We start from the raw sequence: 990051 nt of genomic DNA, 5'->3' as shown, positions 1-990051 counted from the left end.
AAACCAGCTACAAATAGTGTTGACAAGTTGAAAAAATGGTTAACACACATTCAAATACTTGAGTAAAATATATATATATATATATATATATATATAATTTTTTTTTCCTGGAGAAAAAAGAAATCAGGCCCAAAGTATTGAACTCTGGAGGATACAAACCAGCATATGCAAAATGTAGATTTTGTTTCTGTTAACGACATCTCTAGGAACAATAAAGAGGGGAATTGTTCTTTTCAATGTCAGTCTCAAAAAGTTCTGAATGTATCCACAAAGCGCTTTTCTTTTTTCTGTTAAGAACTGATTGTAGGCCGGCACAGTGGCTCATGCCTGTAATCCCAGCACTTTGGGAGGCCGAGGTGGGCAGATCACTTGAGGTCAGGAGTTCGAGATCAGCCTGGGCAACATGGTGAAGCCTCGTCTCTACTTTTTAGAGTACTTTCTTACTCTTTATTTTTATACAAAAATTAGCCAGGCGTGGTGGCACGCACCTGTAATCCCAGCTACTCGGGAGACTGAGGCATGAGAATTACTTGAACCCAGAAGGCAGAGGTTTCAGTGAGCTGAGATCACGCCACTGTACTCCAGCCTGGGCAACAGAGTGAGACTCTGTCTCAAACCAAAAAAGCAAAAACAACAACAACAACAACAAAACAAGCTGTAGAACTCTCATCATTATTTTTTGAAGATGCTTATGTTTTTACCTGTGTCCTTACTCTGTGGAGTTCCATAATGTTTTACTCTGAACAGGGCAACTGTTCCAGCTGTTCATTCTGAAATCTGGGCCTGCTAAGTTTCAGCAATGGAATTTAGAATATGAATCTTGAATTCTCTCTCTACACTTCATGGTTCTCTAAATGGTGACCATCTCAGCTTCCAGCCTTGGCCTTTCCATCTTGAAGAGTCCTAATCTCTGTACCTTGACCTCACAGAGTGGCACGTTCAGAGGCTATCACACCCAGTCATACCCCAGGCGTGTACCATGTAGAGACAGAGCTGTTCTCCTTTTTTATATTAATCTGAAAGATTAGGTAATCATTCTTCGAATTGGCAGGATGCTTCATAATTAACTGATCTCGTCTGATCCCTGGAACCCAGAGGGGAAGTCAGATGTTAAACCACTCCCACACAGTCATGTCAGCTGCTAAATGGTTGACTCCACCTCCATCTTCCCAGCCTCCTCCTCTCCTAATTATACCTGCAGCTTCATCTGTTTTCATCTGTTATCTAGAAACTGTTTTTCTTTTGCTGTAAAACGTTTGAAACAAGGGGAAGGAGATTCCAGGCAGGGCTCAGGAGTCACACAGGGCCAGAGTTTGAAGCCCAACTCCACTACTTGGGAGCTACTGAACTGAGTCTCTGAGCCTCAGTGACATGAGGCTTAAGTGAAATAACCCTTGTGAGTATAAGTTCTTTAGCAAACATAAATGGCATCTGAAAGTATTAAAAACCATTATCATAATTTGGGGTAAGGTTAGTCCCCCCTCAGTATCACAAGGATGGGTACTATCTTCTGTGGTGGTCTTTGGAGCACAAATGGCAAGTTGAGGACCACAGCAGTTAACTTTTTTTTTTTTGAGATGGAGCCTCACTCTGTCATCCAGGCTGGAGTGCAGTTGTGTGATCTTGGCTTACCGCAACCTCCACCTCCCAGGTTCAAGCGATTCTCCTGCCTCAAGCCTCCTGAGTAGCTGAGATTATAAGTGCACACCACCATGCCTGGCTGATTTTTGTAACTTTAGTAGAGACAGGGTTTTGCTGTGTTGGCCATGCTGGTCTCATTCAAACTCCTGACCTCAAGTGATCCACCTGCCTTAGCCTCCCAAAGTGCTGGGATTACAGGCGTGAGCCACCATGCCTGGACAAGCAGTTAACTTATGGAACAAGCCCTAGGCGCCTGGTACTGTGCCGTGTACTTGAAGTAGTTATAGATTAGACTCCCACAATTATAAACTATGAGCTAGGTGCCAATCTCATCTCCATTTTAAAGATGGAGCAGCTCGGATTTAGGGACTTGACAGGTTAGGCAGTCTAATAAAGGTGGAGTCCAGATTTGAAGCCAGATCTGGCTCCCCAAGTGAAAGAGGATCAGGTTTAGGAAAGGCTTCCATGACTACAGTGATGCAGAGAGGGTTTTTTCCTAGCTGAGGATTGGCAGAGGTGAGGCTAGGGGTGCTGAAACTGTAGCAAGGTTGAGACCAGTGCATTTACTTGCCGTGAGCAAGGGGACAACTTTTTGGAAGGAGACCTAAAACCAGGCTCCGGGACCCTGCTTGGATTCTTTGCCTTACAGCCTTCGTCTTTCTGTGGAGAAGAGATTCCTGATTAAGAGACATGGAAGTACAGTTACAGAGATATTTAATACTTCTGAATGAAAATATATCTGCATCCAAATGAGTTTTATTTCCATTCTGTTTGCTTTTGGTGAGAACATCCTTTTTTCTCCCTGCAGCACAGCTGAAGCCAGTATTGTTTGTAATCTATTTTTGTTTGCTTAGAGTCTTCAAGAGCTAGGGAAATGACTGATGACATTTTTAGTTTCCAAGTCTGAGAAAATGAAGACATATTGGAATTGAGAACTCACATGAGTTGGGATGCAGAAAGTCATAAAGACTCGCTAAAGCAGTAGTTTGAGTCAAATCATATCGCTGGGGAACAACAGCAGATTTGGCATATTAACCCATCATTTGTTCTTGTGTGTCTATGCCACTGCTAGAGGCTTAGCTAATATGTCAGGAAGAAAAATCCCCAAACCAGTAAAGCCACTGCCAAAGTCCTACATGTATATGCACACATACACCAATAACACTGAAAACGACATTTGGAAAGGGTCTCCCCTGCTTGGTTATAACTTTAACAGACCAAAATAATGCTGCCTTTAGTGTTTCTGAGAAGGTAACACATGAAACCCAGTTTTCCCTGGACTCTGGGATATCGTTTTGAGAACCTATTTGTGGGGGAAGGCAGTTCAGTTGCACGATCAAAAGTTCACAAATTAAGAACATAAAAATGACAGGACCACCAAATTTAGAAAATGTCCTACAACGTGCATTTTATTCCATATCATTATACAATGTTTACATATAGTTAAAACTCTCAAGAAAACGTCCTTTACCAATTGTATGTAGTGTCTAAATCTTTCACTTTAACATGAAGAACTGAAAAGAGTGGAAATCCACATTGATTGTTATCCTACAGATTGTCATGAGCTGCACGTGTGCCAATCAGAAAGGAATGGAAGTCTCGGAAGAGCAGCGTGGCTTACAGACCCGTGGCTTACAGACCCTTGGCTTTAGTGAATTCAGGCATGCGGGATCCATAGTCTCATCTTGTAGTAAAACTCAAGACAAAATAAATTAGTGTTGGACACAGTTCTACATTGTACAATGTTGAACAAAAGACCACAGGGGGACCTTTTGTTTAAAGTAGCACCAATCCACACCTGATTGTGTTTCCAACATTCACCTTCCTGTTGACTCTATCATTGGCACTTTGAATGGAACTTCTTCTGCTTTAGTGAGGATTCCTACACTGACTAAGCATACTGTGTTGCTAAACTCTCTACAAAGTGTGGCAACATCAACCCGGGAAATGGCACATTTAAACCATGATCGCCCTGACATGGGCTTGCCTTTTTGTATGTGTTTTCCCCACCCCCTGACCTAGCTGGTATCTTGTGGATGTTTCTGTGACAGTGGTAAAAGTAAATAAAAATGCATTTAAGGGGTAAGCAGGTGTTTAAAAACAAAACAAAACAAAATGAAAGAATGTGGTCGCAGCTAAGGAGGTTTTCACATGTTGTTTAACTCCAGTAAAGTCTGATCCAGCATCTGATGCATACTAAGGTTTTCTTCTTTGGCATGAGCCACTTTCTCTGTGGTGAGATTAGAAAATTAAGTCATGAATAGCTGTGCTTTGGACACAATGGTGGTTTGTACATTTAGGCAGGCAAACATCAATCACAAACACAGGATGAGATGATTAGAACTAGGCATGCTTGTAAGACATTACTTATTTCTAGACAAGAATCTAAGATGGGGGGGAGGGCGTCTTTGACCCAAAGGAGCCATGGCACGGATTCTCACAGAGCAGTCAGGTGCACCTCCACCAACAATTCGCTGAGGATAAAACGCATGTGGGGTTTGGTGAAGGTTCACTGACTGTGTGCCGTGGGAACAGGGAGAGGTAAAAACCAAATACAGCTGCAGCACTGTTATACAAACTGAAGAAGTTACGAACAGCAGACATTTCTGAGGTATAGGCAGTTAAAAGTCTGGGAGTTGTGCGGTAACACAAACTCACAAAAGCAAAGATGACATAAATAGGTTTTCTGAGAACTTTTAAAATGATTTATTTCTGTTGCTCATAAAAAATTATCAACATGTTTCATGCACACTTCATTAGGACATTCTCTTAATATTTTTATAGTGTTCTATTTATTAGCATGACATTCTCCCCAGACTCCAACAGCACCATTAGACTGAGTAAAGCATACCTTTCAGACAACCAGGGGCTTCTGGCATGAGTTCCTGTTTTCAAAAGCTATTTTGCCCAAGCATAGGTACATTTAATCATATTTCAAACACTATACCAGATATTTAGAAGTTAGGAATATGAGTATCTGATAGGAATATATATACACACACACATATATATATATACTTAAAGTAGGACCCATGGCTGTCAGGAAATAGAAAACATTTTTTTGGGGGGCTCCTCATTATTTGTCAGTTCAAACAAGAGGACCTGCTATTTCAAGGAGCAGTGCTGAATTGATATAAGTATTCTACCATAAAAGCTGTTTTGTGATTAAAGAGAACGTAATTATTCCAGCCATATAGAGAAAAAAGCAGGCAAGGCCAGCCTTTCAGCCCATTCCTTGCATTTGCATTTTTGCAGAAAATAACTGTTTTCAACTCTATTAGTTGAAGGTAGGACAGTCTTAGATTTTTCTGCACATGGGCTCCACGCCTAGAATTCAGCCCAAGTTTTTTCACTGTTAAGTTTAATCCTCATTCAGGGCCAGCTTTAGTTCATTAGTGAGGCGGCGATTTTGCTCAAGTTGCTGGTAGAGTTGATCTGTACAGGTCAGCAAGCGGGTTAGCAGAAAAGAGGCAGAAGGAAGAGAGGTTAGCAGACTCGGTGAGAGGCAGTTAATAGAGAACACAAAGAGACCTCAAGCAGAACAGCAACTAGTCACTTGCTGAGCAGTTTACTCTTACCCCATAGTCACCTGTCCCGTATCCAGGAAGGGTAGACCCTAAAAAGCTTGGTAGACTTAGGAAGTGTCAGAATTTCTCTCTTGGTGAGGAAAGGAGGGGAGGAGGAGCAACAGGATAAGAGGAGGAAGAAGAGTGAATGTTCCTCTTATACCTCACTAAACCACTTTGTGAGCTGAGCCATACATGGTTTCTGGCAATAGATTTGGGAATGGAGGCCTGGCTGGAGGTGAGCCCAGCGTGACATCCACCCCTTGCTAGGGCTCAGTGTTGAACTTAGGTGAAACCTCGACCTGCCCAGTGCTGCCCACCTCTTCCAGAACCCCTTTCCTCTCCGTTCACAGGGTAGGCCTTCCCCTCAGGTAGGACCAACTGGGGGTTACTGCTTTTGCTGCACTGAAATTTTCTGAAATTTGGAATTAAGTCCCTGTCCTTCCCCCAGTCACCACGATACAGGGTACACATTCTGACTCCCGTCTAGCTTTGATAGTGTTATCCATTCAAAAAGCAAAAGAACAAGCACTTGTCACCACTCAACACTGATTTAGAATTTATCTGCTTGCTTTTTTTTGAGACTGAGTCTCGCTCTGTCCCGCAGCGTGGAGTGCAGTGGCACAATCTCAGCTCACTGCAAGCTCCACCTCCCGGGTTCGTGCCATTCTCCTGCCTCAGCCTCCCTAGTAGCTGGGACTACAGGCGCCCGCCACCATGCCTGGCTAATTTTTTTGTATTTTTTTAGTAGAGACGGGGTTTCACTGTGTTAGCCAGGATGGTCTCAATCTCCTGACCTCCTGATCCGCCCACCTCGGCCTCCCAAAGTGCTGGGATTACAGGCGTGAGCCACCGCGCCCAGCCCTATCTGCTTACTTCTTGAAGAGGATGGCATTCATATGTGGTGCTAATGGATGTGTATAAAATGAACAAAACTTGCAACACCTACATGAAGACCAGCATGATATACATTTTACACACTGACACGTGATCTGCTCACGGGGGAAAACAAGTGCAGGAGTCAGTCTGTATCTGATGATCCAGGGGACACCCAAGCTATGACAAGCAAGAGCCTGGTATGCACTGGGAATAGCTGGAGGATGCACGGTGGCTTTGAATGCTGGTGACAACTTGGACCTAAAAATACTTCATGATCTTGAAAAGCTAACAGTCTTACCCCTAGGGAAAATGTGCCTGCAGCCCCCAGGTCTGTCGGGAGACTGAGCAGTTCTCACATTAACATTCTCTCATAAATGGTAGGACATGGGAGGATGCTATGCTCGTTATGTTTTCTCGCTTGGAATATCTGCTGCTCTGTCCTCTTTGCTCATCCACATTTTCTGAATATGCCAAACCCCAGTCAAATGTCAGCTACCTCCTCCAGGGAGCTCCCAGTCAGAATGGTTCTCTCTTCCTTGTTGGCTCCAAATGCACATGTCTATTAGTTCGGATTCGCTTTACTCCTCTATCTCCCCACCAGATGGCCAGCTCATCGAGGACAAAGAGCCTTTCCAGCCCATCTCTTTACCAGACCCCCACTGCTTCCCATGGTGTTTTGCATGTGACATATGCTTGGGGGTTGCAAGACATAAATCCCATCACTACATTCACACTATGGACATAGGGAACTGTCGCCATGGGTAGGGAGCATGTCTCAGTTTGCTGAGCCCAAATGTTTGGCCAGGCTAGAATGGAAGAACTTTGGAGAAAATCTGGAGAATCCAGAGGGTCAGTATGAATTCAGCAGGAAGGACAGTGGTCCCTCTGACAGCCTCCTCTGGATCTGCTCTGCTTCAGCTGCTGTGGAGCTGGTGTGCATGGGTGGCCCAAAGGCAGGGACAAGACATGCTCATATCCTTGGAAGTGTTTTCCCTTCCTGTTCTATGGAGACTCCCAGCTGTCTGAAACTTCAAGTGCCCAAACTCAGTGATGCTTTTGGTTTGGCCCACCAGAGCAGCTGTAGCTATGGCCTGGCCCTTTGAACTAGAAGCCTGGTTCAAATCAACAGTTGAACAAGAAATCAACAATTTCTTGATAAACTTGACTTTATCAAGTTTTCCTCTTGCACGTGCACACCTTGGGCTACTCCTGACCTGCCCTCCCAGTCCATTAGTGCCCAACTTCCCCTTGTAGAGTGTACTTATAGAAAGTGCGAAAGTCTCTGGAAGGATTTCCAAAAAACAGATGTGCCTCCAGAATTACATGAACATCTGCTCAGCAGAACTTTCAGACTTGGCATTTTGTCTACATCAGGAAGCAGGATTTACTCAGAGAAGGGTACACTTCTCTTATTCTGAATTTAAAAAAGAACAAGGAAGGAATCATAGTCAGAAGCAGGCCCAAGGAGCCTTAAGAAAAACATGAAATCATGGAAGTCTTTATACACTCAAGGGAGAGACATTGTCCAGATTCTAACAGTCCACCATACTAAGACTAAAATACTTTAATTCACAGCTTTCTTTAAAAAAAAGTATTTCCTCTATGCTTTGAAGTCTCTGTAGAGTGAGAATGACACTATCTTCTGAGTTTGTCCAAATTTATTTGAGTATGGTGGTATATCAGCCCTCTCAAGCTAAAAAAACTATACACAAAACATGCAGATCATCTATGTTAAAAAAAAAAAAAAAAACCAGGAGAAATGTATAGCTAGATTGTTGAGGAAGGAGAAATGTTGGGAATAATGACACTAAAGTCCATATTAGTTAAAGTTCTAATTTTTGCAATGTATTTTTTTAAAAAAATCACTTAATTGCTGTTTGTGAAATAAAACAGAAGCCCAGATGAAATACAATTGTCTTCTGAACAATTTCCACCAACTGTCTTTTTGGGAAAAAAAAAACTTTCATTGCTATATTTTAAAAATGTCCACAAATGAAAACACAGCCATTGAACACAAAGATTATGTACAATCCCTCCCAAAGAGTATGTGCTAAAAAGCACAAAACAAATCACGACTAAACAGAGTAATCATATTTGGAAGACCTAAGATGTCATTTTCATGATCAAAATAAAGGTGGCTGAGTCATGAATATACTTGAAAAAAGCTTGAACTTTTCTTTGTGCTATAAAAGGATGATCGACAATAACCAAAACTTACATTGTTTGAATCCAAGTTCTTTTTCACCCTTCTCAATGTATAACTTCCTAGTAATATGGGACAGCTACAGAACCATTCATCATGAGCCTTTCATTAGTTACCCAGGTCCTCCCAAGTAAGGCCACCGAAATAATCAACACAGAGGGGTCACCACATCCCGAGCTAAACCCCCAGCAAAGGAAGACACTGATCAAGCCAGACCTTTCAACTCTCAACAAGCAATGTCCCCTGTGTGACCCAGACTGCAAAGCAGAGCCATCACAATTCCCCCAAAACCCCCAGATGTCCAGACCTCATTCTAACCTTTGAAATTCAGAACTCCGAGAGGGATGCAGGCCTGGGTATTTTTTTTGAAGTTCAACAAGGAACTACTGCTTTAGAAACTCCTGATATAATTCTGTATAGTGTTTGGAATTTAAAATGAAAAAGAAAGCAGCAGCCAAACACTAACCCTCATATGTGTGAAGCAGCTTTGTAGTTTTATTCAATGTTGAAACTAAAATGTCAATAAAGAAGTAAAAAGAATAGCAAACAGAAATAGCTTACACAGTGTTTATTTGACACTGAAATGAAGAGTTTCTGTACAATAGAAAGCACAGTGTGTGCCTGGCTCTAAGGCAGGATGCTAAGAGAGAGAACCAGGGTCAGCTGGAGAACAGACAAATGCAGAGCTCAGAGAGGTGGGACATCCAGCTCGATGAGGGAGTCTTGGGAGAAGTGAAGCAAAGAAACTTATCTGCGTGAAGATAAAAAGGTGGGAGGAAAAAAAAAGGGGCACAATGAGAAACAAAAAAAAGAAAGGAAACCAAACCAATAGATGAGACCACTTGAAACACAGACAAGAAGCAGTCATGCAAAACCCACTGCCAGCCACACCCTTGGAAGGACGTCCCTCTTCCCACCTAAGGCCGTCACAGGCCGCCTTTCGGCAAGGGTCCATTTTAAGAAGACCCATGAACAGAATTTAAAAACAAATTTTAAGCTACACTCATCTTTCAGAATATTTAATCATACTTGATGCAAAAAGTTTTTCCCAAAGAATCACATTTTAGCACTGAAAAAGACCTTAGAGACAGATGATTTGCTCCACCCCCTCATTTACAAATAAGGGATAAGAAGACAGATGTTCTCTGGTTTCCATGGCAACAGTCATGTCTCTAGGGGCTTTTCTGTTGAGTGTGGGGATTCTATAACCTCTAAGGCAGCAGGCACATGCCACTCTCTTCAAGTTACCATTTTTTCTGCATGGGTAAATGAATGACAGGTGGGTTTGGAAAATGACATTTCCAGCTTCAGTGGAATTCAGGGTGATATTAGAATGAAGAACTGAAACACTCCAGGTTAGAATTTAAAGTAGTAGAAAAAGTTTAATGTTTAAGTTTGGTTAGTAATATATAAATTAGTTGTATCTGTTCAAGGTTCTTCTCATGATAACAAGACTACCTACTCCAACTCTCACTGCCTAACAGTAAAATCTGGGCCATTGACTCCCAAGCTCACATTGTACAATCTGTGTTTAATTTCCCATTTCTTTGACACAGGTTGTGGTAAATATTTATCATGGGTATTTTAATTCCTTTCATAAAAACAGAAAATTAAAGGCTTGGTTACTCAGCAGAGGGTTCTTTTTACTCTAGAATTCTTTTTTTTTTTTGAGACGGAGTCTCGCTCTGTCACCCAGGCTGGAGTGCAGTGGCGTGATCTCGGCTCACTGCAAGCTCTACCTCCTGGGTTCATGCCATTCTCCTGCCTCAGCCTCCTGAGTAGCTGGGACTACAGGCATCCGCCACCACGCCCCACTAATTTTTTTTGTATTTTTAGTAGAGACAGGGTTTCACCGTGTTAGCCAGGATGGTCTCAATCTCCTGACCTCGTGATCCACCCGCCTCGGCCTCCCAAAGTGCTGGGATTAGAGGCGTGAGCCACTGTGCCCGGCCTACTCTAGAATTCTTAAAAGTAAAAGAGATCATCTTTTATAGTACCACTGTTAAGGCTGTATTGGATCATGCCAATTTCCTTGTCCTCAGATTCTCAATAACCTGATACTTTAAGGGTTCCTTCAATTTATATTTAATGAAAATGATTATGTTGTACTTAGTTGAATTTCAGGAAACAAATTTTGGTATTTTTTGAGAAGTTCCTGTACAACAAACGGCATGGCCTTCTAGTTTTACCTGAGTTTAGCTTAATTTCCCAAAAGGACAGTGCTGAAGGTCACTCATTCTAGTTCACTGCTCTAGTTCAGCGTTTACAAAATAAAAGGATTCTGAAAAGAAAATGGTTTGTATAGACAGACTTAATCTAACTGGCCTTTATATTAGTAGAAGTGAAAAAACAATGACTATTCTAGGTTATGACAAAAAGGGTGAACACAATAGTGCAAAGATGGAGATCAGGGAGCAAGGAAGGCATGGTGGTGAGTTTATTATATTAGCATGAGGGCAGGGTGTAAGCAGGCAGAGTGGATGAACGTTTACATGGAAGTCATATCGTTGAGAGCGTGGTCCAGCTCCTCGCTGATGGCTTTGTACTTCAGTTTCTGAGCGTACAGCTCGTCTATGACCAGGAAGTGGAAGGCAGAGGTGCAAGAACATGGAGAGTGATCAAGAAATGGAGGGTGAGTGAGGGTGGTGCGCGCACCATCCCAACACAGCAGCAAGAAAAGGGCAAGGCATGAAGGGGTTGGTGCCGCAGCAGGTGGCCAATGCAGGAGGCGTGCGTTTTGTTTTAAATAAATTGAAACAAAAACAAAGAGAACAAAACCCATTAGAAAATAAAATGAGAAAGACTCAATATGAAAATCATAACAAATATGGTAGGTGTATCAGTAAACCATGTTAAATCCTAAACGAAACCACAGAAGGCTGTCTCCTGGTAGCGGGAGGCAGGGGCTAATGGAACATCTTTCTTTTGCAGAGCTATATTTTAATTACACTGGAGTAGTCAGCCATCTGCAGCTATAAACAATAGGGAAAAAAAATCCAAGGGCAGTGTTTTGGAAGAACAATTTGTGACTACAGCCTGTAGTCCTTATGTGGCTCCACCTTCAAACCACTGACTTCCTGACCACACTATACCACTGGGAGAGCGATTTCTTAGTGCCATTTAAGCTACTCCTGTGGTCTTCCCACTCAAGCTGCCTATTACTGGTCCAGGAGGCTTGAAAAGCAACGGGCGCCACACTTTATATGGCAAGTCTGCAACTTAGTTTTTGTAATGCTGCAAGTTTCATACTTTGCTGCACTTTGGCAGATCATTTTGCAACCACTTGTCATTCTCTCTTCTCCACTATTTTGGTTATTACCTGCACCCAACACTAGTTCCTTCTCTAATCCCTTCTGTGATGTAGATATTTGTCTTTTTTCTTTCTTGTTCACAGCTAATCCTTCACAAGCTTCAAAACTCAACATTTAGGATATCTGTGAGATGGAGTGGTTATTACTAAAATAAAACCTAAGTGCCTTAGGGAAGAAATGCTTAAGTATAATTTTTCCCTCCTCCTTCAGGATATAAAGTATTTTGATAAGATAATATATGACTTAAAAAAACTCCTAAATCCTTACTTTGAATTCATACTTGGAAGAAGATGGGTTCTTCTAAAAACAAGACCACAATCACCACATCATTCCCAATTTAATTAGGAAGTAACACTAAAGATATAAAATATACTAGAGTCATTCTCACCTATAAGCACCTCACTCACGGTCAAAAATAAACCTGCCACACTTCTAATGAGCATGAAGTCAAGCTGGATGGCATTTGCCACTATGGCTGGTGGCTAACTAGTCACCTCGTGAGCAGAAGACTTAGGTTCATGAGTTCAACAGCCATGGAGGAAAACCCCAGAGGACAGACAGAAAGAATGTGCAAGTGCAAAGGAGCGTATCAACGTGGATGCCCTTGAATTGGAAAATTGTTTTGCCAGATCAGTATTCAACCATAAGGATTAAACTAAAAACACTACTTAAGATCTTACCTTCTAAGTCATCAATGCTTTTCTCCAATTTAGTTACTGACCTCTCCGCAAACTCAGCTCGAGTCTCAGCCTGTAATGATTTATTTGAGTTAAAGTTGGGAAGTTTTATGTTTCCTGTAGCTACAAACATAGGGAAAACTAGAGGATGAAAATGAAGCACATCACCTATAAAATGGATCTGGAACTATTTGTCAGTTTCAGTCACCTCTGTGAGAAATGGCAGCTAGCACAGTACATAAACTCCAAGGCGACCTTTGAATATTCCTGACTTGGATCATTGGAACTTTAAAATGAAAAGGCCCTGACTGGTTCCATGAAAACAAACTTCTTTAAAATCCAGTTGGCTTCATCCACAACTCTCATATTACCTCCTTCAGCTTGTCGGAAAGGACCTTGATCTCTTCCTCATATTTGTCTTCCTTCTGCGAGTACTGTAATTAGAAAGAACATTCCAGATGTCAGGCTGCAGCTCAATCTACTCATGGCTTCTCATGCAAAGAACTCGCCAGCCCAGGCAACAGATGTTAAGGATCTCTTAGGAGGTAATGGAATCTCTGATATCAAATGGCACACTGCAATACATTCTCTGCTTTCTTGCCTATTGTTTTACATGGGATAACAACAAGATAACTTATCCACTTGGCACTTGGTTTAAATTAAATTGATGACTCATATCCCTAACATAAAATAAATTCTCTAGTTAAAAAAAAGAATTTGTTATCTAGTAACTCTCCAAAAATCACCTCATAATATTGCCATTTACTAAAATGTCTACTGTAAGTGTTGCTTTCTGGCAGGGCCTCTTTTGAGCAGCTCTTAAAAGATGCCTTTCCCCCACACCATGCTCCTGGCCTACCTTCTCAGCCTGAGCCTCCAGTGACTTCAAGTTGTTCGTCACAGTTTTCAATTCTTCTTCAAGCTCGGCACATTTGCTAATGTTTTCGATCAGAGGCAGAAAGGGTGGGAGACAAGCCAAAGGAAGGAGGAGAGAAAAAGGAGAGGGATGGGAAAAAATGAAAACTGAGTCCTAGAGACGAAGAGCTGCCTTAAAGTAGCCAAATCATCAGGTATTAAAATGTTTAGTTTTGCCAGGAACACTGCCCCCCAACCTCGCAACAGCAGAAGGCAGGGTGACAAAATCCAACAACTTTGAAGTGCGATAATTTGGCTCCTTTTTTGGCTGCCCAAAGAGCATTTATGAAGGGAAAACAAAGGAGCATAAAGGACCAAGGGAAAGCACTTAAAGCAAGATATAAATAGCAGAGGGTGAAGTGAAGGTGCAGTCGTTATACCCAACGAACCAGTAGGCATTGGAAGCTGAAAGACGTCTGGGTTGCAGTTAAACCTAAAAACCACACATGAGCCATCAGTACCTTATCCTCTGCAGCCATTAATGCTTTCAAGGTCTGATCCATTATTCTTAATTGTTCTTCCAGCTGTCGGACTTGGCTGTTAGTGGACACAGGAAATGCACAAGGCCATTCACAAAATCAGTGTGCAGGTAAGGCATGCAGTGATACACGCATTCATACATAAGACACCCCACACGAGTCCTCCATGTTCCATACTCGTGGCTCATCCACATCAAATGAGCACAAAAGGAGCCCGGAGCTGAAACAGGTAATGTGCAGCTGCCAGAAGGTCATGCTGTTTAGTCACTGCTCTGCAGCACCCCATTCGTGGCCTCCTGGCGCCGGCCCGCTTACCCTTCTGAGAGCTCAGCCCGCTCCTCTGCACGTTCCAGGTCGCTCTCAATGATGACCAGCTTACGGGCCACCTGCAGCAGGAAAACACAACACACACACCATGGGTCTTGCAAGCTTTGTGTAACAGGAGGGCATGGGGGTAGAGATCAGATCCCATCAGGCCCTAAGGGTTTTGTCTACAAACAATATGATCCTCTTTCTGGTAGACCAGAGAGAAGCAACTCTCTATTAGGAGTGCCAGCAGAGAGGAGATGAGAGGCTTCTGCTTTAACTCAGAATGGTTAGCTGTGATTGGGCAGTCTCAATTGGAAGTCTGACCTAGGTGAACCGGCAGCCAGACCAAAATGTGGAAGGAGGGAGAAAATACACATTCACAATCTCAAAAACAGCGGTAGGATGAGACATGTACTGAAAAGGTGGGGGCTGCCAGGAAAACAAAATAAACCTAAGAACTCCATCAGTTTGATAGCTGATCTGTGCATCTACCTCCTTACTGCAGTGGAAGAATACAAGAGACACTAACATGAGACAAGTTGGTAGGACAATTGACAAAATCAAATTTGTATTTAGTGGAAGAACCAGAGAGAGGAAGGGAGCCTCTGAAGCAGATCAAAACTTGTGAGCACAGTGTAATCTGAAGGTAACAATGATACTAAAAAGGAGGTGCAATGCTGTTTCAGGACAGCCACGATGTGATCCAATAAGGAAAAAACAGAAACCTTAATAATCACGTTGCCTCTTATCGCAGGAGGCTGTTTTCATGGGGACACGACCAGGAGCAAATTCTGCTGAAAACCTGCGTTGATAATAGTTTTCTACCACCCTTGAGGAAAGAGGCCTCCGTGAATCCACTGAGAAACGGTCTGTGGTCTCTAAGCTGCCCAATCTGGATGTGCCAGGTGACTCTGGGAAGAAATGACTTGCACCATGACAGCATGAGAGCCTCTTTTCACAAGACACAGGGCCCAACTCTCCCTTCTGGCCAAAGATCTTTTGTCCAGGTCTTTGTGGCTGGGGGAGAGGAGTTTTTGTCCTTCTTCCCGGTGCTACTGATCGGCTTCCTGATAAAGCCTGGGATCCCCTAGCAGGATTAAAATTAGAACCATTTTCTGGACACATAGGAACTCTGCTTCTCAAAACCACCCATTTCTGCCAACAAAGCAGATGGCCTCACTCAGGCATCAAGACTGTGCATTGCTCCCTGGCCTCCTGAAGGCCACTGCTGAGAGTCCACAAGGCTTTGGGCCCCAGGATCTGACCTCTTCATATTTGCGGTCGGCATCTTCAGCAATGTGCTTGGCCTCTTTCAGTTGGATCTCCTGAATTTCCATTTTTTCTTCATCTTTTTGGGCTCGACTCTCAATGACTTTCATGCCTCTGAAAAGAAAGACAAGCAGGAAAACCCAAGATTTAGAGCTGAACTTCCCAAATGCACACTGCACTGCTGTGGCCTGTGAGGCTTAGTGTAAGTGGTAGACCAAAATAGAGCACAGAGCTACTTTTATTTTCCAAACCAGGAAACAATTTCCAGAGCTAAAGGTGGAAAAAACAGACACATTTCTCTCTGTTCACTGTGAGTGAACTCTCTCACTTTGAGTACTGATGAAACTATCAGGCATCTAACATTAATGATGAAAGGTACCATGTCAGGAACCTGTCTGAATCTTGGCGGTATGAAACCGGAAAAGCCAATATGCTTTACTATTAAAAAGATAATGAGATTTCTTGCCTTTCCTGTGGGAAGCCTCAGCTTGCACATGAACCAAAGCTAGAACAAAATCAAACTTATCTTTATATACTTCTTTCTACAAAGAATCTTCTTACCCTGCCACCCATAAGCAAAAATATTAGACTTAATATTAGATTTAATAAACGATTAAGCCCACAAAAAATGCTGATATTCGACCATTTCAGATCAGTAATAATGGCAATTTCCTATGCTTCAACTGAATGCTTTAAATTAAGTTTTACCTGTAATGGAACCCTTTCATGACAGCAATGCTGGGAAACAGGCCTGACACTGTCCTCTACACTGAGTGTATTAGGGTCCTATGGCATGGTGTATATTAGGGTCCTATAGCATGGTGTAATGTTTCAGAAAAATACTAACTGACCTATGATATTTTACAGATACATGGAATAACAAGTCATATAAAATGGAATTCATTTATCAAAATTTAAGTAGGCAGTATAAGTGAACCACTATTTTTTTATTTTTTGAGACAGAGTCTCGCTCTGTCACCCAGGTTGGAGCACAGTGGCGTGATCTTGGCTCGCTGCAACCTCCATCTCCTGGGTTCAAGTGATTCTTCTGCCTCAGCCTCCCGAGCAGCTGGGATTACAGGTGTACACCACCACGCCTGGCTAAGTTTTGTATTTTTTAGTAGATTTAGGGGTTATGCCACGTTAGCCAGGCTGGTCTCGAACCCCTGGCCTCAAGTGATCTGCCCGCCTCGGCCCCTTAAAGTGCTGGGATTACAGGTGTGAGCCACCACGTCTGGCCCACTGTCTTCTGATGAAGCACTGGAATACAGTTGAGGAGATCTGGGTCAGAGTCTTGGGTTAGCCACAAATATGCTGTGCGCCTTGGTGCAAGTCACATCAGCCTCTGAGCCCTAGTTTTCTCATTTGTAAAACTAAGGGACTAAATGATCCCCAAGTCCCCTTTACTCCGAAGTCTAACATTACCAGACTGCCTTTAAGGTACACTAACAAGCATATTTCAGAAAGAAGTCAGCCACAAAACCACTCTTATGCGTACACCGTAAGATGATTAGTCATCTTAAAGAAGTCCAAAATGCTTGGTTAGCAAAGAAACACTAAGCAGCAGTGAATAATGGCCTAAAAAGTTTAGCTAAAAACCTTCTTTAATCCTAAAGTCTGAAATCACTCTTTATATTCAGTACCTGGTGGTAGGGTCACTTCAAAGAGTAAGAAATAGACAAGATGACTGACTGCATTCACTTGCCCAGGTCACAGCACAGACAGATACATATTCAGTGCTCTGAGCCCCTTCATGCTATGCCATCCCTCAAGCAGCAGAACGCTCTCTCACCTCATGGAGTCTCTCCTGAAGTACTTCTATGCAATATGGCAAATCCTTACTTCCAACAGTTGAGCATAAGGAAAAATGCCTTCTAGACCACACGAGGCTGTGCTGGTCTATACGAACCATGCTTTCCTTTACTACCACAAAGCTGAATCTTAGAGTAATAATTCAGCTAGAGCCAGATTACAGCGGAGGTGGGCTCAGAACACACGAGCATCTGACTATTTGTGTGCACGTGTCTTGTGTGTATTATTAAGACCAAGTCCAAAATATTTTACTTTTGCAGACCATATTTCTGCTTTGTGTTTTTTCTTCCACCTATTTGTTAAGCTATTTGACAACTGATAATCCATAGTTCCTTTATTTAGGCCTAAGCCTCCTTGGTATATTATAAAATAAAGTTATACTTTAAAAAATGCACAATTGCTCTGTGGTCAGTAGGAGTGAAAGGGCCAACCTGTATCCCTGACATTTCTCCTTTACATATCTGTCTCCCTCATTAGATGGTGAGTTCTGTGAGGGCAGGAACAAGATCTTCTTCTTCTTTGTAACCTTAGGGCTTAGGACAGTGTTTTGGACATAGTAGGTGTTTCACTAATGCTAAATGAACAAAATCAACCGAGTTATACCTGGGACCAATAGAGGAAATGATCCCACCACCAGGGGACTGAAAAATTCTTAAACCTCAAAGATCACAGGAGCCCTCCGGTTTATTCCACCAGGAAAGGCAGCTGCAAGAGATGGCTGATGAGGCATTCTCACCTCTCACTCTCATCTGCTGCCTTCTCAGCTTCCTCCAGCTTCTGCAAAGCTGTTGCCAGACGCTCCTGGGCACGATCCAACTCTTCCTCAACCAGCTGGATGCGTCTGTTCAGAGAAGCTACATCGGCTTCAGCCTAGGTAGAGAGAGTGAAAAGCATTTCAGAGTTGGGGAGAAAGTGAGGGTGGTAGCTTCAGGAAATGGCTGGGACTGCAATGCTGATTTCAGACAGGAAGACTGTCTTGTGGTGAGCTACCTTTAAGTGCATTACAAGCCCTCGTCAACTCCGGAGTTCTCGGACACACTTATACATTGATTTATACAGTGAACATCCATATTTGTGTATACACAAATCTACACACACAATTCTCATCAGACAGACAGATCATTAGCAAACGCTCTTTCATATGGTTCCTTTCTTCCATAGATTTTTTTTTTTTTTGAGACAGGGTCTCGCTCTATCACCCAGGCTGGAGTGCAGTGGCACGATCTCAGCTCACTGCAAACTCTGCCTCCTGGATTCACGCCATTCTCCTGCCTCAGCCTCCATAGTAGCTAGGACTATAGGCGCCCGCCACAACGCCCGGCTAATTTTTTTGTATTTTTAGCAGAGACAGGGTTTCACCGTGTTAGCCAGGATGGTCTCAATCTCCTGACCTCCTGATCCACCTACCTTGGCCTCCCAAAGTGCTGGGATTACAGGCGTGAGCCACCGCGCCCGGCCCACTTCCGTAGACTTCAACACTGGCTTTACTTGCCTGTTAAACAAGAGCATCATCACAGCCACCTCACTCACTGGGGGCCTGAAGTGTGAAATGAGACAAGACTTACCCAGGCTCAGCCATGTAAGACAATAGCAGTACAGCCAGAAATCAGACTCAAGAGTTTCACTCAACTCTTTTCTTCAAGCCACTTTATCATAGGATCCTTACAAAGGAACTTAAATAGTTTAAAATTCAGTGGTTCTAAAATACACACCACATGAAGGCCCAACACAATCCAGTAACCCCTTTTAGAATAACTGGCCTCATTGGAACAGAGCCAAGACAAATTTCCCAAGTGTTTTTGATGTAAGCCTATGATTTTTCTTCGAAGTCAAGGTTAATACAAGAAAAGTATCAAACTCCTAAAAAGAAAAATAATACAAGTACTGTTTTTACTTGATATCTATCACTGAAATAAAATGTTGGTTTGAGAGGCAATGATTTTTTTCCTGTCATAAGAAATTGTTGCTATGAGCCTCAGAACACTTAGAAGACTATGATGGTCCATTTTACATACTTGCACTGGTGGCTGTTTAAATACTGTGCATGGAAGTGGGAGACGGAATTTACTAATCAAGTACAATATCCTCATCCACTTTGAATGTATGTTCACTAAGGGGTGGTGGGGTTTTCAGAACACTTAGGAGTTTTCTAGAAATTACAATACACACTTAGGGACCCATGGTAATAGGATAACAAATTTCTCTACATACAGCCCTGTCTTTGTCATTGAACTGTAAGCTGCTCACATCCAGACAACTCACCGTTCTCTGCACAGAGTATGGGCTCAATAAGATGAGTAAAACCAACCTAATTTTAATAAAAGCAACGTTCTCAGCTTATGGATCTACAATACAGAGTTGGAAATGCAAATGTAGTTAGAAACTGTGGTCATAGTCTTTAATCAAAGGAATCTGAGAACCTTCAGCTCTTTGCTTATCTAGATTTGTAAGATTTTAAATGCCAAGTTTTATCTGGGAAGAGAGGTGAGTAGGGCATCTCCAACCACGGTAAAGGACTCTATAAAAACATGTAAATACACTTTTATCTTGACAAAAATGTAGTAATTGGTTGATGGAGGCAGTGAGCAGGGCAAATGTGAAATAAATCAGAGGAAGAGCATTTACAACTGTACTGCCTACAAAGTAAATCATTATCAGTGCACAGCTGGTAACTGGGCCCAGCTAGGAATTACTGGCAGATGACTGTTGTTTCTGGTGTGTGTGTGTATTGAAGAGTGAGGGTAATAGGATAACAAATCTCTTAATTGTAGGGAAGTGTCTTTTAAAAACCATTAGGCTTTTTTTTTTTTAAATTACTATTACTGGAAGGATGTATATATTAAGGATATACTTTTGGGTCAGGTAAGATTTCTTCACTTTTCTATATTTTCATTTTCCAGTAAAATTCTATTCCTTTTGAGGGTGGGGGGAGGGGAACTCAAAGCTGAAGCAAAAACAAAGGGCAAACAAAACAAAACAAAATTTAAAACCACACAAAAAAACCAAGCACACAAACCAAAAGCCCTACAACAACAAAAAGCCTCCACAGAGTGTCTAGGTTATGTACTCAAAAGCACTGTACACTTTCTTTTCTTTCCCCCTTTCTTATCATTTTCAATATGATGGCAAATATCCTTGTTACAGAGGCTATGGCCTATTACAGAAATGCCAGCAAGATATTCAAAACCTTTTTGTAGCTACCAAGTTCCAAGTTCTCTGCTCTGCTTTAGATCTGGGCCTAAACCTCAAGGACTTTGTACTCACAGAAAGACGACTGTTTATGCCTTGGGGAAAGAACCCTCTGGGTGACAGGTCTCTATCCCCAGCTCCCCACATAGGTGAGTCACCAGAAAGGAAGGAGACAGCACCTCGTGTTCATTCCAGTCTTGCACATGAGATCTTCCTACCCCAAGGGCCCCCACCAATCCATCCGTGTCTTCCCTCGGATCACCCCCACCCCCATTCTTTCCCTGAGCTCTTGGCACTGTGTTTACGGAATGCTGCTGTCTAAATGCCACTCCTGTGTTTCCCCAGGGGCATTCTGTAGAACCTCAGACTCCTGCACATCAGAGAACATGTCCTACAGGAATACCAGCCAGCAGGGCTTCATACAGGGTGCCCCAGCAACGACTGGGCATGGAGACCCGTTTCTAGGTGCCAGTTTGTGATACAGTGGGAGGAATGGTAGGGCACACACAGCAGACCTGAGAGTGGCTGCCCCTTCCTGAGGAGGCCCTGTAAATCCAAAAAACAGGGTCTCAATTTTTTAGCTAGAAGGATCCCTAGGCATTGTCCAGATCAGCAATTCCCACAAGTGGCTGAGTGTCAGAATCAACTCAGAGATGAGCATTAAAAAAAAACTTTCAGCTGGGCGCTGTGGCTCATGCCTGTAATCCCAGCACTTTGGGAGGCCGAGGAGGGCGATCATGAGGTCAGGAGTTTGAGACCAGCTTGACCAACATGGTGAAACCCCGTCTCTACAAAAAACACAAAAATCAGCCAGGCATGGTGGCACATGCCTGTAATCCCAGCTACTCAGGAGGCTGAGGCAGGAGAATCGCTTGAACCCAGGAGGCAGAGATTGCAGTGAGCCGAGATCACGCCACTGTACTCCAGCCTTGGCAACAGAGCAAGACTGTCTCAAAAAAAAAAAAAAAAAAAAAAAAAAAAAATCAAACTTCCAGGCCCTGTCCCTAGAGATTCTGATTCAGGAGGTCAAAGAGGGAGGGCAGGAATCAGTACTATAAATAAACAATCCCCTTTGCCACCACCCAAAGAAGCTGGCCATTCGTCTAGCTCTTGACTAAAAAGAGGCGGCAGGAGGGAACTCTGACCCTGGACACAGAAGTATGTGGAGGCTATACAGCCATCAGTGGGAGACAGGATTAAAATCCAAGTCACTAGGCTCCCGGCATGCTGGCTCTCCACTATGTCACTTCTCCTGGCTTCCCCGAACGTCACAGAAACCTTGGAACTGGCAGTTCTCACTCCTGTGGTCTTTATCTCTTCTGACATCAGATTGAGATGTTCTCCGGCCCCCACCCCAACTCCCCAAGAAAGGCCTCAGGCACAGATCCTAACCAGGACTAGGAGAACAGTTGCTGCAATGCAAATCATCCACTAAAGTGATTATCACAATCTTTTTGAAATTAGGCAGGATATAAAATTAAAAACTTCATAAAACAATGCTAATGGGTAATAGGAAGCTCACATAAGGACACGGAACATTTACTTCCTAGCCCAGAAGTCAATGCCTACTGCCCCAGAGGTTTCAGAGCAGGACAGGCAGAGGCGCTTTGAGGTTAAAGCCAGGACCTGGGAGTAGTATCTGAGGTACACCCATCTTTACAGGAAAACCCTGAACCCATGACAGGCTCTGCAGGCCCTACTATACTGGCCTAGTAGAATTTTTGTTTGGTTCGTCAGAATTCAAGATATGCTTAATTTTATAATTTAATCAGGGCCACTTTTTTCTCTTTCTTATTTTTACTTTTTATTCTGATTTATTATGCTCTATGTTCCAAAAGCCCCACACCTCTCACCTTTACTAGCTTTTATTTCTGGTATTTTTTTTTCTAAGTTTTGAGGTTATTTCAATATTTTCTAAGGTTCTTTTCATCATGGCACCTGGGGAGTCTTAAGGACCCGCTGTTGCCTCTGCTGGTACAAGCCCATAAACACATGACCATCTGTTATTTAAAAGCAGAGATATAAATAACAAGGCATTTGGGGAGGGTCAAGACCCCAGACACAAATTATTTGCAGGCATGTAAATCACTCTTAGTGTACTGAGTTAGCTTTCTTCTTCTTCTTTTTTTTTCTTTGAGATGGAGTCTAGCTCTGTCTCCCAGGCTGGAGTGCAGTGGCATGACCTCGGCTCACTGCAACCTCCACCTCCCGGGTTCAAGCGATTCTCCTGTCTCAGCCTCCCCAGTAGCTAGGATTACAGGCACGTGACACCATGCTCAGCTAATTGCTGTATTTTTAGTAGAGATGGGATTTCGCCATGTTGGCTAGGCTAGTCTCGAACTGCTGACCTCAGGTGATCCACCTGTCTCAGCCGCCCAAAGTGTTGGGATTACAGGCATGAGCCACTGCACCCAGCCAAGTTAGCTTTCTTCCAACAGCAGCCCATGTGCTGACTGCCAGTGAAGTCTTTCAATTTGGGATGCTAGTTTCTTTTATTTCAAAAGTGCTATTGTGTTCTAACAATTAATGAACTACTCAAAAAAGAGACTGCAGTATTAGTAAAGGCTACCAATGTCCTCCTGTAGATCTGTTTTTAAGTAACTTCCCGGTGCTCTGTACTTGAGGTGCCTTATAATGCATATGACCCTCCTCTAAGGTAACAGCCCAAGGTCATGCACCCCATTCCCCCACCCCAACATGGTACTATACAGAAATCAAGGGCATGCCCACCCCACCATAGTATAATATCCCAAATCAGATTTGAAAAAAAAAAAAAAAAACTTTTATGAGGCCTAGATTTTCATGAAATCCAGATGTTTTAGCTAATACAACAACAGAAAATTAAAAATGGCAGTGACTTTTACTTTTTAAAAAAGTATTCCAGTTAAGGTTATTAAGAAAAAATACTGGTGGGAGAATATTATATTCTAGAAATCCATCCTCTGGAATATGTTTCCAAAGTCCTAACTGAACTGGAGTGGAACTTGGGATGATCAAAGGTCAGGTCTTTTTATTTCATGCAAACTGTAGTTATACGAAGAAGGTTTCACCCAACTTGCTGTGTAAGACCAAGTGACCACAGCCAAGCTAAACTTCTGCCCTTATATGGTAAGGAAAGGGGGAAAAAAAAAAACACTGATGACATTAAGGGGCACTCCCATGGATAACAGATAAACACAACCTCCTCTGTGTGTGCCAAAGCCCATAATTTATGAGGCATATTTGTATAATGAGGGAGAACAGACATGAACAAGGCATTGTAGTGCCTCTGCCTTGCCTACATATGAAAGCGGAAATCGAGAGTATACATTCCAGTTACAGCCACTCTGGGAGTGCCAATGCAAGCACAAAATGCACCCTCGGTTTTCCTATCCCGGAAATATTTACCAAGAGTAAAGAGGGAAAGTGCTGGGAATTTTTGTAAATTGGTTATTTCCCATGATTTAATCATGTTACTAATTAAGAACCTTCTGGCCACAACTCCCTGTCTCTTTGTTTGCTGGATACTACTCAGAAAGGAAGATTCTTCCTGCCTTTTTAAAAAAAATAATGAAAAAAGCAAACATAACCCTAGTAGGTCACAAGATCTGGAATCAATCATGTCAAGCAAAGTAGCCTCATTCCAACATTTTGAAGGATCCACACACCTTGGAAACACAGACTAGGAGGAAGTAAGGGATGGCTGCTTTTTCCAAGGTAAGGGCTGGTTTAATAGGGCCTATTAACTACAGTCTGAGTATTTGAATTTAGGCCAACTCTCTGGTCAAATATTTTTTGCAGTGGCTCATGGTTTTGTCACTAAACCTTTATCTTTGCTGCCAGAAGAAACTGTTACTGCTAGCTTAACTCACAGCCTGAGCTACATCTAAATACCTAAGTTAGCTACATTTAAGTTCCAATTTCAGAAGTTAGGAACAACTTGCAGCCTGAAAGTCTCTCTTCAATGGTCTGATCCAGTCCTCAAGTTGCTGTCTTAAAAGGTTCTGTGTTCAATCAATCACCCAGGTAGATTGTTTGCAAAGATTACTTAAAAAAATTGAAACTACTTAAACCACTTTTGATATAAAGCCATGAAAAGAACGAAAGTATTATCTTTAGCCAACTGGCGCAGGAAGAGTTCTGTTATAAAAATGATGTGCAAAAGAAAAGGTAAGAATAAAAGTAATAATGTGCCCTTCATAAAATTTATCTTTTGTGTCTAACACCAATCACTAGGACAGGAGTCAATACAAGGCTCTCCCGCATAGGGTCACACATACTCTTTTTCAGCAGGGTGAGGAGACCTCAGACTTCTACCACTGATACCACTTCAACCCATCAAACATGCCTACCAGCCTGCCCACTTCCTCTTCATTCAAGCCCCCCGCCCCAACAAATGTTGATTAAAAGCAGTAAATGAAGTGTTTTATGATGTCATGAAATGACCAAGCCATCTTTAAGACCCCTTGCTGGATGGGGAACTGAAGATGAAGGAGCACTGGGCTGCCAGGGCTGTGCAGTTTTAATGACAGCGGGCACACGGCACTTACCCTTTTGCGCCAAGCACCAGTGTACTGTCTACATAGTAACTCCTTTAACCGACAGGTAGATGCTGTTACCATCCACACTTTACACAGAGGGAACTGAAACACAGAGTTAAGTAACTTGCCCACTGCTAGTAAGTAGTGGAGCCAGGATTCAAGTTCTGACAGTCTGGGTCCAAAGTTCTTGTTCTTACCCATCATATTCTATATAGTTCTAATGGTTCAAGGACAGCTACTAGCCAGTTAGGGAGTCGGAATTAGTTTACCACCCAGCCAAGTTCAGGGATATCCACAGGACTTTTGCTGACTCGTCCTGTAAAGCACATACTGAGAATTATCTTTTGCCTGTTGATTTCCTTATTCCTGCTTGTATTTTATCTGAAACTTTCTCTAGTTGAGCTTTCCTCTGAAGAGGACCATTTCAGGTCTTGAAGTTTCTGTGGCCAGCCATACAGCCATTTACAAACACTTAACCAGAACGATTTACTCAACTCAGAACAGCCCCGTATATTAAGCACAGCAGGACATCATACTATCGCTTGTCATAAAATTCCCAAGGTGTTTGTTTCAGTACCTTGATTAAAAACACACACACACAAAATCGACAAATATCAAATACTAGACTACCTCTGAAATCCTGTTCCTGTTTGCTGGATACATTTGCCTTAGAAGGAAGGAAGGAAGCCAGGTATTACATTTAACAAGGGGGAGGGGGAGCCCGCAAGAGAATACACCCAATAACTTGACATGTCGCCAACTTTTTCCAAGACTTGGTAACAAAGGATTATCTATCTGTATGAGAGAAAAGGGAAGGAGGACTGCTGAAAAAAGGGAAGGGTGAAGGGTTTTGCACTATATGTTAGCTCTTCCAGCAGAACCCGGCGCTGTCAAGCTGTCAATGTCTCTCTACCGCCTCGGAGACATAGGCCTCCGGGAAACCACAGGGTCGACGGGAACGGCGGAGTGTAGCATCCCCGGACCCCAAGTCCACAGTGCCTCTCCCACTTGACCTGTCGGCGCCCCTTCTCAAACGTACGGATCTCCAAGAGGAAGGACCTCCTCCCTCTCCACTCTCAGAGTAAAGCAAGCCAGCAGCGCAAAGCGCACCTCCCGGGGACGCAAAGACTCGACCGAAAGCCACCACCCCAGACACAGACCCTTCCTGGGAAAATGCTCCTTCCAGAACCTTCTCAACACCACCCCTGTTTCCTCCGGGAGCGTTTACTTTGGATCAGCGAGATGGAAAACAAAGGCTGAAGAGAACAGGCTGGGCCCCTCCCCAGAGCCCGCCGCCAGCTGGCCCAGGTGTGCCAGGTGCGCCCTGGAGGCGTGGGGACGAGGGACGGGGGCCTGCAGGGGGGGCATGCAGGAGGGCCCTGCGGGGCGCCGCGGGGCTGCCCGGGGAGAATGCGCCTCTGGGGGCTGCGGGGTGATGGGTGGGTCCCTTACGGTCTCCCTCAGCTTCCTCTCGTGGTCCAGCTCGCGCTGCAGGGTACCCGCGCGCTCCTCTGCGGCGTCCGCCTGCTCCTGCAAGCTCCGGATCTTCCTCCGCACCGCCTCCAGCGAGCTACTCCCCGCCATCGCGCCGGACGGTAGGCGGGCGGGAGGGCTGCAGTGGGAGAGGCCGGCTGCTGCCCTGCGGACCCGGCTGCCGCGGCTGTCCTGGCTGCCCAGCGCCGGTCCGCCCCGCCTAGGCCTCTCTGTGCGACGGCGGCGCCCCCTGCGGCCAGGAGCAGTCCGGAAGTCGCGGCCTCCAGGGCTGCGCAGACAAACCGCAGGCGGGCGCGCGAGCGCCGGGGGCGGGCACGGCTGGGCGGGGCGCGCGCCGCGGATCCCGGGACCGGCCGGGGGCACTGCGCATGCTCGCGGCGGCGGGGAGAAAGGCGCGCCCGGCGCGCTGCGGCGGTACCTGGTGAGCTGGGCGCTCCGGCAGGCCACTGCACGAGGGCTCTGGCTTCCACTTCTAGGGCCCCTCCCCGGCGCCTTGGTGACCCGGGGTAACGGAGCTGGCTGCTAAGGGCAATAGCGACTCCTGCTGGCCGCGGGAGCGCTCCGCTCCCGAGTCCAGATTCCCATGCCCAGGAGCCAGAGAAGCTGAGTGGCAGGTCTGGAGCCGGAATATGCCCTAAAGGGCCGGATCCCAACCGCAAGATTATAACCCCAGCACTACCCCCATTCCCCAAAACTTCACGAAGTGAAAACCACCCACGTGTAGAGCACAGTGGTTAGACCTCCTGTTCTAAATGCAGTTTTCCTACGTTGAATCTGGCTCCTAGTTTCCTGCTGCGTGACTTCGGACAAATAACTTGTCTTCTCTGGGCGTCATCTGTAAAAGTGGGAATAATAAGAGTACTTTCCCCATGGGGCTGCTATGAGAATTATGAAAGACTATAAAGCGCTTAGCACAATACCTTGTACATAGTTAAAAACTCAAATGATAGCTACGATTAAGAAATACACAAGCACTGTTTTAAGAGTCAGGCTGAGGCCCATAATCAGCTGTGTGATCTCAGGCCAACCTCCCTGGGGCTCACTTTCCATGAAAACAGTCATCCAAATGGTCTCTTCTCTTTACAGCCTTCTTTGGTGTCAGACCAGCCTCTGAGATCTCCTGGAATCCAATCAGTCCTGGGCTGGACTGGGATGCCTTTAAAAGGCACCCCAAGGAAAGCCACAGAACCCTATGAGAGAGCCTCTGGCTACAGGTGGAGAAAACCACGGCAGATACAGTCTCCACCGTTTTCCCCCTTGGGCTGTATTCTTAAATGCCTTCTAAGTCTCAGGGCTTTTTCTCCTCAGGTTTGTCACAGAAAGCTCTTAAAGCCAGTTCCCTATGTGTGGGAATAATAAAGAAAACATGCTTGACAACCCTCTCCTCCTCCAAGCCCTAACAAGGAACTTTTGCTTTCCTGACTTATTTTCTGTGGAGTTCCTCACAGCCTCTGCTGAGACTCTCACAAATCCCAGCTTGGGTCCTTGCAACCTGTAGGTGGGAGCTTCTCGCTTTGTTTCCCCGCGGTTCATCTGGTCAGGCGGGGAGGTTACAGCTGGTCCCCTAAGTGCAGAGACTGTGGGCCTCCAACATTGAGAATGGGGGAACTGGGTGTCTGGGAACGTCCAGGAGCAGCCAGGAAACTGCTGGACACTGGCAAGTGCCCAAAGCAGCCAACTAGTGACTTAACGTCCTGGGAAAGTCAGTTTCAGGTGAGTTCATTTTCATGTCGATGTCATTATACAAGAGTTTAGGAGAGTTTTCTCATCCTTGTCTGTAGGTTGGAATCACTTGGGTATTTTTTAAATGCTGCCACCTGGGTTGCATCCCCAGGATTCTGATTTAACTGGCCTTGGGTGCATCCTAACTTTGGGTTTTAAAAGCTCCCTAAATGATTATGTTTCGAGAAGGTTGAGAATCCCTAAGTTAAGAAGTAAAGACCTACAAAGGGATAAAATCAGATATATCACAGTTACTGGGGAAGAGACTGGGGGCCAGAAAAAAATGGAGTCTTCGATCCCCTTCAGCCTCACTTTTGACTTAGGTGGAAAGACAACACAAAATTCGAAACAAGACCATCAGGGATACTACTCCTGAATGACAATCTTCTAAGCTAGGAAGAGCCCACTTCCAGAATAGGATTTGTAAAGTACATCAGTAAAGTAGTAGAAAAATGTTTTTAGTAATAATAGTAGAAAAATGTAAAAGTGTTTTACACTGGTGAATAATGACAGTGAAATGTCCTAATCCCAAAGGTAATATGATTCCACCTCAGGAAGCTGACTTCTCCCTCCCCCCACTTCTCCCTTTTTCTAGTGACATCTGTCTCTTCCTCCTCAAGTTTTGACTATTTTTTAGTAAATAAAAAACTACCACTCTCAATATGGTCATACACCGCATAATGATGTTTTGGTCAATGAGGGGCTGCATTTATGAGAGTAGCCTCATAAGATTATAATAGATCTAAAAAATTCCTGTCTCCTGGTGATTTGTGTTACAATTGTTGACAGTATTCAGTACAGTAACATACCGTACAAGTTTGTAGCCTAGATGTTTAGTAGGCTATACCCTCTAGGTTTGTGTAAGTACCATACACTCTATGGTGTTTGCGCAATGAAGAAATCACCTAACGACACACGTCTCAGACCTTATCCCCCTTCGTTAATCAACAAATGACTGTATAGCATTTCTTCACTAACTTCTTCAATATTCCTACGGGCTCCAAACTCCAGACAACCTAAAGTGTCCTAAAAGGGAATGTGATCAATACACTACCAAAAAAGCCATATATGCCAGATTTAGGGGCAGTTTCCCAGTGGGAAAAATAACAAAAACAAGATTCAAGAAGCTCCCTCCCCTGCTGCTTCCCACACCAGCTGACTTTAAATAACTTCTTTCCCATTTCTGCCCCACCCCATTCCAGTGCTCCCTTCAACAAGACTTTTCAATAAAGACATGTTAGCACTACATAGTTACAATAATTATTATCCTATTTTTTTTCCTTAAGAATTGTAGTAACCTTTTTCTCCCTCTTTTGCCTTCAGTCTTACTGGGCTATTTTCAAATTCTCTGCATTCTTTTCCTTATAAGGAATATCTTTCCTTGATCTATTAGCAACTCTTTTGAAAAAGCTAAGTAAACGTCCTGCTGGAGAATTTGCGGGAGGCAGGCATCTTCCATTTAGCCATATATAGAGCAGGCATCTGATCTGCATTATACAAAGTAGGTTCAGAGTTATATATGGTTTTTGGCTCTTTTTCCAAAGCCAGGTAGTTTAGAATTTAAATGTTTTAGTGAAATCAGTGCTTCCCCCAAATCCCCTTTCCAGGAACCTTGATTTTCACTGAAAATTTCTTTTTGTCAGGTTCTAAATGTCCTCTCTGGAGTTCTCATTTACAAAGCATACCTGGATATACATCTCAAGCCTTTCATGCTACAAAAGACTTTACTAATTTCAAGACTTGAGACCCTTCAGTTATTTGCATGTTACTTTCATATAAAAAAGTCTGCTGTTGCTCTTGGTGTTTCAACTGCTGGCATAGCTTTCCCTGGTGCTCACACATTCTTGGAATTGTTACCAACTTCAAGGAATTCTTTTCTAATTGGGCCTCTAGGCTTAATTAGCTTTTAGAATGGAATCCAATGGTGTGAAAAGAAGTTGGTCCTTTGGCTTGACTTTCCGAGGCAGAAGAGGCAAGCCCTCAATTAAAAAGCTTCCAAAGGGCAGTGGACAAAGAGCTTAGGAGAGCCTTAGCTGTGTGCATCACCCCTGCAACTATGTGGTGGTTGTCAGAAGGCTGACAGGTGGGGGCGGGGCCAGCAGGAGGGGCAGGGGGCAGCTAGCTCACTATACCATATAAAGCACTGAGCTATATATAACTCACAGCTTACTTTCTGGATGTAGTGCCTTTAGACTGCAGACCCAAGCAAGTATCATCTTCCCAGGCAGATCTTAAGGGGTGGATTAAGGCTTACACTAGTGAGAAAGGAAGCCTCAAAGTGTCTCTGTGTCCCACTATGAAGTGCAGCCTTCTAAGTAAAGGTACCGCTGTGTCATTTCTTTCATTTAGAGGCCAGGTTCTCTGAACCCTGGCTAGACCCACCACCAAACCCTGAACTTCCCGCCCACTGGAGATGGCAAAAGGAAAGAAAGTGAAGAAAACCTGGCATTCTCTACACAAACCTTGGTGATGACACCTCAAGGGTTTTCTGCCACCAGGGAGGTGAAGTTCACCTCCAGAGTCCAATTTCAGCTGCTCTATTCTCCCGGCCTCTCATCCACCCACCTCCACCCCCAGGGAGGTAAAGGAAAGGAGAAGAAGAGAGGAGTGGATGAAATATAAATGAATGTGTGCAGTAGCAGTCAGAGGCGGCATCCAATGCTCTGGGCCATGGCAGGGCTGTGTGCAGGTGTCCAGCAGGAAAAGGTAAACTTCCTCCATTGCTCTCCAGCCCTGTGGTGACCCCAGAATGGCCACGCAGGCAAGAGGTGAGGGAAGCAGTGTGAGCGTGCACTTACGTCGGTGGCCTTTTTCTCTGCCAGCTCCAGCTTCTCCTGGGCATCTTTGAGAGCCTCAGAGTATTTGTCCAGTTCATCTTCGGTGCCCTTGAGTTTCTTTTGCAGTGACACCAGCTCATCTTCCAGCTGGGAGTTGGCCAGGGGGTACAGGGAGGGAGGGGGGTGCAGCAGGCAGCGTGATCCCGAAGGGGAGGGGTGTGGGTGCACAGAACCAGAAGGACAGGGACAGCGGGAGAGACAGAGGGAAAGACAGGGAGGGAGAGAGAGAAAGAGAAAGTTAGCTATTCGTGCGCCACGCCGTGCCGCGCGCCCCGGGTACCTTGGCGGCGGCCTCTTCGGCGGCCAGGAGGCTGTCCTCCGCCTTGTGCAGCTCCTCCAGCACCCGGTCCCGCTCGTCCTCCGACACCCGCAGCAACTTCTCCTTGGCCGCGATGTCCTCCTCGAGCTGGGGGCAGCGGCGGGCGGGCGCGGGCGGCCGGCACGGACCGGGTGTTAGACACATACAACACACGGGCGTCGGGTTGGCTGGGGCCCCTCGGGCTCGGGGCGCCGCCGAGTTGGAGTGCAAAGGACCCGAGGTAACTTCCTCTTTACCTGAGCTGGAACCGCTCTGCGGCTCACCCCGCACACCCACCTGCCCTGGGACGAGACTCCTGCCGAGGTCTCAGCGGGCTCAAGTCCACTACTTGGGGACACAGAAGAACGCCACTGCTGGCCTGGCTTTCGGGCTGTAGCCTCCATTCCGTCTCATCTTTGTTCTTAGGTAACAACTCCAGGACTCCCCTCTCCTCCCCAAGTTTAAGGTTCCTTTCTCCCTAGTCAAAAGTCAAAGAACTTCTAACACTTGAGTTACTCGACCCCCTTTCTCCATCCCTCGCCCTTCCTTCAAACGTCCCCAGGAACCGGGTGTCCTCCTCCCTCCCCCAAACTGATTCCCAGTCCTGAGAATAAAGCGCCTCTAGGACTTGATTTCGCGGGCCATGGGAACCAGAGAAGGGAAATAAGCGTTCTCAGACCAGACTACAAAGTTAGACTAAGCCTGGCTCTTGCGTTTCCCTTCCTTCTTTCCAGACGCGCGCCCTGGCCGCCCTGGGTGGTGGTGGGGGTAGGGTGGTGGCTCCCCGAGTCCTCGGGGTGGGGATCCAGCCGGGGGTGCCAGGCTCGAGTCCCGGCGCTCTGGGCGCGGGCGCAGGGCCGGGGAGGCGCAGACCTGCTTGCTCCTGTCTTCCGCCGCCTTCTTGTCTGCCTCCGCCTGCTCAGCTCGATCCAACGCGTTCTCCTTGTCGAGCTTCAGCATCTGCATCTTCTTCTTGATGGCGTCCATGGTGGCGGCGGCGAGGGGCCCTGGGGCTGCGGCAGGAGCGGCGGGGCGAGCGCGCGGTCGGGCGGAGGAGCGGGAGTGCGAGCGCGGAGCCGCCTGCTGCTCCCAGATATGTACTTTCCCAAGGGGGCGACCGCATTCCTCAAGACAGCCAATACTTTTTTGGAAAAGCTTTTTTCTCCTGCCCCCCCCTTCCTCCTCTCCTCCCTCCGCCCAGTGCCCCCTCCCCGCTCCTCCCGCGGGGGCCGCTCGCCCATTCGCTGCCGGCCGCCGGCCTCCCAGTTGACGGTGGATATGACTATATATGGGGACCCGAGCCGCCGAGGCGGCGGCCGGGCGAGGCCGCCCTGTTTCTAAACCTGCGCGCCAGGGAGAGGGCGTTGGGGCCGAGCCGGGGCCGAGCCGCAAGCCTCCGCCCTCCGCGCCCCCTTCTCCCAGGGCCGGCACGCAGCCATTAGGGTCCCCAACCGAGCCCGCGCTGAGCTGCCGGAGGCCGGGAGAGCGCGGACCAGGTGGTGGATGTGCGTCGCCCCCCTGGGCCGTCCCCCGGCGCTCTTAGGCAAAGGCCCGGGGGCTTCCCAGCCGTGCCGCACCCCGCGTCAAGGCCAGTGCGCTCTCGGCACCCGCCAGCGCCTCCCCGGCAGCTCTCAGCCAGCCAGGTGTCATCCTGCGCTCTCACGCTCTGGAAACTCAACTGGAGCAGAGAAAGGGAGAACGTGGGAGAAAGCCTGGGGCGGCTCTTGAGACTTTCTCTGCGGGCGCGGGTCAGAGAGGCAGGGGGCGGCGCAGCGACAGCACACGGAGTCTTGTTTTGTGCGTGCCCTTTCCCCCAGCGGAAGGACAGTCAAATACTTTAGGGACACAGGACTCAGTGGCGTACTTCTGTGCTTGCTGTGCAGTGCCTCCAAAAAGGTGTGCGTGTGTGCGTGTGTGTGCGGGTGGCAGTCTAAGGAGAAAGAACATTGAGTTTAGACTCAGGCAATTTGGTCTGTGGTCTCTACTCTGCCACCAGCAACTGTGAGAACTTGTTTGCTGCCCGCGGCTTCCCCGAGGTCCCTCCAGATCTAACTTGTTATCATTTTTCTTGCACTGATTTTAGGGAGTCGGCCTTTCCATGCTTAGGTGCCAGGTTTCGGAAAACGTGGGATCGGCGTTATCCTGGCTAAGTCATTGCATCCGCAGCCGCAACTCTGAGGAGGCTCTGCCGTGTGAGCTGTGCTTGGAAGGAGGAGGATTTTCCCCAACACTTATTTTTAACTCTACTCCTCCCATCCCCCAAGGGGGAAAGGCTGCTTTTTTTCAGAGCTTCAGTGGGAGGGGAGGAGAGGGGGCTGCCCCCAAGCCCTGAGATCAGCTGAGGCAGGGTTGGTGAGGGTCTTGTTAATAGTCCCCACAGAATAATTCACAGTCTGTACTGCATGGTTACCGAATATTCCCCGGACGGTATCTGAGCAGATTAGGCAGGCCAAACAACTTGTAAGTCCTTCAGAGAATGATCAAGTTCCTCTCCAAGATTTTATCGGGTTTCTTCCACTAACCTAACTGCCCAGGAGGGAAAAGATACACTGACCTAATTGTCAGAACATTAGATCTGACCATTAGCATAGGGGCTGCGTGGCACAGAAATTGACCAGAGCCCTTTAATCACGGTATGTCAACCCAGCCACCAGAACAGTGACAAAGTTCCAGGCATGTGGACGATATCCAGATGCGTGGACTCCAGGGAGCTGACTCCCCAGGTTGGAGCTCAGCAGAGGAGGCAAGAATAGGGAGTTAGGAGTCAGTTCCAGGGATCCAGACCTGGCCTGGTCACTTCCTTGCAGTGTGACCTTAGCCATGTTACAATCTCTCTAAGCCTTTTTTCTCACTTATAAAAGGAGGCAACTGAACTAGAGAAACTCCTTGCGGCACCACATGTTACTGACTTTTCTTTTCTCACTGTGCCATATGTAGCCGAGGGACTCGTTAAAGTTTCCTTAAATGAAATCATGCTACAAGCAATTTATTAAACACACGGTTATTGAGTATCTGCTATATACTAGGCAGGTGCTAGGCTCTGGAATCCAAAGAATGAGTAGCACAGGTCTATGTCCTCCAGGTGTTTGGCATGAGCAAGGTATAAGAATTCACACGAGGAAGAAATAGAAATGACTAGGTCAGAGCAGATGGGAAAAAATTCTCTGAAAAGGTGGTGGCTTTTCAACTGATTTTAAAGGAAGGGTAGCAGTTAGCTAGAGAGGAGGGCCATTGTATGCCCCAAGGAAAGAAAAAGGAATGTTTGGTGGTGGTTGGACAGTAGGATTTTGGGGGTGAATGGGGACATGAGACTGGAAAGGAAGCTTGGGGCTGTATGATAAAGGGCCTTGAATTCCAGATTCAGACATTCAGACCTTATTGTGTAGTTTAAAGCCATCGATGTCTCTTCTTTTCACCCCTTCCTCTCCCAGACTCCCTCACCTAGGGCCTATATTCAGAGGTCGAAACCTATGGTGTCAAAGTATGGAAATGGAGCTATACAACGCTAACTGTTAAAATCCCTTAGTACCACATCATTGATCTCTAGACTGATGGGTTAACATAGCAGGTCCTGAATTCAATCATTTCTTTTCACCCGTGTTGAGATTCTGCCACGTGTCAGGCCCAAGGCAGCTTCATGGGCTATACCACCCATGACCTTTTTGTCACCAAAGGCTAAGACAAGGCTAGGACAAGCAAAACGTCATGACTTAAATAACACATTCTTCTGTAGTGAACAGGTCTCCTGGTCCTCTCCAGAGGTAGGCTGGACAGTCACAGGCTGTATGTAGTGTGTATCCCTGTTGTCTGGCTGATTGGCCACGACTCAAGGACAGATCTAAATACTAACCAGGGACTTGGCGTTGTGGCCTGTCAGGCAATGATGAACTGGGCCACTCAGCTTCTTTCATTGCAGTTTGAACTAAGGAACGTGAAAAATAGGAATCACTAGCTGTGGCTGCTGGAACAAAAAGGGATTGCAGTGTCGGGCTGGAAATACCACGTGTAAAGGTGATTAAGGTTTTTCACAATTTTTTAGGCTTTCTCCCCAGTCAATGTCTTGGTAGCATTGTACATCCCACCCAATTAAGTTGGCTGTGGCCATTTGACTTGCTTTGGCCAAGGAAGCGTGAGCAGAAATGACTTCTGGTGGATACTTAAAGAGCCCACGTCTAACCATGTTCATTTTTCAAGACTGTGGCTGCTCTGTCATTGTGGGTTTTCAAGTGGCTCCCTCTTTCCCCCCAACTAACCCTTGGTGGACATGTAGTGAGAACAAGATATAAATCTTTGTTATTTTAGGCCACTGAGATTGGGGGTTGTTTGTTACTGAAGCATAACTAGCTTCTCCTGACTAATACAGCACAATAGGCATGCATCAGCTAAGTTATGAAAAAGCAGAGAAGTGATTATAGAGAAAGAATGAAGCAGGCATATCAAGATAAACAGAAGCACCATTTAGAGAAAGAGATTGGGAGAATATGACCAAATTTCAGTTCCAGGGGTCCTTATAATAACCCCCTGTATTTCTTGAGGTTACACAAGCGAGTCTATATTCCTTGAAAGTAAAAAGCTTACCAAATCATGGTGGCATGACAGCCTGCACAACATTCAACATTCTTGGCCTAGAGGCTCTATGTGAACACCGCGAACATGCTTGGAATTTCCAGATTTCTCCAATGCTTGGTATTCAGTCATTTCTCAATGAATGTTTGTTGAATGATTTTTTTTTTTTTTTTTAGTGACTGACAAGTCCAACTTTCTTATTGACTTACAAGTAAGTCTGGGAAGGTAAAGTAACAAATCTAGGTTCAAAAGATCTTGTTTCTATTCAAAATATGGGCTCTGTGTCTTATTTCATGAAGAATGAATATAAGTTTGTGATAGGGTAAGACAAATGTCTCCACATATTTATTGGACATTTTGTGTGCAAGACATTTAGGGCTTATGGGATCCAGGGAAGTAGAAAAAAGACATGGATCTTTTTCTGTAGGAAAAGTGTCCATGCATGATGCAGGGAGAACCCTCTCTTTGGGAGTCATTTAATGTGTATTTCCCATGGCATGACCATCAGCTCAGTTGGTCACCTGGGGCCCTCTATAGTTATGAGGATCACATATCTCGGATTTTCTAGGAAAGCTTAATATTAAATATACTGCCTTTTTCCTTCCATAAAACACTTGTATGTGTCATACTACATTTATCAATATTTGGTTACAAAGGAGAGTCAACATGAGCATCATTTCCCAATGTGACACCTTTAACAGGAATGCTCACTTGTCATATGTACATCAGGGTTTGTTTGTTTGAAAAAACAAAATGAAAACCTCATTACCTGATAGTCACCCCTTGTTTAACAGCAATAGCCCTGCCTGTGTACTGTGACTCCCCCAGAGTCAACAGTGCTGACTGAAGCAATTAAGGAAAAGTGAAGAATCTATAATTAAATGGAGAGACGATTGCTTCTTCCACTGGGTTTTGGAATGCAGCGTTTTATGCTCACGGCTCAGTGTCCCCGGAACAAGATACAGCATGCTCTCCTCATACACTGGGGAGTTTTGTTTCCCAAGGGTTTGTGATGCTACCATCAAGGCCTCACAGAAAATATGCTGTGCTTCCTGGGGGCGGGGGGTGGGGCTGGTTTGGATCTCTGAGAAAGGTCTTTAGGCCATTTTCAAGGCTTGCCTGCCTTTATTGTTTGGTAACACACAGCTGGTCCTGATTCTTCGGAGAGGCCCTTGAACACGCTTATTACCTGGAATGTTTGCATGGGCAAAATGATTGTCCAAGTACAAAAAAAAAAAAAAGGCATAGGAGTTTTCCTGCCTTACCTCTTATTGTCTGTCTCTCAACAGTAGCAACTCAGTGTAGATTTAATCAAGCTCCAAGTATGGGGAGATTTAGCTGTCTTAAGAAAGGCGATATTCCTTCATGTTTGTATAGTTTATAAAGCACTTTCAAGTTCATTACCTCCTCCTCCCAACCTCTTATGACAGCATCGGATGAGTTCTCTGATTTTCACTCTGTACATGAGAAAACCAGGCTGAGCACAGTGGTTCATGCTTATAATCCCAGCACTTTGGGAGGCCAAAGCAGGAGGATCACTTGAAGCCAGGAGTTCAAAACCAGCCTGGACAAATTTGTAGAGCTTCCCCCCATCTCTACAAAAAAAGTTAAAAATTAGCCAGGCATGGTGATTCACACCTGTGGTTCCAGCTACTCGGCAGCCTGAGGCAGGAGGATCACTTGAACCCAGGAGTTTGAGATTGCAATGAGTGCCACTGTACTCTAGCCTGGGTGACAGAATGAGACCCTGTCTTGAAAAGAAAAAAAACCTAAACCAAAACAAAACCACACACACCAAGGGCAGTAACTGGTTCAAGACCACTCAGCTGGGAGGTGGCAGTGCAGGGACAAAAATGCAGATATCTGAACTCTCAGTAACAATGCTCTTTTCATTCATTCATTCCTAGCCTGTTTTTAGGTTCAGTTTGATTTCATATTTATTTTATGTTATTTTTATTATTATTATTTTTGAGACAGAGTCTTGCTCTGTTGCCTAGGCGGGAGTGCAGTGGCACTATCTCTGCTCACTGCAACCTCCACCTCCCGAGTTCAAGCAATTCTCCTGCCTCAGCCTCCCGAGTAGCTGGGATTACAGGCATGCGCCACCACACCCAGCTAATTTTTGTATTTTTAGTAGAGACGGGGTTTTACCATGTTGGCCAGGCTGGTCTCGAACTCCTGACCTCAGGTGATCTGCCCACTTGGGCCTCCCAAAGTGCTGGGATTACAGCCGTGAGCCACTGCGCCTGGCCTTATTTCATATTTAAAAGCAATACATTATAAGGGGAAGGGGGGGGGGGCGCTGCTAAGGTCTTTTCTACACGCAGAACGTGGTTAAAACATGATACTAACGAGGCTAAATTGAAGGGTTGCCCTGGCCTTCATGGGCCGGCTCACAACAGAAGCCTGGGCTCCTAAACCCTCCCACCCACTCTCAGTGATGGGAGAACCTAGTGAGAAAATGTTGTTAAACCAACACAATCTTTTTCCACTCTTGTGTTTATGATCAAAGGAGGGATAATAAGGACATCTTGAAGATAGAAAGGTATGTTCATTTTATTCCCAGTAGCTTTAACAGAGGATTTGAGGTAATCAATAGATATCTCCACTTGATTCCCTTAAAACCCTTGGGTTTGCAAAGGAATGAGCCACCAGTTAACCCAGGCAGTATGTTTGGGAGGAAAATGAAGACAAAATTTGGGGCAAAACAGCATCTAGTGCCTCCTTAAGACGTAGCCTGCACAGAAACGAAAGCATCTATACAGACTTCGCAGTTCAGAGCCTTGAGGGCCATGTCGGAGCCTTGGACTGGTTTCAATCATGATTTCCCGGCAAACTCTGCATTCTTTTCCTATTGAGTGCCACCTGTTCATTTTTATATTTTTATACTTGCTTCTCAAGTTTCTGCTGATGTCCTTAACAGGAACATATGTGGAAGTGACCTTTGCAACCTCCTGAATGGCAAGTAAAGCCCCACCCTTACTTTGCAGACCATGGAATTCGATGCAAAAAAAAAAAAAAAAGCCCATGGAGGCAGATGGCCCAGGTGCCTCTCCTCTGCTTGAGGTCTCGCTGCAACCCACTCAGGCTCTAGGAGGCAGCCGTGTTAGGTAAATTCAAAATTAGGATTTCTAAACTTTTGTTTCTGCACCTATGGCGGTCCTAGTGCTAACAGCTTAATTCTCAGTGGAGGTTATTTGATTTAGAGGCCTATGGGTGGGCCTGGGTTACTGAAAGTAAGCAACGGACTTTCTTTTGGCTTTGTAAAGACCCTTTCTTGGCAGACAAGCAAAACCCGTTCCCCCAAGGTTTAATTGGTTAACATGTAGGTTTAATCAAGATCTATATGTGGGGGAATTTAGCTGTCTCAAGAATGGTGATATTCCCTTATATATGTATAGTTTAAAAAGCACCTACAAGTTCATTACCTCCTCCTACTCACCTCTCATGACAGCATCAGGATGAGTGCGCTAAAAGCAAAACCTTTTACCCCAGGGTTTAGCACTTTCTTCTGGGACCCTGAGTTCTTAAGAGAACCCGTTTTCTTGCTTTGATAGAAATTGCTATTCCTCAATAGAAATGCTTCTCTGAATATTTTCTCCTGAGGACCATTCTACCTCAGGAACTTCAGTGGAAGAGGAAGCCAGACTTTTCTTACTGCCTAAGGCAGAGGAAACTGTTCTTTTGCTGAGGTACTCCTACTTGAGGAGGGAGCTCCATCAGGGTTGCCGGCAGAGTTCCAGAAGAGGCCTGTATTTTTAGCACGGCCTTCTTCACTTCCCAGCACCTGCCGTGATCTGTAACCCAAGGGGCTACTTAAATGCCACTGAGATGACTGAGGACAAGGCAGCCTGAGCTAATGTCCTAAAATACCACCCAAGGGAGGTTTTTCTTTTGGGAGCCATTTCATTTCTACCTCTTCTTGTTCCTTCCTAAGCTGTGGGGCTATTATAGATCCTGGCTGAAAAGTGTGACATCTGCCCTGGGAAGAGGTTAGAGTAAAACCACTGGATCTATCTACCTTGATGCCAGCCATCTATCCTGGGCTCACAGTTTCTTTTTTTGTTGTTTGTTTGCTTGTTTTATTTTATAGTTCTGTGGTTTCTTCTTCCCCACAGCTTCCAGTTTCAATCTTTCTACTGTCCTTGCCAGATGGAAGCAACAAAAGCATGTCTACACATATTTTTCACAAAGCAAAGTCCTCTTTTCATATCCCTGAAAATAGGTGAAGGTGAGAGACAAAGTCAGGTCAAATGTTTCAGATGAGATGACAGTAAAGGGAAGGCAAACCCCTCTCCTAGCAGATATAACTCATGGAGCCCATTAGCCCATAAAGATGGTACAGGCTGGAAACAGAAATATGTTATCAAGAAGCTTGATACATTTGTGGAAGACAGATGCACCATGGGTCATGAAGGATAATGAGAATGTCTTAGGATGTCTCTAATCCTGGAGTTTGACATCAGCCCATCCATCCACAGCATTCCTTGGCATCACTGCCAGATGTACAATGCTGGGCTGCTAAATCCTAGGGCTGACCCAGTGTGGAAGTTCTTATGTGCCTCTGCTGATTTATCTGGCAACTCTAAATTCTCCCAAACGCTGTGGAAGGCCTCGTATGAAATCAAGAGTTTATTTTAAAAGGAAGGAAATCAGAACTTATATATTGAAATGGATTTTGTCACCATGATCAGTTTTGCTTTAGTTGGGCAAAAAAATGTAAGCAGTAAAATCATATATATGGTAATATAATTTAGTTAAAAATGATATGTATTTTTTAAAATATTTTTAATTTTATTTACTTTTTGAGATGGAGTCTCATTCTGTCTCCAGGCTGGAGTGCAGTGGCGCAATCTCAGCTCACTGCAACCTCTGCCTCCTGAGTTCAAGCGATTCTCCTGCCTCAGCCTCCCGAGTAGCTGGGACTACCGGCGTGTGCCACCACGCCCAGCTGATTTTTGTATTTTTAGTAGAGATGGGGTTTCACCATGTTGGCCAGGTTGGTCTCGATCTTTTGACCTCGTGATCTGCCCATCTCAGCCTCCCGAAGTGCTGGGATTACAGGCGTGAGCCACTGCGCCCGGCCTGATATGTATTATATATATGCAATATATGTCATATATGCATATGATTACACACACACACACGCACACACACACACACACACGATGTGGGAAGTTACTATTAATTTGATAACTGAATTCACTTCCTTTGAAGAGGTAGGAGGGGTGCTAGGATCAGATATGGTCTTCAAAAAGGAGTATAGCTGTATCTTCATGGTTTAATTTTTAAAGTAGAATATATTTGTGAGTTATATAAAGTATTAATAATCTCCTATTTTCCCTTCATTGTTATTTAAAAATATATTCTTGAGTGTATTACAGAAAATTTTGGAGGGTTTATAATTGCCTGAGTCTCTTAAAGGAAGAAAAATCCACTTTGGCGTGTACATAAGCCAAAGCCTCACAGCAAGTAAAAACTAATATAAAAATAAAGTAGTCAATTTCCTTTGGGACACCCAACTGTTTCTCAGTGCCTACTATTTGTCAGGCATAAAATTTGGCACCAGAAATTTAAAAGTGAACAACCTGGAATTCTGGCCCTCTGTGGGATCCTTTATTTCTAGGTTATTGCTTGTGGCAAACCCAAATTTCAAACGACCTACTGGAACTGTTGTTAGTGGTCTTTTACAAGCCACCCAGTAAAATTAGCTTCATTGCTTTACCATCTTGTGTTTGGACCAAAAGCAACATGCCCCCAGCTTGTTCATTTATTAAGTTTGCCACACCTGGTTCCTGACGACTTAACGGATGTTTCCAAAACTCCAACCTACCTTCAAAGGATAAAGAAGATTTGCTTCACCAGGGAAAGTCAAAAGAATGTGCTACAGGCTGGGCACAGTGGCTCATGCCTGTATTTCCAGCACTTTGGGAGGCCGAGGCGGGTGAATGACGAGGTCAGGAGTTCGAGACCAGTCTGGCCAACATGACGAAACCCCATCTCTACTAAAAATATAACATTAGCTAGGCATGGTGGTGCATGCCTGTAATCCCAGCTACTTGGGACGCTGAGGCAGGAGAATTGCTTGGACCCGGGAGGCGGAGGTTGCAGTGAGCCGAGATTGTGCCACTGCACTCTAGTCCAGGCGACAGTGTGAGACTCCATCTCAAGAAAACAAAAACAAAAAACAAAAAAAGAATGTGCTATAGAGTCTAAAGGAATAGCAGCTCCAAATGTGGAGCTAAAAAATGCTTTTGGAAACAAATCCAAATAAAAGAACAGACAGCAAAATGTTGACTGTCATTGTTTTGGATGATGGAGTTGTTAGTAATTTCAGAAATTCTTTGTTTTCCAATGTTTGAAAAATGAGCATGTTCTACTTTTATAATAATAATAATAATAAGTTAATAAGCTTGCCTAAAAGCTCCTTTAGCCATCCACAACAATGCTTTACATATAAATAAGAGGCCTCCCAAAGAGACAGTTTTGAAAGGAATAGTGCTTGTGACTCTGAATTACCTGTTAGGTTACATGCCACATTCTACCTGTTCTGTCTTCACCATCACAGGTACTTGCGTACTTGTCCTAAAGCCTCTCCTAGAAGGCATGATCCTCACCAGCACTCACCTTAGGACTTCCACTGAGTCATAACACAAGTAATCATAGCCGCAGACCCTCACTAGACGAGGCTTGATGAGGCTAGGACTGAACTCTTCAGACAGGCAGCAGAGTCCACGTTCTTAACCAATAGACTATGTCTCCCCTCCCGATGACTGATGGGAGTAGGCCCACCACACATATTTACTGAGTGAACAATTGTTCCTAAGTGCGTTAAAAAAGTACAGTCACGATATCTTGTAGTTACACATTGTCAGCAGCAATAGGAAAGCCAGCAGCCAGGATCTTCTCAGCTTGAGAAGAGAGAAGGCAGGGGTCACTGCGGCCTTACCTCTGCTCCCTCTCATCAGCCTTGAACTCTGAGTAAGGACGGTGAGCTCATGGCTGGAATGATGTGCTTCTCATGTCCTTCTCCCTCCCGAGGAAGCTGGTTTGGCTTGTGACTTCTCGGTCTTCATTCAAATTTCTCCAAGGCACATGTGCTGATGGCTGTTCCCTGGGTTCCTGGGTTCCTCCATGACAGGGAGCCCAGGCTGGGTTTTCTCCTAGGTGTCATCATTTCTGGGCATCTACTGAGCTGGTCGGCCTGAGCACCCTGGTATTGCCAGAGACAAACAGAAGCCCTGAGAGTGACAGCCCAGTCACTGAGCACGCCTGGCCTGGCGCGAGGCCCCATCATACATGAGCCCTCCTGTCCAACCCAGTGACACAGTGGCGCCAGTTCAGAGGTTAACACAAGGATATAGATTGCCTTGTTTGGGAGTGAACATGCCTTGTTGGGCTTTGGAGTCACCCAGGCAAGGGTCTGATGAAGACCCTTAATTGCATGCAGCCTCAGTTTCTCCTTCCGTAAACTAGAGATAAGAATATGTACCTCATCAAATTGTTAGGAGGGTTAAGTGTGATAGCAGAACCGCCATGTCTGCCGCTTCCTCTCCAACATTCACATATGCGAAAATGATCGGCAAATTAGCCGTCTCCTATTTACACCTTGAAACAAGCTCTCTTGTCTTGCTGTTGGATGTGTTAGCTGTAGGAAGCCATTGATGAATGAAATGGAACGTATCCTGTCTCATATTTCACACAGAGGCGCTGAGGTACCAATATCTGTGTCTGTATGTTTTTGGGGAGTTGGAAAGTGTTATTTTAAAAGCATAAGTTTTGCAGTTAGACCAACCTAATTTTCCCATTTATTACCAGGGTGACAGCCAAGTCACTACCTCTTTGAAACTTGATTTCTTCATCTGAAAAATGGGGATAATAATAGTGCCCATTTCAGCAGGTAATTATCATGATTGAGCTATTTAATGAATGTAAAACACAGTGCCTACCATGTAGAAAAGTTAAATATTCTCTTTATAATTGTTATAAATTTATCAAAAGGTCCAAGGCATGTGTACACATGGACACACATATGTGTGTTTGTTTGTGGGTCTGTGTATAAAACATTAGCCCAAACACATTACTGTTATCGCATCATTTGGGATTGTCTTCTTGGCAATGAGTTCTTTTTCTACCCCTCAAATTCCTCTGAGCACAAGGCTGCCCTTCTCTGACTTGGCTTTCTGATTCCTATTTTCTTCCAGGCCACTTTGGTTATTTATTTTAATCAGATATTGCTTGTATGAAAATGCTAGGGAGATGGAACCTTGAATTCCTGCCAGGACTGTATCAGGTGGGATCTGGGTAAGTCAAGACCTGACTCCCGTTTGTTGTACCATTAAACTTTTTATTGACATATACCACACATACAAAGATGTGCGTATGTCATACTCGTATAGCTCACTGAATTTTCACAAGCCCAACAGGCCCTTGTAACCAGCACCCAGATCAGGAATCAGAACGTTCGAGAAGCCCCTTGTGCCCCCTTCCACATATTATCCCCCCTACAGCTGACCACCATCCTGGCTAGTTTTTTCCTGCATTTCAACTTTATATAAACTTGGCCCCTGATTTTAAGGAGCTCAGTGTTTTTGTTTCTCCCTCAAATCTACACTGTGATTAGATCCCCACTTGTTTTTGATTATTAATAAGTGTCAATAAACTTGTATTCAGTAGCACTTATGGGTGCAAGGCACTCTGTTACTTCACTAAAGTGATGAGGCACGAGAGAGGTTGTGTGTCTTCAGTGAGTGTTTTTTTTTTTTTTTTTTGCAGTGTTCCTCATGCAGGGCTGCCTGCTTGAGCTGTTTCTCTTGGAATGAGGCATGCGTTTCCCATACTCTTCTCTCTTGTCTGGCTTCCAGTCTGTATTCCATCCATGAAAGTGAATCTTCCTGGGTAAAGATCCCAGCAGAAGCTGACCAGTGTCCAGTTTCCAATTCCAGAATTCCAGGAGAGAGAATTTGACTGGCCCAGCTTGGTCCACTCTCAGTCATGTTAACTGTGGCTGGAGGGTTTAGGGACACATGATGCTAAAAGGGTGTGGGACCCAGCCCTGAAAAGAAGAAGAGAAAGGGGGGAAGGGAGGGGCTTGGAAGTTTGCAGCAAGGATGTTGGTCTGAGCTGGTTCCTTCCAACTCTGATAGTTTATCATTTCCTTTTCTTCTCAGATGCAGATCCTTGACCCAATGTCTAACCTGATTTATTATTCACCTTCCCGCATCAAAGTTGCAATTCAGTAATGTGGCTCATGGAGCGCTAGGGCTGATGCTTCCCAAACTGCCTCTGTGGGGCATTTCTGGCTCCGATGCCGCAGCTGGCCACTCAGGAAGGCAGCTCTTCCATCTGGCTCTGAGGATTAGCTGTGGTTTTATAGACACACATGCTCTGCAGTTTCTACCTCTGAGGGAGGGGCATGTTCCCTCACAGCACAGACTTGGCCCCTAAAAACTAATTTCCTGGATGCAGGGACCACCAACTGTTTATGATTATTATTATTATTACAGAGCATTGGAATTCCTGCCCAGGTTCCAAAAGTCACCCCCATGAAAGAGTGTTCGCAGCAGCATCCTAAATCCTGCACAACATCGTGGTCAGAGTGAAAAATATAATGGGGGGTCTCCAGTCCAAGCTCTGCTATGACATGGACAGGGCCAGAGATGGAGGTGGGGGACTGTGCTCACTTTGCCTTACATACACGACCTCATCGAATCCTCACGGCAAATCCAAGCGGGAGACATATCACTACACGTGTTTTCATGGACGTGCCAACTGAGGCAGAGAAAGGTTAAGCATAACATGAGTAAAGCCCATTATTGTTTATGAAGCGCTTTCTCTTTGTTGTCTCATTTTATCCTCATGAAACCCCATTTTATAGAAGATTTTCTTGTGGCTCAGTTTCCCAATTTTGCATGGGTCATAAGTGCCAGGGGTTGGACAGACTCAGAACTCTGACTCCTATCCCCTAAGACAAATCTGCAAATATGCTTCTGTAATAAGAAGCAGATAGAGATGAACACCTTCAGATGATCCACTTGTAATTTTATGGTGTTTCAGAGAAAGGCAAGCTCATATATGGGTGGAGAAAATCAGGAAAGGATTGAAGGAGGAGGTGATATTTAGGCCTAGTTTTTGTAGTCTGAGCAGTAATTGGACAAGCATTACTTGAGAGAAGAGCACTCCAGGAGGAGTAAAGGACATGCTCCCAAGCCTGGGGAGGGGGTATGTTCAGGAAATAGTGGGAAGTCATTTGATCTACTGGGAAGACTGACGGGCAGAGTGGGGGATGAGGCTGGAAAACCAGAGTGCCTCTCACATGGGCTGTGGCAATTGTCTCCTGACAGGTTGGGGCAGAAGGGTTAAAGGGTCGACCACCCATGGATGGAGGTCTGTGACCTCAGAAGTATCCCCTGACTGAGTTTCCTCATGGAATTCTTGTTGCTTCTTTGTTGGCTGTTGGATAATTACCCACTGGGTGCCTATGTTTAGGGACAGGGTGGAGATAGGGGCTGGAGCACACATTATTTACAAGTGCTAGGGAGATCCAGCAACTTTCTAAAAGAAGGAACAATAAAACTTTTATAGATCATTACAGAGTCAGATGTTCCAATAAGGTAGGGTTGGAGTAAGAGTGTGTGTGTGTGTGTGTGTGTGTGTGTGTGTGCATACATGTCTGTTGTGAAGTTTGCAGGTCACAGAGGGTAGGGAGCAAGACAGCAGGGGGTAACAGCCGGGCATGACCCCCTCTGGCCCCAGGTTAGTTTCCCCCTCCAGAGGCAAGTCTTATGGGAGGATGGTATACGCCTCAGTTTCCTCACCTACAAAATGGGAAATTGTAATACCTGTCACCCAGGATTGCTCCGAGAATCCAATGAGATGTGCCAGTGTGTCTTGAGATGTTACTTTCATTGTTATTTTGTACTATTATTAACCTTAAACCTTCCCATGGGTACATACCTTCCCAACTAGAAAATAAAAGTCTTTAGGAGTAGTGGCCATGTCATCTATTTCTTTTAATCTTTGGTGGTGCCTAACAAGCACACAACAAATTGTTTCAACCATCAAAATAGACAAATTAGTAGTAAGGTACATTTGCCCATGGGATGAGCATGGCCATTGTTTTTGGGAGCCGTATTTTAGTTTCTGAAATGGTAATGAGCCAGATGTCAGACAGCTGAAAGAAACAAGGTGGGTTTCACCCAATCCGTCAATACTTGTACAACAACCCTGCGCTGAGCTCTGTGAGGGTGGCAGAACTGGGGGTGGGATGGCTGCCTGAAAGCTTAAGGACCATGGCACCTGTAGAGTTGGCTTCTGTCTGTGGTTGAGCTTGGCATGCTGGTTGTGGACATATTTGTGGAGTAGCCTACCTTTGAGTGGACCCCACAGCTTGGACCAGGGACTAACAGTGACCACAGTGGACCACAGCTAGAGGTCTTGCCCCCATTTTCTCATGGGACATAAAAGCCTTGGGGAGAGGGAAAGGAAGCCACAAAAATGGACCAACATGAGACATAACACTGAGCTTGGCTTGTGAGGAATGGAAGCCCAGCTGATTTAATTCAGAAGCATTTCCAATAGAGACAATTCTTACAGCTCCAGTGAGGTGCAAAGATTCATGCCAGTTCTGCTCACAATGGTGAACATTATGTAAAGAAATTGTTATCGAAAAATTGTCCCAGGACCTGAACATTGGGGTGATGAGGGTGTTCTGAGAGGCCAGAAGCTGACGTGGAAGAGCTCAGGACCAATCTGCATAATTTTTGGGTGATGTATGTCCTTTTGTTTTTTTTTGGAGAATTTACTTTTGGGATGAATGCTTGGAAAATTAGGGTCTTTGATGTATTTGAAAAACTAGGAGATGCTACAAAATCACAGGTAGTCTCTGAAAGTAATAGGATGGAGTTTGGATTTGAACCTGTCATCTCACATTGTGTTATACTTTTGTAGTTAGAAAGTACCTGCTTTTGGAGAAGGCAAAGGTATTTATGGGAAGTGAGGGCCTTATCTTGGTAACTCTGTATTTGATTTCCATCTTATTGTCCCCAGAACTCCTGTGTTGACTAAGTCCTCCTTTTGTTAATAAAGTTTCCTGCCTTGACTCCACATTGGAGTCTCACAGTCTAGTGTCATCACTGTCATTGTTATCACCTGTTTTGGAGATAGTGTTTATTATCTCAGAAACCCAGAGACTACAAAAAGGAAAACTGTGAAGGTGTAGTTAAGGAGAGGCTGCTTCTCCTGAGATTTCAATATGAAGGACTGTGTTGCAGCCCCATCATCCCAAATCAAAGTGAATTCCAGACTTTAGAGCTGTACACCTTTGAGGCAAGTTTGTGGGGAGCTCTACAGGTGAGAGGGGTGTCCAGCTAGGAGGGTCCAGGTGCCAGTTGAGGGGGAATCGGTGTTACCTGGGGTAGCAGATGAAGGATGCCTTTCCAGGTTGAGGATAGTCTCATATCACTACGAAGTGATATTTGTTGCCTGACAATCTTCATTTGGCTGGAAGAACTCCCACAGTACCAATCATAGAGTTGGTGTTCTATAAACACTTACTTGTTGGCTCTTGGATTCATGACTTTAGAACTGAGGAGCACAGCTATGGGGCTTGCAGCTGCAATTCTGCAGACACTCCCTGAGTCAACCTGGGCCTCTGCAGCCTTGCTGCACCCTCAGCTCCACCTGGGCCTGAGCTCCAGGGATGGGCTTCTGCCTTGCCTACCATTTCTGCATTGGCCTCCTAATCCTCCAATACTGGGCTCCTCTATCTTGTCCCCCACACCCATCTGGGTCTGCAGTCTTGCTCTCGGGCCTCAGTACCCAAGTACTGTCTTTCCATGATAACCATTCTCCCTCCAATCCAGACTGTCTGTCAGACCCAGATCTGCATGAATGCAGTGCTCTGACTGACCACCAGGATCCTGCCCCTCAGGCCATCCTGAGGGTCCTGTCTATCTGGATTCCTAGGATTACCTGTTCCTGAGACCATCCTCACCCACCCCCGGCCCTACCTGCGTGGGTCTCTCTATGCCTTAGCCAACTTTTGTGTGACCTCATCCCTGTCCACCAAGTCATAGTTGTGCTCATCAGCTCCAGAATCATGAATCCAACAGCCAACAAGTAAGTATTATGGAGCACCAACTATATGATTGGTACCCATGGCAGTTCCTCAACCAAATGAAGATTGTCAGGCAACAAATATCAGTTTGTAGTGATATGAGACCAAAGGTGGAATTATCTTCCTTTACCCTTTTGGAAGAATTATGTAATGAAATATGTTAGTTATATATTGCTGCATAGCAACTTACCTCAAAATATAGTGGCTTAGAATAAGAATAAATATTTATTACCTCTTACATTTCTATGGGTCAGACATGAAGAAGTGATTTAGCTGGCAACTGAGGCTTGAGGTCTCTTATGACGTTGTACTCAAGATGTGAGCTAGATTGCAGCCGGCTGAAGGCTTGTCTGGTGCTGGAAGATTTACTTCTAAGGTAATACATGCCTGGCATTTTGGTGCTGGATGTTGACAGAACACCACATTTCTCCTCGCCAGCCTCTTGGTGGCTTCTTGAGTGTCCACATGACATGGTGGCTGGCTTCCCCAGAGCGAGTAGTCCAGGAGGCCAAGGATGAGGCAGCAGTGTCTTTTATGGCCCAGTCTTGGAAGTCATAGACTGTTGGTTCTACCATATTCTCGTGTGTAGGTCAGCCCCAATTCAGTGTGGTGGGCACAACGATAGGAGGTGGGGTCCCTGGGGACCATCTTGGAGACTGACTACTGTCCCAAGGGCTATTCAGCTTAAAGGCCAGGAGGAAAATACATTTTATCTCTTAAAGAGATAGCCATATTTGTTTATTTCTCTATCTCCAATGCTAAAATAGTACCTAGCATACAGTCGGTGCTTAATAAATATTTAATGAATGCATGATTTTATGAACAAAAGACATTACTTTAAAGAAGTGCTTTCTAGTTTGTAAAGTAATTTTCCAGATGTTTTACAACTTGGTTCCCATACCTGTGAGGTATAGAGGGCTAGTATTATGAATACTAGTTTAGAGAAGAGTGAACATATAGTCACGTATGAAAAGCATTGTCCTAATTCACCCAGCCTGGAATCTGATGCTCTTTCCTTCATGCTCTACTCATATCACATGATCATGTCATGACCGCAGTTCCCTGGGCTTCATCCATGCTCACTGGCTGTGAGGTGGGTATCTTGAAGGGTAGGTAAAATGACCCCTGGGAGGCTGGGACAAACTGTTTTTATGGTTTGCAGCGCAGGTCTACTTTGAAGCCAGGGACATTTAAGCATCAAAACTTGAACTCACATGGACCCTTCCAGGACAATTCCTAACTTTTTTGCCAAGTGCAAGCCATCTATGTGTGACTACATTTGATAAACTGATACAAATTCTAGAAGATGGTAACCTGCTGTTTAGCAATATCCACAGTCATTAATGACAGTGCAGCTGTAAGCATCCCTTAAAGGCATCAATAGGTTCTTAGAATAGATGCCATGAACATACAGATGATTTACTTAATCTCACAGGAGAAATGTTTTCAAGGATACCTGCAGTCATTGACAATTTCAGTGTTTTCCAACAGTTGTATTTTTTTCCCTTTTTAATGTATTTTAGAGATGAGGTCTCGCTCTGTCACACAGGCTGGAGTGCAGTGGCATGATCTTCGCTTACTGCAGTCTTGAACTGGACTCAAGTGAACCTCCCACCTCAGCCTCCTGAGTAGCTGGGATTGCATGCACATACCACCATGCCCGGCTACTTATTTAATTTTTTGTAGAGCCTGTTGCCCAGGCTTCATAGAAGAAATATTTTAAACATAGATACTAATTTGAATTTTTCTTTAGCTAAAGAACTGAGAAAAATCAGATAAAAAAATTAGTAAGTTATGCAGTTGATAAAATCAACCTAAGTTATTTTGATTTTAAGAAACAAGTTGTAGCAAAAGAACTCTTAGTGCCAAAGGCATTCATTCATTAAGAAGAGGAGGCACATTTTGAAGATAAGTAATGAACAGGGTCTTGGAGAGTTGATAGTCCCATCTCTAAGGAGGGCTCATCTGGGTATGCGGGGGATTCTGTGAGAAGGCACGTCTCCCTCTCAGCCCAGGCCCTGTGGGACACAGCTCCTAACAGCCTTGGCCAGACATGGAGCTCCAGTGAAGCTGGAGAAGCCCCAGCTCGGGGCTTCTCCTGTAGGCTCATGGCCACCCAGTTTCTCCTCTGACCCATGGGACCCAGCCTTTCTCTAAGGAGCCAGTTAGGGGTTCTTAGGCATGAGAAAATAAAAAGAAACCCAGAAGAAACATTCTGTGGGGCTGGACATGGTGGCTTACAACTGTAATCCCAGCACTTTGGAAGGATGAGGCAGGAGGACCACTTGAGCCCAGGAGTTTGAGGCTGCAGTGGTCCATAACTGCATGCCACTGCACTCCAGCCTGGGCAACAAGTGAGACTCTGTCTCTAAAACAAAGCAAAGAAAGAAATATTCTGTGTTTATTTAAAAGAAATGTTTGCTCCCCTCCAATTCTATCCTTTTGCAATTTCAGAAGAAGCTTTGTCTCTGGATTAGTCAAGCTGAAGTTATTTTTCTTGCCATCCGTGTGGGGAATTTTTCCATTTTTTCCAACAAGAAAATAACCCTTGGGCCAAAGGAACTGTGAAAATGTTTAGTCTCCAGAAAGGCATGCAGTCTGTCAGGGCAGCAGAAGCCCTGCAACTCAACTTTGGAGCGTGCCATTGTGTCATTTATGAAACAACCTCCCTCGCTTTTCCTTTGCACACCCAGCATCCAACTTCTGCCCCCCCGCAATTCACAATAACTGCCCTATGGGATGTCATGTGGAGATTGATTAGGGTGGGGTGCTGCTGGAATGCCACACAATTATCTGGATACGTGGCATTTTGGAACCAGAGTGTGGATGTGGGCTTGGAGCTTGGAGACTGGCTCTAGTCTCAGTTCAGTTGCTGGGTGATCATGGGAAGGTCATTTCCTCTCCTTGTGTCTCAGTTTCTACAATTGTAAAAAGACAGTGTTTGAACTGGATGATTTCAGTGCTTAATGATTTTTATGAATTATCCTGAAGGGCAGAGGGTGAAGCTAAGATCAGGGTAGCTTCTACAATGATTTATGTGAAATGAGTGATGAAGAAGGCCATTCTCTGTATATTCTTGGGGAGTGGATAAGGGAGGGGGGAGAGCTCTGATTTTTGAAGTATATATTCATATTACTTTATGTTCTTTAATACATTAATTTTTGGGGGGGTCGTGATATGTGAGACCTGTTAAAGCACATGGGCTCATAGAAGGGGACCCTTTTGTCTGGGCCTCGCCCAGGTGGTGGATGACTCATTTAGTAGATGCCAGTGTGGATGGTTGATGGCTAAAGATTACACAGTTAAAATAGAAAATAATTTGAACCATAGATAAAGTTCCATTTAATAAGTGTTTCTCTGGGAAGCCTTCCCTAATCTCTCTTCCTTCCTTATTGATTGAATTAATAACCACCCTTTGATTCATTCCTACACATAATTTTTATCATTACAAATATCACACTGTAATGTATAATTCAAAAACATGTTAATATTTATTTCCCTGTATCATTGCAGGCCAATGGATATCAGGAAATACTTGGTGGGGAGGAAGCAAGGGTTGTGATGGTCAGAGCAAGGTTGACAAAGACCTGGCTCAAGAGATCAGTGACTAAAGCTATCAGTCAAAGCAGATCAGGAAGCCACGTGAATAGGTAGGTACCAGGAGACAGTCAGAAGGCCCAGGTCAAAGCAAGACAGACTGAGGCACTGAGCAGTATAGGTAGTAGCAGTGAAAATAGCTTGCAAATGAGGCCCCAAGCAGTATATGTAGTAGCAGTGAAAATAGCTTGCAACTGAGGCCCCTCCTGTCCTGGCCTGGGGGCCTTTTACATGCTTCCTGCTGAGCCAGGTGCTGTGAGTGAGGCTCCACACCTGGCCAATCTGCTGTTTGCTGGCCCAGGAGGGATCCTGAGGGAGATAAGTGAGTGAGGCTAAAGAGGGGAGCAAACCCATCTGTCTCAGTCAGTTTGGGTTGTATAACAAAGTACCATAGATTGCTGGCTTATCAACAACAATTTATTCCTCACTGTTCTGGAGGCTGGAAGTCTGAGATCAGGGTGCCAGGCTGGTCGGTTTCTGGTGAGGGCCCTCTTTCAGGTTGCAGACTACTGACTTCTGGTTGCATCCTAACGAGGTGGAAAGAGAGCTAGCCAGCTCTCTGGCATCTTCTTATGAGGACGCTAATCCCATTCCTGAGGGTTCCACCTTCATGACCTAATTACCTCCCAAAGATCCCACCTCCAAATACCATCACACTGGGATTAAGGTTTTAACATATGACTTTTGGCAAGACATAACACTCAGTTCATTACACCATCTAATGTTTTTCTATGACCGAATATTTATGTAAATAAAATTTGCAAAACAATCTATTGAAATTAAAAGACAAAATACAATTTATAATAAATTCATATCAACTTTAAAAATCGACATCACTTAGATTAAAATTACTTAATCTTTTGAAAATGTAATTAAATCTTTAATCATATTTTTATAAAATAAAACCTATTTATTAATACAATTCTAGCCTTTGAGGTCTGCCTGTGGCCAACATAAAGAATTAATATCATGCTTTTTGTATGTTATGGATAGGCCTGCAAATACACAAATGAAAAGTATTAGGACTTGTTTAATATTGCAAACTATTCCCCAACCATCATGTGTAGCTGTTGTGAATACTGCCTTAATTTTTGACTGCTTCCAGAATCACAGATTGGAGCATTGACAGAAGCAAGAAATAGACATTTAGCATTCCTAGGAAAGGATATTGCACTTTGCATGAATCTGTGCATTCATGCAATCTGTGAGGAAGAATAAGGTAAGTTAACTAATTTGCCTTAATTCTTATCTGAATTCATCTCGGGCTCACATCCTGCCTGTCCTTCAAAGGGAGGTGTCCATCTCCAGCGCTGGCAGCGGCACAACCCACAAATCTTCATGGATGGCATTTGGACAAGGTTTCCTTTTAATTCACAGACACAGGACAAGAGACGTGGAGAAGCGTTTCTCTGGGACCTGAATGGTGTTACTCATCCGAGTGGTGTTTAGGGTTATTGGTTGTGCTGTGCCGATGCTCAGTTCTGAGTCCTGAGTAACAGAAATGCTCTCAAGTTCTTTAACACATTAATCTATTTTGGGTTTGTGATATGTGAGACCTATAAAGCGTGGGCTCAGAGAAGGGGACCCTTTTGCCTGGGTCTTTCCCAGATGATGGATGACTCATTCAATAGATGCCAGTGTGGATGGATGATGGCTAAAGATCACACACTCAAAACAGAAAAGAAATTGAATCATAAAGTTTCATTTTTTGAATGTTCCTCTGTGATGCCTTCCCTAATCTCTGTTCCTCCCTTATTGACTGAATTAATCATCATCCTTCTATTGCTACATATAATGTTTATTATTACAAATATCACACTGTAATATATAATTAAAAATTATGCTAATGTTTGTTTCTCTGGCTAGGTTGGAATCTTGAGCAACAAGGTGGTACCTTAATTGTCCCTATGTCTCCAGCAGGCAGCACGGTGATTGATATTTCATAAATCTGTGGGTAGAAGTGGACTGTGAGCGTTAGGAGTCTGTCCTTAGAAGCCAGACGTTCCTGGGTTTGAATCATGGTCTTACAACTTCCCAGTTAGGTGACTTTGGAAGTTTCTTAACACCTCTAAGCCTCAGTTTGCTCATCTGAAACTGGGGATAGTGACATTCCCCCCTTCATACAGTTGTTCTGAGGCTTACTTTTTTGTAAAATGTTTAGTATAATGTTAGCCGTCGTAGCTGTTCCATTATTTATCACTCAGTACCTCTCCAAACCAAACAATCCCCATGTCCAGCCTCACAGTATTGACATGTGGGCAAACCAGGCAGTGCATACCAGGCCACCTACAAGGACATTGCAAGGAGGCATTATTGTTAGGTCAATTTCTAAACTTAAAAGGGATACTGAGTGTGTGGAAGATTTGCAACTCTTTGAGCCTACGGGTAGAGAAGAAGGATTAAGGAATTCATCTAAGCTAAAAGAGTCCTGGAACAGATGAAATATAGACCTTCAGTTGTTATTCTCCTCCTGGAGGGTGACGCTCTCTGGCAAATATTTCCTTCACTAATGGGCTGGTGGTGATGTCCCTGTCCAGAAGCAGCTCCCATCAAAAGCTGAGAAGCTGAGGAGTTGGTGTAACCTGAGACCTCACTCCAGCAGGCCTGAAATCGCAGCTGAGCTTGCAGGAGCGTTCTGAGCAGCAGCCTTGTGGGGGCTCTACTCCGTGTTTGGGTGGCTGTGTCTTGTCTATCAGGAATGACCTGGCTGTGTCCTGCCTCTCCAACCTGGACAAAAATGCACAGGCTGTTGTGGGCTGGTGCGATCCTATCTCTTGGCCAATTTTCTTAATCATCTGCTGTGGCCCTGGGAGGCACCTCAGGTTTCCACGGCCCCATGGCCCACAGTATTTGCTATTTTGGGCCAGGTAGTCAGGGTCTGCAGCTGTGTTCTGTGTCATCCATGGAGCAGCCATTCGACAAGTATTTCGTTAGCTCTGATTCATCTTCAGGCAAGGTGCCAGGTGCAGAGGACAGGAAAAGTGTAAGAAGGCTCTCACTCCAGGTGGCTTATACTCTTGCTAGGAAAAGATAGAGGCTACTACTCAGCTGCTAGTCTAACAAATATATGTCCTAAGCGGCAAATCAGTGCTTTGGAAGACGAATGAGGGGCCTGTAGGGTTAACTGGGTTATTCAAAGAGGGAGTCTTAGAACAAGAGATGTTTCTTTCTGTGTTAGAATGATATCCTGATCTTGCAGTTGCCCATTTATCTGTAGTGCCCACATAACCAGCATAGGTGCCACCTCACCCAATGCCATGATTTGGGGTGAAGGTGGGGGTCAGACTCTTTCCTAGACTGGTATGAGGGTATAATTCTTAGAGTAGCATGGGATGGGGTTTGCAAATTACTTCTCATGAACACCCTAGACTCTGGAACAACCCTTAGAAAAATGGAAACACTATGCAACAGCTCTGCCAGCTCAGAGATGGGATGGGAGAAACCAGGGCTCCTGCTGGAGCACAGTGTCTTAGAGTGTGGCTTGCCATCCAGGATGTATCTCTAGTAGTTGTGAGGCTATGTCAGGCTGTGAGGCCAGGTCAAGGGTCTGGATGACCTGAGATCAGATTGCAAGGACCACAGTGGGGCTTGAAGTTGCATGCCCATCTTAGATGCTCTAGGATCTCAGGGCAGGCCAGAAAGAGCTCCATTTGCAAAGCATTGCAGATAGGAGGGGTTGGGGGTGTGTCTCTGAATCATGCTCTGGACTAGTACCCAGGGGACTTATAGCAAGTTCCTTATTGAAAGAGTTTATTCAACTCCATGAGTAAGACCAGCTTTGAGGGTTCTAAAGAGCAACTGATACTGAGAGGACAGACCATTCAAGGTAGCTCCAGAGACCTGTCATCAAACAGGAGTAGCTTTGCCTCTGTAAGAAACCCTGGACGGGGTTCACATCAGGAGAAACTTCAGCACAAGTCCATGGTCATCATCATCATCACCATCATATTTTATTATACAAGAGCAGTCACTAAGCACCTACTCTGTGCCAGGCACAATGCTATGTGCAGATCCTCATAGCAGTCTTTCAAGCTAAATATCACTTCCCTCATCGTGCAGGGGAAGCAACAGAAGTCCAGAGATGTTAAATAACGTGTAGAAAGTCACACTGCATTAAAGTGGCAGGGCTGGGACTCAAATCTAGGTCTGTCTGACTCTGAAGTCTATGCTCAACTTCAGCAACTGTAGCCACAGCAGCAGCAGAGATGTAGTGGCTTTGGCACCAGGAGAGTTTTGTCTGAGAGTAAGTGCTAGAGACTCAGAACCTGCTAGGATTGTAGGTTGCAAGCAACAGAAACTGACTAATTTTTTTTTTTCTTTTTGAGATAGAGTTTTGCTCTGTCACCCAGGCTGGAGTGCAGTGGCGCAATCTCGGCTCACTGCAACCTTGGCTCACTGCAACCTCCACCTCCCAGGTTCAAGTGATTCTCCTGCCTCAGCCTCCTGAGTAGCTGGGATTACAGGCGCATGCCACCATGCCCGACTAATTTTTGTATTTTTAGCAGAGAGGTGTTTTGCCGTGTTGACTAGGCTGGTCTCGAACTCCTGACCACGGGTGATCCGCCCCCCTTTCGCCTCCCAAAGTGCTGGGATTACAGGTGTGATTGACTAGCTAATTTAAATAGCAAGAGGATTATTGGAGTGACATAGGGTCAGTCAAATACTGACAGAAAGACTGAAGAACCGGGCAGGGACCTGCCCTCACCAAGAGTCACACAATGAGAAGTTCCTCTAGGCAAGTGTCGGGTGCTGGGAAGTCAGAACAGAATGAAAAACGTCCACTGCAGATTCCTAAGAATGGCAGAAGAACAAGGAAGATGGGATTGAAACCCCAGCAGTGAAAACTTGTGGTCAAATGTAGCTAAAAACTATAGCCATCGGTACCTGAGTATCAACATCTCCTATGAACAAGTCACCTATACAGATTTGAGCAGATAGGCGATAGAAGGCCGGGCACTGTGGCTCACTTCTGTAATCCCCAGCACTTTGGGAGGCCAAGGCAAGTGGATCGCTTGAGCTCAAGAGTTTGAGACTAGCCTGGGCAACATGGTGAAACCCCTTCTCTACAAAAAATACAAAAATCAGCCGGGCGTGGTGGCGTGTGCCTATGGTCCCAGCTACTTGGGAGTCTGAGGTGGGAGGATTGCTTGAGGCCAGGAGGTCGAGGCTGCACTGAGCCCTGATCGTGCTACTGCACTGCAGCCTGGGTGACATGGCGAGACTTCATTTCAAACAAACAACAAACAAACAAACACCAACGAAACAGGTGTTAGAGCCCTTCCTCACACAACTACCAAACTTAAGTGGGTGAGCTTTTGTAGTGATCACTCCCATGGGGCACTAACCTCAGGACCCACTCATTCTACCCAGCCTCCACGATGGGGGTCCTTGCCTGCTGGTATCCATGTCTTTGCATAGTCCCATCTCACACGGAATCAGGGCTGACCTGTGTGAACAATGGGACAGTCGATGTGATGACGCGTGACTTCCAGAGCTAGGTCAGAGAGGCATTGCGGCTTCTTCCTTGGTCTCCTGGATAGGTAGTTGTGGGGGAAGCCCGTCACCACACTGTGAGGATACCCAGGCAGCCTCATGGAGAAGTTTGTATGGAGAGGAACCAACCTGCCAGCCGTGTGAGTAAGTTATTGAGTTTCGGGATTCATTTGTTACACAATAATAATTACAGGTGAGAAATAAAGGAGGTAATATGTGTGCAAGCAGTAACTACTGGAGCAGTGTCTGGACATTGTCGCTCCCAGAGTTGAAAGAAACCTTCTAGCTGGTGTGTACATTTCCTTAGTAATATCCCTCACAGGTGCTCAGACTCTCAGCAAACCTGGAGCTGCCTTGGCTATCTTCATATGTGGTGGTTGTTTGCAAGAGATGATAAATATCTTGGCTTCCTGGGGCAGAGGTAGAGCAATGGTAGGGCCAAGGGTAGGGCAGTTTAGGAACAGCCTCCCCTCTATGGGAAGTGTCCTGTGGGCTCTTTAAGCCTGCCTGGCCACAGACCTTCATGGACTAAGTTTTTCCTTTCTCTAAACCAGGGATTAGCACAGTATGACCCTTGAATCAGCCACTTGATTTTGTAAATAAAGCTTTATTAGAATCAGCCATGCCCATTTGTTTATGTATTGTCTAATGCTATTTTGGCGCTTTAATGGCAGAGTTGAGTAGTTGCAACAGATACTGTATGTGGCCTGCAAAGCCTAAAATACTACCAGACCTTCTAAGAAGAATTTTGCTGGTAGAAATGGTCAAGTATTGTTGGCTAGCACAGCTGAGAGCCAGAAAGGCAGCATCAGTTGTCCACTCTGTCTCCAGCTCTACGGAGGACAGAGGGGCACTGCGGCCTCTCTCTTTCCCTGTCTCATCATGAAGGACTTTCCAGCAGGACAGAGAGTAGAAATGTCAGAGGGAATGTCCTCAAATCCTGACACAGGAGCCAATAGATGTTTACCCTCTATTATTTATTGCCGTGTCACAAATGATCTCAAAATGTAGTGACTTAACAAACAATGACTATTTCTCATGGTTTCTGTGAGTCCGAAATCTAGGAGTGGCTTAGCTTGTTGGTTCTAGCTTGGGGTCTTTCATGAGGCTGCAGTCAAGATGTCCTTTGGGCAGAAGAAGTGGACACTCTGCTTCGTCTCTGTGTGGTGGGGTAGACAGAACTATGAGTAGGCAGTCAGGAGACCTGGATGTCAGCCCTTGCTCTGTGCCTGACCTCCTGAGTCTTTGATTGAGTCATATTTCCTGTTGGAGCTGTAGTTTTCTGATCTTTTGAACTTGGGTCAGTTTTGCATAGGGGTCCAGGCCCCAATACTTAGCGAGTTCCTTCATCCCTATGGACTTGTTTTCTCATCTACAAAATGAGGATAAAAACACCTTCTTAGTGTATGAGGAATAAACAAGCTAGGCCATATAGTGTGCCTAGCACACAGAAAGTGTTCAATAAACTTTAGCTGTCATTATCAGCAACAGAAATAGCAATATTAAAAGATGTGATGCCACAATTTGCTCTGAGCCCCAAGAACAAGGACTTCTGCATCTTCCCTCCTCCTTCATCAGTTCAGCCTCTTGCTGATACCCTCCAAAGGCTGGCTCTAGGTGGTTGTGCTCAGGCCTCTGGCATAGGCCAGGGTGTCAGTTTCCTTTCTCAGCCTCTGGTGGTTAAGGCACATTTGTTTACAGCTAGTTGAAATTATAAATTAAACAATCAGCATATCTCATAGTTGGGTCAACCTTTGGGACAGCTGTGAAGTATGTGATCACAGGTGGCAGTGATGGAATGGACTTCAGAGCTCATCTAGTCCCTGATCCAGCCACCCCTCTGGCCCATGGGGTCACCACCCCTCCTCACAAGTCCTATTTGAGCGCTTAACTGAAGCGCCATCCACCATGCAGGGTTCCTGGAGGCAGCCCTTTGGTGCCTGCAGACCTGAGGCCTGCCAAAGCCATCGCGGCTGCCTGCCCAGACCCACTCTGTGGCCAAGCCATTGTGTGAAGTCTTTAGCCCCAAGTCCTCACCCCACTGTAGAGACCCAGTGGATGAAACCCATTGGGCCCATTCCCGTTCTTTTCAGTCTCAGCCAGTATCCCAGGCCTCTTCCTGCACCCATTGGCTCCCAGACTCTATCCCTACACTGCTCGGTTCTCTTCTCGGCTGCCCTGGCCACCATCCCCCTTTCCCTGACCCCTTCACTGCTCCAAGCAGCACATTCCTCTGTACCCTTAGCCTTTCCTGGAACATTCCCTTTTCTTTGCCCTCTGACCCTTCAGAGAGGGGCTGCTTCTCCTCACATTCCCCTCTCAGGGTCAGCGGGACAGGCTGGAATCCTGGCTCCCCAGGCCACTCCTAAACTCCCCTTCATCTTGTGAAAGCTCAGTTCCTTTAGAGTAATGTCATTCAGTCCCCTCCCCATCCCTAACGCTCACTTATAGTCAACCCCTTCGATGCACTGACCACCTTGGCACCGGGGTTCCTGGATCCTTTCCACCCCAGCTCCCTCATCATCGCGGGGCCCTTTATCATCTATGAGGATGACTTTTCCAGGATCCCAAACATGACCTCCTAATTGCCAAGAACAGTTTCAGACCTTAGCTACCCACTGCCTTCCCATTACCAAAATGACATTCCCTATAAAACCTCAAACCCAGACATCTCACTCTCAAGATGATCTCTTGATCTTCCAGCTTGCTTCTTCTAGGCCCCTTACGACAATTTTTCAGCCTCCTCATGAACCCAGACCTACTGAGCCCAGTTCTTTCTCACTGTCCACCAGTCTTCTTCTGGCTTCATGTCCTTTTTCTTCTGTCTTAGATTCCATGGTTCTTCATTGGAATCACTCTCTTGCAAACACCTCCAATTCCTTTGCTTTTCTTCCTCTCCTTCTCACTACCCTATTTATCATAAAGCTTGGCATTAGTACAAGGCTCTTGAGGTTGTAGAGCTTTTGAAAAGGCATGGCTTTGTTTTGATATTTTGGTGGTTATGTATGATGCAGGGCAGGTAACAGGGAAGGTATACTTATTTCTGGCTGACAGATGAGTTATTAAGTGGTTTTTCCAGGGTTGCCCAGAGCTGAGCTTCAAACCCACGTCTCCTGGCCTTCCGTTCACCTTGCCTCTAGAACAGGGTGGGCTTTGGATCCATACCTTCCTCACCAAGTATCCAAAGCTCAGCAGAGGGAAGAGTGTTCCCAAAGCGTGCCCAAATGATGATGGGGGCAGGAAAGGCAGCATCCAGGGGGAGTGTGGCTCTTCACAGGCCATGGATTGCTGAGAAATCCTTTCCGAGAGGCCGGCCTCCTAAGGCACTCCGGCTGCCAAATGCAAAACCAGATGCCATTGGTAACACACACACTGTCTGAGAAAGAATTCCTCCAGCTTCCCAGCTTTCTGCAAATCCCATTTTCTTTCCTTATTGGGGCTCAGGGGGCCGAGGGCCCCGCATCACTCTGCACATCAAAGGCGTCACCAGCTTTCCCAGCACAACTCCCAGAGGCTTTTAACCAGCCTTAGACAATAAAATCGCTTTTAAATAAAAACCAAGACTCAATATTCGGCAGGAAAGGGATTAACAGGATCAGTCGGGAGATGACATCATGCTATTTTTGTTGGCATTTCCCCAACTTAAGTGTGAGGAGTCTGGGTGTGGAGAGAGAATATATATATTTTTTCTTTTCAACTGCCTTGGTCACTCTAAATCTAGGTCTGGAAAATGCAAGGACTGGAGGCGGCTGGCACAGCTGGAGGTGGCCTCCAGCATGGTCAGGGCATCCACCGGCCTGAGGGGTAAGGACACGGGACCTGCATGGGAAGAGCAGGGACCGGGATGGGCTTTTTGCTGAGTCATTCTCCCTGTGCCTCAGGAAAGGGGAAAGGAAAGGGCCCTTTTGGTGATCAGTCCCAGAATTTGCAGAAAGGTGCCCTCTACAGTGGGCAAACATGCTGGTACAGCTCTCGGCGACAGGGTGGGCTAGAGCAGAGGTCCCCAACCTTTTTGGCACCAGGGACAAGTTTTGTGGAAGATAATTTTTTCATGGACCAGTGTGGGTGGGAGGGATGGTTTTGGGATGATTCAAGTGCATTACTTTTATTGTGCATCTTATTTCTTTTGTTATTCCATTTTAATAAATAATGAAGTAATTATACAACTCCACATAACATAGAATCAGTGGGAGCCCTGAGTTTGTTTTCCTGTAACTAGACGGTCCCATCTGGGGGTGATGGGAGGCAGTGACAGATCATTAGTCATTAGATTTTCATAAAGAGTGCACAACCTAGATTCCTCGCATGTGCAGATCACAATAGAGTTTGTGTTCCTGTGAGAATCAAATGCCACTGCTGATCTGACAGGAGGTGGAGCTCAGGTGGTAATGCAAGCAATGGGGAATGGCTGTAAATACAGATGAAGCTTCACTGGCTCACCACCACTCACCTCCTGCTGTGTGGCTGGTTCCTAGCAGGCCATGGACAAGTACCAGTCTGTGGCATGGGGGTTGGAGGCCCCTGGGCTAGAGAATCTGGGCCTGGCTTATCCATATACCAGCCTCTGGGTGATGGCCACTAGGATAGAACAGTAAGGCCCTTTGAGGACACCTGCTCCAGTGGCTTCCAAATTTGTATTTTTTTAAGTTAATGAACTCTTGCTTCAAATGAGATAATATACATACACTGCACACAGATGGCTGGAGGAAGTGGAACTACCACACTTGGAGCCTCCTGGCTGGGCCTCCCCAGTGCCTGAGGCTACCTTGAATTCTAACATCAAAAATACAAGTTGAAAATCTCTGACCATTAATTAATTTAGTGACCAGTCACCAAGTATCTGCTCCATGCCTGGCACTTCTCCAGGTGAGCCAAGTCAGGCACAGTGCCCCTTGTCCTCTCGGGGCTTACAGTTTCATGCATGAGATAGACATCAATCAAATAAGGACACAAATAAATGTGAACTCCCCCTCCCTTCCCCTGACTTATATATAAGGAAAGTGAGTCGTGAAATTGTCAAATTCTTAGCCAGGCACTCAGGCTATCATTATTAAGCTTCAAACAGCCTTTCCAACTTTGTTTCACGTTACTTTCCCACCTGAACCCCCAGCACCATCCGGAGCCTCAACTGATGCATGTTTCCCAGGTATAATTTACCTTTTCTCACCTCCAATTTCCCTGGCCTGCCCGGTGCTCCCTCCCATCTTTCTCCATGCCAACCATCCCTAACCACCACTGGGAAGTCCACTGACAACCCCACGTGTCCAGAAGTCCCCACAGTTGGAGATATTCTGCCCCTGTCCTCAGCCTCCCTCAGCACCTATACCTGATCCAGAGAGGAGGGGAGCTGCTGGCATCCATTAAGGAGGAAGAAACCTTGGCAGCATCCTCATCCGGCTACCGGGACCTTAGATGAGTCTCCCAACCTCACAGGGGAGCCCGTGAGCTCACCCTTGGAATTAATGATTTGTGCATACTTCTACTCAGGAAATTCCCTGAGGGCCAGAATTGATTTTTCTCCTTCTTTGTCCTCTCCTAGTACCAAGTCCAGTGGCTCACTGGAAGCCAAACATGGCCTTTGCTCCTTGACTAGGGTATCATATTGGGTACTCCCTGGTGCAAAGTCTCTCAGTTTTTCATGACTCCTTCAGGGCTGGCTCCACACAAGCTTCACTGAGTTTTCTTTTCATGGGAAGACTGAAGGCACATTTTATCAAGAGTCTAGGTCTTCAAGTTTCCATCCACCTCCCTTGGAAAACTCCTGCCCCTCCCCACCAAAATTTCTAACTCTCCAGATGCATCCTTTCCATGCCCTCCTTCCAATGCCCCGGCCCAGGGACATTAATTCTAGAATATTGCCCATTCAGCCCTTTGCTAAGCAATCCCTTCCTCTCCAACCTCTCTCATGGCCACTCAAATGCTAGGGCCCAGCCAGAACCAAAGAGGGAGGAATTCCAAGTCCTGCAGTCCACAGCCAGTGGTGGATGTGGATCCTTCTCATTGGATTTCTTCTCAACAGTCCCATCAGTGTGAGTTGCATGCATGCAGGTTCTATGATGTAATAGCACTACTAAATTATACATGCAATCTTCTCCCCAAACAGTAATTAACTTTGGGAACTAGTACTGTTTAAGACACACACAGAAATTCGGCTGTTTGGTAGTGTGCTGGAGATGGTCCATGCTGGCTTACAAGAGCTGTTTGATGGAAATTTTCAGGAATTTTGTCAGCCAGTTGTTAAACATTGCCACCATTATTAAACTGTAAATTCCATAAACTTGTAATTAAATACATTATATTAAAAATTTTAATACATGCTAAAAATGCATTACTTCCTAATTATTTTGCCACACTTTACTATTATCTATTGTGTCTATAATGGTGGAATACACTGCTGCACATCACTACCCAACTCCAGGCCCATTGAAATCAGCCATTGTGGGAGTATTTACACCTGGAAATTGGCAAACACTACAAATCAGGGCTGTCCTCCCCACACCCAGGTCAATAAACCTTCACCAACACTTCACTGGAGAAAGCTTACGTTTCCTCAATTTGCTCTGCACTCCTCCACCTTCCTCAGTCGGCCACATCATTTTGCAGGGTAGCATTTGGTTTTTCACCTCCTGTGCATGGGGCCTATTGATGCTAATAGTCCTGAATGGCAGCTGCCTTAATTAACCAAGAAAGGACAAGTCACTGTCTTAGGGGATGAGAGAGTTGACGATCCTTTTGGAAATGAGAGGTATACTTCGGCTGCTTGGTGAGCACAGGCTTTAGCCCTGCTTGGTGGGGTGGGGCTAGGGAAGGCTTACCTGAAGAAGTGGTGTTTGAACTAAAGTAGATTTCACATTTCTGGAGAATGTGGGGCTTGTGCGATGGGGTAGGTGAAGTCATAGGATAAACCTGTGTTTATCATAGCCACCATAGGATAAACCTGGTGCCTCTCTTGAGAGCATTGGTTTGTTAAGATGGTAAGTAGTTAAAAACATTATTAAAAAAATAAAACAAACATGACAATATTATGTAAAGGAGTACAAACTTTGGATGAATTTTAAAATTAAAACAAGAGACTGCAAGGACAATTTTCCCACATGACTGACTCCTCAGGCTACGGCCCCAACCCCCACGGGCACCTATTCACTCTCCTCCGACATTCAAAGTCCCCTGGTAGAAAATTTTGAAGATCCCTGAGCTAAAGGTTTTTGAGACAGCAATAGCAACTAATTGAACAGAGGGTGGGGAGGAAGTAGCTAGGGCATTCCAAAAAGTGGAATTCAGTAGGAAAGAGCAAGGGCTTGGATTAGATTCCTCGGGTTTGAATTTCTGCTCTGCCACGTCTTGGCTGTGTGACCTTGAGTAGGTTACATAACTGTTCTGTGCTTGTTTCCTACAGATGTCAGCTGGGAATAGTAATAGTACCCATCTAACAGGTTGTTCCAAAGATGAAATTAGCAGCATGTGTAGCACTTGAAACAATGTTACGGCTTTTTGCTTTTTCTAGTTCTCCTAAGTAGAGGGACTAGCAATAGCAAAGACCGGGGCCTGGGCAGGCATGCTCAAGAAACAGACAGCTCTTCCACATGGTCGGGCATGGTGTGTGTGTGGAGAGAGGTGGTAGAGGCTGGGGAGCTTTCCAGCCTCATCTGCAAGGAGACCCACTGTGCAGCACACTCACCTGCCCCTGGTGACTCAGTTCCCCTGGCAGGGTCTTCTTGTGCAATGGGTTTGGGCTGGGGGCTTGCTCATCTCCAAAATCCCTTCTGGTACCCATAGTCTGCATTTTATTTCATCTTTTCTCGGCTGGGCGCGGTGGCTCACTCCTGTAATCCCAGCACTTTGGGAGGCCGAGGCGGGCGGATCACCAGGTCAGGAGATCGAGACCATCTTGGCTAACACGGTGAAACCCCGTCTCTACTAAAAATACAAAAAATTAGCCGGGCGTGGTGGTGGGCGCCTGTAGTCCCAGCTACTCGGGAGGCTGAGGCAGGAGAATGGCATGAACCCGGGAGGCGGAGCTTGCAGTGAGCCGAGATAGCGCCACTGCAGTCCGGCCTGGGAGAAAGAGTGAGACTCCCTCTCTAAAAACAAAAAACATAACAAACAAAACATCTTTTCTCCATCTCTTCTCTCTGAACACTTACACAGGATTTTCAGATCCCCATAGTTTAGAGACTAAACGCAGTTTTATCTGGCTCACCAGTTACCCCACGAATTCGTCTTTCCATTTCCAAACAACTAAATTATATACAAGTTATTTGATTTTTTAAAGCGGGGTGAAAGGGCATCAACACTTTTAGCTAAGGTGAATAGCTAATCCAGTTTTACAAAGTTATTTTTAAAAATAAATCTTGCCAATTTCATAGCAAGTTTATGGCGTGAAGCAAGTTTATCCTGCAGACTTTATGGTCTATGGAATCAGAAAGATTTGATTGAAATCCTGGCCCACCGATTACCACAACTGGGCAACCTGTTTCTTCTTTTAATTCAGTTTCCTTATCTCTAAAATGGGCTGGTGATAATTGTACCTACTTTATAGGATTATCGAGGCAATTAAATGACACAAACCAGATCCAATCATGAGAGGATGGGATAACTGTCGTTTGCCCCTCTGACCTTGCAGTGGGGGACAGGGGTGAGTCCAGCACCCTCCCTTCTGGGCACTGTTCGCAGGCTGCGCCCCTTGACCCCATCTCAGCTCCTGTCACACTGCCCTCTCCACATACCTGTCTTCATCTCCCACCTTTTATCCTTCAGCCCTGGGGGTAATGGCTGGTACTATCCACCCTGGGCTACCGCATGCACCTGTGGGGTTTCCCCACACTACCCACACCTTTGTAAATAGTTCCTTTATTCAACTCTCCTCAAATTACCTGATATGACTATTCAACTTGCTCCCTGACTGATATATACTTAGTATACTATATATACTTAGATACATGCTATTACTGTATGTACTTAGATATATACTATTACTAAGTATATGTCAGTCGGGGAGCAAGTTGAACACTTAGTATATATCAGTATATATACTAAGTATATCAGCTAGGGATATATGAGCATCTGATACATCAAACTGGTATACTGAGCATCTACTATGGGCCGAGTATTATACTAAGTATATAAGGGCCTGACTGATATACTTAGCATAATACTCAGCCCATAGTACATGCTCAATAAATGGAACTATTATTAATATGTTGAAGAGAAAATTCCATGCCTTTTTAAAGGAATGCCTGGGCATATTTATTGAACAACATTCATTGACTCAACAGATATTGAGTTCAATGTCCCATTGAGTCAATATCAAAATCGTATGTTATTTATTAGGTTTTATCCCATTTATTATGCATCACCTTCATGTGGCATGAGCAACATGGAGATGAACTTCTTGCTATTGGTTTCAGCGGGGGAGGGAGCTCACTGGGGTTTCCTCTGTCATGACAGCTGACAAGCAAACTCATCAGTCACCAGTTGCCCGACTAATCAGTTAGAGCTCTTACCTAGAACTGAGCAGTCAGTCATGATCAGGAAAAGTGAATTCTACTCACTGGGTGCTCTCTGGGGAGGACACAGACACAGAGAGGTGAGCGGCCCTGTCAAAATCGGCCTTTTGTCTGGCTGTAATCTAGATGTGAAGTCCTATTCGATGTCACAGACTTGGAGGATTCTGTAAAGTGGGAGAAGAGCCCTGAACGAGGGCCAAGAAACTGGGTTCTAGCCCCTGTTTGGCTGATAGCTTTCTGTGGGTCGACAGTGACTGTCATCTTTAGGACTTGCTTTCTTCCTCTGTGAATTGAGATGGTTGGTCTGTTAGTTGCCTGTGGCCGCTGTAACAAATTACTACAAAGTGGGTGGCTTAGAACAACAGGAACTTATTCTCTCCCAGTTCTGGAGGCCGGAAGTCAGACATCAAGGTGTCAGCAGGGCCATGCTCTCCACAGCTTCTAGGGAAGAATCTTTCCTTGCCTTTTATGGGTTCCAGTGGCTCCTGGCACTCCTTGGTTTATAGTAGCATAACTCCAATGTCTGCTTCCATCTTCCTGCGGACTTCCTCCCTCCGTGTGTCTCCATGAGTTCACTCCTCTTCTTATAACGACACCAGCCATCGGACTTAGGGCCCACTCAAATTCAGTGGGATCTCATCTCAGTCCTTAACTAATTACATTTGCAAAGAGTCTGTTTCTGAATTAGGTTACATTCTGAGGTTTAGGGTGGACATGAGTTTGGGGGGACACTATGCAACCCAGTACAGTTGGATTCTGGGTTCTAGATAGTTCTTACCGGTCTCACTGGCTCTTGGAAGTTGATGGGTATGTGGCATTCCCTAGTCAGGCCCCTCTCTTTGCTGGGACTGCTTTGAAAGAGATTGGGTAGGGCAACATTACACTACCCGACACTATATCATGCCCCCTCTCTTTTGCCTCCCTCGGTGTTACCACTCGACATTACTACAGCTCTCCCCTCCCCTCCCCCTGACTCCTACTACTGGGATCTGTGGGAGCCTGTCTGTGTGCTAGGCACTGAACCCTTTCTCTTCCAGTGGTGCTATGAAATAAGTATTATTACCATCCCCACGAAGGTGATGAAACTGAGGCTGACACAGCTGCAAGGTGGCAGAACCAGGATGTGAGCACAGGTGCAGCTGAGCCAAAGCTCAAGCTCTTGCCACACGCCTGGATGTTTGAACAACAGAGAAACAGGCCTGGCTTTTCTTCGACCATACTTGATTTTCAAGGCAGAATTGTGAAACTGGAGAAAGTAGTTTACACAATTTCCCTCTGAATTGCCTGTTCTTGTCTTTGCCTTTCTCCCATGCCCTAATCCCCCATGGCGGAGTCTAATACCTTCAGGCATGCTCTGGCCTCTCTGCTCCCTTAGACACCTCGTTCTCACTAAGGCAACAATGTCTGATAATAGCATAGAATGCTGCCCTCACCTCACCCTCAACCCTAAAGGGCTGTGCATTAGCATGTGGCCGTGTGTGTGTGTGTGTGTGTGTGTGTGTGTGTGTGTGTGTGTGTGCATGTAAGCCAGTGTTTTTCACTCAGTTTTCCTTGCCTTGCCCTGTTCTTTCTAAGGGCATGACTGTACTCAGTTTTCCTTGCCTTGCCCTGTTCTTTCTAAGGGCATGACTGTGCTTTGCCTGACAGACCAGGGCAGTTTCCTGCTGTATGTTTATAGCTTTTACCATAGTAGTGTACAGTTTGAACTCAACACACCTACAAAAAAAGAACCTTAAACCCACACTTTAGCCAAGGCCCAATAATAATATTTAAAGAAACATGGATTTTGAGTGTTTCATAGTTTTTCTAATATATACTAAAAGTTTATTTCTGCTCTGTTCTCACTCATAAGTGGGAGGTGAACAATGAGAACACACAGACACAGGGAGAGAAACATCACACACCAGGGCCTGTCAGTGGGTGGGGAGTAAGGGGAGGGAGAGTATTAGGACAAATACCTAATGCATGCGGGGCTTAAAACCTAGATGACAGGTTGACGGGTGCAGCAAACCACCATGGCACTGTATACCTATGTAACAAACCTGCACGTTCTGCACATGTATCCCAGAACTTAAAGTAAAAAAAAAAAGTTTACATGTGCTCTAATATCTCCTATACTACAGTGGCATGGGAGGGACCCACATTTTGGGAAGTGATGGCTTAATGTTCTGCCGTCTACTTGAGCCATTTTCTAAGGATGTTGAGTTTATTTATTTATTTATTTTTTTGGTGAGAGTGGATATCTGTGAAGATCAGGAGCAAATGTTTAGGGGTATATACATTGATATAACTCTTTCGGAAATTAGGTCGGTGATACATATTAGGGGCCTTATAACACTTAATCTTATACTTATCATTCCAGAAAATAATTCCTGAGATAATAACCCTCAAAGCAGGCTGGGTGCGGTGGCTCGTGCCTATAACCCCAGCACTTCAGGAGGCCAAGGCAGGTGGATTGTTTGAGCCCAGGAGTTTGAGACTAGCCTGTGCAACACGATGAAACCCCGTCTCTACTAAAAATACAAAATATTAGCCAAGTGTGGTGGCAAGCACCTAGCTACTGGGGAGGGTGAGGTGGAAGGATCACCTGAGCCCAGGAGCTCAAGACTGCAGTGAGCCATGATAGTGCCACCGCACTCCAGTCTGGATGACAGAGTGAGACCCCATCTCAAAAAAGACCCCAAACAAACAAATAAAACCAACCAACCAACCTACCAACCAACCAACCAACCAACCAACCAACCAACAAGGAACCCAAAGTAGAAAAGGCTTGATTTGTTTCATAATGCCATTTACAATAGCAAATGTTTTGGCAGCAATCTGAGATTCCAATGATTGGGAGGTGGTTGCATAAATCATGGTGTATCCTTTCTTAGAGAATATTATGCAACATTAAAATGATGCTCACTCTATAAAATTAGGTGAGAGAAGCAGGACACATAAATGAATATCAAACATCTAAGATGATCATTACTATATGAAATGAAATATGCGTAAAGGAGAGACTTGCAAGAGATATTGCTAAATGTTAGCCGAAGGTTTTTGGTAGATCGTTTTCTCCCTGTAATTTCTAGTTCTTTATTATCTCCAAGTTTTAAATAGTAAATTTCAGGGTGGAGGAATTAAACCACTGACAAGATTATTCATGTATCTTTATGTTCATTTTCTGGACAGGGATATTGTGATGATGGCCCCGATTCATTTAGCTGGAGCCAAAGTTTCCTAAAAAGAAGCTGACGCTCTTCTTGTTGATGTATGTGTGTGTGTTTAGTGGGGTGTGATGTCAGGTGAGTGCCTCCTGAGGAACACTGAAGATTGACAGGGGGTCTCTGGGAAAGGGAGACCCAAATACAGTCAGTCCCCCAGGGTCCGTCCCATGCACAACCTGCTCATCACTGCCCTGGCAGTACTTGAAGACACATTGTCCTCTAAAAGAAACACCCAGCCTGACATCTCAGATTACTGCCCAGAGCCAGGGAGAGTAAAGAGATTCCCCAGGAGTGGGGTGCCTCCTCCTGGATATCTTCAGGACAGTTCATTTGGCCGTGGAGGTTTTGGAAGGCCCTAGCTGGAGCCCTGAGGTAGGCACTGAGTTGGGCCCTGCAGCAGCTAGGAGACAAACCTGGAACAGAACAGCTGTAGCAGCAGAGTAGCTGCTGTTGACTGAGTGCCTACAATGCATGTGCATACGGTGAGCTAGTCTGTGAATTTTTCTAGTTTAACACTCATAATCATCCTAGGAGAAAGGGTTCCAGCCCCCATTTTGTGGATAAGGAAACAGACCCAGAGACGTTAAGAGACCTGTGCAGTCACACAGCGAGGATTCACACTCAGGTTCAGCTGACTCCAACACTCCCACACTTTCAGTGACACTGCCATGACTCTCCATGGAAGGGAACTAACACTATTGGCCCCCTCCCCTGCTTGACCAGTTCTGTCAAGCACTGGGTAATTGGGGATGTGGTAATAAATCAAGCCATACTTCCCGGGGGGATACAAACCACATTGCTGCTTCCACTTTTTAAAGTCAATTTCATCTTAGGCTTCTTGGGGCTGCCACCAATGCCTAGCCACAGAGAGGACCAGGGTCCATGAAAAGTGCTGAGATGCTGATGTGTACACGTGTGCTCTATTGTGGCCTCATGGACCGTGCTCTACTTCATCCAACAGTCATGCTGATTACCTTCATATTAATGGGACAGTGTATAGTTGGGCACTCCCCTTCCTCCCTGCTTCCTTCTCACTCATCGGCTTTCAGCCTGGAGCACATACTTGTGGTTAAATTATTAAACCTTACAACAGGATAGAAATGATGACAGCTGTAATCCCTACACACACACACACACACACACTTTCACGCCACTAACAATTTGCTGAAAATGCTGACTTAATAGTATTAACCTAATGGCTGGGTTGAAATAACGATAATAATGATGATGATAGTAATAGTAGAAGAATTGCTCTCAAATCATTCTGAGAGGTATTACAGCTTCAGTTGCCACACTCATTCCCTGAGAAAGAATTTGCATTTTAAGATTCAGTTCGTTTCAGGCAAATGGCTCCCCAGGAAGATAAATGAATCTTTAATGAGGTTTTTCCTTGCCCAGAGTGAAATCTTACTCCTTTCTGCAAAAGCAGGTGAACACCAATTTCCAGACAGGATTCAGGCCAAACCTGTCTGGAACATTTCCAGACTTCCAGGGGGCAGATTGAAAAATGACATCTATTAAAAATCATGCGCTCATGCCTGTAATCCCAGCACTTTGGGAGGCCAAGGCGGGTGGATTGCCTGAGGTCAGGAGTTCAAGACCAGCCTGGCCAACATGGTGAAACCCCGTCTGTACTAAAAAATACAAAAATTAGCCAGGCATGGTGGTGAGAGCCTGTAGTTCCAACTACTCGGGAGGCTGAGGCAGGAGAATTGCCTGAACCCAGTAGGCAGAGGTTGCAGTGAGCCGAGATCGGGCCAGTGCACTCCAGCCTGGGTGACAGAGTGAGACTCTCTCTCAAAAATGAATAAATGAATAAATAAATAAATAAATCCTGGGCTCTGATTTAAAGTGGTCCCCAGTGGGGTGTCATTGCACTGTGGTGGATGGGGGCATGATGTGGCAGGAATGTGGCTCTCTGGCTCCCTCTGACCCAGCAATGGTGGGAGCTTTTTTGGAACACCCCTGAAAACCAGGGTAAGTATCTTCACTCTAGCCATAGCAGGCAGGCCATGGTTTGAAACGCTCCAGCCAGTTAAAGAAGTAGCACTGGGCTGCAGGCCCCAAAGATGTCTCCACAAAGACTTGCTGAATGCCTACTGTATGTGGTTCTACACAGATGAAGATGACTAGGATATAGCTTGAACCCAGGAGGCGGAGGTTGCGGTGAGCCGAGACCACGCCATTGCACTCCAGCCTGGGCAACAAGAGAAAAACTCCGTTTCAAAAAAAAAAAATGCTATTTGAGAGATAGTCTTGTTCAGTCCTTCTAAAACTCTTCTGTTCACTTGCCCTATTTTTAAGGGTTCCCATCTGGTATCTTAGTCTTGGGATGTCCTTGTGCTGTGGAGTTGTCTGTGGGACAGTAACCATATTTATGTTACTCTTTACTATTTTGCTATATAATATTCTATTGTTATTAAGTTATAGTTTATAATTTCCATGATTATTCTTCCTTTTACCCATTAATTATTTAGAGGGGCATTCAGAAATTTTCTTAACACATGGGTTGTGTGGAAATGTTTTGGTTACTGACGTTATAATTTTATTGCACTGAGGTTTGTGAATATAATATCAATTCTTTGATGCCTTTTGATATTTTCTTTGTGGCCTAGGGTACATGGTTAGTTCTTGTAAGCAAGTACTTGAATAGCTGTTTATTCTTTATTTTTGAGGTGCAAGTTTTCATAAATAACTGTGGTTCAACTCTGCTGTATCCTTCACAATTTTTTGGTCTGATTCAATGCTTTCTGAGAGAAGTGATTAAAATCTACCACTTTGATTATTAATTGTCAATAATATCTTTTTGTCGGTTTTTGCTTTATATATTTCGAAGTTGTGTTGTAAGGTTACACAGGTTCAGGTTAACTATATTTTTTTTTGGTGAATTGTTCTTTATCAAGAACTTTTTATTGCCAGGTTTTTGTCTTAAGGCTTATTTTGTTTCAAATTAATATTGTCAAGATCAACTTCTTTTAGTTAGTATTACCCGGAATATTTTTTCTTAATCTTTTGGTTTTGATCCTTTCCTGTTTTTGGTTTTAAATGTGTCTTTTAGAATAGCTTTTAGCTGGATTGCAGTGCCTAGACCACTGCCTAGTATGCATAGTAGGTGCTTAATAATTATTTGTTGAATGAATGAATGAAAAAATTAAATCTAATCTGAAAATTTATCCTTTAACAGATGAGTTTAATCTGTTATAATTGTTGTGATTATTGATGTATTTGACCGACTTCTACCACTTTTTGTTTTCTAAATACATGTTTTATATTTCCTTCTCTTTTTATTTTCCTGCTTTATTGACTTCTACTGGATTAGTCGAATATGTTTTATTTCATTTCCCCTTCTACTATATTGAAAGTGATTCCTTTTCTGTTCTTGAGAAGTGATTGAGTTCTCAATCACTTCGTATCTCTGCTACCAAGAAGAAAATAGAGAAAAGAAATAATAACAGCTATTTATCTTGGACAACATTTGGAATAAAGGACATTTGCTAACTATGCCCTTTGATCAGCACAAAAACTCTGTAAATTCAATATTAGAATCCCCATTTTACACATAAGAAATTTGAGATTCAGATAGTTTAAGTGACCTGTCCAAGGCCCTACAGCCAGTGACCAGCAGATCTGGGGATGAAACCTGTTATCTGTGATTTCACAGTATGTGTTTCCTGCTGCCAGCCATACTGCTGATGCAAAAGCCGACCCCAGATTGCTGTAGGACAGTTATCACAGTATTTCTTAGGTCCCACAGCCATATTCTGGTCACCAGACCTTGTTATCTCTGTGTCCTTGTGATAATTCGGAAATGGAAATGAACGAACACAGGCCTGGGGTACAAGTTCTGGGCACGAGAGAACCATGAGCTGAGAAGTAAACAGAACTCTTAAAGCCCTCCAAAATTAAATTAGTCACAATCTGAATGAATTCTGTCAACTCTTTTTAATAACATCTCCAAATCAGCCACTTACTGTGTTGGGAATGCATTCTCTTCTCCCATTTGATACTTAGCCGGAGCCCGTTAATAAGCAGACAAAAAGAACTGTAATTCTTGCTGCTATCTCTGCAAATTGCTCTTCAGCTATTTGTTCTTTCTTCAAACAGCTTCCATTCTGCTTTGATTGTGTCCCTCTGGAAAGGGTCTGAGGGCCCAGATTAGAGAGGGGGAGGAACATAGGGCCACATGGTCACTGGTTATAGGAGAGCAAGGACAGAAGCTTCTGAAGCTGTATTAATATTCAGTGTCAGTCGCAGGATGGATGGGAGAGGGGATAAGCTTCAGGAGACTTTGATGAGGTCACCCACAGAGGAGGCAGGTGCTATGAATAAGATTACCCACAATCCCACAAGCTCCCGATGAATTCCCATTGCAGTAAACAATGTCCAGTGGAATGATAATCCTGGGGTTGGATGTCCTGCTGATTTTGCAGGGTTTCAGGTGCATCTTTGTCTGAAAGGGCAGCGTTCCTTTCTAGGATGAGAGTATGAAAGAATGTGACCAAATTTCTGAAATGCCACTCAGAGACTGCAGCCATGCCCAGTAATTGCACCTACAAGCGTGTTTGCAAGGCGTGCAGCCCAGGCTGGCCAGAGGGCCTCACTGGGCTCTGTTCAGGATTTCATCTCTAGTGGAGGCACATGCATCAACTTGCCCTTGAGAGGCACTTTTCGAAGTGGGGACCATCTGGATCCAAGCCACTTGGTGGGGGTACAGGGTTGGTTGTGCCTGTTAAAATGTGGATCTAGGGCCCCACCCTAGACTTACTGAATCAGAATCTAATAGGAGGATGCCAGGAATCTACATTTCCGATAAATGGCTAGGGTGATTTTGGTACCAAGTCTAATTTGTTCTTCAGGGACTCTCTGCAGGTGCCGGCAGCCTCCTGTTGGGTGGCTGGGCTGGTGCGAGGGGGCACACACTGTTAGAGTAGATGAATAGTTAGACATAAACAAAAATAGAGCCCCTGGGGAGGAAGTTTTGGAAAATTTTATGTTCCAGAGACTACTTAAAACATGTATGTTAAATATAAACAGAGAGGAGGGAAAATGCCAATGCAGAAAAAGTGCCCCCAAACGCTGCTTAAGACGTCTTGTAATTTTGTAGTTAACCTGTCAAAATGTAGCTAGCTACATATTAATAGAAAGATAAAAAGGGCAAAGAAAATATTCCTAAGGAATCCACAGGCACAGTAAGTACAGTTGTAACCCACCTGTGACCCTTCTGTGGTGGCGGTACATGAGCAAGGCCACCATTAGGTAAGATTCATATTGATTATCCATCCCTGCACAAATGTATCAACGACAGTAAGGGCAATTCCACAAACCTGGGTGAAAACTAGGCAGGAGCAAAGGTGGAGACTTGAAACAAAAGCAGAAAACTAAACAAAGAAAAAGGTGGAGTCTTAAGATGGAGGCAGGAGCTTAAAGAAACAGTCTGGCATAATAAAAACTGCAACACAAAAGTATCAGGGCTGCTCCCAGCCGGATGAGTCCAGTCCTCTCTGGGAGTTTACTCTTATTTCCTTTTGCTTACTTTACTAATTGGTTTCTTAGCCAAATTCTTTCCTCCAGAAGGACTAAAAACCAAAGACCCCACACTTCCCAGTAACAGTAGGAAGTGACAGAAGGGCCCTGGATGAGGAATCCAGACCCCAGCTTTCTCCTTGGCTTGCGCTGTGACTTTGAGCACGTCATGTTGCCACCGTGGGCCTCATTTTCTTGTCTGTTAAGTAAGTGCCACCCAGAGCTTCTTAGTAGAGGAACGGGACCAGAATTAAGGGCCCAAGTTTCTATTTTGGACATAAGAGTCTGAGATGGGAGTTGAACTTCTGACTGGAGGTAATAATTACAGCTCGTTTTTATCGCTTGCTTACTGTGTGCCAGGCACTGCTGTAGAGATTTAGGCATGAGTGTTTTTCTTTCATCACAGCCCCATGAGGTTGCACTTTCATATTCTCAGTTTACAGATAAAGAACATGAGGCGAAGAATAGTTAAGGTCATAGCTAGTAAGAGGTGGAACAGGGTTCCAAACGTAGACACTCAGACGCCAGAACTCTCGCTGTTACAACAAAGATCTACTATATCTCTTCATCGTAAATGTCCTGCTGGCAATTGGAAATACCTGAAACAGCTAAGAGTCTTGCTCATCAGGCAGATGTGGCAGTCATCAAAATAGAGGTGACAGGTGGAAAGCTAGAGAGATATTTAAAGAGTACAGAGTTGCAGCACCAGTAAATACCTGTTGACTTAAGCAGCCCAGGGTAACAGCCCTATGAACTTCTGTATGGTTGTAAAAATGTGACTTGGGTGAGGGGAGTTTAAAGCATGATTGCAGGTAGGTGTGGAAATCTTGGGTGAGGGGAAGGGGACATTTCCTAGCACCCTGCCCCCACCTGCCCAGCATGCTCTAGAGGTAATGGCCCTTTCCTTTATAGAGATTTAGGGCTGGAAATAGGTCCCTGCTCATTGTTTCCGAGCTCTGAAGACACGTTTGGGAAGTTACAAAGCAACCGTGATGCCATACTTCCTTCACCGTAGAGACTTGTCCAGTAGATGACACTGAGTGTAATTTGGCCTCAGGCAGAACTGGGCCAGAATTTGATAGTGGGTAAAGCAGGTCCTTGCAGAAGGCTAAATTACGGGGGGTAATGCCTCCTTGTTAGTCCTCCTGGACTAGCAAGGGGCTGGATTTTCCATGGAAGGGAATGACCTTGTTGGTGGCAGATGCCATCCTATGGCCTTCTCATCTCTGTGTGCTCTCCTGGGGGTGGGGTTGCTCCCTTTTCTGCCCCAGCGTCAACTCTCACCTTCATGATAAGATTCCATAATCTTCACCTCTAGCCTGGACCTCTCTCTGGCCTCAGGCTTTTATTTATATTCACCTCCTGGACCTCTCTTTGTGGAGACCCCACTGGTAACTCACACTCCATTTGTCCTGGTCTATTTCCCACAACTCCTGCCCTCTTTTGCTATTCTCTTGTTAATAGAAGCTGTGTTCACCAAATTCTTCAGTGGTTTCCATCAGCTGCAGGGGAAAGCCCAGCCTTCTGGGCTGGAACCCAGGGATATTCAGGTCCCAGACCCACCCACCTTTCCAGCCCCATGCCCAGCCCTTTGCATTCCAGCCATACCTGTGCCCTTTTACACCTTGGTGTCTTTCCTTTGACTGATTTTTTATTAGGATGCCTTTGCTTTCTCTAGCAGTCTGATTGCTCCTTTTTATCCTTCAAGACCCAGCATAACACCTTAGAGAAGCTTTGTAAGACTGTAATCCTCTCCCTCCCCAGAAGAGGTCCTCCTTCCTTGGGGCTCCCTTGGCCTTTTTTTTGGAGATACAATCTTGCTCTGTCGTCCAGGCTGGAGTGCAGTGGTGCAATCACAGTTCATTGTAGCCTTGACCTCCCGAGCTAAAGCAACCCTCCCACCTCAGCCTCCTGAGTAGCTGGGACTATAGGCACTTGCCAGCACGCCAGGTTAATTTTTAAATTTTTTGTAAAGATGAGGTCTTGCTATGTTGCCCAGGCTGGGCTCAAACTCCTGGGCTCAAATGATCCACCTGCCTCGGCCTCCCAAAGTGCTGGGATTATAGATGTGAGCCACTGCTCCCGGCCTCCCTTGGCTCTTTCTGCATGCCACTAGTTCACGCTTTCTGTGTTGCATTGCTAATATCTTTTCACATGACCTTCCTGCTAGGCACCAAGCTTCTCCCTGGAGAGAAGCTTTCTGTCAAACACTCTCACACTCAATTTTGTGTTCCCAGTCCCAGGAAAATGCTCAGGAGATGTGGTTCAAGAAATGAACACATGGTTCAACAAATGGGGCAGAATTTCTGGGAGAATGGGCCTATAGTTTACTGGGCCCCTCAGGATTTTATCCAAAGCATAATGGTGGTAAAGGGAAGGAAAGATCCCTGGAGAGGCTGCCCAGATACCATGCCGCCTAGGACTCTGCATATGTGAGGCCCTTGGGCCTCCCTGGCCCATCCTTCCTTCCTCTCCTGTTGTCTCAAATCTTGCAACAACTCACCACCTTCCTGTCTCAGCCCAGGACTCTCCCTTTGTGCCAGTCCTTTTGGAAGTCTCCTCACCTCTTCTAGGAAGCCTCTCTTCATTAGATAGGATGGGGAAGAAAAGATGAGCTTTCCTAAAGCTCCTAAGTCAAGCATTTTCCCCCCTCTGGCATTTCAGATTAATTGAGAGAGTGAGGAAGGGGAAGCAAAAAACCACAGATTTTAGTCCTGTTAGGCTCTTGGTCCCATTAGAGAAGCAGTTGGTCCCCTAAACCCTTCATTAGGATAATGCAGGTATTTGTTCAACATACGGCTCCCAGGTTCCATTCTAGATCTGCTGGATGAGAATCTTCAGGGTGGGGGCCTGGAACCTCTATTTTTAACAAGCACCTTGGGTAATTTTTAAAAATCAGCAGACAAGTTTGGGAACTCTGTTTAGGTGCCAAATAAGCAAATTAAATAAGTTTCTGTTGGGCTCATTATATGAGAGTGCTATGTATTAATCATTATCCTTGTAGTAAGAGTTTATTGAGCACTTACTATGTGCTTGTTCAATTTCTTTTTCTTTCTTTCTTTCTTTTTCTTTCTTTTCTTTCTTTTTTTCTTTTCTTTCTTTCTTTCCTTTCTCTCTTTCTTCCTTCCTTCCTTCTTTTTTTCTTTGTCTCTTTTCTTTTATGTAGAAATGAGGTCTTGCTATATTGTCTGGGTTGGCCTTGAACTCCTGGGCTCAAGTGGTCCTTCCGTCTTAGCCTCCCAAGTAGCTGGGACAACAGGCATGCACCACTGCACCTGGCAATAATTTTGAGCCATTTATGTGTATTAACTCATTTGTTCTCGATAACAACCTTATGAGGTAGATACTATTATTACCTTCACTTAACAGATGAGGAAATTGAGGCACAGATTTAAGGTATCCAAGGTCACCCAGCTGGGAAGTGGAGAGAGGATTAAAATCTAAGCAGTGTGGATTCTGAGACTTTGCTTTTTGCCTTTGACACACAAAAGAGGAACATTAGCAGAGCAGGGCATGCTGCTCCATGCTGCAGACGATGAGTAAATAAATGTTCACTGAAAGGAGAAATTGGAAACAGACATGATGGGAATGTTTGATTTATTAGCCTGTTCTCTGCCATCAATAACTTATTCATGTTCAAAGCATCCTAGGGGAGCAGTTCTGGGGGCAGTAGTATTCTTGGTTTTGTAGATGAAGAAATGAGGCCAGGAAGGTGCAATAGTCAGACTTCAGCACAGACCCTACCTCCATTCAGTGGATGGCCAGGGAAATCTACAATCTAATGCTCTGCATTCACAGGAAGGATTTCCATTTACAGATCCCTTTTCACATTACATCACTGTCTTAAGTCTACAGGGATCTAGTGCAATGAATCATTTCTGGAAATATGTACATTGGAAGATAGTAGTGATGACCAACCGATAAGCTGACAGCCCAAGTCTGACTTCTGTTCCTGTAATACGCAATCTCAATGGCTTAATCAGGTGGCATCAGGTTAACTGGATTGCACTGCTCTGTGACCTTGGTTCCATGCCCTTGTCCACCTCCTCTCACACTCTCAGTGAATCCAGATGAATTCCAGAATATGTTCCAGTTGCTGTTGGCTGGAGGAAATCACCTCCTTCCTAGGAAAGCACCAAGGATGTGGTGTGGGGCAGAGCAGGCTGAACTCCGCAAAGGGAAGGGCAACCCCATAACACCATTTGCCTGGGTAGAGTTTTGAAGGACTTCAGGCACTGCTGTTCCTTCCCTGAATTGCTGAGAAAATGCCTAGGACAGCAGGGTGAGTAGTCGGAGGGTGAATGAGCTCCCCAGTTAGGCTGGCGCCTGCCTGCTCCAGGCCCTGGTCTCCCTTGGGATTTGCATCTGGGGCTGACCTGGCCATGGGTAAAAAGCAGGATATGAGCCTCTCCTCACTACCCTGACACCTCTGAGGCAGTGAGTGGGGAGAGAGTGGTCCCACCAGGGAGAGCTGGCCTACCTCTGTACACCAGGCCCAGCCTTACAGTTTAGCTGAGCAGACTGTGATGCGACTGAACAGAAATCCCTAATGGCCCGTTGCATGTTGGCTCTCTTCTGCCTAATTCTTCCACCCGTATTACCAGGAGCCATCCCTCTGAAGGCCCCTTTTGAATGTAACTTTGGGATCTGAGAGTTAGAAGTCAAGCCCTTGGTGGTGATGGTCCCAGGAGCACATCTTGGTCCCTGTGTTAGGTAGCTGGGATAGAGCAGACGTGGGCCCTCTGAAAATAGGATCAGGAGAAGGGAGCTGCTGGGGTGGACATGGGGAGGCAAGGGATGAAGGAATGAAGAACCAGAATTAGAATATCCTAACTGTGTCCTACACTGCCCCAACCTTTTCCTTAGAACACTGCTTTACAATGATGGCTTCACATTAGAATCAGGTGGGGCACTTTTAAAAAAGTACTGCCCACTCCCACCCAAACCACTTTCTGATTTTGGTGGTCTGGGTGGGCCTGGCACCAGTATTTTTATGATTCTCCGGTGCTTCAGATATAAGCTAGGGGTGAGCACCACCGCTTTGAGAGTGTCTGCAGGTCTCCCGCTCTGGCTGGGGGGATCATTTTTTTCCCATACTCAATGTGGGCACAGCTTCCATCCATGGAAAAAGTAATGTCTTTAGCCCCTTCACTAATTGGTGAGCTAAGGACCTCTAAGCAGGAAGAATTTGCAGGCCTACAGTTCTGTGAATTTAGCCTGCAAGCTCCATGAATGCAGGGACCACACCTACCTTGTTTTCCCGGGACCTCAGCACCTTGTAAAAATAAATGTTTGCCATCAGGGTGCTGAGACAGCTGCTCATGTTTCCTGGAATCTTGTTTTTTTTTTTTTTGAGATGGAGTCTTGCCCTGTCACCCAGGCTGGAGTGCAATGGCACGATCTCAGCTCACTGCAACCTCCACCTCCCGGATTCAAGTGATTCTTCTGCTTCAGCCTCCTGAGTACTGGGATTACAGGCACCTGCCACCACACCTGGCTAATATTTTTGTATTTTTAGTAGAGACGAGGTTTCATTATGTTGGCCAGGCTGGTCTCAAACTCCTGACCTCCTGAACTGCCCGCCTTGGCCTCCCAAAGTGCTGGGATTCCCTGGAATCTTTTGATCTGGACATGCTCACTGCTGTAAGTGATCCTTAGCTTCCTCAACGGTAAAATGGGTTCAGCAACAATGACGTCTACCTCACAGTGCTGTGAGGATCAAGTGGGGTTGATATGGAAAAGAGCATTGGAAAGTCTGATCCAGCTGTGACATGTTGCATCGCCCCCTTGCTCTGAAGCATGAGCTCCTATTCAATCTTTAAAACCCAGTTCAAAAGTCACTGATCTGCAAATTTTTCAGAAGATTAACCACACGCTTTACACAGAACTCCAGTATGGCACTTACCATTCTACATTCAACGTAATGTTAGTCAATGGCTACTGAGCCTTTTCTCTGCCAGCCACTGGGTCAAAAGCTTTAATGCAGTGATTTGATACTTACTTATCTACCTCGAAAGAATTGGAACTCCTCAAGGGCAGAGGCCATAAGGTAAATCAATATATCCTCCACAATGCCTAGAAGGGTTTTACTTCTGGAAACTTTTTTTTTTGGTAACTAATAACATGTCTGTCAGTACTTGTGTTGATGAGTTTTGAGTAACTATTGGGTATTTGTACGAAAAATGAGACCTTGGAGTTGGAAGGACAGTGAGCAAAGGGGATAGTGATTTGGAGCAGATAGCTTTAGAATGCAGGGCAAGGGATGGTGTAAATGTCACCTGGGCCCCACAGGGAACTTTGAGTTGATGAGACAGGCTGCTTTGGAAGGAAGACTTTGCGGGTGGATGGACAAGGCCATATAGCCTGGTGAACTGGGGGAAGCTTGAGCAAGATCCACTCAACTACAGTGGGAAGGTTAAATAAAGACTATTCCAAACTCGATCCATCTGAAGGTTCAGAGATTTTCTGCATGCTTGAGATTCCAGAGGAACCCAGTGGAGTGAGACAATATCTCAGAATCATAAAAGTGAAAGGCATGAGCTTAAGTTGGAAGATGACTACAGAAAACAATAAATGTCTTATGGTGTAGGGTAGCAGCAATGGAGTTTAATTGATTTATAAGCCTCTTATTAGAAGTTCAGACAAGGGAGAGCCTTTCTAGTGAATATGGTGTAATTCTGATAATAAAACTGACAAAGACACTGTTTCCAAAAGGCATGCCTCAGACATGAGTTCTGCAGGATGTTAAGAGGAATTATGTGAAATAGGGGCTCTGTGATCAATCGTGTTGGGAAATGCTGGATTATACAAATTTAAGCACAGCGTGCTCCCTTGCTCTTAACTCTAGCAGATCTTAGAATCTTTAAAATGAGAACGTACCTTGTGAATCTCCTGGAAGGACATATAGTATTTCCCAAACCTTGCAATGCCAGACGTTTCCTATCCTTTTCTTTCCTCTCTCCCCCTTTTAATGTCTTTTCTTCTCTTTCCATTTCTAGTGGCACAGCTCACAGCAACAGTGTTCTGTAGAACACACTTTGGGACATGCTGCTGTAAAGTCATCTCACTTGTGTGTATAGCAGTTGTGAAATCCTAAATATAACATAAATGAATCAAATTCAATAGTGCATTTTAAAATTTCACCAGAGGGGCCAGGTGTGGTGGCTCATGCCTGTAATCCCAGTGCTTTGGGAAGATTGCTTGAGGCCTGGAGCTGGAAAGTAGCCTGGGCAACATAGCAAGACCCCTCATCTCTACAAAATATTTTTTAAAAAAACTAGTCAAGTGTGATAGCATATGCCTGTTATCCCAGCTACTCAGGAGGCTGAGGCAGGAGGATGGCATGAGCCTGGGAGTTCAAAGCTGCAGTGAGATATGATTGCACCACTGTACTCCAGCCTGGCCAACAGAGTGAGATCCTGTCTCTAAAAAAAAAAAATTCACCAGAAATAAAAGAGTTTTGATTCCAGAAATGTAAAGATATTTTAGTGTTAGAAAATTATGAGGTAATTCTTAACATCAACATGTAAAATAAGAAAGATACAATAATCTCAACAGATAATGAACACGTATGTGATAAATTTCAATACCCATTCTTGATTTAAAAGTCTAAGAACTAAGATTAGAAAAATAGATCCTTAATGACATAAAAATAATCCATGGTAAATTGAGATAAGATCACTGATATTATTACTATTAACGTGATTCTTGAAGTTGTACAGTAACTCATGAAAAAGTATTACAATTATTCAGAGAGTAAGATAATAGCTAGATGCAGAATATTTTTTCCAAACCATAGTTCAAATTAGAAACATTTAGAGGAAAAAGATCCCAATTCCCAATGGCTCAACAAAAAATAAAAAATTTATAAAAACCTCAACAAGAATGTTTAGGACCCATTTGAAAGAAAACTTTGAACTTTATTGAAGATATTAAAGAAGGTTTGACTAAATAGATAGCCATATATTATTTTTTTGAGTAGAAAATCTGAATACTGTAAGATGCCAATTTTACCCAATAAATTTATAAATTTAATGAACCTGCAATTCATAATGGGCTTATCACAATAAGTCTACAATTAGTTGTTTATCACAATAAGTCTAAAATTCATCAGGAAAAAGAAGTAGTTGAGAATAATTTTTAAAATGTTGAAAAAAGGGTGATGATGGAGGATTTGGCCCACTAGGAATTAAGTCTATTATAACACAGCAAGAGTGTAAACATTGTGGTATGCGAGCAGGAACTGGCAGGTGCAGCAATGAAACAATGTCACCTGGAAACATATTCTAGACTACGTATATATAGTAGTGTGTATATGTGTTTTAGACTACCTATGTATGTGTGTATATATGTAGTCTATATATACATACATAGTATGTACATACGTATATATACATATACGTATATGTAGACTACATATACACATACATACATAGGTAGTCTAGAACACATATACACACTAAGACACAGAACTGAGCACATACACACTAAGATACATTCACACACACATACACACTCAGACAAAGAACTGGAAGGAAATAAGGTAAAGAGTTAATGGAGGGTTTATGAGTGGTGGGATTATGGGTTCTGACTCTCTTCTTGGTCTTTTTGTACTTTTCAAGTTTTCCATGATGGACACATTTTAGCCAGCTAATTAGAAAAACAGTAAACGTTGTGTGTAAGTGTGTATGTGTGTGCATATGCAAACGCTTAAAGAATGTGCTCCGTTAAATAGGAAGGCCCCATGGGAAAGAATACCATGCTGGGCACGGTGGCTCACACCTGTAATCCCAGCACTTTGGGAGGCCGAGGTGGGCAGATCACCTGAGATCGGGAGTTCGAGACCAGGCTGATCAACATGGAGAAACCCTGTCTCTACTAAAAGTACAAAATTAGCTGGGTGTGGTGGTTCATGCCTGTAATCCCAGCTATTCGGGAGGCTGAGGCAGGAGAATCGCTTGGATCCGGGAGGCAGAGGTTGTGGTGAGCTGCGATTATTGCACTCCAGCCTGGGCAACAGGAGCAAAACTCAGTCTCAGAAAAAAAAAAAAAAAAAAAAAAAAAGACTACCCTTAATGCCGACACACTGATCTCTTCCTTCCCGGTGTGGGCTGCTGTGAGTGTGGAAGGGGCGGTAATGAGGGTCCAGGCAGTAGGGGTGACAGGGGCCTGAAGGGAGAGAGGGGTGCAGAGGAGAGAGGCTTCAGGGGTGGTAAGAAGGAACGTTGCCCTTTTGCCCTGAGCTGGGAATTATGAATCCAAGAAAATGACAAAGTTGTAAGCTGTTTTCCTTGGCAAAGGAGCTGTGTTCTGAGGTTATAACATTGCCTCAAGGATTAAATGATGGTGAGTGGAGGAACAGGGGGAGATGATTAGGCTTGATCTGCAAAGTTCACCCCCTATGACTTCAATAAAATGCCCAACTGCAAGATTGAGGGGGTATTTGTAGAATAAAATGCCCAACTGTCAAGATTGAGGGGGTATTTGTAGAAGTTGGCCCTAAACGTGGGATGTGAGCAGCAATTGTTGGCACACACCCTGGGGGCTGCTGTGGCTCCCTGTTGGAGGCCTTGCGCCCAGAGCAGACAGAGTGGGCATGGAGTGATCTTTCCAGTGCTGGCTCCTGCCAGTCTCAGAGCCCCAGTACATGCCCGGGCAGTGTGTGCTGTGCTGAGGCGTGTGGGCTGTGGAGGCAGAGGGCTCTGGGTTCCCTCCTGACTTTTCCACTTGCCGAGTGGCCTTGTGCAAGTTATAATACCACCTTCGCTAGCTGCAATGTCTGGATTGGAGATGGTAACTCCTGTTTTCCTTTAGAAACTCCACTTGCCCCTTAGTTGGGATTTTCTAAAACACTCGTGAGGGATTCAAGTTTGGGTCAGAGAAAAAGGAGGAAGAAAAAGGAAAAAGATAAATAGCGTTTGAGCAATAATTTGCCCTATCAGACCCAAAGAGACTGTTAAATTCTGTAATTTCTGGAATGGCAATCCTAGAGGTGGCGGCCAGGCCAGTCATTTGAGAATCGGGGGCCAGTGAGAAGGAGACACCCAGGATCCTGCTTCAGGCTCCGAGGACGCTGGGCTATGTTGATATTTGGTTAGAGAATCACAGACTTCTAGAACTGGAAGAGGTCTCAATTTAACAGGGAGAGACAAGGCAATAAATAATTGGCACACAAGGCCGGGCGCAGTGGCTCACACCTGTAATCCCAGCACTTTGGGAGGGCCAGCTGGTAGGATTGCACCATTGCACTCTAGCGTTGGGTGATAGAGTGAGATCTTTTCTCAAACAAAAACAAAAACAAGAACAAAAAAAACACCCTCGGCCCTGAAGATCGTGTGGCGAATTAACAGTGGATTCCTAAGTGAGGACCCAGTATAGTCCTTCTTTCTCTCGGTGTGGCTTCCTGCTTTTTTCTTCTGGTTACTTGGCTATTAATTTAAGTGCCAAATGAAACGTGTGAAAACTTTGTATCTTCCTTGGTTTTAATTTTCTTTTAAAACACAATTTCACATAAATATCTAAGTCAAGATGATTTAGTAGAGCGATCCTTTCAGGACTTCCTGTTCTCTAAATGTGGGTAAAGAAAGACTAAAAATAAGAGAAAAAACAAACAAACAAAAAACACAGCGAGAGTCAAATGCTAGATAAACAGCTGAGTGTTCATTCAACAGCACAAGGCGCAGACCCTTGGGGGAGGGTGAATGAGGCTAGGGCTGGGTGGTTCTGGGTCTTGACGAAGGCAGCAAGACTGGCCTTCTTGGCTTTTCTTGACTTAATGGGGAGTGAAAGCACCCCATGTCAGGTGGGAACCAGAGCCAGGCCCACTCTGTGAGGTTGGGGTGGGACAGGCCTCCTTTGCCCATGAAGGGAGATTGGAGGAAAGCAGTGACTGTTGCCTGGCCTACTACTTCCTAAAGCTGCCTTCCATGGACCTTTGCAAGGAATCCCTGAAGTAGGTGATCTGTGAAGTTCCTTCTGGATTTGCCATTTTGTGGCCACATAAAAAAATTTCTCCAAATTGTTCATGCATTTATGGAATATCAGTGTGCCAAGGCTGATGTCCCTAACCATAATCCCCCTTCTTCAAGAGCATCTCATGCAGTTGAGGAGACGTGGTTGGGAGTGGTGGAGAGGGGAGCACAGAATGAAGAAAGGGGTCAGAAGAAGGCTAGAGAAATCTGCCACCTCTGTCACTTTCTGTGGGGCAGATAGGGAGGGGAGGGGCTCACTGTCACTGCTGACAGCAGCCAACCACAAAGGGCATTCCCTCCACAGTGAACTCAAAATTAGTGCCATGAGCTCCACGGACGAAGCTAGAAAGCCAAATGGTCAGCATCTGAAAATGACACCCCCTTCTCTGAGCACTCCCTAAAGACCTTTTATGTTGTGGCCTTCAGTGCCTTTGGAACAGTTTTACGCCTTTGTCAAAACACATAGAATGCCCACTCGTGAAAAAGGACTTGCTACAAATACCAGTGACAGTGCAGAAACAAATATTTATAGCCTGGGCTCTGAGACCTACATATTCTCATTTCTTTAGAGCCTGGAGCCAGGCCTATGCCAGTGAAAATTGATTTACACAATAATTGTTTTTCCATTTATAAGAAACACATGCCTGCCACTACTTTCTTCTGGGGATATTGACAGATCACAAACTCAGTCAAACGTACAATAATCAGCTGGCTGTAGCAGCAATATCCAAATCAAACTTGATTTCTCATTAATCGACATTTCATGATCTCAAGCCCAGTAGCACATAGCCCTGCCACAGTCTCCCCCAGCAGAATGCCCTCCCCTGCCAGCCAGGGAAAGGCACTCGGTTTCTTTGGCACTGCCTCTCTTGTGTAGTCAGAATTCATCATTTTATTCTTTGACTTCTTTGTCATTTACTTATGCATCATTCACTTGTTCATTTTGCAAATAATTACTTCGTAGTTACTGTACCCTCAGCTCAGGAATAGATATTGGGGGAATGGGAACTAACATTTATTGGGTACCCTCTATGTGCTAGGCACAGCACCATGCACTTTCTCATTCCTTACTACAAGTACTCGCACAACCACCCCATGATTCTGGAATTATTATCTCCCAGTCTTAGCTATAAAGAGCTCAAGGCTCAGATAAGTAATTAACTACTTGTCTAATTTTCTAGAAAGAGAAAAATGAATAATATGATTCTGATTCTCCAGAAGTTTACAGTTGAGAGGGGGAGACAGTATTGATATAGCTGAGGAACTACAGATACGAGAAAGAATTAAATAACAAGGCAAGATAAGGTGATTACATTTTGAAATGAGAGAAGAGATAAGAAAGGCACAAGTCATGCCTGTAATCGCAGCACTTTGGGAGGCTGAGGCAGGCAGATCACGAGGTCAAGAGATGAAGACCATCCTGGCCAACAGGGCAAAACCCTGTCTCTACTAAAAATACAAAATTAGCTGGGCATGGTGGCACACGCCTGTAGTCCCAGCTACTCAGGAGGCTGAGGCAGGAGAATTGCTAGAACCTGGGAGGCAGAGGTTGCAGTGAGCTGAGATCGTGCCACTGCACTCCAGCCTGGCGACAGAGCAAGACTTTGACTCAAAAAAAAAAAAAAAAAAGAAAAGAAAAGAAAAAGAAAGGCACAGGGATCACTGTGGACCAGGATAGTCAGTGAAGGTGGGCTTACATCCAAAGATGAAGACTTGGTCACTGGGAAGGGGGTGAAAGAGGACATTCCAGGAAGCAGGGTGGTGTTGAGCAAATGCCTAGACTCAGAAGTTAAATGTAATTTGGGAGGTGGGGTGAAGCATGCCATGAAGGTACAGACATGTGGAGTGAGAGTATTCCTTAGCACAAAGCCTTATGTGAAGGAATGATCAGATGCATCAGAGAATGAAAGAGTAAGTGGCGGATACTGCTATGTAAGTGGGAATGAAGCTGGATAGATGTAGTTGGATTGGGTTGTGGAGGGCTTCGATTGGCAGGTTGAGGAATGACAATCTCTAGAATCTAGAACACCTAGCTGGAGATTTCGTCTGTATAGAAGGGAATTGGATGATTATTTGCGATTCTTTATTGGTAAAGCCTACCCTAGAGTCAAATATATGAATATCATGAAATCCAAATCCAAGCAAAAAAAGAACACAAGTAGCCAGACATTTTTTTAAAAAGTGTAATCATGTACAAACCCCCGAAACATCCCATGATACAAGAGTGATTAAGCAAATTGTGGGGTAAGACTGGAGAAAGGGAGGTCAGTTCAGAGGCTGTCGAGGCTATGATAGTGAATAGTACCAGAGAACTGAGAGTAGGAATGGAGAGAGGTGGATGGATCCCAGAGATACATCAGAGGTAGAATCTACAGGCACAGTAACTGATGGAGTGAGAGACAAAGGAGAGGGAGGAGTCAAGGATAATTTATGCCTGGGTTTCTGGCTTGGGCAACTGCGTAGATGAAGGTGCCATTTCCTGAGGTAGGAGAAGATAAAGAAGCCAGTGTGTCGGGGAAATGATCAATCTGGCTTTCAACAGTTTGAGTTTGGCATCTGACTAAAGGCATTCGCCAAACAGCTGGCTGTGTGGGTCTGAAGCTCAAGAGAGAGACCTGAGCTAGAGACATAGATTTACAAAGCACCAGCTTCTAGCTGATAAATGAAGGTGTGGGATGGACAACACTGCCCTGGCAACACGAGCAGGGTGGGGAATGGAGCTAGGATGAGGCTGGAGGAACCCCAGCATTTACGTGGGGGGAAGAATAGGAGCCCAGAATGGAGACTGGGAAGGAGTGATGAGAGAAGTAAAAAAATGCCAGGGAAGGAAGACTGTGGTCAGCACCCTCAGATGGTGCTAAGAGGTCAGGTAAAAAGTGGACATCATGGCGTCTATTGGGTGGAGCAACTACAAGGCCTTTGATGATTGTGGCAAGGACAATTTCCACGGTATAGTGGGGACCGAAGCCACATCCAGTGGCTTGAGGAGCAAGTGGGAGGTGAGTCTAGCCACATCATTTCAGAAGTTAGGCTGTGAAGGACATAAGAGAAATACGACAACAGCTGAAGGGGAACAGAGGATAAGGAAAGACTTAAGATAGGCTAGAATGGGATAGACAGAAACATCTTTAAATGCTTCAGGTGGAGGCAGTGGAAAGGACATAGAAAAAACCTGGAAGGCCATATGCCTGCATGTTAACAGCGGTAACCTGTGGGTAGTGTAGTCCAGAGGTTCCTAAGTGTTCAAAAACAGGCTGAATGATGTTTGTTGGAGTTTTGGTATTGTCTGTTTTATTGCTACAAAATTCTCTAAAATGTGTCCATTTACATGTAGCATCACACAAGTATGCAGAGATTTGATAAATGGAAGCATCCCCCTGCCTGCCTACATTGGACGGCAGGGAGGTTTGCCCGAAGCATCGCGATGATGAATACCACTGGTGCTCAGCATCCAAGATGGCCCCAGTGAGCCACACCTCCTGGCTTTCAAGCCTTTGTATGAAAGCCCTCCCCACATTGAATCAAGGATGTCTGTGTGACCAACAGAATATGATAAAAGTGACAATTAGGACCAAGGCTAGGTCGTAAAGGGCATTGCCATTTCAGCCTCAGTCTCCTGCATTGCTCACTCTGGAGAAAGCCAGCACCATACCATAAAGACACGCAAGAAGCCCTGTAGAAAGACTCATATGGAGAGAAACGGAGGCCTCTGGCCAACAGTCAGCACCCACTTGCCATTCTTGTGAGTGAGCCATCTCAGATTGGAGCCTCTAGTCCCAGCAAGCACTTACATGCAGCCCCAGCAGCCCCTTGACAGCACTTCAGGAGGGACCCTGAGCCAGCACCTCCAGCTGAGCCTCTCTAAATCCCTACCCCACAGAAATCAGGAGAAATTTCCAATGATTAGTATGGAAGCTGCTACATTTTGGGGTGATTTGTTATGCAACAATTAACTATTGTGGGCACCCTACATGTGTTGTGGGGTCCATGGGAGCGTCATCCACTAGACAACGGTCTGGCTATAACAGCATTTAAAAATAGAGGTACCAACTGTGTGTTCGATTTAAACAATAAGTCATGTGCTCCGGCATCCTTCTGTGTGAGGAGCACAACCACTCCTACCACATCACACACACACAAATTGATAACGCTACCTGTTTTGTAGATAATATTTAGTATGTGAGTGTTGTGTACGACTCAAGTATGAGTCAAGCATATGTGGTTTTCAGATGCTACAGTTTTAGGATTTAATTTTGGAGGAAGTGAACTTGAACAGTTTCAAACTGCATAATTAATGACATTCCATTTTCATGACAACTACTAATTAATCATGCCTGTTATCATAAACTTTTAGCCTGTGGGAGTTTGGGTCTTCCTAGCTCACATGGGAGAACAAATGTGTGTTAGATTTTCATTTTTTTTTTTAATTGTGAAATGACTGGGGTTGAGATGAAGTGGTGGGAAGGGGTGGAGTGGGTGTGCTCCCTGGGAACCACGGACCATTCATTTAGCACCTGGGTTTATCAAACCCCCTAAAGTCAGGGGTTAGCTCTTTCACGTCTGCCCCACGGCCAGCACAGTGCCTGGCACATAATGCTGGTTCATTAAGTATTTGTTGAATAAATACTAATTCTGCTCCTTTCCCTGTTCTTTCATCCTACTCGTAGAGTTTAATAAAAACCCTGTGGAAGGTTTGGTATGTTTCACCTCTACAGAGAAGGATTGAGAAAAAGTGTTTCACATTTCTCTGGGGTCAGTATGACAGGACAGTGCTATCTCCCTTCCTTCTCCCCGCCTCATGTCCTGGAGCAGTGGACCTGGAGGATAAGAGTTGGGCTCCTCTCCTGGATCTATTCCCGCTCTGTGAGCACCAGTTGAGGAGTGTGTCAACAATAGCAACAGTGGCAGAGACCTGGGGGTGTCTGCAATATCCAAGGAATGGTCTTGTGTGCAGAAGTGAAGTGGCTTCATGAGTGAGACCCATTCTCGTTCAATGGGGCCCTTCTGGTTTCATTGTGTGGCCTAGGGTTAGAACATGGCAGCTGGGAGACACTTTGATTTCCCAAGCAAGCTTGGCCAAGTCTCCCTCTGTCCTCTGAAGAGGAGGCAAATCTCCCTTCAGGGCAGACTGTGGATTTGCGCCTGGCCCTGGCGAATGTGGTCATTTCCAGAAGGAAACAAGAATAATTTTCCACTCCCACATTCTGGCCACTGCAGGGCAGGGAAACCACTTGCCAAGTCAGACAAAGACATTCCTGGCTCATCCTGGGGCATGCTTTGAGCTCATCATCTGAACCTGATGACAAGAGACAGGAATTGTTGTTGTGAGACTCGTGGGTCAGGGAACTTTGCTGGTTCAGAGAGAGGATTGAGGTCATGCGACCAGGCAGGCTACCATGGCCACCAGCAGCTCTTTAACTTCCATGATGACTTGTAGATAAGCCTGGAGAGATGGATGGCTGCAGACTGGCAGGAACACTTGTCCTGGATTTGGGTAGGCCAGGGACGCCAGGCTGCTGTTGCTGGAATACTTGGAGCAAAAGCACTTGTTTCTGAAACCAGATATCTTATCATAACCAGCTCTTGCCTCTCCATTTATAAAGGATGGGGTCAGCTAGACTTGGGAGAGGACAACACGACACAGACATTAAAACAATTGTGTGTCCAGACCTGCCCAAAGGCTGTGGGCGAGTTGGCAAAGTGTGTTTCTGGTGCCCTCAGGTACCCCTCTGTGGAGCTCATTTTGAGCCCACAGATGCCCCGTGCTTATTCCCTCCTCTGCTCCATCAGAATTTGTTTCAGTAAAGGATTCGGTATCAGTCATGCACACAATAGTGGGAATTAAAGCCATTTAAGCCTTTTCTCTGAGTGTGGCTCTCATGGCTTAAAAGGCAATCTACTATGATTAATCAAAGGCCACAGTAGAAACCTTACTTAATTCAAAGAAATTCTAGTCTTTTGCTACTTTAGAAAAAATGAATTAAACAGTTTTTACTTAAAAAAAACTTACAAGGGATGTTAATTAACTTTTTAATCTTGTAACTTTGGGAAGTAAGTTAGACAATTATTATTATTATTATTTTTAGAGATAGGATCTCAGTCTGTCACCAATGCTGGAGTGCAGTGGTACGATCATAGCTCCCTGTAACCTCAAACTCCTGACTCAAGCGATTCTCCTGCTTCAGCCTCCTAAGTAACTAGGTCTACAGCCATATACCACCATGTGGAGCTACATTTTTTTTTTTCATAGGAATGAAGTCTTGCTATTTTGCCCAGGCTGGTCTCGAACTCCAAGCCTCAAATGATCCTCTCGCCTTGGCCTCCCAATGTACTAGAATTACAGGTGTGAGCCACCATGCCTGGCATGGACAACTATTTTTGCCCCTATGTTGCAGGGAGGAAACTGAGGCAGAGAGCATGAATGATGTGCACAAGCTCCACAATGAATTAATGAGCTGGCATTAGCATGAAGGGCTCTGACTCAGGCACCAACGTCTTTCCAGGGACCCTATAGTCCCATGTAGGCCAAAGAAAGCTCCATACACCTCCCCTCTGCAGGTGATAAGTACTTCACGCCTGAGTATCATTTAGCCCATGTAACAGTCCTAGGAGCTAGGGATAGTGCCTGCACTCACAGATTCAGGCATGGGGGCTCAGATAATTTTTTAAATTTTTAAATTTTTTATGGGTACATAGTAGGTGTATATGTTTATGGGGTAATGAGATATTTTGATGTGCAATGCATAATAATCACATCAGGATAAATGGTAAGCAACTTGTCCAATTGCTTACAACCAGTAAGAGGCAGCATGAGATTTTAGTCCAGGTCTCTCAAGCTCCCAACAGGGCTCTTTGCTTGTAGTGGGTCATTTAGAGAGTCCCCAGACCCTTCTCAGCATCTGAGCAGAGAGGGGTAGGAATGACACGTGAGGCCATAGCTTCCAGGCCTCTAGCTCTGAGGGAATAGTTGGTGAGGGGCTCCTGGGACCTTTCCAAGTCTCCATGGCACTGGGAGTTCCCACGATGTGAAGATCTGCTGAGTTGGCTGAAAAATGTAAATAATGCACTTTTGGCTTTTTGAAGCCACATTCCATTTTAGTGATTTATCATCTTATAAAGGCAGAGAAGGGCAAAAACAAAATATGGGAATAAGTGATTTCCTATAGGGAGGAGGAGACTAATCCCTGCTGTGTTGTATATTTATATAGGGTGGCAGATGCAATTCTTCTCCTGAATGTTCAGGAGAGGGGGTCTGATTCTCTGAATTCTTCCTCTGTGCTGTCATGAGACAAGGTGTCTGGTACAGTTAAGAAAGGGCTTCAGTGTCTACTGCTGACTCCCCAGCCCCCAACCCTCTCCCCACCTCCATGAGCCTGTTAATTAGAAAGGAAAGGTCACAGCCTCTCCAGCAAAGCTGCCAGCAATTCATTGAAATACTCAAAGAATTTCTCCCAGTTCATCTACTTTCGTACATGCATTCATAAAACATTCACCAAGCATCTGTTTGTATGAGATGTCATGTTACATACACGTGTATATTTATATATACACATGTATATAATATATATAATGTATACATCTTATATGTATACATGTAATATAGGATATGTAATATAATATGAAAATATGAATATATTACATATTAAATATGAATTTATATATATGAATAGGTTATGTGCATATTCATATTATACATATGTAATATATAAATATATGTAATATATTTATATATGTTATATATTATATGTATGTTATATATACATATATGTATATACATATGATTACATATGTATATATTCATATAAATATGTATATATATTATATATACATAGTAATAAGCTAATATTGGGTGACACTTTCTGTGTCCCCAGGCATCATTCCAAGAAATTTACCATATAACTCACCTCAGCCTCATACTTGACCCCATGAGGTAGGTATTTTATAATCCTTCATTTACAGATTAGAAAAACGAGGCACAGAGAGAGATAAAATAGCTTGGCCAAGATGGCATAGAGAGTTGAACCCAGTCTGCCTGAGTGCACTGTAGTGCTCTTACCCATCACAGAACGCCATCTCCAGGAAGACAAGGCAGTCGTACAGAGGTAGGAACAAAGGCCTAGGGAGTGCAGAGAAGGGCGGGGCCATCTGCCAGGGAGAGGCCTGTGGTGAGAGGAGTTTTCACTGAGGAGGTGGCTTGTGAACTCAGAGCTCATCTCAGCCTTGAAAATAATTGCCGGTAAGGTGCAGTGGCTCATGGCTGTCAAACCAACACTTCGGGAGGTCTAAGTGAGAGGATTGCTTGAATCCAGGAGTTTGAGACCAGCCTGGGCAACATAGTGAGACCTTGTCTCTACAAACAAACACACAAAGAAAATAATTGCTTTTCTACCAGTATAATCAATAGTCGCTCCTTCATCTCTCCATGGGAACAGATTGACGACAATGATTGTAGCAGTAATAGTAGTAGTAGCACCCGCAGCTATGGTAGTATCAATCATGATGCAATGCTTGATTTGCCCAGCACTGTGACAGAGATCCAGGGCTTTAGATCTGCACGTTTCCCTGATAACTGAGGCCTGCACTTTCAAGACCAACATCTGCGCTGGCTCCAGTCTATGTTATGTCTTTTTTTTTTTTTTTTTTTTTTTTGATAAAATCTCGCATTGTCGCCCAGGCTGGAGTGCAGTGGCGCAATGTTGGCTTACTGCAACCTCCGCCTCCCGGGTTCAAGCAATTCTCATGCCTCAGACTCCAAGTAGCTGGGATTACAGGTGTGTACCACCATGCCTGGCTAATTTTTGTATTTTTAGTAGAGACGGGGTTTCGCCATGTTGCCCAAGCTGGTCTCGAACTCCTGGCCTCAAGTGATCCTCCCGCCTCGGCCTCCCAAAGTGCTGGGATTACAGGCGTGAGCCACTGCGCCTGGCCTGTTATGTCTTTTAAGTCACTCAAGAATTCTGTGAGGCAGCTCTTATTATTCCCATTGTCACATAAGAAAATGGAGGCTCCAAGGTGTTAGGTAACCTGTGTGCCTCAAGGGCCAGGTCAGGATGGAGCTGGATTTGAATCCAAGTCTGCATGACCTTCCCACTTTACTTTGCTACCATTTTTAATTGATATCTTTCTAAAACTTGCCTCACCTATACCTTCTTTAGTAAAACACAGCACAATGCAATGTAACCTTTTCTTTGTTGACTCAAGGCCACCCTTGTGAACACACTTGTGAAACCATTGTCTGTGGTGTGCGTTTGAGCACTAAAAAAGGACCTAGCAGCCACCTGGGCCATCACTGACTTGGCCGAAACTGCTCTGCTGTTCTTTACCTCCCCAGAGATACTTTTAGGGATTATTAAATTTTATGGGGTGATAGAGTTTTATAGCACTATAAATAGCTCAGTCTGTTCTGTCCTTAGAGTTGTTGTTTTTTCAGATTCCCTTGCTGTGACCTTCTTTGTTCTCTGTCATCACTTCTTTAAGCCAGGTGCCTGTGCATCTATTTCCATGACCTCCACACTTCCAAACCAGCATTTTCCCACTCTCAGTTTGGAATTTAGGGTGCAACTGAATAAAGGTTGTCCAAGGAAACCAAGGATTGTGTTTGGAATGAAATCCAATATGATCAGTGCCCAAGAAAGAATGAAATGCATGAGCTCCGAGACAGCGGTTTAGATGGGACTTCCCAGATAGCTTCTTCGTTGATTCCTCCCAACAAGACTTGTCATGGGTAGATACAGTGGTATTTCCACAGTTTTACTTGCTTAGGGTCATGCGAACTCATGAATTGGAATTGGAAATCAGGTCTTTTTTATTGCCTAGTTTCCTGCCACTCCCCCTGGGTCAGTTTGCAGCAAATGGTCGACACTTCTGGCCATCCACCTGTGGCTTCAGTGGGACCTATCAGGTAAGATAGGGTTGAAAAGGTCCTTGGAATTTGGCTCCATAAATTTTAAGGGCCCCCAAATGACTGCCTCAGCTCAAAAGCATCTCTCTCAGAAACCCTGAGGCCACTCTGTAAGACATTGATGGTAGTTGAAAATGGTTTTGGGGACACTAAACTACTATAATACATTAACATCTTAAGAGTAATTAATTTATCATTCATTCATGCATTCATTTGTATGCCAGGTGTCAAGTTCTTTGGCCATTAAGATACAAATGAAATAGCCTCAACTCCATCCCATATATGGTGGGAACCGCTTTCTCTCCTTCCCTTCATTGCTAATTTTCCCAGGGATTTGGATCAGGAAATGGGCTTGAAGTTTTCTTTGTCACCTGGGCTCTGAGCACCAGCTTCTGCTGAATTAGTTCCGTGGATGGATCAATTCCCCATCCCTATTCTCTCTGGCTTCATTCCAGATGTACAACACAGCTGCATTTCTTTGATTTCCCACAGAAAACGTCACCATACAGGGTACCCGAAGGTGTGGCAGACTTCACTGAAAGTTGAGCATAACAGTGAAAAGTGGTTCCGTTGTACCCTACAAGTTGCAGATTCAAATATTAACCCCTCTTCCTCTCATTCTTAAAAAGTCCCTTGGCTGTTTCTACTTATGCAGTTTCCTATCGTGTTTATTAGCTCTCTCCTTTTCTCTTTTGTCTTCTGCCTTCCAGAATTCTACTTCTTTTCTTTTGCTGATCAGTTTTGTTCTCTCCAGCTCCCACCTCTCTAGATAACATTTTCTCCTTCCATTACATATTCATTCGTTCATTCAACAAGGATTAAGCAATATCTATTCTAACATTTATTTACAATGGGCTGCTGAATCATTTGGCTTTGGTCCAAGATACAAGTCATGCCAGGCACTGTTGAGGATACAAAGGTGAATTAGACATGGACCCTGAGCCCATGGTGCTGATAATCTCCGTGGGGAGACGAGTTACATGCCAGATAACCAGAATGGAAGTCAGAACGTGTTAAGAAATGTAAACGTGTGGGAAGACAGGCCATGCTGTAGGTGATGAGATGAACAGGGAACATAAGGGCGTACTAGGATGCAGTACCAAAAGAGGGATTAGGGCACAGGAAGCCTTTGGGATCAATATTTCTCCCTCCATTCCCCCACCTTGAAGTCCTGACTCTTCTATCAGACTGAGCTAAAGCAGGGATGAGAAGGGAAGTGGGTCCCCTCCCCTGGAAGCATGGCTTGGACATCTTGACTCTGTTAATAGTGATAGCCAAAATCAATACCCCCAATTCTCTGTGTGTAACTATTAGAAGAAGCACCTGCCACGTAGTAGGTACTCAATATCCCTTTGCTAAATGAGTGAATGGATGTTGAGGAGGACTGATAACTCATTTGGGTTTGGTACAAGATACAAGTCAACCCAATGAAAGCATAGAAAAATATAAGAACCTGGCTGGGAGTCAGGAGATCTGGGTTTTAGTTCTGAGTTTAGTCATGTTTTACCTTCTACCTTGGGCAGGAAGTCACTTACCCATTCATTCATTCATTCACTCAGTTGTTCAAAGAGCACTGAAAGTATCTACTTTGTGTCTGACTCTAGGCAATGAAGCTGAAGAATGGGCACAAGTGGGACAGACAGAAACATACTCAAATGATAAAGAAGTTTTATACAATTTAGGTAAGAAATTTAATAAATATTAGAATATAGAAGTGCTCTGAGATCCCTCATAAACTGTTTTGCGAACAGAGAGGATGGGATGATTGTCTTAACCTTCCTTTATCCAGCCTGTCTGGGCAGTCTAATTTAAAACAATATCCTTAGAATGCATTTAAATTGCTTATATCCTGTGACACTGGGAATAGTGAACTCCGCTTCATTCTGAAAAGAATGATTGCATCAAGGAGTAAGAGTAAGTAAATATGGGTCACATTTAATGAAAACACATAAACTAGGTTTTCTTTGATCCTGTCCATTTAATATCCTCCATGTGAGTTTAGGAGGCACTTACACCTCTAGATGGGAGGAAGGCTGCAGCCCGGTTGCTGAGGAGGGATGCGCAGTGCCCTGTGTGGGACTCAGGGTGCAGGATGCAAGCCGAGCTCTGCTTCCACTTGCTGCTCTGCTTCCACTTTCCACTCTGCTGGAGCTGAAATAATAGCATTTATTCCTTATTCTAGAAGTATCCTGGGACTCAGCTTCCATTTTTATTATGTGTGTATCTATTTGCAAACATACATTTGCATAGTTGAAAAAGACAGAGAAGGCACATGTCAAAATGTTATTAATAATAGCTGTCCACTGAGTTTTTACTATGGATCAAGTGCTTTAAAAGTATTTTTCCAGTTAATCCTCGTAGCAAATGGATATGGCTAAGTATTCTCCCCATTTTACAGATGAGGAACCTAAGGCAACATTAGGTGGAGGTGCTTGCCTGAGCTCAGTGCCCAGCCCTGTCTCTGCCAGGTACTGGGAACCCGAGTCCTCCTCTGCAAGGAACTCCCAGTCCAGCAGCATCTCTTCTCCCACAGTGGCGATGTCATCTTTTCAGATAAGAGTCAGGACCCTGAAGGAATTGTGACAATCAAGGTAGGTCAAGATGGGAGGGTGGACACATTATTCAGTTATTCAAAATATATACATAAGATTTAAAATAACCAGATTTCAATGTTAAACATCATTCTCATTTTTGTAAATAGAAAAAAAATGGACAAAAAAGTGACTGAAGAGAAAAGAAAATGAAAGCAAAAATAGAAGAGATTAACTATGAGGAAAGGAGGTGTGATCATAGATGCAGAAAATTACAATAATTGTAGGCAAATGCAGGTGTAACTCTATAGCAACAAATTCAAAAACCTAGAAGAGATGAAGCATAAATAGATGCAACAGGAGATGAAACACTTGAATAGATCAATACAATTCTTTTTATATAATGCTATTTTATTTGGATGACCACTTCTACTGAGGTGGGCAGATCACGAGGTCAGGAGTTCGAGACCAGCCTGGCCAGCATGGTTAAACCCCGTCTCTACTAAAAATACAAAAATTAGTGGTGGTGCACACCTGTAATCCCAGCTACTTGGGAGACTACCACTTCTATATTCATCAACAGATTTATTTATTTATTTATTTATTTATTTTATTTTTTAATTTTATTTTTATTTTTTATTTTTATTTTTTTAATTTATGAAGTATTTATTGATGATTCTTGGGTGTTTCTCGGAGAGGGGGATATGGGAGGGTCATAGGATGATAGTGGAGAGAAGGTCAGGAGATAAACACATGAACAAAGGTCTCTGGTTTTCTTAGGCAGAGGACCCTGCCTCCTTCTGCAGTGTTTGTGCCCCTGGGTACTTGAGATTAGGGAGTGGTGATGACTCTTAAAGAGCATGCTGCCTTCAAGCATCTGTTTAACAAAGCACATCTTGCACCGCCCTTAATCCATTTAACCCTGAGTTGACACAGCACATGTTTCAGAGAGCAGGGGGCTGGGGGAAAGGCCATAGATCAACAGCATCCCAAGGCAGAAGAATTTCTCCTAGTCAGAACAAAATGGAGTCTCCTATGCCCACCCCTTTCTACACAGACACGGCAACAATCTGATCTCTCCTTCCTTTCCCCACACTTCCCCCCCCCTTCCTTTCAACAAAACCGCCATCGTCCTCATGGCCCGCTCCCGATGGTCGCTGTCTCTTCGGAGCTGTTGGGTACACCTCCCAGACAGGGCAGCCGGGCAGAGGCGCTCCTCACCTCCCAGACAGGGCGGCCGGGCAGAGGCGCTCCTCACTTCCCAGACGGGGCGGCCGAGCAGAGGCGCTCCTCACTTCCCAGAGGGGGCGGCCGGGCAGAGGCGCTCCTCACCTCCCAGACGGGGCCGCCCAGGCAGAGGCGCTCCTCACTTCCTCCCAGACCGGGTGGCAGCCGGGCAGAGGCGCTCCTCACCTCCCAGACGGGGCGGCCGGGCAGAGGCGCTCCTCACTTCCCAGACGGGGCGGCCGAGCAGAAGCGCTCCTCACTTCCCACAGGGGGCGGCCGGGCAGAGGCGCTCCTCACTTCCCAGACGGGGCGGCCGGGCAGAGGCGCTCCTCACTTCCCAGAGGGGGCGGCCGGGCAGAGGCGCTCCTCACCTCCCAGACGGGGCCGCCCAGGCAGAGGCGCTCCTCACTTCCTCCCAGACCGGGTGGCAGCCGGGCAGAGGCGCTCCTCACCTCCCAGACGGGGCGGCCGGGCAGAGGCGCTCCTCACTTCCCAGACGGGGCGGCCGAGCAGAAGCGCTCCTCACTTCCCACAGGGGGCGGCCGGGCAGAGGCGCTCCTCACTTCCCAGACCGGGCGGCCGGGCAGAGGCGCTCCTCACTTCCCAGACGGGGCGGCCGGGCAGAGACGCTCCTCACTTCCTCCCAGACGGGGTGGCGGCCAGGCAGAGGCGCTCCTCACCTCCCAGATGGGGCGGCCGGGCAGAGGTGCTCCTCATCTCCCAGACGGGGCAGCCGGGCAGAGGCGCTCCTCACTTCCTCCCAGACGGGGTGGCAGCCGGGCAGAGGCGCTCCTCACATCCCAGACGATGGGCGGCCGGGCAGAGGCGCTCCTCACTTCCCAGATAGGGCGGCCGGGCAGAGGGGCTCCTCACATCCCAGACGATGGGCGGCCAGGCAGAGATGCTCCTCACTTCCTAGATGGGGTGGCGGCGGGGCAGAGGCTGTAATCTTAGCACTTTAAGAGGCCAAGGCAGGAGGCTGGTAGGTGGAGGTTGCAGCGAGCCGAGATCACACCACTGCACTCCAGCCTGAGCACCATTGAGCATTGAGTGAGCGAGACTCCGTCTGCAATCCCAGCACCTCGGGAGGCCGAGGCGGGCAGATCACTCGAGGCCAGGAGCTGGAGACCAGCCCGGTCAACACGGTGAAACCCCGTCTCCACCAAAAATACAAAAACCATTCAGGCGTGGCGGCGGGCGCCTGCAATCCCAGGCACTCGGCAGGCCGAGGCAGGGAGGTTGCAGCGAGCCGAGATCATGGCAGTACAGTCCAGCTTCGATAACAGCGGGAGACCGAAAACAGAAGGAGAGGGAGACCGAAGAAGGGAGAGGGAGGGGGAGGGGGAGGGGGAGGGGGAGAGGGAGAGGGAGAGGGAGAGGGAGAGGGAGAGGGAGAGGGAGCTCATCAACAGATTTAAAGGAGGAGAACATGTGCTCAGATTTATAAAGATTGATAATACATCCAATAAAATTCAGCAGAAGAATAAAATTCTGAAGAAGAATAGAAGGAAATAGCTAAATATGATAAATATTATTTGTCAAAAACCAACACCAAATATTACTAATGGTGATACATTAAAACATTTTCATTTAAATCTGAAGCAAGGCAAGGGTATCCCCTATCTCCATTATTATTCAACATCATTTTGGAGGTGCTAACAGGTTCTATAAGATAAGAAAGTGGAATAATTTGTACAGATTGAGCTTCCCTCATCCCAAAACCTGAAATCTGAAATGTCCCAAAGTCTGAAAATTGTTGAGCACTGACATGTCGCCACAAGTGGAGGATTCCACACAAAAGTACTTAACACAAATTTTATTTCATGCATAAAATTATTTAAGATATTATATACAATTATTTTTAGGCTATGTATATAAGGTGTGTATGAAACATAAATGAATTTCATGTTTAGATTTGAGTTCCATCACCAAGATATCTCTTATATATATGCAAATATTCCAAAATATAAAAAAGTCTGAAATCTGAAACACTTCTGGTGCCAAGCATTTTGGATAAGGGATACTCAACTTGTATAAAATTTTGGAAAAGAAGAGATAAAATTGCCCTTTTGGCCAATGCTATAATTGCATCTAGAAAACCCAAATATTCTAGAGTTGGTAGCACAGGTATGTGAATGCTGTCCTTGGAGGTGTGTGCAGCACACTGGCATTGGCTGAAACGTGTGTAGTGGCTAGACATGGGAACTCAGGTGACAGCCTCTCAGTGGACAAATGGCAGAATGAGTAGAGGGGACGCATACCATGGAATATTGGGCAGTCATTAAATAGAATGAGTCAGATCGATACTACCTGACTCAAAGGGATTTCCAGGATGCATTGTGAAATTAGGAAGGTAAGGTGCAGAGAAATTTGTGTAGCAAAGTCCCATGTTTGTAACATAAACTATGCTCCCATGTTTGAATGAGCATGAAGAAAGGTACTGGAGGATACATGCCGAGGAGGGAGATGGGGAAGTGAGGCCAACCAAGCCAAACCAGACCAGACCAAACGAGATCAGACCAGATCAAACTAGACCTGACCAGAGCAGACCAGATCAGATCAAACAAAACTACACCAGATCAGACCAACTAGTCCTGTCCAGATCAGACCAAGTCAAACCAAACCAAACACAACAGACTGTTAAAGTGTCCCTGATTAAGCAACTTGAGTGACATCCGTTTTATGTTATGTATGTGTGTGTCTGTACGTAGATGCATATAATCATAGATGAAATGATGGTCATTGAATTATTGATGGTGACAACTCAGTGTATGGGATCTCAGATGACTTTTTATTTCCCTTGAGGTTTTTATATTAAAAAATATAGAGCTTATGTATTATTTACGTAATTAGGAAAAAATGTTTTTCATTGTAGAATGATTTTTGGAAAAGGGAGGGAAAGAAGGAAACTTACTATCTGCAAGTGGCAGTATAAGGGGGCCACTCTCCCGTGGCCCTTCTGCAGCCCACTTTGGTGAGGTGTATATATCCCAGAGCCCACTGGGGAATGCAGAGGCTGAACACTGACCGCGTAGACCAGATCTCAGGGACCTTCATGCACACAGTATGTTTCTGGGCTCCAGCCACATTGTAGTACATCTTCTATGTCTCTGGCTTCTGCCCTGAGCCTCTTCCCAGAAATTTCAGGAGAGAGATTGGGAGGGACTGTAGGAAGCAGAGTGAGCTCAAGGTCCTCTTCCAGGACAGGAAACCAAGTCCTGCTGTGGCCACACAGAAATGAAAAGATAAAGTTGATCGGGGCACAGGACCGAGTCATTCCTAAGGGAGCTCACATTTTCACATATTGATGGATAAGAAGAATCTCTAGTTACACTGGTGTAATTCTCCAGGCTTTTCTCTTTCCTGGTTCGAAACTGCTCTGGAGCGTGTGGCTTTCCAGGGAGACCTGTGGGATTAAGAAGAGAGTGGGCCTGCAACCCCATTTCCAGTTGTCTACTATGGAAAACAAAGTACAGGCTCTCATCTGAATCTGTGGGCAGAGTCTCTGGTTGGGCTTTTTATAATCCCTCCCTGGTCTTCCCTAGCTCTGCAACTAAGAGTTGGGCACTTCCACACTCTCTCCCCACAAGTCTTGATGCTGGAAAGGAAAGCATGGCAAAGCCACAGCTCAGTGTTGCAGCTCTGTTTTCATGCAAAGCTTGAACTCTCTTTGTTCTCACCTCTGTCATCCTTTTACTTTTATTTACCTGATGCTAGGAAAGAGTTAGGTCTAATGGTTGAAACACGAAAAATGTCAAAGACCAGCATGAGAACTAGGCCCAGAGGTGCCTCTTCCAGCCTCTTTCTCAAGTAGCTTTCTCAGTTTTGGGGGACATTGACGAAGTCTCCCACAATATCTTACACTAAGTAGTTGTTTGATAAATATGTATTGAAGTAAGGTCTTTGTCTCCCCCACTACCGCATGTGAGAGGCCATGCATGAACCTGCCTGCTTCACTCACATGTCAGCATGGACTTGTTTATCTGGTTAACTCACAGACCTATCCATCTGTTAGAATAGCTGGGCGTTGTGGCGGGTGCCTGTAATCCTTGCTACTTGGGAGGCTGAAGCAGGAGAATCGCTTGAACCCGGGAGGCAGAGGTTGCAGTGAGCAGAGATCATGCCACTGCACTCCAGCCTGGGCGACAGGGCAAGACTCCATCTCAGAAAAAGAGAAAAGTCCCCTTTCATTCTCTGGGACTCCTTAGGCCCTGATAGAATGAGTCAAGGGCAGACATCTTTTGAGGCCTGGGGCAGTGGGGAGAGGACAAGCAGGGAGGGAGTGGTAGATCCAAAGAGGCCCTGCCACAGAGAAAGGTGGAAGGGAATGGAGTCAGGAAAGGCAAAGGAAAGCCCTTCAAGAAAGCTTGGGAGACCTCAAAGATAGCCAATTATAATGGCAACAATAATATGATAATTGCCACTGGGCAAGGATTGGAAGATAAATCATTTTCTCTCTTGCCCTCCAGGGGATGTTTATGGATTGCTTTTTCTTTTACTTTTCAGTGTTCAGGCTCAGGAAGAGCAGGAAGGGATCCCTGGGCCAATGCCACATGCATTGGTTCTGGGCTGTCATGCCTGGGTTGCTGCGTCTTTCAGTAGGAGATAATTGGGTAAGGCAGGAGGAAGGGCCTTGCACACCTAACAAGGCAGGGGCCCTTGTCCAGACAGCTGGGCAGGGATAAGGGAGGTTTAGGAGAGGCTAGGGCAGCAAAGAAGTTCACTGTTACAAAACCAGAGAGGTAGGTTGAGCCTGAGCCCCGAGCCGTGGGCCAAGCCCTTTCAATACCACTCTAGCTGGCCTGGGGAAAGGGGTTCATTTCTGGCACCAGCCCAGGTCTGAGCAGCCTAGGTTCAGGGTGGTTTCAGGTTATACTGCCTGCTTTCCTGCTCTGGGCCCCTCCCCAGCAGGACTGGCTGGCCTGCAGGCCTGCAGAGAGTCAGGCCCACCTCCTCCCTGGTGACAGGGCTACCCTGACCTATGGCTCCCTGTGCACCTTGTCTTTGTGACCCAGTGTAAGCTATTCTGGGTGGGGCCTTTATCTCTTCTCAGGCCTCCTCAGCACTTAGCAAGGTGTCTCCTACACAGGTGATCTCAGAACCAGCTTTGAGGTCATACAGACTTGGTTGCAAATTCTGCGTCTGCCTTGAATCAGCTATGTAGCCATAAGCCGGAGGAATTCTCTGAGCCTCAGTTTTCTAGCCTGTAAATCGGCAATAAATGCTTCTAAGAGCAGTTGTGAGGACTGAATGAAGTAATGCATGTGACATGCTTGCAGCTCAGTGCTGGACACACACACGATGGCCACCAAGCCTAGAAACAGGTCTTATCACTTTGTCATGTATTATAATGTCATATTAATAAATCATTTATCATGATTTTGCCTGTGTTTGCAGAACCAGTGGCCACTCACTGATTCTGGATTGAGTTGAAAGCCCTCAACCCATGGTCATCCATTCACAGTGACAATCAGGGACAGCAGGTGTCTAAGCACTTGCTGACTTTCATGGTCCAGATTTCCCTTGGTTGTTTCCCCTCCAGGACACCCCAGCCTTCCCCCACTTTTTGGAAGGGCTGCCATCTAGGTCTGCTTCTGATGAACAGGGAAGGTGCTCAGAGGCAGGCTGGGCCATGGGGATATCCTAGGGTAAAGTCAGTTCAGGGCATCAGCTGTTCTGTAGGGGTTGGGCACAAGCATTCCTTAGAGATCAACAAAGCATGTGGTACTGACACACCACCTTCAAGGCCCCACAGATCAACACTTGGATCTAACTGCTGTTTGCCTGCCACACACAGAGATTTTAAATATTCAGAAGGCTCAGAAAAGTGGGCAGACTTTGAGTGGTTGCTAAATCATCAATCTGACCATTCTATACAGAGTCTTTCAGCACCATGTGGCAAGGGCACAGAGGTCTAAGAGATGGTCCCTGTCCACAGGGGGCAATGTCTGTTTTGGGGGGAAAGGAGAAAGTGCCCAGGATAGCACAAGTTGGAGAAGCTCATGGGGGAAAGACCACCCAGACCTGGGCATTTAGTGAAAGTTGCCCAGCAGAGGTACCCACATTGATTTAATTGTTTGTTCTTTCATGGAAACATCACACTTAGGCGAATTTGAGAGGATATTGGCGGTGGTGGTGGTGGAGTGTCAGTAACCTGTGACACTCCTCATTTTGGGCTTCTAGAGCAAAGGCTGGCAAAGTTTTTCTGTAAAGGTCTAGATAGTAAATATGGTCTTTCCCTGTCCTCCTCCTTCTCCTTCTTTCTACAACCCTTTAAAAATGTAACAACCAAAATAAATAAATAAATTTTAAAAATACATAACAACCACTCTTAGCTCAGTGGCCATATAAAAGCAGACCAAGGGCTGGATTTGGTATACAGCAGCAATTTTCTGACCTCTATTCTAGAGAATTACCAGAAGCCTGGTATCATTATTATTAACAATAATAATAACTTAGCCCCAAGTTTAGTGTGCAGGCACCAAGCTATGCACTTTACCTACATTATTGTATATACTTCTCATAACATCCCAGTGAGTGAGGTACTATTATTATACCTTTTCTAGGTGGGCAATTAAGGCACAAAGAGGTTAAGTAACTTTCTCAAGGGCACTCAGCAAGGAAGTGGTGGAGGCAGAATTTAAATCTAGGTCTATGTGATGGAAGCACCCACTTTCTTAGCCTGCATCACGCCAACCTCAGCACTGCTATGTGGGAGCACAAAGAGGCTGGGATAGTGCTTTTCCTTCCAGTGGCTCCAGGGAGCATCCATGTCACTAACAGAAAAATGTAGGCCGGGCGCGGTGGCTCACGCCTGTAATCCCAGCACTTTGGGAGGCTGAGGCGGGCGGATCACGAGGTCAAGAGATCGAGACCATCCTGGCCAACATGGTGAAACCCCGTCTCTACTAAAAATACAAAACAAATTAGCTGGGTGTGGTGACATGTGCCTATAGTCCCAGCTACTCAGGAGGCTGAGGCAGGAGAATCACTTGAACCCGGGAGGCAGAGGTTGCAGTGGGCTGAGATCGCGCCACTGCACTCTAGTCTGGTGACAGAGTGAGATTCTGTCTCAAAAAAAATAAAAAGAAAAGAAAAATGTAGAGAAGTAGACAGAATTGGGTAGAAGGTCAAAAGACACAATCTGGCTTTCTAGTGGTTTCCCTGTACTCCAGGTATTGCTACTGACATAAAGAGTCACTAGAAGCAGAGAGGATTGTAGCAAGTAGCACTGATTGCAAAGACGATCTTCATTTGATCATCTTTGAAATGGTGGTACAGTAGCCACACCTGTCCCCACTACCCTTCTCAGCTCAACTATGATAAAGGACTCTTTGCAAGTACCCTTAGTAGCTTCTGGAACATTAATTAAATGAGAGTCTGGATTTATTCATTCATTCCATATACACACAGCTCCACTCCAAAAAGGACCTGATATGTGTAAAACTTTGCATGGGATTATTCTTTCTCCAGTAAGAGTGGGAAAATAGTTACCAGCTCTCAGAACATACTTTAAATTTTTTTTATTTTTTTCGAATCCAGAGAGGAAATTAAAATGCAGAGAAGAAAATAAATGCATTTATTACTTCCCAGAATGAATTACTTAGTAATTTTTTTTAAAACCCAATAAACAAAGAAAAAAAAAACACACACACATAAAAGAAAGGGGTAATTTTGAGTTGTTTTCCCAAAGACAGGCCCTGCCTCGGTACACAGGACCCAGCTGTTGCGCATTAAGGATGACACAGAGGGGCTGGGCATGGTGGCTCTCGCCTATAATCCCATTGCTTTGGGAGGCCAAGGCAGGAAGATCGCCAGCAGTCTGGGGGTTACTCATGGTAGCCCAACTAAGTGGCACTCACCTTCTGTTCCACAGACCCTTGGGCAGTCCTGAGACTCAGAGGGCTGAGAGGTCAAAATTATTTTCATAACAATACCGTGCTGTGTGGACACTTGCTCTCCAGTGGTGCAAAAGCAAAAAAGGGGCGTATAAAACAGCTGGTGCCTTAGCATGAATCAAAGACAGCCCTCAAAGGTACTAGCGGTCTTGTTCTTCTCCGCTGCTATGCACGCACAAGAAAAAAAAAAAAAAGGCAATATGGGTGAAGAATGTCCTTGATGAAATGGTAAAATAATTGTATGGAATCTCAGCCCTGGAGCAGGAGTCTTGCTACCACCATGTGACAGAAGGGACCGATGCAGAAAGCTTCGGGGGGAGCTGCAGCGGTGCTCTAGAGCAAAAGCAAGTGTGTGACTGTTCAAGGTGTGAAAACTGAACTGGCCTCTTCTCTTTGGAACACCACTTTTAATCAAAAGAATGACTGACTTGCAAACTCTCTTCTCTAGACCTGTATTTGGCAGACAATTTCCTGAATATGGGTGAACTAGATGTCTCCTATCGGCCAAAATGGAACAACAGTAACCGAATTACCCTCTCCCACCTTAAAGAACTAAGAAAAAAAAAACAGGTAAAATATTAAAAATAACAGGCTCAGGACAGCAAACCCTGAGAAGGGACACAAACGAGGCATCCCAGCTTGCTGTCTGGAGGGAGTGTGCAGGCCACAGTGCAGTGGGGGAATCCAAACAGAGCTGGGGGCTCCCTGAATTGAGAAAACGGCGTTGAGAATTCAGAGAGGTCAAGGTGGCTAGAATTCACACGGCAGAGCACTAGAGGAGAGAGAGCTGCCCAGAGAAAGAGAAAGATTTCTCCAGAGATCTGCAGAGGAGAGCTCTAAGCACTGAGCTGAGCCCTGAGCTAGGCCTAAAGCCTGTGCAGAAATCACTGTTCCTCATAATGGATGTCAGGCAGCAGTGACTGTAGGTAGATGAGGTTTGGTGGGATGCTTAGGGCCCCATGACTCCATGGGTTTTTGTCTTTTATCCCCAAACCTGTCACCCTTCAGAGCCCAAATTAACTGACTGGGCCGTGGCTCAGGAAAGGGAAGCTAGAGGGGAGAGAGCTTGTGGGTTAGGAGTTCTCTTTGCTGGTGTCTTTCGCTCTAAAGCAGTGCCATTGGCAGAAGCATCCTGAGAGTCATGCTGGGCTGCCCTCACCTGGAGCCCGAGGATGGAGTAATGACACATACGCTGTACAGTCTCTTTAAGTCCTGGAAGTGGCCTAGATATGTCCTTCTATGTCATGGGTTTTTGTAAAATTTGTAGTATAATTATTATTTTTTATATTTTTTTCTTCAAAGGGGCCCCCAAATTAATCAGGTTCGGGGTTCACGAAAATTGGATCCTCCTCTGGTAAGAAGGTTTCCCACACCTAGATTCCTGGTGTTACACAAGAAGCCCCACTAAAAAACCAGCCGTTTTTCCTTCCTTCATTCATCCATGTAACACAGGTGCTCCGAGGGCTCACCACGTGCCGGCCCCGGCCAGCTCTGGAACACAGGGGTGAACACCACACGACAGCTGCAGCCCCTGCCTTTGTGTTCTTCAGTCTGATGGGGACCGGGGAGGGGAGGAGTCACCCGAAGCAATTTAACTGAAAGGGTGGTAGGTGTGTTGAGGGAGGGGATGGGTGCTGTAAGCAAGGACAAGTCGGGGCCCCAACTCCTGGAGAAGCGGCATTGAGTGCAACTGTGAACAGGAGCAGGGGCTGGCCAGGCAGAGGGCAGAGGGCGGCTGCCGGGAGGGCTGACTTCCAGGCAGAAGTGGAAGGCAGCTGTGTGCAGGGCTGGGACTCAACTGCCGTGGCACGGTTTCAGCCCAAATCATAGGCTCTTTTTATGATTCTTTGTAATTCTGCTCACATCAAAGTCAAAATTGCCTGCATCTGGACAGCCACTCTCTCTAGGCCAATTACAGACACTGTTTCTGGAGTGTCTCCTGGTAGCTCACCACTTCCTCCCTGCAACACCAGTCCTGTGGGCTCGGCCAGAGCTAGTCCTGGTAGGAAAGCCAGAGCAGTCAGTGAGGGACAGGGGTGTGGGGTGACGGATGGACAGCTACAGAGGTCACCGGCAGGACCACACCCCCAAAGGGGCATCAGGAATCTGACCTTGCCAGGGAATGTTGGCGCCCAGAGTAAATTGCTCCTAAGCCTCTGCTAAGATGTCTGATAGGTGTGAGTGTACTCCCCACACCAGGTCAGAACTGACCGCAAAGCCATTTTCTAGGAGGAGACAGCTGCCCAAAAAACCTCCAGCAGCTTCCAGGGCCTGAAATGCCCACTGTGAGAGTTACCCCTTAAACAGACATGGCCTGTGCTGTTCAGTTAGGCTAAAGCATGGCTCTCTGGGACCAGTGGATGGAAGGATGGAGGTGGGAGGAGGTGGTGAGATCCTGGACTTAGTGAACACCTGCCTGTCTTGTGCCAAGCATCGTGCCACTGGGCATTTGCAGATACATCATCAATTCAATCCTCCCATGCGCCTTGGCGGTAGATAATTTTGTCTCAGATAAATCGAGGCCTCTGGGTTTGCACTGTAGCTTTCATTCACAAGGTGTTGCATTCAGAAGTAACAACAGAGCTACATCCAAACATAATTGAAAAGCAATTTGAATAGTTTGTTGTCTTTTGAAAAACATCTAAGGGGATTATATATATCCATCAAGCATAGCAAAATGTTTAGAATTCTGTGTCACCATGTAGCTGCTCCCACTCCCCAACATCGGAGTAGGGCAGCTGCTCCAAGATCTGCCATTGCCCCCTCTCAAAATCCCCCCACACTCTCCGGGAACTTCTCTCCCTTCTCTCCTTTCCCTTAGTGGATAGCTCTTTGCTCTTTCCAGTGGCGATCTAGATGGCCTTTCCTGTTCTGCTCAATCCTGCAAGCACAGTCCCCAACCTAGGAGGGCCCAGAACTTCTTGCCAAAGTTCTCTGACCCCAGAGCTACATGTTTGTTTTGTGAAGCCTTTGACATTTGTGGGGAGGGAAGAGGAGGAGAAGGCCAGGGTCTTGTAAAACCGGAGTCATCACGAGGCTGGCCCGTCCAGCACCCGCTGGGGTCTGGCCCTTGTGCCCACTTCAGACCTGCAGGCTGAGCAGCTGAGAGAAGGGAAGGGAGAGAACCCTCCACCTCGGGAGGGGAGGCCCCAAGCCAAAGGGGTAGCCTTCCAGGTGTGCATTGAGGTGTGCAGGCCGGCTGCAGTCTGCAGGAGACAAATGTCCCCACCTCTGTGAGGCTCTACTGAGAGACTCAAGGGCATCAGCCAAGATAAAAAACAACTCCTTGGGCAGAAAATTCAAGCCATTGATTCTTTCTCCACTGGGAATGAGAAGAAACAACTGTGACCTTCCATAGCCTACAGACAGCAAGAGAAAGTCAGCTGCTATTTGGTGTGGACTGTCTTCCTTCTTGCTGCGCTTGTCCTGTTTCCCCTCCCTCTTCCCCTCCCTCTTCCCCTCAATCTGAGAAACCCCTTGGTATCAGTGGCTCTGGTTCCATTCTTCCCTCCTTCCCTTCTTTCTTTCCTTCCACTTTCTTTTTTTTTTTTTTTTTTGAGACGGAGTCTTGCTCTGTCGTCCAGGCTGGAGTACAGTGGCATGATCTCGGCTCACTGCAAACTCCATCTCCCAGGTTCAAGCAATTCTCTGCCTCAGCCTCCTGAGTAGCTGGGATTACAGGTATGCACCACGATGCCTGGCTAATTTTTTGTATTTTTAGTAGAAACAGGGTTTCTCCATGTTGGCCAGGCTGGTCTTGAACTCCTGATTTCAGGTGATCCTCCCACCTCAGCCTCCCAAAGTGCTGGGATTACAGGCATGAGCCACGACGCCTGGCCCCTTCCTTCCACTTTCTTTCACTCTTATCACCAAAAGGACTGGGCTTTAAAAAAACTCCTCAATCTCATTGTCAATGTCTGCACATAAGACTCACCTGGGGAACTTTTATAAAAACAATCTCCCCTCTTTCCAGACCAATTAAATCAGAAACTCTGGGTAGGGCTGGGGAATCAGCATTTTTAAAAAAGCTCCCTCCAGGAGATTCTAAGAGGAAACCAGGATTGAGAACCCAGAGACCCAGAGACTGTTGGAACTGGAAGGCACCTTAGGGCTCACCAGGAGCCCAGGAGCCCAGGCCTACAGAGCTGGGACTATGCCTGTGCATTGGGTTTGGTGCCTGGCTCAGCAATGGAGGCCTCTGTGGCTGGGCAGGAGCTCTAGGGCCTTTGAAGGTCAAGCTAATGTGGCAGCTTTACCTCCCCCCTCCCCCCTTCCCCCCAGTATCCCATCTCTTCCTGAAGGCCTGAGGCACCCTCTGAAAAGTGAGCAGAGAGGCCCGAGGGTCTGGGCTCTGCTTGGCCACCACATCACCAGCTTTTACAATGAGCAGTACTGCTGCTGTTAAGTTCCCAAACCTGGGGCATTTTTGGCAAGTTATTAATCCCTATTAAGCAAGCCATTAATCTCAATTAACTCGATTGCTTAATTAGGCAGGGCAAACAAAGAAGGAAGTCCATAGAAATTGCTCATGGGGCACCAACAGGCTGTGTGGTCTTTGAGAACCAACAGGAGTCAGGGGCCTGAGTTCTGTTAGCCCTTTTGCCAAGACCTGTGTGGGGCACAGCATTTCACATCACTAAATCAGGGGTTGACGAATGGGCTGTTCCAGTTAAAGGGCTATGTAGATAAGCAATTTTCAAAGACTTGGAAAAAAAATAGATTCAAACCTAAAACCATACTAAACAGTCTATAATTTCTCTTTGCTACAAATTGCACTTCAGATGTGTGCCCTGTCATTAGTATTGCACTGGGAAGGTTGATCGGAATCACATAGGATTGTAAATGGTAATAACAGGCACTCAATAAAAAGTTACTAAATAAAAATATTTCTAAGATTCTGAGCTGGGCTATCAGTGAATTTACTTTGATTGGTTTATATTAATACATGTTGGCCAGGCACGGTGGCTCATGCCTATAATCCTAGCACTTTGGGAGGCCAAGGTAGGTGGATCACTTGAGCCCAGGAGTTCAAGACCAGCCTGGGCAGCATGGGAAAACTCTGTCTCTACAAAAAAAAAAAAAATACAAAAATTAGCCAGGCGTGGTAGCGCACGCCTACTCAGGAGGATCGCTTGAGCCAGGAAGGTCAAGGCTGCAGTGAGCTGCGATTGCGCCGCTGCACTCAGCCTGGGCCTCAGAATGAGACCCCATCTCAACAACAACAAAAAGAATGTATGTTAATTGTAGCAAATTTGAAAGTTGTGGAAAAAGACAAGAAAGTCAAGCTGAGATCACCATTGTAAAGTTTTGTGTTGGTGTTTCTAATTCTGTTTTTTCATGTACATATGCATAGCTTTCAAAGTTAAAATCTCTGCGATGCATAAGTGGGGCCGGGCAGACGGCCTGCATGAGTTTCAGGCCCTCATGCTAGATTCTGTTGGGGGCCTGCCTGGATCCTCTCTACCGCGGGGACACCTGCCCCCAGCTGCTGTGACTGTTGCATGCTGTTGGCTGGTGGTTGTTTACTTCTTTGGAGGCTTGCCCTTTACCAAATGGGAGCTGCCAACCCTGAAAATGCCTGGAGGTTATCCAGGGAGGGCAATGTCCTTCTCCCAGGGGCAGCTCACAGCTAATGACTGCCTGATACTGGAAGCAAAAACCTAGCTTCTTTGCCTCAGCTGTTACTGGAACAGCTTTGTGGCGTCACTTATGTCCCAGAGCAACCTGTGGATCAGGCCGAGGTTAGATTTTAGCTGAAGCCAGCTCTTTGCTTAGCTTCCTTTCTACCTCATTCTGCTTCCTCGACTATCTTACTGGTTCCTCTGGGGCCCCGTCTATAGGAATTGCTGGCTTCGTGCTACTTCTGGAGCACCTGACCTCTAGCAGCTCCTTTCAGCTCTAGCCCTTTAGGACCAAAGCGTGAGTCTTGCTCCTCAAAGCAGCCTCAGCATCACCTGGGGTCTTGTTAGAAGTGCAGAATGTCAGGCCTCAAGCCAGACCTACTGTCTGCATCTGCATTTTAACAAGATCCCAGGGAGATTCTTATGCACATTAAAGATTGAGAGGACTATCCTAGATATCAGTGTTGTAGGAGACAGTGAGTTAGGGCAGGAGGGGAAGGTGGTTCTTCTTTGGCCTAATTTCCACTGGAGCCCAGGGGGGTGAATGAAGAGGGAAGACTATGTTAGGAAATCTAAGGATTTACGCTGCATCCCTGAAGGCAGGGTGAAGAACACCTTTGCAGTGGAAACACGTGAGGAGCTGACAAAAATGGAGGATTCATTCTAGGCAAGAAGGGGTGGTTCCTGGATAGGGAGGGTTGGGTGTGTCATCTGCGGGTTCTAATTCCTTACCTTCCACTAATTCAAGGGCAGGTGAGCTGGAGTGAGCCTCTTAGCTCTCTGGGTTTTCTGTCCTTCCGTATATAACATATAGGATTTGGACAAGTTGATTTCAATGATGCCCTACAGATTACACCCTGTATAGGTCTAAGAAGAAAACAACAACAACACGAATGGCTCCTATAGCTACAGTCACAAACCTTAGGCAAAGATGACAGACACATCAATTGACAGAGGCAGTTGCTGGGATGTAGAACCCACAGCCCCAAATTTAGGACCTGTGCATCAGTTCTATCTCATTGCATCAAAACTTTTTTTTAAAAAAAAAAGAAAAGGAAGGAAGGAAGGAGGGAGGGAGGGAGGGAGGAAGGGGTTGAAATCACAGAGTGGATGCTCTCTGAGAGGTACACGCAGGGACCAAGGGAAACAACGGAATGAGCAGCAATTCTCCCAGCTTGTGGGACCACATGATATAGACAGAATGGGCTGACATTGAAGAATGCTCACTGTCACGTCACATTGCTTCCTGCACTGCAATGTACCTCCCAGAGCTTGCACAGAGTTTGGAGGTGCGTTTCACACCCTGGAACTACATCTGCCTGGTCAAATTCCAGATGCTAAATAAAGAGGGTTGTTTCTAGACAAACTTGGGCTGGCAAGGCTGTCATGCTTCTTAGTCACCTTCCTTCCTTTGGAATTTCCCCTCCTGGCCTCAGATGCCCAGAGCTGCTTAGAAAACCCTCATGGTGGTGCCTGATCAAGGCTGACCCCCTATAGACAGTGGGCTTATGTTCCAGAACTTTCTCAACCTTTTCCCTTCCATCAAACTCTTAGGTCAGTTTCCTCTCCTGTGCCATCTAATCCAGGAGCCAGTAGTTATATGTGGCTGTTTACGTTTTAAATGTCAATTAATTAAAATTAGGCAAAAATTCAATTTCCCAGTCACACAAGCCACATTTCAAGGCTCAATAGCTGTATGTGGTTAGTGGCCACCGTATTGGACCACATAAAGACCAGTTCCATCATCACAGAGAGTTCTATTGGACAATGCTCATCTATATCACCCCTGTGCTTTATTCACCTGGCAATACATCTGGCCAGTATATGGCATGCAGGAGGGGGAATATTCAGAATGCCTCCAGGTTCTGCCTTCGTGTGTCCACTCCTCTGGCAAGCCCTCCTTTCACTCTTCCTTCAGCTCCTACCTGCTGTTCTCTGAACATCCTGCCTCTGGAGATCTCCGTGTCCCTCCCCTCCTGGTCTCTTATCACCACAGATAACTGAGCTGTCTACCTTCCATCACTGTGCTGAAATCCCCAATGTGGCCTCAGACTTGCCAGCAGAGCAGCTTCATGGTCATTGCTTATATTAACTAAAATATTAGGTTGGTGCAAAAGCAATTTTTTAAAACATTGAATGGAAGGTGAGGGTTTAAAACAATCAGGGGCATGAAGTCCCTCAAACCGTCTTCTGCTTGCCCTTCTTACATCCCAAGTACGGCAAGGAGGCCTCAGAGTCTTGAAGTTGAGAGCCAGCTAAGTGCGTGAGATAAGGTTCCAGTTGACCTGCCTTTTACCCAGCCAATGGCATGCCTCTTTTAGGCCCAGCCTAATTCCCTGGAAGAACAATAGTTGTCACTTTTTTTTTTTTTTTGAGACAGAGTCTCACTCTGTCGCCCAGGCTGGAGTGCAGAGGCGCCATCTCGGCTTACTGCAACCTCTGCCTCCCAGGTTCAAGCAATTCTCCTGCCTCAGCCTCCTGAGTAGCTGAGATTACAGGCACGTGTCACCATGCCTGGCTAATTTTTGTATTTTTGGTAGAGATGGGGTTTTGCCATGTTGGCCAGGCTGGTCTCAACTCCTGACCTCAAGTGATACGCCCACCTCGGCCTCCCAAAGTGCTGGGATTACAGGCGTGAGCCACCACACCTGGCTAGTTGTCGCTACTGAACCTATTGAACAGCACATATGGGACAGGTGCACACATCATCTCATTTAAGATAATTGAAATATTTCATTTAGTTGGGTATTGGGATGGTTTCTTTCACAGATAATTCCCGTGGTCTCTATTGGGATTAATTTAGTTATTAAGGCAGGGATAGAGGAAGGAAGCAAACACAGCTCAAGGCCTTTGCAGATATTCCCTCATTTAATCCTTACAAAAGCCTTGAGTGTAAATCAGGCAGCTTTGCCCACATGAGTGTCCCCATCTCCAGGTTAGCACTGTCACCTGGGTCCCTGACAATAACAATAAAGAATAGCTACAATAATGATGTTTCACAGTTGCTTACCACTTGATGCTTTTCTCTATGAACTATTTTAAACATATACAAAAAAACACAACACCTAGCTACCCACCACCTAGACTGAACAAATGTTAACATTTACATTTGTTTTAGATTTAAAAAATTATTGAGACAGTTGTAGTGTCCTTTGTATTCTTCCCTGATTCCATCCCCCTTCTTCCTCCTCAGAGGTATGGATTATTCTAACTTGGTGTGTACATTTTTCATCTGAGTTTAGGACTTTTACTGGTACGTGTGTATTCAATAAATAATTCATGGTATTTTTGTGTGCTTAAAATTTACATCAATACTGATATGATTTGGCTCTGTGTTCCCACCCAAATCTCACCTTGAATTGTAATGATCCCCACATGTCAAGGGTGGGACCAGGTGGAGGTAATTGGATCGTGGAGGTCGTTTCCCCCATGCTGTTCTCGTGATAGTGAGTGAGTTCTCACGAGATGTGATGGTTTTATAAGGGGGCTTCCCGCCCCCCTCCCCCCTTTGATTGGCACTCATTCTCTCGCCTGCTGCCCTGTGAAGAGGTGCCTTCCACCATCATTGTAAGTTTCCTGAGTCCTCCCCAGCCATGCGGAACTGTGAGTCAATTAAACCTCTTTTCCTTATAAATTACTCATTCTTGGGTATTTCTTCACAGCAGCATGAGAACAGACTAGTACAAATACTTCACACATTCCACAATTTTTTCTCTCAGCATTTTGTATTCAAGATTTATCCATATTGATACTTGTAAGATCTAGTTCATCTGCTGCATAATATTCCATTGCATGAATGAATCATGATTTTTTTAATAGATGGGTTTTTAAAAATTATTTAAGACCTTTATTAACAGACGCTTGCAGTTTGTTGACTTTTTTGAAAAAGTTGTAAACTTTTATTACAAATTAAAAATGAAGTTCTTAAAAAATCTCAACTTGACCAGATATGAAACAATGTAAAAACCTTTAAAGGCATATTGAGAAAAACCAGGCTTTTTTTTTAAAAAAAAAAAAACACGTTTGTTATTACCAAAAAGAGACGTCTTTCGTTTTTAGTAAAAATAATAACCTCATGCTGCATAGATAAGGCAGATAGTTCTGTTTCTCTGGTCAACGGGCAAAAAGCAAGCACCTTAGGTCTTCAGCTCCAATCTTTTGTTCATTTCTTATTGCTGGAATTTCATATTTCTTCTTGTTGGATGACTAAACTGTGTGTTGGTAGAAATGAAGCCGGCATTTACTCAGCCTGCCCTGCTCAGCCTCGGGAGCGGACGAATTCCCAACTGGTGGATCTGCTGCTTTTGTCTCTTTGCCATCTTGTGGTTTAGGGTTTTCTGGGCGTCTGCGTCGGTAAATGAAGTTGCAGAGGTACCGACGTTGAAGTGGCTGCTGACCTTGGGTGTCACCTCCTTGATTTTCTTTATCTTCTTCATTGCCGTCCTCTCTAGGCTGTCTTTGGCGAGGAGAGCCCCTGCGGAACCGTAGTCTATATCCCCGATACATATTCCGCCTCACTGGTCTACCTTGTTCTCCTGCACCCTGGTTGTCAGCACCCTCCATCACTTCTCCCTGCACAGGAGGGTTGGAATACTGTGGTCGAGGCCCATGGGGTCTCCGCGTGGAGTCAGGTGGGAACCTTTGCCTGCAGTAGGGCCGGCGTTGTTGGGCCTGGCCTTCGGGAGCACTCTCCGATCCCTCGTTCTTTTCCCCACTCTCCCTGTTCTGGTAATTTTGCTGGTAATTGCGTGGAGGATCCCCACGACTGGATAGCGTCTATATAATGGTTATAGTCTGCTGCATATTTACTGTCTTGAACTGGAACATCACCAGGACCTGTAACATGTGCTGCCTCCGCACGCTTTTCTCCTTCAACAACATCAAACTCCACAGTCTCCCCATCTCCTACACTGCGAAGGTACTTCCTGGGGTTATTCTTTATGGCAGTCTGGGGTACAAATACATCTTCCTTGGTGTCATTCCTGTTAATGAAACCATATCTGTTCCTTACATTGAACCATTTTACTGTGCCCAAAACCTTCATTGCGATGACTTTCTTGTCCCCGCCGGCAGGCGCCGCCGATGTGAGTCCGCCCGGGACACCGTTCCCTGTGCCGCTGCCCGTAGTGCCGGGCTTGGTGTCGGTGGAGCTGAGGGCGGGGACGGCGGGCGGCTGCTGGGTCTCCGCCTCGCTGCTTATGGTTGCAGTGATGGTGACTGGGGCTGGGCTGCGGCAGCTGCGGCTCTTCCTGGGGTGTAATGGTAACTAGGCCGGCGGAGGCGGTGGGGCTACTCAGGGCTCTCTGGTCTGCTCTCAGCTCCTGCTACCGATCGAACTCGACATGAGGTTTTACCATGTTGGCCAGGCTGGTCTCGAACTCCTGACTCCAAGTGATCTGCCCACCTCAGCCTCCCAAAGTGCTGGGATTATAGGCATGAGCCACCGTGCCCAGCCATCATGATTTCTTTCTTCATTCTCCTGCTGATGGACATTTCGGTTGCTTCAAGTTTTTCGCGGTTACAAAACAATGCTCCAATGAGCGTCCTTGCATGTCTCTTCAAGCACATGCTCAGGAGTCCTGGGCTGTGTGTAACTTCAGTGTTCACATATGATTCCACATGGGCTCACGTTTAATCCTCATAAAGCCCCAGTACATTGCATTGACTAGGTGTAATTGTCCTGTGATAGACATGAGGCGGTTCATAGACGTTACAATTCACCCAAGGCAAGTCAACTGGGTTAATGAGGTGCTAACATGTATTCCTTTAGTCCAACATCAGCGGATATGGTTCGAGTGATGGCCCTGGAACTTTCCAGTTGTGCAATTTGAGGCAAGTTACTTATACTTGCCGAGCCTCAGTTTCCTATAGCACTAGGAATTACATGATTTATTTTGTACTATTGTTGTAAAGATTAAATCAATGTGTATAAAAAGCATCCAGCCCAGATTCTAGCAGGTGTAGAATCCATATTATTTAAAACTAAGAATGATAGATGCTCAGAAATATTTTTAATAAAAGTAATGGATGATATGGGCATTTAATTCCCCAAATGTGACATTGTTTTTCCAGTTTTCCCCCCACTATTCTGAAACAAGCATAATTGTATATAACTAGTTCCTCAGGATTGTACAGTCTGCCAGCTTCTGTGACTGATGAATGAGAACTAGGAACAACGGCCACTAGGGCAGAAGCCATCTGACTGTTTCTTTTATAAGAACGTGCATTTTGATAACTAATATTCACATGCCGAAGAGGGACTTTGCATGCCACCAGAACACAAACACATCTACATAGTAAAAACAAGTCTAGTTGTTTCCCTTACCATTTGTGAGCATCTCTTTGGAATTTGGTTTTCCTCATGTGCATAGCAGATCTTTGTTCAAGAATCTCTGTTCAAGTATATGCAAGTATACTTGAATGTATAAAATGCCCCATGGGGCCCTTAAATAAGTATAGAGCAGTACAGATAATTCAAACCAATTTTATTCAATGACACTTGCTCTCAAGTTTCTTGTTCTGATTTTGTTTAAATATGTTAAGATCCTTTCAAGCAAGGCTTGGGTTTCCCACTTTCCTGAAATGTGCCTGGGAGAGGGTGGATATGTAATAACAGTAGAGGTCAGATTTCAGAATTAGACAGCTTGGGTTTGCCATATGCAAGCTGTGAGGCTGTGGGCAAATTACGTCACCTCTCTGAGCTTACTACCTCACCTGACAAATGAGTGCAGAAATAACTGCTTCGTGAGACTGTGGCAAAGATTTGATGAGGTCCTGTACACAAAACACGAACTCTACAAATATTAGCCTCCCTCCTCTTCTTCCTCTGCTGCTAAACTTAAGGGTACTGCCCTCTATGCCAAAAATCAAGATGGAAACTTCTTTTCTTCTCCCTTCAAAAGCTTTGGATGCAGCAGCTTGTCATTTCTTCTTTACCAGCAATACTTGGAAAGAGGATGCTGTATCATTGGCAGTATTCTTTCTTTTCCAACTGTGCCAATTTCTCTGCAAACCATCAGCCCTTTATTTTGTGGCTGAGTTTCATAATTTACCAATTGATGTGGGTATTTACCATCCTTGGAAACAGCCCAGGGATGCTTTTCTCTGGGGGTTGATAAAAACTGCTGAATTTGAACTCTTTTTGCCAAAACCCCTTCTATAGGACTTGGAGTGGGTTTGTGGGTTGGCAGATGCTACGCTAGCAGGAGACATCTGGCCATAAAATGAGGGCTCCACTGAATATGCCAGCGTGTTGTGCCCATGCACTACAAGAGGAGACACCCAGCAGAGACTGACAGGTAAGGTACAACACAGCCCCTCCCCGTTCTGTCAGGTGACGCTGCAGCAGACGCAATGGAGTCCTTGGTAATCAATCAAGGTGTCAATCCAGATGGCCTGTGATGGAGGGATGGGGGCTACAGGAGGGCAGGTTGGTAATGAAGCTCCCACAGCTCTCTCCCATGCATGGTTAATACATGAGGTGACATTCAATCACCTCCCAGCGCTGCAGGTGGGAGCAGGAGAGCAGCTAACTATGCACCTAACTACATCCCTACCCACACTGCTGGAGTCAGGCTGTAGATGGACAGTGGCCTTGGACTGTTTCCCAGCACGTTATTTCTGATGGGGCCAGAGAAGATTTCCCAGGGACTGGATTAAATTAGCTGGCATTCTTCCCTCATGCAGAAGGACATGGCAGCAGGGCTGCTGGGCTTCTGTCTCGTGTTGAGTGATGGCACAGGAGGTATCACTTTCAATCCTATACTACGCTGGAAAAGGCTGGTGTACAGAAGGGATATCAGGCGTGAGGAACTGGGCCAGGATAAAAACAAGATTGGCAGGAACACTCTTACTAGGCCACGGTTGGGGACAAGAACTCAGGGAAGGCAGAGAGGCATTTCGCAAGTAATATGCTAACAAGAGTGGGCTGCAATGACTGCCTTTGGACAGGGTACCTACCTTGATCCTGCCTGGAGGCTGTCCACCATCCAAGCAGCTATCTATCCATTGCTCCTGGCCTGCAAGGGACCCAGCTGACTCCTCTCCTCCAGCCCTGGAGGCCTCTACATCCACCTGGGGGTGAGGGCAGGTACAGTATGGTGCCGTCAGGGGAGGTGGGAATTGGAAAGTATGCCCCATCTTCTTGGGCTTCTTTTCTTTCTGATTTGTTTTCTGAGGTCAGAGCTAGGAGTAGTTAACAGAGAGAATGCTATTCCAGGGTCAGGGGACAGTGCAAAATTCCAGTGATGAGGAAAAACATCTATACAGGGAGCTGCATGCAATTTAGCAAGGTCTGGGCATGTGATTAGCCATGTCAAAGCTCACATGTCCCAAACAATTCTTCATTACAGGACTTCCCCCAGGTCTTCCCCACCCCTCAGCCCTTACCTGGGGAAGAGTAAATGGAACTCCATCTTCCTAGCCTAGTAACCCACGCCAAACCCTTTAAAGTCATCTTGACTCCTCACAAACCCCATATTGAATCTCTCAGCAAGTCTTGTTGCTCCTGCTTCACAAATTCCACCATCCAGCTCTAAACCAGCAGCTGTTGTCTTCTTGCTGGTCTCCCAGCTTTCAGCAGGTTCCCTCCAATCCACCCTCCAACCTGCGTCCTAAGTAATCTTCCAGAATATGTCACTTCCTTTTTAAGATCCCTCCAGTGGTTCTCTGCAGTTTTTTAATTTTCTTTTTGAGACAGGGTCTCACTCTGTCCCCCAGGCTGCAGTGCAGTGGTGCAAACACGGCTCACTGCAGCCTTGATCTCCCAGGCTCAAGCTATCCGCCCACCTGTCCCCCAAGTAGCTGGGACTACAGGTGGCCATCACACTCGGCTAATTTTTTGTAGAGACAAGGTTTTGCCATGTTGCCCAGGCTGGTCTTGAATTCCTGGGCTCAAGTGATTCACCTGCATCGGCCTCCCGAAGTGCTGGGATTACAGGTGTGAGCCACTGTGCCCGGCCGTCTGTCCTCTATAGGATAAAATGAAATCCTCTTTATATGGCTCATAATGCCTTATTGTGATATGACCCCTTCTTACTTTCCAGGCTCCTCCTTCAACATTGGCCCTACCTTTGCCCCAGTAAACACATACAGCCCAGACCATTCATTTTTTCATTTTATTAATAAGCCATTCATCAAATATTTGAGTGATTACTAAGTGCCAGACCCTGTTGCAGAATACTACTTTTGCTGTAGAAATACAGCAATGCAATAAACAAAATGAATTATCTGCCCTCAAAAAGCTTAGATTCTCTATAGGTTGGGGGAAGTAGGACAGAAGTATGTAAACACATGCGCGGTACATCAGATGATAAGGGCTAGAGGAGATAAAGCAGCACAGGAGAATAATTGGTAGAGGTTTCTGGTATTCACCCATATTCAGCTGTTCCCTCCCTCCATACTGCGACATAGGAGGGTCACCCTTCCCTACACCCCTCACCCCTTGCAGTTAGATGGAGACATGTGGTTAGTTCTTCCAGTGGTTTGTGTCCTGCATTGGTACAAGATATTCCAGCATTCACTTTCCCTGCAGCAACCAAGGAGACCGTGTGTTGCAGTGCCAGTAGCTACAAGATGGCAGAGCCTCCTTCAGCCCGGATGGCAGAGTTGCTGCTTGGAGGATAGTGGTGCTGGTAAGTTGGTCAGCCTGTAGCAGAACTTGGGAGAGGGACGATAACAACCTGACGGGAGGCAGTGTGTACTAGGCTGCCTAGAGAAATACCTGAGACTAGGTAATTTATAAGAAAAGAGGTTTAATTGGCTCATGGTTCTGCAGGCTGTACAGGAAGCACAGCAGCATATGTTTCTGGGGGGGGCCTCACGAAGCTTCTAAGCATGGCAGAAGGCAAAGGAGGAGCAGGCCCATCACATGGCGAGAATGGAAGCAAGAAAGAGAGCATGGTGGGGAGGGGAGGTGCCATACACTTTTAAATGACCAGATCTTGTGAGGATTCACTATCACGAGGACAGTACCAAGAGGATGGTGCTAAACCATCCCCACGATACGATCACCTCCCATCAGGCCCCACCTCCAATACTGGAAATCACATTTCAACATGAGATGTAGGTGGGGACAAATATTCAGACTATATTACAGTGGCAGTGAGGATGGAGGGGGAGGGGCCAGGATCGAAAACTGTTTAGGAAGTAGGACTTAATAGCAGAATAACCCAGGGGTTAAGGATGAGACAGAAGGCTGGGATGAGTCCCTGGATGGGTGCCTGGGGTGACCTGGAGAACACAGAAGATGAGGCTGCAGGGCTGGGGGAGAGATGACGAATTCGGCATGGGGCATGTGGAATTTGAAGAGTCTGTTGGAACCATCTCATAGTTATTTGGATCTATGAGTCAGGCACCCAGAAAAGTGGTCTGTGTTGTTTATATAAACTGGGGAGTCCATGAGAGGCCGATGATATTTGAAGCCATGGTAGTCGCTGAGATGACCCAGGAAGAGGGGCGGAAGAAGAAGGAAGAGAGCAGAGAGCCTCCCAGCATTAAAAGGGGCAGGTAAAGATGCCCTCAAGGAAGACTGAGAAGGAGTAGCCAGGGTGTTATGAGAAGAGCAGGAAAGAATATGGTGTAAGATAGGCTTCTCAGAGTTCAACATATACAAATTGTCTGGGGGTTTGTGAAAATGCAGATTCTGGCTCAATTGGTCTGGGATAGAGCACAAGATTCTGCACTTCCATAAGGCTCCCAGGTGATGTTGATGCTACTGGTCTGCAGATCACACTTTGAGTAGCAAAGATGTAGGAGAAATCATGGGAGAGACTTTTCAGGAGGATAAAGTAGTTGGCTATGAGCTTTTTCTCTGCAATGCTTGCCTGTCTAAGGTAGGAGCAGAGAATGAGGAGTACTGAGGCATTTGGGATTGAGAAATGCCAAGGCAGAAAGACCCTGCTCTTAGTGACCAGGATTACTTGGGCCAGGTGATGCCATGAGATTGAGCTGCATTCTTGGATTTTGAAGCACATGCTTGCTTCTCTTGGCCTTTGGTAGAAGGTGCATGTCTCCTGGGACCCTCAGGCAGAGCAGGTGTGTCCCCTCCACCAAGTAAGTAGGGCCAGGGCTGTCTGAGCCTGCCTCTGATAAATAAACTTGGATGGGCTCTCTAGACTCTCCTTATCCTGTTGATGAGTCTGCACTAATGTTTTAAGCTGCCTTCTGCGTGACGTGGTCCTGCAGACACCTGACTCATGGGCTTCCTTGGCTGTTGCACACGTCAGCTAGAAGTACCTTTGGAAGGCAACAGTGTGAATTCCTCTTCCACGACAACCCCGCTTCTGAGAAAGACCCAGGATGCCAGACTGGAGAGGGAGTTCTCCACTCTGACCTTCTCTGGCTCCCTCCAAGGGCACATACCTCAATGAGACACTCGAAGTGCTCCACAATTTGACCCTTATTCTTAACTCCTACATCTTCTTTAGGCCCCTTTTCCATTCTCCTGGCTGTCTTCTCAACCCCAACAATCTACATCCCCTTCCTAGGAGACACCTTGAAATCTTGTGCCTTCTTTCTCCACTCTCATGTCTGCCAACATTTCAGGGTCCAGCTCAAATTCTACCTCCTCAAGAAGCCTTCCCAGATTTCCCTGTCAGAGTGAATCTTTCCTAGCAACAGGACCCACCGTTTGCGTTTCTGTTTTAGCATTTCCCACAATCTGCTTTTGTTCATCGGCCGGTTATACACATTTCTTTGCCAACCAGTTTATGAGCTTCTGGGAGTTGAAGACCCTGCCATATTCATCTCTGTGTCTGGGGATGCTGCATATGGTTGTTTAGGTTGGACACTGCACAAGAGCACCCAGCTGAGGGGGAGTTGGTGGGAGCTGATGTAACCTGATCACTGCTCCCTGGCAAGGGTCTGGGTTGGCCCAGAGAAAGAGGTGACTTTTTCTATTTCGCACAAGGGTGCTGTACAGGGTAGAAGGAGCCTAGTCTGTATCCCTCTCAGCCCCTGATTGTTTTGCTTTGTAGGTGACAGGGGCTTCACGAATGTTGTTGGAGTTGATGCTTTCCTGAGCTGAACAGAGAATAGAAACACTTTTATTCCATTGACAATCAGAAGCCCTCTCACTCCCTCTCCTACTTGTGTCTCTATGGGCCCTCAAGCGATCTACTTTGTTATTCTGGAGAGGCTGTACTTCTCTGAAAGGTTTTTTAAAAAGCTGTCAAGATCCTGACACCTATCTGGAAAGATCTCAGCGCCTCCCTCCCAGACAGCCTCTCTCTGTCCTCAGGCGGGGTCTCATAGCTGGGCCCCATCTCTGGGTGGCTGATGGAAGACTCTTTATTACCAGAATCGTGTGAGGACTGTGTCTAGCTGAGCAGATAATTGTGCATATTTCGCCACCCAAAGTGAAACTGTCCATTTTCCTATTTCCACACAGTCTGGCCCTGGGTGTTGTCACAGCTCCCTACCCTTTGCCCAGCTCACATGGGGGAATCTTGTTCATAAGAAATTTCCTTTGGGAGTGTCCTGAGGCCACTTGGACCCCATGTCCAAAAGTCATTACAGGGAGAGAGAGAGAGAGAGAGAGACATGGCTGCTTAGGTGGCTGGTGCTTGAGGATAGGAGAGTGATATGGTTTGGCTCTGGGTCCCCACCCAAATCTCACCTTGAATTACAATAATCCCCAGGTTTTGTGGGAGGGACATGGTGGGAGGTGATTTGAATCATGGGGTAGGTTTTTTTTCTGTGCTGTTCTCATGATAGCGAATAAGTCTCACGAGATCTGATGGTTTTATAAAGGGGAGTTCCCCCACACGTGCCCTCTTGCCTGCTGCCATATAAGACGTGACTTTTCTCCTCCTTTGCCTTCCACCATGATTGTGAGGACTCTCCAGCCATGTGGAACTGTGAGTCCATTAAACCTCTTTATAAGTTACCCAATCTTGGGTATGTCATTATTAGCAGAGTGAGAACAGACTTAATACAGAGAGAATGAAGGAAGGTGGGGGAGACAATGGAGGCAAGCTGGCCTTTCTGCATGAGGCCTGACTGCCTCTGAGGCTGTGAGACACCTGAGAGAGCTATTCCCAAAAGCCCATTTATCAGAGGTCCCCAGGTGGGGCTTGGCCTTCCAGCCTCCTGCCCTTCAGACTTTATCTTTGCTGCCTCCTCCGACACTTCCCGGGCTCCTCATCTCTGCATGTCCTGGCTGGTCACCTTGAAACTCTCTGCTCTCCTGGTTCCCACAACACTGCCCACTCCAAGGTCCTCTGCATCCATTCCTGCCCAGGTCTCCACGTCTCCTGTCCCACTGCCCACCCACTGAATGTTGGTGGTCCTCTGCTCTCACACTGCAGGCTTCCCTGGCTGGCCAACGGTGTGGTGTGTGGCCTCAGAGCTCTTCTATGCCTTGAGCAATATGTGAGTGCACACATGTAAAATTATTTTTAAAATAAAAACAGTATCCTATATGCAATGGCTGTGGTTTGGTGTTTTTTTTTTTTTTTTTTTTTTTGTCTTGCTCTATTGCCCAGGCTGGAGTGCAATAGCATGATCTTGGCTCACTGCAACCTCTGCCTCCCAGGTTCAAGCGATTCTCCTGCCTCAGCCTCCCGAGTAGCTGGGACTACAGGCACATGCCACCACGCCTGGCTGATTTTTTGTATTTTAGTAGAGACGGGGTTTCACCATTGTTGCCCAGGCTGGTCTCGAACTCCTGAGCTCAGGCAATCTGCCTGCCTCAGCCTCCCAATGTGCTAGGATTACAGATGTGAGCCACCGCGCCCGGCCGGTGTTCTTGATTTCAAAGGGTAGTGTCACTGTCCCCTAGTACCCAAGGCAGAAGCCTAGAATTACCCTTGGTTCTTTCTAACCCTCATACTTTCCAATTTAACCTTCTAAATAGTTCTGGAATTGTCCTGCTTCTCTGCTTCAATTACCTTTACCTACTTATCGCCTCTCACCTGGATTACTATAATCATTTTCTAATTGGTCTTCCTATCTCCTGGTTGGTTTCTTTTCAATTAATCCTCTATACTGTTAAAAATATGCACTCTTACTGAGATAGAGTTCATATAAGATTCACTGTATTAAACATTTTAAAATTTACAATTCAGTAATGTTTAGTGTATTTACAATGTACAATTATCACTATCTAACCCCAGAACATTATACCAGTGTTTTTTGAACTGTTAGCCTTGATCTATTGGTAGTTTGTGAAATCAATTTAGTAGTTTGCAACCACAACCACTATGAGTCTGTCTTTCTTTCTCTTTCTCTCTCTTTGTCTTTCTTTTTTTTTTTGAGACTGAGTCTCTCTCTCTGTTGCCCAGGCTAGAGTGCAGTGGTGTGATCTTGGCTCACTGCAACCTCCACCTCCCGGGTTCAAGCGATTCTCGTGCCTCAGCCTCCTGAGTAGCTGGGATTACAGGCATGTGCCACCATGCCCAGCTAATTTTCATATTTTTATTAGAGACGGGGTTTCGCCATGTTGGCCAGGCTGGTCTTGAACTCCTGGCCTCGAGTTATCTGCCTGCCTCAGCCTCCTGAAGTGCTGAGATTACAGGCGTGAGCCACTGCACCTGGCCCACTATATGTTTTAAAAAAATGAAGTAGCCATAGCGTAGCATAGCTGGACTAGCATAGACTAGGATACAATAGAATAGTATATCATAGACTAGGATAGAATAGCATAGCATAGACTAGGATAGAATACAATAGCATAGACTAGACTGGGATAGAATAGAATAGCATAGACTGGACTGGGATGGAATACAATAGCATAGACTAGGATAGAATAGAATAGCATAGACTAGACTGGGATGGAATACAATAGCATAGACTAGACTGGGATAGAATACAATGGCATAGACTAGACTGGGATAGAATACAATGGCATAGACTAGAGTGGGATAGAATACAATAGCATAGACTGGACTGGGATAGAATAGAATAGAAGAGTAGAATAGAGTACTGAACATTGCAAAAGGTGAAAAGTGAAACTACTGTTTCATGAAACTTAGACTTTTATGTGTGTCCATGGTCATAATTTAAATGAATGTATTACTGTGGGTCATGATGAAAAAAGTGGAGAATAGCCAACGTGAGTCTACGCTATTCAGCTAGAGTGATTTTAATTTGTAAATCTGAGTATGTCCCCCACCTAATGCCTATCAGTGGTTCCCTAGCTTGGTCACTCATTACTTAGGAAATATCTAGTGAGAGCCTATTGCATGCTAGTCACTGTTCTAGGTGCTGGGAATAGAGCGGTAAACAAGGCAGACAAGAATACCAGCCCTGGTTAAGTTTCTATTCTAGTTGGGTGAATATAAATATAGAAATAAACAAGAAAAGCATACATAAGAAAATTATACAGTATGTTGAGGTGGTACGTGCTGTGAAAGAAAACACCTGAAGAGGGTCAGGAACTTTAGGAGTGTGGAATGAGGACGGGAGGGTGCCGCATGGTGGTCTGGGCAGCCTCATGGAGAAGTAATACTTCAAGAAGACTTGAAGGGGGTGAGAGAGTGAGCCGTGAAGATATCTGGAAAAGGGACATTCAGGGCAGAGGGAACTGCAGTGCCAAGGGCCTGGGCAGGAGCTGCTTGGATGGTTTGAGGGAGAGGGAGAACATGGTGAGAGGCTACAGGGGGGTGGACATGGGAAGGAGGTAAAGTCAGACAGGCACCTGGAAGCCAGGCTATTTTGGGTCTGTGGGGGGCATTGTAAGGACACTGCAGGGGAAACAGGAGTAAAACCTGCAGAGCTTTGAGTAGAGGAGTGATATGCTCTGGGCTACATTTGAAAATGTAGGGTTCAATCCTCTTGAACAGGTCCGAGGCCCTTTATATTTTGTTCTTGCTTAAAGATCCAGACTCATGTCTTGCCATTTCCATCAGCAACACCAAAATGTTCACATTTTCTCCGTTATGTTTCCCACTTCTGGGACTCTGCCTGGAAGGCCACGCCTCCCGTCCCTCTCTTTGGCCTGGCTCACCTCTACTCATCTTTTAGCAACCAACTGAGATACCACCTCCTATTACAACCTCTCCCGCTAGGCTGGAAGACATGCCTCCCACTCAGCCTGCTAGCACCTTCTCTGTCTCCATCAGTAATGTACTTCATTGTACTCTAATTCATGTGTCTGTGTTCTTCCAAATTTTTGATTCCTGGGAGGTTCAGGATCTTGCTTTTTGTATCTTTTTACCCCCATTCCCTATGACAGTGGTGCACATGGGACATGCATGCAATACACAAATGGTTGTTGAATGAACAGTGGCTGATGAGGATTCCACGAGGTCTGAATCAAGTTTCCAAGGCCACGCAGCCTAGCGCTCCCCACACCCTTCCCGGTGCTCTTTCTGCCATACCACGAGACTCCCGGGGTGCCCTGAGGCTTTCCTTGGGGGGAGGGGTGTGACTCCCCATTGTCCCTGGAGGAATTTAATAGATGAGACAAATGGAGTGACGGGAGGGGTGGAGGTAGGGAAGATGCTCATAGAGGTGGCAGCTTGCTTAAGGTTACACTGTGCTCATTGAACTTGGGAGTCCACTTGCAGTGTCTGGCTCTGCACCGACGTAAAGGTACACGGATACTTCACTGGGCCTAGCTGTATCTCTTCTCCATGGAAGATCCCCTTTCACCCAAAGCGCTTCATCAATATTACAACCAGAGAAGGGGGGCCAGTCTGGGCTTTCCTGTGGTCTATGGTGTAGACTGGGGCTTTGACATAATTTGGGAGCAAACCTGGGGACCCCTTCAGGCATGGGTAGGCATCCTGCCCTGGGCTGGCTTGCCAAAGCTTGGAGGTTAGGAAGGAGGATGGGCAGACTCTCCCTGTATGTTTCCCTATCCTGTAGTGAGAAAGACTCACAGATATACACAAGGACAGGCCACTGTTGAAAATGAAATACACCATTTCCCTGCCTAATAGAACTGGCAGCTTTCCTTTCTTTCTCCTCTGTCTTCCTGTAGGTGAACAAGCATCAAACTTTCTGTATACACTGTAAAGTGCTTCTTCCAATAATCTTTGCAGCCTAGGCTTATAGTTTGTCCTTCCCAGGTCTGTTTCCTTATAAATATTCCAAGGTGAGGCTGCCAGCGGGTGATTTATTTACAAGAGGTATCACTTCTTGCAGCTGTGCATGGTGTCCAAGCAAATGGCTTACTGCAGCTCTCACCAAACTCAGCCTTGTTATCTATTTTAGATGAGACCAGGGTGATTCACTCTCTAGTTTCAACTCTCGCTGAGCTAAAATGATTTCTGCTTTAAAAATGTCCAGAATGTGGAAAAAAAAAATGAAAAACTACAGAAGCAACAAGATTTGTTATTCAGATAGAGAGGGAGACAGAGACAGAGACTACTCATCTTATCTGAATGCTGTCACAGGGAAAGCACACCCTGACAGGCCACAGCCCTGGAGCCTCCTCAAAGTTTCCCACCCAAAGAGGAAGCCCTACAAAAGAAATGGAAGAGAACCCCCTGTACCCTGCCAGGTCTGTCTTACTGAAAGGATGTATCATTCAATACCTTTCCAGGCTTCCCCATTCCCTCCCAATAGTTCCTAAACCTCTTGGGGGCCAAGGACTCCTTTGAGATTTCCCAGAAAAATATGCGTGTCCACATATGCCTAAGATTTCAGGAGGTGCAGGAGAGTGAAGGGAAGCAGGTGCTGTGGGGTCCAGAGGGGAAGCATCTTAGGGGGCTGCAGGGTTGGAGGACAGGCTGTGTGGACAGGGCCAGGGCTAGGACCCTGGGTTGGATGTGGCTACAGGCAGGAAATGAGAGAGCATTTTAGGCAGGAGAGAGGCTAAAGGTAGAGGAGCTGAGATGCAGCTGGCTTGCCTGCAGAACCACAGTGAAGAGAACAGAGCTAATGCTTATTGACCACCTACTATGTCCTAGCCACTATGATATGTGCCAAAGGGCTGTAAACAGGCGTGCTCCCTCACCCGAAGGAACCCAGAGTCTCGTGGGCCAGGCAGCCAAGGACTGGGGCAGCATTAACCATGATACGGTCAGAATGAGCAGCAGTCCCTCTCAGCAGGGAGTAAAGCCCTGAGGCTGCAGATGGGAGCTGGTGATCCCTGACAGTCTTCATCACTAGGGCAGGCCTCGATGGCAGGTGTGGGACAGGCCAGGCCTTTCAATGTGTCCTTGGCTGCCCCTCTCCAGTTAGGGGCTGGACACTGGGCTCAAATGGGCGATGTTCCAGGGCTTTCAGTGGTCTGGAGATCCCAGCTGGTTCCAGCTCCTCAGAGCAGACATAAAGCGGGTCATTTCTTGCTTTCTGGTGTGGTGACTCAGCTGACAAAAATAACTCACGCTAGCAACAGCTCTTTCTGCATCTTGTGGGCTGGGAATGGGTACTAGGAAGGACAAAAACTGCTAAGCAGTGAAACATGAGGACACCTCCATCTAATTCAGCCACAGAGACACACAGAGAGACAGACACGACAGCAAGAGACAGAGAGACAGAGAAGCAGAGACAGAGACATAGAGAGACAGAGTCAGACACCCACACAGATGTGTTCTGAGAAACTGAGTGGGGATGCTTCTGACACTGAAGCCAAGGCACTCCTCATTTCTGGACTCAGCAGTTGAGGAAGTCACAGGGCTCAAGTACCAGGGAAAACAGTTTACAGGTCCCAGGACTTAACAATGCTTTCCCAGGTATACAGAGCACACCCTCCAAGGTTGTGCAACCTCCTGCAAATGGACTTCTCCCAAAGCCAGTTCATGTGGCAGCTCCCAGCTCTTGCAGACTCCTGCAGCCCCCTTTACTCAGCTTGAGTGTGGTCCTTTGCATTCTGCTCCCAGGAGCCATTTGTTTTGGTCCCTGGGCACAGGGTCTGAATGTGCACCTAGGATAACTTACCACATGCCTCTCTCCAAAGACTGTCTTGTTCTGTGAGTTGGAATTTGCTGATGAGGAGGGATGCCATCTGTCTTTCCCACTTATCCGCACCCAGTCCACCCACCAAAGCTCATTGCATCCCCCTTTTTTCATTTAGAGTTAGACAAGGAAGTTCATATTTTCAAATGGGTCTGGTGCCATGCTGGGTGTAGGCAACATCATTTCCCTCCACCTAGACAATAATCCGAGATAGGTATTATTTAACATGTGAGAAAACTGAACTTAAAGAGAACAAATGAGGCTGGGCATGGTGGCTCATGCCTGTAATCCCAGCACTTTGGGAGGCTGAGGAGGGCGCAGCAGATCGCTTGAGCTCAGGAGTTTGAGACCAGCCTGGCCAACGTGGCAAAAAATACAAAAAATTATCTGGGCATGGTGGTGCACGCCTGTAGTCCCAGCTAATTGGGAGGCTGAGGTGGGAGGATTGCTTGAGGCTGGGAGGTGAAGGTTGCAGTGAGCTGAGATTGCACCATTGCACTCCAGCCTGGGCGACATAGTGAGACCCTGTCTCAAACACAACAACAACAAAGGATAAATGATTTGCCCAAGACCACACCACTGGTTAGAGTGGAGCTGGAATTTGGGCCCAATGCAGTATTGTACTACATCCCATGGGATCCCTCCTGTGATATTGTACTACATCCCATGCCTGCGGCTGCCATTGTACCCCAACCCCGCCTGTGTGCCTCTCTCTGACTTTGATGTGCTGCTCGGAGCGTGGACAACTCATCTGAAAATGAAAATTATATCATTGGAAGGTCTTTTGTCCTACCTAATTGGGACTAGTAGTTGGTTAACCAAAAAATTTGATCAAGGTGAGAAATCATAAAACAGGACACATATAACCTTATTTTGATGTGGATCAAAGGCCTTTTCTCAAAGAACCTGGTGATGAAAATTCTACTTTTCTGTCTTGCATAAGCTACACTAATAATTTCCAGTGTCTGTTTTCATGAAGAAGAGAGAACCCAAGGTACTCTTGAAGCAATTTGAGTGCAGAATCCTTCTAGATTTATACAAACTTCCTCGGGTTTTTTTTTTTACAGTTATCTCGTCCACACCTCATTCAACAAGTTTCTTAGTGATTCACTTTTGTCAAGTCTTTCCTAAAGCAATGTGTTTGACATAAAAAGCAACAATTTCTTTTGTTCCACACTCTTCTTTTTTGGTTTATGTTCCTTTTGGTTAAATTACATAATCATGGTGTCAAGTGTAAGTGGCATGGCATAAATAGATTTGGGAACATGAATAATTGATTCTTGGTAAATGTTCTACTCATTTGGAGAGCAGAAGTGTGGAGGCGTGTTACAGATAAGCTGCTAGCTGGGAGCATCAACTGCTGCATTTGGGGCAGAGAATGGAAGCTGGTTAACCTGGCCAGTTATGGGGAATGTGGTTAAGAGGCTTTGCGCAGGACCTGATGGAAGGGTTGGGGTGAGAGCCAATGGAGATGGCAGGTGAAAGGATTGAGTAAAGTGGTGTCTTGTATATAAGCCATCTTCATGATTTTGAAGCCTTCCCTGATGCTGCAGCACACATGGTCCCTCCTCCCATGAACCTTCTTCCCTAGGGAACATTAGAGAGCCCCCAACCAGCAACCAGGGGACCCAGATCTAATCCCAGCTCTGCCACTTCCTACCTCTGTGAGTTTGGGCAAAAGGCTTAATCTCATCAGTCGGGTTTTCTTCTCTGTACACTGAAGGAATTGGGTAAAATTGTCTTGAAAGGCTCTTCTGGCCCTGTTCTGAGTATCCCAGGGCCAGGTTTCTTACTAACTCCGCTCTTCTCTTTGGGGTTCTCAGTCACCCCCAGGGCTCTAGAACACTCCCCATCTGATAAGGTTTGGCTGTGTCCTCACCCAAATCTCATTTTGAATTCTAGCTCCCATAATTCCCATGTGTCATGGGAGGGACCCAGTTCGAGGTAATTGAATCATGGGGGCAGGTTTTTCCTGTGCTTTTCCTGTGATAGTGAATAAGTCTCTCGAGATCTGATGGTTTTATAAATGGGAGTTCCCCTGAACACGCTCTCTTTGCCTGCCACCATGTATGTTGTGACTTTGCTCCTCATTCGCCTTCTGCCATAATTTGAGGCCTCCCCAGCCATGTGGAACTTTGAGTCAACTAAACCTCTTTGCTTTATAAATTACCCAGTCTCAGGCATGTCCTTATTAGCAGTGTAAGAACAGACTAATACACCATCCCAAACTGTATCAACAGCCTCACCTGTGTGCTGTGCTGTGCTGAGCGGCAGGAAAGCACCATGTTCCTGATGCCCTTTAAGTGGGATGGCCTGACCTCTCACGGATGACCAGGTGAGAATTTTTAGACCCATCAAATACCAAACCATATTATCAAACAAAGATTATTAAAACTATGTGGCTTTGGAGCAAAATGGACCTCTTATAAGAATATGGTATATGATAAAGGAAGCATCACAAAACAGTGGAAAAGGAGATAATATTTGGTATGGGAAAAGTTGGATAATAGTTTGGGGAAAAAAAACTTAGGCCCACATCTTAAACTATACATTAAAATAAATGATGGGTTATTTTTAGATGTAAGATTGCTACAGAAAAAACACAAGAGAAAATATAACTGAATGTTATTATCAAAGCCTTGGAGAGCAATGCCTTTGAAAGTCTGGAGGCAATAGAAAATTCACAAAGGAAAAGAGAAATCAATTTCATTTTGTAAAAATATATAAAATCAATTTGTAAAATAGGCAAATGAGAAAAACAGATAAAACATGAGGGGTTTATATGTTTATTAAAAAAACTCATGTACATCAGTAAGAAAATCATTAATAATTTGTAATAAACAAATGGGCAGAACACATAGGTAAGTTACAAATGAGGAAATTCAACTGGTATAGAAAAAAACCTCAACCTTTCTAGTAGTTAAATGAATGGAAATGAAAATAAGAATTAAGAATCCACTAAATTAAGCAGAACATTAAAAAACTTGGCAGATCTAGTGCTGCTAAGGATAGGGCAAAATTGCTAGATGAGAATATAAATCCCAGCCCTTTGGAAACCAATTTTACTACTCAAAATTTTAAAATTGCCTTGCTCCCTTTGACTCAACGTCTAGAAAAGCATCCTAAGAAGATAATAAATATGGATAGTTATTTCTAATGAAGATATTCATTGCATAATTTTATGGGAACATGTTACAAATGAGGGAAGAGTTAAGTATTGTGAAGTATACTGACCCAATTAACTATTTTGCAGACATTAAAAGAAACAAGAGGCCGGGCATGGTGGCTCACGCCTGTAATCCCAGCACATTGGGAGGCCGAGGTGGGTGGATCACCTGAGGTTGGGAGTTCGAAACCAGCCTGACCAATGTGGAGAAACCCTGACTCTACTAAAAATACAAAATCAGCCGGGTGTGGTGGTGTATGCATGTAATCCCAGCTACTTGGGAGGCTGAGGCAGGAGAATCGCTTGCACCCGGGAGGCGGAGGTTACGGTGAGCCGAGATCATGCCATTGCATTCTAGCCTGGGCAACAAGAGCGAAACTCCATCTCAAAAAAAAAAAAAAAAAGAAAAAAAACAAGACTACAGCAAGGTAGAAAGTTAAGTTTACAAAAAAAAAGTTTACGTAGCAAGTCAGTTAATCTCTCTGAGTTTCAGGTTTCTCATTAATAAGATACAGATAATAATACCTTCCTCATCTGGTTGTTGTGTGGACTAAATGAGATAATATGTGGTATGTGTTTAACCCAGCACTTCAGCTATGGTAAGCATGCAGTAAATGTTAGCTAATGTTATTGTTTTCATGTTTGTCAAATACAGTTAATACAAATGGAATATGGAAAAAATGATAATAGTTGTGTTAGGGTATTGGGATTATAGGTGATAATATATCGCCTTTTTCTTTTCCAGACTTTATTATTGATATGTTTTGTTTATAATCTTAACAGCTTTATAGATGTATTCTGGACATAAAAAATTTACCCACTTTAAGTGTACAATTCAGTAATGTTTAATATATTGACAGAGTTGTACAATCATCACCACAATCCACCACCCTAAAAAGATCCCTCATGCTCAAGGGTAGTCACTTCCCAGCCCAGGCAACAACTAATCTGCTTTCTGCCTCTATAAATTTACCATTTCTGGATATTTCATATAAATAGAATTATAGGATATGTGATCTTTTGTGTCTGGCTTATTTCAGTTTATAATTTTTAGGAGTTCAAAAACATAGTTTGCCACTGTCATTGTGAAACAAAAACAAAACAAAAATACAACAAAAAGCAACTTCTTAGCATGATTTGCATTTTTAACCAACCTACTGGCATTAGCCAGGGTCCTGCCAGGAAACAGATGGCTCACTCATAAAGGTCAACGGACGAGTTTAACGAAGGGACTATTTACAGAGAGGCTGATCAGGTGAAAGGAGTCAGGAGTTCAGTGAGAAACAGTCCCTGCCCCTGGGTCTAAGAGACCAGAGGGAAGAGCAGTGTTTCTGGGGCCTGAAGAGCGCTGTACCATGAAGCAGGGGCTGCCTGGAGGGAGCCATGGCCTGGCAGAGAAGGCAGCCATGGCCAAGACTATGGCTGGGCAGGATGGGAGCTGGGGACTGTTGAGAACAAACACCCCACCCTCACTCTCTGTCCTCCATCCGAGCTGCTGCTGGCGCTTCTAGGCACTGAACCTAACTGGAAAGCAGCTGCCCAGGAGCCCCGGTGCTGCCGCCCACAGAAGTCAGCCTCCAGGGCCACAGCAGGGCAGAGAAAGGCCGAGAGCAGGCCTAGAGGGGCCAGTGGAGGCAAATTAGCAAACCACTTTTCCCAGCGTGCCACCTGCCCTCTCTAACCTCCTACACTGTGCACTTAATCACCCCGAAGTACTCAGGGTCCTTTTCACATGTCAGGAACGTTGACATCCTCTTGTCTGTTTCCATGCTGGTACCCAAGCCTGGGATGCTCTTTCTGCCCTCCTGCCTTCGACCCTTGCTCAGGCACCTCTGGGGGTGGGGGTGGGAGTTCTCACCTGTGGGCTCCCACCATAGGTGTTTCGTTCTTCTGCCAGAGCATTCCACTTGGCTGGAATTATTTGCTGGCATGACCATCTCTCACACAAAACCACATTTCCCTGGAAGGGAGTGGCTGTTTTATATATGGTGCCTGGAATAATGCCTGTCATATGGTAGGTACTCAATAAATATTTGTTAAATCGAACAACTGTAATTCTTTTGTGTTTCTCCCACCCCTACTGTCTACTGGCTTAGAGAATTTGCTTTAGTATGCTGCTGGATGATGAACAATTTCAAATTTGAGAGTTTCTCTCTGAGATAAGTAAATTCCTCTGATTTTAGGAATATGCAAACAACCTAATAACAGTGGAAAGAACAGGTGTGACTGTCTCTTTTGAACAGATGTGATGCGATTTCCTTGCAGTTGTAAGCAGCTTCCAGTGTTTGCTATTTTCTCTATGGTGTTTCTCCCACATGAAGTCAACCTCGCTAACCTTTTTGCTCAGCTCTGAATGGGACTTGTCACTTCTGGTTAGGGAGACATTAACCACCCTTCAGACAGACAGACAGCAAAATGAAGTGAACCCGGAGCACACACTCACAATACAGCTAAGGGGAACTCAGATGAGAAAAGAAACCTTGCTTTTTGAAACTACTAGACTGTTCTCCCACTTAGGTGGTTCTCAAACTCCTGCAAGAATCTTCAAGGGAAAGAAAAAGAAACTCAATGAGTTTCATACTCAGGCACCATCCCGGCTGAAATAGATGCTTCTATGTGCAGCTTTGAGGCCAGTGGCATTTCCTGACTGGCTGCCACAGTGAACATTCTGTCAGGGGCGTTGTGCTCCAAATATTGTCCCTGGCAGAATGTCTCTGGGCCGACACCCAGTTTTCCTGCCTGACGGTCCGAAGGATGCTCAGGCCACAGAATTTGGATGAGTGCCACAAAGCAGGCTGGAGAAATTCTAGTTGCTGGGCCTAGGGGCAAAGTTAGTTCTCTGGAAAAAGGAGAGAGGATGGTGTTTGGGAGGGTGACTACTGGTTCCCTAGAAAAATACAAAATGACTATAATGTCACCCAGATTACTATGAAAATGTCCCTTTTAGGAATAGTTCAGAGAGGCAGAGTGGTATATATAATGAGAAGATGATCCTTTAAGAAGACCCATGTTGAGGCCAGGCGCGGTGGCTCATGCGTGTAATCCCAGCACTTTGGGAGGCTGAGGTGGGCAGATCACTTGAGGTCAGGAGTTCAAGACCAGCCTGGCCAACATGGCAAACCCTCATCTTTACTAAAAATACAAAAATTAGCCAGGCGTGGTGGCACATGCCTGTAATCCTAGCCACTTGGGAGGCTGAGGCACGAGAATCGCGCCTGGGAGGTGGACATTGCAGTGAGTGGGGATTGTGCCACTGCACTCCAGACTGGGTGACACCCCGTCTCAAAAAAAAAAAAAAAAATGGCGCTGGCTCTGGTCACTTATTGCTTATTGTCTGGGGACTTGAGGATTCTTAGGAATCTATTTAAAAATAATATTCCACTAGCTTCTTAATGTAGTCCACGGAGCACAGCTTTGGGATCATACAGACCTGAGTTTGAATGCAGGTCCTTGTCATTTACCACATGTGTGATATCATTTTTCTTTTGCATAGAATTTTTAGCTGGGCACAAAGCCACCAAGCTGAATGCTCCATTTTCCAGCCTACCTTAAAGCTAGGTATGACCATGTGACTAAGCTGTGGAATTGTGAGTGGGAGTGTGCAGCTTCCTCCTTTGCCCTGACAGTGAAAGAAGGTGTCCTGCCCTCCCTTCAGCCTTTTCCCGTTGTCTGGAATGCAGACTTCGTGGGGAAGTCATCTTGGATCATGCAAGTGTCCCAGGTGACTGGCAGAGCAAACACAATTCATCCCTGGATTTTTTGCAGTTTCAATTCAAGCCTTAAAGAGTTCTACAGATAAAATTCTAAGGTACACATGCTCACTGTAAAGGTATACAGACTTGGAAAAACCTATTTGCAAATGACCTATGTGACAAAGAATTTGTATCCAGAATATGCAAACAACTTTTACAACTTATTAATAAAAATACAAACAATTTAAAAATAGGCAAAAGGGTGGGTATGGTGGCTCACACTTGTAATCCCAGCACTTTTGGTGGCTGACGTGGGAGGATCACTTGAGGCCAGGAGTTCAAGACCAGCCTGGTCAACATAGTGAGACCCCCCCAGTCTCCTTTAAAAAAAAAAAAAAAAAAATTAGTGGGTGTGGTGGTGCATGCTTGTAGTCCTGGCCACTCAGGAGGCTGAGGTGGGAGGATCACTTGAGCCCAGGAGGTCAAGGCTGCAGTGAGCTATGATCATTCCGCTATGCTCCAGCCTGGGTGACAGAGTGAGATCCTGTCTCTAAAAATAAAATAAACAAGGCAAAAGATTTGAATAGACATTTCACCAGAGAAGATATTCAAATGGCTAATAAGCACATGAAAATATGCTCAAAAGTATTAAGGAAACACAAGTAAAACCACAGTGAGATACCATTTCACATCCACCACAATAATCAAAGACAGACAATAACTTTGGGCAAGGATGTGGAGAAATCAAAATTCTCAAACATTCCTACTGGTAGGAAGCTACTTTGGAAAATAGTTAGGCGGTTTCTTAAAAAGTCAACCAAATACTTGCCACATGACACAACATTCCACTCTGTAGTATATACCCAAGAGAAATAAAAACATATGTCCTTAAAAAGACTTGCATAATGTTCACAGCACCAGTGACTGAAAAGTGGAAGCAACCCAATAGCCCATCAGTTAGCAAATGGATAAAATGAGATACAGTCATTCAGTGGAGTACTAAATGGAATGCTAAATGAAAGAAGTCAGACATAAAAGCCGCATACACTATTCCATTTTTTAAAAATGTCCAGGAAAGGCAAATGTCCAGGAGAGACTAGGGTTGCCTGGGCTTGTAGGTGAGGATGGGGGTTAATTTGAAATAGGTACAAAAGATATTACTGGGATGTTATATAAGCTGTAAAACTGGATTATGGTAATGGTGACATAACTTGATAAACTTACTAAAAATCATTGAATCACATACTTCAAATGGCTGAATTTTTTGATATATATACTTTATACCTCAGTAAAGTTAAAAGACATAGGATTTTACACCAATATAACTTTTTAGGAATAAGAGCAAAATAAAACAAAAAATTTTCAGAAAACAAAAATCGAGAGATTACCATAAATATATTTTCTATTAAAGGAGCTTCTCAAGGACTTGCTTTAGAAGAAAAATAATGTCAAAAGGAACGTTGGAGGTATTAGAATGACCACCAAACAAACAGTCGAGGAAAGAAGAAAATGTATTAACCCAATTCAGGGCAATTGCAAAAGCCTACAGCGAACATTAATTTAATGGCAAGATGTCAGATGCTTTCTCTTTACAAACAAGTTCAAGCTAGGATGTGTTTCATCATCAGTTCTTTTCAATTTTGTCCAGGACAGTAGCAAAACAAGAAGAGGAAATAGAATAAGGATTAGAAAGGAGGAAATAAAACTGTCATGATCTGCAGATTGTATGATTGTCTTCTCAGAAAAACCAGAAGAATTTATGAATACATTGTTAGAATTGATGAGATTTTAGCAAAGTTAATAAATTGACAAAGTTCAACTGTATTTCCACAATCAATTTGAAAGTATAACTGAAATAAGAAAAAAAGTACAAAATACTTAGGTGTTGACCTAACCAAATATGTGCAAAACTCTTCATGGATAAAGTTGCAACACTTTACTGAAAGGCATTAAAGAAAACGCAGATAAATTAAAGCTAAATCATATTCTTGGATAGGAAGATTCACTAGTGTAAAGATGTCAATTCTCCACAAAGCAGTTTAACACAGTTTCAATAAAATCCTAAGAAGATCATTTGTGAAACTTGAAAGTTTGTCTAGAATTTTATTTTAAAATTTATATTGAAGAGAAAAGAGCCAAGAATAGCCAATATACTCTTGAAGAACCCAATCTTGGAAATCATCCTGCCATATAGCAAGATTTAGTATTAATATAATTAAAATAGTATCATGTTAAAGCAGGGATAGATAAATAGATCAATGGAATAGAATGGAGAGATCAGAAAGAAACCTACACAGATTGAGAAACTTGATTTTTGTGAAAAAAGCCATTGCACATCAGTGGGGAAAGGGATAGACTATTCAAAAAATGATGCTAGAATAATTGGTTATCCATTTGGGAGAAAATAAACTGAATCTCTACCTCACATCATGCACAAAAGCTGTTCCACTGATTAAACACTAAAAAATGCAAGCCAAATTTAAACATGACAACAACTTGCATAAAAACCACACACACACGAGTGCAAGTAGAAACTGGTAAAAACTGAATAAGTTGGGAGGCTGAGGCGGGCAGATCACGAGGTCAGGAGATCGAGACCACCCTGGCTAACACGGTGAAACCCCGTCTCTACTAAAAATACACACACAAAAAAATTAGCCGGGCGTGGTGGCGGGCGCCTGTAGTCCCAGCTACTCGGGAGGCTGAGGCAGGAGAATGGTGTGAACCTGGGAGGCGGAGCTTGCTGTGAGCCGAGAGCACACCATTGCACTCCAGCCTAGGCAACAGAGCGAGACTCCGTCTCAAAAAAAAAAAAAAAAAAAAAATACTGAATAAGTTCTGTTGTTAGCAATATTTACCAATGTCAATTTGCAGGTTTTTATATTGTACTACAATCATTTAAGATATCACTATTGGGGAAAACTTGGGGAAGAATTTGCAATTTTTTGTGAGTCTATAATTATTTCAAAAGTAAAAGTTAAAAAAGTGAAAGGAAAAACGTAAAAGTACTTAGAAGGCAATATAAAATATTTTATGACTTCAAGGTAGAGAAAGCTTTCTTGGTCTAGACACAAGATGCAGGAATCCTAAAGAAAAAGATTAATAAATATATACTATAGTTAGAAACTTCTTCAAATGACACCATAAGTAGGATGAAAATACAAGAGAAGACATGTGCCATATGTAATCACCAAACAATGTCCAGAATACAAAAATAACTACGAAGCACCAAGAAAAAAACCCAATAGAAAAAATGGATTAAATAGACATTTTCACAGAAGGAATCTAAACAGCCCAGAAGCATAAGAAAAAAAAAAAAAAATACACAACAAAACCACTCAACCTAATGAGTGATCAGGGATGTGTTAAATAAAACTCAACAAAATACCATTTTGCATTCAACCGATGAGCAAAAGTTTAAAAACCAGACAGTATCAAATGTAGACAAAGATGTAGAGCAATAGGAACTCACATATGTTGAGGATGGAAATATAAAATTTATATATCCACCATGGAAAAGTGTTTGGCAATAGCTACCAATGCCAATCATACAAAACTGCATGACCCAGCAATTCCAGTCCCGGGTCTAGAGAAACTCATGCATACGCGCACCAGGATACATGAATAAGAATGTTCCCTGCAGCATTATTCAAGATAGGCAAAAACCAGACACAACACAAATGTCCCTCAAGAGTTGATTAGATACATTTTAGTACACTTATAAAATGGGGTATTATACAACAATTAAAATGAATAAGCCATAGCTCTACGAAACAAAATGAGTGAATCTCACAAACATAAGTTTGAAAGATGTTAGGTGCTAAGAAATACTAGTGGATGACTCCATTACTAGAACAGGTGAAATTAAACTATATTCTTTAGGGGTCATATATAGGAGGTAAAACAAAGGCAGGAAAGTGGTTACCAATGAGGTGGTGGTGTGAGATTTGCTTTTGATGAGGGAGAAGTAGACAAGGGACTTCTGGGGAACTGGCAAATATTCTCAATGTAGACCTCGGTCATGGTTTTATCTGTGTCCATTTAATAATTATGTTTGTTTGTATGCATGGTGTATAGACTTTTCTATATGTAGATGTCCCAATGTAAGAGGAAAAAACTACCCCACCTTTCTCTCATCACAGCATTTATCATCAGATGATAATTGCTCATTGAACTATCAGTTAATCCCATTACAATGCAAGATACAGGAGAGCAGGAGCTGTGACTCATTGCATGCTCACAGCCTTGCTGAGCATTCAGTGGGTGCTCAATGAGGGAATAGTAAACTGATACTATTTACAGTTAAGCCTGGGCTTATGAAAGGCATCTGATTTTATATCCCAGGAATGACGGAGTGGGACTCAACCAGTTCCCCTCCCCTGTACGTGGGGACTGTGACCAGAAAGAAGCCAAGAACTGGGCAGAGACTGAGGATGGACACATCCTGTTAAATCTGCTAGGCTTTGCCTTGACAAATTGTATTAGACAACTTTGTGGTAGGAGATTACAGCTCAGCTAGATGACAGCCTCCTGACTGAGCTACTCTACCACTTACAGCCTTCGACATAACATTCTTCAGCGATGGTCTTTGGCAAGAGCTTTCACGGAAATGTGCCTGCCTGGAGCCAGCTCCTGTCTAGAGAGGTTCCTGTAGAAACTTTAAATGATGACATCAGTCTGCATATGCCCCAACATCAGGCTGCTGACCCAGCTGCCTGTAGATAGTAGCATCTTGTCTTTTCTACATGGGCCCTGGGGACAGAGAGATAAGGAGGAGAAAGGTCAGGGGTTAGGCAGTCCATCATTGCACAGGCAAGTTGTGGTCCGATGGTCCAGACAAAAGTCTGGATTTCTGCCTTCCTGCCTCCACAGGCTTGGAGTCTGGCCTCTGACTAAGCCTGGGGCAAATTAACCCAGTCATGATTAAGCCATGAAGAAAAGTGCCAGAAATTTGGGATGCATACATGAGACGTATTGAGTCTCGGGGGTGTGCAATTGGTGTTCATTCATTCCTTCAACAAGCATGTGCTGAGCGCTTATGTGGGCGGATGCTGCAGCAGGCACCAGGGATATTGTCCAGCAGGGGACTGTCATGCCAGCTTTTCAGATTAGACTGTGTGGATGTTGTTCAGGAAGGAGCAGATAGGGTAGAATTGATCAGCAGTCTCCAGATAAGGGTTCCAGAGGATTCCCCTTAAGGATGGAAGGCAGTAGTATTAGGATCGAGGAAAGGAAGCACCTGGTCACATTGCCAAATTTCTCACGGCAAGTACTGGAACAGGTTGGAGAATGTAAATGTTTACAACATACATTTTTGAATGAGCATACCATAACGGGAGACACAGATGTTTAGGGAAAGACTCCAGACATTTGAAGTGACAGCAGGAAGAGCAATTGTTCTTTCCAGAGAGCTGTGTTTGGTCCTGCTGCTAGAGACAGCATGCTTGGCAGTAAAAACCTCAGCGTGCCCCTCTCCATGGCCCAAGCATTTATGGAGCACCCCCTAGGCCCAAGCTCTGTGGTCGAGTGGTAGAATCCAGACCGAGCCACTCAACAGTATAGTTCAGTAGGCCCGTGCAGTGATGTGCCTCTATAAAGCACGGTGTCCTTTTTTTTCTCAGAGTTCATCTGGGCACATTTTAAAATTTGATCACTCCTGTTAGCAGACACAAAACATTCACTGGTTGTGTGAGGAGCATGTATATTACTTTATAAAAGTTGACACTGAGAGGTGACAGGCAAGTGTGGAGCTGTGTATAAGAATCAGATGCATTTCTGATCATTTATGTAGTTAACCTTCTTGAATTTAAACTTAGAATTCCCACTTTGTGTAGTGTTTTTTTTTTAAACTTTGTGTAATATTTTGGGTGAAACACAGGCATTTCCGACTGTATATTTACTTAATCAAAGAATTTTATGCATTCTGAGCTCTTATTTGTTTAATCATGGATTTGAAAGTTTTAAGAAATACAGAAATAGTTCAACTATCAGTAGGAGCTTTGAGAAATCACAGAAGAAACAGTAGTTAACCATTACAGGAGAAAGCAGACAGACTGCAAGACAGATTTAAACTCTACGATACAGAGGATAGGCAGCTGGGTGTGGTGGCTCACACCTATAATCCCAGCAATTTGGGAGGCCAAAGCAGGAGGATCACTTGAGGCCAAGAGTTCAAGACCAGGCTGGGAAACATAGTGAGACTCTATCTCTACCAAAAAAAAAATTTTTTTTTAAATTAGCCAGGTATGGTGGTGTGCACCTCTAGTCTCAGCTACTTGGGAGGCTGAGGCGGGAGGATCACTTGAGCCCAGGAGGTCGAGGCAGCAGTAAGCTATGATTGTGCTACTGTACTCCATCTTAGATGTCTCAGGAAAAAACAAAAAGAAGATGGACAAAGAACTCTGAAAAAAAATATTCATTGGAATTGAAAAGCCTGAAATGCTACCTTAAAAAAAAGGAAAAAAAAAAAAAAGTAATACCAGCCGCAAACCTTGAACAAGCTGCAAGCAATATGGAAAACTTTAACACAGGATATTCCTGTTATGATAGTGAGCTCTGCACTGGAGGGTGTAGTGAAAAAAGAGTTTGGACTAAGTCACAGAAGATTTGAAAGCCAGGGGGATATTGTCAGACCTGGGGTTTTATAAGTAACCATGGTAGCACTGTAATGCAGGTTTAGAGAAGAGCGAGGCTGGAGTGAAGGAGGCCAGGCTGGAGAAGATCCCAACAGCCCAGGGAGAGATGATGAGTCTGCACCAAGGCAGGGCAATCAGGATGAGGAGAACGGCTAGTTTCAGAAGCATGTGAACGGTAGAGACGACAGACCTTGGTGGCAGGTGGTTGATGGAGAAGAAGAGCCAGATAGGACCATGATTCTAGAGAGGGTGAGCCCAGGCCAGTAGAGGGCTCAGGCTGAGGGCAGGCATGGATCCAATGGTGGGCATGTTGGGATCCTTGTGGAAATGTCAAAGGGACCACTCAGAGAGAAAGCTTAAGGCAAGAAGGAGCATTTAGGAGAGGGCAGAAGAAGACAAAGGCAGTAGGGGAGGCTGTGAGAGGTAAGTTAGCCTGGTAAGGTTGTTATTTCTTAACATCTTAGCAGTGAAAACAATTCCCCTTGATTGGGGGCCTCCGGTGTCCTGAGTCCTTTGCTTAAGGTACTTCTTTTTCTTGCCTCTTCCCTGCATTACTGAACTTCCTGGGTCTGTTCCCACGTTGCCCTGGAGTTGACCATGAGCTCCTGGTTCTGGTGGGGAGATGAGTTCTGGAGCTTCTTCCTTTGCTGCCCACGTGGGCCAGAGCCAGAAGCGATTCTTGGCTCAAGGCAGGTGGACAGAACCGAATGACGTGACTGATCCTTGGACCTTAATCCTGCTGCTTTTAACAATTCGGCTCTAAACAAATCACACCCCATGCCCTATGGGAACCTGTAGTTTCCAATGCACAGGAGCATCAACCTGAGGGGTTATTTTCCATAAGATTCCTCTGCTAAAATAGCACCTTGTGACTTTGTTCAAACAGAAGTACAGCTGGGAAACAAAGATGCTCTTGGGAAGACATTTGCACATTTGCCGAGGATGTGGTGTCAGAATTCAAGACCAAGCTCTTAATGGAATAAAGTTGGGATAATTCTCACGAACTATTAAAGACAGAACAGTCTTGTGAGGAAGAGCACATCCTGAGGGCTCAGCCTGTGGCTGTGGGCATGGTGTGTATTCAATATCAGAATCTGGAAAAATGTTTGCAAGTGCCTCTGTGCCAGGTGCTGTGCTAGGCCCTGAGAACGGGAAAAAGCCCGGCTGTGCTTCCCTTTCTGTTTGCTCCAAGGAGAGGGAAGGTAGATGCTTAGAGTTTGTAAAGGGAAGTGTAGTCCATCTTAGAGAAGTCCTAAGTAGACTATTAGGAGGCGAATCCATTATAGTGAAATAAAATAGCGAAAAAGAAAACCATATGAAAGAAATTGCGGGCCGGGCGCGGTGGCTCACGCTTGTAATCCTAGCACTTTGGGAGGCCAAGGAGGGCGGATCACAAGGTCAGGAGATCAAGACCATCCTGGCTAACATGGTGAAACCCCGTCTCTACTAAAAATATAAAAAAATAGCCGGGCATGGTGGCGGGCGCCTGTAGTCCCTCCCAGCTACTCGGGAGGCTGAGGCAGGAGAATGGCATGAACCCAGGAGGCGGAGCTTACAGTGAGCCGAGATCATGCCACTGCACTCCAGCCTGAGCGACAGAGACTCCATCTCAAAAAAAAAAAAAAAAAAAGAAAGAAAAAAGTGTCGGGTGATAAGTGAAAGGTGTGCACTCTGTGTTTTCTTCTGTTGGGACTGATAGAAGAGAACAGATGGGAAAGGAGAGACATAGGTCAGGAGGATCTGGGGTCAGAGCTGCTGATGAGGGACCCGGGCAGGAGGTGGACACCACCCCACAAGGTCGGGCAGGCCTGCAGGGAAAGGGAAGGTGGGAGGAAGCCAGGCCAGCCTTGAGCAAGACACAGTTTTTTTCTTTTATTATTATTCTTTTTAGTTGACATGTAATAATTGTACATATTTGTGGGATACAATTAATACTGCATCATTCGATACATGTGTAATGATCAAATCAGGGTTTTAGCATATTCATTTATCATTTCTTTGTGTTGAGAATATCTGCTCTTCCAGCTATTTGAAAATATACGATAAATCCCAGCACTTTGGAAGGCTGAGGTGGGCGGATTGCTTGAGCCTAGGAGTTCAAGACCAGCCTGGGCAACATGACAAAACCCTGTCTCTCCAAAAAATACAAAAATTAGTCGGGTGTGGTGGCATGTGCCTGTAGTCCCAGCTGCTCAGGAGGCTGAGGCAGGAGAATCGCTTGAGCCCATGAGGTCAGGCTGCAGTGAGCTGTGATTTTGCCTTTGCATGCCCACCTGGGTGACAGACCCTGTCTCAAAAAAAATGTATACAATAAATTGTTTATTGTAGTCACCCTGTAATACTATAGAACACTAGAACTTATTCCTCTCATCTAGTGCAAGATACATGTTCAGACTCAGAACTGAACTTTGGCGTGGCAAGGGGGTCCTTTTCAGTAACCCTTCTCATAGGCTTTAGCATTCATATATGTGTGTTATTCCAGAACATAACCAAATAAGCTTCCATATTCCCAGGGGGTGCCATATTCTGTTTGATATTTTGAGGCCAAATACCATCATGTCATAAGGTGAAACATTCAGATTGAGGAATTGCTCCATGAGACTGAGGAGCTATAGAGAATAAACAAAGTGGAAGGAAGGTGGGATTCAAAGACCAAGTCAGAGTTTACATTGAAAAGGCCAGGTTTCATGAAATAAAGTTTAATGGAGAGCAGGCTCCTAAGTATCAACAGTGAAACTGCACAAAGAAGCCCCACAACTACTACTTGGTTTGCCAGGTTTCCCTACATATAATAAAGCAGCTAGCTGTAAGACACAAGGAGAAAGCCTCATCACCACTCCATGGGTGAAAAAAACCAAGGCACAAAGAGATGGATTTGCCCAAGGAGATAATCAACAGTCAGAATCAGCTCTAAGATTCAGGCTTCTTGACTGGTGATTCTGAATTCTGTCAATTTTTAAATTGGTGACTCTTTAAAACTTAATGAAGTATAATATCTAGACCAAAAAATGAACAAAAAAAGTTTCAGAATTGAACACACCCATAGGGTTAGCTCCCAGATCAAGAACAGAATGTTCCCAGCCCCGGAAGTTCCCTCCTGTCTCTTTTTTTCAGTCACTATCCCTCTATCCCTCCAAAATAGCCACTATCATGACTTCTAAGAGCATAGAATACTTTTGCCTGTTTTTGTCCTTTCTAGAAATAGAAAAATGTGGATTTTTTTTTTTTTTTTTTTTGCTTCTGGTTTCTCTAGCTAAGCATTATTTTTGTGAGGTTCATCTATATTATTGCATATTTATATAGATCATTCTCATTGCTTTACAGTATCCCATTATTTGATTATACCACAATTTACTTATCCCTTCTATCAAATGCCAAGGGCACTTGGGTAGTTTCCAGTCTGGTGCTGTTACAAAGAGTGCTGTTATGAACATTCCTCAAGTGTCTTTTGATGAATATATGTACACAGTCCTATTGGGTATATATTTAGGACTGAAACTGCTGAGTCTTAGGGTATACACATGTTAAGCTTTAGTAGATACATAGATACTATAATTGGCAAGTTTAAATTTTGTCTATCGAAGTTTAAAACTCACCTGACTATAAAATTCTGTATTTGTTTACATCCAGGCATCTGTCTTAACATTGCTGAATAATTGTCTTCTCTTCTCATCTAGATCATTGAGGAGAGGATCGTGACGTAAACTTGCCTTGAATCTCTATAGTGCTGGGTACTTGGGGCTGGATACAGAGTACTCATTACATGAATACTTTCTTATTCAAATGTACAAAGAATTGCATAAACATAGTTCTGCTTCTAGAAGCCACGGACTTAGACTCAAAGTCATCTAAGGCAGGGCCACAAAACATCTCAATAGAAAGAATAACTAAACGAAGATTGACTTAAAAGCTTCAGAGCAGAGGTCATGGCTCATCAATCTTTGCATCCTTCACAGTGCCCAACACAATGTCTTATACATTGTAGGTGCTCAATAAATATTTGCCGCCAAATATGGAATCAATAAAGAAATGATTATGAATTGCTTCTATCACATCTAGCTCAAAGTCAAGTGATTTTTGAAATAGAAAAACAAAATGAATATAGAATTGGATAAAAGTTGGAAGAAAACATGCATTAATCCTACTCATGAAAAATATATAAGGAAAGCAACTTCATTGTTTTATTAATTTTTCTGCCACTCCTCCCAGAAAGAGAATTCCTGAACCTCTCACTTTGATCCTAAACAATGTAAAACTAAAGAACAGATACATTTGGGAGCTGGAGATTATATTTTATTCCTCAATAACTAGATGTAGCAGGAGAAGAAAGATTTGAAAACTTTTTTTAAGACCAAAACTTTCTCTAAGGGACCTCCCCTTCAAAGGCTTAAGGTAAGACCTGGGGGTGGTGAGGACACAGGCCAAGGGAAGGCCTGATCTTTGGCACGGGCTCGAGTATCAAGCAACTAAGCCTGGACTTCTCTCTCTGGGCAGCAACAACATTCATAAAGACAGGGCAAGTCACAAGAAACAAAGATGAGATGCTGAGGCATTCCTGAAGGGGCTTTGTGAAGAAAAGGAGAGCTTGGAAAAGAGATCTGAAGTTGACAGCATCTTTCAAGGGTCCCTCAGTCCCCAAAAGACTCAGAGCTGCTGAGGGTAACATAAAGGAAGTGCTTTTTGTTCATTTGAAAACCAAATAAGTGAAATGCAAACCTCTGCAAGTTATGCTCAGTGGCATGTTTTGACATCTCACTGGAAATCAAATTTCTGGCCCACAAAAGCCTAGAGGTTTTGGCCAGGACCCAAAAGCCTTTCTCAAACTTCTCATTAGCAAGCAAGAGAGTAATCTGAGGTTTCTAACCCATTCTGTAAACTGCAGTATCTCCCCTTCCCTAAAACCAGAAAAACCCCAGAATATGTTCTAAATGGAAAAGGAGCTTTCCTGCAGCTGAAGACGGGAGAGGAGTGACCTCAGGACCGCTGTAGTCAGGCGAGCCAAACTCCTGGGCTCTAGAGAGGAAGGAAGGGGAACACAGCTGGGGATGAGGGTGAAGAGGGTTCATGAAGGGAAAGGAGGGGAAGAACAGGGAAGTACTAGGAAGGTCAGAGACAAAAAAGAAAATGAACATTTACTGAGCACCTACTGTGTACCAGGTTTTTTTATATAAAGTATTTCCTTTGATACTCAAAGCAACTCTACAAAATAGGTCATGGTATCTCTATTTTGATGGGCAAGAAAATTCTCACCTGAAATTTCATGGCCAGTACCCCCTGACCCCTGGGCAAGTCGGCTCCTAATGTGGGCCCCATGCCTTAGAGGGCTTTGCTTTGGCCCTCCTCTGGCCACACTGCTGTCCAAGAGCTAAATAGTCCCAGGAACAAGGAGGTGCATCCACGCAGAGCCTGTGTAATGCTACTAGACAGTACTCCAGGTTCCTAGAACCCCAGAATTTTTTGCCCAAACTTCTGCTCACAGTCCACTGGCTAGATCTCATTATGTGCCTCCACAAAGATACAAAGAGACAGATGTATAGCCTGACTTCCCAGCAACAACTCCACAGCATGGAAGGGCTGCATGAATCTTGGGGTCAGTTACCATCTTGGTCATTCATGTCCTCAAACCCAGGTCAATTTTATGTCATGAGGAATCTGTGACCCACCAGACTGCTACTCTATGGCCTGAATTTGGTCTTTCTATGTCTTGTGTGTGCATAAAGGGCCTTATCTGGTCAGGTTGCTCAACAGGGATGAAAACACTAAGGAATAGCTTTAACATAGGAGAAAGAACATCAAACGCTCAAATAGATGTCAGCAACTTGGAGTTAGTAGATTCAATGCAATTCTTCATAGGTCCTGAAGAGGCAGGGAAGTTAGCTACACGCAGGGACCATAGAAATCATAGCTATAGCCGGACTTCTCATCCAGTTTTTATCAGATGCCAATCCCAAAGTTGATAATTTTGGAAAATTCTTCTGGTCCCTAATATAGCCAGAATACCATTTGCCACTACTATTAATCAGATTTTACATGTCCTTTGCCCCATGGTTAGTGCCAAAATGTTTGGGAGTCAGACAGTCTTCGGTTTAAATCCCGGCTCTGCCTTTTACTAGCTGTAAGACCTTGAGCAACTCCCTACACCTCAGTTTCCTCATGTGTGAAATAGATCTAGGTGCCATCTAATAGTGTTATTCTGTGAAGATTAAATGAAAGCATCTGCCCTGGTGCTTGACACATGGTAGATGCTCAATACGTTTAATCCCCTTCCTCCTATCTGTAGCTGATGGGGGCTAGTCACACTTGCGTATTTATTCTCCTACCATCCATCTAGTGATAGAAATATTCAACGCAAATTCTTTTCCCAGTATCCAGTGTTTATACAGATACATATTTACACAAGCTATTTTGACAATTTGAATTAATTTTTTGAAGAAGAGCTTCATTGAGATGTAATTCTCATACCACAAAACTAGCCTTTCAAGTTATACATTTCAGTGGGTTTTAGTATATTTAATGGTGCAAGCAGCCATCACTGCTATTTAATTTTAGGACATTTTCATCACCCCCAAAAGAAACCCCAAACCTATTACTAGTCACTTCCCATTTTCTCCCACCCCACTCCCAGCTCTAGGCAACTGCTAGTCTACTTTCTGTCACTATAGATTGGCCTATTCTGGACATTTCATATAATATGTAGTCTTTTGGGCCAGGTGCGGTGGCTCATGCCTGTAATCCCAGCACTTTTGTGGGTCAAGGTGGACTGACCACTTGAGGTCAGGGGTTCGAGACCAGCCTGGCCAACATGGTGAAACCCATCTCTACTGAAAATATGAAAATTAGCCAGGTGTGGTTTCGGGCACCTGTAGTCCCACCTACTCGGGAGGCTGAGTCAGGAGAATTGCTTGAATCCAGGAGGTAGAGGTTGCAGTGAGCTGAGATCGTGCCACTGCACTCCAGCCTGGGTGACAGACTCCATCTCAAAAAAAAAAATAGTCTTTTGTGGCTGTTTTTTTCACTTAGCATAATGTTTTCAGGTTTCATCCACATTGTAGCATATATCAGCATTTCATTCCCTTTTTTTCTTGAATCATAGTCCATATATACTACATTTTGTTCATTCACTGGTTGATGGTCATCTGGATTATTTCTCCCTTTTAGTTATTATGAGTAATGCTGCTATGAACATTTGTGTACAAATTTTTGTGTGGACATTTGTTTCAAATTCTCTTGGGTATACACTTAAGAGCGGAATTGCTGGGTCATGTAGTAACTCTACATTTAAACTTTTGAGAAGCTGACAGACATTCCAAAGTAGCTGCACCATTTACATTCCCATCAGACAGGTAAGACGGTTCTAATTTCTCCACAACACTTATTAATAGCTGTCTTTTTAATTATTACCATCCTAATGGGTAAAGTGCTATGTTATTGTGGTTTTGATTTGCATTTCCCTGATGGCTAATGATGTTGAGCATCTTTTCATATATTTATCGGCAATTTGTAGCTTTTCATTGAGGAAATGTTAATTTAAATCCTTTGCTTATTTTTAATGGGGTTATTTGTCCTTTTATTGTGTTGTAAGAGTTGTTTATAATTTTGAATATAAACATCAGACATATGATTTGAAATATTTTTTCCGCTTCTGTGGGTTGTTTTACGTTCTTGATGATGTCTTCTGAAGAACAAAAGTTTTAAATTTTTATGGAGTCCAATCTGTTTTTTCCTTTTGTTGTTTGTACTTTTGGCGTCATATCTAAGAAGGTGTTGCTTAATCTAAGGTAATGAAGATTTATTCCCATGTTTTCTTTTAAGAGTGTGTGGTTTTAGCTCTTACATTTAAGTCTCTGATCCAGTTTGTGTTAATTTCTGCATATGGTGTGAGATAGAGATTCTGACTTAACTCTTTTGTATGTAGATATCCAGTTGCCAGACCAAGCACCATTTGTTAAAAAGTTTTTTTCTCTAATAAAAAATCTAATAAAAAATCAGTTGACCATAAATGTGTTTATTTCTTTCTCAGCTCTCAATTCCATTCCATTGATCTATATTTCTATTCTTATCCTAGTATTACATAATTTTGATTACTATAGCTGTCTAGTAAGTTTTGAAATTGGGGCACGTGAGTCCTCCAGTTTTTTTTTCAGGATTGTTTTGACTTTTGGATTCCTTGATTTTACATATGAATTTTAGGATCAGCTTGTCAACGTCTGCAAAAAAGACAGCTGAGATTTTGGTAGGGATTGCATTGACTCCGTACATCAATTTGGAGAGTAATGTCATCTTAACCATATTAAGTCTTTCAATCCATGAACATGGGACATCTTTTTATTTATTTAAGTCTTCTTTAATTTCTTTCAATGGTGTTTGGTAATTTTCAGTGTATAAATTTTAAATTTTTTAGTTATATTGACTTCTTAGTTTCATTTTTCAGATTGTTTCTTATTAATGTATAGAAATACAATTGATTTTTGTATATTGTATAAATGTATAATATATAAATGTACTTTTTTGTTTGTTGATTGGTTTGTTTTGATGGAGTGTTGCTCTTTTGTTCAGGCTGGAGTGCAGTGGTGTGATCTGCAACCTCTACCTCCTGGGTTCAAGTGATTCTCCCACCTCAGCCTCCCAAGTAGCTGGGATTACAGGCATGCACCACCATGCCCAGCTAATTTTTGTATTTTTAGTAGAGATGGAATTTTGCCATGTTGGCCAGGCTTCTATAAGCGTGTATTTGTATTTCGTCACGTATCCTACAACCTTTTGAACTCATTTAATAATTCTAATAATTTCTTGGTTTCTAATAATTTCTAGAATTTTCTGTATACAAGATCATGTTATCTATAAATACAACTAGTTTTACTTCTTCCTTTCCAATCTAGAGGCCTTCAATTTTTTTTTTTTCTTGCCAATTGCTGTGGCTAGAACCTCCAGTATAGTGTTGCATAGAAGTGGCAAGAGTGGACATCCTTGTCTTGTTACTGGTATTAAAGGAAAAGCTGCCAGTCTTTCACTATTAAGTATGATGTTAGCTGTGGGTTTTTCATAGTTGCTATTTATCAAGTTGAGGACATTTCTTTTTACTCCTAATTTGTAGATTGCTTTTATCACGAAAGTGAAGTGGTGTCATTGTCTGGGGTAAATACCCAAGGTTCGTTGTTTCACACCAAGGAAATCAAGGACATGGACATGGATATGCAAGGAATGAGGTTAAGAGCGGAGGTTAAATAGGAGAAAGAAAGACAAAAGCTCTCTCCTGCAGAGAGAGGGGTCTTGAGCGGGTCTTCTGGTCTGTGGTGAAATGCAGGAGGTTTTATAGATGAGCTTGAGGAGGTGGTGTCTGATTTACATAGCACATGAAAGATTGGTCAGACCAGGTGTGCCATTTGCATAGCGAGCGAAAATCTAGCCACCTCCAACCTATTCTTTTATGATGTTATCTGGCCAGTGCTATGTTGCCTGCTTCTTTACTGTGCGCAAGGTGACAAAGAAAAGGGAAGATGGAGCCTCCATGTTGAATATACCTGGCTTCCAGGTAGCCCTTTCCTATTGGCACAGCTGCCGCCATTCAGCTGTGCAAGCTTCCAGCTTGCTTATCTATGTTTGCAGCTCGATTTTTCAGGCTGCTCTTTGTTAGAAAGGAAATTATTTTGGGGCTGCTTTTTGTTAAAAGGGAAATTCCACTGATGACTCTGTTGCCCTGACTATCTGCCTAAATAATTTCTTTCTATCTCCTGTATCGAAAGAGTGCTGGATTTTGTTAAATGTTTTTTCTCTGTCTATTGAGATGATCATATGGTTTTTGTCTTTTTATCTTGTCCTTTATTTCACTTGATTGCTTTTTGTATTTCAAATCAAACTTGTTTTTCTGGGATAACTCCTTACTTGATCATAGGATACAATCATTTTGATATGTTGCTGGATCTGGTTTGCTAGTATTTTGTTGAGGAGCTTGTGCTTATATTTGTAAGAGATATTATAATAAATGTCTTTGCATGCTTTTGGTATCAGGATAATACTGGCCTCATAGAATGAGTTGGGAAGTGTTGCCTCCTCTTCTAGTTTTTGAAAGAGTTTGGGAAGGACTGGTTTTAATTCTTCCTGAGTACTTGGTAGAATTCACCAGTGAAGGCATCTGGGTCTGGGCTTTTCTTTGTGGGGAAAAAAGAATGTATTACTAATTCAATCTCTTACAGGTTCTCTTCGATTTTTTCTCTTTTAGTCAGTTTTGGTAGTTCGTATGTTTTTAGAAATTTTTGTTTCATTTAGGTTATTGAATTTTTTGGCACACCGTTGTTCACAGTATTCTTTTACAATCCTTTTTATTTCTGTAGGGTCTATAGTGATATTTCTTTCAGTGTTATTCCAGATTTTCATAATTTGAGCCTTCTCTATTCTCAGTTAAGCTAAAGTTTTGTCAGTGTTATCTTTTCAAAGAGAGGTTGTCTTTTAACCACAGCATAACTGAGCCTATTCTTACTAAACACATGAGGAGATAACATACGTAATTTTCCAATCTTCTTTCAAAGGCTTCTAACCTACAATTCACTCCACAAACATTTATGGAAGCTCTACTATATAGAAGCAGCATAAGCATGCTGTAGACCTCCAAAATGAATAGGACATACTGGATAGTCCCTGTGCTCAGTGGTACAGTCTTGGGTAGAGTTGAGGGGTGGAAGTTGGGGTCAGTCTAGGATAACAGTTAGACAGCACAATGGGATAAGACTGAGGCCACCTAAGTATGGCTGTGTAGGCTATCTACTCCACAACTCTAGGTTCCAGTGACCTAGACTACTGGCAATGTGAATGGTGTATACTGAAGTTGGGCTAGCCATAGCCCTTGAATAAGTGCTGACACTGAAGTATCTGTAAACCAAAAATAAGATTCTAAGCCCCCTCCCGCAGCTGACTGAGTGTACCTCTTTTCTTGGCCAAAGGGATTCCAAAGAAACCTGAAAAACTAGTTCAGGCCTTGAGGCAAGTGGGGTGCGGGGTTTGGACATGCCTCGGTATACTCTCCTCCCTTGGGAATTCAGGCAAAACTGACCAGCATTAACATAAAAACAGAGGTTTTAAGACTGAAAAAAGAGGGCCAGGCACAGTGGCTCACACCTGTAATCCCAGCACTTTGGGAGGCCGAGGTGGGTGGCCTCGAGGTCAGAAGATCAAGACCATCCTGGCCAACATGGTGAAACCCCGTCTCTACTAAAGTACAAAAAATTAGTCGGATGTGGTGGTGCACACCTGTAGTCCCAGCTACTCAGGAGGCTGAGGCAGGGGAATCGCTTGAACCAATGAGGCAGAGGTTGCAGTGAGCCAAGACTGCAGCACTGCACTCCAGCCTGGCAAAAGAGCGAGACTCTGTCTCAAAAAATAAAAAAGACTGAAAAAAGAGACTCTTTGTAGCAGTAAGATACCAAATTCCAGCCTGACTCTAGTATAGCGTCACATGACAGACAGCAGGCCCTGAAAGAAATCAAAATATTTTACCCCAAAATATATTTTTTGACATATTTTGAAACAGCCCATTAAAGCTGTCTCTTGTGGAGGAAATTTACATTCTGTAGAGAATCCCCTTCCCTTTCCAGGTCTTTTTCTGATCCTGAAGAGATTAGCTAAGAGTATAGCACATTTTAAAGGTCTGAATAGAAAATATTTGCCATCTATTGCCTCTCAGGGCGGCCATCTATAAGACTTCATCTATATAGTAACAACCTTTGTCTCCATAACCCTTTGTCTTAACCCAGACATTCCTTTCTCTTGATTCTAGGTCTTTAGGTAATAACTCTTTCAACCAATAGCCAATCAGAAAATCTTTGCATCCACTTACGACTTGTAAGCCACCTCTTTGAGTTGTCCCATCTGTCTGTACTGAACCAATGTATACCTTATACATATTGACTGATGACTTATGCCTCTCTAAAATGTATAAAACCAAGCTATAACCCAACCACCTTGGGCACATGTGGTCACGAGTCCATGGTCCTCACATTTGGCTCAGAATAAATCTCTTCCAATATTTTACAGAGTTTGGCTTTTTTCATCAACAATGCCTATAGGGATCTGGAGACATAAGTGAGAGGGCCATTATTTCTGGCTGTTGGGGGGAGGGCAAAGGGGAGATAAATATCAATATTTATTCCATCAATCTCTCCTCCATACCTTCATTCTGCACCTCACTCTTTGGCAAAAATTCCTACTTTTTGAAAGAGCATCATAATTTCTAAAATGATTCTTGGCCCCACAGTTTTTTGACATGCATAGGGCTTGGCAGACTCACAGGAAAATGAGGTCATTTAACACAAACCTTGTAATGATTGAAACCTGTGCTTTCTATGGAGAGCAGCAAGACGGAGGGAGAAGAGGGGAAGTAACCTGGGACATAATTACATCAGCCCAAAGATCCAACCTAGGAACTCTTCTCACTTGGAAAAGTGTAATAGACAAGGGCCTTTTACTCCTGTGAGTGGGTTTCACACCATTGATGATAACACTTTCACCTGTAGGCTAGAAGGATGGCTGGGCCTCCCGCTCTTCTCAGCTGCTTTGCACATAAAATTTGAGTGATGTTATTTTAGAAAGGCATTTAACGCTGATGCTGAAAGACTGCTCTGCAGTGGCTCACACATACCTGGGACCAGGGCCGGGTGCCGGTCCATCACAGGCAAAAGGGCAATCAGCGTTGTCTGAGTAACACTAGCTGCCCGGGGAATAAACTTGAGAGAAAGCTATTCTCCTCTTGACCTCTAGAGTTTCCAATTCACATTCTAGCAGGGCAGCCGGCAGATTAACAGCTGCGGGTTTTCTCCTCACCTCGACTCCTGAGATCTGCAAGCCACCTTCTGCCAGGGATGCCTTGGAGAAGTAGGTTTTTCCAGCACTGCACAATAGTCTGTGCACATACAACAAACTGCTTTTTTATTTTAAAAAGAAAAAGGAAAGGAAATTTCCCTGAGGTTCTAATCCTTCTCTCTGTGAAGCCTGTCTTTCTAGTGCTGTTTGTAAAAGTAGGTTTCATGAGTTTAGGTTGATGTTTGCTGTAAGGATACAAAATTGAGATATCTTTTGGTCTGTTCACAGCTCTTCTATGGCAGAGGTTCAGAGGTCTGCTGACCAAATGCAAAGGGAGGAGGAGAGTAGGGGGCTAAGTGTGGGCTGCTGGAAAGGCCTGATGATACCAGAGTCTGGCTGTGCTCTGCCTCTGCAGTGTAACAGCTCCCAGGTCCTTGGCCAGATCATAGAACTTCTCTGCTTTAACTTTTTTTTGTCTGTTTACATGGGAGCAAGGTTTACCTACCCCTTGGGTCCAAGGTAAATAGATAACGTACCTGTGGGTACTTCGGAAGCTAAAAGTGTAATAGCATTAAGAAGGGTGATTGTTATTTTGTTGAATAGTCAATGTTGGATTGTTCTTCCTTATGAGCACTAATACTATTCAACAAGTCCAGTGAATTCATCCCACTAATGTATAGTCAGAACCTACTAAGTGCTGGGAATTTATTCTGCCAGTTGGAATTCAGGTTTGACATATACACATGCATACATGCACGCACACACACACATACACACTTGTCCTCACTCCTTTCCAGAACTCTGATGCTATAGCTATTGCTCTTCTGCTTGCAGCCAGGGTGCGCTGGGATAAGGCAGAGAGATCACCTCAGCCTGCACAGCTAGCACCACAGGCAGATGGCTGCCTTGCAGATAAAAGAGGGTTTAGTGCCACAAACACGTGCACTCTAAGAACCTTGGAAGGTGGTTGGTGTGGGGAAAGGAGAGAGCCTAGACTCAGTCAGACCTCAGTTTGAGTCCTGGTCTGGTCAGTTATTAATTTTATTAATTGTATTACCTTCAGCAAGACTGAGTCTCAGATTCTCTGCCTATAAAGTTACTCCCACCTCCAAGTGCTCTTGCGAGGATTAAATGAGATCAGCATGGTGGACTGCCCAACAGAGAAGGTGCTCCTTCAGTGCAGACTCCTTCTCCTGCCTGGACAGTTTATCAGTCTTGTTTAGGAAGAGTGGAAGTCGAGCATTCATTCACTCCATAAATATGCGTGGAGCACCTGCTATGTGCCAGACTGTTCTAGATGTGGGAACATAGCAGTGGGCAAGGCTAAGGAGGTCCATGTCCCCTGAAGCTCACATCCAACCTCATGCTTCTTATCACAGGGATTCTTTAGAGGACATAAAGGACCTTGAAATCCCAAACAAGGATATTAACTTGGCTCTGTTCTTCTGACATGGAATATTTGGTTGGGTTTTGTTTTACAGATGCTGCCTTATTTTAACTGCTGTCTGACATCTGGTAAAGAATAAAGTCATGACTTAAATTTTAATCTGTTCTCAGTGTTTGCTTTCTAATTGAAATGGTAGCTCTCAAGTTGCCCCAAATAGAAAGCTTGTGAGGGTCCCACAGACGGGGGGCACATGCTACAGAATGTGTGTCATTCGCAGTTGCCAGCATGGGGAATTAGGAAGCGCATTGCCCAAGGGGCTTGGCCATAGGCTTTGCTGAGAGCCCAGTGGCAGCGCTGGACCCCGAGGTGGGGCACAGATGGCACAAGACCTGGGTTTCCGTCATGATTCTGCTGTGTGCTGGCCCAGTGACCTTGGATAATGCCAGCTCTCTGCACCTCAGTGGCCTCATCTCCCACTGAGACTGTCATTGGTTCCACTGTCCTCTGGGTTTTTATAAAGACCAAATAAACAAGTTTCCTTACAATAAACACACACACAGAGAGAGAGAGAGAGAGAAAGGCAACATTTGACAACAACAATTATATTCTCTCATTTAAGGACCATCTCACTGTCTGTATCTTGATATCGTCATCATCCTCTTCATGCTCATTTTTACTTGAGCCATTAGTTTTCCTTGGTAGAGAAAATGAAACCTGTTGTCAGTTACAAAGCTGTGTCTCTGGACCTGAATTTCGCTGGGTGCATTTGCGACTATAAAAACAAGGAGGGTAGGGGGAGACAAAATATGTTTGGGGAGGGGAAGGAGGCAGACATGCAGGTTTTGCTGGTGTTATATACAGACCATGAGACCTCCTCACACAGGACTGAGGCTGGCCCAGAAGTCAGTCCACTTGCCCAGGATGAGTCTCGTTGTTTGCACCATCAGCGAGGCCTGGAGTTTCGAGTGCAATGGCCCTATTGACTATGCCCTTCATCATCCAAGGCAGCTGTCAGGTGTGGCTCTCCTTCCACACTTGGAACCTGACCTTCAACTGGAGCCCTAGCAGCCACAGTGGTGATAGCCTTGGAGTGTGAATGGGGTGGGCCTGGGAATAGGGTGAGCCCTGGGGGCTGTGTCTTTCTCCAGGGCTCCTGGTGCCCTAAAGAAAGGGCGGATCCTATAGCATTTAACGTTAAGACAGTTCAGCTAAGGCCTTCCATGCCAGAAGCTGGCTCTGCTTCTATGCCCTGGTGCAAAGTGGGTGCAGGTCTGGAGCTCCTGCCTCTTCTGTGAGGGACCCACAGGGTGTGGGGCTCTGTGATCTCAGGGCAACAGACACAGAAGCTGCTGAGTGGCGAGGGAGGCAACCAGCCCGGAACAGCAGTGAGTGTGTCACAGGCAGGTAGAAATAAAAAAAAAAGGAACATTTGAGTGAGATTGCACCACGCACTTACACTAGGCGCTCACAGCTGTTTTGCCGGGGCTCACATCCTGGCTCTGCTGCTCCCTTGCTGTGGGATCACTTACCTCTCTGGGTTTGCTTTCCTTATCTGAAAACTCGGGATGATCCGTGGGTGATTTTTGGTTGCAGGCATTAGAAACAGACTGGCACACTTAAACAAAGGGGGACTTATGGATTGGATACAGGTGACTCACAGCATGAAGGGAAGGGCTTCAGAAAGGGGGCTCAGAAACCTCAGGCCCCAGAGTTACTCCAGGGGTACCAGAAGCCAGACCTGAACCAAGGTCACTTGGGAGCTCTCTTCAAAGGGTGGGGACGAATCAGGTCCTGTCAAGAATCTAAACTCTGAGGACAGCCTGTATTAGTCCATTTTCACTCTGCTGATAATGACATACCCGAGACTGACTAATTTATAAGGAAAAAGATGTTTAATGGACTCACAGTTCCATGTGGCTGGGGAGGCCTCAAAATCATGGTGGAAGGGGAAAGGCACATCTTACATGGTGGCAGACAAGAGAGAAAATGAAAACCAAGCGAAAGAGGTTTCCCCTTATAAAACCATTAGATCTCGTGAGACTTATTCACTACCACGAGAACAGTACGGGGGAAGCTGCCCCCATGATTCAGTGATCTCCCACTGGGTCCCTCCCACAACACGCGCGAATTATGGGAGCTACAATTCAAGATGAGATTTGGGTGGGGACACAGCCCAACCATATCACAGCCTGACTGGCCTTTTGGGGTCAAAGGACGACTCACTGACTAAGAAAGGACCTGAGACAGTCCTACCAAGACCACACACAACAGGACAGAGATTGCTCCCCAGAACAGAGCTGGGGTACAGTGCCAAGAGAAAGTGCCAGTGGCTGCAGGAGGCTGGAAAGATCACAAAATCCACTGCAGAGGACAGTAATTCCTGCTGGGTAGGGCCACTGTGAGGCAGATATGAGATCAAGCAGTACAGCACTTAGTACGGCACCTTGTCCTTACTGAGGAATCAGCAACATTCAGCTGCCCTTGCAGTCACTTACCTTAACCCTCAACAGCTCTGAAATATTTTCCACTGTGAACCCGGGACTCCAACTGGTGAAAAGCGTTGCCCAGGGTGGCCCAAGTGTTAAGCAAGACTCTGACCCCAGCGTTGCTTTCAGAGCTGGCTACATACATTGCAGAGCTGGGTATAAAATGCAAATAAAGGACCTCTTCTTTAAAAAGCAGGAAAAAATACTGTTCATTAAAATGTAAAGCTGTTTCCTTTCTTCCAGTGTCTCTTTCTCAACTGCCTTGGTGTTTTTAATTTGCTACTTAATGTCATTCAAAGTAAAGAAAAATTAAAATGTAAAATTATTAGCATGAATTTTACTCTCCTTTATATCACGCAATGCTGGTTTTATTTTTTTATTTTTATTTTTCGAGACAGAGTCTTGCTTTATCGCCCAGGCTGGAGTGCAGTGGCGTGATCTTGGCTCACTGCTACCTCCACCTCCTAGGTTCAAGCAATTCACCTGCCTCTGCCTCCCAAGTAGTTGGGATTACAGGCGAGCGCCACCATGCCCAGCTAATTTTTGTATTTTTAGTAGAGACAGGGTTTCCCCATGTTGACCAGGCTGGTCTTGAACTCCTGACCTCAGGTGATCTGCCCACCTCGGCCTCCCAGCTACTGAAAAGATATTTGCCACTTTTTAAGCAAACGAAATTGATAGAGACAATAACCTTTCTCTTCACCAGTTTCAGTATTTTCACTTTAAAGAAAGAGCCATTGTAGTAGAGAACAGGAAATAGGGTTTGACCTGCAAATATTTCATTTTACCAACTCTGCTTCAGGGAAACTTCTTGGTTAACACCGTCCCTGCTTAGAAGCTTGTGGGAGTTGGAAATCTCCCTCAGGAGCTAGAGAGTCTTTGTTTGCCTGGCAGAAGTAGGACCTCTTCAAGTCTGCAAAAAGTCCTTGCTGGTCAAGGAGCCCAGTGGGAGGTGGGCTGCTTCAAGTTGGGGGCAGCGGAGAAGTCAGCCGGTGCATTGCCTTTTAGGACAGGGAGTATCTTATAAACTTCCTCCCCTCTGCCCACACAGAAATACTATATATTTTGCAATTAAAGCCAGGCTTCCACTGATACTGGAAAAAAAAGAGATCTTGATCCAGACCCCAAGAGAGGGTTCTTGGATTTCACAAAGGAAAGAATTCAAGGTGAGTTGCAAAGTGCAGTGAAATAAGCAAATTTATTAAAAGCTACTCCATTACAGAATAGGGCATCCTCAGAAAGCAAGCAGAGGAATGTACCATCTTTGTTTTAAGTTTTTCTTATATAGGGGTCCTAACTATGTAAAGAGTAAACTAATTTGTGACTACATGAGGGTGAGCAGACTGTATGACAAAATTTATTATTCTATTGATTTAAACAACACTATCTTTGAAATTTTCATGTGAGTACATCAAAGCATAACTATAATTATCTTGAAAGCATATATTGATATGGGTATTGGGACATCTGGACCTTCTGTTGTTTTAGGAGTTTGACCTTGCAGGCATTACCAAGCTGCTGCCTTAGCTGTAAACAACCTATGACCATGGGTTGTGACTGGCAAGGATTGTGCCTTGCTAGTTTTAAGATGAAGTTGATTTTAAAATGCCGGCACTCTGGCTCTCCTAGGCTCCTGCTTCCCTAATACCATGCTCCTTTCCTTTTGTTCTAAAATGTGTGTGGAGCCCAGAATGCCCTGAATTCTCCATGGGCTGGATCTGTCTGCTGAATGTTCCAGGGACAGGTCTGTGCAGCTCAACTGCTGCAGCAACAGAATAAATATTTTGAGAGCTCCAATTTGGAACCAGCTGCACTGAAATCGCTTCTTTCTGGCTTGGGTCAGAAAGTAAGAGAAGAAAACCCACCCTTGTAACTTGTCTGCACCCTTCGCTCGGGCCCTGGATACCCATATGCCCCTGGTGGGCTACCGGGCTGGACCAAGTGCTGTGCATGGTCTGTCTAATGAAGCACTGAAGTGCTGCCTGCCAACCCTGTCCCTTGGGGGCCAGCAGCACACGGGGCACTCTCATTAAGCTGCTGTGGTAGGAGCTGGTGCCTGGCCAGTGGGAAGTGGTGGTAGCCTTTTGAGCACAGGTGCCACCAGCAAAATTCCCCTTACAGTTGCTCCGCCAATCCAGGTCAGGGAAAGACCCAGGCTGGTGAGACCCACTCACTACTAAAACAAAGGCAAAGGAAGGCACCATCAGCTGTGCCTGTATCCTGACCCCTCCTGTCCCCACCCACAGCGCGCACACAGTCTTGTTGGTCCAGCACTGGGGCCTGGGGGACCTCAGTGGGGCCTGGGGGACTGCACTGGCGTCAGTGAGTTGGAGTCAGGAATCTGTCAAGTGTAGCAACCGCAGCAGAGGACGATGGATCAGGCACCCTTGTGTGATGGGGTGTTTGCTCACATTCCAACTCCTCCAGAAAGCCTTCCTTGACTTCTCCAGACAAGATGGATTTGCTCCTTCTTGGCAACTCTTACAGTATACATAATCTGCATTATAAAGGTACCCATGGTTAGGAACACAATCTGCAGGCCTCAAATCCCAGCTCTCCCATTCACCAGGTGTGTGACTTTCGGCAAGTTACTTAACTTCTCCATACCTCATTCCTTTACTTATTAAAAAAAAAAAAAAGAATAGTGACAATGCCAGTTGCACAGGAGAAGGAAGGAAGGACATGATTTAATATACATACGTTGCTTAGAGTAGTGTCTGGCACAGAACGACTCCTCCACAAGAGGCTGCTATTATAATCATACAACTATTTTTTAATGGTAAAGTAGCCATACCATAAAATTTATCAATTTAACTGTTTTGAGTTACAGTCAGTGGCATTAAGTTCATTCACATCATTGTGCAACCATTACCACCATCTATCTTCAGGACTTTTTCATCATCTCAAACTGAAGCACTGTAACTCATTAAACGATAATTTCTCTCAGGTCCTGGTAACCACTATTCTACTTTCTGTCTTTTAATTAACATAACTTTTTATTATATAATGTCTTTTTTTAAATTTAACAAATACATTTATTGAATAGCCGCTTTGCACCAGGAACTGGAGTAGAGTCTGGGGACACAGTGATCATCAAGATAGAGTTTAGGCCTTTATGGAGCTTTTCTTGTAGGTGTTTGAGATTGACAATAAACAAACATGCAAGACAATCTCAGACAGTGATGCGTGGTATTGTTGAGAAGAACTATCAAAACAACAACAACAAAAAAGCATGGCATGTCCTTTCAAATTACATGGGGGCTTTGTTTAGCAGGACTACCCAAAAATTATTTAATTTTCTAGGATATTTGCTTGACATACCTATTTACTATCTGATTAGGGTCTAGACACTGGGAAGTGACATGTTAACTTGTAGATTTCTAGCACATAGAAAAGATAATCCAAAAGGTTATGGTTTTGTTATCCTGTAGGACAGTAAGAACTTTTATATCTAACCTAGCAATCTTCTAACATGTTTTCTCTTTAATGTCTCTTAACACCCAGTTTCTCAAATGCTTTTTGAACCAACATTAAGTAATCTTACTAGTTCCTGTGTTAATCAGTTAACAAATCTTTGAGATGTGTTCTATTTTTGTATGAGAGCTGTGTTTTTAACTTTTGAAAATTATACTTTGCCACTCTAAGGAACATAAGTCAGGACAAGGCGATAGAGTGGCTGTAGTTGGTATGACAGCGTTTGAGACAGGGTGCTGAGGGAAGACCTCTTTGGGCAGGAACTTGGATGATGAGAAGGAAGCAGACACCCCAGCTTCTGAGAGAAGAGCCTTCCCAGCAGAAGGAATGGACAGGAACAGCCAGGGTGCTCCTGGGGCTGTGAGGAGACCTGTGTGACCAGGGCAGCGGGCCAGGAGAGTGGGGTTAGACTGGGTCAGATCCTGAGGAGCCCTGTAGCCTGTGCCGGGACGGGGCCGGGGAGGTCAAGCCCAACTTGAAACTGATGTTGAAGAATACACTCTATCCTCATGACAAGCAAGTACATGTCCTCAGGCCACTCTTCCTATCTCATTGGCTCCGCTCCTTCTCCCCATCCCATTTAGCTCAGTGAGGCCAACTGATGCTGGTTCATCTTGGCTGTGTACTCCAAACTGCTCCAAGTCTGAAGCCAATTTCTTCAGCATCAGACCTTGGTCTCAGCCCTGCCTGTGAGGCAGGGGTTGGGGAAGGGGGGCCCAGCACTGGACTGGCTGGTCAGGAACCCAATGGGGGAGTTTGGTGACTGCCTGTGAAATTTCCTGGGGGGCCCAACAGTTGTCAGTGGCCATTTGTGTGTTGGGCTGTCAGGGGACCCACTCCTGGCACCTCCTCAGAGGAGCCGCAACTGAGCAAGGACCTCTTGCTAAAACGCGAGTGATTTCTTCTAGTTCTACAACCCTCTAAGGTTTCCTTGAACAACCCAACCTGCCCTCCCAATCTCCCCTCTCAATCTCCCCTCCCAGTCTCCCTTCCTCCACAGAATTGAGTCCTCGGGGCAGCCCTACTGAACAGCGCCCCCTAGTGAAACTTTGTGTTCCCGTTGTAACCCCTGAAGACAGGAATTGCTGCAGCCACCAAGGATAGGGGCTTTTCTGCAAAAGGCAGAGCCCACCCTATTTTTTCGAACTCTGTTGAGCTCCTACTGTGTCCCAGGCACTATCAGCCACTGTAAAGTGCTGGCAGCAGTGTGAGAGCAGGGGCCACGTCTGTCTTAGTCACCACTGGGCCTCAGGACATAATATTGGCCAGCATCTACTAGATATTCTGTAAGTATTGCACTAGTGAACAAATAAAGAAAAGTAAATAAGATGCAGTACCTAAGTGTGGGGACTGCTCTGTGTTACTTCAGAGCATAGGGATGAGCAGGAGTTGATTTATGTCTTTTTAATGAAGCTCAACCTAATGGGCAGCTGTGTATAGTATTAAGCACAAGAATTCTGGCATCAGACTGCCAGGGTTCAATTCCTGGCTCTGCCACTTATTAACTCTGTGACCTTGGGCAAGTTACTTAATCTCTCTGTGCCTTATTTCCTCAGAAATGGGGAAACCTCATAGTGTTGTCATGAGGATTCAAATAGTTAAAGTTTGCAAAGCACTTAAGAGAGTGCCTTGCACATTCTGTGTACAATGGCAGATTTTGTTAAATAAGGGAAAACTTGCTAAAAACTAGAGTGATGTCCAACAATAAATGGTTGCCTAATAAGGTGCTGAACTGCCCACAACCAGAGGTGTGGGCAGATGTATTAGCTCTTCCAGATAATTAATAATATCTATTATCTTTTGAACACTTAATATTGTCCAGCATTGTGCTAAGCACCTTACATTTATTATCCTATTTTGTCTTTACAATAACTCCATGTTATTATCACCACTTGACACAGGAAACAGGCTTTGTGATGGCCTGAGATCCCTCTGTTTGAGTGACAGATCTGGGATTCTATGGATTCTGAAGTGAGTTGTGCTCAGAATTCAGAGAACACTTGGGTGTCTGAGGTCACGTAGGGCATGGGAACCATGCGGAAAAGGCAGGTAAGCGATCTGTGGGCTGGAGGGAGGAGACTCCAGGGGCAGCCAGAGCCCAGGGCTTAGTGATAAGGAACCCTTTGTGCTGGGGTTCACAGGCAGACAAAGAGTGGGCGGGAGCTAGAAGGTGGAGAGTTTTTGCAGCAGTCCATCAACCAATAAACCAACCAACCAGCCCACCAAGCCAGAGACACACTGTATTTGGCAAAGAATGGAAGGGAGGTGTTGGGAGGTGGCTCCATAGGCCCCCACTGCAAGACACTGTTATGGCTGGTCAGGGCCACTCTTCATAGCAAGATAGTATCCCTTGGGGGAGAAAGAGAAAGTGCTGCGGGAAGGAGGAAGCAGCAGGTAGATAGGATAGAAGATACAGGTATGGGCCTCTCCTTGGGAAAGAGGGGACAAACCTTCCACAGTAATAGCAGGATAGAGGAGATGAGTATAGATACATATTTAGGAGCAAAGAAAAACAAGGGGGTTCTGCCTTTGTCTTTACTGTAAAAAAAGAACTGAGATAATCTGTTCAAGGGTTGAGGAAGTGAGTTCTGGGACTTATGAAAGGCAAGTTTGAAATAAACCTGAGTAGGTGTGCTAGGAGAGCAAGCAGGGAAGAGGAATCTTGTTAAGTTGCAGGAGGCCCTGCTGGAGACAGAAGGCAGGAAATTGGGCTGAGCCAGGGGCGACAGTTCGTAGTATGTAGGAGAGGACACTGCTAGGCCATACTCACTGCTATCCAGCCCCCTGTTTTTCGCACAAGGGCCCAAGCTCTGGGGCTATGGAAGCTGTCCCATCCACCTAAGAGTAATCCCTCTTTCTTGACCAGCCTCCCAGAAACTCTCAGCGTCCATGAGAGCCACCTCTCTCAAGGGCACGTGGAGCCCTGCTGTGGCCCCAAAGCGCTGTTGTGGTTTAAACGTTTAGAGCAGCCTCTACCCGTCTTGCATATCCTCTTCCCTCTCCACATTGACTCTGAAAAACACCAGTGGCCAAAGTGGAACATGGCTGGAAAGTCCACGCTGTTTCCTTAGATCCACGGGACACCTCACTGCTAAAGCATTTCCCGCAATCATTTCATAGGCCTCTAAATGGGCATCCGATGAGCGTGACTTCATTTTCCAGGTGCGAAGGCTGTCTCTCTCAGGTTCGGCATCGTCGGCTAGAGGCAGCAGGCCTTCTGAGCAGCTGTCTTGCTAGCAAGGCAAGAAGTATCTGTTTTTGTGGTGTGTTCACCACCCCTCCTACCCTGAGGGCCACTCTCATCATTACCCTTACTGTGGAGGACCAGGTGGTTCGGGGCAGGGATGGCAAACTCTTGAAACACACATCTTGTCATGTCCTAACCCAGCACCAAGGGCTGACCGCAATAATATATCACACCTTGTTGCTCAACAGAGCTCCAGGCAGCATCAGGAAACAATTGCGGTGGGAACTCCAGACACATCTTTTTTGCCACCCCCATGTGAGATGTGTAGCTCTAGCACCTTCTTCCCTATTGTCTGTGAGGCAGGATGGCTCTCCGTAAAACTGTGAAAGGGTAAGGTGTGTCTTTGGCCTGCAAGCAGCCCTCTCCTATAGGCCCCTAGAGGTGGGTCCTCTTCCAACAGTCATCCCTGCTCTGTCCCACTCCCCTCCTCAGGGGCCTGAGGAGCTGAGCAGCTACTCCAATCACTGACTGGTAATAATGAGCAGAGCAGTGGGTTGGAATCACAGCTGCATCTCGGCAACACTGGCTCTGAGGCTGTTTTCTCCTCCGTGAGGGATACTGATTACACCTACCCGTGGGTCCTTAGGCACGGGAATAAGGATCAGAATGGAAGTGAGGTCCTGTATTTATAAGGTTTTTAAATTACAATGATCTCTGGCCTCCTAAGAAAGCCTCACTTCTAATCGCCAGCCCCAACCCTCCCAGATATTTTAACAGGGCACAATTTTTGAATCTGAAAGGAATAATTCTAATGGTGGATGTGTAAAATTGTGGAGCTCTTTGGGGGTAAACCCAGCCTTGTGGCACCCTTCGGATCCTACCTCATGCTGCAGAGGAACTTACATTTGCATGGTGCTTCCTAGTTGATAAAGGGGTTGTCACTTTAGTTCAAGATCCCTCCATTGCTATTCTAGTGGTATTGACTTGCTATTCTAGTGAGGCCTTGTGACTTTCCTACCTGATAGAGACTACAAATCCCTCTGTCTCGTTCTTTCTTCCTTTCTTTTTTTAAACCAAGGGATCATGATGAAGCGTGGCTGGCTGGGCAGGGAATATGGTGGAAAAAGGGCAGCCTAGGCTGAAAACACCCCAAGCTGGGAGCATCGCCCCCATCTATGTCACCAGGGCAGAGAAAGAACAGCCAAGCTGAACTGAAGGTTATTTTTAGTCTCAAAGATGCAGCCTTTAAGAATAAACAGCCTACGAGTGTGCCAAATGAGTGTGGCCCCGGAGGAGGTGTCAGCATGCAGCTGCTTCGCGTTGCCCCCAGCCCCTCCGGAAACCAGAGCTGGCGCAGTGTGTATTTTTCCTCGGGCTGACTTGCAGGGCACCCCGTGTGCCACAGGGTCCTGTGAGGATGGGGTGAGTGCCCCACGCACCATGACCTTTAAAACCAGCCTGGGCCTAACCTGAACGGGCTGTCTCCCTCCAACACCCACCCACAAGAGGAACCAACTTTACAAGGGCCCCGCCTCCCTCATTTGGTCCCATGCTCCTGCCTTTGGCCCCTCCTGCTGCCTTTGTTACCACCCCAGCCCCAGACTGCTGTGGGGTACCTTAGAGTATCGTTTTCTTCTTCCTTTCTTGTTTCCTCTCCTAACTTTTCTTTCTTTACTCTCTGTAACACAGGTAATCCATATTCATGATGGAACAAATTTAAAAATTGAGATAAGCAAAAAAGAAAATTCCCTATGACCAGCCCTCCCCCGGCCACTGTGAGTGGGCAGAGACTGGCACTTGCTAATATTTGGTGGATGTTTTTCCGGCCTTTTTTCTATGCATACTTGCATATAAGGCGCTTATTTTTTTCAAAAGCATGGAGACCCACCCATGGCCTGGCACTGAGGAGCCAGGACAGCCACTCATTCAGGAAGGGCCTCTACCAGTTTGGATGACAAATATTATCTCCCAATCATGACCTGCAGCTCTGTGGCAAGAGGCTGTTAGGACATGACGTTTCAAAACAGAATTGTTCTGAAATAATTTTACTTGGCTACAAAGAACAAATAGCAAGAGTGATGCCAGTCTGGGGTAGGATAGACGGCTGCTGGGCAGATGAAGTGTTTTTTGTGTAAGGTAGTGATGGTCTTTGTGGAAGATTACAGTTTTTGCTTTAGCACGTGCCTGGTCTCTGTGTATTGCACAGCAGTGTTTGATAAAGGCAACTTTCTTCTTCATCCTCACCTGTCCCGGCAGGAATCATTTTGCCTGTGTCAGCCTTTTTTTCAGGGGTCACCTGATTCAGAACTGCACCCTAGTGTACTGGCTAAGAAGACAGACTATCAAGTAAGGAGGCTTGGGTTCAAATCCTAGCCCTGCCTCTAAATAACTGTGAAATTGGGCAAGTGGTTTAGCTTGCTTGTGTCAGATTTCCTCATTTGTAAAACAGGGATGAAGACAGAATATACAGCTCAGGCTTGGGGTGAGAATTCAGTGAAATAAAACAGGTAGAGCACTCAGAAGACAGCATAGCACACAGTGAGTGCTCAAAACTCATTCATTCTTCTTCTGCTATTATTGTTGTTTCAACTGTTACTGAACAGTTCCTGTGTTAAAGGCACTTGCCTGGATTCCAGTATAATTTAGGGCAAATTGGTGAACTTACCTCTTTCTTACTTCAGATAGGAGCTCAAGGCAGTTGGGGAATGAGATGAGGGATAATTTCAGGTGCTTGGATATCAGGGGATTGAATAAGTTTGCATTATGGGGTCACTGGAGCTTGTTGACACATTGGGAAAATGTTAAGAGCAATGTTGCTTTAATTGGGACTCTCATAAACACAGCACTCCCGTTGCTGAAGGTGGGTCTTGAGTACATCAGGGTCCAACATGCTATTCATGCTACTTTTGTGTATGTGTGAGAGCTTCCGTAATACAATGTTTTTATACATGTATAGGTGTGTGTGTCCTGAAAAAAATCTAGAAGCCCTCTATTTTACTTTCATACTTTTACCGAATTGTCTTAATATACCTTTTATACAATGCTCATGAATCTTTTTTGTTAAGACCACAAAAGCAATAAAAATGCATCCTCCTTGGACATACTGGTGTCGAGAGAACCCACAGCTGGTCTGTTAGTTTTCACTCTGGCGATCACATTTTATTGCACTGATGACATGCAGCATTCCTTAGCTGACAGGTGATGGGGACAAAGAGCAGACACCTCACTGGCATCTGGTGCCAGGCTGCCTGCTCCCTTTGCCCTTCCTCCCAGTCTTGGCTTCCAGCCCTTATTTTGGGTCATACTTCTCCCATCTATGTCAATGGCCAGCACACGGTGTGCCCCATTAAAACTCTGAGAACAGAAGAGTTGGAGGTTAGAGACATTCATCTGGATTAATCACAGAACTTTCCACCTCAAGGCTGGGGTCCTTGACATCTGTCCCCTCCCTCTTCCAGGCCAGCCTCACCACCTCCTTCTCTCTGGTCCTGGCAACTCCTCCAGACTTTTGGCAACAACATAGATGTCACATTCTATTTACTACGTAGGACTGAGTTCATCTTCTTTTTAGTGATCGGTCATTCAGATGTTTGGGCTGGGTTTGTTGCTACCACCATTATTATTATGAATAATTATAGCTGCCGATTATTGAGGGGTTATTGGGTACCAAATGCCATACATCCATAGTCATGGTCTCATTTAATCCATACAACAGCCAATGAGGTAATTACTATTATTCCATCTCACAGATGAGGAAACTGAAGCTTGCAAAGGTTGAGTGTTATGGCCACAGAGCTAATAAAAGAAAATTGTAATTCCAGGCTTGCTTATTCCAAAGCTCATGCTCTTCACATTATGCTTATTTGCCGATTCTTTTTCCATCTGTGGAAAGAGGAGGAGGGTGTAAAAGAATGGCTTTCACTAGACCTACAGTTCTGTTGCAGTTTTGTATGTACATGGTAAATGGAGATTACCATGATGTGGACACCCTTGCTGTCTAGGCTCTAGTGTCTTAAAAAAGGGCTCTAAGGTGTGTGTGTGTGTGTATGTGTGTGTGCGCGTGCGTGCACTTCTAAATGTAAAGAGAGGGCCATCCAGATGTAGAGGACTGTCAGGTAAGAAAATGACTCCGGAATTCAGCACACCTGGGTTCTGCCTCGGCTCTGACACTCATCAGCTTGTTATCTTAAGCAACCCGCTTCCCCTCCCTGTGCCTCGGTTTCCTTATTTGTAAAAGAGGAATAACAAAGCCTAGGTCACTGTTAAGTACATTAAGTGAGATCAATGGAAAGTGTCCAGAGGAGTGCCCAACCAAAGTTGGCACTCGAAAGTAAGGGTGTCCCTGTCCCACATTCTCTGGCACAGGAGGGTTTCCCAAAACAGCGTTGGGAAGAGAGAGAAGTGTGAGCCTTTGCCTGGGTACATGTGCAAAGATGCAGTCTTGGGGAGGGAGGGTACTTCGCAAACCCTAGCAAGTTTTCCACTGGGAACTGCTGGGTTGTATGTTGGGAGCTTTGGAGTGAGGTTTGGGCCTCACCCCGCCTTGGCCTCCCCAGCTGTTCGGGAGGGTGCAGGTCTGCTCCCCACACACACCCTCCCTTCTGCTTTCTTCCGCACGCATCTCAACCTAACCAAAGTTCACACCCAGCCCTTGCTTTCTTTCCTGACTGCCACTCAGGCCACAGCCACGTGGGGCAGGGGCCGCGCTGGGTCGGGCTGCAGGTGGTCTGCAGGCCCCAGAGGGGGGTCTGGACTGAAGCGTTAGCCCACTCCTGCTGTGAACCTCCTACTCTTAGAAAACCAGGGACTCCAAAAGCATTCCTGCTCCATCTCCCGGCCACAGACAGACACAGCGACCCACACAGACTTAGAGACACACACGTAGGCACACAGACACATAGAGATACAGACCCCCACCCCAAAACATGTACAGATATGCAAAGATATGCAGAGACACAGCCATATAGAGACAGACACACAGAGAAATATGAACAGATGTATACACACATAGACACAGACCCACGCACACAGAAACATGTACAGATATGCAAAGACATGCAGAGATGCACACACAGACACACAGAAATACCCAGACACATAGAGACACATGCATAGACGCAGACACACACGGAGACACTATGACATGCAAACAATGTGTGCGCGCACACACAGGTTCCCTCCCACCCGGCAGGCGCTGCCCTCTGCCCCGTGGCCCCCACCCCTGGGGCTCTGCCTCTTTGGTCTAATAAGGGTAGGTGAGAAAGCATTGTGAGATTCCAGAGATATTTCCTGGCTCCCCGCATGCTCCTCCTGTGGCGCGTCCAGTTGAATGTTCAGCTCTGGGCAAGTGTCCAGGGCCCGGGGCCCCAAGGCTGAGTCATGTAGACAAAGATTCCGAGGCCCTGAGTAGCATTTCTAGATGCCTGGCCTTTAAAAAACACTGCAGGGTGCCCTAGGAGGCAGCGAAGTTTCCCACAGAAACTCCACTTGGTGCAGATTTAATCACAGGGCATTTAAATAGCATCATCTGGAGGTAATTTGGAATTTAAATTACCAGCTAGAGGAAATTTTTTCTACCAAAAGAAGGGCTTGGAATATTATATTGTGTTGGTTATCGATCAGCCGTTTGTGGTAAGGCCTATTTTACGCAATATGTTAGAACAATTTACAGCAGGATTTGGTCATCACTAGTGTAACTGGTATTAGTTATTCCACAATGCTTGGGGCAAGAAATGACACATTTCATGAATTTCTAAATCAAATCATTCTTAGACCCCACACCTACTAGGGCCTCAGAAAAATTCAATCCCAGCCTCTTTTCAAGGCCCCTCCTCTCCTCCTATGCAGAACTCTGAGGCCTCAGGATCCTGGAAACTTGAGGGAAGGGCATCAGGTCTGTGACGGTCACTGCCCGGTGGCTGATTGTCCATGCCCAGGTAAACCAGTAAAAGGCTGCTGCTCATGGCATCCTCTTCAAATTCAAGGCCACAGTGCAAGTGTCCAGTCCTCAGAAGCACACTGCCCACCCAGCCACTCCCCAGAGGCCTTGGTACCTCAGGGTCCTGGGTAAGAGGCTGGGCACCCAAGGGTCCTGCCAGTCCTTGAATGACCTCTAGCCCTCGGCCCCCTCCCCAGCCCTCGCAATCTCTAACAGTAAGTGTTAGGTCTACAGACCCTTAGAAAATCAAAGAAAGGCCTTTAACTTTCCTGAGCGAAAGAAGCCTAGCCTTCAAGACACGAAGGCCTCTGGAGAAGAAGAGGGGAAATCCCCCACATTCTTTTCCAGTGAGCTACAGAAGAAAAACAGACATGGTTAATTTATCAATCGCAGTGGCCAGTCACTTCTTAGTCAATAATTACCTGATTTACTTAGTAATCCATACTCTTCGGGGAGTAGATAGCGCTGTGGTCCAAAAAAAAAAAAATCCAAAAAACCAACAAACGAAACCCTTTCTTGGAATAAAGATGATGAAATCTCTTGACTTGTGTAATTTTCAGAATCCCTCTGGATCACTCCCGTTTGGACAGGAATGGGTTCAGTCCTACACAGCTAGGTGTCTAGTAGCTCAGTCTCTTCGTTCCCTTTCATGGAAGAGTTGCACCCCTATTTGAGGACTGACAAGGGTGCGATGACGGGTGACCCTGCAACTCAAGTAAACCCAGGCTAGCTCCGACTCACACCCAGCACTACACAGGCGGTAGAGCTTAAGGTTGGAAGGAATGGCTGTGGAATCAGATAAAACAGTTTGAGTTCTGGCTCTGTCACTTTTTATCTGTGTGACTTCAGGCAATTTACTTTACCTCTCTGAGCCTCAATTTCTTCCTTTCTAAAATAGGCATGATAAAGTGCCTCATAGGATGATGGAGAAGATAAACGGCAGACATGCAGACATGCCAGGATAGTGGTGTAAATTCATGCTGCAATGTATGCCCTCTGCTCCAAATAATCTCTACTCTATATGTGACAGAGAAATGTAAAGTAAAATGACACAGCCACATTTGAAAAGCAATATTAGTGTCTCTGAAGACAAGAACAACATGCATCCATGTCCCTCCTCTAGGGTCCCTAATGGGATTGAGCCCTATTTGCCTATGGTGATGATCAGCTTTCTCTTCATCCCTTTTTCATTCTTCCCAGTCCCCGCCCCACTCCTATTCCTTGAATCATTTCCTAAAATAAACAAGCTGCAGACAAGCCATTATTTCAGAGTCTGCTTTGTGTGTGTGTGTGTGTGTGTGTGTGTTGGGACTAAGACAGCTGGAAAGGAGAAAAACTAAAGCAAAACAAAAGGGTGGGAAATAGAAAACAAAATATGGCAGGAATCAGTTAAACTATATGTCATTATAATAAATGTAAACAGATTACCTCTCAAATGAAACATTCTCAGATTAGATAAAACAAATGAACAAAGTTTATAAGAGATATACCTAAAGCAAAACCATAACAATTGGAAATAAAAAGTTAGAAAAAGATATACCAGTTCAATGCTAACCAAAACATGAAATATATATTGTTATGGGTGAAACTGTGTGCTCCAAAAAATATGTTGAAGTCTTAACCCCCACTATCTCACAATGTGACCTTATTTGAAAAGAGTCATTGCAGATGTAATAAAATTAAGATGAGGTCATATTGGAATAGGGTGGGCCCTTAAGCCAATATGACTGGTGTCCTTATTATTATTATTTTTTTTGAGATGTCTTACCCTGTCACCCAGGCTGGAATGCAATGGCGCCATCTCGCCTCACTGCAACCTCCACCTCCCAGGTTCAAGCAATTCTCCTGCCTCAGCCTCCTGAGTAGCTGGGATTACAGGCGCACTCCACCATGCCCAGCTGATTTTTTGTATCTTTAGTAGAGATGGGATTTCACCATGTTGGCCCGGCTGGTCTCAAATTCCTGACCTCGTGATCCACCTGCCTTGGCCTCCCAAAGTGCTGGGTTTACAGGCGTGAGCCACCATGCCCGGCTGGTGTCCTTATAAGGAGATGAGAGACACAGATGCACAGAAGCCAGCCATGTGATGGGGGAGGCAGACACTGGTGTTATGCTGCCACAAGTGGAGGAATGCCTAGGGCTACTAAGAGCTAGAAGAGACAAGAAAGGCTCCTCTCCTAGAGTATTTGGAGGGAGCATGGCCCTGCCAATTTCAGGCTTTGATTCCACTTTGATTTCAGACTTCCAGCATCTAGAACTGTGAGGAAATAAATTTGTATGGGTTTAAGCCACCCAGTTTATGGTAATTTGTTATGGTGGCCCTATGTAATTAATATACATATCTAACAATATTTATATCAGACCACATAAAATTTAAGGCCTGATATGGTTTGTCCCCATCCAAATCTCATGTTGAACTGTAATTCCCAATGCTGAGGGAAGGCCCTGGTAGGAGGTGATTGGATCATGGGGGCGGATTTCCCCCTTGCTGTTCTCATGATAGTGAGTGAGTTGTCATGGGATCTGGTTGTCTAAAAGTATGTAGCACTTTCCACCTCACTCTCTCTCTGTCCTGTTCTGCCATGGTAAGATGTGCTTGCTTCTCCTTCACCTTCCACTATGATTGTAAGTTTCCTGAGGCCTCCCAGCCATGCTTCCTATACAGCATGCATAACTATGAGTCAATTAAACCTCTTTCTTCATACATTACCCAGTCTCCTGTAGTTTTTTATAGCAGTGTGAGAACAGACAAATACAAGACCAAAGTATTATTAAGAATAAGGACATTACAAAGTTATAAAAACAACATCCCATTAAGAATATACAATGGTTGTGAATCTGTATGCCCTTAACATTACTAAATTATAGAGAAGTTAGATTCATTCATATTCACCATGTAATATATTTTTTAAATTAACTCATATATTCATCCCTATCATAGTGTAATATTTTTAATGTACTTTATCAGGACCAAACAGATCAAACAGAAAAAAAAAAGGTAAGGATATGTACAAAAGAGTAAGGATATGTAAGATATGAAGAGTAAGGATACGTAAGGTATGAAGAGTAAGGATAAAAAAAAGAGTAAGGATATGTAAGGTATGAAGAGATAATTTAGTAAACCTGCTCCAATATAGAAAGCCTGCACCAAAATAGAGAATATATATATTTTTCAAGCACATGTTGACCATTTTAGCAAAGAGAGTCTCAAGAAATTTCAAATAATTTATAGCATAGAAATCATATTTTCTATGCAGAATGCTATTAAATTAGAAACAAACATACTCCTAAGTTTACTGTGGATAAAACAAAGTTTTAATAAAAATTATTAAATATTTAGATTTGAACAACTGTAAAAAAAAAAAAAAACCTACTCTAACAGTTGTGGGATGCAGATAAAGGTATATAAATATACCTAGAGGTATATTTATAGCTTTAAAATATGTTACTGGCAAAACAGGATTGAAAATAAAAGAATACCAAAAACTATTTTAGAAAAGAAGAAATGAGATTATACATGTAAAGTCTTTTGCATAGTACTTGACACATAAGTATTCAATAAAAGGAAGAACACAATAAATGGAAATTATGATTGTTGTTATTCCACCCATATCTTTCCAGTGATAAGAGATTTTCTTTCCAGGATTAAATTAAAAATTCGTAAGTAACTATGGCACACCAAGAAGGAGATACCTCTGTGCCTGGAACTTCAGAAATTAGTTTTTATACAATTTTGCAGAGTCCAGTAATATCCCAGAAAGATAAATTCTCTGGCCAAAGTTGGTGTCTTCTGCCGCTATTAAATATAAACCTGTTCCTTACCCATCGAATGGGCTAGAGACAGAACCCAGAGGTCAGCAGTGACATGATATGTATTAGAAGCTAGGTCCCTAGATACAAGCTGCCCTCTGAAAAGCCTTATTAGCATCCAGGGAATTTCTGTCATGAATCCTTATTTTAGGAAGGAAGTAAAGGTACTGTTGATAAACCAGTTCCCTAAAATTATTCTTCAGTAAAGGAGTGGCCTTAGGCTCTTAATGACAGGATGTTTTTTCAATAACTATTTTTGACTAACAAAATACTATTTGGGGAACATACAAAACCCTCAAAGGAACTCAATCAATGCTATTTTTAGATTGGAAAAGTGATCCCTTGACAGAATTTGTTAAAAAGAAAGCCAAGAAATCATTAGTAGTATCTCATTAGTAGTGTCTGACTTTTCCATCTATATTATTAAAAAGTTTATATGATCAGGTTGGCCCCAGAAGGTCTTTCTGTGTTTAACTTTCTCATTTGGAAAAAAAAAAGCCTAGTTTTTCAGGGTTGCCTTTTATCCAAGCATACGTATTCATCTGCAAAAGGGAAGAGGGCATTGAGGGTCCCCTTCCCTGATGCTCCTGGTCAAGCAGACCCACCTGTGGAGAAGGTGGCAGCTGACGCTGAAAGTCACTTTAGTTTGTACCACTTTGGGTAGGTGTGTTCTAACTGTCCAGGAGACTGAGCATGCTGGGAAATGAGGTTGCTTAGAAGGGATGGCCTTGACTGATAGGTGAAAACTTAACTGCCTGGCCCTTCCCAGTACAATTTCCTAAGGATGCTGGGCAGCTCTTGGGCACTAGTTCTTGGGAGGGCTTTGTTCTGTCATCAGAGGAAAGCCCAGCATCTATGCAGCACCTTGTTCTTGTCATATATCTCCCCAACACCCCTTGGGGTAGGGAGGGAATGTTCTGTTGCCCTCTTTAGACAAGTGAAGAGACTATACACTCCCAGATTAATGACAGGAGAGGAGGTCATCCTTTGGCTGCTGATGAGGGAGGAAGACTTGTGGGAGAGGATGCTTGGTTCTCAGGGCCCTCACCTCCTCCTTCTGTACCTTGTCTTTGAGCAAACCTGCTTCCCTGTGGGATAAGTGAACATAACCCATACAAACCCTCCTTGCTGCCGGATACCTGCCATACTCACTGCACCTTCTTGACCACTGTGCAACTAACATACACCCAGCACAGAACATCCATCCACACCCATGTATGTCTTGAGTGTCCACTATGGACTTAGTACTGTGCTTGGTACTTGGGATGCAGTGATGAATAAGGCAGACTGAGAGCATTGCTGAAAGCCAAGTTTGGGTCTGTCTGTTGTAGAAGGACACATTTCTGTGGAGAACAGGGCTGTGGTGGGCAGTGAGGAAAGTAATGACCTTCTGTCTGGCTTCCCTTCTAGAGAAGCAGCTGAGCTGATTTTCTCCGGCAGTGGCTTCAAAAGACAAAGCTCAGCATAGCAGAGAACTATTAAAACCACAAGTCTGAAAGGTGTACGATGCCACAGAGAATGTGTGGTTTCCCTCCTCATTCAGGAGGTCCCCAGGCATCGAGGCAGGCAGCGAGGGGGTGGTTCTTGTGGTGGAGATAGTCGCCATCTGCACAGGCTTCACCTGGGCCTGCAGAAGCAGTCCACCACCCCCCATGCCTTCCAGCTGCAGACCCTCTGAACTGTACATAAAGCCAATTGTAACCGAAATGAGGGCGTATAAGATATCCAAAGTTGTTTCCAATTAGTTTTTTTTTTAAGTGCTACTTTGCACATTAGGTAATCATCACTTTCAGCCTCTCTGAGCAGAAAGCACAGAGCACATTCTCTTGGGTGCCTGGGCAGAAATGCAGAGGTCTCCATTTCAGGGTAATACAGAAACATTACCCTCCCTTGTTAATTTTGCTAATAAAAGTTGTACATAGCTAGATCTTAGGGTACATGAATGTGACCACGGTTTTCTTTTATGATTTCTATTTTAAAAATTACTTTATAGGCCAGGCGCGGTGGCTCACGCTTGTAATCCCAGCACTTTGGGAGGCTGAGGCAGGCAGATCATGAGGTCAAGAGATTGACACCATATTGGCCAACATGGTGAAACCCCATCTCTACTAAAAATACAAAAATTAGCTGGGCATGGTGGCGCACGCCTGTAGCCCCAGCTACTCCGGAGGCTGAGGCAGGAGAATCTCTTGAACCCAGGAGGTGGAGGTTGTAGTGAGCCGAGATTGCACCACTGCACTCCAGCCTGGTGACACAGTGAGACTCCATCTAAAAAAAAAAAAAAAAAATCTTATAAACTCATCTGAATATCAAAGCAAGCTCTTCCTGGTGAATTGTTTTTCCTTTACCAGCTCCATCTCCAATTATGCTGCCCCACATGGGGGTTTGTGCAGAGACTTGGCAAGGTGGTAAAATGACCTCATTGGTTTGTTTTGGGTAGAGGAAATTTGTTTGAGTTGAGTTCAGAAGCTGATCATAAGGAAATCAGGCCCGTTAGAAAACCACCCTGATAAGCAGGAGTGAACTAATATGGTTAGAACTCCTTTGTATTAATGCTGAATTCACAAACTCCCCTGCCCTCAATGGTTCATGAAATTCTGAAACACACAATGGAAGACCTCAGAGTTACCTCAATCCCCCTGACTGGACCTCTGCAAGATGTAAAGAGTCCCTCCACAACATGTTCAGAAAACGCAAGTGGGATGAAGTTCTGGATATAAGAGTACAATAGCTTCAAGCTCTGTGCCTCCTCCAAGCCTCTGCTCACACAGTTCCCATCTTCTAGGAAACACCCTTCCCCGCTTCCCACTTGGCCAACATGTAGCATTCTCAAGGGCCAGCTAATGTCCTCAAAATTCATCTTGTGATCAGTATTGAGAAAGACCTTAAATATCATCTGGTTCTAGGAGCTACTCCCTTCTAAAATTGAATTTCTTCTATAATTTCTAGCCAGAGTTGAAATACCATTGGTGACTGGGGGCTCAATCTCCTGAAGATAACCCATTTTATCTTCATATAGCTTTATTTTTATTAATGATAATTACTACTGTTTGTTGCAAGTCAACTTATAGTAGTTGACAAATGTTACAGGAATGTAATTCTCACAACAAACTTACGAAGGAAGTATCTCTATTGTCTTCTCATCTCATTTTACAGAAGAGAAGATCAAGTCTGAGGGAGGCTCAATGACCTGCCCACAGTCACAGAGCAGGAAGTGGCAGAGCCTGGACGTCTAACTCCAAAGACTGTGTGCCCTTTGCTGCTGCACTGCGACCTCCAGGTCTTCCTGGTGTGCAGAAATTCTTCACTGTCACAGGCGCACTCAAGATAGAGTTATGCACAGTTGTCAAATGACCTCTTAGAATTCTCAGTGCTTAGAGTTTGTCCTGCACACAACATAGCATGTAATGACCTAGACTTGCAATCTTTCATGGATCATTGTTTCAAGAATTTAGTTTCACTCTCCACCAAAACTGTAAGTTCCTGGAAGGTGGGACCATGCTCTATGCTCATTTTGTGTATTTAATTTTTGTGTGCTTAATTTTCAAGACTTTTTACATCCATTTCAGAACCTATTAGGTGGGTAATTGCGGTTTTTGCCATTAAAAGTAACAGTGAAAACTGCAATTATGTTTGCACCGACCTAACAGAATAGACAGCACTGAGCACATGCCAAGGGCTGATTGATTGAACAGTGCTGGGGAGAAGAGCAGACAAAGAGGCAGGAGCCCTGGATTCTCGTTCCAGCTCTGCCACTACCAGAACAGTCCTCTCCACTTGCCTCAGTTTCCCCATATGAACTGGATGGTGTGTGCCACAACCATCTTTTGATTGGTGCTCTCCCAGGCTACAAGGCTGGTGGCAAGGCCAGGAAGAACCAGCCCATTACTCAGACTGAATCATGCCCTCGTGCACTCACCCAGGAAGCAGTGATGATCCCCTAGAACACACAGCTGGAACAGGGAGCAGGACATCACCTACAGGACATAGACTAACTTCTGCTGGCACTCCTGGTCTATTCATCCCTTATGTTCTTAGGTCAGCAAAAAGCAGAAATCCTGCACAATTCAGAGTCTTTCAGTCTCTCCTTAGAAAGTTTCTCAATGTTTAGCAAAAGGTTTTTATACAACGTCAATGAGGCCGGGCGTGGTGGCTCACGCCTGTAATCCCAGCACTTTGGGAGGCCGAGGCAGGTGTATCATGAGGTCGTGAGATCGAGACCATCCTGGCTAACATGGTGAAACCCCATCTCTACTAAAAATACAAAAAATTAGCTGGGCGTGGTGGTGGGCGCCTGTGGTCCCAGCTACTTGGGAGGCTGAGGCAGGAGAATGGCATGAACCCGGGAGGCGGAGCTTGCAGTGAGCTGAGATTGTGCCACTGCACTCCAGCCTGGGAGCTGGGAGACAGAGCAAGACTCCGTCTCAAAAAAAAAAAAAAAAAAAACCAATGTCAATGAGAAACAACAGAATCTCTAAAAATTTCCTTGGGAAATCCCTTACTGGCTAACTCACCAAGGAAGTAAGGAAGCTGGTGTATGTTCAGCCTTCACCACTGTGTTGGGCAATTTTTCATTCATTTGTTCATTTATTTCACAATATATTTTTTTGGGCCCATCATGGACTAGACACTGCAGTGTGGTGTAGATACAATGATGAACAAGACAGGACACAGTTTCTGTCTCAGGGGACTTACAGTCTTGCTGGAGAGGGAGCTTTAAGCAAATAATTACACAAAGCTTGATTAAAATCAGATAACTGCCATAAAGGAAACGTGCATAGAGCGCCAACAGGGAGGCCTGACTTAAGGGTGGGTTTGGGTCGGGGAGGGTTTCTGGGCGGAAGCAGCATTTACGCTAGGACCTGGCACATCCAGGAAAGAGAATGTGGTGAGGTCTGACGGTGGGGGGGCTCTGATTTACAGCACACTGTGGGAGACAGGAATCGGATTCCTCATCTCAGCTCTGACTCCCAGTGGCTGTGAAACTGTGTAAGTCACCTCTTCTCTCTAGGCCTCAGCTTTGGTTTGGTTTTGTATTTTCATTGTTGTTGTTATTGATTTTTCTCATCTGTAAAATGAAGATCTGTTACTTTAAGCAAATGTCGTGATGCTCAGATAAAAGCCGTGGTTAGATGTCACCTTGAAGACTGTCGTTCTGCACAAATTAATAAAAGGGATCCTTATCACGGACTCTTCCCTTTCATATCCACCGCATCTGTGAAAGGGAGAGTGTCTGAGGGAGAATTTCATTTGACATTTAGAAAAATGAGAGTGAAATGGGTTTTCCTTATTTGGTTTCTCCACTTTATAAGCCATATACCCAGATTATATACAGACACATGCAGGGGGCTGCAGAGGGACTGGAAAACCTGGTCCCAGGTGGCCTGTGGACGGGAAAGCCAGCAGACGTGTGAGGGGAGAAAGGAGCTTATTAAACAAACCTCACTGGCAGTCCTTCTCCTCATCTCTTTTCCAGATGCGCCTGAAAATGCTCCGCCAAGAATTCTAATGAGAAACAGATTTCCTCTGGCTCAGCCCGTCCTTCACCTGCAGATTTCTAAGCAGAGATATTGCTGTCCACTCCTGCCGAGAGTCCAAGGGGGGTTTGTTTTAAATTCTTTTCTGCAGGAATTGGAGCTTTGAACGTTTGGGAACACATTTCAGATTTCTCTTCTTTTATACTTTAGCCAAAAAGCACGGGGTCAAAATATGAAAGGAAGCAAACACAGTCATTTGGTGGAGGGTTGGGGCTAATCACCTCGAAGTCCTGGTTGTTCATCAGCAAGCCCTTAAGTTGAAAGTGCAGGGATCCCAGTTTGCACGGAGAAATGTTTGTTCTGTCGTGTGAATGTTCCTGTTTGTGGTCCCACCCACAGACTCCAGCGTGGGTCAATGAGTCTATTGTGAAGCAAAGAAAGCCAAAGCAAGACCTTAGCCAGAAAGATGTGAAAGTGGGTTTTGTCCCTTTAACCTGAAACAGACGTTATGAAAGAGATTAGCCAACCTCTACTATGTGGGATCGGGAAATGTCCTGAATTTTCATAGCTTTGGAGAGTTCTAAGACAAACATGGTCTCTGCTTTTGCCCTCGCGGTCAGAACTCCAAGCCTGCCTGGCCCCCTGCAGCCCTGCCACTGTCTCTCGCAGCCCCGTCTCTCTCTGTCTTATTTGCTCTGCTTCCCACAGGCTTTGCCTGCTCAGTCCACAGGATGGAGGGAGGGTGGGGGCATTTCTTCCAGCAACCCAGCACAGACCCTCGACTCCCCCTGGGTTTACACATCACTGTGGAAAGAGCATTATTTTCATTTCCTATGTCATCTTGTCTCAAAAAAAAATCCTTATTTCTTAAAAGCTTCCCTTCCTTTGAGCAATCAGGATGGAGGTTTGCTAAAACATACTTTGGCTTGTGGCTGGGCATGGTGGCTCACACCTGTAATCCCAGCACTTTGGGAGGCCGAGGTGGGCAGATCACCTGAGGTCAGGAGTTCAAGACCAGCCTGGTCAACATGATGAAACCCCGTCTCTACTAAAAATACAAAAATTAACCGGGCATGGTGGCTCAGGCCTGTAATCCTAGCTACTAGGGAGGATGAGGCAGGAGAATCGCTTGAACCCAGGAGGTGAAGGTTGCAGTGAGTCGAGATTGTGCCACTGTACTCCAGCCTGGGCGACACAGTGAGACTCTGTCTCAAAAAAAAAAATATATATATATATATATATACACACATACACGTATATATATACGTAAGTGTGTGTGTGTGTGTGTGTGTGTGTATATATATATATAAAATATTGGCTTGTATCTGTCTGTGTGGTGGGAAAGGAGAGATCTTGACTTCGGTTGACTCTGCCATCCCAACTTCTGCTCCCCCAGTACCAGACTCCCTTTAATGAGAGTGATTTGCTCTTTGAACCAAGTTTCATCAACAGCCAAGTTTGCCAAGACAAACTCTTTACCTGGGAGGAACTCCCCTGAAAGCCTAGTGTTCAGAGCATGTGTTGTCTGGCAAATGAATGCTCAAAGGCTAAAACTAACTGGAAAACGACTTCTATTAACAAGTTTGTCAGCCTAAATAACAGACTCTGAGAGGAAATTCAGGAACAGGTATTGCAATGGAATACGCTTGCCATGGTAAACTGTGCGACATTCACAGAGGTAAAGGAAGACGAACGTTTTTAAAGGAAAAAATGAGGAGGATGATATAATTGTTTTGAGATAATTATCCTTGCCTACAAAGATCAATAACAAAGGTGGTGTCCTTCCGAGGCTGGACAGGCAGTTGCTGGGCAGTTGTCCTCACAGAAATGTTTTTGTGTAAGGTTGTGATGGTCTTTGGGCGAGGTTGTGATTTTTGCAGTCTTTTGTGATAGTTCTTGTTATCAGGCATTTGTGCATAAGAACCCTTCTTCATGGCCTTCCTGGTTGTATTTGTCAGGATTTTTAACACAAGTGACTCCACTTTGATTCTGACAACTTTCACAAGTTACTCAGGAAAAAAAAGCTGGAAGCAAAACTGGATTTTTCATGTGCTCAAAAATATGGAATCCAGAAGCTGGGTGCAGTGGTTTATGCCGGTAATCCCAGCTACTCAGGAGGCTGAGGCAGGAGGATTCCAGTAGCCGAGAAGTTCAAGACTAGCCTGGGCAACATAGAGAGACCCCCTCATCTCAGAAAAAACTGGAATCCAAACATCACATCAAAAATAAAAATGCTTAACAAAAGAAAGGATATAAGGAAATATTCCAAAATGTGCTAAGGCTGGGAGGAGTAATGGGATGAAAATGAGCTTCAAAGGGGTCAGGCCACCCGCTTCCCTGGGAGCTCTGAGCAAACCGTTGTATGTCATTAAGCCTCAGTGTCTTCATCTGAAAACAGAAATAAGGCTTCTTCCCATGAGAGTTCTTGCAAGGATTAAATAAGGTGATGTGTATCAAGTTCTAACGTGGTCTAGTCATGTGAAACTTTCATTAGCTTTATGTTGGACTACTGTTCTGCATCTTCTAAATTTTCAAGATGTGGATTTTAACTTTATAAAGGGAAACACTAAGCTTAAAATAATTACAACAACAATATGGTTCATGTTATAGGGACATTTCACGCAAGGAAATATTACCCAGATTAGATGTCATATCTGGGGTGGGACAACTTCTAAAAAAGGCATCCTGAAGCTTTAGTAAGATCTAGCCTAAAAATGCGATCATTTTGTCCTGCCAGTAAATGAGGCTGGGACCTAAATCTGTCAGTTTAGAGAGCGGGTTCTGTGTCTCAGTCACTGGACTTCTCCAGACAGCACATCTCCAGGATGCTATTGCCTCCCACGGTGACGCAAGGAACTTTGCTTTCTGCTTTGAAATATGCCCCCGAAGGCCAAATCCCTCTGAGAAATGAGAGTTCCACCATATCCTCTGAAATGGCAACATTCCTCTCATCCAAAGTTTTTATTAGCATCCTTTTGTAACCCATTAAGTCCTTAACAGCAGCTTTGAGGAGTCACACCTGTTTTTCATCAGGATTGCAACCGTAAGCCAGCACAAACATGTGTGATAAGTTGATGCTAAAATGCCATGACACACTCCTTGGATTTACTAGCATTTAATAAATGAAGGAGAAAGCTTTGCCTTTTATAGCCCTGAGCCTCCCAGGCCTAAAGCAGATGGAGCGGTTGCCTCCTGCAAAGCATTCATTGCTCATTGCTTCCAAATCCAAGGAACAGGCACCTCGGATCACTGTGCTGTGAGGGCAGGAGGATCCTTCTTTTGGAAAGCGGTAAGTCCAGCGTTCTCAACCCTGACCATTGCTCAGCATCAAGTGAGGAGCTTTTGAAAAATACCCAGGCCTAGGTACCAGTCCCAGAGATTCAGATTTAGTTGGTCTTGGGGGAACTCTAGTAGCCTTAATTTTTAGCAGCTTCCTCAGAAGTCTCTCATCCGTAGGCAAGACTGATATCTGTTAAAAATGATTTGGACCACAGGCAGTCTAGGGCAGTGGGAAGAACACGGACTTTGGAGACAAAGAAATAATGGATTTAAATTCACTGGAAAGGATAAGCTGTGTTATTTTAGACAAATTTCTTAAATTCTTTGAGTCTTAGTTACTGCACTTGAAAAATGAGGTTAATAATATGTATCTCTTAAGGCAAATAAATGGGAGTTTGTTATGTAGATTCCCCTGGTGACATCTTCAGACTGATAAGGATTTAAAGTTATCTTCAGTAATCAACTTTTATCTTTCTTGGTAGAGAGGGGAGGAGAGACGCCTCATAAACTTATGTCCTGCTTTTAGGTTTTTAGGCACATTTTAGGGGAGGGCAGAGAGCATTTCTGGTATCTGCTCTTTCTCAGTTGCCTTCAGCTCACAACAGTCCTCATGCCAAAGTGGCATATTTTGGGGTGGCATCTATAGGCATCTTCTATATGAATTGAGACAGAGTGGTATTGGTGAATGGAATGAGAAAGCCCAGCCATAGACCCGCACAGGTGTGGTCAATTGACAAAGATGCAATGGTAAATCAATGAAGAAAGGATAGACTTTTCAACAAATTGTGCTGGGATAATTGGATATCCATATGCAAAAGTAACAAAAAATCTTGACCCTTGGCCCATACCCTAGGTACCTAATTTTGTACCTTGTACAAAAATTAACTCAAAATGCATCATAGACCTAAATGTCAAACCTAAAACAATAAAACTATTGGAAGAAAGCTTAAGAGAGAAAATCTTTGTGATGTTGAGTTAGGCAAAAATTTCTTAGATACAACAATATCAAAAGCACAGTCCATAAAAGAAAAATTGATGAATCAGAGTTCATCAGAATTAAAGCCATCTGCTCTGTAAATGACACCGCTAAGCAAATGAAAAGACAAGCCACAGGCTAGGATAACGTATTTGCAAAGGATATATTTGACAAATAACTTAAATTCAGAATATATAAAGAACCCTCAAAACTCAATAACCTAACCAAAAAAATGGGCAACATATTTGTACAGGAAGCTCACCAAAGAACATATATAGATGGCAATTAAGCATAGAAAATATCCTCAGCATCATTAGTTATTAGGAAAATGCAAAATAAAACCACCACACACCTATTCGAATGGCTAAAAAAATTTTTTTTAATGACAATATCAAGTCCTGGTGAAGATGGAGAGCAACCACACCTCTCACAAATTACTGATGGGAGGGGAAAGTTCAGTGAAAAAGTTTGATAGGGTATCTCTGGATTGAAGAAATATAGTACCTTGTTTTCTGTGTAGATGGGCTTGATCCAAAGGCAGGAGTGGAAAGTGAGTGGCGATTGGTCCTGAGGTCAGCCACAAAGTTAAGTGAACTGTGTTGAGAAAATCAGACCAGTGGTTTCAAATCCAGGTCAGTGGACCCCTGAGGATTTATCTGAAAAGGTAGCGAGTGGAACTGTGGAGTTATTTTTCACATTTCAAGAAAAAGCCTAAGGAAAATCATGTTTTACCTGAGATAAGGTTCCCTTGGCAGGCTGAGTAAAATCTCATGTTCTTTTCCTTTTGGCTGGAATTTCTTTTCTGCTGATTATATCTAATTCATAGAGAATTTTTTAAAGCCAACATGCAAGTTGGTGGATAAAAGTACTTCATAGGAAGAGGCCTAGCAGGAAAAGTTATAGAATGGGGTTTTTGGTGATGAAAAGTTTGTGACTGGCCAAACTAAGCCATGCATTTGAGGGTGATGAAGGAACACTCTCCTTCAGCAAGGTCTGAGTACCCACAAGTTTTAACATGTCCAAGATAGCTTACGGCTTGTTGTATCTGATGTTAGAGAACCCTCCCCCTACCCTCCAGGTCTCTTCAGGTCTGTAGGAGCTCCAAATGGACCTGTATGTAATTTGGAGACTGAAAATAATACAAACCCCTGAGTCTGATTCAACACCACCACGCATCACTCTTTTTTTTTTTTTTTTTTCTTTTTGAGACAGAGTCTTGCTCTGTCCCCAGGCTGGAGTGCAGTGGCGCGATCTCAGCTCACTGCAACATCCACCTCCTGGGTTCAAGTGATTCTCCTGCCTCAGCCTCCCAAGTAGCTGAGACTACATGTGTGTGCCACCAGGCCCAGCTAATTTTTGTATTTTTAGTAGAGATGGGGTTTTACCATGTTGGCCAGGGTGGTCTCGATCTCTTGACCTCGTGATTCACCCGCGTTAGCCTCCCAAAGTGCTGGGATTAAAGGTGTGAGCCACTGTGCCTGGCCAGGGCACTCTTAATGAAAAGAAGTACCTTTCCAGGGCTGAAACTGAGCCTCCTTATTGACATTAGCACATCAGTTTTATGATTGTTCATCATAATAAAACAAATTAGGGTTTTGCACCCACGAACACTAGAAAAAGTGACACCAAGCCCTGGCTAAGGTTGGAAGATGTGGAGATTGTAACAGCAACCTTAGATGCACCTGTACGCAAGCAAATTAACATGCCCTCCCCTTCTCGGCTTGCACAGAGCTCAAGGGAGCTTAACAGGATTAGGAGCAAATACCTTGTTGTTATTTTTAACATTGCTCAGCTCTCTTGTAAATCTCTCCATTGTCCCTGCCAGTAACCTCTTCCTAAAGGGAGGCATCCAACCTTAGAGACATAACAGGCAGAATTGGCAATAATTCATTCAAGGTCTGACCTAGTAGTGGCTCGTGGAGTTTAGTACCTAAAAAAGAGATTCATAACGTGGTAGAAAGTTTACGGGCCTTGAAGTTAGATAGATCTAGATTTGAATTCTGATTCTGCAGCTTATGAGTCTTGCTCAAGTTATCTTGACCCTTTGAACCTCAGTTTCCTTTAAAATGAGGATGTTATCTACCTCACAAAATTACTGTAAAGATGAACGATAATAAATGGAGAGTCCCTGACATGGAGTCGTGGAAGTTATCACCTGGTAGATGCTTAATAAATGTTGGCTACACACACACACACACACACACATGCACACACTCACCTATGTATGCACACACATATATATACACACACACATATATACACATTTAAGATTTAATTACTAGATAATTAGAGGAAAAATAAGATGCATACTCTTTCACTTCTGAACGTTTCTGAAATTGGGTTGTGTCTTTTAATTGATGGCAACCCAAATTTACTAGAAGCAAATAGAGGAGTGAGTTGTGACATGGTTGTCATCACTGAGCTATGCAAACTTAGCTAAATCTTTCCAAGGAGATTGCAGAATTGAGAGCTAGGAGAGGCTGCTGTGGTTAATTTGTGCCCTGTGAAAGATTATCACTAGATACTGCACATCCATCTGTCAAAAGTATCTGGGTGACTTTCAAATTTCCAGTGATATGTAATTCAATTGCAGAGAAAAGGAAACCATGAGTTTAACCAAATAGGAAACGCATGCAAAACCTGGCATATTAACTGTCTCTTCTAAGTATACTCAGGACGTCAAGTTCACAGGTACAAGTTCCATAAGTCTACATTTCTATGACAGTATTTGCCTCAACTAGGAAGAGTCTTCAGACTGTAAATGTGAAGAAAATTTAGAATTGATGGTGATATTAAAAAAGAAAATGCTATATGATTATACAGATAAATGTGCATGATATGGTTTGGCTCTGTGTCCTCACCCAAATCTCATCTTGAATTGTAATCCCCATGTTTTGGGGGAGGGACGTGGTGGGAGGTGATCAGATCATGGAGGCAGTTTCCCCCATGCTGTTCTCATGATAGTGATGGAGTTCTCAGAGATCTGATGGTTTTTAAAGTGGCAGTTTCCCCTGCGTACTGTCTCTTTCCTGCTGCCACGTATGACATGCCTGACATGCCTTGCTTCCCCTTCGCCTTCTGCCACAGTTGTAAGTTTCCTGCGGAACTGTGAGTCAATTAAACCTCTTTCCTTTATAAGCTACCCAGTCTCAGGCAGTTCTTTATAGAAGTGTGAAAATGGACTGATACAGTACACTATTATTTGTTTTTTAAAAAGTGTTTAATTTGATATGACTTTTTTTTTTCAGTAAATCTGTATTAAGCTGATGGTGCATCTTATAACTAATGGCATCTTATAACACATTAAATACGGTCACACGAAACCACCTCTCCCATCCCTGGCTAGTACCACCTGTGCTCATGTTGATGTATTCTGTGACATTAGCTGACTAGGCTGATTCAAAATTAGCATTGTCAGGTAATCTGTGTGGCCAATGAACATTCAGCCACATTAATGATTAGGAAAACAAAAATCAAGACCGAAATGAAAGACCATTTAATTTGGCCAAAAAACTGTAAAGGTCTAATAATTCCTTTGGAGAACAGTTTGATATTTTCTCATGAAGTTGAACATCCACATACTCTATGACCTAGAAATTCCATCCCAAACCAAGAGTCTCTGCACCTGCACACCAAGAATCACATACAAGGAAGCAGTTAGTTCCCTTTGCAACTCACACAATCACACAAATGCTTTTCTTCAAGACATCCCTTGTACTTCAGTATTTAGCAGAAGTGCTTTATGCAAACTCCCTATTTTGTCACACAGAATATTAAAAAGACATGCATTCAAGGGTTGAGACTGACTAAAATTAATAACTTTTACTGCTTCATCAAGATACAATCTTGAGTGAAATTGGAAAATTTGTAGTGAGGATGTATGGGAGTGAATAATTCAATGACTACTAGTTGTGTTTAGTGCTGTTGTTTGATCTGTGTTAAGTCACCTGCAGTTTTACCTACCATTGCTTTTGTACATCAATGTGGAAAAGGCAAATAATATCTTAGAATTACTATGAAAATAGGTTTGATTTTGCAGCTTCCTTGAAAGGATCACAGGGACCCATAGGGGCAGACCAGGCTCCAAGAATGCTGCTATACTGCAGTATTCCAATATATGAATATATTATAATTTATTCCAGTGTTGGTGCACATTTGGGTAGCTTCCAGTTTCAGGTTATTACATATAGTGTGTAGCAAGGTTTTAGAATATATTCTTCTCCCTGCCATATAAAAGTGTACTTAACCCAGCAGCTGGCATACAGTAGGCATTTAATACATTTCAATCGTGAAAATTCCTTTACAGAGGAGTCCTCATTATGCTCTGTTTAGGATTTCCCTACCTCTACCTTGTACTGTACACAGTAGGATCTCTATGCAGATGATAACAAGATATTTTCTCAAAAAGCCACAGAAAGAAATGAATTAGTTATTAGGAAAGGCAGAAACTAGAAAAGTAACTTCTGCCCTTCTACCAACCTGGGACCCTGGGATGCCTCCAACCCCAGGCTGTTACTGAACTTTTCCATAGCTTAGGAGGAGTAAAACCCCTGGGAGAACGGATGCTTCCTCTTGGCAACTGCTGCCCAATCCCCAAAGTCAGAAGCTCTCTAGCCACCACAAGGCTGCATGGAGAAAAGCTGGATGTCTGTCCCTAAGGCGTCCAGGCCTCCCTTCACCAGACACCAGGACCCAGAAGGGCCTGCTCCCTGCCCTCTGTCAGCCAGATGCGGGAGTTGGGATTCATGTTTCTGTCATTTGAAACTTCGACCCTTGGAGGAAAGATGCCAAGATGCAGGGACAATTGAAAGGTGACCTCTGGCAATGGCAGGTGTTTCTGGGATGTGCGCTTGACCTGCTGGCTGCTGTCCAGCCTCTCTTGGTTCCTATCTGTTTTCCAAGCCCAGCTTCTCCAAAAAGTTCTGCCGATTCTGTGAACACCTCAACATCCTCCCTATAGATTCCTTCTTAGCTTACATGGGCCCACTGGTTTCTGTTACTTGCACCCAATGACCTTGACTCATTCCGCACTCTCATCAGAAGCCTATTCTGAGAATCTGCTCTCGGGAGTGGGCAAGGGTCAGGCCTGCCACCCAGGGAGCCACATTAGGAGTTATTAACATGTTGGGGCAGCCTTTTGACTCCTCCTTTAGCCCTTGTCTTCCCATTCGCCTCTTGGGCCTCCCCACACATGCTGTCAGCCTTCTAAGCAGGCAGTACCCATGGCAGGCTATGGTGGCATCATGCCCTCGCAGCCTCTTTTGCTCCCACGGCTTTAGTCATGACCATTCCCACTCTCCCAGCACCTTGTTCTCACCTCCATGAAGGACAGATCACGTTCTCTTGCGGCTGTTTGTTTACTCACCTGCTGTCCCACCTGCATCTGATCACCTTAGACCTGTGAGCCATCAGCCCCTGATTCACAAATGGTGATGCAGGAAGCAGTTTACACCTTTGCCGACCCCAGCGCCCAAATGGCCAAGAGTGAAGGATAAAAGGTGCTGTTCTCACACTGCCACGGGAGCTTGAGGGCTGAGTACACAGGTCTAAAAAGAGGAGTTGCTGTCAAGGGGAAGGTTGGCCTTCATAGCACAAAGCTGAGCCATTTGCTTGGTAGAGTGCCTTTCCTTAGATTCCCGAGGACTTTTCCTAGCAAGGCACCGGGAGGAGCTGGCCCCCAAAGGAAGGTTGGAGTCACCCACCAGCTCTCTGTCCAGCCCGAGAGAGCGGCTCCAGCAGCCTCGTAGCGGAATCTCTCCGGACACAGATGTGCGAGGTTCCTCTTTACTAGAGGCAAGAATCTCTGAGCGCCCATGTGAGTGCTTCTCCACCCCAAGTCCACTTCAGAATCCTGTAACTACTGGGACAGCCAGCCAACCCTGAGAGGTGAGATCATGACTTTGGTTGAAGGGTCCTCTGTGCTGCTCCATGACACTCATGTATCAGGTCTTTCCTGACAGAGCAACTCAATGTGGAGCCCAGTGTCTTCAGCCAGGCTGCATGAGATTCCGTCTCTGCACACCACTCCTCTGGGTAAAGAGCCAGAGGTGACAGCACCTGGATCAAGCTGGGATCCCACTGCTGAAGCCTCATATGGCTCCCTCTGGCTGCCTGACCCTCTCCACCCCCTGCTTTGGGCTCCATTTGTCCAGCAACAGCCTGTTAAGTGCTGAGGCTTGCATCCCACCACTGCAGAATTGGGGGCGGGGAGCCCTGGAGGTCATCCAGGCCTGTGCCTGGTAGGACCACCCCAACGTTTACCACTGGTCTGGGCAAATCGCTGCTTCCCAGAAGTGGCTTTACCAAGACAAGGGCTAACCTCACTTAGGTCCCAAAAGTGAGGTTAGCCTCTTTCTCATCATGACCCAAGCCCAGGAAGGGAGGACGCAGGGCCTATTACATGATGTCTGGAAAGTTGGAGGGTTTCTTTCACCCGGGCATGTTGCCAAATAACCTGCTCAGTGGCCACAGTCACAGCCCAAGAAGGATTCCTAAGATGAGCTTCACCCACCAATGCTCCTGAGATGGCCAAAGGCAGGCTCTTTACACTCCGGAAACCAGGAACAGGAGGCATAGGGAGAGAGAGATTTGAGTATTAAATTTAAATCTCTCCATTTAAGTTTAAATTTAATATTTAATTAAATTTAAATTTAGAAAAGAAAATTAAAATGAAACAGATTGCTCAGCTGATTGAAACTCCTGATTTGTATGTTTCTAAGCTCAGAGAATGATCCCTTGAGGACTCATGGCTGGTGGCCACTAGTGATGAGACAAAGGCAAGAAAGGGGTCCTGGGCTCACTACACTTCTGGCCCCAGTGCCCTGCACCATTTTTGCTCTGTACCTCACCCCAAAAATGCCAGACAGCAGAGGGAACCCTGGGCTGAGATGGAGAGACCTGGGACCTAGTGCCAGCTCTCCCATGGAGTGACCTTAGACACCCCCTTTCATGAACCAAGCCTCAGCTTCCTCATCTATAAAGAAGAAGGACAATGGGCTATCACTTGCAAACCCTGTAGAGTTTTTGTAAAGCTCCGGAAAGACAGGGCATGAGAAGCGTGCAGTGGGAAGAACCTCACAACGTGAGCTATTGTTAGTGTTATTTTTGCTCACAGATTATGGCCATCCCTGCCTGGGAGGCGGCATGAGGAGTATGCCAGGCTGGCAGGGAATGCCGTGGCCATGGGCATGGGGGACCTGGCAGTGGCCTATGATTCCAGAGAGTGTGCCCAGGAGCTAGGTGTCTAAGCAAATGCAGGCCTCCCTGAGGATGTGGACAGTCATGCATCCCACAGAGGGTCTGAGTGGGTAGCTATGGGCACCCCAGGTTTCTGGACCAGCTGTTCCTCCAGCCTGTCTTGGAGCTGGAAGCAGAATAGAGACCAGAGTCTGGGGTCAGGGTTGAGGTGGGGGCTGCTGTGAAGCTGCCTTGAGCATTTGCTGTGGAAATGCTGGCAGTCACATGCCTTCTGCCATTGCCTGCCCGGCTGGGTAAAACTGAGCTTCTGTGCCTTTAAAATTGTTTGACATCTTTGAGATTGGAAACAGCTCCCCAGTGGAAGGCCAGCAGTAGCTATGGAATGCTATTCTAATATAAAACTTGCTCTCGGTGGATTTAAACTGATACTCCCACTGGCAGGCTTTGGAGCAAAATCACCTATTATGGTCCTGGAAAAGGCCCCAGATTCTCTGGGCTGATCTTTGCCCATGTGGGTTAGTGAGAATAGAGCTGTTTTCCCTCTCAGGCTATGCAGCCTCATCTCCCACCCTCAGCTGACCAGACAACCCTGAGATTCTAGTCCGGATACAGGACTGAGAGCTCAGGGCTGGGGGGAGTCCCTATGGTGTTTTGCTCTAAGACACTCTCTAGCCCAACCCCTTAGGGGTGCCTGGCCAAGGGCTCAACATCAGCAGATGGCAAAGTTCGCACTGGCAGCCAGGTCTCCATTCCAGGCTGTCTCCCTCTCCCAGACCATAACGTCGAGGATGTGGGCCCATTTCGCAGTGGGGGTAAGGCTGGGTACTCCAGTTTCTCCTCATGGCCAGTTAGCTCCCGAGGGGACGGTTCCTTCTTCCCACTGCGGGGACCCTCATGACCGCCTGGGGACTCTCCAGCTAATCCCTCCTGGGCCTGGCCCTCCCGTGGTCAAGTCCTTTGTTCCAGTGGAGGCTCTGGAGGCAGAGAGAGCAGGGTTAAATCCTGATCTGCAAGCTTACTTAGGGCAAGTTACTTAGGCCTTTCTGATCTATCAGTTTCTTCCCCTGTCAAATGGGAATAGTAATTACACACATTTCAGTGTTAAGAGAATGAAATGAGCTAGATTAGAATCAACAGCCTAGCACAGTGGCTCTCAAAGTGTGGTCCAGGAGTCCCCAAGACCCTTTCAGGGTAGCTTCGAGGTCAACACTGTTTTCATGAAAATACCAAGATGTTATTTGTCTTTTTACTCTCATTTTCTCACCTTCGTGGTTTCCAAAGCCTACTGGCTCTTACAGCTGTTGGGATGTGTGCTGTGTATTCTTCTTTTTAAAATATTCTCAGTTTCAATTTATAAAATGGTAGTGATCCATAAACAGAAGTCTGGGGCCATCAGTAATTTTTAACGGGTCTCAAGACCAAAAACATGGAGAGAACCACTGGACCAGCACAACACTGGGTGCTTACTAGGTTTTCTTTTCACTGGCTCTGAGCTGTCTTCCTTGCCCTGTTTCCCCATTCCTTGATGCAGGGAGTTCCTGTCCTTTGCACCATAAGGGATGCATTTTATTGTTCATTTACTCCCAGCCCTACTTACTGCACCTTCACATGTGGAAAGACTCTACCTACCAACTTGATGCCTTAGTAATGGTTGTTTTTCTCATGTTGCAGAGCCCGAGTGCCCACAGGCCAGAAGTATTATTACCTCACTGTGCTGATTTCATCCTGGTAAAAACAAAACAACAACAACAACAAAACAAATACATTCGGCTTTTATGAAGGCTGAGCAGCCTCATTGAAGTTTGTCACGGTCAGATGAAGACCTGTGGGCTTGCTCTGGCTGGACAGAAATCGGGGTGCACAGGAATGTGGCTTTAGCCTTGGTAGTTAGGCGAGATTTGCTTTGCTTTGTCTTCAGCCTTTGGAAGGCCACATACTCAAATGCCTACTTCAAGATACTGTGTCTTCCCTGAACCTGAGGGTGATCAATGATCTTCTTACTGTATGTGCATGTTATTGTATTAGGGTTTGGTCAGAAAAACAGAAGCCACTCTAGGTATTCAGAGAAGGAAGAGAGGTTCAATACAGGGAACTAGAGGTATTCACGACCTCACAAGAGCAGCAGGAAGAAAGGGCAGAAAGGCCACTTTGAAATCTGGAAGTTCAGAGATCCCAGGGAAGTGGCCATGAATGGTGTCCGCTTCCAGCAGCATCAAAGTGGGAGATTCTCAAGGAGATGCCAGAACGCCATGCAAAACCCTACAGGAGCAGCTGCTGCTGCTGCGAGCTGGCCTGTCCTGCCTCTCAAACACTGGCTTCTCCTTCTCTTCTGCATCCCCCAAACAAGTGAGAGTAGAATCTAACCTGAAGCCTGCCAGCCAGAGAGTCTGGGAAGCGTTGTTTCCAGGCTTCTTGCCCCTACGGTTTGGGTGATTGCTTAGGTCAGGGAGTTGACACACAGTATCTCTCATGGTTGCATATCATAGCTAGCCTGTGAAATAATGGTGATGGTATGAACAAAGTATGTCAATCAGGTATACTGTTTATTAGTAGTATTTTCTTTCTTTTTTGCATTTTCTGCTTTTATATAGATATATTGTTACTATTTGAATATTTCCTCTTAATGTTTTTTTTGTTTTTTTTTTTTTTTTGAGACAGAGTCTCGCCCTGTCACCCAGGCTGGAGTGCAGTGCCGTGATCTCGGCTCACTTCAAACTCCGCCTCCCGGGTTCAAGCAATTCTCCTGCCTCAGCCTCCTGAGTAGCTGGAATTACAGGCACCAGCCACCACACCCGGCTACTTTTTTGTATTTTTAGGAGACAGAGGGTTTCACTATGTTGGCCAGGCTGGTCTTGAACTCCTGACCTCCTGATCCACCCGCCTCGGCTTCCCAAAGTGCTAGGATTACAAGCGTGAGCCACCATGCCTGGCCCTCTCAAATTCTGATAAGGATTCTAGATGTATACTTTAGAGAAAAACAGCTCCTTGAAATATATGTAATTGTATGAGTAAAATGATGCAAAATGTAATGAGGATTGTGAATGGTGTTCATATTATGCAAAATATAAGAATTAAATTCACATAGTTTAAAAAATTAGAGGCTAGGAGCAGTGGCTCACACCTTTAATCCAGCACTTTGGGAGGCCGAGGCAGGAGGATCGCTTTAGGCCAGGGGGTCAAGACCAGCCTGGGCAACACAGCAAGGCCCCATCTCTACAAAAAATAAATTTTCTAAATTAGGAAACTAGTTAATAAAAATATTAGGAAAAATGCATTATCTCTAGATTAGCTGAGAAAGAATATTGTCTTTTTTTACTAAGTTTATAGAGTTTAATATTAAGTTTAATAAGAGAGATTAATAAGAATTTACATGATAATTCTAATCTTTGTAGAATTATTCACTAGCATTTAAACAAGAACTGTAATTTTTAGCTATTGAATTTTTTAGGGCAAAAATATTTCAAGAATATATTCTACTTGGAAATTCTTCACATTTTATTAAAGATTAATTAAAAGCAGAATGTCAGTTTTGCCACCAACCTCAAAATTTCACAAGGTGGAAAAATCTAAAATCATGTAAACATGTATGATAAATTATCTTCAATCCAGAAATAATAAAGAATACTAGCCAGATACGGGGCTCACACCTGTAATCCCAGCACTTTGGGAGATGAAGGCAGGCAGATTACTTGAGCTTGGGAGTTCAAGACCAGCCTGGGCAACGTAGCGAGACCCCATCTATAAAAAAAATAACAAAATAGCTGGGCATGGTGGCACACACCTGTAGTCCCAGCTATTCACAATGCTGAGGTGGGAGGATCACTTGAGCCCAGGAGGTCCAGGGTGCAGTGAGCTGAGATTGTGCCACCGCACTCCAGCCTGAGTGAGAGTGAGACCCTGTCTCAAAAAAAAAAAAAAAAAAAAAAGGATATTGAGAATATGAAACAAAGAAGTACTAGAGAAAAATTAGGGGCTCTAAACACACTTTGATCTTCTTAATCATCAAACTTCATAACAACACATTTTTGTAAAAATGCTTTAAGAAGATAACTCCTTATAGTTTTGAATCCTGGAGACTGAATTTTTAAATTGTCAGGATGATTGCTGTAGACCACTAATCATTTTCATAAGCTGAAGATAAGAAATTTTTAAAAGATTTTCCTGAGTTATTTTATTTGTTCCCTATTTCTGCTATAACAAAGTAACCACAGATTCAGTGGCTTAAAACAACACACATTTATTATCTTACAGTTCTGGAGGTCAGAAGTCCAAGATAGGTTTTATTGAGCCCAGAGTTATGAGCAGGATTGTGTTTCTTCAGGAGGCTCTAGAGGAAAATCCATTTCCTTGCCTTTTCAGCTTCTGCGGGCTGCCTACATTCTTTGGCTTTCAGCTCCTTCTTCCATCTTTAAAGCCAACTGTAGTATCTTCAAACCAATTCCCCCACCACCTGCCTGCCTGCACCCTGCTTGCACCCTGCTTGCTCTTGCTCACTCTTGCTCACTCTTGCTCTCCCTTTCTCTCCCTTTCTCTCCCTTTCACCTCTTCTTTTGTCACACCTCCTTCTCTGACTCCATACCTCTCCCTTCCCCTTATAAAGTTTAGGCTCACTTATAAACATCAGGCTCACTCAGTTAATCCAGAATAATCTCCCCATTTCAAGATCTTAATTACACCTTGAAAATCCCTTTTGCCAAGGGAACACTCATACACTGTTGGTGGGAGTGTAAATTAATTCAACCATTGTGGAAAGCAGTGTGGTGATTCCTCAAAGAGCTATAAACAGAACTACCATTAGACCCAGCAATCCCATTACCGGGTGTATACCCAGGGGAATGTAAATCATTCTATCATAAAGATACATGCACGTGAATATTCATTGCAGCACTATTCACAATAGCAAAGACATGGAATCAACATAAATGCCCACCAATGACAGAATGGATAAAGAAAATGTGATACATATACACCATGGAATACTACACAGCCATAAAAAAGAACAAGATCATGTCTTTTGTGGGAACGTAGATGGAGCTAGAGTCTATTATCCTTAGCAAACTAACACAGGAACAGAAAACGTAATACTGCATGTTCTCACAAGTAGGCGCTAAATAATGAGAACACATGGAAAAAAGAAGGGAATAACACATACTGGGGCCTACTGGAGAGTGGAGGATGGCAAGAGGGAGAGGAGCAGAAAAAATAACTAGTGGGTACAAGGCTTAGTACCTGGGTGACAAAATAATCTGAACAAAAAACCCCCGTGACATGAGTTTGCTTGTATAAAAAACTTACACATGTATCCTTGAACTTAAAATAAATTAAAAAAAAAAAAAAGACTACAAAAAGAAAATCCCTTTTACCATGTAAGGTAATATGCTCACAGGTTTGGGTTATTAAAATGTGAACATCTTTGTGGGCTCTTGTTTTTCCTATCACAGTTATAAATCATAAAAACATGTTACTGAAAAACATTTTCCAAAATTACATTGCCTTGAGTCAAAAGGTTAGTGATATCATTAAATGTGCCAGCTAAAAGTGAACAACTACTTAGTAATGTAAATATGCAGTATAATAACTGTAGGAGCAATCCAACTGACAGTGCTGTTTGTTTTCCTGTATTGTGTCAAAGTTTAACATTTTAATAACTAAGGTTTTCATAATAAAATTATAAGAATAACTTAAAAATAAAATTACAGGTTTGTTTGTATATCTCAGAAGGTTTTCTGTGATTGTGATATTTGGCTTTTGTTGAATATTTATTTTGATACTTTGGCTTTCAGTTTTAGGTTAAAATATATTTTGGATACACTTTTGCTAGGCCTTTCCAAATTGATATAGCACAGGGGTGGAGAGATAGTAATGCTATTTTTCTTTTTTTTTTTCTTTTTTCTTTTTTTGAGACGGAGTCACGCTCTGTCACCCAGGCTGGAGTGCAGGGTTGCAATCTTGGCTTACTGCAACCTCTGCCTCCCGGGTTCATGCCATTCTCCTGCCTCAGCCTCCCGAGTAGCTGGGATTACAGGCATGCACCACCATGCCTGGCTAATTTTTGTATTTTTTGTAGAGATGATGTTTCGCCATTTGGCTAGGCTGGTCTCAAACTCCTGGCCTCAAGTGATCCACCCACCTCGGCCTCCCAAAGTGCCTATTTTTCTTTACTATACTTTTCTTTATGCCCAAAATAATGGATATATAATACATTGAACTTATTTGAAACTGTCTTTCATTGTACATTTTCTGTCATTCGTACATGGATGGCATGAGACTCATCCACTCGCCAAGGACAGAGTTATTACCATGGCAATAGACAAAAAGTCTGTTAGTATAATTTTAAAAGTTCTCTCTTTTTATAAATGGACTTTCATAGTTTTACTTTTCTTTTTTGGTGGCTTTTGTGATTTTCTGAGCTAACTTCCTGGAAGGCAGGATTTAAAACCTGGATAACAATATTCCAAGGAATGGCACTATGATGGGCACATTCCTGGTTTTCTGGTGTTCAGCTGACTGACACTGGCCCTCCAGGTCCCTGTTGATGGGCCAAGCTGAGGGCTGCAGGTGCTTCTGTGCATATCCAGGACATGTTCCTCACTTGAGCAACCAAGAGGCTAGGCAGAGTCTTATTAGAGCAGAAGCGATTTCCTATTTCATTTCCTTTCCTTTCTCACTCACTCTCTCTTTTTCATTTTCATTTTCATTTTCTTTTTCTTTTTCTTGAGACAGGGTCTTGCTCTGTCACCCAGGCTGGAGTGCAGTGGCACTATCATGGCTCACTGCGTCCTCCAATTCCTGGGTTCAAGCAATCCTCCCGCCTCAGCCTCATGAGTAGCTGGGACTGTTTGTGGGTACCACCATGCCTAGCTTATTTTATTTTATTACAGAGATGGGGGTCTCACTATGTTCCCCAGGCTGGTCTCAAACTCTTGGCCTCAAGGCAGCCTCCCACTTCAACCTCTCAAAGTGCTGGGATTACAGGCATGAGCCACCGCACCAGGCCTCTTTTCTTGTTTTTTCTAGTGAATGCTGTCAGCTTCATTTACTTTTAACCAGCCAAATAAGGAGTTGGAGGCCAGAGCTAAGTCACCCTGTATTTCTTACTTAGTTCAATATGTTTTATTGCTTTCACATGTTGGCGACCTGGACAGCTGCTTGACTGGTCTAGTACTTAATTCAGTTCCATGAAGAATAGAAGCTAGGATGTTCGTCAGGCTTTCTGGAATGCTAACAATAGTTTATGAGCATTCCGCCTCCTTCATTATTACAGCTGGGAATAACTTCCTTACAAGCTTCTCCATAATCTTCATCTTCTCTTAGGAAACTTGAGGCCTAGGTTGGGGCTAGATGTGGACCCCATCACTCTGTAGGAGTTTCTGAAAGACTTTCTGGCCCCATTACCCAGAGCAGACATACTAGGAATTAGAGACAATTTGGACTTTTTTTTTGTTGTTTTTTTAATTACAGGGGTCCTTCACCAAGTTGGGTCCAGAAAAGTTTGTGCAGAAGGAGTGGCTTAAGTAATTCATTTGTGTAAAGGTTAAGAGTAAGGACCCTATTGGGGAAAGGGATGAGGGAGAAAGTTTAATCCAAGGGTGGACTCCAGGGATAGGGCAAAGGAAATAGGGGTTGGTGATAAGGGGCAAGAAGTAAGCAGAGACCAAAATAAATGCTGAAGTTAATTTTCTAGGGCTGCTCATAGCATCATAGACTGGGTGTTTTAGCAATAGAAACTTATTGCCTTACAGTTCTGGAGCCTATAAGCCCAAGATCAAGGTGTTGACAGAGTCGATTCCTTCTGAGGGCTCTCGGGGAAGGATCTGTTCCCAGCTGCCTCTTTCTTTGGCTTGCAGATGGCCATCTTCCCCTTACATCTTTTCATATGGTATTCCCTCTGTGTGTCTGTCTCTACATTTCCCCTTTTTATAAGGACACCAGTCATACTGGATTAGGGCCACCCTGAAGATTTCACTTTACCTTGATTTCCTCCGTCAAGATTCTATCTCCAAAGAGTCACATTTTGTGATTTGGGGGGGCAGTTCGGACTTTAATATATGAATTTTGGGGGAGACAAAATTCAACCCATGAGTATGCTCACGATGAAGAAAAAAGTGCATATATGTCATGATCCTATTTTGTGCAAATACTACACTTACACATAAACACGCAGGACACACGCACAGAAAGAACACTGACCAAGCGCTCACCTGCGGGTGGTTGAATTTAAATTGATATTTTAAAATGATACTTTCTTGTATTGTAAATTTTTTTTACCTTGAATATATTAGCTGTATAATCTGGTAAATATTCTAATTAATAAACATTAGGGGGAAATAAAAGAGTAAAGGCTGCCTGGGCTCAAGTCCTGGCTCTGCCACTTAGTAGCTGCATACGTTAGGTTAGATAATTAACTTCTCTGTGCCTCAGTCTCCTCATCTATAAAATGGGAATAATAAATTGCACCTCACAGGGTTGCATGAAGATTGCACCAGTTAATATGTGTAAAGCGCTTACAGCAGAGATAAAAACATTTGCTGTTATTCATTTATTGCACCAATATTTTTGAAGCCATCATTTGTACTGCTTTAGGTGCTGGAGACAAAGTGTGCCACTAGCCGAATAATAACATCTACTGAGCCGTTTCTTTGGGCTGGGTACCATTCTAGACCTTTTATGCATATTTGTGCATCTAATTTTCCATATCACTCTGACGTAGGTATTATTTCCATTACTCTCTTGCAAAAGGGAACTAAGGTACAAAGACTGTTAGGTAGCAGAGCACGATTTGAGCAGTCTGGCTCTTAAGCATTTTGCGGCCACCTCCCAAGTGCGTGCAATACAGAGCTACTGGAGGGCTACGATGGTGGAAGACAGACTGGGACATTACCAGTCATGGCACATGAGCTATTTAGGAAGAAATGATACTTACACTTAGACAAAGCACTTCAAACCAAAGATTGGGGTGCACGTACAGCCACTGTTTTACTACACAGTGTCTCTTGGCTGGGCCCAGGGACGCAGGGCTGGAGATTGGAATTAGGTAGCTTCAAATGAATTCTTCTGCCTTGAGTTTTCTTTTGCAATAGCAGTAGCATTTGTATGTTAGGTCCCATGACCACCATTTCATTTCATTCTCAAAAGGAGCCTATGATTCAAGAGAACAGAGGCTCAAAGGGGTTTAAGAACCTTCCCAAATTCACACAGAAAGGAAGGGACAGAGCCAGGACTAGAGGTTGGGTTTCCTGATTGCTGACCCACAGCAGCTGCTTCTTCTTGGGACCCTGTGGCCTCCCTGGGGGACATGTCCTTCCCCAGGAGAGTGTGGGCATGAAGGGATTCTTCCCGGGACAGAAGAGCATCATCCATGTGTTCAGGGAGCTCCTTCCGCTCCTGCTTCTGTATCTGCTTCTGCTCTGCGAAGGCAGGGTCTCCAGCTCCATGCTTCCTCAGCATGGAATACAGGGTCTGGCACAGATAGTCCTGGATAGGCAGGGCTGGAGGGGACCTGGAGATTGCCTTGTTTTTAATCATTGTTAAAGCATCAGAACATTTTTCCAAATGGAATATACATGGGACCCCAATACAAAAAGCAGATAAAAGCAGTGCTGTTGAAGCAGGTGTGTGGGGGTCTAGGCCTAACCTTTAGCCTCCTCTTCATAGACTCCTGCCAGGAGGCTCCTGGGAACCTCTTAAAAACCCTGAACTCCAAGGAAATTCAGAGTGAAAACTGCCAACCTCATCCACCTTCTCCACAGCTGGGAAGACTGAGACTCAGAGTGGGGAAGTGACTTCTCACAGATCCCTAACAAGGGTGTTCAGGTCAGGGTAATGAAGACAGGTGCCCTGACTCTGAGCCCATACTGTTTCCAGTACCCCCACTCTTCTATCTTCATAGCAGGTATTCAGTAAATATTTGTTAAACGAATATGTGAACTTTCCCAGAAAGTCTTCCATGATTTTTCCCCTGTCCTGACCCCACTTCCTTCACCCCGAGAGCCTTTTTGTTTGTTTCTGAGACAGAGTTTCTCTCTTGTTGTCCAGGCTGGAGCGCAATGGCGCAATCTCAGCTGACTGCAACCTCTGCCTCCTAGGTTCAAGCAATTCTCCTGCCTCAGCCTCCCGAGTAGCTGGGATTATAGGCGCATGCCACCACGCTCAGCTAATTTTTGTGATGTTTAGTAGAGACAGCATTTCACCACATTGGCCAACCTGGTCTCAAACTCCTGACCTCAGGTGATCCACTTGCCTCAGCCTCCCAAAGTGCTGGGATTACAGGCATGAGCCACCACTCCTGGCCCTGGGAGCCTTTTTGATTCCTGAGTTGGTTCCAAGCACAGAGTATGTATTCCATCAACATTAGTCACTGCTGTCTCTGGTATGATGATGGTTCTGTTTGTAAGGCCCATGGTTACCCAGTTGAGAGCTAAATTCATACCAAGACTGCAGCAGTGCCTACAACATTGCTATGTCATGGGGCGTCAGAACTGCTGGTGACCTTCCAGGCCATCCTGCTCTATTTCACCTTCACGAGTAAGGATATTTTTTTTCTTCCAACTTTTATTTTAGGTTCAAGGGGTACATGTGCAGGTTTGTTACATGGATAAATTACATGTCACGGGGATTTGGTGTACAGATAATGTTGTCACCCAGGTAGGTATAATACCCAATAGGTAGTTTTTCAATTCTCACCCTCCTCTCACCTTTACCCTCAAATAGGCCCCAGTGTCTATTATTCTCTTCTTTGTGTCCATGTGTACTCAGTGTTTAGCTCTCACTTACAAGGGAGAACATGTGGTATTTGATTTTCTATTCTTGCATTAATTCACTTAGGATTATGGCCACCATCTCCAACCATGTTGTTGCAAAGGCCATTATCTCATTTTTTTTTATAGCTGCACAGTATTCCATGGTGTAGATGTACCACATTTTCTTTATTTAGTCCACCATTGATGGACATCTGGGTTGACTGTATGTCTTTGCTATTGTGAAGAGTGCTGCAATGAACATACATGTACTTGTGTCTTTATGGTAGAATGATTTATATATCTTTAGGTATGAATTACTGGGTAGAATGGTAGTTCTATTTTAAGTTATTTGAGAAAAATCCATACTGCTTTCCACAGTGGCTGAACTAATTACATTCCCACCAGCATTGTATAAGCGTTGCCTTTTCTCTACAACGTCGCTGGCATCTGTTATTTTTTGATTATTGGTATTTCATTGTGGTTTTGATTTGCATTTCTCTAATGATGAGTAACATTGAGTATTTTTTTTCTGTGCTTGTTGGCTGCATGTATGTCTTCTTTTGAGAAGTGTCCATGTCCTTTGCCTATTTTTTTAATGGGGTTGTTTGTTTTTTTGCTTGTTGATTTGTTTGAGTTCCTTATAGATTCTGGATATTACACTTTCGTTGGATGCAAAATTTGCTAATATTTCTCCCATTTGTAGGTTGTCTGTTTACTATATTAATAGTTTCTTTGGCTGTGCGGAAGGTCTTTAGTTTAATTAGGTCTCACTTGTCTTTTTTTTTTTTTTTTTTTTTTTGACACAGGATCTCGCTCTGTCACCCAGGCTGGAGTGCAGTGGTGTGATCACGGCTCACTGCAGCCTCGATCTCCTGGGTACAAGCAGTCTTCCCACTTCAGCCTCCTGAATAGATGGGACTACAGATGCATGCCACCATGGTGGGCTATTTTTTAAATTTTTTGTAGGATAGGGTTTTGCCATGTTGCCCAGGCTGGTATTTTTGTTTTTGTTATAGTTGCTTTTGGAGTCTTCATCATGAAGCCTTTGCCTCAGCTCATGTCCAGGATGGTGTTTCCTAGATTTTCTTCTAGGGTCATTAGAGTTTTAGGTTTTACATTTAACTCGTTAATCTATCTTGAGTTGATTTTTGTATATGGTGAAAGGTAGGGGTCCAGTTTCAGCCTTCTGCATATGGCTAGCCAATTATTCCAGCAGCATTTATTGAATAGGAAGTCATTTCCTCACTGCTTGTTTTTGTCAGCTTTGCTGAAGATCAGATGGTTGTAGGTGTATGGCTTTAATTCTGGGTTCTATAACCTATTCCATTGGTCTATGTGTCTGTTTTTGTACCAGTACCATATTGTTTTAGTTACTGTAATACAGTTTCAAGTCAGGTAATGTGATGCCTCCAGCTTTGTTCTTATGTCTTAGAATTGCTTTGGCTATTAAGGCTCTTTTTTGGCTTGAAATACATTTTAGAATGATATTTTATAATTCTGTGAAAAATGTCATTGGTAGTTTGACAGGAATAGCATTGAATCTGTAAGTAGCTTTGGGCAGTACGGCCATTTTAACAACATTGATTCTTTCTATCCATGAGCATGGAATGTTTTTCTATTTGTTTGTGTTGTCTCTGATTTTTTTGAGCAGTGTTTTGCATGGTTTTTCTCATTTCCATTTTGCTTAGTTCAGCTCTGATTTTGGTTATTTCTTTTCTTCTGCTACCTTTGGAGCTGATTTGCTCTCGTTTTTCCAGTTCCTCTAGATGTAATGTTAGCTCATTTATTTGAGGCCTTTCTAACTTCTTGTGTTGGCATTTAGTGCTATAAACATTCCTCTTAGTACTGCTTTAGCTGTGAGATTCTGGTATGTTGTATCTTTGTTTTCGTTTGTTTCAAAGACTGTATTCATTTCTGTCTTAATTTCATTATTTACACAAAAGTCATTCAGAAGCAGATTGCTTAATTTCCATTTAATTGTATGGTTTTGAGAGATCTTGGTATTGATTTCTATTTTTATTGCACTGTAGTCCAAGAGTGTGGTTGGTATGATTTTGATTTTTTTGAATTTGTTGAGAATTGCTTTATGGTTAAGGGTGTGGTCAGTTTTAGAGTATGTGTCATGTGCAGATGAAAAGAATGTATATCTTGGTTTTTGTTGGGTAGAATATTCTGTAGATGTCTATTAAGTCTATTTGGTCAAGTGTCAAGTTTAGGTCAAAAATATCTTGTATTAATAGTATTCTGCCTCAATCAGCTGTCCAACACTGTCAGTGGGGTGCTGAAGTCTACCACTTTTGCTGTGTGGTTATCTAAGTCTTTTCTTAAGTCTCTAAGAACTTGTTCTATGAATCTGGGGCTCCAGTGTTGGGTGCACATATATTCAGGACAGTTAAGTCTTCTTGGAATTGAACACTTTATCATTATTTAAAGCCCTTCTTTGTCCTTTGTGATCATTGTGGGTTTAAAGTTGGTTTTGTCTGAAATAAGAATAGGGACCTCTGCTCTTTTTTATTTTCCATTTGCTTCATACATCTTTCTCCATCTCTTTACTTTGAGCCTGGGGGTGTCCCTGCATTTGAGATGGGTTTCTGGAAGACAGCATATAGTTGGGTCTTGCTTCTTTATCCAACTTCCCACTCTGTGCCTTTTAAGTGGGGTGTTTAACCCATTTACATTCAACGTTAATAATGATATATGCAGATTTGGTCCTGTCATCCTGTTGTTAGCTGGTCGTTATGTAGACTTGGTCAGGAGATTTGGTCAACCTTTATAACTACCTACCTGTGCGAGGCACTGCTCTGACTCTAGGGACACAGATGAAGACAAATGCTAGACAACAATCACAGGCTTACCATGTACAAGGCTCTGTGCTAAGCCCTGTACTAGCTACATTCATCAGGGCTCATTTGGTGACAGTCAAAAAAATTCAACTGAGACCAGTACAAGTGGAGGATTTATTGGAAGGACCTTGGGCTAGCTCACAGAACCAGGAAGGAAGAGCTATGGGAGGTAGGGCAGCTCTGAGATCCTGGGGACTAATTCTCTTTCTTTTTTTTCTCTCCTGCCTGATTTTTCCTGCATGCCCAGGAACGAAGCTTTCAGAAGCAGCTCTGAGGTCAAATCTCTCTCAGCTTCCAGAAAAGAAAATAAAAAGAAGTTCTTCCCTGCTGGCTCCATTTAGAAAAATTATGGGGAAGGGCTTTAGCCTGGTTTGAGACACTTGTCCATCCTTGGCCCAATTACTTATTTGGGGGCTGGGGTAGGCAGGAAGCAGGAAAGAGAGGAGGAGTCAGGGAACTGAAACCAGTCCAGGCAGGGTCTCTTGTCTCCCATTCCCCTGGTAAGAGCATGGAGGTGCTCTGAATATACAGTTGGCCAGATTGCAAAAGGCCAGATTGTTTATTTATTTATTTATTATTATTATACTTTTAGCTGTAGGGTACATGTGCACAGTGTGCAGGTTTGTTACATAGGTATACGTGTGCCATGTTGGTTTGTTGCAGCCATCAACTCGTCATTTACATTAGGTACTTCTTCTAATGCTATCCCTCCCCTAGCCCCCAACAGGCCCCAGTGTGTGATGTTCCTCATCCTGCGTCCATGTGTTCTCATTGTTCAACTCCCATCTGTGAGTGAGAACATGCGGTGTTTGGTTTTCTGTCCTTGTGATAGTTTGCTTAGAATGATGGTTTCCAGCTTCATCCATGTCCCTGCAAAGGACATGAACTCATCCTTTTTTATGGCTGCATATTATTCCATGGTTTATTTGTGCCACATTTTCTTAATCCAGTCTATCATTGATGGACATCTGGGTTGGTTCCAAGTCTTTGCTATTGTGAATAGTTCCACAATAAACATATATGTGCAGGTGTCTTTATAGTAGCATGATTTATAATCATTTGGGTATATACCCAGTAATAAGATCGCTGGGTGAAATGGTATTTCTAGTTCTAGATCCTTGAAGAATCACCACACCGTCTTCCACAATGGTTGAACTAATTTACACTCCCATCAACAGTGTAAGAGCATTCCTATTTCTCCATATCCTCTCCAGCATCTGTTGTTTCCTGACTTTTTTATGATTGCCATTCTAACTGGCGTAAGATGGTATCTTGTGGTTTTGATTTGCATTTCTCTGATGACCAGTGATGATGAGGATTTTTTTGTATGTCTGTTGGCTGCATAAATGTCTTCTTTTGAGAAGTGTCTGTTCATATCCTTTGCCCACTTTTTGATGGGGTTGTTTTTTTCTTGTAAATTTCTTTAAGTTCATTGTAGATTCTGGATATTAGCCCTTTGTCAGATGGATATATTGCAAAAATTTTCTCCCATTCTCTAGGTTGCCTGTTCACTCTGATGATAGTTTCTTTTGCTGTGCAGAAGCTCTTTAGTTTAATTAGATCCCATTTATCTATTTTGGCTTTTGTTGCCATTGCTTTTGGTGTTTTAGTCATGAAGTCTTTTCCCACACCTATGTTCTGAATGGTATTGCCTAGGTTTTCTTCTAGGGTTTTTATGATTTTAGGTCTTACATTTAAGTCTTTAATCCACCTTGAGTTAATTTTTGTGTAAGATGTAAGGAAGGGATCCAGTTTCAGCTTTCTACATATGGCTAGCCAGTTTTCCCAGCACCATTTATTAAATAGGGAATCCTTTCCCTATTGCTTGTTTTTGTCAGGTTTGTCAAAGATCAGATGGTTGTAGATGTGTGGTGTTATTTCTGAGGCCTCTGTTCTGTTCCATTGGTCTATATCTCTGTTTTGGTACCAGTACCATGCTGTTTTGGTTACTGTAGCCTTGTAGTATAGTTTGAAGTCAGGCAGGCAGCGTGATGCCTCCAGCTTTGTTCTTTTTGCTTAGGATTGTCTTGGCTATGTGGGCTCTTTTTTGCTTCCATATGAAATTTAAAATAGTTTTTTCCAATTCTGTGAAGAAAGTCATTAGTAGCTTGATGCGGATAGCAATGAATCTAGAAATTACCTTGGGCAGTATGGCCATTTTCACGGTATTGACTCTTCCTATCCATGAGCCTGGAATGTTCTTCCAGTTGTTTGTGTCCTCATTTATTTCATTGAGCAGCGGTTTGTAGTTACCCTTGAAGAGGTCCTTCACATCCCTTGTAAGTTGTATTCCTAGGTATTTTATTCTTTTTTTATAATTGTGAATGGGAGTTCACTCATGATTTGGTTCTTTGTTTTTCTGTTATTAGTGTATAGGAATGCTTGTGATTTTTGCACATTGATTTTGTATCCTGAGACTTCGCTCAAGTTGCTTATCAGCTTAAGGAGATTTTGGGCTAAGACTATGGGCTTTTCTAAATATACAATCATGTCATCTGCAAACAGAGACCATTTGATTTCTTCTTTTTCTAATTGAATGCTCTTTATTTCTTTCTCTTGCCTGATTGTCTTGGCCAGAACTTCCAATACTACGTTGAATAGGAGTGGTGAGAGAGGGCATCCTTGTGCCGGTTTTCAAAGGGAATGCTTCCAGTTTTTGCCCATTCAGTATGACACTGGCTGTGGGTTTGTCATAAATAGCTTTTATTATTTTGAGATACATCCCATCAATACCTAGTTTATTGAGACTTTTTAGCATGAAAGGCTGTTGAATTTTGTTGAAGGCCTTTTCTGCATCTTTTGAGATAATCATGTGTTTTTTGTCATTGGTTCTGTTTATGTGATGGATTACATTTATTGATTTGCGTATGTTGAACCAGGCTTGCATCCCAGGGATGAAGCCAACTTGATCATGGTGGATAAGCTTTTCGATGTGCTGCTGGATTCGGTTTGCCAGTATTTTATTGAGGATTTTCGCATCGATGGTCATCAGGGATATTGGCAAAAGGCCAGATTGTTAAACATCTATATTTGGCTAAAGTTGAGGCTGAAGCCAAAAGTCACAACTGAATTTTGAGATTCCAGAAGAAATCTGAAATTGTATTAAATAAGTATTATTGTTATGATGATGTTATTATCAAAAAGGTTAGTAGTTACGTGTTAAAGGGTGAGAACTGTTATTTCTCAGTGCAATGTAATTTCCCCGCTGGTGCTCCCGTGACCATTATACTTTGACACAGAATAGTCACTCATTTCAACTAATATTTAATAATATCTGTTATGCTGAGCAGAATATAATTCAGAAAAAAAAGTTTTTCAATAATATGTTTTCTAGAAAGAACTTTGTACCTATAATTCATTCTTGGGCAAATCTCTGCTCAGTATGGCAAGCTGGCTACATTGGGCATTCAAAAAGCCTCTGAACCATACCAGGCAGGACAGTCTGGGTTTAATTCATTCCAGTCCGCATGGCCGCTCTGTGCAGCTAGTTTCTGCAAGGGCCCCTAAGCTGTGAGGAGTTTGAGTCGTCCTGTCAGCCCCACTCAGAGGCATTTGGCCTGCAGAGAAATTTTCTGATTTTCTCTAAACTTTGAGGAAAGACAGTTCAAAGATCTAGATCTATGCCTTCAGCCTCACCCATGGCGCTTACTCTCTGTAAGCCTCATGCCTTGCTCTTTGTTTATTTGCACCTGACTCATCTTCCTGCAGACTGTGTGCTTCCTGAGGGCAAACTCCCTGTTTGTTCATCCTTGGATTTTCTGCACCTGGCCCATGCCTGGCCCACAGGGTCCTGGAGCACTGGCTATGAGCCAGGAACTGTGTTGATGTTTCATGAGCTCATCTGATTTAATATCTAGAAAGTTTCCATGTACCTCCATCTCTAAGACCACTGTCATATGTATCTACTGGAAGAATTGACTTGTGAACATTAACTTGTGCCTAAGACAGTCCTTGGAACATAGAAAATTGCCCAATAAGATAAAATATGAGTTTTGGAAACCATTTGAAATAGGTATGAAGTGTTTATTCACTTAACACCTCTGATAAGCACTGCTCTAGGAGCAGAGAAAAGGGGGGATTGAGACATCAAAGAATTACACAAAATGACTGGGCAATGTCTGCAATGTGGTCACTGCGAAGGCTGAATATTGTCTATTTGCTGTGATTATATAAAAAGTATAGGATCTGAAAATAAAACCTGGAAGTGAAATATTGACCAAAAGAATTCTAATGAGGGTTTCTTTTTCAAGATTTAAAAGCTAAGCATCAATTCAACTTAGCTGTTTATTTACTAATTTGTATCCCCACCTTACTCCATAAGAATCTAAGGAGGCTTAGAAGCTGGTCTGTGCATCAGCCAAGGCCAATCTGAGAGGCTACAGGCCTTTGTTCTTCCATTGCCTCAAGGGCCAGACCTGGAAAGAGAGCAGGGTTTCTCCAGGGCCTGCCTGCCTCGGAATTACCTGGGTGCTTACGAACAAGAGTGGTGGCTGGACCCCCCCCACCCCGGCACCTGCTGAGTCACAGTCTCTGTGGTTGAGGTGCCAGATTCATATTTTTCTGAAACTCCTTGGGGCATTCATTCAGCAGGTTACATTTTGCCAGGGTTAACACCCATTTTGCACCTCTGCCAGGGTAAGGATGTGGTTAGGGGAGGAGGGCACGGGTCCTCATCACAGCCCCGTATCTGCTGTGGGAAGACTGTGATTAGGGACACCTCCTATCCTCAAGGCTGGCCAAGAGCTGGTGGGGAGCTGGCCCTGCTTCCAGCCCTGTGGGCAGTGGCAGTGAGAGGGAACAGGACATGAACTGTCATCTGTGGCAGTGACCCGCCAAGTGTGGCCCGTGAGGCAGCAGCACGGGCATCACCAGGGAATGTAATGGAGATGCAAACTCTTTGGGCCGTGCCCCAAACTCACTGAATCAGAGACGAGGGGACTCAGCACCTGTGTGTTACACCCTGTGGGTGATTCTGACTGGCATTTCAATGTTGGCAAATCACTGATCTGTAGACCCTTCTCCTAATTATCTTCTTCTAATCTCCCTGCAGCCATTTGAGGTGAGGGGTGGCAGCGTCCCATTTTGGAAAGCTTAGTTATCTGCTGTGTCCCAAAGCCTGCCAGGAGCAGAGGCGGGAGCCAAGTCCAGGCCAGGTGGCTTCTGGCTCCTTCCATTCCTCAGGTATCCAAGAGCAGCTGGTGGTGGCAGGAGTGGCCACTTTCCTCCTCCACGCCTTGAGAGAGGGTCTGGGAGGGTGTGAGGGAATGCGGGGAGCAGGCTCATAGCCAGCAGGGCCTCTGGGGAAGCAGGGAGCCCCCACGTGCATTCCCGTGCTGTCTCACACCCACCCCGCCCCTGCATAGCCCTGGCCTCCCCATGGCCCTTACCGCATCGGGGAGCCCAGGAATGGTGTGTCCAGGTTAAGAGCCTGGAAATGAAATTTTCATTGAAAAAAAGTCCTTCCGGGTTTACAAGGTGTGTGAAGGGATGGTGCTCATACCTGAGAGGGCGTCCGTGGATTAGGAAAGTCAAAATGATGAGGGGCCCCTCACCTGCCAACACCACTGTGGGTAGGGTGGACCCTGCCCCTCCTGGCCACCTTGCTGTGCGGGCAGTGGTAGCAGGTTCCCGCCACAGACGAGGAAGCTGAGCCTCAGTGAGCAGAGGGCAGTGCCAGGGCTCAGTAGGGATGTGGACACCTAGACCACTCTCTGCTGCAGCCTACCCTGGGCTCGCGTCCTGCACTTCCTGGCAGAGGCCGGTCCAGGCTTCCAGTTGCTTGGGGAGAGGCTAGTCTCACTGTAGTTTCTGTCTGTCCAACCCAGCTTCTCCCTCTGTGCAAAAGGGTGGCTGGGTTAATATCAAATGTTTTCATGTCAACCTACAATTTGGATTTCCCGAAGGTGTTTGGTCTGGGGAATAGAGGGGTGAAGGATGAAGTTTCTCCATCTTAGTTTTTAAATGATGAGGAAAACCTCATGCTCCCTGAGTTGGGAGAAGCACTTGCCTTAGAGTCAGAAAAAGCTAAGGTGGAATTGTCCTTTCTCTCCCTTCCCGTATTTAACAGCTTGCACCTGTTTCTTTATGTAACAGCTTGCATCTCATGGGACAACGCAACCCGTGTGGCAGAATTTTTGTGAAGAGTCAATGAAATAGTGTATGTGATCGCTCGAGCAGTGACCGGCGCGGAGGTGCCGAAGAAATGCTTGTTACTTTCTTTCTAGGTACCGCAGAGTCCGTGTTCACACAGTGTAAATGCCATCTGTGGGAATTTAGGACACTGTCACTAGAGATGCAGTAGTTTAAATCAGAGACATAATTAAGAAAACCCAATATACTATAATTCAGAAAATCCAAATCTGCAAACCAAATAAAGGCAAATTATTCTCTTTGCAGAAGGATTCTTTTATTAAAAAAAAAAAAAAAAAAAAAAGGCCAGACAAACAACCCAAAACATGCCCAGAGATCCCCTTAAAATCATGTATTGATTTTATTTTATTCAGTCTCTTCTGGAATATATTTATTGGGTAAAGCATAGATTTAGTGACCACCTGGGCATCTCCAGCTCAGAATTGCCCCAAGAAGTAGGAGAAATTTGCTTTTTTTTTTTTTTTTGAGACAGAGTCTTGCACTGTCACCCAGGCTGGAGTGCAGTGGTGCGATCTCGGCTCACTGCAACTTCCACCTCCCGGGTTCAAGCGATTCTCCTGCCTCAGCCTCCCGAGTAGCTGGGACTATAGACACATGCCACCATGCCTGGCTAATTTTTGTATTTTTAGTAGTGACGGGGTTTCACCGTGTTAGGCAGGATGGCCTCGATCTCCTGACCTTGTGAGCCGCCTGCCTTGGCCTCTTGAAGTGCTGGGATTACAGGCATGAACCACTGTGCCTGGCTGGAATTTGTTTTTTTAAATTAAAGAACCTTGAGCTCAAAAAGATTAAAAAAAAAATTCCACTTGAAAATTCTTAGCATAAATGTCCCATTATTCTGACCTACATGACCTATGGGTATAGGTCAGGACAATGGAACATTTGTTCTATACCCATAAAGAAAATGCCACAAAGCGAAGTGTCCATAAATCCACAGTAAGTCCTTACTTAATGTCATTAGGTTCTTGGAAACTGACTTTGAGCAAAATGACGTATGATGGGCGAAACCAATTTTTTTCCTCATCAACGTTATAATGAAATCACATTGAACAAAATGACATTATTTGAAAACTTGCTGTCTGTTGCTTCTCTTAAAGTCGAAGTCTCCAAGAACCTATTGATGACCTTAGGTGAGGACCTGCTGTACGGAACTGCAATTCACAGGAGAAACCATTCTCACTGGACACTCGCTGGGCCTCTCTCTCTTTATCAAAATCATTTATTAACTCTGTGGCCTTGGGCCTTGGGTGATGCCTCCGAGCTTCAGCATCTGCATCTGTGAACAAGGCTGGGACAGATGCAGGCGTCAGACAACGGGTTCACATCAGGTCTCGCTCCGAAATGCCAGTTTTCTTCCCTGTGATGCTGGTAATGGGAGGTTGGGCCATGACTATTGGTACCATTTCTGTGCTGTCATAAAAACACTTGTTATTATTTTGACATGAAACAGTCTTTTAAGCTGGTGCTGTGAGCACATGTTTCACCCTTAGCAAACTGGGGGAAAAGGCTTTGATTTGAGGGTTACCAGGCTTAGCTGGGCACAGGTGGGAATGAGGACACCAGGCAGATGCCGTGCCAACTGCATGAATGCCCATTTTCAGACCACTTGGAGCCTCTGCCGCTGGACCCACAAACTTGTGGGAAACTCCTAGGCGGCTTCTTAAACCCAGGCTTCAGGTCAGACTCCTGGAGGATCTGTATTTAAAACATACAGGTGCTCGGGACCTAGCCCCGATGAGCTGAATTCGAATCCTCGGGATGTTGTCATGCAGCGTATCCGATTCTAGGCTATCATCATGGAACTGAAGGCCCTTTTCATGGTCTCCCGCCCAGGGCAGCCCAAATCACTTTAGGGTTCAAGTAATAGCCAGTGTGCCTTCTGCCACATTCCTTTCCCATGCCAGATCTTTTTCGTTTTATTCCAGCCTCATAAGCATTGCTTTTGTGCTTGGCAAGGTAGTAGACGTGCAGCGAGCATTTCATGCAAGAATTTTGCTGATTAGGACAGAGGCTCAGGGGTAAGGAGGCTTGTCCAAGCTCGCACAGCTGGAAAGTGAGGACAGCAGGATTCAAAGTCAGTTTCAGCTCCAAAGCCTGTGGTCTTTCCACCACCTGCAAATAAGCCAGTAACACCTGGGCCTGCAATCTGCAATCCATGAGCCAAATCCAGCCCGCTGCTTATTTTTGCACAGCCAGGGAGCCAAGAATAGCTTTTACATTTTTAAAATGTTAAAAAAAAACAACATGCACATTTAAAAAAAAATGCAACGACAGAGGCTGTATGTGGCCTGCTAAGCCTAAAATATTTACCATCTGGCCCTTTAAAGGAAAAACTTGCCAGTTGCTAAGACTGTGACATATGTCCCCTCCTGAGCTCACCCTGGGATGGCTGGTGAGATGACACTGGGTCAGTGTGTCCATCCAAAGCTTCATTATCAAAAACACAGCAGTGCTGAGTCATTAATGTGACTTAGGTCTTCAAAGACTTTTCGTAATCATTTTGCTGGCTTGGCCCAAAAGTGGCACATGTTCCTCTGGATGTGCCAGTGTTTGCTAGAATATCACAGAAAGCTGAGGGCTTTCACATTTGTCACCTGCCACATAAGAGTTTTCCAAGCCAGATGCAGTGACACACACCTGTAATCTCAACGCTTTGGGAGGCCGAGGCAGGCAGATAGCTTGAGCTCAGGAGTTTGAGAGCAGCCTGGACAACACAGTGAAATCCTATCTTTACAAAAAATACCAAAAAATTAGCCAGGCGTGATGGTGTGTGCCTGTGGTCCCAGCTACTCTGGAGGCTGAGGTGGGAGGACCACCTGAGCCTGGGGAGGTTGATGCTGCAGTGAGCTGTGATTGTGCCACTGCACTCCAGCCTGGGCAACAGAGCTAGACTCTGTCTCCAAAAAAAAAGAAAGAAAGGGAAAAAAATGAGTTTTCCATTAAGGGGTTAAGGGGCCTCCAGGGGCTGAGGCCAATGGTTGTTCCCTTATATCAGAAGCCAGAACAATCACTGACCCAGTCCTATTATGTCCACTCTTGGCTGATCCTGGCAAAAATCTGTGAGGTTGAAGAGACAGAATTGTTCTCCCAAGTAAAAAACAGAATCTTCTTCCTTACAGAAAATCAAACTGTGGCTCAAAGAGCATAGGGATTTGCACAAGCACACAAAATGGTGGCACCCCCTTTGAACCTTGTTGGTCTTCTCATCTAAACATTGTGCTGCTCTAGCTTACAATGCCATGGCTGGGCACTGGCTCAGTGCCCTGTGTTTAGAAAGAATACCCCACACTTACTTGGAGTTCACTAACAGATCCTTTCAAGGCTTCTGCCGTTCTCTAGAGATATATTCATTTGTTTTGATCTATTTTCTATTGATTAGGATATTACATTACCCCAAGTAGATATTAAGTTATAAGAGACTCATTGGATTCTTGAATAGAAGTGCTGTAATTTTCTCCGATAGGATAGATGACAACCCCAAAGGTTATAGTTTTGCTGCCTGATAGGATAATTAATTTCATAACTAATTTAGTAATCTTAATTGCAGTATTCTTTTTTCTCAGTGATGATGAATATTCTATATATCTTTAAATGAATCTTGTCATTCTGCTGGTTCTTTCATTAGTGAGTTAAATCTTTGACACATGCTCACTATATATTTGTATGAGCCAAGTTTTTAACTTTTGAAATATAGACTTTGACATCCTCATCATGCCTACAAAAATAGAGACCTCCAAGATCAAATCCACCAAGCTGCAGTGGTCACGCTGGAGTCTGGAGTCTTCTCTCTGTGGGTGTATTGATCTGTAAAGAGGTGGCCCGGGGTGGTGGAAACCTTTGGATAGCACAGCTCGGTTTAGCTCTTGGCTCCACCTTTTAAAAGCTGTGTCATCTTGGCTGACTTGTAAGATGTCTCTCAGTTTTAGTGTCCTCAGCCATAAAGTGGATATAATGCTCCATTTATATAATGTTGTTATATAAAAATTAAATAACAAATAATAATAGAAGACAGTGGTTGAGGATACAAATTCTGAGCCAGGCTGCCAGGGTTTGCTTCTTGGATCTGTTATTTCCTATTTGCACAAAATTTTCTAGTTGCATTTGATTTTATTGTGCTTCCATTTCCTCATTTATAAAATGGGGTTGCTGGTCATGGTGGCTCACGCCTGTAATCCCAGCACTTTGGGAGGCCGAGGCGGGCAAATCAAGAGGTCAGGAGATCGAGACCATCCTGGCTAACATGGTGAAACCCCGTCTCTACTAAAAATACAAAAAAATTAGCCGGGCGCTGTGGCGGGTGCTTGTGGTCCCAGCTACTCAGGAGGCTGAAGCAGGAGAATGGCGTGAACCCAGGAGGCGGAGCTTGCAGTGAGCTGAGATGGCGCCACTGCACTCCAGCCTGGGCAACGGAGCAAGACTCCATCTCAAAAAAATAACAATAAAAAATAAAAAATAAAATAAAATGGGGTTAGACCCTACCTCAGTATTTAAAAAGCCCTTGGAACTGTAGTCGACTGGTATATTGTAAGCACTTAATAAATGTTATCTGTGATGAGGAAAATAATGATATTCATAAAATACCCAGTAGAGCACCTAGTGTATGATTTATTGTCAAAGAATTGGTAGCTGCCAAAGATCAAGGATACTCACCATCCAGACTCAGAGTCATGGCAAAAGGCCTGTTAATACATAAAAACGAAAAGTTTCCAAGAAATAAAGAAATTTGCCCAAGATCACCCAGCCAGAACCAGAACCCAGGTCTCAGATTCCAGCCCAGATTCTGTCCCCTGTGCGGAACTTAGGAGCTAGACACTGAGCGCAAAGTACAACCAGCCCTGCCACACGGGCTGAGTGTCCTTCCTGCCAGACTCGTCTCTGTAGCTTTCATTGATTCCCTGCCCGAGGAAATGTCTTCCCCCTGCTGCTACTGCTGCTTCGAAATCAACACTTTTGTGGGGCCACAGGGGAAAGTCAGAGACTGAGCAAAACATACCAGGTCAGGGATGGTGCCATTTAGTCCCAGGAGCAGAAAAAAGACCAGGACTGTCCTGCGCCCTCCCCAACATTCCAATCCCTGGGGTCCTGAGCTCCATGCTCATGCCTCCAGTCAAAATAGTTAAAGATTTCCATCCTAAGTGATGATGAACAGGAAAAACAAACCCATACCATACCACATACCCAAATACCAGACATTCCTCACATGGTTTGCTGTGTAGGTGATTGGCCACAGACTTCTCTAGCTTCTCAGAGAGCAGGGATGGAGACTAGGGGTGGGGAGACCTGTACCCCGACCACTCATCCCAGAGTCTAGAAACAGGACTGGGATGGCTGCTGTCTGCAATAAGTTTGCTATCCTTTTCCATACCCATCAAGTAAGTCATATACTGGAATCCGGGTGTTACCAACATCACACTCTAGAGATGCATCAAAAACTAAACATTTGTTGAAGACCTACTGTGAGTCTGGAACCATGTTAGGGGCATGAGTGCTCAGTTAACTCTTGAAAGTGGACGCAATGGGGTTTTCATGGGTCACGTTTTCAAGATTGCTTTCATGTAGGTGTGAAGGAAAAGGGAACAAAATTTCGCTGCGTGCCTAGTATGTGGTCAAATGCTTGTTGGCCTTTTCCCATGCGACTGCTATCTGGCATTAGTTAGGGTACCTTGGCTTAAACATGGCAGAAGTGTATCTGGTTAGGGATTGGGAAGTCTGGAAGAATTAGGTTAGACAAACCGATCGACACTGCCACCAAAGATATAGATTCTTTGATTGCCTTCATTCCACCATCCTTGTGGGAGGCTCCATGATGAGGCTGGTGCTGCTTGTGGTCAGAAAGTGGCTTTTTCATTCACTACTGATAGGGAAGAGAGAGCCTGTTGGGGATATATGATAGACATTATGTTTGATTTCCCAACATCGACTCCCCTCTGCCTTGTGGAGTGCAGCAATATTTTGGGGACTTGGCCTTAAGTCAAGGATAACACCGTTTTCATTGTTCACATTTTCAAGATTGCTTTCATGTAGCTGTGAAAGAAAAGGGAACAGTTTTTTTTTTTTTTTTTTTTTTTTTTTTTTTTTTTTTACTAAAAGAGTAGATTTTTATTAAGCACTGTAAGTTTCTAGCAGCATTAACAGAACAACAGGCCAATTTCCATCACAGAACAACTCCTGAGGCATTCTCATTCCTTTCTGAAACTTCCACGAACTCCTGCAGTTTCCCCAAAGAAGCATCCATTCAAACTTACATGAATAAACTATGGAGCTTTTGTGGTGAGGTGGGCCAAAAAGGCAAGGAATTTGGAATCTGGGAATGGGAAAGAGAAATACATATTATCCACTCAGTAAACTGTCAAGAATGTGTTTCCTCTTATCTCCAGCAGACATCTTCTCTTATGTCCTTGGCCAGAATCAGGTTATATGTGCATTCCAGAGCCAGTCACTAGCAGGGGGAATGGTGTTATCCTTGACTTGAGACCAACTCCCCCCAAATATTGCTGGACTCCATAGGCAGAGGGGAGTAGATGCTGGGAAGTCAAGTACAATGTCTATCAACAGGCATGAAAGCTAAGACTTGCTCAGAGCCATGTCTCTCTGACGTTCAAAGCCCTTGTAGGTTCTTTTCACTTCATTGTACTACATGAGGCAAGAAAAGGGAAGAAAGGATTAGGGAGTTGAATTTCAAGTGCCCTTTTGGAGCATGCAGCTGCAGGAGGAAACTCTACCTCTTTAAAGTACCCTTTCCCCTCCACCTTTCCCTTCTTTTTCAGATGGTCCTCACATCCCACTGGCATTCAGACCGGGGACACCATTGTGTAGGGATTGGCTCACAGCGTCCGAGGTCCTTTCAATATTTCAGTAACAACTCCCTTTGGCTGGGCATGATGGCTCACACCAGTAATCCCAGCACTTTGGGAGGCTGAGGTGGGTGGATCGCTTGAGGTCAAGAGTTTGAGACCAGCCTGGGCAACATGACAAAACCCCATCTCTACTAAAATACAAAAATTAACTGGCTGTGGTGGCAGGTGCCTGTAATCCCAGCAACTCTGGAAGCTGAGGCAGGAGAATTGCTTGAACCTGGGAGGCAGAGGTTGCAGTGAGCCAGGATCCCGCCATTGCACTCCAGCCTGGGCAACAGAGCAAAATTCTGTCTCAAAAAACAAATAAACAACTCCTTTTGAGCTGGAGCCTGTCTTCTGGATTTTGCTGGACAATGGGGAGAGTTACCAGGAGGTGGCGGGATATTTAGGATCAAGTTGTGTTTCCTTGCAGCTGTTTTAGGAATGAAACCCTAGGAAAGTGATTTTCAGAGAAACTATTTTAGTCTTAGGCAATAATGTTGCCCTGTGGCATGGCAAGGCCGCGGGGAGGAGGAGGAAGACAGCTGTGGTGGGTGGTAGCTGTTTGGGAACAGGCTTTTTTAGTCTGTTCAAGCTCAAATCAGCCAGAGTTCAAAAAAGCTGACACCAAGCAGGTCATAAACACGAGTTACAAACTGCATGGTCTGAAGTTTTCTCCCAGGCAATCAATCTTTATTAAATATCTCACATGTCCAAGGCTTGGTTTTGGGTGCTAGGGAGGCTGCATGAGATCCCTGCCTGCGACCTAGATGAGGCTGCTGCACAGGCGAAATACTACCTAGTAACACTAGACAGGGGATGTGACATGCTAAGAGGGGAGGAGAGGCAGTAATTACAATAGGATTTGGGAGCAGCATTTCCCAAGGTGTGATCTTTGGAATATCTGTCCCTCAAAATACACTGAAATTAAAAACTGCTCCAAGGGCCTCCAAATTGGGGCAACCCCATATATTATAAGGCTCCTTTTGGGATATCCAGTGCATATGAATATCTTAAAGGCTCCAAGAAGTCTCACAGAGACTTGTTAAATTATTAACCTATTTACCTTTCATAGCCTGATTTCTGATACTTATTTACCCATGAAACACCTCCTTTTTCTCTCCGGGAAAACAGGACTACCTGATCTATCGGTGTCCCATGGAACCACACTGCCCCCTGCGGTCAGAACCACCCGGGATGCAGAACAGCAAGGACCGCAAACTTGGGTGCAGAGGGCTTTCCTCCACGCAACCCAGGAAGCTCCGTGATTGGCAAACTGCTCTGTCAGGATCCATCGAATCAGCAAACATAGGTGCCTGTAGGATGCAAACCAGGAAACAGGACTGTTATGTGGCTTGCTGGTAGCCAAGCAAAATGCTCCGATCCATTAGGTGAGCTGATGATGAGCTTGCAGGCATGGAGAATGTAGCACTGAGGCAGAGTGGCAGCCAGCCTGAAACGTTTGTCATGTCTTCCCCTGCTTCCCTGGCCCCTTATTCCTTTGGAATGGAGAAGCCCTGATTCCAAGGAGTGCAGGCCCTGCCGGACAGCCTTCATCCCTACCTGTCCCTCCAGGTTTAGGCCTGGCATGGTCCTCTCCCGGCATCCCTCCTTCCTGCCTGCATGCCTACACCCTAAGTGTTCTCTCTGCTCTGTTCAGTAGCCCAGGCTGCTTCTCATCCTTTGAGAATCTACTGCAGCCCACCTCATCCTCAGTCCTACCCTCCCAAGGACCCTCCCTGAGGCTGGAGTCCTGCCGGCCTCCCACCACACTGGATAACTTGGCATTGCTCTCATTTCTCCTTGCAGGAGACTGGCTTCTCCAGGGTGGTCTGAGATCTTTGGAGGGAAGGACTGTGCCTTGCCTTCTCCTTCCATCTCCTCTCATGCCCATAGAGTCAGGGAGCTGAGAGGACACCAGCCCGTCTCTGCCCTGGAGCCTCTAAGCACCTCTCCCTTCCTGCTTTTCCAAACGCCTCTGCAACACCAGGGTGCTGGGCGCATGGGACTGACGGTCTCCCTCTGGGCCCCTTCTCACCCTGGGCTACCCCAAGTCTTGGATCCCATGTGGAACATGGTCAGCCTTCTGATGAGTCCAGAAAGCATTTCTCCAACATTCAGTTGTGAGCTTAAGGGAATTAAACTTCTCTTTCTGAAAATAAGCTGCAGATTATCCTGAGAGAGGCCCAAACAGGCAGGAGACTCGGAATATGGCCACAAGAGCTCAGGCTGTTATTGCCCTTCCTAGGTGCCAGCCCACACGGGTGGGGTTTTCCGCCCACCACCCCCAGGTCAGCCTGGCCATAGAGGGTCTGGGCTGGGGCTTCTCCCCTTGGGGAGTTCAGGCAGGAAAACTCCTGTGATTATGCTCTGCTTGGGGTGGAGCGTGTTCAGATAAAAATGCCTGGTGGAGTATCTCGGAACCACAAAGCTACCTGTGAACACTGGTTTTAAACCCAGGATAGAGCTGTGGCCTGAAAGCAGGGTTTTGGAGACACTCAGTGGGAATAAAGTAAAGCAAGGCTCTCTGTGACTGCATGTTACAGAATAAGCTCGGTAGCACGGGCTCACTCAGTGGCCTCAGAATGTCTTCTTCCCCTCACCAGATGGGCAGACTTGGCCTCTCCTGCAGCCCCCACCAGCCCCTATGGTCTCTGTCCCTACTCGCCCAGGAGCCCCCAGCACATTCCAGGCTCTGCCATATGCACACAGTTCCCTCTGTCCCCAGCTCCCTCTCCCTGCGTCTGCCTGCTTAATATCTATCCCACTGGCCAGGCTCAGACTGAGGTTCTCCCTATGCTCTCGGTTTAAAAAAAAAAAAAAAAAAGCTTTGGAAACAAACTGGAATTTCAATCCTTGCTTTGCCACTCACTAGCTGGGTGATCTTAACATAGTGGTTGGGAGATCCCAGTTGTGCTAGCTGTGTGGCCTTGGGCAAGTTACCTAACCTCTCTGTACCTCAGCCTTGCTGGCTATAAAACGGAGATAAGAGCACCCATGCATTGTACAGGGTATAGTTGTGAGGATTAAATAAAGGTGATAACGGTGCATGTCTGGTATGTGGTAGGTGTAGGGTAGGTGTTAGCTAACTTAGAGATGGAACACCGCTCCCCCATCCTACCTCTGGCAACAGCCCCTCCCACTACAGCATCTCCCACTGGGCAGCTCTGTGGCCCAGCTCACCCTGCTCTGAATATTTTACCTTGGAACCGAATTCATTCTCCAGTTGCTGACCTTTGTTAGTGCATCTCCTGCTTCCATCATGCATTTTCCCTGGACAGAATCTCTCTCCTGATCTCCTGCAGAGTGATTCATCTGATAACTGGATCTGAAGTGCCCTCCCTGACACAAGGCCCCTCACGGTGTGCTCCTGGCTGCCTTCCTCGTCGGCCTCAGGGAATTGTTCACCTCCTTAAGCAGTTGCCTCTTCAGAAACCCAGGCCTACCTCAGTGCGGTTCCTGCGGCCTGGAGGTGCCACCCTCATCCCTTCTCTGCCTGGGGAACTCCTATTCATTAAGAGTCGGGCTAAATGTCCTCCTCTTGGAAATCCTCCCCAGCTTCAGGGCTCTGCCCTTTACTCCCACAGCCTTGGGTCAATGTTTGCCCTCCCTGGACTGTGACCGCCTCCAGGAATTAGGCTCAGGTCCCCAGAGTCCTATACACAGCACGGGCTGGGGCACTTCTAAGTTAAGGTCTTAGTTGATGGGTCAGCCTGATTGAGCTGCATGTGCAGAAGATCTGAACTCCTGCAGACACCACTTCTGTATGAGTCTTGGTTTGCCGCTCTGCAAAATGGCCACACCACCTTCCCCACAGCTGCCGAGGGCTGGGCTCTGGGTGTCCAGCAGCACCGAGCTGACACCCAGGAGGCTCATTAAGTGAGTCCTCTCACCCCTTCCTGGTCAGCTCAGGCTTCCCACATTCACTTTGGGTGTGGTCAACCCCAATCTCATTTTTGTTGTTCTTGTTAAGTCAAAGATACAAAAACCTTCATTATCAACTGGCTTAGAGATCCTAAATCATCCTTTCAAGCGTGAAAAAAAACTGTCTTATTGGTTGTTAGACACACCAGTGACTCTCTTCGTTGCGATGGTGATTCTTTGACACCCCCTCTTGCAGATTAGAAATGCCTCACATTTTTCTAAGTCTGGCTACCCCCACAAACAGGGACTTCTGGCCCCCAGCAATTCCCACTCCAAACAGGAAGGAGGGCCTGGCAGTCTCTGGGGGTTGCAGTTGTGGCCTCAGCTGTCAGAAGTGAACCTAACCTTCCCGTGCCAGGGCCTGGGTCAAGATTGGAGATGATCCCATATGCACTTCTGTATTCAGCTGTGCGGTCTTCTGACAGAGGTGGTATGTCAAGCCAAAAAGCCCCCTAGCTACTTGTCCAGGACGCCTGCTCCTGGAGTTTCTCCGAGTTAACTCTTGTCAGCAAAGCTACATGAAATTCTGTGGCATCCTGTGGCTCCGCGTCTGTCACTCACTCACACACACGTGCCCTCTCCTGACATGCCTCTGGTAACTATGGAGCTAGTCCTCAGCTGGAATTTTACTCTCATGATAAAGACAGTCTCTTCCCCCTTCTTTTCCACCTTCCTCCCATTCCCATGAGTCCTCCACACAGGTTTGTTCCTTTAAAGGTTTATTTCTGGCAAATAAAAAAAATAACTTATGTGGTTAGATAAATTAATGTATGTGATTAGACATGACACAGGGCAGAGCTGAACGTTCCCGTTTTCTTCTGGATCTTGAAGGCTGGTGAGAGGCAGCTGAATGAGACCCAGCCTCGTGTTTTGTGGGATGAAGAGATGCGGACAAAGTGACTCAGGTACACTGATGCTCCCTGGAGGGCTGGGAGGTGGGCTCAGAGGAAGAGGCCGAATCCAAACCTTTTTTATTGAAAAGAAATAGCTCTTGTTTTAGCATTTAAAAAAATCAACCAAAACTCTGCACACACTCATCCGTAATGACCATAAACATAACATACCAAGCACAGGCTCAGAAAGATGGAGCAACAGACTGAGGACATTTTCAACATGGTACTTGGGGGATACCTTTGGGAAAGATGCCTTCCCCGGCAGAGGCCAGCACTGTGGAGAGATAGGACCAGAGCCACTACTGGTACAGTTGTCAAGATCTTTTGCTTTCTGAACTCTGGGGACCACTGCCTTTTAGCCTGAGGGGAATGTCTCCAAATTTCTTGGGTTTGGTAAGTCTCAGAAGCAGCCAGCCCCTTGGTCAACAGAGGGTACCTTTCCTCCAGGAATCTGAGAATGGAACATGCTGATAGTCTGTGCTGGGATCTTAAGGCCAGAATCCCAGAGGCCTTTCCAGAGCCCAGAACCTCAAAGCTGGGAGAGAAGATTCTGGGGACTATCTGCCAGGGAGGCAACCAAGGCTCCTCGGGGAGCAGCATGTGAGTTCCCCAGGAGCAGAGACCGTGGCTTGCTCACCACTTTTGACCTGTGTCTGGTTCCTTTGTGAGGTTTTGGCCTTGGCATCGCTTTGGAGGTGGGGTTTACTCTCTTAGGCTATGGTGAATTTTGGTTATAATTTTTTGATAAATTAGGAACAGGCTTTACTTGTCTGTAAACGCACTGACTAAGACAACCAGAAAGCAAGCAGGTGAGACTCAGGAGAAGCTCAAAGGGTTTTCCCTGATAAAAGCATATGCCTGAGGCTACAGGCAGCTCACTTCTTAAGGCCCATGCATAGACTGCAGGCTGGGCAGCTGCCTCTGCAGCTGACCTGGAGGGACTGCGTTGACCGACTGCAGGGCCAACCAGGAATTGAGGAACCTGCCTGCACAGATGGCCGGGGCCACAGCTGGCTGGACACTGGCAAAATTTAAACAAGCGCTGTTCATTTAACTAAATATGACCTTAGCATCCCTATCTAAAGACTTCTGAAAGGCAGAACCAAGTAAAATCTAAATTTTCAAATCACTGGGCAGTTCTGAAATCCAGTTCAGGTTCCCCTTTTGGCCATCAGGAACAACAATTTCTGGCACAAAAATCAGCCCAAGGATTCAAAGCCCTCAAGGAGTAGAGGGGTGTGAGAAGAAACACGTATCACACCGCCTCCCTCTTCACAGAGATACACTTCTATGCTCCAGACCTAGGGCCATTTTTACTCTGACACCACTCTCTTATTAGGTGTTCTGAAAGTTCACACTCCCAAATGAACTCATGCCTGTGTTATTTTCCTTTGAAGGACCAGAAGGCCCCCTCAGTGCCATCTGAGGACACCGCGGTAGTGCCTATTAAGTAACACCCAGACAAGGCGTGGCCCTTCAACCGTCTTATGAAATGAGAAACCACCACACCGGCCATGAGGCCATTCACATACACATGTGCAGGGTGGATGAGGAAAGGATAGATGAGAAACTGGGACCACACCAGGTGATAACTGAGAACCAAACTCCCCAAAGCTCCCAGCACTGGACGACTCCAGAAAGGTGAGTATTTATATAGCTCCTACAAAAATAAACTTTCGATGCCTGTTCCTTAGAGTTATAAAGGACAGGCCTTTGCATTTGGTTTGTCTCTGGAGGTTTTTCTGGTATCAAATGCAGTAAAGGTTTTAAATGACTCTGAGGCAAGGCGGAAGAACTCGCTGCCTGCCCCTGCCTTGGTCCTGGGTTTCCAGGATGGGATGGGGGACAGGCAGAAGAGGGCGGCTGCCCTGGGCACAGCATAGAAGAGCAGAGGGTGGCGTGGGCTGGGCCACAGAGGGGCTCCCCAGAGTCCTGTTACAGGAGGCCATTAACACAGTGTGACTCTGAGCATTGGGGTCTGACTCCCGAGTGTCTCTGGAAGCACATGTGCCCCTCCTCTCAGTGTCCAGCCAAGGCAGGCATGAGGTGTTGGATCAGCTCCACTCAAAGAGGGCGAGCCAAGAGTGTGCCAGCTTTTCCCCTACAGGCTAGGGCTCCAGCAGCTCCCCACCTCTTCAGAACTGGTGCCCACACACTGTCAGTGTCCTACATACTCTCTCACTTGCTTTTCCTTTACAGCGTCCTTTCTCTAACTTTACTGGTCTGAAAAAAAAAATTCTAATATGTGCAGCACTTACAAGTAACTTATAAATATGTGAAGCTGTCAGAAGTTTATGTATTTGAAAACCATGACATGGGCTAGAGTCTGGTGAAACAAGATCATCAGGCAAGGTCGAAAGGTGACATCTTTGGAGGACCAAAGCACCAACTTGCCCCCATTGGTGGAACTTTGAAACTATAGTGTGGATGGAGTCCGAGACATGATAGCACACTAGAGAGAGACAGAGAGGCGGAGGGTGAGTGCCTTTAGCTGTTACCAGTTTTGAAAATCATGTACTTCCATTAACTTTTACCTCCCCCACTATGAATTCTTTCACTCTTGCTCCCTGGCATTAGACTCTGTCCCACAAGCCATTCATCTTCCATGCACTGCCTTGGCTAAAGGTGCAGATGAAGGGTAAATTCAAGCCCTTCCCTTCCCATGGGAGGGCTCTGAAAAGAAAAGGGGAAAGAAAAGAGGGGAAAAATACGAAATTCTGGAAGTGTAACATCCAGAAAATGAAAAAATCTTATGTGATAATAAGTAAAACTATCTTGTTAAAGGTTCACATTGATTTTAGGATGCATTTAGATTTTCTAGATATTAAGACAGAAAAAAGGCGTCTTGGGTTGGAGGACAGGTGACAGGTTTGTAAGCAGATCCTTTCCAGTCCGGGCTTGTGACCATTCTGAAGGCATAGAAACCAGCGTGGGACCTAAAGATGAGTCACTGAGGAAGCTCTTTATTCCAGCAGAATCCCCACCCTGGACACTGAGGAGACGAGCGTTCCACTGACTGTCAACTGGGAGCCGTGGGTTTGTGTGGATGACTCTGTGTGAACTGAAACAGCCTCTGCAGAGTAAGGAGCCCACAGATTTTATTACAGCCCCTGCTCACCAAGCCCTGACGGCCTCCCACAACTCTGCCCTTTGGACTATGGAGGAAAAAAATAATCGTTCAGTTTTCTGGGCCACAAAATACAAGATGGGTCTAGGTTGTACAAGGAGCTTACACACGAAGGCAAGAAAGCGTGCAAACAGGAGCGGGAAGTTTTTACCCCCTGGGTGAGCCAGTGCTCAAGACATGGAAGGAGGACCTGAGTCACCCTCCCGGAGTCCACACGGGTTTGTGTTTCTGGCTTTTATGAACCATGTCCAACTCCAGCTTCCGTCTTCTCCTGAGAGGAAGAAGAATATTCTATGACGTCAATGATTTTTTTCCCTATTACAGTATCACGAAGAGGTCCAGGAGCAGGCCTAAGAGAAGGACCAACAAAAGCCAAAGTGTTTGAGAACGACATAATACTGACTTTTCTTTGTTGGTAACAGTCCACGAAACGTGCGCCCCTCTCTCCTGAGACACGGTGAGGCATGAGGGGAGGCGGCAGAGGAGTTGTGGGTAGGACACTGTACCGTGTGACATCACGATCATGCAGCCGGTGCCGACGGGACAGAGATGTGAGAACAAGCACACAGGGCTCCAGGCTCACCCAGGGGGGAGGTGGGTGGTTTCCAGGTAAGTGCCCAGCCTCTCAGGAACACTGTCTGTCCAGTTCAGCCAGGGCCATCCCCTGGGGCTCGCCATCTGGGCTCACACCTTTAACCCTCATCTTCCCTCAGCTCGGTGGGTAAAAACTTATACTGCTGCTGGCGGATTTGGGCCAGTTTTTTCCTTGCTTCTTCCAGTTCTCGCTCTTTCTTTAGCATTTCCTCCTGGGCGGCGATGATCTAGAAAGAAAGCAACAAGCTGGATGGACCTAACACTTTCTAGAAAACCCTGCTACCCACCCCACTGCTCATGTGAGCTCCATGGCTCCCGTGACCGTGGGACACAGCAGCACATCAGGAACAGCTTTCTTAGCTCTGGTGACCAGCCTCTGTCACTATTTGGGTTTTGAGACTAATGACCCAGCTGAGCCATGAAAACACGCTGGTTCTGGCCTGTGATTTCACAGCAAACATCTCCTGCAGCCTTACTATGTACCAGGCTCTGGTGCAAACGCTCCATGTAGACAGTCCCTTCACTGAAGGGGCTGCCCTGTGAAGCATGCCCTGTTGAAAGTCTTGTTTTTCCAAGAAGAAATCTGAAGCTGAGCAATGTAGGTCCACTGTCTAGAGTCACCCAGCCAGTGGAGGAGGACTTGGTCCAGGTATGGGCAAAGCTAAAGTGGAGCCCTGAACCACCAGATGGCCCTCAAATGCTTATTCACGCTTTTAAGGTGTGATCTGAGGAAGACTTGCTAATAGGTATTATGTGAAAAGGGAAAGTTGTGTTCAAAAAAGCAAAGTCAGTTCCTTTCCTGGCTTTCCAGAGCCTTTACTAGGCTAACGACTATCATTACCAGGGCGGGGTTATTGAATGCAGTATTCTCCAGCCTTATTTGATCAGAGCCCCTTCTCTGTGAAACTTCTCATGAAATTAGTGCATGGAGAAACATTCTGGTAAAAATACATGCAGTGCATAGCCAAACACAGGGCGTGGTTCAGGAAGAGCTAAGCCAGACATGGGGAATGAGTAACTTCAGTGCTCCTGATGCGGATAAATAAAACAGTCCTCTAAAATGGATTTACGAGACGGACACACATCAAAATGTGTAAGCCTGACTTCCTAGAGCTTTCTCCTCACTCCCATGCATGAGAATGCGATCCTGCATAAGTCAGAATCCCACCTGCTCTTATAAAAGTTCTGGGAGAGGGAAAGCATTCTCTCTCTGTAGGGGCAAATGCCTGGAGTGGGCAGTAGCTCCAAATGCATCATTTTATTTAAATAATATTGCTGTCCTCCATTTTTGTTCTTCTTCTTTTCTACAATAGAATCCTTGATTTTTATCTAGGCAAATGCTACTCAAAAAAAATATATACTACATTGTCCAGCCTCCCATGCAGCTGGGTTGGGCACATTATTAAGTGCTGACCAATGGTATGTGAGAGGACGTAATGCCTGCAGCCTAGGGTCATGGCCTCCCCTCCTTTCCCTCTTCCTGCACGATGGAAAGTTGAGGGGGCTACTGAGCCAACGTGGACCATGTGGCCAAGGGTAACATCTCAGGGATGGTGAAATAGAAAGGCAGATGGATCTGGCTCTCAGACATGAAGGAAACACCACACCATCTCTGGTACACGAGGAAGAAATTCTCAGACATGAAGGAAACACCACACCATCTCTGGTACACGAGGAAGAAATAAACTTTCATCTTGAAGTCACTATTCCTTTGTCTCTCTGTTATAACCCAACACCTATCTCGGGAAGTAAATACTATTCTTGATTTAATTACAAACCTGAGCAATGCCCCCCACAAACTTGGTTTTCACTACAACATCGTCATCATCAGCTTTGCCAAATGCTGCCTTCTGGGCTGCACGGACAAGATTGTCTGAGGCTCTTTTCACAGCATTTCCTGCCGCCTGGAGAGTGAACAAAACATACATTATATCATTAGAAACAGCCATTTGGGCCTGGCAAGAATAGACATGAAGGTACAGTTTGTGAGACCATGAGTCAATTGATTATCCAATTATAACAACAAGTTCTGTAGCCAGCGAGTACCCATCTGTCTGTCCATCCATCCATGGATTCTACCAACACTGGAACCTACCTGGTCACTCACAGATGAATGAGACAAAGTGCCTGTGGCCCCCAAGGAATACTCATTTTTGAGGGAAATTACAATTATGTAAATATTTAATAAATGATCCCAGCAATGTGATGTGTGTGTTAACAGAGGCATGCCGGAGTTCTGCCTCCTTGGTCTGGAAAACCACCTCCCCTGCCTCCATCTGATTTAGCACACACTTGAGGACTTGGTGCAGACATCACTTTCGCTTGTCTCCCTTAGCTCTACCCACACCCTCTCCCTCTGTGTGCCTGGAGTGTGCTGTGCCGGCTTCACTGCAGCCTTTACCACACTTGTGGCTGGCTGTTCCCTCCTGGACAGTCAGCAACCTGAAGGCAGGGGCAGTGACTGGCATCCCTGCATCCCCAGCAGCGGCACTGTGGCTGTCCATGGTTGGTGCTCACTGAAGGCTTTGAGGGAATGAAGGGCTACCCCTCTGTGGAAGGGCTGGGAGCCTCACAGTAACTAACTATGGCCTTTTTCACGTACTTTTAGGGTCTGAGCACCACAGGCTCTAAGATGGAGTGACTGCTAGAGACAGGTAAAGAAGAGCTTTTCAGTCTTCCTTAGATTGTCCTTAAGGGCTGTTGCCTGTATTGGCTTATTTTTAATGCTCATGAAGCATGTCCCCAGGGACATGCCAGCTGAGGTTTGGAATTTTCTTCTAAAAGTGGTTAAGGCTTCATTAAACCTCTCGTATTTCTTGTCCAGCGCCCCCTCAGAGTCGAAGGCTTGTGCTTGAGGGTTCGCCATCAGAAAGTTGAGAGTTCTTCTCATTCAAAGTTAACTGCCCCATCTGGTCTGTGAACTAAAGTAACCAATGCAAACTATGAGGGCTTGCACAGGACAGGAAGGGAACCAATTAATATTTGACAGGTAATCACCATGTGCCTATTCACCAAAGGGGTTTATGAGGTCAGAAATCTTTAGCCCACTTTTCTGATGTGAAACCGAGGCTAAGAAACCTAAGATTTTGTAGCTAGCAAGTTATACAGCTGGGATCTGCACATAGGTCCATCTAGCCCCAGGGAACTCCCGAGTCATTTATAAGGGGCTCAAATACAACACTGCAGCATCCAGTTAAATCGGTAATGATGGGAACAAGAGTACAAGAGTGATGCTGCATTCTGTGTAAATCCTTAGGACCTAACAAAGCACTGTCATAGCCATTCTCCTATTTGACCCTCATAAGAGTCAGTGTGGATGGCTCTATCCCCATTTTACAGATGAAGCCCCTGAAAAGTTTTGAGTGATTTATATAAGATTATGCACCTAATAAATGGCAGAAGCAGGACTTGAACCAGGTCTCTCTTAACTCAGGATGTTTTCCTCAGAAGCGTCCCCCAGACCCAGAAATCACATATTCACAAACACGCAGCTCCTCAATTTTTCCCTGGGTTTATCCCAGGTATCAAATAAAGGTGAGGGAGGTGGGTCAGAGAGGGACTCAAGAGGGCCAAAAAACAGAAATGCACTTTAGGCCTTTCACAATAAAACAAGAATTCTGAGCTTTGGTAGAACTATTCAAACATTTCTGCCATTTATGTGATTTGCTTCATGACTGATGTAAACATACTTTCAGCAATACAGACAATCTGCATTTTAACACTTACAATAAAAAAAATCTCAAAAACTGGAAACAAAATGTCCAAAGTATAGGGAAATTCTGGCATAATCAGTTGATGTAATATCATGCAATCATTAAAAATGGAACTCATGAAGAATGGGCCAGCTAGCTTTGCATAGAGAAGTTAATGAAGCCTTATCTTCAAGGAAAAAAATACATATGATAAAATGTTAAGTGAAAAGAAAGCAGAATGTATCTCGCCATGATTACAACTGGACAAAATTAAAGCAATGATAACGTTTGATATATGAAGATGTTGGGGCTGTGTGATTGCTTTAATTATAAAAATATTTTAAACAATAAAAGAAATGCTTAAAACAATCAGGAAAATATATCTGCTCTGAGAAGGACCTGATCGTTACCTTCCTAACATGTTCTCTAGGCTCTGGGAAACAGCAACAGTCTCATATAATTTCAGTCCTTTTACTCCCTTCTGTAGCAGACATTGGCTGAAGGCCTCCTCTGAAGCAGGTACCGAGTTAGTAACATATAAGAGAGGCACAGATGAAGATGTGTCTGCATCATCTAAGAGGCTCACAACCTGCTCACAGACAGACCTGGCAGTGGTACCATGTGATGGGAACCTGAGTGGTCTGGCTAGGAGCTCTCAAAGGACAGAGGAGGGATAAACTGCCCAAACCCTGGGAGTCAGGGAGGGCTTCCCAGAACAGGGGACTTTGAAGATGAGTCACAAAGGACAAGTAGGGGTCTGCTGGGTTCGGCCGGTGAGGAGCAGGGCCCCAGGGCATGAGACCAGAAGGCACACGAGGAGAATGGCAGCTTGGTGGGGCAGCAGTGGAGGATGCATGGACGCACGCAGTAGATGAGGCTGGAACGTGGACAGAGCTGGCTGATGGAAGGCCTGGTGGGGCATGCCAAGGAAGTGAGGCTTGTCCCCTCTGGTGACACTTACCCGCTCCAACAGGAGTATTTTCCCACCAGCATCAGTGACCATTACCTGTAGCCGCCTCATGGCCTCTGAATCCTGGTCGGCCTTCACCTTGCAGGCCACCAGCAGCTGAGCCGTGGAAGCGGCGACCTGCTTGGCAGATGAGATGAGCTTCTCCTCGCTGGCATGTCCCTGAACGGAGGCATTGGCCGCCTCACAGAGACTGCTGGTCGCAGCCGCCACCATCCGGGCCTGGAGACAATCAACAGAGAAGTGACCCAAGGCCCAAACCTCCCTCAGGGGACCCCAAAAGCAAACTGGGAGGAAGGAGAAGGCAACTCACAGCAGAAATCAGCCCCTGTGACCACTGTCCGTCGTCGGCAGCATTGGCAGGGATGGAGCCCACCTAGAGTAGAGTCAAGAAACCGGCCATAAGGGTAGGTAGCCCCAGTGGTCGCAGCCCCTCATCCCCACACCTTGCTCGGGAACCAGACTTGCACCCCGCTTGGTGCCTCCTGCCAACAGCACAGGCCTGGGAATGGAGCAACCTTTCTCACGCAGGACTCAGGCCATGCCAAGATTGCATAGCACATCCTGGCAGGTTTCGCCACCAAGAGGCAACAGGAAATGCTAAGAATGGCTCCACTTAGCTGCCAGGTACTGCATTTCTGGGAAACAGCTCAGGAACGATGGCCTGGGGCTGTCTTTCTACACTTACTTCTCTGCTGAGCTTTCTCCATTTCAAATGTGGGAGCCACTAGGCCTCCTCTTTTCAAGGGCTAAGAGAAATTTAAATCTCTCCTGATTACTGACCCTGAAAACCACACTGCGTTTCTGGCAGATGATGTTAAAAAAAAGCGTGGTGGAACTCCCTCTGGTACAATTGAGTGCAGACCCTTGTCTTAAGGAAATACCATTTTGTCAGGGGTGAGAGAGAAATAAGAGGCTGGAAGAAATATGGATCTCTGTTTCTACTTAGAAATCATGGCAACAAGTAGAACATTTTCTGTCCACAACTAGAGGGAGAAGCGACAGGAGGAAATACCTCCAAGCTTGTGGGATGTGCCTGGTGAGGTAAGAGTATCTCAATTTGAATATGATATTGGGGGTGTGTCAGCAGTAATAGGGCCATATCAGGGCTTGCTGAATGTCAGGTAAAACTCCAAGGTCCTGCCTATAATCCTATAGTTCACCCAAGCCTGGCTGAACCTCCTTCACCAACTTTTTAAATGCTTGAACACATAAGTTCGTTGGAGGACAGATAGAGACTCTGCCATATCCAAGTTGGATTCTCTAGTATCTAAGCAATGGGTTGGACATATAGCCCTTTATCAATGTTGAAATAACCAGGATTCTTTTTTAACATAGGATATTCCGTTCAATGACACATTTGTGGTCTTTACATGTTGACCAGCCAACAAGAACTTGCTGAGTACAGGACGGACAAGGTTGGCATTCTGCTGGCTCTACAGGAGATCAACGGGAAGGATGGAGAGAACAGCTTGTGTGCCAGGTGGGGAGACAGACATGGACCAATACTGAACAACACACAACACTATGGTTTAGAAAGAGAATTCAAGGTATGTGGACTGGACTAAGCCATGACTAAGCTCACAAAAGACTTCCTGGAAGAAGATGCACAGCCTATAGTCAGGCACAACCTTCCTGTCTGTACCGTGAGTTCTTGGGTCAAGACACAACTCACCTCTACCTATCTGTACGCTGATGGCAAAGTCCTTTTAATATCAAACAGAAATGAATGACAATGATGGTGACCACATTTCCCAAACCCACGACCAGTCAGGTTTCTGTGGGGCCTCTCCATTTGAGAGGCTCTCTGAAAGCCAGTGTGGATAGGATGGTTCCATGTGTATGTAAATAACAAGACATATGGAACATGTTAAATTGGAAGACTGTTCCATATCCAGAATTACTAATGTACTAATAATCCTTTGAATCCTCAAAAAAAACACTATACTTTTATGCTAAAGTAGATCGAATGGGTGACTAGACATAAAGCTGAAGAAATTTCAGATTTAAAATCTGACTGGCCCTTTCACCAGCAGACTTAGGAAAGTGCTAACTGCAAAGCTGGCCAGTATTCAGCTCGACAGTCCTAAAAACAAACGGAGCCCTTTGGAGCTGGAAAGTGGTATCACAAAAGCTGCCGAATGTGGTGCTTCTAGAGCGGCCCACCAGAAAAATATGACAGTTTACATCTTTACATAGCCTAATGTACAGTGGGAATATAAATGTCTCGTTCAGGCCCCAATCACTGCCTGGAATGGGATGCTTTCCTTAACAAGAAGCAGATGAGAGGCCCAGAAGCCAAACCTCTTATTCTGTTGGTCTGAAGGCTGTAGTTTTCAGTCGGTCAGCACAGAGAGTGGCAATTCAGGGAGGGAAGGCATTGCATGCGTTTCCTTGGTCAGGACAAAGGCTTGTAGCTCTTTTCCTGGGCCCTCGGAGGCTCTCGTACATTGAGTGTCCCGCATGTGGTCAGCGGCTTTACCCACCTTTCCTTGGGCCACCAGCTCCCTCTGGGCTGCCGAGGCCGATTTGACCAGGGCGCTTGTGGCAGCAGCAATGGATTTAGCAGCTTCCAAGATCTGTTCCTCAAAGTCCAGGGTCTCATCCGCTTGCTATAACCAAAACAAAACAGCATCACATGCAATTCATATCCACAAAGGGCTCTTTCTTCCAAACTACTTACTGCCGGGTCACCTGGCTCTTCACCTGCCTATTGTTTTTTGTTGACAAACCACACCTGAAATGGGATGGTTCCTTAACAAGAAGCAGATAAGAGGTCCCCTGTGCAAACTTTCAGGACTGTAAGTCAATTTGGTTAAGCCACCCTCAGGTCACACAGTGTTGAAGATGTGGCTGGTACCTTTCAGGCATTAAGAGACAATGGCCAGGCACAGCAATAGTTTTCTTTGTATGTGTGGTACAATATATGTAACACAAAATTTACCCTTTTACCTAATGTTAAGTATTAATACGCTGACACTGTTGTACAACAGCAATACCAGGATAGAAAGGTCAGGATGCCTCTCCACCTGCAGCCCCTTCCCCCTAACTCCAAAAGGAAAAAGCTGTTAGCTTGACATCCCACGGAAATTTGCAGACAGACTCATTTTCTGGAACAAAATCTTTAAAGATATACATTCACTGTGAATAAAATACACTCAAATGGTTTTAGCAACATCAATAACCGAAACCAAAATAATAAAATCAAAACAGTAGATCATAGCACTTACTCTCTTCCAGACTCTAAGCCTCAAAAATGGACTTTAAAAAAAAAAGGAAAGATGGCTACCAGTTCTGAAAAGTCGTCTTTTTCCTGGGTAAAAATCAAAGCCAAACAGCACTGGCATTTCTGTGGCTGAGCACTGAGAGAGTTATAGACCAAGTACACATTGCCCAGTGGTGAAAAAGAAACCAGGGCAACACGACATTAAGGTGGAGCTTGTTCTGTCCCCCGGACACCCGAGGCATGGGCTCCACCTTGGGAAGAACATTGGACACCACTGTGTAGGTGTTATCAGACCTTTAGGGTTCTGGTCTAAATTCACCACCATCTCCTTTGCTGCTAAAACAACTCAGGAAGTTGAAGAGAAGCTTTGGAGAAGTGTGACAAGTATAAAGACTGTGGTCCCAGGCTCATGGGTTGGAGCATCGCAATTTTGCCGGGTGTGGTCAGATTAGACCTGTGTGATAACAGTCCATGACTCTAGGTCAATTTGGTTAAGCTGCCCTCAGGTCACACAGTGTTGAAGATGTGGGTGGTACCTTTCAGGCATTGAGAGATGATGGCCAGGCCCAGTAATACTTTTCTTTGTATGTGTGGTAAAATATACGTAACACAAAACTTACCCTTTTATCCAATTTTAAGTGTACAATTCAGTGGCATTACGGACATTCACACTTTGTGCCAACAGGAATAGATTTCTTTTTTTTTTTTTTCTTTTTCTTTTTATTATTATTATTATTATTATTTCTTTAGGCTCTATGGTACATGTGCGCAACGTGCAGGTAAGTTACATATGTACACATGGGCCATGCTGGTGCGCTGCACCCACCAACTCGTCATCTAGCATTAGGTATATCTCCCAATGCTATCCCTCCCCCCTCCCCCCATCCCACAACAGTCCCCGAAGTGTGATGTTCCCCTTCCTGTGACCATGTGTTCTCATTGTTCAATTCCCACCTATGAGTGAGAATATGCGGTGTTTGGTTTTTGATTTCTAAGAGTGCCTACTGTGTACCAACTATTTTGTTAGGCACCTCTACATACATTGACTTAATTCTCACAAAAAAAAAAAAAAAAAGATCGTATATTGGAATTATCTTTATCCTTATTTTTACAGTGAGAAAACCCAGGCTCAGGAAGGTAGATTATTGGGCCAAGGTGATGTGGCAGCATGAAGCATCTAAACCAGAATCTAAACCTAAATCTGACTCCAAAATGAGGCACTTTAACTAGCCAAAGCCACCCCTTAGGGCATCAATGAGAAATGGTTTGTGCCAGAGGTTCAAAGTCAGCTTGCTAACGCTCCCATGTGAAACATCAGACAGGAGGGATACAATTCTTCTCCACCTCTCCATTCTTAATGCCACATCTTGAAACATGAAAGGTGCTAATCCTTTTTCTTTATAACCTACATTATCAAAATACAATTTCAATGCACTTCCAATGGATCTGAAAGTTCTGAGACAACAGACTTGTGCGTTCTTTTTTATTGCTGACCAAGTCTTGCTCTAAGAGTATTCAGGACAGAAATGAATTTAGTTCTACTGGACTCATTTTGGATTGGTGGAGTATAGAATTTGGTGCTGAAATACAGAAATGATCCATTGTAAGACACTCTTGCATAAAAGGAACTCTTGTGTAGTCAGTCCCCAAATAAATTACAGTAGGCTCTAATTTATATATATTAAATATATAAATAATGTATATTTTAATAACCTTGAGATTAAGAGCTTTTCTGGCAATTCATTCTGCCAAAGAATGTCAGGCACATAACAGATTAAAGCACTAGGGAAATCACAGAATTTTTGACTCCAAACTCCTCATCTCATTTTGCAAATGAGGAAACAGAGGCTTGTGGGAGCTCTTCATGGCAGCTCCTGAAGTCTCTCACGCTCTTGCCTCAGGTGGCCTCAGCTACACTATGGGTTCCACGCCTGAGTCCACTTTACACTGTGGAATACTCTGTCAGATTTTTTATTTCCCAAATTTTAAGATTTTCAAAAACAGAATTTCCTTAAAATTAAGTGCTAAGTCTTTAGCAGGGGTAAATCTGATAGGATCATCTCATCACAACTGATTTTAAGAGCCTCTCCCACATCTTCCGCTGCCTGGGAGTTTTGTTGTTTTTTTTTTTAAACACAAGCTTGTAATAGATATTCGACTTGGAAATATTTTTGACACCCACAGATTTTTCTGGTAATGGCAACTGTTGTAATGCTCTTTGATGAATTTTTATTTTTCTTTCCATAACATCTCTATGCTTTAAAACAGACATGGCAGAAGGCCTTATCTCTGGGAGACATTTGCTCTGATAAGAAAGTATTAGAGATTCTCCCTAGAAAGGCTGACTGGGATGGCACAGGGATGGAGGGCTAATGTTAGATGCTACAGTTTGGGCAGAGTACCCTGATGAAACCTGCCTTCTGACTGCTGCGTCCCTATTTTCCTGTATGCCAGGTTTATGACTCAGATGCACTGCCCACCCTATCTCTACTGCTGAAATCAGACACCAATACTTAATGTGTCCTCACACCATACAACTTCTAGCCTTAGAGAAAATGGGATCTCTCCAAGCCAAGGAGAATGGTCAAAAACCCAGGTGCCCCATCAGTTCCAGCTCCCACCAGCATGCAGAATGGAATAGGGGAGAAGGTAGGAAGGACACACACTTAACCATATCACAAGAAGGAGAGAAACGGAATTGGCTTGGTCTTCAAAGGACTTTCCTAAATAAAAGAATCACAATTCAAATGCAGAATTTGTTAATGGAACAGTCCCCACTGCAGCTGAGAGACTGGGGAGACTAAGAAGAACAACGTGGTGCACAGTGACTCTGGGGAAGAATCTGGAGGCTGGGCCCCTCTCACAGGGCTCTCATTCGCACCTCTTCACCAGGGAGGCTCAATTGGTTGGTGTCTTAAGGTCCTCTTTAGCTAAGATGTTACTGACCTGACCAGGGTCAGTCAGATCTGTCCTTCTGGTTTATAAAGGGGATAATGGAATCCTCGCTTCTGGGTTTTTCATTCGTTCCGCAATTGGATCATGTAAAGACTCACTAAAATAATCTTTTAAAGATTATGACTAATCCTGTGCATGTGGCTATTTATATTTCTTTATAACTACTGGCATCAAGCTAAAGCAAGGAACTTAAGAGTTTCATTAAACAGGATAAATTGATTGATAGTCTTTAGCCATAAAAAAGAATGAGATCCTGCTGTTTGCAACCACATGGCTAGAACTGGAGATCTTTAAGTGAAATAAGCCAGGCACAGAAAGACAAACATTGTATGTTCCCACTTATTTGTGGGATCCAAAAATCAAAACAATTGAACTCGTGGACATAGTGAGTAGAAGGATGGCTCCCAGAGGCTGGGAAGGGTAGTGAGGGGCTGGGAGGTAGGGGGAGGTGGGGTTGGTTCATGGGTACAAAAAAATAGTTAGAATAAGACCCACTACATGTGATAGCACAACATGGTGACTATGGTCAATAACTTAATTGTACATTTTCAAATAATTACAATAGTGTAATTGGATTGTTTGTAACACAAAGGATAAATGCTTGAGAGGATGGATACCCCATACTCCATGATGTGCTTATTTCACATTGCATGCCTGATATTGTTTGGCTGTGTCCCCACCCAAATCTCATCTTGAATTGTAGCTCCCATAATCCCCACATGTCATGGGAGGGACCTGGTGGGACGTAACTGAATAATGGGGGCAGGTCTTTCCTGTGCTGTTCTCATGATAGTGAATGAGTCTCATGAGATCTGTTGGTTTTATAAAGGGGAGTTCCCCTACACAAGCCCGCTTGCCTGCCACCATATAAGATGTATCTTGCTTCCCCTTCACTTTCCGCCATGATTGTGAGGACTCCCCAGCCATGTGGAACTGTGAGTCAATTAAACCTTTTCTTTATGTATCACCCAGTCCTGGGTATGTCTATATTAGTTGCATGAGAACAAGCTAATACAATGCCTGTAACAACACATCTCATGTATCCCATAAATATATATACCTACTATGTACCCTCAAAAACCAAACAGAAAAAAAATTTTAAAGAAAAAAAAATAAATAAATGGATAGCCCTCGCTGCAGAATCACCTGAGGATCTGGTTAAAGATTCAGATGCTGTTTTGGTAGGTCTGGGGTGGGAGCCAGGAATCTGTATTTCTTACAGAGGTGGTTACACACTACTCTGTAGGAAATGCTGGCCTGGACTCAGGAAAACAAACACCACTTAACTTAATCCTACCAGCCTGTGATCCCCTCCAGGGTGAGACTGTGTTTTATTCAACCTATGTTTCTCTAGCACAAAATCAGGCAGAGAAGCCCATGTGATGCTCAACATTTGCTGAATTAATATATCCATTCAAAATGCATTTCCCAAGTTCCAGAGTTCAGCCAGAGCACAACGCACAAGGTAGGAGAAGGAGAAATACACAGAGTAAGCATCCATATCATTAGCATCCACTCCTGAGCCCTGGTGGACAGATGCACACACAGCTATGAGCAGGTTCCTGCCCTGTTTAAGGCCGTGGGTTGTTAACTGTACACTCTACTTGCATCCCTCAACTGGAATTCACAGTTTGTGACATTTAGTCGTGCATGGACATACAAATGTAAACACAGTGGCATTTTACCAAGAGGCACTCTTACGTAACAAGACAGCACTGGGAAAAAGAGTGAACAGATGTACAAACTAAGCTTCTATTCTGCCTAATGAAGGTGTTTGCTGCTGCCTCTGCATGCTGAATTATCTTCTCCTTTGATATACTGTTCTCTTCCCCCTTCCCCTCACTTTGAAAAGGCTATTTAGCCAGGTGCCCACTAGCTCTAAGCAATCGTGTTTCCTGGGCTGTCTGGCCAACTCTTGCTGAGGGTAGATTTATCCCCACCTGGTCTTTTTGGTAGCTTCTAGAAAGGTCTGAGTACCCTGTAGTTGACCTCTTCCCTGCATGCTGACCTTCCTTGCTCACCCTTTAAAAAGTCAGTGGCCTGGTGAGATCCCTCTTGGGAAAGGCTACATATTGGGTTGGCTCCCTTCCCCTGTTTCCCACTTGGGAGAATATTTGAGACCCCTATGTATTGCTCTGATGGGTTTAAAGTTTCAGGAGCTATATGTCCCCTGGAAGAGGAAATGGTGGTGGCAGGGGAAGTGGTGTGGAAAGTGGAGAAGGTAAAAGGGACAGCCTTTCCTCATGTTTCTTTTGGTGTTTGGCCTTTCATGGATTCTGAGAACATGGTCTTCACACTAATTCACTCATCTTCTAAGCCTACTTCCCTTCCTAACCTATCTGATGGGGTCATTACAAGTACGTGATTAGTATATGTAAAGCACGGCTGACTCACAGGAGATGCTCAAAAACTATTAGCAATTTCATTATCAAAAATTGTTTGTTTTTTCAGGTTTGGGGCTAAATTAATCTGTTTCTCTGTCTAAACCCTGTTATGTATCCATAATTCCAATAAAAATTCTTCTTGCTATTTCTGATTACAGCCTAAATTCATTATAAGTAAAACCCACAAATCAGTAAGCGTCAGGTAACAAACAGCACAGATGGGCACCAGCTCCTCTCTCAGCACCCAACCAGGAGTGGGACAATCTGGGTGGTAGTCACTGCTCTGTACTTTGACTATGTGACTGTGGAGTCTTCGTTGCCCTTTCTCCAGGTATCAGTTACTCAGTTTTCTGTCACTTGAGGAGCAACTCACTCAACCTTCCTGGTCCTTTTGCCTAGACGTGGACAGTTCCAAATTAAACTTCTCTTAGAAGGCGGTGACTAAAATAAGCAGGAACTACTTTTTCTCTTCTGCTCTCTCTTGACCTCCTCCTCAACGTCCTTACCAACATCCTTACCAACATCCCCTACTGCCCCTGCTCCTCGTCAACGTCCATCCCCTACTGCCCCTGCTCCTCGTCAACGTCCTTACCCACTTCCCCTTGTCCTTGTCAGGTCCTGGGCAAGTATTGGGCAGGGGAAGAGAATGTCCTCCCATGGTCTCTTTCTTGGCCTTTTCTTATGCCCTGCAACCCCACAGCTCCTTCCCCCAATGAAGTTGAAGGTGAAGAAGCATAAGGCATGCATAGGAGATAACCAAAGGGCTTGCCTCCCTCCCTGAAAACTTACTTTGAGGGAATGCTTTGTTGAGAGCTAAAAACACAATGGTCGCCCTTCTCACAACTGTCTCCACAAACTCAAGAACCACCCCAGTGTCATCTTTCCAGTGGGGTCTCAGGCTTTGCTCTGCGTTACTCAGAGTCTTGCAGAATGCCTGCTACTAAAAATAAGGTCATAGTGCATCAGAAACTTTTAAAAAATCCTCTTGGATATATATTTTTTAAAGTGTGAACATTTTGCATTTAATTTAAATGTCCTTGAGGGAAAAAAGGAGGCCAATGCCTAGAACTCCCACAACAGGAGTGAGGCATTTTCCTGCCAGTTGGAAGCCGGAGTGGAGCAGGCAGCCACATTTCTCTTTTTTTTGTTGTTGCAAGTTTGGCTGCTACTAGTTTGCTTCTGGTATTGAACTGAGAGGTGCCCTGAGGGAGGCCTTAGCCTGTATGCAAAGCCCCAAACTGTGCAAAGGTTACATCAGCTTCTCTTCTGGAGGACCCATGGATGGGGTGGCTTCTGGACTGCCACCTTTATTAGTTCTAACAATAGGTAAACCTCCTAGAACAACTGGAACTGCTAAGAGCCAGGCATGGACAGCTGGCCCTGTCTCAGGGAAAGCTCCGGAGAGACCTTAAACAGGCAAAATGGGTGACACAGAAACTGCCAAATGGCTGTGCCTGTGACTGGGGAGGGACCACACCCTCTGCATCCGAGGAATATGCGCGAGTTCATGCAGTGTCTGCTGGAAAAGGTCCACACCTGCATGATTAGTATCCTGGGAGTAGTTTTCCTATAGTATCCATTGCTTTATTGTTTTCAAAATGGAAAGCAATGCCACTGAAATAATCTTTTAATCACTATTTCTGTTTAAGGGGCCCTTGAATGTCGATGTAGAAAGCACAGACAAAAGATAACAGGGTTCTTCCCAAGATGTATCAAATAAACATCTTAAGTCTCCTTTCTGTGAAGAAGGATCTGACAAGGGCCTACTGGTCTACCCTGGAGGGCAGTCTCTCATACTTGCTTTTCTTATTTATGTATGTTTTTGAGACCGAGTCTCACTCTGTCACCCAGGCTGGAGTGCAGTGGCACGATCTCGGCTCACCGCAACCTCCGCCTCCCAAGTTCAAGCGATTCTCAGCCTCCCGAGTAGCTGGGACTACAGGCGTGCACCACCATGCCTGACGTATTTTATATAAATATATAGTATTTTTAGTAGAGACTGGGTTTCACCATGTTGGTCAGGCTGGTCTCGAACTCCTGACCTCAAATGATCTGCCCGCCTTGGCCTCCCAAAGTGCTGGGATTACAGGTGTGAGCTACCACGCCCAGCCCCATACTTGCAGTTCACACCCTGTATGCTCCTGGTCTGGAACCAACAAGTGCTGCTCAAAGCCCACGTACAGCCATACAGAAAATGCTGTATTTGTCCTCCTCCTTCCTGAACAGTTGGTTCCTTTTTCCCTTCACCATATTAATCACTACAGAGAACATGCTGGTCAGTGACAAAGTCACCCAAAGAAACAAGAAAATCACATCAATTCAAACAAGTGGGCTTCGTCTGCAGGTCCTTTTGAAACCATGTTTTTCTTTGTTCATAATAACTTGCTGTCTCTCTTTTCCATGGCCATTTGCCATTTCAGTCAAACAACGTAACTGGACTCAAAACCAAAGCCAGTGTTCTGTAGCTGTGTGAAGGAGGGACTGATTGGGGCAGCATCTTGAAACCCGCCTGACAGAGCACCTGCCGACACACACAGATCGCTTCTCAATGGAGGATTCCAGAGACAGGTTCCATTGTGTAACTCCAGAAGCCAGGACTCCAACATCACAGGACCCCTCTCCTTGTCATCACCTCTCTGATGTTGCTGTTGGCGACCCTGTCACTATGCATTCACCTGTAAGCAATGTGGCAATGACTTCTAGACACAGTAAGGGGAAGCTTTCATGACTGACCTGTTTAAACCATTTGCTTACACCTTTTCTCCTCCAAAATATTGAGAACAGTAGTTCTCTTTCCAGAAAGCAGTGCTCACAAAGTATTTTGTTGAGAGAACTCAGAATGAACTCACACATACTTCACAGGCTTTTCTATAAGGAAGAGGTCAAAACCAACCAAAGAAGGCTGTTATGTACCAGAAAAAATGTTTTCTATATCATAATCCCAAACTTCCTGCCACAATTAGGCTATGATACTACTTTCTGATTGTTGGCTTATTCTAAGTATTACCAACCTCCACTGACAAGTTAACCTATAACAGGAAATTCAAGAGTTCAGTCAACATTATACTACCTTCATGAGATATATTTAGTCCTATATGCAAGGTTTGTACAAAGCTCACTGACTCAGTATCCACGCAGTTGGTATGGCAGATTTGCTTTATACATTCTGTTACTGTGAGTGGAAAGGGAAGTTAGAGAAAACTGATTTGTGCTCCTTGAATTTTTGCTGAAACCCTGACATGAACTTCTAAATTGAAGATCAGGATAAAAATGAACCAAAGTGAAACATAAATCTAGATGTGTTTGAGGCTATAATCCTGACCTTTATTCTATGTCACAGACATGGGTTGGAACCATTTTTTCCACCAAGCATATTGAATTCCTTAAGGATTCATCACTGCACAAAACTGAGCCACACAGAATACCCCAGGCTCTTATGAAACATCAACACTTATTATTTGTTTCTATAATAAGCAAGTAATCTAGTAATACTGATACAGGTCTCAAATGCTATAAGAAGAAATCGAAGATAACATGAATTGTAATGAGTGCTCCATCTTCTAAATCTACTTGTGATTTTAACGTGTTCTTTCCTGTCACCTTATAAACTTTATTAGGAACCCCCGGAGACAGGGCAAGACACTGTAGGAATATGTTTGATATATAGTTGGATTAAATAACAACCTAATATATCAAACATATCACACAGAGGCCTGCAGAAAAGGCATCCAGGTTTGACTGAGCTCGAGACTAGGCACAGTATTGAAGGTTACGGCTGCAGGGGGTGGTCACTTTTGCAGCAACTCCGATAACTGTTTTTGGAGCACAAGTCTGCCTGCAGATGTGGAAACGGCGCCATTAACAATACTGTCAGCACATGCACCAGTGCTCACTGACATTCTCATCTCCCCAGGTGAACAGCGGATTCAACGGTGCATGTCTGGGAGATTCCAGGCAAAAAGTGATGCTTAAGTGTTAAGAGCCTGAGGTGGAAATATACCAGAATCATCATCATAGACCATGAGCCATTCTCCTTTAAAAACAGGCAACCTGAGACGGTGGTGAGCAGAGCATTTTAGACAAAATTACTGTCCCTCCCCAAACTCTTCCTGAAAGCAGTGTGAATACTCCCCAGAAGGAAGACACATCCATTTTATACTGAGGGCATGTGTGTGTGCCAGGGTAGGGTTATAGGGATGTAAGAAGCAATTGTTTACTTACAGTACCCTGAGGATTTTTTTAAGGTTTTGGGAGAGAATGGAGAGAAGTGATTAAACTCAAAAGACTGGCTGATTTTGGTGCAGATTGTCATTATTGTTTTTTAATTGGGGAAATAAATTCCTTTATAAAGGCAAGGAAGATATTTCATGCAAAAGTTATTGCAATGTGCCCTATTAGGCACAAAAACTATGGTTTGGGTTGAAGGTTTTCCAAAACAGTTTCATAGATAATATCCACCTCTGGCCATCAGGCAGAGAAAGACTTCAGACCATTGTAAAGCATTCTACAAGTACCCATCACCCTTCCTAATATGATGGGAGTCAGCTAAGGTAGGAACCCTCAAACAAAGGATTCACATCATCAGTTATGTTAACCTTGACCTTGGCCGAAGGACTCCTTGGCTTTCCTGTAAAAACCCTCAATGTAAACACAAAGGTTATATGATCCTAGAGTACTGTAGGGAGTCCTCACAGGCCTACTTCAGCAGTCATTAATTTTTAAGGTGCAGTTATTTTTTAAACCTTTGTTTTATAAAATTTTAAAACACAGACCCTTCCATCATCCCAATTCCATCATCATTCTTGTACATTCCCTACTTATTTTCTTCATCTGTGAGTTTTTAGAGTTGTAATCATAGTAAGTACATAATTCTGCATCCTTTCTATTATACCATGAGCATTTTCTTCGTGCTACACAGTCCTAGCAACCATTATTTTTCATAGCTGCATAATATTCCTTCGAGGAGACACTTGGTCCACATCCAAGTTCTCATTACTACAAACAAGGCTGCAAAGGGCAACCCTCTCACAGGCACACAGCTTTCTTCCCCTCTTGGATTTCCTCCTTGGGAGAGATTCCCAGAGGTGGGATTAGTAGCTTAAAGGGCACACATAAACTGCAAATGGCCCTTGTGGGACTAGACGTACCTTCTCTGACAATGGGGTGGGAAACAGGGGCTGGTATGGACTGAAACTGCCACCCAGGGCCATACATAGCCCTCCCAGCTGAGTGGCAGTGGTTGGACCCTGGCAAGGTAATTCGCCTCTTGGTGCTTCTGATTCTAATGGACTTTTTCAAAGGATCAGATGAGTAACTCCCATAAAGTACCTAGAAGACTGCCTGGCACATGCTTGGCAATTGAACAATGTGAGCTTCCTGTTTTTCTTTCTTCAGGGGCCAGTGGAATAATTTTTATTTCAGGCATTTCCTAGGGAGTAAGTCCGAGACACATATTTTCAGTGATGATGGTGATAATAATGGTGATATAGTTACTATCTACCAAGTCTCACTGTATGTCAGGCAGTGTTCTTATACTATCTTATTTAATTATTATAACAATAATCCTATGGGGTAGGAACTTTAATAATTTTGTTTTCCCATCTGGAGTTGTGAAGTGAATGACCAGACAGGGGGAAACCAGGACTCAGAGACAGACAAGAACTCAGAAGGACCCTGCGGAAGGACAAAGGGAAAGACATTGAAACAGGAGCTCTTAGAATATAGTGAAGTGTTAATGCTAAATTAGCACCAGGCTAATTCTCCAGGAGAACGAATGTGTCAACTGACATGGCTTCGGCATTAGCGGACAGAGCCCTCCCCAAGAAAGGCCATCGTGATAAATCAGACAAGGAAATGGAAAAACATTATGCACCAAACCTCTAAATCTTAGTTAATGGTTGACTCTTAAGTTTAAAGTACACTTTTCATTCACGGTTAACTTGATTGACAAAGCAGAAACAAAGGCATAACCAGAAAATGGAGTTGTCCCAACACCCACACTTGGCTCTTAAGTTTCTAAGAAAACTCTGACAATATCAGGCAACCCAAGACTCTCAGCTAGAGTCCAGCAGAGAGAACCCTGGTAAACCCCACAATCAGAAGCCCAAATCTTTAAGTTACATCATCTTGAAGAGAAAACGTTTAAGTGCCTTTACCAAGTCCAGAGCGACTATTAGGAGGTTGGTTCTAAGCACTCGAAGGTTTTAATAATGTTCCCAAGCTGAACAGACTCAGTCTGTGTTTATTTCATACACTACACTGGCCCAGGCACTGCTTTTGAGTGGTCTGCTCTGTTTCAGGGCCCAGACTCCATCCCTTGGTCTTACAAAAATAGGTAAATTTTTAGGTATACCTAAATTGGTGGAATCCAGCCCTTTTTTGAGGGGAAAAGCCAAATATTATTTCCTAGTATATCTGGGTCCTTGGAAATAGGTGAGTTTACATGCACCACCAGGGACTTACATGAATAGGAAGAAAAAGAGGCCGCCTCTGGTTCTACCATTTTCCTGCTGAAATCAGCTATGCAAGGTGGGGTAGGAGGTATTGGGTAGGAGGTATCAGCTTAACAGGGTTGGGGCTTTGCCCCTGGAGACAGCACTAGTTTGTCATCCTTTCATTTAGAAAGTGTCCTTCCTCCTGCCTAATCTAAAAGTATCTCTTTCCTTTAAATGGCTATTTCTCTTCACATATACCTATAATCTTAAGTTTTAAACATTTATCTACATGACAAACATAGATGGAAAAAACATACCAGCTACCCATCCTCTCCAGCATATACTGAAAAAGCCTGGAATGGGTGCACTTTTGAAATTCTCATTGCCCTCTGATTCCCAGCAGTGCTATTTCTTTGTAAAAAGCAAAAGAGAAACCAGAAAATTGGAGGCTAACAATCTCCTCTCCACTAACAGCAACTTCTGACAGAAAGCATCCAACACCTGCTTTAGATAATGGAACTAAATCAAGACTGCAAATGCCCCAATTCTTCCTTTGGATACCCAGAGGAATTTTTCTGGGTGGTTAACTTGAAAGACTCATCAGCCATTTTTTTACCCCCATACTCTAAAGCAGTGCCGGGCAGGTAGATCCGGTTTTCTGCTTGCTAGTCTGACCATGAGGAAGGAACCAAGCTCCCTGCAGCACTCCTAGCTCCATTTCACAGCCACCCACTGGAAGAACCCACTGACACCGGACAGCCAACCATAAATGAACACTTACTTTTGGTTTTGCTCTTGGCTTCAGTTGCTCTAACTTCTTAGCAGCAGCTTCGATGGATGCTGCAGCCCCCAGTAACTCTGTTTCTGCAATGACAGTTGGGTCTTCTGGATCCACCCACTCTGTTCCTAGAATCAGTCCAAAAGAAGGTGATTCTTGGTAGCTGCAGAGCTCAGGGCACTGGCTTAATTACAAACAATATCTGGATTTGCATGCATGGAGGCTCCAGGAGCCTGACCTGCATTGTCCTAAGGAACCTTCCTTCCATCTCTCATAGAGGCCATCTGGATGGGGATGGGGGGTGGGGGTGCTAATCCTGGTTTTCTAAATCAGTTGTGTGTACGGCCCCTTCCACAGGGCAGTCACCAAGCAGCTTCAAAAATGATCTCACGGACCAAGGCTTGAGCCTTGCTCTGACTTTGAACTTAAAGCTCATGAATCTAAGTAAGCATCCTCAGGAGACACTATACTATGCTGTAGGTCACACAGGAATTTGCCATTCTCTTCTCCCTGGAACCCAGGAGGAATGACCCCTCACCTTAATTCAAAGGAAAGGAAATTGGTGAGAAGACCTTTCCCAGGTGGGTTGATTGCTTCTATGTAAACATAAAGGGTGTCCAAACAATGTTTTCAGATAGCATCATTTTCAAAACACGAAGTATTATTTGAAGGAGAATAAATATCCTGATGAATGAAAATGCAGACAAAAAAGAAATGGGGAGACTCCTAAGGGAAGTGAGTAGTTCTAGACAGAGGATACCATTTAAGTAGAAGCACTTAATACAAAGACTAGAGAAAAGACTTGCTTCGGGGAGGACATTACTTTTTCAAGCTAACTCTAAACCATTTGCTTGCAGAATGTCCTCACTGTATTCCTGGCTGCATTTGCCAGCTAAAGGCCCATGCCAGCTGTGCTTTTCCTCTGCTCAGTCTGCTGTATTAGCACTGCCTGGGAGGGCTGCCCTCCACCAAGACATGAGAATCCAGCCTACCTTTCATGGCCTCCGCTGCCTGGATGAGCTCTGTCACAGCGCCGGCGACTCGCTTGGAGAAAGCGGCCAGCTGCTGCTTGAGTTCTGGGGTTGGTTTCTGAAGAATCTACAGGTGAAGAATAAGTCAGAGGCATGAGGGGGACAGTAACCACTGGGACAGGAAAGAAGCACACTCCTCCTGGTGGATGTGGAGTCAGGCAGCCTGGTTTTAAGTTGCATCTCTGTCCCAAGTGACTTCAGAGTCTTGTGGAAAACCCTTACGACTCACTGGGTTTCAGTCTCCCCATGTGAGAAATAAAAAGTTGGGAACCAGTGCTGCCTCTAAGGTCCCTTCTGACATAGCTCCTAAAGATCCAAAGACAAAGTCCTTACTTGTCTTTTATTTGGACCTTCATTTGTCCTTTATTTGTACATAAAACACACACATGCACCTGAAAATTAACCAAACTGTAAGAACATTCTGGCTGGGTACAGTGGCTCACACTTGTAATCCCAGCACTTTGGGAGGCCGAGGCGGGAGGACTGCTTGAGCCCAGGAGTTCAAGACCAGCCTGGTCAACATAGCAAGACCTCATCTCTAATAAAAGAAAAATTAAAAATTGGCTGGGCATGGTGGCACACACCTGTAGTCCCAACTACTCAGGAGGCTGAGGTGGGAAGATCTCTTGAGTACAGGAGGTCAAGGCTGCAGTGAGCAGTGGTTGCATCACTGCACTCCAGCCTGGGCCAGAGAGATTGATTCAGTCTTTAAAAAAATAAATAAATAAAAATTAAAAAAAAAAAAAAAAAGAACATGCTGAGTAAAGGCAAAATCCCCAAGCTATGGGCCAAATCAGTACTTGTGACAAAATAAAGGACCAGAGGAAACGTGCCACTCAAGTCCTTGAGACAAAATCCCTAAGTGAGCACCAACTAACTGATCAGGAGGATCATTCTTGAGAAAACAATCCATTTCCAGAGTTTTGACTGCAAGCTCTCCTGGGATAAGTCCTGAGGATTTGCCCTCTTTTGAATTAGTTCAAAGGTTTTCAAAAATTGTCTTTTGCTTTCTGCTTTTTATGGATTTAAAAAAAGGTACTGAGAATCCTAAACACCTTTAAGACATCCCCGCTGATTTCTTCTCAAACTCATCCATGAATGGAACTATGACACAGGATGAGAGCTCTTCCCCATCTTCCACTAGGGATCTAAATTCTGGTGCACACCATCCTATCCCTTCCTCACACTGAAATTCTTCTTCCAGTGCTCTTTTCTGTTATCTCTTTCTCACGTTTCCCAATGGTGATCTTCAGATTTAGAAATGTTCAGACAGTCGGGAGAGAAGTATAACTGCTGTCTATCTCTGCACAATTTTGGAGCCTCTGAGTAGGGGACAAAGCATCAGCTTTGGAAATGAACAAACTTGCGTTCAAACCTGCCTTCATCCATCACTGGTTTTAAACCCATTTTCTCATCTGTAAAGCTGGGATAATGCCTATGTCTCAGGGCTGGCACAAAGATCAAATGGAGGCCGGGCGCAGTGGCTCATGCTTGTAATCTCAGCACTTTGGGAGGCTGGGGCGGGTGGATCATCTGAGGTCAGGAGTTTGAGACCAGCCCGGCCAACATGGTGAAGCTCTGTCTCTATTAAAAATATAAAAATTAGCTGGGTGTGGTGGTGGGTGCCTCTAATCCCAGCTATTCGGGAGGCTGAGGCAGGAGAATTGCCTGAACAGAGGTTGCAGTGAGCCAAGATTGCACCACTGCACTCCAGCCTGGACCACAGAGTGAGGCTCCATCTCAAAAAAAAAAAAAAAAAAAAAAAAAAGATCGAATGGAATAACACGTGGGGAGTATTTCTCACAATGCTTGGAACACAATAGACATTCATTAAATGTTAATTCCCTTCTTGGTGCCCCACTCCTTTCCCCTGCCCAGGTAGCACAGTCTTTCTCAGGAATCTGGAAAGATGGTTTTTAGACCCCAGGACTAACCCCTTTGCACTATGACTATAAAGAAAGCTTAGAAAAAAACCGATGAGAGGAGTCAATGGATTACACCATGACCAGCCCTAGACACGGCAGTGTACAGATGACACTATGCGTATGCACAAATGGATTAGTCAATAATCTTTGAGCATTACTTCACATATATCTATCCTCATCTTCCCTCCTCTTATAATCTTTTATACTTCTTTCATATTTGCTAGTGTTCCATGATGATTCCAGATGCTCTGTGATTCTCATCCTCTCACACTAGGGCCTATATATATATCATTCTGCAGATATTAAGAACTCAGCACAGACCTCTGAATGAACAAATGAATTAATGAGTGAAAAGCAGACCAATACATTATTGAGACAAGTCCTACTAGATGGCTTCCTAGACCAGTTCCAGAAGAACACAAGAGCCATGGAGAAGCAGAAGGGAGGGGGATAAATGCCTTTTACTTTCCAAGACAGCCAGTGGGCAGGCAATTTAGTTAGGCATAGGTTCAGCAGTCAATATCGATGTACCTGTGTACAGGTACTTATCCTCTCTCTAAGCCTCAGTTTATTAAGTGACCACAACAGTCTTCCCTTATACAGCTGTGGTGAGATTATATAAATTAATATATATATAAAAAGCTACTGATAAAATTCTTCTGATGTGTGGCCTGGGCATAAGAATTTTTTAAGTTCCCTGGGTGACTAATGTGGCCATAGTTGTAAACCACTGCTCTAGACTTAGATGGTGACATTTGTCACCACTTAATTGCAAAAGGCTTGTACCATATTTGTCTGAAACAATATATGCTGTAAGACTACCAGGTTATTAATAGTTATGGCTCAGGATCTCAGTAGCTAAGCAGTCCACAGGCATTGTTAAATGGTTTCTCTAAAGTGGCCAACACAGCATGAATAAGCAAAGGGTTAAAGGTACGGTGCAGACACTCATAATTAATGGCAAAAGAATGAATGATTTTCCCCTAAGCTCAAGACAAGGGAAGGATGTTTGTTCACATACTTTACCAACATTCCCACAGAGTGGAATGATGAAAGACTTCTGTCTCTAAAAGGAGTGCCCTTGGTGAGAAGTGTACACTACGACAGCCCTCAGACAGGGAACAGCCCTGATAAAGAACCCGAGCTTTAGATAACGGAGGAGAAGAGGAGGTCTATTTTTATTCTGCCATTAAGTCAACATGATTTCTGACGGCAGACAATAGACAGATCCAAATTAAAGCTCTGCCAGTGGAAGTAAGGATAATTTTAGCCCTGCCAAAGATCTCAAACTGGTTTTGCAGAAATATTGAACTGTGATAGTTGTAGAGGCAAAGTAGCGGCTTTTTGTCCTGCAATACAAACCCTCTATGATAAACCAGCAAACAGCAAACGCAGGAGGCCACCATCATTCAAATGGACATCTCTAAAGCATCATAAAGCAGCTCTCAGGGCAGCGGGGAGATGGCTCTGTCCAAATTAGATCCTATGTTTGTTGAGAGTTAACTGAATTCTCTAAAGGATTCCCCAGGCAGGGGTTCTCCATTTGGAGTCTCTAAATACCAAAAGGTTCTAACTAGGTTTTGTGGGTCTGTGACTCCTCTTAACAATTTGGGGATCAACCTGTGTGTCTGTGTTGATGTTTCTCTGATGACGGTTGCAGAAGGCAAGAAATGACCCAGGGCTTTTAGCTCAAAGGGGCCCACAAAAGATGAAGAATGCTGAAATCATGATAGTCATTGGCATCTATAACACAGGGAAAGAGAGAATGGGAGTGGGAATAGATACAAAATGTATTATTATTGGTATGTTTGTTTAAAATATAAGCATCTGAAGCAAATAGGATAAACTGTTAACAAAATTAGTCAATCATAGATGGTGGGTACATGGATGCTGCTATTAGTTTCTGTATTTATTTATGCATTTTCCAGAGGAAAACTAAAATATACAAACCAGCCAAAAAAGCCTAAGAATCCTTGGCTCCAGATATTTTAACAGAACAAGGCTTAGACACCATAAACTCATGCATATTTTTATGTGCCGAGATTTAAGAAAAGCAGCTCACTGAAGAGGATCCCCGATTCTCCATGTACCACCTGAAAATGAACTCAACATATTTCTGCAGATTGCTGGACACTTTCTCTAAACCTTGATTTCTGGAATTTTCTTTCCCTTTTTGTAAAAAATGAACAATTATCTGACCTTTCTTCAGCTCTCATGAATCTCCACCAATTCTCCTTGAATTGTTAAAAACACGGGATCAATTTTTCAAGCATTTCAGGAAGACTACCCTAAGATCTACAGGTACAGTCTGCTTTAAGTCAGCTCTTTTTCAGAATGGAGAGGCCATGGTCCTACGATCATACAGAGTCTGTCTGCAGAGACCAAAGAGCAGAGTGAAGGGCAGAGTGAGTGAGTGAGTGTGTGTGTGAGAGGGAGACAGACAGAGAATCAAAATCTCCAGTTTTTAACTGCTTTTTAAATCTATCACCTGCAAATAACTAATCAAATTTTAGTAGATATTCTTTTCTTCTACCCTAAAAAGAATTTCAACAAAATTCTGATGTCTTCTCTAGATTAGCAATTTGGCTTTCATTTTCTGATTGTCATTAGAATCCCCTCTGAAAATGAACACTACTTCCCAGGCTTGGGCATTCTCACTTTCCTCATTTCTTGTTGGATCTTCACACAGCACTGGCCTGTCAGTCTTGTGGCTTGCAGGACTCTCAGTGTGAAACAATATTCCTCTTTCTTATCCTTATTTTAACTCAGACTTCTAGGAGTTAAAGCTAACGGTGTGAATGTGAACTTATTTTTGGCAGCAGACCTAAGACAATGACCAATGTCACCACAATTTAGGTGACCGAATATCGTTGTGGGGGTTTTTATAATTTTTCACCAGGAACTTGTATTTTTTATATGTTTATGATAATTCCCTAGAAACAGAGGCTTGTTTTCCGCCTATATTTTTAATAGAAAATACTCTTCAAAGACTGTCTTGCTTTTTAAGGAACAAAAATATATGAACATGAACAAATAAATAAATAAATACATAATGCTATTTCATTCACATCCTTGGATGTCAGAGCCATCAGCACTTGTCACCCTCAAGGGGGAAAATTTTTTTTTTTTTTTTGATAGTTTTATCTTTGATTGTTTCACTCTTTAACATTCTATAAACAACAACCAAGACCACTGAGGGAGACTAACTAGATTATAAATGGATTAGGAGCTACTTGAAGGCAAGGGCCATTATGTGCTTAGCTTATATTTCTTTTGTGTGGTCTATAGAAGGAAGTCAATAAAATAAACAATGACTTAATGAATCAACCATAAAGCCCAAATGATAAGTCTTTTTCTTGTATTCTCCTTCTTTCAGCGAATATTCCTGAAGTCCCCTTTTTTCCATTATTTCTCCAATTTTTTTCCTGCCTTCTACTGGTTCGTGTTTTCTCAAGATCTAGCTTTGACTCTATTCTTTTATGTCTATACTGTATGCTCTTAATAAAACCCCATATTGGCCAGGCCTGGTAGCTCATGCCTATAATTCCAGCACTTTGGGAGGCCAAGGTGGGCAGCTCACCTGAGGTTAGGGGACCAGCCTGGCCAACATGGTGAAACCCCATCTCTACAAAAAAAGACAAAATTAGCTAGGCCTGGTGGCTTGTGCCTGTAATCCCAGCTACTTGGGAGGCTGAGGCAGGAGAATCATTTGAACCCGGGAGGCGGAGGTTACAGTGAGCCCAGATCATGCCATTGCAGTCCAGCCTAGGCAACAAGGGCAAAACTCCGTCTCAAAAAAAAAAAAAAAAAAAAGCCCATATGCGTGAATAAAAGCCTTCAACTGCCAGCACGAGAACTGTATCTCCTCCATCTTTACACCTAGAGAATGTATCAAATGTACAGTGTGACTAATTAAACTTAGGCACATTGTAAATTTTATAGATTTATCTATAAAATCTCCCTTTCTTCTGCCTTGCCCTGTCAATAGCATTACCATGATCCTAATCTTGGAGCTGGAGAACTTTGGAGGTAACTTTTAATCTTCCTTTTCATTGCTTCTCATACTTAGTTGCTAATTTTTGACAATTTTATCTTTAAAATATATTTGGATCTTTTCAGTCTCAAGGGGGAAAAATCCTTATTGCAAAAGATGAGATGGATTCTGTTTCTTTTATAGGAATAGTTTTACCATCATTTAGCTTTTCTTCCTATTAGTGATTTCATTTTAGTACCAACTACCCTAAACCTCTGAATGGCCTTAGAGAACTAGGACATTGATATTTCTACCATAGTTACAAACCACAGTGACAATAATTGTATACAATGAGGACAAGAAACTCAGCTGGCAGGCTTTTAACAGATATATCAACCACCCAAGTTTGTAACACATAAGATTTAAGAGTCCTGATTCTACAAAAAATACAAGGAAGAATCCATAACAGAAAATCAATCAACTAAAATGTCAATGGTCACCAGAGAAGCACGTCTGGCCACAAAGTGCAATCTGTTCTTGCCTAGGCCCTGGCAAAGAAAGTAGTGGTCACTCTCCCTCCTTCCGATCTCCAGCCTCCATGAGATGAAACCTCCTGAATGACCTGTGATGGTGGGTCTCCCGGCAGCAAGTGCCCCTTCTTCCTGTTACAGAAAAAGCTGCCGTTTACCATCAGGGCTGATGTTGACATAGTGACTGAGTGGCCACTAAGCAGGAGTCTCTGAATGTGTGGCCTGGGAGAGTTCCTAGACCTTCTGTAAAGTTGCTACAGCTCCTGGACCTCTTGGCCTCCCCTCAGGCGGAGACCAGCCATACACACAACATCTGCCCGCCCCTCGGACAGAGGCATACCATACACACAACACAGCCTTGTCTTATTTTGCTCACCCAAACGAGGTGGGCATGGAGAGGGGAAGTGACAAGAAAGGAAGCACTTGAGCAGATCCAACACCTCATTCCCGGATACTGGGATAGGGTTTAGAGTCGGCATGCAGTCAGGGAAGTGACCCTGTTAGAGCTCCATTTTCCTTTCCCCTGAGAGAAACTTCTCCCTAAGACAAGTGCTGGCACCTGCCCTTCCTTACGAAGAAAGAATTCCTCTCCCCTAAATAAGCTGTATTTTTGCTGGAGAGTGAAAGGGGAGACCTTCACTCCATTTCCATCCAGGCCTTTGTATGTGTCAGACATAAAGCTGGAGGCAGACCCCACACAGTGACATTCTTGTTAAATGACTCACCAAGGGCAAAGGTACAGATTGCCAACCTGAGGCCTATGTATGCAGGGCCTGGACCCATAGATGTCATGTACATTATCAATGCTGCACAAGTGCTGGAGAAAATATGGTTCAACTAAGAAATGGAACTGGGGAGAAGTGAAATGGAAATACGAGGATCCCTGTATCTTCTCCCTTCCCCCAAAATGAACAAGACAACAGCAAAAGCACGGAGAGAAAAAGTAAGGAGAAATGGAGCATAGGGGGAGAGCTCCCATTTAGGAGGCAGAGGGCACAGCTGCTGCAAGCCTACCATTAGCAAGTACCACCCACCAGCCAGAAATGGCACCTTCCCTGTGGCAGATTTTATTTATTTATTTATTTATTTATTTATTTTTTTGAGATGGAGTCTTGCTTTGTCACCCAAGCTGGAGTGCAGTGGTGTGATCTTGACTCACTGCAACCTCCACCTCCTGGGTTCAAGCGATTCTCCTGCCTCAGCCTCCCGAGTAGCTGAGATTACAGGCACCCACCACCATGCCTGGCTAATTTTTGTATTTTTAATAGAGATGGGGTTTCACAGTGTTGGCCAGGCTAGTCTTGAACTGCTGACCTCAAGTGATCCACCAGCCTCAGCCTCCCAAAGTGCTGGGATTCAGGCATGAGCCACCGCGCTCGGCAGATTTTAATAAGGCATTCAGCAAATGTTAGCTTGGCCACAAAGCCCTAGGTTTCCAGACATGCTCATTTCATCCTTAATAAACTGCCTATTTAACGTCTGAGGAAACTGCACCCCAGACAACACAGTGGCCATGTAGCTACTTATGTGGCAGAACCAGGATTTGAACTTGAGGCTTCTAAATCTACTGATTACACCCTATTGTCCAATTTTTAGTTATAACAAGGTTCTACATGACTCAATATACTGTTCTATGATGAAAAAGAGGTCTTTGGAAAGCCTTGCTGGTGTTATTCTCTTTAACCTCCATTTCCTGCTAGGCACACTTACAGACTGAACACTTTATTTCCCAACCTGTCTAGCTAGAGGCTCTTGCCTGTGAATGCTGACTGGCTAAGATGTCTTTCCTTGGCCTACATATGATACACTGATCTCTATTTACAAGGGTTCAGACTGTGGGAGCTCAATGTTAGTAACCCCAGACTGGCTACTTTCCCAAAAAAATGCACTTCAGAATTGACCACAGTTACCTGGATAAAGAATAAAAATAATGATCCCTTAAATGACCTAAAATGTTTAGCATCAGAAGATAATTTATTGTTAAGAAGGAGGCAGTGAAATGCCCAGAGCTGGGAATAGTAAGAATTGAGATTTGGATCCAGCTCTGTTGCTGAATAGATGGGTGACTTCAACCAAGGGACAAGCTTTCTGGGTCTCAGATCATTCTGTTGGCCTATAAGCCTCATGGCTGCACAAGGACAGAATGAGAAAACTTGAGAATGCCCAGCAAATGAAGGGCTTGACATTCCTCCTTTAGATATGTGAATTATGTATCTAAAGGTGGCCTGCTGGATCTCTTTTGTTAGGTTTGGTAAGAGCAAGGGCAGTGATGGAGGGGAGACATCATCAACTCTCTTCTGGGGGTGTCCCTGACTATCGAGGCCTGCCCTAGACCTTACATGGTCCTAAACATGGCTCCTGAACTCAACAGAGACAGATACACACTGTACCTACTTCTTGGTGCTCCGTGGTTTGGTCCTTAGGGTCTGTAGCGAGTCAAGCCTCCTTAGCAACTGCACAAACTGAGGCTCCCACGTGGGCAGCCCACCAGCCATGACCATCTACACCCCTGCCTGGTGTCTTCTGCTTATGCCTTCCTAACCCAGATCCACACTAGGCACACTAGGCTGGGGGAGTCATTCTTGATGGGATCTAAGCCATTCATTCGAGGATGGAAGTTGTGAAGGGCTGGTGGGTCACTTGCAGCACTGGCAGCCTCCCTCACTTGCCACGGAGGCTGGCATGGCTCTGTCAGAAGCCTTCCATGTCCTTGCAGGATGTACTGGGGGTTTCCTAACAAGACCTCCTGATACTTTTTCAGGTTGGCACTGGCCGCCCGCCCACTTTGTCCTTCACTCTGCTCCCTCCTCCTTTCACATGCTATTCCTGCCTTTTAGGTGCATGAGAGAACTGGGCTTTCCCGAATTCTAACTGCAACTTCGTCCAGACTGCACTTTTAGCTCAGTGTGCTGGATCACTGCATCAGGGGAGATTCCAGTTCAATCCAATCCCAGCCTCACGGTGGCACTGGAAAGGGCTCTGAGAGAGGTCTTCCCAAGGAAAGCATAGTTCGAATCAGCCAGGGCAGCTAGAGGGACACAGCTACTCCCCAGCCCTGACTCATGCGCTTTCTTACCACCAAGACGTGCTCCAGGAGGTCCAAGTAGCCGAGGGTGCACTCCGTCCCGAAACGCAAGGCTCTGGTTCTCACCTCGTCACTGACATCGGCATGGAAGGATGCTTGCTGGAGAGAGAAAGGAACGCTGCATCTTAACATGGGCAAAGCCAGCAGTACTGGGCAGTCCCAGACTCAGAGGCAGGAGACCTTAACCCTGGTGACCTCCAGAAACTGCCCTGACTCCCTGGACAGAAGAGGTATCTCTCCTCTACGTCCTCCTGCCACCTCTCACCTGCCCACAGCAGGCCCTCTGATGCAGTCTGTGTGCAGACTTTGTTAGTGCCCTTGGGCCAAACGATAGAAACAGCTCAATCTGGACCTTTGTTCCTCCTTTTCCCACCCCACATTTTTTTGAAATACAAAGAATTCCACATGCACAAAAACATCCAGGCAAGATTCATGATCAGTGCTTACAGCTGGAGACGTACTGACCTAGGGTCAGCTTTGCCTCTCTTTAGCAGCTTAAGGGGTCCTGAAAGCCCCTCTCTGCTCACAGGCTAATTAAGCCCAGGCTCTCACCCCTGGGCCTGACCATGCTGCAGTCAGTGAGGTCTCTGTGACCAGGGCCCTCTAGCTCCTGGGAAACTTCAGATAGCGAGCTCCCCAGTACCCTAGAGGCACCATAACTCATCTCATATTATACAAAAGTCGAGATACACAAACCAGCACACATGCTTAACACAGCATCTTGAGCTTTTTTCTTGTACTTACGACCTGCTAACTTGAGTCATTCATGATTACATCATTTCTGAAGGGATACCCATTCACAGAGTCACCAGATAAAATGCACCCAGTTAAATTTGAATTTCAGATAGCAAGTATGGGACACCCTATTTTTTATTTGTTAAAACTAGCAACCCTACCCCTTCCTTCTACAGCTTCCCTCTGGAAAGAAACTAAGGGGCTTGCAGAAATACATAAAACTATAAATATATCGCTAATCAGGACAAATACAAATCACACATTAGGATAAAAGGTAAAAGCTGAGGGCGAAGACCAGGATCCATGTTTTATCCACTCAAGCCCCTCTTCCTAGGAATGGGAGTGCTGATAGGAATACCTTGGGCTCCCCACTTGACTTACCCCCAATCCCTGGACAGAGTGGGGCCAATTCTCATGGCCAGCATGTCATGTATGAGCCAGCTTTTCCTCATCTGAGGACTAAGGGGCTCAGAGGCAGGAACCAAGAGCCATGCTCCCAGCCACCCACCATCACTTGTTCATCCTCATACCCCTGTGCCTCGAACGGTGAGGCACAAGGCCCCACGTCTGTTTCATGAGATACCACTGCGGGAAGACACAGGCCCGGATGCTATCAGAGTCACTTCCAGCAGGTTATGTGCAAGCCCGTGTGTAGGGAGTGGGAGAGGTGGAGCTGAGGTGCTTGCGTGCACTGCTGGGGGCTCTGTAACCGGGTAGAACCCTTTGGGAGAACAATCTGGCACTAATTAAACTCTTATACTATTGGACCCACTAATTCTATTTCTGGGAATCTTGCCTAAGGAAATAATCCAAAGCACAGAAAAAAACGGATATGCCCAAAGATGTTTACTGCAGTAAAGTTCATGATTTTTAAAAAATGCAGACAGCCTAAATATCTGTCAACAGTGGGAAGATAATATTCATTAAGGTATTTTGTAGTCATTAAAAAGTCAGCAATATAGCAACACAGAAATAGCTTTATAACATTAATTATAATAGTAGACATAAAATTACATCTAATATACACATGTGCACATGAAAGTAAGACTAGAAAGAAATATGCATGAGAATTAACTTAGGGTTTAGGGTAAGTCTTTCTCTCTGCCTAAGGAACTGCAGTAATCCTTCCATTCTAAGATGAGCCAGTATGTAATTTTCTGCCCCTCCGTGTGTGGGCTGAGTAGGGTAGCCAGGGAAAAGGCAGAGCTGGACTAGGGCGACTCGGCCCTTCTGCTTGGCATGTAAGGCTTCCGTCTTGACCACCACTCAGCACCCCAGGTTTCCTGTCTATGCATTATTGCATGTGTTCCCTTTCGGCCAGAGGCCTCATTTCCTTTTGCAAAGGGGTGAGGGATACAGGAAACCAAGGGAAACAGAAACGTTAGTGAGTTCGCTAAGTCAGTCCTATCCTAACAGGAGCATCAGGGCTCAGCAGTGACTCCTGTTAAGTCTGATTTTGGTGTGTGAAGCTGACATTCAGGCTTCAGAGCTCTGGCTGCTATCTTGTCCTGCAAAGCCCAGATAACATGTCCCAGGGTCGAGATGACAGAGAGGAGCTGAGGATGGGCAAATAGCACCCACACTGTTCTACCTGAGCTCCTCCCCCGAAAACGGGAGCACACGTTAGGAGAGACTTAAAAATCTGAGCTGCATTCCCTTTAAAAACACCATTTAATCATGGTTTCTTTTCTGTTCCGTTTCCCCTGTTCATGTCTGTAGCTTGGGGACAAAAGCGTCTGTCACGCATCAACCATAGCGACCTTGAACATTACATCTGGGAGGCCCTGAGTAGCAGAAACAGAATGGCTGAGGAATCAGGAGAGCTAATTTAAGTTCTCGTTCTGACAGTAAATAGCTGCGTGACCTTGGTCATGCCACTTCTCTCTCTGAGCCCATTTCGTCATGTAACAAACAGAATAATTACTCTTGCCTTTCTCATATGGCATCAAATGAGAGAATATATGATAGCTCTCCTAAAATTCTGAGGTACCGTGTGTGTACACCACGATGCATGCAGGCCTTATCTTGCTAGGTAAATACTACTCTTTGATTGAGGATGTAACCCCTTTGGCAGTTATTTCTTATGGTAGGTGGACTCCACTGAGCATATCAAAGTGGCCAATACTTGCAGCCTCAGGAGAGAGTCCTAACTCCCTGACCTAGCAAGCCCTGGGTCCTGTGTGAAAGCGGAATCTTTCCAGCCCTGTCTTTTCCAATCCACCCTCTTCTCTCCACCCTTCATCATACCCAGGGGTCCCGTAAATGTGGTACTGTCTCCCAGGGCCAGGCCCTTGCACACAAATTCCGTCATCACCCCCTCCCTTACCTCCCTCTCCTTCTGAGGAGCCACCAAGAAGCCATAAGAGTTGGATCTTGCAGCAGCAACTCCAGCAGAACTCACTTTACCACAAAGAATGGCTCTGTTCCCTGAGACCCCACGCTGTAGGAGCTGGTCTTCAATTCTGCCCTCACTCACCATGACAGGGGATCATCAACTGATTGCTGAGCAGAAGCCAGAGTCCCTGGGCGCAAGGCTGTCCCTAGAAGGGGGAAGGCCTGGGGTGGGGGCTCTTATAGTTCACTTTCCTAATAGATCAAAAATAAAGGTTCCAGGCCCTGGGTCTCCACAGCTCCCTCACCAAGCACAGGCTCAGGGCAGTTGCTCCAACTATCTACACAAGGAGCAGAGGAATTTTTCCAAGATGTCTAGCACAGACTGCGAAAAGTAGCTCCCCAAGTTCTGCTGTATTCCTCCAACTCACTTCCTCACCAGGGATGGCAACACCTCTCCTAGTGCACAATGGCTGACCTATGGGGGTAAGAAAGGGTCCAGTGGAAGAGCAAACAGTTTCCATTTGGAGGAGGTGGAACCAAGTGCTGCAATCCCTATCTACCATCCTCGGAGAGGCCTCCACCACACTCTGCAAGAAGGCTTCCTGCCTATTTAGGAAGAACTAGAAAGAAGGGGGAGGATTAGGGCCAGCAGGGCTGACTCCATCCCCTCTCAAACACAAAACTGCCTTAGAGAATCATTTCCCACAGGCTGGTGCATATGCCATATTCAGGGTGCATTTTGTTTTTTTTTTAAAGGGACAGGGTTTTGTTCTGTCACCTAGGCTGTAGTGCAGCATAATCATAGCTCACTGCAGCCTTGAACTCCTGGGCTCAAGTGATCCTCCTGCCATAGCCACTCTTCTGAGTAGCTAGGACCACAGGTACACACCACCACACTTGGTTATTTAAAAAAAAATTTTTTTTAAGAGATAAGGTCTCACTATGTTGCCCAGGCTGGTCTCAAATTCCTGGTCTCAAGCGATCCTCCTGTCTCAGCTCCCAAAGTGTTGGGATTTCAGGCATGAGCCACTACACCTGGCCCTGTGTGCATTTTTATTACAAAGTTTAAGGTTCTGAGCCCCTCCCCTTTTTCAGACTACACCAAGCAACCCAGTCATGGCAGAGAATCATCTGTCCATCCAAAACAATGCCAAGGTCTTTACCTTGCAAGCCGTCAACATATCTGACACGGCTTTCCGGCTCAGGTTGGCAGTAGCAATCACGTCCTCCTGTCTACATGAGTTCCCAGCTGCCACGGCTTTGGCTGTTGCCATGGTGATGCCTTTCGTCATCCTTATGGATTCTTCAGGTGATGATGTCTTTTCAGGTACGTCTTTTGACTGGAACACCTGGAAGTCAGAAACAGAGAGGTTAAAAAAATCAAAAAGGAAACAAAAAAAATAATTTATTCTTCTCCAACCAGGCTGTAGCTTGTGTCTGAAAACTGAGCCAGTAACTGGAAGAAACTGTCACATGGCAGGAAATTAGAAATTTGAGTACAGTAATATGGTTCTTGTTTTCAAGATTCTCATGGACAAACCTCTTGCACCTACACTGAACATTCACGGGAACAATATGGTAAGGGAGACGTATCTAGAGTGTTAACCTGTTGGTCTGCAGAAACTGACACCCAATATTTACACACTACCCATCCTGTGTAAGGTTGTTGTGTGGCTTCATAGTTCTCTTCCCCCATCCCTGCTGGTGCTTTGGCAGTTTCCATAAACTCTCAGTCCCAGTGCTGGTTTCAGGGCAGGACTGACCTGGCTGCATCACTCAGGACTCACCTCTCTCTCTCTGAGGGGATGTGAGGTTGGGGGAAATGAAGCATCAGTTCCTTCTATTCTTAGCCTGTCTTATTAAATATAACTGCATAATTGTGCAGAAGTGTTCATGTCGAGTGCGCCACGGTAACACTGTGAATTATTTAGCAACCCACCCACCCACCCCCTTTAGAGAAGCTGAAATAAATTCACCATGCTAAGTCAATATCCCATTTCTGCTTCATGCTCATCTGTTCTGGCTCTCTAACATGAGCGACTGGTACCCTGGGTAAGTGCTGAATGTGCATCTGTCCCTACATGAGGGCCCCTAGCCTAGGTGGGGCTGCCCTGTCTTCAGCCCTAGGCAACCATGTTTCAGCAAGGAAGGCTTCCCTGATGCAGAAGAGTGGGCTCAGTTGGCATCCCATAGAATGCCAACCAATGTCAAACATCACTGCTGAAAATGGGCAACTGCAATTAAGCAGTCTAGGACCCCAAATCCCCACTTCACCCTTGAATGCTACAGCGGAATGAAGGCCACACGTAGAGCCCTTCACACTAATGTGGCCCTCATGGCACGTGCTACATGGAAACCCACGATCTGGGTGAATTTTATTCAGCCAGAATAAAATTCAGTCAACCCGGCTCACAGCAACTTTGACCTCCTGGGCTAAAGTGAGTCTTCCACCTCAGCCTCTTGAGTAGCTGGGATTACAGGTTCATGCCACCACACTTGGCTAACTTTTAAATTTTTTGTAGAGATATGGTTTCCCTATGTTGCCCAGGCTGGGCTCAAACTCTTGGGCTCAAGCAATCCTCTTGCCTCAGCCTCCTAAAGTGCTGGAATTACAGGCGTGCGCTGCCATGCCTGGCCTCTGGGTGAATTTTAAATCACACCGGTATACTTAGAATAACCCATGTGTCTGTAGTTTGCCAGGATCGCTCCAAATTTCAAGTCTCTTTGATCACCACCATTAGGCCTGCCTATGCATGTCAGAAGCTATATTCACAGGGGTACCTGTGTCAACCCACCCCTAGCTTCAGGAGGCTCAGCAGAGTGAGAGACTCCATTTGTTTGGGAGAAAGTAATTATCTGGTAATCCAGATAATTCTTCTGGATCTTATCCAAGACCATCAAGATGGTACCTTTGTGAGTCTGCAAAAACTACAGCATTACTGAGCTTGGTGTGCCCCCTGATGCAGATATGGCTTAGATCATAACATCCAAGTCCTTTCGAGTACCTGGAAAGCCTTCCCAAGAAAGACAGGTACAAACAAGCCCAGACTGTGAAGACTATAATAAATACCTAACTCTTCAATGTCTAGACACAAATGAACACCTATAAGCATCCAGGAAAACATAACCTCACCGAATCAACGAAATAAGTTACCAGGGACTAATCCTGGGGATACGTGACCTTTCAGACAAAGAATTCAAAAGAACTGTGCTGAGGAAACTCAGATTCAAGACAACACAAAGAGGGAATCAGAATCCTATCAGATAAATTTAACAAAGAAATTGAAATAATTAAAAACAATCAAGCAGATATTCTGGAGCTGAAAATGGCAATTAATATACTGAAGAATGCATAAGAGTCTTTTACTGGCAGAACTGATCACATAGAAGAAATAATTAGTAAGCTTGAAGACAGGCTATTTGAAAACATAGAGGAGACAAAAAAGAATAGAAAACAATGAAGCATGCCTACACGATCTAGAAAATAGCTTCAAAAGGACACATTTAAGAGTTATTGGCCTTAAAAAGGAGGTAGAAAAAGAGATGGGGTAGAAAGTTTATTCAAAGAGAACTTCCCAAACCTAGAGAAAGCTATCAATATCCAAGTACAAGAAGGTTATAGAAGACCAACCAGATTTAACCCAAAGAAGACTACCTCAAGGAGTTTAATAATCAAACTCCCAAAGGTCAAGGATAAGAAAGGATCCCAAGAGCAGCAAGAGAAAAGAAACAAATAACACACAATGGAGCTCCAATATGCTTAGCAGCAGACTTCTCAGTGGAAGCCTTACAGGCCAGGAGAGAGGGGCATGACATATTTAAAGTGCTGAAAGAAAAAAAACATTTACTCCAGAATAGCATAGCTGATGAAAATAGACAAATGGGATTACATCAAATTAAAAAGCTTTTCCACAGCAAAGGAAACAATCAACCCACAGAATGGGAGAAAATAGTTGCAAACTACACATCTGACAAGGGGTTAATAACTGGCCTATGTAAGGAGCTCAAACAATTCTATAGGAAAAAATATAATAATCTGATCAAAAGATGGGCAAAAGGTCTCAATAGACATTTCTCAAAACAAGACATACAAATGGCAAACAGGCATATGAAAGGGTGCTCAACATCATTCATCATCAGAGAAATGCAAATCAAAGCCACAATGTGATATCATTTCACCCCAGTTAAAATGGCTTATATCCAAAAGGCAGGCAATAACAAATGCTGGCAAGGATGTGGAGAAAAGGGAACCCTTGTACACTGTGGGTGGGAATGTAAATTAGTACAACCACTATGGAGAAGAGTTTGGAGATGCCTCAAAAAACTAAAAGTAGAGGTACTTTGTGATCCAGCAATCCTACTCCTAGGTATACACCCAAAACAAAGGATAGCAGTTTATTAAAGAGATATCTGCACTCCCATGTTTACGGCAGCACTATTCACAACAACCAAGATCATATATATGAAGTAAACCACAATAAACATGGGAGTGCAGATATCTCTTCAATATTTATATATATATGTGTCTGTGTGTGTGTGTGTGTGTGTACCACTGTATATGTGTGTCCATTCATCTGTTGATGGACACTTAGGTTGCTTCCAAATCTTGGCTACTGTGGTACACATACACAATGGAGGTTGCTTCCAAATCTTGGCTACTGTGGTACACATACACAATGGAGTACTATTCAGCCACAGGAAAAAAAAAATGAGATCCTATCATTAGCAACAACATGGATGGAACTAGACGTCATTAAGTGAAATAAGCCAGGCACAGAAAGACACACTTTGCATGTTCTCACTTATTTGTGACAGAAAAAATTAAAATAATTGAACTCATGGAGATAGAGGGTAGAAGGATGGTTGCCAGAGGCTAAGAAGCGTAGTACGGAGGTGGGAGGTCAGGGGTGGGGAAGTGGGGAGGGATAATGGGTACAAAAAATAGAAAGAATGAATAAGACCTAGTATTTGATAGCACAGTGGGTAACTATAGTAAAAAATAATTTAATTGTACATTTAAAAATAACTAAAAGAGTATAATTGGATTGTAACACAAAGGATAAATGCTTGAGATGATGGATACCCCAATTATCCTGATGTGATTATTATGCATTGCACGCCTACATCAAAATATCTCATATAACTCCTAAGTATATACACCTACTATGTACCCACAAAAATCAAAAATAAACAAATAACAAAAAAGGAGCTGTGTCCAGATTTTGGTAGCAAACACCCAGCCTGTGCAGCCAGGCAAGTGCCAGGCAGTGGTACTTAAGGCACCACCAGCTTTTAAGTTACTCCTGTATTTTTTAGATTCTCCTTTAAAGCATGAACTGAGCGCAACATCAATCAAGGCTAGATTCATTAACGATATGACAAGAAAACCCAAGTTTCTGTCACTAAAACCCTGCAAAATTGTTCTACTATTGTTTCTAGTGCTCTAGGTCGCCTTTGCAGGTGACCCTTTAAAGATGCAGAACAATTGGCAGCAAAGGTAGGTATCCCTCTTCCCCAAAAAAGTTGAATCTGTGATCAGACCTCCTATCAAAAAGAAATCTGCTTGAAACTACTCTTTTTGGCATATTTCTATTTGTGGGGATTAGAATGAGCCAATCCACAACCATTGTGGGATCATAAGAACAGCAGATATCATCCACATTGCAGTAACTCCAGAATGTCCTCAACTCTGCAATGCTGGAACAAGTCAGAAAAGAACAGGGTCAATTTCTCTCAGGTCAGATGACTCCAACGGAAGGAAGCTAGATTTTAAAGGGAAGTGTCTCAGGTAAAGGCTTCTAGGCTTTTGCAATAGCAAACGGCAGACTTCCAATTCTGCATGTGTGCGGGTACCAAGAGCAATGTGCATTAAGAGAGGCTATGCACTGTTCACAGGATTAATGCTCCAGGTAAGCGCAGTCATACTGACTTTCCCTTCTTCCAGGAATCTTTGACAATGCTTTGACTTTGTGCTATAATTTTAGTGGAACTAAACCTGAATAGTCCTAAGTGATACATTTCAATTAACTCCTTGATTACAATTACAAACCAATCCCAGCCAAACTCAGTGACACATGGGGTCTCAATTATATAAAGCTACCAGCAGGCAGGTGAAGGGGCTTTCTCAGTTCAGGTGTTTTAGGTAAAACCTTATTGGTAAAAAACCTCAAATGAGCCCTCGCTGGGGTCAGCTGTGGGACTCTGGTACCCAAGGGAGGTAACTGCTGGCTCCTTACCGTAAGCTCCTGCTTTATGCATTCAATCGTGGCCTCAAGCGCCCTGGTGCCCCGGGTGGCCTCATCCTCCACTGCCTTTACAGTCTTGAGGAGGGAGGTGACATTGGTCACCATCACCTGCACAGGAAGGGAGAATGAATACAGACAGTGCAGTGTCTCAGGTCCAGCCTCTACTCCTTTTACTTCTGGATCGCATGCTATGAGCAAGGACACCTCTCCTTCCTTTAAGTGAGAAGAGAACTCAGCTGCTCATGCCCAGCCGGAGCCCCACTCTACCTTGGCGGCCCCCTTGAGCTGGTACATGGAAGGGTCGTCCGCTGGCTTGCTGGCAGCTCCCTTGGTAGCACTGATGAGATCGGAAAGGGCCTTGGCCACATCTTTGATGGCATTGATCAAAACCACCTGAAAGAGAGCACAGAGCTCAGGTGAGCAGGCGTCAAGATGTCAGCTGTGGGCTTCACCAAGGCATGCAGCCTGAGGGCAGGCCGGGGCACAGGGGATGAGAGAAAGACAGTCTAAAGTCTGCAGCATGGCAGACCTCCTGGGAAGCCACCCTTGGTGATTCTGATATAGGACTCAGGACTTTGAAAAGCTGCCCAGGGGAGGCTGAAGCTGAGCCAGAACGGAGAAGTCAGGTGTAAACGTGCAGCTTATGTAAAACCTCCTAGCCAGCAACTTGGCAGATGAGCTGCCTCTGACAGCACGAAGGACACCAGAGAGGCAACACCACTCACTCTTAACTGGCACCCTGAACACTGAGTAAAAATCCCCACCTGACCCCAGCCCTCAAGGCCCCACAGCAGCCCTGCCTGCCTCTCTGGCTATGAGGTGCTCTGCTATAGGTACACAGGTCGGCCTGTCTTCTCCATGGGAAATCTCAACTCCTTCCTGTTCGGGGCCTTTGCTCGTTGTTCTAACTGGGATTCAGCTCTTTCCATCACTTGGGCCTTAGCTCAAATGTCACGTCCTCAGAGGCTTTTCCCCATCCCTCAGCTAAGGGCCCACTCCTGCAATTGCTGAAACTGTCAGGTTGCCATTTTATTTACAGCACTTATCAGTAGGTGGAATTATTTTATCATTTATTCACTTAAAAATCATCTGTCTTCTCCCTCAAGTGCAAGCTCCAGGAGGCTTGGCCTGGACTTCTGCTTTGTTTCACGCCTGTAACAGGGACGAGCACCCAGCAGGTACTCAGTAAATACTTGCGGAATGAAGATGCAGGTATGTTCCCACATAAGAACCTGGATGTGATGCATTATCTGTGTTTGCTTTTCTAATTTCAGAGACCACAGATCTTCTTTTCAAAGTGCCGGATTTAGAGTGAAAAGTACCAGGTCTAGATGGGAATTACACAACATCGGGCACTGCATTTAAGCGTTCCCAGTCCAGTAGCTCCAGTAACTCCTATTTCTATAATAATAAAAACATTTTCCCTTTACTGAGGGCAGTGTTCAGGCGCTGAGCCAAGCACTCTACACACATTATCTCATTTACTCCTCGCCACCGCCTTTTCGAGTGGGAACCACAATCCTTATGTCCACACTCCCAGAGCCCAGGAGTGGCAGAGTTGGGATTCAGAGTCTGGTGAGCATGAGGGCCACGGTCTTAACCTCCACACTGCGCCATGCCTGTGGGCGTGGCTCCGGCTCCTCACCCACAGTGAAATTAGCTTGCTAGCGCCATCTACCTCATTAAATTGCTTTGAAGATAAACTGGGATCTCAGATGTGAAAACGTATTAAGAGTGCAGTGGCGTGATCTCGGCTCACTGCAACCTCCACCTCCTGGGTTCAAGTGATTCTCCTGCCTCAGCCTCCCGAGTAGCTGGGACTACAGGCGCCCGCCACCTGTAGCGGAGGTTTTTGCGAATGCTTAGAATTCCAAAAGGCAGCCAGTCTGGACTCTGATGTTATCAGAAATCCAACAGAAAGGATGAGATGGTAGCATAAGGAATGTTTCCTCTCAGAGCTGTGCTCCACTCATGGGTGCCGTCAGGGAGGGAAGGGTCGTGCCGTCAGGGAGGGAAGGGTCGTGCCGTCAGGGAGGGAAGGGTCGTGCCGTCAGGGAGGGAAGGGTCGTGCCGTCAGGGAACAAGCTGGTGGCCTCAAGTGAACCAGCATAGTCACTGCATCACCTGGGGGCACTGAATGGCAGGGGGTTTCTAACCAGTTTTGTCCAGACAGACTAGTTTACTGAGAATGGTTTAAGGAGTGAAAACTGAAGTGCTTGGCATTTGACGGTTCTGGGAATAGAGAGAACATAGTTTTTTTGTTTTTTGTTTTTTTTAAATTTTGCACTGTGGGAACAGCCATCATCCATTTATTAACGACTTTTGTTGGCTGTTAGTTCAACAACAGGTGAACACATACTTGTTCAGTAGCCAGTAGCCACTATATGCCAAGAGCTGTGCTGCGTGTGCAGGTTTCAAAGATGAGCAAACTGTGGTGACTGTCCTTGAGGAGCAATGGTCTGGGAAGGGGACCAAGGAACAGGCAAGTAATCTCAATGAAATTGCCAAATATCAGAAGCGGAACTCACAGAAGCACAGGGCCCTTCCCTAGCCTTCCAGTTCTTCTCTCTCTTCCTTGAGAACTGAAGTTCTCACTTGGGCCATCTACAGGTGCTAAGTTCATTTCCCCACCCCCATCTGGCTGCTGCCCCACCACTCCACACAAGCAGCTGGGGACACCAATGTCCTCGATGGCACTCGATGGTTACCCGAACAGGCCAATAACCAGTTCCCAGTCTTCCCTCTTTCTTAACTCTGTCTCTGGCGGGTTGAAACACTCCATCCTGGCAACATGACGCCCGCGGCCTTCCTCTCTGCAGCAGCTGCTGCTGCTTCTCAGTCTCCTGTGCCACTTGCACGGTAAGGTGGTCCTAAATGCTGGATTCTTCCAGGCTCTGCCCTGACTCCCTGGCTTTTCGTCTCGTGCGGTTGTAGTCGCTACCTCTGTGGCAACAGTCCCTGAACCCACAGCCCTGTGCCTGGGCAGGCTCATGCGCACTCACTAGTTCTACCTGTGTGTGGCTCCGGCACTTCAAGCACCTCCCCCTCCCCCTGCCCATACCAGCTCTCCCTTCAGGGAGCTCCTATGCCCTGCTCTGGCTGCACAAGGCGCCACCTTTCACTCCTTCCCCTCCCTCAGGTATGCCGTGCTCCAGCCTTCACCAGGCCAGGCCAAGCCTTCCTTCTAGACTCTTCTCAAATCCCTCAGCTTGTCTCCATCCCCATGGCCACCACCACAGTCTGTGCCACTATCTTATCTCGCTTGGATGACTGCCTCCTACCGGTTCGTCAAACCAGACACACTCACACACACATTGTCTACTTCAAAAGTTCCTGTTCTGCCTTAGGACTCTTCTGAGGCCTGGTGTGCAGCGTTCACAGGAAGACCAGGAGGATGCACTCCCCAGGCCCTGCTGGTACCTGGGTCTCGGGGTCGTCGGAGCCCAGGCTGGCTGCCCCCAGCTTGACCACTTCTGCGAGCTGGGTGATGGTGGCTGCTGAGGACTGGGCCGCCTGGGCCAGCTTGTCAGGAGTGGACGCAGCTCCTGACACAAGTAGTTTCGTGTCTTCTACCAAGGCCTTGGCTGTCTTGAGAATGTTCTCCCTGAGAGGGCCAGGAGGGCAGGGGAGACGGGGAGAGACAGAGGGCAAAGCTTGATTACTTCAAGAAGAAAAGAAATCTCTCACATGGGGCTTTTGTTAAAGGGCTTTGAAGAAGAGAAGTGCTGTGTTACACCTCCCCTTACCAAGGGACTCTCATCTTCCACAAATGCAAAACTGGGGGGAGAAGAAGAAAGTCAACCAGTATTCATTCACATAGCCGACTGACATGAAAACTTCAGTGAAAGAGTCAGGCCTAACAACCTGGCTCCCTTCCCAAGCCCTATAGTTCAATGAAAGGTCAGCTTCTTTTCTGTGGCTCCCACTGTCCCTTAAAATACTTCATAGCTAGTAACCGTGAGGACACATGGGTTGGGGCACCTTGTTCAGGATCAGAGGCTGGGCTTGGGAAGGTACAGCAGAGCTCTGGGAACCACCTCCCTAGCCCAGCCCTTGGATTGCAGGGGGGAAGAAAGGTGTTGGACACGTGGTGAGGTTTCAGGGGTCCCTAGCAGCAGATAGAGAGGCTGAGTGCAAGCTGAGCAGAGATAGGGGCTTTGAGCCCCCATCTTCCCAAAACAGGGTTTAAGCAAAATATGCCTGCCCCCGCCATTCCCAATCCTGCTGGGGTTGGCCAGCAGTTTGAGGAACGGCTCTCTGGCTCAGCATGTGGCAGGTCTAAAAGCTGTCCTTAGCTGTAGCAGGCTGGATTTAAGGCTGTCAAAGGCAAAGCTCGAACCACGACACTGTGTTTACAGTTGGCAAAGGGGGCTTATGCTGATTACATGGTTCACTTTCCCAACTTGTGCATCTTGTTGAAATCAAAACAGATAACTACATTTCTGGCTCCCAGGTGGCGTCTCCAAGTCGATCATGAGTTTCAGGGGCAGGCCAGCCTGAACCTCTCCCCGTCCAGGACCCCCACGTACCTGTGGTCTGCGAAGGTCTCACTGTTCTCTGCATTCAGTGTCCCCGCTGTTGCAAACATAATGGTGGTGTCCAGGTCGGCAATGATCCCAGACACAGCGGTGGCGGCTGTAATGCATGCCTGGGTTCCTTTGTTCCCGGCCTGGAGAGCTGAGAGCACCAAGGAGACCTGTAGGCAGAAACGGAATGTGAGGGGAGCTGAGAAATGGAGAGAACAGGACCTAAAAGCAGATTCTGAAAATACTGAATTCTCTCCTAGGAGTTGATGTAGCTTAGAGGTTAACGGCACATGTCTGGAGTCAACAGCCTCGGTCTGGATACCAGCTTTGCCATTTACAGGCCATGCGACCTTAGGCAAAGCTGCTTTACCTCTCCAAACCTCAGTTTCCTTATCTGTAAAATGGGGCCATTATCTCTGGCCTATTAGGGTTGTTGAGAGGATTAAGTAGGAAGCAAAATATCTGTAAAGTGTCTAGCAAGGCATGTGGCACATAGTAAGTGCTCAGCAGAGGGCAGATGCTATTTATTCAATTACTACTATGTTTCTGAAACCACAGAACGGGAGAAAGGATTAGGCTCCTGTGAAAGGTGTGGCGATTACATCCCCTTTTATTAGGTTTTCAGTAGGAACAGGCCACTGCTAACACTCATCACTCCTTCGCTGGGATGGAAATTCTCCAGAATGGAGTTCAGAAGGGCTGGAGTCTAGAGGGGATCTGTGTATGTGACCTCTCCACTTCTAACACTCCTGCGAGCCGTCATCCACCCCTGAACCATCATTTCAGTGCCCCGAGGGCCCAGCAAGTTCACTCGGGTGTCTTCCATGTCAGAAAACCTGTGCTGTCACCCTCACCCATCACGTACACCCTCACTGCTCCGAGATACTTTCCTATGACATAAACCTGACCACGCTAACACCCTGCTTACAAATCTCCCCTGGCTGAGCTCCCTTTCTGGTCATGTGTCCGCTTCACCTGGCTCTCACCATACCCGCCAGCTCCTGACTTTCCCAAACACTCCCACCTCTCCACCTGGGTCTGTGCTCTGCCCGCAGTGCCTCCTGCCCCTCTCCCCCAGCCACTGAACTAGTTGCCCCGTAAGACGCCAAAGTGAAGGAAGAAGGAAAAGCCACCAAGCACGGATGTATCATCCTGTGCCTCAAGCAGCGTGCAAAACAGCTGAGCCCCGGACACCTCCCCCTGCTCTCCTCTTCCAGAGACAGCCCCGCCTCCTAGGATCCCACAGCACACCGTTCTTGCCCTCAGGATGGCCCACTGCACCATGTGTCAGGCTAGTGGCTGGAGGCTCTTTGAGTCTTTGCATTAATCTCTGCGTGCACACACCCGCTACCCTTGACTATGACCCAAAGAAGAATCTGACAATGTTTCGTACATATATTTCTTCAAACATGCTGACCAGGGCAGGGGAGTCACTGTGTCACTGTGCCAGCAAGAGGCATGGAGTATGAGACACTCTGTCCCCTGTGCTGCTTAGATCTCAGCAGAGGCTGTGGACACAGTCTGGCAGGAGAGGCACAGGGACCATTTCCTGGGTACCTACCACATTCCAAGACCAGCCCACAAGGAATTGTTTCTCTTCCTCATCTGCCTTTCTTTTAAATGCTACTAGGTCCTACCAGGAAAAGACAAGTCAGACTGGCATAGAGCTGCCGGGAAATGAGGTATCCCTCAGAGAATGGGTGACAAAGGCCAAGACAAGTATCATGGGAAGCCTGCAGGGGTGTATATGTGTGTGGGAGAGAGACATTCTTAGCCAAGGTGAAAGAAAAAGAGTCCAGAAATAGCATCCCACCCTCCGTGAAGGGTGTGCCAGCCAGCAGGCGTTTACTGAGTATCTGCTAGTCACTAGGGTCTGAGGACACAAAGGCAGACAAGTCATGGCTGTATGTGGGTACACTACACACACCATCAAGGCATGTAACAAGACACAAGGCATAGAGGACAGGGACGCGCGGCAAGAAAGTCAAAAGGCCAGTTGCTAGGAACGAGCCACCTCCTCTCCTTTGGTGATCCCTCCAGGTGTCCTAAATCAGGGACCCACAACCAGGAGAGGTAGTAGCCGAGGCCAGCTCAGAAGACCAAGCTGCTTGGCCATGCCTACAAACACTATGTAGCTTGGACCCCTCTCCTCGCTTCCTGGTGCTCCCGCTATGAGGCCTTTTATGGGGGAACTTGGCAAGAATAACTTCAATAACAAGAAAGGGCTTTGAAAGGAAGGCAAATGCCTTCCTCCAGCTGAGAGATATATTTCCTCGTCTGTGGAGTCCCAGGAGGCTGGACAGCCCTGTGGGCTATCGGAGAAGGCCAGACTGTGGCTTGGCCTCAGGGAGGGCCACGGACAGACCAGCCTCTGTGGCAGCAGCTTCCAGTTGAGGATCCCCCCTGCCCGCCCCTCAAGTCTGTTGCCAAGTTTCTAAACAGGACAGAGCTCTATGTCCTATGAACCAGGGTGAAGGGAAGGGGAAAAGCCACAAAGCCTGGATGCTTTATCCTGTACCTCAAGCAGCCTGCAAAACAGCTGACCTGAAAAATGATTCCGAGACAAAAAGCAAAGCAAAAGACTCGCACACTGCAGGAGAATAAAAGAGCTACTTGGGAATGAAGAAACATTCAGAGTACGGCATGGTTAACTGGGGGAAACTGCCTGGGGAAAAAGAAGTTTGGAGGAAAGTTAGAGAAAACAGTAGCTAGATTTATTAGATGTGTAACTGTGTCTCTGGCACGGTACCAGGCACTTTTACACATATCAGCACAGTAAATCTTTGCAGTTCCATGAGTTAGATATTATATATTTTTATCCTCATTTTACAGATGAGGAGGTCGAGTTGTGGAAAGCTGAAGTACCTTAGGTAAGATCTTAGAGCCTTCCTCACTGCCCCATGGGAATCTCTCTACAAACAACTGTCTTTAGAATCAGAAAACCGAGGACAAGTTTCTACTTCTCCACAAAGGTACACGCCACTGCCCCATGTGGCCTAACCCACCCCCACTTCACTGTCTCATCTGTAAATTAGAGGTTACACCAAAGGGATTTTCACTCCTCCTGACTCAGCCCTCAGCAGCCTCCTTGAGAAGAAAGATGGTGTCAACAGGGGTTGCGGGAAAGGGCTCTGGCTCCAGGCCTCCCCTGACCAGGGGCTCCTGGCTGCTGATGGGGACTTTGATACAATCTGCCTACGGGGAAGCCCTGCAAGAAGGGGGAGTGCCAGGGCCTGACCTTCATGGGACAGTCCCTCTAAGTCCTCAAATTCTCTGGGCCTATGATCACCCCAGCTCCCTGATACACCCCATTTTTGGGAGAACCTGGGCAGTGGGGAAGATCGGGATGAGACAGCTTATCAGCTGGGTTAGTTTTGGCTTAGTTTCCTGCTTTTGTCCTTGATTACAGAGGATCACTGAGAGCCAGTGCAGGTTCCTGTCGCTCTAAACTGAGGGCTGCTCCTTACCTTCTCCGTGACGGCACGGGCGCATTCGATCAGCTCCCTCTTGGTGTAGCTGTCTGTGGGGCAGACCTGGAGGGCCCCTGCCTTCTGCACCAGGAAGATACAGCCGTGGCCCAGGTCCTGCACACGAGTGCGAATCTGGAATCCAATCTGCAGAAGCAAGCCCAGGATGGGGAAGGAGAAGCGTGATGGACCCTGCCATCGAGGCCTTCCCTACGTGGAAAATTTCTCCTATGTCCTATGGGAGCCTGGCTAGGAAAATTCCACTCCTATTAGGAGTCTGTGTTTGGTGAAGTATGGAATTTGGTTGATTTTGCTTCCCTTTTGAGAAACTGTAAAATGCCCAGTCTCTACCTAGCAAGCCTGTGTCTTGAGGTCCTAGCATAATACCCTCCTTGATACGTATCTTTCCTGGTTTATAGCTTATCTGCTCCTCCAGCCACCTGGTAAGAATGTTAATTAGATGAACTTTGTGGAATAATTCTGTTATTCATTCAACAAGCATTTACTGAGCCCCTATTGTGTGTCAAGGCCTCTTCTAAGCAGGTAATGTGTTTAATTTCATTTATACTTCACAATAGCTCTAGAGGGTAATTAGAGGTTCAAAATGTGGTTTCCGTATTAAGCATATTTTGAAGTGTTCAGATTCTTGCAAAATTGGTATGTTTACCAACCAGAACACCCCCTTCCCCAGCTGTATTCCATGGGGACAGCAACCATACCAAGCCCAGACTTCCTATCAGGCCAGGTTTGAGGTTCCCTATAAAAGGTACATTTTTAGAGCTAAAAGCTCAGCAGGCACACATTCTTTTAATAACTCCTGGGTTGTGTGATTATAAAAGGTACTTTGCCTAAGAGAGGCCAAGTGGGCTCCGCTGTGGATTAGCTGCCAGCTGTTTCCTTTAAGGTGTAATAAATTCCATTTCCACCTCCCCGAAGTTTGCATTCCTCCGTCCCCGTTTCACATCAAATTTCATTTTGGTCTGATCAATACAGCTGCCATAAATAATCTGCCTTCCAGTCCAGGTAGGCAACTCAAACCAAACCAAAGCAAAACTTTAAGCATGGGTCGGTGTTATTTTCAAGAATCTACAAGAGCTAGAAGCTATGGCTCTTATTTTTCCAGCATCTATCAGGAATAGTTATGAAAAGATCTCAGGCATTGTGAATAAAACCCGGGAGATTTTTGGCCCCCTGGATGCTATCTTCCAATACCATCTCATTAGTCACAGTTAAAGAAAGGGTGACTTTGGAGAATGAGGGGTGCTGCAATTGTTATTTCTCATATTATTGAAACACTGTTTTTAGGGAAAAAAACTTCTTACTCTAAACCCCTTAAAGGCCCAAAGAACTTTTAAATCCATTTAGTAGAATATTCTCATGATCGACAAAGTTGAGCTTCTGCTCTTTTAGGTGTCTTCTATACACTTTCTTCTTTTTTTTGAGATAGAGTCTTGTTCTGTCACTTAGGCTGGAGGGCAGTGGTGTGGTCTTGGCTCACTGCAATCTCCGCCTCCCAGGTTCAAGCATTCTCCTGCCTCAGCCTCCTGAGTAGCTGGGATTACAGGTGGCCACCACAACGCCCGGCTAATTTTTGTATTTTTTTTTTTTAGTAGAGATGGGGTTTCACCATGTGGCCAGGCTGGTCTTGAACTCCTGACCTCAAGTGATCCGCCCACCTTGGCCTCCCAAAGTGCTGGGATTACAGGCGTGAGCCACCGCGCCCAGCCAAGCTTCTGCTATTTTGGGTGCTTTCTATATACTTCCATACGCCTTCGTACACAGGGTGCTACAGACATTTCATAATTAGGCAGGGCTGTCTTGTTGACAACCTCCATGCAGAATACAACAGCAGCAGCACCTCTGGACTGCACAACATAGCAGCTCTGCAAACAGATCTGGAATGGTGTAGTAGTAAGGCTGCTGCTGAGGCGGGAAAAACATTCCAGCCCACACAGATGTCATGTCATTTAAATATACGTGTTTGCTGGACATGTTTGTTGGTCTGAAAATAATGTTAAGCTGAAGCAGGGGGTATACCCCATTAAAGTTTCAAACAATCTGGCTCTTGAAGCATTCCAGATCCACAGAGTCAAAACCTAAGTATTTCAGGGTAAGATAATCTAGAGGCAAGGGCTCTGAGGTCAGTGATGACCACAGATCTTTAAAGGATAAAGTGCTGCTGGAAAAGTTAAGTAAGAAGGAAATGGAGTTAGAAACATTTATAGAATTTCAAGGTAAAAAAGATCTTACCAGTTCAACCTCCCCATTTTATAGACCCAGAGAAGTGATGTGATTTGCCTAAGATCACACAGCTGGTCCCTGGCAAAACTAGGTGAGAATCCAGGTCTTTAATCCTGAGCACAGTGCTCTACTCGGTAGATCAGTGTTTTTCTAACTTCTTTGATTTTTCTACTTAGCAGCAGAACCCTCCCTCTCCCTCTCGAAATTAAATCTCTTGTGGATCTCAATATGTCAAATGGATAGCAGTAATGGGTTATTAGTATACTCTTCCTTTATGAGTTAAAATGTGTATCTTTGACCCAATAAAAAGCCAAAATGAGACTGAGTGAACCAAAGTTTTACAGATAAGGTTATGAAGGCTAGTTACAGCCCTGGCCACCAAATTATTTCTGTGTTTTGCTTTGGTGACACAGTGTTGGGAAAATCCTGTTAGATGCGTAAAGAAAGCAAAGGACAGCAGTTTCCTCTGAGTTCTTGACCACTGCAGGCAAGGCAGATGCAGCAGCAGCCTGATATCAGCACAAAGCTACCCAGCAGCCTGAAGCAAAGCACCGGTGGCCCCCAAGGGGTTCTCATTTGGCCTAGACCACACTGAAAAGCTCCTTTCTGCCACCCACATGAGTGAAAGGTTGACAGCAAGGCGGGTTTTCCTAACAGTTTCAACAATAGTTAAGTTTAAAAAGTGACACTAGGGGCAAACATGCAGAACCTTCTCCGTGGGTTTTGAAGAACATGGTATGAAACCATGATGCCAGAAGAGACCCAGGCTCTCAAACTTATCTGTGCGCTCTTCCTGCTCCCGTGCAGAGTCTAGCCTGAGCTTTCTATTTGCAAAATGCAAGGCACTGGGACGAACACCTGTATCTTAAATCCCTTTGAGAGTGGGAGGGAGGGAGGACCCACTCTTGAGCTGTCTTGAACCTGAACCCTATGGGATGACATGATCCATGGTGGGATACATCCTCAACAACACTCTTGTGCTCCCTTAGTGCCACCCCCCACCAAAGGCTACGCTCTAAAAACATATCCCAGCGCCCTGCTGCCCGGCCCCTTTCTTGGAGGCGACACGATGCATATAGCAAGGGAGTCTGTATATTATCAATGGTGCAGCTGGCCCAGTGGTCATCAGAAATAAAATTCCAGTTAAGAAGCTCCAAGGAAGGCCAGCACCAGAAAATAAGGGGATGAGAATAAGCGAGGCAACAGCTGCAAAGGCCTTTGGTGTTCTCAGTCAACCCAGGGCTTTGCCTCCATATTCAGGGCTGTGCCAAGTCACGCAACTGTCATCTAGGTACCTGGAGACCCCCTTGAGACTCAGCCTCACAGGTATCTTGCATGTGTGTCTGCGCAATCCTATTTGGACAGCATATGGGAGGGATGCACGGTTATCAAGGACAAGCTGAAATAGGCTTTATCCACTGATGTTCATGGGCCAGGAGGGCTGAATCTAAGAGAAAGGATGAGATCTCAGGATTCCCAGCCAGCCCTGTTCTCAACGTTTCACCCCTTTGGGCAGCAGAAAGGACTAGGGACCTTCTTCCAGCTCTGCCTTCTCCTTGGGAACCTGACATTCTGGTTGAGCCCACTAACCTTGAGGGGCCTTTGTTCCTTGCCCTGTGACACAGGACAGAAGCTATGTCCCATTCTGAGGGCTGATGGGATGGTCAAATGAACAGGTACATGTGGAAAATCTCAAAAAGATGAAAGTGCCATATGAATGTGTACTGCTGGAAAAAGAGGCAGACTGGTGCAGAGAGGCAGCCAGGGTTATGATCCCCGACTAACCTGGGTTTGAATCCTGGCTACTACATGTATTTACTTGTTAACTTATTTACTTACTTGGAACATTCACTTATTCCAAAAAGTTATTTAAAGTGGCTTGCATACTAGCGACTGTAGTTGTGTGGTCTTGGGCAGTTTAACTAAGCTCCCTGAGCCTGGGTTTGCTTATCTGTGAAATGGGGAAGAAAAAAAGATTGTTATCTCACTGCAGTTGTGAGGGGAAACAGGATTGGGCCCATCACAGCATCTGACATGTGGTAGGACTTGATAAATAATAACTCTTTTACTATTACTTTGCAGAGGCACATGGAACAGCTACGGCATTTAAATCAAAGAGGACAACAGAATCAACAGTCTACTGGCAATTTCCTAGAACATTTTGTTTTACTAGGGGAACATCTTTGAAAGGAAATTCTTTGTTTTTTTTTTTTGAGATGGAGTTTCGCTCTTTTTATCTAGGCTGGAGTACAGTGGTGTGATTTCGGCTCACTGCAACCTCCGCCACCCAGGTTCAAGTGATTCTCCTGCCTCAGCCTCCTGAATAGCTGAGATTACAGGCACCCCCCACCATGCCCGGCTGATTTTTGTATTTGTAGTAGAGACGGGGTTTCGCCATGTTGTCCAGGCTGGTCTCGAACTCCTGGCCTCAAGTGATCCACTCATCTCGGCCTCCCAAAGTGTTGGGATTACAGGCGTGAGCCACAGAGGAAATTCATTTTTTGAGTCTGTATCCAAAAAGATAAGAGATTTAGACTGGGTGCAGTGGCTCACGCCTGTAATCCCAGCACTTTGGGAGGCTGAGATGGGTGGATCACTTGAGGCCAGGAGTTCGAGTCCAGCCTGGACAACATGGCGAAACCCCGTCTCTACTACAAATACAAAAATCAGCCTGGCATTGTGGCGGGTGCCTGTAATCTCAGCTACTCAGGAGGCTGAGGCAGGAGAATCACTTGAACCCGGGTGGCGGAGGTTGCAGTGAGCCGAGATCACACCATTGTACTCCAGCCTGGGCGACAGATTCCATCTCAAAAAAAAAGAAAAAAAAAAAGATAAGGAATTTAAAAATGCTAAGCTTCTCCATGCAATAGTGAACTTCTCAGTAAATACGACCAGCCCACAGGGTGATCCAACGAACTACCAGGGTTTATTAGAAAGGAATGTTGCTCAAAGACATGAAATGTGGGGTTTTAAATTGGCAACTTTAGAAAAGTGTTACTTGAGCCTCAAGAAAAACCCTCAATTCTTTTCTTGTTGAAATAAAAGTAAAATGGAGAAAATCATCTCCTGGTTTTGTGCCTTGGGGGAAATTAAAAGCCTGGTCTTTATGAAGTTTTGGATCTGATTGCAGTTGGAGGGGGTCTAAGGAATCCTGATCGCCTTTCCTCACTGCCTCAAACAAAACAAAACACACTGGTTTTTCCCAAGCCTTAAAAAACAACTACATCTGAAACCAGGTCAAATATAATTTGCTTGGGATAGCTTGTGAAAGTTGAAAAGGCAAGAATGGAACTTATCTGACAAAGATAGAAAACATGGAAGAAAAAAGTGGCTGGGCATGGTGGCTCGCATCTGTAATCCCAGCACTTGGGAGGCTGAGGCAGGTGGATGGCTTGAGTCCAGGAGTTTGAGACCAGCCTGGGCAACATAGTGAGACCTTGTCAATAGAAAAATTAACCAGGCATGGTGGCGCACACCTGCAGTCCCAGCTACTCGGGAGGCTGAGGTGGGAGGATTGCTTAAGACCGAGACAGAGCTCAAGGCTGTAGTAAGCTGTGATTGCACTACTGTACTCCAGCCTGGGCAACAGAGTGAGACCCTGGCTCAAAATAATAATAATGGTAATAGAATTATTATTAGGTTGGCATAAAAGTAATTGCGGTTTTTGCCACTAAAAGTAATGGCAAAAACTGCATTTACTTTTGCACCAACCTAATAAAAGAGTGGGTCCAATGGCAGTGGGGCAACATTTTCCCACCTCCAGCATGTGTGTCTTGGGATGGAAAATTTTAGAGAATTCTAAAGCAGACATCCATTTCATCTGGGGGAAAGGGCTGTGGTTCTCACCACAGGCGCTTAACAAATGATCGCACCAGCTTTTAAGGCATCCAGTATTTCAAGTGGTTACTGCACATTTTCCTCAGAGACAAAGCTGTTGTTGCTAAATCTTTTCCTCAGGATTTACATTTAGAAGTTGTGGCTCATAGGATCTCGAGTTCTTTCTTCTTCTTTTTTTAAGGGGAAAATAATCTTAAATTGCAAAGCTGCTGGAGGCTTTAACTTTTCCAAAGAAAGAAGTTTTCAAAGTGATGTTAACAAAGGCTTGAATTTTCCATGAAAAATAAGCAGATAAAGCTCCTGCTTGATGTTCCAGGGCAGAGCTATGACTTTTCCTGTAATTGTCACATTCTGGAAAAGACCAAAATGCTGACCTTGCATAGCGGACTGCGGGACTGCAGCAAAGGGAGCAGCTCCTTATTTCCCCTGGATATAAATATTTTCACATGCTGTGATAGGGGGCCCTCTTGGGTAAACAAATAATTCCACGATCTTGGAATAAAAAACTACATTGCTTCAGGGATCTCCTAACCTTCTCAGTTTTCCCCAAATATCTGTCTGGCAAATGTACACAAAGAATTTTCCTTAGCAAGCCACTGGAAATTTTATATTCTCTCTGCCCCTTTTCACTCCAGGTCACACTGCTCTCGTGTCTGGAATGTAAAATACATCTCAAGATATAACAGTGAAAAGGAAAACCTTAATGAAAACGTCAGCTGCTACAAATGCAGGGCCAATAACCAAAGTAACCTGTTGTTGTGCTTTTAGCAACACGTTCTCTTCCCTCGCTGTTTTGGCATTATTTTATATTTTGGTTCAATGGTCTCTGTCGAAATAAAAAAAAAATCTGCTTGTTTCACACGTTGGGTGGGTAGCTTACAAGAACTCATGTGGAAAGGGCCCTACAGACAGTTCAGGGAGGCAGCAGTTAAACTACCTAAGGCAGATGGTGGTAGATTCCATTTTTAAAGGTTTCTGGGGACAGATATCCAAACCTTCCTTGCCAAACACTTCTTCTTTTTTTTTTTTTTTTTGAGATGAAGTCTCACTCTGTTGCCTAGGCTAAAAGGCAGTGCACAATCTTGGCTCACTGCAACCTCCACCTCCCGGGTTCAAGCAATTCTCCTGGCTCAACCTTCTAAGTAGCTGGGATTACAGGCGCGTGCCATCATGCCCAGTTAATTTTTGTATTTTTGTAGACAAGGGGGTGTGCCATGTTGGCCAGGCTGGGTCTTGAACTCCTAACCTCAAGTGATCTGTCCGCCTCGGCCTCCCAAAGTGCTTAATAGGCGTGAGCCATCACACCCAGCCCACTTTTTCCTTTTGTCCAAGCAAACTTTTCCTTACTGTAACAGAAGTTCCCTTACATTTGTTTATGGAATTCAAAATTATAGGTCAAATGAATTATAAATCTAGATGATCTTACTAAAACAGGGAGTCTATTTAAAAAAAAAAAAATGATAGGCCTGTGTAAAGAATCAACAGAATCTTAATGTGGGTATCTGATAACTCTCTTTTCTTGGTAGTGACTTCACACTCATTGCAAATGGAATTATTCATGCTACAGCCTAGTCAATTATTCTAATATCTCAAAATGCAGGCACTGTTAGAGACTTAAGTAATCCCATGCTAGATATATATGTATGCAAGTACATATATATATGGTACTCCTATTTACATGCATTGTTACCACACACATTAGAAAGTGATTTGTTTTGGGACTTCATTTCTGGAATATCTCTCGGAGTCTCAGTAAAAACATACTTAGACCTGACTCCCAGGAGAAATAGCAGCACTGAGTAACTTGGGGACAGTGACTGTCACTATAAGGAGAAGAGAAGACCAATTACAACCTTCTGCCTTGACAACTCAGTTCATTTAGGAACGTCTTGAACAGGGTTTGTGCTCAATAAACAGCTTGCTGAATTTCACAGAATATAATTACCTTTATCTTTCAAGTGTCCCTGTAATCCACTCCATTAATCTTCATTTTAAATTGGGCTTCCTTTCTGTAAGAAGCCATGTGGTTCCCCAAGCCCTGGACTCCTTCTGTGTGTTCACACTGATACAGATGCTACAAGGCTCCTTGGAGCCGCACCTGACCTGTGTCCTTCCCAATGGACCACCCCATTAGAAGTATGAGAGATGGCAGCTCTTAGAAAGCGGCCTTTGGGGCCCAACTTTGGCTACTGTTAGACTCTTACGGGTACAGGCATTCTAAAGCCAAGTCTACACTGGCCACTAAGGAAAGCTTGTCTAGGAAAGGCAGAGAAGTAATAAAAGGAGTCCACAGGAGGTATGTCTGGGCCAATTCTTAGCCACCCAGAATATTCAGGCAAGACTTTGTTTCATGAAAGTAGCTCTTTCTAGGGAGAGGGACAGCTAATTTTCATACCTGAATCTTTCAACACTTCTGTGAACCTTTGGAAAACAAAAATAATTGCGGGGGATGTGCTAACTGGAGGAGGAAGTGATAAGATGGCAGTCCCAAGCTTGGGCATGCTAATAGAGACAGCAGGTGACAGGGCTAGGGACAGGGGACCTGGTAGAACATTGTATACAAAGTCCTTCTGTCTGAAAGCCCATGCCCCAGTTCTTGGCCAGTCTGCCCCATAAAGGGCAGTGAGCCTTGAGTAACAGCCTGGGGCTACCTGGTCTGGACCTGTGCTGTGCAGTGGTGGGGAAATAAACTGGGCTCTGGTTACTGGGCTGGGGTCTTCTAGAGTGGAGCTAAGCTATGAAGAAACACCCAGGAGTGGGCACCAGTGTGTGTGCATCTTAAAATAGGGGTCTTAAGGTGGCAGACCTCCTCTGGTTCCGCCGTGGCTGCTGCCATCTGGCCCTGGAAAGCCAGGTGCCCATAGTCACTGGTCATTTGTGAAGCCAGTCCTCCCAACTCCTCCGGGTTAGTAACCGACTTAGTCATCTGGAAAAAGAAAACAAGCAAGACACACACACACACATACACACAGAGAAATGCATGAGAACCATGTGTTAATATCACTGGAAGCCAAAGGGTTTCATTCACTTTAAAGCTCCCGAGGGGGTGAAGGCCAGGCCTTGCATTTGGGGCTAGACGCTGGAGAGGGCAGTTCAAGCCAAGCCCATGCTGCATTGCACACAAAAGGCCAGAGCCCTCGCAGGGCCCCGCTCAGGCCACAGATTCTGGCCAGGCCCGGTGGGCACATGCTCAGCGTTCGGGCTGTGCAGCTTGCAGCCAGCGCCCAGGGCCCACCCTCTGGCAGGTAAGTGTGCCAGCCCCTCGCCAGCCCTGCCCTGGGGGGTCACCAGAGGAATTCCCCCTAGAAACCCCCAGGAGGCACAAGCCCTATGCGCTTCTCACCCCTGGGCCCAGGCTTCTTTCGGGGGCTGATCTGGTCTCTGGGTGCCCCGAGGCAGGTCCCACCCAGGCGAGAGAGGGCATGAGGACAGGGCTGTTAAGAAAACCATGAATGAGAAGTGCTGGATAAGTCAGTGTTTTAAAGGAAAACACTCACAGAGGATACAGCTTTGCAGTAAATTTGTGCCAAAGAATGACAAGGTTTTAGCCACAAATTTAGTTAAGAGTAGTGTGTAGCCCACATGGTCAAGTTCTGCCTTTATTATGAAGATACTCAGGATTTTTCTCTGTTTCATTGACTGATGCATCTCAATTATCTAAGGTAGCTGGCATGCTAGTTTCTAGTGTTTCCTTTTCCTCTGGACAGAAATACCTCTAAATTCTCACAAAAGCAGTTTTAATCTGCCACCCAGACGGGTGTCACTGTCCCTCATCAAGGGACTCCCCTCCTGCTCCAACTCCTCTTGCTCTGGATAACAATACTGTCTCTTTCTTTGTGGCCTTTTAAGACCTTGATTTTAAACAGCCTTTTAAAATGCCTTTTGAATGACCCTCCATCCATCAGGGCAGGGCAGGAATGTCCACCCCTTCTAAGGCATGTGTACAAGGACACGTCCCAGGCTTCAGGCTGAGATGTGGCCTCCAAGGAACGCACAATGAGCTGCACCAGAGTGAGTGTTGCCACGTGCTGCTCCACTGAGACCTGCCAACAGGTGCACTGGGAGTCTGGGCATCCTGACGGGGTGAGAAGGGCCTCTTTCACACAAAGAGCCAGGCCAGTTATCTCAGGAGTGGTCATGCAGCCTGAGGCTCGGCTCCTTAATCTCATGGACACCTAGGGTCAAGCCAGGGCAGCTCAGGACCTGGCTCTGGAGACATTCCAAAAACATCATGAGGCCGCGCAAACATGACTGCTGCTGCGCTGTGCTTCCTGCTCAACAGGAATCTGTGCTGAAAGGCTGCTGGCTCGGACTAGGATCCGTCCTCCATGCTCCCCTGAGAAGGACAAGACTGGGCTCAGCTCCAGCTTTTCACAAAACACTGAGATGGGTATACCATTCCCCAGCCCGAATTCTTTTAAACAAGCCTGGCACAATCACAGAGTTTCCATGAATGAATGGCAGCAGCCAGGGACGACTTTGTGGTCCAAGCTCAACCTCTAGTGGACACACGATTACATGACAAAACCACTCAGAGGGGACCTGGGCACAGCAACCACGTGGTGGCTCATTCTGGTCACTTCAGCGAGGAAGGCCCATTGATTTCTCAACCCAGGCTTATGTGGCAAGTATCAGAGAGGCATCTTTCGAACTTTTATCTCACGGCATCTGAGCCTTTAAAAGTTGGGAGAAACTTTTTCTATGGACTCCTATCAATTCTTCGGAGACAACATTTGTCATCTTTCGTATAACTGCTTCACATATCAGATAGCACTCACTATCTCTCAACGACATTTATATCTAAGAATCTATATAATACAGTTCTAGTTGCATTACATTTTAGAAAAACAAACAAACAAACAAACAAACAAAAACCAAACCAAACCAAACCAAAACATTACCTCCAAAAGTTCTATGCCTTCTACTGTCGGGAATTTTTTTTTTCTTTTTACATAACCATACTGTTTCATTTTGCCTGAAAGACTGGCAATACCTTATTTTCCAAGTATTATAACTTGATTTCATCAGATAATCTCATCTCTGTTCTATTTTATCCCCAAATATCTTCTCTTGTACTGTTATTTTAATCTACTAAAAACACCTCAAGTTCTTTGTGAGGTGAATAGGATTCTCCCCCTTTCTCCTTAACTACAAATTCCTTGCTTTCCCCGTCTTCTCATTTTCTCTCCTTCCTTTGCTCCTCTGTCCTCATGCCCAAGTCTCAGCCATCTTTAATTCCCTCTTGCAGCTTTTTCATGAGATAAGAACTGCAGCAGACTGGGGCTACTGGACAAAGGCAGCCAGAAAGACCACAGATAAAGGACAGAAGCTGGAGCCCCTGAGGGGCTAGAGAGTGGTCTGGGCTCTCTCTCTGACACAGATCTGGGATATGCAGGCTCAGCGGCGGCAGTGGATAAAAAGGCAAACAACAGTGGGGAGGGCAGCTCTCTCCCCTCTTACCATTTCCTGAGCTGTCACCGCAATGGCTTTGGAGTATTTAACCACAGTCGTCTGATAGTCGACAAATGTTCCCTTTGGTTCTGGAGGAGTGCCTTCATCCAGCTACAGAGGAGAGGAAAAGAATCCAAAGGTCAGAAGAAGTCTGCTGAAGCGTAGACTGTATTTACAAGAATTAGGAACTTTGAAAAACAGAGAGGGCCTCAGAGATTCGTTCGCCCAGTGTCAACTCAATTACCCAACTTGTGCAATAAGGACTTCAACAGAAGGGCACATAAGGCATTCAGGGTACATGGCAAGGAGAGGCTCCCAGCCTTGCCTGAGAGGAGTGGGAGGCCTTCCAGAGGAGTGGTGTTTCAGCCAAGTCTTACCAGGCAAGGAGTCTGCCACATGTAAAAGGTGGGAAAGGCATCCCAAGAAAAGGGAACAGAATTCAAGCACATGGAGGCGGGAGCCAGCCTGACACTTCTAGGGAAGCGCAAAGTGCCAGAAGATGAGGTGGGAAAGGAGGCGGACTCTCCATCAGGAAGCACTTCCTGAGGAATGGTCGAGTCCATGGCTATCCACAGAACCCTTCTTTATGAGCACAATCGGGGAACAGAAGGAATTAGAAGCACTAGGAATAAGTTGTTGCTCACCTGACTATAAATGCAATAGGAACTGAGAGAAGCGCAAGATCACTGTGGGGTGGAAGAGCTAAGACAATGGGACTATGTCCCTTGAAGGCTTGGGGACATATTGGTGTAGGAGATTTGTATTCAAGATCTGCTTCCAAGGCTTGTGAATGAACCTCGGGCTGGTTACTTAAACTCTGATCTCCAGTCCTTCAGTGGTAACTTCCAGGCATCACATGGTTACAGCAAAAATCAACACTACACCTGGTCAAGAACTATATACAGGAAGAGGAGAGAATGACCATAACGAAGATGCTGATGATAAAGATGATAACGTCAATGATGAAGAAACAGGCAACCCATCTTCACCACCACCATCCTCACCATCACCACTGGTTGCTGAATGGTATTCCAGGTGAAGAGACAAAGTGAACAGAAATGAATACAGGCAGAGTGAGTCTAGTGAGGTCATCCTGACCTGAACAGGAGGGGGCTGTTGACAGCAGTGGGAATGAGGCTGCATCTGTTTTATGGAGAACCTTGAATCATGAAGACAACAGTGGGATCTGGGGTAGGCAATGACGTATTTGAGATTTCCCTGGCAGCTCTGTGCCATAAAGTTCAGAGTCAGAGATGAGATTGGGGCCAAGTGGTCAATTAGGAAAATGTTAGCTGGTATCTTCAGTGAGAGCTATATGTCACGAGCAGGCATGGACTGCACTGTGAGTGAAAGGAAGGCATCACTGTGGCCTATGCATGATGTGGCTGCATAGCCCAGCACATAATTTTCACCAAACTATTAACACAAACTCCACACTAGACTTTTTTAGCTTTCCCTGTTAGGCAGATAGATGCTGTATCCCCATCATGGCACGGGGGCCCTGCTAGTCAAAGGAGACTGAATTCCATACTCATTCACTTGTTGTAAACTGACTGAACATCTTCTAAGCCTCAGGCCACATGCTAGGAGCTTGCATGTGAGATGTGACATCACTATCAACATGCCAGGATGCTGGAGCTGAAGGGCAGCTCAGAGCTCTTGGCCAGCGGCCACCAGCCAAAGAACCTTTAACTAGTCTGAGGACAATGGGAAAAGAAAGAACAAAGCAGTGACTAGGATTTCAATTTCACTTATTTGAAAGAACTTTCCTTTACTCTGAGAGTATAGCCTTCCTCCTTTTGTGGGTGCTAACGTGACCTTTCTTTTATAAAACAGCAGTGATGTAGATAGCACAGTTTTTGTTTGTTTTTGTTTAATTTTCTTACTTGGCCAGAAACAAAACAAAACAAAAACAAAGAAAAGATACCACATCACAAAATCCCACAGGATCCTACTAACCTCACTGAATGAGGAAATCCACGCTCCGAGAGCTTGAATGCCTGTCCGAGGCCACCCGGAAAGCTGATTACTTCATACTCACTTGTGAGTCTCCAAATCTCCTAGTGCTCAGATGACGAGAGAGAATCTCAAAGAGAAGCTCCACGGTGGAAGCCCCCAAAGTGTCAGGAGTCACATCCAAGTTAGAATTAACTCTGGCTACACTCATGTTTTTCTATAATTCACTGGCTTTGAGAATTTCAGACAATCAGTCTAATAGTATCTCAGAGTTTTAACCAAATTAACGAAATTCTGAGAGACTATGTCGGCTTTCTAATGCCTTGCTGCACAGGGACCCAAAGGACCTGAAACGTCACTTAATTCGAAGTCCCCAGCAACAGGCTGAGTAAAGGGAGAATGGGAATGGGGAAGAGGTGTTGTGTGGTACCCTGGATGTCAGGCCAGGGTAGATAAGAGTTTAGGGGCAACACTGAAACCCCAATTGTATACTTTGCAGAACTGAGTGGGGAAGAATAGCTCCTGGCCTCTGTGGCTTGTGTTGGCTGGCAGTTCCTAATTACTGCTATCAAGTAACACCTGACTTATTTCCAGCCCATCCAGAAGAATCAAATGTGTCTCTGGCTGAGACAGCATAGGCTATACCACTAATGGCAGGTGGTGCAGGGCCTGCTCTCTCTGTCCACAGCCCATCACAGTGCATAAGGCATAGGGCCATCAAAGAAAGACTTTGGATCTGACGTCCATCTTCCTAGGACTTATGGGATCTTTCCCTAACATTTGAGTGGCACTGAAAAATATCTTCTCCCAAGAAGAAAAAGATTATCATTTGAATTTCTAATTTGCACCAGGAAATCTTGGGCTCCATTATTTAATGTCCTTGGGAAGGTACATGGTTTATCTTCAAAGCTCTGGTGTTCTGATGTCCTGAAAACCAAACAAATCTACTGAGACTTATCCAAGGGCCTGCAGAAGAGGGAAATTTCACTCATTTTCTGCCAAAATGTCCACATTTGCAGCATGAGAAGCCCACAGCAGAAACTGATGGACGATTTGACAAAGTAGAGCCTGCAGTCTCTAAAGGGAGACACAGCATTCCATCCTGGGCTTGTTATGTTTGTTCTCAGGCTGACAACGACTGCATAACGCCTAGGGATAATTATTCTAATTATAGTTACAGCATATCATTTCTTCATGGAGATATGAACAACCAATCTTCTCTAAATTAGCAATTAAAGACTGCTTATTATCCTGAAAAACCTTATTAATGTATTCACAATCTGACAATGGACATTTCAAAACATAGACGATGTCTAAAATTCTTGGCATGCTATCACAGGATGGCAATTAGATGCCGACGAACGAGCATTCTTTCTAATGAATGTCAAACTTACATGACTAGTGAAGGATTCTTTGGGGGAAAGAACAGGAGATATGGAGTTGAAACTGTCTCCAGTCATGTCACCCTAATGATCCGACTCAACTGATGGGTCACTAAATGAGAAAATGATACTCATGTTCTCTTATATGTCAGTAGCCTATAAGAGTTTACTATGGGCTTTTGCATATATACTATTTCAGTGGTTTCTGTGCTTGGCTAGACATCAGAACCACAAGGAGCATTTAAAAAGAGTATGTTAAAATGTAACCCAATTGAGTGGGTTGGGGGTGGAGCCTAGGAATCTACATTCTTAAAGCTCCACATGATTCCAAAATAGCCATTCCAAAAACTAGCACTTGGGAATCACTTTTTTTTTTTTGACAGAGTTTCGCTCTTGTTGCCCAGGCTAGAATGCAATGGCATGATCTCGGCTCACCGCAATCTCTGCCTCCCAGGTTCAAGCAATTCTCCTGCCTCAGCCTCCTGAGTAGCTGGGATTACAGGCATGTGCCACCATGCCCGGCTAATTTTGTATTTTTAGTAGAAACAGGGTTTTACTGTGTTGGTCAGGCTGGTCTCGAACTCCTGACCTCAGGTGATCCGCCCGCCTTGGCCTCCCAAAGTGCTAGGATTACAGGTGTGAGCCACCGCGCCTAGCTGGGAATCACTTTTATTTCATTTTGGCAATTGTTCCCCCACAACAAACCCTATGAAGTAGATAATCAATTTCCATCTTACAAGTGAGGAAACTATGATATCTTTTCCATCTCCATATTTTTCTTTCATGTAAAATTAGAAGGAAGGGCACAACTGGCTTACAAAAGTAATGCATTAATAATAAAGAATAATATGTTGGATGTGTGACTGGATATCTGTACATTAACTAGAACCTTCAAGAAAAGAAGAGGCTTGTTGCTATGAGCCTTGACAGCTTAGAGAAAAGCACACAAGGCCCGTGGGTGAGGGAGATAAGGGAGTAGAGAGCCCTGGAGCCCACGCCCACCTTGCTCATGGCTTCTGCAATGGCGTCCACCATGCCCCCAACCAGCCCCACTTCACTGGCAGCTTCGTTCAGCGTCACCATGATGTCGTCCACGGCTTCCTTCATCAACTGGGCGGCCTCTGTGATGGCGTCATGGGTGTGTTGCGCCTGAGAAGAGAATTGTGAAACATTTCCTTAAGCAGAAGAGAGCGGTGCTCAGTCTTCTAAGAATAACCTTCAAAAGTAGAATATAAAACCATACCCCCACAATGGAGCACAGCAGTCTATTCTATTTCTTCCCTTTCTTTATGTTTGGCCATTTGTTTGCAAAGTAAATAAAAATCAGAAAGACAAATAGAAAAAGATCTCTTTTTACAATCAGGGAAAAATAAAACTGCAATATCAAACAAAATCTTGTGACATGACCAAGTTTATATGTTACTGTGTTCAGGACTGTAGAAAGAGAATGCCACAGGTCCCTAAATATACAAGTTGATACATTTAAAAAATAATATAATGAAAAAATGTGCTTAAAATAAATGTACTTCTCTTCAAAGTTGCCCAACACACTACAGTTCCCTGTCTAAAGATAAGATTGGATTACAGAAATGTAGGTACCTCTAAGGGAAATATATTTGTAGAGTGCCTAATAGGCTTTGAAACAATGTCACAAATTATATGCCATGAGGTTGGAGAAATGCATGGAGCCCTGCAGGTAAAGCCCTGAGTACCCATGCATTCCTTAGACCATATTAGGAAGCAGGTGTTTCACACCTGTGTCAAGCAGAGTAGGGGCTAAGTAAATGAATGAATGAAAACAATGAAACAATGGCAGTCCTGGGCTCCCTGAAAGATACCTCAAGTAGCAGCAAGATGCAGGGGGAACAGCCAAGGTGACAGACAAACCTGGGTTCTAGTTCTGGCTCCACTGCTGGCTAACTAGGTAAGTGGCCCTGGGCTTAGAGTCCTCCTAGGTAAGATGGGGAAAACTATAACAACACTATGCAGTGTGGGATGATATGGCTGCAGGTGCCTTGTCATTTGTAAGGGCAGTCTAGGAGGAAATCATGCCCTCGCTCTGCAAAATCTGACCTGATGTCAGGTTTTCGGGGTCGGACTTGCATTACATCTAGGCACCGGGTCTACCCATGCCATGGCTATGGCTGCCCTGAGCCACCTTGTAGGGAAGGAGACCCTTTCAAAAGGCCAAGATACTGCATCTTTACTTTGGTAAATGAGAAGGTAAAGAAGCCAGTGGAAAGCAGTAAACGAGAACTCATTGGGTGATTTTCTAAATACAAGAGAATTCCAAGAGGCTACGTGAGCCACAGGAACTGGCCATGTCTGAATTGAAAAGCCATAGGAAGCAAGAAAAGTTTTTCAAATATGACATCGGATGAGATGGAAAATATGTTGATCATGGGTGGTTATCCTTGAGGCAACGGTGTCAGGATACACAGAATTCTCTTTGGGATGAGTGAAGTAAACTGGTAATTTGGGTTGATAGCTGCTTTCATGGCACAGACACGGTAAAACACAAAATGTGCAGATTGCTTTATTTTGATGATAGAAGTATGAAAGATGATACCTCTTGGACCTACTCTCCAGAAAGAGCATCTCATATATTTTTATTCATACAGAAGGCGAAAGGGAGGGTGCATATTTCTCTAAGTCTCATTTAGAATGAGATGACTGTTACAGACATAAAAATGCCAGCAATTCAGGCCGAGGTGGGTAGATTACGAGGTCAGGAGATCGAGACCATCCTCGCTAACACGGTGAAACCTCGTCTCTACTAAAAATACAAAAAATGAGCCGGGCATGGTGGCGGGCGCCTGTAGTCCCAGCTACTTGGGAGGCTGAGGCAGGAGAATGGCGTGAACCTGGGAGGTGGAGCTTGCAGTGAGCTGAGATCGTGCCACTGCACTCCAGCCTGGGCGACAGAGCGAGACTCCGTCTCAAAAAAAAAAAAAAAAAAAAAAAGCCAGCAATTCTACACATTCATATGAAAATTAAGTATACCCTCTGGGGGAGATGGGAGCACCGCTTGCCAAGGATCTGTACTCTCATGCAGGCTCAGGAAGGTTCAGAAGCAAACTTTGGGGGCAGCAGTAAATCACAAAACTTTTTGAACTCCTTGGACAATTTAAAGGACACTTGTCCTGTACCAGGTCACTGAAATCTATAAAAGCATATCCTTGCTCTTGGCTATCCCAGAAATAAATTACCTCCTCATCCACTCATGCTGATGAATTCTCTAGAAGGCCTGCTCTCCTTCACTTCTCATGGTTAAGTTTTTCACAGATTCTTAGAAGGTCAGCTCAACGTCTACCTATTCTATGAAGCCTCCTCCAATTACTCCAGGCCTCACCCAGGGCCTTTTCTTCTGAACGCCAAAGGCAAGTCTCATCTTTATCAGACAGCCTAATCTCAAATCACACACACCTGCTAGGAGAGCTCAATAGTTTCAGATACCCAAAGACACAGTTGGATCTCAATTAAGGCCTGTTTAAACCACCGACAGCAATCTCATAAGTGGCATCGGTGGGCCCAACAATGAGGTCGTTATTTTAGATTCCGGAGGGATTCCTTGTTACTGTTCCTCACCGCACCACACAAGAGAAAAACCAGATTCCATTCTTTTTCAGACACGTCTGAAGTCTGCTTCCAAAGGAGCCTTGTTTCTTTATTACAGCACTTCAAATACAAAGCCCAGGACAGCAGGCACAGACAACACAGGAGTATGGAAAAATGGGAGAAGGCCACAGGGGAGCAGATTTCAACTTTGGTGGAGGGAGAAAAACAAGGAATAATTAGAACTGCCCAACAGTGGAGAGGGCTGCGTTTCTGCTGGAGTGTTGCAGGCAGAATCTGTGGGGGCCCATCAAGGATGCTGCAGAAGAGAATTGGGCGGGGTGGGGATGAGTGAAGAAGGGAGCTCTGTGGGGTAGAGAATACCGCAGAAGAGTTCAATGGAGTGAGGGAGAGGCTACACTGCAAACGCCTCGGTAAGCAGGTAATTCATTAACACCAGGTTCTGGGCTGCCGCTTTTTTAAAAAACATATCTACTATGTCAGGCACATTATCTCATTTAGTCTCTACCAGTACCTTAGGGAGGTCTTCATAATTACCTTCATTGTTTAGGTGCAGAAACAAAGAAATGAAGTAATCTACTCATGAGAGGCAGAGATGGGATTTGAATCCAATTATGTTTGACCCCAAAGCTTGTGCTATTTTTCACCATATCAAAGCTACCCGTAACTATTTGACAAACTTTATTTCTTCGGCAAACAGGGATATATAACACCTAGCACATAGCAAATAAAACCTAGTAAACATCTGTTCCAAGAATAACACTCAAGGTGGTTAAGTCTCTGCATCAGGCCTCTAAGGAAAGGGTTCAAAAAAGCAGACTTGTAGTGTTCCAGGTGCACTTTGGGCTAAGCCTGTCAGGGTTTGCAGAAAGACAGCAGGTTGAATGAGACCAGTGAGGGACAGAAGTGATCACCTGCCTTGCCTTCACTCATCGTGTTTTACTTCATCATCTAATGCTTTACTGAAAACTACTTCACACTGGTAGAAAATTATTCTAGACACCACTTTCAAGCAGAGGCTGTTACCAGAAAGCTTACAGTGCTGACTGTGTGTGCTCTATGGCTGGGAACACAGGAAACCAAGAGCAAGTTGGGTGTTGTGGCTTGCACCTGTAATCCCAGGTACTTGGGAGGCTGAAGGGGGAGGACTGCTTGAGGCCAGAAGTTTGTGATGAGCCTGGGCAACATGGCGAGACCCCATCTCTGACGGCTGGGAGCACACACAGTCAGCACTGTAAGCTTTCTGGTAACAGCCTCTGCTTTACCAGAAAGCAGAAGCTGAGGTTGTGAGATTCCTTGAGAGAAAATAAAATTCCATGAGGAGCTCTGAACTTACAGTCCAAGCAGATGTGTTAATGTCTTAAAAATCCAGAAAGGTCGGGTGTGGTGGCTCACGCCTGTAATCCCAGCACTTTGGGAGGCTGAGGAGGATGGATCACCTGAGGTCAGGAGTTCAAGACCAGTCTGGCCAACATGGTGAAACCCCATCTCTACTAAAAATACAAAAAATTAGCTAGGTGTGGTGGCAGGCACCTGTAATCCCAGCTACTCGGGAGGCTGAGGCAGGAGAATCACTTGAACCCGGGACGCGGAGGTTGCAGTGAGCCGAGATCGTGCCATTGCACTCCAGCCTGGGCAACAAGAGCGAAACTCTGTCTCAAAAACAAACAAATAAAAAAAATCCAGAAAACTCCTCCTTTGAATTATTCTCTTAGTACTGAAACCGTCAGGTAGGAGTGGTGACATGTGGCAGTAAACAGCCTGGAGAAAAGACAACCCAGAAGTGAGTCAGAGGATAAGTTCTCTCTCCTCCAGTTTGGGGAGGGTGCAAAGGGGGCTGGCATGACTGCAGGGCATCCTATCGTTTCTCCATCACAGTCAAAACAGTATTCTTTTTTTTTCTCGCTCTATTCCACCACTTCAGCAACTCAACTTATTTTTCCAAAGGACTCCGAACAACTTGAGGGCAGTGGCTGGAGCTTAATATTTCAGCATCCTCAGAATGAGGCTCTTAATAACTGCCAAGTACATGAATGAGAACACTGAACATAGAAAATGTTAAGTCCAAGCTGGGTGCTGTGGTTTGCGCCTATAATTCCAGGTACTTGGGAGGCTAAACGGGGAGGATTGCTTGAGGCTGGGAGTTTGAGATGAGCCTGGGCAACATAGTGAGACCCCCATCTCTAATTAACTTACTAAATAAATAAGTAAATAAATGAGCAAGCTGGCTAGCAAGATATGGTGGCATGTGCCTGTGGCCTCAGCTACTTGGGAGGCTGAGGCAGGAAGAAGGCACGAGGCCATGAATTCATGACCAGCCTGGGCAATATAGTAAGACATGATCTCAAAAAAAGAAAAGAAAAGAAAAGGAAAGTCCATGACATTATTCACACTGCTACCAGTTTAATGTTTCTAAAATATGGACTGATTGTGCCATTCCCCTGCTTAAAGACTGCTGATGGCTCCCCATTACTTACAATAAAGACGGAAGTCCGTAATGTGGAAGAGACCTGTCACCCTGCAGCCCAGTCCATCCTCCCGCCTGGTGGTCCCCCAGCTCTGCATGTTCCAGATAGATGAGACCACTCACTATTCCTGAAGAAATCACAACCCTTTAATAAATCTACCTATGCCTTTGCATATGCTGTTCTCTCTTCTTCAGTTCCCAAGTTCAGAGTAAAATGTGGTGCAAGGTCACCTATGACAGGTTGTCGTCATACTTGGCCACTTAAAGCAGCTGGGTGACACAACAGGCTGAAGAAATGTTCCCTCTTGCAAACTGGTATGGGAGATTTTCATATTAAACTGCAGTCTCTTAAGTACTAGAAATCGAAATGACATTTACTGGAGCACAATAGAGCATTCCTTTGTGCAAGCTGGGTGTCAGTGCTGAGCAGGGACTCAGCAAGCATTACAGTTTTCATTCCTGTAATCATCACACCATACATTTTCCTTCCCCAAGGACACTTGTCTACACATTCTGTCAAGAAAAAAATAACTTTTACGTATATTTCTTCATTTCCTCCCTAAGAACCTTGGGAAGGCCAATAGATTATTTCCGATCTCAGAGTGGGAGCTCAAATGCCACCAGCAAGAACTGGAAGTGTTTTTTTCCTGGAGGGACACATTACAGCAGGAATGCATGATGGCTTCTTAGTGGTCCTAAGTGAGTCCCCGATATCCTGGACCATACCTTGGGGTTTCCGCCACCTTCTTTGGCTGCATACAACATCTGCAAGGCAGACTCTGCGAGAGTCTTGGTCTGGTCCAGCACCGTCATCTGCTGCTGATGATCAAGAATCTTGGAGGCCACACCGACTGCGGCTAAGATCAAGGGCTCAAAATAGCTTGCCAGTTGTGTCACCTTTCAAAAAAAAAAAAAAAAAAAGCCACAGATGTATCATGTAAATACACGTGTCTCCTTCAGGGGCTCCACGGTCAGGTGTGGGAGGGGAACAGGACTGGGCTGACTCACAGGGAGAGGCAAATCTGCTGCAATTTACTGCTGAAAGTGCTTGCTAATTAATGGACTCTTTCTTGGTTTTTACTTTCTCCAGGGAGTTCTTCATCTCTCTAAATATGGCAGAGGTGCTAAGAAACCCATTCCAAGATCCAGAGTTAGATATGAGAAGAATTCAATTTTACAAACTGTCAATTTCTATAAATTAAATTAACAACTTTTAAAAGAACTAAAGACATCTTACAAACTCAGGAAGAAGGAGGAGTGGAAAAGGGTAAGGTAGCAGGGGAGCAGAAAAAAGCAGGAGATGAAAGAAACCTTCAAAAGCTTTGTAGGAAGCCAATCCCAACTGCCTTTTGCCCGGAGCATTTTGAACAAGCCTTGATTTGGAAAAAAAGTACAAATGATTTCACATCAGGCTAGATGCTCTGTTTATGATTTGCCCAACTTGGGAGAACAAAAAAAGCTTATCCCGACAGGAACCACTGCCTCCGCACAGGCCTCTTTCCAGGGGGGCACTGCCATGCATATCCATCCACGCTCACCAAAGCTCGCCTACCAGCTGGGCACTGTGGGCCACGTGTTGCAAACATCTAGTGGGCGCACCCCCTATGCCAGGCTCTCTGCTGAAAGTTTAACACCCATTTCCTCACTGAGCCTCCACAACTTTAAGAGGCAGATACACATGAAGATACCGAGGCCTCGAGGGGTTGAGACGCATGCTCCATGTCATGCAGCTAAGAGGTGGAGACAGCGGCATCCCACCCCACAGCCCCAGCTCTCAGCTGCCACAATCTATGGTCTCTGTCACTTTCATTGGGATTCTAGTCCTGCTGCTGTGGTAGCATTGCACTTTTAGAAGTTTATCATTTGGTGTTTGGATGCCCCTCTACCTGGCAGCAGAATATGAGATCTTAACATTTTGCTATATTCACTTCAGATACCAGAATCTATCCTCACTCAGATAAAATACAATGGCAAGAATCACACTTTTCTGTTCAATGCCTCATTCCGTGCGGTAATGACTAATGGCTAAATTATACCCTTTAAGAGAACTTAAGATCAAACCTTTAGCCAGCACCTCCCTTAACGCTTCTTCCCATCACATGTTAGAAGAATGAGTGTTGTGGGGATGTGGACAGGAAGACCACTCACATGAGCAGTCACTGGGCCAGCAGGAGGGGGTGGAGGATGATGGGGTGGGTGTGGCTAGGGCAAGGTTGGGAAACGTGTCCAAAAAATAAAACTTAATTAACGCTAATAGTGAGACATGATTATTGGCCAACAATAAACTTATTTTTACATTGTTATTTCCTCTATGGTTATCTTACAGAGAGGTTTCAAACCTGGTGAATAGGGCTGTTCCCGGCCCTTAGGGAGCCTTTGGGTGAATTTTAAAGGGGTCCTTTGGGCAGACATGAGCGATGCCCAGGGCAGAGCATGGGCTGAAGTTTGGTCCCTACTTCCCACTTCGGCCAAATGCCTTTGTGGAGGGCACAGCCTGTACAACCACAGGCAGCAGCTCCACACACTTGCATTTGATTTCATCCTTGTCCCCAGGAAGGGCACTGGTGTCACCACCAAAAGGAATGGAGCACTGAAGGGTCATCGGGGCAGAGGGCTTAGGGTGGTCCTTTACGTCCTAAAGGAGGAGTCAAAATGTTTAATGCATTAGAATCTTATATGTTTTCTAGGTTAATTTTATTATTTTCAAAGTATATTTCATCAATGCAATTGTCAAATGTCAGTGGTTGCTGTGTGCTGAGAATAATTAAATGCAATAACTAAATGGGAGCCCGGCTTCCCCATGGAGGTAGCATGGCTGGGCCATGAAGGACTTCAGCTCTGGCTTCAGAATCACTGGATTTGAATCTTCCCTGCCAGTTCCTTACTGAGAAATATTTAGCTAATTGTTCCAATTGCTCCACTTCAGTTTCCTTATCTGTAAAATGGGGATTAATAATAGCACTGAGAGTTCATCAGGACCGGTAGGAGGATTAGTGTACATGAAAGCCCTTCACCACGCTCACTGCCACATAGGAAGTACTCAGTAAAGGCTAGGTGCTCAAATATTACAGGCAAAGCTTTTTGAAGGCATGTGCTTTTCTCTGTATTTAGGGAGCTTAGTAAGGACTTTAACACCATTAGTTCTTGAGACATGACAGAATAGGAAACATCCTTCCATGGGTTAGCACATGCATTAAAATAACACAGAATTTTGAGTATTTGGTACATAACGTTCATTCCTAGGTCTAGGGACACAGTGGATTGAATGGTGGCCCCTCAAAAGATATGTCCATATTCAAACACCTGCAACCTGGGAATGTGATCTCATGTGGAAAAAGGGTGTTTGCAGGTGCATTTAAAGATCCTGAAATAAGAATGTCCTGAATTACCGGGGTGGGCTCTAAATCCAGTAACAAGTGTCCATCTAAGAGACAGAAGAGACACCGAAGAGCAGGTGACAATGTGATTACGGAAGCAGGGATCAGCGCGACAGTCAAGGAGTGCCAGGAGCCACAGGAAGATATAAGCAGCAAAGAACAGATTCTCTAGGGAATCCACTCTACAGTCTCCAGAGGGAGCACAGCCCTGCCACCACCTGATTTTAGACTTTGGATGAGAGAATAAATTTCTGTTGTTTTAAGCCACAGAACTTCATGAACACAGCTGGGGTCTGAGAATTGGCATTTCTTATCACTCCCAGGTGCTGCTGAAGCTGCTGATCTGGGGCCCCACATGAGCACTGCAACGAAGCCTTGGGGAAAATGTGAGTGTGAACTCCCAGTCCACGGCTCTTCTGGATAGAGGGCACACCGACTGCCTCTGTCCAAAACTCTCTTTTAGAAGCTAAGAGATGGATTAGTCCAAGGGCCAAGAGTAAATTTATAAGTCAAGTGACATAAATATATTATGTTTCTTTTGATGCTAACCACTAACATAGGAATTAATCTTGTATACTAATGAAGTATCCGCAGAGACATGGGTATTGTCCTCCGAAGACATCCAGAAATATTCTATTACAAAAGTTCTGGAATCAAAAGTAACTGCTGAAAAAATGTCCAGCTTCTCTCCTAAACTCAGTTTCCCTTATGGGCAAATAGGCGGTGGCCCCAGTGTCCAGACCATTCTCCTACCCCTGCAAACCTCTTCAGACAGATGGACAAGCCCTTTTCTAATTACTGTTTAAAGAAACTCAGCTAAGAAATGAAATATGCCAGCCGGGCGAGGTGGCTCACGCCTGTAATCCCAGCACTTTGGGAGGCCGAGGCAGGGGGGTCACCTGAGGTTGGGAGTTTGAGACCAGCCTGATCAACACGGAGAAACCCCGTCTCTACTAATAATACAAAAATTAGCCGGGCATGGTGGTGCATGCCTGTAATACCAGCTACTCGGAAGGCTGAGGCAGGAGAATTGATTGAACCCGGGAGGCAGAGGTTGTGGTGAGCTGAGATCACAGCACTGCACTCCAGCCTGGGCAACAAGAGCAAAGCTCCGTCTCAAAAAAAAAAAAAAAAAGAAAAGAAAAGAAAAAGAAATGAAATATGCCACACTTAAAAAGGCAGAAAGACACTGGCCTTTGAGATTTCAAATCTTAAAAATCCCTCCTTGGAACCAGTGGGAAGGTGAGTAGGCCCTTAAGCTATTCTGTAATTTGAAAAAGCAAGAATATTGATTTTCTAAAATTGATACCTGCCAAGAAGATTTTGGCTACTGTATTTCTTCCTATGTACATCTATACTGATGGCTACACTGATAAAATGCTAGGAAACCCAAGGTGGTTAAAAATCCAATTTCTAGCCTCTCCTTACTGAGGCACAGGCTGCGTAACCAGCCAACTGTCCTTGAAGAATTTGCAAAATGAACCCCAACCAGGCAAGATATCATTTGGCTCTGAACACAATGTGGGTAGGAATCCCCAGCTGAATGGCTCCCCTGGAGTGGACACCTAGGGAGGGTTTGGTCATCCAGAGAGGTCTGCTTTGCCTCATTATGTCTAAGAGTAGACACTATGTTAGAAACCACAAAAGAATAATGTACCCTTAAACACACCAGAATGGGGCTGGCCGGCCAGCCAGCCAAAGGTGGCAGACTCCAGGCTAGGAGTGTCTGCTTCAGTCTCTGGCTTCTTTCAGCAAAGGTCGATTGCAACGGATGACTGTAAATGCCAAATTACCTCTCTGGCCACAACCAGAAAAACTGCACTGAAGTTTTCTTCTGAACTTAGGTAAAAATAGATCCTGAACTGATAATTTCTGGAGAGGATGCCAGAGAGAGGTTCAGTGTTATTTTCTGCAGCTTAAACCAGCATTGGACTCAGGCACAATACTTGCACCACAGGCTTTTGGGAACGATAACAGTAAAGTCAATAAAACCTTCTCTCCTGTGATAACACGCACACCCTCGCAGGATCCCCTCGGTGTGCATTACCTTATGTCCCAGCTGAGCTGCTTCTCCCCGAGCCGCTGTGGCGATGGGATCGATAAGGTGTCCGATTTCCTGGACCACCGAAGTCAGCTGCTCCTGCAGGGCCTGATAAGGAGAGAAGTGTCAAGTTCATCCCATAACAGCTCCCCACAGAGCTGCACTGATTCAAAAAGGCCCCTCTGAAAAATGAGAGAGGCCACACAAAGCAGACATTAGAATGCCTGGGTGTGTGCCATCAAGCCACTGCACCCTGCCCTGACCTTCTCAGTGATGACTCCTCCCAAGAGAGAGAGAAGGAGCAGTCCTGAGAGATGCTTTTGCAACTGGCTTCTTGCTCCTGTCAACCCTGACAACTGATGCTACTGGTATCTTTACTTTAGGTTCCTTGATGTAATTAGTAGACATGCGGAACAGTCATGGCTTTCCAAGAAGGGACGACAACTTCTTCCAAATGCAGGCAGATAATGGAGGGGTCTGAGGGAACATTCCAGGTCGCTGTATTCTCAGAACTAATAACCCCTCAAGGAGGGAGAGTGACATAAAAATGCGATTAGCTCCTTGAAAGCAGGACTACTTCCCAAACAGTGCACTGTGAAAATGCTCAGCTTAGATCTCAGTCCACTGTGTTTGGTGGTATGCATGCAAATATTAAACACGGTGCCCTCAAGACCTTTCTTTTCACGTTTGAGAGATGGTTTAATCTCTTCACCCCTAAAGAATTGAATCATGCTATAAAGAGACAGAGCAAGATATCTAGATGATTCTGAGAGTGTGGGGGATAGGGGATTCAAAGGTAGAGATTCTTAGCCAGTGGCAGGAAAGATCAGATCCCTATGTAGGACTATTCATAGGAGCTTCACTGATAGACGCAAGATTAACACATCAGTTCACTGGGCGTTTTACGTCTGCACACACCAGCATGGAATTGAGTGAACTACGCCTAAGTGGCGATGTCCTGCTCATCAGAAATGAGACTCTAGCCTTCACTACTTTCCCACAGAACAATGCTGCCTGTGGGCCGGGAGGGATGTGGGCAGAGTGTCCTCAACAAGAGGAGCAGACTAACATGCAAACTGGAAAACAAAACCCTGGAAAAAGAAAAAGGAAAAAGAGAAATAGAGACAGATGGCAGCGGGCAGAGAGAAACTTTCAAGACGGCCAAGGGTTTTATTTAGCTAATTACTTATTATCTTCACATTCATAATGTGATTATAGTCAAGAATGCAAGAATATTCCAACAGTGCTGTCTTATTACAGATGGTTTATTAAATTAAATAGGGTGTACGATTAGGGAGCACATGCAGTTAAAGGGGAAGGGTTCTCTTCCTAGTGAGGGAGTTAAAACAGAAGATGTACTGGGTGACGGAGGATATGGTGAAAGGATGGGGGCATGAGGGCGGCTTCTGGGGTGCTGGTCATCTTTGCTACCTTTTTTTTTTTTTTTAAGATGGAGTCTCGCTCTGTTGCCCAGGCTTAAGGGCGGCAGTGTGATCTCGGCTCACTCACTGCACCCTCCGCCTCCCAGATTCAAGCAATTCTGCTGCCTCAGCCTCCCGAGTAGCTGTGATTACAGGCCACTGCCACTGCGCCTGGCTAATTTTTGTATTTTTAGTAGAGAAAGGGTTTCACCATGTTGGCCAGGCTGGTCTGGAACTCCTGACCTCAAGTGATCCATCCGCCTCAGCCTTCCAAAGTGCTAGGATTACAGGCATAAGCCACAGCGCCTGGCCTCAACTTTGCTTCTTGATCTGGGTGCTGGTTGAAAGGCCCGTTCAGTTGGTGATAATTTATCAAGTGGTACACTTATCTGCACTTGTCTGCATGCATATACATACAGACTTTAATAACAGATTCAAAAGAATAATTCTGGAATCCCACACAGTTTGAGAAAACTTAATTCTTCTTTTTTTTTGGAAATAGGAGGGTGAAGGTGGAGCGAAATAGACAGCTCTATTAATAAAAATGAGCAATACTAACTCTGGGCCGGAAGCTGATTGTTAATGAATTCAGTGGCAGGAAGACAAACATCAATAAACACACCATCCATGTTTATTAAACACCTTCTGCAAGTCAAGCACTGTGCTTTCGGTAGAGACAGAAGTAAAAATCAGGAACCTTTGGACAGGTAATAGAAAAAAACCCAAAGGGAAAAAGCAGGAAAATTCCATTTTAAACTTTGGAAAAACAAGCAAGAAAGGGCAAAGTGGCTTTAAATTAATAATAGGATGCCAAAGTCCTCAAATGCTAGATATTGAATAACTTAGGGCAAAATCCTTGATCTCTGAACAGACCAAATGCATTCGTTTAATGCTGAATTTGCCAACTAACTAAAAAGCACACTGATGAAATATGACAACAGAGAATTATTCAAAATTTACCTACCTAGGTCTACTCTACTGATGTGTTAAAACAAGCACGGTACCCACTGTACCCCTAAATTACCTTGATATTGATATTTTCCCTCCAAATTTCAGCTACTTTTGAACTTTCCACCCCAGTACCTGTATTCCTTCCCCCAAGCCACCCTTCTCTACTTGGCATCTACCCTGCCCTCTCCAAAAAGTTCCCAGATTAGCTCCACAGAGAATGGCTGTCTAATGGTGAAACTCCAGCAACAGAAACATTTTGGCCCTACCACCTGTACCCCTCCAAGTCTGATGCTAAGGTTTTTCAACATATCTAGAGGCTACTAAGCAGGCCCCCAGATTCCCAGCTTACCTCCACAGAGATGTCGTCCCTCGTGGCCAGGCTTTGGCTGACGGCGGCCAGCGAGGCCTGCTCGATGTCCCGGACGCACTGGTTGATGCCATCGATGGAGTAATCACACTCCCTCTGTCCAGGGGCCTTGTCCCTGGAAAGAACAGTGCAAGTTGGACACAGGCTCCATGGGGCTCAAGTCCCACAGCCTGCTCCAGCACTGGTGGGCCAGGATCCCTGTCCCCTTCCTCCCTGACTCAGTCACCTCCTTTCAGGAGGAATCCCTGACCCTTGGTTGGCAATGTCTCACTGCACAGCCCATGCATTCCTTAATTTAACACTTCAGATAACTCTACTTATTTCTGGTGGAAAGAATATGGTCCTGCCCTCTATCTTAGGCTGATACCAGGCAACTGCAAAGGAAGCAATTTGGACTTGGATTCTCTATTCACTGGCTTAAGCACAGGACTCTTATTCAAAAAAAAAGTGGTCAGCACTATTTCCGGTGCAAACGTATTATGCTTTCTACATTGCATACTAGTCACAAAGTCCTGGGCTACAGCAGGAATTAAAACATGTAGTGAATTTTTCTTTGTAAGGCATTAAGAAATACAGTTAACTGTGGTTTTGAGCTTCAAAAGCAACTAGGAAGCAAAATATAATTAAGGGAAGATGAATTTCATGCTGTGAGGTATTAACTGGTTAACTTCAGAAATGTTATGTCTACTTGGGGATGTCTTTTTCGGCTCCCACTATCGACAAGGACACAGATGCTCAGAGTTACTGCAGGCCCTAGAATACTCTTTGTCTTACTAGCAAACTAACTGCAACCCCAAATCCTGCTAAATAAACAATGGTGCTCAATGCCTAAATTCCTAGATATGGACAATGTGGTACAGTGATTAGACAGCCATTGGGCCTTAAGGTGACCTTGGGGATATTACCCAAATTTTTCTGCCTAAATTTTTTCATCAGTACAAGGGAAATAATGACAGTGGTACCTTATAAGACTGTTATGATGTTCAAATAAAGTAACACAGATAAAACACTTGGAGTAGTATTTGGTATATGGTAAGTACTTAAGTTAGCAATTACTACTGTGACCAGTGCTTCCGGCCCCAAGGAGAAAAGAAAAAGATGATAATGATCAACAATATCACTATTAAGTAAAAAGCCTGGTGGGCTTATCCTCCTCCTGCCCTGCTGAGATGCAGGCTGGCAGCAACCTCCAGATGGGAAACTGACCTGATAGAAGTGATGAGACTCTTGATGGAGTCGGACACTGTATGGGAATGTCCAGCCAGTACAGACCAGGTGGGTGGGTCTTTGGGGTTGATGGCCAGAGAGCGTGCAGTGCGAATGAGGTACGATGAACTCTCCAGCATGGTCTTGGCTGAGACCAGGATTGGTTCCTGTGCCTGGGAACCCTGAGACCAAACAGCAGAGAAATCAAAGTCAGGGTCGAAGACATGAGTGAATGACGTGGGCCCTGAAAGGTCCTGTTCTTTGCCAAATCACCACCTCCGCCCTTTGAAGGAGACAAAGAGGGCAGGGAACCATGAAGACTGGATTACCAGGGGTCTGCATGGTGGGGACTCAAGCCCATGTTTGCCCCTTAAATAGCATTTTTTGAGTGTGACACATCCCAAGAATCGCCCCAAACCTAGGCAGTAAGATTGTTCTCTACATATACGTTATCTCTCAAGAGAGGTGTAGTCATTGTGTTTCACTAACTGTGCACATGTCATCACTGACAAGAGTAACAGTAGCCTACATGTTGACAGAGAGAGCTTTTGGAGTTTTAACTATTAACTCATTTGGTGCTACACAAAGTTAGCCAAAGACCTAAGTATTATCTTCCTGCAAAAACTCCCTACCTCAGAGCTGATCTGGGCGGGAATGCTGACAAACTCAGGGTTTGAGGCGAACGCTGTCAGGTTCTCCACAGCTTCAATCAAGGGTGCGGTGGCAATGCGACACTTATTGCGGTTGTCTTCAGAGAAATCCCCATCCAGGGCCTGATGGGAGAAAACAGGGAGATTTTGCCCAATTGAGAAGCACAAATTATTCCTGAACCACAGTAATCACCTCTTAGTGAAAGAAGGTGGTTCAATGAGAACAGTGAAAATGTTTGGTGACTTCATAAACAATAAATAAGAACTGATTAAAGAGACCCCTGCCATCAAGCAGAGGGGCCCAGTTAGCAGTTGTGGAGAATTAAAGACAAATGTGTAGCTCACAGGACAACTGACTCCACAGTAAACTTTCCACTCACAGGAAGCAGACACACAGATTTAAACAGCACCCTGCTCTTCAACGCCCCGTGACCCCCTGCACCAGACCATGCAGCGGGACTACTTTCCTCCTCACTTTTGAGACTATAATCCTTGGGATCTTTGCCTTCATTTTACTCAGATTAAATCTATTCTCTTCCAAACAATAAACATACTTTACTGTATTTTAAAGCAGTACTTTTAACTTTTTCTAAGTTTTACCTGGATATTCCCTAATGACTGATGAAGGCAAGGTGGGCATAACTGTCATCATTCTGAAATGAACACAATGGAATCTAACGGGAAGGAATAGATGAGAACTACCCCCAGCCATACAAACAGATCTCACAAACATAATATTTAACAAAACAGGCCACCCACAAATGGGTACCTCCTGTACAATTCCATTAGTACCAAGTGCAAACACATGTGGTCCTCCTAATCTAGGGTGTTAGAAGAGCAGATAAGACCGGAGAGAGCATAAGGAAAGCTTCTGGGTGTCAATAACATTCTGTTTCTTAATCTGGCTAGAGTTACCAAGGTATGTTCCACTTAAGAAAATTCACTGAACTCTAAACATAACGTGTTTTCTCTATATGTATCTTATGCTTCATAATTAAAAAAAAAAAAAAAACTAACGGCAGGTAACACAATGGCATTGAGTGATCAGGCCTTTTGCCGATTTATGGTCTGGATGGATGAGAATCCAGGAATGTGGCCTGTGATCCATGCCAGACTGCTCACAAAGGGTCAATACTTCGATGAGGTTCCCAGCCCTGGGCTCTACCTCCTCAGGATCAAGACTGTTAGAACCTATAGCGTGTGACCCAATGACAGAAACCCTCCCTCCCAGCGAAAGGCTACACTTGACAAGGCAGTTATGTTTGCAGAAGAATGCAAATTTCCTTGTCAAATGACCACTTAAACTTTTAACTTAACCCTTATGAGCAACATATAAAGCCAATTTGGACAACTGGGATCAAAAAAAAACAGTGCTTGGCACTGGCATTACCAAGCAAAGCAGATCTGAGATGGGAGCATTTCTGTTTTTCAATAAAGCAAGAGGAGGCAGGCACCGTTGGTTTGAAGGCGATTTCTGAATAACAACTACATTCCAATCAAGCCTTGGCAGCTTGGGACAATAATTACATACCCACAATGCTAATATTTTCAGAGGAATTCCCGCAAGCCTGGCTAATTTACTGTTTTTTGCTAATATAGTGCCTGGCTCGCCTTGGCTCATGCCCTTCCCCCACCAGACAGGCCCTGACCCTACCCTCACCTCTCCAGTTCTGCCATTTTTCCAGGCCCAATGGAAACCCTTGCATGCCGGCTACTTCTTGCTCACATATAAAGCCTCATTTCTCACTACCACTTACATACTTGGTAAATGTTGATTTACGCTGCCAGCACTGGCCACGTAGAAGTGAACCACCTTGGTACTCTGATCTTGTTGCACTGTTAATATTGCTCTGAAGTTTGGTAGATCCCTGGAGGTCGGGGTTTACCAGACTTCAGAACAATTTGAGAACACCAGTGCGAGGCAGGGTGGGTGCCACTCAGCAGGAGCCTGACACAGATGGGCCGAAACACAGGCAAAAGAGTGAAGCAAGCTGATTGCAAGAGTGGACTTCGGAGTGGAAGAAACTCAGGTCTCAGCCCCGCCAGTGGCTACATGGCTTTCTCCAATCATACCCCTTTAGCTGGGATCACATGACTTCCAGCTTAAGAGGAGATGCTCAGCCTTCCCTTGGTGCTGCTCCCCCTTTCTGCTTCTTACCTCTCCACGCTTTTCTCTTGCCCTTTCTGCTCCCACAAATCTCTCAGTCTATTGGGAAGAAGGGCAGCCAATCAAGCCACTAAGGGTAAGCTGAACTTCTTCAAACTAAAAAGATGACAACTCAAGGAATGGTTTTCTAATTCTGTAGGTGTCACAGATGGCACTATTAGAATAAAGACAGGGTTTGTTTGTTTGGGGCTTTTGTTTTGAGCACAGGCCCTAAAATCATATTAACATATAGCCCATTGCTATTTGCAGGTCAGAGCCTTGAATAACATGAACTAGAATAGCAAGCTACATCAATCATTTTCCATTCTCAAAAAGGACAAGTTATTTCATCCAAAAAAGGCATCCGGCATCAGAAAGGATAGTTTGCACAGGTATTATTTCACTTCTGAACTCTGCTTCCATTGGGCACAGCAGAGCCACTCAAGTAAACTGAATACTCAAAGCTGCCCAATGGTGAAATTTCAAGCAAGCATGAGAGTTTCCATATCACAGAATGTCTGGCATACCAGCCATAATGATGAAAGGGTAAATTTACTTAGCCACATATCCAGGCCCCACCAGGACAAGAACACTCCCAAACCCGAAGCCTGCTCCAAGTGTTCCCCCTTAGCAAAATACCACGGACATCTGGGAGAAACAATTTCTGTGTATGCACAAAATCAAAGATTCATGGACTTTGGGGGTTAGAGGGGACCCTAAAGACAATTTAAGCTTAAACCCCCAATTCTCCAGACAATAAAACCAGCACCTGAAAAGTGCCACGACTTGATGAGGTCACCTTGCTACCCGCTGGCATGCCTCAAACAATGAACCGAGCCTCCTGGCTCCCTTCTCTCCTGCTGACCTTAGACAAAGGCAACAGAACAAGGAGTCAAAAGCCCAAGAGCCTTTTTCCTTTTCCTTCTAAAGAAACCACTTTCCCAATCCAAACATAGGGATGACCAAGAAAGCATACTCACAGCCAAGTCAAATTCGATTAAAGAGAGCTGGATCGGGTGTCTGTGGTACACACTGAAAGTGCTTAATTGCAAAAACCCCGAGCTTTAACTCTGCTGCGAGGGGCAAGGCCAAACTTCAACTTCTCAGAAAAACAAACGCTGCTGTTGCATAATTTCTACTTGGCACCCAAATGTGAGTGACTGCACATTTAAAATAACATTCCATTCCACACATCTGATTCAAGACTAGGTAATGAGCTGAATGAAGAGAGAAAGGCAGGCAACAGCGTACGTGGTGACTCGGAGAGACAGCCATTGTGGTTAGGGGTGTGCATCCTTTTACCATGCCCAGCATTTATAGCCATCCCTGGCAGGAGGCAGAAACACAGAAATGGACTCTCGTGGAGGCCTGCTTGGGATTTTAAAGAGTGCCATCAGTAGTGACTGATGCTGATGAGCCACTGTGTGAGGTAATCTGCTCCTGCTCCCTCGTGCTTCTCTGGGTGGTGCCCCTCCCTTCTTCATGACTGTAAGGGTGTGGCAGCTGCGATTTAGGCTTGGGCACATCCTCATGGTTAAAAGAAAAAAACAGCACTAAGCAGCATAAAACGTAAGAGCAATACGCAGCTATGAGGGCAGCTGTCTTAAGCACTGAGGGAATTAAATATTCATTTGTTTTTCTGTTTGACAGAATATACAACCATTCCTTCAAACAGGAAATCTATTCAGTATATAGTACCATGTGCTACAGCGAAATGACCTTTACCACTTTCCTGTTAGTAAATTAAAAGCAAAGCTCATGGCTCCCAGCAAACCCTGCCACAGGATGGGAATTGAAAAACCAGGCCCATTTCCACACGCTGAGGGGCAGCATGTTCATTTCTGTTCCTCTTGCATTGCTCCTCGTTCCCAGGGTGCGCCAGGAGACAGAGGCCTTTATCTTTTCCACGTTACAACCCCCCGACATTCCTCCTCTGATGTTCTGCACAGGCCTATCTTCTAGGCCATCACAAGAGCTAATTTGCTGCAGGGAATTGCAAAAAGGGTTTGACACTATGAGGAGAATCTGAAAAGAACATGAGATCTTAACAGAGATGCTTTATATAGAGATAGGTCAGGATTTAAAAATGAAGAGGAGGCAGACAAGAAAGGGCTCCAGAAATTTCTACAGAATAAAGAGTGTCTTTCCTTTTTTTACTCCGTTGGTCCATCTAAATATAATGTTTTTTAACGACCAGAAAATGATTGATTTTAACTGAGATAAGCTCATTACACAGCAACCAACAATGTCACTGCTGTCAACTCTATTGCTCTTTCCACCCTCGCCTCCCCAAACTCACACACAAGCCCTGCAAACACAGCAAGGTCTTTCTTCCAGGCTGGAGAGATGACTTCGTCTCTCCATCCCAAAGAGGTGAACAGCATGCCAGGGCTGCAAGCAGGGGCTCTGGGGCCTGTGTTTGAATTCTGCCCCACCACTTCCTGACTGGGTCACCTTGGTAAAGTTACTTAACCTCTTTGTGCCTCAGATTCCCATCTGTAAAATGGGGATAAGCACAGGGTGGTTGTATGGAGTGAATGAATAACATACCCAAAGCACAAAATAAACATTTTTAAATGTAAGCTTTATTACTTCCTAATTACTGTGAACTATGATGGTAATTTAGGTAACATGCCACCAGGATCATGGGGAACCTGGACACTGGCTTTATTCAATTTCAACTGAGCTTACTCTTGCCTTCAAATAGGGAGGGGTTTTTGTTTGTTCATTTCTAAAAAAAAAGACTCTTTGTTTAAATAGCTAAGAAGCTGCTGACTGCGGTGCGAGCCCCATGTGCTGACTGCCAGCTTCCAACTGGCGCTGGGCTGGGTGTTCTCTCCTTTTGCTTCTGCTTGGTCATCCTGTTGACTGATTTCTGCAGGCAATTGCACTGGCTTTTTGTAGTCAAAATAAAATGAGGTGTGCAGTGTCCTATCCTCTGGAGAGAACTGGGAAAACTTCTCTTACTCTAGGACTGTCCCAGCAGCAAAGCCAACCCTCCTATCTGAATGAATACAAAACCCTTAAGTAAAAAGTGTTAACTCCTTCAATGCCTTTCCCTTCAGTGGTGTCCAGGGTTTAACACAGAACTGGTATCTTGCCTCCCATGACAATGCTCCTTTGAAGGCTGGGGCTGTGGAGGGAGCTGGGGCGATGGTGCTGGGCCTTCTGCCTGTGGTCTGTTGTCCAGGCTGTGGCTGTTTTCTCACAGGTCAGCTGCCTGCTGCCTGCTTGGTCCTAGCTGAGGGCTGACTGTGTTTGTGGCTTCATCACCCACCTACAAGTACTACGGCCCAGTGATTCCCACTTGCTTCTTGCAAGTGAACCTGCCCACCCGCCACATGCCCATATACCTTAATGCAAAGGTGAATTTTTAATGAACACCAGATGCTCTATTTTTAAAAGTTGATGCTCCACTTAAAACATTCAAACAGCTATAAACAGAATTAATATCACGGGAATGATGAAAATGTTTTAAGTGATTTTTCCACAATTTCCCATTCCCTTCTCCTTCCACCTACTCTCTTGGTCCAGATATATTCAGCAATGATGGGAGAGCCCTCTACTAGCCCACCCAAAAACGCCGCAAGTAAACATGTCGTTTAAGTAAAATCGGGGTATTTGCTACGCAAGCATAGTGCTAAGAGATACCCTATAACCAACCCTTTCCCACCAGAGTTCTGTCCCTAAGCTCCTCATGTACAGAATTTGGGGAGGCCTCCTTCCCCACCATCTAAAAGGTTAGTAGAGCCCAAGGCTGTTGGTTTTTCATGAAGAGTATCTCCATTAGTAAGGGATGCCTATTCAGTGACATAAACCATAAGACTGAATTAGAAGTTAAGCTTCACTAGACAAGGAGAGGAGTGGAGCTTAAATCTTGTTCCCCTTCCCCCTCCAGAACAGGAGTTACAGAGTTGAATAAGGCCTGTAGTCCAGCGACCTACCTTGATGGTCTTCACCAGGTTGGCAGTGCTGTTGGCGACTTCCTTGGCTGACTGGACAAAGTGCCTCTTGGCTACTGGGTTGGCCGTCTTGGATGAGGCGATGCGGCAGGCATTGCACAAGGCTGACGTGTGCTTGGCAACAATTGTGGCAGCTGACAGGACCTACAAACCATGGAGCTAGGTTGGGGGTACCCCATGCTACAGTGCAGATGGGTCCACCCTGGTCCTTGGCCCTGGGTTCCTGTTCAACTCACATGTTCAGAGCCTGTGTAATTACCAGCATGTCTAGTTCTGCCACCCTCAAAGTCACTCCAAGAAAGAGGAGGGCAAGAAATCTTAAGCACAGATAGTAAAGAAAGAACAAGAAAAAAGGAGTTGCTGACATAGTGGTGGGATAGGCTGAGCTACAGGTAGTCTTAAAGGAGATGTAATCAGGTAGCCTTTGGAACCCCAGATAGGAGGTCCAGGGTACAGAAACTTAACCAAGGTCTACACATACACAATTTTAAGTTTTCTAGTAGTCACTTTAAAATAAGTAGAGAAACAAGAGAAATTAATGAAATAATTTCTTCTATTTAACTTGGTATATCCGAAATATTTCATCATATAATCAATTTAAAAATATTGAGATTTTACAATCTTTTTATCATACCAAGTCTTTGAAATTCAGTGTGCACTGCATATTTACAACCCATCGCAATTTGGACTAGTTCCATTTCAAGTGCTTAACAGCCACATGTAGCCAGTGGCCACCATACTGTAGAGCTCAGATCCAGATGAGAAAAATACACATCAAGGTGCAACAGCTCCCTCCTCATCCATGGAGGGCTGCTGGCACCTACTGAGGTGTCTGCCTCAGGAAGTTCCACAGGCTCCACCCTGCCAGCCTCAACTCATTTGCTTTCCTGAATCTACCTGTTCTGCTTTGCTGAGGCTGGTAACACCCCTTTGGCCTTGCTGGATGGGTAAGGACTCGCAGATACACCAGCTTTCGGGGCTGCTTTAGGTCCACATGGTCCTTGTGTTTCCTTCTTTGTTCAGGTCCTTCTCCTGCTTCAAGAACGTGGGCCCCAGGTTGATGGTGGACATGTCACTAACAAGACTGCCTTCGCCACCCCCATTCCAGCCACTTCTTCTTCCTTGCGGTACACACTGTTTTAATAAGTGACTGGGACCCCGTGCCACTCAGGTATGAGAGGTGTTATGGAATGTCACATGTACTAGCTCTTCCTGAAATGTCACTCTGGCTTCTTTCTATGCTGCAGATTCTACCCAACTTTGAGGCCCGGTTCAGTGCCGTCACTTCTGTGAAGTGATCCCTGACAGCCCCCTTGGAGAATTAATCACACCTTCCTTTGCACATCCCTGGCACTGTCATTGTGCCCTGGTCATTGCATTTTCCAAACTTTGCCTAACACACTAAGAGCCAAGGGGTAGAAAATGGAGCCCTGCGCACACTGACCCCTTACAGCTAAGCACAGAACAAGCCCTCAATGCATGTCCCCTGAAATGAATGAAGACTCCTTGTCAATCTCACTGTGATTACTTTACTCCTTTTGCCTTCTGGCACCCCATTTCAAGGCACTTACAAATTTCCGGATTCACCATATTTTGCAATATTTGCTCCCACCTAAGTCATTATCTACAGTGCTGGCATTTAGCTACCTTTGCAAGCTCTGAAAGAACAAGATTCTTTACTAATTTCTCATAGTTTCCCACAACTTACCTAGAGGAGCTGCTTAAGGGCTTGAAATCTTACATCCTCCCCAACAGTTACCTGTGATGGGCTGCTGCCAGGGTCCACCAAGTTCTGGCATGCCATCTGGATGGCCTGGTTAGCCCTAGCAAACTGGATGGGGTCCACTAGGCCCTGGTGGCCTGCCTGGCTGTTTGGATCAGAGATGCCAACCAAGTATGCAGCCTAGAAAGGGAAGAGAAAAACCACAGCTCAGGCTCTGTGCTCCTAGGTGAGCCTGCTGGGGATGATGGTCCGCACTACACATGCAGCTGTCACACTCAGGCACTCCTTAGTTCAAATTGGTCAAGGTCATCTCATCCCGCTCACCAATAAGGGTGTAACAATGAACAGGTTTATGCCAGCTTGACATACCAGAAGGAGTTTATCACAGGCTCATGGAACAAAGTCTCCTTGTTCTTAGGAGAGAGCCTCAAGAAATTCTTCTTTGGGGGCATGGATAAGGATGGACGCAGCCCCGACTACTCTGGCAGCCATCTTGTGATCACGAGGCTGCCCAGCCTCAGCATGAAGCTGACTCTTTGGCTGGCAGACAGGAGAGGCAGAAAACAGTGGGTGCATGCAGACTAATGGCGTGGAGCTGCTGGGTCAGCCAACCGTGGAGCCTGCCCTGTCCTAGGGTTCCTCATCTCATAGCTTACCGAAGCATGTCCTTATTGCTTAGGTCAGTATTTTCAATAGCAGAAGGGATCTTAACTTTGTAATCGAGTAAGATGGCTCAGAAAAAAAACAACAAAAAAGACAGCATTTGGTTCCCAAGAGGACAAGAGGGCACAAGGGAAGGGCTTCTCTTTGCAATTCTGTTTAGATATGTCAGCCAAATAAAAGAGAAAAAATGCATCTGTGCACAGGAATTTTGATCTTATTTCATTTCTCCTGAGATCTGAGGGGAAGGATAAAGGTAGAAAATTTCATCCCCTAAACCAGTAATGTTTCTCTGTGGTTCAGTAAAATCTTCTAAGTTCAAGGTAACTGTCAAATGATGAACGCTTTAAAGTAGATGCTGACATCTTTGAAGCTTCTGTCATGGGAGGTCAATCATCATTGAAAATACATAGGATAGTCAAAGAAGGGCAAGGAATGTGCCATATCATGTCTCTGCATGATAGCATCTAATTTTTTTCTCTCTCTGATCCTAAAAAGAGCATGACATAACAGTTTTGCATTTCTAAAGCCTTAGCAAATTTAAATTATTTAGTGCTTATTTTTCTACCCCAAACAACTCATCTATAATAAAAACTTTTAAAAGGATTGAAAAGTTGGACTCTGAACCTATATGCTGGGTCTGTACTGAGTCTCGCCATGCTCCCCAGCCTGGCCCATGGCTGCTCTGCTCCTGTAGGGTAACTGGCTCATGTTTTGTGTAAATGCCCCAGCCAGCACAGAAGCCACTGCCTTTCCCATGGTTTCTGTGGTGGTACTTGGAGAGAGAGGTACAGCTGGAGTTCCCCCACACCTCCCACAGGGATCTGGCACAGGGCACATGGCTGCATCAGGACCAGCGCCTTACCTGGGCTGCGGCCTCTGTCAGCCCACAGAGAGCCTTGGATGCAATCCCCACACATTCCCCAAAGGCAGGGAGGTCTCCGGTCTTGGCATTCTGTGAAATCCCTGCCATCGATTCACCCAGAACCTGCAAAACAAATGGCCAGCAACATTCTCTATCCAGTATTGCCTCAAACCAAGGGGTAAAGGAGGCTATACTCCAACTTTAATATTCAAGGCAACTTAATTTGGAACATTTGACATTTTCTCCTTTATTTGGATTAAAAAGAGATGGAAGAGAATTACATCATTTCCATTCCACAAAGAGATAAGTACAATGAAAGTATAACCCCAAAGTTATCTATATTCCAAGCAGTTACAGTTAATATACACAGACAATATAGTAGAGTCTATAAAAGGCAACTCATGGGTGAATGGTCTAAACTGAGAACTAGTTCCCAGAATATAAAAATCATATCCATTGAGCTGTAGGTGAGGTCATAATCAGAAAGCATGATACTCACCCTTCCAGATATCATTTGTCTAGTTACTGACAGTAAAATTTAAATAGAGATCTTTGTTAAGTATGTTTCCTAAATACTGTAAGAATTTTGCCTTATTTTGAAAATCACTTGTGTGGTGTATTCTTTCTTCGGAGATCTTTACAATAACAGCTGAAAGAGATTTTAACCTTCAGAATCCAACCCAGAGTGGTCATGCATCCTGTACAAGGTCACAGTGAAGGTCATATGGGCAGGTACAGGGTGCCCAGGGCAAATCTGGTGTTCCCTCATTATGCCCCAGGAGGGCTGGTCATATTTTCCTTGGCAACAATGATGGAACTGGAGGATGTTTTACCCTGTGGAGAGACTATGGTATTGCCTAGAACCCAAAGCAGAGACCATTTGTCAATAAGCCATCTTGGAAGGGAATAAATTCCCTAAAATTGATTAGATATACAAAATAATCCAGTTTACATAAGGATTTGCAAAAAAAAAAAAAAAGAGAGAAAGTAGAGGGTAGTTTTATGTACAATATTTCCCCCTCCCTCCGAAGCTCACATTCCTCTTTAAGAAGGAACCATTTCTTTGGATCTGAGTTTGTATGCCTCTTTCCCTTAGACAATCCATAATTCCATAAAAGGTACTGGATGAGGAAATTCTAGTTTTAGCCCAAATCAAACGGAGTCCTTTTGACATTACCAGCACAGATGTTTCCCCGCTAGAATAAAAGTGACCATGTTTCAGCTACAAAGTCAGATTGCAACAGCTCGACATCCATTCTTCTCCCTTGTATTTGATTTTCACCTTCTGATTTGAAGGCATTCTCAAAAGACACTGGTATGATTACTACAGAGGAGTGTTTCTCAACAGTTTTTTTTTATTATTATTCCACTAAGGAGACTTTTATGTTTTTTTTCCCTAATCAAATATCAAAGAATAAGATTTTGTTGAGTAAGGTTAAGATAGGAGCAGGGTAACAAGCCATTATATTATCTTAAATTTTTTTCAACACCTCTCCAATGTCCTACCAAAACAAAACAAAACAGTTTCACCCTCCTTGAGAATGCATGCCATGAATAGACTGCAAAAGAACACATAAGAGGATCCCACGTAAGTCAAGTCACTGAAGGACTTTCCAAATCAGTTCCGGTGTAGAAAATACACGATTTGACTCACAATAAGACCCATTTGTGAAAAAAGAGAGGAAATGGTTCTCAAAGTATGGTTCCTGGACCACAGGGGCAGGACCTGGGAGATAGTCAGAAACGTAGAATCTCAGCTTCATCTCAGACCTACTGAAACAGAAACTTGGGGGTAGGCAATCTGTATTTAACAAGCCCTCCAGGTGATTCTGATGCACCCTCAAGTTTGAGAAGCTCCTGAGCAAAGGGCTCCACAAACAGGCTTCATGTTACATGCGGCTAGCCCTGCAGACCAGCCACAGGCAGATGCACAGAAGGCATGTCTAAACTTCTCCCCACATTGATGAGCAATGCTAACTTCTGACTTATGGCACAGGCAGTCTTACCTTGGAGTTTTCCATCACACTCTCAATGCAGTCAAAGTAAGAGAGGTCACTAACAGGTTCATTAGGATTGTCCAACATTCCCTTCACAGTCTACAGAAGAGGAACACAACATAAAAAGCAAGCAAATGTCATAGAGCAAAAGAAATTCAACATCAACTACCAACCATCAACTTTCCCTCCATATACAAGTTTCTGGTCATGATCACTTTTACTCAGATGTTTGAGAATTTAGATCATGGTATCATGATTTCAGATTTCCTGTTAGCAACACAATGCTCATTACAGGGGATGGGGTCTCTGGTTAGCTTTGCCAGAGATGAGAATCTCTTGTTTTCAGTTTTGAAGGAGAAGAAACAAGGTAAACATAGAAGGATGGCATTTAAAACATATTAGAACATTAATACAAGGCAATACATGCATGGTCAATTAGCACAACTTCTCTGCAGGATAATTCTAAGGAGTTTAAATTTCAAAAGGCCATTCATTCATTTCTTCATGACCAGTAAGAACCCTCAGTTTTTCCAATTTTGGAACATTTTAATGGGAAGGCATGAAAGAAGGTAATTCCCCCAAACTGTCCATTGCGATGGTTCATTTGTTTTTAATTTAAACAGTATAGAAAACGTTTCTTGTTGTTTAGGTCCTCATCAAAGAAATACATGGGTATAGGGCCTGGCTCTGTGTCTCTAAGCCACTGAAAACCATGGCTAGCTCTGTCATGGCATTGTAATGAACTTTGATCACCACTTGTAAGGGACTTTTCCTGGGGATGCAGCCATTTAACCTCCTCCCCAGAGAGTGAGAATGTACATTAGGACCCAACAATCTTTGGGACACAGCCAACAAAAAGACAGTCATTTGAGTTACAAAGGCTGGTCGGGGGCTGGGAGAGAAGGAAGGGGAACTGCTGAGCTGTTAAAGATGGGAGGGAAAGAGAAGAGGGCAGTGTAAGGAATGAGCTCATTTCATTCAAGAACCTCCTCCCACTCCTTGGATATTCAAAATTGTTCTATTAACAGCAATCCTAAACTAGTCAACTTTTTCAACCAAGGATATCAATAAGGGACGGAGTATTGGCACCTAGGCCAACAGAGCTCATTTAGATCAACAACCTACATATTTATATTTGCAAATGTGAACACAGCAGAATAGGGTAGTAATTCAGCCAATGTAAGAAACATTCTCAACTGTTTTCAGAATGCTTCGGTCCTGTGATAACAATCCCCTTCTCATTTCCAGCTGTGCACAATGGCCTAGTGCCAGTAGCAGGACCTCAATCAAATGCTTCAGAAGCTGCAGTGGGTATTCCCACCATGCCAGACCCATGCTGATCATCCAGAAAACGAAAGGTACCTTGGGACAACCAACCCACATCTACTGAGATACTCATCTGGCATCTCAATATAACTGGCATTGGTTAGGACATACAAGTAGGTACACTGATTTTATGTTTACCCACACACACATTCTTTGGGGATACATAACTTTTCAAGCATAAACGAGTATGAGTATAAAATGAAAAGCACCCACACTGTGTTCTGGGCCCTTAGGGGCCCCACAGCCACCCTGACTGTGTAAGTACTGTTAGTCCTAAGATTCCTCTTACATATTCCCTACATGGTACAGACACAGTGTATGGGAAAACCATTTTTACTCAAAAGAACACCTATCTCAGCCTCTAGCTCTCTCCCCATTGTTCCAGAATAATCTCTCCAATATTTTTTTTAGGTAAAAATTGCTGATCTTCAGCCTACACCCAACATCACAGGCCTCTTCCTGTTTGAAATAAAGAATCCTTTAACAAAATACATCTCATCCTACTGGAAACAGGAGAAGCAGGAATGATAATCCCACTAAATCTAGTTTCTCTTCAGTTTCTTTCCACTTGGATTGGAACTTTGGCCTTAACAGCCTCCGAGGAAAGATAAAAGGCAAGGACAGAGAAGAGAAAACTAGCCCTATAGGGAAAGAACAGACACAGACATAGACAGACAGACACACAGACACAGACATTCCCTCTCTCAAGTCCTCAGCAGCCTTCCCAGGGACCTACCTCGAGCTCCCGGAGGGCATTATCGCACTCTTTCTGGCCCGGAGCTTGTTGGGTACACAGAGTGATGAGTTGATTGATGCTCTCTGTCACAGCTCTGTGACAGAAACAGAATTTTTTTTTTTTAAAGATCAACAGTAATTTCCCCTACAATGCTTTGCAGGCTCACCAGAAATACAATTAATTCACTATTTCAGCTCGGGTCCCCAGTAGAACTCTTCTGCAGAGGCTCTACACAACCAAAAATAAACCACACCCAGGGAAGACAGAATGAGAAACCCTACCTTGCCTCTGATTATTCATTTGCTAGATCTGGAAGGGGTCCTAATACAGTTGACCTTTGAACAACATGGGTTTGCACTGTGCAAATCAGCTTATAGGTGGGTTTTTTTTTTTTTTTTTTCAGTAAAAGTCACACCAGTGTGTCTACCTCTCCTTTCTCCCCTTCCACCTATTCCACCTCTGCCACCTCTCAGACAGCAAGATGAACCCCTCCTCCTCCACTGCCTACTCAATGTGACGAGTATGAGGATGAAGACCTTTATGATGATCCACTTCCACTTAGTGAAAAGTACATTTTCTCTTATCATTTTGTTAGTAGCTCAACTTATCACAAGAATACAGTACATAATACATTAACATACAACATACAAACTATGTGTTAACTGTTCATGGTATCAGCAAGGCTTCCAGTCAACAGTAGGCTGTTGGTAAAGTTTAGGGAAGCAAAAGCTATACACAAATTTTTGACTGTGCAGGGGTCGGTGCCCCTAACCTTTGCATTGGTCAAGGGTCCACTGTAGTTCTCCTAAGAAAGCTAATACATTCATAAGAAAGAATTCGCAACAAGCAAATAGACCGTATTAGCACTATTTAAGACCCTTCATCAGCAGTCCCCATGGAACAAGATAACCCCATGGAACAAGATAAAAAATGTACAAAATATTTTGTACATTTTTTAATACATGGACATAGAGTGAACTGTGCCTATGATTTTAAAATTTCTTCCTTCCATTAAATTCTATACGATTGACTGGTTCCCAAAAGCGACCACAAAATTATTCATTAAAATAGCTATTTTCTTTGTTAACATTAACAGAAATAAACTAGGGACTCTTATATGACTTTACTTGTTTCTAAGAGGTAGCCCATTAGTAGATACAGAATTGGGGTGGAGTGTGAGAAGAAAATTAATCACTTTGTGCTTTTGATTACCTATTTAGCACAAGTCATTGACAAGGACTCTGTCCCTCCTGGGCAGCCCCTGTTTAATTTGTCTGAAGTAATGACATGGATAATTTTGAAAGTCACGGCCATTCATAGTTAACTTTTTGTATAGTATAAGATATAGCTCATAGTTGTTTAAAACATTTTTTTGCATACGTAAGCCCCATAGTTCCAGCCCCATTTGTTGAAAAGACAATCTTTTCACCATTGATATGTGTTGCACTGATCTACACGGTCAATGTTTTGTCAATACCACACTGTCTTAACGACTAGCTTTATACTAAGTCTTAAAATTGAAAACCCATGCATTTTATAAATGAAAAATCTGAGATAACTCCCAAAGGGGATGCTACAAATAAGTAGCAGAAATAAGACTTAAACTCATGCCCATCTGACTCCAAAACCAAATACATAATTCTTTTCTGCAGTGTCATAACTGGTCCACACTTCTGGCAGGGCCCAGAATTCTACTCAGTTTCTAACCACTGCAGCTTTGGCAAGTTAAACAAAAATAAAATAGGCACATATTGCTGTTAATCACCAACACTAATATAAAAGATGCCTCATTTTATTAGTTAAATTGGCTTTGCAGCTTCCCACAGAATATCAAATTAGACAGAAAATGATGTTGCCAATGTACAAAAGCAATCGGCTTAATTATTTGATGAGGAGATACTGCTTTCAATTTTAAGTTAAGCTAGGGTGATAGGAAAAATTCTAAAATAGTTTTTGTAAGATTGACTCTGGTGATTCATTTATTTGGTAACTACTATTGAATTAGGGTGTCACTGGGAAGCACTGCGCTCTCTATGGTGCAAAGCAAAACAAGAACAAGGAGACAGCCGGACAATCCCTAGTTCCAAGGATTGCGGAGGGTGTAGTCCTCAATGCGCGCTTTTAAAGTACCTCCTGGGGAGTCCAGCACCCTGTTCTACATGGTGGTGGCCTTGAGACACACTTCTGAGATAGGCTGGCATATATCAACATCATAATGGCATGATCGTTTGGTGCTATTTCCACATATCACAGAAACTTTCGAATTAGCTTAATTCTCTCTGTGTTTCCTGTTTATCTGTGTTTTTTAAAAAACTTTGTTGCTATATAAAAGTTTCTTCCATTAAAAACTAAGTGTTTATAATTGGTGAATCCAGAGGATATACAGCTGTGGGAAAGCTGCCAGTTTTCCTCAACTCTTAAACTTTTATGTAGATGTAAAATTTTTTCAAATAAAAACTTGGGACAAAAACCAACAGACTAAGGGTTTGTGGCTGGGTAATCCACAAAAGTGCCAGCACAGCATCGCATGTCTAAGTGAGATACTTAGGTAATACTGATCCAGAACTAAGAAGCATTATTTAGCTATCACGAATTCCCATAACTAATTTTACAGTCGGGATTACATAGCTAAATACATGCTAAGTGGTCCAGAGGCAAACGGTTATGTAAATTTGACAATGAAAAACAATATTTATGTTTTAGACCCCAGCAGCTATTTATAAGAGCAAAGAATACGGAGCAACTCAAATACGCAAGAATAGAGGATTAAATAAATATACAGCCCACAAGAGAATCCTGGGGACCCATTAAAAGTCAGTGTGTAGCATATATTACTAATGTCACAGATGAATATATGTGTTACATGATTAAGGAAAATAAAACTTACAAAATAGAATAGAATGGGCCTACCCCTCTAAAAATAAACATATATATGCATAGAAAATGATAGAATGACATATATTAAAAGGTGAAGGGACTTTATAATCTTATTTTGAAAGAAAAAATTTCAATAAATCTACCTCCCATTAGAAATTAATCAATTTACATTATCATAAAAAATCTGGCCAAAATTAGAAGGGTCACTGTTCTTTGTAAATCCAAATAGGTCTGAAGTACAGTTACTTTTATTTTTTTTTTACAATCTTTTTTTAGTGATCAAAGCTACGTAAGTTCATTTTTCAAAATACAAAAAAGCTAAATAACCATAATGCTACCTTACAGAGATAGTGTTTTCATCTAGGATTATCTATCTACTCTCAGTTTCTAAAAAAATTGGGATCTACAACTTCAATGGTTAAAAAGGGTTAAGGTAAAACATTATTTAGTGTTCAGAGATGCTGAACAGATTCAATTGAAGTGTGAGAGCTCTGGCTGGAAGTTTTAAGTAGATAAAGAATTGGGGTGGAGGAATGTGAGAAGAAAATCAACCACTTTGTGCTTTTGATTACCTATTTAGCACAAGTCACCCAGTCAGGAGCTTAGAAGGTAAAAAGCAGCAGCAGACATCTGTCTGCCTGCCTCCAGGGAAGAGGCGCCTGGGAAAGGAGGAAAGAGCAAATCGAAATCGACCTTTCTGTATTCCCAGGGTCCTGTTATGTCAAGGCATAGAGATTAAAAAATAATCTAGGCCGGGCGTGGTGGCTCACGCTTAGAATCCCAGCACTTTGGGAGGCTGAGGTGGGTGGATCACTAGGTCAGGAGTTTTGAGACCAGCCTGGCCAACATGGTGAAACCCCGTCTCTACTAAAAATACCAAAATTAGCTGGGCATGGTGGCATGTGCCTGTAATCTCAGCTACTCGGGAGGCTGAGCCAGGAGAATCACTTGAACCCGGGAGGCAGAGGCTGCAGTGAGCCGAGATCGCGCCTCTGCACTCCAGCCTGGGCGACGGAGTGAAATTCCATCTCAAAATAAAAATAAATAAAAACATAATAATAATCATCTAGCTGGGCATGGTGGTTTGTGCCTATAATCCCAGCTACTCCAGAGGTTGTGGCCAGGAGTTCGAGACTAGGCTGAGCAACACAGCAAGACTCCCTCTCTTTAAAAAAAAAAAAAATAAATTAAAAATAACAAAAATAATCGTTTATGTCTCTCTAGGATGGCAAGGTGTTTGCAATCTAATCGAAAAGGCAAGACAATGAGAAGACAAGGTACAAAGAAGTTGGATGAAAGAAAGCAGTACCAGGGCGGGACACCCGGCAGGACATGACGGATCACTGAGCAAGGGACCAGATGTATGTAGGGACTCGCAGGGAGCCGGAAGAAAATGAAAGCCTCAGCCGCAGGGCACACAGTCTGCCTGAAAGGGAGGGCTCGATGTAGACTGAAGCAATTGGAAAAGTCAGGGCTGAGTGAGATCCTGATTTGGATAGAGGGAAGGAAACATTCTAGGTAGGACCCACAGAGAGCAAAGGTCTCTTGTACACCTTTCTGTTTACGGAGCAAACGCACTCTTCTCGTTTGTGCTGCTTGCTAGACCATCCATCTTCACAGTCTTTGGGGACACGAGGAGCCCCGTCCAGCAAGAACCTCAGACCAAAGGGGAGCCAGGGGGGCAGGTGCTACCTGTGAGTTCCTAGGAAGCACCCTCTGTGGACTGGAAAGCAGCTGAAACCTGGCCCGGGGGTCTGATGCTGACCGCTGTGGGCTTAAAGCCCTCTCAGTTCTGGAGTCCTTCTGGCCAGGATGACTGTGGTGGTGAGCAGTGATTCAGGGAAGGTGTTCAGAGGTAGGATACCCCCTTCCTTTTGGCAACTACAAGCTAGCTTTCTATTTCCTTGACTAAGTTTAAGGAGCACCTGACCAGCCCCCGGTTGGGGAAAAAGGCTGATGAATGGGTGACAAAGTGTCTCCAGCTCCACCCAACTTGTCAGAAAAGAGCCAGAACCCAAACGCTTACACGGGAAGAAAATGAACAAGCCAGGCACTAAATAGCAAATGACTTCCTCTCTCCTAGGCATCCAAAACCAAGGGGCTAGGCATCCAAAACCAAGGAGCCCAAAACGTACCCAGGCTCGGAGGCAGAATTAAGAACAGAGGAAAAAGACATCCTCTACTTTTTTCTCCAGAGGCAAACCTTTTCTTCCCAGGGCAAGAAGGACCACAGAGACCACAAATAATAAGGGGTTCGAGACTGTTAACACAGGAGTGGGACAGGGCTGAGTTGGTCGAGGCCTGGGTCCCCGCAGTGGCATTTCTGGGGACTCTGAGGATACACACAGGAAGGACAGGCAGGACCTGACAGTCTCAAGAACAAGGAGGACAGAGGACTGAAGACTGAGACTATGATGATCAGATCCCTTCTGCCCAGCTTCCTGTGCACTTTTATGCAGGACTGTTCTAGGCCCAGATGAAATGAGGGGAGCATGTGGTGAGTCCTGCCTAACTCCACCAGGGCCACATAATGAAGGTTATAAATACACAAGATATAAAGACACACATAATAAGACAGGCCCTGTCTTATTCACAGTGTGCACTCAGCACTAGGCCTCACCCACATCAGGCCTGTGATGAAAATCTATGTAATGAAGACATGAATGAATAAGACAATGAATGAATGAACCCCAGCCTGGCAGAGCTTTGTGTCCCAAGAGGAGCCTGCCTGACCCTCTTGACCTGGCTGGAGTCTCTGCTGAGAAACAGCCCCAGGGAGCAGAAGCTTGCCAAAATGTGCCAAGAAACCAAGGAGAATGTGCCAGCGTTTTCTTGCAACAGTTCCATCCCGAGACAATCATTTTCACGTGATGATTTTTAAGTGCTTACTTGGCTATGAAATCACCAGGCTGGGAATTCTCTGTCAACTGCTAAAAGCCGGCACAGAAAGGCAAAGAAAGCTTTTTTTTTTCCCTTTTCCCCATGTCCTTTCTTCGAAGCCACCACCAGGGGGCCTGCACCTATTAACAGAGCCATACACCAGCAATATTCTTTCCGGCTCTGTTTCCTTCTATATCTGGCTTTCAAAAGGGCAATTTATACATTCCCCCTCCTTCCCACAATTTGGGAGAGTGAAACCATTCCAAGTTGGAAACTGTAATTTTGAAATGATGCAAAAAATTGAAGATAATGAAAAACATCTGAGTTCAGATACCTGGAAATGTCAGTTGCCTTATCCAAAGGCTCTTTGTAGGAAAAAAAGCAACGATCAAGAGGGGGTTTTCTATCAGAAACAGCTGCTCAACAGAACAGACATCACCCCCAACCCCACCTCCCATCTCTCTCACCATCAAGGGAGGTCACTTATTTACTAGAATAGTCACGAACAAAGCATGAGATGGGAAGATAATTTTCCAGTCCCCTAGTGGCTCTAGCTATTGTTTGCAGTTAAAATGTACCTTCCAGGAATAAATGAAGAAACTCAAGGGTTTGCAAGCAAACTGCTCTGACAGTGTCTAACCCTTCACACACACACACACACACCCCCCACTACAAGCCAAGAAGGGAGGAAGGGCATGTTTGGACCATGAGCACCATGAGATCTTACGTGCTGAGAGCTAAGGAGAGCTTTAAGGATGATGTAGTTCACACCCCCACTTTGCAGATGGGAAAGTTTAGACAGGCTGAGCAACCTGACCAATGAGACTGAGTTAGTCAAGTATTAAAGCTTGGAATATAATTCAGGTCTCTTGATGCTGACAATTTAAAAAACAGCCATTGATCTCCCAGGGGAGATATAAAGACACACACACACACACACACACACACACACACACACACACGCAAATTTTAAAAAACCAAGTTTAAAAAAAGAAAGCAGAATCAAAGCTATGCTTTTCAAAAATCACGGATCTGCACATTATGAAAAGGCTTCCAGTTACTCTCTATCCCCTAATAGTCCTGCTTTTAATCTCTCTCCACTGTCAGCTTTCTTATATATAATATGATGTTAAATAATGCAAAGAAAACATGCCTGCACCACCACAGAATCATGACCACCCTACTCTCTGGGTTCAGGAAAATGAAAGAGGGACTGCTGATATGAGAACCCCTGGGCTGTCACTGCAGTGCTCCACATACCACATTCAACCACTAGTTACTGAACTAACTTGTGGCCCTGGAGCAGAAACTATACCGTTTTGCCCACTTCCCTGGGTGAAACCAACAGGAAAGAAGGACACCAAAATCATCCAAAATTCACACTCATGTTTTAATATATTTCCAAAAACAATTTATTCCCACTGCCTCCCTACTCATCTTAAAGTGGAGCCTTCCCCATGTGACAGATACAACATGTTACATTCAATCTAACACTGATGCCAGGCACAGGGTTAAGTGCTCAATAAAAGTCTGTTGAATGACTTGATTGAGCACTGCTTTTCATCTTTACGCTTTTCAGTATTTTCTGAGTTTTCAAGAAGCATATATTATTTTATAATCTGAAAGATATAACACTACTTAAAAAAATCTGTTTAACTCATTGCATTTACAAGTCAAAATGCACCTTACGTCTAAGCAAGTCTCTATTGAAAAGGCTGTATGAGAAGACAGAAGATATTTTTAGTGGGGAAAGACCATGGAAATGAGCCAGTTTTATAAAATACCAGAGTGTCCATCACTCTCAGCTCCACCTCCCATGACCTAAGGACAGCACCAATTCTTTTGCTCAGCAAAAGTGGGAGGATGTCAGGCACATCTTCAGACTGCAGTGACACTGTCTAACCACACACGAAAGCACATTTTGTCCCACTCCTACCTTGCAGCAGCAGCCAGGAGATTTTTCGCATTGGGAGCTCCTGGATCTACAGAGAGAGACTTGGCAGCTAACAGCAGCTTGCTGGATGCCATCGAGATATTCTTGAGGTTCCCTATCACTTGGATCTGGTCTTCTTTTGTCTGGAAGGTCAAAACGAGCCAGAGCAATCAGGGCCTGTCCACTTCTTGAAGAAGGCATTCAGAGAGCTAGGAGCAGCATCCTGACATGCAGGCAGGTTATCCGTACAGATCCCATTAAACCCAGTTAGCCCGCAGATGCCTAACTTGTTGAGACACTGACCAGTGTCTACCCTTCTCCAAACAGATGCTCAGATCAAGATACATGCCATGGGGAAAGAAATCCATCCCCAAGTGGGTCAGCCAAGAGCTGTGCTTTCTCACAACTAGAGGCATTAAGCGGGGAGCAGGGTGGGAGGAGAGCGAGCGAGCTGTGAGCCAATGCACAGACCAGGCAGCGATTCCAGCATCTTGCTCAACAATGCTGGAGTTGTCAAGGAGCTGTACATCTCGGCCTGGCACAAACGACCAGCACTGTCTCGATATTCAGAGCTGACTGCATCCCTGAAGTTCCTGACTCGGGAAAGGACACATTTCTCACCCAGTTGCCATCTGAGAAACAATTCTTTGTAGATACTAGAAGAAGATACACCCTGGTTATCTCTTTTAGGGAGGTCAAAGGAGCGCAGAAAAAAAAAAAAAACAGCTCTGCAAGCTGACACTAGATCAGTCAAGCTCCCTTGTTCTAAACAAGGGGTTTATCTGTTCATCTGAAGGAGGTAATTTTTAATCACTTGACACTTAGTATTAGACACAGACAATCTGAATGGTCCATTAAACCTCAAATACATATATATTTTTATTGTATTATCCCACATTTGAAGAGCTGTTCTAATCTTTGTTAAACGTTCTCCCTCCTCCTACCCTCCCTCCAAATAGTAAGACTATGAATTCTGCTGGAGGATCGTGGGAGAAGTTATCCTTCATTACTAACAGCACCTCATGCATAAGCTGATAGCATCTTTGGAAATGCCATTCCCATGAGGGCAAGAGCTTCCTAAGCAGCAAAAAGAATGCAACCATGGCCTGCCTGTTTCCAGGTTCCTTTTCCTATTTGTTCAGTCAGTCTCAAGGATGGATTGTCCATGCGAGAGGAGAGCCTAGGGTCAACTCCAGACAACCACCTCCACACCCACCTGAGCTTGGCCAGCCATCTCAATGCCAGCATCGAGGAATTCATCAAAATCATCACTGAACTTTCCAGAGGCTGCAGCCAACTCTCCACTCTGGCCCCGGGTGGCATGGACCACTTCCCCAGCAGACTGGTTCAGATCAGCTGCTGCCTGGTTCAGTTCACTCTGGGCTTCCTGGAAAGGCTTCGTGCTTGGAGGTAGCTGTGGGGAACAGAAGGCACACCCCATGAGACATTTTGCGTTGCAGGGGAGGGATAAAAGGAAGGTATTGTGGAGGGGAGACAGACTCTTCAGAGATGCATTTGAGTCATCACGATTAAAAGGCTCTGACTCATCTGAGCCCATTTTATTAATAGGTTTGACCCTCAACATATACATCCGTTCATTCATTTAAATTTATCAAACACCTACTCAGTGCTAGACACTGTGGATCTAAAAATGTAAGCTATCTACAGGGGCTCAAGGTTTCCTAAGTGGCAGAGACAGGATCCACACCAAGGCAATCTGACTCCAGGGTCCATTCTCTAAAACTCTACCCTATTTTGTCTCTCTTAAGATGAAAGCTTAGTTTTAGCTTTGTAAACTAAAAGGCAGATGCTGTTAAACTTCAAATCATGTTCTTCCAAACGAATAGCCACCAATTATATTAGTGGCCTTTGCTAATAACTTTTAAATGTCATCTAGCAGAATGATAACCATTTGTGAAAAGTTCTAGGGAGTTAAACTAGACTCTATTCACCACCCACATACATTGCCTCTACACCTGTGCAGAGAAGAAACAAAGATGCACGAGCACAAACCCTCCTTCAGCAGACTCACAAAGCAGGGAAGGGAACAGGCCCCAAGGTGAAATTCCTCAGACTACTCGCTCTCTCACTGAGTCTTGGACACATGTACCCTTCCAACACCTGATTGTCACTATCTGAGATGTCCTGATGAGAAGCCAGGTGATCACATACCCCTTCGCCTGTCTCATTGGGACGATCCGAGAGGAAATGGCAACATGGGCTCAAAGAAACAGTAAACTTTAAAAGCTCCACCTGGGAACTTTGTTGATCAGACAGCAAAACATGGAAAACAAAGACTGGCGGGAAAAACAGGACTCCTAAAGGAAGGGTTAGCTGCTCAGAGATCTCATGGAGAGAAGAAGACTTCACTCACACCTAACGCGAGCCTAGTCCCCCAGTGTCCTTTCTCGATCTAAGAACCTCTCACCGAATCCACAAGCAACTTCTTGCTGGACTCCCCGATGCTCTTCAAGGCCACGTCCACATCCTTCTGCCCAGGGAGGCAATTTACGCAGTTATTCAAGGAGTGTGAGACGGCTTTAGCCACCTGAATTCGTGGAGGGAGAGAAGCACCTTTAAGTACAAACATTTCTGCACACTTGTTGGGAATGGGCAGTGAAACATGCAGAGCTGAAACAGATACGGAAATGACCCACCAGCATCCACCTGCCACTGTTACCTGTCTCACATCACCTCATCCAGGCCCCTTGTCCCAGAGAAGATGTTTTCTACCCTCTTATTGGGATTAACATTCTGTCTCAGCAAAGGGTCCGACACAGTGACACAGCACATCCCACCTGCTCCCCAAAGCCAGGCTAAGCCACAGTTTTGTGATTCAAATATAGAACTCTCCAGCATGAGGTCAGGTTCTAAAGCAAAGATTTCTTATACCAAGAGAAATGAAAATATCTCCCTTCTTGGGAGCCCTGCTGAGGTCGCTAAGGTGGAAGAAGACTTTGAGTTTTTTGGATCACAACTAGAAGGCCTGTGGTTAATTTCTGCTCAGTGACTCATGGGGCCATCCTCCCAAACCTCACTCTGCCCAAGGGCAAGTGGGGTGCTCTGAGCACAACCTGGAGTTGCCCCCACGCTGCCTAGAAATGTTTGGTGGCTCCCTGTTTGCATTCTTTGGTATCCTCAATTAAAAGGAAGGTCTTTGGAGGTGGGGAGTGTCATTACCTCTAATCTAAGCCATCTCCTTCCCAGCCCCATGTCTAGGACTCTGCCTGGATGCTCCTTAGCCAACTGCTTCCATCAGGCAGTCGAAGAATCATTCAAAGAAGTAATAGAGCACCAGGGTTGAAAACTTCTGAGTGGCCAGCCCTAGCGGATCTACCTCATTCCCTGGCGAACAGCAATATAGCTCAGCACACATAGGCCCAAAATAACCATGTTATGTCCTGGCTCCGAAACTTCCAAGGACAGAATTCAAAGGCCCCCATGCCCTCTGCTGACTGTGAATTAAGCAGATCACACATTAATGTGGAGAATACTAGGCAAGACTTACAAAAGTGAGTATCATGTATGGCCAGCACTGTTATGACCTTTGGAAGTTTCTGAAAACATCTGCTGTGTCAGTGTTCATACCAGGGAAAAGTGCCCAAGAGACAGCCCACCCACATGTCCATGTTAATGACGACCATGACAACCACAATTCCTCATTCCTAGCCTCACCTGAGCCAGTCTTTGTTGACTCTCTGCATCTCCAGGTGCAATCAGGGCCTGCTTGGCCTCTTGAATGAGCATGGTGGAGCCCTCCATCACATCTCGAGCAGAATCTAACATGGCATGGGTGGCCGCGGGGTCGGTTGTCGATGCAGCCACTCCACGGGCGGCCTGGGCCAGTGTTTTCAGAGCTTGGGCCGTCTCTCTAGCAGCCACCCCTGGGGATAAAAGTCCATCAGATTTCCAGTCAGACTCCATCTAAATGGCACATTTTACTTAGGAATAAGCTTGTGGACCAGGGCCTGGCACAGAAGGGGAGCTGCAGATTAGTCTTCATAAAATTTGAATTGCTGTGTTTCTCAGAGAAGTAGCTGGCTTCAGAAACATATCCCCCTGGCTCTGGGCCAAACCAAGAGACACATTAATAACAAATGCAATACTAAAGACTTCTTCCCCTGACTTCCCTTGCTCCCACTGCCCCACTGTCCCTAAACCTAGAACACCAAGTGCATGGCAGTGAGTACACAGATGGAATTACCTGGGTTATGTTCATGCACTTGTTTGCGGGAGGCCGTTTAAAAGCACCTTTCTTCTCAATTGTCTTTCTAGGGAATAACTTACAGTACACTACAGTGAACAAGTCTACATGTGCAGCTCCGTGAATCGGTACATATGGATACAGCCACATATCCACCATCAGTTGTGCCAGTCAATACTCCCTTCACACCAGAAGTAATCACCATTCTAACGTCTATTACCTTAGACTACTTTTACCTGTTCTTTTTTTTTTTTTGAGACGGAGTCTCGCTCTGTCACCCAGGCTGGAATGCAGTGCCTCGATCTTGGTTCACTGCAAGCTCCGCCTCCCAGGTTCACGCCATTCTCCTACCTCAGTCTCCCAAGTAGCTGGGACTACAGGTGCCCGCCACCATGCCCGGCTAATTTTTTTGTATTTTCCTTTTTTAGTAGAGATGGGGTTTCACTGTGTTAGCCAGGACGGTCTCGATCTCCTGACCTCATGATCCGCCCGCCTCAGCCTCCCAAAGTGCTGGGATTACAGGCGTCAGCCACTGCGCCCGGCCCTTTTACCTGTTCTTAAACTTCATGTTAAACTTCATGTTAACAGAACCACATATATGTATTCTTTTGTGTCTGCTTTCTTTCTCTGACCATAATGCTGTGAGATTCAGCTAAGTTGTGATGTGTGGCAGTTCATCATTTTTTCTTGCTATATAGTATTCCACTATACAAATATGCCAATATTTGTTTATCCATTCTCTTGTTGATGGACATTTGGGTTGTTTCCTGTTTGGGGCTGTTATGAATGAATCTAACAAGGAAGTTCTTACACGTATATTCAAGTGGCCATATGGGATCACTTCTCTTAGATATAAACCTAGGAGCTGAACCGCTAGGTCACAGAGTAAGTATATATTTAGCTTTAGAAGATACTAAAAAACAGTGTTCCAAAATGACTTTACCGTTACACATTCCACTGGCAATCTGTAAGAACTGCAGTTGCTCTACATCCTAGCCAACACCAGGTAGCATCGGATTTTAATTTAATCATTCTGATGCATGTGTAGCTGCATCTCAATGAGGTTTTAACTTTTATGTCCTTAATGAGTAATGATGTTGAGCACCTTTGCATGCATTTAATGGCCATTTAGATATCCTCTTTTGTGAAGTGCCTGCTTCTCTTTAAATATGCATCTAAACAGATGATGGGATTTGGTGATAAACGATGAATATAAACTCATCCTTTAAAGCTGTAGCACCACCTCATGCGGAATAAACGTGAGTCTCACTACCTGGTACACAGTCCTTGGGACATCCAAGAAGAGGATGAAGACTGGAGATGCCAGGGCACATATAACTCCTGAGAATCGCTGAACAGCTTACCCTAGAGCTCATCTCATGAAATTTCACAGATAAGCCTGGTGCTGAGACATATCTTGCCCACAAACACTTCCAGAGGTGGCAAGACAGCTAGATCTGAGCTTTCCTCACTTTGAGGTCAAATATTCTTTATAGTGCTCTTTGCAGTAGAGAACCATGAGCCTTTTTTGTTAGAACATATAAGATCTACATGAAAAATACGCAAATCAATGTCTCTCTCGCACTGAACTTTTGAAATGACTATTTTCTACAGGACTGAGCTGGAAGGTCTCTCGGCACCAGTGAGTGTGGTTTTTACTAGCCACTGCTTCAGCTGAGTCAGCATCTACACAGCAGGTGGTCTTTTCCTCACTGAGGGCGAGGCTCTGCGATATAATAGAGTGTGAAAGGCCTCAGATCCATAAAACCAGATGGGTTTGCAGTGCTGCAGACTTGCTAATATGTAAATATTTAGTAAATCACACATCTGGGATATAAAACTACGATCTAATCAAGGTAAATTACAAAGCTGCCAATCTATCATTTATCCCATGGCACTTCTGAGTACAGCTGGCAGAATAAAAGAATTTTAAACTAAGTGCTTTTTATGGCAGAGGAGAAGCCCCGAAGGGAAAGCACAAAGGTAAACAAAGCTAAGGTGAAGGAGAGAAACAATCTGAGGAGAACGGTCATTCCATTTTACGCTTAAGCTTTTGGCACAGGGTTGAAGGATGCTGTTGCTCAGAAAAGCGCCAGATGTAGTTAAGACCTCATCTGGCTCTGGCTCTGCTGCTGATTAGTTGTGTGGTCTAGACTGCTGCCTTTTCACTCTGGGCCTCCGTTTCTCATGGGTTTTAGGAGAGGCTGAGTTCCTAGCTCTGACCATTGCAGATTCTAGGCTGTGATTTCTAGACCTCTCCTCTTATCCTCCCATTTGTCATATGGACTCTTGAATCCACTTCTATTTGAGTCATATATAAGTTTGGAGGAGTAAATCATTTATCATATGCAATTAGAAAAGACACGTTTATGCAAAACCCATTTAATGAAAAACCTTTCATAGACTCATACAATTTAAAAAAACGCAGAAATCAGAAGAGCTAAATTCCAAAAACTTAACCTGGTCCATCCCATGTGTTTTCTGCTAAGGACTCACTGTGAAATCTCAAAGCACATCAAGGATCTTCTTGAGAGAGATCAGGTTTCTGGAAAGAGGAAGCCATACCATCAAAAGGATGAAACAAGGCCACCAGAGGTCAGAAAGCCCTGTGAACACCCATGGCTGTGCATGGCTGAACGCACAGCAACATTCTCAATGGTCATCACTACAGGGTCACATCTCCAAGCAGACAACACCCTCTGAATGGAACTGTTCCTGTAGTCAAAGTGTGCACCACAATACCAGAACCACCAATGTGAAGTACTAAAGCAGATTTCTGTTTCAATAACCACGGTCCTTTGAAAACACAGATTACTTTCACAGTATTCTTGCCATCTGGATCTTAAATGATACTCAGTAACAGAGTCTTATGCAGGCATATCAAGTGATATCAAATATAGTAGCATTCTACATAATGGTTGCTATTCTTTACCAGAATTCATGTGGATTGTGTATCCAGACAGTATTGGGCCACATAGCAACCTCAGAAGATAAAGACCAGGTATGACACAAATCTTTTATCTGTTCCAAAGTATTTACAAAGGGTTCTGTATAATTGTAATCAGCTATACAGAAATATATTTTGAACACTGCATTGGCCAAACAGAAACACACTTGCATTAGAATATAGCCCAGTGGCAGCTCACGTGCAACTTCTGAAAATCCCACACACCTCATGGGTCTCAAGGAAACTGAGACCCATGGAGAAGTTTTCCACACATGCTCTCTCTTTCCTTGCTTCCCATCCATTCTCCAACTTTCCTGAAACTGCCTTCAACAAGGAGAATAGTGACCTCCTTATTCCTAAAGCTAATGGATGCTTAAGTCTCCCATTTGACATGACTTTCTGGGCAGCAACTCTGTCTATGGCTCTAGAGACATCCCTCTCTCCTGGTTTCCCTGCCCTCTCCACAGCTCCACGTTCTTCTTTCTTTCAAAGATTTCCATTGCCAGTTTCCTCCTTAACCAGCCAGGTTCTTCAGGATTACAACTGATAAGCTGTCTCTCACTCTACCACTCCCTGTTGGCAAAATTATCTACTTCCAATCATTATCATTTTACCAATAATTTTCAAATCTGTACCATCCAGCCCAGCCTTCTCTACTGAGTTCCAGAGCCAAAGATTTAGCTGCCTAATGATGCTCTCACTGCATATTTTCCAAGCACTTCAAATGGAATATATTTAGTGCCAAACCCAGCATTCCTGAACTTCACCTCCGCTGCTCCTACCAAAGGTCCTGTGTTCCCATCAGTGATTCATACAACTCTTCACTCAGCTATAAGGCCAAACACTTGGAACCGTTCATGTTACCATCTCCACCAACTTCTAACCAGTCACCAAGAACGATTGGGTTTTTGCTTCTTCAATCCATCACTTCGTCTCCACTGTAGGACACTACCATCTCTTACCTGGATTAATGCAACAGCCTGCTTGCCTACCACTTTGTTTCCATCCAATCTATTCTACACACAGGAGGAAGGGCGACCTATACAAAAAGCAATCTGAACTGTGTCCACAGCTGAAAAACATGTTCACATATTCTTCATTAAAGTATAACTCATTTATTTTAGCTTACGAGGCCCTTTAGGATCTGACCCTGGCCTAACTTTTCAGCCTTATCCTCTTATTTCTCACTTCCTCTTTGCCTATTACTTTCAACGTCTTCAGTTCCTTCCATCAGCCTTCTCTCATCTTTAAGGCATCATACATGCAGTGCTCACTTATGCAACTGCCTTCCAGTGCCTGCCAAAATTAAATGGGGTTACTTCTAGGCTGTTTTTCAGACACCAACTAGACAGCATGTCTTCCTGGGTGTTATTGGTATGAGATGATGCAACCTGTAAAGTAGTCTTTTCTCTACTAAATATGCATTTCATCATCTACACAACAGCTGGCAAGATTTCAGGAAAGTATAGAAATTTTTGAAATTTAAATCTCCCATATTACCCTATGATTTTCGAAGAATTTTATCATATTTTTCCTCTTCCTAGAATGCTAAAGGAGTCCTAAACAATCCACAAAACCCTCGCTAGGTGTCAATTCTGCTCTGAAAATTTCCCTTACCTTCCCATTGGGACCAAATTTTGCGTTCTTATTATTGCAGTATATATACTGTATATACTATACTATAACTTTGTGTTCCTACTGTGCTCTTTAAAATTTTTATTTTCAAAGTAATAAACGTATACAGTTTTTACAAATCAAAGAGGATTTTGCTTGTAGTGATGGCAGAATAACTTACTGAAAATCAGCTTTCCCACATAGAAACTCTGGAAAACATATATAAAACATTTATTTGAAGACATTGGAGAAATACCAAGGCACCAAGGTAAAGAGGGCAAAGATCTTGAAATGAAGGAGTGAGTCCAATGTTCAGGATTGCTTTTTCTCTAAAGGCATTTCCTAATTTGTAACCTGTTGCCAAGAAGCTGAGAAGCTGAGTAAAGTTTCTTGATATCTCATGGGGCTAGGAAGAGAAAAAGCATAGTTCTGAGCCCAAAAAACAGAATAGCCCTGGTAAACAGCAACCCTTTCAGACGGGACACACAAGGGCTACACCCTCAAAGGTAAACTGGAAACAGACCACATAATTTCAAATCAGCTCAGTTCCTGCATTTTTATTGTGATCTGTCCTTATCTTAACCACCTGCCAGAAGCAAAGAGTAATCCTATGTAGGGAAAAAAACATAATTCAGGGCCTCAAACTATCCCTATAATTTAAAATAGCAATGTTCAGTCTTGAAGAAAAAAAAAAAGAAAACACCAGGAGACAAAACCAATGGCTGAAAAACCAAGAAGCGGGGGAAAAAAAAAATCCCTGACGATAAAGAGAGGCTATAGGCTATCCAGATATTAGGATACTGGACTTCAACTTTAAATAACTGTGATAAATATGTTGAAGAAATTAGATGACAACATACAGAATTCCAGCAGAGACACAAACTACAAGTAATAATCAAATGGATATTCTAAAACTGAAAAATATGATACTTACAATTAAAATCTCAATTGAAGGAGTTGAAAGCAGAATAGACACCGCTAAAGAGAGGAAAAGTGAACTGGAAGATAGATCAAAAGCGGATATTGAGAATAAAGCATGAAAAGAAAAACTATGAAGAAGAAAAGGGTACAGAAGATGTAGGAAACACAGTGAAATGATCTAGCATAAGAAAAAGGAAATGGGACAGAAGCAATATTTGAAGAAACAAAGGTTGATTTTTTGAAAACTGGCCTAGGACAACAAATCCCATTTTCAATGAGTACTTGCAACTCAAAGGAGGATAAATATGCAGGGAAACTCCTCCAGGCACACTGCTGGAAAGTCAAAGACTAAAAAAACTCAAAAAGCAAGGAAAGGGGAAAAATAAAACCACATTACCTATACAGCTAACTTCACAACAGAAATAAAGGAAGCCAGCAACAATGGAATAACATCTCCAAAGTGCTGGAAGAAAACAACTGCCAACCTAAAATTGTATAAGTGATATTATCCACCCAAAATAAAAGCTAATCAAAAGCATCTTTAGACAAACCAAAATGGAGAGAACTTGTCACCAGTAGATTAATACTAAGGAAAATAATGAAGGGAGTTTTTCAGGTAGAAGAGAAATGATCCCTAATGAAAGCCCCTGGAGACGCAGAAGGAATGAAAGGTGATGGAAAGGGCAACTATGGGAGGAAATCCAAATGAATAAGGACTATCTGTAACAATACTGAGAGTGTACTGCGGAGATGAAAATATACCTAGAATTAAAACATAAGGCTGGATGCAGTGGCTCACGCCTGTAATCCCAGCACTTTGGGAGGCCAAGGAGGGCGGATCACGAGGTCAAAAGATCAAGACCATCCTGGCCAACACGGTGAAACCCCGTCTCTACTAAAAATACAAAAATTAGCTGGGTGAGGTGGCATGCGCCTGTAGTCCCAGCCACTCAGGAGGCTGAGGCAGGAGGCTGAGGCAGGAGAATCGCTTGAACCCAGGAGGCAGAGGTTGCAGTGAGCCAAGATCGTGCCACTGCACTCCAGCCTGACAACAGCGCGAGACTCCATCTCAAAAAAAAAAAAAAAAAAGACAACAATAAAATAATTGAAAGAAAGGTAAATGAAGTTAACATGTCTCAAGATTCTTGCACTATGCAGGAAGAGGTAAACAGAGTAACTTAGATTTAAAGAAATCATAAAAGAATAGTAAATGAATGCACAACTAACAAGCTAATCAAGAGGAAGGAAATAGAATTTAGAAAATGCATATGAATCTGAAAGGAGGCAAGCAAAGGGGAAAAAAAGGAACTTACCATAGGCAGGCACAGAGAAAACAAATAGTAAGATGATAGACACGAACCCCAACATATCAGTAATTACACTATCTATAAATAGACAAAATACTCTAATTGAAAGAAAAAGATTGCTACACCACCAAATACTCTCTACCCTCCCCAAAGAACAACGACAAGCTCAGAGGATAACCCATTAAATATAAGCATGAAGAAAAATTGAAAGTAAAAGAATGAAAAAGGGTATGTCATGCACACATTTCAGAGACTTCTATGCAGAAAACCATAAAACTGTACTGAGAGAAAAGACCTAAATAAATGGATAGTCACATATTAGAAGACTCAATGATATAAAGATGTCAATTCTCCCCAAATTGATTCAATGTTATTCCAATAGTGGTTTAAAAATACTGGCTTAAGAAAACAGTATTTTTTATTATTATTTTGTAGAAATTGACAAGCTGATTTAGAATTTATGTGTAAATGGAAAAGGCCAAGAATAGTCAACACTAACTTGAGGAAAACCAACAAAGTTGGAGGATGTGCATTACCAAACATTAAGACTTAGTATAAAACTGCAGTATAGTAATTAGGGAAGCACAGTACTAATATATTAGTACTATTATATTAGTACTAAGCATAGTACTAATATAAGAACATGCAATTAAATCGATGGAAAAGAACAAATACCACAAACTGATCCAAACATATATGTTCACTTATGTCACAACAGAGCGACACTAAAGATCACTGGGAAAAAGTAGCCTTTTCAATCAGTGGTGCTGGGTCAAATGATATCTATGTGGAAAAACAATTAAATGAACCCTACTGCACATAAATAAAACTCATTCCAGATAGATCAAAGTTCTAAACATGAAAATCAAACAGTGAAGCTCTAGGATACCACAGAGGAGAACATCTACATTATCTTAGGCAAAAGTTTCAAAATAGGACACAAAAAGTACTAACCATAAAGAAAAAAAGTATAAATTGGAATGTATTAAAAAAAAACCTTTTGTTCATCAAAAGGCACTTTAAGAGACTAAAAATGCAAATCACAATATACAAGAAATACATATAAGTAACAAAGAACTCCTATAAATGAGGAAAAGACAATAACCCAATTTTCAAATAATGGGCAAAAGACACAAACATACTTCACAAAATGGCCAATAAACCTATGAAAAGATCCTCGATGGCATTATTCATCAGGGAAATGCAAATTAAAATCATAATGTGATACTATTACACACAAACCAAAAGGGCGAAAATTAAAAGACTGACGATACAAAGTGGTGACAAGGATACAGAACAACTGGAGCTTCTATACACTGCTGAAAGAAATGTACTGAACACATGGGGAGCCTCTGACCTAGGAAATCCACTCCTAGGTACACAGCTAGAAAATGCTTACTATGTTCACTGAACAACGTGGACTGGACTTGTTCCTGGCAGTGTCCTTTGGAAACAACCCAAATGCCCAACAACAGCATAAAGAATAGCTATACTCTTGTAATATAATACCATAGAGATAATGGAAATGCAAGAACCACTGTATGTACCACAGATGAGTCTCACAAACGTAGTGCTGAGAAAAAGCAGCTAGGCACGAGGGGCACATATTGTATTATTCCATTTACTTACAGCTCAAAAACAGGCAAAATTAATCTATGCTGTTAAAAGCCATGAGTGTTTACCTCTGGGGAAGGAGAGTGGGGATACAATGATTGGGATGGGGCACAAGGGAGCATCAGGGAGGCTGAAGATGTTTTTCATTCCTCGATCCTGGTAGTGGCTTCTTGGGTGTTTTCAATTTGTGAGACCTTATGAAGGTATCCATTTAGGATGTATGCTGTCTTCTGTGTATATATTATACTTTGACAATAATGCATATTTCAAAAAGAAGTCAAGCGTGTTACTGTATAACAAAAGCAATGATCCACAACCCACTCCTTCCCTCTTCACCCCCACTCCTAGAGCCACTCAATTCCTTAAGCTTTCCTTCCATATATATTTTTAAGAAATGTGCTCATACTGAAACCTCTTGGTTTTAAAATTTGAGATATGTATAGACTTCCTACCACAATAACATTTCCTCATTGTATAACTTTTCTGCTTTTCTTAGAGTTGGTGATTGCACAATATGTTCCTTATAGAGACTCCTGTTTAAGGAGTCTCCTACCTTCAGGGGCACCTGGCATCACCAATACTCAATACCGCCTCACCCCCCAGGGTTCTGCAGCACAAATCAGCTTGCTTCCTTGCTGGTTCCCCTACCCCTCAGGTTTCTGTTCACTCTCCTCTACCTGTTACCATGCATCTGTCTCCTTCCATTTTCACACATTCCATTGACATCTTATTTGTTGTCATCTCTTATTCTCTTTAATCTTTTTTATGCCTTTACTTTAGCGGGATTCCAGGATTCACAGATAGACCTGGAAGTCTATAATTACTATTTCTTTATAGTCTAATGGGGGCAATCCATAAATGGTTTAGGGGAATCATATTTTATTAGTCTTTGCTTAGTATCAAGCCTGGTAACAAGCACATGGTGCTTGAAAAATATATGGTGAACCGCTAGGAGAAAAATGTCACGTGTATTGTCAAAGGAATTAACTCCTCCTCCTCCCCCACTACGCCCAGTGGCCTGAAGCTGGCCACAGCGGCATGAAGGGCGTGGGTCTCACCTGTGTAGTGTTCGTTGCCTTGAGCAGCACAGGTCAGCAGCTGTGCCATGGAGGAGCCCACTGCCTTGGATGTGCTTCCCAGGTCCTGAGCACATTTTTCCAGCTACAAGAATATTCAAGGAGGAAAAGAACGTAGAAGAAAAGGAACATCTGCTGAGGTCTTAGCATAATTTAGAAAAGTCGTGCAGATCAAACTTTGAGCCCTAGCTCTTTCCCACCAATGGCACTAAGCTGCAGCAGGGTGATACAGGAGAAGGAGCCCAAGCTTTAGAACAAACAAATCTGGGTGCAAATCCCTGCCCCATGCCCCCTCCCCTCCCAATGACTAGCACGAGTAAATTACTGAACCTCTCCAAGCCTCAGTTTCCTGAGGAGATCATAATACCTAGGCTCAGAAGGTTTTCAGAGAATTAATGTAGGCTCTCAACAAATGGTAGCTATTAGTATTATGCCTTTAGAAGCTAATTTAGAAAGTCTGCAAAAAATCCTTAGCGAGAATTAATTATGGCTGGGCAGGAAGTAGGCAGACATCCAGCTGCACCACCTTCCTGGCATGTGGGACCATTAACATTGTTCAATTTGATCATTATACTTTGAGGAGTTCCAACTGAAAGGAAATGCAATAGAAATAGAGGGTTGGAGTGGTAAATGAGATTATGAAAATGAGCACAGTGCTTGCTTCCCATGAACAGCATGTTATTTTGCTTTGTAAACTGAATAAAAAATTCAGGGAATGAAGTCAGTAAAGGCCTAGGGTATGGATAATTATTTGATTACTAGATGAGGTTTTGGAAGAGAATTTCTAGGTATACTGCGAGAGTACAAAAAGGCATCAGAGAACAAATGCATTTTAAACCTTGCAACATGTTTTCCAAGAGAGGCAATGCTTTCCAATAAAAATAGAGCCTGGTCCATTATAGCAAACAATATGTTATGACACAATACAGACTTTATTAGAGCAATTTCTTTAAAAATTCATGATGTTTTCCTGCATTCTGACTAGTCGATGCTCTATGTAAAAATGGAATTACATGTCATGCCAGCCTCTCTTGCACTCCCTGGGGTATAGAACTTTGCAAAGAGACTTCCAGACCACTTTGCAAAGCTGTGGGCCCAAGAGGCAATCCCAACTCTGTCATTAACTGGGTGACCTCAGTTAAGTGACTTAACCTCTCTGAGCCTGAGTTTCTTCTTTTTTACTATTAGGGGAACTTGATTTAACACATATTTTCTGAGTGCTTTCTATGTACCAGGCATTGATCTACGCCTGAAGTCCCCTTTACATTCTAAAAGTCTTCAGTTCGTTCAAAGAGCCAGAAGCTCTCAAAAGCACAGGTTTTAGAGTCCTGCAAATCTGAATTCAAACCATGGTTCGGCTCCTAGCTGGCAGAAAACATTGGACAGAACGGTGACGAACTCTGTTCCTCTGTGTTTCTCACCTGTAAACGGGGTTAATAAAACTTGCTCATGAAAGTTACTATCACGATAAACCAGACTCTGTGTGTGAAGCACATTAAGTGCTTCACAGGTGCTTAATACATGGTGGTATTTTACTAGCAATGTTCAGTCATGTGAGAAAGTACATACAAATGAGGAGGACTGGTAAAGTTTTAGCCAACAAAACTCTGACACAAGCATCAGGAGGTGTGGTAATACGACCACAGTAGACCTCTAGCGCCATTATTCCATTTGCAGTATGGCTTTCCTGTATGGAGGCACTTTGCCGTTGTCCATCCTAGTGCTTTGCATTAAGTAAATGTTTTTTTAAAATGACTGTTGATAATCTTTTCTATGTGTATCATGATAGCCTCATTGCTACCCACTTCGTAAATAAAATACTTGAAACATAGAGGAGGTACGGGACGTGTGCACAGCTAGTTGATGATACAGCTGAGTGTAGAATCCAGCGCTCATAACTCCAAATCTAGTTCCTCCAGCTGCCCTGGGCATTCTTTTCAGAAAAAGACCACAGGATTAGAAACTTCTCAACATGCCGCAACATTTAGCAAACACCCTAACAACAAATAATTTAATAACGTCATAACAAACGGTACACCCGCACCCCAGCTGGCTCTAACAGCTCACCGTTTCCCCTGGAAGTGGCTTCAGCTGGCTCTCCACAGCCGCCATCTTGGCATCCTGCAGTTCATTCTTAAGCGTCTGCACCGTATTCAGAGCAGAATCGATTTCCATTGGACCACAGGCTTCATGGGCCTGCCAACAGAGTTGGAAATATGTATACCCAGTCTGCTTGGGAAAAGTGTCCCCAACATTTTTGCAACTTATAAAATGCCTTTCTGGATATACCCAGTCATTCACCAAATCTATCAGGAGGAGCAAGGAAAGCAAGTATTTTTTCTGAGAGAACAAAATCATCCTCAGTTAGAACCTTACTCTTAACTTCCTTAAACCATCAATTATGTATGTCTCATAACTGGATATAGTAAGTGTTCCGGAAGTGACCCTTATCTGAAATGCATTTGCCTCTTAGACTCAGTGGATCATTTAGTCACTGTGGTTGAGTTCTAGAGGTAGGGCACCTAGCACAGCCATGTGTGTACACGGAGGCATGGGAAAGATGCAGTGAATGAACAAATGAACACACCCAGGACGCTGGGGGCAAGTCTATGTCAACTTTAATGCTTCTCTTTATAAATTTCTAGATGATAAATCATTACTTTTCTGTACTGAAGATTATAAAATATTTTTCCCTTAGTAATTTATGAAAACTACTTTATCTCTTGGTCATGTATAACACTGATCTCCAAATGCTTTGATTCCATCCCTCAATATACACATACACATATAATTATATAAAAGTGTAATTATTGATCAGTATACTAAATACTGGTATATTTTCATTTCTTTCCATTTTTAGATAATAGTAATAACAGCAGAAATAAATACTAATTGATTTCTATGTGCCACTATTACTCAAGAAGGAAACTGAGGCACAGACAGGTTAACTTGTCTAGGTCACCAAATTAGTCAATGACAGTCTGATTCCAGAGCCTGCACTCTTTTTTCTATTTTTTTGGGAGACAGAGTCTCTCACTCTGTTGCCCAGGTTGGAGTGCAGTGGCATGGTCTTGGCATACTGCAACCTTTGTCTCCTGGGTTCAAGTGATTCTCATGCCTCAGCCTCCTGAGTAGCTGGAACTACAGGCATGCACCACCACACCCGGCTAATTTTTGTATTTTTAGCAGAGATGGGGTTTCACCATGTTGGTCAGGCTGATCTTGAACTCCTGGACTCAAGCAATCCACCCACCTTGGCCTCCCAAAGTGCTGGGATTAGAGCCTGCACTCTTAACCCATATGCTACATATTAAAAAATATTGTCGGGTGCAGTGGCTCACGCCTGTAATCCTAACAATTTGGGAGGCTTAGGTGGGAGGATCACTTGAGCTCAGGAGTTCAAGACCAGCCTGGACAAGATGATGAAATCTCATCTCTAAAAAAAAACACAAACAAATAAAAGAAATTAATCGGACGTGGTGGCACATGACAGTGGTCCAGCTACTCAAGTGGCTGAGGTGGGAGACTGCTTAAGTTCAGCAGATTGAGGTTACAGTGAGCCATAACTGCACCACTGCACTCCAGTCTGGGTAACAGGGTAAGACCCTATCTCATAAAAAAAAAATGTATATATATATACGTATATATATACACACATTTTTTTTTTTTTACAAGTTTTCACAGTGTCTTCCCGTACCCAATGGACAGTCTTGCTTGAGTCCCACTTTAGGGATCACTGCTCTCGAGCAGTGTGGTTCAATGTTGGTGTGTGTCTCAGACTCAGCAAAGAAGCTTGTGAAAATGCAGATGTTCAGGCTCTACAACCAGAAATTCTACTCTGGTTTCTCAGAGGCAGGGCCCAGGGATGTACATTCTAATAAGCATCCCCAGGTGATTCCAGCATAGACAGCACCACGAGCTCTCTTTGAGAAACACAGGTCAAAATAACTTTTTTGTTGGCTATAGTCTAACGCTCTGGATATTTTTATTTGGCAGTGTAGCGTGCTCCTCATATTAAGAATTCAAGTCAGCTTCTACCTTCTTCTCTTACCAATTTATGAGGCTGCTTGTTTCTATAAAGGGATTGCTACAATGAAGAAAAGTAAATTCATGCTAGAACTTCATGCTAATGCCACATCAAACAGAGTAGTAAATGAGGCCCTTTGGTAATTAATATGCTCCAGAGACAGAAATTCAGTCCTCAACTCTGTTCTCTTGAAGACCTTGTTAAGGTGAATGCTCCCACGCAATAGGTGAAAACATTCCAGGGCAAAAAAGATAATAAAGATGACACTTCAAAATAGATTTTCTGCCTATATAATTTGTTACTAAGTTCACAAGATGATACCTGGAATATATGATCACTTATTCTGGACTACAATTTAGCTGGCACTGGGACACTGATGACTACCATTGTCCCCTAAGACTTGTGAAAAATGGACCACTGCTTGTTCCAGGATGTGGGAGGAGGAGGAGAAGGAGGAGGAGGAGGAAGTATGAAACTCAAAATAGTTCAATGAAAGGCATCTGAAACCAAAAAGTGAATACTAAGTCTGGGAGATAGTGGCTTAATGCAACAAAAGCCAACCCACAGGGGCATCTTTCATAGTCATGCAAGGAGAATGGACAACTTTGCCAAGAAATAGGTTCAGCAGTGTTCAGGCCCTGGGTGGTACCCATGCCACCCCAGCTCCCTTCCTGACAAGCTAACCCCTGTGACACACTCCACTTGCCTTCTGCGAGGCGGTACGCAGCTCCGCCAAGCTGGTGGCCAGGTTCTTGGCACACTGGCTCAGCTGCATGGCTGCAGCCTGGTCACTCACAGTGGGCACTGCGGCTTTGGCAGAGGACACCATCTTGCTTCCAGGCTATAGAGAGATGAAAAGAAAGTAAGATGGCTCCTGGGCAGCAAGAGGTAGAGAGAAGAGACCTAAGCAGCGATGTCTCCACAGCAGTAAGAACTGATTTTGTCCTAAAAAAAAAAAAAGGAATATTAAACAACTCGTCCCCTACTCCCAAACTGCCACCTCAAGCCAGATACTCTAGGGCAGTACCTTCTAGGAGTGTTTAAAAAAAGAAAAAAAGGAGGTGTCATGGAGGGTAGAGGAGGCAAAATTAGAATAGTGGCTTGAAATTCTTGTTTAAAACCTATTTCAAAGAGTTCCTTATTAAATAGGTTTCACTGCATTTCTCAGAATAGCTCTTTATTCTGAGTCTCACATACACCCAAAAGACTGCTTAGAAAAATGAAGACAGATAAATAAAACAGCTAACATGACCTCGCATCTCACAAAGCAAAATAATTTCGCCAGTGAATGGATATCTATGTGCATGTACATATTTTTCAAAAATAAGATCACACTGTTCACTCTATTTCACAATCTCCTTGTCTCACATATCCTACCTTTTAAAGAGCTATATAATATTCCAGTATATGCATCTATTGCCATTTCTCAATTCTCTATTGTTGGGCATGTTTCCATTTTTTCCAGTTTAATAAACAATGGTATGATAAACAGCTCTGCAGCTAAATCTGTACACATTTATAACTTTCTTTGTATAAATTTTTAGAAGTTGAATTTCTGGATCAAATGGCCAGGGCAATTAGGCAGGAGAAGGAAATAAAGGGTATTCAATTAGGAAAAGAGTAGACATACTTTCAAGACTTTTAATATATATGTTATAAAACTACACTTAGAAAAGTTGCAACAAGTGCCAGATCATAAATATTAAGGACAAAAGTTAATATTTTTAATATTTAAAGAATTAATGAATATTTATAAAAGCTACCATGAGTATATAAAAAGCATAAACAGATAATTTTGCATAATAAATAACTGAAACTTATGAAAAATGTTTAACATTGTGAATATCGGAGAAATGCAAAACCACACAAAAATAGTTTTACAGAGCAAACTGGCAAAAACATACATGTTTTCTTAAAAGTTTAATCCCCAATCTCATAAAAGATATATTTAAAAGCATGCTCTATATACTGCTAAGTTGTAAATTTAGATTTGTTCAACCTCCTGGAAGAGCAATTTTATAACATCAAGTTTAAAATGTACAAACTTTTTGATCTGTCAATTCAATTTCTATTTATTTTCAACCTTCCCTTTTTCTCGTAAAGATCTGAGTATCTATAATAGCAAAGTTAAAAGAACAAAAGAAAAAGGGAAAACAAGGGCAGGGACAGAGTGGAACCAGGAACACACCTACACAGCTCTATCTTAATGCCCTACAATCTTGCCAGGGTGGAGAGAGTACCCACAAATGGCTCCAGGCTCTCTCCCCTCCGAAATGAAGAGAGAAACGCCTTGTCCAAGTCATAATTTGCAAAGTCCTAAAGATAAAAATAAGCTGTTTACAATCCTCTCTCTAGGAATTCAAGAAGAGAAAAGACTTGAGCACATAAAGATTTTTATCACATGTTATTAATGATGGCAAAAAATTAAAAATCTGTACGTCTAATAATGAGAGAAAAGTTAAATGAAGAGTATAGTCATGTAACAGAAGATTATTCAAAATCATGAACACTCATGTTAGATGAAAAACACAAAGGGCCTATATACAATGAATACCAATTTAAAAGAATACACACACACACACACACACACACACACACACACACACACACACACCTGTGTTGTATATGTATGTAGTTAAAATATGAAGAGATATATCAAACCTTTCATGTTTTATTTCTGCATGTTAGAGTTATACAACTTGAAAAATGAGCCAGATAGATGTATCACTGTGTCCTACAACTATCAGTTGAACTAGAAAGGGATGAGGAATTGACCCACCTCATCATATCAACTGCTTATGAGATACAAGTCGAGAAAAAGTGCTGATAAAGTAGAGAGATTTGAATATAAGAAGCACGTAAACGGGAATATTTCCACAACTTAATATTTTCGTTTATTTTATTTTCATTAAAATGAATCTACCCTTCAACCCACAGAGACTGACAATACTAACTGTACAATTGCCGCAAAGAACGATCATATCTTTGGAGAAGATGCACTTAACATTTCTTTTCCCGGTCCATGAATAACGGCATTAGGATCTCTGAACAAAAACCTAAAGCAATGCCTAGTCCTACGCTGTTCATCACAACTTGCAACATTTTACGTGTTTTCTTCTCTTTGAAGAGAAATAAATATGATAGTCCTGAGGAAAATGGATCATATGCCATCTCCCCAGGGCAATTTTCCTGCATATCAGCATTTTGCTTTGCCAAGCTGAACCCACCTCTCCTGAAACTGGAAAGGTAAAGAAGAGGCCTTCAAGCCCTGCCTACCGCAAAGACTTAACTGAGGCTGTGGAATTCATTAACTCCTCTCCTTAAAGGGCAGCCCCTGCCCAGACTAGGGCTCTGAGTGAGCCCAAGGTGACCACGGCCCTGTTACCTGGAGGAAGTTCTGGCTGGAGATGATGAGAGCCAGCTGGGCACTCAGGTCTTCAGCTTGAGCTTGGCTCCCCCTCACTCCCTGGACCAGCTGAGGGATGTGATCAGCCACTGCCTGCAGAAGGCAAGGAAATAAAAACAGCATGGCTAGAATGGTGGGATCATCCAAAGAAGCTAGAACATGACCCAAGTGCACTTTTTGGATGTGCCATCCACTCCCAGGGGACGCCAGCCCCAGGCCTTGAAATGACACTGCACATTAAGCCAGCTGGGTCCTTACCAACACTGAATCCCATTTTCTGGGCATTTTCTCTACACAGACTCTACACTGTGGTCCTGGAAGTCTCAATACATTCCTTCGAAGATGACTGTCTATGATGAGGCCTAAAATCATTTCCTTAGTTGCAACTCACACCATCTGGCTCATTGGCATTGCAAACCTAGAATCAAAGGATCTACATGATTCACAGGTGGTAAACTGAAGTGTACGGCCCCATGTTCAGAAGGTGAGGGAAATACTTGGATACCAGTGCATGTAAGTGCTTCGGCTTCTTTCTTACTTTGCAGGCACACATTCTGCGCCTTTGTGTTGCCACAGCCCCTCTTTCTCTAAGAAGGACTTCTCATTCTCAAACTGGAAAGCCCAACGCCAGGGGCAAGGAGAGAGGCACAGCATTCTGTGAGGCAGGGCTGCTGTACAGTAATGGGCTCCTATGGTGCCTTGGGAGATGAGCCTTTTACTTTCTCTGTGTTCTGTCCACGTTTCCTCTCTGTGCCCACACCTCCTTCTCTGGTTAACGAGGCTCTCAGAGGCCACAGCACTGTGGCCGTCGTTGTGGATAAAGGTGCCCAGTGCATACTGGCCTGGTGACATATTTTTCTAGGACTGCTCCAGCACAGGTTAAAAAAAATATTTCCATGGAAATTTTCCCAGGCCCCCTTTAGGACTGCTAGTTCTGCTAGTTCTAGTCATTTGCTCTACTCTCCCCGCTCCATCTCAATCCTTTCATTTCCTCGTAGTGACACTCAACACCTAGTATCTTCAGTCTCTCTGCAGAAGAGGGGAGAGGCCTCACTCATCCTGTGGCACGTCCCTGCATGTGAGCAGCACATGCTCCCTGAGAAGAAAGTTTTCACCCCTGCTAGCAGCTGAGCTGAGGACCCAAGAGGAAGCAAACTCCCCCACAGCAGAGGCCTCACTCTCAGCAAGACCCCTTCTCTATCCACACAGGACCAAAGGACACCAGCCCAGGACCCTACTATGTCGCTGAGGCTTTTCTTCCTGGAGTGCATTCAGTCCACAAGAGCAGCAGGGCTGGCCTCAGAGAACCCAGATTCAGGAATAGAGGGCTCCATCAGAAGTAAAGCCTTTTCTGAAGTGGGAGCAGTGGCACCCCTCACGAATGCAGATCATTTGGCAGAGATGTGAAGAAGCAGAGAGGGTGCAGTTGGCTCTCATAACCCCAGCACAGACAGGTATGCCTCCCAGCCAGCCACCACGGCTAGCTGCAAATACTTCCAGGACATGCCAGCGAGATGTGCCACCCACATGTGGGCAGTGGCTTTGCAACTGGACTTTGTGTCTGTCACCATAAAGAGGAGCCCTGGGGGAGTCAACTCCCTGGGCTCTTAGAGAAACCAACAAGGGTGTTTACTGTACCTTTTGTAGTAAACTGGCCTCAACTTAGCATCAAGACCCAGGTGTCAGAAGAATAGACACAAAAGGGCAACAACAAAAAGCACCAAAGCACAAAGTCACAGAGGCTAGGCGGGATGAAATAAATCCTTGAGGTGCAATTATTAGAAAGCAGGAAATGAACCCTGCTCCAGGGAGCAAGGCTGAATTTGAAGTCCTGCCTCTCAAAGAAAGGCACTCTGGAAACTCAATGCTTCCTTCCCATTTCAGAGCCCTAATAATGGCCTCGTCATTGATCCTCTTTGGCTCAGTCTCTTGAAAAGAAAATTGTGGACAAAGTAAGACAATGCTGGAAGAAAATCATACTTTCCAAACACAGGCCATCCACTTAATGGACAAAAACCAGACGTGTAGACACCTGGAACATGGGAACTGGGGCAAATTGGATTAGGAGCTTGGATAATCTGTCTTTACTGAATTACCAGGGGACCTGGTGTTCTAATGTTATCAGGGTCATCTGTAGCTGACCTGGCTCTCTGTGCACTGGAACCTCACCTTGCAACTCTGGACCAGCTGCTGCTGGGCTGCAGGGTTCTTGTTGGAAACAGCTGCATTCTGGGAGGCGGCGATGGTCTGTGTGGCTGCCGCTGCGGCCTGCTTGGCTGCAACCTGCAGAGGAGTGATAGATGAGTTAGGGTCTGCATATGCAATACACATGCATGTTCTACAGGTCACTTCCAACACAGAGTCAGGAGAGGTGTGTTGCTCTAAAAGAACTCCAAAGAACAGGCTTTGCCTTTTAAAACCAGTGATGACCCTAATCTTACAACACACTATCTTCCTTGTGTTGACATCCTCTGAGACAAGTGACAAAGACAGGCATGCTTGAAAGCTCAAGCTTTGAAGTTCATTTGTCTTTCTCAAAAACAAAAGGGATGATTCCAAGATCATAATGACACTGACAAGCTGCACCAAGTCTAAATGTTTTTTGGAAAAAAAAATCTCCCACAAGCAGCATAGATGGTTCTGTGTCAAGCACAAATCCTGGTGCTCATGACTCTCCTTTCTCAGCACTCAGAAGCCTTAGTTCCAAAATGCAGAGACTTTCCAACCAGGGCACTTAATTGTGTTTACCCTCTTCTCTTTGTCCAAGAACAACAATGTTACTTTTCTTCCAGAATATAGCAGACTGCATATGGAGGGACTTCTCAGTACACAGGCAAAGGTCTCAGCTTCCAAACTCTCAAATTTCAGTGTAAGGGTCTCCTGTGTATATTTGTTGGATAAACTTTTTAAAAAAAAAAAAAACAAAACATAGTTTTTGCCTATTACTATTTCAACTTTCTTTTTCAGAATAATTATTTCAAAAAATAACAAATATATTTCACTCCCTTCTATACCTATCCACCCAAGCCTAATCTCCACCTCCAGTCTTTGAAGTCCATATTTCCTATAGGAAGCCCTGACAACGTCACTAACTCCAACAAAATATAAATATTTTCAGCAAAAGGTCCTTCTTGAATGTGTATATCCTTTAATGATAGGAAAAAAAAATCCGGTTCCTCCTGAAAAGAGTCTAAATTCTATTCCTGAATGCTAGAAAGGATTCGAGCTTACAGAAGCAGTTTTTTCCAATTGAGTCAATGCTTTTATAACTCAAACCTTCAAATAATGATGTGAACCTTGACTTGGCTTTCTTTATATGGTCAACACCTTGTTAATTCAACTATCTTTTCAAATAACTCTTTGTAATTTAAGATGGGCATCCCAGAAAGCCAGCCTCTTTCCTGACCTCCAGTCGGTTGACAATTTTTTTCTTAATAGCATTCTGGGCAGCTGCGTTGGTTGCTACCCGGAGGCCTTCTGCAGCTTCTCTCAGCCTTTGCTGCTGGTCCTCATTCTCCGGGTTGGCTGCAGCCCCCTGCAAAGGTGAAAATAAAGATTTCAAGTGGTCCAGCGGGGGACATCACTGAATTCATGCCTTCAGTATTATTTTTTCTTAGTAATAGAAAGCATTTGCAAGGATAGTCAAATGCCACAAGCAATATCTTTATGATGAAGATGTTTCCTCATGCAACAAAAAATACCTACCAGGGGATGTTTCAAAATTGCACAGCTAAGCAGTTAGAAATCCAAAGTAATAATTAAACACTTGAGAACACTGCCTTGGTTGTCCATACAAATTAACCTGTGGTCAGAAACCCATGGTTTAAAAGATGGGAAGATTAAATCTCCCCTCTCCCCATCTCTCCCAGGGAGAATCTTCTTTTCACTGGCGTGACACAGTAATGACACATGTCTTCATGTCACTCTTGAAATATCCTGTGGCACAGGTAAATGTGAAGGGGTAAGAGTCCAGTATCAACTCAGGTGGGGACAGAGGGAAGAGGGGGAAGGATGGAGGGAGGGCTCAGGAATGCCATTCAAAAAGACTCCAAGGAAATTTTGTTAAAGAAAGACCATGCCCAGAAATTACATTCCTAGAGAGAGTTGGAAGGTCTAGTATAAAGTCGAGATGGTACCCAAATGTACTGAATTAATGAGAGAAATGTAATGCCGTCAACCTGACAGAAAAAGAGGAAGGCAATGTGCCAGTCACGCTTTCTTTGTCCAGCCCCACAGCCCCTTTTACTTTGTTGCTTTTAGTTGAACATGTCTTAGAAATCTAAGTGGATTTTATTCAGATAGGTGGGATTCTGAAGCAGGGGAAGGCTAATGGTAATGTAGAGAAAGGATATAATTTTAACTCTATAATAATTCAACATGCTTGCAACACATCCAGCCTTCCTCTCCCACAACAATAACAGCAGCAATCAAGATTTCCCTCACCAGGGCCTGAATGCTTTGTAACATGTGCTTGATGTCTATAGATCAATGAGTTTCTTCCTATGAACGCTTTCAGGCAATAATATTTGCTCTCGAGGCAGGGAGAACAGTACACCGATTTATCGAAAATCAATTTTCTAAACGTCTAGATTTCCAAGCGGCCAATTTGCTAAACTTACCAATTTATAAGAACCTATTTCTTTGAGCTATTTATAAAAGTTACAGCAATGCATACAGGATGGAATAGTTTTAACAGCTGTGGCAGAATTCTTTTGGCAACCCTCTTGAACAGAATCTCCTATTCTTTCAAACTTTAACCACTCTCATAATCTTGATTTTGTGTTTCTAGCAATGAAAAATTTTTATTTCTGCATTTCACATGTAAAAGGACTGTATGGGCTACTTTCGGATTCTTTTGCAAGTTTATGAAAGTCATTTTGTTTTTTTCTGTTCATCAGGTATTTTCTAAGCTGCTCCTTTTATATATGTCTCAAGTGCACATCAGCCTTAATTTTATGTATTTTGAGCAGCTGGAAACCAGCACTTCTGCACTTCACACTGATGTGGATGCTTTGGGTCCTTGCTCAGCAATGTCTTTTTTAATGATGAATATGTATCAGATATGGGGTACTAATTTTGGCCTGAAATCTTAGTTACGAATCATGAAATATATTTTTTCTGCACATTAAATATAATCCTTGGAAGTCTAACCATTGCGTGATTGCGTGTTCTTTACCTTTCAACAAAATTCAGCAAATTAAAATATTGCTACAAAGACAAAATGAAAACTTTTAACTAAAAGTTAAAAGAATTTACAGAAACACTTAACGTTGTCTCATTTAATATAAATAACCAAAATCACATGAATACTTAGAAGAAATGAGTTTTTGGTAACTTGGTAAATGCAGTGAATTGGCCTGGTAAACAGTCACATCAAAAAACAAAATGTGGCTGGGCGCGGTGGCTCATACCTGTAATCCCAGCACTTTGGGAGGCCGAGGCGGGCGGATTACACAGTCAGGAGATCGAGACCATCCTGGCTAACACGGGGAAACCCTGTCTCTACTAAAAATACAAAAAATTAGCCAGGCGTGGTGGCAGGCACCTATAGTCCCAGCTACTCGGGAGCCTGAGGCAGGAGAATGGCGTGAACCCAGGAGACAGAGCTTGCAGTGAGCCAAGACTGTGCCACTGCACTCCAGCCTGGGTGACAGAGTGAGACTCCATCTCAAAAAAAAAAAAAAAGAAAAAAGAAAAAAAAACGTGCAGATTGGCCTGGCTCAATACTGCTTATGTGGCATTAGCATTCATCTTTTTTGAGTTTTAATTTTTTTCATTTGTAAAATAAGGAACGGACTAGATTTACCCTATAGTTCTTTCCAACCTACCAAGTAATTTTTTATGAACATAAGATTGCCTCAAATATCTATGTATAGACTGAGAGAGGTGGGGGTAAACTAGTAAAACCTTTTAAAAAATTCAACTACTACATAAAACCCAATACATACATACACACACACAGCATATATATATATATATATATATATATATATATATATATATGGCTTAAAGAAGGGGGTTAATAGCAGAGCTTATTGGCTGAAACAGGGATTAGGAGACAAGGGAAGGAAGCTCAGACACTGTCCCTCCCTGGGTCTCTCCTTCATCCCTACCCACGAGGTGTCTCTAAGAACTCTCAGTCCCTCAAGTAACATGATGGCCAGTTCAGTCAGGAGAGGTCCTCTACATGGCTCACTATGTGTCACAATACATTTTTTGTTTTTTTTTGAGATGGAGTCTTGCAGTGTCTCCCGGGCTGGAACGCAACGGCACGATCTCGGCTCACTGCAACCTCTGGCTCCCAGGTTCAAGCAATTCTCCTGCCTCAGCCTCCCTAGTAGCTGGGATGACAGGCATGTGCCAACAAGCCTGGCTAATTTTTGTATTTTTAGTAGAGACAGGGTTTTGCCATGTTGGTCAGGCTGGTTTTGAACTCCTGACCTCAGGTAATCCGCCCACCTCGGCCTCCCAAAGTGCTGAGACTACAGGTGTGTGCCACCATGCCCGGCCCACAATACATTTTAAGTGAAGTAATGTACATATTAGGTTCAGATACCAATTCCCTGAAGCCAGGCAGATGAGGTAAGATGTGGAGACACTTAATGAATCTTTTTTTTTTTTTTTTTTTTTTTTGAGACGCAGGTTTGCTCTTGTCTCCCAGGATGGAGTGCAGTGGCACGATCTTGGCTCACTGCAACCTCCGCCTCCTGGGTTCAAACAATTTTCTCCCGCCTCAGCCTCCCAAGTAGGTGGAATTACAGGCGAACACCACCATGCCCAGTTAATTTTTTGTGTTTTTATTAGAGACAGGGTTTCCCCATGTTGGCCAGGTTGGTCTCGAACTCCTGACCTCAGGTGATTCACCTGTCTTGGCCTCCCAAAAGTACTGGGATTACAGGTGTGAGCCACCATGCCTGGCCTTAATTAATCTTACATGCATAGAAATACATTTAAAATATTATTTTGAGGGCAGGAATTTGAAGGTGATTTTTATTTTCTTTTTTCACATTTATCTGCATTTTCTATTAATGCTATAAGAAATGTGTGCTAGGTACACAATAAAAAACCCAGAAAAATATAGCCTTATTCATTTAAAACAGTTCTCACCTAGAGGTGCACATTGGAATATCCTGAAGAACTTAAACACACACACACGCGTGCATACCACACACACACACACACACACACACACACACTGAGTCCTACCAGTGACCTTGTGAATCAGGATCTTTGGGGATGAAACTGAGGCATGTGCATTTTAATATGTTTCACATGGGGCTGTGTATCAGACCCCTGGTTCAGAATCACTAGGTTTTGTAAGCATTATGCTATAGCACAGCTATCAAAAAGCATAAAGCTAATTCTTAACTCCTCATCATTTTATAATATTTAAAACTGCAACTGGGATTTAAAGAACTGTAAAGTAGGAAATAGTCTACTGTGCAAAATCTTAATAGTAGTTGAGAAGTCAAATGGAGGGCAAAAGTAACATTAAGGCATTAAGGAAGAGAACAGGTTTAGATGAATTTGCTGTTGAAAAATCTCAGGTTTAAATTAGTCACCACGTTCAATGAAGCCAACAGTGATGACCAAATGGAAAAAGAGGCCTCCCTAAAGAGGGCACTTTGCTGCTATGGCTGAGTCAGTACCACTTCCCTGAAGCATTTCATTCAGATATTCCATTACCTCCTTTGCCACAAGAACAGGGTTAGATGTTACAAGCCATATAGGTTTTAAGCAAACAAAAATGCACACTCGGCTGACCATCCCCCATCTGGAAAGTACCTTCCAAATCCTAACACTTAATAGTGTTCACTTTTCATACAAACAAATTCAGTAGAATACCTTTGCAGCTTCCACCATGCGAGCAGTGGAGTCAGCTAAGAGTTTTGCTGCTGCCAGGAGCTTCTTTGAATTCTCCATGTCGATTTCAGCTTCTGCATCTGACCTCATGGCATTGACGAGGTCTGATGTGGCTTGGGCCAGGACCCGTGCCTGGCGCACCATTTCACCTAGAAGACAGAATAGAGGATGAGGTCTGTTTGTCTGCTTTTCAAAGGTCAGTAAAACCTCACGAGCCACTACAGTCTTGTCTCTACTCCTCTGATAAGTGGGAGCAAAAAAACTGAACCTCCATGCTCTAGTCCTAAGCCATGCATCCAAATTGGAACCCAAAATGAAAATATTCCCTGCAGCTGTCAGGATGCGGCTCCCCAAACACATCCGGGTTCAACCTTTCACTATGAGGCATAATCAGAACAGAAGCAGCCAAAGAGGAACACTATAAAGAGAGGGCAGGGAACAAAAATATGTGGATTTAGCATTAGTAAATACTTATTTAGAAAACACTGCTTTCTTCACTTTGAAAACCACTTACACAAAAGCCTCTATAATAAACTTTTTGAAGAACTGGCACAGAACAAAATTACTTTTAAATTCTGTATTAATGTGTAGGCTGCCTAGCACCAGATGAGGGATATCACACAATCCACTCAATGTGTGCCATTTGGCCTTTGCTTATTAGCTTCATGCTCAAATGCTATGACTTGCCTTGGCCTGGAGTTTTCTCTGCCAATTTTCTCTTTGCTCATCCTTTTTTGCCCAGCACTGATTTTGATCTCGCATTATTCTTTGGTCTTATTGTCCCTGTGATTTTACTGAAATCTATTTTAATTTCCTTCTGGAAGAAGGAGGAGTATAACAACTAACATTAAAAAATAGAACGATTCAAATGTAAGGGATTTCTTCCTCTAGCAAAGGTCATCTGAGAAGAATGATGAAGCACTATAACAAAAAGGGGGAAGAAGAAAGCTTTTACTAAAATAAAAATGTGCCCAATTCAGTGTGGTATCCTGGACTGGATTCCGAGACGGTAAAAGGACATCAGCAGGGCCGGGCGTGGTGGCTCACGCCTGTAATCCCAGCACTTTGGGAGGCCGAGGTGGGCGGATCACAAGGTCAGGAGTTCGAGACCATCCTGGCTAACACGGTGAAACCCCATCTCTACTAAAAATACAAAAAAATTAGCCAGGTGTGGTGGTGGCCGCCTGTAGTCCCAGCTACTCAGGAGGCTGAGGGCAGCAGAATGGCATGAACCTGGGAGGCGGAGCTTGCAGTGAGCTGAGATTGTGTCACTGCTCTTCAGCCTGGGCAACAGAGCAAGACTCCATCAAAAAAAAAAAAAAGGACATCAGCAGAAAAACTGATGAAATCTGAATAATGTCTGTAGTTCAGCTAGTGGTTCACTAAAGCACCAATGCTAATTTCCTGGGTTTTGACAAATGTACTGTCCTTTAGGGAAGATGTCAAAAATGGAGAAACTGGGAAAGGTATATGGGAACTCTCCGTATTTCCTCTGCAACTTTTTTGCAAATTTAAAAGTATTTCAAAATAAAAGGATTATCAAAAACAAACAAACAACAACAAATTCAAATGTGTGAAGCATTCCTATCTTGTTAAATTATTTAAGGATACAGAAGAACACAAGACAATTTTCTAAAAACACCAAAACTCGTTATAAGGTATTGTTCTATGCTGGCAAGGAAGCACAAAAATAGATCTCTTACAGATTACTAGTTGGGTTGCAAATTGTGGGTCCTTTCTGGAGAAAAATTTCTTAAATACATTTAAAATAAAAATCTACCTACTGGCCCAGCAACTCCATTAATAAGAATTTACCCTACATACGAAAAGTAAACTATTTTTACAAGAATGCTTATTGTAGTATTTTTGTAAAATCAAAACGAACTAACAAACAAAAAAACTAAATGTCCATTAAAAGATCATTGGTTAAATTATGATACCTACAAAAAATAGAATACTATGCTGCCACTAAAAAGATTAACATAAAAGTGGACATGAAAAAAGTCCAGGTTGGGCATGGTGGCTCACCCCCGTAATCCCAGCACTTTGGGAGGCTGAGGCGGGCAAATCACCTGAGGTCAGGAGTTCGAGACCAGCCTGGCCAACACGGTGAAGCCCCATCTCTACTAAAAATACAAAAATTAGCCAGGCATCGTGGCAGGTGCCTGTAATCTCAGCTACTTGGGAGGCTGAGGCAGGAGTATCTCTTGAATCTGGGAGGTGGAGATTGCAGTGAGCCAAGATTGTGCCACTGCACCCTAGCCTGGGCAACAGGGTGAGACTACATCTCAAAAAAAAAAAAAAAGAAAAAAGAAAAAAAAGTCTTTAAGATATATAAAATGAAAAGGTTATGAATTTCGGGAATTTTGATGGCACAGTAGTAAGCTGGGTTTGGGGAGACTTACTTTTCAATAGATTATAAAAAGGTGTATTGCATATGTTTTTAAACTAACTGTATATTAGGTATGATGCTTTGGAACCTGAAAACACCCTTTTGCTGGAGATAAACTGTCCTCTTAGGGCTGGCCAATTTAGAGACTGCAGAGGCTCAGCAGGGAACATGTCTTTGATATGCAAACTAACCAATCCAGAGCTATTCCTCCTCTATCTGGCCCAGACACCCAGGAGACACTGTTCCTCTGCGTGGATCACCCCGGGGCCAGGTAGCAGGTAACTAGCCACCACCTCCATAATTTAGAGCCTGCCAAAATTATTTAAACTAGCCAATCCTAAATTGTTTATTCCGCCCTGCATTTCCCAAGGAAGCTCCAATAAAGGCCATGGTCTAGGCCCTCCCCTTGCCTCTGTCTTCTCCCTCCGGACCACCCCGGTGCTCTCCCATGACCCTGTGTGGCATGTGGTGAGCCCTCCAGGGGACATGCAAGTATAATAAACTTCTTAAATTCCAAGCCTTGATCTTGTTTTCTTCTGTGGCTGCTCCAACTTTGCCATACCACACCCAACACGTGCATTCGCAGAACAAAGGGGATTCGCTGTAAATCTAACAAAATAACAAAATCTAACCATTATCACAAAAACCCGGTGAACTCTGTTGAAGTCTGTAAGCATGGCTATGGAAGAGTCTTGTATCTTTTTCACAAAATCTAACCATTGTAACAAAAACCCGGTGAACTCTGTTGAAGTCTGTAAGCATGGCTATGGAAGAGTCTTGTATCTTTTTCTGAGCTTCAGTGGGGAAGTCTTCGAGACTGAAGAGAACTTGCCCTTGCCAGTCATCCAGGCAGCCTTCACCTTCCCTATGGGTGAGCACCACCATCAGCAACACCAAAACCCACCCATCCACCCACCCACAGCACAGTGCCTTACCAGCATCACCCATGGAGCTGAAGATGCTCTCGGTGACACACATGATGGTGTCGGTAGCCTGGTCGTAGCGGCCGATGGGCTCGCCTCGGCTGGCAAACTGCCGCACATGCTGCAGGAGATCATGGAGGGCCTGGCTGACCACGCTGGCCGCTGCGCTGACCTGCTTCAGGAGCTCACTATCGGTAGTGGCTGCCTGGCAGGCACGGACGCAGTTCTCCACCGAGCGGTCCACCAGCTTCCCTGCTTCAATCAGCTGCTCCTGGCACACAGGGGAGCTAATAGTGGGGCTCACAACCTGAAGCGAGACAGGAACAGGTTTTGGGCACAGTGGTTGAATCCTGGTCCCTCTCCATGTGCCCCCGAAGTCCCATCAAAGCCCTTCCTGCTCTGGGCCTTGGTTTCTTACTTACAGGACCATTGCTCAGTTTCTTACTTACCTGACCATCTCATTCAATGAAACCATTGCTTCAGTCTCACACGCTCTGCTATTCTACTTCGTCCTTGTGATTTGACATGTCCCACTAATTTATAACTTCATTAGTCACATGTGACAGTCCATACTACTGCCCTACTTCCATAGAGAAAAATTTCTGAGATTTCCCAATTATACCTCCTTCCTTTTAGGATCCTTTGAATTGAGTCTTTTGAGTTGGGATACAAAGACTACCTAAAAGAATTCTATTTCTATTCCCAGAAACACCTGAAACTCTGCCTTATAGTCCTTTAAAGAACAGGGGGGGTTCTGTCAGTTCCTTGTAAATTCTAGCAGTGTGGACAAGGAAAGCTTAAGGGAGACGATGCTGCAAATCTTACCACAGGGTACTGATGCCAAGCTGAGCCAGATCACAGATCTACACAACATGACAGGCCATCAATTCCAGAAACAGACATTTCCCATCTTCTGATGCACCATCACCCAGAGGACACATGAAGCGGAGGGGAAAGGGTATTTGGAGGCAGACGGACTTGAGTTGTAACTCTAGTTCTGCCACTTACTACTTCTCTGGCCTTAACCTACTAACATCTAAGGGCCTCAGATTCCTCATCAGTAAACTAGAGATAACGGTGCTTAATTTGCAGGATTACCGGGGAGATGTAATGAGGTGATGTATGACACACAGAGTGTGTATACCCTGGCAACAATTAAAATCCCCACTCGGACACTGTGCAGCCTAGAAAGGGTTCCCATAAACTCTGTGGATTATTTCTGAACCCATTTGTAATGCTGTACCACACAATGCAAGAACTATTTTTGTGCAGGTGTAAAGATGCACTGAGAAGTCCAAAGGGGAGACGCAGCAATTTGCATACAGAAATGAACTAGTGAAAAGTACCAACGGCCTGAGGACTTGGGCAAAGAACAAATGATAAAAGCAGAATTAGACCGCTTACACTAAAATCCTATCATCACTTGAAGCAAGCTCTAAATCTCAAGACTATTTGAACAAATTCCGCCCCCGCTACCCACCAAATGCCTGGAGGCAGGTAACAGCAGGTGATACTGGGTAGAAAAGGCTGGGGTGCCAGCTGGCTTACCTTGGCACATGCCACAAGCTGGGAGGTGGAGAGGGCACACTGGGTGGCAGCAGCAATTACCCTGTTCTGTAGGACAGTGTCTTCGGCCACTTGGGCAACATTCTTTGCCTTTAGTACCAACATGGCAGCTGCATTGGCAACAGCTTTGGCCAAACTCATTAAAACATCCTAAGAAAAGGGAATCAAAGACTATTCATTTATTTTTCTCTAATCACCTTTCACAGCCTGAAAATAAACATGTTATTAAAATTCCATTTGATCTTTTTCCTTCAGCACTTTAGAAGTTTTTTTACTTGTTTTTTTTTAAAATGTCAACTTATCCTCAGAAGTAATTAAGAAAGGAGACTTGTATCCTAATAACTCAGTCTCTTACATCCATTAAGTAGCATAGGTTTAAATCTAAAATAGTTCATTTGAGGGAAGGGTTATTATTTTAACCACTGATTCCCATTCATGCACTTATCTAACACGAAGTCTTGACCATGTCTCTTGAACGAGTGGCTGATATGGTAGCTCAGGAGAAGCTGAAAACATATCCAGATGCCACAACATCATGTGCCGTAAGAAGGTTATAATTCATGGCCTCCAAGTCATCATGCCCCACTGCAACTTGAAAATTTATCTTTTGGATTTCTACTTTGCACAAAGATCCAAGTCGTCATCAGAAATTTAGCCATATCTCTACCTCCAGAGGGCAACATTTGATGTGCACAGACACATAGCTGGCACCAATACCTATAGCTCAAGAGCCAAGAAATGCTCTGAACATGAGTTATTCTCAGTGTTCTGCAGCCTTCCGGGTAGGAATTAAATTATTACAGAAAGCAGAAAGAGAGCCTATATAAATACACCAGCTATAAGATGGTCTGACTGAAGATGCAAGGAGCTAGTTTATGCTTCAACTCAATGACTAGGCATTCTGCCTGCCGAAAGAAGAATCCTTTGATTGAGCCTACCAGATTTGTCACCCATCTGTTTGACCTGAAGAATAACCACGGTTACAATTAATTTACTTCTTTGCTTTTAATACTGAAAGTAGTTTATTTGACTTAGAAATGCCTTCCCAAACATATGAGCCATTTTTATTTTGAACAAACATGTCAAGGCTTTTCCCTTCAAGGAAATACGGTCAGAAGTCTTTATTAATTCATCAGATGATAAAGAGCACATTTGATTCTAAATGTAAAGGGCACCCACGGCGTCTTTACAGTGAGATATTTTATGAGAAGATACACTGGAAATAATATTCAGCCTGCACAATTTTACACAGAACAAAGACTAGATACAATCCAGCTAAACCAGAAACCCATGAATCTATCAAGTAAGCTGATTTTAAAATGGACAAAAACTAAGAGGTCTTAAAGGAGCAGGTTATTCCAGTCTTTCTCAGGTCTGTGATGTTTCCTGGCTCTCCAAGGTATAATTAAAGCCCATGGTGCTGAAAGCTGAAGATCCCTTTGGGATCTGACTGGCACTTGTCTACCACACAACTTTTAGGAATTGCTCCCACTATGGCAAAGTTACAGTTCCTGGACATCTATCTCGATGCTCAGTGAAAACACAGCTTGAATGTCACAAATTATTAAAAAGATTTTTAAAAATAACTTTCCAAAGTAGGTCATAGTATTCCCTCACTTGATATGAATTCATCTTTTCAGATGGGGGCCAGGATTTGGTCACATAGAATCATGATTGTTCTAAAGGGCTTTGTTAGAATTGTTTAAAGAAATCCTGTTCCTCTTATTAATTTTGTCCAAAAAAAATACAGTTAGAAAAGAATGTGATACTACAGCTATAGCTGCTGACAAGGCCTTTGTCAAAATTTTCAACAAGACCACTATTATATAGCCAGTGTAAAATATATCTTTGTTAACTATGGGAACATGCAGTACATTAAGAAACCAAGAAAAGCTCTGAGATATGATCTCAAGAATCAGAAAAATAGAGTAAGAAATCCAATGTCAGCTACCCATAACTGGAGAAGGTTGCAGGATCACCTTACTGCCCTGGTCTTTACCTAGAGAGCTAAACAATTGAAAACATTCAAGTCTGGCCTGTCCCTGCTAACAAAGGCTCTGTAGGACTGTCACCCTGAACCTGAACCTGCTTCCTTTGCACATCTGAATAGAAACAAACATTAGGAAGCAGGGTTGACATTCATACACAATGAAAATAATCTGCTAAAGCAGGGAGAGGCAGTTAAAGCTTTTAAAAAATACAAGGTTGCACGTGATGTTTTAAGGAAGAATTGTGACTTTCTCCTTAACCTTCCTTGGCACTTTGGAGAAAACAATAATATTAATACTTTTGGGGAACATAAATGACTACGTCAAGATAATTAAGCCTAGTAAAACAGCAGCTGAATCTCACATTTACCAAGTTCCTAAATAGGTATCTGCCTACAAATAATTACCTGCCCTAATATAAAAAGTAAAGGCCAATGCAAGGGCAGTTTGGGGATATGGAAAGGGAAATTAGAATGGGGACACAATTAACTTGGGTTTAGCAGAATATATTGATGTGCAGTTCATTTTGATTCTACGGAACTTATGACCAGCCATCTCAACGTAGAAATGGCTTCCAGGAATATTCCTACCACCCATCATACGAATTCACCCTCTATCATGACATGAATGTCTGTACATTGAATGTCTTATTGCATTGCAGGATATGAACGAGTCCCATAGCCCAGTGCCACAGGCATGTGGAGAGTGAAGGAGAAACAAACACATCTATGGATGAAGGTTGAAGTTTCATGTCTCACAACATACATGATCACATCTTAGTTTAACTAACACATCTTTTGCTTATAAAATTTGGAAGTTCTAGATAAAATGGCATGCAAAACTGCCACCCATGAAGCAAGAAACCTGCATGCCAGAGGAAAGCTAATTATCTTTTTGTTCCGTCTATAAAATATTATAAAATCATTGCCAAATGAAGAGGTGGTCAAAACAGATGAAGTCAAAAATCCAGGAAAAAAGGTATTTAGAGGTGTCAGGTAGTTAATAAAAACATTATGTTATTTTTCTGGACTTGGTGATATTTGTGGTGTGAGTTCACATAAGTTTGTAATTTGTGTGATTTCTTCTAAGTAAATATTTCATTATATATGTAAATTAATAATTCAAAAAACATTTTAATAAGTGAAGGCCAATGACATTCTGTAGAATTCCTAACAGTGAACTTGACACAGGATTTGGAAAAGGGCATCTTTCAGAGAACCTGGGCTAGAACTGTAACAATTTAATTAGGATATATTTATATATTACTTGCAAAATTAGAGACTTAGGAGGAGGAGTAAAGGGCACTGGCCCACCAGTACATAAGCAGCTCATCCTGGCCTGAACCACCCCAGAAGCAGGCCTCTGTGCCCCACCCTTCGAGGGACAGGGATGGAGGCAGATGAGCAGAGATGCCTGATGCCTTCTGAGCTGCAGTGAGGTGATACTGCAGACAGTGGTGACAGTCGCTCCCCAGAGGGCAAGCAGCACGTCCCTGGTATTGAAAAAGAAGGGTCACAAAAAAGACTTCCCTGCCACGCTTGTGGTTTTGGATAAGACACAAAAAATAAACCACCTCTGAGCACAAAGGAAATTCTCTCTCTCTCTCTTTCTCTGTGTGTGTGTATGTCAAAGTAAACATAAACTTCATGTTTATAAGGACTCAAGAATGATGCCATTAAAACCTCCTCCTAAGCAGATAAAATAAGACTGGCCAGGAGCTGATGATCACAGAGGTTAGGTGACAGATACCAGGAGTTTATTACACTATTAATATTTCCTCCCTTCTTGTGATTAAAGAATGTCCAGCACATTGACAAAAAAAAAAAATAATAATCAGGGCCGGGCGCGGTGGCTCACACCTGTAATCCCAGCACTTTGGGAGGCCGAGACGGGCAGATCACAAGGTCAGAAGTTCGAGACCAGCCTGACCAACATAGTGAAACCCCGTCTCTACTAAAAATACAAAAATTAGCCAGGCGTGGTGGCATGCACCCGTAATCCCAGCTACTCAGGAGGTTAAGGTAGGAGAATCGCTTGAACCCAGGATATGGAGGTTGCAGTGAGCCAAGATCACGCCACTGCACTCCAGCCTGGGCGACAGAGTGAGACTCTAATTAAAAGAAAAACAAAATCAGGATAGCTAAATACGTGCTTTACAATTACGACGCATAGTGTCAGTGAAATGAGTTTTCCTATTAAAAAAAAAATTTTTTTTTGGTAACACAAAAAGATAATTAGCTTTCCGCTGGCATGCAGGTTTCTTGCTTCATGGGTGGCAGTTTTGCATGCCATTTTATCTAGAACTTCCAAATTTTATAAGCAAAAGATGTGTTAGTTAAACTAAGATGTGATCATGTATGTTGTGAGACATGAAACTTCAACCTTCATCCATAGATGTGTTTGTTTCTCCTTCACTCTCCGAGATAATCCATCTCAATCGCATTCTTGATAATCTCAAAGATTTAGTTAGTTTTCAAATATTACATTCTGCCTGCTTGGGTCTAGACCATCACTTAGACTTCTTTACATGACTATAAGGCTGCAAATATCTTACCTGGAATCGCTCATCGGTCTCATTCTCTCCAATCTGTCTCAGAAGATCCCCACTGGCTTGTCCGATGCTGCCAGCAGCAGTCAAAACTGTCTGTCGAGGCTGTGAACAAAGAACACACCTTAATTGGAAAGAAAACGCATTTCCTCCAGTGCCATCAGACATGAAGTACAGGAAGTAGAATCTCACAGAATTTGCTCCCTTTGTCTATCAATGAGAATCTCAGGTGGTCTGCCAGATAGAAGATATCCCGGTGAAATCCGTGCAAGGAAACATCCAGTGTCTGATAAACCAGCAATATAGGTGTATGGATTTGAAATGGCCAATTAGCGAGCCTTGTTCAGTTGGTAAGAAGGTGATGCATTCTGCGGAAATTAGGGTGCAAACTCATATTCCCTTTAAATGTGTATTAGTCATGTGTGTTAAGTTCCTGGGGTTGCATCTACTCAACCACCCTTGAGGGGGAGGCCTTTATACTAAGAGCTCAACCACTCCTGAATGTGGATGAGCTTCTGCACCCAGTTCTACAACTCCAGTTACTCCTGCAGAGAGAAACACACCCCATCAGGATGCAAGGAACAGCTCGGGAAGCAAGAGCCCCATGGTCTCCCAGCGGATGCAGCTGTCCCATCAGAACCTTAGTGATTGCTTGCCTCTAGAGCTTACCTCTCCAGAAGTGGGCTGCACAGCTTTCAGCAAGTCTGACACTGCCCCAGCAAGGGTCCTGGCAGCTCTGAGCAAGTCCTCCCCGCTGCCCACCTCATCATCCATGAGGGCGGCCAATAGCTTCACACCCTTGGACATCTCCGTCAGGTTGGAAGAAATAGTGGTGATCGCACATCCCACAGCTGTGTAGTCAGTGTCTGCAGGGTCACCTGGGACAGAAAAGAACCATCCCCATCAAAGGAGGGCACATGCTTCTGGTGAGAATTTTCAAAACCCCACACTGGCAGGAGTTCCTCACCCACCATCCTGCAGGAGTCAGACACCAAGCCTCACATGAGCACAGTGAGATGGCCTGCTCCCTGTCTCCAAGGTGACTTCAAAAAGGTCCTTTCGCCTGGAGGCCTCATGCATTGAAATACTGAGTACAACCACCTTTAAAAATCCGGAGGATGTATCGGCATCTCACAGACCTTTTCATTAGGCCCCTGTCAGCAGCTCGGGGGGTCAACTCTGCTCCTGAAAGGCTGATACCCTACAGGGTGAAACCAAGCAAGTTTCCAGCTCTCCTCTGACAGCGCAAGGCTAGGAGCCACACTGTGCCAGAAGAGACCGCTGCTGGACAACATGGGCGAAGGCACATATGACAGGTCTGTTCATTCAAAACCATTTTCCAACTGTAGGTGCCCAGAAGGGAGAAAGTAGCCTCAATAGACTTTGCAGTAAGTCCAGCACACTGACAAGCCGTGAGAAGATCTGAATAGGTGCTTTTTAATGAGGATGCATGATACAGGCAAAAAGCAATGAGATGTTCCTTACCACTCTCCTGGGTCACTGGGAGAAAATCCTTACAGCACTACAAGTGCCTTAGACTATCCTCTCATAATATGAAGTCTATTGTTTCAATCAACAGATAACTTCTTATTTTTTAAAATTAAAAAAAAAAACAACAGCTTTTAAACAAAACCCCAATGCAGCACAAATCTCTCAGGGACTTACCAGCTGTGAGGTTAACAACTGAAGCCGTTCCAGCTGTGATAGCATCAACTTGAGAATGGATTTCGTGTTTGGATTCGTCGACTTTGTTCTGAACCCATACCCTCGATGCCTGCAAAGCCAGACAACGGCACAACACAATCACAGCACAGAATTACCCAGGAGACCGGAGAAGCCCCACCATGAAATCAGACCAGCATTTTGACTACATTCTTCTTATGAGGCCAGCACCGACAGGGCCCTTAAGTTATCCTAAACAGTATCCTTAACAGGCCTCTTGCTCCTTCAGAGATACTCAATGGCGTGCAAATTCTCCCTTGTGTCTTACGTTAATTATGTTGTTTGTGTTTTTAACTTTTAAGATCTTAGGGAGAAAAATTCCATGTGGCTTAATTTAGAAAAATTCAAGTGAAAAAGAATGAGGAGAGAAAAATCAATGTTTCATAATAATACTGCACATTAGCACTAATAGTTGTTGCTAATTTTCACCTTGCTTTGCAGGGAGCAGGGTGAGAAGGAGGGTGTTTCAGCTTCTACATGTTCTCTGTCAACGTAGGAAATGCCTCTTGCTTACAACGTGCATTGTCGTAAAGACAACTAAGGGCCATGCTCATGTAGATCGTAAGACCTTTCCTGGTAAGATGAGGGGACGGGTCGAGACCCCTGTTCTGGATCCAGATCTACCACCAGCAGGTGATAGGACATCGGGCAAATCATAGCCAGGTCCTGTGCCTTATACTTCTTCCACCGTGGAAATTCAATGGTTTTTAAAAACCTTTCCAGCTCTTATACTTCATGTTTATTTGAACCTATAAATAGCAAGTTCTCTATTTTCTGACATTTCAGAACTTACCTAATAAATGATCATTTATCTTGATAATGATGACCCTGCAGTAAGGCGCTCATCTGCTTCCCAAAACATCCCAAAAATACTCATCTATGTTCAGGATGTGACTAGCACTAGAAATAATTTATGGCATTCTAATTCTTTGAAAACTGGTGAAGCAGGAATATTAAATCTTAAATATTTTAAAACTCTACCAATTATACTGGATATGGGAGTCTGCCATACATGTTTTTACTCTGGAGTTCCCCAAAGCAAATGTTTATTGTTTTTGGGTACCTGGGAGAAATGGCGCTGAGTTTACCAGCAACCTCCACGCACACAACTGTGCAAATGAAGAACTCAGCATTCTGGGAGAACTCGGAGGGCAGCTATCCTGGCAGGACAAGATGAGGCTACAGACTGTATCTTGGTTCTGGCCCCTGTGATGGCACCAGCCAGTCCTACAACAGTGGTTGTCAACCCTGACTGCCATTAGAATCACCTGGGGAGAATAAACACCACTGATTCTCAGGCTCCACCCACAGCAACATCGATTTATTTGGTCGGAACTGGTGCTTTAGGCTTCATTTTTAAAGTTCCTAGGATGATTCTAACGTACAAACAGGGTTGAGAATCACAGCGCTAGCCGGTGCTTCTCAAACTTTAATGGTCACACGAAGAAGCTGGGAACTTGGCTAAAATGCAGATTCTGTTTGAGTAGGCTGGGGAAGGCCCAAGATTCTGCACTCTTATAAGACCCTAGGAATTGCCAATGCTGCTGGTCCTGGGACCACGATTTGAGCAGTGAGGAGTTGGAAGATTTCATGCAGCAGCAGCTGCAGGAAGATCTCTGGGTTAATCACCCTACCTTGCTGAAAAGCTCAATGGTAGTAAGCCAGTGCTTCTCAAAGCACAGTCCCCAGGCATGCAGCATTGGCATCACCTGAGATCTTGTTGGAAATGCAAAATCTCAGGCCCGACCCAAGATCAAAAAAAAAAAAAAAAAAAAAAAAGTCGGGGGGAGACTCCAGCAACGTGCATTTTAACAGGCACTTCAGATGATGCTGACGTATGCTACAGTTTGAGAACCACTGGTAGCAATAAAACTAACAAACAGCTAACGCTTACTGAGCTCTTACTATGTGCTAGGGGCTGTGTTAAGAACTCTACAGGTGATTAGATCATTGCATCTTCACAACTCTATTTACAGATGACAAAGTGGAGGATTAGAGAAGGCAAGTAGCCTAGATTCACACAGCCAGTACTGGAGCTGGGGTTTGAACCCAGGTCACAGGATCCTAGGGTCCAAGTTCTCAGCCCTCCCATGGTACTGCCAACAGCCAGCAGTACCCTATGATTCTCTCCTCCTATGGGTGCAACTGAGAGGCAAAGACTCAATATCCTGAAAAAATCATGGGTTTCCACTTCACCTAGAGATAGAAATTTACCTAGATGAATCCTGACAGAGTACATAACCCTGCTTTCTGCCAGGGCAGAGACTTGGCATGAAAACCACTGAACAGTATTTACCATATCCTGGCCGAGAGGTGGCAGCGAGTCGAGCTCACTGAGATCATCCTGGGCCTGCTGGACGGCGTGCATGCTTGTGTTGATGGTCCCCATCAGGGCCTGCTGGGCTGAGGTCTGCAAAGGCAGATGAAACAAAGCTGTCATCCCACACGCCTGGGACTGACATGGCCGTTTATGCGAAACAAAGCAAAACAGAACTCTGCGCTCCAGACAAAGCAGCCCAGGCTACATCTCAAAAAGCGCCTCAACCATCTCCCATTTCAACCTGGAGGCTAGAAATAGATACTGCATTATATTAATAGAACACAAAATGAAGGTGATTGCCACAGAGGGATTATAATCAGAAGTGTGTGAAGAGCTTAATTAGCTGACAAGAAGGCTCAGAAGAGTCCTTGCCAGGGAACTGAGGTAATCCAATCTTTGAGTACTGAGGACCTCCTCACGCACAGGAAACACGTGGGTGTTAAATGAGAATGCTTCCTGATAGACACTTAAGGACTCCATCTAAACCTACGGTCAACGTACTTTTTCAGAGACAAGTGTTGTTCCTGAGCTTTCGAAAAGTTCTCATACAATAGCAAGGGAGTCCCAACGCCGGCCTGAGAGGCACCGAGCCAGAGAGACCAGCACAGTGGAAAGGAATTAATGACTCCCAGCATGAAACCTCAAAATCACTAAAAACCTGGTCGACTTCTCAGACTTTCCTAGGGGTATCTGGACCAATCAGCTTGATGCTGCCAGGACACGGGAGCAGAGTTCTGTCCCTATATCACAAGTCATGTTAAGAGCGCCCTAATTTTCCAGTCACAGAGGACACCTCCGATACTAAACAGGCAGTGATTCGAGTCATCCAATTTAAAAAAATGCACAGCTGAACGAGACATGGTTCAGCCGGGAACTAGAGAGTTCCAACACTTAGCCCATCACCGCCGCTGATGTCCACCCTGCATGCCGGAGGCAGCAGACTAACGAGCGGGGGACGAGCACAGGAAGCCTCACCAGTGGCGGCATGTGGCCTCGGTGCATCTGCCCAACCATGACCTGCTGCTGTGGCGAGGGCATGCTGCCAACGTTGAAGGTCTCAGGCCCGCTGGAGCCCGAGCGCATCACGGCCGGCAGCGCCACTGAGCCGTGCTCTGCCTTCCCGGTCCGGTTGAACTGCTGCTGCAAGATGGTGGACCTGCCGGGAAAAGTGGTTTGGTCACTGCGAGGACGCCACCCGTGTGGAGTGCAATGAGGAGACCCCACAGATGTCACGTATGTTCCCTGCTTTATGCTGTGAAGGCCAATTGAAAGAGGCACATACAGACTGAGAAGCAGGAATGAAGAAGCGGCATTACAACACTGCGCAGAGCTCTGAGATGAATCCTTTTACGATAATTAATGTAAATAATTACTCCCAATTTACCCACTTAATAGACTTACGGTATTATGCAATTAGTTGTTATTTAAAAAACAAGGCTGGGTGCAGTATCTCACCCCTGTAATCCCAACCCTTTTGAAGGCCAAGTGGGAAGGATTCCTTGAAGTCACGAGTTCAAGACCAGCCTGGGCAACATAATGAGACCTCATCTCTACAAAAAATTCAACAACTTAGCCCCGAGTGGTCGTACATGCCTATAGTCCTAGCTATTCAAGAGGATGAAGTGGGAGGATCATCTGAGCCCAGGAGCCCGAGGCTGCAGTGAGCTATGATCGTGCCACTGTACTCCAGGCTAGGCAACAGAGTGAGACTCTGTCTCAAGAAGAAAAAATGACAACACAGAGATTCCTATAATAATGATGTTCCAGGTTTTAAGTGAATTTATTGCTATGCTGATATATTATTTTTGGTAAATAATATCTGAAAGAGCATTCATTAAACGAGTATCAACCTTGTGCCAGGTTCCATTCTGGGCATCAGAGATACAGATCATTTATCTTTAGCTTGAAAGAGGAAATGTGGAAATGAAGCTAGGAGAAAATTTCCCACAGCTTAGCTCCCCTCCCTCAGGCCCACCACCATTGACCACAGAGGATGTTTCATTGCCTCTAGAGCCTCGACCATGTGAGGCTTTGGAACCTTCCCCAAATGCTTTCAACTAAATATTGGGAAGATTCTTAAGGTATCTAATGGAAAAAATTGCAATTTTTTAATTTCTTTTTTTAAGACAGAGTTTCACTCTTGTCATCCAGACTGCAGTGCAGTGGCGTGATCTCGGCTCACTGCAACCTCCGCCTCCCGGGTTCAAACGATTCTCCTGCCTCAGCCTCCCAAGTAGCTGGGATTACCAGCACCTGCCACCATGCCTGGCTAATTTTTTGTATTTTTAGTAGAGACAGGGTTTCACCATATTAGCCAGGCTGGTCTCGAATTCCTGACCTCAGGTGGAACACCCGCCTCAGCCTCTCAAAGTGCTGGGAATACAGGCGTGAGCCAGAGTGCCCAGCCAAAAAATTGCATTTTTTACTTCATATTGTCTTAGAATGAAGAATAAGTGCAAAGGACGCTGATAGTCTGAAGGTAAGAAGTCTGAAGGTGGTATATGTTCCTCAGAAGCCCAGTGGACAAACCTACAAACAGGGTCTGTGTGTGTTGTGAGGTGGAAGGAAGGTGGAGGTACAGCTGCATGAAGAGACGGGGCCTCTGTCCCAGGGCCCTCGCACCATCACAGATCATTCCCTGTTGCCCAGGGCAAGGCTCGATAGCCATGCTGGGATCCCAAGCAACAGGATGGAGAAACACTGCAGTCTAGGGGTGGGGTGGTGAGAGACTAGGGAAGGTGGGTCTGGAGGCTCCAGTAAGAAGTCAGTTGCATTCTGAGATCTCAGCCAAGGACCAACACAGGAAGAAGTGGAAGGTCTAGCGATGGGAACGATCCTGACCATTCTTGTCTAGTGATGGGAATGATCCTGACCATTCTTCCTGCTTGCCTTGATCAGACCCCACAGCGATGCTGTGGGCAGTGGAGGAGGCTACAGTGATCCCAGGCAGGGGAAGGTCCCAGCCCTCTGGGCTCAGACACTTACTGGGCTGCTCTTATGGGAAGCAAAGCACAGCAGAGTCCTCTGAAGTGAAGCAGATCACCCTGTCAGGGAGCACTAGCTCACTAATTTACATCCAATGGTCATGAATAATTCCAAAGACTTAAGGTGCTCTGCCCAAGGGTGACAAGTACTAGAAACGTATCATATCAAGTTTGGTTCCAACTTGCATACTAGTGGGGACAAACGGAAAAACACCTTTTGGGTGATGAGGAAGCAAATTGTGAGAAACTGGCAGCAAGGGTGAAAATATTAGAGAAACTACTATAGCTAAGCAAGTTTAATGGATTGGAAGATGCTAGAACTTTCTAGCAGCGTACTATGGAAAACATCGCAAGATCTGAATCTGAGTCCTGGCTCTACCACATATGTGTATCTCAACTAACTTTCATGAGCTTCAGTTTCCTTATCCATGGACTGGGAATGATAGGTCCTGCCTGGGACCACTGTAGCCTCCTCCACTGCCCAGAACATTACTGTGGGGTCTTATCAAGGCAAGCCGGAAGAATGGTCAGGATGGTCCCCATCGCTAGACCTTCCACTTCTTCCTGTGTTGCTCCTTGGCTGAGACCCTTGGCCTCCCTTTTGCATAGGGAGCTGTTATTGGAAGTCCAGATGAGACAAAATGTCACACTAAAGCATACAAGAACAGTCATTACATTGCTCTATTACTATAAAAGGGATGGCTGGATAGGTTTCCCAAAAAGAGCCATTTATTAGATGTTACTTAATTTTAATAAACCTATCTCCTCATCTACAAATGGGGCTAAATTGAGAATACTGTGAATTTAAAAAAATGATCATGAGGATGATAGTTATAATAGCAAGTGCTATGTGCCAGGCATTGTTTTATGTGCTTTATTAGTAACTACCATGGAAATAAAACCTACTTAGGTGGTAATATCATTATCCCCATTTTATAGATGAGCTAATGCCAGAAGAGAATTTAGTAACTTTCCCAGGGCCACACAGTGAAACAGAGACCCCAGATTTGAGCCCAGCAAGAGTCCATATTCTTAACCACTCGCCTGTACTACACTACCTCACAGTACTCGAGACAAGCGTGGCATGCAGCAGTGCTTCACCGTAACTCCTCCACTGGCTGCACTCCCTCCTCCCACAAAAGGGGCCAGAATCAAATAGAGGCTCATCCTCTGACCTTCTGATGGTATGGCTCAATGATCATGATTCGATCATGAGATTTAAATCAGAAATGCAGAACAGGACTCATGAACACTTACTGCCTCAAAAGACGCAGTTAAAACGTCACACCTTGATCAATGTTTCCCTAACATCCTCAGCCTCCCTCATGAGACATTTGCCACTTCAATGCCGCTGGTCTGGGGACCATGCTTGAAGAAGATTCAACTATATCATCTGCTGTCATCTTCTCCAGGTGACAGGCTTCAGAGCAGCAGGCTCCAAGCTGGCAAGAGGAAACCTACCTATATAGGGAGAAGGTGGTCCTCTAGTACTCCTCATAATACTTACTTTTTTGGGGAAACGGACTCTTCTAACATGGTTGACTCCTCATCACCTTCTAGTCCAAATCGATCTTTACTTTGTTTCTGGAAATGCAATAAAACAAGATGCAAAAATGAAAACCAGGCCATGTGCGGTGGCTCACGCCTGTAATCCCAGCACTTTGGGAGGCTGAGGCGGGCGGATCACTTGAGGTCAGGAGTTCGAGACAAACCTGGTCAACACGGTGAGACCCCGTCTCTAATAAAAAAATATATATATACATAAATCAGCCTGGCATGGTGACAGGAGCCTGTAATCCCAGCTACACTGGAAGCTGAGGCAGGAGAATTGCTTGAACTGGGAGGCGGAGCCTGCAGTGAGCCAAGATCGTGCCACTGCACTCCAGCCTGGGCGACTGAGGGAGACTCTGTCTCAAAAAAAAAAAAAAACAAAAAAAAAAAAAAAAGAAAGAAAGAAAATCAGCAGGTCTTCATACAAGGACCTTTAAAAAAACATTTTGAAAGGACACAAATCAAAGTGTTGAAGTTTACTCAAAATTTTTTATACTGTATATTTAGTAAGCGATGGATGAACAAAAGCATAATAATAAAAAAGAGAAATATATTATTTAATATATAGTTAGATGTCATGTATTTATTGCACAGACTTTAATTTTACATAGTAAAAAATCAAGATGCACATATTAACTTTCTATTAAATCTTGGTTTTTTGAATGGGCTGTATCTTGAAGCCTTAAGAAATCTGTTTTTCTATATACCACTATGGCATATAACCCCATTACATTTGTTTAAAAAAAAAAAAACATGAAAACTACAAAGATCATTTTTAGCCCCTCAATCCAAGTTTCCACAGAGGCTGAAAAGCACAGTACAGCTACGTGGAGAGGAAGATGCTGAGGGGGGCTAGGCTCATTCATTAGCTAAGTGACATGCTATTGTTCACTGCCTGGTAGTAAATGATACAAATATGTGCTGCAGAAAAAGCAGGAATTCTCATAGGATCTTGAAGTCAAAGATCTCATACTTAATTAGTGATTAAAGATTAAATTAGTAAATCAAGTTTTGTTTTGTTTTTGTTTTTTTTGAGATGGAGTCTCGCTCTGTCACCCAGACTGGAGTACAGTGGTGTGATCTCAGCTCACTGCAACCTCCACCTCACGGGTTCAAGCGATTCTCCTGCTTCCACCTCCTGAGTAACTCGGACTACAGGTGCCTGCCACCATATCCATCTAATTTTTTTGTATTTTTAGTAGAGGCGGGTTTGGCCATGTTGGCCAGACTGGTCTCTAACACCTGACCTCAGGTGATCTGCCTGCCTCGGCCTCCCGAAGTGTTGGGATTACAGGTGTGAGCCACCGTGCCTGGCCTCAAGTATTTTTTAAAAGGGCTTTTTATTTCAAGGTAGCCACATCACCGAAACCGAGCCTTTTAATAAAGCGGTCTTGCTTTTCCAATTTGCATCAATGCAAAATACCTTTTTCAGGATGATGTCAATGTAGCCTGCAATCAGCTGGGATATCTGCTCTCCCTCGGTGGTTTGTACTGAATAGTAGCTTTCCTGATACTCCCCAAAATCCTGAAAAGACAGTATTGCAGGAAATACAGCTAAATCAGATATATCAGCATTTTAAAGGCTAGGAGGTCCAGCTCTAGAACAATATGACATAGACTTCATTTTCCCTGCTCTTCCTCTCTAAATACAAATGAATATCCTAAAATTTATTCAACAATATTCAACAATGGTAAAAGAGCTCTGAAAACAGAGAAGATGGACTGGCTGGGGGCCTCAGAACTTGCAAAACCACAATGTGGTTGAGTTCTTGGGTTTCTTTCCTATCCCATATACCCCCAAGACTAAGAGTTGTAGAGGCCTGAACATTGGAACCTCCAATAGGCAGTTCCTGAAAAGCATGCTTTTAGTCAAAGAACCAGGAGAAGGGGAGCCCAAGAGAGACTAATCTGGGGTAGTAGTCAGGAGCTCCAACTCCAGCTCAACAACCTGGGCTGACATTCACCGGAAGCTGCAGAGCAGTGAAACCTCAGACCCTCCCAGGCCCTATTCCACAACTCAGGCAGGTGGATGGTCTAATCCTTTTGCTGCAGCAGCCATAGTAAAGCCCTGTGTCTCCCTGCCCTCCAGCCAGTGGCTTAAAGAGACTCAGGCCCATTGCCTTCTGCTTCCTGCAACAAAGGTCACCCAGCAATAGCAGGTAGCCCAGCGAAGTGCCTTCTGCCTTCATCGACAGAACCAACAGGGTTTGAGCAGGAACCTTAGTGTCAAAAGAAAAAATCAGTCCAGAATAGCACTGAAAGGGCTCAGAGAATAAAACTGTCATTGCAACTTAAGCCCAGAAAAGTAGGCCAGAACACTACACACTAAACTTGAACAAAGTGGCCACCTGCTAAAACAGAATATTTCAGTAAGATCAAAAGTCTCCTAAAAGGCTGGGCACAGTGCTCATACCTGTGATCCCACCACTTTGGGAGGTTGAGGTGAGAGGATCACTTGTGCCCAGGAGTTCAAGACCAGCCTGGGCAACATGGTGAGACTTCACCTCTATAAAATTTTTTTTTTTTAATTAGCCAGGCGTAGTGGCATGAGCCTGCAGTTCCAGCTCCTCAAGAGGCTGAGGGAGGAGGATCGCTTGAGCCCAGGAGGTGAGGTATGATCATCACTACACTCCAGCTTGGGCAACAAAGTGAGAGATTGTCTCAAAAAAAAAAAAAAAAAAAAAAAAAAAAAAGGTCTCCTAATAACCAAGATGTCTAGGATGTCTTAAAAAAATAAATATTCATATCGAGAGCCAGGACACCCACAATATGAATGATAGATAATCAACTCATGCCAATACTGAAATAAATCAGATATTGGAATTATAAGGATTTTAAAGCAACCATCATAAAAATGCTTCACCAATAAACTGCAAATTCTCTTGCAGCAAATTTTAAAGAATAAAAAGTTCCAACAAAGAGACAGAAGTCATAAAAAAAACCAAATGGAAATTATAGAACTGAAAAGGCAATAACCAAAATTTTAAAACTCACAGGATAGACTAAATAGTAGTGTGGAGGTAATAAAAAATAAAATCAGTAAACCTGAAAACAGATCAACAGAATTTAGTCAATCTGAACAATATAGAGAAAAGAAACTAAAAAACAGAGCTTCAGGGATCTACAGGACAGTAACAAAAGATCTAACATTACTATCATCAGAGTAACAGGAGAGGACAGTGTTGGATAAAAATAGAGTAGCTGAAGAAATAATGACTGAAAACTTCCCCAAATTAGTGAAGACTTAAACCCACAAATTAAAGAAGCTGAGTGAACTCCAAATAGAAGAAATTTTAAGAAGCCCATACCAAGAATTGTGAAAACTAGAGATAAAAATATCTTAAAAACAGCCACAGAAAAATGACATATTACCTACAAATTGACACCAACTTGAATGACAGCAAATTTATCATTAGAAACCATGGAGGTAAGAAAGAAGTGGCATGACACTTTTCAGATACTAAAAGAAAGGAACTGTCAATCCCAAATGCTGTACCTGGCAAAATTATCCTTCATGAATGAAGGGGAGATAATAACACTCTCAGAGGAAGAAAACACTAAGTCAATTTGTTGCTAGCAGATGTACCCTTAACAAATAGCTAAAGGAAGCTCTCCAAACACAAAATGATAACAGAAGAAGGCTGGGAACTTCAGAAAGGCAAGAACAATGGGGTAGATAAAAATAAAGGGAAATGTGATAGACTGTTCTTCACCTCATGAGTTTCTTTCATCACATTTTGTGTTCAAAGCAGAAGCTATAACACCATCTTATGTGATTACAGACAAAATAACCATCTTACGTGTATACTGAAAAAATATTTAAATAATTATACTCAGAAAGTGTGGGGAATGGGTAGGTAAAAAGACCTAAATGGAAGTAAGGTTTCTATACTTCACTTAAGGGGGAAAAGCCAGTACCAGTAGGCTGTGTTTAATTTCATATGTACATGGTAATATCCAGAATAACCACTAAGAACACTACACAAAGTGAGATGCTCAAAACGTAACACACAAAGCAAACAAACTCTAAAAAGTGTCCAAGTAACCCACAGAAAAGGCAAAAAAAAAAAAAAAAAAAAAAAAAAGAGAGAGAGAGAAATAAAGCGGACAAACAGAAAAACTACAAAATGATAGACTTGGGCCCTAACATATCAATAATTAGCTTAAATACAGTGTAAATATACCAATTAAAACTGAGATAGAATGGATTAAACCCAACTAATTATGCTCTCTACAAGAAATTCATTTCAAATATAACAGTATATGCAAGTTGAAAATAAAAGGATGGAAAAAGATGTATCATGCCCACATTAGTTTTATAAAAAGCATTGGTGGCTATGTCAACATTAGATACAGTAGACTTCAGAGAAAAACAAAAATTACTAACAGAAAATAACATTACATAATGAAAAAACAACTTCTCTGTTAAGATATAGGAATCTTAAATGTACAGGCATCAAACAACAAAGCTTCAAATTACATGAAACAAAAACTGAGAGCTGAAAGAAAAAGTAGAAAAATCCATAATTATTAAGAACCTCACTCTCGGCAACTGAGAAAACTGCCAGGCAGAAAATTAACAAAGATATTCATTCAAAAGACTGGAACATCACCATCAACTAAGAGGGATCTAATTGGTATTTATAGAGCCCACTTTACATGATAACAGCAGAATATACGTTCTTTTTGAATACTCATAGAACACTCACCAAAAATGATATCCTGGGATATAAAAACAAACCTTAAAATTTCAAAAGGACTGAAATCATCCAGAGTATGTTCTCTGACCATAATGGAATCAAACTAAAAAATCAACAGTAGAAAGACAGCAGGAAAACCTCCAAACACTTGGAAATTAAATAAAGGCTAGAAGTAGGAAGGAAAAAATCACTACATATAATGAGCTTTAATGCGACGTTAGGCTTTAATCAAAATACTGATATTCTCTCTTTTGCCTGAGGTAGTTAATGAGGTTATCATAACTATTTATTTTTTAAATAAATTTTTGTTTTCAATAAATACTTGGACCTAGTCTAAAAAGACCAATAGTATTACAAGATGTAAAACAAAACACAATTGTTCCCTGTCCTACCCATTCCCATCTTCACTTTCTACCACATACCTCTCCAAAGGTAACCACTTTCAACTCTTTTAGCAGTTTCTTCTAGTATTTCTAAATAATATGTTTATATTGATTTCTTGATTTTTCTAATTTAGAAATCATCCATGACTTTCTGCAATGGAAGATGAGGACACAGCTAAGTATGAACATTCATCTTTTGAGGGCCACACAGGCACAGCTGTTACAGCTACAGGAGGAAAGAAGGTATGTTATCTGATGATTCCTTCTAACTGGCAGGAACCTACAATCCACAGTCAAATTAGATAACTAATGACTCCTTCCATGGCCCCTTCTTTACAGTTTTTTTTTTGATGTCCTATTATGATATCTTGCATAGATAAGAGGTGATATTTCAAGCATTCACTAGACTTCAAGAGTCTTAAGAAATTGACAAATTCTAGCACTTTCTGATTTTTCTTATTGCACAACTTGCCCTACCAACTACCCGCTCTATTGTGTTTCACATGTAAATGTGGCTATAGTTAAGGCATAGAGTTATACTCTGCTAACAACAAATGTTGAAATCAGGAAGAAGAATTCAGAGGTCTGAAGACCTGAAACAAACATATTCTCACTACTTTCCATAAATTTTATACTAAGCATCTTATCTTCATCTTATTCAATCCTAGCAGCTCTGTAGGTATGACTATCACCATTTTATAGCTGAAGAAATTAAGGCTCACAGAGGAAAGGTAACTTGAACAAGGTCACACAGCTGGGAAATGACAAACTGGATTTCTATAATAATACTATCCTAAAGTCCACGTTATTTCCACAGTGTAGTATGCTCTCTTTCTAGGCAGGCTGGGAAAACATTCCTCAGCCAAGATAATCACAATGCTTAGGACCATCTAAAACAGAGAGGGGGCCTTTGTGTCTCAGAGCACTGGAAAGTTTCCTTTCAGTATATGCTAGGGATGTCATCAGGAACATGGAACTGAGAATCATCTGGGTGAGTGGCTTTTTCTAGATAATGAACTAGAGGCTGACTTATGTAGAGTGCAGAGAAGCAGCAGTGCCTGAAGAAACCCAGGCTTGCTGACCTCTCTTTTACTTCTGGACCCATCCCCTTCCCTGCCCATGGGCTTGCACCATCTTCCTCACTCCACGCCGGCTCTCCCAGGCCAGAGAAACCCAATGGGCAAGAATCTGGTGTTTCTCCTGTCCCCACAATATCACCCAAGGCCATACTAGCGCTTTCCTTGCCCTCTGCCAGTCCCTACCAGTGTGAAGCTCTTGGGTGAGGCTGCCCAGCGCTTGACGGTGGTGAGGGGCCACTCCTGCAGCACTTCCTTGGTCTTCTCATCCACGCGCATCACTGAGTCTTTGGTGATCCCCAGCAGGCGCGGCACCAGCTTGTTCTTGCCTTTCATCTTTTCCTGAAACAGGAGACACCAAGAGTCAGTGCTCTTCTTCTGAATACATCTGACTTTGCCGGGGAATCAGTGATTTTTCAACCTTTCACCTGCATACACTGTGTTTCAAAACAGGTAGGGCTATAGGGAAACCAGGATTTTGAGGCTAGGTGAATAACTCATTAAACTAAAGGCATGGGAACCCAAACAAAGACATGAGAAGACTGGAAAGAGCCACAGAAGCATGCGCCCTGTTCAGGAGGGCAGCTTGCTCCAAAAACAGACTATGCCAGAAAGATGGGATAGAACCGAAAAGACATCCAGAGAAAAAGAAGCAAAGGTGAATTCCAGGTACTATCACTCCCAGTGGCCAACTCAGTGAGTAACAAATGAGGGTTAATCTGAGATTTAAAATTAACTTAACTAAAACTCCGTCAAAGTAGAATCTTCTCATTATGAGGAGACACAGCTTCCTACCCTTTTTTTAAATCTCTGAAATATATTTGTTTGGATTCTTTGTTTTGGAATTTTGTATATCTACTGATTCCTAAAACTTATTTTATAATTAGTTTTAATAATATTTTAAGATATAGTAATGTCTATTAAAATAATGGAACCCAAGCTCACACTCATACCAAAACAAATTAAAGACAGATTAATAATTTAGGAAGAACATCCAAGTGGGTATTTTTGTGATCCTTGGGTGAGAAATGATTTCCTAAGAAAAACACCAACATAAGAAGCCATAAAGGAAACGATTAATACGCTTAACTCAAAATATACATACTTTTGATAGATCGGGGGGAGGACAGCAGAAGCTAAAGAAACCTCATAAAAAATGAAAAAGACTGGGCAATAAATATTTACAATGAATGTAATGGCAACAGATTTCATATACTGTCTATGTGATGTGTTCATAAATCAACAAAATAACTGCTGAAGAATATGAACAGAAAATGTTTTTAAAATAAATAAGCAAATAAGTTTTCACTTAAAATAGCTGAGGTTTCTTATGAAAATTAATACTCAGATTTGAGGAAGATGTGAAGGGGGTCACTAGTGATGAAAGCTTAAGATGGCAAAGCCTTCATGTGAGAAAATGTGTCACTATCTGTCCAAACCCTTAAAAAGTCCTTACTTTTGACACAGCTAGCTTTGAGGAATTTAGTTTAAAAAAAAAAGTTATAAATGTGTGTAAAGATTATGCCACATGAAGCTCAACCACAGTACATCATAGTGAAAAGCTAGAAACCACCCAATTTTCAGACAACATTGGGCCCATTCAGGGTGGTATGGCTGTAGATGAAACAATCCAAGTTTTCAATAACACAGGACTTGATACATAAATTATGATATATCCAGATAACAGATTACCCTACATTATTAAAAATCATATTGTAGAAAAACAATTGGTTTTATGGAAGTAAATTATTCATAATATATTATTAAAAACCAGAATATAGGGCCTAATCTTAGGGGAAATAAAAATTTAAAAATAGGCATATGTCCATTACATGAAAAAAATGGCACTGAACATCTCATATGTTTTGTATTATTTTTTCATGCTTTTCCTTATTTCCAAAATTTCACTATTGTGTATTTTTAGGGTTGTCAGGAAAACCTTTTCAAGTCATATTTGCCGAAACCTAGCAACAACACCTAAAACTGCTATTCTCAGAGGCACAGATATATACATTCACACAAAGTATCTATGCATTTGTGGATGTGTCTACACACACCCAACACAGGGTAATGGCACTTAAAACAGAGCTGGAGCATACTAGATACTTAATAAGCACCATCTGTTAATCTTCAGAGCCTCTCCAAAACACTGGTATCATCATTTTTCACTTTGCAAGTGAAGAGATCAAAGCCAACAGTGGTGAGTGGTAAAGCCATAATTTGAACATAGATTTGAGTAGCTCAAAAATATCTCTGACTTCAAAAGCTGACTGTCTACTGCAGTTTACTGTCTTCTGGTGGAAGCAAAAAGAGAAAAGGCCAAATCCCACCCACCCCCAACTGCCCTCACCATGGGCATCTGGTAACCCTCAGATGGTGACAGTCACCGCACACCCCCAGCTTCCTCACGGAGGACACCATGGTATGAGGAATCTACCTGGGTGTCTGAGGAGGGGAATATTCCTCCCTGAACCTCAAGTCTTAAAAAACACTGACAAGGGTCAGATTTTTTTCAAAGAGAAGACAGTTCCACAAGGGGTGAGATCAGTGCAAGGCAGACAATGTCAGTTAATCTACTTTGGCTTCAGGAGCCACACAGAGTTTTAGGTTGAGAGGCTCTAGGCAGCTAATTTAGTCACACAGGGTTGGCACAAACCCAGCTTCTGGGACCCAGGAAGGGGACTGGAGATAAAATATGGTTTGCAGCTGCTTCCTTCATTCTTTCCCATCTGCACTGTTCCCCAGTGAGGGATTCTGGGGTGCGGGAACACAGAATCGTGACGGATTGCCCTAATTCTTGTCAAGATCATTCCAGATTGGGAGAGGAAGCCACAGTGAACAAACAACTTACAGTGGACGTTCTATCGGCAGGTCACAACTGAGGAAAAGCGGCTGAGGGAACTCAAAAAACACTGGAACTGGCAGCAGAGACCACCATCAAGGGATAAAATTACGTCAGCACCTACACCCAAAATGCAGAGCAGCTGGAGAAAGGTAAAGTAGCAAATGGCTGAGATCTGTGATCGTGATGCAAGGTCTTCCCTGGTGCAGAGACCTGCCTTAGAGCCTCAGTGACAGGGATGTGAGGGGAGGGCCACAGGATAATAAAGCTCCCTCTTTCCTTCCTACGCCTCAAGTCTCAGTACCCCCGAACCACTCCTTTCCGACCTTCAACTACACAGACCAGCTTCCTTTTATCTCCAGTAGACAAAGCAGGCTAAAGCAGGCACCAGTGAAGACCCATCTATCTCATATACCAACACACACAAAGAGTTGTAGCTGTGATTTTTGACAGCCATCTAGAAGCTTCTCTCTCAAGGTAGTCCTGATTAGATTGTTTTTGTTTTGAAAATGTCTACAGCTTGTATAACTCAAGAGGCAGGAGAATGCAGGCATTCTACCAATGACAGGCAAGATTCGTTAATAAACCCAAGCCCTCCTCTTTCAAACATATTTCAGCTGCTACTACGGGTTTAGCCTTGGCAGCCAGCTGTGATCAAGCCTGCTGTCTGCAGGCTCTTCTCACAGGTGTAGAGATTGCCTGATTCTGACATCACCTCTGCCTCACATCTGAGATCCAGAACTGGATGGAGGAATGCAACTGGACTGAGCTTCTGGCTCCTGGCCCCTCACTTCAATATGGCCCAAGCCCAAAGGGTCCTCCCCATGATCCAGCTGAGCTCACTAGAGTTCTAGGTTGGCTTGGCCAAAGGGCTGGTTTGCGTGTTTTGCTCTGTCTTCAGTATATTTCTTTCTTTTAGGGGCATGGGAAAAAAAGGCTGCCCAAGAGCAAACCTGAAGACCCTGTTTATTAGCCATTTGTCTCCCTGCAAGTGACTGGCAATCCATTTTGACTAAACTTGGGATTCTGAGATGCTCCGAATGCCCTCTCTGGTGTTTTTACCGTTTAGGGGAGAAGAGGGTCTGTTCTCCAGGTAATCTAACACCTCAAGGCTCTGGCTAAGTCTGCAAAAAATTTTCAAAGGCAAATTGAGAACTGAGAAGGGTTACACGTGATTTTCTGGAATAAAACAAGATTTTATGCTGGTCACGGGAAGTGCCTTACTGTTGCTTGTGGGGATTTGGTGTAGCAGATCATGATGAAATGCAAAAGAAGCCAACGAAAGAAGGAAGAATGTAGACATTTACAGCTCCCATTTATGGAGATTTATATGAGGCAGTCCCTTTTTCTGTATTAACTTATTTAAACCTCATAAAAAGTCACAATTTTATAGGTGAACAAACTGAAGCTTAGAGATGGAAGGTAAGGTAACTTATCCAAGGTCAAACTACTAAGTGGCAAAGCCAGGATCCAAACTGAAGTCCTTCTTTTCCAAAGCACATTTCCTAGCCACTGAGAATACTGCTGCCTAATGCTATTCCATATGAATTCATTACATGGCTCGCAGACATGCTCTGTATGGAGGTGGGTAAACTATGGCCAATGCTAAATCCAGCTTATTTTTTATGGACCAAGAGCTAAGAATGAATTTTCCATTTTTAAATTAAAAACGAAAATCAAGAGGAATATTTTATGCGAGAAAAATTATATAAAATTCAAATTTCAGAGTCCAAAAATAAAGCTTTGTAGAAACATAACCATGCCATTCATTTACATTTTGCCTATGGCTGCTTTCATACTACAGGGGCAAAGTTGAGTAGCATGACTGGCAAAGCCTGAAATGTTTACTATCTGCCCCTAGGGCCAGGGATTTGGGAAATGTGGGAAGAGTTCAGTGACTGGGATAATCTAAAATTTATCAGGCCAGATACAGTGGCTCATGCCTGCAATCCCAACACTTTGGGAAACTGAGGTGGGAGGATCACTTGAAGCCAGGAGCTCAAGACCAGCCTAGGCAACATAAGGAGACCCGTCTCTAAGAAAAAATAAAAATAAGTTAGCTGGGCGTGGTGGCACGTGCCTGCAGTCTCAGTTAGTCAGGAGGCTGCAGTGAGCCATGATCACACCACTACATTCCAGACTGGGTGAAAGAGTGAGATCTTGTCTCTAAAAAATTAATAAATAAAATTAAATTAATCAAATATCCTTACTTTCCAGTCACCACACTTGTTTACATACATTAGCTCACTTACTCATCATTAGAGCTCTTTAAGGAATTATTCCTATTTTTCAGATGAAGAAACTGAGATTTAGAGAGTTTAGGTACTTTCACTAATGTCATATAAGTTTCTACTATTTCTCACACAGGTGTAAATTACCATCCTGGATTCTAGGCCAATCTTCCCAACTCCAACATGCAAGCACGCTCTATTACAATGACATAAAATTTAATACTGATTATTAGGACAAAATGTTCATAGACATAAAAGAAAATATGATGTAAGCAGCTCTAAACACATGAAACCAGTCCTTTCAAAATATCTGTGACTGATCTCAAGGCTATGTGGTTTGAGTAGGTGTGTTCAATATCATTATTAATTATAATTTCATTTACTTATTTAGAGTTTCTAACAGAATCCTATAAAAGTAGTGAATGGGAAGGTGGATTACTAACTTTTAATTTACTTCCTAAATTATGCTTTCATTAGCATAATTCCTTCACAATTTAATGCAATGTTCAGTTTAGGGCTTGAGAAATCTGTTACTGATGTCTTTAAAAAATTTATTGTCCCAATTAGTACAACCTCTATGGAAAACAGTATAGAGATTCCTTAAAAGCTAAAAGTAGATCTACCATTTGATCCAGCAATCCCACTACTGGGTATCTACCCAAAGGAAAAGAAGACATTATATGAAAAACACACTCACACACGTACGTTTATAGCAGCACAATTGACAACTGCACAGATGTGGACCCAACCTAAGTGACCATCAACTAATGAATGAGTGGATAGAGAAAATGTGGCATATATACACCATGGAATACTACTCAGCCATGAAAAAGAACAAAATAATGTCCTTTGCAACAACTTGGATGGAGCTGGACGCCATTATTCTAAGTGAATAACACAGGAGTGGAAAACCAAAAACCAAATGCTCTCACCTATAAATGGGAGTTAAGCTATGAGGACACAAACGCAAACAGGGGTATAATGAACTTTAGAGACTCAGAAGGGAAAGGGTGGGAGTGGGGCTACAGATAAAAAACTATACATTAGGTATAATGTACACTACTTGGATGACAGGAGCACTAAAATTTTATAATTCACTGCTATATAATTCACCCATGTAACAAGAAAACCTCTTATACCCCAAAAGCTATTGAAAAAAAAAAAAGTATCCCTTAGGTATACAATTTTGTTTTTTTTTTTTGGTGCTATTCTGCATGTGATCTCTATCATATACTCTAAATGGTTTTGCTAATTTTTACATACATACTCTAAGGGCTTATTTCATATGGTTGACATATGTCTTATCAATTTCCTTGGCCAATTTAATCAATTTAACAATAAACCTGAAAATTAAAATGATTGTGTACATATTGTTAAAACATGTACAGGATCGATAAGCTGAAAATTACAAAATGTTGAAAGCAATCAAGGAAGCTCTCTATATCATGTTTATGGGTTAAAAGACTTAACAGAGTAAAAATGTCAATTACCTCCAAATTGATCTATAAATTTAATGCAATTACTATCAAAATCACAGCAAGCCTTTTGGTAGACATAGATAAGTTTGTTTTAAAGTATATATGAAAAGGAAAAAACCTAAAACGGCTAAAATGATTTTTAAAAAGAAGAAAAAAGTCAAGGGAATTTATCTGATGTTAGGGCTTACTTTATAGCTAAAGTTGATCACGACAGTGTGATTAGCACAGGGATACATATTTGAACAAGAACAAAATAGAGAACCCAGAAATAGACCCATATAGATGTGCTGAACTAGATTTTGAAAATGATGCAAAAGTAACTCAATGGAGGAAGAATAGCACTTTCAACAAATGGTGCTGGAGTAACTTGATTATGGTGGGGGTTACGCAAATCTATAAATATGATAAAATTGCATGGAACTAAACACACACAAGTACATGTAATGCTGGTGAACTCTGAATAAAGTCTGTGGATTGTACCAAGGTCATCCTCCAGGCTGTGTTACTGTACCATTGTTAGCATTGGAGGAAACTTGATGAAGGGCACATATGACCTTTCTGTATTACTGTTATTTTTAAAACCATAGTCAGTTTTAGAATATTTTTAACACTTCAAAAAGAACCCTGAACCCTTTAGCCATCATTCCCCTATCTCCCACACCAAACTCTTAAGCAACCACTAACCTTCTTTCTGTCTCTATAGATTTGCCTCTTCTGGGCACTTCACATAAAGGGAATCATATAGTATGTGGTCTTTTGTGACTGGCTTCTTTCATTTAGCATAACATTTACAAAGTTTATCCATGTTGTAGCATATATCGGTACTTCATTCCTTTTTATGGCTGAATGATATTGCATTGTATAGATACACCATAAATTGTCTACCCATTCATCAGTTGATGCGTTGTGTTGTTTCTTACTTTTGGCTAACACTGCTGTGAACACATATGTGTAAGTTTTTATGTGGATATACACTTTCAATTTTCTTTGGTATATATTCATGGAAGTGGGATTGCTGGATCATACGGTATTTCTATGTTTTATCAACTGAGGAACTGACAGACTGTTTTCCAAAGTGACAGTATCATTCTACATTCTCACCAGCAGGTTATGGGGGTTCCAATGTTTCCATATCCTCAGCAACACTTGTTATTATCGGACTTTTTGATTCTGAGTTAGTTTTACAGCTTCTTGTGAATCTATAATAATTTCCAAGTAAAAAGTAAAAATAAAATGACTTGGTATATCTTGTTATAGGATAAATAATCATAGCTACAAGTCATAGTAATTTTGTTCCTTCATTTGCTAAAGCAATGATTTTCCCCTCATTTTTGTGTCTTACTGTATTTCCCAGAACTTCCAAAATAATGTTAGAGGGTAATGAGATGCTGGGCACATTTATTCTGATTTCAATTCTTACACATTTATTTATTTATTTATTTATTTATTTATTTATTTATTTTGAGGCAGAGTCTTGCTCTATCGCCCAGGTGGGAGTGCAGTGGTGCAATTTTGGCTAACTGCAACCTCTGCCTCCCAGGTTCAAACGATTCTCCTGCCTCAGCCACCCAAGTAGCTGAGATTACAGATGTGCACCACCACATCTAGCTAACTTTTGTATTTTTAGTAAAGATGGGGTTTCGCCATGTTGGCCAGGCTGGTCTCGAACTCCTGACCTCAAGTGATCTGCCTGCCCTGGCCTCTCAAAGTGCTGGGATTACAGGCGTGAGCCACCATGCCCAGCCTCTTACAGATTTCTCTCTAGCATTTCTATTAAGTATGATACTAATGAGAGGTTTGATACTCATGAACCTCTATCATGGTGAGCAAGTACACTTATATTCCAGCATTTTAAAGAATTTTTAATAAGAAGATGTTCAGTTTTATCAAACACCTTAGTGGCTTTATATAAAATAGTCATATGATATCATCTTATTTAAAGTCTTGATCTGATTCAGGTTCATTAATTCTTAATCTTGACTCATTCCTGAATTTTTTGGCTATACCACTTTTAAAATAAGGCAAACTATGGTCACATAAATTATATTAAAAACAATTATAAAATAAAATGTCATACTAATGGGCCCACTGAGCAAAACACTGAAGTGAGCAATGTGCTATTAACATTGTAGAAAGCAACAAAAATACAATTAATAAAAATTTGAATATTTAATATGTATATAGAAGTTGCAAGTGCTTGGCCAGGCGTGGTGGCTCATGCCTGTAATCCCAGCACTTTGGGAGGCCAAGGCAGGAGGATGACCTGAGGTAGGGAGCTTGAGACCAGCCTGACCAACATGGAGAAACCCCATCTTTACTAAAAATACAGAATTAGCTGGGCATGGTGGTGCATGCCTGTAACCCTAGCTACTCGGGAAGCTAAGGCAGGAGAATCGCTTGAACACAGGAGGCGGAGGTTGTGTTGAGCCAAGATCGTGCCATTGCACTCTAGCCTGGGTGAAAGTCCATCTCAAAAAAAAAAAAAACTTGCAAGTGCTGCCTACTTTCTTAATCCTTTCTTCTTTTCAAAGAGATGTAATTTTTAAAAAAATAAAGAGAGAGAAGGAAGGAGGAAGGAAGAAAGGGAAAAAAAAGTCTATCATGTTCTTGTTTTGCCTTAAATAATTGTGTAAAAGGAGATTTGGTTTGATCAAACCTGCAAGACCCTGCTATAACGAGAAGATCTTTGCTCTCTCTCAAATTATCCTAGTGACCATGGACTGATTTTTCTTAGGTTCCAAATTGTCACTGGAGAACAAATTTATTTTTTCTACAATTTGGTGTTCAACTTCTCTTCCTAATTACAGATTTCTGTATGTTCTTTATCATCCTAAATTTACTGACCTACATGCAAGAGGCACAACAGTTTTTTAGCACATCACTGAAACTGACTGTGTGTGAAGTCTGATGGTATTAATGGAAGACGATGTGAATGTAAGAGATGAATTTAATACTGAAAGAACTACAGGGAAACTCAAGAAAATAAATAGAAATTGATGCCATTATCAGTGGACATGATGAAAATTTGTTTAATCTTTGTCCCTGCAAAGCAATGGAGCTCATCTACTACTGGTTGCCCTTCACAATAATGAATGAAAAGCACGCCTTCTAAAATGAGCAGATCTCCCCATGTGTTCAGGGTACAGATGGGAAGCTAGAAAGGTGGAAGCAGGTGACTACCTCTCAAATGGGGTCACTCCAGCTAAGGCAGTACAGCTAGAGGTTGGGAACACCATCTGTGAATCAGGGAGACCTGAAATTCAAGTCCTGGCTTCTTCAGTTACTAGCCTTATGGCCCCAACTGAATCACGGGATCTAGCTGGGGCTCTGTGTTCTCACTTATACAAGAAGATTGGGTGCGGTGGCTCACGCCTGTAATACTAGCACTTTGGGAGGCCAAGGTGGGCGGATTGCCTGAGCTCAGGAGTTCAAGACTAGCCTGGGCAACACGGTGAAACCCTGTCTCTACTAAAATACAAAAAATTAGCCGGGTGTGGCAGCATGCGCCTGTAGTCCCAGCTACTTGGGAGGCTGAGGCAGGAGAATGGCTTGAACCCAGGAGGCAGAGGTTTCAGTGAGCCAAGACTGCGCCATTGCATTCCGGCCTGTGCGACAGAGCGAGATTCTGTCTCCAAAAAACAAAAGAAGATAGTAGTAGTAGTTTTGCCCTTGGGTTGTTGATAGGTTTGAATGAGATAAGCTTGATGGATGGCTGTTTACTAAACATTATTGCTGTTATTATTAATATTGATAAGTGGAGTCATTGTTACCTAGATGGCATCAGTGCCATTTAAATACTCACTGATCTTTTAAAACTGCCACTACATGTAAAAGATTCGACCTCTCAATTATTTTTCTTAAAAATAAGGTGACTGACATATACTTTCTTCATTGCAAAGGCCCCAGCGATTTTGGGTGTAAAACTGAGAGCTAGTTTGGCTGATGTATTAATAACTAATCAGCATGCAGCATATGGCTTTCTGATGCATAACTTCTTGGTATCTCCTCTCTCCAAATGAGGCAGCTTGCTCCAATGAAGAGTGGAGTCAAGAAAAACATCTTAGAGGACAATGTAACTTCTTCTTTTGCAGATCTCTTTGGCTGTGGGGAAAGACACCTTCTTAGTCTGGTCAGTTTTGTCCTTCCTACTTCAGTCCCTGGATGCAGCCGCAACAGGGCTGGTTTGCTCCCATTTGCTGAAAGCAACACAAGAAGACTGACTATAAGTTAGAGCTTTCTCCAGGGCCCCAGGCAAGAGGCCAAAGGGGTCAAAGCAAAACAAGTAGAAATCTGTGAAACCTAATAGTTAGACAACTAAACAGAGTATCATTTTCCTGAGGTTAGGAAAAGCAAAGGGGTAACAAAGATAACCAGAGGATTTGTCAGTCAAGTGAAGATGACACCCATCAAGGGCCAACCTGGACTTGCTCACAGGTGCAATTTCAAAGACATGCCTCTTTTCCCCTAGTAGGAAAACAGACAATTCCCATGAACACAGATCTGAAGGCCGTAAAATCCCAAGTCCTGTCTTAAAGTATACAAATTAAGCATCGCATTTACCACATGAATTCGATTTGGTCTGCAGTGGTAAAGAGCCTTCACTTAGTCCACAGGACTCTTGACAGTCATAAATGAAACATTGTCAGGAGAAGGAATAACAAGTAAAAGTGAACTCACTCCTTCAGGGACTTTATAGCTTTGACAGTGATCTGAGCCAAAGCCCAGCTGCCCAGGGGCTCCTGGACAGCAGGGTTCACTCACCAGCCCGCAGGTCATACCCCTCATGCCTGTGCTGCAGCTAAACGCAGGTCAGCACTAGCCAGATGTTCCACCCGCAAATGCTAGGGGGGTGAGCAGGACAAACCAGGCTTAACAGCAAATGCTTGAACCGAAGAAAAAAGAAGTGGCCGAGGTGAACACTCTCCCCGTCCTGCCCAACTCACCTTCACCAGGAAGAAGGACACGCCGTATGTGCGGAGGGACCGTGCGAGTTTCACGTACTTGACCTTGGCTTCTATCTCACTCATCTCTCCGCAGTTCTTGTGCTCCTGCAAAAGTGACAGTAGCCGGAACCAGTTATTGCATCTCTGCCAGCAGGTGGACTTGGAGAGAGGTAGTTACTGTATGTGGTGGAGATAAGTGGCTAGGAATGATCATTAAGTGATGGTTGTGTCTGAGACCCCTCCATGACACAGGCAACTGCTGACCAAGGATCAGAGCACGCAGGAAGTTCTAACACAGGGATTTCAAACCAGAGTTTGAGCCCAAACAGCCTACATTACTTCACAACTAAATGTGACAATTCATGCACACATGCAGTGTGGTGGGAACAGGGTCCATAACTGTAATCACATTGTCAAAGGACTCCATGTCCCAAATGGTTGAGAGCCAAGACTTTAAATGATACCACGAAAGATGTTCTTATCAGGAGAGGTGTCATTCTAACATCCATCCACAATGTATTGGCTGGGTGTGGTGGCTCATGCCTATAATGTCAACAGTTTGGGAGGCCAAGGTGGGTAGATCATTTGAGATTAGGTGTTTGAGACCAGCCTGGCCAACATGGTGAAACCCCCTCTCTACTGAAAAAACAAAAATTAGCCGGGTGTGGTGGCACATGCCTGTCATCCCAGCTACTTGGTAGGCTGAGGCACGAGAATCACTTGAACAGGGCCGGGGGAGATGTGGAGGTTGCAGTGAGCTGAGATCGCCCCATTGCACTCCATCTTGGCTCTGTCTCAAAAAAAAAATATATCATTTTCCAAAGAATAGGGTAAATACACACCTGTACACGACAGTACTCAGAAACAATACTGGAGAAAAGTATGTTTTATACGCATGAAATTTGTATTTTAATTTATATTTACATTTCGGGATCAAAGCAGACTTTGGTATCTTGGATTCCTTAGAGTGTTTCATGGCAAAGTTTGTGTTAAGGCTTTTCTTACTGGTTGCGTAGACTGGACAAGTCTCTGACTTTTAGAATGATTCTGGATTTTTAAAAGGCACTAATTTCCAAATTCCAGTTTCAAAAAACAAATCTCAGGACAAAGAGGCTACTTGTAGATCCTTCCTCAGTGCATGTTAACGGTCTATCACCTTGTTTCAATGTTACCAAGATAATGCCTTTGAAATTAAATGTATGCACATTTTTCTCAGAAGGGCTAGGTAACCTTTAGCAAGAAAATATGGATTAAGATAATAAATCTGCCCAAAGTAGGACTGTCAGCTTCTTTACTCTTGAGTCACTAATCATTTATTATATAAGAGTACAGGCACGAGGTATAAAACTATCATGCGCAGAGGCCCCCTCACACTAATAAATGAGGATGGGGAGTGAGGAGAATAATAAAGTTCTGTACATTTCCAATACCTGAAAGATCCTCTTTTCAGCTCCTCTCTGCTTGATATATTCTTTGGGCAGGAATTCCTTCAGACTAAGAGAGAGACATTTAAAAAGGAAAGGCATTTATCATGTTCTATGATGAGAAGCAAAGCAAAGACATTTAATAAAACTCACAGTTAACTCACTAAGTCTCCCAATATTTTATAAAGTAATTAATAACAGACTGCTATATCCTACGATGCACTCGAATAAGGGCACGGACATAAAACTAGTATGATAGAAAAGGTCAAACTAACATATTTAAAGAAAAAAGAATTTCCAGGATGTATTGTAAAGTGGAAAAAAAAAAAGAGCACAAGAGTATATAGTATGCTACCTTTTGTAAGAAATGAAGGAAATATTTATTTTAAAAACATTATTTTTTATTGTCTACATATTTTTTAAAAAATAATACAAAGATAAACCTAGTACTAATAAAAATGGTTCTCCATGGAAGAGGGGAAAAACAAGGAGAAGGGAACAAGGATGGAAACTAAACTTGCCTATTTCTTTTATTATAGTTTTCAATTTAGAACCACATGAAATTGCAAAAAAAAAAAAAAAAAAAGCAACATCTAAAAATCTAAAGGAAACTAAAACCATCTATCAAGTTGACAGCATAACTACAGGAAGAATAATTATGTCAAGTAACTTTACAAAACAGTCTTTTGACTGTATATCCCTTGTAAGATATTATGGACAAAATAAGCCATAGTAGACTTGTTAGTAAAAATATTAGCATTTAAAATTAACATCCACTTTCCCTCCTGTCTATACACAGACACGCACACACACACACACACACACACACAATTAAATTAGGATATTACATTATATATAAGTAGGATGTTATATATAATTAGGATAAAGTAAATGAATAATTATGGTTGTTGTTAGGAACCAAGCTTTTCAGCATAAAATAGATAAAAATAAACAAAATGCAAGAAGACTTGGCTAAACATTCTGCATCTTTTATTTGAACTAGAAATACTGGCCTGAGTACCTGATTCATTTTTCTTTTCCTGAAAAATATTTTGTAGCTACATCCACTTTAAAGGCCCAGAGCAAGCACAACCTGGTAGCAACCCCCCACCCCCCCGATCCCGGTGCCCAGGCCAGGTGGTCTTCTAAATACCATTTCCACTAAAAGGAACCAGCGAGTCTCAGATAAATCACTGATTCTTGGTCTGATGCAGGAAATGTATAAAATGTTCCTGGGACTTCTTGCATTGAATCAAAGAAGCTACCAAGATAATACTGGAGCCAGTATCAACGAATTCCCATTAGCCAAAAATTGGATGATTTAAAACTTTATATTGAAAAAGAGAGAACAAAATAATAAACCCATCCATCCAGCCTTGACAGTTATCAAATCATGGCCAATCATGACTCATCTATTTCCCCATCCCACTGACCTCCCCTGGATTATTCCTAAGCAAATCCCAGACATTAGATAATTAATACCATGTGATGGGGCAATCTGAGCATCAGAAAAAAGATGATCGCAGTAAGTTAAAGCACAGATATTTCATACCTACAAAGATTTTTTAAAAAAATCATTGGTCACCTTAAGAAACTGCTAAGGTCCCAACTCATACTGAAAACTGTAAATGAGGAGAAAGAAACAAGTATTTATTCTGATGTTTCTAAATGTTGATGAGGGCAAGAATCACAGCTAACAAATGTAGAAAAAATAAAAGAAGTCCAAAATCATCATTATACAACTCTTACTGAAATAACTGATAGATCAAAGCAAATTTCAATGACTATAAGACAAAAAAAAACAAGTTGATCAGGAACTTTTTAACAGATTGATGGATTTGATAACATCTAAACCCAATGATCAATTTTACTATTAATCAAAGCAGGATAACCAGATAATATATGCCTCCCAACTGATACAAAAGGAAGTATACAGCACCACCTAGGAAGTATTCTTGGCAATAAAGAATAAGTAAATACATAATTGAAACTAAATTTAATTGAGCCCCTAGATCTAAATAACAGTTTACAAAAAGAAGAATAGGGGAACATGTTCAATGATACCATCAGGATACAATTAGCCAAACCCAAACACAAGAAATTCTATAAAAATAACTTAGTTTCTTCAAAAATAAATAGTTTGGTAGTAGTGGTGAAAAGGAGGACATAATAATAAATTAAAAGAGATACAAGAAATATATTTACTACAAAGCTATAGTAACAAAGACAGTGCAGTAATGATGTAAGAACAGATACATAGGTCAATAGAATAGAATTGAGAGTCCAGAAATTAACCCTCACCTTTACAGTCAACTGATTTTCAACAAGGGTTCCAAGACAATTCAGTGGGGAAAGAATACTTTTTTAAATAACTGGTGCTGGGACAACAGAATGCTCACATGCAAAAGACAGAAATTGGACCCCCTACTTCACACTATACACTAGAATTAACTCAAAATCTATGACAGACCTAAATGTAATAGCTAAATCCATAAAACTCTCAGAAGAAAATACAGGAGTAAATCTTTACGACCTTGATTTAGGCAAAGAGTTTTTAGATACAATACCAAAAGCACATGTAGTAAAAGAAAAAAAAAATCAAATGGACTATTTCAAAAGTATAAACTTTTAAATTGCAGATACCACCATCAAGAAAGTGAAAATACAATCCATAGAATGGGGGAAAATATTTGCAAATTATATATGAGGAAATTACAATATATACAGAATATATAAAAAACCTTTAACTGACAATGAAAAGACAAACACCCAATTAAAAACGGGTAGAAGACATGAACAGTCATTTCTCCAAAGAAGAGATACAAATGGCCAATAGGCACATGAAAGTATGTTCAGCATTATTAGCCACCAGGGAAATGCAAAGAAAAACCACAATGTGATACGAATACATACCCGCGAGGATGGCTACAATAAAAAAGATGGACAACAGCAAGTGTTGGCAAAGGCATAGAGAAACTGGAACCCTCATACACTGCTGGCGGGAATGTACAATACTACAGCTGCTGTAAAAAAGTTTGGTAGTTCTTTAAATTTTATGCAGCAATTCTTCTCCTTGACATATACCCAGAAAAAAATGAGAACACTTCCACACAAACACTTGTACACAAACGTTCACAGCAGCATTATTAATGATAACCAAAAGATGATAATAACTCAAAAGTCCATCAACTAATGGATAAAATGTGGTTTCTCCATACAGTGGAACATCATTTGGATCTAAAGGAAGTATTGAAATATGCTACAACATGGAAACACTGTGCCAAGGGAAAGAAGGCAGTCACAAAGGAAAAGTTGTATGATTTCACTAGTAAGAAAAAAAGAGAGATTCCAAGTTCGTCAGAAGGAGGGATCTAAGAAATATCTAATCTGCAGCAGTTTAGATATTAAAATTATCATTAAGCAACTTCATGGGCAAAAATGAAAGATTCAGAGAGAGCTGGACGGCACCAACATCACAAAAGAGGAAGCTGAGTTTCAGAGAGGTAAAGACTTAGCTGAAGGCACAGGACTTGTGAGTAAGTAGCAAAGAGCCTCTGACCTCCCAGAACAAAAGTGGGTCCACCTGAACACACAGCTGCTTCAGACTTTCTCCAGGGGCTCATTTAAAATAAGGAAGTGGCATCATGAGAGAACCATTGCTGCCAGCCTCTAGGCATTGGCTCCTCCATCAGCAACAGAGACATGGTTAAGGTTAACAAAAGCACCCAAAAAGGGCTCCATGTCAAGCCCTCTCAGAGCAATGGCTGTCACTAGAAGAATACCAGATGGTGGTGTCCAGGGGACCAGGAGGGGCAGAATATGCTGACCATCATTGGCAAGAAAGTCCTGTACTGCAGCAAGCTCCCTTCTTTCAGACTCCGCCAAACCAGCCCATCTGAATCTGCCTCCTATGCAGTCTTCAGGAGTTACTGAAAACAACATGAGAAGGTGCACTAGAGGTGTTATCCCTGAGGTCTCAAGAATCGGTTTGTGGGGAGTTTAAAAACCATTTTAAGATATGAATAGTGTGTGCATGTGTGTGGCATGTATTTTCCCCAGTAAATCAGCCATGTGTGTGCCATGTCAGCACAAAGCAGGAGGGAGCAGGCAGGATGTCATCAAGGCCTGCCAGCCAGCAGCACAGTAGTTCCAGCTCAGTTGTTGTTTTGATTACCAAACCTGAGTCTGGAAGGTTCCTAACATCTGGGACATGTATACAAGTGCAATCTGTCAGCCTCGTCGGAGAAAAAATGGGTCAGATTGTCAAACCTGATTGGAAGTTTTCCTAATTAAGCAAGTTCTGGTCAAGCAAAATCCCTCCCACTGTCTCCTTAAATTGTTCTCACCTTAAAAGGGCAGCCATCTACAAACTGTGCATTGAGAACTCACTTCTCCACCAAATCCTACTGCCAGCCTTTTAAGCATGGCCCTTTCTGAATGCAGTCATAATAACAGATCCTCTATTCCAGTAAAGTTAGTACACTAATCTCTAAGAGACTCAGTAAGACCCATGAGAGGTTGAAAGTTTGCAGCCAACAGACTCTTCTCTCACAAACCCCGACTTCTGCTCTGGTCAAGTCCACTGTATTTGTTCTCCAATTTGTTGCAGCTGGCTGGAGAGCACATGATTATATGATACACTGACATAGCCCATGAGCTGCTGAAACAGTATAAAAATTGAGCTACTGCATTCTTCCTAAGGGTAATAGTTATAAAATGTGTTAAATGACATATAGATAGCTGTCAAATACTGAAAAGGAAAAAAATCATGGAAATCTAAAGATATTCTGTCCTCGGATTGCTTCATAGTTGTCTTTAAATTCCTTCACAGATGATGCATTATGCATGGTTCATGCAAGACACTGCAGAAATCCAATCAGGAGATTCACACAAGAAAAAACCTTGGCCCTACATCAAAACACTAGCAACAAATGTGTAAGTTCAAAGTTAGAATAATGGGTTTCAAGCGATACATGTCACCTGTTATGATTCTACATTTTAAATGACTTTTTGGATTATCCAACTAATAGTCCAAACCAAGTTGAGAGAGAGTTTCTACAATTAAAACAGCTGCCATCTACTGAAGGCCAAACCCTGTTTCAGGTGCTTTACAAGCACTAGCAGATTAACTGAGTACTGACAAAAGCCGTGGGAAGCAAAGACCCCATTCTACACACAGACTGTGAGGCTCAGCGATGCTAAGTTGCCCAGGGTCACAGCTCACATGCTGTCTCATCCGTGGGCACTAGGGACCATGCTCTGGGCCACTACACACCCTGACCCCTCCAAGTTACCCTGTAGGCAAACAACATCCCACGTGATCAGTATTTCAGACCCTGTGGAATAAAATAATAATCAGAATATGATAATGAAGACCAGGTGGTGGCCACAGAGTTTTATAGAAATGCCCAGAAACCAGTGGAATCAGGGAAGGGGAATTTAACACGTTTAGGGGAGCAGGATCTGAATTCAAATACAGATGTCACCAAAACTTCATTTTCTACTTTTTGAAGGATGAGTTGCAATTTTGTTATTTTATTGTATATATTTAAAGAATACAACGTAATGTTTTTATATAATATACATAGTGAAGGAATTTCTACAGTCAAGCAAATTAATGTAACCATCATCTCAGTTTTTATGTGTGTGGTAAGAGCACCTAAAATTTACTCTTTGTAAATTTCCAGTATACAATACTACCAAATATAGCCCTCACACTGTACATAAGGAACATTAGGCCTCTAGACTTATTTATGCTATGTAACTGAGCCTGTGTACCCTTTGACCACTATCTCCCCATTTCCCCACCGTCAGTAACCACTTTCCTACCGTTTCTATGTATTTGAGTTCTTTGTTATGTTTTAAGGTTCCACATGAGTGAGATCACACAGTATTTTCACTTCTCTGTGTAGCTTATTTCACTCAGAGGACATAATAATGTCCTCTAGGTCCATCCATGTTGTCACAAATGGCAGTATCTCCATTGTTAAGGCTAAATATTATTTCATTGTGTGTACATAATCAAACCTCATTTTCTTATGTAAAATTTAAGCTGCCTCTACAAGTAATTCCAAAAGAGAAGTTCCAAAGATGTTTCCTAGTCTGACCGTAAGTTACAAGTACACAAGGAGGCAGCAATGATTTGGAGAAATGTGAACTGCCTCTTATCTGTCCCAGGGCTGCCATCAAGTCACTGCATGACCACAGGGAAGTCACAGTGTCTCTAAGTTGGTTTTTATCACTTGAAAAGCAGAGGCTTACAACCTATGAGTGTTATCGCTCATACAAATTGAAAACAAGGGATGTCGCCTCATTTGTGAGAGTGGAGGGAATCCACATGAACATACAAACAAAGCAGCAGAGTGTCCACTCAGCACAGGGTAGAGGAACAGAGGGGAAAGATGGTGGAGATACAATAGGGACAGCATCACCCAAAGGATGCTGGAACACCCAGGATCCTGACTCCAACTGTCATGTTGAATCACCAAATGATTAACAACAACATGTCAAATCTGGTATCACATAAGCTTCTCAGAGTGTGGCCCCAGGACCAGCAGCATCAGCAGCACCTGGGAATGTGACAGAAATGCCAGTGTTCGCCAGGCGCGGTGGCTCACGCCTGTAATCCCAGCACTTTGGGAGGCCGAGGCGGGCGGATCACGAGGTCAGGAGATCAAGACCATCCTGGCTAACATGGCGAAACCCCATCTCTACTAAAAAATACAAAAAATTAGCCGGGCTTGGTGGCGGGCGCCTGTAGTCCCAGCTACTCGGGAGGCTGAGGCAGGAGAATGGCCTGAATCCGGGAGGCGGAGCTTGCAGTGAGCCGAGATCACGCCATTGCACTCCAGCCTGGGGGACAGCAAGACTCTGTCTCAAAAAAAAAAAAAAAAAGAAATGCCAGTGTTCAGGCTTCATCCCACACCTGCTGGATAAGAGGCTCTGGGGGTGAGGCCTGGCATCTTGTAACAAGCCCTTTAGATAATTCTGATCAGATGAAGTTGGAGAACCACTGACACAGTGGGCTGAAAGCTCAAATTACAGATTCAGACACACTTGGATTTGAATCCAGACTCAAAGGTCAAAATGTCTGCAACTGAGTGGTAGCAGTTAAGTTCTGAAGTCCTGGTTAAGTGAGGTGATAACACAGGTGGAGGGAAGCACTGAGTGAGCTGGGAAACGCTTAGAGTGGCAAGAAAAAGTGGAAACAGAAAACAGCTTGTTAGTCAGTTTGTGTTGCTGCAAAAGAATACCACAGACTGGGTAATGACCAGTCTTTTAATTATATTCAATTATACTTAATTCTATAATTTATAATTTAATTATAAAGAACAGAAAATTTATTTCTGCACAGTTCTGGAGGCTGGGAAGTCCAAAGTCAAGGCACTGGCAGGTTCAGCTGTCTGGTATGGGTGGCATGCTCTGGAGAGGAGAGAAAGGCTGTGTCCTCACAAGGCAAAGGAGCAGAAGAACAAGCTAGCTGAATGCTGCGTGAAGCCTCTTTTCTAAGGGCCTTAATCCCAGTCATGAGGGGAAAGCCCTCGTGACCTAATCATGTCTTGAGGCCCCACCTCTTAGCACTATCACATTGACAACACCCACATTTTGGAGAGAACACATTCAAACCACAGCAGCATGGCAGAAACATAAGAACTGGATTTGAAGACCTATCTTGGTCACACAGCAGTTCTGTCATTCTGAACCAATCCAAATGTCCTTTAATATAAGGACATGCCACCGCCCAGGAACTCAGAGACAGCTCAGGGCTGGATACCCTCAGCGGTTCCTGGTTTGAAAGTAGTTAGGGAGATAGGCACCAACCTCAGAAGACAGCTAGGATGAAACAATACAGACACTATTAAACGGTCACTACGTCCCAAAACTGAGAGGACAGGAGAGCTCCGGGCTGTCAGAAACACAAGACAAAAGTTCACAGGGAGGAAGTACGCAAGTGGCTTTTTATTTCACTTTACTTTTAATTTAGTGGGAGGATGGTGGTGAAGAATATAATGTAAGAGAGCTGATGAAAACAAAGGTTGAAATGCCAGCTTTCTGGTTAGTTTGAAAACAGAGAATCTAGGGCCAAATTATTCTGACAAAAGCACACACAGGTGACCAACTCCAAAGGAGGAATATGTGTTTGAACAGAGGCCAACCGAAAAACTGGCTTAAGACCTCCTCCTGGGTCAAAAGCTTTTCTTGTTGACAGTAGAATTATCTTGAGTTTGTGGGGGAAAATTTCCAAGTCCACTGTGAATTCTTTCTCAACAAAGATTCATACCCCGGGTTGCTTTGTTTTCTCAGTAAAATGCTTCCGAGGAATTCCCAAACAGGAAGCGGGGCTGTGAGAGTCAAGGATGAGGGAGGTTTCCCAAGCCTGTGACCTGCCTGCCCACACTCAGCCCTTGGACCATTTCTTCTCATAACACGCACAGTCATGGAATCTTTCTGTCTGGCCTCAAGTGCCTATTACTTTTGCCTTTGCCACGTGTTAAATATCCAACTTTGGTGAATATAAGTTTTATCACTTCAAGCCCGGACTACTGCAACCATCTTTTTAAAAAAAAATGTGAAGCGAGCTGGGTGTGCTCTCTCAAGCCTGTAATCCCAGCAGTTTGGGAGGCTGAAGAGGGTGGACCGCTTGAACCCAGGAGTTCGAGACCAGCTTGGGCATCAAACTGGGACCCCATACAAAAGTTAGCTGGGCATGATGGTGGATGCCTGAAGTCCCAGCTACTTGAGAGGCTGAGGTGAGGGGACTGCTTGCACCAGAGAGGTGGAGGCTGAGATGGCGCCACTGCACTCCAGCCTGGGTGACAGAGTGACACCTTGTCTCAACAAAAAAAAAAGTTGAGTGTGAAACATTTCAAATTATATAAAAGTATATGCCTTACAACGTATATACCTACCACCAAGGAGAAATACATGTTGACATATCTGCTTTACGATTGCTACTTCTCTTCTGTTATTAGAGATTACAGAATTAGTGGAAATCCCATATCCTTTCTTTACTACGTAGCCACTTTTTTTTTTTTTTTTTTGAGACAGTTTCCCTCTTGTTGCCCAGGCTGGAGTACAATGGTGCAATCTCAGCTCACTGCAACCTCCGCCTCCCAGGTTCAAGTGATTCTCGTGCCTCAGCCTCCTGAGTAGCTGGGATTACAGGTATGCACCACCACGCCCAGCTAATTTTGTATTTGTAGTAGAGACAGGGTTTCTCCATGTTGGTCAGGCTGTTCTCGAACTTCCGACCTCAGGTGATCCACCCGCCTCGGCCTCCCAAAGTGCTGGGATTACAGGCGTGGGCCAACGCACCCAGCTGCCACTTTTTTGAAGTTAGTTTCCACAGATATTTTAATATCTTCCTATATCTCCTTGTGTCTATAAACAATAATACATCCGGTTTCTCTTTGTGTATATATTTTTAAATACAAAGATTCATATTCTGAAATACCTTGTTTCCTCTATAAAGAACCTTGGTGTCTTCACACATTTAAATGTATGCCCATCTGAGAGACATGAAATGCTCTGTCCCTTTTGATTTTGCATTTTCTGAATCACTTATTAAGTTAAACATCTTTTCATGTCTTTATAAGTCAACTATATTTCCTTCTCTTTAAAGTACGTACTGATATCCTGGGTGATCTTTTTCTTAGATTTTTTTTTTCTTTTTTAATGTCTTCTGGATATTAATCTGATCTTGGAGTATGCATTGCAAATATGCAAATTTCTTTTTCCAATTTGGAGCTTTATTCTTGATGAGGTCTTTTCCTAATAAGATATTTTAATTTTAATAAAGGTAAATTTATCAATCTTTTGAATTACTATATCACCTTATGATACTAATGTAGTGTTTTAATTACTTTACCTTTAAAAAAATTGTGGTAGTTGTATGAGTCCTTCATATAGCTTCAATTAGCCTTTACCATTCTTGAGCCTTGACTAGTTCATACTAATTTTTAACAGCTTTATTGAGATGTCCATTTTAAGATAAGTTTCCTCATTATTATGTAAGTGACTGGAATTGAACTGAATCTGTAAGTTTGGGAAGAAGTACTTTACCTGATACAAGTCTTCCTACCCATTAACATAGCAATAACATAGCATTTACTCAGACTTCCTTTTATGCTCTTCAATAAACTCTTATCATTTTATTGGTGAGATCTTGGAGATCATTGGACAGCTGTCTTCCCAGGTAAATTATACTTTTTGTAACTACTATAAAAGGTAACTCCCTTTTTCAATTATATTTCCTCTTTGTTGATTTGTATGGGAATACTATTTGCTATTATATGTTGATTTTTTTTTTTTTCTAAAGACCACGCTTTAAAGTCTTGTTAATTCTAGTAAGGTTCTCTATAGACTGACTGATTATCTATGTAGATAATCCTATCACCTGCAACCAATGACAGTTCATCCAATCCTGATATGGTTTAGCTCTTTTTCTTTCCTTATTGCACTCATTAGGATATTTAGTATCATGTTGATAAGAAGCACTGATAGCAGGCATCCTTCTGGACATTAAAGGGAATTAATATTAAACTACTAATTATCACACTTGTTTAGACTAAGAAGGTTTTCATGAATTTCTGGCATGCCATGAAGTTTTTCTTTTTGTCATCAAGATTATTTCATTTTATGAAATTCTTTCTCTCCAGTAATTAAGACAATCATATAGTTTTTTTAAAAAAAAATCGAACATGGTAAACTACATAAACACATTTTCTACTATGAAGACGTGTCTCTTGGTAATCGATTCTAAAATGCCAAATTCTCTCTCAAGACCCGGCGCTGTGGCTCAAGCCTGTAATCCCAGTGCTTTGGGAGGCCGAGGCAGGAGGATCAGGAGATCAAGACCATCCTGGCTAACATGGTGAAACCCCGTCTCCACTAAAAATACAAAAACTTAGCCGGGCATTGTGGTGGGCACCTGTAGTCCCAGTTACTCGGGAGACTGAGGCAGGAGAATGGAGTAAACCCGGGAGGCAGAGCTTGCAGTGAGCCGAGATCGTGCCACTGCACTCCAGCCTGGGCGACAGAGCGAGACTCCATCTCAAAAAAAAAAACTCTCTCAATCCCTAAAATACACCAACTCCCTATTCCCCCTTTCTGCCTTTTTATCTTGGCATTCATCATCATTGATATATTATGTATTTTACTTACTTATTAGTTATCATCTTCCTTTCCACACTAGAATTTAAGTTCCATGATGGCAGAAATGTTTGACTGTGTCTTTCACTGCTGTATCTCCAGTGTCTAGTGTCTACCACGTAGAAGGCACTCAACAAATTATTTGTTAAATAAATGAATTTTGCCTCCTTTAAAGAAACACTATTTAGTTATAACTTGCACTTACACACGCACATATGTCATGTTGGACTTAGTTAATATTTGATTAACTTTTGTGAGGAAGACATCTATATTCAATTTAAAAGCTTTCTATTGTCTGTATTCATTTTGGTATTACAGTTCTGCTAGTTTCAAATTAAGGTGAGGAGTTTTACTTTTTTATTTTCTGAAATAATCTAGGCCTAGTGTTTGTTGTTTATTGATTGGTGTATTTTAAACTGATAAGTCAATTTCTTTCAAGATTGTAGATGTATTTCAATTTTCTAATTATCCATTTTTTCTAAATTTTCCTAGTTTATCACATTCTCAACTGCTTTTTAACATCTCTTCACCTTATTTTGCCTTTTTCATCTTTTGTTTTTCTTGATCAAATTTACCCAAGGTTTATTAAGTTTTTTAAAGAACCAGCTTTTGGTTTTATTGATTCTCTGTGGTTTCTATTTCATTACTTTCTTTTAAATATCTTATTTCTTCTATTTTGATCTTGTTCTACTAATCATTCACTGAGGGAAGTACATTAAATTACTTCACTAAAATTGCATATCTGAAATGTTTGCAATACAGTCTATTTTTCCTTTATATACATTTAAGGCAGTGTTAGGCACATATACAGGTTCACAATTATTTAGTATGCTGATAAATTAGTCCTTCTATCTTTATAATCTTCTTTATCTCAACTTACGCTTTGTTTGCCTTAGAGTCTATTTTGTGTAACACCAAATGTAGCTGCTCCAGCAGCTACATTTTGATTTAAATAGAAATTTCCTGGTTTATCAGTTTCAATGCATTTAAACTTTTCTCTGTCATTCTCTCTGTTCTTTGTCTAAAAGTGTGTCTTTCAGAGATAGTATAGACCTGGACTTACAAAAAAAATTCCATTCAATGAGAATCTCTGTTTATTAATTGCTGCATTTCATTTACTTACATTTGGTATGATGCCTAATATATTTAAAAGTGTTTACCATATCTTATTCCATACCTTCTTTTCACTTTGTTTCCATAAGCCGCCCTGCACTTCTCCTATTTTAACGGTCAAGCTATCTGCATTTCTTCCCTACTACCTCTACTGGCTTGAAAGCTATACAGATTATTTCTTGTTTGTTTTGACCAGTAATTAAAACCTTATTAAAGAACTTGTGAAGTCTGGTTTCTTTCATTATTTCCATATACAGTCCATCTATATTCTCTTAGGCTATCTTCAATTCTTTTCCCAACAATTTTCTTACGAAAAATTCCAAACACGGCACAAAAAATAGTGTACTAACATTCTATATCTGTCACCTAGAGTCACCTTCAATTTTATCATGTATACTTGATTTAAGAGCTGAAGTTTACCAGTAACTCTCATCTTCTCCAATAAAATATAGAAGGCTTTTCCTCTGACCACTTCTTAAAGTTTTCCACAGTGTTTTTAAGGGTCTAGAAATTAGTCATTATTATGTTTTGTTGTTGCTGTTTTAAGAGTTAATTCTTCTTTAGATTGACCTTCTACCTTGTCAATTTCTTTAATCAACATTGCGTCTTGCATGATACTCTTCCCACCTTTTTAGAAACAATCCATAGTAGTCTCCATAGTCTACTTCCTGAATAGATCATCCTGCACTTAAAATACAGTTAAAAAGTTGGACTTTGTTGAAATGATCGGAGCCAAGTTTTGGTTCTGCATAATAACCACTTCATATACTTATCTGCCACACAGACTGTAGATTCAAAAACAGCATGGAATTAGTATATAATATCTCCCTTGTATCTTCCCTATACCTGACACAATAAAACACATCTGCAAGTCCTCAGTGAGTTAAAGAAAAACACCAGGCTCACATATAGGTAACAAAATTTCACATGAACCCCACACATTTGTACAAAATTCCACATCACACGGCATATTTTCTGCAAGCATTTTCTCAACACAGAAAAGCATAGAGCAAATACCTGATTACTAGATTATGTGTTGTTTTTACTTCATGCACCAATAAAATGTCCCTTCTTAGGACCCTCTGAAGGTGACCTGAGGAAAACTGTCATGCAGATAAAGCACATCAGACTCAATCTAGGAGAACTGGCTTTTTTCTGGCTCCCCACACTTGACTGTTCTGGGCCTTGTCTCTGTCTCTCTCTAGCACTTATTCTCCCCATCAATAAAGTAGATGGATATATTAAATAATCCTTAAATCCCTGAAAACTCTGAAAATCTTTCAGGCTCTGATGATTTTCATTATTCTAAATGAGTACCTTCACTAAAGTACCAAATCCAGAAATCACTGGAGAGTCTGAAGAAAGTTCAAAGTGAATCTCATAAAAATGTCCATATTGCGACTCTGAGCAAAAATGCTGGGCAAATTTTCAAAAAATTAAAAGATATGCCCTTGTTCGCATCCCTATGTACCTGCCTCAGAAACTACGTAACTGAAATTTCTGGGGGTTGCATCTTCAGCATGGCTGTCACAAGTCCAACCTTCTCATTATTATTTTAAAACCCTAAATTGTTTAAGCAGATCACACATACGAAAGCTAGATTGGGAAAGATATAAAGGCTGCAAAAGAGAGCCCAGCCAGCCACCAGGGACAGCCCAGGCAAAAACAGGACTTGACTATCCAACTCGCAAATCAGCAAAATGTGGCCTCACTGTTTTGTTTTAATTAAGAAGGGACTTATATCCTCAAGAAGTTTTACCTGCATGGTATAAGCAATAATGTACCCAATTAAATATCTACATTAAGTAAAAATGCCTCATTACCTAATTTGGCCTAATTGAAAAGTAAATCAAATTCACAAGGAAAAATAATTGCCACCAGGCAAAACCACCTTATTTTAATTTGGAATCTGAATAAGGGTACAGGTACCACTACAGGCATAAACTTGATATTATAATCTTAGAAAAAAAGAAACAAACTCAATGCAATTGCTTAACTCTTGTGGTCTCAGATTATTAAGAGAAGGATACTGTTGCTGGAGTGTGAGTGTGTAGCATTCGATAGGACCACAAACTGCAGGACATAATTTTAAGACAATACCAATGCTTTGATATTAGTTTGTAATCTTGACACAGGCAGTCAGCTGTACGGTAACATTCACGATGATTTGGTTGGTACGACCCATCATACTAGGAAATAGACCAAAGCACCTTGTAATCCCAGTTTTAAGTACCTTTGCTGCATAGTGGGAGACCAGTGAAAGGGGCAACTTTGCCTTTCACTGAAAGTAGGAATGCCTTTGAAAATGAGAGCCCGGTGTTAGAAGTCAGAAGCTATTTGCGGAGAACCTCTTTAAGTAAGTGTTAATAAGCCACTTCTCTCTCTCCTGCTTCTTCCATATCTATCAAATAAAATACTATGTTCTCAATTCACAAGGGAGTCCTGAGAACTAGTTGCCCCTGGGCTATGGAGAAAGTGCGCTAATAAAATGACCAGGGGGGCATCGTCATCAATATAGGAACCCGGTGAATGGCTACATTCGGATCGCCTTCCTACCAGGGAGACATAGATTCACAGCTACAAAAGCCTAAAAATAGGTAAACGTTTTATTTCCATTTTTTTAATTCATCAATCTTCCCTCCATTTTCTATTTGTCACCAGTCACTCTAGACACAGAAACAAAATGTTGTTTCCTCCAAGGCCTCACTAGCTCTTGGTGTTTATTCCTCAATATCCGTGGCCATAATCCTCAGGCTGATGACATCAGTTGTATCTGAGGGGCCAGCTGTGAGGCTCGAAGATGGGAACGTGGAAACTGCTAAAGGAACTTGTGCACATGGCCTTCGATAGGTGGCGGAACAGAAGGGGAAGCTTCCTGAGGTTCCTCAGGAAGGAAGCCAGACTAGTGGGGTAAAAGCGGGCCCTGAGGAACACCCAGCAGTCTGACTCATTTGGAGAATACAGAACTAAGTAGGTGGTAGGAACTGCTCAGAGCCATCCTCAGCCTCAGGCTCACAATGTGTGGCTCACTGCAGGACACGGCATCACCTTGTAAAGGCTCCCTGGGATTCGCTAACCCAAGGGCAAAGGTTTGCTTTTCGGGGGGTTAACAACTCAGTTTAGACCAAACAGCATATTGCCCAGGCATTCTCTGCCACCAGAAGAAAAGTTAAGTTTTCTTCTTACTCAAAGGCATACTCTGGTCCCAATTACTTTCCACCAAAGTGAAACTGGGGTCAAGGGCCAAAGAAGCCTCTCCGTTATCCTCTCCCTGCGATACACTCGAAACAATACAATGAATGCACAATACCAAGAATGGCCTGCTGGACACATCTCATGCTGACTGGCACATCCTACAGGAAAGCTCATGTCTTCCCCGCAACCCCACCTCCATCGGTGTTCACACCTTGGCCCTACTGGAGCGGTTTGTTTTTTGTTGTTGTTGTTGTTTTTACTTTCCTCTTCACTAAGACGAAGTAGAAGGAAAAAAAGGGGGTGGAGGGAGACACAGATCACTGAATTTCTATTCAGCAAGAAAAACTTCTGAATTTCTATTGCTTTCCCCAAAATCTGCAAATTTGGTCATCTACTTGATGGAAGAAAAGCTAGCATTCTCACAACTGATTGAAATTAGGGTATGATCTTAGATACCTAGCTCAAAAATAAAAAGGTGAAAGAGAAAGAAGACAGGAGAAAAGAGAAAAAAGAGAAACAAAATGTCATTTACTCTAAAAATCCAGGTTTGTGTTTATGTTCCACATGAGGTCCAAATTGTATCTGGGCTTGAAATCCACCAAACTCACAAGCTTTCTCGAAGGAGACAGGGTGAGAGCCATTCAGGATGTCATCCCGAGCCTGAAACACAAGAGGAAGGAAAAGCATCAGAGGCTTCGGGGAGTGACACGTTCTCTCCACTGACACATTCCCATGGCCCAGCACACCCTCTGTGGAGCAGGGGACAGTGCCAGCCAACCCACGGTGACATGTGCAGGACACAGTGGATGATCACCGCATGGGAGAAAACTAAGGCAAAAGAAAAACAAACCTTTGTCCAAAATGGCCTATAGATGGAAAACATTAGAGGTGTCCGGTACAGCAAAAGCAAAGTTTGATGACAATCCAGAAAGGCAGAAGTGATTATAAAAAGAGGCAAAGGAAACTCATATGAAATGATCAGCTTCAAAGAGGCCAAAAGCCAAATACAGTGTACTTTTTACAACCCTAAATCATAAAGCTAGCTAATCAAATATCTAAAAATCAACCCAACCCCCATCCCTAGATAAAGACCAATGTAATAGGAGAAAGAAAGGCGATAGGCACACATACACACAGACAAGAACTCAATACTCAAGACAGCAGGGGAAATGACAAGTGAATGCATCCTAAAATGGGGAGCTTGTTGTGTCTGAAGTCCTCCTCCTCCCAGTTCTCCATCCATCACTGCTGTTGCTTCCCCCCCGTCCTTTCTGCCTTTCCTTTCTCTAAATGACCCCCAGATCACCATGAGATGGACATTCCAAGCTATCACTCTAAGACTTAAGCCAACAAGCATCTTCTCACTGCCCTGCTATCTCTCTCCTTTTGGCCTCCCCACTTCTTTCCTCTCAGCCCTCTTTCCATGCCATCCTTCTGTCCACTAACTCAGGGGTCAGGAAACTTCTCTAAAGGCCAAATAGTAAGCATTTCAAACCTCCTGGGCCACACAATCTCTGTCACAACTACTGAGTTCTGTCACCAGAATGCGAGAACAGCCACAGAAGATATGTGTAACAATTACATAACCCTCAAGGGGATTTATCAATATGTAATACTTGAATACATAAGCTGTGTTCCAATAAAACTTTATTCACAAGTACAGGCAAAAGGCATGACTGTAGTTTGCCAAACCCTACATTATTTCTATGGGCAGATAGATGGATAAATAAGCAGAGGAAAGGGAGGGAGGGAAGGAAAGGAAGAAAGGAAGCTGGTAGGAGAGGACAAAGATGGATGATGTTTTCCTTGAGCCACAAGAAACCTTGGCGACAATCTAGTGCAATCCACATCTTACATACTGGGAAACCACAACTCAGATATGTTAAATGACTTGTCAGTTTTAACAATTAGTTAAGGGTAAAGACATGAAAGGTTATTGAGAGGATATCTTCAGTTAATGAGAAGTCCTGATTTTCTGACCAATATTCTCTTGGATTCTAAGATGCTAGCTAAGAAACCTTTAGTGCACTTGAAATGGTGAGCCAGTTAAGTGAAATACAACTGTCTCTCAAAGCCCGGCAGAGAGGGACACAACAGTGTTGGCTACCAGGACACAATCTGGGAAGCCATAGGGAGGCCCTACTCCGGATGGTCAGCTGCTCATCCAGAATATCAACCTGCACCACAACCAAACACATGCGGGGACCCACGAGCAGCGCCTGCTGGAAACGATGCCATAAACGTGGCAGAAGCCAGCGCCGCCCTCCTGCTCACCACAAGATACAGCCAGGAGCTTCCTGCAATCTCATCAACCTCAGTGTCTGAGCAGTAAATACTGTACCTGAACATAAAGCAAGTTCAGCTGCACGGGGTCTCTCGAATCTACATTCTGATCAGAGTAAAAGAACTTCCGTCTAAGCAGCAACGTTTCGTTTTCATCTACTCCTTGTTCTCTGAATGTTCGGCTGTGATCCAGCCAATTTACTGCAACACAACAAGACATATAAGAGAACTGTGTTTATTTTTCCTCTTAATTAAAGGGAATTTACCAAAAGAGCAGTGTGATGCAGATTTCCATAACTCTGATACTTAGTTATAGTTATTTCTTATATTAGAACTGTGGTTTTTAAGCTTTGCAAAATAATTTCACATCTACCAAAGGACCAGCCAAAATGGAAATGAGGGAGAAAATTCCCAGCCATTCCTAAAGTTATAGCTAAAGCACTACAATGAATGTATAACATGCTGCCCCTACAGTGGCAAGGTGGAGGGCAGATACTCCAGTCTCAGCTAATAAAGTGATTTTGAGGCTCTAGGCATAGTAAGTTACCTCTGACCTCAAGCAGAAAAGAGGAAGAAAATGAAAGTATGGAGGGAGTAGCGGAGACAACACTAAAGGGGGGCTGGCAGAACCGTGCCATGGGCCAGCTTAAATCTCAGCCATTCTGAGAACCCTGTCCTCACATCTATGTGCACAGGATTCGACCACTCCCCTCTACACTTTCACAGCTCTCACTCCAACACTCCTCTCTGGGCTTCAAACACATTGTGGGTTAAGTCCTTAACACCAGCGTCTCTAGATTATAAGCAACCTGAGTACACAAAACGTGTCTCCCACATCTCCCACAGTACCTGGGAGAGTACTTTGCGCATAATAATAAATCCTTGGGATTTTTCTACTAAAGTCTCTTGGAAAGAAGTATATAACTGCAAATCAAATTAGGCAGAAAGAAAAAAAAAAAACACAGAAAAGGTGAGAGGAAATGAGAGCCTCACAGAAGATCAATAAACACAATAGCAATAACGATGTCATCCCGATACAGCCACAAGAACAAATACAGTGAAAGGAGGAAAGAGGCCAGAAAGTCTAGGTAGACTGGGTAATAAATTAGGACCCTTTCAGTGGAGGGTCAGGCAGCAAGGTGCAAACAGCATGGGCTTTAGGGACACATGGGGTTACGTGCTGGCTTTTCCATATATTAACTGTGTGGCTATAGAAAATGACTTTCCAGTAACGGAATTCTATTACTTTTTTTTTTTTTTTTTTTTTGAGGCAGAGTCACGCTCTGTCACCCAGGCTGGAGTGCAGTGGCACAATCTCAGTTCACTGCAGCCTCCACCTCCCGGGTTCAAGCGATTCTCCTGCCTCAGCCTCCCGCATAGCTGGGATTACAGGCATGCGCCACCACACCCAGCTAATTTTTGTATTTTTAAGCAGAGATAGGGTTTCACCATGTTGTTCAGTCTGGTCTCAAACTCCTGACCTCAAGTGATCCACCCGCCTCAGCCTCCCAAAGTGCTAGAATTACAGGCATGAGCCACCACGCCCAACCCACTATTACTATTTTTAACTCCTAAGGAAATAATGGGTCTAAGGCAATGGTCATTGATGGACGTTAAACATCCCCCCAAAAAAGAAAACCAGAAACACTTCCTGATGGAAGTGTGCATCACCACTGAAGAAAGCATCTTTATTAAAATAAACACAAACACTTAAATCTATTCAAGCCTCCAGATCTAAGGAATTAAAAGGGACAGAGGAACATGTTAAATGACACCATAGGTATGCAATGAAGAAAATCCAGACTGTACGAAATGCTGTACAACTAACAATCTGGTTTCTTCACATACACAAAAACTGCAAAAAGACATGTACTATCACACTGAGTGGTGACCACAATTAATAATAATGTATTATATATTTCAAAAATGCTAACATAGATTTTTAACAATCTTACCACAAAAAAAGACACATTGGTGAGGTGATGGATATGTTAATTAGCTTGACTGAATCCTTCTTCAGTGTCTACATAGATATATCACACTGCATCCCATAAATATACATCATTAGTATTAGTCAATTAAAAACAGAGAGATGGAAAGACACTTAATAAAACAAATTAATTAACTAATTAACTTGTTCAACCTTATTTGGATCCCAGTTCAAACTATTAAAAAAATTTTTAGACAATAATGAAGAAAATGTGAACATGATTTGTATATCTGATATTAAGATATTTCTTTAGATGTGAAATGGTATTACAGTTCCTTTTTTTTTTTTTTAATTTTTATTTATTTATTTTTTGAGACAGAGTCTCACTCTGTCACCCAGGCTGGAATGCAATGGTGCGACCTCAGCTCACTGCAACCTCCACCTCCCAGGTTCAAGTGATTCTCCTGCCTGAGCCTCCTGAGTAGCTGGGACTACAGGCATTCACCAGCATGCCCAGCTAATTTTTTGTGTGTTTTTAGTAGAGATGAGGTTTCACCATATTGCCCAGGCTGGTCTCAAACCCGACCTCAAGTAATACACCTGCCTTGGCCTCCCAAAATACTGGGATTATAGAAGTGAGCCACTGAGCCCAGCCTACTTTTTTTAAATAGAGTTTTAAAAACAAAAACCAAAAATCCTGTCCTGGGTCATATGGATGGTGGGAGGGAAGTGAGGCTTAGCAAAGCCTGTGTGTCTGTATCATGCTTCCTCTGCAAACACTTACGGTCATCATCTGTGTGCAGCTTAGCCTTCAACTTCTCCATTTTCCTCTCATCTCGTAACAGTGTCCTGTCTTTTTTGAGTGTGCCTGTTCCTTCCTCTTTCTTTTCTTCAATAGTTTCTTGGATTAAGGAGTATTCTTCATAATTTGTTATTCCTAAACATTGGAAATTAGGTTATAATTATAAACAATTAAATTGCTGTCAACCTCTTCCAGCCTAAGGCCTGTGATAATCCAAAGAGCTCCTGGTGGCAAAGAACCAGAAATGGCCTTACAAATGTGAGGGTCAGGGAGTGGCCACATCAAATTAAATGAAGGTGCTTCAGCTAGTTAAGTCATATTCACACTGTGGGGAAAACAGGTAACAAACTTGAACACTTTTTTTTCAAAAACGAATTTTTAAAAATCAGACTCTGATTTCCTCTTTCTTCCAAAATGTCTTTGAAAACCTTCCTACATTTTCACAGGGTTATTGTCACTACAATACAGAATCTCCAGTCCTAAGTAATTCCTTCCATAAAGGTTTCCTAAAAATGTAGTAGTGAAATCATACCCAAAGAAGTCACGCTTATAGTAGAACTTATGTCACATTCAATTCTCTCATCTATAATAATTTTTGAGAAACACCGCCACGGAGGAGGTCATGCAGAAGAAGGCAAGACAGTGTCAAACAAGAAGTGTCTGAAGGAACTAGGCTTCCTTTGCATGAAGAGAAAACTAAGATAGGCAAGTCTATTTTCTTCAAATATTTGAAGGGCTTCATTAGAAAAGAGGCAGACTTGTTCTCTGGGGAGACTAACAGAAGCCAGAAGAAGAAAGACTGTCTAATAATCAATCATGTGGGCTGTCATCATAAGTACTCAAGGAGATAGTGACCATCTAGAGTGCTCATATAGAATTGAAGGCAGCAATGGGCAGAAGGCTGAATTACACATGACTTTCCATTTGAAAATCTTCTTGTTTTGGAAAGGGAAATGAAAGCCCTCCATTGTGACTTAGTGAGAAGTCCAAATGTTTCATGGATTGGCAAGTTGGGAGAATGGACACACCCTCTGGGGATCAGGCAGAACTCAGCATGTTAAGACATATTCAAGGTTGCCTAGAGATCAAATGCAGGTGGAAAAAAGAAGAGGCCTGTAATTAAAAACTAAGCAAAAGATACAATGAATGTGTATGAATGCTCACCTATTCTGCTACAAATAGTGACCAGGAGCTCCCCCACAGTCTTGGAATCATCCACCATCACTGTCTTCACAGATCCATCCAGCATCCGGATTTTCTGAGGTCTCTGTTTCTTTTTATATTCCAAAATATCCTAGAGCACAAACCACAAATAAATTTCACACTGTGTGGGGAAAATAAATAACAAACTTGAACAATGTTCTTTAAAAAATGAATTTTAAAAAAAATCAGAGTAGACTCTGATTTCCCCTTTCTTCTAAAACATCTTTGAAAACCTTTCAAAGTTTTCAGGGGATTGTTGCCACTATGTCTTTTAGAGATAGTATAGACCTAGACTTACAAAAAAATTCCATTCAATGAGAATCTCTCTTTATTGCTGCATTTCATTTACTTACATTCAGTACGATGCCTAATATATTTAAAAGTGTTTACCATATCTTATTCCATACCTTCTTTCCACTTTGTTTCCATAAGCCGCCCTGCACTTCTCCTATTTTAATGGTCAAAATATCTGCATTTCTTCCCTCCTACCCCTAACTGGCTTGAAAGCTATACAGATTATTTCTTGTTTGTTTTGACCAGTAATTAAAATTTTATTAAAGAACTTGTGAAGTCTGGTTTCTTTCATTATTTCCATATACAGTCCATCTATATTCTCTTAGGCTATCTTCAATTTTTTTCCCAACAATTTTCTTATGAAAAATTCCAAACACGGCACAATGTTGAAAAAATAGTGTACTAACGTTCTATATCTGTCACCTAGAGTCACCTTCAATTTTTTTCTCCAGTGCTAAATAAATGCTTTCATAAAGATTTCTTAAAAATTTGATAGTGAAACTGTACGCAAAGAAGTCATACTTATGACTTACAATTACTGAAAACTATCCTCAGTGAAATGAAAGTAGAGTATGACCTCCTGAAAGGCTGAGAATGATCTGCTCTAAGGAATTAGCAGAGGGAGGTGACTACTTGCCTTTTAAAAAGACAGCAGTGTGTGTCTCCAATTATCTTTTAACACTGTCGTAAGTAATTTTTACTATCTCTATGTCTTTACTATTTGCACACAAAAATATTTTTAATTTTTACTATAAATACATTTTACCTTATATCTTAGAAATAATGAAAGACATAAATAGCATCCTCATCATTCTTCACAGTAGTGGAGTATCACAGTAGTAGTGATTTTCAAAAGAGTGTGTTAAAATACATTAATGACAAGACCAAACAGGGGTAACATGTTTGGGGGATATTTTTAAGTATCTTGTTTACTACACTTCCTAAAACTAGAACTATGAACTTCCTAAAACTAAACTATTAATTTCTTATCCAAATTAATTGGCATCACATATTTCACTCTTACTTTATGGAATACCCATCAATCTGATGGGTCCACTTCACCCTACATACCAACACCCGGTATCTTGGAGGTTAAGCTGAACAAAATGTTTAATATGTTTTTACTCATTACTTCTCCCTACTTCCATAACACAACCATTTTTGTTGTTGCTGTTACTACTACTGATCATTATTAAACTCACATCTCAAATTGAAGTTTCTTTTTCAAAAACAAAACACTAATATTCAGTCTCTAACGACCGTTAGGGTTACATTTCCTTTTTCCCTCTCATCTGTTAACTTCCCATCACCAGGCATAGGAATATCTCCTCCATACTTACAGTAAGATGCTGTATCTTATCTCACAATTACCAAATCCAACAACGACAAGTAGAAAGTACTTAAAATACTAACCTCGAACTGCTTCAATCCTTCTATGGAATCTCAAGAATTTGAATATCTGACATTTTCTATCACCATCTGAACAGCCCTTACAAAGTACAATGCATCGAACTATTAATAAGATGCCCTTGAATCAAAATAGCGTAACTGTGTTGGCGTCTATGGAAGAAGGCCCAGGGACAAAGGGATGAAGAAACAGCACTGGGATTGGCAGCATACCCCATTCCGCAACATGTAGTAATCCAGTGTTCTGCCCGCTTCCAGCCAAATCCCTTTCCTGGGGTCTTCATCCGAAAGAAACAATCCATAGTCAGAAGCTGAAATACAAATGGGAAGAAAAACAGAAGGCAAAGTGGTGATGAAGCCATCACTGACTTCCAGGCCCTGAGCCTGCTGACTCAGCAAGGATGTGGGTGTTCTCCCTCACCAGACAGAAATGTTTCGTTTTGACAACACGAGCAGCCATCGGGGCTGGAGCAGATCTGGAGGAGTAAGAGTTGAGTTGCAGAAGCAACACCCACAAATAAGGTCCGTGTTTCCTAAAACCGGTGGGCTGTAGTTGTGTCTAAAATGTAGGAAAATTCAGAAGCAGTCCAAATTTCTTTCTAACTGAATTTGAGCTTGTTCTCTATCCCTTGCTATAAAAACCAGACCAACATCCCATGGAGAATGACAAGACAGTGGTGAAGAAACTAAGGAAGTGACCACCTATGCCCAAGGCCACTCAGGCCAAGGGGGACAAATGAAGCCGTTATGTCTCCAGTGACCCCTCCATCATCCCAGCTGAGCAGTGTAAAAGAGAGGTAGGAGTTCCTTGTGAGATGAGGCCTCTGCCCCCCGACCACCAACAAATTATGTAAAAGGTGCAAAATTAAATTTGGTGTTCTCTGCAAGAACCCCTTAATCTGACATAGGAAGTACGAAGGGGGCGGGGTGGCAGGAGACGAGCAGTACCATTTCCTACCCCAAAATTTCTGTCTTTCTTCTGAGACCCAGATGAGGGTAAGAGCTCCTGCTGTTTCTTAGAAAAGCAACTTCAAAATCTTGAAAGGTTTATACCTTCACCAGCACTATATAGCAATCAAGCTCCCCACCCCCCACCAAAAAAAAAATCCGACAGAAAAACAATAGAAAAAGGGAACAGAAAAGTAAAGGCACCAGAAATGACTGGACAACCAAATAGTAAAGTTAGGGATGTAACAAACCTTATTTCTGAGTCATCTAAAACACTACTAATAGCATAAATAATGTTTTAATAGCCAGGGGGCGCAGTTGCTCACGCCTGTAATCCTAGCACTTTGAGAGGTAGGTGGATCAGTTGGGCACAGGAGTATGAGACCAGCCTGGGCAACATAGCAAGACCGTGTACCTACAAAAAATACAAAAATTAGTCAGGTGTGGTGGTGTGTGCACCTGTAGTCCCAGCTATTCAGGAGGCTGAGGCGAGAGGATCACTTGAGCCTGGAAGGTTGAGGCTGCAGTGAAGTGTGATGGGGCCACTGCACTCCAGCCTCAGTGACAGAGCGAGACCCTGTCTCAAAAAATAATAATCGTCCAGGCGTGGTGGCTCACGCCTGTAATCCCAGCACTTTGGGAGGCCGAGGCAGGCAGATTACCAGAGGTCAGGAGTTCAAGACCATCCTGGCCAACATACTGAAACCCCGTCTCTACAAAAATTCAAAAAATTAGCTGGGTGTGGTGGCATGCACCTGTAATCCCAGCTACTTGGGAGGCTGAGGCAGGAGAATTGCTTGAACTCGGAAGGTGGAGGTTGCAGTGAGCCAAGATCACATCATTGCCCTCCAGCCTGGGCAACAAGAGTGAGATGCCATCTCAAAAAAAAAAAAAAATCATCATCATCATCATCATCATCATCATCATCATCATGTTTTAGACCAAAAACAATTTTATGAAAAGCAGATCTTTTCAAGAAGATATTTTTGTATTTATAATTACCCTTGTTGTGATGTTTGATTTTTATTCTTCCAGTTTTTTTTTTGTTTTTTTTTTTTTGAGTCAGGGTCTCGCTTCGTCACCCAGGCTGGAGTGCAGTGGCTGGATCATGGCTTGCTGCAGCCATAAAATCCTGGGTTGAAGCTACTTTCCTGCCTCGACTTCCCCAGTAGCTGAGACTACAGGTGCATACCACGATACTCAGCTAATTTTTCAGACTTTACTAGAGACAGGGATTCACCCTGTTGCCTAGGCTGGTCTCTAACTCCTGGGTTCAAGCGATCTTCCCGTCTTGGCCTCCCAAAGTGCTTGGATTACAGGTGTGAGCCACCATGCTTGGCCTGTTCTTTCCATTTTTAAGATAAGTTTCATCCCACTTTCACCGAAAGACTTACTGATTTGGAAGGGATCCAATTTCTCAACTGCCTGTCAAATACTAAATAAAAGAAAGACACATAGAGAGAAGACAAAGGGAAGGAGAAAATAAAATGGTACAAGTGGCTTTTGTTTAAACTCACATTAACGGGGATGAGTGATTTAGCCAAACTTCAAACAAAACATATATCACAAATGTCTTTTTTTTTTTTTAACGTTTAAGATAAAATTTATAAAGTCCCTGTAAAAAAACTTGAAATATAAGACCTACTCTGGGTTCCAATGGCAGTGGAAAGCGTTCATGCATGGGAAACAGGGCTTAGGACACACACCGCCAATACTGTTAGGGCAGCTTCATTTGCACTTTCTTGGGACAATGAGATGATACATGAGAATGTGATCTGTAAACTGCAGAGCATAATCCTCATGCATGGGAGGGTCAAGTTGCTGGGCACAATGACGATGACTCAGCAGTGGGCATGATCACTGTCATCACAAGTCTCACAGAGGAAGCAGGTAGTATCTGATCTAAGAAGGTATTTCATTTGAAACATATGCACTAATAGGCTTGTGTACCACTTGGAGCCTCTGTCTCTTTAGCAAAAAAGTGAAAAACACGCAAACACATTTTAAGAAGCCAGTAAATAACCCAGGACCTACCTTGCCCAGTTTGTGCCTCAGGCACCCGTTCCCGAATGACTCGACACGCATCGTACACAGCTGTAGATGGTTCAAACTGCATGGTCTTCACCACGTTGCAGTGGCGCACACAAATCTTTAAGGACAGGGCCACCATTTTCCTAGATGATGTGGACAGTCTCACTCAGAATGTCTGGAAAACACAAAGAGACAAACCCTGATGTTCACGATCATAATTTGTCTTGGGGAAAAAAACAAAAAAAGTGCTGGACTTTAAAATCAACTTTAAACATGGAAAGAAAATAAAACAGCAAATAAAGAGAACACTTTAGGTACAAAACAAATTTTAAAAATCAATTTTGAAAAATTTAAAGGAGGACAACAACAGCATATTGGCTAAGAGTTATTACTACAGGGTGACAAGTAGAACCCCTTAGGAGGAGGGAGCTGCAGTTGTTCACCACACCTCCCTCTGAGTAGTCCCCCTCCTTGGGGTTTCCGAGAGAAGGTCCTAGGAGTGGAATTTCCGGGGTTAATGTCCTCAAGGCAAGAGGCAGAGAGCCTTGGGCACCTACGACTGGGTCCTAAAGACAGCCTCAGTTCCCTGGGTCCTCTCAGCATCTGGGGACAGAGAAGAATCAGGGAAGCCCTCTCAGGTGCTCCTCTTGGCACAACAGCTCCACCACCCACCTACCAGAAGACTTGGATTCTGGGCCCAGCTCCATCACTAAGAGCTTGTGTCAATCTGAGAAAGTCACTTTGGCCACTCTGCCTCAATTTCTTCACAAATAAAGTGGCTATAATGATATCGGCCCTGCACAGTGCATAAAATAGAATCCCAAGAAAAGATCAACATGAGGCCAGAGAGGCCAATCTTAAACCCAAAGGGTACCAAGAAGCTTCACGTGATTGGGGTCTCAAAGGGAATAAAATGCAACTCAATTCTGATTTTGTTTAGACAAACTATGGAGATATTTTGTTTCTTGTCCATTTCAATCGTTTTAGAAAATATACAGGTGGCTGGATGCAGTGGCTCATGCCTGTAATCCCAGCATTTTGGGAGGCTGAGGGGGCGGATCACTTGAACTCAGGAGTTCGAGACAGCCTGTCCAACATGGTGAAACGCTGTCTCTATTAAAAATATAAAAATTAGCCTAGCATGCTGGCATACACCTGTAATCCCAGCTACTCGGGAGGCTGAGACAGGAGAATCGCTTGAACCCGGGAGACAGAGGTTGCAGTGAGCCGAGATCATGCCACTGCACTCCAGCCTGGGCGACAGAGCAAGACTCTGTCTCAAAAAAAAAAAAAAAAAAAAGAAAGAAAGAAAGAAAAGAAAAGAGACGAGATGAGACGAGACGAGACGAGACGAGACACAGGTTTAGGCTAAGTTTGAATTCATTCATAAATGCTTTCTTTTAAAAATGTAAGTTCAACAACTCAGTGCTTTTCCTTTGAGTTGGTGGCTGGCTCATGGTGTATTTTCAGTGCCTGCTCTATTTCATGGCCAGAAACTTACCTGTCCCCTACTCACTTAACCCAAGCCAGTCTCTATCAAATATACTCCTTGGGCACAGGACAGACAGAAATAAACCTATATCACAAACACTTTTTTCTTTGTGCCTGAAGAACCAGCTGACTGTCATCCTAGCAAGCAAAACAAGGCCCTTTATAGTTAGTAGCTAATAGAATCTTAGAGCAGCCCGGCTAACATCAATCCACAGGTATTTCAAGCTCACTCTCTTTCTTGTGTTTTATTAGAGAACCTGCAGGTAGTAAACCTGGACTCCAGCTTCTTCCCACGGAAGAAGGGAGGGGCTAGGAGGCAATGAGATGGCCACAAGGTAGAGGGGACAACAGGCTGCCTAGGCCCAGGCAGTGCAGCGGGTGCCTCTAGGGTCTCAGCTTCTCAGCATGCTTGATTGCTGGCGTCCTAACAACAGGTGGCTGGGTCACATGGATACAGGAGATGTTTTTCAACAGATGCTTTGGTGAATGCGGGCATGGTTTACACAGTCTCACAAAGCAACCTTTCAGGCCGTCCGACTGCAATGTCATTCTGACCCCTGCTTGCATTCCGAATGAATTTTGCCGTGAAGATTATGAAAATATTCCTTAGTCGAGAAATGCCAGGATACACTTCTCAATAAACAACAGCAGTGTTCACTGGGAATCTGCCTGAAACTGAATTAACTAACTAAGGCCTAGGCAGTGGCTGGATTGCTGACACAGCAGAGGGGTTCAAAATACCTGGCAATTCCCACCTGCAATACTAAGGACTTTTAAAGCCATATGTAAAAGCTTCCTCCACCCCTCTCTTTAGAGGCCTAGTTAACCCAGCAACTCCCCGATTGGGGGAAATAAAATTTAAACTCTAGAGATAAATGGACTAATTTGCTGTGATGCAGATCATTCCATGGGCTAGTCTGTCTCCCGGGGCTGGTGACAATTGCTAAAATCCATAAGCATGACTGGTGGTAAGAGTCAGTGAGGAAAGCCACAAAGCTCCATGGTGTCATGGATGCTGTTTATGGGATGCAACAGAGAGGATGGGATGGTTAATATCGTCTGTTCCCTCGGAAAACGAAGTGTTGTAAGTGTTGCTGCGTGAAGTCTGCCCTTCTCAGGCTAAAAACTGAGCTTTCTGAAAGGCAAATGAATGGTCCCCCTAACCATGCAGAGAGAGATTCCACTGAAGCCAAGAGAGAGCCATGACATGGACCCGAGAGCCAAATGTAACAGCAGGACTTAACACTGGAGTTCAGAAGGAAGCAGAAGACACACAGAGGAGCAAGGAGAAAGCACCAAAAGGGGCAGCAGAATCAAAGGAGGGAGCCCTGCAGGGCACAGCAAGGCACCTGGGGCTGCGGAGTCCGCAAGGTGCACAGGAGAGAGGCTCAGAGAGCTGGGAAGCAGACAGGAAGGAGAGAAGCAGGAACAGGAGGACATGAAGGAAAACTCTGTCCAAAACAACTGGAAAACGAAAGGCTGCTGGGGACAAAGATTTGGAGGTGAGTTTCTTTGAGGGGTATTCAGTGGAGAGGTGGAATATAGAATTGAACGCAAAGATGGGGCGAGAACTGGGTGGGAGGGGCTAGAAAGACCACCTAGGGTGCTGAGGGAGAGCACTAATGACTCAGCCCTGGGAACAACATTCTGAATTGGCAGACGAGAAGAAACTGGCAAAGGAGGCACAGGGGTAGGTGAGGGAAGAGAACAGATAGAGGGTAGAACCCAGGAGAAAGCACATCAAACAGAAGGGAGAGAGCGCATGTACCCATTGCTGGTCACAGGTCAGGTAAGATGCAACTGAGACATTGCAACTGAATCTGGCAAATCAGAGGGCTTTAGTGGGATGGGGGCGGGGCGGGGGATGGCGCGGAGGAGAGCCTGGAGTAGCAGGTTCAGGAGAGAGATGGAAGAGAGGGGTGGCCCAGCAGGTATGGGACTTGTCTCCTGAGCAGGTATGCTAGGAGGGGGTAGAGGAACAGGCAGTAGCTCAGACTTACGCTTTTAAGACTTTGTAATCCAAAAGTGCACATCACATGGTTGCTGTAAACTCCATAGGGAAATTATCTACATAGACAAGGTTTCCACCTTATTATAGTCCTAGAGACAGTCTCAGGACAGCTAAGTGCCCTTCCTCACCATACATAATCTCTATTCTGCACCAGGTGCACATGGCTGCCCCGGGTCTATTGCGGAGAAGGTGAATGGCTAAGTCTGGGTTCACAGAAAGGACCCCGGGTGCGGAGTCTGAGGTGCAGGCTCAATTCCAGGCCTCCTGGTGCCTTTGACCTTTGGACATGTCACTTGCCCTCTACTGCCTTCAGAGAGCAGGAGGGAACCTGCTCCCACAGAAGGAGCTTCCTGATAGATACTCAATGCTTGGCCAACTATAACCCTTGGATCCTCAGTCTCCTCATCCTTACATCTCAAGAGGGGGCAGGGCATGGAATGGATGGTAGTTCAGGGTAGGTGTTCAATAGACAAGAAATACTACATTCACTATGAGATTTGTGGCCTCAACTTTTTTTTTTTTTATCACCCAGAAACAACTATTGCAAAAAAGCATCATAGGAACACAATATACCAAAAAAAAAAAAAAAAAAAAAAAATCCTGGAAACCAAACTAGTCATTCTTACAGAGCACTGCACACGAATATAAGACTAAGAGGCCCCAGCGTTGCCTTCTCACTTCTGGCTCCCCGTTTTGTTAAGATTTAGTTTTTCCAAGCTTGAGATAAGGCCAACAACTGACTTCCCACGAATGTCTCTAAAAGGCCAATATTTTGTAATCTACAACATTATATTTAAAGACAAGGTATTTTAATTATTATCATGCATCCCTATATTATGACATAGGGAAACCTAGTCATATGGGATTTATTCACCATCCCACAAGAACCACAGCAATGAGCTGTTTCTAGCACCACTCACAACAAAATGAGACACTGGCAAAACGGACACTTGTTGGAATCAAGTACCATGACTTACCCTATAGCAAAAAGAAAGTAGGATTAAGGCCAGGTGCAGTGACTCACGCCTGTAATCCCAGCACTCTGAGAGGCTGAGTCAGACAGATCACCTGAGGTCAGGAGTTCAAGACCAGCCTGGCCAACATGGCGAAACCCTGTCTCTACTAAAAATATAAAAATTAGCTGGGCGTGGTGGTGGGCACCTGTAATCCTAGCTACTCGGAAGGCTGAGGCAGGAGAATCACTTGAACCCGGGAGGCGAAGGCTGCAATGAGCAGAGATCGCGCCACTGCACCCCAGCCTGCGTGACTCTGTCTCAAAAACAAACAAACAAACAAACAAAAACGACAACAAAAAGAAAGTAGGATTAGAACATATAGCAACCTAGAAATGTAGACTAAAGATGAGTGTGTATTTTCCACACTTGTGAGAAATTTAACTGTACATCCACTGAAGCCCTGTGAAAATGAGGCAGCTCAGACAACACACCTCGATAAAGATTTATGCTCCTTGTCCACTGTTATGTTTTCAGGGCAGCACAGCCTGCAGCTGGTCCTGGCCTCTACTCTTCTGCACCCGAACCCCTCTCCGGGCTTTTTATGGTGCAGACTCTGAGGCTAGGATTGCTGATCAGGTTTCCTTTTCTAGTTTGCTGCGTGAAAGTCCACAGCCAAATCTGTGTACAATTTCTTGTGGTGTTGTTATAGTCTAATCCCTTTTTCTATTTTATCTTACTGTTCATTTTTCATTTACCCCAATTTGAATAACTACTATCTTATTGGATCTTAACGTTGTTTTTGTTTTTTCTTTATTCAAAGACTGGGTATAAATTCATAAAACCTGCATTGTGTTTGTTTTCATAATCTTGTCTCACTCTTACCATTTCTGCCCTCATTGTATGTGTGAAGGTTGCTTGATCCAACACAAAACCCTTCTGTGGTTTCCTTTGTGGAAGAGGAGCTGATGAAACCAGCGGTGAAACCCAGACATTGTCCTTTTAAAATATACTTTTCAGTCCCAGGGAGCTGTAAAGAGCCCAGGATGATGGCTGCAGTGCAGGCTGCTCAGGATCACCCTGGTTCACCCAGGGACAAACAAGTTCAGCTCCAGCAGAAGCCTCCTTCTCTTCAAAATAAATGCCTGTCATTGGTCAAGATGAGCAGCCTCCCCTTGAATCTCTGCCTATAAGGGAGGACCACGAGGTGCCCTGGCCCCACCTGCCTTACCAGCTGCGTGACCTGAGCTGGTCACTTCTCTGCCATCTGCCTCAGTCTCCTCCTCTACAAAATGGGAGATAATAACAGATCTACCTATAAGACTGCTAGAGAATTAAATGAGTCAAAGGCACAGAGAAAAGGCTAGGTACGGGCTTGTTGTTATTATTATTATTATTAATTTTTTTTTTTTTTTAGATGGAGTTTCGCTCGTAACCCAGGCCAGAATGCAGTGGCGCAATCTCGGGTCACTGCAACCTCTGCCTCCCGAGTAGCCAGTTCAAGCGATTCTCCTGCCTCAGCCTCCCGAGTAGCTGGGATTACAGGCATGTGCCACCATGCCTGGCTAACTTTGTATTTTTAGTAGAGACGGGGTTTCTCCATGTTGGCCAGGCTGGTCTCAAACTCCTAACCTCAGGTGATCCACCTGCCTTGGCCTCCCAAAGTGCTGGGATTACAGGTGTGAGCCACCGCGCCTGGCCTGGGCTTGCTATTATTATTAATAACATTAGTCATGGGAGTTGCAAAAACAATGGAAGCAGCATACTTGAGTCGGCCACTATCTGAGCTACAAATATGTTATTGTTTATTTTGTATCTATTATGTACTAGATAACCTAACAGGCATTAGGGGGCAAAGACAGGTACAACTCCTGTCTACATGGAGCTCACCTTCTAGTTAGCCCTTTATTCACTTAAATATAGTTCCTGTGGGCTGGGTGTAGTGGCTTATGCCTGTAATCCTAGTACTTTGGGAGGCTGAGGTGGGTAGATTACCTGAGGTCAGGAGTTTGAGACCAGCCTGGCCAACATGGTGAAATCCCATCTCTACTAAAAATACAAAAATTAGCCGAGCATGGTGGCGGGTGCCTGTAATCCCAGCTACCCAGGAAGCTGAGGCAGGAGAATTGCTGGAACCCGGGAGGCGGAGGCTACAGTGAGACAAGATCGTGCCACTGCACTCCAGCCTGGGTGAGAGAGTGAGACTGTCTCAAAAAAATAAATAAATAAAAATTAAAAATAAATAAATATAGTTCCTGTGTTTATTCTTATCGCAGTCATACAACATACTTTTCCTAGACACAGAACGTTCTGAGGATGAGCTGTGAGGCTGAGTGTGTGTGTGAAGCAGCTAACTCCTATAGCACCTAGGTTGTTTCTCTTAGAGGTCACTTAGGTTCCCCCAACCCAAGAATTCAAGAGGGAAAAAGCCCTCACCCTGTGGGGCAAGGCTGGCATTACTATCAGCTTCCACCCTGGGGCTTGTTCATGAGCTCTGCCTAGGGGCAACTTATGGGAGGCACAATGGGTGCTCTGCACACTCCTATGTAAAGCAGGGGTTTCTGCCCACCTGCCAAGACCAGAGGGCCAGGCCACCATACCTCAATGGGGCCGTGGAGGTCTACAAGAGTAAGAGCTGGCCACTATCCCCCTCTTCTCTCTGCCTCTAGCCACTGACTCTTGGGACCTCACGTGACCTCTTGGGAAGGCCTCTGTGCTCAATTTTGGATGGCTGTACTTGCTATCATTCATCTGTGTCTACATCTCAATCTCCCGAGAATGATTCAGCTCTCTCAAAGAAACACCAAAGAAAGAGCTTCCCGTTCTCCACTCCCTACCTCTCTTCTACAAGAGAGGAAGGGAAGTAGCTCCTATGCAGGTAAGAACCCACCGTGCACTGGGTCACAGCCACCCAGAAGTGCTGCAAATGCCAAAGCCAGGGTCTCGCCCTCCATCTCGCTCTGCAGGACAGTCTGGGCTCAGGTACCCCGGAGCTTGCCTTGAACATTCAGACTCCAGGCACTGAGCAGGTCAGGCATAGACAGGTGCCTATCTGTCCCCATCTGGGAAGGTAAGTCAAGTCATGCCTCCACTGGGAGCCAGCTATCTTTAATTTAAGGAGGGACCAGGAGGGAAGGAAGCAGGGTATCCCATTGGATCTCATCGTCAGTCCAGCTTTACCAAGGAGCCACAATTCCTGCAAGTTACCAAGGCCCTCTCTAATAATTTTGTCAACCCACTGGGACCTGGATATCTCTTCCCAACTGGTGGGAACCCAGAGTGCAGGGTCTGAGTGGAGAGGCTCCATGAGATACACTTGAGAGAGCTCCATGTGATACTAACCTCAGGGAAAGCAGCAATGAACACAGCTCATGTGACTTTTCCATGTAGCTAACAGCCACTTAGAATAGGATCAGGACAGCTAAGCTCCTGTCTGCAGCCAGAGTGGGGAGACCAGAAAACTAGAGAGAACATTTATGTAAGAATCCCTGAGTTCTCCCTTATGGAGGCAAGAGATGCCAGGACTACTGTTTGAACACTTCAACTAGAAATGACCATCGTTAAAAGTCAAGTGGTAAATGAACAAAGGAGAAATAATTAACCACCCCCACAAGTGTGAACTTAGCAGTAGCCCATGCAGGTCAGTAAAAATTCCAGCCAAGTTGTTGGCTCCCAGGGCTGCTTTGCAAACCCCATATATACCTAAGTAAACTGCAGGGCCACCACAGTCCCCAATATAGCAGCAATAAGATAGATATAGATATAGATATAGATATAGATATAGATATAGATATAGATATAGACATATAGATCTATAACCTAGTGTCAGGCATACATTTGCCATTAGAAGTCCATCTCCCCTGCTGGCCTCAGAGAGCAGTAACTGCATCAATGGAGTCATCTTTGTATTTCAAGGCTTAGCACAGTGCCTACCATACAGTAGGTGCTCAATAAATATCTGTGGACTTCATACATACTCCATGGGAAGATTTAACCAGATTTTCCCCTAAATTAGTCATGAGGAATTATGCACAGTAATATCACAACTAAAGGATGAACAGAGGGCCAACATCCAGCAGGACCAAGCTATGTCTACTCAACAACAGCCCACTCCAGGAACCACAGATGCTGAACTTCATGGCTAACAAGATGAAGTTCTCCATCTGGGCAAATACACAACTCAAAAAAAGAACCAATGCCACATCAGTCAGAAATAACTAGAAGCTCCCCAAGGGCAAGGACCACGTGTATTGCTCACAATAAAATACCTGACACAGAGAAGGGTTCAATACATATTTATTTAATGCATGAATGGGGTGGGGAGAAGTCAGCATTTCTACCCTCCACTAAGAACCAAAGAGAGTGACCACAACATGGAATACAAGAATGATGAGAAAAGACCTTTGATACTGTTTTCCATTTTCAGGTGAAGAAACTAAAACCTTGAAGTCAAGAGACCTTCCCAAAGTTCACAGTGCTAGAAAAGCACAACCAGACCTTCTCACACTGCCACAGTGAACAGAGAGGGTATGCACACGGTTCATTAGAGCCCTCCCAGGATCCCTCCAACCTACCCTCCCATTGCCAGGCAGTTCTTGGCACTGGCACCTGGAATTCCATCATTAAGTATATTGTTGGTCATAAAGATTTGTCCTCAGTCAAACTTTGCTATAAAAATGGTTATGTGCATTTGCTGCCTATCACTGTCATAGAAATGGTAAGTTTCAGAACCCTCCGGGCAACTTAGCTGAGTGCTGCCCTTTATTAAAGATGATGCCTAATTAAGAGGAAATTCTGCTGAGGAAGGGGTAGTGCGCTACAGAACACACTAGAACTCCGGCACAGTGGAGAAGGGGCAGTGAGCAGGAGAGTAAGAAAAAAGGACCGGCTGAAAGAGAGGGGAGCCGACGCCTATGTTCTCACAGCTTTATGATTTTGCCTAGAGCTGATCTTTAATGCACACATAGCATTTTGAAATGTATGGAAAATCAGGTTCAAGCTGCTTAGCCCAAAGATTAAGGCCCCCACCCACCGCCTGGCCTCATCTACCCCGCTTCCTATCTCCTAGGCACATCATAAGAATCCTCTATACTAATGAAATGGATGATTTTTCAATCCCTGCAAAACTGCTTCAATTATTTCAGTCTGTGTGTCTGAAATGTTACCACCCTCCGCTCCAGGTCCTCTGTTACTCGTCAGCCCAGCATCCAGCTTTGCTTCCATAAACTAGTCTTTAAATCCTGCCCCAACAAGCAAGGATCCATCTGCTCCCCTCAACTCTCAGAGCACTCAGCTGTGACCCTGCTCCAACACCAGCCTGCCTGGCCTGAGTCACGAGTGAAACAAACAGGAGATGCTATCACCTGATGACCACTCAGCAATGAAGTGCTCCAGGGCACTTCCATGTATGTCTTGTCCCTGGATATGATCAATAGGCTAGAAAGCTAAAAAGATTTTGAATTTTTTTGCACCTCCCTTCCATAGATAAAAACAGAGGTTCTGGGAAGATATGTGAATTCCTGGTCTGTATGTGGAAGATACTGTCGTTTTTTGTCGAACCGTAAGAAGGCTGTGTCAGCTCTCCAGCAATCTCACTATTCCCCTGTGGTTGCCAAGACAGCTGAATAAATCATCCATACATTTCAGTCCTCTTGGAGTCTACCTTTCAGTCCTGCTATTTTCCTCCTCTTGTTACAAGCTTCAGAAAGAAGGTGGCTCTAAACTGAACTCTGACTTTGAATTCTTTTATACATTAACTTACTCAAATGATTGAAAGTAGATTGTTTACAAAAATGGATACAACAGAAATGTAAAAGGTCAGGTCCAAGAAAAAAACAGAAGAAAAATAAAAGTGAAGGTCAAGACCAGGTGAACTATGAATTATTTACCATTCGTCTAGATATCAGGGAATAACTCATCCCATTACTTGTTTTTGTTGACCCTTGGTGGCCAGCCTATACAATCTCAGGAAGGCATATTCTGCAGGCTCCTGCTGAGGCTGAGCAACACAAACTTTGTCATTAAGGCACACACCACTGTGATGGATACAGATATACTTGGCTTTTACTTGGGGTTGGGGGGGAAGCTTTGTTCTACAGTGATCGGGGAGGGCATTCAGTGTTTTCTTCCAGACTGAACCTGGAAGAATGAGTGAGAAGAACTGTACGCAAGTTCCTTCTCAAGTGACTCTCTTCATGCTGCGCTTAATTTGATTGTGAGATAGTGTGGCCCCCACTGAAGAACATCTGCTAAAAGCAGCATGGATTTGGGTTGCTGAGTGACCATGCAAACCTATATTATCATGTTTGCTTTCACCTAAAAAATGGAAGAATCTTGCACTTTCTAGCTCCACTTCCTTCCCCTGCAAGGACCAGAGAAGAAAAGGCTGAGACCCCACACCACACATCACTCAAAAAGGCAACAGCACATTTTTTGACTTGGGCAAAATTTTCTTCAATTTTGAAGAAAAAAAGGAAAGAAATTAAAAACCTATTCTTGCCACTTATCTATGTTAACCTATTAACTATAAATCAGAAGGACCTAAAAATCTGGCATATATTTGGAGAACTGAAACAAACCAAGACACCTGACTAAACTTTCCATTTATGTAGACTCAAAGTCCATCCGCATATCATCACATTACCAACCCAGCAGTCACAGACCAAACTAGATTTTCCAAAGGCTCCTCATTTTCTACCACCACTCATTCCAAGGTCACCCCCATTTTATACCTAAAACTTGCAGTGTTTTAGTTAAACTATACACACACACACACACACACACACATATATATGTATATATTACAGTATCCCTGACATTAGACTTAGAAGTCATTAAGTCTAGTTCTCTACAGGTTATGTAAATCCGTGCTGTAATTTTCCCATCCTTCTGAATGTAAGAATTAAAACTAATACATACATATATTTTTAAAAATTTTAAGTACATAATAGCAGCTAACACATGTAAGTGATTATGTGCCTGGCACTGATGCTAAGCCCTTTTTATGTTAAGGCACTGAATCCTCAACATAACCCCATGCTAAGAGGTTTAGACTTCGCCCAAGCTGGACAACCAAAACAGAGTAGTTATGTGAACCTGACCAAGGCCACGGATCTGGGGGTTCTGCCTCCTAATGTGTGCCGTTTAAAACAGAAGGGAACATGGAGAAATCGATATAGTGCTTGTGTCAGGAATGCAGTAAAATGGGAAAAATGGTTTTTTATTGATAATGTGGTTTTTATTAATAATTGAACTTTTACTTATTGCATTATTATATGTCATACACTGAACTAAGGACTTTACCTAATGATTCCGGAAAATCATTAGGTGAGGGAGATCCTATTTACCCTAGATAAATTAGGCTTACTAGAGATTATGTCTTGTAAGTAACAGGCAAACACAAGAGGAAAGGAGGGTTTAACCCAGGTCTGTCTGAATCTAGACTTCCATGTCTGGTCCCACCCCACTCAAAGATAAATACCACTAACATTTGGACACATTTCCTTCCAATATATATGCATATTTTATGTAGTTGAGATGATACGCTCCATATAATTCCATATCCTAAGTTTTCCCCATTCTAATTACATGATATTCCCCCACAGTATTGTAAACTCTTTACATTGTTTTTAATAAATACATAATATTGTAAATAAGGCCCCATAATTTAATAGCTGTATCTTTTTGTGTATATCAGCTATTTACAAGTTTTCCCTATCATAAATAAGGATGCAACAAGGATTTTTTTGTTTGAAACCTCTTCTGTTTTTTATTTCAGATAATTTTCTTAAGCTAAAATTTTTTCCTTTTGTTAAAGGAATCATCAGTATTTTTACAGAACAACCCAGAAGATAACAAAACAACAGAAATAATGAAATCTGAATGTACAGGTATCAGCTGTTTGATTTATGGGTTAGCTAAATGAATATGCATTAATAGCTGAGAAGGCCAATAATCAAACCAGGTTTTATAGTTCAATCCACCCCACAGAACCATCCTGCCATCCAGGGCTCAAGCTGCAAGGGACCAGACCAAGAGACAGAATTGACAAAGGAATGAATGGGAGAAAAAACATCTGGCATAGGCAATAAACTAGATTTACAGAAAAGAGGCAGAGAAAAGATAAACGTTTAACATAAATGTAAAAATATATTGCAAACAGTGGAAATGACAGAGAGAAGAAGAAGGATTGGACTAGACTTTACTACAGAAAGCCATGCGGACGTGCATGGTGAGCAGCCACGTGCTGCTTTCTGCAAGCCCAAGTTTTTAGAACTGCCTACCAGATCGAATCCGAATTACAAAAAGAATATTAACTAAATTGAAGTATGCTGACGAAGTATCATTTTCCTTTAGTTAATAAAAAAAGCCAGATAAAAAGTCTTATCCATTTCATCAGTCAGTTATGAATAAGATTTGTATTTTCAAATAGCAAAAAAACAAATCAAATTGCAGCCTGGACACGTACATATTACATCAAAAGCACAAGGAAGAAACAAACGTGTCCCCATGGGAGATGACATGAAACGATGAATTCTCAATAGCACAGTTGAGGACAGTGTTTTAAAGGATTGTTTTAAGATACTGTCACATTTGTTGTGTCTCCACAAACTGGACTTATTCTTGAAAAACAATTCCAAAACTAAATATAAAACTTAAGATAAAGCTGGAAAAAGAAGAAATGCACAGACCAATCAAAGAGAGACATGGATAAAAGGTAAGAATCCCTAAAGAAATGGCAGGACTAAAGAACTCCCTGAATTGGAAAGGGGCCTCATCAATGGTAATTTGTGCTACAATCTTGTGTCGTCTGTCAGCACCAACCTATAAAATTGATATTCATCTTGTCCTCCAATGGGGCACCTAGCTTAGTGCTATGGGCTGAATTGTGTTTCTTCCAAAATTCATATGTTAAGGTCCTAAGCCCCAGGACTTCAGACTGCGACCTTATTTGAAGATGGCACCTTTACAGAGGCAATCAGGTTAAAATGAGGTCATTAGAGCGGGTCATAATCCAAATTGACCGCTGTCCTTATAAGAAGGAGAAATTTGGACACAGATACACAGGAAAGATGATGTAAAGAGGACAGGAGAAGATGGCAATCTACAAGCCACGAGAGAGGCCTGGAACAGATCCTTCCCTCACAGCCTTCAGACGGAACCAACCCTGCCAACACCATGACCTTGAACTTCTAGCCTCCAGAACTGTGAGACAATACATTTTTGTTATTTAAGCCACCCAGTTAGTGGTATTTTGTTAAGGGACAGCCCTGGCAAACTAATCTATTCAGCCAGGATAAACATAGCCCAATTAGGATATTAATAAGTGCAATAAGCCTAAATGTTTTTTTGACACAAAATGGCAAATAGTACAGTTAAATGTAAGTGGTAATCAGTAGAATAATTATAAACGTGTGTGAATATGTAAATATAGGCATAGCTGGGCCTCATACCTAAAATCCCATTGACTCAAAGGCTGGGGTGGGAAGACTGCTTGAGCCCAGGAGTTCGAGACCAGCCTGGGCAACATAGCAAGACTCTGTCTCTACACAAATTTTTTAAATATAAAAACTAGCTGGGCATGGTGGTGTGCACCTGTAGTCTAGCTACTCAGGGGGCTAAGGCAGGAGGATGGTTTAAGCTCAGGAGTTCAAGGCTGTAGTGAGCTATGATCATATCACTGTACTGCAGCCTGAGTAACAGAGCAAGACACCATCTCTAAAACAAATAAATATAAGCATAGATGCAGGTGCTGGTGTAGGCAAGGGCATACGCATATGCATATGTATACATTGTGCCCAAAGTCAGAAAGCTAGCAAGTGACAGGAGCAGGACTCTAACCAGGGCATATCTGCCTCCAGGGCCCATGCCTTGCTATAATACCACCATGCTGCACCACCTAACAAAACTACATGGCAATGTGAAAAATATCTGTGAGAATAGGATATGATTGATGCTACATAGAATTTAGGGTGCTTCCAGCCAAGTAGGGAAGAGACTATGTTAGCATTTTGTTAGAGTGGCAGAATTATACTTTGTTTGTTGTTTGTTTTATTTTGGCTTTTGTTATACTGGAATTAAAATAAATAAATTCAACAGCAACACAAGCCCACTTTCGGTTACTCTAATACAGATGAAACCAAATGGTGTTCTTCCTTGTCAGATCACTCCTCCATCATATACAAAGGGATGGGAAGCACATTTGTGGAGTCTCCCTCCACATTCTGCACAACCACTTCAAAACGCAGACATAAATATCTAGGGCACAGTATTTTGTGGATATAGAGGATAAGGTTCAGATTCTGGGCCTAGGGGAAGGATACAGGTCAATCTACATATATTTATCAATAACCTATAATGCACAAGATACTGTGCTGATTACTTCAGGGAATAAACAAGATGGAATAAGGCTGGTCTTGCATTCATGTGGCTTAAACTCTCACAGCAACTCTCACAGAGATCAGCTGCTGCCTGTGAGAGAGGAGTCCCGCCTTGCCCTCCAAGAGCTTCCACAGGGCTCAGGGAGGACAGTAGCAAGCAGTACAGGGTGACAAGTCTGGAATAAGAGCCTAGGTCACTCTGATCACTAAAGTCCTTCCAACATCTAAGTGATTCGAGGATGAAGTCACACCTCTAAGGGTTCAGGTCGTTAGGAGTCCTTGAGGTTCCTGAAGGGCTCCAAGATTATTCTGGGGCCTTCTCGACCTTTCCAGGCAAGACCTAAGCGGGTGAGATTTAGTCAGAACAGAAATGGACTCCAGCACAAGCAAGAGCTGCTCAACTTTAACGCCACGCCTCACAGGGGCACTAGCCCCCAGAATGAGACTACGTACTCCGTTAACTACTTGTTTATTATCATTGACTGCCTCTAAGTAGGCGCCGGGGCTGTCTAGAAAGCTGGGACAATAAGTTTGTATGCAAGATTCGGGGGGAGCACACATAACTTCTAACTAGTGCCCACAGAGATTTTGGAGCCACTCTCTTACTGGTAGTCCAATGGCTGTACCTACTGTGATCCTTGTGGGCTCGCACATCACCACAGCTCCTGATGAAACTGAGGTTGACAGATTTTATCATCATCTATAGAGAGGAGACTATTAAAAAATACCTCACTATAAAACTATCAAGGCCGAGCATGGTGGCTTATGCCCATAATCCCAGCATTTTGGGAGGCCGAGGCAGGAGGATGGTTTGCGCCCGGGAGTTCAACAGCCTGGGAAACATAGGGAGACCCCGTCTATACCAAAAAAACAAAAAGAAAAGAGAGAAAGAAGAAAAAGGGGAGGGAGGGAGGGAGGGAGAGAAAGAAAGAAAGACAGAAAGAAAGAGAGAGGGGAGGAAAGAGAAAGAAAGAAAAAGAAAGAAAGAAAGAAAGAAAGAAAGAAAGAAAGAAAGAAAGAAAGAAAGAAAGAAAGAAAGAAAGAAAGAAAGAAAGGAAGGAAGGAAGGAAGGAAGGAAGGAAGGAAGGAAGGAAGAAAGAGAAAGAGGGAGGGAGGGAGGAAGGGAGAGGGAGAGAGAGAAAGAAAGAGAGAAAGAGAGAGAAAGAAGAAAGAAAGAAAGAAAAAGAAAGAAAGAAAGAAAGGGAAAGAAAAGAAAGAGAGAGAGAGGAAGGAAGGAAGGAAGGAAGAAAACTATCAAACCTGAAAAAATAATGGATGAGTGATTATTTGTGCTAGAGAAGAGAAGGCATCTTGACTTAGGAATCCACTGAGCAAGCTTCCTCTGTTACAGTTTGCATGTGTCTTCTCCAAAATTCATGTTGAAACTTAATCCCCAACACAACAGTATTAAGAGGTGGGGCCTTTAGGAAGTGATTTGGCTCTGACAAGGCTGAAGTCAAGACAAGGAGAGGAGACAGAAAAAAGAGAGAGAGACTGCAACCTGGGAGGTATGAGAAGCTGTGCAACTCATAGGAAGCTGCAAGCCAACAGAGTCTATTTTGCTTTTGGGGATCCTTTGGTTATATATCCATATTCCCCTGATTGTTACTATCCTGGGTGAGAAAAGGCTAGCTAAGTATTTCAATGCCTTAGAAAAAAAAATGGCTTATTCAAATGAAAAACTCTTTTAAGTCTTCTTTTCTATTTATCTTTCAAAAGACATTTAGAAATTTACTGAGGGGAAGATGTCTTTTCATTCCCCTCTCACACTCCTCCCCCTCTCTTTAGTGATGAATCTCCTGGTGAACTCGACTGAATGTCAAAAAGAAAAAGACATCTTCTCAGAAAAATATAAATATTTATAGACAGCATTACTCCATCACCCCTGAAATGTTAAACAGAGCTGTTTCTCCATTCTCTTCTTTATTGATTTAGTTATGTGGTACATAATCAGAAAGCAAAAAAAAAAAGGTAACAATGGAACTCAAATCACCAGGTCATGCATCAAATAAACGCAGACCAAAAAACATTCATTAAATCTTGTTGTGATATACCTCCAGAGGGCAGTAACAGAAATAAAAAAATCAATGTCAAAACAAACCCAGCCTCGGACTGCTGGAGAATGGCTGCTCACAGACCTTCCTCTGTGATGAGATCCCCGTATCTGTGGCACTTCTCCTCCTCTGAGGTATGTGCTCTTAGGGCTAAGTCCCACCAGTATGACTGCAGGGCCAGTGGGAACAGAGTGGGATGTATTTAAAAGCAAAAATATCAGGGAGTCAAGTCCTCATTCAGCACCAAAAATGTCTGAGTGGCCCTCCTCAACTTTCTCACCGGGTTTTAGCCTAGACAACTTTTAAGGAAGGTAAGTACCTTAGAAGTCATCTAGTCTAAAACCCAAGTCTGTTTTCTGGATCTCTCTTCTGATACCTAAAATCTGGCTTTACCTAAATGATCTGTCCTCTTTCCAAGTGACAGTCAACCTACTAATAAGCAAAAATGATGATTAGTTGGTGCCACATTTCCACAGTTTTTCCAATAGTTACAAAAAGACTACTTGTGACAGTAGATGTGATTTTACAGTGTTACTAATGATCATTCTGGCAGCTCTTGTTATATACACTATACAACTGAAAATAACCCCACCAAAGAAACAAAAAAGATAATTTCCTGACTTTAAAGACACAGAAGAGATTCTCTAGATTAAGAACAATGGGAAAAGGATGTTAAAATGATCTATGGCGCCCTCAATTACCTTTAAAATGCTCATGTATTTTCTAAGGGATTTTCACAAAGCTTCAATGTATTAGGACTCTCAATTTTAACTGCTGCCTGGGGCTTTACCCTAATTATTTTTAAATAATTTAATATTTGCCTTTTGTTGGGTCCCAAAAACAAAACATACTCAAAAACATACATTTCGAAAGATTAGCAGAAAATATGTAAAATCAGTATATCAACTATTCTAAAGGGAACTAACATTTTACTGACACATGTTTTGAGCCACACTCTTGCAAACAAAATAAAACTGCTACCCTCCAAGAGCTCACAGCTTAGCCTTATATAGCCCTATCTTGGAATGTCAGGACAACTTTGGAAAATACCTCATTTGGGGAAAAAGCACACAAAACTAACAGACATCAACACAAAAGGGCAGGTCAAAAATAAAAAGCTTTAACAACAAAATTCACAGTAGGTAACACCAAGACACCTCCCGAAGCTCAGCTTAAGGTTCTTCTCTTAGGAAAAGCATGAAGTTGGAATCAATATAACCTGGGGAACTGTCACAGATGGCTGACATGGAAGCACTATCTCACAGAGAAATGATATCACCATGTACTGATCACACATTATGTGCCAGACACACAATGTTTATCTCATTTACTCCATCCAAGGTCACAAAAAGCTGGTGACACCAAAGAAGTGGCAGAGCCTAAATGAAGTCCACCACCAAAATTTCCTTTTTCATTTTTTGAAACAGGGTCTCACTCTGTGGCCCAGGCTGGAGTGTGGTGGTGTGATCATGGCTCACCGCAGCCTCAAGTGGGCTCAAGCAATCCTCCCACCTCTGCCTCCCAAGTAACTGGGACTACAGGTGTGTGCTACTATGCCCAGCTAATTTTTTAAATTTTTTTAGAGACAGGATCTCACTACATTGTCCAGGCTGGTCACAAACTCCTGGGCTCAAGCAATCCTCCTGCCTCACACTGCCCACCTTGGCCTCCCAGAGTGCTGGGATTACAGGTGAGAGACACTGTGCCCAGCCCCACTACCAAATTTTCTGATAAATAAAATAGAAAACTGGGAATTATGCCATCAAATAGGTTAAGTCTCCAGGATCATCTGGGAAAACTTTGCAGGTATCAGGACAGGGAATTCCTAGAGTGGGAGAAGGTACAGTGCAGTATCATTTTATGACCAAATCCCATAAGGTTGCCAGGACTCTCTGCTCTGGTTCTGCCAGCAATATGCAACCTTCTGCTCCAGTGCGTGGTCTCATTAACTGGATTGTCTTTCCATGCTTGGTACATAGGAATGCTCACCCTTCTTCTAATCCTAGATCTTAATTATGACGGTCAACAATGGAGAATGAAAATATAGATCTTTCTATGAAAAATGTCTTTATTTTAGCATAGGCTTAGAAAAAGTATATGATCTCTACTATAATTCATGTATGTTTACAATAATTCCATTTAATTCAACAAAACGTTATTGAAGTCCTACTATATATGATGTTCTAAGCATTTAGTATTATTACACTTTTGCTCCTGTTTGGAAGGCATTGTGTAAATTGGGGTTTTGCCTATGCAAGTCACCCTGGGATGCCTACACCGTGAAATCTGAATCTGCTGCTTTAAAAGGGCAGGGAAGCCCCCATAGGTACATGAATAGTTTCAAAACTACAACCATTTTAGCCTTACCCCAGAATTATACAGTGAGTTACTAGTAAAGGAGAAAGAAAATTATAGTCCACACCTTGTTACCAAGACTAAGTAACTGCAATATGAGATTTAAATTGAGCAATAACCATCAATTAGCATTACTGTTAATCTTAGATTTCACAGTTAAATAACCTATGTATGTCAATACAATTATGAAAGTCTGATTTCTATATTGGGACTCTAGAAAAGGAAAATGTTTGCTTCTCATTTGACAGTCCCTGTGTGATTTTGCCCTTTCTGTAATTTTCTCTATTGAAAATGAAATTCATAGCATAATTAGAATCTTCATGGATTAAATTCCAATGCTAAAACTGCACATGACACAGGCAAAGGAAACAGAACATGAGCCCCACCTGGAAAGAATTAAGAGGGTAAAACAAGCAAGCGCAAAATTGCCTAATAAAAATCACTCATTCTGGAAGTTTCAACAAGATGCTTTCTTAAAGATAAAAAAAGGAAAATTTAGGGAAATTAGAAAAGGTAAAGAAAATTAACATACTTGATCCTAACGATGTAACTGCATAATAATCAATTTTTAAAACTCAAATAAATACAGGTAATTCTAGTATAGCTAAGAGACAAAACCCTCAGCCTGCATGTAGTATTGCTCTTTCGACTTTTAAAACAATGTGTCTCACACACAGCAGTTCAAGTTCTGTGTTAGCCTCTAGGAAGCATAAATCAACATTTCACAAGATGTTCTGTATATGACGAATCTCTGCTTATTTCAAGGATAATTACAACTGTTAAATGTTACCATTCTGAATATAAGGTGAAAAACACAAATAAAGATTATACTTACCTAATTCCCTCTTTGGCTAGCCCCCAAAATTCACCAACTCCCTCCATCAGGAGCAACAAAGAGACAGCAAGACAGAAAGGGAACACCTATCATTTCATCTCCTGATGAAAGCAACTGTGGTGCTTGGGTATAATTCCACCCTACCAAAAGGCAGAACAATATAGAAAATTTAATATCTACCTTCTTTCCTGCACATCCAAGAGGATGGATCATCCCCTTAAGAATTCTCTTTTGCCAAGAAACAAAATGGCCTAACTACTAGAACTGCATTAGCCTTCAGTGATAATGAAATTTTAAAAGGCATGTATAATAAAGGCGTGGCCAGCACAAGCAAGCAAAAAGCAAGATGTTCCTTGATTCTTTTATCATGAGCACTTACCTTAGCCCTTCCTTGCAACCCCGGCAATATATCCACAATCCTATTTTAGCTGAGCAGAGTTTAAAATACTTATGTTAATGTAACTGGGTATCTGCCAAGAGGAAACACCTTGGTATTCGTCCTTGCACTACAACTAACCCTACACTCCTCAAGTTTCTTCCCTCTGTGTCCACCATCCAGCAAACACAATTTATGCCATCTTCAGTTTCATCCATATGTCAACCTCACACCAGTAGACACAGATATCTGACCAAACTAAAAGCTTACTTTTGTAACCTCCCAAGTAGCAATAAATGGGCCCTTAATAAGAGCTGTGTGCCCTTGGACAAGGCATTTATCATCTCTGAGTCTCACGTTCCTCCTCTGTGAACTAAATGGTGAGGACCAGGTGATGTCAGAGTGGCCTTCTAGCAGCCCATGCCATCATGTCTAGGTGCACATCCTTGCCGCTGGCTTGCCCAGATCAGGGAAAATGCGAACTTCAGTCTCAGCTTCTTGTGTTCAATTGTTTCAAAGGATTGAGGATATAATTACAATTAGGGAAGAAAATAATGAAGGGCGGTAGTGAGCATGTTCATTCATTTTCCATATTCAAGCCAGTAGTGCTTTGGCCCGCCTGAATCTTTGACTATAATATTCCAGGGAGCAAGACATCACATCCTGGCAGATGTCAGTGAACTATTTATGCTATTATTCCAAGCAAAATGAACCTGAAATATCTACTTTTGGTTTTTATTTCGTTTGGTCAACTGGATGAAAAGCAACAAACATAATTGTTTGTATTTTCCTAAGCACAGAGAACACAACTCCAGAAAATACAAGATAAAATTGTTGACCTACAAAATTATTTGAAAGTCAACAATTTAAAAAGCCTCAAATGCAAGACCAGCTCCTGTTAAAACGTCTCCTATGTACCTGTATTTGCTAATCTGTCATGTATATCGTTGTGTGTGCCATAATCCCAAATGCTTGCAAGTCATTAAGATGAATGGCTTGAAGTCAAGGGTATAGGAAGACTCTCTCAAACTTGCCCTTTGACCTACGGAAGAAGGTGGCATCTGCCCAGTGTTTGAGGACAGATTTCATAGGGAACTCAGGCCCTACCCCACCTACAGCCTAGACATCCCCAGCCTCCCTCTATTGCACATTCACACAGGAGTGGGCCCTAAAGTCCTTCCTTCAGCATCCATTCCCATCTGCCCACTCAGATCTCTGCCCTCTCTAGCAAAATGACATCACCAGAGCACAGTCTGAAAGCCAGGCTGGCAACACAGAAGCCCAGAAATGCCTGGATTTGAAAGTCTTATTCTCTAAAAAGACAGGTGGTTCCATTTAAAATTCCACTCTGCCCATCGGCATCAACCCCATGCTTCACCCTCAGCCCCCAACACATATGCTACGGGAGTTCCCGTCCTCCCCCAGCCCTCGCCTGCATGCAGTAGCCTAACTGTTCCCAGCCGCTGCTGGCTTCCTCTTGGCTCTGGAGCAGCATCGTGTTCTAACAGCATGGATGCAGAAACCTCCAAGACCATCTCGTAGCAGACGGCATTTCCCCCTATTTCTTGCTGTAACCACAGCCTATGCCTTCTTACCTTTAATTCAATTACAAGGATGAATTAATTTGGTCTCTGATACTAAAAAAATCCTCAGCCTACACTGCAGCCACCAGAGCCCAACCACTCAGGCCCTACCCCACCTACAGCCTAGACATCCCCAGCCTTCCTCTATTGCACATTCACACAGGAGTGGGCCCTAAAGTCCTTCCTTCAGCATCCATTCCCATCTGCCCACTCAGATCTCTGCCCTCTCCAGCAAAATGACATCACCAGAGGGGACTCCACAACAGGCCACAGCATTGAAAGGTTCCAGGGGTGATCAAGACGACTCCACCTTGGCCAAGCTTTCCTAAAGGGTTCATTCAGCCTTGAGTAACCAGAAAAGTAGGTCATGGGCCTGAGTCATAGTCTGAAGCCCCATGTGCACATTCAGTAGTGAAGAACCAAGCCCCACAGTTCTGTGTGGTTTGCAAGATGCAAGCAACATTTGCAGATGGGTCCTCCCGCTACCTCCCCCACCAATACCCTCACATCAGCCTTGACTTCCAGCACAATAACACACACCCCTGCATCCTCCAGTCATCCTGAAAGCACAACAGTATTCCCCTCAGGCAGCCAAAAAATAAAAATTAAAAAAGAGAAAGTGAAAGCAATCTAAGACATTATTGGTACAAGCAGCTTTTAGGTCACCATGCTCCAGCAAACCAAGGCAATAGCCTCTGATTAAGACAGGCTTAATCGTTCTTAGTTGCATTGTTTTTTTCTAATTTGGTCAGTAGCTGTCATATTGATGTGGTGTTACTAGTCTTTAACCCTACTTTTTAAAGCAAGACTCTCTTTGCCCTTACTGCCATCATATGCTTATGTACATAATTGTGCGCACACACACAGACACCCCCACACCCCTCTGACATCACAGAATGGACTACTGAGGAATTAACTCAGCACTCCAGTGTTTTAAGAGAAATGTGTTAAGACAACCTGACAAAGAAGCAGAGGAAAACCATCAAAGCTTATCTATTTCTTCCTTCTCTGCTCCTCTGTGATATTTTCTTTCCTATCTGCACCTAAAAGAGAAAATCTTATGCCTTTCAATGTCAACAATGAATGATGAAGCTTCTGTAACAAAGCTGTAAAACAGCACATTCACGCGTCCTATCACCTATGAGACCTTCCCACTTCAAGGCTTCCCAGGGACAGAACACTCCGTCCTTCTGTAGGGACCCAGGATGGGATTCAGTCAGAAGGGCAGTGGAGGTTTACTCTATCAGCTGAGAAGCAGGGAACTTCTGGCAGTGATACATAACTTTTAAATCCATCAGTAAAATAATATTGCAAGCCAGCTAAGACTAATTTTCTCAAACTTGGTACAAATATGAAAAAATGTGACCTCATGCAAAGAGCCTGCAAAGGTGCAAGCCAAACAGCATGGATCTTCCTGGATCTAATGAAGGTTAGAGTTAATTTGGCCATTTAAAACCAACACTAACATATTATTTCTGAGTGGAACGCAAAACTCACATGTAGCTCTATTATCAAACCACTTGGGGCAGGCCCATCCTCAGGCGCATGTGAGGTATTGGATCCCCTGTGCTCCTCTGTAGTTAAGGATACAGTGAAAATCCCGAATCCTAGCCATCATGTGGTTGACAGCAAAGGAAAAAGTACAGTAATATCTAAAGCAAAAAACCAACTAAGGGCAGATCTGACATCAGCAGTGAGTTTGATGGGTCAATCCTCGGTGGAATGACAAATCAACTAATCTTCCAAAACCAAGAGTCCATATGCCTTTCTCTCATATTTTGCTATCTCACCAGACTTATTCTCACCTCCAAATGAAATAGATAAACCTAAAAGAAATGGTAAAACCAAAGGGAAATAGGTTCTGGATCAAGTGGAAAACTGCCTGATACTGGTCAACTTGCTAAGAAACAAAGGATTAGAAGGAAATGTATGTTTTGAGTTTTGGGCCAAATAAATGTTAACAGTAATTCCAGAGAATACCGTCAACACCAAATGGTGATCTCAGTTGGTGTTGACATAGATTAGCTACAATTTAAACTTTAATTTAGGTACGATGCATTCTCATTCCATAAAGGTCTAGGATTTCATATAAGAACGACAGAGTGAACTTAGAATCATTATCTCAGCAATACTGCAAAAGTATGCTCATGAATGTAAGTTGGTTTTGGTAGATGGAACCATCACCAGATCACTGGATTAGCTATGTAAAAGATACTACCTTTCTCTTTGACTTACGACCTGTGAGATTTTCAGCGAAAATAGAACAAATGATTTCCCGCATTTGTCAAACCAACAGTTCCCTTCATGCTTAGCCATGGACAATCATCTGAAGAATAATTCTAAAGTGCTATACTTTCTATAAACACACACTTGGTTTAGGATGTGCAGTCCCAAAGAGCTTTTGTTTTTATGGATACAGTAATGTTTCACTCTTTTCCATTCCCACACGGATTAATCAGCACAGGACTTAGTTAAAATCTCCACTGCCCATTCAGTTACTCCATATGGATATTAAGCAAAGTAAATCCACTTAGTGACTACACCATGAGGACTGGAGGCCACGTTGATCACCCTGATTAGCCCTGTCAGCTGGAGTAAGAAAGACAGGCTGGCACTCAGGGCCAGCTGTGCAGGGCACACAGACAGATGATGGGCAACATCGATGGGCTCTGAGCAATTGGTCTGGGCAGTGATGGATGCTATGTCGACAGCTTAGAGTGTTATTACAGATACAGAACTGGCTCAAGAGAAACCCAAACTCCATCTTATTTTATTAAGATAAAGTTGGAGTGTCCATGACACAGTGCAGGACCAAGGAAGCTTTTCCCTCTTTTATCACTGACTCAGGCACAAAACAAAACAAAATCAACGTATATATTAAATAAAATAAGGCAATTTAACTCAGTGAATGTATGTGTAAGACAGATTACAAAATGCCACGTCTGTATTTTTTAAATTATGAACAGGATATATAAAATTTTTCAGTAAATACATGTAAAAAAAATTATTTAATCCATATTATTAATTATAGTAAGTTGTTTCAGGGCAGAGAGGAGAGTCATGGCTGTCTCTGTGTCCCCTTCATGAATATCAAGGGGCAAGTGCTTAATACATAACAGGACAGATCACACATCAGTTTCCACCCTACAGAATGGACTGAATGGAGATTGGGTGCCAGGTATTCCCCCACTTGTCTGGACCAGGAGTCCCTCCAAATTTGCAATTACATGGCTGAAAGCAGAAACCATCCCCCAACAAAATCCCCAACTTTTACAGATACACACACACACTCACACCCTTTTCCACTTCTTTCCTTTTGTACCTCAAAAGGTTCTACTAATTATCTCATTGTATCACCTGGAGTGAGTCATTTGAATTTTCTGATCCTCAGTTTCCAAATTAAGACTAATAATAACTTTCACGTTAATAATACCAAGGCCTACAAAGCATAGGATTACTCTGAAGAGTAAATCAAACTGGTAATGTTTCCCTTTGCACCCCCCCCCCCCCCCCCCCCCCCCCCGCCACCGGGCTTAGTCCTTTAGACCAAGAAAAGCCTGGCTTATACATGGCACTGCCTGGGAAGGATGGGAAAGCATGTTTTTTTCTACTGGATACCAGCAGGATTTTCCTAAATGTGCACAAATGACATCTACACTAGCAGAGTGATTCTCCATTCCAAACTGGTTTTATGTCCTGAGGTCCTGAGGCCATCTGTGTTGGGAGGACCCTTTGGTAGAATTAGCTAGAAATTCTGTGTGGAAAAATCTCCCACATTTTGCCATTCCTTTTTAGTACCTGCTAATGCAAGAGCTACTAGTAACTACTCTGAAGTAATGATGTTCCATTTATATTGGACCAATCCCGCCATAATCAGGGAGCTCTTCGCAGCAAATAAGAGGGACCCTGTTCCAAGAAATCTAGGCAAACAACATCACGTTGAAGTGCAAGACTGTAGGAGCTCAGTAACATTTCTCAAACATGTAAGTACCTCTGCCACCCCTTCATATGAATATATCACTGCTGCATGATTGAGTTTCACAGCATGAGGACCTGAACTTATCTGGATTTAAACTTCTAGTACACATTTGAGAATACAGGGCTGGGGGCACAAAGTTGGAGGGCCTGAATCAACACCACCAAGATACTGTATATTTATCTCTATTTACCAAGAGAATCATTTCTCATCTGAAAGATGCTCTTTTTCTTGCTCTCAGTATCTGTGTATCGACTTTACCTTCTATTCACCCTAATAGTGTGAACTAGTATATTGTGCCCCAAATGCTATGTTTCCCAGTAAACTTTCCAAAGGACACAGCCATACAATATCACCCTGCATCCTTTGCAGGGTTTTCAACTTTGTTGATGCTCTAACCTGAATCCTTGAGTGCTGATAAAGGTAAACAAATAAATATAATACTTCAGAGACACAGTTCATTCCTTAAGTCCCAAGGTGCTATAAGAAGCAGGTTTCGGCCGGGCACAGTGGCTCACACCTGTAATCCCAGCACTTTGTGAGGCCAAGGCAGGCGGATCACGAGGTCAGGAGATCGAGACCATCCTGGCTAACATGGTGAAACCCCATCTCTACTAAAAATATAAAAAAATTAGCTGGGCGTGGTGGCGGGCACCTGTAGTCCCAGCTACTCAGGAGGCTGAGGCAGGAGAATGGTGTGAACCCGGGAGGTGGAGCTTGCAGTGAGCCGAGATCGCACCACTGCACTCCAGCCCGGGTGACAGAGTGAGACTCTGTCTCGAAAAAAAAAAAAAAAGAAAAAGAAAAAGAAAGAAAAAAAAAAAAAGAAGCAGGTTTCAGGAATCTGAAAATTCACTTTGGGACTGGGTGTGGTGGCTTCCACCTATAATTCCAGCACTTTGGGAGGCCAAGGTGGGAGGATCGCTTGAGCCCACGAGTTTGAGACCAACCTGGGCAACATAGCAAAATCTCATCCCTACAAAAAAATTTTACAAAATTAGCCAGGCATGGTGGCACACTCCTGTAGTGCCCGCTATTAGGGAGGCTGAGGTAGGAGGATTGCTTGAGCCCAGGAGGTTGAGGCTACAGCGAGCTGTGTTCATGCCACTGTGCTCCAGCTTGGGCAACAGAAAAAAAAAAAAAAGAAAGAAAGAAAAGGGTGTGGGGCGGGGAGGGAGACAGAGAGAGAAAGAGTATGAATTAATTCACTTGGACAACAACAAAAGCAGTAGGCAGGCCATTTCCAAAGGTTCAGATCAAAGATCACGGAAAACTTCTTCCAGTGGTATAGGATGCTGGTAAATTTGCTTATATATTGGCCAAATTAAAATGGAAGGTGCACCAGACACAGGAACATTTTGCACACGGAAATTTTTACTGCACTGATTATAAACACTGCACTTTAAAACCTCGATAAAGATTAACTGAGGTCAGGGGTTTGAGACTAGCCTCGGCAATATAGTAAGACCCTGTCTCTACAAAAAATAAAAATAAAAAAAATAGCTGGTGTGGTGGAACCCAGCTGTAGTCCCAGCTACTCAAGAAGCTGAGGTGGGACGATTGCTTGAGCCTAAGAGTTTGAGTCTGAAGTGAGTCATAAGCAGGCCACTGCATTCCAGCCTGGGCAACAGAGCAAGACCTCCATCTCTAAAAATAAAAGTAAAACCTAGATAAACTGGGGATACCTAAAGCTGAAGGTCAATGGGAGATGGACCTTCAATTTCTGCCATTTTGGGCTGGTTGTTACATTAGTTCCCCAGAGCTAAAAAAAATGACCACAAACTTGGTGTCCTAAAACAACAGAAATTTGTTCTCTCGTAGCTACAGATGCCAGAAGCCTGAAATCCAGGTTTCAGTGGGACCACGCTACCCTCCAAGGCTCTAGAAGAATACTTCCTTTCTCCTTTCAGCTTCTGGGGGGCTCCATCTTCACATGCCATTCTCCTCTATGTGTTTGTGTAGCCTCTCCTCTTCCCACATGGACACCAGTCATCAGATTCAGGGCCCATGCTAATCCAGTATGAACTTATCTCCATTCTTCACTAGTTACACCTGCAAAAACTATTTCCAAATAAGGTCACATTCTGAGGTTTTAGGTGGACACAATTGTGGCAGGGGGGCAGGTGGGTCACACTACTCAACCCACTACAGTTGTTAATGAAAAAATCGAGTGCAACTCTTATGGCAAGAATTCTCTTGATTTAAAAATACTTTCTGTAGAATTATCAAAATGCAGAATGCCATCTATATAGCTCTCACAAACTGGAGGATGGAGCATGTGGGCCAGCTCCTCTAAGGAGAGAAACTGGAGGTGCGCTATGAGAATGGGCACACCCACTCCAGCAGCTTCTCCAATGCCTCATTCTTCTCTAACAGAGCAGAGCTGTGTCATCAGAGCCAAACATGGAAAGTAAATGGCATTTTTCGGAAAAAACATGCATACTGCCTCCCTCCTTTCACCTCCAATCCAAGAAAGATTTGTAGCCAACATATACTGTTTTGAGAAGGAAGAAAAAAAAAAAACTAGATTCATTGCTATGCTCAGTTAAAAAAATAAAAAATCAAACATCTCAGCATCCAAGCAACATAAATTAATCCAAACTAAGAACAGAAAACAGGGCATAGTACAGGCCACAGACAGAAATGCTGATTTGCTTTCCAACTTATTCTGCAAAAATGAAAGGCACAACTATTCAGTCCCATAAACTAGTTTATACGGTGTGAGTTTAGTTTACAACATTAACAGCAACTCAAGAAGGAAAGCCATTTTAACAATGCACATTTTCTAACTGAACTTTTGTTCTGTATACATAAAGTGAGAAAAGGTTTTCAACATCTCCAGTACAATATTTCACTCTAAAAACCAACACATCAGGAGAAACAAACTGGAAAGCTTCAGAAAACCCTTAAACATCTGCAAATTCTCTAGGCTTGAGGAATCAACCACCTTCACAGTAACAAAAAGCATTTTTAAGAAGGAACTCATCAAAGGTCTGACTCACTCAGCTCAGTTGACTCTGTCATTCCTTCCTCCAGGGGATGGACAGAGACGCAGGCCCTCATCAGTGTATTAGTGTACCTAGCTGGTACCCAGGGCTTTAGTGGAAATCTGTGTCTCATGATCACCTCCCCAAAACACACACAGAAGACCTTTTTAACATACAAACAGCTCACAATGACAACATCCAAGTCCTCTGACCAGGAGCTCCCACTGAGTCCTCTGTTAATACCGAGGGGTCCACAGTTTCAGTCATGAACTCAAGGTAACAAGTGTGGGTGTCCTCCGCCAGGCAGACTTTCTGTCATAGAAGAGTGTGGAGTGGGAAGAGAAGAATTAGGTAAAAATAACATTACAAATCTTTTAATAGAAAATAGTCACTGAAGTTGAACAGAATACCTAAACAAAAATGGATGAAAGAATAGGAGAAAATGTTCAAACTAAATTCCAAATTACATGTAACACTAAAAATGTTTCCCAGGGTCTTGGGCCACCGTGATCCACCTGGCTGTTATTGAAGAAACCAAACACATATCTCGAGAGGCCGAGGCGGGAGGATCATTTGAGCCCAGAAGTTTGAGACCAACCTAGGCAACATAGTGAGATTCTGTCTCTACAAAAAAAAAAAAAGAATTGCCTGAATGATGAATCATTTGGGTACCTCAGCTTCCTTCAAGAGTCTTCTTTCTTTTCAGAAAGGACTTTTTAACTGGAAGACTACAGTTCTGCTTCCGGTTTCATAATTTAAATACAACAGAGTATGTTTCTCCTAAACATCAGAAGGTGAAAATTCCTCCTTTTACTAACATCCTTCTCCTCTATGCATTTGATTTAGAAGTTCAAGACAAGCAAAAAGAACAGAAAGTCCAACAGAGAGCCATTCAGTGTAGCAGACACTTCAAACAGACAGATGCTGCCACAGCACCTGATTTAGCAGTCAGAGGTGCAGGGTGGAAGCGGGGCTGAGGCCTTGTGAGATGGCATCTCTGATCAGGGTGGTGACCACCAACACAGGGAGCTCACAGAGGCAGGAGAAAGGGGGGTGACAGTGGCCAGTGTACCCCCCGCTTCTGTTACAGTCGTGTTTCTTGTCTGCTAATAGCTCCCTATAAATGTGCAATCAAGGATAGGTGAGTGCCTTGCCATATCAGATTAGGAATATAAAACATCAATATCACTGGACCAGACTGAGATGCCAAAACCAGAAAGTGATCACCAAGGTGTCCAAGGAATGGTTCCAGGAGCAGCCCATGCCAAAGTCACTGTGGTCATCCTCAGGCAGACCCTCTAGTCTCACCCATAACGCAGAGGTGGCAAAACAGACTTGGCCTGGCTAACTTCTGCCTTCTGCTTGGACACGTGTCAGCTGCTGTACAATTTCTCCAAATGCATAAAGATGACAGGCAAAAAAGAAAGCAGCTGACCCCACTCTTGAGAATACCTATGCACTGTGATTTTTAATGGACAGTCCAAATAATCCAAGCTCCATGAAACCTTGCATTCAGCTCCAAATCCCAACAGGGATGTTTTACAGACATGCGGCATTGCATGGCTGTCTCTCCTTTTCTGTTAGAGCTATTAGAAAATCCTGCATGAAGATACGCATGCAGACACCACCTTCCACTCTGTCATAGCCAGGCCAGATGGGAAGGATCACACCAGTCACAGGCAGGAACATGTAATCTCTGCACTGCTCATTTGAGAAAGTAATTATTATTTATCAAGCGCTTTCTAATAAGAGACTAACGAGGCAATTCAAACTAGGTTTTTAAAAAGCAATAGCAAAAACACTTTTTTAAAGTAAAGGTTGAATATAATAATGTTAAGAAGCAAAGAAACAAACGTCCAGATGAGACAGCAAAGGCTCTCTGACTCCACGTGAGGTTCCCAGTGAAATTACCCACTGAATACAAAAGCTGGGGAGAAACTCACAACATGACTAGCAGCCTAGGCTACATTCCATCTAGAGATATTTATTTCAGAAGAAAATAGGCTAGGTGCAGTGGTGCATGCCTGTGATCCCAGCACATTGGGAGGCTGAGGCAGAAGGATCACTTGAGGCGAGGAGGTTGAGGCTGCAGTGATTCATGATCACACCACTACATTCCTGGCTGGGTGACAGGGCAACACCCTGTCTCTCAAAACATGAAAAAAGAAGAAGAAAATGTATTAAAAATAGTAAAGAAAATGTTGAAAAGTTGGAAACTTGTTTGCCAGACAGTAATACCAACTTATAAAGCCAAAAATAATTACATCCTCAGGCTCTACAGGACAGACAAACAAAACAGACATGACATAAAAGCATATACAGTGTTCATATGTGCATTCGTATAACCCAACTATCACAGTCACATTCGGAAAGGTCTAAGTAAAAACAGTGCAAGATGAAATCACAAAGAGGTTTCACAAGAGAAAATGTGAAAAGGTAAAGTTAAGTCAGAAGATAACGCAATAAACTTTGAAAATATTTTTGCAGAAAATGACAAAAGGTTACTATGTACCAAAGAGATACCATTTAGAGCTTAAAAGCTTATTAAGAAAATAAAACAAGTATCATGACACAAAACTGTTAAAGGACAGTAATAAAAATTTCACAAAAGAACAAATACAAACGGCAAGGAAACAGATACAAAAAAAAAAAAAAATGTTATCCTCCAAATAGAAATCCAAACAAGATATTCTCTATCATCTTAGCAGGAGTCGGAACACTCATCATGCTGGCAAGAAATACGGAGAAACCCACACACTCCCCTCCAGAGAGGCACCATATTTTTGGCAGTCAATATGACAATATTATTCAAGGGTCATAAATATGATGAGACTCCTTTGATTGAAAATTTCATTTCTAGGAATTTACTGAAATAAATGAAGATAAACATGAGTGTTTATGTTCCAAGATATCCATCACTGCTTTGTTCATAAGCAGGATACAAAATGATATAAACTACATACATACACACATGCATATGAACATAAAAGACTAAGAGAAAATCTACCTAAATGTTAAGGAGTACATTGTATTGTCTTTAAGATCTGGCTTTACAAATGGTTTCTAGTTTGCTGTGTTTCGATTTCCTACAAGATGCATATACAGTAGACAATCTCATAACCAAGCTCTGCTTAACCAATTTGCCAAATTAAAAGTCACTCTTGAGTGGGTGGGCTGCACCCACCATTACATGGTAGGCCTGCTAGAGTAGTGTGTTCTCAAACCCGTTCAGACCAGTTGTATTTATTGTACAATTGCATATTTAAATATGCTATGGGCCAAAGAAGTATGAGTGCAAAAAGAAAGAGTTGCTGTTCCTATGAAAACTCAATACAATGCTTTGTGCGCATTGCTAAAAAATAAAATTACTGCCAAATTAGGTGAGGGCCAGACATCTGTCAATAGATTGAGAGAATTGTTTTAAGTATAAAGAAGTCTGTTCTCAGATGACTTTTCAAATATCTTTTAAATTCACATTTCTCTTTAAAGAACCCCAAACTAAGCCAGGCGTGGTGGCTCACACCTGATCCCAGCACTTCGGGAGGCCGAGGCAGGCGGATCACCTGAGATCAGGAGTTCGAGACCAGCCTGGCCAACATGGTGAAACCCCATCTCTACTAAAAACACAAAAATTAGCCAGGCGTGGTGGTGAGCGCCTATATTCCCAGCAACTCGGGAGGCTGAGGCTAGAGAATCGCTTGAACCTGGGAGGCGGGGGTTGCAGTGAGCCAAGATCGCACCACTGCACAGAGCGAAACTCCATCTCAAACTAAAAACTGTACACCCCACAGCACAGGAGTGAATTGGGACAGAAAGATGGTGGAGAAGTCATCAAAAACACATTCAGAGACATATGTTGAAGACATACATATTTTTTAAGTCAAAACGTAAATGCCTATGTTTTAAGTTAAAACTTTTTACAATTCTCAGTTTTAACTTTTCTCAATAAAAATTACAATTATTTTAGCACTAATTATAAGTCTAGCCATGTCAAAAAAGGTGGCTTCCTTCGCAGTCCTTTTACAACGAAGAAGTGAACGTTCTTTTGAGCAGAGAGGTGGCGGGATAGAAAGAAGGAAAGGGAGGAAAGAGTGAGAAAACTATAATTTTTTTTTTAAAGGAGTAGAGGGCCATTTAGATATACAAGCAGCAAAATTGAAAGTTTACAAAAACTTTTAGGATAGTTGATGCTGTAATGACTAATTATAAAGTCAATGCAGTGATTACAAAATCCTTTACCTGCCACAGAGGATTTGATCAAAAGACAGAAAAGTTTTTAATTCAAATTCTCTTGGACATATCGTTTCCCCAAAATCCTAATAAATCACTACAAGTTCCAAAAGAAAACAAAATATCTAATAAATGATTCAGAAATGTTTATGGAAATTAGCTGATGAATTTTGTGCTATAGCAGCACAGCAAAACCTATTGGTTTTTTGTACAGTAAGCCTGATTTTTCAAAAGCACTCATTTTTTGAGTCATAATTTATATACAATAAGCTGTACATATTTATAGAACACAAATAAGTTTCAGAATCTGTATACACCTGTAAAACCATCCTGACAATCACGATGATGAACACAGCCATTAGCTTCAAAAGTTTTCCCGTGCCTCTTTGTAAATCAGCTCCCCCTCAACTCTTGCTTTCCGCTCTCCTCTGGCAATCACTCATCTGTTTCCTGTCACTATAATTAGTTTGCATTTTTCCAGAATTTTATTTAAAAGTAACTCTATAGTATACACTCTTTTTTTTTTTTTTTTTTGGCCTGGCTTCGTTACTCAGCATAATTATTTTGAGATTGATCCCTCCTGTTGCATATACTGATAGATCATTTGTCTTTGTCTTTCATGCTTAATCTTAGTCCCCTGAATGGACATAACATGATTTCTTGATCCTTCCACATGTGGATGGACATTTGGGTAGTTTGAGGTTATTACAAATAAAGCTCACGGTAAAGAGTGCATGTATCCAATGGCCTGCCTTGGACGTTCACGTGAAAGTCTTTGCAAGGATGTAGCTTATATATTTCTCTTGGGTAAACGTCAAGTAGAATTGCTGGGACACATGATAGGTGTATGATTAATTTTTGGAAGAAACTGCCATACTGTTTCCCAAAGAGGTTGTACCATCTTCCATTCTCACCAGCAGTGTACATGAGTTCCATTTACTCCACACGAGCTCTATGTGTGTTTTGCAGGACACGGGATCCCCTGTCTATGCAACACATACTAAGTACAGGTTTGTCTACTTTCTAGGAACTGGACAGAAGTTGACCATTCTAAATTACAAAGGTGTATTTTTACGGCCGCCACCGCGTCTGGGAGATGAGGAGCACCTCTGCCTGGCCGCCACCCCGTCTGGGAGGAAGTGAGGAGCGCCTCTGTCTGGCCGCCCCCTCTGGGAAGTGAGGAGCGTCTCTGCCCGGCCGCCCCGTCTGGGAAGTGAGGAGCACCTCTGTCTGGCCGCCCCGTCTGGGAAGTGAGGAGCACCTCTGTCCGGCCGCCCCGTCTGGGAAGTGAGGAGCGCCTCTGCCCGGCCGCCCCGTTTGGGATGTGAGGAGCGCCTCTGCCCGGCCGCCCCCATCTGGGAGGTGAGGAGCGCCTCTACCTGGCTGCCACCCAGTCTGGGAGGAAGTGAGGAGCGCCTCTGCCCGGCCGCCCCGTCTGGGAAGTGAGGAGGACCTCTGCCCGGCCGCCCCGTCTGGGAGGTGAAGAGCACCTCTGCCTGGCTGCCACCCCGTCTGGGAGGTGAGGAGCGCCTCTGCCTGGCTGCCACCTAGTCTGGGAGGAAGTGAGGAGCGCCTCTGCCCGGCCGCCCCGTCTGGGAGGTGAGGAGGACCTCTGCCCGGCCGCCCCGTCTGGGAGGTGAAGAGCACCTCTGCCTGGCTGCCACCCCGTCTGGGAGGTGAGGAGCGCCTCTGCCTGGCTGCCACCTAGTCTGGGAGGAAGTGAGGAGCGCCTCTGCCCGGCCGCCCTGTCTGGGAAGTGAGGAGCGCCTCTGCCCGGCCACCCCGTCTGGGAGGTGAAGAGCGTCTCTGCCCGGCCGCCCCGTCTGGGAAGTGAGGAGCGCCTCTGCCCGGCCGCCCCGCCTGGGAGGTGAGGAGCGCCTCTTCCCGGCCGCCCCGTCTGGGAGGTGAGGACCGCCTCTTCCCGGCCGCCCCGTCTGGGAGGTGAGGAGCTTCTCTGCCCGGCCGCCCCGTCTGGGAGGTGAGGAGCTTCTCTGCCCGGCCGCCCCGTCTGGGAGTTGAGGAGCGCCTCTGCCTGGCTGCCACCTAGTCTGGGAGGAAGTGAGGAGCGCCTCTGCCCGGCCGCCCACTCTTGGATGTGCGGAGCGTCTCTGCCCGGCCGCCCCGTCTGGGAGATGAGGAGGACCTCTGCCCGGCCGCCCCGTCTGGGAAGTGAGGAGCGCCTCTGCCCGGCCGCCCCGTCTGGGAAGTGAGGAGCGCCTCTGCCCGGCCGCCCCGTCTGGGAAGTGAGGAGCGCCTCTGCCCGGCCGCCCCGTCTGGGAAGTGAGGAGCGCCTCTGCCCGGCCGCCCCGTCTGGGAAGTGAGGAGCGCCTCTGCCCGGCCGCCCCGTTTGGGAAATGAGGAGCGCCTCTGACCGGCCGCCCTGTCTGGGAGGTGTACCCAACAGCTCTGAAGAGACAGCGACCATCGGGAGCGGGCCATGAGGACGATGGTGGTTTTTTTGAAAAGAAGGGGGGGAAGTGTGGGGAAAGGAAGGAGAGATCAGATTGTTGCTGTGTGTCTGTGTAGAAAGAGGTGGGCATAGGAGACTCCATTTTGTTCTGATTAGGAGACATTCTTCTGCCTTGGGATGCTGTTGATCTATGGCCTTTCCCCCAGCCCCGTGCTCTCTGAAACATGTGCTGTGTCAACTCAGGGTTAAATGGATTAAGGGCAGCGCAAGATGTGCTTTGTTAAACAGATGCTTGAAGGCAAAAAAAAAAAATAAACTGTTTTAACTGAAAAAAAAAATAATAATAATTACAAAGGTGTATTTTTAATTTCTGCCCTCTCCCTGTAACACAGATTACAATAAAAGTGGCAAAACAGATCAAAAAGAACAAAATACATTTAATGAGTATTTACCATACGCCTGATTCTATGTATTCCATCCATCTTGTAAATACCCTACAACAAGCCTATAAGGGTAGATACTAAAATTGAACCATCAAATCCATTTTACAGGCAAGAAAACTGAGGACAAATAAATTGCCCATGGTCACTGAGCTACTTAAGAAGCAGTAGGGCCAGGATTTGAACCCAGAAGTCTGAACACTGCCCTAGCTCTTAACTACTCCTGTATCCCCTGCTACCAGTTATACATTCCTAAATGCTGTTTGTTTTACAATACATAATCCTGTGAACTATCTCTAGCATCTCTTTCCAGTTCTACCACAAAGATAATGGATTACAAATCTTTAAGAAAGAGATCATTTAATAAGCCCTGGAATATCTTTTTGCACTAAAGCATCAGAGCAAATGTTCAATCCATACAACATTTCTACATAACATAAAATCATCAGAGCAATGACAGAATAGATGTTGATTAACTCAATCCAGCAGATCTCACCTATTAAGTGGAGAAGTCAGTCCTAAGAAGTGAGGGGACATTATTTCAAAGAACATGGCTTATTTTTAACAAATTGCTTTTCTGGTGACAACAAGAAAAAAAATCTCACGAGCAAGCAGGCTCATTATCCACTGTATCTCAGACTGCTATGGTTTCACAAAACCCAATCCAGTTACTAAAAGTCCTTACCATAAAGACCCCCAGGGCTACAAGATAACCAGGTCAGCAATGTGTTGTGTTTTAAGACTTCTGGGAGCTTGTTGTGATAGTTCTGAAAGGGTAAAAACAGAGGGCAATTTTGCAGCCACCTCTTTCGTCTACAGAAAGCCTAAGAGTACAATAGGGACCAAGGATAGCACCTGCATTAAGGAGAAAGCAACGAAAACAACACTTCCTAGAGGCAGCAGACTGTGACACTGACCATGGTATACAGAATATTGATTCGTAATCAAAAAAGAAGAAAGGATGGAAAAAATAATCAGCATCTCCCCAGCACTCTGACAAAAGGGAAGGAAACTGCTCTATTAGCAAGATGATGTACAGGATCATAGAGTGAAGGAAGATTGTTCAATGACAAATCAACATATATTTAATACTGGCTGCAAAGCACTGTACTAAGCTGAGGTGGGCAGGTAGATGCCGGGGCGGGGGTGGGGGGTTTAGATACAAGCAAGAAGTAGGAAACAAGGTCTCTACCCCAATTTGAAGTCATCAAGTTGGGGAAAGGGATTGTACTTTACATAAAATCATGACACATACAGTCTCATATAATAATTATACACCACTGACATCTTTGCTAACACTATGTACAGCCACTTGCTAGGTACTTCCAAAATGGTGTTTCATTTAATCCTCACAAAAATCATGAGATAGCCATTATTCTTATCTCCATTTTACATATTATTAAACTGACTAGGGGGAAAGGTTCTAGGACAGGCTCCTGACCATGTGGCTAGTAAGTGGTAGAGCTGGGAACCCAATGTGGCTCTGGTAACTCCAAAGCTGATGGTCTTAGCTACTAGGTTATAAAATCTCTCCGAAGGCTTGAGAAACTTGTGGGAGAATGATCCCTCTGGGTAGTGAGGGCCTGGAAGGCTTCCTGCAGGAAGGAAGGATAGGAGATTCTAGGGAAACTGAAAAGAAAGAGGTACTATAGGAAAAGGAGAGGACTTCAGAGACAGGCTGGGTGACCACTTGGTGGGATGTGGTCAAGTCCCCAAATGTTCACCAGTTACTTCATATGCCAAGCCCTGGGGACACAGTACTGAATAAATCACCGTCCCTTGCCCTCTGGGGACTACTGTCTATCAAAGGAAACAGGCTACTTCAACAAGAGTGGATGTCCCAGCCAGGGACATACTCCTGACACTCCTATGATACCCAGCATCCATACCTGAGCCTAGAGAAAACAGCAGGTGCTTCTGTTTCCCAGATGGCATGGTACCGCCACAAACCAGTAACATAAAGCCAGTTGTTTTCAATCATTGGGGCTCACCAGCTTAAACATTTTTTTCTTAATTTTGATGATACTTGCATTATTTTAAATTATGAGGATATAAAGAGGCTTTATAAATATGTTAATATCACTCTATCTTAAGTTAGCACACTAGAACATAAATGTCATCATAAGACCTAATCACATCCCTCTTGCTTCTTGCCCACGGCTCTTCCCTTACTGAGAAACTCAAGCTTAGAGCCATCGGGTGGGAAAATATCAGGCAGGTGCCAGCAAGGGATGCAGGAGGGGGTGCCATGGTGGCCCAGAAAAGGGAAAAATTAGAAGGAAGCCCATCATGTTAAGTTGGAATGTGAAGTACTGGTGTGAATCATTGGGTTTCAAGTTAGACACACCCGTGCGTGTGTTCTGCAGCAGTGTGCACATACAGAGATACACAGGTGATCCTCATTATTTGTAGATCCTGTATTTGCAAATCCACTTGTTAAAATTTACTTGTGACCCCAAAATCAATACTCCTGGCATGTTTGCAGTCCCTCATGGACAAGTGCAGAACAGCAAAACATTTGAGCGGCCAGGCTTGCATGTTCCCAGCTGAGGTCACCCAGCAGCACTCAGCTTTCTTGTTTCAGTCTCCTAAATGTCTCTGTTTCACAGTTTATTTAGTACCAAGCTTTTTGCATCTTCTGCCTTTTGTTGATTGTGCTGTTTAAAATGGCCCCTAAACATAGTGCTGAGGTGCTGTCTAGCGTTCCTAAGCAGAAGGAGGCTGTGATGTGTCTTACAGAGAAAATGCATGTGTTAAATAAGCTTAATTCAGGCTGGTGGCCATGAATTCAATGTTAATGAATCAACAATATATATTAAGTAAGGTATCTTTAAATAGAAACACACATAAAACAAGGTTATGTACTGACTAGCTGACAAAAATTTTGTGACCAGAGTCCTACAGGAACCCAGCCTGTATTTCTTCTAAGGAGCTATTTGCTAATTCAGTATTTGAAGATACTTTATAGAATATAACTACTGGAATAAAACAATTACTGTAAATAACAAGAATCAATGGAATTCCTTAGCTCTGTCCACTGAGGTAGTCTATGATGAGTGATATCCAATAGCAAAGAGCATACTTAGTGCTCAGATCTTGACTTCTGATTATCTTTTTTGCAATAAAAGAAATCAGGGCTCTGTGGGAGAGCCCATGGCACCCTCTCCTAAGGCTGGAGCAGGGTAAGTACAAGATAAGCCTGGTAGGTCTTATTATGCCAGAAAGTAAAGAATTGTTCAAAGAATGTTGGAGATGGATTGAAAGCACATAGTTTGAAAGGGCGCCTACTGGCTAAATCCAGAACAATTCAAACGTCAAAATAATGATAGTAACATTATAGCTTGACGAATAAAATATGAAACATGAGTCCACACTGGTATAAATAAATGCATAAATAAAATGAAATTTTCACGAGGGATGGGATAGCTACATAGTTTCAAAGGACCCCTCCACAAAGAGAATAACCTTTCCAGAGGCAAAAGCTAGCCAAGACCACCTCGGTCAAACCTCCGTCAAGTGACGAGGTGGGCACCACTGGTAACAGGACACATCTAGATTGGGCACCACACGATGCGCTGCAAAAAGAACACGGTATCCCTTCTGTGATATTCCCGCCAACGACGCATCAGCTGAATTCAAGAATGTGGAAAGACATAAACCTCAACTGAGGGATACTCTACAAAATAACTGGCCTTTCACCTTCAAGAGGGTCAAGGTTATGAAGGTCAAGGAAAGGCTTGTGAACTGTTCCAGCCTGAAGGAGACTAAAGGCACAAGACAAGTTAAGGCAGCACATGTCTCTGAACTTGACCCTTTCATTATAAAGGACATGGCTGGAACATTTGGTAAAATCTGAATGGCATCTGAGAATTAGATGATAGCAATTTTGATGATTGCACTGTGGCTGTGTTCAAGAATATCCTCTTGTAGGAAATACCTGTTAACATAAAAGAAATGGTGGGTGATTGTGCATTAGGTCACCAACTTACAATCAAATGGTTCAGAAACCTTTTTTTGTGCTGTATTTTCAGCTTCTCTGTAAGTTTGTGATTGTTTCAAAAACTTTTAAAGTATTTTTTTTAAGGCTGTGTAACATAGAACAGTCAGTGTGACAAGGGAGGAGGCCCAGCAGGAACATTCATTTTTGTTTCTTCATCTATCCCTAATGTAACCCCCCACCACCACCATCGCAAGCCCACAAACTCTCCAGGCTAGTGCCCAGCCTCTATGCTCCCTTGCACAGCCTCAATGCCTATGGGAATTCTCTACCCAAACAGACCTCCTATTACCCATCTAATCCCTCCTCTGACTTCTGTCTGGTCCCAGCGCCACTCCACCCCTAATCCCACAGGCTTTCCTTCGTTTAGAAATAATCTCCTCAAGTTCTCTCCTAGTCCCCCGCTCCTCCTGGTCCATCCCATGTACCCTCAGGCCTTGCATTCACCAGTTCTGCACAGAAGCCAGATCTCTCCCTTGCACCCCTTATCCATGTCTACCCCCGACCTCTGAAAGGTCTTTCACAAGCATAGCAAATTCATCTTATTCAAAAATAAACTCATCACCTCTCCCTTGTCCCCATGTCTTCCCAACCTGCTTCCCTCCTGTGTCGCTGATCTCAGAAACTCCACAATCCACCCACCTCCCAACACCAGAAACGGAGAGTCATCCTTGACACCAATGTTAACTCCTAAATCACTCTCAAACCTGTGCTTTCCTCCTACTCTACGACACTGCTATCCCATCGTCTCCTGCCCAAATTTCTGCAACAGCTTCCTAGCTAGGATCCTCACATCTCTTCTTACGCTCTTCAGTGTACTCTCCACATCCCAGCCAGTGGACTTCTGAAAATTCAAATCTGACTACAGCTCACCACACTTAAATCCTATAACGGATGCCCACTATTCTTAGGGAGGAGTCTAACACCACTCCCACCCCTTATTAGATATTCCAAAATCCATTTATCAACCCTAACTCTCTGTCTTAAACCCTCTGCACCAACTACATAAACACATTTTCCTTTTCCAACAATGCTGCCAACATCCAGCAGACTGCCTGGCACTTTGCAGATGCTCAATAAATGTTTGTTGAATAAATGAATGTCAATTAGAGTCAATTAGATGCAGGGGTGGGGTCGGGGGGTGGGGGCAGTAGACCAACTTAATATTTCACAAACTCAAATCTTCAGATATGCCAAAGTATTAAACATACAACTCATGTCCTTGGCAAAAGCCTAACAAAAATGTCAGAGAGAGTTTGCATAAAATAATTGGCAGCTCAAATTCAAGGTCCTTGAGGTTAGACATTAGCAAAGAACTAAAACACTTGTTCACAGTCAAGCAGGCAGCAGTCACACCACAGCTGGCTGTTGCATGCCACAGCATGACTCAATTCCACTAATGTGTGGGTGCACTCCCCATGGTGTGTGGATGGTGAACTCAAAAAGAGAGGTGTATGTGCGTACATACACATACATGGACTTGTGCACACACACACAAAAGAGCAGGGAAGTGGGGAAATTGGGCCTTTTCCACATAGGGGTCAAATAAACCCTAAGGAATGAAGACAAAATCACAGCTAAAAACCAAAAGGGCCCCTTCTACAGAAACTCACTTGGTACATGACAGTTTGAAAGGAGGGATCCTCTTCAACCTTTCATTTATTATTCCTTATATTTTCTCTAAACTCCATTATGACACACCCATTGTGGAGGCTTTGCTAAAGAATAGTGGCCAATATGCTCCCAACTACTGTCATCCACTTTACTTTAGGTACTGCTGCAAACCAAAGGAGAGATGGAGTCAAGAAAGAACAATCCAAAGGCAACAGAATAAAGCTGTTTTAGCTTAAAACCATCAGGGAAATGGAATCAGTAATCTAATTAAGAAGGTAGGTGGTGCGGGTGGGCTAGCATCATCCTTTCAAGCCTCAGAGAGGCCTTGTTGTCAGGATGACAAATAGAAAGCTACCATGACTTCTGTGACCCAAGGCTGCTCTGATGCCTATTAAGCATGAAGAGAGATCTTTTCCCCAGAGGAAAGACAAAGTCTAATAGAAAGCCAAGGGCGCTTGAAGGGCAGGAGCGAGCCCCACAAGCTCAAAAAGGAAGCAACATCCAAGGGACCCAGGATCATGGGGGAGAAAATTATTGCTGTGAAGAGGCATGAGTGGCCCAACCATATGGAAAACTCATCTGGAGATGAGGAAGGGACAGAGGACTACAGGCAGCGGTGGTAGTGACGGTGAGGAGGAGGATGATGATGATGGTGGCAGCGGCGGAGGTGGTGATGGGGACCACACAACAACAGTGGCCCACTGTGGAGCACTTGCTCTGTGCCAAGCCTGCGCTGAGCATCACCTTACAACAAACACTGCGAGGAGGGTGCTATTCACTTCACTCCACACTACACGGCAGATGACACAGCTATAGAAAGACTGACACTACAATCTACACAGCTATTAAAGTGGTAGGAGTCAGGGCTTCAACCCAAGTCTGCCCAATTTCAAAATCAATGGCCTTCTATTTGAAGTACCGTTCCCAGTTACTTGTGAATGACTGTTCTTATCCAGATGAAAAAAGGCAGTGTCTGGTGGTTAGGAAGTCAGCCAGCAATACTGGGGTGAAGGAATGCTGTATCGCTGACCTTATACTTGGGTTAGCACAATAAAAGCTTCAGTAATGGATGACCAGGAACATGTTCTGACTCATCATCCTCCATGGGGGAAATCAAATACTATTAGGCCTAGCTGGATTCTACCATCACTAAACTTTTTTACTGTTAAACCACAGGCATTCCTTTCCTGGTATTATTTACAATAATTTCAACCTAAAAAAAATATCTTTTTAGGCCAGGCATGGTGGTTCACGCCTGTAATCCCAGTGCTTTGGGAGGCGGAGGTGGGCGGATCGCCTGAGGTCAGGAATTCGAGACCAGCCTGACCAACATGGAGAAACCCTGTCTCTACTAAAAATACAAAAAAAAAAAAAAAAAAAAAATAGCCAAGCATGGTGGCGGATGCCTGTAGTCCCAGCTACTTGGGAGGCTGAGGCAGGATAATTGCTTGAACCTGGGAGGCGGAGGTTGCAGTGAACCAAGATTACGCCACTGCACTCCAGCCTGGGCGACAGAGTGAGACTCCATCTCAAAAAAAAAAAAAAATCTTTTTGAAATGGTAAACACTGTCTTCTTATTAGGTTCTCTCAGTCACCACTAGCACTACTGACTAACACTACTTAACTAGTGACACTGGTGTAACACTACTACCTCTAGAAAAGTCTATCAAAATGTATCACATGAAATGTATCTAAAGAAGGGAAATACTGACAGACTGACCTTCTGCCCGATTGTGGTACCAGGCACATCTGAAGAGGCATTTCATGAAGATGGGAAGGGTAGTTCGCTTGCAGCTTGGGGAGGCTGCAGGTCTAAACATCGTATATTGATTGCCCAGATCTCTTTGCTGCTATGGTGTCCAATGTGACTTAGATACACCAATGACATGGGCTTATGGGTGACTCTGGTGTTCAACCAGTCACAAGGAAGAAAGGCAGAGCACAAGGTTACCCACAAGAAGCAAGATCTCCTCATGGAGGAGGCGTGTGTCTGAGCTGGCAGGTCAAGTACCAGATTCTCAATTCAACAGCCTCTCATAGCAGCAGTCACAGCCTAACTTCCCTTATTCTGGTAGGAAAAGATGGTGCTGGGGATAGCGAGTAGACTGGAAGCTCAATCCAAAGCCTGTTCCTCCCAAACTGCCAAAGATTCCTGATTCACTTGCCCATGGATTAAATCGACTCCAGCTTTAATTCCCTAGAGTAGCTTCTGTGTCCAATACAGGAAATGTGAATAACAACAAGAAGCTCATTGCTTTTACTAGTTTATTAAATTTGTAAAATATTAGGTATAAAATACTCAGCCACAAAGGATAGGGAAACAAACTCAATTTATTTTAATTATATTTTAGTATAATACCATTTAGGCTAGGATATTTCATATAAACTACAGTATTGCCCAATTTTATAAACTTAAACCTACACTGTAATTCACCTCATTCATAAACATGAGAAAATTTGACCTACTTTCTAATATATTCAGCTCCTTGTCTGCATTAATCTGCAGTGACATTTTAAAAGTTCCTCTAATAATTTCCATTATATGAAAATGCACTTTTCATTTACATCACCTTTGATTTTCTTCCCACAAACAAAATACTGTTTTTTCAACAGTTAGCCTGCAAATGTAGTAAGAAACAAGACATACAAGACAGCTGATACAAAAAGTTCACCTGTGATGGGGCTCAGTCTTGGGTTTCTTAATGGGGGAAAGGAGAAGGAAGAGGAGGACGAGGAGGAGGAGGAGGCGGAGGCAGCGGCAAATAATGAGAAAATTTTGCCCTAGGTCCACACGCTACAGGATGGTAGCTTTGGGTCTGTGTATAATCTGTGGAAAATAAGAGAACACAGCTTTGAGAGATTAATATAAATCCCTTATCGAATAATATGAGCTCCATGCTTCCCAATAGTTCTGTAATCTCAAATAATTTAAAAAAAAAAAAAGAAGAAGAAGAAGAGAAGAAATCCACTTTCCACTCCCACAGCCTCCCTCCATCCCTCCAGCTACACACTGCAACCACCAACACCCTCCTGAACCTGGGCTCCTTCCCTCTTATGAAACTCTCTTTAATACACTGTTGACAATCGTCCCCCATCCTTTTTTTTTTTTTTGAGACAAGGTCTCACTTTGTCACCCAGGCTGGAGTGCAGTGACTCAATCATGGCTCACTGCACCATCGAATCTTCTGCCTCAGCCTCCCAAGTGGCTGGGACGGGAGGTTCATGCCACTACCCACTACCCCCAGCTAATTTGTGTGTGGTATTTTTTGTTTGTTTTTAAGAAACGAGGTTTCACTTTGTTGCCTAGGATTGTCTCTAACTCCTAGGCTCAAGTAATCCTCCCACCTCAGCTTCCCAAAGTGCTGAATTACAGTTGAGAGCCACCATGACCCGCCTTGACAACCCTTTTGAGCAGCTCCCTCATATGTGCAAGAATTTTCTATGGCTCCCAAATGCCTAGAGCACAGGTTGACAAACTATGGCTCAAAAGCTAAGAATGGTTTTTATAATTTTAAAGGGTTAAGGAAAAAACCCAAATGAATTATGTTTCATGATACACAGAAATTACATGAAATTCAGATTTCAGTGTCCATAAATCAAGTTTCATTGGAACACAGCCACACCCATTTATGACTTGTCTATGCCTGCTTTCTGTGTGCCAACAGCAGAGTTGAATAGCTGCAACATAGGCAGTAGCCTCAAATATTTGTAGTTGAGTCCTTTGCCAGAAAAGATTGCTAACCTCTGGCCTACATCGTAAAATCCATAGCCTTTGGCCTAGCAATACAGGTCATCAAAATATCTAACAGACCTTCCTATAAGTCTTATTTACGGCTACTTGAAGACATAACGTAGATTCCACCGAAACGTCCTTCTCTATTTCTCCCAAACGTGACTCCCTTTTCCTTTCCTGCTCCAAAGCTCTGTTCAATCCCAATAGTCTGTAGACATCCTTTGTCTTTACAAAAGGAGTCACCTCATATACACATTTAACTTCCATGAGGTTAAAAAAGAATAATGATTTTAAGAGTATCAAGGCTATTCTCCACAAAACTATTTGTAATTGTAAAAGATGGAAACTACCCAAATGTCCATCAATTCAGCACAGGTTGAATAAGGGAGAACAAATCCTCATAATGGAGGAAGAGGCAGATGCACAAAGGAGTGAGGACTCTCTCTCTATACCACTACAGAAGAAGAATTAGGGGAAATTAAATGAAAAAAGCAGAGCAGAGAAACGTGCAGAGAGTATGCCTTGCTTAACTAAGAAGGGAAGGAGATACAAACACAAAAGTATGCACACATTTGCTTATACACATTTAAAAAAAAAAAACACTACAAGGATAAACCGTAATTTTTTCCATTGTTACCTATGGGGTGGGAGAAAACAGGATGGAGAGAGAACTGAGGTAAAACCAAACACCTTGGCTGGGCACGGTGGCTCACGCCTGTAATCCCAGCACTTTGAGAGGCCAAGGCGGGCGGATCATGAAGTCAGGAGATCGAGACCACCCTGGCTAACACGGTGAAACCCCATCTCTACTAAAAATGCAAAAAATTAGCTGGGCGTGGTGGCGGGCACCTGTAGTCCCAGCTACCCGGGAGGCTGAGGCAGGAGAATGGCGTGAACCTGGGAGGTGGAGTTTGCAGTGAGCCAAGATGGTGCCACTGCACTCCAGCCTGGGCAACAGAGCTAGACTCAGTCTCAAAAAATAAATAAATAAAAATTAAAATTAAAAAACAAAAAAGCAAACACCTCTAGCTATAGACTGAATGTTTCCCCAAAATTCATATGCTGAAACCTTATCCCCAATACTGCGATATTTGGAGGTGGGGCCTTTGGGAGGTGATTAGGTCATAAAGGTTCAGCTCTCGTGGAATTAGTGCCCTTGTAAAAGAGGCCCCAGAGTTGCCCTTCCCTTTCTGCCATGTAAGGATACAACAAGGCGGCTGCATCTGTAAACCAGCAAGTGCACCCTCACCAGACACTTAATCGGCCTGTGCCCTGATCCTGGAATTCCCAGCCTCCAGAGCTATGAGAAATAAAATTTCTGTTGTTTATAGGCCACTCCGTTTATAGCAGCCCAAATGGACTAAGAGACTACAGAGTAAGATTTCATAGATGAGACTCTGGAACCCTGACAATACTGTACATAATTATTTAAAATTGAAATTGAAAAAAGGAACCTCTAAAAACATAAAATAAAAACCAATGAACCTAACTATGTATCCAGTTGGTGGCGCAATCACAGAGAGAAGGCCTATTCAAAATATCTTTCAAATATACTGTTGTGTATGCAGCATGAGATAATGCAGATGAAAAAATATGACGGTATCATTGAGAACTGGATTTTTGGCACGGATGAAAGAACAGAGTATATAATTGATGAAACTAAGTAAAAATCCTGCCCATCTGAATTTCACATGGAAGTATCAGTATGAACTAATAATCCACACACACATCCTAGTTCTGTCCACTGTAAGTATCCAGAAACAATGATAAATACAGTAGCAAGAAACATGCCTTGTTTCTATATTGTGCCTTCTAAATACTCAAGGAAACCAGGGCTCCTTGATCAACTGGCAGATCTCAGTCTGAGGCAGGAAATGGGTAAGACAATTCTCTAACATTTGATCTCACAAGAAAGTACACAAAAATACAAAAAATTCGTGAGTCATGTCTAAAGGACTCGGGAGCCAATTTAGATTCCACTGGCCAAATATGGGACAATCTGAGCATCAATAAGTATATTAAATTGAAACACATGAATTAAATTACACTAAAAAAAGAAATAAAATCTCAGTGATCTCTTTTGGATGCTGCCGCCTTGAAAATAAAAGAACATATTTATCCTGACTTTCCAAGATAAATTTCAGTGTGAACAAATAAATGAGGAGCGTACAAAGTTATAAAGTTCCTCTTTATGTAAGTATTCAGTATATAAACAAGGTAGGAATGACAGAATTAGAATACCACTATTTTGCAATCACTAATGAATTAAGAGATATAGACAATGATCATCAACTGCTAATAATGTATCAAAGAGTCTACAGTTACTATGTGCTTCTCAATTAAAATACGTAGCCTGCCTACGTGTATTCTTGCCAAAGAACAAACTAACAAAATAAAAAACATACCCCAAGAGATCTGAGTCTGACCAAACCTTGAGATTCAACTAACAAATCATAGAAAATACAAGGAAGAGAGGAACATGTTAAATAGCACAATGGGAAAGCAACCACCAAAATCTGGACTGTAGAACAAAACTACAGTGGGGTTTCTCAACCTTGGCACAACTGACATTTTGGGTCAGATATTTTTTGTTGTGGGGGTATCCCATGGGTCGTACCATGTTTAACAGCATCTGTGGCCTCTACCCACTCAATGTCAGTAGCATCCCCCGGTTGTGACAATGAAAATTGTCTCCAGATATTGCTGAACATCAAGATTGGAAAGGAGAATTATCCCTGTTTGAGAATCTCTGCTCTAAAAAATAAACAACCCAGTTTCATCAACAAATCACAAGGGTCAGAGAAGGTATGGAGAGATAGAGAAGAAGCCCATAGACAAAAAGATTAGAGACGTATTAACTAACTGCAATGAATAAGTCTCATTTGGATCCTGATTTAAAGAAACATAAAAAATAAGACAATTGAGAAAATTTGAACATTAGCTTGATATTGGATAATATTCAGAAAACATTAATAACTTTTACATTTTTGGCACAATAAGATAATGCAGATAATTTTTAAGTTCTATCTATTTGACACATATACTGAAATAGTGACAGGAAATAATAAAGAGGTGCTTCAAAACAATGGCTGGGAAGAGGGAAGGGGTGAGAAAAAAGACTGACTTAGAATTAATCATCTTTGGACTTGGGTAATACGTGCACAGTTCTCTATAAAATTCTCTTCACTTTTGAATATGTTTGAAAGTTTCCTTTTTTAAAACTATGAATAAACAAATCTGGCAGGCGGTTCCATTCCCATTCCTCTCAGTGAGCATGTGAGCCCACATGATCGTGGGAGGGAATATAGGAATTTATAGTGCCCTGGGCTTGTCGGTGCCTCTTGGGATCCTGTCTTGATGCTGAGAATGAGTCCATTGTTGAAAACATGGTCCTTAAACACAGGGGCCAACTACTTAGCAGCAGGCTGCTCCAACACTGCAGGAAAAGTCCACTTGCTGGACTCACTGGGAGACAGAATACTGGCCTCTAATGTGGCACCTTCCTAAGGGGTATTCACGAGCAATTTTGTCTATAAGGAATTTTTGCCTGATGAGCTGAATTTAGTTCATCCCAAGTAAAGTTTCACTGCACCGCACCAAAATTTTACTCATCCTGGAAAGAGCCCAAGTCGCTGCACAACCTCTGTGAGCTCTCCCATCAGTCCTGAACAGCCCTCCTCAAGACTTCATTCTAGGTGAGAGAAAACTAAACTTCTGTCCTGTATAACCTACTGTTGTTTTCAGTCTTTTCAACTACCAGCAGCAAAAACTCACATTAACTCAGCGGGAAATCCCACCTCCTCTTGGAAAGCTGCTCTACCCGCTCTAGCAATATCCCCTCCTTCCTCTCAACTTTCTTTCTGCTCATTTGTCATCTACCACAGACCCCTCGGCACTGCAGTGTTTTTGGAAACATGTAAACACAACAGAACAATGCCCAAGTCATTGTATCCTCCACGGTCAATTTGTATTTCCTTCCTAGTTTAGGGTATTGAATCCACCTCCTCTGAATCCAAACTTCTGAGAAGAGTGGCCAACAGGGACAGCAAGTGCTCACTCCCAAGTTCACACAGCTCACCCTCTGTGCCGGCAACAACCTCTCCAAAGGGAAGGCAAACGAACCAAGCATCCGGACCACCTGGGTGACCAGAGCCAAAAGTTCTCCCGCAGGAGAGACTGAGTCACTCCTCATCCCTTAGAGATAAATAAACTGAAGAATATAGAACATATCTGGGAAATATTTAGGATCAGGTAAAAAGGCTTTGTAAACTTCACTGATGTTTCCCTCTCTTGATGAACGGTTGGGGTCTGCCTCAGATTTAAATTTTCCAAATAGATTTGTGCCACTAAATCATTTGTATCCAGGTTTCACTGGATTTGTAAAGCTGTGAAGATTACTGATCTTTGTATAATAGAGTAAAAGCTGTCACATACAGATTAGAAGTCTATTTGCTCAGCATTCTATCCCATCCTTACAACCAATCAACATAAAAAATTTCAAGTCAGAGTGAGATCACTGTAAGTTAATGGTAGGGTAACCTTGGACTGCTTATCACTATCAAGTTTAAATGTGGGACATCACCCTTGGTCATCACTGCAACCGGTTAAATATTGACTCCCCTCTATCCCTTAAGACTTGACCTCACTAAAGCCAAATGTCTCCTCCTTAAGTAACTGAGGCCCAGCTCTAAAGATGTTTCCTTTTATTCAATACCTGTTTGGGGGCATAAACATCATTGGCCAAGATGTTTGGAAAAGAAGCATATTTGCACGGAGACAGCACGTGTTAATGCCACCACCTCGGCCTGACACAGAGGTGACAAGGAGGAACTCCACCCACAGCCACCCAATCCTCAATGTGCTATTCCAGGGGAAAACAGAGAAGAATTCTTTGGTAACAGGTCTGTGGAAAGACTCCTGGTTCCATGGTCAAGGCTTCATCTAGTTCTGTCTAGTGAGGAGGAATGGGAGGGACACCAACACTGCGCACAGGTCCCACCGCCCAGGGCACCTGCCATCCATCCGGTCACTACCATAGGAGGTAACTCACAAATACCAGGATACTAAAAGATTTATTCAGACCACCATTCTGAATTTACTTTGAACACTTCTATTTTCTCTCCATTCCTGAGAGAAAATTCCATTTCTGTCAGGAATGGAGAGAAAACTTGATTATCTTTCTAAACTTTCTTCCAAAATAACTACAAAAATATACGAGGCACTAAAAAATCCAATGTACTTGACTTACACACACACACTTCAGGCTCTGAGAAAATACAATAATGGTCATTGATAAAACACCTTTTCCCATTTACCAGCGGGGTTGGGTAAGAGGTCCAAGTTCTCGCATCAAATTCACCAAGGGAACATCAAGCAGAGAAGGATGTTCCCCCGTCCACGCACAGCAGAATTCTTTAGAATGAGCTCCTGGCCATAAGGCACACCCACGACAAAGACAAGGCTGGGAACGAGGCAGAGCTGACTCTGCTAGAGCAGCAGTGATTTTCTGGGGTAAAGACAGAGATCTGTGGAAGAATGTGTGCAAGACGTGGCAGAGACAGAGAAGTCTTTTCACACCTATAAAACACAGCCGACCACCATGCTCTCAGCCTGCCCCAGGATCCAAGAAGCACTTCCCACTTACAGGAAATGTCTCAGAAGTCACCCACCCAGGGTCTAACTTCTTTGTGTGTGAAATGTCAGTGATAACATCTGTTCTACAAGGCTTGTGTGAGAATTTCAAGAGACACCAGGCTTCAAGGATGTAGGTGCCTAAGACACCAGGTCCTCAACAAATGATGGCAAATTTTATAGATCAGGCCACTGCCCCATCCAAGACACCACAGCCTGGGCTGATTCTCCAATACAGGTTGAGCATCCCTAATCTGAAAACCTGAAATCTGAAATGTTCCAAAGTCTGAAACTTTCTGAGTGCTGCCAAGACACCACAAGTGGAAAATTCCACACCTGAACTCATGTGACATGTCACAGTCAACATACAGTCAAAACTTTATTTCACACACAAAATTACTTTAAATGACATATAAAATTACCTTCGGGCTATGTGTATCAGGTATATGTAAAACATAAATAAACTTCATGTATAGACTTGGGTCCCATCCCAAAGACATCTCATTATGTATATGTAAATATTCCAAAATCTGAAAAAAAAAAAAATGAAATCTGAAGCACTTCTGGACCCAAGCAGTCTGGATGAGGAATGCTCAAGCTGTAGTAATCACGAGCTTTCCTTGGCCACTGGCATTTGCTGAGCCCTGTGCAGCGTGCCTAGAGATCAACCTGTCCTGACCAAGGAGGGCGGGCTGTGAGAGCAAGACCTCCAGAAACATAGCGGGCTCCTGAGAGAGACGATGGGGTGACTGAGAACCTAGAAGAACTGGAGGCTAGCTTCAAGACAGCTGCTGCAGTATAAAAGCGGAATCCATTTAAACATACTCCACTGAGGGGCAAAAGGGTGAGGACTTCAGGCTCTGAGGATTAGAATCCCACTCTACAACTAGGTTCCGATGGGAACAGCATCTACTTAATCATAATAGAGGAAATACCACTTATTGGTTTTTAACATTCAGAATCTAGAGATAAAATCATGGAAACCTTTACTGAGTGAGATTGAAGAACAGAATATAGGTATTACAAACCCTGAGAACATAAAATTAAAGGTACAGCTGCCTGAAATTGAAGGGTTGGACTGGGAGCATGTTGGTGGGAGACAAGAAATAGTGTGTCTAGGAGACAGAAAAAGAAAAAGGCTGGCTGCCTGTGTCATCTGAGGGTGCAGAGGGGAACAGCAGGACTGAAAGCAAGAATCAGCTTTAGGGAGGCAGGGAGATGGGGATGGTTAGAGAGAACTAACAGCATGATCTGCCATCCCAACAAGCCACCATGAAACAACCTTTAAGACTGACAAAGTGAGGAGCTGAGTTGCAAGCACCATGTTTATACATGTGGAAACTACCGTAAAAGAAGGAAAAACGATCTACAGGAAAAAAAGTAGTTGCTCTAAGAAGTAGAAATAAGTGAAGGAAGGCAAGATGCTGTTGCTTTTCACTCTAAGCTTTTCTGTAATGTTTCCTACTTTTAGCCATTTGCATGCAATACTTTGACTTAAAATTCATAATTATTATTATTTTTTTTTTTTGAGACAGCGTCTTGCTCTGTTGCCCAGGCTGCTGGAGTGCAGTGGCACGATCTCAGCTCACTGCAACCTCTACCTCCCAAGTTCAAGCCATTCACGTGCCTCGGCCTCCAGAGTAGCTGGAACTGCAGGCACGCACCATCACGCCTGGCTAGTTTTGGTATTTTTAGTAGAGACGGGGTTTTGCCATGTTGGCCAGGCTGGTCTCGAACTCCTGACCTCAGGTGATCCACCCACCTTGGCCTCCCAAACTGCTGAGATTACAGTCATGAGCCACTGCACCCGGCTTTATAATGACTAAATCAAGCTAGTTAACATATGTATTACCTCACGTATTTTTTTTATGATGAGAACGCTTAAAATCTACTCTGAGCAATTTTCAAGAATACTTTTTTTTTTTTTTTGAGACGGAGTCTCGCTCTGTCGCCCAGGCTGGAGTGCAGCGGCATGATCTCGGCTCACTGCAAGCTCTGCCTCCTGGGGTCACGCCATTCTCCTGCCTCAGCCTCCCGAGTAGCTGGGACTACAGGCACCCACCACCGCGCCCGGCTAATTTTTTTGTATTTTTTAGTAGAGACGGGGTTTCACCGTGGTCTCGATCTCCTGACGTTGTGATCTACCTGCCTCGGCCTCCCAAAGTGCTGAGATTACAGGCGTGAGCCAACACGCCTGGCCAAGAATACATTATTAACTGGAGTCACCATGCTGTGCAACAGAGCTCTTGAACTTATTCTTTTTATCCTTTGAACAACATCTCCCCAGCACCGGTAACCACTTCTCTCTACTTTTCTGAGTTCAACTTTTTTAGATTCCACATGTAACTAAGAACATGGGTATTTGTCTTTCTATGCCTACCTTATTTCACTTAATGTAATGCTCTCCAGGTTCATCCATGTTGCTACAAATGACAATTTCCTTGAAGGCTGAATAGTATTTCACTGTGTATGTATACCATATTTTCCTTATCTATTCATCCAATGATGGACACTTACGTTGATTCCATATCCCAGCTACTGTGAACACTGCTGCAATGAACATGGGAGTGTAGACATCTCTTCAACATGTTGGATTAAGGGCATATAGAAGTTCTATTTTTAATTTTTTGAGGAGTCTCTGTTTTCCATTATGACCATATTAACTTACATTCTTTCCAGTGATGTACAAGCATTCCCTTTTCTCCACATCCTCGCCAACACTTGTTATCTTTCATCCTTTTTTTTTTATTTTTTTTTTGAGATGGAGTCTACACCCAGGCTGGAGTGCAATGGCGCTATCTCAGCTCACTGCAACCTCTACCTCCTAAGTTCAAGCAATTCTCCTGCTTCAGCCTCCCAAGTAGCTGGGATTACAGGCACCCACCACCACGCCTGGCTAATTTTTGTATTTTCAGTAGAGACGGGGTTTCACCACGTGGCGAAGCTGGTCTCAAACTCCTGACCTCAAGTGATCCCCCCCCTCAGCCTCCCAAAGTGCTGGGATACAGGCGTGAGCCACCGCACCCAGCCCATCTTTCATTGTTTTGATGATAGCCATCCTAACAAGTGTGAGGTACTATCTCATTGTGGTTTTAATTTTCACTTCCCTGATGATTAGTAATGTTGAGTATTTTTTCATATACTTGTTGGCCATTTGTGTATCTTCTTTTGAGAAATGTCTATTCAGATTCTTCGCTCATTTTTAATAGGGTTATTTGTTTTCTTACTATTGTTTGAGTTCTTCATATATTTTGCATAGTAACCCCTTATCAGATGCATGATTTACAAACACTTTCTCCCATTCTGCAGGCTGTCTCCTCACTCTTGTTTCCTAACCTTTGCAGAAGCTTTAGTTTGATGTAATCCCATTTGTCTATTTCTGTTTTCATTGCCTGCACTTTTGTGTTTATATCCAAAAACATCCTTGCCCAGACCAATGTCACAGAGCTTTTCCCTTATGTTTTCTTTTAACAGTTTTACTGTTTCAGGTCTTACATAGATGTCTTTCACCCATTTTGAGATGATTTTTGTATATGATGTGAGATATGGTCTAATTTCATTTTTCTGCACGTGGATATCCAGTTGTCCCAACACTATTTATTGAAGAGACTGCCCTTTCCCCATTGTGGGTTCTTGGCACCTTTGTCAAAAATCAATTGAGGTGGGCAAGATGGGCATGGTGGCTACGTCTGTAATCCCAGCACTTTGAGAGGCTGAGGTGGGAGGATCACTTGAGCCTAGGAGTTTGAAACCAGCCTAGGCAACATAGGGAGACCCTCTCTTTCCACAAAAATTAAAAATTAGCTGGGCATGGTGGCACACGCCTGTAGTACTAGCTACTCAGGAGGCTACAGTGAAAGGATCACTTGTGCCTAGGAGGTCAAGGCTGCAGTGAGTCATGACTCACCACAGCACTCCAGCCTGGGTATCAGAGAGAGATCCTGTCTCCAAAACAAACAAATAACAATAAAAATCAATTGACCATAACTGTGTGGATTTATTTCTGGGCTCTCTATCCTGTTCCACTGGTCTGTGTGTCTGTTTTTATACCAGTACCCATGCTGTTTCAATCACTATCACTTTGCAGCATATTTTGAGGTAAGGTAGTGTAATGCTTCCACAGTTTGGTTCTTTTTGCTCTACATTGCTTTGGCTATTCAGGGTCTTTTGTGGTTTCATACAGATGTTTCTTATTTTTAGCCATTTGCATACAATATTTTGACTTAAATTTTTTAAATAAAAGATCCTCCATAAGATTATTGTTTAGATCACAGCAGCAGGATTTTCCTCAACGTTTATCAGGCTTTATAGTAGTGTGTTGACAGCACTGCAGCTGGCCTTACATGTGTTTATTTTAATCTTGGTAAAGTCATGTTTACACTCTATAAGTAGTACACTAGTTATTTTATGGATTTGGAAAGCTGTCCAATTCTGATTTGTTGTAAACAGAATAGAATGGCTTTAATGGCCATTTTAGATCTTCACAGTATGGAATTTCGCAGCTAAAAAAGAAAAGTGATTGTTTTTAAAGGTTCAAGTTCTACAGAAAAATACTCAATTGCAGATAAATGTATTCTAGAATCATCGAGTCCATGAAATCCAATCAATTCTTACACAGAAAAGTCTCAAATCTTGAGTTCTCCAGGAGGGCTTCTTAATGTGGAAAGAAATTAACTGATGAACATAATTAGCCAAAAAATGCAAGGAAACAGCATACCCTATTATACCATGGATTAGTAAGTTTAATTATGAAAAATAGCCTGGAAATTGTTATTGTTGTTCTGAAACATTTACTAAGCACAAACAGCAGAGTGAGGAGCGCAGCCGAGGTCCAGGAATCTTGACTGACAGTGCTAAGGAGGACTCTCAGTCACTCAGGGAGCCTGCAGGTGGGAGAGCAAATGATGCCTGCAGTCATCAAGAAGCATAATCCAAAGAATCAGCTAATGGAGGGTGGCAGGAAGACAAAAGTGCATAACAGGTTACATTTTTAATGAAGTAAAGGAAGCATGGAACAACTTCTCTTCACTGACGTCATAGCCCTTAAATGACTGGTACAGAATGACAAAGAACTGCAAAGATCCTCCTTTGAACTTCACAGATTCAACAATTCTCCCTAAACAGCAGTGGGAACTAAAAATTCCCTGAGAGCCAAAAACAATATTTTTCATTAAAAATAGATTTTAAAATATTTTTCTTACAAGCCTTCAGGGAACACAGAGATAAGGTCAGAATATTGCATTTAATCTCAAATCCAGAATATATCACAAGTCATTACGTAAAATGCTAAACAAATCATTTATCATTCCCCTACCCCATCTATCAATCTCTCTTTTCTCACATGCATACACATCCATGAACACATGTAACTCTTTAAAGCATCACATTTATTCCTGCAAAGCGTGGCCGTCTCAAATTCTCAATTGCTCATCCCTACAAGATCTCATCCAGAATGTCTTAGCCCTATGAAAGACTCAAGAACATGATTGATTGGTTACATTGTTCATTCATTAACTTTTATTCAGACTTGGACTGGTCCACATCACTTAAAGCAATTCTCCTTCCTCTGGTTTATGTCAAAATAAAAGCTCCTGCTAGCATTTATTCAGACTTTATATACTTTCAGACATGTTAGGACTTCGGGTAATCTCTCATATTACTATACATTTAAAACAAATGTTTCTGTTGTTGTTCAATACAGCTTTTTCCTAAAAAGGGAAGAGAATAAATATTCCCGGGTAGAGGAAACCCATGTGAAGCATACCAATTAGGCAGTAAACCAAGAGTTGACACAACAGAAAACAACTAGGTAAGTCTGTCAAATTTCATTTAGGTTTCCCAGAAAATCAGAATGTTAAGACAAATGAAAGCCAGAAATCACTAAGGGAGAATTCCAAAGGACTGAACCACCACATTCCAATCAACGCAGAGTACACGTAACTTCTCTCAGAAGCAGCTAGGATTGTGCAGGCTTCTTGGAACAGGTATTGCTGCTCTTCCCCACATCATTTTACTGTGCTAAATAATTCAGTCCTTTATTCCCTCTGTCTTCCTCTCACCCTCCTCCTTATACACATCCCCATACCCCAAGGAGAAGTAAACAGAAAGCACAGTTTTCCATTTCCCACAGATGACGGCTTAAGAATCCACCCGGAACACCCCTTTCAGATCTGAAGTCTTGGTAAATGCATAGATCTGATGTGTTTCCTGGCCACTGTGCCCCAGGTCTTTTAGCCAGATCAGACGACTCAGCACTCTCTGGGAGTCCTCAAAGGACAATATCTACCCCTGGATTCTCAGACGGTCCTCTGGTCAGGCAAGCTTTTCTCCATCCTGAGCACACCTGATCCCACTGCCATCAGCTCGGAACTCTGAGCTGTGCCCTCGACCTCCACACCCAGCCTGGAGCTCCTCACGCCCAAGGTATGCAGTGGTCTCCTCGGAGTCCGGTATTCTACCCGCCTCACCCCTGGCTCTCAGCATCCCCACATGCCAGTCAGATACTTATCTGTCAGATCACACCTGGCCAGAGGCTGCCCCACAATGGTGGGAAGGAAGGAGTCTGTACACTTCCATCAGGTACTTAAAACTGTCAAGTTTTGTCCTTACCTTGACCATGGTGTGACTCAAAGCTAAACCGGATATTTGCACAAATGGGCCATTTTTACTCAAGGTTCCCAATAGAATCCCTTCTGTTTGGCCCTCTGACCTCTCTAGTTTGACCATGCCAGCTGTCTCAGCATTTTCTGGAAACAGGCAATGTACAGGTAAAGTACCTTTCTTTCCTGCTTCACAGGAATGATACAGTCTTAGAGGCAGAACAGCCCTCAGCAGTCATGTGCCCCAGTATTTCCCAAACACCAGTTCTCAGACCAATTTTGGTTAGTCTATGGCTGCTAGTCACTGGACTACAGAAAAATGAGGAAGACATAGGAAATAAACAGCATTTTCATAATGCTAAATACGTACAATCTAAGGAGAAGTTTAGGAATAATCCTATTCTTTTAGTATTATTTTCTCTTTGGCAAAATTATATTAGTAGATGGTAGTTATTTTGTGAAAATAAATCTTTGATTATTAAAAATTCCACACACAAAATACAAAGAACAGTATGTAAATATATAGTGAACCCTCATTCACCTATCCAGCTTTAATCATCAACTTTCTTTATATATAGCCAAAAAAAAATAGAAATAGGTCCTGACATTTTTTTTCCTATTCCACAAAATTTTAAAGTAGAGGCATGACCAGGTTAGACCAATCTACATAATTTACAAATGAAGAGAAGGAAACAAAGATTAACTAACCTGTCCCAAGTTCTGCAGCTGGTCAGGAACAGAAATGATACATCCTGGTGTGCCATGATACAGCTACCGAGTAAGAGCATCACCTAAGACCGGCAGAAGAACCCTGTGTCTCTGCCCAGGATACTTCATATACACTACTTGGGATCACACAACCCCCCCAAGGACAACCAAAAATGAAAAACAATAATCTACAACCAAAGTTTACTTTATCTCATGCTAGAACAATTGCTTCCCAACCATGGAGGGCTCCAGAAACCACCAACCAGTTTCAGTTCAAAGACTACTAGAGATATCAATGACAGACTAGATAAAGAAAATGTGGTACATATACACCGTGGGATACGATGTAGCCATAAAAAATAACAAGATCATGTCCTTTGCAGGAAGATGGATGGGGCTGGAGGCCATTAGTCTCAGCAAACTAATACAGGAACAGAAAACCAAATACCACATATTCTCACTTACAAATGTGAGCTAAATGATAAGAACACACGGAAACAATGGGGAAGAGAGGAGAACAACACACACTGGGGCCTACTGGGGCGTGGAGGTTGGGAAGAAGGAGAGGATCAGGAAAAATAACTAATGGATACTAGACTTAATACCTGGGTGATGAAATAATCTGTACAATGAACTCCCATGACACAAGTTTACCTACGAAACAAACCTGGCCAGGAACCCTGAACTTAAAATAAAAGTTAAAAAAAAAAGACCACTAGAAGTTTCTACATTAATTCCTTACCCAGCACTTACCCCCTCATATCACACTAAGAAAAGATTTATGAAGCAAACCAGTGTGAATGAATGAGAATTCACACTATAAGGTCCAATATGATTAAAAAAAAAAAAAAAAACCCAGCTACTCAGCTCCTCCTCTGGGCCCCCACCATCACCTCACCAAGCTACCAGGAGGAAAAAGCAGACAGGAATGGGAATATTAGGACCGGGCACTGTTCACACCTGCCTTGCAAAACCACAGTGAAGATGAAATGAGACAGCATAACAGACAGCAGTTTTAACACTTTATAAAACTATACCAATGCACGGGGTTGGCCAATTGATAAGAATAAAGTATCTCTGCGAAAGGACTTACCTTAAATAGAGCGGATTTCCCTGAAGATATCCCGAAGCATGTGAGAAGCCTCCTGCAGCACCTAAAATCATAATAAAAATCATCAGCATCAAGTAATGTTTTTGAAAAAGAATCTCAATCTATACATTTGGTCATTTCCCCCACACTAAGCATGGAAGGAAATAACTCAGGAAACAATGAAATTTCCGCCACAACACATGGGCTGGGAATTTTCTTTACCCACAGGGAATTCAGGTCCCAAGACACTTATTTTGAAGACCAAAATTATGTTACTGCTGGCAGAGAGACAAAATGCATTTTCTTCTTCCTTGTGGTAGGAATGCTTTAATGGCTTTGAATTTAAACAAAAACCAAATACAGACATCCACCTCCCTCAATGTCGAAAACAAAAATCTCGGGCACTGCACTCTGCTTCTTTTTAAAATTAGTTTACATGAGGTGCTCTTGTCTTCTTTTTTTCCTATTTAGCTCCTCTAACACATCTGCGAAGTGGTCCCTTCTTGATTTTGCTGTTCCCATGTGGCTCCTGGTTCTCTAAGGCGCTGGGAACTTGCTCCGTGTAAACCCAATTTGAAGCAGAAAAGCACTATAATCAATTGTAGAAATCAACAAAATGGCCTAGCCACGGTTAAGGAACAGGCGCCTGTGTGAGAACACGCACACGTTATCTACGAAACAGAATAAACAACCAGATACAGAACGAAGGATTCATATGAAACAGTCCCCAGTACGTGCAATCAAATCTGGGTGGGTATGACAGACTAGTTAACAAATGGTGGTGTTTAGCATTTAGGAGAAGAAAACTCTACATCTTTCTCTCTCCCTACTTATGGAAGAATAAACTCAAAATAAAAGCAAATGAGTACCAGTACTCATTTACTAGTTTGTTATTTTATTTTTTGACAAAAGTATCATTGTTTTTAAAATTCTGTTCTATTTTTGCCATTCAAAAATTTTAGATTAAAAAAATTGTTACTAGCTACATGTCTCAGTCCTTTATAGCTGCATATTTTGGTGTCATTCTTAAAAAGGCCTTCATATATATATATATGTATATACACGTATATATACGTATATACATATATATATATACATGTATATATATATATATATACATGTATATATATATATGTATATACGTATATATACGTGTATATACATATATATTTTTTTTTTTTTAAGATGGAGTCTCATTCTTGTTGCCCAGGCTGGGAAATGGTGCCACCTCGGCTCACTGTAATCTCCGCCTCCCAGGTCCAAGCAATTCTCCTGCTTCAGCCTCCCGTGTAGCTAGGGAGGTGCCCATCACCACACCCAGCTAATTTTTGTATTTTTAGTAGAGACAGGGTTTTACTATGTTGGCCAGGCTGGTCTCGAACTCCTGACCTCAGGTGATCCGTCCACCTGGTTCTCCCAAAGTGCTGGGATTACACGCGTGAGCCGCTGCACCCTTATTTCTTTATAGTAACAAAAACAGACTACGATAGTCTTAAAAATAAACAAGAAAATTAATATTCTCTTCAAAATGGATAAAGCAAATTAACAAATTTTTCATAAGTCTTAAAATATAACAGCAAGAAACATACGAAAAGATAGCAACTATACTAACAATAAAAATGTGTAATTTTAGGCCGGGCGCGGTGGCTCACGCCTGTAATCCCAGCACTTTGGGAGGTGAAGGCGGGTGGATCACGAGGTCAGGATATCGAGACCATCCTGGCTAACACGGTGAAACCCTGTCTCTACTAAAAATACAAAAAATTAGCCAGACGTGGTGGTGGGCGCCTGTAGTCCCAGCTACTTTGGGGGCTGAGGCAGGAGAATAGCGTGAACCCGGGAGGCGGAGCTTGCAGTGAGCCGAGATGACGCCACTGCACTCCAGCCTGGACTGCAGAGCGAGACTCCATCTCAAAAAAAAAAAAAGTAATTTTAGAAAATGGAGACCTTATTTGTACCTATCAGATTGGTAAAGATGACAAAGACTGACAATAAATAACCAATGTTATAGGCACTTTCATGAATGGAATATAAATTGCAGATGTCATTCTACAGCCACCTGGGAGATTATGTCAGCGTATAAGATGGCATGCCCTTTGATTCAGCAATCCTACTTCTAAGAATTCACTCCAGGTAGATAATTATGGAAGCAGGGAGATGGATACACATGGCATTGTTTATAATTATGAAAGGAGGAGGATAAATGCCCCTAAAAGCCCACAGATATGAGACATGTTGAGTAAAGCACATAGACATTGAAAACAATGTTGGAGGTCTACATTTATTGATATGAAAAGACATCCATTATATACTTCTGAGTGAATAAAATAGGTAAATGACCACATGCAGTATAATTCATTTGTGCGTGTGTATTCTTGGATGTCCAGAGAGATGTCTAGAAGGATGTTTATCAAAATAGTTATGATTCAGGTTATCAAAATGTTAGATGATTTTTACTTCTTATACTGTTTGAATTTCATAAAATGGGCAATCATTATTTTTCTAAAGAATACAATGGAGCTACTTAACTTTTAAAATCTCACGTTGAAGTTAAGGAATATACGACATCAATGCCCACTCTCTATCATAATTTTTCCTCCCTGACTTTACTGACATTCGTGCACACATGTGCTCTTAGTGAACACTGAGTAGGGAGTTATCTTCCTCAAATCAGCTGCCATTCATTTCCAAGGGTCATGTCACCCCTGCCTTTGGGTCCCTAAGATACTCTATATCCTTCTTATAAATCTTCCTTTTCACTTATGCTAGCTAGAGTGAGTGTGTTACTCTGACCAACGGAATCCCGTCTATATTTTTCTTTTCCATCTATCTTCTCAATCATCCCACAGCATTTGAAAACACAATAATCCTGTAGTCATAAGAATGAAGATTTACCACACAATTTCAACTAATGTTTATGTACTACAGCTAAAGTAACTGAAGAAGCTCAACGCTGCTATGAAAATAGGCAAAAAAACTATCTCAAGAGACAGGTAGATTCATTCCTGACTAACAAGGGAATTGATGAAGAGATTTTCTGAAGAAGAATAAAAACAAAGGAGACATAATTGTACAGATGGGCCATTCCTTGTGGTTAAAATACTTTCCATTACAGTATGTGTAACCACTTCACAGATTTATTTTTATTGGGTTATATTTATATATGAAATAATTTTTTCTATGGAGATTATAAAATACAGAAATGTATCCCCATAATGGGCCCATAATGTTAACTTTAGCAAACAAATTTATTCTTCTCATTTTGCTTTATTTGTAAAAGTTTAGGAGTCCCATGTAATACATGTATCTTCATAACGGCATAATTATAAACTTGGCTAAAAAGTCATAATTCCTTGTAGATGCACAAATCTTTTTATAGGTATGTTGGATATAAAGTACACATCTAATTAACCCCCGTCATCTGCTGGCAGCTCCTTCTTCCCTACACAATTTCCCTAGAAGTTAGACAAAGGACAAGAACCACTCTCCAATTTCAGAGATGAGCAATCATCAGACTTAACTTAGATTAAGTATGTGTGACTCCAAAGTACAACACACCCCCTCCCACAACACATGGGCCACCCAATGTGAATTGCTGGCCTCTCTGTTCTGACCCCCTTTAGTGCTAAACAAGTCCACATTTGCGATGGAGATGCATCAGGATTTAAGAGACAAAACGTTGCATTTAGGGAAAGCAACAGCACAGCAGTTAAGAGAAAGGTGTCCAATGCTGGTTGGATCATTTACTAGTCATCCGGCTTGGTGTGCCTTAACCTCTCTGTACCTCAGTTTCCTCTTCTGTAATAATGCCAAGGGCAGCTGTGAGGATTAAAGGAGATAATGTATCTGATGCAATCAGCAATGCTCAATAGTCACTGAGCTCCCTTGAGCTCCAGCTTAGGGGTTGCCATGATGGAAACAGCTCATGCTAGAAACTCGTTCATTGCCTGATCATAACAAGGTCCCTAGAGAACGCTGAGACAGAACATGTCTCCAATGGAAACACACCTACCTGTTTAAAATGCCTATTATGAATATGGATAAGATACATCCAAGTTAACAGGAGCTTATTTCAAAGGGACCAGGAGCTTGCTATTTAAAGGAAACTTGCTTTAAAGTAGCCTTCTCCAGAGTAACATACGATAAATCATTTAGCAGCTCCCATGATGCGCCTTTTCTGGAGTATTCCGAGAAGCACAGAAAGATGTGAACAAAAATCAGCAAAAGCTACTACCTAAAATGCCTGTCATCAACAGCAGGACATTAAGGCAGGCCTTAACTCTGCTACTGCATCCCCAACCCCTTCCTACTTGCTTAGGGAAGCTTAAATACACCTCTCAGAGTCCATGGTTGCTCATAATAAGAACAGAAATGATCATACTCATACTTAGCTATTTTGACTGTTGGGAGGATGAAATGAGAGAGCATACGTGAAGTTTTTAGCATGGTGTCTGCAATGCAATAAGTGTTTGGTAAATGATACACCTAATATTATCATCTCAACAGCATTAAAGAAAAAAGATACACATTAAGTAATCTGATGGAGACCTGGCAGTTTTTCACCATGAGAGTTTTATAGACTGGTTTTCCTCATTTTACTTGGCGCAATCCCCATAGGAACGTGGGTGTAAGTTGAAGAGGATCTGGAGTGTGCAGGATGTATGCAGCTGAACCCTCACTATGTGCTTTAGGTCCCATGCAGCCAAGAACCCATTTGTCATCAAATTCCATTAAAAGGCAGGGAACAGTGCGACACCACACTCAGGCTTTGCCCTGACATCAACTGCATGTGTGTAAAAAGCAGAATATGGGCTCATATGGGCCCCAGCCCAAGTGTTTTGCTCTCCAAAGTTAAAAAAAAATGTTTTTATAACCTAAGACCAGGTAAAGCAGAGAAAATCCAATAGGTTTAGCTGAGGATGAACTAGCATAACTTTTGGCTTGAAGTGATCACTAATTTTTGACACATTTACTACTAATTATTCAAAATCATAAAATCCAAGAAGCAAATAAATAAACCAAAAGTTCTTTGGCAGCCGTACACAGACATGGGAAGAGGAACAATTTTGAAAACAAAATTTCCCAACTTCCACCACTTGCCAACGACTTACTTGTTTTCGCTGAAGTCTTGGGAATGCTATAATTTGAAGTGTAGCCCAATGATTAGAGTCCAGCTCTGCTAGGTCAGAAGATATCTGAGACTCCAAGGGGAGATGCCCAGTTCTCTGCTCATGGCTTCCCTGCACTGACTTTCCAGCTAGAGGCTGCGGGTTGGGCCAGGGTCAAAGGAAACTCAATGAAGAGCAAGTAGACAGCATCAACACCTAAGGACCTCAGAGATGACAATATGCTACCTTGCCTTTTTGCAGGACAAAGAGAAAAGAGCCCTGGCAGAAAAGCCCCAAAAATCCTTTTGTATTGCTCTAAAAACAGCATTCCAGCAAACTAGGAGGTAAAAAGTGTTACATGCAAAAAAGATTCTCAGTATAAAGGGGGCAAAAGCTGGTTTAAACAAAATTAAGGAGTTTCTCCAATGCAGAATATTCTGGATGCTTTCACATGCTCATGTTGATTATGAGTAAGCAGCTCTAACCTTATGTGTGCACAGATTTCCTTTATTTTTGTGGTCTACATCTTGGGACCAGTGTCCCACGCAACACTTTGGAAAATAGTGTTATAATTAGTTCTTTTATGTAAATAAGTGTTGAAAGCTCATTTTGTACCACTACATTCACAATTAAATGATTAAGCACAATTCATATAAGTAATCAGGTAATGCTGCCAACAATATCAATGCAAAGTAGTGTCAAATATACGCTTACTAGGAGGGCAAGAGAAGAGATCACATTGCACTGCTTTAATTCACACTGTCTTTATGAGCTTTTCACAAGAAAAAAAACAGAGATGCCATGAATTCTTTATTGTTCGCTAATTCACTGACCCCCCCTCTCTTAAAATTTTAAAAACAGTTATAATAAAAATCAATTAGTAATAGGTGTAACTAGAATGCAAACTCCGTGAGAACAGGAACTCTACTTAGTACAGAGCCATATCCCCAGCCCTTGAACAATTTGACTACATGAATCTAAGAATGAATAAACTAGCTGTTCTTAAACATGCTACTACTACCTCATTTTATGAACTGGCCAAAATATACATTATACACTTTTATATTTTAAATTGACTTTGAAATGCTCACTATAAAATCATTTTTTATTTCTCTTTTCTGAAAGTTTTTTCCCCCATTTTTTTCCCAGCAGTCTCCCATCTTTTGTAATCCAAAAAAAAAAAAGGGCGAGAGGAGAAAAGAGTATTTTTCTTTATGACTTCTGTGTTAGAAGAAACTTTTTGTCTCTAGACCAACTACGATATTCAGTACATTATTACAGCCAATTGTTTTCAATAGAAGTCTAATTAACTAACATTCAAACGCCTAGGAATTTCAATTAGTCAGACCAACATAGAGGGTCTCCTTTGGGGGAAGGAAAAAGAAAAGCATTCATTTTTCAGAAAAAGGCAACTCTACAAAAATAAGCTTTTAACACTGATTTCCTGAAAAAAGCAACTTCCCATGGAATATGGGTATCAAGAAATATCCTATACTATTAAATTACACTTAATATTCTGAACAGAATGTTTAAAATAACCCTGAGATGTTACAACACCTTCAAATGGACAATTACAAACTTAAATGTTTTTGCTAAACTGCATTATAACAAAATCTGGCAATGCATTTTAGAAAAATTTGAAACAATTTTTTTTTTTTTTTTTTTTTTAAGGAGGCAAAGGGAGGAAAGAGCAGGGATGGAGTGTCTAACTCTCCCTTGGTCATTCAGCAAATTAAATTAACTAAACCCTTCCCTACCCTCAATTCCTTATACAAAGCAGTTAATGGCCAGGGTTTTCCTACTGGCAATCCTCAATTTCTGGTTGGGCTATACTCTGACCTACTGTGGCAGCCTTCCCAGGCCCACCTGCTTGCCAGCTTCCCTCCAACATGTTAAATCAGGTAACACAGTCACTGGGGTCGGGGTCCCCAGTCCCTAAAAACTCAAGGCCAAGTTCCCGGGCTGCAGATACCCACTTCCTCACCTCCTGCCTGGCCTGCCCTGGGAGTCTGTGCTCTACCACCACTGAGCCAGTGCACCTTATGTCCCCTGCCCTCTGAGCTGTTTTCCCCTAAGAGGGCTTTGATGCCCACTCTTACATGTCTACAATGCCCTCCCCACACCCCCATTCAATTTAGCTGTCCATCAAGTTCCACCTCCTCCAAGGAGACTTCATTGACCACATCTCAATTTCTGTACTTAAAAAAGTTTGTTGAAATAATCTATTCACATGTCTGTATTTCGCCATAGACTGTGAGCTCTTACAGGGCAAGAACTATGGCTTCTCCCATATTTTTATCCTCAGCTCAGAGCACAGTTTCTTATACACATTAAGTGCTCAGTGAATGACTGAAAAATAGTGACTCCAAGAAACTGGGGCAGACACAGGGGGCCCCAAGAAACTGGGGTACAGCAGCAGGGTCAGGAATGGGTCGGGGCTTGAATGTGCGTGTGTGTGTGTGCACGCACGAGCGCATGCGCGCATACATGTGCACTGAAGTTATGGCTGGCTGATTCTATGATCATTCTCCCTGGGACTTCAAGGTTCCAGCTTAAGCCCTCCTTTTCCTCTCAGTCCCAGTGATTAGTCCACCATTCACACTTTTTTCTTTTTTTTTTTTTCTAGACAGAGTTTCACTCTTGTTGCCCAGGCTGGAGTGCAGTGGCACAATCTTGGCTCACTGCAAACTCCACCTCCCAGGTTCAAACGATTCTCCTGCCTCAGCCTCCCGAGTAGCTGGGACTACAGACACATACCACCACGCCCGGCTAATTTTTGTATTTTTAGTAGAGACGGGGTTTTGCCATGTTGACCAGGCTGGTCTTGAACTCCTAATCTCAGGTGACCTGCCTGCCTCAGCCTCCCAAAGTGCTGGGATTACAGGTGTGAGCCACCGCACCCGGCCCGCCATTCACACTTTTGCTACAAACCTGGGGTCTGTGAATAAACTTCTCACCTCTTTGGTCTGTTGTCGACTAGGGAAATAGCTATTTTATATCTATGCCTTCTTTCCCAGCTCCAAAGCAAACAAAGGCTTTCATGGTATAACAATTGGAGAATGAAACAAAAAGATTCCCCTCTGTATGCTATTCCCTCATCCCTGAACCCTAAGAGCACGTGTCTATTACTCTCTTTCATTCCAACTTGGACCTTTTAAAAGAGCACAAAGCCACACAGAATACCAACAGTAGAACCTGATGAACACCATAGGTAAGTGTTATTCATCAACTACTTGAGTTTTTCTTTTGGGAAAACAGAATGAGAGGTCCCAGTAAAAAGAGCAAGAAGGTAGCACATGTACACAATAGAATACTATTCAGTGCTAAAAAGAAAAGCGCTATCAAGCCATGAAAAGACATGGAGGAAATTAAATCCACGCTGCTAACAGAAGAAGCCAATCTGAAAAGGCTACATACTATACAATTCCAACTCGATGACATTCTAGAAAAGGCAACACTAGGGAGACTGTAAAAAGATCAGTGGTTGGGCCGGGCGCGGTGTCTCACACCTGTAATCCCAGCACTTTAGGAGGCCAAGGCGGACAGATCACTTGAGGTCAGGTGTTAGGAGACCATCCTGGCCAACATAGTGAAACCCCGTCTCTACTAAATATACAAAAATTAGCCGGGCATGGAGGTGGGTGCCTGTAATCCCAGCTACCTGGGAAGCTGAGGCAGGAGAATCACTTGGACCTGGGAGGCGGAAGTTGCAGAGAGCCGAGATCCTGTCATTGCACTCCAGCCTAGGCAACAAGACCGAAACTCTGTCTCTAAAAATAAAAAAAAAAAAAAGAATCAGTGGTTGCCAGGGGTCAGGGGGTGGAGGGGAAGGCAGGAAAGAATAGGCAGCACTGAGGATTTTTTGGGCAGTGAAACTACTTTGCATGATACTATAAAGGTGGATGTGTATCATTCTACATTTTTCCAAACCAAAACAATGTGTAACACCAAGAATAAACCCTGGCGAGGTGCAGTGGTGCATCCCTGTAATCCCAGCACTTTGGGAGGCGAAGATAGGCGGATCACTTGAACTCAGGAGTTAGAAACTAGTCTGGGCAACATGGCAAAACCCCATCTCTACAAAAAATACAAAAATTAGCTGGGTGTGGTGGTATGTGCCTATAGTACTGGCTACTCGCAAGGCTGAGGTAGGAGGATTGCCTGAGCCGGGAGGTCAAGGCTGCACTGTGCCTAGATCTCGCCACTGTACTCCAGCATGAGCAACAGAGCAAGACACTGGGAAGGAAGGGAGGGAGGGAGAGAGGGGAGAAGAGAGAAACCCTAAGGTAAAATATGGTCTTTAGGTAATAATGATTTGTCAATATAGGTTCATCAACTATAACAAATGTACCACCCTGGCATGGGATGTTGGTAATGGGGAAGCTATGGGTACAGTAGATATAAAGAACTCTCTGTACTTCCCACTCAATTTTGTTGTAAACCCAAAAGTGCTCTGAAAAAATAAAATCTGTTAAAAATAAATAAAATATTTTTTAAAATACAGAGAGAAAGAGGTGTGGTGCTGCAGACGCCACCCAGGCACTGAAGCCAAGGAACTCCCTATGGGGGATCTCCCCACTGCAGGCCAGGGCCTGGGAGAGGTGTAGAGTGACACATGTTGGCTTGGCCTGGGGAAGCAGCGATGGAGGATCTGGGATCCTCCTGGCCAGGTAGAGATCCTTTGACCATATCAGAGCACTTGGGTTGAACAGGTGCTGCACACACAAGGCTCCACGCTGCTAGAACTGACCCTGGGAAGGTGCATCCTCCTCCATTTTTGTTCTCACTGCCACCCTGACCATTAGCTCGAGGGCTGTTCCTACATGCTGGTAACCTCAGCAACTGCTTCTACAGTGACACAATCCAGCTGAAGGACATGCAGAGAGAGAATGTGACTTCCTCAAGTGGTGAATCTCACCTGATTTTCCTTACCAGTGGAAACTCTGTCATCTGTAATTAAGTATCTCAGGTCTGTAGCTAGGAGAAGGAGGGGCATCCTCTTCAGGGAACACGTTCCTATGAATACTCACACTGGCTCCATCCTCCAGCCCGCAACGCCTGGCTGCCTGATGCCGTGAGCCAACACACCACAGCATAAATGCAACAGGAAGAAACAATCAAAGTGTGCTGTGAGTCTTCTCAGCCCCCAGCAACCTAAGATAAGTATCACAAACAAGAACACGAGGTCGTTTGAGAGGATTCGGCTAATCAAGACTGAATTAGATACTCAGGTATACATAATGTGGAAATCAAGAATACTCACTTTCCATAAATAAGAACCTGTCACCACTTTGCCCTGATTAGCAGTTATTGTAACCCTCAAAATTCATCCTTCCAAAGTGATTTTTCTATGCTGCTCTGTCTCACCATGTGAAGGCTGGTTTTCATAAAATTGCCACCTGATATATTTCTCTGAAAGCTAAATTCCTCTTCTCTTTCCTCACGTGGCCAGTGATTTTTTGCATATTCGCTATGGCACCTTTCATTCAAAACCAAAACACCTCCTAACAAACTGTACTTCCTCTTCTCAGTATATTGTGAAAATTAATTCTCCTCAGCCTTGTTTCCCTCCTCCTGGCCCTGAGCTGTCAACCCAAGGCCCCCATTTTCTAAGATGCTCTTTCTCCTGTGGTTCCTCCTATTCTTGCATTTCTCTAAATTTTCATGGGTTTTGTAGGTTTCTCTGCATAAAATGGCAACTCATTCTATCATGTAGTATTCTTTCTAACACCAATCCACAACATAGGGTGCTAAGACTACACAGAGAAGGAATACTCAAGCACCCAGCACCGAGCCTGGCACCAGGTCACCCAGGGCCAGGGGCATCCTTGCTCACTGAGTTAAGTCCTCCATGCCTCACTCCGCTCCCCTGTAAAAGGCTGATGCCAGGGCCTCCCTCACGAGCTGATGCGAGGGACACACGAGCACAGCACACCTGCAATAAATGTGGACTTTCTCTGCCTCCCTACATGCGGCCTCTCAGCTCTCTACCTGGAATAAAATCTCTGTGAGCAGGATGGGGATTCACACCTTTCCTGTATTTCTTTAAAGCATTTTCATGAATTGGAATATGCAGGAGATGGGGGTTTTTGTTTGTTTTGAGACGGGGTCTTGTTCTGTCACCCAGGCTGGAGGGCAGTGGCGCAATCTCACTCACTGCAACTTCCACCTCCCAGGTTCAAGTGATTCTCCTGCCTCAGCCTCCCAAGAAGCTGGGATTACAGTCGTGCACCACCACACGTGGTTAATTTTTGTATTTTTAGTACAGACGGGGTTTCACCATGTTGGCCAGACTGGTCTCGAACTCCTGACCTCAGGTGATGTGCCCACCTCAGCCTTCCAAAGTGCTGAGATTACAGGCGTGAGACACCATGCACAACGGTATTAAATAATGTTTTCCAGTTCCTAGTGGTTCTGGTTCTTGTTGGGTGATGAGATTTCGTAACTTATTTACCACGTCATGTACCATATACATGTTTAAAACTTTCTTTTAAAAAAGTTAAATACATACAATGTTTATTGTGGCACTATTCACAATAGCAAAGACTTGGAACCAACCCAAATGTCCATCAGTGATAGACTGGATTAAGAAAATACGGCACATATACACCATGAAATACTATGCAGCCATAAAAAAGGATAAGTTCATGTCCTTTGTAGGGACATGGATGAAACTGGAAACCATCATTCTCAGCAAACTATCACAAGGACAGAAAACCAAACACTGCATGTTCTCTCACTCATAGGTGGGAGTTGAACAATGAGAACACATGGACACAGGACGGGGAACATCACACACTGGGGCCTATCAGATCGTGGGAGGCTGGGGGAGGGATAGCATTAGGAGAAAAATACTTAATGTAAATGACGAGTTGATGGGTGCAGCAAACTAACATGGCACATGTATACCTATGTAACAAACCTGTATGTTGTGCAGGTGTACCCTAGAGCTTAAAGTATAATAAAAAAAATTTAAAAAGTTAAATATATACAAAACAAAGAAAATATCATCATGAACCCCTATGTACTCATCACTCAGCTTCAACAATTACTAACTCATGGCCAAAATCATTTCATCCTAGACCCCCATTTAATTCCTTCCCAGAAATCACTGGAGATTATCTTAAAGCAAGTATCACATATCAGATTTAAATATAAGAATTTTATGAAGTAGTTTTTTTGTTTGTATTTTTTTGTTTGTATTTTTTTGTTTTTGTTTTTGTTTTGTTTTTGAGATAGAGTTTCGCTCTTATTGCCCAGGCTGGAGTGCAATGACGCGATCTCGGCTCACTGCAACCTCTGCCTCCCAGGTTCAAGTGATTCACCTGCCTCAGCCTCCTGAAGTAGCTGGGATTACAGGCGTGCGCCACCACACCCAGTTAATTTTGTATTTTTACTAGAGATGGGGTTTCTCCATGTTGCTCAGGCTGGTCTTGAATGCCCGACCTCAGGTGATCCACCCACCTCAGCCTCCCAAAGGGCTGGGATTACAGGCGTGAGCCACCGCGCCCGGCAAAGTAGTATTTTCAATAATAAGAAGCATAACAAAGCTGTTTTCACTAAAAAAAAACAAATTCTCTACTCATTAAATAAAGTTACAGCCATCTTATTCTATGTGATCCGTGTTGCGCACAGTAAGATAAAGGTGACCCAGGAAAGACACAGCAGGCCTTAGTTGATTCCTGGTGGCACACAGCTGGCCAGGTGACCATGGGCAAGACGTCTGCCCTCCCAGACCTCACTCCCTGGGGCTGAAACCAGCACATGAGGAATCCTACTCCACTCGCCTACATGAGCTCCTGCTCTCACGGGACAGCAAGGACTTTCTGCTTCCCCATTTATGTTCTCAGTGTTTCCCTCGGGTTTCCAGAATCAGCTCCTCTACACAGAGTAACTTAGCTCATACTTGCTCTTTGTCAAAAATAGAATGAATAAATATATGTATTCAAACAGCAAAGTCTTCTCCAGGAACAAATTTCCTCCATATTACTCTTTTATGTGGGGGGAAAAATCATTCCATTATCTTTTTTTCCCTTCCAGTCTCTTAAAATGCAAACACAAAAAAAAATACAAAGCAATGTCTTATTCACGTCTCTCTGTGGGTCTGTGTCCTTATGGGGCAAGTATCAGCAATTCTTGTGCTCCCTCCCTGACCCGTGCATAAGATGGCCAGTCTACCCCATACAACTCACCTGCTAAAAAACAACCTATGAGGTTGGCAGGGGCCTTCGGGGAGGATGCAACTCCTGAGGGTCCACTGCTAGCCCCTCAAAGTAGACAGTGCTCCTGTAGAGTCTAATTCCTTTTCACAAATGCATAAACATGTTACATATCATCTCACCATAAATGATATTATTTGAACACAGCTTTATTTTTATTTTTATTTATTTATGTTTTTGAGACGGGGTCTCACTCTGTCACCCAGGCTGGAGTGCAATGGCGTGATCTCGAGCACAACTTTAAAACAAAAAAATTAACTCAGACTTAGTTTTTGAATTGTTTTGTATACTTCCTTGAATACTCCCTGCCAATTCTCACTAAGATTTAAATATTTACATGTTCTAGTAAGACAATCACCACTACCTTAGAGCATAAAATATCACATAATCACCCCAAAGACCCCTGCAGACCAAGAGTCAAAACACTCTATTGCTATTTTAAAAAGCAGTTCCCAATTCCTATTTTTAACCTCACAAATAAACAGAATAAGACAAAATTACATCTGACTGTTATGACTTGGGATACTGAAATTTCACTCTACACAGTTGGGAAAATATTCAAATCCATGATTCTACCGCAAGGCAGGGAGGGCTGGGCATTTTCCATACACCTGGAGAACAGCCACTCACTTGCTTTCCACTGGTTTTCAGTGGATGAAGTAACGAACATGGAATTAAACTATAGCTTGAACACTGATAAAGCTAAGTCACACAAACCTTCATGCCTGACCTCTGCAGGGCAGTGGACTTTAGTGTGCTTCCAAGCAGTGTTTTCTGAATGGTCATCAGGGAACAGAAGAAGTTGGACTAATTTTTGTGTGTGTGTATGTGTGTGTTTTTAAGTGATTCCATGGAAACTGATGAATTAAGTAAAACCTCCATTATTTAGCTCACACTACCAAGAGGTGGTCTGCCTTCACCAGTTTGTAACTGGTCCACAGTAAGCACAGAAATTGAGAGTAAACACTTAGAAAATTCTATATAGCAACTGGACAAAGTAATTTACACTGATTCTGATTTTTTAAAATGTGCTTGTATTTTATTTTTTTCAAATATTTCATTTTTATTGAATTTTACAAAAGTTTATCAGCCTGAAAATAATTTTTTGTTTGTTTGTTTTTGGTTGGGAGGATCGCTTGAGCACTACAGGCTCAACCTCCGAGGCTCAAGAGATCCTCCCATCTCTCACCTCAGCCTCCCAAGTAGCTGGGACTACTGGCACATGCCACCATTCTGGACCAATTTTTAAATTTTTGGTGGAGATGAGGTTTCATCATGTTGCCCAGACTGGTCTTGAACTCCTGGGCTCAAGCTATCCGCCCACCTCAGCCTCCCAAAGTGTTAGAATTACAGGCATGAGCCACTGAGCCCAGCCCTGAAACGGATATTAAACTTTCAGATGATTTCAGAAGCACTCATCTAAGTCAACCCAGCAGAATCTCCATTTTTTTGGCAATCTCCCTCTACATTTGTAGGAGGTAGGGAGTGGCAAGATAAATAGAGAAAGTGAGCTGAGACTCTATATTTTTAGACAGAAAAAAGCTAGGATTAGGATCTGTAACACTTATATTTTTATATCTACAACTAAAATGCCAAATTTCTTCAATTATAAAATGCCATGAATTATAAACCACACTGTGACATATAATACAGTGTTGATGGGTCCTGATTTCAGAAATAGAAAAATTTATGCAAACTAAAGTTCAAGTCTGGAATGATCATACCTCAACAAGCAAAAGCATCAAGTATTCATTGTACTCATTACACACACGCAAGGAAATAGTCTTCTTTTTTTTTTTTTTTTTTTTTTTTTGAGACAGGGTCTCACCCTGTTGCCCAGGTTGGAGTTCAGTGGTGCGATATAGTTCACTGTAACCTCAAACACTTGGGCTCAAACACTCTTCCCACCTTAGTCTCCTGAGTACCTGGAGCTACAAGCATGTACCACTATGCCTGGCTAATTTTTTCATCCTTATTTTTGAAGAGGCGGGGTCTAGCTATGTTGCTTGGGCTGGTCTTAAACTCCTGGCCACATGTGATCCTCTCACCTCAGCCTCCCAAAGCACTGGAATTACAGGCTGAGCCACCGCGCCTGGCTAATCATGTTTTTTAAAAGCCTTCCAGGTTGAAGTTAAAGGCAAAAAGTTTCTAGATGAATAAGAGCTCATTACTAAGCATCAACTATGCACAAAGCATCCTAAGAGACAAAAAATAAATAAATAAAGTGACAGTCCCTGGAGAATTCATAATTGAGATGGGAAGACAGATGGTACCTAAAATACCAAGGAGTTGAGAGTTAAGCAGCTTAAAGCCTCAAATGACTTGCACTGGCAGTCACTTCATTTGGTCCCAAGGCTCCTTCCTTAACCCTGCACCAAAGATGGGACACCCAGGAAGGGCTGCATCTTTTCCCCACCTTTGACCCAAAGTTGAAGGCATGTGCAGGGAGTCAGGCAGCTGAGCTCCCAACCTGCCTCCAACTTTAATCAGATAGTTGTGAGCTTGGGCAGCTATTTCCCAACTAAGCCACTGTGTCCCCATCCACAGAAAGGAATAATAACGCATCCCTCTCAGTGTTCTGGGGAGAGTTCCTTCGGTTGTTTAAAAAAAGAAAAAGAAAGAAATTCAGGGATTTGGGCAATGTGTAGACTGAAGGGAAGGAGCAAAAGGGACGGCAGAAACCATGGACTAGGGAGGGAAGGGGATTCTTGGGGAAAGGAGACCCTGGAAGAGATGGGAAATGGGCAGGTTCTTCCACCCCCAGGCTGGAACATGGCCAGAGAGAGAGGAGGGAAGCTGGGTGCATGGACCTGTGGGACTCCTGTCATCCATGCAAGATAGGAGGGGGGTTCTCTATGAAAAGCAGGTGCTGAAGAGAAGGGGTAAAGAGCTGCATTTTTCCTGAAGAACCTGTGTGCTCACTGGGGCCCCTAGAAGGATGAATGTGGGAAGAGGGCTGAGCCAAGGTGGTGGGTCCTCACGTGAGCTGGCAGCCATCTCTAATGATGCATCCAAGGGCTGGGCCAGTGGCAGGGCGGAGGAGGCCACAACACCTGCATTCGCCAGGGCTCACGTCTCTCAGTGGAGCCAGGTAAAGAAGGAAGTGAAGACAGGGGTGGCTCCAGAGTGAGAAGACAAGGAGGAGTTTCCGCAGGGAGGTTTTGAGGAGGTCAAAGAGCCGATGAGGGGTGTGATCAAGGTGGATAGAGCATGTCAAGGGGGTAGCATTTCTGGGGAAACCACACCTGGCTCAGGATGTGGTTATGAAGATCGGATGCTGACTGGAAGGGAAGGCTTTTACAGACAGGTAAGGGTCAGCTTGGGGGCTGAGTGGTTATGGGTTGGCCTGCAGGGGCACTGGAGCCACTAGCTATGAGAAGACAGGCGTGGGAACTGGGAAGACCCATGAGCAGGGCACCAGCTCCATGGTGAAGCCAGGCCTTGGCCTGGGGAGGACAGCACAAAGCTGGGAGGAGCCATGGGGGCAAGACAGGAAGAGCGCAGCAGGAGGAGGTGGTGAACAAGCACAGAGCGCGGGATTCCAAAATGCAACAGGGGGTCCGGTGCCCACAGATCCTGCCTCCAGACCCAGGGTGTGGGGGTGTGGGAGGGGGCACAAGCCTCTCCAGAGAGGCCTGCAGGGGCAACAGCAAGGAAAGGCAGAAGCCACAAAGGTAGCTTGCAAAGAAAGTGTCAGGAAGCATCGATCCGGACTCAGTTGATTCTCTAACGCTTTGAGCATTAGTACATTTTTACGTACATCCAGAACTCAGGCTGGTGCCAGATACTGGCATCGAAAAGTTTGGCAGAGAGTAGATCTGGAGAGTAGGCTCCATCTAAGGGGGAAAAAAGGCTGCCCTGTAATCCCAGCACTTTGGGAGGCCAAGGAGGGAGGATAGCTTGAGCCCTGGAGTTCGAGGCCAGCCTGGGCAACAGAGTGAGAACCTGCCTTTACAAAAAATAAAAACAAAAAATTAGCTGGGTGTGGTGGCACACAGCTGTAGTCCCAGCTACTCAGGAGGCTGAGGTGGAAGGATCACTTGAGCCCAGGAGGTCAAGGTTACAGTGAGTCATGATTGTGCCACTGCACTCCAGCCTGGGCAACAGAGCAAGACCCTGACTTATTAAAAAAAAAAAAAAAAAAAAAAAAGGAGGTGACAATGACAGCAGCCCACCCAAGGGCAGGCATGGGGGAAGGAACTGTCAAGCAATTCAGGACACCCACCAGCTAAGCATTGCCCTTAAGAAAGTGCTATGCCCAGTGTCAAGCCAGAGAACCTGGAAAGAAGAGCATAACAGGGAATTAGAGGAAAAGCAGGTATCTACGATGTTCCTGCCAGGTGACCGGCACAAGGCTCTGCACCCTTGCATATCAGCACATCAGACACAGAGGCACAAAAGATGACTTCCAGGTCTGTCCTGCCCTTGAGGATTTTGATTACATGAAGAGGTCTTACACGGTAGACCACAAGATATGTAAGAGATACATCAACCAAATGCAACAAATGCTTAATATTGAGGAATGTTTAGGTGTAATGGTGGCTCCTTTATTTGGGGGGATTATAATTGTGTTTAAGAAAAAGCCCTTCAGAGTTGTATACTGAAATATGTACAGATGAAATGATGTGATATTGAGGATTTATTTCAAAATAATCGAGTGAATGGAGAAAGGGGACTCTAGATAAAACAAGATGGGTCATGTATTGAAAATTGGAGATAAGCTGGTACATGGGAGCCTACCACTGCCTCTACTCCTGCAGATGTTTAGAATTCCCAATAACAAACTAAAAACAAACAGGAGGCAACACACGAAGGTAAAGTACCTTGTTTCTAACTTAATTGTTCGTATGACATTACTACAACAAGCTCAAAACTCTGAAAGCATGTTTTTAAAAAATGATAAAAATATGTAAGGTTTTAAGGGTAGATGGACAGTTCCGTAGGGATAGAGTCTATTAAGTTTTCTAAAGAAGCAAGACTGTGGCTGTAAAAAGTGCAGTCATGCTTGAGAAGGTCCAGGAACCACATTCACCCAAAGAGCACGTCACCTTGACATTACAGTTTGGCACCGTCCCCCCAGATGACATGAAGTAAGTTTGACTGACTCACAGGAGTGATGGGCAATAGACTCCTGTCATGCTTTGCTGCCTGGCTGAGGAATAACGCAAGCAAAAGGTGCCAAGTGTCAGGCTCATCTCCCGAGCACCCTCAGTGCAACTGGCATCTGCACTTGAAAACCACTGGAGGAATGGCGATAAGCCTGAAAAGGAAGATAGCTAAGACATGCTCTAAAGTGAACAGCCAATCATGTTGATTGATCATCACCAGCTGCCTTCACTGCTGTGAGACCCACATTATGACCAGGCTGACTACAGCTGGGTTGAAAGTGATCCTTAAGAAGTAAGTGTGAAGGTTAAGGAACCCAACTGCCACTCCTCCCTACACACACACACACACACACACACACACACACACACATACACAGATGCCCGTGCATGGAAGCTTCTTCCACTATGCCACCAGTAGTACACTTACCACCTTGGAGAAAATTGGCTTAGCCAGTGGTTCTCAACCAAGGGCAATTTTCCCATGCAGGAGACATTCAGCGTTGTCTGGGGAAATTTTTGGTATCCGCCACTGGGGCCGAGTGCTACTGGCATAGTGGGTAGAGGCCGAGGCAGCTGCTAAACATCCTGATGGTCAGAACAGCACCATATGACAAAAAATGATCTGGCCCAAAATGTCAACAGGCTAAACTTGAGAAACACTAGCTTAAGCAACCAAAATTAGGGAAAAGAGAATATTCAGACTTGTTCAGAGAGGGGAGGGAAAGAGAGAGAGTGGGACAAAGAAAGAAAGAGAAAGACAGACAAGAAAGGAGAAAGAGCATTGCCTTCCAAACATCCTTTATTTATCTATTCTTACCAGTATTTCTTAACCAGATGTGGGATTTGATGCCATGCCTTCTGGCATAGCTCCCTCAGGAACACAAGAGGGTCTAGATATTTGAATGACTACAACTGCCAAGACAAATATTTGCTTTTTTCCAACGGCCATGTTTACCCAAGATTATTCCCTCTTGTTGAACTAGAAAGCAACATGCTGTTGACACACTTGGAACCAAGCCAGGGATCCGCCTGGCACCCTCCCCGTGGGTGGGGCAGGGGGAATGTGGTCCAGAAAGGCCAATCCCTAAAAACCTCCTAAACTTTTGGATGGAGCCACTTTGAAACCACTTTGGAAACACATTCACATCAACAGGGCAATCTTGTTAGTATTTCCAACAGCCCTGAAGAGTCTTGAGAAGAGGAAAGAGGAGGAGCGCTGGCATATAAGGAAAAGCAAAGGGAAAGGAGAGATAAAGAAGAAGGAAGAGAGAGGACAGTTATCACCAAAGAACTGAACACAGCCTTGACCGGAACAAGGCAGAAAGGGAAAACTCACACAAAATTACTGCTTCATCAACTGTAGCTTTAAAGCCAGGGATTAACTTTAGCTTGATTATTAACCCTGAAATATAACCCGTATCTGACCGCCACAAAGACCAAATCATAGCTTCTCATTTGAATTAAACTGTCAGCATTCACATATGTGGAGTGTTTATAAAACTACTCTGGTAACTGAAATTCAGCCGTGCCTATCCTACACGATCACAACATTTCCCTCACGTGCTACCCAACTTCTGTTTTCCACAGCCATTCCCCTTTACCACAAAAATCCAACCACAGCTACAATTACTGCCACTGAGTTCACCTGCTTACGCAAGAAGCAGAGAGATATCCGACTCCAGATTGCACCAACCTCATGCGTGAGCTGAAAGTGCCATGCTTCCAGAAAGTCTGGGTAGCAGAGTATGCCTGAGGAGGCCATCCTAGCACCCAGGCAATCCTGGGCACCAAATGCCGGGCTAACCCCTGCCTCCCGCAGGGAACTTTCTGAATCTCCCAGTTTCTCCTAAGAGGGAAGAGAGACTCTACAGCCAGGTGAGGCCAAATGTCTGTGACTTGGGTGCCCAGAGGGGACCCTTTGGTCTTCCCAAGAGAGCACACCTCTGCCTCGGGCCTGTAGGAGTTGAATGGTGGCCCCCACTAAAGACATACCTACATCTTAATTCCTGGAACCTGTGAATGTGACCTTATTTTGGAAAATGATATTTGCAGACGTAATTAGGGATATCGAGAGGAGAGCATCCTGGATTACACAGCTGGGTCCCAAATCCAATGAGAAGCGACCTTAGAAGAGACAGAGAAAAACAGAAAGAACAGGCAGACTGTATGAAGACAGAGGCAGAGTGCGGCATGACACAGACACAAGACGAGGAAGGCATGGAGCCACCAGCAGCTGAAAGAGGCACAGAAGGATTCTCCCCAGAGCCTTTGGAGGGAGCATGGCCCGACAGACACCCTGATTTGGGACTTCTGGCTTCCAGAACCGGGAGAGAATAGATTCCTGGTGTTACAAGCCACCAGTTGTGGTCATGTGTTACAGCAGCCCTCAGAAGCTCATACGTGCTCTAACACTGGGCTTATCTAGCCTCGAGATTCTGGAAGGACCTGGGCAGGGCGCAGCTGGGCATCCTCCAGGTGCTTCTTCCAGCAGCTGCAGGAGAGCTCAGGAGGACAGGGCTGGGGAATGTGTTCCCAGCCCCAAAAGCCCAGGCCAAGGATGTTTTCCAAAGGACAAGCTCAAGGGCAGGGTCAAGAGAGAAGGTGTTTCCATCTGTCAAGGGGCAGAGACTACCCAAAGAAACACACTATTCCCAGCTGGTCAGTGAGAAAGCTACCCTCTGATGAGTGGCTGTCATCATCCATCTCCGTTGCTAACACAGACTGAGCACTCCCCATAGGCCTCCCACCGTGCTTCCAACATTCTGAAGAGGACTATTTGTGAGTCTTCTGAGTTTGATTTCATCACTCCCTGCCTTTTCTTTAAATTGTACCTCTTACCTATAGACCAAAAATAATCGTTCAATGTTCCATTTGAAGAGATCACCGCTGCTGGCACCTCCTGAAGAAAATGAAGCATAGAGAGAACGCGATGGTTTGCCCCAGATCACTCAGTGGTGAAACCAGAGCCACGATGGAGAGTCAAATCTTCCACCCCTGCCTGCTCAGGCTCCACTCTACCTCGCCCAGGGCAGAGGGGTTTCTCCCCTCCCCTCCTGCCGCTCCCTCCTGCTGCCCAGCCCTGCCAGCCCCAGCCACGCTGGGACAAGGACCATGTTCCTTGCCCAAGCCACACTCCATGCCCCCTTTCCCTTCACCACCCCCCATTTTATAGACCTTAATTAAACAATAATTAGGGACATAAAAATGCTAATATCTGCGGTCGTGGGCTCAGAGAACTCAACTCAGTAGGGGAAAGTGACATTTAAGCAAATGGTTACAAGGTACAGATTATAGGGGGAAAGGGAAGAGAGAATTCTGGAGGTCCTAAACCAAAAGGCATCATCTTTAGCATGCCTGGCCGAAGTTCATGATGTGCCACAAGCCTACACATTTCACATTCAAGCAAGGTCCCCTCATTTTCTTTTCCCCCAAGACAGAGTTTCACTCTGTCACCCAGGCTGCAGTACAGTAGCATGATCTTGGCTCACTGCAACCTCCACCTCCCAGGTGCAAGCAATTCTCCTGCCTCAACCCCACCCCCAAGTAGCTGGGATTACAGGCGCGCGCCATCACGCCTGGGTAATTTTTGTAGTTTTAGTAGATACGGGGTTTTGCTATGTTTGTCACACTGGTCTCAAACTCCTGCCCTCAAGTGATCCACCCTCCTCGGCCTCCCAAAGCACTGGGATTACAAGCGTGAGCCACAGCTCCTGGCTGGTCCCCTCATTCTTTCTCAGCAATGCCATCGCCTTGGGGGAGGCTTTGTCTGGCTATTACTCCCACCAGCATCTTGCCGCTCAAATCCACCCTCACCAGGCCTCCAGGTGCCTCATGACACAGAGAGCTTTACACTATTTTTCGGTCAGTGTAATCTTTTAGGGAAGGACTCTGACAATGTGTTCAAACATCTTTGAAAATGTCCAGTGCTTTGAATTAGTAATCACAATGTTGCAGATTTAACACTAGGAAATAATCTCAGGTGCAGAAATGCTTTCACAAATCAAGATGCTAAACATTCATTCTTTATGCTAATAAGGTCTTGGAAACAACTGAATGATCCTAAAGAAAGAGCTGGTTAAGTCAACCATATTTCATACTCCCGAGTGGATACTGCTTAGTCAGTAAAATACTGTTTACAAGAATTTGAGAAAATGCTCACTCTATAATAAGTGGGAAAAAAAAAACAGATAACTAAATTGTACTTATGATCATAACTATGTCGACTCAAGAAATAAATTAATGCCATGGGGCAGAACCTGAAAATAAGTCGGTCAAAATACAAATTTTTTCCTGAGCAGTGGGAGCTATGGGTATTTTGCTTTTACTTTCTAATTTTGTATATATTTTCTATAAGAAATAAGTGTTACAATGACAGCAGATAAAAATATTTATATATTTTTTAAAAAAAAAAGTAGGCTGGGCACAGCGGATCATGCCTATAATCTCAGTGCTTTGAAAGGCTGGGGCAGGAGGACTGTTTGTGCCCAGGAGTTTGAGACCAGCCTGGGCAACATGGTGAGGACTTGGATTGAGGTGAGAGCATCTCTTGAGTCCAGGAGTTTGGGGCTGCAGTGAGTTGTGCTTGTGCCACTGCACTCCAGCCTGGGTAACACAGCAAGACCCTATCTCAAAAAAAAAAAAAAGGGAAGGTTTCTGTGGCTACTCAATGCTGCCAGGGGTTTTTTAGAAAGACTCATCAGGCCTTCCCAAATATGTGCTTACTTCCCTCCTAAGCCTGGTCATCCAGTTCCCCTATACCCCACGCACATCCCTCTACTTTCTGGCCATATTTAATTACTCCACATTCCTAGAACTCGCCTTATACCCCTCACCTCAGTGTTCTTACACACATGGCTGTGCACTTCCCTTCTCTCTCCCATGGGAATGCAGGCTCCAACAGGGTTTTTAATCTGTTCTGAGTCACTCCTATAATCCCAGTGCCTGGTGAAGTCTCTGGCACACCAAAAATGTTCAAAAATGTTTGCCAAATGAACGAACAGAGAAGTACTGATGTCCCGCTCATCTGTAGCCTTCTAACTTTCTCCCCAGCTACTGGCCTCTCTTGCCCGCACCCCATGCCCCCACCAGGAGTTATCCTGTTCACACCTGTGTGTTCTCAGGGATATAACACATACCTAGTCTAATGGAACATTTGCCATGCTTTATCTCAGTCATTTCCTTACTGCATCAGCAGGAGCCATACCAGATAAACAACAAACATTTATGCTTGAGAGTTTACATGGGTTACCTTGCTTTTCCTCACAATAACCCTAAGACGTATCATGATCCTCATTTTACAGATGCAGAAACTGAGCCTTAAGAGGTAAAAAAAAACACACACACAGAGCTAGTAAACAGCAGAGCCATCCAACTCCAAAGCCCGGCCCCTGACAATGCTATGCCAGGGCCAAATGCCAGTTTCTCTGTCTATCCTACACAGTGGACTGCAAACTTCTTGAGGGCGGGAAATACATTTTATTATTTGAAAGCTGACCAACACTGCTGCACATAGCACACATTCAAATACTTGCTGATTTGAAACGTAGGAGGATGGATGCCCTTCATATAGACCACATTAATTCATAATGTGAGATAACCCTAGACCCACAACTGGAGGTTTAAAGCGTTTGCCTAGAAAACAGGGTAGTCAAACAGTTTTAAGTTCATTCAGATGAACACTGGGCTATGTAAGGAACTGAAGGTCCAACTGTTGCCAGGCAGTGCCCCTTAAGCAATCCAGGAGTACTTAATTACGAAGTGGTATGTTAATTGCTGCTCTTAAACATCCATTAGCACAGATCCCCTAAATCCCTCTATTGGGCAATGATGCCTTAAATTTGTGTCACAGATCATATTTCAGAAACCTCTTTTAGAAATATCATCTGTCAGTCTAGTGCAATTTATTATGTATATACTTTAATGTTTTTAAGTTGTCTCTATATCTTCTAAGTTAGATGACTTTCATTATCCCAAACTAATGAAATTTTACTGTACCAAAAGAATATCGTAAATACTTCTCAAAATGGTATTTATGAACTTTATTCACCATAGCAATTAAGACAGGCTACCTCAAGGGAAAGGTTTTTGTCTCCTGAGTGTTGGCTGGGACTTCACCCAGCATGCAGACTCTGGGGTGTTTAACACTTATTAACAGCTTGTCTGGGTTTGCTGCTGGTGAGTCTCTAGCAAGCAGACAAGCACAAATTAGCAGCTCCTGCATGCATCTCTCCTCCTCTGGGGGAATTATGCAGGCAACAATGGGATATTTATAAGCATTTCTGAGTATGTGTGTGTCAGTGGGGGGAATGCAGTTTTTGTTGTTTTTTTTTTTTGAGATGGAGTCTTTCTGTCGCCCAGGCAGGAGTGAAGTGGTGCGATCTCGGCTCACTGCAACCTCCACCTCCCGGGGTTCAAGCGATTCTCCTGCCTCAGCTTCCCCAGTAGCTGGGAGTACAGGCGCCCGACACCACGCCCGGCTAATTTTTGTATTTTTAGTAGAGACGGGGTTTTGCCATGTTGGCCAGGCTGGTCTCGAACTCCTGGCCTCAAGTGATCCACCTGCCTCGACCTCCCGAAGTGCTGGGATTACAGGCGTGAGCCACTATGCCTGGCCTGGGAATGCAATATCTTACACAGCATAGGAAAATTAATGTACACAGGAAAAACAACACAAAAGTAAAATCTGTAAGAAAATGTATAAGGTATACAATCCAGGGGTGCGGCTAACCTCAGCACAACCTTCTGTAGTGCTCACAGAACCTTCATCTCTCCTTTCTCATTCTCTGAAATCTTCCCACTTTGCAGATTGAAATGAGTCTTGCCACCAGTGTGTGAAAAGGTCAGCTCTATCAGGGATAATTCTGAAAGCCGTTCCTGTTCCCTGGAGTCCAGTCTACCTCCACCCCACGGGCACACCAGCAATCTCCTGCCAGCATAACATTTTTATGAAGTCTCCAGGACTCTGTCTTGCTTGGGGAGAAGCCCACCAGAGGAAGACTCTGAAGGCCTGAGGCTGAGGCACCATCCTGCCTCCTGCAAGCTGTGTGGCTAAGGATTCTGAGTCTCCATTCCCTCATGTGTAAAACAGAGTTGCACAGTGCAGAGCCCCAAACTTTGACTATATTAGGACATGTGCGATCATACTAAAACTCAAAACACCACCACTAAGTTTTTTAAAACTCATTATTTAAAGAAGAAAATGCCCCTTATCAAATAACTTACTGGATCACCTAGTAGTTAGTGCACGCCTGGCACTCAGCTATATGCTGGGCAATACCAAAAGGAGTAAGGCCAGGTCTCCCTTCCTGAGAACCCTGCCCCCTTCCATCCAGTGGGAGGAGAGACCCATAAACAAATGACTACAATAAAACGTGATGCACACTGGGGGCTTTCACCCATAGAGTTCATGGCAGGGCACAGGAAGCTGAAGGAATCACAGAAGGCTTCCCAGAGGAGGCCAGCGAAGCCAACCCTGGCAGGATGACAGGTCACTGTGCCCAACGGGAGAGAGACAAGGCCCAGCATGTGCAAAGTGTGACAGAAACAGGAATGGGAGATCTTCTAGACATTGGCTTAGGCAAGGATTTCATGACCAAGAACCCAAAAGCAAATGCTATAAAAACAAATATAAACAGGTGGGACTTAATTAAACTAAAGAGCTTTTGCAGGGCAAAAGGAAGTCACCTGAGTAAACAGACAACCCATGGAGTGGGAGAAAATCTTCACAATCTATACATCTGACAAAGGACTAATAACCAGAATTTTCAACAAACTCAAATCAACAAGAAGAAAACAAACAAGCCCATCAAAAAGTGGGCTAAGAACATGAATAGACAATTTTCAAAAGAAGGTATACAAATGGCCAACAAATGTATGAAAAAAATGCTCAGCGTCACTAATGATCAGGGAAATGCAAATCAAAACCACAATGCAATACCACTTTACTCCTGCAAGAACAGCCATAATCGAAAAATAAAAAACATAATAGATGTCGGTGTGGATGCAGTGAACAGGGAGCGCTTCTACACTGCTGGTGGGAATGTAAACTAGTACAACCACCGTGGAAAACAGGGTGGAGATTCCCTAAAGAACTAAAATTAGAACTACAATTTGATCCAGCAATCCCACTACTGGGTATCTACTCAGAGGAAAATAAGTCATTATATAAAAAAAAATACTTATACACGCATGTTTATAGCAGCACAATTCGCAACTGCAAAAACATGGAACCAGCCCAAATGCCCATCAATTAACGAGTGGATAAAGAAACTGGGGGGGGTGTGTGGGGGGGTGTGTGTGTGTGGGGGTGTGTGAGATGGAATACTACTCAGCCATAAAAAGGAATGAATGAATGGCATTTGCAGCAACCTAGATGGAACTGGAGACTATTATTCTAAATGACGCAACTCAAGAACGGAAAACCAAACTATCATATATTCTCACTCGTAAGTGGGAGCTAAGCTACAAAGATGCAAAGGCATAAGAATGATACAATGGACTTTGGGGACTTGAGGGGAAAGGGTGGGAAGTGGGTGAGGGATAAAAGACTACAAATTGGGTTCAGTGTATACTGCTCAGGTGATGGGTGCACCAAAATCTCAGCAATCACCACTAAAGAATTTATTCATGTAACCAAACACCACATGTTCCCCAAAAACCTATGGAAATAAATAAATAAATAAATGGAGGAGAGATGTTCAGGAAGGCTAGAAGGGGCACAGCCAAGAGGGAGCAGAGGGAGGCTGCGTCAGACAGGCAAGGAGGAGGCAGGCACCAGCACCTCTATGATTTCATCTTGCCCTTCAGATTCTGCAGTAACCCGAACACATCCCCAGGGAAGGATGAGGGCCACAACCCAGGATGCCAGGTGTCAGGCAACTGTCCCGCGATGCCTTGCCGCACAGTTACCGGGCTCCTTGCATCTTAAAGTTAAACAGAGACAAGGCAGCAAGATATATGGGTAAAAACAAACCAAAATGGTATAAAAAATCTTTAATACTACATAGGTAGGGCTATAATAGAAATACATCTGCTATGCGGCATAAATTGGCTGTAGTTAAAAAATAAAATCAGAATATATAATTTGTTTAAGAGACAATATCTCCAAACTATTCGGGTGTATCTATTATGTGCCAGGTATCGCGAATTTGAAGATGGACAGTTCTAGACTTCGAGGAGCTTATAAGTTGAAAAGGAAAAAGAAGCAAAGGTATCATTTAATACTGGGTGAGATAACAGCTCAAAAGGTGAACGCGAGGTGCTCCAGGGATCTAACAGAGACTCAGGGACAGTCCAGGAAGGAAAAGGACAGGGAGCTTTCATGAGGAGAGGATGTTAAAATCTGAAGATGGGAAAAAAAGGAAAGAAAAAGTGGGGTAGGGAGCAGGATACTGCAAGAGGAAGCAGCAGGGAGAATTCCTCAGTGGCTCAACTGACTGGGCCCAGGGAGTCGGCAAGGGAAGGAGAGGAGACCAGGGTGGGGGTCTGAAGACCAAGGACAGCAGCAGGCGATCAGGCACAGTGGCAAGGGATGATACACCTTTTGCAGAAAAAAAAAAAAAGACAGAGAGAGACAGACTTTTCATCTAAATGCTTTCCTCAACTCCATAGAAAGCGCTTGGTTCATTAGTGCTTGGAAATGTTCGCAATTGTGACTGGAAGGTCAGGCTCCTGCATTCGCTTTCTGTTCAGTAATGCAAGAGAAGGGCGGAGAATTTAGCCACAGGAGTCCCTAAAGGACTTCAGCATAAGGTAAACTCACCTGTAAAATGGCCCCAAGGCAGAGACCCTAAAGAAGGCATCTTAATTATTCCGCATAGGGCCCCCAGCTCCTCTGGCAAAGGCGTTAGCTGTTAAGGAGGGAGTTTGAGGAAATGAAGACACACCCGCTGAGGAGGGGCCTCAGCGGGGTGTGTTAACATTCCTTTGAAAACAGGCCCTTTGCTATAATTTGTGTAATCAGACCAGAGATTGGACTGTAGAACCCTGCTTCCCATTTATTACAATATCACGCTTCTGCCCAGGAAACCCCACCCAAGCTTTTGTTTGGAATTCCTTTCCTTGATTAGGTGCAAGTCCTATTATTCCTGCCACTCAAAATAACACATGGGTCTAATGAAGTCGCAAAGCACAGCCCAGCCAGAAACCTGACTTCCCTGAATGGGGCTAGTTCTCTTTCTTCCGTCTTGTTTTGGAATAATGATTTCTTTTCCCTTTCCTTCTGTGTAGAGGAAGAATGGGAAGCAGCGACATTCTGTACAAATGGAAAGGCAAATCATTTTTTTCTCTCTGGAAAGAGCCACGCAAGCGGGCACCACTCTTCAGGCTGTGTCTGCAGCACCCTCGTTGCCTCCTGGCTCCAGCTGCCTTGGTTGTAGTTCTGCACACTCGATGAGGGGGAAGGGGTGACACACTGTCCTCAAGTCTCATCACCTGCAGAGCTGCCCTCCACTATGGCAGCCTTCATTATGCAATTCAGGCAGAGTCCACCCCCCAAAGAAGGGCTGAGGAGCAGGGCAGCGGCATTGTCCAGACAGGTGAAGACATACTTTAGAATGCCTGGTAATTCTTAACCAAAGACAGGAGGCACAGAAAAATTTCACATCAAAACATGGGGTATTGGCCAGGCATGATGGCTCACGCCTGTAATCCCAGCACTTTGGGAGGCCAAGGCAGGCGGATCACTTGAGGTCAAGAGTTCGAGACCAGCCCAGCCAACATGATGAAACCCTGTCTCTACTAAAAATACAAAAATTAGCTGGGCATGGTGGCGGGTGCCTGTAATCCCAGCTAGGTGGGCCCACTTAGGTGGCTCCATCTACTTCTGGAGAACATGACTTCCATACCCCAAGACTCCACCCCAGCCTGGGTCATTGCCACTTGGGAGGCTGAGGCAGGAGAATCACTTGAACCCGGGAGGCGGAGGTTGCAGTGAGCCGAGATAGCGCCACTGCACTCCAGCCTGGGCGGCAGAGCGTGACTCTGTCTCAAAAAAAAAAAACCAAACAAAAAAACACGGAGTATTAGAATTGGAAAATAGGATGAATCATTTTCTCTAGCAAATACTTAAATAATGTAAGAGATGTGTTTTGTGGTCTGCCCAGCCCAAAGGAGCTGCCTTTGGTCCCCAGTGACCTGCCCTACCTTCCCACTTCCCCGAAGCCATCTGGGCAGGGGTAGAGCCCTGACCCTATGGCAGTTAATCCATTTCCAGGCCAGGGATCTAATACTGGTGTGGTCTCGGTCAAATAGGCCAATTCTGGCCAGTGGAATTCTTCCTCGTAACTGAGCCATTCTATTTGGTGGAACTCTAGTTCAGCGGTTGGAAGATTACGAAGTCACAAAGATTAGGACGGCCACAGAGGGTTACTGGAAACTAGGAGGTAATAAAGACCTTGCAAGTTCATCTAGTTAATAAGACAAAGCACACCCCCCCCTTTCCCAAAAGACGGACCAGGTATGTGGGAGTCCAGGAGAGCACCTTCAGTGCCTCAGTCCCCAGTTCTGGTGATCCCCAAGGCCCTTTGTTTCCAAAAGCATACAGGAAACTTCCTTGTTTACCAAACTGGTATGAATGGGTTTCCATTGCCACCAAAGAGCTTTGCCTAAAATAAGCACTCAGTATATGTCAGGTGCTATGGCAACAGTGCTACCTCAGAGCTAGTGTGGAAGACCAAACCCTCTATTAGATAGTTGCAGAATAGGTGGCACGAGCACAAGAAAGTGCTAGTGATATAATGCACATGGTCTGGCTAAAGAATAAAGAGCACAGCTCACTGTGAGCCAAACAAAGCTGCTTAGAAGAGACAGTTCTCCAATTTGGCCATGAAGAGTAGGAAGGGTGTAGCTGAACATTGGGGACAACACTGATAATCCCACCATGAAACAAGGCTTCCTTACTACAATTCCTCTAGGCTCAGTCCACATCCGCTGGCCTCAGTTACTTAGATTGTAGCCCACGCAGAACTGGGAGAGGTTTTCTTGGCAAGCTCTCCCGCCTCAATTTTCGGTGATCCTAGTAAAATGCAGCAATCCCCAGAAGAGGCTATTTAGAGCTCTCTTAACAACTCGCCTGCACACTGAGAGTCAAGAGGGAAGTCAGGCTGCTGGAGGACTCCTCCCTCTGAATTTCTCCTCTCCTGCCTTCTCAGTGACATCACTAGCTGAAGGGAAAGTGGATGTTCATTCACAGGGGTTTGAAGAGAGTCAGGAATGTGGGAGACCAGAATAGGCCACCCCAAAATATGAAGGATTATTGAGCTGAAGACAATTAAGAAGAAGCAAATGCAGGAAAGCTTCTCTGCTCTCCCTGTATCTGCCTAAAAGCAGGACATGTGTTTACAAAAAAGAAAGGTATCCTGCCCCCTCTTTTATCAGGGAGAACAAAGGTTAACCACCGCGGACAGCTTTAGATGCTTCTCACTTCTCTGCCTGGAGATGGTACCAGAGGGAACTACGTGAACAAACTTTGCTAACTAGCCGTTATCTGCAGTTACTTACCTTCCCCCAAGCTGCTGCCCATAGAGACTAAAAATCCTTTTCCTTAGTGTTGTCACTTCTCTAAAAACCTACTGTTCTTTGTTGAAGATGCTATATAAGCTGGAATTCAAAGCCACCTCTCTTTGAGAACTACTGATTCCCTGGGTGTCTTCCATGTATATATGAAATATATATGTCAATAATTTGGTTTTCCTCTTGTTAAATCTGTCTTTTGTTACAGTGGGTCTCTTCCAACTAAGAAGGGGGTCTGTTCCAATTAAGAATCTATGAAGGTTGAAGAAGAAAATGATTTTTCTTCTTCTATAGGAACTACATCCTGAACATATGTGGTAGGTGCTCAGGGGTAATGGTGGGGAGCAGGGATGGAAAACAAAATAAGATACAAGCAGGTCCTTAAGAAGCTCACCATTTACTAGAGGAAATAAGACATGCACACAACTGACCCAAACACATGCCTACACATTCGAAATCCTATAATATCTACATCAGATGGATGACAAAGTCATTTTTAAATCCTTCATGACAGAAAATTTTCCTTGAGAAATGCAAAACTGAGTTGGGATACAAAATGTCCACAGTTATGTAGACAAGATCAGTATCACCCATACAAACATGATTTAAATTAGTAAAATGAATTACAATGACAGCTTTCAAATTTTTTAGCAAAGTCTTTTCTTCAAATATAATTCCACTCAGAAGTCCAATAAGCAACAGAGATGCATAAAAGCAGAGCTGCTTTGGCTGAAATAGGCGACGAGATCAGGAGCTGCACAACCCTGCAGTCCACTGAGGCGTCTCTGCAGAACACAGGGCTCCAAGAACCACCGGCGCAAAACCTTTCATTTAAAGGTACTAGAACTTGTGGCTTTTAGGCACACATAGTAATTTGAAATTTACCTAATAAAAGTGTTCCCAACAGGGCACAGTGGCTCACACCTGTAATCCCAGCACTTTGGGAGGCCAAGGTGGGCGGATCACTTGAGGTCAGGAGTTCGAGACCAGCCTGGCCAACATAGTGAAACCCCGTCTCTACTAAAAATACAAAATCAGCCGGGTGTGGTGGCGGGTGCCTGTAATCCCAGCTACTCGGGAGGCTGAGGGAGGAGAATCGCTTGAACCCGGGAGGCGGAGGTTGCAGTGAGCAGAGATCACACCACTGCAGTGTTCCCAGGTAGTTGAATCTACTAGCAAGAAAGAATGGTTGTGACAAGGTTTGAGGTTACATTCTAAGCCTTTGGCTTTAACTCTGACAGCCCACTCTTAAGTAACACAGATAAGGACCCCCGCCATGTAAAAGTGCCAGAGTCCTGCACTATCACATCACACATCTTGTGTGTCATTCTCTTCCTCTTTTATATTTGGCACGTGACATCTCTAAATTCACTGTTTCCATGCGGCCTCCAAAGACCCTCTGGATCTGACATTTAGTCAAGATTTTCTGAATTTCAGCCCTACCAATTGGCTCTTAGGGCCCACTTAGGTGGTTCCATCTACTTCTGGAGAACATGACTTCCATACCCCAAGACTCCACCCCAGCCTGGGTCACTGCCACTGGTGAGAACCCTTGATCCCACTCACATCCTCCTTGAAGAAAAATAAGACCACCTTGCTCAAAGTGTGTTCCTAGGGTTTCTCAGAGGTTCTGTGTGGTGCACTGAGTCTTCAGATGTTTTAACATGCTCCTATACATGGGGAATTCCTCAAAGGAGAGACAAATATGAGAATCTGTTTTTGATCAATCATAAAACCTTTTTTATTTCTTGGCACATCTCATATCACTGCCAAATCCTTTGAAAAAAATGAAAAATGACTTAAATATTTTCCCCGGATTACAGTTAATTTGATACTTTCTTATCAAAATGTTTCCTTATAAAGAAAAGTAAGTTCAGAAATGTATGGAAATGAGAAAACAAATGGTGAGTTACACATAGTACCCCATTAAAATCAGGAAGAAGACAAGGATGCCTGCTATTACTATTCAATATTTTATTTCACCCTCTAACCAATGCAGACAGAAAAACAAAATAAAGTACTAAAAAGAAGGCAGTAGCAGTAAAACTTTCAATATTTGCAAATGGAATGCCTGTCTGCCTAGAGTCTAGTGGATTACAAATGGTCAGATACAGGAACCATTTAGGAAATGGCATTTGTTTAGCTGGACATGGTGGTTCACACCTGTAATCCCAGCACCGTGGGAGGCTGCGGCAGGAGGATCTCTTGAGACCAGCCTGGACAACATGGCAAAACTCCATCTCTACAAAAAAAGAGTACAAAAAATTAGCCAGGCATGGTGGCGTGCACCTGTAGTCCCAGCTACCCAGGAATCTGAGGTGCGAGGATCACCCAAGCCCGGAAGGTTGAGGCTGCGGTGAGCCCTGATCGTGCCACTGCACTCCAGCCTGGATGACAAAGTGAGACCCTGTAAAAGAAAAGAAAAAAAGAGAAGAGAAGAGAAAAAAAAGAAAATGGCATTTAAAAAAATTCTACTCATAATAGCAAATAGGAATAGAAAGAAGGGTAGGAGGGGAAAGAAAAAAAAAAACTCCTAAGAAATAAACCTACCCATATATATGCCAAACCAATCTTATTTTAAATTTTACTACATGACATTAAAAAAAAACAAAAAGATACTAACAATGGAGAGAACTACCGTTTCCCAGATGAGAAGACTCAATATTGTAAGACAACAATTCTTCCTCAGTTTGTAAAGTCAACATAAGTCAATGTAAGTCAATGAGCATCTCAACTCAGAAAACCAATCCTAAAGTCCAACTGGAAGAGAAAAACCTTTAGGATGACCAAAAAAAAAAAAAGTTTAAAAAATAAGAATAATGAAAGGAAATATCCTCATAAAATCAAACATAATACAAAGCTACAGTAACAAAAACAGAGTGACAGCATTATGAAAATAGACATATTCTATTATCACTAGAACTGGAGAGTATAGAAAGCAAATACATTGATATTAAGGATACAATAAAGATATTTAAAACTGGCACAAAAAGAGCAAACTGTTTGACACATTATATTGGGAAAAGTAAAAATCCACATACAAATTAAGTTGCAGCCCTACTACTATCATACACAAGAACAAATCCTAGGTAGACTAGACAGATAAATATTTTAAAAACTACCAGAAAAAGAGACAAAGAATATCAAGTATATTTACAAAACTCAGAAGACATAAAGAAAAGTTCACAGGTGTGGCAAACACCACAGTTAAAACCTATATTTCATAAACAAAGTTCAAAGACAGCAAGGAAGTGATATTATTTACAAAGGATTTTCTGAGGAGGGACACAACCTGATCTATTACTTTTACTCTAAAGCTTTCTATAATGTTTAAATCTTTCAGAGCAAGCAAGAATTCATTCATGCTATAAATAAAAATCTTTTTCACACAAAAAAAGGTTAATATAAAGCAACACTTCAGCTGAGTCTTTTCATAAATATTCACAAATGAAAAATTAGTAAAGTAAAAAAAGTTTGCTTGCTATTTTTTAGGAATACAATTAAGAAAGGAACGTGGACAATTATCTGCAATATTTTCCTTTAAACATTCTACTAAGGGCCTCTCCCATAGATGTTCTGGAAGAAAAGCTTCACACTTCAAAGGGTGTGCCTGTAGGATTTAGATTATTATCTGAATACCTGCACTAGTAAACAAACAAAAATCACCCCAAGAGTAAACTAAGAATATCACAGGGAAGAAATCTCCTAATTCCTAAGCAGTGGGAAGGGTGGTTTTTTTTTCTTTCTAAATAGAATTTATAAATTCAAAAATTCTGTGAATTTTTCATAGCAAATCAAGTGTACATGAATTTTCCAAATCTACATCTCTTCCAGACCCTTAAGTTTTCTCCACACCTGCAAGGAGAACTCCTGGCATCTTGCTAGAGTGCTGAATTTGGGACGGAGGTGCAAAGTTATCATGTAAGTGGTACTCTCTCACTGGAAAATAGAATCCTGTGGCTCTTAACAATGCTCGAGGCCTGTCTCCTTGTTAGGTGAAACTGAGGCCTGGATACTGGGTTGCTTGTCCCCTTAGCTCAGTCAATAGCATTATCCAGCTTTTTCCATTTGTTCCAGAAAATAGTTCTTACTGGCCTTGGTAAAAGCATATCTTTTATTTTATTTTTTTCTAAGCAGTAAACAGGTAATCCTAAACCTTTACAATTTCTCTCTGTCCCATCATCCTAGAAAGGATTTATCTGACTTATTTCAAAGTTGTACAATTCTCCTGAGTTTTTCTGTCAGTCAAAACTACGAACATTTTAGTATCTCTTTCCCAGTAGTGTTTTTATTGTCTAAGTCATCTTAAGTTAAAACTACAGCTTTCTGGTATAAATAGGGCTTAAAACTCAACCAAAATTCTATATCTGGTATCAACAGCCGGTACAAGGTCTCACTTCCTCATACTAGATCAAGGAAATCTTTATCTATGGAAATTCTATTCATACTATTAAATAGTCCCTATATTCCCTGAAATACATGAATGAGCATCAACCAAGCCTTAATATCCTCTTTTCTCCTGCCACAGTGAGCGGGGCAGGGGTTAGAGAATCACTTTAACACTAAAGTGTTTTCCTCACATTGTACTCATTCCACAAACAACTGTTGTAATAATTTAGATTAAGCATCTTGGTTGATCCTAGATAATGTTTACCCAATTGCATCTAGTCATTAACTACTTATCTACCTGAAAATTGAGTTCTTGAAATCCTCTGTCAAGTCTAGTGAAAGAAAGTAATAAAACTGCAAGACTGAATCTGTGTTGTTCTGTAGCTCTAGCTACTGGCAAAAAAAAAAAAAAAAAAAAAAGATTAGAAGATACGCATCCCAAGCTAATTGCACAGCATAAAAAGTAAACCACAGCTATTAAACAGAAGCTTCATTATGTAATTTCTCTTGACAAGTTAAGCATTTTAATAAGTATTTTATAAATAATAAGGAAGCATTTTTCCACCTAAATTATATGCAATAACAAAGCATAATGCTAAGGGCACATAATAGGCAAAAATTCAGTCCCTTCTATATTAAATTATGGGTATTTAATATACATGCATTTATTTAAAAAATTCATTTATTTTTATGTGCATTTTCTGAAAAGGCCTGAAAATGACATGTACCAAATTCTTAACACTCATGAGGAAAAGGTGGGAAAAAGAAAAAAGGGGAAAGGATTTTAAGTTGTATTTTAAATATATCTGTGTAATTTGAATTTTCTCTAACATAAATCAATTTTGCCTTTTTTTTTTCTTTTTTTTGAGACGGAGTCCCGCTCTGTCACCCACGCTGGAGTGCAATGGCGTGATCTCGGCTCACCGCGACCTCCGCCTCCTGGATTCAAGTGATTCTCCTGCCTCAGCCTCCTGAGTAGCTGGGATTACAGGCGCCCACCACCACGCCTAGCTAATTTTTAACTAATTTTTAGTAGAGATGGTGTTTCACCAGGTTGGCCAGGCTGGTCTCGAACTCCTGACAGATGATCCATCTGCCTCGGCCTCCCAAAGTGCTGGGATTACAGGAGTGAGTCACTGTGCCCAGCCGCCATTATTTTTAAATAATATGAAAAATGCAAAATAATGCCAGCCAGCAAAGATATACTGAAGCTGGCACTGTAAATCAGTTCAACCTTTTTCACGATGTATGTGGGAGCTTTAAAGATACTGACTTCCTTTGACTCAGCAATTATTTATTTTAAAAGTTTTTATAATGTGGATATATTATTTTTTAGAAAGAAAAGCAATCTTGTTTAATCACATATCACATGAGATCCTTAAAATGCAGGCTTCTGACATACAGGCTAGAAAAATAAACATACAGTCAATTCTCATTATTTGCAGTAGTTATATTCTATGAAGTCTCTATGAATACTGAATTAGCAAATACTGAACCTCTGCTTCTAGGGGAAATACAGGGTTATGTTCCTACAAGCCTCTGATCACAAAATTTTTGTTAGCCAATCAATACATAATATTGCTTTATGTGTGTTTCTATTTAAAGAGCCTTCTTTAATATATTGTCAATTCACTAACATTTAACCCAGGCAATAGCACTGTGACACATGCATGAATGCAGCTTATCTAACATACATATTTTCTCCCTAAGGCACATCACAGCCTTCTTGAGCTTAGGAACACCAGACAGCTCTTCAGCACTACACCAGGGGCTCATTTTAAACAGCAAAATCACCCAAAAGTATAAAAATGCAAAAACATGGCATTAAATAGACCGCAAAAAGGACATTTGTGTACAGTATGAGAGCTAAAACAAGAGGGTAGAGTGTTTTCTTGTGTGATCTCAGCTAGGAATGTGCACATTGGTCAACTCAAATTTTTCATGCTTCATAAGTCAATGAATGACAGCAATGCCTGAAACATGACTTTGTAGGTTACAAATAAATCTCACTAAGTAGGCAAATTGACAAATATGGAACCTGTGAATAATGGGAATCAACTGTGTGTATTTAATAGTCAAAACAAATTTCTCAAAAGACAGATTAACAACAGAATAAAAATATAGCCCATAAAAGGCTTTCTTGCCTCTGCCAACTCAGTGATTATCAACCAGGGGTTACTTTGTTCCCTAGGGGACATTGGATAATGTCTAGAGACATCTGTTGATTGTCAAAACCGGGTCTAGCAGGTAGCAAACAGGATGCTGCAAAACATCCAGCAACGCCCAAGACAGCCCACGACAACAAAGAAGTACCTGACTCAAAAAGCGAACAGTGTCAAGATTAACTGGGCTAACTGACGAATAAAGTCAATGTTGTGTCTTTAAGTGTGCCTTCTTGTACCTTCTATCAACCCACACTCTAAAGCTTAAAACAATAATTTCAATGTCAAGGATGAAGCAGCTGTCATACTTTATTGCTAGGTGGCCCCTTGTTCTCAAACTTAACTAATGAATTCAGTGCAATATAAGACACAAAGCAGTTAAAAGCTATATTGAAAAGTGTGACTTTTTGAGTCATTTCCACTGAGCTTGTAATGGTAGCTGGTAATAATATTGTAAAACATGGAGCCAGTCAGAAATCTAGGTGTTTTTGTTTTTGAGATGGAGTCTCGCTCTGAAGCTCAGGCTGGAGTGCAATGGCACAGTCTCAGCTCACTGCAACCTCCATCTCCCAGGTTCAAGTGATTCTCCTGCCTTAGCCTCCCGAGTAGCTGGGATTACAGGTGCCTGCCACCACAACTGGCTAATTTTTTTTGTGTGTGTATTTTTAGTAGAGATTGGCTTTCACTATGTTGGCCAGGCTGGTCTCAAACTCCTGACCTCATGATCTGCCTGTCTCGGCCTCCCAACGTGCTGAGATTACAGGCGTGAGCCACCACGCCCTGCCTGAACTCTAGTTCTTAACACCAGGTAAGTAAAAATCATCCTTGCACAGGAAGTAAGAAGTATAGTCTACAGCAGGGGTTCCCAATCCCCAGACCATGGACCGGTACCAGTCTGTGCCCTGTTAGGAAACAGGCCACACAGTAGGAGGTGAGCAGTGGGCAAGCAAGCGAAGCTTCATCTGTATTTACAACTGCTCCCCATCACTCACATTACCACCTGAGATTCGCCTCCTATCAGATAGGTGGCAGCATTAGATTGTCATAGGATTGCAAACCCTATTGTGAACCACGCATGCGAGGGACCTAGGCTGTGCACTCCTTATGAGAATCGAATGCCTGATGATCTGTCACTGTCTCCCATCAACCCCAGATGGGACTGTCTAGTTTCAGGAAAACAAGCTCAGGGCTCCCACTGATTCTACATTATGGTGAGTTGTATAATTATTTCATTATATATTGCAATTTAATAATAAGAGAAATAAAGTACACAATAAAGGTAATGTGCTGAATCATCCTGAAACCATTCCTGCAGCCCCTGGTCCATGAAAAAATTGTCTTCCACAAAACCTAAAAGGTTGGGGACCTCTAGTCTACAGTACACCATCCATGAGATGGGGAACTCCAAGCAGTTTGCAGAATAAATCAAGAAGAGTTTGAGAAGGTTCTTGTGGTTACCTGTCTAAGGGAAGAAATTAAAATGCCCTGCAAAGTCTTAACAATTCTATGAAACGAGGCCCAATTTAAGTGACCCCCCAAATATCCTTAACTGCATAAATGCTGCACACCCCCCTTAATGCACCACCCATGTGGATTCAGTATTATTCTGAATACTGAAAAATACTCAGTATTCTGAATATTTATTGTCTTGAATCGATCATATTTTTAAATAATGAATCAAGCAATTTGTAGAGTGGCCTCCAAAGTTACTCAAGAGCATTCCAAAATCACTGAGCTAATATAACAAAGATAAATAATTTCCAACTGGGAGGCAGACTTGCAGACTAAGAATTGCACTTGAAGTTTGGAACCTGAATTCTTGGCTGCATGAGTTTAGAGCCAAGTCATTATTTTGAGAGGTCTTTTCCCCCCCTGTAAATATGTTTTAGCTCAACTCTGCAAAAATAAACCTAAACTATTATTTCCTGTTGTAAGTATGCTCTGTTGGACATTACATACTCTGCTGGCTGATGCCTTTAACTTCCTACAAGATCCTGCTGACCACTCAGACCTGGAAGCTCTCCTCCATCCTTCCTTAACCACTCTGACCACTCTCTCCAGACTCCTGCTCTTCCCCTACCCCAGCCTACATTTGAGGCCTCATCCCTCAACCCTCCCAGCCCCATACCTGAATTCTTACCCCAGACTGGGACTCCTTAGATCACCATCATCAGAACCAGCCAGAAAGTGTAGATTAAAGTATGTTGCCCAGACCACATTCCCAATCGATTGATCAGAATCTCAGGCGGCAGACTTGGGAATCTGCATTTCCACTCCACCTCGCAGCTATTTAAGACTTAGCTATAAAACAACACCTGTGGCTTCCTGGAAATGACATCATTGTGGCCTTGATTCATTTATCATGTTTCCCTCTGCTCTAAACATCTACCCCCTGCCCTACCCAATTCTCTAAGCCCATTTTAAACACCATTTCCACTAAACAATGTTATCAGCTGACACCTTTGGTTGAGAGAAACTGCTCTTCTCTAAACTTCCACAGCACACTACATACAGTATATACCACATAAATTCAAAATTGTAGATTTGTCAAATTCCCCAACCAGACTGGAGCTCTTGAGTAGGGACCATGTGCCATAACTAGATTTCGCCTCTAGTGGCCAGCAGAGTTCTTGGCACATAGCAGGAACTCACTGGATGGATGGATGGATAGACGGATGGATGGATGGATGGATGGATGGATGGATGGATGGATGGATGGATGGATGGATGGATGGACGGATGGATGGATGGATGGATGCATGGATGGATGGATGCATGGATGGCATGCATGGCGGGCCTCTGGGTGGCACTATTAAACTTCAGTGGCCAGGGGCGGTGGCTCACACCTGTAATCCCAACACTTTGGGAGGCTGAGGTGGGAGGACTGCTTGGGTCCAGGAATTAGAAACCAGCCTGGGCATCATAGTGAGACCCTGTCTCAATTAAAATAATAATAAATACACTTCAGCAATCCCACATGATTTGTGATTAGTGTTAATGTGAATAAACGGAAGACTAAATGGAATAACTGAACAGAAGAATCTTAAGTAACTGGAGTATGGCTCTCAGGGAGCCCTACAGGAAGAAGGAAAGGTCTCCCTCCAAAGCCATTCATGTTTTACACTCTGTAGGGTCTCAATTAAAGGCAGCTAACTGACTGTACATGTACAGTCCTAGCAAACAGCTAAAGCAGATGAGGATAAGAAAGCAAACTAGCTACCAAAGAACTTTTCTGGGCATAAGCAAATACAGTTAAGACCAGTGGCAAACCATTACACACTCCTATCAAGGACCAAGACAGATACAGTAATAACCCCAAGTGGATCTACCTATAGAATAAAGTCTTGGATTCCTCAAGATTATTTACCCTAGGATTCAAATCCACCCATAATTTTATCCTTGAGTCGACATTATTTTTGTTGTAAATCCACCCTCCATCCTGCCATTCCTTTCTGCCTGGATAGATTTTCCTTTGGGAAATCACTACGTAGCAGCCACAGGATCTGGCCCCAAACTTAGCTCCAGAAGTTGATGTTTACCAGCATAACCTAATCAGCACAATTTCAACTACATTCTGATTAGCTGTGGGAAGAACAGAAACCCAGTTCTAAGCACATGGCATTTCCCCTCGCTGCCATGTTAGTTAGGAGGAATAAATGTCAGGTCTTTTGTTTGATGGCTATGGGTGTGAATGAACAACCAGGGAACCCTGGCTACTGCTAGCTGCCTTCTGGTGAGCACCAGGAAATCTAGGCCTAGGAAGACACACCTAGAGAACCCTGTGTGCAACTTGAAAAGTAGGTCTTTTTCCAGTTATTGAGCCAGTGCATTGTCTTTATTGTTTAGGCCAATTTGGTGTTTCTGTCATCCAAAGCATTATGATGTCCACCCCACTCCTACTTTTCCATCCAATTTTACCCGATTCTCTTAGGACATACATAAACCCACTTTGTAAGACTCTGTAACTGCTCCCAACATACCCCATCCACTCCTAGCTCCTCATTTGTGTGTCATTCCCCCGCCTGAAATGTTCCTCCCTTGCTCTCTCCATTTTTCAAACCCTGTCTGGTCTTCCAGACTCAGGCTGGAGTCCTAATCCCTCCAAGGGCAGACATACAGGACCATAATTTTCTTGTCTCATTATCGATATTAGTTGTCATCTGTGTCCTATTTTATACTTTTAAGTATCTTTCCACAAGCATAGTCTCGAGCTGGAATGAAGCTCCATATGTTTGCAACCCCTTGCAAATGGCCCCTGGAAGAATATCTTGTGATAAATGGAAAACCAATAACTCCTGTACAGGCAGATGCAAAATGCGATTTAGACCTCCTGATCACTGCCAGTCACTCCTTCTTAATTCACATAGCAATGTAGAGGATAGACAACAATTTCAGAGGCAACATATTCCAACATCACACAGTTGGCCACGGCCCTGTCACATTTCACAACCAGACTGGCAGTAACAGCTGGATGAAGATCAGAAATTTATCAGGCTACTTTCCACTTGCAGATTGCTGAAGTCCTTCCAAGGAAGATGCAAGACTAACTCCTGTGTTCTAAAAAGTAAACATCCACACCTTTCAAATATCATCCTGGGGGCAACACCAGAATGGAAAACATGAAAAAACACAGCCCAAGGCATCCACCGAACAATGTCCAGCCATCTTCAAAGTCTTTTACATCCCCTTTTATACCTGTAGCTCCAGATCCCTTTGGAGCACTCTGGGGGTACATCTGTGAGATTTAAATGAGGAACACGAATAAACAGAGGTTGAGATTTACCCCCATCACAGAGATGATCAGGAGATCATGAGTGAGTTGAGGGGTCTTGCAGGACCCAGTACTATGTCCACTGAAGATGACAAAATGTGTGTGTGTGTTCACATACAAGCCACAAAGATGTCAACGTAGCCACAGGACTGATACTATCCTAGACAGTCTAATCCTTTTGTATGTGTGGCATGACATGTGCCAAACACCAATCACAATATCTCTATCAGCACTTTTCAATCCACTCCAAGAACCCAGCACAGATGAAGATTAGCCGTGCCCCAGCTCACTTGTCTGGAGGCTTCTTAAAGGAAAATCTCCAGCAAGAATCGATTTTATCAAAGCCAAGTGGTTTGCAGCAACTCCTTCTGTCACCAACAGGTCAGGAAAGAGCCCCCGTCAGAGGTAGTAAAGACGGAAATCAGTGCCGACCTCCCTCTCCACACTGTGCCAGGCAGGCTAGCCTCACCATGTCAAAGCAGAGGACTTGCTCTTCCCCCACGAATCAGAAACAGCTGCTCCCACTTCATCAAGTTCCCAGGATTCCAGAATGTTCCAGCCCCACCTCATGTCCTGAATTTCTGGCTCTACTGCTTCATAGAACCAGCAGAGCACAGAAAGGAAATACAGTCCAAAGACCTGGAACACTGAGACATTGCCAAGTCCTCTTCTGGCGCTCTCTCCCAAGCATGGTGAAACAACTGACAGCACCAGTCTAGGATACAAACACCCCCAACTTTGGTTTGATATTCCGGATATCCATTCGACAAATATTTATTGAGTGCCCAGTCAGAATAAGGCCCTGCCACTACACCTCAGCCAGGTTGGGCTCGAGTTCTGAGATTACCAAATTTTACCAACGCACACAGAGCAATATGGATTTCAGGCTGCTGTCCAAGAACAGGGAACAATTGTTCACTATTGATTCACTTGAGCATAAAAGGGATATGCAAATTAGCAGGAGATTTGCAGCTCTGCTATCCCTGGAACCCTGCCACAAAACCCAGGAAAGAACACATTGAGACACAGTGAGACACACACACACACACACACACACACACACACAGAGAGAGAGTGAAAGAAAGAGAGTTGTATTCAAGAGACATATGCAAATGCAAGGTTAAAAAGATGCTGCCTCACTGGAAATGTTTCCTAGCCTGATAACTCACCTTTTCCTCCACCCTTTTTCTCTTTCCCTCTTTCCTCTTCCACAGATGAATGCGGACTTTTTGTGTTGTTTCAGTGCCTTGTTATTGCAACAAGAAATTTTTGGAAGAGTTAAGAAATGTACTGTTCTTCACCCCCCAATTTTTCTGTACACACCAGTCAATAAAAGAAAAAGCATAACAGCCGGGCGCGGTGGCTCACACCTGTAATCCCAGCACTCTGGGAGGCCAAGGTGGGCAGATTACGAGGTCAGGAGATCGAGACCATCCTGGCTAATATGGTGAAACCCCGTCTCTACTAAAAATACAAAAAAAAAAAAAATTAGCTGGGCGTGGTGGCAGGTGCCTGTAGTCCCAGCTACTTGGGAGGCTGAGGCAGGAGAATGGTGTGAGCCCAGGAGGTGGAGCTTGCAGTGAGCCGAGATCAGGACACTGCACTCCAGCATGGGCAACAGAGCGAGACTCTGTCTCAAAAAAAAAAAAAAAAAGAAAGAAAAAGAAAAAGCATAACGTAGTACACCACCCCTGAGGTCATCCCCAAATCTCCACTTAGCACAACTCCAGGGTTATTAACACAATCACTGTGTTGCCACTAGCATTGATAAGGAAAAAAAACTAAGAATAAAGTTAGCTAATCCTGACACCATTTCTTACTTCCATTAGAACCTGCCATTCTAGGAATGGAAGGAAACTTCAGGCTGTGATTAGAGGGGAAAAAAAAAAGCTTTTCTACTCCCACTTGCTTTTAAAAGATTTTTCTCTTAAAAGGGTAGATGATGAGAGAGTTGATGGAAAAAATGTAGGATGGCTCAGCGGCAGATAAGCTAGAAGTGGTCTCCAGGAAATGAAAACTATTCCAAAGCACACCTCAATTTAGAACCTTTAAAAGACTATGGAATCTGTCTGTTTTTTCAGGAAAGCATGATCCTTCCTTGTCCACACAGTGTTGGTTTTTCTTCCAGGTGTCTGTGGAGACAAGCCATTCTAGGAACCCATGAGCAACCCACACCTCCTTTTCCAGTTATCACCGCTTATAATCTTTTGGAAAAGTCCCACAGAAAGATGGCTAAGGAAGCAGATGCCCCACAGGAGGCAGAGACCACGAGTGCTGGCGAACCCAGAGGAACAGGCGCTACGAGTCTGGGGGACCGGAGGAGACTAGGGAAAAGGCACTGAACTGGGCATGGACCACCCAGGACTCACCTATTACAGGTAAGAACCTTCCACAGTATTTTTTAAAAGGTCTGGAGAAACAAGACACATCATTTTTAAGGAATCTGAAATTTGGATGAACATGAAGAGCAGGTTCAAATGGAGATTCGCCACTCTAAGAACACAAATGATTATTATACAAAGCGTGATAGCTAACTTATCTTACGGTTCTCTCAGAGATCAGGACCAAGGCCTCATTAATTCTGACGACATCAGAGTCTGTCAAGGCCAGAATGGACCTCATGGGCCACACTACCCTCCACGCCAGGCCCAGCCTCTGAATAGCCCAAGGCCCTATCCTGGGTTTTCAGCTTACTATTACAGTCCTCCCTGGAGATGCTCTCATGGCTTCCCATTGCAGCCTGAACACAGTTTAACATAGTTTAATATTATATATTTCTGTGATTATTTCATTCGTTAACTATTTGATAAGCATAAGGGCCAGGCGTGTATTAGAGCTCCGTCTTTTTTTTTTTTTTTTTTTTTTTGAGACAGAATCTTGCTCTGTCGCCAGGCTGGAGTGCAGTGGCGCGATCTTGGCTCACTGCAACCTCCGCCTCCTGGGTTCAAGCAATTCTTCTGCCTCAGCCTCCCGAGTAGCTGGGATTACAAGTGCACACCACCACGCCCAGCTAATTTTTGTATTTTTAGTAGAGATGAGGTTTTACCATGTTGGCCAGGATGGTCTCAATCTCTTGACCTTGTGATCCACCCACCTCAGCCTCCCAAAGTGCTGGGATTACAGGCATGAGCCAGCGCGTCTGGCCTAGAGCTCCATCTTACATCTGTCTCATCATTTTTCATTCCTGTCTCTTCTACTAGTCAATAAGCCCTAAAAGGACAGAGGCCATGTCCACATTGCATATAATTATATCTCCGGCCCCTGACCTAGAGCTTGGCATAGTAGGTACTCAGCAAATACATTGTGAATTAATGAAGTCCAACCTCCTTGTTTTAGAGTTGAGAATACAGAGTTTCTGAACAATTTGATGATGTGGGCAACCACTAGGGAGTGACTTAAGATCCAAGGCTTCTTGAGGAATGGCACCAACAGAGAAGGTATTAAACACTGCTTTGGGGAAAAGTAAAAGGCTCTGGAGCTAGACAGAGAGCACTACATGCCCATCCTAGCCGTGTCCCTGTATTGGCCATCTGTGGATGGCCTCCCCAGCACTCATTTCTCCTAGCAAACAATCTCTCCTTGATTATACTTCTGAAGCTGACATATGTCCTAGGTCACATATCCTAGGTCAAGCCAAGTCATTGTAACCAGTCCATTTCTCTGGCCACAATGACTGGTTTAAGGCAAACACATGACTTGAGTCAATCTAGTCTTAGTGAATTTCATGACTTCTGCTTGTACTCCTGGGTCAAAGTTGCTGGCTCTTCTATGGTTGATGTGGCGTTCATTCATAAGGCCTGAATCTTCTGAGGTTGTTTTTTGTCACCATGAGTTGAAGACAGCATGATGGTGAGGCCCACATACATAGGAAGGCAGAGCCAAGACAGTCCTAGGACAAAGGGCCAGATCCCTAATACCAACATGAATCCCTGGATCGAACCATACCTGAAACACACCCCATGGTTGGACTACTCAGTCACAAAAACCAGTAAATTATCTTTGTTATTTGAATCAGTCTGGGGTAGGTCTTCTTTTACTTGCAACCGAAAGGATCCTAGTATATACAGTATTTTCCCATTATCTGCAGTTTCAGTTGCCAGCAGTCAATTGTGGTCTGAAAATACTAAATGGGGCCAGGCGCGGTGGCTCACACCTATAATCACAGCACTTTGGGAGGCTGAGGCAGGTGGATCACAAGGTCAGGAGATCGAGACCATCCTGGCTAACACGGTGAAACCCCATTTCACCCCGTCTCTACTAAAAAATACAAAAATTAGCCGGGCGCAGTGGCGGGCGCCTGTAGTCCCAGTCACTCAGGAGGCTGAGGCAGGAGAATGGCGTGAACCCGGGAGGCGGAGCTTGCAGTGAGCCGAGATCACGCCACTGCACTCCAGCCTGGGCGAAAGAGCGAGACTCTGTCTCAAAAAAAAAAAAAAAGAAAATACTAAATGGAACATAATCCTCTCAAATAAGGGGAGACAACTGTATTAAGCATGTGATTTTGAAAAAGTAAAAATGAAGATAACACTTATTTCAAAAGGATTATCTTACAGATCAGCGAGGGACAAGAAAGGGCCCAGCATAATGTCTGGCACTTAACGAGTCCTAAATAAACACTCTTTGCATCTTATGAAAGGATTCGCCAAGGGTTCCTTTAAATAATCTTTTTATCTAGTATATTAAAATATTTGTTCACAAATAATCCACAACATAGCAAAGCAGCCAGAGTAGCCAAAAATAAATACATAAAAAGGCTGACAGTCACTGACAGTCGAGGGCCCATCCAAAATGAAAACAAACATCTTGAAGTTACAATAAATATCCATGTAATAATGTCTATTGGCTCACAGATTCACATACTTTACTGTTGTATATATACACACCTATATATAAAAATATAATGCAATGAAAATTGAATTGTCACAAAACATTTCAGGAAGCTACCCACTGTATAAAGGGGGATATTGTCAGGTGTGCTGTCTATGGCTCATTCTCTTTCCATCTCAATCCCCTCCTCTCCCCTGCAACACACACACACACACACACACACACACACAACCCTGAGCAAACAAGGTTCAATCCAGTGGGGCTGACCCAAGGTAGGCAATACGATTGGGGAGTTGGAAGGGGTGGTTTCCTGGGCAGGATGGACCAGAGAAGATACACAGGCAGTGTCCTTGGGAGCACGATCCAGGGTCAAAACCAGAAAAGCTAAACTGTCCAAAATCCACAAGGCAAATTCCAGGCCAGAAACGGAATAGGCCAAGAAAGTCAAGAGCAAGAAATAACAGAATGAGGAAGGAAGGTGAAATTCAGCCAAGACAGTGGCCAATAATAGCAATAGTCAATACAGGATATTTACTTGTGTTACTTCATTTAATTCTCATGAAAATCCGTGACGCTATTATTCTTCCTATTTTTAATGTTGTTATGGAACCTTTTAAACATATACGAAAGTAGAGAGAACAGTTCAATGAAACCTCATACCCCTAACACAGGTATAAAAATCATCTACTCGGGGTGACTCTTGATTACCTACCCACTTTTCACCACCGCCCATCATCCCCAGCCCCAAATATAAGTCATCTCAGCAGCCCTGTGTGAAAATTTAAGTCAGTTTCTTATTTTGACTTTAGAAGTTCATAGCCTAGTTCCTAAAGCACATGACTCTCACCTGACCTGGGCAGTCATCCTCTTGATCTGCCATGAGCAGGGACCAGAGCAAATCTCAATGGAATAACAGAGCTGAGTTGGACTGGGGAAATACCTCCAGATCCCAATGTGCCCCCATGAAGCATTAGGGACATATGAGCATATCTTGGCTCTGTTACTGTCTGAACTCCCTGGTGGTCTTCCCCATGAGTATATTAATTCTGCCTTTCCACCTGGATCATGCATCCTGACCCAGTGAATCCCCTGACTAAGGCCTTTTGGGATCAAATCCAAATGCCACCCTAGACAGAAAGGCCCATTGCATTCTGGCACATGCTTATCTCTCAAGTCCCTCACCACTCCTAAAACTCCCACTATGCTGGACTTCTCAGAGTTCCAAAGTCCAGGTCCTGGCTTCTGCAAGCATTTTCTCACCTCCTGCCTTCTTCAACACCACCCATCACAGTCCCAAAATGGCCAGATTATGGTTAACACTTCTTTCCTCCCCTCCTTCAGAGAAAGGGCTGCTTGTCCATATTCTCATAATGCCTTGCACCTCTCTCTACCTGCATACCACATTTTATGTAATTGGTTCTTAGGTCACTCCCAGTTTTACAGAGCACTCTTTGAAGGCCAAGATGCTTACTCATGTAAAAAAAAAAAAAAAAAAAAAAAGTTTATTTATCTGTTTATTTATTTTAAGATGGCTAAGGGTGGAGAAGGGATGAGCAGGGAGAGAAAGTCATCAAATCTTTGCCTGCAGGTAAGCTATGGTTTTTGCTGTGGTTGGCCCTGAAATTTAGACTCCATGGGTATTCTCCCTTTGCAAATCTCAACTGAATCTCCTAAATCCCCTACCAGAAGTAAGCTACTATACTTTAAGATCTTTTACATTTTATGTTTCTCTGAAGAATAGAGATGTTTTATTATGGTAATCAGCAGGTAATAAAGCACTTACTCTCTCTCCAAAGTAGACCAAATGGGATATACTTACCCCTGATTTTTTTAAAGCATTCCATTTGTTCTTAGAAATTGTAACAATTTTTCAGAATGACAGTCCTAGGTTTATTGATTCACAAATGGCCTGAGTCTATCAAGTGGATATATACTTTCTTACATAGAAAGAGGTTACAGGGGAGAATTTAACATTCTAATTTACAGGTACAACTAACTTCTTTTTGCCTCCTAGAAAGTGCACATTAATTCTTGTAGATTCAGAAATCAAACTAAAACCCCAAATCTAAAACCAAGGAGGAAGGATGTTTGAAAGGGGTCCTAGAGCCTACACAACAGGGACAGAATTTGTTGCTATATGTACATATGTCCCAGAAATGAACTTTCTGCTGTACAACCTGGAAATAATTTATTCTTCTGACACAGCTGAGTTCCAATCTAATGCTTTAGGCTCTGAGGGCTTGGGTAATTATATTGCATTCAATGCAAAGTATTGATGACAATAGTTTGAAGTGGTCCTATAAGAATTAAGGCTAATGGGCCAGAAGTATAGGTGCTTAATATCCAAGGGGCATTACTATATTACTCTTGAGCTCTTGATGGAAGAATGGAGAGGATATTAGAATGGTAAAAACAAAGAAAAGGCTGGTGTGTTGTTTTTTTTTTTTGTGACAGAGTCTCACTCTGTTGCCCAGGCTCTGGAGTGCAGTGGCGCAATCTCAGCTCACTGCAACCTCTGCCTCCTGGGTTCAAATAATTCTCCCACCTCAGCCTCCGAGTAGCTGGGGTTACAGGCACCCGTCACCATGCCCAGCTAATTTTTGTATTTTTAGTAGAGATGGGGTTTCACCACATTGGCCAAGCTGGTCTCGAACTCCTGACCTCAAGCAATCCACCTGCCTCAGCCTCCCAAAGTGCTGTGATTACAGACGTGAGCCACCACGCCCGGCCAAGGCTGGTGCTCTTAACAGTGCGGGAGATGGAGCACTGTGGCAGAATGAAGGAGTGGGCAAGACCGCCTCCTCAACACTATCAAAAGGAAAGGATGCCCTGTTTAGATGCCTGAACTGGGCTATTGAGACCAGAAACTCCCCCAGAGTACAGGAGCAGGGAAGTCAATCAGGTTTGAAGTTGCTAGAACTGTACCTCCCAACCCATCCTTCAAACAATCCTTTAACATTCTCATCCATCATTCCACCACTGGGATAACCCTAACATACACTGGCTGAGCAATCAAGACTGTGGGCAGAGAAAAGTGAAAAGCTCAGCTGAGGGACTAAGCAAGTAAATCACTTCCTTCCTTGAGGCTCAGTTTCTTCATCCATAAAATAGATTTGTTATATAAATATCAAATAAGATCATCTTTTTTACAGTGTTTTAGAAACTTTATGGCATTACTCCACTTTCTAGGAGCTGAGACCTTCAGGTAAGCTGGTTTGGCTTCTCGACTAAGTACTACTGAAGATTAGACCCCAACCCCCAAATATCAAGGAGCTTGTCAGTCCTAGAGGTGAAGGTTTTCCTTGAACACCACCTGTTTAGAAAACACCTTTTAAAAACAACAATGACAGGCCGGGCGCGGTGGCTCATGCCTGTAATCCCAGCACTTTGGGAGGCCAAGGTGGTCAGATCACGAGGTCAAGAGATCGAGACCATCCTGACTAATACGGCGAAACCCCGTCTCTGCTAAAAATACAAAATATTAGCCAGGCGTGGTGGCAGGCACCCGTAGTCCCAGCTACTCGAGAGGCTAAGGCAGGGGAATGGCGTGAACCCAGGAGGCGGAGCTTGCAGTGAGCTGAGATCGAGCCACTGTACTCCAGCCTGGGCGACAGAGCAAGACTCCGTCAAAAATAAAAATAAAAATAAACCGCAATGACAGAGTGAGTTCTAGTGTTCAGCAGCACTGTGGGGTGAATGTGGTTAACTAGAACTTACTGTATATTCTCAAGTAGCTAGAAGAGTAGATTTTGAATGTTCCCAACACAAAGAAATGATAAATGTTTGAGGTGATGAATATGCTAATTACCCTGACTTGATAATGACACATATCAAAATATGACTCTGTATCCTATAAACATGTACAATTATTCCATGTCTACTAAAACTTTTAAAACAGTTCTTTAAAAATTACCATTGGAGCACCTATTCTTGCAAATAGCTCGGTCAGGAAAGCATCCTGCTGACTTTACAAAGCCCAAGGAGAGGGCATCCCCTCATGCCCACAGATGACTTCACATCGCACAGATGGCACATCTACCATCTACACTATTACAGCACTGTTCAGACACCCTAGGGAGGACAGACAAAACACATGTGCTGTCAAGATCGGCAGGATTCTACTGCAGGTAGGCAAAAATACAAAAATTTATTAACGGCATTTAACCATGTCCAATAATCAATATGTACTAATTAGTCCTTTTCTTGGATTCCTTCTTTTCAAAAATGCACCCAAATTAGTGCCACAGAAGAAAGAACAAGATATCAGAAGCCCCTACAGATGAGAGAAGAGAAGAGGAAATTGACAAGACCTGTGACCTCTAACCTGGAAGTGAGTGCCTTGAGGGAATCCTAGAGAATCCTTGTCAGGCCTGGCTGCCCATTAGCAACACCCGAGCAGCTTTAAAAAAGCCCAGGCCTGAGCATTTGTTGTAGCTGTAAAAGTTTCCCCGGTGATGCTACTGTGCAGCCAACACTGTAAACCACTAAACCACTGATTACAAGGGTCTCCAAACTACATGGCAAAGAAGGGCTAGGAAACAGTTTTGAAATTTAAACTTATTATTTAAGATACTGGATTTCAGAAGTAACAGCAATAATAGTAACAATAATAATAAATGTTAAAGGAAGGACGAATGTTTATTCCAAGGAGCAAAACTCCAAAAGTACATTTGTGAAAACTGGATGCTAGAAACGTTGAGAGCGGTAGCAGTCACAAGACTTTGCGCGTATGTCAAAAGTTAGAACGGTTCATACACACACATAAGAGTTATTGTATGAAAATTTAAAATAACTCTAAAACATACTGGCCAGGTGCGGTGACTCATGCCTGTAATCCCAGCACTTTGGGAGGCTGAGGCGGGCAGATCATGAGGTCAGGAGTTCGAGACCAGCCTGGGCAATGTGGTGAAACCATTCTCTACTAAATTAAAAAATTAGCCAGGCATGGCGGCAGGCGCCCGTAATCCCATCTACTCCGGAGGCTGACGCAGGAGAATTGCTTGAACCTGGGAGGCAGAGGTTGCATTGAGCTGCAATTGTGCCACTGCACTCTGGCCAGGGCAACAGAACCAGACACTGTCTCCCCCCCAAAAAAAAAAAAAAAAAAAAAAAATCAAGTTATCTAATCCAATAATACTCAAGCTTGGCTAAATACTAGTATTACCGGGAGACAGGTAGGGGTAGGGGGGGGTGTGTGTGTGTGTGTGTGTGTGTGTGTGTGTGTGTGTGTGTGTGTGTACAGACAGGGTCTCACTATGTGTGTGTGTGTGTGTGTGTGTGTGTGTGTGTACAGACAGGGTCTCACTATGTTGTCCTGGCTGGTCTCAAATTCCTCCACCTCCCAAGTGTGTGTGTGTGTGTGTGTGTGTGTGTGTGTGTGTGTACGTACAGACAGGGTCTCACTATGTTGTCCTGGCTGGTCTCAAATTCCTCCACCTCCCAAGTAGCCACGACCACACCACTGCCATAGATCACCTAGGAAGGTTTTAAAAATCCTGACACACAGGCTGTACCCCAAATCAATTACATCAGAATCTGGGAGTGCTGGGGAGGTTTCTGAGTTTCGGAAGTGCCACGTGACTCCCATGGGCAGCCATGTCTAATTTCCTGTAGAACAGTAGGAAGAATAACAGCAAGTGTTCTTAACACACAGCTAACACAAAGGAATGTGGCTCCCAAACAGTAAAACCACATCTACCCTACTTTCTACTCACACAGGGAAGTTCACTAAAATCTACCCAAGTTTCCAAAATGATACCATACCTAACAGCAAATAAGGCAGACAAAGCCTGTGCCCTCACAGAGCTTAGACAGAGCAAAGGCCCAGAGCTGCAGGACTTCCCTGAAGTTGCATGCCACTTAGGGGCAGAGCCAGGATCAGAACCCACATCTCCTAATTCTGTGTAGAGAAGCAGAAAGAACAGAGGCAACTGCCTCACAGTACTGTGAAATATATATTTGGTCTTCCTCCCAGTTTGCTGACAGATAGCTCCTGAAGCACTGGGGATCTCCAGAGTGGTAAGAGTCCCTTTTGTGTCCTATTAAGATGACTGATGACTAGGGGCCCCTAGACAGCTTCAGGATGAGGGCTGGTCACAAAACCTGATAAGAAGGTTGGGACTGATTTCAGGCCCACTCCCAACCTCAGAGGAGGGGAGCGGGGCTGAAGTTTGACTTGATCATCAATGGCAAATGATTTAACCAATCACTCCTACATAACGATGCTTCCATAAAAACTCACATGGACTGGGTTCTGAGAGCTTCCAGATAGTTGAACACATGCAGGTTCATGGAGGGTGGTGCATCCACCTGGAGTGGGCATGGACGCTCCAAGCTCCTTCTCCCATACCTCACTCTATGCATATTTTCCATCATGTTTCCCTGAGTTCTGTGAGCTGCTCTAGCAAATTAATTGAGTCCGAAAAGGCATATAGCCTGTCAGTCAGCAGCTCAGGCCACAATCTGTGCTGGCCACTGGCATCTCAAGTGGAGAGTAGTCTTGTGGGACTCAGCCATCAACCTGTGGCACCTGATACTATTTCTAGATCGTGTCAAAATAGAATTGAATTAGAGGATACCCAGCTGGTGGCTGCAGGAGAACCAATCCCCTGGAGAATTGCTTGGTGAGTATGTGGGGAGAAATCCCCACATATCCTTGTGACCAGAGGTCACAAAGTATTCTGTATTGAGTGTTGTTAAGAGGATATTAGGAGAAACTGATTTGGTTTTTTCCTATATCCTTGCACGCCTCCATCAAAATAACAATTATTATTTCCAAAAAATAGCTTACCAAAATACAAGTTAGCTTCTATGTATTGAATTATGAAACCTAGGAATCAGAAATCTCATTCTCATAAAACCTCTACTCTCCAAGCAAACCAGCACTGCTAGATCATACTGGCCTACACAGAGTGTTTGTACAGGTAACTATTTATCGGAGGTCTCAGGACAGGATGAACAATAAACATGTGTTACCAGGAAAAACATCTTGACTACCGGCATAACCTCATACTGAACTCTTTCCTTTGGTACTTTCAAAAATCTATTCAGTTGGTAAGCCTCCTGATTTGTTCAAAATTTATTTGCTCTGATATATTTTGGTGACCATCCAATTATTGGTGTTCCTTACTTCTTTCTAATCTTACAAACTATTGTCTGGTTGGAATGCTGACACTTGTCCAGCTAGGTGCTTTATCCCATTCAATTGTACTGTCCCTGTCATACAAAGAAGAAACAGCTTCAGCAAAGTAACGAGTAAACAAAGTCACACAAGGTAGCACAGCTTGAAACGGCAGAGCCAGGCTTTAAATATAGGTCAATCTGTCTGACTTTTAATCCTTTGCTACTCAAAGTGAGATCCCTGGATAATAAGGTCCCTACCTGGGAGCCTGTTGGAAATGCCGATCCTCAGGCTCCTACTGGATCTGCTGAATCAGAATCCACATTGTAACCCCTGGTGACTGATATTCACACTAACATTTGGAAGCACTGGAGTAACCCCTATCCCAGAGCCAAGTGACTGCTTCTTGTTAATTAAGACAATGGGCAACCATCTGTGGCTCCCACCGTAAGCAAACAGCAGCCAATCACCTGAGCCTGAAAGCTACCAGATGGGACGCATGTTACACCACAGACTCACAGTAATCCACAGGGCTTGCTGCATGGGGCCCTTCTACACAGCTGCCCACAGGTTGCTGGACACAAACACCAACTTCTCTCCTTTGCCAAAGCGCCAGGGAAGCCTACAGACCTGGTCCTAGCATCTGCTAACACCAAGAAAGACATCTAAATACCTGCCATCATAATTCAAACCCACCTGGCATTTTTTTATGGGGGGTAAATTTCACTTCTTTAAGTAACCCATGAGGTGAGAAAGAAAAATACAATTACTCTCAGAACAAAAAGCAGCTAATCCTCTTAGTATCTGTCTGCTTCTCTCTCCTTCTATATAGATGTGCTTATCTATTATTATATATATTTATAATGATCCTTGGAGTCTAAAAACCTGAATTAGGGCTCTTACAACTAAACGTAAGCTAGAAACAGACAGATCACTGTTGAGGGAGGGGGTTAGGGGATGGGGGAGCCATCATGGAAAACGTCCCCCTGACCAGCTTTCCCTGAATCTAACTTAAGGCTCTCAAAAGTGTGGAACATGGGCTACCTGCCTTAGAATCACTGAAGATGATCCCATTCCTGGGCCCAAGAATCCACTTTTTTTTTGAGACAGAGTCTCACTCTGTCACCGAGGCTGGAGTGCAGTGGTACAATCTCGGCTCACTGTAACCTCTGCCTCTCGGGTTCAAGCGATTCTCCTGCTTCAGCCTCCCAAGTAGCTGGAATTACAGGCGCCCGCCACCACACCTGGCTATTTTTTGTATTTTTATTAGAGACAGGGTTTCACCACTTTGGCCAGGCTGGTCTCAAACTCCTGACCTCAAGTGATGCGCCTGCCTTGGCCTCCCAAAGTGCTGGGATTACAGGTGTGAGCCATCGCGCCCGGCCTAGAATCCACATGTTTAACAACCCCTTCCCCGTGAATTCCTGCACACATAAAAATTTGAAGCTAACTGCCATCTGATCTAGGTACACAGTTACATGAAAATTATCAGACTCAGTACTTAATCTTCATAATTGTGGGGCATCTCGTTTCCCACTGTTCTGAGAAGAACTGACTGGGGAAGTGGAATCTTTACCCAAGGTCACACAGCAGGTAAGTGATTGTGGCTAAAACACTATAGTTGAGGCCCTTCAACAGACCATGGAAGCAAATTCACAAAAACCAAACAGAGAGGCATGGTTTTGTTACTAAATCACCATTTGTCATGTGAAGCAAGAGCAATGCTTTTCTAAAAAAAGGTTAAGGTCTGGTCTCTCTTGCAAGAGTATTGCAGGGACTGTTCTGGGTCCCACTTCCAGGACAGGACTGTGGCTGCCAACAGGGACAGTGGGCAGTGTGTCGTAAAGGGCTCTGGAGAGCAGCTGGCTGCTGGCTGGGTCTGGGAACCAGATACAATCCACTGGCCTGATGAAAGTTCATGAACTTTCAGTAAATTCAAATTATTCCCAGTAATGCTGGATGTAGTGGCTCACACCTGTAATCCCAGCACTTTGGGAGGCCAAGGCGGGCAGACTGCTTGAAGCCATGAGTTCGAGACTAGCCTGGGCAACATAGCAAGACACTGTCTCTACTAAAAAAACAAACAAAAAAAACAAAAAAACAAAAAAACCCTAAAACAAACAAACAAAAAACCCACCACATTAGGCATAGTGGCACGTGTCTGTGGTCCCAGCCACTCAGGGGGCCAAGACGGGAGGATTGCTTGAGCCTGGGAAGTCAAGGCTATAGTGAACCTTGTTTGCCCTTTTGCACCCCAGCCTGGGTGACAAAGTGAGTACCTGTCTCACAAAAAAAGAAAAAGAAAAGAGAAAAAGAAAAAAGTAAAAAAACAAAAAAATAATTATTCCCAGTGAGCGACATTTGAAGCAGTTTCGACTCTTCTTTCCATGATGGATCACACATCACTTGGGGGACACCCACACTTAACGACAAGACAATGACTCCCAAACAGACGGCTTCAGGAGGCTCACCCGAGGCTCTAAAAACAGGTTTCTAGCCCATCCCTCTCAGAAATAATGATTTGGGGATGAACATCAAATCCATAATAGTATTGGGGGAAAAAAATCTACCATGTTTTCAGGTTCAGTGGGGAAGGCCCAAGTATAATACAAAAACTAGAAGCCGCATAAGACAAGATGGATACATTTGACTGAATTAAACTTAAAATTTATTTTAAATTCTAAATTGACAAATTACAACTATATTTATGGGGTATACCTGATGTCATGAACACAATGTGGAATAATTAAATCAGGCTAACATATTCAATACCTCAAATATTTATTTTTATGGTGAGAATATTTGAAATTTACTGAGATTTTGAAACATCCAATACATTCTTATTTACTATATTCACTTCACCACACTGTGCAATATACCTAAAGCATACGAAAAAAAGACATTCCTCTAATTGAGCCTTCGTACCCTTTGACCACCATCTCCCCAACCAGCCCAGCCCCTGGTAACCACCATTCTACTTTCTGCTTCTATGAGATCCACTTTTTTAGATTCCACATGTAATTGAGAACACATGGTACTTGTTTTTCTGTACTTGGTTTATTTCAGTTAACATAATGTTCTCCAATTCTACCCACGTTGTTGCAAATGACAAATTTCTTTATTAAGGCTGAATAGTATTCCATTGTGAATATACACCATATTTTCTTTATCTATTCATCTGTTGATGGGACTTAAGTTGATTCTATAACTTTGCTATTGTGAATAGCACTGCAATGGGCATGAGAGTTCTCCATAAACTGACCTCAAATCTTTTGGGTAAACACCCAAAAGTGGGAATAGTGGGTCTAAATCTAATAAAAAATCTGAATGGCAATACATACGATAAAGACAAATGATACAGGAAAAATTACTCACAACTAAAACAATGGACTGGACAGAGCGAGACTCCATCTTGAATGAATGAATAAATAAATAAATAAATACATTTATATTCCTTTGACCCAAAAATTCTACTTTTAGGAATTTCTCCTAAACATAAATTCACAAATATGCAAAATGTTATTTGTTCATCAGTATTGAGAATAACAAAATATTTATTTATTTTTTGAGACACAGTCTCACTCTGTCACCCAGGCTGGAGTGCAGTGGTGCAATCTCAGCTCACTCCAACCTGCGCCTCTCGGGTTCAAGCAATTCTCCTGCCTCAGCCTCCCAAGTAGCTGGGACTACAGGTGCAAGCCACCAGGCCCGGCTAATTTTTGTATTTTTAATAGAGAAGGGGTTTCACCATATTGGTCAGGCTGGTCTCGAACTCCTGACCTCAGGTGATCCGCCCCCACCTCAGCCTCCCAAAGTGCCGGGATTACAGGCATGAGCCATCGGTGCCTGGCCTAAGAATAACAAAATATCAGAGACCAAAGTATGTCCATCAACAGGGAACTGGGCAAATAAGTTACAGTGCATCCATATGACAGAATACTATGCAGCCATTTTTTAAATCCCCTGAACCAGAAGTCCTGTATTTACTTATGTGCAAAGATCTCCAAATTATAGAGCAAAATACTGAAAAGTAAATGTGGTATACTATCACTTGTGCTTAAAAATACACATATAAACCATGAGGGAAGGTTCCCAGTGAGGAAGGAAACTGGTACCTGAGAGACAGAGGTAGGAGTCATAATTATTTTCCCCTACTTATCTGCCCTCTGTGGATTAAGTAAGAGAAAAAAATAAGAGAAAACAAGAGAGGGACGAGGGGGGGCAGGGATTGGAGATGGGATGGGGCAGGAGGGACCACCTGAGTGTAAAGTTGCAGTAAGAGTTCTCCCCTATTTCTCTCTTCAATAGTTACTTTACAGTAGATGATAAAAGCCTGAAAATGGCTGGGCACAGTGGCTCACACGTAATACCAACACAAGGCCAAGGTGGGAAGATTGCCTGAGCCCAGGAGTTCGAGACCAGCCCGGTAACACAGACCCGGTCTCTACAAAAATATATTTTTTTAATTAGCCAGGCATGGTGGTGCACACCTGTAGTCCCAGCTACTCAGGATGCTGAGGTGAGAGGGTCAACTGAGCCCAGGAAGTCGAGGCTGCAGGGAGCCTTGATCATGCCACCGCACTCCAGCCTGGGCAACAGAGCAAAGCTGTCTCAAAAAAAAAAAAAAAAAAAAAAAGCCTGTAAATGTTACTTCAGCCTCAGTAATTCCACTTCTGATAATCCATCCCCAAATACTAATAAAGCTTTATATAAAAAGACTCCATTAAAGTATTACTTATGAGTAAAAAGTTGAAATAACCAGTGCAATATGTGTTTTAAGGATGTTCAGCTCTGCTGTAGAGAACAAGACAACAAAACCAAATGGGACGGATGAAACACCTAAGGTGTGTTAAGTACAGAAAGTAAACAAGCACACAGCTGAGAAACATCAGCCATAGATGAAGACAGAAAAGCGTATGAAGTCTGAACACAGACTGGAAGGGATAGAAAAACCAAGTGGTGGCTCAGTCTTCATCGATATCCAAGATCAGCCACCGGTGGTGACATTCCAACCCGACTTGTTTGCCTGAGACATGCCAAAAAAAAAAAAAAAAAGCAAGCTCTGGATACACTCAAGAAGGGTTGTCAATAAGTCATACCTTTGCCAGACATAGCCCCTGCATTTCTCCAACAGAGGAAGTATGTGGGCTCCTGGCACCTTCTGTCTCTTGAGTCCCCTTGCTCATTCTCAGATCTGGCCCTCATGACCATGCCACTGGTGTGGAACGGAGTGTGGCAGACATAGAGTCTGGACATGCCCAAGCCAGGATACAAGCAGTGTGGTCCATCTACCCTGATGGACCTAAGTTTGTTAACCTACTCCGTCTCCTTCCTCTTGCTTCTCCTTGTGTGCTTAAATTCACTTAATAAATGGAATGACTCAATCACCTTAATCTGATCTGTAAGCCTTTCTGTTAGTGACTTCTGGGATAGTGTCCTTGGAGGCTACCATAGCATTAAGATAATTTCCCACTATGACAAATACAGGAAATGATTACATAAGTTTTGACATATCCATTTAACAAATTATCAATTTAAATTATATTTTGGCTTCAGTAACCTCATAAGCTTTGTTAATATTTGAAAAATATAAAATTTAACAGAATGTAAACTATATAAAAATAAACTAATTTTAAAGAACAAAAGTATATGCACATATCCATCTATTTTTAAAGCTAAGAAAACACACTAAAATGTTAACAGTGGTTATCTCCAAGGTAAGTTCATGTGATTTTTTAAAGTATTTTTTATATTTTCCACATGTATTTTTATAATCTGGAAAAGTCACAAACTTTTAAATATACACAGAGAAAAAGACTAGGAAGAAATCTATCGTAATGGTTAGTGGCTATAGGATTCAGAGTAACTACTTTATTCCTTCACTTTTATAGTACTTTCAGTAATGGTCATCTTGTACTTTTATCATCAGAAAAGCATTTTTTCCCTTGAGACAAAGAGGCTGGCAGTGGATAAGACCCACCAGCTAAAAGCCCAGCCCTGGAATTGAAAGTTAAAGCCGTACTGTGTATAGACATAATTGTGCATGCATTCCCAGTTAAAGTAAAATCTGTCAAACAGGGTCTACTTGTTTTGCTGCAGGAATGATATGAAAGACGTTTTCTGTAAAATTTCCAAGGCATGTCCATCTTTGGGAATGACTTACCACTATTTCTAAGGCTATGAGGTCATCATTTCTGCCTGTGACATACTGCTGTCACCAACATGAGAGGCCAGGGACCCTCCTGTCTTGCTCAAATACCTCCACCCAACAGCGGGTGATAAACCAGGTGGGCTTTTCATTAGACAGGGTTTGCTTTAGCGTAATACAGCTAATGGTTTCCTGATGCAGAGGCACTGGGAATTTTATCCCCAGCCTCAGCAATACAAGGATAAAGGTCCCAGCTCAACCAGCCAAGAAACCCACAAGGGAACCCAGCATATATCTCATAGAGGCCAAATCTCATTCATCATCATCACCACCTAAAATGATCCCTGAGGAGTCCAAAGAAGACTTCAGATTTTGACACCAAACACCCGACACTGTTTCTCCAATCCCACTGGCTATGGTATGCAGGCCTCACCTACAATCTCAAAATCCAACCCATCCCTGAAGGCACTTGTCTCAACAATTTAACCCTTGGAGGCCTTCCCAAGCATCAAAAGGAAGCTCGATGTCATGTCTCTTTGGTACAACATGTGCCTGTCTACAGGTGCATGTATGTATATTGTAAATATACATCTATACATACGGACTCTAATTATAGACTATAGGTTGGTACATGTGCACACATGCTACAATACCAAAACATACACCTCACTTTTGTGAATGCTAGTGCTTCATTTTCCAAGTATTCATGGCTTGTCTGTAGGCACATAGGATAAGGACCCTGAGAACAGGGGCTGGCATCTATAACCCCTACATTACCTCTCACATGGAAATAAAGAACATTTCCCAACTTCCAAACGAAATAAAGATCACTTGGGATAGGGTCTAAGGAAGATCCTTTTGGCCCAGCATCTTAAGCTGATAGAGAAAACATGAGATTTAAAATGTTTGCTTCTGTTTGAAAGTAGAGCACCTTTAAGATTTCTGAGGGGTCCTGCCCAGCAGAGAATGTCTCTTGACCTGCTGAGGGAAGGGCCTCTGAGATGACTGTAACTAATCAGGCATTCCAAACCAGGGGCCTGGATTGGCTCATGGTGCTGGCTTCACTGGGGCTCAGAAAGGACTGTGAGGCGATGCGGAAGCGAAGCTCCAGCGATGCATACCATTGAGTCAGAGTGCACAAGAATGATGGCTGTATGTGTTCATATGGTTTCATTCAGAGGAAATGTACCAATGTTTTCATCACCATTAGAAAGGAAATAATGACCAGGCTGGCCAACATGGTGCAATCCCATCTCTACCAAAAATACAAAAATTAGCCGGGCGTGGTGGCACATGCCTATAATCCCAGCTACTCAGGAGGCTGAGGCAGGAGAATCGCTTGAACCTGGGAGGCAGAGTTTGCAGTGACCCGAGATAGCGCCACTTCACTCCAGCCTCGGTGACAGAGCGAGCCTCCGTCTCAAATAAAAAGGAAATAATTATTTTTCCCTTAAATCTTTTGCTTATTAAGTTCGTTAATTGAGTATGTAACATATAAGAAAAAATAATAAATGTATAATCTACATGACCAACCACATCATTGCCTACTCCAAGCCACCCCTCCTGCCCCACCTGCACCATTAACGCAAAACTGAAGTCTTTAATCTACCCTTCTTCCAGCTTCCCTTGCAGCAGTTCTCACTGGTGGCAGAGTTATAGATCCCACAGCACACTGCCAAGAGCTCTGACAGACTGCCAGAATTCCTCAGCAAGATGCATGAGGGGCACAATGACTAAGGAGGCCTGAGCTAGAAGCAGGGGTGCAGTGTGGGTGGGGGGGAACAGGCGAGGGCAGCATCCAGCTGGTCTCACCTGTGCAGCTAAGTTACAGCACATGGGGGGATGTCATCTCTCAGGACTCAGTCTCCTGACCCCTTACACTACCTAAAGGGACCTCACAGACATAATGGCCCACAAGTCTAAGCAAATGTCCTATTTTCTGTAAGGTATCCAGAACCCTGTTACTGAAGGAGTAACAAAAGGGAACAAAGTGGAGGAAACCAACATCGACAAGAAAAGGGTGACTGCAGTTATGTTTTCACCGATTTCTGATACCCAAGAAAAAGATCAAACTAAACCGCAACATTACCACAGAAAAGACATTGTACTAACCTCACACATTGTTCTGCCAATGGCCAGAGAAAATATGATTAGAGAAGGCGGGGTATGGTGCTCCCCAGGGGAGGAGTGAATGACCCCATTTCGGAAGTGAACAGCAGGATGTATTCAATAAATTTCAGCAGAACCAAGTTGCATAAATCTGTATGCGCAAGTTAATCCCATGCTGGTTTTAAATCATCTCAAAGAGATTGGTATAAATTTCAGGGAGATCTGAGAACATTTTATACATCACCCTCATTTTGTTGAAGATGACACCTTGCCTGAGGACACATGGATGGCCTTAGCAAATTAACTTTAATAAACTGATTAAACAAACACATGTGAGAGACAGTGCACACAGGGCTCTGAGTAGAAGGGTAAGATCTGCAGCTACACAGCTCAGGGAAGGAACCATGTGACCTTGGGCAAGTGCCTTACAGTCACCATGTAAAATTGGACTGCAATAGTGTTCACAAAAGGAGGTTGTGAAATGAATTCACGTGCAGAGATGCTATCATGATGACTACGAGGATGAGCTCCACCATGTTGCTCTTGTCCTATTTAGCGAACTATGACTCAAGGTAAATCATTCTAACTTTATGGACCTTTTTCCCCTTGAGTGCAAAACAAAAGAAGGAAAATCATTTCCAACTTCAAAATCCTTTCAATCAAAGTTCTTCTTCTACTCATTTGCTGGGGAAACTCACCATGGACAAAGGATACCAACTTGAACTTCCAGATTCTACCACAGTTTCTCAAACATCTGTAGGAATGAATAAAAGCAAGCATATAATGCATGTATGAGGCAGCCCAACTGATTTTTAATTCTAAAGCTGTGAATTTGAATGAATGAAGCTGCAGATGACAATCTCAATAGGTATCATTTACTGACATTTACTATATGCCAAAACACGGCTGTTTAAAAGTTCATGGTGGTTTCATCTACTCATTCTGAGGCTACTTCAAGGTAGTGAGGCTACTTCAAGGTAGTGAGGCTACTTCAAGGTAGTGAGGCTACTTCAAGGTAGTGAGGCTACTTCAAGGTAGTGAGGCTACTTCAAGGTAGGGATCTGAAGTCCTATCCAAGGCTCAGAAAGGAGAAACGACTGGCTTTTGTTCCAGGGGACACAGTCTCGCTTGCTTCTGAGCCCAGCGTCTTCTCTCTACAGCACGCTGTCTCAGCACCCCGATGAGGCAGGTTCATGCCTAAATTGCTTCCTACACACACAAGCATACACCTGCAAGACCCTCTAAGAATGAGAATTGTTAAACTGTTAACAGAAAAACTCAAGAGTATAACATCTGCCGTTGACAAAGCTTCTATTCACAGCTTTGTGAAAGCTGATGATTTTAGTTTATGAACCAGTAAGACAGTTTTATTTCCCAGCATTGAAAAGGCTATGGTGTCAGGGCACAGGAACACTGGAATAGCCCAGAATTCCCACATACGAAGAATTCCAGGTGGTTTTCAGTGCTCTCCTCCTAAGAAAATGGAAGGATTGGGATTTATGTTTACAAAATGCCTAACTGGGAAGCAGAGAGTGGTTCCCACAAACCACCTTTCACCCCAGGTCCCTCAAAAGGAAATAGGAGCAGCATCTAATCCTAGTAACCTTGGATAAATTTGCTTTGCTCAGATTGCTCTGTTTTGGGTTAGCTCCCCAAGACTGAGCTCTTCCCAGCTGGGATCGGTATGTTCAATATGGGAAAGGAATAAAGAACATCTCGCATTCATACAGCACTGTGCAATTTAGTTGCCTTTTGTCTTTAATTTCTAACTTAATTGGTTTTGATTTTTTTAAGTGGCCCACACAACACTGCCTCTTTAACATTTGTTGAGGTGTATACACTGTCACTTTTCATAAATGTACCACGTTTTAAAAATATGTACTTTCCAAGTTGTGAAAGCTGTGTTCTATGTGTGTCCACTAGATCAAGCTAGTTATTCTCTATTATTTATTTTTCTGCCCATTTGATATATCAATTACTGGGATAAATTCTCCCACTTATGCCAATAGATTTGTGAACTTTTCCCTCCAAGATTCAGCCAACTTCTTCTCTCTATATATATATCCTTATATAAAGTACATATAACATAGCACAGCGTTCAGCTCTGAAGATGCCAGCTGCTAATAAAATAGTCCTGGACTTGTCTAAGGTCATACAGCTATTCACTAGCATAGAATTAAAGCCCTCTGACCCCCTTCTCTTAATCAGAAAGCAGTATGGGGTGGAAGGGAAGGCAGGTTTGTACAAAGTATTTATTCCAGAACTTTATGGTTAGAGAAGTGCAGGAGAACACCACCATGTCCATACCTCACTGAGAATCTTAAGTCATATGTCAGCTAAACATTTTATCTTCCCCAACTTAATTGCCCAATTTAACTCATTCTCTCTGGAATTTATCTCCCCTTGTTGCTGGCTTCGGGGCTCTGTAAGAACAGCTGTGCCACGATGCACTTTATATAAACTTCTGGTCCTGAGAAATATTTGGCATATTTAAGCATATTTAAGGCAGGCAAGAGTTGTATCTAAACTATAGATAACCTTTGAGGACTTATCCCAGCCCTAGGATCCATAGAATTCTCAGGGGTGGGAAGAGGGAAGTAAGTGTGAGTGAGTGTGTGTGTGTGTGTCTGTAAGCCACATTCAGGGCAGACCACTCATTTCATTAGCAGCTTCCAAATCCTCTGTAACATTCTCCCACATTCCAGCGGGTGAGTGAATCTTTGTCAAAGTCAAAGTTAATTGCACATGACAGAGAGAAGATGCAATTTTCTTCTCTGGTTTTTTAACTCTGAAATTGACGCCTGGGAGTCGTTCTGTCCTCAAAATGTCAGCTGCTGCAGGGCAGAAAAAAATACAACAAAAGGCAGAATAAACCAGCAAGAAAACCTGCCAAACGGAAGAACATTCTTAGAAAGCCTCGGGGGCTAACAAATCAGAAATTTGCTTTTTAAAAAAAACAACAACAAGGAAATACCCACTTCTATTGAAAAGCAACTTCTGTGACAAGATTTTCAGCTACAAATTCATCAGAAACAGGTAACTGCAAAAAAGCTCACAGCGTACTTGGTCTAGTAGCCAGGATTCAGCACAGACCTATCCATATGCCAGTTGTGCCAATGCTTCAGCAAGCTAACCAGTATTTCATCCACGAGAATGGACCACCACAGCCAAAACTTTATTCAGAAACCAATCCTGGATGAAGTGTAGAAACCAACCAACTGTACAGTGTGTCAAACCACCCCCAATGTTTTTTAAAGGATTTACTGACACAGATTCTCTTTTTTTATTTCTTGGTATCTTCCCTCTAAAATTGAAGAGGGATTATTTCAAGCTGTGGACACATCCTGCTTTCTTTGATCCTTGAGGGTCTCACCACATGTCAAAGAGCTGAGCATCAACCCCTTGAGTCATGCATCCACACTGTGAACCAAAAATAAAGCCCTAAGCCCTTCCACCAACTGAACAGTCTTCCTCTTGGCCAAGAGGACGCCAGAGAAATCTGAAAAAACTGAATTTCTGGCCATGATGGGAAGGGAAGTTGGACACGCCTCTTTATACCAGCTCCCTTTTGGAGTTTAGGCAAAACGACCAGTATTAACATTAAAATAGAGATCAAAGACTGACAAAACAGACTCTTTGCGGCAATAAGATACCAAATTCCAACCTGACTCTGGTATAGCGTCACACGGCTGAGAGCAGACACTGAGGAAATGGAAATATTTTACCCCAAAATATATTTCCTTGACATATATTGAAATGGTCCTGCAAAACCATCTTTCATGGGAGAAATTTGCATGGGGAAAATGTCCATTTGCATGGGGGAATCTCCATTAATGCAGCCAGGCCTTTCTAGGATCTAGGAGAGATCAACTGAGTCTGGCACCTTTTAAGATCAGAAAAGAGATATTTACCATCTCTCTCTGAAGGCTGCTAACTGGAGGCTTCACCTACATAACAAAACAAGAACCTTGACCCTCACAACCCCCCTCATCTTAACTCAAGCATTTCTTTCTACTTAAGTCTTTAGACAAAGCTTAACTCTTTCAACCAACTGCCAATTAGAAAATCTTTGAATCCACTTATGACCTGTAACTTGCCCCCCAACTGTCTCCCTAAACTCCACTGCCTCAGGCACACTTTCTCAGGACCTCTTGAGACTGTTTCCCAGGCCATGGTCACTCATATCAGTTCAGAATAAACCTCTTTAAATATTTTACAGAGTTAGGTTTTTTGCTTAACAACACCCTAACCCTATTCCAGGGCTTTCCCCCGTACCCCCCACCCTCACGGCCCCCAGCCCCAGCCATTCTCTGCTCTCAACAGCACTGCACAGATGTCAAAAATTCAGCCATAAAGGAGAAAGAGAAGGGTGGGATGTGATCTACAATTCACCACAAAACTATTCTTATGATCATCTTTCCCTTCAAGCTTCAGATTTGCAGTTTAAGCATGTTTGGCCCAGAAGTCAAGGGACCAGACACACTCCCCTGTCAATCTATGGGAGGGACAAAGGAACGACACCGTAAGAAGAAAAAAAGAAAGTGAAAACTTAAAGTAGTATACTCTCCTTACTTCCACCCAAGCCAACAGCAGGCAGTGATGTGGAGCTTTTTGCACATCTAATTTAACCATTCACCCTGGCAAGGACTAAGTACGTAAGGAGTTAAACACATACTCCTTTCAAAAATTTAACAAGTACATAAAAATTAAAAGATCCTTAAGAAACATCTAAGAACAGATAGCCCTCAGAGATTATTTTTTAAATCATTCTATCTCCCTTAAGAGACAGAACTTCTAAAACAGATATACACTTTAAAAAAATAACTATTAAGTAAGTAATACTGGACCTCCTAAATCTGCAATATGATGCTTTTTCCGCTTAGCAACATATGTGGTTATCTTTCCAACCACCTCCTTGGTCTCTATGCTGTAGTTATGTTTCCTGTTTGGAAGAAATAAGAAAAGGTTGACTTAGTGTCCCGTTGCCAACAGAGGGGTAGATATAACAAAACCTATTCACAATTCTGTATTCCTCACACATTCAACATGAAAGCTATCAAGGTTATCTTTTCTAATCCCTTAGAGAAAGGCTGTATGCCTGTGCATATATGTACACTTACACACATGTAGACATTACTCAGCTCTGTGCCTTCAACAAACTTCAGGGGTAAATTGCAGGCTCTTCTAAGAAGCAGGGAGATGGAAATGTGCCATTTTCCATCAGAAGTGACAATTAACAAACACAACTTTCGGAGGCATACAACTGTACAACAATGAAGACTTCAGATCCCCAGAGAGAAATGGCATACATTCTGTAGCTCTTAGTTCAAAACTTGATTTTAGACACTGATATGGTTTGGCTGTGTCCCCAATCAAATCTCATCTTGAATTGTAGCACCCATAACTCCCACATATTGTTGGAGGGACGTGGTGGCAGAAAATTGAATCATGGTGGTGGTTTCCCCAATACTGTTCTCATGGTAGTGAATAACTCTCACAAGATCTGATGGTTTTATAAGGGGAAACCCCTTTCACCTGGTGTTCACTGTCTCTTGTCTGCTGCCATGTAAGACGTGCCTTTCGCCTTCCACCATGATTGTGAGGCCTCTCCAGCCACATGGAACTGTGAGTCCACTAAACCTCTTTTTCTTTGTAAATTACCCAATCTCAAGTATGTCTTTATCAGCAGCATGAAAACAGAGCAATACAAACACTAACTAAAAAACTTTTTTAAAGTTTCAGGAATATTTTCCTAGAAATACAACTTCAATTTCATATGCACGTAACACACTCTTTTCTAGAAAATGTCTTTCACTGAAAACTGTGTAGCCAATTTTATAGTCCTCAACCATCAAACAGAAATTTGCTGCTACACATTATACTTTTCCTTCTGCATACACCACTGACAAGACCCACTCTCCTTTACCAATCACTTTTGCTTCCTAGCCTAATCCTAGCAGCCGGCATACCCTGTATCAGCCTGTAAAAGTAAGAGAACACTGAAGTCTTCAATTTACAGTTCTCTATTCTGCAAAGAGGCCAAACTTCCAAGGTTAAGCTTATTTAATATGCTATCATCATCTCCAGCTAATAATTTACATTGAAAAGGCACAGGAAACAAATTCCCTCAGTGTCTCATTTATGAGCCACCAGGGATAAGCTTAAAATAAAGGTGTGAACACTAACAGGAAAATCAACATGGTCCAGGCCAAGAGTTGACTTGGGCTGTCATTAATATTTATGAGGTATTTACCAATGTAAGTGAGAGGTACTTAACTACCCTCACCCAAAGGTACTGAGACGGCCAACTTCAATTGCTGGGGAAATGTCTACCTTTTATATAAAAAGCATACTCAGGAGGAAAGGGTTTGTCTCACCTAAAAGCCCCAGATCTGTGGTCAATACTGTGGGCTCCACCTTCATATCAAGTTCATCCAGCTCTATAACATAGAGGTCTATGACCCTGGGCAAGTCGCTTAACCACTTAAACTTCAGTTTCTTTATCCATAAAATAAGAACAATAGTAGTAGCTACCTCCTAGAATTGCTGTGAAGTTTAAACAAGTTAATATTTCTAATCCTGCTTAGAACTGTGTGTGGCACATGTAAAGTATGCAATAAATCTTAAATCATTATACCACTAATCCACACTAAAAAAGACATTGCAAGCTGGACGCCATGGCTCACTCCTATAATCCCTGCACTTTGGGAGGTTGAGGCTGGTGGATCACTTAAGGTCAAGAGTTCGAGACCAGCCTGGCCAACATGGTGAAACCCTGTCTTTACTAAAAATACAAAAATTAGCCGGGTGTGGTGGCGGGCACCTGTAATCCCAGCTACTGGGGAGGCTGAGGTAGGAGAATTGCTTGAAGCTGGGAGGCAGAGGTTGCAGAGAACCAAGATCGCACCACTGCACTCCAGCCTGGGTGACAGAGCAAAAATTCCATCTCAAAAAAACAAACCAAAAAAACGTTGCAGGTCATGGCTCTCCACCGTTCACCATATTTTGCATGTTCTAGCCCATTTAGTCCTCAAAACACTGATAAAGCGATAGAAATTTAATTTTCAGTTGAGAAACCTGAGGCTCAGACAAGTTTAAAGTCTTACCAAACTTGCTAGTGAGCTGAAATCTGAACCCATGTCTATTTGTCTTCAAAACCTACGCTCCTCCTACTTTTCCAAGCTGTGTGGCTCCTTCCTGCCTCCGACACAAATAACTATAAAGAAATATGCCGGCGGTGGCTCACGCCTATAATCCCAGCACTTTGGGAGGCCAAGGCAGGCAGATCACAAGGTCAGGAGTTCAAGACTGGCCTGACCAAAATGGTGAAACCCCATCTCTACTAAAAATACAAAAATTAGCGGGATGTGGTGGCACATGCCTGTAGTCCCAGCTACTCAGGAGGCTGAGACAGGAGAATCGCTTGAACCCAGGAGGCAGAGGTTGCAATGAGCTGAGATCACGCCACTGTACTCCAGCCTGGCGACACAGTGAGACTCCATCTCAAAAAAAAAAAAAAAAAAAAAAAATGCTGCTAGTTAATATTTAATGAGCATTTACTATGTGCTCAGTCTGATGTCAGTGCTTTACTCTTGTTCCACACAGCAATCTTATGGCTAAGTAAAATCATTAATCCCATTTTTCTTATGAGAAAACTCAGGCTTAAATAGTTCAAGTAATATGTCCAGGGATATTTAAGTAAGTGGAAGAGCTGGGACATGGCTGCAGAGTCTCCCATAATTATTTCATTTAAAAAAAGAAAGAGACAAACAGACTTACCCAACAGGTCTGGGAAACTTTTGTACCATCAAATCAGTATGTTGCTTAGAGTTAACATGTTTGTTTTCCCAAGTGGGTAATGTGGTAAGCCACAAAGCACCAATTCTCTTATAACATTAGCAGTGTGTTTGACTTTTAAAAAACAAATTAGAATGTAAGTAGAGTCTTCATTCTCCAGGCCAGTGTCATTTTTTTGTTTACAAAAGGGGTACAAAATTAAAATATTGGGGGTGAGGAATAATTATTCAGGTTCATTGCAAAACAGCAATCACCACCTCATTTTTCTCCACTGCTCAGCAAATGCAGTGGGGGTAAACCACCATGGCCCCCAAGCAAACTTAAAAGTAGAAACAATTTTGTTTGGCATATCTTTATGTTTGTTTCTATAAGGATTTAACTCAGTTATTTTTCAAGCAAAAACATGAAACATCCCATTTTATTCCAAGTACAACCAATGCTTGAACCTTTACTGTGATTTTCTACTAACAGCAGTTCAGGGTATGAAGGAAAAGGAAGAGGACAAAGGGACAAGGGTGAGCCTAAGGAGTAGTAAGACTGGACAAATAGAGGCTAAAGGATGAAAGATGAAAGGCACAGGTGCAGAAAGTGGGGACTCCATGGCACAAAGTGGGAGGAACGGCGAAGGTTTGGTAATCTCTGAATTAGCAGCAACCTCTCGTCATCCTTGGCTTCAGAACGTCCACCAGCCGCTGAAATATTATTAGCTCTTTCATCCATATCCACTGATCTTCAATGAAATAGTAACAGTGAGGAGGTGCCACATGGTGACGGAGCAGCAATATCTTCAATCTACAGCATCATAGTCAGAACAATCCCATCACTGGATGGTGCCAGTGAAACCCACGTCTCCCTCCACTCCAGTCAACCTACACCTTTCCAATAAAACTCAGGACCAAGTTTATCAATACCTAATTCTGCCTCATGCAATTACCTCACCTCCTACCTAAAATCTTAAACAAGCAGCTCCAAAAAAACTTTCTGCTCTCAAAATGATACGAGGCAAAGCTACTAAGAATGACTGCACAGGCAAATGAGTCGTGGTATGATTGATCACCTGCCCCCCAGAGCTTCCGTCCAATTAAGCTGGGTGGGCAGAGACTGATGGTACCAAAGGCAGAAGGACACCACCAGGTCTTCAGCCATGGGAAGAAAAGAGACAAGAGGGGGACCAAGGCTGCAACAGCTGTCCAGAAGCAAGCATGCACCCAAAGTTGAAATCAAAAGATTTGAGATAATTATGTCACTACCAACACCAGAGAGTGAATATGTCCCTTCATCTGACAGACACATTTTGTCTTATTTGTAGTCAAAACAAATAGAGTAAAATGTAGAATTCTTCAGGCAGAGCAGCAAAACTCCTAACTGCATAATGTGATTAGGACCAAAATAAACCTATGACCCATATAAAAACACTGAAAACATAATCCAAAGAGGAAAGGATGCTGTGTGTCATTTGCAAAAAGGAGAAGGCAAATTCACATGTTGTTCTGGACCTAATTTAGAAGCTCTTATTGCCAAAAACTATAATAAATTGTGAGCACACTGTCTTCTTTTCCTACTGCCTTACCCTCTAAACTATAAATAATAATTTCATATAAGCTGCAACAGAAACGGCAGCAAAAGACATGGTTTCTACTTGCACAAGTCACTTGACCTCTCTAAATCCAGGTCTCCACCTGTAAAAAGAGATGGTTGCATTGGATGATCCACAAAGTAGAGTCACACTAATCAAAAGTCTTCAGTTTTGAAATTCACACTTGATTGGCTCCCTTCAAGTCCTGGCCACATCATATCAGAGCTGCCCTTCCCCACCCAGGATCTTGTTGCATAGGGGGTTCAGCAGCAGCGAGCCACTGCACAGCGGGACATGCCAGCAACCACAGCTGCTGTGGGGCAAGCCCAGCACACATAAAGGACAGGCAGAGGGTGCCTACAAGAGGAATGGCAAGTATGTTCTGCCGGATTTATTTATACTTTACGACCTGTCCACTACCAAAAGAATTCACTGGAGTCTGATATAAAAACACACGTCTGAAAAAAATCAGATGTGTGAAAAACACCAAAAAACACCCAACATGCACAGAGGGCACTTAAAATGAAGATCAAATTAAAAACTAGAAACTGTATGCATGTTTTCAGTGATCCTTTAGTCACTGGTAGTATGTCTACACAGATAAGCCTAAGGATAATTTCTTGTATCTAAGTAAGAAATGCCCTCTCCTTCAGGGAGAATACTCATGACAAAGTTTACTAAACCCAACACATCATAGGATCTGTTATAGTTATATTTTAAAGAAAAGGAGAAAGAGAAAGTTTTAAATTCCTGCACACAGGCATGCCAGAAAACAAGACCACAACTTGCTGGCTCTTTGGAGTAGCCAAAGTCTGGAAACTATGCAAATTTCCAATGACACTAAAATGGATAAATTATAGTATATTCACACAATGGATTACTATGCAGCAATAAAAATGAACAAACCAGTCATGCAAACAACAACATGGATCAATCTCACCAACACAGTGCTGAGCTAATAGCAAGAGCTAACTGATATGATAAATATACTTTTGGGGGGATTAAAATTATATTGGGAGGATGACTGAAGATAGCCATCTACCACATAGATTTAAATAGAAGATGAAAAAAATCAGAGAAACAGAAATAATAAAAATCTTAGCATTAAAATGGGCCTTAGATCTTCTCTAGCTAAGCAGCTTCATTTGACAGAGAAGGAAACAGAGTGTATAGGGAGTTCCAAGGTTCACGTGCTCTTAATTCCTAGGTCTGTACCTTTGCCTCATACCTGCTCCTCTCCACAAAATGTTCCAGACTTACATTTCTGCTCTCCTTGGTGTAAGTGAGGTATATTTTTTTAAATGGCATTTTGCATATTTACTCTCTTCTGGGAAAGTTGAAAGTTTTCACTTTCCCAGTTTGTTAATTCCACACTCCAACAGGGTAAAGATAGAAACTGATTTAACTCTTCTCATTAGCAATGCCAATTATTTAGGAAGATAACTGTTGAATACTCACTTAAGGACTACTGAGAGATTAAATGCAATTTACCACTCTCGAAGTCTTTAACACTTCAATTACAATCACAACCTGACACAAAATTAATTTCCATGTTTTGAAATAATACACCAAACTAACTGATAACAATTTCCCTTTCTTTCCCTCTGTCAAAAGTCAATGCCCATGAACTGCTAAAATAAAATCTCTTCTTACAGTACGTGAAGGTCAGATTATGTTTACGTGCTAATGACTACTGTGAATTAATTACCACTCTTAATCAAACAAGCTCATCTGCCTAAAACAGGTTATAAAAGACCTTTGAGAGGGGAAAAAAGCACCACATTAAAACTTTGCTCCCAACATACCATACGTACTTGTAAAGGGAGACTCAGGATTTTTCTTAAGAGCATTAGACATTTGATCTCTTTAACAGCATTATACTTCACTGCCACAATGAAGGAAGTTTTACAGTTATTTTTTCATAATACTACTGACATAATGAAATCAGGTAAAACCTCATTCATAATGTATTCAAAAGTTTTGTTCTTAAGTATAAGAGCCTCTAGGAAATTAATTACCAACAAGAACTAAAAAAGCTGGAGGTGTGTCCGTACTAGGCTAGTAGCCAACAAGCAACTGGTGACCAGAGTAAAGGAGCTAGGTACAGTGTGTGCTGTGTGCATACATTATGCAAAAAAGTAGAAAGTTGTGTCTTTCAAGTTATAGCAAAGCTAATGTTGAGCTTTCTGCCAACTCCCTGACAGGGGTTTCTTTTGCTTTGGTTAGTAGAGGGCGGAGGGGTTAACTTGTAAGAGATCTGGAATATTCTCTGCACTAGACTAAAGACAGAAATCAGTGAAACAGAGCCAGAGTCATAGCTCCAACACACAAGGCTACAGGCTTTTACACCATTTAATCTGCAGCTGCAAAATGCCAAACAGGTTGTGAAAGGGTTTGCAATTCCATCAATATTTATTTAGCACCAGTTTTGTGTAGAACTTCTTCTAGACCCTATCTGGATTGAAACCTAGAGAAGGATCTGGCAGTTACTGAGTTGTCCATGTGCCAGACACTCTGCTAGGCCCCTTAGTATCTGTCACACCTCATTTTTCATCATCACAATCACCCTGCAGGGGAAGAATGATGGGCCATTTCACAAATGGGTAACTGGAGGTTAAGTAACTTGCCCTTAACAAAAGGTAAAGGTCTACAAGGTTATGGGATACACACCCTCCACTGTTCCAGCTGACCCTGGGCTATAAGACATTTCCCTGTCCAAACAGGAAGGAAATCCAACATTTACAACAAAGCAGGAAGTTCTAACACAAAGCAAAGGACACCAGCACTAGGAAGAGACAACGCATCACAGGTGCAGATGCTGAGCAGGAAAGCTATCACTTCCCATAAAAGAGGGATCACTGGAGCTGGCTTTGGGAAACAAGGTGGCCCTCAACATCTGGCGACAGGTAGACAGGCACAGCAAGCAAAGCAAAAGCACAGCAAAGGGCCTGCAAAGCAGTAAGGAGGAGGCTGTGGCTGGACCATGTCAGGAGAGATGGAGGATCTAGGTCATCATTGTGAGAAGGACTCAGCATGACCAGAGGCTCCCGAGGCAGGAAGGGCAGCTGGAGCAAAGTGGAGAACTTGGGAATGCCCATGTAGCAGCTGCAACTTGGATGCATGAAAGGGGGATATTGAGAGATTAGAGGTCGGGGCACCAATCAAAGCTAACTAGGAGAAATTAGAATCCTTGAATCAGGGGGTCAGGAAAGCAGGCTTGAAGCAATTTTGTGACTGAAGAAATAAATGCTGGAAGAGGAGGATTTAAGACTAGAGGTCAGTTTTGCAGGCCAGATGAATGGGAAACAGATACTGTTACCAATCCAAACAGGAGAGGGAAGTCTTGAAGATGCCCAAAACATCCTGACCCAAACCAGCAGAGCAGCATGGAGGATTTGTGTAGGATGGTTCTCCTTCCAAGAAACTGGGACACACTGTGGACAAATCACATCTGGACAAATAGCCACTCATTTCATTGACTTACTTCAATGCAAGGGTAACCCATGAATATTTTTATGGTTGGCTCTATGTCTGTCAAACTAATGTCATTACAGAACCTCAAATACCATCCATGAGAAGAAAGAAAATGTACACTCCAAAAGAGCACATCATGTCTCTTAGCAATTACCATCTAAATTTTTTAAGTCTACTATAAGTATCTTAAAGGGCAACACAGAGTGGTCTATTTAGTTTTGAGTAGACTCTACAGCAATTTAAGTTTCCGTGGGACTTTGGGTGACTTCTTAGAGTTACTATGCTACTTAGGATCAATATGTTATCCAGAATAGGGGAAAGGTTAAACAAAGAAAGGAAGGGAAATAATTTTCCACTAAGAGAGAGCAGATTTCTGAACCGAGAGGTCCAGAAGTGAGCCTCTTCTGAGAATAGACAACCAGCTCAGTCAGAGGGCCCAAGAAATGATGTAGTAATTTCACCATTAAAAGACTAAAATTCCCCATTTCCGTGGCAGATCCAAATCACACAAAAAGATGCTGAGGGGCTCTAGAGTCTGTCATGTGGCAAAAGTGTAAAAAACATCATCCAAAGTATACTAAGCTTAGACTTTTCTGCTTCCAGCTGTGACCCAGGACAGCAGCTGGGTGGGCAAAGCAACTTTGTGACTAAATAAATAAGTGCTGGAAGAGGAGTATTTAGGACTAGAGTTCAGTTTTGCAAGCCTCCTGAGTGCACTGACCAGGACTAGACACAAGGGCACAGCAAGGGAGCATTTCAGGCACAGGTGCAAAATCAACCAGGGTTACTGCTGGGTTTTGAGAGTGGCTTCTCAGAAAAACACCCAGAAGAGATCATCTGAAGGCAAGTTAAACACCTATTTTTGTTTTAACTAAAGGCAAGAAATTCATTCACAAAAATGGGGTCACTCATTCCACTCTAGCTCAAAAGAATGGTTTAAACATAAATAATCTCATCCTGAGTTAGATAAACCAATCTCTAGAAATTTCAAAATAACTAAGGAAATTGGCGTCAATCCTCAAAATTCAGGGGTGAACTCCATGAAGCATGCCACTCACTCCCAGAAACATCCCTCTGTCAGTGGCAGAAAGGACTCTGCTTCTCACGCTGGGAGTGGGGTAGGGAGGGAGACTCCCCCAGGGCCTAAAGCAGGTAGGGGAGCTGCAAGATGAACATGGCACCTCTTGCAGGCAAGTCAACCCTCCTCTAACATTTGCGAAGAAAAGCAGCATTTTAACATAAAAACAAATAAAATGCACTATGGGATAGAATGTGAAATCTAAGTATTTTTGAGAAAAAAAGGGAGAATTCAAAGAAATTTTCACAAGACTACAGTGGGCAATTTGGAGCTAGACCCAGCTGTTTTGAGGACAGGTGTTGAATTTTCATGGAAAAGTATGGAGTCACTCTTATATTCTCATCAGGTCTTCAACTTAGAAACATTCCTAAACATAAAAAAACACACTAATAGACTCATCAGAAGCCCGTATATTTTACCACGTTCATATGTCATTAATAACAAGTGCTGCTAATAGCTGTTTTGCCATGCCCTGATCATCCTAGTTCAGCCTTATCAAAACAGCTTGAAACAGTACAACCACAGGAGGGGTCAATGTCTGGAGGTCACTCCACAGTGAAGACAGAAAGATGACTTAGCTGTAGAGCCTAGCATTGGGTGAGATATCAACAGCAAAAAATAAATTACCCAGCCACTAATATTGTAAGACGTTCTTGTCAAAACACTTTCGAATTGTACTTGGGGCCAAAGGACAATCTTTGTATCTTAAATTTCACACTTCATTCCAAATACAATTCTTTTCCTAGACTTAGGAAAAGCATGTGGTATCACTTTATACCATGTAACTGGATTCTCTGGGGGTTGTCTTCTTTCACATACATAAAAACACATTCTATTAATTCTCAGAGAGTCATTCCAAGGACCTGAAGGCACTGGGGGCAGGCAGGGCAGAGAAAGGGCACTGCTTGGTGCCCAGGCACTCACTGTCTCTCCTGCAAGGTCAGCAAACCCTCAGTCACCTGCCACAGCATCGCCCTGGAGCAGGCAAAACATCACCATGCATGAATTAGTGGGGATAAAAGAACAGAGGCTCCATGGGGGCTCCCAAATTACAATACCGATAACTTACACATTAAATGACATGCTAAGCCATAGGCCCAGCTTAAAGTAGTATGTTTTACTATGTGTTGGGCAAGATTTAAATATGATACATATATTATCATCATATACCTATTTCTATGCCATCTCATCATCTAAATTACCTCAACTACTGCATAAGGTAAGCACCATTTTACAGCTTAACGAACTGAAGCTCAGAATGATCAAATGATTTGCACAAAGCTGCTAAGCGACACCCAAGCCTAGCTGATCCCAAAGCCCAGGGCCCCACCCTCTGGTTGACTACCCAAGGGCCACCACTTCAGAACCCTTCTCCAGGGCCTCTGAGGAAAATGGCATGCTCTGGTGGGTCCCCACTGCTGACCCAAAGGGGCTGGCAGCACCTGTCGTGAGAAGGGAAGCTGAACACCAGCCATTTGGGGTACTGGGACCACATCTTACCAGCCCCCGTTTTGCAAGATGCTTTACTAAGGCTGCCAGTAACACACCCCACAAAGAATGAAAAGAATACAGACTACTGGGAAGATCCCAATAGTCTTAAAAACTTTTCCTATTCGCCAAAAACATTTTTTTTTCACATGACTTACAGAAATAAAATGTTTTAAGTACAGGATTAATTTGAAACTAATATCCTTATCCAAACCCCAAACTAAATGTTTCCTTTTCTGACTGGGAAACAACTGGGTGTGGACACGGAATCCAAAGCCACCGGATTCTGTCCACCTCAACGGAGCCCAGGCACTTACGAGGCAGAGCGGAGGGAGGGAGTTCCAGGCAGGGAAGTGGGAGGTGGCTCAAGCAAGCCCAACAGCCTGCCCTGGCTTCAGTGGTCCTGTCTGTAAAAGAGGCGCACGGATGGCCAGGACCTGACAAGCCCCCGAAAGCCCCTCTCCTCCCTGGTTCTGTGTGATCAGTGAGACGTTACAAGGAGGGGACCAGAGGACCAGGCGGGTCTGTTCTCAGCAGCGCATGTGCATTCCAGGCAAGCTATGCCAAGGATAGGAGAGGGGATGACCCTCGCACCCACACTGCTGTATCAGAAGTTCAATCTCAAGGCTGGGCTGCTATTTGGAATCTAGATTCTGCTAGAAGACACCTTGAAAGTTTGCTAAGTCAGATTTGAGATGCCAGCTGGGTATGTTTTTATTATCACACGATAAACACTTAGAAAGTAACAGAAATAGAGCTCAATCAATGGAATCACTTGTAACAAATGCTGTTAGCCATGACTAAACAAATAGGCTCTACTAGCAAACTAAAGTATTAACATACAAAGCTCATTTCTCAAAAAAACAAAACAAACACAAGACATTTTACAGAAAATAAGCCAATCCATTTTTATGAAGTAGCTACTCCAAGATCCTGAACCACTCCAAAGCCATCACAGTCAGAATGTCCAGTACACGCAGACAGGAAGCATAGGGTAATGGTTAAGATCACAGATCCTAGAGCCAGACCACCTTGGTCCAGCTCCTGGCTTATGGGATCCTAAGCACCTTACTGAAGCTTTCTATAGTTTAGTTTCTTTATCTGTAAAATGGAGATAAAAACAGGACTTACCTCATAGGAATGTTAGGAAGCTAAATAAGTAAAACACTAAGATTATAGGCTGGCTTATAGTAAATTCATCCACATTTGTAAATTCATCCACATAAATGTAACTCTTACTATCACATGTATATACAAAAATACCAAGAATACTGATTAAGAGTAATTCATTATTATTCTATTCACAAGAGGAAGAGATTAAACAATGGATAGTAGAGACCTCCACTGCTCTAAAAGTAATATTACACACACAAAAAAAATCTAAATAGAAAAACATGAATCTAAATGCCGTACTAAATATTCAACTCAAAGTTTGGCCCATATTTTCCAGAATAATTTAAGATAGCTACCTAAGTTATGAAAAATTTACCTAATTTTTTCATTCATTCCAAGGTATTACCTTTTTTATTTGATAAATCGTATTTCTCTAAATTTCTTTTCAACTTGATAGAAAATTTGGTCATTTTTATTTCAAACTGTCCAAATTTTTTTGAAAAGAAAAATTTGTTTCAAAAATCATCTATAGGGCTTTGGCCGGGCGCAGTGGCTCACGCCTGTAATCCCAGCACTTTGGGAGGCTGAGGCGGGTGGATCACAAGGTCAGGAGTTCGAGACCAGCCTGGCCAAGATGGTGAAACCCCATCTCTACTAAAAATACAAAAATTAGCTGGCTGTGGTGGCACGCGCCTGTAGTCCCAGCTACCCAGGAGGCTGAGGCAGGAGAATCGCTTGAACCCGGGAGGCGAAGGTTGCAGTGAGTCGAGATCGCACCACTGCACTCCAGCCTAGGCGACAAGAGAGAAACTCTGTCTTAAAATAAATAAATAAATAAATAAATAAAATAATTTTTAAAAATCATCTATAGGGCTTAAATAGTCGCTCATCCAGAAGGAAACATCATATATTTACATTTACCACCACGATTAAATGGTATCTTCATCATCTCTACCAAATATATCAATTAAGGCTTATTCAGAGAGCTACTGTAGAAAATTCAATATGGAAGCCTCTTGGTGATTCCAGAATACATACAGAAAAGCCCAAAAACCCATAAACAAAAAAAACCTTGAAATTTCACCAATGATAACAAGTAAATATTCTATATACCAAAAAGTATGCAAAGTAGTACAAAATAAAGAATATCTCACATACAGTTATGAATCTCGTTCTCAGGTACGGAATGTGGGATTCGACTCCTTAGAGTCCCATACATCTTCCTCAGAAGACAAAAGGGCAAAACTGTGCACTGAACAGCTTGTTTAAGACATCTGTGCTTCTCATGCCCAGTACTGCCTACATCCTTGGGAAGACAACTCAATTGCTTACTAAGCATGCCACATTTTATTATGCTTCAATTACACAGTTCCTCTGATCAATCATGTTAGCATTTAATTACCATGCAATTAACTCACTGCACCAACTCAAGCTCATGGGCATTTCTGCTTTGGCCACAGAAATCACAGAGTTGATATCAGAAGCCCACCCTGCATTTTACCCCCACCCACCTGTACTCTGCCTCCCAGGCACTTGCCTGGGTTATGATTATGAAATTTCCACAGAATAGCAATTATTCTCCAAACTCAGTCAAAGCTGCCCGAAGAAGGACCAGCCTTAGGGCAAGGGACTCACAGTATAAACATCCCTACTTGATGGGGACTCAGTAGCGGGAGGTGGGCAACTCAAGCATCACACGGGGGTCTCAATGAGATGACCAGTTACCAGATTTGGTATTCCATAGCAGAATACCCCCACCTTTCCCAAATTGTGCTGACTGATAACTTCGTCTTGAGAAACCAACCTCGAAGCACGATCTCATTAAAAACAGACATTTCAACACCTAAGAAGTAAAAAGAACAGTATCTTTTAATACAAAGCAATTATCTGAGTACATTTATCTTAGAAACGTCATCCTTCTTTTTCTCCTTCTGACTTTATACCAATTCCTGGATCAATTCTTTGGGGAAAAACAAGATTAAATAATCTTAAAATTATTTCTAATCCTTACATCAGCTGACCAAAGTTCAGCAAGTGTTTTTAAGCTAAAAAGAAGTGAAGATATTTATCATCTGTCACCAGTAAATACAACAAATATTTTGTCATTCACTTCACATATGCTGAAATGACAGATACACATAAGCAAAAATAAAAAACAAAAATAAGGGTGGAGGAAAAGGAAGCATTCTGCTTTCCTGGTAAAATTTCTAGGAAGATTAATATCCTGTTTGAATGCCATGCTGCTCACACATGATTTTGAAAAGATAGTTTTCTGCTCTACAACAAGAGTGGAATCAGCTGTTTTAACTTGGGGCCCTAGAGTGTAACTCTCAAGTTGCTTAGTTATTTATAACTTCAGAGCAACGCCTGCTTCTGCCGTATCAAAGTATGCAAGACCCTGGGGAAAGGTCAGAAGACAATGTTGCTTGTTTCAAACACACTGGCAATTTAAAACTCCCCCAACCTCCATGGGAGAGCTTTCATACTGGGAATGCTCCAGAAACAAACTAAAGGATCTCCTGGCAGGAGGGCTCTCATCTTTGCCAGGTTCAGCACAGTTCCTAGGAATTCCAAATGTTAATCTGAAGAGCTGGAATCCAGTCTGGTGTTTGTAATACCATCCATGTGACTACCTCATGCAGATATGCATTTGCTCAATAAATATTTGCTGAACATTTCCTGTTTGGAAGGCACCATAGCAGAGTCTCCTCACTCTCTGCCCCTCACCACACCCAAAAAAGGTCTGACCCAGTCCAGTTTCCCAGAGGGTAGCCTAAACCCTCATACCAGCAGCCACTAGATAATGTGCTATAACCACTGCCACACTCTTGGAACCTGCAACACACAAATGATTTCAGAGGACAGAGAGGTCCCTTCTTCCTGGAGATATCACAGTTTCCTGGATTTGTGCTGGGCTTTTAAAGAAAGACACGAGAGAGAAAGTAACAGGAAACTTGTACTCCCAGAATGTAGGCTCCATTCGGGCCAGATCTTTATGAGTCTTATTCAAAATTGTTTTCCCCACGTCTAGAACAATGCCTGCCAAAAAGTAAATGCTCTCTTGATATTAGTTCCATAAATAGAATAAAGGAAAGAATGATCTTAGACCTGGCATTGACTCAGCCATCACGTAACTAGCCTCAAGTCATGGAGGTTCAATGACATTTGGCTAATGTAAGTTCAGGCTACCCAAAGAGGTAGACACTCCCCTTCCCCTTCCCCCTCCGCCCCCCATCATAGAGGCAGACAAGGTCAAAAACTATGTTACAGATTAAGTTTAGGGAGAACTTCCTTCCCCCTTCCTCATGTACCAGTTGTAAATTCCTTAATTTGCTCCCTACAGATGTCACAAATCAATCCTTAACCAAGCACAGGGAAGAGGGAGATTGACTTGAAATTTCACCTAACATACTTGTGCATAAGACAGAGCCAACATTGTAGTTCTGAGAAGTCCAGGAAACACTCCAGCCTGAGGCTACCAGATAAATTACAGAGCTGTGCAAGGATCTATGCCTGCAGACCCCAATTAGAGGGCAGGTGGGCTCCAGTGGGCAGAAACTCAGGACAGGAACTCTGGAAGAACACTGGCTAAATAGAAAGATTCCTTGCTTACTAACATGACGCCAGGATTTCCTAGCACATTTTAAAATAGGTTTAAATCAATGTAAGCCAGATTTAAGACAACTCTTCATCAGCACAGTGTGTAAGCTAAAGTAAGATTTGCTTGCAGAATAAGAGGAAGAGGAAGGCAAGGTGGGAGAACCAAAAATTATCCTCTGAAGGTATCAGTAAGAAACATGTTTTTGGCCGGGCACAGTGGCTCACACCTGTAATCCCAGCACTTTGGGAGGCCGAGGTGGGCGGATCACAAGGTCAGGAGTTCAAGACCAGCCTGGCCAACATGGTGAAACCCCGTCTCTACTAAAAATACAAAAAAATTAGCTGGGCATAGTGGCGGGCGCCTGTAATCCCAGCTACTCAGGAGGCTGAGGCAGGAGAATCGCTTGAACCTGGGAGGCGGAGGTTGCAGTGAGCTGAGATCGCACCACTGCACTCCAGCCTGGGGAACAGAGTGAGACTCCGTCTCAAAAAAAAAAAAAAAAAGTTTCTGTTTTTTAATGTTATTACCCAACAAAAAAGTGAGCAGTGGGGCAGAGTTTAGAATGGCCCAGAGTCTCTCTCTCTCTCTCTCTCTCTCTCTCTCTCACACACACACACACACACACACACACACACACACACACCACCAACTACTTTCTGTTACCCTTTCTTCCTGTTACCCTCTCAGCACTTAGCACTCTGGCTCCTCCCTTGCACTGACAACGATAAATAAATAGCCTAATGGAACTACTGGAAGTTTTACTTAAAGTCTACGATCCATTTCAGGATAATTTTTGTATATGGTATAACCTAAGAATCAAGGTCCACTTTTTTCCATATGGATACCCAACTGTTTCAGCATCACTTGTTGAAAAGCCCATCCATTCTCCATTGAATTACGTTGGCCCCTTTGATGAAAATCCATTGATCATAAATGTGTGGGTCTATTTCTGGACTCTATTCTGTTCCATCCATCTAATATGTCTGCTCTTACACGAATACCTCACTGTCTTACCTTCTATAGCTTTGACATAAACCTTGAAATCAGGTAGTGTAAGCCCTCCAACTATGTTCTTTTCCAAAACTAACTTGGCTACTCTGAGCCCTTTGCATTTCCATGTAAATTTTAGAATCAGCTTGTTGATTTATTAAAACAAACACATACACCCCCTTCTGGGATTCTGAATGAGAATGCAATGGACCTATACATCAATTTGGTGAGATGACATCTTAACAATGTTGTCTTCTAATCTACAAAAACGGTATCTGTTTCCTTATATTTGAGAGACCTATCAGAGTTCAACAAGAACAACAAAATCTAGAGCTAGTACCTGTGTGTCAAGAAGGGAGGAGTTGCTGGAAAACAGCAAATGTCTGCAAAATAATTTACAATTTTATACAGTTCTTTCATGAACCTTACATGCAACTGATTCCACTGATTTTTTTTAAAAGGCTCAAAAAAGCACAGATGAAGAAACAGGCAGATGTGGCGCCCAAATCCCGGTACTCTTTTTTCTACTTCAGATTCCAGGGTCTTTGATACTGTACAGTTCACTGAAAACTAAGAATCAAAGGGAGGCTGGCAGGAGAGAGAAAAACAACTGGGGAAGGGGTGTGAGCCCAGCTCCAGGACCTGCTCCCAGAAGCTAAGTGAGGCTTCCAGGTTCTCTGACAAGCTCACAGAACAGAGAGGAGTGAGAAAAAACCAATAAAGATGATGAAAATTCAGAACAGGACAATATCCTTCTAGAAAGGCCACAAGCTGGCAAAGAGCCAAGAGAGGAAATGAGGCAGGCATACTGCAGGAGGTCCACAGAGCACAGCCAAGGGCAGACACATGGCTACCAAGATGCCTGGGAATTTCCAAGAAGAGACAGGTTAAAGAGCAAGACAGGCATTGTTATTTCCTTTTCACACCACAGAAAGAAAATCACTTCCCTAAGAAGCTTTAATAGACTGTGGCAGTGACTGAATCACTAATCACTTAAGAAGTCTCTCTGTGTATAAAGCACACGTGGGTTAAGTGGAGAAATCAGTGCTAAAAGATGAAGTGGAGGACTCGAGCTCAGAATAATTACACAGCACACACAAATATGTGAAGAAATCCTACTGATCCCAGGTGTCTGCACGTGGTTACTTCAGATCTTAGTGCTGGTGACACAGGACTGATGGCCACTTCCTAGGAGGGTAGTTGCATTGGCTTCACTGAGTAAGTGACTTTTATTCTCCTTTTATTTTTCTAAATTTACAGATTATCTACCATGAACATATATTACTTTTATAATAAAGAATAATAGATGTACATATATTTTAATGGCTATAAAGGGAACTTGTTAACGCTGTTGTAGCAGAGTCTGAAATCTGGCCACACAAATCCAGGCACTATGACTCAAAGTGGCCAGGCCATAAGGCACAAATCACCTGGCCTTGGAAGAGGGGGTGGCTAATAAAGCAGTATTTGAAAACGCAGCAAATGGAACTGTGAAGTCAACTCTTGCAGGCTTCACAAAGCTGTTTTCCTCCAACCCACCTCTGGGCTCTTTAACAGCCAACAGGAAAGGACTCACCTCAAAGTTGTTACCAAACAGTACAAGAGCAAGGAAGGCAGACAGGTGATATGAAAACAGAGAAGCCCAAGACCATCTACCACCAGGCCTTTCTATCTCACACTCACTTGCATTTTTGCAAGTGGCAGTTCTCATAACCTGCCTGTGTGTTTTCAAATTCCATCTCCAAATCTGGATGCAGAACCAGATGATGCCCCGTCTCCTCTCCCCTAGCCAGGCCAGAAGCCAAGCACAGATGATACATCATGAGCCTTTATGGATCAATACAGTCATGATTACCAGCTTTGGAATCAAGAGTACAGATGATTTCTGTCTGAAACTCACCACTTAAAGAGACCCCCCGTATCATCAGGCCCAGTGCCTCGGCAATAAACCCCATGCCTGCAGCCTAGAGCAATCTGTCCCAGGTCAGGCATCAGGCAGCTGCACAGGCTTGACACCCTGGCTGACTCCCCGCCCAGTGCTTGTCCTATATGTCACAAAGACATTCTTCCTCCTTAGAAATTTTAAAACTCCAAAACTAAACTAATATTCTCACAAGAGGAAGTCAGCATTTCAAACCTTTGTTTTCTAGCAACTCCATGTTTTGAAAGCATTTGAGAAAAGCTGTCAAATATACTAAATTCAAGCTACTGTGCCTTTCCCTAAGAAAAACAATATATATTTTGTTTAAAAATGAAAACACAAAAGGAGCGGCAGCATGTCAAGGAGAATAAGCCCCACAACTCCGTAAAGCTTCCTTCAGCTAAAGAAACTTGTGGCAATGCCTTCCAATCATTCATGCATTAGACAGGCATATTCTTAAAGGTAGAGCCACCTGTGACTAGTTCTCCTATAAAGCCCATCACAGGCTTAGGACAAAGAGAGCGAGGAAGGTCACAAAGCCATATCACATGCAGTGGTATCCAACCCACTGATACCAAGGTGCCCAAACTACATCTTAATTGGCTTTCAGCTAGTATCTTGGTATTTGACCCTCCATGGAAATGATGCCCATTCACTAGTTCCCTACCTTGGAAATAATCATCTCAAAAATCAGGCATAAGGCTTACACGATTCTTCAAAATAGATACTTAAAATTAAATAAAAAACATGAAAAGCTCAGTGAGTCTTCATTAGTCATAACATGCAATCATCTACCACCTTCAAATCCTGCTGATATAACTATGTCCAATTAAAGAAAAAACAACATCCAAAGGTTCTGTCACATCAGTGTGGATGGGTCCCTCTAATTGTGACTATTCCTTTCCAAAAAATATTTGTCAGTCACTTCTGAAATCCAGATATTCTGCACCACAGCAAGTGGTCTTACTATTCAAAGTGTGACAGAATCACGAAAAGCCCTAACCAAGAATTAAGGTTTTCCCAGGGCAGTGTGAGTGCAAGCTTCATTTTTTGAGAGCCAACCAAACAACTAAGTGTATCCAGCAACCTCGTGGGAGGGTCGCTTTTTTGGTACAAGTCTATCAAGGATGAAATTCACGGGGGTTCTCAATGGCCAGTCATGAGTGTCCACCCCAGCCCCGCCCTTGGCCTCAGCTGGAGGCTTGAGAAATTCAGGCAAAGAGAGACACATGTGGCCTGCTCAGGAGAAATAGGAACAAAAGGGTCTTGCATAGCCCTGATGCCAACAGATGACCCAATCCACTTCTTTTGGCCAAGTAGAAGCAAGAAGTAGAGATAAAAGTTCCTCCTTTTCTTAAACAATGAACAGAGGGAGGCTTACCTGTCCCAAGCTCCTTCAGCCTTCTGAGAAAGGTCATTTATCTTTTGCTCAATGAGATGGTCTATAACATGCCCCATGGCGCATTGCACATTTAAGCAGAATATTTCTAAGATCCGAAACTTGCACAAGATGCGTTTTTCAGTGGCACTATTTGTGAGGACCAGAAGTGCCCTGGCGGGACTTCAAGCCCCCTTAGGGTACCAAATTCTAAGCAAACAAAACTGTGTTGCTGCAGGGACTGTGGTGGGGCCTGCACACTCAGAAAAGATGGCCAAGAGCAGCCTGGGAGAATTGTCTTGAAACAATACTATCTTTCTTCTGCATCTTTAACTGCTCAAGAAGAGTATGCATGTTAAATAGCAGGAAAAAGTTGCCCAATTGAGGCAAAAATTCCTTTCCCAACAGCGCTCCCTCAAGAAGGAATTTCACATTGTGCCCAACTCCAAGTGGGCATTGATGTCACTTCAGATTGCCATAGCAGATATTCGGGTCTTTCTCAGCCATTTCTCAGATAATTCTGCTTAACGAAATCTTTCTTCCCTTGCCTTCATTTACATTTGCCTACTATAAGCCTGGCTTTGTCTAGACACCAAGGGTCCAAAGGCCAGTTAGACTCTGCCTGACCCATCTGGAACTTAGTTTAAACATTCTAATCCACTGCAAAGGTGTCTTCTTGTTTTTGCAGTATGGAGGCCAGTCACAATGCCTCCCTATGTACTGAGCACACTGGAGACAAAGAATATTTGTTCCCTAGCAATCAAAGTTCTGTGGAGCCATTTGGGCCAGAAAAGCCCTGCTGTATTCATTTTATTTATTTATTTATTTAATTTTTATTTATTTATTTTTTGAGATGGAGTCTCATTCTTGTCACCCAGGCTGGAGTGCAATGGTGCAATCCCAGCTCACTGCAACCTCCACCTCCTGGGTTCAAGCAATTCTCCTGACTCAGCCTCCTGAGTAGCTGGGACTACAGGCATGCGCCACCACACCCATCTAATTTTTGTATTTTTTTAGTAGAGATGGGATTTCACCATGTTGGCCAGGCTGGTTGTGAACTCCTGACCTCAGGTGATCCGCCCGCCTCAGCCTCCCAAAGTGCTGGGATTACAGGTGTGAGCCACTGCGCCCAGCCTACATTCATTTTAAACAAAAGAAAACCACCAATGCCCACCATCTGTTTTGGACCTTCACTCCTCCTCCCTCAACTGAATTGTAATTTTGACTGATTTTTTATTTATTATTATCTTTTTTTTGAAAGAAACTTTGCAGCCAGGAGCGGTGGCTTATGCCTGTATGCCTGTAATCCCACCACTACGGGAGGTCGAGGCGGGCAGATCATCTGAGGTCGGGAGTTCAAGACCAACCTGACCAACATGGAGAAACTCCATCTCTACTAAAAATACAAAATTAGCCGGGCATGGTGGCATATGCCTGTAATCTCAGCTACTCTCGGGAGGCTGAGGCAGAAGAATTGGTTGAATCCGGGAGGTGGAGGTTGCGGTGAGCCAAGATCATGCCATCGCACTCCAGCCTGGCCAACAAGAGCGAAACTCCGTCTTAAAAAAAAAAGAAAAGAAACTTTGCTAATTTAAGGACTGGTAAACTGCGGCGAACTACGTTCATCAGTTGGCATGTTGGCCCTGCCTCCTTTTCCCCCAGTTTTAAAATACGTTTGCTTAAAAGAGGCTTGGTTTCAAGCCATATCCAGGCCATTTCTCTATTTATTTTATTTTATTTTTTTGGAGACACTGTGTCACCCAGGCTGGAGTAGAGTGGTGCAATCTCAGCTCACCGCAACCTCTGCCTTCTGGGCTCTAGCGATCCTCCCACCTCAGTCTCCCGAGTAGCTGGGACTACAGGCGAGCACCACCATGCCTGGCTAATTTTCGTATTTTTTGGTAGACACGGGGTTTTGCCATGTTGCCCAGGCTGATTTTGGACTCCTGAGCTCAAGCGATGTTCCCACCTCAGCCTCCCAAAGTGCTGGGATTATAGGCGTGAGCCCCTCTAGTCAATGTTTTGTAATAAATAAAACTAATGTCCCAGGGAGCAGAAAGAACAGATTGAAAATATAAACATGGCCTAGAAAAAAAAAATTCTCTGTCGTCAAGTTTATTCCTAGAGACTTCCATAAAGTCCACACAGTAAGTCTTTGATTCTGTCATTAAGAAGTAGTGCAGTGGCAAAGACCATATCTTCTTGGTCTTTCACTAGTCATTAAGTCAGCAATGACTTTAAACTCTCCTCATTCCACTAACTGACCTCTACTCTATTTAACAAGAACAATAACCCCTGTACAGCTCTCTTCAGAGTGGGTAAATTCCTTTAATAGTTTTGCCAAATTCCTTTTAATAATTTTTCATGCCGTTTACAGACTCTCCCGTTCCTAAAATGTAATGAATTGGTGACTGATTAGTATTTATATGTGAAAAGAACTATAAGGGAAAAAAAAACTCTCCTAGGAAGCAAATTTTGTGGGAAAGATATCCCACCAGATACTGGGGGTCAGTTGATACGTGGATGTACCTTACTTTCCTGTGACAGACACTGGGATATCATCAGACTTACAGTGATCCCAGCTCTCTAGAACACAGCCAGCGATACAGAAGCATGATATTTTAAAATATCCCTTGGCAAATGAAGAGACTGTCCAACAGCCCCCAACTTTCTAGGAAATCCACATACTTTTGCTTACACTCAGAACTCTGATTACTGTATATGCATAATTCCAACAAACTCCTCAGGAGGCCTTCCAGGCAGATTCCAAGTAGCCACTAAGACAACGACAGGCAAGTCGACCCTCGGGGAACTGACCAGTGACTACTCAAGGATCGAACACTAAAACTATACAAAATGTTTAGGGTCAGCCTTGGCAGGATCTAACCATTCAGAATCATAAAGAGATATTTAGCAAATTAAGTAAGAAGAACCAGGTTATTTAGTTCAGAATTTAAAAATCTAATTCTTATTTATACTTTTAACAGGTATAAAAATCCAGACTTTTTTTACTTTTCTTTTTTTTGAGGCACAGTCTCACTCCGTCACCCAGGTTGGAGTGCAGTGGCATGATCATGGCTAATTTTTATCCTTTTTGTACCAAAAGTTTCACCATGTTACCCAGGCTGGTCTCGAACTCCTGAGCTCAAGCCATCTGCCCACCTTGGCCTCCCAAAGTGCTGAGATTACAGGTGTGAGCCACCACAGCTGGCCAAATTCCATACTTTAAATCTCTCAAGACAGGAAGCATGGGCCTTTCCTTGGCTTTAAAACAGCAAACCAAAAACTGTCCATGCTTGGTCAGCAGCATGGGGAAGCCAGAATGCTATATAACAGAAAAGCAGCCACAACCCCACCATGGAAAAAAGGAACCAGATGAGCACTGGAGATCATTCTTCTTTAAAAAATTTCCAGCTATAAATGTATCTTCTCAAATATGAATTGCTTAAAGTTCTACTAAAACCAAATGTAGAATCTCTCAGCATAAAACCATCCTCAGGGAGAAAAAATCATATTGCAGCTAGGCCTTTGCTATCACTGAGCCATTTGTGGCTAACTCAATGCTGGGTGGCCACGACTTTAGGAAACAGCTCTGAGCAACGATTTTCAGAATTACCAACAAAAATGCCTGCTGGATTAGGAAATAGGATTCTTCCCACACAGAGGAAGCAGGCATCCTGCATCCATTGGAGGGCAAGGAGTAACTGCTGGAGTTCCAGAAGGAGCAGAGGAAAGCACCACTGGGGAAACAAATCACCCAGAGAGGATCCAACTAACTCCACTTAGCCTAACTGCATTTCACCTTCATAGATTTAAACTTCTGGATTCAAGTACTCCAATTTCCAATACAAAATGAAGTGACTCTCACATGCTGCCCAGATATTTTGGGGAGGAAGGAATGGAGAAAACACAAGTCCATATGTAGGGCATACTGGGAGTTCTCAATCATCAGCCCCACTCATTCATCCACTCCCTCAGCGAACATTTATTGAATCCCTGCTATGTATTAAGTATGCCCTCTTAGACAGAGGGGATGCAGCTATGAACAAAAAGGGCCTCATTCTCACGGGTGTCAGAAATGTCAACAAAAAATTCCAACACACAGGGCAAGTGCAATCACAGTCACACATGTAAGGGAAAGGCATAATCCAGAGGAGGAAGAAATTACCTCCATCTGAGGGGAGGGAGGCACAACTGGAGACTACTTACCACCAGGAGCAGAGGTCTGTGTTCTGCCTATGTACATGAAATAAAGGCAGAACACAAATACTCCTATCTGCCTACAGAACACAGCTCATTTTACAAATTAGGTACATTTAAATGAACGCCATTGCTGTGTGTATAATGGACAATAGAAGGCAAAGCAACTTAGAAGTTGGTCGCGATTCATAACAGAGATGATTCACATTATAATTTTTAAAAATTGGATCTATGCAGATGTTGGCCCAGTTCTCAGGAGCACAGGTATTGGTAAACCACAGCCATCAATGCATAGGGTCAATGTTCCATTTCCAGGAACAATCAGGCACTGATCATACCACATGCCATATTAGAGTAGGGCTTCTCCATCCTTTAAACAGTGGGTTCTGATGCAACAAGCGTGGTGGAATCTGGGCATCTGCATTCCTGATAAGCTCCAAGAAGATGGGAAGCTGCTGGGCCACGGCCCACTCTCTGCAAAGTGTGGGTGAGGAAGGTAGACAGTGTTGAGTCCTGACGCCCATCCTAGTCACGGGTGGGGCTCTTTTACAATACACATTCCAATCCTTATCTGAAAGGGAATCTCTAGGAGATGTGGTTCCGTGTAATTTCTTTTTAAGCTGTACGGGTGATGCTGAGGCACAGGCAGGCTCGTGAACTACATTCAAGTAGGCCTTTTGAGAAGTAAATCTTCTCTGGGCATGCCTCACCCCAGGAAATGAGCTGCTTCTCTTCGTAGACAGGTAAGAACCAGCAGCTTCCAGAGAGCCACGGGAACAGTGAGTCAGAAAGAGGAGGCCCAGCAAAGCTGGCCAGACTGGTCACTTCAACCAAGTGAAGCCTGGAATCACAGCCTCTGCAGGCTGACATCTGGCGTAGAATCCATCCTGACCCTTTCCATCCACTATAATTGCTTTCCAAAGCTAGTGCTTAGATCATGATCATCATCTGTTTAGCTTCATAAAAAGCACACAAAGAAGACAAACAAAAGGTGGTTTTTTTTGTTTGTTTTTTTTTTTTTTTTTTTTTTGCCTAGAACTTACAGATAAGAGGTCGTCCATGATTAAAGACTGGAAAGAAGCCAAAAGGCAACATGCAATTAGCCAACCTCCCGCCTCCAGGCTCCCATCTTTAAAGGGCTCTGTGGCCACACCCCACCTTGCTGCAAAGTACAATTTTGTTAATAAAAGGGATCAAGTGGAATGTGGCCCTTTAGGGCTTTTACACACAAACTGCTTCTGGAAAAAGGAGGGGTAATATAAGTCTACCCTCTCCAGGTGGAATAGGTGATAAGCCTGGGCCCATCTGAAATACCAGCATTTCGAATTTTCCTACATCTACTTTCCATTTAATAAGGCACTTCAAAAAATTCTGTTTCATGTGTTCAGCCTCTTGCTCCCAATTTCTACCCCTGTCATTAAAAGTCATTCTTTCCCTTGCTTATGGCATGTTTAGCTGACAGAGGGCAGGACAACTTTTCAACAAGGAGGTCCCACTTTACCCCTAATCTTGGAAATGCCATTCCCATGAGAGGCTTTCCTAAGATTGGTTTCAGAAGTGTCACAGTTGGGGTCAACAGGCAGGGTCATGTTCTGCTCCCTCTCTAGTGGCATTCTCTCTGGGGAGAAAGATCTTAGGCTTTCTCCACCATCAGTGGATCACTCAAAACAAAAACAAAAAGCAGCAGCAACTTACAATTCCTACCACATGTATCGCGTTCATCTCTCTATTCTTAGGTCCTAGGAGGGTCATTATATAAAGAAATGAATGACTAGATAAATGACTGGAAATAAGAGGATGAACAACATCCTGTCCTCCAGGAGTTCCATTTTCTAGCCAGGAGACTGAGAAGGCATTGCACAGTGCAATTCCAAGTACAGTGAAGGAACTCCAGGCTCAGGGACCCAGGGTAGCACAGCTAGGAGGTGGTAAAAGCTGCTTTTGGGCCTGGGTCTTCCAGCTCCACATCGTGCATCGTTCTCCTTTACCCAGTATTGCCTTCTCGGTAACAGAAGCAAACAGTGTTCCAGGAACAGAGAAAAAGGAGGGCTGTGTGGGGAGTGGGCAGCATCTGCATCAAGCCTGGAGGAGCCAAGCAGGCTGGCAGTAAGGGACAGCGTCACAGTCCAGCTATAGCAAGGGGGCTGCTTGGAGTCCCCTGACCACTTTCCAGCACCGAATGAATGCATGGTGGGAGCAGGGCACACACAACAATGTCTTCTCAAGTAAATGTCTTTTTTTCCTCTTCCTTAAAAAAAAAACTTTAGCCTTGACTTATAGAGCTGGAAAGAGACATAAACCTATGATATGCAAGAAATATGAACAGAGATTTTATTTTTCAACTAAAGCATGAGGGAAGGAAGAGTTAAAAGTTACGGACAATTTAATCACATCTGGGAAAACATGACTCTTGAAACAAAGAATCACCCAGAAAATCCCCTCTGGGGCCTGAAATTCTGCCATTAATGATTTTTCCTTCTTAAGGGAAAAAAGGTTAACAAAGTGTAACCATTTTTCTAAATAGGGTCACACAGCCCTTTCCCAAGCAGGTATCTGCTTGGAGGAGAATTAACACCACGTACAAATCCCTGGCCTGAATGCAAATCTCCCTAATCTACTTTTGGAGAGGCTCATGCTTTTGTTTAAAGCCCCCGAGACCCTGCCAGCTGAGGTCCAGCCATAAGCAGAGACGGTAATTAAATTTTGTCAAGGGTCCACTGCCCTCAGCCTAGGGAAAGTCATCCTTGAGTGAAGGCTGGAGGGCCCTGGAGCCCCCTTGGCTATGCCCACCCCAACTGAGGCAAACCACAGGCTTGGGGTACTTGGATAATTGAAGACATGAAAAGCACTGAAGATAAAAATTCACATGAAAACTACCACAGCCAGTCTCCTGCATGGCTTCCTCCCAGTTGTCTTCTTGAAAATAAAAGAATCCTAGGATCACCCAGACAAAGGGGGGCTGTATCCATAATTTTGACAGATTTAAAAAAAAAACTCTTCATCAGCAGTGTCCTCCCTTGAGACAAGCAGATTGTTATTTACTTACCCAAGAGGCAACCTCGGCCGGGCATGGTGGCTCACGCCTGTAATCCCAGCACTTTGGGAGGCCGAGGTGGGTGGATCACTTGAGGTCAGGAGTTCGAGACCAGCCTGGCCAACATGGTGAAACCGTGTCTCTACCAAAAATACAAAAACTAGCCAGGCATGGTGGTGTGTGCCTGTAGTCCCAGCTACTCGGGAGGCTAAGGCAGGAGAATCGCTTGAACCCGGGAGGCAGAAGCTACAGTAAGCCAAGATTGTGCCCCTGCACTCCAGCCTGGTCAACAGAGTGAGACTCCATCTCAAAAAAAAAAAAAAAAGAAAGCGGCGGTGGGGGGAACCCCCATGGTGTTGGGCCAGCTTCCTACGTGGGAGAGCGTGAAGGCTGAGTGGATTTGGGGGACCTTTTGTAACGAAAGCTTAGAACAGACACTCCTGACAATAATCTGCTCAAACCCATCCTATACTCAATTGTAATGATACAACAGCAAGGGGAGGACAGGGCCTTATGAGTAATTATGAGCCAGGCATGTGTGTTGTTTAACACCCACCGCACAACAAACGTACAGGGGTGGGTATGTCACCAGTGTTTGACGCGTCAGGAAACTGAGGCCCAGAAGCTTCAACATAGCTGGCCTGTAGTCAGTGCCATTAGGTGGGAGAGGCAAGATTTGAACTCAGTTCCTGCAACAAGCACCTGGAGCATGGCTCTGCTGTTTCTGACACAATTTCAGACTATCAGAGGAAAGCTCACTCGTACTTGCCCAGTTTCCAGTGCAGCAGCTGGCAGACAGCTGCTCAGGGACCAGACTTCCCAGATCATGATTTACGCCCTTCATCTGTCTCTCCCTGAACCATGAACATCCGACCCAGCACCCCCAAAGAAGGCCGGAGGGAACACAAATGCAATTAGTGAGTTCCAGATTTTCAATCCTTCAATACTTCCACCCCTAACAGGAAGGCCACAACAACCCTCCGAGTCCTCCAATGTCAGTGACAGCAGGAAGAGTAGCCAGAACGTCCTGGGCTACTCTACTTTTCCAAAGCAGCGTTGAAAATCCTCTTTCAAGGACTATTAGAGACATAAGGATTTACCAAGATTTTTCTGCTATGGAATTCTGTGGAATCTGTTATGGTAGAATTTTGTGATTACTCAAATTCTACCATAACAAAAGGCAATTATTTGGAATAAATGAATGGGAAATAAAAACTTACTTATACATTTTAATTTATAAATTTCACAGTTTGGGACATTCTGAATCTATGGGGGGAAATGTTTTGGAAAAAAAATCACAAAAGGAAACTGACATAGGGCAAAATTCATTATTTTAAAAACAGACTATCTCTAGACATTGGGATTATTGGAATAGTTTTTTTCTTTTTTTTGAGACAGAGTTTTGCTCTGTCACCCACGGGCGCGATCTCAGCTCATTGTAACTCCTGCCTTCCGGGTTCAGGCAATTCTCACCTCAGCCTTGGAGTAGCTGAGATTACAGGCACTCACTACCACGCCCAGCTAATTTTTTTGTATTTTTAGTAGAGACGGGGTTTCACCGTGTTAGCCAGGATGGTCTCAATCTCCTGACCTCCTCATCCACCCACCTTGGCCTGCCAAAGTGCTGGGATTATAGGCATCAGCCACCACACCCGGCTAGTTTCACCATATTAGCCAGGATGGTCTTGATCTCCTGACCTCATGATCCACCCGCCTCAGCCTCCCAAAGTGCTGGGATTACAGGCGTGAGCCACTGCGTCCGGCCAGTTTTCATTTTCTTTTACTGGACTAAATCTTCTAACTTATCTATAATAGCATATATTATTTATATAATAAATAAGTTATAAAAATACATCTGAATAACTTAGCTTACTCATAAATTTATTCTGTTAGACATTTAGTAATTATTAAAATACATACGTATATACCAGAAATTGGCAGAAAAAGATGCCCCCACTAATACTCCCTGCTCCCTGCCCCAATTCTCAGAGGCCAATTATTTGTCTTTTTTTTACCTTGGTGAGATAAGGCTTCCTCTAGTTTGCAAATTCCTGAACAAGAACACAGAAAACATCATCCACTGAAGGACAGAGATTCCTCTCTCCAGCAGGAAGCAAGTAGTGAGGTTCTGCTCTGACTGTTATGAAACTTCAAGCACTACCACACTGTAAGAGTTGTGAAAGGAAAATGAATCTTGGAACCCCCCAATCACTAAGTCAAAGGGAAAAGTCAAGCTGGGAGCTGCTTAGGGCAAAACTGCCTCCCATTCTATTCCTAAAAAAAGATAGCCACTAAGAAAAAAAAGCTATCTACTTACCTCTCTCACAAGGAATTTCCTTGTGGACAAAGGACAAACAACTCAAACTCATCCCTCTGCTCACTGAGATAAAAGCATATCTGATTGCCTACTTTGGAAGGGCTAATAAGAAATGCAAAAGAATGCAATCATTTGTCTCTTATCTACCTCTGACCTGGAAGCCCCCACCCACTTCGAGTTGTCCCACCTTTCCAGAAGGAACCAATGTACATCGTGTGTGTGTGTGTGTGTGTGTGTGTGTGTGTGTGTGTGTTTTGAGACAGAGTCATGCTCTGTCACCCAGACTGGAGTGCAGTGGCACAATTCCGGCTCATCACAAACTCCACCTCCCAGGTTCAAGCAACATGATTCTCCTGCCTCAGCCTCCCAAGTAGCTGGGATTATAGGCATGCGCCACCATGCCCAGCTAATTTTTGTATTTTCAGTAGAGACAGGGTTTCGCCATGTTGGCCAGGCTGGTCTCAAACACCTGACCTCAGGTGATCCGCCTGCCTCGGCCTCTCACAGTGCTGGGATTATAGGCATGAGCCACCACACCCGACCATCTTACATATTTTGAAGTCTCATGTTTCTGTAAAATGTATAAAACCAAGCTGTGCTCCAACCACCTTGGGCCCATGTCATCAAGATCTCCTAAGGCTGTGTCAAGGGTGTGCACCCTTAACTTTGGCAAAATAAACTTCCTAAATTGACTGAGACCTATCTCAGATTTGGGGGGTTCAGTGTTAAAGGTGGGAATGACCCCAAAGCAATCTTGCTGGAACCTGGAAATTATTTCTGGCATTTCTAGCACTAGCACATTTACCTAGCATTTCTGTATCAAACACAGAGGACTTGTGTAAAAAAAGTGATGTATACCTGGCCAAAGCAGCTTCCTCATGCAAAAAATTCCACAGGTAGAACAGCAAGTGACATACAGCTGTGTCTTTAAAAAGTAAGAACACATACAACACCGAGAAGCTCCTGCTAATACCAAGGTGTAAGATAAGGAGTTATTAAATAATTAACATCTTTTTGGGGAAGACGGAATGTCTCCAAATGTATTTTCCTAAGGCTGCCTGTAATTTTTACTCCAATTTAGACACAAGCACAATCTCTGGGAATATATGCCCAAGTATATTTATGTTTCCAATCGTCTTTGGGATGTGCTGAAGGCCCTACTGCCACAGCGAATTCCTCTGAGATAGAGACAAACATGTATCCCAAGTCACATAGAGATAACCCCCATAAGTAAGTTCAAGCATTAACAACTGCCCAGAACAAATAATTTTTTAAAAATTCATAAACAAATGAATCCATAAATCAATTTAATTTTAGTAACAATCCCTTTAAAATAAACACCAGGGGAGGGAAGTGGTTAATATATCTATCGCATGATGTTAGCTATCACTTTAAAAGCCTCAAAACAATGCTTATAATAGTAAAATCCCTGTGGATTATGTCTCAGTGCTAGTGAGTCTCACTACGAATATGCTCAAATCACTGCTGAAGATCTAAGGTCTATTATTTATTGTAGGTGCTGCATAACCAATTACCCCCGAATGCAATGTCTTCACATAAACACAATCTCACGGATTTCATGAGTCAGGAATTTGAGAGCGGCGTAACTAGGTGGTTCTTTCACTGAGTTGGACTCAGAATGTGGGCAGGAGCTACAATCATCTGAAGGTTTGCCAGGGCTAAGGACCCATTCCAACATGGGGTACTCACATGGCTGTTGACAATGGGCAACGTGCAGTTCCCCACTTTGTGGGACTCTCCATCAGCTGTTTAAGCACCTTCACAACATGGCAGCGGACTTCAGAGGAAGCAATCCGAGAGAGAACAAGGAGAAGACACGGTGCCCTTTGTCACTTGGTCTCTGCGATCACATGCCATCCTTTCCACCTGATTCTATACACTGTGATTCACTTCTAAGTCCAACCCACATCTAAGGGGAAGGGAATTTGGCTCTGTCCCTTAAAGGGAGGAGAACCGAAGATTTGTAGACTTTACTTTGAAACCACTAGGATGAGGTATTTGTGCTTTGGGGGCAGGGTGGAGGGGAGAAGGAGAGTGTTATAAAATAAAGTCAGGATCCAGAAATTACCAGTTCTCCAATTACTAATGGTTTATATGAAAAGTTTCAGGGAAGGTTTCTTAGAAGGGAATGGTTGCACAGTGTTATTTTTAAAAGCGCCTCTGAGATAAATTGTTTAATTATTTGGGACACATGTGCTTATGCTGTTTGAGAAGTTGCACCTGAGTTTGTTGTGTAACCTGCTTGGTTTTTCACAGATTATGAATCATTGAAGATACCAAAGGACAGTTTTAGAAAAAGTGAAGAAAAGGAGCAAAAGAGGAACCCTGTATATACCTTCATGTCATTCACGGAGTTGTGCATTCTATATTTATCTTTTGTTTGCTTTTGAGACGGAGTCTTGCTCTGTCGCCCAGGCTGGAATGCAGCGCGCAATCTCAACTCACTACAACCTCCGCCTGCCAGGTTCAAGTGATTCTCCTGCCTCAGCCTCCCAAGTAGCTGCGAATACAGGCATGCACCACCATGCCCAGCTAATTTTTGTATTTTTAGTAGAGACGGGGTTTCACCATATTGGCCAGGCTGGTCTTGGACTCCTGACCTCGTGATCCGCCCACCTCGGCCTCCCAAAGTGCTGCGATTACAGGCGTGAGCCACTGCGCCTGGCCTATATTTATATATTTAGCCATTCACGGCATGTGTATCTTATTAGTCTTGGAATGCTCATATTCTTACTGTCTTCTTTTGGGGGTAAATCAGCAACTCAGCAGAACATTATCACACTGAGAGGCTCAGTAAATATTTTGAGATCAATTAGAAGCCATTTGGCTGGTCATTGTATTCTGAAAATAATCACTCAGGCAGTAATGTTACATTATAAAGGCTTTCCGTTTATGTTTCATCAGACAGAATTGGAAGACTGGTCTCATCCAAGTTTTGTTTTAATTGGCAATGCTGGGTAGTCATTCAATAATTACTCAGATTTTCCCACAAACATAAATTCTGGCCATTTTGCAGTGATTCTCACAGTGTAGTCCCACTGGATCCTGCTGGTGGTCTGCAAGGATGAACTTTTATTACAAAACATGAATCTATAATCACTGCCCTTGTCTTACCAACAATTCTCATCCTCACTCCAGTCTCCAAGGCTCAGCTCAGACGCACTGCTTGGTTAAGCCTTTCCTGACCTCTTCAGCTTAAAAGATGTCCCCGTTCTACTCCCACCAGTATCTGTACTCCTTCGGCAGATCAGGGACCGTGTCCTCCTCCTTTACGTGTTTGCCCAGATTTGTAACTGTACTATGGAGGACAGTCAAGACACACTGTTGTTCCTAATGTACCTTTATTTTTTGTATGATCAATTATCCTATTTCATTTTACAAAGTACCATTTTCTCTATTAATCCTAAAGTGGATTACATGTGACCATGTGTTTGTGGTTTTCTTTTTTTTCCCTTTTCTTCTTTTTTGAGACAGAGTCTCACTTTGTTGCCCAGGCTGGAGGTGCAGTGGTGCTATCACAGCTCACTACAGCCTCTCTCTCCTGGGCTCAAGTGATCCTCCCACTTCAGCCTCCTGAGTAGTTGGGACTACAGGCACATGCCACCATGCCTGGCAAATGTTCATTTTATGTATGTATGTATGTATTTTTTATTATTTTTTTTTTTTGAGACAGAGTCTCACTCTGTTTCCCAAGCTGGAGTGCAGTGGCGCGATCTCAGCTCACTGCAACCTCCACCTCCCAGGTTCACACCATTCTGCCTCAGCCTCCCAAGTAGCTGGGACTACAGGTGCCTGCCACCATGCCCCACTAATTTTTTGTATTTTTAGTAGTATTTCAATCTCCTTACCCCGTGATCCACCTGCCTCGCCTCCCAAAGTGTCATTTCTATTTTTTATAGGGTCAGCATCTCCCTATGTTGCCCAGGGTGGTCTTGAACTCCTGGTCTCGAGTGAGCTTCCCACCTTGGCCTCCAAAAGTGCTGGGATTACAGGCATGAGCCACCGCACCCGGCAAGTGTTTGCTTCTATAATGACAAGTGGGAACAATAGGTCTGCGGGTCAGCAAGGTCAAATGCCCAACAACTGGGCATTTGTAAACAACTCAATTGTAAAATGATTCACAAACTGGAATTAGTTTGAGAAGCAATGACCCAAGATAATACTGGCAATAATCAAACTAAAAACGTCCAAAGCTCTAAGAAGCATACCTTTCCTACATGGTGGCCTGAGTTCTGAGAATCACGTCTACAAGGAATCTCATAATCGGTGAATGAGCAGCCAGGGCAGATCTGACTAGCCTGGTATGTACACATCACGCAAGTTGACCACACCGAATCAACCCAACAAGTCAATGAAAGAAGAGAAGAGATTCACAAGGAAGAAAATGCAGTGACAGCAGCCTGGACCATCATCTTTAGCACTGACAGAACTGTCAAATGTGCTAGAAGGAGACTTTTCCATGTCCTAATCTATTTTTTCCACTCCTAGGAAGTCCAAGGCAACCAGGATAGTTAGATATAGTCAAAGGGAACCCACTCTGAACACTGCATTTATGCTTCTATCTCTGGGATGGATCTTACAGTTGCTACAAGGGCAGAGAAAACGGTGTGTTCAAATCTCAGGCAATTTATTCCTCACTATGAGCTCTCTGTGAACATTAGCCCTTCTACCTGTATCGAAGAGCAGACCCTGCAAAGAACAAGGATGCCCACTTTAGGAAAATCCAATATACAAAAAAAAAAAAACAAAAAAAAAAAACCTTGCAAACCAGACACAACTTTAGAAGACAATGCCCTCTTTAAACTCCTGATTTTAAATGCTCAACTCCTGTACAACAGATAGATTATGTTATGCAAATTCAACACTACATTAACCAAGAGACTGAAGCTAAGGTCTCCAGTAATGCGGCAAAATGACATCAGGTGCCTCCTGATGTGATGGACTGAGAAGGATGCAAAACATCATTTATATAGCATGCCTGACAAAAATAGATGTAATTGTGGAAAATCCAATAGTGAGAAAATACCACACAAACCAAAATAGCTACCAAATAGCCAACCTGTATTCTTTAAAAATGTCAATGTCGTGAATGGCAAAAAAAACAAAAACAAAAAAACAGAGGAACTGTTCCTGATTGAAAGAGACTAAAGAGACATGACAACTGAGTACAGAATCTGCGTAATCCTGGATTGAATCCTAGGGCAGGAGAAGAACTACTATAAAGGACATTATTGTGTTAAGTGGCAAAATTTGGATATGAACTGCATACTGGATAATAGTACTACATGCCTTGTTTTTACTAATTGAACAGTGGTTATGAAAGGAATGTCTGCCAGCAAGGACAGGCTAGCAAAAAAGAAAAAGAAGAAAAGGAATGTTCTTGATCTTAGGAAAGATTTTCTAAAGTATTTAGCAGCAAAGGGGCATGATGGTGCAACTTTCAAATGGCTCAGAGAAAACAGTATGTAATACAGAGCATTATAAGTATGGCAAAATGTTTATAATTAATGAATTTAGGTAATGCTATATAGAAATTCTTTGTATTTTTTTTTTACAACTTTTCTGTAAGTTTGAGATCATTTTAAAGTCTTTTAAAACAACACACTCAATTAAAACACTCGATTTGCACCAAGTGTTTCCACAGTAACGTCTGTTAAATAAAACAAAGCACCCCATATTAAATTCATCTGTCACCATCCTCCAACCCACAGACCCAGGTGATGGTGCCCCTCTCCACTCCCAAGCCAACTGGACACCCATCCAAACTCAGCCATACAGATCCAGCTCCTAGGCATTACAGACAGACACACAGATCGAGCCAGGTGAGGAGCTCAGAACGGAGGCAAGTTTCAGGCGTGAGGTCTCCGTAAGAAGTGTAGGAAAAGGAGGTTACCTGATTTAACTAAGCAGGGTAGTGGCAGAGGGGAGGGAAGAGAATGTTCCCAACCACTTCATTTAAGCTAGTTTGACAATCACCATAAAGGATTCCAGAGCAAGGTCAAGCTCTCAGAGCACAACCACTTACCCCCACCCCGCACTTCTGCCCTTTTCCCATGGGAAGGAATGACTCCTGTTCTCATGTCCACAGCCTCTCATCCAGGAACAAAGTAGCTGCAGTGAAGGATGCAGCCTGAGACGGAGACCACACTGCCAGGCATCGAACAGCACAGCAAACAGCAGAAAGGAAAGGGCTGAAGCCCTGACTCTTGGACCTGCTTCGGCCACTTATCTCCCTGCAAGCCTGGTAAACCTGACCTTGTGGCAGCCAGAACTATGGTCCCCAGAAATGTCCATGTCCTATTCTCCAGAACCTGTGAAGGTGTTATCTTACACGGCAAAATGGACTTTGCAGATGTGATCAAGTTAAAGACTTTGAGATGGGGAGATTATCCTGGATGATCTAGGTGCCCAAGGTAGGCACGAAGGTCCTGAAAAGCAGAGAACCTTTCCCAGTTGTGGTCCAAGGGAGATGTGAAGATGAAAGGAGGGTCAGAGAGAGATATCACATAGCTGGATTTGAAGATGAAGGAATGGTATCCCCAGCTGAGTGATGCAGGCTGCCGCTAGAAGCTGGAAAAAAACAAAGAAATGGATTCTCCCTTCGAGCTTCCTGAAGGAAGGCAGCCCTCCACTTGATTCCAGCCCAGTGAGAATTGTCAGATGATACATTTGGGTTGTTTCAAGTCACAAGTTTAAGGTCATTTGTTGCAGCAGCAATGAAAAACTAAAGCAGATCCTACTCCATCACCAGAAATGAAGTTTTCATCCCTTTTGAGAAGTTAGGTGAGTGGAGCCTGGAGTCCACTCTTGGCCCCACAAAGCCCTTGGGGCACCAGCAGAAAAACCTAGGTCCAGCTGGGCATGGTGGCTCACGCCTGTAATCCCAGCACTTTGGGAGGCCGAGGCGGGTGGATCATGAGGTCAGGAGTTCGAGATCAGCCTGGCCAACATGGTGAAACCCTGTCTCTACAAAAGGTACATAAAATTAGCCAGGCGTGGTGACGGCGCCTGTAATCCCAGCTACTTGGTGAGGCTGAGGCAAGACAATCACTTGAACCCGGGAGGTGGAGGTTGCAGTGAGCCGAGATCACGCCATTGCACTCCAGCCTGGGCCACAGGGCAAGACTCCGTCTCAAAAAAAAGATAAAAAGAAAAGAAGAACCATGGTCCTTGGACCAGCGGATCTCTAAAGATAATTCACAAAATGAATGACCTCCGTTTCGGTTGAACTTACTTGGTACCATCTGCTCTTGTTTCGTAGGATACTTTGCCACCAGAACGCTATTATTTCTTTTTTTAGTAATAAAATTTGCTCAGTTTTGACTAAGTCATTGGCAGACACCAGCGGCCCAGAGCACCAGCATTCAAGTCTCCAAGCCCAATTCTCTTCATCAGTAAACCACCCCCAGCAGCCACACCCACCCTGACCCAGCTTTTGTCCTTCCTCTGATCCTACTGATCACCAGAGTCACCTTCCAGATCCCAGTCATCCGCAGCACTGCAGGCCCAAGCAGCAGCTGCAGCTGGACAGTAAACTGGGGGCAGCAAGGCTCAAACTTCACCCTGGGAATTCAGCTGCTGCACAAGGGTCACCTCCTCCCTACTTCCACCCCACCACTTTCCCTAACATCTTCTCTACGCACTGCCCTTTTATCTGCTGGGAGGCACGCAGCTGGCCAAAGACACGCTGCCAAATGTAATCCATGGGTGTGGTGGCTTGCTCCAGCTACACAGCAGGAACTACTTAACTGATTGCCTCTGCTCTCAGAAGGGAGTTTGAAGGTATTTTTATCATTGAAATGTTTCCATTGAACAAAACATCTGGGGGAGATAGCTACTGTCCCAACTAATAAGACCCATGCCCAGACTCATAGCTTTTATCAAGATGGTATGTTTTAGAGTGGAGCCTATTTGGAGCTCCTACTTCTTATGTCTACCAACAGCTGGAGAGAATATACCCACCAGGAGAGTGATTCCAGAGGAAGGAGGTCAAGACTGCCCAAGGTAGACCCAGAAAAAAGAGCAGCAATTGCTTTTGATGATTTGCATTTCACATACTTAAAAGAGGCTGGCTGTCTGGGAGATCCATCCAGAGATAGAGAACATCATTTTTAAAGAAAACAGCACAATTAAACCAAGAACTGCACTAGAAATGGTTCTGACCCGAAAGAGATCTGTTCTAAGCATCTTGGTACAGGAATGGGCCAGGCAGGGTGCTGGCTACAACACAGAAGGAAGCAGCCTGTTGTGGGTAGCCAGGTCAGCAGAGCTCACCCCGCAGGGAATCTTATCAGCCTTTTATAATCCTGTCATTGTCCATTCCTGTTAAATGCAAGATCTGACAGAGATGCCTGCAGAATGACAGAGAAGGACTGTGACTCTGCCATGAAGAAATGTGCTTCCTACAAACATCAGAGTAGTTCTTGGTGCCTAAGAGATCCCAGCTAATGCAGACAGACCAGGATGACCACAGCAAGCCAGCAAAGGAGCTTCCCTCTGATCAAGAACAGAGGAAGGGAACTGGGCAAGGAAGACAGGCAAGGCTGCTGTAGGCCCAGACTAGGAGCAGTCTCCCACTGACACCCATCTTGGCTCTCATTCACACCTGCACAAGAAGGGGTCGCTCCTGAGCATCTGTCAACACCAAGCACCGTGGATACAAGAACAGGAGGGATGCAGAAAGAGGAGCCCTCAGGGAGGGCTGGGGAAGTCCAGGGAAACCCCACAATGAGGCCATGAAGGCTGAACCACAAGACCAGAAACTGCATCCTGGCCACCGCTGGGCCTGAAGGTTAGAAGACTTTGAAGCCCTATGAATTCTCAGATCTGAAACAGCCTTTTTTTTTTTTTTTTTAACTCTTTTGTATTTGCTTTTAAAATGGCAAAAAAAAAGTTTAAAGATTAATAACATTCTGTGCTAATGAGAGCCCTCATGGTTGGAGATGGAAATTCTATCTTTTTTTTGAGATGGCGTTTTACTCTTGTTGCCCAGGCTGGAGTGCAATGGCACAATCTCGGCTCACCACAACTCTGCCTCCCCGGTTCAAGCAATTCTTCTGCCTCAGCCTCCTGAGTAGCTGGGATTACAGGCATGCGCCACCATGCCTGGCTAATTTTGTATTTTTAGCAGAGACGGGGTTTCTCCATGTTAGTCAGGCTGGTCTCAAACTCCCGATCTCAGGTGATCCACCCGCCTCGGCCTCCCAAAGTGCTGGGATTACAGGCATGAGCCACCATGCCCGGCCAATTCTATCATCTTTTAAAAGGGACATTTTTAAAGGAGCATATCTTTTGACCTTGAAATTCTATAGAATTGCCCACAAGGGTCTACAGTGTGGCATTACAGAAATGTGCAATGCAATATGTTTTTATATATTGCAAGGGGTGGGGGACACCCAGGAACAGAAGAATGAGTGGTTACATAATTTATCTTTTTATATAAAAATAATATGTAACAATTAATATAAAGAAATAGCCAGGTGCGGTGGCTCACTCCTATAATCCCAGAACTTTGGGAAGCTGAGGCGGGCGGATCGCCTGAGGTCAGGAGTTCGAGACCAGCCTGGCCAACATGGTGAACTCCCTTATCTACTAAAAATACAAAAACTAGCCAGGCATGGTGGCAGGCGCCTGTAATCCCAGCTACTTGGGAGGCTGAGGCAGGAGAATCGCCTGAACCCAGGAGGCGGAGGTTGCAGTGAGCTGAGATCACGCCATTGCACTCCAGCCTGGCAACAGAGACAGACTCCGTCTAAAAAAAAAAAAAAAAAAGAAAGAAAAAGAATATGTAGTCTATAAATATGGGATAAATTTGTATTAGTAAGAAATAAACATCTATATTAGTTTTTTAAATGCTTTATATAGAACAATATTATTTTCGTGTAAAAAAAAGCACTTTCTTGGCTGGGTGTAGAGGCTCACGCCTGTAATCCCAGCACTTTGGGTGATTGAGGTGGGAGGATCATGTGAGCCCAGAGTTCTAGACCAGCCTGGGCATCATGGTGTGACCCTATATCTACAAAAAATAAAAAATTAGCTAGGCATGGTGGCATGTGCCTGTAGTTTCAGCTACTCAAGCTGAGGCAGGACAATCATTTGTGCCTAAGAGTTCGCGACTGCAGTGAGCTGGGTGATGGATTGAAACCTGTCTCAAAAAAATAAATAAAAAACATACACATACTTTCTCACACACAAGGGATCACAAGTGTTTTACGTAATATAGAGTTCTTGATACCACCTTGAAAATATTTTTCCTTCTCACAAAAAGCAAATGTGGTTAACATTAATAGTTTGTTGTTTTTAAGCCAGGGGAGACTCTCTCAGCAAGAGAAAAAAAAAGAAAAAGGAACAACTTGCACTTCTCAGTTAAATCATTCCTTTCATTAGAAAAATCATGCTTTTTAATGAAGAGAAACATGCCCTTCAGGATCCCAAATGAGGAAGAGAATTGTGATGGGACGTCTCTATGGACTCATAATTTCAGACAAGGTAATAAAACGAAAAAATGGACTAGTTCGTTGGAATGGGGTTACGTATGGGTACTCAGCCACAGGCTGCAGGTAAAATTCTTCTGTACCCCTCATCCCAACTGCCCTGTCAATAGTGCTAGCTCTGGGGTGGGGACATTTCGAATGAGGGGAGATTGACAGAATCCCACCTTGAGGCAGAGCCAGGAAGCAAAGAAAGCAATGCAGGAAAGGTCTGAACACTTTAGCACAGTATCAGAAAGGGAAAGGGCTTGTGTCTCTAGCCATCTAAAATTTATATTACACTGTGACTTCTTCAAAAAAAGAAAAAAAGTACATCCCGGCACAATGAGGGAAGAGAGTCCCAGGTGTGGTAACATAGGGTATGCAATGCAGGACCAGAAGACTGGAAGCACTGGCAGCTTACCAGGGTGATGAAGACTACTATGGAAAAAGCTGCTTTCCCTTTTTATAAATGTTCACTTCTTTGTCTTATTTTTAAATATATCAACAGGTTATAAATTACTTTTCTAACTTTGTAAAACAAGAAGACATTTTAAAGAAATATAGGCCGGGCACCGTGGCTCACGCCTGCAATCCCAGCACTTTGGGAGGCCAAGGCAGCTGGATCACTTGAGGCCAGGAGTTCGAGATCAGCCTGACCAACCACGGCTAACATGGTGAAACCCTGTCTCTAATAAAAATACAAAAATTAGCCAGGCATGGTGACGGGCGCCTATACTCCCAGCTACTCGGGAAGTTGAGGCTGGAGAATCGCTTGAACCCAGGAGGCAGAGGTCGCAGTGAGCTGAGATCGCGCCACTGCACTCCAGCCTGGGCGACAGAGTGAGACTCTGTCTCAAAATAACAACAATAAATAAATAAGATATATAAGCAAAATCTGTTATAGGAAGGAGCGGACACTTCTTAAGACACTCATCCAACATCTTCCACCCACCTGCTCTCCCCCTTTACTCAAATAACTGAAGACCCCAGAGAGATCGTCACTCCTGAAGTCCACAGAAGACAAGGAAACACCTGCTGACTTTTCATTAGGAGGCTTGCAATGACAGGAGACCAACTGGCCCACCATCACCACTCCTGGGTTTGCTCAAGTACTCACCAGTGGTGCCTATTAGTAACTCTTCAGATAAGCTGGCTTTAGGCAAGCAAATGGAAGAAGAGAATTACTTTGTTGAGTTCATTTAACAGATGTTTATCGAGCTCACAGTCCTGTGCTGGGCCCTGGGACACAAGGATGAAGCACAGTCCCTGCCCTCAAGGGGCTCACTGTCTAAAGACAAAGAAGGCCGGGCACGGTGGCTCACACCTGCAATCCCAGCACTTTGGGAGGCCAAGGCAAGCGGATCACCTGGGACCAGGAATTCGATACCAGCCTGGCCAACATGGTAAAACCCCGTCGCTACTAAAAATACAAAATTAGCCAGGTGTGGTGGTGCATGCCTGTAATCCCAGCTACTTAGGAGGCTGAGGCAGGAGAATTGCTTGAACGTAGGAGGCGGAGGTTGCAGTGAGCCAAGATTGTGCCACTGCACTCCAGCCTGGGTGACAGAGAAAGACTCTGTCTCAAAAAAATAAAAATAAAGACAAAGAAGTTTGCTTCGGACAATGGGAAAGTGCTCGATTAGAGGGGATCAGCCAGATGCAAGTGGAAGGGGACACTTCAGACAGTCCTTGAAGGATGAGTAGCCAGGGTAAGTACACACCAGTCTAAGGGCATAGCTCTAAGACAACCCGGCAAAATAAAATCATCTCCTGCCTTTACTGTTGAGGAAATAAGCCCAGAGAATAGAGGGTACCAGTCCTTGGTGCCTATATGAGAAACTGAGGCCCAGGTAAAGCACACAGGCACAAGCTTATCATGTTACAGAGCTGGGATTTGAATCCAGCTCCCACAAGCTCCAGAGGCTTGACTAGATGGAAAGACAAGCTTAGCCCCACTAAGTCTAAAGAAGCAAGAAGGAGTTGCTTTTAAGATCTGATTCGATCCTGTCACTAGATGGACATGCCAGCATTCCAGAAAGGAGGTATACGCATGGATTTAGGAACAGAGTTTGTAATACAAAAGTCATAGCATGTTTCCCATCTGCCATTGCCTCAAACATAAGAACTGCAACACATACCTGGCCATGGAAGCCGGGCTAAGTAGGTTCAACTTAATTCTGCATTTGGTGGGTGGCTTGGCCCAGCCCAGAACTAAGCATATATATGAAGCCAAAAGGTGAGAAGCCTAATGAAAATTTAAAACACGTAAGACACTAGAACTGCGTATCTGATACAGAATAGACGAAATAACTCTGACCAGAGCGAGGTCACTTGGAGATTGTCTTTGACATAGAAATCCCACTGAGTGGCAAGAAAACAGTCATCAGAACACACTGAATCAACCCCTAACCCACCCCTCACCTCCTACCTCCCAGCCTGAGCCCTCAAGGACTAGGTCTTGGCACTGGCTCTCCAGACTACCAGAAACAATCGAGTGCCCCTGGAGAGCTGTTCCGGTTGAGCCTGGCGGAGGTGGGCAGAGGTAGACAAGAAGTCTGCCTCCAAAATGAACACACACTTTCTCTCTTCCCTGCTCATGTCTGCCCCCACATTGTCCAAGTTTCTCCCCCACCTCAAGGAGCCACAGTGCTATAGAAGCAACATTTTAAAGTTGCCATACAGGGGAGGGTCCCATCTGGGTCTATGCTGAGGGTGGGTAAAAAGAAGAAAGTAACAAATAAGCTAGGCTGCAATTAATAAGCGACCCCATCTCGCCACCAGCTGTAAAATCCCACTTCTAGTCATGATGCAGGGGTTAAAAGCAAGAGAAGGAGCTCCACGTGAGGTCTGACAGTCCAGGCTGGATCCCGACTGCACACTCTAGCTGTGTGACTTCGGTCCCGTCCTCTGTAAATCAGGGGTGGCACCTGCCTCCTGGGCTGCAGGGAGGGTTAACTTACAAGAACGTGTGCCACACACTTAGCCCAAGGCCTAGGACACTGGAAGTACTCCGAGAATGCTGTTAGAGCTGTTAACTATTCAGGGCGAGAATCAATTTAGCTGCTTGTGAAAGTAACGCAACGTTTCTGAGAAGATCTACTGCAGCAGCTGGACAATGTTGAGACTGCAACGCCCCGCTCCCCTCTGCGCCCCCTGCACCTCCCCTCCCCCCCCCACCTGCCAGTATCAGGAGCACAACCCTGGGGCCAAGTTGCTGCTTGGACCCAAGGCTCTCCTTTGACAGCAGCGCCCTGCATCTGACCTGCCCTCAGTCTACTGGCTCGAAGGTTTCTGCCCCAGTCCCCAGCTTCCAGTATGGTCTCCTTTCTCAACATCTCAATGCAAGTGCCCCATGGGCCCAGCAGATACAGTCTGCTCTTAAAAACCAAACACCCTCAGTATTTTCAGAAATGCTGACTTATACAGAACACACCCTGCAGAGAGAGCCCGTAGGATTCCACCAAGTGAATGTGAAAAGCACAATATTTAAGGGAGGGTTCAATGGACAAACCTACAACCTATGATAACCTTAAGGAGGACAAGCACACAGATGCAGGTGATGGTAACAGGTTCCCCTACTGTTCAATCAGGCTCACATCTCAGACCACTCAGTCTCCTGCAGCTGGAAGAGACTCCAAGGCCAGACAAAACCCTGAGGGTCTCCAGTAACTTTACCCACATCCACCCAGGCAGTTCAGCAAGAGTCACACTCCAGGACAAGTCTTATTTTCATCAAAAAGCTTACAGCCTTACTTCTCCAAGTGTGGTCTAGAAGGCAGCAGCATCACCTGTATCTTGTTAGAAATGCAGACTCTCAGGCCCACCCAGACCTACTGAGTTAGGATCTGTGTTTTAACAAGATGCCCAGAATGCTTTAGAGTAATTAGAACAAAGCAATCTGCCCAAATAGCATGACAGTTTACTTAGGCTTTTACTTGATCTCGTCTTTCTTCATGGATGGGAAGTTTCTAGACAGCACAGACTGTGCCTATCTCAGCTGCTGGTGCATAGTAAATACTCTAGAAATATTTGTTGAATGAATGGATGAACAGGCAGTCTACTAATGACTAAAGAGATCTAACCTGTTGTAAGTGCAAAGACAGACACACGGAAGGATCAGAGAGAGAAAGAGGATGCATACCTGGGGATGGAGGAAGACATTGAAACAAGGTAGTCAGATAAGCATCTCTAAAGGGGGTGGCATTAAGATGAGACATGATGGATGAGAAGGTACATGCCAGGCAAGAGGATGTTGGACAGAGGAAATGGCACCTGCATCTGCCACCATAAAGCGGATGCTTTCTCGAAGGCCAGTAAAGGCAGGCCAGTGTGGCTGGAGCAAAGTGAAAGAGAGGAAAGTGGTCAAAACTCCCCTAACTACCAAAGAAGAGAATCAGGACTCGTAGGTTTGGCTCTGGTGATGGAACAAAGCAGCTCCAAGAAGGTAGATTCAGAAGGCCCCAAAACCATTATGACTGCTGGGGGCAACAGAAGGGTCCCATATGGAGTCCCTGCTGCCATCTTCCAGGCTCTTAGAGTTGGGTGTGAGAGAGGCTGGCCACAGAGGGCAGGAGTCCATCAGCCAGACCTGGCTGGAGATGCCACAGGTCTAGAGCTGCTTGCGAAGTAGAAATGAAGATTACTCATGGTTTTCAACAAGTTGATCCAGAAACTTCTGGGCAGCCGAGCATCCGAGGGACAAGGAGGCCAGTCCAGATGTCACCCTGCAGCAGCGCACTGGCAGAGAAGACACAAATGACATGTGTCAGTGCAGGTAGCCGTGTCAGCGGGTGAGCAACATCCTCCCGGCACTGAACAACACTGCTGGGGTTCAGGTGACAAAGCAGGAGGAGAGAAAAATGCCACACAGGGTTCATGCTCTTGAGGCTCTGTGCCGCAACACAGCTGGCACCCTCTGCCTCCAGTTTTGGTGCCAGCCCGCAGGCAGCAGCTCCAGAGAAGCCTCTCTGCAAATATCCCACCGTGGAGTCCAGTCATATGGCTGCCAAGGGTCCTTGGAAATACTCAGGCCTAAGCCCCTCTTCTCACAGATGAGAAAAGCCAAGACTCAGAAGATAGGACTTGCCCTAAATCAGCAGCAAGGAACGGCAAGGCCAGGAATAGAATTGCAGAATCAAGTCTATAAAGCTTACATTTTACCTGTAAATTACATCTCTAATAAAACTCTGTTTCTAAACAAATGTTATTCTTACTCTGTCTGACTCCTAACTGAAGAGACAAAGCAGCCTGCAGTTCCAGATCTTAACCATGCCCCCCAGTTCTCTCTCCTTAATCCCAAATGACTTGCACCAGCCAAATTGAAACTCCTGGTTTTCGTCAAAAACAAAGTTCAAGAAAGAACTGTTCACATTTGAGCAGGGAAAGAAATTCTAAAAATTGTAGAGGGAAACCAAAAAACTTTTTTCAAAAATCTGAATTTATGAGATATAAAGAATAAGAACAAGAAGAAAAGCTCTTGTTCCATACATCAGGTTTACCGACCCAAGACCAGAACCCATCCCAAGAAATGCCTGGAGCCACAAAAAATTATGCATTTTAAAGGTTGGTGGGTTATTAATTTAAATATAATCATCCAAATAGTTGCCTCTTTCCCCTGCATCCTAGTTTCAGTTAGCCCTGACACATCAATGCAACCTCGAGCAGATCACACCTAACTTTGCAGATCTTCAGTCAACTCATCGATAAAATGAGGAGCGTGATTACATCTCAGGTGTCCTTCAGCTAGAAAATTCAAAAATTCTGTTACACTTTTGGAACAGAACTGAAAATTGTTCCCATTAAGTCGGCTTATACAAAGTTTATTTTCTTAACTTGAAGAAATGAAAGTCAGTCATTATAAATTTAAATTACCATATCTCTTAGGAAATAATTACTAAGTTGGTGTCACAGTGGTTGCATTCTGTTTCTAGGGAGTAGAAGCTTTATCAAGTCTATAAAGCTTACATTTTACCTGTAAATTACATCTCTAATAAAACTCTGTTTCTAAATAAATGTTATTCTTACTCTGTCTGACTCCTAACTGAAGAGACAAAGCAGCCTGCAGTTCCAGATCTTAACCATGCCCCCCCAGTTCTCTCTCCTTAATCCCAAATGACTTGCACCAGCCAATGACAAATCGTTAAATGATTCTTCAGGGAAACACAGCCAAATACCCCACCCTCACTAAATGGGTATTTGGCTCTATTTCCCCAAAGGTCCATTATTATTTATAAGGCAAAAATTAGGGTTTCTTTTGCATAGCGTAGAACTCAGGCAGTGAGGTCATTTGTTTTGAAACTACAGCAACCAGTCCAACTTTTTTTTTTTCCATTAGCATTCTAGTTACTCTGGGTCAAGAGAATGAGATGCAGATTTCAGAGAACAGTCAAAGGCTGCAAGGCCACCCACAGCATTGCCAAGGATTCCACCTGGGACAGCCCAGAGTCTAACCTACAGCTCATTTTCCTTTCACTCTCAACTGTGAGAAGCCAGCGAAGACTCAGACACAAGCAAACCAAACATATTTCAAGGAATCGTCAACAGCCTCAGGGTCCATTTAAAAAACAAAACACTACCATAACCTCCACATTATTCCTTATTCTTTTTTGAGACAGGGTCTCACTCTCCCGTCCTGGCTGGAGGACAATGATGCAATCATAGCTCACTGCGGCCTCAAACTCCTGGCTCAAGTGATCCTCCCATCTCAGCCTCCCGAGTAGCTAAGACAACAGGCATGCACTGCCACACCTGGCTAATTATTTTATTATTTTATTTTTTGTAGAGACAGGGTCTCACTATGTTGGTCTCAAACTCCCAGGCTCAAGCAATCCTCTCACCTCAGCCTCCCAAAGCACTGGGATTATAGGCATGTGCCACCAAGACTGGCCCATATTATCCCTTATTCTTATTGAGTGAAAAAGGGGTGGAGAAGGGGTGACAAATTCCTCTGAGAATGCTAGACGCTTTCACTCAAAAAGAACACAGAGACAATTATGTCTTCAGTTTCAAGGGATTCATGAGCCCTCTGAAATTTCTTTTCTGAACCTCAGGTTTAGGACCCCTGCTAAATTAACATGTTAAAAGGAATCCTCTTTTATAAGTCTCTCTGAATGCTGTACAATTCCTTTGTTTGTTCTGTTTTGTTTTGTTTTTAGTACACAGTTTCACTGGTTACCCAGGTTGAAGCTCAATGGCACATGTCTGGGCTCACTGCAACTTCCGCCTCCAGGGTTCAAGTGATTTTCCTGCCTCAGCCTCCCAAGTGGCTGGGGTTACAGGTGCACGCCACCACACCTGGCTAATTTTTGTATTTTTAGTAAAAACACGGTTTCACCACTTTGGCGTTTTTACCACCACAGGCTGGTCTCGAACTCCTGACCTCAGGTAATCCACCTGTCTTGGCCTCCCAAAGTGCTGGGATTACAGGCGTGAGCCACCACGCCCAGCCCTGTACAACTCCTTTGTAAATGCAGTTATGAATGGCAATCCTAATTACAAAGGGATATACAGGAAGAGCAGGATCCAGTGAGGAAACCGGCTTCTTGTAGCATTGATGAAAGTATGACCTTTGAGCTCACACAACTATTGAAGCCCTCTGCTTCTGCTAGGATTCTTCACTTACTAGTTTTCAGTAGGAACCTTCCCTTACAAACACAGGTTTGTGCTTTGTACTCAATTTTTCAAAATAAGAATAATAAGCAAAAGCATACATTGTTTAGGAATGCATACATAGGTAGTGCAACTACGAAAAGCAAAGATCAGTTAAAATTAAAAGTTGAGATGGGAAGGACTTCTAAGGTATTTGTAACCTGGTTGTTGACTCCACAGATGTTCATGCTACTCTTTAAATTACACCTACATTTTTGCATACTCTTCTGTATGCATATGGAAATCGAGCACTTAAAAAAAAAAAAAACAGTTTTGTGTTATTGACAGGGACCTCCAAGCATTATTCTCAGTGTTATTCCCAACCCCATTTTAAGCCACCCCAATACAACTGAAGTGAGCCCAGTGCTGTGAAGGGGTGGGGCCTGACAAGGAAGAGTTGGAAGTTCTGTCCCCAGAGCCACCGTCTATAAATACACTTTCATTTTTAAAAGTCTACGCCCTGGGACAGTCCTGGGCTCTGGGCTAATGCCAAGCTGACCTCTGAGGCTGCCTCCCAGTCTGGGAAAAGCCAGTGTCGGGTTTCTGCAAACCCACTGGTCCTTCCTCTTACACACCCTGCAGGCCTATTTCCTGTGGCACATTCTGTGACCAGAAACAGTCTCATTAAGGCACCTTTGACAGCTGAGAAAGGAGCAAAGAACCAGACACGGCCACAGACTTATGGAGGAACCCTGGGCCACCCCCTTCCTCAGCTGCACACAGAGGCCTGGCTGCCTTGCCTCTCCTCCTCCAAGCACCTCACTCACGGTCAGTTTACCTTCCTCAGGGGAATTCTGCTCATTCAACGAGTGCTCAAGTCATCCGTTGGTCCAAGAAATGGGTAAAGACTATAGGGGCATGATCAGTGTGTCTCAATTCCTAACCCTTCCCACACTCACCACTACTATTTTGACCAAATAAGGAAGGCACACTCCTTTCCTAATCATTTGAACAAGAGTATGTCGCCCAAAAAGACTTTTTTTTGGTAAATCTCACTAGTAAACAAAGCTGTCATTTTTATGTTTTAGTTACTATAGCCAAAAATTGACACCATGACATCAAGCAACATTTGAACCCAGTTTTGGATGGCCCACACCCCATACTCAGTGCAGGGCTGAAGCACGGGAGAAGTGCCTATTTGAGTCCTCACTGTTTGCTAAGCTTTGTGCCGGACGCTGTCTAGGGTCCAGAGGCGAAGGGAGCCGCATCCCTGCCTATCAGGAACTCACACTAGCGTGGATGAAAGGCACACAGAAGGAGCCCTCTGGCACGAGGGTTCTCACCATGGGACAAAGATGAGGAAGATACAAGGAGTCATCTCGAAGGCTGGGAGCATGTGATCTGGGTTTGGGGGAAGAAACAGATCTATCAGATAGGTGGTGTGGGGAGGGGTCCTGGAAAAAATGACTTGGACACAGACCCCAAAGTGGGTGAATACAATGCAGGATGTGGTGGGGTGAGGAGATTCCCAGACATCAGTCCTTGGGACTGACTCATATGGGGGTGGGTGCATGGGAAAGGTGGGAACAGGAGCTGAATCAGGGGAAATCAGTTGAGCATCTAAGACTGACGGGCCTCCTATCCCAAGGTAAGATATTGGAACTTTATTCTGAATGCAGTGGGGAATGCCAAGCGCAGGGGAGAAGGAAGAAAGGAGGCAGGAAATGAGCCACTGCGAGCTGGGCAGAAAGGCACAAGAAAGAAGGAATCCCTCTGCCTCTGCCCCCGGTCCTCCTGCTGCCATCTGACTGACTGATGAGGGAGGCTGGGCTGTGTACCTGCGTGCAGCCTTTGGGAAGACTGTTGAATTTGTCTTGTGTCTTTATTACAGTCCTGAGTTTTCAAACCCGAATGTGAAAGAGCCAACCTCACCCTTCCCCAAACCAACTGTTATCTTTCATCTCAGTTACCTCCAGATCCTCCATAGCATAACTCTCTCGGGTGCCAGGCCCCAGATAACGGGCTGGGGTGTCAGCAGGAAAGGGTAGTTCTTGCCCTCGGGGAACTCTTGTTTGACAGAGACAAGGGAACAGAAAATCCTAGAGCAGTATGAAGGGGCTAGTGGAGGGGACTTTCCTGTAAGGGCCATGCAAAGATGCACGAGAGGCGCATACAGGGTGCGGCTGGGGTAGCACACTGGAGCCCACCCAAACTCAGGAGGTGTCGCAGGTTACAGCTTATTTCAAAAACATACTCTTATCTTCATATATGACCTAAAGCTTCTTACAAACAGCACTGCCTCTAAGTATGGCAAAAATTTTGTGTTTTGTTTTGAGGGAGGATCATGTTCTGTTGCCCAGGCTGGAGTGCAGTGGCATGATCTCGGCTCACTGCAGCCTCAACCTCGACCTCCTGGGCTCAAGTGATCCTCCCACCTCTCAGTCCCCCGAGTAGCTGGGACTACAGACACACGCCATCATGCCCAGCTAATTTTTTGTAGAGGCGGAGTTTCACCATGTTGCTCAGGCTCTTCTGGAACTCCTGGGCTCAAGCCATCCTCCTGCCTCAGCCTCCCAAAGTGCTGAGATTACAGGTGTAAGCCACCATGCCCAGCCTTGTGTTTGTTTTTACCCCCACCCTAACCCCAGTTTGGAGCAAAACAGAGGAGTTTTATCATGTTGTGTCAGATATTCAAGAGATTCTTCATATATATGTCAAGTATTGTCTATAGAACAAGTTAGCAATGTCCCAGAATTATATTTTGCTACTTTTAAAATGTATATAAGGGCTACTATGACTAACGAAATATGAATTCACTCGATAGTCTTTTTGTCTTGATATGTTCTCTCTCCAAGGATACTGAAAGTACAACTACTATTGTCTGCAGGGAGGTGTCGCCAAACTTTTAGACCTTCAAAGATGCCCCCACCTTTCTCTCCCAGCACAGTGCCTGCCTGCACTGGCTCGGTGGGTAACAAAGGCAGTGGCTGGGGGCTGTCCCAGAGCTCCTGCATGTGGATCTCATCTGCCACTTGAGAACTGCATACCATTCTCACCTCCCCAGCACCTGCTCCAGGCCACTCTTAGGGCTGCTGGGAGCAGGGGCATCAGGAGGCCTGGAGCCTGTGGCCTCTTCCTGCCTGTGCTCTCTGAGGCCTGTGAAGGGCCAGCTAGTGTGAGTCACTAGGAATTCAAGTTTGGCAGCCTAGCGCCCCAGAGACGCAGAGCTGTTATCAAAGGTCCACTGTCAGCCCTGGCCCAGGCCTTTGACTTAAGGGAACTCGCCATTGGATGTAGTGACTAATGCCTGAGCATAAGCCAGGGTCTCGTTATCCTCACTGAGAGTTTCAGCCCCTCCTTGGCTGAGGAGCCCGCGTCGGTCGACTGTCTGGGTTAAACATCAAAGAGCTACCTCTGGAATCTGTTTCCTGGTTTGGCCATCCTCCCGAATGGGTCCCATAGGTTGGAAACACTGACGGTGTCTTTAAGTGAGCCCTCGGAATTGGAGAAGGATCCCACTTATGTGCAGTCTCAGTGGGAAAGGGGCATGAGATCATTTTGTTCCCATGTTAGTTGCTGAAACCCTTTGTCCTTCTGGAATTGGCAGGCCTTTACTTTTCCTGAGCTCTTAGCAATGGTTTCCCTATAAAGCTATTGTTTTGAGTCAATCACGAAGAATGCTGGACTTACATGTGCATGTGCTCTCTCTCTCGCTCTCTCTCACACACACACACCCCCACACAAACACACACCCACACGCAAGAGCCATGCCCATCTTGAGCTCAGGAAAGATGGCAAAATCCACCGCGATGTTTTACTTTTGAAGAAGGTGACATATTGAGGAGTGGGTTCTATATTCTTAATTTGGCTTTTGCTTTTTTAAACTACAGACTTTAGCTAGAAGAGAGCCAGTAAGAGCAAAGGGATTAAAATATTTCCTTCATTAGGCATCCACTTAGGAATTGCCTGTGTGTTAGTGCTTTAAGGGTGCTTGTGGGTGGCTCTCAAGAGTGCCAACTCCAGAATCAAGCCAAGCACACAAGCAGTCTGAACAAGCGGGGAGTTTTTCTTTGCACACTCCACCAACACAAAGTATTCAGTCACATTGCTCCATCCATTCAGGCCCTATTTCCCAATGGCAGAACAACTAGTCTTCCTCTGCAAACTCTAGCATTCCTCTGGGGCCAATTTAAAAAAGCCTGGGACTTCAAAATGCACGGGCACACTTTTCTTTATAAAGAACAGCTTTCGGGTAAGCAGCATTGTGAAAGGAACTGAATTTATAAATCCACACAAAAGCCATGTATTTCTTTTGAGACAGATCAACTCACACACTTTGTCTTCTGATTCACTGTGTGTGCTATCTGGTCTACAATGTAGACAGTTCCCTAGGTCAGAAAATGCATCTGCTCATGAACAGACAGAAATGGCAACGTTCTTAACACTTGTCTTAGATGAGAAGTCTGCTTACATGCTCACAATAAAATAAGGAAGCAATTTTTGACTCTAGTCAAGAAGCTTCTGGAATCTTTTTTCCAACACAAATGTTTCTCATTTAGTCCAAGCTCTGTTTCAATTACACGCCAAGAAAAGACAAAGAAAAACCCCCTCTACCACCTACTCCTGCCTTCATGAAAACATTATAAATTATCTTTATTACATCATATAGAAAAGTCATCTCACATAAGGTAAATTGTTGACAAATGGTTACAGCAGCCATTTTCTGGACAATTGCTGTATTCGTAGGTGTTCTTCTGCTCACCTGCCAGGCCCTGGCCTTATCTCTCTCAAGAAAACAGCATGGAAATGAGCATCCCTGTCTGAAGCCTTTGACATCCATTTCTAAAGAACTGTCGTGAACATCAACATCAAAAGACAATTCCTTTGTATTTTTTTTATTTTTTATTTTTTCTTTCTTTCTTTCTTTATTTATTTATTTATTTTTTTTTGAGACGGAGTCTCGCTCTGTCGCCCAGGCTGGAGTGCAGTGGCAGGATCTCAGCTCACTGCAAGCTCCGCCTCCCGGGTTCACGCCATTCTCCTGCCTCAGCCTCACACCCGGCTAATTTTTTGTATTTTTAGTACAGACGGGGTTTCACCTTGTTGGCCAGGATGGTCTCAATTTCCTGACCCTGTGATCCGCCTGCCTTGGCCTCCCAAAGTGCTGGGATTACAGGCGTGAGCCACCGCGCCCAGCCGACAACTCCTTTGTAACATTAAATAATTTCAGAAATAAAAACTGACTGGCTGGAGTGTCTTCACATCTTAACTTTCCCCAGCTTAGTAAATCCCAGCTGTGCGGGGGATGTCAGTAGTTTAATTTTCACATGGACCCCAGAGCCAACACCCTTGTCATCATTCTGTTACAGGCATTTCAAAGAAGTTTAAATCAGCATGCTATACCCTCTGGCTCATTTCCTAGGTTAGGTCAACTCTTAGGTGGCAATGCTTAAGCTCTGAGGGTCCCACACCAAAATGAGGCCTGCTCTCTTTTCATTTTTGGTCATGGGCTCACACTCCAGAATAAAGGAAATTTATTAAATTTATTTTAAAAATTTATTTAATAAATTAAATTTATTTAAGCCTTCGCAACAGCTTTCCAATTTACACCAAAAGGACAGAAGGAAAACTTAAGTGTCTGGATTATTAAAAGCTAGACAACCTTTATTATTATTGTTCATTCTTTCTAAGGCTCTGCATGGTGATAAGTGTGTGAACTTACCCAAGACTATGCCAAGGATGTGTCTTTTCTGCTCCAACTGGAAATTTTAGATGCAGAAGGAACGTTGGAGATCTGGCCCCACAGGGATTATAAAATTATCTGGCCAAAACTCCACAAAGGACTAAAGGGGTGGGCCACCTGACACTAGGGAAGCCATTCACAGCAAGTCTGAGGTTTCCTTCCTTTATGAAGTTCTGTGTTCTAGCTTAAATTCACGTCATGCAAATTTTGCAATTATTCAATATGTGCATGCTTATTTTCACACTAATTTTTTTTTTGAGACAGAGTCTCACTCTGTCACCCAGGCTGGAGTGCAATGGCACGATCTCAGCTCACTGTAACCTCTACCTCTTGGCGATTCTTCTGCCTCAGCCTCTCGAGTAGCTGGGATTACAGGCATGTACCACCATGCCCGGCTAATTTTGCATTTTTAGTAGAGACGAGGTTTTGCCATGTTGGCCGGGCTGGTCTCGAACTCCTGACCTCAGGTGATCACCCACCTTGACCTCCCAAAGTGCTGGGATTAGAGGCGTGAGCCACCACAGCCAGCCTTAAAATAATCTTTTGTCTTCCATATTACCTGAGTAAAATTAAAGCTCCAATAAGATGTCTTAGGTTTATCCTGTGGTTTCACAAATCCAGGGTCACCACTTAGCACTTCACCCCTATCTGGGAAGCAAAAATTTTGTCTCTCTCCTTCTCCTACAGACAATAACCTACTGCTCAATTATGTTTGGTGACCTGACTAAAAGACTTGGAGGCAGGCTGAGGCACAGAACCCAGGACTCCGGCCTCCTGGTATGGGGCTCTTTGCCACTTTACATCCATCCAGTTCACAGGCACCCACAGCCATTCCGTAACTCATAAGGCAATGGTCAACTTTAAAATCTGCCCACACATCTCTATATTGAGGGAGGTTTAGTTTGGTGAGTGTCCTCCCCCAAGCTTGAAGCAAGGCTCACAAAACGGAGGGCTAATTCTTCACTGGCTTTCAAAATGCCGAAATCTCATTGGCTTTTGGAATATTTTGACAACTTCCCCACCCACTGGGCACTTTGTCCCCATTCACAGCCATTTGCAAAAATTAAAAGTACAAGCTGCTTAGTGGAGACAAGTCAGAGCCAGTATCATCAGCATCCCAAATCTGAAAATAAAACCAAAATCAAATCTCCTTAGGGGAAAACTGTAAACCCAAACACAAGGCGGTTTAATTCAGAACTGTGTTGACCACTTTCCTATCAACAGGCTTTCGGCCAGTGTTACCTACTGGAAGGGCTATAGTAAATACTAAATATCTTAGCTGTGCATTTTATATTCCAAAGCAAAAAGAGAAAAGGGATCGTGCTAATATAAAAGCTGTGTTTACAAATTCCCAGGGGCATCATAAGTCCTCTAAAGCAACGGTTCTCAACAAGGAGCAATTTTACCCCACCGGGAACATTTGGCAATGTCTGGAGACATTTTTGGCTGTCACACCTGAAAGCGGGTGGGGATGCTAGCGGTACCTACTGGGTAGAGAGGCCAGGGATGCTGCTAAACACCCTATGATGCACAGGCCAGCCCCACACAACAAAGAATCATCCAGCCCCAAATGGCAACAGTGCTGAGGACTGAGAAAGCCTAAAATGTAGGAAGCAGGAAGAAGACTGGAACAAAGTCACGAGTCCTAGTTCGTTCTCTGATAGGCTGCTCGGTCCAGACATACCACCGGACCTTCCTGGGTCTCTGGTTCATTGTCACTAAACAGAGAGATTGGCCTGTTTCGGAGGTTTTGCAACCCCTAGACTGAGTCCAACCATTAATTCTCCAGGGCTTAAAGTACGGCTGCTCTCCAGGCTGGCAGCCGCTGCCTCTCATCATACCTCCCCTGATCAGGGGGCATTTCCCACCAGTTCTCTCAAAGCCCCATCACATTTCCTCTGGAAAAGGGAGCAATGCTAAAAGCAACTTCTTTCTCCTTATCACCAGCCACCACGCCAGTCCCTCGCCACCTCCCAGTCCACAGGAATGAGACACAAGGAGTTCCTGGACTCTACAAACTCCTTCCAACCCTAAAACCTATGATTCTATTCAGTCAACAAACTAAGGACAGACATGGAAGCTTCATTTCCAATTCTATGTTCTGTTCTGCAGAAATGCATAAGCAGAAGAGGGAAAAAAATGCTTTACAATAAAATTAAAAGGAAACAGCACAGCTGCAACTGCGTTCAATGTACATGTAAGAATTTTCCGTTTTCATAATACTTTGCAACCATAAAATCAGCTCACTACCCCATCTTAGGGGACAGACTTAGTATTAAAGCCACTGTTTGGTGGATAGAGAAAACGTGCTACCACCTTGCCATTCCCAAAACCTTCTCCACTGGCTCCAGCTGTTTACACAGCTCCATGGAAGACAACAACTTAGCTGAAAGGCTAAACCCCTCCACACACAACCCGATAGTTTCGAGAATGACAGAACACAAGGACTGTTTTACATGTAAAATTTTCACGTTCAGGAAAAGGAATATAACTGGCCTGACTAGGGGAGAGGATTACGGTTTTAGCTGCCTCCATACAATTATCATCACACTCGTTCTCTAAAAGAGTCGGAGACAGAACCACTTCCCCAGCCGCACTGCAGAGGAATCCCATTATCTCCATCACACACCAAGCCACAGATTCTCCAGGTGGCAAGCTGGGATAGGGGGGCTAGGCCAATGGGAGAGTAAGCGATAACTCCCAGCAAAGAGAGAGAACCAGAGGACTCTTCCAAGGCTAAAAGGAAACAGCACATACTGCTGCTGCCAAGTAGAAGAGCTAAAGGGCTTAGCATATTTCATTTGCCTTAAAAACAAAAACCAAAAAAAAAAAAAACGCGCTCACTACAAGTTTCCCAAGTACATGCATCATCCATTAGAGCAAATGAGAGAGGAAATCTAAAGATCATTTAAGGGGGGAAAAAAGACTAGTGACAACTCTGAGTAATCACACATGCACCCCCATAGTGCCCATGGGCAACAGAGGGTTAACATCCCGGGGCAAAGTTTCCTCTCAGCAAGTACAAATCCAAAATCATCATAAAGATGCTGAGTGATTTAGTCATGAGCCCTCCCCTCAGCCATCAGAAGGAATGGCAAAAATGCAGAGTGAGTGCTAGGAGCCAGAACAACTTCATTTTCCTCCTAATTGTGCAAAGAATTTGCATTTAAAATGAGCATTTCAAGAATGCCCGATAGCTGGCTGCTAACATGAACAAGAATAAAAGTGATCCATCACCCGACAACACCAAAATTTTTCGCAATTATTTAACTGCAAAAAAAGTATTTGGGTACCCTAGTAGACTGAAGAACACTTCTGGCTAATTACCTCTCACAAGTCAGGTGTCAGATTAACTTTTTTTTTTTTTTTTAATATACTTTAAGTTCTAGGGTACATGTGCACAATGTGCAGGTTTGATACATAGGTATACATGTGTCATGTTCGTTTGCTGCACTCATCAACTCATCATTTACATTAGGTATTTCTCCTAATGCTATCCCTCCCCACTCCCCCGACCCCACGACAGGCCCCAGTGTGTTCCCCTTCCTGTGTCCAAGTGTTCTCATTGTTCAATTCCCACCTATGAGTGAGAACATGTAGTGTTGGGTTTTCTGTCCTTGTGATAGTTTGCTGAGAATGATGGTTTCCAGCTTCATCCATGTCCCTGCAAAGGACATGAACTCATCCTTTTTTATGGCTGCATAGTATTCCATGGTGTATATGTGCCACATTTTCTTAATCCAGTCTATCACTGATGGACATTTGGGTTGGTTCCAAGTCTTTGCTATTGTGAATAGTGCTGCAATAAACATATGTGTGTGCGTGTTCATTGTAGCATGATTTATAATCCTTTGCATATACCCAGTGATGCGATTGCTGGGTCAAATGCTATTTCTAGTTCTAGATCCTTGAGGAATTGCCACACTGTCTTCCACAATGGTTGAACTAATTTCATTCCCACCAACAGTGTAAAAGCATTCCTATTTCTCCACATCCTCTCCAGCATCTGTTGTTTCCTGGCTTTTGTTTGTTTGTTTTTTTGAGATGGAGTCTCGCTCTGTCGCCCAGGCTGGAGTGCAGTGGCACGATCTCAGCTCACTGCAAGCTCCGCCTCCCAGGTTCATGCCATTGTCCTGCCTCAGCCTCCCAAGTAGCTGGGACTACAGGCGTGTGAGCGCCAGCCTGTTTCCTGACTTTTTAATTATCGCCATTCTAACTGGCGTGAGATGGTATCTCATTGTGGTTTTCATTTACATTTCTCCAGATTAACTCTTAAAAATGCACTCACATCACATTAACAAAAGGTAACATGGAAACAAGGTACCTTCTTGGTGGCTAGGCTTCCCTAGAATCAAACTTTTATGCTTTCTACATCATTTCAGATTTACAAGCTAAGTTAAATAGAGAAATAAATCAGGAAATAAAGACCTGTCAATTAACAACAACGGTTCTCACCACTCATATCCAAAACACAGAAGTGCAGTTTGACTTTTGAAGGGAGGAAGAGATCCAGAGGGGAACACAGAGGTGGGGGGATGGTCATAAAGTGGGAAGTCAGTGGGTGGCTGTAGCCTTGCTCTGTAAGAGGGACAGTTTCAAGAGCTTCATGAAAGACACAAGAGCCTTTTATCTTCTTTCCTCACTAATAAAATTAGAGGGTGAAAATATACACTAGAAAAACATCCAAAGAAGTTCAGAAAAGGGCTGCCAGAGGCAGGGGGGTTGGGGGAAAGGCAAGAGGCGCCCCTACTCTGACGGGGAATAAGTACCCCCGTGGCCACGGCCATCAGCCAGCTGCTCAGCAAAGAGGGAGCTCTAGAGAGTCTGGCGCTGTCCTTAGTGTCTCCTTCCACATCCTCCTCCTTATGGGGGTGGCAGCTCTGCAGTCAGGAGAGATTTTCCCCAGAACTAGACAATTTCCTAACAAGGGAATTTTCATTAAAGATGAGACACAAGGCAATGAACGAGGGAAAGAGAAATGGCCAGAGGATGCTGTCCAGACTGCATGTGGGTCTCATTCCCACTAGAGCCTCACACCACACTGGTTCTGGTTCCGGAAGGGAAGCCCAGACCCCAGCTGGCAAGAGCCACACCCACAGTGCCAGGCCATTTCCTCCAGCTCTGGTCTCTCATTATTCAGCCTATAGCACTACCTCACTTGTCTCCTAAAAACAAGGGTCCCCTCTGGCTAACCAGACTTCCCTCCATCCCCAAGATGCTAACATGCCTGGCACACTCTCAGCCTGGGAATCTGGACCCTGAGGGTCCAGGGAAGATGAATCACTGGCTAAAAACCAGGAACCCAAGAGTAGTGCTGGTTTCCAAAACAGATGGCCCTAACAACGTGTCCAGCCAGTTTCCTCAAGTGGACAGCCCACGGGCCTTTCAGAAGACCCAGGCAGGGGGCCAACTGTGGACAGCAGAAAGCAAAGTACATGTTTCCTGGTCCTCTCCTAGGGGCTTCTGTGAAGCAGCCCACACTGGTGCTCCTTCTTCCATCATTTAGTTTATTATTTTTATTTATTTATTTTTTATGTTTATTTATTTATGTTTTTGAGACAGAGTCTTGCTTTGTGGCCCAGGCTGCAGTGCAGTGGCGCAATCTCGGCTCACTGCAACCTCCGCCTCCCAGGTTCAAGCAATTCCCCTGCCTCAGCCTCCCAAGTAGCTGGGACTACAGGCACCCGCCACCACGCCCGGCTAATTTTTGTATTTTGTATTTTGTATTTTTAGTAGAGACGCGGTTTCACCATATCGGCCAGGCTGGTCTTGTGATCTACCTGCCTCATCCTCCCAAAGTGCTGGGATTACAGGCGTGAGCCACCGCGCCCGGCCTAGTTAAAGTACAGACAGATACAGCCCTTCCTCCTGACTCCAACAATGAGAAGTTAAATGTCCCAGGCCATGACTTCCTCAGCTTGGATAGGGTCTAGCCAACAGCTGGTCACTCTGCACTGACCAGGCCACTCTTGAGCCAGCAGCAATTTCTGTGAGTGCTCCTGTGCATGCTCTTCCCCTTGCATGGAGCAGGCGCCTTTTACCTGTTGGCCTTGCTCTCATCCTTCAAGCACTTGCTGAAATGTCAACTCTTTAGAGACCATCCAAAACAACTGCTCCTCTCCCTCTACTACACCTTGCTTGTCTTATTTCTGCTCTCACCCCCAGGGCCTGAGCCACAGCCTGGCCCGCAGTGATGCTCAGTAACTATTTACTCAATAAATGAATGCACTAGGAAAAGCAAAGCAAACACATCTAAATACTACGTCTAGGTATAAATCCATCCGTGTTGAAGACATAAATAACGTTATTCATATTGCTCTACACATCACAGCCAGAGTCTGGAAACTGCCTACATGCCTACGTACAGAAGAACAGGTACATAATATGAACAAAATGAATTGAGTACCATACTACGATGAGACTGACAGACCCACAACTCACACGAAGATGGAGGTAAATCTCATAAACATCATGCTGAACAAAACCAGAAACAAGAGGACACACTGGGCAGGTCCATTTACATTAAGTTCAAAAACAGGCAAAACTGGCCAGGCACGGTGGCTCACACCTGTAATTCCAGCACTTTGGGAGGCCGATGCAGGCGGATCACGAGGGAGTTCGAGACCAGCCTGGCCAATATGGTGAAACCCCGTCTCTACTAAAAAATACAAAAATCAGTGGGGCATGGTAGTGTGTGCCTGTAGTCCCTGCTACTTGGGAGGCTGAGGCAGGAGAATCACTGGAACCTGGGAGGCGGAGGTTGCAGTGAGCTGAGATTGCACCACTGTACTCCAGCCTGCTGGGCAACAGAGCGAGACTCTGTCTTAAAAATAAAATAAAGTAAAATACACACACACACACACACACACACACACACAAGCAAAACTAAGTCGAGATTATGACTGTGGGAAGGCGGTGCACCAGCAGGGGTATTGGGGGCTTCTGAAATACTGATCAGGTTATTTCCTGAGCTGGAGGCAGGTTACATAGGTGAGTTCAGTTTGTGAAAATTCATCAAATCGTCCAGTTATGATTTGTGTTCGTTTCTCTATGCTCTATTTCAACAAAACTTCATTGCAAAGAGAGAAAACATACCTGAAATAAACATGGAATTCTTATTTTTCTTAATAAAGCCAGCTAAAGATTCCTGTCCATCATGAGGACTGGCACCTGACATAGAGCTTCCCTTGGATGAGTGGCACACAACACCTGCCTCTTCACACAAGACCACGTGGCTAGTGCCGGGCACGGTGGCTCAGGCCTGTAATCCCAGCACTTTGGGAGGCCGAGGCGGGTGGATCACCTGAGGTTGGGAGTTCGAGACCAGCCTGACCAACATGGAGAAACCCCGTCTCTACTGAAAATACAAAGTAGCCAGGCGTGGTGGCACATGCCTGTAATCCCAGCTACTAGGGAGGCTGAGGCAGGAGAATTGCTTGAACCTGGAAGCGGAGATTGCGGTGAGCCGAGATCGCGCCATTGCACTCCAGCCTGGGCAACAAGAGCAAAACTCCATCTCAAGGAAAAAAAAAACCCATGTGGCTAGTTATTCAGGTGAGGTGTGAACACATCAAATACACCCCGAAGCTGAAACCTCCTAGGACACGTGGCTGGCTGCTGCAATCTTCTTCCACCTTTGCAGTCCTAGAAAGTATAGGTCCTGATAAATATTAGTGGCTTTAAATGGAAACAGGTGGTAGGAATGTCACTGCCTGAGGCTGATGCAGCACCTCGGCAGACATCTGAAGCCACACCTCTGCTCAGAGCCTACAGACTTGAGGTCCTGGATCACACCAGAGACGGGGAGTAACAATCGTGGGTCACCTGCTGCCTCTTTCTAGTAATTTCTTCCTTTTAAATTATTTCATGAAAATTGATCGTTCAAGGGGAAAATGCTCTCTGAGACAGGGGGAAAAAACTACATGAGTAACAAAGCAATCACTTTGGCTAAGCTTTGGCTCACTCCAAAGCTTAGGACCTCAGACACTAAGTGGCCCCAGGCCAACTGTGACCCAAAGAACAAGCCCCTGGAACAGGATCACACTCAACAGGAGGAAAAACAACTAAAGCCTGCCCCAGGACACCTACTAAGACTCAACTCAAAGTTAGCAAGCAAAAAGGCTTGCATATTCTTTTGCACTAAAGGGCCCAAACAAGTGTGGTTGGATGTTGTCAACCTGAAAAATAGAAGTTCAGACTTGACTTGCCTAGCACACCTGCACATGTTCATTCACACACTCAAACACACAGGCATGCACACTTTCCTACTCAAACTCCAGTAAATTTTCCTCTATCATAAATTTTTTACTTACTAGGATGTTCAGGGCTTGAGGAATAGTATAAAGGTATTGTTACTGATTTATAAGACACAGCCCCTTTTAAAATAAAGTGCATTCTTATTTTGTCATCCTATTCATATGTCTGCCCTGTGAGGTAGAAAGAGCAGACAAACTGATCTCCATTTTACTTAAAAAAAAAAAAAAAGAAAAAAAAAAGGCCGGGCGTAGCGGCTCACACCTGTAATCCCAGCACTTTGGGAGGCCAAGTCAGGTGGATCACAAGGTCAAGACATCGAGACCATCCTGGCCAACATGGTGAAACCCTGTCTCTACTAAAAATACAAAAAAGTAGCCGGGCTTGGTGGCGGGCACCTGTAGCCCCAGCTACTCGGGAAGCTGAGGCAGGAGAATAACTTGAATCCAGGAGGCAGAGGTTGCAGTGAGCCAAGATTGTGCCACTGCACTCCAGCCTGGCGACAGAGTGAGACTCCGTCTCCAAAGGAAAAAAAAAAATACAGAGTCTACTGCTTTCCACATAGAGCTAGTGCTACATAAACCAGCACACCCCGGAAATAGAGGTTTAGCCACTAATAGCCTCCCCTCCTTAGGTCTTCTAGCCACCAGAGAGGAGGGCAGAGGTAGGAGAGGGATGCAAAAAGGAAGAAATGCTGATTAAGTAAGCTGGGACATGCAAGGAGAGTCGCACTCAAGCCCTGCATCATCCTTGAATTTTTTATTTTTTCTTTTTGAGACAGAGTCTCGTTCTGTTGCCCAGGTTGAAGTGCAGCAGTGCCACCATGGCTCACTGTAGCCTTGACCTCCTGGACTCAGGTGACCCTTCCACCTCAGTCTCTGGAGTAGCTGGGACTATAGGTGCGCACCATGACACCCAGCTAATTTTTTTTTTTTTTTTTTGTAGAGATGAGGTTTCGCCATGTTCCCCAGGCTGCGCCCTCAAGAAGATACTTCTTAATCAAGTATCTTCAAGAGGAATCTCTCTCCCTCCTAGAGGTTTGTGAGACACTCCAGGAATGGCAAAGAAAAACCATGACCAACCAGCAACATCTCTTTATTAACAAGTAATCAATGTGTCATCTCTCATTAGGCCCAGCTCAGAATGAGAAATTGGAAAGGCACAAGGAGCCAAGTCACCAATGTGAAAGAGATTCCAAATGTACTATTTCTAACACCCATCTCAAGGAATCAGGGAGAGGTGGCGGGTGGCAGGGGTAGAGGGGTGACCCTGCCTGACCCTTAGCATGGAGAGACACTGGAAAAAAGGCCTGGGCACAAGAGTAAGCCTTGTCCCCACTGGTCATCGCTACATAAGCCCTCACTCCCACCAACGAGATGCCCACACCACTGCAGAGGTGGCATTCTGAGAGCCACCAGCAATAAAAGCTCTATTGGTGACTCATACAAAAACTTCAGAATCCCAGGAAAGGGACGCCAAGGCCCAACAACTGTGGACGAGGGACCACTGATCAGACCTGACCATCATGTCGATGTCAACTGAAAAACATTTTTTTCCAGTTTTCTGGCACAGTTGCTTCCAAACCATCCCGAACTTCCAAAACATGGCTAATTATACAAGGTAAATGAGTCATGACAAGCAACACAAAGGAAAACCGGCAGGAATCCATTCTAGGTGCTCACAGCAGGAGGTGACACAGGAGAGGGGACCTGAAGCCAAGCAATGAAGTGGGCAAAATGGGACTTCATGCTCCCTCCAGCCCCCAGGATTCCCTCGCCTGCCAACCAGCTCCCACGCAGGTGCAGCATTTTTGCCTGTGCACCCTCTTGCACTCCTCCCCTTTGTCAAGTCCCTCTGCTGGCCGTGGCTTTATCACCTAGACATGTGGAAAACCCCAACACAAACCACCCAGCTCCCTGCCTCGCCACCAGAACGCTGTCCCTCTCTCCCAGCAAGAACTCTCCCTGGGTCACTGCAAAAGGCACTTCTGCCACTGGAGGTCTGACCCCCAAGGAAGACAGGGCCCAATTCCTCTGCAGTCACCAGCCTCTGCCTTAAAGAATCTGCAGCTCAAAAACCTCCAAGAACCCCTGCTATGAACTCAATCATGTCCCTCCAAACTCTTATGCTGAAGCCCTAACCCCCAGGGGGATGGTGCTGGAGACAGGGCCTTAGGGAGATAATTAGGTTTAGATGAGGTCATGACAGTGGAGCCTTCATGATGGGGTTAGCGCCTTGTTAAGAGGAGATGCCAGAGAGCCTGCTTGTGCATGCACGCTCACACGCTCTCCCTCTCTCGCTCTGTCATGTGAAGATGCAGCCAGGAGGCAGCTGCCTGTAAACCAGGAAGAAGGCCCTCACCAGAGCCCAATCATGCTAGCACCCTGATCTCAGACTTCCAGCCTCCAGAACAGTGAAAAAATTTCTATTGTTTAAGCCATCCAGTCCACAGCATTTTCCAATAGCAACCTGAGCTAATACCTTCCCCAGGGAGATTCCCCTCGACCAAGGGTAGACAGGGCCACAGGCAAACTAAACAGTGTGTCAAGCACTCACAGGTTGTAAAAAGTAGCTTGTGAGGCATGATGCTTTACTGTCAAATTCTCCCCCACCCTGAATTCCCCCATCCCACAGCTTGGTGGCCTAATGCCAGAATGTCAAGGAGCCCTGAACCCCCCCTTTTCTGCTATGGGGCAGCAGAAGGGGACAGAGCCAGGGAGAACCTGTGCAGTGAGACAACGGATGGAAGAGTAAGCCCCAGGAAACAGAAATGGCCACACAACCTTTGTACTTGTAGTCTCAGGGAGATCAGAGCCTCTGAAAGCACACTAACTATGTGACAAGCCCTCATTTCCCGACCTCAACACTGGGAACCTAAAATTAGCCAGAGAAAGAGTCTACTCAGCTCTGTGTCTCCTACACAGGGCCTGATAAGTGTCACTACCTCCTCTGGCAATAACTTGTCTTGGGAATGCTATAAATACTACCTAAGTCTACCCAATGTGAATTATGAATACCAAGAATCGTTTCAGGGTTTGCAGGCACTGGCTATGTGACAGGGGTGTCAAATTCAAAGTCGCCTGCACAAGACGCATACCCAGGGAACACATAAATCCCTCAGGTCCAGTCCTGCATTTTAAGCGGTGGGGAGAACTCACTCAAGAGCACCTCCACCTTCTGTGCGGCTGAGGCTGCAGCTGCTACTGCTGCAGCTCTGAAGAGCCGATGAAACGCTTTTCACCTTTTGTCAAATTGCTAGGAAGTAGGAGGCTGAGAGAGATGAGACGCTTCAGATTATAGAAAAGGACAAAAAGAAGTTTGGCCTTCTTGGATATTTAGATCTGACTCAGAGCTTTCCAGTGAAGAGGCCCTTGGAAAAGGAAGGCTGGAGAAGCAGCAGGTACTCCCCAGATGATCCAGGGCTGTTACTTGTCACTTGCCCCCTTGGGGGCTTGATCCAGTAAGGTTCTTTTTTTTTTAAGAGTCTTACTCTGTCACCCAGTAGGTTAATAGATGTCTGTGAATTGAATTTCAGTTCTTTGGGTTTCTGGGGTTCACAACTGCAGACCCGTAACCCCCGGGAGCAGGGCCGGCTGCACTGGTCTGCAAAAGCAAAGTGTCAGTCAGACGCCCTGCACCTGGCCAAGAGGTAAAGCTCAGGCACAGGGAACAGGTGGCGGCGGTAGAGGAGGGGTACTGGCTCCGAGGACAGGATGCTGGGGAATGGAGATGTGTGTCAGAGTCAAGAGAGATAGCAGAAGGGGACTGGAAAAGGGCCCATCAAGGCATATGGAGTCCCAGAGGCAAAAGGGAGAGAGGGTGTTAGAGGATGATAAGCAGTGACCCATGACGGGCAGCCCTGAGCAGGGCACCTGGGAACAAACTGTGAGATTTGGCCACCAAAGGGTTGCTGGAGGCCTTCCAGAATGGTACTCTGGCATAGTGGTAACCGCAGAAGTCGATGAGTAGGAACGAGGTATAGGTTACTCTTTCTAAAAGTCAACAGACAGCTCACAACTGACACTAGGCCAGTGGTTAAAAAAACAAACAAAAACATTGCTCCCTATACAGTGCGGTGCCCCAGTCTTTAACCAACCCCTGTGCTATCTGATTCCTACTGCACTGTACCATCTTTTTGTCTTGGTTTATTCAGTCTCTCCCATCCCAAACACCCTCTCCCACTGGCTTTTTGACATTCTGCAGATTGCTGAAGGCGCAGCTGAAGTGCACCTCTCAGGAACCCCTTCCTGAGTTCCCCATCACGTCTCCTCCATTGGGTACCTCTCTCCTGACCTGGAAACTGCAATATTGCTGACCTACACACTCCTGCAGGCAGAGTCGGGGACTCACTGCCTCTGTATCACTCTCAGGAGGCACCACAATCTTTTGCCCACGACAGACCCTCAAAAAAGAGGAGTCCATTGAATACAATGGTTCCCTTTAAAAACGGTTATTTATTTTTCTCCCTCCTTTGCTCAAATTCCTTGTGCTTAGTAACAGACATAACTGCCCACCACAAAACCCCTGCGTTCAGTATTTCACAAGTTTGATTCTGTCAGCCCCCTGGGGGGAGGAAAAGTGAGGAATAAGCTATGTGGAGGGACCTGGGACTAGGGGGATGATAGTATCTATCTCTTCTCTCCCCACCTGCCCCGATGTCACAGGGTCGGCAGAAGGGAGGGTCTTGGGAACAATGCTCTGGAAGCCATCTGAAAGAGTTCAGTCCCTGCTAGGCTACTCTGGGCCACTCCTCTAAAGGGCTGAATGAAAGAAGCCAGTGTTCCAGGGTCTAAGGCAAACTAGGAGCTGGATCTATCTGCTCAAAACTAAACCCTCCCTCTTGCCCATGCCCTTGTCCTCTCCCTTACCCCGTGTGTCAAGCTGAAGTCCTATGGAGATGAGCCAGAGGGGGACTCACAGAAGGACGGGGCACAGAGGCCTGTGCTGTACCCCACTTCTTGATACACTTGCTCTAAGGCATCTGCCAGACATCCCACCCCTAATGAGCAGACCTACAAATAATCCCATACCCCATGAGGGTGCCCCACCTGGCATCCCAAAGTTCTCACAGAGAACCCGGCCAGAGAACCAGCAGCCCTGCAGGGGACGGCCCTCAGGTCCCATTCATCCAAGCCCCAACCAGACCCCTCCAGTGAGTCTGGAAGCAAAAGCACTGGGCATTAAAATGTCAGGGCCTGGCCTCCCTTGTGTGTGGGGCAGCAGTTGAAGCCTATTCTTGGGGTCCCGAAGTGCCCCCTCACCTCTTCCTTCCCTTTCTGCCTCCTGCCCACACAAACATTTGCTGGAGGACTGCTCTATAAACTGACATCAGTGGAAAAGAAACATCCGGAGTACAATCAGAGTTGAGTCATTAAACATCACAGAATCCCTTAGGGGAAGAAAAAGGCCAAAATGAGCCACTAAATGCTAGGGCTTCAAAACCCCAAAATAAAGCATGTCTACCACTGCTCTGAAGGGAGCATCGCGTGTGCCCGTCTCCTCTGAGCCACAGGGGCCCTTGCAGCAGGCAGCCACTCACACTCCCGCACAGGTGGCCGGGGTCAGCCACTGGCACCTGGGGGTGGGCCTGGCCTGTGGACAACAGCAGCAAAACTGATTTTATCCACCTACCCACCGGCAGCTGCAGGAAGGGCTCACACTGTTTGCAAACCCTGAGAACTATCATTTTATGTCCTCCAAAACACCAAGGAGAAAGTAAACCAGCCACAGGAACCTACACCCAAAAGGGAGGAGGTAAGTGAAAAACAGCCACACAGAAAACACAGAGAGAGGGATTCAATGCTGGCCTGACTTACTCAGTGCAGATGCTTTGCATCAGTTGCGTTTTTGTTGAATTCTCACACGGGGGGCTGATTCAAAGTACCACCAAAAAATAAATTCCAGGACAGCTGACTGTTCATTAAACAGGAAAGGACAAGAGGGAAACTTAGAACCAAGTTTCAATTACTCACACTACATAAAACCACCTCTCAGCAGCTGGTGCAATCAGTCAACAACATAAACCATGGCCAGGGGCAGATAAGCAGCTGGATCTGGGTAACTCTTCAAGAACTGCCCTCCCTCAGTCCCTGCTAGCAGTCAGGTAGCCCAGCACCTGCAAAGGAAGAAAGGGCCTTGTATTAGAGCACACTTTTGACACCTGCCATGTGCAGATCATATTCTCATTAGCCAGTACTAGCTGCTTGTTTCTCTGAAGACACAAATGACAGGAGTCTATGCAGCTACTTTCCAATCCTACTTTTAGGATCCAAGTTAATATTCTACCAAAAAAAAAAAAAAATAGGTTGACAATGCCAAATGGCCTCTCTCTCTGCAACATCAAATCTGCCCATCTCCTAAAATCTTTCTAGCCAACTGCATGCCCTTTTACCAATGAGCTGCTTTATTGTGTGTTCACCATTGGATCACCCAAATTTAGCAGCAAAAATGCAGCAAATCTAGTTAAACTTGAATTTCAGGTAAACCACAGATAATTCTGCATTATAAGTATTTCCCATGCAGTCTTTGGAAGATACTTATACTATAAATGATAGACTGTTTACCTGATTTAATTCACCTGGGCAGCCTGTATTTTATCTGGCAACCCTGCTTCATCTTCATTCCAGAGAAAACACTAAATCTCAAGAACAGCTGGAAGCAAACTTCGAGAGCCCCCAGCTGCCAGCCCATTCTACATAGAGGATTAGGTAAAGCAGTACACTGGCCCTGACACTCTGGGCAACAAGGACAGGCAGAAGGGGGCAGAAGGATTGCCTCCAAAGGAGAGGCAAGTCAAGTCCCTTCTCCTCTTAACTTATTGGACTTACTTAAAGTATCGACACAGAAAAATGTGAACTTATAAAACAAATGCTGTATGATTCCACTGATGGAGGTACCTAGAGTAGTCAAAAATCATAAAGACAAAGTAGACTGGTGGTTGCCAAGGGCTGGAGGGAAGGAGGATGAGCAGTAATGGGCAGTTTCAGTTTTACAAGATGACAGAGTTCTGGAGATGGATGGTGGTGATGCTGCCCAGCAATGTGAATGCACTTCATGCCACTCAACTATACACTTACAAATGGTTAAAGTAGTAAATTTCATGTTATGTTTATTTTTACCATAATGTGTTTTTAAACTGTCGACTTCCTTCTCATTTCCAGTGTAGCCAGGTCTTTCTCTCTCTTGTGTCTAATTCATCTCTAACTCATGGAATAGGTATCTACTAAGAACCTTACACAATGCAAAAGGAAATCAAATCAACAGGATACAAATGAAATGCAAGGAAGGCCAGGGCGGAGGGAGGAGCAGGTTTGCAGCTAGGGCGGACTTTTCACAAGCCCGCCTGGCTCCTGTCTGTCTAGGCCTCGGGGCTCCCTGCAGAAGCACCCTCACAACCCCACTGTTCTTTCACCCTTGGTGCGTCCCAAGGGCCTTGGCATCACCCCATGCTCAGCTCTAAGAAATGATCCAGGACCAGAACCCCACAGGCAATGAAGCTTGTCTCCACAGGCGACAGGGAAGCCTCGGGGCTGGAGGATGCATGGTCTCTACAGTTAGAATCACCCTTTGCCCAAGAATATCAACATGTACACACACACACCCCCCTTTTGACTCTGGAGACCCCAAAGCAGGCATCATGTCACATAAATATATGATCTAAAACTGCAGGTCGTCTGCCTTGGAGGGTGTTTGACACAAAACAAGACTTGGGGCACTCTAGCCACGGCTTGATATGTACCATCAAAAAGATAAAACAGAGTCAAAGGCAGAAAGCATTCGTGAAGCCCACGGACCTCTGCAAGGCCCAAAAGCTAGTTGAGGAGAGCAGCAAAGACTCCCTCACCACAGTTCTGGTCAATCCCTGGCCAGGTAATCAGGGTTGTGGAGCCAATTCCTCTTTTGTGTTTTTGAGATGGAGTCTCACTCTGTCGCCCAGGCTGGAGTGCAATGGCACAATCTCGACTCACTGCAACCTCCGCCTCCAGGTTCAAGTGATTCTCCTGCCTCCGCCTCCTGAGTAACTGGGACTACAGGCACGCACCACCATGCCCAGCTGATTTTTTGTATTTTTAGTAGAGACGGGGTTTCACCCATGTTAGCCAGGATGATCTCGATCTCCTGACCTCGTGATTCGCCCGCCTCGGCCTCCTCAAGTGCTGGGATTACAAGTGTGAGCCACCATGCCCGGACCAGCCAACTCCTCTTAAGAATCCAGATTCTCCTCAGCAGCCCTTACTTGCCCACCCAACCCTGACCTGGCCAGACTGCCACAACTAGCCCCTCACACCATGCCCTACACACATGGGGCAGTCTGCAGACACATGGGGCTAGCAGTGGGGCTGTGGTGCACAGGGCCCTTAGAATCACATCAGTGTGCCCTGGTCCCTCCTGGACTCTGCTCTGGGTCTGCAGTAGTGCCCAGGAATCTTCAAATTTAGCAAGAACCAGGCAGGTCAGGCACGGTGGCTCACAGCCATAATCCACTAAAGCACTCTGAGAGGCCAAGGTAGGACAATCACTTGAGGCCAGGAGTTCGAGACCAGCCTGGGCAATATTATAAGACCTCATCTCTACAAAATTAGCTAGCTATGCATAGCAGCACACAGGAGCTAGTACTCAGCTACTCAGGAGGCTAAGGCAGGAGGATCTCTTGAGCCCAGGAGGTAGAAGTTGCAGTGATCAGCGTTCATGCCACCGCACTCCAGCCCAGATGACAAAGTGAGACCCTGTCTCAAACACACACACACACACACACACACACACACATACATACATGATGGGAGCCACTTAATGATATAGGGCTATACTCACAGATGTTAGGTTAAAAAAAAGCTGAATCCCCAACTGTATCTCCTACAGGCGACTATCTATGCTGAATGTGTATTTACATACAAGTTAAACTCATGCCCGAGTTAACTAAAGGATAAGCTTTCTACAAACACAGTGACTCGGACACACCATCAACTTCTGGATTTGCCTCCTGGCTCGGCTTCAGGTATCACACTCCAGTGCACAAGCAACAATTCCCCGCTCATGCTCCATCCAAGGGTAGGATCTAGTGGTTGGTGGGAGAAGAACGTTTCAGGCAAGGAGTATGAGTAAAAGCCACAAGGTGAAGACTCTACTGAGAGGCCGGCCTGGAAGCTGAGAGAGCCTGGAAGCCAGAGGAGAGATTCTGCAGGAGACGGTAGAAAACATTAGGAAAGTAAGTTGGGGTCCAGGTACGGGGGCAACTGAGAGCTACTGAAAGTTCGTGAGCAAGAGAGTGACAGTGGCAGAATTCCACCAGGAGCCCAAATTCTTTTACAACCAGGACAGAGAAGAAACAGCAAGAAGGAAGCAAGGCAGGAGTCACGATTTCAGAAAATAAAGACAGAAAATCATGGAACCATGCACTTTTCATTGTGAATGCCAAGCCTGGAAATATGGCTACTTGCCAACTTTCTCTTGTCGTTTCTCTGCATAGCTTTGGCCAAGGTTCTGTTGTTGTTTTCTCAGACAGGGTTTGGCTCTGTCACCCATACTGGGGTGGAGTGGCTTGATCATAGCTCACTGCAGCCTCAACCTCCTTGGGCTCAAGCAATCCTCCCACTTCAGCCTCCCAAGTCGCTGGGACTACAGGCCATGTCCAGCAATTTTTATTTTTATTTTTTTAACTCCTGGGCTCAAGCAACCCTCCTGTCTTGGCCTCCCAAAGTGCTGGGATTACAAGGTGAGCCACCATACCCAGCCTGTTTTTAAAGGGGAATTTGGCACTTGGAGGACAGTGATTCTCGACACTAGAGCAGTCCTGATGCAAAAGGTGCTGCACAGGAATTTGTAAACTTTCCTGCCCTCTGCCAGCTCATCTACTGGGCTATCAAGCAACTACTGCAGCCCCAAGGATCTTAGCAGAGGAGAGAGGAACAGGAAGAAAGCTCTTCAGCATCAGGACCAAACTCTGACAAAGACCCTCCCCTAGAAACAAAAGATCTGGGTCATGCAGAAGACTTTTCAAGACCTACGCATGGAAGAATTATAGCCCCAGACACCCCTCCCCATACCACTCACCAATCCATTTGGGTCCCCTCCTCTTAAGACTTGCTGCATCGCCAGGGCTTCTGTTGATGAGTTAAGCCACTTCATTTCAGGTTTTGAAAACTAATGCTCTCTGACACGTTATTTCTCCTGCTGCCAAAGAGTTTAATACCCAGCATTCACTATTTTATATTAAAATCAGTTATCATTTTTACTACACATTAAAGCTCATTTCCCCCCAAAACTGCAAAGCTGAGACACCACTAAGGAGTGCAAAAGGAATAAGAAGCCAGTTGCCCTGCAAAATTATGCAACTAATGCCATCTCTCTGAGGAAAAAAGAAGCCCCCTAGACAAATAAAGAAGAAACTCAAAGAGCATGCTCTATAGTAGTTTTCTCCTGATGTGAGCTGCACTTTTAACATTTTAAACTAGGTCAGTACATGAGTTCTGATGCTGGGCTTTAAAAGGACTTGCTTGCTTCAGATTTGGGATAACATATTAGTGAATCTAGAGACCGCTCTGTGAATTACTATTCCTAACAACCAAAGCTTATTTCTAACATTTTGTATCTCAGTTAAAATAAACCTCAGCATTTCTCTCTGTGATTAAAAATAAGCTACACCACAGGATTACAACGTCAATGTCTTTCCCTCCCCCTGCATTTCAAGTGTTCTCGCCCTTAAAAGTAATAAACCTGGTATCTCTCTGTAATAAATAACTCCACACAGGTTTTAGAAAAGCAGCACATGACAAAGAGGGTACTGGAGGAGGAGCAAACACACAACAGAATAAACCGAATCCAGAGGTGAAGCTCATTCAGCCTGCCCAGTGCAAGCCTAACTCTTTCCTCCCTGGATCCTTCTAATATGATCATGCATTTCTATAACTACATTTGCAAATGAGTGACTCAATAACTGCTGCCTAACTCTGTAAAGCATTGGGATGTACTTGTTCAAGGGCAGCTATATGGAATTAGGCCCTTACTGGGAATCCTGTTACTCCTCAGTGCTGTGGACTGGAGCCGATAGCACATAGATCACCCAAGCCTTCCCCAGGACAACTGAGAGGATCCAGTGAAATCTAATGTAAGGAGGCACTATGCAGGCTCCCTGGGCCCAATCAGAGCCATGCTGCTTCTGCTCCAAGTTCGTCTCCTAAATCGAAGGCGTTGGGGCCTGTTGGAAATACAGATTCCTGGGCTCCTCCTGGGAGGGTTCTGCATCAGTGGCAGCCAGCCCTCGGCCAGCCTTTGGAAGCTCAGTCCTGGCCCACTCACAGTGAGGAATAGCCAAGTTCTATTCTGGTGTCACGAGCACCTCATTGTAGCCCGTCAGACTGAGCAAGCCTAGAAATTGGCTTGTAATAGGGCATAGCAGGAACAAAACCAGAAATGCACAAGAGTGAGTGGGGCGGGGCCCGAGCACCCTTCATAGCCTCTGGGGATTTGGAACTCTGGAGAAAAGTTAACTCTGTGCCGGGCGCAGTGGCTCACGCCTGTAATCCTAGCATTTTGGGAGGCCAAGGCGGGCGGATCATGGGGTCAGGAGATCGAGACCATCCTGGCTAACTCGGTGAAACCCTGTCTATACTAAAAATACAAAAAATTAGCCGGGCGTGGTGTCGGGCGCCTGTAGTCCCAGCTGCTCGGGAGGCCGAGGCAGGAGAATGGCGTGAACCCGGGAGGCGGAGCTTGCAGTGAGCGAGATCGCACCATTGCACTCCAGCCTGGGCGGCAGAGCGAGACTCCGTCTCAAAAAAAAAAAAAAAGTAAAGTTAACTCTGTCCAAGGAGCACTTCCAGGAAAAAGACTGAGCCTCAGAGATTTTGAAGTGTGAAGCATCCACCACTCCATTCCATTCACTTGTCTCACAGCTCAGCCACATGCTGTTTCCAAGTGCTCCTCCCAGCCTCTCCCGCTGTGCAACCCACCCCGACATTCTGGACCCACCACCTCGTAAAACTTTCCTTGGCCATCCAGGTTGAAACTACCTCTCTCACCTTAAACTCCTAACACACTCAGCACTAATACCAGCTTCCCAAGTTGCACTTCATTCAAGTAGTGAATAGTTCCTAATTAAATAAATAAATAAATAAATAAGCGCTTCTTGAACAAAGTCTGGGAAATGAAAGATTATGCAGCTATGCGTTCATTATGGAGATTAATTTATTAAAGGCCCCAAGAAGCCTTTAACAAATAAACTGTTTAATTTTGTTTGACCCAACATTTTCTAAACTCCACTGACCTAAAAACCCATTTGTTCAGGAAGACCTATTAACTTCTTGCAGAACTGATGATCCACGTTAGAGTTTGGGAAATGCTGATCTATTCCATTCATCTAACAACTAATTATGCCATGTCTGGCTTGAATGGTTATTTAATCTTGGGTTCTTTAGCTCTGTGTGTATTTACATATTATCTTAAGTAGAACATTCATTTGAGCTAGGAGCACAACACCCTACAGCCCCCAGTCCAGCCCTTGTAGAGATACTGAATCCATTGTTTGATTTGAAAGTATTAGACCCAACGGTAAAAATCACAGATGTGTCTTAGAATACAAAAAAATGTTTAAAATCACAGCGACCATGTAAAGTTCCATTCATTTTTTTATATAAGAAAACTGAAGTCCAGAGATGTAAAATAGATCATCCAAAGTCACAAAAAGTCAACAGTAGAACCATGACTAGAACCCAAGTCGTCTGACTCACTAGCTAATGTTCCTTCTGTGATTTAAGTAAGCACTCTTCTAGACTCCAGCTGGTTTTCCAGCAGGTAAAGGAATCTAAGGTATTCTAGTGATCTGAATACCACAGGCAGTAGGACAGAGGCATACCAATTACAAGGAATTAAAATACAAAAAGACTCAAGCTCTGCTAAAATGGGAGTTAAGCACTCAGAAGATTCCAGAATGCTTATTAGTTTAAGACTACAGAGCTTAAGCTGGGCACGGTGGCTCGCACCTGTAATCCCAGCACTTTGGGAGGCCGAGACAGGCGGATCATGAGGTCAGGAGATCCAGACCATCCTGGCTAACACGGTGAAACCCAGCTCAGTCCTGGCCCACTCACAGTGAGGAATAGCCAAGTTCTATTCTGGTGTCACGAGCACCTCATTGTAGCCCGTCAGACTGAGCAAGCCTAGAAATTGGCTTGTAATAGGGCATAGCAGGAACAAAACCAGAAATGCACAAGAGTGAGTGGGGCGGGGCCCGAGCACCCTTCATAGCCTCTGGGGATTTGGAACTCTGGAGAAAAGTTAACTCTGGGCCGGGCGCAGTGGCTCACGCCTGTAATCCTAGCATTTTGGGAGGCCAAGGCGGGCGGATCATGGGGTCAGGAGATCGAGACCATCCTGGCTAACTCGGTGAAACCCTGTCTCTACTAAAAATACAAAAAATTAGCCGGGTGTGGTGGTGGGCGCCGGTAGTCCCAGCTACTCAGGAGGCTGAGCCAGGAGAATGACGTGAACCTGGGAGGTGGAGCTTGCAGTGAGCGAAGATCGAGCCACTGTACTCCAGCCCAGGCGACAGCGAGACTCTGTCTCAAAACAATAAAAATAAAAATAAAAATAAATAAATAAATTTATACCAAAAAAAAAAAAGACTACAGAGCTCAGTATCAAGAATATCAAGAAAGGGCCAGTAGGCAATGGCTCATGCCTGTAATCCCAGCACTTTGGGAGGATCCCTTGAGCCCAGGAGTTCGAGACCAGCCTAGGCAACAGTGATCCCTCATCTCTACTAGAAATTTAAAAATTAGCTGTGCGTGGTGGCATGTGCCTGTAGTTCCAGCTACTTGGGAGGCTGAGGTGAAAGGATTCTTTGAGCCCAGGAAGTCGAGGGTGCAGTGAACTGTGATCGGGCCATTGCACATCCTCGGTGACAGAGCAAGACCCTGTCTGCCCCAGCACCCACCCTCAAAAAAAAAAAAAAAAAAATCAAATACTGACATTTGTAATTTGTATAGCTGAATAAGACACTTGACTTTTTATTGGAACATCACATTAACAGTTTCAGCATTTTACTTCTCAAACAGCTACATTTATGTTTACTTATACACTATGTAAGGCCTGATTATATTCAAACAAATGCTACTTAAGGGTGTGTGTGTGCACCAGTGTATTATGCATGTGAGTCACTGTTTGTTCCTAAAGAGTTCCAATGATGACACTGTGATACCTCTTATTCCTCCACCAGTATAAAAGTATCATGAGATAAACTCTAACATATATAGCATATACATTAGAGTTGCTTGGGGGCAGGAGAAAGGGAGTTGTTATTTGCTAATACAGATTCAAGACCTCCAAAGGTGGAGGTGGAGGTCACTGTAAAGCCACAGGTGATTCCCATCCACAGGCAGGGATAAGAACGACTGCTCTGGAGGCCTGGGGTCAGCTGGGTCACACCTGCAGGTGCTGCAGCCTGGGCATTTCAACAGCTCCAGTTCTATCTTAAAGATCAATTCTGCCAACAAGGCCTCCCTGACCCCTGGTATCCCCAAGCCTGGTATTCTCTCTTGCCCAGAACTTGACCTGGATAGCTGACACTGGGCATTTGCCTGGTAACTCCATGCTCATGATACATAATAACTGTAATTTTGTTAAAGCATAGTGGTTCTTTGTACTTTTAGTTCATCAGTAAGGCCCAGTGGCTCTCAACCAACCCCCAAACATACACACGCACCAGCACTGCAGATGACAGGCAATGCTGCACAACCCCACATGCCTTTGTCAGCATCCAACACCATATGCACCCCAGCAGCAGCTGGCTCTGCTTCTACCCCTCCTGCCGCACTCAGTAAAGCACTTTGGAATACATACATGGGAAAAGCAGTAATACAATAGTTGCCTTGCTGCCTTTTTCTAGTAAGTCATCCAAAAAGTTTAGAGCCTTAGCCAGTAATTAGAAGCAAATGACTTCAACACGCCCCACCATTGGTCATGACACAAGAGTGAGTCAGGACCGTGCGGTGAAGAACCACTGACAGCACCAGTTACTAACAGCCTTGTGCTGGTGCCAGAAATGGAGACAAAGGCAAAAGGACTAAGGAATGAGGGTTCTTTAGAAAGCAGAACTATGGACCAATTCAAAATCTTCAAAGTCTACATTATTCCATTTTATAGGGTAAGTTATATGCTATGGGAGTATTCACAAATTTGGGAATTCACAAAAGCTCCAAGACAAAGGCCTATGCCGCTTCATGGAACTTACTTCTTACATAAGATTCAAACCACTCCATCCAGAGAATGAAGTCATCTGAAGATATGGCCCACATGGGATCTGTCACCTCCATGGAGACCAGTGACCTCACATCATCGAAGACCAAGGCCATTTCTCAAATCTCCTCATCCTGCCCTCTAAGCAGCATTCAGAATTCCTATCCTCACCCTCCTCCTCAACATTTCCCTGGCCTGCCTTCTCCCTGTCTGGCTTCTCAGACTTCTTTATAGGTTCAAACGGCTCCACCCCACCATTAGCTATTAAAGTCCCTCCAAGGCTCACATCAGTAGGTGCTCAATAAAGGTTCTTGACTGGACGGTAAACTGCTAACATCAATGAACTGCTAGAAAACAGATTCTCCCCTTTATTGGTTTTGAGACAGGGTCTTGCTCTGTCACCCAGGCAGGAGCAGAGTGGCACAATCATGGCTCACTGCCATGGGCTCAAGGGATCCTCCGACCTCAACGTCCCAAGTAGCTAGGACTACAGCCACATATCACCATGCCTGGCTAATTTTTTGTTTTCTGTACAGACAGGGTTTCGCTGTTACCAAGGTTGATCTCAAATTCATGGGCTCAAGCAATCCTCTGTCCTCTGCCTCCCAAAGTGCTGGGATTACAGGCATGAGCCACTGCATCTGGCTCAGACTCCCATTTTATACACACCCTACAGACTGAATCTCAGATTCTCTAATCAGCAGGTAAAATCAGGGAAAATGAGGGAAGAATGTCCATACCCTTCTCTCATCTCATCTTTTTCCAATGCTCCTTTAATCTAAAGTTTGAAGTTTAGGAATTTTAATAGATGTTGATTGGGCCTCCTTTGAGGTAGCTGGGAATACAAATTGATGAAGAGGAAAAGAAATCTTCCTTTACAGCTTTAATAAAAAGCTCATTCATAGCCCAAAATACGTTCCTATTGCCCAAGTGTTAGCATTATAACAAAGATGCAGAACTTTTGCCAATTAATGTCACTGTCCAACAGAAATTGTTAATGGTGATAAAACAAATTAAAGTTTTATATTAGAACCAGTTAAGGGAGCAGGAAGGGCACAAAAACCAAACACTGCTATAAGAGATAACAGAAGGCATTTATTAAACTGGATTGCCAAAGAATATAACAAATTTAGTATTAAAATTATAACTACAATAGTCTGAACCATGGCCCCCCAACAGTGTTCACACCCCAATCCTCAGAACCTGTGAATGGTATCTTACATGGCAAAAGGAACTTTGCAAACATGATTGAGGAGGATCTTTAGATGGGGAGATTAGTCTGGATTATCCAGGTGCACCTCATGTAATCACAAAGGTCCTGAAAAGAGGGGAGGTAGGAGGACCAAAGTCAGAAGACAGGAGGTGGGACAGTGGAAGGAGAGGTGAGAGAGAGCTTAGAAGATGTGGCACTGCCGGCTCAGAAGACGGAAGACAGGACCACAGGCCAAGGACTGCAGGCAGCCTCAAGATGCTGGAAAAAGCAAAGAAATGGATTCTCCCCTAGAGCCTCCAGAAAAATCACAGCCCTGCTGACACCCTGAGTTTAGGACTTCTGAACTCTAGAACCCTAAGTTAATAAATGTGTGTTGCTTTAAGCTACTAAATGTGTAGTAATTTGTTACAGCAGCAAAATGTTTCTGTTTTTATTTTATTTTGAAGGTTGGGTATTAAAATATAGAGAAAGAAAAAACAAATTTTTTTTTCTTATTATCTCACACAGTACACTCAATACTACACTTCTGGTCACCCAAATGTATGGGGATTTCTCCTCCCACAGCAACCTCAAACAGCAACCAAGCAGTTTCCCAGGTGACTCTCCAGCAGACACCAGCTGGGCATCCTCTAATGTTTTTTGTTTTTTTTTTTTTTTTGAGACAGAGTCTCACTCTGTGCCCTGGCTGGGGTGCAACTGCGTGATCTCAGCTCACTGCAACCTCCACCTCCCGGGTTCAAGCGATTCTCTTACCTCAGCCTCCCCAGTAGCTGGGATTACAGGCACGTGCCACCACATCAGCTAATTTTTGTACTTTTAGTAGAAACGGGGTTTCACCATGTTGGCCAGGCTAGTCTGGAACCCTGACCTCAGGTGATCCACTCACCTCGGCCTTCCAAAGTGCTGGGATTACAGGCGTGAGGCAACACACCAGGCCACATCCTCTAATTTAACTCAGTTCTGACACTATCCACTTGGACATGGTGTCGGGGTGGAGGGCTCAGTTCCACAAGACTGTTCCCTACAAGCCCCAGGTTGTGACCTGTGCTTCTGACCAACAGGCTTTAAATCAGGGTTCCCATGACCCCATCCTTAGGTTCACTTAATTGGCTAGAGCAACTCACAGCACTCAAGGAAACACTTCACTTACCTTTACCCTTTTATTATTAACAACATTACCAAGCATAAAGATGGACAGCCAGATAGAAGAGATGCTTAGGGCGAGGTATGAGGGAAGGGGTGTGAAGCTTCCATGCCCTCTCGGGGGGCACACCACCCTCCACGAACCTCCATGTGTTTATCCATCTGGAAGCTTGTCTGAACCCAGTCCTTCATGTTTTTAATAGAGGCTTCATTAAATAGGCATGATTGATCACATCATTGGCCATCGGTGATCAATTTAACCTTTGGCCCCTCTCCCTTTCCCAGCAGTGGGGACTGGCATCTGAAGTGGGCAATCTTGTGGGGCTAAACCCTCAACCTATGGGATCTGACCCTATATCTCCAGGTAGATGGTATAAAAACTGAGTTAGAGGACATCCAATCGCTGTCCACTGAAGAATCTGCCGGAGAATTGCTTTGTGTGGGGAACATCCTCCTGCCCCAACGCACAATGGAGTCAGGAGTGTTGAGCGACTATGAAAGAGAGTAGGAAATAATATCTTGGTTTCTTCTATCTTTAGTTTACCTCAGTGTTTTCTGTTTACTTGTATTCAGGGGTGGGTTCACATGAAGCTCACACAAGTTAAAAAGCCAGGCATGGTTGCATGTGGCTGTACCCCCAGCTACTCAGGAGGCTGAAGCGCAGACATCACGTGAGCCCAGGAGTTCGAGGCTGCAGTGAGGTATGATTGTGCCACTGCACTCCAGCCTGGGTGACAGAGCAAGATGGTGTCTCAAAAATATTAGATAAGTAAATAATACAAATGAGCACAGGGCCTTGGAAGGGATCCCTCCATGTGAGGGGCCCTAAAGCTAATCTTCATGAGCAATCCATCTCTGCCTGTACTGGAACCATGTTACACTTACCCACACCTGACCCATCATTAGTTCGATGGATTTCCACCAGGAAATGAGCTTCATCAGGAAACGCTGTCCCAGAGCATGAATGTGAAGTGGGCAGGAGATGGATAAAGCACCTGATGAACCAACCATGTATTATATACCAATGTGACTATATTCAGAACCTGGCTGTTTCCACAGGCCATTTTCCAGGATAGAAATAGCCTGTTTTATAGACTGCTTCCTTCAGAGCAGTATTTGCTGTCATAGTCATTCGTGCTTTCAGTATTTGCTGAGCACCACACGGGGAGGATACAAAAAATGGTTGAAACTGCCTCAAGGAGCTAAACTTTTGAAGGGATAAGAGATGTACACCAGTATCACATGCTGCTTTCCATGACAGCTCTACTTTAGAAGGGAGGTATCAATCCTAAGTAAAAGTAGGACGGTCAATAATTCCTGCTGCGGGGATCCAGGAGGCCACAGCCAAGGGCAAGACAGGGATAGGGGTAGAAGAGAACAGCAAGAGAGGTTGCCATGGAAACATTCACCAAAGCAGAGGAGGACAGTGAGGACAGTCAGCACCGTCCTCCCCGGCGTTTGGCACAAACACCACCCCACCCATTAGGTTAGGAGTCTATTACAGAAAAAACGCTCTGCCATTTGGTTGTATTTACCGATCTGCAGACAAGACCATGCTCTTGCCAAGTTCACAATGCTGTTCTCCCAATGAATGAAACCTGTACTGTATACTTAAGAAAGGAGAGGGGGAAGATATGTAAGAATGAGGGACAATTTGGTCTCTATCTCAATCTTAAATGCAAGGAGTTTAAAGACGCAAGGCATACCATAAATCTATGTTTCAACTCAGCATTAATTAAATGCTAACATTAAGTTACATTCTCCCTCTGAGAGGCAGAAAGAATCAAGTTCATGAGAGGCCCAAGCTGAGACTCGAAAGACAGGAAGAACATGAGATCAAGGAGACAGGTAATAAAATGAACCTGGGACAGACAGCAGTGTCGAGCACATGGCGGGTTCTTCATGAACATCTGTAAAATGAGTAAACACAAATGTGCCTAAACCAAGTAAATGAAGAGACCATCCAGGTTATCCTGCCCTGTCTAAAATCCAGTCACTGCCCTGGGAGTCCTGCCTTGCATGGTATCATCGCCCCTGTTTCAGCACAGGCAGTTCCTGTCCCTAGAAAAACCCTGACCCTGGTTAACCCAGAGACAGCTGAAATACAGAAACACCAAATATCTTCTTGCCCCCTAATTAATGGCCTCTGACTTCAAGCCAAATCAACTTTTGAAATGGTAAGCTCACTGGAATGAAGGCCGAAAGTCTCAATGTTCACACAGGACAATGCATACCCAAAGGGAAAAATTCTAACACTAGCCAGAGGCTTTCACAATTAGAGAGTCATTGACTGGCCATTCACCAGAAATAAACATTTATTCTCACTGTGGGGCTTCCAGAGGCTGGTGGCATGCTGACCCAACCCATAAAAATTGGCTAAGATAGGCACACGGTGCCTCACACCTGTAATCCCAGCACTTTGGGAGGCCAAGACAGGCAGATCACCTGAGGTCAGGAGCTCGAGACCAGCCTGGCCAACATGGCTAAACCCTGTCTCTACTAAAAATACAAAAATTAGCCGAGCATGGTCGCGGGTACCTGTAATCCCAGCTACTCGGGAGGCTGAGGCAGGATAATCGCTTGAACCCAGGAGGCGGAGGGTGCAGTGAGCTGAGATCATGCCACTGCACTCCAGCCTGGGCGACAAGAGCAAGACTCCATCTAAAAAAAACAACTGGTCAAATGTTCTGTATCCCAGGATCAATCTATTAACAGGTTTTATCTAGGCTGACAAACAGGTTTTATCACATGTGACAACTCCAATCGATTGGCAGTGGCTGCCTTTCCTAGGGTACATAGTAAAGTGTCATAATCTTCTAGCAATGTCTGCCATGACAGCAAGAGAAAAACTGATGGCACAGGGGTCAGGCATTTACTATCCTTGATCCTAATTATACTGTATACATATGCATAAACATATAATGCATATATTTACAACCACATATAATTATCTTTTTCCCTAATTAGCTTTTAAACAATAAAGAAAAGCCCTATTACAGACAGCAACATCTAAATCACAACCATATCATTAAATCCTAAGTACAAAAGAAACAGGAAATTAAGAGTAGGAAGTATGACTTTAATCCGAGTCCAGCATGTGCTAGCACAGCTGTTGATAGAAGGATCCAACTGTTGAGGCCTGCTCAGCCAGGGAACCCTTCCCTCCCTAGGTCCTTGGGATCACCTGAGCATCTGTCCTGGTCCAGGCATATCATACACAGGGGAACTTGGCAGGGTGAAGAGGACTGACTCTGCAGAGTGCCATTTACTGGACAAGGCATTGTTCCAGGGGATTTATGTGGTCTCAATAGCCTTGTGCTCATCCTTATTCTCAGGCTTGGACCTAAACATGAATGTTGGCCCCACCTACCTCCCTACTTCCCTCTTACACCTGCTACGCTGTAAACAACATGGGCTGACTGATTACGCACCAAACTGCATGGGACAAACAAATGCTGCAAATGGCCAGAGGTAAGGAGATCACCAACTCCTTGATGTTTAAAGGTTGACATGTTTAGAACAAAATCTCAGCAGATAAAGGAGCACTTCCATCTACAGAGGGGAATGAGGCTGACTGGAATTTGGATAGGAAAGGACCTTTCAGATAGACTAAGCTTTACAGACATCGCTGTCTTCAACTTAACAAGGATACGGCATATTTCCACAGGGAGAAGTGTAATAGCCCCCACTCCCTTTAAACATCCTGCCAAATGTGCAAAAAGCAAGGATGTGATCTGGCTGCTCCCCAGTGCCCCTGTTTTCCCTTAAATAACCACTACTGGATTAGGCCACGTTGTGGACTTCCTAGAGCAGCAAGTGATGGCTCTTTGCCAGACATCCTGGAAGTAAGTTTGACTACCTGACCAACGCTGGCTTGTAATGGCTCTCTAAATGCTGTTTGGCCCTGAGCTCATCCCACTACATCCTCTCTAACACCTGCCTTCCCCAGTGAGGTCTTGGGGACCAGGGTGCATCTGCTGCCACCAGAGGCGAGAGTGGGAAAGGGGATGGTCCACAGATGTCTGGTGCTCCTCCTACACCCAAAAGTCTGTAAATCAATCCGTTACATTGCCAGTTGTCGCATAAATGATTCATGACTGTGTTAATCAATACATTTTTGCAGATACTATTAACCCTGATCGTTTCAAGGGGAAAATATAGCTCAGGATGCAGAGGCCACTGCACCAATTGGTAGACAGACAGACAGACAGACACACACACACACACACACACACACACCCATGGTGTTTTTTGAAAGTACGGTTTTACAGAGTAAAAAAGTAAACCTGACCTAAAACAGAGGCATCAGCATCCTTAGGCAGGGGCGAGGATTAGAAGCTCATGTCAGTAAGGAGAATGGCTCCAGATGACACATAGTACTATGATTATGACTCTTGCCCAAATGTACCTATAGCAACAAACACCTAGGGGCAGGGTGAAATAGCACCTTTCAGCCAGGTGTCATGTCTCACACCTATAATCTTCAGGAGGCAGAGGGAGAAGGACTGCTTGGGGCCAGGAGTTCACAACCAGCCTGGGCAACATTGTGAAATCCTGTCTCCAGAAAAAAAAAAAAAAGTCGGGTGTGGCTCGCACTTATAGTCCCAGCTACTTGGGAGGCTGAGGTGGGACAATCACGTGAGCCTGGGAGTTCAAGGCTGCAGGGAGCTGTTCACCCCACTGCACTCAAGCCTGGGTGACAAAGCAAGACCCTTTCTGAAAAAAAAAAAAAAATTAAAAAAAAAATCCAACAACAACAAAAAAGAAAAGAAATATCACCTTTATAATTAATGTTCTAGATCACAAACGGCACATAGGAGGCAATGTGGCAGTAACTTCCACCTCCATAGTGTGGCAGATATTAATCCATCACCATACTCTTGACCATGGAAGCTGACCTGGCCTCATGATCTCTCTCAGCAGCCACTACCAATCACCAGGAGGTAAAACTAAAGATGAAACTTGTATGTGTCCCCCATAACTCCTAACACACTGCTGTTGATGAATGTGCTCCTCAGCAAGGATTCCTAGACCTCTAGCAGGCTGTACACCAACATGGGAGATGCCCTCTTAAGAGCCCTTGATGGTATTTTTCCTCAAGTGGCTCATAATCAATGAGAGATGAAACATAACTGTGCAAATAACAGAAAGCCGAAGTGATTAAAAAGTCCATTGAACAAATGTGTTGGGAATTCTACTGAAATATTAGAGGATGTATACAAAAGAGAAATCATACAACTGGGCTGGGCACAGTGGCTCACGCCTTTAATCCCAACACTTTGGAAGGCCAAGGCAGGAGGATCACTTGGGGTTGGGAGTTTGAGATCATCCTGGGCAACATAGTCCCTGTCTCTACAAAACAAAATTAAAAATTAGCCAGGCACGATGGGGCATGCATGCTTGTAGTCCCAGCTACTCAGAAGCCAAGGCAGGATGAACCCTTGAATCCAGAAATTCGAGGCTACAGTGAGCTATGATTGTGCTACTGCACTCCAGGGTGGGTGACAGAGTGAGACCCTGCCTCTAAAAAAAAATAAATAAATAAAGAGAAATCAAAGAATCATGGAGCAAATGACCAAGCCATACACGATTCCTCAACAATTCAAACAACCTGATTCCTCCAAGTCCCTTGAGACCTCCTCTCATAGGCCTGCTCTAGCCACACTGGCCTTCACTGGTTTCTCAAACACAATGAGCTCCTGTCCACTGCAAGGCTTTCCCTAGGCAGCTTTCTCAATAGGGAAAGCTCTCTTCCTCCTCCTCCACTGACATCCTGCCACCTGCTCACGAAAAGCTGGCAAACTCCCATTCAGGCTATAGGGTTGGACACATTCCCTCAAGGAAGTCTTCCCCCTGATCACCCTCTGCCTCACCCCAGGCCAGGGTAGAACACCAGGTCCTCCCGCACAGCACTCCCTGCGGTTGCCAAGGACCATTAGTTTGAATTCCATCTAAGTGGAAGCCTGGCTATGCTTTCCATGAGCTCCTGAGCTTAGGACAGATGCGCACCACTGTATCCTTAACACACAGCACAGTACCTGGAACTTAGAGGGAACATGGAATCAATGAACTAATAGATCAATGGATGATTGAATAAATGATGAGGCAGACAACTGAATTAGGACTGCAGGTCAAACGAGAGGCTAGCGGGACATCTGTGATGCAGAAAGCAATGGGAAGTACGGAGAAATGTGTTTGTGACATAAGTTTGAAACAAGTAGGCACAAGAAACATCCTGATAGAGTGGAGAAGGCAGGCAACAGTGATATCATGGAACATGATACAAAATCCAAAATTCATAAAGATTAATAAATTTGACTACATAAAACAAATTTTCTGCAGTGAAAAAGCTAGTGACAAAGACAAAATGAGGGAAAGTATTCACAGCATGTGACAGATGCTAATTTCCATAATACATAAAAAGCAAGGCCTGGCATGGTGACTCACGCCTGTAATCCCAGCATTTTGGGAGGCCAAGGAGGGTGGATCACCTGAGGTCAGGAGTTCAAGACCAGCCAGGCCAACATGGCAAAACCCCATCTCTACTAAAAATACAAAAAGTAGCCAGGCAAGGTGGTAGGCGCCTGTAATCCCAGCTACTTGGGAGGCTAAGGCAAGAGAATTGCTCAAACCCGGGAGGCAGAAGTTTCAGTGAGCCGAGATCGCGCCATTGCACTCCAGCCTGGGTGACAAGAGCAAAACTCCATTTCAAAAAAATAAATAAAAATAATTTTAAAAATCAAATACAAATCAATAAGAAAAAGACAACAACACAATAGACAAATAGACAACAGGCATACAAAGTGAAGAGAAAAAGAAATAAAAATGACTTAAGCATATAAAGACAGTCAACTTCTGCGGAGAAAAATGAATGGTTTTACACTGTTGGTGGTAGTGTAAATTAGTTCAACCATTGCAGAAGACAGTGTGGCGATTCTACAAAGATCTGGAGGCAGAAATACCAGTTGACCCAGCAATCCCATTATTGAGTATATGCCCAAAGGAATAGAAATCATTCTACTATAAAGATACATGCATGCGTATGTTCACTGCAGCACTATTCACAATAGCAAAGACACGGAATCAACCCAAATGCCCATCAATGATAGACTGGATAAAGAAAATGTGGAACATATACACCATGGAATATTATGCAGCCATAAAAAAAGAACAAGATCTTGGTCCTTTGCAGGGACATGGATGGAGCTGTAAGTCGTTATCCTCAGCAAACTAAGGCAGAAACAGAAAACCAAACACTGCGTGTTCTCACTGATAAGTGGGAGCTGAATGATGGGAACACATGGACACATAGCGAGAAACAATACACTTTGGGGTCTGGGGGGTGGAAAGGAGAGCATCAGGAAGAATAGCTAATGGATGCTGGGCTTAATACCTAGGTGATGGGTTGATCTGTGCGGCAAACCACCATGGCACACATTTACCTATGTAACAAACCTGCACATCCTGCACATGTTCCCCTGAACTTAAAAGTTGAAGGAAAAAAAAAAATGCTCAACCTCACATCACACACCATAAGTGATATGAGATTCCATTTTTGCCTAGCGGACTGGCAAATATGGGCAGTCTGACAATACACTGTGTTGAAGGACTCCTGGGAACAGGCAGTCTCATACATTGTTGGTTAAATGATTAAAAATGATACAACTTCTTTGGAGGACAATTTAGCAATATTAAATTAAAGACGAATATACTTTCTGATCTAATCGTTTTAGGACTTTATCTCACAGCTGTACTCACGCTTGCGTGCAAGAGAAAAGAGCGCGCGCATGCTCAAGAGTGCACACACATCAGCAAAAGACAAAAAAAAAAAGACCCAAATGTCAATAGGGAGCCAGTTAAAAGACGCAATGGAATATACTATAATGGAATATAAAACTGCTGTTAAAAAAGAATGAGGCTATTATATATAACCTAATAGGATATAACTTACAATGTTAACTTTTTTTAAGTAAGATGCATAAGTACACACACCTTATATACTATATAGAGTATTCAGAGAGGAAGGGAGTCAGAACATAAAGACACATATACATAGACCACTTCCAGGATAATATACAAATACCACTAACAGTGGTTGTCTTTAGGAAGGGACCTTAGCTTTTAGTGGATGGGTTGGAGCAAACTTACTTTTCACTGCATATCTCTTTCTACTTTTTTAAATTTTTGCATGTGAAATTTAACTTTTTGAAAATTAAAATTGTATTAAAAAGAAAGGAGGACAGATGAGCCTAAATTAGGGAGACAATCTTCTTTTTGGGCCGGGGGTGTGGGACAGAATCTTGCTGTGTCACCCAGGCTGGAGTGCAGTGGCATGATCTTGGCTCACTGCAACCTCTGCCTCCTGGGTTCAAGTGATTCTCCTGCCTCAGCCTCCTGAGTAGCTGGGATTACTGGTACCTGCCATCACTCCCGGCTAATTTTTGTATTTTTAGTAGAGGCAGGGTTTCACCACTGGTTTGGCCAGGCTGTTCTTGAACTCCTGATCTCAAGTGATCCACAAGAAGGGAAGTGAATCTGGACAGGAGACTTGATTCATTCAAGCTTCAAATAACTGAGGCAGGTATGATAAGATTAGTATCCCTTACAGAACAGGGGCCCTTATGTACAAAGGCCATGTGGGGAAAAAACCAGTGAGTGACAACCTTGACTCAAAAGCAGAAAACACAACTCAGTCTGTGAGCAGACCCAAAGCAAGCAGGTAACACAATCACAGTCCATAGTCAAGAGGATTAAACAGAGAATTCACATACCTGAGAGTGGCTAACACCAAGACTAGAAACAGAGGTGGGATGCCCCAGAGATCTGCCTCGGTGACAGTCAGGTGGTACAGGGATTTGTCCTCTGGTTCTTAGCAGGCCCTATGGAGTTTTAAAACTTTGGAATCAGGCCTCCTGGACCAGGAATTGATTAGTCCAGAGGGATACCACAGCCTTAGAGTTGACTTAATACAGATATAACAAGAAGTTACAAGGCAAAAACTCTCAGGCTTCTGTGTCAGATTGTCCCCTGCGTCCCTGTGGCCAGCAACAGGTATAGGTGAGAGCCTCTGAATGAAACGCCCAGGCTGGAGCCCTGTCAGAGCTGCAGTCTTCTTCCCAGAAAACACTATGATTTGTATTTCAGGTTGAAATTCACATCACCAAATAAAGACACCCAGTTCCTCACCCTAGGAGTACACATCTCACACCCTCTGCCCCTCTGTTTGGGGACCAATGCCTCTGTCAACATACCTATCTTAAAATAGAAACCAAGTGGCATATGCTGTGGTCTATTTCAGAAACTATGTCAAACACATCTGGATGAGTACTCCCCATGCCTGCCTGGCAAGGGCTTCTCCTTGGCTCGTAGGAAAATAGGGCACAGACACTTCTCTCTCCCCTGCCAGTTATGTGAGGGATTTTCTGGAGTCAGCATGTTTCACAAGAGGCGTAGAAACTCTATAAATACGCATTCTACGGCATAAACCAAAGGACCTTAAATTAGTCATAGCCAAAATACATGTACTCGAAGGAGCAAAACAACTCCTAGTAAATTGCCAAGAACACAGTAAAAGCTCCATAAAGCACCTCCTGCAGTTTCTTCACCTCTAAGAACCCAAACCTCAAAACATTTAAAAATAAAATTGAATCAAATCACATAACACACATTAGCACGCCTCTGGTTCTTTTCAAAGTGCCTTCACGTACATCATCTCAATATGGTACCCTGTGTACCACCCAAAATTCATGTTAGAAACAATCCCCAATGCAACAGTGTTGAGAGGTGTTTAGGTCAAGAGAGCTCCAACCTCATGAGTGGATTAATGCCACTATAAAAGCACTTGCAGGAGTGGATTTGCTCTTTTGCCCTTCTACCATGTGAGGACACAGCAAGAAGGCCCTCACCAGAAGCCAGCACCTTGATTTTGGACCTCTCAGCCTCCCGAACTCTGAGACAAATAAATGTCTGTTCTTTGAAAATTACCCAGTCTCAGGTATTTAGTTTTGCATCATGAAACAGACTAAAATGGTCATTTTGTCTTCAAATAGAGGATTACTTTCCCAGAGTGTTTCTTTTCCAGAGGACCTAATAAAAAATTCGATGAAAAATCTAATAAAGATACAGTAATAAAAAGTAAAAAAATTTAATTAAACATACACACACTGAGACACTGAAGGAATATAGCCCAACTGCTATTACACGAGGACGAGGCCTGCTGTGATTCTGAGTCACAAGTGAATTTGTTGTCTGCATTCAGGAGATAAAAGAGCAACATGTCCTTTCCAAGGAGCATTCCATAAGTCCCATTGACCCAGAGCAAGAGATGGGCCTGGGACCATGCCCGGGGCCCAAGGCCTGGAGCTCACCCACTCTACATTTGTATCCCTGATATTTTGTTCAATAGAGATGAAATCCACAAAATATTTACACCAAGTTGAACAGAGGCATAGAATTAAATATACACGGGTTTCTGGTCTTCCATTTTTAGAAATTTCCTTTATTTTATTTATATATTTGAGGAACAACTGATGCCATTTTCCCTTTCTTCTTTCTGTTTTTCCAAATGGAGAAAGCTAAAGAAAGCTGCACAAGTCCATGTTTGCTGAGCTATAAAGATTCTTTCAGCATCCAAACTTAAACCACCAAATTCAAACAAGCCACTTGTCAATGTTTGGTTTCAAAATTCCAGAGTCTCAGGCTACATGTGATCCTTCCAGGCACAAACCCTGAGAAACCAAACAAGCAGTATGGTCACATTTACCGTTACCTGTTCCGGTGACTTCGGGATATGACACGTTTAAATTGCCTAATTATGTAAGTATCTAATTTTGTGTTTAACATGTCATCAGTGCACAGTCAAATTACATTCCACAAATATGTAGAGAACATTCGGCCTCAATTAGTTGTTTATCCCTACTGCTGTGCTGCTCTCCTCTCAGATTCAAAGATGTTATTGAACTAGGTCTTTTTTTAATGTTCACTTTAATGTATATGCACATATGTAAATATATTTCCCTTCTCCAAAGGGAAAAGCTCTACACAGTTTCACATGTTCCAGCAGGCTTGTGACCAAGGACTGGGGACACTACAGTAGGCAGAGTCCTCTGCTTAAACCCTGGGAGCCCTTCAGAGAGATGTTTACCTGTTAAAAGTCATTTCCCCTCAAGCCTCACTCAGTGGGCCTGGGGCTCAAAAGTCAGCTCAAGGTCATTATTTCTCAACAAGAATCCAGAGCATAAGTATCAGTCTCTCAGATCCTGCCTTGTGCTTGATCATCCAAATTACTACTATCATCCTGGAAGGAGCTGGGTGTTTTTGTGTATTTTTTTTTTTTAGCTTTTCCTGTTTTCCTGTTTTATCATCTTTCTCACCTCCTCCAGGAAGCCTTTGAGACTTCCAGACCAAATTGATCTCTCCAATGGCTAAAGTGAGTATCACTCAGTAACTGTCCCAAACAATTTACCCTGAATTACTCACACTTCTACATTACCTTGTGATTGTTCCCTCTAACCATCTTACTGTTCAATCTTACATACTGGGCCATGATTTATACTTTACTCATGATCGACATGGGGTTTGAGCACAATGCAGGGTACCAGTAAATGCTCAATAAATATTTATTGGTTCGTTTGACTAAGTCTCAAACAGAGATGAGATCTGTCCACTATACATCTGAACTCCTGCAGAACTAAAGTATTAAAGTCACCATCCCCCAAAATGTGGTACAAATCATTAACTCAAACAAGTGCTACCTCCTCCTAACAAAAATTGCTACCTCGCAAATAATCCAGATTAACGGTAATTGAGAGGACAAACATCTAGCAAACAAAATAGAAGCTAAAGTTCTAATTGAGCCCAAGATTCCTCTAACCGTGAAGAGTTTAGACAGAAAATAACAGTTGTAATTGTTTTTGATAGTTTCCATGTCTTCAATTTAACCATGATTGGCCCAGTAAGACAGAGACACTATTTCCAAAGTCATACAAATTTGCTTTCTACTTAAGAGACAAAACAGTTGTTTACTGTAATGGAATTTTCCGCCTCTGAAACACCAATAAATGCTAGCTTACAACAGAAGTCCAATAAGCGTTCAGAATATGTAAACATAGCCACAAAGACCTAATTTTTTCCTTTTTAAAATCTGTACACTTATATATACATTCCAGAGGACTCAAAGGAGAACTAGAATAAACTAGTTTAGGAATACCACTAAATTGGAATCATCATAAAATCAAAACCTTTTTTCTTATCAGTTGGGGCCAGGTCTCTCAGGAAGTGTCTGCATTTATATCGGTTATGTAAAAACCTTAACCAGTGATCTTGGATAAGTCACGTACAGGCTGAAAGGATACTATAGTTCTCAGGAAAACATATTATCTCAATTACATTATTATGGGCCTGAATAATCTTTGCCAAGGAAACTACACAGAGATGAAAACACTTCAGCATTAAGTTATGTTTGCTTCTAGAAAATTTCTGATATTTCTGATATTGGTGTGCCTGATGTTTTAGGAATTCACAATAAAAATGACCAAACCACCCCAGGCACCTTGACCAGGAGCCACAGCATCTTCCAGTTCCCACCCCCAAAATTAACCCAAACCTGTCGGCACGTCTAAAGAAAACTTCCAGACTACTTCCTCTCTCTAGCTTCTCCAAAACACACCAGCAATTAAATACACCGGCCAGAGTGAAGTTCCCTGCTAAACTACAAACCCAGCATGCCAAAAAATTAGAGGGAGTAACTAAACCCTGGCCAAGACAGGTCTCAAGTCAGGTGGGGAGACGTCTCACTAGCTAGAAACCACAATGCAGAGTTGGCAAGACATGATCTTAACACATGTGCTTTTCATAAACGATAAGTCTTTCGATTTTCAAAGCACCTAAAGGGAAAGGTTCAAGGGCTTTCACCAACTGATGAATCAGTTCATCCTCCTGGCTTCCCAGAACAGCAAACTCAGATATCCCAGGCAGAACCATCCAACCACACAGGCCTCTCCTCAGTTTGCTACCAGGCATCTTCTCCTCCTCCTTCCTGAAACAGTATCATCACAAGATCACTGCACCCCCAGAGTGACTGCTTAGGGCTCACCACTACCCCCCCATCCACCCCAACCCCGGTTGCCGCCCAGAGCCACAAGCTCTGGCCTGGTGACCTGTCAAAATTGGCATGCTGCTCCAGGGCCGGTCTCCAGACGGAAGTCAGGCTGATGATATCTGTCTCCCCCGGAGAAGCTTTCAATAGGGCCCCAGGTCCCACTCCAGAAGCTCTGAGTCAGTGAGTCTGGGTGAGATTCTGAAATCTGGATATTCAAAGCCATTCCAGGTGATTCTTGAAGATCAGTCAGGATCAAGAATTAATGCATACTAAATTCATATTACTAATAACCACACATTATAACATTACCTACTGGAAACTACAGTGGCACTCTCAGAATTCACATTTTAACACACGACGTATGACACCTGGCACAAGCATCAGTATACTTTTCCCAGAGGTACCTGCCAGGTTTCACATGCCATCTCTTTAGAGAAATAAGCACAGGTAACTCTCATAAAAAGAGCTTTTCCTCTTCTCAAAAGCATTTCCCACATTCAGTTGTGGGAAAGAATCTAAAGAGATTCACCTGAGAATATGGAAAGCAAAACTTAATCAACCCACTCCAGACACACCGGGCAAGGAGTGAAATTGGCTTTAATAGGCCAGGCGATCAAGGCACGTGGCTTCACATGCTTTCTTCCTTGAACCAAGTTTACAATCCTGCTCCTACTGTTATTCTTAAAATAAATTCTAGAGGGACAAACATTATGTCTACACTAAACGCAAACCACAGGAACCAAATAAAGAAGGAAAAGTCTGTGCATCCACAAAGACAAACAAACAAAATAAGCTTCTAGTTGGAAACCTTTACTGTGTGCATTAACTGGACTCAAGTTGCAGGTCAGCTGTCACCGGTGTTAAGGCCACCACGGCAAAATGCGACTCCATCCCTCTTCCCATTACTCTTCCATCTAATTTCTCAAATTCCCTGTAAGAAATGCAAACCTACCTGGAAAGGTGACATTTATGAACTATTAAACCTTATTTGTCTTCCAATAAATAAATCAATCTCCTTTCTTGGGACTGTGAAACCCAAGACCAGCAGAATTGTAGGGGAGGGGGTGGCACAATGATGAATGTTCAAGAACAGAAGGCTGAGGGTCTTGATGTCTTCTCCCACTTACGGACCCTAAAGATCCTACCTTCCAAGAAGAGTGAGGAAGATATGTGTCATATATATGTCACTCTAGAAAGAAGTATTGATGACTTCCACATATCTGACACTGCCTAGCCCTAGGAACAAGCCTCACAGTTTTCAGGTAAGAAACGGGGTAATTACCACAGAGTTTGGAGGGCAACAGCCAAGATGAACAAATAGGAAGTCGAAGCTTCCCAAGGAAGAGACCCCAAAGCTGAGATCCAATTTACATATTTGTTGTCTGCATGGCATGGCCAGGGAGCAGAAACTGCCAACTGCCCCAGAGAGACATGGCAGGGTCACCAGGGACTCAGATCCCAAGGGCATCATCTGGAGGGCAAAGGAGGGTCTCAATCTGGAAGGGATGCTGCTGTGGAAGGGGAGGGGTGGGAGTGCCAGGCTGGTCTCATCCACCCCCCAGGCCAGCAGGGGTAAACATGGCTAAATCCTGCCCAGCTCTCACCCCAACTCCATACCCCCTCGCCCCCTCCTCTTGTTGCCTTCCTCTTCCTGCCACCTTCAAGTCCCACTTGGGGGGCTTACTCCAAGTCACTCAGCAAGTGGAGGACACCTCAGAATAGGGACTATACCAAGGACAAGGTATTAGAAGCTTAGGCCAAGGAGAATAAAAGTAACCCCAAGTAAACACAACTTTCTGTACCCAGCCACAGATCTGTGCTGGACCCACAAACTACCCCCATAGTTCCCAGGAGACACACACTATCCCAGCCTTCCTCTTCAGACCCATAAATCCTGTTTGTGGATGAAAATCTAAAATAAGTCCTAGAGGGATATCATGCAGAGAAAGACCTCAAAATCAGCAATGCACACCCTCCCTGCCCATCACTAATACTGGCCACTAAAGCACCCAGGCCAATAACCTTGGGGGTGCTCTTGATACCTCCAATCACTCAAAACACTCTGCTGGCCCTGCCTCCTGAAGAACCTCTGAGCCAGCTCCTTCTGTCACCTTTACCAGAGCAAAGCTTCTCTACCTTTTGCTTAAGCTATAAATGGAGAGGGGCAGTCTGGGTGGCTTGTTATTAATAAAAATGCAGACTTAGTAGCATGAGGTGAGGCAAAAGAATCTGCCATTTTAACAAGCACAGAAAGTGATTCTGACACAGCTGCTCCCAGACCACACTTGGCCCAGGAGACTTTGGAATCTCAGCCCCTGGAGAGCAGCCACCGTGGTCAACTCTGTCCCCAGTACTGGCCACAAGGCAGGGCCTCCCAAAAAAATGTTTGCCGAGGGAATGAAAAAAATACCATGAAGCTTTGGACCAACTAGAAACCACAGTGGAAAGACAGAACTGAATGAAAAGCCCGCTCCCAGCACACCCAGGGCCCCCAGTGATCTGACTAGGGGTTAATTTAGGCAAATTTCCATACTTGAGGCTTAGTTCCCATTACCATACAAAGAATTCACCAGCTGGACCAGGCTGAGGTCTGTCTGGGTCTAAAAGGCTCTTGTCCACATTACCTCTTTTCCCCTATCCCAATCCCTGCCAGTTAAAGCCCACAGCAGCCGTCTGTCTCCTCCCAGTCAGAGCCAAGGCACTGAGGTACAGACCTGGCTCCCAGACTAGAGGGGCGGCCCCAGGAGGGCAGCAACGGCTTTGCTCCTCTCTGCCTCCCAAGGTGTCTGGTATAGGGCCTAATAAATGCCTGCTGAAATGTTTAAATGAAATGGGGAGAGGGAAAAAGATGAACCTTTACAGGCTGTACCTACCCTACTTTCAGCCTTGATACAGGCATTTGGCAGCCCCCTCAAAGCATGCAGGGAGCAAGGGAGTGACAGCGGGGGTCACCTCTAGGACACCACCCCACGGCTTCTCCAAGGCCCTCCTCAGGCAGGGTCTTAGAACAAATGCTTCCACGGAAATGTGAGATACGGCTGGGCCATACCTTAGTAGAGGCTTTCCAGGCGTTGGAGAAAAGCAGTTCCCATAACCAACTCCCCATTCCCTCACCCATTAAAGAAGCAGTTAACAGGTCAAGCGGACTTAGAAATTGAAGACCACAAACAAAAGAGTGGTGGTTTATCCTAGCAGCTCTAATGCAGTCTGGGCTGAAGGCTCTCAACAAAGAATAATTTATTCTATGTGGGGCAATAAGTAGGTTCTCCCCTCAACCAATGATGGTAAATTAACTGAGCAACTATTACTAAAAGCAACAATGCACACACATGCTGCATACCAACTGAGTCCTGCAGAAGGCAGGCAGGCTGAGATTCCAACCCTAGATTACCAGCATTTGCATGAAGTGAAATTAAACCCAAGGAGGACACATCCTATGTAAACATTTATCATAAACTCATAAAACAGAACACAATTATGACAGTACAAGAGACAAACACCAAAGCAGGAAGACTCACTCCCTTTTAATATTAAAAAGCTGATACAATTCTCCCAGTCCTCTTGGTAAAGGTTTCTGGTAACATCTAACCCTCCTCTATAAAAATCCACACAGCTCCGTGATGCTAAGAAGCCTTTGTCTATGACAGGATCCCACTGAAATCAATGCCCCTCACTAACTGCTAGGCGAGGTCAAGGGGCCCCATGCAGGAAGGGAAGTTACCGGGCTGCATGCACATCCCAAGGCAGCGCTCAGAGAACAGAAGAGAATCTACTGGAGATCAACTGCAGGCAGTATTCCCCAGGGGTGCTCATCCCCTAGCAGCACATTAGAATCACCTGGGAAGCTTTTCAGACAAACAGGGGCTGGGTACAGTGGCTCAAACCTGTAATCCCAGCACTTCAGGAGGCGGAGGCAGGCGGATCACTTGAGGCCAGGGGTTCGAGACCAGCCTGGCCAACACAGCATAACCCCGCCTCTACTAAAAATACAAAAATTAGCCGAGCGTGGTGGCAGGCTCCTGTGGTCCCAGCTACTCAGGAGGCTGAGGCAGGAGAATCACTTGAACCGGGGAGGCAGAGGCTGCAGTGAGCCGAGATCAGGCCACTGCCTTCCAGCCTGGGTGACAAAGCAAGACTATCTCTAAAAAAAAAAAAAAAGGCCAGGCACGGTGGCTCATGCCTGTAATGCCAACACTGTGGGAGGCCGAGGTGAGTAAATCATTTGAGACCAGCAGTTCAAGACCAGCCTGGCCAACATGGTGAAACCCCACATCTACTAAAAATACAAAAATTAGCCGGGCATGGTGGCATGTACCTGTGGTCCCTGCTACTCAGGAGGCTGAGGCACGAGAATTGCTTGAAAAACGGAGGCAGAGATTGCAGTGAGCCAAGATTGGGCCACTAGACTCCAGCCTGGGTGACAGAGAAAGACTCTATCTCAAAAAAACAAAAAAAAAGGAAAAAGAAAAATAGGGATGCCTGGACTGCAGTTTCAGGTTCAACTTGTGTGCGGTGGGGCTAGGCCCTGGTGTGGTTTAAAAGCTCCCAGGTGAGCCTAATGAGCAGTCAGCAGCAAGACTCTTGGTCTAGTCCCAGGAGAAAGCAAGAGATGCAGGTGGAGGTGCGTATACACATGCACACATACACCAACAGACAAGTACAGTGTTCTTGCTGTTTGCTGACACCACAGCCATCCTACCCTACCCACTGCAGATCTCACTCAAGGAAGACAGGACCAAGCCTGCCTGAGGCCTTCACCACTCAGCGCCTCATTCCTTTCTCCTTTCTTCAGCCACTCACAATGCCAGCTGCCTCCCTTAAGAAAAGCTTCATCCATGGCCCTCAAAGGGAGCGTAGGGTACAGCAAATCATGACACGAGTGGGCTCCCTGCAACCACCCCAATCACTACCATCTTTAGGCTTAAGGCTCCATGCTATGTGCCTCATATGCAACGTCTCAATCCCACCACAACCCACTGAGGTAGTTACTATTATTATCCATATTTACAAATTAAAAAACTGAGGCATGGACAGTTAGGAACTTATGTGATGCTTCACAGCAAGTCCATGTCTGAACCAGGATTCAAATCTCTGTGCAGAGCTCTAACGTCTAACCATTTTGCTACCCAGATTACATCTAGTTGCAATTAACATCAACACTGGTCAGCCTTCGAAAAGAGGGAAAGTTACTAAATGAAAGCAGAGTCAATTAAAGCCCTGAATTTGATGTCTTAAAAATCAATTTCAGGCCGGGCACGGTTGCTCACGCCTGTAATCCCAAAACTTTGGGAGGCCAAGATGTGTGGATCACTTGAGGTCAGGAGTTCGAGACCAGCCTGGCCAACATGGAGAAACCCCGTCTCTACAAAAACACAAATATTAGCTAGGTGTGGTGGCGGGCACCTGTAATCCCAGCTACTTGGGAGGCTGAGGCACGAGAATTCCTTGAACCCAGGAGATGGAGATTGCAGTGAGCCGAGATCGTGCCACTGCACTCCAGCTTGGACAGCAGGGCAAGACTCCATATCAAAAAAAACAAAAAATCAATTTCATCAGTATAGGTGGGGAAGGCATGATTTTTACTGGCAGTTCATATGAAAAAGATCTGTGGTTTCAGGTGACCATATGTTCATTCACACACATTTGCAGGACACCTATCCCTGCACCTGGCACGATAGGCAAGTCTGACACAAAGAATGATTCCCTAAAACCTTATCCAATGCGGTAATAATTCCTCCTAACGCTACCCTCAGCAACACTCACTTTTTTTCTTGCTTAAGTTAGAAGACTTAATATTGCTAAAAAGAAATTTCCCCCTGTAATTTTATTTAAGTTCAGGGGTACATGTGCAAGTTTGTTATACAGGTAAACTTGTGTCATGGGGGTTTGTTGTACAGATTATTTCATCACCCCAGCATCAAGCCTGGGTTATTTTCTCTGATCCTCTCCCTCCAACAGGCCCCAGAGTGTGTTTTCCCCTCTATATGTCCATATGTCCTCATCATTTAGTCCCGACTTATAAGTGAGAACATATGGTATTTGGTTTTCTGTTCCTGCATTAGTTTGCTAAGGATAATGGCCTCCAGCTCCACCCATGTTCCTGCAAAGGACATGATCTCATTCTTTTTTATGGATGTATAGTATTCCAAGAACACTCATTTTGATTTCCTTATACAACCTGAAGTTGTTTTCCTTCATATGTACATAAAGGTACAGCTGTGTTAACCTGCCCCCTAGTAAAATGACATTTTACACCCCTCTCTTATGCTTAAAAAACACCAAGTAGGGGCTGCGCGCAGTGGCTCATGCCTGTAATCTCAGCACTTTGGGAGCCCAAAGCAGGCAGATCACCTGAGGCCAGCAATTCAAGACCAGCCATGGCCAACACGGTGAAACCCCGTTGTTCCCAGACCAAACTGAGGGTCGGAATGCTATTTCTCATGGCCCGGTAGCAAGATGCAGATGAATCGGTGAGGAAGAGAGTTTTTATCTCTGTAACTGGTTACAGAGAGAAGGCCTGGAAATTATCGCCAAACCAACTCAAAATTACGAAGTTTTCCAGAGGTTATATACCTTCTAAACTATATGTATGTCTACGTGTAAGTGTGCATTCATCTAATGACATAAGTGATTAACTTATTTTAATCTATAACTAAGGTATTAGTCCTGAAGACCTTTCTCTGGAGCCTCAGTAAATTTACTTAATCTAAATGGGTCCAGGTGCTGGGGTGATTACCCTTATCTTGTCTCCTGCTAAATCACAGAGATTTGAGGAGTTCCTTCAGACCCCCAATAAACTTGTTTGTGGAGGCCTGGGGAGTTTCTTCAGACCCACAATAAAGCTTATTTAATCCTAAATGGGTCCTGTTAAGAATTCCTTCCTTATTTTGTCATGCTTTAAGGCCCAGGAAAGGCCTAGGCAAAACTCTTGATGGGCTTTTGTTACATCCCAGGCTTTGTATAAAGTCATTGGCTTTTAATATTTAACTTAACCACTCAGTACTGAAATAGTTGTTAGTGAGACCTGGCCTGCCACACAGTCTCTACTAAAAATACAAGAATTAGCCGAGCATGGTGGCACGCCTATAGTCCCAGCTGCTCGGGAGGCTGAAGCAGGAGAATTGCTTGAACCCAGGAGGCAGAAGTTGCAGTGAGCTGAGATCACGCCACTGTACTCCAGCCTGGGTGACAGAGCGACACTGCATTTCAAAAAAAAAAAGAAAAAAAAATACAGCAGGTAGGATATCTACGTAACACAGGGGTGCTCCAAGAATGTTTTCTTAATCACCTATTAACATAACGTCAATTTTTGAAAACTCTGGACTGGTTAATCATTACCATCCAAAATGACATGAAATTCTATTGAAAATACTTAACACAAACAGTCTTATCTTTTAAATTAAGCGTTTAAAAATTTTAAATACAATTCCATTAGTTGATGCCAGCCCACCACTCCACTATGAATACATTAAATTCTAGACCACACAGCTTTCAGCAAGTCTGCTATAAAGTGAGTCAGCACTTTTAATTTCCCAGTTTTATAAGGCTTATTGGTGTTATTGTTCTTCAGTTGAGGTCCTAACATAAGAAATAAGAACAAAGCAAAGTGGGATCAACAGGGAATCTCAAAGAGCCCTGGCAGAAGCCTATCTTTGAGGAAGTAAACCTGACAGGGATAAGGAGCCCCGTGGGTTGTCAAGAAATAGAGTTCAGGAGGGGCACTGTGGCTCACGCCTGTAATCCCAGCACCTTGGGAGGCCAAGGTGGGAGGATCGCTTGAGCCCAGGAGTTTGAGATCAGCCTGGGCTACATGGTCTACTAAAAATACAAAAATTAGCCAGGTCTGGTAGGGTGCACCTGTAGTCCCAGCTGCTTAGGAGGATGACATAGGAGGATAGCTTGAGCCCAGCAGGTCGAGGCTGCAGCGAGCCAATGCACTCCAGCCTGGGTGACAGAGCAAGACTGTCCCCATCAACCCCTCCCCCCACCCAAAAAAAAGACCGCTGCTTCTTCAGAGGTAAAGCAATTTTCTAACCTTTCTTCTTCAAAGGTTCTTCAGTGCAACCTTTCTAGAAAAAGGTGCTCTCTCCAACTTGCTCCCGGAGGTATCATATTAAGGTCAGGAGGGTGCTCCAATAGTTCCTATTTGTAAGTGGCAGCTCTGATACATAATGTAGGCAGATCACTGAGGAAGACTCCAGAAAACATCACTCTCCAGGAACTTCCAGCACCAACAGCTGTCTCGTGGCCTTTAAGCCAGTTTTAGACAGGCCAAGGCCTAAGGCAGCACTGTCCAATAGAAATATAATGTGAGCTGTGTATGTGATTTTAAATTTTCCGGTAGCCACGTTTTAAAACAAAAAGAAACATGTGAACTTATTACTTTTAATAATATATTTTATTTAACTCAATATATCTAAAATATTATCATTTCAACATGTAACCAATATAAAAATTAGTGGGATAGTTTATATTCTTTTTTTGTTTGCCAAGCCTTTGAAATCTGGTGTGTATTTTACATTTACAGCACATATCTCAATCTGAATGCTAAATCTTCATCGGAAGTGCTTGATCTTTATTTCGATCTCATAACATTTATAGCTGAAAAAGCTGATTCACATACCCAAGTTATTCCAAATGTAATGTGTAAAAGTTTTCTGTCAGGCCTCTGAGCCCAAGCTAAGCCATCATATCCCCAGTGACCTGCAAGTATACATCCAGATGGCCTGAAGCAACTGAAGATCCACAAAAGAAGTGAAAATAGTCCTAACTGATGACATTCCACCATTGTGATTTGCTTTTGCCCCACCCTAACTGGTCAATGTACTTTGTAATCTCCCCTACCTTTAAGAAGGTTCTTTATAATTCTCCCCACCCTTGAGAATGTACTTTGTGAGATCCATCCCCTGCCAGCAAAACATTGCTCCAAACTCCACCGCCTATCCCAAAACCTATAAGAACTAATGATATTCCAATCACCTTTTGCTGACTCTGTTTTCGGACTCATCCCGCCTGCACCCAGGTGAAATAAACAGCCTTGTTGTTCACACAAAGCCTGTTTGGTGGTCTCTTCATACGGACACATGAGACATTTTCCAATAACTAGTTTTAAATTTGAATAAAATAAAATCAGAAATTCAGCTCCCCAGTCCCACCAGCCACAATTCAAGTGTTCAATAACCATTCTGGGCAGTGACGACAGAGGTCTAAGGATTTCTCTTTCCAAGTTATTCCACACCAAATGCTTTCCTTTCTTAATTATCAGAAGCTATAAGAGCAACTCAAAGGACAAAATCATGAGGGATTTGTGTTGATTCTAGAACAGTCTACCATTGCAATGTTGTGTCTTAAGGATGAGTGGGACTGTACCAGGCACAACTGGGAGAGAGGACTCACCAAGAGAAAGCGGGGGAGGCAGATTCCCAGAGCCCCCACTGTGGGTCAACCACTGCACCCAGCATACAACATCCACTGAACCATTTGGTCTCTACCATCTTGTAGGTGACATATTAAGTGGATTTAGTAGATACAGAATCTGAGATTAGTCACAATGGGAATTTGTCCACAGCTATTCCCAGGGAGACCCTTCCTTCCTCAGCTTGCCACATCAGGATCCAAGGATAAGCGGGGAAAAAGCAACGTGTGTCCTCTCTACATTAAATACCAGGTAGAACTTAAGACAGGCCAGGGGGCAAGCGACCAGAGGTGGCAAAGCCAAGCACTCGGACAACCACGCCCTGGTCTGAAAGTGAATGTGGGATGGGAAAAGGGACCAGAGCGGTAAAAGGGAGGGGAAGGCCTGACAAGCCTAGCTTTTACATTTCTGTCCCAATGAATACATAATTCCTCCAATGGTGCTACTTCAATGCCCCCTGATCCATAGGCACTGTTGTGGCTGAGAGTCAAGTAGAGTACGTAATCTCTACCACCAGAGCTTGTAGCCCTCAGAAGCTTTTCTTAGCTCTAAATTCACAAACTTCCTTGCAGACTCGGTTCAGTTCTTCCTGAACTCAGATGTAAAGTATGAGGTTCCCACAGGAGGGCTGAATCAGGCAGGGAAAACAATTTTCTGATCCAGTAATTGAAGGGTGAATCAAGTAACTGAAGCAGTATCTGAAAGGGCATTTCTATATGTGAACACTGTCATTTAACTCAAAGTTTCTTGGAAAGTCCTTAATAAGGACACGGTAAAGCAATTTTCTAAGCTGCTTCTGGCATGAGAGGAAGCATAATACGCTTGGTCTAAAAAGCATGTAAAGCCTTACCGCTTCCTCTAGAGATAGCCCAGAAAAGAAGCCGATGAGGAAACAAAGATTTTTCCCTGATTCTTACTGGAGAGCAAAGAAGGGACAAAGATGCTGAAGGAAGCACGCTGGAGAGGGTGACAGGCAAATTAAATGACTTAAATAAAATTATAGAGGCAGAATAAGCCAGATAGGAAGAGCAAGGACTAGACAACTATCAGATGCAGAATTGTCCCCAGAGACCTTCATGCCTTGGGGAGGAGGAGGTGACCTTGCCAAAGGGTGCCCCAACACCTGATGCCATCTCCACAGCACTCCCCGACGTCAGCTCCAAAAGCTGCTCTGTAACTCGATGATCTGCGGAATAGATCTGTTAGGCTTCTGAGCCACTGGGCACTGCTGGCCAGGATGTTCTGGAGATAGGAAGAGGAGAACTGGCAGCTTGGGGAAATGGGAAGGGGAACAGAGCCCCCATGCCATGGCATCACAGTGCTCCAGTCCAGCTCCTCATTTTTCAGGTGAGAATCCTGAGGCCAGCAAGGGGAGGTAATTATCAAAGGTCAACACCCTTATTGCAGGCAGAGCCCGGTCTTCTAGGAGCCTTCATGAGCTCAGAGCAAGCCTTGAATTCCAAGACATTCAAGCCACCCTCCTCTGGGCAAAGGGGCAGGGCGGCTCCTGTCAGGCCAAATGCTAAATAAGCCTCTCTCACAATGGCTTGAGAGTCATCTCTTTGATATGTAACATCAAGGAAGATAATGCTATATTCTGGGCAGGAAATGAGCCTAACTTCAGCTGTCACCTGACTCCAAATTGCAAACCCTACTTCCAGCCTCAAAGATACGACAAATTTAGCAATTTAATCTTGAAAACATAAATAAAATGAGTTGTATCTACTTAGCTACACAAAAGAGCAATATTTCTTTCCCTTTTTGCAATTCCTTTAGCAGATTGCCTGTGATACACATCACTTCTGGCTTAAAGCTTAGCCAATAATAAGATTGTGTTCTTTCTCTTCTACCTTTGTGGAGAGGTTTTCTGGACTGAAGAGGGGTTTTGTTTTTAATTAATTAATCTACTTACTTATTGTTTGAGATAGAGTCTTGCTCTGTTACCCAGGTTGGAATACAGTGGCAATCACAGTTCAATGCACCCTTGACCTCCTGGGCTTAAGCGATCCTCCTGCCTCAGCTTCCCGAGTAGCTGGGACTACAGGCATGTGCCACCATGCCTGGTGAATTTTTGTAATTTTTGTAGAGACAGGGTCTCCCCATGTTCCCCTGGGTGGTCTCAGACTCCTAAGTTCAAGCGATCCTCCCACTTTGGCCTCCCAAAATGCTGGGATTACAGGCATGAGCCACTGTGCCCAGCCAACTTTGTTTTTAATTTATATTTCCCCAACATTCTTCACAGAATCATCCCAGCTTCCACCCAGACCTGACTCCCTTTAAATTAGTTTTGAGCCAATTACATCTTCAACTAAAATAGGGTCCCTTTAAGTTTTATGATGTGATTTACTGCATGGACATGGAGGGCCACCCCCCACAACTCAGAGATCCTAAAACTTGACACGTGGACCTCTGAACGTAGCTTAGTGACAATCTCTCAGCCTCACACACTGCAAAGACCACAAATTCCAAACAGAGGAAACAGTCCCAGCGACCGTGAGCCCACTGGCCCAACCCTTGGAACATACTGTTCCCTGTGCCAGGAGCACCTGGCAGCGGGCCCCTTCCTCTGGGTCACCCCAGCAGAGCGGGACTCCTGTTTTGTTGGGCTGCTGTTTCCCCAGAATGGGGCAGCAAGCAGGAGTTGAATGAATGGGCACTGTTAGCTGTCCTCTTTCCCCTCAAAGTCAAAGTAAATCCTATCTCAACATTTAGTTTGTTTCAGTTGGAATCATTTGTTCCACCAGGAAATGTTTCTTAAACAGAGAGCTCTATTTCAACTGTTACAATGAAAAAGTCCTTTCAGCAGCAGAATGTTCATCAAATATTTTGGCTATCATGCAGCCAGCTGAACACAGGTGAAAAACATCCACATGCATGTCTCAGCCCTGCCACTTGCTACACTTCCTCAGAAGAAACTTGCACGGCTGTCAGTCAGTTCGGGCACCTCTCCTACCCTTTCCTCCCAGAAATCTGTCCATCTCTGTCCCTAACAGGAACATGACTATCAAAGGCATCCTTGACACAGTGGCTCACGCCTGTAATCCAGCACTTTGGGAGACTGAGGTGGGCAGATCACCTGAGGTCAGGAGTTTGAGACCAGCCTGGCCAACATGGTGAAACCCCATCTCTACTAAAAATACAAAAATTAGCAGGGCATGGTGGTGCGCGCCTGTAATCCCAGCTACTTGGGGGGCTGAGGCAGAATTGCTTGAACCTGGGAGGCAGAGGTTGCAGTGAGCCGAGATCACGCCATTGCACTCCAGCCTGGGCAGCAAGAGCAAAACTCCATCTCAATAATAAATAAATAATTAAATAAATAATAAATAAATAAATAAAAACTTTAAAAGGCATCCTTGAGAGGAAAAATTCTTTTATTTACTCCTCCTTGGGTCACAACCAGAGTCTGCTTTTACAGCCAAGTTGGAGGTAGACTCGAGGGTTCCGTCCAGCCAGACCTTGGAGCTGTCATTAATTATTACTAAGCACTAGTGGAAATCTAACTTTATTTACCCCCATCAACTTGGCTTGTGTTACCAGGACAAGGAGGCAACCAAACATAAAATGCTTTGGGAAATGACCCACTAGACTGAACGTCCAAATCACTTTTGCTGTTACATACTGTATGACAGCGGTTCTCAAACCTCTGTGTGCAGAACACCCCTGAGAACTTGTTAAAACAATGGTTCCTGAGCCCCAGCCCAGAGCGTATGGTTCAGTAGGTTGGGGGCGAGGTTGGAGAATTTGCATTTGTAGTAAGTTCCCAGGTGATACTGCTGCTGCCACTGGTCCTGAACTACACTTTGAGGAGCCTGCTGAACACAGCACCTCAGCCGCTACTTGAAGGACAAACTAGCTTCTTACTGGATTCAGTGGCAAGATTAAGCCCACCGGTTCTCAAACACAATCCCCTTGGAACACTAGTGCTCTACCACTGAAATCAAAGCATAGGCTCACTCTCCTCCCCCACATTCTCAAATCAAATTAAACCTCAAATTAAACCACTTACTTGCTCCTACTATCATCTAAAAGGATTTAATTTCTCAAATTATATATATATACATTTTTTTTTGCTAACACTTCACTGAGTTCAACCAATATGACATATGATTATGAAGTTGTAATGGCCTGGCTGCCACAGCCAAAACCACATGGAAAGACACCAAAATTCAGTGCACTTGGCCTCTAGCTCAAGTTCAACTTCCCAAGGCAATCTCCCTTGACCACTGCAGCCGGATGGCTCCAATCATTTACCCTCAGACTGCCAGATAAATAAAGGGCTTGGTTCCTGCCTTCAAAACTCAATCTAGCGGACAAAGATAAAATAGGCATACACATTAAACCATTTTTAACCAAGACAATGTGTAATCTATTGCTGAACTGTGCAACAAAAACGTCAAAGGCTTCAGATTTTCTGCACAAGCAATCTGGTGTTTCATCACAGAAAATGCCTCTATCCACCCTATGCCTCTGCAATGGAGTCCTTTCAGATCCCCTACTCATGCTACAAGAATCGCTGAAAAGTTTCAGCCTTTCTAAAATTTAATTTTAAAAACTTAGTGTGCACCTGTCCCCGCAGACCTTGGCAATAGCATATAAATTCACGCCATGACTTTGAACACAAACATCCTGCCACTTACAGTGCAGAGGTTTTCCCTGTTCTGTGTTCCGTAGGTCGCTCTATCTGGTGCGTCAAGCCAAGAGAAACAGCTGGGTATAGCATCCCCAACGATAGGGATATTTACTGGCTTGAGATTTTTCTTTCCTGATCTTTATGCCTTGTACATTTCAGATGGACTAGCAATAAAACCCACTATGTTAGCTTGGGGGTGGGGGCAGGGCCAGCACATCTGGATCCAATCATTGTAATTTTACATTCTTAGCATCTTCCAAGGCAGCAGAGCACAAGGGGCAGTGCATGGACTAAATAAGATCCCTGGATTCTGATCAGGCTTTATATCTAACCCCATGTGTCACCTTGGGCAGGGCACTAACCTCATGAGGGCTCAGTTTTCTAAAGAGCCTTCCAAGACCAGGATACCAGTGCTAACTAGCAATACGATTCAAGTGTTGATGAACTTATAATGACTTTCCCTTTTCCACTTGATTTTACCTGCAAAGATTTCAATTCTCCCTGGAGGAGACATTGGCATTGTTCATTTTTCTCAAGGGCACATCACTCCCTTTTCCCCTCCTCCCTATCCTCCACTCTCCCAAGCCTGGCAGTCTCTCCACTTCTCTAGTTCAGCTTCTCCAAACAGGGGCTGTGATGAGAAAGAGCCCCCAGAAGAGTTTCCCAAATTGGCACTGAGTTCTCTCCAACTAATGTCTAGCACAGCAGGCCTTTAGTTCCTCAAATAAGCTTCTAATTGTCTTTTCGGAAATGTGCACGGACGCTTATTTCAAGCCATTTGGCAAGTGACTCGCAGGGTATTTCCTCTGACATTGTGCTTAGAGAAGGAGGATTTAAGAGTCTAGGGGAGCATTAGAAAAACTGTACTCCATCTGATCCTGCCCTTGGACAAAAATATAACAACTTTTTCAGGGACCCACTGCTGGTATGATGTAAACCTCCACAGATCTTCAACAACTCAAAGTTGCTGACTCTTACATTTGAATGTAAGTCTTTACCCAGGGACAGGATGAAGGTGTCCTGACAGAGTTAATGGATGTCAAGAATTGTGACACATTTGGGTGGTCCCAGTCGTGCCAAAAAATACATGCTCCTGTCTCCCTGGGCATCATTCTTCCAGGGTCAACATTAACAGAAGGACAGCTAGCACCCTGCCATCAGAGATGACGAAAGACCACAGGGTCAAGAGGATTTGAGTAGAGCACTCAATTTGGAGACAGAAACTTAAGTTCAAATCCCAGACCTCCATCTCTTCCAATTCCTCAAAAAGGTTATCAGCCCTTGTTACCACCACCTTACTGGTTTCAAATGTTGACAGGTGTCCCAGTCCTCTAGGCAAGCCTTTCCCCAAATTTAGTATGCATACAAGTTCACCTCGGGATCTGATTAACATGAAGATTCTGAGTCCGTAGGTCTGGATTAACTTAAGATTCTGCATTTCCAACAAGTTTCCAGGTGATGCTGACATTGCTGGTCCACAGACCAATTTTAAATCGCAGGGACAAAGAGACTTATGATCTCACCCAGTGTTTCCCAAATGTCCCTGGTAAGAATTACATGGGCTAACTGTTAAATACGCCAGAGTATGCCCAGCGAGCTGTGTAAATTTACTTTGAGTTAGTACTCAGATGAATCTTATCATCAGAGAAGTCTGGGAAACCCTGAACTAGTTCATCCACATCCCTCTTCTAAAGTTCCCACACAACCCGTGGGTCCCCTTGTCTCCTTTCCATTTTTCTCTTTAGTTAACTTAAAATCTAATAGCCTAGCCCCTGCTTCTAGGGCCCCCATTTTGAGAGATGAATAATCTCCCAAACTTTTACAAGTTCTGGCGTACTTGAAAAATTACCATGTCAGTAGGGCCTAAGTCCTGGCAGACCCAGAGGAATGGAGAGAGGACTAAAGGCATCATTCACTATCTCAGCTCACCTGTTAGCGTAATTCAGCTCCCTGACTAGAAAGCTCTGCTCCAACCTCAACCTCAATGGGCAAAACCCCGCAGAGCCCTCCAATATATCTCCCCATTGTTAAGATGACCCAAAAGAAAAAAATATATATATCAAACTTCTATCCTGAGGTTGCCTACAAGGGCCAATGCAGCATGGGAACAAAACACACACACACACACACACACACACACACATCCATTACTCACACTCTCTAAGGAGGAATAACATCTAATTACCATGTGCCCAGGAGTATGAACTATCTGTTTTACATCCATCATCTACTAAATCCTTGCAGTAACTTCATTACTTGGGGATGATGTACACGTTTTACTCATGAGGACACTAAGGCTTACAGTGGTTAGGTGACTTGTCCAAGGTCACACTAAATTATGGCCACTATGTGGTGGGTTCCCACATCAGCATGTTTGTGACCTTTGCAGCATTCATCCCTCTTTGGTTTGTTTTAATGCCTCGGTCCACACATACGCTTCCAGACTGTGCTATCCATGAGGACAGGGCTCAGGTCTGTTTTGTTTCAGGCTGTATCCACCATGCACTTGGTAGACACCCAGAAAAAGATGTGTCAAACTGATGAATGACTCCAAAGCCAGGGCTCTTCTACAAGAATAGGCTGCTTCCACAACCACAGCAAGCACATGGATGTACCCTGGTTTAAAAGACTCCCAAACTATAAAACATGAATTTACAAGATACACTATGCATTGGAGAATGCACAGTGGAAGGGCACTGGCCTAGGAGTCAGAAGACCAAAGGACTCTCCTCCCACTTACGCAACCTTATCATCATACTTGAACAAGCCCCTTCGCTCTCTGCACCTCGGCTTCTTCATCAATCTGATGGTTTAATTCATCCCCCAAACCTCTGTGAACTCCCACACGTGCCAGATGTGGTTCTAAGAAAGAAATGACTAAGAGTAATGGATAAGAGGCTGCGCCCATCCCTCAGTAGCCCTGCACCAATTCCACTCTACCCAGCCCACTAAGCACTAACGGAGAGAATGCACAAAGAACAGTTTTCAAACAAGTATGAAATAGAGAGGGGTCCTTGAGGGAATACCTGCTTCACAAAAGGAATCTTTACTTTGCAAACTAATTCACAAAAAGCATGGCTAAAGTGACAACTTCCCCGATACCTTTTTTTAAATCAGGTTTATTAAAGTATAATTATGTAGAGTAAAATTCATCCTTTTTAGGGATACAGTTCTATAAATTTTGACAAATGCATGTAAATCTTGCTGCAGTTTTTAAAGTACTTTATTTATCTCTAACTTTTCAAGAATACATTATATAAAATGTTGTGAGTATATATGACCCAAAGACACAAAATTAACTTTAGCTCCCCTTTTTTTTTTTCTTCTTTTCTTTTTGAGATGGAGTCTCGCTCTGTCGCCCAAGGTGGAGTGCAATGGCACGATCTCGGCTCACTGCAACCTCCGTCTCCCGGGTTCAAGCAGTTCTCCCGCCTCAGCCTCCTGAGTAGCTGGGATTACAGGCGCGCACCACCACGCCTGGCTAATTTTTGTATTTTTAGTAGAGACGGGGTTTTACCATGTTGGTCAGGCTGGTCTTGAACTCCTGACTTCGTGATCCACCTGCCTCGGCCTCCCAAAGTACTGGGATCACAGGCGTGAGCCACTGCGCCTGGCCCTAGCTCCCATTTCTAAAAGTAAAGGTTCCTCATTTTCCCAGAAGGAGGAACATAGAACTAAAAATCTTGTCTTTAGGGGGAAAAAATTCATTTGTGGAAACATCTGCAAAGCACGGAACTTAGAATACCAAGATCTATTACACTGGTCAAGACAACTGAATCTCTTCTATTAATAAAGTATCTCCTCCTAACCCTCCCCCTCCCATATGAAAGCATTTACCAATTTTTGAAATATGCATGCAGAGTCCAAGAATATACATATATTTCAACCATGGTCATTCCTAACTATCTGTGCAGTTTAAAACCACAAAGCCTCCTTGAATTAACTCCAAAAATCTAAAATATATTTCACATACTATTAATGCTCCAAAGGAATTTACTTTGACAACGAACATAACTTTATAAAAGGCTATCTTAAAATGAATTGCACCTTTCGGCTGGAACCGCCATCTTCCAGTAATTCGCCAAAATGACGAACACAAAGGGAAAGAGGAGAGGCACCCGATATATGTTCTCTAGTCCTTATAGAAAACATGGAGTTGTTCCTTTGGCCACATATATGGGAATCTATAAGAAAGGTGATATTGTAGACATCAAGGGAATGGGTACTGTTCAAAAAGGAATGCCCCACAAGTGTTACCATGGCAAAACTGGAAGAGTCTACAGTGTTACCCAGCACGCTGTTGGCATTGTGATAAACAAACAAGTTAAGGGCAAGATTCTTGCCAAGAGAATTAATGTGCGTATTGAGCACATCAAGCACTCTAAGAGCCGAGATAGCTTCCTGAAACGCGTGAAGGAAAATGATCAGAAAAAGAAAGAAGCCAAAGAGAAAGGCACCTGGGTTCAACTAAAGCGCCAGCCTGCTCCACCCAGAGAAGCACACTTTGTGAGAACCAACGGGAAGGAGCCTGAGCTGCTGGAACCTATTCCCTATGAATTCATGGCATTATAGGTGTTTAAAAAAAAAAAAAAAAAAAGGACCTCTGGGCTACAAAAAAAAAAATAATAAAATAAAATGAATTGCATGAGTTTTTATAAAAAATGAGAAGGGGAATGGTTATTCAAATAGAAAGCTAACAATCTATTAAGATTACATCTCTGTTGCAGAATGAGACCCTGTAACAGCCAGAAAAAAATGGAAACAAATGCCAATATAAACAATCTAACAGTATTTATAACCCTACTGTGTGACTGGCTTCTGGTAAAAAGCAGGACTGATTTCCAAACCCTAGTTCAGTGACATTTAAACTTCAGTATACCTAAGGATATTTTGATTATAAAAACTACAAGGCGCGGTGGCTGACACCTGTAATCCCAGCACTTTGGGAGGCTGAGGCAGGCGGAAGGCTTGAGCTCAGGAGTTAGAGACTGGCCACGAGCAACATGGCCAGTCTCTACAAAAAAAATCCCAAACAGTCAGTCATGGTGGCGCCACCTGTGGTCCCAGCTACTTAGGAGGCTGAAGCAGGAGAATCACTTGAACCTGGAGGGCAGAGGTTACAGTGAGCAGAGATCACACCACTGCATTCCAACCTGGGAGACAGAGTGAGACCCTGTCCCAAAAAAATAAATAAATAAATAAGTAAAAATAAGGGCCAGGCATGCTGGCTGTCACCTGTAATCCCAGCACTTTGGGAGGCCAAGGCAGGAGGATTGTTTGAGCTCAGGAGTTCAAGAACAGCCTGGGCAACAAAGCAAGACCTAGTCTCTACAAATTAAAAAAAAGAAGAAGAAGAAAAGAAAACGACAAGTTCTTGGACCATACAGTTAATTTGGACCACCAAATTAAAATCTCCAGGTATTGGGCAGTTACAATACTTAACCTTAATCACAGGTAATACTGATGGTGGTGATCCAAAGACTACACTCTAAGAAACACAACCCTAGCTAAGAGACCATGTCTTTTACTATATAATCACTACAATAAAGTTAATATGGTGAAATAATTTGGATATTGGTCCTGAATATGGGTTAGAATCTACAGGCTAGTGGCCAAAGCTTATAAATAGTCTCATTATTCAGAGAGACAGTCATTGTAATATCAAAAGCTGAACTATACAGTGACAATATTGCATTAATATTGGGCTGCTTGCTCTAAGTGTGGTCCCCTGACCAGCAGCTCAGAATTTTGTGGGCCCATCTTAGACTTGCTAAAAGAAAATCTCTGGGGCTGGGGCCCAGGCATCCCTGTTTTAAAAAATTTATAGAGGTGTTTCTTCTGCACTGTGCATGCTCGAACACACTTTAGTTAATACAAACACATTTTATAACAATAACAATAAATACTTAATAATCACTTTTTTTTCTTGCCTTGTTTTGATAAGGCACGCAGTGACTTATATAAGGCCACACCCTCTCAGTTTATCTCCCACCCGCCACTCCACTGTGGTACAAGGTACATCTGTGTAGCACAGAAAGTTCAAGCCAGATTTATTTTCCACTAACTGAGGGACAATTAGCATGGTGTGGGCAGACAAAGAGCTCAGACCTTGCTCACAACTATGGTGGCAGGGGTACTGTACAAGACAATCCCCTTGGGCTCTAAGGTTCGAAATGCCCCCGACTCCTGTGGGCACCTTTTTCTTTTATCCTTATTATTTATTTATTTATTTATTTATTTATTTATTTTGAGACAGAGTCTCACTCTCTCACTCTGTTGTCCAGGCTGGAGTACTGTGGTATGATCTCAGCTCACCACAACCTCTGCCTCCTGGGTTCAAGCGATTCTCATGCCTCAGCCTCTGAAGTAGCTGGGATTAGAGGTGCCTGCCACAACACCAGCTAATTTTTGTATTTTAGTAGAGATGAGGTTTCTCCATGTTGGCCAGGCTGGTCTTGAACTCCTGAACTCAAGTGATCCACCCACCTTAACCTCCCAAAATGTTGGGATTACAGGCATGAGCCATTGCGCCCAGCCCAGTAAGCACCTTTCCATGACATCTCCTAGGGATGCTGATGCAAGCCAGCTAACAAAAATCAAATGAAAACTTGGTGGTGATGGTGGTTTTTCCCCTCTAAATTATGTCCAAGATAGGGTACATTTGTTCTCATATCTTTGAATTCATTGAAATATCCGGGGGAAACAATAAAAATATGTATTCTGTGGTTGCAACCTGAGCTTCTGATTCAGATAGGGCCTCCCAAATCTGTATTTTTAATGAGTTGCCTAGGAGATTCTTATGCATATCAAGGTTTGAGACTCACTGGTATTACAGGGAGAAACCTATGATACTGAGGAGATCTGAGCTTCCGTCAAATTTACCTACTATTTAGTATATAAGCCTTGCCACATCTTAGCTTCCTCAAAGTAGTAATAATAATACCTCACAGGATTATGATAGTAATCAATGTGCAAGGCCTTAATAAAAGGTAAAATCAACAAAATCACCAGGTGCAGAATTCCACAATTAAGGGAACTGTGGAATTCTGCACCTGCTGGCTTTGTTGACTTTACTTAAGGGAATTCCACAATTAGGGTCCCTTGGCCTGTAAAGGTAACTTCACTAACAAGCATTCCATGTCAGATGCAGATTCTGAGACAGAAGGCAGTCTGACAATTTGTGTTACAGGTTGAACTGTGCCTCCCATCCCAAAAAATATGTTAAAGTCCAATGCTCTAGAACCTCAGAATGGGACCTTATTTGGAGATAGGGTCTTTACAGAGAGAATCAAGTTGAAATGAGATCATTAGGGTGTCCCTAATTCAATATGATTGTTGTCCTCATAAAAAGTGGAAATTTGAACACAGAAACAGACACAACAGGATAGAGGTGAAGGAGACAGGGCTTACAGATCAGACTGAGGACTAGCTAAGACACAGCCAGGGTGAAAGCAACTTTCAGTTGGACATGCCCACGAATACGCCATGTCAATTTACCATTGCCATGGCAACACCTGGGAGTTACCATCCCTTTCCACGCAATGATCCAATGACCCAAAAGTTACTACCCCTTCCCTAGAAATTTCTGCATAAGTCACTCCTTAATCTGCATTTTATTAAAAGTGGATATAAATATGACTGCAAAACTGCCCTGAGCTGCTATTGTCAGCACTCTGCCTGTGGGGTAGCGCTACTCTGCAGGAGCAGGCACAGAGCTGTCGCACTGCCAAAGCTGTAACACTGCTGCTTCAACAAAGCTGCTTTCCTCTACCTCTAGCTGGCCCTTGAATTCTTTCCTGGGCAAAGCCAAGAACCCTCATGGACTAAGCCCCACTTTGGGGCTCATCTGCCCTGCATCAGAGGGATGACAATGAAGAGACAGGGAGAAGATGTCCTTCTACAAGAAATGCAGAGAGGCATGGAACAGGCTCCCCCTCACAGTCCTCAGAAGGAATAAACCCTTGCTCTTAGACTTCTAGCTTCCAGAACGGACACAGTAAATTTCTATGATCCCAGCCACCCAGTATGTGGTACTTTGTTACAGCAGCTCCAGAAAACTAATACAATCCGTCAGCTTCCAATTCAAGAGAAAAATGCCCTTCTCCTGTCCCTATGGTTAGGCATACGGCCACCTGATGCTTCTCGGATTCCCCAGGGCTTGCTCTAGGCCCTTCACCAGGCACATTCATAAAGCTCCATCTAAACAACTTCTGAGGTTCATCAAAGAGCCAGCTCAGTGCGACAAGGCATTGCTGCAGGCTCCACTGGGCCGTCTCCAGCCTATAGCTACTGTCACAAGATCAGGGCACTCAAACATGTGACAAGTTCACCAGCAAAAACCAGCCAACAATTTACCATCCTTTATTACTGTTAAAATCCATCCCTGCACAGCCAGCTTGTACCCTTCTGCTCCTTCTGTCAGAGCAGCACTCAAGCCAGCTTCTGGTTCCCCACCAGCTTCTCCAAGAGCTGGTTAAACCCAAACCCCACCCCAGAGCCAGTCTCAGCCTCACCTAGGGACCCTAATCAAGAGGACTCATAAAAGCCCTCAGAGAGGTGACTTCCTCACACTAAATGCAGCTTTCATTCTCACCTAAGTAGGACAAAACACATTGGGAAAATGCCAGAAAATTAAATTACCCCAAAGAAAATAAAAAGCCCTTTCTGTATGCATTTTAAATGGAGCCCTACAGGGTCTTAGAAACCAGAAGCGGTGCAGGAGTGAGAAGCAAACTGCAACCCAGTCAGTTGAGATGGGTGTTGTGTCTCAGAAAGGAGTCGGGTCTGTCAAGTGTACATGGCCAGCAGGCATGTGCCCTGCAGGGTGCCTGTCCCCAGTCTCCTGGCTGCCTTGACCCTCTATGGGAAATCCTCCTAGGATCCTCCCTAGGGCTCCCGATTCAGTTTAGTGACTCAGGTGGGGTTTAGGAACTAGCAGTTTTAATAAGCTTCCCTAGAGATTCTGAAGCGTACCCAGGGCTAAGAACCGCAACCCTGAATTACAGACAGGTTCCAACAGCACATCCCAAGAAAAGGAGGAAGCAGGGTTCTAGGGCCAGCTTTGTCAAGCGTCACACCCTTCTGAGCTTCAGTTCTTTCCCTGTCAAAGGGAGACACCCACCTACAACCATTCCAACCACCTTTCTTTAAAATAAAATAAATACTGACAATAAAAGTAAACTTCCCTCGAGTTACTGAGTTGTCCCACACAGACATCTGCCCTGTCTTCCTGGGTGTACTAAACATCCTGTCTTCTTGGGTGTACCAAACCTAACTGCTCTGTGACTGCACCTCAGGCTGCCCTTGGCTGATGTCTTACCCACAGGGCAAGCTCCTTTAACTCCATCAGGGAGAGCCTAGGAGTGACAGGTGTTGAGTCCAGTAGAGAGCCTTCAAGGAGAAAATTAAGCCTCTTAAAGTACTCTCCATGTAATCTCCCAAACCCAGGAATAATCCACGCCCCCCTTGGAAGATCCGCCATGCATGACCTCGGGCTACACTTGGGAAATAGCCTCACTTACATGAAACTAGGACTTAGGTGCGGTGCCAAGTAATTAAATGGACTATATTGAAGCAATGCAAATGAAGAAAGAAGAGAGATTTAATTTAAACACAGGACGAGAATGCTTTGGGGATCTTTTAACCTGGGTGTCTGAAAGCAGCGCAGAGAGGGCCCACTGAACTCCCCAATGAGCTCAAATGCTTAGGAGAAGAAGGAGACATCTCCCCCTGTGAAGAAGTGGACTCTGGGGATGAGTGATTCACCAAAACAAGTCACCAGAACATTAAGGTCCATGACAAACACTTCAGACAAATCCATTTATCATCTTCAACCCAGCGACAAAGTTGCCAAGTAGACTGCTTAAGTGCCCCCTTCAGAGATAAAGATGAGAACTGCAACCATTTGTCTCCATCCAGCTGTCCTCTGCAGGTGCCTTCCATCACTCAACAAGTATTTAACAAGGATGTGCTTTCTTCATTCACTACTTGAACCCCTAACTCTCAACACATGACCTAAAAATACTGCACCATGAGACACTGCTTTCCACTTCAACATTATGCTCTTCCTTAGCTCAAGTCTGGAAAAGACTTCCATTCCCTCATCCAAGGCTAACCTCTAACCAGCAAGTTTCCTTCATCAATCATTAAGAATTTTTTGTCGAGTACCTATCATGTGCCAGGCATTCTTGTAGGCACTTGGGGATATAGCAGCAGAGATGATTTCTCTTCTGGAGCTTATATTCTAAATGCAGTGAGATAGACAATAAGTGAGTCCTGTATGTAATATCAGGGAATAATAAATGATAGAAAAATAAGGAAGAAGCATTGAGAACAGGGGCCAGGGGATGCCAGCGTGACCTCGTAAGAGGTGATCCTGGAGCAGATTCCTAATGAAGAGAAAGGTGAGAGAGCGCCCCCAACTTTAAGCCAGGAAGAAACATCCAGCAAGAAGCCTGGAGCTGGAGAAGCCAGGGGGTAGGAGAACCAGGTTGTGACATGGAAGCCAGTGGAAGGGTTCCAAAGAGAAAGCAATGACCTGGCCAAATGCTGAGGAGAGCCTGTAGAAGATGACAACTAAAGAGTTAGCCACTGGATTGTACCACATGGGTATTGCCACTACCTTAATAAAAGTGTGGTTCTGGGAGGGGCACAGGGGCTCATGCCTGTAATCCCAACACTTCGGGAGGCCAAGGCAGGCAGATCACTTGAACCCAGGAGTTTGAAACCAGCCTGGGCAACATGGCAAAACAAAAAACAAAAATTGGCAAAAAGCCAGATTGGAGTGAGTTCAAGAAAGAATGAGAGAGCAGGAAATGGTGTCAGCAAGTATGACAGTTCTTTCAAATATTTTTACTATGAAGGGCATGTAGAGGAATGGAAGAACAGCACACTAGGACACAGGGTCAAGAGTATTTTCTTCTTGCTGGTTTTTTTTTTCCTCTCTTTTTTTTTTGAGATGGAGTCTCGCTTTGTCGCACGATCTCGGCTCACTGCAACCTCTGCCTCCTGGGTTCAAGCAATTCTCCTGTCTCAGCCTCCCGAGTAGCTGGGACTACAGGCGCACACCACCATGCCCAGCCAATTTTTGTGTTTTTAGTAGAGACGGGGTTTCACCATGTTGGTCAGGCTGGTCTCGAACTCCTGACCTCGTGATCCGCCCACCTCAGCCTCCCAAAGTGCTGGGATTACGCGTGAGGGACCGCACCCAGACTGCTGTTTTTTTCCTTCAGATGACAGGTACTACTGCATGTTTCTGATGGGGACTATCCATCAGAGTGGGAAACTGATGATGCAAAAGGGAAAGGAGATAGCTGCATGTATGAAAGCCAAGAGAGGACAGGATCTCATTCACACGTGTGTGCTGGTAGGTTAGTAAGTTTAGTATAGGAAGATGATGAAAGTAGCTTCTAATTGCTTCTTCTCTCAGTGAAATAAGCCAGGTCATCAGCTGAGAAGTAGGTATAGAAACATAGTGGACCTGAAAGTGTCAAGAGTCCCCTTGAGGTTTGTGGCCATAAATTAAAAGCAAGACAATGCAGAGAGATATGTGTTTTCTCTAGGCAGGATCATCAGCCTGGAGCTGAAGGAGAGTGAGCAGAGGGTGGGCTTAACCAAGGATGGGGTTTTGTTTCCGAGGACAGTAAGACAAAGCGGGGAAAGGTCAAGGGAGATGAGCGTATATGCAAGAATCTGAGCTGGGTAAGGAGGACAAGAAAGGGATGATGGACAATGAAAAAGAAAGGGCCACCAGGTCAGAAGGCCTTGTAGGTGAAAGCTAGGTGGAACCAAGTACTAGAGGCAATAAGACAAAAGAGAAAAGGGGACGGTCAGACTGGTGAGTTTGTCAAGATTTTGCTGGAGGTGCAGTTATCAGTAATGATAAGGTCTAAAACTATATTTTTAAAATAATGGGGTGCAAGTTTAGTAGGTGGTGAAATCAGTTTAGTGGGTCAGAAACAGCATCTTATTGTTTTAATGAAACAATAGAAAGTATGAAAGTGCATTACACCCAGTAAGAGTAAATACTGTTTTGTGAAACTTCTGTGTGTTTGTATTGGGTCATCACATAAGATATATTTCTCCTATGGCTTGGGGTTAAAAAAAACTTCAAAGACACTAGAGCAAGGGTTCTTGACCCTGGGACTACTGACATTTTGGATGGCATAATTCTTTGTTGTCTGGGGCTGTCCTGTGCATCGCAGAGTGTTCAGCAGCCTCACTAGAATGTCAATAGCATCTCTTCTTCCTCCAAAGTTGAGCCAAAAAAAGTCTCTAGACATTGCCAAATATCCTCCTTGTCTATAATCAGTGGTCTAGAGATAACCATGTGAGCAATGGCTGAAGCAGGGTAGAGGAAAAGATAACTGAAAGAGAGTTGGTGAAGGGACTGAGAGGTTGAGAATTGGGTGGACAACCTATACAGATGTTCAAGTCACCAAAAATGTTAATGGGAGGAGGGACTGTGGGCCAGATGCTAAAATCTCCAAAGAATGAGGCAAGGTGACTCAGAGGACTGTAGGTGAGTGGTCCTCTACCCTGGCTGCACATTAGAATCACATGGAGAACTTACCCACCAATGCCCAGGCCCCATCCCAAACCAACTACATCAGAACCTCCAGGTGATTCAAATGTGCAGGTAGGTCCAGGAACACTGCAGAAGAAACCCATCCTGCAAAGCCCCACTTAAACATGACCTCCTTCATGACAATTTCCCTTCCAGGTCTCTTTGTTTCCTGCACTCCACTATCACTACCAATTCTGCTTTGCTTAGAGCTGACCTAGGAAATCACTAGAAAAACATTCAAGGCTCTAAAACTAAGTGGCTGGCACTCCAGCCTGGGTGATGGAGCGAGACCCTGTCTCTAAAAATAAACAAAACAAATTAAAACTAACTGGCTGAAAACAGAATAAACATTCATCTGCTAAAAAATCTTAGAACTAGGAGACCAGTGAGAAGGAAAGCTTTTTAGGGAATACTCTGCTCGAGCTTTGGGTCATCCACATCTCTCAAGGACATCCAGACAAGCAAGGGTCCCAAAGGACAGCCAAACACTTATGTGTCACTGATAAGCATCATTAGAAACAAAACCCCTTTGGGAGGCTGAGGAAGGCAGATCGCTTGAGCTCAGGAGTTTGAGACCAGCCTAGGCAACACGGTGAAACCCTGTCTCTGCTAAAAATAGAAAAATTAGTCGAGCATGGTGGTACATGGCTGTAATCCCAGCTACTTGGGTGGCTAAGGCAGGACAACTGCTTGAACCCAGGAAGCAGAGGCTGCAGTGAGCCCAGATTGCACCACTGCACACTCCAGCCTGGGTGACAGAGTGAGACCCTACCTCAAAAAAAAAAAAAGAAAAAAAACAGGAACATAACCCCTTTGCTGACACTGAAATAAACATTTGTTGAAATTAATGGCTACTGCACTTAATTTCCTCCAAAAAAATGCATGAATGATCAGATTATGACACAATTTATGCCACATTTATCATCTGGTCACCATATTAGTCTCAATGCCCTTCACATGTAGCCAACTTTTTATTAAAAGGTATCAATGACATAAAATCTTGAATATGCATGTATGACACGAAAAAAAACAGGAATCAGAATTTCCTCTTTCCCAAGAGAATTCACTATAGACTATTTAAAATGATACCCATGAATTCTCACTTTCAATGCTGATGAAACATACATCTATCTATAAAACATCATTAAATCCCCAAATATCTACAACAAATTCAGACAAGAATTAAGTAACATGACTCAAATATTAATTTTTCCCAGCTTGGGGAAATTGGCAGAATTGCATTAAATGTCCCTTGACTGAGATTCTAACTTTCACCTGTATTAGTCCATTCTCACACTACTATAAGGACATACCCAAAACTGGGTAATTTATAAAGGAAACAGATATAATTGAGTCACACTTCAGCATGGTGGGGAGGTCTGAGGAAACTTACAATAATGGCAGAAGGGGAAGCAAACATGTCCCTCTTCACATGGCAGCAGGAGAGTGAAGTGCCAGGGAAAGGGGGAAAAGCCCCTCATAAAACCATCAGATCTCGTGAGATCTCACTCACTATCACAAGAACAGCATGGCAGTAACCGCCTCCATAATTCAATTACCTCCCACTGCTGTGGGGATTATGGGAACTACAAGATGAGATTTTTGCGTGGGGACACAGCCAAACCATATCATTCCACCCCGCCCCCTCCCAAATCTCATGTCTTCACATTTCAAAACATAATCATGCCTTTCTGACAGTCCCCCTAAGTCTTAGTTCATTGCAGGATGAACCCAAAAGTCCAGATCCAAAGTCTAATCTGAGACAAGGCACGTCCCTTCCACCTATGAGCCTGTAAAATCAAAAGCAAGTTAGTTACTTCCTAGATACAAAGGGGGTACAGGAATTGCCTAAATACACTCATTCCAAATAGGAGAAATTGGCCAAAATAAAGGGGTTCCAGGCCCCATGCAAGTCCAAAATCCAATAGCGCAGTCATTTAACCTTAAAGTTCCAAAATGCTCTCCTTTGACTCCATGTCTCACATCCACATTACACTGATGCAAGAGGTGGGTTCCCATGACCTTGGAAAGCTTTGACCCTGTGGCTTTGCAGTGTACACCCTCCCTCTCAGCTGCTTCACAGGCTGGTGTTGAGTCTCTGCAGCTTTTCCAGGTATGTGGTGCAAGCTGTTGGTGGATCTACGGGTGGCCCTCTTCTCAGAGCTCCACTAGGCAGTGCCCCAATGGGGACTCTGTGTGGGGGTTCCAACCCCACATTTTCCTTCTGCACTGCCCTAGCAGAGGTTCTCCATGAGGGCTCCGCCCCTGCAGCAAACTTCTCCCTGGACAGCCAAGCATTTCTTTTTTTGTTTGTTTGTTTGTTTGTTTGTTTGAGACGGAGTCTCGCTCTGTCACCCAGGCTAGAGTGCAGTGGTGCATCCAGGCATTTCTATACAGCCTCTGAAATCTCGGCAGAGGTTCCCAAACCTCAATTCTTGTCTTCTGCATACCTGCAGGACCAACATCAAGTGGAAGCTGCCACGGCTTGGGGCTTGCATCCTATGAAGCAATGGCCTAAGCTGTACTTTGGCCCCTTGTAGCCACTGCTGGAGCGGCTGGGATGCAGGGCACCAAGTCCCAAGGCTGCACACAGCAGGGGGCCCTGGACCCAGCCCAGGAAACCATTTTTCCCTCCTAGGCCTCCGGGCCTGAGATGTGAGGGGCTGCTGCAAAGGTCTCTGGTTACTTATGCAAATTTCTGCAGCTGGCTTGAAATTCTCCCCAGAAAATGGGTTTTTCTTTTCTACTGAGTCAGGCTACAAATTTTCTAAACTTTTATGCTGTCACCTCCTAAATGCTCTGCTGCTTAGAAATTTCTTCTCCCAGATACCCTAAATCATCTCTCTCAAATTCAAAATTCCACAGGTCTCTAGGACATGGGCAAAAAGCCACCAGTCTCTTTGCTAAAGCATAGCAAGAGTCACCTTGGCTCCAGTTCCCAAGAAGTTCCTCATCTCCATCTGAAACCACCTCAGCCTAGAATTTATTGTCCATATCACTACCAGCATTTTGATCAAAACCATTCAACAAGTCTCTGGGAAGTTCCAAACTTTCCCACATCTTCCTGTCTTCTTCTGAGCCCTCCAAACTGTTCTGATGTCACTTCCACACTTTTAGGTATCTTTATAGCAGCACCCCACTCTCTGCGGTACCAATTTACTCTATTACCCATACCCAAGAGTGGGTAATTTATAAAGGAAACAGGTTTAATTGAGTCACAGTTCAGCATGGCTAGGGCGGGGGGCAGTTGGGGGGCCTCAGGAAACTTACAAACATGGTGGAAGGGAAAGCAAACACGTCCTTCTTCACATGACAGCAGGAGAGAGAAGTGCCAAGCAAAGGGGTAAAAGGCCCTTATGAAACCATCAGGTCTCGTGAGATCTCACTCACTATCATGAGAATAGCATGGGTATAGCCACCCCCATGGTTCAATTACTTCCCACCAGGTCCCTCCCATGACACGTGGGGATTATGGCAACTGCAGTTCAAGATGAGATTTTGCATGGGTACACAACCAAACCATATCACATCCATAACACGGCTGGCTGGAAAACAGCACAAGACCCATGGAAGAGAGGTAGCTAGTTCCTCTAAACCAGTGGTTTTCCATAGAACTCATCAGTTCTATCAAGATTACAAAAATCACATTAAGAGTCTGGGTTGAAAATGGTAGAAGCATAATAGCCAGCTAAGCCAGGGATCGTATGGAAAGAAACCTGGGTTCAAACACCAGCCCAGCCCTCTCTGGGTGATCCACAAGATAAGACTCTTCTGGAAACTTGTTAATAATGCAAATCAAACCCCACCAAGGACCCAACAAATCTGAAACTCAGGCCCAATAATCTGGGGTTTAACAAGCCCTGCAGGTGATTTCCATGCATTTTAGTTTGGGAACCACTGATGTAATCTCAAGCATGGTTTTCAAATTGTGCAGCACAGCCCTGGCTTTCAGTGGGTTGAGATTCTGGATCTCCCATCAGGATTCACAGAGTCACACAGTATGTACTTTTTTCAATGTAGAGCAGGGTGTGGTGGCTCACACCTGTAATCCCAGTGCTTTGGGAGGTCAAGGTGGAGGATCACTTGAGGTCAGGAGTTTGAGACCACTCTGGGAAACACAGTGAGACATGGTCTCTACAAAAAAATATCAAATACAAATTAGCCAGGTATGGTGGCAAGTTCCTGTAGCCACAGTTTCACAGGAGGTCGAGGCAGGAGGATCACTTGAGCCCGGGAGTTTGAGGCTGTAGTGAGGTGTGATTGTACAATTGCACTCCAGCCTGGGCATCAGAGAGACCCTGTCTCTAAAAATATTATTCAGATAAAAAATAAAAATAAAATGTGAAATGCTTTTGAAAGCTTTAGCTGCAACTGGCAAAAACTCATCATTCTATCAAGATTTCAAAAATCACATTAGGAGGCTGGGTTAAAAATGGTAGAGGTGGAATAGCCAGCTAAGCCAGAGATCGTATGGAAAGAGACTTGGATTCAAACACCAACCCAGCCCTCTCTGGGCCTCAATTAGGAAAACCAAGTTTGAGGAGATGCTGCTGCTATCTAGAAAGGCTTCTCAGGCCAGGCACCGTGGCTCATGCCTGTAATTCCAGCATTTTGAGAGGCCGAGGAAGGTGGACTGCCTGAGCCCAAGAGTTCCAGACCAGCCTGGCCAACATGGTGAAACCCCATCTCTACTAAAAACACAAAAATTAGCTGGGAGTAGTGGTGCATGCCCTTAATCCCAGCTACTCGGGAGGCTGAGGCATGAGAATTGCTTCAACCCAGGAGGTAGAGGTTTCAGTGAGCCAAGATCATGCCACTGCACTCCAGCTAGACCCTGTCTAAAAATTAAAAAAAAGAAAGGCTTCTCAATTGGCCAGAAGCTCTCCCTGCAGGGGCCACTGTTGGTCTTCCTTCAGGATGGGATCAGAGAAAGTTAAGACAAAGGAGAGCGCTTGTAAGAGCTTTCCTGAGCTCTTACTTTCACCACCTCCTGGGGCAGAGAGAAACAGCTTTTTCTGAAGCTATCCTTTACACTGAAGGTATATATACTCTACTAAAAGTTGAGAAATCAAAGATTTTAGAAAATAATTAATTGAAAATTTCCAAAGAGATAAGAGATTACAGTAAGAGGCATCAGAGAAAGTAAGCGTGATACTTCCCAGCCTTTTTTTCTAAATGGTTGCTGGTGAGTTTCTTATCCATTAACCAAATATTTTTTAACTTGTTTTCATATAGAAAAGCCTGCGTGTTTGAACAAGTCAACCAACTGAAGCGTACATGGAGAAAGTTAATTACCTCTCCCTCCTCACTGCTAATCTTAAACAATATTTAAGTTTTATGTGTCCTTACACATCTTTCTCCAAGGTCATACACATAGGGCTTCTTTTTTAAAATCAGAAATAAGGCCGGGCACAATGGCTCATGCCTGTAATCACAGCACTTTGGGAGGCCAAGGCGGGTGAATCACTTGAGGTCAGAAGTTCGAGACCAGCCTGGCCAACATGGTGAAACCCGTCTCTACTAAAAACACAAAAATTAGCCAGATGTGGTGGCGGGTGCCTGTAATTCCAGCTACTCAGGAAGCCTAGGCAGGAGAATCACTTGAACCCAGGAGACAGAGGTTGCAGTGGGCCCAGATCAAGCCACTGCACTCCAGTCTGTGCGACCGAGTGAGACACCATCTCAAAAAAATAAAAAAATAAAAAAAATCAGAAATACGGTCATGCAACATACATATGATACACTGTAACTAGCTTTTATTTTATGTATTATTTTTAATAATGTTATGCACAACCCTCACAAAATAATCCATACTATGTATGTACCTTATTGATTTTACTAATGAATATTTGTTGCTTCTAGTTTATTTACTGAAAAAAATCCCACAACAGACACCCTTACACACAGATCCTTACATGTCAATGTTTTTCCTAATGTAAAATAAGGCTGCAAATGTGGGATTGCTGGGTCACATGGCACGTGTGCTCCAAACTTTCACAGAAATGATCTGCTTTTCCCAAAAGTTGTAGCAATTCACACTTATATCAATGGTCTGAGAATTCCCACCCTGCCCCATCGAACAGAGAGTATTACCAACCTTTTAAAAGATGTTATCAATTGTATGGACAGGAAATAATATCTGTTTTTAAATTTGTATTTCTCTGTCCACTAGGGAAGGTGACAAGAGATGCAATAATTTGCATCCCTTCTTCTGGGAATTGCCTGGTCACATCCTTTTCTCATCTTTTTATAATGTTGTATTTCAGTTACTATTTCATCACATTCTCATCTCCCCACCCCCGCCCTGGCTACTAGATACACAAAGTACAAAAGAGTATCACTTCCTCGGAACACAATGTGTGGGCATTGTAAGGGCAGGGGATATCTTCTCAGCATAAAGTACATGGTAAACCCTCAAAAACATACACTGAATGAGTGAATAACAGACGTAGGGAATTATGTTTGTTAAAACTGCAGCTAAAAGAGTAAAAAGAAAATAGAAATGTTCATTCCTTGTTCTACACTTTCAGAACAGCATCAGTTTGACTGAAATTAAATTGTTGGTTAAGAGAAAAACAAAACCATGGTCTTGGCACTGTCTCTGAAACTCCACTGTGAAATGGGTGGCAAATGAGCCCAGTCCTAATTCATAGCTCTGGGTGACATATAAAGACTCTCACAACTAAAGCATTTTGTACCCAACCTTGTCCACCAGCTGTTATTCAAATGGCACCTGCCCCGAGCCAAAGATTGTCAGGGTGGTCAACACACAAGAGAGGTCTACCTTAAGCATGTTATCTTCCCCTCCTCCACCCTGACTTCTTTGCCTTTCTCCAGCTTATTGAGGAGGGGGTGTGGGCCCTGCAGGGGAAATCTGACAGAGTTCAGATTCCCTAACTCTGAACTTTAGGCAAAACATCTGGTCATACCCACCATTTATCCCTATTATTTGTAATAGTTATGTGTGGCTTATGTTTTAACTAGTCTCCTTATTAGATATAAAAGTAATACGATTAAGAAGTTCTGGGGAAAGTACTGTAATTAAAAAGGCACCAGTGGGTACGTTAAGCTGTAATTCCAGGCCTGCTTATTATGTTTTCCTTCTCGTCTTTAAAATTTTGTACCTAATAAAAATAACTGAATTATTCAACTCTTTCTGAGTACTTCCTCTACTGGCCAACCACCACTCAAAATCATCAAGAAAACATTATGACTCAAAAGTTCTGGAGCAATAATGTCACAGATCACAAGTTGCAGACACTGTCTCAAGAGTCTGGACATGCCACACACACATCACAACACCACTACACAGACTGGTAGACAGGCAACTTTCCAAAACATACTCGTTTTCTAACCTTTTGAAGTTACAAAATCTTAAAAGGAAAAAAATGCAAGAATTTTGGTCAAGCCATGAAGTTATGATGATAAGAATCTGGTTGGCCAGGTGCGGTGTCTCATGCCTGTAATCCCCACTCTCTGGGAGGCCGAGGCGGGTGGATCACCTGAGGTCAGGAGTTCGAGACCAGCCTGGCCAACGTGGTGAAACCCTGTCTCTACTAAAAATACAAAAATTAGCTGGGCGTGGTGGTGCGTGCCTGTAGTCCCAGCTACTTGGAAGGCTGAGGTGACAGAGCAAGACTCCGTCTCAAAAAAAAAAAAAAAAAAAGAATCAGGCAAGAGGCAACAAAGCACAATGTATAACAATTTGTTGAGAGAGGCATTAAAAAAAAGATAAATATTAAGGTAGTAAACTTGGGAATAAAGATTGGAGGGTTTGCAATAAAGCTTCTCTTTTTTATTATGTAAGGTTTAACATGTATAAAATATATGTGGCATATATGTAGTTAGAAAGCATAATGCTAAAATGCATAAATACCTATTTAGATGCATAGATTTTTTTTCTGAGCATAGTTGGTGAAAATTTATATTATTCACCACCTGTAATCGTCCTTTACTGCTCTAGAGAACTAATGATGTTCTGGGAGTGAGGGGTAAAGGAGGGGAAATCAGGTTAATTTTGAGAGAGAAAAGAAAGGTACTGACTAGAAAATAACATACTCACCTCTTCCTAAACCCTAATTTCACTTAAAAATACTCTATGGAACAGTGTTTGGAAAAACCTGAATGAGTCAGCAGTAGGTGAGTTCAAAACACATATATAGCCTATGCCTGTACAGAATATCCCTGGTAACTCATTCAACAGGGTCAAGTTGTTAAAAGTTCGCTTTCTCTTTGGAGGTAGAAGCCCCACATCAATGCCAAAAAGAGAGACCCTCTAATACTCTTTGGTATCTCCCTGATAGCTTAAATGGTTACAAAGGCAGAAAGAAACCAGTGGCTTCCCCAGTCTGAAGAGACCTGTTTCTGTGATTAAGGTACTCCCTCTAAGACTGGAAACTTAAAATGGATTGAGGCTTTCTGCAACTGATTTCACTTCTAAATTAGCTATGCTAATTTTGGAAAAATGTATCTTGGGCTCTGGGTGTTTTCCACTATTCTAGTGCTCAATGAAAAAAAGGCATTCGTGTAGGCATCCCTCTTCTCTCAAGGCCACTTGTCACACCCACCGCCATCCTCTGATTTTGCATAGAGGTCTCAAATAAGCAATCAAGGTAGGTAAAATCTTGGCTGACATTCATATTGGAGACACTTTTGCAGGCGCTTCATGAAATGAATCAGGGAAAGAGCTGCCTAACACCTAACATCTCCAGGCACATCTCCCACAGGAGAGCCTCTCCCCTCCCTCTGCATACCTAACCCCCAACCCCAGAGGTTTCTGTGGTCCCTTCTAGCCTGTTCAGTGAAGAGACCCGAAGTGCCGACAAAAACTCAATATTATGACATCATTTCGGTAACACTCCAAGGAGAACACGTTCCTGCAATTGGCTGCCTGTAGGTCGGCAAACACGCCTGTGCCCTGTCCCGTAACAAAGCAGAGGTCACAGTCTATTTCAAAAGTAAAGATTCCCCACTGCCGCTTCCCCCTCACTCCAGAGAGGTCGCTGCCTCCAAGCTCTGGAGAAGGGAGGTCAGCGTGCAACCTTACAATGCCACAACTCAACACACCCAGGTACTATTAAAGGAAAAGTAAGTGGTACCTACAGCACCAGGGCAATTTACGTGTATTTTGGGGTCCACTTCTCCAAGACATCATCCCTACCCAACCGTCTTTAATTATGTCTTTGACAACGCCAACACTTCAGTTCATTCCTCTCTCATCTTCTGGAAAGAACCAGAACTTTTCACTATGAGACACAGGAATTCTGGCCTAAGTTGTCCCAGCTCTTCACGGACAGCAAGAATCCAAGTTTCCCCACGCGTCACCTGAAGCCCCAACTTCTGGAAACGCCCTCCTTTCCTCGCCTCCACGAGCTGCGAGAGCAGAACACGCAGCCGCGGGCGATACTGCTGTCGCCGCCAAAGCCAAAGAGGCGACTGGAAGCTCAGGCTGGTCGGCGGCCTCGGAGCGACCACAGGCCAGGCCCTGGTCCCGATCCACGAACCAAGGCCCCTCCTCTCCCCCAGGAAGTGAGCTACCGCGCCCCTCGGAGCACCCAGGCGAGCCCGGGCACCGGGAGAACGCTCTACACTCGGCGCCCAGCCCCGGGACGCCGCCAAGCGCTCGGCTCCGGCTGAGCGCCCGGGCAGCAGTAGCTGCGGGGAAGAGGGGCGTGTTCCCTGAGCCTCGGAGCCCCAAGGCCGGGTCCAGACGGGACAGAGGAAGGCGGCAAGCCCAGCACGCTGTCCGTGACTGCGGCTCTCGGCCCCAAGCCCCGCCGGCTGGCGTGGCGACGCGCTGTAGTCCGCGCGCCCTTGCAGGGACAGCAGTCGTGCGCGCCTTGCGCGGCCGCCTCCGCGCCTGCCTCGGCGCGCAAACTTTCCCGGCGGCAACCGATCAGGCCTCTCCGACTGGGGCGCGGGGCTCTCTCCGGGACCCAGAAACTGCTCGCCCCCTCCCCTCCGCAGTCAAGACCCACTGAAAATATGGCGCCCTCGAAAGTCGTTCCTCGGTCCCCTCAGGGATCCCGAAATACTCGTCTCCAGGTCCCTCCAGCTTCCAATGGGCGCAAAATTTCAGCTCGTGGGACCGAGGAAGGAGAGGGAGCCGCTGAGTCTGTGTGAGGCCAGCCGCACTGGATGCAAAGCCTGTCCCCGCTCTCGGCCTGGCACTGCCCTAGTCGCTCAGCGGCCAGCAGTTCGCCCGTGGCGAGATTGCCAAATAAAGGGCAGTCGTGGGATCGGCAGGTCTGAGTGTCAGGCACTGGAGAAGGAACTCCGCACTGGCGGGCTGTCTTAGCCCAGAGCCTCGGCGGGAGACTTGTTTGCAAAGTGGCGCTGGAGTCCCGGCGGCCAGTGCTGGAATGAAGCCGCTCCGCCAGCGCCAACTCTCCTGGCGCGGGGGCCCGGCTGGGGTCGAGGGGACACTCTATGCAGGCGGGGCCGCTTTTCAAAGCCCAGTTACCGGAAACCCAGCGAGAGCCCCGGAGGGGACCGGCTGCCCACGGTCAGGAATCCGCTCTCTGGCGCCGGCTGCGAGGCTGTTTGCAAACCGCTGCGCCCGGGTCCAGCGCAGTGAAACATACATGTGCAATAGACAGGTGCATTAATTTCATTTTATTTTTATTTTCCTGCAAGAAGCCCTCCTAGACCATCAAATCTGGGAGCTTTACGGGTTTTTCCTGCATTGGCATCACTCACGAGAAGCAAAAGGGAGAAAAAAAAAAACCACACATTTTCCTTCTGGAGAGGGGAGGGAAAAGACACGAGAAATTCATACAACGTGCATGCAGCTGGAGGAAGAGGAAAACCCGAGTGAGCCGTGCGCCTTACCGGGGGATGCATTTACTGTCTCATTGCAGAGCGCCTGCCCGGGAGTGCAGCCTGCGTTCCCCCGCGCGCTGGGCGACCACTCCGCTCCCGCAGCCGCCTCAGCCGCTGCCGCCGCCGCTGGCTCCGGGCGCGGAACAAGAGCCGAGGGCGAGCGCGAGCGCACTGCCCGCGAGCGCTGGGAGGGCAGGAAGCGCGTCATCATTCGGGGACGGCGCGGCGCCGGTCCGGCTGCGGCGCCGCGCGGCAGCGGGGCTGGGCCGCCACCGAGGCTCAGGCGCCCCTCCTGGGTTTCCTCCCACGCGGGGTGATGCTGAAAGGGTCAGCGAGGGAAGGTGATGCACCGGCCGAGCTGTCACCGGGAAGGGAGGCTTGGGGTGACCCCGGCTTCCCAGAATTGGGGCTCTGCTGTGTAAAGGGGATGACTGGAGGACACAGCGCCTTGTGGGCTGGGGCCCCTAGGTCCTCATAGTGCCCGCTCGGGACCACTGGCCAGGTCCTGGGGGAAGCGAGGTGTGGCTGACTGGAGGGCTGTGGTGGGCTGTGGGGTCTTGCTGCGAAGCGGAGGGCCGTGACCCCAGGCGAGCCTGCTCCTTTCAGCACAAGGACCTTGAAACCTTGCTGGTCAGGAGTCACTTAGGAATTTAGAGAACGACTATAGGGATGAGTGGCGGTAGGGGCGTGCTCTGTTGATAAGAAGAAAATAATTCACTCCTGCTTGCCATGCCCTGAATAAAGTCAGTTATATACCTCTTACATTTACAGTCATTATTAGTAAATACTGTAAATACCATGGCACAATGTGAAGGTTATTCAAGGGGGTGAGGAGACAAAACACTATGTACCGTATGATCCCGTTTTTAAAAACTGTGATTTATGGAGAAAGGCAGAAAAGACTGGATAGATAAACACCAATAAGCCTCTCAGTGATTGGCGGAATTGTGAGTAATTTTACTTTTTTATTTATCTGTTAGGGACACATTAGTAATTTAAAAAAACAAGAATTAGCCATGACCCCTTTACTCCTAGCATTTTGGGAGGCCAAAGCAGGAAGATCTCAAGCCGAAGGAGTTTAAGATCGGCCTGGGCAATATAGCGAGACCCTATCTCTAAAAAAAAAAATTAAAAATTAACCGGGTGTGGGGGCGCATGCCTGTAGTCCCAGCTACTGGGGAGAATGGTGGGACGATCGCTTGAGCCCGGGAGCTCGGGGGCTGCATGAGCGGTGATCCTACCACTGCACTCCAGCTTGGATGACAGAGCGGGACTCTGTCTCAAAAAAAAAAAAAAGGAAAGACGACATTATTTCCATCCCAATACAGAATGACCAGGAAATAGGTAGCAAATCTATTCAGTTACTCAAATGGAACTGCTGGCAACTTTTTAGTGTTTCTCAGAGAAAGAAACTGCTGTCACCATAAACCAGAGAGTGAATTGATTTTGTAAATTGAAATTATTTTGAATAAGTCCATTGGAACATTGGATAAGGCTGGACATTCTGTGAGAACAATACCCTGTCCTTAACCAGGCTCATGAACCGGATTGCATCATAACAGCAAAGGTAACCTTAGGGTACAACTTTGTAACTTATTGCAGAAAATAAACTGTAAAGCTAACAAAGTATACATTATCAATGCACAGTGAGAGAACCAATTACTTTGCAACTTGAGAAAGTCCTAAAAATTGCAGGGCACAATTTCTCATTGTACAGGTATTTTTGTTCACCACACCTTTTTAAACATTCTCCAGTCTGACAGAATAACTAGTGGTGGCAGCAAGCCACCTCAGGGGTTGATTAAAAAGTACATGTTTATTGATTTCTGTACCAGCCTGGTAATAAGCTCACTAAATTAATGCCACCTAAATTGTTCCTTGGTTTACTAACAAAGAATAACCATATTTTTATGGTCCAAATGCCAGGTTTACATAAGAGGCTTATCAAGAAGGAGAGGAAAAAATGGTTGCAACTAAAGTGATTTTCCACTTCCACTTAGTCCTCCGTTCATAGGGCCCAATAGCTTCCTACCAAGCATCTCAAAATCTTTCTGACACCTGGATTTCAAGATTTTCCGTTACTTAATGCATTCTCCTGAAAGTATCCCCACACTTTTCCACTACCCATCAGCGGGATGCCATTCAGTATTGGAAACTACATTCCATGAGAGCAAGAACCTCATCTGTATCTCTGTGCCTGAAGGAGCCTGGCACACAGTATTTAATAAGTACTCAATAAAAATCTGCTTTATGAAAATAGCCTTATTTGTTCACTACCTATTTTACTAGTTCCTGAGATATTTGAAAAGTTATCTCTCCTATTAGAGTGTCAGCATAATTCTGGGATGCTGAGATCCTGTAGAGTTATAGCCTTGGTTTGGCTCAGTTACTTTTCAAAGTTCCAGCTAAATCCTAAGGCATTCAGAAGAGTGAGGTGCAGGTGTCTGAATATTTGTGCATTAATAACCCAAATAGCACTATTTTTGGCTTTCCAAGGTCAATTAAATTATTTCCCCCAGTGAAAAAGAACATTAGCCTTAGAAATCAGCTTTAGTTCTAGCTTCAAACCAATTGGCTTTGGACACTTCTTAATTTTACAGCTCCTGGTTTTTCTAACCACTCTTAGGGCTCCAAAAACCATTTACTGTTTTTTTAGAGAAATCAACTAACCACTCCATGTCCTAGCATTATATTTTTCAAAAATTTCCCCAGTAGACGTAAAAGCAATTTTACCAGTAACCTTTACTAACTTTTCTGAAATTGAGATGCCTCCCTAGACCTAAAAAGAGTTATTTCTAAATTTAGAGTCAGCTACTAGTAGTCTCTGTCTTTATTCACAGTGATCATAGTTCATTGTAGACCAGCAAAAAAAAAAAACTAAAAAAACAAAATCTAACTTTTTTTTAACAAGGTTACATTTTGGGGTTCGTCTCTACCCAGCAGAGGAAAATAGGATGGGAGATAAAACATTCCATCTAAGCAATTTCTGAAGCGTTTACAGCCTCTTACTTCTGCCCAGCAGATCTTAAGTAACAAAATAAATACACTTTGTATGAATAAAGAGTGGAACATTTGGGGAGGTAAGTCAAAGAGATAGCTTCCAAGTCACTTGTAATAAATATATCTGGAATGAAAAACCATTTTCTTCACAAGTTAGATTTGTAATTACCAAATTAGACATTGCTTGGTGCTAAAGAGCTGGATGCTGAGAGATTGCCCCTCTCCTCCTGTTGCACTGAGCCTTAACCTCCTGAATTCCTGTCGAGCACTTGTAGGTATCTGGGGTCGCTTTGCTCGGCTTTCATAGCTGAGCAAACTCAACTGTGTCCATGTTGAAAAAATAAAAGAAATTCCACCAAATATTTTGTTCTACTTTATTTATAAGAGAATATTTTGTGCCATAATAAAATATTTTAAAGGGCTCCCTTGATACAATACACCAACAGTTCATGATTTCCTATCCTTTCAAAAATGTTTGTATCCTTTCCTGAGAGCAAGGTAGGTAGGAACCATGTTTTCTAAAAATTGTCCATCATTCAGAACCAGAGATGAAAAGAAAACACTTAGGCTTCTGTTGTAATTTGATATCTTTAGGTTTGTAGAAATCTCTACCTCTTTGCCGATAAGTTTTAGGAGAGTATATTAACCAAAAATTACAGGAGGAAATATTCTCTGAGTTGTAGTACAGCATAAAGTTCATAAGTTATTTTTAATTTATTTGAAAAGCAAATATTTGACATTTTGCAAAAATTAATATATTTTAGCTTTTTAGTTATCTCAAAGCGTAGGACCTCATTTCATTTCTAACTATTCAGGATAGCAGGACAGATACAGATTTAAATGTCCTATTTAAAAGAGGAAATTGGGCTGGGCATGATGGCTCATGCTTGCAATCCTAGCACTTTGAGAGGCCAAGATGGGAGGATCACATGAGGCCAGGAGATCGAGACCAGCCTGGTCAACATAACAAGACCTTACCTCTTTTTTTTTTTTTTAAGAAAAAAAGAGGCTGGGCACGGTGGCTCACACCTGTAATCCCAGCACTTTGGGAGGCCAAGGCAGGTGGACCACGTGAGGTCAAGAGTTCAAGACCAGCTTGACCAACATAGGGAAACCCCGTCTGTATTTTTAAAAATGCAAAAATTAGCTGGGTGTGTTGGCACATGCCTGTAATCCCAGCTACTTGGGAGGCTGAGGCAGGAGAATCGCTTAAACCCGAGAGGTAGAAGTTCCTGTGAGTAAGATGGTGCTACTATACTCCAGCCTGGGTGACAGAGCAAGACTCCATCTCAAAAAAAAAAAAAAAGAAAAAAGAAAAAAAGAAAAAGAATAGAGGAAATTGCTCCGATAGATTCAGGAAATGGTTATCATCGTACCCAATGCAGAACATGCTTGACATTAATTTTTCTTCTACAGCATATAAAACATACTACAAAGGTTCTTTAAATGTCTCTGAAGCAACATACTGTCTAGAAGAATATAATACCAATAATTATTTTCCTAAGTTGAATTGATCCTTAATCCAAATCAAATGGCTAATATAGAGTGAATAGTATAGGAGGCAGAATGTTTTTTCTTTTGGCTGCTTGCTTGCTGATTTAAGATGTGTTTGGAGTTATACTGTGATTAAAAATCTTTTAAAAGTATTTTATTGTGTATCATCAAAATTGCTTTATTAAGTAAGTGTCATTTAAGTCTCTGGTCACTTGGGATTTTTTTTAAGGTTATGGATAAATATGTTTTTATGAAATTGTTCCATAATATCAAGATACAGTGGAAAGACTTTTAAACAAAAAAGTGTTGTAAAAATCTGTTATCACAGACCGTTGCACCCCCCCCCCCCACTTTCACTAAAATATGTTAGCTAAGATTGGTCTTTGGGGCTCTGGAGATTTTTTTATTTATTTATAGGTGCCACAGAACTCTTAAAAAAAAATTTGTTTAGGGATTAGACCAATTTTAATTTTAAAATAATATATTTATTGTCATCTAGGAAATATTATTCTAGGTCTTCCTCAAATGGAATGGATTTGTTCTAAACAAAATAAGATGATTAGATCATGTCTAAATCATTAAATGTTTTTCATTAATTAAAAGTGATCAACTGAAATATAGACAATTTAAGCAGAAATTACTTAGATATGTTTAGTGTAACTTCAGGGAGGTAAGTGAGGACTATGGGTTTACATCAAAGACAAAATAAATATGTCCAGCACAATTCTTACTTGCCTATTTCCTTAAATCAATTTAACAAATATTTACTGAGTTGATGCCAGGACTTATTATGAGCAAGACACTCTCCCACCCAGCTGTGGCAGACATCTACTGAATAAAATAGTCTCTGCCTTCCCTTTTAAGATTAGAGCAGCCACACCAGATATTCAAATTGATCCTGTTGATAAAAGGTCTTTAAAAGTCTTCTTTCATCTTGTCACTTCCCTCAGAGTTACAAGCTCCAGGAGTTTAGAAAACATCAAAAGAAGACATTTTTTGGTAAGACCAGTCCTAGGTACAGAGTAACAGATTTGGTCCTTGTTGTCCTGTCTTCTGTTGCCCAGAGCAGTCTAGAATAGCCTGGAACTGTTAAGATTAACTATGTAGCAGGAGCTCTGATGAAATGGCTCATATGTTATTTGTCTCACCATTTTGAATGTACTTTTATTTCCTGCCAGACCCATGTCCTAGAGCTCAGGAAGTTTTGATTTTCTGCAATTTGCCTCAAAAGGTGATTCCATTGAGATTTGCAGACTTTCGATGTTTCACATGGTTCTATATTTATTTTTACAAACTCAGAATTTTCAGCATTAGTCAGAATCACCTTTACAAAGACTGTAAAGTTGGCATGTTACAGAGCTATGTAAAAGGTAAGTTGGAGGGCAGCTGAGGAGAGAAGGAAAAAGAAGAAAATACCCATTCAGGTGATTTGCCACGTGTGAGTTCTTAACATTATTTCAATGTATCCCCAATGCGGTCTAAAATAAGATGAAAACAAAACAAAACAAAAAAAACAATAACCGTCCAGCACCAACTCAATTAGCTTAATTTTTTTCTACCAAAAACTAAAACGTATTCAATATAATCCATAGCTTCACAAAAAAATCAAAAAGTAAAATTAAAACTTATTAGAAAACTTCTTTGAGACAGAGTCTCACTCTGTTACCCCAGCTGGAGTGCACTGGCACGATCTCTGCTCGCTGCAACCTCCACCTCCCAGGTTCAGGCCATTCTCATGCCTCAGCCTCCTGAGTAGCTGGGATTACAGGCACATGCCACCAAGCCCAGCTAATTTTTTGTATTTTTAGTAGAGCCGGAGTTTCACCATGTTGGCCAGGCTGGTCTCAAACTCCTGACCTCAGGTGATCCACCTGCCTCGGCCTCCCAAAGTGCTGGAATTACAGACATGAGTCACCGCTCCCTGCCCGGTAGGTTTTATTTTTAATTGTTTTATGAAAATTTTCAAATATGTAACAAAAGTAAAGAGAATTATATAATGAACCCCATATACCCCATCACTCAATTTCAACGATCTCAAGATATTGCTACTTGGTCCATCTATCCTTTGTGTGTGCATATTTTAAAGCTAATCTCAGACACCTTGTGATTTCACCCCTGCTCACTAAATATACTCCACTGTCTACAACATATGGACATTTTTCTTACATAGGCACAATGCCATTATCACACCTACTAAAATTAGTAACAATTCTTTGATATTATCTATATTGTGATCACACCCAGTCTATATTCACAGATTTCCCTAATTGTCTTTAAAACACCAAACAGTAGATTAGTTGCCTGTTTTTCTCAACTCTCTTTTAATCTTGACATCTAGAGTAGCCCATTCTTACTTTTTGTATGGCATTAACTTGAAGAAAACTTAAATATATAATGTTTATATATATATTATATATATATAATATGGCATTAACTTGAAGAAAACTTCAATATAGAATGTTCCATATTCCAGATCTATGTGTTGCTTCCTTGTGAAGTTGTTTAACTTGGTCCACTAACCTCCTATTGTAAACTTGGAGTTGGTTCTATCAGCTTAGTTCAGTTCAGGTTTGACTTTTAGGCAACCATACTTCATAGCTGCTGCTGTGTGTTCCATACTACATCATATCAGGGGGCACAGAATGTCACCTTGTCCATTTTTCAATGAAGCTGAGATTGACCAATATGTTCAGGAGATGCCAGCTGGATCCCACTATTGTAAAGTTCCCATCTGCCTTTTATCAAATGGTTTCATCTACTTATTCCTGTTGTCTGAATTGGAGATTCATCAGGGGCTGCAAAATAGGGATTTTTTTTTTTTTTTTGAAACAAAATCTTACTCTGTCACCCAGGCTGGAGTGCAGTGGCACCGTCTCGGCTCACTTCAACCTCCGCCTCCCAGATTCAAGCGATTCTCCTGCCTCAGCCTCCGGAGTAGCTGGGATTACAGGCACCTGCCATCACGCCCAGCTAATTTTCGTATTTTTAGTGGACATGGGGTTTCACCATGTTGGCCAGGTTGGTCTTGAACTCCTGACCTCAAGTGATCTGCCCACCTCAGCCTTCCAAAGTGCTGGGATTACAGGTGTGAGCTACCGTGCCCTTCCAGGATGTTCTAATTGAGCATTAGCATGGAATATACTTGGTGGCAGGCACCTTCTTTCCCTGAAAGGTCCATGAGATCTTAGAATTAATTGAATTAGAATGTTTATAATAAAATTAATGGAAATACATGATCACAAGAATTAACACTAAGAAGGCACCAAATCCCTATAAATTCCATTCAAATGGAGATTAAAAAAACCTTTAGTTTCAAAAGTTTTGTTATTTAAGTTGTTAAAAGTCTAGCTCCATTTAGAAGCAGCTGATATTGTCACTTTCTCAATATGTCATATTGTCACAGATATTGTCACTGTCATATTGTCGGGGAGGGGTTCCACAGTTATACAATATTCTAAATATAATCTATTGGGAAATTTTCCCCATTAGCATAACACAGCTCATCCATATCTGCAAGAAGAAATATTCTCACCCAATCTGAAATTAATTATAGAATTATTTGCTTTATAGAATGTTAAAAAGTTGGAAACAATCCTCTCTGAGGGGGAAATCTCCAGGGAAATGAATATTCTCAGATTGCAGGTAGGCCACATGGAGAACCATCATGAGACTGAAAGGCTGGAGAGAGGGAGGCTTTCTACACATTGGACATTTCTCTAGAAAGAGACTAGATTCAGGAGACTGCTCATTCAAATGCCTAGGCCCTGCTCCAAGAGATGTGGATTTAACAAATCTTTTCCTTTAAAAATCTTTTCTGGATCATGATGCAGCTGATCCAGAGACCACATTTGAGGAAACCTCATCATACTCATAGAATCAGGTAAAATAGAAAACATGCTGTCATTTGGAAGAAGGTGAGCACAACTACAGTTATGGTTTACCAGACAACCCTGGATGCCACCAGTGTGGTCTGGTGTTGACTCTGGTGGTTTCTTGCCCATATATTCTTTGGTGGTTTTTTTTGGGGAACACCCTAAGAAACCATTTCTCATTTCCACAAAATGAGCATGGCTAGAGCTGCCCATTCCTTCAGAAGAGATGGCAGCCTCCCACATTCCCACAAATAGACAAGTGATGAAACATGGAATTATTTATAAGGGGGATCTTTCTACTCCTTTATCTTGACTTTGCCCATTTTTAAGACTAAGACCAAAGATATTGGCTTGAATTTCATTCTGTAATTGAGGACTATTTTGGGGTTTCTGTTTTCTACTTTATCAGGTTCTATTCAAGATTATGCAGATCAATCCTGCCAAAAGTAATCACTCCCAATGGGGGCAGTTTACTAAAGAGAAAAATGAAAATTGAAGTGGGAATCAGGAAACCTGGGTTCTACTGGTGACTCCACAGTAGATATGTGACCTTGGACATGTCCCTTCACTTTTAACATCAGAGTAATTTTATTTGCAAAATGAACAGGTTGTGGTTGGGCACAGTGGCTCATGCCTGTAATCCCAGCACTTTGGGAGGCCGAGGCGGGTGGATCACTTGAGGTCAGGAGTTCGAGACCAGCCTGGCCAACATGGTGAATCCCCATCTCTACTAAAAAATACAAAAATTAGCCGATGTGGTGACACACGCCTGTTATCCCAGCTACTCAGGAAGCTGAGGTGGGAGAATCGCTTGAACCCCAGAGGTGGAGGTTGCAGTGAGTCGAGATCGAGCCACTGCACTCCAGCCTGGGTGGCAGAGAGACTCCATCTCTAAATAAATAAGTAAATAAATAAGAAATAGGTTGAATCTAATCATTAATAATTCCACTTCTAGCTTTCCATCATTTCTCTGCACATCTATAAAATGTGTAATTGGTGTCATTCATATGACACTTAAAATGTACTGCTTTGTGCTGTAGCTGGTGTTCTGGTCTTGTTTCCTGGAGCAGCTGAAATGTATTTCATATTGTGTAGTGGATGCTGTGGTGCCTCCGCTGAGGCACTCCTCCCCAGCCACTGGGGTGTTGGTGGCTGATGGCTCTTATCTGAGTCCCTGTCCAGTCCTTCCAGGCATGTGGGATGTGGGGTGGAGGGAGGTGACAGCCAGCATCCAGTGATCATGTGATTGGCGTTCAAATACAGGGGACCACTTCCTTCCTCCCATATAGGCAGTGGGCAACAAAGACCATGAGGGAAAGATCTAAAGAGCTACTCCAGCATCAGAGCTTCCCTTGCAATGAGCCTAATGGGCCGAGGTGTTTTGTTTTTTGTTTGTTTGTTTTTGACACGGAGTCTTGCTCTGTCACCTAGGCTGGAGTGCAGTTGCATGATCTCGGCTTACTGCAACCTCCACCTCCCAGGTCCAAGCGATTCTCCTGCCTCAGCCTCCCGAGTAGCTGAGACTACAGACACCCACCACCATGCCTGGCTAATTTGTGTATTTTTAGTAGAGATGGGGTTTCACCTTATTGGCCAAGCTGGTCTTGTGATCCACCCGCCTCAGCCTCCCAAAGTGCTGGGATTACAGGCGTGAGCCACCGTGCCCGGCAAACCAAGATCTTTTCATGACTGCATCACAGTCCAACCTTTTCCTCGTGTAGCCTGCTTTCCTTACTCCCTCAATAGTGTGTTCCTGAAAGCACTCCCCAGTCAACCCACTGCATGCAAACATCAGAGTCTCAGAGTCTGTTTTCTGGTGATAGTAATTCTGTTGCTCACCACCTTCCTGTCCCTCCCATGTACCCACACACCTCCTGTGCAAGGTAGGCTGAAATGAACCAACATCAGCAGAGGCTGTGGCAGGGTGAGAGAGCTGCCCATGCTGGGAGAAGCCCTGGTCTTTGTCTCCACAAATGCTGAAACTGACAGTGTTTCTCCCAGAGTCCAAGTCTCCATTAGCCAAGCCAAGAGCAGAGGAAATGTTCTCCACTGGTAAGGCTCACTGTATTTTGTTCCTGCACATCTCTTTGCATGTGTGTATCTAATTCCTGGCAGCAGCTAGAGGCGAGGGACTGGGTCTTACATAACTTGACTAAGACCAACAGAATATTGAAAAGTTGGCCTTTTTTTCTTCTAAAATTAGAGAAAACCCCTGGTTTTCAAACTGCTTCCTCTTTCAAATGAAAACCAGGATGAAACTGATCACACAGTGATGGTCTGGGATCCATCATCATAGATGGTGTCAAGGTTTCAGGAGGGCTTGCTGTTCCCTTCTATAATAAGGAGAAAAATTGCTTTAAGCAATCCCTGGCTCCTCACATACTGTAATACACTGACTTTGTTGTTGCTCTTATGAGAGTGGTATGCAATTTTAAACTAGTTTAATTCAAAATCAACACAGAGACACACACACTTTTTTTTTTTTTTTTTTTTTGATAGCGTCTTGCTCTTTCACCCAGGTTGGAGTGCAGTGGCACACTCATGGCTCACTGCAGTGGGCTCAAGCGATCCTCCCACCTCAGCCTCCTTCGGAGGCTGGGACTACAGGCATGCACCACCATACCCTGGCTAATTTTTGTATTTTTTGTAGAGACAGGGTTTCACCATGTTGCCCAGGCTCACACATATCTTTACCTTTAGGGCCAACTGACTGCATTATGTCCTCTTGTGTTAACATAAACCTTCCAAACAATGGATACTTACTTTCATTATGTAATATCATTTCCTTCTGCTGTATACTTTCCTTCAATAGCCAGGAGTATCTGTGCCTGATTTTTTTTTCAATTTTTTGGTCAGGATCTCAGACGTTTGATATGATTTATAGAAGCACAGTCCTTTGAAATAAGACAATGAACTGTAGACTTGGGCATATTTAAATAATTCAAACTGTCTAATAGTGTGTGGTTCCAGGAGGAAAGAAGAACTGTCGACACCAGAAAATTTCCTGCTGGAATTCTGCCAAAGAATAGCTGGCCGTCCTAGGGAGGTCCATCATTATGAAACTTTGCTGTTTGTAAATTTAATAAACAACTCACATCTGCTTATAATATCATGGAAATCTATGTGAAAAGGACTTCTTATATAAAGCACATGGCTTATTTTAAAAATCAATGCTTTCTTCTTGTAGTATTTGTCAGCTTATACAGGAAAAACACTACACCTGTATTTACACTTAAGAGTCTAGGCCACAGCATTCATGTCCTACTTGTGCTTTGAGTCACAGCATGATATGGCTGAGACCTTAGAAATCATCTAGCCTCTCCCCATCACAGTGCAGCCAAGGCCCAGAAGAGGTAAAGGACTCCAGGGCAGTGCACCTGGAATTAGTGCCAGTCAGGGCTCAGAGGGTGCCACACCCTGTCCTTCCTTCCTTTCTCTCTCCCTCCCTCCCTCCTTCCCTCCCTTCTTCAATATTTCCTCCTTCCTTCTTTCAATATTTTTTTCAATATTTATTTCCTCCTTCCTTCTTTCCTTCCTTCCTTTGTCCTTCCTTCCTCCCTTCCTTCCTCTCTCCTTCCCTCCCACCTTGTCTCCCTTCTTTCCTTCCTTCCTCCATTTTTCTTCCTTCCTTCCTTCCTCGCTTCCTCCCTCCCTCCCTTCTTTCCTTCCCCGCTTTTTCCTCCCTTCCTCCTTCCCTCCCTTCCTTCTTTTCTGCCTTTCTTCTTGTGGACTAGGTTACTTGGCCTCCTTAGTTTATGGCACATTAGCAGCATCACTGGCTGTCCACTGTCCCTCTCACATTTTATCCCAGTGGACCACTTCCTTCCTCCCATATAGGCACCATTCTGATGTGTTTAATGTCCATGATTTTAATTTTTACATATTTGAAAAATGTGTCTGTCCCCTCCTCCCCACCTTGCAGTATGCTTGAAGATCTGCCCATATTGTACCATATTGTCCTGCATGTGAGCATGTAGCCCATTGCTTCCTGCTGCTGCGGTTCTCCAAGACTACAGCTTTTCCTGCCGTAACCCCTGGCCTCCTAGCCAATTCATCCAACAGTAGTTCCATCACAGCCAATCTGGGCTCACTGATCTCTCTCAAGTAAACATCACATGTTTTCTCTTATTAAACGTATATAAGGCAGAACAAGTCCAAGCAATATAAGTGATTTAGCAGTGGCTTCAATAACCTTTCACCTCTAGATAAATTACTGGTAGGATTTAATATAATACAGACATAAAGTGTTCAAAAGCTGTTTTTATTCCATCAAAATGGGTGGAGTGCTTTTAAAATGTTTTGCCAGCACTACAGTTCCCAAGAGAAAAATATCTTCATTGTTCATTTTTTTCTTTTTTTTTCTTTTTTTTAAAGGGGAAAGAAAGTTGGCGGGAGGATGGGGGATTGAACCATTTTTCTGAAGGGCAATTTGCCAATATGTTTCCAAAGCCTTTGATCTAGTAATTCCACTTCTAGGAATTTATCATAGGGCAATAATAAAGAGTAGGTGCAAAAATTCATCAAAGAATGTTCACTGCAGCAGTGTTTATAAATGTGAAAAAACTAGAATCAATCTCAATTTGCCACAATAAAAGATGAGTTGAACTATGACATATTCTACTAATTAACTCATTCAGCATATATTTATTGGGTTTCTGCTGTGTACCAGTACAGCGCTAAAGGCAGGAGATATCAAGAGGATCAAAATAAACAGAGTTCCAACCTGGAAAACAGTGGGCCATTAAACCTGCCGCTCTGAGAATACTCATGATACAATCAATGATTAAAGTAGGACACAAAGGAACACATTATTTTGGAGGGTTTTTTTTCTTTTTTTTTGAGACGGAGTCTCGCTCTGTCACCCAGGCTGGAGTGCAGTGGCGTGATCTCAGCTCACTGCAACCTCTGCCTCCCGGGTTCATGCCATTCTCCTGCCTCAGCCTCCTGAGTAGCTGAGACTACAGGGTGCCCACCATCACACCCGGCTAATTTTTGTATTTTTAGTGGAGATGGGGTTTCACCATGTTAGCCAGGATGGTCTCGATCTCCTGACCTCAGGTGATCTGCCCATCTCAGTCTCCCAAAGTGCTGGGATTACAGGCATGAGCCACTGCGCCTGGCCTTTTGTTTGTTTTTAGAGACAGAGTCTTGCTATGTTTCCCAGGCTGGAGTGCAGTGGTTATTCACAGGCACTATGATAGCTCACTGCAGCCTTGAACACCTGACCTCAAGTGATCTCTTGCCTCAGCCTCCCCAGTAATTAGGACTACCGGCCTGTGCCACCACACCCAGCTAACACATTATTGTTACTATTTTTGAGACAGGGTCTCACTCTGTCGCCCAGGCTGGAGGGTAGTAGCACAATCTCAGTCCACTGCAATCTCCTTTTCCCAGGTTCAAGCGATTCTTTTGCCTCAACCTCCCTAGTAGCTGGGATTTCAGGCATGCACCACTATGCCCAATTAATTTTTGGTTTTTTGGATTTTTTTTTAGTAGAGATGGGATTTCACCATGTTGGCCAGGCTTGTGTTGAACTCCTGAGCTCAAGCGATCTGTCCGGCTCAGCCTCCCAAAGTGCTGGGATTATAGGCATGAGCCACCACACCCGGCCCTAACACATTATTATTACAGTGTATAATTTTTTTTGTTTTGTTTTGTGTTTTTGAGATGGAGTTTAGCTCTTACTGCTCAGGCTGGAGTGCAATGGCCCAATCTCAGCTCACTGCAACCTCTGCCTCCTGGGTTCAAGCGATTCTCCTGCCTCAACCTCCCAAGTAGCTGGGATTTTAGGCATATGCCACCACGACCAGCTAATCTTGTATTTTTAGTAGAGATGGGGTTTCACCATGTTGGTCAGGCTGGTCTCGAACTCCTGACCTCAGGTGATCCACCCACCTCGGCCTCCCAAAGTGCTGGGATTACAGGCACGAGCTACCGTGCCTGGCCTGTATAATGTTTTATTTTAAAATTTATAATCATAGAAAGTTATTCAACAAAGAGCATTTCTTTGAGTTTTTTTTTTTGAGACATATTGCACAGCATGGTAACAATAGATGATAATAGTCTATTATATATTTCAAAATTGTTTTGTTTTTGAGACAGGGTCTCACTGTCACCCAGGCTGGAGTGCAGTGGTGTGATCACGGCTCACTGCAGCCACGACCTCTTGGGCTCAAGTAATCCTCCCACCTCAGCCTTTTAAGTAGCTGGGACTATAGGCACGTACCACCACGCCCAGCTAATTTTTTACTTTTAGTAGAGACAAGGTCTTACCATGTTGCCCAGGTTGGTCTTGAATTCCTGGGCTCAAACGATCCTCCCACCTTGGCCTCCCAAGGTGCTGGGATTACAGTCATGAGCCACCATGCCTGGCCTCAAAATTGTTAAGAGAGTAAATGTCCTCACCACAAAAAGTGATGAGTGAGGTAATGGATCTGTTAATTAGTTTGATTTAATCATTCCACATTGTGTACATATATGGTAACATCACTTTGTACCCTATAAATATACAATTACAGTTTGTCAATTTTCAATTAAATGTTTCAGAAGATTTTTTAAAGTAAAAAAAATTGTTTTAAAGAGCAAACTTTTTCAATAAGTTCAGTACAAAACAACAGATAAATTTTTTAAAAAATAATTACTCAAGACAGCAACCCTTCAGCAGAGCAGCCAGGTGCACCCTCCAAGACAGTGATGATGCCTGGAGGCTGCCGTCTTTGGGGCGGGTTAGTGCTGACTTTACCATGCTGAGCCCAGTAATCCTTGGGCCACTGGGCTAATTGCTGAGAGGTCTGAGTTCCAGCTAGGGCAGCGTGTAGTCAAAGACAAGCTTCCATATGTTCATGACTCCATTTCCCACCTATAAAATTAAGGTGCTGGACTTAGGGTCCCCCGTGATTCCCTTCACTCCTAGAGTTCTTCCTTTTCTCTTGATTGTTATTTCACACGCTGTCATTTTCCTATTTTTGCCTGTGTTGTGACATGTTTGTGCTTTTTAACTGTCTGAGTGACTGAATTGGGTCACTGCTGCACAAATCCAATTGTCAGTCTGTCAGCTGTGGAAATGACTGGAAATACTGATGGTCCATGCTGAGAACAGTTAAGTCATGCTGTACCAGTATGTCCTTAGGGTTTGCGTCTCCAAAGTGTATGTTACTAGTCAGTAGTAAGACTGATTCTACCAACCACGCACCACACAGCCAGGATATTTGTAGTTCTCTCCTGCATCTTCTTCCTAATAAAAATGTGTATTGAGCTAATTTACCTCCAAAACTGGATTTAAAAATTTCTCATTTTGTTTTACAATTAGCAAGTCAAATGCTATTTCAAAATAAGAGCATATTATTCCATGAAAACCCAGGGAAACATTATTTTAAAATTTGTTATTTAAAATTATAAAACATATAATTTTATAATAAAATTATTTTAAAAGACCTTCTGTGATTGTCACTGTACAGATGATTAGACTTTGAACTATTAAAAAACAAACAGGACCACCTGTGGTGGCTCACACCTATAATCCCAGCACTTTGGGAGGCCAAGGCAGGAGGATCTCTTGAGTTCAGAAGTTCTTGAACTTCTGGGAAACAGTGGAACCCAAATCTCTGCAAAAAAAAAAGTGATTTTTATGTGCACTAAAATTGAAAAGCCCTTCTCAAGTAAAATTTGATAACTCTTCTCAAATATTTAATCTTCTCACTCTTAATCCCACTTTCAATTTGTCTAATACATCATAATTCCCAAGACTGATCTTCAAAATAGTGTCTACAATTAACTTTTCCTCTCAGAAACTGGCTTTTAATGTCTATACGTGTGTGTATGTGGGTGTATAATTTTATCCAGGAAGATCCCACAAGTTCTCATTTCTCACCACTGTTAGTTACTATTTGCACTTTTTAAAGACACTAAGGTCCTTATGAAGACAAAGCTGACGTTATTCTATTGCAGAATCTGAAATTAGAATGTCTTTTTTTTTTTTTTTTTTGAGATGGAGTGTTGCTCTGTTGCCCTGGCTGGAGTGCAGTGGCACGACCTCGGCTCACTGCAAATTCTGCCTTCCTGCAACTTCCGCCTCCCAGGTACAAGCAATTCTTCTGTCTCAGCCTCCTGAATAGCTGGGACTACAGGTGCACACCACTATGCCCAGTTAATTTTTTTTTTTTTTTTTTTTAAGAGACGGGATTTTACCACGTTGGCCAGGCTGATCTCAAACTCCTGACTTCAGATGATCCACTCGCCTCGGCCTTCCAAAATGCTGGGATTACAGGAGTTAGCCACCACACCTGGCCTAGAATGTATTTTTTTATATCAAAAGAAAGAAAATGACTCTGTCCTTCATTCATACTCAAGTGCTTCTCCAGTGATCTCAGTAGCTCTAAATCCAGGGAGGTGGACGCCCTGGTAACATCAGCCTGCTTAGATCCTGTTCATGAAAGAAAGTGGAGAGAAAAGACAGCAATAATATATACCTAAAGTTAAAGAACATATTTATGTTCTTTTAAAAGACAAATAACTATGTCAAATATACTGGTCTCCCCTCTTACCTCAATCTCTCCTCTCCCCACATTAGGAGCAAGTTCAGCGACTAGAATCTGGCTACTTTTCTGACCAAATCTGTCTTATTATTAGTCATATATTCAGGTTACTTTTTGTATTCATTGCCTATTGCTATATAATAAGTTTTCTCACCTTTAATGGATTAAAAATTAATATTTGCTGTGGGTCAGGAGTCCAGGAACAGATTTTCTAGGTACTCTGGCTCAAGGTCTCTGCTGAAGTTGCAGTCAAGATGTCAGTTAGAGCTGCAGCCTTTTTTTTTTTTGAGATGGAATCTCACTCTGTCGCCCAGGCTGGAGTACAGCGGTGCGATCTCGGCTCACGGCAACCTCCGCCTCCCGGGTTCAAGCAATCCTCCTGCCTCAGCCTCCCCAGTAGCTGGGACTACAGGTGCACACCACCATGCTCAGCTAATTTTTGTATTTTTAGTAGAGACGGGGTTTCACCACGCTGACCAAGCTGGTCTCGAACTCCTGACCTCATGATCTGCCTGCCTCAGCCTCCCAAAGTGCTGGGATTACAAATGTGAGCCACCGTACCTGGCAGAGCTGCAGCCTTCTGAGAGCTCAACTGTGGCTGAAGGATCCGCCTCCAAGGTGGTTTGTTCACATGCCTGGCAGGCTATGCTGGTTGTTGGCAAAAGGCCCCAGTTCCTTCCCACGAGGGCCTGTTCCTAGGACTGCTTGAGTGTCCTCACAACATGGCAGCTGGTTTTCCCCAGAGGCAGTGACATGAGAGCAAGGCAGAAGCCATGGCGCCTTTTTATAACCTACCTTCTGAAGTCACCCTCCATCGTTTCTGCAATTCCTTATTTAGTGTGGGAAGGGCGGGAATAATAGAAACAAAAGAATCAGAAGAGAAGTCTCCTTTGTTGTGTGAGGTTAGTGCGGAGGTCAGGAAACAAGTGGGAGGGGGCCATTCAGAGAGGGATGAAGTTTGCATCAGGGAAATGGAGTTGCTTTGGGTTTCCTCTGACTCTTGCTCTTTATTTCTTGGTCTGAGGTCATTTTTGATGTTTTGTTTTTAATCCTTTATCAGCTGCCATACTATAAAGCTGTTGGAAATATCAAAAGAAAGAAAGAGGAAAATCAAGTCAGAAAAAGTCACCTCTTTTTTTTCCCCATCTTTTTGCCCGTGACAAACGGCTGATGGCAAAAGAGAAAGTAAAATTTTTGAGATCTCCAGAGAAACATGAATTATATTGTAAAAATACGAAGTGATATATCCGAGTTTGGATAAATAATCTCCAAAGCTTGCCTAGATGTTTTGAGGTCCAAGATGGATTGGTGTGAGGACACTTTTCCCAGAGTCTATTTGGAATTGAAGAGATAGGATGTAGGGATTATCATATTAGAAATATATTTTGAAATGGATCAGAACTATTATGGTGTTATGATATATATTGGTTTTCATCCACGGTTCCTGGCTCATAACCCCTGTATTAGTCAGCGGAGTTTATTAAGTATTAACTCACATGATCACAAGGTCCCACAACAGGCTGTCTACAGGCTGAGGAGCAAGGAGAGCCAGTCCAAGTTCCAAAACTGAAGAATTTGGAGTCCAGTGTTTGACAGAAGGAAGAATCCAGCATGGGAGAAAGATGTAGCCTGGGAGGCTAGGCCAGTCTCTCTTCACATTTTTCTGCCTGCTTATAGTCTAGCCATGCTGGCAACTGATTAGATTGTGCTGACCCAGATTAAGGGTGGGTCTACCTTTCCCAGCCCACTAACTCAAATGTTAATCTCCTTTGGCAACATCCTCACAGACACACCCAGGATCAATACTTTGCATCCTTCATTCCAATGAAGTTGACACTCAGTACTAACCATCACCACCCCCATAGCCCTTGTTGCAGTCTTTTATTATAATGTTGGGTGTGTGAGGCTGCAGTGGCAGCCTCTGACCTTCTCCTGCCCTCCTTTCGCCTGCTCCAAGGCAGGACTCTAATGTTCGCCCACCTTTCTGATTGTGGGTCCTAAGACCCTCCCGTGAGAGGGTCCTGCCCTGTGCCCTGGGGGAAGGAATGCTCACATCACTAAGCTTCCCTAAAAACCCAAGAGGGTTCAGTGAGCTTCTGGATAGCTGAACACATGGAGGTTCCTGGAGGGTGGCACGCGGGCAGGGGGGTCATCGAAGCTTTGTGCCCCTTCCCCCATTCCTTGCCTTATGCATGTTTTCATCTGTATCCTTTGCAACATCCTTTATAATAAACTGGTAAATGTAAATGTTTCCCTGAGTTCTGTGAGCCACTTCAGCAAATTAATCCAACCCAAAAGGGAATTATGGGAGCCCCAACTTGAAGCCAGTTGGTCAGAAGTTCCAGAGGCCCGGACATGTGACTGGTATGTGATGAGGGAGGCAGTCTTGGGGACTGAGCCCGCAACTCTATGGGATCTGACATCATCTCCAGGTAGTGTTGAAAATGAACTAGAGGACACCGAGCTGGTGTCCCCTGCTTGGTGTGGGGGGAAAACCTCCACACATTTGGTCACAGAAGTCTTCTGTGTTGATGATTGTTGTGGCATGAGAGTAAAGGAAAAAGACAGAAAGAGTTTACAACCGTATTTGTAATTTTCTCCAACCCTGAGCATCTAGACTTCTAATAAACTACGCTTTTGCTAAGAAAGAACACGGGAGGAAGCAAATCCTTGACCCAGATCTCTGGCAACCTGAGATGGAAACTGACATGGCCCCAACACTACACCTAACACCTGGGGCCTCACTCTTCTATAGGAACACAAGGTTGATTATACTTTTCTTCTTCTATCTTCAGTAAGAGTAATAATATCGAAAGGTTTCATTATTATTATTATTATTATTGAGACAGAGTCTCACTCTGTCACCCAGGCTGGAGTGCAGTGGCATGATCTCAGCTTACTGCAACCCCTGCCTCCCGGGTTCAAGCAATTCTCATGCCTCAGCCTCCTGAGTAGCTGGAATTACAGGCACATGCCACCACACCTGGCTAGTTTTTTTTTTTTTTTTTTCATTTGTTTGTATTTTTAGAAGGGATGGGGTTTCACCATGTTGGCCAGGTTGGTCTCGAACTCCCGACCTCAGGTGATCCACCCTCCTTGGCCTCCAAAAGTGCTGGGATTAAAGGCATGAGGTTTCATTATTCTTGAATAGCTTACTCAAAGATTAAAGAATGAGCATATTTAAGGCTCTAGTGGGACTCAGTAGACCAAGGGAGGGAGAAGGAAGGGAGGAAAGTAAGAGAGGATGATAGAACCATTTCAGCCACTGGCTGTGTGGAAGCAGCTAACTGTGGGAGGCGAGAATAGGGAAGAGCTGAAGAAGGAAGCTTTTCTTTCCTCAGCATGGTGAGGACCACTCACCAAGAGGGGATAATCAAAAGGAATAATAATGTCCAAGGCAGTTACAACCACTGTTGGAAGCTTGCATCTCTTCATCCATGTTTGTGGTCATTGTTAGGTTTATCACATACTTTTATTAAAAGTTGCTCAGTAAAGTATCAAGTGTAGTTTATTTTCTTTCCATAAGAGAATTTAATAAAATTTTAGGAGTATCAAGCAAAGCTCAAGCTTTCATAGGCAGTTATTCCTGGTTCAATCTGTTCCTAGAACAGATTCCTTTTTTTTTTTTTTTTTTTTCCTGAGACAGGGTCTGGCTCTGTGGCCCAGGCTGGGATGCAGAGGTGAGATCCTGGCTCACTGAAACCTCCGCCTCACACCTGTAATCCTAGCACTTTGGGAGGCCAAGGCGGACCGATCACTTGAGCTCAGGAGTTGGAGAACAGATTTCTGACATATAAAAACTATCCTTCATTTGATAGCTATTTCCCTGAGACCTCTGTGGTCCACTCCACATTTTGACTCTATCAATGAATTTTTAAAAATCACTTTTTATCATTTCCTGATAAAAAGTATTGAACTTTTCAGGCATAGTTCTTTTATGTATGTTTGATATGCATCATCAGAGAAATCTAAAGCAACATACACACAGTTCCTGACTTGCCATGGTTCGACTTAAGATTTTTCAACTTTACAGTGATTTGAAGGCAATGTTGAAAAATCTTAAGTTGCATCATCGCAAGTTCAGTAACTGTCTGTATGCTGCTTTAGAATCAAGTTGAAAAAGTACCGTAATAACTGTACTTCAAGTACTCATACAACCACTCTGTTTCTTACTTTCAGTATAGTATTCAATATATTACAGGAAATATTAACACTTTCTTATAAAATAAGCTTTTTATTAGAGGATTTAGCCCAACTGTGGATGAGGCTAAGCTATGAGGTTCTGTGGGCTAGTTATATTAAATGCATTTTTGGTTTATGATATGTTCAACTTTTGATGGGTTTATGGGGACTGCAACCTTATCAAAAGTTGAGGAGCCCATCTCTGCTTGTGTGAAACTCAGGTGCAATGCAACTGCTCTGGGACTTAGCATCAGGAAACCTCAATTTGAATTCCTTCTCCACCACCTTGAACTAAATCACTTCAGCTTTCTGAGCTATCTAACTATAATATCTGCTTAACAGGGATGCTGTGAAGATTAAATAAAATGACATATGGGAATGTGCTTGTGTTCCCAAATACATGGTTGTTAGATTAATTTATGGTCATTGAATTAGCATCACTACTTTTTTTAGAGAGTTCCCAATAATTTAAAAAATTCTTAGGCTGGGCTCAGTGGCTCACACCTGTAATCCCAGCACTTTGGGAGGCCAAGGCAAGAGGATTGCTTGAGCCCAGGAGTTCAAGACCAGCCTGGGCAACATAGGAAGACCTCATCTCTACAAAAAAAAAAAAAAAAAAAAATACGTAAACATTTGCTGGGCACGGTGGTGCATGCCTTTGACCCCAGCTACTTGGAAAGCTGAGGCAGGAGGATAGCTTGTGCCCGGTTGGAGGAGATTGCAGTGAGCCGTGATTACACCACTGCACTCCAGCCTGAGCGACAGAGCAAGATCCTATCTCAAAATAATAATAATAATAATACAAAATAAATAAAACATTATTTAAACAAATGGTTATTTAGAACAGACCATGAACCAGGCCTGTGCTCCGTGGTGGAGAGAAAAACAGTGAACAAGATGGTTATAGTTCTTGCTCTCATGGAACTTACAGTCTAGAAAGGAACACAGACTAGTATGCAGATAGTTACAATGAGGGGTGCCAAGGCATATGATGTAACAATAACTTTGTTATTCTCATACTGTATTCTCATACTGTATGTTCTCATAACTTTGTTATTCTCATACTGTATTCACTCCAAATCTGCATCTATGTAGCTTTTATAGTCTGTAAAGCCAGGACATAAAAGTGTTGGGCAATCTCAGGGCACAATTGTACCACATGACAGATCCATTATTGGGCTTGAAGGCAGCTGCCCTGTGTGACTCAACACAGGAATGCTAGAATGGCCACACCTCACCCACCTCAAAAGCCATTGCAAGATTTTTTTTCTCAAGAGATTTTATTGTGCAAGTTTTTTGTGCCATCAAGACCACAGGCTAGAGTCAGTCCTTGGTTCATTTTATTTATTTATTTTTTTTAGGAAAAATTTAATTTTGGCCTGGTGCAGTGGCTCACGCCTGTAATCCCAGCACTTTGGGATGCTGAGGCAGGTGGGTCCCTCGAGTCCAGGAGTCTGAGACCAGCCTGGGCACCATGGCAAAACCGTATCTCTACAAAAAATACAAAAAATTAGCTGGGCATGGTGGCACACACCTGTGGTCCCAGCTACTTGGGAGGCTGAGGTGGGAGGATGGCTTGAACCTGTGAGTTTGAGGCTACAGTGAGCCACGTTCATGCCACTGCACTCCAGCCTGGGTGACAGGGTGAGACTCTGTCTCAAAAAAAAATAGTTTTATTGAGGTATAAAATTAATTCATTTTAAGTGTACAATCTAATGATTTTTAATAAATTTATAGAGTTGTACACCCATTATTGCAGTCTAGTTTTTAGCACATTTTCCATCACCCATAAAAGAAACCTTAGGTCCCTTTGCAGGCATTCTGTGTTCTTACTCTCAGCCCCTGGCAATCACTGATCTATTTTCTGTCTGCAGATTTGCCTATTTTGGACATTTCACATAAATGTAATCAAACAATGTGTAGTCTTTTCTTTCACTTAGTATCATGTTTTTTCTTTTTTTCTTTTCTTTTCTTTTTTTTTTTTTTGAGACGGTCTCACTCTGTCGCCAAGCTAGAGTGCAGTGGCGCTATCTCAGCTCACTGCAACCTCCGACTCCCTGGTTCAAGCGATTCTCTTGCCTCAGCCTCCTGAGTAGCTGGGATTATAGGCACACACCACCACACCCAGCTAATTTTAGTATTTTTAGTAGAGATGGGGCTTCACCATGTTGGCCATAATGGTCTCGATCTCCTGACCTTGTGATTCACCAGCCTCGGCCTCCCAAAGTGCTGGGATTACAGGCATAAGAGCAGCATGTTTTTGAGGGGCACCCATGTTGTAGCATGGATCAGTATCTTTCTATGACTAAATAGTATTCCACCATGTGGATAGTCCACATGTGTTATTTATTCATTGGCTGATGGACATTTGGATTGCTTCCTCTTTTTGATGATTATTCTAGATTTCACTTAGCCCTTCCACGAATGAGCCAGATTTCTGACAGTTACCTTTGTTTTTGCCCCAAATGCAAAAACACAATGGCATTTTTGCCATCTTCCTGTTTGGTCTCTATTTTTTTTTCTTTTGCCATCTTTCTGCTTGATGTCTATCTCCTGCCTTTCCCTGTTGCTTCTCCCTTTCTCTTGCCTCACTATCTGTTAGTAAGCATAAAGCACGATTCACTGGTAAGAGCCTTGAGTAACAAGCGGGAACACCTGGGTATAAGCCTGGGTTTAAGCCTGCTGTTAACTAGACCCTCTCTGAGCCATAGCTACTTCATTTAGGAGAGATCAACTAGAACACAATTTTATTCTTTTAGCAGAATCATTTTCTTAAAATTTTACTTAGAATCCTGAGACATGCCAGATTAGATTGCCACAAGGTTCGAAGTGGAGGGTGGATCTTGGGGTCCTGTTGACTCTGTCCTTGAAATAGTCTGTGGACCTCAGAGCTTGAGTACTCAGTTTAAAATCCCCTGGATTAGTACAGTTCTAAGAGTCTATAAAAGCGTTTTTAAAACCTCAGATGTCCTAGTCCTTTTCCAACATATCCATATGAAAGGAATCAGGGGTCGTGGCAAAAGCATTAGATATCAGAATCAGAGGACCTCCAGGACTTCTTACCTCTGTAATCTTGGGCAAATTATTTAACCCGAATCTTAGTTTCCTCAAGTGTCAATTGGAAGTGGTAATGTGTACAGTGGTGACATGTCATATGCACATTTAATGTGCAGGAATTCAAGGATACAATTAGCACAAAGAGAATTTAGTTATAGTGCTGTACCTGCTATTTGTCCTCAGCTCCACTCCTCACCTTTCATCTGCTGTGTCTTGGGCAAGAGGGCTGACCCCTACAGGCTGCATCTGACAGATGCCCTTTCTGCTGGCTTCCAGCGGTGATCCACCTACAGAAGGCACCAGTTGGCACGTGTGAGATTCCTTGGTTATGGATAGCCTTAATGTGTTGGTTTTCTCAAATGATGGTTGTAGTAGTAATGAAAAGGTTATGTTGACAGACTCGGGACTTCCTGGTTAGCCAGGGTAGTACAGGCAATGGTGATAGCTGAGGTCATGCACAAGTTTTCTCCTTCCTGGGTGCAGTGTTATTCTACCTGGAGATGATGTAATGGACTCTGTCAGTTGGCCTCCAGCCAGGAAATGGTGCATGCAAAAGAGCACCAGCTGCAGTAGTAACAGTGGAATTGTGGAATCTACTGGAGGGCAGGAAGAAAGTCTCGGGTATTTCTCCTCATTCTTCACTTGTTGGGTGGCTTCACTAGTAGTGGCTGCATTTAATTTATGCCTCCAGTTCTTGCTGAACAGGCCTACCTTGTTCCAGCTTAACTTCAGTGATCCCAGCCCCTAGTTGTGGTATAATTTCCTCCAGCCGAGGGGTGGCAGAGGCTTTCAGAAATCAGGAATGGCTGGGTTGCTTCACTGTCTTTTACTTGGCTTCTGTACTAGTCCGTTCTCACGCTGCTAATAAAGACATACCCGAAACTGGGTAATTTATAAAGGAAAAGGTTTACTGGACTCACAGTTCCACATAGCTGGGGAGCCTTCACTATCATGGTGACAAGCAAACGAAAAGCAAAAGCACATCTCACATGGCGGCAGGCGAAAGAGCTTGAGCAGGGGAACTCAGATCTCGTGAGACTTAACTACCACGAGAACAGCAGCGGGGGAACTTCTCCCATAATTCAGTTACCTCCACCTGGCGCTGCCCTTGACAAGCGGAGATTATTACAATTCAAGGTGAGATTTGGGTGAAGATATAGCCAAACCATATCAGCTTCTTAACTCTCTTCTGGACATTCTTATCCCCTGTGCAAATAATTCCCCGTAATAAAGCCCCTCTGTTTGAATACCTAGAATGATTTCTGTTTTTCTGATTGGATCCTAATCAGTGCAACTAAACCCTTGACAAAAAAGGAGGGAAAGAATAAGAATCTAAACAAGTTGGGCAATTCCACCAGCCACTCCTCTCAATGAGCCTGTGCCCTGGAGTGAAGGTGAGATAGGAGACATGGATCCCTCAGTTAGTCTCAGGTCTTAGTGTCCCTCATTGGGTTTTTTTTGTTTTTGTTTTTGTTTTTTGAGATGGAGTCTCACTCTGTTGCCCAGGCTGAAGTGCAGTGGTGTGATCTCAGCTCACTGCAAGCTCTGCCTTCTGGATTCAAGCGATTCTCTTGCCTCAGCCTCTGGAGTAGCTGGGATTATAGGCATGTGCCACCATGCCCACTAATTTTTGTATTTTTTTGGTAGAAAGGGATTTACCATGTTGGCAAGGCTATTCTCAAACTCCTATCCTCAAGTGATCCACTTGCCTTGGCCTCTCAAAGTGCTGGGATTACAGGTGTGAGCGACTGCGTCCAGCCCCCTCATTGGGTTTTAAGTTGTGGAGGTTTTGGTATATCCTGGCCTCTAAGGCAAATGAACTTATTTACATAGACGCAAAATTATGTGTCCTCTATTTCGAGGTCAGGAGATGTTAAGTGTATGTGATTTCCCCTTCCTTGGTGACTACGGAACCCAACCCCTCATGCAAGATGAAGCTCTGCTGAGAATCACAGGGCAATATGAGGATCAGATAAAATAGTGTGAGTGAAAGCACATTATAAACTGTAAAATTTCAAACAAATACAGGACATTATTATTACTTACATTCCAAAGTCCCATCATCCAGGAACAAGGCAATTTAAGTCTTTTTATAGGACTTGAGAAGTTACTTTGAAGGTTTGTTAGGGTTCTCCACTGTTTTCTGTTTTATTATTTTATTTTGTTTTGCTTTTTTAGAGACGGGGTCTCACTCTGTCCTCCAGGCTGGAGTGCAGTGTGGTGTGATGATAGTTCACTGTCACGTTGAATTCCTAGGCTCAAGTGATCCTCCCACCTCAGCCTCCCAAAGTGCTGGGATTACAGACAAGAGCCACTGTGCCTGGCCTCTCCATTGTTTTCTACAAAAAAAGAGGAAACTAAATCATGATTCCTAGGGGAGATAAGGAGAGTGCATTTAACCTAATGGTCTCATTCCTTAACTAGAAACACAAGAAACAAAAAGTTATTTGAGCCCAGGAGTTGGAGGCCAGCCTGGGCAACATAGGGAGACCCCTGTCTTTACAAAAAGAGTTAAAATCAGCTGGGTGAGGTGGCACATGCCTGTAGTACCAGCTACTTAGGAGCCTGAGGTGGGCGGATTGCTTGAGGTCAGGAGTTCAAGGCTGCAGTGAGCAGTGATGGTGCCACTGCACTCCAGCTGGGGCAACAGAACGAGACCCTGTCTCAAAAAAAAGTTGCATTCTTTGTTTTCCCCTGTAAAATGCATTAGAATTTACAGAATTATGAAAAGATTATCCTGTTCTTTGGCTTGGAGATGAAATTGGCATGGGAAAAAGTATGACATTTGGCTTTACTTACTAGGTGCTCAATGTTAAGTTAATGTTCCTGGCCGGTCGCAGTGGCTCACGCCTGTAATCCCAGCACTTTGGGAGGCCGAAGCAGGCAGATCACGAGGTCAAGAGATCAAGACCATCCTGGCCAACATGGTGAAACCCCATCTCTACTAAAAATACAAAAAAAAAAAAAAAAAATTAGCCGGGCGTGGTGGCACGTGCCTGTAATCCCAGCTACTCAGGAGGCTGAGGCAGGAGAATTGCTTGAACCTTGGAGGTGGAGGGTGCAGTGAGCCGAGATCACGCCACTGCACTCCAGCCTGGAGACAGAGCAAGACTCCGTCTCAGAAAAAAAAAAAAAGTTAATATTTCTTAGTATTTCCCTATATGTTTCTTCTAAAATGAATGCTAGACTTAGAAAAGAAAAAGAAGCTTACAATTTCATGATTCTTTTCTCTGAGTCAGAAAGATGATTTTTGATGATAAGATTTTCACATTGCTGCAGCAAACCACAAATTATACTGATGTGAACTAGGTGCCCACACATTTTTCCTCCCCAAATATGATCTTGCGGGGATCTATTTTGAATCGATGTCTTTTTTTAAGCCTTTGTTCAAATCTTCCTTCAAATTACTTTATGACCCCTATCTTTTAGGACCAAGGACTGAACATTCTTTTTTATTCCAAGAGGTAAAGAAGCTAAGGAAGCTAACGGGACACTAATGCAAGCTGACCTGTTCAGTTACTAATTTGCATTTTACAAAATAACAACAACAGTAACGGTGATGACGGGTGCCCTAAGATTGTTATCTTGGGTTTCTTAAATTAGAGTTGAGAAACCGTTGCTAGCCAAACCTCCCAAGACTCATTCCCTGGTTGTTGTGTTTGATAAATTTGGCTCTCTGGTGACACATACTCGGCTGGACCAACAGAGTGATGAAATTCTCTCCTTCTTGCCTAATTTTTCTTTTGGACTCTACTCAGCAATATGTCTGAATTTCTGTGTAGGTGTCCAGCTTTTAGATTTTTCCAAGTGTTTCCGAAAATGTAATAAAACGGGCATGGTGGCTCAAGCCTACAATCCCAGCACTTTGGGAGGCCAAGGCAGGAGGGTAGCTTGAGCCCAGGAGTTTGAGACCAGCCTGCACAACATGGCAAAACCCCGTATCTACAAAAATTAGAAAATTAGGAGGCGGGCTTCCAATCTAGTTCCATCTGGTTCTCCCACCGCCCTCGCTGTGGGTCTCAGCAGCTCGGGAGGTGGCAGGAGTGGCAGCGGCCCGCAGGCACCCGGCACGCGCCCTCCCTGCCGCCAGGATGCCCAAGAGGAAGGTCAGCTCCACCCAAGGGCCTCCAAGGAAGAGCCTAAGAGGACATCAGCGAGTTTGTCAGCTAAACCTCCTGCAAAAGTGGAAGCGAAGCCGAAAAAGGCAGCAGCGAAGGATAAATCTTCAAACAAAAAAACGCAAACAAAAGAGAAAAGGGGAGCAAAGGGAAAACAGGCAGAAGTGGCTAACCAGGAAACTAAGGAAGATTTACCTGCAGAAAACTGTGAAATGAAAACTGAGGAGAGTCCAGCCTCCTTGATGAAGCAGGAGAGAAAGAAGCCAAGTCTGATTAATACCATACACTATGTCTTCTCAGTGGTCCCTGTCCCCCTTCTTGTACAATCCAGAGGAATACTTTTATCAACTATTTTGTAAATGCAAGCTTTTCAGTAGCTCTAGAAACATTTTTAAGAAGAAGAGAATCCCACCTCATCCCATTTTTTAAGGGTAAATGCTTTTTTTTAAGAGGTGAAATCGTTTGCTGGTTGTTAATTTTTTGCTACAACCAGAAAATAGTGTGGGATATTTAATTACGGGAGGCTTTGACTGTCTCAGGTGTCAGCTTAACATCCCATAGATGGGGGGTTACTTTTTATATCCTATAATACAAAGCATATTAAATGACAATATGGAGTCAGTCCTGCATTTAATGTCTTGAACATTTTAAATTACTTCTATTCCCATGTTGTTTTTCAGTAGAATTGTTTCCTAAAGAAAACCACCCTTTGTTCATGGCTTTCCCTGTGAGAATTATGTGCACTCTGTAACCTCTTTGGTTGTGGTAGCCCTATTTTCCTAATAACTTTGTTACTGTGCTGTGAAAGATTAAAAATTGGAATATGTAGTGTACATGCTCTTCCAGTTGTGAATCGGTGGGACGTATGTGACAGCTTATCAACATGTGAAGATACTGGTACCCGATAGCCTCTTAAGGAAAATTTGCTTCTGAATTTCAAGCTGGGAAGTCACTGGAATAACTTTAAAAATGAATTACAAAACATGGCTTTTTAGATTTTTGTTATGTATGTTAAGAATTGTGTACAAATTGAAATGTCTGTACTGATCCTCAACCAATAAAAATCTCAATTATGAAAGAAAAAAAGAAAATTAGCTAGGTAGAGTGGGGTGCACCTGTAATCTCAGCTACTGGGAGGCTGAGGTGGGAGGATCACTTGAGCCCAGGAGGTTGAGGTTGCAGTGAACTATGACTGTGCCACTGCACTCCAGCCTGGGCAACAGAGTGATACCCCGTCTGAAAAAATAAAATAAAATAAAGAGCCCCAAATCAGTGTTTTGAATAGTTTGAAATCAGTCTTATCTGTTGAGACAAGCACTGATGGATGTTGTTAGATTCCTGCCACGCTGTGTGTGTGTGTGAGGGGAAGGGATGCTGGGGGGAGGGAAGGATGGAGAGAGACAGGCAGGGCCTGTTCTGTTTTACACAGGGCTGAAATCTTACAACACATGCCATGTAATCAGGCTAAGGACAAATAATCCCTATGAATAAATTTACAGTGAATTGACCTACATTTCACATTAGATAAAACACACTTAAGTCATTAAATGAATTTCTCCCTCTGGTTCATTAGTTCCCAGCATGCTCTGATCCTTTGCTCATTTGTCATATGGCTCATGAAAGCTGAATATGGGAAAAAGAAACTAAATCACTGCATCCATCCCCTTACCAGGTCAGGATATGTTCCCCATAGAGGAGTTATTATGATGTTGGAGATTGACTGGTTCTACGGTTGATCTTGGCTAAGAGACTGAGAAGCTACACTCGACATATCGGCCTTGTGGCGTTCTGCCAAGTGCTGTACACATTAGCGATGATGTGCCCATGCTCACATTACCCAGGAGTCATCTGATGCTAAGAGCTTAGATTCAGCATTATGAGAGCTCTCGAGAATGGGTCTCATCAGAGTTCTGAGCAGCAGGGTTGATGAGTAAAGAGGCTGGCCTTTAAAAAAACTCTCACTTGAAGCTCAAACCTTCAAGTTTTCCTTTTGTCTCTGGAGATACTCATTGAGTAAAGGTGTTGTAGAGGGAACCATTGTGGGTTGGCCCCAAGTAGTATTTGCTGTGGCATGTAGGTCCAAGTGGACCTATTTTTTAATGGTAATGTCATTCTTGGTGTGGAACTCACGGTGTTTCGTGAAGCTGCTGGTCTGGCTTTGGAGAGTCTGAGAAATAAGTCAGCATTATAACGTTAGCCATTCTAATGAGCCTCGGAGCAGTTGAGTGTAGCATTTTAATACATAAAGGCCAACATATAGTGATGCTCTAGGGTAGAAACAGGAGCTCTGAAAAACAGAAAGGAGAGTAGCATGAACAGGGCTGACCATGTGTTATCAATGGCTGCCCCCAAAGCTCATGGGATCTTAGTTGCCATTACTAGAGTTACAGACAATGGAAAGAAGGTGCACTGGGGAGACTGAAGCTATGATATTTGTCCAGCATTTTGGCCAATATTTTAAGAGGCAAAGTGGAACATGTTCAGGGTAAGTAATTTACAAGATGCCATATAAAAAATGATTCATCCAAACAACATATACTAAGCCAAACCCAGAGCTGAGGGCCACAGATAACAGAGATATAGGTGACACCTTCCCCAGTCTCAAGGAGGTCACAGTTAGTAATGGCTGAAAGAATGTAAGATTCGTAGTTAGGTAAAAAGGAAACTATATGCTCAAATATTTTAAAAGCAATCATATGAAAGAGGATTAGTCCTGCTCTCTGTGTTACTGAGGTGGAAGTAAATCCAGTGAGTGGAAGCCACAAAGACTAGTTTAGTTCAATATGAGTTGAAATTACCAACAGTGAGAGGAATTTAAAGGTGCAGTGGACAGCTCAAGGGAGTTGTGAGATCCTGGTTCTCAGATGTTTAAAAACAGGTCTGGCCAGGCAAGGTGGCTCATGCCTGAGACGCCAGCACTTTGAGGGACAGAGGTGGGAGGATCAGTTGAGCCCAGGAGTTTGAGGCTGCAGTGAGCCAAGATCATGCCACTGCACTCCAGCCTGGGTAACAGCGCGAGAGACCCTGTCTCTAAAAAAAGAAAAAGAACAGGCTAGCAGGGCGCAGTGGCTCACACCTTGGGAGGCTGAGGTAGGTGGATCGCTTGAGCCCAGGCGTTTGAGACCAGCCTAGGTAACATGGCAAAACCCTGTCTCAACTGAAAATACAAAAATAAGCTGGGCGTGGTGGCGTGTGCCTGTAATCCCAGCTACTTGGGAGGCTGAGGCAGGAGAATTGCTCGAACCCAGGAGGCGAAGGTTGCGGTGAGCTGAGATCACATCACTGCACTCCAGCCTGGGAGACAGAGCAAGACTCCGTCTCAAAAAACAAACAAACAAACAAACAACAACAAAAAATAGAAATTAGCCAGTTTCATAACCTGGTCTCGAAATAAATAAATAGATAAAAAATTTTAAATTAATTTTTTAATAATAATAAATAAGAACAGGCCTGATGACCAGTAGTAGAGGTAGTTGCTGGCACATATACTCCCCTATTCATTCAGTATTTACCCTATTCCATACCAGTGTACCAAGTACATTCCTGTGTTCCCAATTTTATGGATATACTGGTGAGTAAAATCAAAGACCCTTCTCTCTCATGTAGCTTATCCCTCATGGCGAGAGACAAACATGAATCGAACAATCACATGAGTATAGGTAAAACTGCAACTGGGAAAGTGTTTGATGGAAAGGCCCATTGGGTGTTACGAGAGCAGATAAAAGGGTGTTTGACCTATCGAGGGAGGCCAGGGACATCCTTGAGGAGAAACCCTCAACTGAGCTGAGATCTGCAGGCTGGGTTGGGGTACAGAAAGGTGTTACAGGCAAAAAGGACAGACTACGCAGGGTTCTATGGTAGGAAGAAAGCTCTTAGATAACAGGGAGATGATTCTCAATGATGTTTAAGATCTTTTTCTTTTTACAAATTTTTATCTATTTATTGAATAGGTAATACATAAATTTAACACATTTCAAAGGTATGAAAGGGTACAGAGTGAACAGTAAGCCTCCCTTACTGCTCTGACCCAGAAACAATCACTCTTGCCAGGTTTTTCTGATTCTCCTAAAGGTATTAGATGCATCAACTAATATTCCTTTTTCTACCCTCCACAAAATTATAGTACCCTCTACACCATTTTATACCTTGCTTTATTCTCCTAACAATATATCTGAGGCTCTCTCAGCACATTCAGAGCTACCCTGCAGGTTTTTTAGCAGCCACACAGCAATCCAGTGAAGGAGGCACCATAGTTGAGTTAGCCTCTCCTTTACCGAGGCCGTGTAGGAGGATTGCAAGCAAAACAGCAGTGAATATCCTTGTATGCACAAAATTTTGCAAATCTGTGATTGTCTGTAATGCAAACTTTGGTTTTCTTCTTTATATTATGTCTGATTACAACAGTAATACATGCTTACAGGAAAATATTTGCAGAAATGTGAAAGTACTCAAGAATCTCACCTTTCATAACTACCATGGCTATTCATTTGTCCAGATGATTTCTAATGTAGAATAATTGAAAAAGAAGGGGCATGTGGCACACAGAGCATAAGGCAGATTCCAGAAGCTTTCCCTTTCTATGGTTTGGAGTTCACATGGAGAGAAGCTGTAATTCCTCCCAGAGGGTGCTGATGCGTTCCTCTACTATAATAACTGTTTTTAACTTGGATTCCATGGATGACTTTGGGATAGAGATTAATTTGTCAGCGAAGGTGTATTTTCCATGTAAGGGATCTAAAGCTTTCATCAGATTCTTTTTTTTTTTTTTGAGACAGAGTTTTGCTTTTGTCCTCCAGGCTGGAGTACAATGGTATGATCTCAACTCATTGCAACTTCTGCCTCCCAGGTTCAAGCGATTCTCCTGCCTCAGCCTCCCAAGTAGCTGGGATTACAGGTGCCTGCCACCACGCCTGGCTAGTTTTTGTATTTTTAGTAGAGATGGGGTTTCACCATATTAGCCGGGTTGGTCTTGAACTCCTGACCTCAGGTGATCTGCCCTCCTCAGCCTCCCAAAGTGCTGGGATTACAGATGTGAGCTGCTGCGCCTGGCCTCATCAGATTCTTCAAGGGGTATATGATCCTCCACCGAAGTTAAGAGTATCTACTACTAGAGACAGCCATCAGATAAGTTTCATTTTTCGTTAAAGAGTGGTATTAAATCCTGCCAACTACATCAAAAAGAAAAAAGAAAGAAAGAAAAAAGAGTGGTGTTAGTCTTGGCAGAGGGCTTTTCCAAGGGTTTCTAAATTATTGCAGAATTTAAATAAATTATTTAGCCTCATCTATTAAATAAGGGTAAATAATGGCAACTCATGGGGTTTTTATGAGGATTAAATGTTAATATTTGCAAGCACTTAGAAAGTTGCTGTCAAATTATAAGTCCTATTACATACATGTTTGTAAAGTAACACTAGTTCACGTGTTCCCTGCCTGCCCCAACCCCAAGGAGAAAACCAAGGTCCGTAGTAAAGAGCAGAAGACTTTTGACAAACAGCCAGACCTCCTGAATAATTTCTAATACAGAATCTTCCCTAGGCAGCATGCTATCCCTATCCAGAGATCAAAACGGATCTAGGTCATTTGAGGAAGTAGCCAGGCAAAGGATGTTGAAGAGCTGCAGTAAAACTGAATGTTAATTATGCAGCTAGGAAGGACAATTTTTTGTAGTAAAAAAAAAAAGCAAATTATATATAGACTAGATAGATACATACATACAAATGTGCATATGTATGTACCTATGTGTGTGTATCATATGTATAAGAAATTATTTAATTTTAAATTGAGGATTTTTTTTTCAACAGCAAGAGAAGGAGCTACCTCTAAACTAAAATACCTGAAAACTTACAGTTCAGGATGTGTAACCAGCAGGAATTACAATCACTTTTCTCTTTGCTCATCACCTCCCCTTGCCAAAAACTATGTATGTACACATAGACATAAATATATCATTTATTACTTATAGAATAATGCAATTGAATTATTTTATCTAAAAGGCACTTTAAGTATTTCAGATGCTTTGAGGACTGTTGTAAAAGTGCATGCCCACGTCGATCCCAGGTCCTATTGTTTTCCCCTTCCATCTCACCATGCAGTGTCATAGAGTCCCAGCCCTGCACCCACTAAGCCTTAGGTGGGGGAATTAATTCAGTTCCGTCTCATTAAGTACTGAGCACAATGGCCAAGCGCAGTTGCTCATGCCTGTAATCCTAGTGTGCTTTGGGAGGCCAAGGGGGGCCGATTGCCTGAGCCCAGGAGTTCGAGACCAGTCTGGGCAACGTGATAAAACCCTGTCTGTACTAAAAATACAAAAATTCGCTGGGTGTGGTGACACGTGCCTCTAATCCCAGCTACTTGGGGGGCTGAGGCACAAGAATTGCTTGAACCTGGGAGGTGGAAGTTGCAGTGAGCCCAGATCACGCCACTGCACTCCAGCCAGAGCGAAACTCTGTCTCCAAAACAACAACAACAGCAACAACAACTAGTACTGAGCACAAGTATTGAGCATCTACTCTGTGCCAGAAGCATGGCATAAAGCAAAGAGAAATCAAATGGAGTCTCTAGGCTCTGCCTCTGTCGGCTTGTCTGTAAAATAAGGTGCTTGAATTAGATGATTAATCTGTCTTTTCCTAGCTCTGACGTCTATAATATGAAGTAAAACCAAGCAATCGTTTGTATCTAAAAATCTTCAGAACATTTACCAATAGGCTTCATGATCATCAAATTGCCACACAAATCTCATCACCTCTACTGTGGTCCCTCCAGTACTTGAATCATTAGCAATGTATCATTAATGCTGATAATGCATCATTAATAATGACAGGTTATTTGTACAGTGTGTCATAATACCAAGAACTCTTCACAACAACCATGGGCCAGAGAGTTGTGGCCAGTCTCACTCTTGTTTTTACAGACAATGAAACTGAGACTGAGAAAGGTTGAAGGTGGCAGAATAAGGACTTGAACCCATGTCTAACTTGTGGTCAGGGCTCTTTCCACCCCTACTACCACTGCACTTATGAAATGCTAGCGGGCATTGTCCCCACTGTGTGCCTACATCTTCCCTCCCATCCACATGAGCAGGGGCAGTCCTATACAATTTCTTTATTGCACTCACAACATTGTGCCCACTGGGCACCTGCTTCACTCTGCACCCGGTGCAGGCCCCATCCCACATTTGCTTGGCAGGGCTGGGAGCTGCTGTGGGGTGAATCAGGGCTCTGTGGCCCAGCCCAGAAAGAAGTTTAATACAGAGACCTAGGCACAGGCCTCGGCTGCCTGCCCTGGCAGAGGCACTCCCCAGGGCAGAAGCACAAACCCAGAGTTCTTTGTCCATCTTATCCCAGCATCAGCAGGCCCTGAATTGTTCATTGAAATTCCTTGAAGGAAGCTTGCTGTCAATTAGACTTGTTCTGTTTAAGGTTTTGATCTCAACAAAAATGAGTGGGTCATTTCAGTGCTTCTGTGAGTGACTCTGAGAGACCTGCAGCCAAGGCTGCTGGCTAGCCGGCCTCAGCCGTGCAGAGCATGCTCTCACATTGACCTGCCTGAGGCCAGCCCTCGTGGAATATTTCCAATAGTAATGATAAAAAATGTGCTTGAGCTTAGGTGGCATTGGGAATATTTTTCAAAGCACAGTCACATTCAAACAAACACTGGGGCAGGCATGACCAGCTCCTTTATAACCTTGGAAAGAGAGATTAGCTATGGGGAATTGGGTCCATGGAACTATTAAGTTGCAAAGTTGAGAAAGGAATGCAGATCTTCCATACCCAGCCGTGTGATCTCTGCATTCTACCAGGCTTCCACCACCCTGTAGAGCTGGTTAGGTTTATCTTGGAGACTCTCTCTCCTGCTCCAGGTTCCAGGGCTTTTCAAGAGTCAGAAGGCCGGGCATGGTGGCTCATGCCACCAGCACTTTGGGAGGCTGGGGCGGGCAGATCACCTGAAGTCAGGAGTTTGAGACCAGCCTGGCCAACATGGTGAAACCCTGTCTCTACTAAAAATACAAAAATTAGCCGACGGGTGCCTGTAATCCCAGCTAATTGGGAGGCTGAGGCACAAGAATCACTTGAACCCAGGAGGAGGAAGTTGCAGTGAGCTGAGATGGAGCCACTGCACTTCAGCCTGGGCGACAAGAGTGAAACTCCATCTCAAAAAAAAAAAAAAAAAGGAAAAGGAAAAGAGTCAGAGAACCCCCACCTCATCATGAAGCTGAGTCCTGCCTTCCCCTGGTGAATGGCATGAGTTCTGAAGTTGCCCTCTTTTTCTCCATCCACCTCATGAAACCTCTTACTGTCTTTCTAAACAGATCACGGCTCCAGGGGAAAAGCAATGGGATCACATGTATTTGCACACAGATGTGAACTGATGAATGTTAACATATTTCTCAGGAACACTTGTGGAATCCCAAAACATAGGACTCTCTAAGGGTGAAATTTCAAGAGCTATTTGTAGGCACACAAAATGCACTGTAAGGTGTCTGTTTACTCCTTAAACTCTGTTCTAGATCCCCTACACAGTATGGAGGTTTGGTGCAGCTGGGGAGAGGAGATGCTCAGGCCCAGAGCATCTTTGCAGTTCTAAGCCCATGAGCAGTGACAGTAAGAAAAGTGGGCAGATAGAATGCAAAAGAGCTGTGCCCAATTCAAGTACAGACAACAGATTACCCCATGTGACACGGCTGCTGAGAACAAAGTCAGGTTCATGACACCACAGAACCATTCCTACCGATAAGCCCAAGGCCCTGCGTGTTCCCAAAGTCATCCTAGAACCATTGAACTGGGTTCCCAGCACTGTGAGGCCACAAAGCTCCAGACCAGCCATTCTTCTGCCACCTTCACTCCTCACCCCTGCTTGTTCTGGAAGCCCAGGTGCACTTCTGCAGCAAGGGAGCACTAAATAATCCACCCCGAGACTCTGGTGCTGTGCTCGGCTGCCGACTTTTCCGCAGGAACCTTAGGGCTCATCGGTTTATAGATTTCCCCAATCAAAAAACAAAGAATCTCAGCTACCTCTCCTTTCCATCTACCGTTGTTACACATCTCTCTAGACTGTCTCTGAATCTCCTTCTTCCTTCCGTGCTGTGATTGAAGTGGGCACTTTAGAAGCAGACTCATTTTCTCTCCTGTCTGCTCTGGGCTTTCAGCTTCATGCAGCAGTGCTCCCCCAAAGCCCAGCTATTCCCTTTCTCCCTAAGAGTCCCTCCATTAATACCCCATCAGGAACCCCTGCTGCTAGCAAGAGGAGTAGGAATGCTAACATTAGCTGGGCACTGATCACAGCTCAGGCTCCGTGCTAAGTGCTTGCCTTGCATTTTCTCATTTAATCCTAACAAATGAAGGATCTAAGTGCTATTTCTGTGTGTGTGTGTGTGTGTGTGTGTGTGCCAATTTTACAAGTGGGGAAACTGACGCACAGGCAGGGGAAGTAATTCGCCCAAGATCACATGGTTGGATCGTGGAGGAATTGGGGTGTTCTTGCTAATACAAACAAGCTTCAGGGAATAGCCTTGTGCTTTTAACTTTGGAAGCTCTAGAATAAATTTCTTGAAGGGGAATGATGGGGTCAAACAGAAAGCACAATTAACATTTTAGATAAATCTTTCCAAATTGTCCCCCAAAATGGTTTTATACATTATACTTCCATCAACTAGGTATGAGAATGCCTGTTGTACCCTTGCCATTACTGGATATTTTCAATTTTGTATCCCATTCCGATAAATAAGGATTTTGTTTTCATTTTCATTCTTTAGTTACTGGTGAGGAGGAGCACATGTCCATGTTTATTGGCCCATTATACTTTTCTGCCCAGACATAAACGTTAATAATACAAAACAACTGATTTCATCCCCAGAATCCACATTTCCTTTATTCCCTGTCATGATCACCCACTAGTTACCCAAAACAGAAATCCAGGAACAGACTTTGGGTCTTCCTTCTGCTCTTCTTTCTTTCTTTTCTTTTCTTTTTCTTTTTTTTTTTTTTTTTTTTTTTTTTTTTGAGGTGGAGTCTTGCTCTGTCACCCAGGCTGGAGTGCAATGGTATGATCTTGGCTCACTGCAACCTCCACCTCCTGAGTTCAAGTGATTCTCTTGCCTCAGCCTCCTGAATAGCTGGAATTATAGGTACGTGTCACCACACCTGGCAAATTTTTGTGTTTTTAGTAGAGACAAGGTTTCACTATGTTGGCCAGGCTGGTCTCAAACTCCTGACCTCAGGTGATTCACCCACCTTGGCCTCCCAAAGTGCTGGGATTACAGGCATGAGCCACCACCCCGGCCTCTTTCTGCTCTTCTTTCTACAGCTAGTCAATCTTGACTGCCTCTTATATGCTTCTGGGATCAACTCCATACTGTCCCCATGACCCCCTGGATGGTGCAGGCTGTCACCACCATTCTCAGAACAGTCCTTGGGGGATGCTGCTGAGGTAGCTACTGCACAGGCCTTGTCTTGTTTTATTCTCAATAACCTTAGAGTGGGTGCTCTTATCCCCATTGTCCACTGCGTGTTCCACATCATGAGGGAGGATCACTTCCTCCACCCCCTTCTCTGCTGCTCCAATGGCTTCCTCTCATTGTCTTCTTGTCCCCATGTCTAAAGCTTTCACCTTCTGAGGAAGACCACAGGCCTGCTTCCAGCCTGCCTGGCCCCAAGGAAGGCCCTGCCAGGTCAGAGAGCCCATGGACAGGCCACGTGGTTCAGAAGCCGAGACAGTGAACCCTGACTCTGACCAGCTTTCTTGCTCTTTCTAAAGCAGGCTTGCCTTCTTCTCCTTTTCCCGGTATCTGCTCACAGCTCCCTTTTCTTTACCCTCACTCTCGTTTCTGCTCTTATTTTCTGTGTGGCTCTTACTTAATAGCCTTTCTTCCCCTGTGTTTTCCCATTTGTTTCTCTGTCAGCCTTTTCTTTTTTCCAGACAGAGTCTCGCTCTGTGGTCCAGGCTGGAGTGAAGTAGTATGATCTCAGCTCACTGAGACCTCCGCCTTCCGGGTTCAAGCGATTCTCCTGCCTCAGCCTCCCAAGTAGCTGGGCTTACAGGCACCCGCCACCACGCCGGGCTAATTTTTGTATTTTTAGTAGAGACGGGGTTTCACCATGTTGGCTAGACTGGTCTCGAACTCCTGACCTCAGGTGATCTGCCTGCCTTGGCCTCGCAAAGTGCTGGGATTACAGGCGTGAATCATCGCGTCCGGCCTCCCATCAGTCTTTTCTAGTCCCACTCATTTAATTGCCTTTTTGTTTCCTTGCAGTGAGAATAGGATCTCAGGGCCCCAAGAAGGAAGCAATGGGGAAAGGCAGCGCCTGATCCTCCACTGCAGGCAGAAAACAACTTCTGCTTTCTCTTGCTGCCTCTCGGGGTCAGCATGCAAACCTAGGTGGGGTCCGCCCCGCCGCAGACCCTTGCCCACCGGCCCTAAGGCTGGCCATTACCATCACGTGGGCCCTCTAATCCGCAGAAGTCAGAGTTCTCACCCCGAACTGCCATGATCCTCTCCCTGCTCACACGATTTCCTTGTGGCCATTCTTGGCCCCATTCCTGAAATCAGGAAAAGGACCTTTGCCTCTGAGCATCAGAAGGGGAGGAGTCCAGTGGAGCCCAGTGAACCAACACCATCTGTGCTTTAGAATCTTTGCTGATTCTGACAATTCGAGTTCTCCATGGATGACAATATCTGTGGCCCAGTAAACTGGTTTAGAAAAACTTCATTAGCTCCCTGCTGCAGGGGAGCAAAGGGCCAGTCTGCACCTCAGGTTCACCCCACTGTGCTGTTGAGGCAGGGGTCCTGGGGCCCTCCCACCTGAGTCCCTCACCCTTGCTCCTCTCCTGCAGATGAGGCTGGGACAGTTGATCTGCAGAGCTTCAGTGTCCCCACAGCAGGGGATGAGTAACACCCCTTCCCTACCCAGACAGCTGCCCTGTGGCCTCCTTGGTCCCTTTTCTGGCTCAAGAGCCTGCTTAGATTAGGGTCTCTTTCTGTTACACCCTTTATTACTCTCAATCAGTTTTGTTGAATTTAACTGGGGTTTGGAAAATTAAAAACAAAGTCAACATTTATTTCATGATTCCCTGGAAGCCTAGTTGCAGTTTAAGCTTCGTAACTGGCTCCCATTTCCACCAAGGTTACAGGGTCTCCACCACTGTTTCCCTACCGCCATGCTTTTTTTTTTTTTTTTTTTTTTTTTTTTGAGATGGAGTCTCGCTTTGTCTCCCAGGCTGAAGTGCAGTGGTGCGATCTCGGCTCACTGCAAGCTCCGCCTCCCGGGTTCACACCATTCTCCTGCCTCAGCCTCCTAGTAGCTGGGACTACAGGTGCCCGCCACCACGCCCAGCTAATTTTTTTGTATTTTTGGTAGAGACGGGGTTTCACCATGTTAGCCAGGATGGTCTCGATCTCCTGACCTTGTGATCTGCCCACCTCGGCCTCCCAAAGTGCTGGGATTACAGGCATGAGCCACCGCACCCGGCCCCGCCATGCTTCTTAAGTCTTGGCATGCATCAGAATCACCTGGTGTGTTTGTTAAAATTCATATTCCTGTGAAATCTAGATCTCAAAGAAACAGCTGTACACCTGTGTTGATTGCAGCACATAGCCGCAATTGCCAAGACACAAATCAAACTAAGTGTTCATCAATAGATAACAGATAAAGAAAATGTGGTATATATGCATGCTGGAATACTATCCAGCCTTTAAAAAGAAGGAAATATTGCATTTGCAACAACATGGATGAGTCTGGAGGATATTATGCTGCTAAGTGAAATAATAAGCCAGCCAGAGATCTTGCATGACCTCTGGAATGTGAACTCTAAGGTAGTAACACACAGTAGCAGAGAGCAGAATGGTGGCTGCCAGGGGCTGTGGGCAGGGGGATTGGGAAGGTATTGGTGAAAAGGTACACAGTTTCAGTTATGCAAAGTAATTATCTCTGAAGATAAACAAAAACAACAACAACAACAAACAAACGACCAGGCGAGGTGGCTCATGCCTGTAATCCCAACACTTTGAGTGGCCGAGGTGGGCTGATTGCTTGAGGCCACAAATCTGAGACCAACCTGGGCATCATAGTGGGACACTGTCTCCACATAAAACTTAAAAATTGGCCAGGTGTGGTGGTGCACATCTGTAGTCCCAGCTACTCATGGGGAGGTGGAGGCCGAGATGGGAGGATTGCTTGAGCCCAGGAGTTCAAGACTGCAGTGGGCCGTGATCACAGCACTGCACTCCAGCCTTGGCAACAGAGGGAAATTGTCTAAAAAAAAAGGAGAGAGAGAGGCACTAATTATAGAGTATCAAAGAATGTCCACAGTAACCTGGAAAGGCTACTAAAAATATTTGTCTTAGAAAAATTAGCGATTGCCAGGAGTTAGGGAGGTGGTGAGGGAGGAAGGGAAGTGGCTTCAGATATACAAGGTGGCACAAGAGATCTGTGTGATGGAACTGCCTATCTTCACTGTGTGGCGGTTACATGAATCTGCACATGTGATAAAATCACACAGAACTAAGGACACACACATATGAGCTCATGTTAAAACTGGTAAAATCTGAATAAAGTTGCTGGATTTTATCAATGTTGATTTTCTGGGTGTGATATTATACTATAGTCATGCAAGGTGTTACCACCAGGGAAAGGTAGGTGAAAGACCTACAGGTTCTTTTTGTATTTTGTTTACAATTGCATGTAAACCTACAATTACCTCCAAATAAAAAGTTTTTTAAAAAAGTTTTAAGATGCATATTCCTGGGACCCTCCCCATACCTGCTGAATAGAAATCTCTAAGAGGGTGAGGCCCAGCTATCTATATTTGAGAACAAGCTGCCCGGGGATTCTATTGTGTAATCAATCTCAAAACCTATTCTTCTCAAGCCCTCATCTGGTTGAGCTGGAGCTCCCAGTAACCTGCCTGCTGTGTTTAGGGGGTTTCATTTCCTGAAAGTGTCTTTGTGATTGTGGCTGAGCAGGGCTGGAGGCAGAAGGTAATGAAATACAGCTTTGCACGTGATCTCTTAGTTTTCAAATCTAAGTGTTTCATCTTCCCACAAGCCAGGCAGCTCCCCTGGGTGGGGTCTTGTTCTCTCTTCTCCAACCCTCTCCACCCACAGCCCAGTGCATGGTGTGTGAAAGCCCAAAGCAGCAAGTTCAATTTCCCGGGTTCTTTCCTCCCATCTAGCACAGGCCCAAGAGTTTCTCTTTAAGTATTTGAATACTTCCTGAAATAGCAATGCCATTCCCAAAGCCCCTTTCTCCTGCCTTCTCACAGTAAGGACACAGCTTGTCCCTCATCCTACAGTAAACTCCTTGGACCGCTATTTGACAATAATGTGACTCTGTGCCAGGTGCCAGCTAAGCACTTCACTCCAAGCAACTCCATGAGGCAAGTAATATCATTATCCTTGTTTTTCAGATGAGAGAAATAAGGCTCAGAGAGGTCCTGTGACTTGCTTAAGTCCACACAGCTAATAGACGATGGAGTGGGGATTTGAACCTGGCTTCTAACCCTTGAGTCTACTCTTTACCACCAAGTTGCTCTGGGCAGGCACCTGCCTCTGTGTCCCCTTGAGACTTCATAGGATATTCCCTGCTTGTTCTTTCAATCTTCCTCCCAGCCTCCCCATGCAGATTCCACAGCCTTATCAGTTTGACACAGTGCTGTGACTTGACACAAACTCTGCATGAGGCTTGATCACTTACTGGCTGTGTGATCTTAGTAAGTTAATTAGCCTCTCTGGGCCTCAGTTTCCTCATCTATAAAATCAGATGCTGTCTATGCATGTGTTATTGGGAGGATTGTGTACAGGACTTAGCTCAGCACCACCACTAGTCGTTTACAATGTCATATATCTAAGACATTTATAATGATTATCTTACGCCTTCATCTTTTAGGGCAGGGCTTGGTAAACTACAGCTCATGGGCCAAAACTCAACAGTTTTTACATTTTTATTTTTTATTTATTTATTTTTTTTGAGGTGGAGTCTCATTTTGTCACCCACGCTAAAGTTCAGTGGCATGATCTCAGCTCACTGCAACCTCTGCCTCCCGGGTTCAAGCAATTCTCCTGCCTCAGCCTCCTAAGCAGCTGGGATTACGGGCACGTGCCACAAACCTGGCTAATTTTTTTTTTTTTTTTTTTAATTTTTAGTAGAGACGGGGTTTTGCAATGTTGGCCAGGCTGGTCTCGAACTCCTGATCTCAAATGATCCACCTGCCTCAGCCTCCCAAAGTGTTGGGATTACAGGTGTGAGCCGCTGCGCCCAGGCCACATTTTTAAATAGTTGAAAAATAACCAAAAGAATAAAATTTCATGACATATGGAAATTATATGTCATTCAAATTTCAATGTCCCCAAATAAAGTTTTATTGGAATATACCACACTCATTTGTTTCCATAGTGTCTATGACTGCTTTTACATTACCATGGCAGAGTTGAGTATGTTGTTGCAACAGAGACTGCATGGGCCACAAAGGCAAAACTATTTTCTATCTGGCTCTTCATAGAAAATGTTTGCCCCCATTCTAGAACATAAAAGCCTTATTCTAAAGGTACATCCTGCACTTGAGCCCCTAGCAGTAAATATACAGCAGCAGCAGTCCTGTTTATTTGCAGAACACATTGGAAGAAGAGGTTTGTGGAGCACTGGCACAACATAGGCTTTGGACACTGGCAGCAGACGATGGGCATTGGGGACAGAAAAGGTAAGAAGAAGATAAGGTCACTGGCTGGGACTCAAAGAAACCCACCATCCTCTTCCCAACAGACATACTTTATCATTTGGCTTCCAGAATTTCCCAGCCTCCTTTGCACTTAGTGGGGTCAGGTGATTAAGGCCTGGACAATGATGTGTAAGCAGAATTGCTGTTCTAGCTTCTAGGACACTTCCTTAAAATTTGCTAGCATGTTCTCCTCCCCTTCTCTTTGATCTCCCCTTTACCTTGTTGCCTGGAACATAGATGTGATGGCTGGAGTTCTGGCATCCATTTTGGACCATGAAGATAAGAACTACTTTCTAGGGACAGCAGAATAGTGATGGAAATGGGCTGGTTTCCTGATAACTGGCAGGGACAGAGCCACAATCCAGTCCTGAATTGCTTGCCCCTAGACTTTTACATGAAAAAGAGAAAAAAAACCCACAAAAATAAAAGTGATTATATCTGTTGAAGCCATTGTTATTTTGGAATTTTTACTTTGAGATGAACTTACTAATCCTAATTGATGTGGTCCTCAGTGTCTTTTGGTGGTAACTTCCTGTTTTCTTCCCTTTTCAATTGTCCTTGATCTCCATTTAGACAGATGTCCCTGTCTCAAACCGTGGGAGAGCGGTGATGGAGAAGGAAACACACTGTCCCTGGGGATTGAGGAGGCAGTGGAGAGCACAGCGTTTTAAGAGGTCTTACACCAATTTCTGTACCTACCCCACTCAGCCTGGTAAATGAGGAGGTGCAGCGTCTTCCTCTTAGCTTTGCACTGAGACAGGCACATACAAAGATGTTTCCATTTATTTTCTTTTTATTTTTATTTTTTGAGACAGAGTCTTGCTCTGTCACCCAGGCTGGAGTGCAGTGGTGCAATCTTGGCTCACTGCAACCTCCACCTCCTGAGTTCAAGCGATTCCCCTGACTCAACCTCCCGAGTAGCTGGGATTACAGGTGCGTGCCACCATGCCCAGCTAATTTTTGTATTTTTAGTAGAGACCGGGTTTCACCATGTTAAGTCAGGCTGGTCTTGAACTCCTGACCTCATGATCCACCCGCCTCAGCCTCCCAAAGTGCTGGGATTACAGGCCTGAGCCACCGCGCCCGGACCTATTTATTTTTTATTTATTTTTTGTGGCTTACTTTTTATGTCTTAAGCTAGCTACTTTATTATCATCATTTACCCTCTGATAGTCACCCAAGTACTGAAGGCAAGCATTGCCTTTATTAAATCGAGAACTGATCACTTCACTGTCTCCTCTAAAACTTTGGATGCCCAACATCTCACATTGCTATAAGGAAAAGGCCAAAGTCCTTAGTCCAGCCACAAAAGTCCTTCACAATCTGGCTAAAGCCAACCTCTTCATTTCCTCTCCCACCTCTCCCACTCAGAAAACCTAAAGTGTAGGTAGCCACTGTGAGGAAACCTACCAATGTCAGCCATTCAGCGGCATCTGGTCCCACAGGGTGTTGTACAGGTGGCCACTAGAGGGACTCTTCTCAAAGTTAACAGCAGAATGAGTGTGCCTCTGTGTGTGTGTGTGCGCGCACGCGCGCGCCTGAGTAGCAGGTGGGCTTGAAGGCTTGATTATCAGCTTCCCCACCTAAAAGCAGGTGATAGAAGATGCTGACCTGGATTGGGGCCTTGGCTATTTACTCGGGCAGGTTGGATCAGGCCCTGGGGAGCAGGGAGAAAAGTGGGGTTGAGAATGGAAGGAGGGAAGGAGCCCTGGAAAGTTTGGTATAGACCAGCTTTGCTTTCTTAACCCTCCCCATATGCATTCAGGGACGGAAGACAATGGGATACATTTTTGAGTTAGAGCTTGAATCCCTTGCTTTCCTAACTCAAGAACTCAGGGGCCACATAGAAATGGACAGCACTCTGTCTAATCTCACTTCCCCTACTCAGGAATCAAATGGAGTCACGGAGTGAGGAATATTTATAGTTTGTATTTTAGGAGAAAAATATACATTGAGGTATAAGATAAAATATTTGCTCTCCAATACCTAATGAATCAGTATTCTATAAAAACCTAATTATTAGTCTTACAGAACTAAAGTCAATTACTTAAGAGTCAGGTTGATTAAAATATTGCATCTTTTAGGCTGCTTATATGTGATATTTTATAAAACCAGAATGATGACAACATGGTTTATAATTGTCATTGCTTTCGTGACCACATTTTGGCTATTTTAGAATGAAGTTCAGTTTTCTCAAACTGTTGTTCAAGACCCTCAAGCATATGACCTGCATTTCCCTCAGGCAGCTGAGCAATCTTACTGCCGGCTCCCAGGTGCCTGTTCACTTCTCTCTTTTGCTGTCAGAGTTCTTCATGCTAGGAACTTGTCCTGCCCTCTCCTTTGCCTTCCAAATATAATCCCTTTAGAGATAGCTGTTCTGTGATCCTTAGAATCTGCATCACAGACTTCAACACTGTAGAATATGTTATACTGTTTCTATTTGTTTCTTCAAGTTGCATGTGCAGAAGCCTCATTCCTAAACAAAACTGTAAGCTACTTAAAGATAAGGACTGTGTCAATTTTTTCTTTTTCTCTTCTTTGCTTTTCTTTTTAAATTCTTAGGGTCAGGCCAGTAGCAGCAGGCTGTCAATAAATGTCTCTGAATTACCTCTAAATTTGCCACTTGCTCAAAGGCAGACATTTGACTTGGAAGTGCACTAGGAGCTAAAGTGAACCAGCAATAATAAAACCCGGTGAAATGCAATTTCCTGTTTTGTGTAGCACTCCAGTCAAATATTTCTGCCCTATCTCCTAGGAAATATAGAACAAATCGAAATTGAAAAAATGTAAGGAAGTCATCCTGAATGGTTGCTAAAGAAACAAAATAAAGCATCAGGTTTTCCTAACCGTGGATTCCACAACCGACAATTTGAACAGTAAGGCCAACCTTGGCCATGTGTGGCCCAGAGCCGGCCTGCACCTGTGCAGGTGTGGCTCATATTCCATTCTTTTCTGTTGGTTTTGGTTATCATTTACATCCTCCACTGCAGGTGAGAGGCTGACTGGAGGGTGCTTTCCTGGCAGCCAAGGCAAAGGGCCATGGACCAGATGGCAGCGGGTGTGTGTGGAAGGGCCGGCAGTCCTTCTCCCCTCTTCTTCGGAGTCCTCGGTGTTGCAAGCCTGGGGCACAGCAGTGGAGGCAGAGGCCAGACGACATTTCCAAGACCCTCCTTCTGCCAGCTGCTTCTGCTGGGGGTCTGCCTGCGAGAGGCACTGATAGAAGGTGAAAGCAGGAAGAAGAAATGAGCCTCTGTGGTCTCCTGCCCCTTGAAGGGACCTCTGGCCATGGCAGCAGCCAGAGGGTGTGGGCTCCTGGTTCCCGATCAGGACCCCGCGCAGCCCCATCAGCACAGTGGCAAAGCCTCCAACAGGCCAGTGCCGTGCTGGCCGGTCGGGTGCCGGCATCCCGATGTCTGGGCGATCTCCTTCTCCCTTGTGCTCCCCCAGCCCCTTCAGCACCTTTTGCAACCGGTTTTCTGCATGAAATCCCAGCCTCGGCATGAACTATGTAAAGCTGGGCCCACACCTGGTAGAGGGGCTACAGTGAGGGGTGTGTTCAGCAGGCCTGAATTTCAGCCATAAATTTGGGGATAAGAGAAATATTGCATTTCCTTTGCTTTTTTTCTTTTTTCTTTCCTTTTCTTTCTTTCTTTCTTTTTTTTTTTTTTTGAAACAAGGTCTTGCTCTGTTGCCCATGTGGGGGTACAGTGGCACAATCATAGCTCACTGCAACCTCAGCCTCCTGGGCTCAAGCAGTCCTCCCACCTCAGCTCCCTGAGTAGCTGGGACCACAGCCTTGCACCACCACACTTGGCTAATTTTTGCAGTTTTGTAGAGACGGAGTCTTACCATGTTGCCTAGGCTGGTCTCTAACTTCTGGGCTCAAGTGATCCTCTCATCTTGGCCTCCGAAAGTGCTAGGATTACGGGTGTGAGCCACCATGCCTGACCATGTTTGCTTTTCTTAAATAAACTTAATTTGACCTTCAATTCCGGTGACTGCTGGGCAGTCATCGCTAGGGCTGTGCTGATGTCCCAGGGGAGCACAGAGGTTCTGGCCATTCTTGGGGCCAGGCACTGGTGAGGCCCCCAGGTTGTAGTCAGCAGGCCCCCACTGTCTTAGTCTGCACCGTGCTTCAGAGCTGCCAGCTCTGTTGGGCCTTTTTCTACCGGGAGCACAGAAGCCTTTGTTAAGTTTGGGGCCCAGGCCTAGGATGCAGCCTGCCTGGAGCATCACACAGTGCTTCCCTCTGAGGTCCTGCCACCTCATGAGCTCTGCCAGGGAGTAGGATGCTGGTCCTGTTTCCTAGTGGGAATCACACACTTCTCTGTCCTGTCTCTACCCGGGAGGAATTTCCTTTGGGTATGAGACAATTCTTTCCCTTCCTCTCCTTCCTTCAAAGTCCCTCCATCTAGTCTCAATAAGCCTATGCTTTTGGAAGTAAAAGCCAGGAAGGGGCTTTGAGGGGACTACCACTTCCAGCCCTGCCTCAAATCTCCCCTGAGATAAGGAGGCCAGGTTCTCCTATCTGCTCAAATGGCGGAAGGGAAGGAGAACTCCAGAGAGAAGAATTTAAACTGATTTCTTCAAAGCTTCTCCTGCCAGAATTGAATATGCCAAGGAGCTATATCACTTCTGTAGCATTCCTGCCAATATGCCCTAATCTGAATCTAACCGTGAAGAAACAATCAAATTCGAATTGAATAACAGTCTACAAAATGTCTGCCTGTACTCTTCAAAAATGTCAATGTCCTGAAGGAAAAAGGCCAAGCAAGTCTTCCAGGAGAAAGGAGACTCAGAAAGACATGACAGCTAAGTGCAGTGGGGATCTTGAACTGGAAGGAGGATTAGGAAAGAAAAATGCTACAAAGGATGTTGTTGAGACAATTGTTAAAATTTGAATATCATCTATCTATCTATCTATCTATCTATCTATCTATCTATCTATCTATCATCTGTCTATATTTTTGAGATGGAGTCTCGGACTGTCGCCCAGGCTGGAGGGCAGTGGCACGATCTCGGCTCACTGCAACCTTTGCCCCCTGGATTCAAGTGATTCTTCTGCCTCAGCTGCCTGAGTAGCTGGGACTACTGGCGCATGCCACCGTGCCTGGCTAATTTTTGTATTTTTAGTAGAGACAGGGTTTCACCATATTGGCCAGGCTTGTCTCGAACTCCTGACCTCGTGATCTACCCACCTCAGCCTCCCAAAGTGTTGGGATTACAGGCGTGAGCCACCAAACCCGGCCTCATCTATATATTATATAGTGGTATTATTATAGTGTTGAATTTCCTCCGTTCGTTGTATTGAGGTTATGTAAGAAAGCATCCTTGTTCTTAAGATCCACACTGAAGTATATCAAAGAGGCATGATGTCTTCAATGGACTCTCAAATGGTTCAGCTACACATATATACATACATACACGTATATACATGTATACATAACTATACATCTATGCATACACATATAAACATATATGTGTATGTATGTATATATCATACATATGTATTTAGAGCATATGTACATATAGTCAAAATGTATATATATATGTCTATATTAAGCAAGTGAGATAAGATATTAACAATTGGTGAATCTAGGCACACTGTGTGGGAGAGTTGGCTTACTCTTAGAGGGGAAACAGGTCTGCCAGCGATGTGTCTGGACTGGCAGGAAGACCACAGCAGACAGGAGCTCCTGTTGACGCCACTTCAAGTTACCAGGATGGGAGGAGAAGCAGGTGATGAGGCCCGTGTTTCTCCCAGGAATGAAAAGTGAAGGCTTTGGTGGAGGATGCAGAGTTGGCCCAGGGAGTGGATGGTGGTGGCATGAATTGGATTCACTTAAGGAAGAGCTACAAGATGGAATGTTTCAGAGGGGCTCTGGAGAATTCTCAGGATTCTACTGAGTGGTGTGTGGGTTGAAAGCAGAGGGTTCCTTGATCTAGGGTATGCCGAGGGCTGGCTCTGGATGGGGTCTTTGGGAGGGTAAGGAGAGTAGAGGAAGTGTTCTGGGTTCCTGATCGCTTGGCAAGTAGTGGGCACAATGATTTCTAATTATTTAGTGGGAGTTGAACACGTTTCAAGTGAGGCAGAGTACAAGGGGGTTGTAAGGGAGAAAACAGGTTGAGCTTAGACAAAGTGTAGGCGGGAGCCATTGCAGGTGCTGAGCTGACTCATCCCCAGTGGAATCTTCTCCACTGTGGTGGTTACCTCAGTTGGATGATGATAAAAGGTAGCTGGCTGCTCTTGAACCTGGGCTGGTATATCAAAAGCAAATCCAAAGAGGCTGTAATCAGACAGGTGAAGTGTTGGCCATGGGCTGAGGCATCAGTGATCCTGAAGATCCGGGCCAAACTCACAGGCTGCTCCAGCCTTCTGCATGGATGTGTATGGGAGAGGCAGGTGACAGTCCCTGGTCTCCTCCTGAAGAAATGCTCTTAGGCATTGTGAGAAATGTAGGTGTACAAGGGACCAGAGGGAAAAGGGTATGAGCCTGCAGGCAACATCACATTCAAATCTTGAGAGGCAGTTTCAGGTGGTCATCTTGGCCAACCATGAGGGGTACCCACGTGTTAACTCATTAGTGTGTCCAGTGCCCTGAGAGCAGCATCACACAATGTGGCAAACCCTCACCAGGGATGCTGGTGCGGAGGAATCCAAGAGGCTAAGAAAAGCCAGCTTCAGGCCGGGTGCGGTGGCTCACGCCTGTAATCCTAGCACTTTGGGAGGCCGAGGCGGGCGAATCACTTAAGTCAGGAGTTCGAGACTAGCCTGGCTAACATGGTGAAACCTCATCTCCACTAAAAATACAAAAAATTAGCTAGACATGGTAGTGGATGCCTGTAATCCCAGCTACTTGGGAGGCTGAGGCAGGAGAATCACTTGAACCTGGGAGGTGGAGGTTGCAGTGAGCCGAGATTGCACCACTGCACTCCAGCCTGGGCGACAGAGTGGAAAAAAAAAGAGAAAAGGCAGCTTCGACCTTCCATTAATCATCACCCCAGGAGGGGGAGTCAGGGAATTGGATTTATACAGCTGAAAATTCAGAGCTTTCCCAGAACCCAAAGAGTGGAAGAAGAGATTAAAAGGGTAAAAATGAGGTAGTTACAAGGTACAGTGGAGTTATATCAGGCGTGTATTTACTCAGTAAATGCAAATGTCTGTGCTAGAGGCTGCAGTAGAAGGCAGAGGGAGAAAGAGGAGAGAATGAGAGCAAGAGCCAGTGTGAGAGAAAATAAAACAAACCCCCAGGATGCCTCACTACTCCTTGTTGTCCCTTTGCCTGGGCCACACCTTCAAAAATAGTCCTTTTACTAAGTGTCATTTAATCATTGCTAGCTTTGAATATGTCCTCTCCAAAATGCATGTGTTGAGAACTTAATCCCCAATGCAACAGTGCTGTGAGGTGTGGCCTCCGGGAGGTGCTCAGGTCATGAGGGCTCTGCCCTCATCAATGGATCAATGCCATTATCAAAAGGGCTTGCAGGAGTGGGGTTGCCTTCAGCTCTTCTGCCGTGTGAAAATGAGTTCTTCTCTTGCCCTTCTACCTTCCACCATGTGAGGGCACAGTAAGGAGGCCCACCCCAGATGCCAGTGCTTTGGTCTTGGACATCCCAGCCTCCAGAACTGTGAGAGGATACATTTCTGTTCTTTATAAATTACCTAGTCTCAGGTATTCTGTTATAGCAGCAAAAGTGGACTAAGATAGTCACCCTCTGTGAGTGCCTATTGCTCCTTGCCAGGGCCTTGTCCTAGACAATGGTAAAGGTTATTTAGACTGTATGGGATACTGGCATTCAATGCATTTAGAGGAAAATGTTATCCTCAAGGCTTTTTACCTGGAAATGGTGCAGTTAAATACACATCTGTAGATGTAGTGGCTTTTATCAGTAGAACAGAGAAGCCAAAACCCAGGCCGCACACTGGTGACTGATCACTTAACTCCCAGAGTCCAGGCTGATCCTACTGGGAGCAGAAGGGTTCCACTGTGCCGTGTGTGTGTGTGGGCAGGGGTGTGGAGAAAGAGGATAAGGATGCTTCTAGGTTTACGGGTTCCCTGCTCAGATCCAGGACTCTTTACACATAGTTCTGGATGATTCATATGTACTTAATGCATAATAGAAACCCTGTGGTTATAGGTGGAACAAACTCACCCTCCTACAATAATAGCTACAGAGCACTGAGGTTACAGGTGTATTTGTGTATATATAGAGAAAAGTCTAAGAGTATTTGCCAGTCAGTTAACAGTGGTTATTTCTGGAAGATAGGATTAGAGAGGGCTTTATCTTTCCGCTTTAGGTATTTCCCTCTTAATTAGCACTTTAAAAAACTTTGTTTTTGAGATTAAAGTCTTGCTTCGTTGCCCAGACTGGCGTGCAGTGGTGTGAGCATAGCTCACTGCAGCCTTGAACTCCTTAGCTGAAGCAATCCTCCCGCCTCAGCCTCCCAAGTAGCTGGGACTTACAGGCACGTACCACTGCACACAGCTGTTTTCTTGTAGAGATAGGGTCTTGTTTTGCTGCCCAGGCTGGTCTCAAATTCCTGACTTCAGGCAATCCTCCTTCCTTGGTCTTTCAAAGTGCTGGAATTACTGGTGTGAGCCGCCGTAATGCCCATTCGGTACCCATTTCAAAAAATGGGATTATTGAATGCTACAGAAATTCTTTGAAATTTTTATTTGGGTTGCATTAAATTTCAACAGGAACTTAATAAAGAGTTGCATCTTTAGAATAATTTATCTCCTCATCCTGTACATGGTATGTTTCATTCAATATTACTTTTATACTTTACAAAACATTTGGTGGTGGTGGTGTGTGTGTGTGTGTGTGTGTGTGTGCATAAGAATAACTATAAAATACATCAAGTGTCTTCTCTGTGTTAGCCATTGTCCATTCATAGGCCTCACTTTTCAGACTATGAAGTAGGTATTGACAGATGAAATAGGCTCCAGGCTTGGTGGAGAAGTGGGAAGTGGAACAGGGCTCCCATTCTAGATCCAGATGAGATAAAAGCTTCAGCTTTTCTCTACAATGCTTTATTCTACACCATGCCACACTCTAGGTTTCCCACATTCTAAAGTGTATAAGCTGGAGAAGCTATACAATATCTATCACATAGATCTTTAAGCTATTTCTCCTTTAGGCAACTAATTATGATCTGGAGTATACTATAAATACGTGCATTAGTATAAAGTTATGAATTTTCCCTTAAAATATTGAATACTCTGAAATGTAACTTCATTCTAATGACTGTGCTGGCCTATAAGAAATATTCTTGTTTCAAGAATATTTTTAATGCTAATTAAAAGTAATCACCCTCAAGCACTTTTGGAATGTACCATACTTTATCCATTTCACATGCCAGTAGTCATTTTTTCTTTAAGGTTGTTTTTAATTATTGTAAAGATATTTTTATCTTTTGAAACAGGCATTCTAGAAGAAAGCTAGTGACAGAGATGTGATGCAGACAGACATGTGTGTGTCTTTTCTCCCAGAGCCTCTAAGCCAGCTACAGAGCAGCTCTCAGGGTGGGAGGTGACAGCTGGAACTCTGAAGTTCAGTGGAGCTAGTTTGAATTCTAATTCTGTCATTTCCTTGTTGCATGTCCTTGAGTAAATTATTTAATTTCTTTGTAAGTCAGGAAAATAGAAACCCACTGGCTATTCATTTAACAGAATTTTTTTTTTTTTTTTTTGAGATGGAGCCTCTCTCTGTCGCTCAGGCTGGAGTGCAGTGGTGCGATCTCGGCTCACTGCAACCTCTGCCTCCCAGGTTCAAGGGATTCTCTTGCCCCAGCCTCCCAAGTAACTGGGACTACAGGCGCAAGCCACCATGACCAGCTAATTTTTTATTTTTATTTTATTATTATTATTATTTTTTTAGACAGAGTCTCACTCTGTTGCCAGGCTGGAGTGCAGTGGCGTGATCTCGGCTCACTGCAACCTCGGACTCCCTGGTTCAAGTGATTCTTCTGCCTCAGCCTCTCAAGTAGCTGGGATTACAGGCACATGCCACTACGCCCAGGTAATTTTTGTATTTTTAGTAGAGACGGGGTTTCACTATGTTGGCCAGACTGGTCTCAAACTCCTGACCTCATGATCCGCCCTTCTCGGCTTCCCAAAGTGTTGGGATTATAGGCGTGAGCCACCATGCCCGGCCTAATTTTTGTATTTTTAGTAGAAATGGGGTTTTGCCATATTTGCCAGGCTGGTCTCAAACTCCTGACCTCAAAGGATCTGCCTGCCTCAGCCTTCCAAAGTGCTGGGATTGCAGGTGTGAGGCACTGCACCCGGCTTCAACAAAGATAATTTAATATAGGGAATTGGTTAGATTGGTGCTGGAGGACTGCAAAAGTGAAAAAAGTAATGTTGAGTGAACACAGAAAGCAAAACTGCAGGAAGCAGCTACTGCCTATAGGGTGAGAGAGGAAAAACAGAAGAAGCCGGGGTTTCCAGAATCTAGAGTCTCAACAAAATGGGCTCCTGGGGTCCCTAATTCCAGGTTTTTGGTTCCTGGATGGCATTTCGGGACCCATCCTGGGCCAGAGAGAAGCCTGCTGCCCTGCAGGGTGAGTCCCAGGCCTGACATTGTTCACCCACAAGCTGACTGGAGAGCCCTTGGGCCTTGAGTGGACATCAGCAGTAGCCAGGTTGCACTTGCCAAGGGCCTGGGGTGGTGGTGGCCATGGGGAGAGACTCCTTCTATATATAGAAAGGAAAGGAAACAGTGGGAAAAATCTTTGTCTTACAGCTTGGGTACCAGCTCAGCCACAGTAGAACAGAGCACCAGGTAGATTCCCAAGGTTCTGACTCCAGGCCCTGGTTTCTGGATGGCATTTCTGGATCCACCCTGGGCCGCTGAGGAGCTCATCACCCTGAAGGGAAGGACACAAGCATGTCTGGATTTGCCACCTGCTGACTGAAGAGCGCTTGGGCCTTGAAAACATTGGTGATAGCCGGGCAGCGGTCACCATAGGCCTTGGGCAAGACCCAATGCTGTGCTGGCTTCTGGTCTGACCCAGTGCGGTCCCAGTGTTGGTGGCCACAAGGGTGCTTGTGTTACATCTCCCCCAGCTCCAGGCAGTGCGGCATGGAGAGACAGACTCCGTTTGCTTTGGGGAAAGTAAAGGAAGAGAACAAGAGCCTCTCCCTGGCAATCCAAGGAATTACCTCAGACCACCAAGGTGGTAACTCTACAATCTGCAAGAGTCACAGTGTTACTGAGCTTTGGGTGTCCCCTAATCCAGATACAGCTGCAGTGACCAAAGATTTAGATCACAACACTCAATTCCTTTGGAATACTTGGAAAGCCTCCCCAAGAAGGACAGGTACAAACAAGCCCAGACTGTGAAGACCGCAGTAAATGTCTAACTCTTTAATGCCCAGGCACAGTCAGACATCTATAAGCATCAAGATCACCCAGAAAAACATGACCTCACCAAATGAACTAAATAAGGCACCAGGGACCAGTCTTGGAGAAACAGAGACATGTGACCTTTTAGACAGAGATTTCAAAATAGCTGTTTTGAGGAAGCTAAATTAAATTCACTATAACATAGAGAAGGAATTCTGAGTCCTATCCGATAAATTTAACAAATAGATTGAAAAATGTTACAAAATCAAGCAGAAATTTTGGAGCTGAAAACTTTAATTGACATACTGAAGAATGCATCAGAGTCTCTCAATGGCAGAACTGATCAAGCAGAAGAAACAATTAGTGAGCTTGAAGACAGGCTATTTGAAAATACGGTCAGAGCAGACAAAATAAAAAAGAATAAAAAAGAACAAAGCATGCCTCCAAGATGTAAAAAAAATCCTCAAATGGGCAAATCTAAGAGTTATTGATCTTACAGAGGAGGTAGAGAGAGAGATATGGGTAGAAAGTTTATCCAAAGGAATAATAACAGAGAACTTTACAAACCTAGAGAGAGACATCAACATTCAAGTACAAGAAGGATATAGAAGAGCAAGTAGGTTTAACCCAAAGAAGACCCCCTCAAGGCATTTAATAATCAAACTACAAAGATCAAGGATAAAGAAAGGATCCTAAAAGCAGCAAGAAAAAAGAAGCAAATTACATACAAAAGAGTTTCAATACTTCTGACAGCAGACTTCTCAGCGGAAACTTTACAGTCTAGGAGAGAGTGGGATGACATATTTAAAGCGCTGAAGGAAATAAACTTTTATCCTAGAATAGTTATCTAGCAAAGTTATCCTTGAAACATGAAGAGGAAATAAAGACTTTTCCAGACAAACAAAAGCTGAGACATTGTTATTAACACCAGACCTGTCCTACAAGAAATGCTAAAGGGAGTTATTCAATCTGAAAGTAAAGGTAATTAATGAGTAATAGGAAATCATCTGAAGGTGTAAAATAACTGGAATGAGGACTTCTCCAGAACATGGTAGAAAATCATTTACTTACTCTAACATGGAGCTCCATCCACAGCAATATAAGAAACACAAGGGCTTCCCTTTGATTTAGAGTAGAAGAGGCCAACATCGCAGCCACACATTTATTCATTAGTGGGGAATGGGGTGAAAGGCATTGTCTCTCAGAAGAACCCTGAGGCCCTGATGGAGGCCTCCCTGCAACGTCCAGATCCCCTCCAGACACATGTCTATATCTGGTGTAGTACAGAGTAACCCATGGTGGTCCTGATGACCCATAGAGTGGGCTCAGTTGATCATTTTGAAGGCCATTTTATATGGAAATGCTTAGCTAAGTGTCAAGCAGTATTTGGATGAAATGTGATTGGCATGTGTTGTAAGAATCATTTCAACATTCACCTCAGTCAGAATGGAGTTGTTTTCTTCTCTACTTTACAGACTGGTGTATGGAAAAAACAAAGAGGGAGAAACATAACAAAATATTGTGTATGGTAATATTCAATTTGTGTAGAAAAGTATTTGTATGACAGAAAAAAACTGGAAGGATACATTAAACAACAAAATGCTAATAGCAATTCATGCTAATAGCAAGTCTTTCTTTCTTTTTCTTTCTTTTTTTTTTTTTTGACATGGCGTCTCGCTCTGTTGCCCAGGCTGGAGTGCAATGGCACGATCTTGGCTCACTGCAACCTCCGCCTCCCGGGTTCAAGCGATTCTCCTGCCTCAGCCTCCTGAGTAGCTGGGATTATAGGCACGCACCACCACGCTCGGCTAATTTTTATATTTTTAGTAGAGACAGCGTTTCACCATGTTGGTCAGGCTGGTTTTGAACTCCTGACCTCGTGATCCACCTGCCTTGGCCTCCCAAAGTTCTGGGATTATAGGTGTGAGCCACCACGCCTGGCCAGTAATAGCAATTATTTCTGAATGTTGAACTTGGGAATAATTTAAAATTTCCTACGTTTTCTAAAATTTCTACCAAATATATGTAGTTATCAAATTACAACATAAATGCTATGACCATTTTTTTTTTTTTTTGAGATGGAGTCTTGCTGTTGCTCAGGCTGGAGTGCCTTGGTGCGATATTGGCTCACTGTAACCTCCGCCACCCGGGTTCAAGCAATTGACCTGCCTCAGCCTCCCAAGTAGCTGGGACTACAGGTGCTTGCCAACACGCCCAGCTAATTTTTTGTATTTTTAGTAGAGACAGGGTTTCACCATGTTGGCCAGGATGGTCTCAATCTCTTGACCTTGCGATCCACCCGCCTCGGCCTCCCAAAGTGCTGGGATTACAGGCGTGAGCCCGGCCGACGATGTTTCAAAAAGGAAAAGAAAAGTGGTGGAGGAGCAGAGTCCCATGGGCTAGGGACAGGGACACTGGCAAGTTCCTGAGCCCAAGGTGTCTGCACAGGCGTAGGGTAAACTTGCACAGACTATCAATATATATTTATTGGTTGACTTATTTAAATTTATAAGGAAAAGTTCTGGTGAATCAAAATGAGGAAACATTTGAGGTGCACATAAGGAAGCCATCCTTGAGTTTTGTGTTTTTCATCCTAAGTATCTAAAAGGTCTGTGTATGTAGTCTTAGATAGAATACCACTCCGAGGTGTTTATCCAAAGAGAGACAGAACATTTTTAGGTGTAAGTCCTGCAACGAGAAGGCTAATAAAATATAGTATAAGTTAAATATTTGTATCCTGGTAGGAGCCTCTTTTTTTCTGAAAGAAAAGAAAGCAAATCAATATAAAGCTTGCTTACAGTGATGCTCCTACAATGGATTCTCATCTTCATTTCTCCAAAGAGAACATGTCCACAGTTTAGTTCTCTCTCCATTACATTTTGCAGGCCTTTGATCTCCTCAAATCCATCCTTTAGGAATAGTCAACTAATTAATCTTCTCCCAGAAGCAGATGCTTTGGAAAAAATGGTAATTAGGTGAGCAAAAAAGCTTTCATCTCAAATATTTACTAATGAGTAGGAATGTTCAGCTTACCTTAAAGACCTGAGACAGGTCCCAGAAGGCCCCAGAGTTCTGTCCACTCAGTCATTTGTGGCCTGGTTTTGAAAAGCTCTTTTTCTTTTTCACCTAACTTTCTCATATAGCATCATGTTTTGGTTAGCATTGGACTTTTGAAGTGACCTTTGTTTTGATTCGTGATTTGTAACCCTAACTGCAACAATCAAGCCAGGCCAGGCCACACTGCCAGATGAGATAATCACATCTTCTACCCTGTCTAATTGGGGTGGCACCTGCTACCCAGTCAGGTGGCCACAGGAGGAGACCCTCAAGGCCCAGAGATGGGGAGGGTTGGGCGAGGTTTCACAAGGGTACGTAGAAAATGAGGTAAACCTTACTATGCAGGAATTCCCCTTTGAGTGTCCCAAACATTTCCAAAATTAACCAATTATTTTTTGAATAGATTATATATGCATGAAGCACAGAATTCAAAAGATACAGGGTGGGCACGGTGGCTCATGTCTGTAATCCCAGCACTTTGGGAAGCCAAGGCGGATGGATCACTTGAGGTCAGGAGTTCGAGACCAGCCTGGCCAGCATGGTGAAACCCCGTCTCTACTAAAAATACAAGAATTAGCCAGGTGTGGTGGTGTGCACCTGTAATCCCAGCTACTCAGGAGGCTGAGGCAGGAGAATCGCTTGAACCCGGGAGGCAGAGGTTGCAGTGAGCCGAGATCACACCACTGCACTCCAGCCCGGGCAACAGAATGAGACTCCTCCTCCAGAAAAAAAAAAAAAAAAAGAATTCAAAAGATGTAAAAGGGTATATGCAGTGGCACTAAGTGTATTTCATGGAGGCACATTGCATATGGCTGGACAGGTAATATACTGCACAATTCCAGGGAGCCCCACACCCATAGTCCAAAATTTTTACACGCTTATTTTTTTTTCAAGATAACTTCTTTTTTCTTATTGTATAAATAATATATATTCTTGGGGGAAATGTGGAAAGTAGTGAAAAGTTCAAAGTACGTAAAAATAACCTGTAGGCCGGGCATGGTGGCTAACGCCTGTAATCCTAGCACTTTGGGAGGCCGAGGTGGGCAGATCACCTGAGGTCAGGAGTTTGAGACCAACCTCAACATGGAGAAACCCCGTCTCTACTAAAAATACAAAATTAGCCAGGCGTGGGGGTGCATGCCTGTAATCCCAGCTACTTGGGAGGCTGAGGCAGGAGAAGTGCTTGAACCTGGGAGGCGGAGGTTGTGGTGAGCCGAGATTGCACCATTGCACCCCAGCCTGGGCAACAAGAGTGAAACTCCGTCTCAAAGAAAAAAAAAATAATAATAATCTATAATCCCACCCAACTGGCAATAGCATCTGCCTACATATGGATCTGGTTCCTTTCAGTTCTTTTAGAAACATATATTTGCTAAGTGTATTAAATAAAACAATTTCACTGGTTAATATCTGCTAGAGTCTTCAGCTCCCTCCCAAAGCCCAACTATAACCAGAACCTACAGAAAGCATTGTTTTATGCAAATAAAACATATTCAGGCTGTGTGCAGTCGCTCATGCCTATAATCCCAGCACTTTGGGAGGCCGAGGCAGGCAGATCTCTTGAGTTCAGGAGTCTGAGACTAGCCTGGGCAACATGGAGAAACCTGTCTCTACAAAAAGTACAAAAATCAGCTGGGTGTAGTGGTGTGCACTTGAAGTCCCAGCTACTCAGGAGGCTGAGGCAGAAGAATCACTTTGATCTGGGAGGCGGAGGTTGCAGTGAGCCAAGATCATGCCATGCACTGCAGCCTGGGTGACAGAGCAAGACTATGTCTTAAAAAAAAAAAAAAAAAAAATCCTGGAGTGTTGTGGGGAAGGGAGATGAAGGCAGAGCTTAGATATGATCAGCAAACCTCAGGCCTCAGGACTTTCTGGCAACTTCTAGATAAAATTATCCCCTTACCCTTCTGCCATTTTAAAAAGGAGTGGGTACCAAATACCACAGGTTCATGAAGAGGTTTTCATTTCTTTACATTGAGATTTTTTAAAAAAAGCACAATGCAATAGTTTTCAAAGAATTAAATTCATTCATTCTTATAAAAAGGGTTCCCTTCAATAATATCCTACTTTTTGATGTTAAAATAGGCTTTTCTTTTAGAAACAATGAAAGTTTCAAAACAATTTTCTCAACAATTGCACACACACAAAAGTTGGCAACCCTCTATCACTGCCCTAAATTATTTTTGAAATTTTAATGACTTGTGAAATCTGAAAGTCTCAGAATCATTGAACTCCATATGAACCTCTTACTGGATGTAAATTTACTGGATGAAGACCTCTTACTGGATGAAGACCTCCACAGGGAAGGCTCTGTTATTTATTAATTTGCCTGGCTCACCCAAGGCCCTAAATATACGTTCGTCAAACCACTGGACGAGGAGCTGGTGGGAGTGGGGCTTTGGAAGAGGGTGGTTGAGCTAAAGCACCCTGGTACACTGGAACTGGAAAAGGCATTCACATTTGCTACATGACCGTGATTGCCTAATCCCAGGTAGGTGCTTTAGATTCTCTATATCTTTGAATTGCTTGTGAGGACAGTGTAAGTATCAGTATTCTCATTTTACCACAGATGAAATGAAGACTCTTAGAGACGAAATTGCCTGAAACTACATGGCTGGCAAAGTGCAGACTTTAGATTAGAACCCAGGGTAGTTGGACGCTGGACATCTAACGTCTCCCACCACGCCACGGCCAGATCACAGATCACCAGTTAAGGACCCCTGATCTGGGCAAGTTGGGAATGTATATACCTCCCTTCCCCCTAAAAGCTGGCGAAATGTTAAAAGGGAAGAGGCAGGCACTTTCTTAATTCTCAGCACCACTTTGTTTGATGACTCTGAATCCGTTAGACCTGGATCATAATGGCTCCACTTAAAAAATCAAATTGAGGAAAAATAACAAAGAGCTAATCCAATTCTATGCAAATGTAGCAGATAAATTATGTCTGTTCACGCTCAGGTTGCCTTGCTGTAGTTTTCCCCTCTCAGATTTACTGGCTTGCACCCAAACCAGCCTCAATTTGATTTACCAGAAGCCCTCAAGGCTGAGTAATTCATATTTATTCACAGTTGTATGCAAAAAGCACTCAGAATGCAGTTTCCTGTTAGTTCTGGGCTTCTCAAACTTTAAGGTCCAGTAAAAATGCAGATTCCAATTCAGTAGGTCTGGGGTGGGGCCTGAGAGTCTGCATTTCTAACATGCTTCTAATAGATGCTGATGCTGCTGGTCCTTGGATGGCTTATTGAGTAGTGAGAACTTAGGTCATATTAATTTGCCTAACTAGGTACTTTCTGAGCTGGGACCCACAATAAAATCTTCTCTCAGGGAAGATTGTCTTTCAGGCACATCGTAGCATGATTCCATCCTGATCTCTGGAAATGAGAGGTTGTGTGTGCTGTGAACAGAGCTTAGAGCCTCAGCAGACAGTTGTGCAATGTATTTGTTTTGTGTAAGGAGATCTTCCTGGGTTTTGAAGTCACATCAACAGTCACTTGTCACCTTAAATTCTATATAAAAGATGGCTCTTTGTGGAACCTCCACTTTCACATTTGCCTCAAATACATACTTTCATTGTGAATTATCCACATAATTAACAATGTGCAAATTAGGCCTATCAATCTATGTATAACAGTGGATTGTAGCGTAGATACTTTTATAATCTTATATTTGCCTTAGGCCTATTTCTTTATTTAAGGTTACATAATTATATCGTGAAAAGAGCCATAGTGGTCGTCCAGTATTATTTTACAGAGGAAGAATTGTGGTCTACAGAGGTTGATTAAGTTGTCCAAGGAGACCCAGCGTTAAGGCTGCTGGAACCCAGAACTTCTCAGTCCAAGGGCTCTGGGACTGGCATGCGGATTGGGTGCCCTGTACCAATTGGTAGAGGCAATCCGAGGCACGTGAGTTCTCCAACCGTCTGCATCCTTAAATATTCCCCCTGAGGAGGCTTTGACATTCCTACCTACACCTTCTTTGTGTATCTTTAGGAATCCACAGACTACAGGGGATGGCAAGAAGGCCGTGTTTTGTGGTGATGTCGGCAGCTGCCATCATCGCTGAGGTCTCAGTGGTGGGAAGTTAGAAGAGAGGATAGCATAGGAACCCACCCTGTTGCCTAGGGAAGTATAATAGAAAGCATACTCAAGCCTGGCTTGCTAGCCGCCCTCACATTTAACCTTGTGAATGTCACAGCCTGAGGGATCAGCCTATGAGCCTCCCCTCCTTATGAATGGGCACTTTCCTGGGGCTGGCAGGGCAGCTCCCTCCAAAACACAAGTGGGTTCCATGGTGAGCACCACTTGTCTGGATATATGGCAATGACTTTTCAAAATTTAAAAAGGAAAGAAAATTTTCTAAGACAGAAGCAACTTTCAAAGAATTTTTATCCCTCAGGCTCTTTTTATCAATTACACATACATATATTAATACCTGCTTAAGCAAGATAATACTCTCTCCCTTTTTTTCTTTCCTTCCCTCCCTCCTCCTCCTTTCTCTCTCTTTCTCTTTCTCTCTCTCTAATTTGGAATTCCCTGAAAATACAGGTGTGCTGGGAAGCAAACTTAACCTATACAACATGTGTGGAGCTACAATTTTTAGAGAATTAGAGTTTAACAAAACCTACTAAAAACTGTTTCTCAAAGCCTGTTATATGCAACAGAGATTCCATAGGATGTGCTGGTAAAACCAACCAACCAAAAGAAGAGGTTCTGCCTTTATTTAATTGAACAAATATCCTTTATGTTGCAAGTGGTGTCTATCTCTTATAAATTTCCAGTGCCCATTAGCAAATTAAAATATCTGAGAAGTACTTTAGTAATGAAACATTTACATTTTGTTCAATGTAAAGTGTGGTATGAAAACTTATTCAACTGAATGTTTGAATTGTTTTTATTGATCTGTGATAAGTACTGAAATGAACTATGTAAGCATTTAGAAAGTTTAGAGAAATTAGAATAATTTAATGCTTGTTGATACTACTAATTTAAAAAGCTGGGGTAGTATTTCTTTTTGTTTTTTTACATTTCATTTATTCAATAATTAGTTTTATTGTATTTTGCAAAGAAATTGGTCTGAGACAAATTGAAAATTGAAACAAAAAATTGGTCCTTTACCACAGGGAGTTTGAAAAGCACTGGTTTAAACCATTTTTCCCAACCTTATTAGATCAAAGAAACCCTACTAAAGTACTCTGTTAATAGCCTAAGGAACCTGAGTTTTGTAGACTATATTTTGGGAAATGTTAGGAAAAAATTTAACCAGACGCAATTCAATCGTTCTTTAATAATTTCAAAAGCAGCTCAGGAATTTGAGGGCTTCAGGCTCATCATTTAGAGCCACAGTTTTCACTGTGCTGCAACTGGGTTGTAGTCTTAGTTACTGAGCATGTGTACAGTACAGGCGACCAGGCTGCAGTGTTTGCCATGTGAAGAGCCCAGGGGTGAATATTAATAGCCCTGAGAACCTGAGCAAGGAGTGAAATTTGCAAAAAGCAAAAACATTTTTAAAAAGGGAGTGACATGAGACGATGTACTTAGCACTAATTAAAATTTCATGCTTGGCCAAATCAAGTACTCATATTTTAGAGAAATTTAAGTCTATAAGTTATGAAAATTTTATTTCATGTTCTCATTCCTTCAAAACTGAGTTGAAAGAATTTTCTTTTTAAAAAAAAGTCCTTATTTCCCCCAAATTACCTTAGTTCAGTGCTAATTTAGTGTCTTCATTATTAATTCAAATTTGCAAAGTTAAAAGAAACCAGTTTCTCTCTCGATTGTAAGAGGAAAAAGAAATGACTTTATTCTGGCTGGGCGTGGTGGCTCACGCCTGTAATCCCCGCACTTTGGGAGGCTGAGGAGGGTGGATCACCTGAGGTCAGGAGTTCGAGACCAACCTGGCCAGCACGGTGAAACACTGAGTCTACTAAAAATACAGAAATTAGCTGGCCATGGTGGCAGGTGCCTGTAATCCAAGCTACTTGGGAGACCGAGGCAGAAGAAGCGCTTGAACTTGGGAGGCGGAGGTTGCAGTGAGCCGAGATGGTGCCACTGCACTCCAGCCCGGGCGACAGAGCTAGACTCTGTCTCAAAAAAGAAAAAAAAAAAGAAATGACTTTATTTTAAAATTTACAAATATGATTGCTTTTTAAATATCTTTCTGCCAATGTACTAGTCCTTCGTGGGTCCTTAGCTTCTGTTCCTTCCCTTCTGTTCCCTGAGGTGTATTTTAGGAAGCTGGAAATTTCATTTCCCAGACACTCTTGTCAGTTGGCTTTCTGTTAGGTTCTGTCCTGGGAAGCCCTGACAGGAGACTGAGAGTCAGGCAGAGGAGAGCCTGCTTCAGGCTTCTGAGGCACTGCAACAGGGGCTGGGGATTCCTTAGTTCCGCGCGCTGGTGCTCAGGGCTTGCAGCATTTGGCAGTTTCAGCATTAGTCTGTGGCTGCTCCCTGGTGCGCCCAAGACAGTGCAGGACAACCCAGCAGCAGAGTAGAGAGGATGTGCCTGGTAACCCTTTCCCCTCCTTTTATTCCACAGCCCCAGGAGTGATAGTATTTCCTCACTTTCCTAATATGTGGGTTGTCTCATTTTCCCCTTTTGTTCTTTCAGCCTTTTCAACACTGTAGTAATGAGTTGCCTGTAGTAAATCCTCTCTGTTTGAGATATCTAGCAAGGTACCCATCAGTAAGCCATTCGGAAGAAAAACTTATATTGGTACCCTGTTTAAATATGGAGATATACATACTTGGGTTATATGTACATATATGTTACATTTCATATCCAAAAAGACTGCAATTGAAAATATATTTTAAAGTCCACTGACAAGACCTTGTTTTGCCAAAATTCGTGCAAAGATGTAATTGATCATTTAGTAATGAAATAAACAAATTAGAAGTTAAGGTAGCTGGATGGTGGTAGGTGAATGGGAATGAGAACCTGTATTTGATGAAGTGTATAGTAACAGAACCTGGATTTAAAAATGTCTTATTTGGCTGGGTACAGTGGCTTATGCCTGTAATCCCAGCACTTTGGGAGGCCAAGGTGGGAAGATTGCTTAAACCCAAGAGTTCGAGACCAGCCTGGGCAACATGACGAATCCATGTCTCTAGCAAAAAAAAAATTACAAAAATTAGCCAAGCATGGTGGTGTGCACATGTGGTCCCAGCTACTGGTGGGGGCGGGGTGGGGGGCGAGGGCAGAGGTTGAGGTGGAGGATTACTTGAGCCCTGGAGGCAGAGATTGCAGTGAGATGAGATCGCGCCACTGCACTCCAGCCAGGGTGACAGGGAGAGAGAAAGACCTTGTCTTAAAAAAAAAAAAAATACTTAATGTATTTCCTGAATAGTGTGAATAGGAGTTTTCCAAAATGCTTTCCCAGAACTCTGGTCTCTACTTAGGGAAGAAAGAGGGATTCTGTGTTCAGGTAAGTCTGGGATTTAGAGTGTATTTTACTATTTCTCTTGGCAAGTCACAAGGCTATTAGCATATAAGCGGCTCTGAGAGCTTGCAGTAAAGGTACCTCCTTAATTTTGTTTAAATAAAATTTTCCAAAATTTAGTTGATCATGGGATTTTTTTTTCCTGTTTATCAATAGTAAATTGCCATATTTTAGAACTTATTATTGACCAGGCATTTTGCAAGAATTATTTTCTTTAATCCACTGCTTAACATACACACATGCACACATAATTTTATCACTATCCCTAAATAGCTATTGCTGTTTTTTGGATTAAAGGAATTGTAACAATGAATACACATTTCACTCTATGCCATATTTGGCTTGGTATTTTAATTTTATAAACATTTCCTTATGCAATATAAGTTGCATAAATCGTGAGTATGTGGCTTCTTTAGCCGATGCTGGCAGCACAATATTATTGACAGCATCTCCCCTAGAAACTGCTTTTCCTCACAAAATGTCCAGGGATTAAAACACAGAAAGATGTAGGAGTAGGGATTATTTTTTTTTTGAGATGGAGTTTCTCTGTCACGCAGGCTGGAGGGCAGTGGTGCCATCTCGGCTCACTGCAACCTCTTCCCGAATTCAAGGGATTCTTGTGCCTCAGACTCCCAAGTAGCTGGGATTACAGGCATGCACCACCATGCCCAGCTAATTTTTGTACTTTTAGTGGAGACGGAGTTTCGCCATGTTGGCTAGGCTGATCTCAAACTTCTGACCTCAAGTGATCCACCTGCCTTGGCCTCCCAAAATGCTGGGATTACAGGCATGAGTCACCGCACCCGGTTGGATTAAGGAATTCTTTTTTTTTTTTTTGAGACAGTCTTGCTCTGTCACCCAGGCTGGAGTGCAGTGGCACCATCTCGGCTCACTGCAACCTCCACCTCCCAGGTTCAAGCAATTCTCCTGCCTCAGCCTCCCGAGTAGCAGAGATTACAGGTGCATGCCACCACGCTTGGCTAATTTTTTTTTTTTTTTTGAGATGGAGTCTTGCTCTGTCGCCCAGGCTGGAGTGCAGTGGCATGATCTCAGCTCACTGCAACCTCCACCTCTAGGGTTTAAGCGAATCTTCTGCCTCAGCCTCCCGAGTAGCAGGGACTATCAGTGCGCCACCACTACGCCTGGCTAATTGTTGTATTTTTAGTAGAGGCTGGGTTTCAACATATTGGCCAGGCTGTTCTCGAACTCCTGATCTTGTGATACCCTTGCCTCTCCCTCCCAAAGTGCTGGGATTACAGGTGTGAGCCATGGTGCCCAGCCTAATTTTTGTATTTTTAGTAGAGATGGGTTTCACCATGTTGGTCAGGCTGGTCTCGAATTCCTGACCTCATGATCTACCCGCCTCAGCCTCTCAAAGTGCTGGGATTACAGGCGTGAGCCATTGTGCCCGGCCAAGGAATTCTTTAATGCTTTCCACATTTATATTTAAATGCAACACTCACCTTAACCCGATAAGTAAAAATAACCAAAGTCCACAAGGAAATTTTAAAAAGCATAGCATATGTCTTTATGCTTTAAGCTGCAGGATAATAACTGGAGTAATATTAAGTTGGTGCAAAAGTAATTGCGGTTTTTGCAATTACTTTTGCACCACAAACGCAGATTACTTTTGCACCAACATGATGCAATGTTCTGTGTGCCAAATGGCCTCCTGAATATGGAGGGGAACCCGAGCCAGCCTGCATGCACATCCCAGGAACCCTTTATATTTCTAGTGAACGGTATAGAGCCATGGCTCACAGAAAAGTTTGCTTGCTTGCTTTTTTTCTTTTTAATACTAAAGTTAAATCAGCTGTAAAAGAAAGAGGATCTTTTAAAAAATTTCTGTTTGTTCATGTATAAACAGGCTTAGTTTACCCTGTGGCTCCAGAGATGCAAACATAACTTGGAATTTGAGTCTGGATGATTCTTAATAGGAGCCATGATTTGGATTTGGCTGAAAATTCCCAATCTGTTTTTCCAGGACAGGCTGATGACGGCTGCTGGCCAGCACTCTGGCTGGCCTGGCAGAGCCTGCTTTGTCCTCTCCTGTTTCCCTTCCTTTCAATGGGCCTTTGAAATGCCCAGCTAACAGCTGCTGGAGGCGGGGCAGAAAGGCCTGGCAGAAACAGGTGGCTTCACCTGTGTCACAGTTGTGCCAGCTCCAACAACTGGCCATCCGGCTGGGAGAAGGACAGTGGGGTCAGAAACGCAAAAACAGGGAGGAGAGGAGAAAGGGAAGCAAAAATGACGGGGAGTTGGAGGCAGAGGAAAGGCTGAAGGTGAGGAGAGCCTGGATTTTTTGACATCATTTAGCACCAGTGAATTAAGAGAACTCATAGAGATGTTAAGGTGGATGATACTTCTCTGTCTAAAATATGGCCACTAAGTTTTCTTAGGTTCTCTGATCCTGTGATTCCAAACAGAGTTTGAAACCTGATAAACTTTAACCAACTCGACCAGACTTAGACCACACACACTTTCCAGGTTTGGAGGTGAATTCTGTCTCAGTCTTCCTGGCAGGAGGGCTGAACAACTCAGGGAGCTTTGGTTTTAGGCATCCATGCCAAAGGCCTTGAGGGGAAAGCCAGAGAGAAAATCAAGAGGCACGAACAGCATCATAACTAAGAGACGGCAGGCTGGCCAGGCACAGGCTTGTCAGGATCCTGGCTGGTTCAACTGAACCCCAAGCATCCGCACCTGCTCCATCACCATGAATTCTCGCACCATCTATCCTTTCCAGGTAAAGCCACTGATGGACAGGTGGGACACCTCTGGGGATCTACATGATGATGTGCCCCTCCCCAGCCTTGGTGTGCTTTTACTACTGGTATGTGTAACTCTTCTTTGGAGGACTGCTTTGAGTTGCTGGGGTCATTTGATCACATGGACATAGAGAGTCAGAAATGCCTGGGACATTCCACCCCTGCAGCCCTCAGCGGATGACTGAGTGGTGTCTAGGTCTGGATCCTGGTTCCCTTGCCTAAGCTCTGGACAGACTCTGAGGCATAACTCATCCTCTAGAGCTCCTCTGCAAGAGCAGATTGAAGCTGCCTCGGTAGAATTTGGCTGAGATCGAACCTTTCCCTGTCCTGCTTTCCAGTTCCCTTTCCCGTTTCCCCTGGAAGCACTTCTTCAATAAATCATTTGCTCCTGAATTCTCCTCTCAGCAACTGCTTCTGGGGAACCCAACTTAAGACAGGCAGTTTTAAAATCCAGGTATCCCTGAGACAATAGTGCTTTATGATGGTAACACGTCAGTTCCGATCTTTTCTTTTTTTTTTTTTTTTTTTGAGATGGAGCCTCACCCTGTCGTCCAGGCTGGAGTGCATCGGCGCGATCTCGGCTCACTGCAAGCTCCGCCTCCCGGGTTCACGCCATTCTCCTGCCTTAGCCTCCTGAGCAGCTGGGACTACAGGCGCCTGCCATCATGCCCTAATTTTTTTTTTTTTTTTTTTTTTTTTTTGTATTTTTAGTAGAGACAGGGTTTCGCCATGTTGGCCAGGATTGTCTCGATCTTCTGACCTTGTAATCCGCCTGCCTCAGCCTCCCAAAGTGCTGGGATTACAGGTGTGAGCCACCGCTCCCTGCCAGCTCTGATCTTTTAATAATAGTAGTGCCAGCAAAGAGCTGGCATTGACAAAACTGAACTTAGTACTGGTAAGTTTCAGCGTTTTTTCACTCTCTGGAGAAAGTCTCCTTGGTGTGGGGCACTCTCCGGAAACAGCCCAAGGCTCTTAGGGCTTTATGGATCGGAGGGTGAGAGGAGCATCCTGGAGCTGAGGAAAACTTTGCCGAGGGCTGCCTTCGCCCGGTGCGATGGAGCCCCAAGTACATCTCTGGCACAGAGGAGGGGCTCTGTCAATAGACAACTAGGGGGACCGTCAGGGTCCTAGGCTATGATTTCAAAGCAGAAGAGCTACCCATATTTCTGGCAACTTTTTACCATTACTCCAATCTGATAAGAATGAAATTGCAAATTAGAAGTTCAAGGCTGAATTATTTTAATAATTTTTGCAATGTTTTCCACTATCTTAGTATCATAGCCTATAGCAGTAATTTTAAAAATCCTTTTAGTAAAACAAATGCTTTTAGCAAACGGTCTTTTCCCTCTAGGCACACAGGTGTTTTGTTCTTAACTATATGATTATTGCTCCATTATAGATATATGAGACACAAACACCTATGTCATGCATGTTTACATTTTATACATATGTGTATATATAAAACTTTTATATATACATATATAACATATACATGTATATAACTTATATATATAACATATATGTATATAACTTTTATATATATATAACATATATGTATATGACTTTTATATATACATATATAACATATATGTATATGACTTTTATATATACATATATAACATATATGTATATGACTTTTATATATACATATATAACATATATGTATATGACTTTTATATATACATATATAACATATATGTATATGACTTTTATATATACATATATAACATATATGTATATGACTTTTATATATACATATATAACATATATGTATATGACTTTTATATATACATATATAACATATATGTATATGACTTTTATATATACATATATAACATATATGTATATGACTTTTATATATAACATATATGTATATAACTTTTATATATAACATATATGTATATAACTTTTATATATAACATATATGTATATAACTTTTATATATACATATATAACATATATGTATATAACTTTTATATATACATATATAACATATATGTATATAACTTTTATATATATATAACATATATGTATATGACTTTTATATATATATAACATATATGTATATGACTTTTATATATACATATATAACATATATGTATATGACTTTTATATATACATATATAACATATATGTATATGACTTTTATATATACATATATAACATATATGTATATGACTTTTATATATACATATATAACATATATGTATATGACTTTTATATATACATATATAACATATATGTATATGACTTTTATATATACATATATAACATATATGTATATGACTTTTATATATACATATATAACATATATGTATATGACTTTTATATATACATATATAACATATATGTATATGACTTTTATATATACATATATAACATATATGTATATGACTTTTATATATACATATATAACATATATGTATATGACTTTTATATATAACATATATGTATATAACTTTTATATATAACATATATGTATATAACTTTTATATATAACATATATAACATATATGTATATAACTTTTATATATACATATATAACATATATGTATATAACTTTTATATATACATATATAACATATATGTATATAACTTTTATATATACATATATAACATATATGTATATAACTTTTATATATACATATATAACATACATATGTATATAACTTTTATGTATACATATATAACATACATATGTATATAACTTTTATGTATACATATATAACATATATATGTATAAAGTTATGTGTGAACCAGTATCATTTATGGGACATAAAGGGAACACGTTTGATTTGAGCAGGGCAAGAGATGCGAACAATGTACACCTTGAGGCATGAGTGAGAAGTGATGGTAGAAGTTGAAAAGTCTGAATAAGTGGAATCAGTTCACATTTATGTTAAACAGGCTGGGACCAAAGCACAAAGAATGTAGTATGAATTTAAGTTAAATCAGTACTTAGGGTTGATATTATAGAGTTTTGTTTTTAAAATGCAAGGAAATCTAGTTGCAAGTTTAAGTCCTAGATGTATGTGATTACTCTTTTTTTTTTTTTTTTTTTTGAGATGGAGTCTAGCTCTGTTGCCCAGGCTGGAGTGCAGTGGCACAATCTTGGCTCACTGCACCCATCCTCCACTTCCTGGGATCAAGCAATTCTCCTGCCTCAGAATCCCAAGTAGCTGGGATTACAGGCACCCGCCACCACGCCCAACTAATTTTTGTATTTTTAGTAGAGACGGGGTTTCACGGTGTTGGCCAGGCTGGTCTTGAACCCCTGACCTCGTGATCCGCCCAGCTCAGTCTCCCAAAGTGCTGGGATTACAAGCATGAGCCACTGTGCCTGGACGATTACTCATACTTTTTTTGCTCAGTGTGAGGTTGAGAAAAGGAAAGGGTGTTGATATTAGGTTGGTGCAAAAGTAATTGCGGTTTTTGCTATTCATTGGAGTTTTTGCCATTACTTTTAATGGCAAAACCTGCAATTACCTTTGCACCAACTTAATAGTTCATGAATCTTTTTAAAAATAATGTTTCAAAATTATTGTTGTGAAGTATATTACAACTGAGAACAGAAATGCTGCGTAAATTTCGAAGAATAAAATTGAAACACTCCTGCGTCCTGTGCACTCAGCATTAGAAATAGGATATTTCTAGTACTTTTGAAGACCCACCCTCTGAATTCCCCCTCCTACCTCAATTACATCCTTTCCTCTCCCTTAAGATGTAACAGATATTCCAGAATTTTTATCAGTTACTCATTTGCTTTTCTTTATAGCCTTATATCTAAGTATGGAGACTACAACAATATATTGTTTAGCTTGGTATGTTGTAGACCTTTATATAAATGGAATCACACTGCATGTTTTTCTGTTAACTTTTTTTTGTTTCAACATTACTTTTGAGATGTGTTTGAGATGAATTTGTAGTTCATTTAGTTTCATTGTATTCCATTTCCGTTGTGTGATTGTGCCAGCTGGGTTCCAGCCAGCTTAGTGTGAGTGAATCTTGCTAATGCCTTGCCTCAGACCTGTGGCACTAACCTCTTACCTCCTGCCCTAGGTGCTTAATTCTAAAATGTGGAAGAGTTTGCTCCCTTTGGGGTAAGCCTCTAACTGATGGTACATGAAGGCTATGAGTAAATGCTACCTCTTTTCTCTTCACCATGCACAATCTAGAGACGCATTTTGTGCTGCTTCTCAGTGAGGACCCAGGAACCACAGCACCTCTGGCAGCACACAGAATGCACCCTCATGTTGCTCTCACTCCTTCCCTGCTTTGTTCCCTTGTTCTTACTTGCTCCCTGGGGTCACTTTTCAATACAATGCTATGCCTTAGTTGGCTGTGCTTTCTGGAAATCCCAGGCTAAGACACTTTGATTCCATTGTAAACATTTACAGCTATACATTTTCTTTTCAGCAACTTCATTAGCTGTACCTCCATATATTTTGATTTGCAGGTTTTTTTTGTTTTTGTGGAATGGGGAGTTCTAAGACTTTCCTAATTTTCACTATTATGTTGTCATTGACCTATCGATTATTTGTATGTGTTTATATTTTGTAGATTTTGAAAGTTATCTTTTTTGTTATTGATCTCTGTCTTAGTTATATTGAGATTAGAGGTTTTTTCTGTTCAGTACTGATTCTTTGAAATTTATTGAGACTTGCTTTGTGACTTACTACATGGCCAATTTTTAAAAATGTTCTCTGTGTGCTTGAAAAAGCCTTTTCTTCAGTTTTGTGGGTACGATGTTCTATATTATTGTCCTCCCAAATCTTCTATATACTTGCTCATTGTTTTTCATATGCCTGATCTGTCAATTACAGAGAGAAGGATATTCATATCACTATGATGGCAGATTGTCCATTTCTCTTGGGCAGTCAATTTTTGCTGCATATATTTTTGCTTTATATCATCAGGCAAAGTTAGCCAGGGCTCAATAATGGAGTTGAGGTCAAGAAAATGATTGTTTCAGCATTTCAAATTATCCTAGGCTGTTTTAAAAAGAAAAAAGTAGGTAAGCCTTAGCTGAACCATTTTCTTTAAAGTAAGTAATGGGTGAACAGGTTAAAAAAAACCCCTCATTTGTCTATAGTAAGTTGTTCTATATGAATATATGGATTTTCCACATAACTGAAGTTTAGGCCAATTAAATGTCTAAATCTTTAAAAAAATTAACTGTTTTCTCTCCCCACCATTTTATTTTGAAAAATTTCAAATCTATATAAATGTAAAAGACTAGTGTAATGAAAGCACATGAAACATGAGCACCTTCTTCAAGATTCACCAGTTATTAATGTTTTTGTCATATCTGCCTCCCCCTCACTCCATATATATTTTTTGGGTTGAATCATTGGGAAACAGCTTGCAAGCATCATGATACTTCACCTCTGTATGTTTCGGTATGCATCTCCGAAGAACAAAGATATTCTCCTAAGGAACCACACACAATACCATTATCACATATAAGGATTTAATATTGATTCAATAGAAAATCATCTATTATATGCTCATATTCAAGTTTCCACAATTAAGCCCCAAAATGTCCTTTATAGTTAGTTTTTATTTAAAAATCTGGTATTCAAGTAAATTTACCATTGCATTAGTTGTAATGCTTTTCAAGATTTAGAACAGTTAACCTCTCCCTTGCCCTGACCCTCAATTGTTTTTGTCTTGTAAGAAATTGACCCTTAGAGTCCAGGCCAGTTGTGCTGCAGAATGTCTCACTGGCTGGATTGTTTGATTGTTTCCCCATGGGTAGATTTAGGTTACTTTTTGGCAAGAATACTATAGAGGTGATATTTCCCTTGCATCATATCAGGAAGCACATGATGTCATTTCTCTCCCATTATTGGTGATGCTATTTCTTTGGTCAGGTTTACTAAGGTATAATTTATATATCATGTAGTCTATCCTTTCTAGTGTATGGTTCCATTACTTTTTTTTTCGTTTTTGAAATGGAGTTTCACTCTGCTGCCCAGCCTGGAGTGCAGTGGCGTGATCTTGGCTCACTGCAACCTCCGCCTCCTAGATTCAAGCAATTCTCCTGCCTCTGAAGTAGCTGAGACTACAGGCACCTGCCACCACGCCCAGCTAATTTTTTTTTTTTTTTTTTTTTTTTTTGAGACGAAGTCTCGCTCTGTTGCCCAGGCTGGAGTGCAATGGCACGATCTTAGCTGACTGCAACCTCTGCCTACCGGGTTCAAGTGATTCTCCCTGCCTCAGCCTCCCAAGTAGCTGGGATTACAGGTGCCCACCACCACGCTCAGCTAATTTTTTGTATTTTTAGTAGACACAGGCTGGTCTTGAACTCCTGACCTCAGGCGATCTGCCTGCCTCATCTCCCAAAGTGCTGAGATTGCAGGCATGAGCCACAGTGCCCGTCCAATTTTTTGTGTGTTTTTAATAGAGACAGGGCTTCACCATGTTGACTGGGCTGGTCTCGAACTCCTGACCTCAGGTGATCCGCCCACCTCAGCCTCCTAAAGTGCTGGGATTACAGGCGTGAGCCTCTGTGCCAACCCCATGACTTTTTAATAAATGCTTATGGTTGCCTAACTATCACTTCAATCTAGATGGAAAATATTTCTACCATCCCCAAAAGTTCTCGTGCCCCTTTGTACTCAATCCCCTCTTCACACCTCCAAATCCAGGAAACCACAGAGTCAATTTCTGCCACTATAGTTTTGACTTTTCATTAATGTAAAATAAATGGAATCATGCACTATGTAACCTTTTGTATCTTGCTTCTTCCATTTAGCATAATAAGTTTGGGATTTACCCATGGTGTTGCATGTATCAGTAGTTTGTTCCTTTTTGTTGATTAGCATTACGTTGTAGGCATATAGCAAAAGATGTTTATTCACCAACAGTTGATGGACATTTGGGTTATTTCAAGCTTTTAGTTATGAATCAAGCTCCTGTGGACCTCTGTGTAGACCTATTTACATTTCTCTTGAATGAATACTTAGGAATGGGACTACTGGGTTGTATGGTAAGTGTGTTCTTAACTTTATAAGAATCTGCTAAACTATTTTTTTCAGTGGCTGTACCATTTTGCATTCCCACTAGCAATACATGAAAATTCTAGTTGTACCACATCCTTGCCAGAACTTAGTATTGTCAGCCCTTTAAATTTTAACCTTTCTGGTAGATGTGTAGTGGAATCTTATGGTAGGGTGATGCTAAATTTAATTATATGGTATAGTGGTGTCCACCAGATCTTCCTATTGTAAATATTCCTTTTTACCTCTGTCATCAATAGATAATATATGTGGGCAATACCTTGAGGTCATGTGCATATTCTATTTTATTTCACTCAGTGGCTTTGGCATCTCTGAATAATAATATTTCCCTGAATTAATTATTACATTGGTGATTGCAAAATAAGGATTTAAGAAAATTCTACTTTTTCTATATTTAGGAACTGATAGTCTTTTTAAAATAATTGTTTTATTTTTAATTTTTGTGGGCACATAGTAGATGTATATATTTATGGGACACATGAGATGTTTTGATACAGGCATACAATGTGAAATAAGGCACATCATGAAGAATAGGTTATCCATCTCCTCAAGCATTTATCTGTTGAGTTGCAAACAATCCCATTACACTCTTTATTTTAAAATGTAGAGTTATTATTTACTATAGTCACTCTGTTGTGCTATCAAATAGTAGGGCTTATTCCTTCTATTTTTTGTACCCCTTAACAATCCCCACCTCCCCCACAACCCCCAACTACCCTTCCCAGCCTCTGGTAACTATCCTACTCTCTTTGTCCAAGATTTCAATTGTTTTGATTTTTAGATCCCACAAATAAGTGAGAATATGTGATCACTTAACGTAATGATCTCCAGTTCCATCCATGTTGTTGCAAATGACAGGATCTCATTCTTTTTTATAGCTGAATAGTACTCCATTGTGTATCTGTAAAACTTTTTTTATTCATTCATCTGTTGATGGACACTTAGGTTGCTTCCAAATTTTAACTACTGTAAATAGTGATGCAAAAAACATAGGAATGCAGATATCTCTTTAATATACTGATTTTCTTTTCTTTGGGTATATATCCAGCAGTGGGATTGCTGGATCATATGGTAGCTCAATTTTTAGTGTTTTTTTGAGGAACATCTAATCGTTCTCCACAGTGGTTGTATTAACTTACATTCCCACCCACAGTGTACAGGGGTTCCCTTTTCTCCACATCCTTGCCAGCATTTGTTATTGCCTGTCTTTCTGATATAAGTCATTTTAACTGGAGTGAGATGATATCTCATTGTTTGAGTTGCATTTCTTTGATGATCAATGATGTCAAGCACCTTTTCATAAACCTGTTTGCCATTTGTATGTCCTCTTCTGAGAAATGTCTATTGAGACCTTTTGCTCATCTTTTGATTGCATTATTAGATTTTTTCCTATAGAGTTGTTTTGAGTTCCCCATATATTCTGGTTATTAATCCTTTGTCAAATGAGTAGTTTGCAAATATTGTCTCACATTCTGTGGGTTGTCTTGTCACTTTGTTGATCGTTTCCTTTGCTGTGCAGAAGATTTTTAAGTTGATGTGATCCCATCTGCTCAGAAGCTTTTTAAGTTGATGTGATCCCATCTGCTCATGTTTACTTTGGTTGCCTGTGCTTGTGAGATATTGCTCAAGAAATTTTTGCCCAGACCAACGTCCTAGAGATTTTTCCCCATGTTTTCTTGTAGTAGTTTTATGGTTTGAAGTCTTAGATTTAAGTCTTTAATCCATTTTGGTTTGAGTTTTGTGTAAGGTGAGAGATAGAGGTCTAGTTTCATTCTTCTATATATGGATATCCAGTTTTTCCAGCATCATTTATTGAAAAGACTGTCTTTTCCCCAGTGCATGTTTTTGGCACCTTTGTCAAAAATGAGTTCACTTTAGGTGTGTGGATTTGTTTCTGGGTTCTCTACTTTGCGGCATTGGTTTATGTCCGTTTTTATGCCAGTACCATGCTGTTTTGGTTACTATAGCTCTGTAATATAATTTGAAGTCAGGTGATTCCTCCAGTTTTGTTGTTTTTGCTCAGGATGGCTTTGGCTATTCTGGGTCTTTTGTGGTTCCATATAAATTTTATGATTGTTTTCTATTTCTGTGAAGAATGTCATTGGTATTTTGCTAGGGATTGCATGGAATCTGTAGAATGCCTTGGGTAGTATGGGCATTTTAATAATTGATTCTTCCAATCCATGAATATGGCATATTTTTCCATTTTTTGGTGTCCTTTTCAATTTCTTTCATCAATGTTTTATAGTTTTCATTGCAGAGATCTTTCACTTCTTCAGTTAAGCAAATTCCTAGCTATTTAATTATATATGTGGCTATTATAAATGGGATTTTTAAAAATTTCTTTTTCCCCTTGTTCACTGTGGGCATATAGAAATACTACTGATTTTTGTATGTTGATTTTGTATCCTGCAACTTTACTGAGTTTTCTTATCAGTCCTAAGAGTTTTCTTGTGGAGTCTTTAGGTTTTTCCAAATATAAGAGCTTATCTTCTGCAAACAAGGATAATTTGACTTCTTCCTTTCCAATTTGGATGCCCTTTACTATCATTCTCTTGTCTGATTGCTCTAGCTAGGATTTCCAGTACCATGTTGAATAACAGTAATGACAGTTGGCATCCTTGCTGTGTTCCAGATCTTAGAGGAAAGGCTTTCAGTCTTTTCCTATTCAGTATGATACTAGCTGTAGGTTTGTCATATATGGCTTTGATTATGTTGAGGTATGTTTCTTCTATCCCCAGTTTGTGAGAGTTTTTATCATGAAGGAATGTTGGATTTTATCAAATGCTTTTCCAGCATCAGTTGAGATGATCATATGTTTTTATCCTTAATTCTGTTGATATGATGTATCACATTGATTGATTTGTGTGTGTTGAATCATCCTTGCATCCCAGGGATAAATCCCACATGGTCATGATGAATGATCTTTCTAATTGTTGAATTTGGTTTGCTAGAATTTTGATGAGGATTTTTGCATCAATATTTATCAGAGATATTGGCCTGTATTTTTCTTTTTTGGCATATTTTTATCTGGTTTTCGTAACAGGTTAATACTGGCCTCTTAGAATGAGTTTGAAAGTATTCCCTCCTCCTCTATTTCTTGGAATAGTTTGAATAGAATTGGTATTAGTTCTTCCTTAAATGTTTGGTAGAATTCAGCAGCGAAGCCATCAGGTCCTAGGCTTTTCTTTACTGGGACTCTTTATTACAACTTCAATTTCATTACTTGTTATCGGTCTGTTCAGGTTTTGGATTTCTTCCTGGTTCAACCGTGATAGGTTGTATGTGTCTAGGAATTTGTTCATTTCTTCTGGATTTCCTAATTTATTGGCATATAGTTGTTCACATCACAGTAGCCACTAATGATTCTGTAAATTTCTGCAGTATCAGTTGTAATGTCTTCTTTTTCATTTCTGATTTTATTTATTTGGATCTTCTCTCTCTTTTTCTTAGTCTGGCTAAAGGTTTGTCAATTTTATTTAACTTTAAAAAAAACAACTTTTTGTTTAATTTTTTTTTATTTTTAAATTTCAGTTTCATTTATTTCTGCTCTGATGTTTATTTCTTCCACTAATTTTGAGTTTGGTTTACTCTTGCTTTTCTAGTTCTTTAAGATGAATCATTAGATTGTTTATTTGAAGTTTTTCCTCTTTTTTGATGTAGACATGTATAGCTACAAACTTTCCTCTTAGTATTGTTGCTTTTGCTGTACTTGCTATGTTTTGGTATGTTGTGTTTCCATTATCATTTGTTTTAAGAAATTTTTCAATTTTCTCCTTAATTTCTTCACTGACCCACTGGTCATTCAGGAGCATATTGTTTAATTTTCATGTGTTTTTATAGTTTCCAAAATTCCTCTTGTTGTTAACTTCTAGTTTTATTCCATTGCAGTCAGAGAAGATGACTGACAAATTTCAATTTTTGGATCTTTTAAGACTTGTTTTGTGACCTAACATATGGTCTATCCTTGAGAATGATCTATGTGCTGAGGAAATTAACTGATATTCTTTAGTAAAAAAGAATGTCTTCTCTTCCCCTCCAGCCCGGTTTTATAGTATCTACACAAATGGATTCTTTTTTATCTAGTCCATTATAATCCTTTACTTCATTATTGATTTTGATGCTCCAACTGCCCTGAAGTTGACCATGGGAGCCTCCTCAAGCTGGCTCTTGTGTCCTTTTGGCATGTCTCCATCAGTCTTTGAACATATCCTCACCTTCTAGAATCATAAGACTTTCCAGGCTCATCTTATACTTTCCTGGAATCACTCATTGCTCTAAAGAGCCCTTATTCCTTTTACCGAGGAATCAATATTAAATCCTTATATGTCATAATGATATTGTGGTTCCTTAGGAGAATATCCTTGTTCTTGGGAGATACATGCCGAAACATGCAGAGGTGAAGTGTCATGATGCTTGCAAGTGCCCCAGTTACTGGGATATCATTGTTTTGAAGCCCTTTCAGTGGGTATACCTGGAGTATATGCTATATTTTATAAAAATACTGATTTTATATTACATCTTCAATTCAAATCCAATGCTACAGGGTTCTTTTGCATCTACACTCATTCCAAATTCTCCTACAGTGAGAGGCTTGATATTTTCTTCTCCAAAATAGCAATATATTTATTTGTTTTATCCTGCAATTATATACAAAATAGTTTCAGAATTATACTTGTTGCTTTATTAACAACAAACCTACTACGTGAATTCAAGATTTTTTGCAGTTATTTGTGGCCACAGGATGTTACTCACTTAGATTATATTATTTTCAAAAATTACTTGAATGGATTATACTTTCTCTGGTTTTATGTTAGCAATTTGATATACAATTAAATTGACTTGTGTCTGCATTTAATGTTAGGGTTTGATCCATTTTGAATGTGGAAGACAGTTTCTTTCTCTTTCTTTCTTTCTTCTTTCTTTCTTTTTTCTTTTTTTGATGGAGTCTTGCTCTGTCACCCAGGCTGGAGTGCAATGGTGGGATCTCAGCTCACTGCAAGCTCCGCCTCCTGGGTTCACGCCATTCTCCTGCCTCAGCCTCCCGAGTAGCTGGGACTACAGGCGCGCCCGCCACCACGCCCAGCTAATTTTTGTATTTTTAGTAGAGATAGGGTTTCACCGTGTTAGCCAGGATGGTCTCGATCTCCTGACCTCGTGATCCACCTGCCTCAGCATCCCAAAGTGCTGGGATTGCAGGCGTGAGCCACCGCGCCCGGCAACATTTTATTGGTTTAATAGTGTAGGCCTAATCTTGTTTTCAGCAAGACAACTGATAAATTTCTCATGATAACTTCAGATAAAGTTTTATCTGCTAGAAGTACCCCAACTAAACAGTTGTGGTGTGGGTCAGTCTAATTTTGGAGAAAGGTTTCCAGTGACAACTATAGGACCCAGTGACATTATAGAAACAATTATCAATGCCCTCTTACTAGATGGTAGTAAGCTCCTTTGTAACAGACACTGTCTTTGAATCCCCAGAGCCTAAGAAATGATTAATACATAAAAGTTGTTCAATAAATCTTTATTGAATGAATAGAAGGGTGAAGAAATAGATAAGTCAGTGGTCGGGAAGAATATCTCAAGAAGCTAAAATGATGGGTTACCACCAATTGAATTAAGTAGGACTGAATGAAGTGTGACATTTATGTTATAAAAAACAATGTACGTACAAACGTAGAGAATGTGGGAATCCTGGCTTAGCAACTATGTAAAAAGATTTTTTTTTTTACTCAGGATATTGGTGCTCAAAAAGCTCAACACCTTGATAAAATTATAGACTTCATTAAATATTTTCTGTATGTGTATAATATCGGGGTAGTCCCACTGCCCATTGCTCTGAAGTGCTGTATCCAATTCCAGGTCACACACTTTTTAAGTGGGACACTGAGGCAGAGGAAGCACTTTTAGGAGGGTAACCAGGAGGTTGAAGAGTCTGAAAACCACATCCAGGTACTATTATAGATGATAGAAAAGGCTGGGGTAGCTTTCCTTGGAGATGATTTTGAGATGAGATGACATAGCAACTCTTCAAATTCCTGAAAGATTGTCATGAAGGAAAAAGATTAGTCACTCTGTGGAGCTTCAAATAGCAGAACTAAGACCAATTCATGTAAGGCATAGAGGCTGACTTCAGCCCAATATAAGAAATTCCTACAGAGTTGAACACAGAGGGAATGAATCACTTCACATTGATGAGCACCAAACATGGTGAGGCCCGTGGCATTGTCAGCCACTGCCTGTGTGACCATCTTTCAGGAGTGTTGGAAGGGAATGCCCTGCTTGAATTAGATCAAGTACACCTGAAGGAACTGTACAGCTGAAAGAATCCACACTTGAGCCTTCCGGGCTAGTGTCATCGAAGAACATTATTGTTTTCTAGTAGCTAGATTTCTCTAATAATGGAGGAACATTTCCATGTACTGACAGGTGTGATTTTTGTGTAATTCGCCATGTGGCTCTAAACAGTGTTTGTCAAATTCAGATCACACATACTAATCCTTAAAATACTGCTGAATATACTGCTGTTAGAGATTCACAATCAATGAGAACATTTTAGAGGGTCTGAGAAGGAAGTTGTTTTAACTTTAACTCAAAATTACTTAAACATAGTTGTCAACAGAACTAATTTTTTTAATGCTACTATCTCTGCTTTCAAGTTTCCTTGGTAATACTGGCTGCTTTCCTCCTTTTTGCGTCTCCTGCCTCTAGGGTCATCATTTAATGCTGTTTCTAGCGTTTTGACACCACAGTCTCAAACACAATTTTCTAAAGCAACCACAAGGTGGCTCTGCTAGTCTTACAAAATCAAGCTGCCGGCCTTTCCTGCAACCTCCCTCTCCTAAGGGTCTTGTGCAGGACTGCTCCACAAGGCCTGGGACCACTAGGTTACCAGTGTACATGAGTTAAGCTAGAACGACTGCGCCTGACCCAGATGAGTGACGTGTTCCAAAGAGCGTTATAAGTACTGGTGTTTTCTGGTTGTCTCTTCCAAGTTCCCATTTTGAGGATAAATTTCCTTAGAATTCATGAGTGGAACTCTTTTCTTCCAGGTCAGTGAAGAGCAGAAGGCCCTGAAATCTGGCAAGACCCGTTTCCTGCGAAGCCACTAGATATTTTCAACTAAGTATATTTCATTTCCTTCCCAGTCTGTGAGCAGAAAGAGAAGTGAAGCAGGAAGCTGAGCTGTTGGCACCTCCAGCTTAGCCCTCTGTGCTAATGAGTTAATTCTAATTAGCAGCAGCAGGAACAGTTTAATGGTGTTCCGATCCTGATTGCACCATCATCAAAAAAATTGATTTTTGCAGGTGTATGCATCTTAATGAATGGGAAAAACAAGCATTGTCCTCAAAGCTAAGAAAGGGATATTTCTCACTGAGTTGAAAGAGCTTACACCAGCTGTGCTGCGGGCGAGCAAGAAAGGTTAATGGTTTCCAAGGGCTCTCAGTGTCCTTTGGTTCCCGATTCTAAGAAGATCTATGTGTACATAGATGGTACCTTCAGATATCTTCAGAAAAATCTCTCTGCTTCTTTGTATCAGCTCCTTCTGTGTTGCCCACTGTGTTCTTCCTGTGTAAGTCCTCTCCAAACTTCAGAATTTCATCCATTCACTCATTCATTCACTCACTCATTCAGTAGAAATATTTACACCTACTTTGTGTACAGCACATATGCTACACGCTATAGTTATTTATTTATTTATTTATTTATTGAGATGAAGTCTCGCCCTGTCACCCAGGCTGTAGTACAGTGGCACGATCTCGGCTTACTGTAACCTCTGCCTCCCAGGTTCAAGCAATTCTCCTGCCTCAGCCTCCTGAGTAGCTGAGATTACAGGCACGTGCCACCACACCCAGCTAATTTTTGTATTTTTAGTAGAGATGGGGTTTCGCCATGTTGGCCAGGCTGATCACTAAATACTGACCTCAGGTGATCCACCCACCTCGGCCTCCCAAAGTGCTGGGATTACAAGTGTGAGCCACTGCCCCCGGCCCTATAGGCGATTTAAAGATGAATTCCCCTGTCTCATGGAGGTTGGTAAGGGGGGGAAATACACAAATAAATGAAAAGTAACAAGTTATGAGCCAAAGGTTGGATAGGACAAGGAATGTGTGCTGAATATGGAAATTTCACTTTGTGGATTCTCAACTAGAACGCTGCATTATGAGGTCGGAGGGAACTCTGTAGAATTCCCTCCCAGAGGGTTATCTATGTTCAGTCACCATTTATTCTTTTTAAATTGTCTAAAGTTCTCAAAGAGGTAGGAGGGAAAGGAGGATAAGTGGTCACATCATTGCTTATCCCTGGGGTTCCAGGAAGGATGTTACCGACAAGAAGGTAATAATACCTAGAAGAGGACTTAGAAAATGTGACAGAAGTAGAGGCTAGCATGCTGGCTGACCAAAGATATTTTCTTGATATTTCTGCCCAGCAGGATATATTGGCTCTGGAGTTATTTTTTGTCTGTCTTCAAATGAGATTTTAAAAAGTTACTCATAAAAATTGTCAACATACAAGAATAGTACAATAAACATGCATATTTTCAACAGGAAGATTTAACAGTTGCTAATATTTTGCCACATTTGCTTTGTCTACCTGTGTGTTCCCAAAATATCTCTTAAAGATGTTTTCCCTCTGAAACTAGCATCCAATTAAAACTCATGCATTGGTTCATTGGTTGCCATGTCTCTTTAGTCTCTTTTAATGTAGGAGAGTTTTTTTGGTTTTTTTTGTTTGTTTTTTTTTGTTTGTTTTTTTAAGACAGAGTCTTGCTCTGTCATCCAGGCTGGAGTGCAGTGGTGCGATCTCAGCTCACTGCAACCTCCGCCTCCCGGGTTCAAGCGATTCTCCTGCCTCAGCCTCCCAAGTAACTGGGATTACTGGCATCTGCCATCACGCCCAGCTAATTTTTGTATTTTTAGTAGAGGCAGGGTTTCAGCATCTTGGCCCAGCTGGTCTTGAACTCCTGACTTCGTGATCCACCCGTCTTAGCCTCCCAAAATTCTGGCATTACAGGCGTGAGCCACCACACCTGGCCAAGAGTTCTTTGAAAAAAAAAAAAATGACTCTTCGAAGAGACCATGCTTCAATTGTCTTACACATTATGGAATGTCCCTCATTCTGGATTTGTCTGTTGGTTTCCTCTGATGTCTTAAAACCTGGCCTACTATCCTTCTGTGTTTCCTAGAAACTGTAAACTTAGTCATAAAGATGATCCTGAGTGCACAGTCTTTCTTGAGACTTTCAGCCAGTAATGAAAAAGACAGGCAACAAGTGTTAGCAAAGGTGTGGAGAAATGGGAACCCTCATATATTGCTGGTGGGAATGTAAAATAGTGCCGCCACTCTGGAAAAATAGTGTGTCTATTTCTTTAAAAGTTACAGATAAATTTATCATACAACTCAGAAATTCCACTGGTAAGTATCTACCCAGGAGACATAAAGACATGTCCACACAAAGACCTGCACATGAATGTTCACAGCAGCATCGCTTTTAATGGTCAAAAAGTGGTAACAAGTCAAATGTCTATCAACTGATGTGTGAATAAACAAAATATAGTATATCCACAGAACATTGTTCAGCAATCTAATGAACTATTGTGATTCCTCAAAATATTAAAAATAGAACTACCATGTGATCAAGCAATCTCACTTCTGGGTGTATATCCAAAACAATTGAAAGCAGTGTCTCAGAGAGATATTTGCACACCCATGTTCATAACAGTATCATTCAAAATAGCCAAGAGATAGAAGCAACCCAGATATTCATTGATGCATGAATGGATAACCAAAATGTAGTATATACATGCAGTGGAATATTTTTAGCATTAAGAAGGAAGGAAATTCTGGAAATTCTGTAAATGCTACAACATGGATGAAACTTGAAGATGTTAAATGAAATAAGCCAGTCACAAAACGACAATCATTATATGATTCCTCTTATATGAGGTATCTAAAGTAGTGCTTTATGCACTTTTTAGTCTAAGTCTGGCCATGGTTCTGCTGGTCACCTCTGGGGGTTTCAAGAGCCCATTCCACATCCACATTAGTGGTTGTGGCCTCTGGAGTCCTTTCCTAAACTGTTGCAAGCTGAACTGATCTTAGAACTCATGAGTTGATCAGTTCAGCTTGCAACAGTTTAGGAAACTTCACTGGATGCATGGTTAGCTACAGTGACAGCCTGACTCAAATGAGCGCTTTTTGTCACAGGTTTAATGTAGCCGAAAGCCCATGTGCCATATTGAAACCTCCTCACAACGGCATCCTAGCTAAACTTCACTTCCATCATCATAATAACCCAGACACAAGGATAACCAAGAAGGCATTATTTAGAGGAGAAGTGGGGATGTGACCTTCATCTCCAATTCAGGCATGTGTGTTCTTTCATGTTTCATTTGGTTATATTTTCTTCCTGTGGGTTCATGTGATTTGTCACACACCTGCCTCTATGAGCACTGGAAATGTCTGTGAGGAGAACTGGTAGCTCCTGACATCTTGACATCAGAAATAATAAGGAGTTGTTCCAGAGCCTTGCATCAGATGATAAGCTAAATATTGGAAATACAAAGCCTCTAGCTCTGATAGGGTAAAGGTAACAGAGCCCAGCTCTAACTCTCCAGCTATGCCTTTGATTATGAGGAAGGTATATGAATATTTATGAGACTTTAAAAAAGAATTTGGATTATCATCAGATGGCTTCAAACATATGTAATGTTTAAATGTTCTAAGAAGAAGACTAAGGGAAGACAAACACTGGTCAAGGCAGGCTTTATTTAGTCCATTTCTCTGCCCCATTAAACTGAGTTGCCTCAGTATAAATTTCCTATTTCTGTTATTTACTCATGTAATCTAGGGTCAGTCATATAACCAGGGAAAGTATGAAAATATATTCTAATATGCGGCAGGTTCTGACCCATCAGAGGGACGGTCCCCAAGATTCCTGCTGTGCTAGGCATTAACCCTTCAGTTGGTGAATTGTAGTGAGGTCTAGGATGTCCTGGGAGAAGGTCTAGGACAGCTAGGGGCAAAGAGAGGCTTTGAGACAAAAGCTTGAATAACTATTAGCAGAATAACTTAGAAGATTTGGGGCAACAGTTATTTATCACCTGGTTTGGAATTGTTTTTTTTTTTAACAATGGGTGTGGCTGCACTAGTGCATAATGGCCACGTAAAACCTTTCCATGGTTCTGTTCCTAATCTGCAGAATGGGGATAATATCCAGGCTGCCTGCCTTGTAGAGTTATTGAACCTTATATATAGATATTCTCTGAGCACAGTAAAGCCTGTAAAACAGAAATACAGAGTAAGAGTTTTTGAGAGTAATTCCTTCCTGTTGGGGAGCGGGAAGCTTTCCCAGCTGGTGAAGTTTCTCTGGGGCTGAGGTTGTTAGAGGGCCGACTCCAATCTGAGATTACACAATATTCCAATAAAACTAAGGACTAAAAATACACAGTGGGATTGGCTCTCTAGGAGAGCACTTCAGACACCTACTGGGGCCAGAGTATGGAAGACCAGGACTGAGGCTCCAGGAAGAGGAAAGAATGACCCCTTCCATCACTGGGGCTGTCTCTGATGTCTGGATCCTTTACCTGCTCCCTGTAGGGTGATTTGGTATACATGAACAAGGGATGGAGGGGAGAAGAAACCCATGTTTCAACTCTGATCCCATCAGGAGGTAACTGTTTTCTGTCAAAGGGAGTATAATTAAAAGAGTCTGACTTATAACTGGAACTCATTAAATATTTGATAATTAACTCTGTAGTAGTACTAGTAGGACACAGGAGAACACAAGACAGGACACAGCACTCAGAGACAGGGAGAAAGCAACTAACTATTAAAATGGAAGATAATCCATTGATGGGAATAGGTAATTAATGGCAGTCATGTTTCAGAGCATATTGAAACAATGCAATGTCTATTATCTCTCGATTCATTTATTTAATACAAAAATTCATGGCATCTTATGGTAGATGAGGATGTACTTACCTTACATGATGCTGCCATCACCCTGTCCTTCTCATATGCTTGTCTTAGTCCGTTTTGTGCTGCTAAATCCTGGCCCAGTCACTTACTAGCTGCGTCTCTGGACAAGTAACCTGTGTGTCAAGGGTTGTCAGACTTAGCAAATAAAAATACAGGATGCCTAATTACATCAGAATTTGTAATTGTCCATGCATATATGCACTCAGATAATAGGAAAATATTGCACAGAACATACTTTAACAATTACTTGTTTATTTGAAATAAAATATCAGTATCTAAATTACATACCCCTTTAATTATATTTCTCCAATGATTTGGCTCTCATTAATGGTTCTTTGTTTCATAGAATGTGCTTATAAAATTCCTTACAGTTACAATCTAAGTTCCATTTACATTGCAACACAGCTTCTACAGCTATCATATGCAACTCATTTTATTCTTTTGTCCATTGAACCTTCATTAATGAGAAAACATACGCAACATTAGCTTGATGAGCCAGTATACTGGGCATGTACTGGCATAAAGTTAACAACCCAGAGAGCTTCTCTTCAAATATGATTTGTTGAAGTATATAATACCATCTTTCATGGTATTGCTTTCCTACTCTTCAGGGTTACATTGCATCTCTTCATCAACAACTTTTAAATAATCCACTGACAAAAAAGAGCATTGATATCAACTTTTATTTTCCTCTTCTTCAATGCTACATATAAAAATTTCACTTGCTCGGGGGGAGGAGCCAAGATGGCCGAATAGGAACAGCTCCGGTCTACAGCTCCCAGCGTGAGCGACGCAGAAGACGGGTGATTTCTGCATTTCCATCTGAGGTACCGGGTTCATCTCACTAGGGAGTGCCAGACAGTGGGCGCAGGTCAGTGGGTGCACGCACCATGCGCGAGCCGAAGAAGGGCGAGGCATTGCCTCACTCGGGAAGCGCAAGGGGTCAGGGAATTCCCTTTCCTAGTCAAAGAAAGGGGTGACAGAGGGCACCTGGAAAATCGGGTCACCCCCAGCCGAATACTGTGCTTTTCCGAGGGCTTAAAAAATGGCGCACCAGGAGATTGTATCCCGCACCTGGCTCAGAGGGTCCTACACCCATGGAGTCTCACTGATTGCTAGCACAGCAGTCTGAGATCAAACTGCAAGGCAGCAGCGAGGCTGGGGGAGGGGCGCCCGCCATTGCCCAGGCTCGCTTAGGTAAATAAAGCAGCCTGGAAGCTTGAACTGGGTGGAGCCCACCACAGCTCAAGGAGGCCTGCCTGCCTCTGTAGGCTCCACCTCTAGGGGCAGGGCACAGACAAACAAAAAGACAGCAGTAACCTCTGCAGACTTAAATGTCCCTGTCTGACAGCTTTGAAGAGAGCAGTGGTTCTCCCAGCACGCAGCTGGAGATCTGAGAACGGGCAGACTGCCTCCTCAAGTGGGTCCCTGACCCCTGACCCCCGAGCAGCCTAACTGGGAGGCGCCCCCCAGCAGGGGCAGACTGACACCTCACACGGCTGGCCGGGTACTCCAACAGACCTGCAGCTGAGGGTCCTGTCTGTTAGAAGGAAAACTAACAAACAGAAAGGACATCCACACCAAAAACCCATCTGTACATCACCATCATCAAAGACCAAAAGTAGATAAAACCACAAAGATGGGGAAAAAACAGAGCAGAAAAACTGGAAACTCTAAAGAGCAGAGCACCTCTCCTCCTTCAAAGGAACGCAGTTCCTCACCAGCAACGGATCAAAGCTGGACGGAGAATGACTTTGACGAGCTGAGAGAAGAAGGCTTCAGACGATCAAATTACTCTGAGCTATGGGAGGATATTCAAACCAAAGGCAAAGAAGTTGAAAACTTTGAAAAAAATTTAGAAGAATGTATAACTAGAATAACCAATACAGAGAAGTGCTTGAAGGAGCTGATGGAGCTGAAAACCAAGACTCGAGAACTACGTGAAGAATGCAGAAGCCTCAGGAGCCGATGCGATCAAATGGAAGAAAGGGTATCAGCGATGGAAGATGAAATGAATGAAATGAAGTAAGAAGGGAAGTTTAGAGAAAAAAGAATAAAAAGAAACGAGCAGCGCCTTCAAGAAATATGGGACTATGTGAAAAGACCAAATCTACGTCTGATTGGTGTACCTGAAAGTGACGGGGAGAATGGAACCAAGTTGGAAAACACTCTGCAGGATATTATCCAGGAGAACTTCCCCAATCTAGCAAGGCAGGCCAACATTCAGATTCAGGAAATACAGAGAACGCCACAAAGATACTCCTCGAGAAGAGCAACTCCAAGACACATAATTGTGAGATTCACCAAAGTTGAAATGAAGGAAAAAATGTTAAGGGCAGCCCGAGAGAAAGGTCAGGTTACACTCAAAGGGAAGCCCATCAGACTAACAGCAGATCTCTCAGCAGAAACTCTACAAGCCAGAAGAGAGTGGGGGCCAATATTCAACATTCTTAAAGAAAAGAATTTTCAACCCAGAATTTCATATCCAGCCAAACTAAGCTTCATAAGTGAAGGAGAAATAAAATACTTTACAGACAAGCAAATGCTGAGAGATTTTGTCACCACCAGGCCTGCCCTAAAAGAGCTCCTGAAGGAAGCACTAAACATGGAAAGGCACAACCGGTAACAGCCACTGCAAAATCATGCCAAAATGTAAAGACCATCGAGACTAGGAAGAGACTGCATCAACTAATGAGCAAAATAACCAGATAACATAATGACAGGATCAAATTCACACATAACATTATTAACTTTAAATGTAGATGAGCTAAATACTCCAATTAAAAGACACAGACTGGCAAATTGGATAGAGTCAAGACCCATCAGTGTGCTGTATTCAGGAAACCCATCTCACGTGCACAGACACACATAGGCTCAAAATAAAAGGATGGAGGAAGATCTACCAAGCAAATGGAAAACAAAAAAAGGCAGGGGTTGCAATCCTAGTCTCTGATAAAACAGACTTTAAACCAACAATGATCGAAAGAGACAAAGAAGGCCATTACATAATGGTAAAGGGATCAATTCAACAAGAAGAGCTAACTATCCTAAATATATATGCACCCAATACAGGAGCACCCAGATTCATAAAGCAAGTCCTGAGTGACCTACAAAGAGACTTAGACTCCCACACATTAATAATGGGAGACTTTAACACCCCACTGTCAACATTAGACAGATCAACAAGACAGAAAGTCAACAAGGATACCCAGGAATTGAACTCAGCTCTGCACCAAGCGGACCTAATAGACATCTACAGAACTCTCCACCCCAAATCAACAAAATATACATTCTTTTCAGCACCACACCACACCTATTCCAAAATTGACCACATAGTTGGAAGTAAAGCTCTCCTTAGTAAATGTAAAAGAACAGAAATTATAACAAACTATCTCTTAGATCACAGTGCAATCAAGCTAGAACTCAGGATTAAGAATCTCACTCAAAACGGCTCAACTACATGGAAACTGAACAACCCGCTCCTGAATGACTACTGGGTACATAACGAAATGAAGGCAGAAATAAAGATGTTCTTTGAAACCAACGAGAACCAAGACACAACATACCAGAATCTCTGGGATGCATTCAAAGCAGTGTGTAGAGGGAAATTTATAGCACTAAATGCCCACAAGAGAAAGCAGGAAAGATCCAAAATGGACACCCTAACATCACAATTAAAAGAACTAGAAAAGCAAGAGCAAACACATTCAAAAGCTAGCAGAAGGCAAGAAATAACTAAAATCAGAGCAGAACTGAAGGAAATAGAGACACAAAAAACCCTTCAAAAAATTAATGAATTCAGGAGCTGGTTTTTTGAAAGGATCAACAAAATTGATAGACCGCTAGCAAGATTAATAAAGAAAAAAAGAGAGAAGAATCAAATAGATGCAATAAAAAGTGATAAAGGGGATATCACCACCAATCCCACAGAAATACAAACTACCATCAGAGAATACTACAAACACCTCTAAGCAAATAAACTAGAAAATCTAGAAGAAATGGATAAATTCCTCGACACATACACTCTCCCAAGACTAAACCAGGAAGAAGTTGAATCTCTGAATAGACCAATAACAGGAGCTGAAATTGTGGCAATAATCAATAGCTTACCAACCAAAAAAAGTCCAGGACCAGATGGATTCACAGCTGAATTCTACCAGAGGTACAAGGAGGAGCTGGTACCATTCCTTCTGAAACTATTCCAATCAATAGAAAAAGAGGGAATCCTCCCTAATTCATTTTATGAGGCCAGCATCATCCTGATACCAAAGCCGGGCAGAGACACAACCAAAAAAGAGAATTTTAGACCAATATCCTTGATGAACATTGATGCAAAAATCTTCAATAAAATACTGGCAAACCGAATCCAGCAGCACATCAAAAAGCTTATCCACCATGATCAAGTGGGCTTCATCCCTGGGATGCAAGGCTGGTTCAATATATGCAAATCAATAAATGTAATCCAGCATATAAACAGAACCAAAGACAAAAACCACGTGATTATCTCAATAGATGCAGAAAAGGCCTTTGACAAAATTCAACAACCCTTCATGCTAAAAACTCTCAATAAATTAGGTATTGATGGGATGTATCTCAAAATAATAAGAGCTATCTATGACAAACCCATAGCCAATATCATACTGAATGGGCAAAAACTAGAAGCATTCCCTTTGAAAACTGGCACAAGACAGGGATGCCCTCTCTCACCACTTCTATTCATCATAGTGTTGGAAGTTCTGGCCAGGGCAATTAGGCAGGAGAAGGAAATAAAGGGTATTCAGTTACGAAAAGAGGAAGTCAAATTGTCCCTGTTTGCAGATGACATGATTGTATATCTAGCAAACCCCATCGTCCCAGCCCAAAATCTCCTTAAGCTGATAAGCAACTTCAGCAAAGTCTCAGGATACAAAATCAATGTACAAAAATCACAAGCATTCTTATACACCAACAACAGACAAACAGAGAGCCAAATCATGAGTGAACTCCCATTCACAATTGCTTCAAAGAGAATAAAATACCTAGGAATCCAACTTACAAGGGATGTGAGGGACCTCTTCAAGGAGAACTACAAACCACTGCTCAAGGAAATAAAAGAGGATACAAACAAATGGAAGAACATTCCATGCTCATGGGTAGGAAGAATCAATATCGTGAAAATGGCCATATTGCCCAAGGTAATTTACAGATTCAATGCCATCCCCATCAAGCTACCAATGACTTTCTTCACAGAATTGGAAAAAGTACTTCAAAGTTCATATGGAACCAAAAAAGGGCCCGCATCGCCAAGTCAATCCTAAGCCAAAAGAATAAAGCTGGAGGCATCATCCTACCTGACTTCAAACTATACTACAAGGCTACAGTAACCAAAACAGCATGGTACTGGTACCAAAACAGAGATATAGATGAATGGAACAGAACAGAGCCCTCAGAAATAACGCCACATATCTACAACTATCTGATCTTTGACAAACCTGACAAAAACAAGAAATGGGGAAAGGATTCCCTATTTAATAAATGGTGCTGGTAAAACTGGCTAGCCATATGTAGAAAGCTGAAACTGGATCCCTTCCTTACACCTTATATAAAAATCAATTCAAGATGGATTAAAGACTTAAATGTCAGACCTAAAACCATAAAAACCCTAGAAGAAAACCTAGGCATCACCATTCAGGACATAGGCATGGACAAGGACTTCATGTCTAAAACACCAAAAGCAATGGCAACAAAAGCCAAAATTGACAAATGAGATCTAATTAAACTCAAGAGCTTCTGCACAGCAAAAGAAACTACCATCAGAGTGAACAGGCAACCTACAAAATGGGAGAAAATTTTTGCAACCTACTCATCTGACAAAGGGCTAATATCCAGAATCTACAATGAACTCAAACAAATTTACAAGAAAAAAACAAACAACCCCATCAAAAAGTGGGCAAAGGACATGAACAGACACTTCTCAAAAGAAGACATTTATGCAGCCAAAAAACACATGAAAAAATGCTCACCATCACTGGTCATCAGAGAAATGCAAATCAAAACCACAATGAGATACCATCTCACACCAGTTAGAATGGCGATCATTAAAAAGTCAGGAAACAACAGGTGCTGGAGAGGATATAGAGAAATAGGAACACTTTTACACTGTTGGTGGGACTGTAAACTAGTTCAACCCTTGTGGAAGTCAGTGTGGCGATTCCTCATGGATCTAGAACTAGAAATTCCATTTGACCCAGCCATCCCATTACTGGGTATATACCCAAAGGATTATAAATCATGCTGCTATAAAGACACATGCACACGTATGTTTATTGTGGCATTATTCACAATAGCAAAGACTTGGAACCAACCCAAATGTCCAACAATGATAGACTGGATTAAGAAAATGTGGCACATATACACCATGGAATACTATGCAGCCATAAAAAATGATGAGTTCATGTCCTTTGTAGGGACGTGGATGAAATTGGAAATCATCATTCTCAGTAAACTATCGCAAGAACAAAAAACCAAACACCGCATATTCTCACTCATAGGTGGGAATTGAACAATGAGAACACATGGACACAGGAAGGGGAACATCACACTCTGGGGACTGTTGCGGGGTGGGGGGAGTGGGGAGGGATAGCAGTGGGAGATATACCTAATGCTAGATGACGAGTTAGTGGGTGTAGCGCACCAGCATGGCACATGTATACATATGTAACTAACCTGCACATTGCGCACATGTACCCTAAAACCTAAAGTATAATCATAATTAAAAAAAAAAAATTTTTCACTTGCTCACAGGCCAGAAGTCCATGTAAAAGAATAGAGTTCTCCAAGGGCTGATACCATTTCAAAAGATAGTCATGGCAAGTGCCATAATAATTATCCACTTTAAGTAGGAATTTATTTTCCTGTTCTTAAGTAATATTGTTTTTTTAAGAACAGCCTTGACACTTAAAGGGATAATTTTTGGTCAATATTTTCTTTAATGTACTCAAGAAGTTCTTTTAAGCTCTGGAGTACTTCAATAACACTGTTTTCTTTTCTTCAGTTTGCATAATCCTGTTGCTAAAAGAGATATTAAAAATTAGGAACAAGAAATAGGCTTCTATGGATTATTTCAAAAGTCAGCTGCATTTGTTCAAGAGAGCTAACAGGGTTTTGGATGAGAGGGAACTGAAAAACTGTATCAGTTCTGCAAGACCATCCTCACCCTCAGAAATGTACTAGAAGATGGATTTAACCATTCTACGATGTAAATGTTCTTCAGAACATACTGTTCTATACAATAAAACATACAGTGTTATCTGTCAACTAAAAATAATGAATACTTTTTTTTTTGAGACAGGGTCTTGCTCTCTTGCCCAGGCTGGAGTGCAGTGGCATGATCATAGCTCACTGCAGCCTTGACCCAGTCTCAAGTGATCCTCCTAGCTTAGCCTCCTGAGTAGCTGCAATTGTAGGCACACACCACCATCCCTAGCTAATTTTTATTTTTTTGTTTGAGTTTTTGTTTTTAACTTTTATTTTAAGTTCAGGGGTACATATGCAGGTTTGTTATGTAGGTAAACTTTTGTCATGGAGGTTTCTTGTACAGATTATTTCATCACCCAGGATTAAGCCTAGTATCTGTTGGTTATTTTTTTCTGTTTTTTTAAAATGAGATTTCATACCTCTATATTGTAACTCACAAGAGGAAATATTTTTCTCTTGCATTCCAGAACACATATACACACAACCCCCAAAGTTTCATAAAACAATACTTATCCTGCAATATGTAATGCATTAACATTTTTTATTGAAAAAAATGCTGGTTGCAAACCATGAATGGTTGTGATCCATGGTTTGAAAAGCACAGCTCTAACACACGTAACATTTATAGAACCATACCATAGCCAGACACTATACATTCACATTTATTACCCTCATTTAATCCTTCCATCAACTTCATGATTTAGATTATCATCCCCGTTTTATAGATGAGAAAACTGAGGCTTAAGGAAGTTACTGCTCAAGGTCACATTTTGGTAGTAAGGTGTGGTAGTAAGTTGCCAAGCAGGGATTTGAACCAAAGACTGAAGCTGAAACCAAATGCTTGGTCACCAGACTATATGGCTTTAGCTGCAGAAATTCAGGGCATACTTATGTCCTTGGTAGAGCACTCACGTCTCCCAGAAGAGTTTTGGCAAACATTCCTGTACAGCGCTTGTCATCACTCCTTGGATCCGCTTCATTGGCTCTTCCTGTGTGCGTGTGTGCGAGGACAGAGTGGGATCCCTGGGGGCCACTCTGCTTCGCTATGGCCATCATACTGCTCAAGTCTGCTGAGGTGTTTTCTTGAGGGAGAGGGTGGGAAAAAGAGGATTTCAGTTTGAGTGTACACTGGTCTGTGGCTTGTTTCTGCTTCACTATGATTCTTTATCTTCTGTGAGGTGATACTAAGTCAGATATGTATTTAAAGGATATAAGAAAAAGCCACGTGGGTGTTGAAGCTCACAGATGGAAAGCAAAGATCAGGGCATGTGCACGTATCCAGGGTGCTATCATGTCCCTGACTCTAAACTACTCACTGACTGCCGCTCCCATCTGGAGGTCCACTGGTTCTACTCTTTTCTCTTTCCCTTCAGGGCTGGTTCTTCACCTAAAGGGCCCTTGGTCTAGAGATGGGTTCAACTGATGAGACACACAAGGAGTGGTAGGCAGGCTAATAATTTGGATCCACTTCATACAGACTTTTCATTGATGTCTTGGCAGTCATTTGTTCGGGAGGACGCAGATGATGAGGGAAGGAGGTCTCAGTGGCTTCTCAGCGGTGGGAGCATATGCCTGTCTCACAGTCAGCCCACTCGACTGCACGATGCTGAGCTCAGCAGCACACAGGACCCATAACACTAGCGGGCATCAGGGGCCACCTGGAGTGTGACCCATGCAAGCCCCAAGTGGATTTTCAAACTTGAGAGTTAGTCAGAATCACCTGGAGGGTGTTAAAATACCAACTGCTGGGCCCCACTCTCAGTTTCTGGTTCAGTAGGCCTGGAGTGGGGACTGAGAACATGCATTTCTTTTCTTTTCTTTTTTTTTTTTTTTTTTTTTTGAGACAGAGTCTCACTCTGTTGCCCAGGCTGGAGTGCAGTGGTGCAACTCGGCTCACTGCAACCTCTGCCTCCCTGGTTCAAGCCATTCTTTTGCCTCGATTTCTGCAGTAGCTGGGATTACAGGTTCTTGCCACCTTGTCTGGCTCACCATGTTGACCAGGCTGGTCTTGAACCTGACCTCAAATGATCCACCTGCCTCAGCCTCCCAAAGCGCTGGGATTACAGATGTGAGCTACCGTGCCCAGCCAAGAATGTGCATTTCTGACAATTTCTCAGGTGATGACGATGGATGTTGATGTTGCTAGTCTGGGGACCTCAAGAAGAGCATCCTTGAGGAGGATTCTAGCAAAGTCTCTCCACATTTCTTTGATATTTATGGGCTCCTTCTAGGTGGGGCCCCTTCTCTCTACTGGCTGGCTCACCCTTTAAGCTGATGTGCTGCAAGTCTTGAAAAGAGAGAAATAAAAAACCCATTAGTCTGGCTGGTAAAGCCCCACCCAGCCTCACAGAGAGGAGTTTCTGTGTGATGCCAAACTCACACAGGTGTTTAAAATATTTGTTAATTTACTTCACGTGAGGTTGCAGTGAGCTGAGATTGTGCCACTGCACTCCAGCCTGGGTGACAGAATGAGACTGTGTCTCAAAACAAACAAACAAACACACAAATTTACCCCACCTGAAAGGTTTCTGCATCTGGGGATGGTGGATTCTAACTACCTAAGCGGCCTAGCCAGATGAGCAAAAGCTGGTAATAATTTGGGCTCTTTCAAGAGGGGAAGTACAGGGCTGGGCACAGTGGCTCATACCTGTAATCCCAGCACTCTGGGAGGCTGAGGCAGGATGATTGCTTGAGGTCAGGCATTTGAGACTGGCCTGGACAATATAGTGAGACCCTGACTATTAGAAAATAAAAAAAATAGCTGGGCATGATGGTACATGCCTGTAGCCCTAGACACAAGGAGGCCAAGGCACAAGGAGCACTTGAGCCCAGGAGTTCAAGGCTGCAGGAAGCTGTGATTGTGCCACTGCACTCCAGCCTGGGAGACACAGCAAGAACTTGTCTCAAACAAAAAAGAAGTACAGTATGAAAAGGACAATATAGTATGATGAAAAGGAGACTTAGCACATGCACTTCTACCCAAATGTACTTTGTGTACATGATGTCACCAAGCCCATTCAAATATGCATAGATTATAGATTTGCTTGCACCTAAGACTTTTGCATATTCAGTCTGGTTGCTATGAACACAAACCTGAAGTTGACAGAAGGAAAGAAACCTGGGGATCAACTAAACCAACAAGGTGCATCTTTATTTTTCACTCCCACTCCCCAGAGCCCAGGTTCTGAAAGACTGTGGTTACTACTCATTCATTTCCCATGAATGCACCAATCAGTACTGTCAGAACTCCTGTGCCCAAGCCAAAAGCTGGGGCTGCCTTTGTGCAGAAAGAGGTCCTCTTTCATTACATCTGGAAATACTGAGGAGAGCTCAGGGGTGCTTTTTCTTCCTGCATGGGAGCCAGCTGGGAACCAATCAATGGGCTGCAAATGATGGCCACATTCCTCTGTCACTGTGCTCTCAGCAAAATGTTATCAGCCTCAATGAAAATGAAATAGAAAAAATGCTAGGAGCCTTCAGGTATTCCTATCTTCTGAGTGCAGCTGGCTTGAGAGCTGAGGAACATTCATTCTTTCTAGCCAAAGGCCTATAAAAACCCAGAGGTAGAATCCTACAGGATGTCTGAAAGAACCCCACTCTGTGGGAAAGGTAAACATAGTATGCACAAGTTTAAAGGATTCATTTCTATTTTTAGGACTCAGAAATAAAATTCAATGCATCTCCAGCACTGTTGACTGCATTCCTTAGAAATGCCAGTGGGAAAACAACTAACCTGGCTCACTTTAAAGAATGCCCTTGAAGATGGAGTATTATCAATCTCTCTCCCCTAGGAGAGGGCCACAGCTACAGTGCTGCTGTAGTCATTGAATACAATCATACTTCTTTCATATGCCTAAGTGAACCGTTTTCACTCGCGTCCATGTGAAGAGACCACCAAACAGGCTTTGTGTGAGCAATAAAGCTGTTTATTTCACCTGGGTGCAGGCAGGCTGAGTCTGAAAAGAGAGTCAATGAAGGGAGATAGGGGTGGGCCTTTTTATTGGATTTGGGTAGGTAAAGGAAAAAGGGGGGTTGTTCTCTGGCAGGCAAGAGTGGGGGTCACAAGGTGCTCAGTAGGGGAGCTTTTGAGCCAGGATGAGCCAGGAGAAGGAATTTCACAAGATAATGTCATCAGTTAAGGCAGGAACAGGCCATTTTCATTTCTTTTGTGGTGGAATGTCATCAGTTAAGGCAGGAACCGGCCAGCTGGATGTGTACGTGCATGTCACAGGGGATATGATGGTTTAGCTTCGGCTCAGAGGCCTGACAAACCGTAAATTTAAAAATGTTTTAAAAATGCATATTGAAAACAAATGCTATCAAGTTGATCTAAAACAGCATTCTTTTTTTAAATCTTAGCATCTCAGCCTTGCCTGCAGAGCATGAAGAGCACCGAAGAGGTGAGTTAAAGTTAACTAACTCAGAAAAGCTCTTAGGAGAGCCCATCAACACAAAGAATCGATTCAGCCTGCAGAAAGCAAAGGAGACAGATCTGGTGGGGTAAGCCAATTCAGGAGGGGGACCATAGGCTGGGTGCGGTGGCTCATGCCTGTAATCCCAGCACTTTGGGAGGCCAAGGTGGGTGGATGGCTTGAGGTCAGGAGTTGGAGACCAGCCTGGCCAACATGGCGAAAACCCGTCTCTACTAAAAAATACAAAAATTAGCCGGGCACGGTGGCTATTTGGAAGGCTGAGGCATGAGAATTGGTTGAATTCAAAAGGTGGAGGTTGCAGTGAGCCGAGATTGCACCATTGCGCTCCAGCCTGGGCAACAGAGCGAGACTCCATCTCAAAGAAAAAAAAAAAAAAAAGGACAGGCACCATAAACTCCTTTAAAACTGAAAGAATAAAATAGCCTCATTCAAGAGAAGGAGCAATGAAACAAACACCAAACCAGAGAAAACTCCAGTAGACTGTGGACAGTCAGCTATCCCCTAACGGTAACACTGCCAGAGAGGATAGTTAAATCAGAACAGGTTTTGGAAAAATTGTATTGCATTTTGTTTCCATGTGAAAGCACTGACAGAAGTGAAGAGGCAGCATGCCCCATTTACTTTTGTGAAAAATCACACAGCTCGATTTAAGGGAGGAGACCATCCCTCATATTGTCTTATGCCCAATTTCTGCCTCCAAAGAAAGAAGTAAAAACTAAAAGGCAGAAATGAAATCCACAAGCAGACAGACCGGCGCCACACCCTGGGCCTGGTAGTTAAAGATCAAGCCCTGACCTAGTCGGTTATTTGCATAAAAAAAGCGCTGTCAAGATCCCTGTCCTGTTGTGTTCAGTTCTAATTACCGGTGTATGCAGCTCCCAGTCATGTACCCCCTGCTTGCTCAATCGATCACGACCCTCTCACGTGGACCCCCTTAAGAGTTGTGAGCCCTTAAAAGGGACAGGAATTGCTCACTGGGGAGCTTGGTTCTTGGAGATGTGAGTCTTGCCAAAGCTCCTGGCCAAATAAAGCTCTTTCTTCTTTAACTCAGTGTCTGAGGGGTTTTGTCTGTGGCTTGTATTGCTACAGATTAACTTTCTCCCTACCCAGGGCAGGATTGAATAAACCTTACCTCCTACCTCCACCCAAAGCAAAAACTACAAAAGTGGGTTTGTGGCAACAGCTTAAAAAACAAATCAATGTGTGAGAATTCCCAGATGGTCAATCATTATATTTGTTATTTTTGCATTTGGAGGGCATTCCCTACCTCTGTCACCTCTCCCCACCATCACCACCTCCTTCAAACAAGAGTCACACAGAAAATACCTCTCAAATGGAAAATCTATTCTGTCTCAGTGCCACAGGCTTAGGTGTATCTGTGGATTCCAGTTAATGGGATGGCCATATGTCTACTCAGAAAGGGTGGGGGCTGTGATGTGACCCCAGCATCATGGTCAGCTCCATGCCAGTACAACAGTCTTCCAAGTTAAAATGTAGATAAGACACAGGTACATGTACATTTATGGAGGTTAAATAACAGAAAGTGAATCCACTTTAGAGGTTTATAAAATGAGACAGGGATGATGGTAGGGCTGCATGTGTTGGGCACTGGTGCCTGTTGCAGTCATAATTAACACTGCTTAACTGACATCTTGCTGAGGAAGAGAGGGCGATGGGGTGGTAAGAAAGAAAGTAGACATAAGAAAGCAAAATGAAGGCCGGGCATGGTGGCTCATGCCTGTAATCCCAGCACTTTGGGACACTGAGGCAGGCAGATCACAAAGTCAGGAGTTCGAGACCAGCCTGGCCAATATGGTGAAACCCCATCTCTACTAAAAATACAAAAATTAGATGGGCTAATAAATGTCTTCTTTTGAGAAGTGTCTGTTCATATCCTTCACCCACTTTTTGATGGGGTTGTTACTTTTTTTTCTTGTAAATTTGTTTGAGATCTTTGTAGATTCTGGATATTAGCCCTTTGTCAGATGGATAGATTGCAAAAATTTTCTCCTATTCTGTACGTTGCCTGTTCACTCTGATGATGGATTCTTTTGCTGTGCAGAAGCTCTTTAGTTTAATTAGATCCCATTTGTCTATTTTGGCTTTTGTTATCATTGCTTTTGGTGTCTTAGTCATGAAGTCTTTGCCCATGCCTATGTCCTGAATGGTATTGCCTAGGTTTTCTTCTAGGGCTCTTATGGTTTTAGGTCTTATGTTTAAGTCTTTAATTCATCTTGAGTTAATTTTTGTATAAGGTGTAAGGAAGGGATCCAGTTTCAGCTTTCTGCATATGGCTAGCCAGTTTTCCCAGCACCATTTATTAAATAGGGAATCCTTTCCCCATTGCTTGTTTTCCCAGCTTGTAGATGTGTGGTGTTATCTCTGAGGCCTCTGTTCTGTTCCATTGGTCTATGTATCTGTTTTGGTACCAGTACTATGCTGTTTTTGTTACTGTAGACTTGTAGTATAATTTGAAGTCAGGTAGTGTGATACCTCCAGCTTTGTTCTTTTTGCTTAGGATTGTCTTAGCTATGCAGGCTCTTTTTTGGTTCCATATGAATTTAAAGTAGTTTTTTCCAATTCTGTGAAGAGAGTCAATGGTAGCTTGATGGGGATAGCATTGAATCTATAAATTACTTTGGGCAATATGGCCATTTTCATGATATTGATTATTCCTATCCATGATCATGGAATGTTTTTCCATTTGTTTGTGTCCTCTCTTATTTCCTTGAGCAGTGGTTTGTAGTTCTCCTTGAAGAGGTCCTTCACATCCGTTGTAAGTTGTATTCCTAGGTATTTTATTCTTTTTGTAGCAACTGTGAATGGGAGCTCACTCATAATTTGCCTCTCTGTCTGTTGGTTTATAGGAATGCTTGTGATTTTTGCACATTGATTTTGTATCCTGAGACTTTGCTGAAGTTGCTTATCAGCTTAAGGAGATTGTAGACTGAGACAATGGGGTTTTCTAAATATACAATCATATCATCTGCAAACAGAGACAATTTGACTTCCTCTTTTCCTAATTGAATACCCTTTATTTCTTTCTCTTGCCTGATTGCCCTGGCCAGAACTTCCAATACTATGTTGAATAGGAGTGGTGAGAGGGGGCATACTTGTCTTGTGCCACTTTTCAAAGGGAATGCTTCTAGTTTTTGCCCGTTCAGTATGATATTGGCTGTGGGTTTGTCATAAATACTCTCATTATTTTGAGATTCATTTCATCAATTCCTAGTTTATTGAGAGTTTTTTAGCATGAAGGGCTGTTGAATTTTGTTGAAGGCCTTTTCTGCATCTATTGAGATAATCACGTGATTTTTGCCATTGGTTCTGTTTATCAACTAACGGGCAAAATAAACAGCTAGCATCATAATGACAGGATCAGATTTACACATAACAATATTAACCTTAAATGTAAATGGGCTAAATGCCCCAATTAAAATACATAGACTGGCAAGCTGGATAAAGAGTCAAGACCCATCAGTGTGCTGTATTCAGGAGACCCATCTCATGTGTAAAGACACACATAGGTTCAAAATAAAGGGATGGAGGAATATTTACCAAGCAAATGGAAAGCAAAAGAAGCAGGGGTTGTAATCCTAGTCTCTGATAAAACAGACTTTAAACCAACAAAGATCAAAAGAGCCAAAGAAGGCATTACATAATGGTAAAGGGATCAATGCAACAAGAAGAACTAACTATTCTAAATATATACACACCCAATACAGGAACACCCAGATTCATAAAGCAAGTTCTTAGAGACCTACAAAGAGACTCTGACTCCCACACAATAATAGTGGGAGACTTTAACACCCCACTGTCAATATTAGACAGATCAATGAGACAGAAAGTTAACAAGGATATCCAGGACTTGAACTCAGCTCTGCACCAAGCAAACCTAATAGACATCTACAGAACTCTCCACCCCAAATCAGTAGAATATACATTATTCTCACCACAACGTCCCACTTATTCTAAAATTGACCATTTAATTGGAAGTAAAACACTCCTCAGCAAATGCAAAAGAACGGAAATCGTAACAAAACAGTCTCTCAGACCGCAGTGCCATGAAATCAGAACTCAGGATTAAGAAACTCACTCAAAACTGCACAACTACATGGAAACTGAACAACCTGCTCCTGAATGACTACTGGGTAAATAATGAAATGAAGGCACAAATAATGAAACCAATGAGAACAAAGACACAATGTACCAGAATCTCTGGAACACATTTAAAGCAGCGTGTAGACAGAAATTTATAGCAGTAAGTGGCCACAAGAGAAAGCAGGAATGATCCAAAATCGACACCCCAACATCACAATTAAAAGAACTGGAGAAACAAGGGCAAACAAATTCAAAAGCTAGCAGAAAATGAGAAATAACTAAGATCAGAGCGGAACTCAAGGAGACAGAGACATGAAAAATCCTTCAAAAAAATCAATGAATCTGAGAGCTTTTTTTTTTTTTTGGAGGTATCTTGAAGGGAATATGAAATCTTGGCTAGGAAACTGGAGAATTTGTGACTGCAGGTGGTGTTTTCATTATTTTTTCCTGCTCTAGATAGAGCTTCAGGGAGGGGATGATCTGGGAGGTAAATGGCTGAAATTCCATTGGATTTGTGTTTGTGGCCTATAGCTCCTGATACCAGATAGAAGGGCCTTTTCTGGGGTTGGAGTATTTCTTAAGAGGCCTGGAAGAATGTGATTACCTTGAGCTAACTCGCCTTATGAAAAGGACCTTAAACTGAATTGCCAAGTTATTAATCTCGGGATTCACAGACTTTGGAGGATGGCAGGTATGACTCAGAAAGATTTACAGGAATGAGCCGGAACCATATATATTTATGGCCTCTGATGTCCACAGTGATAACTTGAGAGTCATGAATAATAAGCAAAATGGAACTTGAGATAAAGCATAATACAAAGATGGGAATGGGGGCAGGAGGGAATGGGATCTGGTCAGCAACTGGGTAAATCCAACTTGCTATGCTTTCAAGGAAGTTGTTTTCTGATGTTTCAGGCAACATGTGAATTACTGAATTGAATTCTGTGTTAGTACTTTAAGAAGGGTGTGTTTAGGTAAATTTAGGTTCATTTACAGAATAATAGCTGGGATTGGGAAGAGATTCTATTCTGTATCCTAGGATAGCTGGTTAAATTACTGTGGATTCAGAGAGGAAAACATGGGGGTTCACAATAGCTTGTCTTCAACTCCTTGAAGGACTACATATATGGAACCATTAGTTTTTATTTGTTTTTGGTGAACACAGGGCATAAAACTAGAACTAATAAGTCAAATTACAAAGAGGTGATTTTCAACTCAATATAAGGAAGTAGTTTGTAATTATTTAGAGCCATCTGGTGATGTGGTCTTTAAAAAATAGAATGTTCCTCATCCTTAATAACTTAGAAGGCTGAGATGTTAAATGAGAAATCATATAACTTCCTGAGATCATTGTAGAGCCTAAGAGTCTGTTTCTGAGTTAACATGTATGAGGGTAACTCAAACTTCATTTTAACAGTCACCTTCAACATTTTTTTTTTTTTTGAGACAAAGTTTTGCTCTTTTCGCCCAGGCTTGAGTGCAGTGGTGCTATCTCAGCCCACTGCAACCTCTGCCTCCCAAGTTCAAACGATTCTCCTGCCTCAACCTCCTGAATAGCTGGGATTACACCCTCAACCTTTTTTTTTCTCCTTGAAGAACTCTTTTTACTTCTGTAAAATCTGGATTCCTGAGTTCCGGGGTACAGAGTTTATGGAATAGCATATGGAACCATTGCCATTCCAGAGTTATGGAAGAAGATCTGGAACCATTGGTTATAAACCATTGTTGTTGTTGATAGACAGAGTTTTAATGATTCATATATATACACACACACCCATACATATATTTATATACACACACACATATACATATTTTTTTTTTACCAAGAAAAACAACGTTTTTCAAATGTAAATTGTGATAGAGGGGTTTGAGAATGTTACGATTACAGATGGGTCCCCACATGCCTGTGATCATAATTGATACTTGTAGGAATAATCATAGGAAATCTCATGGACCTATGAAGCTGACTGTCTAATTACTTGTAGAGGTAATAGTTGCAGTTTAGTAGACTCAAATGGTAATTGTCATGCAGTTTTACTCAAGTTTGTATTGCTTCTTTTTTGTGATTGGAAGTCTTACAGAAGGAGGGGAAAAGATCACAATTTGTTAGGTTAGTTATGAAATGTTCTGTATATCCTCAAATTATGAGCAATTTAATGAGAATTTTCAAACAGTCAGATGACTAATTCTATTATGTGACATAATCCACATTATGGTGATTAAAATCTAAATATATTCGGTCCTTACTTTGATCATTTCTATGGCTGAGATAGTAAATAGTTGCATTTAGGGTAAAAATATGAGTGACGATTTGAGACTTCAGAACTTCCTCCAGAAGTTCTTTGTTTCTATGGTTATTTTTAGTTATATTTGCTTTACATGCTTATATATGTGTTTCGGGGGCTAACATCCTTTTAAGAATCATTCCTGTATAGTCAGAATACATGTTAACTGTGGTGTTGATACCACAGAATAGTTATCTGGGCGTGATGTTCATCTGTAAAGCTCAGAGAAACACAAAGTGTTCTTTTTATTAAAAAAACCTTAGTATTACATATGGATGTGCTGAGCTCATTTACCATGTGCTGCCACATGGTAAAGCAATATTATTTTTTATTTTTATTTATGTGTTTATTGAGACAGGATCTTGCTCTGTTGCCCAGGCTGGAGTGCAGTGGTGCAATCATGGCTCACTACAACCTCTGCCTCCCAAGCCCCAGCCATCCTCCCACCTCAGCCTCCTAAGTAGCTGGAACCACAGGTGCATGCCACCACGCCTGGCTAATTTTTGTATTTTTGGTAGAGACGGGGGTTTTGCCATGTTGCTCATGGTGGTCTCGAACTCCTGGGCTGAAGAGATCCATCCACCTGGTCCTTGCCAAATATTAGGATTACATGTGTGAGCCACTGTGCCTAGTCCAATATTGTTTAAAATTTTGATTTATTTACTTATCTTTTGCTTTTGCTTTTTTTAATCTTAAATTTTTTCAATATTGTTTTTTAAGAGTTTACTTTGCTGACACCTGCAGCCTCATTTTTGCCATATCTCCCAAAATGTTCTGTGAGTGCTAAATATAGTGGTATGTTAATAGATGTTTGCTTTGCGGGGATTGCAAGGTTTTGGGGAAGCCAGGTTCAAAATATCTTTTACTAAAGCACCTCTTGGAGCCTTAATGCTATTTTCTATTTTTCCCAAATTTGTTTAATAATCTACCCAACAGCATCTCAGAGGATGGTGTCCTCTGGCTTACTCTCTGGGAAATGCTACTTTGTTGGAAATCCGGAGTTCTGAGTGACTCCCATGTGTTTTCTGCTGCAGAGTGGGAAAGGCTGATGTGATCCCTAGTGGGCAGATGTTAGAGCTCTCTTTTGACAGGTTGTTACAAAGTTGATTACAAATATGCTATTACAGTGAGTGGAAGTCCCAGGTTGGGTGTGAAACAGAGTTGTTTATAATTGTGTAAAGTTTCATTTTGTTATCTTTAAAGCTTCCCTAGACTGTTTTCGATTAGGCAGTAAAATTGCTGTAAAAGTCCTTCTCTTGTCATAAAACCTCATGATCATTTTTGGAAGTTGAGTGTTAGGTAACCCAGCCACATATTTACATATCCAAAATAAACACAAGACTGAAAAATAGTAAATTTTTAACCTTCGTGTCTCTTGCTCACACCAGCCTTTTACTAGCTACCAAGCCATAGTTCTTATGTTTTTCATAGTTTAATGTTAAAATAGCTTTTTAATGAAGCCCCTACTGATTGGGGAGAAAATACATAACTATTGTGCTTCAGTTTTATGTGCTTGTTTATAAAATTGTGTATGTTGACTCAGTATTCCCATAAACACTGGAAAAGGAAGACAGGTCATTTTTTGTTCAGAACCTTATTTGAGAGCAAAAAAATGATCAAAGAAAAGATTTGGAAATAAATCTGCAAATTCAGGGTAAATGTCTAAAAACGTTTTTAAATGTGATTATAAAATTGACCAGTATAGCTTTTCAACCTTTTGTTGTAAGAATCCCAAGAATTTAAGTTTATGATCTTAGTTTACCACCTAGAATAGAGACAAATACATGAAGTTATGAATAATGCCATTTTCAGTCTTAAAATCTGTTACAGTTTCTTCATTCTTTTTTTGCCACAGTGTGTTGTCATTATTCAAATGAATAATTAGAATAAGTCAGCTTGTGATCTACCCAAATAAATCTTCTGATTCCTAATAAAGTGTTTCTCATTATACCAAATGCCAGCTATATCAGAGGGGATTAAACTATTGAGTACTCCACTGATTATCAAATGCTAAGCATGGACTTAACTTCTCTTTAAAGCAGCAAAAAGTTGCTCTGCCAATAGTGACCTGAAGACTTCATGAAGTAGGTGGGGTCTCAGCAGGGCAGTGAAATGTGAGTGGGGATTGGTCAGCTGCTGGAGGTTGAAGGAAGTTACGTAGGTGAAAAGTAAACACATTTGGGTATCTAGGAAAGAGAATGAGTTATTCAGAGTATACTAGACCAGTTTGAGCTATAACACAAGGAGGGTAGGATTCATGTAGAAGAGTTGTAGGAAATAGTGCTGAAGTAATATCTTGTACTTACACAGTTCTTATACAGCTTCACTATTATGGAGGGAATGGTGGTTGAGTTAAATAGTGAAACTCTGGAGCACACAGCCTTTAGGGCAGCTAGTAACCTATTTCTATGGTCAGAAAAGACACCTATTTTTCCCTGCTGTCCTCAGCCTCCAGTTATTCTCTTACAGAATCCCCTAGTCTTTGATCACATTCAGATGAGAGATCTGTTTTGTTTTTGTTTTTTTCCAGGGTAGGAGGAAGTGGTCGCCACTTATACCAAGCAGTCTAGTCTTCTGTTTATAAATGAGCAAGGATGGGGAGCCAAATCCGAGAACCTTGAGTAATTCTGAGATTCTCCAAGAGAATCCAAGAGAATCTCGAGATTACGCAAGGTGGTAAAATGGTCTCATGTTAGTTGTTTCTACAGCTCTCATCAGAAGCAGACACAGATACCTTTTGTAGGAAAAGCATCTCTAATTTAAGCCTGCAGATTTCCCAAAGATTAAAAGCAAGCAAGTATGAATTCAATCATAGCATTCAAGTAGTCAACCCAATATGTTTGAGAATTGTCAGAAATAATGAATAGATATATTTCCCAAAGACTATAGGTTTTGGAATCATCAGATACAGAACACAGACTTCAGATATTAGAATTATGAAAAAATAGTTACATGCAAAATCTAACATAAAGAAAAAAGAATCATAAAATTGAGCACAGTAAGACCACCAGGAGTGATGAGGAAGACCTGAAAAGAAAATGGAGGAAATAGAACTTACAGAAATGAAAATATATAGCTGGGTATGGTGGCTCACACTTGTAATCCCAGCACTTTGGGAGACTGAGGCAGGAGGATGGCTTGAGCCCAGGAGTTTGAGACCAGCCTGGGGAACATGGTGAGAACTTGTTTCTATAAAAGATAACTCCCACCCTGCCCCACTTGCCAAAAAAAAAAAAATTAACTTGGTATGGGGCATGTGCCTGTAGTCCCAGCTACTGAGGTGGGAGGTGAGGAGGCTGAGGTAGGAGGATCGTTGGAGCCAAGGCTGCAACTGAGGCATGTTCATGCCACTGTAGTCCAGCCTGAGTGACAGAGTGAGACTCTGTCTCAAAATAAAATAAATACAAAATGTAATTGTTGAAATAAGAAACTCAGTAGATGGATTAGACATCAGAAGACAGAATTAATTGATTAGACAATCATCTCCAAAAAATAAGTCAGAAGGTTACACAGCGAGACATGAGGATAGATGATAGGGCAGAAGGTGGTGAGGTGGAGATGGAGAGACAGAGAGCAGAATGAGGTCTAAAATATGTCCTAGTGGAATTCTAGGAGGAGATATTAAAATTATATTAGAAAGTGAGAGAAATAGAAGTTCTAAAGGTTATAGAAGCAAGTCCACATAAATCAGCCACAACAAATGTAAATGGACTAAAGTCACCAGTTAGAAAGATTGAATTAGTAAAACAAAATCCAGCTGTTTTAATCCATCATATTTAAAATATGAGGATACAAAAAGATTGAAAGTTTTTATAAAGGAGAGAGAGTGATAATGATATGCCAGTATACATTCATCAAAAACAAGTGACATAGCTTTAGTATCAAACAAAATAGGATTTTGGAAAAGAAAGCATTAATAACAACGTGATGATAAAAGTCTGTTAATTAGGAGGATGTAGAATTTTTGTATTTTATGTACCTATCAAAATAGCCTCAAAATACAGAGGAAAAACTGATAAAACCGCAGGGAGAAATTGACAAGTCCGTTATCATATTTAGAGATTTCAACATACCCTGCTTACCATAAATACGTTAAACAGAATGTCCATATGTAGATTTGAATAACCATTTAACGGGCATGGTATAATGGACAAATATAGACCTCTGTACCCAATAATTAGATATTATGTATTCTTCTCAAGCATATATGGACTATGGGAGAAAAATTAATTATATATTAATCCATAAAGCAAGTCAGAAGATTTAAAAACAATTGGTACCATACATACCATATAATTTATAATTTAAATATGAAGCAATTAAGGTTTGAAGGCGATAATGAAGAGATTAACAAAAATCTACATGAATTTAGAAATTAAACATCCTTGCAAATCATGGTTTAAAAAATCAAATGAAATTTTAAAATGCTTAGAATTGAACAATAATTAAAATACTAAACTTCTATCTATTCCTCTCTCTCCCCCTCTTCCTATCTGGAACATTCACAAAGCTAATCTTTTTCAATGAAGAACACCTCAAATACTGAAAAGTAGAAAAAGGACAGATGTCATTCTCTGATCTTAGTTAAATCTATAAGTTAAAAAAAAACCCAGAAAACAAATATTTGTGGAATTTTAAAACTCATGCCAACAGCCCTTAGCTCAAATCGGGATTTGAAATTAAAACTGTGGAATACCTACAGAATAGCAATAATGCAATTATTACTAGAGACTAAAGGAGAGCTCTGAGGAATGTTCATTGCCTTAAAATCCTTATGTCATTAAGAAAAGAATGAAAATGAATAAAGCCTCTTAACTCATTGTCAGAGAGGACAATCAAAAAACCCGAAGGAAAGAAGAAGGGGGAAATTATTAAAGATATACATGCAGAAATCAGTGAGTTAGAAAAATAGAAAGAGCTAAATCCCCATTACAGTAAAGCCTCTGCAGAAACATTCCTTTAACTTGGGCTTTGCGTACCTTGCTACTGATGGTGGAGACTGGGAAAAGCCAACATTCTTATTTTCTCCTTGTGTTTTGGCTGATGGGCAGTAGGGTTGGGAAGTGACTGCTTCACAATCATTTCAGAGTTTCAGGGTATTTGTACTTTTTATGCACAGCTTGTTTCTGAATCTTTTGTTTGTCCTTTTTGTGAAAATACAGACTGACTGAAAAAACTTTTTCGTTATTGTTAAGGAAAACGTTACTACACATTTTATATCTCAGTTTTTTAGGTGCATTATGGCAGGGCTTTACTATTTTAAAGAGCTCTTAGAAGTTGAAAAGGACTATCCTGTAGAAAAATGGGAAAAGTGCTTACGTAAATTTAATGTCATTTTTTTTTTTTAAAAAAAGAGAAAAGCGGCCGGGTGCAATGGCTCACCCCTGTCATCCCAGCACTTTGGGAGGCCGAGGCGGGTGGATCATGAAGTCAGGAGATCAAGATCATCCTGGCCAACATGGTGAAGCCCCATCTCTACTAAAAATACAAAAATTAGCTGGGCGTGGTGGTGGGCACCTGTAGTCTCAGCTACTCAGGAGGGTGAGGCAGGAGAATTGTTTGAATCCCAGGGGGCAGAGGCTGCAGTGAGCGCAGATCACACCACTGGACTCCAGCCTGGTGATGTGTCCTGAATTGGTGGGTTCTTGGTCTCACTGACTTCAAGAATGAAGCCGCAGACCCTCGCAGTAAGTGTTACAGCTCTTAAGGTGCCGCGTCTGGAGTTTGTTCCTTCTGATGTTCGGATGTGTTCGGAGTTTCTTCCTTCTGGTGGGTTCGTAGTCTCGCTGGCTCAGGAGTGAAGCTGCAGACCTTCGCGGTGAGTGTTACAGCTCTTAAGGCAGTGTGTCTGGAGTTGTTCGTTCCTCCCGGTGGGCTCGTGGTCTCGCTGGCTTCAGGAGTGAAGCTGCAGATCTTCGCGGTGAGTGTTACAGCTCATAAAAGCAGTGTGGACCCGAAGAGTGTGCAGTAGCAAGACTTATTGCCAAGAGCGAAAGAACAAAGCTTCCACAGCGTGAAAGGGGACCCGAGCGGGTTGCCAATGCTGGCTCGGGCAGCCTGCTTTTATTCTCTTATCTGGCCCCACCCACATCCTGCTGATTGGTAGAGCCGAGTGGCCTGTTTTGACAGGGCGATGATTGGTGCGTTTACAATCCCTAAGCTAGAAACAAAGGTTCTCTGCCTCCCCATCAGGTTAGATACAGAGTTTGGACAGGCAGGTTCTCCAAGGCCCCACCAGAGCAGCTAGATACAGAGTGTCGATTGGTGCATTCACAAACCTTGAGCTAAACACAGAGTGCTGATTGGTGTGTTTACAATCCCTGAGCTAGATACAGAGTGCCGATTGGTGTATTTACAATCCCTGAGCTAGACATAAAGGTTCTCCAAGGCCCCACCAGAGCAGCTAGATACAGAGTGTGGAGTGGTGTACTCACAGACCTTGAGCTAAATACAGAGTGCCGATTGGTGTGTTTACAATCCCTGAGCTAGATATAAAGACTCTCCACGTCCTCACCAGACTCAGGAGCCCAGCTGGCTTCACCTAGTGGATCCCGCCCGGGGGCTGCAGGTGGAGCTGCCTGCCAGTCCCGCGCCGTGTGCTCGCACTCCTCAGCCCTTGGGTGGTCGATGGGACTGGGCACTGTGGAGCAGGGGGCGGCACTCGTCGGGGAGGCTCGGGCTGCACAGGAACCCACAGAGGCGGGGGAAGGCTCAGGCATGGCAGGCTGCAGTCCCGAGGCCTGCCTGGCGAGAAGGCAGCTAAGGCCCGTTGAGAAATCGAGCGCAGCGCTGGCGGGCTGGCACTGCTGGGGGACCCAGTACACTCTCCGCAGCCGCTGGCCTGGGTGCTAAGTCCCTCATTGCCTGGGGCTGGCAGGGCCGGCTGGCTGCTCCAAGTGTGGGGCCCGCCAAGCTCACGCCCACCTGGAAATCCAGCTGGCCCGCAAGCGCCGCATGCAACCCTGGTTCCTGCTCCTGCCTCTCCCTCCACACCTACCTGCAAGCTGAGGGAGTGGGCTCTGGCCTTGGCCAGCCCAGAAAGGGGCTCCCACAGTGCAGCGGTGGGCTGAAGGACTCCTCAAGTGCTGCCAAAATCGTAGCCCAGGCAGAGGAGGCGCCGAGAGTGAGCCAGGGCTGTGAGGACTGCCAGCACGGTGTCACCTCTCAGTGACAGAGACTTTGCCTCAAAAAAAAAAAAAAAAAGAGAAAAAGGATATTAAAAGTCTGTTTACAGAAATAGAAATAAATGGCTCATGAATATAATGGAGACATGTTCAGTCTCACTCAATAGTATAAATACAAATCAAAACTATACAGGGAGTCCATCTTTCATTTAGTATATTGTCAAAAATCACAAAGGTTTGAGGTACTGTGTTGGTGAGGCTGTATCGAGGCACTCTCATAGATGGCTGGTGGGCAAACACAATATACAGTCCTGTAGCGGGCAATTTAGCAATATCTCAAAATTACAAAGGCATATATATCTTTTGACCCAGCAATTCTACTCTAGGACATTTTTACCAGAACTCAGCAGATATATGTACAATGTTGCTCATTGCAACATTGTAAAACAGCAAAATACTGACAACAATGTGGTTGTCTACCAATAGGGGACTGATTAAATATTTGAATATCCATATAATAGAAGTCTTTCAGTGTTTAAAACAGAAAAGTAAAGCTTTCTGTATACTGATATGGAACATTCTCCAAGATGTGTTAAATGAAAAAAGGGGCAGACCGGTGTCTGTAGCATGCAACTCTTTGTGAGGGAAAGCAGGGGACAGTGGCTAGTAACAATGGGTTATGCATGAATATTCTTGTATAATCTTAAAGAAGAACATACAAGAAGAGTGGTTAACTTGTGTGGAGGAAGGAGAATGAATGAGAGGAAACTGGGTGGTTTGGGGACAGGAGTAGAAGGGAGAGTTTTCACTTAGGATGTAGACATTTTTGAGTGTTGTACTGTGTGAATTTATTATGCAAAAATTCTGTGACATAATACAGTAGATAGATGTGTACCGCTACGGAGAATGCTGATGGTATATTAATTGGAAGTTAAGGTACAGGTTAGTTGTACTTACAGTGACAAAACTAACCCTAGATTTAGCTCCTTAAAAAGATTGTATATTTTTAGGGCCAGGCGCAGTGGCTCACACCTGTAATCCCAGCACTTTGGGAGGCCGAGGCAGGTGGATCACCTGAGGTCAGGAATTTGAGACCAGCCTGGCCAACATGGTGAAACCCCATGTCTCCTAAAAATACAAGAGTGAAACTCCATCTCAAAAAAAAAAAAATTGTATATTTTTACCAAAAGAGGATTCCTTTAGTAATGGCTTGGTGCCAATTATGGGCATTCTTTAGATTTCTTTTTTTTTGAGATGGAGTCTCGCTCTGTCACCCAGGCTGGAGTGCAGTGGTGCAGTCTCGGCTCACTGCAAGCTCTGCCTCCTGGGTTCACGCCATTCTCCTGCCTCAGCATCCCGAGTGGCTGGGACTACAGGCACCCACCACCATGCCCTGCTAATTTTTTGTATTTTTAGTAGAGATGGGGTTTCACTGTGTTAGCCAGGATGGTCTCAATCTCCTGACCTCGTGATCCACCCGCCTCGGCCTCCCAAAGCGCTGGGATTACAGCTGTGAGCCACCGCGCCCAGCCCGTTCTCTAGATTTCTAACTTAAAATGTCATTCATATGTGTAGTCATGGAAGCTTAATATCTTCTTATCTGAAAGTAATATTTTGTAGTTTTAATAGAATTTATGAGGAAGGGAGTTTGAGTTTCATTAACATCCAGATAGCATCCTTTAACTTGATTTCTCAATATGGAGATAGACTCTAGAACCAGAAAGCTTTGTAGTTGTCCAGTGGTAGGAAGACTTATAAAAATGAACTGTGAAATTTGTTAATTTTTATTGGGGTACAATTTTGGTTTCATTATTTTTATTAAAATGTAGACAATAATTGAGAAATAAGACTATTAATTAAAATTGTTTTTGAAATGGAAATATTCAGTTTCCTGTGTACTTTTAGGCACAATGGTAATGCATTCATAAATTGTAATAATTTTCACCTAATTAGTTTCGATTTAACATGTGTCTCTTTCAGAATCCATGTAATCTAGGAAGAGCCCAACAATCCTATTATTCCATTGTACAGATACATGAAAAAATAGTATGTTTAATACAATGTGTTTATTGACATTTAGGATGTTTCATATAATGTTCTTGATATGGTTTGGCTGTGTCCCCACCCAAATCTCAACTTGAATTGTATCTCCCAGAGCTCCCACATGTTGTGGGAGGGACCCAGGGGGAGGTAACTGAATCACGGGGCCGGTCTTTCCCATGCTATTTTCGTGATAGTGAATAAGTCTCACGAGATCTGATGGGTTAATCATGGGTTTCTGCTTTTGCTTCTTCCTCATTTTTCTCTTACTGCCTGTGTAAGAAGTGCCTTTCACCTCCTGCCATGATTCTGAGGCCTCCCCAGCCATATGGAGCTGTAAGTCCAATTAAACCTCTTTTTCTTCCCAGTCTTGGGTATGTCTTTTATCAGCAGCATGAAAATGGACTAATACCGTATTGATATTTACCCTGTTTTAGTTTTCTGTTTTTGCTTTAGTTTCTTAAAAAGTATGGTTACCATAGTGAAAAAATTTAACATGTGCTGTATACAAAATATTTTAACGAATCTTTAACACTGTGCCTCAGTCAAAATCTTTGTGTCCTGTACACTTAACCTAGGTATCTCTGAGTCAGAATCAAGATTTTTTTTTTTTAAGTACATTAGTGAATGACCCACTCTACTTACTCCAAATCAATGGTCTTAGATTAGGAATTGAGTTAAAGGCAGCTCTTTATAGATGGAGTTCTTGTTGTAACTGGGTAAATGCAATTAGAATCATGATTCGCTGCTTCCGAAACATCTTCAGACTATACTTAATGCTTTTGACAATGTTACATATTTATCTATTCAAGTAAGAATAGTTGTTAATTTCAGTATATACTTGAGTATTGAGTTGAAAATTTTTTTAAATCTAAAATATCTTTCATAAATTTATTGGTCTTTAAATTTTGCTTATACCTTATTCACAGTGCACGTTTTGAGTTTTTGTCTCTAACGGTGAGATTTAAAAAAACAACTAGACTTGAAATAATTTCATAAACAATAATAATTTTATAAAGCCTTTTAAAATCAGGTAGAACATATTTTTTATATGCCATGTTATACTTGGCACTAAAATTGTTTCTCTGTCTCCTTGTTTTACAAGGTTTTCTTTTACTAAGTAAATGAACCCATCAGATTTTCTCCATTATTTGGTGGGGAATCAAGGAAAAAAGGAGGTGGGGAATCTTTTGGCGGGGTGAGGAGAAGTAGGACATGTATATAGAATTTTTAAAAAAGGTTCCAGGTAAATCTCTAATTAGAATGATTTTGTCCCCTGTACTTGCATTTCATTTATTCCCAGAGCAGCTGCATGGACATTAACAGAAAACAAATAAGTAATCACTCTGCTAAGCTTTCCTATATTGGCCTGTGTGCACAAATGTTCCATTTGTTATCTTCCATTTGACGCAGGAACAGTGCTTGCAAATGAAAAGTCAATGAGCTTGTTAAGCAAACAGAAAATGGAACTTACCTGTAATTAGAAGTTAGAAGTTAACAAGGAAGTCAAGAAAAAGAGGAAAATTATTTATGTGATCCCTAATAGTAAAATATATCAAAACAAAGGTAAATTAAAAATAGAGGAATTTTCTAAATTAAACTCAAGGCTGTGAGATTAGAAAGACAATATAAATGTAATACAATCTCGCCGGGCGCGGTGGCTCACGCCTGTAATCCCAGCACTTTGAGAGGCTGAGGCGGGCGGATCACGAGATCAGGAGATTGAGACCATCCTGGCTAACACAGTGAAACCCCATCTCTACCAAAAAAAAAAAAAAAAAAAATACAAAAAATTAGCCGGGCGTGGTGGCAGGTGCCTGTAGTCCCAGCTACTCAGGAGCCTGAGGTAGGAGAATAGCATGAACCCGGGAGACTGAGCTTGCAGTGAGCCAAGATCGTGCCACTGCACTCCAGCCTGGGAGACAGAGCAAGACTCTGTCTCAAAAAAAAAAAAAAAAAAAAATAGTAATACAATCTCTTTTCCATTAATGCTTAAAACTTGTCCTATACTGACCTGTAAATTTGCCCCACTGATGAAATGGAATCTGAAAATTGGGATACAGATACTCTGGGAAGAACTTCACCAGATCAGCTCCAAAAAGATATGTATTATTAACAGGGGAAATATTGTGAACTGCAGTCTTTAATAGATAACATTAATCGAAAACATTCCTGTGGGTAAATTATATAAAATACGTTTCTCACCTACAAAAGCCTCTATAAATTTCAGACTGATCTGATGACAATTTATTTTTTAAATGCATAATTGTATCAAGAAATGCCACCATAAAGGCCTGAATACAATCTCTGAGCCTAAGATCTTCCCCATCTTTACCTCAATTTCACATTTGATTATACATATATTTGAGAGAGCGTCACTCATTATTTGTTTTGGGAGTAGGTCTATAACCTTGCACGTTTGTTGAGGGTAAGAATCAAATCTTTTACAGCTTCTAGCATGCCTCTGTGCACCCAACAGACCCTCAATAAATAATTTGTTACCCTACTTTGTCATAAAATATAGGACATACTTAGCTGTGCAGCACAATGTGATTTGATCACACCCAACCTATGAGTGGATAATAACAGCACCGAATCTGTTTAAAAACAACATTTTCTATTCCCTTTTCGTCTTCATAGTATATTCATTTGGTTTCTAGTAATGTTGGTTCTATCCATATGTTTTTAGATAACAGTACAAACTATGTTATACTTAAGTAAAATTATACCAAAAATGTTTATGGGGAAAAGCTAATGCACTGCTCTTAATTTTAAGATTTTAGACATTTGAAAATATAAATTGAGATATTGGACAGTGAGAGTTTTATTTTGGAGGCTGGAGGATATTGAAGTATCGGGGTGAGAGTGATAGGCTCCTTTGGCTACTTGTATATGGGGTTGGGGAGAGTATACAAGTTTACAAAATCTTGTAAATTCTTGCAGTGCTTAGTTTTGTGACTTTACAAAACTGTAATTATTTTTTCTTAGCTCTCAGTGGAGAAATGTAAGCTGTGAGTTTAACATCATGTTTATTGTGCTTTGGCCAGGATTTTGCAAGCTTTTGTGGAAAAAATTATATTGCTTTCCTTATCCTGATTGTAACATATATATCAATACACTTCTTTGTATTTTACTATAGTAAATTGTATCTTTCACCTAGAGAAATAAGTCAGAGTGAATTAAAAGAAATCTTTACTCTGAGGTGGAAGCGTTGTCTAATGGACCATATGTTTAAGCCTTGTTAATTAATCACACTAGAGCCCCAGCGCAGCGGTTTGCACCTGTAATCCCAGCCACTTGGAAGGCTGAGGCAGGAGGATTGCTTTAACCTAGGATTTCAAAACCAGCCTGGGCAACATAATGAGACCCCATCTCAGTCAATCAACCAATCAATCAATTGCACTAAGAAGAGCAAGGTCTTAAAACTGTTCTAACAAATGTCTGGGTGTCTAAAACAATGAAAAGAGTTTATGACAGAGTTATAGCAGTCATCAGTGAAAAACCCTGGACAAATTGCAAATGTGTACCAGTTGTGAATTGCTATGACTGCAATTGAAAACCAAAGTTATTTTTGTACAGTCTTTTTGGGTGTATTTGTGTTTAGTAATAACTTGTTTGCAAAGTTAGAGGACTCTTGCTATGATATCTTAGAGACTTTGAACTTGAGGAGCACACAGTTTAATAGAAGAGAGAACTAGAAACCAAGATTAAATGCAGAGAGTGAGATTCTGCAGTACAGGGTGTACACAGGGTGCAGAAGCACTATGGCACTGTGTTCTGGCCTCATCTTCTACTGCTCTAGACTTCCTGAAGTTCCATTTCCTGAACCTACCTTTTTTTCCCACCATCTAGACCTCTCTCTGTAGGTGCCATTCTCTCTCCTTGCAAGCCTTTTCCACACCTTATGTGCCTGGTAAGTTCTATTTCTTCAAAATCTTCTTGAAGTCTGTCTCTACCTCATCCAAATAATTGTTTTGTCTACTTCTCTGTTATGTCCTTATAATTACAGTCAATTCTCATTATTTGCAGTAGTTATATTCTATAAAGTTGCCTAGAACACTGAATTAAAGAAATACTAAACCCTTGTTCCTAGGGAAAATATGCACATATATACATATCTGACATAGGTTATAATCTTAATTCCTAAAAACAACTCATCTTGGTAGATTGAATTTTCTTTATTTACAAAACAATAAAGGAAGTACAGAAGTGTTAAGTGATTTGCTTGGGGCTGCTTCACTATAACAGGTGCCGGAGTTAAGATTCAGACCTCGTCCAATTAGTCCGAGAGCCAGAGCTTCTTGCACTACCCTGCACTACCCTCTGCTGTCTCTGTCCTTGGGTCATCTTTGTATGAGAGCTGAAACAAGAAGGCCCAGGGTCACCTTATTTGACCTTAGCTTGGAATGTGCGCAAGGAGTGACAGATTTTTCACTACTATATGTACATATGTCCATGAATCACCTTGAAAGCTCCACAAGTATTACTTTGGAGATTACAAACACATTTTAGCAAGTAAGCAAATTTGCAAATATAGGATCCACAAGTAATGAGGATCAACTGTATTTGTAAGTGACTGCTAGGGTCTGGTTCATGATAACCCCTTCCCCCAACAATGTGGAATGTTTCTTTAGATTCTTTGATAGTTCGTTCATTTATTCATTCATATATTTATTAAGCACTTACTATTAAGCCAGACTCTGCTTTAATCTGTCGTGAACAAGCTAGAGATTAAGGTCCTGCCCTGTGGATTTTATATTAGAGTGAGAAAGACAGATAGCTAAGTCTGGAGCTCGGGGGAATTAGACAGTCACTTGACCAAGGTGAAACCTGGTGTGCCCCTTTCTACTTCACATCCCCAGACATACTTCCAGAACATTTCTGTTCTATTCTTGTGTATAAACTCTTCCTTTTGAGCCTCTTTCCATTGACACATGTCAACCTCTACTTGTCTTTTGTTGATTTTGAAGCCACTTGCCCATGTAACTGGCAAGATATTGGAGAAGAATCATGCCGACTTGCTCTTTGAATTCTGGTCTGCTACCTACCAACTGAATTATTTTGGTCAAGCTCTTGGACTTCTGAGCCTATTTCCTAATTTCAGAAGTGGTGATATGATGTGTTAGACCCTGAAGGGTTGCAAGGAAGAGGCACACACTTATCACCTTTGGTAATGAGAGCTGAATGTAAACTTAGATGGGAAGTCATCTAAGTAGCCATATTGTTTCTTGGCCCTAGTACTTTCAAAACTTCACAGAACATTAATTTAGCAGTATTTAGGATAGGAGTTGAGCTCTGAACACCTGCCCTCTTTTCCTTTGTTCACCCAACATTTGTATTTTCCAAGAGAGAATATCTGATTGGATTAGCCTGTCACCTTCTAAAAACGGAAGGCCTCTATTAGAGAGAATTTTGAGCCATGCAATGTCCTTGGTGATTGTTCCTGAAGTTCAACCTATATGTTGTCCTTAGCTGAAACACTAAGCCTTGGTCCAGTTACTTGTGGCCAAAGAAGTAAGGTTGGTTTTATGCATTATTGGTCACATGGGTATGCTACAGATATGCTTTTTGTGTATGCTATGGTTGCACAACAGTTGTATGACTATAGCATATTCAGAAAGAACCATTAGGAGACAGTTTATTTAGAAGACAATTGAGAGTATAACAAACTCTAGCAGTCCTAGAGTTTCATGGCCTTCTGTCCAATTCAAATACTTATCAAATATGATCATAGATAATTGTTAATAAAGCATCTAACAAGGTAATTGACACATGTCAAATATTCAATACATTTCCCTTTTGGTATTGTATTTAATATTATAGTGTGGTTATTTGTTCATATGGCTGTTTTCCATACTAGACCATGAGCTCCATGAGGGCAGGTTCTACAGTTTCATCTTTCTATCCTAGACGCTTAGTTCAATGCCTGATACATAGTAATAGAGGCACAAACATTTCAAGAGTAGAGGAATTCTCAACTCTTACTGAAAGAATGGGAGGATATAAAGGTTTACCAGAGAAGGTTATTTAAGCTGATTCTTTAAAGGTGAGTAGGAATTCTTTCCAGGTGAATAAAACCTTGAGACATCATTCCAAGCAGAGACCAGCAGGTGCAAAGACACAGAGATATAGATATGGTGAAGTTTACCAAACACTCCTAGATTAAAAAATACCAAAAAGCAAACAATCAAAATCGAAAATTAAAATTAAAAATCACCTAAAGAAAAAACTATGAATGGGCTTGGCCAGAGAGCATGTCACAATTGAGTTAACTATGGCTGGAATTGATGAAAGTTTTAGGGAAAGAGCATGACATTCTCAAGTTGTTGGCAGAGTATCTAGAACGATTTAGAAATACAGGTATTGAATTCTGGGAATGATGACTCTGTAGCGAAATCATTTCCTTCTCTGTATAGGAAGCATGAGCCCATGCTCAAGGAGCTCATGAGCAATCAAGGGAGACAGATGAGTGAGTAACTGATTATCATGTGACAAGTGAGGTAATAGAGATATGAAGAAAATCCTATATAAAAATGAAGAAAGGAATAATTAGTAATATATGGAGTGCTTGGGAAAGGTTTCTCAAATGAAGCTGGCTGGGCATGATGGCTCACACTTGTAATACCAGCACTTTGGGAGGCAGAGGTGGGAGGATCCAGGAGGATCTAGGAGTTCAAGACCAACTTGGTCGACTGAGCAAGACCCTGCCTGTCTCTATATTTGGAAAAAAAAAAAATTTCTAATGAAGTGATATTTGAACACTCTGGAGCACTATACAAATATAGGACAGACTGAAAGAATGTATCCAGCTTAATTTGAGTTAACATTTTTTGAAATTTTATATTGCAAAAATTGGACATATTCACTGCTGTGAAATTAGAATTGATAGACAAGGAGGGGGAATCTACAAAGCACTCCATAGGTGCAGCATACTGAGACAATGCTTAATGCTTTGACGGATTTACTTTATACTTTCTATGCATATGCATGTATTGTATACATACATATGCATTGTTAAACAGAAATTGTTATGCTGGGTGTTCTGTTTATCCATTTATTTTATGAAATAAATCCTCAAAGAGTACATTTGCTTTGCTCAAGGGAGCCTTTGCTACATACTGCTGTACATAATGAAAACTGAAAAAGGAGCTAACTTTTCAGCCTTGTGATCTTGTGGTGATTTAAATAGAAGCTTCATCAAAGGCACATTCAGAAATGAACTTGGTGTGTGTAGGTGGTTATGCTTGGCAATATTGTTTGTGATAGTATGATAAGGATGACTTCACTGTCCGCCAACAGGGAACTGGTTAAATAAACTGTTGTACATCCAAACGATGGAATACTGTGTAGTTGTAAAGAAGAATGAGAAAGACCTGTGTACTCATGTAGAAGAATTCAGATATATTGTGTGTGTTTTTAAAAAGGAACAAGGAATGGTATAGGTTATATGGTCTGCTACTTTCTGTGTTGAGAGAGAAGAGTAGAATAAGAATATACATGTGTATTTGCAAATATAAATTCCAAAATGATACATAAGAAACCAATTAAAAGTGTTTGGCTGTGGAGGGATAATAGGATATGAATGGGATTTTGCCACATACTTTTATAGTTATATTTTTAAATTTTTTGAACTGTGTATTTGTACACATTGCCCCTTTAAGAATAAGTGAATGAAGGAATGAAGTGAGATTATGAGAAAGAGATAAGTAAAAAGTATCTAAGGGGCTGCCCATCTTTTTAGTACCCAGTGAATATTAATACATCGCAATAGCAGCAAAAATTGCAAGACCGCCCCAGGAAGTTGGGGAGTCAGCCTTTCCTTTGCTTTTTCCTCTATTTCATATATTTTTAAAAAACACTCTGAGAACAATAAAACAATTTAAAACAAAAATGTTTCCAGACATTTTAAAATAAAAGGAAGATGGGGCAGCTTTGTGTAGTGCACATTCCAAAATTGGACTGATTGACCTCAAGAGGCAGGGATTCTACCTCTCTAGCCTACATGGGATACGTTCATGAGAAAAAGTAAGAAAAAGAAATTTAAATGTAAGTAAATGAAAATAACACCTCTTCCTGATTATGAAGGAAATCACATTTCTTCTGTAATAATTTGGATGACAAAATATAAAGAAACATCTTTAATTTTGCCACTCAAAACATTCTGGTTTGTTGCTTTTTATACTTTATGCATATAAACATTGTAAAAAGTAGAATCATAATATATAGTCTTTTGTCACTTACTATATTTTGGGCATGCTTCTATGGCAGTAAATATGTCCTGGCATCATCATTTTTAATAGTTGGATGTATATTAAGTTAATCATTGCCACCCCAGAGGTGAATTTCCTCATATATACATTTTAATGGACTCGAGCAAGCATTTTACGACTGAATTCATAGAAGTAGAATTTCTGGAGGAAAATAATATAAAACAGTTTTAGGGATTTTAATAGACATTTTCAAATTATTGTGCAGGAAAATTGGTTCAGTTTATACTCCCACCAACAGGGACAGAGCTCCAGGTTCCCCTTCCATTTGTCATCTTTGCTAGTCTTTAAGCAGAAAATCTCATTGTTTTCATTACATTTCTTTGATTTCTAGTGCTTTTGAATCTTTTATATGCTTATTGGCAATTTTTATTCTTGTGAGAAGTGTCTGTTTCTCCATTTCCCATTTTCTGTTGGAAACCATTTGTTTTTCTCTGAGTAATACTATAAAATTATAAAATAATTTTATCTTTTAAAATCATTTTTCTGCGTAATTTTAAATATTTCTTTATGGGCTTAGGATATAAACCTTTTATCTGTCGCTGAGGTTACAAAAACTTTCTCCTAGTAAGTAATTTGTGTTTAGCTTTATATTTTCTTTCCTTTTGTAGCCACCCAAGCTCCAAAATCACATTTCACTTAATCAATTTATTTTTATTTTTTTGAGACAGAGTCTGGCTGGAGTGCAGTGGCAAGATCTTGGCCCACTGCACCCTCTGCCTCCTAGGTTCAGGTGATTCTCCTGCCTTAGTCTCCTTGGTAGCTGGAATTACAGGCACCCACCACCACGCCTGGCTAATTTTTGTATTTGTAGTAGAGACAGTGTTTCACCACGTTGGCCAGTCTGGTCTCGAACTCCTGAACTCAGGTGATCAGCCCGCCTCAGCTTCCCAAAGTGCTGGGATTACAGGCGTGAGCCACCGTGTCCGGCCACATTTCACTTAATTTTTTTTTCTTTTTTTGAGATGGAGTTTCGCTCTTGTTGCCCAGGCTGGAGTGCAGTGGCATGATCTTGGTTCACTGAAACCTCCCCCTTCCAGGTTCAAGCGATTCTTCCCGCCTCAGCCTCCCGAGTAGCTAGGATTACAGGCATGCGCCACCATGCCCAGCTAATTTTGTATTTGTATTAGAGACGGGGTTTCTCCATGTTGGTCAGGTTGGTCTCGAACTCCCGACCTCAGGTGATCCACCCACCTCGCCCTCCCAAAGTGCTGGGATTACAGATGTGAGCCACCACACCCAGCCATGTCACTTAATTTTTATACTGCTGAATGAAAGCATTTTAACTTAGTGATTTTAGTGTAAACAGGAGCAGGACAGAATGTAATTATCTAGGTCTCACTGTGTCACCCAGGCTAGAGTGCAGTGGCATTATCGTAGCTACAGCAGCCTCAAACTCCTGGGCTCAAGCGATTTTCCCACCTCAGACTCCAAGTAGCTAGGACTATAGGCATGCTAATTTTTAAATTTTTTTGTATAGATGTGAATTCACTATGCTGCCCAGGCTGGTCTTGGACTCCTGACTTCAAGTCATCCTCCCACCTTAGCTTGCCAAAGTGCTGGGCTTACAGGTATGAACTACTGTTTCCAGCTGAGAGTTTACTTCTGTTTGCTAGTGGTGTTTTTGGTATCTTTTCATATTTGAGGCTTTGGTGTTAGTGCTAAAATATTACACTCACCATGTGAGGTTTACAGGACTTTTGTTTTAATATTAACAACTGTTTAGTTGTGCATCTTTGCAAGTATATACAATATGCCTACCAGGACTCTGCTTTATATCAATTGAAAGCAAGAAGTAATAAAGTAAAGCTTTGCCTGGCTAGAGGCTTTGAAAGTATGGAGTATTCTGGTTTAATTCCATTAACCTGGAAGTACGAAGGTGAAAAAAATTTAAAACCTTAGTTTCCTGTTGAATGCAATTTGAAAATACAGCCAGTGATTCCACTTTTCTTCTCTAGTAAGTTTGGACATTCAGATCTACTTGGTCTTTTATTATAGCACTCCTAGTGTGCCTTAGACTTATATTGTGAAGGTCCCTTTCTAAAACTTTAGATGTAGGAGGATGTAAGTGGTATTGTATAAGATCAGACTGGATAAGAACAGATATCTGTAAATAGACTTTTTAGATGAAATCTCTGGTTGCCACTTGTTTTCTTATTTAACTTATAAAAATAAAACACATTAGCTGGAGGGTGGGAGTAGGAAGGAGATTTATGTCTTTTAATTGCATGTCTTTGTTTCATATCAAGACAGAACATACAGTATCCCTGGCTTTGGACCTACAGAAGGAAACACACTTTTCTACCTGCTGTATGCCAGAGGTTCCTGAACACCTGCAGGGTTTATTGCAGCACAGATTGCTAGGCCCTACTCTAGAGTTTCTGATTCATCAGGTCTAAGGTGGGGCCTGAGAATATGCATTTATAAAAAGTTCTCAGGTGATGCTGGTGGTGCTGGTCCAGAGACTACATTTTTGAGGACCATTCTTGTATACTAACTGTAAATTGTACAACTCTAGAAGAAAGCTTACTTGGGTCTGGGATAAGAAGCACACAGGTTATGGAGCGAATCGTGAAAGATTCAACCCTTGATCCCAGCCTAGTGTGGAATTCAGATAACATGTAATACCCAGTGACATGACACAATTCTTGGTTTTCACAATTGCTGCAAGTCACAGCCTAGTATTGAGTGAGAAATTCAGTTTCATTTGCAAGGTTTGGAGAGGCCAGGTTATTCTAGTCAAATAGGATTTAGTGATTAACTCCTTGAGAGTAGGAGTTATTTATGTCCTTTTTCTCTCCCCCATCACTTCGCATTTAGCCTTACTTTAGAAGGGCCTTATAATTTTTTTTAAAACTGGTAGAGCTTTGAGTGCTTATTAAATTGAAAAATGTGTGTTTTTAAAGATATTAGACATGTTTCTTGCTAAAAAAAATCTTAACAATAATGTAGGAGAATAAAATAATCTTTTTCCAAAAAAGAGAAATCATTGTGATTATTTTATCTTATTGGAATGTTGGATAATATAGTCTGCTGCATTAATCATCGAGCATGCTATGGGTTTTCCATTTTTATAGGATTTGTACCTCAATTGAGGTAATACTGGTAATTCTTGTGCTCCATTCGAAGATGAATAATAAAAGCCAAAATTAAAGACCTGGCATAGAAGCTGTATAATGAAGACAGCTCTGAAAGAACACATATACACACACATAGACACACACATATATATAAAGTACACGCAGATTTTTTTTTTTAAGTTTTAAAGTTTTTAAAGTGAAAGCCAGCCCTGCCCCCTTCCTGGAGTGGGTGGGGAGAGTGGTTGCCTGTGCAGCTGTCCTTGTGAAACCACAGGTCCCTTTGGCCATGCTGCCACCTGGCCATGCCTCCTTTCCCTTTTTTTTTCCCTTTCCCTCCTTTCTCGTCGACCAATGGGCTTGGAGCATTGGGGCCATGCCCTTATCCTGCGTTCTAGTGCGGCCCTGGTTACGCCTCCTCTGGCTCAGTTGCACAACTGCGTGGTAGCTGGCTAGAAGTGTTTAGCAGTGGTTGCCAGGATTACACTGATGTGGTCCCAACCCTGCCTCCTTCCCTGCCCTGTGGTGTCGGAAGAAACCGACACAGGGAATTGGACACAGCCAAGAAAAAAATGGTAAAATGCAGCCAACTGGTCAAGGCCAAGAAAAAAAGGTAAAATGCATGGGGTTGTGGCTACCTGACCCAGCCCTAAGCCCCCTTCGACAGCAGGACCACTGCCAGAGTCCATGCCACTCCTGAGGCATACCAGGCTGGGCCTCTGGGCTTTCCCAACCAAAGTCTTGTCAGCCAGCCCCGCACCCTCAGCAGCCCAGTCCCCACCCTCACTGGTCACCCCTGGGTGACTTTGGGCCAATGACTCCCAGGGCTCTCCACTCCAGATTTGGTCCTCCCCTCCTGCCACCCCAAGCCAGACCTCCCTGGGCTCTTTGAGCTCACGTCTCCAAGCACTCCGTCCCCAATTCAGAGTGATGTGGCCCCCCCTACAGGGAGGAGTTGTTGGGAGAAAAGCTGAGGGTTGGGAGAGAAGCTGAGGCAGGGCTTGCATGTCTGACATAATGCAAAAGAGTCTTGGAAAATGTCTGGGGTCCAGAGTATAAAACCCCTCATGACCTTTGGAACACCAATCTCCATGCTAAAGGGTGGAAGTCTGCCCTGCCGCACCACAATCTAAGCCCAGGACATAAAACCCCTCATGGCTTGGATGGAATCCAGGGCTCAGGGCATAAAACCCCTTGTGGCCTCTGGAATGTGTCTAGACTTGCTGGCTTCTTGCTTCTAGCAATCCCAGGTTCATAAAATGATTGTATCTTAAACTAGAAGAACATGTTTCCCATTATCTCAAGTAGCATAACATGTTCCATATACTTCAATGAAAATACTAAACCTTCACAGCTGTAGCTCATTCACCGGATGCACTGCTTTCTCTCAACCCTCATATCCTCACTACCTGCTTCTTTGTTGGATTACCAATAAATGGCATGGATTGATTCCCAGAGCTCGGGGCCTTCACAGCCTTCATACCAGCATTGGCCCCCTGGTCCCACTTTATGCCTTAACTTGTCTTTTCTCATTCCTTTGATTCCACCGGACTTGGTAGCTCCCACGGCTTCGTGTTGGGTCTGATCACCCCAACAAGGAGTGGAATGTAGTGAGTCACAGTCCCCCTGAGAACTGTCATTATTGCCACAAGACTGGCCTTTGATCTTAAGACCCAGTCCCCTAAGTGTTCTCACCCCCTTTCTGGTTCCTCTGGTTGCAGCACAAATTTCCAACTGGAAGGGGAATGGGAACTATGGAACCTGAGAGCAAGAGGTTTCAGGTTGCCTTACTCCCTTAATTTAGACACTGATAGTGTGAAAAGCCTACACTCCCCGCCACGCCCCCACCCCTGCCCCGACCGGTGAGCAAACATTGACAGTTATCAATGGGAGAATGGGATTGGTTGGTTTCCTTCCAGGCTTCTACTCTTAAGAGAGACTTCAGCATTTTGTTTTCTGAGTTCTTGACCTCATGTTTGAGTTCTCCACCTCATGTTTGAGTTCTCCACCTCATATTTGAGCTCTCCATGGTTCTGAGACCAGAGTGCCCTTCAGTCAGTGGTATCTGGAGTGAGATCTGCTCATCTTCTGTGGAACAGATCTTGGGAAACTGAACTTGACAGCTTGAATCTTCCTCATCTCATCTCATCCTAGGGTACTTTGCGTGGCAAAGGATAAATATGGGGCATCTTTCTGAAGCATCAGTTTTGCTTGATTCTCTTGAAGGAGAAAAAATAATATACTTAGGGGTGTCAGTCACATAGATTTCTAAGAGTATACCAGACATCTCTCTGAAATGAGGCTTGGGTTGTCCTCTTTCTGATAAATTCCCAGATTTAACAGAAAGGCTGCCTTCTGCCATGAGGATACATTGATGTAAAAGCTTAACAGGTGCTGGTGCACTTCTTACTCTAACAGACGTGTGAGGATGTGTGACTCTAAACTGCACAGTGTACAGTTCCTGCCTATTTCATGTTTACTTTTCTACCTCTGCCTCTGGTTTTGGTCCCTGGCAGCTGCTGATTCATGGCAAAACCCCAGAGCTTTGATCAGAAGACTGAGTTTAAGTTTCATTATTGCCTTTTTTTTTTTTTTTTAGCCATTGTATCAATCCCTGTCTGTCAATAAGTGATTGTGACAACACCTTGTACAGTTGTTGGTGGCATTAAATCAGATGGTATATAAGAGTATTTTGTAAAAACTGTAACATACGATGTGACTGTAGGGGCTTGCAGTTCTCATGAGTATTACTGCTCTTCTTTTCCAAAGTTGAGAGAATATCAGCAGAGGAACAGCCCTGGTGTTCGGCAGGAGTAAAGAGGAAGAAAAAGAAAAAAAAATGGTAGTAGCACTGAGACAACCACTTCTGGTGGTTGCCACTCACCTGGGGATGTGAGTCTTGGCTGGCCAGGCTCCTGAGGGCAGGGGGCCCAAAGGGCAGTAGAGGGTAATTGTTAAGATAGTGGAAGAACTGTCGGGTACTGGTTAAGAATTCTGGGTTTGAATCCTACCTCTCCATCTGCTAGGGATATGATTTAGCACAAATTGCTTGAGTTCTCTTTGGGCCTCCTTTTTCACATCTGTAAAACAGGGGTGGTATTGTTTTACATATATTTGTGAGGTTTAAATGAGATTTGTTATTGCTGTTGTTTTTATGTTAATCCCTAGTACAGGGCCTGCTGTAAACACCCAGGACACCCAGGAAATGGTAGTTGCTGTTTGATTTTCTTCATCCCCAGTCTCAAGGGGGAAACCAGGCCAATGAGAACAGTCATTTGCCCATCAGACTGTCCCTTTACGAGTTACTGAAAGGGCCCCAGCGTGTGGTGAGGAGAGCCCCAGGCACTAGGATTAGGAGAAGATCTAACTTTTGAGTTCATCTTTGCCATCAGCTTGCTGAGTGACCACAGAAAAATCACTTCTTCCACTGGGCTTCAGTTTCCTCCTCTTTAAGATGATACTGGATAAGATCAGTATCTTTCGTTTTTTAGCTGGAGCCCCTTTGTTCAAGTGAACCCTTATTCAGAAGTCTGGTTTTTTAAATAGAGGTGGAGGTCTTCTGGAGCTCTACCAGATTCATCACCCATGTCCTGGGCCTGAGGAGAGGGGTCCAGTGAGTGTATTAAGAGTTGCACTGGTCAGGCGACCCCACTCTGTGTGACTGCATTGCTTAGGGGACTTTCCCATCTATTTGTTCCTGCCCCTGGCAAGGCAGCAGGTGGCCATTTGGTGGGAGGACGTCAAAACCACAGGTCATGGTTTTGACGTCCTCCACCCTTCTTCAGCATTTTGATTCCCTGAACCTATATCTTCTTCATTCCCTGACTTTCTTGCCTCTCTCTAAGCGACTCTTTCTTCCCCTGCCCTTGTTTTTCCCTTTTTGCCTCCTGTAGATTCAGGACTTTGTGAAGGTGCTGCGTTCCCCACATTGGACAAGTGGAAGGTGAGGGAGTGCTGAGACTCCTCCCAGGCTTGCTCTCTCCAGCTGTGCATGCCCTTAGGCTTCTCTGGTTTGGGGGATACTTTGCCTTTGGCTTATTTTATTTTGCTGCCTTAACCTTCATCCTGTTTATGTCCGCTTCTTCACTTGCTTGATTGATTGGGTTTTTTTCTTTCCCCCACATCTTTTATCATTTTAGAGAAGGTGTGACATACCTTAAAGTTTAAAAACAATTTGAGAATAACTTTCAGAGCAGGCATGTGGGATTTGGGACTTTTTTTTCGTTTTGAGATGGAGTCGTGCTCTGTTACCCAGGCTGGAATGCAGTGACACAATGTCAGCTTGCTGCAATCTCTGCCTCCCGGGTTCAAGCCATTCTCTTGCCTCAGCCTACTGAGTAGCTGGAATTACAGGTGCCCATCACCATGCCCAGCTAGTTTTTGTACTTTTAGTAGAGACAGGGTTTCACCATGTTGGCCAGGCTGGTCTCGAACCCCTAACCTCAAATGATCTGCCCTCCTCGGCCTTTCAAAGTGCTGGGATTACAGGCATGAGCCAACATGCCCGGACTGAGATTTGGGCTTTTGAGTGCCCAATGTGATACTCTCAGACTAGGAGGGATGGAGAAAAAAACCCAACCAACTTTTAGGTTTTGCCCTAAAGGCAATCGTTAGACCACATACAAGTTTGTGATTTCTTAAAATTAATTCACTTTGGTTTAAGAGTAGATAACATAGGGTTAAGAGAAAATGAGTTCACATTACAGTTGAAAGGATTGAAGCTATTTTTTCAGAGGAACTAACTGTGAAAGATATGAGGTTAACCAAACAGATAAATGACTGAAACATTCTGCCCCTAATCTCTTTAAAATCAAATGGACACTTAGCCATATTCATTTGGCTCTTGATAGCAAAGACACTTTGCTAAATAAACAATGGAGAGAATAGATGAACAAGCTAGGCTGCACACTGAGTGAGGCAGACTCCTTTGAAGGAGGCAAGAGAGAATTTTGGAAAATTCCAAATGCTCAGCTGAAGGGTAGGTTGGTTCCGAATGGACTCGAAGCTGGAGAAAGCGGCATTTGAGGCTGGCATGAAGATTTAAGCTGGGTAAACATTCATCCATAAGGGGAGTTGGGGGGGCAGGGGGAGTGGTGAGGTCATGGTCATCATTATGAACTCACAGAGCACCTTTCAGGAACACAGGGAGCCTGGTGGGGGGCAGGGCATGGGGGTACACGGGGCTAGGAGATGACTTCCTCTGGTTGTGATTTGGCATTTCCTTCATATCTAACTTGCCTGGGGGGCTCCTGACAAGCCAGAGGAGCAGGGCACAAATGGCGCCAGATCCTGTTGAAGATGGGCATGGGGAGGGGGACTAAGACAGAGCACCCTTGGCTGCTGTTAGAGAGTTGTTCAGTCATCACACCTGTTACCCCCCCCCCAGTCGGTCAGGTCTGTCCAGGTGCTGTAACTCACCTTGCCAGCTCAGAGGAGATACTGAGTGGTACTGTGGGGAGCACAGGCCTAAGGGCATCCTGCAGCTGTGTATTTGGCTTTTTCTCTGCCAATGGTCCAGTGGATTAGGGGGTCTGGAGCCTGTTTCCTAATGCTCTGAGATTGTGTGCCCAGCCCAGGTCTCTCTATTCTGGAAACAAAGGCCCAGATCCACATATTTCCTTCTTGCTGTTTAGTTTTAGTTTTTGTTTTTGAGACAAGAGTCTGGCTCTCTCTCCTGGAGTGCAGTGGCAGGATATCGGCTCACTGCAACCTCTGCCTCCTGGGTTCAAGTGATTGTCATGCCTCAGGCCTTCCGAGTAGCTAGGATTACAGGCACCCACCACCATGCCCAGCTAATTTTTTTGTATTTTTAGTAGAGACGGGGTTTTGCTATGTTGCCCAGGCTCATCTGGAACTCCTGGCCCCAAGTGATCCACCAGCCTTGGCCTCCCAAAGTGCTGAGATTACATGCATGAGCCACCGCGCCTGGCTCCTTGCTGCTTTTATATCTTCTCCATATCCATAACTGTTTCCCATGTAAGTTTTTTTTTTTTTAATTTCTCATTTTTATTACCATGTAAATTTTCTTTCTTTCTTTTTTTTTTTTTTTTTTTTGAGATAGAATCTCACTCTGTCGCCCAGGCTGGAGTGCAGTGGTACAATCTTGGCTCACTGCAACCTCTGCCTCCCAGGTTCATGCCATTCTCCTGCCTCAGCCTCCCAAGTAGCTGGGACTACAGGCACCTGCCACCACACCTGGCTAATTTTTTGTATTTTTAGTGGAGACGGGGTTTCACTGTGTTAGCCAGGACGGTCTCGATCTCCTGACCTCGTGATCAGCCCGCCTCAGCCTCCCAAAGTGCTGGGATTACAGGCGTGAGCCACCATGCCCAGCCAACCATGTAAGTTTTCTACTCCAGGAGTGTAGGTCTGTGATTGCAGTATCCTGAGTAGAGCTGATAACATTTCCAGAAGTAGGCAATAATGGAGAGAGAAAAAAATCTTAATGGGATGGGACCATGTGAGGAGAGTAGGCTTTATTTTTTTTACACTCCATTCCTAGCTACAAGACTTAAAATTATCTTCAGTTCTTCCAGCCTCTACAGCACTTGCTCTAAGGAGGGAAGCAGATTTGGGTTTTCAGAGGCCAGGACCGAAGGGTCCAGTGAGCAGGCAGTCCTTTCCCTGGAGCGAGGTGTAGCCACTTCCTCCAAACCCAGCTTCCCTGTCCAGGCCCTGGCTCCCTGGTGTTTTTCTCTTGTCAAGCTTAGCTGATCAGCCAGCTTTTCCCACTGTCTGCCCACCTGGCCTGTTGGATATTAGAAGATCTCTAGAGCCAGATGCTTGGGCCAAGAGTAAGGCCAGAGCCTGGAGACAGGCCGGGTGGGGCTCTGGTCAAGCAAGTAGGTCCAGTTCGGGGCAAGGGAGAGGCTCCAAATGACTCCAAGTCCTGAATCCTAGGATGGTCCCCAGCTACTGTTCCCAGGAAAGAGGCCCCACAATTTCTAAGTTGCCAAGAGCCATAGGGCAGATGTCTTATGTCTGTTTTTTTGGGTGGTTTCTTGGTTGGGTAGATGTTTCTGGGTGTAAAAGGACAGGGTGGGGGTGGTGACCATGGTTTATTCTCTTTTTACCTCCAGAGAGTGGGGAGAGGCTTCCAGTTGGGCAACTTTTTTTCCCTGAAAAGGCCTGAATCAGAAACACAGTTAATAGGCCAGGTGCAGGGGCTTACACCTATAATCCCAACACTTTGGGAGACCAAGGTGGGAGGATCACTTGAGCCCAGGAGTTTGAGACCATCCTGGGCAACATGGTGAGAACTTAGAGAGACAGGGTCTCGCTATCTCACAGGTAGCTTGTTCTCTAGGACCAAGTGGCCTTCCTGGGAACTGGGCTGGGGGAAGGCTTAGACTGGCCTTTTCCTTGAGGTCTGGGGAGATGCAAGATTGTTGGAATGAGCTTGGGAGCTTGGCTCACCCCACCCTGGGTGATTGTTACCAGAAATTGAATGACCCTCTTATATGTTTCTTCCCACACAGAAACATGATGCTGACAATGGCCCTAATCTTACAGGTGAAACCAAGTGAGTGTCTCCTATTGGGGCAGCAGCCTCTAGGCCAAGGGAATCAGGAAGGCCACTGCCCATGACCTTCTTTCCCATCAAGCCACCTGCACCCGTGACCCCTGTCTCTACCCCTAGGACTTTCTCATCGACCAAGAGCCTGCAGTAACTCTACCAACAGCTCAATGGTGTTGTCTCTGAGGTACCTCAGAAATTGAAGCCCAGAGTGGGGTGCAGGAGCAAGGAAAGTATGATAGAAAGAAACTGAGGCAGGGTTTCACAAGAGAGGGAAGATCCTGGGAGCAGCTGATTTGCTGCTGGGCAATGTTGAGAAAGTCGCCTTTTCCCTGAGCCTTCTCCCTTGAAGCTGTTCACATGAAGGAGTTGGACTACATGACTGGTTGCATCACTTTTTGCTGCAGAAGCACCAGATGAGAGCTGCTCTGAAGGGAGGGATGATGGGGAGATAAGAACTGTGAGAGAATTTGGTACAAAAGAGTTATGGAATGAAGGGTTCAAGATAGGCAGAAAAGAAAATATTGCCAGTTGCTGGGGAAGAAAGGAAGTCAGAGGGCTTAGACACTGAGGGGCAGAACATTTCCATGCGCACTCTTATCTCTTGTAGTCAGCAACAGGTATCCACTAGGAGGGCCCTACATCATCTTGTTAAGAATAAAAAATTTCTCTTCAAATTTCCCTTTTTAAAAACAGTAAGTGTTAAGAAGAATAACAGTTCCTTTTAAAAACTTTCAAGTTTTCTTTTTATGCTACAAACTAATACATCTTTTAGTTTACTAATGACTCTTTGTTATGCCCTGGGTAGCTGTTAAATATAGTAGAGAAATAAGTGTATTCTATGTTTCTATGTCCTTATATTTTAAACAAAGCCTAAGTTGTTTATTCTAGTTTCTAGTCTGCCTAGATATGCTCGGACATGCCCAGGCATGTCCCAGCTTGTAGTCTATGCCTTTTCCTTATTTGGAAATGTTATTATTATCCTAGTTTCCTGTATGTAACCCCCTCCCTTTCTTTGTTCTCCATTGTGCTGTTATCTATTTAGGAAAGTTTTAAGATTTTAGCCAGTCAGAATCAGTTTAAGATTGTGAGTTCCAGCTCCAGCCAATGGAGATAGGACACAGCAGTAGGGTCCTGATGCGTCAGGGATAAAGACTCCTGCTTTCCTTTGTTTGGTGTGCTCTCAAGGCAATCTGGCTTGCAAACAGGATCCTTCTGCAGAAGTAAAATTGCCTTGCTGAGAAATCTTTTGTTTGTGTGTTCATGTTCCTTACGACTCTGAATTTTCATTTCTAACAATCTGCTACCCTGAAGAATCTGGAGGTAAGAGGGCCTGGGCCAAGGCACAGTGACCCTCTGGGCCAGCCCTCAAACCTCCTCCCACAGTGGGGGTTGGATGACCCTCTGCCCGCTGAGACAGCCCAACAGCTCCCAGCCCTAATGATTGCCCTTTCTAACTCTCCCCACAGTCCTCCTCCAGCTCCTCCTCTCTGCATGTGTTTCAGAGCTGTTATCAGGAGGTAACTGTACCCTGGACTCCAGCTATCTAACAAACAATCAACTCAATAGAATAATTGAGAAATTAGTTAAGCGTCCAGTAGGGTCCCCTGGTTCCACTCTGCCAATCTGGGCTGTAGTTTCGCCTTGGGGCCCTGAAGAAAGGGGTTAGGAGCACCCAGTACCAAGGGCAAATGGGGAGCTGGGGGGCCCAGGTCTCAGCTGGAGGGACCCCAGAGCATGGAGCATGCATCATGGCTCTTCTGTTGCTGCCCTCTTTGCCTACTATCTCTTCTCCAGACATGCCTGCTCCAGTCCTTACCAGACACGCCTTGGGATTGTTGCCTCTTGGGGAAGTGCTAGTCTGACTGGTGTCAGGAACTCCGTATTTCTGCCCTGACTCAGTCCCTAATTTGCTCTTTGGTTCTGGGCAAGCCACCTCTCCTCCTTGGGCTTGCGTTTCTCAAGGAGGTAGAGAGTATCAAAAGTCTCTGCTAGCTCTGAGAGTCCAAGATTTAAAGGTCCACTAGAATGTAAACCTCAGGGCCAAGGGATCCTGTCTGTTCTTTTCCATCCTATATCCCTGCTATGAAGAATTGTACCTGGCCCGTATGTGCTTAGTCAATGTCAAATGAATGCACTTTCTAAATCACAAGCTGGCAGAATGGTGGGCTTTTCTCAGACTCCATCTATAGACGTTACTGTTAGAAGTTTGTGACTACAGGTTGTCCAGGTTCTTGGAATTTTGAACAAACAATTGGACAAAATGCCTAGCAAAGCAAAGAAAGAATGAAGCAACAAAAGAACGAAAGCAGGGATTTATTGAAAACAAAAGTACACTCCACAGTGTGGGAGTGGGCCTGAGCAGCAGCTCAGGGGCCTAGATACAGAATCTTCCTGGGTCCAGATACCCCCCCCAGAAGTTTCCCATTGGCCACTTCATGCTCACCTCATGTAACTGAAGTGGTAGCTGCAATCAGTCTGATTGGTCGCAGAAAGCAGCCAACCAGAGGCTGAAGTGAAGTTACAAAAGTCACACTCCTGTGCAAACAATCTGATGAGTTGCAAAAAGCAACCAGTCAGATGCTAGGGTGAAGTTACAAAGTTATACTTCTTTGCAAATGAAGACTTGACCACCACTCAGTCTTACTTGTTGCAGACAGCCAATTTCAAGGTCAAAGGTAGTAGCCTCTAGTTCTTTTGTTACTTAGACATGGAAAGTTACGGTTTTCTTTTCATTTTGGTTCTAGGAAGTCAGCGTGAAACAGCCTTAGGTTCCCTGCCTCCAGACCCTATTTTCCTGCCTCATAGAGGTTTATGTTACTGTCCTTTTGAGAGAATCCAGATTCAGATTTTCAGTTCTGTGGCTGTGGGCCAAAACCAACAAAGACCCAAATACTCTGTCCTTGGGAGCTTGAGGAGAGTTTACCAGTTCATGGTCCTAGTGGGTCTGAGAACTTTGCCTTTAAAACCCACTCCTGGCCTCTGCCTACTGCTTCATGGCCTGGGGAATAGAGTGGAGGAGGCCACCCTTGGTCACCTTCCTTTGACCCTCCCAAGGAAACAGCACATCCAAGAAATTGTGGATCAACTAGAATCACACTAGTAATGTAATTTCTTTGCTCACAGCATGACTGCTGGGTTTGGGGGGCACTCAGATGTAGAGGTGCTAGTCTCGTCTTGCCGACCCCCAGCCTGGGAAGAAGGCTCACCCCCCCAGATTCCACCTCATCCCCACAGGGTCCCTGATAACCTGGTCCCATGGGTGGGCCTGTCTTGGGGCACTGGTGGCATTCTGGGGGCATGTCCTTTGCTGTGCCATCTGCCTCCCCCTAATAAGAGCTCTGTCTTCCTCTTCCTATAGGAAAAGCAAGAAAGCCAGCAAAACCAGGGAACCCTAAAGAGGCAGTTAGAGGTGAGTGGAGGGTGTGAAGTTCCCTCCTGTCCTCTGGAGAATGTTGCTTTCCTTCTCTTTCAGCACTTGTTTGGCTTTTCTCCCAAAGGTTCAAATTCAGAGAACCAACATACTGATGTCTGAGAAAGGAAAATTAAATACTGAACTGTATCATATGCAACGTGCTGCCAGGCACTTTGAAGGTGGGAATCTGGGCACCCCGTCATCCTTCAACCTGGTGTTTTGATACGCCTTTAGGGGGAGTCCTTTTGGCCCCATCTCAACCTCTCTCATTTCAGGAGAGTCCACGGATCTGGCCAGTGGCCTGCAGTATTCCCAGCAGTGTGTGGGAAAGTTGGATTGGACTCTTTGCTGTCTCCATGCAGCAGAAGAACATGGACAGTGTGAGTCCTACCGCCTGCTCCATCCCTTGGCAGCCCAGCTTCCCAGATGGAGGAGTGAGAGACCTTTAGGTCCCTTCTGCAGGATGGAGTGTCCTGCCCAGAAAGCAGCATGGGCCATTTCTCATTGTTTTTGTGTGTGGTTGTTAGAGACAGCCTGTGGCTGAGTTGGCTGCTGTGGATGAGTTGGGGGGTGCTGTGGGGAGTAAGCAGAGCTTGGACGCGGAGCACTGGATGCAGAGCTTAGAGGCCGAGTGCCTACCCTGCCCTTACTTGGCTGTGGCCTTGGCCAAGTCCTAGGTGTGGGATATGGTACTTGCACTGTGAAAGTACAGAAGAGTATCTTTAGTATGTTACCATTTGTGTAGAGAGAAGGACCGTGTGTGTGTGTGTGTGTTGTGTGTAAGTACAATGATAATATACATAAAACATGCTTGAAAGTGGTCTCAGAGCCAGACTGGGTCTGGCTGCGTTTTCTTGAGGCTCAAAAATGAGAAGCAAACTAGGAAAGAAGGAAATTTATTGCTGTAACCAGATATAGAGAGAAGGCTGGAGATAATTCCACCAGACCAACTCGAAATGTTACAATATTCTTAGCATTTATATAGGTTGGGGTTATGTGTCTACATACAGTATAGCATTCACCTAAGTCTATTGATAACTGATTTTGTTTCAACTAGAAGGTCAGAGGCAAAAAATGCTTGCTAAGTCTGATTAAGCTGTGAGGGCCCTGGTACCTTCAAGGCCTGTTTACTATGGTACCAGAATGATTATTTCTAACTTATCTCCCTTACAGCTTGGTCCGGAGAGTGCCTTAGACTCTCTGATAAATCTATTCAAACAGCTGCCTCTGTTACCTTGACTCGTCTGAGATTCTGTCGACCAGAGACAAGGAATATAAGACTGTCTCTATTATTTTGACTTGCTCCAGGTTAGGGAGACGCCTATGCAAGGATCCTACTGACCATATGTTTCATTTTTAGCTTTGATACCTGGGCACGGATTTCCCTAGGTTTAACTATTTGCTCAATGTTAAGGCAGCTCTGTGGAAATTTGTTTGTATAACTGGAGCGCTGTGCAGGGCTCTCTGTGTGACTGTCATGAAGGCCTGTCTGTGTGACTATCATGAAGGCCTGTCTGTGTGACTATCAGGGAGAATTGGCCTTCCACAAAAGGATTCATACAAAACTCAGGAGAGAGAAACAGGGTGGCTGGGAGATATTTCACTTCTGTACCTTCTGAGTTTGGGACTATGCGAATTTATCATCCTTTCAAAAAGTGAACAAAAAATTAATTTCCTCCTTCCTTTCTGTGTCCCAACCCCCAGTGAAAAAAAGGGCTTAGAGAATCAGATATACCTGGGTGTTCAAATCCCAGCTCTGTCTGAGTGATCTTAGGCAAGCAATTAACCTCTAATACCCCATGTTTTTTATCTACACAATAGAGGTAATAATAGTAACTGTCTCCTATGGTGGTTGTGAGAATTAAATGGGATTGCCAGCATGGTGCCTGGTAGAGCACTCAAAGCTTCAAACAGTGGTAGTAATAATGGTAATAACAATAGCAATATTCTCTGATCTCTCTGGGCCTCTGGTAGCCAGCTATAAATTCCATCTCTTTCCCTGTCCCTTCCACCCTTATTGAGTTCTTTGAGAAACAAATGAGACTATAGGCTTGGAAATGCCATGAAAACATGTCAGCTGTGATTGAGAGTAAGGAAGTGTTAACTGGGGAATAGTTATTATAGCTATTGTTACTGGCCAACCAGCTGCTCCTCTGCCTGTTATATCCTGACTTAACCTTTCTGTATTTGCAGTATAACAAGGAGGTAACCAAAGACAGAGATGCCCTCAGGCTGGAGTCATACAAGAACAGGTAGGATGGGGGAGGGTGGGATGGGAGGTGTGGGGCCCTTAGCATGGGTGATGTGCTGGGAGGTGGGAGGGCTGCAGGTGAGCATGGTGAGGTGGTCATACAGGTTTGCATGTGTGCACAGCCTAAGCTCTAGTGCAGGCTGTGCCCCTGACTCATGGTTTGGCCTCGGGGAACTCATATCTTCTCTCTGGACTGCCACCTGTGACTTTTGATTCCTGAGGTCCCTTCCAGTGCCACAGTTCTGTGGTTGTGGGGTGAGGTGAGGATAGAGGAGCAGTCCTTCCTGCTCTTCATTGATTCCACAGTAGTCTTCTCTGTTCTTTGTTCATTCCTTTCTCTACTGCCTCTGGCCATAGCCAAAATAATGAGGACTGAAAGCAGAAGAACTCAGAACTAGAAGAGAAGCTTCAAGTCCTAGGACCGAAGATTTAGACTCAATCTGAAGCAACTGCAAAGGAAGCTGGAGAGGGCTAAGATCCTGCTTCAGGCAAGAGGCTGCAGCCCCAGGGGTGGTGGGAGCCCCATCCAGCTGGGGACATGGTCTAGGGATCATGCAGGTTATGGGGAGCCTCCAGCCAAGAGCTGGAAAATTTGGGTCCTTGTTCTGGTCCTGCCATAGAATCCTCTAGAGACTGCTAAAAATCTACAAACTGGGGCCCTGCCATAGACCTGGGGAATCAGAATCTCAGGGTTAGGGCTTAAAATTGTTTTAAATGCATCATGGATGAAAACCATTATTATATAGATTACACTTATATGGCTAGCTCATGAGTCTGTTTATTTCCTTCTGAGGTTCAAGCCAACACTTCGACTATTCCATGGTAATAACAGATAGTATAGTTTTTTTTTTTTTTTTTTTTTTTTGGGATGTGGCCTCCCTCTATCACCAGGGCTGGAGTGCAGTGGCATGATCTCGGCTCACTGCAACCTCCACCTCCCAGGCTCAAGTGATCCTCCTGCCTCAGCCTCTCAAGTAGCTGGGACTACAGGTGCATGCCACCACTCCTGGGTAATTTTTGTATTTGTACAGATGGGGCTTTGCCATGTTGCCCAGGTTGGTCTTGAACTCCTGACCTCAAGCAATCCACCCACCTCAGCCTCCCAAAGTGTTATTATAGGCATGAGCCACCATCCTTGGCCTGAGATCTTTTTAAAAATTATTTAATATTTTATTTCTAAAGCAAAGCAACTTCACAGTAGAGATCTTTATTAACCAAGTTGTACATTGAGCCCAGCTCTAGACCTTTTAAAGGGCACTGTGTGGAATGGCCCAGGATCCCCATATCTGAACTTCTCACTCTTTACCATTGAATTTGATTCTAGGAAGTCAGCGCAAAACAGTCTTAGGTTCCCTGCCTCCAGACCTTATTTTCCTTCCTCATAGAGCTTTATGTTACTGTCCTTTTGAGAGAATCCAGATTCAGACTTTCAGTTCTGTGGCTGTGGGCCTGTGGGCCAAAACCAACAAAGACCCAAATCCTCTGTCCTTGGGAGCTTGAGGAGAGTTTACCAGTTCATGGTCCTAGTGGGTCTGAGAACTTTGCCTTTAAAATCCACTCCTGGCCCCTGCCTACTGCTTCATGGCCTGGGGAATAGAGTGGAGGGGCCACCCTTGGTCACCTTCCTTTGACCCTCCCCAAGAAACAGCACAGCCAAGAAATTGTGGATCAACTGGAAGTAGTAACGTGATTTCTTTGCTCACGGCGTGACTGCTGGGTTTGGGGGGCACTCAGATGTAGAGGTGCCAGTCTCATCTTGCCGACCCCCAGCCTGGGGAAAAAGGCTCACCCCCCAGATTCCACCTCATCCCCACAAGGTCCCTGATAACCTGGTCCCATGGGTGGGCCTGTCCTGGGGCATTGGTGGCATTCTGAGGGCATGTCCTTTGCTGTGCCATCTCTGCCTCCCCCGGTAAGAGCTCTGTCTTCCTCTTCCTATAGGAAAAGCAAGAAAGCCAGCCAAACCAGGGAGAGGCCTAAAAAGGCAGTTAGAGGTGAGTGGAGGGTGTGAAGTTCCCTCCTGTCCTCTGGAGAATGTTGCTTTCCTTCTCTTTCAGCATTTGCTCGGTTTTTCTCCCAAAAGTTCAAATCAGACAACTGGAGTCTTGATGTTTGAGAAAGCAGAATTGACTTGAACGTGCTGCCAGGCAGTTTGAAGGTGGGAATCTGGGCACCCGTCATCCTTCAACCTGGTGCTTTTGACAGGCTTTTAGGGGTAGTCCTTTGGGCCCCATCTCAACCTCTCTCATTTCAGGAGAGTCCACAGATCTGGCCAGCTGCCTGCAGTATTCCCAGCAGTTTACGGGAGAATTAGAACGAACTCTCTTTGCTCTCTCCACGCAGCAGAAGAACATGGACAGGGTGAGTCCTACAGCCTGCCTCATCCCCTGGCAGCCCAGCTTCCCAGAGGGAGGAGTTGAAGCTGGTTATGAAGCCCTTGATGCTAACCAGCAGTTACAGCAGGCCATGGAGGAGTGGGCACAGCTGGAAGCACACCTGGGGCAGGTGAGGCTTTGCAGAAGGAGGGATGTGGAAGGAAGATGACCCCAGGTGGCCAGGAGTGGGTGAGGACCAGTGACAGCCCTTCCTAACTTCTGTGCCCATTCTTACAGGTAATGGAGTCACTGAAACAACTACAGATGGAGAAAAATCAACATGCTGAGAATCTGAAAGGAGAGATCGCCATGTGGTGGCAGAGGATGCGGGAGATGTCATAGCAGGTGAGACCTGACCCTTCAGCCCCCACCATAGATAGGTCACTTGATCGTTCCAGGCATCTGTGAAATGGGAGGAGCACAGTCAGAGGTGGTCATGGGTCTGGGCTTTGTGGAGGTAGGGGCAGAGAGGGAGATGGTAGCCTGTCCAGCTGCCAGCCCCTCTCTCCAGGGCTCTTTCCTCCTGTGCTTTGGGCAGGTGCACACGTTGAGGGAGGAGAGAGCGCATAGCATGAGTCGAGTACAGGAGCTGGAGACGATCTTGGCTGAACTAAGGAGCCAGATGGGTAAGCTGGGGCTGGGGTGACCTGGGAGCAGGACTGGCGTCAGAGGGCTGTGGGGATGGCTGAGAATGCCCCAGGGAGGTGGATGCATGGAAAGGCTTTGAGGCAGAGGGAAAGAGGTCTGTGCCAGGAGACGGCAAGTCTTGTCATCTCCACGAGCCTCAATGTCCCCATCAGCAAAGAGGAAAAAGTGCCTGTTGTCAGCCATCCACAGTTGTCTGTACCTGAAAGTGACTTGGAAGATTGGTTACCATCAGGGCGCGAGGAGTCATTAGCAGGGAGGCCAAGTTTGGGGAACCTGAGAGGAGCTATGCACCAAGAGGAGGGTTTTTTTGAGAATCCAGAGGCCCTTATTGTCGGCTTCCTTTCTCAGCTGAACCCCTGCCCCCGGAGCCTCCAGCAGGGCCCTCCGAAATGGAGCAGAAGCTACAAGCAGAGGCTGAGCACCTGCGGAAAAAGCTGGAGAATCTGGCAGGACAGCTTTAAGCCCAAGTGGAAGAAAATGAGGGCTTGCGTCGCCTGAACCAAGAGCAGGAAGAGGTTGCTCAGGTTGTTGGAGCAAGAAGAGAGGTTGTTGGAGCAAGAGGAGAGGTTGCTGGAGCAAGAGGAGAGGATGCTGGAGCAAGAGGAGAGGATGCTGGAGCAAGAGGAGAGGCTGCTAGAGCAGAAGTGGAAGGCCACTTCCTTTCTCAGCTGAACCCCTACTCCCGGAGCCCCCAGCAGGGCCCTCTGAGGTGGAGCAGCAGCTACAAGCAGAGGCTGAACACCTGCGGAAGGAGCTGGAGAATCTGGCAGGACAGCTTTAAGCCCAAGTGGAAGAAAATGAGGGCTTGAGTCGCCTGAACCAAGAGCAGGAAGAGGTTGCTGAGGCTGTTGGAACAAGAGGAGAGGTTGCTGGGGCAAGAGGAGAGGTTGCTGGAGCAAGAGGAGAGGATGCTGGAGCAAGAGGAGAGGATGCTGGAGCAAGAGGAGAGGATGCTGGAGCAAGAGGAGAGGCTGCTGGAGCTGCAGGAGAGGCTGCTAGAGCAGAAGCGGAAGGCCACTTCCTTTCTCAGCTGAACCCCTACTCCCGGAGCCCCCAGCAGGGCCCTCCGAGGTGGAGCAGCGGCTACAAGCAGAGGCTGAACACCTGCGGAAGGAGCTGGAGAATCTGACAGGACAGCTTTAAGCCCATGTGCAAGAAAATGAGGGCTTGAGTCGCCTGAACCAAGAGCAGGAAGAGGTTGCTGGAGCAAGAGGAGAGGCCGCTGGAGCTGGAGTGGAAGGCCGAGCTCTGGGAGGAGCAGGTGGAGGCGCTCATGCAAACCGTGCGGAACGACCGTACCACCATCAGCTGCGCGCTCTCCCAGAAACACGAACTGAAGAAGCATCTGGGCGAGCTGAAGGAGATGGTAACCCCTGCCCAATTCAAGAAGGGCAGGGAGGTGGGCACCAGCCTCTGGGGAAGGGAGGTGGGAGGCCAGAGGCAGCTCCAGCCTGGGGTACAGGTGACCCCAGCAGCCTCCAGGGCAGTGCTGTGACTGTTTCTTGCTTCCTGCCCTCTGACTTTTAGAGGTGGATAGCTTTGGACTCCTCCCAATATCCTCTAGCTGGCTATTGTCCCATCTAGAGACATGGAGCCCCCCCAATCACAGGGAAAAGACAGTGGTATAAGAGGCTCCTTAGATTCAAACTGAATTCTGGCCTCGGCTCCACTGCTCACCATTGAACTACTTTCCATCTGTAAGTCTTGGTTTCTTTCACTTAAAAAGGAAATGAGCATTTTCCTCGTAGAGGTGCTCAGGATTAAATGAGAGAATACATGGAAAGCATTAGGCATGTAGCACACTTAGCAGATGGTGGTTGGCTCCTTCTGCTTTTCCACCTGTGGCTTACAGGTTAAATGGTGGGAAATGGGTGTGTGATTTGAGGCTGGGGAAGGAGGCTTGGGGGCTCTCGGCAAGGGAGGCAGTCACTTAGGCCTGGAGCAAGGGACCAGGGGCCTGGGCAGGCGACAGAATCCCACAGTACCCTTGCTACCCTATTTCTGGGTCCAGAATCTGGAAGCCAGCCACCACCTGCCCTCACGCCCAGGGTCTTCCTGCAGGTGGAGCTGAAGAGCCAAGAGGCTCAGAGCCTGCCGCAGCAGGGAGACCAGTGCTGAGGTCTCCTGCAGAAGTACTATCAGCAGCTGATCTCTGAGAAGGAGGCACTGCACAGGCAGTTACTTCTGCAGATCCAGCTCATGGACCAGCTGCAGCACCAGAGAAAAGAGTAGCAGAGATGGCCCACCAAGAGTTGCAGGAGACCCAGGAAAGGGAGTTACTGAGGGCAGGTCCCCGAGGGGGATGAGACCTGGCAACATCCATGCCTTCTCATTCTCTTTCCTGGCCCCTTAGGAGCGCCTGGAAGTAGAACCAGTAGCTACAGGCCCAGTTGAGCCTCATGGCTCTCCCTGGGGAAGTTACGGGGGAGACCATGCAGATATAGGAGGAACCCATGGAAGTAGAAAGGAGCAGGGGACTGTTAGCAGCATAGGATTGAGGAGTTGGAAGAGACCCTTAGAACAGCTGGTCATTATGCCGATGGGGTGTCCGCACTAAGTTCGGCATCAATATGGTGACCTGGGAGTGGGGGACCACCAGGTTGCCTAAGGATGGGTAAACTGGCCCAGGTCAGAAATGGAGCAGGTCAGAACTCCCAGGTAGATAGGTAGTGGGACTGTGCCTGGGCAACACAGCGGGACCTTGGCTCTTTAAAAACATGCAATAAAAATAAAGAACAGCTACTCATTCCTCTCTGGGGAGGGGCTGGCCTAGGGTTACACAGTGAGGGTGGGGGCAGAGGTGGGCCCACTGTACCTCCCTTGTTGGGTTGTCTGAGGACCCCTCTGGTCACTGCCCCCCACCCCCATAGGAGATGGACTGGAGAGTGAGGAGGAGGAGGAGGAGCCTTGGCCCATGCTGAGCATCCTGGAGGACCTGGAGAGCTGGGAGACCATGGTAAGCCTGACTCCCCATGCCCCACCTTTGCTGCCTCCCTCTCGCTTCCCTCCCAGACACCCTTATGCTCTTGGTTTTTCTGCCTTCTGATTTCTTTGGACCCTCACCCCTTCCCTGCGAGCCGGTGGTCAGACACCATTTCACCTGAGACCAAAAGGTGCACCCTCTGAGGCCCCAAGGGAAGGGCTTCTCTCTACCGCCCTGGCCCGTTCATCCTGTGTATCCCCCTACAAGAATGCACACCTCCTGCCAGCAGGTGGCATTTTAAAACTTGGCTTTAGCCAGTGCCGAAGAGGAGCAGGCACAGCTACATGGGCAGCTGAAGGAGCAAAGGGTGCACTGCCAGTGCCTGTCTTACCCGGTGGCCTTGGCCCAGAAGGAGCCAGAGGCAGCAGCCTCAGCCCCAGGGACTGGGGGCGATTCTGTGTGGGGAGACCCACCGGGCCTTGCAGGGGACAATTGGGAAGCTGTAGGTGAGTGAGTCTCTCCTGGCATAGCCAAGAAGGGTGGGGGCGGGGCAGGTTGTTGCGGGGATGTGACCCCATTATTTTGACTCCAGAGCCGCTTTATGGAGCTCATGCAGGAGAAGGAGTGGGTGGAGAAACTGGAATGTCACTGCATTCAGCTGTCTGGAGAAACAGACACCATCAGTGAGCGAGAGGTCAGGGCATGGCAGGGGGAGCTGCAGGGTGGTCAGAGGGTCCCCAGTGTCTGAGCCCTGTCCTCCTGCAGGAAAGTACATCACATCATACCAGAGCCAGAGGTCAGTGCTGAAGACGTGGCACTGGGACGATGAGTACATAAGCAGGCTGGCCTAGGACAAGGAGGAGATGAAGGTAGGGCGTGCAACATCTCTGCAGGGGTGGAGGTGGGGGTGAGTGTGGGCACGGGCGTGGCAGCTGAGCACCCCTCCCTCCAGGTGAAGCTGCTGGAGCTGGTGTTGCAGCTTGTGGGCGACTGCAACAAGTGGCATGGCAGATTCCTGGCAGCTGCCCAGAACCCTGCTGATGAGCCCGCTCCAGGGGACCCAGCCCCCCAGGAGATTGGGGCTGCCAACAAGCACGGTGGTGAGTAGAGCCCTTGGGCAGGGTGGGCCGGCAGGATGAGGGGAGGGCTCACACGGTGCTCTGAGCCCTGCCTCCCTGTCTCCAAAGATCTCCCACAGTGTGGAGCCTGAACAAGAAGAGGCTGGGGAGGGTTTTCCCCACGATAGCCCCACTGCACAGCAGATCATGCGGCTGCTTCATGAGATGCAGAACCCCCAGGAGCACCCAGGCTTGGGCAGCAACCCCTGCATCCCCATTTTTTACTGAGCTCAGGAGAGCAAGGTGAAGATAACAATCATCTAAAAGCCGGCCACTGTCAACAAAGCCTGGAGAAATGGGACCAGAGAGTCTGCCCCCACCATGGCCCTGCCACCCCTTCCCAGTTACCCCTTTACCCTTACAGTAGCAAAATAAGACCCCTATCTAATGAGGGAGACAGGTGCAGATGAGGTGAAGATCACTGTCATCTAAAAGCAGGCCACTAAATTAAAAAAAAAAAAAGTTATGGGATTAAAAAAAGTTATGGGAAAAAAAGTTATGGGATTAAAAAAAGTTATGGGATTAAAGAAGTTATGAAAAAAGTTGTAGGAAAAAGTTATGAAAAAAGTTAGTTATGGAAAAAAGTTATGGAAAAGTTAAAGAAAAAAAGTTATGGGATTAAAAAATAGTCATGGATAAAAATTTAAAAAATAAAAAATAATAAAAACAGGCCGCTGTCAGCAAAGCCTGGAGAAGTGGGGTTGGAGGCTCCGCCCCTACCATGTCCCTACCACCCCTTCCCAGTCACCCTTTTACCCTTAGAGTAGCAAGACAAGGCGCCTGTCTAATGGGGTGAGACAAACAAGTGCAGACCCTTTGCTGCCTTGGCCAGGGCTGAGTCCTTAAATTTCTGGAAGATGATTATTGTTATTTAAGAGCTAGAGGCTCAGAGTTTATTTCTTTCGAGGAAGCCTCATGGCCTCTCTGATGGTGTTAATCCCACCAAAGCAATTTTTCCCTCATGGGGGCTCCCGTTTTACTCAGAGAGGCAGCTGAGGCAGGACAATGGAGCTAATGTAGACCAGGTGAGGGCACGAGCTGCTGGAGGTGGGTCTCCTTCCCCAGTGTACATATTGTATCTGTGTTAACATTTTGTATATTCTGGGGGTAGGGCTGCCCCCTGTATCATACATAGCGGAGGTTGGAGTTGGCACATGGGGAGGAGGTTCTAATAATTATTTGTGGCTGGGAAACTTATATGATAACATATGACAGAGGAAGGAGGCAGGGATGGGGTTGTGGCTCCCTGGTGATGAGACTCCTGTTTATTTTGCTTTTTATTTTGGAATAAATAGCTTTTAGCCATACTGCTCATCCTGGTGTGTTCCTGTTTCCTTCACTGGCTCCTGGTGTTTGTGCCACTGAACGGGGAGCCCCAGAGTGTCTGAGCATGTCCAGCTGGGCTGATGGGGACCTTCCAGGCCCGTTTCCTGTATGCTGCCTGGTGACACCTGGGGGATTCCATGGGGACTGCCGTGGTGCCTATGGGGCACAGTCCAGCCCTGACAGCCAACAGGCTCAGAATCCTGATCTAGCGGTGGCCAAGAAGGCAGGTACCAGCACCCAAGGGCACTGACTTCCATCCAGCCCAGGCATCTTCCATTCCATCCTCCTGCCTCCCTTACCTGTCTGCACCTGGTGACCTGTTCTGTCTGTCCCTCCAGAGTGCCAGCTGCCCCACAGGCTTCCTCCAGGCTGAGTTCATGGCCCTGCACCCTAGTGGCCAGAACCAGCTTCACAGGATGAGCCAGCTAAGCTCCAGGGGCTTTCCAGGAAAAGTGTCCTTTGGAAAAAGGATGTAGCCTTTTCACTGCTCCCAACAGCACCCTAGTATTGGCTCGGCTCTTTCCCTCCCCTGAGCTCCACAGAAAACACAGCTAGCAGAGGACACATTTCCCGTCATTCAGAATGGGTTTGATTCTCAGCCGAGAGACAGAAGGACTGGTAGAGACTGTCAGGCCACATGGCTGCCTGCACAGTACACCCATGCTTGGCGGGGGACTGAAGGGATGGCGGGGGGCTACACCCATGCTTGGCGGGTGACTGAAGGGATGGTGGGGGCTGGCTGTCCACAGGCCGGGCATGACAGGGAGGCTCACTGGAGGTGGCACACTTTGGAGGGGCAACGTTCCTGTTGGCTACTGAATTCTTCCTTTGGGCAGTAAGTTGAATGTCAAAATGGGGAACCATGGGTCGTTTTACCTTGATGTGATATACCTGGCTCCTTGCCAAAGGATACCTTACTTTTGGTTTTGCTAAGGGAAGAGGAGACAAAACATGAAGGCACTTGTTGACTAAAAGGAAGTCTTAAAAAATGCTTCAGCATTGAAAAAAGAAATGGAAAAACTAGAAAATAAACCGTACTTCACAGAAGCTCAAGAGAAAAAGTCCCCTCTTTCCATATGCCCCACAGATGCCAACAGTGGGAGAGGGTGGCATCTTTAAAAACAGGCAGAATAAGAACCTATTCACAAGCCAGAGATTTGGAAGTGACATCAGCTACCCCTCTCCAGGTATAGGGGAAACTACAGATCCTTGGAAACCCTAGACCTTACTCTATGTTACTGGATTCTCTTTTGAGCAGCAGCTTAGAAAGGCAAAGATGGGGACGATTTTAAATTTCACTTCCTTTGAGTTATGCAGCTTCTTGCTAAGCATGGCTGAGAGTTTATTTGGGCAGGAGAGATTATGTGCAAATCAAGGAACGTAAGAGGAGCCTACTCTGAAGAATGCTGACAGCATCAAAAGGCGTGGAGGAGGAGCTGGAATAAAACACCCAAACTCCATAGACTCTAGGGCACATCTTGGGAGAGGTTCCAAATGTGGGCCCTAGTGATGCCATCTGCAGCAGAGAGAGCAAGTTCCAAAGAAGATGTGATGAGGAACCATAATTTGATAAAATATCTTATATCAAATTTTGATAATAGTACATAACTCTGTGTGTGTTAATTCCACTAATATGTATTATTTCAGGAAAAGTGGATAAAATCTAATCATCTCTTCCACAATATGTGCATATAAGTGAGTGAGGATGCCACAGCTGCCTACCTAGCAATCCTAAATTATCCAACTAGCACTCAGGGGAGCCATAAACTTTAAGGGTCTATATGTTTCGCCACAACTCAGGTCGCTGGGCTCCCTAGCCCAAGTACAGTTTCAGCCAATCTGGCAGCCGTGGACCCAAATATGGGGTGATCAAAATCAGTGTTCTTCTGATATATACACAGAATGCCCCGCCCACCCCAGCCTTGCACCCAACTACAGCCCAACTTACAAGTTAATTATCATGATCCCTGCCCTTTGGAGAGCATCACATAATTCACAAGCAGTGGACTGAAGAGCGGGGAGTTGATTTCATTCATCTTTTTCCTCTTTATTTCTAGCCTAGTGCATGGTATGGTCAGGCTCTGAACACTTATTTATTATGGAATAAAGGAGAAAGGGGAGAAGAGGGAGACAGTTGGAAGACAGCTAAAATATGCTTGTGTCTAAACAATGAAAAGGAGAGAGAATACTGCAAGATGACTCTTTCCCCTCTTGAAGCACTCTTACTAACCTCATGTCTGTTTCTTTCCTTACTCTTGCCCTTATCCTTCTTCCAGCGACCCATTCTGTCTCCACTTTTGATGTCACTAATCTCTTCCTGTTTGGGGCCTTATTTCTACACCTATTTGCTTGCAAGACTATCTACCTTTCTTTTTCTCATTCTCTGCATATCTCATCTGTTTCTCTGATTTTTACAAATTTGATCTCTTATTCTGTCATCTGATAACTCTTTTCTTTTAAGCAGGAATGGCAGGGCCTCAGGAGAGCCAACGGGTAAAAGAGTAGCTAAGAGAAAGAGCATCATCTAATGTTTCCCACAGGGGCAGGGCCCATTCATCCCTCCTCCCCATGCTTTGTCCCAGTAGGTCAGAAGTGGTAAGTCAAGGGTGTCCTATCTCATCTCTCTCTGGGCTCCTTTGAGTTGTCCTCCTGACCTACTACCTACTGTTACCATCAACATGGAAGCTAACCCTTTCAGGCACTACCCAGTTTCTGTTGTTAACTGATCTACCTCAAAGAGGCAGCCCCAGGCCCTAATTTTGAACAGCAGTGAAGACCTACATTCTACAAAAGCCAAGAGAACTCCATGTTTTTCCCACAGTTCGCTTCCCCAGAAACTGACACCTGAGAACTGCATATACCCAAACCTAGTCTTGGTTCAGAGGTCTCTAGGCAACTTTCTAACACATGCACAGAGGCCACCTCTAAGGGGTGAATCCTAGTTTCAGCTCCCAAGTCCAGCTTCACCCTAAGATCAGCTCCACTAACTCTAAAGAACCTTATGGTATAGGAGCTATTTCTCATTCATCTTAGCATCGCAGCATTGGGGAATGTCTGGCCACCATGGGTTCTCTGTTTGAATAATAAAATAACTTCCCTAAAGGCATTAAAATTTAAGTTTATTTTCTAAAGCATTATAATACATAGAAAAGTTTAGGGAAAAAGCAGTTGCTTCCTGTACAGAATGAATCTATTGGTGTCATATCTAAGAAAAGCCATTGTCAAATCGAAAGTCATGAAGATTTACCTCTATGTTTTCTTCTAAAAGTTTTATGGTTTTAGCTCTTATATTTAGATCATTGATCCATTTTGAGTTCATTGTGTATATAGTGTAAAGTAAGAGTTCAACCTCATTCTTTTGCATGTGGCTATCTAGTTGTCCAAGCACCATTTGTTGAAAGTACTATTCTTTCAAATGGTCTTGGTATCCTTGTTGAAAATCAATTGACCCTGCTTGTATGGCTTTCATCCTGGACTCTCAATTCTATTCCACTGATTTATATGTCAATCTTGTGCTAGTACCACACTGTTTTGATTACTGTGGCTTTGTAGTAAGTTTGAAATCAGAAAGTCTTTGAATTCCACTTTTATTCCTCTTTTTCAAGGTTTGTTGGCTATTTGAGGCCCCTTTGCAATTCCATATGAATTTTGGGATGAGCTTTTCTATTTCTGCAAAGAAGATCATTGGGGTTTTGACAGGGATTGCATTGAATTTTATTTGTGGATTCTTTAGGATTTTAAAAATATATATTGGTCATTATTTCTATCTTAAAAGTGTTAAGTCTTCCAGTCCATAAATATGGAATGTTTTTCCATTTATTGGTGTCTTTAATTTCTTTTAGCAATGTTTCGTAGTTTTGTGTGTATAAATCTTGCACTACATTGGTTAAATTTATTCCTAAGTATTTTATTATTTTTGATGCTATTACAAATGAAATTCTTTTCTTAATTTTCTTTTTGGGTTGTCCATTGCTAGTGTATGGAAATATAACTGATTTTCTGCCTTGTATCCTAACTCTGCTGAGTTAATTTGTTAGCTCTAATAATTTTATTTGTAGATTCTTTAGGATTTTTTTATATGTATATATGGAATCATGTCATCTGTGAATGGTTTTACTTCTTCCTTTTCAATTTGGATGCACTCTTTTTTTCTTGTCTAATTGCTCTGGCTAGAAGTTCTAGTATGATGTTGAATAGCACTGGTGAAAATGGGCATCCTTGTCTTATTCCTGATCTTAGAAAAAATTTCAGTCTTTTACTACTGAGTATGATGTTAACTGTGGTTTTTAAAAAATAAATACCCTTTTATTATGTTGAGGAAGTTCCCTTCTACTAGTCATAGTTTTCTGAGTGTTTTTATCACTAAAGGGTGTTGGAGCTTGTCAAATGCTTTTCCTGCATCATTTGAAATGATCATGTGGGGCCAGGCACGGTGGCTCATGCCTATAATCACACCATTTTGGGAGGCCAAAGCAGGGGAACTGCCTGAGCTCAGGAGTTTGAGACTGGCCTGGCCAACATAGCAAAACCCCATCTCTACTAAAAGTACAAAAATTAGCTGGGTGTGGTGGTGCATGCCTGTAGTCCTAACTACTTGGGAGGCTGAGGCAGGAGAATTGCTTGAACCCAGGAGGCAGAGGTTGCAGTGAGCCAAGATCACATCACTGCACTCCAGCCTGGGTGACAGAATGAGACCCTGTTTCAAAGAAAAGAAAAAAAAAAAAGATTACGCAGGCTTTTTCTCTTCATTCTATTAATGCAGTATATTATATTATTACATTGATTGATTTTTGTACTTTGAACCACTCTTGCATTCCTGGAATAAATCTCTATATTCTGTTATTATGCTTTACTGTCCCTTCTTTTACATATTTTCTCCTGTCATATTTATTTCCTGCTATATGTGTACATATTATCTATGCATTTGTCTTTTTCCACACTTGTCATCCTTAGTTACTATTTTGTGTCTCTTTTATTGCTTGCATGTTTGGATGATTTTCCTAAATAAGTACATTATATTTCACTGTCACAGGCAGACTAGAACCAACTCAGCAATGGAGGGCACAAGGACTCAAGGAAAAGGGTAGTTAACCAATTACAGAGGCAGAACACACTAGCTTAAGTCAAGATGAGGTTGCAATGTCTATTTGTCCCATGCCGCAATATCTGTGGATCAAGAATACTGACCTCCCTGGACTCTTGTAAGATTCTGCCCTAGAGAATAGGGAAAAGAGCTACCATCCTTAGGGGCTTGATATGAACTATTGAGAGGCTCCTTGACCAATGAGAACATGTCTCTGTGACAGCATTTTGGGAATTTAAGGAGCATCAGGAAAGCCTCACTTTGTTAAAGAGGTAAGTAAACTAAACCCTGCTAATAATGCATTTGAGTATATCAGCTTCATTTCCTTAGGTGAAGAGCCTGGACCTTCTTAAACATTAAACACTCTAGGATATAAATGGTCAGATCTTTTATCTCTACATGAGTAACTTGTGAGAAGAAGGAGAGACAGAAGAGGAAGGTCAGAGGTACAGGGGAAGAGGTTCTTTAAAAGGGCAAACATGCACAAAATGTAGGCCAAGGGAGCTATAAACAAACTTCCCCATTGTACAAATGAGCCCAGGGTGAATTCTGAGAGGGGGATCCAAGCAAACAGTGAATTTGCCTTCTACAATTAGGATGCAAATTCCCCTTAAAAAGGGTGGATGTTCAGACATACCTAGCACAAGTCACTAGACATAGGATTCAGAAAAGACACTAGAAAAATCTCTCTTCCAAATGATGTTTAGTTTTCCGGTTCTGGCTATGCTACACTAAGGCTTTCCCAGTTTCCATCAGCAGGGGAAGGAGTATAGGGCATTTTTGGGAGTCTAAATTCCTGAATGTGCAGCCCCCAGCTCTAAACCTTTCAACATAAACCCATCAAGGAGTGTGTTTCTGGTCCCAATCCTGGATCCCACAGATTTGACTGCTATGAGGTCTCCCTGTCCCTTACTTTTTTCCCTAAAATCTGATTTTGGTCTTACCACAAACCCTTGAATTCTCACAAGATAGATATATCTAGGGAAATTCTAACTCCTAAACCTAAACAAAATAACAGTAAAAAATACCAGAAGAATCGTATTTCAATCAAGTTTTCACATTTTAAATTGCTATAATGTATTTATTTTTTATTTTTTAACTTCGAAGTTCAAGGGTACATGTGCAGGTTTGTTACATAGGTAAACTTGTGTTGTAGGGGTTTGTTGTACAGATTTTTTTTTGTCAGCCAGGTATTAAGCCTAGAACCCATATACCCATATTCCTGATCCTCTCCCTCCTCCCACCCCAACCCTCCGATAGGCTTCAGTATGTGTTGTTCTTCTGTATGTGTCCATGTGTTTTCATCATTTAGCTCCCACTTGTGAGAACATGTGGTGTTAGGTTTTCTGTTCCTGTATTAGTTTGCTAAGGATAATGGCCTCCAGCTCCATCCATGTTCCTGCAAAGGACATGATCTCATTCTTTTTTATGGCTGCATAGTATTCCATGGTGTATATATATGTACCACATTTTCTTGATCTAGTCTATCATTGGTGGGCATTTAGGTTGATTCCATATCTTTGCTGTTGTGAATAGTGCTGCAATGAACTTACGCGTGCATGTATCTTTATAACAGAACGATTTAGAGTCCTCTGGGTATATACCCAGTGATGGCATTGCTGGATCAAATGGTATATCTGTCTTTAGGTCTTTGAGGAATTGCCACACTGTCTTTCACAATGGTTGAACTAATTTACACTCCCAACAACAATGTATAAGCATTCTTTTCTCTACAACCTTTCCAGCATCTCTTATTTTTTTGACTTTTTTTGTAATAGCCATCGAATTGCCTTTAACTCCTAATTTCCAGCCATTCCTTGTCTGATTTTAGGCGACAGAGCTGCTGACAATTAGATCTGTCCCAAGGATGACTCCAGCGATAAATGCCATGATGGCTCCATCTTTGCCCAGCCCTTTTGCCAACCAAGAGAATGAGCATTCATCCCTCCAGGGAGAGGTAGGGAAACCAATAGGAATCCCAATCCATCAGTGTGATCTTCAATTCAGGTGGGAAGCAGAATGGCTGAGTCCCTGCACTGCAGGTGGAAGCTCACCTCCAGAGCTCATTGTGGGGGAATAGCCTAGCCTTAAAAAACTATTCATATGGTTTTCAAGCTTGTTTAATGTCAGTATGATTCTAAATCTTTCCGGATGATTGATATTGGAGATGCAGTAGAAAGGGATAGCCCTGAGTACCCAAGAGGTGGGAAGAGGGCACTGCAAGAATACAATCCCCCATTTCACAAGCTGATCTTCTGATTTTTATTGACTGATTGATTGATTGATTGAAATGGGGTCTTGCTCTGTCGCCCAGGCTGGAGTGCAGTGGCACAATCATAGCTCATCGGAGTCTCAACCCCCTGGGCTCAAGCAATCCTTTTGTGTCAGCCTCCCAAGTCCCCAGGCTGCTCTCAAAGTCCTGGGGTGAAGCAGTCCTCCCACCTCAGCCTCCCAAAGTGCTAGGATGACAAGCGTGAGCCACCGAGCCCAGCCCTAACCTACTGAGGACACTGAGAGGAGGCTCCCAGTCATGCAGGGCAGAAGCTACCAACCAGAGGAATCCCACCCTAAGGCAGCCAGGTCCAAGACCTGTTTCTATCAGGCCATGGAGGGGCTGTGAGTTTAGGAGTAGGGGTGAGGTTGAGGGGTGTCAGATTTCAGAAGTAACTCTAGGAAATCTCTCCATTTTAAGTCTGCTTGGGAGCATTTCTGTTCATTTTCCTACAGCAAAGCCACTCAGCATCACCTAAACTGTTTCAGGTCACTTAAATGGTGCTCAAGGCCAGGGCTGGATTTTAACTTTTTAGCTGGATTAGAAAGGAAGGCTAGTTGGGAGCACATCAGCTAGTACTCACCAGAAGCAACTTGTGCAGAGAAGAGTTAACATAGTAGGCCTGAGACTGCTATCCTTGAAAAGGATACCTTGGCTGGTATCTGGGAACTTGGGTTTAGGGTTCCACACTTTTGAGGGTGGAGGTGAGTGGGAGAGAAGAAGGAGAAAAACAATTTTCTATTATTTGGTCCCAATATATCCTTGTCTCTTTCCATTTCTGCTCCTTTCAGACACATCCCTTAAACTACTTTTCTCATATCTCATTTTTCTTCTCTCAGAATTATAGAAAGAGATTTTTTCTAAAGAAGCTCACCAACTATACCAGAGATGCCTATATTGTCTGTTTGAATAACTATATTGGGCTATATTATCTGTTTGAATGACTATATTGGGCTATATTTTCCATCTGAATAACTATCTTCCAGTTGATAGCAGTGCTCTTCTTGTCTGCTTATTTCTGATACTGTGAGTTTTGATTTGTGTCTTCACTGCCTTCTTTTAATCTCTTTTTCAGATTCGTTTCTTCCCTTTCCCTCTGCTACGGTATCAATCTACATTTTTTGTTTGTTCTGAAGCTGTTCTTGAGTCTGCTTCTGTATTTGTCTCTGACATAATCTCAGCGCTTGAAAGTTTGTGTGTCTTCCTTTCACAGCTAAATGCATTCAAAGAAATCTTTTCTAGGGAGGCCTGGAGAAAGAAGCCATCTGAGTACATGAGCAGAATTACCTCAATCATCTATTTGTGATCAAAGAACAACTTGTTGTTGTTGCTTTGGGGCCCCAGTGGGTCAGAAATGATTAGATAGTACTCATGTTTGTCAAAATCTGTGCCCTGACCTGGCTGCCTGCAGGCTGTCTTAGATTCTAACATCTTTCAACAAAAAAACTATCAAGAAGTGGTTTCAATACATATGTGGAGAAAACACAAATAAAAGACTACAATAACAAAAAAACCAAAAAATTTTAAAAACTAGAAAAAAATGATTTCAAGCCCCACAGCTGACCACTACTAAGAGTCAATATTTCCAAAGCCCACTATCTTGATCAAATACTTGGAAGGTCCCTCTGGCCTCTCCTTTTTGACCAGTCTCTTTGGGTCTAGGTAGCTGAGACAAAGCCAGTGGTATTAAAACAATGCAACAGTGACCTTCCTCCCCACCTCCTACTCTTGCTACAAAGGCAGAGACCAGTACCCTAATACACACATGTGACTGACTCAGCCCCAAAAGGTTGTCCATCACTCCTGGCAGTGTTTCCAGGGCTTCAGACAGGGCTCCAAGGCTTCCTGGGAGGGTTTCTCCAAGGATTTTAGCAGAGGCTCCAAGACTTCCTTTTAGAGGTTTTAGATAGTTTATGTTAAGATTTCAAGGAGTCCCTTGCAGGAACTATGGGACTTATCAAGGTTTCCAAATTTCCACTTACGGGCCCTAGCGGAGGCCATAGATTTATTCTGTGGGCTTTTAGATATTTTGGGCAGCAGCTTCTAGCACTCTCTTCTTCTTCAAGGTCTCAGGGAGTAGCTGATCATTATTAATCAGGGAGGCTTCTAGAGGATCCTCTCAGCATATGCTTTCCTCAGCCACCTCTTTTCATTCAGTCATTCAGCAGACATTTAAAGAGTACTATATTCTAGACATTGAGCTGGGTCAAACTTATGCCACATAGCATCAGCCTCAAAGAGCTCACAGACATGGCTGTTCCCAGGACTCTCCTGCTGGAGGAGGCTGCCACCATCTGTTGCAGTCTTCAGCTCCCACAAGGCCCCTCATCCATAAGCCTTGCTTCCCTGCCAGGTGGAACAGCTCAGGGTTCATCTTTCAGTTCTGTGGCTGCACAGCACTTTGTCTCATAGTCCCCAGTGGCAATTTTGTTCCAAGCTCTTTCAAGAAGTTTACTAAAACCCACTGTGGAGCGGCACTAGGAGAGCAAATCTCTGTCACCCCACCAGTGACAATTCTCAGGCCCTCTGGCTCTTGTTTGGCTACACTCTGAGGCAACAGTAGGGACCCTCAAAGATGAAGAGTCTGAAAAGGTCTTTTACCCCTAATGCCAATCCCACCCAGCCACACTTTGCTAACAAAGTAGTCACACTTTCCAAGACTTTTCAAATTTATTCCTGGGAATCAAATTCCACAAGCCACAACTAAATAGGAATATCTTCTTTAATGAAACACACCTGGAGTGGGTTTGTCGCTCTCTAATAGGTCAGAGAAGCCCTGATGGGGCCTTTGAAAGTATATGACATCACAGTGGGTACCAGGAGAGGCCATGCCTGGAAAAAGGAGCAATAATAACAACAGCTACATTGATAGCTGTGCAACAGATAACTATTGAAGCAGTCTACAAATATGGAACTCTTTTTACATGCTCAACATCTCTATGAGGTAGGTACTATTGTTTCATCCTCACTTTACACTTAAGAAACTGAGAAACTGAGACTGTAAGTAACTTGTTCAATGTCACATAGCTGGTATAATAGCAAGACTTGAACCCTGGCAGTCTGGCCAGGGACTCTGAGCTCTAATGCCTGCACCTCTCCAAGGTGACTGGAAATGTCTCTTTCAATACTTCCATTTCCCGTCAGCTTTCTTTTTTTTCTTCCTTTCAAATTTTCTTCCATGGTATTGGTTCAGCTACTGAAGACCACTTTTGGTCCTGGAGAGAGGGGACAGGAGGGCTTATTGTTTCTTCCCTCAATGTTCCTGAAACAAAATTTTCTCTCTACTTTTCCACCCCGGGCCCATTTAGTCAACCCTTCTAACTGGGCCTTATTCTGTTTCCCCGTCTGAAAACATGAACCCTTGCAGACGTCTTTCTTCCCTTCTCTCGAAGCTGACAATGGAGGGAGGGGACTGGTCTGCCAAGAGAGCCAACCCTAAGGTCAGAGAAGAGAGCCCCTGGGTGCTCAGTGGGGTCTGAGCCTCAGTGTCTGAATCTACCTGTGACTCTGGCGTCTTGGGGGGCTCTCTGACACCCTCTGCCTTACCCTCTCCCTTTAGATCCCTTGCCTTTCACTGCTCTTTTCTCTGCTACTGTCTCCTGGCCTGTTTGTCTTCCCACTCATCTGCCCACCATCCACGTCCACCTTTTTGCTGCTGGAGCTGCTTTTTGGGGCCTGGCTTTCCTTCTTTCACCATCTCCTTGTCTCTGGACTCTTCTCAGTTTACTCTTTCTGGCTGTATCTTGCTGAGGGTGTGTCTGTGTCTGATTCTTGCCTATTTTTTTTTTTTTTAGGAGGCTAAAAGGGGGAAAAGAGCTCATGACCCCAGGATAAAATCCATTATTTTGTAACATGGTGTAAAGGCCCTTGCATCTGTCTTCACTTCCACTCTTGCCACTGCTGCCCCCTAAGGCAGTGCTGCAGCCATAAGGAACTTTATTTTTTCCCTAAATGTGCTCCACCCCTCACAGGTACTGTTCCTTCCGCTGGAAAGACTTTGCCACCCCAAACCCACTATTCAGTTAACTCCCACTCATTTTCAAGCCTCAGACACAGCTTCCTCTAGGAAAACAGCCCCTGGCCCAGGTGTGTCTTGCGTGTACTTCCAGCCCATATTGCTGTGAAAGCGATGGTCATGTGCATTGAATTTGCCTGTTTACATATTGTGTCTCCCCCATTGGACTTTGCTCTTTGAAGGCAAAGGATGACCTTCCTTCAACAGAATATAGTGAAAAGACAGCTTTTGGCATCATTCCCTACCAACTGTTCTCTCCCCACATCATCCTCTGAAATGTTGGCTCTTTTCTGCCTGATTTGGGGATTCTACAAACCCAAATACTAATGCTTCCTCCTCCAAGTCCCAAGAAACACCCTTGAGGGTATTTCTTCTGAAACTTCTCATGTCAGTCTTTATTTTTTTTAAATCATGGAAGAAGGTGAGGTTGAGTAGGAGTTTCATGGGGGTCCTTCTCATAACCATCTTGGCGGCTCCAGTTACAGGCAGGAAACCTAGATAAAGCCAATCACAGATCGATAACCCTTACCCATGTTCAATATCAACATCAAGTGTTTTTCAAAGTGAGGCACAATATCTCATTCTTATTCACAAAAAATTTGTTGAAATGTTTCTTTCATGTATATCTGCATATGTGTATATATATGTGTGTATGTATGTGTGTATACATGTGTACATATTACTGACCTATAGATAGTGCTACATAAGGAGGCTTTATTCACATATATGTATAGGATAGGGACGTAGAATGAGTCCTCGATGACAGATAGCACCTTGAACTTGGCTTTTCTGGCTGCATCTGAGAAATTGTGAGTTAGGGCCATGGGCTGGGTTCTGAGAAGACCTAATCAGTTCCAAGCACCTTAAAGTCCAAGCTGGGAAGTTTATATATTCTTCTAAAGAAAAATGTCTCCTTTAGTAGCGGTAGCCAAAGAAAAACTACATTTTTGCCTGGCAGAAATGATAGCCTATTATCCCACCTGTAATACCTGCTTGTTTAATGAATAGTTGAACGTTGCCCAGCCAATTCATATGTCATTGTTTCCTTGCATGTTCCCCAATGCTAGAGAGGGCTTGAGCTTTTGATATGCTTTGGATGTTTGTCCCCCTAAAATCTCACGTTGAAATGTGATCCCCAAAGTTGGATGTGTGGTCTAGCAGGAGGTGTTTGGTTCATGGGGTCCGTATCCTCATGAATGGCTTGGTGCTGTCCTCGTGGTAATGCGTGAGTTCCCACTCTGAGTTCACTCGAGATCTGGTTGTTGAAAAGAGCCTGGCACCTCCTCCCTCTCTCTTGCTCACACTCTCACCCTGTGATATGCTGCCTCCTCCTGTGCCTTCCACCATGAGTAAAAGCTTCCTGAGGCTCTCACCAGAAGCAGATGCTGGCAGCATGATTCTTGTACAGTCTGCAGAACTGTGAGCCAAATAAACCTCTTTTCTCTATAAATTACCGAGTCTCGGGTATTTCTTCATAGCAACACGAATTGACTAACACAGCCCCATACTTTTTCATGAACTGACTAACACAGCCCTGTACTTTTTCAAATTTCTATTGCTGGCTTCACCACCACCCACTAGAGCCTCTAGCAGGGCTCACCCTGCCCTGGTCTCTCTCCTGGCAAAGTCAGCTTCCCGTAGCTGATCCTATACCAGTTCTCCAGGCAGTCAAAAGCCCAGAATTACCCTCTCCATTCTGCACGCAGCAGGGCCCAGGACAGTCCTGTGCTTTAAGCCCTTCTTCATCCAGCAGCTCTCTTGAGGAACTTATGCAACATTGGTGAGATAAGACTCTCACAGTAGTCTCCCTTTCCATGATTTTGTTAGCTATTTTAGACATTTACATTAAAATTCTAAGATTATTTTGTCTTAATTTTGAAACAACAAACACAAAAGGGATCCTTTAGAAGGTATTTTTAAATCTCCCACTGAATTGCATGTGTCATATATATATATATATAGAGAGAGAGAGAGAGAGAGAGACAGGTTCTTGCTCTGTCACCCAGGCTGGAGTGCAGTGGTGCAATCACAGTTCACTATAACCTTGAACTACTGAGCTCAAGTGATCCGTTCCACCCTAGCCTCCAAAGTAGCTAATTTTTTTAAGTAAAAAAAATTTTTTTTTTTTGTAGAGACAGGATCTCACTGTGTTGCCCAGGTTGGTCTCACACTCCTGGCCTCAAGTGATCTTCCAACCTCGGCTTCCCAAAGTGCTGGGATTACAGGCGTGAGCAACCCTACTCAGCCTGAGTTGTGTTTTTAAAATCAAGGTTCTCTTTGCATGTCTGATAGTTTTTGCTTATTAAAACACATAGGTGCTGGATTGTGTATTGTGTATATTTTTTACATAATCTATTCAACCTAGCCTAATAAAATAATACTACTACTATTTCTGCGTGTGTGTGTGTATTTGGATTTGTCAACTACTTTACTTTCATCAACTGCTTTGGAAGCATTTTGTTTTAAGTATATTTCTCGTTCAACAATATATTAAATAATATATTAGAAAAAGCAAAACCCAATAATGTAGTCTCTTTTAATTGAAAATTTCAGCCCACTCACATTTCATAAAATAATTGTTATACTCCCTTTCATTTTTTTTATCTTATTTTATGTTTACCATTTATTTAACTATATCCTTTTTTTTGCTTTTCCTTCTTTTCCACTTATTTTCCCCTGTGTCCCCTGTTGATTTAGAAATTCTACTCTATTTTCCCATTCTGCTCATAATTACTGCCCAGTTTGTAATACTCATGATCAGACATGTATTTCTTTACTAGTAAATAAAAAGGCATATTCCTCTACATGCCCCCCACCACAAACCCACAAATTCCACAGTAGTCCCAGGGAGACACCTGTCCCATGTTTATACCCAGCTACTGAGGCACACCTGGTTGGGGGCAAACAAGCATAGTGGGCTCAGACCTGAGAATGAGACTCCAGGGGCACAAAGTCCCTGTCTCCATCGCTAGGCTAGCTCTGACAAACCCCAGTTACTGATACTCAAAGCCCCACTTTTAAAGCTGGAGCTGTCTCTCTCAGACTTAATGTACCTGTCATCAGACCTCTCAGAAAAGGTCAGATGGGGACAGATTTGGGAGTGAGAGGATAAAGGGCTGCCCCAGGGCATGGGGGAGAAGGGTATAAGAAATAGTGAAATGTGCCCAGGAGAAGGTGAGGGATGACATTTGACTGTGGGGCCACTCTGCCTGGTAGGAGTGTCCCTCAGCAGGTACAGAAGCTCTCCAGCGCCAAAGCCTGGTGAGGCACTGTGTCCTAGACGTGCTTGGGAGAAGGGAAAAGGCAAGATAGGGAAGAGTGCCCTGGAGGGTCACCGCATGGGAAGGAGGAGAGGGCAGGGTGGGGGATATGGTGGTCACGGAGGGTGGATGAAGGGCCCCTGCTGGAGAGGCAGGGCTTCAGGCAGAGGTCCCAGACAGACTGGGCCTCCAGACTGGGGCCTTCTTGTTGTGGAGGAGGTGGGATTTGGACTGGGGAGGAGTGGACAGTACCCTGGGGTCTTGTGACTCAAGTATTTCCTCTTAGGGAGTGTAGAAGTGTGTGGAGACAGTCAGGTCAGAATGGGATTGGGAATGGGAGGGCCTCTTACATTTGGCCCTCAGCTGGGCACTCCTTAGGAGGTTGGGTCAGAGCCTGAGCAAGATCCTCCATGCCCTCTGGGTGAAGGTGGACTCCAGCTCTGGGCAGACTCCTCCAGAGATCTGGGACCTTGGACCCCAGCACACCTGAACGGGCTGTAAGGGTCAGGAGCACCCATCCTTCCTCACAGTCTTCAAAGGGCGCTTTGGAAAGGAAAACATCTTAGCTCCACTCCCTCATACTTGAGTCCAGGAAGCAGATGCGAATAGGACACGTGCTAAAGGGAACTAGAGGCATCCGGGCTGGACGCTGGTAGAAAAGCAGGAGGAGCATTGCTAGCTCTCGTTAGCTGAGTATTGACCTTGACAGGCGCTGTGATGGATGGTTGTCCCTACAACTTATGGCATCACTAACGTGGAGATGAAAAGCCAGAAGCTCTGAGTTTAGATTGCTTTCCCAGCGTCGCACACCTAATAGGTGGGAGAGCTTACACAAAAGCTGCCTCTTTCTGATTTCAAAGCCTAATGTCTCAACTTCTACACTCCCCACAATTATTTTGAATACTTTAGCAGCCTTCATTTGGAGTCCGGCCTTACACTTATTATTCAATGGGAAAGGCGACCAAGGAAACAACAGAATAGAGGAGAAGACTGATGAGAATAAGGGTGCAGGGAGCCCTTTGTGACTCTGGGCAATTCCTCCCTGTTCACTTCTATACCTGCTTTCCTCACACACACACCAATGTGCAGGGTCGGCTGATCCCTCAGTTGGAGAGGTATTATATAATCAAATAGGTTCCTCTGCCTCCCAAACCATGGCAGAACCCTCACCGGCCCTGTCCACAGCAGTCTCTCTCAGCTTCCCCTAAGCTTCCATGCCTCTCCCACTTTCTGTCAGAACTGCACTGTGTGGAAAAGGCCTGGGGGCATTAGGAGGGGCCCCAGAAGGGCCGACAGACTTAATTAGATTGTCAAAGGGCTTGGTCTGTTCTTCCCCGTTTCCAAAATCTCTTCATGTCTCAGCCCATCTTAAAATGTAAAATACATTTAAAAATCTGGGCTTGGAGCAGTGGCTCACACCTGTCATCCCAGCACTTTGGGAGGCCAAGGCTGACGGATCACTTGAGGTCAGGAGTTCAAGACCAGCCTGGCTAACAGGGCAAAACCCCATCTCTACTAAAAATACAAAAATTAGCCAGGTGTGGTGGTGGGCGCCTGTAATCTTAGCTACTCGGGAGGCTGAGGCCGGAGAATTGCTTGAACCTGGGAGGCGGAGGTTGCAGTCAGCCGAGATCATACCACTGCACTCCAGCCTGGGCAACAGAGCAAGACTTAGTCTCAAAAAAAAAAAAAAAAAAAACCACCAAAAAAACAAAACCCTACTATGTGAAAAATACAAATAAAAGGACAATGCAAAACCCTCATATCATCTATCACAAATAAATTGTCACCATTTGGTCATATCTCTCCCTCTGCCCTGCTAAAGGATAAGTGTACGAAACAAAGTTTAATTGTTGCCTTTTTGGGCGAGTACAAAACCAGTGAAGTTTTTGTAAATAACTTTGTAAAGCTGTGTAGTATATGTTATGTCTACTGTTTAAGTCATTAAAGTGTTCAAGGAACTCAACTATACTCACTTTGTGATTGTAATCTAAATAATGTAGGGATATTTATAATTAAACGAGGAATTAATGAGTAGATGTTCAATTAAAAAATGCTTTTAGAGATGGTATCAGATGTATGAGTTTAATAAACTGAGCCCAAAACAACACAAATAGTGGTGAGTATGGCTTCCCAGTGCAAAAACCCTTTGAACCTGGGAGAGTTTCAACATAAAGGCTAAGAGGCAGGGGAGATAGAGCAGAGAAGACAGCAGAAAGACCTAAGAGGCGCTAGAAGCAAGGCAGCGACAGGTTACCAGACGCCCCAGGCGCTTCAGAACAAGCTGCCTCCTGGGGAGACGGCAGGAGAGCCAAGTGGGCTCAGCCCCAAATGGCTGAGGGGACACCTAGAGGGTTCCAAGCAGGGGCAGGGCAGGCCCGGTAGCAGGGCCTCTTGAGTAAGGGCAGAGGGACGGGGAGATGGCTTCACTTCCGAGGAGCGCTGCGCAGGGAGAGATCGACACCCCAGCCATGGTGACCCGGGAGAGTGACGCTGTTCAAAGTCACCGGAAGACATGTGACTGGAAGGGGGACAGGGGAAGAGGGCCCCGCGAACAGCGTGCCTCGCTGGGCCCAGGCTCCGGCGAATCTCAGGGAACCCATGAGCCCCGTGTTTATACCCTGCGGCCATGTGTGGAGCTGGGGGCCACCGCCGAAGCCCACCAGGCAGGGCAGGGGAGGGCAGGGCAGGGCGCCCGGGGCTGGGGCTCCTCCCTGCACCCCGCCACGGAGGAGGGGCTTAGGGCGCTCGGCTCCTCTGACCCACCGCCCAGCGGGGCCCCTGGCGCCGCCCTAGAAGGGCCGTTAGGCCCGGAAGGCCCTGGCGGCGGGCGCGGGAGACCCCCCCACCCCGCAGACGTTAAAGGGCGTTGATTTCCCGCCTCGCGTCCTCCTTCCGTTAGGGCCGGATGGCGGGGGCTGGTGTTTATTTAGTAGGGGACCCCATGCAGGAGGACGCCCACTGGAGCTCTGGAGTGTGGGACATTCCCAAACCTAAACTGTTAACTGAGACCTGGAACTGTAGCCGAGTCACATATTCTTCTTTTTTTGAGACGTAGTTTGGTTCTTGTTACCCAGGCTGGAGTGCAGTGGCGCGATCTCGGCTCACTGCAACCTCCGCCTCCCCGGTTCAAGTGATTCTCCTGCCTCAGCCTAACAAGTAGCTGGGGTTACAGGCATGCGCCACCACGCCTGGCTAATTTTTTTGTATTTTTATTAGAGACAGGGTTTCACCATGTTGGCCACGCGAGTCGTATATTCTTGTGGTGATAGTGGCCTTAGGAAAAAAAAACAAAAACGCCTTCTTGGATGACGTAAGGTAGAAGCCGCAGAAGCCTTGTTAAACAGTGCGTCTGGTCTGTGGGGCGGCTTTTGGATAAACCCCTAGAAAATGTGAAAACTGTCACGGGAAGAAGGGGCTGTACAGTGGATGTTAAGTTGGGTGAAGTTTACGGTTCCACCCATGAATACTGAGCTTCATCTGCCAACCTCGCAGGCCACTTTTCTTCAGCTCAAAGCTGAGGATTTTTAAGCAGATTTTCTGACAATGAGAGGGGAGCAGATATGCTTCCTGCTCTTTAAGCGATCTCGCTGGGATCCTAGTCATCCATCTAGTGAAGTCAAGAACCCATTAGGGTTCCACCGACCCAGGCTTTTTGTGCCCAAGTCACAGATTCTTCCAAGTCAGACAAGCCTAGGGGCTTCTACCACACACGACATAACTATTTTCTTTCTGTTCCTTTCTTTTCCCTATCAAAGTTCTCTCAGGCTCTCATAATGATACAAACATGGGTTTTACCATCCTCCATGAGACAGGAAAGACAATTCTTGAAATGACTTTTAAGTCACTTTGATGTCATTAGAGAAGTCATTTAACAAGCGTGTTATTGAGTTTAAAAAATTAAAAGACTATGGCCTTTGGTGACTTCCCTCCTTGGTGGGGCACTATACTTTGCTCTCTAGCTGTTGCAGCCTTTTTTATGGCTTGCAGGTTAAGTTAGGTGTGTGAGCTGCGCAAAAGCTCTGTAGTTTGTTAATGAAAGCAAACGCTGTGGGCCTGACTTGGAACTGCACCTGGATGTGGACTCACCCAAGTTGCTGGGCATTGTGGGATGGGAGGAAGGTGTTTTTCCTGAGACCAGAACTAGGAAAGTGAGAAAGGTTCCTGGTAGCAGGGAACCTGAACGAAGGACTACCTTTAAAATTTCGGGGAAGGGCGAGGGTTTGTTCTTAAAACCCATTTTTAGAATAGGTTAAACCTATATACAAATAGTAGCATTCATGGTGGCAGTACTTAGAGAAGATTCATCACAGTGGTTGGGAACGTAAAGGAAACGACAGTGGGGATGGGCAAGCCTGGGATTAGAAAAAATATGACCTCTTCCTTTCTCCTGAATTAGTGCCTCGTCACTGTAAGCAGTCCTGGAATTCAGGAACAATGTTACAGAGATAATTAAACAGTAGTTCAGGTATAATTTTCAAGGCGGTTAAGAATTTGGGATTCAGTCTTGCTGATATGGAATCCCAAATTCAGTACACTTCGGGGATGTGGGTCTGGTGAGTGGTGTCAGAGTAGCAGGAATCTTGGGACTGAGGGAATAGGTGATATTCATTGTTAGGCAGCTACTTGCTGCAAATGGCCTCTTCATGGTTAGACCCTTTTCCAAATGTCAGGACGCTAGACATGTAATGTTGATTATACAGGAAAGTCGTGTTTGGTGATTTGCTTCTTTGATCTCTCAGCTCTCCCCTCCATTTTAACATCACCAAAATGCCTGAATTTAGGATGTGCTATTTGTCCCCACACCCTGAAATCCTGTGCTCTGTGCTGCTGGACTAAGTAAGTGGTAAAGAGTGTTGGATTGCAGTGGGAACTTGCGGTTGAATTCTCAAGTATCCTACGTGTTGTCCTTTCCTCCAACTGAGAGAGAATCTGAGGAGACCAACAAACTTTTGACCTCAGATCAGAGGTGGAAAGAGGGAGCTTGCAGAGGTATCAGTTCTGTGGGAGGTTGGATTATGACCAGAAAATGGGATAGTGACATGAGGAGTGTGGCAGTGGTGTTAAGAACTTTTCTCCTTGGGGTGCTAGTTGAGAGCCTTTGCTGTCACTCAATATAGGGCCCGGAGCTGCCCTTTTGGAGTGATGTGCTGAAAGATGGAGCCCCAGTTGGCCCTGTCCTGGGTGAGGATATAGACCCGTGAAAATGTCGGTTCCTAGGTTGATGGTAATTGGAAGAGCTTTCTGGGTGACTCTGAAGAAGGCTGTTGGGCTAAGGGTAAAAGACCAGCTGTCACGTACAGGCTAAGGGATTCAGGACTCTCTTGAGACGTCTCTTTGGGTGGTAACTGGGATGGTGTTACAGGTGTTGGACAGAAGTCTGAAGTGAGTCAGGGATGGGAGGCTTCCTTTGTGCTCTGTGGCACAATCACAGGCACAGTGGGAGGGATAACGTTACCACCCCTCCTCTCCCTGAAGTGCCTTGTATACAGCTGTGGGCTGTCCAACTGCAACTCACCTTGGGCTTTCTTGGCCTTCATGCTATGTGGAAAAGGGAGAAAATGTCATTGTGAGAGATTTGGAAAATACATAACACAAAAAAGAAACACTCTTATACCCAAATAATGAAAAGAAACTGAAGGAAAAAAATTGTCTAATTTATGAGTTGCTTTAGTCCGGGAAGCCTGAGGCCCACAGAATAAATACCCATGTAGAGAAGATATCAGTGTTTAGGTGTAGGTTAAGGGTCTTTGCTGAGGCTGGGGATGGGACAGAACACAAAGCTTCTAGGTTTTTACCCCTTGACGAGAGGGCCTTTCTGGGGGAAGTGCTATTGTGCAGGTTTTAAAAAAACTTTTGTGCAAAGTACAAAAGAGTTATCAGAATTTGGGCTTCTGAGGGAGTCAGGTTTGTTATATATATATATAGATTTGGGGTTGTAAAGCAGGCATTGAAAAATAGCTGTGAGTTTCCAGAGTTTAAGGGGAACAAGGTTGGTAGTTGAGTATTGGGTCTGGCAACCCTTTCCTGCATGGTTGAAGGAATTTGCTCTTGTTGATGCTAACTGGAAGAGGGGAGCTTAAGGCTGCCTGACCAGAGCCCAAAAGAAACTGGAATTAAGGTACTGGCTGGATAGGCCAGCCATAGACATATTTGTGTCTATCCCATAAATGCAAAGCCAGGTGAAGGATACTGGTTCTATTACTCTCATTTCCCCACACAATTTGAGAAATGTTTGGTGTATGTGGTCCTGTAATGAGGGACAATGCTTTAAGTTGGATAGCTGTCTTTACAAAACAACAGCATTGCCGTATTTTTCTCACTTGCTATGCGCCAATGAAATCTTTCACCTAATTGCCACAGTCCTGGAACAGCATTTAATTTCTACTGATCTAGCCCAGCTCTATGGCCCTAAAAACCATGGCATAATGTCATGGAGCTTCCCCATCTTTCTTTGAGCAGATGGCCATAGGAAGGGTTTTAGGGTACCAAGATTATGGCCTGAAACTTCATGGAGATTCTGAAATCTCTGCTTTAAGGATTGATTAGGGTTTCTCACCCTGCTTTTCCCTTCTGGAGTGTATTTTTCTGTGGCCATTTTGCAAATTTCCCGGCATCTTACTCTTTCAAAAAGCTTGGAAGTTTTCTGGCTCTGATATTTTCCCTTTGGTCTATGTTCTGCCTTTTTCTTAGGTGTTTTTGGCTCTCCTCCCAACTATTAGGTTGGTGCAAAAGTAATTGTGGGTTCAGACCATGAATTTTAAATCATAACTAGGCTCAAACACATCTTTATTAATCAAAATTGGAACCATTACCATCAACACATTTTTGCCAACAAGACCAAGTTTATTCCTGTAGTGTAAAAATCTGCACTTACAGATTTGAGGAACTCTCAGAAAGCATTTTCTGCATACTGCTGGTTGTGGAAGTGTTTTCCCTGCAAAAAGTTGTCGATGCTTGAAGAAGTGGTAGTCAGCTAGTGGGAGGTCAGGTGAATATGGCAGATGAAGCAATACTTTGTAGCCCAATTCATTCAAACTTTGAAGCGTTGGTTGTGTGACATGTGGTCAGGCGTTGTTGTGTAGGAGAATTGGGCCCTTTCTGTTGACAACTGCTGACTGCAGGCGTTGCAGTTTTCTATGCATCTCATCGATTTGCTGAGCATACTTCTCAGATGTAATGGTTTCACTAGGATTCAGAAAGCTGTAGTGGATCAGACCAGCAGCAGACCGCCAGTGACCGTAACCATGACCTTTTTTTTTTTTTTTTTTTTTTTTTGGTGCAAGTTTGGCTTTGGGAAGTGCTTTGGAGCTTCTCAGTCCAGCCACTGAGCTGGTCTTCACCGGCTGTTGTATAAAATCCACTTTTCATCGCACGTCACAATCTGATCAAGAAATGGTCCATTGTTGTTGGGTAGAATAAGAGAAGATGACACTTCAAAATGATGATTTTTTTTTTTATTTTCAGTCAGCTCATGAGGCACCCACTTTTATTGAGCTTTTTCACCTTTCCAATTTGCTTCAAATGCTGAACGACCATAGAATGGCCGACATTGAGTTCTTTGGCAACTTCTCGTGTAGTTGTAAGATAATCAGCCTCTATGATTGCTCTCAACTGGTCATTGTCAACTTCCGATGGCCAGCCATTATGCTCCTCATTTTCAAGGCTGTTGTCTCCTTTGCAAAACTTCTTGAACCACCACTGGACTGTACGTTCGTTAGCAGATCCTGGCCCAAATGCTTTGTTGATGTTGTGAGTTGTCTCTGCTGCTTTATGACCCACTTTGAACTCGAATAAGAAAATTGCTTGAATTTGCTTTTTGTCTAGCATAATTTTTGTAGTGTAAAATAGACATAAACAACAAGTAATAAGTCATTAGCAAGAAAACATAGTGAGAAATACCCATTAAAAAGATGTATAACATAACCACATTTATTTAAGAATGTATTCCAGTATCAAACAGCAAATTCCAACAATGCAAAAACCGCAATTACTTTTGCACTCACTTTAATAACTTTCAGCTGCTCTTTGGGAAAAGGCCAAACAATTTCACAACTACAGTAAAAACAAAAAAGCAAAAACAAAAGACAAACCTGTGTGTCTTGCCGCTGATAACATCTGGTTTGGTTTTGTTTTCCTTTAAATGGTATTTAGTTTCTGGACCCAGAAGCCTGCAGTAGTAATGACATACTTCCTGGTATTCTTGCTTGAGAATAATTCTTGGAGTGTGCAACCATAAATAGCACGCATGATATGCTTCAACCCATAGTCTGTCAGAGTCCCCTTGCCACCATTCAGTTGAAAGACAACTACTTGTCGACAGGGCTTCACGATGAGTTTCCCGTAGGTAGCTGCCGTGACTCCAGAACTTTTTGAAAATAATTTAGATTTGAAGGCATTTTGAAGGACAAATGGAGAGCCTGAGTTCTAGTCCTGGCACTGCCTTTATTGGCTGTGTGAATTTTGGCAAATCTCCAGATTTCTTTGGGTTGCGGTTTCCTCATGGGTAAAATCGGGATATTAATACCTTCCTCACAGTGTTGTTTGGGAGGATTAGATGTGCTCTATAGTCTGTCATATCACATAAATGCTTTCAATTTTTGTTATGACTTAAAAGCCAGTTTTAAATATGCCCTGGCCAAGAAGTTGGGGCACACAGAAAAAAAAATCAACAAAATTTTGTCTGAGATCAACCCCTGGGGAACTCAGAGCCCAGCAGAAAAAGCAAAAATAAAGGGGTTAATGGGAGTGCTTTTCTGCTCCCCTCACCCCCTGACAATCTATTGACTGTTAAACTGTTGGGGAACCCTCTGCCTCTGAGACACAGGGCAACACCATCGGTGGCTATTAGAGATTTTCCTGGAAATTGGGAAACAGGTGACCAGCTTGCACAGCTGTGCTGCACCCCTGCCAACCACCCAGGCTGGGAGGGCGGTGTCATACCAGTTGTACATCCCCAGCACCAGTGCCCTGCCTGGAGATCTCCACCCTTGAGCCATTACACCACCAGACCACCCGAAAACAACCTCACAACAATGCTGAGTTTGGCAAGCACAGACCAGAGGGTGGGTACCTGGGGAGTTGTGGGTCCCCTGGAGATCCAACCCTCAGCTTCGACTGTACCTTGTGGGGGTGGAGCATGGCCTGCCAAAGCCCACTTGGGACAAAGGAAACGTGGCATGGTGTTGCCAGCAGTTGAAGAGGGCTACGGAAACCTAAGAACAGATGTGGAGAAGGGGGATCATCTCTCGCCCCTGCCCCACTTCGCAGTCCACTGTTTTGGATGCTCAGCAGCTCTTTTCCTGAGGCCTGATAAGCACATGCTGAAAGAGGGCCTTTTCTGCTTCTCCAGCTGGTGTACCCCTGCTGAGGGCCAGTGAGCCCTAAGAGCCTACCTGCCTGCTATTTCTCTCAGGTGTCATCTATCGGACTGCACCCTGAATTACAACACCACCAACAGTACATGGCTACAACAGACAGCACCTGAAAAAGACACCACGGGAACCTACCTGCAACCAAGGAGCCTGTACAAAGCCTTGGCCCTCTGAAAGCACCCAGAAATAAAGCCAATTGATCATACACAACATACACCACAGTCAAAACCCCAAGGGAAAAAATGAAAAAAAAAAAATCAAAATGCCCCATCTGAATGATAGCAAATTAAAAAAAAAAAAAAAACCTCCAGCTATTAGCTGGGTATGGTGGTGCATGCCTGAAGTACAAGCTACTCAAGAGGCTGAGGCAGAAAGATCGCTTGAACTCAGGAGGTGGAGGCTGCAGTGAGCCATGATTGCACCACTGCCCTCCAGCCTGGGGGACAGAGCAAGATCCCAGCTCTCCAAGCTTACTCTGGGGATTCCTTGGCAGAGAGGGGGACTGTTCAGTTTGTTGGAGGCTTCAAATTTTATTTTTATTTCTCTTTGCTGCTTTTTTGGCCAAGATTTGCTAGAAGCAGCGTAGATGGCCACACTTTTATTTTGTCCCACATTGTTGCTGAGGTGGTGTGCCTTCCTATCCTGGATCCATCCTGTCCCTCAGTGGGGTCCCTATGGCCAAGTGACTTAAGAGTCAGAAGACTTAGAGCCTGTTGAACATTCCAGGCCAGCGGGGAATGTGGTGGGCAGGCACTCATCAACTCTTCAAACCTTTTAAGCAATATATGAGCCAGAAATCAAAGCCAAAAAGAAGGTTACAAAATTGGCTTATCTGTAAGTTCTATGCATTGAACTACTGTAATCTTGGTTTTTAGTTAGAATTGCAGCAATTAGCTATATAAAACATAGCATCTTTCTAAAACTGTTTAAGCTAAGGAACTTTAGAGACTTTTGTTCTGCCACAATGCTTTTTATGGGTCTCTTTAGTAATTTATCCTAAGGTGGCCAATACATTTTTTGTCATATTTTTAGCAGTGGTTAATCTTTATGGTCTGTAGCAACTTGATTCTTGTCCCCTTGAAGGAAAGAAATCGCCTGAGGGGGATGAGGCAGAGTGAGAGAATGAGGTAAGTTTTTGAGCAGAAGTGAGAGTTTATTAAAAAGTTTTAGAGCAGGAATAAAAGGAAATAAAATACACTTGGAAGAGGGCCGAGTGGGCAACTTGAGAGATCCAAGTGCCCTGTTTGACTTTTGGGGTTTTATAAGTTTGGCTGCTTCTGGGGTTTTGTTTCTCCCCTCTCTTGATTTTTCCTTGGGGTGGGCTGTCCACATGGGCAGTGGCTTGTCAGCACCTGGGAAGGGCCACATGTGCAGTGTGTTTACTGAAATTGTGCACATGCTCATTCGAGGCATTTTTCCTTTACCAGTTGAGTGTTCCTAGAGGAAGGTCATATACCAGTTAAACTCTGTCATTTTTCCTCTTGGTAAGCATGTTTGAGCCCACTTGCCCAACTTCTGCAATCATATCAGGAAGCTGCTGATCACCAGCTTCAGGTATCTTCTGTCTGTTGGGAGACTGCTTCTCCCTGGCACTGGCTGTGACTAATTACTATTTTAGAGAGACATTGGTCTTTAATAATTTTAGACAATGGTACCCTGATATTCCTGGGTGTGGGGGGCCTTTCCTGCCCTACTCATGTTTGCCTAGCTACCCACTTTAACAGTATCTCTATTTGCATAAGCCCCGTAACTGGGAACAACTATACCCAGAAGTCTCTGTCACCAGGTATCTTGATATCCCCTCGGTAATTCTCTTTTCATTCTGGTGGAGGCAGGAACTCTTCCATGATGAGGACGGATGGAAAAAGAGACAGATAATGGCCCAGGAGGCAAAGTACTTCAATTTTCTAGCTGTTTAGGCACCTGTGTGCCCATCCTTGAGTTGGTTGCTCCAAACTAATTCTATGCCTTGAAAATGACCCTTGTGACCAGGCAGGGTGGCTCATGCCCTGTAATCCTGGCACTTTGGGAGGCTGAGGAGGAGGATCACTTAAACCTAGGAGTCAGAGACCACCCTGGAAAACATAGCATAGTTAGACTCTGTCTCTACAAAAAAAAATTTTTTTTTTAAATTAGCTAGGCAAGGTGGCACATGCCTGCGGCCCTAGCTACTCAGAAGACTGAGGCTCCTAGGAGTATCACTTGAGCCCAGGAGGTTGAGGCTGCAGTGAGCCATGATAGTGCTACTGCACTCCAGCCTGAGTGACGGAGTACAGCCTGGGTGACAGAGTGAGACCCTGTCTCATAATAAAAAAAATTAAAAAAAAAGGCCAAGTGGGATGCCAAATGATCCAAAATGAGGGTGATTTGCAGCCTCTGTCAAATCATCTCTAGTCTTCAGAATATCATGATTCTGGCTGTCTTGGAAAGAAGTAAAACAATGAGAGATACTACATTAGTGATATGACAATCAAAAGAGAATTTTTGTGTCAGAATGAAAAAAAGGAATTTCACTAAGGAACCAACTAAAACATCATGAAGAAAATTACAACCCAGTTCTTCTTTAGAGACTTATTGTAGCCAAGAAATAATTCAGGAGTTAGCCCAAATTCTAGTCAAATAATAAAGCTTAAAAACAAAGGTCAGGGCTGGAATCTAGTATAAACAGGTGTGGTACAGTTTTCCTTTGAAACATAACTTTTATTTCTCTCTAGTCCCTCTTTTCTACTGAAGAGAAAGTATAGTAAGATCGATCTGTGTGCAAAATTAGTTTTAGCCTTATTGTACCTCTCCTGATTATTTGCACAAAGTGCAGCAAGAATTGTTTTGGCCATATAGGCTTTGCTGGAACTTTACCTGAAAATTTGTTAGTCTAATCAAAGCCTTGGTAAAATAACCAACATCTCCAACTGTGCTCTGTTTAAAAAAAAAACAGATTCTTATTCATCATATGCAAATATAACTGTACTGCCATAAAATAAGAATACTCATGAATAGTTTCCAAATTTTAGAGAACTCAGGTAGAGAGAAAGGTAAATTTGGGTCACAAAAGTATACTTTAGAATCAGAGTTGCTGCCTTCCAAACAAGGATGTTTGTTCACTGTTGGGAGAAAAGCTGAGTGTTCAGAGAGAAGCTGAGGCAGGGCTTGGAACATGTCCAGGGTCCAGGTAAAACTCCTTGTGGCCTTTGGAATGTGTCCAGACTTGCTGGCTCCTTGCTTCTAGCACTCCCATGATCTCAAGTAGACATATGTTTCAAAGAAAATGCTAAATTCTCACAGCTGTAGCTCATTCACTTGATACACCGCTCCCTTTCAACACCCACATCCTCACCACCTGTTTCTTTGATCACCAATAAATAGCGTGGGCTCCCAGAGCTTGGGGCCTTTGCAGCCTCCATACTAGTGTTGGACCCATGGTCCCCCTTTCTCTGTTAATTTGTCTTTTCTCATTCCTTTGACTCCACTGGACTTCATAGCCCCCATGGCCTGGTGTTGGGTCTGATCACCCCAACATTCGTGGCACCCAATGTGGGGCAAAGAAGACCCTGGTGAAGGAACACTACAGCGTGTGAAAGTGGAGGATGCATCATCAGAGGACACTCGAGGACGACTGAAAGAAGCTCTGTGGGAAAGCTGTGTGCTCGGAAGAACCAGGGTAACAATGAGACAAAGAGAAAGCAAACATTCTGCTTATTTGAATTTGTTTATTTATTTATTTATTTAATTTTTTTTTTTTGAGACGGAGTCTTGCTCTGTTGCTCAGGCTGGAGTGCAGTGGTGTGATCTCAGCTCACTGCAAGCTCCGCCTCCTGGGTTCACGCCATTCTCCTGCCTCAGCCTCCCGAGTAGCTGGGACTACAGGTGCCCGCCACCATGCCCAGCTAATTTTTTTGTAGTTTTAGTAGCGATGGGGTTTCACCATGTTAGCCAGGATGGTCTCGATCTCCTAACCTCATGATCCACCCGCCTCAGCCTCCCAAAGTGCTTGGATTATAGGCATGAGCCACTGCGACCAGCCAGTTTATTCTTAAGGCATTTATTACAAGGAGGGAGAGTGAAAGTTAGTACTCAGAATTTGTTACTCTTTAGTACAGTAAAGCAGTTTTGCCCATGGTTTCTGGAACAGGGGACTATGGAGTTGGATGAATCGGAGAGAATGGGAAGATATTTTAAAAAGGTATATAAAGATGGAGTAAAAATTCCAGTTTCCGTTTGGTCAATGTGGGCACTAATAAAGGCAGCTCTTGAGCCATTCAAACAGATAATGAGGCGGATTCAGATAAGGACGAGGAGGATGAGTGTAAAAAACTAAGTTCAAATTCTGAGTGTGAGGAACAGCTACCAGAGGAGATGAAAGGAAAGCTAAAGTATGTTTTACTAGCCCGTCAGCTCCACTGGCTGAATTAAGTGAATGGCCACCTCCTCTCTCTCCCCTTAATGGGTGAGAAAATGAATTAGCTGAAAAACTTACTGCTCCTATAGTTGCAACATTAAAACCTGGAGCAATTGGTGGTGCTATACAAAATTCTATTCAAAAAGCTAGACAGAGCCAAGGGAGACCTTGAAGTATGGCAATTTCCAGTTACTATAACCCCGCAAAGAAGGACAGAATATAGCTAATTGGGCCACCTTTCCTTTTAAGTTACCAAAGGAATTCAAGCAAGCCATTAGTCATTATGGCCTGAACTCTCCTTTTGTGCAAACTTTGTTAAAAAATGTGACTCTTGGTAATAGGTTAATGCCATATGATTGGGATACTTTAACAAAATCTGTTCTCACTCTGTCTCAGTATTTACAGTTTAAAACTTGGTGGGCTGATGAAGCTCAAACTCAGGCAAGGGAAAACACACAAGCACAGCCACCTCTGCCTGTTTCCTTTGAACAGTTAATGGGAGTTGGCCCTAACTGAAGTCAATTACAGAATCAAGCAGTAACGGAGGATGTTGCCATTTTTCAGCTGCACTCTGTGTGCTTACAGGCATGGGAAAGGATAAATGTTACAGGGGAAAATATCCTTTCAGTTCTGTCTGACAAGGACCTAAAGAACCATATATTGATTTTATTGCTTGGCTCCAAGAGGCTGTGTATAAAGCCATAACTGATAAAACAGCTCAGAATGTTCTAATACAGCTTTTTGCATACCATAATGCTAATGCAGAGTGTCAAACTGCTATTAGACCCCTGAGAGGGAAGGCTCGTTTAGCTGAATATATTAAGGCTTGCGATGGCTTTGGAGGTAACTTACATAAGGCTATTCTTTTAGCTCAGGCTATGGCTGGATTTAAAATAGAAAAGAATATGCCCTGTTTCTCAGGCTCTTGCTTTAATTGTGGGCAATTTGGATACACAAAAAAGGAATATAGAAAAGGAAATGCTATCTAGTAATGGAAAAGCCTCATTTGCTGGACCTCAACAGCAAGTTTTTCAAATTGACTTTGCTTCTGCTCAAAGGGCTGAAGTTATGGCTGTGATAACAGTGTTAAAAACTTTTAAGCAGCCAGTAAACATTGTTTCTGATTCAGCCTATGTAGTGCAAGCCACGCAAAATATTGAATGTGCCTTAATTCAAAATGTGACTGATGAACAACTTAATCTTTTATTTCATTCTTTACAGCAAACAGTACAACAAAGGCATTCCCCTCTCTATATCACTCATCTGAGAGCACATACTCACCTCCCTGGCCCTTTAACTAAACTTAATCAAAGGGCGGATGCATTGGTATCTGCAGTCTTTGCTGATGCACAAATACTCCATTCTTTAACCTATCTTAATGCCGCAGGCCTTAGAAAAAGATATGGTCTATCATGGAAACAAGCTAAAGAAATTGTACAGCAGGGTGCGGTGGCTCATGCCTGTAATCCCAGGACTTTGGGAGGCCGAGGCGGGTGGATCACGAGGTCAGGAGATCGAGACCATCCTGGCTAACATGGTGAAACCCCGTCTCTACTAAAAAAAATACAAAAATATGCTGGGTATGGTGGCAGGCGCCTGTAGCCCCAGCTACTCTGGAGGCTGAGGCAGGAGAATGGTGCGAACCTGGGAGGAGGAGCTTGCAGTGAGCCGAGATCGCGCCACTGCTCTCCAGCCTGGGCAACAGAGCAAGACTCCGTCTCAAAAGAAAAAAATGAAATTGTACAACCCTGTTCTGCCTGCCAAGTCCTGCATCTGCCACCTCAAGGAACAGGAGTTAACCCTAGAGGTTTATCTCCAAATTCCTTCTGGCAGATGGATGTAACACATATTCCTGCTTTTGGAAAATTGTCCTTTGTTCAGGTTTCAGTAGATAAACTATTCACATTTTATCTGGGCCACATGTCAAACAGGGTAAGCTACAGCTCATGTTAAAAGACATCTTTTATCTTGCTTTTCAGTTATGGGAATCTCAGAAAAAATCAAAACTGATAAAGGCCAAGGATACTATAGTAAAGCCATGGCTACATATTTTCAACAATGGAATATTACCCATACTACAGGTATTCCATATAACTCGCAAGGACAGGCAATGGTGGAAAGAGCTAATCGTACTTTAAAAACTCAAATACAAAAGCAAAAAGGAGGGGACCAGAATATAAGACACGGCATAGGCAGTTGCATTTAGCTTTATTAACATTAAATTTTTTTAATTTATAAAAAATCAACCCGTGACTGCAGCTGAACAACACCTGACAGGACAAAAGGAAAATAAAAAGGCTGGACAAGATATATGGTGGAGGGAGGCACATACAAACAGTTGGGAAAAGGGAAACATAATTATATAAGGAAAAGGATTTGCTTGTGTCTCTCCAGGTGACAATCAGGTATCCGTGTGGGTACCCACCAAACATGAAGATCTATCATGAACCACAGCGTCTAGTGGACCCACCTGTAAATTGAAGGTTTAAGGATTGCTTTTTTGCTATACTATTGCACAAGAAGGATAAGCCTCGATTTGCTTTCTCTATGCCTTCTGTTAATCAGAAAAAGCCTGTTTCTCATTATCAATGGTAAGTTTTACCCTGCGGTAATTAACCAAAGAGGTAGAAGCTGAGTTACAAATGCTTCAGCAATAATAATAATAATAAAAGGCCTTTCTTTTGTTTTGCTAGATTTACTAATGTGGGGTGAGGTTATGCTTGTGTTTTTGCAGGAGATGAACACCGTGTGGGTGCCCTCAAGATGTGTATAACCATGGAACAGGAGACTGGGGGTACCCATGGATCCCAACCATGGACTGGGTTCCCCCAGTATGAGCCATGAGCCAGTTGAATCTGAATGTGAAGGTGGAATGAGGACCGACCAGAGTCATGCTGACATCAACCCCCATAACACAGGGATAGATCAAGAAAACCACACAGGAAGCTGAGAAACTGCTGAAGCACCAGGGTTTTACCTTTTGCTGGGATTCAGAGGTACAACAGATGCTTAACAGTCCAATGCTTTCTGACTGAACTCCTCTCTACCCTGAATACAAGAGACCCTAAGAGTTAGGCAGGAATATCATCGCCCCTATTCAGCATGAAGAAGTTACAGAAGACGACCTTCATCCTTCTGCAACCCTTAGAATTAAGGGTCCTCTTGTAAAAGGGAAGGGGGAAACACGTAAGAAGCATTCAAACCAGAGTGACTCCATTTTGAATAAGGGCTAAGAAAAATGAAGCTGGATCACCAACCAGCAATTAAGGGCTGCACAGCCTGCAATTGCCTTGCTCAATTAATTTAAAAACAAAAAGAGGACCTTTTGGATTCAAAGTTGTGTTATGTTACTCTTAAATGCCATCTAGAGGGCAGAGATGAAAATCTCATCCTCGAGATTGTAAAACTAAAAGAGCAGGTTTTTGAAGCCTCTCAGGCTCACTTAGCCCTGCTCCCTGGAACTGATACTTTGAACAAGACCGCCAATGGGTTGTCTACAATCAATCCTCTTAAATGGATTAAGGCCATTGGAAGCTCTACACTTGCAGATTTTATTCTAATAATTATGTGCTTGTGCTGTCTTCTTTTAGTCTGCAGATGCAGAAGCCACTGCTGGAGAGAAAGCCGCCATTGAGAACAAGCAATGATAGCTGTGGTAGTTTTACAAAAAAGAAAAGGGGGACATGTTGGGAGAAACACTGAGTGTTGGGAGAGAAGCTGAGGCAGGGCTTGGAATATGTCCAGGGTAAAACCCCTCCTGGCCTTTGGAATGTGTCCAGACTTGCTGGCTCCTTGCTTCTAGCACTCCCATTATCTCAAGTAGCCATATGTTTCAAAGAAAAATGCTAAACTGTCACAGCTGTAGCTCATTCACTTGATACACCACTTCCCACCTAGCATGTCCAGTTCATATTGCTGGAAGGGCAGATTTACATGCCTTCTGTTTTATAGTACTAGTGTAGCAGGACCAGTCACAGACAAAACCTCTTGGACACTGGTTTTAGGAAGGAAGAGGCTTTAATCAGCTGGGACCATAGGTAGACTCACGTCCCAAGATCCAAGCTTCTCAAAGTAAAGATTCATGTCCCTTTTATAAGGGCTTACAACTCTAAGGGGTCCATGTGAAATGGTCATGATACATTGTGCAAGTGGGGGCTATGTGATTGAGGGCTACATGCATCAGTGATGGGGGCTAGCAGAACAGAACAAAGTTTCACAAGTCTTCCTCAAACAATGTCTGGAATCTATAGATAACACAAGCGATTAGGTCAGGAGTTGATCTTTAACTACCAGGCCTGGTTCTTGGTGCCAAGCCATCTGGCTATTGATCTCACTTCTGCTATTTTTTAACTTTTTGCTGCCTTTTTGAAACAGGAGACAATGGGAGAGGTGGTCTCCTTCCTTACTAGTTAGGGAAAACACTCCTCAGTCAGATACAATACCCATTTTCATAAGACATTTAGGTAAAAGAGACACAAGTACTGTACATAAAGCCTATTTAAACATTCCAACCTTCATAATCATATCAGCCCTTACATTTTCATGTTCTGGCCCCAGGAAACTTTTTCTTTTCCACTCCCAGACCATTTCACCCTCTCTGGTAAAAAAGGATTTGGGTTCTCAGCAGCGACTTGAGCCAAGGGACCCAGGCTCTTTTGTCAATCTTGACTAATTTGCCTCAACATTTTCCCAGGCAATTGTTAATCAGCTTTCTCATTGTAACCTTTGCCTTCTGATTGAAGAAATTTCTCCAATCTGGGGCAAATACAGAAAACTAGTTTGGGGATTTTTAATTTTGAAGGACCAGCAGGTTCTCCCTTTGGTCTACCCAACCTTCAATAGTGTTGTATTAAAACCTTTGTGGTATATATACATATTTCAATAGCTTTTGGGGTACAAGTGGTTTTTGGTCTCTAAGAAGCTCCAAACTTTCCCTCATTTTCCTTTCTTCTTCTAAGCCATCCAAAGTCTTTCAACCTGCCACCCAATTCCAAAGTTTCTTTCATATTTTCCGGTATTTTTATAGCAATGCCCCACTCCTTGGTACCAATTTTCTGTAATAGGCTGTTCTTACATTTTTATAAATACCAAAGGCTGGGTAATTTACAAAGAAAAGGTGTTTAATTGGCTCATGGTTCTGTAGGCTTTATAGGAAGCATGGTGCTGGCATCTGTTCAGCTTCTAGGGAGGCCTCAGGAAGCTTGCAATCATGGCAGAAGCTGAAGGGGGAGCAAAGGTCATGCACAGTGATAGCAGGAGCCATTGAGAGACGGGGAGGAGGTGCCACACCCTTTTTAAACAACCAGATCTTGTGAAAACTCACCATTGCAAGGACAGCACCAAGGGGATGGCATTAAACTACGCATCAGGGATTCATTCTCATGGCCCAATCACCTCCCACCAGACCCACCTCCAACATGGGAGATTACAATTCAACATGAGGTTTAGAGGAAACAACATCCAAACTACATCAACATCTTACTTTATACACCCTGTATGTAGAATTTTTTTCTCTTATATCTACTAGTTTTAATCACATATATTAACTACTATTCTCTTAGTAACCCTCATTTCTGGTGAAAAACCTAGGATTACTTAATGCTGGGAACAGGATTTCTGCAACAATGTGACATGCTCATGATGGCTGTCATGCACACGGCTAGAAGTTGTTGGTTTACTGGAGCAGGGAAAGGAACGCCTGGCCACCTAAAGTGGGAAACTGCTCAAACCACAAACAATAGCAGGAGCAGCCTGTGCCTTAACAACATGTTTTTGCTACTGATAATCAGCCAGAACCTGTTTCTCTACTCCTCGCTAAGAACGCTTTGTTTCCCATAAGGAATGCTTTTAGCTAATCTATAACCTATAGAAACAATGCTTATCACTGGCTTGCTGTCAATAAATATGTGGGTCAAACTCTGTTCGTGGCTCTCAGTTCTGAAGGTCGTCAGCCCCCTGATCCCACTTTGCACTCTATTTCTGTGTCTTTGTCTTCAATTCCTTAGCACCGCTGGGTTGGTGTCTCCATGACTGAGGTGGTCTCAGTAACTTAACATAATGTTGTGACTTCCTCTCTTCAGTAGTTCAGCAAGTGGGAGGGAGTGGCACCCAGTGGCTTTTTCGCTTCCATAGTTTGGTGAACAGGAGGGAGTGTTACAGCTCTTTTACTTGCACCATCTGCAGCTCAGTGAGCCAGCCAGGTGTGTCACAGCTCTTTTGCTCCTGTAATTCAGTGAGCAGGAGGGAGTGGCATCCTATGGCTTCTTCTCACCTGTTGTTTTGCAAGCAGGAGGGAGGGTTATAGCTCTTTTTTACTCCTGCTCCCTACAGCTTAGCAAGTTCCGGGTTCCAAGAATAAGAAGGTGTGCAGACACTGGAGAGCAAGTAAGGCAGAGAAGAATTTTATTGAGCTACAGAAGGAAAGGTCTCAGCTGTGAGAGGGGACCAGGAAAGCAGGTAGCTGTTTATGAGGCTGAGTCTGTGGTTTTTATGGGCTTAGAATGGGGGAATGCATGCTGATTGGTCCACAGGTGGGCTTGGAGAGAGCACCATTTGATTGGTTAAAAGGCATCATCCGGAAGGAACCAATTGAGAGAAAGTGGGTAAGATGGGGATAGAAGTTTTCACTCCAGTCATGGACTCTTATCCAGAACTAGCAGCTCAGTCCTCAGGTTGAAGGTCGAGCCCTGCCAGCAACCCGTCCCTGTCTGCCTAGGAATTTGTCTGTCTCCTATTGCTATCAATAACATGACTTTAAAATTTTAATTACTGAAGAGAATTTAGAGACTAGTTTTATTTAACAAAGATTATTGAAGTCACATGAACTAAATGGCATTTGAGCTAGCTTCTATTTTCCTGAGAAAATATTTCATTTAAGCACTTTTCTTTAAGCCAATTGATTAGAGCTTTCCTATAACTTGGCAGTGAAATATATCTACATGACACATAGAAGCATATAGACATGGCCAGGCGTGGTGGCTCATGCCTGTAACCTCAGCACTTTGGGAGCCTGAGGCAGGGAAATCACCTGAGAGCAGGAGTTCAAGGCCAGCCTGACCAACGTGGAGAAACCCCATCTCTACTAAAAATGTACAAAATTAGCCAGGCATGGAGGCATATTCCTGTAATCCCAGCTACTCAAGCGCCTAAGCCAGGAGAATCGGAGGATATGGTGAGCTGAGATTGCAACATAGCACTCCAGCCTGGGCAACAAGAGCAAAACATTGTCTCAAACAAAAAATATATATATATAGACATACAAACACACAAGACAGAAGATCTTATAGATTTATAATGGGTCGAGAATTGGTTGGTTCTCGGTCTTGCTGACTTCAATAACGAAGCCGCGGACACTCACAGTGAGTGTTTACAGTTCTTAAAGATGGCGTGTCCAGAGTTTGTTCCTTCAGAGGTTCAGATATGTCCAGAGTTTTTTCTGGTGGGTTCGTGGTCTCGCTGACTTCAGGAGTGAAGCTGCAGACCTTTGCAGTGAGTGTTACAGCTCTTAAAGGTGGCACATCCGGAGCTGTTTGTTCCTTCTGGTGGGTTCATGGTCTCACTGGCCTGAAAAGTGAAGTTGCAGATCTTCATAGTGAGTGTTACAGCTCTTAAAGGCAGTGCAGACCGAACGAATGAGCAGCAGCAAGATTTATTACTAAGAGTGAGGGAACAAAGCTTCCACAAAGTGGAAGAACACTGGAGCCAGTTGCCACTGCTGGCTGGGGTGGCCTGCTTTTATTCCCTTATCTGGCCCCACCCACATCCTGCTGATTGGTCCATTTTATACGGAGCTGACTGGTCCGTTTTGCAGAGTGCTGGTTGGTCTGTTTTGACAGAGTGCTGATTGGTGCATTTACAAACCTTTAGCTAGACACAGAGCGCTGATTGGTGCATTTACAAATCTTTAGCTAGACAGAGAGCACTGATTGGTGCATTTACAATCCTTTAGCTAGACAGAAAAGTTCTCCAAGTCGCAGGGACCCAGAAGCCCAGCCAGCTTCACCTCTTAATGGCATTTGCTGCCGGACTTTGCTTGGCACCTAGCCTGGGCTCTCCTGCAGTGCAGAGTGAGCTCATCCCCAGTCAAGCCCAGCAGGTGCCGGCCAGCACGCCAAGTGTGCGGCCGGCCCAGCCCACGCCCACCAGGAACCTGCCCCCGCCTGCGAGCACCGCGCGCAGCCCTGGCTCCTGCTGGCGCCTCTCCCTCCACACCTTCCCGGAGCAGAGGGAGCCGGCTCCGGCCTCGGCCAGCCCCAGAGAGGGACCCATACAGAGTATTAGCGGGCTGAAGGGTTCCTCCAGCACAGCCAGAGTGGATGCCGAGGCAGACGACGTGCCAAGAGCCAGCGAGGGCTGCTAGCACGTTGTCACCTCTTAATAAGATTCTTCATTTGCAGTTTTCAAAGCTTCTCCCCTACTTTAAAAACTATTAATCCCTTGGATACCTGTTACATACCATAAACAACTGTTAGCTATGCCACTGTAAATTTGCATCTCCAAAGACATGACTTAGGTGAAACCGGTAGAAAAGGTGTGTCTCAAAGGCACAAACTTAGATGTAAACAAAGGTAAGAGTTAGTATATAAATTTTAGGCCATTGTCTTCCCCATAGTTAAAGTGCCTGGTGGTTTAGGTGCAGAAACAGAGATGCCCTTACAAATGGGAGTTTCCTTTAAAGATATAAATTTCTTTTTACAAAGAGTTTCACAAGACTAGTTTAGTTTGATAGGTTTTTTTTTTTTTTTTTTTTTAAACTTAGCTTGTCTCTTAATTCTAGAGCCAGATTACTGGCTTTAGGGTAGAGCCCTTTAAGAAACAGGGCCAATGGGTGCAGTGACTCACACCTGTCATCTCAGGACTTTGAAAGGCCGAGGTGGGAGGATTGCTTGAGGCCAAGAGTTTGAGACTGGCCTGAGCAACATAATGAGATCCCATTTTACAAAAATCAAAAGAAAGCAGTTTTTAGGACTAAACCATGCTTTTCTTATCCAAACACAAAGGACCAAGTAGTCCCCTGTAATAATAACTATTTCCTGTAAACAACACTGCTGTTAGCCACCTCTAACACTATAAACAGTTGCTCATAACTTCTAGCGATCACACACACCAAGGTCTAGTCCTCTCACAGTACCAAGTAATCTCTGGTAACCCTAAAAGCCAAGGGGACCAGGTAGTGCAATACAAAAAGAGGGCAGTGTTTTAGACCTGAGAGGAAATTTCTCATGATTCTTGAAACACCTCAAGGAAAGTAGAAGACCCCCAAATAGGGAGTTAAAAAGGACAAGCGCATTACATAATGATAAAACGTTCAACTCAACAAGAATATTTAACTATCTTAAATACGTGCACACACCTAACATTAGAGCACCCAGATTTATGAAACAATTACTCCTAAACCTAAGAAAATAGCCACACAATAATAGTGAAAGATTTCAACACCCCACCCCACTGACAGCATTAGATAGATCATCAAGGTGGAAAACTAACAAATTCTGGGCTTAAATTGGACACTTGACCAACTGGACCTAACAGACAACTACAGAATACTCCACTCAACGACCACAGAATATAGACCACAGATCGACCACAGCCTTGGTTATAAAGCAAGTCTTTATTTAAAAAAAAAGTCAAATTACTTCTCTTCACTGACAGTGTGGCTCTATGTCTAGAAAACTCTAAAGGTTTCACCAAAAGACTCCTAGTCCTGATAAATGACTTCACGAAAGTCTCAGAATACAAAATCAATGTATAAAAATTGGTAGCATTTCTATACACCCATAATGTTCAAGCTGAGAACCAAATCAAGAATGCAATTCCATTTACCGTAGACACACACACAAATACCTAGGAGTATGTCTAACCAAGAAGGTAAAAGATTTCTACAAGGAGAACTAACTACAAAACACTGATGAAAGAAATCATACACGACACAAACCAATGGAAAAAGCATTCATTCCATGCTCGTGGGTTGGGAGAATCAATCTCATTAAAATGCCCACTTTGCTTAAAACATTCTACAGATTCAATGCAATTCCTATCAAATTACCAATATCATTTTTCCACAGAATTAGAAAAAAGATTCTAAAATTCATATAGAACCAAAAAAGAGCCTGAATAGCTGAACCAATCCTAAGCAAAAAGAACAAAGCTGGAAGCATCACATTACTTGACTTCAAACCATACTACAAGGCTACAGTAACCAAAACAGCATGGTTAGTGGTTAGTGGTGCAAAACAGACAATCAGAACGAAGTAGAAAACCCAGAAATAAAGCTGCACACCTACAACCAACTAGTCTTTTACAAAACTGACAAAAAGAAACAATTGGGAAGGGACAGTCTATTTACTAAATGGTGTTGGGATAGCTGGCTAACCATATGCAGAAGAATAAAACTAAAGATGGATGAAAGCCTTAAATGTTAAGACCTCAAACTATAAAAATCCTAGAAGAAAACTCTTCCAGACATTGGGCTAGGCAAAGAATTTCTGACTAAGACCTCAGAAGCAAACACAACAAAACCAACACAACAAAAATCGACAAGTGAGACCTAATTAAACTAAAGAGCTTCTGCACAGCAAAAGAAACTATCAACAGAGTAAAAAGACAACCTACAGAATGGGAGAAAATATTTGCAATCTATGCATCCAACGAACGACTCATAGCCAGAATCTATAAATAACTGAACAAGAAAAAACAAATAACCAGGCTGGGTGTGGTGGCTCACACCTGTAATTCCAGCAATTTGGGAGGCCGAGGCAGGGGTATCACTTGAGGTCAGGAGTTTGAAACATGCCTGACCAACATGGCAAAACCCTGTCTCTACTAAAAATACAAACAATAAAAAAAATTAGCCAGACATGATGGCATGTGCTGTAGTCCCAGCTACTTCGAGATTGTGCCACTGCACTCCAGCCTTGGCGACACAGCAGGACTCCATCTCAAAAAACAAACAAACAAAACCAAATAACCCCATTTAAAAGTGGGCAAAGAACATGAACAGACATTTCTCAAAAGAAGATATACAAATGGCCAGCCAACATATAAAGAAATGCTCATTGCTAACCATCAGAAAAATGCAAATAAAAACCACAGTGAGATATCACCTTACACCAGTCAGAATGGCTATAATAAAGTCAAAAAATCACAAGTGTTGGTGAGGTTTCCTTCCTGACTGAAATATATGCGTATTTACCATCCACCATTTGGGTACGTCTTCATCCTCCTGCCAGACCCAGCTAATTGGTTAATTGCATCCACCTGCACTGTCAGGGGAGGGAAGAGTGAATGATCTCCAACCTACTTTTCTCCCTGGTCTTTTGGTGAACAGGGGAAGCTTATACACTATTGGTGGGAATGTAAGTTGGTTCAGTTCCTGTGGAAAGCAGTTTGGAAATTTCTTAAAGAACTAAAAATAGAACTACCATTCAGCCCAGCAATCCCATTACTGGATATATACCTAAAGGAAAAGAAATCATTCCACAAAAGACACCTGTACCCATTGGTTTATTGCAGCAATATTCACAATAGGAAAGACATGGAATCAACCTAAATGCCCATCGACAGTGGACTGGATAAAGGAAATGTGGTACCTATGCACCATGGAATACCATGCAGCCATAAAAAGAATGAAATGATGTCCTTTGCAGCAACATGGATGCAGCTGGAAGCCATTATCCTAAGTGAATTATCACAGAAAAAGAAAATCAAATACTGCATTTTTCAAAAGTGGGAGCTAAACATTGAGTACACATGGACAGAAAGATGGGAACAGTAGACACTGGGGACTTCAAAAGAGGGAAGAGAAGGAGAGGGGAAGAGTTTTAAAAACTGGGCTGGGCACAGTGGCTCACGCCTGTAATCCCAGCACTTTGGGAGGCCGAGGCGGGTGGATCACCTGAGGTCAGGAGTTTGAGACAAGCCTGGCCAACATGGTGAAACCCCGTCTCTACTAAAAATACAAAAATTAGCCAGGTGTGGTGGTTGGCGTCTGTAATCCCAGCTACTCGGGAGGCTGAGGCAGGAGAATCACTTGAACCTGGGAGGCGGAGGTTGCAGTGAGCTGAGATGGCACCACTGCCCTCCAGCCTGGGCAACAGAGCGAGACTCCATCTCAAAACAAAAACAAAAACAACCCTACATATTAGGTACTATGCTCACTAATTGGATGATAAGGTCAATAGAAGCCCAACCCTCAGCATCATGCAATATATCCATGTAACTCATCTACACATGTACACCCTGAATCTAAACTAAAAGTAAAAAAATGCCCTGGCCACATAGCAGATATGCTGACATTTCTACCATCAGACCAAGTGTTTTCACTGTCATATATTGCATGTTAAATCACTGCAGTGAAATTTTGTTTTTGTGTAAATATTTGTGCGTGGAAAGGGTCCATAGCTTTCACTAGCCTCCTAAATGGGGTTGATGATGCTAAAAAGTTGAAAGCCAGTACTTTAGAGTTGAAAAGTTGGATTCAATGATGGGAATGGATTGATTGCTTCCAAAAGGTTTCTCTTAATATGTCTGAATAGTAATTGCTGTGCTTCTTTGTGTAGTAAAATTCTTAATGTGGCCTGATAGCTGTACAGAACATTTGAGATTGGGACTGAAAATCTTGGACATATGTTCCTTGGTAGCCATTAGTTTATCTAATTGCCATTAGCGTTAAGGTGAGCATAAAGCAAATTATTAACTGCATGGCCCTAAGAAAGTCACGTTATCTCATGGGATCTGTTACCTCATTTATAAGACATTTTTAAAAGGAGGAATGTGACCTTGAAGATTTCCAAAACTCCTAGTTTGGATTCTCTAGAAAAGTGAGATCAATGCTAGACTTGGATGGAGCCCTTTTGTGGCAGAAATGAACCAGGCTTTGCAAAGAAGGAAAAAGACTGAGTGCCCAAATGAGGAAGAGGCCCAGAGGATCCAAGAAGCCTCTTCCTCCATAAATGGGAAACACAAGCCTGCTGTGGCAAAGAGCCAGCATAATCAGGGCAGGATGAGGGCTACTGGTGAGAGTTGACAGCATGCTGGCAGTCCTCACAGCCCTGGCTCACTCTCGGCGCCTCCTCTCTCTGGGCTACCACTTGGGCGGCACTTGAGGAGCCCTGCAGCCCACCGCTGCACTGTGGGAGCCCCTTTCTGGGCTGGCCAAGGCCAGAGCCCACTCCCTCAGCTTGCAGGGAGGTGTGGAGGGAGAGGGGCGAGCAGGAACCGGGGTTGCGTGCGGCGCTTGCCGGCCAGCTGGAGTTCCGGTTGGGTGTGAGCTTGGCGGGCCCCGCACTTGGAGCAGCCGGCCGACCCTGCCGGCCCCAGGCAATGAGGGACTTAGCACCCAGGCCAGCGGCTGTGGAGGGTATACTGGGTCCCCCAGCAGTGCCAGCCCACCGGCGCTGCACTCGATTTCTCACTGGGTCTTAGCTGCCTTCCCACGGGGCAGGCCTCGGGACTGCAGCCCACCATGCCTGAGCCTTCCCCCGCCTCCCTGGGTTCCTGTGCAGCCCGAGCCTCCCCAATGAGCGCCGCCCCCTGCTCCACGGTGCCCAGTCCCATCGACCACCCAAGGGCTGAGGAGTGCGAGCACACCGCACGGGACTGGCAGGCAGCTCCACCTGCAGCCCCCGTGCGGGATCCACTAGGTGAAGCCACCTGGGCTCCTGAGTCTGGTGAGGACGTGGAGAATCTTTATATGTAGCTCAGGGATTGTAAACACACCAATCGGCACTCTGTATTTAGCTCAAGGTCTGTGAGTGCACCAATCGACACTCTGTATCTAGCTGCTCTGGTGGGGCCTTGGAGAACCTTTATGTCTAGCTCAGGGATTGTAAACACACCAATCGGCACTCTGTATCTAGCTCAAGGTTTGTAAACACACCAATCGGCACTCTGTATTTAGCTCAAGGTCTGTGAGTGCACCATTCGACACTCTGTATCCAGCTGCTCTGGTGGGGCTTTGGAGAACCTTTATGTCTAGCTCAGGGATTGTAAACACACCAATCGGCACTCTGTATCCAGCTCAAGGTTTGTAAACACACCAATCAGCATTCTGTATCTAGCTCAAGGTTTGTAAACACACCAATCAGCACCCTGTGTCTAGCTCAGTGTTTGTGAGTGCACCAGTCTACACTCTGTAGCTAGCTGCTCTGGTGGGGCCATGGAGAACCTTTATGTCTAGCTCAGGGATGGTAAATACACCAATTGGCACTCTGTATCTAGCTCAAGGTTTGTAAACACACCAATCAGCACCCTGTGTTTAGCTCAAGGTTTGTGAGTGCACCAATCGATACTCTGTATCTAGCTGCTCTGGTGGGGCCTTGGAGAACCTGCCTGTCCAAACTCTGTATCTAACTATGATGGGGACATGGAGAACCTTTGTATCTAGCTCAGGGATTGTAAACGCATCAATCAGCACCCTGTCAAAACAGACCACTCGGCTCTACCAATCAGCAAGATGTGGGTGGGGCCAGATAAGAGAATAAAAGCAGGCTGCCCGAGCCAGCAGTGGCAACCCGCCCCTGTCTCCTTCCACACTGTGGAAGCTTTGTTCTTTTGCTCTTTGTAATAAATCTTGCTACTGCTCACTCTTTGGGTACACGCTACTTTTATGAGCTGTAACACGCACCGCGAAGATCTGCAGCTTTACTCCTGAACCCAGCGAGACCACGAGCCCACCAGGAGGAACGAACAACTCCAGACGCGCTGCCTTAAGAGCTATAACACTCACCGCGAAGGTCTGCAGCTTCACTCCTGAGCCAGCGAGACTACGAACCCACCAGAAAGAAGAAACTCCGAACACATCCGGACATCAGAAGGAACAAACTTCAGACGTGCCACCTTAAGAGCTGTAACACTCACTGCGAGGGTCCGCAGCTTCATTCTTGAAGTCAGTGAGACCAAGAACTCACAAATTCCGGACACACTGGGACACTTTTTAGCATCCAGGACTCTGGGGGAACAGAGACTCAACCTCTACTTTTCACCCTGGGACTAACTTGCCAGAACACAAGTTGTCCTTCAGTGAGTGAATACACCATCTTTCCTGCACTAAGAACTGATTCTCATAGGAGAAAATGCTTTGGGTCTTCCCACTTCCCACATCAGCTGGCTTGGCTGTGTTTGGAAAATGCTGCTCTCCAAATGCCTGAAGGCACAAGTAAGTCCTAGGGTGAAGCTGTTTGGAGGGATAAGAGAACCGCTTATCTGTACTTTAGGGTATATTGGAATCCCACCCCACAACAATAACTTCCAGCATAAAAAATTTTAAACCACTATTGATACATTATTATAAACTATTTTTTACATCAGAGTTGAGTATTTGTGTCATTGTGGTTTAAATTTTCAATTTCATAAGTGAATAGTGATGTGGAGCATCTTTTCTTGTGCTTATTTGCCATTCACATATTTTCTTGGGTGGAATGTATGATCAAATCTGTTGCCATGCCCCTTTGTAAAATTGAGGTTTGAGTTCTTTTTAAAATATCCTAGATACAAGCCTTTTATCAAGTATATCATATGCAAATATTTTCTCCCAACATGTGACTTGTCTTTAATTAACAGTGTACTTTAAGGAGCAGATATTTTTAATTTTTATAAAGTCCAGTCTATCAATTTGTTCTTTTATGGATTGCATTTTTGGTGCAGTATTTTAAAAAATCTTTGCCTAAGTGAAGATCACAAAGGCTTTCTTCTGTTTTCTTCTAGAAGTTTTGGTGTTTTTTTTTTTTGAGACAGAGTTTCACTCTTGTTGCCCAGGCTGGAGTGCAATGGCGCAATCTCAGCTCACTGCAACCTCCACCTCCCAGGTTCAAGCGATTCTCTTGCCTCAGCCTCCTGAGTAGCTGGGATTACAGGCATGTGCCACCACACCCAGCTATTTTTTTTGTATTTTTAGTAGAGACAGGGTTTTAACCATGTTGGCCAGGCTGGTCTGGAGCTCCTGACCTCAGGTGATCCACCTGCCTCGGCCTCCCAAAGTGCTGGGCTTACAGGTGTGAGCCACCACGCCCGACCTCTCCTAGAAGTTTTATAGTTTTAGATTTTATATTGGTTTCATGATCCATTTTGAGTTCATTTTTGTGTATGGTATCAAGATTTGTATAGGGCACTTCAGGTATGGCTCAAAGTTCATTTTTTGTACATGGATATCCGATTGTCCCAACATTATTTGTTGAGAAGACCATTGTTTCTCCACTGAATTGCTTTTGCAACCATGTCAAAGATCATTTGTCCATACACGTGTGTTTTTTTTCCTGGATTGTCTGTTGTGTTCCATTGATTTAATTGTTGATCTTTATGCCAACATCATGCTGTCTTTACTGTAGAAAGACAAGAAAAAGGCAAGAAAAAATAAGTCATAAAATCAGGTGGCTTTTATTTATCTTCCGACTTCTTTTTAAGGTAATTTTGACTATTCTACATCCTCTGTATTTTCCTATGAATTTTAGAGTAAGCTTGTCAATTTCTCTAAAAGTGCTTGCTGGGATTTTGATTAGGATTGCACTGAATTTGTAGCTCAATTTTAGGCAAGTTGCTATCTTAACAATACTGAGTCTTTTGAACCATGAGCCATGGAATAGCTCTCCATTTAGTTTGGTTTTCTTTTATTTCTCTCAACAATGTAGTTTTCAGTTACAGATCTTGCATATCTTTTGTCAGGTACAAAACATCTTTGTCTTAGGCTACTAAGTATTTTATATTTTTTAATGCTATTGTAGTGGTATTGTTTTTAAAATTTCATTTTCTGGGTAATTGTTAATATTTGCCAATTCAGTTGATTTTTGTATACTGGCTTGCATTGTGCAAATTTGCTAAATTTCTTAATGTTAGCAGCTTTTCTGAAGATTCTATGACATTTTCTACATAGCTAATCCTGTTGTTTGTGAGTAAAGATAGTTTTATCTGCTTTCCAATCTAGATGACTTTTCTTTTATAATTTTATTTTTAAAGATTTAGAGGGTACAAGTATGGTTTTGTCACATAGATATATTAGGTAGTGGCGAAGTCTGGGCTTGGAGAGTACCCATCACCTGAATAGTATACACTATACTCAGTAGGTAATTTTTCATCTCCCTACCTCCCTCCCACCTTTTGGAGTCTCCAATGTCTATTATTCCATTCTGTATGTCTGTGTGTATTCATCATTTAGCTCCCATTTGTAAGTGAGAATATATAATTTAGAAACTTTGTGTTTTCAAGTTATTTCACTTAGGATAATGGCCTCCAGTTCTATCCACGTTGCTGCAAAAGCCATTATTTCATTATTTTTTTATGGCTGAGTAGCATTCCAAGGGATACATATAAATATATCACATTTTCTTTCTTTCTTTTCTATTTTCTTTCTTTTTTTTTTTTAGATGGAGTGTCACACTGTCACCCGGGTTGAAGTGCATTGGCACGATCTAGGCTCACTGCAACCTCTGCCTCCCCAGTTCAAGTGATTCTCCTGCCTCAGCCTCCCAAGTAGCTCCGATTACAGGCATCTGCCACCATGCCCAGCTAATTTTTTGTATTTTTAGTAGAGGTGGGGTTTCACCATGTTGGCCAGGCAGGTCTTGAACTCCTGACCTTGTGATTCACCCGACTCAGCCTCTCAAAGTGCTGGGATTACAGGTGTGAGCCACTGTGCCCGGCCACCACATTTTTTTTATCCAGTTGTCCATTGATGGACACTTAGGACACTTCCATGACTTTGCTATTGTGAATTGTGCTATGATAAACATATGACTGTGGGTGTCTTTTTGATATAATGTAGATGGCTTTTCTTTTTCTTGCCTTATTGCACTGGTTAGAATCTTCAGTACAGTGGTGAATTGAAATGGTGAAAGCAAACATATTTTACTTCTTCCTGAACTTAGGGGGAAATCATTCAGTTTTTAATAATTAAAAATAATATTAGCTATAGGTTTTTTATAGATGTCTTTTATCAGGTTAAGGTAGTTCTCTTACTAGTTTGCTGGAGAGTTTTAGTCAGGGATGCATATTGAATTTTGTCAGTATCAAATGCTTTTTCTGCATCCTTGGAGATGATTGTGTTGTTTGAAGAAACAAGCTAGCTTTGTGGACTACAAAAAATGGGAACAGAGGTTAAATTATTTATAATAATACCCTTAACTTATGATTCTCCAGAATAGGGGTCAGCAAAATTTTTCTGTAGTACATATTTCTTGTAGTAAATATTTCAGATAATATTTTTGGCTTTGCAGGCCTCATACAGTATCTGTCACTTATTCTCCTTTGTTTTGTTTATTTTTTAAATATACCTTTAACAATTTTTTAAAAACCTATTCTTAGCTCACATTAAAAAATTAGGTCTGGCCACTTGAGATGAAAATGTCTTTTACATTATTAAAGAGTTGGTTTTATAGTTGAAAAAAAGACACATGTAGCCAGCAAAGCCTAAAATATCTACTATCTGGCTCTTTATAGAAAAAGTTTACCAACTCTCTGTTCTAAAATATCGTCACAAAATACTTTGAAAGGAGTATTAACATTTTCATATTTTTCAAGAGCAATTCATTGGAGAAACAGTGGTTTTCTGCATATGGGCTGGATTAAATTAAGCCAAGGTATAAGTCAGGTAATCAGTGGCAGCTTTTTCTCATCTGTGGTACTAGTCTCCAAACTGGGAAATTTTTAAACGAGGGTGTGATTATTAAAAGCATGAAATGTGAAGAAGCAGCTGAGTATCTCAATTTGTTAGTTTGAAATTAATTCATGATAACTCTGATTTCTCAGAGACTGAAAAACTTGGCTCCTTGGTTTAGAAGCAGTACTGGCTGAAACTTAGTTCTTTGGAAATACACAAGGTATAGTCTTGACTTGAGTCTTTAAACCAACACTTAAATAGCAGTAATGATATTCCAGGCATTATTCTAAGGGTTTTATGCTCTGGGCCTGTCTCCTGTTCTATAAAAGGAGGATGCCAATGATACTAATAATAGCCCTGTCATAGGGTTGCTGAGGGGATTACATATGGTTAACTTGTAATGCATATACGTAGTAAATGTAGTTAACTTGTCATGCAGTGCTGGGGCCAGAATCTGGTTCCTAACTCAGTACCATGCTATTTCTCCAATACATTCAGTGCCCCTTTCTCAGCTTCTGCCCTTTCCCTCTGGTCTTGCTCCCCACGTCTTTTAGTGGTCCACAAATACTGATAGAGGTGAGATGTAACCAAAAAGTCCCACTTGACTCCCTTTTTAGCGAACTACAAGATTTATAGCACTTGTAAAGCAACATTCAATTTAAATTTGTGGTACAGAATAATGTTTGATCAGTGTTCATTTAAATATTGATTTAGTATCCTTCAAGAATTCAAAACCTTATGAGTGAGGAGGGCCCGAATGTTTTAGAGAAAGACAGAGGAAGACACAGAGATAGTGAGACAAGAATATAAAACTAAACAAACTAAGAGTGGGCCAGGCGTGGTGGCTCACGCCTGTAATCCTAGCACTTTGGGAGGCTGAGGCAGGTGGATTGCCTGAGCTCAGGAGTTCGAGACCAGCCTAGGTAACCCGGTGAAACCCCGTCTCTACTAAAAATACAGAAAATTAGCTGGACATGTTGGTGTGTGCCTGTAATCCCATCTACTGGGGAGGCTGAGGCAGGAGGATTGCTAGAACCCGGGAGGCGGAGGTTGCAGTGATCTGAGATCATGCCACTGCACTCCAGCCTGGGTGACAGAGCGAGATTCTGTCTCTTAAAAAACAAAACAAAACAAAAAACAGAAAAAAAAGAAACTGAGAGTGCAGAAAGCTTTTACTCTTTTCTTTTCCTCTGACCTGAAAACAAACTTGAAATTTGGAAGTAGCCAAAGAGCTTTCCCTAGTTTGGATTCATTTGAATCCATTTTAAGCGGTTTGTGTTTTTTCCAAATGAACCTCTCTAGGTAACCATTGACTGCATATTAATTATGACACTGAGTACTTTTAAAGGTCAAGAAACAAAATAACCAAAATCAAAACATGTCATTCAGTGTAAACTACCTCTGCACATTCATTCCCCCTAATGTGCACATCACCTGAGACACTTGATTTTCTTCCTGGGGAATGGGCAGGGACCCATCTGTCCAATGCTCAGTGCCACGCGGATCCATACCACTGAGGTACTCCTGTGGCTCATTCCCGTGCACCACTCTGGACCGGGCCTGATTTTATTCTCCCACAGACTCATGGTTCTTGTTTTCCCCACTCTTTATAAATGCAATGCTTTCTTATCAAGCCTTTATTTGTATGGCTTTACTTAATATACTAGCATTTGACATATAAGGTAACTAGGGAAAACTACGCCTTTTCATTTTTTCTTGGGCTTTCAGAGAACTCATGCAATGTAACCTACCAAGCATCTAAAGCCTTTACCCACGCTTGTGCTTTTCCAGGTACCTAGGCTCTGAAATGGCAACTCGTAATACACTACCTCCATTTAAAATTCCATCCCTGATGTCTTTAGCTATTGATCACTCAAATGTATTGTCTAAAGTAGCTTTAGTTCTCTCTCTTACCTTACTTCTTAGGGCAGAAGAGAGAGGTTCTACTATAAAAGAAATACATCTTCATTTTAGTAAAACCAGAAAATTCAGATCAGCAAATAAAGAAATTTTAGAATCACCTCTAATCCCAATCATCCAGAGTTAACTTGCTGGTGTCATTTTCCTGGATATTCTCATACTGTTTACCCATGTATAGTTTTGTTTTTTTTTTCAAAAATTGGATACTTAGTACAATACTGTCTTGTAATCTTTTTCTTTTATTTTTTCTGAGTTTCTAATCTTCTACGACGTTGATTTTAATGATTTTATTACACAGGTGTGTTTTTCTTTAACAAATCTACTGTTGTCCACAGGTCCCATTCCAGGAGGCTTTTCATATAAAGGATGAGTGGACACCAACTAGAGACACTGGAGCAAGGACCCCACAGTGTGACATTTGGTTGTCTCTTGATGGGGGAGGGAAAGTGTGCTTTTGTGTACAAGTATGGGATAAGTGGATTCTATCATGTGGAGGATATTGCTTCTCAGCCTTTTGGCTAAGATCAAGTGTAGTATCATGAGGAGGCTTCTTTGAAACTGTGGATTTCCACTTATGTAACTAGTGGTGCTATTATATGCCCAGCACCAAGGTATGTAAATGTTGCATTAAAACCTTCTTGAGGTGGCTGGGCTCAGTGGCTCACACCTGTAATCCCAGAACTTTGGGAGGTTGAGACAGGCGGATCACGAGGTCAGGAGTTCGAGACCAGCCAGACCAACATGATGAAACCCCGTCTGTACTAAAAATACAAAAATCAGTCAGGCATGGTGGCGGGTGCCTGTAATCCCGCTACTCGGGAGGCTGAGGCAGGAGAATCACTTAAACATGGGAGGCGGAGGTTGCAGTGAGCTGAGATTGTGCCACTGCACTCCAGCCTAGGCAACAGGGTGAGACTCCATCTCAAAAAAAAAAAAAAAAAAAAAAAAAAAACCTTCTTGAGGTGTTTGCCATCTCACAATGTATTTATTTCAAAGTGATGCCAAGATGCTATAATAAAGTGTACTTATGATGACATATGATCTGACAAAGCATTTATTTGTGTGAAATGTCTTTCAAATACAATACAAATTAAAGACTATTTAGTTCTATATGTAGTAAAGATTTCTTCATACTACCTAGGATGTAAAAATGTCATGAGAGTGATTTGGAGCCCTCACTTGTAAAGGGCTGCAAGAAGTATTATATTTTGTGTTAGTATTGGAGGATCTTTCACTGTTTAGACTGTACCAGGGCCTCGGGTCTGAACTCTGAGAAAAGGGTAAAGGGAATGTGGTCATCTTTGGTCTCAGTCCATTGGGTTGTTTGGAAGATGCCCCTGTCCAGGCCCTGTAGTTTTTTTTTTTTTTTTTTTTTTTGGAGACGGAGTCTCGCTCTGTCGCCCAGGCTGGAGTGCAGTGGCGCGATCTCGGCTCACTGCAAGCTCTGCCTCCCAGGTTCACGCCATTCTCCTGCCTCAGCCTCCTGAGTAGCTGGGACTACAGGCGCTTGCCACCACGCCCGGCTAATTTTTTGTATTTTTAGTAGAGACAGGGTTTCGCCGTGTTAGCCAGGATGGTCTCGATCTCCTGACTTCGTGATCCACCCACCTTGGCCTCCCAAAGTGCTGGGATTACAGGTGGCCCTGTAGTTTTAATTCAGCCAACCCCACCTGTGGCTCCACTCTCCTGGGGCAGGGCTGGGCTGGCTACAGTGAACCTACTTCACTGCTGCTCTCAGTAGTTCTGTGCACGGCCACAGCCTACTCCCTGGATCATGATGCTTTCCCCTTTCCAAGATGCCTCTGCCTCAGGGATGCCCAATGTGAGTAGGCTGGCATTGTTAGCTACTGTCAGAACTGGAAGTCCCAGCTGCCAAGCTCCATCTTTTCCTCAACTTGGACAATTCATCCTTAGAGCCTTGTTGGGCCCCTGTCACCCAATCAAAGGCAGTGGGAGAGAAGGAGATTCTTCAGGCTAGCTCATCCTACCTGCTTCGAAACGCACAAGTGGTGTCACCTTTCACCGAGGAGCGAGAAAAATATAACTAAAGACAAATATCTGACTGCCTTTCTATAAAGAAAGGGAGATTTTTAACTTTCCTTTTGCTAAAGCACCCAATCAGTGAAAATGAACAACTTACCCTGTCACATGTGTTACTGTATCCAGTGTTTGTCCAACACAGACAGGAGCTTCCATTTATGCAAACCTTTCTACGCCCCAGACAACATTATTTTAAATGATTTTCTGTTTTTAGTCATTTAATTCTCATGGCCCCAGTATTCCACCCCCATTATTACAAATGATGAAACTGAGGTGCTGAGAGTTTACATTATTTGCCCAGGAGCATATAGTTACACAAAACTATTTTGTGTCATGAAAGAAATAATACAGTTGGAAATGTCTGAGAAAAAGCTTGACATTTAGTACCCCTGTTACAATCTTCAATAATTAAGGTTTTAATGTTTATCTGTTTGGTGTGAGTCCATAAGAACGAGGTAGGACAAAGAATATAACTTCAGCATAACTTCAAAATTTTGGCTTTGATAGAACTTGGAAGTGATACAAATATTTTGCAAAACATGGAGAAGATAGCTTTCCTCCTCAAAGAGCAAAGTTTATAATCTTGGTTTCGCCTTCTTGATGGAATTGTTGATTTATTTTTTATTTTTTATTTTTTTGCCACTGCTTTCTGGGAATCCCCTTCCTTGCCTACTACTCTCTCAAAGGGAGCATCTTTACAGCACATAGAACTCTGAAGACTAGAAGGCACAGGGACATGGCAGATTGTGCTAGCAGTCTTTGAAGAAATTGCATTGAAAGGAAATGCAAACTGCAGAGAAAATCTGACATTTTAAGAGAAAACATTTTTCTAAGCTAAACCGTTTTGTCACTTACAATATTTATTGTGGAGAAGAAAAAAACATTTTCATAAAAAATATTTCATAGCTCTTTTTCTCAATTTCTTTAAGCAGCAACTGTTGTTCTTTAGCAACTCTTGGAAAGCCTAAGGGATGAAGCAGAGCCCTGGCTCAACTGTGGAACTTTCATAATCTCCCAGGGATGGAAACAGACTTGGAAGAATACTCTAATCCAGAGCAGAGGTATAGAGGCAACCTCTGGATGCTGTGCTGTGAACAGTTGACTCAGATCCTATGATGATTCCTGTCTATGTCCATCATGAATGTTGCCACATCTTATCAAACTGAGTTGAATGGACATCGCTGGCAGTAATAACAACAATAGGAATATTGTCATACCTTTGCTTGCCATGTTAATCAACCAAGTTAATGTGATTTATCTCTAACGTCCCAGGTTAAATACCACTATTTCCTGTAGTGTTTCCTGTCTTTCCAAGACAAAATTGACACTCTTGAGTTTTCCAAAACACTTGTCACACACCCCCATTTTGATTTAATAGGTCTATTTTCTCTCCTAAACTGAGCTTTTTGAGAGCAACAACTAAGATTTATCTCTGATTTTGCAGTACTTGCTGGCAATTTAGGAACTAAATTGTTGAAATACATGTCTAATACCAAGGATGATGCTAACATAAGTGACACCTGATTTTTGTGTTTTGTTTTGTTTTTTAGCCTCAGTTCCTCCAAGACTACCCTTTACCTTGTTTTCTGTCCTCTAAATGCCTGTAGCCATCTGCTTCTGGATTCTTTATTTTCTCTTAGGCAATGTTACTCAGACTTCCAATGGAAACATCAGAAATATCTAATGCTTGTTAGAGCGCACCCCTCAATATCTGGAGATCTGGTATGAACTGAGATTTATTGGAGTTTCATACTTCCTCTAAAACATTAATCTAAATTTTTTGTATGTTCTACTACATGTAATACATTTTCCCATAAAACTTCTGAAAATTTTACATGGTTTCATAGTCCCAAAGAGAGTAGTTTGAGAATCATGGTGCTAAGCAGTTAATAACTATGAGCTGATTACAGCTCATTGTGAGTGCCTTCCTAGGAAGGCATCAGATGGCACTCTACGAGGAAGGATTTCTGAAATCTGGGAAACAAGAGAGTTTGGAGGGAATCACCTTATTAGTTGTATCTTATTCTGCCTAACCGAAAGTTGTTACTGACAGGGACTTTGGAGTTGGTTTGTAACACAAGCTTCACTCTATTGTTAATTGCTGACAATATATTATAGACTGCTGAGAAGAGGATGATAACTGAGATGTATTTAGTGTTCTCTGAAATTCTGTACACATTATCTAATATTATTGTCTTAGTTCATGATGATCCCAAAATAATAGATGGAAATATTGGCAACCTACCTGTTTTATTTTGAGAAAAACCCATCTCCTTAATTGAATATACTTCCCCTAGAGTTAAGTTTTTATATTTCCAAGGTGTTAGTTTTAACTGTGTATTTAACCAAGAGAAATAGCCCCCACTTCCTAGCTAACTTCTTTTTTTCTTATTCATTCTTGTGATATATAAAGAAATGTTATACAACAATGGAAGTGAACAAAGTGGGGCTTCATCTACGTTTATGAATGAATCTCACATCAGGTTTAATTAAAAAGGAAGTTGTCAAGGAATATATACAGTCTGTTACTATTAATGTGAAGTATAAAAACATATAGGACCAAATAATATATTATGTAGGAATACACACACACATTAAAATTACAAAGATAAGCAAGAGAATAATAAACTGAAAACTCAGGATGTAGTTAACTCTGGTGGGGAGGAGGGAGAAGAGAGGAAGGGACATGTCATGAGGGAGGGTAATACATGTGTCTGCAATTGTATGGCAAATACTCTCTCTTTTTAGCTGGGTAATTGGTAAATGAGTTTGTTACATTATATCTTACATTATGCATATGATTGCATGCATAAAATATTTTATAATTCAAATACTGAAAAAAGGAAAATGTGAAAGCGATAGAATATGATGGACAAGCAAAAGTATGTCTTCAGGAAGGATTTTACAATTGGAATAGCTCCTAGGTCAACATTTTGGTGCCAATGATGAGTAGGGAAATAGAATACTTGTAAGATGGGCTGCTGTTCCCAGTCTTTTGTCCTTTAATATTTCAAACTTAAAGACCTATTTATCTTATAAAAGTAAGATAATATTTAATTCCAAGTCTAAAATAAAATATTAAAATATATAATGGACCAACTACAATCAAGAAGTTGGTTTGGGATCAAATAAAACAATTTGTTTTTATACAGTAACATGATAGAGATAAAAGTAACTTTTACCTTAGGCTTGCATATGCATCAAATTGAACAAAAGTCTCATCAATTACTTGGATTAAGATAAAAGCATGATAATAAATTACTTGTATGGCTAGGTGCTGTAGTCAATGCCTGTAATCCCAGCACTTTGGGAGGCTGAGGCGGGAGGATCACTTGAGCCTAGAAGTTCAAGACCAGCCTGGGCAACATAATGAGTCCCCATCTCTACAAAAAATTTTTAAAAAATAACCAAGTGTGGGGGCATGTGCCTGTGTTCCCAACTACTTAGGAGGCTGAGGTGGGTTGAACACTTGAGTCCAGGAGGTTGAGACTGCAGTGAGCTGTGATCATGCTGATTCACTCTAGCCTGGGCGACAGAGCGAGATTCTATCTCAAAAAAAAAATTACTCTTGTAAGACAAATCAGTCTGTAAATTTGAAATACTAAAAGACAATTTCTTTGACTTAAGGAGATTTAAGCAATAATGACTACAGCATCTATAACATGAATTAAGGCAACAATAGCTATGTTAAGACAGATCACACAGAAACAATATATTCAGTTACATAGAATGAATTTTTAAAAAACGTACTGGTTTCTTACCATATTTCTTTTTAAGCAAGAATATGGATAATTAAAATATATTATCAAAGAAAAGTAAATTTAAATGCGTAACCTGTTCATTCAATAAATTCTTATTTTTTACTTGTTATGCAGATGAGGATTACAGATAGTTCTTGACCTCAATTTACCTAAATGCTGATTTAAGAGACTTGACATGTAAACCTATACATGGAAAAGCTATGTGAGACAAATCCAATTCTAGCAGACATTTGATTGTCTACTATGTGCTAGTATTGCACAGGGTGCTCAGGTGGAGATGAAAATCAATATTTCCCTTCTTCAGTGAGTCCAGTAAGAAAGATAGGCAGGGATAAGAAATAAGCAATTAGCATAGAGTATGCAAAGTGCTGGAATAGCAGGGTGTGAGGCTGTAGTAGCCCAGAGAATAGGCACATGCTCTAGCCTGAGGAGATTAGGGAAGGCTTTCAGAAAGAGGTGATACTTGAACTTCATTAGGAAATGAATGAGTTATGACACAGATAAAGAATGAGCATTACAGGGAGAGGAAGCAGCATATGCAAAGGCATAGAGATGAGAGAATATGGACTTTCTGGGACTGGCCAGCACAGTGACAGAAGTGACAAACCTAGTGGCTATGGCAAATGAAGCTGGAGATATTGGTAGGGAGGAGTCAGATCACAGGATTCTCGTACACTAGGCAAAGGGGTTTGGGCTTTATCCTGAAGGCAATGGGGAGCCACAGAGGGCTGTGAAGAGGGGGAGTGAGTGATGTGGTCAGGTTTGTGTTTTAGCTCCTTCTAGAAGCAATGGGTGATGAGAGATGGGAGTGGAGGCTGACTAGGGCAGCACCAAGAGGCAGGCACACAGACAAGGAAATTCAAGCCATGGGAATGGAATGTTTCCCTTGGGGAAGGTGGACAGAGTGAGAAAAGGGGACTGAGGGAAGAACTCTAGGTAACAGCAGCATCTCAGGGCAGGACTGGCTACCCAATAGATGGGTCTGGCACAAAATGGAGCCCCTTTTCTCAAAGGCACAATAAGTGTATTGTTAAAGTACTAAACTATAAAGTGTTTTTCTTTCTCCTGCTGTCTCACTCTCAAGCTGTCATACTCTTTTTTTACTTGTTATTTAATGGGATGCTCTCTTGAAGATGGGGATACTGGTGGGATGAGTATAGACCCTCACAGGGTACCTGTGGACTCACCTTAGACTTGGCATGAGCTCGTGCCTCATGTGCTGTCCATCCCCGTTCAGTCAGCCACTGGACTGATGTGCTGTGCCCCAGCAAGGGGTGGAGAAGTAGAGTCAGACATCTCCCCTTCCCATGACTTGCTGTCCCCAATTCATGGTGAACGGACAATCCCTATAGGTGTAGCAGCCTCTTTTCCGAATGCACTGTGTGCACAGGAGCCAGTGAAAAGCTTGTCCCCTGCTGAGTCCTTTGCGAAAAGTGCTGTGGCACCAAGCATTAAACCCTTCTAAGTGGGGTCCCTGTCCAGCTGCACTGATCCCACTCATGATGCCAGGCCTTTCTCAGGGTGGGCAAAAGCAGAGAAGTCTCATTATTAAGATAGAAAAACAACCTGGGAGGAGTATATGGCCTAAAAGAGGAGTTTTTGTTTGTTTGTTTGTTTTTTTAAGAAAACTTGTTTTCATAAAGTTTTTCAAGAGCCATGCTTTCAAATATACTTTATATACTTAGTATACTTTAGCAAATTAAATCTTTTTCAAAGTTTAATGTGAGAAACGTAATCAAAAGAAATGAGTAATAATAATTGCTAGCACTTCTTTAGCCCTATTTGTCAGGTGTTTTACATACTTACGTCTAATTCTCATAAGATGGACACAAGAGAAGCTATAAGCCCAGTTTTTAGATGAGAAGATTGAGGCTTGAAGAGTTTTAATTAAGTTGCCCCAGGTAACTAGAGTAGAAAGTGGTAGAGCCAGAATTGGGAAGTCAAGTGTGAGAGAGTTCAAATTCACACTCTTCCCTGTCACGCTACCCTGCTTCTATCTTTCTTCGGTTTAGAGAAAAGTCATAAAAGGGCACATATTCTATCTTAGGGAGGCCCTGAAATCCTTCCCTAAGGAGGCAACTCTTGAACAGAATAACAAGGGATGGACAGGGATTTTGAAGAAAGCTGGGACAGGAAAGGACTTTTCAGGCACAAGGAACCGCAAATGTAAGTTATGAGTAAGGGAATATAACGCTTCAGGGACTGAGAATCAAGGGCACTTTGAGGCTTACAAAATGCTTTCAGCTGCAAGTTCTCCTTCTATATTCAACACAGGGATTTTATTATCTTCCCCGTTGTGTAGATGAAAACAAGATCACAGCAAGGTTAAATGCTGTACCCAGGTACACAGATCAAGAAAATTGCTGAGCTCGGCCTTCTGATGCCAGATCCTGTGTTCCTCCTTCTCTGCTCGACTCTGCGAGCAGGGCTGTGGCACACTACACTTACTTTTCTTTCATCATGTCTTTCCTGCCCTCCTTTCCTTCTTTTCCAATTCCCTCCCTGACTTACATCCATTTTATTTTGATTTATGTTGTACATATTTTTATAAGCTAGCTTAAAGCATTTTCCACCAAAGCTGGGTATACATTAAAACACACGTGTGTGTGTGTGTGTACACACACAATAATGGAAAAAGCAGTCAAAAGCTTACCTCGGAAACAAACATATCCACTGTTACTAGGTTCATATTCCACTTCTGGTCCAAAGCATCCACATTTTTACCCAGGCATGATGTCAGGTGCAGATGTAATGTTCTGTTTTGCTTTTTGTCCATTCAATGCAATATGAAAATCAAGTTTCCATGTTACTACAAAGCTATGATGCAATGGAGAATATCCTGGGTAATAAAATGTCTTTCAAAGGTTCCACCTATATTATGGTGGTTTCCTGTGGACTTCTACATAAAGTGTAGTATCCTGAGCCCCAGAAGTTGGAGCCGGGTGAGGTTGGCCATGGGACCAAGTCATCTTCAAGTTTTTAATACTTTGGAGTTCATTTTAGGCCTGTGGATTTTATCATTCTTTTCAAATTATCTGATCTCTACCCTGAGGGAGTGAAAAGGAGATCTCTTCTGTGGTCAATGGTAATTTAGGTCTTTTTATGCAGCTCTGAGAGCAGTAACTGGAAAGCTTAAAGGCTGCCTAGAATTGTGGTTGTTGGTTGTGAGACACCTGTTCCCCTAATGCCACTCCCAAGGAGGTTGAACCAGCACTGTGAAAGGGCTTGGAATAGGACTACTGCCAGGGACTCTGCTAGGACCTGCCCCAGACCCTATAGCTCAACATGTAATACTGAGCTATTGGGTCTGATAGGATGTCATGAGCCAAAGAGGCTTTAAACTCCCTGAGAACTGAAGACAGGCCTATGTGTAATAAACCAACTCTTAAAGGAGATACACCTGCCAGATTGGAATCTCAGGAGTTTAGGGACGATATATCAAAGTCTCATACATTTTTGACTTGCTGACAGGGTACTTGACACATGTTAGAGTCCCCTTAAATGCCTTCTGGAAAGAATTAACCAAGCTGGCTACTGGAGAAAAGCAGCGGCTGAATGTGTCACTCAGGCATTTCCCTAATCCATGAGTGGCTGCAACTCAAAGGGTCCCTGAGGGAATCCCTGACCTGAAGCTCCGGCACCTTTGCCAAGAGGCTGGGGAAGCCCCTGCCTGGAAGTTACAGAACCCCTGACTGAGAACCCAGGAACCCCTGCTTAAGCGTTGGACAAACGCTGGTAACAGGATACTTTGAGGCTAAGAAAAGCATGAAGCTTTTATTTCTGGATGGCACTTCCTCTCCACATCTTACTGCGACAATGGATTGGGAGAAAAGTTACTTTTTTTCTTTTTTTAAATCAATAGTTAATTGTGGAGGAAGAAGCAGAAGAATCAATTAAGAAACGTTAAGCTGTTTGTGATATGACGAGCAAGAAGTCATTGGCCTGAACCAGACACAGAGAGAGCTTTGAAGGCAGGGGAGAGGAGATTCATAGCAAAGACTGAATTAGTTGAAAAGCATTCTTTTCACAATTAATGTAACAGTGATCGAGCTTAAAGCATGGGCAAGGCAAAAGCACAGCTCTTCAGTCAGGTGCCAGAGGGGCTTCCTCATGTGCTGCTGTGGCTGCGGCTTCTGTAGGAGACCCTTTACGTTTGTGATCTCCCCCAGATTTCCAGGTGCCTGTAGTCTGGGCTGTCAAGAAACGCTGTGTGTGCTCTGCTTGAGGGCTGTGCTGGGCAGTCACGGTAAAGGCAGAAAAGAAATGCTGGACATGGTGTAGTTAAGGAGGGAGACAGTTGCCAGCCCCAGCCTGTGGCAAGCAATTGATGGTCAGAAAATCAACAGAGTTTTTGTTTTTGTTTTTTTCCCACTGAGAGCTGAGCTTCTTGGAATTGAATTGATAATATCACAAGACAACTTATTATTAGGAAAATCTAAATTTATAAAAAATTTGCCGCAGTGGGGGTGAACTCTACTTTCACAAGGTTAGCAAGTGTCTTAGGAGGAGGAAGTCAGGAGTTGGGTATTTTGGGGGCTTTCATGTGGGGAACTGATGGGACTGGGCTAAATTTGTCATAGAATAGTTTAGGATTGGTGGATACCAAGAAGCCAGGGTCTTCAAGTAAGTCTTGGTAAGTAAACTGTTGTCTGAAACGCCTGTTGCTCAGATAAGTAGACTATTGCCTCCAATAAGTTGATTGTGAGGAATTTCCAGTAGCAAACAATGTAGTTATTTATTGGTTTACAGACATCGTTCCTGGGTAAGGCCTTCCTAGAATAAACAAAATCATATCATAGGTCACTTATAATCTTATGAATTATATTTCAAATGTTCTCAATTCTCAACAGTTTGGCTTTCCCAGAACGGCACGAGGAAGTTCCAGATTTCGTGTCAGCACTCAGTACCCATGCAAGTAGCGCCTAAAGGAGCCAGCTAAGGACGAAGGGGGTAGTAGAAAGGGATGAAGTTTTTGAGGCTTTTGTACTTGCAGGATATAGATGGAGTATAGACTTCGGAGACCACAGAGTAATCAAATGTTGGGAGGCAATCTTGACTTTAGATTACTAGAAAACAGAAAGAAGGAGGGGAGGGGAGACTAAGGCACATAGCACTAGAAATCTGTAGGATGTGATAAGAAACCAGAAGCCTACTGAGAGTGAAATTGCAGTAGGATAAGACTTGATTCCTAAGGACAAACCACGTGGGGTTCACACTGAGTGAAGATCTGGGCTCCTGAAGCTGTTAGCTTATTGATGGTAGTTAGAAGAATTTAAGGGAGACTCTGGAGGAAACTAGAATGAAATTATGGTAGGACAAGACTTGGATGGTGCCAGGAAGAAGGAACTAACTCCTTCTATCTGCCCCATAGGGGAGGTGGTTAGTGGTGCTCTTCCCTTCTGTTGCCACAGTGTTGCCCCTTGGCCACTCAGATTTCTGATTCACAGCATAAAAAAATAAAATATTGGATGAGACAGAACAAGACTTAGACACACAGAGAGAAGCATCAAATAACTAGAATTGAGGCAGCTGCTGGAAAGAAAAAAAGAAAAAAGTTTAAAAATGCAGCCACAGAAATAGGTGGACAGATGTAGTAGGCCAGACTTGGGTACAGATTACGGTCTGTGAAAGAGTAAAAGAATAAATGACTCAGAGAGAGAAAGGCACAGATTCAAATCTGTAGGATGACCATGAACACCAAACTAAATCTTACTTCCTCTCTTTCTCCTTCCTTCCTTATTTTCTATCTCTTTTCGTAGCCATTGCATGCCTAACATATGCATGGCTAGGAGCCACAAGTAAAATACAATAGAATGCAGAGATAATTCTAAGCTATGAAGACTTGAGTACAAGGTTACGTTGGTGGATACACTTTTCCCAAATGCTTTTTCATTCATGCAGGAACAAGGGGAGGGCTAAGAGACTTGAAGATCTCACGCTGAGCCCAGGTTGTCTTACTGGTTGATAAGGTGCCAAGGGCAAAGGGTCAAGAGATAACCAGGTTGGCTGAGGACTCAGATCTTCAAGGTGCTGGCAACCATATTGATGGTAGTGGGTTTTACTAGGCAGGGGGCCCTCTGATCCCTCCTGCCCATATCCAAAGACACAACAAGGGATTGATCGGGTGAAGTTTTGCCTCCCTGTGTCCTGAGTCAGTTCATACAATTGAGGGTGGTCAGATCATGTCTCTTCCTTGGCACTTGCTCCTCTTTTTGCCACACAGAGATAAAATAAAGGGGGAAGAAAATTTGAGAAAATTATGTAAAAGGCCAGGTGTGGTGGCACACACCTGTAATCCCAACACTTTGGAAGGCCAAGGCGGGAGGATTGCTTGAAGTCAGGAGTTTGAGACCAGCCTGGGCAGAAAGTGAAACCCCTGTCTCTACAACATTTTTTTTTTTTTAATTAGCCAGGTGTGGTAGTGCATGCCTGTAGTCCCAGCTGCTAGGGAGGCTGAGGTGGGAGGATCACCTAAGTCCAGGAATTTGAGGTACAGTGAGCTATGATTCCACCACTGAACTTCATTCAGCCTGGGAGACAGAGCAAGACCTTGTGAATGAAAGAAAAAAGAAAGAGAGGATGATAGAAAGAGAGAAAGAAAGAAAGAGAGAAAGAAAGGAAGGAAGGAAGAAAGGGAGAAAGGAAGGAAGGGAGAAGGAGAGAAAGAGAGAAAAGAAAGGAAAGAGAAAAAGAAAGAGAAAGAAGAGAGAGGGAGGGAAGGAAGGAAAGGAAGGAAGAAAGAAAAATTGTGTATAACTATAAATCCTCTTAAAGTGACAGAAAGGAAGTTGAAAGAAACATTTTCATGTGCCTAATTTGCATCAAAGATAAGATTCCTGTTCCAGGGGAAGAGACAGTTTCATATAAAGTTGAGAGTGTAACTCTTTAAGTGGAATTGGGTTGGGACCAAGGTCCTGGGTTTCATTGCCTATGGAAGAAGCCCCAGGAGGACTGTTGGGTGGTCTTATGTGGTCCTAGGAGAAGTCCACATCCTTCCACAGCATTTGGATGGGTTCAAATGAAGGAAGTTTCTGGCAGTTGAGCCATCGGAGGAAGGCCAAGGGTTACCCTCTGTCCAGATTTAGGTTTGGGAAGTAGGCCATGGTTGGGGCTGGATGTTTCCAAAGGGGACATTTACAAAGCAAAAAGGTAGGAAGGGCAAAATTTTAGAGTACAGGACTGTGCTTTGAATTAAATAGAATTACTCTTTAAAAAGTGTGGTAATTTTTCTAAAATAGTTAATATGTTTTTTCTTTTTATGATTATATATATATAATAGTTATACATGTTTTGGGGTACATGTGATATTTTGATACCTGTATACAGTGTGTAGTGATCAAATCAGGGTTATTGGGATATCCATCACCTCAAATATTTATCTATTCTTTGTGTTGGGAACATTCCAATTACCTTCTGGCAAACTTGAAACATACAATAAACTATTGTTAACTATAGTTTCTCTACTGTACTATTAAATGCTAGAACTTACTCCTATCTAACTGTATTTTTGTATCCCCTAACCAATTTCTCTTCACCCCTCTCCTTTCCTTTCCCAGCTTCTGGAAGCCACCATCCTACTTTCTACCTACATGAGATCCATTTTTTTTTAGCTGCCATGTAAGAGTGAGAACATTTGATATTTGTTTTTCTGTGCCAGACTTATTTCACTTAACATGATGACCTCCAGTTTCATCCATGTTGCCGCAAATGACAGGATTTCATTCTTTTTTAATGGCTGAATAGTATTCCATTGTGTATATATACCACATTTTCTTCATCCATTGATGGACACTTATGTTGCTTCCAAGTCTTGGCTATTGTGAATAGCACTGCAAAGAACACGGGAGTGCAGATATCTCTTCGATATACTGATCTCCTTTTTGTAGGGTATATACCCAGCAGTGGGATTGCTGGATCACATGGTAGTTTTAGTTTTAGTTTTTTAAGGAACTTCCATACTGTTTTCTATACAGCTGTTCTACTTCACATACCCATCAACACCATATGAGCATTCCCTTTTCTCCATGTCCTACCAGCATTTGTTATTTTTTGTGTTTTTGGTAATAGCCATTCTAACTGGGGTGAGATGATATCTCATTGTGGTTTTGATTTGCATTTCCCTGTGTATTAATGATGTTGAGCATTTTTTCACATACCTATTGGTGATTTGTATGTCGTCTTTTGAAAAATGTCTATTCAGGTCTTTTGCCCATTCTAATTAATTTATTTTTTTTTTAGACAAAGTCTCTGTCAGCAAGGCTATAGTGCAGTGGCACAATTATAGCTCACTGCAGCCTCGAACTCCTGGGCTCAAGCAATCCTCCCACCTCAGCCTCCTGAGTAGCTGGGACTACAGGTGTGTAACACCATGCCCAACTAATTTTTATTTTTATTTTGTAGAGACAGAGTCTTACTATGTTGATCAGGCTGGTCTCAAACTCTTGACCTTAAGCTTTCCTCCTGCCTCAGCCTCCCAAAGTGTTGCAATTACAGGTGCAAGCCACCACACCCAGCATTTTGCCCATTTAAAAATTAGATTTTTTTTTTGGCTATTGAGTTGAGTTTCCTGTATATTCTTATTATTAATTTCTTTTCAGATGGAGAGTTTGCAAATATTTTCCCCATTCTTTAGGTTGTCTCTTCACTTTGTTCATTGTTTCCTTTATTATGCAGAAGCTTCTTAGCTTTATGTAATCCCATTTGTCTATTTTTGCTTTTGTTGCCTGTGCTTTTGAGGTTTTACCCAAAAAGTCTACCCAGACCAATTTCCTACAGCATTTTCCCAATGTTTTCTTTTGATGGTTTCATATTCTACATTTAAGCCTTTGATCCATTTCAGTTTTTTTCTTTTCTTTTTTATTATTATCATTTTTTAATGTTTTGTAGAGATGAGGCCTCCCACGGAGGCCAAGGCAGGCAGATCACTCGAGGCCAGGAGTTTGAGACCAGCCTGGGCAACACAGGAGACCTCATCTCTACAAAAGAGGTATAACCTCATCTCTACAGGTGTGAGCCACCATGCCTTGCCTCTTTTTATTATTTCAGTTGGCATAAAATAATTGCACTTATGTATGGGGTATCTAGTGATGTTTCTATGCATATAATGTATAGTGAACAGATCAGGGTAATTAGCACATCTATCATCTCAAACATTTATAATTTCTTTGTGTTGGAAACACTTAACTTCCTTCCTCTAGCTATTAGAAACTATATGTTATTGTTAACTATAGTCATTCTACAGTGATATAGAACACTAGAAGTTATTCCTCCTATCTAGCTACCATTTTGTACCCTTTAACAAATCTCTCCCTATCCCTTTCTTCCTCCTATCCTACCCAGCCTCTAGTATTTCCTGTTCTACTTTTTATATCTGTGTGAGCAACTTTTTTTAGCTTCCATATGTGAACGAGAACAGGTGGTGTTTAACTTTCTGTTTCTGGTTTATTTCTTAATATAATGTCCTTCAGTTCTATCCATGTTGCTGTGAATGACAGGATTTCATTATTTTTTATGACTGGATAGTATGCCATTGTACATATATACCACATTTTCTTTATCCATTCATTTTTTGTTAGATACCTAGATTGATTCCAAATATTGACTATTCCAAATCAGTGCTGCAATGAGCACGGGGATTTGATCTATTTTGAGTTTAAATTTGTATATGGTGAAAGATGGGGGTCTAGTTTCATTCTTCTGCATATATATTCAGTTTTCCTGGCACCAGTTATTAAAGAGATTGTCCTTTCCCCAGTGTATGTTCTTGGTGCCCTTGTTGAAAACGAATTGGCTGTAAATGTGTAGATTTATTTCTGGGTTCTCTATTCTGTTCCATTGGTCTATGAGCCTATTTTTATGTCAGTACCATGCTGTTTTGGTTACTGTAGCCTTGTTGTATAATTTGAGATCAGGTAATGTGATGCTTCCAGTTTTGTTCTTTTGGCTCAGGATTGCTTTAGCTATCTGGTGACTTTTGTGGTTCCATTTTAGGATTGGAACAGTTTTAAGATTATTTTTTCTAAAATAGAATTACTTTTATAGAGAAGTTATTTTCTTTTCCATTTTGCTATGGAACAATTGCCTCAATCCTTGTTCTTACCTCCTGGATCCACTAACCTAGCTCAGCCCAGCTACTGAGGCCAACTACAATTGTTAACTTTCTTAGCTGATAACTAAGGAAAAGTTTCTGTGGTCATCGGAAATGTCATCTTACGTATGAGGGTAGAGATGAGGATTGCAGATTTCCCTTGTTTGGGGTAAGGAATAACCAGTATTATCTTTACATTTCTAGAATTTCTGGCTGATCTGTAGAGTCTGAGTTCTCAACCTGCCTCCTTTGAGACATTCTTCCCTCTGTTAGGGTGGCTGCCTTAGGGCCTGTCAGAAATCTTCCTGAGGATTGCATTCCACTTATTGATGAAATAGGGACATTTACTTTTTCACTTTTATGCCTTTCCCTACAGTGTTGACCTCTACATTCTTGTATTTAGCTCTCCTTCGGGAAGGCCATTAGTTCCTAGCCCAAAAGAAAGAAATTCCAATTGTGGACTTTCTGGCATTATTTCTTGAGGGTAAATCTCGGGACAGTGTGACATTAAAAGGGTAGTTCGGTAGGTGTCAAACTTACAGGAAGGATGACGAAGGAGTGTGATAGAGTGAGGAGGAAGGACAGTGCACCCGAGGAGTTGGCACTAGGGGCTCCGCTGGACCAGAGATGCAACCTCTACCCACACATGAAGTGACTTGCCAGGACTGGCTGCCTCTCATGGGCCAAAGATGTTAGTGGTCTTGCCTACACTCAGAGTTCTGGACCTTCCAGTCATTTCAGGAGCAAATGCTTCATGTCTTCCCAACCCTGTGGCTTGGCCACTTCAAGAATATACTGTCTTTAAAACACCTCAATATACAAGTAAGTCTAAAAGGACTGTCAGCACAGTAGAGAAAAAGTATGGAGACATCTTTCATACCTGTGTTTTTGGGGTGATATTGGCTACTGAAGCATCATCCCTATCTCACACCTGAAGCAACCCAAAACAGATACTCCGTTACATCTAATTTTTATGTAAATTGAGCCAGTTCATTTTTCTTAGCAGAAAATGACTTATCAACTCTCTTGATTTATTCTTGTATGATGTTATTTATTGCTTTATGCTCTATTTTTAGAGGCCTTTGGAGATAGCACTTAAAAGTATCAATTTTCACTTTTTGGGGAAGAAAGCAAGGCAAACAAGAAGGGAATGGGGCAGATAAATTCAGATAGGAGAAAGGCAGCAATAAATCTGGAATAGTAGATGGTGCTCTCTCCACAGTAGACAATCCCAGCAGGGGTCTTCAGAATGCTTCTACAAAGGAGGGTGATCATGGGCTTGGAGAGGAGCCTTGACAAGCAGAGAATGGCAAACTTCATCTTCAGAATCCTGCTGTGTTCCTTGCACACACAGAAGGTATGAAGCAGCTTTTTATTCTCTGTTGCAGACCACAGACTTAAGAAATAATGATACAAAATTTACGTGAATTTGTCCTTTTGAAAGATTCTGGCAATACAGAGAAAAGGTTATCCCATTACTGCTGGCACACTCATAGCTGTATCTTCAGAAAGGTGAACTCTTCTCAGGCCTTCTATTCATTGAGAAAAAACATAAATGGGATTTTGCTGCACAGAAAAAAAATACATATATATATGTATATATATACACACACATATATAAAGAGAGCTTGTCTTAGTTTTCTGTTGCTTACAACAAAATACCCGAAACTGGGTAATTTATAAAGAAAAGAATATATTTCTTACAGTTAAGGAGGCTGAGAGAGGTCCAGGGTCGAGGGTCTGCATCTAGTGAGGGCCTTCTTGCTGGTGGGGATTCTCTATAGAGTTCCAAGTTGGCGCAGGGTATCACATGGCAAGCTTTCTAAGTGTGCTAGCTCAGATCTCTTTCCACTCCTCTCTTTCCACTCCTGTGATAGCCCATTAATCCATGAATGGATCAATCTATTCGTGTCAGAACCCTCACAATCCAATCACCTCTTAAAGGCCTAACCTCTCAATACTGCCACACTGGGGATGAAATTTCAACATGAGTTTTGGAAGGGACAAAGAATCAAACCATAGCAGAGCTAGAGCAGAAAATCTGCATCTTTTCCCTCTTAACGTGTTGGAATTGGCTTTTTAAAATTAGTATATGTGACTTCAAATTTTTAAGCAGCTGCAGATTATACTAGAGTATGCATGAACTCTGGTTGTTTGACTAGTCTGATAGGGATAGACCCTGAGCTTGTTTTCAACCTTATACTATTTTAAAAAATACTAAGACAAATAGCTTTGTTTAAAATAGATCATTGTATCTCTTTAGTATTCTAGTTAAAGAAAAAAAACAAGAGCTGAGCAAAAATTTTTTTTAATTTTTTTTATTACACTTTAAGTTCTAGGGTACATGTGCACAACGTGCAGGTGTGTTACATATGTATACATGTGCCGTGTTGGTTTGCTGGACCCATTAACTCGTCATTTACATTAGGTTTTCCTCCTAATGCTATCCCTCCCCCATCCCCCCACCCCCCCGACAGGCCCCAGTTAACTTAGTCTATAATTAGAGAGCACAGTTCAGTATTCCATTTGAATTGAGAACAAGAAAGGAAACACTTTATAATACACATACAAAAGCATTTTAAAAAAATAGATGTAATTACTCTAGTATACAGAAGTAAGACTCACCAGGAAAGGGGAAATAGGGAAGAGTGAGAGAGAGAGGAAGAGAAAGACAAATCTTTGTTTCTAAAGATCTAGGGGCAAAGATATAATAATGTCTCTATTAATACTTATTTCTAAGACAAAAATAATATTTTAGTTTTTTATCTTTATAAAAATGGGTAGACTGCCAAAATCATTTTGAAATTATTTCCTAAAGTATGAAAGCATGTATATCTCAGGAATCACTGGTTTCTTAAATTTGTGACCAAATAGCTATGTGGACTGGGAAAAATGGCTTTGTAAGTTATAAAGACAAAAGACTGGTTTTCATAGAAAAATATCCATATTTTGCAACTGTTCTGCAGCATTTTTATATGGACCAGATCATATTAAGACAAAGTGTAGATCATAATATAGCAGTAATTTCTACTTTCCTCATCTGCAGTATTCCACCCCAAACTTGGAACTTTCTTTAATAATGTGATTATTAAAGTGGTATCCAGTGATCAAGACGCAGCTGAGGAACTGAATTTAAATCTTAATTTGATAATAACTATGCTTTATTTGAGGAATTGAATTTAAATCTTAATTTGATAATAACTATGCTTTATTTCTCAGAGTCCAAAAGATTCAATCAAAAGGCTCATTTTGATGTAGCGTGAACACTTGGTTCTTCGGAAATTCACAGGGTGTAGTTTGGGGGCTGGTATTGCTTCTTTTGGTCCTGCATTTTATATACTTACTTGCTTAACACCCTTATATAACACTTATTACATCCCAGACACAGTCTTTATGGTTTGGTTTTGTGCTCTGTGTTTTCTCATCGTTAAAATGGAGATAATAATAGTATCATAAGGCTTTAATAATAATAATAATATGAAATTATATAACCTTCCTAAGGTTGTAAGAGCTAGAAAGTGGTGAAGCCAGAATTTCACTCTTAGCCACTGACCTAGGCTGCCTCTCCAGCACACCTGGTTCTACCACCTCAGATTCCTTCCTTAAACTGTGAACTTATCCAGTGATGCCAGGATACCAGAAGGACTGATGGAGCTGAGATGTGGCCTAAACATCCTGTTCAAACTCTTTTTACTAGACAACAGATTATGTAGTACTTATTTTCAATGAGTTACCCAGCTGGATTTTGTAAATCTGGAAAACAGTTTAATAAATATTTATTTAAATCTTAATTTAAGTTCTCTTTATGAATAAAATATCTTAATGAGTTAGGGAGTTGAGAATGTTTTAGAGTGGAAAAGAGAGATGAGAAGGAAGTAAGAAATGAAGGAAATTTTAAAAAATCATTATGAGCAATATGAAAGCTTTCCCTTTTCCTCTTGATCTGACAGCAGAATCTAAGATGTAAAGAAAAAGAGTGTACCCAGGTTTAGAGTGGTTTGTATGAATTTTAAACCAGTTTGTGTTTTTCCAAATAAACATCCCAGGTTGGAGTAATCAGTGATTGCATCTTAATTTTGGACACTGACCAATATTTACAATCAAGAAACAAACCAAAGACAAAACAATATATGCCGTTATTGTAAATCATTGGAGCACATAATTCCTTCTTATCAATACCTTCCGAAATCACTGGTTTTCTCTCCTGGGAATGGGTCAGAATCCTTCTATCAAATGCTCATTTTAACTCAAATCAACATCTAGGGTGTAGATGCCATGGGGCAGTTTCTGTCCAACACCTTAAGACAGCACCCTCTGGGGGTTTTACCAGAAGAAGATGTCAATGACCTTCTGCAACAACACGGTGTTTCTTTAACTTACCCCCAAGTCGACAGATTTCAATTACATGGACTGATATCTACACCTTTTAGGTAGCATGGGTTTCATTTTGCCTTGCAGTGGTTGGAGTTCATTTGACATGCTCATTTGACAACAAACTGCCCTTTCCAGTGGTTGGAGTTCATTTGACATGCTCATTTGACAACAAACTGCCCTTTCCAGTGCTTGTCCTATTAAAGCACCAAGTAAAACAGAAAGGTTGGCAGGTTTCCTGTGAGGCAAATGCTTTTTCATATTGTTTTCCCTTTGGGGGGTATTTCAGAGAACTTACATTTCCTGACAAGTATCTAAATCAGCACGGTACAAAATAAAGATGTGAATCATTTTTAATATTATATTTTATTTACCCGATATATACAAAATATAATTATTTCAAGATGTAATATTAAAAATTATTGAGGATTTTTTTTTATATTTTTAATACTAAATCTTTGAAATCTTATGTTTTTTTTTACACTTAAAGCACATCTCAATTTGAACTAGCCATATTTCAAGTGCTCAGTGGTCACATGTGGCTAGTAGCCTCTGTCTTGAACAGCGTGGGTCTAAACGTTCTCCTTTTACCCAGATTTGTCCTTTCCTAAATCTTCTAGGCTCTGAAGCCGCCACTGTTAACATACGAGCTCCACTTAAAGTCTCATTCCTGATTTCTCCAACTAGTGGTCAAGCAATCATTAATTGACTAATGTAGCCACAAACATACTCCTCATAAGGCATCTATAATTTTTAGAGGAAAAATAATATTTTCAGCATTTCAAAAGTAACGTTATTTTTGGCTGATGTAGAAAACATATTTAAAGAAAAGGAGAAAGAGTAGAATAACCAATAATCCTACCACCCCAGAAATAACTACTGGATTTTAATGTACATTCTTACAGATTTTTCTCATATGTATGTTTTTTCCCCAGAAGTGGAATTATATGGTATACATTGTTTTATTATCTTTTTCCCCTCAGTTTTAATGATCTACCATATGAGTGTGTCTCAATTCATTTAACCAATCTCCCATTGCCCACAGGCTAGTAGACCTTGAGAACCTGCACCTAGAAGAGGAATGGATATCACCTGAACGTACCTGAAGAACAGCCCACAACGTGATATTCAGTTGTCTCCTGCTGGGAAGGGCGTGAATGTATTTGTGATTAAATGAGGGAGAGGTGGATTACATTAGATGGGGACACCTTCAGAATTAGCAATTTCTGCTAATGGAGCAGGGGGTACCAGCATGTGCTGAGCGACCACGGTGTGTACTGGATGCATTAAACCCCTCCTGAAGTGTCTGCCCATCTCTTGATGTGTGAACTCCAGAGGGAGAACATCGTTGTGATGAAACTGCCTTAGCTTAAGGGACCCACCATGAACAAAGTCATGCCTCCTTCCCCAGGGAAGCTCTCATCCAATGATTATCAATAGGGTATTGTAATTACTTGCCCCTCTTCTTCCAGTTTGGGACAGTTCTTCAGAGTGATCCCAGTTCTAGAGCTCTTTGGGCACTGGATTGCAGCTCCTCTTTTCCCTCTGCTTCATCCTGCTTTCTTCTCTTCACTCCCCCACATATGTATTCCCAAGAGCATGCTCCTGCAATAACATTCTGATGTGCACATCTCCAAATCAGCATCTGCTTCCCAGGGAATCCAATCTGTGACAGGCACTAAAATAAACTTTACTTTACTGGTCTGACAAGAATTTAAATGCATGATATGTCTTACAGAGACCATGCAAGTTAAATAATACTTAGTTCTAAGTTCAATAATTTTACAGATTTCTCCATAATACTGGTGTTGCTACTAATGTAACATTTTCTTTCTAATTTAAATCAAAACTGGCCTGGAGCTCTCCTGTTGACCTGAAGAAGTCAACAAGAATTGTTCTGTATTTGTTATTCTCCATGCTCTTTCCCCACCATTTGGACTGTACCAAGATCCCAGACCTGCGATCTGAGAAAAAGTGGGTGAGGAGGTGGATAGGTACTGCCTGGCCTCAGTGGTCTCATAGGTGGGCATTTCTTGTGGTACTCTTCATGCTGTGCCAGCCTGGGACCCTCACTACCACTCTCAGTACTGACGCACTTGGTCCACAGCCTCTCCATGAAGTCACACACGTCCTCTTTCTTATGGAGCAGGAACATGAGTACAACCTATTTCCTCTCTTGAAATTCCAGCCTTATTCAGTCATTTCCTTATTTATGATGAGGGGATTTTATTTCTTAAGCAGCAGCTGTTGGCTGTCAGCCAGTGTGGAGCAACCTCAGGAAGGTGACAGCCCTAGCTGAGCTGGCTATTCTTCTATTTCCTCAGGGGAGGAAACAATGATAATATTCTCTATTTCAAAAGGAGAGGTAGAGAAGTACCCTCTGGTTCCTGTGCTGGGGATAGATGGTTCCACTTTTATGAGGGCTCCTATCTTTTTCCCTGGTTTAGGTCCTGAAGTTGCCCCTGTCCACCCTATATTAAGTTGGGTAGGGAAGCCATTGCTGAAAGATGGAGCAGAGAAGATGTGACTGAGCCATTGTTATGAGTTGCATTGTGTCTCCCCAAATGACATGGTGAAGACATAATCCTCAGTGCCAGAAGATGTGATGTTATTTGGAAACAGGGTCTTTGCAGGCGTTATTAGTTAAGATGAGGTCGTACTGAAGTAGGGTGGGCCTTTAATCCAATATAACTCATGTCCTTAAAAGAAGAGATCCAGAGATACAGATACAGGAGGGGAGAACATCATGAGACGATGGAGGCAGAGTTTGAAATCCTGCAGCTGTGAGCCAGGAAACGCCAAGGATTGCTAGCAAACCACCAGAAGCTAGAAAGAGGCAAGGAAGGATGCTCTCCTGCAGGTTTCAAGGTGGGCATGGCCCTGCCGACACCTTCGTTTTGGACTCCTGGCTCTACAGTGGTGAGACCATAAAGATCTGTTATTAGAAGCTGCTTGGTTTGTGGTATTCTGCTGCGGCAGCCCTAGGAAATGAATATAGCCATTATCACAAAACGTTTAACTAGTGAAACCAGAAATAGACTTGGTGTTCTGTCTTCTAGTTCAGAAATTGACCCAGGTGCTATTCCCAAGGTAGCGAACTTCGAACTGCTTAGGCAGACTGTTTATTTAGATCCTGTTGGTGACAAGCATTATTGTAGCTCTAATAGTTGAGTGCCACGAACAAGATTTAGTTGCTGAGAAGTCTGTTTCTAGCTCAGGGAAATTAGTGAAACTGAAAGAAAAGCTCACAGCGTTCAGGGAACTGGGAAACACTCATAGGCAGGGGTCCAGGAGGGATTTCATTAAGGGCCTCTGTGCAGAGAAAGAAGCTCTAGAAAGAAATTTGAAGATTACCAGGTACTATTCAGTGTGTTGTTTCGTGTGGAGGAAACCAAGATCTGGGAAGGTTAAGTGGCTTACCAGGCCCAGCTGGTAAATGGTGGGGCCAGGATGGGGGCCCTAAGCATCCTGAGATGCAGGACAGTGTGCTTTTCCCAGCTCTGAACTCCCTTGTCGGCTTTGCAAAGAGTTGTGCAAAGTCAGGAAACCGCTCTGAGTAAGTTCTATATCGACTTCTCAAAAATAATGAGGTAAGCAGAATGAGCTTTGAGGAATGGGCTTGGCAGCTTGTTTGAACAGCAGGTAAAATCTGAAATGCAGTGTTAAGATCATGAACAGTTTAGACTTTTGCGTAAGATAATGGCGTTATATCCCAGCTCTGTGGTTATAGGCCAAGTAACTTTAGTAAAACTTACTTGTTTGTAAAAGGCTTCGCTTAGAATAGGTGCCCATTAAGGTTAGTTGTCTTTCTTTCCTTAGTTCTTTTTCAAGTTCTCATCTGTGTCCTAAAAATTTAATCTGATATAATAATGAGTATAGTTGTGACACACTATTTCCTTTGCTACTACTACTAAAAAATAGATAAGGTTTACTAAGCAAATCCTAGACACTATATCACAATGGCTTTAAATGGGTTACTAATGACCATAAGCCTAGGATATAGTTATAATTATTAACCTCATTCTATAGATGAAAAACTTAGGCTTAAAAAACTAAGGAACTAGCCGGACAAGGTGGCTCATGCCTGTAATCTCAGCACTTTGGGAGGCCGAGATAGGCAGATCACTTGAGGTCAGGAGTTCGAGACCAGCCTGGACAACATGGTGAAACCCTGTCTCTACTAAAAATACAAAAAACATTAGCCAGGAGTGGTGGCGGGCGCCTGTAATCCCGGCTACTTAGGAGGCTGAGGCAGGCAGAAGAATCGCTTGAGCCTGGGAGGTGGAGGTTGCACTGAGCTGAGATCATGCCACTGCACTCCAACTTAGGTGACAAAAGAAAGACTCTGTCTCAAAAATAAAAAACCCCAAAAAACACAAAAAACTCAAAAACTAAGGAACTTGATGAGGCTCACATAGCTAGATAGGGATGGAGCTGGAACAGGAACCTAGGCAGTCTGTGTTTTCTGTGACAAATATGAAAAATCAAGAAGAGCAACATTTAGTCCCTAGACTCCACCATGAAATGGGAACAATCATGTTGCAAGGCAGGAAGCTATAGTTTGTTTAATCCTACGCAATTACCAACAGGTGGCGGTTTGTCAATTTACAACATTATTGGTATGTACATAAACTTAAATGACTTAGAGTTAGTTCTGCCTTTTAAATATGAATCAGCAAGCCACGTGTAGCCAAGATAGGGAAATTAAGTATTCTGATTAATATTTGAAATATTGGACTATTTTCTAGCAACACCATCTATTGTACTCAAATCCATGACCAAATAGACTTAGAGTCTATACATCCGTATGGTTTTTGAATTTTTTTGTAACATTCCTACCTCATGATTGTCCAGACTACTTGAACACCTCCCAAAATGAGCATACCACCTCTTACAGAAGCTCTTTTCATCTTTAGAGAACACTGAAAATGCTCTCCATTAGTGGTTTAAAGATCTAAATGTAAAAAAACCAAAACTTTCAAAATATCAGAAGAAAATACCAGTGCTCCTCAATTTATGATAGGGTTACATCCCAATAAACCCATCCTAAGTTGAAAATATTTTAAGTCCAAAATGCATTTAGTAACCTAACCTACCAAACATCATAGCCCAGCCTAGCCTACCTTAAACATGCTCAGAACATTTACATTAGCCTGCAGTTGGGCAAAGTCATCTAACACAAAGCCTATTTTGTAATAATGTGTTGAATATTTCATGTAATTTATTGAATATTATACTGAAAGTGAAAGACAGAATGGTCATATGGGTACTTGAATTACGGTTTCCATTGGATGCATATTACTTTTGTACCATCATAAAATCAAAAGATCATTGAGCAGAACCATCATAAATCAGGAACTGTCTGTATAGAAAAAATACCTTTATTACTTCACAGAAAAAATCTTTATTATTTCAGGGAAGAAGATTATTCTTTAAGCAAAATTACAAAGGAAAAGATTGAGACATCTGATTACATTAAAATTAAAAACTTTTATGTCTCCAAAGACTTCATAAAAATACAAAAAGCAAGACACAGACAGTTATATGGCCCACCCTAATGATTTCATTTAACCTTAATTACCTCTTTAAAGACCTGATCTCCAAATATGGTCACATCCTGAGGTACTTCAGTTCAGGACTTCAACATATGAATAGGTGGGGGCACAGTTCAACACATAACGCTCACCATAGTAGCGATATTTAATAAGCATCTGGGCTGGGTGCAGTGGCTCACACCTCTAATCCCAGTACTTTGGGAGGCCGAGGCGGGTGGACTGCTGGAGCTCAGGAGTACGAGACCAGCTAGGCAACATGGTGAAATCATGACTCTACAAAAAATACAAAAATTAGCCAGGCCTGGTGGCACGTATCTGTGGTCCTGGCTACTCAGATGGACGGTTTCAACAGCAAACATCTATTTCTCACAGTTATGGGGATAGAAAGTACAAGATCAAGGCATTGGCAGATTCAGTGTCTGGTGAGGGCTCCCCTCTAGCTGTGTCCTCACATGGTGGAAAGGTGTGAGGGCTCTCTGAGGACTCTTTTATAAAGGCTCTAATCCCATTTATCAGGGCTCATAACCTAATCACCTCACCCATTTCTTAATACTATCACATTGGGGGTTAGGATTTCAACATAGGAATTTGGTGGTGGAGACATACACATTCAGTCCATAACTTTCTGATAATAATAGTATAGTTGAGGATGTGAAGCCATAGGAAATCTTATATATTGATGATGAGGAAACTGATTTTGCATTAAAACTGAAGATGCAAATATCCTATTACCAGCTATTATATTCCTAGAGATGTACTCTAGAGAACTTTTGCATAGATGATTAAGAAGACAGGTACACAAATGATCATACCAGCACTGGAAGAATCAGAAACAATCAAAATATCCATCAGCAAGAAAACAGAGTACATTAAATGATGGAATACTGTAAGTCAGTGAAAGCGAATGAACTAGCGCTATACATCTAACATAAGTGAATCTCATGAATAGAATGCAGACTGTTGCTACAGTCTTCTAGATAATGATTTCCCAAAACTGTATTTTGTTCCGTAAAGGGACATGGCCATTCCCACACTGCTAAACATTCAGACTGGTTCTTCTATGGCCTTCCAAGGCTAGTGGACCATGAGGCTCCTTTAGGACTTCTCACCATCCCAAGCCTTTCCACTAGAGACTCTTTAACTGCCTTTACACCTTACCCTTCCCACCCTCGGGGTATAGGTGTTGACATATGTCAATTTGTGACCTCATTCAAGGTTTGTCATTCAGTTAATTGCATGTCTTTTCCATTTTCATCATAGCAGTTTCCAGCAGCTGATAAATTCCCTGGGTCCATGTTATGTAAACAATCCCAATCCTTTTTTTGGAAGTATGTATAACATAAATAAAGAGAACGACTATACTTCCTGGGGGGACAAGGATTCTGTCTACAAATGGCACAGCACCACTGTGCATAACACATGCTTTCCTGCTTATGACAATGTCATGCTTTAATATATGAAGTACTGGTATAATCAATAAGGTGTGTAAGTTTCAACTCAAGGCCTTGGAACAAGGGTCTCTTTCTCTATTATCTAGCTACCTAGAGAGGAGCTGGGTTCAGGAGAAATGGCTTTGAGAGAGGCACTGTAGGGAAGAGGTTATAAGCACACAGGACCATGAGCCAGATGGATCTGGATTTGAGTTCCAGCCCTGCTTTTACTGTATGTGAGATTTATGACAAGTTTTATTATTTTCTTTTCCCTTTGTGAGCCTGTTTCTGCATCTCTACCTTCTTTATAGAGTTGATTAGATAAGATAAAGTATATGAAGCATTTAACATGACTTCTACCTACTACATAGTCAGTAAACATTAATGTTATTAAAGAGATCATTTCTTTAAAATAACAATTTCAATGTTTGAATACAAGATGATAGTGGCCTTTATGTGGTTATGAGGCACAAAACAGTGAAACAACTGGAGCGATCGAAGTTTCCATTGAGGAGCTGTTTTTTATTTTCTCCCAGTGTGATTTAAGAATATGGAAGGAAGCCAGGCCTCCAACTGTGGTTCCAGCCTATAGCTGTGGTTGAATAAATGACCATCTGAAAAGTATCCCTGGGTAAGTAATTTAATTTCCCTGTATCTTACTTTCTCTTCTATAGATTCATGGGAAGATAACAGTTTTGGAAAACCTTCTAGATAGGGATTGTGTTAATAGCCATGTTTGCGTTGCTCTGTAAACACGGACGTGCTGGGAGTGCAATCACTCAAATCCCATGTTCTGCTTTCAGTGTCTTTCACCCACCAATACGATGTCTGAGTGTTCATTGTCACCAAGGCCATTTTCACTGAGGTTTCATTTGAAACGAGCTGCATCTACTGCAGGACATAATGCTGGTGTGCTCCACTTTAGAGAGACTCTTTGCCCATGAATCTGCACATTGGCCTGATGAATCACAGGGAAATGATCCTGTCAGACACCCCTCGGGATGTTTGTGCCTGAAAATCTGGCTTTAGCAGTAATGGCTACTGCTCCCTGGCCCCAGTGGCTGCATACTGATCGATACTTGCCCCATTAAAAAAGCATACAGGTGTCCCTCAGTGTCTGAGGGGGATTGGTTCCAAGGTCCCTCAAGACACCAAAATCCTCAGATGTTCAATTTCCTTATATAAAAAGGCATAGTATTTGCATGTAACCTATGAATATCCTCTCATATACTTTAAGTCATCTCTAGATTACTTATAACACCTACTACAATGTAAATGCTATGTAAATAGTTATTTTATTGCTTCATTTCTTTTGTATTATTATTTTTTCCAAATATTTTCCATCCGTGGTTGGTTGAATTGGGGGATGCAGAACCTGTGGGTCAATTAAGCAGTAAAGTATTATTAGCCCAGAGAAACACTTAATCTTCTTACCTTTAAGAATTTAAAAATAATGGGGCTTATTCCAAAGCAAGTATAGTGGAAAATACTACTTAACAGTCGACTGAAGAATTAAGAATTAACATTAAGAATTTAATGTTAGAATTTAATGTTAGAATGAAGAATGAAGAATGAAGAATTAAGAATGTAAGAATTAACATTCTTAATTAAGAATGTAAGAATAAACATTCTGGGTATAAAGGGCGATGCAAATCACACAGTAAACTCAGTGCATTATATTGAACTGAGTGAATAGATGGAGGAAGGATGGAAGAAAAGAAGAAAGGAAGAAAGGAAAGAAGCAATGAATTAGAAGAAATTAGCCAAAAAGCTAGGACTTAGGCTATGTAGGCTATGACCATAGTTTTTGAATGACCCTAGACAAGTCCCTCAGTTTCTCATCTGGGAAACAGAAACAATGTCTTCCTTATTGGTTTTCTGTGAGAAAGAAATCAAATTACGTAGAGAGATATGTGGTTGAAAGCACCTGACAGTCATAAGACCTGCAGATCAGTATCAATTCAATACAATCCGTCAAATATTTACTAAGCCCTTACTATTTGCCTGGTATTGTATCTTGGGTGCTAGAATTACGTAGAGACGAATAAGATAGCCAGGCTTGTACCCTGGATAAGGCAACTGGGATGGAGGCAATCCCAGTTCTTGATCTTAGGACTTTTATTTTTCATATATTCATAATAGACTCCTGAAATCCCCCTCTGGTTGAGCTGCCCCAGTCCTTGCCCACTGAAAACCCACAAGTCTATTAGGGGAGACAAAACTGTAAACCGAAAATTCCAAAGCAGCATGCGAACTGCAACAATGGTGGCCCCTAGATGTAGGAAGGAAATGAGGAGGGGCTGAGGAACTGGAGCAGGGGAGTTGGGTGAAGGCACCTAAAAGGGATGATGCGTGGGCTGAATTACAGAAAATAAACAGGAGTTCCTATACAAAGAAAAAGCAGAGAAAAGGCATTTCAGATCACAGGAAGCATCACATGCAAAGCCAAAGAAACAGGAAATTGCTAGTTCCAGCTTCTGCCATTAACTGGCTCTTTTTAACCTTTCTGGAATTTCCTCAGGTCCCTCTGGGCTTTCAGTCTTCTCATCTCAGAAAATGAAGGTCGGGGGTGGAAAGAAGGAATCTAGATTTCGGGAAGAGGCTTTCTAACTGGATACCTCCGTGCTAGAGCAAAAAGAAAAGGGGTAGCTTTAAAAACGTCAAGTGTTATTTTAGGGCGCGAGCCAGAAGCCCCATGTTTTGTGACTATCAAGATGACAGGCAGAGCCTGCAGCCATTCAGAAGCTTTCTCCACTTGATCTTAGCCAAAAGGCCACGAAGCGATCAGAAATTTTCTCAACGATTAATTTACCCACTTCACCAGTACTTAGGGCATGGACTGAGCCAGGGCCTACGCTATCAAAAAGACCACAGTCTAGCAGAGGGAGACAGACAGTAAATAAGTATATAAATACTTGGAAACCATATTGGTCTGCACGCTGCGAGTGCGTGGGGACAGGAAGACAGAAGCTCCCAGGACATGCAGGTCACGTCCAGGTCACATGCAGGGTGAGTGACGGTTTATCTCCTAGCCAAATTAACTTCCTGTTTCCTCATCCAGCCTCACCTTCTCCAATAGGCCGAAAACATTTTCAGCCGCCAATTTTTCCTTGGCAGGACGACAGGGTGCCCTCTCTCCACCTGCAATCTTTCCCAGGCCTTCCCTGGGGCTCCACGCACTCACTGCAAGTGCAGGTCCCAGAGCTGACCACAAGGTGCCTGCTCTGGCGACAGCTTCGCGCAGACCTGAGCGCCCAATGCATGCAGACCTCCCGGCGTCGTGGGAGAGGGTGGCGGGAAGGCGGGCTGTGCAGCACCTCCGGGTTGGGCCGCGGCGGCTGGGCGGGACTCAGCCTACGGTATAAGAAGGGAGCGCCACTCTCCTGGCCGCAGTACTGAAGGTGGCGCCTCGGCAGCGGGCTAGAGGCCACTGGCACTGAGCTTGCAACCAGATCCAGAGACACTGAAGAAGAGAGAAAGGTCTGAAGCGGGGCTGATTTATGGGTGCAGGAGAGCAAGGCTGGAACTGGGTCTGGGGTCTTAAACACGTGGGGACGTTTACAGGGTCTGGGGGAGGGATCCAGCCGCGTCAAGGGGCTGCAGCGGCTCCAGGCGCCCAAACTCAGCAGCTTCTCTCCCCCGCAGGCGCACCTCTTCCCGCCACTCCTAGCCCCAGCCTCCAAGGATGCGGCTCCTCGAGAAACTCTGCTCCTCGGCCACAGGCAGCTCCGCGCCGAAGCCCGCCTTCGCCAAAGTGCTCACGCCGAATTGCATCCCCGAATTCTGCATCCCGCCGCGGCTGCCCGCCACTTGCGCGCTCGAGTCTCCAAGCCGGGCCGCCGCCGTGCCCCGGCGCTGCGCCGCTGAAAGCGACCTGTGGCCCCCCGCGGCAGACGAGGACGCCGGCCTCACGGACTGGGACCCGCGATCGCAGGCAGCACTGTCACTGCCGCACCTGCCCCGTGTGCGCACCGCCTACGGCTTCTGCGCGCTGCTCGAGAGCCCGCACACGCGCCGCAAGGAGTCGCTCCTGCTCGGGAGCCCGCCCGCGCCCCGGCCCCGGGCCCACACCTACGGCGGCGGCGGAGGCCCGGACGCCCCCCTGGGAACCCTGTGCGTCCCGCGAGGTCCGGGCCCGGCCACCCCCGCGGCCCCCTGCGGTCCCCGCCTGCCCCAGGATGCGCTCGCTCCGCGGCCCCGCCGCTGCCGTCTCCTGCGTGTCCCCGACGGGCTGCTGAGTCGCGCGCTGCGGGCTGGGAGGAGTCGCCGCCTGGCCCGCGTCCGCTCCGTCTCCAGCGGGAACGAGGACGAGTCCCCGGCCCGGGCCCCCTCCTCGAGCCCGCCGTCATCCAGGGCCCCGCTTCCTGAGCGCCTGGAGGCCGAGGGCACCGTGGCTCTGGGCCGCGCCGGCGACGCCCTGCGCCTGGCCGCTGAGTACTGTCCGGGAACCGGGCGCCTCCGCCTCCGGCTGCTCCGCGCGGAGAGCTTGGCCGGAGGCGGCCCCGGTCCCCGCGCCGTCAGCTGTCGCCTCAGCCTCGTCCTGCGGCCGCCGGGCACGGCGCGTTGGCAATGCAGCGCTGTGGTGGGGCGCAGCCGCAAGGCCTCCTTTGACCAGGACTTCTGCTTCGACGGCCTCTCGGAGGACGAGGTGCGCCGCCTGGCCGTTCGCGTCAAGGCCCGGGATGAGGGTCGCGGCCGGGATCGGGGCCGCCTGCTGGGCCAGGGTGAGCTGTCCCTGGGCGCCCTCCTGCTGCTCTGAGGGCCCAGCCCTCCCCGGGGCGCTCTGCCCTGGAGACTCCGGACACTGACAGCCACGTGGTACAAAATAAACCTTATTTATTATTTTATTTATGATATTGCTTTATTGACGTTTTACTTCTTCACGGTCCACATTTGCTATCGTTTATTGGTAGAGAAGAAAAAGATAATGACTCCCTGTTCTGTTCACAGGACCCCCATACCTCTTTCCAGACCATTTTTGCATTCCAAAGAATAATGGGTTGGCTTGGGACTGGGAGAGAAAGGAAGTACACCCATCTGCATTGTTTTTCATTCCTTCCGGTTTTCTATCAATGTTAAACAGTTTTTTTTTTTTTAAATAAAGCAAGTTATTCATTCAGAGTCATGCCCAACGTTACGATTCATATACAAGCTTTACATATTGATGCGGCATAGGTAATATCCTAATTCGTGTGTACGCGTGTGAGACACTTCTATTATAAGGATGTATACCCTGGTGGGAAGAAAATTCTTTTGTAGAAAGAGCAGGTTTCTTTTGGAAGTGAATTTTTCAAAAATTGCTGAGGAAAACAAGGGAAGTGGAGGACCTTCCAATAGATGGTTATGTAGGGAATAGCTATTCCTGGGGTCTCTCTCTTCCTTACCTAGGAAATCTTAGAAAAGGAATCTTTCTTGTCTCTGTAAACAAGGTGATACTTTTTGTGGCATTTTCTCACCTAGCTATGTATCTAATTACACAGTAATTAGCTTTGCGGTAGGATTTCCTAGATGAGTTAAAAAGTAAGTTGTCAGTTTCTTGAACACTGGGTTCTAGATAGTGTTTTAAAAAATCCAATTGATTTTCATTTGTTAATTCAACAAATAAACCTAAGTCCACTGGAAACTGATTATACCCAAGAGAATTTGCCCTGGGCTACAGGAATCCACCATGTAGTGGAAAGCACAATGGAGTGGGAGACAGAGTTCAATTTTTTTTCTGCCACTTTTCTGGACTAGGGCAAATCAGTTACTCTCCCTGAGCCTCATTTTCTCCATCAGTGAAAAGGGAGTAATACCTACCTCACAGGGTTTTGTGAAGATATGCCTTAATATCCAAATAACCCTTGAATACATGTGAAATATGATAGCAAACCTGAAATGCTTGCACTGTACTGTTGAATAGTGCTCAATAATGTTGCAGAGAATGAACTCCTTCAGGTCTTCTTTCTTTCCAGTTATTTCTCCCTGCTCCTGGAGTGGAGCCTGGAAAAGGTAGGGCTACCTGAGACTGAGGACTTAGAAGAGCCAGGAGTGGGAATGTAGAACCCTTCAGTATCCCCATGGTAAATTTCCCCATAAGCAACAGTTTGCCCTCATTCTACATCAGAAATTCCTTCTGCATTGTTGTTATAATAATGAAGTCTGGGTACAAATTTGATCAGACTAAATAAAAATCCTGGATTTTAAATATTATTTCAAAGTGAACAAATTAGCCTTTAAAAATAATCTCATCAAACTACTTTTGAAATTGAGAAAACATCACAGAGATGACTTGCCCAAAGCTATACAGCTAATGTGCATAGCTGAATTCAAACAAGAACCAAGTGTTCTGACTTCTCCAGCAGACTGACCCACCCTTGTGGGTCAGAGGAGGTGAGGCCAGTGTGTTGGAGGGAAGTATTCCAAGAAGAAGAGGCTGTTCAACCTATGTATTCATTTATTTATTTACTAGAAATGGAATTAGCTTCATTCTGTAGACTTCAGAGAACATAATGAAGATGACATATACATAAAGACTTATCATTCCTTTTCAGAGGGCTCAAATTTAACAAAAATGAAACTTCATCTAAAACATTGACTTCTTAAAATAGGTAAAGAATCTGGAATGAGCACTTGGTGAAATACAACATTTGCTTGTGACTGATTATATATTTATATAAATATAAAAATATATATAATGTCAAGATCACTGAAATCTGAGAGTGACATCAGCAAGATGGCTGACTGGAAGTGGCATACAGTATTTCTCCTGTGCTGGGCTTCTTTCATTTAACATCATTTTCGCTAGGTTCATCCACCTTGTTGCAAATGATAGGATTTCATTTTTTATGGCTGAATGTAGTAATCCATTGTGTATAAATACTAAATTATTTGATCCATTCATTCCTTGATAGACAAGTTGATTCCATATCTTAGCTAGTGTGAATAGTGCACCAATTAAGATGAGAGTAAAGATATCTTTTCAACATACTGATTTCCTTTCCTTTGAATATATACCCACTAGTGAAATTGCTGGAGCCTATGGTAGTTCTATTTTCAAATTTTTGAAGAATGTTTGTCATCTTCATAATGGGTGTATTAATTTACATTCCCACCAACAGTGTTTAAGAGTTCTGCCTTCTCTACATTGTTGCTAGCGTTTGTTTTTTGTTTTGGTCTTTTTGATAATAGCCACATTAGCTGAGGTGAGGTGGTACTTTATTGTGATTTCAATTTTCACTTTCCTGATTAGTAATGCTGAGCACTTTTTTATCTACCTGTTGGCTGTTTGTATGTCTTCTTTTGCCCATTTTAAAATCAGATTATTTGGATTTTTAAATTTGTTTGTTTGCTATTTAGTTGTCTGAATTTATTATGTATTCTGGATATTAACCCCTTGCCTGATGCATAGCTTTCAAAATTTTCTCCCATTCTATAGGTTGTCTCTTCATTCTGTTGATTGTTTCCTTTGCTGTGCAGCTTTTTAGTGTGATGTGATTTCATTTGCCTATTTTTTCTTTTGTTGCCTATGTTTTTGAGGTCCTATCTAAATAATTCTTGCCCAGACCAATGTCATGAAGTTTTCCCTTATGTTTTCTTCTTGTAGTTTCACAGTTTGAGATCTTACGTTTAAGTTAGTAATCCATTTTGAATTTAATTTTTGTATGTGGTGAAAGATAGGGGTCCAGTTTCATTCTTCTGCATGTTCATATCCATTTTTCCTAGCACCATTTATTAAAGAGACTGTCCTTTCCCAATGTGTCTTCTTGGCACCTTCATTGAAAATCAGTCGTAAATATTTGGATCTATTTATCTATTGGCTATTCTGCTCCATTGGTCTATGTGTCGGTTTTTATGCCAATACTATGATGTTTCGGTTGTTACAACTTTGTAGTGTATTTTGAAGTCATGTAGTGTGATGCCTTCAGCTTTATCCTGTTGCCTCAAAATTGCTCTGGCTATTCAGGGTCTTCTGTGGTTCTACACAAATATAAGGATTTTTTTTCCATTTCTGTGGAGAATGTCATTGGTATCTTGATAGGGATTGCATTCAATCTGTAGATTGCTTTGGACAGTGTGGGCATTTTAACAATATTAATTCTTCCAATCCATGAACACAGGATATGTTTTCATTTCTGTGTGTCCTTTTCAATTTCTTTCATCAATGTTTTATAGTTTTCATTGTGGAGATCTTTTACCTCCTTGGTTGAATTTATTCTGAGGTTTTCAAGCATAATATAAGTTCTCACTCATAAGTGGGAGCTAAGCTATGAGGACGCAAAGGCATAAAAATGATACAATGGACTTTGGGGGACTTGGAGCTGGGTGAGGTATAAAAGACTACACATTGGGTACACTGTATACTGCTTGGGTGATGGGTGCACCAAAATCTTAGAAATCACCACTAAATATTTTATTCATGTAAGGAAACACCACATGTTCCCCAGAAACCTATTGAAATAAAAAAATTATTCAGAGTTTTTTAATTTTATTTTTTGTAGCTATCATAAAAGGGATTGTTTACTTGTTGTTTATTGATTTGTATATGTTGAACTATCCTTGCATCTCTGGGATGAATCCCACTTTATCATGGTGAAGGATCTTTTCACTATGCTGTTGAATTCAGTTTACTAGTAATTTGTTGAAGACTTTTGTATTTGTGTTCTTCAGGGATATTGGCCTATAGTTTTCTTTTTTGTTGTATTTTTTTCTAATTTTGATATCAGAGTAATTCTGGCCTCAAAGAATGAGTTTGGAAGAATTCTCTCCCCTTCCATTTTTTGAGAATAGCTTGAGAAGAAATGGTTAGTTCTTTAAATGTTTGGTAAAATTCAGCAGTGAATCCATTAGGTCCTTAGCTTTTTTTTTTGATGGGAGACATTTTATTACTGATTCAATCTTATTACTCATCATTGGTCTGATTAGGTTTTCTATTTCTTCATGATTCAGTCTTAGTAGGTTGCATGTGTCCAGGAGTTAATTAGTTTCTTCTAGGTTTTCCAATTCATTAACATATAGTCATTCATAATAGTCTGTTATGATCCTTTGTGTTTCTGTGGTATGAGTTGTTATGTCTTCTTTTTTATCTCTGATTTTATTTATTTGAGTCATGTATCTTTTTTTTTCATAGTGTCTTAGTCCGTTTTTTGTGGCTATAACAGAAAACCACATGCTGGGTAATTTATTTGCAAAAGAAATTTATTTCTGACATTTCTGGAAGCCGAGAAGTTCAAGATCAAGTAGCTCTATCTGATTAGGGTTTTCTTGTTGCATCATAACATGGTGGAGGGTATCACAAGGCAAGAGGGCAAGAACATGCTAGCTTATGTTCCTCTTTCTCTTCTTATAGAGCCACTAATCTTATTATGGGGCCCCACCCCGATGACCTCGTCTAATCTTAATTACCTCCCAAATAGCTTATCAAGTATGAATTTAGGGGTTAATTATCAAACACATGAAATTTGGGGGACACGTTCAAACCATAGTAGTTAGTCTAGTTACGTGTTCATCAATTTTTATCTTTTCAAAAAACCAACTCTTTGTTTTATTGAAATTTTGTGTTGATTTTTTGTCTCTATTTCACTTATTTCTGCCTGATTTTTATTATTTCCTTTATTCTACTAATTTGGGGTTTCGGTTGTTCTCATTTTTGTAGTTCCTTGAGGTGCAATGTTAGAGTAGTTTTTTTTGTTTTGAGATCTTTCCACCTTCTAGACGTAGGTATTTATTGCTATAAACTTGCCTCTTAGAACTGCTTTTGTTGTATGTATAGGTTTTGAAAAGTTGTGTTTTCATTTCCCTTTATCAGAATAATTTTTAAATTTTTCTTTTTAATTTCTTCATTGATCCATTAGTCATTCAGGTGCATGTTGTTTAATTTTCATGTATTTGTACAGTTTTCAAAGTTCTTTCTGTTGATTTCTAGTTTTATTCCATTGTGGTCAGAAAAGATACTGAATATAATTTTGATTTTTAAAAATTTGCCAAGACTTTTTTTGTGGTTTCATATATGATCTATCTTAGATGTTCCATGTGCTGTTGAGAAGAATATGTATTCTGCAGTTGTTGGATGGAATGTTCTGTAACTGCCTGTTAGGTCCATTTGCTCTACAGTGCCATTTAACTGTGATGTTTCTTTGTTGATTTTTTGTCTCAATGGTCTGTCAAATGCTACAAATGTGATGTTGAAGTCCCGTATTATTATTGTATTTCAGCCTATCTCTCCTTTTAGGTCTATTAATTATTGCTTTATACATTTAGATGCTCCATTGTTGGATACATATATATATTTATATTTATAAATTTATTTATTTATAATTGTCATATCCTCTTACAACGTTGACTTCTTTATCATTGTATAATGGGCTTCTTTGTCTTTTTTATACTTTTTGGCTTTCTTTTATTTGGTATAACTATAGCTACTCCTGCTGTTTTTTATTTTCCATTTGCATAGAATATCTTTATGTCTTTCACTTTCAGTCTGTCCTTACAGGTGAAGTGAGTCTCTTGTAAGCAGCATATAGTTGGGTCTTGTTGTTTTTAAATCCTTTTAGCCATTCTGTGTCTTTTATTTGATAATTTAATTCATTTACATTCAAGATTATTATTGATAGGTAAGGACTTACTAATGCCATTTTGTTACTTGTTTTATAGTTGTTTTGTAGATCCCTTCTTTCTTTTTTTCTCTCTTACTGTCTTCCTTTGTGGTGAAATGATTTTTCTCTAGTAGTATGTTTCCTGCTTTTCATTTTTAGTATACGTATGATAAGGTTTTGCTTTGTGGCTACCATGAGGTTTACAAAAAGCATCCTGTAGTTAAAACAAATTATTTTAAACTGGTAACAACTTAACTTCCATTGCAAAGAAAAGAAACAAATAAAACCGTACACTTTAACTCCTTTCCCTGCCCACATTTAAAATTTTTGATGCCACAATTTAAATTTTTATATTCTCTGTCTCTGAACAAATTACTGTAGTTATAATTATCTTTAATGGTTTTTGTCTTTTAATCTTCATACTAAAGATATACGTGGTTTATATACTATGCAGTATGAGAGTATTCTGAATTTGTCTGTGTGCTTACTTTTGTCAGTGAGTTTTGTGGCTTCAGATGTTTTCTTGTTACATGTTAGCATCCTTTTCCTTCAGTGTGATGAACTCCCTTCAGCATTCCTTGTGAGACAGGATCATTCTATCCTGAGGCAGGCCACACTTAGAGTCCTAGGATGTTGGCCAGTAACCACCAGGAACTACTCCATAATTTCTCATTGAGGTCAAGGCTGATGAGAAGGCCTTCCTTTTAAAAGCATACCGATAAGACTAAGGAAGAATGTTTGTATGTATTTTAATGGCCAGCTTGGGTTGCAATCCCAATCCTGAACCAATTCCTGCAAGAGGAAGGATTTTAGCTTTAGAGTTATGGAGCCTATCTGAGTAGCAGAGTGTGAGGTTAGCTCCTGATGAGGCAAATTCTTCTTCCTTTTAGGAAGTAAGAAAGAAGAGTTGAGGTTGCTTATTAGGTAAATGTTTGAGATGATGGCTATGCTAATTAACCTGATATAATCACTATACATTTTATGTATCAAAACATCACCAGGTACCCCATAAATATGTACAATTATGTGTCATTTTAAAGGTAAAATAAAATAAACAAAAAGATATATTAATTGATTGTAATTTATGGACCTTACTTGAACCCCAAATCAAGCAAACGTAAATAAATAAATAAATAAATAATATATAGTTCTATTTATCAGACAATTGGAAACTTGAATGCTGAATACAGATTAGATATTAATGAATTATTGATAACTAAATTAGGGTATGGTAATGGCTTTAGAAATATGTTTTTAAAAAATGCCTTTGTCCTTTAGATATACATATAGAAATACTTATGGGAAAAAATATTTAAGTCTGTAGTGGGTACTATGGTATGCCTCCCACATCTACTCACTCCCCTCCCAGGACTGAAGTACTCACTCCTGTAGCTACTGAGAGGTTTGGCTATTGACAGCTCATAGCTCAGATGCTCAGATCCCCTGATCTGAGAAATTGTTCTCTGAGCAATCCTGCTTCTTTCACTTCCCCACAGGTATTGATCCCAAGAGCAACACCCAATAAACGTCCTGCATACAAAAAAGGAAAGAGAGAGAGAGAGAGAAAAGGAAAAGAAAAGAAAAGAAAGAGAAAGAGAAAGGCCAGAAAGACAAATCTATACTCTGCATGGCCTTTGAAATGCTTAATTTCTTTGAACTAAGGTTTTGTCTTTTCTAAAATATTGAGTATGAAGATGAGAAGGGTTAAATGAGATCGTTGCGTTTATTCATAGCAAATTCATAGTAATAGGTAAACAGCCTTTCATTTTCAAATGTAATTTGAACACCTCCTCTTTAGCTCATGTAAATGATTGTAATTTTGCAGCATGGCTTTATGCATATCTCTAGTTCTGGTCTTCAGTCTGTACAAAGGGTAGTCTACTGGGAACATGTCTGGGTGAGTGCACTAAATGACAAAAACACAAAAAATTACATCTTTCCATTCCACTGGTTGTACACTTCAGACTCCATCTGCCATGTTCCAGAGAGAGAAACAACAGTTCAGCTGATGTGTGCTTCTGAAATCCAGCCATCACTGAGAGGTTTCATCATTTGGGAATATCAAGGCTTTGTCAAAATATCCATATGTAACCAGACACTAGTATTTACCCTAATAGGGAAAAATCCATATTTTATTTTATCTGGCAACAGAACAGGATGTATTTTGCAGATTGGTGACCAGTTTCTGATTTACAAAAGAATGGATATCCCCTGTCTCTGTCTGTCAGGAGATGGTGCCTCATCTGTCAGAACTGTTCATACAGTGCTCCACACCTTCTTCTAGCTACCTGGTTCAGAGCCACCACATCTTCCTCCTTTACTTGTTCTGCTCTGGGCTTCCCTCTTCACCATTATTATGTTGTTGTTTTTTTTTAATTACTATTTTTAAGTAATTCAGGTTTACAGAACAGTTGCTAAAACTGTTACTAGAACTCCCATATATCCTTCAGCCATTTCCAAATATTAACATTTTATCATAATATTTTTCTCATTATCCTTTTCTATCTATAATCTATCCTTTGAAAAATGAATTTAAACTGTACTATCATCAGATTTAATTTCCTAACACTCTGTTTTTATCACAAACAAAATCCTTCTATATCTAACATCGCCCAGAATTCTTAGCATTAAAATTTAAGATCCATTCTAGTCTCTCTTCAGCCCAACTCCTTCAACCTTATCCTCTGGGATCCCCTGTCTCCAGTATTCCTCTGCTGCAAGGAGAAGGTCCACTTGCTGTGCCATGAATATATCTCTTTACTGTATCCTGAACAAATTTATGCTGTTTGAATTTCTCATCATGAGCATAAGATGAAACATTATTGAAAATATATTTACACACAAGCCATTAAACTTATAGAACTGCTAAAAGACACAGCTAATCAACAAACGTATTTGATGCAAAAATGTTATACACAGAGCAGATAGCTAAGAGTAGAGGTACTCATATAAGAAGTCTTCTCCTAATTGGAAAAGGCTCATCTAGAGGAAAACACACTAGAAAAGCTTGGAGTTTGTGAAGCTTCTTCTGGAAGTGTCAGTCCACTATTAATCTGCCTCAAAACTCCTGCTGATTCTGCAGGTTCCAGCTCAAACAGCAACCTCCCTGGAAAGGTCCCTCCCAGCCCAAGTCTCCAAGGCAGGGACTCTTCCCCTTTGGGCCCATCAGACTGTATACAACCCTATTGTACAACTGTCCTATTGTAATTGTCAGTTTGTCTTACTAAACTGGAAGTTCCTTGAGGGCAGGGATCACGCCTTTTGTCTTCTCATTCCCAGTGCAGTGCATGATGCATAGAAGTCACTCAATAAATATTTGGCGAAGTTAGTCACTTTCTGCTGCTCAGACCAGACTGCCGTTCTTCCTGCCTGGTGCATTAATTTTGACACAGGTCATTTGGTTGGCCTGCAAACTGTGTCAAAACATCAACCACTTTTTCAGGTAAGACTGTGTACCTGACAGCAGCTAACCTGAATTGTACGCATCACATCTTGCAGGAAATGTGTCTCTGAAAGGATCATCTTAGAAGATCCAAACTTGTAAAATGATGACAGCCTGAGTGGTACTGTTTTGACTGGTATATACATCTTCTGTACATATTAATAATAATTTTCTGAATATCACTTCCTATGTGTAAAGTGCTTCCACAAAATCTACCCCTTTTGATCCTAGCATCAACCATTTGTCAGGTATAGACACTATTATTATTGTTTGCTCTATTTTACAGAAAATGAATTTTAATCAACTGCTCATGCTAACCCAGGTAGTAAGTGAAGGAGCTGGGAATCAATTCCAGGTCTTCTGGTCCCAGTTGAACTGTAAGCTCCTTGAATCAGGGTGCATTTCTTACACCTCTTTATGTATTCCTGCTAATACCCTCTAACCAAGCTGTATGTATAGGAGGTAGGCCTGCCATGAATATAGATGAAATGCATCAGTGTTGGGCAATTGGTCATCAGATCAAAAATGGACAAAATGGAGAAAGATCACCTGGAGCTAGCTTCAGGTAGTAGGCGAGAAGTGTGACGACACTCAGGCCAACCTAGAGTTTTATCATCTCTAACTCCCTTCCCCATTTTTCTTCTACCTTAACCCGTATTCCATAAGAAGATGTTCAAAGGGTGTCAGTCCCTACAATGACAGTAGATGGTCACAAATTTCTACCACTCTATGTAAAATTTATTGTAGGAGATCCTTATTTCCAAAACTCTCCTAACTAAAAAAAAAGACAAATTTGAAAAAACACACTTAATGTGGTCAATGATATGGGGGAAAAAGAAAAGGACAGGATTAAAGTCCATATTTCACCTTTGGTTTTGGCTTACTGAATAATTAATAAATATATGACTAGATTATATGCCTACATAATTTTAACAGCTCATAGGAGATAATTTGATATAGTGTAATGTAGGAGGAAATAATGGCACAAAGAGACTCTGATTGCTTCTAGAGGGATGCTTGTTTCCACTTACTATCTATTCTAGTTTAGTTATATTTTTCTGCTCAGGTTAAATTAGAGTCATTCTGGATCTCTCTCATCATCACTCTAGAATCTCTCGGTGGGATTTTGGGTCCAGCCCTCACTCGAGTGAGCTGTGCTATCAGCTGTCTCCCACAGGCAGTGAATCTGCAGAAGAGAAGTCAGCCTCTTCAGAGGTGGGCAAAGCCTGGTGAGTAATACAGAAACAGAAACATGAGTATGACTACTGTGGTAGGATGGTGGGACCCATGGCGAAGCTTTTCTTTATTCATAATTTTTTTCAAAGCTGAGTTTCCAATTGAAAAAACAATTAAAACACTGTACTTGATTTTATAGAGATTGTTTTAGAGTCGGAAAGAATTATCCTTGGGCAAGGCGCTTAATCTTGCTAAATCTTAGCTCTATTTACATCATAGAATTATTTTACAGATCAAAAGAGGTCTGTCTTTAATAAAGACTGGAAACTGGGGTGGAGGCAGCCTGGGAGTAACTAGGAGCTGTCAGGGGTCTATGCTAGTGCAGGGAAACAGGCAGAGGAAAGGGTGAGGCAGGCGAACTCTGACAAGAATCTGTCTGTGGGTATTTGGCACAAGTAATAGTAATTATATGATGTTGTTGGGGTTGATAACATTTATTGCATGTTTACTATTAAGGTATCATGGCGAGGATTTTATATGCACCAATTTATTTATTTATTTCTCATAATCTTCTACCTGGGAGGGAAGTACAAAGAGAAAACTGAAACTCAGAAATAAGCCTAGATTTTCAAGCTAAGCAATTGCAGAGCTGCTCCTGCAACCCAGGTTGTGCAAGGTAATGGTTGAGAGCATGGATTTTGGAATCCAGCTGTTTTTTCTTTACTTATGAGCCATGTGACCGTCAAGGGTTTACTTTTTTTCTCTGTGCCTTTGTTTCCTCATTTTGGAATAGAGATGTAATATCATCTATTTTGGGGAGTTTTTCTAAGAATTATACAAATTATTATGTAAAATACTGGCCTATTCCAAGCCTTTCAACATATATCAAGCACCCGGTCAAGTTGTTTCCATGATACCTGAAGGGACATCTGAAGAATTCAGAATCTGATTGGGGCCTCATTCTTAGCCAGATGTCTAGAAACCAGGGTCTTCTGGATGACTTTGCCTGAGGGGGACTATGTCCTGGCTCCTGACCCCATCCCACTGTTGACCCCATTCTCTGGCTCAGATAATTCTGAGTTCACCTTGCCTGATCTTGACTTGCTATGAGGTCCTGAGGCGAATTCTGCACATCCTCTCAATGCCCTGGCCTTGGAGTGGTGGCCTGTGCCAGGGACTGCAAGTCTCATTTATGTGAATGTTCCTGCCTCTGGGAGAACAGAATGTGACGAGAGTACATCCTTTGCATCAGTACATTGGGCCGCTGGGTGCAGGAGGAAGGTTGTGGAACAATGCAGGGAAAGGAGAGGTTGTTGCTGGAGGGACCCTAGGAGTCAGGTGAGGGGCAGATTCTACTCTATGGAAGGGCGTGATTAACAGATAAGGGACCTTCAGCCCTTTGAGATGTCCTGGGCTGTGCCCCTCCTCAAAGCAAGGGGAGAAGAATTTGTAATGGAGGAACTCATACACTGGTATGAGCTAGTTTCTCCCCAGAATCTCAGCGAGGAGGCTTTGGACTCTGTCCCATGTGACAAAGGCCGAAGATTTGCCTCTGGAATTGAGGTCCTCTGAAAGAGAGAAAAAGGACAGTGCTGGGCTGTCTCTTGGCTCCATAGCAGAACCACTCTTGGCTTTGCAGGATCAGGCTTACAACTTATGTTACTCCCTCTGCCAGGTGGGAAGCCTATACTGAGGCCCATCAAAACCACTTGGGGCTGAAGGCCTTCCGCGGTAGGCACCTTTTGGGATAGGCTGCAGGCTTCCCAGTAAGCAGGGCAGGGGAGGCCAAGTTGCAGCTGGTGGGTGCAGCCCATATCCACAGATGCATTGGAGCAAAGACAGGCAAGAGGGCAAGAGAGTCAAGGTCATTGGCAAAGGAGTGGTTGGTGCAAGTGGACAGGCAAGTGAAAAGAGGAGGGGCTGGCTGTCAGAAGAGGTCCATGCCACAGTGTGTCGGTGCAACTGTCAAACAGTATCATAGGAATCAGGGATGAGAACAGGAAGGATAAGAGTGTAACATTATTAATCAGTGCATTCTAAGTGCAAGGCATTGTTCTAAGTGCTTTACATCTATTACGACATTTGATCCTCGTGGTAGCCTATTACTATTCCTACTTGCAGATGAATAAAGTAAGCAATAGAAAGGTCTAGTGTTGCCGAGACCATTCAACAATTAGTGAGAGGTTAGAACTTGGATTTGAACCCAGGCAGGCTGGCTGCAGAGATCAAGCTCTTAACACTTTTTCTCCCCTGTAGAAGACTCCGGGCATGAGAGCTGAGGTACCCGCTGCAGGCAGAGATGGGTGGAGGTGGGGGTTTGAGGAACAGTGGGATGGTAGAGTAGGAAGGATACTAAGAACAAACTTCACTCATCTCACAATGTTTTTCCAGGCATTAGCCTGAAAATGTAAATTCTGCATAAATCAAGGCTAGAGAAAATGTCCTAATGCAGTTTACTGTGAGGTATTAGTGCTATAACTGTACCAGGAATCAAATATATCTGCTCATGTTCCAGAAATTTTTTCCAAAGATGGATATTATAAGGATGCTGTTAAAAAATAAAACAGTAAGTACATTTTCCCTTAGAAAGGGAACAAATAAAAATCATTTGTAAGACAAATAACTTGAGATAAAAGCATAGGAAAATTTAAGAGCTGTGAATGGAACATCTGATGTGGCTTTGTTTCCATATAGATCATGTGACAGGAAACTCCAAACAGCCTAATCAGTTCTGTTCTTTGTGTTTCCATTCACCATAATGTGGTCATGGTCATGATATCACTTTTGTTCCAATGAACAGAAATCCAGAAAGGGAAAGGATCAGGTGAGGCTGGTTGGAGGAGAGGAGGGAGGTTTACTGATATTCTGCAGCTGTTTGTCCAGACTGCGTTTTCCTTGTACAATAGGCCACTCTGGAGTGCCTCCTCTTCTCAAGAGGAGAGAATATTAATGGAGTATTAAAGAAGGTTTAGGGAGCACTTACTGTGTAAGTAAGTACTTCAAGGAACTTATAATCTTATGAAAGAGAAAGACATGTCTACAAAGCAGGACAAAGTGAAAGATGCCCAACAGAGGCAGATGCAAAGATGAAGCTCTGATTAGATCTAGCTTTCAAGGGCCCCCTTATGGGCGGGGCAGATCCTGCTGTTCTTACCATCTGCTTTCTCTCTCCTGGTTGCCTGGGACCCTCCCCGATGAAGTCTGGCTTGCAGGCAGCTTTCCTTTTGCACACTTCGAGCGCTCCACGAGGGAAGATGGCTCAGGTGGATAATATGATTTTCGTTGAGAAAAACCCAGAGGTGTGGGCCTAATGCATACGTGGTGAAACCTGGACAGATGGAATGGTCTGGGGGTAACGTGCATGTCCCTAGGAGACTGGGTCCGGGACCAAGATTGAGGATCCAAGAAAAGAGGTTGCAGTCCTGTAGGAAGGTTGGTTAAATGGGGACTGTGGAAGACACGTTCAGTGTTGGGCCATGGGGAACAAGGGAAGAAGGCACACAGTGAGGAGGAGGGATGGGGTAAGGATGGTGTTGGATGAGCGTCCACAGCACAGTGGCCCTGGGCCTGCCTTCCTAATCTTCTCCCTGCCTCCTCAAGATCTGTTCCCAGAGGCTTAGCTGGAACTAAACATTTGCAAAATGGATTCTGTTTTTACGTCTTCCTAACATTATGCTTTCTGACATGCTTTATCATTTTCACTGATCCTCAATTGTGAGTGTTTTCACAAACTTTAGTGTTCGCTAACTTTGTCTATTTCATCCTCTCCTCCCCAAGCCTCATTCCTCCAGCTCACACGTATACACTCTTAAATATAAAGGGCAAAGTTTTTGTTTAAAGGAACACTCCAAAAATTTCTACTTAAAATTTTTAATGGATTTGCCTACTAATTGTGGGAAGGCAGAGAGAAATCAGGCCATCTGTGTTCGATTAAGGCTCATCCACTTCATACCAGGGTGACTTCAAGCAACTTACTTAAATTCAATCAGCCTCTGTTTTCCCATTTGCAAAGTAGGGCTGATAATAATGAAACTCACCTTACTTAGAGTTGCACTAGGAATTAGAGATAATATATGCAAAGACCCTGGCCTGGTGCCTGGTAATGGCTCTTGGTCCGGGCACCTCTTCATTGGAAAGAGGAGTGAAAGTAGATAGAGGTGGAAATTCTTGAACTGAGTTTAAATTCTGAATTCACTATGTTTCAATATGGAATTACCAAGCTACCTTAGACCCAAAACACATGTACACACACAGGAATCCCACCAGACAGAAAGCTTTTATGATATCTAAAATCAAATAATGGATAACGATTCATATTTTCTTAAAAGAGGTCATTTCTGCACTTTTCAAAACTCTGAAAGCAACCCACAGCACAGTCCTGGGCATGTGTACTCTTACATCATGAGAATTGGCTTAGAAATTAGACAGCTTGCAAGCCTTTCCTGTTTTGGGGGAAATTTAATATTTCATGGGTTGTTGGAGTGAGAATCAAAATAAGCTTAGTTTTCATTGTGAAATGAGATCCTGTTTTTTGTGTGTCTTAATGCATTGGAATCTAATTCTTGTGAGCTCAGGATTCTTGTCTTGTCTTGCTTTTTCCTGTATCCCCAGTCTCTGGAACAGTACTTGGCACATAGTAGGACTCAATAAATATTTCCAGAGTAAAACATGCATGATCATATTATTTCCAGTAAATTGTTTAAGGAGGCAAGTAGACCTCTGTTTATATCTATGTTATCTGTTTATCCTGTCTTTCTGGATTTCTGACTACATTGGTAATTAAACAAAGTGTGAATAGACGAATGCCCCCTCTCGGGGCCTGCATGGAAAGATCACAATGGCTGATGGAGGAGTGCCAGCCTGTGGACTTGGGGGAGGCACATTATGTGTAATATGCTCCAAGAGGCATGAGAAATTGCCTGAGAATTCCTCCATGGCACCCTGAGAGTGGCTCAGAGGGGACTGAGAATGAGCTGGCCCATCCAGAAAAGCTTGGCATCAGAACCAGGAAGAAGCACATGGGGGCCCAGTGACCAGAGGCTATGGCAGGATATGAGCATCAACAGTGAGGCCAGTTCATAAGTACAGGGACCAGATGAAGTCCACTAAGCCACTGCTCAGCGGAGCCAGTCACCCCAGGCAATGGCTCTTGGTCCAGCACCTCCTCATTGGAAAGAAGAGTGAAAGTAGATAGCGGTGGAAACTCTTGAACTCACTGAGTTTAAATTCTGAATTCACTATATTTAATATGGAATTACTGAGTTTATCTTAGACCACCCTCCCCATACACATGCACACAAACACACACACACACACACACACACACACACACTTTACCCAGGAATCTCACCAGACAGAAAGGTTTTATGATATCTAAAATCAAGTGCTTAAAATCATGTGATTTCGAAAATAACATGAGTAACAAAACAAAATCTTAAAACATCTGCTCTCTAAAAATCTTTGTACATTGGTTTTCTCTGGCAGCTATCAAGGTCACAGTTAATTTAATAACTAATTATTTACTAGAAATGTAGCTGCTTGTCAGAATCATGACCGGGTTGAACTTTGGTCTGAGTTGGCAGTTTCTAGAGAAGCAGGTGGCTGAGGTGAAAACCTAGCCAGCATCTGGCTTTGTTCTCAGTGGGGTGTTACAACTTTGAGGGCAGTGACTTGCAGCTGCTGCAGGTGATACTTCAAGCAGGTTCATGATGCTCACATGGGTGACACTAGGAGACCCTTGGCTCTCAATGGATGTTGTACCTTATCGTCTTGATTGCCCTTGATTTTCCACAAGCACCATAAGATGGATCGTGCTGGTGTAGGCAGAGATTGTCAACTTGGGATCTGGGTTGAGGGACACTCAGAAGTTCAGGAGGACATGTACTTGGTATGAATAAAAGACTGGGGGTGGGGAAATCTTCTAGACCTCAGAGTGGGATGGACAATATGCAAGGAACAAGGCCTGAGCCATCAGTAGAAACCCAGTTATCAGACCTTGGACTAACGTCACTGCTAAGCAGACTAGATGCTGAGCCTCACCATGTATGGCTGATTTGTTAAATACTTTTGCATCAGATCAAGATGGGGCCTGAGAACTGGGAGCAAGGGCAACACTGCTGGGGCAGATTCTGGATGCCTTGACCAGAAGCAGCCTGTGTTGGCGGGTCCATACAAGTGTCTGCTGCCTTGAATTGCAATGTAACAGTGTGATAAGGGTCCCACATGCCTCTGTATCCTATCACTACAACTAGACTGAAAGGCAGGCCTATGTTGCATGCTTCTTCCCATGAAGCATACCACCTGACCTTTTGTTGATGCTCAATAAATATATGCTATGGATTGATGGGTCTTGGTTCCATCAGTTTTCCAAAAAAGATAAAAAATCACTTTCTAGGTAGTTTGCTGTATAAAAAAAGTTATTGTCCTGGTTCCCTGCATGTGAGAATCAAAATAAGTTCAAGTTTTGTTGTGAAATATGATCCTGTTTTTGTATGTGATGATGCATTAGAATTTAAATGCATTTCCCATGCATTTTCCAGCAAGGAAAATGACAAGAGAAGAATCATGCAGCTGGAAGCACGATCTAGGGGGTCTCACTGGGAAGGGAAGGTGTATTGGATCAGGGGTCATTGTCCAGTCAGGATGCATGAGGAGCACTGTAGAGATGCTCTTGCTCTTCCTTGCCACAGACTCCCATGGGTTTGGATTTCTCTGGACGATGGATCTAAAGGTAGAGCTGGACTCTGGGCTTTGTACCACTTCTCAGGCCACCAACATTTATAGTCATGCATATGCACACTTTAGATTTTGCTCACCAAATACTCCATGTCCTCTGTTCCCAGAAACCTTATGCTCAAGGAACCCCTGTCTTCACCTGAATCTGCCTCTTGAACTCCTGAGTCCCACCAGGACTCAGGATGCATAGGACAAGGCCTGGATCTCCTTCTTGGTTGTCCATGGTTGTCACTGTTGGGGAGGGCTGGACTTTGGCATGGCACGATTCAGAGATAATGGGAAAGAAGTAGAGACTCTGCATTTGTGCCTAGGAAGGCCAAAGGAAGTGGTGCTGGCCTCCACTCTGAAGCTCTGTGGAGGTCACAGGCAGGAGGTCCTGAGCAGCAGGAGGATGTCAAGAAGAGCTGATGGGTACCCAAGTGCTAGAGGCAGAGGGAATCAGAGAAGGGATGTAGTTCCTAAGGGGAACCTGAGGCCAGAACCAAATCAGGGTGAGGGTAGGAAAGGAGGGTGGAATTGGCCAGGTGGGGTGGCTCAATTCAAAGGCATAAAGTCCAGAGAGACACCAAAGCTCTGATAAGATCACAGTTCACTTTTGAAGTGGTTATGTCCTTGGAAGGTAGAAAGAGCCTATATGAAAGTTCCAGTGGAGAATCTGAAGAAACAGCTGAGATTCACACCTGCATAGCTCTTTACTCTTTGTAGCCTCCATGTTATTGTAGTGACAACTGTCTATGCCTAGTGTGGCAAAATGGAAAGAGTTCTAGCTAGGATTTGAGGGGCCCCTGGGCTCTACACTGGAAAGACACTTAACTCTCTGAGCCTCAGTATACTTATCTGTAAAACAGGACAATAACAATGCCCTAAATGTGCTTGTGAGATTGGATGAAATAATGTATTTAAAGATATATTTTTTAGAAGCTTAAGAGCCAAAACCACTTGAGAGAATGAGTCATAATTCTTTATTTCTTTAGCTGCAGGAGGAGTTGTTATGCACTGAGAATGTGCAAAAAACACTGATGTCTTAAATTTATTTCACATTTTTTTTCTCTTTTGCTTCAAATAATAGGGGACTCTGAAGCCAAGTTGAGAAAGCTAAAGGAAGACATCAATAAAACGTCTGCTAGGCCAGGCACGGTGACTCACACCTGTAATCCCAGCACTTTGGGAGGCCGAGGTGGGTGGATCACCTGAGATCAGGAGTACAAGACAAGCCTGGGCAACATGGTGAAACCCCGTCTCTCCTAAAAATACAAAAATTAGCTGGGCATGGTGGCAGGAGCTTGTAATCCCAGCTGCTTGGGAAGCTGACGCAAGGGAATTGCTTGAACCTGGGAGGCGGGGATTGCAGTGAGCCAAGATTGCACCAGTGCACTTCAGCCTGGGCTACAGAGTGAGACTCCGGCTCAAAAAAAAAAATAAATAAAACATCTGCTAGACTGTGAGCAGAACCTAGTCTCCTGATAAGATATTTACATTTCCACTTACTGTTGATACTAAGAGTAAATACTGATGTAAGACTGGATATTAAATAGACAGAAAAGGCTTACCAGGTCTTGATAACAGGCTACTTGAACTACATTTCTTAACCAACTGTATTTCTGCTTACCCAGAAAAACAAGATCGCTGTTGCTATTGGTTTTTGCTAAATTCCCTTGATAATCCTATCACAATTCCACTTCTTTTAGTGTTTTGTAAATATAATAATATCTTCATGGGATATTTTGAACTACAAATGTTTAAAACCATTGTGGAAGTCAGTGTGGCGATTCCTCAGGGATCTAGAACTAGAAATACCATTTGACCCAGCCATCCCATTACTGGGTATATACCCAAAGGACTATAAATCATGCTGCTATAAAGACACATGCACATGTATGTTTATTGCGGCACTATTCACAATTCAAAGACTTGGAACCAACCCAAATGTCCAACAATGATAGACTGGATTAAGAAAATGTGGCACATATACACCATGGAATACTATGCAGCCATAAAAAATGATGAGTTCATGTCCTTTGTAGGGACATGGATGAAATTGGAAATCATCATTCTCAGTAAACTATCGCAAGGACAAAAAACCAAACACTGCGTGTTCTCACTCATAGGTGGGAATTGAACAATGAGAACACATGGACACAGGAAGGGGAACATCACACTCTGGGGACTGTTGTGCGGTGGGGGGAGGGGGGAGGGATAGCATTAGGAGAGATACCTAATGCTAAATGACGAGTTAATGGGTGCAGCACACCAGCATGGCACATGTATACATATGTAACTAACCTGCACATTGTGCACATGTACCCTAAAACTTAAAGTATAAAAAAAAAAAAAAAAAAGAATTCTGATGACATAGTTGCACAGCCGTATTAACAGGGTGGCTTTGTTTCCAAGTGGGGTTTTGTGACTGAATAGGGGTTCCAGGGCTTCCTCATAAACTGTCAAAATGCTAAAAACAGTGAAAGGAGATGTCTACTAATTAAAATAAAAATAGTTCCTAAAGAGCTGGGTTCACCTGAATGACAAAAGTTTTTAAAGGTGACACCAGGGGGAGATCTGATAAAAGCAACAGGAGTTCTAGTACTATTTTAAAGAATTAAGACAGCAATAGTGGATATGGTATCTAGTAGAAAAGCTTCAGAATTGGAATTGGAAGTTTCAGGGTCTCCAGATGTAAACAATATGCCTATATTTGTACCATTTTATCAGAAAAACTTACTGAAATTATTTTAGTATGAAGACTATGCTAACTTTTTAGACAATTAGAAACCCAAAAGGAGAAGCCACAATCCTACCACCTGTTCACAACTGTTAAAATCTTTTCACATTCTCTGCCACCTTTGTCTGTGCGGGAGACCAGAATAGGCTGCCCCCAAATATGAAGGATTGTTGAGCTGAAGACAATTAAGAAGCAGATGCAGGAAAGCTCTCTTCTCTCTGTTTGCCTAAGAGCAGGACATAGATTTCCAAAGAATGTGTCCTGTCCCATCTTCTACCAAGGAGAATGAAGGTTAACCACTGCAGACAGCTTTAGATGCATCTGGCTTCTCTGCCTGGAGATGGTACCAGAGGAAGCTACAAGAACAAGGTTTGCTAAGTACCCTTTATGTGTGTTAAATTAAGTTTAGCCTAATGCTGCCTCCTTATGTATTTTAAGTTCAGCCTACAGGCTGAACTCCAAACTTAGTGAACCATAACCTAACTGGGTGTGTGAACCTAACTGGATGTAATCTACTCAGGCCAATCACTGAGTTTCAGTCAATGAAAGGCAGCCAACTGTTCAAACCATATTAAAAAAAAAAAAAAAAAAAAAAGCAAACACCAAGCAGTAACCAATTCAGCTCTTTCTGTACCTCATTTCTGTTTCCTGTACATCACTTTCCTTTTTCTGTCTGTAAATCTTTTTCTACCATGAGGCAGGCCAGAGTCTCTCTGAACCTGTTTTGGTTTGAGGGCTGGCCAATTCACGAATCATTCTTTGCTCAATTAAACTCTGTTAAATTTAATTTGTCTAAGTTTTTCTTTTAACATCTGCCAGCTATTTGCCTTCCTCCAAGTTGCTGCCTGCAGAGACTCAAAGTCCTTTTCCTTTGTCTTATCTTATCACTTCTCTAAAATTTTATTGTTCTTTGTTGAAGATGCTACGTAAGCTGAATTTGAAGCCCGTTCTTTCAGAACTACCCATTTCTTGGGCGTCTCCCATGTATTTATGAAACATACATGCTCATAAACTTTGGTTTATTTTTCTCTTGTTAATCTGTCTTTTGTAACAAGGGTCCTTTTCAACTAAGAACCTCTGGGGGTAATTATTTTGCCCTTGTATATATTTAGTTACTTTTCAAAGTTACAACCATATACTTTGTACAATGTTATGCATTTTCATATTGTTACAGTCTATATAATCAAGTGGGTGAATTTTTCGTTCACTTTTTTTTTTTTTTAAAGAGAGGATCTTTCTCTGTCCTCCAGGCTAGAGTGCAGTGGTGTGATCATAGCTCACTGCAGCCTTGCACACCTGGCCTCAAGCAATCTTCCTGCCTCAGCTTCCCAAAGCACTGGGTTTACAGGTGTGAGCCACTCTGCCTGGCCATAATCATGGCTTTTAATGCACATATTTGGCTTTCTTGCTTTCTTCACTGGCATCTTCCTCTTGTCCCACAACATATTATTCAGAATTCTTCTTTGTTTAAAAAAAAGGTCTTTCTTAGCTCTTTATTTTAAACAGAAAGATTTGATCTATATCGCCAAGTGAAAAAAAGCAAGGCTCAGGGGGGAAAAATGTGTGTGGAATGATACTTGCCCCTTAGCAGTCAGGTATCTTCTTTGATTAGAGCATGTATTGATTTTTGAGACTCCTCTAGTTAGGAAAGGTTGTCATTCTACCAACAGCAAAGCTTTTGTGATCTTTTTAGCAATTCTTTGGCAGCTTTCTCTTTCCCCCGGGAACTCTTGTCTTCTCCATATCTCTTAATCTAATAAAAAATTATTTTCATGTTCTGCCCTAGGAGTCAGCTCTGTGAAGTCATAGCTGACTTTCTAGTTCAACATCTAATAGCTACCCATGTGAAGGACTCAAGGAAGGATTGATACACACCTTAGACCTGAACCTAGAACTCATCCTTAGTACTATACTTCTATATACTAAATCACTTCCATACTGCAGTTATTGGTCTGTCTGAGTTCCTTTAGCCCTCTGAATTAATCTCAACTATCTGAGGCATGATAATATTGTGCATTTTTATTTCTACATCGTATTAGCAGACCAATATTTCTTAAGCAAAAAAGCAGACATGATTAAAGTATTTTAACTAGGTCCCTCCACCTTTCAGATAAAGGACTGTCAGAACTTGACAGAAGCAACCAGGCAGTCGCTTCACTTTTCTAAACCATGTCTTCAGCTGTGCCATTCACCCCTTCCTCCCCCCCTTTAGGGCAGTCAAAGTTCTTGCTCTCATCTGTCTTCCCTCTTTTTGGCAATGTGTAGCTCAGCACTCTGAACACTAGCCTGGTACATAGTAGGTATTCAATAAATTCATCAAGTGAATGGATGAAAAGAATGAATTCTTACAAAACAAATTACTGAGATGCTATAGAAAGTGTTTCTTTTTTTTTTTTTTCTTTCTTTCTTTTATTATTATTATTATTATTATCATTATTATACTTTAGGTTTTATGGTACATGTGCGCAATGTGCAGGTAAGTTACATATGTATACATGTGCCATGCTGGTGCGCTGCACCCACCAACTTGTCATCTAGCATTAGGTATATCTCCCAATGCTATCCCTCCCCCCTCCCCCCACCCCACAACAGTCCCCGAAGTGTGATGTTCCCCTTCCTGTGTCCATGTGTTCTCATTGTTCAATTCCCACCTATGAGTGAGAATATGCGGTGTTTGGTTTTTTGTTCTTGCGATAGTTTACTGAGAATGATGATTTCCAGTTTCATCCATGTCCCTACAAAGGACGTGAACTCATCATTTTTTATGGCTGCATAGTATTCCATGGTGTATATGTGCCACATTTTCTTAATCCAGTCTATCATTGTTGGACATTTGGGTTGGTTCCAAGTCTTTGCTATTGTGAATAATGCGGCAATAAACATACGTGTGCATGTGTCTTTATAGCAGCATGATTTATAGTCCTTTGGGTATATACCCAGTAATGGGATGGCTGGGTCGAATGGAATTTCTAGTTCTAGATCCCTGAGGAATCGCCACACTGACTTCCACAAGGGTTGAACTAGTTTACAGTCCCACCAACAGTGTAAAAGTGTTCCTATTTCTCCACATCCTCTCCAGCACCTGTTGTTTCCTGACTTTTTAATGATTGCCATTCTAACTGGTGTGAGATGGTATCTCATTGTGGTTTTGATTTGCATTTCTCTGATGGCCAGTGATGGTGAGCATTTTTTCATGTGTTTTTTGGCTGCATAAATGTCTTCTTTTGAGAAGTGTCTGTTCATGTCCTTCGCCCACTTGTTGATGGGGTTGTTTGTTTTTTTCTTGTAAATTTGTTGGAGTTCATTGTAGATTCTGGATATTAGCCCTTTGTCAGATGAGTTGGTTGCGAAAATGTTCTCCCATTTTGTAGGTTGCCTGTTCACTCTGATGGTAGTTTCCTTTGCTGTGCAGAAGCTCTTTAGTTTAATTAGATCCCATTTGTCAATTTTGGCTTTTGTTGCCATTGCTTTTGGTGTTTTAGACATGAAGTCCTTGCCCATGCCTATGTCCTGAATGGTAATGCCTAGGTTTTCTTCTAGGGTTTTTATGGTTTTAGGTCTAACATTTAAGTCTTTAATCCATCTTGAATTGATTTTTGTATAAGGTGTAAGGAAGGGATCCAGTTTCAGCTTTCTACATATGGCTAGCCAGTTTTACCAGCACCATTTATTAAATAGGGAATCCTTTCCCCATTTCTTGTTTTTGTCAGGTTTGTCAAAGATCAGATACTTGTAGATATGTGGCATTATTTCTGACGGCTCTGTTCTGTTCCATTGATCTATATCTCTGTTTTGGTACCAGTACCATGCTGTTTTGGTTACTGTAGCCTTGTAGTATAGTTTGAAGTCAGGTAGTGTGATGCCTCCAGCTTTGTTCTTTTGGCTTAGGATTGACTTGGCGATGCGGGCTCTTTTTTGGTTCCATATGAACTTTAAAGTAGTTTTTTCCAATTCTGTGAGGAAAGTCATTGGTAGCTTGATGGGGATGGCATTGAATCTGTAAATTACCTTGAGAAGGATGGCCATTTTCATGATATTGATTCTTCCTACCCATGAGCATGGAATGTTCTTCCATTTGTTTGTATCCTCTTTTATTTCCTTGAGCAGTGGTTTGTAGTTCTCCTTGAAGAGGTCTTTCACATCCCTTGTAAGTTGGATTCCTAGGTATTTTATTCTCTTTGAAGCAATTATGAATGGGAGTTCACTCATGATTTGGCTCTCTGTTTGTCTGTTATTGATGTATAAGAATGCTTGTGATTTTTGCACATTGATTTTGTATCCTGAGACTTTGCTGAAGTTGCTTATCAGCTTAAGGAGATTTTGGGCTGAGACAATGGGGTTTTCTAGATATACTATCATGTCATCTGCAAACAAGGACAATTTGACTTCCTCTTTTCCTAATTGAATACCCTTTATTTCCTTCTCCTGCCTAATTGCCCTGGCCAGAACTTCCAACACTATGTTGAATAGAAGTGGTGAGAGAGGGCATCCCTGTCTTGTGCCAGTTTTCAAAGGGAATGCTTCCAGTTTTTGCCCATTCAGTATGATATTGGCTGTGGGTTTGTCATAAATAGCTCTTATTATTTTGAGATACGTCCCATCAATTCCTAATTTATTGAGAGTTTTTAGCATGAAGGGTTGTTGAATTTTGTCAAAGGCCTTTTCTGCATCTATTGAGATAATCATGTGGTTTTTGTCTTTGGTTCTGTTTATATGCTGGATTACATTTATTGATTTGCGTATATTGAACCAGCCTTGCATCCCAGGGATGAAGCCCACTTGATCATGGTGGATAAGCTTTTTGATGTGCTGCTGGATTCTGTTTGCCAGTATCTTATTGAGGATTTTTGCATCAATGTTCATCAAGGATATTGGTCTAAAATTCTCTTTTTTTGTTCTGTCTCTGCCAGGCTTTGGTATCAGGATGATGCTGGCCTCATAAAATGAGTTAGGGAGGATTCCCTCTTTTTCTATTGATTGGAATAGTTTCAGAAGGAATGGTACCAGCTCCTCCTTGTACCTCTGGTAGAATTCGGCTGTGAACCCATCTGGTCCTGGACTTTTTTTGGTTGGTAACCTATTGATTATTGCCACAATTTCAGCTCCTGTTATTGGTCTATTCAGAGATTCAACTTCTTCCTGGTTTAGTCTTGGGAGGGTGTATGTGTTGAGGAATTTATCCATTTCTTCTAGATTTTCTAGTTTATTTGCATAGAGGTGTTTGTAATATTCTCTGATGGTAGTTTGTATTTCTGTGGGATCGGTGGTGATATCCCCTTTATCATTTTTTATTGCATCTATTTGATTCTTCTCTCTTTTTTTCTTTATTAATCTTGCTAGCGGTCTATCAATTTTGTTGATCCTTTCAAAAAACCAGCTCCTGGATTCATTGATTTTTTGAAGGGTTTTTTGTGTCTCTATTTCCTTCAGTTCTGCTCTGATTTTAGTTATTTCTTGCCTTCTGCTAGCTTTTGAATGTGTTTGCTCTTGCTTTTCTAGTTCAAGGCACAACCGGTACCAGCCACTGCAAAATCATACCGAAATGTAAAGACCATCGAGACTAGGAAGAGACTGCATCAACTAACGAGAAAAATATCCAGCTAACATCATAATGACAGGATCAGATTCACACATAACAATATTAACTTTAAATGTAAATGGACTAAATGCTCCAATTAAAAGACACAGACTGGCAAATTGGATAAAGACTCAAGACCCATCAGTGTGCTGTATTCAGGAAACCCATCTCACGTGCAGAGACACACATAGGCTCAAAATAAAAGGATGGAGGAAGATCTACCAAGCAAATGGAAAACAAAAAAAGGCAGGGGTTGCAATCCTAGTCTCTGATAAAACAGACTTTAAACCAACAAAGATCAAAAGAGACAAAGAAGGCCATTACATAATGGTAAAGGGATTAATTCAACAAGAAGAGCTAACTATCCTAAATATATATGCACCCAATACAGGAGCACCCAGATTCATAAAGCAAGTCCTGAGTGACCTACAAAGAGACTTAGACTCCCACACATTAATAATGGGAGACTTTAACACCCCACTGTCAACATTAGACAGATCAACGAGACAGAAAGTCAACAAGGATACCCAGGAATTGAACTCAGCTCTGCACCAAGCAGACCTAATAGACATCTACAGAACTCTCCACCCCAAATCAACAGAATATACATTTTTTTCAGCACCACACCACACCTATTCCAAAATTGACCATATACTTGGAAGTAAAGCTCTCCTCAATAAATGTAAAAGAACAGAAATTGTAACAAACTGTCTCTCAGATCACAGTGCAATCAAGCTAGAACTCAGGATTAAGAATCTCACTCAAAACCGCTCAACTACGTGGAAACTGAACAACCTGCTCCTGAATGACTACTGGGTACATAACGAAATGAAGGCAGAAATAAAGATGTTCTTTGAAACCAACGAGAACCAAGACACAACATACCAGAATCTCTGGGATGCATTCAAAGCAGTGTGTAGAGGGAAATTTATAGCACTAAATGCCCACAAGAGAAAGCAGGAAAGATCCAAAATTGACACCCTAACATCACAATTAAAAGAAAGTGTTTCACATCAGACTTCCTTTAAATCCTGTAATGTTGTAAGGTAGGTATTATTATCCCCATTTTACAGAGGAAAAAATGAAGGCTCAGGGAACAAAGTGACTTTTTTCAGGTTTACCTATCCACTTGTGGTAGCCTGTGTAATCCCCACCCCCTAACCCCCACCAATGATATCCACATCCTAATCTCTAGAACCCACAGATGTGTTACCTTATGTGGCAAAAGGAGTTTTGCAGATGTGGTAAATTAAGGCTGTTGAGATGGGAAGATTATCCTGGATTATTGGGGTGAGCCCAGTGTAATCATGAGGGTTCTCATAGAAGTGGGGCAGGGGGGTCAGCTGGATAGACGAAGGCAAGGTGACAACAAATGCTGAAGGGGAAGGAATGAATGCAGGTGGCCTCCAGAAGCTGGAAAAGGCAAGGATAATGGATTGGTCCCCACAGCTGCCAAGCGGAATGCAGTCCTGCCCACATCTTGACTGCAGCCTGTAAAACCCACTTCGGACTTCTGACCTCCAGAATGGTAACAGACCAAATCTGTAGCACATTTATGTTGCTGTAAGCCACTAAATTTGCAGTCATTTGTTACAGCAGCTACAGAGAGAACTAGTATACTCCCATAACTGGTATTTGAAAGGGCAGGACTCCTAAGAACAATCTTAACAGCAAGTTAATCTTTATTTTACCACTACCTCTTCACTCCTGCTGTGGGGCTGGTTCTTCCCCGGCTTTATCTCAGGCAGACCTCATAGCTTCTCCCATGTATAATAATAAAAGTCTCCAGTTGGCCAGGCACGGTGGCTCATGCCTATAATCCCAGCACTTTGGGAGGGCAAGGCGGGTGGATCACCTGAGGTCAGGAGTTCGAGACCAGCCTGACCAATATGGTGAAACCCCGTCTCTACTAAAAATACAAAAATTAGCCGGGCATGGTGGCCGGCGCCTGTAGTCCCAGCTACTTGGGAGGCTGAGACAGGAGAATTGCTTGAACCTGGGAGGCAGAGGTAGCAATGAGCCAAGATCATGCCATTACACTCCAGCCTGGGTGACAAAGCGAGACTCTGTCTCAAAAAAAAAAAAAAAAAGTTCCCAGTTACTCTCATCCTCAGAATAGTCTCACATCAATAATTAATATGTCAAATGCTATGTAATTTAGTTTTTTAAACAAAACCAAAAAATCCCTAAACTTCAATCATAAAGCACCTCCCTTTCCCCAGCCAAGGACCTACAGTGGGAGCAACGCTGCTGTGGTTCACTTTGGCTCAGCAGTTTGGCTATTATCTTTCTCTCCTGATTTCTTGGAAGGCCAGATGACAACTCGGTTTCACCTTGGTGATGTGGCACTTTAGCATGGGTGACTCCATTTTGGTTTTTAGTCTGATCTGTTGGGGCCTAGTGCAAGAGCTTAGTCCAAAACAATGGCCTCCTATAATTTTTATTTAACATGAATAATCTGAACACCATTTTTCACAACCAGGGAGGAAAACAAAATGAAACCAAGTTGCACTGGGAGACAAACCACAAATAATAAACTCACCATTTCTGCTTCTGGTGTCCGAAATAAGCAAGCCTTTAGCTTCTCCATTAAAGCTAGGTCTCCGGCCTCTGTAACTCCTTCCTTTCCTGATGGGGTTGGGGGTGTTATTTGATTCTTAGCTGACTCTAACAAAAACCTTTATCCTGGCTTTTGTAGTACCGATATCTGACCATATGTTATGACTTTTGAGGATATGATAATCATATGAGAAAATCCATCAGAACAGGCTAATATAAACTAGCTAACCTTGCTAATGTTAAGGGATTTTCCCTTTAAATATCTATCATAGACTTATTTATGTATTTATTTATTTATTTACTTATTTATTTGTAAGCCAAGCTGTCTGAAGTCTAACCCCCTTGAGCTCTTTTGAGAGTAAATTTCTTTTCTTTCCTAAGTGCTTTTGTCTCTGAATCTTCCGTTCTCCAATCCTGCATAGGCAGTTTAGTATTTCACTTCGGTGTGTGGGAGTGATGGGCACTTCTTGTTTTGGAGTCTTTGGTCAAAACAGGCTGAAATCATTACGTTGTCAGTGCTGACTCACAAGGCAGGTGCAGAACTGGGATTCAAAGCCAGGAAGTTTGAAGCAAGTTCCATTTCTACCACAGTGTGGTTCCCTGGTTGGACTGAAGTTAAAAGCCCCCCGAGTTTCTCTTCTCAGTCTAATGATGTTTAAACTCTCATCTCTTCTGGTGTGATGGAAAGTATTGTCACCAATGCCTTCATTTCCCCTAGGTGACCTCAGGGAAGGAGGCTGGTTGTGGGAGGAGGTTTTCCCAGTGTCTGTATAATCCTGGCATGAGTGTTGACATGGAAGACATTTAATTCTGGAAAGAAAAGTAAGTCATCATTAACCTTGTTTTACAAATGAGTTTTAGCTCAGTGGTTAACTATGAGATCATTCAATGGTCAGGTCCTACCTGGGTTCCAATCTCTGTAATTCCTTCTTCTTCCATAGCTGGTGGGTGGGGTGGGTGTGTCACTTAATTCTTACCCACAGATAAGAATCACCCATCCTAATGACCTGGTCCAATCTAGGTGGACATAGTTGGTTTTCAATCAGCTTCAGCCCTGCATTCTGGGCATTGAGATTTCTTTGCTGAGAAAGTACCTTCCCCCTCTGGTACTTTCTGTTCTTATCACTGAACTTTGACCTTGGACCTCTGAACCCCTCTTTTAGTGACCTGCCCAGATTCCTGTTGTCTTCAAGGGGCTCTGACCCAGAACTTGAGGACAGACCTCTTTTGCCTTCCTCAGATTTGGGCCTCCAAGTCCCCAGGCTCTGCTTACTGGTTGGGATGCCCTGAGAGTTTCACATGAGCATCCTCACGTCTCCTCCACTACCAACATTTGCCTGGGCTGTGCCAGGCGAACAGCATGCCTGCTCACCAGACAGTGCCTCCCTTCAATGCTCAGGGGGATGTTCTCACAGGTTATGCCCTGCTGGGTCCTGGGATTTGATAAGAGGCCTTCATCTGAGGTGTTTATTGCAAGTGTCTCCAAGACTTTTTAACTACAGAGACATTAAAAACAAGACAAAACAAATAACCACCACCACCACCACCACCAAAACCCAGAGCCCAAGAAAAAAGGAATGAGTTTCCTAGTTGCCCAGTAGGGTGGCACTGATTTCTATTCTACTTTGCTCCCTGTTGATTTTTTAAAAATTGTTTTGTTTCCCAGTGACTTGTTGCTGCCACAACTTCAAAAAGGAGATAGGACAGTCCCCAGTACAAAGGGTAACTTAAAGGAATTATCTGCATTGCGCACACAGATTTGCTCTTGCAGCTGTGGGCTGGAGGAAGCAGGGCACCTTCAAGATGATACACAGTAAAAAGGGGCAGATAGAACTACCCCTGCCCAGAAAGGGCATGTAGGGGAATTAGTGAACTGGGGCCAACCACCTAGCGCCTCCTTTTCCAGGATAGGTGCTGTCACACTGCTGCCTGCTTCGCATTGCCCATCAGCTCTGCCGGTTTTTAGTTTGGGCTTTCCTCTGTTCACTCCAAGACATCTCCTGTTTAGCTACCTGTCTCAATACTGGCTTCACACTTAGCCAAGTTCCCCTGGTCTCCTGTTATTCCCAATGCACCTCACTGTGTCTCTGGCCCACCAGCTCCATGCACCCTCATCCTGTTGGGCCTGACCTGGGGAATCATGAACATAATTAATATAAGCATAATATTTGAGCAAGGTGACAGAAGTGGCAGTTTATCTGTCCTCATCAGTCTCATAATTTACAAACACACAAAAAACGTGTTTAGGATCAGTGGTGCAGTAGGCTCTGTGCAGTCTCCTGAGTAATTCACACACTGACGAGGGCTCTGAATTTCCTAGGGGAAATGAACTTGACAGCAGTTTGTAAAGAAATGATTGCCATTCAGTGTGATAAGCTGCTGTCAGGTTCACTGACACAAACTAATGTTGATCTTAAGGTGGTCTTGTCCCCAGGTGAGGCAATGTATAATGTCAGGTACTTTGTTAAGTGCTTTGTCTTATTCAATATGAGTTTCTTAAAGTGGAATTGGCATCATGAGTTGTGTGTGTGTGTGTGCGTGCATACACTCACTAACACCTGTCTCCTGAGACTTCTCAAAACCATCTATCCTTTCTGTAATGCCAAATGTAAGGCCAAGCCCACAGGGTTTACTCAGAAGTCTGAAATTCAGTTCCAGACTCTGCTAGATAATCTTAGAAAAGCCATTTAAATTATCTGAGCTTGAGTTTCCTCATCCTTGAATTGAAGATAAGAGCCGACCACATGGGACCAGGTAATGTGTATGAAATAGCTTTGTAAACTCTGAAGCACCGAACACATGTGACTTACAATGACTCCATCCAGGATTTGAAGTGTTTATTTAGAGTAGGCCATGGGCTCTTTCCCCAGGCCAGCCTTGTAAATGCCTCTGGCTCTTGGAGAACTGGGGGAGCCCTGCTATGCCCCTTCCAGCGTCTCCTCCCACACATTATGTCCTGCACACTACTGGGTAGAACCCGCCCTGCCCTGCTGATCAAGTTGCAGGGAATGTTGGCTGCTGCTGGGAAACGAAGAGGAGGCAATGAAGAAGAAAGGGCAGCCAGCCAGGAAAAATAGGAAGTTGGTGCATTTGGACAATGATGGGGATTTTTTTTCTTTTTTGGCTGGGAGATAAGAGTGGTTTTGTTAGTTTAAGGGGGGCGGGGGCTCGTGGCAGTTACCTGGCTAGAACTTGTTTATAGATGGCTCCAGACTTTGAGACCTGGCAGTGCTGGCACTAGGCAACACTGAAGTGTTTTCAACACCGTGGAAAATCCCCGAAGTCTCCTGATTCTTGCTAGAGTGCTCAAGTTGGCAGAACAAACTGTCAGACCAGACTGGGCCCAACCAGGGAGGTCACAGGGAGGCTGCAAAGGTGCTGCCACTTCTGTTTGGCTTCTGCTAAAATAAAACCAAGAGGAGCTCTGGGAGTGTCAGTATGGAGGTCTATTCCTCTCTCTGGTCTGGAGTGAACTAGTTGCATTAGTTAATCAGCAGAATAGGAAAGAATTTCCTACGGCCCCAAGGCCTGGAGAGAGAATCCCAACATGCAGACTCTATGCCTCTCTTTCTCACTCCACATGTAACCCTTGAACCTAAAATAAAAGTTGGGAAGAAAAAAATAAATAGTGTTTTAGGAAACACCTGGACATGTATTGCCTCATTTGATTCTCACTACAATCCAGTGAAATAGGCAGAGATAGTATTAGCCCATTTGATAAACTGAATTTCAGAGAGGTGCATGATTTGCTAAGATTGCATAGATACCAAATAACTAAGCCAGGACTAGAACTCAATAGGTCTTTTCTTTCTCAATCCATGCACTTTGTATCAGGTGTACTACAGCGTGCAGAAGAGTGGAGAAGTGAAATCAAGACAGTAGCAATAGAAATAAAAAGAAATGATGGTCAAGAAACTCAGAAGAATAAATGGGTGAGATCAGGACCACAGCTGTGTGGCAGATTGGAAGAAAAAGATGTTTTTGCCTCATGTAAGCAAAACAAACTGAAAAGAAAGAAGATTCTAATGGAGACGTAGAATTACAATTGTGGAAGCATGTGTTAAAAGAGAGCCAACAGAGTAACCAAAACAGCGTGGTACTGGTACCAAAACAGATATATAGACCAAGGGAACAGAACAGAGATATCAGAAATAACACTACACATCTACAACCATCTGACCTTCAACAAACCCAACAAAAACAAGCAATGGGGAAAGGATTCCCTATTCAATAAATGGTGCTGGGAAAACTGACACTATACGCAGAAAACAGAAACTGGACCACTTCCTTACACCTTATACAAAACTGAACTCAAGATGGATTAAAGACTTAAATGTAAAACCCAAAACCATAAAAACCCTAGAAGAAAACCTAGGCAATACCATTCAGGACATAGCCATGGGCAAAGGCTTCACGACTAAAATAGCAAAAGCAATTGCAACGAAAGCCAAAATTGACAAATGGAATCTAATTAAACTAAATATCTTCTGCAAAGCAAAAGAAACTAGCATCAGAGTGAATAGGAAACCTACAGAATGGGAGAAAATGTTTTGCAATCTACCTATCTGAAAAAGGTCTAATATCCAGAATCTATAAGGAACTTAAACAAAATTTCAAGAAAAAAAACAAGCAACCCCATCAAAACGTGGGTAAGGAATACGAGCAGACACTTTTAAAAGAAGATATTTATGGAGCCCACAAACATATGAAAAAAAGCTCATCATCACTGATTATTAGAGAAATGCAAATCAAAACCACAATGAGATATCGTCTCACGCCAGTCAGAAGGGCAATCATTAAAAAGTCAGGAAACAACAGATGCTGGAGAGGATGTGGAGAAATAGGAACACTTTTACACTGTTGGAGGGAATGTAAGTTAGTTCAACCATTGTGGAAGACAGTGTGGTGATTCCTCAAGGATCTAGAACCAGAAATACCATTTGACCCAGCAATGACATTACTGGGTATATACCCAAAGGATTATAAAAATCATTCTACCATAAAGACACATGCACACATATGTTTATTGCAGCACTATTTACAATAGCAAAAATTTGGAACCAACCCGAATGCCCATCAGTGATAAACTGGATAAAGAAAATGTGGCACATATACACCATGGAATACTATACAGCCATAAAAAGAATGAGTTCCTGTCCTTTGCTGGGACATGGATGAAGCTGAAAGCCGTCATTCTCAGCAAACTAACACAGAAACAGAAAACCAAACACCGCATGTTCTCACTCATAAGTGGGAGTTGAACAATGAGAACACATGGACACAGGGAGGGGAACATCACACACCAGGGCCTGTTGGGGGGCGGGGAGCAAGGAGAGGGAGAGCATTAGGACAAATACCTAATGCATGTGGGACTTAAAACCTAGATGACGGGTTGATAGGTGCAGCAAACCACCATGGTACATGTATACCTGTGCAACAAACCAGCACATTCTGCGCATGTATCCCAGAACTTAAAGTAACATTACATAAAATAAATAAATAAATAAATAAAAATAAAACCATGTGAGAGAGAAAAAAACAAAAGAGAGACAGCCAGTCAGATTTTTAATGCTCATATATGTACTTATATCTAGCAGTGGGCATACAGAAATACTGATTATGCAAATATGCTACAAAATCAGGTAGGATAAACCAGACAAGTAATCTTTGGGGCCCAAGACTAGTTTTTCTGAGGTTGCATAGTTGTTGTACAGGACGGACAGACTGTGAAGAGCAGAGAAGCAAAATCAGCAAAACCATAAGTAACAATATGTATTACATTGTGTGGGTTTTTTTTCCCTAAACTCTGTAAAGTGAGGCTACTGCTTCCTGGCTAAGGAGAAATCATAGTGCTGCAAATTACCAGGGCAAATCAGTCATAGCAGGAGACTAAAACAACTCTACCCTTTGGTAAGCCCCTCTCTCTTAATGCTCATTTAAGGTTATGGCAGAGCACAGCTGTGGCATAACGACTGGGTGGGAAGGGAGGAAAAGGTTTCATGGACAGGGAAAAGTACGGGAAAGGGTATCACTGGAGGTAAGTAATAGGGTCATTGGGCTGGAGGAATGCCTAGAACTCAAAGCACAGCTGTGATTCATTTGGGCACATCATCGGGATTCTTGGGAGAGAGGAAGAGGCCATTAATGAAGGGCTGGCAGTTGAAAATATGGCATCTAAAGGGACTTGGCAAATCCAGGATTGATTCCAGCTGTGGTTAGTATCCAAGGGGTATCAAGTCTGTGGACCACTAATACAGAGTCTGGCAAACTACAGCTCACAGACCAAATCTGACCTGCTTCCTGTTTTCATATGGCTTGCAAGCTAAGGATAATTTTTACATTTTTAAATGGTTGAAAAAAAATCAAAATAATAATAATATTTCATGACATGAAATCTACATTTCGGTGACCACAGATAAAGTTTCATAGGAACACAGCCACACTTATTCCTTTCCACGCTGTCTAAGGCTGATTTTGTACTACAGCATCAGAGCTGAGTAGCTATGATGGAGACATTTGGCCCTCAGAGCCTAAACTATTTACTATTTGACCCTTTACAGAAAAAGTTTGCTGATCCCTGGGATAAAGTCTGGGAATTGGCCCATAACTTTTCACAGTCATGGGTCGACCATATGACTGATCATAAAATCTAGATTTTTTTTGTATTATTATACAGATCAAGTGTAGCTTTTGCAGCTTTCCATCTTTTCAGTCTTAGGGAACACATGACCGACTAGCCACCACCAAAGTTCCTGCAAGGTCAGCCCTCTTGATTTCCACTCCCTCCCTGCTGCCCAGTCTGGTGACCATGCAGAGCTTGCCTCTGCCACTCTGAGATCCCATCATTCCCACTGAGCCCACTGAAATCAGGAGGTCCATGTCAACAGAGCATCTCTTACTCTCATCCCCCAAGGTGTGCATGACAGTGACCACAGGTCCTTTAATGGATGCCAGACACTCCTCACCAATGAATGGCTTTGCTGATGACGATGCCCTCTGGGACCTCCTGGGGTCATAATAAGGGGGTGGCTGAGCAGATCCCCCATAGTAAATTCATTCTTACTTTACTTTTCCCCTAAGCCTTTGGATTCTTCCTTCTGTACTTTATAAAGGACGTGTTGGCAACTCAACTTGATTTAATAAAGGCCAAAAGTGAGTCCAGTATGCAGTCAACCAGCAAGGAAAGCTGCGGGAGCCAGTCCCCACTGTTCAAACTAAAACTTGAAATCTGTACTATCTGGTACATTCACCCATATTGGGGTGTCGTGTCAACATGAATCAGATCAAGTTGGTTGACAGTGTTTTTCAGATAATCTACATTCTTGCTGATTCTCTGTCTACTTTTTCTATCCATTACTGAATGTTCAACCAGACTTACAGATTTGTGTATTCATATCCACAGATCTTTCAGTGTTTGGCTCATGTAAAGTACTTTTGTTATGTGCATATTATGTCTTTTTGGATAATTGAACCCTTTATAATCTTATAATATTATCTTGATAATAATCCTTGTTCTGAAGTCTACTTGATCTGAAATTAACATAGCAACTCCAGCTTTCTCTTGGTTAGTGTTTAGATGTATATGGCTGTCCATCCTTTTATTAACCTGTATCCTTATATTTAAAGCAGATTTCTTGCAACTGGAATATAGTTAGCTCTTGCTTTTTAAATCTACTCTGACAATCTCTTATCAGAGATTAACATGTGTGTTTAAATTATTCACATCTCAAGTGATTATTGATGTGACTAGGTTAAAAATTACTATCTTGCTAGCTATTTTCAATTTGTTTCATTTGCTTATTTTTCCCCCAATTTTTTTTTGCCTTCTCTGTGTTGAACTGAACATTTTAAAATTCCATTTTTATCTCCTCTATTGACTTATTTATATCGCTTTTAAAAACTTCTTTGGTGGTTCACCTGTTTTACAATATACATTTTAAAATAATCTGAGTCTACCTTCAAATAATACCATACCAGTTCCAGTGCAGTGAGGATCTTATAACTATTCCCAGTTCCCACCTCCTATCCCTTGTGCCACTGTCATCATACATTTTACTTTTACATATTCTCCTTTCTCCTAACACAAACTACATTGTTATTGTTAGTGCTTTAAATGGTCAAGTTTTTACAGCAATTAAAGATAAGGAAAATATTTTATTTTACCTTCATTTACTACATTTTTGATGTTCTTCATTTCTTTGTGTAGCTCCAAGGTTGTTGTTGTTGTTGTTGTTGTTTTTGAGACGGAGTCTCACTCTGTCACTCAGGCTGGAGTACAGTGGCATGATCTCAGCTTACTGCAACCTCTGCCTCCCGGGTTCAAGTGATTCTCCTGCCTCAGTCTCCCGAATAGCTGGGATTACAGGTGTGCGCCACCACACCAGGCTAATTTTTGTATTTTTAGTAGAGACAGGGTTTCACCATGTTGGCCAGGCTGATCTCGAACTCCTGACCTCAGGTGATCTGCCCATCTTGGCCTCCCAAAATGCTGGGATTACAGGCGTGAATCATTGTGCCTGGCCGAGCACTCAAGTTTTTAACTGTATCACATTCTTTCTCCTTGAAGAATTTCCTTTGATATTTTTTGTAGTGTAGGTCTGCTAAAAATGAATTCTCTCAGTTGTTGTTTATCTGAGAAAGTTTACTTTTCTTTCATGCTGAAGGATAGTTTCACTGGATAAAGAATTTTAGGCTAACAGATTTTTTTTCTTCAGCATTTTAAAGATGTCATCTCACGGACTTTTTGTTTGAATGGTCTGATAAGATGTCTGCTCCATTTTTTTCTTTGTTTCTCTATCCTGTATCTTTTTCTCAGGATGTGTTAATTTTTTTCTCTTTTTCTTTGGTTTTCAGCAGTTTGGATATGATATTCTTAGGTGTGAGGTATGTATGTCTTTTAAAAAAATCTTGCTTGATGTTTTTTGAGCTTTTTGGATCTGTGTTTTGCTGTCCGTTATTAAATTTGGAAAATTTGTAGCTATTATTATTTCAAATATTTGTTTTGCCACATTCATTATTTTTTCTTCTAGAGTTTTTATGTGCGTGTCCGACCGCTTTATGTTGTCCAGAACTCTTGGGTACTCTATTCTTTTTGTTCACTCTTTTTTTCTCTTTGTATTTCAGTTTGCATAATTTTTTGACATGTTTTCAAACGGATAGGGTTTTTTTCTTGATTGTGTTGAATCCAATAATGAACCCATCAAAAGTGTTCTTCAGTTTAATCCCTGTTTGCGATTTCTAACATTTTCATGTGATTCCTTCTTACAGTTTCTGTCTCTCCTGAAATTACCTATCTGATCTGGCATGCTATCTACCTTTTAAGTTAGCATCTTTAACATATTAATCATAGTTAATTTAAAATTTTCTGTGTCATATTGGAGCCTGGTTCTGATGATTGCTTTGTCTCTTCAGATTCTTTTTTCTTGCCTTTTTGTATGCTCATATATTTTTGTTGAAATCCAGACACGTTGAATAGAACATTAGGCACTGATGTAAATAACTTTTATGCTTGGAGATCAGTATACTTTTTCTTCTGCTTAGCCGTTAGTGTGGAGCCTTGTGTTACTCTAGTAAGGAACGGGGCTGGATTTAAAAACTGTTATTGCGTGGGTTACCTCTGTGCTTCAGCGGCTTCGAATTCCTCTAGTGATACCTTATTTTAGTCTCTTTGCTTGTCTTTGGATCTTTCTTCTATACCATTCCCTAGTTAAGTATGTGCTGCTGCAGCTCTCCCAGCTGCATTCTTCTGTTGTTTCTACTTGATGCTTGTTGGTATGGAGTTAAGGGGCAGGGAAGAAGGTATTCTCCGATGATCTGATTAAGCCTAGTCTGTGAAGCTGAGACTAAATCTGTGAACCACAGGTACTGTGAACAGGAAACCTGTGGGTTTCCAAACTGTGGCTTTCACAGGTGTTCCTGCCTCTCCTCCAGACATAAAGCTGGGCCTATCTTGTATTCCTGTTTTATCCTCACTCCCATGCTTGCCTCCCCCAGCTGAAGTGCGTTTCCACCAGTGCCCTCAGATGCAGGTTTTGATGACCTTCCCCATATAGACTGAGACTTTCCTTCTTTTGCAAAAGTAGGGAAGATAGTCTAGGTGGAGCTTCTGCAGTGGCTGCTGTTGCCCTCCAACCCTAGAAGATGAACTTTCTCATGCTTCTCCCCATCTCCTCTGTGAGAGCCTAGTGGAGTTCCTGGAAGAGAGACCTGCAAAAAGTTGGAATACCACCCCCCATCTTTGTCTCCAAGGGCTTCACACTCATACTGGCCCACAATTTGTTAAAAATTTCTAGTTGAATGTCCTCTGTTTTATACGATATTTGACAGCATATATTCCAGATAACAAATGCTTAGGTCTTGTTTCTCCCTACAGGCAATTGTCTCTCTAGTTTTTAGTTTAATTATTTGCCCTGCAATTTTAATTCTCTTCCAGGTCAAGAAAAGTCATTAGTTTGCAGCGTGTCCATCTTTTTCCTCGTTAGTAAAAGGGAGAACACCCTTTTATTTTTTTTTTAGCTCTCTATATCTCTAAGCTGAAACTGGAGGTCTCAGTGTTGTAAGAATTGAAACCATCTACTCCTTGCCCCCACCACATAGTGTGGACACTGATGACTGAAACTACTTATCCTCCACACAACCAATTGTATGCGTGACATGGCTTTATATTTTATTGTCTTTATTAGCATAACTTTATTATTCCAAAATACTCTTGCCCAGACAAATAACTTGATTTTTCATTATAGGAACTTCCTGAAAGTTCCATCAACTCTTCAATAGAAAGCATTGAAAGACAGTTGATGCCCTAAGATTCTGAATCCCTCACCTCAAAATCCTCACCTTGTGGTTTCCACTAGTATGTCATGATCCTAAAGTGTATATCGGGATCCTTCCCCAATTTTAATCAAGTCTTTCCCTGACCCTATTTTGAAAGATCTACTGGAATCCAACTTTCCTATTCTTTTTTGTTTTTTTTTTTTTTGAGATGGAGTCTTGCTCTGCCGCCCAGGCTGGAGTGCAGTGGCGCAATCTCGGCTCACTGCAAGCTCCGTCTCCTGAGTTCACGCCATTCTCCTACCTCAGCCTCCCAAGTAGCTGGGACTACAGGCGCCCACCACTACGCCCGGCTAATTTTTTGTATTTTTAGTAGAGACGGGGTTTCACCGTATTAGCCAGGATGGTCTCGATCTCCTGACCTCATGATCCACCTGCCTCGGCCTCCCAAAGTGCTGGAATTACAGGCGTGAGCCACCACGCCCGGCCCCAACTTTCCTATTCTTAATGAAATCTTACATTACTTTTCCTTCCAAGACGCTATGAAAACTCTGTTGAGTGATATTCTCCCTTACGAATGAAAGCAAGAAACTTGGCTTTGTATTATCAGTTGGTGATATTTGGGGAGCAGATTTGAAAAAAACTTTAAGTTGCATTTCTCTTATTATTTTGCTTTTATCTCTTGCCTATTTTTCTGTAGGGTTATTGATTATTTTTAGAAACTCTTTGTATATTAAGGGTATCAACTCTTTACCTATGATACAAGTTGCTAATATTTTTTCCAGTTGCCATGTGTCTACTTTGTCATTTGTTGGAGTTTTTTACTATTAATTTTTTTTTTAATGTGGTCAGCTTTATCAATCTTCCTTACCTTGTCTGGATATTGAGCCATTGAAAGATTTTCCACATTCACAGCCTATAGAGGAATTCACTCACATTTTCTTTAAGTATTTTTGTCGTTTTATTTTTGCATTAATATCTTGTCCATGTTGAAAATATCTTGATAAATTGTGACAATAATAAATATGATTTTATCTTTTTTCCATGTAGTTATCTGGTTATCTCCAGTACTGGAATATTATAAAGTCCAGCTCATTCTCACTGATTTGATATGCCCCATACCAATTCGAAAATAATATTTAATAGGAAATAACAAGCTGTTTCTAAAGTTCTCATGGAAGACCAAGTGTGTAGACTAGATCCCCCTCCAAAATATTTTTGTCAAAAATAACAATAAAAGGGCACTTAACCTACCAAATATCAAAATATAATGAAAAACTGCAGCAATTAGAACAGCATGGTACTGATATTGGACTAGAATTAAAGATCAAAGAACCATTAAAAAAAGAAAGAGAACAGAGCCCTGTATAGTTAAAAATGAAGTTTATGGTGATATGGTTTGGCTGTGTCCCCACCTAAATCTCATCTTGAATTCCCATGTGTTGTGGGAGAGACCCAGTAAAGGTAATTGAATCATGGGGGCAGGTCTATCCCATGCTGTTCTCGTGATAGAGAGTGAGTCTCACGAGATCCGACAGTATTATAAGGGGGAGCTTCCCTGCACAAGCTCTCTCTTTGCCTGCTGCCATCCACATAAGATATGACTTGCTCCTCTTTGCCTTCTGCCATGATTGTGAGGCCTCCCCAGCCATGTGGAACTGGAAGTCCAATAAACCTTTCTTTTGTTAATTGCCCAGTCTCAGATATGTCTTTATCAGCAGCATGAAAATGGACTAATCCATATGATAAAAGTGGTTTTAAATCTTTGGGGAAAGAATGGATACTACTTATTAAATTTTATCAAGACAACTAGCTGTCCTTTTATGAAGAGAATTTATTTCTGGTTTGTTTGTGTACATATGGAATGTTATAGTCAGAGGAAATTTTGGGCTTTCCCTTTTGATCCATGGATTTACTAGCTTAATACCTCATGTATTGAGACTCTTTTCGGAGTGTTGCCAGAAAAAATTAGAAGGATCTTAGGCTTAAAAGCATAAACAAATTTATTATGATGATATGTGATGATATGAGAGTAAACATATGAGAGTAAACATATGAGTATGATTGACCGACAGGGATGAAGTAGAGAAGTGAGCTGGGCACTTCTGGTAATAATCACTTACACCCAGATAAGCTTTTGTGAAAGGAAGTGCTTAACTTAGCAATAACCTGCTCTCCAGCTGTGCCAAGTACTTAACAGAGTGCTGGGAATTCCAGGATGCAAATATTGTCCTATAACTGGAAGAAGCAGCTGCTTACCATTAGGGGGCCCTCAGTCTGTCTGTCTGAGAATATACCAGATAGGTATAATTATGCACTGCCTTGTGGCTTCCCCATCCCTACTCCCAGCGCTCTGGGCCAAGGGGTAGCAGAAGGCAGCAATTAAGTAAACTTGGGTGTTTTTCTTTTTTTTTTCTCTTGATATAAATTTATGTTCATTGTCATTAGGTCTAACCCAATGTCAACAGAAAGAAGATACATTGTAGTGAAACTGCATAAACGGAAAGATACAGAGAAAACCTTAAAAGAAGTGACTGGGAGGAGAGGAGGAAAAGAGATGGTAGCTAGAAGAAGATTTAGGAAAAAGGGAGGGTTTTTTGGTTTTGTTTGTTTTGTTTCTGAAAGTAAAAGTGATTTGAGGCAACTTATGCTGAGGAGGAGGAAACTACTTTTTTTTTTTTTTAAAGTTTAATACAGAGGAGAAAATTATGTCCACAACATCATGATGACCAATGGTAAGCTTCAGTTACATTTAAGCTACTAGTGCTAGACCTCTCCTTCAAGATCTATATTTTTAACTATCGGACTTTAGCCTTATCTGTAATGTCTGAATTTCTTAAAAGGAGAATCCATTAGTGTATTTAATGAGTAATTGGAAATTAATTTAAACCCAATGTAGGAAAGAAGAAAGTTATAAATGATGAGATCAGAGCCTAGATGACATAAGGAATAGTCTTGAATAGAGAGGAGTGAGTAGGGAAATGAGAGTAAAAAGACAAGAAAATGCATGTACAAAATGCAGCAAAATGTAGCGTCCTTCTCTGTGAAGTAGTATGCACATTCTCCTACCCTCTGGGCATCCATGTAAATGACCTTTTCTAACTTTGAGGGTTGGAAGTGCTTCTGAGGTTTTAGTGAAAGGAAGTGTGGCCAGGTCTTATGCTCCACCTATTGGTAAATTAAATTTGTTTAGCCATTTCTGGCTGTGTGTAGCCATTTCTAGGAAGCTATCATGCTACAATCTGTGAATTAGAGCACCTCTTCTAATGTGAACCTAGAAAAGCTTTTGCAGGGTAGCTTGCCATTATGACCTGGCAGGGGTGTAATGGATGAGTTTACTTGGCCTAAAACACTAGGAACTGAGTGGAAAAATGAGAGAGGAGCCCATCTGCTGAGTGTCAGGGAAGTTGGGGATTGTGGAGGTGAGAGGGGGCTGAGGATGATATGTGATAGGAAAAGTTGCTGACCAACAATCTAAAAGAATATCTGTTAGCATCAAGGCCTTAAAGGATGTTCTTAACATCTTAATTTCCTGTTTTATTTTACATAAAATATCTTAACTTCATGAACTCTATAGTACTACTGAAAAATGATTACGTGTCTGAATTTTCCCAAGAACATGTGTATTTCAAACAACTTGCGTACAGTATCAGTGATTCAGGAACAGTCGATATTTGTACTGCCCTTTGTTACTTAACATTGCAAATCATTGTCTATCAGAGTGAAATACAAGCAATTTCCTGTCACCTGAATATGCTTCTTTTTTCTATTGCAGACATTATCTTCGGTTTTCTTTGTTTTGTTTTGTTTAGAAGGAAGCCAAAGTAGACTATCTAACCCAACATAACGATTAAGAACATAGTTCCGGGAGAAAGGTGCTCAGGATGTGAGTCTCGATTTCACTGTTAATAGCTGTGTGAACTTGCAAGCCATTCACCTTCTCTGGATTCAGTTTCCTCATCCTGTATGATGTGAATAATACTAGTGTGGGCCTCTTAGCAGTGTTGTGAGGAGGAAATGAGACAACCCATGCAAAGTACTTTGCATAGTGCCAGGATTTAGTAAATACTGAATATATCCTGGCCATATATATATGTGTATGTTATAAATGTTAAAAATATTCTGGGTAATCTGTGAATTAATAAAAGACAAATCAGGATTTTAGAGCTTGAAGGGGACAGGTGAGATCATTTAGACTAGGTTGGCTAATATCTGGCTTATTTTCCATCATTCTTTCCCACCATATTCATTATAGACTTCACTAATTGATCCCAGCACTCCTTCTCACTGATGTCAGTAGGATTTAAGAATCCTCAATACAGTATTTGATCTGGTCACTACTAATTGATTGGAGTTGATCCTTGAGATGAAACTCATCTGCCACCTCTAGCTGTTCTCAACAGATAAGGAAGTGACTTTCCTAATGTGACACAGTTGATCATTGTTAGAGCCTGGACAAAAATCCACTCTCTTGTTACATAGTGGATTATACTCATCTTTGTGCAGAATTTACAGCTTTACATAATATAAACTCTTAAAAGAAATAAAAATATCCTTAAAATACAAATATCCTTTTTTGAAGAACGGGATAGTTGGAAGAAAACTTTATGGAATGAAGAAAATGGAAAATGAGAAATTATTCTTGTCCATATTTTAACTCTTCAATCTTGCTTATTGGTCATGATTTGGCTAATGAAAGAAATTAAGCTGACTGCAGGAACCATACATTTTGCACTATTCTAAGAGATTTCATCCATTTACTTATTCAACAGATACATATTTGATGTCAGCTTTGTACCAGGCACTATACTAAGCACTGAGAAGATACAGATGATCAAAATATGACCTTGATCCTTAATAACATCAAGAGACAATATGGAGACAGACATGAACAAAACTGGAAGCATCAGCAACATGTACTTCAATAAAGGCATGTAGAGGGGACTGTGGGAACAAAGTGGTCCATTCTACCCAGAGCGATAAAAAGCAGTGAAAGCTGCTTGAGCTTGAAACCTTCAATGAAAATTAATCTTACAATCAAGAGATTCTAGAAAATGTTAGTAACCATTACTGACAAGTCAGGAATTGTATTTTTGAATGATAAAATATTTATGGACTGGAATTCACTTCACTAAAAATTGGTCTTAGTAAGCCATATGGTTTTGTCAATGGCAGGGCATAGAAAGTGTTGCTGCCTGCTCTAAGACTAACAAAATAAAGTAACGTTTACCATAATCACATTTTTGGGAGCAGATTATTTTGTATATCTGCGTGAGGGACAAATACACTTCCTGGTCTAACGGGCTGTCCTTGTGTGTCTGTAGGACTGATGTCAGGGAGTTCACGGTCTGACCCTGGGTGGACCTCATATGGCCCAAACCTGCGTGAAACTACCTGCAAAACGAGACTGACACTTTACCCCATTTGACGTCATGGCCTTAAAGTCAAATTTGCTTACCCTTATTCTTTCACGGTTAAACACACTCTGGTTATTGTTCTCTGCTTAGGGAGGAAGATAAAAAGCCTCTATCCTGAAAACCCGGGTTATAAACAAACCCACAGTGGCTGCAGAGCAGCCATCCAGATGCCCTTGGGCAACTGGTAGTCATTGAAACCCAGAGCCAAGTAGCTTACCCAATATCTTAAGGCTAAAGTTGGTAGACTGACTTTTAAAAGTGTTTTTCCACTCTCTTTGGCAAGAATGAGGGGGAAGTGCCTTCATTTATAGGCCAAGGTAATCAACCTTGCCTCAAGTTCCATGTATAATGAAAGGTTCTACCACAATGTAGGTCGTGACAAAATGTCACTGGCCTAGATTCTCTGCTGAATCAACACCATTAAGAGATGCTGACCCAGTTTCCATATGCTCTTCACTTCCTCTTTTTGAATTTGGATTGCTAGGTTACTGCAGAAGCTAAGAGACAAGGGTTCCATTGGGTAAAAGACTTGGTGTGAATTGTCTTGAAGCTCCATTAGGAAACCATTGAAACAAAATTTAGAAGTGAGTCTGGAGTGATCTTGGATAGCACTGAACATAGATTGGACTCTTTTTATTTTGAGGAAATGTGGCTAAAACAATTGTCATTTTAACCCAGTGGTAGCTCTTATTGCCTAGTGGTGGTGGCTGAGACCACCATGGGGTGGGGGCAAGGTTGGAAGGTAAAATGGATTGGTAGGAATGGTAAATTGTGGGGTACAGCATGGGGCTGAGGGGAGTGGGCTGACATGCATGGGCACCCTGGGCAGGATAATAGTTTAGAGCCTCTTCAAAGAAATGCAGAACACTTATTTAGAGGAGCACCTGCCTGGGGGAAGAGCAGTGCAACAGGCATGTCACCACTAAGAGCCTGTCCTCTCTCTGGTCTGGGTAATTCAGCTGTGGATCCAAATATGTACACTCCACTCAGCAAAGTGAAACTCCAAAGGCAGCCAAGGTATTTATTACCTGTCGTTACCAGAGCACATCCCTTGGCATTTTACACCCCAAGTCAAGCAGCTTATAATTGTCACAGGTGTTCGAACCAGAGTGACTCCATCTTGAATAGGTGAGATAGGAATCTGCAGGATTTGTTTTGCAAACTACAGGTCATGAAGACCCTGCTGATAAAATGAGATGTGGTAAAAAAAAAAAAAAAACAGCCAAACCCCACCAAAACCAAGATGGTGACCTCTGCTCATCCTCACTGCTCATTATACGCTAATTACAATGTATTAGCATGCTAAAAGACACTCCCATGACATTTTGTACCATGACATTTTGCAAATGCCATGGCAACTTCCTATATGGTCTAAAATGGGAGGAACCCTCGGTTCTGGGAAATCCCCGCCCCTTTCCCGGAAAACTTGTGAATATTCCACCCCTTGTTTGGCAGATGATCAAGAAATAACCATAAACATAGTCAACTGGCAGCCCTCAGGGCTGCTCTTTCTATGGAGTAGCCATTCTTTTGTTTCTTTACTTCTCTAGTAAACTCACTTTCACTTTATTCTGTGGACTCGCCCCCAATTCTTTTTTGCTTGAGATCCAAGAACCCTCTCTTGGGGTCCGGATCGGGACCGCTTTTTGGTAACATGACTACATACAGTTCTGAGAGGTGTTGCCTTAACTAGGATGTTCTCCACATCACTGCATTTCTAGTGGGGCTTCAGGGATGTGCTGAGAAAAGAGGCAGTCGTGCCGGAAGAGGAAAATCAGTAGCCTGCTCTGAGTATGCCTCAGCCACCGAGCCAGGATTCCAGCTGAGTATGGGGTGGACAGGGCTGAAAGCTGAGGCCTGAGAACAGAAGAGTGGCCAGGAAGTTGCAGTAGCCAACTCTAGCTGTGGGCCTGTGCTTGCCAAACGATGGGCCTGTTTTTCTAAGTGCCTGTGAAACACACAATTTTTAAATATGATAAAACATAATTTTTAAAGAAATGTGAGCCTCAACATTCAGAGCTTTTCACATTAGTGGCAGACAGACTGCCATGTTCAGGTTTGACTGCTGACTTCATGCCACTTTTGCACTTTATGACCCTGTCCTTCATTCATGTTTCCAGAACATCTACTCTGTGTCAGGTGCAGTTGTAGGCACTGGAGGTGCAGTAGTGGAAAGGATAAACCAACCTTCTGTCTTTCTGGGACACTATGTTCTACTGGAGGATCAGAAAATAATTAAGACAAAACTACATGTTACATAAAGTGGTGCTAAGTCTCCCTCCTTTGGGAAGGAGGGAATGAGGGGCCAGAGAGGGGTGTCCCTTGTACACATCACCTTTTGGGGTTCAGATAATGAAGTCTCTCTCCTTCCTGAAAACTTAGGGTGAGGAATATGTGTTCCCTTCAACGGGCGTTATGCAAGAGGCGGGAATTATGTGGGTGATTTCAGAGCGCGCTGCAGTGTTCCTAATCCATCAGTCTGATATTGTGTATCCTGGAGGGCCCATTTCTCAAGCATGGTTGGGCCCCAGAGACCATGCGAAGACGGAGGGGCAGCTTCGCCTCCCTCTCTGACTGCATATATACCCTTTCACTCTCTCTATCAGTTATAGCAAGATCATGGGGTTCCTTCATTGTCAGAGACAACATTGTGTAGGGCGGCAGAGCCATCCGTTTATGGTCAGTGAAATGGTAATGACCCTGGCCCTGTGCTCAGCCAGAGGGACTTCATCTCTGGTGACCAGGCTGGTGACAGCTGGAGGATTCCAGGGAGAGGAGAGAGACGGATGAGGAGGAGCAAACAGTCTAGATGATGTTGGCACACAGTAAAGGGGAATGGGAGGGACTGCTCATGGGGACAGTGACTCTTTTGGGGAGTGATGTAAACATTCTGAAATTAGAGTTATAGTTATACAACTTTGTGAATATACTAAAAACCATTGAATGGTACCCTTTACAAGGAGGAATTTTGTGGTATGAAAATTATGTCTCAATTAACAAAAACAACTCTAAATTCAGCAGAAAAAAGGAAACAGGGAATTGTTCTTCGGACTTCGACTCTTAGATTATTTTCGTCACACTCCAGCCACCTTAATTATATTATTTATGTTAATCTTATCTTCCAACAAGGGAAAATACTATAAATTCAAAACCGTGTGACCAATTCTGCCCCAGAGTTTCTGGGAATTTCTGGTTCTTCTTTTACTTTAGGCTCTGTCGTCTAATCCCAGTGCAGTTAAAAATAAGAGTGATGCAATAACAGGAAGTCAGGACCAATGCCTGTATGCAACAGCATGAATGTGAGTTACCCTGAGAACAGCAGGCTTCTGAATCATGGCATGATGAGTAAGCGAAAAGAAGGCAAGTCTGGTTACGGTATTGCTGAAGCTGAGAGCTGAATTGAGCTGCCCTAACTGCTGTCTTTTGAAAAGGCCTGAGTGGGACTGCAATTAAAAGCAGTAACCCCATATTCTAAACACATGTTGGCAGTACCAGCTTAATAGGAGAGGGGAGGGAAGCACATTGTGTGGAAAGTGAAACTTTAGTTGAGCAGGATGAAAGGGTTTTCCCGCTATTTCCTATGACCGCAGCAATACCTAGAATCCAATGGGAGCCTCATGCGGTTTACCTCCGGAATTACTGGGAAATTCAGCAAAGGAATCTCCTGGCTATGTCACTTATAAGATCTAAGGAGAGTCACATCCCCTTCCTAACTCTCTTTTTTCATCTGTATAGTGAGGATATTAATAGTTCATTCCGGGTAAAGACATTACGAGGATTAAATGAGATGCTGCATATGCACACTGCCTGGTTCACAGTAAGATGTCCAAATATAGTAGCTCTTCTTGGCTATCAGGCAGCTAGGGGAGGTATTATGTCCTGATTTAACAGAAAAATAGCGGCCAGAAAAAATGTTTCACAGCTTCTTAGGGGAAGAACTGAATTAATCCCTGTTTTATCACTTGGCTAATATACTGCTTGTCTTAAGGATAATATACAAAAGACGCACATAAAACCAAAGCACAGTATGGAAGCTCCCAGAGCTGCTCTCTAGGGAGACCTTGTTGCGACCTGTCTCCTGCCTTGTCCGAAAATCACAAGCTGGCTTATGACACACCACCCTGCTCACAAATTGTAGTAGTTCCCCTTTCCTTTCAGGAGAATCCCAGGCTCCCTGATGTAGTGGATGAGGCCCTTCGGAGATTGGCTTGACCACTGCTGGCCTCCCCTCCCACTGCTCCTTCCCTTGGTCAGCTCCTGGCCCTCTGCCCAGATGGCCCTGTCCTCTAACCTGGCATTGCCCACTCATCCTCAAAAGTCTATTTCAAAAGCTGCTGCCCCAGAAGCTTCTGCACGCAGCCAGCCCTGCTCCACGGCTCCTCTACTTTAACACATCACTGACTCCTTCTTAAGCTCTGAAATCCCTGGGATGGGATAATTTTGCAGTTAAATAACTTAAAGCCTTATGAGAAACACAGAATTGGAGACTCTGAGGTCACAGATTTACAAAATACCCTTATTTTTACTTTTAAACTTTTTGTGAGTATTAAGTCAGTGTAATCCCTTAGAAATGTTTCAGAGTCTGCCTCCACTGCAATTTAAATGATAGGCTTGTATGTGCATTTATTTTATGGCTGGTTAGATGTATGCCAAGAGATATTCTGCTTGCTTGTCAATTTTATGACTTGAAGCTGGTGACTCTTGTCTGCCACTCGCACCTTGTCCCAAAAACCCACTTAAATGCATGCCTTAATTCTTTGCCTTATCACCAATAGGAGAATGCAGTTATAATGCCAGGGTTTTCTGTTCCTTGTTCTTTCTCTTCTGCAGCATGCACTATAAATACCTTTACTCCTGTCCTGACATATGGGTTACCAGCTACCATCCTTTTTTCCCCCAGCTACCTTTTTTCTTTTTTTTTTTCCTAATTAAAGTCATGTGTTGCTTTGTTGGACGATTTCATCAGTGTAGGTGTGTAGTATAGCCTACTATACACCGAGGCTACATATTAATAGTATAGCCTATTGCCTAGGAGCTATATATATGCACACATAGAGTGTATTTACATAAGCCTAGATGGTATAGCCTACTACACACCCAGGCTGTAGGGTATAGCCTATTGCTCCTAGGCTGCAAACCTGTACAACATGTTACTGTACTTAATATTGCAGGCAATTGTAACACAGTAGCAAGTATTTATGTATCTAAGCATATCTAAACATAGAAAAGGTACAGTGAAATTACATATTACAATCTTATGAGACCATTGCTGCATATGCGGTCCATTGTTGACTGAAACATTGTCATTCAATCCATGACTGTATATTCAAAGAAGTGACATGTGACGCTCTGCTTGCTGAGGAGGTGTGTGGAAGCAAATATGCAAACACCAGCATTTAGCAAAAAGAGAATACATGACTAGGATGCAATTGCATTATCTTAATTGGTGAAAAGATGGAGAAATGCTGATTGAATTATGAGGAGGTTGAATATAAGAATCTATTTCCCTAGGCCGGGCACGGTGGCTCACGCCTGTGATCCCAGCACTTTGAGAGGCCGAGGCAGGCAGATCACCTGAGGTCAGGAGCTCGAGATCAGCCTGACCAACATGGAGAAACACCATCTCTACTAAAAATACAAAATTAGCCAGGCATGGTGAAGCATGCCTGTAATCCCAGCTACTCGGGAAGCTGAGGCAGGAGAATCACTTGTACCCGGGAGGTGGAGGTTGCAGTGAGCCGAGATCGCGCCATTGCACTCCATCCTGAGCAACAAGAGCAAAACTCCGTCTCAAAACAAAACAAAAAAAAAACAAAAACAAAAAAAAATCTATTTGCCTACCCATGAGGTGTTTGCTCTTTGAGAATAGGGCTATAATTAATCCAGCTCTGTATCTCCAGTGCAGTCATTACAGATTCTCTAATAAAAGTTTTCCCAGGGCCAGGTGCAGTGGCTCACGCCTGTAATCCCAGCACTTTGGGAGGCCGAGGCGAGCAGATCACCTGAGGTCAGGAGTTTGAGACCAGCTTGACCAACATGGTGAAACCGCATCTCTACTAAAAATACAAAATTAGCCGGGCATGGTGGCACATGCCTGTAATCCCAGCTACTTGGGTGGCTGAGGCAGAAGAATTGCTTGAACCCGGTAGGTGGAGGTTGCAGTGAGCCGAGATTGTGCCACTGCACTTTAGCCTGGGCAACAAGAGTGAAACTCCATCTCAAAAAAAAAAAAAAAAAAATTTGCCCAAGGGATGAATGAGCAGGTAAAGATGGAGTCAGGATGGCTAAAGTCCAGGATGAAGTTAGACTTAAAGACAATTGTAAGAACTGTAGTAAGGCCAGGCACAGTGGCTTATGCTTGTAATCCCAGCACTTTGGGAGGCCGAGGCGGGTGGATCACCTGAGGTCAGGAGTTCAAGACCAGCCTGGCCAACACGCTGAAACCCTGTCTCTACAAAAAATACAAAAATTAGCTAATTGTGGTGGCAGTCGCCTGTAATCCCAGCTACCTGAGAGGCTGAGGCAGGAGAATCCCTTAAACCCTGGGAGGCAGAGGTTGCAGTGAGCTGAGGTTATGCCATTGCACTCTAGCCTGGGCAATAAGAGAAAAACTGTGTCTCAAAAAAATAAAAATAAAGAACTGTAGTAAGAACTGTTTTTATTTGGTTCAGAGCAGGAGGAACTGCAAAGGTGCAAGCCTATTGTTTAGGGTAGGTGGTGTAATTAATGTTTATAGGGGACAGAGAGAAAGCACAACTGTTTTTTAACTTCACTCACCTATCAAGGTTAATGATTTACATTAAGAAAAAAAACTTGGAGACCAGGAAATTGAACCTCAAGTTAGCGGAAAGGAATGGCAAAACAACACCACCACCTGATTATTTTGAACAGCTTCATATCCTGGTTCAGGCAAATTGCATGTAAATGAGATTGACATGCCTGTCAGTCATCTGAGGAATTATGGAAAACAGGAGAGAACTAAAAGATTGGAGAGAGGAAAACACTGCCCCAATTGTCAAAAAAGGAAAGAAGCTGGAGTCTAGAAACTCTACAACTAATTGTTAGATGAAAGTTTTGTGAACTCTCAGTCTAGTGAGTAGAAATTCACCAGAAGCCAAGAACAGTTCACTGTAAATCATGCCCTTTACTTCTCTCTTTTTTTTTTCCTGTTGGCCAGGCTGGAGTGCAATGGCACGATCTCGGCTCACCGCAACCTCCGCCTCCAGGCTCAAGCGATTCTCCTGCCTCAGCCTCCTGAGTAGCTGGGATTACAGGCACGGGCCACCATGCCCGGCTAATTTTGTATTTTTAGTAGAGACGGGGTTTCTCCATGTTGGTCAGGCTGGTCTCAAACTCCCAACCTCAGGTGATCTGCCCGCCTTGGCCTCCCAAAGTGCTGGGATTACAGGCGTGAGCCATCGCGCCCGGCCTATTTCTCTTTTAAATAGGACTATTTGCAGGTCAGATCAGAAGCAGAAGTGTACAATGAACATAGTGTATCTGGATTGCAAGAAGGTATTAGACTCTTTCATGATAGTATGGAGACAAGTTGGAGAAATGCTGATTGAATTACTAGAGAGTTAACCTGTAACCTTTTAAAAGATGGAACCTAAAACATTATTGATTAATGATTGGAAGACGATTTCTAGATGCATACGGTTGCATACTGTAGATTTTTAATCTTGAATGGTCATGTTCAATATTTATATCAATGACTTGGCTGCAGAGATTTATTAAGAAATGTATGATAGTGAGTTTGATGTCAGAATTAGGACATAAAATGATTTCAGCGAGGTGAATAGTGAACTGATTTTAGCAAGGTAGAGTGTCATGGATATATAAAGTTTTGCATTTAGGCTTTAAACATGAACTGTCCAGTAGAGAGAGAGAGACATGAGGCCCAACAGCAGTCCACAGACAAGCGACCTAGGAGTTTAACTGACAAGTAGCTCTGCGAGAGCCAACAGTACGTTCTGGCTACCAGAAAACTAAATTTAAACCTCAGATTGTTGTTGGAAGATTTAGTATCCCATAGCCAGAAAGCAATTAATGATAGTTTAAAAAGTAGGAGTATGGTGCCTGAATGGTGAAACATTCCACCCTGCTTTTTACAGAGCAGACAGCATGTAGGGCACTGGATGAGATTTAGGTGCTGCAAGGGTCCCAAAGGGACTTTGATGCACTGGAGTGTATGATAGACACAGACACTAGGATGGCCTGGAGCACCAAAAACACCCTATGAGGAATTATGGAAGGTCCTGGAAATGTTTAGCCTTAAAATGAGAAAACCTATGGGAAAGTGAGACATTTTCATAAATCTGAGTAAGTCGGTAAGAACCAGAGGTGAGTTGGCTGGCTGCCATGACTCACGCCTGTAATCCCAGCACTGTGGGAGACCTAGGTGTGCGAATCATTTGGACCTAGGAGTTAAAGACCAGCCTGGGCAACATAGGGAGAACCTGCCTCTATAAAAAAAAAAAAAAGACAAAAATTAGCCAAATGTGATGGCATGCACCTGTAGTCTCAGCTACTAAGGAGGCTGAGGCAGGAGGATCACCTGAGCCCGCAGAGGTTGAGGCTGCTATGGGCCATGATTGCACCACTACACTCCAGCCTTGGTGACAGAGTGAGACCCTGTCTCAAAAAATAAAAATAATTTAAAAAATAACTAGAAGTAAGTGAGAACTTCTTACTTCTAGTAAGAAAAGAAGAACTTTCTGATGGTCAGAGCTATCTGAAAATGAAAAGAGGTCTGCAGTAAGCTCCCTGGCACTGGAACTACCAGATGAACAAGGCTGGATCACCCCTTATAGAGGATTAGGCAAAGTGATTTCATAGACAGGGTAAGTGTTGTGCTTGGTGGCTTCTAAGGGCCTTCCCAGTGCCAGGTTGTGTAGACACAGGGTTCTGTCCTTCCCTGACAGCAGGTGGAGGGGGCTTCTGCCATGGGGAGGAGAGCAGACCATGTGGCTTCCTTGCTGTCCCCTCGCTGCAGGCTCTCCTCCAGCCTGCCATGGGGTTGCCCTTAGTTCCCACGGATTTCTGGAGGGGCTGAAGGCTTTGCTCACTGTGCATGTCTCGTCCCTACAGCTGTCTTCTTTGGCCATCTGTAGGAACACTGGGCCTCCTTGGCTCCCCTGGCCTTTGTTACTGCTTGTCTATCTGTTCTTGGTCCCATTGATCCCTGAACCTGAGAGAGAACAGGGGGTGTCAGGGCAGTGAGGACTTGCTTGAGATGCCAAGAGTCTCTAGCTGAGCAGCATTGCTCCTCCCAGGGCAGGGAGCTGGCCAGGCAACCATGACAGGATCAGGTTCCATGGCAGCAGAGAGTCAAAGACCAGAGGCATGGACCAAGCTGAAGTCTGGAGAAGACACTGGCTCTGAACTCCAGGACATCAGAAAAAATACCAAAGCTAGAGGGGTTTGCTGGTGAGAGGCTGTGGGGCAGGCTGTAGAGCCAAGAGTTGGGAGTCTAGTAAAGATGGGACCAGAGCAAGAGGAGTGGGAACCGACAGGATCATAGGAACGGCCTGGGCCACCTTTATGGGCTGAATGGGTAGGACACATGGATGGGGTGGGGGGTTAGACTAAAGGGCCAGTAGGTGGACAGACTTCTGCAGGGAGACAGTGCTGCTGACCAAGGGACAGCAGGGCCTTGGTTTGTGTTAATGTGTATGAGTGACGGTAACGGAAAGGGGTTGAAGTTTAATTACTCCTCGACAGTCAGACAAGTGAAATGAGATCATCCCAGGGAGTACAAGCAGTGCCTGTGCACACAAGCCTAGAAGTCAGAGTGACTCAGGTTTAAATCCTGGCTCTGACACTCATCAACCACATGTCCTCAGGCATTTAACTCCTGGAGTCTCTGTGTCCTCTCCAGTCTAAAGGGGACAATAATAGAAACTCTCATGTGGTAGGCAGGAGTGGCTCTCGGGTGCCCCAAAGGCAAAGGAAGTTAGAACGGGCTGTTTTCCCTTCCTTTGCTTTCATGTTTTCCTTTCTTCTTTTTCTCTTATTTTTTCAACTGTGATAGGCTGGCAGAAGCTGGAGCCATGCCCTGTTCGTAAGCAGGGTCGAGGCAAACACTCCTGTAGAAAAACCTGACAAAGAGGGAGAGACTGGAGTCAGTAGCTCCATGGCAGGCAAGTCAATGCCACTAGCGTTGTCCTTCCAGGGCCATCTCCTTCCAGGGTTGAACATCCCCTTGTCCAAGGATGGAATGCAGTCTCCAGCAACATGGTGGTTGTAGCTAATAACTCTTCTGTCTCTCAAGAAAAACCACCTGTAGCTCCAGGGGAGTTAGTTTCAATGGGATTTTTCTGTCTTTTCTATTCCCATGCCAATGCATCTTCAAACTCTCACTTCCTCATGATAGCAACTATGCAGGCCAGTTTCCCTGTCTTTCCCCTCTTCTCTTCTCAGTCTACTCCCATATCCCTTGCTCAGTAGACAGGCAGTGATCTGCTCTGCCCTCCTCCATTCACAAACGTCCAGGGCTTATATTTTTAGGAAGGTGCTGCAAAAATACACACCCCTTTTCAAGGTAAATAAACACTCTTTTTAAATGATGAAGCAACAAAACTCTAAATCAAAAGTACACCTGGGGGTTGTCACCTTGCCAGCATGAGGGAACACATCATCACAGCACAGATATGCACTGAATTAATGATGGAAAGCTTCCTTCTCATCTTACACAAGCTTCAGGTCTTCCATTTCGGGGGCAATGTAGAGCAGCGATTACTCGCACATGAGGACATAAAATTGCCCCCACCCCAAATGATCAGGACTTGAAAAGATATTTAGAAAAGAAAAGAGAGAAGCTGATTGGATTTCAGGCAGTTTGGGGGTTCCTGGAGCCAAGAGCGTAGCCATGGTCTAACTCTGGGGAGCCCCCACAAATCAGTGAGCCTCACCCTCATTGTCTGAGGATGAGCTTGGGCTGGGTCAAGGGTGAGACCTGCATTACTAGTTGATGGGTATGTACATTGAGTGTGCCGCTGTTGGACCACCTTCTCTATAAGTCACAGGGTTGACCTTTGGTGTATCAATTATGGCTAGACGCATCCACCCCATATCGCACTTCTTCCTCTGACTTTACAACACAAGGGGCATAACTTTCTTACCAACGTGCCTCCTTAAATTGTTGAAAATGCACTTGTTGGCTGGGCGTTGTTGCTCATGCCTGTAATCCCAGCACTTTGGGATGCCGAGGTGGGAAGATTGCTTGAGCCCAGCAGTTTGAGACCAGCCTAGGCAACATAGGGAGACCCCATCTCTACAAACAAACAAAACAATTAGCCGGGCATGGTGGTGTGTGCCCATAGTCGCAGCTACTTCGGGGGCTGAGGTGGGAGGATCACTTGAGCCCAGGAGGTAGAGGCTGCAGTGAGCCATGATCACACCACTGCACTCCAGCATCAGTGACAGAGCAAGACCTTGTCTCAAAAAAAGAAAAAAGAAAAAGAAGAAAGAAAATGAACCTCTTTAGAGAAGGAGCCCAAGGGGGTGTGACCACCTGCTCTTCTCCCACAGGTATGCCCCATCTCCTCGTGGGCTCAGCCCCACTTTCTGCCCTTCCTTGATTACTCTGAGATACACCTGTTTCCTTTCAACGCAGTCCCTGTGATTTGTTGAGCTAGTTTGAAGGGTTTCTGTTCTTTTCTCCCTGAAAAAGACCCTCACATTACACAGGGATAAAATGACAGCATGTGTCTGCAGGAAGGAGGGAGTCCGAGCAAAGAGGAAGGTATAGCATTGCTTCCTGAGCCCTAGACAGAAGGTAAGTGCGTATGGGTAGGAAGGGGAAATTGGCTTCACTGAGGCTACGCTAGAAAGGCATTTTAAGTAGGGATTTAAGTAGGCATTAGGATGGGAGGAGGGGTCATTTGATAATTCAAAGTTGGATAATTGTTCTTTTGTTCCATGATCAGAAAATGTGGTTGTACCCTTTCAAAACAAGACTTCACCAACATTGAAAATGCCTTTTATTTTATTATCATGTTTACTATGTGTTTGCTTGGCAGAGAGAAAGCACAGCCCACTGGTGACATTAATATTAACATGTACAAAGGGAAACATGGGTAGTATTTGGCTCTAGCAAGGAAGAACACACAATACTGATGAGAGAAATGTGGGTAAATTATTCTGCCAGTGACTCAGAAATTCTGCTGCCCTAAATGAATCATCTGTAGAGGCCAAACAAGTATTAATATAGGAGACATCATACCAAACAGAGGGACAAATCTGACACTCTGTAATAGCTCTTTTTGTCATTTATGGTCCAAAACAGATGAGCTCTGGAACATGTAATTTTATTGCTGAAATCAATAAAGTCTGGCCTCAGGCCAGTGCTTAGAATAGCTGTTGCAATTGTCTGGCAGATGGAGAGATTGCTGTTGCAGGCCTCCTGGACTCACCCTTCTTCTCTTGGCCCAGATTCAAACCCAGCCCCCCACCCCACCCCTTTCCACCCTAGTCCGTGGCAGGCATCCCTCCCCTCCCCATGTTTATTGAGAGGCTTCCCCAGTGCACACCCAGCACCTCTACACTTACGTGTGATGTACCTTGGCTTCTCCCTTTCTCAAAAACCAAACCAAACCTAACAAAACATTATTTTTCCAAGCTCTTCAGCACAGGCTGAGTCATAAATGTCACTGGTCACTTCGGGACTTTTCTCTCCCACGTGGGAAAAGGATTTCATGCTAGGCTACCAACTGATATCTGTCATGCCCCATGCTGTGGGGCTCAGGAGTCTCCCAGCACTTTGGGACATCATTCAGAGCACTGACCTGGGAGGCTGAGGTTTAAGGTTCTTGTTGTGGTTCTGTCACTAATGGGCTATGTGAGCCGGGACAAGACCCTGTAATTCTCTAGATCTGGTTTCTCCATCTGTTTGGACTAGAATTCAGCAGGAATCAGGGGCTTTCAAAACGTTCTGCAGAGATGCTTCAGGGGATCTGCAAACTCTTGGGTCAAATTTCATCGAAAAAGTAAAGCATATTTAAATCGTGATAAAAGACAGAATAATCAGATAGATAGTATTTTAATTTTAACTGTTAGAATACATGAGCACATTTATTGTGAGTTTATTCTGTGGTCTTGGAAAAAATTATCTGGATGTCTCTTGTGCATATATTTAAATATTTTATACATGTGTGTTGACCTGGAAGGTTGCCACTGGTCTTGTCTTAAAATCAGGGCTGTGCATATGCATTAGCAGAGCTCCTGTGGGTCACACCAGATTAAAGACCATGCCAAGCTCAGATGCATCTGATTGGCACACACCCTCATTACAGACCAGTTCTCACCTGTGCAATAACCAATAAATGCCAAACATATTGCAATGTGAAAATATCATATTATAGATCATTTAAGCAATTATTGTGTTTTTTTCTGGGTGATTTATTATGAGATATTTACATGCATACATACATATGTGTTTATATACAAATATGTAATCTTTGTATATATATATGCGTATAATATAATCTCTCAAGTTTAAATGACAGTTTTATCAATATGTCCCATGAGGTTGACAGAGACCTGTTAAAAATCTGGGAACCATTAAGGATTACTTATCTGTGTGGTAAGGTTTTCCTGACACTGAGTAGCCAAAACAATAAAACAACATCAACAACGTGTTACTAAAGATGATAAAAAATTTAACTGTCATCTAATGTCAACATTTCTTTTTTATTTCTAATTGATAAATTATAACTGTATATATTTCTGGAGTATAATGTGATGTTTTGATATATGTTTGCAATGTAGAATGGTTAAACCAGGCTAATTAACAATTCTATCATCTCCTATACTTTTTAAATAGTAAAGTTTCATTTTTAAGAGAGTCTTTTATTTATCTCTTACTTATACTATTTTGGGTTATAATTGGCAAACTTTATAAATTTCAAGTAAAATGAATTTATATTAATAAAATTCGTATTTGTTTTATAAATACTGGGATCCAGGACAAAATTTAATTTGAAAGAAGAGATGTCTTCTACTAAAAATGTTTGCAGTCCCCTGGGAAGATGCTGTTTCAGCTGGAGCCGCCCTTGTGAAAGGGGGATAGCTACTTGGTGTGATTTGAGGCCACCAGAAGAATCCTTGCTATTGATGTGGTTTACTTTACCAAGAGGTAAAGCCTTTCTTTCCTCAATGAATTTGGACAGTTACAATGTCATGCTTCTGGGAGAGATGTCTAGAGATGTAGAAATTCACACTGAAGTGGGAAAGACTGATATTAGAACCTTCCCAGAGAGTAGGTTTTGGCCTCAGTGACAGGCTCTGCGCATTTAAATGGGGTGGAAATGAGGAAATTCAAGGACAATAGAAACAGGAATTTGTTGATTTTCTCAACGGTTTTGACAATAGAATTTTTATTCTGACTGTAGGGAAAAATAATATTCTGGCAATTGGGGATGGGGTGGAGGGCTTAGTATCTGTAGACTACCGACTATGAAACCGCCATGCTAGGAGGCATTCTCGCATTGTGATCTCTGTCTTCAGAACAACTTTGCAAGGTAGTTCCTCTTATTTACAAATTAAGGATAGGGAAATTGAGACATTGAGATATTAAATAATTTACTCAAAGTGGTATGCCTAGTAAAAGGCAAATTGGTATTGAAAGCCTGGTCTTTCCTTCACAGTCACACTTGTGGGGAGGACAGAGTCTATAGCCTTTCTTCCTTTTGCTACAAGGAGAAGGGGATTGTGCTTGCCGTAGTGCACGAGGTTTGTGTGCTCAGCCAAGAGGCAGAGCTACCAGGTAAAACTGGAGGTCAGCCGGTATGAACTAGAAGACTGGACTCTTTAGTATATAGGTTTGGCCTTTGCAGAGTATGCTACTGCAATCTGAGCTGAGTCATGTCTCTTGTTTTCAGCCTGAAGAAGTGTAGATTAAGTTCCCGGCAAGGAGGAAATGAGGGAAAAGCAGGATGAATCTGCATCTCTGAACCTATCCACTTGAAACTTTGTATTTATTACTGACTGACAACAGTCACAACAACTCCTTCGTGCATCCAGCTGATCCTAGTTAATGATTTAACCGGGGGGAGGGGGGAGGGATAGCTTTAGGAGATATACCTAATGCTAAATGACGAGTTAGTGGGTGCATCACACCAGCATGGCACATGTATATATATGTAACTAACCTGCACATTGTGCACATGTACCCTAAAACTTAAAGTATAATAATAAAAAAAAATAACTGAAATATCCTCTTCTTACAAAGCCAAATAAAGTATTGTCATCTCTGAAAAAAAAAAAAAATGATTTAACCAGGGTGTGATAATGTTATGTGGCTGTCATTTTGTGCATGAGGCTTTTGAAGACATCATTTCTATCCCCCAGCCTGGAGTTCCTGATATTCACTCGATCTAGAATGTGAAAACTTTCCAGAAAGTTTTCAATTTACTTTGCCCAGATCCATCAGATAAATCACTATCTATGGCTGCTGTAGCCTCATAAAATGTGTTTCTTAAATAATAAGACATAAAAGTCAAAATGACTTCTTTTTCCATGAGCTACACAATGGATGTTGTGTTAGTAGACATGAAAACAACATTAATCTTCTTGTACATCTCTATCAGAGCTCTTGGATGACCAGGTGCATTGTCAATGAGCAGTAATATTTTGAAAGGGATTTTTTTTTCTGAGCAGTAGTTCTCAATAGTAGGCTTAAAATATTTAGTAAAGCATGCTGTAAACAGATGTGCTGTCATCCTGATTTTGTTCTTCCATTTATAGAGCACAGACAGAATAGATTTAGCATAATTCTAAGGGCTCTAAAATTTTCATAATGGTAAGTGAGCATTTATATCAACTTAAAGTCACCAGCTGCATTAGCCCCTAAACAGAATGTCAGCTGGTGCTTGGATGCTTGGAAGCCAGGAATTGACTTTTCCTCCCTACCTATGCAAGTTCTGGATGGCATCTTTTTCTTTTTTCTTTCTTTCTTTTTTTTTTTTTGTTTTGTTTTGAGACAGAGTTTTGCTCTGTCACCCAGGCTGCAGTATAGTGGTGCAATCTTGGCTCACTGCAACCTCTACCTCCCCGGTTCAAATGATTCTCCTGCCTCAGCCTCCTGAGTAGCTGGGATTACAGGCGCCTGCCCCAATGCCTGGCTGATTTTTGGTATTTTTAGTAGAGAAGGGGTTTCGCCATGTTGGCCAAGCTGGTCTCAAACTCCTAACCTCAGGTGATTCACCTGCCTCGGCCTCCCAAAGTGCTGGAATTATAGGCGTGAGCCACCGCTGGATGGCATCTTTTTCAAATAGAGGGCTGTTGCATCTACACTGAAAATCTGTCATTAAGTATAGCTACTTTCATTGATTATCGTAGCTAGATCTTCTAGATAACTTGCTGCGGCTTCTCCATCAGCACTTGCTTCTTCACCTTGCATTTTTATGTTATGGAGACAGGTTCTTTCCTTGAACATCACAGACCAATTTCTGTTACTTTCCAACTTTTCTTCTGCAGCTTGCTGACCTCTCTCAGTCTTCATAGAACTGAATAGATTTAGGGCCTTGCTCTAGGTCAGGACTTGGAATAAGGGAATGTTGTGGCTGGTTTGATCTTCTATCAAGACCACTAAAACTTTCTCCATATCAGCAGCAGTAAGGCTGTTTTGCTTTCTTATCTTTTGTGTGTTCACTGGAGCAGCACATTTAATTTCCTTCAAGAATATTTCCTTCACATTTACAACTTGTCTAACTGTTTGGTGCAAGAGGCTTAGCTTTCAGCCTGTCTTGGCTTTGGACATGCCCTATTAAGCTTGGCTAGTAACAACTAATTTCAATGTGGTGTGTCTCAGAGAATAGGGAGGCCCAAGGAAAGGGAGAGAGATGAAGAATGGCCAGTTGGTGGAGCAGTCAGAACACATAGCACATAGATAGATTAAGTTTACCATCTTATATGGGTGTGCTTAATGGTGCCCCAAAACAATGACAACAGTAACGTCAAGGATCATTGATCACAGATTACCTTCACAGACATAATAACGAAAAGTTGTAAATATTATGAGAATTACCCAAATGTGACACATAGGCATGAAATGAGTACATGATGTTGGGAAAAAAATGGTGCTGAAAGACTTGCTTGACATAGGATTGCCACAAACCTTCGATTTGTAAAAAACAACAACGACAACAACAAAAACACACACAACGTCTGTGAAGTGCAATAAAGTGAAGCACAGTAAGATGAGGTATGCCTGCACTGTATTCACAGCTAGGGTCATTAAAGAGATAACGAAGTTAAAATAAGGTCTTTAAGAAGGGCCTTAATCCAATTGACTGGTGTCCCAATCAGAAAAGGGGATTGGGACACAGACATGGACAAAAGGAAGACCACGTGAAGACACCCAGGGAGAATATGGCCATCTACACGCCAAGGAGAGAGGTGGCAGAAGAAACCAGCCCTGACAACACTTTGATCTGGAACGTGTAGCCTCCGAAATGGTAAGAAAATACATTTCCGTTGTTGAGGTCACCTAGTCTGTGTACCTTTGTTACAGCAGCCCTAGCAGAGTAACACACAGCCTAACGGAACTGTTCTTAGAGCTGTGCTTCAGTCTGAGGTTCTTCCTATTCAGCCTTCCTTTCTTCCACCTTTCCCATCACAGGTGGCCGACCTGCCACCTGTGATCTGAAGGGTCTCTTCACTTCCTCTGGCTCCCCTGCCACCCGCTCCTTCTCCCTCACAGGTGTTTCCCCCCGAAAATCTCTTGTGTGCTAATCTCTTTTGGCATCTGCATCTCAGAGGACCCAAACTATCACAAACATGAAGAAACAATTTTATGTGAAGATACAATATATTTCTGAGATTATTAAAAAATAAATTCTAATACTAGGTGACAGAGTTCTTGAAAAATAAGCCCAAATTTATTTTGGATTTATGTTCCACTTGCCAGTATAGACGGATGAAGTTGTGTTTCCCGCCCTGCCCCTCTGGGCCCTCTACAGCCGTCTTGGGACTGAAGGGGAGAAGAGGAAATGACACCTCTGCTGGTGGAATTATAGCCTGCCAGAGCTGGAAAGGACATCAGAGATGATCACTCAAGCCCACCGCCTCACCTCACACATGGAGAGACTGAACACCCGAATAGTTAGGTGTCCAAATGACTCACCCAGGGTCACAGAACCAACAAGTGGCTCTTATTGGCAATCCAGGGATGTACTTCGTAGAAGGATATAGAAACTGTTAATTGAAATGATGTGTTTGGATAGCCTATGAGTTACTAGTCACGTCTTTCAGTTATCTCTGGCTCCTGTTAATGAAATACTGGCTATCTGGTCACATACGTGAGTTGGAAAGATGCCTTTCACCTTTCACCAATGCCTGGGGCTATTTCTAGTCACCGCAAACCCCTGATAGCATGAGCGTGGGTTGAAACTTTTTGGCAGCTGCCACAGAGGGTAAAGCCTGGCTCAGTAACCGAAGCCAGAACACATTCTCACAGGATAGCAAGGGCTGCCTTGGGCTGGCAGCTGGGGGCTGCCTCTTCATCCATCTATCCCCAGCAGATCTCATGTGTCCTCCCCAGCAAGTTGGCTGGGCAGGGCTTCATCAGCTTGCAGTGGAGCTGCATGAATGTGAGGCTGGAAATATTGGCAGAGGCTTAGCCTGAGTCCAAGGACCGCCACTATTCCTTTTTCTTCTAAATCATTTGTTAGTCAACAGCTGTGCTATTAATACGGTAGATCTTAATTGTTGGTGAAATAGGGCTTCCTCTGCCCTCTTCACACCTCACAGAATCAGGAGGCCAATGTAGAGCTGAGTCATAAGATACGAAAATGTCACAATTCCTGGCTTAAAAGAGGCCTTGGGGGCCCAGACAATTTCTTTGGGAACGTTAACAATTTTGTAGACAGTGACAGGGCAGAACCTATCTCCCAAAGGAGGTAGCCCAGCCATTATAACAAAAGTTATAAAAACTTATGAGTTATAAAAATAGGCAGCTGACCTGCAGGCTGTAGTTTGTCACTTCAATGTTTTTGAAGTATCACATCAAAATATTATTCATCTTGTTGTTGAGGTTTTGGTGCCCTCTTAAATTCCGCACCTGAGGCAAGTGCTCACTTGACCCACCCTAGCCCCAGCTCCGAGATACCTATTGCTTTTCATCCAGCACTGGTGCCCCTCTTCTCTGGTCCCAGTACACCAAGTTGCCTTTGAAAACTATCCCTCCATCTTTTTTCTTAGTTATTTGGCTTCTGTGGGAGCGGCACCACCTCCAATTCCCTGATTGGCTTATCCATTCCAAAATATCCCATCCCCAACAGGATGGTTGATTCAAGCGGTGGGCAATTAAGCTGGTCCAAGAAGAGTGAACTTGAGACTTAAGCTGGGAATGCTGAGCCACAGACGCTTTCTCCTCCTTGGGTTTGTGGTGTGAGCATATATGACCGGGAACTGCTGAGACCACAAGAAGTAAGCTTAAAGCTTCAGGACACCTCCTGGGCACTGCCAAAAAGGTAGAATCCAGGGATGCATGCAGGTTTTGTAAGGCCTACAGCTTATACAATTTTGGTTCTCTCTCTAAAAATAACAACAATAAAACACACAGAATTACACATACAAAATTAAGTACAAATGTGAATATTTAGTTAGAATGAGAAAAGAGGTCATAAATAACAGATTAGAAAGAGCTGAGAAATACCACAAACATGACAAAATGTAGGAAAATAGCATGTTTTTATTAATTAATTAGCACCTCTGTGGTACTTTCCCCGTTTTTGGCTGCATATTATTTGATTACATTCTTATATGACAATGACTTTGTAATGTTGTTTTTTAAAGAGAGGTTAAAAAGATAGTCTTTCCTTTGGTAGGAATGATTGAAAAAAATTATTATTATTATTTTTTTGAGACAGCATTTCGCGCTTGTTGCTCAGACTGGAATGCAATGACACGATCTCAGCTCACCACAACCTCCACCTCCGGGGTTCAAGCGATTCTCCTGCCTCAGCCGTAGCTGGAATTACAGGCACGTGCCACCAAACCCAGCTAATTTTACATTTTTAGTAGAGACGAGGTTTCTCCATGTTGGTCACGCTGGTCTCAAACTCCTGACCTCAGGTTATCCGCCCACCTCGGCCTCCCAAAGTGCTGGGATTACAGGCGTGAGCCACTGGGCCTGGTCAAAATTTTTTTGTTATTTATAGTTTAGAAAACTCTCAGTATCATAACTCATTATTGGTAATGCCATGTAACATTTTTAGGATTGCTGTCAAATAAGGGAAGTGTAGGCTTCATTATCTTCATGGTAAATCTGCTTCTTATCTCATTCTCATTTCATGTAGTTCCCCTATGTAAGCTACATATTAGATGATACTTCCGTGCCTCTCAAGGTCTATATGACATTTTGGCTAAAATTCCTGTTCTAGGTCATGTAAAAAATAAAATACCCTCCACAAGATTTCTGCAATTCTTAGGAAGGGTCTTCTGTTCTCCTAATAGTTACTTTGGAGCAGCCAGCATCTATTCACTCTATTTCAGGTGACAGTAGTTTCAGTCTTTGCTCTTATCCTCCATGGTCAGCCCAGACAGTTGAGTGGGACTGACCTCTGAAATTCAGGTGAGAGCACATGTCCGATACCCAAGACCAGTGATATGTTACATCCCTCCTGGCTATGATGGTTGGTTCTAGAATGGCCATGAGATTCAGTTAGAGTCCAGGATACTCAATTCGTCTTTTGTTGAAATTTTTGGAGAGGAGACACTTGCTCTCTCCTGAGAAGGTTAGAGGTCTGATAAAGTATAAAAATTGTTTAAGGGACTATAAGAGCTGTTTTGGAGAGAAGGAGAAAATTGGGCTAAATTTAGCTATCTTTGTAATGTATGTGGAAAAGGAATTTATGTCCCATTATTAGGTTGACAGATGTCAAGGTTAGCACCAAAGGAAATAGAGGAGAACCGAGGAAGATGCATGAAAAACAGAATTTTATTCTCTTAGAAAGGGGAAGGCATCGAGTTTCTTGGCCTTTAAGAGTAAATGATGGATCCAGCCAAGGGCAAAACAACCAGGTCTCTCTATAACCAAAAAGACTTAGAAACATGAACCAATGGCCCATTACTTCAAGTCACATTTAGTGCATAGAATATTTGAGTTAGGAAGATTCTTCTTAAAAAGCAAGGTTTTAAAATACTAGGATTTCATTACCAAAAAAGTAAATTTTATATTCAATGGGTGTTTGTTTGACTTATAATTTGTATACTGCCTCTTAAAATTTTATGAAACTGGGAATCCCCATCTATGTATAGATATCATAAAAAGACACACTTTATCATTCAGCCTTATGAGCTCTCATAATACTTTGTACATTTCAATCATGATAACCCTTTTCTCAGTCTGTCAGTACATATTTATAGATCTATTTCCCAAATAGACTTCAAACTACTTCAAAAGGTCTTGCTTATATTGCATTCCCCCCAATAATGTCTGGTATATAACAGGCACTCAAAGTAAGCTAGACAGACTTAGGTTTGGAATCTCAGTTCTTTCACTGGCTGACTGGATAACTTTGGAAAAATTATTTTACTCTTTATGAAAGCTCTTAGCACATGCTTCGTGCAGAGTATGTGCTCTTCCCTCTGAATAAATGATTCAAAGGAAAAGATTGACATTTCCCAGCAAACTGTTCAGGGCAGGTATGGCAAGAATCCATGACTTTTGGACTCTTGGCCCAAGAATCTTTTTTCTTTCTTTTTTTTTTTTTTTAATTATACTTTAAGTTTTAGGGTACATGTGCACAACGTGCAGGTTTGTTATATATGTATACATGCACCCATTAACTCGTCATTTAGCATTAGGTATATCTCCTAATGCTATCCCTCCCCCCTCCCCCCACCCAACAGGCCCCAGTGTGTGATGTTCCCCTTCCTGTGTCCATGTGTTCTCATTGTTCAATTCCCACCTATGAGTGAGAACATGTGGTGTTTGGTTTTTTGTCCTTGCGATAGTTTGCAGAGAATTATGGTTTCCAGCTTCAACCCTGTCCCTACAACGGACATGAACTCGTCATTTTTTATGGCTGCTTAGTATTCCATGGTGTATATGTGCCACATTTTCTTAATCCAGTCTATCATTGATGGACATTTGGGTTGGTTCCAAGTCTTTGCTATTGTGAATAGTGCCGCAATAAACACACGTGTGCATGTGTCTTTATAGCAGCATGATTTATAATCCTTTGGATATATACCCAATAATGGGATGGCTGGGTCAAATGATATTTCTAGTTCTAAATCCCTGAGGAATCACCACACTGACTTCCACAATGGTTGAACTAGTTTACATTCCCACCAACAGTGTAAAAGTGTTCCTATTTCTCCACATCCTCTCCAGCATCTGTTGTTTCCTGACTTTTTAATGATCGCCATTCTAACTGGTGTGAGATGGTATCTCATTGTGGTTTTGATTTGCATTTCTCTGATGGCCAGTGATGGTGAGCATTTTTTCATGTGTCTTTTGGCTGCATAAATGTCTTCTTTTGAGAAGTGTCTGTTCATATCCTTTGCCCACTTGTTGATGGGGTGGTTTGTTTTATTCTTGTAAATTTGTTTGAGTTCATTGTAGATTCTGGATATTAGCCCTTTGTCAGATGAGTAGATTGCAAAAATTTTCTCCCATTCTGTAGGTTGCCTGTTGACTCTGATGGTAGTTTCTTCTGCTGTGCAGAACCTCTTTAGTTTAATTAGATCCCATTTGTTAATTTTGGCTTTTGTTGCCATTGCTTTTGGTGTTTTAGGCATGAAGTCCTTGCCCATGCCTATGTCCTGAATGGTGATGCCTAGGTTTTCTTCTAGGGTTTTTATGGTTTTAGGTCTGACATTTAAGTCTTTAATCCATCTTGAATTAATTTTTGTTTAAGGTGTAAGGAAGGGATCCGGTTTCAGCTTTCTACATATGGCTAGCCAGTTTTTCCAGCACCATTTATTAAATAGGGAATCCTTTCCCCATTTCTTGTTTTTGTCAGGTTTGTCAAAGATCACATAGTTGTAGATATGTGGCATTATTTCTGAGGACTCTGTTCTGTTCCATTGGTCTATATCTCTATTTTGGTACCAGTACCATGCTGTTTTGGTTACTGTAGCCTTGTAGTATAGTTTGAAGTCAGGTACCGTGAGGCCTCCAGCTTTGTTCTTTTGGCTTAGGATTGACTTGGCAATGCGGGCTCTTTTTTGGTTCCACATGAACTTTAAAGTAGTTTTTTTCCAATTCTGTGAAGAAAGTCATTGGTAGCTTGATGGGGATGGCATTGAATCTATAAATTACCTTGGGCAGTATGTCTTGGCCCAAGAATCTTATGTGTCAATTTTTCGTATGTTAAGAGGAGGCCATTTCTGGAACCCATCTTCATCTCCCAAACCCAGTTTTTTCATGTTTGACAGGAAAGCTGTAACACATAGCAACTCCTAGCCCTGGGGGATAAAACTCTATACAGAAGGAACCATGTGGCTGGACTGTATGCACAGCTGATTAAATATTTGAGTAACTCACTTTATAATGTGATTTCACTAAGTGCCTACCTATTGCACCAAACCCATTGGCAATTAGATGGCTCAGAAATAGCCTCAGAATGCAAAGGCACATCCTTCACGGCTTAAAATAGAAAAATCACTAATGCTTTCCTGGATGTCGTCAGTAGAGAAGTTGGGACATATGCCACTTTTAATGACTCAGTTGGAGACAAGTCTGTGTCAGTGGGACTCCTCAGAGGTTTCCAAAATGTTACCATATGGCAAGAAGTTGTAAAGGGTGATTTAGAACGTGTGTTCTGGTGGTAAAACCCCATAAATGTAGCTAAGGTTGGGGTTTACATTCATCTTAAGCTCCTGGAGAGCAATCACTTCTTTTTGAGCTGTCCATGGCTGCCTGACTTCCTCTGATGTCAATGAATTAGGCAGACTTTCTTCTAAACACATTTTATAAAAAGAATCTAATGAGTTAGAATTTTCCACTCGTATGGAGCATATTGGATCATGAGCAGAATTTTTTTTAAGTAAAAGGGAGCATAATGGCATAGAAAAAATTATATGTCCATCTTATCCAGTAAGGGTAAGGGATGTTTTTAGTAACTTTTGTTTTAGTCTCACATATGAAATGTATTGTGATGTAATACTTACTGTGGATTACAGTAAGAAAAAAATAAGAAGCTACTGAGTTTGAGGACTCCTCTGTTTTTAAGATGGTTTGGCTATATGTTTGTCTTCATCAATTGTCATAAATATTTCAGTGAAAATTAAATACGGTCCATGGCTATTTTGGTAATAATGCTTACTATTTGTTGGATACTTATTTCATCCCTAATGGGGTGGAAGATGCTTCACATAGTTTGTTTCAAGGTAAGCTTTAATATCCCTATTTTAGCCTTGAGGAATCTAAGGTTTAAAACTGTTCATCGGTATGTTCATCATCATACCAAATATGATGCAAATATCTAACTCTAAACCTAACTATATTTTCCTTATGCCAAACATTTTACTAACAAAGTAAAAGCATAGCATTTTAACAAAAGAATAGTTAGGGTGCTCTTCAAAATCTGTTGATTTAGGTTTGCAAGAAATTTGAGCCTTTTGGACGTGGTTGTTTGGAAATTTGTCCTACACACATAAAGATCTGGATCTTTTGGAAAAAAACTAGGAAAGAAAGATGTAAAAGAATAGATGTGCCACTGCCCATGCTGCCCGGGAACGAACTCAAATGACCTAAAGAAGACAAAAATAGCAGACAATCTGCACCAGCTCTGAAACCAGAGAAAGGCGTCCTCTGTTTTGCAGGCTTGGAGGAAATTCCATCAAATGTAGTCAACAAGGGCCAATCCATAGCTCTGTTTTCTGAGGAGGTAACACCGAGTCATAGAAAATCTAAGCCAAATCCCCTCCCTGGCCTATACATTCCATAATTTAAAGAGTTGGTAAACTGCTGAGTGCAGTGGCTCACACCTGTAGTCCCAGCTACTCAGGAGGCTGAGGTGGGAGGATTGCTGAAGGCCAGGCGTTCAAGGGCAGCCTGGGCAACTTAGCAAGACCATGCACAACTCTATAAAAAATTAAGAAAATTAAAGCGTTGATAACTTGCCATCTCCAATTGTTGTCTCCTCTCTTCCTCCTCCTCTCAGAATTCCTTTCCCCAGGGGTTATCAGCAAATGCAACAGGATAGCAGGATGGGTTTACCCCTCCTGGGCTTGCTGGTCCTCTTCTTCTTCACAGCTCTGTATCAGGGAGAAGGGGTGTAGGGATCAGCATAGGGGGACAGGGAAGGGAAGCTGATCCTACAGGACGTGTTTCCCAGGCTTCCATGTCTGCTGGTTGCTACTGATGGGTCAGTGGGCATCTGCAGCAGCAGCTATATTTTTTCTGTGGCTCCAGCTCCTGGCACAGGCTCCCCACAGTTCCAATTTCTCCCATTTGTCCATGGTCCAGGGGGAATAGTGGTTGTCTGCTGTTGCTAATCTCTGAATTGCCTCCTCACACCCTATTGGTTCCTTGCTTTCCCAACACGTAAGTAATTTGTCCCCTGTAGTAAGTTCTCTTGGTTTTAAATACTCAGAATCATTTCTATTTTCCTGGTTAGACCCTGGTTAATACAGTGGGGTAGTGGGACACCTGCCCAGAGCCATTCTCTGAATCCCAGTTAGGTGCAGCTGAACACCTTCCTACGTGTTTACCTGAATACAGATACCTATGGCAGAGTGCAAGGGAAACAATCAATAAAGGGAGAAGCCACTGACAGGCAGGTGTGATATAGAATAAAGGCTCTGGATCTTGAGTGATCTGTGTCTACAGCAGCATCATGACTCCTTTTCAGGTCTGACTCTGTGTAGTGAACTCAGGCTCTGCCTAGAGCACAGGGCTAGCTTGCCTTTCTACAATGGGGAAGGAAGAAAACCCTCTAGCACCACTCACACTTCTCCCATATCCAAAAATTCCTGCCCAGTGACTGGAGGCCAAATAAAGAGCCTTGTCTTCTTGTGACTCTCAGAAGGACAAGGACAAGGACCCAGGACGGCCAGGGGTTTCCAGTCAAAGTGTATTTTTCACCTGGCCTTTGGCAGTTTGTCTTGATTTTATAGCAAATGAAACATATCCTGAAAGAAAATTCATAGATCATCGTCTGGGCGCGGTGGCTCACGCCTGTAATCCCAGCACTTTGGGAGGCTGAGGCGGGCAGATCACAAGTCAAGAGATCGAGACCATCCTGGCCAACATGGTGAAACCCAGTCTTTACTTAAAATACAAAAATTAGCTGGGTGTGGTGGTGCGTGCCTGTAGTCCCAGCTACTTGGGAGGCTGAGACAGGAGAATCGCTTGAACCCGGGAGGTGGAGGTTGCAGTGAGCCAAGATCGTGCCACTGCACTCCAGCCTGGTGAAAGAGCGAGACTCCTTCTAAAAACAACAACAACAACAACAACAAATTCATAGATAATAAAGCCTACATGCACATGTAACTTTTTAAAAATCAATATAATACCACGGCTATAATGTAATGGAGAAATAAGATAAAGGTAATAATGATAAAGTTTAACCCAACATTTAAATAATAAAGTATGATTTCACTAGAAGACATAATGAATTGGTCAGATGGTTGCAGCTGTGCATAATAAATAAGTTAGGCTTTAAGCAAAAAAAAATAAAAATAAAAAAGATGAGGGCCGGGAGCGGTGGCTCACGCCTGTAATCCCAGCACTTTGGGAGGCCGAGGTGGGTGGATCACGAGGTCAGGAGATCGAGACCATCCTGGCTAACACAGTGAAACCCCGTCTCTACTAAAAATACAAAAAAATTAGCTGGGTGTGGTGGTGGGCGCCTGTAGTCCCAGCTACTTGTGAGGCTGAGGCAGGAGAATGGCGTGAACCCAGGAGACGGAGCTTGCAGTGAGCTGAGATTGCGCCACTGCACTCCAGCCTGGGCAACAGAACAAGACTCTGTCTCAAAAAAAAAAAAAAAAAAAAAAAGGTGGGAAAGATGAAACATCATTGGTACCCAGGGAGGACACGAAAATAGAAACTAGTGTTAAGCTGAGTGATAACCAGTTATTTTATGCATCACAAGAGAAAGTGGGAAGTACTTAATTGTAGGAGGGATAACATACCAAAATAAACTACATACTGATATAGTGGAGAAAATGAGAAAGCATGACATACTCTCACTAATGAGCTGGGACTGATTTATAAGTGCAGTGTCCATTAGTGCCTTTGTTATGACATGTACTAAGAAGCAACAAAATTTTATGGAAACACATTTCTTATGTTGAAACACACACACATATATATTTCAATACATTATGCAGAATTAGGGGTGGGCTAGAAAAGAACAATCCCTCATAAGGGCATGGAGTAGACGTCAAACATCATTAGTAGAATAAGATGGAAAAACGACAGGCAACCCTTAAATAAATGTATGATTTCAATGCTAAATTTCTTATCATTGTTCTAAAAATTAGAAAAAGCGATAGCAAAATTTTAGATATAAAAAGCTTTTTTTTTGAGACAGAGCAAGACTGTCTCAGGCTGGAGGGCAGTGGCACGATCCCAGCTTACTACAACCTCTGCCTCCCGGGCTTGAGTGATTCTCATGACTCAGCCCCAGAGTAGCTGGGATTACAGGCATGCACTACCACGCCTGGCTAATTTTTGTATTTTTAGTAGAGATGGTGTTTCGCCATGTTGGCCAGGCTGGTTTCAAACTCCTAGCCTCATGTGATCCACCTGCCTCGGCCTCCCAAAGTGCTGAGATTACAGGCCTGAGCCACTGAGCCCAGCCAAAAAAGCTTTTATCAATGAAATGCAATAAGATTCTTACACTTAATGTACATCTGTATTTTAATAATAGCTGGATCTAAATCTGCTAAAGAATTTGCTAAAAGGTGGCTCAAACATTTGCTACATTTTTACATGGGATAGCTACACGTACAAACTAACACAGGTGTGTGCAGCCCAAAACACATGGCATGATTCTTGGCTATGATGAACAACTCTTCATACATTTTCAAACAAAGAACAAACTTCCCTAGGTTGGCATAGTAGTTACATTCTTGGAAAATCAGCATATATATTAAAACAATGCAAAAACTACTTCATGTGATACATGAAACAGAGTTCAATTCTAGGCTCATAAATAATTATAAAAAAGGTTTTTCCACCATGTGAATACCTGCTCGAACATTCAGAAGTCATGCCAGACTTGAGAAAATCCTTTACTGTACGGAACTGTCCTGCCCACCGCAGGTTGTTCAGCATCCTTAGTCTACCCACCAAATGTGCGCAGTGTTCCTATAATCATTGTGCTGAACAAAAACTCCCCCTCAAATTACCAAGAGGCTCTCTGAGATAAGATATCAGTCCATTGAGAACCATTGCTTTAAGCCACAACATTATCTAATCAGCTGTTCCATACAGAGTCCCTCTCCCCTCCATTCTCTCATGCCATCTACAACCCCAGGGGCTGAGCTGATGGCTGTTGCCCTGGGCCTTGCTGATATGGCTTTCCTGGGACGTGACTCTGCTGCTGTGGTTCTGCACGTCCTTAACAGCCCACTTAATCACCTACCCCCTCCCTCTAGTAGCAAGTAGCACGGAGTTCACTGACAAGAACATGAGCTAGAGAGAATCAGAAGCAGAGGTTTTTGTTTTGTTTTTATCATGTGTCCCATTGAGCTAATGTAACATGTTGATTCCTAAACCTTTCATCACAGGTATACAAGTTTATTAAAGCAGGAATTTTCTTGCTGCCCTGCCCCGCTGCCAGTAATTTAAGGGCTCAAGATCTCTTTAAGATTCAGTGCCTGTCCATCAATTCCTTTATCCAGGTGATACCCAGGCTTCTGTCAGCCCGCACGTGGTGACAGTGCCTTCATGTGAATTACTAAAAGGTATTCCATCCTAGACACTTCTGCAGGAAAATACCATAATACGCTGATATTGTCATAAGAAATCGACAGATTTATCCTGGCTATACTGTGAGTATCCTTGCCCCACTCCTCTTCCCCCATTGCACAATCTGCCCAACCATAAAGGCAGCCCTGACCATGTCTGTTCGTATGATATAATTCAGGCCAATGCTATATCCTGATCATTGATGACTAATCATTTTGACTCTAAATTAAATTAATAAGTACTCATTGATCACCTATTACATGTAGTGCTCGATGTTCCCCACTGAGAGGAAAATATAAAAGGATTGAGAAATGACCACTTGAGAAACTCATAATTTAAGTTACCCTGACTTCTGCTTTTGCATCAACAACTAAAGGTTAGATAATGTGCCTAACCTTAATGCAGATGGTTTTACAACAGGGGTTGAACTGTTCTTCAATTGTGTACTTCAATTGAAGTACATAATTCTTCAATTATGTACTTCTCATAATTGTATGAGATATGAGGATTTGAAGAAAGATACAGGCAATTTAGACATTTAAAAAATACGGCTTTGCATTATTTCCTTCTACATAACGTGACAGCTTTGGAATCTGCATCTTGCAGGGATGTCATAACCTGTTGCATTTAAGAGACTCAATTTTATCTGGAGGCCAGCTGGAAGATACATTACTTTTTAGAGTGTCTGCTGAGCATTTTCTCCAAGTAATTTCCTGGTGAGCTCTTTTTATTTTTCAGCTGATAGGGCACATAGGATGTGCCCTTCTTAGGGGAAGACTATGAACTTGTAATAAGAAAAAAATTGATAGCTTTAATTAGTCCTTTAACATAAATTCAATAATCATATTTTTCTCTAGGAGCTCTTCAACACTAGTCTCATGATTAAAGTACACTAATTAAGTTGTCCCCGTCACAGAAAGATGAGCAAAATATGCAGAAGCCCTTAGGAGGGTTGGTGTGGGATCTTTCACTGTACTAGTCAAGGTTCTTGATTGTAAGCAACTGAAACTGATTCTAGTCATTTAAGCAGAAAAGAAATTTATTGACAAGATTTTAGTTTCTTATGGGATCTCTAAGAAGGCTGGAGGACCAGGCTTGGAAAATGGGGGAAACAACGGGAGTCTCTGTAGTTGGAACGAGAGCACATTTAGCAGTCAGCCAGCCCCATGGATGGTTGACTGCTGAATGGAGGATGCTGATGGATGCAGCTAACATTAAGCACAAAGTCTCGTACCACTGCCACTGCCCCTACTTGTCTGAGTTTATATCTCTGGACATTTGATTGGCCAAGCTAGGTCCTGGGCTCCTGCAGTAGTAACAGGGAAATGAGTTTGGCCTTTTTAGCTTCTGTGAGGAGAGCTGAGCTTTGAGTGCTACTAAATCTCAGCCTCAAATAAATTCTGAAAGATAGAAATACAGTTTGGATGCCAGGTGGTTACAGACAGGCAAACATTCATTTCTTTCATGGAATGACTAAGGGAGACAAACAAAACATATATTTTATCTTACTTAACCAGTATCTCACGATTAAAATCTCCATCCCTTTTTTTCAAAAAAATGAAAAGAAAAATCCAAGTAGCGTTTCACTATACCAAATACTAGGGTTTGTATTTGGAAACAAATATCTTTTTTCCCTTGCTTAAGAAGCCAAGATTACTTGAGACAAAGGGCTTCTTACTGACATTCTATGTCTTTCATCATTTTATTCCCCCTGGTCAAGAACTTAAAGTGACCTCTATTGCCACCAGTGGTGAGTCTCAGCTCCTCCTATCTCTTTGCAATGAGCACCCAGTCCCAACAGGCCACTCTGCCCCCAAATGCATGGAAACTTGACAGTTTGTCAGTGACTCTTGCCCCATTAAACCGGTCTTCAGATGCTGAAGAGGTGACTTCTTCGGGGAACTCTACAGTAGCTTTCCTCTGCATGTCCCCAAAAGAAAGCTGGCCACAGAAGTGACTTGAAGCTAGTGTAGCCAACATGTAGGCTTTGGCCTGTGGGCTGAGAAAGGTGATCTGTACATTTCAATTGTGTAAATCACAACCACTGAATAGGTTATTGCATTTTGGAGTGAGTATGGTATTCATTATATTAGTTCAGAAACAAAATCATACTTGAATAGATAACCACTTAAGTTAGATTTTCTTTAATATCTGGTATAGCATCACGGCCCTATTAAACACATTTTGACTTGGCTTTGTTCTTTTATGACAATGGAGTGGGGGAAATACCATAAATGTGAAAGGACACCTATGCTTTACTCCAATAGCCTACAGGAAATAAATCATCCAGTCAGTTGCATGGTAACCTAAGTCCTTCCTCCCTAACTCCTAAATGGCTGAGCAGTTGTAAGATCAAATTATACACCACTAATTAAAAAGTTAATGTGGACATGGGTCGCTATTACTTCATACAATTCATATTTCCTCTACTGCCAAAAACCTGTCCCTCTTTTATTAATTACTTCTCAGATTACTGGAATAGAATATAGCCCATTTGGGTAATTATAATGCTCAAAGAGATCATACATCAGTTTTACCAGTAAGTCCAGAGCTGCTATGAAAGTGCTTTGATCAGTCTGGGGCAGTGGCTCACGCCTGTAATCCCAACACTTTGGGAGGCTGAGGCCGGCGGATCACCTGAGGTCAGGAGTTTGAGACCAGTCTGGCCAACATGGTGAAACCCCATCTCTACTGAAAATACAAAAATTAGCCAGGTGTGGTGGCGATTGCCTGTAATCCCAGCTACTCAGGAGGCTGAGGCAGGAGAATTACTTGAACCCAGGGGGCGGAGGTTGCCCTGAGCCGAGATCGCGCCGTTGCACTCCAGCCTGGGCGACAGAATGAAACTTCATCTCAAAAAAAAAAAAGCTTTGATCATTGTCAGTCTTTTCAGCAGAGGCCTCAGAATCTTTCGTCACAATCAGCAAAGATAAAGACCTGTCATAATAACTGATAGTCCTTTCACATCTGTCTTCTTTTTAGTCAAGAGGCTGGGAAGGTCTTTGTCAGAATTATATAAGTCTACGAGGCTGTTCTAAGGTCAAATGAAAGTTTATTTTTCAAACGTTTCCTACAACAGAAAATTTTCTCCTATTTACCAGACTCAATATTTTAAAACCCCTTTTACTGTAAAATACAACATGCATAGGGAAAAGGGCAAGAGGACAAAAAGGTACAGCTCAATGACTAATCGCAAGGCAAACTTACATGTCTACCCATTACCCAGCTCAAAAAATGGAACATGTTTTCACAAAAAGTAATACACGCTTACTTATAGTAGCTCTTCATGATCACCAATGTTCTTCAACTAGTGAATGAATAAACAAGCTGTGGTATGTCCATACCATGGAACACTGCTCAGTGATAAAACAGAACAAACTGTTAATATTGGAAGAATATTAAAGTGATTATGGGAGGTGAAAGAAGCCTGTCTCAAAAGGTCACATACCATAGGATTCCATTTACATCATGTTCTTGAAAAGACATAACTCTAGTGGTGGAGAAAAGATCAGTAATTGCCAGGGGTTAAGTGGTGGGAGAGGGTGTGTTGTAAAGGCCAGCAGGAGGGAATTTTTTTGGCTGATAGAACCCAAAACCCCTGTGTATGGGTGATGATTATACAAATATATATATGTATTAGTCCATTCTCACACTGCTGTAAAGAAATACCTGAGACTGGGTAATGTAGAAAGAAAACAGGTTTAATTGGCTCATAGTTTTGCAGGCCATATGGGAAGTATAGTGGCTTCTGCTTCTGGGGAGGCCTCAGGAAGCTTCCAATCATGACGGAAGGCAAAGGGGGAGGGAGGCACTTCACATGGCTGGAGCAGGAAGAAGAAAGAGAAAGCAGGGAGGTGCTACACACTTTTAGACAACCAGATCTTATGGGAACTCACTCACTATCATGAGAACAGCACCAAAAGGGATGGTGCTAAACTGTTCATGAGAAACCACCCCTATGACCCAGTCACCTCCCACCAAGTCCCACCTCCAACACTGGGGATTACAATTTGATATGAGATTTCAGCGGGGACACAGATCCAGACCATAGCAATACATGTGTTGAAATCCATAGAACTGTAAGGAAAGTAAGGAGAAAAGAAAGAAAAAAAGTCAATTTGACTGTAAGATAATTTTTTAAATTAAATTAAAAGAAAAGAAATATGACATGGCCAGCACCCCAAAGCCTTGCTGTTCCCCTTCCCAGATACTGCCTCTCCTCTGCCTGTAGAGGTCATCATTTATTCATCGACGGTTTAAATGTCTTACTTCACCTGTTTGGCTTTTTGGCTTAAATCCAGTCTGATTGCCATCAGGTGTCTGGAATTAAGTTTTAAGTCAAGAGATCACCCAACGAGTCATCAGAGTTCCAGGACTGGGAACAGTGCCGACTTGTTTGTACTTCCTACTCCAACAGCTTTCATTCAAATTGGTAAAAATAACATAGTGGAACCTCAAGAAATATTTAGGGAATCAACTAATAAATATTTGACAGAGGTTACAAGAAATATTCTCAGGTTGCCTGGATTACATGACCACCTTACCCCAAATCATCAAAAAGATAAATTAAATTATTTGCAAATTTGCTATGAAAGCATTATATACCAAGAAATGAGTTTTTGGAAGCATACTCTTTACAAATTTTGTTTCTGTCAACTTGCATCCCGTATCTGTAGTGGAATGTTTTCTCCCTTCCCACATAAAAACAAAATGGCTTAAGGAACTCCATAGGACAAGAAAATTTAACCTGACTACAACTTAGAATAAAAGCCTATGAAGCTGAAAAAATAAAGTTATAAAATTAACAATGATCTGATTAACACTTTAAAATATAATTTGTTTTATACCTATTGGCAGAATATATATATATAAGGCATATATATATATATATATATATCTATGCTTTTTTGTTGCTTTTGGTTTTAAGCTTCCAAGTTCGTTTATATAACCATTTTTTTAATCACAAAGAATGTTATTTGGTTATTAATAAAGTGATGTACTCATGTGTGGCCAAAGCAGCTTATTTTTATGTACTGAGGGTGAGTGTTGTAGGACCAACATCTGTTGTTTTTGTCTTGGCAGTATACCTGTCCTCTCTCTTCCAGGACAGCATTCCCATCCCCTGAAGAGCTCCGCTCCACTGCCCAGTGAGGTTTTGTTCAACAGCCAGCAGAAGTACCCTCTTCCCTTTGCCACTGTGATTGGCCCTGGGAGGGTCCCATGATCAAGGTGGGCCAGTCGAGGCTTCCCTGGAGATTCTTTTGCTTTTCTTTCCTCTGAGGTCACTTAGGCTAGTTTGATATAAGTTGGAAATGTTTGCAGCATGTCTTCTGCCTAATAGTCCCTCCATTTCACAGAAGACGTCTGATAAGAGTAGACTGGAGAGAGAGAGAGAGAGAGAGAGAGAAAGAGAACCAGGGACTTGCTATGGCCAAGCACATTTTAAAGATGCAACTTCTTGCCCTGCTTGACAATACCCTTGTGCACCCGTCTTGCAAGTGTGAAGGTGACAGTTGTCCATATCCTATACTCAAATGTAAACAATAAGAGTAATAATAATAAAAGCAACTACTTACTGAGCTTATACAATATAATACTAAGCTATGCTAAACCTTTTATCCCCAGTGTCATATTTTGTTTTTACAGCCACTCCAGGATTTTTGTAGGCTCAATTACCATACCCGGTTTATAGTTGAGGAAACTGAAGTACAGAGAGGTTAAAAAAATATGTCCAAGGTCACAAAGCTAGCAAGAGGTAAATCTGGGATTCAAGCTGAGGAAGTCTGATCCCAGAGCTTCAGTCAGGTTTCCAAACTTTCAACGAGAGAGAGACGCAAACACAGGAATTCGTGCCTCCTCCATAGTGCCCTCCTTCATCACGCAGGCCATATTGATCTCCCTGTGTGCACAATAGGTACTGTGGGTTAAAAACTTGTGGGTGAAACCTGTCAGTGTCTCCTCTCACGAGCTTTACAAATGATGTATCAGGCAACAATGCTTATCTGAAATTTTGCTTCTTACACCCTAAATTCATCATATGTGTGCCAGTGGAAACCAGCAACTAAATATTTCTTCCCTATAAAGATCAGAAATGCAGATCTAAAAATTTGATACATTTTCTGGGGAACTTTCCACACCTGACTCAGCATTTGGAAACCTGATGTTTTTCCCAGCAACCACTCTGACAGGAGGTGGCTTGGGGAGCAACAGGGAAGGGAGGAGCCTGGAGAGGAAATGTGAGCTCTGAGAAAACAGTCATTTCTTTCAAAATATCACTGGCAGTATGAGGCACGTCACATCCAGCTGACATTTCTATTTTATTGAAGGGATGCAAACAAATGATTGGGTAAGGGCTTTGGCCTTTATTGAATCAGTGTTAATTGCCCTTGGGGCTTTACTTAGTGAAATCACAAAGATCACCAGGCTTAGGCAACTAGAGTCATCTTTGACATGAACAGCTTCATCATTTGTTAGCTGGTGACAACCATTTGCTGGTAATATCCCCTTTACAGGAGGCTGTGCTTGAGCTCAGAGGTCCCATTGCAAATGTTTAAAAGAGGGGAAGAGCCAGGTATTGAAGGTGGCTAGAACTGGATTCAGAAACTCTGTCTGCCACCTATAGCAGTGTGACATCCCAGTCCCTTCTCTGGAAAATGGAGATAAATCATACCTACTTGCTGGGTTGTGGTGAGAATTTGAGATATTATATAGAAAGCACCTAATTGTGCCTTGCAAATAATGGGTGCTCAAAAATAACTTGTATGATGCCAAAAAGCAACAGACAAAACAGCTGGGTTGAATGTTACCAGATTTGTGTATAACGATTCCTAACAATGTTACCAGATTTGCATATAACAATTCCTAACAAAGTAGATTTGGGCCAGGCTACCTCCAATTAAAGATTCAGGTACATACTTAAGAAATAGAGTTTACTCTTTGAGACATACAGAACATGTGAATGGATATTCAACTTGCTTCATTACTGCAACTCTTCCTGTTCATGTTTGTATTTTAACTGGCACCTTCTGAATACAGGGACTTTTAACAAAAAATAAAAGCTTAAAATAGGGATAAAATGTGTAACAATATTTTCTCACCCTGTGGCCATAGCAGACATTACTAATCAAATACAGTTCTTTTTTGTTATGTTGATTTTGGATGTGGCTTTTCCATCCTCAACACATTGTTCCAGACAGACTTTACTAATTGATCATATTTGGTATTTGAGATAAATCCTATCCAGCATCCTGGCCTAAAGTTGGATGATTCCAGAAATAGAAGACTATGGGAGGAGATAATTTAGGTAGGTGGGCCCTCTGTGCCCCTCAGATCATATCACAGGCAGCTGCCTATAAGGTTTGGCTAAAGTGAATAGAAACATACATCCACCTTGCAAGTCTTTGCAATTTTGCTATTTATAATATTGTTTTCATTTGGAGTTATTGTCATAGATTTGAATCAATGCTACCTATTTCCTTTGAGAACCCACTGTATATAAAATCCTAAGTTATGAATATCACAGTGCAGACAGCACAGAGGTCATCTTGTGGAGGGATTTGGGTCTTGGGGTCCCAAGTGGACTCTTGTCTCTTTCTGTCACCCAGAGAAGAGAGTTGAACATGGGCATAAGGAAATGACTGCACATTTGAGGCCTTCACTGGACTTCTTGCCTGCAGCCAAAACTTGAGGCCAGAACGGCTGGTGTGAAAATGGGCTTAGGCTAGAAACTGATGATGATTTATAAGCCAAAATATTTCTCATTATTCAAAATGTAAATGTTTTGGCTGGAAAAAAAAAATTAGACCCA

At 43.4% G+C, this 990051-nt stretch overlaps 4 protein-coding genes, 5 long non-coding RNA genes and 4 pseudogenes across 44 annotated transcripts; 10 read left to right on the top strand and 3 right to left on the bottom strand.

The window, feature by feature from the left end:
* Positions 1-3023: 3023 nt before the first annotated feature.
* TPM1 (tropomyosin 1) lies at positions 3024-32329 on the bottom strand. Of its 27 annotated transcripts, none has more exons than XM_054450637.2 (10): positions 31995-32258; positions 31104-31229; positions 30785-30910; positions 17798-17931; positions 15246-15363; positions 13987-14057; positions 13137-13212; positions 12649-12711; positions 12281-12350; positions 3024-3871 (listed from the first exon to the last, which is right to left on the bottom strand). In XM_054450637.2, the coding sequence occupies exons 1-10, from the start codon at positions 32106-32108 to the stop codon at positions 3789-3791; spliced, it is 981 nt and encodes a 326-aa protein (XP_054306612.1). In that variant the 5' UTR covers positions 32109-32258; the 3' UTR covers positions 3024-3788. The 27 variants fall into 27 exon arrangements, with proteins under 27 accessions (XP_054306612.1, XP_054306599.1, XP_054306596.1 ...); XM_054450619.2 differs by lacking the exons at positions 3024-3871; positions 13137-13212; positions 31104-31229 and adding exons at positions 8843-9040; positions 10782-10860; positions 13654-13729 and having other exon boundaries at positions 31995-32272; XM_054450620.2 differs by lacking the exons at positions 3024-3871; positions 30785-30910 and adding exons at positions 8843-9040; positions 10782-10860 and having other exon boundaries at positions 31995-32262.
* Positions 32330-61603: 29274 nt separating this feature from the next.
* Positions 61604-121584, top strand: LOC134738240 (uncharacterized). Its single transcript, XR_010123842.1, has 4 exons — positions 61604-61698; positions 98608-98685; positions 99402-99594; positions 121443-121584. It is a non-coding gene; the product is annotated as an uncharacterized LOC134738240 (long non-coding RNA).
* LOC134738294 (Y-box-binding protein 1-like) lies at positions 118487-119832 on the bottom strand (annotated as a pseudogene).
* A 554-nt stretch (positions 121585-122138) lies between the features above and the next one.
* On the top strand, positions 122139-126287 carry LOC134738241 (uncharacterized). Its single transcript, XR_010123843.1, has 3 exons — positions 122139-122369; positions 123813-123912; positions 125437-126287. It is a non-coding gene; the product is annotated as an uncharacterized LOC134738241 (long non-coding RNA).
* A 61975-nt stretch (positions 126288-188262) lies between these two features.
* On the top strand, positions 188263-245097 carry LOC134738288 (uncharacterized). Of its 4 annotated transcripts, none has more exons than XR_010123965.1 (6): positions 188307-188459; positions 224325-224581; positions 227946-228019; positions 229405-229648; positions 234337-237431; positions 237726-245097. It is a non-coding gene; the product is annotated as an uncharacterized LOC134738288 (long non-coding RNA). The 4 variants fall into 4 exon arrangements; XR_010123964.1 differs by lacking the exon at positions 234337-237431 and adding an exon at positions 223122-223275 and having other exon boundaries at positions 226496-228019; XR_010123966.1 differs by lacking the exon at positions 234337-237431 and having other exon boundaries at positions 188263-188459.
* Positions 231089-680746, bottom strand: TLN2 (talin 2). 7 transcript variants are annotated; one of them, XM_063652682.1, is made up of 59 exons: positions 680543-680739; positions 618233-618531; positions 483906-483966; positions 424454-424625; positions 421685-421782; positions 419732-419861; positions 418550-418702; positions 415894-416036; positions 414085-414212; positions 398100-398163; positions 396670-396774; positions 385362-385517; positions 380440-380541; positions 378973-379049; positions 375457-375637; positions 374458-374571; positions 372105-372213; positions 371109-371317; positions 370446-370544; positions 365886-366053; positions 364350-364644; positions 361005-361171; positions 356566-356694; positions 355329-355442; positions 353139-353252; positions 350460-350594; positions 347794-347922; positions 345709-345811; positions 335719-335927; positions 334472-334591; positions 333260-333457; positions 332047-332186; positions 324354-324447; positions 322301-322390; positions 320295-320417; positions 318806-318949; positions 317029-317190; positions 310921-311061; positions 310289-310470; positions 309065-309197; positions 306350-306451; positions 301652-301822; positions 295885-296031; positions 291554-291655; positions 288900-289019; positions 280016-280162; positions 276552-276718; positions 275443-275626; positions 272290-272415; positions 272014-272130; positions 266941-267126; positions 262700-262807; positions 253157-253262; positions 252168-252292; positions 238874-238999; positions 236701-236763; positions 236382-236609; positions 233507-233632; positions 231089-231955 (listed from the first exon to the last, which is right to left on the bottom strand). In XM_063652682.1, the coding sequence occupies exons 4-59, from the start codon at positions 424587-424589 to the stop codon at positions 231827-231829; spliced, it is 7674 nt and encodes a 2557-aa protein (XP_063508752.1). In that variant the 5' UTR covers positions 424590-424625; positions 483906-483966; positions 618233-618531; positions 680543-680739; the 3' UTR covers positions 231089-231826. The 7 variants fall into 7 exon arrangements, with proteins under 7 accessions (XP_063508752.1, XP_054306992.1, XP_063508754.1 ...); XM_054451017.2 differs by having other exon boundaries at positions 618389-618531; positions 680543-680736; XM_063652684.1 differs by having other exon boundaries at positions 236427-236609; positions 618389-618531; positions 680543-680701.
* Positions 426765-434778, top strand: LOC129014052 (uncharacterized). The gene is made up of 3 exons (XR_008494109.1): positions 426765-427443; positions 431575-431783; positions 433332-434778. It is a non-coding gene; the product is annotated as an uncharacterized LOC129014052 (long non-coding RNA).
* On the top strand, positions 661209-661719 carry LOC129013854 (large ribosomal subunit protein eL21-like). Its single transcript, XM_054450586.2, has one exon. It carries the CDS (start codon positions 661234-661236, stop codon positions 661717-661719), a length of 486 nt encoding a protein of 161 aa, XP_054306561.1. The 5' UTR covers positions 661209-661233.
* LOC129013853 (uncharacterized) lies at positions 668829-679348 on the top strand (annotated as a pseudogene).
* Positions 680747-708763: 28017 nt separating the features above from the next.
* LOC129014563 (non-histone chromosomal protein HMG-14-like) lies at positions 708764-709067 on the top strand (annotated as a pseudogene).
* A 136734-nt stretch (positions 709068-845801) lies between these two features.
* LOC129014057 (uncharacterized) lies at positions 845802-862566 on the top strand. Its single transcript, XR_008494110.1, has 4 exons — positions 845802-853083; positions 853333-853376; positions 855729-855907; positions 859040-862566. It is a non-coding gene; the product is annotated as an uncharacterized LOC129014057 (long non-coding RNA).
* A 15083-nt stretch (positions 862567-877649) lies between these two features.
* Positions 877650-877775, top strand: LOC129014864 (U2 spliceosomal RNA; annotated as a pseudogene).
* Positions 877776-907760: 29985 nt separating this feature from the next.
* Positions 907761-909242, top strand: C2CD4B (C2 calcium dependent domain containing 4B). The gene is made up of 2 exons (XM_054452064.2): positions 907761-907875; positions 908041-909242. Exon 2 carries the CDS (start codon positions 908081-908083, stop codon positions 909152-909154), a length of 1074 nt encoding a protein of 357 aa, XP_054308039.1. The 5' UTR covers positions 907761-907875; positions 908041-908080; the 3' UTR covers positions 909155-909242.
* Positions 909243-990051: the final 80809 nt, after the last annotated feature.

Source organism: Pongo pygmaeus, chromosome 16 (genome assembly GCF_028885625.2).
Source record: "Pongo pygmaeus isolate AG05252 chromosome 16, NHGRI_mPonPyg2-v2.0_pri, whole genome shotgun sequence".
NCBI lineage: Eukaryota > Metazoa > Chordata > Mammalia > Primates > Hominidae > Pongo > Pongo pygmaeus.
This window is presented reverse-complemented; position numbering and strand designations above follow the sequence as displayed.

Bases quoted from the DNA above. Each gene is read 5' to 3' on its own strand.
- C2CD4B (XM_054452064.2), top strand. From the start codon at position 908,081: ATGCGGCTCCTCGAGAAACTCTGCTCCTCGGCCACAGGCAGCTCCGCG.
- TPM1 (XM_054450638.2), bottom strand. From the start codon at position 32,108: ATGGACGCCATCAAGAAGAAGATGCAGATGCTGAAGCTCGACAAGGAG. The intron at 31,230-31,994 runs GTCTGCGCCTCC...CGCTGCCCCCAG, and splicing joins CGGAAGACAGGAGCAAGCAG to CTCGAGGAGGACATCGCGGC. The intron at 13,730-13,986 runs GTAAGCGGGCCG...GTCCACTAACAG, and splicing joins CGGGCTGAGCTCTCAGAAGG to CCAAGTCCGACAGCTGGAAG.
- LOC129013854 (XM_054450586.2), top strand. From the start codon at position 661,234: ATGACGAACACAAAGGGAAAGAGGAGAGGCACCCGATATATGTTCTCT.
- TLN2 (XM_054451016.2), bottom strand. From the start codon at position 424,589: ATGGTGGCCCTGTCCTTAAAGATTTGTGTGCGCCACTGCAACGTGGTG. The intron at 306,452-309,064 runs GTAAGCTGGGAA...TCTCCTTATCAG, and splicing joins GGGACGACATCTCTGTGGAG to GCCCTGCAGGAGCAGCTGAC. The intron at 236,610-236,700 runs GTGAGTTGCCTT...GATTGTCTCCAG, and splicing joins CACAGGGGCTGATTTCTGCT to GCCCGGATGGTGGCGGCTGC.